The sequence below is a fragment of the Barbatula barbatula genome (genome assembly GCF_947034865.1).
Source record: "Barbatula barbatula genome assembly, chromosome: 14".
Classification (NCBI taxonomy): domain Eukaryota; kingdom Metazoa; phylum Chordata; class Actinopteri; order Cypriniformes; family Nemacheilidae; genus Barbatula; species Barbatula barbatula.
In genome coordinates this window covers 5,868,595-6,940,006 of record NC_136777.1, presented here as the reverse complement: position 1 = coordinate 6,940,006, position 1,071,412 = coordinate 5,868,595, and the positions used below count along the sequence as shown (strand labels likewise).

At 38.8% G+C, this 1,071,412-nt stretch overlaps 51 protein-coding genes and 1 long non-coding RNA gene across 87 annotated transcripts in view; 23 read left to right on the top strand and 29 right to left on the bottom strand.

The window, feature by feature from the left end:
* The first annotated feature begins 53,032 nt into the window (after nucleotides 1–53,032).
* LOC306904108 (cytosolic 5'-nucleotidase 1A-like) lies at nucleotides 53,033–58,179 on the top strand. The gene is made up of 7 exons (XM_079473776.1): nucleotides 53,033–53,063; nucleotides 53,209–53,244; nucleotides 53,929–54,018; nucleotides 55,467–55,572; nucleotides 55,738–55,863; nucleotides 57,567–57,748; nucleotides 57,847–58,179. The coding sequence occupies exons 1-7, from the start codon at nucleotides 53,049–53,051 to the stop codon at nucleotides 58,156–58,158; spliced, it is 867 nt and encodes a 288-aa protein (XP_079329902.1). The 5' UTR covers nucleotides 53,033–53,048; the 3' UTR covers nucleotides 58,159–58,179.
* Nucleotides 58,180–59,411: 1,232 nt separating this feature from the next.
* nt5c1ba (5'-nucleotidase, cytosolic IB a) lies at nucleotides 59,412–62,069 on the top strand. The gene is made up of 6 exons (XM_079472740.1): nucleotides 59,412–59,663; nucleotides 59,800–59,967; nucleotides 60,368–60,497; nucleotides 60,724–60,846; nucleotides 60,942–61,126; nucleotides 61,248–62,069. The coding sequence occupies exons 1-6, from the start codon at nucleotides 59,541–59,543 to the stop codon at nucleotides 61,611–61,613; spliced, it is 1,095 nt and encodes a 364-aa protein (XP_079328866.1). The 5' UTR covers nucleotides 59,412–59,540; the 3' UTR covers nucleotides 61,614–62,069.
* Nucleotides 62,070–62,601: 532 nt separating this feature from the next.
* On the top strand, nucleotides 62,602–66,136 carry rdh14a (retinol dehydrogenase 14a). Its single transcript, XM_079472741.1, has 2 exons — nucleotides 62,602–62,985; nucleotides 63,768–66,136. The coding sequence occupies exons 1-2, from the start codon at nucleotides 62,743–62,745 to the stop codon at nucleotides 64,383–64,385; spliced, it is 861 nt and encodes a 286-aa protein (XP_079328867.1). The 5' UTR covers nucleotides 62,602–62,742; the 3' UTR covers nucleotides 64,386–66,136.
* Nucleotides 66,137–109,133: 42,997 nt separating this feature from the next.
* On the bottom strand, nucleotides 109,134–110,633 carry kcns3a (potassium voltage-gated channel, delayed-rectifier, subfamily S, member 3a; the record flags this gene model as incomplete). The annotated part of the gene is made up of 1 exon (XM_079473430.1): nucleotides 109,134–110,633. The coding sequence occupies one exon, from the start codon at nucleotides 110,631–110,633 to the stop codon at nucleotides 109,134–109,136; it is 1,500 nt and encodes a 499-aa protein (XP_079329556.1).
* A 1,646-nt stretch (nucleotides 110,634–112,279) lies between these two features.
* Nucleotides 112,280–125,711, bottom strand: wdr35 (WD repeat domain 35). Its single transcript, XM_079472580.1, has 29 exons — nucleotides 125,449–125,711; nucleotides 125,129–125,246; nucleotides 124,607–124,678; nucleotides 124,425–124,517; nucleotides 124,214–124,342; nucleotides 123,992–124,125; nucleotides 123,727–123,892; nucleotides 123,473–123,618; nucleotides 123,242–123,367; nucleotides 122,754–122,939; nucleotides 122,594–122,626; nucleotides 122,338–122,394; nucleotides 122,172–122,232; nucleotides 121,236–121,380; nucleotides 120,696–120,765; nucleotides 120,403–120,456; nucleotides 120,206–120,315; nucleotides 119,801–120,017; nucleotides 119,045–119,125; nucleotides 118,721–118,857; nucleotides 117,470–117,673; nucleotides 116,682–116,828; nucleotides 116,352–116,484; nucleotides 116,137–116,247; nucleotides 115,502–115,666; nucleotides 115,167–115,307; nucleotides 114,416–114,572; nucleotides 113,406–113,646; nucleotides 112,280–113,059 (listed from the first exon to the last, which is right to left on the bottom strand). The coding sequence occupies exons 1-29, from the start codon at nucleotides 125,470–125,472 to the stop codon at nucleotides 112,909–112,911; spliced, it is 3,609 nt and encodes a 1,202-aa protein (XP_079328706.1). The 5' UTR covers nucleotides 125,473–125,711; the 3' UTR covers nucleotides 112,280–112,908.
* A 217-nt stretch (nucleotides 125,712–125,928) lies between these two features.
* Nucleotides 125,929–130,164, bottom strand: matn3b (matrilin 3b). 2 transcript variants are annotated; one of them, XM_079472760.1, is made up of 6 exons: nucleotides 129,870–130,164; nucleotides 128,396–128,767; nucleotides 127,181–127,756; nucleotides 126,919–127,050; nucleotides 126,623–126,724; nucleotides 125,991–126,366 (listed from the first exon to the last, which is right to left on the bottom strand). In XM_079472760.1, the coding sequence occupies exons 1-6, from the start codon at nucleotides 130,036–130,038 to the stop codon at nucleotides 126,317–126,319; spliced, it is 1,401 nt and encodes a 466-aa protein (XP_079328886.1). In that variant the 5' UTR covers nucleotides 130,039–130,164; the 3' UTR covers nucleotides 125,991–126,316. The 2 variants fall into 2 exon arrangements, with proteins under 2 accessions (XP_079328887.1, XP_079328886.1); XM_079472761.1 differs by lacking the exon at nucleotides 128,396–128,767 and having other exon boundaries at nucleotides 125,929–126,366; nucleotides 129,870–130,098.
* A 591-nt stretch (nucleotides 130,165–130,755) lies between these two features.
* mtres1 (mitochondrial transcription rescue factor 1) lies at nucleotides 130,756–132,854 on the top strand. Its single transcript, XM_079472762.1, has 4 exons — nucleotides 130,756–130,865; nucleotides 131,329–131,781; nucleotides 131,873–131,945; nucleotides 132,100–132,854. The coding sequence occupies exons 2-4, from the start codon at nucleotides 131,366–131,368 to the stop codon at nucleotides 132,280–132,282; spliced, it is 672 nt and encodes a 223-aa protein (XP_079328888.1). The 5' UTR covers nucleotides 130,756–130,865; nucleotides 131,329–131,365; the 3' UTR covers nucleotides 132,283–132,854.
* On the bottom strand, nucleotides 132,846–137,085 carry bend3 (BEN domain containing 3). 8 transcript variants are annotated; one of them, XM_079472758.1, is made up of 5 exons: nucleotides 136,946–137,077; nucleotides 136,617–136,733; nucleotides 136,216–136,270; nucleotides 135,779–135,945; nucleotides 132,846–135,647 (listed from the first exon to the last, which is right to left on the bottom strand). In XM_079472758.1, the coding sequence occupies exons 3-5, from the start codon at nucleotides 136,265–136,267 to the stop codon at nucleotides 133,392–133,394; spliced, it is 2,475 nt and encodes an 824-aa protein (XP_079328884.1). In that variant the 5' UTR covers nucleotides 136,268–136,270; nucleotides 136,617–136,733; nucleotides 136,946–137,077; the 3' UTR covers nucleotides 132,846–133,391. The 8 variants fall into 8 exon arrangements, with proteins under 8 accessions (XP_079328884.1, XP_079328883.1, XP_079328881.1 ...); XM_079472757.1 differs by having other exon boundaries at nucleotides 132,867–135,647; nucleotides 136,617–136,756; nucleotides 136,946–137,085; XM_079472755.1 differs by having other exon boundaries at nucleotides 132,867–135,647; nucleotides 136,509–136,733; nucleotides 136,946–137,085.
* Nucleotides 137,086–140,480: 3,395 nt separating this feature from the next.
* pdss2 (prenyl (decaprenyl) diphosphate synthase, subunit 2) lies at nucleotides 140,481–164,714 on the bottom strand. Its single transcript, XM_079472529.1, has 8 exons — nucleotides 164,120–164,714; nucleotides 157,188–157,322; nucleotides 150,468–150,666; nucleotides 144,947–145,021; nucleotides 144,041–144,202; nucleotides 143,744–143,872; nucleotides 143,199–143,234; nucleotides 140,481–140,934 (listed from the first exon to the last, which is right to left on the bottom strand). The coding sequence occupies exons 1-8, from the start codon at nucleotides 164,344–164,346 to the stop codon at nucleotides 140,779–140,781; spliced, it is 1,119 nt and encodes a 372-aa protein (XP_079328655.1). The 5' UTR covers nucleotides 164,347–164,714; the 3' UTR covers nucleotides 140,481–140,778.
* Nucleotides 164,715–168,877: 4,163 nt separating this feature from the next.
* On the top strand, nucleotides 168,878–196,950 carry sobpa (sine oculis binding protein homolog a). Its single transcript, XM_079472426.1, has 9 exons — nucleotides 168,878–169,224; nucleotides 174,924–174,995; nucleotides 176,107–176,242; nucleotides 177,467–177,664; nucleotides 179,998–180,149; nucleotides 180,696–180,719; nucleotides 184,911–184,994; nucleotides 189,509–191,562; nucleotides 192,365–196,950. Exons 1-8 carry the CDS (start codon nucleotides 169,129–169,131, stop codon nucleotides 191,546–191,548), a joined length of 2,802 nt encoding a protein of 933 aa, XP_079328552.1. The 5' UTR covers nucleotides 168,878–169,128; the 3' UTR covers nucleotides 191,549–191,562; nucleotides 192,365–196,950.
* slc66a3 (solute carrier family 66 member 3) lies at nucleotides 196,951–199,300 on the top strand. The gene is made up of 7 exons (XM_079472425.1): nucleotides 196,951–197,414; nucleotides 197,775–197,857; nucleotides 197,958–198,027; nucleotides 198,284–198,341; nucleotides 198,443–198,563; nucleotides 198,765–198,806; nucleotides 198,888–199,300. Exons 1-7 carry the CDS (start codon nucleotides 197,266–197,268, stop codon nucleotides 198,977–198,979), a joined length of 615 nt encoding a protein of 204 aa, XP_079328551.1. The 5' UTR covers nucleotides 196,951–197,265; the 3' UTR covers nucleotides 198,980–199,300.
* A 2,471-nt stretch (nucleotides 199,301–201,771) lies between these two features.
* Nucleotides 201,772–234,090, bottom strand: rock2a (rho-associated, coiled-coil containing protein kinase 2a). 2 transcript variants are annotated; one of them, XM_079472423.1, is made up of 30 exons: nucleotides 233,171–234,090; nucleotides 216,425–216,506; nucleotides 215,563–215,663; nucleotides 214,538–214,675; nucleotides 214,125–214,385; nucleotides 212,646–212,790; nucleotides 212,423–212,561; nucleotides 212,225–212,316; nucleotides 211,373–211,532; nucleotides 211,237–211,300; nucleotides 210,805–210,933; nucleotides 210,350–210,577; nucleotides 209,832–210,078; nucleotides 209,568–209,674; nucleotides 209,199–209,358; nucleotides 208,728–208,888; nucleotides 208,449–208,633; nucleotides 208,298–208,367; nucleotides 208,075–208,178; nucleotides 207,790–207,976; nucleotides 207,601–207,694; nucleotides 207,411–207,505; nucleotides 207,124–207,315; nucleotides 206,565–206,733; nucleotides 206,154–206,224; nucleotides 205,358–205,446; nucleotides 205,178–205,256; nucleotides 204,844–205,102; nucleotides 204,358–204,571; nucleotides 201,772–203,565 (listed from the first exon to the last, which is right to left on the bottom strand). In XM_079472423.1, exons 1-30 carry the CDS (start codon nucleotides 233,267–233,269, stop codon nucleotides 203,292–203,294), a joined length of 4,395 nt encoding a protein of 1,464 aa, XP_079328549.1. In that variant the 5' UTR covers nucleotides 233,270–234,090; the 3' UTR covers nucleotides 201,772–203,291. The 2 variants fall into 2 exon arrangements, with proteins under 2 accessions (XP_079328549.1, XP_079328550.1); XM_079472424.1 differs by having other exon boundaries at nucleotides 201,773–202,004.
* Nucleotides 234,091–235,591: 1,501 nt separating this feature from the next.
* Nucleotides 235,592–237,704, bottom strand: cimip5 (ciliary microtubule inner protein 5). The gene is made up of 3 exons (XM_079473670.1): nucleotides 237,158–237,704; nucleotides 236,784–236,823; nucleotides 235,592–236,333 (listed from the first exon to the last, which is right to left on the bottom strand). The coding sequence occupies exons 1-3, from the start codon at nucleotides 237,388–237,390 to the stop codon at nucleotides 236,136–236,138; spliced, it is 471 nt and encodes a 156-aa protein (XP_079329796.1). The 5' UTR covers nucleotides 237,391–237,704; the 3' UTR covers nucleotides 235,592–236,135.
* A 30,580-nt stretch (nucleotides 237,705–268,284) lies between these two features.
* Nucleotides 268,285–270,169, bottom strand: kcnf1b (potassium voltage-gated channel, subfamily F, member 1b). Its single transcript, XM_079473892.1, has one exon. It carries the CDS (start codon nucleotides 269,919–269,921, stop codon nucleotides 268,467–268,469), a length of 1,455 nt encoding a protein of 484 aa, XP_079330018.1. The 5' UTR covers nucleotides 269,922–270,169; the 3' UTR covers nucleotides 268,285–268,466.
* An 870-nt stretch (nucleotides 270,170–271,039) lies between these two features.
* On the bottom strand, nucleotides 271,040–279,316 carry rbm25a (RNA binding motif protein 25a). Of its 3 annotated transcripts, none has more exons than XM_079473214.1 (18): nucleotides 279,159–279,316; nucleotides 278,921–279,039; nucleotides 278,719–278,768; nucleotides 278,336–278,509; nucleotides 278,194–278,251; nucleotides 277,868–278,028; nucleotides 277,547–277,735; nucleotides 277,240–277,323; nucleotides 275,042–275,274; nucleotides 274,578–274,686; nucleotides 274,013–274,102; nucleotides 273,614–273,687; nucleotides 273,338–273,488; nucleotides 272,892–273,255; nucleotides 272,484–272,791; nucleotides 272,304–272,402; nucleotides 272,170–272,221; nucleotides 271,040–271,682 (listed from the first exon to the last, which is right to left on the bottom strand). In XM_079473214.1, exons 2-18 carry the CDS (start codon nucleotides 279,012–279,014, stop codon nucleotides 271,672–271,674), a joined length of 2,301 nt encoding a protein of 766 aa, XP_079329340.1. In that variant the 5' UTR covers nucleotides 279,015–279,039; nucleotides 279,159–279,316; the 3' UTR covers nucleotides 271,040–271,671. The 3 variants fall into 3 exon arrangements, with proteins under 3 accessions (XP_079329340.1, XP_079329339.1, XP_079329338.1); XM_079473213.1 differs by having other exon boundaries at nucleotides 271,449–271,683; nucleotides 272,175–272,221; XM_079473212.1 differs by lacking the exon at nucleotides 271,040–271,682 and having other exon boundaries at nucleotides 271,813–272,221.
* Nucleotides 279,317–280,439: 1,123 nt separating this feature from the next.
* On the top strand, nucleotides 280,440–286,762 carry arg2 (arginase 2). The gene is made up of 8 exons (XM_079473287.1): nucleotides 280,440–280,957; nucleotides 281,033–281,105; nucleotides 283,568–283,742; nucleotides 283,981–284,140; nucleotides 284,261–284,355; nucleotides 284,586–284,690; nucleotides 285,014–285,150; nucleotides 285,287–286,762. The coding sequence occupies exons 1-8, from the start codon at nucleotides 280,847–280,849 to the stop codon at nucleotides 285,472–285,474; spliced, it is 1,044 nt and encodes a 347-aa protein (XP_079329413.1). The 5' UTR covers nucleotides 280,440–280,846; the 3' UTR covers nucleotides 285,475–286,762.
* Nucleotides 286,763–286,981: 219 nt separating this feature from the next.
* On the bottom strand, nucleotides 286,982–293,894 carry vti1b (vesicle transport through interaction with t-SNAREs 1B). Its single transcript, XM_079472591.1, has 6 exons — nucleotides 293,600–293,894; nucleotides 293,084–293,142; nucleotides 290,430–290,612; nucleotides 289,502–289,675; nucleotides 288,320–288,381; nucleotides 286,982–288,211 (listed from the first exon to the last, which is right to left on the bottom strand). The coding sequence occupies exons 1-6, from the start codon at nucleotides 293,700–293,702 to the stop codon at nucleotides 288,118–288,120; spliced, it is 675 nt and encodes a 224-aa protein (XP_079328717.1). The 5' UTR covers nucleotides 293,703–293,894; the 3' UTR covers nucleotides 286,982–288,117.
* Nucleotides 293,895–294,385: 491 nt separating this feature from the next.
* rdh12 (retinol dehydrogenase 12) lies at nucleotides 294,386–297,516 on the top strand. Its single transcript, XM_079473152.1, has 7 exons — nucleotides 294,386–294,536; nucleotides 295,189–295,307; nucleotides 295,499–295,654; nucleotides 295,785–295,889; nucleotides 296,025–296,234; nucleotides 296,321–296,510; nucleotides 296,589–297,516. The coding sequence occupies exons 1-7, from the start codon at nucleotides 294,451–294,453 to the stop codon at nucleotides 296,689–296,691; spliced, it is 969 nt and encodes a 322-aa protein (XP_079329278.1). The 5' UTR covers nucleotides 294,386–294,450; the 3' UTR covers nucleotides 296,692–297,516.
* zfyve26 (zinc finger, FYVE domain containing 26) lies at nucleotides 297,028–317,421 on the bottom strand. 3 transcript variants are annotated; one of them, XM_079473149.1, is made up of 41 exons: nucleotides 317,239–317,421; nucleotides 316,376–316,622; nucleotides 316,038–316,113; nucleotides 315,861–315,941; nucleotides 314,786–315,275; nucleotides 313,938–314,062; nucleotides 313,586–313,750; nucleotides 312,120–312,208; nucleotides 311,776–311,909; nucleotides 311,509–311,685; nucleotides 310,637–311,242; nucleotides 310,396–310,560; nucleotides 310,145–310,296; nucleotides 309,314–309,557; nucleotides 308,969–309,232; nucleotides 308,725–308,844; nucleotides 308,484–308,654; nucleotides 308,164–308,400; nucleotides 307,972–308,077; nucleotides 306,674–307,518; nucleotides 306,198–306,394; nucleotides 305,970–306,074; nucleotides 305,545–305,667; nucleotides 305,285–305,458; nucleotides 304,948–305,197; nucleotides 304,558–304,650; nucleotides 304,222–304,391; nucleotides 303,997–304,130; nucleotides 303,883–303,911; nucleotides 303,159–303,295; nucleotides 302,812–303,032; nucleotides 302,573–302,720; nucleotides 302,255–302,464; nucleotides 301,110–301,325; nucleotides 300,805–301,002; nucleotides 300,530–300,726; nucleotides 300,222–300,384; nucleotides 299,608–299,667; nucleotides 299,339–299,521; nucleotides 298,913–298,963; nucleotides 297,028–298,806 (listed from the first exon to the last, which is right to left on the bottom strand). In XM_079473149.1, exons 2-41 carry the CDS (start codon nucleotides 316,564–316,566, stop codon nucleotides 298,603–298,605), a joined length of 7,701 nt encoding a protein of 2,566 aa, XP_079329275.1. In that variant the 5' UTR covers nucleotides 316,567–316,622; nucleotides 317,239–317,421; the 3' UTR covers nucleotides 297,028–298,602. The 3 variants fall into 3 exon arrangements, with proteins under 3 accessions (XP_079329275.1, XP_079329277.1, XP_079329276.1); XM_079473151.1 differs by having other exon boundaries at nucleotides 303,159–303,292; XM_079473150.1 differs by having other exon boundaries at nucleotides 308,164–308,397.
* A 1,287-nt stretch (nucleotides 317,422–318,708) lies between these two features.
* LOC306903248 (galectin-related protein A) lies at nucleotides 318,709–321,848 on the top strand. Its single transcript, XM_079472268.1, has 4 exons — nucleotides 318,709–318,850; nucleotides 319,220–319,308; nucleotides 319,908–320,097; nucleotides 320,316–321,848. The coding sequence occupies exons 1-4, from the start codon at nucleotides 318,824–318,826 to the stop codon at nucleotides 320,457–320,459; spliced, it is 450 nt and encodes a 149-aa protein (XP_079328394.1). The 5' UTR covers nucleotides 318,709–318,823; the 3' UTR covers nucleotides 320,460–321,848.
* On the bottom strand, nucleotides 320,588–324,511 carry plek2 (pleckstrin 2). The gene is made up of 9 exons (XM_079472267.1): nucleotides 324,430–324,511; nucleotides 324,179–324,343; nucleotides 323,401–323,591; nucleotides 323,227–323,318; nucleotides 322,941–323,128; nucleotides 322,326–322,427; nucleotides 322,138–322,221; nucleotides 321,930–322,008; nucleotides 320,588–321,715 (listed from the first exon to the last, which is right to left on the bottom strand). Exons 1-9 carry the CDS (start codon nucleotides 324,484–324,486, stop codon nucleotides 321,588–321,590), a joined length of 1,086 nt encoding a protein of 361 aa, XP_079328393.1. The 5' UTR covers nucleotides 324,487–324,511; the 3' UTR covers nucleotides 320,588–321,587.
* A 2,160-nt stretch (nucleotides 324,512–326,671) lies between these two features.
* On the bottom strand, nucleotides 326,672–335,031 carry tc2n (tandem C2 domains, nuclear). Its single transcript, XM_079472445.1, has 12 exons — nucleotides 334,899–335,031; nucleotides 334,560–334,635; nucleotides 334,260–334,445; nucleotides 333,983–334,153; nucleotides 333,372–333,445; nucleotides 332,504–332,579; nucleotides 330,511–330,617; nucleotides 330,198–330,314; nucleotides 329,609–329,800; nucleotides 328,724–328,838; nucleotides 328,324–328,523; nucleotides 326,672–328,037 (listed from the first exon to the last, which is right to left on the bottom strand). Exons 2-12 carry the CDS (start codon nucleotides 334,624–334,626, stop codon nucleotides 327,927–327,929), a joined length of 1,416 nt encoding a protein of 471 aa, XP_079328571.1. The 5' UTR covers nucleotides 334,627–334,635; nucleotides 334,899–335,031; the 3' UTR covers nucleotides 326,672–327,926.
* A 606-nt stretch (nucleotides 335,032–335,637) lies between these two features.
* Nucleotides 335,638–344,924, bottom strand: fbln5 (fibulin 5). The gene is made up of 11 exons (XM_079472872.1): nucleotides 344,505–344,924; nucleotides 344,272–344,326; nucleotides 344,010–344,058; nucleotides 343,643–343,924; nucleotides 338,690–338,812; nucleotides 338,237–338,353; nucleotides 337,931–338,047; nucleotides 337,660–337,782; nucleotides 337,270–337,396; nucleotides 337,001–337,196; nucleotides 335,638–336,210 (listed from the first exon to the last, which is right to left on the bottom strand). The coding sequence occupies exons 1-11, from the start codon at nucleotides 344,546–344,548 to the stop codon at nucleotides 336,049–336,051; spliced, it is 1,395 nt and encodes a 464-aa protein (XP_079328998.1). The 5' UTR covers nucleotides 344,549–344,924; the 3' UTR covers nucleotides 335,638–336,048.
* A 2,664-nt stretch (nucleotides 344,925–347,588) lies between these two features.
* On the bottom strand, nucleotides 347,589–364,440 carry trip11 (thyroid hormone receptor interactor 11). 2 transcript variants are annotated; one of them, XM_079472787.1, is made up of 22 exons: nucleotides 363,944–364,440; nucleotides 362,070–362,137; nucleotides 361,581–361,691; nucleotides 361,165–361,464; nucleotides 360,297–360,368; nucleotides 360,020–360,185; nucleotides 359,580–359,918; nucleotides 359,425–359,465; nucleotides 359,221–359,319; nucleotides 358,840–359,046; nucleotides 356,023–358,761; nucleotides 354,446–354,727; nucleotides 354,049–354,189; nucleotides 353,657–353,850; nucleotides 353,384–353,547; nucleotides 352,881–352,984; nucleotides 352,686–352,785; nucleotides 351,234–351,315; nucleotides 351,013–351,127; nucleotides 348,973–349,095; nucleotides 348,766–348,901; nucleotides 347,589–348,692 (listed from the first exon to the last, which is right to left on the bottom strand). In XM_079472787.1, the coding sequence occupies exons 1-22, from the start codon at nucleotides 364,080–364,082 to the stop codon at nucleotides 348,472–348,474; spliced, it is 5,943 nt and encodes a 1,980-aa protein (XP_079328913.1). In that variant the 5' UTR covers nucleotides 364,083–364,440; the 3' UTR covers nucleotides 347,589–348,471. The 2 variants fall into 2 exon arrangements, 1 of the variants encoding a protein (XP_079328913.1); XR_013787558.1 differs by having other exon boundaries at nucleotides 347,595–348,692; nucleotides 352,686–352,804.
* A 517-nt stretch (nucleotides 364,441–364,957) lies between these two features.
* On the bottom strand, nucleotides 364,958–370,954 carry golga5 (golgin A5). 2 transcript variants are annotated; one of them, XM_079472816.1, is made up of 13 exons: nucleotides 370,744–370,954; nucleotides 369,449–370,141; nucleotides 368,899–369,111; nucleotides 368,530–368,749; nucleotides 368,212–368,335; nucleotides 367,714–367,917; nucleotides 367,468–367,635; nucleotides 366,980–367,108; nucleotides 366,750–366,848; nucleotides 366,396–366,618; nucleotides 366,142–366,247; nucleotides 365,978–366,041; nucleotides 364,958–365,892 (listed from the first exon to the last, which is right to left on the bottom strand). In XM_079472816.1, exons 2-13 carry the CDS (start codon nucleotides 370,098–370,100, stop codon nucleotides 365,812–365,814), a joined length of 2,283 nt encoding a protein of 760 aa, XP_079328942.1. In that variant the 5' UTR covers nucleotides 370,101–370,141; nucleotides 370,744–370,954; the 3' UTR covers nucleotides 364,958–365,811. The 2 variants fall into 2 exon arrangements, with proteins under 2 accessions (XP_079328942.1, XP_079328941.1); XM_079472815.1 differs by having other exon boundaries at nucleotides 369,449–370,109.
* A 353-nt stretch (nucleotides 370,955–371,307) lies between these two features.
* Nucleotides 371,308–378,620, bottom strand: rtf1 (RTF1 homolog, Paf1/RNA polymerase II complex component). The gene is made up of 18 exons (XM_079473044.1): nucleotides 378,492–378,620; nucleotides 376,749–376,859; nucleotides 376,104–376,254; nucleotides 375,752–375,956; nucleotides 375,518–375,635; nucleotides 375,324–375,435; nucleotides 375,033–375,174; nucleotides 374,406–374,583; nucleotides 374,197–374,279; nucleotides 374,029–374,116; nucleotides 373,695–373,802; nucleotides 373,517–373,594; nucleotides 373,264–373,385; nucleotides 373,119–373,176; nucleotides 372,952–373,029; nucleotides 372,760–372,858; nucleotides 372,565–372,679; nucleotides 371,308–372,301 (listed from the first exon to the last, which is right to left on the bottom strand). The coding sequence occupies exons 1-18, from the start codon at nucleotides 378,573–378,575 to the stop codon at nucleotides 372,195–372,197; spliced, it is 2,037 nt and encodes a 678-aa protein (XP_079329170.1). The 5' UTR covers nucleotides 378,576–378,620; the 3' UTR covers nucleotides 371,308–372,194.
* Nucleotides 378,621–378,687: 67 nt separating this feature from the next.
* Nucleotides 378,688–381,551, top strand: ndufaf1 (NADH:ubiquinone oxidoreductase complex assembly factor 1). Of its 5 annotated transcripts, none has more exons than XM_079473140.1 (6): nucleotides 378,690–378,931; nucleotides 379,320–379,570; nucleotides 379,675–379,887; nucleotides 380,064–380,249; nucleotides 380,365–380,439; nucleotides 380,541–381,434. In XM_079473140.1, exons 2-6 carry the CDS (start codon nucleotides 379,490–379,492, stop codon nucleotides 380,679–380,681), a joined length of 696 nt encoding a protein of 231 aa, XP_079329266.1. In that variant the 5' UTR covers nucleotides 378,690–378,931; nucleotides 379,320–379,489; the 3' UTR covers nucleotides 380,682–381,434. The 5 variants fall into 5 exon arrangements, with proteins under 5 accessions (XP_079329263.1, XP_079329266.1, XP_079329265.1 ...); XM_079473139.1 differs by having other exon boundaries at nucleotides 378,856–378,931; nucleotides 379,320–379,579; nucleotides 380,541–381,373; XM_079473141.1 differs by having other exon boundaries at nucleotides 378,908–379,104; nucleotides 380,541–381,280.
* nusap1 (nucleolar and spindle associated protein 1) lies at nucleotides 380,826–384,422 on the bottom strand. Its single transcript, XM_079473136.1, has 12 exons — nucleotides 384,223–384,422; nucleotides 383,935–383,997; nucleotides 383,694–383,828; nucleotides 383,418–383,595; nucleotides 383,187–383,270; nucleotides 382,843–382,955; nucleotides 382,655–382,696; nucleotides 382,365–382,528; nucleotides 382,127–382,278; nucleotides 381,930–382,052; nucleotides 381,682–381,787; nucleotides 380,826–381,556 (listed from the first exon to the last, which is right to left on the bottom strand). The coding sequence occupies exons 1-12, from the start codon at nucleotides 384,295–384,297 to the stop codon at nucleotides 381,469–381,471; spliced, it is 1,323 nt and encodes a 440-aa protein (XP_079329262.1). The 5' UTR covers nucleotides 384,298–384,422; the 3' UTR covers nucleotides 380,826–381,468.
* A 128-nt stretch (nucleotides 384,423–384,550) lies between these two features.
* On the top strand, nucleotides 384,551–386,415 carry oip5 (opa interacting protein 5). Its single transcript, XM_079473135.1, has 5 exons — nucleotides 384,551–384,876; nucleotides 385,218–385,284; nucleotides 385,381–385,503; nucleotides 385,758–385,839; nucleotides 385,965–386,415. The coding sequence occupies exons 1-5, from the start codon at nucleotides 384,657–384,659 to the stop codon at nucleotides 386,049–386,051; spliced, it is 579 nt and encodes a 192-aa protein (XP_079329261.1). The 5' UTR covers nucleotides 384,551–384,656; the 3' UTR covers nucleotides 386,052–386,415.
* On the bottom strand, nucleotides 386,329–390,410 carry LOC306903721. The gene is made up of 3 exons (XR_013787576.1): nucleotides 390,199–390,410; nucleotides 389,864–389,929; nucleotides 386,329–389,782 (listed from the first exon to the last, which is right to left on the bottom strand). It is a non-coding gene; the product is annotated as an uncharacterized lncRNA (long non-coding RNA).
* A 708-nt stretch (nucleotides 390,411–391,118) lies between these two features.
* On the top strand, nucleotides 391,119–396,903 carry tmem39b (transmembrane protein 39B). The gene is made up of 9 exons (XM_079473292.1): nucleotides 391,119–391,353; nucleotides 392,735–392,928; nucleotides 393,010–393,229; nucleotides 393,380–393,463; nucleotides 393,595–393,749; nucleotides 394,209–394,554; nucleotides 395,029–395,216; nucleotides 396,236–396,356; nucleotides 396,536–396,903. The coding sequence occupies exons 2-9, from the start codon at nucleotides 392,798–392,800 to the stop codon at nucleotides 396,767–396,769; spliced, it is 1,479 nt and encodes a 492-aa protein (XP_079329418.1). The 5' UTR covers nucleotides 391,119–391,353; nucleotides 392,735–392,797; the 3' UTR covers nucleotides 396,770–396,903.
* Nucleotides 396,904–397,071: 168 nt separating this feature from the next.
* Nucleotides 397,072–402,813, top strand: ccdc28b (coiled-coil domain containing 28B). The gene is made up of 6 exons (XM_079472483.1): nucleotides 397,072–397,632; nucleotides 398,436–398,684; nucleotides 398,852–399,024; nucleotides 399,348–399,502; nucleotides 400,409–400,431; nucleotides 400,916–402,813. The coding sequence occupies exons 2-6, from the start codon at nucleotides 398,449–398,451 to the stop codon at nucleotides 400,974–400,976; spliced, it is 648 nt and encodes a 215-aa protein (XP_079328609.1). The 5' UTR covers nucleotides 397,072–397,632; nucleotides 398,436–398,448; the 3' UTR covers nucleotides 400,977–402,813.
* Nucleotides 402,703–405,169, top strand: iqcc (IQ motif containing C). Of its 2 annotated transcripts, none has more exons than XM_079472485.1 (5): nucleotides 402,703–402,813; nucleotides 403,261–403,404; nucleotides 403,623–403,896; nucleotides 403,999–404,120; nucleotides 404,229–404,952. In XM_079472485.1, exons 1-5 carry the CDS (start codon nucleotides 402,772–402,774, stop codon nucleotides 404,265–404,267), a joined length of 621 nt encoding a protein of 206 aa, XP_079328611.1. In that variant the 5' UTR covers nucleotides 402,703–402,771; the 3' UTR covers nucleotides 404,268–404,952. The 2 variants fall into 2 exon arrangements, with proteins under 2 accessions (XP_079328611.1, XP_079328610.1); XM_079472484.1 differs by having other exon boundaries at nucleotides 402,728–402,813; nucleotides 403,261–403,416; nucleotides 404,229–405,169.
* Nucleotides 405,000–409,859, top strand: dcdc2b (doublecortin domain containing 2B). The gene is made up of 14 exons (XM_079472479.1): nucleotides 405,000–405,169; nucleotides 405,375–405,460; nucleotides 405,659–405,857; nucleotides 406,391–406,442; nucleotides 407,345–407,412; nucleotides 407,522–407,653; nucleotides 407,770–407,916; nucleotides 408,015–408,054; nucleotides 408,217–408,276; nucleotides 408,391–408,568; nucleotides 408,701–408,810; nucleotides 408,891–408,959; nucleotides 409,119–409,208; nucleotides 409,411–409,859. Exons 2-14 carry the CDS (start codon nucleotides 405,379–405,381, stop codon nucleotides 409,486–409,488), a joined length of 1,305 nt encoding a protein of 434 aa, XP_079328605.1. The 5' UTR covers nucleotides 405,000–405,169; nucleotides 405,375–405,378; the 3' UTR covers nucleotides 409,489–409,859.
* On the bottom strand, nucleotides 409,623–411,302 carry tmem234 (transmembrane protein 234). Its single transcript, XM_079472487.1, has 5 exons — nucleotides 411,175–411,302; nucleotides 410,806–410,957; nucleotides 410,668–410,734; nucleotides 410,245–410,337; nucleotides 409,623–410,161 (listed from the first exon to the last, which is right to left on the bottom strand). Exons 1-5 carry the CDS (start codon nucleotides 411,185–411,187, stop codon nucleotides 410,055–410,057), a joined length of 432 nt encoding a protein of 143 aa, XP_079328613.1. The 5' UTR covers nucleotides 411,188–411,302; the 3' UTR covers nucleotides 409,623–410,054.
* A 7,776-nt stretch (nucleotides 411,303–419,078) lies between these two features.
* On the bottom strand, nucleotides 419,079–425,852 carry LOC306903371 (butyrophilin-like protein 9). 5 transcript variants are annotated; one of them, XR_013787547.1, is made up of 6 exons: nucleotides 425,634–425,852; nucleotides 425,327–425,364; nucleotides 424,780–425,127; nucleotides 424,213–424,488; nucleotides 423,579–423,792; nucleotides 422,131–422,656 (listed from the first exon to the last, which is right to left on the bottom strand). XR_013787547.1 is itself a non-coding variant. In XM_079472481.1 (5 exons), exons 2-5 carry the CDS (start codon nucleotides 425,346–425,348, stop codon nucleotides 422,493–422,495), a joined length of 810 nt encoding a protein of 269 aa, XP_079328607.1. In that variant the 5' UTR covers nucleotides 425,349–425,364; nucleotides 425,634–425,831; the 3' UTR covers nucleotides 420,956–422,492. The 5 variants fall into 5 exon arrangements, 3 of the variants coding, with proteins under 3 accessions (XP_079328606.1, XP_079328607.1, XP_079328608.1); XM_079472481.1 differs by lacking the exon at nucleotides 423,579–423,792 and having other exon boundaries at nucleotides 420,956–422,656; nucleotides 425,634–425,831; XM_079472482.1 differs by lacking the exons at nucleotides 423,579–423,792; nucleotides 425,327–425,364 and adding an exon at nucleotides 423,013–423,135 and having other exon boundaries at nucleotides 421,816–422,656.
* A 2,532-nt stretch (nucleotides 425,853–428,384) lies between these two features.
* On the top strand, nucleotides 428,385–459,708 carry brf1a (BRF1 general transcription factor IIIB subunit a). Of its 2 annotated transcripts, none has more exons than XM_079473507.1 (19): nucleotides 428,385–428,834; nucleotides 429,713–429,925; nucleotides 431,166–431,246; nucleotides 432,911–433,084; nucleotides 435,463–435,494; nucleotides 436,771–436,843; nucleotides 441,100–441,249; nucleotides 442,941–443,034; nucleotides 443,297–443,423; nucleotides 443,606–443,645; nucleotides 443,752–443,844; nucleotides 445,092–445,337; nucleotides 450,709–450,770; nucleotides 451,013–451,094; nucleotides 451,197–451,252; nucleotides 451,338–451,600; nucleotides 455,627–455,678; nucleotides 456,484–456,634; nucleotides 458,014–459,708. In XM_079473507.1, the coding sequence occupies exons 2-19, from the start codon at nucleotides 429,748–429,750 to the stop codon at nucleotides 458,049–458,051; spliced, it is 1,992 nt and encodes a 663-aa protein (XP_079329633.1). In that variant the 5' UTR covers nucleotides 428,385–428,834; nucleotides 429,713–429,747; the 3' UTR covers nucleotides 458,052–459,708. The 2 variants fall into 2 exon arrangements, with proteins under 2 accessions (XP_079329633.1, XP_079329632.1); XM_079473506.1 differs by having other exon boundaries at nucleotides 445,074–445,337.
* btbd6a (BTB (POZ) domain containing 6a) lies at nucleotides 437,128–439,901 on the bottom strand. Its single transcript, XM_079472583.1, has 4 exons — nucleotides 439,301–439,901; nucleotides 439,049–439,139; nucleotides 438,857–438,975; nucleotides 437,128–438,529 (listed from the first exon to the last, which is right to left on the bottom strand). The coding sequence occupies exons 1-4, from the start codon at nucleotides 439,675–439,677 to the stop codon at nucleotides 437,497–437,499; spliced, it is 1,620 nt and encodes a 539-aa protein (XP_079328709.1). The 5' UTR covers nucleotides 439,678–439,901; the 3' UTR covers nucleotides 437,128–437,496.
* Nucleotides 459,709–461,531: 1,823 nt separating the features above from the next.
* Nucleotides 461,532–468,791, top strand: LOC306903529 (E3 ubiquitin/ISG15 ligase TRIM25-like). Of its 3 annotated transcripts, XM_079472786.1 has the most exons (10): nucleotides 461,784–461,835; nucleotides 462,334–462,431; nucleotides 464,450–464,503; nucleotides 464,650–465,406; nucleotides 465,582–465,677; nucleotides 466,003–466,236; nucleotides 466,330–466,486; nucleotides 466,677–466,718; nucleotides 466,809–466,850; nucleotides 467,498–468,791. In XM_079472786.1, the coding sequence occupies exons 4-10, from the start codon at nucleotides 464,804–464,806 to the stop codon at nucleotides 468,133–468,135; spliced, it is 1,812 nt and encodes a 603-aa protein (XP_079328912.1). In that variant the 5' UTR covers nucleotides 461,784–461,835; nucleotides 462,334–462,431; nucleotides 464,450–464,503; nucleotides 464,650–464,803; the 3' UTR covers nucleotides 468,136–468,791. The 3 variants fall into 3 exon arrangements, with proteins under 3 accessions (XP_079328911.1, XP_079328910.1, XP_079328912.1); XM_079472785.1 differs by lacking the exons at nucleotides 461,784–461,835; nucleotides 462,334–462,431 and adding an exon at nucleotides 461,532–461,781; XM_079472784.1 differs by lacking the exon at nucleotides 462,334–462,431 and having other exon boundaries at nucleotides 461,760–461,835.
* Nucleotides 468,792–485,827: 17,036 nt separating this feature from the next.
* jag2a (jagged canonical Notch ligand 2a) lies at nucleotides 485,828–510,508 on the top strand. Of its 3 annotated transcripts, XM_079473171.1 has the most exons (26): nucleotides 485,828–486,169; nucleotides 486,721–487,041; nucleotides 493,024–493,084; nucleotides 497,448–497,702; nucleotides 498,058–498,115; nucleotides 499,473–499,603; nucleotides 500,035–500,154; nucleotides 500,350–500,463; nucleotides 500,575–500,688; nucleotides 501,771–501,884; nucleotides 502,678–502,724; nucleotides 502,860–503,033; nucleotides 503,136–503,286; nucleotides 503,475–503,639; nucleotides 503,712–503,825; nucleotides 504,120–504,233; nucleotides 504,476–504,589; nucleotides 504,725–504,841; nucleotides 505,033–505,060; nucleotides 505,223–505,308; nucleotides 505,409–505,522; nucleotides 505,647–505,762; nucleotides 505,850–506,104; nucleotides 506,239–506,370; nucleotides 507,758–507,902; nucleotides 507,978–510,508. In XM_079473171.1, the coding sequence occupies exons 1-26, from the start codon at nucleotides 486,107–486,109 to the stop codon at nucleotides 508,442–508,444; spliced, it is 3,690 nt and encodes a 1,229-aa protein (XP_079329297.1). In that variant the 5' UTR covers nucleotides 485,828–486,106; the 3' UTR covers nucleotides 508,445–510,508. The 3 variants fall into 3 exon arrangements, with proteins under 3 accessions (XP_079329297.1, XP_079329296.1, XP_079329298.1); XM_079473170.1 differs by having other exon boundaries at nucleotides 507,758–510,508; XM_079473172.1 differs by lacking the exon at nucleotides 501,771–501,884 and having other exon boundaries at nucleotides 507,758–510,508.
* A 21,563-nt stretch (nucleotides 510,509–532,071) lies between these two features.
* Nucleotides 532,072–535,396, top strand: cfl1l (cofilin 1 (non-muscle), like). The gene is made up of 4 exons (XM_079472797.1): nucleotides 532,072–532,411; nucleotides 534,036–534,334; nucleotides 534,458–534,534; nucleotides 534,614–535,396. Exons 1-4 carry the CDS (start codon nucleotides 532,409–532,411, stop codon nucleotides 534,721–534,723), a joined length of 489 nt encoding a protein of 162 aa, XP_079328923.1. The 5' UTR covers nucleotides 532,072–532,408; the 3' UTR covers nucleotides 534,724–535,396.
* rrbp1a (ribosome binding protein 1a) lies at nucleotides 535,310–551,815 on the bottom strand. Of its 2 annotated transcripts, XM_079472795.1 has the most exons (28): nucleotides 551,622–551,815; nucleotides 548,308–549,715; nucleotides 545,433–545,587; nucleotides 544,688–544,810; nucleotides 544,417–544,569; nucleotides 544,062–544,180; nucleotides 543,472–543,625; nucleotides 541,477–541,615; nucleotides 541,071–541,222; nucleotides 540,764–540,798; nucleotides 540,610–540,685; nucleotides 540,453–540,490; nucleotides 540,273–540,354; nucleotides 540,144–540,181; nucleotides 539,989–540,064; nucleotides 539,771–539,811; nucleotides 539,581–539,668; nucleotides 539,219–539,311; nucleotides 538,961–539,053; nucleotides 538,758–538,847; nucleotides 538,568–538,660; nucleotides 538,358–538,429; nucleotides 537,797–537,892; nucleotides 537,165–537,248; nucleotides 536,952–537,032; nucleotides 536,217–536,312; nucleotides 535,987–536,130; nucleotides 535,310–535,888 (listed from the first exon to the last, which is right to left on the bottom strand). In XM_079472795.1, exons 2-28 carry the CDS (start codon nucleotides 549,695–549,697, stop codon nucleotides 535,844–535,846), a joined length of 3,846 nt encoding a protein of 1,281 aa, XP_079328921.1. In that variant the 5' UTR covers nucleotides 549,698–549,715; nucleotides 551,622–551,815; the 3' UTR covers nucleotides 535,310–535,843. The 2 variants fall into 2 exon arrangements, with proteins under 2 accessions (XP_079328921.1, XP_079328922.1); XM_079472796.1 differs by lacking the exon at nucleotides 536,952–537,032 and having other exon boundaries at nucleotides 535,352–535,888.
* Nucleotides 551,816–554,002: 2,187 nt separating this feature from the next.
* snx5 (sorting nexin 5) lies at nucleotides 554,003–559,923 on the bottom strand. 2 transcript variants are annotated; one of them, XM_079473349.1, is made up of 14 exons: nucleotides 559,742–559,923; nucleotides 559,427–559,597; nucleotides 558,913–559,017; nucleotides 558,417–558,527; nucleotides 558,094–558,215; nucleotides 557,844–557,967; nucleotides 557,338–557,433; nucleotides 556,770–556,875; nucleotides 556,591–556,666; nucleotides 556,345–556,384; nucleotides 556,165–556,251; nucleotides 555,836–555,995; nucleotides 555,583–555,668; nucleotides 554,003–555,459 (listed from the first exon to the last, which is right to left on the bottom strand). In XM_079473349.1, exons 2-14 carry the CDS (start codon nucleotides 559,460–559,462, stop codon nucleotides 555,409–555,411), a joined length of 1,200 nt encoding a protein of 399 aa, XP_079329475.1. In that variant the 5' UTR covers nucleotides 559,463–559,597; nucleotides 559,742–559,923; the 3' UTR covers nucleotides 554,003–555,408. The 2 variants fall into 2 exon arrangements, with proteins under 2 accessions (XP_079329475.1, XP_079329476.1); XM_079473350.1 differs by lacking the exon at nucleotides 559,742–559,923 and having other exon boundaries at nucleotides 554,052–555,459; nucleotides 558,417–558,506; nucleotides 559,427–559,572.
* Nucleotides 559,924–560,008: 85 nt separating this feature from the next.
* mgme1 (mitochondrial genome maintenance exonuclease 1) lies at nucleotides 560,009–561,772 on the top strand. 2 transcript variants are annotated; one of them, XM_079473567.1, is made up of 5 exons: nucleotides 560,010–560,465; nucleotides 560,553–560,697; nucleotides 560,772–560,994; nucleotides 561,144–561,276; nucleotides 561,361–561,622. In XM_079473567.1, exons 1-5 carry the CDS (start codon nucleotides 560,187–560,189, stop codon nucleotides 561,490–561,492), a joined length of 912 nt encoding a protein of 303 aa, XP_079329693.1. In that variant the 5' UTR covers nucleotides 560,010–560,186; the 3' UTR covers nucleotides 561,493–561,622. The 2 variants fall into 2 exon arrangements, with proteins under 2 accessions (XP_079329692.1, XP_079329693.1); XM_079473566.1 differs by having other exon boundaries at nucleotides 560,009–560,697; nucleotides 561,361–561,772.
* A 1,462-nt stretch (nucleotides 561,773–563,234) lies between these two features.
* LOC306903983 (glycine N-acyltransferase-like protein 3) lies at nucleotides 563,235–565,575 on the bottom strand. Of its 2 annotated transcripts, none has more exons than XM_079473564.1 (6): nucleotides 565,451–565,575; nucleotides 565,231–565,328; nucleotides 565,042–565,149; nucleotides 564,836–564,956; nucleotides 564,631–564,760; nucleotides 563,235–564,002 (listed from the first exon to the last, which is right to left on the bottom strand). In XM_079473564.1, the coding sequence occupies exons 2-6, from the start codon at nucleotides 565,303–565,305 to the stop codon at nucleotides 563,597–563,599; spliced, it is 840 nt and encodes a 279-aa protein (XP_079329690.1). In that variant the 5' UTR covers nucleotides 565,306–565,328; nucleotides 565,451–565,575; the 3' UTR covers nucleotides 563,235–563,596. The 2 variants fall into 2 exon arrangements, with proteins under 2 accessions (XP_079329690.1, XP_079329691.1); XM_079473565.1 differs by having other exon boundaries at nucleotides 565,427–565,574.
* A 1,342-nt stretch (nucleotides 565,576–566,917) lies between these two features.
* LOC306903982 (cystatin-like) lies at nucleotides 566,918–568,464 on the bottom strand. Its single transcript, XM_079473563.1, has 3 exons — nucleotides 568,160–568,464; nucleotides 567,638–567,748; nucleotides 566,918–567,520 (listed from the first exon to the last, which is right to left on the bottom strand). Exons 1-3 carry the CDS (start codon nucleotides 568,358–568,360, stop codon nucleotides 567,443–567,445), a joined length of 390 nt encoding a protein of 129 aa, XP_079329689.1. The 5' UTR covers nucleotides 568,361–568,464; the 3' UTR covers nucleotides 566,918–567,442.
* Nucleotides 568,465–573,921: 5,457 nt separating this feature from the next.
* Nucleotides 573,922–577,690, top strand: ephx5 (epoxide hydrolase 5). Its single transcript, XM_079473561.1, has 9 exons — nucleotides 573,922–574,092; nucleotides 574,303–574,513; nucleotides 575,278–575,458; nucleotides 575,543–575,752; nucleotides 575,892–576,021; nucleotides 576,171–576,382; nucleotides 576,628–576,736; nucleotides 576,938–577,054; nucleotides 577,178–577,690. Exons 1-9 carry the CDS (start codon nucleotides 574,049–574,051, stop codon nucleotides 577,386–577,388), a joined length of 1,425 nt encoding a protein of 474 aa, XP_079329687.1. The 5' UTR covers nucleotides 573,922–574,048; the 3' UTR covers nucleotides 577,389–577,690.
* Nucleotides 577,438–579,565, bottom strand: mad2l1bp (MAD2L1 binding protein). The gene is made up of 3 exons (XM_079473562.1): nucleotides 579,122–579,565; nucleotides 578,698–578,978; nucleotides 577,438–578,601 (listed from the first exon to the last, which is right to left on the bottom strand). The coding sequence occupies exons 1-3, from the start codon at nucleotides 579,474–579,476 to the stop codon at nucleotides 578,068–578,070; spliced, it is 1,170 nt and encodes a 389-aa protein (XP_079329688.1). The 5' UTR covers nucleotides 579,477–579,565; the 3' UTR covers nucleotides 577,438–578,067.
* A 1,071-nt stretch (nucleotides 579,566–580,636) lies between these two features.
* On the top strand, nucleotides 580,637–1,016,903 carry macrod2 (mono-ADP ribosylhydrolase 2). Of its 3 annotated transcripts, XM_079472323.1 has the most exons (22): nucleotides 580,643–580,664; nucleotides 580,768–580,877; nucleotides 582,880–582,984; nucleotides 585,305–585,406; nucleotides 698,915–698,944; nucleotides 743,043–743,159; nucleotides 879,385–879,506; nucleotides 907,532–907,562; nucleotides 914,932–915,005; nucleotides 973,734–973,815; nucleotides 985,063–985,107; nucleotides 987,980–988,021; nucleotides 991,163–991,207; nucleotides 995,350–995,388; nucleotides 996,477–996,521; nucleotides 999,017–999,082; nucleotides 1,001,811–1,001,912; nucleotides 1,003,743–1,003,832; nucleotides 1,008,213–1,008,281; nucleotides 1,013,318–1,013,368; nucleotides 1,014,249–1,014,320; nucleotides 1,015,552–1,016,902. In XM_079472323.1, the coding sequence occupies exons 2-22, from the start codon at nucleotides 580,841–580,843 to the stop codon at nucleotides 1,015,587–1,015,589; spliced, it is 1,404 nt and encodes a 467-aa protein (XP_079328449.1). In that variant the 5' UTR covers nucleotides 580,643–580,664; nucleotides 580,768–580,840; the 3' UTR covers nucleotides 1,015,590–1,016,902. The 3 variants fall into 3 exon arrangements, with proteins under 3 accessions (XP_079328451.1, XP_079328449.1, XP_079328450.1); XM_079472325.1 differs by lacking the exon at nucleotides 991,163–991,207 and having other exon boundaries at nucleotides 580,637–580,664; nucleotides 1,015,552–1,016,903; XM_079472324.1 differs by lacking the exons at nucleotides 580,643–580,664; nucleotides 991,163–991,207 and having other exon boundaries at nucleotides 580,667–580,877; nucleotides 1,015,552–1,016,903.
* Nucleotides 646,036–656,719, bottom strand: flrt3 (fibronectin leucine rich transmembrane 3). Its single transcript, XM_079472322.1, has 3 exons — nucleotides 656,417–656,719; nucleotides 650,246–650,979; nucleotides 646,036–649,196 (listed from the first exon to the last, which is right to left on the bottom strand). The coding sequence occupies exon 3, from the start codon at nucleotides 649,166–649,168 to the stop codon at nucleotides 647,219–647,221; it is 1,950 nt and encodes a 649-aa protein (XP_079328448.1). The 5' UTR covers nucleotides 649,169–649,196; nucleotides 650,246–650,979; nucleotides 656,417–656,719; the 3' UTR covers nucleotides 646,036–647,218.
* A 17,474-nt stretch (nucleotides 1,016,904–1,034,377) lies between the features above and the next one.
* Nucleotides 1,034,378–1,066,390, bottom strand: kif16bb (kinesin family member 16Bb). The gene is made up of 19 exons (XM_079472403.1): nucleotides 1,066,272–1,066,390; nucleotides 1,065,876–1,065,945; nucleotides 1,065,676–1,065,789; nucleotides 1,065,213–1,065,329; nucleotides 1,064,230–1,064,327; nucleotides 1,062,977–1,063,086; nucleotides 1,062,114–1,062,256; nucleotides 1,061,202–1,061,370; nucleotides 1,061,006–1,061,128; nucleotides 1,060,464–1,060,639; nucleotides 1,060,148–1,060,213; nucleotides 1,059,509–1,059,568; nucleotides 1,048,015–1,048,134; nucleotides 1,047,808–1,047,859; nucleotides 1,047,577–1,047,714; nucleotides 1,045,906–1,045,988; nucleotides 1,043,984–1,044,051; nucleotides 1,038,493–1,038,580; nucleotides 1,034,378–1,036,893 (listed from the first exon to the last, which is right to left on the bottom strand). Exons 1-19 carry the CDS (start codon nucleotides 1,066,316–1,066,318, stop codon nucleotides 1,034,779–1,034,781), a joined length of 3,957 nt encoding a protein of 1,318 aa, XP_079328529.1. The 5' UTR covers nucleotides 1,066,319–1,066,390; the 3' UTR covers nucleotides 1,034,378–1,034,778.
* A 3,457-nt stretch (nucleotides 1,066,391–1,069,847) lies between these two features.
* The window catches only part of tasp1 (taspase, threonine aspartase, 1), a 28,452-nt gene continuing 26,887 nt past the window's right edge, over nucleotides 1,069,848–1,071,412 (top strand). Inside the window, exon 1 of the mRNA XM_079473189.1 lies at nucleotides 1,069,848–1,070,111. The gene's annotated coding sequence lies outside the window, so the exon portion shown is untranslated. The remainder of the gene's footprint in view (nucleotides 1,070,112–1,071,412) is intronic.

The window sequence follows — 1,071,412 nt, the reverse complement described above, 5'->3', positions numbered from 1 at the left end:
ATGCGATTTTACGTTTTTTTTTAACAATACAGTGATGACAGTTACCATGTAAAAGAAACGTATCAATAACAGTCTAACCGAGAATGGAACAGTACCATGGATACCATCTTAACAGTGCTAGAAGGACATGTTTTACTTACATTCAAAACACAGTGTAATAGTCATTTACAGCTATAAGAATATGAATGTTTCTTTGATTTTATTGAAAAAAACAACTACAGTTAAAGGCAAGCAGAGGATTGATGACCAGACTCGAGAGATGGATGTTCTCCACAACTACATCAATATTCATTTCACTGCAAAACACAATATCTTGCCTTTAGTCGAGAGCCTATGTACAGTAAACTCACTGTCTGGAAAACATGTACACATAAGTACAAGGCAAGTATAAATCAAAGTCTCATGGAAATATAAATGTTTTTATGTCTCTTAGTGAGAAAAAATGTGGCAGTCAAGGATACAAAGAAATCTTTTATAATTTTTTAAGCAACAACACAATGAATTATGACACCTACAAAAAAAGCTTAAATTACAGGAAAAATGCAATACTGCTGTTAACATACAGTCAACAAGTCAATTAGATAAAGGTGATAAACATACTTTTTTTTTAATTGGTAACCCTTAAACTCGGTGGTTCCCTCCGTCACCCTCGGTTACTTCAAATTTAAGCCCAGCTTCTCCCATACTCAAAAAAAGTTCCATATGTCACAGTGACTGTTAAAACAAATAAACCACCTGAACCTTACCTCAGACACGACCAGCGTTAAACAGTTTTTCTTTCTCTAAATGACTTGTTTTATCTTATGCCCGAAAGTGAACTTGCTAACATAAATTTTCCTTCTTTCTGCTTATTTTGCTTGTACATTTGATGTGTATATTCGATGGGAGTAAATCACTGCTAGCTGGTGGATGTATTCTCGACTTTCTAACCCCCTGCAGGTGTGAGTCAGTACGACCCTGAGCGCTCACAGGAAATTAACCACCACTCATGTGATTACCAGATTATGGGTGATGGACGGATCTAACAGATCATTTTTAGACATCACTTCCTCTCCTCCCCATTTTCTCTCCTAAAACAACATCACACAGAACCACAGCTTGACAGGACGGGCCAATGCGGTCTCAAATGCACTTATATCCAATTTTTAATCAGCTTTAAAATAAATATAGGAGACTTAATTTCAGGGGGGGAAATGCCTACAAAACCAGGTGTGAAGTGCGAGCAAGGTTATACAGCAAAGGCAGGGACAAAGAGATCTGAGATGTGATCCAGAAGCCTGTTCATCAGGTGATTTGCATGGCCGATGATTTTGTTCTAACAAATAAAGTCAAAAAGAAATTTGAAAGTGACTGTAGGTCAAACCTCATCAGGATTCTAAAACCCATAATCTGCACTGGGAAAAAATAGCAGGAATCATTGTGGCCATTTATTTAAAGTATCTGTACAAGGCCGCCCAAACTAAACTAGACTAAACTCCAAAAATAAGGAATTTAGGAATATTCATTAAACAAGTGCAGACTATCAGAATTATTACAGTCATTAAGGTTCATTCATCAAAACAAACCCATTAAATGCTTTAGCCATAACAAACATGATAATAATGTCTTGAGGTAATTGTAACAACTGTGCAAACAATTAATAAACAATGTTTTATATTATCACGATTACGTTCAATTTATTTGAACTTCAAAGAAGGTCAAAGGACACTATGAACCATTGACTTGATAACAAAATCCCCCCAAATTTTAATAAGGGCGGGTAATTCACTTTATGAATAGACCAGGCAGTCCTATTAACATAAACCATTTCCTGTGACGGATGATAGATGACATTAATCTGAGAGTGATTAAAGTTCCACCAGCTCCATGCCTCCACACCAAACGCAGATAAACTTGCAAAACCCAGTATAGGGAGTGAACTGAAGGGAATATCATCATTCTGTCGTGATCGAGGTAATAGGCTGCTAGTGTCTTGTTTCCCCATTTTGGCACCATGTAATCGGCTTACAAGCCTTTGCTGGAACCACTTGACTCCCCTCTGTCGGGTGCAGTTGTGGGAATAAAGAGAATTGTGAACACAAGATGATGGGATTCAAAATCCGGATATTTGGACACCACCTAAAACACATGCGTTACATCGGGTTTACTTGCTTTTGACTAATTAGATGATGCTTTTTAATTGATCAGAACTATTTTATAAAGACAATATTTAATTAAAATGGTTGTAACAAAAACTATATGAGGCCATAGTCCCTAATGCATTGCCTAAGATCAGATCTAAAATAGTACAGTTTGATTCAATACAGCTCCATGCCATCAGCAAAAACTCTCGCACAGGAGTCTGCCTTTAATTTTTAAAATGTCTGGATGTTGTTAAGAGCGTAATACCGATGCTTTCTCATCAGCTTCCTCTCCGCTGGCTTCTAAACTTCGGCTCAGATACATCGCTACATTTAACATATCTTCACTTAGCTCCGGCCACTCGGAGACTTCTGCTGTGTTTTTGCCAGTCCTAATTACAGCTCAATTATGCAGCTGGAGGTTCTGTGGAGAGCAGACACTACGCAGGACACTGAACCGGCTCCTTTGGGCCCTGCATGTACCCGGATACGGCCGATCAATCACATGCTGGGGCTGCCACGGTACTCTTCAAAGAGTTTACCATGTTAACTATGCTCAGGAGGGCGTGGATGAAATCACATCGTTAGAACTTAAATTACTTAAATTACTAGCTCGATATTCAGTTTCGATTGGTCGAAGTACCCTCCAGTGGTCTGACATAATAAATAAAGTGATATAGGATTGCTCAATTTGGGCTACTTTTCACAAAAAAAAACGTAATATTTATAATAAATATTTCATCTTCAATTGTATGGCTTTATTTCTTTTGGAGAACACAAAAGAAGATATTTAGAAAAATGTTTGTAACCATACAATAGCGGTACCCATTGACTTTGCTTTGATTTTGTCTCCAATCAATAGAAGTGAGTGGGTTCTGCCATAGTTGGGTTAACAAGATTGTTCAAAATATCTTCTTTTGTGGTCGGCAGAAGAAAGTAAGTCATACAGGTTTAAAACGATGAGAAGGTGAATAAATAGGGTCAGAATAGTCATTTTTGGTCCAAACTACTAGGCATTTCTTGCTAGGTCTCTGATGAGCTGTGTGTTAATGTGGAGAATGTGCATCACTGTTGTTGCTACTCTTGCTTTAATTCTGTTTTAATGAATGACTAACTAACAGACATGAAATGATAAAGATGCTGTCTATTAAGGGATCTATTGTTGGACGATGTGGTTTTGCCTTTTGGTAAGATATCTCAGCAAGCGCAATGAACATTTGGAGAATGCCGTCTGATAGATTTACTGTTGTCTGATGGTAATGCGCGCTATGCTACACGAGTGGCAGCTAACTCTGTAAATATTGGCTTCATGAAAGCTCGACAAGGGCCGTCAGTAAAATACGCCATTTTGGAATAAGATTTTTAAACAAAGTAGAAATGAAGTTCTAATTAAGTTTTCATCCTCTGACAATTTATTGACCATTCAGAACAATCCTGGCTCCAAATGATGCAACACAAATGCAAACTTATCAAGATAATGATCATTACCATGACTTGGCTTTCTATGCTCTTCCAGTTAGCCATTATGTATGTCTCTAAAGTGCATATACTCCACTGTGTAGGGGTCCTATAGAGGAGATCCGTTGAAGGCCGGGTCCCCGAGGACCACGCTGAAACATATTATATTAAACATGCCAAGCCCTGCTCTCTGCTCCCCTGCATCCCGCCAGAGACAACACGACTCCTCATCTTTGCTCCAACAATGGCATTAGACTGTCAGAGACACTTTTAAACTGCCCTGATCCACCGCCAAATGCTCCATTTAACAATAATTCAACCTTGGGCCAAGCGCACCCGAGCCAAACATCCTGAGCTGCCCTTGATTCTTTACAGGATTTGTTGGGAGTTACTGTTCTTTTTGCGATCTGGGCTGGTTTGGATACAGTGACACCCAACAGGTACTTATGACGTCATCATAATGTGCAGAAAACGATTTTGCATGGATTTGCATCCGAACTACGGAGCTTTAAAGGGCAGCAATCAAACTGATTTGCATGCTACAGATGGCTATTTCTGAGCAGAGTTGGGCACATCCAACCAATACGGGGTGTTATGTGATGTCGTTCAGGCAATGACATCATCAGATTCCCTCTCTCCCAGAACTACATTTGATCAGTCAAACGAAAACTGACCCACACTCTCTCTTTCTATACTGCTTCCTACCCTAATGTAGGATCAAGGAAAGATCTGACTTTAAATACGTTAAGGGACCCTCGGCCTCCTCAGAGGCGATGCCGGTTTGGGGTGCAGTGCTTGCTGTCAGAACATTGCCAACACAAAACAGAGCACCCTGTGTTGGCCACACCTAAAGGATGACCCTGTCAGCAGCCCCCATCCGCCTGAGACGACACAGGCGCGTTTTGATGACATCACATGCTCATTCTTGTGTCCATGGGCACAAATCAGTTAAAGCACTTCTCAGAAACCCCCAGGTTGCACAGCTGTAAAGGTGTTAAGCACTTGCTCTCCTCCCCCAGCCCTCCTAAACAAATTACTGCTCGTAAAAACTGACAGATATGAAACCTGAGATTGAGCAGAAATAGAAAGGAGGAGAACACCACAAACCACACTATGCGTAGGTGTGTGAGGTCTGCTTGTTCGAGTCTTCCCTTTCATTCAGCACCTCCTCTTTTATTTAGAAATCCCAAATGGGAATTTACTAAGATTGAATTGTGCCCAATGATAACACCAACCTTTATATGCATGTGCTGTCTGCATACCTCTCCAAAGAAATTATGCAAATAAAAAAATGGTCACAAATTCAAAAATACAACTTGCACATCTTGCAAGTCGATTCTGAGTGCTAGTTTGTGGAGAATGCAACACACTACTTCAAAACCAGCATGGGTGCAAGGGCCTGTACAGCATGGCCTCGTCGCTGCAATACGGATATAGTACGTCCAGGGCCTAAAATTCATTGCTTATTGCACTTAAAAGGAACTTGAAGAAACCATTTTTTCAGGGGAGGGGGGCTGCAGCACTCAAAGAAACAATTTGTTTGGGGGGGGCTACCTCACTTAATTCAATGTATTTTCTTGTTATCTATTTACAAATTGTTACAAAGCAGTTTTATAAAGAAAGATACCTTGCAGATACATACAGTAAATGACAGTTAACAAACCATATGTGAGACTACACTTTATGATCTTTCTCTCAGCAACATGCTAGTTCCCAACCCAATATGATTTACATTTCTGTTGGTGTATTTGAAAGACAGAACTGTTAGGTATTCTCACAAGTCAATGATCCCCATAGTAATAAATAAGGGCATATTAAAGTTGTTGAAATACACTAAAGTTGTCAGCACATTAAGTCCTCATAAAGGGAACATTGTTTCTGAACAGTTATTAATCTCATCTAAAGATACATAAACATAAATAAACCGTAAATTGTGATAATTCACATAATAATAATACAAATCTGTCATCTTTTATTTACCTGTATACTGTACGACTCTTTCTTCTGTAGAACACAAATGAAGATATTTTGAGAAATGCCTCAGTGGTCTTGTGTCCATGAGTGAAGGGGGCCAATGTTGTTTTTTTACAGACATTCTTCAAAATGTCTTCTATTGTGTTCTGCAGAAGAAAGAAAGTCATAGAGGTTTGAAATGACAAGAGTGTGAGTAACTGACGGCATTGTTGTTATAAATTCTATTTTATACTCTGTAAGAAATTTCAACTGTGCTGAGTTGTATTTACCTTAGGTCTGGTATTGGAACAGTAAAGCAAGCATTGAAATGCGGTGTGTATGTTTTCCCAGCATGTGTGAGAAGCTGGGAACATTTCTCGCATGGCGTTTACCCAGCTAAGCCACTGCGGCATACACGGCAACAACCTGCGGTCCACTGCAACCCCATTTTGACTCATAACCATCATTTCTACTCAAATGACAACTAATTAAAAGTATTTATAAAGCAGACACTGAGGCAATATTTTCATTGGAGTTGCCAGGCAACAAGTGATTGGGCTGGGGTTCTGGACTGGTCGAGGGAAGTTTGGTCAGGCCAAGGGTAGCATTGTGAGGTCATATCTCCAAGTGCTGGCACTCGGGATGGGAAGTTTGACGGATGAATGTCGGACAGCCAAGCTCGAGGTCCTTTATGACATCATTGCGCATTATGAACCTCCTGAGAAGCATGCAAGGCTCTCACACTCACACAGCTGCGGGTGCCAGTTCAGTAGGACTAGCCATACGCTCAGGGTCAAAGCAGAGTCACGTCTAACTTAATGCAATGAAACTTCTTAGACAGCAGTCACTTTTTCTGTCGGTTTCTTTTCCATTTAAATATTACATTACGTAATTACAAGTGGGAGAAGGAAAATATGTTTTCTCACTTTAGGCTGTGTTGTATGCAGTCTCTACATATAGATCGAAATGTCAGACGTGTAGAAATAGAGAAGACATTATCTGTAGTCAAAAGATTTGTTTAAAGATTTGATCAGACTGTAATTCAAATGTTATTTTTAAACACAACAGTATCGTAATAAATCATAGAAAGAAAGTTACAAACATAATTAGGAACATTACTAGAAACATTATAAGCCTAATAGTCAGTATAAAAATAATACAATCTATTACAGCGAGCTTCATTATATAAACAGAATCGCCCATATTCAGCTCCTAAATCTGGCAAACACACAAAACAAATCGATGAGCAAATCATTATTTCAAACGATTCTCTCAAATGACAAATGACCCTTATAATGAAACCACACAGAAGATTGCAGGACAGCTCTATTTGACAAAGGCAAAGACTATATTTGCTTTATGGAAAATTGCAGACACAATATAACCCACTCCCTCAAGATACTGGCTATTAAGGTATTTGTTTGCTTTGGAAATTTCCAGCCCAGTGCTGTGTGACCCTGAGCGCCCTGGCCGATTCTTCACCTGCTAATCGCTGATGGCTACTGCTGTAAAGGTAGCAAAAACGATTGCCCTATCTGGCAACCATTCAACAGCATGTGGAGATATGGAACGCTTTCCAAATCCCCTCAATTAAACACTGGGGTTCAAATAAAGACCAGAAGGCAAATTATATACATTAGCTTTTCACACCAGGCCAAGTTTTCTAATGTTTGATTATTGATTGCATCTCATATTAAAGCCCTCAAGCAAGTATAAACAAACACGTGCATCCTCTGAAATGAAAAATCAAAGTCATGAAGTTACGTTGAATAGAGCGAAGTGGCTATTTTGTTGACTCCAATAGTCAACAGTTGTGAACGTGTCTGAAAGCTCTTGAAATGCACCATAGAAACCGAGTCATCAACATTCCCCTGATCTCCACACAGCTCATTCTCCTGTTTCTTATCAGTCTGAATAGAGCTGTTATTTGTTGTCCACCCCCCTCTGTGATACAGACCTGAAGCTGCTGTATAGCCGTTCATCTGTGTCCGTCTTATCTCACACTCCTCCTTATGTAAACAGATCAAGAACAGCTCAACATTTACCGTCGCTGATTCACACGGATCTCTCTCTCATACACACACACACACACAATATCTATCCATCGATCTATACCTATCAATATATTGTTGATGATGTATGAATATGAACTGATTGAGTTTTAATCAAGCAACATCACATGTTCCTACAATACGACTATATCTCATTCTGCATCTCATTCTAAACAAGATACGAGGTATTTCGCCCATTTTTGCTGCTCTAAACAAAACATTTCCAAACAAAGCCCATACAGCATAAGGAGTTGTGACAAGTAGAAGGATACAAACTGTGATGCATCTTAGTACCGTCCAATCAGATTAGAGAAATGGAATTAACTGTCGTATAAACTCTAGGACACTAACGGTTTTAATGGCTATGGTTCTAAAACAAATGTTGTTGTTCTTATGCTTCGCAAATGTTAAGTAATATATACAATTCCTTACACGTGCCTTTCGAAAAGTATTTTCTCAAGGGTGTTATCCAAACATTGCTTGAAATAAATGTGCATGGTATTCTGTATCTTCTCAGAAAAGACTGTCTATGGCTCTCTACCAGAATATCACTTAATACTGAGTCATTGCGATTATTCCCTGGCGATAATCCAGTCGCATAATCTTTCGCTCTAGTTGTGAGTCGGATAATAATTCCGTTCTCAAGTTTTTGTTGGAAACATAAAAGTTTTAATATTACACTTAATCTTAACACATTGTAAAATGTATCTCCTGGACGTTGCGAGATTTAAATGTATTAAAACATATTGCAGATTTTGTCCTTGATGTCAGAAGTTGAACAAAAGGTCAATATTTTCCCAGATTACATACAGGTTTAAACTTTGTAAGTCAGCTCTGTGGTTTTAGCATTCCTTGGCATTTAAAACAAAAAAAGTGTCAATATCTATTAGTGAGTACAATGTGTATTTAAACGTTCTGCAGAACTTATCTTATATCTGTCTGCCAATGAGCAAGAAAATGACATCATTATGATATCAAACATCACACTGTTTTAATTTTGAAGAGGACCAGTGCTCAAATTTCTTTCAGGATAACGGTTAGCATTTGACCATTTGATAAAAGACATACTGACCTCATACACACTGCAACATTTGCAGCTTGAGAGACTGGTGTCAAACTTTTGAAAATGAGTCAAGGAGTGTTTACATTAGCCCCATGTTTCTGATGAGCAGTCCAAAACATTAGCATAACGGCATGACCCACTAGTTTAAATAGTTGAATTCTGTTTTTCACTATGAAATTCTTCAAGAATGGATTAAATGATGTATACAACAGAGCTGTCACTCCTGTAAAAATACCAAATTCTGTGTGTTTTGCTTACCTGCACATGACAAGCCGATTGTGTCATTTATTAAAATGAAATGTTCCACCCCTGTTGAAATGTACAGAACAGGTGTGAAGCCTCTTTGCCAACCAAATTATTATTGAATAACATTACACCTCCGACAAGATTTACAGTAGGCCTATTTGCTTCACAATGATGATTCACAGATGACGGACAAAAAGAGCAGATTTAAAATTATTTTCTGTGCTTGGACCAAAATAGACTTTCTAAGACTTTCTCTCACCTATCGTTTCCCTGCAGTGTTGTTAATCAAACTGTATCCTGCAGTTTCCTCAAAAAAGAAAAAAACACATATTTCATTTAGATAACAGTGTTCTTTCCAACAAGGGCCGATCTGCTTTCTTATGTAGCCCTTAAAACACGTATACAATGTGCTACAGTTTCCATCTATCAAAAAATAAAAAACATTGGGTAAGATGTTGGCAATGTCACAAAAACAGTGGTCGTCTGGAGAAGACTCAGGGCCCTAAGCTCTCGGCCTTCAAATGGCCAAATATAAATAAATAAAAGATCTGCGTCTTGGCTGTACCGACAGACAGCATTTGAAGCCAAGGCTTGGCAAAAAGTAGACCTCAAAGATACTGATCACGTGTCCTGTTTCAGCTACCCTGTGATATCTCTGGCTTCTGCACACAGACCACGAGCTGCATGCAACATGTAGAAACATGAGGGTCACTGGAGAAGATTAATCTTCATACTAACTTTATCTTCTCACCTGAGATAACCTATCTGTGCACACCGTGATGAATGAGGAGGGATTAAGAGAAGCTGCTAATGTATTGCTTATTTTATCCTGTCTGAATATTAAAGGATCAAAGGCCACGGAAGAGTTTTTGATATGAGCCTACAGTAGTTGCCATTCTCCAAACAATCCCTGACAAGATCTTCATGAAGATTTTCATACATTGCACTGCTGAATTACATTGTAAGCAATGACATCAGTGTGTATAGATCGTGTGCCCACTTTTCTATCATTTCTCCATTAGAAAAGTAAACTGAGAGATAAAACACAGTCAAGCCCGATACTGTCATCATTTATGTATAAAATCAAATAAACGCAGATGAGATAGTATGATGACATGAATTTTGTTCATAGTGACCATATCTCAAAATGGGTTCATTTAAAGGATCTGGCGAAGAACAGAGAGGGAAAACATTCCAAGGCAATTGGTTAACCATTTAGGAATATCAACCAACAAAGCATTCTTCCTTTTTCGGAGGAAAGATAGACAACTAAGGCCTTGACATTTAAGTACCACAGTTAGGTTATTAGGTTCTGCTAATTTTTTGTAAATAGAAAGGGGGTGGACACATCTGTTAGTGATTAGGTAGTTAATATCTCAGCAGTTGTGAAAAATAAACACTTTAATCTGGGCTAATCTAGGAGAGATTATAACCCCAGTGCAGCGTTGTTTGACCCGCGAAGAACATGTGGCCCATCAGTTTGACAATGTTTTTTTTGTTTGGGGATTGGGGCATTGGGATTTAGTAAATCCCACAATTTACTAGGCTGTTTCTTTGTAATAGTACTTTCCAGAGGAATAATGTATTGCTCAGAGGTTGCTTTTTCGACACTAAGGAGATTTGGGGTTCTGTTTTACTGTATGTTTGATTTAAACATTAACTTTGCCTCAAATGATTATCCAAAAAGAGATAAAAACAGTAAAAAACACTGTTTTGCAAAACGAACTCTTCAAATGTATCTAAAGAAATATACATAAAGTTGACACAAATTTAACAAAGTAAGAGTATAAGCTATAATGTGGACAGCAACAATTTAAAGCAATGAGAAATGTTTGGTTTATTAAAATGACATGAAACTTTAATGAAATAGAAAGTTACCAGAGAAATCTGAGAAGTAGTAATATGCTGTCTCTATGTGCCTTAATAATCTCATAACTGTCTGTGTGAAACAATTTTAGAGTTATAAAAACCTAATTTGTTACTTCATTCTGGGAACAACAGCTTTGCCATTAAAATGTGTAAATGCAGAACATTCTGTAACAAATTTAACAGTTTCAAAAAATGTCCCTCACCAAATCAGTCTGTTATTACGTTCAGGGAGTGAAAAACGGTCAAAGTATATGTACACTGTAAATACATCCAAACAGTATGAACGGGTGGAGTACCACAAACTGATACTCATAGATGTTGATCTTGTTTCTTAGTTTTGTACACATCTACAATTCCCAGTGCAATAAAGATTTATTAAAATGGTCACAAAGCTGGCACTCCCGTGTTGTGGATCATGTGAAATTCATATTTCAAACACAACATGCGTTTGATGTTTTGTTCAGAAGTCGTGTTGCTGGGTAATATGTTTGCTAGCGATTTTCCCTCCTCCATTAGAAAATAAATTGAACCCAACATGAATAAAGGAATGTGGTGGGTGCTTACAAGAAGCCTTTGAATTTTTGAACAAAGCCTGTCAAATGTGTCACCATCAAACTTCTAAGCACCGCGCTCTTTCAGGTTTATTTGTCTACTGTCACATAGGTAGCTAAAAAAATGAAGATAAATTGTGATGCAGCAGAAGCAAATAATATTACGTTTTCAGATGTCGCCACACTTCAAAAGTGCAAACACTGTACTTCTGCAATATTTTCTGCCATTTCATTACTGTGGGTTTTATAAATAAATGAAAAATGCCATGTCAAATTTTGAGCGTGGTCTGTTTAGTCTCAGATGGCAGTCCCTTCACTGTCCATTTTTATAGACTCTGAGAACCCTAGCCACAAGAATTAAAAGTCACAATCATGTTCGAATAAAGAAATAAGTAATTGCACAATTACCCGTGCATTTTGGATAATAGTGTAGATTGTGGGCCTAAAAATAACCCTCCCAATTTACTGCTTTATCCTTCAAAACCCACAGGCCAGAGGCCAGCAACTACTGCAGGTTGTGAAATCTTTTTGTGTGTGTTTATTACGTCTCTGAGGGATCTAGTGAGTGCTTGACCGGTATGCAAAGGTTAAGGATACACAGTGGTAAGAATCCAATTTGTCAGTGCAAAAATGGCACATACTAAAGCCCCTTGACAGAAGTGTGTGCGAGCGTGTATGTGTGTGTGTTTACACAGTAGGATCAATCAGAGCAAGAGAGGGAGTGGATGGTCGGCAAAAGGTTTGACTAATTGACCTCTGACAATAATAAGCCAGAATCAACCGATCAAGTGTGCCCAAGAAGACACATACCAACACACAATCACCAAGATAAACACTAAACAACCTACACGTGTCAATGCAGATTTAGTGGTCTTAAACTTTATTGACACTTGGCAGTTTTTTAATAAGCAGAAATGGCTGAATGGACATTTAAGAGACACCATGATCACACACACAAAACAAAAAGCCTCCTGCACAAGAATCAGATTTGGGATGTGACATTATTCTGGCACAGTTTACTCATTTTTCTTAAATGAAAAAAACAGCTCAACAGCAACACAGAGTTACTTTAACCTTTTCCACATGTAAAAATGAACAGGGTCAGTATTCCCACTTCTGAAGGCAATGTGTCTTACACAGTAGCATGAATGAAACACTGTTTTCTACGTAGTGGGAGAAGCAGAATAAGGGCTAGTTTTATTGTTTTTAGAGCAGTTCAGATTCTGGCTCATCTCTTCACTCCCCACAGCACAACACTGTTGACCGGCCTCCTCTTTTCCCCTATCCATCAGAGGAAAGTGCCGGAGACAAAGTTTTCATCTAGAAAATAATTTAAGATTGGACAAGTCAAACTTTATGCGTCTCATTTTGTTTTCTTTCGTATTCCATTTCTAGGACCCATATCCCATCATGCTCATACAGTAGTTTTGTGCGCCAGTTTAGGACCTGAAAAGATCAAAGCTGCATTTAAAGGTCTCATACTACTTTTGTGTTAAACCACAAGGAAATTATATTCACATTTTCATTGTTTCAGAAAACTACTTGAAAAGTGGTATTTGCATGTCAAGTGTGTGTAAACTTTGTCTTTGATAATTCAAAACGTTTTGCTTTTGAGTGATCTGCTAACTCCAAACAACTGCCATATTGGCCAGCGCAGCATAAACAGGATAATTCTAAATGCACCTTTAACCCGAGTGCCCGAAAATTGCACGAGCTGATTACAGTTCAGGTTGGGCTGCCTAAACATCATTTCTTCTGTTAATAGTCAAAAGAAAAATATTTTTGTCTGAAATGCCTTAAACGGTTTAGCTCTGTGCCAAAAAAGCCTTGCTTATGCATGGTATTTCATTATAATTAGTTGGAAAAACAAAATTGGCCCACAGTTATCAAAGTGGAACTATGTTTTGAACGCGTGCCATATGATTACAATTTGTTAATCATATTTGCTCGTCTGGCCAAGCTGGTCAGCCTACTGCAGATCGCCGTTTTGGAACTGTACATTGAAAAATGCTCCTTTGAAAAATATTACCCTGGCTGCAATGGGCTTCCAGAAACACAAGCCAATGCAAGCACAACATTTCAAATGTGAAAAATTTGAAGATAACAATTATTTATCCTGTTAAATGGGTAGGAAGAGAGAAAGAGACAGAGAGACATAAATGGAGGCCATGAACATAGGGGGATGTTGAACGTTGAGTTTTATCTCCCAAACTTGCTGTTATCTTTAGAAAAAGTTAAAGAAAATAATAAATGAACGAAAGAAGCCAAACATGGACTGTGAGAAAAAGTATCCCCTACATTTTATGAATTAACAAGAGGATTCATCTCGTGTCGAGTCTCAGACTCATACAACTGCATCTATCTGCAGAGAAAGATCACTGCTTTTAAACCAACTCAACCACAATCAACAAAAAAAAACTTGACTTAAATATGCAACCTAATAAAGTGACCAACAATAAAAGTCTTGTTCATCACTTGTCACTCTAAAAACTAGGGACATTGTGTTAAATTTGGTATACTAGAATTCTGGGAAGTCATAAACAGGGGCATTTTGAAAACGTCGCTTGGCTGGTATAAAACAGACGAAAGAGACCAAAAAAGAAAGAGCGCGCTGAGCTGGTTTGCTTCACTCAGAAACACCAAAGGATTTTAACAAAGCAGTAAAAATAATATAAATTCCCACCAGCGGCTGCTCTTAACCAACCAATGTTCATTTCAAAACAAACACTTGGCTGTCACGGGCAGCATTGCTAATCGTTTCATATCATGAACTTTGGAGGACTGTCAGAGGACATATCTCAGGGTGGCTTTGGACTCACTTATTCCCAAGTCATCTGCCCTTCACAGCATGCGTTTTATTCCCATTAGCAGAACAGAACACGCAGCAGAAAGAGAACAATTTTGCTTGGATTCCCAAATCGTCGCTGGACGTTCTCGGAATCTCCCCAAATATTTCCTTTTCTAACACAGTCCATCACATTTTGGGGTACGCGTGAGGTTGCCAGATCCTGCGATCTCTGACGAAGAGCCAGATTTGCTCAGGCACTTTCATTTATTTAGCTTAAGTTTATGTTCTTGGCAGACAATGTCTAACCAAAGTGACTCTTAAGAGAGTACATGTATTGAGTAATACATGACAATTACCTAAGCAGGTTGCTAAGGACACAAGTCAAGTACTAAGGCTACGGCTGGTAAAAATGGTAATGTTATTGCAAACACTGGGCAGATACTATTGCACTGTGAGATATAAATACTAAAATGAGTCAAGTGAGCAAGTAAAGTTCACTGAAAGTAACAAAAAACCAATGACACTCATTCGTTTAATAAATGGGTACATGTGGTGATAACCAACCACACACACACACACACACAAATTCTCCATCTCTGTTCCAGGGTTGAATGCACCACTGATGCATAAATGCCACATATTTGACATCTCCAAGCTGTTTCCCCAACTCCTGTTCTCAAGGTCAGTGGATCACAGAGGTCATTAGGAGGCCCAGCATCCACTAGACTAGAGTTCTGAGAGAGGATATCCTACAATTATATGATTAAGGCCATTGGCTTTAAATGCTCCTGCAATACCCTCACTTTGCCCTTAACTCTCTCTCTCTCTCTCTCTCTCTCTCTCTCTCTCGTTTCCTCCTTTGCTGTTCTCAAGTGACACATGGGCTACAGTAATGGATTAGTCATGTTTGCCTGTGCGATTTCGTCTTTCTTTTTTCACAGATCATTATCATCCAAACCTTTACAGGTGAATCTTGAGCAGGGTATTTACAGCAATTAGAATCGAGCACAAAGTATGCAGAGCCTAATTTACCTTAAATGGGGGATAATTGGCAAACCACAAGGAGTTACAATGAAATCTGTTCCTTTCCCTGCCTTTAGTGAATAGATCTCTGTTGTTCACAAACTCATCATAATCGTGGGTCTAATGACAGCACCTGTGCTGCTTTTTCATTTTGTTTTATTTATTTATTTTTGTTTGTTCTGATCTGTTTTGTTTTGTTTATACAAATGGTAAATTATTTAAGTTATTGTCTGTGTTTATTCCACACTGATCTCAAAATATTAGTGTGAGGGTGCTCTGCATTAATGCACCACAGCGGTTGTGCTTAGTGCAGAGCCATCTAGAGGCCACCCATTAAAGTTCATTTATTGCCTGGAAAATCCTACCGTGTAAAGCACGGATCATTTGCAAAGGGTGAAACAAGTTTTAAACGCGTAATTTGACTTATCACAATTATTCACAACTCTTGTCAAAACAAAGCAAGTACCTCACACCTTGGGTTGAAAGTCATAAATCTATTTAAAAGTTGGCAGCACAGATCTGACTCCCACTGTGCATATTCCCTCAATTCAGCTGATTTTTTTCTGACTGTATCTATCCATCGTCTATCTATGGCAAAGTGGGAAAAACAGTCAAACTTGAACCAACTGCCGCCTTTATAGTTTCACAGCTACAGTACAGCCAACACTTTCTTCTCCTGTACATTCTGTAGAATTTCCAGTCCCATAAAACTGCTGTGTTGATCAGTGTGGCTGCCTGGGGACGCATCAGCCACTAAACCCCCTGCCGTGGGGCCCTAAAACACAGTGCTGAAGGACCCCCAGAACACGTTTAATGGGCTTCATTAAAAACCAGTGAAGCGTTCAGATTAGCATAGTTATGGACTGTTGGGTTTTATGTACAGGCTACCTGAGTTTGAGCTAAGACCACTGTAGATTGAGGCAGACACAAATATGCAGAAAAATAACATAGTAGTTAAACGCTAGACACCAGAATTTAGAATATGGATTCAGTTTTCTTGTAGTTTTCTTTTAAAGAAAAACTAAACACAAATAGCTACTTATAAAATCTCTAATCAGCTAATCAATGTCAAATTATTCTGCATGGAGGGCAGATATTAGTAGTTTTATAATGCATGAATCTTATGTATAAACCTTATAAACAATTCTATTTCGAATTCAATTTCAAGTCCCAAAAAACAAAAGACAACATTAGATTTCATGTCTAAAACCTCTGCCTCTTTTTTACAGTAAATATCTGGCATCCGACAGTGTGACTCTACCATAAACTTTGATTGCATTTTTGCGACCCAAAAAAATGACTCTAAAATAATACAAAAATGTATCAGAAATTAACTATTTTATACAAGATGTCGTCAAATAAAACTCATATATTCAGACGAGCAGTGAAACAGTTTCAGGCACAGTCGTTCATTATGAAAGATGATGAAAACAACACAACACAACACAACACATGGCAGTCACACTAAACTCCATCCGTTTGCACAAGGTGCCTATTTTCCACTCAAAGAAACGCTGTCAGACACACATCCACCGTGTGAAATTACGCATATACCTCCTAAACGCTTGCTGAGGCAGAGTGTAATTGAAATGAATATAATGGGGGTCACATTCCAGGGTGTTCGGACTGATGAAAGGCAAAACTCTAATGCATGCAACTGTTTTCTTTACGGCAAAACACAGAGGAAGAGGGAAAAGAGAGCAATGTACTAATTAGGTCCCTGTGATTCAGACGCGTTTGCACGGGTCAGGGCCGAGGGAGCAGCAGTTGAAGAAAATGATGAGAATAGTCTGGCCACTTTGGAACAAGCGCAGCTACTGACAGAGTGATTAAACTGAGCAACAAGAACACAGACAGCCACAGGGGTCACAGTGTGTGTTTTCTGAACCAGAAGTCCTCCACTACCTCCTGAATAAGACTTTCACTGCTCTTGAGATGTCACAGCAGACAGTCAAGTGAAGACCAGATCAAATCAAGATAGTCTGACCTCTTAGGATATGGTCCGCATTGAAGCTATAATTCTGTGAAAGATTCACACACTGAGGAAGATCCATCTGTCTGACATGAGGAAAATATACAGAGAGTTTAAGAGTTTAAAGAAGTTAGTTGCCTCAAGCGAAATTCTTTGAAAGATCTGATGTCACTAACTTGGCAAACTTTGGTGAACCCCTCTTTCTCTTGTTTGAACTCTCCACCTATAACAAAACTTTAGCAGTCACACTAAATAAAACTACGTTTTAACAGATTAAAAAGCTCTTTTAAAAGTCCCGGCGATGTTATACTAAATATTAGCATTCCTGTGAATAAAATTACAGAACCGGAACTGACCGTTGCGTAGTAACAAAAATATCCTATAGGAGATGTCTTATGCAGGGTTTTCATTTCCAGATGTGAAATTTATCCCCACATCCCATAAAGACGCTTTCGGCCTGGTGCTGGTTTCATCGCTGCCGACTGTGGGCGCACACATTAGTGTTCCGTCTGGAAGGCATCAAAATCTGATATATGAAGTCGTCCTGGATAACATTATAAATGGTGTGAAAGAAAAAATGTGATGTGCGTTGTGTTTTAACAGAATTTCCTGTTGTTAAGCTTGGAGCACAATGGTTACGTTTAACACAACACAGCATCTGTAAAGCTCAGACTGCTTGGTCACCTTTGACCCTAACTACAGCAGACAACACTACAATCAACACTTGCCTCCAATCTTGAAGTACTGGAAGCAGGGCTGGACTGGGATAAAAAAAGGGCCCTGGCATTTTTGCTCAGACCGGCCCACCACAATCGGTCGGACACAACCAACCAGTACCCCATCCTTGCGGTCCCTGTAGATATGCATATCTACTTTTCCATTCCCCAAAACCCCTACAAAGCTGAGAACTAAGTGCCATGGACCAGTGTACTCACTCTTTCTTGACTGACTCCGTGGTGACCAAAGGTGGCAGTGGAGTAGGGCCTACACAAAGTGAGGGCAGAGAGTGAGAGAGAGACGAGAATGATAACTGAATGAGAAAAATGATCCCCATACAAGTATCTTTAATATATAACAATGTAGAGAGATGGTTGCACATATTTTATACTTAGTGGAAATGGCTCCATGGTGCTCTGAACATCAAAGACAACGAACTAGAAACGTAAGGGCATCCTGAGATAGAGAGAGAGGGGGAATAACGAGTCACATTTCAGTTTACAATATTATGAATATTTTTATAATAATATCAATAATCTCAACCCACCTTACAATAACAGCAGTTTCCTCAGTAGCTTGCTCTTCTCTGCAACTCTGTCAATTACAATGTGCTCCATGTTATAAAAGCTAGTTAACATTAGAATAATCAGCCGAAGTTGCAATTGAATAAGTTAACTCTGCTAACCTAGCTACAAAAACAATGCAAAATAGCTTATGCTGTGTTATTTGACTTTAGCTGACTGAGTGGCTAGTGCAGTAGGTGACAATCTGACAGACATTATAATAGCGACAACGATTATGTTGTCTTACTATAATATTCATTAATTTAGGTAAATCATCATCTTCGTAGTGGCCCAACCAGGCCCACACACTGTGATGTCACCGTCCGGAGCAGAAGGTGGCAGTAATGCACCAAAAAGCTGTTTACCGTAAAACACGAAGAAGTCACCGGCCGGTCCCTGTATGGTGGTGGCGTCACTTACTGGACCAGGATCGGTGATCCTTAGCTGTTGTGTTTCCGATATGAGCTTGTTCTTCAGAAATGTTTGGTAATATGTAACGTTAGCTTGTGTGGACGCTACCGCACTACTTGATCAACAAAAGAGCTTCGCTACGGAAAAGCTATTTGATTCAGAAAACAGCGACGTTACCACCACGCTACTGAAAAATGTAGTTAAGCTAGTAGCGTCACTGCTTCTGGCGACGCTACTGCCCAACACTGCTTACAGTTTCAAGTACACTCTCCTACTCACTCTGTCTCTCCTTGACTTCACTATCAGACACCTACTCCTCTGCCTGGGTGCCGCCGTGGCTTGTCACCTCTCCTCCATGTGCTATGTTCACCTGTTTTTGCAAAATTTCGTCAGGTAAGCTACTATAGGCTTGGAAACTGAAGCTACAGCACTTAACATGTCGGTTATTTTTGCACATGTTGAGGCATCAACCTCTAGAATTTGTATTTGTTTGGCCCGCAACTTCTCCGCACCCCCTTTGCCCTTGCGCTTTTGTTTCTCCATCCTAAATCCACAGATTTCTGGCTCTGACCCACTGACTGCATTTGACACAGGAAACCGAGGGGGAGGGGTGGAGCCCTAACCATAAGAGATGATTGGGCCAGCCCAGTGTCAGTCTGGATAATGAACCAATGGGCCGCTGTCCCTGCTTTATGGGCCGGTCGTTGGCAAATAAAAAAAAACAATTTTATATTAACCGGCCCCCAAGTGCGTCGGCCCACCGGGCATTTGCCCGGTATGCCAGATTACCAGTCCAGCCCTGACTGGAAGCACTAACGCTTATGCACAACCACTGAATACACACAGACGTAGTAAGCAACCACAGATGTTGAGGTGGGGAATCTATATTTATATAAAAAAAATTATAATCTATATACAATTGACCATATAGACTTTTTTATTAATAATCAAAATTCCCATGCCTAAGAATAAATATTTCAGTTACATTGAACATTTTTTGAAAAAAGACCACGCAGCGAAACAAAGAAACGTTAGGTCGACCCATGCAGGCAGACTCACTTTTTCTCTAAGAGAAAACAAAAAATAGTCATCTGCTAAATGACTAAATGTAAATGTAAAAATAGAATTGTGAAACAGATATCACAAATATCGATCCAAAAATCAAGCAATGAAACAATGAAGGGTTAAGACCCTAAACTCTATAAAAAATATTAAATGTAAGAGTCTGTTTTAGTCAATGGTAAAAACTACTATAAACAAAAAAGCAATATATAAATTCTCAAATTAAAATCAATTAATTCCAGTTTCTCAGAATATAAACAGAATGTAGTTCTGCACAGGCAGGGCAAATACTGTGCCAAAGGATTCTGTTAAACACGATGCCCTTCGGATGAAAAGAACAGGACACCAGATCCGTTTTCCCACTGTTTTTAGCTCTCCCGTGCCTTTCATCAAGCTCTGGATAAAGTGGGTTAATGTTAGAGTAGAAAAGCAACAAGATGGTTGCTCGAACATTAGCCTGTAGCCTTTTTTCCTTTGTGTTGTCTATAGCACAGAGGAATTCTAAATTAAATACAGATCTCCACCGTCTGGACAAACACTGCTCTTTAGTTAAACATTCCTCTTTTTTCCTCTAACGCAAAATAAGGCCATACATTTAGATTAATATTTGATCAATTGTTAAAATTATCCAAATTTTTAGCATGTCTCGCATTCAGCACATCCAGATGAAATATGTTCAAGATCTGATGATACGGTCCTATGCAATGACTTCATAATCATGCATAAGTACTTTTCCAGCTTTATTTTCGACGGCCAAAATGTGAACATTTCACATAATTCAGTTTTTCAGCACCTGATTGGATAAGCGGAGCACCTGTGAGCTGGCGCTTTCGCACCGATCGCAATCATTTCTGTCTGAACGTGTGGATGACATCACAGTGACCCCTCAAATATGTGCGGTACTGAAAATGCGAGATCACTATCGAGATAAATATCTCATTAAAAACTCTGTAAAAAGTGTTTGAAGTTGGGTGCGTTTTTGAACATTGACAACAACAATGGGGGTTGTGGTTGTGTGTGTGTGTTTGTGAGAGAGACTAACTTTCTTTCCCTAGCACAGAACATGTTTCTGGTCCTGTAAAAGGCCTTGCTTTGTGGTTTGCATGCCAGAGACACTAACCAAATGAATGATTCCCAGTCGTAAAGCATTTCCGCCCGACTATCGCTGCATTCTTTCAGAAGCGTATGCTTTCTTTTATCTTTAAACGGTCATTTGCGTGAGTTGCGTGTCGTGATGCTGCAGTGGCCTGTTTTTGTCAAATGTTGACATTCACGATGACACTAAATGTATTAAAAGGCTTGCTGCGCTGACTTCTATTAAACTGCACATTCTAGTACTTTATAAAACCATTGCATCTATGACATCATTTATAAACACCAAAAAATGACGTTAACATCTTTGTAAAACACATCGCAACAGCTGTCTTTTTTAATATCTCATCTTTCCAGCAACTGAGGTCCCCCCCCAATTGTTGAACTGTCCCTCTAACTGCTTCTGTTATGGACCTCACACCCGTCCCCCCATACGGAAGTGGTTCAACCCGTCACCCCTTCAGGTTAATAGCAGGGTTCCCTGACCACCGCAGCTCAGCAGTCACTGCGTGACTGAGCGCTCCTGCATGGCTACATGTGGAATAAATTTCCTGACAAACTGCCTTTTTTCATTCACTTACCTCCGTATCCTACCTTCGTATCCATTTCCTTTCTCTATATGGCTCCCTGTGTAACAGCACACCAGAATAGTCGTGTCTTTTTTAATTGAACACTCAAGTACAGTAATTGGTGTTTCTGTGCTTCTATGAAACAACAGAGGTGGAGCGCGGAAAGAGTGCATAAGACTGAGGTTGAGCTTGGCATTAAATGTTCAATGTAATCACTGACTCCACGCAGGCAGGAAGATCATTTTCATGCATCCACGCTGTAACATGTATGGTCCTCCTTGACTTAACACTCAGTTAATTCTTGGCTTTTCACTGCTGTCACAAGCTGTAAGGGATGACACAGACATCTGTTTATAAACACAGGAAGTAAGCACACTTTTCAGCTCTCTGAAATCTACTCTTCGAGATTTTATAGCGTCAGAATGCAAGAGGCAAAACAGCTACATACCCTTATGAAAATGAACCATGGTTTTACTACAGCACACAAAAAATGCATTTGCAGAGAATGCATTTATGAGTAAATGAAGAAAAAAGGCTATTATTTATATAAGATAAAGTTGTTGCCGTTCTTTGTATACGCTTTAATATTACACCCCAAAAAAGACAAACCCAGCCGCTTAGTTAAATGATCCCAGAAAATTTTATATTTAACCCAACAATGGGTTAAAACAACCCAGTATAGGATGTATCACAACCGAGCCATTGGGTTCATCCCTTTTTGACCCAACAATGAGTTAAATCATAAGGCATGTCATCCACAAAAATTGCTGAGCCTAATCTGTAATCTGTACAAATAGACCTGCTAGTTACATGCCTTTCCATTAAATATAATTCAATTACAGTTACATTAAAAGTGGCCTTACTGCAGTTAACCACAAAATAGAATTTATTACAAATACATTTTTGAAGGTAAATTTGACAGCCGTACCCGAAACACAAACACAATCCAGGATGCATAACTAGGGATTTGAGATAATGGCCATGCGCGCTTACCCCAACCCGTGTAACTGCAGTATAGTCTGCACCTCTGGAGTTTTGTAAAAGGGCCTGGATTTGCTCCTTGGATGCCCTCTGCCCTGGCACGGCACAATCAAGGGTCTCCGGGGGGTCGTAAAGCGCTCTTAAAAGTGGCCTGTCTCCCTCTCTTGCGTGCACTCCACCCCACTTCAGGACACCAGCTAGGAAAAGCACATTTCATGATTTTATTGGACAATACTTTACTATTGTTCAAAGAAAGCCAGATAGGTCTGGTCCCTGTCAAGAATACACAGTGTGCTGATCAACACGGAGTAAGTGTCTTCTAAGGGAACGGTACAAAGCGACTCATCCGACAAGCATTGCTTCAGCTCTCACTCAGCGGTTTAAATATGAGCCTAAAAACAAATTTGGCCTTGCAAAAATGTTCACATTAGGAACACCTACAGTAATGGAATCTGTTGTACAGAAGATAGATGCAATAGGGCATGGATGGGTGAGCAGACAAATTCAGCATGCATGCTGTTAAATGAACAACCGTTACACTCACTAAGGTTTCAAAATGACTTGTAACCAGTCAAAGATGAAAAAACGTCATGTTCACTGAATGCCTAATTAAAACCAAATCACCACGACCGTTGAATTGAGACCCAAACACTTCCTAGAATCCACTGTTCTCAGCATTAAGAGGGTCTTTTTGGGTTGGGGGCTCGGAAACTTGTCGATTCTCTTGTGTTTGGCTCACACAGTTCATTAGGAGGTTCTTAGGGCTGCGGTTGGTTACTTTACGCAGACCGTAATGGTCAGAAGTGCGTTAGCGATGTTTCTGGACTGAAGCAAAGAGACTGTGAGAGTGCGGTGCAGCTGTTTCTGCTTGGTTTGTTATGTTTGGAGTCTTTATGGCTGGCATTTCTGCCTGGGTTACTTTCAGTGAAATCTGTCGGCCACTGGCCTCGTCGTCATTGACAACAAAGACTCGTAAACATTCAAGAACCCACCCGCACTCATCTTGAATGAGAAAAAAGAGCAAAGAACAAAGAGAATTTAGCTCTGGTTTCTGTTATGACCTACTCTTTCTTCCTTTTCCATGCTTTGCTCTGTGTTCTCACAGAAGGACAATGCAAACTGTAGAGGACAGCTTGTTGTCAAAGCAGGTGAGCGACTTCTTTCACAGGCTTGTTAAACATTTTGAAACATCTTTAGGATCTGAGAGAACTTTGTTCACTTTGGAACATAAATGTTAGAGTCTAAGCATCCAGATTAAAGGGATAGTTCACAGAAAAACAAATGATGTCAGCATTTACTATTGTCATTTCTGCAGAACACAAAAGAATATTTTGAAAAATGTTGGTAACTGAACAACAGCGGAACCCTTTCACTTCTATTGTGACACAAAAGCAACACAAGTAAATGGGGACTGGTGTACAATTTTCTAATTTTTTTCTGTTCTGCAAAAGAAAGTAAGTCATACAGGTTTGAAATGACATGAGGTTGAGTAAATGATAACAGAATAAAAAATGTTGGTTGAACTATCCCTTATACTACATTAACACAATAAAGTTTGAAATAGATGTCGCGCACATCAATCTATACATATTGAAATAAACATTGTAGCCACCCTTTGTTTATATTACAGCACACACTGGGCATTGTTTAAACCTTATTAAAAGGGCCCAAATGTACGCTTGACATGTTGATGTGTGCTTTTTCCTACATAAACATCCCTGATAAACTTTGTATCATCACTATCTGATATACAGAAGCCATCTAATGAAACTCCATTAGATATCTTTCAGAAAGCCTCTTCTTTCCAGTTACATTGACTTTACTACAGTAGTCTTTAATACAAACCCTCCGTCTGCCACAGAGGCAAATGACCGTCATACGTAAACATGACCATCATTAACGGTAAGAAAAAAGCTCTAATGGAAGATGAACAGACTAAACAAAGTGTTCAGATAAATATACAGCACTTCTGTTGGCTCCTCACAGACAAGATCAAGTCCTTGTACCCCAAAAACTAACCTAAGCCTCACCCAGAGGCGACAGCTACAGTATTGGTTGATCAAGGATTTATTTGGCCTTGGTTAAGTGGGGTGGACAGATGTTTGCTATTGCTGCATGTGATGCTGCTGAAAGACTTTTTCAAGTGTTGAGTTAGCGGTCTCTGTTGCTTGGCCTGGTGTTCCGTGTTTACAGTCCAGTTGCCTGGTTCTGAAGAAACTGTTCTCTTCAGAGCATCCATCAACACGTCAGACCCCAGGACTCAACGTTGACACATGCAGAGCAGGCAACAGCGCAAACTGTCCTGCCAAAAAGGGTGATTGATAAACAAATACAAAATGTATAACGATAGTTACAATGCTGTCAATTGTTTTATTTAATGTTGAATCAAGAAGTAGCTGAAGTTAAAGCTGAGCTGGTGGCAAACATGAACACGTGCGAGGCTGATTGTAGGATTTCGTCATTGCACATGAGGTAGGCCCACCCTTGTGGTACCCTGACCATGCCTGACTACTTAACGTTTAGTTTTCACCATTGAGTTTATACTGTGGCATGCACTAACCTTGGTAAACTGAGGATTTAAACATAGCATTTTAAAGCTAGAAACTTGAGAAACAAAAACAATGAGTCACCATACGCTTCAGCGGCGAAAACCTGACAAAGCCAAATGCACACAAGAGGGCCATACAGTACATACACACATGGAGTAATTAACAAACAAGAAACACTTGAGTACAATCAAGGGAAAGAAACAAAACAAGAATATGGAAACCAGAACTTGAAAATGAGACCTATTAAAATCGCAAGAAACACATGAAAACACAGAAACCGCCAAGGTTGTTAAATTTCTACTATAAACGTGAATAAATCTATCGAGAAAGCAAAACACCGAACTGACAGAAGTAATCCTTTCCACCCTACAGTATCTGCTCTAACTAATTTACAATCAGCGGGTTTAGTCATTCCTTGACACTTTCAACCAGAAAGAATGCAACACAGGGTCTACAACTTTTTTCAATTTTTAACAAAATGTTCGTTGAAAGCAGACGTTAAAACGTCCAACACTATTATAGGATACTCTTGGATTTCTGGTAAGGGTTTTAGAGAATAAAAAATGGTTAAAATGAACTCAGAATTGGGGTACATGTTTTGTTTGTTTGTTTTATTTTTAGGCCTATTTATGCTAGACGTAAGATTCTCTCAGATTAGAATCTGTGAATTTATGCGTCAGAAAAAAAGTCACTAAATCGAATTGGTGGGAAGTGCCTCTTGTTCAGTTTTCCACACAAACACAAAAGGAATCAAAGGATTTGGCAGCAATCTGAACATTACATCTCAAGAGACATTTTTTAAAATATGGTGAATCCAAAAGAACAAAAGGAGTTTGTTCTTCATCGCATCTAAAATCATAACTAACAGATCATCCATTGATGATGAGCAGAAGAGAGGGCGGAGAGGCTCCAAAAACCTTCCCTGGAAGGCAAGACTAACAGCACTTAACTGACGAGAAGAAATTAAGATAAATGACTAAATAAACAAGTGGACAATTCTAAAAATCCTCAACTAAAATAAACGGTACAAGTGACTTGTTTCCACAATTTTAGAAAAAGGCAGCGTACGTGATGAGAGATCCAAGTCTTGCAGCTTTTAATCATGGGTTAACAGGAAATATTTGCTTAATTTATCATTTATGACTGAGGAAAGTCAAGGTGCGTCCATGCGGTACAGTGGGAGTGTGTGTCTCTTGAAAACATTCAGTCACTGACAGATGAGCATGCCGCCCTTCAGATTTCTCTGATCTTGTCAAGCTGTTGATGTGAAACTTTAGACAACCTGAATGTTTTAACGTAATCGCCGCACTTAGAGAGGTGTAATTGGCCCTCTCCTCCGTCACTATCTTTCTGTCTGAATCTCTCCATCCGTCTCTCTCCTGGGTGGTCGTCTCTACTCCTCTTTCTCTGCCGACTCCCGTCTCTCTCTCATCACCTCATCCGTCTCTCTCAGGTAAGATGATCACATGCTGCCCTGCTCATCTCTCTAGAGCGATAGAGAGAGGGAGAGGAGGAAAAGGTGAAGACACACGCTTTTTCTATTTTTATTTAACTCGGAGGCCTCAACAAGCCAGGCAATTTTCTGACGCTGTCTTTCAACACTATGAGGACTTACAGTGAGACATACATAGTCATTTAGGAAGAGAGACAGAGATTAAACTTGGCTGTCAAGTCCTGCCACAATAACAAGGTCAACCATCAGGACAAACTAATATTTGCGTAAATAGTGTAAAAAACTGCTGTTTAGATATGTATTAGATATGTTTACATTTACAGTGATAAAAAATTCACTTCAGTTTTGTCTTTAATCAGCAGTTCTGTAGTAATTCCTTGTGAAAAAAAATTATATATTCATATATTCAATATTATATTAAGCTGATCCTTAAAAACATGTAAAAACATGAGTATTGTGCTGTTTATAAATATGGACTACTTAATGGAGCAATGTGGAAATTTTAGTGGCATCTAGTGGTGATGTTGCAAATTGCAACCAGCGGCTCACTCCACCCCTCCCTTTCGAAGCACTACTGCGGCTGACACAGAACTATGTCGTCACGTTTTATCTTCTTTGCCAAAAGGATACATCACATTCATGAAACGCGCTCTGTAGAGCAGTTTGTCCGTTTAGGGCTACTGTAGGTAGAAACATGCAAAAATCCATGCAAGGGGAAATAGATAGAAAAAGCTTATTTTAAGGTAATAAAAACATGTCGCTTCATTATGAAAGGTCTTTATACATCTCTGGACACATAATTATTTATAATATATTCCATATTTGTCAATAGATCCTCCAAAAAATCCCAAAACACACTTTTAAGAGCTGCTAACTTTGTATCGTTTTTATTATTTTGACCAGTTTGTCCCATTTAGATTTTCTGTACATAAATGCAAACAACAAAACAACTATTATTATTATTATTATATTGTCATTAAATAAAAATGATACTGAGTGCATACACTACATTTACATTTGTGAATTTGGCGAAAACTTTTATCCAAAGTGACTTACATTGCATTGTACTATAAAATTTGTTTAAGTATGTGAAATCCCTGGGCTTGAACCCATGACCTTGACGTTGCTAGCCCCATGCTCTTACCACTGAGCCACAGGAAAGCACTAAACATACCGTACTAAATCTGATAGGATGCATCACCAATAATTGATGATATTTGGCATTTAAAATTGCTTTTATGCAGAATCAACTTCTAACTTTTTTATGTAAACTCAAGTGTGGTTTGGGATGCCGACATCACAGGCTCTAGTGAAGTCACTAAGGGGTTGTGACACGACACCATGCTAGTGACTAAGATGAGGTTTAAGAGATGTCCTGTCTCTGTTTGATCTCATAACAACAATTCGAGCAATTCTAAGAGGCTCATCATTATTCTATTCACAAAAACAGCTATTAGCTTTTGAGGATGCTTTCAAAACATTTGTTGAATACAACACGAATCAACGTGATTACTATCTGTATTTCTCATTACGCCATGAGATAAGATTATTCCCAGAGGATACAGTCATTTTCTGTAATACTCAGATGGTTTCTCTAACTGTGGGAAAGGATGCCCTCAACTGGTGGCTAAAACGGACAAGTGCTTTTCCCTGGAGCACATCAGCCCACATTGCTCTTACATCAACATCATCAGTTGCGTTTCAAAGGCAAGGCTGTGCAAAAAAAGTTTGATTATACATTCTGTGTAGACATTTGATTGATGATAATGACACAAAATGACAGCAAGAAGATTTATAGAGCTGTTAGATGCTATACCATTGTAAATGCACAACTACGTAGTTGAGCTTGACTAACAGGGTGCAGGGGACTCTACTCATCCAGCTTTCTCTATGCATAAATAACTGTTGGCAGCCCGATTTCCTCTATAGATACTTGGGAATTCCAAAGGTTTGAAGGTGAAGTACGTGCCGAAATCCCACTCAGCTTCATATGGAAACTTTAATCTCCTCAAGTAAAAATGGTAAAAAGGCCAAACCTACTGTGCCAGGACACCCGGCGCATTCAGAATGAGTGTGGTCGTTGTGAAGCATGGCATTCTGTGCCAGCTTCCATCGGTCATGTGCCACCTGCAGGCCACGTTCCCCTTGCTTTCGTCCACGGCACTGGGATCGCTTCCCATCCTAACATTCCTCCGGTGATACCAGGCTCTCTCGGGATCCATTACATGCTACATTAACATGCTCATTCACACGGGTCCGGCCGCAAGCCTCCACTGAGCCACTGATGCAGGGGAATACATTAAAAAGAGATACTCATTAAAGAAGCATTAGCCCCACAACCAGAAGCCTGAAATACCAGCGAGAGGGAGAGAGAGGAAGAAAGATGGAAAGAACGAGTGAGACTGAAAGAGGGAATGAAACATCTCATTCAGTATGTGGTGCGTGCTTCTGTTTGGTGGGTACCAGGCACTGGGGTTCATGCCAGACAGCAAATGTATTGGGGTGTCGTAATTGTTTAGGTAAAGGGTGGCGATTCTCCTGCCATTTGGATCTCAGATGATCTGCTTTGGTGTAAATGGTTAGATGTGTTCATTTCAGAATGTTTTTACAGCAAAGCATCCGAGAACAAGCAATGTAAGTTTGAGTTTGGGGCATTAACGTACCGTATAGGCATTTCAATCTACATTAGAGTTGACTGAATATAGACAGAAAATCTGAGCCTTTCACTGACAAGCTTCTCATCTACTTTAAGTGAAATTCAGTGCTGAAGCCCCTGTTGAACTGGGGACACTTCATATGCCCATCGGGGGCCACAGCTTTTGAAAACACAGCTGCCTAAGAGGACAGACACATGTGGCGTGTGTATGTGTGTGTTTCCACTGATTCCCAGAGGACAGGATTCAGCTGCCACACAACCCCAGACCGCTACATTGTTTGTGCGGTTTACTTGCTGATCACAAGGATTCCACCTACTGAGACTTCAGAGGTTGCAGCCGACTCGGAACAGCAGATGGGAGAAACGTTTTTTTATTTGCTTACTTTTATCCATTCAAGGATGGCATGGTGGGGGGTTCTAAGCAAGTGTCACATGACTGGAATCATCATAATCGATTCTTGATAGGCTGAGTTTTGTGCTGTTCTACGGAAGAAAGAAAATATGGTGAGTAAATGTTAACATATTTTCATATTTGGGTGAAATTGCAAACTTCAATTATTAAAAGGTACAGATCAACCAAATCTAAAAAATTCGGTCATTTTTTACCTTTAATGCTGATAGTGGCACAGGGATGATAGACTTTAACATTAAAGGGGAAGTTCGACGCAAACAGGCCACTGTTCTATATAATTGAAGTGAATGGGGACTGGGGATGTCAAGGTCTAAAATGAAAAATTACCAATGATTACTGTAAATGATGACAGAAACTAATGTTTTAAAAAGTTTTTGGGCTGTCAAGTCTAATGACAAAAGAAGCACCAGTAAATGTGACAGAAATGTTTATCCAAATATTTTTTAGAACACAAGAACATACAAACCACATCATTGAGGAAAATAAATGATGAATAGGATAAATAGGGACTGGGAGTGTCAAGCTATAAAATCACAAAAGAAGTACTGGTACTATAAATGATGACAGAAAAGTATTACTTGAAAAGTTTATCAAATTATTCTTTCAAATCCAAACACAGGCTGTATCAATAATAAAAATAGAACTCCTATATATTCTCTTTACTCCTATAGAACACAAGAATATACAGGCCACATCATTTTGGGATTTTTTTTCCATATAATGGGAGTGAATAGGGACTGGGGCTGTCAAGCACCAAAATGTCAAAAAAAGTACCGTAAACGATGACAGAAACCTTGAGTTTTGTGTGAACTATTCCTTTACAGATGAATGCCCTGTAGAAAACTAAGAATCAACATACCTAACGAATGGAGGGCTGAAATAAGCAGCGCGCGGTTCAGCAAGCATGATGTTCTGGGAACATGGCAAAGCACCCGTTAAAACACACCTGTGCTAACTCATTAATTATGATCCAAGTTGCTTGATGATCTTAGCTAACCAGCTGTCAAACTCAAACATCACGCATGAAAAATGCTCCCTGGAGCTTCAATGCTGAAGTCAGGCTATTAGCCATTCTCACCGGGGGTAAATTCTAGACTATCAATCAGGAATTTCACCAGGAGAAAGCACTTCAGATTAGGTACATTTTAGTTCAAGTTCACGTTCACAAACGGCTGCAAGAAACCGGCACGCACCAAGGTCTGAGCAGGAACGACAGTCTCCTAGAAGATAATATCCACAAACACATAGCTGACCCTGTTGACCTCTGTGCCCCGTGTCACTTCCCTTTGGGAGCAGGAAGTCATTTTGTCCAAGTTCATTTATTCACCTGCTTCTGCTTCTGCTACGTGATGGGCATTTTTGACCTAAAACAGCAAAGCCAACTCTTAAAACACAGAGTTTGTGTTTATTCAGCTTCCCTTCATCGGAGTGGGCCCACGTGAAGTTGGCGTGCCAGAGGGCCACATGGTGCCTGAGGCAGAGTGGCACTCTAAGAGGCCCACAGCTGCCAGAGCCCATACCAACACCCCGAACACCCCCGGCCGGAGCGGCAGAGAAAACAACGGTTCCATGGAGAGCAAGGATTAAGAAAACATACACAGAAGATCTTTGAAGTAGAGCGAGTATTTGCCGACGGGTAGCTGTAGAAAAAGAGAGGGAAACACAGAGGAAAAACACAGAAGACAGTGACGAGTCAAAAAAAGTTACGCGCTCCCGGCATGTGGCCCCCAGACGCGCCGCAGTCGGATTCGAAATGGAGCTATTCGCTTTAATCAACAAAACTGAATCAGGAGCCGTCATCACATTTTAGAAAATTCACAACAGAGCAGTTTTACATGCGGACGCTGGGCCCGAGAACAAAACCTGGATGCGATTCTCTTCGCTTTTACAGCAGATAAATGCTGAGTTGAGAACTGTCTCAAAGAAGCTGTGGAAACGCAGTATGTTTATAGTTAGATGACAGAATCTCAGTATGAATATTTTTTTTCATATTCAAACCTCAAGTACAGATACAGAGCAGGCCTGTCCATCTCAAACACATATTACACTATTTAACACCCGCCACAGCTTGTGACTTGAAGATGCCCAGGAGATCCCTGATCAAACAGAATGTGTTATAATTTCCCAATATGAATGTGAAATACATGACATGTTTTTTTTGCTTTTGAGCAGGTCTTTTGGTCTGTCTAATGAGCTCTGTTAAAGATGATGGATGTGTTGTTTTCGCAGCGTATTCGTATTTTCCTCACTCAAATCGGACCTTTTAATTGCCTGCAGTGTGTTGTGTGCAGGGGAAATGAACAGAAATATCTGGATGTGGCTGGTTCTGTGTAGATGTCGTGGCAACCAGCTGTTTCCAGTTGATCATAATTTGTTCAGCGTTTCGAGTGCAAGTTCGCCCACCACCAAAATATTTGTTGGCTTTTTGTTTTCTGAGTAAATATAACTTCTTGTAAAGGAGACCATTTTGTTTGTGGAAGTATCGCGTTCATGTGCCTGTTGCTCTTTTCTGCCTGGCTGCATGTGTTCGCTGAGCCTGGTATTCTCTGTAGTTTTAATTGTTCTCAGTTGCGAAATGGTGAACAGGTGGAACAAAGGCCTTACAAAAACACCAGCACCAGTTCACATGAGTTTGAGTTATGGCAGAAAAGATGGTTCGAGACTGTCAAGGTCTCTAGGAGGCCTTAACAAAACACATCAAAGTACCCTCCTAAATAAACATGATCTATCTATCTGTCCGTCCGTCCATCCATCCATCCATCCATCCATCCATCCATCCATCTTAATATAGAGTACATGGATCTGCGGTTATGGTGGCAAGCTGTCAGCCTCTCTGTTGAGCAAAGGGGTTTTCAAAAATCCTTGTATTTACAGAAGCAATTCCTCGGCAAGGCAAGCAATCATTACGGTGAGCCATTTATTTATTTGGGGTTTTACTTTGAAGGGAATTGTTCCGATTTAACGTCCTTGAATTATGAACCCCGTGCATTATTTACCTCATTCCCGAGAACAGTTTACACCGACGTGATGTGCGAGGAACGACCAACAAAAGATAAAAACCGCCATCGCGTTCCAAGCCCGGAGTACTTAACATCTAATGTTCCAGGCTAAGATTAGCCATGTTTTCGCTAACGTCTGAACATCAGTTTAACGCCTGCTGCTTCTAATTAAGGATCATGTTCGCACACAGAAAGTAAAAAGGACAGACCAGAATCTGAAGGAGACAAGCCAAGACACATGCACCTTGGATCAGAAGAATGAGTTTGACATGAGCACTGAACCGTGAGACAGACGCTCATCAGATGCTAACATACACATTAGAAACTAATACAGGCCTCCCAAATCACAGGGCAACTTGGCTTGACCTGAAGACAGATCGTTTTCTTTAAACTTGACTGTCACATCAATTTAATTTCCATGATTCGACTGAACTCCTTTGGTCAAAATATAGTACCCCAGTTTAAAAGCTACAGTACGTAATTTAGAAATCTCTGCAAACTCATGCCATGATTGCTCAGTTTCAATCAAACCCCTGAAAATTAAACAGATGTGTTTTTCAACTCAATGAGTTTTTAATGAGTTTGATTCAATGACAGAATAAATATAATCAAATGTACTAAATCGGCCATGCATTTTCTTTATTTGCGGAAGGGTCATTTATTTCCCAACTTGCCATGTTTTACAGCAAGAAACTGGGCTAGCAAACAGAAGCTGTAATGATGGGTTATTTTCAGATGGCTTCTGTCTCTCAGGTTTGCCTGGTAGGAAAGATACGGTTCCACCCAGCACCGTGTTGAGGAGTGATGGCTCACTAGCCGAACTCTTACAGTTTTATAGGATCTCAGATGTGCTAAATGTGTTTCAGATGTGCGTCGGCCTCCATCGGAGTCCGTCACTGTCACTCTCTCTGGTTTACAGAGGAAGGCAGATTTTGTTCTGACAGTCTTAGCCCCCGGTATTATGTTCAGTTTTTGGAGACATTGATGGGGCATGTCAGTCGGGTCTTAAGACTACTCACAACAGTCTGACTTGGCTCTATGCTTTCTGTCGGCAGTTTAGCAGATATATAAATCCTCTTTACATCTGCTGGAAAACCCAAAGGCTTCCTTCGCTTTTGTTTGTCATGTTTTTTTTCTTTCTACTTATATTTTAATGGGCAACAGTTCAACTTATTACTTAATGAGAGCATAAATGCTGACAGAAATATAAGATCCCGAAACATGGCCCTAAGAAATATTAACAGGCCCAGACTGAAACTTAAGCTCTGTTCCAAGGCATCAAAGGGTGCTTTCCCATCACGAAGCCTCCTCTGAAAGGTGCACTTCAATTCTTAGTTTACATGTAATGCACCATCCCAGAATGCACTGCAACAAGCTGTATGAGATATGTTAATTCTAAATAAACTTTGAATTCAAGACTGAAATGTATTAAAGGTGCTGTGTGTAATTTTGAGGATCTATTGACAGAAATGCACTATAATATTACTATATCTTCATAGGTGTACCTTTTTTTCTTAACTTAAAATGAGCAATTTCTATCTACATACTGTATGTCCCCCTACATGGAATTCACTATGTTGTTTCAACAGTACGCTCTGTAGAGCAGTTTGTCCGTTTAAGGTTAAATACATTATGTCCTTAGGCAAAGAAAGTGTCAGCCACTGTAATGCTTCAAAAGGGAGGAGTGGAGTGAGCCGTTGGTTGCAATTCGTAACCTCACCACTAGATGCCATTACATTTCATACACTGGACTTTCAATACAGCTCAATGTAATTGAAATGGGTCAGTTTGTCTATATTATGAATAAAGTTAAAAACAAAGTAATGTGTTTTTATGCTTGTTACGAGCAAGGCGAAGCGAGAGCCGTGAGGGACGCGAGTGATGATGAGTGTCAGCTGTGCGTCCACCGGTCTCGGCTGTTCCCTCACGGCTCTCGTTCGCCTTGCTCGTTACAATGCTTTTAACAATATCACCGCATAGCAACATACCATTAAAAAGAAATTATTGCATGCTGTGTTATCATGCTAAATCATAGACATTTACAGGCCTAGGAATACATTTGGTCCATATCTTCTCACACAAACAGAGGATTAAACAAAAACTCCTAACTGCTTTGAGAGGCTAACGTAGCCTACAACATATAAAGTGTGACATTCCACAATGTCAGCTGCAAGTATTGAAGGATCTGGGGAAGACCTCATCCACCACCACTCTCCAAACATCCACAGCGTTTACATGAACTCAAAGGCATAGTGAAAAATGAGGCGGTTCCTATCATGAATCGTAAGCCCGAAATGAGCGGGAACAGTCTGGCTGATGTAAACACGCTAAGGATGAGAGAAGTCATCAGCAGCAGTAGCCGTGCCGTTGTTTTCAATATCGTTGACGCATGTTATTACATGTTCAAGCTGTTGCAGTGGACTTCTCCTGAACAGTAGCCAGGCAACGTTATACTTCAGTATCTCACTTTTCTTCGCCTTCCCTCCATCTGTTACTTTAGTCATAAATTAAGTAAAACCTGTTGCTGGAATTTTTCCATATTGGTTCAAGGAACAGTTCACATAAAAATGAAAGTTCTGTCATTATTTATTGGCCTTTGTGTTGTTTCTAACCCATACATGTTGTCTGGAGGTCTAGAGAATCAGTGAATAAAAGGACAGAAACAAATAAGAGACCATTTCAAAAACTATTTTCAGTTTTTCAGAATTTACTATTTGTGGGTAACTTTTTAGGTAAAATTTTTATTTTTATTTTATTCTGTGAACTACTAACAATATTTTTACCAATTTTCGAATAAATATATTGTTTCTATTTACAGAAAACGAAAACTGGAATAAAGGGAAAAATACTGCAAAGAAAACAAGTTAATATTAAATTTTAAGCAATAAAACTGTAATATTTGTACAAAATATTATGTGATAACCTCGATTGTTTTCAAAGTTTTCATGTGTCTTGTCATTCTGTCAGTCTTTCACCTTGGTGTTGGATGACATTATGTATTTCCGGAGTTTTTATTTTCTTGAAATTAAACAAACATTGGACAGCCCTGTTGAGGAAAACAGCATGGTTATGTCATGAGTCTGCCTTCATGTCCTGTCTATTCTTGGTCTTGAGGCAGTTTCATGATGAAGACTTATGTTTTATGTGAGAGAGAGATGTTGGCCCGATCGGCTTTCTATGCTCTTTCTCCGGTCCGTGTCTTTGTTCCCGCCATCTCGTTTCCTTGTTAACCTTCTCTGAGTGTTTCATTACCCGCACCTGACCCTTGTTAATTATCCTTTGTCTGTCTCCCTTTAAAACATCCTCGTGTTCATTGTCCTGTGCTCTTCCTCAGTACAATATTAAAATATCAAAATGAGCAACAAATCATATGTTTGTGTTACAACAGAACTGATAGCAATGTTATTGGCGTTACAATGGATAGAAGAAAAGCAGCCTAACAGTAGCGTGATATGTACAGACTCACTATCAGCTCTGCAGAGTTTAGAAAGTGGGAAATCTTTAGCTAGACAAGATATTTTAAATGAAACATTACAGAAGCTATATAACATAAAGTTTTCTGTGGGTTCCAGCCCATAAAGGGAAATGAGGAAGCTGATAAACTGGCAAAGGAGTCGTTGAAAGATCATGAGATCAACATCAGAGTTCAGATGAGTAAAGCGGAAATTAAGGGGATGATCGGGACTGAAATGAAAAGAGGTGGCAGAGGTTAGGGGATAAAGAAATAAGAGGAAGACACATGTATAGCATACGAAGAAACGTGGGGGTGGAAAGAACAACTATAAATAACAGGAAAAAGGATGTGATAATTACAAGATTTCATATTGGGCATACTTCACTAAACCAAAGTCTACATAAAATAGGTAAACATGAAACTGGTAATTGCAATTAATGTGGATATCCTGAAACAGTAAAGCATATATTATCAGAATGTATAGCATACAATAGAGAAAGACTTGAATTAATTCAGTCACTAAAGGATAGGGGTGTAAGCAATTATTCACTAAAGGAAACATTAGGAGATGGAACAAATTATGAAATACACGAGAAATTATTAAAATTTATTAAGGATACAGAACTGGTAAAAAATATATAATTTGTCTTTTTTCAAGTGTATTCAACCAAGTCGTGCTCCATACTCCAACCCAGTAGGTGGCGGAAATGCACCTTTAGTTGGTTTGCCAACCGCCATATAAACAACAGAAGAAGAAGAATTGTCCTGTTCGTTGTATATGTTTCCTGCTCTGTACTTGTGACTATGTTCTAGAAGCCTTGTCCATTGTCCTAAGTGCTCTTATCCAGAGAAACACTGTTAAGGATATACTAGTCTTTGTGAGTGTTTGTTTTAGTCTTAGTGTTTCATAGTTGAGTTCTATGTTGAGTGTGTTCGGTTTATCGTGTACTCTGTTTTCACCCCTCATGGGTTTTTGTTTTCTGTTTTATATATATTAAAGTCCTGTGTTAACCCCTTCATACCTGCTGCCTGCACTTGGGTTCTTCCACCCCCCCCCCTATCTTTTTTCCACGGCTGTTTATCATATGCTGTAAAGTACATCATACTTTTATGGAGCATTTTCATTCTTCTTGGAAATTATTTTTGCAAGTCCTTCTTAACAAATGTGCTTTTTTAGGTTCCACTACTAAAATGGCAACTAATGGCTTTGAAACCACAAAAGGGTAAATAAACAACAACAGAACGTTTATTTTTGGGTGAAATATTATTTTAACATTTGGTTGATGCCCAGTCTGGTTATACTGTATATCAGTTGATCACTGTTCTGAAACATTAGCAAAAAGCAAAGCATTATATAAAGCCCAAAAATAAATTCTTACATCCAGACTGACTGTCTACCATCTTTGCCCATGCATTCTAAAAATGCATTTCACGCCTCCACCTAAGTTAAGAGCAAATTTGTTGGACTTAAAACACAACAAAATATGCAATCAGCCATGCGAAACATAGTTTTCCATCAATGCAACCTGACAGGGATGGTTGAATTTGGGATAAACTCAAGTCAAGTACAGTAGGTGGCAGGATTACAACACTCCATCTCCAACAGGCCTGCAAACAATTAAAATATGGCTGTTTTTTAATTTTGCAATTACAGTGATTGTATTTTTTTAAAGCCGCGAAATTGCAATTACCTAGAACAACACCACAAAGGTCGCAGCATTTTCTTTTCTTTCCTTCCCCTTACGCAGTGAAGCACATTGTTTCCTTGCTCGCTGCCAAGAAAATGAGGAACATTTGTGCCTAGAAGAGGGACAGAAACATAATGCTAAAGAAGTCCAGTTGTAGGCCTACAGTGAGGCCGAATATCCATCTTAACCGATTCATTACACGCATACGTTCTCCCTCACACGATGTTTTATGGAAATGAAAACAGCAACAATCGCCCCTCTGGTCAGATGAGAAAATCAGCGGCGACAGAATCTCAATTCATTTACACACACTAGCTCGCACTGTACATAAACAACATCACTCTTTTTAATGTTCTTTCCACTCTGAGCTCGGTAAACCTTGTCTTTGGTGTGCCTGCTAAACTCGCTCCTTGTGTAACATGATTTATGTCTCTTTTGGCCCAAAATGACTAAGTCTATGATTTAAAGCATTTACAGTCCTCTAACTGTGTGCTCACATCTGTGCGAGATCTTGTCATCTTTTAGACTTTCTGTTTTTATTTAAACCAAATTGCATTCCAGTGTTGCAAAGCAGTAACTGAGTGAATGGACAATGCCACTGTACACAGACTAATGCCATCCATTTGTTCCATCTGCAGCGTGAGCTAACTTGAAACTGAATTGAAATAAAACAAAATATCACAAACACTGTGTTAATGTAGCAAGCTGTGATTTGTCTGAGGGTGATTGGAGATATTCGGAATAACTGCACACATGTAGGTGTGATACTTTTTTTATAAAGTTAATATTGAAGGAGCAACGTGGTGCTTTCAGCGGCATCTAGTGGTGTTGTTGCGAATTGCAACCAACAGGTCACTCCACCCCTACCTTTCAACGCACTATGGCGGCTCTCAAAGGACAAAGGTGTCGTTGCGATTTTGCTTCTTTGCCAAAGGAGACAACGCATTTACGAAACGCTCTCTGTTTGTCAGTTTAGGGCTACTGTAGAAAAAATATTATGAATTCCATGCAAGGGGACCCTTGTATGTATATATAGAAATAGCTCATTCTAAGGTAATAAAAACAAAATGGTTCATGATGTAAGGTCTTTATACACCTCTGAAGACATGGTTATGTATACAAAAAAGTATGAGCCTATTAGCCCGGTTCTGTCAACCTTGCACTGGTTACCTATAAAGCATTGCATTTACTTTAAAATCTTACTTATTACCTATTAAGCCCTTCATGGTTTAGCTCCTCACTACTGGAGTGAACTTCTCTTGTATTGCAGTCCTTCATGTGCACTGCACTCTCAGGCGTCCGATCAGTTGGTAAAACCTAGAATTTCAAAATCAATTGCAGGTGGTAGATCCTTTTCCTAAGTAGTGCCTAAACTTTGGAACAGTCTTCCCCCGCACTGTCCGGGAGGCAGACACGCTGTCAGTTTAAATCTAGACTAAAGACGCACCTTTTTAATCTTGCATACACTACACTACTATAATACAAAATCCTCTTAAGGTTTAGGCTGCATTAGTTAGATCAACCGGAACCAGGAAAACTTCCAATAACAACTGATGTACTTGTTGCATCAAAGAGTGCAGAACAATATTCTACTCTCAGCCAGTCTTGTCTCATTGCTCCAAGGTTACCACAGGGGCAAGATGCAGTTCATGCCCAGACCTGACAAGAGCTGAGATGATAGAGCTGGATAAAGAAGGACACACGGCGACTTGACACGTCTTCATCACAAAATTTTAGCTGCTATTAGATTATTAATGATAATCTTAAATCTAAAATTATTTTTTATTTTGCCTTGTCGTGCAAGCACTGTCGAGCTTGTGCAGAGGCTGCAGCTTTTGCCAGAGGGGAACTGGAATCCCCTGGTTGGGCCTAGTTTTGGGGTCCTCGCCACCATTTGCATACAGTTTTGCACTGTTTGCCTGGCCGGGGGGGCTGCTAGAATTTTTAATTCTTTTAAAATCCTTATCTTGGGTGTGTGGTTCTCGGTGATGGCCGATGTGCGTCTGTGTGCGCGTTTGTGTGTGTTGGTGCACTGAATCTGTGTGTCTGTGTCTGTCTTCTGTGTTTTCACCTTTTTTTGTTTTTACTTGTATTACCTTATATGCTTTGCTTATGGTCAATATGTTCCCTGTAAAGCTTGATTTGTAACAATGAAAATCGTTAAAAGCGCTATATAAATAAAGTTGACTTGACTTGACAATATCATATTGCATTTCTGTCAGCAGATCATCCTTAATATTACACAAAGCACCTTTAAGTAACTTAAAACTCAGATAAAATACTTCTTTGCCAATCCAACTAAAGGAAAGGTACAGTTGTAAAACAATACACACATCCTTGTACAAAAAGTACTTAAAAAAAACGGTCCACGATGCTTATGCAAACCCCCGCTCATTTTTACTGAGAACAGATAGTTCATGTCAACAGTTAATGTATACGGAGCACTCCGTCTCACATTCATTCATCTAAACACAGAGGACATTATTATAGGGATGGGTAGCCCCAGTTATGAACCAGATGGCCTCTGTCTGTCGTACACCTCTGGATGGATGACCAGCAGTCGAGATTCTCCCTCACACTTCAGACGTCTCGGAGCTAATGGCTAGTAGTAGTCGTTTGGTCTGAAGGGGATGCATTTAGCCTCGATGTGCTTTCACACACTCCCACACACTCCTTACGCCAATCTCTTATCGAGTTTCCCGCCAGGCACTTCAAACGCTCTGTATATTTTTTTGTGGAGAGAGAGGAGTCACATTCAACTCGGTTCATAGTTCAGGGTCAGAGCGCTTTATTTATGTTTAGGCGAGATTCTTGTTGTAACGTGATGGATCTGTAGGGCTGGAGAGGTCTGCCATTTTAAAGAGCCTTGAGATGAGAGCGCTAGAGGTGAGTCAGTTGTTTTGGGCATTTTGAGACTCTCTTATGAAACCACACGGATCTTCAACGTGCTGGCACTGATCACACCGCAGGTTCATCCCGTCCTGGGAAAGCCCAGAGTGTGGGGAATTGGCCCAGAGTATCAAGGTTAGAATGAGTCACTGTGTGAGGGAGACAAACGCAGGGCCTCCCTGCTTGGCTGTCGTGATGGGAAGATGGAAAAGAAGACTCGGAGAGCTGAGCCATGGCCAGTCAGATCTGTTTCAAAAACGCTTTTGATGGGTTCACCCAGAGTGCCATGAACAGATTGTTCGCTTTAGCTTCCCTTTTCCTCCACCGGGCCAAAACAAACCAAAAACAAAATGTCAGATGCCACGATGCACATTTAATACATTTCCATAAAGTCTCCAAAAAGCTAAAGACACTATTTGTCAAATGAACTTGAAATGTTTGTGATTTAAAGCTCTAATTTTAAAATGTATGTCCTGGAAAAGAACATCTAAAAGGTTGATTCTGCCTTGTGAACTGTAACAACCTTGAATATACTTCAAAGACAGTATTCCTCCAAAACATCATTTTTTTTATCCGATTGTCTGTAAAAAATAAACAGATATAAAGCAGCTGTAAGGTCAACAAACTAATAAACAAAACAGAAGTCATTTTTGGCTTATCGCAAATCAGGTTGAGCTTTGAAAATCTTCAGAAATTGTATGTTGCTCTGTACAATAAACATGTGTTTAAGTAATTATTAGGTCATTTTAGCATAAATTTAAATAAAAACACAATACAAATACTCATTTTGTGTGCCCTACTGTTTTGTAGGGGGCTACAAAAGATTCTAAAAAAAAATTGTAGTCTAAATAATCTTTTCAACTACTAAGAACCTTTTGTGAAACAGACAGGTTCTGCAGATGTTAAAGGTTTTTAATGGAACTGTTCAGCCAAAAATATTTCTTCTCTAATTGAAGTGCTTCACGATGCTGTAGGTCTGCAAAAGTTGTTAACTATTAAGCAAGATAGTATGAGACCATATGAATCATATGCGGTCCTTGACTTCTAGTATGTGAATGAGGATAATTTCCATACAGCTGTGAAGAACTAGGTGAGAAAAAATAGCACGCATTCACAGATTCAGGGACGGACTGGCCATGTGGCGTATCGGGCGTCTGTCCGGGTGGGCCACTATCGTTTGGGGCCGGTAACGGACCCTCTGGCTGTTCAGACAAACGTGTTATAAATGTGAATATGCAAATAAAACTCCACATAAAGCTCCCACCCCCCCCCCCCTTGCACAGCACTCAGTTTCAGGAAAAATGTTTGTTATTAGAAACTGTTGTTTTATTACAACCCTTAAATAACTTGAAGGGAGAACAGAAAAGTCTGATTCTGAAGGTATGTTTAATTCAGATATTGACTAAATATGACTTTCTTTAAAGATCCCAAAGCGACTCCGTAAATCAATTTGGTAAGTGCAAACTGTAATTGATAAAGACAAGAACGCAGTTACATCTTGTGCGAGGCGCTCCAGCTGATGAGCCTCTCATGGGACAGATGGGTACTTACAGCTCCAGCTTTAGGATTTGGAAACCCCTCACAAGCAACTCAAATAACTGAAGGCTTTCTGTACGCTCAAAACTTGTCCAATTGGCAAAAGAAAAGACAGAACAAATATGGAGGAAAGGAGACCATGTGTGTTTGATACAGATGTAATCTTTTAGGTCCCGTTTTTTGTCTGTGCGTTAATAGGAGGAAATAGTGTCTCTTATTAGAGTTTTGACCCTCGGAGGGTTGGATCCCTCTTACTGTTTAGTTTTTGCTATAGTGACACTTGTTTGAGGCAGTAACTCAAAGGCAATGCCGTCAGTGCGAACACACCTTGGTGTGGTCTGCAGCTGGTGACCTCCCAGTCTCCGCATCAGGGAGGCGGAAGGAATCAAACAACACAGCATCCAGGCGCAACACAGCTGTGTGTGTGTGTGTAGGCACATTCCTGTTGCTTAATTTCTTTACTCTCAGTTCTTTGGCAGAAAAATTACACTTGCTGTAGTAACTAATGGAATTCAGAATCTACAAACAAAAAATAGAAAATGATAAGAAGCCAAAAAAACGTGAAAAGGTGATGTAAAGTTTGAGACCGAACCAAGCTGACACATTTTTTTAGACCAAAAATAATAAATAAGAATGCCAGAAATAAAGTCCTGTACGAATATAAAAAAGGTGTCAATCCCTTATACCAACACCAAAAATGTTTTGTTTGTTTTTGAAAGAACAAATAAATCCTTGTATACTTCTTTTAATAGTTGTTTTTGTCCAGAGCCACATACATATGCCATTTAAATTAACTCCTTAAAATTATTAGATGGTTATATCTAAACAACAATCGAATGTAATACAGAGCAATTATACATTTAAATAAAATAAAAAATACCTAAAATAGCCTTCACATTCCAGAAAATGTGTGTAGTTGTTTCTCAACGCATCATTGTCCTGCTGGAAATTGAACATGACATCACAAGATAAAAACATTTTCATGCTTGCTTCCCTATCTATCTATGCTTTCTCTTTCAACTTTAAATATTTTCACCTCTTTCCTCTCTCTCTTGTTATCGTTCATCAAACAAGCTACAACAACAAAAAGTGGTGCACTCTGTCTGAACTGGGTCTCAATCAGACACATGAATATAAACTACGCCATCGGTGTTAAAGGTCAACTTTCAACCCCACATTACCGTCTCAAAATGGCCGACCTCTGCCTGGCCCCTTTACCTTTAATCACAACCACAGGGAAAACTATTACACGACTTTCTAGTCAGAAATATCCCTAATATGTCAGTAATTGTGTGAAACAGTTCAAATAGGCCGGTGGGTTTGTGAAAGAATGGAATGTGGTTTATTTTCATCACTGAGAACACTTGCGGCATTAGAAGTTCACCCAAAAATAAAATTTGGTTACATTTTAATCACCATCTTTTCATCTTAAACATGAAGGACTTTCTTTCTTCCGTAGAACCCAAAAGAAGATCTTGAAGAATGTTGTTACTTGCCCCCATTCACTTGCATTGGTTTTGTGTCCATACAATAGAAGTGAATGGAGTTCAGTGCAGTTCAGTTACCAACTGTCTTTAAAATATCTTCTTTTGTATTATGTGGAGGAAAGAACGCCATACAGGTTTAAAATGACAAGAGAGTGAGTAAATGATTTTCATTTTTGAATTTTTATGAATAAAATATTTTGGGTGAACCATCACTTTAATGTGTAACAAACTCTCACTCTTTTTCGTTCTTACAAAGCAATGGGACTCCCAAAATGTTATATTTTGTCAACATGGCATCTCAACTCTCTACGGCTTGCTTCTGTGGAATTAAAAGGTATACTTTTTCAAATAAACACAAAGAACGGCAGTAGACCTGTCCCAGATGTGTACTTTTGAAGTTATATTTTAGTTTTGTGCAAGAAACAGAAAAATATTTTTTCATCTTAATGTTTTGGAGCTAAACGTATGTTTTGGGGATTCCACTGAAAAAAATACAGGATTAGAACAACATGAGGTTAAAAATGATTTATTATTTTCAAAAGTCACATTTAAAAAAGTAACCAATATATTAACAGGCCCAGCATGAAGGTAGCAATGATTATTTGGCAGTGGCCCCCGCTGTCTGTGTGTGTATGGTGTTTAGTGCTCCTACAGGACCCCACGACTATTTCAGGACCCCTACAACATATTTCAAAGGGATTTAGAGAACCGATAACAACACTCTGACATGTTACACTGAAAACCAAATAAGAAATCTGACGCAGTGGCTTGTGAATTCTGTTGTTTTAACGCCGCATTCCACCTCTGTGTTTTCAGAGCAAACATCTTTACAGGTTCTCAAGCTAAATAGGTGGGAAATAGGAAAATACATTATACGCCGGGTTTGTTCGAATGCCATTTTGCTGAGTTGTACTGCCCTGTCCACAGAAAATCTGACTGCTTCTGAAGAACTTTCCAGAAACCCGGGCCCCCGCATAGAAAGGCGTACCGTCCAAATTGATCCCATCGTTGCTAAAACAAGTGTGATTTATCATGTTAAACGTTTCCATTTTAAACCCGGTGGTCTTGTGGATGCCTTGGTTGCCTTGGCGATGGTGGCCATACCGTGTCACATCTTCGCTCATTATTTAAAAAAAGCAACACCTCCGGAAATGCAGGAAGGAAACAGTGAATGTGTGTGAGATGTCTGGGCAGTAAAACCCCTCTGCAGTGGGCCAGAAGAACCATCTGCATCAGATCAAAGCCAGATCCTGTGTGTTCTTCTCCGCTCGGCCTCTAAACCTGGCATACAAACACACCAACCACCAGACAGACGCGAGCGTTTTTAAAAACTATCGCTGCATGCGTGCAATGCGTATTGGATGACAGAAACGCGTGTTTGTACGGACACCGGAAAAGATGGACCAGCACAGTAAACGAATCCTGCAGTCTGAGGTTTAGAAGATTTAGATTCTCCTAAACAGGTGTGCGGGTGGACGGTCTGTGTCTCGACCGTTTACAGCACACTTTCACGAGCGAGACGGGCTTTGATTAAGATGGGTTGCACGCTTCACTGGACGGTGCTGCGTAATGTCCGGCTTTATCAAACAATGACAATTCTGTTATTCCGGACGACCTGCTAACTTGTTTTTCAAAGTCATGTTGCCACACACACACACACACACACACACACACACACACACACATAAATTTCAAGGTAATGCAGAAGAGGTAACTGAATAAGGTTGTATAAACAAATTTTTTACTTTCAACGGTGAGTTTTTCAGTTTAATTAACTTTCCATTACACCGGGCCGAGAGAAACTATGGAAACTGAGATCGGGGCCTGATAATTTCAGGGTGGAAACAACAACAGCGAGCAGATAGAGATCTGTCCACGGCTTTTCGCCGTGAATTTTGCACACTGCCGGGTGGGATTTCCTTTCATTGGGAACAAGCAAGCACGAAACCATGACTAATCATAAAATTTCTTGAAACTGCAGCAGCAATAAGGTGAAATCTGGTTATGAGGAAACGGCAGACGCCAGAGCGGTTATGGTACATTTTTATCTAGTTTAGATTAAAGGTATGGTTCACCAACCACCCACTGCAGGAATAATTGTGAAATTCATGAGTTTTGAGTTGATGGCTACAGGGAGACCCCACACAAGTCACAATGCTTTATTATGTATAATTCGACACATTCTCCTCTAGGGGGCAGTACTGTAAAGTTTCATTGTAGTTTTCTTGCTGTAGGCTTCCGTTCCATTCTTTTCCTATTAATCCTATAACCTTTAAAGAGCTTTTGAAGAAAGAACAGACAAGAAAACAGGATACCACAGCCCATGTCCTCCATCTCTCGTGATTCTGTCCAACAGATGAGGGGAAAGAGAGAAAAACAGGAGGGTGAGCTATTCTCCCATGCAGTCATTTAAGCAATGAACAGATACCAGATTTATAATCACCCTGCAAAAAACAATAAAGAGATCAGGTCTTTGATCAAACAGTTCACAAATTGTTTCCTACTGTGGATCTGGCTGAATATGAAGAATCCCTAATATAATAAACTTACAACAATTACCTGATAGATGGATAGATGATGGATGAATAGATGGATTTACAAAATTATTATCTGCTAAACAAGCTCTGTGGTTAAACTCGGTTTCTGTCCATCTTCACTTGACCAACACATCTGCACAGTCTTAACCCATAGTCCCAGAATCTGGTCGTTTTAGACTTCGAGCCATTAAATCATTTACTTCATTCCTCTAAAGGTTTGGCAAACGGAATGACATGGAACGTGAATGAGCATTTGTCTGGGTCAAACAAATGGGTCCGGCTCCAAGTAAAACAAATGCACAGCAAGGTGAATCTACTCACAGCATTATAGAAGGGGAAAAATCTGTCTGCATATTTCACCTCACAAATCCGCTGAGCCTGGGCATCTACCCAAGGATCACATGGCACACTGCACCAGGTTTGGGCACGGCAGGGCTCCAAAATGACCCCATCACAGGGGTTTAAATGTGTTACCTAATACAAACATTTGCGTTATTGTGTAGTTATTCTCGACCAAACATGAAACAAAGACTAATATCAAATCATGTAAATGGTTTTCCTGAATACCGCAACCGAGTCCGTATGCAAATATGACATAACCCGACGAAAGCCAATGGCATGGATTTGATCCCGGCCATCCAAAGGAAAATCCTTTAATGAAAATCTGAGGTAAACTGCACTGCACTACATCATACTGTCAATTACATAATTTAACCACAGAAACCACCACCAACGTTGTTTTTGCTCCATTCCACCGTTTTCCCTGAAAAAGTGACACATTGGTCAGACGTCAGACATAAAAATAAATGGTGTGGTCACGTTTAATCAATTAGATCTCATAAAAGCCAATGATAGGTGCTCGGGGCCTGTCAAAGGCCGCGGGGTTAAGAGAAGCAAAACCCAATAGGAAAACCCCAAGTCTCACGGCCTGCCAGCACTAGGACAGGATTATGGAAGGTTTGGTTACCATTTGGCTCGTCTTGTGCTTTCATCAACTAAACTTGTCAATTCTCTCTCTCTTCTACTCTATATCACACTTTCCACTGGAATTTCCATTTGCTAATCTGACACATTACTAGAGATTCCTGTGCCCACCCGAATTCCCCCACCCTCGTGCTTCGGGTGAAGCTTTTGCAGATGTAGAGGCACATTTTCAATCAATGTAATGCTAAGGTGCTTTTTACGGAAATGAGTAAATGAGCATACTTTGTTTGCTGGAGGGGTAAATATGTACAGTTGAGCTTTAGCTGTATTTGTAATGTTTCAGATTCAGTTTTATGAAGCTGACAGGGTGAGCGTTCTGTGAGAACGGGTCAGCCTTAAACAGGAAATGCTGGTGTGTGGCAGCTGTACCTGACAGATGAATCACAGAACATTAAACTGCGTTAGGGGGGAATGGGTTACTTCTGTTTGTCCGGCTTTGCTCGTTGTTATGAAAGATCTTTCTGCCTGTATGATATTTGTATATGTTGGTTGACTTCATGTATACCCAAAAGAAAGCTATATGTTTGAAAAAAGCACAGTAATATTGGCACTAGAATTTGCGAATGTAAACGGCAGAAAGTCACTGTTTGTGAAACAAGCCTAAGGTTAAAATCACCAAAGTATTTATACCATTCCGTATATCTATCGGTTACTTGTTCTGGGGTTCACAGACTTGCTCAATTCTTTTTTTAAATACTCAAAAAAATGTGCTAGCCCGAAAGTATTATGAGGCTAAACAACACAATCCTTTGAACTATCAATGCCCCCCCACCCCTAATCCTCTATGGAGGATGAAAGTAGCGTGTTTTTAAACATGTGAGGTATGTATGTCGTTTCTGTTGCGAGCGTGCTGTGGTTTGGGTTTGTGGGCTGACAGGTCTCCACGTGTCTTCTGTATGACTGAATGTTTAGTTTGGTTCGTACACATCCTAGAAAGATCTACTTCAGTGTTTCCTGTCTCAAATATAAGCCAGGTGCCGTGCCAGAGCAGGAGAGCACAACACCCTGCACTCATTCACCAACATTACCACCTCCCATGATTCTGTCTGCTTACACATACACACACACACACACACACACACACACAGCTGCAGATGGGACAGGGGGTGGGAGCTTTAAGATAAAACATTTTAGTGTTTATTATGAGAGGAGAGCTGGAAAGAGGGACGAGACGAGAGGGCAAGATAAAAGATGTGGGGATTGACAACAGAAGACAAAAGAATTGAGAGAACTAATGAAGATGAAGACAACATCAGAGAGAGTGTGTGTGCGTGTGTGTGTGTGTGTGTGTGTGTGTGTGTGTGTGTGTGTGCTTGCGTGTGTTTGCGTGTGCTTGTGTGTGTGTTGAAGACCAATCAAAAGGCATAAACTGTGAAGTGTCTGTCGAGAGACAGATGGTGTAAAACAATGTCTTATTTCCAACCTCTGACCTCTTAACTTCAGCCGTACCGTAGTGACGTGAATCTCTATTATAACACTCCTGTACTCAATTGAGATTCTGACCTCAGCAGATCTGTGATCTCTCAACACGCACATGTATCTTTACACACACTCGCAAAATAATAAAAGCTATAATTCATCTCACTCCATAACCAAATAGCATAGTGATGACGTACGGGTTAATCTTGATCAACAGGGCTCAGAGCAAATGCTTACAGAGGAAATGATGTTCTGAAGTTGATATGCCTTCTAACAACTCCCAGACATCTTACAAAACCCAGATTCCTAGACTTCAATTAAACACTTATGTTTAATAAGTGTTGGTTTCTAAACAGTTCCAATCAGCATCTCTGGTCCTCATCATGCATATCCGGTCAAAAGTTTAGGATCACTTGCTTAATCTTTATTATAAGAAATGCATTTTGGAATAATAGCAAACCCATCAAAACACTGGAAAAACAATTGTAAATGTGGGAATTATGTTGCGACCAAAAGTCGCATAATTAAGTAAATAAAGATTGTTATAATTTAGCATCTTCAAAGTAGTCACCCTTTGCTTAGAATTTGCACAGTTGTACACTTGTTCTATCTATGCTGGACTCTTATTGGCTGCTTCTAACCATTGTTTCATCCAAGTAATCCTTTTCAATAATATTTTTAAAAAGAAAGAAATTAAAGTGATAGTTCACCCAAACAATTTTATTCTGTCAACATTAACTCATCCGCTTGTCATTTCAAACCTGTATGACTTTCATTCTTCTGCAGAATACAAAAGATATTCCGAAGAATATTGGTAAACGAACAATCTTGCCAACAACCCACTGTCTTGCATTGGTTTTGGGTCCATATAGAAGTGAATGGGTGCTGCCGTGGTTCGGTTACCAACATTCTTCAAAATATTTCGTGTTCTGCATAAGAAAGCCATACAGGTATACAATAACAAGAGGGTAAGTAAATTATGACAGAATTTTCATTTTGGGGTTAACTATCCCTTAATATTTTGGAATGATTATATTCTTGTCCACAAAAGTCATTTCAAATATTAAAACATATACCTTCAAGTTAAAAGATTCTGTCAAGTGATCCTAAACATTTGTAGCTTTCCTGTAGCTCACCAACCTAGGGTTCAATTCTCACTGAACACTGATAAAATGTATAGGAATGCACTGTAAGACAAAGTAAGTTAACTTCGATTAGGCTATTAACTTGAACCTTAAGTTCTGAAAAAGGCATGAATATAAAATAGAGAAATATTAAGGCTATGTTAGTAACCGCATTGCAAAATCAATAATGTCTAAAAATCTCTAGTTTAAAGTATTATCCGTTTATTTTCTGATATACACCATCAATTTTATGCTTTACCACTTAAACTAGCACCTATCAGCACTAACATTCAAAATCTCTGTCCTCAGATATTTTCTCATCATACAGCATTACCCACACTATAACAAATGTAGAGTTTGTCGCCCTCCTGTGGCTAAAAGTATGAATTGGCAGCTTACACAGCTCACGTACCACTGACACTGACAATAATGGCTTTTCCCAGAGTTTGATACCAATGGACCTCCTTGTTAAATCAACGTTTATTGGCACAATCTAGCCAGTATAAAAATACAACATTTACCCACAAAATTTGAGAATAAACACAGGTCTAGTAGTTTAGTTATAGGTTCATGATTTGCCAGCAAGCGTCGTTTTACAGGGTCGTGAGGGACATGAATGTTTCCCCTCATACTCGCGCAGCTCAGCTCACTTACATCACTGTTTTGGCTGCGACTTGCACAGTAGGGGATCATGGGATGGTGAAATGTTGGCTACATCAAGCCTGCTTAAATTCATCCGCTCTAATTGTTTGTGTTGAAGAATGATAGAGCGATAGAGTAAAGCACACCAAACTTGTTACCTCAAGCCCTGCAGCCAGAGAGTAGAAATAAACAGATGAATTCTGGACTGTTTGCACTGAAATAAGATGAGCAAGAATCAGAGCTGCTGCATAAAATACCTCAGCGCTACTCTGCTTGAATCATCTATCAAGCCCACTAAAGCTGGGAAAATAAATGGATGTTGATGTTGGAGAGAGAGAGAGAGAGAGAGAGAGAGAGAGAGAGCTGAGTGTGCAGGTGAGCATTATGTCAGAGATAAAGAAAAATTGAGGAAACCAGACACGTGATTGAGATGAGTTTTTTTCTCACAATTACTCATTCACATTTATATCTTCCAGGTAAATCCACATAAGCACAAAGCATTTTCTACACATCTGACGAATAAACATCGAAGCATTTTACAATAGCATATAACAGTTGCCAGTTTAGGAAACTAATAACCAATATTAATTTTATAGCCGACTTATATAATAAAAATATAATAGATTTTTGAATTTTAAGATTTCATCTGAAACGAATGTTTGACCTGTCTTAAATGAATATGACTTGCCCTGAAATATCTTAAATATATATCAGTGCCATTGAATCAAGATGCACACCAGTAATGTATTCTTCTAAGGTATTTTATAAAAGCGACATAAATATCTTAATTGAACTAAGGCATAGTCCTGGCTTGAGCTAAGCCATGTCTGTGAAACCGGGCCTATAACTCTTGAGTAGTTTTAATTGAATGTAGTACAATTATTATACAATTAAACATGAATATAAATTATATGAATATAAATTTAATATAAAATAAATTGTTATATTATAGTCACTATAGCCTATTGTCAGTATGATTATAGTTGTCAGGACGTGAACTTAAAAGCCCTGATACCAGACCAGCATTCTTCAACATGAGAAGTTCCATAGGAGCACAAAACTGTGAGCAGAAGTGAGGAGAGGGTTAGCAAACCACCAAACACCATCATTAATCACAGTTCAGCTCCGGCCAGAGTCACTGACAGTCCATGACCGTTTCAGTCAGGCAAGGCATTTGTTAACTCCACTAAAGCTGCTTTTTATTAGCTATGTGACAAACCGACTTCTAACTGTTTAACATTTTTTACAGTCTTCGCACTCATGGGAGAAGATTGAAGGATCATGGGAATTATGCAGATTTAAAATGTTCAGTTTAGTTTAATTTTAATACTGAATAAATAATCAATGTGTTAGTTGAAAACATTAAAAAGCTTTTTTTATCAATTCTGATGCAGCCCAGCTACGTGCTCTGAATATGATCTCAGGGGTTTGGGTGAGACTTCGAAATCTGACCATCCTAAACACTATAAAAATAAATACATTTTGGCAAATAATAAAAACAACTATGGTTCATTAGTTAATACGAGTTGGGAAGTAAACTTAGTCTGAGAAGGTCAGAATTTGAACTTTCTATCAACCGTACTTTGCTCTGGACTTTACATAAAAAGTAAAATAAAAAAACCTTCACAGAAGAAGAACGACCCGTTCCAAAATTTAAGGCTCACAACATCCCTACGAAGCAAATATTAAAACACCACTCCACCTGCCACACTCTGTGAGAATCATGTTCCCTCTTTATAAAAACAAAGACTTTTCTCAGCCTCATTTTTACAGTAGGTAAGAGCAGTTTGAAGAACAGCTTTTCTCTCTCTGCATCTACTAGAAACCTTCATTTCTTTGGCCTTAGTCACAAGTTAAATAAACAGCAGTTGCTGGCTGCGGCACAGAGGGTGTTGTGTAGCGGGAAAGAGAATCAGGACTGATGACAGATATCTGCTCCCATTCACATGTAAGAGAACCCCAGGTGTGCCTCTGTGTGCTAGTGCGTGTAAAGTGAGAGATGCCCCTTAGGATTATGGGTAATTACATCATCGATCTGATTCAGAGCATTCTCTATTTTTTATCAGAGTAAAGCTTAAATTACACAAAGACAGTAGGTGTGGTGTGTGTACACATAAAGACACAATCAAAAAACAACGATGGGGTAATGTTGTGATGATATCCCGATAGTAACCAGACTAACTTGCACTTCTGGTTTATTAACACTGCATGCATACTAGTATCCACAAATACTCACCTAAACTTGCAAAAGGTGCTAAAGAAATATGTGTTGCATCAAATTTTCTGGTTGGTTACTGTAAGATAATTACTTTGTATATGTAGAAAGTTGACAAGTCTAGTCGATGGAACACTCAGAAAATCCGGATCCGGGAACCAAGACTGACACAGACACAGAAGTTCAGTTCCCTCAAAGTCAGAGTTTATTAGAGGTGGGTTCAGTATATACTGTATATATGCATAAATCAGGAAATTAGATTACACTCAGATCCAAACACTTGACTCATGGACAGTGACATTATACAATATTTAGTAATTCTGTCTAGGGTAAAAAAATATTAGTTCTTTGTTCATGATGCCAGGGACACAGTGTACAATGGAGATTTAAATTGTTTGTTCATGACGTCAGGGACACTGTGTATCCAAGAGAACCTTCTGGCAAAAGTATAATAAAAAAAAAATTCAAAACCAAATGTGAAACATTGTTTGCTGCCATTGAACACCAAGACTTCAATGAACACGTCTGAGGTAAGCTTTCTAATATCAGTCACTTAAATTTGTATCAAGAATCATCGGAAAGTAACTTAAACTGCTCCAATTTTGCTGATGTAACAACTATTTATAATAACCTGACCATGGAGTATTTTTGACCAATGCTTTGTTGTCAATATAGACATCAAGACAACAACTGAAGTTATCTGAATCAAAAGTAAGAATTTACGTCAGTACTCATTTTTTATAAATCAAGGCTTATAAAGAAAGTTATGATTTAATAAAAACTCTTACATATAAAAAGCCAATTCTTTTGAGTCAAATACAATAATTACAGACTGTATTATTTCAGTGTTAAATTGTACTCAACACAGGTTGAAAAGACCTCAGTTTTATTGTTATAGTCTCAATAAAAAGTTGAATTACTTTTTCATTGAAAAGTAAAGCTTACAGGATAATAGGAAAGCTAAGCTTACCGATAATATGTCAGGTGTTTCTGTTAGTTTGTTTAATTAACTATAATCAATAAATACATCTCTCACTACCGTGATGTGCAGCATTACCGAACATCGGAACATCATCCCTTTGTAATTATAAGGTTCTATCTGACTTTTTTGTCCAAATGGAGTTAATCCCATATTTTTATTCTCTATGAACTCGTTTACATCAGCCTATGTGATGTTTTTTTTCTATAAGTTGTGTGTGATTTTTTTCAAACAAGATTTTGTTGTTATTTTTAAACTATAAAGTCACAAACAGAAGGCAAAAAACATTAAAGCTCTCTTAAAATAGCTGAAAAAGCACATGTCTAACATTGTTGTTATCGTTTTACCTATAAAATACATTTGGATTTATCGGTCAATTAAGTTCTAGCACTTCATTAACCATCTTTACTCTTTAGATGACACCATTCACCATTGCTGTGACATCATGTGCATTATTTAGACAGGAGAGAGGAGATATTGAAGGAGTCGCCTTTCCATTTATCAAGGTAATAGAATTTTAATTATAATGTGCTTTTATTTAAGTAAGGTGTTATGTCAGGGGTCGGAGTCAGATGCAGGAGTCAAGGGTTGCTTTTATACAGACAAGACTAGGAGCTTGACACCAATGAGAGCATTCAGATAAGTACGCAGTCAATACAAGAACAGACAAAAGGGGATCCCCACAATAAAGTCCATTTATGGGCTCGAGCACTCGGCCAAAAAACTCCCGGATAGTCCTAAGCTATAATAAGGAGATCCCATAACACAGACAGGGTAGACGGTTTCCTCAAGCGGGGCAAAATATCTTAAAGGCAGAGTCCAAGGCAGGGGTTAAATCCAAAACACGAAGAGTAACCAAGACATGAGGGTAAATTCCAAAGACTAAATAGCGATCTTACAAATTAGCGGGTAATATAATAACATCCAAGACAAAGGTGCTATCCAAGACAAGAGTGGAGTCTCTATATACAGGTGCTGGTCATATAATTATAATATCATCAAAAAGTTTATTTATTTCACTAATTCCATTCAAAAAGTGAAAATGTTATATTATATTCATTCATTACACACAGACTGATATATTTTAAATGTTTATTTCTTTTCATTTTGATGATTTGATGATAATATACAAGTTTCACTTTTTGAAGGGAATCAGTGAAATAAATCAACTTTTTGATGATATTCCAATTAAATGACCAGCACCTGTATATATGAATTAATATTTGCATGTGATAATGTAATATTTGCATAATATTTGCATGTAATATTTGCATGTAATATTTGCATTTTCACTGAGACTGCTTTTTCTATAGACCATTTTGCAAAACAGCACAGGTCCAGAAGCTTCTCAGTTCAGGTTTTTTAAACAACACAAATGTTAAAAAGTCAACCAGAATTAAAGGGATACTCCACCTAATAATACAAATTATTTTATCATTTACTCACCTTCGAGTTGTTCCAAATCAGTATACATTTTTTTGTTCGGATGAACAGAGAGAAATAATTTGGAACTAGCTTGTAACCAGACAGATTTTGCCCCCATTGAGTACCAAAGTAGGAACAAATACAATGGTAGTCAAACGTGCCCCAGAACTATTTGCTGTCCTACATTCATCCATATGTCTTCTTTAGTGTTCAACAGAAAAAATAGAAATGATTAAGTACATTTTAAATGGGTTTGATTGTAAGCATTCTTCCAAATATCTTTCTCTGTGTTCATCAGAACAAATACATTTGTACAGATTTGGAACAACTTGAAGGTAAATAATTACAGAAATCAGATTTTTGGGTGGAGTATCCCTTTAAATCAACTAAACAATCATATAAAAATTTTTATTAGATATAAATATCAAGACAGGAAGTGCCTCTGGACCAGCATTATTTGTGTGTGGTAAAAGAGTAAAAGATTTGTTTGTAGTGTATAGTGTTACTAACAATGTTGTGGTCATTGTAGGCTATAAATATGGTGAATCAATATACATATGGACATATGGATCAAGACATGGAAGTGTGGTTTAAAATTGTGTTGATAACTACAAGCGATCAGGAAATTGATCATGGTAAGGACTAGAAAAGTCTAGATGATTTTTCCTATTAAAGGCATCCAGAAATACTTGACTACCTTTTTTCTATGTATTATAACACACAAATTCTGAAAAATTATATCATCATTGATATCAATACATTTCCAATACTCTTATACTGTTGTAATGGTGTTTGCGCAGGTCTGAAAATTAACCAGATCTGTAGGATTACTGCTGAGAAAACACTTCTTGATTATCTTAAGGACCTCAAGCCTGTTCTCTACCTGTCGACGGACTCACATAGTGTAAGAGAGGCCATCAATGCAGGTGAGAGATTGTAAGGTGTTGAAAAATGAGAAAGAAGAAAGAATAACCACCCACTCAATGCAGAGTCCAAGTGGCATGGCAAAAGCATGCGCGTTCTGTCGTTCTGGCACTCTGGGATGTTATTGTTAACATTATTTTACTGTAGTGTAATCTTGTTGAATGATTTTATATTATAAAAATCATGCAAATTGGGTCAATGTTAAATTCTTCTGCCATATTCTTAATTACACTCGTTCATCCGATTCTCATCCGATTCTCGCTTACAGTCTCACGCCGCCTGTTATATGATCTCACGGTCAAAAACTCGTCAGTCTTGGTCACTGCCAGAGTTTCTATGACTAGTAATGCTTAGATGGCCATCTGTATACAGCTCATTGCTGAAACATTATTTTTTCTAGTCCCCTTAGACTATGAAAACTTAATTAAAGTAATCAATATTTCGTATGACCACTTCATAGAGATAAATAGACCAATCTTTCTCTTATTGTAGTTTTATATAATCATGCCATAGTTTCCTATGTACACTTCGATACAATAATATAATAATAACCAGAGGTTCGAGGCTACTCTATTTAGAATTTAGAACATTTGTGTTGTTCTAAACGGAAATTCCCATTATTAGCTCCTACGGTAGAAGTAGACTTAAACTAGTGCCAAGCAGTTAGCCGGATCTTTAAAATCTCAGCTGGGGTGCCCCAATGCTCCACCTCATAAAGGAATTTAGTCGGTAGAACGTAAATTTACATTAACAAAGGATATAACAGTAGAAAATATGCGAAGGCACACACAGCACCAAGGGGTTCATCCCAAGAATCCCCCTGAACATTTTGCCAGCTTTCCTTAAATACCAAGACCAAATACCCTTCCTACACACAACAAAAATTTACATTGTAAAGGCCTCTGTTCTGGATCTGATCAGGCCACAAATGGCCATTTGTCACACCCTCAACAGTGAGTGGAATATCTTTAAACCCTCAAACCTACAGGTATGTCTACTGCTTTGGAAATGAGACCATTGTACCAATCACAGACATTTTAAATGATACCAAACATGCATATGACTATATTTTTTTTATAAGATAAGGTGTTTGTCATATCCAATTCATGAGCTTTGAAATGTTCTGAGTTGAATTGGAAAGAAAGAGGTGAGGGTGATGTGAAGGTGTGAGTTTGCAATCATTGCTCATTGTTGTATGCTGTCTGAGATTGTATTGCATTGTATTGGATGAAGCGCTGTGTTCCTCAGGATGTGGTGGCCTTTTGGCGTGGACACATTGGCACCGGCAGTACAAGATAAAATCATATTCTAACTCTTTCTGGAAATATTGACAGATTATTAATAAATTATTTAAACAGCATTACTACTTTTATAAAATACAATAATGGAACATTTTAGGTAATAACACTAACTACATTGGACTAAAACCAAAAGCCATAAAAGCACCAAATAACTGGACTAACCGCAATTCTAATTCAAGAGCAAAATGGCAACAACCACAATTTCTGGGTCACATGATATGTGGATTCAGACTTTAGGTTCCAAGATTGCAATAACACCATATACTGCTTCTATTTCTCATAACCCGAACCAAAGAGAATTGCAAAATGGGAGCTACACCCAGGATTACATCAATCCATTACTGCACTGAGAATGCGTCTATAAAGTCCACCAGCATAATAAAAAATATTGCCCTTTTTTTCAGGACATGGTGCAGCCGTCATGTCCCAGACCAATTACACTGAGCTCAGTGGTGACAAGTTACGTGTGGCCTTTGATGGCGATGGAGTCCTGTTTTCAGATGAATCAGAGAGAGTCTTCAAAGAGAGAGGTCTAGAGGCTTTCATACAAAACGAGGTGGATTTAGAAGGCACAGTTCTGAATGAGGTAAAACTGTTAGTCTAAATATTGTATTAGTATTTTAAGTAGTAAATATTCTCTTAATTATCTAAAATTGTATGTTTATGTGTGGAATTATTTTGCAGGGCCCTCTGGCAGAGTTTGCAAAAGCATTATTCTTCATTCAAAAGAGATTTTCAAAGTGTCCAGTCCGTACCTACATCGTAACATCTCGCGGCACAGGCAGTTCTGGAATAAGGGCCATCAAGACTCTACGGGAGCATGGACTGGGCATAGATGAGGCATTCTTTCTCTGCGGTACTCCAAAAGGGCCAATACTTAAAGCTATTGAACCGCACATCTTCTTTGATGACCAACAATCACATGTTGATAATGCGTTGAATGTTGAATGTGGTGTTGTTGGTGCTCATGTACCTTTTGGGGTATGCAATAATTAAGAAAAAAGCATGATGACCTGTTCTGCTGGTGTGATTTCTATGAGGGAAGATAATTTGGTGATCATTTCAGTTGTTGTGGCTTATAATGTGTTATGAGTGCAAGATATTAAGGCAAACTATATATATATATAAATATAAATATATCGTTGCTGTCAGGCTCAAACCTCCAAAACTGCAACATTTCTGGAAATAGAACAAAAAAACTAAAATAATGTTAAATAATTAATGTTGTGTTGACAAGTTCTTTTTGATACTTTGGTTTAATATTTGCAAAACCCACAGATATTGGATGACCAATATTAAGATATTAATTATGATGATAATAAAATGATGATTATTGTTCTCAAAATACCCTTAAGGCAAATAAGATCAAGGCTGTGAAAATTCATCTACATCGGTAATCCTCTGATGTTTTATTTAGAAATTGTACAAAAAACTATAACCTTACATTATTAGAGAATAAGAATTGGATGAATTCACACTGCTCATAATTAGTTAAATATTATTTTTAACAAGATAACAGCTCTGAGTCTTCACATATAAAGCCTGATGAGTTTGGAGAGCACTTGACAGGAAATCGAGACAATTGCTTTATACAGAATCTTTTCCGACCCTCCGATTTCCTCCTGAGCATCGGAAGCACATAAAATGTGGGTGGTTCCTATGGAAGATCCAACCTAGGCCACATTATATGACTTTAGTCAGGTGCTGATTTTAATTTTATCCGTTGCTATTCGCTAGAATCTATGATGCATTTTATTTAAACAACATATAGGCTATTGCAGAAAATTAGGACCAAAATATCAAAGATAAAGCAGTATCCTATACTTAATCTTACACATGGGGCACTTTTTATCTCTGTGTGTGCCAAACATATTTAAAAAGCTAATTTTATAGTTTAATCTGACCAAAGTACCTATCCCATTTGAAGTTCCAGAAGTGTCAGAAGCATCCCAGTACCCTGACCTTAACCCTAAACTGAAGAGGTGTGTGTTTTTCAGGTGTTCCGCTAAATCATCTGGAATCATAGCTGTCAAAGTTGCAAAAGGTATTATATGAAAGGGTACGATTAATTTTGAGCAACGTGTATTCGAGAAAAAAAATATTTTTTTTGATCATTCCCCAGGCCGGATATAAATCATTTTGAGCACATCTGTATTATATTCGTAATCATAAATCTAAGCAACAGCTTATTTCAATATTTCTTGGTTTACATGCATGTGCATATAAACGATCTTTCAGATGAAATTGGAATCTATACGTGAATCAAACCATTTCAAGGAGCGGACGCGGTGACGTCGGTGTTTCGTGCTGATGCTGTCAGTTCAACTCGCGCAGGGACGCAAAGAAACTGTCGTTCAGCGCTTAACCGTAATACAAATATGAGCAGACATGAACGCGATCAAACAGGAGGACAGCCAAACTCCGACAACGGCGATGAAAAAGACTGGGCAGCTGTCAAAGCGTTATATGACGATTTAAAAACAACCAAGAAGCCCCGTCCGGTAAGCGATGTTTTTCCGGATACTGTACTGTGCGGTCTTCCGTGTGCGAATGACACAGCGCCCCCAGTAAATAAAAGCACGAATCGCCTTGTTTATCTATTACTAGTGTGGTTTATATTTGCCTTTTGATCCACAGCCCAAACCCAGTACCGCTGTAACGATTGCGGTGTCCTCTCGTACGCTGTTTAACATGGCGAAGGAGAGGAAGGTGTTTGAAGATGAGGGGCTGGAGAGGTACGTTATGCATCAGCAGGAGCTCGAGGATCAGCCGTTCACACCGGGGGCCGCTTTCCCTTTCGTAAAGGTAACAGGTTAAGCTTTTATACAACGACTTGAAACGTCCACAAAACTGCCTGATGTAACCCACAACCACCGTCACAGCCTGTTAGGAACCTGATGCTATTCTGTAACTCGATACTATACAGTACAGCTCCGTTTTCAATCCCTGCTAAATACTCAAATATGTGCCTAATGTGGCATAACATAGTTTCAAGGTCAAAGCATTGCTTGGCAATATATATGCATCTACATATGCAAGAGTGACTGCATATCTGTTAAACGTTGTGATGGCAACTAACTGTGTGCCACCACTAGTTTTCATACATGGACTTTTTACCGGGAAGTCATTCCACTGTAGGGCAGGTCTCAACACAGTCCATTGTAATTTATCTTCCGTGAGGAACTTGTTTGTTTCTCATTATCAGGCACTGATGAATGTAAACGCTCGCTTGCGGGAACTGTACCCAGACAGCGAGGAGTTGTTTGATATTGTGCTGATGACAAATAACCACGCCCAGGTCGGAGTTCGCCTCATCAACAGCATCAATTACTACGGTATTGACAGACAACATTGTCCATACAATATGGAATTCTTTTCACGGTGACTCAGAGCTATAATCTCTATCCAGTTGAGACTGATATCATTCACTATAATTTAACCTATAACATCATTTATACTCTGGCTTAACAGAAACACAATCATCATCAAAACAGTTTCTTATTTTAAAATATTTCATAAATACCTGTTTATTATATGAACATTTTTTTACTCTCTCCATAGATTTAACTATTGAGAGATTTTGCATGACGGGTGGGGAGAGTCCAATTGGTTACCTAAAGGCCTACATGACCAATCTCTACCTGTCTAAAGATTCAAAAAAGGTGCAACAAGCCATCGAAGAAGGTATTTTTCATTCGCATGCTATACATTTAACATTTGCATGCCAGACTCTGTACATTCTGTAAATGTGAAGCTATATTCTCCTTACATTTTCACAGGAATAGCAGCGGCTACAATGTTCACCTGTGACAATGAGAACGAGCTCAGTGACACACAATTACGTGTAGCCTTCGATGGAGATGCTGTTCTGTTTTCAGACGAGTCTGAGATTATCGTGAAGGAACATGGATTGGACACCTTTTTTGAGCATGAGAAAGAGTTTGAGAACAAGCCTCTCGCTCAGGTAGACTAAGGGTGAAAATATAAAAAACAGACACTTCTGTTAACTTATTATTCAGAGTATATGAAATAGACTCAATACTTGCTGGTGTTACCTTATAAGCATTTATGTAATTGTCCCCTAGGGTCCACTGAAATGCTTCCTGGAGGCCCTGGGTAAACTTCAGCGCAAGTTTTATGTGAAAAATCTGCGTATTAACTGCCCGGTTCGCACTTACCTGGTCACAGCTCGAAGCGCTGCCAGTGCTGGAGTCCGTGTTCTGAAGACGTTACGGAGCTGGGGCTTAGAGGTAGACGAGGCCCTCTTTCTGGCTGGAGCTCCTAAGGGACCTCTCCTTCTAAAGATCAGGCCACACATCTTCTTTGACGATCAGATGTTTCATATTGAGGGAGCCCAGGAGCTTGGGACCATCGCTGCCCATGTGCCTTATGGGATTGGACAAAAATACCATAAAGGAAAACGCATAGATACAAGTGACGTGGAAAAATAAGGAAAAGATTTGATGGCAAAAGTTTACATCTTTTTACAGTACATACCTAACCCTTCAGTTTCAACTGTTTATCTCATCTCTAAAAGATCTCAAATATACCTATAAATGTTTACTTCTATTAATTTGAGATCCTAAAAGGTATATTTTATTTTTACATTTTAAGAGTATTTTTAACCTTTACAGACAGTTAAATGTGTCTTTCTGTCTTGCTTTTAATCATAAACATTATCATTAAGTATCAGAAACCCATAATATGCACATAATTCACATTCCAAGTGAATTACCCAGATTACACATAGAATTAATCTGTCAGAATTTTGAGTTTATTAAACTAGCCTTTGTTTTTAAGAAAATGTGCAATAAGATATTTTTAACCTGTTTGATCAAGTTTGCTGTACAATATTTATTTAAATCTATTAATTAACTCAGGGGAAAACTGTTTGTGTGTATATACGGTTTTATCATATAGTTATATATATATATATATATTATATATATAATTTTATTGTATAGTTTTAAGACTTTCACATTCAATGCACTTTTTGTTTGTTGCATGTGCACTGCTGAATCTGTGGCCCTTGTGTGGCCTACAAGACACTTTCCTACAAACCTTGCAACATGACCCCTATGTAAAAGGAGGAACACATGCTATTTCAGCAAAGTCATTTTAGACGAAAACTGTTCATTTAACATATGGTTTGAAATATTGCTTCAGTATTTTCACATTTGTTTTGTCTGGACAACTTTCAAATGTCTTGCAATAAACACTAGATGTATTCTTGATTCTAAACCTTGCCTCGTGATATACTATGCATCTTTCGTTTCCACATTTGAGTCATTATTAGATTTGAGACAACAGATCTTTAATGAAGATGTCGATGTATCAATGCAATACACACAATAAAATATTATACACAGAAAAAGACAACAGAAACGTTTGCGACCACAAGGCTCAGTGCGCATGCGTTTAACTTGCCGAAATGCGCCTGTGGGTAATGTAGTTTTGAATCACTTCAACGTTGACGAATGTTTACCACTCCAAACCTGTGTGCGAACACGTTGTAGATGGACTCGGAAGAATCGGCAGTGAAGCATTCCCTTTCACATACGGTTTGACAAAAGCGTCGACATGTTGCTTGGCAAAACTATTATCGTCACAGGGGCAAACTGTGGCATTGGCAAAGCCACGGTCACGGAACTGCTGCGGCGTCAGGGCCGGGTGATCATGGCATGTAGAGACCGAGATCGGGCAGAGAAAGCAGCCCAGGAGATCCAGCAGGAGGCCGGGCCCGATCGCGGAGAGCTTGTGATCAAACTCTTGGACCTGGCATCGCTTAAATCTGTTCGTAGCTTTTGCGAAGAGATTCTCAAGGTACATTACTGTGTTTGGGGCTGCAACCAGTGCTCAATTTACCATATAAGACAACCAAACCAATGTAATAGGCTGCACATATTATAGTACGAGGTCATTGTTTACAACTAGAGGCCATATAAACATTAAGGAATGCTGCGATACAGCCACTCGGTCCAACTTTACCTGAATGCGCGCTCTCGCGAACTTCATTAAATGCACGTGATAGGTGCAGAAAGGGGATGGAAATAACTGCACTACTGTGCGGGGAAACGAGGCTTTGTGTTACTAGCTTTAAATGTACATACCAGGAGACTGGATATATTCGATTCCCAACTAAGTCGGCTTTCTTAGTGCCACCACGTTATCATTGTCAAAATGCAATTACAGTCTGTTTGTTACAAAAACGAAATACAGCCATCCACTGATGCTACAAACACTGATGTTGTTACAAATAAGCATGGTTTTATTAATAGTAAAATAAGAAACTATTAATTAATTGCCATCTGCATTACCATAGTTTTACCACAAATTTCACGTTAAATAAGAGTGAATTCGTGGTTACCATGATTTTACTAAAAATTAAACAGTCATAGTTACCCTACTAAAACCATGGCTAATTTTCATTGGTAGTTCTTCCTCGGATTACCAATGTTGCTTATAAATTTACAATTGCTCAATATATTTGCAATAATTAAATTAACAGTGTAAAAAGTTTCAGAGATGCTTAGAGCTACTTTATCATTGCTGCACAGTCCACATGAAAAAATCTTTATTTGCCACTTCTGTTGTTTCTCAAACAGGAAGAGCAAAGAATTGATGTCCTGATCAACAATGCTGGAATCTACCAATGCCCTTACACGAAAACAGAAGATGGTTATGAGATGCAGTTTGCTGTCAATCATCTAGGCCACTTCTTGCTCACTAACCTACTGTTGGACCTCCTCAAACGCTCCGCCCCAAGCCGCATCATAGTGGTGTCCTCCAAGCTCTACAAATATAGCGATATTAACTTTGATGACCTGAACAGTGAGCAGAGCTACGACAAAGCTTTCGCTTATTCACGGAGTAAGCTAGCCAATCTCCTCTTTACGCTGGAGCTCTCCCACAAACTAGAAAAGACAGGAGTGACTGTAAACGCTCTGACCCCTGGGATTGTGAGAACTAACCTTGGCAGGCATGTCTACATCCCTATGCTGGTGAAGCCTCTGTTTAATCTGCTTTCCTGGGCTTTCTTCAAGTCCCCAGAGCAGGGAGCCGAGACTTCTATCTACCTGGCCTGCTCACCAGATGTGGAGGGTGTTCAAGGGAAGTGCTTTGCTAACTGCCAGGAAGAGCAACTGTTGGAGAAGGCCACAGATGAGGAGGTGGCCAAGAAACTGTGGGACATTAGTGAAGTGATGGTGGGTCTCACAGACTGAAAGAATTAAAGCATTAGTCTAACGTCAGTCACTTACTAATGCACGCTGCTCCTCTCCTTCTTAAAGAACTACAACTATTTCACAGTGTTGATAGTCCTCTCAGAATATAAAGTAGAAATAACCTTTCTTTGCATTTGCATTCAAGTGTTTTGGGAAGAATGGTGCCTTCAACACAAGCAAATGTACTTATCTTAACCTTTTTGTTGCCATAATTATATACTTTAAATAATATTAGTACAGTGTGATTTGAATTTGTTATTTAAGATGATGACTTAAAACACTGCAGCAAAGTTGCAGTATTCTTTACAAATAAGAGTTTTGTTTTTCTTTAACTTTACACACAAAAAGCTTATAACCCAAATTAGTTGTTTTTGTGTGCACAGTTAACCCCATTCATTTTACCCATGACAAAATAAAAAAATTACATAATTAACCTTTCTGTCTTTTTCGACAGTTGTTTTGAGCTCCATCTGCTTTCCTGTTAAACATTGTTAATTCTTGTAATCGCGGTAATCTGCTCTGTACCTTTAGATTTGTTTGTTTCTCTTTGAAAACAGAAATGCTTTTAGGAGCCTTCTTGGCCCTATAAATACATAGTTCAGATTTTAACTCCAGCTCAGCCACGGTTATATAATTGAAAAATAGTCTGATGGTTGTTACTTAGGGGCTCATTAGCAAAACAATTTTGGAATTAGAGCAATAACCCGCTCTGCTTTCAGTTCACTTACTGTCTAATTAACCGTTCTAGGAGTTGTTAGAGTACAATTCAACTACTTGCCTTCACGTAGACCCACATACAAAGAAAGCACACACTTCCCTCACACGTGTCGCTCATGATCGCCTTGAATGTTTTGCCTTAGCTGTCTTTGTGAGAATGGTAGCACTCCTGACGGGGTCCTAATGCTTTCCCCACCTGTGTTTGCCATTAGGACTTTTTCTAGATCATTTAGAGAATGTTCTGATCGGCCAAAAAGCCCCCGAGATATCGCAGCATTCATCTGATAACTCCACGGGAATTGGGAGGTCTCGGAGCGCTTGGCCGTACAAGCTGGAGACTGTTTGTATTTGAAATAAAGAAAATTGGGGAAATTACTAAAGTTAATGGCTTTAATGACGCATTTAGAAACTGTGCCACATCAGCGACAGTGTGCCAAGCTGCCAAACAAGTGAAGCTTTGATTACAATCATGTTTTTTCTATTCCATCCTATATTTTCCTACTTCACGGAGAAGAGCCGTATATGTTTTGGAATTCATGGTAAAGCCCTTGTATCTTATCTAGTGGTTTGGCATGATGTGAAGCATTACTCCTGTTCTGCGGCTTTGATCACCTCACCTCGGCTCTGAGTACAAACCTCCGGCCAGCATCTTTTCCCACCATTTTTGCTAGACATCACATCCAAGTCAAACACAGACCTCCCCTCTCGTTTATTATCCTTTGTGTTTGTTTTCTGTGAAAGGGGGATGGAATGGAGATATGGTCACGTTATTTTTTCATAGTAAAAAGAGCCTTGAGGTTTTACTGATTGATTCTGAGCATGATGAAGGCACTAGAACCTCTAAAGTCCAAAAATAAAGTAAAAACCATTAAAAAAAAGATGTGGCTTTTGTTTTGTCCAGTCTCACCTGTTCACACAGCATTTCTCTAATAAAAATAGATTTTAATCTGATCTGATATGAACAATACATATAAATAAAATGAATGATGATTATAAATGTGATCTATTTCACGCAATAAACAGACTAGATAGCCAAAAATGACATTGTCATCATTTACTCACCCTCCAGACATTTCAAACCTTTATGACTTTCTTCCTTCCACAGAACAGAAGATATATTGAAGAAAGTTTGTAAACGAACAACACTGGTGCCCATTCACTTCTATAGACACAAAACCAATGCAAGTGAATAGGGGCCAGTTAACAACATTCTTCAAAATGTCTTTTTTGTGCTGAAAAAAGTCATACAGGTTTGAAATGACAAGGGGGGGGGGGTCAAATGATGATAGAATCTTTATTTTGGGGTGAACTATCACTTTAACAAGAGCTTTCAAAACCTCAGATAAAACACTTTCAGGAGAACAAACACAGATCTGCTGGCACAGAAGCTGCGTGTGCATGAAACCAAAACATCTTTTCAATTTATTTATTATTCTTTATTTTAGCAGGTAATTTGATTGATTGCTTGGTCTTCTGGAGCAGTGACCTGGCCGTGGGTTTTGTGTGTACAGGGCTACGGTGAAGTCTTTCCCCTGAGGTGGAGCTCTGTGTTTTGACATACTCTTCAAAACAAAACGAGTTTTTTGGTCTGTAGCATGATAAGGAAAACATTTCAGCATTTTTCTGCACATTCACACATGGAAATGATTCTTGAGGTGTAAATCTCTTCATGGGAAATGTGTAGGTTTCCCGAAGTATGAAAAAGAATGTTGCCAAATTTGAGCTGATAACTCAAGACTTTCGTAGACAAATCACAGATTGCGCTGGCAGTGCGTTCTGGACGGATTCCTGGGACCTGAGTGTGTATTTATCTACATGTTAACCAGACTGGTAAATCCAAGAGTTGCTTAACATAAGAACAATGTAAGGTTCAAATGGTCCCTTAGGAGGCAGCTGAGTTTCAACAACATTATTTTAAAAGCAGCTCCCGAATAAGGTGATCTGTTTGGCTTTAGCCTGCTGATATATTGGGATGTCAGAAGATCGCAAGGTATTTATTATGAATTATGATACTTTAGTTTTGTTGAATGCTTTAATGTATATGAATGGTATCCTGCACCTAAAATGTTGATCCAAAACATAAACCGTCACATAAATGAATCTACTACAAAAGTTGAAAAGACTAGATTTATTGCTTGTTTTTGTCCTAAACACACAACCTGTGTGACTATGTGCAGAACACAAAGGAAGATGTTGTGAAGAATGTTGGTAGCCAAACAATGGCGGTACCCATTGACTTGCATTGGTTCTGTACAATATAATCAATGGGTACGCCAGGTTACCACATTCTTCAAATCTATTTTGTGTTCTGCAGAAGAAAGTAAGTCATACAGGTTTGAAATGACAAGAGAGTGAATAGATGATGAAAGAATATTACTTTTTGGGAAAACTATCCTTTTAAGGCACATGCAGCATGCTATAGTAGAGTGAAAGTAAACAATGACAATAATTTCTGCATCAATGACGTCAGGTGTCAAGTTCAAAACAAACAGATACTCGAAAGCAAAAACATGAATAGTAGGGTATAACAAGAGACAGGTCACCTGTTTAGTTTTCTAAATGAATGCATCGGCCTCCTAACCTCTTAGAATAGCTTGGAGATGCTTAATATCCAATATGGTGTCCACATCACAAAAATAGAGCGCAATTGATGGAAACCTTTAATCTGAGAGCGTGTGTGAGGGAAGAATGTAGAAGATCAAATCATTTTACAAGAAACTCTTCAAAACGGTCTATTAAGTGCTCTTAAGTGAGATGTAAGCCATTAATATAAACTCTGGGGCACCATTTTGTCATGATTTACAAATCCTGAACATTGATGTAGATAGAAATGGAGGGATGGTTCTTGTCCAAGTGCTCGTCTAAGAGCGAAAACATACGATGCCTCCAACACAAGCACAACTATAGTTTTAAATCTCAGTCTGAGAAGTGCTTAGCAGGCCATGAGGATGAAAGAATTAATTTAGGGTTTTGTACGTGGTTTTGGTTGAGTGCATGACCACGATTAAAGTGCAGATAACAGAAGAGATGGACTGGCTGTGGAGAGCACCAAGACTTTTCCGGTGGCCCGGTCAACATGTGGGCCGGCTATCAATATGTAGATATATTGTAGAGCAGCCCCAAAAAGCATTTTTTCAGGCATAATGTACTGCCATTGAATTGAATTCAAGCAACTGGCTATCTTTTAAAAATTTATTTCTTGGTGGTTTCATTAATTTATACTTTTTTATTTATAATACATATTTACACTTTCAGCATCCAGTACAATACTGTGAAGGCGCATGCAGGCAACATATCCAGGTGGGTTTGGGGATTTTCAGATCGATGCAGCCAGGATTCCCCTAATCTGTTAATATATATTTTTATATAGTTTGGAACCAGAATTGTACAAATATTGCAATTCAGCATCTCAAAATAACTCCTCAATAATAGACTCATAGACCAACAGTCTCCTTTTAAAACCGCAGAATCTCTGAAAAGGAGCAATATCTAAAAGCAACTCCCTGCGTGCGGCTTATCATACTGTGAGCTGTTCCATACTGCCAGACAGAATCCACGTTCCACTGAAATCCTGAATTACACGATCAGAAAAGCCAGAGGTGGCCAGAGCCGCAGATTAGGAGCAAAATTGGTAGCAGGTTTGAGGAAATGCTCCCAAATACCAGCAATTGTGCAACTGTGGGTGGTCTCTGCTTCTTCGTTGAGTTCCACTGCTGCATTATTTACATTTAGGCATTTGGCAGACGCTTCTTCCAAAGCGACTTACATAGCATTATCCTATACATTTTACATAGGTATCTGCAATCCCCTGGGATCGAACCCACAACCTTGCGTTGTTAACGCAATGCTTTTACCACTAAGCTACAGGAATGCGACAAAACTGTCAGGTATTTTTGTAAACAGGGGTCATTTGTTAGAATTATTCCATTTTATGTTGTCCTAGATGAACCAGATCTTCGTTATTCCAGAAGAATCTCTCCCATCTCCCTCATTCACACCTTTCCTTGCTTTACCACTCTTTCTCTACTCACTCATTTGGCCTCTCTCTGTTTCTCTTTATGATTAATGTGCGGGTTATTTATCTCTGTCTGTCATCATCTCACTTAATGTGTACTGGCCGTATGCCAGATCCACCACGAGGAGAGCGAGAAAGAAAGACAGCCGAGCATGTTTGGTTTGGCCCCCTGTCCTCCTCTCGTCCACCATCTCTCTCTGGAGCACCCAGAAGATTCTCCCGTCTGAACTCCTCAACCTTTGGCCTTGTTCGCAACAAATTACTCCTCTCTGCCGTTTCTCATGCGCTTATTGCAGCTCAGTGTTGGGTGGCCATTAATAACAGGGAGGGTTAAAGTGGACCTCTTGCTGAGTGATTGGAGCGCTAAAGCTCAGATCAGCTTCCCATCCTACAGATGCACGCAGAAACAAACGCACACGCACGGCTGCCTGTCGCAAACACACACGCTCGTTCACACAGGGATGCACACATGCACTACTTTCCCAATGAAAACCTATAGAAAACCTTTTGCGATATTTTTAAATACTTACAGAAAGCTGCCAGTAGCATCATAGACATAACCATGGGTTTTATAATTTATTTAAACTAAAACTATTTGGCGCCGATAGCTGGTGGTTATGATGGTGACCTGAGTTTGACATGTCTCAGTGGTCATTTGCCAATCTCGCTGCCCTGTCTCTACACAACTCTTTACTGTCTGCTTTCTGTCCTGTCTCATTAGAAGCATATAAAGCCCCTAAAATATAGCTTAAAGTCCCAGTGAAATTAAACATTTAATTTTATTCATGAAATATAGCATGGTTGATTGAAAGTAACTATCATTGTGGTTCATTTATTTTTTTGATCTTCAGTTAAAATCAGAAAAATGTATTTACTCCCTCCATTTCAAATGACTTAAGTTTGGCGGCTTAGGCTGAGCATCCATTAGCCCCTCCTAGGGTTGGGAATCGTTAGAATTTTAGCGATTACGATTCCAATTTCAATTTTCGATTCAACAGTTGAAGTAAAACATTTAGATATCAACCTGTATTATCATTTAGCCTGCATATTGACTGGTTTGCAAAAATATATACAGTATATATTTATGAGCACCATTTTGTGTATATTTATACACATAGCAACCCTAAGTTCATTGATTTATTACAATTTGTATTACAATAGCTTAACTACATTGTTAAACTAGTTACTATAATGAAACCAATGTCAATTTGTGGTTCCTGTACTTTATCACAAGTTTATACAAGCACATTTCTGAAATTATATGCACACATTAATTAATAAGAGGGATCCTAGCATTTGATTCCTATTCCCAAAAAAATCTGATTTTCAATTCCCAACTCTAGCCCCTCCCCTTTACCTGTCAGTCTGCTGCCAGTTCAATTTAACAAATGTAAAGGCTACTTTCCGATCAATTAGCAGTGAAAACAAAAGCCACGCTCACTATTTTTCTCATTCGAAATTCTGTTTACGGAAGTAAAAACAATTGCAGGTTAACAGGGACTTTAAAAGCCCCCGTAATATAACAAAATAAAAAAGTAAGCATTTCTATTCATTGAAATTAAATTAAATATAAATAAAAGTGAAACCAAATGTCCTGATCACTTCATATCGCATGAATAATGTCTTTTAAGATCTGCACAAACAGGTGTCTATTCACTTTCGAGGAGCATACGTCATTTATGCAACATGAAGTGCGATCAGGACATTTGAAAAAAGCTGTAGAAATCTACTTATACTTTTATAAATGACATTCCGTTTATTGCAAATAACAATCGATTTGTTTCACAAGACGTTAATATGTAACCAGGAACCGCAGGGATCATGCTTGTGTTGGATATACTCTATGTGCTTTTAGAACTCTTGACCCCATTTACATCCATTATATGAAGCAGAGAGGGCTGCGGATTTACCTAAAAATCTTCTTTATTGTTCTACGCAAAGTCGAAATGTTGCCTTACTAATAAACTGAAATAAGTCTGGTCCAAGTTGAGGCACTAAAATTATTCAAATAAATCAATAAAAATATAAATAAACTAAAACAGTTATTTTATAGCGACATAAAAAATAAATAAAATACTCAAATGACTTAAGCACATATGAGAATGCTAAAATATTACGACAACAGGGAAGTGCGAGAGAGGACCAGGCCTGGACTTTATGTCATGTTTGTATGGCCGGCAGTCGACCGTGAAGGGCATTTCTGATTTAGGTTCGTTTTATTGTTTGTTTATTTAATTAAAGTTGTTGTACGTTCGCCGGTTCCCGCCTCCTTCCTTCCTTTTAGTGATCTTGTTACAAATATATCAATTCAAAATACTTGTTTGGTTTGTGCTTTGTAAATTTATGCTTATTTTAGTATCACGTCAATACCTTACCAACGTACTAAAATCGAAAGTCATGTGTGTTGTGCTTTTTATAAAACTCTTTAATTTTTCAGGATAATCATCTCTTATTCTTCCTCATTCATTCACTACTTCTATTTTCTTTTAAAGAAAATATTTATGCATGCGTCCGTTCTGAAACATACACTTACACATACATCATATGCTGCGTCTTCTGTACTCTCCAGAAACATCAACACCCATTAATCTTCATCTGCCTGCTGTAAGGTCCTCTCAACGTTCTGATAGTCTAATGTTCTAAGGAAGCTCAGAAGAGAGAGCGAGTCTCCTTCACTGATCACTGGAATTAATCAGCTGAAGCAAACAGAAAGCAGAAAACACACAAGAGCCCTCTGGGAACAGAACAACAGACCAGATGCCATCAGAGTCACTTATGATGGGACTCAGAGGTTCTGAGAACAGCAGGGTGGGGGAATGTGTGTGTGTTTGGGGGGGAATGTCTTTGATCCCTGACATCAGCAGCAACAAGCGCTGGAATACTGTCTGTATGTATCTCCTGTACACTGAAACCACAGGATAAATAGGTTCTTCTGTCTCTCAGGGAGCAGGACACAGCTGCTAGCTGCAGGTCTTGCCGTTTCAAACAGAGATGCACTCACTGCTTATTTATCAATAATAGTTTCATCCTCTCTGTCACACTGAGCATCATCGAAACGCTATTTATTATTATTCGCAGTCAGATTGAGTTTGTCAGGGGGCCTGACTTCACTAAACCAGAGCAGCCTGCTTAGTGTCTCTGTCCCCAGAACACTGCACAAAGGAGCCAGGACTTCATACAGTACATCACAGGAGCCAGACATGTAGGGTGGGAGGGGTGATCGCTTTAAACATTTAACTAATAGTTTTTTCTTTGTGGTTTATGTAAGTTTGAACACTTCTCCTTCTTCATATTACTTCCTTGAACAGTAAAGTGCGTTACAGTGTATTATAAAATGTAAAAGTATTGGAATTAAGTTCATGTGATGCTTTTTTTAAAGTTCCTGGGGACTCATGGGAAGTTTTTCTTCACTATCTATTCATTCTATGCATATAAATATACACACAAATCTTGAAATAAGAAAGTAAACATAGAAGAGTCATGGCACTGAACAATGAATACAAACTCAAATGCAAACCACCTGAAATCTTGAATAAATCTAAGCTGAACCTACCCTTAATTATCCTGTAAATCCACAAGATACTACAGACCAAAGGTAATTTATTGATATAATCTGTCAAATCTGAAAGAAAACACTGCAATCGGTTTTACGTTATTTTTTACCTGCAATCACCGTGTTTAATCCCCAAAATCACTCTTATTGACAACTGTGTATCCTAAATCACAGACACCTGAGTTCAAGGCAAGCACCTTTCCTATAAAAACACACTGGAATCCCGCTGCAGCCGAAGTCAATGAGGTCACAAACCACTTAGAAAACGAGTGGAGAGACTAGAGGTACCTCTCCTCTGGTTTGCTTATCTTTAAAGATTTATGTCATGTTCTTTTTCCTTCTCTCCCTGTAACGCTCCTCTGTTGTCTCCTGCAGATGTTTCCAGTTTACAGAGCAGAGGGTGGGCACAGTGTCGGGCAGCAGGCTGACCTCCCACCTGCGACTCTGACCTTTGCCCCTCGCAGCTCTCGGAGAGAGCCGGGACACCTGATGACCTGACCTCTGTGCGAGCAGCGTGACAGACTGTGGCGTTGTGATTACGGTAGAAGCAGAAGGGAGCAGCTGAGGTCTATTTGATCTCTTGAAAACAAATGTATAGCACATACATGCTTTGACTCTCATTAAAGCTAGGCATGGGGCGCCCTCTGCAGGTCAGAAAAATGAACAGCTGAATATTAAAAAGAATATGAGAGGAAAAGGGTATAATAAAGGGCATTTCTGATTTAGGTTTAAAATGAATAGGATAAGATAATGAATGTGGGACGAACAGGTGGAGAAAATAAGATAATTATAATAATAATATGCTTTGATAATATGTTGTGCATTTTTCAATGACCCAAAATTATCAAATTGACTACAGTTCCAATTTTCTTTCAGATGATGAGAAACAAATATCAAAAAGATTATCAAAAAGGATCTTTAATGTCTTAAGACAATAAACATTTATTGGACATGCATTTATTATGACAATGTTTGTGGCCACCATCTAAAGTCAAATTCTAGCTCTATTTAACACATTTTATCATGTACCGAAAATCATCAATTCCAAAAAAAAATCAAAGTTAAAAAATATGATGTCTGTGCCTGTTTATATCCAGGACCTATTAAAACAGATAACACTATTCAAACACACACAGCTGACAGTAAAAACACAGAACACCTCTTAAGTAAAGCCCGAGGGATTATAGGGAAAAACCTTGTTTCTGCCTGAGGAATGAAAATCAGATCGTGCAGATGGAAAGAAACACCTCATTTTTTCCATGTAATCATCACTCAAGGACGTGCCAGAGAATTCTGATTATTTGTTTATGACAAGAACAAGACCAAAAAAAGGGTCTTGGCATGTTGTCGAGTAAATATGTGGTCTAATAAAGAACAGAATGAGTCTGAATTTGGACTAGGACGTAATGCCATGTCTAATGGTTTGACATCAGTTTAACGGTCTGTGATGTCATGGTAAATATTCACATTTCATCAAGAGGATGTGTTCCTACACCGGTGTAAACATGATTCCTGTCTCTCTAAACAGGTCGGAATGGGCTCAGAGCCAAGAGTATTAGCATTAAAGTGGCTGTAAAAGAACAGGCTAGTCTAATGACCTGGATTTGGACCAGTGCACCTGCAAAAGTGTACAGAAACATACACACACTTACATTTAATTAATGTAAACACACCAAATCTAAACACATTCTGACACTTTTGACAAACTTGGTTTAATGGTGTTGTCTGGTTCTGTCTCGCAATATGGAAGAACACACACACCAAGTGGGCAGCACGTGCTATATGTTTGTCTATGTATACACATACAATTACTGTAGTATATACCATATATATCAGCCCTAAAGTCTTATTTTTAAATTGGACACAACATGTTCAGTCAAGTTATGATGGAGTTTGGACTACGTGATTCTTGTGGTGTTACTGAAAGTGAGCAGATTTTCAGTTCCCAGCATGCATTTTATACTGTAGGACTGCATAATGAGAGTATATGAAGAAAATTGTTTTTTTAAGATAAAAAAGTGATGTTATATTTAGTATTTTGTTGGTATCCTTTATGTTTGTGGTTTCAAAGGTCACCACTGTGCTGACGATAAAGCATTTCTCTGTGTGGACAGAGCTCGTTGGTCACAGCTCATTGGTTTGAGGGCACGACTGTACACTTTTTTGTTTAGATTCACTTCAGAAAAATTTACATTTAATATTCATTTAATGTTAAGAACTTACGGACCGGTCGATGTACCGGCCCGTCGTGGTGAAGAAAGAGCTGAGCCGCAAGGCGAAGCTCTCAATTTACCGGTCAATCTACGTTCCTACTCTCACCTATGGTCATGAGCTTTGGGTCATGACCGAAAGGACAAGATCCCGGATACAGGCGGCTGAAATGAGCTTCCTCCGCAGGGTGGCTGGGCGATCCCTTAGAGATAGGGTGAGAAGCTCGGTCACCCGGGAGGAGCTCGGAGTAGAGCCGCTGCTCCTCCACATCGAGAGGGGTCAGCTGAGGTGGCTTGGGCATCTGTTACGGATGCCTACTGGACGCCTTCCCCGGAAGGTGCTCCGGGCCCGTCCGACCGGGAGGAGACCCAAGGGAAGACCTAGGACACGCTGGTGGGACTATGTCTCCCGGCTGGCCTGGGAACGCCTCGGTGTCCCCCCGGAAGAGCTGGAGGAAGTGTCTAGGGTGAGGGATGTCTGGGCATCTCTGCTTAGACTGCTGCCCCCGCGACCCGGCCCCGGAGAAGCGGTAGAAAATGAATGAATGACTGAATGAATGAATGAATGAATGAATGTTAAGAACTTGATTCAGCGTGTGGAACCACTCAATGATTGAATCAAGTTCAGCCAAAGTGTTATTTTTTAAGTGAGCCCTCCCGTTCTTGCAAATACATCACTAATACATTTTCAGTATGTTCCCTATTAGCCAAATGCTGTGTTTATTTTATCATTATCAGTTTAAAAAAATAAGTTCACACCAGCTGATTGCCTATCAGTCTCCATCTTTCTCCCTCCCTTTTCGTGTCTGATTTATTTTCAATTTTTTAGCCTGAAAGTTTGGACCGTCGGTTGCTATACTTTTCCACTGCCAAACATTTAAACTCACAACACATGGAGCTAAATAGAACTCTTCCCCTACTGTGCAATACACATACTCACTCACAGGCCTACTGTATAAATATGGTAATATATGATATAATATTAATTATAAAACGGTAAATTCTGGTCCTTGATTCTGATTGGTTAAGCCGAGTTCAAATTAAGCTTTAATATAATGTAAATGTATCAACACTTTTAACCTAAACATGCACATATATAACAGAACAGTATTCCTAGCAGGCAGATCTTTCATATGCAGGTAAAACGTTTTTGCCACTATGACATAAATATAAAATAATTAAATAAATCATTTTAAAACTGGAGATATTCCGAGCCTGTCTGAGAGATGCATTATCAGACAGAGTAGTGTATTATAGCACAATCTTTGTTGGATTATAGGGAAAGTCTGCATTATCAGACAAAGGCAGAAAATGGTTTTGAATCACATTATAACAATCTCATAATAAGACACATGATATTGGTCTAATACATTTAGTTCCTCACTGCAGGATGACAGTACAATGATGAGTCGGAACGACAGAACATCAACAGTGTTACTTTCTGAGTGATGCAGCCTTCTGATGTGTCTCCTCTGTCCTGTTTCAAAGCACTTTACTGTCATCTAGTGGAGATTCATGATACTTTGGTCATTTGCCAACCCTTGTCTTTTCTATCCATTTTGGGAGGACCGTTTTGGATATTGCATGTGACCTATAATTTATTATTTAGTACAGCTTCTGACACAAACATTTACAAAAAGACTGATATCTATCCAATTTTTTTAAACACTACACTCCATTATAGACACTTGACTGAATTTACGCTTTCATGCATCCGATGACCACCAACCTGCCTAATCTTGCTTTTCCTCATTTACAACTATCAATGTTTTCCCCAGTGCTCTCAGATCACACCACACTTTTATTGAAGCAAAAACAATGCTGCCTTCTGCCTTGCCAAGCACTCCGAGTTATTAAGTTCAGCATGGCACATTGCCCACTCATTCTTGGTGCAGAAATGGTGAACCCTAATGCAAGATAAATGAACCCATTTCTATCAAATCAGCATTTTCTAGAAGGGGTCATGAGTTAATTCCATCAATCCATCGCCCCTGACAGACACTGATACTGTACTATAGACCAGCTGCAGCTGTGTGGGACATTTAAAGGTCTGTGTGACAGAGCTATTATAGGTGCACCCACTTGCTGATACAAAACCACCGACCAAACTCTTCTGTGGACTCAGAAGGCAGAAAGGCAAAGGAAATACGCCCCAGATTGATGATTCAGTTAAACTGTATTAAAGGATTATCATATTTACTGCTTATCAGAATTTAGATCTGCTGCCACAGAAGGTTTCCTGTTAATAAAGCAGGAAAAATGAACAATTGTGAAGATAAATGTGAACTCCGCTGTGCAGTTTTGTGTCCCATACAGAATTGATTTATCACTATCAGCAAAAACACATCTTGCAATTTAATCTTGCAACTTGATAACTGCAGTGTGTTGCTCTACACACACACACACACACACACACACGCACGCACTTTATATTGCGAACTATGACTACATTACAATAACTTTCCCATACTAGGATAGCTTAACTGGTACACATGCTTTACCAAGCAGTTTCGTTCTTTGTCTGTTCTCTTTTTTTATCTCTCCACCTTTCCTTCTTTCTTCAACTGAATTATTCACCAATATCAGTTTCCAGTGTAGGTCATCCTTCCCTAGTCTTTTCCCTTGTTTTTTTCTGTGATTTAGTAAGTAAAACGTATCTCTTCGGGATGCCAGAGTCAAGCACTACAGCATAAAGTGTAGACTCAGCAAGTCTGTTAAATCTTTTCTGAACTAAACCACCCCACAGAGATCAACTCATCCTAAAGTAGCCGTGAGACTCATGCATGAATGAATATATTACACTTACATTGTTACTCACAGGAGACTAACAATGTTGTTCAGGATAATCAAATGCAATTTAATGATTACATTACAGATACACCGAGACACAATAATCTTTCCAAATGCTGAGTGTTTGTTCGTCCCCTGTCATTTTCTCTTCAAAATAAGTAATGGAGAAAGACTTACAGCATCTATCTGGATTTTGTATGTCTTCAAAGAGTCATCATATGAATAGTTCTCTGTCTCCTTTATCTATTCTTTCTCTTTTGGTGCTCCATTCATCTTCACCTCCTCTCTCCTTCAACTCTCTCTTTCTCCATTTCCCTCATTTAACTCTCTTTATTCCAATCCTTTCCTATTATTTTTCTTCATTCCTCTCCTTTTCCTCTCCTTTAATGATGCATCCATTAAATGTCACAACCAACAGTTCATCACTAACCCTTTATGGAGGCCTCAATAACCACAATATCCTTAAAGGTAGTTGTATTTTTATATTTCATTTAGCGAAGAAAAAAGCATAGTCCAGTCTCAGTTAAAGGGTACGCGGTAATGGCAGCTGTGTAATGGCCATTAAGGCAGGTCTGTCAGCCTTGATCAATGTACAACACACCTGTACCTGACAGATAACCATAGAGTGTGATGATAAAACACACCTCTTCGGCGAATACTTGACAGACAAATGAAAAAAACACTAACCCTCTTCTCTCAACAGGTAGTGGTCTAGCTCTTGTTGAAACTAGTAACTTTGTATTAGCACCTAATGTACTATTACTCTTTTATGACATATCGCTTATTGCTCCCCGAACTCTGTGCAAGTCGCTTTGGATAAAAGCGTCTGCTAAATGACTAAATGTAATTGTAATGCAAACAGGCCTGAAGGGCAATATTTATCTTTAGAGTGCAGCATTGATGTGCATTGCCTTGTCCTGCAAACACAAACACATACTTATAGTCTCTTCTGGATGTGAAGGTCAAGGACACACACATACACGCAGATCAATCAAAGCACGTGGCTTAAAACCTTCCCACACACACCTTTAATGACACCCATTTTCTTTATTACACTGTCTGTGTGTGTCATTTCCATGACGCCCTCCATCGTGATATTAAATTTCAATTTGAATATACTGCGATGGCATAATCACACAGAGGACACCTTTCTAATCTCAATTAGTCATCTATTGCACCAGAACAAGTGGGGCATTATTATAATCAGAATAAACACACTGGTATGATGTAGACACGAATAACATGAACCTAAATTATGATTAAAACGTAATCTCTTCCAACTGACATAACATCCCGTGATTTAGATATTAATTTGAGGTAGAGGTCCTTTGTGTTATTAGATGATGAAACACGCAGCGACACTTTGGACAAACTGCATTGTAACTGCTGTCAACTGCGCTAAACGCATGCGACAGGCGGGGCCCCGTTTCAGCGGAGAGGTCGACGGAGTCATGACAGCGATCGAGCAGGAGCCGGAATGAGACGATCTGAGCAACTGCTGAGCACATCGCGCACTATTATTTCCCGGACGTCCGCGAGCAGATTTACTTCGCGCTGTTGCGCGTGACCTGCGCGCGATGAAATGAACAGCAGTCGATCATCTTTATATCTTCTCGGTTTGGCAAAAGAGAGAAGAGAGCGAGGATGGGAAGGAGGAGATAACAGAGCAGGGGACAGTGAATGTCTTTTTTATTGGAGGCAAGATAAACAGTGCGCGTGTGTTTTGATGACCGTGCAGGTTTCCACATGAATAATGCACTGCCGTTATTTTGAGATATCGACAATCTCAGTGACTTTTTGCTGAGATCTGCAAGGATGTATCAACTCATCACATCTGTCTCCCTCTGGTCATAACTGTAACTGCAATCTCAAAGTGACAAACACCTGACAAACTCAAATTCCATTTTTCCGTGCATCAAACTATTCCTTTTTTGAAAAAGGGAAGAATTAAAGATTATTTTACTTTTTTTGTAAAGATTGTAAAGAATAATTGTATTTACCTCAAGGCTTAGTTAAACATTTGAAAAAAGTTTAAAACCTTAAAAGTTTGCTGAGGTCCCCTATGGGCCACATCCACTGTTTGAGAACTGATTTAGTAGGCATGGCTCAGACTGGCATCAAGGTGGCTGGTGCTATCACAGAATACTAAAGCTTGAAAACTGGTACTCTGATGTGATGGTTGAAGTGATGGATGTTGATGGATTAGACCGTTTTACTCTGAGGTGACACTATGTTCTTAAAAGACAGACGATGGGTGCTGTGCCTTCAATCCATCACATTTACATTTTACATTACATTTATGCATTTGGCGACTTAGATTGCATTGTACTATGCGTTTGTTTTAAGTGCAATCCCTGGGATCAAACCCATGACCTTGGTGTTGCTAGAGCAATGCTCTCTAACCACCGAGCCACTGGAAACTCAAATAAATCATAATTTAAAACTCCTCTAGTACCTAAGGGTTCCATATTCTAACAGCTTAAATTTCTTTACACTCCATAATGCCATTAAAATTATTACTCATTACACCATTAACAGGAGTGCCCTGCTGTAGGCGATAAGGTACTTGTCCAGTCCCCAAAAATATCATCCAGCCATGCAAAAGATCTTCAACGAAAATCTTTATGTCATCTCCTCAGGCACTAAAGAATTTACTAAAAATTCAGACCTGTGCATAAAAGTATGTTTTTCTGACAAACTATAATTATCAGCCATTCCACAGAGATAACAGCTTAGCTATTTTCACTTACATCAGTCATACAGCTGGTAATAAGAATTCAGCTATACGCATTCTAAAATAACCAACTGTCAAATAACAGCTTCCATGACTTTAACATCGGCTGTGAAAGCTTTTCTGTGTAATACACTGATATTGTGTGTGTGCGCGCATACCTCTAAAACACTTCTATGGAAACGTCCTTTGAAGCCCTGCTTGCAAATGTCTCCTGGTCAATCTGCTTGTTTTATTATCCAACTTGGGTCCAATATAAAAGGGAAAAAAAATGTTCTGTTATTAGTGTTAATTAATATAACCGGTCCGACGACAATGCCGGTGTCATTTCCCTCGCCTTAGTAGGAGAGAATCTCTATCGATCTCTAATAAAGATTGACGTTTGCACATGCACAAGCAAACCTCCGTTAGACTTCGATCGATCCGCATGTTTTTAACTGATGAAGTGAAGTTGACACCATTGTTACTGTTTATTGCTAAAAGCCAAAGCTTTCGAAGACATGTGCAAGTAGCTGAGTAGCGGAATCTTGCTGATTGTATGGATGGGACATCTTCAGACACCAATTTGCATTTAGTCATTTAGCAGACGCTTTTATCCAAAGCGACTTACAAAGTTTGGGGAGCAATAAGCGATATGTCATAAAAGAGTAATAGTACATTAGGTGCTAAAACAAAGTTACTAGTTTCAACAAAATCTAGACCACTACCTGTTGAGAGAAAAGGATTAGTGTCCATTCTTTCTTTTTTCATTTGTCTTTCAAGTATTCACAGAAGAGGTGTGTTTTGAGTAGTTTTTTGAAGGTTACGAGTGATGTGGTTGACCGGACCGCGTCAGGAAGAAAGTTCCACCAGGAAGGAGTTGTGAAGGAGAATAAGCGGGAAAGCGATTTAGTGCCCTTATGCGAAGGGATTACAAGGTGCCGCTCACTTGCTGAATGCAGGGTTCTTGATGGGGTGTAGGAGTGTAGTAGGGTGTGAAAGTATGCCGGTGCAGATCCAGTGATAGTCCTGTAGGCAAACATCAGTGACTTGAATCTGATACGGGCTTCCACTGGTAGCCAGTGGAGAGAGGGATGTTGGAAGATGAGTCGTGCTGCTGCTTTTGGACCAGCTAAAGTGCTTTAATAACCTTTGCAGAAAGACCAGCAAGGAGAGCATTGTAGTAGTCCAACCTTGAGATACCAGGGCCTGGACAAGAAGTTGTTCCGCATGCTCAGTGCGGTAGGGTCTAACCTTTCGAATGTTGAATAAGGCATATTCAAAGGATCACGTTGTCTTTGCAATGTGATCATTGAAGGACAGCTGTTCATCAAATATGACTCTGAGGTTCCTGGCTGATTCGGAGGGAGTGATAGTGGAATTGCCGACTTGCCGGAATTGCCAATTCACGACAGATTGAATAGATCAGCTTTACCAATCAGAGCGTTTCAGAGGTAGGGACTTTAAACAAACCGTAAAAAATACAATTGTTTTGGGGACAGCGGTGAAAAAATAGACTTGATAAATGTGAAATATAAAGCATTTTTTAAAACTAGAAACATGAAAATCCATTGTTAAACACCCAAAAAACATCATCAAAACTTCGAAAACAGCGAAAGAATGGTAACTTTAATGTTCCCAACAAAACCCAAGTCGATGACAAGTTGATGACTTGTACCAAGATTGTACAAGGCTTTGCTTTTTGAAAACATAGTGAGTGTAACAGGAGGAATGGGGACATAAGAAGGACAAAGGTTTGACAAAACAGTCTGAAAGTAAAGTCTTTTTTGCATGAGATAAATAAAACTAAGTTCACTCATAATTAAATTTCTTTAAAAAGGCCAAATCACTATGCTGTGGAAAAGGGATGCTGTTTACAGGAAGAAGAGCTTAATATGTACTCGTTGGAGTACATGAAGTTCTGGCAGACCTTTTAAAGAAACAATGGGGGCATCTGCACATGTTTTGTTACCCTGGTGACCAAATGATGATAAGAAAGCAGCTGTTTTTGGCAGATATACGGACTAGACGTAAGTGTTCCAACCTCAATGGATCTATAAACCGTGTAACACACCACAATAAATGAACAAATTAATATATATAGTTTTTTAAATGAACCAAAATTAATCATCCATAACCTAATCTTTGACACATGCATTTCAGAATCAAAAGTAATAAAAAGGATCCTTGGGCATAGAGCGATGTATAGCTTAATATATGAACAATGGCATTGAGTCACAGTATTCATATACTTTGAAAATAAATTTTTACTTGGGAGGCCGCCATTTTTTTGCATCAAAATCCGTGATGTCAAATGGTTGCAACCTAAACCTGTTCTCTTTTGCAAAAGCGAAGCACACACTTTTTCCATATATAACAGTAAAATATGACACGTAAAACATAAGATCAGATATAAACACACAGGGACAGTGGGTGGCGGTATGTCCTCTTGACACAACGCTGCCATAAAAGAAGAACGCATTCAGTATCAGTAAGCACACTAACACTTTGGGACAAATTCAGTCAAATAGCACTGTAATCTCAGACATTGCATTTCACATCTATTCAGACTTTAGTACAACTCTGCATACATTTTCCAGTCAATCATGATAAGGTTTAGTGATTCTGGTGTTAAACAACTTGAATGGCCTTGACTAGCCTCAAAGCCGTAACGTGAACCACAATCAATCCCTGCAGTCTTGTTCCAATACTGTGTTCAGGTGTCTACATACACTCGGTCATGCAATTCAACAGGCAACAGAAGATACAAACAATATGAGGGTTGTCACCTGACGACACAATAAAGTACTTATATCCATCAGTGCTCTAGACATGATGGATACTTAGCCACAGAATAAGACAGGCTCTTAATTTTAAGCATTGTTCTTGAAACACTTTTCAAGGCTGCTATTGAAAATCTATAATGTTTCATTAGAAGCAGTGCAGGCTAATCAATCCGTCCCGCTGTTCTGCACTCAAGCTTCTCCTGAGCAAATCTGTAACCGTAGAGGCCCTGCATCAGATACTCCACATACAGGCTGTTACAGCTTATTCAGCAGATCCTTGTGTAAGCTTGATGCACCAACAGATCAAAATGTTGCTCCAAAGACAGGTTACAGATAAATTCAGATGTTTAAAACAACGTTTGAAAATGAATTATTACACAGCTCATGAAGTGCTTGATTCTGAATTGCCAGTCATGACATTTGCAGATAAGTTATTCCCAGTTAACAACCTCAAAAAACTAGTGACGCACGGCAACCCAGATGCAGCAAATCATTTTGGTAGGTTTTTTGTCAAATTAAATATAAATATGTCTTTTAATAACATAAATTACATTATATTTACAAATTATTAAACCAAATTGCCAGTTTGTTACATTTGAACGTTGTTTATTCCCTTTGAACCAAAAGTAAACGCTTTACTTTCCAGTTATTTTCTCATGTGGCAAGTAGCTGTGTAATAAGAGGGATAATGTACAAGCAGCCGCCTGTTATCGCAAAATAAGCCCTTTCAGTGTGATACAAAACAACAAAAAACTGCAATAACAACTGGCTGCCTGTATATTATCCCTTACTTATTAACGCAAAGAATTTTTTTTTTTTTACAGTGGCACATTACTGCAGAGCAATCAGGGGCAAGCCCAACGCTCTAACCACTAGGCCACAGCTGACCGAATTAATAATAAAAGAACAGATTCAAGTAGATTTTCTACAGTAAAAAATATTTTTCTGGACAAAACAAATAAGACATGAGAACATTATGATAACTTTTTAAAATATTATCAAACCTCAAATACATTACAGTGTTAAGTGATGTCTTACTGACACTCACAGTCTTTACAAAGATTGGTTTGGACTGGATTGCTGACAAAATAAACTTTACAATTGCGGGGACTTTGACTTTATAATTAAATCCATTAATCTCCTCTGGTCACGTATTACCTCTCTAATCTTAATGAGGCTAGAAAATACTGAACCTTCTTTCTCACTCCTTCTCCCACTCTCCCACTCACACACATTGTGTAGCACAGAGGCGCCATTTCTGTCACATTTACTATCTCTAATGTTCACTTATGCCACAAAAAGCTACTCTAATTGACCCTGCGGAGCTTAGAAATGCTGTTAAATCTGATCTAAAACCCACCACATCTACACTTTGTAGGGTCAATGGACTTATAAAACTTTTCCGGTTATGGGACTTTAGAAATGAAGAGGGTAGAACGAATCCGTACTTGGGTTAATGACTTAATCAGGTTTAATATACTTTGCAGGCACATGGTTTAGCAGTGCGAAAAGTCCAAGCTTCTCTGTGACGTTTCATCTCAAATTAGAATTCTATCTGTGGCAAACTCAGTATGCTGCTTTGTAATGATATTGAAAAACTTTGCAATTTTGCTTAAAAATAGCCCCTGTCTTAATCAGATCTTGTTTAATAGAACCCTTTTGTCTGTGCCTGGCATGTCATAAAACCTTTAAAATAGTTGCATTTCTAACTTTTTAACTCAAAATATTAGATCATACTGCATAAGAAATCAATTTGACCCCAAAATAACTCTAAACCAAAATGGGCACAATCTATATTATATCGAGTCTTGACAACAATTAGGCCTAAAGAGATTATATTCTTAAAAAAGGACTCAACCTGTGCTTTAAATGCTTGCAAACTACGAGCATATCAATTACTGTCATATGCTAAACCCAGTCGCTAAAAGAAAGCAGCATATTTGAATAAATGTCACAAGAGCTTTTTTTAAGAGAAACATTTTTTTGTAATACATACAGCTCAAAATAATCAAATCCAAATGCAAGTAAAATCATCACATTTGTTTTTGTATGAGACTAATGGGCAAATACCATCGATTCTTCATCTACATCTGGCCTTTTTGTACAAATGAGAGTTTTTTCAGCTTCAATGAAGATAAACATTTAGCTTTTTGCTGACAGAGACTTATTCCCAATGCAATATGACTGACAGCCTTTTATTCTTCATAGTGTACAGTACAGAAAGACTTTGTGTTGAAATTGTCTTTTTATGCGGTAGGGCACATCCATCACTTATAGACATTTAGCCAGAATTCTACAAAAAAGTTACAAAACCACAGACTTTATCTGATTTACACGGTATATTTATAAACTTTTAAGTTTAAGTTTTTTCTTTCTTCGCTTAAAATAAATTGCGTCCACACTATAACGCGCTATGAAGCACTGTTAAGAGCATGCCAAACCAACATGTGGTGATATAACCATAAAGCTGTGTTGGCCAATCAGAAGCCTGGATTCTGATGTCGAACAAAGGAGATAGCGGTACACATTCTAACGTCATACTCCAAATCTCCTGTTTCACCATCTACACAATAGCACTGAAACTATAGTTTCTAAAAATGTTCACCCTGGCAGGACGAACGGCTGCGGTTTTAAACTGCATAAAAATAAGGTAAATGTAGCTAAATAAAATGTGTCCAAGAGATAAAATTGGTCAACGTATGTGGCCCCTTTAAGAGATTTCTCTCCCGTTCTCTCGATACAGTGCACTGACTCTGGATGCGCATGCGTGCCTCAGAGAAATGACATGGAGAAGGGCTCTGTGTTGTTGTGGTCATTACAGTCTGATTTAATGTTCATTGATGTCATGACGCAGTCGATCGTGTGTGCACATGTCAAGTGAACCTTGTGGTGAATGCTAACAGGGGTTAGCCACTACCATATTTTTGTTTATTTAACCTGTCTTATTATATTTCATTTTTAATACTACTCCGGTTAAATCCGGTGCGTTCTTTGCACATCCTGTGCCTGAAGAGACTGTAATAGTGTATTTACTGAGAGTCGGTGTTCTGATTAGGTCACGGTATGTAGGCCTAGACCTTATATTTTTTTCTTATTTGGCTTTCAACTGATCAATCTAAGAAAGATGAGAGATTGCTCCCTTCAACAGCTGTAAAAAAGAAAACGCAGTCAGATTTAATTTTTTTTTTTACCGAAACAGATTTTGCTTTGTGTGTGTTTTATTCATGTTTTTACCCATATGATATGAAAATAAAACTTTGAATAAAAAACTTTTAGGCAAAAACCATGCTGCTGTTTTAGTTTAACAATAAAGCTAGTTTCTGCAAATATCCAATGCAAAACATGCAAGTTCAAGAACTAAAATTGTCTACGGTGCACAATGTTTAGTGCAAAACTTCAGTTAAAAAAAGAAACCCAAAACACCCGAAACACATAAAACCAAACGTGCTGACATTTGCGAAGTGCCTTTTAGAAATCACTGGGGAGTTTTTTAAGATGAAGCGCATTCAAGGCACAATAGCCTTTTTTCATCACTGATGAATATTTCTGAAACACAAAGAGACATTAGGAATGTGCAAGGGAGCGTAAGTGAATTTAGAGTCTCTTGCAGGTGATTGTACTCTGTTTTAAATTCTAATGTGTGCCGTGGGAGAGGTTGAGGCATAGTGTTCTGCACTAGCTGCAATATTCTTTGATACAAATGTGTAGTTTAATTAGCTGTGGGGGAATTTTTAAGACCACCCTTTCCAATAATTACAGGATGGAAAAGTTGTAGATGTAATGTTAATGCCCCTTTACCCCCCCCCCCCCCCCACAGGAATAGCACACACTATTCAAGCTTTGATTTCGCACTCGAAATGGCCACGGAGTCAAACCGCCACTGTAAAACAAGAATTTTCTGTCTCATTCTGGTCTATTGGGTCCATTTTTGATTTCTGTTTATGGCTTCTGTCATTGCAAAGATGGTCTATCATGTGTGCGAGTGAATACAGAAGAGGCTGCGTTGGAACTGAGCAAAAGAGCAGTTTGGCTAAACGTGTGCCTGTGTGTGTAAGAGCCTGTTGATGGAGCTTGACTTGTATCAATATGCAAGGACTGACACCTCTTTCAAAGCAACGTCCTAGAGACCTTCACACATCTAATTCACCTGCCATTATATCCACCTCATAAGTCGTACTGCTCACACTTCATCACACACACAGATAGAGAGAGACAGATAGTAAGAGAGACTGATTAGCACCGAGAGAGAAAGAGTAGTAAGGTAGCGATAAAGGGAGAGAGGATTATATGATCATATAATATTCTAAAGAATGAGAACAGAAAGGCATGAAATGGGTAAAATTATAGAGAAAAACCACAATGCTAGTGGATAAATAATAGATTCACATGCTGTAAATCAGAGTTCAATAGAGAATATAAAAATGAGCCAATTTAATAAAAAAGACTGATTTAGTGAATTCCCTTCCTATAAGCTTAGTGACTATGTTTGAATGGATTTCTATTTAAATTCCAGTTTTATTATTCTGCTGTTGTGTCAAAGGTAAGACGTTTCTTTCTCCAATTGTAAATTGGCAGGATTTTGGTTGTCTCAAAGCAGATATTGAAAATGGTGTTTAACTAATGACGCATATAATAGAACAAAAGAACATGTCCACAAAGACAAATGACCAATTAAACCTGACATTTTACTCAGGAAACTGATCTGTCATCAATTACATCAACTCAGCACTTTACTTGTAAAACTTTGTCACTGTACAACACTGTTAGAACGTTCCCTTCACTCCGAGTAAGAGCATGTGCACCCTAAAACAAATGTGACCTACACAGCTGTAATGTAATATCCTGTCAAAGCACTTCCTTCAGGTCTTTAGACAAAAAAGTGGAAAAAAGTATTCCATTTACACACTGAAACTTAAATGAATGTCATGGTGATTTTAAACAACAGTACGACAAAGACAGACAGTCCCAGAGACACATATAAACATACGTTTTATCACTTGTATTTATTTGTATAGAGAAATATCTATTTCTATTGATATCTCTCATTTCCCCATAATTTGTTAAACTACTGGGGAGCTTCCATTATGTGCTTGTTAAGTCTGATGTCACACACCACCGTTTCTGGCTCCAACCACATTAGATGCCAAACCCAAAATACTAATAAACAAAAAACACTTTTGGTGGTCTGTAAAATTTACTTCGACATCCCAGGTGGTCAATGAAAACATTGATGTAGAAGATTCTGTGAGCCTGGAGATTGTAGTGTACACCGTGACATTTAAAAAAATGTAACACAAATGTGTGATATGAATAAACAGTGCCCATAAACAGCTATTTAAATAGTAGCTTATATGAAACTATTGGAGGATGGGACCCTCCGCTCACCTTACTGGTGACATCAGTTCACCAGCCCATCCATTAATACAATGCCCAGCAGCACATTTAACACTTTAGACTAGAATCCTGATATATTGCCATCAGGTGTCAGATGAGGTTATCTTCAAAAATCCATGGAAGCTTTGACAGCCTTTTGACTGGTCGATACCTTGTACACTAGGGACCTGACCTGGAATGCACTGAAGAACAGAGCAGCCCAGCAACTGACTTTAGGTAGAAAGAGAGCGAGAGCGAGAGGATAAGGAGAGATACATTATAAAAAAAATTGAAAAGAGGAAAGAAAGTGATGTTTCCCAGCTGTCTTCGTGCTTCGGGTCCTTGACTAACTAGTGAGGCAGCAAGCTAGAAGCTTCCCGTTTCCAACATGTAAATGTGTATTAATGCCTCGTTCTGTTTACCTCAACATGATTTCAAGTAAAGATGCAGTCTCATCCTGACATCCCACTAAGCTTACAGTTCTCAGGTTTACAGTCAGAAGGTTTATATTTCAGTCAGCTATTTGATTGCTGGACTAAAGGTATTATTTAAATCAGTCAAATAAGGTCAAATCTCTTTATGAAATGCTGAAAAAAGCTTTCTTCTTCATCAAGTATGTGGATTGCCAAGTAGGCCTACACAAATATGTGCATGAAATCACTGACATGAAAAACAACTGTGTATTTCGACAAAAAGAAAAGAAAATTGGTGGTCCTTTTCCATTGATTGCATTGAAGTCCACACAAATTCATTGTTATCTACAATGTTGTTAGTACGATCACTGCACCACTATTTGAATAAGCTACAGTACCCATTTGTTGCATGTCGGCATTATATTTAATTATCATTGATTTCAGATTTACTCATCCATAAATGTGTTGGCCAGAATAAGCTCCACTGACTGATGATCAAATGTGTGCTCTAAAATAATTATTGCATCTGTAGTCTGACAACCCACAGGCAGTTCCAGCCGTTCGCCAAAAAACATTACCTACATTACAAAGTCTTTAGATACATGCCAGAAAAAGCCAAGACTGCCTTGCTCTAGGTTTATTACTTCATTTAGCAGTGACTGCAAAAAAACCTCTCTTACACACGCGCACACTTTTTATGACTCTAATAAAAACCTTCATCTTAATTCCAAACAATCATTCACTGTAGTCCTCATTCATTGCACACCTGTGTAAGATTAATCTGTACAGTTAATATCTAATCCGTTTCAATCTCTTGCTAATTGGATGCGGTCAGTGAGGCAGGAAAGGGTTTTTTTAATTTCTGCTGCTTTTGCCTAAATGCCTATATTATCAAATGTGAAAATTACAAAGCTGGTTATAGTAAAAAGTGTTGTTCCAGAAACAGTAGTGTCACTAAGGCTCACTTATGAACACACGGTAAAAGACCAGAATAAAACATATTTCTATTTTTAAAATTATCGTTCCACTGAATAATCGAGTAAGAGTTTGAGTAACATAAAATTAAAAATGACTTTGATTCTGTCATCATACTCATCATCATCTGCAGAAGAGAGGCTTCTACTGAATAATGAATAAGACGCTGTACTTTTTTCAATTTTGGTGCTGTTTACTTTGAGTTATGAATAGTGCAGCAGAAAAATAGGACATGATTTGGTGCTGTATCACTCACTGCCTAAATTTATGATTCATATTTCCTGTAGAAAAAGAGAGGAAAAGAATGACTATCCAATCTGCTGCTCCTGAATTAACATATTAAGTCAGCGTAATTATCCTCTGTATCAGAAAGGGGAAAACTATAACTCAGATGATCATATATCCATCGGAGCATCACTCTCATATAACATACATTAATTAAAAAAATGCAAAAGAATAATAGTTTCACAACAGACCTTCCAAAAACCCTTTCTGTTCTGCTATCATCTCAAAAGAGGCCAACTCCTTGGTTACACACACAGTTAGATGTCGCTGTAGATTAGCAGCACATTACTGTAAAAATCCACAGTACAATACTGCATCTGTATATTACAGTAAAATACTGCAGCTCATAATGCACTCTGGGTAATTTTCATTGAGCGGGAAACTTTTACAGTAAATTTTGGTCTCGCTGTAACCTCGCTGTAGCTTTGCTGTAACGTGTAACGAAAGTGTGCCACAACGTCATCACGTCAAATCCCACAGAGCCCATCCTGGCTGCAGCTGGAGGAGGATAATCGATTTCTGGCAGTTTGGTAAGTTGTAGTTTGGTTTATTTTATGTGTTTCATACAAAAAAAAATTATTTTGCACAACAGTTTGTCACAGTGTTGTTTTAAACGTGGAATGAGAGAGATATGGTCGCCAACAAACGTTGCTTCTACCTCAGAAATTAAACTAAGTCAGCCCACTGCTTAAACCCGTTTTACACATCTCACTTAATGAATATAGGATTATTTCAACCGTTTATGAGGGTTTTGGTGAGTTTATTTTCTGTCGAATAGTTGAAGTTCGTTTATAATGGCAAGCTAGGTAAACCGACTTGTATTTGGTAATAGATAAACTCGCGTTTGTGTTCAAATAAAATAATCTTTGACCAATTCAACTAAGATTAATCCTAAATAAATCTCATACGAAATAACAAAGTCACTGTAAAGTAGCCCACACAGCTACCAAACTGCTTCACACAAAATGAAACGTCATATTTAACTGTGATGAGTGCGATCCATACAGATTTCATTACTAACAGATTTATAAATGTGTTTGCGGCGCTTATTTCTGTATTTACGGTATATCCGCAGAAGCAGATATGATGTTCTTTAGAGTGTTTTACATTCAGTTGGCCAAAAAGTTTTGTATGACAATATATTTGTAGCGATATTGCTTCCAACACCTCAAATCAATGCACGTACTTTGCTAAAGAGCGCTGCTGACTCCGCCTTTACGTAATGACGCTGTACGGAAAGAGGAGCGCGATCAGCTTTAAATGCATTTCCAAAAACACATTGACTTTCGCTACACCAACGGTATAGAAAATGCAATCCCAAATATTTGAACTCTTAATGTTAATGTATACAGGGAAAACATTTAAATGATCATTTTGCTACATTTTTGATTGACTGTCTTAAGCGTATATAATAAACAGAATGGTTTCTAAATTTCAGCAAGTAACATATCATTATATATTTCTTCTTACAGCTCTAACGTCACAGTTTGGTCCACTTTGCACCCTGGGCTTATGAGTCTCTGTAAGTATTGACCATGTATTTATAATACAACTTTTATTCAAATTTGTTTCTGGTTTTACTTCTGACTTTTTAGTAACACTTACAATAAGGTTCTATTTGTTAACATAGGATGTTAATACATTTTAACATTTAGCAATACATTTTTAAATCAATCAATTTATCTCTGTTCACATTAGTTAATTCATAATGAATTCTCAAATATTATTAATGTTGAAAAATATATTGTTCATTGTTAGTTCATATTATCTAAACCATTAATAAATGTTATGGAATAAAACCTTATAGTAAAGTGTTACTGAATTTTCTTTCACCATTTACTTCACAATTTGTACTTATTTTAATGGCTAACAGATTTTGTTATTTTTGGCTTTCTGTGTTACAGTCTCACCATTGATATTTTGGCTGGATTTGGTCATTTTTAAACCAAGCAAGTCATCCCAGGATGTCCAGTTACAACTGCAAGTCATGTAGTTTCTCGACAAAAATACCCACACCCACACAACACTCTCACACAGCACCACACAACACAACACTCTCACACACACGCACACAACACTCTCACATACACACACAACCCTCTCACACAGCCCCACACAACACTCTCACACACCCACACACAACACTCTCACACACCCGCACACAACACTCTCACACACACACACACAACCCTCTCACACACACACACACAACCCTCTCACACAGCACCACACAACACTCTCACACACCCGCACACAACACTCTCACACACACACAACCCTCTCACACAGCCCCACACAACACTCTCACACAGCCCCACACAACACTCTCACACAGCCACACACAACACTCTCACACACACACACAACCCTCTCACACAGCACCACACAACACTCTCACACAGCCACACACAACACTCTCACACACACACAACCCTCTCACACAGCCCCACACAACACTCTCACACACCCGCACACAACCCTCTCACTCTCACACACAACACTCTCACACACAACCCTCTCACTCTCACACACAACACTCTCACACAGCCCCACACAACACTCTCACACACCCACACACAACACTCTCACACAGCCCCACACAACACTCACACACAGCCCCACACAACACTCTCACACAGCCACACACAACACTGTCACTCACCCAAACACCAACACTCTCACACAGCCACACACAACACTCTCACTCTCACACACAACACTCTCACACAGCCCCACACAACACTCTCACACACCCGCACACAACCCTCTCACTCTCACACACAACACTCTCACACACAACCCTCTCACTCTCACACACAACACTCTCACACAGCCCCACACAACACTCTCACACACCCACACACAACACTCTCACACAGCCCCACACAACACTCACACACAGCCCCACACAACACTCTCACACAGCCACACACAACACTGTCACTCACCCAAACACCAACACTCTCACACAGCCACACACAACACTCTCACTCTCACACACAACACTCTCACACAGCCCCACACAACACTCTCACACACCCGCACACAACCCTCTCACTCTCACACACAACACTCTCACACACAACCCTCTCACTCTCACACACAACACTCTCACACAGCCCCACACAACACTCTCACACACCCACACACAACACTCTCACACAGCCCCACACAACACTCACACACAGCCCCACACAACACTCTCACACAGCCACACACAACACTGTCACTCACCCAAACACCAACACTCTCACACAGCCACACACAACACTCTCACTCTCACACACAACACTCTCACACAGCCCCACACAACACTCTCACACACCCGCACACAACCCTCTCACTCTCACACACAACACTCTCACACACAACCCTCTCACTCTCACACACAACGCTCTCACACAGCCCCACACAACACTCTCACACACCCGCACACAACCCTCTCACTCTCACACACAACACTCTCACACAGCCACACACAACACTAACACACGACACTCAGTTTGAATGGAACATTTTAACTACAGACCAGTGTTTTCTTTGCCAGTGTTAGATGACACCTGTCACTTTGTTGCTATTGTTTGTTTTGATATGTAATGTATGAATATTTTTGCTCACTTAAATGTTGTAATATATATAGTAGTCAACATTTGAAGTGGGTCAAAAAAGTTACAAGAATAGGTATTGTTCTCGCCTTTTTGATCCACTTTAAATGTTGACTACTGTACATAGTCATTATATGTTGTTAATGTAATACATCATTCTTCAATACTGTTTTAAATGTTTTAATACTTTTTGTTTCAATGAAATGATTCAATAAAAAATTTGCCTGGATTGCCTTTTGATTCATAATGTCAAGTATAGCAGTTTTATAATATTAATAACTACAGATTTATATCCAAACTAGCTAAAATATATTTGTAATTATTGCCAATACGAATTAAATAGTAATTTGTCAATATAGTTATTACACTAAAAATATAGTAAAAATACAGTAAAGTACTGTGTTGTATCTATACAGCAATATTTTTTGTACTGTAGTAATCTATTACAGTACAGCACTGTAAATCAAAATACAGTAACTTACTGGCAACCGTGCTGCCAGTAACGTACTGTAAAAATACAAGCAAATCGTTAACAGTGCACGTACACAGTATTCATTGTTTTAAATATGTTTTTTTTAAATACGTTCCCTCTTGGAAATAAACAATTTACAATACAATTTATTGAGTCTCTTTGTATCAGTATCAGCAATATTTGTTTGTGATACCCTTTCATATACTCCACAGCAGCCACATTTCTACTGCCTTATCATTCAAATGCTATAAAAAAATATTTTGAAAATAATGAGAATGTCTGGTGCGAATCCAGCTGAAACACAAATCTGGTCCCATCAGTGCATATGTGACAGACAGAACCGTAGCAATGGCAAGCTATTTAGCAACTAATTAGTGTTTGTTTTGGTGATAATAAATCTGATATATCACATCTGTGAGACTGATTTAAACAGAACTTTATTATCAGCCAGAGAAAGAACAATGTGTCTTTAATTCCCAACTTGCATTCAAGCTGTGATGGCAGTTTGACCAACCTTGTGATTTCAATGTGAAACAGTTCACTGTTTCTTATCATTTAAAAGTAACTCTAAACGACAACATGTTATCAAAATTATGTTTGCAGTACACTCCGTCTAAAGTGCTCTCCAGTTCTTCTAGGTCAATTTACAGCTTAGTACTAGTATTATGGACCTCTTCATCCAATTTAGTCCACTCCCCATTAGTCCAAAGCCACAGCCCCTGGCTTACATTTCTTTATAGGATCTCAATATATTGGTGTAAATGCATCGGGGAAAATAATTGCTTTCAAGACACACCTTAATGTTTAAAACAAACACTTTAAAGGCCTCATTCTTTAAAGGGGCATAATGCTTTTACTATGCATGCAGGGAAAAGTGTGTGTACTGTATATGTGTGTGCTTGGTGTTACAACTACTGCAATGCAGCTATCCCTGACCACAATTGACCAATCACAATCTGAAGCTTTCACAGAGAAAGCAAAGCGCAACGGTATTGTGAAACGCTGAGTAGGAACCATTAAACTTCATGGAAGTACATTACAGGACTAGATGCTAATTACAAGGGGCGGTATCTTTCTCTCTCTCTCTAACCTCACTGACTGAAAAACACGTTCATTCCCCACTGGGCAATAAAACATATTTGTGACCCTGCCTTTGAAACAAAAAATCAAGAACATTCTGTAAAAATATATGACTAAGACCAATCAAAGACTGAAATCACAGCGAAATTGGTGGAAAACAAATTTGATTATCTCAAAATAAGATTATGAGGCAATAGCCTGGTTTTCACAGACAGGGTCACATTTAAGTCAAGTCAAGTTAGCTTTATTTATATAGCGCTTTTTGCAATTTTCATTGTTACAAAGCAGCTGTACAAGAAAACATTGACTAAGTAAAACATAAAAGGTTATGGAAGGACTAAATGCAGATACTAGGGTGGTGAGAAAGGCGGGACGAGAGCTGTGAGGCGCGGCCGGTTGCGTGAGTGAAAATTGGAATCAGCTGTGTGCACACCGGTCCCGCATATCTCACGGAGAAGATTGGGATTATAGGGCGTTTACACGAGACCGTTTTCAAGTGAAAGCGCAAAATAATTTATGCGATTTGGCTGTCCGTTTACATGGAAACGGCGTTTTCTTTACAAAGTGATGTCGCCAACTACTGGCGTGGCATGCGTAATACAGCATTTTTGTCACTTGTCTGTGTAAACGGGGATTATTTTGATAACGTTGTCGTGTGTAGCCTATGTGAAACTTTTCAAAACGCAAAAAAAAAATTCCATCATGTAAACGTGGCCTAAGAGGACGAGCGACAGGACTTTTGACGGGAGAGGACAGGGCCAGGACATATTTTAACTTTGTATTTATGTTTTCCTTTACTTCTGTGTTATTGTTTGTTTATTTTTATTAAAGTTTGTTGAATGTTCGCCGGTTCCTGCCTCCTTCCTTCATTTTATGGATCTTCATTACAACTAGTTACCAGCAAATATGATTAAATACAATTGGTCAATTATGCATCCAATGGTCTGTTTTTAATAACCAATGCAAATCCATATTCTTTATCACAACCGTGATAACCCTTCAGGGTAATACAAGAACCCTCAGCTCAACATCATGATCCTGATCATCCTGTCTGGGTTTATTGTGCAATTTAATAAAAAATTATGGTACTGTACATTACACCTGCAAAACCATGGCACAATAAAAAGCAACGCCATTGGTTATTATTTTGAAATGCTAGTTATCTCTGTTCTGAAAAACAATGTATAGAGATTTGCTTTTACAAGAACTAATTCTGAATTCATGCCAGAATGAAATCTATTCATATGTAAGCCACTCAGCTATATTGCATTCTACTGTGTGGTTGTAAATGTTATGTTAAGTACATTACTGAATATATTTGAGTGATGCCGTCCTTCGCTTTGCATTTCGATCTAAACAGTGCAGGAACCATGTCACCAGGAATTGAAAGTTAAAAGACTGAAGTTGATCCCATTGAACATTTTGATGCTACAATAATGTCATTTATGATTATAAGGGTTATTACCACATTAGGAAAATAAAAGTAGACATTTATGAATTGTTTTACTCCCCTCACCACTCCGACCGCTTAACTTCACGGCAAATAATAAGCTATACTAATACATACAGAACATCTATGAATTGTATATTAATGTTGTTGTTTTCATAGAATGCAGATGTAGAGACTCAAATAATACAGTCCACAAAACACATATGCACTACACTAAAGCTTTCTAAAGCTACACATTGAATAATATGTCATCCACACACACACACACACAGGCAACAGTAGTTACTAACTGTCACCGAAAGACCTGCAGATTGACCAACGGGCGGAAGCGACACTAATGTGTGTTCAAAACGCTGAGGTGGCTGAAAGATTGGCATCAGGCCAATTACATTATAACAATATACGGTACACTCAGAGAGTGAGAGAGTGCCATTTACTGCACATGGCCAATCTCTTTATCCAGAATCATCTTTCAATAAAAACTGAAATGTATTTGAGTGGTACTGGTATTCTAGGGTGACTGTTATTGGTAGTGATTTTACAGTGAAATAGGAAATTTCAGTTGTTCCAAACCATTTCTTTGTTTGGTTAAACAAAGAGAAACATATTTGGACAAATGCTTGTAACCAAACCGTTCTTAGACACCATAGAACTACCATAGTAAGAAAATAAATCTCCTTTTTTTGTGTTCAAAAGAACAAAAAATAATTAAACATTTTTCGTACTATAGTATAGTCAATGGGGATCAAGAACTACTTGGTTATAAGCATTCTTCCAAATATCTTACTCAGTGTTCCTCAGAACAAAGAAATTTATACAGATTTGGAACGATCCCTTTAATGCAGTGTGGTGGGCGCAGTGGAGGTCCTGAGCAATGGGTTGGATAATTATTTGTCAGCTCAGGACAATCATTAGGGATTACAAAAAATATGTTATGTAATTTACTTAAACCTTTTTGTTTCCAGTATAACAAAAATACTCTTCCATTTTAATGCAGTCTCAAGGGCCCCAATGTCATACATCCGGCGCAACGTGCAAAGCCAGTGTTTTTGCTAGTTTGAGCCTGCACAGCATTCCGTGTAAATAGCAAATCTGCCATGGCGTGAGCGCAACTGCCTCTTAAAGGGAATGAGAGATGAGACTCTGATTGGTTTACTGCACGTTATGCCCAAAAAACACCCATTACTAATTAAGAGAATCGGGACAACCCATTTAGACCAAGCGACCGACCGTTGTCCTGCTGTGAAACTAGCAAAAGTGGATTCGGACACGCCCTTAGTGCACCTGCCCTGTGTGCTTAGAACATGCACTTAGATCGTGAGAAAGGGCTCAAGGCTCTCACCCTCTGTTTCGTCATAGAAACGTATTAGCTGACAGCATTTTCCACCCAATAGTTCATCAAGACGATTAGGCAGACATTGAACAGTCTGCCCTGACTTCAGTACATCTTTGACATATCTTACTATTCTGCTGATCATGGCGAAGACCAACAATCAAAACAGTCAATTTTGATAAACCCAGATATTCACACCTTCGATAAACGTCTTTCTTTTTCAATACCGAGGAAGTGATGATAATCACTGCTGCCTTTGTAGAATGTGTACATGTGTGTTGTTATTCCTGCCGATTCATCTTTACTTTTCTCCACTTCATTACTGAGGTCTTATTTAAAATCCTGAGAAGAAACTGTTTACACAGATCAGCCTGATTGTTTCCATCTTAATCCAGTCTCTTGAAGTCCAGTCATGTTTCAGATGGTATGCACGGGCAGGTCTATATGTCAGGCTGTAAATGCACATGCATGCAGTGTGTGGTAATGAGGTTGACAGTTTGATGGTGAGTGTAAGTGTTTCAGAGAAAGGATCCTAATGGCACTGAGTGGGGGCTGTGTTAGTGTGTGGGGCAGAAAATGCTAATATCAGTGTGTTTTTGGATCTCTCGCGGGCTTCGATTCGAATTCCAAATGATGACCATCTCCCTGTTGGTCATCAGAATAAACACAACAGAACTGAATGTAATTACACCAAGCACCCTCAAACAAGACATGCAATGAAGAGGGAGACCGAGAGACAAAGAGTAGTGAACCTTGCTGTCATCCACTCTGAACATAACCCCACTGACAGATGACAGCTGTTGCTCAGTTTGCAATGACTATACAGACTTTAACTCTTCAGTATTCCACACTCTCTGAAGCCAAAATTTCCCTGTGCATCACACGACTTAAACTAAATCCCTCTTTAATTATACACCAAACTAGAATATAAACAACAACCTGAGCTTGACAATCATTGCTAAAATGTTTCACACAAAGAAGAGTACTTGTGACAAAAATAAGCAATGAAACAAACTACAATGACCCCCGGCACGTGGAAAGGACAAACAGTTGGACCTCAAGAGACAGACATGCACCAGCAGCAATGTGCACAACTTTGCCTGGATATTAAGGGATAGTTCACCAAAAAAAGGAAATTTCTGTCTCATTTAATTTCTCTCTTGTCATTTCAAACCTGTCTGACTTACTCCCACAGAACAAAAATATATTTTGTATAAAGCTGGTAACTGAACACCGCTGGTACTTTAGGGACCCAAAACCAATGCAACTGAATGGGTGCCATCACTGTTTGGTTAACAATATTCTTCAAAATATCTTCTTTTGTGTTCTCAGAAAAAATCATATAGGCTTGAGATGAAGAGGGTGAGTAAGTGATGACAGAATTTTCATTTTTGGTGGAACTATCAATTTAATTCAAGAATTAAGCCGCAGCAGATCAAGAGAAATGTTACAGATCCACACCAATAGTGTTCAATGTTCACAACCAATGGAACCACCGTTAGGTGTATAATGTTACACTTTTTCCACATATAAAACATCTTTCTGTACATTAATGTGGGCATTCCAAAACACCGGTAAGACCCCTAATAATTACTATAGTGTACAGTAAATTAATATTATTGAAAGAAAGACTGTTAATACTTCTAAGATGCTCTGCTATTTGAATCTTTAAGATATTTGTTTCATTATTTAAGAGTTAATTTTACCCTTTTAAACACTGGCGATTTCACTGTGCAGCTTCACCAGCCACCGTAACTGAATCACATTTATTTATATTTTTACCAACAGAATATCACACACATCCAGATTAACACAAAATGCTAATGTGTGACAACACATGCCATCCACAAAAGAGCAGCAAAACACAGATATCTATATAATTTAGTTAAAGTTCAGATGAATACAACATGTTGTAGAAACACAGACTTCTATCACACTACAACCCATCACGCTCTCTAAGATCTCAAAACCTTTTTTTTTTTAAGTTTTACCCTTTCTTGGGTTTTTCGTTTTTCCCCTGTAAAGCTGCTTTGGAACAATGCAAATTGTGAAAAGCGCTATATAAATAAAATTGAATTGAATTGAATTGAAACACACACACATACTTGCACGTACATCTCTATCAGGGAAGCTTTATGCAGATAGGGTTTCAGGAGCAAGTTTAATCTGCACACTCTGCACTTTTTTCTACTGAAGGTTATTGTGTGATTTATAGAGCTGCTTGACCACCAGTACAGCATCAATCATGCAGATGGCCATTAAGTTACGACCAATTTATGTAGACATGTATGGTATAGCTATGGTGTGTATGCACAGTGTGTTGATGCAACCCTGATTGGCTGTGACATGTTTGGCCTGATGAAAAACACAGAGACATCATTGATATATCACACATCAAGCACATGCGTCACTTCATTCAGCCCCCTATCTGCTTTAGTACTTTTTTCAAAGCAATTCACAGTTATGTACTTACGGGGAGCAATTCTCTTTTTTCTTTTTTCTTTTCTCTTTATAGAATCACCTATAAAACAAAATAAAAACTAGAAAAAGCATTACAGTGAGCATGATTCAACACAGGTGCTACAAAAAAATCCATAGCATCTAATCCTAAATATTCATATTTCCCATCTATTATTATTATCTATTTTCTTTGAAAACAAAGACATGCCACATGACGGAGAGAGATCTTTCTTACCATTCAACTGAACTGGGTGTGTAATTTAGTAAACAATTGACATGTTGGCAATTTTACCATGCACCACAAGATTTACTCACTAAAACCCCTTGCCTATATAACAAAGATTTACTCACTAAAACCATTTGCATATATAACCAATGTAAGCGATATTAGATTTTTCATCTGTTACACTGTCACACTTGATTGGTATTTCTGCTGTCCTAATCGTCCAAACACGCATAGTAACCACAGAATGTTTCTGGGTTCTCAGTCACTCAGGCTGCTCTCTGACACTAGGGTTTTAAAAGCACCAAAAAGCCCATTAATGTATCTGTCTGCTCTCAATCTCTGACATTTCTGAAAGCATCCATTTACATATGATCGCTGAGAAAGAAGGAGAGAGAGAAAATGCAAGAAAGTAAATTTTAAGAGGTCAGAAATCAGGGTTAAAAGCATTGTCTAAAACAGTCAAGATGATCAATATGCATCCAAACTTCTACAAATGAACATAAAACTGGAGAGAAACTCACTGTCTTGGATTCTAAATGATTCACCCATAAAATGAAAATTATTAAAACACTCTCAAGTCATTTATAACCTGAATGTTGTTATTTGTTTCTGTGGAACACAGAAGCTGCAATATTAAAAACACTTTATTCTATAGATTTGTGTAAGGAACAAACAAAAATGTAAGTCGTTATGGATAATCTTACGGCTACTTTCTCTAAAATCTCTGATTCAGATACGGCAAGGAAATATGTCTTCCAATGTTTCACATCACTGAAGCCAAAAGCCATTAGTTCAAGCATGTGTTGTAACCAAATGCCGCGTGCCAGAAATGAAGGTGAACTGAAGGGGAAGATTTTTTTAACGAATATCGACTACGCTATCATTTTATTCTTCTCTCATAGTTATAACAGTAATAATCTGACACAGGCATTCAAATATCTAAGAGATCCATACACACATGTGTTTTACCTCCGGAGACATGATTTGCGCTCTAAATTATTGCCAAGCCATCCGGGTAACATTATAAAACGCCTCACACGGTTGGTAAATTACACGCTCTTCAATAATGGCAGCTCGCACAGCTGCAAAAATGACGCAGCCGTAAAGATAAAGAAAGTATTAGTCATCAGTAACCGTTTCACGTGTGTGCACTACACAGTGAGCGTCAACAACTTTCAGACCCTAATTAAATGGAAATTGATCTTGGGTGGCCGAGGAATGAGGAAGAGGTGTGAAACGTGTGCTGTATTTGTATAGCCCACAGGCCCACATTGGGCATTAGATATTCGAGAAAACCATTGACCTTTCTTCCTAACTTACTCAAGAGAGAACATACTCATGCACACACACCGTGTAATTATATTAACCTAATGGCATTTACTGTGCACCTTTAAAAAAAATGTATATGGTATTTTAAGTGTATATATATAGGACGGGGGGCCTGAACCTTGCTGTCAAAGTGACAGTGATTAAAATATAATGCAGTTCACACACACCTGCAAACTCGAAACATTGGGAGAAAGGCCAGCACACACATTCACAAATTTCCATCCCCAAATGTTAAATGAAAATGCCTTCACATTCAAGAAAAATGCTTACTGTGTATTCATTTCACAGGCCATTTCCTGCATAAAACTACAGAACAACCCATCTGGAGCAGCCCAGTTTTTAATCTCACAGACTTTACCATTAGCCTGCCCATCATACCTTACTCTGGAGGTCATATAGGAAACTCTTGAAATTACTGTGAAGGAGAAACAGATGTTAGTGTGAACGTCTTATACACACACGGTTTCCTAATTCTCATTTTGTAGAAAGGTGCCGACAGCAGTCACACAGGTCTCACTTTCCAACTTGTGAATCTCTTCAGGAACTGTTCTGTACGTTTTTTTATTTGATTCTCACATTCACCTACTTTTAGGAGTTTTGTGTCAGTAAGCTCAACCGTTTGTTGTGTCCTCTTCCTATTAAACATTGGCTCATACTGTTGATGTTTGGCTCCAATCAGCCATTCTCTGATCTTTGACTCCGATACACAAACAAGAACAACCTGCTGATAGAGCAAATGTTGTCACTGACTCATCATTTTCCTCACTCTTACTGAAACAGCAGGAAAGACACTGTGATCATTAACCTTATTGGACAGCCAGCACCATGCGCCTTCATTCAAGTGTAATGATTGTATTTACATTAGTCATTTTTGTGTAAAACCGACCTCGGATTCAGGAGGAACAGTGTGGTTTTCGTCCAGGCCGTGGAACGCTGGACCAGCTCTACACCCTCTACAGGGTGCTGGAGGGTTCATGGGAGTTTGCACAACCAATCCACATGTGTTTTGTGGATTTGGAGAAGGCATTCGACTGTGTCCCTCGTGGCATCCTGTGGAGGGTGCTTCGGGAGTATGGGGTCTGTGGTCCTTTACTAAGGGCTGTCAGGTCCCTGTACGGCCGAAGCAGGAGCTTGGTTCGCATTGCCGGCAGTGAGTCGGACTTGTTCCCAGTGCATGTCGGACTCCGGCAGGGCTGCCCTTTGTCACCGGTTCTGTTCGTAATTTTTATGGACAGAATTTCTAGGCGCAGCCGGGGGCCGGAGGGTGTCAGGTTTGGGGACCACACGATCTCGTCTCTGCTATTTGCGGATGATGTTGTCGTGTTGGCCCCTTCAAACCAGGACCTACAGCATGCACTGGGACGGTTTACAGCAGAGTGTGAAGCGGCTGGAATGAAAATCAGTACCTCCAAATCCGAGGCCATGGTCCTCAGTCGGAAAAGGGTGGCTTGCCCACTTCAGGTTGGTGGAGAGTTCCTTCCTCAAGTGGAGGAGTTTAAGTATCTCGGGGTCTTGTTCACGAGTGAGGGAAGGATGGAACGGGAGATTGACAGACGGATCGGTGCAGCTTCTGCAGTAATGCGGTCGATGTACCGGTCCGTCGTGGTGAAGAAAGAGCTGAGCCGAAAGGCGAAGCTCTCAATTTACCTGTCAATCTACGTTCCTACTCTCACCTATGGTCATGAGCTTTGGGTCATGACCGAAAGGACAAGATCCCGGATACAGGCGGCTGAAATGAGCTTCCTCCGCAGGGTGGCTGGGCGATCCCTTAGAGATAGGGTGAGAAGCTCGGTCACCCGGGAGGAGCTCGGAGTAGAGCCGCTGCTCCTCCACATCGAGAGGGGTCAGCTGAGGTGGCTTGGGCATCTGTTACGGATGCCTACTGGACGCCTTCCCCGGAAGGTGCTCTGGGCCCGTCCGACCGGGAGGAGACCCCGGGGAAGACCTAGGACACGCTGGTGGGACTATGTCTCCCGGCTGGCCTGGGAACGCCTCGGTGTCCCCCCGGAAGAGCTGGAGGAAGTGTCTAGGGTGAGGGATGTCTGGGCATCTCTGCTTAGACTGCTGCCCCCGCGACCCGGCCCCGGATAAAGCGGTAGAAAATGAATGAATGAATGAATTTTTGTGTAAAACCGACTATTACTCATCAGACAATAAGAAAAGTTGGGCTACCTTTGGCTTTGTCCATGTCTCTAAAATAGAAACACTGAAAGGTTTTTGTGAATCTCAAAGCAAAGAAATAACAGACTTGAGCTTTAAATACATGTACTTTATATATTATTTTACAACCACTAAACAACTGGCAAGTTACCAGAAAGTATTTTAAACCACAATACAGAAAGTGCTTACTGTAAATCACCATCCATTTTTATTACATGAAGCGGAGTCCCTCAGGCAATTCAGCCTTACATCAACTTATGGTTCACTGAGAAAATAAAATGACACAGGTTTGGAAGAAACCTGTCATGTTTAGATAATGACAGTGTATGGGTGACGTGCCTAAAATATTAAAGAAAGGCTCTACCACAATTTGCTGTAATAAACATCTATATATCATATGTATAAAGGCAGTATTTGGAGGTTGACCTCCAGTTGATGAGAGCTGTGTGAATTACAGAACTGCCCAGATCAAGGTCAAAGGGTTGGATGGTATACTAGTCAAGCATGTGATCCCTTCAACATTCAGAATTCAATTCCTGACGTCTGGGTGATTGAACACAGCATCACACCAATCCAGCCAGAAATCAACAACATCCATATCTGCCCAGCTGAACTGATGGGAGTGAGATTGGTAAAGTGATCTGATACCTGACAGGCAGTCTTTAGTGAGACTGAAGGAGTCAGAAGCAGGCCCGTAAGTATTGATGAAGTTAAATAGCTTTCAGTATGTTTTTCTTATTTTGTCGAATCTTTGTTAAATTGAATGACACCCATTTTATAATATTATCTATAATGTAAAAATGACTGTACATTATCCCGCAACATCCAGTAAATTACCAAAATAAAAGCCCATGCATATAAATATTGATATAGACAGTGCTGGGTAAATTACTCTGAAAAAGTAATGAATTACTAGTTACTAATTACATATTCAATTCAATTTTATTTTTATAGCACTTTTCACAATCTGCATTGTTCCAAAGCAGCTTTACAGGGAAAATAAGAAAACATAAAAAGGTCAAACACAGAAGTGAATGGTGTTTATAGAACAAGCAGGATTATTCTAGTAAAACAATTCTAATAAATGCATTCTCTCTGTGGTTTATTCAGCATATTATACATTAGATGCTTGGCTGAAAAGATCTTTAATCTAGATTTAAATTGAGAGACCCTTGAATAGTATTGGCAAGGTTATTCCAGAGTTTAGGTGCTATCTATGAGAAAGCTTGACACCCTTTGGTGGATTTAGTTATTCTAGGTATAATCAAAAGTCTGGAGTTTTGAGATCTTAGAGAACGTGATGGGTTGTAGCGTGATAGAAGCCCTGTTATGAAGGTAGGGGCTAAACCGTTTAAGCCTTTATAAATCATTAAAAGAACTTTAAAGTCAATATGATACTTAATGGGTAGCCAGTGAAGGGATGATAACATTGGGGTTAATTATGTGATCGTATTTTTTCTGGAACTGGTTAGAACTCTGGCAGCTGCATTCTGAACTTAATGTAGTTTGTTTATTGATGATGCAGGACAACCATTAAGTATAATGCACAGTAGTCAAGCCTTGAGGTCACACATGTATGAATAAGATTATCTGCGTCAGCAACACAGAATAATTTGTAATCTGGCAACATTTCTAAGGTGGAAGAAGGCTGTTTTTGTGACATTTGAGATGTAACTTCGAAATGACAGGTTGCTGTCTAATATAACGCCTAGGTCTTTAACTGTATTTGTTGGAGTAACAGTGCAGACTTCGATTTTCTGGTTATAATCCAAAATATCCTGTTTACGTGTCTTCGGTGTCAATAAGTAATATTTCTGTTTCAATCGTGAAATTAGATTACTGTACAAATTAGTCTCTCCAAAAAGAATTGAATTACTTATTACTACTGCTTTTTATCTACTTCAACCTTGATAAGAATTGATTCAAGGATAGACATGAAAAGGCTTATTTAATTCATTTAAATAAATAACTACATAAATTATTCTTATTAACTGACTAAAGTATACAAATGTGAGAAAGATACATTAAAGCTAGTCATTATTTTGATTTCATTTCCACCATTGAATATATTACACAGTATTTAGCTCAATTACATCAGACGTAATTAAATTACAGAACAAAATCTGAGTAATCCATTACTTTACTTTTTCAAGGGGAAAGGAATTACATCAACATTTTAGCGACTTGCAAGGCATTGTAGGCTACTATAAATGTTTGTATCAACTACAATTAGTAACTAGACTTATTTAGTAACTAGTTACACTCAACACCACTGCATATAGACAAACCAAGTATAAAACAATTATCTTTATAACAAGACAACATTACAATAATATGGCGCCGTTGAGCTTTTGCGACGCCAATAGTGATATAACACTATTTCGGCTTCTCAGAATGTCTGGCATATCGTTTATATTTTACTTTCTTATTTTATATCTAAAAAAAACATATTTGCCGGCCAAAAATCCTCCTTTTCCAATAGTGTTATACGACCGAAAATTACGAAAGCTCACAGGCACCGTCTGGTCTGCGTGGGTCACTCACCGGTTGCTTGTTTTCCAAATGACGTTATCTCTTGGTTTGAGATTGAAGATTCCATTTACTAGTCATGTGTCAAAAGTTTTGTGCTTAGGCCTACTATAAAAATAAAGTAAGACTTTCGAGGACATTTACTACAAAAAGTTATAAATTACCCTATAAGTAACTTCGTTAGCGTTTGTAAGACATGGAAGCGACGTAATACGAAAGACATGAAAGTAGATCCGGTAAAATGGGTCCGGCGTTCTGGTATTCCGCCGCCGCGTTAACCTTCAAATCTGTGGTTATTTAAAAACATCCGTTTCGTTGATTTATTGTTCAATATACTTTTGTTTAAATCACTATCATCATTTTAATAGCAAAATAAACATCATGTATTGTGTATAGCATCTTCAGTGAATTGTTATTAGGTTTACCGGACAACTTATGCTTGTGCACTGTTATGCTTATTGTATTTCCCTGAAACATTAGAACAGAGTAGAAAGTTAATATTTCCTCAGATGATGCAGACATTTCTTTTCTCAGCCACGGATAGATGAGTCCATCCAATTTCTTGTGTGTTATGTAGTATGTCGGCATATGTGCACTGACCCATGTGGGAGAGGTGGCAAATTGTCTGTGAAAGGACTTTAGTGCTTCAGAAGTTATGGGTTCAAGCTGATCTGATACACATGATGCCCTTATTTGTTCTTATTTTTATTTATCTAGAAATTACATGCTTCTCTTCTAAATTCAGAGCATTTAGACTCGTGGAGCATCGTGAGATTAAGTGCTTTTGTTCATTATGATATAGGAACTCACTACGGTATGAGGGTTTGCTCTTATCCCACATCCTTAGCCACCGACTAATGTTGGACCAGAAGAGAATGATGTCAGGAGAACAGTGCAATGGCTGTGTTTATTTTCGCATGCACCATGATCAAATTTGTAGGAGTTGTCCAAATGTCTGTACAAGAAATGTGACTCTTTGTGGCCGTCTCGAATTTCTGGCTGTAAAGAACTGCCCTGCCACAGTACATGATATGTAATCAATCTTTGATAGCGAGAGCTGATTCTCAAACAATTTTCTTTTAAATAGTAACAAAAAACTTTCGTCCTATGTATTCTTTTGTTGAAACAAAATCTTTTGTATTTTGTTGTACAATCACTTACACCACTGATGTCCCAAATATACATTTTATCATGCTCAAGAAATAAAATAATATTTCTATTTACGGTGAAACTCCCCTTGAAACTTCACCCAATCTCTGAAGCTTTAAAGGGTCAACCGCACCATTCATGTGACTCATGAGGGATTCAGGTTTTTCTTAAACACTTAAGCACACAAGCGTGACACATTGATCAATGGGCACATCTCAAACGGAGGCTAATTCATCTACATTAAAGCTACTTGCCAAAAAGCTGCCGTTTCAGCAGCAATACATCCACCACTGCAGAGAGTCCTAACATTTGAACTTGTCTTCCTGCTGCTAATTCCGCTTACTGACATAAGTCCCGCTAGAGAGCAAGATGGGGAGAGAATGTGCTCCCTCAGAGGACAAAGTGTACAGGACGTGAATTTGATTCTTTACATTTTCTTCAAATAGAGACACAAACATTTCCAATACTCTTATCTTGAGATTAAGGGGCAGATCATTAAAAATTGACTATATGCATAAAGTAATTTATTAAAGTCCTTCGTCTGGACTAATGCAGTAATCACAAACCCAATTCATACTCTGAATATGCTGTACATCAACACTTTATTTAACTGTAACATCTTTTTCCAGTTTCTGTCTTTATGGCTTTTCCCACTTATTAAAATATGCATGCACTCCATCCTCCCATCCCTCTGACGGACACATTAGGGAGATGCTGTACAGCAACATGCCATCTGAAGTCCAGCATTTTAAATGCTGTCATTGCCCATGAAACATTTAGGAATAGTTCTTGTCCCACAGGCACTGCGGAAACAGTTTTAATTAAACTGAACAGCTTGTTTCAAAAAACACACCTGTCAATCAATGCTGTTAATTAATTGGATATACAGCATCAACATTACTTATTAGTAACGGGATTTGATTCATAAATAATGGAAAGAATGAGACATATCACCCTGAGAACTAAAGAGAAAAGGTGCTGTTGAATTTTCCAAGGTCCAGTTGGTATGTTGAGGAGGTTCTCGAACCTCCAAAGGCCCTGGACTTGTGTTCCTCACCATGTGCTGACCGATGAGGCAGGTTTATTCTTGTTTCTTCTCTTCCATTTATCTGAGATTGCATGTTGATTTCATGTTGCGTTCTCAGACTGTTTCATCCCAGTAGGGTAGGCACTTTCTACATCCTGGATGCTTGAAGCATCCGTGACGCTACCCTCACTACTCCTGGAGGATGCGCTAAGTCCCAGAGAATTAATATTTTGAGTAAAGAGGCTTCCCATATGAAGGAATGGCATGCTAGGATCTGGCTGTTTTTCATCCTCTAGGTTGAGCTGATCAAGCTCCACCAGGGCTTTCTGTCTCTGATAGTATTTTGAGAACTTGTTGAAGATGATGGAGATGGGAAGAGCAACCACAAGCAGGCCGCAGATGATACACAAAGTGGCGATGAGCTTCCCAGCCAGAGTGACCGGATACGTGTCTCCGTATCCCACCGTGGTCATGCTAATGGTCGCCCACCACCAGCCCACCGGTATAGTCTGAAGTTCTGATTCCTCATCTTCTTTCTCCACAAAATATATGAGCACAGAGAAAATGGAAATTCCCACAGAGAGGAACAGGATGAGTAGTCCGACCTCATGATAGCTGTGACGGAGAGTCGCCCCGAGCGAACGCAGCCCGACCGAATGCCGTGCCAGTTTGAGAATGCGAAAGATGCGCATAAGGCGCAAGATCTGCACAACCCTTCCCACGTTCTGCAGCTCTGCACTTTCCTCAGCGTCGGCAGTTTCGAATGCCAGCGTGGCGTAAAATGGAACAATGGACGCAAAGTCAATGATGTTCAGAGCATTGCACACGAATTTGCGCAGGCATGGTGTGACAGCTAATCGTAGAATAAATTCAGTGGAGAACCACAGAACACAAAAAGTCTCAAACCCACTCAACACCGGGTTCTCCACCTCTTTCTCATTGGCGTCAACCTGATGGAACTCGGGCATGCTATGAACACACATGGCTACAATACTCATTAACACGACACTCAGAGAAAACACTGCTATTACTTTAGCAAAAAGGGAATATCCAGGATTCTCCAGTCTCAGCCAAAGCTGCTTGCGTCTCTCTGAGCACCAGGTGCCCTCAAATTTATCCAGGTCTTTATCAAACGCAGATAACTCCTCCATGGATGAGTCTAGGCTGTCCTGCAGCTGGTTCGGTGGATCATCATCGTTTCCCCAATCAAGATCTTCAAGACACTCTTTCTGTTCTTGGAATTTGTTGCTGCAGCAGGTGTCAAGGTGAAGTTCTTTAATACCCCAGTACTCCAACTCTTGACTAAAACTAAACACACACAACTCTTCCATCAGATGGATCCTTCCAGTATGATAGAAATTCAGCACGTAGCGGAAAAAACGTGGGTTACGGTCGAAATAATATTCACGGTCGGCTGATGCATAGTCATCACAAAGTTGCAGAATAGCAGCCTCTGAACTGCAGTAGAGCAGTCGGGCAAGCCGCGTCTGGGGGAAGCGCTGAAGGAGTACGCGTTCAACGTGCTGCTTAAAGCCGCCGACATTGATGTTGATGAAGCTGTCCTCGGGACCTCGGCGGTGCAGGACCTGCCCGTACACCATGATGAATTCCAGAACATGAAGGAGTTACTTGTACAGGTGGGCTGTGTTGTGCTGGAGGGAAATGCAGAACGATCAGCTATGGCTCCATTCCTATAAATGGGGGTTTCAAAAGACATAAACCAAATTAGAACCTTACAAGATAAAAGCTGAAACAACAATTTATGCATTCTTTAAAATGTGATCATACACATATGAGCATATTCAATAACACATTGTCAGCATCTTACATTATTACGCTGTGTATGACAGGACAAAAACGTAATCAGATTGAAATACTCAGACTGAAAGACAACTGATGTATTATATACAGATTCTGTCTGTAAAAACTGTGATGGGTAAAAGCATTTCAAAGCATAAATCAGGCTTTAAAGCTGCTAATGGATATTGATTCTGTACAGTGTCATAAACAAAACCTTACTGATCATTATGAGCATTTTAACACTGACCTTGACTTTCTCTCCAAATGGCTTTTTAGAAAAGAAAAACGTGTATAGACTTCTGGAAAATGACTTCGGATGTATTGGTATATATAGTATTAGAAACATTTAGCCATCATTTCAGTCCACAAAACTTCAACGATATAGCTATTAAATAAGGAGAGAATAATCGTTTTTCTTCTCTCTCTCTCTCACAAAAAAGGCAACTAGACATCAAAACAGTTATTTAAGAAAAAAAAAAACATTTTAGAGAACTGTCAGATATGGACTAAAATGGGTGAGCTTTTCTGAAGACAGCTTGTGTATAAATGCACGTATCCAGCCCGTTCTGACTAACTCGAGCACCAAGGACAGCAGCAAAGTTAAGTGACCAAAACTACACAAAACCACAGAACAATATCACCTCTTACCTCTCTTGATAGCGTCAGTGCACTGCAAAAACATTCGGTGTAGATACTGGCATCCTCCAGCGCCTTCCCGGGGAAAACACAGCACTCGCTCGCAGTGTTTGCCCCATGTCCTGCGACGGACTTTGGCGGGTGGAACGCTTAGCGCAGATTGTGCCACTAATGCACTCGTGGTGCCTCGGGGCAGCTTCGCGTCCGTACGTCACTGGCCCGTGGCAACTGGTGCGAGCTTACGCTTTGCTTTCGAGTACGCGCCTGTCACGCTCCACGGTGCAGCTTTTGAAAAGCACTGGAGGTGAAATGTGAGGCAATACGACAGAGTGAGAAAATAATGAGAGTAGAGAGCGATCAAGCCAGGTAAGAGTCAGATACGTTTGTCACCCGTGAAGGTCAACAAAAGGATTACGAAACTAATGAAAGGCTAAGATTAAATATATCTTGAGTACCACCTGCAGCAAGAGATCTGAGGTCAGATGCAGGACTACCAGGCCAGTCTGCGCGTAACCTTTTCTTAGAAAAGTGCATGTAGCTAAACATGATTTTTGCGGATGATTTAGTTTAACTTCTAATATCATGGTTACACTATGGATGCTGTAATAAAATCATTCCGTTTCCCAACGTTATTGGATAATTAACGACGTGTAAAGTCATATAATATTAAAGATATATTGAAGTTATCATTTGCTTTTAGAGTGTTTTTCAAACTTTCACATTGTTCAGCCAAAGTACTCTAGCAGAACCTGTCGCACGTGTACAGACGCAGTGCGCCCTCTAGAGGCAGATAGTAAGACGGAGACACGATGCTTCATATTTGCTTTTTATTTTGAATAATACAATTTGGCTACTCAAGCAAAAAAGAAAACGAAACTGTGATTGTCCAGTAAAGAATTACGCCATGACATAACTCTCAGCGATACAAAATATGAGTTTATGTGCGACAAATGACGCAAAGCATTTTGTCTGCAGTGTCAGTGTTTGGTACTCACTAGTGTCTCACTGTAGAGGTCAGCCAGGACAAAGTGAAAATTAGGTAGTCTGGATAGATTTGCTATTAAAGATTTACTGGATAATTATTACATATAACAAAATGTACATATTCTGATCCTATGCATATATTTGCATATTCTTTTCCCTTTATTGTAAATGTTAACACAACATGAAGTGATCAACCTTTCGTTTTTATTTTGCATTTACACAGATTACATTTATTCAATTGAAAAGCATCTACTTCTCTTGTTCTCCACAATTAAAACATATAAGCACTACTTATATCCCACTGTGTAAAATGCTGGTATGTAACTTAAAAAAATATATAGAAAATCTATACACGTATGATGAATTTCATAGAATTATAAATAAAGGCAACATTTTTTTTGTAAAAAGTGTTTGACATTTACAATTAGAGAATGAGGGAAATTAGACAGGAAGTATTTAGACCACTGGGGAGTGACAGAGAGGACAGAAGCTGTACTGTGTGATCTCCTGCTCCAAAGCACAGTGCTTACAAACACTGCACATCCAGAACTGGTACTCCGATATCCCTCTTCCTGTCACTATACAGGTTGGCAACTTGCCCTCCGGCCTGAGTGAGACAGAGAGTGAACAAGAGAAAAATATTTAAATTTTCCTTTCATTTAAAATGTCTTCATTTTTTTAAGTGTTGTATGTATTTAACAAGGGCAGGTATTTTGCGAAAGGTAATCCTTTCCATTTACTGAGAGTAGTGTAAAGGTTAAAAAACGAATTTGATTCAAACTGTTAACTATGAACTTCTATATTTGCGTCACTGTTACCTCACAGGTCAGTCTGCCAGTTGTAACAGAAGATACACCCCAGTTACTATTTAAACAAACCACCAGAAATCCATCTGGTGATTATAGGCTCCGTGCGGTCATATAGCACATCTGGTAGTTAGTCTCTTCTCTTACCCCTCAGTAAGGCTGTCTTGCTGGCTCTGCCGGGTGTCTCGCGGGCTGTGTCTGGTGAAGATCTCTAGGGCCAGGTCTTCATAAAGCTGCCTCTGATCTGGAGTCAGTGATTCCAGAGACTCCAGTTTAATAAAGGCACGTGAGCAAGTACCAAACGCGCAGTTGGCAGAGGAGCAGATTGCAAGCAGAGAGTAAATCTCCACAGTTGGGATAATATCTTCATAATCACGGAGATAAAGAGCTAGAGAAAAAAAATGAAGTAATAACAGCTATGCTGTACACTTGAGAGAAAGATTTTAATACTTACACTCATAAAAAAATTGAAATGAATATGAACGCAATAACACACACACACACACACCTAGATACAGTATATGCATACATACATGCATGCACATGTCTTTCCAGGTGGTCGAGCTTTAAACATACTTGTCTAGACTGTAGTGTAAGCAAAGTTCTTTTGCGAGTCTATGTTGGGGACCAACTCCTTTACTTTGTTTTCTCTGTTCAGGTGTGTGTGTGTGTGTGTGTGTGTGTGTGTGTGTGTGTGTGTGTGTGTGTGTGTGTGCGCGTGTGTGTGTGTGTGCATGGTATGTCTGGCTTTGTCTCACACACAAACACACGTCTGGTTTATTATCTATACAGGGACAGTCCATAGGCGTGATTATTTTTATACTGTACAAACTGTATATTTTATCCCCTAACCCTACTCCTAAACCTAAAGATCATAGAAAACTTTTTGCACTTTTAGATTTTTATAAACATGCTATTTTTGCACATAGGGACCTAAATTTTGGTCCCCACGGTGACATGAGTCTGCATGTGTTGGTGTGCGTTCAGGTTAAAACGAGGAAACACGCACTCTCTCACACACACAAATATTTACAATCTTAATTGACAGAATATGCATATGGCGATCATCAAACATAAACACAAAAACTCAGGGATACACCTAAACATACATATAATGCCTCATCAGTTTCACTTTTTTGTGTATGTGTGTGTGATACCTGTCCTCATAGCTGCATCCACCTTGCCATCATACAGCTGTCTCTGCGCAAGCAAGAAGAAATGATAGGCCTCCGCTCCACGCCAGGCGTCATCCAGGATACGACTGTCTAAAGACGACTCATCTTCTTCTAACAGCCCTGCTAATGCACTGGTTGCCTGAAATAAATCACACACACAAATTACCCACTAGGTTGTAAATGAGCCCTTTATCACAACTGACTTCCTGCCCCACCGATGCTCTCAGTCTGTGAGTCAGACAGCAGCTGCATACGACAGCGTAGCACGTTATTTACCATCTACTTTATATTTTTGGAGCTTTGCTAAATAGGAAATGAAGATAAAATGCTTAGTCCAATGGTAAATCTAATTCAAATACATTAAAGGTCCAGTGTGTGAAATTTAGCGGAATCTAGCGGTGAGGTTGCAGATTGCAAACAACGGCTCACTTCCGCCTACCTTTAAAAGCACGACAGTGGCTGACACAGAACTAATGTGTTGTCACGTTTTCCCTTATTTGCTAAGGGAGATCATTTATTTACCAAACGCTCTATAGAGCTACTGTAGAAAGGTGTGTAGATAGAAATAGCTCATTCTTAATAAAACATTACGCTTCATTATGTAAGGTCTTTATACACCTCTGAAGAAATAGTTATGTATATGATATTGCATTTTTGTCAATAGATCCTCCAAAAAATGACACACTGGACCTTTAAGCAGACAAAAAGAGTATTTGTTTGATAGTTTAAGTACCTCAGATTTTTTGCCTTTGGTTTTGCTTTGCTGTGAGCTTTTGATCTGAGTGTGAAAGTTTTCCACCAGCAGGGCGGCGAGCACATAAAGCTTCTTCACTCGCAGTGGTCTTGTTCTTTTTTTTCCTTCGTCTTCAGCGATCTTTCACATATACACAGACAATATGTGAAACAAACTATGTCATTATAAAATATATGACTATTAACCTTTAAAGGGTCTAATTTTCTCTACCACTAGCAGAATTACATTTGCACATTTTTTAATACATTAGATAGTGTGGGTTTGGGGAGTTCCAGTTTGTCCCAGAAATGGATGATGGACGAGGTCATGCAAACCTTAAACATAAGCTTGGCTGCGTCCAGGAAGTGATGGGCTTTCCTGTAAAGCTCCACAGCTTCCAGAGTTTTATTTTTCTCCAACAGGTGCGACGCATATTTAGACAACAGCGGACCAATTTCCTTCATGCTGTGGTTTTTGGCAAGTTCAACAGCTTTGTTCCACTGGAAATACACACACACACTTCAAAATAAATTATTTTGCCGATGTACTTGTTATCATCACTAAAGATATTTGTTACACATTTAATGGTTTCATGAGTAGCAAACCTCCACTCAGATGATGACTACTAATGGTTACAACTGCATCTGGAGCTTTAAGTAGAACTAATGATAAGCACTAGGATCTCTCAAAACCTATCATTTAAACTAATTCATACTGGTAGAAGTATCATTATCTCTCAATAGCAACAAACCCAGACAAAGGGCAGTGCGTCTGAAAGTGGTCAGTGAAGAAAGAGAGAGGAAAATCATGTTTCTTTGAGAAATGCGTATTAATTCCCATTAATACCCAAGCTCTATATGCTGTACCCATAATGCAAGTGGATCAGGTTGTGTCTAGACTGGAAGGATTGGAGTGAAGGATCAAATGTTCAAAGCATGTTTAAAAACAATATCTGTTTGTGAATCCTTACCTGGTTTAGATGCACACAGGCATCCACAGCTGCTTTGGGCTGGTTACATTTCAGAAAAGCACTGACTGCCTGCTCACACATCCCCACGGTAACAAACATCTGACCAATGTCCTACACACACAAATAAATATCAAAGCAGACGTTCAAGGACTTCAATAAATTAGTTTAGAATTGATGAATTGAAAGATTAACAGAAAACAGAGAAGTCGGCTCACTGGTAGCAGTTTATGGTTCTCGGGTAGAGTGTTTGCAAGTCTCTCTAGACCATCATAGTCCTCCAGCATATAATAGCATTCAGCCAGACGTTCCTGATTACGACCTTGCAAATAATACTGTACAGCATTTAACCTGTGGACATACACATTAACTGTAAATATGCATAACACAGTCTCTAATGCCATTTAAAACAAAGTGATTTATAGTACACTGACTACAGGAAGCCAACAATTCCCCAAGGGTGTCTGAGACCAAAGTACATGGTTTCACCTGCACACATCCATACAGAAACACATGCATACACATATTCATAAATACAGAAGACCTACCACTTCTGTCTGTCTGCAAAGTAATCTCCAATAGCATTATAGGCCTGCTCCAGCAGAGCATCATCAGAGTCACCTGACCCCGTCTTCAGCAGCTGCAGGACCCTGAACCAATCACCGAGCTTTATCCGCAAACTGATAGCCAAGTCCCTACAGAGAACGAAGAAATCAATAAAGAAATCAATTTTAAAGTAACATTACATCACTGATGTAATCAAAAGTGTGTTTTGTTCGATTTATTTATTCAAAATAAGCTAATGCAACAATTCTTGACCACCAACCTAATTTCATTGCGTGCCATCAATTTAAATTTCTTAAATGGAAGTTTACATAATCCATTTGTGTTGGATCTGCATTAAAAAACTGCGTTGACCATTACTCGAGACACAGAACTCCAAATCAAATTTATTTGAGCGTAATTCTGTTTGAATCTAACATCCTTCATCAATGTAGTTTATGTAGCACTTCAATAAATTAAAATATGGATATTTCTTGATTTCTTTTTGAATGCCAGAACATAAACAAAATATAAAAAAAATATGTCATTGTATTATGTAATATATTGTGAAGTTAAATGCTCTGCACTTCTCGTTTTCTTTTAAGATAGCCGGCAAAAATTAATTAAGGTTTGTAAACAAGGCTAGAATAAATGTTTTATTTAATTGCATCGTTTTCCTCAGTTAAATTTAGTACAATGTTTTTGGAGTAAGGTGTCGAAAGAAATGTAATACAGTGTATGAAATAAATGTAAAGATATTCATGCAGTACACCTGTGTGTACAGTATGTGTACCTGCGGTCCATGTCCAGGTACATCCTCTCTGCCTCCTCGAACCTGCTGAAGTAAGCGGCAACCTCGGCCTGTTTCATGGCTTCACTCTGCAGGTTGCTCAGTCTCTTTACAAATTCAATGCCCTGGTAGTCTTTACAACGCACAAACGCTTGCTCAGCCATCTTCAAATCCAGCTTCTGCAGTGCTGCTTCAGCTAACAGACGCCTGGAGGTTCACAGACAACACACACAATATATTTGAATTTTCTTGAGGTACAGAAGGCCTAAAGATTCACAGAAATATTTTTATTTTGTAACTGTTTCTTTTAATTTATTTCATTTCCAAAGATTATATACACTGAGATTTCGTTAAGGGAAATCTACACCATAAAGAAAACCGTAAATGTTCCCGCTGTAAATAAGATTAGTATTGTATTAAACTTACTTAAGGATTGTTCATGTTCTCACAGAACGCTAAGAAAACCTTTGACCTCTGACACATTGGCATGTTAAAGATGAGCACAACCAAACAACAGAGACTCTTGAGCTCTCACGCTCACATCCTTACACACACAGATGGAAAGAGATTGAACATGCTTTCTTTAAACTTCAGAATTCCTTCCTCAGTTCCTGCAACTGCAACACGTCCTGTGCATAATCTATGTAAAAAGATGGAAAAGCTAATATATCGTGCAGTGAATTATATTAATCACGAGTGCCTCCCCTCCGCTTTGACAAGAGTCTGATCTGAAATTCCTCCTTGTGCTGTGAGAACTGACAGAGCCACTAAAACTCCAGTGGGTTGTTAAATCAATACAGCCGATCCAAGACTATCACGCATTACCCTCCAGGTAACATCTCTCTCATCTCTATCTTGGCTGATGATCTTTTTTTTAAATGGACACTATGATAAATAACTGCACACTAAAGTGTCTTTTTTTTCTACAGTTTATGTTTATTACAGATTTTTTCATCCCAGATGTGAGGCAGGAATAAAAGAAATCTCTACAAAAGTGTTCTTGCTCAAACTGGTTTTATCATGTACCCCCAGAGCCAGCATCATCATTCAGACCATAAATCTGTCCCTCACACTTCATTCAGACTATAAAACTGGACCTCACACTTTCCAACACCTCACTGAGGAAACACACACAGTGTTTTACTGCTGCTTTGACTATACTTTCATTCATGGATTCCTCCTTCTGTTTATATGTACACTTAGGTAAATAGTTAAATCGCTCCATATCATTTGTGGAATGAGTGTGTGTCTTACCAGAGGCGCGGGTGGGGATTGTCTTCAATAAACTGTGAAGCGTCTTCGATTCCAACCTTCTCTATCAGAGCCCTGCTGTCCCTCAGTGAGCGGATCTCAAAGTTCATTAAATAATCTTTATTTGGGGAATCGGGATCCTAAACATATGGAACAGATGTTCTTATAATAGTTACAATAGCAAGGCAAAGACTCAATTTACTGTTTCCACAACTTTTTTATTGCCATGATATTTCATAAGAATTCTCACTATGAAAAAATTCTAAATTTAAGTTTACAATAGCCAGGCAAGAAATTATATTCATGACAAAGAGACGGAAAACTAACCCTCATAATCTCATCCAAAAGAACAGATTTGATCTCCAGATCCTCAAAATGGCAGATGAAGCCAGATGTTTGAATCGGCTCCTGTGTTCAAAACATGACACAATTTCGGTTATTTGATCATCTCTATATAAAATATGGCCACAATATATAATATGTGAGATGGACTTGTAAGCCACACTCCTGCTACCTGTACGTGCGAAAAGGAAAAGCTTTTATGAGTCTCAGCTGTAGGTGGTCTAAACTACAGTCCATGTGCTCTGTGATTTACTGAGGCTGATGTGTTTATTTGACAAAGGCACCACTTCCTGAATCCTACATACAAACGACTACATAAAGTAACTATATATACAGAGTGAGTAGCGTTATCTTAAAATGCTTGTTTTTCTGTATCAGTTATTTCAAAGTATAGAATGTTTATGTGTATACTAGTAGTTTAATAAATGTAAAGGATTTTTCCCAAAATCTGATTTGGAAAGACATACGAGTGAGTTATATGTCCTTCTGAAACCTTTTTTGCCATAAATCATTATTATTGTTGAGCCTTTATGTTTGTCACTGGGTTTTGCAAACATCTAACCAATAAAAAGTATTCAAAAGTGCTTGTCAACTTTGACAATACAGTACTCAACCATTTTAAAGGTCATTGGACATTCTAGGTTTTGGCAGTGATATGTGATTTTTCTCCCCATGAAGGCATCATTTATGGTCTATTCCTTACATCTGCATTATATTAAAACTGTGGGAAAAGGCTGTTACCTCAGGGTCCAGGTTTCTGAAGACGTACATTCTTGTTTTCTCCATCATTGAAAACAGATCTGGGTTGTCGTTTGCCCATTTCATATCCCAGACATCTTTGCGCTCAAATTTAGATGGGTCTCCAGGTGTGGACCCGCTCTCTGCCTCCCCTGATGAACCGCGGGTCTCCACATCCAAAAAAGTCAGCACGCCGGTGATGTCAATAATTGCCAGACGGCTGGAAACAGAAGATGAAAGTCAGCATAAAAAAACAACAACTGCATTTTCCACACAAAAATTAGAATATTGCTTGAGGACAAAATAACACAAACCAACTCAGATTAACATTTATGGCTTGTAGAGTGCCTAGTTGGGACAATAGTGCTTATATGTTCTGCAGTTACATGGGTCAGAAAGAGCTCAGACCTGGAGTTACAATTGAGAGACAGTTGATATGGTCTAGAGGTGAGGGAGTATTTCTGAAGAAGGCTGATGTTAGGCAGGCTGTATCTTTGCAAGGCACCAGATTCGCGACCCTGTGGACATAACAAACACAAATTATTAAAACAAAGTGCTTTGGGCGGAGGATGCACATGTGTCTGTCTTGTGTAAATCAGACGTACCACTATAAGCATCCTGTCTGATGCTGTGATGCAGCAGATCGGATCTTTCGTCCCCTAAAACAAATACAATTGTTAATTTCTGCCCCAAATTTTGTAAAGTACTGAGGGCCCCCACATTTCACACAAATTATTTGTATTTTGTGGGGAAATATTATATCTGAGTTGCTCTTAAGTACCTTGGGGAAATGAAACGTAAAAAAGACTTGAAAAATGTCAGGATGTTTCCCAGTAATCTACTGACCGGAGTTTAAGAGAGCCACAGGTGTGTGTGTGGGTGTGATAAGTGTACTCACTGTGAAGGCTTTTGCTAAATTCATCGTCCCATCCGATGTTCCGCTTGGACTGTCATCAATGTGATAAACCCTAAAGAAGAGAGAATCAATCAGAGAGGTTAAGACAGAGTGAAAAAAACATTATGTAGAAGAAATGATTAAGTGTGTTGTTAAACAGTTCTGCCGCCACCGAACAGTCTCTCACACTGTATCGACAGACAGACAGGCAGACACAAACTAGAAAAGGAAAGTTTGTCAAAGACAAACTTTGAATGTTGGCTTACTTTTACTGGATGCTGAAAGAATTTGCAAGTTGGGTCAAAGATTTAATATATACGTATACTGTATATGAAGAGTTTGATTCCAAAATGAGATAACTCTTTTTATCATCATGTTTTTTATAAATTGGAATACACAGTAAAAAAACATGATTTTTTAAAACTTTAAAAAACGGAGTTATCTAATGTTTCATATATATTCTGTGTGGTTGCAAGGTAGGTAGTCTTTTTAACATTCCACTAGATAATTCAGAAACACCCATTGTTAACCTTTGACCCTCACCTCTCACGACCTTCCTTTCTGGTTTTGGCCACCTGGTTGATTTCAAGAGCGGTGAGTTTCTTGGCCACACGATACTGCCAAACGTAAAACGCCTCCTTAGATGCAGCGATCACGTGAGTCTTTGACATGGTGATGAAAAACGGGTCTATAAGAGAGAAAACATCCAGGAAAGTTGAAATGCTTTGATTTCAAAATGTTGACCATTTTAAAGATTCCAAAGATTTGGTGTTAACAAAGTCACATCTACATTGAATGGGAGTCATATATTTCAATGAGATGGCCTAATGCTGCCTTCACGTGCTCTCGGAAATTTGCTAATTCCCACTTTAACCCGGAAGTAATGTTAGGATTTAGTGACATTAAAAGTATTTAGTAACATTAAAACATTAATGTTACTAATGATTTTGCAGCATTTCAACATTACAAGTATCTGCTAACATTAAAAGAGCACCGTTCCATAAATTATTTCCGGGTTGAAGTAGAAATTATTGAATTTCCGAGAGCACATGAAGGGAGCATTTATTCTGCTGTCTGTCTGTGTGTGTGCTGCTGTTGTTCTGGAATCTTCCCAAAAAACATCAAGGTGAACATCTCTTCCTCCCCACAGATCTGCTCTCCCAACCAGGGGAGGAATTTAGCAGGATGCCTGTGAAAGCGAGAGGAAGGAGTCGGGATTCCCACCACAGCTTCTTACAAAGTGTGTTGGTGTTATTTCGTCATTATTACCACAAGCAATTCTATGCTTATCATTGAAGAAACCAAAAGAAACCATTATGTGACGGAGTAATAGAGACATAATCCATCAAATGTACATTTCATGTGTTTATTATATTTATTTATTTATTTGGCAAGTGTATAAGTTAACTTGGGGTTCTTATTACCCTGGTAAGGTTTAATCTACACACATTAAATAATATGTGAGCTTTTTTTACTCACCAATGTCAATATATTTGGAGTCCTGGGGGGTTCCAATGGAGTTACACAACACCAAAACATACTACAGAAAGATAACAAAGAAAAGTATCTTTACTGCATGATTACAGCTCTCAAATCAGCATTAGATAAATATCTGATAGGATCTCTTTGCATATGTTTATAATACCTTTCTCCTCTTAGACAGATCCATAGGGGGCTTTTGATAGGACAGCTCATGAAATGCCTGTGGTAAAGCGGTTGGCTCTTAAGAACAGCTTTCTCAAAGTTTACTTACACAACCAATGAGTTTGAACAAATACATTTTCATTTTGGGTTAACTATCCCTTTAAATCTTCAACAACAACTTCATGATAGAATCTCGGGTTGTCATTATCTATTAAAATCTGCTTTCTATTGTATTTGGTTAAAAAAGTTATTTTTACCACAGTTGATCCCGAATCTGCTTCTGTATCCTCCTGTTTATGATGATAACAGACAATCGTACACAGTAAGCATTTGATGAGATCGTCCCTCAAACAGATACAACATACATCTGAACAGCAATTAAATAACCATTCAACAACGTATTTGCAGTTTGTGTACCTGTGGGTGTGTGTCATCTGCTTTCGTTGCCAAGATGCAGAAATCCCCGCAAGTGGTGATGGACATGAGACTCTTGACGTATTTTACAAACTTCTCATTATTCTTAGTATCCCAGAAGACCACGCTGTACTCCAGCCTATCAGGGCGTGTGTATGCATACACCACAGTATTACTGCAGTAACCCCACTACAGAAGCAGAGGAACATATGCTAGATCAGAGATGCTGAATGGAATTCAATGACAGCTGTTTTAGTACACAACTATTCTTGATGTTTAATGAGGTTTGGATTGGGGTCATCTGCATCTTTTCGAATCCTGTTTATTTGAGCAGACAGACAATAACTGACATTATGGTGATCTCCAAATTATGACAGGAAACAGACAAGAGTTAAATCTGTGACAGTCATCCGTGGTCTCCAAACAGATCTTACATGGTTTTTTTTTCATCTTATGCCCATCAATACACAAATTTAATGAAATGTAATTACTTTGTAATCTGGCCGAATGTTGGCAAAGTAAATAAAGGAATCTACAGCCAGCCCAATTCGAAGTCCTCCACCTTCCCATGATACAGCAGTCATCTGCTTGCCTGGAACCTTCAGAGTCCGCAAGAGCTGGACATGATGAGATCAAAAGAGTGCATAAACAACATTTGGCATTATGGTAGTAATTAGAATAACAAAATTCTGATTTCAATAAGCTGTGTGACCTGTACTCACATCTCCAAATGGTGTGTAGAAGTGAACAACATTGATCTCCTTCTCAGCACCACTGCTTCTGTTTCCCGCTATAGCCAGAACACTGCCACAGTGATTCCACTGGATACTGGCCACATGCCACATTCCCGTCTCAATAATCACAGGACCTACACACAAAATTAAGCAGAGATTTTTATTTGACTTTTTTCCTTTTCGTTCTCTCTGTCCTCACTGCAGTGACATAAAGAACAATGCGAAATACATAGTTTGCTTACTGTCATCACTCTCATGCCGCATGACTTGGCAGTGCCCGTTGGTGAAACAAACAGCCAGGCAGGGGCAGTCTGGCTCTAGATAGCCCTCTGTGCCCGGGTACCAGTGAATACCTGCTATACTGAGGGCACCTGTTACATTCGCCAAACAACTCATGGTCATCTTCATCTGGGCACAAATAAACAGGGTAGTTGTGTTTTATTTGTAGTGTTCCAACTGACTTCAAACCTATAACATCACGAAAAGCAACTATAATATAGCACTCACAATAAAGTTTCCCTGGTTGTCATAGATGTGGATCTCTCTGTTGGTCATCCCAAATAGCAGGATCTTACTGTCTGGTGACCAGGCCACATGTGCCAGCTGAGTCCCCTTAAGTTCTTTTCCCCAGATTCTGTTTCCTGCATGTTTACACAGTCACACTATAAACTACCAAACCAAAAAAATGACAAAATGACAAAGTGGAGTGGGGAGCATATCTGTCCTCACCGTCCACCGAGCCCACGATCACGGCACCATCCTCATATACAATGCAGATCTTCAGACCATCAGCATTCCAGCTCATGCTCCTAACCACTGATTTATTCCTGTTATTAATCATCTCTTCATACCAGGATCCTGTTAGACACACAAAATGCACATCAATCAGACTGATTTTAACGTTAATGAGATTATAATTTTTCTAAATGTAGTTGTTTACCTTTGTAAAGCATCCAGACAATGATGAGCCCATTCTGGTCACTGGTGGTCAATTTCTGGTACTGTTCATTCCACGTCACAACCTGTACTGCACCTGTACAGCCAATCACTCAATTTAAGACATTAACACATACAAAAATAGATTTAAACTCATACAGGACTGAACATTTTCATCCTTCTTACCACTGTGGCCCTCCAGTGTCTGATTCATAGATAGGTTGCTGGGAGCAGCCAGGCCTTTCAGTTTAGCATCATCTAAGACAAAATGATCATAGATGATTGTACAGCCATAGCATTTATAACCAGTGTTGGGTGTAACTAGTTACTACGTAAATAGTTACTGTAATTTAATTACTTTTCCCTTGAAAAAGTAAAGTAAGGGGTTACTCTTATTTTTCTCTAATTTAATTTCAGTAACTAAATACTGTCATGAAATGTAATCAACATTTCAAGTCAAACTTAAAAATGTATGCTTTAATGTATATACTTTGGTCAGTTAATAAGAATAATTTATTCAGTTATTTATTGTTTATTTGAATTAATAAGTAACTAGTAATTTATCACCCAACACTATTTATAACTCATTTAAAACCCTGTAGAACAGTAACTGCTTGTTGAATTTGTTGAAACACATGTGCATTGTATAACATCATTTTAACAGATGAGACACACGCACAGACAACCCTGCATGTTTGTGTATCATACCTGTGTAAGTTTCAAGCTTGAGCACTTTTAAAAGTCCATCCTCTCCTCCACAAGCTATGAATCCCTGATCTTTGTTCCAGGACACACATTTTAAAATCGTATTGTTTGGAATGGCAATCTGAGGACAAACACAAAGTTCACATGCAGAAACAGCTAATATGCAGCTGTCGTTATGACAAAGGCTTTCACAAAAAACTGAACATAGATAGCCAAGCTAGACGATAGATCAACACAAAAGCATCAACGGGTTAGCACAGAGCAAATAGCCTAACAGTTACTCAAATTTTACTCAAAGTGATCATGCGGTATTTCACGCTTACCTTCTTACTGAGATAAATAAACATATTGGATTTAGCTTAGCCTCTTAGCTTGCCACTAAGTTTGCTTGTCTTTCAGACGATAATGTTTTATTCTTGTTTCGATGACTTTGAGCAATATAAAATATTTCTGTATAGTTTTCCTTAAAGCAATATCGCATGTGAACACCGCTATTCAAGGCATTTTAAAGAGCGTTGTCGTTTCCATGCATTTATGCTGCGTCTGTAAAACGGTTTGCTTGGTTTCTAGGTAACCAGAATCCGGAAATGACGTAGATTCGCGGGGTCATGGTATTAGTAGTCCATATAGTAATCGTTCACTGTATGCTTTATCATCTAATGCGATTAGTTAAAAAAATATTTAAAAAAGTTAAATTGACTGTTCACGTTATCTACATCACATTATTATAAATGTAAAGGTGAATAACATGACTTGATATATATATATATATATATCATTACTTGAAAATAATTGAATAACTTGATATAGATACATTTTTATTATACATTCAGAAAATGCAATACATAAAAATGCAAAATTGTTTCCAATAACATTTTTATTTGTTCATACATATTTGTACAGGCATCCATAATAGACAATAAAATACAAAGGACATTATGCACACACTTTACATTTTGCTATAAAACAAGCAAAGGTAACATGTTTGATTTGTCAACCTTTTCCAAATAAAATTACATTTCCTCAAGAAAACATCTAAAACTTAACGATGGGTATACCATATAGACATTTAAAATATCATTTTAAGCACTGCAAATAAAACTTACCTAACAGATTAAATAAACAGAAAGGTTTATTCTTAATGCACTGTGAGATTAATTGACCTTTTATTATAGTTATGAATCCAATCTTCTATTCCCGACGGATATCAAACTGTTGCACCCTGTTTGTGATGTCATCCAGTAAGAACAGTTAAGGATAAAAACACAGAACGCATCCTGATCATCAGGACTCTTAAAAAACCAAGGAATGGTTTTCTGAAATCCCAGACAGACAAGGGCCAATATGACTATTGATAGACATCATCCTTTAAACATGTTTAACACATGAACACTTCATTAAACGCAAATACACATGCAAGCAAACCCTAAATGCATTATTATGAAGTGAAAATATAGGACTACAAAAAACAACAGGCCAGTTCGGCTAAAAGGATATGTTTGCTGGTAAGCTGCTGTATGCTGCTGTGGACCTTCTTCTGAAATGCGATCTGAGCTTCACACATGCAGGGATTTTCAGATAAACCCCCTCTGGCCTCTTCTGAAAAAGAAACAAGACTGTAATATTTCCTTGACTAGTTATGTTCAATATGGTTATTATAACATTGCATGCCACTAATGATAATTTTTAGTTTGAGTAAAATGGTTTTTTTTATATTTTTCTTAAATGTTCTTAATATTATGCATACTATGCATATTTGCAATAAGATGCATAACTTTTTATCTTAAACAAACCGTTTCTCTGCTTAGCACATGTTTTTTTATCTGAGTTGAGGACATATCCATCCCTGCACTTGCAGAAATAAGAAGCATTGTTGTTGACACAAATATGTTCGCAGCTGTGCCCAAGTGCACAAGCATCGAAACCTGCAAAATCAGCTGAATTAGCCAAAGAAATTTTACTACTAATTATCACAGTTTTCTTCTAATCTAAAAATGATTATTTGTGTAATTTATTTCCTGAGAAACTATTTCTAAACAAAATCTACTCTCTTACCACATAGAGACTCCCTGAACTTGGATGTGAGTTTCTCGATTACACCATATGTTTCCACATAGAACACGTGATCCTCCATAGGGTGGCTGGCCATAAGTTTGAGAGACCGCATTTCTGCTCTATCCACTCCAATGGCATATATTTCAATCCCAGAAGTCCTTGCAGCTGCTGCCACCTCTTCCACTTTATCCTGCGGTCTCCCATCTGTCACAATGATGGCCACCTTAGGGATTTTCTTCTTCTGTGGCCGCATCCCTGCTTCTTCTGTGAAAACCTGCTCCATGGAAGTTTTGATGGCCAAGCCAGTCATGGTTCCTGTAGAGAGCGGATCAATACGGGAGAAGGCTTGCTTGATGTCTGCCTTGCTGAAGTACTTTTTCAGGAGGAACTCAATCTTGACGGTACTGGCGTAGTTAACCAGGGCCACTCGCGTTGCATCTGAGCCAATATCCAGCGAGTTAACCATATCGGAAAGGAAAATTTTCACTTTCTCAAACTCGGCAGGGCGAACGCTACGAGAACTGTCAATTATAAAGACCAGGTCCAACGGCCGGCTCTTGCAGAGTTCGGCTGGAGCTGTGAGGGGGAGAAATTTAAAATACAGTTTTCATTATTAGCATTTTTTTATCAGGTTCATGTTTTTATGTGGTAAATAAGCAATCATTAAAAAATTTATTAATATTTAAATTATTCGTAAGAAAGAGATGCTTCTTAGTAAACAGCACTGACAGGAAATATCAAAGACACATAAAATTGAATATCTCAATTGTTTCTCCTATAGTTTAATGAGATTAGATACATTAAAATGTGTTTTGCTTAGAACTCCTGCTTTGCAATATCGTCACCCAAGAAATAGTCCAATGTATTTGTATAGTTTAACAAGAGATGTGAAATGATCGATGGTGCTGCTCTCTATTGTTCCTGTTTTTTGCACCAATGCAAAAATCATGTGCTATGAAAGCTTTTGGGGTTAATCCAATCTGTTATACAAGGTTACAGCTCCATTTCTGTGAACAATAAGCTTAGTTTTATTAAAATAATCACATTATTGGTACATGGCTGTTTGTGTACAGATGCATTTCACAACCTTGTTCGGTCAATACTAAACAACCCTTCAGTTTAAATGAATTTCCCTGCAAGGAAGAGAGATACGATTATTTAAAGGAACTGAAGACAGAATGTTCTTCTCCCCCCTCTGGGGTAGGGTGGGTCTACCTGGGACAGTGGGAGGTTCAGCAGGGGCAGTTGTGGCACGAGTGGTACTGACCGGTGGAGGAGTGGTTGTAGTCTGTGTTGGAGGAGGTGGGGGAAGGGTGGCTACCGTGGTGAGTGGTGGCATGGGCACTGTTGGGTCAGGAGATGTCACTGGTGTTCTGGGTGTTGTTGGCACAACGGCTTGGACAGGTGAGATTGGTCGGATGGGTAAGACAGGTGAGATGGGTTGAACGGGTGAGACAGGTGAGATGGGTCGCACAGGTAAAACAGGATGGTGGTAATTAAAAGGAGGCCATTTCCAGGGTGGCCGCTGCTGATGATGGTGAGGATGACGATGATGATAGCTGTGAAACCTGTGATTTAAGCCATGAGCTTTGATTGGTTAGAGAGGGAAAGAAAAATGAAGGGAGAGAGGAAGAGGGAGAGAGAAAAAAAATAACATGAAATGGTGGGGAAAAATCACCAAGTTAAGCTGTTTCTCTGATGGTTTAAAGCAAGATGTGGTTTTGATGATCATGACACTTTATGATTTTATAGCAAAAGCAAGAGCTACAGTAACCAGACTAAAGGTCTTGTTCAAGCACTAGTAAAAAGTCAACTTTATTTATATAGTGCTTTTTACAATTTTCATTGTTACATAGCAGCTGTACGAGAAACATATTGACTATAAGCTAAACATATATGGTTATACAAGTAAAAACAAAAAAAATGGTGAAAACTGCAGGGAAGACTGCTCCAAAGTTTAGGCACTAGAAAGGAAAATGATCTCACTTGATTTTGAAATTCTAGGTATTACCAACTGACCTGACACCTGAGAGCGTAGTGAACATGAAGGACTGCAATACAAGAGAAGTTCACTCCAGTATAGAGGAGCTAAACCATGAAGGGCTTTATAGGTAATAAGCAAGATTTTAAAGTTAATGCGATGCTTTATAGGTAACCAGTTCAAGGTTGACAGAACCGGTCTAATATGCTCATACTTTTTTGTACTTGTAAGAACTCGAGCTGCCGCGTTTTGTACCAGTTGGAGTTTTGTTAAACACACATGTTAATAAAACCAGTTCAGCTACATATTACACAGGACCTTCTGCCTTTTGGACTATAAAGAGAATTATGTAAATGTTTCTCAAATGTTGTTTTTAAATATAACTCCTAATTTCATAAGTTAATATGGGTACTTGACAAATAAGAAGCACATGTGTCCTATGGTGTGATAGCAAAAAAAATAAAGACACATCTCTCTTATGCCAGTTTATACAATAAATATAAATAAAATAATATAGTTTTCTACATTTTTACTGTCACACCATATGACACATGGTACGGTTTAGTTGTCATACTATACCCCTATGCAATTTTTTATTCATAGTCTGAATTTTGAATTGCTTGAAAAAAATAACAATTTCACTTCTCGTTATTCTTAAATAGCTTAACATTCAATTCTTAGATTACATTAATATAATAATGTCCATACCTCCAAAATTAATAGAGTTCCCCTGTCCAGGCATATTAGGAGTGAAGTGAGATCGTTGGCGGTCGATGTACAGCTGGTTCTGGTTCCGTATGTATGGGCCATACGTGCCTTGTACCCCCATTAAAAACCCAGAGAAATAAAAGAGAAAAAGGCTCATAAGGCGCGTCATGTTGATAAGGATACACTATATTAGTTCTTGAGCCTATTCTGACCCGCGGTTTTGGCAGAAGAAGACTTTCACGTGTTTTAAAGCAGCTGGCCCCCGAACCTCCAACATTAGCCAATCCAGAGAAACAAGAGGGTTTGACTGGGCGGGCGTTTGGTCTTTCATACAGATGGGCCACAGTAGAATGGCACTAAAAATTAATAAGACACGCATTTAACAAAATCGAAAGGATAAAGTAAATTGCGATTCGAAAAACAAAAAGGTTGTTTTCTTTTAAGTATTTGAGGTAAATGTTGTAATTTTGACCAGTTTCCCAGTTCTCGTATTCTGCAAATAAATGCAAATAGAAACAAACTTCGTATCGTATTTTTATTTGAAATTTACACATAACTGGTAAATTCTGAAAAACTCAAATGGTAAATTTCCGAAATATAAAAAAGATTAATACAAAAAAAGATTAAGCATAACGTTGCATTTTAAAATATTATTTTGTGTTTACTCTATATACAAATAAAAATTCCGCAATGATTAAAGGCTTATTTCCCAATAGCCTTCTAATACAAAAACATTTGATTGAACAAAAACATTAATTGGTGCTTAAATAAAACACAGTACACAAAGTAATCTATAATGTTGAATACAACGGTAATTTGCTAATGGACATTTAAGAGATTTAGTACAGTTTATCTTTAATAATACCCAGATGATCATACATCCGGCATGTAGATGGCGCTATAATAAAATCACTACAGCAGCAGCAGACGCGTCAGTAGGTTTGTTTTTACTCTGCTCGTTGGAGAACAGAGAGAAAATATCTCTCAGCTCGGGAGGTAAAAAGTGTTTTTTCTGTCAGTTTTATTTGTGTTAAAGATTATGTTAGCGATGTCTTTGCTTTTGTTGTTGGTAAGGTGTTATTTCGAAGTATCTGCCTTCAGTTGCTGATGTGGAAACACTGTTTATCCAGATTTGCAATATGCTGTCATGATAAACAGGTCATGTCTTTACTAATTTATACTATTTTACTCCTTATTCCTTTGTAACATTTCGTCTGCGTTTCGCTCCTTAAATGATTTATTTCCAAAACTGTAACTTACACACCTTAAAGCAATCTTTTGGCACCTTAAAGCAATGTCATTTAGTGCATACGATGTCAGCTGTATGTCTACATCTTTACTCAAATGAAGACGTTCAGGATAAGAAAACAATCCGTTCAGATTCATATTGTGTAACACTTTATGATTAACAAGGTGAACACACACCTGTGATGTACTGTATATAACTCTTTTCCCCTAGTGTTTCCCCCGGTTACGTTACCAGCGTACTGTACAGAATGCAGAGTCTGTCCGTGCAGGCGCTGGCCCTGCGGCAGCTGGGCAGATTGAACTCTCTGCAGCTACTAACGCCGTGTCATGGCTCAGGTCTGAACATGTGGTGTCCGCGAACCTTACATGCTCGTCAGGTGTGGGGTTCAGCCGCTCCCCAGACAACCATGTGGACAAAATTGTGGGACGGACGACAGAGCTGGCCGCTTCAGCAGACAAGACTCAAGAGCACAAGAAAGAAAGGAAGACAGAGAGCGGTGCAGGAGGAGGAAGAGGAAGATGAGGAAGATCCAGAAGCTAGTGATTATGAGAATGAGCTTCAAGATGACCCAGGCTTACCTAAAGACTACAAAGACCATGAGAAAACTGTGCAGTCTCTACGCTTTGATCTAGTTTTGAAGTCTGGACTGGATATTGCACGAAAGTAAGTTAAAGTATTGAGATATATTCTTTTCCACCATTGAGCTGCAGTGTTTTAAGACGTAATGGCTTTACACATTTTATCTGTTTTGCAGTGGTGTGGAGGATGCTTTCTATAGCCACAAAGTGCGATTGAACGGTCAGAGTCTTACCAAGAAGAGTAAAATGGTGAGTGAGCGCCATCTAGTGGCGTCCTGCAGGAGAACCGCTGCACAGAAATATCTAAGTTCCCAAAAATATATTTTTAAGCTAAGTTTTTCGCTTATGTGAACTCAAAATGATATGGTATCTAATGTAAGTCAATTTCTGTTTCTCCCTATAGGTTAAAGTGGGTGACAAACTGGATCTGATCATAAATGAAGACAAGGAAATGGACACAGTCTTACTAAAGAGAGTGATCTTAAAAAAGGTGGTTGGAGAGACAAAAGATGCAGAAAAGCAAAAAGTCATTTTAAGAAGCTGGAAACACCTCCAACTTCCCAGAAAGGACGTGTATAAGCAGTGAAGGAAAAGTTTGTGAAAGTGGCCGATAAAAAAGTTGAATTTCTTCAACTCTTCAATAATTTGTTTCAGCAGACTGCAGTTTTCTTCATACTGTGTTCTTCACAGTCTGATGTCCATGAAAATAATTCTCATGACTCCTTCATATTACTGAAGACATGTGAATATTCTGCAGTTACAATTGGAACACAAATACATCCTGTTGTTTAAAAAATTGATATGGTCTAATATTAATTGTTTTCCTCCCCTCGATTATGATTTTTTTTGTTGCTTTTCTGATCAGTAGATGTGTGAAGAATTTGCATACATCCGCACTATAACAAAGCCAAATAAAAAAATGAAATATCAAGACAGTCATGCACAGCATAACTAAAGTTTTTTAAAACTGTATTTAAAAAAAGTTTTTATTATATGATCTGTAATAAATATGTCAATACCCTGACAAATGTAAATATTCTATACAGTATACTTTGCCAAAACATTAAGACTAAATGTTGAAAAACATGAAAAGATCATAATAATTTGCCATTTCCATGTAAAGCTCCTAGCAAAGATGCAATGCAAATAAAGATCAACAAAAAAAAACATGCTTGGTTGTGAATTTTTATTTAAAAATATAACATATAACCTGTTGCTATAGTTTAGTACAGATGAATACGATTGACTTCCTGTAAGGCAGGACATACTTTAATATGTTAATAATTAGAAAAAGCCAGTGCTGCAACATTGCTACGACTAAAACAAAAATATATTTTCTCTGCCCTCACCCCAAACTAAAGTGACCTATTGTTTTTAAAGACCTAAATGTTTACATTGAAGATGATTAAGGCTACTATAGCTTATCTATAGACTTTAGAATTACAACAATATTATTTTGGCATATAAATAAAAACACTAATGTATCACTGTCAGGTGATAATGGCTTCAATTACAAACTTTTCTGTCACTTAAAACCCCATCCGGTTTAAGGTCCATGGACCTGAACTCAACCAGTCAAACTGGACCTTAAACAAGACAAGGTTAGTTTATATTCTTCAGCTTATAGACTTGTGCAAATAACAACTATATTGTGTAAAATATAGGAAAACAGGACTGCACATAGCAGGAACATTGTTAAGAATAAGTCACAGTGTTGTTTGATCTCTTTGCCTTCTTTAGAATGTCACACTTCTTGCGATTGGGCCGCCGGCAGCGCTCGTCGATGCTCGGCACGCATTCATAGTGCCACACCTCATCCATTTTCTCAACCGGGTACACGGCCTCAACGTAATGGCGAATGAGACGGAGGCGCACAGGGTCAAGCTGCTTCTTGTTGCAGGCCCCAGAGTGGTTGTACTGCAGCCGTAGATTTTCCTGTGTGAAAAGCTCAGGAAAGAGACGTACTAGAAGACGGGCAGCGAAATTCCCCACAGACAGACTCTGCTGGACAATCTCTCTCACCTCTGCATCCGTGAGCAGGTAGTCAGAAGGCACTGGAAAATCTGGGGTGGACACTGAAAGATCCTCAAGAGGAATCTTGCAGAAGTCCTTGCTGCTTTTCTCTAAAGGTGTAGACAGGATTTCAAATTCCTCCTTTGAGCGATCTGTGGGGAGAATGTTAATTTGGCCAGCAGTTTGGGAGTCCTTTGGGTAGGGTTCTTGATCAGGTGAATAAGACTTCCGTTGCTGCTGGTATGAACGGCGTTGATCGGTATCCCGTCGCCTACAGCGCTCGTCGAGTTTGCCAACAAACTCAAGAGTCCACACACGGTCATTTTTCGCTTGGGGGTAGAGCAGTTGAACATAATGTCTGATGAGATTGACTCTTACGGGATCCAGTTGTTTCTTTCCCAGAGAGCCACTGCAGTTGTAGTGTTTCCGTGCATTCTCGTAAGTGAAGAGCTCGGGGAACATGAGAACCAAAAGTCGGGAGGCAAAATTTCCAATGGATAAACTGCATTCATAGTTGTTCTTTAGCTGTTCTTTAGTCAGTAGATACTCCTGAGAAACATCGAAGCTTGGAAGTGGAACGTCCAGTTGGTCAAAATCCACAGGTTCCAACCACGTCTTTTTCGACCTGCGATTTGGTTTTTCATAATCGCACAAATCACCGATCTTAACAATACAGATGTTATCGGGGAGACGGGAGGGGTCATACATCTCCTCTTGGTTGTTTTCTGAAAGGCTCTCCAGTGCTTCCTCCATACGCTGGACGCATAACTGTAGCCAGCTGTCCTCGAGGACATTAGGGAAATTGGCCTCCATGTATTTTCGTATAACCTCTAGCCTGTCCGAGTCAGTTACCAACTGCCCAATGCTGCTGATGCCCTCTGGCAACCTACCCTCCTCGAACACTTCAGGAAAGAGTCTGTTTAACAAAAAAATTACAAGATCCTCATGAGAGGTCAAGTCTTCGGAGTCATCGCCAGATGTGACTCGAGGGTCAAACGTTGCATCTGAGCTGACATTGTTGGAATGAATATCATTATTGTTCTCTCCAGAGTTGAGGGAAAGATTTTCATCCTGGGGATCTTCATTGATAAAATGGCAACTATGATTTTGTTCTACGTCAAACCTTATAACCACTGGAGCCTGTTTGTCACACACCTGTCCGCTCTCCATGTCTTTCTGGGCCCAGAAACGATTCAAGAAATCATTGATCGGCATCAAGCACTCCGTCTGCCATACGTTTTCGTTTTTCACAAGTGGGAAGCATACTTCCACATAGTTGCGTATTAACTGAAGGTGCAACGAATCTAACGTGCGTTTGGTCGCGAGGCCGCACGCACTCCAACCGTGTGTGCATTCCTTTGCTGTGAAGAGTTCAGGGAACAGCTGAACGAGCAGCCTGCAGCCCAGGTCACCGGCCGTGGACGTTTGCTCCATCAGCTGGGTCAGCTCATCGCCCGTCAACTGGTATTCAGGTGGAGGCTGAAATTCCATGACCATCTCAGAGGGCTTCATCTGCTTTTTAATGCGCGTCACTTCCAGCGACAGCAAATCCACTTTACTGTGCAGCTGAGTCATGCTGGAATTCAGCGTGTTGAGGAGGAAGAACATCTTCTCAATGAGCGGGTAGAGGTGAGAATCCAAGGTAGCAGGAGACCCTGTGACCCCCACAATGGGGGAGGCCTTAAACGCATGATGCTTTCCAGAGCTGCTGAGATTTTGGACACTGTGGACACCGTTATGGCTTGCTCTGAGTCCATTGTGAACACCGTGCTGGTCCGAATTAAATGCAGCTTTACGCTCGGAAATGCGATGGGTGATGCTGTAGAGTGGTTTTCTGTATGAAGAGATGTGTATCGGCTCCTGAGGAGAAAATCGGGGCGCTTGAGAGTTTGACCTGCTTCCATCATCTGAACTGCCATCATGGAGATATTCTGCTGCCTAGAAAGAAAATAGACGTTACTGTGGTTCGTACAATACAAAAAGAGAGATAAAAACAGCATCATACAGTTTTAACTAGTTATGTCATCATATGAACAGATGGTACATTCCTCACATGCATCACACCTCACCTGGGTTGTCACCTTGACTCTCTTCCTGCTAGGGTGCCGTTCCACCTCTGCTGCATGAGCATCAGGTCCCGTGTGCGCTGCTGTACGTTTTGTAATGCGCTGAAGGAAGCTCTCCATCTTTCGCTCTGTGTTTTGAATGATGTCTTCTGCATCTTTCTCCACTTTAACTTCTCAAGAAAAACACAACAAAGGTTCTTAAATATTCAAAAAACTTATTCTATGAAGGTGACAGGAGATATGTTGAAAAAGTATTATCAGTATTTCAGTCATTTTAACCGAACACTTTTAATCATCATAGGTTACACATAGGTGTCTCCTGACATTGGATGATTCACTTAGATTATATTGTTAGTTAACAGTGCAAAAGTGTGATGTGTTATGAAAGTTCACAAGGCACAATGAGCATTAGAGATGCCATGAGTGTGAATCCTTATTACTTTTACTAGGCACTTGTCCGTCTGCATTAACCATACACACAGAGGAGCTCATGTCCTGGAAAGAAAAACAAAAGAACGGTGATTTATTACTGATAATAAATGATATACGTTTATTATTACATTATACTTATGTTTTTTATGTTTAGATAAACTGCTCAGAGAATTAAAGCTTGCAATATGCGAATTATAAATTGACATTGTGTAAAAAAAACATTTGGGTTTTTAAAACACAATATTGCCAGATTTATTACTCAAGAATGTAATTGAAAATAGTGGTGATTGAAAAACTCAACCTAAACCCAAGAGTGAAGACCTTCACGTTTAAGTTTTACATAAAACATTTTTTGTTCATGTCCTGCACTGTAAAGTCTCGCCAGATCACGAGAGAGGCGCTGCTTCACCGTTCGACCCCCGTCCACCGGCTCCACTTCCTCATTCTTCCACTGGAAACCCCACGGATCGGTGCAAGCGGGGAGACAGACGGACAATCGCGTCCCTGCTGCGCTGCTCTTGCGTCCCTAATGTGGACAGCATGATGTGCCTTTAGGGAATAATGTATTCTTTATATTTTTGCAGTAACGCAGAGTCTTGCCCTTCTCTCTCGTGTTTTCCCCTCCCACCCCCGTCTGCAACTCTCCCTCTTGCGTGACGCGGCAAGAAAAACATCCACCGATGAGTTTCGCGAGACACGGCACCCAAAGACAACCTGTACGGCACGAATAAAACTTACCTTCGCTACTCCGGACAGCCGTGTGCGATAGGTTAGGATGCGTCAGTCATGGCCGTGTCTTTAAATCCAGTGGATTTTCCACGGGTAACTGTTGTCCGTGTTTCTCTCCGCTGCTTTTTTCCTCTAGTCAGTGCCCTCTCGCGTGACGTGACGGTACTGTGTCATTTCCGCACAGCTGTGGGTTTGCTGTGGGCTCCTGCCAGCCCACCCCGCGGGAATGCTTGCGCTGCGGCGCCGTGGCCGCGAAATGCACGTAGTTCGGACTGTGGGACTTTTCGTGATATGTATTTTAAGAGGTATGAATTTCACAGGAGTCCGCGTAATCGACACTCATGAACAGTGTGTTTTTTATAAGGGGATAACTTTAAACGGTTTTAATCCTTTTTCTTTAAGATGGTTGTTTGCACTAAACTCTATGATAATTAATCAGTCTCGCACAGACACGTTTATTATGTTTATGCATTGTTTTGTAATGGTGAGAGACTATAATAATATATATAAATGTTGTTATAGTACATTCTATTATTTTTCCTGCTTCAATGAAATATAAATACATTAAATTACGCAATAAACACAATTAAACTAAACGGTAGACTACCACGAACTGTTTGAGTGTACTTTGGTCTGTGTGTGTGTGTGTGTGTTGCTTCAGAATCATACTCATGGGCATCTTTCTACAAAAAAATGAACTCTAGTAACTTTATACACCTTGAATTGCTTTAACGCACCTTATTAGCTCAAATTATAGCATTTGCACTAATGTACAGTGTCTTTCTTTTTTATTTTCCCAAATATTGGCCTACATGCTCAAAATAATCATAGCTATATTTATATTCTTAATAATTGTATTATTTATCCATATATCCATATATATATATATATATATATATATATATATATATATATATATATATATATATATATATATATATATATATATATATATATATATATATATATATATATATATATATATATATATATATATATATATATATATATATATATATATATATATAATACACTTATTCTATTTTCTGTCATGTTTAAGCACCAGTAGCTACAGCAAGAAAAAATACTTGTATATGTAAATCCACTGTACGCTACTTGGCAAAAAAGGTATTTTTTTAGCATAGGTCATTTGCATGATTTGTTTAAAAAAGGATTAAGTTTTCTTAAAAAATAAATATTATCCTTTGCCATCACACTCAAATTAAAACGATGCGTACCAGATCTGTCACGCGCTTCCGCTAGTTACTGAAGAACTGCCATCTAGCGGACATTACATGTACTACAAGGCAAAGTCCCGTTTTGTCGGACCCACTCTGCTCTCGAGTGATTAAATTCTATTCGAGGTCCCAGGTCTGATTTAGAAGTAGGATTGGACTTTGAAATACATAATTCTTATACTTATACACATCTGTCAGCCACAAACCCAAGCCACTACAACATATCTAGAAAAAGTATGTAAATGAAGAGCACCCCTGTTACGCACGCACGCACACCCCTCGGTCTGTTCTAAGAGACTCATCAGCTGCACCCGATGTGGCCAATGTCCCGTAACGCGCATTAGTAATGTCCGCATTAGTGATGTCTGCATTAAGTCACGGAGCCGTGGCTCTTTGAGATGTGGGTGTGAGGAAGCGCCGGTCGTTATTCAGGTAATGTACGCTGTTTGATCCATCACGCGCTCATGCGATAATGCGCGCGTCTCTGCCATCGCGCACTGGCGCGCCGGGCACGGGGAGTATCGCGTTGCTCGTTAAAGACTCATTTCAGAGATGCGCTCATCTCATTATTTATTTTTTTATGAGAGAAAAAGCACATCTATCTTACGGAAGGAGGAACATTCATATTTAAATTTTACGGCTCGCGGTCTGCCTTTTCCAAAATTAACCGTGGAAACCGTTTTTAATGCAAGAAAATCTTAATTAACCATAGCGTAGACATAACACAGCAGAAACGGATCTTGGACCAGCCTTTGTCCGTCCCGAAATAACTACTGACCCAAACACATAAAGGGGGTGGAGAGTTGCTTGTCTGTTTGAAATAAACGAGTGTTGTAATGGCTAGGAGCTTTGCTGAAGTATAGTCTGTGTCCAATAGTCTCCCTCTCTGTCTCTCTACCTGTGCGAGGCCAGCCACCATGTTATCAGGAGCTCTGATTGCCACGAACACCTAAACCGCAAAAATGATTTCCATGCGCAAAAACAGAGAAAGGATCAGGGTGATGATACTGAATGCCATAAACTCACTCTGCGTGTCTGTATCTATGTCTGACTTATGATAGGCTGCTGTCTGACCCTTGAAACACACACTTTTATTCTAAACACTGTATATTCTATCCTCTAAGCCTCACCTTATCAAACACAAATCTTTCTGCATTTTCACATTTTCAAATGTAGGTTAGTATCCTTGTGGTGACTGTGTAGAAACCTATAAAACACACATCTGGTGTTTGAATTTCAATTACAAACATTATAATGGTTGCCAGGGTGTTGCTATGTAGTGGCTAAGGTGTGTGGAATGGGTATTTGGTGTGGTTGTTAAGAAGTTGCCAAATGGGCACCAACCAGCCAAAGTAAAAAAACTGATATTTTATATTGCACAGTGTTAGAGCTGTGATGAGGAGTTTCAACAGGGTCACGGTTCAACAAAGTCCAATCGATTCACGGTAAAGGGCGGCAAGATGTTGCGTCAGTGAAAACTTGCTGCATGTTCTTTGCTGCTTCTAGTTTTTCCTGAGTTTTCTCATGTCACCCAAAGGCCAAAATCAATTTTTCATGTATGACCAGAGGCCTTACCCGCTCCTACCAAATAAAGTCAGTGTAATACCCTGCCAGAGAGACATTTTTAAAAAGTGTATGCATTTATCATGCAAGAATAAATGCTTTAGTATGTGTTTATAAACCAGCGGCTCTGAGCTACTAAAGTGTTTCTGCCCCATCCCATGTTTTCATCTTTTACCTGTCTGTCCTTCAGTTAATGTGTGTGTGGCCCCGTGGCTGCTGGTGGTGACCATCGTTCCCCTACGCCCCTCTTCACACCCTAGTCGTCCCCCCGTGGTCACCCGGGAAACCGCAGGCTGCCCAGGATGGCGCCAGCCTTCTCGCTGGTCTGATCAATACTGCAGCATTTCCTGCCCATTCACTCAGGTCACACACTCACCTCATTAATTATTACTGCCAACACTGCTGCTGGAGCACCCCGGCACCCACAACACAAACACACACACACACACACAAACACTCGATTCGCATGCACACAAACACTCTTAAATCACACGTACACAAACACACTTCGTGCACACACTCTATCACTGGCTTTTGGACAAAAATATAAGTTAATACTGCTCTATTATATCAACATGTTCTTTTCCGCAATCACAAATCAATTTACAGTTACTGTATATCAATTTTTGTTTGTCTTTTTTAAGTGCTCTATAGAAATATTGACGTCTACTAAGTACCATAGAGAATCACCTGGCAGTCAACTTGAAGCTTAAGAATAAATAAAGACAACAGGGGAGAAACATAAGGATATTAAAAAAAAATCATTTTATTTTAAAAGACAATCTGGTGATCAAATGAAGAGTATGTGCGAGTCCGGTAAACTGGAAGCGGTTATCGAAATTTAAGACATACGTCAGTTCTGGATTAACAAAACCATCACCTGGATATCTCTGTAGCTTTGTCCTCCAAAGAAAGCATGTCAGAACCTTAAATACTCCAAACAGCGTAATCCAGATGGGCCTAAATTCATCACTTAGAATCAGCTGCATCCTGATCGAGTGGAACTGGATATCATATCTTCATCCAGCTCGACAACCATCTTCAGAACTTTGTGAGGGCGCAGGCCATGTTTTCCAGCGCTGACCGAGCCTCTGAGGGCGGGAAACACTTCATGGACTCTAAGGCCTTGTTGCCATGGTAACTACACAAGTCTAGCGCCTGGCTCACGCCTCTTTCCATCTTTATCAGGCCCCAGAGCTGGAGAAGACACAGAAGAGGGAGAAATCTGAATATCACTCAATCCTTCTCAATGATAAAAATCAATAAATAATGTCTTTGTGAGGAATTCTTTAATTGTTAATTTTTCACTAGACCCTGATAATCTATAAAAATTGTCTTTCTGTGCTGCTTTTAATACAATTTCAAACAAAGTGTACATTCATTGCTTGACTAAAACCTAAAAACAACCTGCACTCTGGAAGTGGTCTTGTATTCCTCCACTGTGCTGTATAAACATGTTTTGCTAGAGGCAAAATGAATTCTGGGATGTGTTGTGCTAAAGAAGCCCTTGGGGGCCTGGAGTTAAAAACAGCAGAAGAGACATGCTTGCAATAATGTGAGACTGAGAAAGCATAATAGAAACAGACACAGAGAGACATTGCTGTGGTAAGGCAGAAGATGCCATCATTCCATCAACTGATGTCTGTAGATCTTGATGTTTGTGTGCTCATTCAGTTTCTTTTTTAATTGAAATTGATTATTTAATTTACTTGAATAAAATTAAGCTTCTTAAGGGTATATAAATATATATATACACCATATCGTCACAGTCCTTCCGAACCTCAGATGCCCAAATTCAAAAGTTTTCAGAAAATGTAAAAAACACTGTACTTTTTAAAGGTGCATTTACTGTGTTGTCAAAGTTGAAAAGCAATACTTTTTTTTTATTGGTTATACTTATTTTGTATATTTTGTTTATGGTTAGATATTTGCAAAACTCAGTGACAAACATAAAGGATAACTAATATTAATGATTTATGACATACATGAAGGATATCTAATAATAATGATTTTCAAAATATGGAGATATCAGAAGGACGAAAATATTTTTTAAAGAAAAAGATTTTTTTAAATCACTCATTTAGTTGAAACTGTATCTCACCATTCTTACTTTAAATGTAAAAATCTGTAAATGTAAAAACAGCTACAAGGCGTAATAGGAACCAGGGGATGTAAACTTTAACTAATTGTATTTTGCTATGGGGAATACAATTTGGTAAAAATGTCGGTTTTTTTAAATAATGTTTGTAACATGAAAGATAGCGATATGACCTCACAATCATCCTGATACGTGTCGCACTTTTGCCGAGAAAAACAATCCAGTGAGTGTACACTGGAGAGGTTTACGTCTCAGGTTTATGTGCTGATAACAGAGATATGCGATGTGTGGGTGTGATATGTCTGTCTGTGCCCTGTTGAAGGAGAATCTCGTGTGATGTTGCTGTCAAACCGTCTCTCTGTCTCCTCTCCAAATAAACCTGCCACTCTATCCCCTAATATCCTGTTTCCACGGCGACCCGAGCTGCTTGTACCCTCCTCCTCCTCTTCCTGCCCCCACCCCATCACTGCCTCCATCTGTCTCCCCGTCTTTCTTCATCTTCATCTTCTCCTTCCGACTTTGCAAATCAAATTTATGAACTTACTTTCGCTCGGTACTCGGTTACAAAACAAACAAAAAACGCATTTGTCATCTCAGTCAGGGCTTCAAACTTTGAAGTATACTGATTACTTCTCAAACCTTTTGAGTTATGTTTTATAGTGATGTAATGAGGTTCTCCTCTAAACCTAATCCTCCCACAAACACATTGCTATTACGCTGATATTATAAAGGGACAGTTCACCCACAAAATTAAATGATGTCATTATTTACAGGCTATAGTTATTTAAAACCAGTATGACTTTTTTCCTCTGCAGAACACAATAGAAGATATTTTGAAGAATGTTGGTAACTGAACAACGGCCGTCCTCATTGACTTTTGCCTCTGTACAATAAAGCGGATGGGTTGGTCGTTCTTCAAAATATCTTCTTTTGTGTTCTGGAAGAAAGAAAGTCATACAGAATTTTTTTTTTGCATGTCTTATATTAAACACTCCCTTTAATATAACTTTTCTGGACACCAATAAACATCACTTTGTTTCACTCATTTGCAGGCTAGGGGCTTGGGAATGATTTTACGACCTCCAGGAAACCGATCTGTTTCATAACTGTTTCATGTTCATCGACAGAAATGTGGCTGGATTCATTGAATAGTGGTTTGACCAGGAAGATTGATTTCTTTAGAATTCAACAGACAATCTCACTTATTCATTGGTCAAATGAAAATCAATCGATTTATGGAGTACTAGTGAAATGTACCCTACTCCATAAACACAAAGTAAAAGCGTTCCAAAAACACCCTAAAATAAATCAGACATTTTTTACATCTAACTCCATTTCTTTAATAATAAAAAACTCTGCTCACCTTTGTGTAATCAATCTGTCTAGCCATATTCTGGGTCTAAACAGAAGAGAGAAAATATGTGAATCCAGAGAATATCATGCTGACACTGTGAAATCTAAACCGTAACCATGTTTTGCCATCAGACGTGAGGCTAAAATTGAATCACTTCAATTAATGATACATACTGTCTAGTCAGTAAAAATATCAACTATATGCCAGTACAGCAGGCTAAAATACAGTCTGGTTTACTTAAGTACCATCACACCTGCTTTAATGGCCCATCCATCTTTATACCAGCCCATGTTTTTCCTCTTGTATGTTTTGTTGCATTACACTGTCTTACAGTTTAAAACCTAATTCATAGTAAAAACTAAACCTAAAGGTTAGGGTTGAAATAAATTATTACAAATAAATTAATAGAATTTAAATGAATATATTATGTATTTATTGGTGTATACAGTTCATAATATAGAATAAAATGACTCATTCCATGATTTTACATACATTCGAACCATTTTCATAGATTTTAGTTTTGTGGTTTTAGTAGTGATGTGGTTGTTCAGTACCTGTTGTAGCTGATGCCGCCATCTCTCAGGACCTACGATCTGTCTGTGGAACACTACAGGAGCTGAATCCAAACTGAACACAGCTGGATCTGACCCACTCTTCATAAAGGGCTGCAGATCAGAGTTAACCTACAAAACAAACATGTCCAGAAATTTTGTACATCATTGCGGAGCTTCTCTAGGCTTAGAAAAAATTGGAAAAGTTCATTTTAACTTTCTGACACAAGCTAAAGCTAACACAGGCACTAAAGAGACAGCTTGCGCCCACCAACAGGGTCTGCAAGAATGTTTATGCACCTTATGTCCCAATGCGAGGTGTTTTCCGTACTGAAAAGCCAAACTCTGAGCTTCGGTACTGTGTTTGGCCAGCTCCATCGCTGCCTGACAACTCTTAGCAAGCAGAGCACCGTGAGACAGGAATGTCTGGTCTTCCCATGATGCAACTGTTAGACCGCTCTCCTTCAGAATGCAGAGAAATATACTAAAATGAGAATTCATGTTAAAAGAATTTTGGAAAGCAATAGAAATAAAACCCATATAAAAAACATACATTTACTGTACAGTTAAATTCCCAAATAAGCAGGATGTGACAGGTATCTTCAAGAATAAATCTATGTATGAATGCGTAAATACAAAAATGGTTTATATGATGGTAAGGGGGTGGGGGGGTCTGTAACTTGAGAAGGGAAGGTGATGCAAATGTCTGCTCGGAAATCTCTCCTCTAAAAAGGGTAAAAGAAACTTGAATCTCCCTCTGTCTCCCTTCCATGTTGCGTTTCTCTCCTCCCCTCAAACATTAAACTATCATTCATTATTTATTGCGCAGATGCTTTAAGTCAGTTTGGAGAAGTTGTATTCCTTCATAAGGTCCGAATATCTTATCTCAATAATTATTTATGACTGTGGAAAATTGTGCTTAATTATAACATTCAATTCAATAACATCAGCACCATGTTTTAAGAATGAAGGAGGAACCACGCATTTTATAAATTACTTATTCCCATAGGATAGAGTTATATTAAATATATAATATTATTCAGGGTTAACAGATGTAAATTAATATTAATTAAACTGCTGAAAAAAATTGATATATGTACATTTCTCAGAAATAAGGACATTTTCTGACAGCATCATGATAGTTGGAGACCCAAACAGCGCCTCTGGTGGCTACATAATATAAATGCAGCAAGCTGAAAGTTGTACCTCTGCAGAACTGGAGCCGTCGTAATAGATTCCTTGCACCACATCCCCGATAGCACTGGAGATCAGCTCCACCACCTACAGCAAACAAGAACATTTACAAAACACTTAAGAGGGAAACGTTCGCGCCACATAAATTACATAAGTTTCTGAGGAAAAGTGTTGACACAGAATCAGCCCCATCTGTTCTGACATTATTATTTATTAGGATATGTGCTGTTTGAGAATACGGGAAAATATTCCAGGCCACTTAGTTTAAAGAGCATCCGAGGGAGATAGAATAACCAGCACTACAGTTATTAAACAGATGGCCAGTCAAAACAGAGTGCAATATCCAGAGGATACAGAGCTTAATGAGAAGTCTGACATCTGCACAAGCTTATTGATTCAGATTCTCACTTATTTTCTAATACACACAAGCAACAAAAACCCTCAGTCATCTGATAAGTTTGTACTTTCAGTTCCATACAAGCGTACAACAAATACATACAGCAGTATAAATCACTAGTCAAAACATCCTGTCAGACATTAGAAATACGAACAGGGAATTTCTATCATAATGTGAAACCAATCCTAAAAGATGCTATTGGGGATTTTCTGCACCTGTAAAATACACTGCCCGTCCAAATAAATGATGTCTTATGCTCCCTGAACCACTCTTTCACAATTTGAGCCCCATACATCCTGGCATCGTCATCTTGGAATAAGCCCGTGCAATAAGCGAAGACAAAATTAATTGGTGGAATAACCTGGTCATTCAGTAGGAATGCACTGATACCGGTTTCGGGACTCGTACTTGTATAGATACACCGATACCAAAGACCGATACTTCACGTGACATACCTGACAGAACTGAAATTTGTGCTACGAAAGTTTGTGACAATTAAAAATGTGTTTTGAGGCAAAGCTTTTAGATTCAGTGTGTTGTGCTTGGAAGATTTCTACTTCACCCAAAAAAAAACAGGAAAAGGCATCATTATTGGTATCAGTGAGTACCAGAAAAGAAATGTCTGTGTTTATATTCGATCTTTAAAAAAATGGTATCAGAGCATCCCTATCATTCAGTATATTCAGGTTGTCAGCTGACCTCATTCTTTGGGCACAAAACATTGCTGAACCTAGACCTGACCAACTGCAGCAACAACCGATCATAGAACTGCCCAGGTGGTGACTTTTTTTGGACAGGTAGTGCATTTAAACATGACACAATGTGCCCGGACAAATTGTGCATCAGGCTTTGAATTAAAGGATTTACTAGAAAGTAAATTCACTTAAAGCCCGTTTTGACATTTACAATGCTTGGATCCGGACTACTAAAGAATATACAGTACTTAGGTACAGTACTCACGCATTACATCCAGTGCTCCTGAGGGGGGCGCTACTCTGTTACAGCTACTCACTGACCATTCACTCTTTCATCCAAATCTTTATACTCATTGCCCGAGGAAACATCCTGCACCTCATTTTTACCATAAGATGGTCGTTTTCTCTTTTCCCAAAAGACCTGCTTGTTGAATCACAGGACCAGAAGAATCTCTGGAGAACAAGAAAAACAGAGCCCTTCTATCCAGACACTCGGCGTTTCCTCATATTTTATATTATGTTACTCTTCTCCGTTCCCCAAAAACTTTCTTTCAAACTTTGTTTTTCTCACTCGTTCCCCCCTCTCTTTCTGCCCTCTGAGTAACTAGATCTTTGAGGAAACAGTGAGGGAACCTGATTCCTCTACCCAAAGCCCAGAGAGGAGAAAGAGCCCCTATAGCGCAGCCAGATGTGCGGCTTCACACACTCCACACGGGGAGAAATTAAAGTGTGTGTGTGACAGAGAGCATGTGTATTTAATCTGCCTATTTGTGTACGTCTGTCTTTTGCGTGAGTGTGTGTGTGTGCGTGAAGTGGGGGGGCTTTTTTTGGAAAGTATCAGATAAGCTGCCCTCTCTGCGTCTCGTCTCATTCCCAAATCCAGCCGGCATCGTGTTTCGCCGACAGGTCTGTGAGGAGAAGAAAGAGGAGACAGCCGCTTGCGGATCCCTTTACCATTTATACTAGTGTCGAGCCAGAATCCCACTCTCTCGCTCGCTCGCTCACACACACACACACACACACACACACACACAGTCTACCAAGTCAGGATCCCACTCAAGGCCACGATACATAATACAGATCAATCAGGGGAAAAACACACAGCCACGGAGAGAAATGACAGATTTTCACCGCTAATGCTCTCACGCTAACTGAACCGTTAGCCCCACTAATACAACAAGGACACGCCCATATTTGCATACACGGCTGCTTGGCAGTTTTGTTTGGTTTAATGTCATTGACATCAAGGACAGGTGAAAAATGTAAGATTTAGGATACTAGACTTTTTAAATATATCACCATTTCTTTTTTATAATCCAATATCCAATATAGTTTTAAAAGGATTTGCCCCCTTCCTTCAAAAGGGGAATTCAGGTGAATGCAAAAAGTGCCCCAATAAACCTAAAATCACACCCTTTTAAAAATATATATTTTGGATAGACAGACATAAATAAATAAACAAACATTTATATTATCTTAAGTTGCTTAAAGGGATAGTTCACCCAAAATGAAAATTCTGATATCATGCATTCACCCTCAGGTTGTTCCAAAACAGATACAAAATTATTGGTTCTGTTGAAGACAAAAGATGATATTTTGGGAAACTAAACAGTTCTGGGGTAATATTGACTAGCATGGTAGTTTTTTTCTGTACTATGGAAGTCAATAGTTTCCCAGAACTGTTTGGTTACAAGCATTCTTCCATAGATCTTTCCTAGTGTTTAGTAGAACAAAGAAATGTACACAGGTTTTCAACAACTTGAGGGTGAGTAAATAATGGAAAAATGTTTGGGTGAACCATCCCTTTAACATTACAAACTAAGGTTCACTATTATGAGGAAACTCTATGGTTAAAGCATTTTAATTTCTATGTTTCTATCTATCTTTAAGCTTTTGTCGAAGCAGAGGAAAGTACACCTACCAAGATATGGAAACACATCCTTGACCTCTAAACAAGTTTACTCTTCAATGAGAATTACCCAATTCTGCCACCGGGAGGTGCTATACAACACGAAAATACATACTCCTGCACACGCCAGTGCACCATCTCCTTGAAGACAAACACAAACACACACACACACACGGGATATAACCTAATCAGGTGTGCAGTTTTGACTGCAGAGGTCTGGTTGTCTGAATGCTGAGAAAAAACACAAACCGTCCGTTTCATCAGTCATGACAATCTGCCGATGTTCTACTGTATTTCCCCATAGTCATTTCCATATCTGTTCATGCACACATTCAAGTGAGCTCTGTGAGTGTGTCTGAGGCTACACAGAAGGAAAAGTGTTTGTTTCCCTCCACAGGGAGAGCTGCATTCTAGAGCGGCACTTGGTGACAGATCCTGCCAACATATTGACATTTAGTGCATGGGTGTGCAGACACGTGTGTTACGGCCGAAGAGATATAGGAGAACTAGAAATGAGTGATTCGTTATATAAGTGCAAATTAAACCCATTTTATACAGTTTGTTAATATGATATGACACGTGATATACACTTCAAACCCCATCAACGAGGTCCAAGCACCCCTTCCCCTTACTTACTTTACTGTGCGCATTTGGCTGCCGCTTCACTTTGGGCTGTTTATTTGTTTGGTCTTGTAAAAACTGTGTATTGTACGTCTTAAATGCTTATAAATCGACTGGGGATTGAAGACTTCAACTTTAACTTCACTTAACTGGAAAATGTATTGTGTCGAGGAGGTGGTGTGCCCTGCTACAGTATGCCGCCTGTTGTGACGCTTCATCCGGCCTACCTGCCGGTGTTTGTTGTGTGCGTCCTGCGGCAGAGTGTCTGCATTCCTGGTGGGAGGTTTTCCTTGTGTCGCTCTGACTCTGCCCAGTGTACATTTGATCACTGTGGTGGATGCATCGAGTGATCCCGTTAGCCGACGGAGTAAACACTCCAACAACCAACAGGAGTAAAGAATTTTCTTAAAGGGACAGTTCACCCAAAAAAGAAAATTCGGTCATCATTTACTCACCCATAAATTGTTCCAAATCTGTTCCAATAAACACAGAGAAAGATATTTGGAGAATGCTTTTAACTAAACTGTTCTTGGCCACCACTTGTAGGAAAAAATGCTTTGTTCTGTTGAACACAAAGATATTTTGAAGAATGTATGAAAGCAAACGGTCTAGGGCACTTTAGACTACCATTGTAATTTTTCCTATTATGGTAGTCAATGGTGGTCAAGAACTGTTTGGTTACAAGCATTCTTTCAAATATGTTTATGTAAAGAAATGTAAACAGAATTGGAATTGGAAGTCGAGGTTGAGTTTAATAATGACAGAATCCTGGAATCTGAATTACATGGATCCATGTATGTATCCCATGCCTCTTTCATTATAAATATACCCCCAGTAACCGGTTAAAGAAACAACTTTGAGTATGTACCTTCAAGGACGTTAATACAGCAACAGCATCCCATTTGAGGGGTTCTAGGATTCTAGTGCAATGTTTTAGGCATCCAGCTAAATTTATAAAAAAAAAACATTTAATTCCTAAATATGTTTTATCTGCAAACAACTGGAATTATGGTCTTTTTCTCATTCAGGTTTGGACTGGCTGCAGAGTTCCGAGTGTGGCAGACAGGCGTATTTGAAATCTCACTTTGTCCCTAAAACTGCAGCTATGTGTATTTTCTTGTGTGAATGAAGGGGTACTTGCGTTATACAGACGGGCAAGACAATAGAGGTTAGAAAACACTGCTCTCAACCACCCCGCAGCATTTATCAATATATCTCACAACATAACTGGCCGTTTAAAAAGCTGTGTGATATCCAGAAACATGTTCTTGTGAGCTGCACTGACCCTGCACAGCGAGAGGCAGACGGGCTGCTGGCCGCATTCAGCTAGACAGTGCTTTGACTGCTACTCTAATTAGAGCTGGAGGAGAACACTGACACTTAATGAGGGGTGTAGGAGACATATGCTCTCACACACACACACACACACACACAGACACACAAAGAGCGAGAGAGAATGAGAAGTATGCAAGTGAATAGAAATTAGTAGGACACACACAGACAGACAGACACACAAAGCACAAAAAATAGCTTTTTGAGCAGGAAGCCAGAAGCGGGTGAGATTGTGCTCTTATACTTTTCATCTCAATGTTTTACGCACAAGCATTCAAAAAGATGACATAAACAACATCATGAACAAAGAGGTGCGTTATAAAATACTTCTCAAACTTGGCTCAATCTGAAAACATCCCCTAGGGCATGTCTTTAACTGGAACTGGATGTATTTATTTATTTATAAAAAAGGATTTTCTTTAGTTAGTAAGTAGCATAAAAGCCTAATGTAAAAACAGACGTTTTATTCTAATTTACAAGTAAACATATTTTTTCATTGCTTATTTGATTGAATGAATGAATGCTTGTTAACCATCTACTCCAAAGGTAAACTGGGTTGAGATGTACTGTATAAAGTACCTTGGTGTTGTTAAGCTGGGCCAGTCCTGTACAGGCATTTGCCAACAAGAAATCGCCACTCAGGACAGCCATCTTGTTCCCAAACTGCATGTCTTTAAGTGGGCCATCTGAGTTCGTCCACTCCTTCAAATTAACAATCCCACGATGCACCAGGAACGCTGTGTGGATCAGCTCTGTGATCTCAGCCAAGTTACGCTGACTGAAAAAAGAGAGAAATAGACACTTAATATTTGAAAATAATAGTCTGGTACGGTGTTGGGTTTCTACTGGAGGTCCATTGTAGAATGCAATGAAAAACCAGTTGAGAAACAATGGTTACAACTAACATTTTCAGAATAACTTGTTGGAACCTGTCAACCAATCAGATCCTCGCTTTATTAATACAACAAACCAGCCTACACACAATCCTTTTAAAATGTGTAGGGCTGTTATGCTGAAAAAGAGAAATATTGTAATTCTGAGAGCACATCAGATCTATAAACAGTCCAAACACTATAGCACGGAAAGGGAGTGATTTGAACCCAAATGTTCTTCTGCACCAGAAGAGATACTGTCAAGTGTTCTGGTGACCGTAATGCACTTCACAAAATACCAACTGCCTCTGATTATCAGACGAGCTGGATTATCAGAATGCCATCACATGGACGTTATAATCAAATGTTGATTTGCCGGGTTCAGGGCCATAATCACCCTGGACCACTGAGGTCCCACTGATAACCGCTATGTAGACACAAGAGATATGTGGAGTGCTGATGACCACTTATCCCTCCTTCAGAGAGAGAGAGAGAGTGAGAGAAGGAAAGAGAGTGAGAAAATGAAGAAAATGTAGCGTTGTTGAAATGATTTTCTTCGGCCAGTACTAGAGGAGCTGGGGTCGCTTCTGAGCACACACACACACACACACACAAAAACACACACACACACACAATGGTCAATGCTTTAGTAATTACAAAGCACTGCAATAATTCTTGTTGTCATTAAATGCTTTTTTAAATTTAATGGAGCATCTCCTGGACTCAATCACCCCCATTGTGCGTCGCTCTCGTCTTCACGCAGCCATTTAGAGCCGGGCCACTGATCTCGGTCAGTTTCACTTCAGCTGACGAGCACTTGACAAGCACTGGTTTGGGTATATACTGATCTGAGACCAGATCTCAGAACGAGGCTCGCAATAGATGAGCATGACTGGGGAAACATACTTTAAGGGTGAGTCAATCCCAAAATTAAAAATCTGTCATCATTTACTCAACCTGGAGTTGTTACAATTCTGTATAAATTTCTTTGTTCCGATTCTTTGTTCACTGATATTTAGAAGAAAGCTTGTAACAAAACAGTTCTTGGTCCCCATTGACTACCATAGGAGGAAAAACTACAATGGTCAAAAGAGCACAAGAACTGTTTGCTTTCCAACATTCTTCAGAATATCTTCTTTTGTGTTCAACAGAACAAAGAAATGTATAAAGCAATTTTTACTTCTATGGTAGTCAATGGTTACCAAGAACTGTTTGGTTACAAGCCTTCTTAAACATATTTTTCTCGGCGTTCATCAGAACAAATACATTTATACAGATTTGGAACAACTTGACGGGGAGTAAATCAAGTTGATGACAGAATGTTCCTTTTTGGGTGAACTGTAAAGAACCCTTAAAGAACATTAATACAGCAACAGCATCCCATGTGAGGGGTTCTAGTATTCTTGTGCAATGTTTTATGCAGTCAGCTAAATGAATAAACCAAAAACATTACATTTGTAAATACTAATGTAAATACAAATTTTATCTGCAAACAACTGGTATTTCTCTCATTCAGGTTTGGACTGGCTGCAGTGTTCCGAGTGTGGCAGACAGACGAATTTGAAATCTTATTTTCCACCTAAATCTGCAGCTATGCCGTCTGTGTTTTTTTTGAGTCAGTGGGCGGGGCAGCACAGGGAGTATAAATAGCTTCAGAACTCAGTTGCATAGCAACCGATGCTATGTCGCAGAGGGGTACCGCCCCTTGACACGCCCCCTTTCTCTGTGTGCTCCATTTTCTCTGCTAATTTAACCCTGAAGCTCAGTGGAGCGTGTGTCTGCATGCTCTAGCACATCCCCTTACAGGTCAAGATGTCAGTCCAGCAAAAGCATCACTACATGTGGTACGCTGTGCATCAGCAAAATTATGATCAAACAGACACAGTTCGGCTTCTTAACTCTTTGAAGAAGTCTTTAGACAAGACACATGCACCAAATTTACCAACATATTACCACCAGTTCTAGATAAGACTTCTCTTAGATCCGCCTGTTTTATTTATGCTATGTGATCATATAAACAGGGTTCAGTTTGAGTTCAGTTTAATTTAAACATTTAGCTCTCAACAAGAAGGGAAGGAAAAAACACTTCTCCTACTTTTGATGTTGATGTGCAAAGCTGTATGTCCAAGCAAACTCAACCAAATTGAAACTCAACTGTTCACTTGGATATATACACATTTGCACAATGCATAAATCACACATATTTTATTATTTATGCATTTACAAACGTTAATTTTTCCTATTGATTCATAATTTAAAGATATAACCGTGGAAAAAATTAACAGACCATTTTTCTCATTTTAAAACATACTATTTATAGGTGTGTTTTTAAAAAAATCTTTCCGTGAGCAGAACAACATTGCTCCTAAATCATAATTTATTTAATAACCTAGATTTTTATCACACATTTCATGTGTCTTTAACATTGCTGCTGGATGACTTTGTCACTTCAGAGGTTTGATTTAGTTGAAATTCAACAAACACTGGATTCAATATATCTAGAAATGAAAATTAGGAATGGTCTCTTAGTTTTTTCCAAGGCTGTTTTTGTCACGGTTTACGGACAGAACCCAAGCGCAGGCAGACGTGAGATAGAAACAAAACTTTATTTAAACAAAAGACCCACGATGGGGAAAACATGAACAAAAACTAAGACACAAATGAAAACTAAAACTTCCCACAAGTGGGAGAAAACAAACGAAGTCCTTTGAATAATAATTCAACAAAATCCACAAATTTGGAACAGGAACAAGATAATCCACAAACAGGAATAATCCAACAAGGTGAGTTCAACAGGGATGATAATGACAATGACCCGACCAGAGACAGAGACAGAGGGAAACTGGGACCAGATAAAGGGAAACACTGCAGAGGACTGATCACACAGGGAGAGTGGTGGCAGGTGACATGAATAAAACACTAAAGGAAAGCTAACAGGAGGATTGAACGAGACTCGAAAACCAAGACTAGGAGAGGAAGGATCATGACAGTTTTTAAGAACTTTAAGATTTCCTTTTGTATGATAAAATCATCAAAACTCGCCAACCAATCGGATCCACAAACTCGGCAAACCGATGTGGCTCATTAGGCTGTAGTAAAGTCTGCTGAATGTGAATGTCACTTTAATGTTCCAAACTGACAGCTTAAAAAAAGTCAAGCAATCATTCAAACAGACATCTCTCTTTCACACATACACAACCATGAGCATTCGTGTCACACTTATCACCATCCACCTCAAATGCACACACATCTGCTTCCACCCACACTGTGTGTTTGCGTGTGTGTGTGAGTGCATGCTTGCACGTGAGTGACTGACTGAAGATACATTTTACAAATGCTGCATGTCAAAGAGGAGGAGAGCAGCACGGCAATTCATCCATCAGCACCATTAAACACACCTCTAACCAGGAGCAAGAGAGGGGAAAGAGGTGCGCCATGGTTGACGGGGATTTAAAAAAAGAGAAAAAAGCAACAGGAGAGAAGAAACAGGTGTGCTATATAACTACATGTATAAAACAAATGTTCATACGGTTTGTGCTGACTGGTGTTCAAAGGCTTTAGACACGTTTTTTTAAACTGGAAATGCATAAACATGGAAATATATTTGGTCTTCCTGCTGTCTATCCCTTTAATTCAACAAGTAAGTTAATTCTATAAAAAGCTTTATTCTTTTGCTAACTGCATGATTATTCCAAACACTTGAGTAGATTTCCGAAGTATTTTTGTTCTTAAAGTACTGAAAAATCTAAATTTTTCTAAAAGCACTTAAGAATCTGTCGGTAACATTAACTATGAGTTCTACCAACATTCACAATTTTTTCACACACAAACATGAATAAAGGGTCAGCCTTGAATCTATTAAGCCTCAGGGCAACTACATCACCACCCTGTTTCCATGACACCCACCTCCCAGCTGTGGAACTATGAGGTCACTTCCTGTTAGATCCACAGGCCCGGCTGCATATTGAAACGTGGGGTTGTACAAGCAAGAGAACACGAAAGAAAATAAGGCTGTGCGGTGATGAGTGCTGGTCCCTCCTCTCACTCATTTTGACACTCTCTTTCCCTGCTCGGCAAGAGAGAAAGAGTTCATTCAGACAGCTTACACACACATACACACACACTGCCAAGTACAACAGCCGCTTCTGGTAACTCCTTGGCAGTGCAGCCAAAGGATATGCACACACACACCAGCCTGTTTAGAGCGAGAGGATTTCAGAATGGAACCAGTGGATGTGGTTGCATGAGTGCGTGTTGCGCGTCTGTCAATTTCGTATCCTTAACTGGACATAATTTATCCTGATCACTTTCATATCCTGTTTCCGATGATCGTTCTATTACACACAAGCAACCACGCATGTGAAAACACCGTTACCATAGACGTTGTTTTCCCATAAACCTCGTTCTCTCCTAATTCAGTGTTGGTTTTTGAAACGATTTTTTCTCTCTCACTCTTCTAGGGAAATAAAAAGTTTCAACTTCCTCAGTTTTAGAAAGCGGTCTCAAACTGGCCTCAGGTGACATTTCGAAAACTGTCAGATCAGTGTTATTAGCCAGAAGCAAAGGCAGCCAGAAGAAAGGTCGGAATGAAATGCTATCAGTGTGACTCAATGTGGGCTCAGACTCATTTTTAAACATTTCAGCGAGCAGTGTGTCGCTTCGAGACAAAGTTAACTGTCACAATTTTTTTTTATTTATTTTTTACTCATTTTCACCATAATGTTTTTTGTTAAATACCACAAATAAGACGACAAATATAAGTTATATTCACAAGTTCAGACGACAATAGGTCATTTGCAATCACGTGGTTTGTATGACACGCAAGGGGCGGCAGGAGGGCAGCAAGTGATTTTCCTCCATTGGAATTCACTATAACAAACTCAATGTATCCATGTTTCACGACCTGAACAACGGTATGCCCAAATAAATTTCAAACATTCATTGTAATAAACACTAGCTTCTGTTAAAAGAATGAGCCCTTAGTAAATGGATAAAGTGAAAAATCTTGCGTGAAGCGTTTCTTCCCCATAGAAGTCTATTATAAGGATATAGCTTAACGTACTAAAACAACAATCATGGAAAACCAAAATAAATAAATTCTTTCATCACTGATATCGAACATAAACATGACAACAGAAAAGTTTTATGTTCTGAGCTTGTCGCTGCCTTGAGCCATGTTACATGGTTTCTTTAAATGAACTTTAATAAAGAACAAGCTTAATGTGAGACTGGTCCTATCCCTGTTATAAGTGCTTGTTCTTTAAACAGTAGCTAGAGTTAATTACAATTAGGGTTGAACAGAAATGAGTTTTTACGTGGTTTCGGTACGCTAAGCGGTTTCATTATAATGGACTTATATGGGGGAGAAATGCTAAACGCAAGATTAATCCCTTTATCCGTTTAAACAGGACTCGGGTTTGACAGAAATTTGTGCTCACCTGGTCTTTGTTTAGGTACGTTAAGCCTCATTAAGCGTTTTTGAAAGTCCTCCGGCTCGGCTCTCCCCAACCGCAGATTCAGGTTTACAAGCCACTTTTATCTCAGATTCTCAAGTCAATAATCGCATTTTCCCCCATCATGAACATCATGGTTTGATCCATTTGAACAATCAGAAAATTATGAAAAACACAGGTATTTTGAGTATTTTCTAGTGAATTCCTATGGAGAAAATCCCTTGCTGTTCTCCATCGGGCTTTTCACTCAGTGCCGTGACATCATGTGCAAAGAACCTATTGCATAATTTCAGTTGGTGAAAATGACAAAATGACAAAAACATTTACAAATCCACCATTTCCTTACTTTTTATCTATAAATTTGTTTTTCTGAATTTGAACTGAAATTATACTGAGTATTATAATACTTTTTTCAAATGTTATGTGAATGTCTATATTTTAGTGACTTTTCCCTTTTCTTGTGTATTAGAGACTAGGTCATTGCATTACATAAAGCAGACACTGATGGGTATTGCAAAGTGACTCCACAAACATTTAATTAGCAAGTTCATTGATGAAATTAACACTGCTTAAAACTGTCAGATCCAAAAACTTTCACTCAATAATATTATGTCATCATTAAAAAAAAACAAATCCACCAATAAATGCACACAAACACTTACCAATACATCTGTACACATACATACAATTTTTTTTATCATTTTAGCTTGTTTTTGGCCTCCATTTTTTCATCCAAAACACTCTATGACTCATCTAGTCTCTCTGTTTTTCTGAGCCAGATGTCTGGTCTGTGTGTGGCAGCAATCATTTCTTACTAATGACAAGAGCTACAAGCTGTTAAAGCCCCATGACCCTTACAGAGACGAGAAAGCACAAATCAGAGGGAGAACGAGGGTGACAGACAGACAGAGAGAGAGCGAGGGACAGAGAGAGAGAGAGAGAGAGAGAGAGAGAGAGAGAGAGGGCATCTGTACCTGGGGTAGATGCCGCTGACCATGCTGTCATGTATCGGGTCACTGGTGCTGGAACTTGGACCGGCTGCTTTTGACATGAGCAGAACCACAAGACCTCTCATTTGTAGATTGTTCCGGCTGTCATACACGAATCCCCTTCAAAACAAAACATAAATGTAAATGAGTAGATACAGTGCAGTGTCCATGTGTCATGTGTCCAGGGCTCATGTGACACCCCTTTTCATCTCTCTCCACTGGCTACCGGTTGAAGCCCGGATCAGATTCAAGTCACTGATGTTTGCCTACAGGACTATCGCTGGATCTGCGCCGGCATATTTTCACACCCTACACCCCATCAAGAGCCCTTGTAATGCCTTCTCATAAGGGCACTAAATCCCTTTCTCGCTCAATCTCCCTGGTGGAACATTATTCCTAATGCGGTCCGGTCAACCACATCTCTCACAACCTTCAAAAAACTACTTTAAAACCCACCTCTTCGGCGAATACTTGACAGACAAATGAAAAAAAAACACTAACCCTCTTCTCTCAACAGGTAGTGGTCTAGCTTTTGTTGAAACTAGTAACTTTGTATAAGCACCTAATGCACTATTGCTCTTTTATGACTTATTGCTCCCGAAGTCGCTTAGGTTAAAAACGTCTGCTAAATGACTAAATGTAAATGTAAATCGTTAAAATAATCACCAACCCTGACAGGACAGGACCCAACTACAATCGTTGTATGACTTCAACATAACTTGGCATTGGGCTATTTCTTTACAAACTATTCAATCAAAACATTTTTGTTAACAAGAGGTCCTCAAAACATGAATTTTATGAGAGCAATAAAAACCTACTGTTGCATTTCTTCAGTATTTGATACCAATGTACTGAATGATTACCATAACACTACAGTATACTATTGCATTTACTATACAGCACATGCTAATCCAAGGTATTTAAAAGCGCAGTCTGCAATCTGAAAACTTTTATTTCTATAAGACCAACTGCACATTTTATAAGATCATAAAGGCTGATGGCTGTGCTCCTTCAGAATGAGAAATAACGAAGAGGAGAAATGCGATTAAGAGTCATAACTTTCTAAGACAGTAAGAGTTCTCAAGTTCCTCCTGATGTGCAGGGTTCTCCGCACTCTATACTTGCAGTGTATATTAAAAGAACCACAAAAAAAAAACTCTTCGTAGAGATCAACAAGAGTCTAGACCTCACACAGGTCGATATGGGCATAATGTACATCAGAAAAACAGACTCTACTTCTCTTCACAGAGATCTCTTCACGGAGATCATGAGAGTCTAAATCTTTTAAGAGAGAGGTAGACAAGAGCATACATCACTTCATAAAGATCACAGAGGATTATGAATGAAGTCTATGTCTCTTTATACAGACTGACCGGAGTCTATTATAAGGGCCTTGACTCCAACATGTTTGCAATCGAATATCTAAACTAGAACAAATGCCACTTCAATTTGCTAAGATCCAAAATGCTAAGTTGACGACAAAGCAAGTCTCGAGTTAGTTTGGTGCTGGCTGCTACAAGGGCATATTCAGTCAGAAAAGGGACCAAAATAACAGAGATTTGAGGGTGGGGCCATTAAGCAACCATCCAAAATACCAAAAGGCTGAATGCCAACTTGCCGAAAACACCCAGAGACTTTAAGCATCACTAAAGTTGTCTTACAAATGTCATAATCTAGTTGAATAATACTGGTTCCTAAGAAAATAAAAGCTTTGAATGTGGGATCAAATGTGCAGTGTGACCATCTTTCTACACAATATCCTAATTATGTTTAAATGAAATTCACAGTGTCAAACTAACAAGGCAATATGACGTTCCAAATACAATCTCGCCCTCTTTTCACCTCTTTTCACCTCCCATCTCCCCCTTTTTCTCTCTCTACAGTGGAGAAAAAGATCCTGCACACACACAAAGACACTCTCAAGCCTGTTAATCACAGTGTCATGGGGGCTCTCGAAGACAGAGGTCACCGCTGTTATGAGCTGGTCTGCCTTTCAACGTCATGATTAATTCGCATCCGTGAGACGGTTGGTGGTTGGTTCTATAAACCTTTACTTTGCTCTATTATCTTGCATAAAATCTACATATATTACAAATAACTAATTGTGGTCTATGGATAGAGCAGCACAAATGGTCAAATTTCTCTCTTAAGCCCTATTCGGATGGTAATCGTTTCTCATAAGGACGTCTGCCTGCTTACAAAGAAATGAGATGAGATAAGAACACAGACATTCTAGATTTACCCACTGTAAATAGTGAATATTTCTTACCTTTGTATCAGAAACAATTACCGTCCGAATAGGGCTTTATTTAATCATTCATTGTCACCTCGTAACTCAGCGTAAGAACCACTTTCTCTAATTATTTGGTTCCTTTTTACAGGAAATTGTCAGTAATAGCCGAGACACATAATTTCCCTATAATTAAAAAAATTCTTTGTACATGGGTATGGAAAACATTTATTTATTTCCAAATAAGACCCCCTGCCTAGACTAATATGAGCAGAAAGAACCTGCAGACGTGTTGATGTTAGTGCTGAGGTGATTGGCAGTAACAGAAATCCAGAGTTGCCAAAATTGTAACTTTTGTCCGCTACATATATTTTGTGTCGTAGTAGATTTCATGATATTAATTGAGTACACTTTACTTAATGCTATTGAGTCAAAATTTTAATTTAAATTATAGAAAAAAAATCTCGGAATTCTAAATGCACGAATTATTGAGTGAAATCAATTAAATTTGATCATATTCAACTCACTTGTAAAAGGGATCTTTACTTAATTATTTCGTGGTGGGACTACATTCATTATTTTAGTTCATTTCGCCAACCGAGCAGTGAATTTAGAGTATGCGTGTGACAGCATTAGAAGAGTCATTTTTGTGAAAATGTGCTTTTATGTGCTTCACAATAAAACTAAAGAATATATAGTGTTAATTTTTCAGTTGTCTTAGATTAAGAAGATATGTATTTTTGAGTTTCCTGGTTACCGTGGTTTAGAAGAGTGTTGCTTGTACTTAGGTTATGGGAGAGCGTTTTTTTCACTCAATGACAGTAATCTCAGTGCTGAGAAAACTCTAATAATACTTGAACATTATACGTATATATTGTTATCAATAAAACATGTTAAACTGAAGTTAAAAAAGATCAAGATGTTAACTCCAATGCTTAAATTTGTATTTCTTCTTGATTTTTTCCAATCAAGTTCATCATAGGACGTGCTTCAATAATTTAGGTAATTTTATTGATTTAATCATGGAATATGGCACTAAAAATAACCTTTAAAGTACTTACAAATATTTTGCATAATATTGTTACCATAGTGTTTTATGTAAATATCTGTGTAATTTTTTAGAGTGAGATTTAAATGCATATAGCAGAAATGGGACAAGATTGAAATTCTAATCTACAATCTATTTAAATTACAAGGGCTACAGTTGCCGGGCAGTGGGGCACAATGCTGTTCCCGTGACGACAGTGGCTGTAATCCCGTTTCCAGGCAAAGAGTCGCTTGTCATGAATCACAACCGTGGTAATCGAGATGAGATGACACCCAGACACGCCCTCCACCAAACAGCAGAGAGAGAAAAAAGGATACAGAGAAAGAGAGAGAGGGGCGGGCAGGATATACCCTGACAGAATAAAAGAAAAATCGACTGGTGAGGAATATATGAGAGTGGAAAGCTGGAAATACAGAAAAGTGAAAGATAACAGGAGAATGAACCAAGCAGCTCCCATATTCATCAAGTCACATCTTTGAGGCAGGTAACACACAGGTTATGTTGATCCATCCATCTAGCTCTGTAATATTTATCTCTATATTTATGTATTTGTTCTAAAATATATTTCAGACTAATATTTTGATTGTCATTTTAAGAGTACAAGAACTCGTTTTTAACTAATTAATTTAAAAAGAAAAAAATTCAACATCAATCGACCAATAAACAGATTACGAATATATACTGCAAGTAAATTTAATGCACACAAAATACTTTATTCTATAGTTTATTCTGATATTTATTAAGTCGAATCAATTAGAACTGATTTTTTTAGTCAAATTGTAAAACCACAGAACTGTAATTTGATGTGCATTATTACAGTGTTAACACTCATGTCACAAGACAAGAATCACAAAAACTCATTAACCTTTAACAAACTTAATGGCCAAATAAAAGCACATTTTCATTTAACACATGATCACAGCAGTGTTACGCAGTTTATGTCACCAGCTAAAGACCTAATTGCCAAAGGCTTTGGTTCATATTTTTAAAAGATACTAACACAAAGGTCAGACTAGAGCAAGCTGAAACAATCTGGTCACATACACCACACAGAAACACGCACACCATCACTCTATCAGACAGAATCTGCATCTCAAACACACACGCACAAAGAGAGCACACATCATTAAATCACAAACTCACTTTACTGCAAAGGGAGGAGCAGAGAGTCATTAAAAAAGATGAGTGATGATAAGAAATCAAGGAAAGAGGGAATGAAGGAGAGAATGAGTGATGGAACCTTACAAACCAGCATGCAGGAGTGTGCAGCGAAGTACTGTGTGAATCTGTCTAAGGGACGCATTCTGACTGCACCGGCTTTAATTGTTGGCCGGGGAAATGCGCAGTTCACCCATTACAGTGTGTAATGCTGTTTCTCTACGCAAGATTTTTACATACTTAAAAATAGTTCAACAGTCCACAGATCACCAAAGTCAGTTTAAAACAATGGATAAGATAAATATGAAAGAGGGAGACTCCAGACTCTTTCAGCATCGATAAATGGGAGTGCAGCTATCCTCTAACCATATTTAAACTGCCCAGTCAAAACTTCACAACGGATGATGTCATTGGGAAAATGTGTGACACTGCTCTATGATTAAAAGACTGTATGTACAAGACAGTTGCTTAAATTGTTTAAGACAAAAATGTTTTGTGGTTCAGTAGGGCCCCGTCACAGGCATGTATTTGTGTGTGGAAATGTTTTAGATTGTTGCACTTCCCCTGACGTGCCGCGGACATCTCCGCAAGCTCGTGCCGCAACCGCAAGTGACTCTGAACTCTGATTTGCTGAGGCTTGTTTTTTAAGAATGAACAGAAAGCCGAACTGGAACGTGAGCTGGCACAGCCCGGCTCGCCAGCCTTCCATTGTAGGTATAAATATCTTGGCGCGTCTTAAAAGACGGCTGAATTTGCACTGACGCTAAGGGTCCCCCCTCCCTTGTCAAATGGACTGTCATATCAGATTTAGGTGTATAGGTTATTACACCCTTGGGCTACTGTTTCCAGCACTGTCGTCTGGATGGGCCAGATTGGGTTCCTGAACTCCCTCTCACTCCCCTCTCTCTCTCTTTTACCCAACCAAACACACAAACACTAAGGTCCTGCTGTCCTCTTAAACTTTCTCTCTGTGTGTCCTTCAGCTGGTAAGCATTCTGATGTCCAGCTCTTGTTTTAAGTTCATCAAAGGCAAAATAAATGGAAGTTTTGTGCAGCAACAAAACTCACATAAGCATAAAATGAAAACAACCCTAAGAAACACACCGCTTTACTAAAGAGAAACAAAGAGATGAGCTTGACCTCTATCTCTGTGGGCTGCTTGTCCTGAGCGCTATCAGACTTCAAATAGCAGCCACAGGGGGGAGCCTCCTGAATTTTGGCAGTGACAACTTTGAAGAAACCTAATATTAAGAGCGACTTTTAAGTATTACATCAAATCGTATGACTTTCTTTCTAATGCAGAAAACAAATGAAGATATTTTGGTACAGAAAACCATTGGTCCATTGATTTGCATTGGTTTTGTTTCCATAAAATTGATTTTTGCGAAATATCTTCCTTTGCATTTTGCATAAGAAAGATAATCACACAGGTTTAAAACAGGTTCAGTAAATGATGACGGTAAATGTAAATTCCTTTAAGTAACCTACAGGTTAGGCACCTTGCACAACAATACTCCTATTTCTACCTGGAACAGGACCTTAGACCTTACAGCTGCAGTCCATGCATACTCTCTAGATTCCGTTTTAAAAATATAAAGTGAAAAATTATCCAATGACTTAAACAGTTTGATTTGAAAGTGAAAGAGATATCTTGAAAGTGACCTATTTGTCAGATATGGTGACCCATACGCGAAGTGTGACCTCTGCATTTAACCCATTCAGAGAGTGGTGAACACACGCACAACAAGTCGTGAACACACGTACACCCGGAGAAATGGGCAGCTATCACTGCAGCACCCGGGGAGCAAGTAGGGGTAAGGTGCCTTGCTCAAGAGCACCTCAGTCGCTACCCGCCGGCCCTCAGAATCGAACCAGCAACATTCTGGTCACAAGTCAAACTCTCTAACCATTAGGCCTCGACTGCCATGAGGCATTCTCTTTGAGTTAAAGTGCTTCTGCCCATCAAAAATTATGGATCTAAAATGTTAACTAAAGATTCTTGGCCAAAAAAGTGAATGACCCCTTACCATTTTTAGCACCGAATTCCATAAAAAACGCATGAGGAAAAATGAACTGGTCAAACCATTTTATAGGATCCCTAACATTGAAAAAAAGTATGTATCTAAAGGAAGCAAATAAAGCTCCCTGGCTGTGGTCGTATGTGTGCAACGTCTGCATTCTGTACGATTCACCTATTATATTCAGGTAAATTATCTTGTCATTAGTAATTCAGGTACACACTTTGACCTTTCATGGGTTTGGAGAACTCCCGCGTATTGCGAGAGCGGTTCGATTATATGACATACGCCGATCAAACTGAGCCACAATTAAGGCATTTGAACACAACTTAACGAAGTTATTAGTAAACTATTACTTACTGTAAGAAAGCATGCACATGAAGATGATCATGAAACGTCAGGCCGACCCATTTAATATTCATGAATTGGTAAATTCGTTGTCATTAGACGTGCATATAAATACCTGGCGGTGTTAAGCAGAGGGTGTTTCGTTCCGACCAGCTTCCTTACGTGCATGGCCACGTTGCTGAGCTCATCACTCAGCAAACATCGTAAACTCATGAAAGAAGTGGGATATCCTACGATCTTCTCCGCATCGGACACAACTTTAGTCCAGTTAGAGGGAGACGGGCTGGAGAAAATGCTCAGATTCCTCCGTCCGATGCAACAGAGACGTGACCTCCAAGCCATTTTAACAATAAGTCAAACTAAAACAGCAGTAACTTGAGCAAGTGAATGTTCATTTGTCTTTCAGGTCGTTCCACATGAGAGATCTCTGGCACTGTCTTCCTTAGTGTCAGTTGCAGCCTCTGTCTGTCCTGGCCAATGTCAGCTCTTTACAGATAAAAACATATCTTCCTTGTATACGGACGTCACCATCAGCGGTAGAAGGATGTTGTTAAAAGTCCATTAAAAAAAACGAAGAGTGTGTGTTAATGTACAAACGTACACTTTGACTGAGTTAAACTCACAAGCTTTGACAGCTGCACCGGGTCGCCATTTTCTGCGAATCACTTTACGACCTGTCGTGAAAACGACGTGGTTAACCCCTTCGTCCCCAGAACCCTTTTGACGACTAAATTAAATTAAATTTACGTCTAATTGAAATTACGTTATTTAAAATGTATATTTAATATTGATATGTATACTTTGTTTAAATTTATATTTTAATCGTACAACTTTTAACAGTATAAATATAATAAAAATAACAGTATAAATAAACATATTTATAAACATAAATCATAATTACAGTAAGTTCAACATTTATAGGCTACTGTTCATCATATTAAACTAATATTCGATTATAATTATATTAATTATACATCTCAATGATGTGATATAATTGAAATGTTCAGGTTGTGTTGTTGGCCAAGAAACCTTTTCTCACTGACAGACTGTAATAGGCTTTGGGACGGAATTCAATTTAACACTTTTTTAATAACTTTCACTTTGTTTTCAATCTTGATCGGGACAGCATATGCCCAATATTGCATGCTGCAGAGTGATCATTCTGGATTTGAGACAATCCCTATGTTGAAATCAGTCTAGCTAAATTAATTGGGTTCAAAGGGTTGACTCTAGCAGTATCAGCTGTTAAAAAGACAAGGATTTTTACTCAAGCGAAGGATCCCCAATGATGTCAAAGGCTACTGTACTTTATACAACAGGGAAACACAATGTATCTGTTCTGACACTACAGCTTTTGTTGAGAGATTCATGTTTATGATCACAGATGGTGACAGTCTTGTTCGCTACAATGTTATCATGCCACCAAAAGTTAGTTTAATGGGTCATTGTGTCTAAAGCATAGAGGATCCATTGCTTGTGTTGACCTACATATTTATTTCCTAAAATAAATAGGATTTTAGTATTATCTAGTTTATCTAAATCTGTATCACTGACCACACCGGCAAAACTGTTGCTCTACGACTGACAGTGAGGTCAATAGATTAAGATCATGCCAAGTTCAGGCTGCTAAACAAATGCTCGGGGTTAAATGAAAAGGTGAACTCCTATTCTATCTGACCATCAATTGCAGTGCAAATCTCTTTGGGAATCTGGAAGCATAACATAATAATCTCCTACGTTCATTGCAGAGATTGACCTGCCAACATCCTGGCAACCAACTCCCTGTATTCCATCCCCTATATAGTAGAGAACCAAATTTTGGAGTAGAGAACCTATAGGCCTGAGACTAACAACAATGTATTACTGATATTTGACTTGAGCACAGGGAGAAGCATTAAAACAGCATTAAAACAGTATAGAACAGAACAATATCATACACTCATTCAGATCACACATGCATACATGCCAATGCAGGCATACAGAGTGTAGAGAAAGACTGACAGAATGAGAGGAAAAAAATGAAAGGCCTCTCAACTTTCCTCTTCCTTTGAAATTCAATAAATGTGACCTTTCATTTAAGAGTGGGTCCCATTACTTTTATCAACAACACATGGCACATGAATCTCACATTTCCCACCTATTTTACAGCAAACTGGCTCAAAAGTTACCCAACTAAATGACTATGTACAGTGTGCAACATTGTAAAGTTACATTGACAGATGCTTAAAATCAAGTTTGTCACAATGTCAATTCAGAAAATTTGTATTTCCTGAAGATTGAATACTGAAGCTCTCCTTATTTTGTTCTTGTCAAGGATTTTACGCTGTCTCTGGGTTTTAAGTATCAGTTGGCAATCAAGTACATTATTCCTGAAGTGTGAATTAGAACTTTATTTCTAGTTAAACAAGCTTATAATAGATACATGTAAAACAGATCCTCTGCTTTATTCTGCTCATTACCTTGCTTTTTAATAGAAAGTATAAAAGTCTGCTCATTTGTCAAGAAACAGCTCTACTTTCTAAAAAACCTGTTCTGATTAACCCATTCAGGTCATCTGTACTTCACTGTCAATTTATTGCAATTGTGCAGTGTTTGCTCACAGCATTTTGTCTATTATTTTTTCTTCATCTAATCCTTGCTTAATGTAAAAAAGTAATATTTCAGGAAAATATGTAAAATTACAGTTTCTTTAAAGAATCTTTAACTTTAAAGAATCACTTTTTTAAGAGTGTACAACAAACTTTCTTGTTATTTCTTGTCTCCTCAATCTTCCTGGCCAATTATAAGAAGTTAAAAAGATTACATCTCAAGGTTTAAGCTTGACAACAGAATTTCTCTCATGAAAACCCTGAGCCTCTAAGTCTTTGCCCTGTGTTAAAGTGTGTCTTCATTTCAAAAAGCCTAAAACGTATTCAAGGTACAATGAAAATCTTCTTGTTACCATCAACCGAAAGCAATCTTCAGCAATCCACTTAAATGTTTGATATTATTGAGGAGATTGGTTTTGAACAAGGTAGACCCCCATCTTTGTGTTTAAATAAAAGGCTTTACTTTGCATTGACCCTGCGGGCGGCGAGTCCCATCTAAAGATCTGATGTGGTGAGTTCCTGTTTTTAAACGAAGGAAGATCATTGCAAATAAGACTACAGTCCGATACATTTTGAGAAAGAGAGGGAGATGATTCTGCACACAGGCATCTTAAAGACCATATTCCATTTTTCAAAGACTCATCTGTCCCTTTGATTATAAAATGAATGTTTATTTTTCACTAACCAGTGACGGATTTTGCATACAGCTGTTTTACATCTACTTTTAATTCCTTTTGTAATACTTCCCTCTCATAGAAATCCCATAAGTATCTTTTTGAGATGGAGACACATGAGCAGACGCACACTCATTCACATACACAACGTACGCTCGTAAGCGGACGTGCACAGACACAATACACACACAATATAAACAAGCAGGGATTACAATGAGAACTGAAAAAGCTGATGTTGTCTCATGACCACAGTTTTTCCACCAGGCGTTTCCCAAGAGACGTAAATTCCATCCTCTAATCTTATTTGTCATTGCATATTAGGGCCTTTCTTGTGTTTACAAACCATATTCCTTTGCACTTGATACACAATGCTAAGAGCTATGGAATCGAATCGGAATGAAAGCCAATCCACGCTGGAGAAAACATAGTTTGGCCTGTTAGAAATGGGCTGAAGCACCTCCTCTGGTATCAAGAGGAGTAACAGTATCCCTGCTAGAATGTAACTGTTTATCGTGGGCTAATGTTCGGCAAGGGCTGCCAGAGCAGTGTGTGCTAAACAATGCACTCATTCAGGCAGCCGCGCATCTGCTAGTGATCTGGGCCGGGATGTCGATATGCTCTCAAGGACGACGGCCTTTGCTCCATGCCAGAGGAGAGGGAAGGTCTCGTGCCACCGTGCCCGTCCTGAGAAGGAATACATCGGCGACAGTATTAACAGACATGCTTGCTCATATTATATACATATAAAAGACTTACGCTAGCCGACCCAAAGACGTACATGATTTTTATCATTGCAGTCTCTTAATTCCTCATGTTGTAGGCTACAGCTGCATACATCTTAGGTTTGACCCCTCATGTGTGACCCAAATGTTCCTGTAAAATAAACAGTAGAGCATTAGAGCAACTCAAGCAATGCCAAGGTAAATGACAAGATTCCCAGGAAATGCATGGACTACTTTGAATGCAATGTAATTTGAATGAAAGCATCTCCAAATGCATGAATGCCATGTCTGTTTTAAAAAAATAACCTTGTCTGATGGCTGATGAAGAGATTGATGACGTGAACTGCTTGTTGCAGATTAACCTGTACTCCAAAATGATCTAACACCTTGCAAGGATATCTGTCACAACAGCATGCTGGAACCTAACAAGATATTGCATCTGGCAGTGCAGTGTACATGTTCTGCCTTCACAGAACAGAACGACCCACTCATCTCTGGCTTCAGAGAAGTTAAATGACACATTTGACAGATGATTTTACAACACTTAATGTGTGTGTGTGTGTTCGTGCGTTTACACTACAATAATTAATAGGAAATTATTAAGACCCTTTGACTGTTTCTCTCATTAACAGTGTCAAGACAATTTTACGCACACCCTGTGGAGCGCTGATAACGCGCAGGGGGCGAACGATAACACGTCAGACAACGGCACCTATTCACTCCAATACAACAACCTCCGCCACGCGTGGAGTCCTGGGTGAAAACCGATCTGTGGAAAATTGGGGAGGAAATAGCCTTCACGGGATCCGCGTTGCAGTATAGAGTTACGGCGTAGGCCCCTCCCCCTGTCTGGCTCGCTCTTTTTTCTCAACCTCTCGGTTGGCTTTCCGAGAGGGCTCGCTCCAGCTCACGCACAGACCGCTGAGAAATAGCAGGCAGAAGATGGCTGACTCGACCGGGCACTGTGAGCCCGCAACAGCAGCAGCAGCACCACCAGCAGCAGCAGCATCAACTTCACTGGTGCTTCTGACGCGCCTGCCATTCGCTGCCACTTTGCAACTCTAAAACGGCCCCGCCTCACGCAGTGCCGTGCGCTCCCGGGTTTTACCCCCCAAATATTGACAGAGATTTAAAGAAAACATGGCTGAGATGGAGAAAGAGGGAAGACCTCCGGAAAACAAGAGGAGCAGAAAACCAGCTCACCCCGTGAAGAGGGAAATTAACGCAGAGATGAAGGTAGGTTGTGCGCTCTCTCTCTGGCGCGGGACTCGAGCGCCCATAAAGGCTTGTCGTTTTTGGATGCGTTAAGCGCACCGCCGCTCCGCCCTCGGACTGGATATAGAGAAGCGATTCATTCACGCGCTGTGTGTTTGGGGTTAATCAGCTAACTTAGATTTTTTTTGGACGCAGAACAGGTCGGGGTTATTTTCCACCCGTTTCAATTAAAGGACCACTCTCAAGTCTACATTCCCAGCCTTTATAAATGTGTACATTATGAATAGGCTACATATATTTATGTTCAGTCTATGCTATACATTTTGATTTTCATGAAATGCTTTCATATAACTCCAGTACCGTATGAACATAACTTGTTCATATTATAGTTTGGTGTGTAATCCTCCTTCCAGCGGTAGTTGATGGAAAATCCAGTGCGTCAGTCATCGCGTCAAACAGTTGCCGTTACTACTACTACAACCTCCGTTACTATCACCCTGCTAAACAAGGGGGCCACTTAACAGAATCACAGAAACATCCGAATAGTGAAAGGCTGGCGAATAAAGAAGGTTAGATGTGTGCAGCTGTCCAGCTGTTCCGATGGCAATTGCTGGCCATTCTCCAGATGTGCAGCATTGACTGAGCTTGTTCTCCTTATTACAGATGCATGTTTAAAACGCATTTTAGGCATATTTTGCACTTGCAGTCCCACACCCATTTATTAAAGCTCTATGATATTTTTCCGGTTTTTATTGTGGGATTCGACAACAGCATGTTTGGATTTTTTGAAGGCGCACACAGGCGCTTTGTCTCCTGGATTTCTGGTGCTTATTGTCTGATACGTTTGCATCAGCTGGTATGCAGGGCAATGTTTTGGAAACGCCGGAATATATTCCCAATAATTAAGCCCCACTGTGCTCTTTACAAACTAAATTCATGCTCATGGCTACATAAAGGACCGTAGCGCATTTCATTTTTATTCATTTAATCATGTGTTTTGGTCTCTGTGTTTGGGGTTTTTGTGAATTGTTTGAGAATTGTTCGGGTTCTTTCTTGTCAGTGTCGATTTGACGGGACCTGCACGAGGCTCTGGTCCACCGGGGCTCTAAATTTGACAGATATTGATCGACCTGTAGCGAAGATCCACGCGTGCGTCTCGCAGGTCTCCTTAAACACCACCTATCAGTTTGACGTAACTAACACGCGCGCGCACGCACGCACGCACGAAATAAATGCAATGCTGCCCTTGCAGAAACGGATTTTTACTGGAAATAATTTATTTATGTCAGATATATGCTTTGGGAGTGCTGACGATCCTGGTGGAGAGGTTTGCTTTGATTCATATACAGATTTTTTTTGTGTAAGCCGTGCTTGTTTTAACAACAAAAAACACGCCTGCCTGTGCGTTGCTTTACATTGCTGACTTTTTCCTTTAATATGGGTATTTTTGTTGACAAGAATGGGATCGGAATAGTTTTATTTCTGTGTGTATTGGCTTATTTAGATGTTGCTCATCAGGAAATGTATTGTTTTTTTAAAATAATGCAATTATATTTTCATAATGCAATTCTTATCTCATAGTTGAGTGGAGAAGAGAATCTGGACAATGTATGCTCACGATAGAAAGTGTTATAGCACAGTTGGAATGGGTTTAGTCATTTCTTCCTTTGCTGCAATTCTATTCCATGGACAATGTGTGCACCATTATTTTCATAATTTAAGGCCAAAGCTTTGTGGTGAATGTCAGGGGTGTTTGTTGTACAAGTCGGGCACAAGTCTGTCATTTCATCCATGTATTTGTCATTTTACCACAGAGCTGTGGTTGAAGCTGATCTTTGTCTTGATTCTGACAGAGAGAAGGGAACATTAACCACATTTAAACCCACCAGACTATTTTAGGTCAAACACAAACAGATTCTGAGGTCAAACAGCAGTTCTCAAAAACTGATTTAATGTACAACTAAATGTTTCGTTTTGACCTGTGCATGCTCTTATTTGAGGTCCACAACAGACAAATTATATACATTTCATAAATAATAATAATTTTATATAGACACACAAACTCACATTTCCATTTTAAACAAAATTCGGTTTCGTTATAACACACACTATCAGATGGATATATTTGGCGACATCCTCTTATCCTGTGATGTCTAGACAAATTGAAAAAATATATTTGCTTATTATTACTTACGGGTACCTTTTTCAGGTACCATAAACATACATGAACAGCCATAACTATATATAACAATTAGGGGTCTTATAAACTTTTTTGTCTTAAATGACTACATCCGCTCCCTATGCCGAATACAGTACATACTCTTATCATTATACACACAAGAACCCTAGATGAAGTTATCCCCCAAAAACCTCTAGACTCGAGGTCCCCTAGATGGACCACACGTACACCGGCACAATTGAGGACGGTGGTCTTAAGCAGATACAAACATCTCAGATGTGTGAACATGCATACAATGTGCGTGGATCACACCCATGTAACATGAAAAACAGGAAACGGCAAAGCCATGGAGACAAAACAAAACTTTTCCCCAAACATTTGCGTCAACAGACACAGATCAGGTTCTGCGGAATCAAAGCTAAATTTGATACGCGGTGTAGAGTAACAAGAGGAGGGTTTAGAGCTAGGGTCTGTTTGAGGGGTCTGAGATACATGTGTGAACAGGTGTCGCTATAACAGAGTGAAAAATCACATCGAGGTTATCGAATACTTCCACGTTAATTGTTATTTTCAGTTAACTTTCTTGCCATCCTTTCTCTCAGTTCATTCTCTCTTTCATCAAGAAAAGATCAAGTCACCAGCAGTTCAGGTGATGTTTTTTTTCAGAGGTGGAGTAAAAGTGTTGAGATACTGTCTTCCTGTCTGACGGCTGATACCTACGTAAATTACTCTGACACGCTCAGCACAAACATTGTATTTTACGGTGTAACCTGAAAACACACTGTAACACATTAGGTGTCTGCAAATATAATCTGTGTTCTGTGTTTGGTGTGCAGTTTTCTCTTATTGCCTCAGTAGGAACATGAGACCCGAGCATTATGAATTTCTCCCTCTCAGGTATCAGGTTTCCACCAACACACACACACTGTGTCTGAGGAGTCCCTGGCTTTGATGCATTTAAAACAATTCTTTGTTTAAATTTTCTCTTGCTTACAAGAAAGATGGAAAAAAGACAGAACAAGGTCAGATTATTCCTCAAAGAGAGAAACTGAAATGAAGAGAGAGATGTCTGACAGTGTTGCCTTCATCTATGTCTGCTTTCATGTGCATGGTAAAATAAGCCTGTGCTTGTGATTGCCCAGATGGAGAGAGGAGAGAGAGTGAGGAGAATGGAATGTATACAGCAATAGGCAGCCTAAGCTGTAAAAACTGTAAACTGAGAATACAGGCAGGATCGGATATCAAGGAAGGTAGATGGAAATGAAAGCAGAGCGTAGCAGTGGGAGAGAGAGAGAGTATAGAAGAGAGAAAAAGCAAGTGATATTTAACATGAGAGAGGGACGAGTAAAGAGCAAGAAGGGAATGGAAAAGTGTGGGTTGGGAAAGAGAGGTTGGTCAGAAGGAAAGTTGGTGAAGGGAGAGGGGATTTTATCATGGTGTACAGTGACCTACTCTTGTTACTGCAAGCAGGGTGTCCGATTCCCCCCGCCGTCAAAATCACAACGAACAGAGAGGAGGCAGAGAGGGAATGAGATTTGCTGTTTCATATCTCCTAACTTTTCTTGCTGATATTCAGTCTGCTGTGAAAAAGCATTCTCTCAAATCGTTTCCTATTTGATTTAGTCTCTACAGGGACAGAAATACAGTATCTCTCACTTTTCTGTTGTTTTTTTATAGTGATTTGGGGGTTTTATCATGCTGGTGTAATTATTGGGCAGCCTTCAGAGGGGAGGAGTGCAGGGAATTTCAGTTTGCAATTCCGAAAAGAAGTAACATTTAGAGCAGATTGTTATGCAAAACCCTGAACATTTAACAGAACTCAAGATAATTGGCTAGATTAAAAAAAGACAATGCAATTAAGGATACATAAATGGTCATGGCTTTCTTCTGTACCTTGTAACTGCATGTTTTATAAAACGGGCATCTTTAACAAGGAGGTTCGTGTTCATGGAGCTATTACAGGAGGTCTGCTTTTTACAGTTTAAGCCACCAATGTTTAATTGTCCTGTCCATATCATCATGTATTAATCTGAATGTACATGTAAATGTAGTAAAATAATTAAGTAATAGTAAAGTAATACTCGCTAGATATACTTTAAACTTGCTAGCTAATGTAATTTACTTGTTATTTCTTTTGCTTGTTTTCAGAAATAATCTACGAGGATTTTATTCTTTGTGGATATAACACTGACAAATTAAGATAATTAAAAAATGTGTGGAAATGTATTACCTTGAAACTTTTACGTTGATTAACTTAATTATTTTGAGTAAAGAACACTAAAAACAAGACAGTAAACTCAACATGCTTAACTTTGAATAAACATCATTTGACATATACTATTTTACATTTACTTAAGATTCAGTTTGAACACTTATCAATGTTATCATGAAGGCCCAACAGCCAATTTCATTTGTAGTATTGTCAATCCTGCATATCAATTTCTAAAATGACAAATTAATAGAGTCTGTTTTCAGCATAGGGAAATGCTCTACTCATCTGCACAAGGGTAACCTCTTAAAATCACTAATGTTAAAACACTCTTTAAATAACAGAATACTGAACATTTCTAAGCCTCCTCCTGTTGTTATTGTTATCTTGATATAAATACAAAAAATAAAACGTCATTTCGTGATATATTTCCATTATCCAGTTCACAGTCCACACAAAGCATGCTGGGAATCGTTCTGACATTATTGGAAGTTAACATTTTAATTTTTGTAAAACTCCAAATATCACAATCGTTAAACACACATAAAATTTTTTGGATAAATGAACCTTTACACAGTTTTGAGTACAATTCGCTCATTTTTAATACTGTTCCGGAATACAAGTTAAGTTTGTGGCACCAAAACGCGCATGAGCAGCAACGTTTGTTTATGTTGTTGCTTTGAAACCGTCAATATACATATCAACATGAAATTGAATGACCTCACCTTTGATCTGTGATGAGTAGGTCAAGTCAGCTTGAGGAAGCTGAGCCCTCTAAACACCGGTCAGTGTTTTAAAACTCAGAAGTTTGGACCAGTTTAGAACAGACCTCATGTAATTCTTGATTGATTTGTGCTGCAGTGATACAGTTCAATAGGGTTTCCTGTGGACAGGGTGTGATTTCTGACTGACCTTGTGAACTCGATCCTAAAACACTCCTCACCTTACACTTCACAGACAGGACAGACACCTAGTGGCCATGCGCTGGAAGTGCAGGGAAACTCCCAGAGGGAAACGAAGTGTTCTTTAGTTTGTAGCCTGTTGTAAACATAAAACAATGCAAGCTTTTTAAAACATTGATTTTGTTTTTATGGTTAAATGTTTTGTTATGTTTTGTTAAACTACTTTGTAGCTAAGATTGTATAAATACAATGTAGCTAAGTTGTTGCAAATTGTAAGTTGCAATTCACTGTAGTAAATGTAAAGGGACACCCGTCACAACTAAGCATACACCCGACACAACACAAAACAACAGTTTGCTGCTTGTAAGGTAATGCAATTCACTGAACATTTCTATGTTTGATTGACAGTTGTTGACTCATGTCTCATCAGGTCCCGTCCAATCGGCCCCTCCCAGGGGTGGGACAGGCAGGCAATCTCCATGGCAACTCGCCCTACTTGATGGTGAGAGCCAGAAATAAACAATATTTATATGAAAAAGACTGAATACACATAAACACATACATATCTGGACCGTTTTTATTGCATATAAACTATAACAAACAATAATACTTGTATAACAGCATTTGTATATTCAGAATTACACAATCTAAAGAAATATATTATATAAATTACAGTCTAGAACCAGTCTTGCATGACTACATTTTTTAAATAGATATGAGGTAATAAAATGACATATCTGAATAATAAAATACTTCTTAATAATACAAATATAATTCACAGTAATATTAATAATGTTTATATCTTCATGAAATTGTGTTTATAATTCTATAGATCAAATAAATAAAGATATAGCAGAAAGTAATAGAAGAAAAATAAATAGAGAATATGTCATTTAGAAAAACATAGTCAGGCTGTTAGTAAAGGGTTGCATTTTGAAGTCTATTGTGATTTATTTTATCTCATTACATTTTATTTAGTCAAATTGTATAGTTTTTTGTCTGCACAGAATAAAAGCAGGGTTTTATATTACTTTATATGAATAACACCTCTGTCTTAAAAACAGTTTCAAGCTGATGATGATTGCGGCTGTGTGATTGTTTAAATGAAAATCTAAACCTTCTAATCGGTAGAATTGCATAGGTTTCAACGCTCTGTTCAGTTTTGATATGTTCATAGTGCTTTGCCCTATAAATTTTACGCGGGATACACGGCTTAAACTCTTGCAGCTATTTTCAGTCAAATTTAGTTTGTCCATGAGCGGATTTCTTGGATGGAACTGGCTTTGGCCTTGGTTTACAGTATTCCCTGTGGAGATTTCTGTTTATCCACATTGCAAAATCTGCCACTCAGAGGTTTCTTATATTGACCGTCTCAGTTCAATATGCCTTCTAAACAAACTGCACGCAGAAAACAGGGATCAACAATGATCCTTTTACAGATTTCCTATATGTTTCTGTTTTTCTTTTATGATTCATTTTTAATGATTCTTAAAATCTGACCTTCATAATTTTTTTTATTTCAGATATAGCTGATAGTACAAAGTACAGCAGTGTTGTCATGACAAATAATAAAACTGTAAACTGCATTTTACCTTGTCTTCTCTCTCCCACAGAGTTTTGCAGAAAACACAATGAATGAGTTGCTTGGATGGTACGGATATGACAAAGTGGAGTTACGAGACTCAGACGACATTGACATCCGTAACTACCCAGGTGGAGAAATGCGGCACCACATCTCTGTCCTGAAAGGTGAGCACAATACAGAACTTTATTTACACATCATCAATTACTCACGCTAATAAAACTGAATCTGGCTGCTTTTTCCAAACAATGAAATGAAACAGTGACCATAACTGCCCTTCACCATTCACTAAAATGTAAAGAAGGTTTTATAGAATTAGACATGACGGTGAGTATACAGAGCCAGATTTATATTCTTTGGGTGAAATGTCCCTTTGGAGAAAGTTTTAGAAACTAAGTGTACTTTCTAAACCCTCTCTACATTAGACACAAATATTTTTTTTGCTTTTTACCAAATCTTAATTCTCCATAGGCTCTTTTAGATTCATTTTGGAAACCCGATTGCCACCAGAATGAGCCTTAAGATAATTAATCACCCAAAATCCAGAACACTGACTGTAATCAGACTTTACGCACAGAGCTTTAAATGTTGTTACAAGCAAATGCACAGTTAAAAACTTTCTCTCCATCGTTCCCCCAAGAACACTATGATAAACCCGTTGCTTTTATCTTTGCGCGCCCCATGCTGTCTCTTGGCTGCCCTTCGTGCCAAAGCATTAAAGAGTCTTAAACTGTCAGACAGTTTTTCCTGCAGCCCTGTGGGGACAGAAAGAGATGCCAACACAATAAGCTATCTAATTCCTTGCTAAGTACATACACCCCTTTTAAAGAAATTTGTTATTTAAGCACTACAAAGTTCCCGTCTAGCATGCACTAGCCAAATTTCTCTAACCTACCACGCCTTGCCATGTGACGCTGGCGGTAATTACTTTCTGCCGTCAGACAAATCCACGGCTCCAGATTACGATATTTGGGCATTGTTAGCTGATGTCGCTGGAAGTGGAGAGATTATGCAAAGGACAATCAGACTTAATTAACTCGTTTAGCCGTGATCCTCTCCAAATGAACATGCTGTTAGACTTACAAATGGGCATTTCTAATAGCTACCAGTCATCTGTTTTGGGTGCTCTTGTTGAATTTTGTTGCGACTGCAGGTGAATGTATGTCACTATTTAAAACACTAGTGAGCAGACTCTGTTACACCTTAAAGGAGTAGTTGAACATGATTATCACATTTGTAATTATGAGTAGTCATATGAATTTATAGAATAAATGACAGGGACATTTTCTATGAGTTTATTTTAAATATACTGTAGATCCCTCTTACCTCGTGTAATGTGTGAGACATTACAAATGTGTGATTATGTTTCTTTTCCACTTTCTCCTCTCTAGAGAACTCTTTGCCAAAACCATCCACAGTGGAGAACAGCACTGGTTCTCCTCCACACGCCAACAGCTCTGGCTCCACTCCGACATCACGTAATGGAGTGCCGGCCGAGGCACCTGCAAACCCTTCCTCCTCCAAGGAGCATGGAGGCATGCCAATCATAGTGCCCTTAATCCCGCCCCCTCTGATCAAAGCACCAGCAGGTAAGAGCCTGAAGTGGGATGTTTTAATGCGTGTCCTTGAAAGCCTAGAAACACCAAAAGCACAAAACATGGTTAGAGCGTTGGGCTCGTGATCAGAAGGTTGCCGGTTCTAATCTCAGTGCCAGCAGGTCATGACTGAAGGGCCCTTGAGCAAGGTACCTTACCCCTGATTGCTCTGCAGTAATGTGCCACAGTAACAAAAAACTACTTGTAAGTCGCTTTGGATAAAAGCGTCTGCCAAATGAATAAATGTAAATGCATGGGTGCATCTGAAATCTGTCAACCTTGTTCATCTGAATTTGGTGTTCACATGCCCACATACAACATAAAACTAAATGTTCCTTTATAGATGTTGATGGCTTGCACTAAATGAATGTTTGTTTAAGCCAGAAAAAAATGTTCTGCCCAAGTCAAGTTTATTTATATAGCACTTTTAACAAAGTTGCATTGTTTCAAAGCAGCTTAAAATGAAAAAGAAAAGCAGAAAAAATTGAAATAAAAATGTCCTTGATCAAAACATTAATACATGTAGAATGTGGTGATCTGTTCTGCTTTTCTTAAGACAAATTCAAAGTAACTGTTCTGTCCATAATTCAGCAGGCCAAAACCCTAATGTCTAATAGGGTGGCACCATAGTGTGGCACATCCCCAAACGAGTGTGCAAAGTGTGTGTGGATGTATTTGTGTGTGAATCTGTGATATGGTGAGAAACAGATGGTGTAGACCTGCTAACCACCACGGCAACAGAAGCCAACGGCCCCCCAACCTCATGCCCGCCCCTTGCCTATGGCGCTATTAAATAATTCATGAGCATGCACATAGTGACAGAGGGCTTTTGAAGTGCAGGTATGTGGTGCTCCACCACCGGATGTTCCACGAACACACACATAGACACATCTCTCTCTTAAAGATGCAACTCAGTGAGGCTTTGAGAAGCTGAGCTCAGGAAAAATAAACAGGATTGCCATGGTGCATTTCTATTAGGGTGTTTTGAGGGTTGTAGAGGAACAGAGACTGTCTGTGACATCGGCCAAACGCGCAGTAAAATCAACATATTTAATGAAGAATGTTGCTGTTTTGTTGTGCCATTGTTAAGGGCTTGTGCGGATCATGTGAAATAGAGCGCTCTGCGCAAGAAAAAAATGCTTTATATCGACGTCGATAATCGCCTTGTTCGATAATCGGTCGACCACAATGCATAATGCTTGTTCGGTTTATTTCAAGTTTCTGAATTTTGAAGGAATTGTACTTGAGGGCTGGATTACACTGCACATCTTAAAAAATCTGAGACAACACTTACGTCAATTGATTTTGAACACCTCCCGTGCTAGGTTGATACACTGTTTCCATTTCTTTTTCATTTGTTTCCTGATTCAATACGTCTGAATTATTTTAGAATAATGAAACATGTATGTTCAGAGTTCAGCCTATAGAAATGTTTAACATAGCTATTAGTTATTTTCTTTCACAACATAATTCGCTTTACTCATTACAAAAGATAGAGAGAGAGAGAGAGAGAGAGAGAGAGAGAGAGAGAGAGAGACGGTTGAGAAGACAGATTAAATCTACTCAGACGTTTTCTCCCCACATTCTCACATTTGTCCGATCATTAAGGAGCTGCTGAAGGGTGAGAGTGTGAAAGATGTGGAGGAATCATTTGACACGAGCAGACACATTAAAACAGAAATCACACGCTCAGACTGAGCTTCAATGTCATGCTTATAGATCTTAGAAGATTACAGCTCAAAAAACGAACCAAAAGTAAACAGTGTGGCAATGTCAATCATATTTGAATTAATTGGCTTTGTGCATACATCTATGTGGTCCCTAGAAGCACACCCCACCCCCATTCCCCAACACGCACAAATGTGCACAAAACCGAACACTTGTGCCCGCAAGCCACTGGTTGTAAGTAGAGCATGATGGGAAAGATAGTAATATCTTATGACGTGTGTTGAGATATATTGTAGGCAGACTGATTGATGCACACAAATCAAGAAACATCTTGATGTGTGTTGAGCAATGTATCATGACAGGTTTCTTTAAACCCTTTCTTGGTAGGGTGGTCTTGAAACAGACTCCGTGTATGTGTGTGTATTTTATATACTGTCTTTCAAATATTCTGTCTTAAATATACTGTGCGATATTCTCACCAGTAGATCCAATTTATGACGTCACAATCTTTGAGTATAAATATGAATTTATATTCATATAACCTTTTTCTTTTCAGTGCACTTGTTTTTTGTTGTTGTGTTTACGTTGGGCAGAAAAGATAAACAAATTAAAATTACAACTTGATATCTCCTCTCTCTATCTCTTTTTCTCTGTCTCAGAGGAGGACACCTCTAATGTTCAGATAATGTGTGCGTGGTGTCAGAAGGTGGGAGTTAAGCGATATTCTCTCAGTATGGGCTCTGAGCTGAAGAGTTTCTGTAGTGAGAAATGCTTCGCTGCCTGTCGACGTGCCTACTTCAAACGCAACAAGGTAAAGAGCCGCTCAATCTCCGCCTCTTCCTGTCCCTTCAGCCAATTAGGCTCCCTCTTTCTAACATCACTTTTCTCTTCTTTAACTTTGTTTAGTGTTACTAAATTCTCTAGGCCAAAAAGTATACAAAATTCACATACATTTGATTCATTTAGCAGTTGATTATGTTGCCATTTAGTCATTTTGGAGTCTGGGGGCTCCCCATTACGGACAGCTAGACAAATCTAGTTTTTGATAGATCTCTATTTAGGACGAAATCATTTTTTTACTTGCTCACAAAATATTGGTCAGTCACTCTTATTTATCTTTTAAATGCAGTTGGTTCCTAAAGACCCACAGATGGCTGCTCAAGAACAAAAATTTGTCTTTAGTAAGACAGGACCCATATTATTGTTTATTTTCCCAAAACTGAAAGCAGCCAAACCTTCAGCATCTGCTGTTTAGCCATGCGAGGACGTCCATAAAAAGAGAGAGAGGTGTTAGATTAAGAGCTCATGCCATCAGAGTGAGACAGCTATTGATTGTGTGTTTTCTTTTCTATCTAAGCTTGGATATGTGAGGAATTGCAGTGTAAGTATATTGTGTTTGGATTTCTCCTCTTTTGTGTTAGAGACTCTTTAGTACATTTACTCACACACTGATGGAACTCATAACATCATCATGGGCACATGCACACACACAAACAACCATGCGAACAGCACACACATTTAGCTATACAGAACTATGCTTCTACAAACAAACACCTACATACAGTACACACATGCATACACACACCTAGATATGAAACATACCCACACATACATACTACACTCACACACACACACACACACACACACAAACACACACACACACACACACACACACACACACAAGAGTCTCACATGCATGCGTACACACTCTCACGTGCATGCATGTTTGTTCACAGCCACCCCTCGATCAGTGTGTGATGTGTTTGAGAACAGAACACACAGCATGAAGAGATCAACAAATACGATGCTATACAGTACACATAATCTCTCTCAGTCACACACATGAATCTTCACATACACAAAAAATACAATTAGACTTGCAATTATATCAATTCTGTGAATTATAACGCAGTTTGAATGGTGATTATACTAAATCCAGACATTGTGTTTTCACTATTGACTTTAATATCAATATTCAAAAGTCAGGTCCAGTGGCGTTCATACTGTATTAACTGATTTTAAGCACTCCTCCAGCACGCACACACATGCATACTAAACTATTTAAAACGTATACATACTCATACATCATTGCAAGTGTTAAAATGTAATGCTTTTAACAGTGTTGTCAAAAGTACACTGCATGAAATATATAGGAAACAATTAGTTCGCATAGGTAATCTCTATATGCATTTTGAAAAAAACATTCGTCAGAAAATGCTGTGATTTCACATGTCTGTCTTCCGTGAGTCACTACAAACTCATTCTGTCATTGTACTTGCGCTCAGGGAATGACACTTTAATTACCGTAATGTAAAATAAAAGAGAAAGACAGAAAGATAGACGGTCAATTAAAAGTGCAGGGCCAAGTTAATGAAAACACATACGCGCAAATATAGAAACACCATGACACAGAATATCATGACACCTGTCAGAAACCATTTATTTAGATCTTCCAGTAATGATAATGTGGGGGGAAATGTACTCTAAAGTTACAATGGTCACAATTAAAGGCTTCAATTCTTTAATGCAAAATCTGTATTTTTTTACTTTTTCAATTTTGGGTTGGAATGTGAACTGGGCATGTTTTCGTAGCCCGCAGGGGATGGTCTGTGTCTTCTAAACTGCTGTCTAATTTTCCTCGTTTGTTTTTGTCATTGGCTTGAAGAGAATATTTTTATCATTTATTTACTTAAGAGTAATAAGAGAACAGAGAATATCATGTCTGATATGCAGATGTGGTCAGTATAGTCTGTGGTTATAATAGTGTAAACTGTGAGGTGGTTTTGGCAGGTTTGTGGACTGCAGTGATGCTGTATGTGTTCTCTGAGGAGACACTTCTGTGGAATGCCAAGTGAAAGTCTGGCAGGAATATGTTCATTTAATCCCACCAATCATAACACTGTTTTCTTCACTCCTTTGACGATTCCTCTGGCATTCCTCCATCACTGTGACTCCACCTTAAATTCCATAATTTATAAGGAGGGAGGTTAATGCAATTACACTAAGAAGATTTTTAACTACATGATGTTAAAAAGCGTAAATGAAGCCAAATCATGTTTTTATCTACCACTGTCTACAGGTCAGTGTGCGGATTAGTGGATAGAAAATATACAGAGGAAGTCTTTGGTAACAGAGGAAGTCAGACCTGTGTGTTTGTGTGTGTGAAATGACACAATGGGGAGGGGGGGGAGGTTGTGGTATGTCTGGTTGCCGTGGCAGCAGTCTGGTGTTACTGCAGTAAATACCTGCAGGTGCTACCTATTGAGAATACAATGAATGCATACACACCGCACTTTACATTTCGGGTTATAATACTTCCTCGCACCAGCTGTATTAGGTTTTTACAGCTTCTTCCATTGATGAGATGAGTTGTATGTCAGTGTAAAGAAATGAGTGCAGCTGTTTTTTAGAGCCCCTTCCAAGGTGTCACTATAAACATTTCTGGATATTAATATTAAGCTGTTCTGAAAGATAACACAGAGACTAAACCATTCATTAAAAAGAGACTAAAGCATTTCTACTATCTCGTAAACCATCTCGAACAAATAGGCAAAACAAATCCTTTTTTAGCAGGTAGGCAGGTGACACACAGACACTAACACTAGCACAGTTTGTGCTTCATAACATAATGAAACGCTATAATATGCAGCTCTTCCAACAAGAGCCAGAGAGAAAAGATAAGTGTTGACTGAGTGGCCATATGCTGTGTGTGTGTCTTTGTGTATGGGCGGTGCTGATGTTTAGTAGTATTTTGATATGTTACCATTCAAAGGGATGTCAGATAGCTCTAAGAAAGCCTGGATGAAATTATAGTAGTCTTTGACTTTGTGGGGACATTTGGTCTTCATGAGGAAAACAGCTTATAAATAAATCTAAATGATGTGAGGGTAAGGTTTAGGGATCAGGTGAGGTCTAGGATATGATATACAGTTTGTACAGTACAAAAATCATTATGTTTATGTTATATCTCTCCTGAATGTTACATTTAATTACATTGTAAAAATCTGATGGAGAGTAAATTATCTGCCCGTGGTGTTGATTTATATATACACACATCTCATCAATAGCCTACATGCATAACAAATGAGAGCTGTTTATAAATTCATATTCATATTGCATCTATAACCAGCAACTTAGTCACTGGAGGCATGACAAATGTTCAGCTTATTCATTTTTATTTTGAACATCAACACTGCCTCAATTTGTCTGTGTCTGAATCAAACTCTTAGTGTATGTGTGTTAGCGGGAAGCTATTGGGCCCCTGCTTGTTCAGGTCTTGTTGCCATGGCGTTGTGACTCATGGTGCAGGGTGATTATTTCATAGCTGCTAGCTAAGAGAACAAAACACACTCCCAGAATCCTCACTCATGGACTCACTCACACACATGCACAAGGACTTACCCACTAATATATTAGTGGAAACACTTCAGGCAGCCTGACAGGGCAGCAGAAGATGCTGAGTGTGAATGGGTGCGTTTAAATGTTCAGTACTAAAAACAATTTGCATGCTTGCATACTGTATACAAATACTGTACATTCCTGCATAAAAAGTACAATGCTCGTCTATGTCCTTGAAGAATTAAATTTTACCGGCCAACAAGAAAGACATACATACGCACATGCGCACACACCTGGGCTAGATTGTATGATGCCCAGATGGTAGCTGGCAGAGATGTGGTAGATATGCCAAACCCAGGTGGCATATCACACACTCCAGCTAGTTGGTGCATGTTTTACAATATCGACACACACACCACTGTCCAAGCTCTGCAGTTTTTTGCTTACCTAATGAAAATAGAGTTGCAGTGAGATGTGTGTGTCTGCATGCAGCATGTGGGTTGTGTGTGTTAAGGAAATGTTTTACAGCATATAGGGAGTATGTACTGTATGTGTGTGTGTGCCATTACTGGCGCACCGTCGTGCCTCAAGTCATTAAGACTGCAGATAAGCCATTTGAGTGTGTGAGAATGCACCCTCATTAGTGCTATATGTAAATGAGATGGCTCGAGTCCAGTGGGGTCACAGAAACAGCTACACAAAATAAAGACTGAAGATGGCTTAAGTGTGTGTGTGTGTGCAGTGATGCAATTAAGTATTTGCATATATACTATTGTGTATATACTGTATACACATCTCGTAGAGTAAGAGGAACATGAATTAGTCATACTTAGCCACATTTTTTCCTTTTTATGAATAATTTTTCAAACCATGTTATTTTATGAATTTGCCTATTTCATTGAAGCCTTCTTTTTTCTAGGTGATTGTTTTTAGGAACTTTTTCAATTCAAGGGCCTCCAATTATTATAATTTTTTTTTTAAATATCAAGGTTTTTATCTAGCATAGATTTGCCAATTTTCTATAACCTTTTATAACACAATTTCAACACACACACCCACACACACACATTCATTTTCTCTTTCCGTCTATCAGTGTCTGCTCATGTAGTTTTCTTCCTCAATTCATTCCTTCATGCTCATCACTCCTTCTTTCTGTTTTCTGCATCTGTTATGTGTGTGTGTTTATTTTCAGTTTTGGTCATGCATAAAAAGGGACATTATGTTTTTCCTTTAGGCCAGAGAGGAGGAGGGCGTTCCACACCACAGCTTGTCCAAAGACACGCCCAGACTTGTGCTCAAGACAAACAGCGATGTGCTTGTAAGATATAAACCCTTCAACATCCCAGAATTGAGAATTACAAACAGCGTATGCATATTGATTGAGTGCCATAAATATGATTAGATTATAGAAAATGGTGTGAAGTCTTAAGTCTTAATGCTAAAATCTGAAAAATCTTTCTGGGTGAATCTCAAAATTAGAACACATCATCAAGAACGTGACTGGGTCATATTGAAGCAGGCTATTTTATTTTGCATTCCATTTGACTTTGTAGATAAAACCCAAAATGTCAAAACAAAAAAAACAGTGTAAATAAGTTTATTCACAGAATAAGAATATGTGAACTTAATTTAGACAAAAATCTCAGATGTAACCTTGTAATTCCAAGCCGATGATTTGTTGAAATTGATTTATCCTGACTTTAAATAAAGCAAAATATCAAATTTCTTATATGATCCTTTTTTATGAGATTCACCCTTTCAAGGTGCACTGTTATAAATATGATTTATTTTCAGTTGATTAACACTTGATACAAGATTATTCAAATCACACCTGCATATATTTTTTAACTCTAAACAATAGTGATGAAGTGTACAGTATCTATCTAGCATATGCTAACAGTTTGTTATGCCTTCTAACATTTCATTTTTTGTTAAAACATTGTCTGTCTGCATTGAATGTTACCGCTTGTCACATGAATGGTCAAGTGGGGCGTGTGTGTGTGTGTATGTGTATAAAATCAGCATATGGCTGGTTGAGAACAAACACATTCCAGGTCAGAGGGTGTGCATGATGGGAAAAGAAGGGCATTAGCACAGAAACTTCCACTTCTACACTGAGTTGGCAGCCGTACTTTAGCAGGTAATTACAGTGAAATAGCGTGGAGCTACTCACAGCATGGTCACGGACGCTGGCTTAACGGCCACAGCAGAAGTAAATGACAGTAATTACCTCTCAACCATGTTAGACAGAGAAAGAGAGAGGGAGCAAAATAGCAAAATAAGGGTGAGCGAAAGATTAAGAGAAAGAGAGAATTGGTGGATTGAGAGAGAGAGAGAGAGAAACAGTCCATTAGGGTAATGTGCAGTAAAATTTCTCTTAGAGAGCCGTGACTCGTTAAGTGGTCTCCATCTGTCTCGCTTTTTAAACTCAGGAAATATAAAAATCTTTTAGAATTGAAAATATCCAGACACACCTTGAGTCTGCGCATGTTAACCGGCATGTTCAGTGCTTCCATAGGAAAAACTTTGATTAATAAATGAGTACCTTCTTTCATCTGTTTCCTTCCACATCGGTCTGTGGCACGCAGCTCTTTGTAAATTGAGCCAATTCAACGAATAAGATAAAGCTTAGATTCATATTTTGATTGTTTTTAATTAAACAAATATTTTCAATATTTTTATATGAAATGTCTTTAAAACAAGATAAATGTACTTTAGAAGCAAAAATGTGAAAAGTAATAAGATTTCAGAGAAATGAAAGTTGTGTCTGACTTTACTATACATCACATGAGAGCATTAGTTGTCTTCAAACCATTAATGATCCAGCTTCCTTCTCTCACTCTCTCTCTCTCTCCCTGTGATGAATGTCCATCATTGGCAGTACTGGCATTTGATTAATGCCTTCATTATCATGTTTGGAAGCATGGCTTTGGAAGTCAATTCGCCAGCCTTAGGAGAAATCTCTGTCTCTGCGGTCCACGGGGCCTGAAGCAAATCCTATTCGGAGTCTCATTTAAAAGAGCTTCATTGGCCTGATAATCGAAGGTCTACATTGCTAAAGCATTAGTATACAGTACATTTACATTTAGTCTTTTAGCAGACGCTTTTATCCAAAGCGACTTACAGATGAGGAAACATTGGAAGCAATTATAACAACATAGGCAACAAAATACATAAGTGCATCAAACTAGTCCATTAAAGCCTAGCACAGTATAAAAAGCTAAGAATAGTGAGGTTAGTAAGTGTTTTTTTTATATAAAGAAGGAAAGGGAAGAGAATTAGGAAAAAATCAATCAGCGACGTGTTGACGGAAGAGATGCGTTTTTAGGCGTTTTTTAAAGATGGCAACCGAGTCTGCTGATCTTGTAGCAGCTGGTACCACTAGTCGTTGTTCCTTTGCAGACCGCAGTGATCTGGCAGGAACATAGATCTGCATTAGCGAGTGGAGATACGATGGTGCAGATCCGGTGTTGGTCTTGTAGGCCAGGAGCATAGCTTTGAACTTTAAGTACACACACATACCCAGCAGGTATAACAGTGTGTATCTAGTAGATATCCAATTTGTCATGGTTTGCATGTATGGAGTATTCTTTTCATGAATTCTGGCATTAGGTTAAGAAATGTAGTTCTTATTCACTAACCACACCAATAGTATTCCTGTTGCTGTGCTGATAAAAGTACTTGTCATTCCTTCCACATTAAACACCCCTCTTTTCTATGTAAATATCAGGTTTATTAAAGCTTGATTGCTTTGCCCGTGTACAGTCTCAGGAAAGTATATCAGATCACAGTAGTCCTCGGCCTACCAAGTATTCACAACTGACCCGCAAAATAAAGGAACTGTGCCAAATTGCAAATTGTGTTCAGTGCAATATTTCTGGGCGTGTTTGCATCTTTACCTGATTTACATAATTCCTTAACTAATCAGGTATTTAACTCAGGCAGCATCATCAGTGGGTGCAATTCATTCTCAGAGAAGCACAGTTCTATAGCCAGATCTGTCTGTTTGTCTTTATGACAAGCCAATATTTGCAAATCACTTGCAAAAGTTCTTCCACCAGACCTGAAGCAAAGATTTCTTTCTCTGCACTCGGCTTAGACCGATCATCTGTCTGGAGATTGACAGCATTATCCACTACAAAATACTGAAATACTGCTTGTTTGCTTGGAAAGCTAAACTATCCTGACTAAAGTGACAGAGAAAGAAATGTTGTCAATGTTTAGTCATTTAAAATCATTCTTTTTTTGTAGGATAGGCATTTCTATATGAATCTTTCTATAGATATAAATAACTAGAAGCCGTATTCAAGCACCCCAGACACGTAGACGTTAGCAGAGAGCATGTATTTTAATTACCCAGAGTTCCCTTTCCATTTTAGTTGTGTCTCACTCACATTCACACACAAAACAACACTTTTTTAGGTTTAAAAGATCTTTAGGTCTTGTTCCCGTCTGTCGCATCCTGCTGTCACTGTCTTACTCAGTTAGTGTCACCTGCAGTGCACACACACACAAACACTCTCACACACTCAGAAACCACATGCATAATTGCAGCTTAAAGGAAAAACCTTTTAGTAGTGGCTGTCAGAGTTTGACCCTGCAGCTTGCCTTGGGCAGCTGACTCCTGACATCTTGTAATGAGTGTGTGTGTGTCTGCGTGTGTGTGTGTGCGAGAGAGATAGAGAGTAATAGAGAGTAAGTCCATGTGTTAAAAAGAGTGTTAGGTAAAGTTGAAGAGGCGGAAATACAAGGAAAGAAATCTTTAATTTATTTATTCCAAATTTGCTGCAACACATCAAACCAAATGGAGTCTGCAAACAAATGATGCAAAATCTTTTATCCGGCTTTTATTTAATGTTATATGTCATAATTAATGTAGTGTGTGTGAACTAACCAAAGGTCTAGTTCATCACATTCCACATTTGACAACAAGAGTGTTAAAATACATTTGCCTTATATATATAAAATATATAAACACTTATTTTTAAATTTACTTGTTTGAAGAAATGCTTATGCTATATACATCAAAAATGTTTTTAAATATTTTTATTTAAATAAATGCCACTTGGTTTAATGTTTTGTTGAATCATGCATAAATATTTGTTTGGTCTTAATTCTCCAAATATGTTTTGGAGCTACTTAATTTATAATTGTGGGATTTTTAGATATTTTATCAATTATATCACTTATGACATTATTTGCTATGCCACCCTTTTATTTTTTACCTTGAAACATTAGTATATAAAACACACAGACATACACCCACACACACATTAGTATACAGTATGTCCAAAATATACCTTTTTATTCCCACATCTGCATATTTTAGAATTTAAATCCTTAAATGCTTTGGCAGTGTAGTAATTACTTTGTTTACCATCCTGTCAAATAAGCTTTGCTGACTCAAACAGATTAGAGTAGTGTGTGTGTGTGAGTGTGTGAGAGAGAGAGAGAGAGAGAGAGAGAGAGATAGAATAATAATGATGCACAAGAAATGACACCTGCAGTGGTGTAAAACTGAGGATCTGTGTTTAACTGTGAAAGCTTAAAGTTTGAGTTCATTTAATATTTCATGACATAAACCACATTTCTCTTCACACTTTGAGTGTTTGAGTCCTTGTGTTTAAAGCCACATTCACTGTGTATCCTTACATTGATCTTACATTTTACTAAACACACCGACACGCTTTTAACATGCAGAAGTACAGTCATACTTTTCCAGTTATGTTGTTGTTTATTATGGATGTTAAAATTATTATTTAACATGGATAATGTATCTAATGTGTTGATTATGTTGTTCATGTGTGTACTTTGCGGTTGTTCATGTTACAGGTCTGTGATTGGTGCAAACACATCCGCCACACTAAGGAATACCTGGATTTTGGAGCAGGCGAACGGCGTCTCCAGTTTTGCAGTGCAAAGTGTCTGAACCAATATAAGATGGACATATTCTATAAAGAGACTCAGGCTGCACTGCCAGGGGGATTGTGTAACCCGTCTCTCCCTGCGGGAGATCCAAAATCAGAGAGTGGAACAGGTGTACAGCTCCTTACACCTGAGTCCTGGAGCTCACCTCTGAATGAGCTACGCGGTCGCAAGGCACCGTCACCAGCGGGCGCCACCTCTGTAGCTGGACCCTCAGGATCTGGGTCACCATCCGAAACTGGAACTGTGTGTTCATCCTCGTCTTCGTCATCATCTTCATCCTCGTCTACGAAAATCCCCACACCACGGCCGCATGAGAGCCCCATGTTACCGCACCCTCCCCCACCGCCTATATCTGGTTTCCACCCGGCTTTTGGGATGCCGCCTGGCAACCCGCCGATGGTCATGACTCCCCGTGGTCCGGTTCCTCTTCCTATCTTTATGGAGCATCAGATGATGCAGCAAATTCGCCCACCATTCTTACGCCCTCCTGGCCCCAACAGCCCTCATTCCAATCCCATGATTCCCGGAATTGGACCGCCACCCCCTCCTCGGACATTGGGTCCTTCGTCAAGCCCCATGCACCGCCCGCTGCTCTCTCCCCAGGTACACCCATCATCTACTTCAACCCTTTCTGGAAACCCTCCAGGTATGATGTATCCACACCCCGGCACCCACATGCCAGCATTGCCTTTCCCAGTTAACATGATGCCAGCTGGACACATTCCTGTACCGCCCATTATGAATTTTGGTATGCCTTCTCTTGCCCCTTTAGTGCCACCACCAACATTATTAGTGCCCTATCCAGTTATTGTGCCATTACCAGTGCCCATACCCATACCAGTGCCCATACCATTCAGTCCGCAGGCATCAGGTGATCGGCCAGGAAACGATGTAACGCTTCCCAACGCTGCAGGCGGGCGCAGTAATTCACAGGCACCACCCTCGTTTTCTCCCAGCTCCTTTAAAGGGGACAGGAGGGACTTTCACCAAGCCCCGCCCACCTCAGATACACTCTCACCAGACTTTTCCAAGCAGACAGAGCAGAGAAGGACAAACATGGTGGATGTGATGGTTAAAACGGAAAACAATGGGAACGTAAGCTCTGGACACTCCCACAAAGACACACCAGCAGATGGAGTCATTGATTTAACAACCAATCGGCGTTCACGGCAACAGCTAGTCATCCAGAGGGCTGTTACCTGTGTGCAGGTAAAGGCAGAGCCTGGGATGAGCCCACCACCTCTACAGTTGGCTGAAGCTGAGGTTGATGGGACAGCCGGTACTAGCACAAGAAAAACAGAGGATAGTCACATAGACAGTAATGCTAAAAGCCCATTGGCTAGAGTGGCATTGCCATGTGCTGACCCCTCATACTGCAATGGCACTCCGTCTCCTTCGCAGCCAATCACATGCAGCACTAAAATTGTTCCTAGCGACATCTCAAAAACTGAGCCTGGCTCTGCTACGCCCTGCAACGTGATTGTCAACGGGAGCAGTAACGTGTCATCTGCAGAGGGTTCAATCAGGACTCCACCGTTAGATCATCGACCTCTGGTGGAGCCCTGCCGCAGGACCGCCGCTTTGTGTGACGAACCCGCTGCAACAGATCTCGAAGGAGAGGACCTAAAGGAAAACAGCTGCCTTGCAACAGAAAAAGACTCAGCAGGTAAGAGGAGTTTAAATGACCAGTCCGCTATTACAACAGGGACAGGAGAGGACAAACCGCAGAGCCCTGAAGATGTTCCATCTGGTGAGGACCATGCATATGCTCTGCCTCTAATGCCCAAACCCGGCTGTGTCATTCAGCCCGTGCCCAAACCTGCTGACAAAACCACTGCCATCCTGCCATGTGGCTTGGCAGCTCCATTAACAGGAACAGTGGCTATGGAAATGGAGCCTCCGCTGAAGAGAAGGTGTCTGCGTATCCGCAATCAGAACAAGTGACACAGAACGGACAGGTGAGAATCAACTGCTTTTTATCTTTAGTCAGTAGGATTTTAAAGTTTTAAGGTTTATACTTTCCGTTTACTATAAGGTTCACTTAAATTTTTCTCTTGACTTTACAAACCTTTTGATCTAAAGCTGTTTACACCTAAAAATACAAATTATTTCATCATTTATATAAACCTTCATGTTGCTCAAAACATACTTAATCTGTGGAACAGAAACAAAGACATTTTGAAAAATTGCACCCTATATTGTTGGGTTACCAACATTCTTCAAAATATATTTTGTGTTCTGCAGAAGAAAGAAAGTGGAATTATGGGTAAAAAAATACAAGAATGTTCATGTTCAAATACAAGAATACATTTCGTTGCACTGTACTTGTATGTGTGTAATGACAGTAAATTGAATCCAATCCAATTTTGGGGTGAACTATCCCTTTAAAAGTATTAAATTAGTTTTCTAGACCAGACACATTGTTTGTGTTTTTTAAATATAGAAACCCCATGGTTACATTTCTGTTATTTCATAGTTTTGATGAATGTATGTATTATTATTATTCTTAACTGTGAACCAAATATTAATATATAAAAATGTACTAACTAAATTTGTACTTTATTTACATTTTTAAAAAAGCTGACAAAACAATCAAAAAAGCAATGCAAACAAAAACAAGATACACTTTTCAAAGTTGCAATAACTTGTAATGTCTATGTGTTTCTTTCCAGTATTAATACACAGATAGTTCTCATATTATTCTCTGAATTGACTTCATAAGCCATTTAAACTGAAAAAAGGTTCCTTCTCCTCCTACAGATGTGGACAAGTCATCAAATGAATGAAGACGATTGCACTGCAGAGACCATCAGCTGTCCACAAACTCACAATCCTGTCGATCAAAATGACAAACCTGTTTCTCTACTCTTCCCCCAACACACACACATTGTGACAATATGCAGACATATCATCCAGATTGGACAGCAATCTGTTTTATCTCCATCCCTTTTGGCTTAACAGAGAATGACACAAAGTGTCAATCTGAAAACCCGACTGGCTTTGATGTTTGACCTTCAATTGCAATGTCTTGAGGCACGAGATGATTCCCATCCACTTCACAACCTCCATCCATGACGAGCTGAGCTCCCCCACCCCTTACTGGGTGAAAGCAGTATTACAATGCTGCTGCAGACTACAGTGCATACAGTACATGAATTTCCCAGAGCTGCCATTGGTCCACATGGCCTGCATCTCTTGTGGTTTATAGTGATACGAGTGTCAGTCAGAGAGGCTAAATACAGACCAGAGCAGCACAAAAGATGCATAATGAATACAAGAAACATCCTCAACTTTCTCTCCGCTCAAATCTTTCCCTCTCACTCTCTCTTCCTTCTCTATGTGTATCTCCAACACCAGCAAAACACTGTACTTTTTTTCTTCTGTCTCTTCTTCTCCAGTCTGAGGGAGAAGTGTTCAGCAACCGGACACCAAAAAAGACCTCGAGACAAAGACACACTCTGGAAGGAGGAAAATAATTACAGAACAGAGAAATGGGATGAATATTCATTTTATGTTTAAAATGAAACGGAAAATGATCCTCTGTTGGAGCTTGATGGACAGATGACAGAAAACAATTGAAGAAACATGGATTGTTTGCTGTTTTATCTGCGGATACTTGTGCAATGGCAAATTCACTGATTTGATTGAGGAAAACAGGGTACAGACCTCAGCAAGCATTATAGCCAACTGGTAAAATGGCTGTTAGCCTTGCGGACATTGGCTTGGAGACTGTTCCACCCACATGGCAAAAACAGCTAGCCGATTCAGATAGATACACGTCACATAGCTCAATGAATAGTTGGTCTAGCACTGCTGGTGGGTTGTATACTGTACACATTGTTCTTATGGATCAGATTGCTAAAAGGAAACCATCTTCCATGGGGACACTTGGGTTTGGTTTCTCATCCTTTATATCAGAATCCATCTTTCCACGGTGCTCTTGCTAAAGGTTTAAATGAGAACAACCTCTCCTGGGTTTTCTATCGGTGTACAGTCAAAACCAGTTGAGTGTTTTGGTCAGCAGTGAGGTGGTGTCAAAGGTGCGTTCACAAGGTTTGTTTTAGTTTTTTAAGCTTTTTTGCCAAATCCTAATCAGTGCTACATTACATTCATCACATCCTGCTATGGCAACAGAAAGCAGTTTCATTCACATTTCCAAGGTGCCTCGGTATAGAGTTCACACACAGGATGCCAAGAACATTTTACTAAAAGGTAGAGGCCGATTTGGTTAGGTGGTCGAAGAGCCAAAATGATATTTGTTACAAAGAGTACTGTAAGAGCTGAATGCATGGCTAGCAATCGTATGCATCTGTTTTTTGTTTGACAGCAGCCAAGTTTTAAAAGCCAGTGTGTATGTTTAAAAGAGCGAGTGCCACATTTCTTTACTAACTTTGGGCAAATGCATTTTGACAAAACAAAAGCAAATTTGCTCAAATTATTTTGGAAGGATAAAGTGTTGTCAAAATGTTATAAAAAAAATTCCAGAAAGAAAATGCAGGCATACATGAAAAGAGGCAGTTAAACTAAAGTAAAACTTCCTGAATGCAATGTTTTTAAGTTGCATTTGTTTTGTTTTTCTCAACTCGCCATCTGCCAGTACTGACCCAAATCTCCCTACAGTACTTTGACATTCAAACTTGACCACTTTTCCCAGTTGCCCTCTGGTTCTGAATGATGTTTAAAGAGCAGTGGATTCCCTATTCCTCTACTTTTCCTGCAGGATTTGGTTTCACAGTGGTATATTTTTTAAGAGCAGGCACAGACGTCTACTGAGTAAGGACTGGATTTCTCTCTCGGGTTCCTATGCGGCTAGGTCTCATTCCAGTGTCAGATTTATACACACACATTCCTGTGTCAGATTTATTTTGTCAGCGCTGAAATGGTCGGCCTCTGTCTGAGTAGAAGTGTAGAGTATGGATTGATAAAAGGGCAAAGATGCACAAACCACATTTCAATTGGTTAAACATTTAATTTATGCATCTAAAGTGAATTAAGTGAATTAAAAGAATACATTTTTTGTGTTCCCTGGAAATCAAACCCACAACCTTTGCGCTACTTAACACAATGCTGTACCGATTGAGCTAAAGTGTTGAAGACTGAAAAACAGCATTGTGTGTCTCATTTTGACTTAGATCTCCTCCCTCTTTATTTCTACATCACTATCTCTCCTCCCGTTTCATAAGCAGTGTTTTCATTTAAGCTATCTTGTTTTCTTTTTTAAATGACAATTAAGTTATTGCCAAATATAACATCATGTAAGTTTGTTTTCTGAACTCTCCCAGCCTTGGCTCTGCTTGGCAACCACATCCGTTACCATGACTACTTAAGTCATTGCTAAGGAAACATTTGATGCATTCATGTGATGATGAATTAAGAATCCTGTGTCAAGATGGATTATGTCATTAGGATTTAACACTCACACACACACACACACAGTGCACAGTTTAAATGAATCAAAACTAAAGTTTTAATGTATTCATAGCACTTATCCTAGGGAAAACTAGCCATCTGTTTACCAACACATAAGAGAAAGTTATTTAATTAGATTACGGTTATTCCGTAATCTAAATAAAACTGTCCTCCTGAATAAACATGAGCGCATACCACTATAAACCTCCAAAACACCAAAGATTTAGACATGAAATATGATTTTTTCACTCCCCCGTGTGTGTGACCTTGCTGTTGTAACTAGAGCAGCACAGACTGGGCTGGGACAGATATAGCTCTGAAACTCAAAACTGTTGTAGTGTCTGCGGTCCCACACAGACAAGACAATGACACCAGCAGAAAAATGTGTGTTTGAGTGGGTGTGGGCCACAGCAGATGATTCTGTCCTTGACAACAACAGAGATTGTGTGTTTACATTGTGAGATCATTGCACTTTTGGTAAACACTGTAAAAGTACATCTATCCCCAACAGAGAGTTGTGCACACTCACAGTATACATCTGATCCAATTCCCACACAAGATTTCATTGCCATTATATACATTATACAGTAGCATGTATTAGAAATTGTTTTAAACCATTTTTCATTCTGCATTATTTAGTTGCGGTCCTGAGTGTTCAGCACCCATTGTGTCCATTAGGGGGTAATGAAGTCTATGAACGAAGCTGTAAAGCTGAACTTAGATTTAAAACAGTTCAAACAATCCTACCTTAGAAGAGCGTTGGCTAAAGTGCAATACTGTAATCCAAGAGCGTTTCAAAGTATATACTATAGAGGCGCCTGTTATAGTGGCCAAACTGTCTTTCAGCTCTGAAGCTGGGTATAGAAGGAGCATTTAGCTTTTTCATTCACCAAAATTAGTCTAAAATGTTCTGTTTAGTCAGACAGGGGAACTAGAGCACTGCTTTGGCAAAGGATTGGCCCCACACACAAAAACATACACCAACTCCAAAATACCAGCAAATCCACCAGTCCCATCCCTCACCATGCACTGTTATGTGAACGAAAGTAAATATAATCAAAGCAAAGCACTCCCACCTCACTTCTACTGCAATGCTGTAAAAAGTAAAGGAGAACACTTATGTCAGTTTTCACAATGATCAAAGCATGAATCAAAAGGGAATTATCACAATATTCTTGTAGCCATGCAAGAGGCATTTACGATCGGTTGGCTTATAAACAGAACGGCTTTGACAACAGCCAGAATTATGCAACAACAAATTCCTATTTCTGCACTCTGTGTGAGAGGCACTATGTCTGTGTAAACCGAAAACATAAAAAGAAGCAAGCTGCAGTCTTTAAGGATCAAATGTTAAAACCTTTTTTCAAGGTCGAGATCTGAGCTGCCTTAATTCTTTGTGTGCTCTGTAAGTAACGCCTGCTTGTTTCAATCCCACTTTGTAAAAACACACAAATAATAAAACCAACTTTGTTATCTGGGTAGTATGGATGTATAGATGCTTTGTCTGTATGAATCAGAGATTTTGCTAAATTTGCTCACCATCCCCTGACCCCAAACCCTTGTACATTTCCCCTTGTTGTTGTTTCTCAATCTTTTTTGTGTACTTGCAGAACATTTTATAGTATTATTTATTACTGGCAAGCCTTTGCATTTGCAAATAATAATAAAAAATTACAAGAAAGATGGTTCTTTGAACAGGGTAGCAAGAGGCAGCCAAGCTGCCCAATGAAAAGTCTGTGTGTTTGTTTTTGTTTGTTTATTTGTTTTCTAAATTAAGGAAGGAAACAGCAAGAGCAAAAGAAAAAAGATAAACTTGTCTTTTGATTATAAAGTTGTTTTAAAACTTGTTGCTTTCAAATGTATAATTTTTGTGTTGTAACAGTATTTGTTTAATCCAGTGAATTGCTTATTAAAACAAATAAATAGAGGCACACTCCAATTCTCAAAGTCTTAATCTTTTTAACATGAACGCAACGATGAGCGAATAAATCATGTGTTTTGTTGATATTTTGGCGTAGTTGGAATATGTTTTGAAAAACAAGACCCAAGAACAAGAAAAGACACTGAACATACCGCTGCAGAGAGAGAGCGCTACGGGTACTGCAGGGGGTCAAATCTGTCAACGCCGATGTGTGCGGAAGTGATGCTGGTGATGCTGCTGCTTCTTCCAAGACGCTAACAGCTGGAGAGTTTTCGTGCGTGGATCATACTCCGCCAATTAAGCACCAAGAGTCTACAGTCAAACTCTTCCAATGATGGACGGCAATCCGGCGCTGCATTTCGCCAACTTCAGCACCCTGTTCGTATGCATGGTGCTGAAATTCCCGCAGATATTCGTGCTGATGCGGGCCAAAGCGACCACTGGAGTCAGTTTGAACAGTCTGCTGCTGGAGCTGGTCGGGTAAGAACTTACAGTAACTGTGACAATATGGGCATCGCTAATTTACATCATCTATAACATACTAACTTCACCATCCACACCGGAAGTAAGCAGGGGTAGCCCGCGCGTGTACATATGAGTGTGTTCATTTTAATGTAATAACAAAAGTTCAGATAAGTGAGCAAGTAACAAATATCTGAATCGGGCAACAGTTTTTTGTTGATAACTATCAATTGAATACATTTGAATTGAATCCGCCATTTAATACAAACATTTCACTGCGTATTTAATCACATAAAATGCACAACAGCATACATATCTGTATATCATATCATAGTTTCATGTGGAATTTCGTGTTTCTATCCTTTTGTGTGTGTTTAGGTTTATTGTGTTCATGTCCTACCAGATGTACTATGACTATCCACCTGTCACGTACCTGGAGTATCCAATCCTTGTAGCACAAGGTGTGTAGGCCTACTGATCCTCGGATGTTTTGAGGCATCAAGTTATCTTCACATTTGAGGCTTTGAGTTTGTGCGTTAACCTCTGTGTGTGTGTTTACAGATGTTGTTGTGCTTCTTTTGATTCTACATTACAACAGGAACCTGAAGCACGTCCTTATATATGCAGCAGTGTATCCTTCTAGTTCATGAAGCTTAATTGGTAGAGACACTAACATGAGTTTGTTACTCTGGGATTGCAGAATTGATAATATTTATACACATCGCTTTGGATAAAGTGTTTTGCTAAATGTAGATACATACACATGTACAGCTGGGCAGTTGCCAGTTGCTATTCAATTTGTATTCCTATTACCCAACAATACTTGAGAAAGTGCAGATGGAAATAAATGAGAATATTTTAATTTCATCCTTCACTTCAATAATAAGGTTTATTGGTGGATGGCAACTGCTTACAGTTCAGAAGTGGGTGATTGATCTGGCTATGGTGAGAACACTCCAATAGTGCCCTAGTATTCAAAAACATCTGTTTTGTCATGATTAAATCAGTTGATAAAGGGCACAAAAATAGTTTTTGCTCTCTTTCAGAGTCTCTGCACATTTATCAGTGCAGGCAGTAAACTGGCACAACTCCAGTGCTTATGGAGGTCTAAGGACTCCAGGCAGGTCAGCTCTCTCACATGGGGCCTGGCCACGTATACATGCCTGGGTAAGTGACACCGCCACGTGAATGAACAACTGTTTACACATTTACATGCACAGGACATGTATTCACATACAGGCAAAGGCACTCGTGTCATATGTAAAGAACACTATAGCACCTTATGCATTTCATTAAAAAGCTTTTCCGTTTTTAACAAAAACAACATCCGTAGTTAACATTGATATTGGGTGTTTCTGTCTTTTTCAGCGAGGATCTTTACTACGATGATCACCACAGGAGACACACAAAGTCAGTAAGAGCCTCCTGATTGGATGTTGATTGTTCGGTTTTGATGTATATTAGTTTTAATGTATATTATTCTTTTTGCAGTCCTCATTCGGTTTGTTGTTATGAGCATGCTGAACATGTGGGTAACAGTGACGGTGATCTATTACAAACCCCGCTCTGTGAAACAGGATTAAGATCCGTCAATACCATTTATACACGCTCCCTACGGTTATGCTGTAAGTGTCCCATTTTGTGTATGGTTAGAGGTTTAAGAACACGGTTCTCAGACTGAATGGGATTTGGCTCAAATGATATTTCTATATAGCATTGTCTGTATTGATGTGTAACAGAATGTGATTTCTGGTAAATGTGTGCTATAGAATTACAAACCTTCTCACCATGATGCTCTTATACTCAGGGTTTTTCTAGTCATATTGCTTCAAGTATGTTTTTAGTGCAAGTAAAATAATCAGGCCACACCGTCGCAATTAACTTAACTAATAAGAAACAGCCTATTAGCAAGCTTTCTTATCAGATATTCCTATGCATAAGTGGGACGGTTGCAGCCATGTTTTAGTTAAATTTGTAGCCTCAAACTTGGACGCAAACACAGTGTTATATTAACATTCCTACCCTGAATCTAGACTTGTTTACACTTCCAGTGATGTTTCTCCCCAGTATTTACTGTCGTTTCAAAGTTTCTGTCTACAGAGTATTTGTGAACAATTTGTATTCTGTTGCTGTTTATTTAGAAACTCTACAATTTATAGTCTTTCGACTAGTAAGTTCACAATAAAAACTTGTATGATTGATATGAATTAGATTATAAACTGAAGTTCACATGGAGATATGTTTACATATGGTGAAATATTTACTGTCACTTTGTATTGAGCAATATCTGTAATTACTGCAGTTGACCGGAACACAATGTCACTGTCCTGTCTTTTGTCCTTCAATATTTCCCACCGTTTGTATGTTATGAACTCGTAAATCATTAAACTCAATTTCATTTTTTTAACTATTATAAACAATATTAAATGAAAATAAAGAAAATTCTGTCATAAATTATGAATTTCTGTTCCAAACCTGTATACATAAATTTTTTGGTTGAACGGAAAAATGTTAGAAACAGATTTCTGGAGCACAATTTCTTGTCCTGTTGAACGCAAAATGAGATAAGAATATTTTGTTCAACCAAAAAAAGAAATGTATACAGGTTTGGAACAACTCGAGGTTTAGTAATTCATGAGAGAATATTCATTTTGGGGGAACTATTCCTTGAAATACTTTAACTATCTACAACAACACATGTACAACAAACACTGTTGATATATGATTTTGTTTAAAGAAGGCTTTCAGACCAAACATTTATATTAAAACTTTACTTCCTTTACTACATTCACAGCTATATACTTCTTTGACTACTTTTGTGTACAAAAATAAGCAAATGTTATACAGGGTCTCCAAACAACACGGCTACATATGCTTTTTTATGGTCAAACAGTACATCAATATAAAACATGCAAATCTGGAGGCAGCCCATTAAAAAGTGCCCCGTCCTGTAGACCTGTATAAATAGCAAAACCACTGGTATGATGACAGGTCAATTATACGCTGAATATTCATATATATATATATATTTATATATATAGTGTAAAAGAACACAAGGATTTGCACCCACAGCACACCCAGAGATACGCAACTTTTGTTAGGGTGAAATTTCACACGCACACAAAAAACTGACCACTTCAAATCACAAACAAAACATTCTTTAGTGAACGTAAGCATGTGGTTAGCAGTCATTCCTTAGATTCACGAATACTTCAGTCATATGTTTGCAAGGGTAATCAGTTTTTGGCCACAGTTCTTATGTTAGGGTGAGACTCTATTTCACCTTTTATAAGCTCAAGAGATGCGTGTTTCACTACAGAAAAAAACTTCAGCTCAAGTTAAAATTTTCGTTCTGGTTTCAGCCTGTGGCCAAATAATCAAAGTCATAAGTCAGAAACACAAGATCTCTATCTTGATATATCTATCTTGATCCCTGTTAATTGTATAATCATGTTCTTCTCAAACAGTTTCCTGCTCAAATTACATTCAACTCATGATGTAGTACAGGGCTACACAACTCTTGCTTCTGGAGGGCCACTGTCCTGCAAAGTTTAGTTTCAACATCTACTCAAATCAAGGTCTTCAGTATTACTTGCCAAAGACAACCAGAGATAAAGCTTAACTGGGATAGTGGCCCTCCAGGATTGAAGATGAATAACCATGATGTTGGGACTGAAGAATAGAAGAACCGTATGTGATGCATTTCGATGAAAAATAAAACGTAAAATAAAAACATTGTAGAACAATAACAAACTACAGTTTCATTGCATTAATGAAGGTAAAACCGTTTCATACAGTATAGTGGTGTTTGCTAGCCACGTGTGTCTTGTACTACTGTCTACATTCAGCCTTTAAAGTCAACTGGAAAAACGCTACAGCCTGATTGCATCGGGCCGTCATCCACATTCTCTTACGTGTCCCTAAGACGGTCCAGTGGGGTTCTGTCCAGCCGATTCAAGTCAACGCTGGCCTTCAATAAGATGTTTGGTGTGGTGCTGACCTCTCTGTTCTGTGTAGATTTGTTGTGCTCTTGAAGTTAAAGCAACCACATGCCCAGAACATAAAAGCCATATCACGACACCAAACCTTCATTAACATTTGTGCATCTTTCACGTTTTTGGATATGCCAAAACGTGCGGAAAGTTACGACAAAGGTCTTTTGTTGGTGTGACAGGAAGAACCCCAAATCACCAGATGTATGTAGCAGCACCAGATGCCCAAAATAAGGTTAGCTAAAGAAGAAGGGAGAGATTGAAAAGAGAAAAAAGGGAGAAAGTTAGTTTCACCATATTTTAACCCCAGCCAAAACAACAGACTAAACTAAAGCATGCATTGCTTGAAAAGGAACATTAATACACCTGCAAACACACACAAAAACAGGGTCACAGACTTTTATTTCAAAAGATAACCAAAAAGTAAATAATAAAAAATAAAAATGCTGTTTTTATACACACGAATCGCTCTTAGTCATTTCCTTTTACATTACAGTGACGTCATGACAAACACTTCACACACTAAACCAACATATTCAGACAGACTTATTTATTTATTCAGAATGCTGTCGTGGAGTCCTCTCGTCTCATCTTTGGAGTGTCCAGTCTGGGGGGACTAGGGCAAGAGGGTCAAAGGTCAAACAAGAAACAAGCAGGCCAAATCCAATTCTCTGAAAAAAAACCCCTCTCCTTTAGAATTTAATATTTCAAAACGCTTGAGGAACTGTTCAGCTCTATATTCAAGAGCATCTTATGTCTTGGAAAGTGGAGAGGGTGTTTATAAGCAGAGGAATTGGTTCAGAAACGTCTCTTGGGTTATGGCAAATTCTCCATTTCCCATCTTGACCACACAAACAAAACACTCTCACACATGCTCACATCTGCTTCAACAGCAACCAAATCCCACTTTACGGCAAAGTATGCAAGCACTCCCTGGCCGTGTTCCAAAACCTAGCGAGCAGCTTTGCTGTCTACATAGGCACTGCGGCATTTAACTATTAAGGGATTCATTTGAAATGACAGAATTATACATTTTCACAATGTATAAATATTTTAGTTGTAATTTCTTTATGTAGATTTTAGTTTATAAACAGAAATCACAGCAATGCATCATGTGATCTGTGGTGTGCTCAAATGCTCCCTACATAGGCAGCTGACTGGGTTTTGGAACAGGTTTATGCAAGTGTTTACCCTGATACAACCCTACACATGCTCCTTAGAAATTAAATGTGTGGTCATAATCTACATCATCCACGTCATCCAGAGCCCAGTGCCAGTCCTGAAGCTCCAAATCTGGAGTCCTGCAGGTGGAAGAGAGCATTCAAACCTTTACCTTTACCCATATTATGTTTACTGGCACAGTTTAGAGGTAGTTGAAGGTGAAGACACACCTTGGCATCTTAACTTCTGAGGTAATTTTTGAGCCATTTCATCTTATGATGTGCCACTTCCTGAGGTTTAACCACGCAGTTTGTTAAATTTGCTGTTTTTAAAGACAGTCTTAAGATTGGCATTCAATTAATGTTTCTGTTTAGAACACAGTATCAAGCTATGGAGCTCTATGTGAGAATGTGTAAAAAAATGCACCAAAGCATATGATGCAAAATTGCAGTGTGTAGCCTTAAAAGTATTACCAGTCACAAAGAAAAAAGTGCTTTGTTAGTGCACAAGCTGTTTTCTTGGATTCGCCTCAAGCACAGTAATCCCACCAGCGTAATACAACACAGTTCAAGCTTTATATCTGAGACCTGGTTAGTCCAAATTTGCCATAATACGAGTTAACATGCTAGTCAAGTACCGCGACTGTACCCTTCAATACTCTCAAAAGATGGTGGTTTCTGAAGCTGTCCCGTAGGCAAAGGAAAGCGACACATTTCGTCCAGTTTCCAAGGCGGCCATCTTCTCACCCCGTGGTGAACTGGGGGTTGAATCTGTCTGGAGTACATGGTCTGAGGTCTTCCTCTTTTTTGTCCATGTGCTCTTTGTGACACTTGATCTGACATCTCTGACATTCCAGTGCCAGAGGCGGTTTGAACATGTTCCACAGGGGTTTGGTACAGGCCTCACAGTTTGCCGGGAAGTGGTAGAATAAAGGGATAAACTCATGACCCTTGTGGTAGATGAAGCCAGATTTCTCCACACATTCCGTATGCTGTTCCCTTACGGTGCGTGTAAACCTGTGTATCATAGAGTAGTGCTCGAGTCCGTAACCAGTGGCGAATAATGTTGTTTCTAAAGCAAAAGCTGCTACTTTATTTCACAGCCATGTTGGTATCATGTTAAAGGGAAAGTTCACCCAAAAATTATACATGCTAATAGGACAGTTCACCCCCCAAAAAATTCTGTCATCATTTACTCACCCTTGAGTTGTTCCAAATGCTTATAACGGTTCTTGGGCACGATTGACTACATAGTAGGAAAAATTACAATGGTAGTCAATAGTCAATTATTTTCTGTTCAACAGAACCAAGAAATGTATAAAGCAATTGTTCCTACTATGAAAGTAAATGGTGACCAAGAACTGGTTGTTGTTGTTTTCCAAATATCTTTCTCTGTGTTCATCACAACAAAGCAATGTATACAGATTTAGAACAACTTGAGGGTGAGTCAATGAAGACATCACATTCACTGTCCCTTTATCTGCACATTTTTGTTTTCCAGTGCATGACTTTTTTCCAAGGACAACATTTTTTCAACATTTTTTCAAAATCACAAACAAATATTTTCGGAACTTAGTCTACGGTCATACTATGTATGTATGTATGTATGGCTGAATTTCTGAGTAAATGATGACAATTTTAAATTTTGGGTTAACTGTCCCTTTAAGGAATGTTATTGATCTGGCTGCCAACCATGAACATTATTGGCTGAACAAAGTTCTGACATATCGGAGTACTGACACCGCTTTAAGAGTTGAACACAGTTAAATAATACACAGTTGCTATTGAAATAAGCATGACAAACCTCACCTGGGTTTGCTTGGTGGTATTTGTCGACTGGGTCTTCTCATGGATTGACTGGTTTGCACTTTAACGGGAACCCTGGGAGAGGAGCGGTGAGGGGCATCTGGCACTGGAGGTTTTTTAGGGATTTTCTTCATCAGTCGACTAACCCACTTCTGTTGGTCCTCTTGAGAAATGGCTAACAGCAGCAGATTTTTAGCCGTAGACACATCATAGTTCACTGGAAACAGAGAAAGCATTGAAAAGAAAAGGGGGTGAGGAGGTAGCAATCCAAGATATGCACTGAATGATCAAATATATGATAATATTATAGTTTTAATGCACTGTAGGTCACTTTCGCTAGGCACATCATGCCATGAGCATAAATGTCAATGTATGTTTTTAATTTCTATAAAACAAAATCAACAACTACTCTAAGTACAGTATGTTAAACCAATAACTATATGTGCTGAAATGTTTATGGTATTAAAGTATGCGGAACATTATTTGTACCTTTGCAAGGTGCGATGATCTCTTCCTTCTTGTCCATGTGGTCTTTGTGGCACTTGATGTGGCATCTCCTGCACTCCAGGGCTGGAGGTGGTTTGAACATGTTCCACAGGGGTTTGGTACAGGCTTCACAGTTAGTTGGGAAGTGGTAGAGGGTCGGGATGAACTCATGACCCTTATGGCAAATGTAGCTAGACTTGTCTCCAGGAAGAGCCTCGAGTTCTTGATCCTTCTTACTCTCGCCCTCATTAGCATACAAGATCTAGGGAACCAATAAAAAGTGATTAGGAAATTTATGAAAGTGTGCCACCATATAAAGATGGATCAATGGTCAAACCTGGAATATCCTGGGGATCTCTTTGGCGTCAGCACGATAAACGTCTGATGGGGTTACAGAGCGCACATGGAAAAGTTTACTGTCAAGGAAACAGAAGATGATAGCAGATGATGTGGAGTCAGTCAACAGTATGTACAGTATGTATTAAAGAAACAGACAGAAAGGATAAAACCGACTCACTCTATGTCTAACACCATGTAAGGATTGGAATGCTCTTTGTCCTGTTCGCTGTTGTAGAACAAAATCTTCCTGCTGCTCACAACAACATACTTCAGGAATAAAAAGGAGCAAAACACTCACTGAAACGCTGCATGATTAACAACACATGGATTTCTGATGCATGTGATAAACACTGGTATCAAGGTACATGACTAGCATTCTAACTTTTTTGGGCTTGTGTTTATTACTTAAAAAGCCACTTGATGACAGTGAAATACACAAGGTACCTACAGTTTACTGTTGATACTTTTATGTTCGATCTTTGTTCTTGAATTAAAAATTCTGCCCCCTTATTTCAACACTTTATGACTGTCTTTCTTCCGCAAAACACTAAAGAAGATATTTTGAAGAAAGTTGGTAAGCGAACAGCACTGGCCCTCCTTCCCTTCTATTGTATGGACACAAAACTAATGCAAGTGAATGGGGGCCAGTTAACAACATTCTTCAAAATATCTTCTTTTGTGTTCTGCAGAAGAAAGAAAGTCATACAGGTTTGAAATGACAAGAGGGTAAGTAAATTATGACAGAATTTGTCTTTTTGGCTGAACTATCACTTTTAGAATTTCTCATATTCGTAGGTATCTTGCCAATGTTATAATTTGAAAAATCATAAAATATTTGTTTTGACATTTACAACCTTTTTACTGTTACATTCACAATTATTAATATAATCGTATATATATAATTATATAATATAGATATTATATATATTTATAAATTAATTCTTGGATGTCTCCTGAGTCTTTGCTAAACGTACCTTTCTTTCCCACCCAAAGCGTTTGGTGTTGTTTCTCACAGGTAAAGACAACCAACCCTCCAGCCTGGTCTCTGCGCAAGAAGATAATTTCTTTAAAAATAATTACACAAGCTTGTGAGAAAAGCCTGCCTAGTTCGGAAAAAGCTGAGGACCACGCAGGTATAAGTTCACACGTTCATGCATTGAACTCCATGCAGGTCACCTGTGTGCTTAGGCTCTGAGGTGAAAGAAGAGTTGCACTGAGAATATGACCGAAACTAAGCGGGTATAAAAGAGAGTTACATGGATACAAAAACAAAAGAGGAAAGTAAATAAAGAAAGTAGTGAAACAGAGAAAAAAAAATGTGTGACCCCTGTGAAGACCGTCATTCAAAAAAATACACAAGTTTAGAAAATAACAGAATTCTGTACCTGCAAGTGATTCATCCGTGTCCATTTCTGGGCCACTGCTCATACTGGCTGAGTCAAGAGATTGGATATTGAGAGAGTTCAGCAAGCTGCGCAGCTGCTCAATATCACTGTCTTTACTGTCCAGAGCCATCTGTAGCTCAACGCGCACCTGCGACTCTTCCGCCAGTTGCTGCGGGAGATAAAGAAAAGTAATAAACACATAATCCATTGAAGACGCAAATTCTTGACACGAATATCTGTGTGCAGATTGTATATACTTTAAGGGCCTTAAAGGGGTAGTTCACCCAAAAAATGTGCTTTATTAATGGTAACAAATGAAGATATTTTGAAGAATGTAGGAAAGCAAAAAGTTCTGGGGCACGTTTGAATACCATTGTAATTTCCTATACGGTGGTCAATGTGGCCAAGAACTAGAGCGCTTTAGAGACCAAATATCCCTCTCGGTGTTCACCAGAACAAAAAAATGAATACAGATTTGGAACAACTTGAGGTTGAGTAAATTATTTTTGGGCGAATTGTCCCTTTAAAGGCAAGTTTGAGTAGTTCAGTAGCATAGTACTGCTTGCATGTCGTTGATTTCTCTCTGGTATTTGATGATGGTGCTGTTGAGTTTCTCCCTCTCTGAACGAAGCTCCAGCTGCAACTTCCTGTTCTCCTTCTCCTTCCTTCTGACATCGGTATCGTTTCCACGGCGACTGCTTCCACCTCTGACCTCCTTCCTGTTCATAATCTCTGCCAGTTTGTTTACCGCCTAAAGAAGAGGGTAAAAAGATTATTAAATTAAGCAATTACATAAAATAACACTCACCTGAAGTCTGAATGGTTTGCGTTTTAGTTGTGGTGTACCTGTGTTTTAAGAGTTCTCTCTGACTGCAGCTGTTTCTCAAGAGTGAGTTTCACCTGCGCAACGGTCTGCATTTCGTTCTTGATATTCTGCAGGTCTGAAGATTGTAACAGAGAAATAATTTGGTGTGTTCTATATCCCTTACTGTCAGGTACATATTTAACATTTATTTTAGCATGCAGGAGATCTTACTGTCTTGCGCCTCCTTAAGCTTGTTGTTGAGTTCCTCCTTCTCATTGGCCAGGTTTGCCACATCGTTGGTCAAAGTGCGATTAGCTTCTTCTAACTATATAGGAAATACGTCAGTTCAGAGTCAACACCATCCAAGATTAAGACCTGCATAGACCACTGCGACCCCAGCAACAACGTTATGTAACTCACCGAGGTGATGGTGGTGTCCTTCTCCGAGAGCTCCTGTCTGTGTCTGGCCATCATTTCTTTGATCTCCAGCTCCTTCATGATCTTCTCCTTTTCCAGGTCGGAATACTGCTCCTCCGCAATGGAGCGTGCCAGCTGCTCGGAGTCAGCTTTGGTAAGTGTGATCTCCAACTGGGCTGCAAGAGAATCCCTAAAACAGAGAAGTTCATGGAATTGAGACCAACATGGAAAACCGTTTAGATTTTTCAAGATGTCTGTCATTTCTACAGAGTGTTCAAAACATTTTACCTCTCCTCCTGCAACTCCTGTAGACCCTGCTGCATGTCTTTATAGAGTTTATTTTTTTCTTCACACTCTTCCTTCAGCTCTCGCACCTGTGTCTTATACAGCGTCTACACAGCGAGAGAGAGAGAGAGAGAGAGAGAGAGAGAGAGAGAGAGAGATACAAAGAGTCTGGTTAGGTGCTTGTTTTTGGACCCTTACAGGACTTTGAGTAGTTAAAAGCTCTTACAGAGAAATACTGTTCTGCCTCCAACTGGTCCTGAAGCTCCTTCATCTGTCCATCAGAATCCTGACGCTCCCTAGAAACACACGCTCTCGCGATTAATTAATGACATCACTAATGGTAATAACTTCAACAATTGCATACGCGGGTCGCATACTTGCGCAGTTCCATGTTTTGTTTTTCCAGGCTGCGTTTGATGTCCAGAAGGTGGTTGATCTCCTGCTTGAGTTGTTTCTCTGACGTACGCAGGGTGCTGAGCTGCTGGTTCTGAACCCTCAGGTCATTCTGAGTCAAACTCCGTTTCTGAACTTCCTGCTCGATCCTCAGAGTCAGATTCTTCACCTACAACACAAAGAGAGAGAGAAATAATCTGTCCGTTAAGAAACAAACACACGCTGTACTACACACACACACACACACACAAACACAAACACACCTCTTCTGTTAGTCTATCCTTGTTTCTTCTCAGTTCCTCGAGTTTCTGCAGTGACTGTTTGTAGTCGCAGTCCAGCATGGAGTTCTTCTTCTCCAGCTCTAACAGTCGGTTCTCCACACGCTGCTTGGAGGAACGCTCTTCCTGTAGCTTCTGCTCTAGCTCTGCACAAACACACAAGTAAACAATTTATTTGATTTCAGTCAGTTTTGAAAGTCAGACATCTTTTAAACGCCTGCAATTTATTGTGCTTAATAGTGCATTTTACAGCCATATGCCATTACTAAATGATAAGACAAATCCAAACGTTGTTTTCATTCTGTCAATACCTTTTTGAAAAAGGTTTATATGCATGTATTGTGCTAGAAGGTAAATAGTAAATAATAGTAACAGTAACATTGTCTTGATATATGACAACACAAACAATTAACAAGTGCTTTTATTTTCTTAAGAGGTGTATTTAAACGGTCATACCCTTCACAGCCTCAGATTTGGCTCCTTCAATGGACTCGCTGATCTTGTTCTTGTCTGCGAGTCGAGCTTTTGTAGCCTTGTGTGCCGCCTCCTCCTGCTCCAAACCTTGCTGTAAAACCTTCAGCTTATAGGTCATGTCAATCTCTTGATTGCTCTTCTCCTATTTGACAAATGTGCAGAGTGGGAGGTCCATTAGAATGAAAATAAAAGGAATGTTGATTATGACATTTCACACAGATTTTTATTTATTTAAGATCTAACCTCTCTGTAATGTTTAACAGAGTATACACGAGCCCAAGTCAACCGTTTCCTACAGTTGAAGACTTTTTACAGATTACACAAATGGTAGGGAATTAGATGTCTAGTAACCTTTTCCAGGTCTGTTAGTTTCTCCTGAAGTTGTCTCTTTTCTGACTCAGCTTTAGACAGGGCCAGTCTTGCCTGTCTCACCTCATCCTCCAAACCAGTGATTCGTGCTACAAACAGAGGGTATAAATATCTTTATACATTAGTTTTATTCATCCCTACAGCCAAACCGAAGCACTCTTGCTCATGTTGAATTGTAAAAGTTTATGTTAGAGGTCCAAAGAGTCAGTCATGTAACAGATGTTCAGAGCAGATACAAACTCTTACCCTGCAGATCAAAGATGGTCTCAGAGCCCTGGCTGTGCTCTCGTTTCTCTGCGTCCAGCGCCGCCTGAACGGTGATGTTCTCTCTCTCCAGCGTGAGCTTGCTGTTCTCCAGCATGCAGTATTTATCCTGCAGTTCTCTCACATGAGCCTCCATCTGCTGCAGCTGTTTAGAGTTCTCGGTTTGAGTTTTACGCAGCCTCGCAGCTGCATCAGACTCTGCTCGCAGCAATGCGTTCGCCTCATCCAGCTGAAAAAGACAGGTTTGTCATATGGATATGGAATACATTTCTTTTGAATAAACAACAACACAACTATTCACCTTCTTTTGTCAAAACTACGGAAATATAATACAGACAACTTTGAAACAATAAAATAACAACAAAGACACACTGGAGTCACACTAAAAAAGACTAAATGCTTTTGAATAAACTCCAACTGATTTCTCATGCTAAGCTGATGAATAGCAAAAGTGTCCTTCCACATCCAGGATGTGAGGTCACAAACCCCGCCACACAAACCTGTTTCTGAAGGTGAATGTTCATTTCATTGGAGATGTGCGAGTTCTGGTTCTTCTTTTTCATCTCATCCAGCTGATCCCTCAGACCGTTCACCTCGTTCTCCAGGCAGCGCTTGCGTTCGGCTTCGCTTTCGGCTCTGCGGTGGCTCTCAACGCTCTTGTGTTGCAGCAAAGCGTTCTCTCTCTCCAGCTGCCTCAGAGACGTCTCAAAGACTTTCCTGCCATTTATCTACAAACGCACGTGCAAATACACATTACAAAAAGAAAAAATTATGGTTCATCAGATTCAACATTCTATCTTAATGCGCCAAGCTGCTGCATTGCTTGGCAACCATAAACAGACTAGAATAAAGGTAAAGAGCTATAATACTTAAGAGTTATTCTATTTATCAATATGAATGAATGTAGCAGACATCAGAATAGTCATGTTTATTTCTAAAGGTGAAGCACACTTACCTCTTCATCGAGTTCTTTGGTGATCTTCTCCAGGCGACTGAAGTTGTTTCTGTATTTTTGCTCCAGTTCATCTTTGGCCTGCATCTCATTATTGAGCTGCTCCTCCAGACAGTGCATTTTCTTCTGAAGCTGAGAGGAAAACAACACAACATTGGACCTTGTATCTCGAATGCGTGTGTTGTTATTAATAGAAAGAGTATGAACACTTACAGCTAAATTGTCCTGCAGAAAAAAAAAGGAAAGAAAAAGTTAGGATGAGGTTTCGAGGTCAACAGTTTTGTCAGTGTTTATCAAGTCTATTGCAAAAAATCTAAACAGTAAAACTATGCTTTTTGTGAAACGTAAAAAACAAGCTCCTACTCCTGAAAACAGCATCTCATTACAATATCAACTCAGTTCTACATTATGCTGGTAAGGTCGAGTGTGTTGTACCTCTCTATTGCTGGATGTGGGGTGGTCGTTTTTCATTGCGGCACTGTTGACAGCGTTCAACAACCTGCAACAAACACACATCAGGTAATCTACAGCAAAACAGAACAAAAACACTTTGATTTAAAACAACTCTTACTGGTCTTCTTTAAAGTAGGTGAAGCCCACGAAGGGCAGCTGATTGCCAACGAAAGCTTTGGGTGTAGGAAAGGTCTCCACTTCTCCTTTATCCTCTTCTATCTCATCAAAATTACTAGTGTCTATGTCACTGCTCAGTTCTGGAACTACAGGTGCTGCAGCTGAGGAAAGAGACAGACAGCCAGGTTTAACAACAATGTGTATGTTTAGTGGAGTTACAGGGCACTGGCTAACGGGGTATACGTTTTCTTTAGACATGTTAACCTCTTGTTGAGCTGAAATGATCATATTGGTTTCATACCAGTGAGGGAACACAGGAAATAAGAACGGACAAGGGCTGCACAAAATGGAAGATATGCGATAACTAGCCAAATAACCTGATATACAATCTTTGTTGAAATAAAGTTTGTAAAATATATTTGAGCTATATTAAGATATATTTAAAAATAGGAAATTAAATACTGTAAGCAACATACATTTCACATTATTTCTGTCAGAGCAGGCACATGCTCTCACGCAAACAAATGCAAAACAAAACATACACGTGCCAGTCTACCTTTTATCTTCATCGACCTAAAACTGTATAAGCATTTTAACGGTTGACTTTTTTATGAATTAATATCAACCAGTTATTGCCTACCATTGGAACATGCACCCTTGCAATATTTCTATCATTTCTATATATTGTCCAGCCATAATATTTAGCTTTAGTTGTTGCTTTATGTCACATTCATAATCTTTTTTTGTGAATTCTTGCTTTTGTTTTAAATTAAGGACGAAAACTGCTGCAAGCCTTTGCATTGTTTTAACAGTAGTATTCTTAGTAATGATATGTAGAACACGTTTCACTCACTCGTTCTTAAGGTGCTAAAGGTCCACTGGTCGTTTTTGAAGAAAGGATGTCTTTTAATTTCCTCCACGCCACTTCGACCCAAGCGAACTTCCCTACAACGCAAAACCATGTGCTGTCAAACTGGTGCAAACTTTGAGGAGTTAAGCATACAGAATCAGATGGTCATCTTCAAACATATGTATGCGTTTAAGATCTCACCTGTCTGTAAGGAAGGCGCAGATGATGTTTTTGGCTTCTTGAGAGATTTCAACATCATCAGGGAATTTAAGAGAGTTCTTATGATCCATAATCTTACTGTAGGTCCCCACCAGTGAATCGGCATAAAATGGCGTATCACCTTCACAAACAAAGAGGTGTTTATCTCATGAAATAAATACTGCGGACCCATGCTTTGGACAACACGCACACGTTCCTGACTCACCGACCAGCATCTCGTAGATAAATACTCCAACTGACCACCAATCACACTCGCGTCCATAGTAACCGTCCCCTCCTTGAGACTTAAGAACCTCTGGTGAGATGTAGTCAGGGGTTCCGACCGCAGTATCACAGTGAACCATCCCTGTCTGTAATCAATTAATGAAATATCTTTGAACACCTTTCAATAAACAGGCTTCTGAAACTAAATCTTGACTTAGGACCAGTTTCTAGGGATGTAGTTCTGCAGCTGTACTGTAGATGGCACCACATGCTCACACAACCACTATGTAATGCTTTACATCATTAGGTGGATGTTGGAATATGAAGACAAACTCAGAATTAAAGGGGTAGTTAACCCAAAACTGAGTCATCATTTACTCACCCTTAGATTGTTTCAACCCTGTATACATTTCTTTGATTTGTTTGACACAAAGAAAGATTTTGAAAGGATGTTAGCTATTTTGTTTTCAGGAAAAAATTGCTAACATTCTTCCAATATATCTTTCTCTGTGTTCATCAGAACAAAGTCATTTATACAGGGATGAAATTACACGAGGGTGAGTAAATGATTACTGAAATTTCATTTTTGGGTGAACTATGCCTTTAAACCTCGGGGTAAAAAATATTCACTCAAAAATGCTTCCCTACCATAGATATAAAGCGTTACCCTAACAGTCTTTTTAATTGAATGTAAAATAACATTAAGTGAAAATTGCGCAGATAAATGTTATATAGAATGTATACTTTGTGCTGTGTAGTCTAGGTCTATCTGACATTAATAATCGAGTAGATACAGCTATTTTATTTATTCCATGTTTTAATTTGATAAACAACAGCCTGTGTGTTTTTTATGGTTAAAAAACAAATGTGTTTGCAGTGGTAGAGAAGATGGAGCGATTTTAAAACCGCTAGAGGCAACCAAAACAATAACATTAGTTTTTACCATCCCAGATTCTTAACCACTGGATTACCACAAAGATGGTAATAACACTAGCACAAATGAAGGAAGAAGTTAAAGGGACAGTGCACCTGAGATTCTGTCATCATTCACAAACCCTCAGGTTGTTAAACCCTTATGACTTTCTTTTTTCTTAAACACAAAAGGCAGAACATTAGGGACTTAATGCATCTGTCACTATTCATTTTAATTGCAGCTGAGTAGCATTTTTGACCACTTTGTTTGTTGGCCTGATAACAGAAACTGTTTTTGACTCGAAATCTTCATTCAGCTTCAACTGTGCTTTTTCGCATCAGGCTGACACCATGACCCCTGAACCCACCTGAGGACTTCCTCACTCGGACATACAGGAATGAAAAGACTGCAGAGGCTTTCCAGGTCCTTTAACTGCATGCCGGTTCTTGTCCAAACTCGACTTTTGAACTCAAAGTATGTAGCAAGCAAGAACATTCAGGCAGGGCTCTACAAGACAAGCATTTCACTTGCATTCATGACAACCCCAGACACGCCCTAACCCCTCACCTCGTCCATCTTCATACATGTCCCAAAGTCTGCGAGTTTGAGATGCCCGTGACTGTCCAGCAGCATGTTGTCTGGTTTTACGTCTCTGTGAATGAAGCCCATGGAGTGAATGGCGTCCAGAGCCAACACAACCTCGGCCGTGTAGAACTTTGCCCATTTTTCCGGAACGTCATACGTGCTGGTGAGATTCACAAGATCCCCTCCCGGCATGTATTCCATAACCATATAGAGAGAGCGGTCATCCTGGAACGCACAGCACAGCTGAGGGCCACACGGATTCGGGGGGGCACGTGAGAAGGAAACAAGAAAGAAAGAGTTAGGTTAAACTGCGTTGACAAAGATGAATGCAGGTGTATATGCAAATTGTTTTCCTAAAGCTTGCGCACGTGTTCAGTGTTATTTGGATGTCTCACCTGTACGACCCATGGGCTGTCTGCAAATGCCATGATGTCACGCTCCTCCCAGAAGAAGGCGGAGTCTGAGCGCTTGATCATTTCAAACTTACTGAGCACCTTCATCGCGTACACCTTCTGAGAGGCCTTATGCCTAACCTACACACATTCAAGCAAAACACAGATAAATACACACATACCACATCTTCATCAAACAACTTCTGCAGTCCTTGCGTCTCCCTCCCACAAAACAACTTCAAAACACAAATAAATACCCCGTGAGAATCTGTTTGCCTGTTAGACAAACAAGGCGCAATTTAAACCGCCCTCTGTTGTTGTGTTTCTGGCGTAATGCACCCACACAGGCCCTGTCAGAAGACTGATGGAGAAGAATACTGGGTAATCATGTTGTTTGTGTCGACAGGCTTGTTCAGACGCGCCCCACTGCATCCCTCCTCTGACTGTCACAAACACACCCAGAGAGGCTACAAAATACAAAACTACACACACACAGTCTTTCATTTATATATCGGAGTCCTGTTCAGGATGAATGCCTACAATACATACGCTACACCTGCACAGATACATTGTATGGATATCTCCAAAGGATTTCTTGTAGAGATGTACAATATAGTACCGCAATACATTTTTGCTAAAGGTATAGTTAAACCAAAATTCAAAATTCTGTCATGAGTTTATCAGCCGCATCTATCATTGTTGGTGACAGGCTGGTATATTTAGGGGGAGGGGCCCACATTCTTTTAGCCAATAAGAAATGCTTATTTTTTTTGCTGACATTTCTTTGGAGGGGGACATTGTGAAACGGGGGGGGGGGTTTGTTTTTTTATGTATAGTACTGATATGACCCCACACAATGCAGTGCAGTGGCTACGTTGTCTCACAGCAAGGAAGTTCCGAGCCAGGAAGCCTTTCTGTGTGGAGTCTTAAGTTTTCTCCTATGCCGATTAGGTCAACTAGATTTCATATGTTGCCCATAGATTTGTATGAGAGAGTCTATAAATGCAGACCCTACACACTTTACTCACCAGCTGAACTTCTCCAAACGCTCCTCTACCAATCACCTTCACTCTTTCAAAGTCCTCCGGCTTCATCTGGAACTCCCGAATATGACGCATGACGGTTTCATCTATAACACACAACACACCCACATCCAATTTATCTATTTACTTCTGTCATGTCAATGATGAACCATCTTCCTTGTTTCTTCACAGAGGATTTCTAGAGGAGCTTAATATAAATCGCATAACATTCAGTTATTCGGTAAAAGAATCAGTGAGCATGTTTTAGTGTGTTAGGAATAACAGTTATTAGTAGCCAGTTCAAAGAGAGTTCACAGTCTGGATGAGAGGACTGTTGAATAACACTCTCCTTGCCAAACTGCACATTATAACATCCACACGGCCCTATGGTTTCTATGACGACGGACAGAATCAGGAACAAAATGGAGACCAAATGTGATAATTAGTCAAAGTTTAACAGCTCATGAATAGAAAACACAGCATCAGCCGTTCAACATGAACTGATATCACACATCACTCATGACACATGAAAGAAAAGGCAGGTGTGATATGAACCACATTATTTTAGCATTACATGAGCAATGAATGACAGCTGACAGATTTTACAAGTCTATGGTGAGGTCGGTTTGAAGCTTATATATTTCTGACGATTCTATTTTTTTTAAGATTATCATAAATGTTCATAAGAATAATAAATGTTTGATGATCTTGGAGCTTCTATTTTGCGATAATCTAAAAGCCTATGAAATCAGCTGGTTCAGCCCAAACTGATGGCATGTTAAAGGACGTCTCATTACCAAGGTGTCATCTCATAATGGGTAATAGTAAAGACCTCTCTCAAGACCTTTGCAACCTTATTGTTACTCACATCTGTTTAAGAAGGTCTCGATGTTCTTATTTTTACGCAAGGCCGGAAAGTCGAGGTCCAAGACAAGAGCATTCATGGAATCCTGAAAACAAAAGACAAACACAGAATAAAACATTAATGAACATTATTCCTGAAAATTTAATTCACTTCATAAATGATTTATTAAAAATACTTTTTTTTTTAATTATATTAATTATATAAGGCCTGTGGGTGTAGTGTAGGACAGTAAACTGATGGCTAGGAAAAACTCTCAAATTCTAAATTGATAGGTCATCAAAGCATTATAAAATGTGCACAAAAACTTCCAATAGCACTGATAAGGCTTGATCTGACAGGTCATTCATTATAATTTATTTAGCGAATGGAACCCAGAACAGAGTTCACCTTTTTTGGGCATTTGGATGATGTGCGGTCCAGAGGGAGTGCTACGTATAATGAACGGAAATGCATTTAAAACAATTAAGCAGGCATGGACAAGACCACCAGGCCTGTGAATTTCTTCCTGCACATGTGACGTGAGGTTTTACTACACTTTTACTCTTGTAAAACAGAACATTTCTGTTTTGACCGACGTACCAGGCATGTTCTTGTTGGTAAAGCAATCCTAATGTCCAAAAGCCACACCTCGCTCTCTTTTCTTTTGCTTTTTAAGATGTCTTTGTTAAAACATGTTAATAAATGTTAATACAACTAAGCAACTACAGTGGATGTGAAATATTAATATTCAGAGTACATATGTTCCCTGGGATTTGAACCCCATGACCCCGACCCCATAAAGTTACTGGGGCAAGTTACAGGAACCTTTTCAGTCTCTCTCCTTTCCTGCCTTCAACTTCTAGTATTCAACTTTTGGCATATCCACACATTTTAAAGGATTTAACACATTTTCTAGTAATTTCTGATTAATAATTGAGGAATAAAAAAACTAAGATTTTAGAAATATAACTTTGCAGTAAGATTGCATTAGCTGATCAAAAATGTTTTAAAAGGACATATAATATTGGATTATATATTGAATATTGCCAACATACTGCCAGTGTCAAACCGCTTCATGGCAGCATGGGACAAAAACTACTGTTTTTGTGTATAAAATGTAATAACATGTCAAGGATAAACACATCTAAACCCGATTTCCTTATATAGGGGACTTGAAGTTTAAAACTTCTATTTAAGGTTATAAAGGTTTTTTTGCACACACAAAGGAAATGCCACTGGAAGCTGTAGTGTCATCATGCAGTTTAGCAATGACATCATTTCCCCCTCTGCTAAACACTCAGAGACATAAAACAGAACATCCACATTAGCATACAAAAATAACCCAATGTAAACATATAAAACACTGTGTGAGGTGTTATACAAAGACTACTTCTGTACCCAGCAATACTTCACTGACTACTCATTCCCACATGTAGCCCACCTGTACAAACATCCACATTGGATATCCAGAGATGTGTAGCAATTCAACACAATAAGTCAACTTATAATATTAAAGTGCTGTTTACACCTGTGACCGTCTGCCATTGTTTAGATGTGAGACAAACAGGTAGTCCCGTGCCAAACTCAAGCCACTGGTAGAGCGTAGTATTGCTATGAAAGCAAATATTTTCCAAACCCCAGAGCCACGACCTCTGGGCTTTTTTTCTGCACAATAAACAGGAAACAGAATTCTAGCAACTAACATAAATCACACAAAACTAAAGCTCTACTGAGGACATCAAGGCTGAAAGTCAAGTTCACCCGGCACCTGAGACAAGAGACACATTTTTGTCCTCTTTTTAGATCTTAGCATTGAAAACAACTGCAATTAGGGAAAAAACTACTTCTGAAAATGCCCTGCAACAGGTTAAAATGACATTATTGGTTATATTGTGATGATGAGAGTTAAGAAAGTAACATTAATGGAAAACATATTATGTTGTGAAATATGGAAATGCATAAGTGAATATAAAGGCTATTGAAAGCAGGGAGTAGGAGTTACAAATACAGAATCTTATACACTTCAACATTACCTCACACACACACACACACACACACTGACTGAGTCACTCTCACCCACACATTTATAAAGACACACAACAACATTGAACATCCACCAACACTAAATGCAACACTGGCTAATGATTATCAACATGCTTCAGTTAAAGGAACAGTCCTCCAAAAATGTTTTTGTCCTCACCCTTATGTCATTCTAGTGTCTTACTTTAGTCATTATTGGGTCTTCAGTACAGAGGGCAATTCTCGCTACTAACAAACCTTTAACTACGACTTTCCCCCCAATAAAATCTTAATTTTGTTGCTTATTAAAGGTGTCATGAATTAAGAAATATTTTTTAACCTGAGCTTCTCGTTCATCGTATTCAAACGAACGGTTGCGGAAATGACAACTTTTATTGAGACTAGGCCCAGCGAACACCAGGTCCTGGATTGTACCCATCAATGATAGGTTGAACACCGCCTCAAACTGAAGAATAACAACGATTACTTCTCTAGCCCTGCCCCCTTGTTTCGCGAATGACATAAACCATGAACACATAGTACACACTCCCGCATTTGTGATGATTGACAACTGGTAACCATAGCGGCATATTTTTCGACTAAAGATTAGTTTTGTCCGTCAGTTTACACTAAACCGCTGATACACGCTGTGTTGTGTTTATGCTCGGTGCTCTTTAGCAGTGTTGCCATTTTATTTATTAATAATTATTATAGTTATTTCTTTTATGCTTGTTGTTTGGTCTTAGATCAAAAAGCCTCGGCACTTAGGTCTTCATAAATGGTCAGTTGCAGATTTTGAAATGTTTTGGTCAAATAAAATTTATAAACAATTTGCATTTTAAAGTTTATTTTCTTTTAGTCTTATTTGCTTATTTTTTCTGTGAAGATCTTTAAAACTGTTGCTTTAGAGAAGGGCTTTTGAGAGCGGCTAGCCCCATGTGCAAAAGTAATGACTTCTATCACTGTTATTTTTATTTAGGGCGCCCAAGCAACAAACATGCAACATAATGTACAGCGCCTGGTTGTAGAAGAACAAAGTCTCTTCCTTCGGATTCAGAAATTAAGAATGCGTGGTTTAAGTTTTTTTTATAGACATTCCAGCTCACGTGGGTAAAACATTTAGCATTGGTTCGCTTCATTTCACCGTAGATTCCTTTGTAAACAAGGCACATGTAGATGCTGGATTTGCTGAGAGACTGAGATTAAAAAGCAATAGTGTGTCGTCAGTATTGAATCCGACTGGAATCTTATGCGAGTAAAAATATATGTACGATACGTCACTATTGCTTTGTATGTCCTGATTATGTGTAACCTAAAGACCTGTCTCCATATCAACTTTTGCTTTGCCGATTAATTGCATCATAAATAATTGCGACATTCGACATTAATGTCATTTTGTAAGTATTTTATGGCACTGATTAAGTAATGATATAATATTGCATGCATACCCTTTTACAGAACAAATACCTTTTCATATAATATTTGGACATTGAAATTATAATGTAAATAATAACTGGAATGTAAATATTTAATAAAGCAGACACTCAATTATAATTGGTTGATTTACGTTACAAGCTGTTATGATGAAGTATGGGGTAAGCAGAGCCCTTGATATGTGAACCATGGAGAGGGCAGCACTATTGTATGTCATCATCAAATCACCAAAAACTACCGACATCAAGTTTATATATCGCGTGATAAATTGATTGAACCTACATGTCTAACCAAGTTTACAGAAGGCTTCAACCAAGCACGTAGCTCGCCAAACAGACACCCAGAAATGTACATCACAAGGCAAACTGCTGTCTTATGGAACTGTTATCCAATCATAGCAGTGCCCGTTTCTTCCAAGTCTTAAATAAGGCCCGCCCACTAAAACCGAGCATTTCTTGAGCCGGCATCAAAACCAGGGTAGAAAATAGCCCATTACATATTGATTTTGATGTTTTTTTAATGTAAAAACCAAATGAACGTCATAAATAGGCCTCAGACAACAGTATAAAGGCCAGGTCATGACACCTTTAACAGTTAGTAAGGTAGTTGTTAGGTTTAGATATTGAGTAGGACTAGGTAAGTGCTAGTAAGTACTAATAAACAGCCAATATGCCAATAATAGGCATGCTAATAACAACTAGTTAATAGTGAGAATTGGCCCCCATACTGAAGTGTTACCAATTTTTGAAGATATCCTGGAGATAAATATGTATGCAATTTGATTATTAGTTTAAACTAGGGCTGCAACTAACGATTATTTTGATAATCGATTATTTGGGCGGTTATTTTATCGATTATGGTTGATGGCGAAATGTGACCCAAATGACTTTCCATAGACGTGTGCATGGAGAGACACATCTGACTTTAAAACTGCAAAGCTCATGCTGCACGGAGAGACACCTCTAAAATGGTTTACTGACTAGTTGTTGCAACCGTACGAATTCTACTGCCACAGCACCTGAGCAGCCTCCTAAAGGCTAAAACCACAGTCTGTAAGTTCTGTGTTCGGGTCGGTACACACGTCCCCGCCCATCTCCTGCCAGCGGAAGAGTGCGTTATTGTTTCCAAACGACATTTCTGCATTCGCCGTGTTCCATAAGATTAGTAAACAAATTCACGTGTATTGCGCTGCCCACTTATACAGCGACATTATTTACTACACTGGTAACAGACAATTGCTTTAAAGGGATTGTTAATCCAGTGGTTTTGTGTGTAAATTTGGTTACCAACATTTTTTGCATTCCGCAGAAGAATTAGCTGTGTCATGTACATTGCTTTAGAATAACAGCAGGGGATAAAAGCGTACCTGTAAAAATAACTAAATAACCAGAATCATTCTAATAGAGCAAAGTCTAAAGCCTGCCACAGCACTGGAGTTATGGGTGATTGAACAATACTTAATAAACTGGATCACACACACCCTGCTTCTCTGCTACAGACCTCGTGAAGTGAGATCAGAGAGCAAGAGTCACTTGAGACAATGCATAAATAAACCTATTGTTAATAATTAGTCGATTCATTACATTTTTGCTTAAATGTGTCAACTGTTACAGGTTTTTATTTCTATTTAATAATAATCTAAGAAAGAACTGCACTATTGTACATTTATTTCACATCTTCATTACACACACTCAAAATGCAATAATATAATAAAAAATGTGCTGAATATTTATGAAACAGTTCGGTTCTTCTGGCGTCTTTGCAGGTTAGCATAATCAGCTCAGATATACATGTAGAATATTAGCTAGAAAACTAAACATGATAAGTTTGAGACTGACGCAGAGTTTCCTAGCTAAGGAAGGCAGAGAGAAAGTGTCACAAAGGGCAGGACATTGGGAAAGGGGTTCCTGGTAGTTTTGAATGAGGGGGCAAGAGAAACCACACCACCTTATATGGCAGTGTTTCTCCTATCTGCAGAGAGAGAGAGAGAGAGAGAGAGAGAGAGCGAGAGGAGAGAGAGAGAGCGAGCGAGACTTGATCATTCTGGAACGAATTGAAAACTCTGCATTTGTATACAATAATCTGTTAACAAGCATTATTTATGCTGATTACAAATTATATGTACACATTAGTGCATTCATATTTTTCTTAACCATCATCACATTATCAGGGCATTAACAATAAAGTTTACACTGGACCGGAGAATCCTTTAATGAGTTTGCGAAAAAGCCATTCCACCAAATTAACAAAAGATGGGAACGCATCAACTTTTGCTGCACTGTGGCATAGGTATTGAAAGCAATATTAATATAAATCCGCATTTCAAAGAGGCCCGTCCAGTTACATAGCACGACATCCAATTTGATGTATTCCCATTTGATTTCTAACACACATGACTTTCAAAATCCTCAAAATGGATCAACGGATCAAGTTTCGCCTTGTGAGTAAACACCCCAGGGGAAAAGATCCATGTATAGTTCTTCTAATTCATGACTTCGATTTATAATTTGATAATGGCCCAACAAAGCATTTTTATTTGTGGTGAAGACTCTCTTGGAAGCAAAACAGGGTTGAGCTGAGTAATGGAAAGAAAGTGATCCTCTCATCTATCATTGTGTAGTGGCTATTTAGTGGATTGAAATGTACTGATGATAAATTGAAAGTAGTATTCCTGCTCTCCCAGTACAACTAATGGATACTGACGTCCACAAATAATTGACATGAAGCCCTCAGAGGGTCAGTTTGTCCACCTGAGAAGCGCAGTCATTTTAAAAACATTCGCTCTGTCTAAAACCTAGGGAGCAGCATATTTACTTCTTCTTTGGAGAACATTTTAAGACGACTTTGCCCATCTTTATGAGTATCTTTTTTGTTTCAAAGTTTATAAAGTCATAACTTAGGAGAATGGCTACAAAGAAAATAAAAAAACATAACATTGTAGCCATAGTTTGCTTTATTTCCTGTTGCATTGTTTCCATATTTGAAATTAAAAAACCTTTCCTGAATCCCTGGTATGATGTAGCTTGCTGTTTTGACAAATGACATAATTCTGATTTCTGAATTTGCTAAATAACGCATAATGGCACGGAATCTGGCAAAGGTTTTATTTCTTAAGCAGAAGTAGCAAAGAAATTGTGCTATGAATAATGTTAGAAATAATCAGATAATGTTTAAATCTTTTGTTTTGTGTGCCTATGAGTGAAAGAGGGGCGGATTGCGTGCACTGCATGTGTGATAATTGTGAAGCTTTCACTTGACGAGGACGCGTCGCAAATACATGAACTGCATCAGAATTTCACGGTTTAATTTAAGAAAAGCTACGGCTACCCTTTGTTGGCGAAAGTCCGGTTAACTTAAACAAGTTATAACACCCACATTTTACAACACCATCCCCTTTACATTTTTTATAATTCGGCCACTAAGAATATTGTTTACTTTAGTACACTGAAGTATATAGTAAATTTAAATAGACCTAAAAACAACAACGAAAAAGAAAATGCACTGGTAAGATACTGGTTTATCAACATAGTTGTACCCTATTTTTACGAATTATTTCCTGTATGGTTCAAAGTGTTTATTGTAGTCTTTAAATACAGTTTATAAGATAACACTATAGTATACTGAAGTGTCTTGTCTTGCGGGCAAATATATTAAATTTTTTTTGTAAAGACAGAAAACGTTGTGTTTGAAATACAATAGTATGGAAACTAGAAATGCAATGAAAGGAATCCATATTAATCTCTGTCTGTTTTAGACACCCACACACAATCACACCTATAGAAATGCAGTAGAGTTAAGGATGTCAGCATCCCAAATTTCACCCCGAATTTGAATGTAATTATGAATCGTATCCGATTCTAAAGAATCGCTGTGAACACATCAGCATTAAGCAGCCTTGACGGATCACTGAAGTGTCACATGCTCCATTACTCAGCCAGTCTTTTTAATTAGTTTAATTTCAAACATTTAATGTATGCAGTCCAGTGAAAATGTGCCTCATCTTGTACACAGGATAACAATATCACATAGAGTAAAGTTCTCATAAAATACGTCATTGGAAACTGAGACATGCACAAAGAACATTTAAAACATCTGTTTATAAAGGTGCCGTTCCTGTGATCCTATTTTTCAAACTTTAGCTGGTGTGTACTGTTGATGTAAGAGCATAAATAAAACATGCAAAATGATAAAGCTCAAAGTTCAATGCCAGAATTAGATTTTCAAGGACTACAGAGAACAGCTGGAATCGGACTACAGCCCTCTACTTCCCAGGTACATGACAACGTCACTATTCAGAGTTTTGAATAACCTCCGCCCACAGGAATACGCCAAAAAAGGGGCGAGGCCTTCCTTAGAGAAGAGGGAGAGCCACTGGAGTAGTGTGTGGTCACCATTGTAAACATTTGACTGAGCTACACGCTTAAATATTTTCACTTTCATCATAGTCTTACAGATGGTGATGAGAATTTGGCTACAGAAATTCTACGGTAACTAATGGTCAAATAACAGCTTCCAAGACTTTAAAGCAGCCATAACTCAGGCAGTTTCTGCATATCTCATGTTAATCTTGAGTACTTACATAATAGTATCGTACCCTTCAAATATCAGTAGAGTCTTTAGTTTGATCACTTTTATAAAAGACCGAACGTAATTCTCTCTCTCTGGACACAAGTGAAAGTGACTTATGTGCATGCTCCGTCTCCCGCTGTCCTTGGTTGATGCGTGGGCGTGCCTTGTGTTTTCCAGGAGATTTGTCCAATAAGGGACTAAGAAAAGTTGTTACGTAACGAATTTTCATGTTCGAAAAAAACTTTCCGAAACCTGTACTAACACTGGGAGAGTGTATGGAGCACAGAAATACAACGTCATACGTCCAACTCGCTATTTGACAAGTTGATCACGTCAAGCATGAGAAGACAACACGTTGTAATACACTGAAAGTGTGCGTGTGTGTCAGTGTAACATTTACTCAAAAACACTTCTATGAAACGTCCTTTGAAGTCCTGCTTGCAAAAGTCAATCTGATTATTTTATTATCCAACTTAGTTCCAATATGAAAAGGCACAATTCTCTGCTCTCCGCATCCAGTTCCGCCAGATGTGCGCGCGAACATAGACACTAGCGCGCCCATTCACACAGAAAAGCACACTCCCACCAGCAGACAGAAACGCGTATGGAAAATATGTTCCACTATGACTTCCCTTTAGCACCAGAGCCTACCACACATTTTGTCAGTTACTAGGCCTACCAGGTATGTTTCATACATACTGTGAGTATCAGAATATAAAATAAATGGCCTAATAAAACATTAGATAAACATTTTTTATATACAGATTCGACTGGGCTCAATTGATTAAATATAATTTATTAAAGTCGCCACAAATATAGAGATCCTCAAAGCTGTAAACCTATGGGAAACACAATATAACCGGTTTGACGCCAATCGGTCCGGTGTCATATCCCTTGCCATAGTAGAAAGACAGTGGAGTCCTTCCCAAAAAATGCGATCTCAAACAAAGATTGATGTTTGCACAAGCAGTAGCAGACCTCCGTTACACTTCTCAGTTACGACAATCCACGTTTTTTTAACTGATGAAGTGAAGCTGACTAGAGGTCAGCCGATTTTGGGGATTTTTTAATGCATCGGCCGATTGTGCCACAAATTAGGCCGATTAACAGGCAGGTGCATCTGTGAGCAGCTAAGCGTTGTTGTGGAACACGCGATGCTGCTTCTTACGGCAAACAGATTACAACCGGCATAACACTGTGATGTCCCCCTCTGCTTGCTTATTTTTTAACTATCAGATAACTTCACAAGAAAACTTTAAGACTTCAATTCTTTGTATCCTTCGTTTTTAATCTAGCCTTGTTTATTTCATTGATTCAATTTGATGCTACTTGAGAATGCGAGTAATTTTTTGGAACTCTATTGTTAGTGAGCCTTCAACCACATAGTTTAGGCTACATGTATGCACGGGTACGGGTACCAAAACCTGGTGTATAATACCCTAAGTATTACAGTTGTCTGCATTGTATAGCTAGATAATCTCAAACTTCATCAATACTGTTTCTTAGACGGAGCAACTCACACTCTGCAGCCATGCCTTGTTAAAAGACGACACTTTTGGCGAAAATGCACACGTAAAATTTCCTGCTTAAATGTGTCTGTTGATCGGACTCTGTTTATCTTTCTTTCAAACGTACGAAAAAAGTGCACACAATTTTCAAATGATACGCGACCGGGGCAGATACATTTTTTTTTTCTGCTCTGACAGCCAGGAGACACATTGAACACTGCAAGTGTGTGTTAGAAATCTGAAATGAAGAGAAAACATTATGCTTGCTTGGTATGTTTTTCGCCTTTAAACCAAAATTAAAAGTCTTCAGCCACAGTTTAAATGCCGACTTGTTGTTTCCTCTCGTTCACACATTATGTTCGTAGACGGTCTTTTGTGGCCGTTTAAATACATTCGACCACAAGAGGGTCTTCTCTCCTGTCAGGCTTTCTACGGTCCTTCAAAATTTAAAACGGCTTAAAGCTAATTATAACTAAAACGCAGTTATGAGCACCAGGCTGTCTAGTATGAGAGATTTTTTTTCGTTTTGCTTTCACTTAGATTATGACTAATAGCAGTGTCAGCCAACAAACATAAACAAAAAGCATGCTTCAGAACAGTTGAATTATGAATCATTTTTTCATTTAAATTGAAAATTTGATATTAATATTTAGATACTGTCTATCGGCCAATATATCGATTATCGGCTTCCAGTGTCAAATAATGATCTGTTATCGATATCGGCCCAAACTTGACATATTGGTGCTTCCCTACATATTTCAGTCCATATTTTATATGATGAGTTATCGAAAACAGATTAAACGCAAGTTTTAACACAGCTTTTTGTGGTGTTTTGTGAAACTGAAGATTAGGGAGTCATAACAAACACATATCAGCTGTATGTCTATCAGATAAAATTCACTCATGGAATCGCTCAATAAGCAGCACAATACCATAAATATACATTACAACAAAGTCCAGAGAGTAAACTAAGAATAGGTTTACTTGAGCATGGATTCAGCTAAACTGTACATCCTACTGTACAGAGAAATAATACTGCATTAAAACATATTAGTGAGTCTTGCGTTTAACTTGCGTTTAACTTCAGTAACTGCATTAAAACATATTACTCTAACTAACCATCTGTCCAACAGGTTGCTTAGTAAAATACAGAAACACATTTAAAAGTCCTTAGGTTGAATTAAATTGGTACTTCTGATACCACTGCTGGGCAGTCTGCAATGTGGTTGATACAGTCTACCTTAATATATCAAGGGGTCTGGTGTAAAGAAACCGCAGTGACCAAACTTTTCATTTCGTAATACAATTTACAAATAACTCAACATACTTTAACAATTTCCACCTTTACAGCATGAGCTCCATTTAAATAAGACAGAGGTTTGTCCAATAAATTTGCAATGGAAGTATACAAACAATTCCCATTGGCATAAAAGCTGAAAACTCAATAGGGGATTTCCAGATACCGGTATGCTTTATATGGTACTTTATGGTGAGGATAAATGTTCATTTATGTGCTATTTTATGTAATTTGAGCGCTTTGAGAAAAGGAAAAGAGAATTAGCTCTCCGTGGTGAGTCAGGCTTGTGCTTTATTTAAAGTGATAGTTTACCCACAAATACAAATTCTCTCATCCTTGAGTCCCCTCTTGTCATTTTATCCCTTTATGACTGGGCTATTAAATTGGCAGCCCGTGGGCCGAACCCGGCCCTTGATGTAATTTGTTCCGGCTCTTCAAGTAGCATAGTGTGAAAAAGAACCTCTAGAATAAATTTAGTTCAGCCGTGAACAGACCCTACAGTTATGAAGTGACGCACGTCTGTTCCATTCAGCACAAGCTGCAGCAGCATCGAGCAGGAGACACGTGACTTGTCTCTCCTGTGAGATGCGGTGAACAGGACGTTGACGGATGAGAACTTTTATAAGTTTCATTTCTGACATTTTGCTAACACGAATAGGACCACCATTTCAAAAGTACAGAGGCAGGGGCGGACAATAGCACGTAGGAGAATAGCGTCTTTGTAGGTTAATGTTGTTTCACAGAATTTCCCTTTTTTTATAATGCTGTTTCAAAATACAACAAATGAACATGTTTGAATGTAGAAAAGCTTGTCTGGGCGTCTCACAATGCACCGATGTTGATATGCAGTTTAAAAATACAATATCAGCATGTTTAAATGTAGAAAAAAACTACTTTCTTATGGGCCAAAAATTTAAAAAACAACATACGGGCTCCCGTGATTGAATCGCGGAGTCCAGGCATGAAACAGGTTTTGCAGCATAACGCAGAATGGCATAGAATCTGGCAAATGTGTTATTTCTTAACCAGAAAGTAGCACCGAACAGCTAACAAAATTCAAATTGTGAATGAATAACTTATTTAAACACTTTGGGCCGGATTGTTTTGTCTCAAGATGCACACCAGTGATGTTTTTTGTAAAATATGTTTTTAAACATAACTTAAATATCCTAATTTAACTAAGGCCTAGTCCTGGTTTAAACTAATCCTTGTTCGGGAAACCGGCCCTTTCTGTTTTATTATGTAATCTGCAATTGTTTTGCGTGTGCTCATTGAGCTTTTATAGGATATGTACACATTAACTGTTAGAGAAAAGCAACTGTCAAACATCCATTGCGGCTACTCTTCAAAACAAAAGTCTGGTTAAATTGAACAAGTTATAACACAAACACATCCACATTTTACCACACCGTCCCTCTTTTTGTTTATCATTCAATCATTGAGTGTATTATTTACTTTAGTGAACTTAAGTAAATGTGCTAGTAAAACGATAAAAAGTTTGAACTTAGAAAAAAAACAAGTCTACTTTTTTTATATTTTAATTTTCATATATGGTTCAATATATATATACTGCAGGTTTATAGTTTATAAATGAATACTGTGGTATACGGAAGGATTTTTTTGAATGTGGGCAAATATATTACTATTGTATAGTAAAGGAAAGAAAACACTGAAAATTTTAAACTGAAAAATCGAATTTGAGAATTTTTTTACGGATTTCTTGTTGTCGTGTCATCCTTCATATTGCAAGCCATATCTCTCCGGCCCCTCATTTGGGATCCTTTTCATGAACTGGCCCCCATGACAAACTAACTGAATAGCCCTGCTTTATGACTTTCTTTCTCCCACAGAACACAAAAGAAGATATTTTGAAGAATGTTGTTAACTGACCTCCATTCACTAGCATTGGTTTTGTGTCCATACAATAGAAGTGAATGGGGGTTGTTCAGACACCAACTTTCATTAAAATATCTTCTTTTGTGTTTTGCAGCAGAAAGAAAGACATAAAGGTTTGAAACAACAAAAGGGCGAGTAAATGGTGACAGAATTTTCATTACTGGGTGAACTATCACTTTAAGCACAGATAGGAATATGATGCATGTTGCTTTACATTTCATAAGGATGCCTCTACAAACATAAGCACACAGACATTACAGAAAGTCTTGTGAGAAGCTTTATGATTTTGTCTGTCCAATCAGCAGAGCCAAAATAGCAGCGCCTGCTAAGGGTGTTGAGATATAAACAATACAGTATCGAGTTCCACCAACACAAGATACAGGAAGTTTATAAGTACGGTATGTCAGGCGATCTGTTGAGTACAACATCCGATGAAATTCAGTATCCACTGCAAAGAAAACCCAACAGGAATGGCATGGATGCGCAGCACCATGAAATCACGTGCCATTTCTAGTTCCAGATGAGATTCAACCTTTTGCAGACTGATAAGATCAAACAATGACACCAAACAATAACCAAATCCAGCTGGTCTTCTGCTTATCCCAGAGGTCCCTGGACATACTTCACAAACACAACAGCTTTCACAGGTGTGCGTGTTTGTGTTACAGGGCAGACCACTACGGCTCTTACAAACTTTCTAGTGCCAAAACCGTGCCTGTGATAAAGCTCCAGTAAGGTAGAGGATCTGATCTCAGGCATTAGCAGGCAGATACAGTTACAGTAAAAGGATTTAGAAACTGCTCTGACAAGATCTACTGTCTTTAGGTTGCAGGCTGGAGGTGTCTGACTGGCTTTTAAAGATGGGTTTCTGTTAGTTTTGCATTACAGAACTTCTAATATGTGTGTGTGTGGAATGCGGGTGGAATTTGAACACCGTTGTCAGCACCTCGTGCCTACCGCAAGCACACAAACTACAGAAGCAACATAAGCAGACGCTATCCACACGCACCTCAAGGGAAGAAGGGAACACAGATAAGGCCCATCAACATTCCAGCGTACAGCGTGACTGTCGTTTTTCAAGACCCAACCAGGGTTTACAAAACTAAGCACCTAAAACACACCACAACATTGTTTTAAATTAATTTAAGTAAGAGAGAATATTGCTAGACATAAGAATAGCAGTTGAACATTTGTCTGGGATTATTATTCATATGCGCAGAGCATTGCCTGTTGGACAGTCTCTAAATAAATGACAGGGAGGTTATTCATTAACCTTCTCGCCGGAGTCTGACCTTTGCCCCTTTCTCAGGCTACGATGCCACCTGGCCATCTTAAAGGGACAGTTTACCCAAAAAGGTAATTCCTCATGCCATTCCAAAAGACTCACTATACACAAACTAAAATAGGAGAACATATAACCTGATGAGAAAAAACATATTTTTAGTTACACGACAAATTGGCATCGGACAAGTGAAACATCACAATGGAAGATGGCATCGCCGTGCAGCGTTATAGAGAAAAGTTTGCACTTGCAGTTTAAAATGAAATCAGGGTGAGTACATTTTTTTCTTCATTATCTCCTTTTATGCTGCACTAATCTGATAAACATGCAAACGCTTGACAGGCACATTAAACTGCTGACCAAGTTTACAAATAAAATGCAACTATTCCAATAGCTCTCCTCTAAAGCTAGCATCAATATTACATCATATTCAGGTAATCCACTAGCCTGTGGAATTTCAGAAGTAATGGTATTGCAGGAAAATGTTAAGACCTGTTAGACTGAGACAGGGCATATACGACAGCTGAAACTGAGGTTTACGTTACACAGTTCAGTTTCCAAGAGCACTTTTCTATATTTACTGAGAAATTCCCAAAATTCTTTAATTCATTTGGCATCACACTGGCACACATAAACACACACACCGGCCAGTAATCTCAGACTCAAATGCTTGGTTTAAGACCTGAAAACAATTGCATTATGCTGGATGCATTACACATAACTCACGGTAATCAGACTGAGCTGGAGTTAATGACAAGTTAAATTAATTCATAAGCAGGTTAGATCAAAGAAAGAGAGAGAGATAAAGGGAGACAGACAAATCCACAGTCCTTTGGCTAAAGAGTATATTTGTATATTGAGCAAAAGGGGAGCAAGTTTTTAGTCTTCACATTGTGAGTCCAGAGTAAGGATGTTAACAAAGATATTTTTTAAATCCTATATTTTCTAGAAGTCTCTCAGCTCATCTTATTACAGCACACACAGTTATCTCTTGCCCTGAGCTTAACCAGAGAGAGACTTGAGCTATAAATGGCAGAGAGAAAGAGAGAGAGATAGAGAGACAGAAAGAGATGGTTCGCAGCCTGCTCTCTCTCCCACCCACTGCTTCCCACTTCTCTGCTCATCTCCTTCTCAGGAAACACACGTTCATAAGCTAGAAAAACATGCAATTTGTTACAAACACACTCAGAACAGACATAACATCACTCGCACCATTTCTCTCAGTAAGGATGAACCTCAACTGTCTGTCACTTCAGTTTAGACCAAACTCTGCGCCCGATACATTGAGTCAAATGACAGTCCATGAAGAGTCATCTGAATAATGTTTAGATGTGAAACATTAACTTTATAATCTGTCAAACATATTCACCCTCAATATGTCTCTCTAGAAGACTCACTAATTACTTATTAAACAGACAGTTCAACCAAAAATTATTTACTTAGTTCCAAACCTGTATACATTTTGTTGATCTTCTGAACGTAAAGTAAGATATTTGGAAGAATGTCAGTGACCAAACAGGTCTTGTCCCCATTTACCGCCATGGAAGGGAAAATATACTATGACAGTAAATAGGGGAATGGGATTGGTTTGGTTTGATCCTTGTAAATGTCTTCCTTTGTGTTTAACGAAACAAAGAAATGTATACAGGCTTGAAATGATAAGAGAGTAAGTAAATTATAATGAGCGAATTTTCATTTTTGTCTGAACCATCCCTTTAAGAGCAGTGTTTACACACTGATGTGCATTTGTTATGACCCCTGCAGAGTTGAAAAACATGACATTTGGCAAGTACAAAAATTCATATTCTCATATATTTGGGCATTATATCAGACAATCTCGAATACTGATTTTTAAATAAGGCCTGTTTTTCAAAACTACTGGGCTAACCCTGCTCTTACCATAAAGAAAACCATTATGTTTAATGCAGGGTCTCTTACACGTTGCGATTTCATCTATCAGTAAAAGTCAAGTTCCTGTACCAACTACCAATGGCTGATCACTTGACAGATTTGACATGACTTTATGACGATGTGAATTGTGAAATGATGTAGGGGTTCCAACAAAGAGTGCGATACAGAAAACTGCCAATGTTTTGTAAAACCATAGTAAGCACATTTACTATGGCATTACCACGATAACCATAGTTTAACCACTTACACCTTTACTATAACAAAATCATAGTTAATGTTCTCTAGGGGTATTAAAGACAAAATATCTTGCAAGTGCACTTTGCAATAAGTAGATCAATCCGTGAATGAAGACCGAGTGTCAAATGTCTTCACCTGCACCAACAGGCCAGTTAATAGCAGTCTGGCTTTTCAGAACCAAACAACCCAGTAACAGCAGGAAGGGGGAATTACGAAATTGTCATGTTGCAGGCCAAGAATATTACTATATTTGGTGTGAGGCAACAGATGAAGTCAGAACTTGACGCAGCACAGTTATTCAAATATGGCAAGTCTGCAGAAAACTGTTTAATAGACGATGTGGCCTTCTGTCTCATCCAAGAGTTGTTGACAAGGAGACTAGAAACTGGAAACTATGTTTGTGTACAAATATCGATCTAAATAGAGAGACACCCGCATGCCCAAACGCAAGAATCCACCAGACACACTGTATTTGACGTTAAGATTACGGTGCAGTGCTGCATTGTAACATAAACTAACACGTCCATTGCTTCAACGTTGCACTTGGTGTTTCTTTAACCCAGGCAACGGAGCTTTGAGGTGCATTAAACATTCATGAAAAGCGACGGTGAACTTACCAGCAAACTTTCCAAGTTGATCGCAGACCGCGGGTCTTTGATCATGGCTTCCAGCTTTCTCAGCCGGTTTTCCATCCTTCTCTCCGCACCCAGCGACATTTTTGCCTTCTCCTGGAGCCAGACCGAGCAACGAAGAGCGATCTGCCCAACTTTTCTGGTTCACATGAAAGCTACAAGATCTTCGTTCAAGTTGTCGAGCGGTGGCCGTGGGCCTAGACAGCCTCCGACTCGCCGCCCTCCAAAAAAGATCCCAGGACTCGTCCAGAATAAAGCGGAAAAAAATAATCCAATGGGAGCAGCGGAGGGTTTTCCAAACCTCCCCTGAACGGTTTGTGAAGTAGTTATTAAAGTAACTAAGCGCGATCAAACTTCCAAGTCCATCCAAACAAAGTTTTCCAGTACCGTAAATGGCGCGATAAAGTTTTAATTTTTAGAGGCTTCAACAGCAACAGGGCGTTTTCTGGGCGCCCCTCTCCTCCCCGCCTCTAACCCCTCTCTTCTCTCCTCCCCTCCCCTCCTGTCTCCCCTATCCTCCTCTCCCCCTCTCCTGACTGTCTGATCCCGACTTCAAATCTTTCCCAATTCATAAACAACCCTGCAGATTTTCAAAAGCGAACATCTGTTGAGTCGACCAGATCACAAACTCCAAACGCATTCCTGCAACACGCGATCCGCGACTTGAAACTAAACCGGCGATTTGATTCGATATCTATCGGATTTTCGTTATTTTAAGTTCTTCGCAGGCGCCTGACAAAGTATGTCCTCATCTCGCCAGTGGACTCGGTAGATTTGTCCGCCAGTAGCCTACTGCGGATTCGTTCTTCGGTATTCCGGCAGGCAGCTCGAACTCGTTGTTCTGACATCAACACGACGACAGCAGCGCTCTTTACCCATAAGCCTCTCTTCTCTCCGTCTCGCCCACGAACGGCTGCACACGGGAGAATGTAAATATTCTCCGGTGGATTGTGGTCTGCCCACCCACAACAAATCACGGAAACGCAGTTCGGTTCCGCGTTCAGTCACAATGCTGACTCAAGAATACATTGTTTAGGAACAAATGTAGGTTTTGAACACATTATGGTGACGCCTGGTGTATTGAAACCTGTTGCTGCGACTGGGTTACGAAATAAACGCGATCATATTTTACGTCAACAGTCGCTGAGGTAAACCCATATTTGTCCAATTTCAAATTGTCTTCTTTTTTCAAATAAAAATAATCATTTTTCGTAAATCGCTTATCATTGTTTATGCTTTGAATGCTTTATTCGCTTATATGTAATCCTCCAGCAGTGACGCAGTCTGAAATAAGGCAAAATCCAGTCTCAAATTAGATTTTGAGCAAAATTGCACGAAGATAACTTGAGAAAAGAGCAGAACTTCCTAATGAAAGAGTGTAACAGGGACATCTTGTGGGTGAAACAGATTTTCTCCACTTGTTGATCTACTTGCTGCAGAGAACGTGTCCACTAGATGGCGCGCTTTAATTTTTTTCTAAATCCATGAGAGACTGAATAATTTGCTGAACTGTTTGATCTCTTTAATAAAATTGAATTGCTTTCTGAAGCAACTGTATCGGGAAGTAAAATGCCTTGTTAGGACAAATGAAGAGTTTGGTTCCAAAATGAGATTCAAAAATTATGTTTTTATTATGTTATTATTTTTGTTGTGTTTTATTGTGTTAGTTAGCTGTATTTTTTTAGTCAATATGGCTTAAATCAACCAACTTCAGTTTAATTTATATTAAAATGCACAGTAAAAAAAACTGATTTTAGAAAAACAGAGGTATCTCATTTTGGAACCAAACTCTTCATATGTTCCCATGTACGAACCAATATTGTATGGCAGGCTGAAAATCACAGCAGTTGACATGTACAAGTAATTGAACACATGAGGGAACAGTATCTGACAGTAACATTCTTAGCTGAATACATTGTACTTGAAAGAAATGGATATATCTGAATATATATATTTTAAAAACCACCTCCATGACAGCAGGGAAAACGCATCCTTGACAGTTCACAATATTTCTGTCAAATAATGTACGGCTACCCTGTGTAATAAAAAAAAACATTTCAAATTCATTAGGCTGACTACTTGAAATGTTTTTCTTTTTTTACACAGGGTAGCCCATTATTTGACAGAAATATTGTGAACTGTCAAGGATGCGTTTTCCCTGCTGTCATGGAGGTGGTTTTTAAAATATATATATTCAGATATATCCATTTCTTTCAAGTCAACAACACATAATTGAGTCGTTCAAAAATATATTAATAGAAAGGACATTGTGAGGTTGTAATAAAAACATATGTCACAAAACAGTCATTGAAAGCCTTGCATTTCTATAAAACAACATTCCGCAGAAATAATTTCAATAAAATCATTTTGAATTCCAACAGTGGTAAACAGAAGAAACACAATACTCGTGTTTAAAAGAAAACTTTATTATGAGTAAAAATGAGTTGGCAATGTTTGAAATATAAATTTAAGAGGTCTTGGCAAGAGGTCTCCACTGGCTAGTCTGTTTGTAAACCTAAAAAACATGTAGACTACACAGTTTAACAAACACAATAAATGCATAAAAACAAACATACCATACACAACGACCTATAGGTTTTATACAAATAAAAAACGAATTTGCATTGATAGGCAATCATGAGTTCCTTTAAATAACTTTCTAAAAAAAGAAAAGGTCTTTACTACCTCCCCTTACTTTAATTACAGAAGAGCTATTTTAAAATCAACACAAACTCTAATAGAAAAACTGCTGTCTACTTGTTGGCAGCAAAAAAGCATAAAAAATGAACAAACAAAAAAAGAAACACTGAAGCTGAAGGCTGTGTCTGATTTCACATGTGGGAAGAGGCAAAAAAAGCAAACAGAAAGACCCCAAAAAATTGTTCGAGAAAATAAATGAAATCTATGTTAAGACACAAGGAAGTGTTCCTTAGCAAAACCTCTTCATACTTCAACAGGGTTGCATCTCTGGATTCCTCTTGGTCTTACGGTGGTTTGATGTCATAGTTAGCAGACTGTCTATGCGAATAAGCTCCTTACCCAGCTCAGTGTACAAGCCACTACCTAACATTTGGTTGCTGGTGTTTGGGAGTCTATCTGAATACAAAGACACAGAGTGCGGGAGAGGTTTTTCTGCACGCGGACGACCCTGTGTAAGCGAGAAGGAAAATAAGCTTAACATTTAAGCCACTAATGCAGCTTTAGGTGCATTATGGACATTTACAAAATATTCACATTTACCAATAATAAACCATAAACTGACGTGAAAGTGTCTTTATAAAAGAGTAAAAAATAAATAAGAGCCCTTTTAAGTGAAACGTATAAAAGAGTAAAAAATGAATAATTTTTAGTAAATTAGTATTTTTAAGTACATGCCACAAAGGCAAAACTGTTTCTTTTATATCACGTCAATTGTCATTCACTGTAACTGAAATATAATAATACAAATATGTGGCACTTTCAAACATGAGGTGCAGTTTTAGGCCTATTTAATCTTTTTTATTTAGGCAAGATCGTGTATCCTCCTTAAAAATGTTATAAGAAAACTTATTAGTGACGATTATTGGTTGTCGTCATCATTGATAAGAGAGAACGTTACCAGCTGGTCAAAGTTCTTCAGAAAACTCCAGTTCTTCTCCCTGTAAAAAGACATTAAGCATTTTTACAACAAACTGTGACAGTGCAACGAACATAATCATTTAAAATAGTGAAATACTGCGGAAAAAAAGACGCAAAGTCTTATTACATTATGGTTGTGTGTGTACAGTAACCATTGCGAAAAGAACAGGAGCCGAGTAACGCACACCGTCCAGGGGGCGCCTGGTCAACTACAATCCATATCAAATAACTTGTCGAACAATGGCACATATCAGTGGTGAAAGACAAGATTTGTAACGTAACTCGAGAGAAAGTGCGACAAGTCGGCAATTTAAAAAAATAGTTATAATACATGGAATAAAATAGGTTTCTTACCATTCCTTTACCCCAGTACGCTCGGCGCGCACAAACTCTCTCCAGGTCTGGTCCTGCTTTACCGGATCTCGGGTATCATCGTCTTGCGTTGCAGTTTCACCGGTGTTTCGTGTCCTAACTGTTGAATGTCTAAACACTGATACAGAGGACTGAGAAGTGAGAGGACCATTAGGTCGGTCCGGTAAACGGTATCCAGCCGATGTTGCTCGCCGTTGGTTCCCTTTTTTATCCATCAATTACAGATCATTGACCGCGTCAGTCAAATGCAAACGTAAATCTTATGAAATTAAACAACTGAACTTATTTTTAACAAAAGAAAGATTCTTCTGGACTTGCAGTTAACTGGATTTTAAGCTTTTCCCCTGTGAACCCCCTTGTTAGGCTCGGAGGCGCATGGAAGTGTCAGGCGCGCCAATTTCCAGCAATCACAACGCACGAGCTGCTGGGTGCTGCTGCTGCAGACCGGTTGCGCGGAGATTCGATGCTCGTCTTGTTTACCCTCGCCGTTTCCCCGGGAGACATCCGGGCGATGCAAGGATACCCTCACAAAGCCTTTGTTCATTCACGACAAGGCGAGACATCCGCTGCAACAACGGGAACAAATTAGGATCACAAAAGCCAAAGAAATAGACTGCTGACATAAAGCGTCCAACGCGTTAAAAAAACATTTTCAGTGCCTTTGTCATGCTCTCAATGACTCAATCGCATGAAACAGACAGTAACCTGCTGAAGTCTTGATCGTTGGTGCCAGTCTCTTAACGTTTGAAGTTTGGATCGGTAGGCATAGGCCTACTGCTGGTGCAGTTAAAGTAATCATTTATTCTTTTGTAGAAATTAATAAAGATTCCTCCAAATGGTCTCATATATGTAAATTCCTATTGTTACTGGGATTACAAGTCTATTGCTTTTTTGATCATTTTTAAAATGATAGTTCTGTTATTCTTGGATTTAAGAATTTAAGAGTGGAATATGAAAATACGCCTAAAATCATATTTGAATATTATGTAGGCTACATATTAATTTTTCCATACCCTCAAGAGGGCGATAAACTCCATATTTTGCTTCCAACTTGCACTGGAAGAAGGAGCAGCAAGTTGATAAGTCATCCAATTCATTTGAAAATAAAATATATATATATAAATAATTCAAGATGGAACATTAAACCAAGTTTTAATTAAATGTTTCTATACTTCAATGATCATCAATTGTCTTTCACTGGTATATTTTGTAGATACTGGTATATACTTTTTTCAGGGCTGTGGTCTGGACATGGTGTTAAATAATTTAGCAGAGCCCAGTAAAGCCTGTAATTTACTGTGACAGGACTTCTGACTTCATATTTTTGGGTGCAGATGATATTCTGTTTAGTGAGTCAGACATATCCAGTTATCACCATCTCGTGAAAAAATCTGGTATTTCTCTGTGGTAACAACAGCAAAAATATTTCGATTTCATGAATCTAATTTATCAAAATACAAATTTTCAATTGCATTTCAATTCTAAATGAACATTCAAATAGAGTTGTATTTTGCCACTGAATCAAACATAAATACCTATCCCACACAAATCACACAATGACATTTTATTGATGATGGTGATAATGATGACACTGTGTGATTTAAATGATGAAGATCCTGTCAGATGAAAAGTCCTCTATAGTTTGTCCTTTTGACTTTTAAACATGCTTTTACTTTAAACTACCTTTTTACTATTTTTAGGGCTATCACGAAGGAATCGGCATTTAATACTCTAAAAATGACTAATAAAAGCATTTACTTCATATTTTATTAGCATTTTATTTGTTTTCCAGTACAATATACAACAAAATAAAATAAAGTTATTTTAATTGTGGAAAAAATGTTGTTCCAAGCATAACCCTCACAAAACATGAAACTTTTCTTTTTCTTAAAACAAGAAACATTGCAGATAAGGGTAAAAAAAGACTAATTCAAGTAGATTCCCTGGATGCCTCAGTATCTTATGGCTAAATACAGGCTATATGCCCCCCTATAGCAAAGAAAACATCCAAACACATTGATGTCCAAGAACTTTGCGGTGCGCTTCTTTAAATCAATTTTTCGGCAGAACTTACTCATCACCCCCAACCAATTACTGCCTTTCACAGTGAACACATTTAATGAACCGATTAGAGGAAATTTAACCTATGGATAGATATCCGATTCCTAATGCGCACCTCCCACACACGTCTTCCCATCAGCCTCAGTCAAGATGACGAAATTGTTGATGACAGTGAAGAGCAGAAAGAGCGAGAAAGATTAAATCCTCTGAATGGCACAATATAATCACAGAATGACTATTTCAGGATGGGTTTACAAATGTAAAACCCTAATGGTATTTTAATTCTTTAGTCTTTTGATTCGGAATGACGGTTCTGTCAGGAGCTTTCTTGTATGATCTTGTCTGTGGAGACTGCTAATTAACTTACAAAGAGTTTTTCTAGCCTCAAAGGACTTCCTACACAAAACTTTATTTTGATCAGATGGTGAGACAACATCACTGCTAATGTCCGCTCAACCAGTCTGTGTTTGCTTTGCGAGAGGCAGTGAAAAAGTCAGACAGCCACCTAGAGTGTGTTTATGTGTATACAGTAGACTTAAATATATGCCTGAAAAATGTTCACTGGCATAAGAAATTGCATGTGGGTGTTTGGAGAGAGAGAGAAAGTGCTTTCTTTTTTATCATTAATATTTCAGAAATTTTAATTAAACACTGCAAACCTGACTCCTGACACAACCAGTCCTACACAACATAATTATATAACATGCATGAATTATTTTAGACACACCAAAATTTTTGCAAGTGTGTGTGTTTGTGTAATCTTATGGCCAATTAAATAAAAATAAAGCAACAAGACCTATAAAGGTATACTCATCAAGAAGTTTTACATCGATTGCTGTATCTGTTGTAAATCAGAACAGAACAGATGGTTCTTAGGAGTGCATCTTCAAGTGATCTATTAACTGACGTTACACTAATGTTTTTGGGAAACTGAAAGCTTTAAAAGACGTGTTATTCAATAGCAATACATGTTCTGTGGATCAAATGACAAGCAACCAAGTAAATATAGCAACAATAGTGCAAACACCATGAGACAAAGACCAAGCGACCACTAAACTACCAGGACGGACTTAAAACCATTCGCAAAACACCTTCAAGGCTTTTGGTAAGTTGCTGATCAAACGAGCGGTGGATGAAATCTTGTCCACTTTTATGTATAAGACCACAGAAGTGTATACGAAAGAAGTTTTATTTCTTGCCACTCTCAGTATAGACACGCAGGCTTAACATAAGACCCTTCAGAAAAGACATTGGGAAAAATATAATACGGACAATTGCAAATGAACAGATCACCTCAGGAGTTCCCGCCTCTCTCTCCATCATTTCCACCTGATCACAGGTCAGCTGCAGAGGCTGAAGGAGTGTGCAGACAGGCCTGTCATTAAATTAAACTTCATTTAAAATCACTGATCTGGATAATTCACATAGCTTTCAGTGCCACAAACGCAACAATACCATTTAAAGTCAACTTTTAAAATTTAGATAAAGTTGAAACTGTCACTTTCACATCAAATGTTCAGAGAACAACTGAACAGTGATGTTGCACTGAAATGAGCTATTGTTCCGAAATCGCTGTCTGGGCAGAAAGGCATTGCAATTATAATCACCCATAAAACATTGAACATTGCTGTTTGAACATTTGTCAATAATGCCTGCAAGAGAAATATAAACAAAAGCCTTTAGTCATCTTATTGTCTAGATTGAACCAGAGGTCTGCTATTGCAACATTGCAATTTAAAAATGCTGTTTCAGTAAATATTTAAATCAAAAACATATTTTTAATCTTTCTCTTTTATGATTTCTAGACTATGAAAAAGCAAAAGAGTGGCACAAATCGGCATGCATTCAAGAACTCACTTGACTGGAAATTGGTTGGCTTTTTTTAGCAGCAGGAAAGCATTTCTGCTTTTCCGCTTCTTACCTCTGACGGAGCCCATGACTGAAGGCCTCCAAGCACAATGTGTAGAAGCAGTAAACAAGATCCATTGGAGAAATATTAAGTTACTTTCAGAGATTTGTAAAAGACTCTCAATGACTACCTTATAATAACAAGCCTTAAAAACAGAACCCATAGAAGATAAAATCATGTCATACATAAAAATGTAATCATATATTAATCACTATTTAAATGTTTGTTCCATAGCCCATGGCCCATTCCATCTCTCATTCAAGCGATAAGTAGCAATTTTCCATTTTGTGAAACGATTGTTTGATTGATTTCAGAACTTTTTTATTTATTTGATTGATCCGAATGACAAAACAAATTGATCAGATCATGAATGTGAGATAACTAAATGACTAAATGTGATGTAAATGTGATAAAGCGGTTACAGCAGTTAACGGCTCACTGGAGAGAAACATATAACATGAAAACGACTTCAATTACCATCTGTTTCTCACACAAAGCCAGTGTGTGAATTAAAAGATGGAGGGGGCTTCCACCGCACAATACATAGACCCCAGACTGATAATAGTGAGTCTGGGGGGGCTTCCTCTGTAAAATGGTCTCTCAGGGATACAGTCCGATGACCCTCTAAAGCTGTTATATAATTGCTATTTTCCTTGTATTTTCTCCACTGAGAGATGGAGGCATGATGACTGTAATTATCCTGCCGCACAGCAGACAAAACGGGCGAGCGGCTGCTGCCCGCCTGCCAGGGATGCTAAAACCTCATGACTATGTACCAATGCGTGCGTCTCACTACTTCTGTTTCATTCTGTAATTTTCTCCTCGGCTCACATTTTACCAAATACATGGAATACTATAATAAGTCCTTTTAATAAATGTAAAACCACAAAGAAACAAGAGTATAATTGCCAATGGCAAAATTCATATTTTAAAATTTGTTTCATTATACTTTGTTGTGTCAGTTTTATAACTTGTTACAGTTTCTCCTAGACACAACTAATCAACCACTTAATTACACAGCCACTGTTTGTATTCAGCATTCATGGGCTTCAACATGCTTGAAGACTGTAATTAAATAACAGCCTAAGAGAGAGAGACTGAGAAAGTGAGTGATGACAGAGAAAGGAAAATTCTAATGAATTAAGAATGAAAGCATAACATTTTTCTAAAATGAAAGGCACTTCACGTACATAGGCTCCATAAAACAAACATACGTCATATTTGAAGTTCTCTTTTCTCTACCTTTGTGAATGTGTTTGCCTTCTTATTTTCCTACCAACGCCTCAAGTTTCTTCAGGCAACAGGAAGCATACGGCTTGGTAACCAAGCAACAACATACCAACCACGCTCTAAAATTAGGGAAGTGATGACGTCAACATGACCTAAACAAAATCAAAAGAACAATAAAATGCAAATGTATCAGCAGGGAGGATATTAACATTGACCAGCCCACTTTCATATTCCAAATCGCCTCACTTAGTGCTAATCTATCCAAATGAGAAGCACCCAGAGTATTTATTTTAGTCAGCGGTAAATTCGGCTAACAGGACCTCTCTACATGATTATTTATTTAATCCTCATCAAAACTATCACTTTTATTATCCATCTTAAATAAAAAAAACAGTTTGTCATGTATTTTCTAGTCGCCTTATTTTCACTACAGCCGGGCTGGCTTATGTTATGACCTCAAGACAAAGAAACCAAAGGAGGTCAACAAATCTATAGTTGAACAGCTTATTTTTTCGTCAGATTTCTTCAATTTTTATGATATGTTGATATGGTATGAATTATACTGTATATCTTCAGTTAACATTGAAATTGCGGACTGGAAATTTTACATTATTCATGATGAAGGACAGAGTTTCTGTCTTCAAAGTCAACTCGACTTCATTTTAAAAGTATGATAGTAATTTTATTGAAACGTCAGTTGCCGGATGCATATCGTAACAACATTTTGAACTGAATTTGAAACAGATCATGAATAGCTCTTACACCCGGTCTTCACCAGTCACATCGCATCACGCCACATCTGGACAAATTTTTTATAATGGGGTCGCATTATGTAGAGAGAGTGTTAATAATTCTGAATTGGATGTTTATTGTTAATCTGCTTTATGAAAAAAATAACTGCAATTTCCAGAATACTGTATATCTCAGACAGAAAAACTGTAATACTGCACAGTGTGCATGCAATATTACGTTCAAAGCAGTTTTATCTGTTTAATGTCACTCTATACACATGGTCCACGCTACAGGTAGAAGTCTGACCGTTAGACCATATATACAAGTATATATACTGTAAATATAAGATTGAAAACTATGGTGTAAAAAGAGGCCTGCTGTACTTGTGCTCAAATGATCTAAGCGGTTATTTTTGGACACTATTGACCACCAAACCCAAGTCTTAACAGGGAAAGCAATACCAGACTGGCATGAAAAGGGGTTTTCCATGTTAACAAAAGAGCACATGGGGTCTGGCACACAGAAATATGTTATTAACCCTAAAATACTTTGAGTGTTTGTGTGTCTAAAGTCCCCACTGTAATAGAAAAACAAACGTGTTTGTGTGTACAGTTTGTTTGGAAAATTGTTAGAACCAAATTTTAAATGTTTTTGCAAATGTGTGAGGAGCTTTTAGGGGGTTATCACGGATAAGTGTTAACTAAAAACTAAATGATGTTCTACTTAAAGTAATTTTACACATCTAGGAGTAAGAAAGAATTTTAAGTTTGCAAACAATATTTCTCTGAGATAACAATAGCGAAACAAACCCCTGTGTGTTTGTGCATGTGCATGACCTTGACTAAAACTGTGTCTTTAGGCCTTGGAGTTTTATGCTCTGAGGCCATTTCCTCTTACTCTTTCACTGTCTTCTTTCTCGCTTTCTTCTCTCTCTCCCTAACTTTAATCCTTTTAGAGTTATCACCTTCACATCAGAACCTGCTCGGCTCTCAGCTCTCAAGACACGAAGAATGGCTCCCAAGACACAGAACAAACACATTCACTCACAAGAGAGAGCAAGTGATGTTACGATAGAGGACGAAGGGGTGAAAAGAAATCCCTGAAGGAAAAACATTATTCTGAGGGGGGAGAAAAATATTTTTTGATGCGCTGTTTGGTGAACTGGTAATGCATTGAATAGGCTTTACGGATATTCAAGGTTCTTGTGGTCAGGGACCTTGATGTGTTGTGATGTGAAGACAGATCGATAAGAGGTGCAGGGAGATTATTAAAAGCAAACAATGATAATAATTATAAGAAAGACGATGGAATATGTGGAAAAATATAGATCTCTAATTGGAGGAAAAATATTTTATTTTCTCACACCTCAGGCAATCTTAGAAGCCTTTTACATGATACCATTTCCAACTGAATATGCAAAAACACTATGCGTTTTGGCTGTCTGTTTACACGAAAACAGCATTTTAGTGGACTGAAATGGGTTTCAAAGTGCAACTTCTTGAAAACGCTGCCGTTTTCATTTCCATGTAAACTGCAAGTTGAAACTTTCTGAAAATTATGACGTCATGAACATGCGCATATTACACGTGAGTGAACAAAAAAAATATGGCGGCCTCCCGTACTGTGAGTTCTCGATGCTCGACTATGTACTAACGTTTCCCCAGCAAAATGACAATTTACTGCACCAATAAGACCAGCGGAGGCACACTATTTACATTCGCAAGACTTTAAACACACATATATGTCAACCAATGGTATTAAAAAGCACTTTTGGCTTACAACAGTGCATGTGTATGTGCCCAGGCACGTCCAGTTTCTTTACACAACAATCTGCATCCACTGGCCTAATGTGCATACTACATCGTTTTCGAGATCGAGATGGATATTCGCCCCTCCCCCCAAAATGCTAATTTATTTCCCGAAACCTCAGGCTTTTGTCTCAACTCGACAGGAGGCCCATAGACTGCCCACAGACCGCCCACACTCCGTCTGATGCATATTTCACACAAAACTGGATAGCTCTTACTAGATCTGGCAAGCTCCAATCTGATTGGCTGACTTTACTCTACCTTCAGGCATAAGGGCAGTCAGTACAATCAGTACATTTGGAGACTAAATCGTATTAATATTGGATTTGGCATCAAATCTGAGTTTTAAGGTTTAAAGCTTTAAGTCAGGGGTGTCCAAAGTCGGTCCTGGAGGGCCGGTGTGCTGCAGAGTTTAGCACTAACTTGGCTCAACAACCTGTCTTGAAGTTTCTAGACTGCCTACCGAGACCTTGATTAGCTGGTTCAGGTGTGTTTGATTAGGGTTGAAGCTAAACTTTGCAGGACACCGGCCCTCCAGGACCGACTTTGGACAGCCCTGCTTTAAGTTATTAACATATGTACCAGCACAGCTGAAGATGTTAAATTTCATTTTAAAATCATTTTAATTTGGTGGTAAAAATAAACTTACAAAGTCTTTTCATATATTTAATTACTTTACTAGTGCTTCTCACTACTACTGTTTACTATTAAAGTTGCATCTCTTCAAATGAACCCAACTGTACACAAAAACTAAATTAACTTTGCACCATCACTGTATATCTCTTCTTGTCTTTGGGAGCAGTTCTTGACAAGGCTGCAGCATGGAGCATATTTTTCTTGTTTTTAAACTTTTATCAAGCAGCACACTGATGCATCTGAAACAGTCGGTTTGACTGTGTGCAACTCAGAATGCTCCAACTTCTGTCACAATTGCCGATTGTTTGTGTGCATCTGCTCCAAGAGAATCTGGTAGAATAGAATATGAGCTTCATGTTGCCACGTCCTTATGCGCTTCAGTGTTGTGAGTCTGTCAGAACAATGTTTAATAGATTAATACCATGCATGGATATTCTTTTCAGATATCACAATTATTGGTTATGATGCACTGTTGATACAGGAAAAAGTGCTTTGCAGTGGCTGATAAAGGACAGATATTTCCCATAATCTTTACAATTTTCATTGTCACAAAGCAGCTGTACATGTAAACATGTTAACTATAAGCAATACATTTAATAACATGCACTGAAACACACACTAACGCACACCAAACACACATGTACACAAACACAGACGGTATTATAAGTAATAATTCATGCAAAACGTTATATTTAAAATAATATTAACAAGTAAAATATTCTAAAGCTGATGTCACTCAATATTTAAAAAGAAACACTTTAAATATTGCAGTGTTTAAATGCACGTATGAAAGTATGTTTTTGTTCCTATCAGTGGTTGTTTATAATTGGCAAGCTGCTTAATAGGACGTGCATTGTTTGCACTTTAAGTGAATTTTTTTTTGATAACAGAATATTTCAGAAGCCTGCTTCCAAGGAAAACTCCCAAAGACTTATTTATGGATACTTCTGGAAACTTCAGTCCAGACAGCACATAAATCTTTCATGAGAACGTCTTCAGAGAGTGCTCTAGGTTAAACACATCACACAGTAAAAAGAACATCTACAGACTTGTTTTACCGATAAATATTCTCACATTTCATTTTAGATGTTTTCTTCAGTACTTTCCTTTAGTGTAGTTCAGACTTTCATTAATTAGTTTTAACGTTTATATAGTATGTTCCCATCAGGGACGGCGTTTGTGTATGGCAGAGTGTGACAGTTGCCATACCCTAACATTCAGACAAAACAGTGAAAACAAAGTGTGCTTATTGATGCTCATTAAAGATAATCTGATATTTTAGAGCAGTATATTTTTAGCATGGGCGTCAGAAGCATGTATGTTTTACAGTGTAAAAACGACAATCAGTCTTCTTAAGCTTCAATGGTGTAGTGGCTAAGATGCATAACTAGTCATTTTTCAACTATTACATTGCAGGTTCGAATCCACCTTTAGCTTGTCTACGTTTTCACATAACATATTAGATCATACAGGCATTAATTTTCAGCAAAATGAAGAAAATATTTATAAAAACGGCCTATTGATGTGTTTTAATAATAAAGTATGTTAAGGTTGAGGGTAGAAGAGAACTCTTTATTAGACATATGCCAATAAATTAGCAACTATTATTTTTTATTTTAACAGTCAGCTATGATGTGGTATAATTTGTGGTTCCATTACTTTGGAGTGTCGTTGTTGTATGGCTATTGGAAATTTTGCCATACCCTACGTTTTGGTGAAACGCCGCCACTGGTTGCCATTTAAAGAAGCGTCTAAAAATCCTTTCATGAGATTGACTTGTTTAACAGCTAAATGGAACAAATAACAATTTAACATTTTTAAGTCACTTAAAGGGACAGTTCACCCATTCTGGTATAGTATGCAAGCTTTATACTTTTTTTGTTCTGTTGACCACAAAAGAAGATTGAAGAGTTTGTTTCCAAAAAGAGATAACTAAAAATCATGTTTTCTTTATTGTACATTCCAAGTAATATCAAACTGAAGTTGGTTTATTTTTATTTAAACCATAATAACAAAAAACAGCTAACTAACACAATAAAACACAATAACAACATGATGGCAAAGAGCTTTTTGGTTACAAGCCTTCTTCCAAATATCTCTCTTTCTCTCTGAAATGTATCCATAGGTTGGGGACAACTCGAGGGTGAGTAAATGATGACAGAATTTGTGTTTTTGGCTCAACTGTCCTTCCATGATTTTTTCATCCATCACAACAATGTGTTTTTAACAAATGCAAATATATAAAATTAATTTAATATATCTGTTAATTGCATAAACAAAAAAAGTAACTACTCCACTCTGTGCAAGAAATTCTCCACATTTTCCCATTCTCTGACCATCACAGCCTCTAACTGCCGATCAGCAGCAGGTGTATAATCACTCCAAAATAGCGTTGTCTAGGCAACAAACCCCCCAACCCCTCTTTCTCTGGCATGCACGTACGCTTTTGTCAAAATGTTATTTAAAGCTCAGGAACAAAAAGGATAAACAGCGGACAGTCATAATGAATAGTTTGCACCTTTGTACATTCCGCCTCTCTACTCAGGGTAATGAATTATAAGAAACGGCAAAGACTCTCTAATTCTCACTCGCTTGTATTTTCAGTTTTTTATCTTTGTCCCCACATTTTTTTTTTTGGAAATACAAGCTTTCTATTCAGATTAGCCAGCATCATCGAATCAGCGTGTGATTCATTCAGAATACTCATGTAGACTCTGCATGGAGACCTTACAATACAGTCATCAGGTAACCGACTCCCACACACAGGTGAGAGGAAGCCCACGTGATAAGCTCTAAACTCAGCTCTCTCTCTCTCTCTCTCTCTCTCTCTCTCTCTCTCTCTCTCTGCCTACATGTCAGACCAAGCAAACCTTCTAACAGAAAAGCCAAGAATGGAAGTACGTGTATCTGTACGGGTAAAGGTTGTACATGTATCTGTATGGATGACATAAATAGCAAGAGAACATTTTAAAGGAATGGTTCGCCCGAAAATAAATGTATTGAACCTAAAGACAATTTGTACCCTGTATATCATAATGAGTGAAATGTAAACAGGGAATGAGGTTCTCAAGGTCAGTGGCAAAAAGGATATAATATCATATAAACATACAAGAGCATATAATATAAAAGCATATATAGGCTAATATATAATAGTGTCAGTCTGACTGCATTAGGCTTATGTCCGATGTGTTAACTAGGGATAAACAAACACTCACTGTGTGACAGCATCTCTTCCTCCAGAGACAAAGAACATTTCACCTCGGTTCTCTGTGGTGACAAAGCATGTTTCCTCTCTTTCTCCTTTGCTTAATGATCACATAAGGGGCTGCTTCACACTTGTTGAACCCAATTGAACCAAGCACTGTAGGTGTGCAACATACTGAGATCACTCTTTACATGGTAATTTTCTCTAGAGAGTTCTATTGATGTGATAGAGAGGCATCTCCCAATCTCCCAAGACTGCATAGCTGCGGCATTCATGTTTTTTTCTTAAGTATTGTGTATCTGAGTTAGTATTGATCCAATCCGTGTCAACCTGCTTCCCCTCACTGACACTAATGTGTGTTTCCCTGCGCACAATACAGAGGCTAATCTATTTCAGAGCCGGAATGGACACCTTTATCACACCAATGAACTTCTGATAGACATCCTAGAAAGATGTTGATCGGTCTCATGGGCTGGAGAGAGACTACAGATGGAGAGGTTTGAGATGATAGAAGTATAAACAAATGTGCAGGTCAGATACATGAGAAAGTAAAGAAATAAATCTGAACTCTGAAAAAGCTTGAAAGTAAGAAATTAAACAATAGATTTTAATATGTTTTCAAGCTAAATTTGCCAGTGAAAAGAAAGAAAAACAAAAAGTAATAATTGTTTTGTAAACATATAATTGCTTATCCTCTGGTTTTTAGCATATCATGTTTATAATATATTATGGCAAATACTTTTTTCAGTAAAAAAACTAATCTGAGATATTTAGATTTCACACCCAGAATCCAAACTATCCAACAGAATAAAAATAAAAGTCCCATTTAAAAGATTGGAGAAAGTTTGAACTTTTTAGACCTTTCCAGGAATGATTAATATGTTTCCAATGCTCAGGGATTCCCAGTATAAAGGCAATAAAACATCAGAGAATTGCTTAAAGGAAAAGTTCACCTCAAAATCTAAATTGTGTTATTTTTTAATCACCCACAAGACCTCCCAGCGTCTTTCGGAACACAAATAAATATATTTTAGGGACATCCGAGGGATTTCAAGGCCTCCTCATGTAGTTGTTGACAATGTCCAGAAATAGACATTGTTAAATGGTCGATCCACTCATTGTGGCTCAATTGAATTTCTTTGAAGCGACAGGAATACTTTATGTGCGAAAAACAAACCAAAATATCGAGTTCAATCGAAATATTCTCCTCTGTTTTGTTAGTCTATGATGCGCATTCAAAAGAGCACGTCGACGCATTCGGTTTGGGCAGCGAACGCCGCATGGCGCATGACAGAGGATAATATATCGATTAAACTCCTTATTTTGTTTTTTTGCACATAAAGTATTCTTAGTCGCTTAAAATGTTTTTAATAATAATAAATAAAATAAAATATTATTTTAAATATTATAGTAAAGTGACATTCAAATATGTGTTCTGAGTTTGTCACACAACAGAAAAGTGTATATTACCCAGCTAACACAGCTACCTTGTGATCACATACCTGGACCGGCCCATATACGTTGCCACGACGTACCATAATAATGCCCCAAATCCATCAAAAATCACTCAAATATGTTTTTCATTATGTAAGGCGTTATTCACCTCTGAAGATATATTTATGCTGTATTGCATTTCTGTCAATTGATCCTCCAAAAAATGTCACACTGGTCCTTTAATACTTGAGCAAATTAATCAAATTTATTATTAATTGGAACATTTTTTGAGTAAAAATACTAGTAAGTAAAAAAGTACTGTATTCTCAGTCTATTAAGGTATTAAAGGTAGAAATTTCATGTATCCCAGGGATTGCACATACTCAGATACAAATGTGTTGTATAATGCAATGTAAGTCGCTTTGGATAAAAGCGGTCTATCAGGTCTAGCACGTAAAACTGTACATGTTTCGGATGAAAATGCCACAAAAATCATTTTATACTTTTCATGTGCTTTACAATGAAAATACATTCCGTATATACCACTATGAGGAGCCCCATGGGTCTGACTCACAGAGCCCCTAAACATTTAATTTGAACTCAGAAACCTTTCTACTGTCTATTCAGAGAGAGGCGCTTTTACTCATCTTCCAGCAAGCCTCAGGCTCCAGTAAAAATACTAAATCTGCTGTATTGAAAAGGATATTCAGCACATGGATCTATCTATCTAGTATAGGTGGTACTATTGTTACTGTACCGAGTAGAGGTCGAGGTCAGTGAGAAGTTGAGCAGTGGGGATGTGTGAATAATTTAGACATGTCTTCCCTTCCTTCATTAACCTCTCGCCATGCTGGGATGCACTAAAAATAGACCCTGAGAATAGAAAGACAGCCCTATTAAACACTCATCAAATCAAAATACACACACATACAGTAGTATCACACAAGCATTGTTTTTTTCAACCATCCATTGATTAATTCACTCCCAATCTGTTTATACACGGAGGGTGTTTCCTTGTCAGGAAATGTCTTATAAAAAGATTAGTCCAAAGTATAAAGGTAAAACAAACATTCAAATTATTTTTCGATCAAGCCTGCAAAATAGAATCTGTCATATCTATTCTTATTTATTGTCATTTCGTATATTGTATATGTCTCTGAGGCTTAAAATGGATAGATGAAATGAAGGAGTGCAGTAAGCTCTGCATTATTGTGTATAATGATTAAATGAGTTGAATATCACCTTTCTGCCAAATAAAGCAACATGATCACAGACCTGTGATGTCACAAACGCTGAGTCATACACTGGGCTTGCATTGCTGTGTTTTTTCCCGCATCACCAACGTCCCCATTAAAGTTAGATCAGCATTTAATGATGGTGTGTGTGACTGAGGGCTTTAATCACTGATTCACGTCTATTGCGGATTGAGCAGCAAAAAGGTAGATCTCAGAATACCCCGATCAGATGTGGATGAGGGTTCTGTTAGCTTAACGAAAGAGATGATGATATCACAGATGGAGCATTAAGTGGAAGGAAAAAAAGAAAAAAGAAAGTGCAACACTGCAAAAATGATAAAAGTGTAAATATTTAGTGAGAGCTGCATCAGTCACCAGCACAATGTTCTCTAATTATTAAAATCATGCAAAATGATTTCTGTGTATGCATTTGTGTGACAGAAGAATGATTTTGCACGCAGTGAGAGTGGGTTTACTGGCCCAAGATGTCCTGTAGCTCCCCACGTCCAGCTGCAAGGGAAAATGCTGTCTTTTTCTGTCCCTCTTTCTCATTGAACACACACACACACACACACACACACACACACACAAACACCATCATAAAGAAACCTCTCCACTGGCCCCATGGATTATTGATTAATGTAAAGAGCACAGGCTACAAAACATAGACCCTTTCACACCAAAAAAGAATGAAAAGGCACTTTCTTTCCTTTCTGAACATTTTCCATCTTCTTCAGCTCAGCAGGAATCTCCAAATGCCACCAGACCGTTCAACAGAGAAATTAAATAGAAAGAGACGCAGAGTGGAAGGGACAGAATGAAGGATGTAGTAGTGAGATTATGATAGAGGACATATAAAATAGCCATTCAGTCACCCTTTCCACTGACTGACTATACAAACAACAGATAACACAGAGGAAGCGAGACAATTACATCTGATATTGCATTTGTTTGAGATTCATCCGTAGGAAATAAACGGTTTAAGGTCATCATAAAATCGAGTTGTAAATGAATAATGCATAAAAAGAGGAGTTTGTATTTATGAATACTTCTGATATTGTAATAATAATCTTCATGTAAAAAATAATAACATTCTTGCCTTGGAAGTAAGATACATATCTAGATGACATTACATTTTTTACTCTTCAGCATTTTGTGCCAAACTAGTATATCTTCTATAAAACCGAAAATGTGATATTAGGTTGGATTTCCGAGACTGCTTTAATCACCATATATTTTCATTGTGTGGAAAAGAGAAGCATCAATATTTTTCCAATCCGTTCCTTAGAAGAAAGTAAAGGAATGAGTAAATTAATTGAACAGCATTCATTTGGCATCTGTTACATACTGTAGAAAAGTAATTACATTATATAATTTGACGTACAGTATATCTTTCAGATATATACAGAAACATCTGTAAAATACATATATCCAAAGGTGGTGTGATGTGAAATGAACAAGATGAAAGGATTTCTCTCTCTCTTATTTTCAGAGATATTAAAGGATGAGATGAACTTTACCTAAGACTTACTGGGTCTATTTCAGTATTCTCAAAATGAAACTTACATGGTGGTGCAGTCAAATCTATGGATCAGACTTGAGCACTGAAATGCATGTGGCCACTGCATTATTTTTCTGAGAGCCACCATGTAGCCGTTGCACAACAGTGCGAGTGCCCACAATTTCTGCTTGCAGCTATATTTCTTAATTACATTTTATAACTGAATCATACATTTCAGAAGAGAAACGAAGAGCAATAATGAGGTAATATAGGGTGAGCCTTTTTCGATTAATAGGCTAAACATAGTACTACAATAGAAAATGTGTTGTAGTTTTATACTACGGCTGGACTATGGTTACACTGGTCAAATCATGAATTGTTGTAAGTAAGGGGCAAAGAAAAGAGAGTAAAGATCATGAAAGAACAGCAGGGCATGAAGATAGCTCCTGACTGTAATCAATAATGCAACATTATGCACATCTTATAAATCTGTTCCCCTGCCACAATCCCCCTACCACAAAGTAAAAGAGACATGTTTATGTGTATGTCAGGTATATTAAGATATAAAGTGAGGGTATATGACTGAATTATCAATATAATCTGTTTTTCCAGATAGATGTGTGGTGCAGATGTCTAGTCACTTAGTACATTTACTTGCATATACATAGAAAATTAATGTTACTGACATCATAATGGTTTCTTTTACATTACAGGGATCAATAAAAAAAATAGTTTTCTTATCTCAACCCTGCAAATACATTATATCGCCAGACACAATGAGCTCAGAAAGAACATAAAAAGGTGCTGCACATAAAAAAGTGTTGCATTGTGGGTTTCATATATTGCGGGTGTGATGGTCTAAATCTTAACGATGAGCACAGTGATGAAGAAACTCATTCACAGGACAGACACCTGAAAACATATAAACATTCACATTAACATTCAACAGGACCCCCTCATACAAATGTTTATTTAAAGGTTAATCAGGACTTTTATTCATTTTATCTACAGATGGCCTGGGGGAATGATAATGACAATTTGTTCTGCAATAAATCTGAAAGAAATTATGGTGTTGAAATTCATAAGCACACTCAAGCACTGCATTGCGGCAGGTCCTTGCCATGTTAGAGCTGCAGCAATCTGCATTTCACACATCCAAACAAACACACGCACAGCTTGCAAGAGACACATGAACATTCACAGCATGCACGTGTGTGTGTGAGCAGAGTATTGCTATTTGGAAACCTCCACAGACCGGACCACTCCGCTGCTTATCACAGTAATTAACCTTCTGATAATACAGAAGAAGCTCTCTCTTCATTTCTGTGTTTATCTCTCTGTCAATCTCTCTTTCCCCCTCTCTGCCCATCTCTAGACCTCCCGGTAGAAGCGTAGTTCTCTTGAACTAAATAAGACAAGATTTGTTTATCATCGAAGCTCATCCAGAGACTGACAGAGAGATAACAGATCCGTCCAAAAACCTTTAATGCACCAAAGGTTGAAGTAAAAGCGAATAAGTAAAACAAAATAAATGAATGAGATAACAGAACTAAAAAGATAGAGATTAAAAATCCTTAGAATTGTGATGCTACTACGGAACCGGGATTGCATCATGAATCATTTTCTATTTAAATGATGCCTGAAATGTAAAATCCATGTGGTTTCAAGGTGACGACCTGCAATCCTAACTTCGCTTTTATCTAACCACATTAAATATTAAGAAATTTCTAATACCATGTCCAAAAAACATTCTACGACCAGTTTATTTTAGTTCGTTGTTATTAATAATGTGCAAGGTCCGGGACACTGTAACAGTAAAACGAGGAATAAAAGCCAATTTTCTCCCACAGAGCTTGAAATCAAAAGTTCTCATAAACACATTTATCAGACACCGAGTCAAAAATCAGAAGTGAGAGTTTTTCTGAACAGGTCATTTCATTGTTTATATGCTCTCCTACTTGTAAGTCGCTTTGGATAAAAGCGTTCGGCAAATGAATAAATGTTAATATAAAGCTGGTAGCGACTTATTGAATTTTGCTACTATGTAGATGTTGTTACAACAGCGATGAGAAAGTAATAAGTACGATGTGACCAGAACTGCAGGAGGCCCACTGTGGAAATCACGCAGGAACATTTAGTGCATTGCTGATCTTCTGAACATTCTGAAGATAAATGAGAAAAGTACTCGGCCCTACATGAGATGAGTATAAACAAACAAGTTTACAAGCAAAGAATTAAATGAATTTACTGGAACAGATGGAGCTGTTGTGTGTATTGTTATGAACTCAGCGGCACCTGTGGAATTGAATTCCGAAGCTTAAGCTTCTGTTCTGACTTCAGGGGCATCTCATGGTATATTGGAGTCCTTTCCAAAATATTACAGTAGAGTTTTACTAACTCAGCATTGATCATTAAAGTCATAATGTTGGACATAAAAATAGATTCTGAAGCAGTTAAGCAAATGTCCAATCTGTCTACATGAATATCACAATTTGGTTTTACTGCCTTTTTAAAGGACTTTCTCTTACCCAGCAGCTAAGTGTATATAAAATATTAAGTTGAAAATTGGTTGATTTGGGTCTGATCTTTGACTTTCAGTTCACCTACCTTTTAGTTTTATGCAGTTTCACATAAAACCCAACAAAAACTGTCAGCTTATTGAGAAGATTTCCACCGGCTCTTTCATAAACCTGTAACCCGCTTGCATTTCTGTCTCTGTTTTTCTTCCAACCATCACTGAACTAAAAGAGTGGCTCTGTTTGGCCCCAGGCTGTTGGTACTGTGAAAATCATTTATTTCCCCTTACATTTGTGTACAGCTTTTTAGTTTCATAGTGAGAGAAAGCAGTCTCTTCATTAGCTTCCGGCTGTGTTAGCTTTATGGTGTAAAATGAAAGAAGTGGAGGAAAAACGAGATAAAACATAAACATGGAGAAGAAACAGAGGATGAAGAAGAGGCCGAGAATAAGAGAGTCTGTCTTTTTCTCCAATCATCCAAACAGCCTTTGACAATTTAAGTCTGAGCAAAGTCAGATTTTTAAGTATGATAGATTGAAAATTATTTTTATGGTTCAATGATGTTCTTCCCCCCAGCATGTTTAGAGCTTTGAGAAAGCTTTTACCACGCTTTTTCAGAGGTCAGTTTCAGTTCGAGCTTGAGATATGTGATTAAACTGCTTGCCGGCTTTGCGGCCTTGAAGTGCAGAAATTGTGGTGCAGCTAATTGTAATTGATCTGCATGGGCTTCATTGATCCACTTTCTTACTAACCAGTGGGGTCATCAAACACAAACCATTGAATCTAATTTAAAATGAATTAAGGCCACTGGTTTTAAATAGAAAATGTTTTGTTGCTCAAAAGAGTAACATCTCTTCTTTTGTTTATAGTCAATTTGTTCTCTGAAAAAAACACATTGTACAAAAACATAAAAATACTAAAAGGCACACAATGTTCTGCATTTATTATACCTGAAAACATTACCAAACTGAAGTAATTTATAGTTTGTTCTTAGAAGAGTAATAAAAGCAATCAACCTGTTACATCACACTAAGACCGCTTTTAAGATGCTAAGGACAAAAAACATGAATTGCTTGTTGTGTAGAACAGAAGACATTAGTTCAATTTGATGTGTAAAGTAGTAGCCATTCTGAAAAAATATATTGTATTGCATCTCACACACACTCATTAGTAGCCTCAGTACAGAAATGCCCTGTAGGCAGTTCTACCAGTATCTGTGTATGACAAGCTGCATGTGTAAATACATAAATAAGCTATTAAAAGAGTGGGTTATATTTACACACACAAATATACACATACTACAGTAACACGAGAGCCACAAATCTAACCATTTTGGTGTTTTAAATTATGGCTAAACTCAACACCTGTGCTGTTTTCTCAACTGCAGTTCCACACACCTCTAGCATGTAAATAAATCCACACTTTTTTAAACACCACAATAGATGAATATAGATTGAACATAAATAGTTTATAAATTGTTACTTGTGCAAAGGCCATTGAAGATTTACTGTTAAATATTAAAAAGGTTTTGTAGATTCACTCCATCTGTATTTCACACTGTTCCTTTCATTTGTTTGCTGTGTATGAAGTTGTTTGTCAGCCTGCAGGATGTCAGAGACAGAAAACAACATAAGCTCTCATTCATAAACCTTTATTGTAACACAGCTTCTCTAAAATGTCACGGTGAGATGAAAGGTTTCATCTCAGCAAGCTTCTTTTGCATACACTCTTTTCAACTGATTGGACTAAAATCCCTGCAATATATTATAAAAAGACCTCTATTCACAATAAAACCCTAGAATTATTAATGATTAAGTGCTGCGATGGAGAAACAAAGAATTACAATTAACTGACAAATACAGTATTAAGATAGTGAACTTCAAACTGAACTCTCTCCATCTTTTGTCTATGCTTTCATCTTTGAAAAAGGCCCCAGATTGCTTCATTTATAAAAATGAAGCCAAATGAAAGTGGATGGGCTAGGACTTGAGGGAAAGAATAGTAGCTTTTGCAATCAAATAAAGCAAATTGAATTGTGAATGTGCTTTTGTTCTTCCCATCTGATTTATTTACTTGTACTTTGTGATTTCCTTTTGCAATGTTTCAGACACTTTATGGATTCAAGGGTGCATGTCATCGACCCCTTGTATTTCTTTTTGAGAACGAGAACAGAGAAAAAAAAATTAATCACGATTAATCGCATGCAGAATAAAAGTTTGTGTTTAATATATGTCTGTTTACTGTGCATAATACATTTTTGTATTCATAAACACATATATATATATATATATATATATATTTAGGAAATATTAACGTGTGTTTATTTATATTAACCAATCATTTAAAATATATATAAATGTTTATTCATTTTTATACTATGTATATTTTTTTCTTAAATATTTGGATGTATGTGTTTTTATAAATGCAAAATGATTATGCACACATTACACAGACATATACTGTATTATGTAAACACAAACCTTTATTCTGGATGCGATAAATCATGGCGATAGCCTATAGAAAATGTATTTACTCTTCCCCTTCAAATTCAAAACATTTAAACATGCTATCAAACTTAGTCAACATTGATAACTATGGAATTTTATGTCATTAAAAGTGAACATGGAATAAATGCCAAAATACCCAATATCGACAAGAGCTAATATTTCGCCATTATAAAAAAAACTTTTAAAAGTCTAAAATCATCTTTATGATTCTGTTCTCTTATACACAGTCAGTGAGCCTCAACACAGAGCCTTTTGTCACAGACTTTTCTCAAGAAAGTGTGCCTTAAAAAAGGTGAATAAGTCAGGGGCTGCTGACAATCTCAAGCCGCATTACTTTGGGCTTTGAGGAGAAGAACCTCAGTCTGAAAAGTCACAGCATCGATATTTCAGAAGACCGTTTTATTATCGTAAAACAGAGAACCATGAAAGATTCACTCAGAAATTCCCTCTTTTGTGTAAATCGCCACCAGATTCCCATGTGAATTCCGCACTAGCTATGTCTGTGGGCCATTTGGCATCAACGATTTATCACTGAACGCTTGTTTATTCACAATCCCTGTGTTCTTTTTCTCTGTCTCCCAGGCACGTGTTTAATATCAGGTGTGAATCTGCTATGTGTTTGTTAGCTCAACCAAATGTAAATGAGGAACAAGTTCAAACACAAAGCCAGAAGACAAGCAGGTTAATTTTGTTTATGTCTCATTATGTCTTGCAGTTTTCTTCTGTGTCTTGAGCAACAAGCTTATGAATTTGATTTACGCGTTACGTCCCCCCGTTGTCTCTGCTTTTGTAGGAGAAAAACAACAAAAGTATGTTTTTATTCCCTCAGTTTATTCTGTATAATCCTCATTCTGGTTTCCCTTCTGCTTTGTGGGTATGCTACATTTGTGACACGCAACTTTGTCAAATATTGTGTTACATACAAACGTGGGACATTTAAGACTCTGTAAAAGCACATTCATTTTCACTAAAACATTTATTTGATCCTTTTTTGAAGTGGGAATCTGGTTATAGGTGTCATGATCTACAAGCAAGTCTATTAAGACTACTAAAGTCTCAGTGAAGTAGTTCACTGAAAGCCATCAACCCCCTCTCTCTCTCTCTAGCTCACGGTCTGTCTTTCTGTCTCGGTTTAGAATTTTTAAAAGATTCAGAGGAATTGAAGTTCTTCTATTTTACTCACGCAGGAGTGATGTGGTACCACTCACAGGCTCGTGTGGGACACAATGCCTTGTAAGTTGGGATGTCACAGACAACCCACTGGGTTGTCAGACGTCTTGAAGAGGTACAGAGGCATCATTAGCTTGACGTTACCATGGGAACTGACAGAAACAAGCCCCCATTAACTGAGAAAATGACAGACACACACAAAAAGCACACACAACACACAGGGAGAGAAAGCTAACATTAGTTGATGCCAGTTAAAGATGCAGGCAAATACACACATGCACACATTTACTAACAAACAGAAATGTAACGATGCATAAGTTATTGTTTATGCTGCAATTATTGAATCTCATAAATATACAAATAAGATATCAGATCTAAATCTGAGCCTGTAGATTCTGTAATTAATTTCTTTTTATCTACCATGACAGAGACAAATTGTAAAAAAGCAACATTGGCATCCACAATGGCTTAGCATAGAGAAATTATGCTTTCATTGCGTATTCAAATTACCGGATAGATATAACATGCCAAATCTGAAATTATATTAGATAGTTAAAGAGGAAAACAGACAAGTCAGAAGTAGAGAACATCTACCATGGTTATTAAACTTTCCCTCACCAACATTACGTCATTACCTCACGTCTAATCACGCAACAACAGCACTGAATTAGCTATTTCAAAATAGTAGTCACAATACACTTAAAGGTCCAGTGTGTAAAGATTTTGGAGGATTTTTTAACAGAAATGCAATATAATATAATATATATAACTTTGTATAAAATATATATTGAAGAATTACCTTCGAATTAGCTATTTCTATCTACATACACTGTGGATCCCTTTACATGGAATTCCCCATGTTGTTTCTACAGAAACCCTAAATGAACAAACTGCTCTAGTGTGTTTTGTTAATACATCATCTCCTCCGGCAAAGAAGTGAGAACGTGACGACATCTTAGTGCTGTGTCAGTCAACAAAAGGGAGGGATGGAGTGAGCCATTGGTTGCAATTCACAACCTCACCACTAGATCCTGTTTATTCTTACACACTGCACCTTTCATACCAAGTTTTCTATACTGAAAAAATATTACAATTGATGGGTAAGATGGGTGATCACAGCTTTACTCAGTTGGAGCAGCAGAAGTCTATACACACACCCTGCTCAAATGCATCAGGGATCTGCCCGGACATATAAAATAGACAATAGCTTCCTACTGAGCCAACAAATGCTCTCCAAGAAACCTGCTGCCCCCTGATCTAGCAAGAGAGAGAGAGAGAGAGATTGAGAAAGAGAGAGAGAGAGAGAGAGATCACTGGACTGTTAACATCAGGTAGCCTGAGTGTGTCCAACATATAGGGTCACATTCAAACACACCAGATTTTTACATTTAAAGAGTGTACAGGTCACTGATCAAATATTCACTAAACAGTTATCTAATATTGAAATGTCCTTATATTTATCTTCCACACAAGATGCTGTTTAAAACATTCATAAAACATGTGGGAATAACATGGAGGTTTTACACAATCTTATAGTTCGGACATGCTCTCATAATGCATTAGCGCTAATATGATCATGTAATTTGTAATAAAAGTCTGTACAAAATCACAAAAAGTAATCCATGCAGAGGATTTGCTTTATGGTCGTTCTTTGAAGCAGATCTATGAGAATCATGTCTTTGTGAATTTAAACAAGTCAATATTGTTAGATGAAGGAGGACGAATTGTATATACAGCTTTGGCTATATACACCAATCAGACCAAAATAAAAAAATAAATCAGACCAAAATAAATGCTCATCAGGGCGGACAGACAGTCTGCAGTCAGAATGGCTTCAAAGCTTCTTCACAGAACCTGTGTGTGTGTGTGTGCTTGTGAGTACTTTCCACCCCTGTACTGTCATTTTCACATTTCTATGTGATAATACACACACACATTACACGCTACTTATCTAAATAAAGTAAATACATAATCTAAACATAAATTTGATTGATTAAGAGTTCTATATAGAACCGTATTGACCATCACAAACAAAACTTACTCAAACTTTAACCCTTTAAGAACGCTTAATAAAACGCTTAACACAAATTTGTCAATGGAGGATTTTGCCTGGACGACCCAAAAATGTTGTTAACCCCTCCCTATGGGCATCTGCGTACATTCACGTAGACAAAGCTAAAACTAATATTTCCTGAAGTTACAGATACTAAAATGGTGCACAAGTTGGTCCTTGCAAATATTTTTTCAAGTCTTCACACAAGGTTAGAATTGGAAAATTCACCAATGATTTAGCTTGTCTGGAGGCAAACACACATACAGTACTATACATACTACACTATGTTACTTCTGTGCTTGATTCATGATGCATTTCTCTTTTTAATCTTACAGCAGTTCCAACAGAATGTACAGTCACAAACATATCAATGTGAGGGCGTGCACGTGTGCATGTGTCTGAGTGATTAATAGTTTATCAATATAAACGTTCTACTGACCTGTGCTTCTCTTACTGTTAGCCTGCATTAATCTCTGCGATGTATGACATAATCACATATATGCGCATACATCTTTTTTATGCTTGTGTGTTTTGTCAAGATTCCTCTCTGATGAATGCAAACGTGCTGCTGCTCTGACATGAGTTTATTACCGTAGAACTGAAAGATGGATGTAGTCATTCCTTCACAGAGCAAAGCCAAATCAATCTCTCTGCCCCAGTACATTAAACACTCTAAGAATATTATGCCAATGGAACCAAATTTCAAAACGTTAATGTTCCCAAATAGATCTGGTTCTTCAGTGAACTTATTTATAAATTTACTAAATCATTTTTGGACGTTTTGGAAATAAAAGGTGTTATCATATAATTGTTAACTGAGCTATAATATTAATTTACAAACACTTTTATTTACCCACAATGCAAACCAGGGCATGGGACTGTGTGACCAATTCCTGCAGGGCCGACCGAAGAAGGTGGAGAGGTCGGCCAAAGAGGGAATTCCAATTAATCTGTTCAATAAAAAGACTCAAGGACAGAACAGCCAGGGACTTTATCCAAAGGAAAGGTCAACTTGTGGGCCACCTGTCAACACCCAACCTGGGTACAAACAAATATAAAATTATTTTTAATAAAGAAAAGGGTTCCAACATCAACAAACCAGAACTTTTAAATCACAGTGACCAAAATCTGAACATGGGGTCTCTACGGTCACATTGCATTATCTTCTAAATCATATATATTTTTTTTAATTAATTTAACCGTATTCTGTCTGGCACTGCTTGTGTAATGTAAAAACAGCTACATTTATAAACCAATAAATGCTGCCGAAACAATACAGCAACATCTATGAATAGAGGCTACTGTAAATGTTTATTTTTTCAAAACATTAGACTTTTAACTCATAACAACAGTGTTCTCCATCCTTCTTGCTCTCTCACTGTCTCTCTCCTCAGAACCTACATACACACACACACACACACACACACACACACACACACACACACACACACACACACACACAAAGCGTAATCTTTGAAAAGGGTAAAGATGCAGATCATAACCTGGAAAAGGATTATGGGATGCCACCCACACCACTCAGACTTGAGGAGCAGCCTTGCACTAGTTCATGTTCACAACTCAGTTGCATGAAAACAGGTTTACAAGCAGTTTAAACAGAAGTTTACATATAATCCACAAGACAAAACTACAAATTTAACATTCTTGATTCTTCATACTGTGATACCAGAATTATCAACGACTGATTTGCTTTTTTTAAAAAGGTGCTTTACGAACAATTATTTTTGGCTGAATGGTTCCATAATGAAATATATTAGACCCCTCTTTTTAACATGTGGCTATACTACGTATGATGTTGGGATACTTATAACTGAATGTTACATGCTTGTGCATATTTAACTAGGAGGGATATGTTGACCTACAGATTATATTATTGAAACTGGATTAATGGGTTCCAGTGTCAACTGCAAAAGCAACACACACACACTCAGGGTGAAGGTAAATACAACAGCATCCATTAGCCCTTAACACTTCAAAACAAGACCACCATATATTTCTTTCCTTGTCTATTCACATATGAAAGTTTCCAAAACCAGCATTTTTCAAGCAGGAGCTGAACATCGCTACGCCTGTGTCCACCTAAAGCTATAATAATGCACTGCTATTAATGCCCTGCCAAGAACAAGACAGTTCTTACTTTAAATAAGTTTAGAAGTTCACATGTCAGACTGAACCAGGGAAAGGTGCCAGCAGAGTTTGGTTTTATCACATCATCAGTTTTTTCTTTGCAAGAACGTTCCCCATCTCCTGTCAGCCAGTTACTGAAGCAAGTAATCACACAGTCATCAGGACCAATTAAATGTGACCATTCATCTTTCCTCCCAGCAGTTCCACTTCCTGCACCATTAAACAGGTTAATTGAAATGATCTGAAAGTTATTCATTGTTCTTTTTTGTTGTTCAAATCTTCTCTCTCTCTCTCTCTCTCTCTCTCTCTCTCTCTCTCTCTCATCCTGATAAATAATAAATTGCTTGTCAGTCTCACGTTGCTTGCTATCCAAGTTGTGTCAACAGACAACAACGTGATTCTGTCCGTTTTTTGTGCAATCAGTTAATAAATATACAAGTTGAACCTGCTGCTTGTTTTTCCTCTCACAGCCCACACACTCACATCTATCCCACCATCTACCATGCTTTCAGATCACTCTTTTCAACACACAAACACACAATTCACACCCCTCTGGAGCATCCCTTCAAAAAGAATCAGTCTTCACACCCTTGAAATCATTAAATATGTTACCTATGATGCCCCTGTGAAGCTCCTTCTGAACTTTCCCCTTGGCACAGAACTGACAAAGAGAAAAAAGAATAAACTCTAGAGGAAAAAGGGAATTATGATAAACAGAAAATAATTTAATACATGCAGTTCATTTTCGCTCATTTGTGTATTTCTTTAATGGGCAAAATGTAAAGCAGTTCTTTCCATCTAAAAAAACAATTATAACAGGATTTTTTCCAGTGCTCTTTGAAGTAAAAGGTCAGGTTGTTCTGTCTGAGTGAAGGACTGCTCTGGGTATCAGTAATTATCTCAGACTGGAATTGCCGAAGTGTTGGACTAATTATTTTTGCTGTAGAACCCTACCAAGCAGCAGAACTGTGGGCGTGAGCTGGCGCCAGCAGAACTATGATCATCGGTTACAAATGATCAAAAACAATCAGAGATAATCTGTGATGTCAAAAATATTCAGCCAAAGTCTAAATCACCTACGTGGAATAAATTCTTTTTTCCTGGAAATCACACCCACAGGTTTTTGGAAAGCAATGTATGCTTTATCTGTGGAGCTACCATGGAATTGTTCATACAAAGGTGGATAAAAATGTCAATGATTATTCACTCTCACTTCATTCTTGCACGCTGAGATATTTTGAGGAATTTCTATGTAGATCTTTTGACACGTCAGTGGCCACAGCTGCCAGGCTCGTACAAACTGATACAAATGTCTATGATGGCGTTTTTCGACTTTCTCCAGTATAATTCCTAAACACACAACACTCTGTTATATTTATAGCTCATTATCTAAAGCCATCAAGTGCTTGAGTACACAGAATTGTAAATGTCAACAAACGCTTAAGCTTCATAATGGCATGTACAGTAATGCAGTCAGAGGCTGACAGAAAGGTTCATTAAAATGCATATGTAAGTGGTATGGTAAGGATTTGTTCAGCTGCGACCAGTGTTGGGTGTAACTAGTAACTAAGTAAATTTAATTACTTTTCCCTTGAAAACGTGAAGGAAGGGATTACTCTGATTTTTTAATTACAGTTACGTCTGATGTAATTGGACTTAATACTCTGTAATATATTCAATACTGGAAACAACACCAAGTTTAACTTTAAAATGTATGCTTTAATGTATTCTCCTCACATTTGTATACTTTGGTCAGTTTATAAGAATAATATAGTTATTTATTTGAATGAATGAATTAAATAAGCTGTTTCATGTCTCTCCTTGAATCAATTCTCATCAAGATTGATGTAGGAGGGAATTAGTAATAAATAAAATACTTTTTGGAGAGAATAATTTGTACAGTAATTTAATTACACTATTGAATATGTAACTAGTAATTAATTACTTTTTCAGAGTAAATTTACCCAACACTGGCTGTGACAAATATCACTGCAAGGCACCATTTGCTCACCCTTTTATCAAAACCACTTTAGACACCCATCTGTATATAAATGACTGAAATGAACATTTACAGTGATACAAATGAATGTAAAACTAAAATGTCTGTAAGCAGGCAAAAAAATTGAAACCGATATCAAATATTCCAGAAAATCTATTTGTTTAGTAATGCACTGCTTATATTTTAAAATAGCTTACAGTTCATATGTTTGTGCGCGTGTATGCTACTGCTTGTGTGTGTGGTTGTTACCATTGGCATCGACAAGGCTTTTTAGATCAAATACATTGAGTAAATCTATTGCAAAGTGCTCCTAGACATATTCTTACACATACAAACACACTTTCCTGTTCCTCACCTGTGCACACATGCAGACACACACTTGAACATATTTTAAAAGAGGAGCAGTAATCTTGTTTGCATTAAATGGAAGGTAAAATCTTTAAGCAGGCAAACATTTTCAGCAAGGATAAGAGAATGTTCCCGTGTCCGCAGAGATTACAGCACAAGAAACTGTCACTCAATCTCACAGTTCAATGCACAGCTCTGACATGCAAGGCATGCACCCACACAGAGTCACATTCACTGTTCTACATACATTTCAATTCGATTTTATTTTTATAGCGCTTTCAACTATGCACAATGTTTCACAGAAGAAAACATTTCTACATTTTAAAGTTCCAATGTGGGCATTCCCAATAAAGGTTTAATATTAAAACTAAAAGGGATGTGCAAACCTTCAGCCATAATCTATTATATAAAATGCAAAATACACAGAAAATCTCTCTCTCACCATACACAAGCTGAAAATATTATTTTCCAAATCCCTATTTTTGTTTTGTATAACAGTAAAACAGAAATAAAATACTGTTCAAAAAAGTTATTTTAGTTAAGATAAGTTTTTTTAATCTGTTAGCAAATCGTTTTTATTTTAATCATTGGGTTCATTCAATTTTGTTTTGACAAAACCTTCTGAAAACATCTTATTATCTAGCACAATTCTGCATATTGAGTAAATTCGTAAATCGTTTTGGACACAATTGTGATGAATAAATGAATAAACGTACATTTTTATTTTTACTGAGACAAAAACACGGATGTAGAAATGTTTTTCTGTCAACATCTGCTAAATGAATATGTAATTGCAAATGTAGATGTATTTTTCACTGAGACAAAAAAAACAAAATGCAAATAAATAAAAATCTGAATTGTAAACACTTACATGATCTTACAAGATTCTACTTTTGACTGTTGAAATGATTTACCGAAAAATACATTTGTCATCATGCACAGCTAACAAAATTCACAACAAAAATTATCATGACATTCCAAGATTTTGTTATGGCCTTCTCTTATTATATTCCTACCTGCTTCATACTGCTTATGTTACCTATTATATTTAATTTCCCTTTAACACACCAAACAGTTCCACACAGGTCCAAAATTTGGTGACATCATTTAGGTCCACTTCGTTAGAGGCCGTTTACACGAGACTGTTTTCAACTGAAAATGCAAAAAAGTTATGCATTTTGGCTGCCCGTTTACAAGGAAACACCATTTTAGGGGACTGAAAACGCAAACTCTTGAAAACGGGTCTCAAAGTGATACTCTTTGAAAACGCTGCCATTTTCGTTTCAATGTAAACTGCCAGACAGAGCTTTCTGAAAACGATGATGTCACGTGCATGAGTATTGCTTGCATGCGTATTTTGTGCTCAGTTGCGCGAGTATAGCCAAAACAATATGGCAGCTTCCCGTACTGTGAGCTCTTGCTGCTGGACCATGTACTGACATTTCGCCAGCAAAATGTGGTTTTGCTGCACCAATAAGACCAGCGGAGACATACTATTTACATTTGCCAGACTTTAAACACACAGATACGTCAACCAACGGTATTATAAAAGAACTTTTGGCTTATAACTGTGCATGTGTCCAAGGCACGTTCTGTTCCTTAACACAACAACAACATCACTACTCACAAAGTAGCAAAGGAAAAACGTTTCCGTTTTTCATTGTGTAAACGTGGCTGTTCTAAGAACAGTAACTATAACCCTCTATGTTTCCATGGTGATGAAGGCCCAAAAGATATGATTGGCAGAATGGACAGTTCTGGAAAAATACCCAAGCAGATTACAGCAAATCAAGCACCCCACACAGGTGGGCTCAATTACAGGCATGCGGTACACAGGGGCCTGTGTGTGACATCACAACACACTTCTGAAATAATACTATTGACTATAATACTTTTTTTAAATCAACGTAGAGTCCAGTGTCATGGCACTGGAATTTAAGAACATACAGTGCAAATCATAAAGATTCCAACGTGCACTAACAATATTCAGTATAAACCTTATTTAAAAGGACGTCTAAAAGCAACAAACACAAGCACTAACTTTAACGAAGAAACACCCATAAACAGTTCACACAAACCCACGCAGATGCACACCCAAACTGCACACGCTGTGAATATAAACAGTGTCAGCTATCTGTTGTTTGAGTGCCAGGGCTGCAATCTTGTCGGAGCGTTTCGAGGGTGTGTGCGAGAACCCCCCACTGTGTAAGCATGTTCAGATGCTGCTCTATATAAACCAGACACAGATTCTCAACACGCTGTGTATCATTTCTCATGACTGACACCAGCCCACATCATGCTGGTTCCTATTCTTAGCCCCCAGTGGCTCTTTATAAAATTCCTGCTTGTTCGGGGGGATTCAGTGAGTCACTTGTTTTTTTGTCTCTGTGCTGGATTGTTGAGTCAGGAACAACATGAAACAGAATTTCAAAGATGTGGAGCAACCTGGTGGAGAAGTCAAATAGTGTTTGTGGGGGAGTTAACAGACAGACAGACAGACAGACAGACAGAGCGAGCGAGCGAGAGAGAGCGAGAGAGCGAGAGAACGAGAGAGCAAGAGAGCGAGAGAGCGAGCGAGAGAGGCACCTGTAGCTCTGTAAACTATAGACATATTGAGTTTGACATGCACTTTATTTAATTAAAGACAAAATATCACTTAAAAGCAACTTTTCCACGCGTCAATAAAATGACGTCCAATCAGTGAAAATAACACCTCTCCTTGGACGAGGCGGCACACAATGAACATTAATAAACACTCTCGTAAAACTTAAAGTGCTTTTCAAGTTTCTTTCAATATTCGTCTTAAGACAGACTTTTTTTCTTCACTGACTCCCACTCGGTCCTTTGCGCTCCCGAAAGAAGAGGAATGAATGTATCGCTCCGCGACGCGCGCATGGCACCTTCCCACGCTCTCCCGGGCGCATCACACCTGCGCGAGTTGCTTTTCATGGTAAGCTCGAGCGACCTCAGCTCCATCAGTTCTAGCTCGTGCTTAGCGGCGGTCTCAAGCACTTTCTGTTTGTTGTAATAGATTACGAAATTGTTGATGATGGGGTGTATTGGAAGCGCAATGGCGATCACACCGCACAGAAAGCTGATGGCCGCGTTGCATCTGCCCAGAGTGGTCTTTGGGTAGATATCCCCATAGCCGACAGTGGTCATGGTGATGATGGCCCACCAGAAGGATTGTGGGATGCTTCTGAAAAGCGTCTCCGGGTGGCTCTGTTCCATTGTGTACCCGAGAGCGGAGAACACAAAAATACCTACTCCCATATACATGAGTAGCAGACCTAACTCTTTGAAGCTTCGTTTCAGCGCGTAGGTTAGAGTTTGCAGGCCAGATGAATGGCGCGCCAGCTTAAAGATCCGCGCAATGCGCATGATACGGAGCGCCTGCACCGCCTGTTGCACGTTGGCAAGCTCCATCATGGCCGTGCCGAGGTACGTGAGAATCAATACTACGTAAAACGGCAAGATGGCCATGAAGTCTATAATATTCATGAAGGAGAGAGCAAAGCGCACCTTATTAGGGGATGATGCGAGGCGCAGCACGTATTCCACAGTGAACCAACCGATGCAGGCTGTTTCAATAGCGTCCAGGGTGGGATGTTCAACACGGTTCCCTTCAGAGTCCTCCACTTGAAGGTCCGGTATAGTCCCGATACACATTACAAAAGATGACACCAAAATGAATAGAAAAGACAAGACGGCAATTACGCGTGCGGGAAGCGAGGACTCCGGCTTCTCCATGAATTTCCAGATAAATTTCTGCCACCTCTCCGTGCGGCTCACGGCGGGGTCACAGTTCAGATCATCCAAGATCATTTTCACCTTGTCTGCAATCTCCGCCAATTCTTCCTCCTTCTCGTTCAAGTTACTCTTGCAGCATTCGTCCAAGTAGCTCAAGTCGATCTTCCAAAACTCCATTTCTTTGATGAAACATATAGGGCAGATTCCTCGCTTCATATGGATCTCTCCAAAGTAGTACACTTCTACGATGCATTTAAACGAGTCAGGGTCTCTGTCAAAGTAGAATTCTCTTTTCCCAGGCTCGTAATCATCGCAGAGCGATGAAATCACATCAAAACTCCGAGGTGAACAGTTGACGAGTTCAGCCAGCCTGCTCTCCGGATAGCGGTTCAGAAGCTCCCCGCACAGCACCAGCCGCACGCCGCCGATATTAACGGCGATTTCTCTATCATCACTGCTCGACGAACCATTACAGTGCGCAAACCGGGTTCTCGGTAACGTCCACATGCTCGCGGTTCAAGTCTCAAAACATTTAAATCGTGTTAAATGTCAAAAATGGTAAGAGTTTGTGGAAAAGAACGCGCATGGAGACGCAGGATCCTTGTGTCAAAGGATAATGCTTGTTCAAAACAGGATGGTCTTTTACTTCAAAATACTAAATAAAAGCATTTTGTTGCATGTTATCTTATAAGAAAAATAATCAGGATATTGGTATTTTGGGATAAGATTTCCGTGCGCTTGTGAATCCGCGCAGTTGGCACAGCAGTAACAGGTCTTCCCCTCCTCTCTGCGCACTCCTCTCTCTCTCTCTCTCTCTCTCTCTCTCTCTCTCGACTAACCCCCAACCCTCTTTATGTTTCATTTTTCAACTTTTCTGCGGGGAAAAATAAGGACAAACTTCCACTTTAGAACAAACCCACAAATCTAAACCTGTGTTCACTTCAACAACCCAGAGTCGAGAGGAAGTGCAATTTTTCCATCAAGTCGAAGTTGAGTCATACATCACAACCAGGTCTTGTACGAAATACATATGGTCTAAATAAAACAAAGAATATGATGTATTTGTAACGATATTAGTCACTCATTTGGCTACCCCCGCTTATCAGACGCGGCCAACAAGAGGCATGTATCTCAATGTAATTGCGCCACCCATAGGAATGGCACTAGAATGACAAGATCCAGAATTTTTCTGTTGATTAGATTCAGCCTCATTCCCATTTCAAATTCAGCATTTCCAAATTACCAAACGTGCAGTGCTATTATCTCCTTGGATCTTTCTACTAGAATGTTAATTTACATTTTAGAGGAAATTATTTGTTTGGCAAATTATTAATAAATATTATGATTTTTACAATAAATGTACTTAACTTTATACCTGTATATAACCAAGTATGAACGGTTACCAAATATTTAATTTATGCAGTGCACATAACATTATTTATCATTTGTGCTCAGTCTTATATAGCAACTCACCTGTTTGGTCAGCAATATTTGATCTGAAAACAAATTAAAGTTTAAGCGGGATGAAGAGTGTGCAGAATTCCCTGCGCATGGGCGAGCCTAACACCAATTTGTGCAATGTTTCAGGGAATTCTGCACAAAGAGAGTAAAACAACTTCCAGTTTAGAAAAATCTAACATTTTAATATTTCAAAGTCAAAACAAATCACCATGGAAACAGATCTTTATCTGGCTGGTATGTGCAAAATACACCACATTCTAACAAAATCCCATATCTTCATTTGCATGGCTTCATTGGGCCTGATTTTAGTGGCTCTAAAATATTTATTTAAACATTTCTCATAAATACAGCGCTCTAAATGTCAAACTGAAAACAGCCAGGCAACATGAACTGCCCCTTTAACCTGAACATAAAGGCAGCGCTTTTAAAAAATGTTGTCAATTCTGTCTGACCAACAGACACATGCCAATTCTGCAGACACACAGACACACGCGCGTGCACACAGTTTCCACATGCATGCACACACACACACACACACACACACACACACACAATAGAAGAGTATGGGAAGAGAGGAAGTGCAGCAGTCTGTATCTGTGGTGTTCATCCACTGCACTTTAATCAAAATGCTTTAAAGCAGGGCAGAGAGCAGCCAGGTCACCTCAAATGCTCTCCTGCTTCTTTCTAACACTGTCACTTCAGCAGTGCACAATGTTATTTCACCAGACCGATTTTCTTGGCTTCCGTTTCATAGATCAGAAGTCTCCACATTTTCACTATAAACACTTCTGCCTCCTCATCCAGTACCTGAAGGAAACACACACCTTATTATTCACACACTGATAGGGTGAAATTTAGAAAGACACGCCCGACATCCAAAATCTACATGTAAAAAAATTAAGCTTAATGTTTATTTAGAATTAACATAATGTTTGGTATTGTTTATTAACAAAAGTTACTGGTAAGTAGTATTGTAGTATTGATGCGAAACAAAAAAAATCCGTATTAATGTAGCAAAAGGCGAATTGTGAGGCGAAAATATACTCTTATTAATGAACCTGAATTAATGATTTAGCTAAAAGAAAAAGCAACAAAGAACAAACTTTTTTAGGACATTCAAGCTGAATATTTAATATAATTTGTATATTTTCTTTTGAGTTTGGGTTAAAATATGACCTGGACATGTTTTTGACAGGCTTCATGACATTTGCCCAACAACTTAAACAATGATTTATTAATTCAGGCTTAGAATAAAGTGTATGTGCGAATATCAAGACATTTTTAACCACGCTACTTTCCATGGCAACATCATCCAGAATTCCCGCCGGTGTGCTGTGAGCCATGACCTGCAAAATGACAAAACACCCTCTTATATAGGTAAAGGAAATCAGACTTCACATATAATGAGATACAGACATCAACACACACCTTAGAGCACACAAAGTCAACAAGCGTGGCTTCCTCCTCTCCAATGTATTCTATGATTTTTTTATTGATCCAGGGACGGATCCTCCTGTCCATTAACATCTGTGGGGAGAATAGAATCATCAATGTATCAATACGCTTCCAGGAGCTTTATATTCATCGAACATGATCCTTTTTTCTCACCATGTCCACCATGCTCCAGTCCAGTGGATAATTGAACAGCTCTTGTTTGTCTGTGGGGATTTTCTCAATCAGACTCTTGATATGTTTTCGCTTCTCTTCTGTGTTAACACCAGGCCGTGACCCTGTGACCTCTGCCCCATCTAGGCTCAATCCTCCCCTCTCAACCTCATTGTAGTCCAGGGGTACCAGCTTCCTCTTTTTAGGTGCTTCCTCCACCTCCTCCTCATCAAATTTATTAAAGACACTGTCCACCGCAGTAAGAGCCTTCCGTCTTCCTGTCTGAGGCAACTTAGGACTGCTTACAACCCCTGAGAGACGTTTAGTCATTTAAAGGAAGTGACACCATTAATACAAATTCACAAACCCTTTTAAATAAAAATAAAAAGTTAAAAATAAATACACACAGACCTAGTTTAAGACTAAGGCCTATTTTAGGCCTGTGCTCCTCTGTAGGTGGAGCCTCGTGCGAGGTGTTCTCATGAAGAGCAATGATGCCCAGGGGCGATTCACTGCCAGGTGAGAGGGGCGTGGCATTGCCGCTGCCAGAAGAGATGGAGGGTGCCGTGGTAACAGGTCTGAGCGTGGGCTTGAGGCATGGCTTTGCGTCTCTGTTATCATCCTCATAATCTTCCTCTCGGTCTGTGATGTTATTGTCAGAGGAGCACGCCTCCGGTTCTGCAACTCCTTTTCTTTCATCCTGGACGTCAAGCACATTCTCGCTCTGTTCCTGCTTTAGAGGAGGCTGACGCTCCCTCAATGCCTCCTGCTCTATCTTTCAGTTAAGAAAACAGAGTCACACGCAGACACACACACATGAATGTATAATGGCTTTATAAGCACACATATATACATACCCTCTGTAGTTCAGCATCGGGGTCTGGATGTCCCTCTGCTAGGAGTCTCTGCCTAATCTCCTCCAGCTCATCTTTCTCTCTTTTTCGGTCTCTCTCATCTATTTCCACCTCCTTCTCTCTGTCCCTCAATCGCTTTTGCAATGCACTGCCCCTGGGAGAGAGAGATGCATTTAAGAAGGGATGAGAAAGATTATTTCTATATGTATGCTCAAAGATCACGCATTGCTCATTTGTAAACAACTTTACAGCATCCATAAGTTTAACAAAGGTTTGTACCTGTAGTATTTGGGATCATCTCTATCATCATCATAATCCTCCAGGAATTCTTTCAGGCGCTTGGCTTCTTTTGTCTGCAGGAACACACATGAGGGAATTTACCCAGAATGAATTGCTGAACTTTTTTAATTATTTTTTATTGGTTTGATATTTGCAAAAACCAGTGACAAATATAAAGGGTGAATAAAAAATAAAAATCATGAAATATGGAGATACGATATTTCAGATGGGTAGCAACAAAATACTACATTTGCGCTGAACATTTCAAAATAATTTTCAGTAGTTTGGTGAAAAGATGGCTCCTCAAATTAAAGAATTTAATTATTGACTATAATAAAATATACAAAATGAAATAGTTGAACAGGCCAACCTTTACTATTAAACCAATAGTAGTTTTACCATTTCTCTATGTTTTTCCTCTTCTCTCTCTGCTTCTTTAGTGTAATCTCTTGCTTTTTTCCTCTCTCTGATCTCCCAGTTTTTCAGGCGCTGTGAAAAGCAAAATTCACAATACTTAACCATTCTGTTTGTGCTGTATTTCAAAATCAGGCCAGATTCTACTAAGCTCTGGAGATAGAAGCAGTTCTCTGTAAACACCTTGGCAAAACCAAATTAAATACAGAGCGATAATAAAGGGACAATATTCTGCTGTATAAATCACAATTTCTTGCAACAACAACATCATCATTTTGTCTTAAATGACCATTTCTCTGACATTTTCTTAGCTGTGGATTTTTCTATGTATGACTTCTATATGTGGTTTGAATGGCTAAGATTTCCCATTTTACAAATTCTTTCGCATTGTATTTTATTCGGTAATACTTATGACATCATGTATGAACATAAGTGTGACGTGTTCTGAATATTTTTATAGTGTAGATATACTATGATAGACTATGGAGGGAGGTTTCCGTACAATTGTAGAGAACGTCTATAATAGATACAAATATTTAAGATTCCAAACCTCCTGATAGGCTGCCTCTTTTTCTCGTAGCTTCCTCTCCAGCTTGCGGCGTTCATATGCTTCCTCTTCATCTTCCTCTCGCTCTTTTTTCTTCTCTTCTCGACTCTCCCTACACAACAAAAATGCCCCCACAAGCAACATCCATTCTGTACTTTAGAAACTAGCAATTACGCTGCTTAGAGAATATAAACAACACTTACAAAGATATAGAAACAAAGAAAATTCTAAACATAAATCTAGTAAGCAATGTTCACAAAACCCACATTGTGATTTTATGAAACAGTATTCGATATGCATTTACTGTAAGTAAAACAGAATATTGAATGATTAAGGATGAGTCTTACCTATTTAAATTTGATTTTGTACATTAGGCTATGATATTTTTGTCAATATAATATTATTGTTAAATAAAGATCACTTTTATTTTATGGATTGAAGAAATAAAATAACCGTTTGTAAAACACCTTGATCTGCTTCTATCTTTACTGCGATCGCGACTTCTCTCTTTATCTTTCGTTCGCTCTCGTTCACGGTCTCTATCTCTTTCTCGCTCCTTTTCTCTCTCTTTCTGCCTCTCTCTCTCACGCTCCTCTCTCTCCCGATCACGTCGTTCTTTCTCTCGCTCTTTCTCTTTGTCTTTTTCTCTCCTTTCTTTTTCGATCGGCTGTCGTTCTTTCTCCTTCTCTTCCTCTAGTTTCTGCAGGATCCAATGGAGAGAGAGAGAGAGAAGAGAAATAGTGCACGTAAGTGTGAGAACACGCATTTAGAACAAGGCCAAATTTAAAGAATCACTCTGGAAACAGAGTAAGATTTAAAATAATGAAGACAGTGTCTCAAAATCCCATAATATTAACAAACAGTATTATAGATACATTTAGCTTATATCTATTGTTTTTGTTGTAATTCACACAGGGAAAAGCAAAAATGGAGAAAAAATGTATTCACTGTTTTGTAAAAAAACTTCAACAAGCTATCATAATACACTGTATTCCATTTTAACACATTCAGTTTGGTAAAATTAATCAAACAGAGGCGGAGTCTCACCCTCAACCGAGTTCGGTTTCCTCTTAGGTCCCAGTAGACTTAACAAATTAAAACAAATGAAGACAAACAGACACTGACTGTTCAGAGACAGAGAGGCTACAGGAACATAAAAGTTACAAATAAACAAGTGCTTTACTGAATGGCTGCAGCACATCTCAGCTCTGAGCAGTGAATGCTGGGAGGAGACACGAGAGGCAAGAAGAAAAATGTGTACAAAAACTGTCAATGTAATTGTATATAGATTAATGAAAAATGCTGTTTCAGTGTTGTTAATTTACCCCTGAATAAATAAGCGTTTAACAGTTCTTTTATATTTGCTATTGAATGCAATTCATTTATTTATTTATATTTAAGCAGAGTACTATGGGATCACAATTGTTGCAATATTCTGAATAAATAAACAATAATCCGGAAATAAATGTAGAGACATTCACAAAAAAATTTAAATCCACATATGCACAAGATTTCCAAATAATTACAAATTTATTTTATTGGCATTTATTTGTAGATCGCTTGTGGATGGCTTTCTGCGCATTTGTGAATCGCTGCACGCATTTGTGGATCAGTGCACGCCCTATTGGTCAAAGATCCACAAATGTGCAGAAAGTGATCCTTTTTGTGGAACGTCGAACATATATTTATCGCTTTTTGTGCATATGTGGACGTAAAAAGTGTTTGTGAAACTCTCTACATTTATTTGCGAATTATAGTTTATTTATTCAGAATATTGCAACAATTCATATTAATCTTCAATACAAAGATATGGGCAGATCAAATGTGTCGATATGTATCAGTAACACACAGAAACAGACGGACAATGAGGATGGGGTTAAATATAATTTTCTTACCTAGAAATCTTCAGATCTGCATGTGCTGTGAAAGGGCGCCCCCTTCAGACTGCAGTGAAAAATACTGCAGTGGTTATTCAGTGCTGCATTTCTCACCAAAACCAAGCTTAGACACAGAGAACTCACAAAGGTTCACTCAGCTCTGCCTTAACACACACTAAGATTATAATTTGTTAATCTTGGAATCAGAACATCATACTGTCTAAGACTCTTAAGAGATTGATCATTTTCATTACACTGAAGTGTTTGAGGCCAGAGCCAGTTGCACCTTTGCTAATCCTCCAGAAGAGGGCGCCTAAGATGTTTATGGTAGTAAAGTAGGTTCATACTTACATCCTCTATTCCAGCTACTTTTTCCAAAGCTCTGAGTTTCATCTTGCTTTAGTCACCAAATGACCTCTACCGTAACGGTGGGGTTTAATGAACAAATTAGCTTCAGAGGAAGGTAGACATTTCGTTCATGCAGTTTTTGTGTGGTAAATCTAGCCTGAACCGAACATGTCCATCTGTTGCCACTGTTTTGTGCTTAGAAACTACCTTCTCTAATGATTTAATTTGCTTTACGGTTTTAATTTGGTTAGAAATCCATGATAAATCCAAGGTTTTAAATACCTTTGTCCTACAACTGTATTTTAAATTGGAGAGTTTTAAACTATTTGCTGTGACGGTCTTCAGTCCACAGGCTAAAAGAAAGAGAGAGAAAGAGAGAGAGACAGAGAGAGAGAGAGAGAGAGAGAGACAGAGAGAGAAAGAAAAAGGGAGTGCGTTACCTTGTGTGTGTCTCTGAATTTGCTAATCTCTCTGGAAATCAGGTCTCGCTTGTCTTCCTCCAACTCCATGGCATTTATATCATCCTAGGGTTTATAAAAAGTAAATATGCATTAGATCATATCAGCGGACAGACATCTCCAAGTAGGCAAAGCAAAGAGCATGGATTCTATCACATCAATACATTTGAAATACACAAAAGTAAAATGACATGATTTTTATTTTTGGGAGAGCTAATTCTTAACATACAGTAAAAGCATAAAAGGGATAACCAACAGAGTATGGCTGCTATGGTGAATGAAAAACTACCTCCTTCTTGTCTTTACGTTTCTTGCGTTGCTGTGCTTCAGCATCCTGTGCGGAGGCGGTGAGCTCGCTGGAGTACTCCCGGAGCAGACTGTCTATCGCACCTTTCACGACCTGATCTCGCCGTTTTGTCTCCTCATCCAAAACCTTGTCCTCCTCATCCTCATGAGTCTCTTCATCAGTCTGAGCAGCCTGTTTAGAGGACATTTCTGTATTAAGTCTCTAAATTTGGAGGTTCCACTTACTTTGTTGGATTGATATTAATGAGGCATGGAACTAAAAATAAGGTATGTATTGTGTTGATTTAATAGTTCAGCAGCTTACTCCATTTGGTCTCCTCTGACTAGCCTTCCAGGTGTCCAGCTGAGCTTTGGTCTTTGCATCCACTTTTACAAGCAGCTTCTTATCACCCACTTGCATCTCATGAAGCAGTCGGAGAGCTCTAAGCGTGGACTCTGGCTCTTTGTACTCACAGAAACCAAATGCTACACACACAAATAAAATGTTACATCTGAATGCCACTCAGGGCGAGGAGATAATGATAATATGGAGAAAATGAATCTTGATTATTAACAAGACCTATTGTATGGCTAGAGAGATGGGGTGAACTATAGATGACTGGCAGGTCTAAGTATACATATTATGTTTACCTTGCAGCTTTCCAGAAGCCCCCTGGACTCTTTTCCAGCTGAGGACCAAACCACATTTCTGCAAACAAACTTGTAAACTAAAGAAGCTTTCTCAAATACAAAATAAATAATTTATGTTCTTATGCTACAGCACTCAAGTTACCGCCAATAACTGCCGCACAAGCATATCAGAGGCCTTTTCTGAGATATTTCCTACAAACACTGTAGTCGTCGGCCCTGTGCTGCCATCCTCTGTTTCCTTAGTATGAGTGGTTAACACTTCCTTTACTTGTCCTGCCAGCTTCTGAACCACAGGCACTGTAGTCTGAACCAAAATCTGTGACACATTTGAATATCAAACAGTTGCAAATAATAAAACAGCTGTTTTTTTAGGACTGAGGTTGTTTTTTTGTTAGACATTTTCATGCATTAAACTATGAAGTATGTGTCTATACAGAAATTGGCTAACAAATTAGCCCCAGTCTTCCTATGTCTTTGTGTTTCACTCTCCCAAAAACATGAAGCAAAACGAGTCTCTGTACATACCGCTTGGGAGGGGGGCATCATTCCCACTGGCACTGGTATTATTGGACTTGCTGAGTAAAACATAAAAAAATAATTAAACCCAGTGGAAAAGAATATCATTTCTAATTTGCTAAAAATCCAGGAAACACGAAAAGTGTGTTTTTATAATAACAGACATAAGTACAACTATATGCTAAAACAATCCCTCATCAATATGACATACCTGTAGGGACAGTTGTGGAAAACCCTGCAAACTGTGTGGGGGAAATGCCAGGGGGTAAAGGAGGTATCTGGTTCAAATGAGGAGGGAATGACATCTTTTGCTCACAGACCAATGGATACCTTGTGAAATACATACAGTGGTATCACTGTCAACTCCCCAAGCGCCCCTATATAGACCACTTAAATAGAACAAACATTACTGCTTCATATTTACACCACTATTGATGATGAACACTCACCAAATTCGGCGTTTAAGTGTCGACGTTGTGGGTAATACTGAGAACTTGTATCCGTACCAGGTCTGTCAATGAAATCCCACGTACAGTAAAATACTTATCGTTTTTCCTCTGATTTGGTCATGCGTACCTCTGATTATAAAAGTACCAACAGAAAACTGAAAGATTGGATGGAAATTCATCATGAAGCGGCAGTAGCAGGGTGGGCGTGGTTTAGTGGCCCATTCTTATCTATTTGGTTATATTCGGCTGTTATGTAACTAATAATTCAACTATTTTGACTCTTTCTTGTGAATATTTAAGATTCTAGTTTTAGGTTCCAGGTCTACATTTAGTCAATATCGCTGTTGACAATTTATTTGACACGGTAACGCGCTCTGAATTGTCAAGCGCCCCCTGGAGGAAGACTGTATGTGTTTCATGTAAACGTCTTTAAGTTATAACAGCCCAATGAAAAAAACACATCCCGGAACTACTCTACATATAACCGTACACCGTTGCTACAGCGCCACCAACGTATTATCCCTCTGTATGCAAAAATGGTAATTAATTGTATCTCCCTAACCGTACCTACCAATGCGGTTTTATATAAGCGCACATTAGTTCTGAATGCCCACATATTGTGCTATTCAAGTGACGTATAGAAAAAGGAAAAAACTATCCTCACAAAACACGAGATGGAGCCAAAGTGACATCAATATGGACTTGGAAACTTTAATAACGAATCTCGTGCAATACAATTTTAATGTTGCCTTCTAATTTATTAATAAATCAAAGCTAGATTGCCTGATTGCCATACATACCTTTGTTTGTGTATGTAGACAACTGTCATCCAGAAGAGCTGCTATTGTTCCCTTAACAATGACAATAAAGTTCTATTCTATTCCGATTTATGGAATTTCACTATGCATAAGTTGTGTCATTAGAAGTAGGTTGCAGAATTTCATACAGAAAAAATAATTGGAAAAAAGTATTTATAAAACAAGCAACACCTCTCCTTATAAAAAGGGCTAATCACGAAATTAGGGCAACTATAATTCTGCTGTCAACAACCTTATGGCTTTCCGGGCACTTCTATGTACACATACATATTCAGTCCTCGGGTTATGATATGGACACTGGATCTGTTTTCCACCAAGCAAGATGACGGGGCAAGCTAAAAACATTTAGGTGACAGTGCAGAGATGGAAATTTCCAACACCGCAAAAAGCCACTCGATCTAATGCCACAAGGTTTCGCAAAGGCCACGCCCCTCAAAAACAAACCCACACTATGAGAGCTTTCGATTTGCTGGAGGGAAGGTGTGTCATCGGGTCTGACTCTGACGCAGGTTGGTCTCTGCTCTCTTTGAATAGAAAAACGGAGTTCGCGGCGCGGTGAGCGTAAATAATCACATTTTATAGCTGTGGTTCGAGGCAAACAATTGGACGGTGAAAGGCTGTTAGTTTTGGGGGGCGTTCTTGAGGGTTCACACAAAGCGTATTGCTGAGCGTCACCTTCCGCTATTCAACGACTCATGAATATGAATTAAGTGGAAGACTTAAAGAAAGCGACGTGCCGGTGCTTTGAGATTCAATAGCTACTTGAGACAGTCGAGCGAAAACATCACCGGGCAACACAGTATTGTTTCAGACAATCTTTAAATCGGCTTTATTGCTTGAAATACAACAAGTGTTTTATAGCTCTCCATCATGGCATTGAGACGACCGCTTTCCAGATTGTTGAGATCCACGTTGAGTTCCTGTCAACAGAACAGATCACATTCTGTTGCGATTTTGGGAGCTCCCTTTTCCAAAGGACAGGTATGATACATACTTAAGAGAGTTTAAACTCTTGGTTATGAGTTATATGATGTGACGGTATTCTTTATGATTCAGAAAAGGAGAGGGGTGGAGCATGGACCTAAAGCCATCCGGGATGCTGGTTTGGTGGAGAGGCTTTCAAATCTTGGTGAGTGTATAATCATCCTTCATATTTTTACTTTTGCATTTGTTCTAACATCTTGTTTGTAACACGAATAAATAAGATATTAGCACCATTTGAAATGAAAAAGGAAGTGCTGGATTAGATGTTACATCATCCAGCGGTCCCGCGCTGAATGACACAAACGATTTCACAGTTTACGTAGTTCTTGTGGTAATTGTAGAAGACGTGTTCATATAGGAAGATTTCTAATATTACTATATTACTGTACTTTAAATGAAGAAGTCTTCTTAAATTAAAGAGTTGTAGATCTGCTTACGTCACTGCAGTTCAAGGGCAGTGCAGATATGTCACGAGGCATCGTATGACAATGACTATCGAAAAAACGTGGAAATAGCGCATGTGTTGCGGTGAGATTATATTGTTGTTCAGGTGGCGTACTGTCTTCACATTTTGACATTAGGTACAGTATACAATTGTGGACCTCAAACGGTTCAGACACCCGATAAAGAGAGATGCTATTTTGAGTCGTCCCGGTGGTCAGAAATGGAACTGATGAGATCATGGATTTCTGTGGTTTTAAGGGTTCACCCGCTGCCTCCAGAGGCGTGCGCCATAGCGCAACCCTACAATAAATTTCGTCGCGAACTATCCCTCGTTTTTGTTTTATCTACCCCATTATAATTGAATAAACAAACGACGTAAAGAAAAAGCCACGAGTAGCACTCAGATCAGTGACACTCACACGCGCACAATCTTTTGAACTCGCGCGAGCGGGGTCGACACAATGCGTAATGATTAATTTTTTATCATTACAATTTTTTTTATTCATTTTATATATATTTTTCATAACGACGAGCATTTGTGAGTATCCATTAATATTTTTTATATTCATATTATTCAATGTTTTGTGAAATTGTAAATGACGAAAAAACTTGCTGTTACAGTCACTTCTGGCTGCCACTAATGTAAAAGTCAGTCACCATAAACTCTGTGCGACTGTGGCTTCATAGTCGTGATTTAAATTACACGTGTCAGTTTCAATGAAAAATGTAATTTTTATCGCTTTATTTCTCTGGTAAATCAATTCGCTGGCTCGGAAAATCTAACTGATACTCTAAATAATTTATTGGCAAACAATGTATTAAAATAACCAAGTACAGACACTCCACTTTAAAGTCTGAGTTTGTTGCGTGATTCCAAAGTCAGGAATGTGCAAGTCACCTCAGAGAGTCTTTAGTCAGCTGTTTATCACATAAACAGTCTACAGAGCTCCGAGCCTTTACGTAATTCACGTTCCGCATGTAACGCGATCACGTCTTGCAATCTTAAGTAGCCTGAGATTTTTCCGTCTGCGCAAATGAACGAGTGACATACTTTTGAGACTGCTTGAAGACACCAATTTTAGTTTTGGAGGATTTATCCGGATTAACGCTAAAAAGGGAAATATGAGTATATTTTTGTCTTTCAAGCTCAAGTATGTCTAGCTGTCTAGATGTTGCTCGCTTAGTTGGACGTTTGAATGCCTGTGTGGAATAAATAAAACGAAGCCAAAAATATCTGCAGCATATTATTTAAATGTCCTCATGATCATATTTCATTATTCACCCTCAAAATAGGAAGGTATTTTTAGCTTCGGAAAAAAAAAAACATGTTTTATGTATATGTTTATACATAAAACATGCCCACTAAGTGATGCAATGCCTAATTGTTTTTGCATCAGACTGAGCTATGAATATGACACTTTCCTTTCACCCTATATGGCAGGAATTCTTGACCAAACTATATCAGCATTTATCCGCTGCAACAAATATAGATGTCTTGCTCCCTTTTGCAACTGTTGGTTGTGAATATCAAATGAATTTGGCAAGACGGTTAACTACAGGAAATCACTTTTTACATAAGAGGCAGTTCTGGGGTTGATGCACCTTGCTCACAAAAACTTAAGGCTGGTGAAGAATGTAGTATCCGTTCAAAACTAATAGTTTTGTACTAGTTTTGAAAGCCTTGATAGGCCTCCAGTGTTGTTAAGTCTATTCCGGTTAAGAGGCCACTGTACAGCACGCCATCATTGATAGCTTAAAGATCTTACGAGTAATATAACACTGTCAGTGGAGCTGATCTGGTTCTGTCGAGCTGGGCCCCGGTCACCTGTTCAAATCTTCATCGGAGTCCAGCTTTTGGAGTCGTCTGGAGGTTCCTAGAGTTCTATAGGCCCACTGCATGGCTGGGTCAGCTCCATGATAAGATTGAATGACAGATAAGATTTTCCAGAGCCATCTAAAACATCTTCCAACCCGTTGTTACCCGTTATTCTTCAGATCATCATCCTTTTCCTTATAAAACCAATCTAGCACCCAGCCAGAATAAAACAATTAGACCGCACGCAATGACAACATTTAAAAAACATGCATTTTAAATCAAATTGTTGCTTTTTCATGTGGTACTCTAGTTTTATTCATTTATTTATCTCTTTTGTTTTCTTGTAGATTACCCTGTGCATGACTTTGGAGACCTGAGCTTCCAGCATCTGGAAAAGGATGAGGCCTTTATGCACGTCCCATTCCCGCGCACAGTCGGACGAGCCAGTCAGCTTCTGTCAGGAGCTGTGAGCAGTGCAGTGGGGGCGGGACACACCTCCATTATGCTGGGGGGAGACCACAGGTACAGCTTTACTATGCATTTTCACACATATCTTTGTTGTATTACTCCTTTGTTTGAGTTTAAAAATATATAATTGTACATAAACTTATTAAGTCAGAATTACTAATTAGTGTTGTGAAATTTTGTCAATTTCTATATTTATTAATTTATTAATGGAGTCTAGAATGATAATTAATTGCAGAAAGGGTTGAATTCTCTAAAAAGCACTAAAGCACTTATGACATTCTCACATCCACAGCTTAGCGATTGGCTCAGTGGAAGGCCACGCCCAACAGTGCCCTGACCTGTGTCTGATATGGGTCGACGCCCATGCAGATGTCAACACACCTCTGACTTCACCTTCTGGAAACCTTCATGGCCAATCTGTGGCATTCTTACTGAGAGAGCTGCAAGACAAGGTGAATAGCATCATAGAATTGAACAAACTCAATATAATCTCTTAATTCCTTGTCTTGTTGCCTTCCTCTGACTAAAAGCTTTGGCCACCTAAAAATATTGTTTTCACGTTTTCATCTCAGATGCCTGAGGTTCCTGGATTTTCTTGGATGAAGCCTTTCCTGGCTGCGAGAGATCTGGTCTACATCGGCCTCAGAGATGTTGATCCAGGCGAACAGTAAGAATGTTGTTCCGTCCTTGTCCCAAATGACATCTAAAATGTATCCTCCTCACCAAAGCCTTTGTTCATCATTCGGCATTTGTAATCTCTTTGTGTCACTGAATTCCCTCAAACCGCAAATGGGAACAATGTTTCTTATTGTAATATCAAAATAAAGTTTGCTGAATTGTAACTAAAATATTACTGTTACTAAAATATTAAATTTTAACAAAATGTCTTTTTCTCAGTATAATTCTGAAGACTCTTGGAATTCAGTACTTCTCCATGCGTGATATTGACAGAATGGGCATTCAAAGAGTTATGGAGGTCACACTGGATCACCTACTGGCAAGGTATGATATTGCAGAAAGAGTCTCACTATATAACAAAACATTACTTATTCCTTTGAATTTCAGAATCAAAAGAGGACACTGAGCTACGGCTTTAGTTCACCTGTGTAAATAGCCACTACAAATTTAAATGCAGCCCAAATAGGTAGTCTTTTAAACTCCATAAATGGGGCTGAAGTTTCTTGAGTTAATATTACAAGTAGCTCCCTTCTTGACCTGACAAGCAAGTTTGAGGTCACCTTTACCACCAGCCACTTTATCACAGTGTCAACAAGTGAATCTGTTCACAATCAACCAAATTTACCAGATTCTTGTTTCTACTTCAGGAAGCAGAGGCCTATTCACCTGAGCTTTGACATTGATGCATTTGACCCATCTCTGGCTCCTGCCACTGGAACTCCTGTTAACGGTGGACTGACCTACAGAGAAGGCATCTACATCACTGAGGAGATCCACAACACAGGTACAAATCTCTAGTTTAGTAGACAGTTAAATTTATTGAAATCAGTTTAGTTGACAACACAACTTAAATGACTTTTTCTACAATGCCAAATGTTTGACATATACATTTAAATAATAATTTATTTGGAACTACGCAGGTTTACTGTCCGCGATGGACCTGGTTGAAGTGAACCCCACACTGGGAGCGACACCTGAGTCTGTGGAGGCCACGGCTAGCCTAGCCGTTGATGTCATTGCATCAGCTCTCGGTCAAACGCGCGAGGGTACACATGTCGCCTTCCAGAAAATTTCAGAATCAAAGGAGGACACTGAGCTACGGCTTTAGTTCACCAGATATTAACTGAAGACTTTGATTAAATAGTATGAACCACTTTCGAGGACAAGTCAACGACTTTGCATTCCAAAGCCTAAAACAATGAAATGAGAGGTTTGCAGAGACTAAGCACCAGACAAAAGCTTTAATTCAAAGCTTTTTGTAGTCGTGGTGAAAATATTGTTTCCTCAACAGTAAAGTGATGAGACTTGTTATATTGTTCTGATAAGCCCAGGGAGGCTTAAGCTGAAGGCAGAGACATGACAGTCTCCAATAAACGCAAACCACCCACTAATTTCACGTTGGCAAAAAAGGCAAGATCTTATTTCTCGTGCTTAATGTGGACTGATCTTTCTGAAAAATAAATATTTATATTTGTAATTAGTGATACTACCAGTAATGTTATCAGGTTAGTGTGTAGCTACAGATATCACTCATTACTACAGGATAACAAAAGACAAAAAGAAAATGTGTGCGCAATAAATATTTTTAAATCTGACATAATCTTTGGGTAGAATTTAGTGTCAGATGTATTTAATTTTACTAATTGAAACCTGTTTGCACTTCTGGACCAGATCTGGTTTGTTGTATTAATATGTTTGCTTTTTTTAAACGTGGAGAGGCTTTCAGTAGCTAATCTAATTCTGACTTGGTTCGATTAGAACTGGTTGATTTTTTATTAGTGTTTAAGTTATTTAATCATGTTGTTTGAATAATCTGGAATAAATTCATTTTGTACTCATTTAGATCTGATTTCACAACCCCCCAGTAGCGTTTTCAAAGTCAAATGAAGTTTCTGCTGTATTTTCCTACTTATTTGAAAAATGTTTTGTCATAATAAACTATTTTATTGAAGACAGACTGAACTGTGACTTTGATATGACACCTTTAAAAAATTCTGGTGACTTTCTAAGTACAAGCTGTTTGAAACTGAAAACTTAATGATTTACAAAAAACCTGAAGGTCAAAATGCCCACTACATAAATTATTTTAAAAATGGTAAAACATTTCTAGTATTATACACTGATTTCTTAAAATAGCACACATTCAACAAGTGTCATTGTTAGGCACCATTTTTATAAAAGCATCTGTGAGCATCACAGCATTCATGGAATGCATTTTTGTTCTTGGAATCAAACCCACAACCTTTGCTCTGCTAATGCAATGCTCTGCCATTTCATGTCTGTGGAACAAATGGTCCAGGACAAGTTGTGTATCAATGTTCAAAACTCACTGTAAATAAGTGCAGCATTACTGGCAATGCTTGTCTGAATAAAGCCCACAAACATGTATAAAATGTAAACCGTAAATGCACTGTAAGTCAATTGGATAAAAGTATCTGCCAAATTTGCACCAACCACAAAAAAATACTGTTAACTATGAGTCGAGCAAAAGTCTATAGACACTGTATATATATATATATATATATATATATATAAAATATAAATTTAAACTTATTGTTTAAACTTTACAATAAGGTGCTATTAGTTAACATTAATAAATGCATTAGCTAACAATTAACAATTTAGTTTTTCACCATTTATTAATCCTTGTCTATGATAGTTTATGTCAATACAGTTATTCATATGATGCATGAACTAATGTTAACAGTGACAACATTTGACTTTAATAATGTATTAGTAAATGCTGAAATTAACATGAATTATTATTAATAAATTCTGTAGAAGTATTGTTCAATGTTAGTTCATGTTAACTAATGCAGTAACCAATTGTTGACAAGTAGCAATTTATTGTAAAGTGTTACAAATTTATTTATAACAACTTGTTATAAAACATGTTTTGCTATGATTGATTTAAGCAATCTGATCAGTTCATTCACCTGAAATGCACTATTTATCCATCCAACAATGATACTTGTGTTTTGGCCCAACACAAACAAAAATACCACAGAGTGTTGGCCAAAAATCTGAACATCAAGGTGACTGAGTGTTCCGCTGTAACAGGTGTTCCTACCCCTTCATTCTCAGTGACATATACACCCTTAATGTTTACACCCTTATCTGATGAGGTCAGACACACCCTTTTCTCGTCCAACCAGGGTTTATGAAACAAGTGACGTTGGTGTTTACTGTTTACTACTGTCTACAACTGTCTTTCACTTGACCTGGAGTAGCTGCAGCTGACTAATTAATGAAAACAAACACACCCACTGACAAACACCGGATGTTAGATTTAATACCACATTGAGACTTTGATGAAAACATTTTTCAATTACATTTAGGAATAAAGTTGAGTTTTATGGTATCATTAGTGATTGAGGTCCTGTAAAAAAAGCATGTAAGTTGAGCATATTGTTTGTTTATTTTTCAGTCTTTTCATTGAGTCCTTTATTCATACCATCCATCCTTTCATCTGCCTATACATCCACTCGTCACGAGCGGTTTTGGCACCTTACTGAAGACAGCACAGAATGAAGTAGGTCGCCACTCTTTATACAGGTCCCAGTTTTTCTGAACGTACCACTGACAACATGTTCACCTTCTTCTTTCGACCCAGAGAGCAGTACTTATGCTAATACAGTTAAGAACTTAAAATAACCTCCCGTACACAACCAGCCGTGAAAGTTTCCAGCACATTGTCACCAGGCCACCAGGAGGATGATGTCTATTTTTAAAGTCTTTTTCCTCTGACTGTCTACTTACGGAAGAACTTAAGGTAGACCACTGCCCCTAGGATGGCTAACTCCATGATGATAATGACGGAGAGTAGAAGTTTATTTGTCACTAGTCTGTAATGGCAAAACAAGAGAGACTTCACTGTTTAAGTACATTCTTAGAACTAGATCTGAAAAACACTCTAATGACATAAATGATGTACAAAAATATGCATGACTCACCTCCGTGACATTGCCCGCAGGATTTTTCTGCTGCGGCTTAGATTTTCTCCGGTGTGAATCAACTGGGAAGGGGGGGATGAGTAGAGAGAGGATTTTCACAATCTAAGAATTTGGCAACTGACCAATTTATTATTTGCTTACATCATTTGCTCATGTTATTAAATTATTCGAATGCTTAAATAGATTTTGGGTTCCAAGAAAGCAGTCCAACCAAGTTGTAAAAGACTTCTTGTTTTCAAAAACAGCTGAGCACAATTAAACAGAATAGAACAGGACAAAGGGTCCTGACACCCATTTATAAGTTTGTCATCTTTAAAATGCTATGCTCATGATGCAAGATGCTCAAAATCTAGACATACCCCTCTTATGCCTGTTTCACACATACTCAGTTTGCGTATACAGTACATATTGCAGTAAATATGCAGAGAGAAAGCGGCACACCCTGGATTTTTTCACATATACTGCGTTTGCCGGGCAGTTCCGATCTGTGGCTTCAGTGACCCACAAGTTAAAAATTTGCTAAATAGATTCACTTTCAACTAAGATACCTCCCCTACACGCATTTTAAAAAACTGTGTAGTGTCTTTCGTATAAAAATATCCTTTTAGATGTTTTTTTTCCAGATATTGGCACCGTTTATCTTAAACCAGGATTATACCCTAGTTGAATTAAGATATTTATGTCGCTTTTATAAAAGTGCCTTAGAGAAATACGTTACTGGTGTGCATCTTGAGACAAAACAGTGACACTGATATATTTTAAGATATTTCTGGGCAAGCTACAGTATATTGAGTTAAGACAGGTCTCCAATTCATTTTAGTCTGGGAGCCTTGTCTGTGAAACCGGGCCTATGTGTTTTTGAAACTCCTGGTAAGGGTTTAGCTTTTTCTTGCAAAGATGACTGTAAAATGGAGTCCATTACTTTAATTTGTATGCATTTATGGTGGAATTACTACATTTTCATCTCAATCTGTGTGACTTTGGTCTTGAAACCGTGTGCTATCGCTTTAAATCATACCGTGCTGTACAGCAAAAATAGACTTGATGCGTAAACGCATCTGCAACTGCAATGGACAGACCACATCCGCATGCTGTGTGAATGATCGAATCCGTTAATATAGTCACGTAAAGAAATATGCACCGTACGCACAGCAAACGAAGTATGTATTAAACAGTCTTTACTCTGTTTCTGGTGCGGTCCAGTTGTTCTCTCTGTTCTCCAAGCTCCTCAATGATGTCTGTGCCAATTTGGTCCGTCTCTGCTGCAATCTGTTGACTTCGCTCAATGCTCTTTGTGGCATAATTTAGAGACTCTGTCCCCTGGATGAGCAAACCACGTTGGGATTGAAGATGAGTCTGTCCAAACAAACAAACCAGTTCTACAATCAGTAACAGATTTAATATGAGACACTGTCTCTGAGTGTTACTGCATACTCCCTTATAATAACAGCACTTTTGAAAATTATCAAATATTTTGTATACACATTTCATATGTAAAAAATAAAAATGTATTTTATGCTTACAAATAAACATCAGTGACTTTCAAAGTCTTCCCCTAGTGTTTTTGGAAAATTACAGTGAAGTTGATCTGGTATGTTAACAAGCGAAGCATTTGACATTCAGAGGAAACAGAAAGATTCTCAGACCTCATTTGCTAACAGGCTGAACTGTAGCTTTAGGCTGAACGCGTAATACTTAACCCTGTGTAATGCAGGGTTAAGGCCATTCAAACGTAAAACACACAGAGGTGATCGAAATCTCTAGTGTTGTGTAAAAACAACTATTTACATTACACGCACTTCCTGTGTCATTGGTGATGTGGAGAGGGGAGTTTTAGCCAGTTCTAGCTTGATCTAGCCTGAGTAAAGGACTACATCTGGCAAGATACATGAACATGACAGACTGTAAAGGAATTTAAGGCGGAGTGTAAGCAAGAAAGATACACACATATAACAAAGTGGCAAAATGTTCTATTAATTTCTACCCATTTTGGAGTTTGATGATAACAATCTACTCAAAACATCATGGACATTCAAGATCTTTTAAATGATTTATCTTGGTTTGGAATGATATAAAGGTTAAAGGATAAACATGGTAACACTGTACTTACGCTTTGATCATTCTCTGCAGCATAAATGTCTTGTCTCCCACCAGAGAACCCTGATGATGCAGTTAAGCTGCGTATATCTCTATGCAGTTTGGCTAAATCTCTGTGGTACAGTCGGATCTTTGTGGACATGGGGTTCCGGAAGGATGATGGAGCCCCAATCAGTTCTTGCTCCATGCCCTGAAGCTGAGAAAGATATTATATGTTCAGTAATGGACTAAAAAGAAGTCAAACCAATTCCAAAATAATAACTGTACGACAACAAATGATTTCCTGTAGCTCAGTGGTAAGAGCATAGTGCTTACAATGCCAAGGTTGTGGGTTCGATCCCAGGGGATTGCACATACTTAGAAACACATGTATAGGATAATACAATGTAAGTCGCTTTGGATAAAAGTGAATTATCCTGTTTTAAAGTCTAATATGTTCACTGTAGCATCAAAAGTAAGTTAACTTTTGAATTATTTGTATAATTCTAAATAATATTCAAATGAAATACAAAACTTGTGGATTATATGTCAAGTTATTTAATGTCAAATAGGTCCCTCAGGCCAGTGATTAAATTAATTTGACATCCTAAAGTAAAATGTTTTACTTAATTCTTCAAGTTTTACTTCATTTGCAGATCATTCTTCTTTTACTTACATCAATTTTGATTACAATAATAAAAAACAAACAAATATTATTTAGCGAGCAATCCAGATCAAAATATTTTTTTAATAAGCATCATTTTAACCTATTGAAAAAATAACTTTTGAGCCACGTTGGATGCATTTCACGCCAATGGTGACCATTTTAAAACGAGAAACAGCACTGCTTGTGTATACAAAGTCACCCACATTTAGTTTTCAACCATTGAAAATGGATACAATCTTACAATCGGCCCATGGACCCACATTCGAATCCTTATTCGGGCTAATAAAAGAAGATACCAAAAGACCAGTTTATAAGTAACCAGAATCTAAAAAAAGTATATGTTAAGATATACACACAAATCTTGGAAACTACAGTGCATTTAAAGGAGAATTCAACGTTGTGTGATTTTATTTACTCACCCGCATGACGTTAAAGGAATACTCCACCCAAATATGTAAATTATGTCATGAATTACTCACCCTCTAGTTGTTTGAGACATGTATACATTTCTTTGTTCGGTTGAACAGTAAGAGAGATATTTTGGAATAATGTTAGTAACCAGCCTTTCTGATACACCATTGACTCTCATAGTAGGAATAATGTAAATGGTAGACTGTTTGTTTTCCTACATTCCTTAAAAATATCTTCTTTTGTGTTCAACAGAACCAAAAAACTACAAAAAAAGTTTCCAATGGTGCTTCAGAACTGTTGGTTGCTAACATTATTCCAAAATATCTCTCATTATGTTCAATCGAACAAATAAATGTATACAACAAGAGGGTGAATAACTCTAGACAGAATTTTCATTTTTGGGTGGATGTCTATGAGGAGGCCTGGAAAACTCTCAGATGTCCCCTAAATATCTTCATTTGTGCCGGAAGTTCTCTAAACATGTTTAACGTCACATGGGTGAGTAAAACGTTTTTTGGGTGAATTTCCCCTTTTAGTCAAAGATTTTATCAGTCTGTGTTTTCCCAAGCCAAGACCTTGGTATTGCCAACGCCACGCTATACTAACTGAGCTACAGGAACTTAAAAACTGTACTCCAACATCTTGACCTGTCATTGAGGAGATAATAACCTATAATTGGAGACAGGTTTAAGTTTGAAGTCCAATCACAGATATGAATAACATCAGAATTTGGTGATCAGAAGGACATTTGAAAAAGCATAATCCAGCCAGTCTTCATTTTTCAACATTTCTTTAGAAACTCCTTAGTGAAATCCACTTTCAATACACCTGAAAATATTTTTGGTTTGTTCTCTGCCCTACTCTGAGAGAATTAAATTTGTTATCTACTGCCACCTGGTGTCCCAAACAAACATTTAAACAATTCACAAGGATTGTTTTCAGGATATTGTTATAACTATATACCTAACTATTACCTTTGAGAATGAGCAAGCAAAGCCGTGCTACTAATCACAATATACCACATCTTGTATAGAACTTCTCATTTTGCTTTCAGCACTTTGTCACCTCAATAAAAGTTACCACAATTTTAATATCATTATTTACATTACTTTTAGTAACAAATAAGTGTCACATTTAACCTACAAAAACTGACATGATCATTTATGATTTTATTTATGTGACTTTTCCCAGTCTGAAAAGGATCATTTTTAAATTCCCTGATATTTAGAGTATATGGTTGATCACCATAGGAACCAAATACATGACCACATCAGCTTGCCCACTGATGAAAATAACTTTCCTGAAACCTGAAGTAACTGAGAAATATATGAGGAATACTGTGTTCCTATAGTTCAATTTGTAATGCATTGCATTAATGCTGCAAAGATCATGTGTCCGAGATCCGAAGACATGCATACTGACAAAGAAGTATACTGTAAATGCACTGTAACTCACTTTGCATTAAAGCATGCCTCATTTACATTTAAACATTTGGCAGACGCTTAGCTACTTACATAGCATTATCCTATACATTTTACATAGGTATCTGCAATCCCCTGGGATCGAAGCCACAACCTTGCTCTTACCACTGAGGTACAAAATTTACTCACCAGTTCTTCAGCCTCACCAACACGTTCATCAAAGACTCTGACCATCCTCTTCCTTTCCTCTGGAAAACAACACAATTTTTTTAGACACAAATCTAGTAAAGAACTGGCCTTCGTTAAACACCTTTCAGCTTCATTAGTTAATATTTATAGGACACTATGTATGTGTTAGGATTCAGGTTGTAACTATAATAACACAAATACTGGTACTCGCTACAAATACATCCAAGTTACTGGCAATATATTTAAATGAGACCACAGGAGAGATTTGTATGTGTGTTCCTGATAATAACATTATAACAAAAATAAACTTTTAGATTTTTAAGACTATGAATTGAATAAGTAGAATTAAAGAATATAAACAGTACAACCGTCCTCTGTGTGTTTAGGAAATAACAGAGCCCTTAAATACATCATAAACAGATTTTCAGTCTTGCCCTGTTCGTCGTACAGCTGTTAGGTTATTTGCAAAAACGGCTAAACAGATAGATTAAACATTAAATAATGTGGTTTATTCACCTCCTTGACACTTCTGAACCCGCTCGGGAATCAACTTCACTTCATCATATAGAGATATATATATGTCATGCAGCTTTTCAAACTCCGACGAAGTCATTTTCATACGAGTTCAAAGCAAACAAGTATTACTTTTCAAAATGACCGAAACGCTAATAAAAGACAAGATAAACGGTCATATGTTGCTGCATATGACAAAAATATAAAATCAGTTTCCTTAGGCAATAACAAGACCCTCTAGATATCCGAACCGATGCTTCCGTGTGGCCTTGTGATTATAGGTACCTTTCTTTTTGCCTGAACAAAAAAGTGGTGCGAAAGATCTAAAGCACTTTTTTACAAACATAGCATCTAAAAAGCATAACAATATGACTGAGCAATATTTCATATTAATCTTATTTAAGTACGTGGTATTTTAATAAAATCGTGGAAACCTTTTAGCAAACCAAATAGACTACTTGCGTGAAGAATGCATTATGGGATTTGTATTGCACATTTACCAGAAACACCCAAAAAACTGATTTTCAAAATATGATCAACTAATTTAAACTCTATGTTTTTGAGGAGGCAAAACGCACACACATTTTATTATAATATCCATACTGATTAATACTGTGTTCATTTGGATGTACTCAAGACTTTGGTATACATTGAACATGCTATTCGTGTTCTAAACATGTGTAACCGGGAATGCACAATTAAAATAATTTCTAAGGTCCCGCTGGGTTCATATTAATATTGGTTCGGATTGTCCCTGAAAAACTACAATCCCACAATTCCATTGGAGCACAGCTTTTAGTGGGAGGCTGAACACATTTCACACAGAGACGCACGGGTTTATACAAGGCAGAGCAATGGTGGTGGTTATGATGCTCTTTTATATTGCGACTGGTTTAGGGCTATCCGTGCTGGTCTTAAGGCTGCTGTCTGATCGTATCAGGTAAGTAATTAAAGGGAATTATTTTAAAGACTGTCAATGCATGCACGCATACATTCGTTTGGTGAAACACAAATTATTATACAGGAGCTGCTGTGCAGAAGGGATTGAAACATAATGTGAGAGACAGATATATCGATGAACGTAGCGTTGCACCCGCTATATCGTACATCCCAATTAGACGTGTATTAAAATCACGTTCATTTAGCAAAATTGTGGACCCTGCCGAACTCAATTCTCGAGTGTTCAATGCTCTCGGATCATACTGATGAAGGTTTGTCCCGCCTCCACTTGACATGATCTGCTCTATGGATTGACCAATGAAATGACGATGTAGGCGGGGTTTCCCCGCCTCCCCGCCTATTAGAGCCGAGTCATTGGCTCCAGTAGATTGATGTGTTTTTTTTTTTGTTGCGTGGGTCGGATCTCTTGACAGCTTTGGGTGTTGGATGAATGCATAATCATTTGTTAAAAACTCTAATTTTATGATCAAAAGCTACACCCGAGAGTCATTTAGAAAGCGTCATATACAATTCTGATTTAGTACAGAATACAGGTTTTTTAGATAGATGTACTTTGTTAATTCACTTTTCTATTCAGCTTTTCCAGCTATTCACTATTTACATACAATTTTCTAATATCAATGTTTGTTCAGGAAATATGCAGCAGGAGCAGTTTGTCGATCCACGGTAAGGTTAGACGGAAAGGTTGCATTGATCACAGGAGCAAACACGGGAATTGGGAAGGAAACAGCTGTTGATTTGGCTTTCCGTGGTATGTCCAACACTAAAACACCGTTTCTAAATACCTGTTATTTAAAGGAATGCCTACTTTCATTATATACTATTAAAGGGTTTACTTATTGGGGATTTTCAATACAAAATGACATTTCTTATGTCTAAGTACAAATACACCTCTGAATTTGTGTTGTGCAGCTGATGTTACTGTTAACATGTGTTCAACAGGTGCACGTGTGATCCTAGCATGCCGTGATGTAGAGAAAGGTGAAGAGGCGGCGATAGAGATCCGTACACGAGTGGGCGGTGCTCAGGTGGAGGTGAGAGAGCTGGACTTGGCCGACACCTGCTCCATCCGAGCCTTTGCTCAGAGATTTCTACAAGGTACTTCCTTATATGTGATTCCATTACTCACAATGAAAGACAAAAAAGATTTACTAGGACATGTTGTAAACAAGTTCCTTAAATCAAGACCAAATACTGGGTATTTAAGTGAAAATTTTTTTTTATTCAGAGGTTGATCAGCTGCATATCCTCATCAACAATGCCGGTGTCATGATGTGTCCTTATATGAAAACTGTTGATGGCTTTGAGATGCAGATTGGGGTTAACCATTTGGGTGAGTCTGAACCATTGTTCTGTTTTTCCGACCCATTGTTCATTTGTTATTGGTTAGTGAATTATAAATTAATCTCATGTCTTTTCCATTGATGGATTAATAAAACACCTTTGATGCTCCTCTCCTTTCTGTCAGGTCACTTCCTATTAACAAATCTTCTCATTGGTCTAATAAAGCGCAGTGCGCCAGCTCGAATTCTGATCGTTTCCTCGCTGGCTCACAATTTTGGCTGGATTCGATTTCATGACCTGCACAGTCAAGGCAGCTACAACAGCGGCCTTGCGTACTGCCAGAGCAAGTTGGCTAATGTGCTTTTCACACGTGAACTTGCACGCAGGCTCCGTGGTGAGGAACCTTACCTAAAAATAACATTCTGAAAAATGAGCCTTTCCTCATATGTTGCAGAATGTTTTTTTAATTCTCTTTTTTAGGGTCAAATGTGACTGTGAATTCTGTTCATCCGGGGACAGTGCAGTCAGAACTGGTGCGACATTCTACCTTCATGTCGCTGCTGTTTGCTCTCTTTCCCATGTTCTTGAAGACACCAAAAGAAGGAGCTCAGACATCCATCTATTGCGGCGTCGCAGAGGAACTCCAGTCTATCTCTGGCCAACATTTTAGGTACTACATACATCATTTGGTGCTAGTTTTTTCCTGGTAATGGAATATTTTAAACCCCTTCCTCTTTCTGTTATTCAGTGATTGTACTCCTGCATTTGTGGCCCCCCAGGGAAGAAGTGAAGAGACTGCACGTAAACTATGGGATATCAGCTGTGAATTATTAGGCATTGAGTGGGACTGAGTCTTTCTTTTGACTTGTTTTCCTTTCAATATAAGTAATTCCATCTCTTTCAGAGATATTTTCAGCATTCAGATGACTATTCCTATTGGTTTTGTTTAAAACACTTGTGTACCATTTCTTCAGTCTATGATTTCAACAAAATTTTCCATTATGCTTTGTGACAAGTATGAATTGTTCTATAGTACAGATGTTACCTTTTTAAACCGTTTTTATTTTATTTTAAGCACTTCTTTCATTCTGTATTCTTCCACAAAGCTACATAAAAGTATTTTATACGGTGAACATGCTTTTAAATACTGTGGTACATTCATGCCAGAAAAAATATTTAAATATATACGCTGGAAAAAAGCATTTTACTTTTCCTTTATTTGCATGAAATACAAATATACATCTAAGAGTTTGTTTGCACTGGTAATAACACATAGTTTATTGGTACTAGAATCAGGACATTTATTTTTCAAACAGGTATATAAAAACATTAGCGTAGTCAAATTATAGTAACAGACGATGATAATTATTTTAATTAGACTAAATGAGTTCTTTTTTTAAACTATTTTAACCCATTTTCTTTATATAAATATATTTAGTTACTTTGATTTAAGAAATATCTCTAATGGGTTTAAGAGATATGTACATATGTTCATAGGCTCTTTGGCAACAGTCTGAAAGAAACGCATTCTGTAATCAGTGAAGCGGTTTCTTCATTTCAGAAAGTCCTGCAAAGCTGTAACAATTTCATCACATGTGCATAGGCCTGGGTAAACACAGAAATTGTTCAATCACGTTTTCCTGTTCTCTTGTGAACAACGGATGAAATTCCTTGACAAATATCTAAAATAGAAAGAATCCTCCCTTTTTAACCCTCTGATTTTCTGAACACAAGCCCATGCACACACATTTATGGATGCCACAATATGATCAAATTAATCACAAGAGGATGAAAGAAAATCCAGTTAGTACACATAGAAACTCGCATACAAGCACAACTTGCATTCAGTGCACAATTTTAGAGTATGAATCACTAAAGCAAAGAATAGATAAGGTGTACGGACATTGCTACAGTATTTTCCTAAAATGACATGTCATATGTTAAATCCCTTAAGTTGTAACTGTTATTTTATAGTTGAGCAATAGTTGAGATATTGTTTATGTTTGTTCAGAATCTTTGGAAATCCAAGGCCTAGCTTATCATAAATGCCTATAAATTAGTTGTTCCCTTTTAACAGAATTATTCTCAGATACGATCTCTCATTGAGGCCCAAAACAAAAACACAGGGTCTAAGTGATTCACAGATATTTAACTTAATTTCATGGCAGACACTGAGCAATTTTGCCATCACAGGACACCATATCAGGATGGTATTTAAACACAGGTTAGTCCTTACAACAAATGAGAAAAATCCCTTTTCCTGAGGTACTGAAGTTGAGAGATATGAACTATGTTGATCAGAGAATCATTTGTGCTATCTTTAAAGGGATAGTTCACTCACATTTTTAATTCTGTCATCATTTACTCCCCTCAAGTTGATCCAATTCTGTCTAAATGTATTTGTTCTGCTTAACACAAAGGAAGATATTTGAAAGAATGTCAGTAACCATGGGGGTTGAGATCTGTTTGGTTACTGACAATCTTCCAAATATCTTCCTTTGTGTTCCGCAGAACAAAGACATTTATACAGGTTTTGAACAATCTGAGGGTGAGAAAATGGTGACAGAATTTTCATTTTCGGGTAAACTATCTCTTTAAAAATACCATCAACAGCTTCAAGAGGAAAGTGGCGTTTTGGGGTGTTCAATTGGTCCCAAACTGACAATTTTACACTAGTGGCACATTGGTGATTAATTTCCTACCAGAGCAAAGCTGGATGCTTCAGTGCCCAATAGGAGTCTGTAAAATGTTTGTAGTGGTTATCAGTTATCGCCATGTCGTTGCTGTGATGATCGTTCTTGATGCTCTGAGAGCCACTGGCGACAGATGCCCTGCATGACAGAGTCGCCTGAGCTCTCAGCAGCTCGCATCACATCCTGTACTAGTGGAGCCGCCTTCACTAGCTCAAGCTTCACAGCCAGAAGATATGCTGCCCGCAGCTTATTGCACTGCAGATATGCCTTTATCTACAAAGAGAGAAAGAGAAGGGTTAGAAAGTGTGTGAGAAAGATCAAACTAAAAATCCCATTGAAAGAAAATATATTTTTGAAAAGAAACTGATATAAAGTTCACCTTGTTTTCTGCACTCTTAGACTCCAGAATCAGGCCCTCTATATCTTTAGCCTAAGCAGAGAGAGGAACATTTCATCAGATAAAAGGTTACAAATATACAAATTGTTTTTATGCACATTTTTTAACAGTGATCTCAAAACGTTCTTAATAAGAGGCCAGGAGTACCATGAACTGATTCTTAAGAACAGAATGTATAACATTCGGAACACAAGTCTGTAGTTTAGTTGTGTTAACTATACAGTGTAACAAATTTTGAATGCAACAAAATGTACAAATTACATTTGAATAACCTTGTAGCGAGAGACTGGCAACACACAGCGGCACAGTCAGTCAAAACTCAGCTTAAGTCATGGCACAACAATGACTACGAATTATCCCTTCATACAGTTCATACAGTCTGACCGGAAGTCTGAAGTGGGGACTCACATCAGCAGGATTCTTATCAGCCACAGAGACGCAACTGAGCACAATGGCATCACAGTCATGTTTAGAGGCTGTGCCGGACTCCCCTACACACTTCAGCAGCTGCCGCACAGACGAGTACTGACGCTGACGGATCAAGCGCTGTCCAACCCGTATGTACACCGCCAGTGCCTCCAGCTGGAAGTCCTGCATTACAAAGTAAAAAATAATCAACAGTCAAATGTAAACAAGACAAGGACTAATTCTGTACTGACTAAGTCGTAACAACTTACCTGTATTACCCTATATGCAATGCCAAAACCTTCTTCAATATTCTTCCCTCCCAGCATCACCTGGCCAGACAGTGCAGACAGATGTTACAGTGAGATCTGATTGTTGTTTGTTTAGTTTGATTTTAGTTTGTTTAGTTTTGACATAATGCATAAACTTGCTGCTGAAAAAAAACTGGAATGTTGAAAGTTGCATCAGTATGATCATTTGTGGTTAATGGAGTAGTGCTGTGATCAATATTTCACTATTGAGTGTGTGTGCTCAGCGTTTCAGTATTACAGAAATGTTAATGCTGTGGCATCCATGCCTCTTTCTCCAAATAATATGCATTACAAACACATTTCTCAGTGTTGCACGGCAAAAAAAAAAGATCAAAGAGGTGACATCAAACAAATATGTGGATGCAGTCAGGCAAATACTTACAGTTAAACACTACACGTTATTACAAAACAATAAATGAGACAAACAAAAGTAAGAAAACGCAAAAGAGCAGAAATGTATTACTTATTAAAACATATTTTTTATGAACAACCATTAAAAATGCAACTTAAACAAGGTAAGTGAGATTTGGATGGGAATCAAGGAAAACAGAGACGAGCATGTTCTCCTGGTTTACCTTGCAGGCCACATCAACCTTCATGGGGCTGTTTCCAAAAAGTGTGGGCGGAGCACTGTTCCGTGAGGGGGTGGGTCCTACCACTGTTTTTGAAGGGGAGGAGCTTTCACATCTATGCAGGAAACGTGTCACCTCCAACTGCAGCTCGACTGTGTGTATATGTCTGCAACAAACCATCATAGGAACTGAAATGCTTCAAAAAGTTTTAGCAAAATAGCTTAATTAATAAAAGCCTTTTTAAAATCATTCAACTCCATTCCAATTAATTTGACAAGAGTGAAACCTACACTTTGCCGTTTCAACAGTACCTGGAGACATCAGTAGTGCTCATTTTCTTTCTGAACGAGGAGCTGTGTGATTTTTTTCGGCTCTGTTGTTCTTGCAGGTAAGTTCTCAAGTGCTCCTTGGCTCGGATCAGCCAGCGCTGCTGTTCGCCTAGCTGCAGGTACGACTGAGCACCATGAGAAAAGAATCGTATGCACGTCATAGCGGCACGAACGTGATCCTACAGAGACAGAAAATGCAGTGGTCACTACAATGTTCACAAAACGCTGCAGCGGGTACTGAGTCAATATTTGAGTACCATCATGAACTGCTGGAGCTGGTACAGAGAGTGGTAGTGTCCTCTGCGCTGGAGTAACTGACAGGCAGAGAGAAGGTAACGACCCCAGGTCTCCAACGTTGGGTCTAAAGTCTCTAACAGACCCTGCAAAGCCCCTAAACGTCCACGTTCAAGACAGTGCTGAAACACGCCCTCCAGAAAAACCTCCTCTGAACACTCCTAGAAACGGAAAGCTTTAATTTACATGTTGCTGTGTTTAACACAGTACGGAGTAAATATACTTCTAAATCAAATCTGACCGCATCATAGCAAAAAAGGGGCAGAACCTTGTTTTGTATGTGCGTGAGTGCGTCTCTCAGGCAATCATGGCGCAGGTAAAAGCTGATGAGGCTCAGGTGTGTCCCGTAGGTGTGCAGATAAGATAGACATTCCTGATAGTAGCCGGAGCGCTGAACCCTGCTCTCTGCACCATCCAGAGGAGCAGAATCAGAGAGAGCATCTTCCAGCTCACGCAGAGAGGCCAGAATGTCCTCCTCCACAGTCTATGATAAACAAAACACACTCACAGTGAGTTTAGAAATATCAAGTATGGAAGGAGAAGGATTTCAGTCAAATCAATGTGTCTTGGCAAAATCAATCACTTTCTGGGTTTTATGTGGTGTTCTTAATAAAGCACATGGCATGAGCAAAATACATTTTTCCCTTAGCTTTCTTATTTCCTCTTGTTTTAAAAGCGTTTCTGTGAAGCGGGGTTGTTCTCTTCCAAGCAAAGATATAACCTCTGTGACACAAACTCAGCATCTTGAGTCACAGTGCTATAAAACCAAAGTGGGTGAATAAACCTTCACCACACAAGGGAGCTTTAAAAAGCCAACTCATTGAAAATACCAGATGCAGAAAAGCATCTAAAAATGTAATCAAATATATCCACAGTTAACGCTGGACAAGAGTGCCAGCATTAGGAAAAAATGGGGTGCCCATTAGTTTTTTTTAAACAGAAACACTAGCTGTAAAGTCTTTATACAAGAAAACATGAAAATTAAAGGTGCTGTGTGTGGTATTTAGGAGGATATATTGACAGAACTGCCATATAATATACAGAACTACGTATGTAAATAATGATGCGTTATGTTTTTAATAACTTAGAATTAGCTATTTCTATCAACATACGCTGTGGGTCCAGTTACATGGAATTTGTCATGTTGTTTCTACAGTAGCCCTAGACGGACAAACCGCTCTACAGTGTGTTTCCTTATGTTATCTCCTTCGGCAAAGGAGCAAACATGTGACTACAACTTCCTGTGGTAGCCACCATAGTGCTTCGGAAGGGAGGGGTGAGCGGTGGAGTGAGTTGCTGGTTCGCAGTGAGTTGCCTCACCGCTAGATGCCGCTAAAATCTCCACATTGTTACTGTCCATCCACGGTAACCTCCTAAAGCGTAGTGCGTTCCCTGAGAAAATGTGTAGATTACCGTGCTCAGAGTGGGCTTGACTGCAGACTCCAGGTGCTGAACGATCTCCTGTAGAAGCCTCGCCCTGTGGTTTAGCTGGTTCCGATCTACTGGTGCCTTAAGACACCGAGCAAACTTCTCCCTGGCGCTTTTCAGATCTCCAGCCTTCAGAGACGCCATGCCCCATGCCTGCCAGACTCCACTTGGGTCCAGTCCACTCTTAGTAGACACCTGAGAACATAACAACATACCTCAAAATCAATAAGTAAGAAAAGTGGTTTGGGCAGATTAGTTGAGATTTATCCCAATAAAAGCATTTAAAAAGGAATCTACTCTCACCTCCACGGCCAACTGATAGTATTCAGCTTCAAGCAGCTGGTTGCGCAGACGTGTTACTGCAGCCGTTTCCTGAATATCGTCCAGAGATGGAATGTACTTGTAGTTTGCACTGACTAAGATCTTTAACACATCAACCTTACTGATGTAGCTGTGAATTAAAAAAGAAAAATCTACTTACCACTGTTTCTTTGTTTAGAACAGATATTTCATACATGACTGTTAATAAAGGTTCATCTCACCTGTCACAAAGTGCTGGCTCTTGGGTGCATCCAGCGTTAACAAACATGAGTTTGGCACTAAACAGTAGTTGACGCATCACATCTGTCAGTAGACGGGCATCCACCTCAGGATTGGTTAGTTGGCGGGAGAGTGAGCGGCAGTGGCCAATCAGCTGCTGCCCGCATGCCGCGTGATCGCTGTGTAGTGTCAATATAGCGACACAGAGGGATGCACTGGGTGCCTTTAACATTAAAAGTGAATGAGAAGAAATCTGATTTCAGCCAAAAAACAATCACCCTCTCTCATAAATGCGAGTAATTTAAGTAAGATTTAATATTAATGTTAGTGTGACAGATGAGAACCAAACCTGTTCATAATAGAACTCGCTTTTTAGCTGCAGGTTTTCCGATGGGTTTGGACTCAGACGGTACTGCTTGCGAGTAACCTCGGGAAGACTTAAAACACCACTCAAGACTCCGTCAACAGATGCTGGGCTAGAAACTACTAAGAAAAGTAGTTTATAATCTTGTAATCATCATCCAGTTAAATGCACAAGCAATTTTTATTGCCACACAAACAGAAGACATTCATTTATAAACCTCATTTGAATAGAAAAGAACATGGAACATAATCTACAGTCAAGTATACAGTCACCTAAACTGCAGCCATATGTGTCTGTTAAACATGGTAATTAAAAACCAAACTGTTGTATTATTATTTGTAAATTTGTATGTTCTAGCATTGTTTTTTACTACTTTAGCAATCGCCTTTAAGTATAAGTGGATTTCTACATATTTTTGGACAAGCTGTATACTGTATACTGGAAAATCCAAAAACACATACCCACATAACTGTATGTAGCGTGTGTCAGTGTGTGTGTGTATTGTGCTCTGTGCAAGTGGAGTTGTGTTTTATGCATGTGGGTGTGTGTGAACCTGTGTGCGTTTCTGTATTCTGTCCGTCTTCACTTCTTTTGTTTTAACTTGTATAACTTTAATGTTTTGCTTATAGTAAATTAGTTTCATGTACAGCTGCTTTGTAGCAATGACATTTTTAAAACGCACTATATAAATAAATATGACTTGACATACCTTCACCCTGCTCAAGCTCCTCGTCTGAGCTGCAACAAAACCCAAAACAAGTACATTTTAGAAAGCAAAGTGATAAAACGTTATATGCATAAATACGTTGTGCTTAAATCTTACTCGGAGTGGAAGAAGTTATAGCACTGGTCACAAACTCTGACGGGCTCCTCTGAACCTTCTATTACCATCTTCTTGCTCGAACAGGAATGACACACCAGCCTTCCACATCGCCTGCAGTGGTGCCGTCTGTTAAACTGACATCAGAAAATATAAAAGTTAAGGCTCTTAAATTCTTAAATGAAGAGCTATATTTATGATAGCAGTTTATTCATAATCCTTTCTCACCATGGTGAACTTCTCTCTCTGGCAGACCATACAGATGTGCTGTTTGTGGTCCGGGATCCAGTCCTTGCGGTCAGGCGTTTTCTCTGGAGGGGTGAAGGGGGTCGTCAGCTGGCGGATCTTCTTCGCACTGGGCCGTCTCTCACTGGAGGGTGTGTGCATGGGAGTGCTTCCTGAAAAACCCACTTCAAACGTGACTTCTATACTAATGAGGCCATTTAGCCAACAGTTTAAAACGCTACTTCATTGTAAACAGTTCTGAGCTTTAATAAAAAACATGATTCTGTGATTAAATGTGTTTCATGCTAAGTGAGCTGTGGTTGAGGGTGTTGTGCATACCTGATGATGGAGGAGGGGTGTCGCTTGGGGAGGGGGGACAGGTCTCTTGTGCTGGACACTGCAGAAATGCATCCTGAAGACTAATGACCGAGTCTGAGACAGAAGGAAGAGAGGGAGATATATAACTGAAAAGAGTATAATATAATCATCTTAAATCATCATAGAGAACATATTAGCAGAGTTAACAGAAGTGTAAATATAATATATCTGACTAACATTAGCATTTCTGTCATTCGACACAGAAGAACCAATAGAATTCAATGATATCACACCTGATTCATCTTTTATTGGCCTATTAAACTTCTCATAGAGATAGTAATGCAAATTTGGAATACAATTGAGTGATCTAGATCTTGGCGATAATGGTGCGTCCGGCGGGACTCAACTCACCAGACCGTGACCACTCTCTAGGTGCATAAGGAAAATCAAGAGCCTTCCGTGCATAATCTGCCAGTATTGTGTCTATGTGTTGGTTGGTGATGCCAGCATCCTGAGCAGGCAGAAGGTTTCGCAGAGTGCTAACAGCAACAGAGGCCCAGTCCACCTTCAGATTCATCAGCAACTGCTCCAGCATGAGAAGCGGATCAGACAGCAGGGAAAAATAATCCTGACGGGACGCTTCCGGTAGAGTCAGTAACACCTGTGACAGGTACACACAAGGGCAATTATTTTATAAGCGCTCTGATAGATGAGCCAGAGTCTTATTTGTAACAAGGGATGCAGTTACTTTGGAGCCGAGGTGCAGGGCGTTAATGTGGCGTCTCCGCGCTGGGGTCATCTGACTCTGGAAGTGTAGGGTGAGGTAATCAGACAGGAAATGGCAGGCAGCCAATCCAGGCCTTCGATCCAGAGCCTTCTCGCTGACTACTAGAGCCACTGAACCAGATAGAGCCTCCAGGAGCTGAAAAAGTTTATGTTCAACCCACAAATATTTTTACAATACTTGATTTGGTTTGTTGGTGTCATCATACAAACTCCTCTACACACCTGGAAAGCATCTTCCGTGTGGCCCTGTTCTAGGAGATGTAGTAGATGTTCGGTCTGGAGCTGCAGGCGAGACTGTTCCGAGACTGTGTACAGCGGCACCCACTGAGCACACAACTCAAATTCCTGAACAAACAAACACAATTGAATTTCTCATAATATTGTCTCATAATGTCCTTACATTTATTAAAAAATGTATTGATGCAACAACCATTGTGGAAAAAGTGCATGTTGTGTAACTAACGTTTAATTACCGTTTTAGGTATAAATAAATGTGGTAGATTAACTTGAGGTAAGGCATGGACAGTGTTATCAATATCATATTATGTAACAGTTAAAATGAGTAAATAAATGATATATTAATGGAACAAGTTGAAACAGCTACATAAACATTAGTTGGTTTGTTGGTTTGTTTTTTATGAACTCACCATGGCATCTAACAACAGAATGAATACAGATTCAGGATTCTTTACAGACTCCCCCCTCAGCTCCTGCCACGTCTCCCACGGCAACGGTGGCTGCAATCTCAGCATCTGCCATGACAACACAGAACAATTACAAAGTGATCATCCAACGTCAAAAATTTGCCAATATGTTTATTTGAATTAGTCATTCAGCTATTGAATGTGATCTAGAAGAAAAGAGGCAAAACTGACCCATTGGTACATGTCCAGTTCCTGTTTCCTCTGCTGAAGCTGCTCTCTGAGTGGATCCTGAGTGCTCTGGTCACTAAGACAAAACTGGAGCAATTCTAAACACAGATCTAAATTCCAGCGATCCAATCCCTGCAGAACCACACGGCCACGCAGCTCTGAGTCCCTTACACGAAACAACTGCATGACACCATTGCTGCCTATACAGAAAGAGACACATAGAGATATAAAGATGAATTGAATGTTATCAGACTGTGCATCTTAGAGCAGCAAATCAGGTGCAGTATGTGTCATTTGCTCAGGCTGATCTTAGATCCATTCGTGTTGTATAAGGAATTCAGAATAATACCATTTATTTACTTTTTCCAAGTTAATTTTACTGAAATTGTTTGCTTAATTTCAATTTGTTGCAAGAATCATTTGTTCAATGTAGTAAAGCATGTGTCCAGCTTAGATGATCCAGGCACAGTATGTCTTACCTTGCAGTACAGTACATGCCAACAGTTTGTCCCGTAGTGCCCCCTCCTGGCTGCCGGGCTGACCGTACAACTCCAGCAGTTCTAATGCTCTGTTCAAATCACTGCTGTTAAGGGCTTGCTGGAATGCCTCTGCTGCAATAGCTTGCCCCACACTACCCTGTAGTCCAGAAAACAGCATCCCCACCACAGTCTTCCCACACAAAGCCGCCCCAAGCCCCTCCTCTGTTTCGAAAGAGACCCCTAGAACTGGCTCAGCCATGACCCGCAGGTACATTCTGAGAACAGGAAAGTTTTTAAGCAAGGCTTCCCCTTCCCTGGAGATCTGGTCTCCATCCAGAACCGCTTCTTTACGCCCTGACCCTCTGAAATACGAAGGTAATCCAGACCAACCGGAGGAGGTTATCCGGGTCACGCCACCGCGACTGGCACTAAGGCAGGCCAGGGCGGCGACGAGGGGCGACCGTGACTTCAGGAAAGAGAGCGCGGATGAAGTGAGGAGAAAAGAAGAAGGAGGGCATGAAGACGGTGATGGTGGGGAGGTGGAGAGGTTGGGGGATGTGGCAGACATGTCCTCCACTGAGAGCTCAGACTCAGAGCTAGGGTCCGAGGTGGTGACAGGGTCAGAGAGGTCAAGGGATGGAGCGCACTCCTGAGCACACTGCTGGAGAAGTGAAGCGATACTGGACGGGGTGAAGGCCCCTCCATTTAGCCCTGTGATTTGTGGTGGACCCTGAGACAAAGTTGGGGTCCGTGAATCCCAAAAAGGAAGAGCTTCACAGCAGCGCTGAACGACAACCTGCTGCACGCTTAAACGCATTTTCTCCTGCTGCAGAAGAGACAGAACTCTGTACAGAGAGAAAGAGAAAGTAAGTACTCAAATGCAAACTCAAAAGTGTAAATACCAGTTTTTAACAGAAATGCACCTCTGATGGAATCACCGGAGACAAATGGTAAAGGAATAGTTCACCCAAAAATGAGAAAATTTTCTCATAATTTACTCACCCTCTTGTCATTTCAAACCTGTATGACTTTCTTTTTCTGCAGAACACAAAAGAAGATATTTTGAAGAATGTCAGTAACCGAACAATGGTGGTAACCATTCAGGTTTTGTGTACAATAGAAGTGAATAGGCACCGCGGTTGTATTCTTCAAAATATCTTCTATTGTGTTCTGCAGATGAACAAAAGTCATACAGGTTTGAAATTTCAAGAAGACGAGTAAATGACGAACGACAGAATATTCCTTTTGGGGTGTATTATATCAGTCATAAACTAGAACCGGAAGAGATCTTTCCATACCTGTCAGGAGACACCTGTCTATCGAACAGCAGGAGTGAGAGGAGCTGGGTGGGCGACTGAAGCAACAGTAAAAGAGGATTGCCCAGCTTCACGCCTGTGCACTGATCTGAGATCAGATCACAAACAAGTTTCAGACCAAGACATTCAAGTCTCAAAGTACCAAAAACATGCTTGTTCAATATATTCACTTACCATCTGACCCCAGACTGCGCACTAGTACCGAAGCCAGCACATTGACATAATCAAGAAAGTTGCGTATGTAATCTGGTCTGTGGGGGGCGCTGTCGAGCTCAAATGGGCAAAGCTGGTCCAAATACTGTAAGAGCTGTTTCATAGCAGTTCGCACCGGGTGGGAATCCAGTTCAGACTGTCTGAGACCAGCCTGTTCTACCAGCGCCGTCAGGAGAGAACTACCCATCAGTGCATCTACTGGAGAGCAACAGGAGAAGTTGAAACATTCTACGGTCTCATTTTCACCATAACTCAATGTGATAAAACCAATATGTGGATACCTGTTGTGTTGGTGGCAAAGGTCAGCGTTTGAAGCGTGACCTCCAGACGCTGATACAGGTTCAAGCGAGATGCGATACTCTCTTCTGTTATAGTCGAATGACACCCCAGCAGCACTTCCTGGGCACTACAGCCAAAGGGGCTGCAGACAACAACCTCCTCTCCATTATAATCTGGTGAAGAGAGACTACATCAAACCTCATAATATGAGTTTGTGTACATTTGTGTGTGGATGCTACAGACCTGTTTTACTCGTGGCTTTACTTGCAGAGGTTCTGTTGAGGATTTTGCTGATTTGTTGCAGGACTGATGAAAAGCCTCTAATGCCGTTTATGTGAGGAACTTTTGGATCAACTCGTAAGCCTGTCACAGACATGATAAAAAAGCATTATAAAAAAACTTTCATTACAATCTTAATAATAACTAATAATCAACTGATACAAAATGGTAACCTAGCAACCACAATCTCGCTCACTTCCTCACTAACCTTTGGCTTCCAGAAAGCTGCAGAGTCTTCTCTCAGCAGTCTCGAGTAGTTGTCGTGAAGTCTTCCAAAGCTGGCACTGACAACAGGAGAGGTCAAAGGCTGCCATAGCGGCAGGACACAACTGTTCCAAGAGCGGCCGCAGGAGGTCAGTGGAATCCATGGAGCACTGGGAGAGCCAGTAGTCCTCCTCCAGACTTGGTAACGGCCGGGTTGGGGTACTCAGTAGACGGTCAGCCACATCAGAAATGGAATAGAAGGCCATGCCTGGGGAGGGAGACAGAGATATGAGTCTACTCATATGAATTACTGTGATGTCAGTGCTCACAGTATGTTTTCATGTGTGACCTGCGGCAGCTGCACTTCCAATGCTCTTGAGCGTTAATCTGCTGCTGCTGCCTATCCTGGTCCTGCCTGCGGGGGCAACACCCACCGCAGCCAATCCTTCTGATGATGATGATGATGAAGAAAGAGATTGACTCTCTATCTTCTGCTCCACCTGAGCCAGCTCTCCCAAAACCTCACGGTAGCGGTCCATAAACACCAGTTCACCTGCACACTCAGAGTTCTCCAAACCATACATCGCAATCACCTAAAAACAAACAAACCAAAGATTACTCTCAAAGGAACTAGTGTATGAAATTTAAGGGCATCTAGCGAATTTCAACCAGCAGCTTACTCCACCCCTCCCCCTGTCCTTCGAAGCACTACGGTGGCTGACTCAGAACTAAGATGTCATCAGGTTATCACTTCTTTGCCAAGAGAGATAACATATTTAGGAAATGCTCTCTGTAGAGCAATTTGTCCGTTTAGGGCTACTGTTGAAACAACATGGCGAGTTCCATGCAAGAGGAGCTGCGGTGTATGCAGATAGAAATAGCTCATCAATAAAAACATAACGCTGCATATGTAAGGTATTTATACACCTATGAAGACAGATTGCATTTTTGATTGCATTTCTGTCAATAGAAAATTACAAGCAGAACCTTAAAGGAATTGTTCACTTTTAACATACATTTTCATGATAATTTACTCACCCCTGTTGTCATCCAAGATATTTATGTATTTCTTTCTTTAGTCGAAAGTGGAATTGTACACGGGGCACTTCTCTCCTCCCAGATAGTGACATCACTAAAATCTCTATAGTGTGTTACATTAGAATATGACATCATATCTCACCTGCTGGGCCTCTATGTAGTTGCCTCTGCGTATACAGGCGATGAGCAGAGACTCAGGAGGTGAGAGCATCGCAGGAACCAGCCAGCTGTGAGGTCCACCACACGGACACACTTCATTACCAGGACACACTGTTCCAACAACCACCCCACCATCTGCAAGACAGTATGATGTCACAAAACCAATCATGTACAATAGGTGCTGGAATAACTATGATATTGGTTTGGTTCTTGTGCAAGTGTGCATGCTCTAACCTGAGGCACTGGTGCTGACCTCTCCATTCTGTAGTTCTGGAGAGACTTGACGTTCAGCACGATGCCGATAGTTTTTTCTCCTCCTTCGAACGCCTGAACTGCTGCTGTCCTGGCGTTTCAGAGGAAGTGCCGGACTGGGAAGTGGGGACGGGAGGTAGAGACCATCTACAAACACATATTTGCATATGCATTAAACAATGTGTATACCTTCAAAATAGTTCAGCCCACACCCATTGCTCACCATTTTCACTGCCATGGTTACTAGTAACAATCTGCAGTCTCCACTGGGCCTCTGCTGTGTGTTTGGACAGTCTCTGTAACCTGGTGCTGAAGGTCTCCGCCGTAACAGAACATCCCAGACTTTCTGCCAACTCCACGTCAGCAGCAAGCGCCCTGCCGTCCTCCTGGCCGACCCCACACACACCCTCCAGGCCCTCCCTCACCAATCGTAAAATCCCTTCCATCCCACACAAATCCACAAGAAACCCCTGACACCCCGACTCAGGGTTCACCTGATCAGCCTCTCCACTCTGAGCATCTGATTTTGGCTTGTTGTAATTTTTCACTCCCTCCAGCTGTCCATCGTCTTTTTCTGCTTTAAAGACACTCTCGTCGTTGTTTAAGATTTTGGTATTCTTTGATTTCTTTTTCTCTGCGGTGTTGTGGATTGCGTAAGCTTGGGTCTCTGTGTTGGTGCTGTTCAAATCTGTTTGAAAGTTGAAGTCAGTGTCAGAAAGAAAGAGGAGGGAGAAGATGTTCTCCAGGAGTTCCAGTCGGAACAATGCTGGAACAGCTTCAAGATACAACTGACATTCAGATAGGAAGTGCTGGAACAGATCAGAGCTTCCTGCGAGAGAAAAACAATAAGTAAACTAATAACTGTTTATGAAATACAACTGAGGAACATTTAAATTAGCATAGTTCTCCAAAATAAATCTGTTTTACCTTAGTAAATGTAAAGAAAACAAATCATGATGTGTCTTATTAGTTAATTACAAATAAATATAAACAAGAAAGACGTCAGAGAGAAACCATACATTGAGTACACTATGAACATTAGGTATAGATACAATGTTTATCTAATAAAGTAATTCAATCAAACAGCACTGTCACCTTCAGATGGCTCCTCCCCCTGATCCGCCTCCATCTGCTGCAAAAGCTCACAATCCTGGAAGTGAGTATGTATGTGCGCATTAACGCAGATGGCATACAGAGCATACTTCATCGCACAGAAGCCTTTAAACAAAGTGACATTTCGCTGGACACAGCTACTGGGTGATGAAGGATCTTCTAAAAACAAGAAACAAAAAAGTTAAGGCCCAATTTAATAAAGGTGTCATCAGATCTGAAAGTCCCCATGCCAGCATGTGCATCTTATACCTGTCTTCTGTAGCAGTTCCAGCACCTTGTGCTCATCATACTTAGCGAGGGGTGTCAGAAAGTGCAGCACATAAAGGGCAGAGTGATGGTCCAGCATGTGCAACTGACTCAACAGAGCATCATGGGATATTCCGCTATACACATATACATATAAATAAACAAAAGGATGACCTATTTAATCATTTGATTAATATGCAGCAACGTAACACCACACATTAATAAATAATGTACACATAAATACACAATGTCCCAATATAGCTGTTTCAATGACGTAGGTTCCCCTTACATTGTTTGTGCAAGATGTGCTTTTGCATGAGTATGTGCATTAAAGATGTTTTACTCACGGATTGTTCTGGTCACACCACTCTAAAACACCAAGATGAGAGGACAGCATGCAAGCTAACTCACTCAATACTGAATCATTGCTCTGGGGCTACACAGAGAGAAGAAGAAGACCTTATTAATTAATTTACACTGTATTCATGTTCATACACAATATTTATTCACATACACAGCTGGATGAGGTCATTTCCGGTTTTCACAACATGAGACAAAATAGTCTGAATGCTGCGTCTCATCTTCATGACCAAGGTTCACCTCAGCTGTAGTGTTCTGGCAAAGATGACATGTTTGTGAAATACACAAGTGTACATCTTCACCACACCTTAGCCGAAGGGGATTTTTAAATTGTGGTTTTCAAGCTTACACTGTTACCACTGCCTGCTATGAATCAGCAAAACGAACAGCAGTCCCTAACAGACAGCACAAAAGAGAGACTGAGAATCTGTAACTTTAGAGGTTTATGTGAAGCCTTTCAGCTTTTGCTGTTGTTACTAAAAACCTATTTTTAAATGACGCCTTGCTTCTTTTTCTAAAATGGTATTCCAAGCTCAGGCACGTCCAAGGACTGCCCATGTTTTTGAAGCACTCTAGCAAGTAAATACTAGATAACCTCAAGCAAACTGTATATTCCAGTTTAAGAAGTGGGTCATTCTTGGATGGGTCAGGCTCAAGTCTGCAAGGTACACTGTAAAATATATTCTGGATATAAAAAATACAACCCATTAAAATCTATAGTTACCAGGTTTAATAAACAAGAATGGGTGCATTTTACCCACATTACCTATTTGTTTAGTGTAACAATGGCAATAATATACCCCAATATAATTGATGAAAACAACCCATGAGACTCAGTTCGATTTTACTTAAAGATATCAGCAATAGAACAATTTATGAAAATGAGTACATTCTACCTATTTGTTAAGATTAATAGTTGACAATAGTAGCACAAGTGGGTGACGTCCTAAAAGTAGACAAAGGGTCTGAGGAGAGAAATAGCTGGAATTGTAATATTATTTAATTCTGTTGAGGTAGGTTCTGTTTTACCTGGTGTCCAGTCGCGAAGGGACCTCGCAAAACATTATAAAAGGTATATTTTATATAAATAAGTGTTATTTAAGTGTTATTTAGTCTTCCACCGTTTCAATGAAGCCACTTCTTAAAAAGAATTTTGCTCAGATTTTGCCCAGATTTTCGGTCTGGACTTGTTGCAGAGAGTCTGTGCCAGACTGCAGATTTGATCAGTCAGTGTGTTTCTATCTACTACTAATTAGTCGTATAATGTATTAGGGAGACTTTGCCCAATTTCTTTTATTGTGTTATAGCTCATAAATTTAGATGCTCTTTACTCAAAATTATAGGATAGAATGTACAAAGTGAGTGGAAATTATTACCTCAATTTTATTGAGAAGATACTATAGGTTATTTATTACAGTGTAGACCAAACTTCAGGCCACGTACGACAACTTACCTGTTGATGATATAGGACTCTAAGAAGGGTTTTGGCAGAATGAAGGCTCTGACAATGCATCCAGCCTAACAACAACAAGAGCCGGGACAAAGGCTGAAACTCTGCCTGCAATAATGCTTCCAGTTTGGTGAACTCCTCCCTCTTTATGAGATCTAGACCAGTAAGCTGCAATCACACATTCACACAAGCACATGTATTAGTACAATAATATGACTCAAACACTGTTTTATTTATAAACGAAATAAAGACAGTACTGATGGTGCACAAGTGTAACTGACAGTTTACATAATAATAGAAAGTGTTTAACTTGGGTTCTTATGCAGTATGCAAGCCTCTGTTTGCATAAACCTACCAAAACCTGCTCCAGAAAGTGCTTTCCACTGCTCAAACACTCAAAGTAAATGGCTTTCCAGACCAGACGTTTGTCGTCATGACAGCACAAGCCCAGGATAACTCTCTCCTGATCAGGCAAGTCAGCTATAAGAGAACAGAGTTTTAAACGTATAAACAGCAATATCACAAGCAAATGGTGTGACAACTGAGAATGATTTGAAAGGGAACTGTGACCACATGAGCAGAAGTGTCAACAAACGTGGGTTTTACTTCCTCAAAAAAGATAAACTAAAACACAAATTAAAAGCATTGCCTTTGTATCTCTATGGTGGCTTAGATTACAAAATGGAGTTGACTAACTTGACTTAAAGGGATAGTTCACCCAAGAATGAAAATTCTGTCATTAATTACTCACCCTCGTGTTGTTCCAAATCTGTATAAATGTATTTGTTCTGCTAAACACAAAGGAAGACATTTGGAAGAACGCTTGTATGCAGACAGATCTCATCCTCGATTGACACCCATGGAATTTATTTTCCCTACTATGGCAGTAAATGGGGGATGAGATCTGTTTGGTTACTGACATTCTTCCAAATATCTTCCTTTGTGTTTAGCAGAACAAAGAAATGTATACAGGTTTGGAACGATCTGAGGGTGAGTAAATGATGACAGAATTTGGATGAACTATCCCTTTAAAAGGTCCTGTCAGTCCCATATAAAACATTGTGTAGGTATGATGGCTTCAACAGCTTATATGTGTGGAAAATGTTTAGGTGAAATTACAAGGTGTATTATCGGGGGAGAAAATAGTAGTACTAGCACTGGTTCAGTTTAGCTATATGTATTAGCACAGTAAACTCCTCTTACGCTGTGTTTGTGAAGACTCTCTCAACAGTTTCTCTTTGAGCAGTCTCAGCGACGTGGCACTGTATGCTTTCAACAGAGAATGATCCTGCGGCCTTAGCAGACATCCCAGAATCCTCTCCTCTGTCATGGGCCCATCTCTTGCTGACCACAAACCCTCCCAGAGGGTCTCCAGCTGAGCCCCCGACCTCTCCGACCCCCACGGTGCCAAAGCCAACGCTGAACTCAAGTCCTGCACCCATCTCCCATTCCTTTTCTCAGCTGGTATGTTTACCTGCTCGGTCAGGTGCTGCATAAAGATGTCTTGTAAGGTGTGTTCTCTGGAGCGATCTGCATGCTGAAGGAAACTGATGAGAGAACAGACAAGGCGTGGCTGATTTCCGACTAACAGGGAATGGAGGCAGGACAGAACGGCAGCACTCAGTGGAGGGGCGTGATCAGATGAAATCTTTCCTTTTACTTGTTCAGAGTGTAAGAAGGCCTTGTGGAGCTCCTATGGAAGATATAGGAAGGAGGACATAGAAGATAAACAAATGAGAATTTGTTTTATTATATTTGGCCTGCATGTGTTTTGTTCTAGTTGAATCCTATGAGTTTTTAACAGGACAAGGGTATTCAGTATTTGCTGAAGTTAAATGTCTTGCTCAACAACACAACAGCAGATAGAGCGGATCCTGTTTTCTAAACTTGAATTATACAAACACATAGAAGGCAACGTGAAACCCATATCAGATTCAAGTCACTAATATTTTCTCCCCTTCACAACTCCTTCCTGGTGTAACATTCTTCCAAACTCAGTCCGGACAACCGCATCTCTCACAACGTTCAATAAACTACTTTAAACCCATCTGTTCTGTGCATACTTGAAGAGGGGGAAAACTACCCCTCTTTCTTTCACTCAACAGGTAATGTTCTGGCTTTTGTTGAAACTAGTAATTTGGTATTAGCACCTATTGTATTATTGCACCTATATGACATATCGCTTAATGCTCCCTGAACTCTTCGTAAGTCAATTTGGATAAAAGCGTCTGCAAAATGACAATGTAAATGTAACATTGAATGGTTATCCAGTTCCTACCTCAAGAACAGACTGTGGAACATCTCTGAGCTCCTCTAAGAGCAACAGGAACTCAAGTTCTTTCTTCACAGACCTGCTCACCTGAAGAGAAAGGAACCACATTGAAAAAAGATTTAACGAGAAAACTCATAAAAGCTCTCAGTACTTTCAACATGGAGCGAAACTTATTTCAGGCACCTTTATTTTTGTAAGTTTCTTCAGGATTTGAAGCCAGTACCAGGCCAGTCTGTGTGGGCTGCCCACTGATTCCCACCTGTGTAAAGAAACAAATATGTGTCTCCTAAAATAACTTTTGGCACTCTTTTCATTTTATTATTAAAAACTGACCAACAAGATGTTGAGCATTTATTTCATTACAACAATAATTTATCAATATCATTTAGTAAATATCACAATTATTAAACTCTTAACTACATTAATTTCCCATGCTTGATATAAATAAATTAAGATCCAATTAACTATGGTTATAATGCTAACTTAAAGATAACTTAATGTTCACACAACTGCTGACTCACTTTAGGGGGTACGGATGTGTAACGAGGGCTTTAACGATGTCGCGCGGGTCATGCGGATTATCTCCGCGCGCATCGCCCAGTTGACATACGCAGGCTGCCGCGAGCTCCCACTCCCCGCGCTGCAAACACCGCGTGAAGAAACCGAAGAGCTCTTGTCTGGAGGTCTCCTTCTCACGGCCAAATGGATGCATGACAGTCCACTTACATTCAACTAGTAAATTGAATGTACATCCTAGATGTTCCACATCTAACACAAGAGATTACAAATTAGATTGACAAGAACAATTTAAGGCTAAAACTAAATGCATTGAAATGATTGAGACGATACAGTTTAGATGTACTTGTTTCATGGGAACTTGTTTGTATGCGATATAATATCATATTGGATATACAATCATGACTTAAAAAGGGACTCAATAAGTGTAATTTCGCAATTCCCATCTCATGACAAGGTTTGTGACTGTCTCATATTTATCTATAACGTTACATATAACCAATAAACCCAGATTAAATTGGCTTTATAGTCCTAAAGACAAGGCACGGGTTGTTTAATGAAATGAAGTAACGAACAGCAGAAAAGATTGGACTTTGACAAGACATACAAATATAATTGAAGCAGACTAAAGTTGAATTTTCAAACGTGAAAGAAAAAACACTCTTTCCCGGATATGCAATGTGTTTATCAATTACTTGCTTGTACACTTGTATGTTTGTAAAAATACTTTAAAGTGAAAGAATGACAACAACTGACTGCGACTTGAAAATAACAGATTTGAGAGGAGGAGCGAATATCCGTTAAACTCTGCAAAATGCTTTTACACCGACTCTTCAAGGACATCTTAATTAAATCGATTTTTACTTACGATTTATGTTTGTCCATAATCTCAGTCTAAAGACTTCATATGATCTTCACATCAGCTGTTTGTAGCCATGAGAGAGCCGAGTCATGTGACCTTACCAGCTGACTCGAGAGCTGTCAGTTCAAGGGTCAAAACAACAGATAGAAAAGACGTGACTTTTGTTCCAGAATATGTATTCAAATAATAATTGGCATATTTAAAAAAGCATTTTGTGACCATTTAATGCCCATAATGGTTCCTGGTGTCATGATTATTCACGTGTAAAATTGAGCTCAGACCGATGCTAATACGGCACAGCGGAGTATCACGTGGTATATGATACTGAGCGTTGGTAGGATCAGTCATTTTCGTATATTTTTGTGTGTGTATATATATATATATATATATATATATATATGGTATGTCACGCACTTAACATTTGGAATATTGTTAAACATTATTAAATTAAAAATACATGAATTACTTGAATAATTTTTTGAATAACAGAAAAAAAAGAAACGCGTCCGGCTCATGAAGAAAACGCCCCCTGTCGGAGTAATATTTAAAGTGAAGTGAAAGTGAAGTATTGTCGCGTTATAAATAAATATTTTCCACACAAATGTGTAATCATCTCATCTGTTTCTTTAATACATTTACTGGCTTCCTGTTAAAAACAAAGTGTTATTTACAAATTATGGCTGATGATACGACAGTTATTTTAGTATTTTTCATGATAGCGGCAACACAGGCAGACAATTCATGCACATTTAACATTTAATTGTATTCATTGACAAAGCAAAGTAAATAAATTTCGCCACTGAGTAAAGTGTGTTATAGCTGCTCTTTTGCACGATAATGGCAGAAGGAAATGTGATCAGTAATTTTCTCTTAAGCTGTGGAAACTCGTGGTACAAACATGTTGCAGTGCTGGACAGGTTGGATGGGAATGTGAAACAATACACCTGTTGGGAGCTGATTATGTTTCTTGAGTATGTTGTTGTTTGTGATTCCACAGCTATATCAAGCAGTTATTCTCAGTTGGAACACTGTTTATCTTGATATAATATTTCAGTTGGAAATAATCCAAATACCTTAAAAGAATAAATACATTTACCTGGTTTAGCTAACAAATGTGTACTCTTATTTATTTACGTAATTAATTGTATTTCTATTATTTGTTTCTTGAAACAGAGCTGGTCTAATTTGACACCTACGCTACCTAACAATTTGCAATCATGGCCTTTACATGTAGCCGATATGATGGAATTTACGTGATTTGTAACAAAATCTGGAAACAAAGTGACTAACTAACTAACTAAATAACTAAATAATTAACTAAATAACTAAATAACTAACATGCGTGCTAGTTGCATAAATCGCTGTTTTTATTAATATTTTGAATAGTGTTGACTATTCCACCACTGTATGACATCATCACTGGCCAGCCTGAGACGGTTTCTATAGCAACGCGGAGCAGCGAGGCGGGGCTCTCACATTCAGAGCCGGTCTCGCGCACGGTGATGATCAATCGCGTGCGTGACAGCTATTGTCTCGCGCTTTAAACGCAACACCTGCACAATTGAGTTAAGCCACTGCGACAGAGGAAATTATGACAGAACAAGGGATAATCGTAAAAGTAAGTCGATGATTTTAGAGTTTATTACACTAAAACTGGATGAATAAGCTTTAATAATGACTATACCATGGGCTCATACATTTAACCACAGTGTATACAGATATGTACATAAATGTAGGCCTATATACGTTACGGATTTACTGATAAAATTTAAATGTTGGGTAATGCGCAAATACGCAAGCTGGGGTTTAAGGGCAATATAAGGACCCTTTTTATTTAAAATCTGATTTTGAGGTGGTTTATGGGGAGGTAGAGATGACTTTTAGAACATTGCAATGAAATAGCCTACATCTGATTATTTTGTTTGCGTTGTACGCCAGCAGATAATTAAAACTATTCAATATTATTACATTATATTTCTTCCTACAGGATGATGAATATGTTGGTGAGATTAAAGGGGGTCTACGGCCGTCTATGAAGTTGATAGTGATGGGTATTGTTCACAAGCGGCCTAAAAGGTTCGTACGAGAAACACTTGCGTTCATTTCTTCTCTGTCACATCGCGCTTTGAATGAATTTGTTCATTGGATGAGACTCGCCTCTGCTACCAAACAATGAGCCGGTTGTAACGAAGATTAAACCGTTTAAACATTTCCAGTTCACACAGGAGAATGACATGAGCCTCAACAAAGAATAATGATCTAGATTTAGCTCGTTAACTGAAATAAAATGCAAATTAAACGTCAACGTAATGCTCAGACATGCATTTATTTTCCAGCAGTTAGTGTGCATTTTTGTTCGCCAGCGTGGGAAAGGTTAAATTCCCATGAAGTCTTAGCCAGACAGATCTCGGAAAGTGTTTGGACAATTATGGCCATATTTGGCAAATAGATGGTTTAGCCAATATGACAACATTAACTAGAAAAACATATCACACTTTTTAAGTTTTTTTGTTTCTGACTAGGGGGTACACCTACCCCTCAATGTCTATGATGGTTGTGATTCTGATTGATTGAGCCGTATTATTGTGTGAAAGGAAGTATGCAAATAGAAATACATTTTTGTGTTCTGCACAATTACATGAAAGAATGCACAAATCCCTTTTCCTGTCTTTTAGCATGGTAGTGTTAGTGTCAAGCCAGTCTAAGATTGAGGGGGATGAGGAAATCGAGGGTGATGTTGGTTTGGAGCTGAAGGTGAACTTTGCCGAAAAGGCTGTACATCGTAACGCGCGTCTGTCAGGGCAGTGGGGCGCTACAGAGACCGCACAGTCTTTCTTCCCCTTTGCTCCAGGAGAGTCTTTTAAGGTACAGTATGTTTATGTGTGTTTGGAGATGGTGTCACGTTTGATAAAGATTAGGGATGCATGATAAATTATCGGCCATCTCGGTATCGGCTGAAAAATTGTCATTGCATCGCTAATTAAGATACAATCTGCTAAAATCGTTACGACTCACTCTTTATCATATACTGTAGGATGCATCATACTTTCTGCAGCTCATTTTTTCTTTTTTCTCCCTCTCAGATGGAGATTGTGTGTGAGCACCAGCAGTTCCGTATTCTAGTGGATGGGCAGCCCTTGTGTGGTTTTGCTCACAGATTGACTCAGCTAGCATCTCTCACTGCTCTTAGAGTCTATGGAGATCTACAGCTTACCAAAGTGGCTTGAGCAGGACTGGGTGTGTCTGGAAGGATGACACATTATTTATAGAACCAACTCACAGTTGAGGTTTTAGAAACCTCAGCATACTGTACACAGAACACTACGTTGGTTTTAAATTGATTAAGAATTCATTTGAAGTTTGATCTGTTTATTTGGTAGTAAAAAACAAACCTGTTCAATATATGAATTGGCAACTAATGTGAAACCAGCTATGCCAGACGGCATAAAAGTCACATGTAACATGTTAAATACAAATGAATGATCTCTTCTAATTGACATATCCTGCATACCTCTTCATAAACACTAATGAAGAGATTTTAATAATTTTTTAAAACAGTTTTTGTTTGCTGTAGATGTGGTTAGTGGCTCTTTGATACAGCAGCAAAAGTGCCTTTATTTGTTATTTTAGATGCACTTATACAAAGCAGAATTTTAGAATGTTTGTAGTTGCAATTGATGTAACTTAATTTGTTTGCACCATGGCATTTATAACTAACACCCGAATGTTCATTTTAAAATGCAATGTCCTGCAATTATATTGATTTAAAGAAAACAGACTTAAAGTCCTTTTGAAGCCTTGAGCTCACGGTGCTGTCAATTTACTGTGAAATGCTGCAACTTCATAGCGATATGTAAACAGTAAACTTTCTTAAAGAACCTTTCCGATTTGAGTTATACATTTGAATGTGTGTGTTGTGTGTAGAGAGTGTGTTTGGGCATGTAAAGTATTGGAAAGACACCCACACGTCTGTGTGTGTTTTGAACCATAGCAACAAACCAACAAACCTATGCAAGGAATAAAGTCAGTTCTGTTATGTAACGTCCTGGCAACTAGAAGAGGCATGTAAAAACATGCTCCTTTACAAAACATGCATATCAAAGACATGCTTCATATACATTTTTGCTACATTTATTATAAAAAAGCACATACAAAAACACTGATCAACGAATTAATTGTACATTCACTGAATGCGTAAACTGTATATTCTAATATATCAAAAACTGTCCCATATAATAATCCTTATTAATATAACACTAAAGACACACAAAAATACAATTCTTAAACAGCACACAGAGATTTTGTTTTTTTGGATTTGTTAGGGGTGGTTTGTAAAATTTCCAGTGTAGTGACTATTAAATCACTTGTCTGATAGCTTGGATCCAGTCCATTCTCTCCTCATGTGTTGGGGCTTGGATGTAATAGTGTGTGTCCATCTGAGTAATGATTTTGAAGAGGTTCCCTTGTATTTTACCTTTAACACCTGAAGAAGAACATGTAAACATCACTGTTACCATGACAACAGAACCTAAATTATTTCCTTTGTTTAAAATTTTCTGAATTCAGACAATTACGGTGTTGTTAGTGTGGAAACTCCCAATAAAGCTTTTCCAGAGTAACAGTAATATTATTGATCCAGGAGAAAACACACATCAGAGAGACTTCCATAAGAGAGGTATGAGACAGGTGTGGCTCACCTGATGGTGTGCCATTATCATCCAATGCAGACACCAGACAGCCACGCAGAGAAATACCGCCAACTGGTGTGATGTCATCCTACAAAGGGTGGCCATCACAGGAAATAGACAAGTCAGCACAAAAATAAACAACACAAGACACAATATATTTCAGTACTTTATCTGTGAAACAGGTGTGTATTTGCCTGTACTTTATAGGCGCATTCACCTTGCTGGGGTCATAGTAGTGCAGAAAGCCAGGCTCCGCCCTTAACACAAACAATCTCACCTTCCAGTTCTTCACCTTGTGGCCCTGACACACACATACAAAGGTGAGCATGCACACACAGATAGTTGGCAATAAACATTTATAGCATTTATAACATTTCAGTCCACTCTTGAGAGTGGAGTGCTCACCTGTTTTAACAGGTAACCTCTCTTTACTACTTTGCCACTCCGCTCCACGGCAGACAAAGACTTCTCTGCTTTCACACTACCTCTCTTCTGGAAGCTCTGAGACTGTGGAAGAAGTGACATACTTTTAGTTAAGTTAGGACATCTTATTTTCACACAGCTCAATAAGTTTTTGCTGAAGTGTGCTGTTAGAATGCGTCTTAGGCGAAATACTAAATTGGTATATTTTGAGATACCTCTAATCTACTTAAACTACAGTTATAAAGGGTATATTAAAGTATACAAATGAATGGCTTAGTAGAAATAATGTAGTATACGTCGTTGAGTGCAAATATATATGAATAATATATACAGTAAACTAGTAAAAGAATGATGTAATGTTCACTGAAAGAAAACTACTGCACTATAAATTGACACAACTAACACGTGAAATTGGGTATCAACTGTTTTGTTCAATTCCCTTTTAAAACTACAAAACAGTGTCATGATTGTGAGCTTCAAGCTCCATAAAGTCATAGTGTCAGGCATAAATTGCGCTATATTCCAAGCCATATGACAACTCGAAAACTACAGTTTGAGAACCATAATTAACACAAATCTGGAACAGAAAATACTTACAAAGCAGTAGAGTGCAGTGGAATCATCTAGAAACTGCTCTCCTAAAGCAGCGTTACGTAGAGCATCTGCGCTTCTTATTCCAATAGGCCGCAGAGAGCCGTCATCCAGGAGCGCAGAGGCTAATGTTACTGCCTCCACACGGGTCAGAGACAGCTTATTAAACACAAGCCAATCCACCACTGCTGAGCCTGTACACACACACACAAAATAAGATCATAACTTTTACAATGCACCAGATATTTTATGTACATGTATGAGCTATGTTAGAGTATAATAGGTGTCTGACCTAAGAAACAGTTGGTGTATGAACTGCCCTGTTCAATATGGCTGCATAGCCGAATACCAGTGTGCACATCATACATGGAGTCCACCACCTGACTGATCAGAGATGGCATACACATTGTTAGCTCTGACAGCGTCGAAACATACGGTACACTGACAGTCTCCAAACGCATGTTACCTGAGATTGACATTGTGAAGTTGGAGGGACGTGGAACCTTTATTCTGTAATGAGGATGGGGTCTGTGTTTTGTTTGGGTTGAGCTTCTGTACTGCTGCGCCAATTGCTTCAGCCCATTCATCACGTTCCTCCCTCTTGCACGCCTCCAGGAAGTGCTCTTCTGAGGTGCCGGTCTGAAGCCTCAGCACCAGCTGCAAGATGTAAGGCATGTGGTTACTATGACAACCGCCTTGAAAACGAAATATTATGTAAAATGCTCTTAAGTTTAAAATGACTCAAGACTTGAAGTTTAACTTATCAGACTTTAACAGATGTCACATGAGCACAGCCAATCACAAAACTGGAAAACTGGTTTTAAACACACTAAGTTGTTATTGATTATAAGTGAAGCAGCCTTTGATTTCAAGGAAAGTATAGGCTACATAAAATTGTCTAAACATTTAGAAACCTGCGTTAGATTCCAGCTATTTAAAGCTTAAATCTATTGGGGAAAAGTGTTGTGTTCCTGACATGCTTCACCATGTTATTACAACAAAATATAACGATGTAAAACAAATGTTAAGAACATTGACAGCCCGAGGCTATGAACATTTAAATCAAAAGAGACACACCCAGTTGTACTGCTCAGGGTTTAATCTACAGTAAACCGTTTAAAACAAGGGTGGAGAAGTTGTGTTCAGAACAAACCCACATTTATGAAGTTTGTTAATTTCATGATTTGTAGATTAAAATGTAAAAAGAGAGCTATAGCCTACTATACTTGATTGTCCGCACTTACCGGTCTGTTCTCATACTCCAGGAAAGGACAGGTGATGTTGCAGTTGTTTAACGGTATGGTCCCTCGATGTGACGAATCGCGTTTTCCACTTTCGTATTTATAATACAGAAGTCTGTCCGGTTTAAGTACAAACCAGCGCACTTTCCAGTTGTGAACCACGTGACCCTGAAAATAACATCAAGCATTATTAATTCAGTCGCGTACTACGTACGATTGGTAATTCATTAAACCAGACACATATTTAGTCTCACCCTTTTCACTAAAAACCCCTCTCTAAGAACGGATTTATTTTCTGATTCTGTGCCCATGTTAACGTTCCCTGTCTGACTGCGAGTCAATGCAAGCAGGTAGAGCTTCAGGTATTTTATAGTGAATTGTCATTTGCGTCATTGTGTACACCCCACGCAATCCAGCGCCTCCAGGCGTACAGTTCAACACTGACACGAAGAAGAATGCGCGAGTTTACTGAAACCTACTGAAACTTAAAAGAGATAAATAAACTATGAGCGTTCATGCTTGATGTGTGCCAGGCGTAGTTCAATTATTTATTCATTTTTTATCTTACAACAAAGATGGGGTAGTAGTAGGCCTATTGAGAATTCTTAAAGAGGGCTGTGATGAGTCACCAAAACAGTCAACATTGAGTCATCGTTTCAGCTAAAGGGAGATTCATAATCTACATGACCGGATGTTTGTTGCTATGGTGCTACATTTTACCAGTCTGTCGATTAATTGTCAATATCACAACGTTAACAATAAAACTAAATAAATATAATTCCTTCATTCATTCATTCATCCATCCAATATGTCAATAAATAGTCGTTTTGAAAATCCAAAATGTTTTAGAATACTCATTTTTATTATTTACAATTGAATTTGATTATATAAATGTCAGAACATTCTAGAAATAACAGTTCTGTAGCCTTATAATTTATAAACAGACTGGTTAAAATGACAAATTACAGACAAACACGTCTCTTATTATAAAGAAAAATGCAAGTGCGTTTTTAATTCCCTCCTGACAAAGTTGCGGTGAGACATTCTTACACGTTTTGTGTTTGGATCACGTGTTTACCACGCAGCGGCCAACGTTTCTACATGAACTACGAAAAAATGAAACCACGTTGGGAAACAGACGCATATTTTCCCTCCACTTCTCTTGAAGGCCAATAGATGGGGATATTGTGCTACAATTGAATTTTGTGTGAATTTTGTCTTAATTTATAGAACTGTTATCTGTTTCAATAGAATTAAATGACACATTAGCAAGTTACATCTTAATAAATACAAAATCTGGTTGTGGGAATTAATGTTTACCATAGATTACAATTTCAGCTAATACACTTAAGACAGCAAAGACATAAAAGTCTCTTGGTTAACCTATTTTTGTGACAACAGATATTCAGAGCTCTGATTGAAGTTGAAATGTTAAAGAATTATAAACCAGTTTTGAAAGACAGCTGAAAACAGACTTCGGTGTGTCTTGGGGTGCTAAGATAAGTGAATTCTCGTTTTAACTCGGTGTGAGGAAGTTTGTGAGGAATTCAGATCCTGGAGACGGGGCTGAAACCTAGGATCTGTCAGTCCTCTTTTAATTTATAACACAGTGGAAACACACACGCACGCAACTCCACATGGTCGCAGCTGTTAAAGTGTGAGTGTATGTGGTCAAGAGGGGGATTACTGAACATTTTTGCCAAAGTTCTCAGAGCTTCTCACTCTTCCAATCTTTCAGTCTTCTTGTATATATCTCTATACATATCAGTTTTATAACTCGCTTCCTTTGACCTTGGGTTTCAGTTAATAGATTTGAAAAGAGACAAGAGACTTGCAGCTAAGGGTGAGGGCACGTTTTTGTGTGCACTTTCATGTCTCAATTCCTGGACCATTTATTAACTTTTTGAATGATTGCTACAGACACAACACATTCAATTGACACACACACACACATACGCAGTTCAGCTGTTTTGCGGGAATCTGTTATAGGTGCAAGTAATCCAGGACGATGGGGGTGTGTCTTGAGGAATAACCATTAACACTGTTCAAACAGTCAACAATCCCATAACAATCCTGTAAACTTCAACGCAAATCATGACGTCATTTAAATCAAACATCCGGATGTAGAAGTAGCCCTCAGAGGCCTTTAAAAATCAAAATTGACATGTACTGTTCATTACTGTTAAAAAATCTGATAGGACTACAATTGAAATGTTTACATAACTCTGTCTTTTGTGAATGATGCAGTGTAGCACATTTCAACTTTCATGTAGAAACACAGAGATGTTGTGTGATTAATCAAATTGTACATGTATATCTATTAGAACTTTACCATCTGTCATGCACAACTCCATACTCATGTTAGGCAATCCATACTGTACAAATCACTGAATTCTAAAATAAAATGATTGTAACATTGTTACCCTGTCCACACAATGAAACAGCACACCAAAAGATCCATATAATGTCCCATTGTTAAAGATTCTTACACAAGGTGATTTGATCAAACTTTTAATCGTAGTAACATCACGATCCCAGATCAGACAAAATGTGTAAGCCCAAAATACAGCCTGTAAGCACAAAATGTTGTTTCTTACCTGTCTGTTAACACACCTAATATCATAACATGTCTTCTGAACTACAGCAACACTTAACACAATATTCATGCTTAAATATAAACACAAATATCAATACTCTTTGATACTTGATGCTACTTTTACTTTAGGCCTAACTGTAAAAAATGATTGCTTAAAATTAAAAGAAAGTTCGGTCACCTTGGTACAACACATGCAAGTAAGTGAAATGCCAGTGTTAACAAAAGTCTCTTTGTTGAAGTCGCTGTATTTCCCTTTCGTTTGAGCTGTCTTGCTCTGTGAAAGGACAGAGGAGGCAAAGTGAGGGATTGAGTTCCACTTATACGGGAATGTAACCCAAGCCCTCCTAAACCTCTAAAAATAAAAGCTTTTTCAAATAGTATTCAGCCCCAGCGGAGAAAGGATGATAATTTTTTACAGATATTTAACCGAACTATCAAACAATCATTCATCATCACCAAACCGCTGCAGAGATGTGTTTTCAATGTATAACTCAACAGTACTAGTGTTATTTGGGGATGCCTGGGAAACAATTCTAAAACATTATTAATGAAAAAAATATTAGCTGACTGTCTAATATATATATATATATGTTAAATGTAATCTGTTGTGTTTTATCGCAGCTAACTTTGTATTATGTGTCCTGCTCTTAAATACACAGTATGTAATGTTTTTTAAGTTTCATACATCAATAAGAAAAATAGAACGGTCAACGTTGTTGCTATCTACAACTTTCTACATCTATCTACAAATTGCAGCACACATGGGTTAAAAAGCACTTGTTCACCTGGTGCTCAAGGTTAGATAACAAAAATACTTCTAATTAAACGAATTAAAGGTTCTTTACAAATGATGTGTTAGTCCAAATATTCTGTTTTTGTTTAGCAAACATATAATGTTTTTCAATAAACCAAAAGTAAAACTGAAATGGGTTTGGTAGTGATCACAATGAATTAGCCTTTATAATGTTTCCTTTGTTTTGAGTGTTCAGGAAAAATTGACATGACGGTGGGTAGATTATAATTATCTACTCCAATTGAAATTGAATTACCAAAAATACAAATTAATTTTCCATGTTATTCTGAGTTATCTTATAAATGTTCCCGGCTCAAAATCTGGAAAACCACTATATCTCTCTTGTTTATTTCTTCTCTCGTTCAGGGTCGACTGACCCTGTGCCATTGGGTAACCACTATTTCTGGATGAGTCATGGAATCTTTCCACTGTTCCACTGCCTCTGGAGAACTGTTGTCAAAACCCAAGACGACCTGGATATTGAGGAATACACACAAAATCACCTTTAATCATATTAGAGGAATAAACAGCTTGAATTTATTCAATACAACGTTAACTTTATATTGTTAAACTTTTGTGAACGTATTTTTTATAGTTTAGAAGAGACATTCTCTTTCTCAGGCAATGAAAAATGGTGGAAATGTAAATACTGCTGACAAATAGGTTCTCATAGTTTTGTTAAATAATGCTAGATGTGTATAAAACATCTTATTGATAGCATTACTAATGGTTGTGTTATGTATTTTTCTCCAAACCTACCTGTCCAAGCAGGTGCTTTCTCCGAACAGAGCCGCTTCTGTAGAGTTTGACCGCCAGTTGTAGATTCTTGTCCTGATTAGTGATGGGCAAAATAAGCATCTCCTCCCACTGAACATGCCCCCCTGATGACTTCATCACCTTTGTCTTCCTCTTCAGCAAGAGCCTGCCATCACTAAGCATGTCCACCTTTACAAAGAAACCTATGGAGAATGTGCAGTTGTGCAGTTTTATTTGGTGCAAAGAACATGGAAATGATAAAATAACAAAAATGTTACATATCGAGTTGGGCTCAGAGTGATGAGGTAAACCCTTATTTAGCCCATTTGTGAAATTCATTCTATATTTTGTGATATAGTAATGTGAGTGTTGGTGAAAATATGACAAACGCAGAGAGACTCACTCTGTGTAAGTGGTGAGGAGGATGTTGGAAGGTTTTGAGCACTGAGAATATGGAGTTGCATTCTGCTGTTCACCGGCTGAAAGCACAAAGCCAGCTGAAGCTCAGCATGACACACCTACAGAAACAAAAATACACACACAATATAGCCATGTTAGTGTATGTCGTCACATTTGTGTGTGTTTGTCCCTGTTATGCCTACTGTACTTCACTGATTTATCAGACACAAACCTATTTCTGAAAAGTACACACACATTCTTAATTTTCACCCACTTACACTGACCTTCGTAATTCTGCAATTTTTTGTGCTTGACTTTCAAAATGGCTTGCGATTTGAGTCACATGCACAAACACAAAAGTCTTCCTTGACGTTATATATAATAAAAAGTTATTACTTGTTAACACTGTATATAACTGTCAAACCTGATCCCTGTCTTTGCGTGTCCGGAAACGTTCATTTAGCCAAACAATGTTTAATTAAAGCGGAATAATCTATTTACAATGGGAAGAGATGTATCTATAACCAGATGATGTACAATATAAAGTTAAAATAGATTACACATGAAGTGACACATTAATTTGCAGTAACCCAATCATGATGCTGGAAAGTCTAGAGCCATTCCTACATCTGGAAAGTACAAGAGCTGGTATGAAACCAAAAATAGCACTATTTTTATTAGGCCTGTCTGTCTTAATTATATCCACAAACTGATATCAGGGTAACCAAGGCATCATGGGTAGTTGCAGGGGAAATTTTAAGATTGCTTTCAAAGAATCATATACAGTTAAATAAAGGTAGGAATTGTAAGGGAGGGCTGGGAGCATTCTGGCTGCTCGGTTTCGAATCAGATAAGCGCTCAGGTACTATACAGAAGGTCAGAGACTCACACGTGTTTTAGAGTATGACCTGAAATCCAGCCAGTGTTGTGTTTCCTGTGGTCCGAGGGTCCGTAGAGATAACACGCACTCTCCAAGTGTGCGCTTGTTTGGAGCGTGAGCCTGCAGACGCAGTACCAGCGCGGACCTACGTAATTGTTCTAGGTTCAAAGTGAAGACAAATGTCTCCATGAAGAGAGTGTCCTACAAGAGACAAAGATTGCGAAGAATTTATTAACTTTACTTGAAGCGTTTTGTTTGTATCTAGTCTATTTGTATGATGATATACAATTTGTGAATGTATTCATATATGTTAATTTGCACTTCTTACGGCATAAAGCCAAGGATATTGCCAAAGCATTTAAAGCAGAGAAAATACTGCAAAAACAACTGCATAAACTTTTTTCAATCAATGCAGGGCGTGTGGCTGAAACAAGCGATAACGGAAGAAACACATAAGGCACGTGTGAGAGAAACGCCCTCAATGCATGCTGACTATTTATCATTATTTATCTGAATTATGACATAACTGTAATCAAAAACAATCTCTCATTTTATTTCTGCAATGCTGAAGCAAGAATTGATTATTTGGTTTACTCACCGCTGATGCTTCCTTGACTGTGCTCTTAAATCTCACTTGTTTCGTCATGGTAATGACCCCTTTGACCCCAATCCTTGGAGGCTCTGCCCCTTCAGTGTACACATTCAAACCTGTACACTAAAGAGAGAAAGTGCCAAAATGTCAGGACAACATGGTGATTAAATAGTTTTCAGATTTGCTTTCAAGATGAATTATTTTCATTTTTGGGTGAACTGTGCCCAAACTCAGACACAGAAGCTCAATTCAGCAAGAGTACAGATGAAACACAATGGCCTGTTGTAGACTTGTAAAGCCCTGCTGGATGAAACCGTACCTTAACCAAGGTGATCCACACCTGCTCCACTGCCTCTTCGTACCTCATGTGCACAAATACTTTTCCTAGTTCATGATCCCTCTCATCTCCAGACAGTGCAATGGACTCTACAAGCGACCATGTAAACAGAAATAAACATTAATATATTCGAAATACTGACACTTACAACCTAAAAACTCCAAGATCATGAGTTTTGATTTCGAGGGAACACATAGAATTATACAAAAGTAAAGTTAATCGTTAAGTGGTTACAGTAAAAAAGAGTTATAGTAAAAGTATAGTTAATGCCTAAAATTAAAGCATCTATCAAATGCATAATTCTAAATGGGATATATACTGTATGCACAGTACTTTTTCCATGTAATCCTGCCCGTAATCTGCCTTTTGTCCATATATTGTCCATAAATGTCAATATTTTTTTAAATAGCCATAATATAGCCGTAATGTCCCAGACTCTTTTAAAGGTCTAGAGCAGTGGTTCTTAACCTTGTTGGAGGTACTGAACCCCACAAGTTTCATATGCGCATTCACCGAACCCTTCTTAATTGGAAAAATAAAATAAGATTTTTTTCAAATTCAAAACATAAGTATATATTTTACTGGTGCACAAAATGAACCGTGCATCAACATCACTGTGTTTTAAAGAACATAACCATGAAAACAATTTCCATCTCCATGCAGCTTAAGGAAGTGTTCTCTTAGTTTTGCCGGTGCTAGACTAGAATTGCTCAATTTGGCATTGCAAATCATGCAGTTAGGACGCTGACTCCCATCAAGTTCCGTTATACACGTGAATTCATATTGTACATATTCGCCCGACCAAATTCTTTTTTTGCTCGACATAGTTAGTATGAAAGGATTAAAATATTAAGAAAGAAATCACACGACATACCACAAGTCGACTACTGGGCGCACCAAATTCCCTGCAGCACAGATAGGCCAAGCGATGTTGCGTGATCACCTGCCGCCAATGACGGCCAATCGGGGTGTTTCATCACGAATCATATGAGTGTGGGTCTTGAACCCCTGAGACTGACTCACCGAACACCTGGGGTTCGATCGAACCCAGGTTAAGAACCACTGGTCTAGAGTATGAAATTAAGCAGCATCTACTGGTGAGGTTGCGAAATGCAAAACACAGTTCAGTCCACTGTCACCCCTCTCTTCCGAAGCTCTATGGTGGCTGACATAGAAATAAGATGTAATCACGTTTTCGCTTCTTTGCCAAATGGGATAACGTATCTACGAAACGTGCTCTGTAGAGCAGTTGGTCCATTTAGGGCTACTGTAGAAACAACATGACGTATTCCATTTAAGGTTTATGTAGATAGAAAAGGCTTGTTCTAAGATAATAAAAACATAACACTTCATCATTTAAACTCTTTATACACCTCTAAAGACATAGTTATGTATAGTATATTGCATTTCTGTCAATAGATCCTCCCAAAAATTACACACAGCACCTTCAAGCTATATTTTCTTGATTTTATGCTTTAGGACCGTAATAAACAGTATATAGATATAGACAAGGTTATCTGTTATTATCTATGACTTCTTGATCAAACTATATAAATAAACATCATGGTAGACAAACAGTAGTACATCAGTTTGTGTGTGTAAAGATCCACTATCTAGACTAAGAGTTATCTGAGGATACTTGCATTCTGGACTTTAGGGAAAACATTTGGAAGCAATTACTGCATCTGCCCTTTCACAATTTCAAAATCTGCAGTGAATCAGTCCTGTGTGTGTGTGAGTTTGTTTGAGAGTCACTGTGTATGCGAGTACTGGGCTGGAAGAGAGGGGGCAAGATTGTTGGGAAATAAAGGGTTTAAAAAGGAGAAAAACAAACAAATGAAGCTGTAGTGGAAATACCAGGTAACAGTGGAGCGGAACCCTTTCTGGAGAGTTCTATTGGAATGGAACTTTGAGGGTTCTTTTGGAATGCGGTTGTCTAGAATTACTATTTGAGTGATCAGTCATGAATGGTTACCTAGACTACGGCTGCTCCCAAAGGAATCCTGAATGGAGGATGTGCTGCTCTTGATACTGGATACAGAATCAAACCGCTTGAAGGAAACGAATAAGAAATGTCACTACATCACAGAACTGCCAATCTTTAAAAAGGAAACTTTAAACAGGCTTTCTTTGATTGGTGTAGGTTTGTTTGGTTGCACACTGAGGTGGCGACGCAATAATCCACCACCATTAAAAGGCTAGAGACGACAAACTGACTCAGTGTCTTTATTTAACTTAAACAATAATAGAAACCTCGCCCAGCTCAGATCAAACACCATTGTGTTAAATGCTCCACTACAGCTAGATTTAGTTGCATTACATATCGACAATGTAATCATCTATCATTTCTATCAGCCAATTTAAGTTAAGAACTTTACAAATGTTAAGTCACAGATTTACTTTGCCTAGTTTGAGACAAAACAATATCCCACCCCTGAAAAAAACAGCAGGTAATATATTTAGCTTTTGTACTGACATTTAGAAACTTTAGAAAGCTTAATACTCAGAACTGTATATCGATAAAAAATAATAATATGAATAAAATTTTTGCGTTAACAAGAACTGTCTTGTTTGTTTTCTATGTATTTTAATATGATAATTTATAGCTGTACTCTGATAACAGATTGAGGCGTGTCAGTTACTTCGGCTCAAGAGCTAAATGTTTGCTTATTTAGTTAGAGTAATTAAATTATTATTATACATATTATCCTCTAAAACTTATTATTACATAGCCCCTTATATGGATATAATTATCCTCCGTGTGAACAAGTGTACAGGCTGCATGTAAGTGTGATAATGTTTAAAGGAATGGGCTGTTAAGTGAGGCGTGTGTGTGCACTCACCTGTACATGGCCATGAGGGTTTGACAAATCGAACATGGAGTGACTGAGTCTCTGTTTACCATCATTGTCCGATTCTGTAAATAACAGACATGAATCATTTCACTGACAGTAGCTGAGTCTAAAAAGCTTCCCAATGTTAGTCTCAAATATGCAGTTGATTCAGAATATTGAAAACGATTCAAAATTCCTGTAGATTAATACATTGTGTCTTATTTAGCTGTATTCTGTTTAAAATAACGAACATTTATAGACTGAAATGTTTCTATTATAAGCCAGGCAATTACAATTGTGTCATCGAATGGGATGTTCTTTGTTTCTTCTGTTTTAAATGAAAACCAACCAAATAATGTATTGAATCAATAGAATTGTATTGAAATGTATTGAATTAAATTTCAAATGTGTCATAAACAATAGGGATTTAGGAGTGGGAATAAAATTAAAAGATTACAGACAGGTGGTTTGGAGGGTAAATATTTGAGGTGAAGATACACACTGAATGATGCCATGAGGAAGTAATATTGTACGGTAAATGCTTATCTGTGTTGCATCTGCGTTTCCATAACAAGTAAGAACATCCATCAGCATTTCAGATCAATCTAAAGGCATCTCACCTGTACCAACGGTGTTGCCAATTCTGGTTTTCAAAGTGGTGCGTCTCAGTGAACCGGGTGAAATGTAGTTCATCATCTGACTGGTGTTCAAAGTAATTTCAGGGTCATACACAATTTGACTGGTTCCGGCAAGCTCCGACTTCCTTTCTGCATAAGTGGTCCTTGTGGAACCTTAAATTGTTGTCAGATTTGCATGGTTAAACATTCTCATAAACTGAAAAAATGCTGTCATGACACTGTTTCCCCCTCTAGTAAACCCATAAAAGTGCCAATTTACACTGTTGCCCAATGTTGTACTGTGCCCCTCTCGGCTGAATGTAGGAGGGCTTGAAGATTGGAAGGACGAAGGGAATCTCCCGGCCATCTGGAGGTAGTTTGGACAAGAGATAATCCTCTGACACTCCAATACTTTTCTTCACATTAGACTCAAGTGTGAATGTATGGGGAGGCCGAACCTTTATTACTGCAAAACACAATAATTCAGTAATGATTTGTAGGTATTTGTATGTACTGCATATTTTTATGTGTATCTGTATATTGAAAACAACAATTACAAACAGGAGAGAGAGAGACTTACTCTGAGTCTCCGGTTCCTTCTCCTTGGACATAAACTTTCTGCAACAGTTTTTTATAGATTCCGTCATGTTGTGGATCTACACAAAAATCGCAAAGCAATAACGAAAAGAAGAGAAGAATAAGTAAAGAAAATAATAGCCCTATAAATAAATGTATATGATGTACTCAGCATTTAAAATAATAAATACATTTAAAACAACTCCTACAAACACTGTGGTATGGAAACAAGAATTGTTAATAGCCTAATCAATTTTTATTGAAAAATACATCATTTTTCTTTTTGCTGGTTTTTGTATGTGTAGTTATTAGGAGAGTGCGTAATAAATCATGGTGTACATACCTTTGCTGTTATCCAAACGGAGTTGATAACGCACTAAACTCACGTCAAGAGTGCAGCAGGTGAATGTGAAAGCCTCCAGTCAGAATGAAAACTTCTGCCGGTGTCTGGGTCATAGTGCCCGCCGGATTGTAACCTCCTCTCTCATAGCACTCTAACGTTTGGAAAAATCAGAATAGAGCAATTGATGGACAGGAATACAATTTCAGACCTAATATATAGAAAACAAACACGCATAATTGTTGTTTTATGTTTATTTTGTTATCGTTTCATATTTAATAATGTTAAAAGTAGAATTCTGTCATGAATTACTCACACTCATGTTGTTCCAAACCAATATTAATTGTTTTCGGTTGAACACCAGGTAAGATATTTTGAAAAATATTTTAACTGCCAATTCTGGGGCACAATTGAATACCATAGTGGATATTTTTTTAACATTTTTGTTAAACGTTTTATGCATTTAGTTTGATGTTAAACAAAAAAGATTATATTTTGAAGAATTTAGGAAAACAAACAGTTCTGGGGAACCTTTGACTACCAATAACTATGGTATCATTGGTGTCCCAGAAATCTCAGTTGCTTAAATTCTTCCAAATATCTGTATGTTTAACAGAACAAAGAAATATATACAATATATTTGTAACATCTTGAGGTTGAGTAAGTAATGACAGAATTGTAATTTCGGGGTTAGCGGTCCCTTTAAAAGCGGTCAAAGTAAACACACAAACACAGCAATGTTCAGGTCATCAAAATTGTGTTTATTGACTCACCAGGTTCTCGTTAGCTCTTTAGTTCACAGTAAGAAAACCACTGAGAATATCAACTAACAAATTCAGCTTTACAGAAAAAATTATTGGAAATGGGGAAAACAAGAACACATAAGGAAAAAGCACACAACATAAATATTCTTATAAGTGGGTGCATGCGTGTGACTGTAAAATGACAACCAGGCAGCCGAATCAAAAACCTGTATTATGAGATATCAAGGATCAGACGCACTAGAAAAAAGAGAGACTGATGACCACACAGAAGTCTGGAACAACTGAAACAAAAGATGAAGAAATACAGCTGCCTGATGGGTAGTGCAGTAACAGAAGTCCATGATGGAGGTATGAGGGGTGAGAGGTCAGAGAGATCAGTGGTTGACATCTCAGAATGGATGCTCAGGGACAAATATTGTGAGACGGATGATGGAACTGCCTCGGAAGTTGATGACGTTGTTAACGGTAACCATCTCTAGATCAAGAACAATCGTCTTTGGTCCTTTAATGGGGCGTGCCAAAACCAAGGTTGCACTGATATTGCTGGTTTGCTGTAGTGTTGAGAAATAACCAGAAAGGGAGAGAGAGAGTGTAAATAAGTATTTTATATATTAATTCTGATTCTGTCTTTTTTATCATCAAACGTGAGTCATTTTTTGCATACACACTTGAAAAGTTTATGTGTAAACAGTCCTAAAACTTTTATAGGGACAGTTCACCCAAAATTTAAAATTCTGTCACAATTTACTCCCCCTCTGCTTGTTCCAAACCTGTATGCATTTACTTGTTCTGCTAAACACTAAGGAAGATATTTGGAAGAAGGTCAGTAACCAAACAGATCTCATCCCCCATTGACTCCCATAGTATTTACTTTCGCTGCTATAGCAGTAAATGGGGGATGAGATCTGTTTGGTTACTGACATTGTTCTCAAAAACGTTCTTTGTGTTTAGCAGAACAAATGCATTCTGGAACAATCTGAGGGTGATTAAATGATGACAGAATTTTCATTTTGGATGAACTATTGCTTTAACTATTGTTTGATTCTATTGGGAAGTTATTAACTGAGGGATTTACAGGCCCAATAAAAACTTTGTGGTTTGGCTGTACAGAGCATTGTTAGTCAATATGCCTCCTTTAGCGTGCCTACAGCGCCCTCTAGTGGATCTATTTATATAAATGCCCTCAATTTACAACTTCCTTTAAGGCATAGTTCACCCAAAAAAGAATTGTATAGCATTTGCCATAAAATATTATACATACTGAGCTTATTAAGAGCAAAAACACAAAATAAATCTCAGTGGTATAACATTAAGTAGATATAGAGACAGTAGCCAACCTACCCGCATGTAAAACTCCCGTCCCTCATTTCCAGACTTGATCTGGAAGATGTAAAATGCTCCAGGATAACGTGTGGTGGCCTGCATCTGAAATATATCAGCCGGAACACTGCGACCAGAAGACAAATCCATATGCCTGTATAGGATAGTAAAGGGCCTTTCCCGACAGGCGGGGTTCTCCGCAGAACACATGCACTGACTGAAAGAAAAAAAGGCATTGAGGGATGTTAACAACTTGATTCATTTGTTGATGGGTGATATTATGAACTCACTTATCATTGAGCTCTATGTAAGGCGGATCACATCTCAGAGGGTCCAGACATGTGTAACCTCCATGGAAATCGAAACACACTTGTGCTGTCGTACAAGTGTTGTTACCAGACTCACATTCATTGTGGTCTTAAAAAATGAAAGAAAGGTGGAAAGCAGTTAGCAGCAGCAACAATTAAACCAACAAAATAAAGAATGTGTGATGTACTGTATGTAAAAAGATTGTGTGTTTTGTTTATTTTTATTACATTAAATAATAATTATAATAAAAAGTATTTTTAAATATGTCATACAATGTTCAGTTTCTAAATGAGGATGTATTAAGGATCATTCATAAAAATAAACATAACAAAATCAAATATAAACCACACAAAGTAAAAATGTAGACATACCTTCACAGGTCCTTCCATCCTCATACACGTAATATCCAGAAGGACACAAACAGGAGTATGATCCAGGTGTGTTAACACACCTGTACTGACATAGAAAGTCTGAGAAACTGCACTCGTCCACATCTGAGACCAACAGAGGAAGATGAGAAACTCAGCACACTATTAAAAATCTTTCTTGCTAGTGCACTGAAAAGTGAACTAAGGAGCTGGATTTTTGAAAAACTTTCTTCTGTTATGTTCCCTTTAAACATTCCCATCCTTCCCTGATTACCGTTACAGGTTGTCCCATCAGAGGCGAGCTCGAACCCCTCGTCACAAGTGCACATGAATGAACCGTATGTGTTCAAACAGCCGTGAGTACAACTGTCTGTTTCACACTCATCCACATCTGGTGAAAGAGGAAGATGATTATTATGGAAGATGACAGAAAGTCTTTTACTATAAAACAAGAACAGCTATGGAGCTTAGCGTTCAAAAAATGTGCAATCAATTCCAGACCTTGCTTATGAGCTGAACTATTCACTACAAAGCCAAAATGGTCAGATGGATCTCAAAAGGCGCTTGTAAATTTGATCACCTTGGCATGTCCTGCTATCGCTATTGATGAGGTAGCCAGGGCCACAAGAGCAGGAGTATGACCCGGGGAGGTTAGCACACAGCTGCTGGCAGTAACCATAGCGACACTCATCAATGTCTAGAGAAAGATGAAGAATATAACACTAAATATGCAATCAAATATTTTATGGGTCAAAAAACAACAATCAGTAGAATAGAATCTATATTGTAAGTTCTCAGAAAAAAAAATGATAAACTGTTTAACAGCTCTACGTCAGACTTACAAAAAACAAGTGAAAAAATTTATACAGGAATTATGTACAAAAGACAATATTAACAGATATTAAAATAAATTATATGCAAGACATAAATACAAAATACAAGACAAGGGATGGGAAAAAATACAATAAACAAGTTGGTGTAAACAGATAAATAGTGCAAAATTGTTGGCATTAGTAATGTCTCTAAATCTAACCTTGACATTGTCCACCCACCAGCCAGTAGCCCTCAGTACATGAGCAAGTGTATCCACCAGCTGTATTTATACAAACTTGAGTCGGGTTACACTGGTGTGACTGGGTCTCACATTCATCAACATCTGGAAGAAAGAGAGGGAGAGAAAATAAGAATTAGCATACAGAATTTACATTATAATACTGTTTGCAAATGTAATTATAGTCATTTATCCCAATTGATGTGTGAATCTGATCATCTCCAGCATCCCTCTATAACTGCAGAGGCAGATTGATTCAGATTTTATAGAAGTTGACAACCCACTGACAGCTGGTTTAATTGGTTCTTCAGTGTTAAGGCTAGATCATTCACGGCTGGATGACTACAATTCTAAATCGGTCCCTGATGTAATGAATCCTAGAATCACATCTGCCCAAGTAACGGCACACAACTGTTCCTAAACTGGAACCATTCTCTATGTTCCGCTTATTTATTATCAGCACAATTCCTTATGAGGGCATTATATCTCTTAAAATAGCCAAAACAAGCACGCTTGGTTCTCAGACCATGAAGTCAGATATTTTAAAATAAAGCAAACCGCTATGTAAAAGTAGTAAGGCTGTAGGGGGAGCATGTGAAAGCCTGTATCTTTGGTTAAAATAGCAATGATACACAGTTTCCAAGCTAATTGAACCACCGTTTAATAAGTTAGGCCTTTAGCTACCCAAGATATTTTGAAGAACGTAGATAACCTGCCCTCATTGACTTCCATTGTACGGACACAAAACAACAGAGACATTTTTCTAAATATCTTAATTTGTGTTCCACTAATGAAACAGTCCTATACAGGTTTTAAAAGACATGAGGGTGAATTACATGATGACAGAATTGTTATTCTTGGATGAACTCACTTTAAGTACGTTATTTATACTCATCATCAGGTTAGGTAAACCCTGAACTGAACTTACAACATTTGTGCTGCCTCTATTCTCAGAGATAAGATGTTTCATGAATTAAATAAATATAATAGGATGAATCATTATGAGGTAGATACAGCCTGTCTTATTGCCAGGTCGGCTGGCATAGATAAGAGCCACGTTGAGACAAAACTGCCCCTGCTGGGCCCTAGAGAGTAAGAGCATCTGGATTACACGTGTACAATCATAGGCACACGTCTGAACTGAGGTAAAGGATCTAGGGCATTCAAATATTTTGGGGATCGGATCCAGAAACATCACAAGCGATCTTTAGTTAACGTTGCAAATGACAAGGATGATTAAAAATATATATATATTGAGTATAAATGAGGCCAAGGAATCGTGTAAAATAAAGGAGAAAGATCAGTGATATTAACTGTTGGCATATGGTATCAGTAATGTGTTTAGAATAGCGCTTTAATAAGCTTAATAAGTTAGGTCAATAAACTTCACAACAGGACCATTAAACTAGACTTTACTGAAGTCATTAAATATATTCTTTACACCAGAGATATCTAATACTTCATAAATAGGCCTAAACAGAATTTCCCCTGAGTCAATGTGCACATGTTCTTTCCAGGAATTCAATGCCTGTGATCTGTTGCCATGCACTGGTTATTTTATCAAAGAAAACTGCTTGTGGGTAAAGTGAGAAAGGAATAAAACTCATATAACCAAATCAGAATGGAGGCATTTACTATCCACCCAATCAAAAAGCACTTGTGTTTGTGGATTAAGTGATTTTGTTGTCGTCGGTCTACTAACCTGCTATTTGAAATATGCCAGAGTAGTAATACTGTTTCATGAGGAATGTCTAGTAAAATGTCGGCTACACTGAGAGGCTTGTTTGAGAGAACTGTACAAATTTCCACAGGCACTACTTAAAAGAAACAGTTCACTTAAACATTCAAATTCTGATATCGTTTAATCAACCTATATGACTCTTTTTTTCTGTGGAAAACAGAAGATGACATAGCAATGATATCTACATAATGAGCGCAAGTGTTATTTGGTTTTCTTCAGAATATCTTCTTTTGTGTTCTGCAGATGAACAAAAGGAGGATTAAATGATGAAAGAATTTTACTTTTTTGGCGAATTAACTATTTAAGCCTACTAGAAAGTGAGCATTTGATTTAGCATGATTTAATGGTTATCTAAGCAGCTTTGCATACAAGTGACAAACTAGGCACTGTAGGCAGGGCTAAAACTTGTAAATGAATAAACTGCTTATTCGCTATACTGTATATAAAAATGAAGCATTTCGTATAAAGTTAAATGACTCAGTTACAACAATAATGACACCATCCTCTATTTCTAGACACCCCACTTAGCTAGAATACATTAATTCGTCTACAGTTCTAAAGGCATTCCCCATTTGCTGACAGACACACAATCCCACAGCCTAAATAAGCAAGTCTTACCTTAAAAAATGAATTTTGGAAGCCTGCTCTAACTTTCTAAACAAGCTAGGTTACTAAACACAGAAGATATTTCTAGTTTTTTGGATTTTAATGCAAAGCATCAAAGGTTTTAGTTTAATGCCTCGGTGTTGGTTCTAGAATTGATCTTAAAACTGTCAAGAACTTGGCCTGTGATGGAAACAAATGACTTTTGGGAATTAAAATGGGCATATTTAGAGTGAGAGTACACCCAATAAGGAACATTCTGTCATCGTTTACTCGCCCTCGTCATTGCAAACCTGTATGACTTTCTTCCGCAGAACACAAAAGAAGATATTTGAAAAATGTTTCACTTGCATTGGTTTTGTGACCATACAATAGAACTCACTGTGCTAACGCTGGCAGCATAAGCGGCACTGGCAAGGAAAGGGTATGCCCAAACTTTTACAAATATACACTCTGGAAAAAGCATAAAAGCTGTATGATGATTGATGAAATGGTTGAGTACACATTGCCTGTTGAGTTTCTGTTCCGTAACAGCAACTCTTAACATACGCACATAAATATAACTCACAGAGAAAGCTCACAAAACCCAGTTGGTCAATGACAGATGTCATTACACAACCAATGACCTCACATTTGGCACAAGGAGCTATGAATGCTGAGATAGCAATGTTTGGATTATTTACATGGTTTATCTAAATAACGCTAAACATACAGCATTACACACATCTCATTGCATCTACAAGACAATAATCTGTATCTGAAGTTTGAGACAAATATTCGTCTATTCTCCAGAGAAATAGGCCTCAATTGTGTTTCCCGAAAATGTCTCTCCCAAAATTTTTGCTTAGAAAATAAAATGTAAATGAGACAATAGTTCAAATGTATTAAGAGTATGGATCTGTAAAAAATATGTAGAAGCTTGTATAAGTAAAATAATCTGGATGATAAAATCTTCTGATATTGACATTTCATTGCAGACTTGACAAATCTGAGCAGTTTGTGACATTCATGAGATCTCTTCTGAATCTCTGGAGATACTTCTCAGTAGAATTATCTGAGATCTAGCAGACTTAAGCAAAGTTTTTAATTTGTCCTCAATTTAATCTCATTGAAGTCAAGGAGAAATAATTGAGATAATAAACAGATCCAATTTGTGATTCTTCATATTTATGGGTCTAACTGATCTGCATTCTCACGTGTGCATGATCATCTTCATGAGTGTATCTGTGAGCGTATCTTTGTAACACATCCCTCTTGGGCTCAAAAGTTCAACAAATCTATCACTGCGTGTCCTTGCAAAGCAATAAGAGATGACTGGAGAATGCATTAACTTCAAAGACTGGCAACAACTCGAGACAAATCTGCAGGCAACATTAAAAAAAACTTTGTGCAGTACCACTATTTATCCAGCGGTATGTGGAATAAGTCACCACATCGAAATACATATATAAAACCCTTCAAGGTTCAAGCCGTAAAACATGGGCGATATAACATACACCAGATTTACAGTAAACAGTCTAATGCTGTCTCATTGTAGTTGGATCCTAATAGGCAGGGCCGAATTTCAGTTCCTGTGTGTTGTTCTGCATTATACTATCCATCAGGGGATGTATGTTGTTCTGGTCCTGCAGAACTTTGTGGTTCTACGCTAACTACTGATCCAGTCCAAATGATGAGATTTGTTCTGCTCAAGTCTTCAAAATACCACTCAACCCACCGCAGACATTTAAATTACAGCCCGGTACAGAACCGGGTCTTTGCTTCATTTCAGAATCAGAGGACCTACACATCATTGCAGAAAATGAAGTAAACATGAGACCACAAACTGATTTGACACGGGGAGTCTCGACAACATCCCCCGGTGCCTTCTTACCATGTTTTATATATGTTGAAGACTTAAGGGCTTTACAAAGAAAGATTTTCTTTGGTTCCAAACTAAAATTACTCTGTGAACTGTAAAATCTAAACAAAATCTATTTAAGATCGGTTTATATAAAGATCTGTAATTGAAGCTTAAAGGAGACATTTTTCATCATTCAACCACCCTCATGTCATTGCAGACCTGGATATGTTATTCTTCTGCAGAACACAAATGAAGATATTTTGAAGAATGTTGCTAATCAAACAAAAAAGACCCCATTGAATATCATTATAGGGACAATTAACCCACACAGTTTTAAAATATAATTTTTGGTGTTCCAAAGAAGAAAGTCTATTTTTTTCATTTAATTGATAAATAATATTCAGAACAAATGTTCAGCCAAAAAAGTTAAAGTACCCTTGAATGTAAATATACACTAAAATCTAGGATGTTATTATATGATTTGAAAGTTTGCGTTACTGCGTCATGCATGTTGTTTTAGAGTTCTGATGGCTTTACTATTACTCATAAATGGGAAAAAAAATAAAAAGACATGTGTCTACAATTTACCTGAAAGTATAATTTTACAGTAGACTACATTAACTTAATTTCCTCTAGAATATTAAATCAAAAACCTTAAGATCAGTAATCTTTAACCAACACACCACTGTCGTCAGGCTGTTCTGGCAGCACAGGATGTTAGAACGTACAGCCCAAGGAACAAACTCACCAACACATGTGCCATCAGCACCGGCCGTGTACCCAAGAAAGCAGGGCGCCGACCGGCTTACTATAGGGTAGCTCGGGCCAGGGCCCACTGTTTCTGAATATCCCAGAGATGCGTCGGGGTAAGTCTCTTCCTGATAGGACTGCTCGGGGAATGAGCTTGGACTGTTGCGTGCGTAGGGCTGGGAGTAGAGGCCGCGGGGGATGCAGAGGTATCCACCGTTTTGATTTACGCAATGCATGTCACCCCGGCAGGGGTCTGGCAGCGTCCGACACTCATCAACATCTAAATATATGTGTGACAGGTCACATTTAGAGGCGTATTTAAAACACAAGTTGCTGATAAACATATGAAAGCTTTTGTCACTAACCGATACACTGTCTGGCGCGACGGTCATAATTAAATCCGTCTGTGCACGTCTGCAGAGAAACAGGTATGTTGATATTTTCTCATAGATTTAGCTGTAGCTACTGTGCATAAAAAATAAATGCAAAGCAAAAACAGACATAACAATAATAATAATAGTATTATTATAGAATAATATTATAATTATTGATGTTGTTATTGTTATAATTATGATTAACTGTCTCGTATCCATAATAAACACTGTTATTACGTCAATAATCACTTACCTGACTTTTTGCGGAGTCAATGCAATATATCATAAATAATAAAACTGTCAACATCCTAAAAAAACAAAAAGCAATCTTAGCAGAGTACATTCATTTACATAACCACAATAAATGGCCAAGAATGTCGACAAACAGAAAGTACTTTTCACAAACATTATTATCGTATACACATAACCTTCACATCTTCCCAGTAGCGGTAAAATCTTTGCTTGACAGGGACGAATTAAACTCACCTTTTGTTGGTCGAAAGACTCAAGCCACGTAGTTCAAAAAACATGTTTATTTGGATGGTTTGTGGTTCCGTCACACCACCAGACCGTAATCCACTTAAAAATAGTTGATTTTTGCGGTTTTACTACCTTTACGGGTTTACGGGAGCCAAAGCGCAAAAGGACGTGCCCAAACCGCCCCCTCCGCGTAGGCGCGTTTACTTGAATGTCGAGACGCTTGGCGTTGGTCATCCGTTGCGGCCGCCCTTTAAACCGAAGGCAAAATTGTGTGTGAACATTGAACAATAGTGAGGGGAGGGTCGTTCACAAAAAAGAGAGATCTTGCTCCATTTCTCCGTACTCGGCCCACTCCACGGATTGTTTAGCAATGCAAATAAACGGGCCCCCGGAGTACTTGGCCAACAGCTGGATCCCATCAACGACAGACAGCCCTCTTTGGAAAGAAAGTCTTTACAAGGGAGCAAGAAAGGAAGAAGCCTATGAGGACAGTTGAGCAGGGAATCTGAAATGACGCAAAATGTAATTTTTGGATACACTTATTTTCTCTACAGTCACGTGGGCACCTACTTGTTACGCAAAAGTAGTTTATTCAACTGCACAAGAGAACGTTGGCCTATTCTCTTCAAAAATTTATTGTATGATTTTGAGGCAGCAAAGCTTGTTTGCTTGATTCCCATGGGACATAGTTATGATAATATGGACATAGTTATGATAATATGGACCTAAACCCTCTCTTGGAAGTGCACAAGCACAATGGCAAAAGCAGAATCAGAAATGAGCGCCATCATACTCGCCATCATGTTAACCTGGCCTGCATCTCATCAGAGGTCACCCAGTGTAAATATACTTAAATAGTCTTGTACAACTTTTGAGCTGTTGACACATTCAGCCCACACAGCTGAGAGCTGCACTCACATGACAACACAAAACATGTTTATCATTCTATATAAACTAGCTTGTCTTATGTTTTTCTATTGATTAGTTGCAATTTATTGTGGATTAGTTTGGCAGCAGCGAGCAGGCCAGATGTGACTAGTTCAGAAGTGGCAATGAGTTCAGTTATTCTGAATGTGGGGCTTTTGCAGCAAATGGCATGGAGTGGGGTGAGTTGTCACATTTACTTCACCCAAGTTCATCTCTGTATAGGCAAATATTAACTCTTGGCTACAAAAGGTTATTTTGAACAATTTCACCACTAGCGTAGCCAGAATTAAATTGTTTGAGGGGGCCTGTCTGTAAATGCCATTATGTCCATTATGTATGTATATAGCCATTTCATTAGGTTTCTATCTATTACTAAAACGATACACCTGTATTAAACAGCACATTTCACCATTTTAGCAAACATAGACATAACCTTTTCATGACCCCACGCTCTGCATTGTATCTCTCTCGTTAAACTACACACTTGATTTAAATGAATACTGTGCTCACTGCTCTATACTCCCTGCATGTGATTATAAGAGACTGAAGACCCTGAATCAGAAAGTGTTGTATAAGATACCTACGCGTTTTAATGTTATGGATTATGTTGTGGGTGTGTTGATACAATCTGATTTTAAGTTGATTTTTGGTCTTGGCCACATTTTTGGGTGGGGTATCCCTTTAACCTTTTGTAACATCAATCTGCTAATGGATGCCTGCTGTCACTTTATTTGGTGATATGTAGTCATCTGTCACTAAGCAAACCTGTTTAAGGATTTATTACAATTGTCAATAACTCCACGAATTGGCAAAAGTAAAACTATAGTTTTGGGCACTGAATAAAAATGTAATTAATAAATTGCATAAATATACAGTATAATGTGCCTCCAACTGACATTTACAAAACCAAACTGAAGAGTTCATCCTTCTCCAAAAGCAAAATCACAGCTAGCCTACAGAACAATTCCATGTGTAGTTAGGTTTCGATTGAACACTGTAACGTGTTACTTGTTGTAACTTCATGTATTTAATCACATCCGTGAGAATTCAGTAAACTTTTTTCACAGAAATGTATTCTACTGAATTCAGTTATTTTAGGCTTCGTTTCAGGTAACGTCTGCCCAGGTGAATACACATAGGCAAAAGCCTATTTGAATAGACCTTGAGATTTAAAGGGTTAAGGCTTGATGTGCCGCTGATAAAATACAGCAGAGTTATTTCTGTGCAAATGTATACAGTCTGATACGGTCCAATGGGGGAAGATGGCCGAGGAATGTGGGAGGCTGAAGCAGGATTTCCCTGGTTAACGCTGGCTTATTTTGTCTGGCTTTTGAGTGGTGTATGAGGAGAGTTCACATTAAAATGTGACACCTGCTTACATTCACCATCTCCAACACCCTGAGGATGTTCTTAATAACCAGTCCAACCTCACAGGAATTCAAATGTTACTGCGCCATTGAAAACATGAAGTGACCATGCAACTATACCATTGCAACATTATATCTCCTTCCCATTTAAATTTTAGCAGACGTTTCAATTCTAGCATTTTCCCATTGCACTTCATAGCAGCAGCCATACTAGCTTATGCCTACCTGCTTTTAACAACACTACACAGCTAAAAACACAGATAACATTTGTAAAAAATATCCAAAACTGGATGATATCTATATAGTTATAAACTGGTAGAAGGTCCAGTAATCTATGCACCAGATTACAGTGAACAAACAGTTGTATCAGACGCGGTCACACTACTACTGGAATTCCAGACAGGGTTTTCTCCAGAGACAGACTGGGAGAGACGCACATTGCCTTTTGAGGTTAATCTGGTCTGATAATGCTCGAGACCACTGCCTCCATAAGCACTCCTAAATTACAGCCTTTCTATAGTGCATTACGTAGGGAAAAAAGAAAACCACTAGGATCCACTAATGCACCATTTTCTTCGGAGAACGTGAGAAAAAGGGACATGCAATTTAAGGATTATAGGGTATCTTTACGTTATTCAGATTATTAAACTGCCAAAATTGATCCTGAAAGTGAAAAAAATGATTTTTGATACTGTTATCAGTTTTTAAATATTAAAATCTCCTTATGACACTGAACTGGTGAAAAACACCCATTAAACGAGTGCAAATCTGAAATCGAATAAAAGAAATAACATATGCAAATACGAGTAAAGTAGAGTTTATTTTTGCACAAGAGATGTTGAATGTCATGAGCTGTCTTTTAAACCTCAAAAAGATTGATCAACTTTATCCAAACCGCTCAAAATATACACCTAAACGTATAAATATACCCTACATGTATATAATAAAATGCACCCAACCGTTATGAAAGACAGAGAAACAGAAAATTGAATTAACAAGGCCGTTCTGTCTCTCTCTTTTAAAAAAATCTTCATATTGAGCCTCACACAGAGATGGCAACTGTATTTGGATGTTCCACTGTGTGTTCAACTTCTTCCCAAATTATAAATACACACATTTCATTTCTCTACCTCAGAAAGGTCTGAATATTGCAGATCTTCGGAAACAATGAATGATTGACGTACAAATAAATACTATTACTTGCATGGGAGCGTGTGCAGAGTTAGAAATCACCCCTTGATTTACAGTTATTGTACCTGCTGCGCCATAGATCCAACCATTCCTAGCACTCAATATTGGGAGGATTTTGGAAGAGTAGCTATAAAGTCTACTCAGACGTGGAAAAGGTTTAATGTGTTGTTGTAGTGACTGCAAGACAGATTGAGAAGATCTTTCAACACACTACAAACATCTCTCAGGACATTAACCCTGTCTAAATTTGACAAACAGAATGTTTGCAGGACATTAAATGTTGGGTGAAGGTCATAAATATTCCATAATGTCCATAAAAACGCTTCGGTTTTGTCTGATGAGCACAGTCAGCCCTTAAAAGCACGGACAGCATCAGCTTTTTGAATATATCAATAAAGCCATGGCTCTTGAACATGACTCAGTTTTATTTGGGGGTCTCGAGTGTCCTGATAAACTAAAGTGCTTAGAGTGGCAGTACAGGTGGTGAATCACTGCTTGAGCAGATCTTTCAGGAAAGCTCCACCGCTGGCCTCAGAAACAGGTACAGGTGTGAAGGTTGGCAGAGCCTCTGAGATGGGCTTCATAAGCAGGTGGCCCCCCGCACCTGTAGTGCTGCCTGAACCTGCAGGATTGAGGAGGGGTACGGCTGCAGAACGGGGTGCCAAGAACGGGTTTGAATCTCCGGCGCGCTTACCTGGTCCAGAAACACCTACCAGAACACAAGAGGCATTAGTGGTCATACCTAAGTGAAAAAAAACATTTTAATATCTGCATATCATTACCTGATGCAGGTGTGCTAGTACTTCGGCCAGGTGGGGGCGCACTCAGAGGCTTGATGTCATAAACAGGCAGTTTAGGGACAGGACGTGCAGGGCAAGACTCCACCTCCAGAAACTTGACAAACATCTCAGAGAAAGACTGAAGACACAAGGACATGTCAGATGAGGATGTTTTAACCTCATTTAACATAAAACAGTGTATATACTCACTGAATTGAGGTTCTGTGCTTGTGTAGGTCTTTGTGGGGTGTTGGGAACGCTCTGAACACCTCTCCCTCCCAGCCAACTTGAAACCCAACCTGTCATCCCACTCTTTCCCTCTTCCTGCAACAACTGCAGAATGAGACAGTATGTCAGTAGGTCAGAATTCATGCATGTATGTGTTGATGTGTTTATGAATGCGAGAAGGAAAATGACAACTTCTTTAAAAGCTGGCATCCTTGATGGAATTTTCTGGGGAGTCTAATATATACAAGAGCACATCTAGACCAATCTTATGCTGTATTTAAAATAAAACCACAGAAAGCAAGCAACTATTTGTCTTAACCACACCTGATTCAACTCATGCTAGACCAATAATCCAAAAAACCCCAGAAAGAAATATTTAACTTGTTAAGGTTATAAACAGAGGCCTTGAGTGGGAAAAATGCATGTGTAGCATTAAAAAAAAGGTGAGAGGAAACGTATGGATTGAAGTGGAAAGCGGATTGTCTGACCCAGAAACTCTTTCTCTTTCTCGATCTCTCAGCTTTTGGGTAACTCTGCAGTAATCACCACTTGTTGAATAACTGCAGTCTCTCCTGCCAGACCCCAGCTTACGTCTACAGGATTGTGGGTAAGGAAATGTTGGCATGAACCCCTTACCTAATTCTCTCTCTCTCGTGGCTTCTTGTCTTTAACTTATGACATCTTGCCCGTCTGTCCATCTCTTCTCTTGTCTACTTTATTAAACTGCTCTTTTAGTCTTCCCGTTTTCCATAAAAACCAACAGGATGAGTTAAACACATTCCGTGTGTATATGATTATGAACAATGGAAGATCTAGACTCGAATGAAGAGCTGGATCTTACAGGAAAAGTTCACCCAAAAAGGAAAATTCTGTCATCATTTACTCACCCCTTGTCATTTCAAACGTGTAGGTTTTTGTTATGGTGGTAACCAAACAACGGCGGTACCCACTGATTTGCATTAGTTCTGTGTCCATACAACAGAAGTTGTCCGTTGTTCGGTTATCACCATTTTTCTAAATATCTTCTTTTGTGTTCTGCATAAGATAGTTTTGAAGGTTTAAAATGACAAGATGCAAGAAAACAATGACAGAATTTTCATTTTTGGGTAAACTATCCCATTTAGAGCTGTAATCAAATGTTACGGTGACTGATGGGATGAGCAGTTCATGTTAAGTAAACACTCCTGTAGCAATTTAATATTTTTCTCACTTTTAAACAAATTCTTTTGCTTTTTTAAATGCCCAAGAAAAAATACAATGACTTAAAAAGTGTCACTGTTGTCATCTTTTGCAGCACAACTCATCAAAAAGCACAGAACCCATAACCTTCTGACCCTCAAGAATCATGCCTAAACTGATTTCAGCCAATCCCAGATGGAATTAAGACCCTTAATTCACTTAATTGTCACTGCTATTGTGAAATGTTCATCCTTCCGTCTTTTAAACTCCACAGCGGTTACAGTCCAGCCCCTCTGAGATAAAAGAAAAGCTATTCAATCAAAACAGATCAGCTCTATTAGCGCTTGGTGAGCTGAATTTGCTAACGTGACATTTCATACAGTCCGGCCAAGAGCAGAGGTCTCCATACCCAGTTCACCAGCAACAAGCAAAAAACAATTTAATGTAATCCCTCAGAGGATCTTTATCAACAGCACTAGCGTGGGCAGCTCAACTTGTGCCAAACTAAACATATGAGCTTACATGAGTGGAATAACATTTAACACATCTGGTAAAACCCTTTCCCTGATATCAAACAAGATAATTGGAGATTTTTTTTTAAATTAAGAGTTAACAGAAGAGGCTAGGTGGAGAAGTGACCATCACATTCAGCGTCACGAGAGGTCAGATAGAAAGACGTTTAGAAATTATGAAAAGAAAACTGTCGGCTGTTCCGCTAAAACAAAATTGAATGTAAAGTCTGATAAATGTAAGCATACAGGTGTGCGTGTTTTTGAATGGGACGGGGAGGATGAAGAGAAATTGGCAGGATTAGAAAGCTTAAAAAAAAGAACCCTGACCTACCTCATTCACCTCATCTTTGTCCAATCCAAGCACACTACCCATAAGTCTCAACACCTCATGGCGCTTGTTTCGGGGGGTATGTAAATAACCCAGGTAAAGATTCTTCATTAGGACTCTGCGGCAGAAGTTTGTCATGTAAGTAGATGATGTTTCAAAGTAACACCCTTTTAAAAATATTTTCATTCAAATAAATATCAAAAGCAACTTAATTTTGAACCCACTTATCAACTTTGCCCTCTGTGGTGTTCAGGAGGTTCATCAACTTCTTCTGAGCTTCTTCCAACATCTCCTGTCTTAAATCCACTGTGAAACACACGCACAAAGTGTGAGTATATTGTGGTTTTCGAGTCTTCTGGGACAATCTCAAGGTCATGACTTGATTTTTAGTTCTATAAACTATAAAATTAGCACACATTTCGAGACTTTGTTTCTTTCGGAAATAGCTGGGTGTCTAAAAAGGATCTATAATGTACTTTTTTAAATACCCCTCAATGGCAAATAGAGGACAAAAAACAGACAATTTAATTCTTTCAAGCTATAAAACCGTATACAATTTCAATTTTGAACCTTGATGATGTAAGTGATGTGACTCGAATAAATTTTCCATTTTAATTTGTGTTTTATATTGGAGCTTCTGAAAAGTCACCAGACACTGGCGAGTATTTATTTTTTTAGAATTATAATTTTTTTTGAGCTCTGAATGGGATCTTGGCAAATGTTTAAAAGCCTTTCAGGACCTGTCCGTGATGCAGGCATAGCTTTCAAGAGAATGTGGTATGATTTTATTAAAGCAAATAACATGGAACAAATGTTTGTATAGAAATAAGTATGGGTGTGTGTGCACCTAGAGATAAACCATGATAACAGTGGCTTTGCTGGTATGGGAATGAGAGTTAAAAGGAAAGTGTGTTTGTGATTTTCTCTAAATGCTTTTATCTAAAACACCCTTTTCTGGCTTTTGGCAATTCTGCTAATGGGAACACTTTTCCTCTGCGACGTTTCCTCGGGAGACGGCGCTAACTGAGCGATAAGAAAGTAAAAGAATTCCTGTCTGCCCTAAACACCCTGGAATGTGTATCGGCTGCTTCCGTGCTTAGCTAAGCAAAAATGATTTGGTTCTTTGACAGATGCTGAAAAAATCCCAGCCTCAATCTTTCGGCCGCTTTTCCCTCTCAGACTGACAGCTCCATATTGTTTATGTTGAGCCTGATAGAATATGAAAGTATAAGAAAGAGAGAGAGTGAGCTAGATAATGAAAGACAGGGTCAATGGAAAAAGAGTCTTTGTCTCCACTGGGTTTGGCTACTGATGTACCATAAAAATCTTCTGACAGATATGAGATGTGAAAGAATGTAAAATATCTCCACCATCTACAGACCTGGCTGCTCTCTTCTTCTGTCTCACACACACACTTTTCCTCTTCATCTCTTTACAGGTATTATTGTACACATCAATCAGAACATCAACTATAAAGCATACTGAAAATGTATGCTGACATCACATCACAGTGTCTCAAATATTAAATAATTAGCAACACACATTTCATGATATTTAAGTATAAATAATCACGGATAAACTTTTTTTGGGGAGGAGGAAATGATTTTTTGGCATTGTCTGGTTTAACTCCGGTCATTTCGTACAGAATTCAGTAAGACAATGACACTTTGACCCACCTTGTTTCTTCAGATTTTCGATTTGCTCCTCTTTCAGATCCAGCTGGTCTGTGAGGCGGGAGGCCGATTCTAGAGCTGCGTTTGCTTCATCCAGGTTTATCTACGATTGCCACAGACAACTGTATATACATATCTATTTATTAAGCCCAATGAAGTACAGGACTAAAAGACAGAGGCGCGTGTGTATGTACTGACCTGCAGAGCTGCCGCCTTGTCTTCAGCAGTCTCTGCTCTCTTTCTCCACTCCACTTTCTCTCTCTTGTGTTTTTCTAGCTCAGCCGAGTACATGGCTTTTTCGTCTGCAAGGAGACAGAGAGCTCAAAGTTATGTTCAGGTATGGATTCTAGATGCTTTCCTAAATCCAAACATACTGAAATTTGATACAATTTCTTTATTTAACTGCCAATTGTAACTGCTGTCATGTTCATATATCCATTCAGGAAAATTAAATAAAACCATAAGAAACGATATATTTTGTATCCTTTTTATTAATCAATATAGCACATTTAAATACAGGTATTGCAATTTATTTACAAAGTAATTGTAGTACTAAGAATTTTAACTTTAACATTACTTATCTATTAAAATCTCTTCTCTATTAACAACGCAAATAAAAAGACATCAAAAGCTCCAACAGAATAACTCTTATATATCTCATAATGATTCTTAACAGTAGATGCGGATGAGTGAACTCTTACCTTGCTGAAACTGTTCTAGCACCATCTGCAGGTTAGAAAGTGACACTGCATACTGGTTGACCTGGTCCTGAGCAGCACGGAGTTGAAGCAAAGCCTCATCTCTTTGTCGGACAACACCATTCAGCTGCTCCTGAAGAGACTCCACCTGCAGACCTGCCTGCTGACTACACACACCCACACAAACATTATTTAAGCCTCTAACCAACATACAGAGTACATCATGCAACTGATCCAAGTGTGTAAAAACTGTTAGATAGTCCCTCTATTTCTCACCTTGCGCTCTCTACGGCATTCGAGGACGATGCTAAACGTTCTTCCAGGAGTGCCACTCGGCGTCTAAGCTCTCTCTCTCTGTCCTCGGCTGCAAGAGCCTCACGTGTGTAGGAATCCTCCATCTCTAACAGATGATTACGCAAACGTTCCAACTCTTGCTTTTGACGCTGCTCTTTATCACGCATGTGCTGCAGCTACACAGAGAGAGCATGATACATGAGCGCACACAAACACGCTTCAGCAATTCACAACTGCAATATATTCATAGCATATTTTTAAATACTGTGCAAAACTATTATGAAGAATTGAAAGGTAACAGAAAAGAATACAAAGTGGAGTGGTGTAAAATAACAAACAGTTAAACCATTCAGTTAGTTAGCAAACTCTGTTACCTCACTCTGCAGGGCTGTGGACTCCATCTGCTTCTGTTTTAGGGCCATCATCACTTGATCTCTTTCCTGCTGAAACAACATGGCTTTCTCCTGCATAGATCTGACCTCATTTAACAATTGGTTCAGCTCACCAGATTTACCCTGCAGCACAGAGAAAGAATAAATATTTTCAACAATAGCAGAACAAGTGTCCAAGAGTTTTAAATCTTCAGTAGCATTAACATTACAAGAGAGAATTGTTTCCATTCCAGTTTACTTAAGAGCTTTGTGAGAATAAATATATTAGTGCTAAAGCTAAATACATGGTTAATAAAAACAATAACTTGTCTCCAAAACGTTTAATTTTATGATCAAGATATATATGAAATATATTACATAAAAATAAATATTTCTTTACCTGCTCTTTATCTTTCAACATCTTTTCCATGGCAATGGCCTTCTCATTCACCGCACTGAACTGAAACTCTCGTTCCCGAAGCAATAGTGACACCTGCATGTTGGTCTCCTGCAGGGCACGAAATTCTGTCTCTTTCTCACGAACTTTTGCTGCTATCGTATCATTCTCCTCCTTTAGTTTCTTCACATCAAGCTCCAGAATTAGCGCTCGCTCCTTCAGGTTTGTGACGGCCTGCTTCAAGACTTCATTATCGTTCTCGCGGTTACGCAAGGTTTCACTCACCTGTAGTGTAGAACGAAATGCTTTTTTTATTAAATAACAATAGTTAGGCCTGAAGAAAAGTTATAAGTGTTATAAAAGGCTTATAAGTGATCAAATAAAATAATTTTATAAAAATACCAAGCATACACAAAATGTTTTTAAGTGCACCAAATAATATTTATAACACATCATGTGCACGCTTTGGAACATAAACTACATGCTTTATCTAGTTTTTACATCACAGTTTGGATTGATATAAATTCAGCGATTTTGCTCCCTCTGCAGGTCAATCTTTGAAAATGGTTCTTAAAATAAATAATACACCCATAAATGTAAATTCAACATTTACTGAATCTCACATCACTTACAGGAACTTGTGTAACTTGATGCAAAACAAAAAAGAAGAGACTTGCAAGAGAACGTTGGTGACAACAAAAATGGGACCCCGCTGACTTCCAGTGTTTGGACACAAAATGAGACAACTCAAAATATCTTCTTTTGTGCTCAAAAGAAATAAGTCATACAGGTTTTGAACAAAATGTGGGTGAATAAATGACATGAGGTTCAATAACTAGGGAAAGAAATGTCATTTTGGGGTGAACTATCCCACCACACTTTGATTTTGAAATCTCCATTACTTAAAGCAACAGTTTGTAGTTCTTTCAGTCTTAAAGTAATGTCTCTAAAATTATTTCATTAAACTAACGCTTCTGTTATTAGTCTTAATTCATATAACAGGTCTGCCGCCAAACGGTCCGGTGTCATGTCCCTCGCCATAGTAAGAAATAAATTTGATCTCTAACAAAGACCTCCGTTACACTTAGATTGATCTGCATGTTTTTAATTGATGAAGTGAAGTTGATTGCTTACTAGGGAACACAGTTTTAATAAAGAGTTGTTGGAGCCCTGGTGGTGGTGACGTTGATTCGAGCGACCTTAAGTGTAGTCTGTTTATAGCTACGTGCTTTTTACTTCTTCCGATTGTATTTCGGCTTCAAAAGTAACAAATGTTGTGTTCATTTGTAAAGATTATCTTGATAGACAAAACTTGTAAACATCAAAAACCTTTGTTAATCACAGGGCTTGCTTTTTGCGATCTTCCAAAAGTCTATGGGAAAAATGCATAGGCTTTCGGTCAAATCAACCAGCATAGCGCTTACTTCCGGGCTAGCCTACAAAAATACATAATCTCTGAGGTACTGGATTATCAGATCATTAGCAGACAGCTCCATAAACTGGGTGTGTCGTATGTAAGAAACATTTTAAATATCCAGTTGGGTGGACATTTGCTCATCATTAAAAAAAGAATTAGTCACCTGACTGAGTTGGTCTCCTTTTTTCTTAATAAGCAGATCTTTCTCTCTGAGGGAACGCTGCAGGGATTCTAGCTTCTCTCGTGCCTGCTTGACCTCCTCTACATGGCTCCTCTGGTCGCTCTCAGACAGAGATGCAGAATTTGCTAAACGATGGTTGTTTTCCTGCAGAGTTCTTAACATGGTCTCCTTCTCTGCCAACATTCTCTGCAAAGATTGCAATTCCTGATTTAAACTTTCACCCTGTACTTGTGGTGCCGCCCCCTTTAGGTGTGGAGTTGCCAAAGCCTGGCTCACTGCCGTAGCAGGAACTTCTGGAGATTGCTTGACCCTGTCTAGCTTCCCAAGCAGAACGTCTTTGGTGCTGTTGAGCTGGCTGATAGTCTGCTGCACATGTGCCAGCTCCTGACTCAGCAATCCCAGCTTTTGCTCTTTTTGCTCGTAACTCTGAATGAGTCTGGTGTAATCGACAGAGAGCTTGCTGCTGCAGTCGCTATCAGCGGACACCTGCCCCTGCAGCTTGTGGAGCTCCTCTTGCAGTTGAGCGGATTCATGCTGCATGTTTCTCACTGTAGTAATCACCTGCTGCTTCCACTCTTCCATTTTCTTTACTTGTTGTTTGAGAGTGTCACGTTCTTGCAAGAGCTCCTCAAACTGGTTGCTGCTGACACCTCCCAAGCCGCCGTTTACAGAATCGCTGGTGGCAGATGTTTGCAGGACAGACACAAGGGTTTGACACTTCTGAGTCAAGGCATCAATCTCGATGTCTTTCTCGCGGATGATGCGGGAAAGATTCTGTATGGTCTCGCGAAACATCTCTTGACTTCCTGATGGATCGCTCATGGTGGATAGACGTTGGTTTTCTTGCTGGAGCTTTAGCAAAGCCGCTTCCTTGGCTGCGACGATGTCCATGATGCGATGGTAGTCCGAACGCAGCTGGCTGTTTTCACGGGTTTTCTCATTGAGCACCGCCAGGACCTGTTCGCGTTCCACTGCATAGGCCTGCAACTGCTGCTGCAGGAACATAACATCCTGACTGTGGCCACCAGACACTCGAGCGTGGAGCGCTTTAATCTCCAGATCTTTTTGCAGCACCATCTGCGAGAGTTTTCCCAGCTCATTTTGAGTGACCACAAGCTGGTCGAGCTGTTTGGTAAGTGAAAGGTTTTTCTCGTTTAAGTGGCTTATCTCAGTCTCTTTCTCCTTGATGCCTTTCACAAGTCTCTCAATCTCAGCCTTGGACAGGTCATGTTTCTCATTGCCACTTTCACCATTTAGCGATTGGGTCTTGTCCTCCTGTAGGATATTTATGGACTGTATTTGACTCTGTCCCTGTGTGTGTAGCCCCTGTACCTCTGACTGAAGCTGAACAATCTCCTCATCCTTAGCACTGATGAGTCTGTCGTAGTTGAGTGAACTTTGTTCATGTCTTGACCGTGCTTGTTCAAGTTCACTATGTAGCATCTGAAGAGAATGCTGCGATCGTATAACTTTAGCTTGTTGCTCCTCCGATACCTTCCTTAGAGCTTGGACCTCTTCTCCGCCTCGATCCCTAGCAGCTTTGAGCTGATTCACCTCTGTCTCAAGCTCTGTAATGATATCCAGCATCCGTGGTTCTGAAATTGGCTGCGGCCTGCTTTGTTGGTCCCTTACACGGTCAATCTCTTCTTTGAGATGGCTGTTTTCTTCTTTCATGGCTCCAAGCTGTTTGTCTTTCTCCTCCACTAACCGTCTCAGAGTGTCAGACTCTTGCATTGCCCTGAAAACACTCGTCTCTAACTCCTGTTGCGTTTCTGTAGCTTGAGCTTTCAGAGTTTCCACAAAGGTTTCTTTCTCCTGCAAAAGCTCCGTAAGCTGCTTTTGGCCATCCACAGTGATGTCCAGCATCTCGCTGGTGTCTTTGTTGTCAGACACCATCTGCTCCACTTCGCGCCTAAGCTCTGCGATTGTAAGATCTTTCTCCTGATTCAGTTTCACCATTCGCTCATGTTCTGTCTGCAATGCAGAAGCATTCATCGAGCGTGCTTTGGTCAGTTCCTCGATGGTTTGCTGGTACTGCTTGGCCTGATCTGATAGACGCTTCTCGATTTGACTTAGCTCTGATTCTAACTGGCTCTTTTCTAATTTCAGGGCTTCAATGCGAGTGTCTTTCTCCAGGGAAAACCTGCTTAGAGAGGCCTGTGCGTCTTGGACCTGCTTCTGCAAAATGTCCATCTTGTCCAAAGCCTCAGAACTTTCTTCTTTCAACTTACTGTTTTCAAGTTTCAAATCAAATACCTCTGAAACCACCCTCTCATATGAGGACTTCACTTCTGCTAATTCTGTTATCAAGTCACGCAGCTCTTTACTCCTCATCTCAAGTTCTTTCATGAGTCCCTCTAACTCATTTCCTTGCTCCCCAGAATTATTTAAGTCCTCGCGAAGTGCTGCAAGTTCAGTATCCTTTTCCTGCAGAGCCCTCTTTAGGTTGGAGGACTCATGTCGTAGCTCCTTGCCCAGTTCTTGTGACTTGCTCAACTTGTCCCTTAACTCCTTAACTGTGTCTTCCAATTGCTGTTTGGCCATGTGCAGTTCATTCAGAGAGAAGGCACTTTGGCTGAGCTTCTCCCCCCGAGCTTCCAGCTCCAGTTGAAGAGTTCTTCTTTGGTCAAGAGAAGATATGAGATCTGACTGTAGACGGGCTGCTTCTGCCTCTGCCTGGGTGTTCTGCAGGGACATCTGGTCTTTTACTGTAATAAGATGCTAGAGAGAACAAAAACAGACTAAGTTACATAATGAATTTAAAGCATGTACCCTGCATTGGTCTAGATGCAAAAGTACCTGTGTGGCTTCCTGGTTCTGCTTATCCAGCACTTCCAGTTCAGACGCGAGTGTCTCTATGTCAAGGTGGGCTTGCTTTAACGCTTGCTCCCGTTGCTCCAGTTGGCTCTTTAGGTCTGATACTTCCTGTGCCAATTCCACAGCACTTTGTGACTCTCCATCTTGGCATCTATCCTCAACTGTGTTCAGTTTCTCAACCAGTGCAACCTGAGGGTGAAGAGACAAGAAACAAATATGTCTTAGCATCCAGACCACCCCAACATATCAACATTGGATTATCCAGTTGAATGTTTGGTTGACAAATGATTTCTGTTGTGTCATAAAAAAGGAATAGATGATACTTTAAACCACATCTACCACCATTTGCCAGCAAGTACAAACCTTGTCTTTTTCAAGTTCTTCCTTCTCTCTCCTGAGGGTATCAATTATGGTATTGAGCTCCAGGATATCAGCATGTTCCACTTCTTCTTTAGAACCACTCTGTGTCAAAACGTTTTTTAAGAACATTAGTGTGAAGTATAAAAAGTTTACACGTTTTTTGTACATTTTAATATACTGGGGAGGATGATTTTTTGGCAATTTTACCTCATGGAAACTCTTCAATCTAGCCACCTCTATCTCTGCACCTAAAAATCAAGTTCTGTCAGTTTTACATACAATTAACAGTAAAAAGTTGATAACTAATTGCTGTTATCTATAGAGAAAAGATGATCCCACATAATTTCCTGTATTCTGCATACCTGCCAACGCTTTCCTCAGGGTTTGTATCTCAATGTCCTGCTGGGCTTTCAGCATAGACTTCCCCTCCTGTTCCTGGACCCGAGCCTGGAGTTCACTTACAGACTTCTGAAGGCGACTGTAATTCTGCAATAGTTCTGCATTTTCTGCTGCAGCATCTTCCTTCTCCCTCTCTAGTGTGGCCCTATGATGCTTCACCTCCTCCAAGCTGGCTAATAAGTCATTGTACTTTCTGTGTTGAATCTCTGCCTCTTCCTGTAAAGACTGAATGGTGGATTGCAACTCCTGAAGTTTGGTGGAGTCCAGACCTGTGGCTGGTGTGCTGACTACATGGTCCCGTCCTGTGGAAAGGAGTAAAAAAGAAAAGTGAAGTTCAAATATTCACATAAACGCAAATTGTTTAAAAATATCCCATTTTAAAAACTAAATTGGTGTTCCTCACCACTCTGAAGCTGCTCCTCAAGTTCCTCAATTCTCTCCTCATACTCTTCCAGCTCCTCTCTGTGCCGTCTAGAGATTTCAGACATTTTCTGGCGCTGTGCGTCCTGGAGTGCTGCCAGCTCGTGCTGGTGTTCATCCACCTCCCCTGCCATTTCTTCTCTCAACTCCTGATTGGTTCAAACCATATTAATCAAGGACCAGTTGTCATGTGCTGATGTATAGGAAAGCAGATTCACTAACTATTTTACAGTTTGAATTAGAAATGAAATGTTTTTCACCTTGATGGTTCTTTGCAGTTTCAGAACTTCACCCTGGTCACCGTTCCCATCACTTCCTGGTAGCTTGGATGCCTAATATACAAAAATATATTTTTTTTTAAATGTGTTTAATTCTATTATATACTAGTATGTACTAGTCTACAGTGGATAAAATAAATATTGAACACGTAACCATTTTTCTCTGTGCTGTTGATATTACATTTTCACCAGATGTCTTGAACATCACGAAAAATCCATATACAAAGATAACACAACAAAATAAGTCCACATATTAATTTTAAGTAATAAAGTAGGATGACACCGGGGAAAGTATTGAATACGCTTACTGAAATGTATTTAATACTTTGTACAAAAGCCATTGTACATCATGATGTGGGGCTGTTTTTCAGCATACGGCACTGGCAAACTTTATATAGTTGAAGGAAGGATGAATGGACAAATGTACAATGGCTTTTGTACAAAGTATTAAATACATTTCAGTAAGCGTATTCAATACTTTCCCCGGTGTCATTCTATTTTATTACTTAAAATTCATTTGTGAACTTATTTGTTGTGTTATCTTTGTATATGGATTTTTTAGGGATGTTCAAGACATCTGGTGAAAACGTAATATCAACAGCACAGAGAAAAATGGTGACGTGTTCAATACTTATTTTACCCACTGTATATGTCTAATACAGTCTACTGTAGTATTCAAGTTTTACTGCTGTTATACAACTATTATTGGTTTCCTTCCTTTAATTTTCCCACTAAAAAAGGTGAATGTGACATCATCTGTAGAATGTGTCAGCCTGAACGCCTGATCTAAACTATGTCTGAGGTATATTTTTATACTTGGGTTTTTGAGTGCGCGTTAGCAGATTTCTACCTGAGCCACTCTCCTCCAATGGGCCACCTCTGCTTCAAGACGGTGTACCTCACTGGACAGTTGGTTTATTTCCTGTTGTGACCACAGGACATCACTGAGGTCCACCTCATCGCCATGGAAACCCTGATGGACAGCTGAGGTCCGTTGCAGGAATGAAGATGATGTAGTGGTTGTGGAAGCAGTGGTGACGGGAAGCACAGCAGCATCGGAAGAAAAAGCTACAGCCTGAGAGGAGCACTGGAGTTTCTGAACCTCGTCCTGCAGACCACTTTGACGGGCCTTCAGGTGACTGATCTCTACCTGCACAACAAAACACGATTCTAAACTTTCTAATCAGATACACATTCATATTGAAAATTAGAGGCAAACTTGAGTTCTGCAGGTGAGTAGTGTTGTTGACAGTTTTGAGGACAAACCTCTTTCTGTTGTAGTAGAGTTCTGTATTCCACTGACTGCTGTTTGACCTGAATCTCTGAAGCCTCTAGCTTCTCCTCCAGCTCAGCGTTTATTCTCCGCAAGCGCTCATACTAAAACACACAAAATTGTTTAAATCAACAGTCAAACACAGACTTATCCTGTAACTGAAATGTGGTTTAAAAGAATGGTAACACATTAAAAAAGGAGAACACCATAGGTAGTTTTTAAAAAGACAAGTTTAAAAGAAATGTTTAGGGTTCAATGCAAGGTAAGCATAATCATTTGTGGAATAATGTTGATAAACAGAAGCTTAATCTTTATCCCTCAATTTAAATAATAGTTGGAGTATTGCCTCAAGACTTTCAACATTTATCTCATAACTACGTAATTCAGATAAACTAGATGTATTATGAATAAAGATTTGAGAAACGTATGCAGGAAGACGTGTAGCATGTTCAAGGATATTGCATGTGTGCTCTTATATTTACCTCAGATTTTTGTGTTGCATTCGCAGTCTCCAGTTCATGCACTCTAGAGTTGGACACGTTTGTGGCATCTGTAGGAATAAAAGGAAATGCTGACAATCTTTAAAGTCACGGAGCCTCTCTCTATTGCTAGAGCTGTCATCTCATGTGAGAGCTTATCTATAATAAAAAAATATTCTTAAATAAGAAAATAACGATGGAGCTGATTTGCATCAAATCACAAATTCTGTAAACTGTCCAATCTGTCCAACCGTTTGGCAGAGATACACTGACCACAGAGAATCAGTCTGTTAACGTTTATGCATTTGGCAGATTCTTTTATCCAAAGCGACTTACATTAAATTATAATACACATTTGTTTCGGAGTATGTGCAATCCCTAGGATCAAACCCATGACCTTAGCGTTGCTAGCGCCATGCTCTAACCACTGAGGTCCAGGAAAGCTGTGTCAAATCTGACTAAACTACATTTTTAAACAGCCTTGGCTGTAATGGCTGTGTGATTATGGTCATTTCTGAGAGGCAAATCATGTAGTCAACTGTTGAGCAACTGTCCCTTTAAATACCAACATTCCAGAGCTCATAGATAAAATAACTGAACATGATCCACTATCTAAGCTGCTGCACAACAGGAGCAGGATATCTAATGTAAGTGACTGACCTGTGTAAAATAACTCTTTTGACTAAACATGTATTTATGTATTACATTTATTTCATTAAAACTAAGATAAACCTAAAAAAACGTCTCTTGTAACCACACCCCCACAAATCTACATCAGTTTGTGGTATGACTTGACTAAGACCGTCAAAATATATATGCACGTAAGGTGGGAGTATCTGTCAATACAATTGCTTTGGAACCTGATGTTCCAAATATGGTAAGAGCCATTACATTTTCGTCACACGCTTACAGTATTCGACCAATCACTATGCACTGGTTAACTGACCAATCACAGCACACCTCGATAAGGCACACTTCTGAAAGTATCTGTGGTCTGTCATGCCACTTTCAGGCAACCATCCAAATACAGCTGTGGAAAATTTCAATTATAAATTTACTATTTATAGGTATTTGTTTAGGTTACATAAGCGTTTTGAATAATTATATAAACCACTAACAATATTTAAATTTAAAATGAAAGTGATTGTGTCTATTTGCATTTATTTGCTGAATGTGAGGTTTAGTATTTGTTGATATTGTCCACAGTGGCTGTCTATTTGTGTGAAAATCTTAGATGATAAAATCCAGGTAATTTAAGGACACTTTATAGTTTAAGACAAAGACATGAAGTTTTTAAAAATGGCAAGAGAACAAGATTGAAAGAGCTCAGAGGGATTGCGAGATGTTATTTATTGACTGCTGGTTTGTTCTGCTGCAAGGTGGCGATCAAAGTTCTTGCTGTGTCTGTCCATTCTCCACCAACAGTCAAGAAGAGGACATACTGACTTCTGACATCAACAAGTTGTTTGTTATTGTCAGTCAGTAGTTCTGCATTTACAAAATCAGTCAACTAAAAGAGCAGACACCATAAAAGACAAGGCAGATATGCTCCCTAAAGTAATTCACATAACCTGAGAACAATTAAACCTGTAAACCTGTTTTAACCCAAATCCTGTCCATCTCTAATGGGATTATATGGCTGTATGCAAACAAACCTCTAATTGTATCCAACAGTAATGACTTACACACAAATTAAATAGGGCTTAATTTAATCATGACAATCGTCTAAAACGACAACGATAAAAAATAGCATATCAATTAATACCAATATAAACAAACCAACGTAATTCAACCGTACAAATCAAAAGAAAAACGCTATCCTGTACAAAACGTGTACATGGCAACTGTTGTGATCCATATGTGTGTTGTAGACTTACCTCCCTCCTCCTCGGCGCTTTCCAGCAGAATATCTTTAGTAAAATTTGAGATCTGGTCAGTGAACGAAGTCAAGCTGCCCCCGACCTGGCCGAGACTCTGACCCAGGCCGGAGCCCAACCCTCCCAGCCAGGAAGACATGACCAACCGAAGCTTTATTTATCTACCCGAACCTTTCTCAGAACAAAAGCTTCTTATACACACGTTATTTAATAATCATCGGTTTGTTTTAACTTATTGTATAATGATTCTAAATAACCAGTGAAAGCGAATCACAGTTCGCTCAAAACTTTATGACATACACAACGACCAAACGCCGCATTATACACGTAAAATCCAGAGGAATCATTAAAACCTTGTCACTGGGTTTTATCGATATAAAGCGGCTCAGATTCCGAATTCAGGTTTGTTTTGAATCGCTGTGTTTTTCACGCCGATAAAGTGCCAGCTCAACCGCAGCCATCACAGCCGTCAGAGAGGACGTGGACAGCAATGAAGCATTATGGGATATTGGAGGACCAACACAAGTCGCCACACATTTGCCGTGTTAGATTTTTGCGCAAACTGATCGGGGTACGACAACAAAGTACCGCGAGAGCTATTCGAAGGAACAGGTTTTGAGCCGCTCTCGCGAACTCTGATGTCATAAACTACTCAGTCCGCGCCGCATTAAGTCGAACAGGCCTATTATCTCATATTTACAGCGACGCCGCTGGACAGAGTGAGTATTGCAATCACGTGACAACAAGCCCAATGTTTATAACCATTAATTTCCATGTTATAAACGTACAAGTCCCTCTGTTATATTGCTAAAACAGCTGAGAGACAGATTCAAGATTAGATTTGCATCTATAACAGAAGCATAAAGGTTTCCTTTTACATACATTGTGAAGCGGGAAAGTTGGAAAAGTGTTTAACAGATACACAATTCTGAAAAGTTAAGTAACACACCTGAAAATTAATAAAACAATGGAGTAAAAAGTTTATAAATTAGGGATGCAACTAACGATTATTTTGATAATCTGATTGTATAATTCACATATTATACAATTACGTTTTATTAAAAAAAACTTAAAATAATATTTAGGCACAATGGCATTCCCCCTTGTGCACCGCATAAATTACAAACCCCATTTTTGCGCCACTGATAATACATAAGATTCTGTTACTATTACTGTTTGTGTCCTCGAGTTACACACAATGACTAGTGTTATAATTGCCACACAATGTACAAAACATCAAATTCCAGAAACACGTTCTACACATTTTATTTCCTTTTATTTGTTGTTTCATATTTTCAATAAATTTCTGTGCCTTATTGAATAATCCAGCTCAAAATTGTACCTGACTTGAGGACCATGAAAACCTTTTTATAAAATGTACACATTTCTGTTACCTTTATATTCTAGTCATAAAACACAGCAGTGACAATTCAAACTGATGTTGTCCTTGTTAATATTTATTAAGAGAAACCTGGTTTACAGCATGAGGAAATACAATCTGTTGTTTACTGTAACAACAATAATGATTAAATCTTCATGATGTAAGAGATGAATAAAAGAAAGGAGAATCTTACTTGAATAAAATCACATTTAAATTACACCTTAAATATTATATTCTGCTCTTAACACACGCACCACACTTTACTAGCAGCATTCATTCATGTTTTTGGGCCAAGACAGAAAAAAGATGAAAATTAATTTAAAACAAACAAGCGAGAGAGACAGAGAGAGATCAAAGGGGAGCAAAAGAGAAAGCTGCCTAACATGGCATGTCTGTGCAAACTCAAACATAATGGCGCAATGAATTACTCCCTAAATTACACTTTTATTCATCAGTAACCGTTTATTATGTGTAATTAGCATGTCCTTTATCTCCCATCAGGATGATTGTGGTGAATCTCTGGTGTATATGTTAAGAGGACAATCATTACCCAAAGGTGAAGTAGTGCCTGAAAAAAATACAATATACAAACATATATAAAAACACAAACAAACAAAACACATTCACCCTAAAATATCCCTTAATGTACTCACCATATATATAATAACAAAGACCCTGGCCATTGGATAACGTCTAAGAAAGATTCCAAGACGTATACTAAAGGAAACAAAAAACATGCAAGCACATATTTTCTGTCAGGACACTGTAAACTAAATATAACTGTAAGCATTCAAAAAAGTTTGCACGGATTTGTCACCTGAAACGGTCGATGGTGCTGGCCGCTTTACGAACCTTCCCATACACTCCTGTCTCAGAGCCATCTGCATCACTAAACAGGATTGGTGTGTTTCTCTGCCTAGCTCCTTCAAAAACAGCCATAAATATTACAAATTAGGAGAAGCTAATTTAGTCAAATGCACTGAACAACAACAGTTTGTTAAGGCAAATTTACAATATATAAATCTCAAAAATCCAATCCATCCACAATTTCCCATGATGCAATGCACTTACCTGGTCCCTCTACTGCAGCCATGTTAATGTGTGTTCCGCTGTTTTGACCGCCCTGCAGGCTCTTCAGTTGCTGTTCCAGTCTTTCCAACTGAAAGACCAGTGAATTCTTCTCTGTGCCCAGGGCTTCCAACATGGTCTGCTTCTGAATCAGTGTCTCTGTCAACTGATGCAAACGGCCCTCGAGTTCTGCCTGACTGCTGTTGCTCAGAGCCTTATTGGTCAGCTAGAAAAGTAAAGTATAAGTCATTTTTAACTATTATTATCAGAATACAAATTCTGAAACCCTTTCTGAAATGTTTTATCCTTATAATATCCTTGTATCACTTATCCAAATGTTTCCTTATGTTTCCCTACCTGGTTTCTAAGCTTTTGGATCTCATCCTCACGATCTTTGACACGGCCCTGCAGGGTGATTTTAGTGCGGTGATGCTCTTCCTCAATGTACTGCAGCTCCTGTTAGTATGCACATAGATATTCACTCATTATGCAATATTTCACCTTATTTGAAAAAATGAAAGTACTCCCTCCAAAAATACTGAATGGCACTGGACTCTGACCAAATACTCTTTTCTCTTTAAATGTACCTGTTTGCATCTCTCCAACTCTGCCTCTATTTCCTGTTTGGCTCTGATGTGCTGGGATTGTTGTTCCTGTAGTTCTGCCAGTTGTTCTCTCCAGTTCTCTGTCTCTGTGAGCGCTTGGGTTTCCAGATCCTATAGGAAAAAGAGAGAAGGAAATGTAAACTTGGAATGCGCATATCTGCATCTGTTATCTGGCTTGCCTGGGTCATTATGTGATTTAGACAATTAGAATTTTCCTTATTTCATAGAAAAAGTTCAAAATATCTACAATAATACATAATAGAATTTTAGCTATATCACATTTAGCAGACGCTATCCAATGCGACTTACATAGCATTATCATATACATTACATAGGTATCTGCAATCCCCTGGGATGGAACCCACAACCTTGCGTTGTTAATGCAATGCTCTTACCACTGAGCTACAAGAGTACATTTCATCCACTTTTTGAATCTATATAATATGATGCGTGTGCATCTGTATGTGCACCTGTATCTCCGTCCGTAAGCTTTGTATCTGACCCTGTAGTTTTTGAATCTCATCTCTTTGCAGCTCTTTCTCATGTCGTAGCTCCTCGAGTTCAACACTGGCCCCGGCTCCTTCCATCACCTCCAGACCTGAGCCCTCCTTCAGACTGTTGATCAGCTTCTCTTTTGACTAGACAAAAAAACGCAGTCAAAATACTTCGTACACCTATTAAGCAGAAACAAAGCATGAAAATAAAGAGAAAGAGACCTGTAATATACGTGAGGCTTTGTTTTTGTAGTCCTGCAGCTCTTGTTTGGTGTACTCTGCTGTGGAGCGTGCACTCTTGAGCTGCTGCTGAAAGTCTTCGGCTCTCTGTTTTTCGTCCATCACACGGCGCTCTGCGTTCGTTAGAGACTCGGCCAACGTCTGACGTTCCGCCTCCACCTTCGACAAGCGTTTCGCAAACTCATTCTGTGGAAAACGTACATGTTAACAACTATGATTTGCATCTTAAGTTGCCAACAGGAGATGTATCTTTTGTTTTTCCTAAAAGTGTGAATCAATAGATAACTTTAATGATAACTGAGTTTTGTCTTCCTCATGCTAAACCCGACCTCCTGTTTCACATTTATTTCAATATGCATCTACATTTAACAGCATCAAACAAATCTGTATTTCTAGCATACGTCTAAGAAAAGAGAGTTTACATCATAGCATCACATAAACATAGAGTTTATATTTAGGGGTATGTGTGTGTGGACTCACCTGCATCTGTCTGTAGCTCTCTTGCTCCCTCTTCTGTACAGCATCTGCATCTCTCACTCGTTCCTGTAGTGTGTGTAAAGCCTGAGAATGAAGACTGCTACCCTCGGTCTGGTCCTGGAGGATCCTAAAAACACACCACATTATAGAGATTTGTTCATTAACAAAAGTGAAGGCATGAGGACGAAACTGGAAAGAGAGCCATGAATCTAAATTCAAGTCTTACACCACCATATCCATATTCCCATGATGCTTTTCACACAGTCCAAATATAAACCATCAATATTTATCTGTTTACATTGACCTGTCACTGATACCCACCTGATCCTCTCGCTCTGTGCTTCCTCAAGAGCTGAGCTTCGGGATTTCAATAGCTGATCTGCCTCGTCCAGTCGCACCTTTAGAACCGCCAGCTGACCATCTTTTGCAGACAGAGCTTCTGTGAGATCATCAACCTGCGATCTCAGCTCCCGAACTGTGCGATCAACGCGAGACTGGTCCGAGTTCCATTTGTTGGCACGACCTCGGGCAAGATTCACTTCTGCAAGAAAATATACTATAAGTTTTTCCAGAGATTCTCTGCTCACATGCAAGGGTGCAACTATATTATTTGAGGCTGTTAAATGACAAAGGCCCAGTTGAGTTTAATAAGTACTTCGACTGACAAATCAGATATCTTTTTTGTCTCACCCTCCTGCATTTCTTTGGCTCTCTGGATCAGAGACGCCATCTCCTGGTTAAGAGAAGTGACTTCATTGCGCAAAAGCTGATTCTCTAGGCGAAGGCTGGAAATCACCTGCTCTTGGCCCTGCTGCTGCAGCTGGTCTTGGGGTGGGATCACCGGTGGTGTCTGGGGCTCTGAAGAAGCTTCCATCTCTAAATTCAGACTCTCCGGAGCCTCAGCTGGGCATGACATAGATTATAGATGTTCAAAAAGAAAGAATTACATTAGTCCAAACAAGTACAACTGCTATAGTGTAAATCTAAAAACAGTTGAGCTGCCTTAGTTTTTGATTATAAAGGATTATAGGTTAACATACTATAATAAGAAGCTAATATCACTTCTCTGGCATTACACTGTAATTGATATTGGTACAAATTGTAATTACAAATAGAGAAAATAACTGAATTTCCAAGATGGTCCCAGTTTGGTTGGCACCATTTCCAAAATGGTGCGAGTGTGTGAAATCATTCTTTCAGACCCCTTAAGTAAAATACACAATGTTGAAATAATTTGTACCATTGCTGTAATCTCGCATGGAGCCATCCTCTGTTTTAACGCTGTGTGAACTGTTAGAAAGCGAGCCGAGGCTGGAATTTCTGGAAAGGCCCTGTGTGGACGACGGGGTTGCTGAGACAGAAGGGCCCATCTGGAGCTCACCGGCAACAGAAGTGGGGGACACCTGGGACTGATTTAACCCTCCTGCAGGGCCTAACACTTGAGACACTGTTTCTCTCCTGACCTCCTTTCTTTCGCTTTGAGGTGGATCTGAACTGTTCAGAAAGTCAAAGAGCAAGTCATCATTCACTTCGGGCTTTTTGGGCCGCACAAAGCCGGATGAAGCCTTGCTGCTAGAGCCCAAAGGTGTGATGCTGGAGACATTAGCTGTACCAGCCAAAACAGTGGCTTTGGATTTCTTTATGTTCCCAGCGGCTGCAGATATAAACCCTGCGGTGCCATGGGAAGAGGTGGAGACAGAGTCATTTTGCTGTTGGTCACGGGTGGAGCTGTAATCTGCAGAGTTGTACTGTATTGAATCTGTGGTGTCAGGGCTGTTATAGGGGAGGGAGGACTTGCGAGCTGACGGTTTGATCAAAGCACTCGCTGCACCCTGATCCACTTTATTCAGTAAGTCCTCTGCCTTCCCGGCAAGATCAGCAAACCAAGACATCCTGATCCTCTGGAACAAAACACAAATACCGTGCTTGCATCCTAAATAAAGGTCTGATGAGTGATATATTACATGATGTGAAAGTGTGCAGACATTTTCTATGTAAACATGAGCCTGAAAAACCCAACCCTTAAAGCACACTAGAACCCTTTTATAGATATATGAATGTAACAGTCATTAATTGTGTATACTTTGCCTTTTCCTCGGTATAAAGCACTATAATTGACCTTTGTGTACGAAATGTGCTAAATAAATAGATTTGCCTTGCCTTCATCCATAAACCTTTAAACTGCTCTCATAAATATGCATTTTATTTAACATGTCAAACCTGCTTATCAATTTTATAAAAGACCACAAAATTCTTCTTAGTTCTTGCTATTTATTTTAGTTCACGACATGTTCACATTTTTGCTTCCAAATCGACACGCTACTTAAACTTATCATACAATACAAACATATTCAACTCATGCCAGCTTCCCCGTTTTATCGATGTCTACTACAGTACGCTCATATACAAATACTAGAGTAAATAAAAAAGGTACAGTACATTTTCATACATGACTGTAAACTGATAAGAAGCACCAAGTCGGCTTTATGTCTTTCTGCTCAAATTATTGCATTAAAGGTCATATTGTATCAGTACCTGAAGGGGCTCCGGTCTCTCAAGAAGCAGAAATTAAATGTCGTAGGGGCATTTCTAGAAAACGTCTAAGGGTGTGTAGATGTCTTATTTCTGACTGTTTTTATCCTACTGCTCATTTTGATCCAGTCCGACGTGGACCAGGAACTCAACGAAGGACCCACAACAGTGCGCCCTGCGCGCTGCCTGACTGTAAATGCTACTGCATATGGCCTCTGCTTGCAAAGCAAACGCTCACTAAAAGCACAAGTGCACTATTAATTCAAACGTTTTAAATACAAAGGGTATTCATATATCAACCCGATTTTCTTATCTTGTTCATTCCTATGTAAGAAACAAATGACGAGAGTACGTTCTCAATTCTTTTCACTAACGTTAGCTCATTTATGTGCAGCCCTCTTGGAAAAAACAGCTAAAACCCAGTTTAGCTGTCTTGGAGGGGGCTTGATCACTTTCTAGATGGTCAGGTTTGAAGACTTGTAAGACCATGGTTTTAGCGACAGTATTTTAGCTGTTAAATTGACCAAAACTATAAAACGGTTGAAGAAAATAGACAAAAACAATTAGTATGAAACAGTTCCTCCTTTAATCAGCCACACCCACTCATGTTCGCTTATTTACAAGGCATGCCACATCAATACAGAACTGACTAAAATACATCATCAATAATTATGACCAATAATAACACTTACATCAGCTCTGAGACAGAGGGATGTGAAAGAAAAAGAGAAAACCAAAAGATACAGAAATTCAACATTTGTTTTGTCCATGTCAGACCTGTTTATTCGATCATTGTCTTAATGAAGCAAACATTTTTCTTTAGAGAGTGTGATGTCATTAGTCGCTCTCAGACTCCCCTTCTGATTGGTCAGCCACCTAAGCCAGCAAGCAGAGTTAACAGAGCTGTCATAACTCATTACACATGGACTAGAAAATTCAGATTATTCAAAACAAATAACATCTTTCAAAATAAAAAACCAACATTTGTGTCCTTTGAGATAGTCATTTACAAGCTTGGATATAAAAGGGTCTTTTCTGTGAGGGTCTGAGAGGAAGAGAATGTGCTTCATACATCTGTATGAAAAGGAGAATCAAAGGAGGTAATGTAATATTGTTCTCATGTCTGCACACATTGTAATGAACACAGATGACTTTTCATCTCAGAGTCCCCATTTACAGGACAAAACCTGAAAGTTAAGTATTCATGAATATTTTCTCTCGCATACAACAATCATACAAGTACTCTAGGCTTCATACTTTCTGTGATCAGGCAAACATGAACACACACACAATCTCGTTCAGTCTTAAAGGTGTACACTTACTATGTATCATACATATCAACATACTCACACACTTTCCCAAACACACACACAGGGGGTTGGCCACAGCTTTATACCCCCAGCACAGGTGGCTAATCATGCAGGGGAAGATAAAAATATAGGCAGAGTTAGAGATCAGATGAGTCCCCGTCTTTTCTTGTAGTCCTCCAAGTTAAGAGACCGACGTGGAGCTCCATCTTTAACAGGCAATGCATTAGAACTCACTGCCAGGGACTTTGCTTCTGTGGGGGATATATAAAACACATTCAATGATCATTTCAAATAGAAATTTATAAACCATGTTCTGTTGAACACAAAAGAAGATATTTTGAAGTTTGTGGTAAACTGGGGCACATATGACAACTATTGTTTTTTTTGCATTGTCGTTTTTCCTACTATGGTAGTCAATGGTGACCAAGAACTGTTTGGTTACTAGCATTCTTCCAAATATCTTTCTCTCTGTTCATCAGAAAAAAGATAGTAACCAGTAGTATTTGAATCATACCAGCATTGGGAACCTGTAGGTCAATTTTCACGTCAAAGTCGTGCACTTTGAAAAGGTCCTCTGAGAGATCACTGGTTGGCTTGGTAAGATCTTTGTCTAGCTGGTTGTTCTGGCCCTGAAAAATAAACGTTAAACACTGTTTAAGGTGAATTCTGGGTCAGAACAGCATCGTGTTGCTTTAGGTTTGTGTGTTACCTGTATGTTAGCCTGCTGGGTGTTGTCCTGGCCTGAGCCTGAACCGTATTTCTGGTTAAGATGAGCCAGAATAGCAGCGTGGACTGAGGGATCTCTTGCCTTGGAAAAAATAATAATGAAAAATAATAAAAGTTAAAGAAGATCAGAGCTGACATTTTGTCTCAAGCTGAGTAGAATAGATGTAGGATTTACATTGGAGACCATGGTCGGTTTACACTGCCTTCTGGTAAATGGATCCATCTGTTGGTTCTTAGAGTTCTGTCCCTCTGCCTGAGAAACAATTAAGGCATTTAAGATTCCAGAATCATCCTTTAGACTGCAGAATCTCAAAAACGAGCCTGACAGTCAGAAACACTTACCACCAGAGCCTTCTCAGATTCCACAATGTTCCAACTCCGATTCCTCTGGTTGATATAGCTGGAGAGAAAATAATAGAAACTTGATTATGAAAATGTGAAATGAGAGGGTTTGTGTCTTTGTTTATGTATAATGTGCGCTTCTGACCTGATGGCAGAGATGTTTTTGGTTCTCTGTCGGTCAAGTGCTTCTGCCCTCTCCTCAAGCTCATTTAACTGATCCTGCACTACTTTGACCTTCTCTCCATCACCGCTCTCCTCAGCCATGGCCTGTACAAACATGTTACAAAGAATAAGCAAGAATAACATTATGATCAACAGTAAGGCCATAGGCCTGTACATTATCAAACACATGTCAATGAGAAACACGTGTGCTCATAATGGATGTGAAACATTATAACCTTCTCCTTGAAAAGTTGCGTTTTCTTCATAGCGTAGTTTGGTGGTGCTTTTCGGAATCTGTCTTTCTCTTTGACAATCTGTAAAAACAAACACACATAATTATTACATTGATGAAAATAGTAATCATTGCAATTCATTGCATTAAGGTCAACAGGAAATGACATCAGTGCGACTTACATCTTCAATGTCTTTGTCATTGAATTTGTAGTTAACAGCCTCTTTGATGGACTGCTCTTTCTTGTTGATCTCATCCAGAGTAGGAAGCTGCATTCCTGCAACAAACATCTATGGACCAATAACAGTTACCAAAGTTATTATTGGATACGGCAATACTGGAAACCCAAGATTGTCAATCCTAGCAAATAGGATGAACTAAATTCAACCCCAAATTCAAATTTGCCAAAATAAACAAGTTGAAAAAGTTAGTGAGAAACAAAAACCCTATTTAGTGCATATTTCTAGGTTAAACAATATAATTATTTGTACCATTGGATTCACATTTCGAACTCACCGCCTCTTTCCATTTCATAAACTCGCTTTCGGTGAACTCCTGATTGGACACAAACTCAAGCCTGAACACTCGTGTGTCATTTCCATGTCTGCAAACACAAGCAGGCAAACAGATCAGTGATTGAGCAAAAAGAGTAGAGATGACTGAACATATCATCTGCTTGCTTACCGAAGCTGAAGGCCTTTATTTGTCCGTGTGGTCCCGAGTTGATAAATTTTAGCTGTCTCCACCACATCAATGATTTCAGCCACCTGAAACCAAATTCTAGTTTAGAAATTCCCTGACACTAAATATTTAACTATGCAGGCATTTAATGTTACATGAAAAATATAATTTTTTGTTTAAAAAAAAAGATGAGCGTTTCATTTTACACTGACCCGATAAACAGGCTTGCTACTGCTGTTTCCAATTCCAATCCTTACAAAACAACCAGTAACAGTTTTAGCAAAAAACGGCATGTGACACCAACGTTCCAGCTTGTGCCGTGACAGCCGAATTCGATTCAGCTCATCTGGTAATGATACTGGCTGGGATTTGGGCGGAGCCTCTTCCTTCCTGAAGCACAAGAAGTGATAATAAACATGCTTATTACATGTGAGGAAAAAATGACACTAACAATATGGCTTTTTTTATGGGCATGGGATTGATATGTTTAATTGTCAGATGTAATAAAGTTCGTTATAAGGGAAGGAAGGAGGCGGGAACCGGCGAACATTCCAACAATAAAACTTTAATTAAATAAACAATAATAACCGCCAGACACCTCACGGTAGCCTGCCGGCCATAAAACATACATAAACTAAACATATGTCCGGGCCCGGTCCTCTCTCGTCAACAGTCCTGCCGATCGTCCTTTTAAGCTCCCAATCTCCTCTGTGATAAGATGCGGGACCGGTGCGCGCACAGCTGCTTGCACTGATCACTCACGCCACCGGCCACGCGTCACGGCTCTCGTCCCGCCTTCCTCACCACAATCGAAAACTAACATTGTCTCGAATACTTACTCCTCCTCTTCATCAAAAGATGAAGATCTTGAGCTGCGGTCACTCTTTACTGAAGACTTGTCGTCATCATCTTCCTCCTCTTCTTCATCATCTGAGTAAACCTCACTCGTCTTCAGTGGTTGCCTTTTAGCTAAGAGCTCAGCTGAAAGGCCAAAGGTTATAGATTAGAGTCTGCTACCAATCTACTAACTAGATACTGCACAATATATTCTAAAAACAATAAGAGAAATAGTAAGTGTGTACAAATGTATTCTCAATTTACAGATGCAAGAAAATCTGTGAGAAAAGTACCAGTTCTGTTTTTCCTTTTCTCTCTTTCAGCCTTCAACTCTTCCATGGCCTGTGACTTCTTGTCCAGCTTCTCATCTCTCTTTATTCGTCTCTCTTTATTATGGGACATCACCTGTATTAAAACAAACACGTGTAAAACCCCATGTTTGTCTTTCTATTAAAGAATGAGTATGCTGGCATAATGGTTTACTCACCACCTGAGTGTCGGGGACCTGAGACAGTTTTCTCTTCTCTTGTTCCTCCTCTTGTTTCTTTTTTTTCTCTTCTTTTTCCTTCTTCTTAGCTGTCTTCAGTTTCTGCTTGATTTCAAACCTTGGAGAAAAACACATTGTTAAGACATTTAGAGTTTTCTAAAGAAAATGAATTTTTTTCCACATAATAGGCAAAAATATTAGGATAATATCTAAGGAGCTTGAATCTCCTCTCACCTCCTCTTAAGAACTTCTCTCTTCTCTATTCGGTTGAACAGCTCCTGTTCTCTCTCTTTTTCCGTCATTTGCTCCAAACGGGCTCTGTCTTCTTCATCCCCCATAAGATCATCTCCATACCCGTCCCGGAAAACCTCATCCTCCGAGGAAGAATCCGAATCCGAACTGGAGGATGAGCTGTTACTGTCGGAGTCAGACACCTCACCTTAAGAATCAGCCAGGAGAATCAATTTGTTTAGACTTCATTTCATGTAAAGATTATTTTTTCTCTTAGACATTAAAGCAAGAGGACAACAATGTTGTGAACTACAAACAGTTCTGGCACAGATGCACAGCAGGACCGTTGTCTTACCCTCCTCTGGAGCTGAACTTTCTGCTGAACTGTCTCCATTTGAGCTTCCGGATGTAGCCGCTTTGCCCTTTCGTTTCTTGATCGCGTTCTTTTTTTCTGGGCCTTTGCTCAGCTTCCCCTTCTTTTTGGTTTTAGTGCCTCCAACTGTCCACTAACAGATTAAAACATATCCTAATTATGATTCATTTAAAACATTTCTATATAAATTACTAACACACTTACTAACACAAAAGGGTTTTGAAACTATGAAGTCTGCAAGATTTTAAGGGATGTATGAAATACAGAGAAGAGCAGTGTGAAACATTTAAACGGATTAGATTATTCAGTTACATAGCAAGTTTAGGGGCTTTATCAAAAAAATTCACACACACAGTCAGACATCCAAATTAGTAACACCAAAGCATTTTAGCCAAATAAAGAATCAACAGAATATAAGCAAAGCAACAGAGCAGCAAGTTTACTGGTAGTAATCAAAATTAAACGAATGGTAATTTCTTGTCAAGATCACAAGACAGAGCAGGCCAAGATATTACAGCATTCACACAAGTCTGACAATGTGGCTCAAGCAAATGTTTTTTTTTACAATTTGAATAGCCAGAGCTCCAAAAGTCAGCACCTACTTTAAATAAAGGCAAAGCGTCATACCTCATCGTCGCTGTCCGATGTCTCTGAATCTGTGGAGGCTGCAGGTTTGCTAACAGGCTCTTCTTGTTCATCAGAATCCACACGCTTTCTCTTGGCAAGAGAAAGCAGTTCCTAGAGATACATTAATGACAGTTATCCTCTGAAGGTGTATGCCATGTGATTGACTTATACAGGTTTAATGTGGGCCATTTTGAGTATTCTGCATGTTGTTATAATGTATTGAATATTTATTATATGTCAGTAGTATATTTAATATACAAACAAGTCCTGCACCAAACGTATGTCAACTTCGTAATGTTAGGCCCACACTCAAAACAACCTCAGAGTAGGTGAATTCCCTATTACAACACAATATGCTAACCTGACTCTTTCATATCTCCACTTCTCTGCAAATTGTGTTTTACTTTTAAAAGCACTTTGAGGGCAAGTGTGCAAGCATAAATACTGCTTTAGTATTATTAAGAAGTCACAAAAAGCATGAACTTGCATAGCAGTCCGGGTCTGTGCGTGTCTAGAAGATTGGCTACTTGTGTTCTAGTACTACATGGTAAAATTAGCACGTAACACAGAGGGATTTGGGATAGCTTTAACACAACACTCTGGATGCATGACAAACTCTATCCGATTAAACATGGCCTGGTCATCTTTATGGAGAGAAATGTCAAAACCGAGGGTTACAAATATGGCAGGCTATGGGTAATCTATGTATTTAAGTATTTTTGTTATGTATTAAGTAATCAAGAAATTGAATCCTGCGCTTGCTATATGTAAAGACAGAGAAACAGAACAGCTATATGGGTGTCAGTATTCACCTGTTGTGTTTGTGTTGTGCTCTGTTTCCCTGTTAGCGTGCTAGCACTAATTTGTCAACACCACCGAACTGAAAACAACTAGAAGCGCACGTGTTGTTGTTCTGTGGCCAATACAGACACCCCCCTAGGGGCACCAAACTGCCCAAACGAAAACTTTTAATGATACATTTTATTTGTTTCATAATATTATTATAAAGGTGTTTTCGTTATGCGTTCTGTACCGTTATCAATTGTTAAACATGTAAAAATTATTATCAAAATACATGCTTATAGCATATGTCAAAACACGTAAAGCTCAAACCAATGATACATTCCGCATGGAGAAAGCAATGCAATATACGCTGTTTCTACTTACACGATACTTTGCGTGCCCGCATGTTCCTTTATATTTACTTGTTTAAATTAAATACTAAATTAAAAGTAAAAAACTCTATAGCCATGTCAAAACTGCACGAGTCTAAAACACATTTTAATAGTATGTATGCAAATATACAATGAGCCATTACATTTTATTTTCCTGTCACGTGACCCTCAAGAACCTATGAAAATGCCGTTCTCCCGGCTGGCGCCAGACTCTCTCGATCCGCTCTTGGTTCTCGTCATATTTCTAAAGCTACAATCGAAATATAACTTTAGCCGCGGCAGCGTGACGTCATGACACAGAACAGAATCTAAACGCGCGCGGATACTTTTGTTAGAATAAAACGCCTGTGTGCCACAGATACCAATACAAAAACATGTAAAATGTCCCAATTTAAGTTTCATTGGTCCTACAACCAAGGCGACTTGACCATAAAGGGCCCAGCTAACCAGCTAGCTCTACCACTTCACTTAGCATGGGACTTCAACATACACATAGAGTTATGACATCTTAGCGCCTCACCAAAACAACAATGCTTTTGGATCAGTCTCGCATGCATGAGATTCCTACCTGATCCAAATTATCATCGCTTGCACTGTCCTCCGAGTCGGAGTCAATCACAACCCGACCTTTCCGTTTCTTTACATTCACCATGGTTAGCTGCCTGGCTGCCCTGTGTGTGTGTGTGTGTGTGTGTGTGTGTGTGTGTGTTTAAACAGCAGCGCCGCACTCCTCCACACAAAGGCGCTAGAGCGCTACTGCGCATGAGCACACGCGCATTACAATAAACATGATCAGATAGTTTATCAGGAAAGCGTTGCAACAAACAATTACACGTAATCGTCACATGGAAATAAGGGGGGAAATTCTGTTTTATTTATGCGTTAGGAAATTGGTTGTTACGAGAAAATCCGAGAGCGGCTGTCAAGTAGGAACGTAAGCACGGGTGCATGTTTCGATAGGGGACAGATTATACGACGGACTGCGATGGCGCATGTTTCATCTGAATGGTTAAGTGTCACAAATATGTATTTGTTTTTAAACCGGCATTTGACCTTTTTTTAAACGCGTTTCGTATTTATAGCATAGATAAAGGCATAGTATATCTGTCATGCACACATTTTATTACTTTGTGGCTCTTGCATTTGGTTTTCCTTCTTGTGAATGTCAGGGTCTATAAGAGGTCATTATTCAATCATGTGTATGTGTACATGTTTGTAACAAAACTGGATTATATCAGGGGCTTTTGAAATGTTAATTGAATCACAGTCTCGCTCTTTATATGGCTAATATTTGGATTAGTGAATAATTTGTAACCAGCAGATGAATGAGACCTATATGACTAATACTAAAAGGCATACATTGAAATAATCATACCTTGTGTTTTCTTTTTATCAGGAGTCCTGTGCATGTATGATCTGGTTACGAAGGTACACAAGAAGAGGAAATGGCTGCATCAAGAACAACATTCAAAACTCTGTTTGGAATTCCTCGTGTCATTTCCAGACAGCCTCTGTCATTTCCTTCCACATCACCCTCCTCAGGTATACTGAGCACCAGGGGTGCCTATGAACGAGATTATAGAAGACCAGGCCAGGCACCGGACACCCGCTGGCCCTGGCAAAAGATACGCTTGGACTTCTCCAAAGGTGTGGAAGGTATCAAAAAGCATTTCAGGCTGTTGAAGGATGAGTTTGTAAATCGCTTGACTGGGCCAGAAGGAAAACCTTTAATAAATCATATGTTGGAGCAGACCCAGGTCCAGTGGGAATTCCGCGGACCGGAAAGTCTGAATCAGTGGATTGTGTCATCTGATCAGGAGATTGGGGGCCGTAGTACGGCATACATTAAGATGGGAAGGAATAATACAACCTGTTTTCTATATGGGACGTTGTGCTCCACGCCTCCCCGTGATGGAGAGACCCGATATAGTGGATACTGCACGATGCGATCCAAACAACCACTGGTCAGTGCTGAAATTTAGAATTTTCTTGTTATACTTATTGATCATTTTCTGAACACTTAACACTGGAAAATTTTAAATTGTATTCACGTTAAGAGGATTTTTTCGTGTGTGTGCATAGTTTTAAATTGATGAGATATGAAGTGTAGTTTGACCTTTCAATATTCCTTTCCCTTCAGGGCTCATTTGACCGAAAAAAGCACTATGATTTGTCAAATTTCAACACCTTACACATGCGTATCCGTGGAGATGGAAGACCATGGATGGTGAACATTTCAGCGGAAACCTACTTTTCTCACCAGAGAGATGATATATACAGTTACTTCCTCTACACCAGAGGGGGACCCTACTGGCAAGATGTCAAGGCATGTCTTAAAACATTTCATCCATAAAGATAAGAACACACTTCTCTAGTTTGTAACAGTATGACACATGAGCCATAATGCTGCTAAACTGTAAAATCTTCATTCTTTTTTGCAGATCCCATTCTCTAAGTTTTTCCTTTCTAGTCGGGGGAGGATACAAGATGATCAGCATGCCCTCTGGTTAGACAAGGTCTGTGTTTTTACTTCATAATTAATTTACTCGCTGATGTAAAAAGTTTTCTATTTATTTAGAAATTACAGCAAATCCCAATGTTGCTTTTGTGTTTTTAGGTTAACAGTATTGGTTTTACTTTGGGAGACAAAGCAGATGGTCCATTTCAGCTGGAGATTGACTTCATCGCACTGTGTAATGATCATGCCCATACAGAGGAGTTTGCATATGAGCTTTATAAGAGAAACCCAGAGGTTTAATTGGACTAAAGAGTTCTCTGGAGTTACATATGAGATCTCTCTTCTCCGTAACATATCCAGCGGATTTGCAAGATCCTAATGCATCCGTGTTTACTGCATCATTCCTCTTCAGATGATTGCTTTCAAGATGATTCAAATAGTTATGGGATTACAGAATTGTACACAATGTAATGTACTGCTTTATTATAAACATGTTTACTGACACATACATGAAAGACACAGAAGTTCAAAATGTTAATTTAAGACTATTGCTGTAAAATGAAATTTTGTTTGACTTGGCCAATGCTGTCTCTTAATTAAAGTGGTTTAGATTGGGTCATTCTACAATTTTGTAACTTAAGTTCCCAGTAAAAGTTATGCTATTTATATCAAATTATTGTTCCAATCAGATTTTATTACTTCATCTAAATGGAGTAAGATCTTATCTATTTTTTAACATACAAAGCAAACTGTGACCTTTTTATTATAGTTATTTTCTTATTAGAATTGTAGGAATGACCCAAATACATTTTAACTAGTCGTACCAAATCATCTTAATCTGACACACATTAACCAGGAACAATGTTTTAAAATAGTAAAAAAAGTTCATTTTCCTTTTGGGGTTTTTTCTCAGATGAATCAAACATAATAATTCTCACCTCGTAATATACAAATTAACATTTAACTCACAAACGGCCAAAACAGGCATTTACAAGAAAGAAGAAAAAAAGTTCAACATTTTGAAACTAAGCAGGTTAGCAACGCAAGCTGGAGTTAAAGAGACTATAAAACTGATAGAACGCTGGAATTATGCCATGACTAGGCCTCGTCTGGCACCCAACATAATCTCCTTCTTTTGTTTTCTGTCCTCTACCTGTTTGACACGTCGCTCCCCTCTGAAAATGAATAAAGAAATTCTGTTATTATCACAGACAACTAAGAAAACAGCGACTGGTTAGCTGTAGATGACTGATAGATAATTCATTTAAAACGGAAAAGCACAAATACTCAAGGTACTAACCTCGTTCGTACTTGATGCTGTTTATAGTTTTTCTGATGTGAAGGAACAGTCTGAGATTTATTAAGTGCTGAGTTTTCATGTTCTGCTCCAAAAGGCTTCAGCTTCCCTATAGAAGAACAATTCAAAGAATTTATCAGCCACCAGAAAGATTTAATAAATGGATATTCCTCTTTTCACAAGGCAGCATTGTTAATAATGATAAAACCACCAGCCTTTTATTCATATTTTTGTTAAGAATGCAGATGTACCTTTGTGTGGCTTGTAGGTTAATGGGCGAGAGAGACTCGCCTTAAGATCAAATGTGTTGTTCTTGACGGTGCCTGGTGTGACTGACACACTATTGTTTCCACTGAAAACAAATGGTGTAACACCTGAAAATAAATAAAGCCATTTAAACAAAATGATTCAGGCATTTCAAAGTTATAAATAATTCCATTACTCTTACCAGGTGTTTTATTATTCTGAGTGGTAGATTTATTAAGTTCAGATTTGGAGTGAACATCTGGAGTGGAGGTGTGGGGGACGAAAGGAGACATACGAGCCGGGGTCTTCACCAGGGAACGCTTGTATTCATTTTCTTGAGTGGCCTGTGAGAACCTGAAGAAATAAAGCCGCTACAATAAGGGGGTAGGCAGTAAAAATAAAAAAAATAACTGAACTAATGTGAGAAATATTGTATTTACCGGACATTGATTTTATTGGTTGTGAGGGCAGTTGGCCTAAAGATGGTACTGTCCTTTAAAGCAGGTTTATTAGCGGACTGCTGAGTGAGCCTGCGTCTTTCTGGGATTTGTTTCTTTTCCTGCACTTCAGGACTGAAGAGTGATGCTCGGCTAGCAGGCAGCTTCTAATGGGAAATACAATAGTTTGCATATTCTTTAGGTCAACCTGATCCAGACAAAACCAACCTGTCCAGCTATCACTGACAATACAGGTCTCTCATATAAAAGTGATACAAAATCCATAGGCCAACCTTGGTTTCAACGGATTTCATCAGTGTGTTTTCTGACAAAGTCTAAAACGAAGAAATTAAATAAACAACAGTAAGCTTCTTGGAACTTGACATTCACAGCAAACAACTTATAAGTGAAGCCTCAGGCACACAGACTTCCAAAATAAAAACAATTACTTAACAGTCCACTGTACTATCCTTGTTTTTACCTTTAGTTCCTTGACAGAATTTCTCAGCACCTCCATTTGTTTGTTCTTTCTCTGGACATAAGAATCGATTGACTCCATCTTTTTGAAGTGAGCTTCATGAAGTTTTTTAAAATCTGGTGGAAGATGTTTGGCAATCGTTATTCAGCGCAGAAACACCAGCGTGGCACGAAGACAATGAGTATATGACATTGCATTTGAGTTTTAAAGTCGAGCACAACATAAATATATTTTAATTAAACAGTCAACTAGCGTCACAAGGATTCTGTCATTTCTATACATTACAGCAACTGGAAATGTGTGTGTTTCTTGTGTTTTTGTGCATTAAGTCAGAAGGTTCTATTTACTTGGAGTTGTGGGCCTTAGAGCGGGCTTCTTCTTCATTAAACCTTCATGACGTGGGATTTTGCCTGCCGTCTTTCTCCCGGCACCTGCAGAATAAAAATGTAAACTGTAACCGCCACACATACTGTATGTATATAAATGAATCACCTTGTCCTCTATTCATTTTCATTCATCTGTTAGATTCATATGAAAGGTTATTCAAACATGTTGGCTGGGCAAGATCAAAACCTCACCTTTCTCACTTGACTGTTTCTGAATATCTGAATTGGTCTCTCCGGTTTCTCTATTTTTCTCCAACGTATCCTTATCAGCAGGAATTTCAGGTAAAAGTAAAGTGTCCTCAGTGGAGGACACTTTTCTTCTTTTGGAGCCCCTTCGGCTCTCTTCTGACTGTACCGGCTTCTCCTCAATCTAATGAGCCACCCAATGTGAAATACCCAAGACAGGTGTGTTATTTTCCAAGATAATAAGACCACATAGTCTTCCAAACCAAAAGAACATTTGTGCACCTCAGCAGTGACTGGTGTGGAGTCGCAGACTTTTCTCTTGACAGTTCGGCTCTTCCCTCGGCGCTCAGTCACGAACGCAGCGGTGCGAGTTTCCTGCGTATCCACGGGCGCGTCCTCGCTTGGCGCATCATTCCCCTGCAAACAACGTCTTTGCTTTCAAGTCTGCGTGCTTTAAATAAATGTGCGATAACAGAGAAAACAGAATCATACGAGTTGTAAACCAATACTGATAGTTACTCACGTTTTCAGAAGCCTGTTGTTGTTGCGAGACGTGTTGTTTCAAAGCCTTCAACAGCTTATCAGCCTTAACGTAAATAAACGCAAGTTAAAGTATTTACAAAAAGAGCACCCACGTTTTAACAAAAACAATCAGGGTTTTATCCTTGGGTATAACGATATAAATGTTGAGTTTTAAACAACATGTAAGGTTATACAACGTAGATCAGAACTAACATATAGGGGGTGGCACGTAAAACAGCCGTGCACGAGGTCCTTTAGGATCATGTTTGACTTTAAACACACGGTTTACCTTCATATTGGCTTTCAGTCCAAGCTCCTTAGCGAGGCGCTGCAATTCCACATATTTATACGAGTCCAAATCCATATCGTGAAAACAATCCACAGAACTGCAACAATATTAGTTAGAACATACGACGCAACGCTTGGAGATGATGTTCGGTTTGTTTAGGTGGGTTTGCCGTTTGAAAAATACCGCGTTTCAAAACAGCCCTTTCTCGCTAGATAATTGGTTGATAAGACAGTGACGACATTACTTTCCATCCAATCAGAAGTAGCGTTTGCGCCTCGCTAGCTTTGATTGGCTCAAAGGCTTTGCTCAAAGAGACGTCTGTGCGGTCAGGAGCGCCACCATGTGTTTACGCCGTAAAACGCATAATTGTGGGCGAGAGTTTTGAACGTGTGAGCTGGGAGTTCTTGAAGAATCGAGACTTGTTTCTGAAAGAAATGTCGAATAGATGTTTACTGGAAAGCTCTTTTGATGTAGGTCCGTGTGATTCGACGCAAAGTTCAATTGCTGATCAGCTAAGGGCAGTGAAAGACAGGGAAACCCGCAGGGACTATACGAACTGCAGTGTTCTCCAATGCATGGGCTGCAACACGGTGCTTGGAGACTCTCTGGGCATCTGCGGGGAAGTCCAGAGCCTCCAGCTTATCGTATGTTTGAGTAAGTTGCTAACCTTTATAGCATATATTTTCTCCACAACTGTGGCAGACATGCATGCACAAGTTATACGGAGAACCTTTAAGTTATATGCACCAAAAACACGCGTCGCAAGGTTTGGCAATCCTTGTTGTGGCAGTTTATTAATGTTCAAAAAATATTTACGTGGTCTTTGCTATTCAAGACTCACAAATCTGCTAAGTCACATTTTCTTTAGTAATGTGATGCTAGTAATTGAGAATAGTAATATGATTTAATTGCTTGAAAATGTTTTTTATTCACTACAACTTTAGGTGCATTTACTTCTTCATTGCTTGTTTTATTGTTGTTCTATCTTCATGCAGAAGTTTCTGAGGATGTGAGTGTTAGTAAAGGGTTGGAAATGAACTTAGATGGTCATCTGGCTTTCTCGTAAGTATTCAGTTTTATAATATAAACAGCATGTCCAGCATGTGTTTGATGTTCCTTGTGTTTTGACCAAAGGTACTTGATGTATTTTGTCTGTAGCACCTACCATGTTCTTCGCTGTGCTGGTTGTAAAAGCAAATTTGGTCTTGCTATTCACTCCGCTCCAGAGCACCTGTCTGCTCTACGAAATCTCTTTCTTTTACGAAAAGAGCTGATAAATTGGTGAGTGGAGTAGTTCACCTTCAAAATAAAAATGATTTTACTCACCCTCTTGTCATTTAAAACCTGTATTACTTTCTTCCAAAGAAAACAAAATAAGATTTTTTGAAAAATGTAGTTACCAGCCCCCCATTCACATGGTTTGGTTACAATAGACATGATTGGCAAGAGGGTGTGTAACTACTCCTTTAATGACTTTAATCGAAAAATATTATAACCGTCAAAATGCTAATTTTGGTAAATGTTTTATTTTCCAGCTACATGCTAAGAAATGGCAAATATGTTCAAGCCTCAAAAATGTGCTTCAAACACAGACTTATGGACAAAAATATAAAAGAGGCAAGTATTCACATTAACGCACCTTGGTTTTAGCTTACAGCTTAGTGAATACAAACAACATCAAGTTGCCCGAATGGCTTCTTATTATCTTATATCATTGTAAATTGTCTGTCTCATCTTTATAGCTGAAACAGGATTTAGAAGCCCAGCTGAAACAAGTGAAGATTTTGGAGGGAATGATGGAAAAACTGTGCACACACAGTGTAAACTAAAGACAAAGTATACAGCTTTCTTGTTCAAATAAAGTGTATTTTTGTACGGTAGTAACAAAAGAGAAATGTTTGCAATGTTGGCTAGAAGTTTAATTATTCCTATGTTATATTAACATTGTTTATATTCATATAAAGTTTACAAAAATGTAAATCATTATAATATTGGAGATAAATACCCATATCTGTTTAGTCTAGATTTGACATCTAAAAAATAAAGTACTTTTAATCTGATCACATACCACTGTAATATTGGAGAAAATAATACAATAAATATTTTTATAATTGGCACCATGCTGCTTTTTTATTGCTAAAATTTTGATACAGACTTTTAAATTGTACAAAATCATGCAGGACACATCTGTAGTGCATAGATTAGACCAAGCATAGAGTTTCACATTCAGAGGCAAAATTGGCAACACAATCACAGCAGGCCAGCAAAGCATTATACACTTTCGTTCTGCATCATCTGCAATGAACATGGTTTGGAACTCAAATTACATTTTTTACGCATTTGAAACAAACAATTTTCTGGCTTTGATAAAAACTTTCTTGGATCTGAGCCTCTTGAATCACAATTTCATAATACAATATTCAAATTCAAAAAGTAACTTGATACAACATACTCATCTGTAAATAATGTACAGTTGAGATAAACCTTTGGAATTGCATGCATTTAAAAATAATCCCAACAATGGTCCACTCTTTGATTTTCTGCATAAATATTTCTAAGCAAAGCTCAATTGCATGCGGCTCAAAACACATCTTGTCACTACCATGCATCAGCAAAATAATGTTTTGCATTTGTAATCAAAATACTCATTAATTCCACAAACTAACCCACCAGAACCATTTTGTGATTATATTATGGTAAACATCCAGTTTATCTAGCATTAATGAAGATAGTGATTCTTCAAGTTTACAAACGGCTACCCAGAACACTGCTCATATTGCTGTTAATGTAAATGAGCTGCAAACAAATTTACAGCTTGTGCATTCCACAATGATTTGTATGTAAACATGCAAAGTCAATAAAAGGGCACAGGCCCTGCATATATAGTTTCCATCAACGGTTTTCCACCAGATAAAAATTGTGTTCCTTTAAATAATTTGCAGACCTTTAGTGCTTGCCTCACAAACTATTTTGGTGTCCATGAATAATGAAACCATAGCTTATATACTAAGAGGTGTAGTATATGAGATGTCCTGGATAAAAAGACACTATCAATGTAACATATATGCTACAGATTTCACAACCACTGAACTGTTCGATATTTTAATTCATGCATGCAGTTATTGCTTCTAAATGATTAACTTAATACACGTTATGGCTTGCATATCAGAGTATATTTAAAAATATAGTTTGCATTCCAGTTTTTGAGGTATATCTACATTACAATGCTTTGATAATTGCTTTATGCATTTCACCTTATGTTAAAACCTAGTGTTTATGCTACTTTTATAAACTACCCAAAAGCTCTAGTTTGAGACAACATACCTGATGAAAATTACAACACTGGAGGTATGACTTATACAAACACATCTGTTTAGATACCCTTGCGAATTGTCTGTGTAACTGGTTTTAAGAAAATATTGTGAAAAATAAAAAACAATAATTAAACAGTAAAAGCTACTAGGGGCCATTTTTCCCCTAAATACGATTATCTCAAGACGTGCAATTTGATCTGACTTCATTTTCCACAGAACAAACTAGAACAAACTCACATAGTGCTTATGAAACATGAGCATTCAGCATGGCTAGCCACTCATCAGTACCAACCGTCATTTTTTTCTACCCTCAGGATGCTAATACATTATTGTTCACTAACAGTGATTAACCAAAAACAAACTGTGTTTGTTAACCAGCAAAACCAAATAACCTCCCTTGAACAATGCTCTTAGTTCAGGTCAAGAAGACTTGCCTCTTAATCAGATCGATTAAGATCTGCATCCATGCTGGTAACTAACAAAATCTTTGTCTGCCTAATTTAATGTATTTTCTGAACAACTTTATAGCAATATACTACATTTCACTACAACTATTAAACTCAGCAAGCATCACTACCGTACATGCATGGCCATGTTTATGCTGGCACTACAAAATCCCGCCACCCTAAAGTAAGCGGATGAAACTATACATCATTTAATGGAAGACATTGGTGATTTTGTTGTTTTTGCAAACAACTTGTCACTTGTTTGTACAATATACATATTCAAACACGACGTAAAGGAAAGAAACAAATATTGCACATTTCCCACACTGAGGCCTGACTACTGTTGCGCCCATTTTGATTCATACCTATAAAAAGGGAGGGGGGTATGTAACACTTATTTGTTCCCTTAGCCAAATTGGTAGCAATGCATTATAAGGGCAACGGCCTGAGGAACACACATACTAATAAAATGTATCAGTACTCGGTATGCACTGTTTATTACTTTGGATAAAAGACTGCCAAATGCATACATTTAAATGTATCTGCACGAATCCACTCATACAAAATATTGCTGTGCAAACAAATTGTTAACTAGAAAAACATTTATATAAATTTTGCACAGCAGATTAATCTTTTTTTTTTAAATGACTTCGTAAAGAATAATTTTTCACAGTGCAATGTAAAAATCTAGGTCAAATGGGCCAACACAAACTCCTGGCTTACACTTTTTGATTTGTTTTAACATATTGTTACCACAACCTATGGTAGCTGAGGATGAAAACTACGAATTGCTGGCGCAGGACAACCAGGGAACTATAAGGTCACAATGCCCTTAGTGTGATATGTAATCCTATAATCATTTTTAAAATATTTCAACCATTGAATCTAAACACTTTCATCCTAGAACACGCAGGGATCATATTCCTACACTATTATGTTTAAAATGACTTGAATGAGGAAAATGTTTACTACATTTCGATACACTGTACTTGTATATGTGAAATGACAATAAAGTTGAATCGAAAAAAAAATACTGATCAGATCATTGGTGTCTGTGTGCATCTAAGCTGTTTACTTGATCTGCTTTGAGAGGTAGTAAAATACTTCCATTTTGTTATATCCACATATCATTAACTCTCCCTATCAACTGAATTTATCCTTGGGTTACGTTAATGCCACAGTCTGTCTTGGTTTATCAGTACATGATAGCAAGGGTCAGGATTTTGCCAAAGCACCATTTTGAATCTTGAATTCAGAGAACAGCAACTTATCTACAGTTTGTCTCAAAACATAAACACAGTCACATTGTAAAGAATGAATGAGCATGCAGTTATTTACTGTAGGTTTACATCTAAGCCTTGGTAAGAGACTTGCGAGACAGGAGTTTAAAATGATTAGGCACTTAATCTGCAGGTAATGAAACAGTTAAGTCAAGCATTTCTCAGATGAATTGCTTTGCATTTTGCAGGTTGCTTGCACTTTACCTGCAAAGCAAGTGCACTCTATATTGTAACACATTAACACAACCTGCACCCACACAAATACCTAAAAGTACATCTTTTTGCTAACATGACCAATCATTATTTGTACACGCTGTGGCACATGCATGGTTATTTAATATTTTGACACATTTTCATTTCTCATTATTAAAAAAACACCTCTTGAACTATCCTCTTCAAGGTGCAGAAATCGTATGTTCATGTAGCGATGTTGGTATGATGTTGACCGATCAGTGACACTTCATTGATATAATGCTGGAGGACAGGTAGTTTGAAGTACCATGTCAGGATAGTCTCACATCTGCACAGAATGAGCATTTAAAATCAATGAAACGAAACAAATATGTAAGAAATTTGTGTAATACCCAATGCAGAAACTAACCTGCTCATTCTTTATGTTCCTTTAGAACCGTGACTGTTTCTTTTTCTTCTTGATGTGAAGGGCATTCTGTTAATAAGACAAACCAAGTTCATAAAGCTAACCAATAGTTCTAGTACACAAGACTTATTAAATCCAGAAAAGAAAGACAAGGCAGTTTAAACACAATGAAATTGTATATTAAATATGAATGGATCATACAAAATAATCGCACCCCATGCACAATACCTGGTCAACTACAAAGAGATGGTGTGACGCAAGTGCTGGAATGCGAAACTGTTACACAAAGAGTAAAGACAAAGACGTGCACAATATGTCAGCCCTGAACATTCACCTACAGTTTCCGCTGATCCGGTACCGGGCTGGAAGCGAATGAACTGCAACGGTTTCTCAGATACATTTCCACACTGCATAAGAACCGTCAGGAACAGGGAGGCTCAACGAGCCTGGTCCCAAAGGGCTGCGGCGGTGGAACGCACTCTACGCCATTTCGCTCCCGTGTTAGTACTGCGGCGCTCTTCCGGCGCGCAACCGCGAGCTTCGAGGGTCTACATTCTGATTGGGCAACCGCGCTATCTGTTAGGCGAGCAAAACCCGCCCATTTCGTTTCATGTAGGTCTATGACTATGGTTCAATGTTTTGATAAAAAATAGAACATATGAATGAACGAGTTATATAAAACCATTAAATAATCATTGTGACGAAATAACGTTATTTAGAAATAACGTACGTCACAATATATGAAGAGTTTGGTTCCAAAATGAGATAACTCCGTTTTTAAATTAGTCAAAAAATCATGTTTTTTATTGTGCATTCTAATTAATATAAAACTGCCGTTGGTTTGTTTTGATTTAAGTAATAATAACTCAGTTAATACAGCTACTAACACAATAAAACACAATAAAAACATGATAACATAATAAAAAAATAGATATCTCATTTTTGGAACCAAACTCTTCATATGTATAATATATATATATATATATATATATATATATATATATATATATGTATTGTTGTATTATAATATATCTTTTGAAAAAGTTTAATATATTTGTATCTTATTCAAATCTTTTTATTCTGCTTTTTTAAAAGATTATTATATTGTAAATATTTTATTATTATGTATATTTTTCTTCAAGTTTTTGATGGTCCTGCAAGGATCATTATATTCGAGGAAAATGCACAAAACCATTGTAAGCATTAACCTTTCTCCAAACTGTTGTGTGTAATGTACTGTTTGTGCCTGTGTAGCTTTGATCTCACACAGCGTTCAACACGCACGCGCGCACAGCGCACGCCTCCCTCCGAGCTCCGAGCGTGCGTGCGTGCGTGCATGCGCTACAACATCAACAGAATGAGCCCTTATCGTATTGTCAGAAATAAAGCAAAAACATTTACGACCCTAAGTAATTAATTCGGTAAAAATTTTGTGTATGTCAACGTCAGTCATACGGTCGCCTTATCTGGACTAAACCTCGCGGTTCAAAGAGGTAAGCGACCTTTTTCTGATTTCTGGACATTTGAGCAAATGTAAGAGCACTAGGCCGCACTCCTAAATTTGAACATGCTTTAACTTCTCTGGGCGTTAAGACTCAACCAAATCCGATCATTGCATGTTGTATTATAAAGCAGCTCGGTTTCATAAGGAAAGCGGCAGCAGTATGCCTTTAAACCTACACGTTTAAATGCAACGCTTCCGCAAGTTTCCACACCTATCAACATCAGATCAACACAGCCCAGGGCGTGCAGACAGTATTAATCCAGGTTGAATGTTAACTTAAAGGGACTAAAAAGTGAACGTCGAAAGCAAGGCAAATGCATTAACATACATTGCGCGTGTGTAATGCATCCATGGGCAATTCTTTCAAGATTCAACTTTTAACCAAGTAGTGTTGCTTGCATGTCAGTCTTCATTGTAAATCAATTATTTTCTCTGCCGTACATTATGGTTATGGTTGTTTATGTGTACTGGTGGTTTTAAATCTAATAATGTAGTGAGCCCTTTATTGACAGTATAGAATGCAGATAGTATCTGATTTTACAGACTCTATGCAAACAAATTCTATCTAATCTGTGTTCACTCCTGCAAGGGGCTTTTTAGGCATCTGCAGGTTAAATATCAGGTCAACAGTACAATATAAAGTACAAAGAGTGTATTCAGTGGGTCGTCTGTCTTTAAGGTTTCTGACAGCAAAACCTCTGTCTTCTCACAGTCTTGACACTACTGCCATAAAAGGTTTTACAGTAGAGAGGAACTAGTGTGTCAAGGCGCAAGTGAAAGTAGCATTTGGATACAAATTGGATTTAGACTGGAGTTTGTGAACAAAATATCCTTGTATTTAGCAAGTCTTGACGTTTGTTTTTGATAATAATAGACTCTTTAGGATTACTGGTTTTCTTGCTCACATAAAAAAGTCTACTATGGTACCATTTACAGTACCTAAATTGCCATTGATTCTAAATAAAATCAGCGTTCTGGATTAGTTAACAGATTAGGGAATGATGATTTTGCTGGTTACAAACAGATATGGATATGTATCATAGTCCCGATTTTGTATAAAATCACCATCTTTCATGGCAGTATAGTGATTTAGATCTAGCCATAATTCTTTACTTAATTCTTAGTGTTTTTGAGGTTTGGCTTTGAGGATCTTATGCATGTATTATTACAATGTGATGTGTAGTGTAGTACTCACGGATAGCAGAGGAAAAGTAGGCTGAGTACAGAATATGTCTTGAAGAGATAAATTAGTGAACGACACAGACTCCACCCAGCAAGAGTCAAGACGGCAAAACGAGCATTATATTCGAGGAAAAATGCACAAAACCATTATAAGCATTAATCTGCTTGTTTTTTTGTCCTTTGTGTAGGTGTCTAAACTCTAACCAACTATAAATTCAAAGGCACTGATAGACGGGGTGAGTAGATCTGGAATGGCCGGAGGAAGAAGAGGAGCGAATAGAACGACATACTGTCGTTCTCCACTAAGCAGTGAGACGGGTTCTGTTGGCAATGGCAACCACTCCACCAGCTCACCTGTGACGAGTGTCAGGTCACGGACCAGGTGAGAAAATTGTGTGTTGTGAAAGGTGGTGAATGCTAGATTTTTTATTTAGGATAATGTGACACAGCAAACTATCTTCAGGAATGGATCAGGAACGGGAATTTCCAGCCCTCCTTTGGCCACTCAGACAGTGGTGCCATTGAAGCACAGTAAAATTCCGGAACTCTCCATGGACCGGAACGTATTGTTTGAGCTCCATCTGTTCGTGTGCCATCTTACAGCTCTGTTCGTGCATTATGTCAACATCTACAAAACCGTGTGGTGGTACCCACCCTCTCACCCCCCTTCACACACCTCTCTGGTGAGTCACATGTGACGGCTTTTAAAATCTAACAACCTTCTTAATAACTGCTGGTTTGTTAGAGAAAAGAAAAACAGACTATTGCTTTTTCTGTAAACCTTTGTGGCATTCATCCGAAATGACATCTGTGTGCATGTTGTGTTTGTACAGAACTTCCACCTTATTGATTACAATATGTTGGTGTTCATCATTATCGTGCTGGCACGCAGGCTAATAGCTGCCATAGTAAAAGAGGTATGTGCTTAGCTCTTTATTCATATTTTATTTCCTGTCATTTCAATGGCTTTTTGATTTTGAAAGCTGCTTAGTTGTGCAATTTAATATCTTGGTTTCTTTACCGTTTCTTTCCTATCATCCTGACCAAGGCATCGCAAAGTGGAAAGTTATCCTTTCCGCATTCTGTCTTCCTGGTGACGGCTCGTTTTGCCGTCTTGACTCTTGCTGGGTGGAGTCTGTGTCGTTCACTAATTTATCTCTTCAAGACATATTCTGTACTCAGCCTACTTTTCCTCTGCTATCCGTGAGTACTACACTACACATCACATTGTAATAATACATGCACTTACATCACATGCATTTAAGGGCTCATATTCACAGATCAGAACAGGGAGACTTTAAACTATAGAGTTTAAAATATATCATAATTGCTTATTTATATTTGAAGAGTTAAATTTATATTTGAAGAGTTTGGTTCCAAAATGAAATAACAATAATTTATGTTTTTTAATATGTTAACATGTTTTTATTGTGTTCGTTATTTTTGTAGTTATTATGGCTCAAATCAAAACAAACCAACCAGTTTGATTGATATTAATTGGACAGCACAATGGATTTTTGACCATTTTTAAAAACAGAGTTATCTCATTTTGGAACCAAACTCTTCATTTGTTTATCTACCTTTTTCAATAATATTATAATGATGCATACAAACTCACACAAACAAATGCTCATATGCACCACATCTATCTTTTCTCCTTAGGTTTGGAATGTACATTCCCTTTTTCAAACTCAGCTGCGATTTCCGGAGAGCTGGGTCCATGTCCCCTTTAGGTGCCATGGGTTCTAAAGATGTCAGCGGGGCCGGTGGTCTGGAACGTGGGGGGCGGGACTATCTCTCAGTCCTTAAGGAAACATGGAAACAGCACACCAGTCAGCTGTACAGTGTTCAGCCCATGCCCACCCACGCATGCTGCCTATCACCTGACCTTATCCGCAAAGAAGTTGAGTACCTGAAAATGGACTTCAACTGGAGGATGAAGGAGGTTTTGGTTAGCTCCATGCTCAGCGCCTACTATGTAGCTTTCGTACCTGTTTGGTTCGTCAAGGTGAGAGTATTGACAAGGTGGCCTTAGTATGCAACTTGCTATGCGACTTTGTTTTGAAATGTTTTGAGGTTTTTGAACAGAATAACTTATGTCAAAAAAATCTGTAATTGTTTTATTCATATTCCATTGGTTACATGAATGATCTTTTGACAGCCCTGATCACACACCCATGCAAATATATCTTTAAAAATAAACTCCTGCTGTCTGTCTGTAATGCAAAGCTTTGTTTTTTCTATCATGCCAGTTCAGATGAACTAGCTATGGATATAGTTTATGTAAATTTACGACAGCGTGTCTGTTGTTAGATGGACCTCAATACATATCTAAACACAATCTGCACACAATGAAATATTACAAATGTATTGTGCACTGCCCATGTCTGTGAACTCTGAAGAACATTCCAGATTTGTGAGGTACCGTGGAATCTTTTTATATTCATGTTTATTTACTCGACCTATTTTTTGCCTTTTCTAGAGCACACAGTATGTGGACAAACGCTGGTCCTGTGAGCTGTTTATACTTGTATCTGTCAGTACTTCAGTTATACTTATGAGGCACCTTCTTCCTCCACGATATTGTGACCTGCTTCACAAAGCTGCAGCTCACCTGGGTTGCTGGCAGAAGGTGGACCCCTCCCTCTGCTCCAATGTACTTCAGCATATGTAAGTGTCCTCCCGGGGGTCATACTAAAGTATTTTAAGTGCATACCCTGATAGCACACGAACATCTGGGAGACGTCTGCTCGTTTAGACATCCAGAAGATGTTTATCATTTAGAAAAGATGTAAAATTGCTTGTTTTAATTTGTTTAGCAGATGTTTTTACACAAGAGGAGTTTTCTAGATCTTTAGCAGACGTCTTACAGATGTATATGTGCTAGCTGGATTGTCTCTGCAAAGAATCAAACAAATCAGAGAAATCCCTGCATGTATTTATTTATTGCTTAAATAAGTGAACGATAAACAATGCTGTGCGTACAACAGATGCACAATGATAGTTTTTTTATTTGCTTAAGTTTGATAAAACATTTGTCTTTTTAGTTCTTAGTTTGATGTGCACTTATCGTTAATGTAATGTCTGCTATGTGTTGCATGTTTTAACACGTTTAAACATTTGTTTTAGCTCAGGTGTGGCCTTTTATAACAGGTTTATTAATACATCAAGTGAATTAGAAAACCAGTGATACTGTTCAGACATGATTATTTTGCTTCTCTTGCAGAAGGTTTAAAATAGTCCAGATGAATCTAACTTTGTTAGATGTGTATTGTTTAAACTAAAAGTTTACATTTTAGTGGTCTCAAGACGCATTTACGCGGCTGAAAATGGCAGGAGCTCGGCTAAAAACGCCCACTGCAGGCACAGCGTTCTGCCCAAAGTTGGGCATTTTTCAACTCTGGGCACCCGGTCGAATGCTGGCACTGATCGTGGGGAAAACGCATAGCACCAGCGTTAAGCGTGGGGGAAAAAAGTCAACCGATGGCTTTTTTTTCAAGTGTGTGTTTCCGTTGAAAACAATTGAAAAAACACAGCATAAACGCCTCGGTGGAAACAGCCCCTAAAGTCTGTTTAGAAAAGGCTGTTCTTTATTCATTGTGATCAGATATTTAATATTATATTCATATTATTATTTATCTTGATGTTAAATTATGCTTCTGTGCTTATTCTCTCTCTGCTTTCTACAGATGGACAGAAGAGTACATGTGGCCACATGGAGTTTTGGTCAAACACAATAAAAATGTTTATAAGGCCATGGGCCATTATAATGTAGCAGTTCCCTCAGATGTCTCACATTATCGTTTCTATGTAAGTATAAACTGTTTTTGAAGTGTGAAACACAAAGTGCTTTTTAAACTATTGCTGGAGAAATTTGACGACACCTCAAATGTATTAAATTTGTTTTGAAACATAATTAAAAGTCAGGTATATTTGGTAAATGTTACGGTAATAACCCCCTTTCCCCTCATTTCTTTTTCTTTTGACAGTTTTTCTTCAACAAACCACTTCGAATATTAAACATTCTTATAATCCTGGAGGGTGCAATCATATTCTACCAGTTATATTCGCTGATGTGTTCAGAGAAATGGCATCAGACGATATCATTAGCTCTAATATTATTCAGTAATTATTATGCCTTTTTTAAACTGCTCAGAGACAGAATAGTTCTGGGAAAGGCGTATTCGTATTCAGCCAGTGCCTCCAATCACAAAGTCAGTTAGACGAGGATAAGTTATTGTCCATCATCACAGACTAGCAGAAAACATGCATGAGAGCTGTTTATTTTTTCTACAAGTGCATTTTTCTCTGTATTTGTTCTGACCCGCCATGAAATAAAAAGGAAACATATTTTTGTACTTCTTTGTTTGATGGGTTTTTATTATGCACCACCTTATCTATTAAAGGTATCTAAGATAATCATTTTTTTATTTAAATATAATGCCAATTGACAAATTAATTTTTCAAGCGCTTTTTTATTCTATTGTTGTTCATTATTTAGTCCGTTGCTTTCATGTATCCTCCTCTAGATGGCGGAATTTTTTTCTGAATGGCAACACGTGGGTCAATGTTCTACACAATTAGGTAGATATAAAGGAAGACTGGCGTCTTTCTGGTAAAATTGTCTTTTCTGTATGGCATTGTTTGAAAAAAAAACAGCTCTGTGATTCATTTTTATATTTATTTGATTTTATATTATATCGTCACTGTGTCGTTAAACGGGAGGTCTATGATCTCCGGCGATCTTTTTATTGTGACCGCATCTACCAGCGAAACTACGAATCTTACTATGCTGAGGGTTTAGCTGAATATTCAGTACGTTGCTATTGCTACGCCCTGGGACATAAATATTTATTAGATCTTTTGCCGCTGCTTTCCAATGGCGAAAGCTTGTCTTTTAAATATTAATAAGCAAGCTTCGCCATAGTACGAGTGACAGATTCGCGGAGGGGAAGTAGCAGCTCAAGCTGGCAACAACACGCACCTGAAATTGCTTTTAAAAAGCACACGGCGGAAACGTTTTATTGGAATGGATAAGCCAACACGGGCGTCATAAACTTGCGTCGGAAAGCCTCATATTCAGCCGGTAAGTAAATAATTTTCTTCACATTTAAGATGGTAACGTTAGCGCACGGATGCCGCATGAGGTAATGTCCTAATGCAAATCCCGTCAGTTTCAATATTACACCCCTTCGACAATAAAAAGTGGCTCATTCAAAGGTTTTATTAAACTATGCCAAAAAAGAAAACGAATGCAATACGAGTGTCGCATAGAATACCGAAATATATTGAGAGCATATGTTCGGGTTTACTATACATGCATATACATACATATCATATGTGGCCTGATTCTTCATATCAGTGTTAAAGAGCGTCATATTTGACCAGTGCGCTTATTCAGATTGAATTTTCATGAATTGCTGTAATAAAGAATGATTACCGAATAGACAACTAATCATATGTGATATGCATTGTAAAGTATGGGCTATATAGTAATATATTTATACGTTTTGCATGTTATAATTTACTTGCCCGGTGCATCATTGCAACGCATTCAGAGATATAGATATTATATTTTTTCCTCATCAATCTGATATAGCAGCTTGTGAAGTACTGACTGTCATTTATTATCCAATTTTCCAATATTAAAAGAAAACCCAGACACCATGCACCCTAGAGTCACAGAGAGAGAATCACTGATCTATTAAAAAAATGTTAGTACAGTTGGCATCCTGAGGTTAGACATTCATTTCTGCCTAACCTGTAAATGTTTAGCATTGCCTTAAAAAGAAAACATAACCCAAGGCCAGGAAACATTTTAGTGCACAATCATGTTGTATTGTTTTCTCAATAGCTGAGTTTGATCTCTTGTCTCTGTCTCCTTAAAAGTGCCACTGCCCTCATGGAGGACAAGAGGAAGAAAAGAAGCCCCAAAGTGTCCCTTCCCCAGCCCCCACCTCCACCAATCAACCCACGGAAACTGTCGGTTCTCCAGGGGAGTAAGAGCGCCACATTCTCGCTGGGTCTTCCACAGCCACCCTCCCCCAAACCCAGGGGCAAGTACAAGAGATCGGTGGGGGCAATGGGTCCATCTATAGAAGCTCTCGCTGTTCCCGTGCTTCCCCCCCAAAACACAAGGTTTGTGTTGTGGGATTCTAAAAACTAGAACGCAGTTGATCTGTAACATTAACTTCATGAGCTAATTCACATGTTCAGTAGACAACACTTAACAGAGTAAAAATTAACCCATCAGGACATCTTAAGGAAAAAGTAAACCATGAATCTAAATGCGGTTTTGATTGCAGACCGCACAGAGAGAAGCCCAGAGCTCCTCAGCCTGCTGGCCCCAGTCGTATGTCCCAGTCGTCCTCACCGCTCCAGCATTCATTCCTCACGGACGTCTCTGATGTGAGAGAAATGGAAGGAGGACTCCTTAACCTGCTTAATGACTTTCATTCCGGAAAACTGCAAGCTTTTGGTACTGTATAATGCACTCACACTGACATTATATGCATGTATAACCTATTCAAACTACAGGCTGTGATTAAAATTGTATTGCAGTCTGTTGTAAGATAATGCAAAGATGTTTTAAAGTAACAATAAGATTCGGAAGCAGATAATAACATGCTTAAAAATCTTTTGTTTCTATTTTCATGTTGTGATGCAATATGATATCAGGTGCATGATATCAGGTGTTACAGGGCTTCAGCTATGCCACGTAACGCCACACTTATTATGCCATGGACATGACTAATCCGTGTGGTTTATTCTTAATGCCTCTGTGTGTGTGTGTGTGTGTAGGTAAGGTGTGCTCCTTTGAGCAGTTAGAGCATGTGAGGGAGATGCAGGAACGTCTGGCCCGACTTCACTTCAGTCTGGACAGCCATGTGGAGGAGCTCTCTGAGGATCAAAGGAAGACTGCTTCAGACCGCAATCTAGAACATCTGCTTTCAAATGTAAGATACTTACAAACATCCTGGGACACTAACTCTAGTTAGAAAATCATTTAGAATGTATAGGATTTTACATACTCTGATTCTTTTGTCATTATAGTAAAATTAAACTACACACATTTTGTTCCATACCATACCACTGATGATCAGTTTTGATGGAAATGGAACACAAGTACAAGTGTTTGCCTTCATTCAAGGACTCACACATTAACATGCTGAAAGACCGGGTCGTGCACAATAATACCCTGTATCAGAGTACAGGCCTTTGGCTGAGTCTCATGATCAACAAAACGGAGCATTGCTATCTGACCGAATTCCTTCATCAGCCTGTGAAAGGCTGGACAGTTATTATTGATAGTATTTCCCTTCTAGCTGTCAGCGCAATGGTATGTGCTAGTGATCCCAGCACAACGCAGCTGTATTCATATATCCATTGAATGGGTTATTGCCATTACACCATATGAGAGAGTGATTTTTCAAACACATCTTGTTTGTCAACATACAGGCAACATGCAGAATATAAAAAAATTAAGAATTTGAAAGGGGTCATATGACACGGCTAAAATCAAATATTAATGTTTGTTTTATATGTAATGCCATCTGCATAAACAAATTAAGGTTAAAAAAACGCAGTATTTTCCACATACCGTGCATGTTTGTATCTCCTCTCAAAACGCTTGTTACGGATGCAAAAACAAAGAAAAACATACCCAGTCCGAAATTTTTTATGACGGACGAAAATATCGCAGGCAGTGTGTAAATGTGAGGTCGTTTTTATTTTTTAATGTGCGGACATTTCTGACACAAATTTCAGACTCAATGTGCAATGGCCTTTAATGTTATGCTTTTTCAAATCACTTGCATGGTATTGATTGTTTGAAAGCATCTCTATTTTTATCCTCCCTTTAGCTGGAAGAATTGAGCAGCTCAATGTATCCTTTACCGCACTGTGAATTATACATATTTAGATGTGATGTCTTTTTACCTTAACGATGTTTCGTAATTGTAACATATGTTCCTGGGACAGTAGTGACCAAATATTAGATCTATTGAAAGAAGTCAATGAAGTTATAATTATATTTAAGTGTTTGTTAAATGCAATGTTTAATGAGTTTCAATCTTCTGACCTTTTTCAAGTATTAACGGTAAAGTGTTACATCCAGCAAGTTCTGTTTATCCAAACAGAACTCTCAACGCTTTTCACCCAAACACTTCAAAACATCAGAGCAATTTTCATATCAGTTGTGTTCTAATGGAGGCCTAATGGATACATGGATTATAGGTATAATGACAAGCCGATCTGGAGTCAGCGTTTTGACTTTCCGTAAAAGTCCTTTGTAGATGGTTAGAGTCATGCCTATGCATTTGAAATGCATTAGCAGTACAGTGCATATCTCCTTAATGCAGTTTATCCAGACAGAAACTTCACCTGGCAGAAAATCAAGATTTGCCCAAGACATCCAGTGAAGTGGAGTGATAAACCAATCCCAGCTGACCATCAAATCACTGTGCAGACCAAAGCCCCGGTTGCCATGGCTACAATTCAACTGCAGGAGCTGAAATGAGCGGCATCATAGTGAAATGCTTTATCGCATGAGGATCAATGGTATCAAAGCACATTCTCCATCTGAATGCCCTGATCATAGCATTTAAATACAATTTAAGCTATTTTATATAATTCAGACCCAAGCAGCTAAATGACTTTTATATTGCTGTGAAAGCCTTTCTAATATTTATTTGGACATTTATGGTTTAGTTAAGATTTGCTTAAGCTGGTTTCATTCATTAACTACAATTCATAAATGCACATGATTTCCTTTCCTCTGTGGAATACATGTTAGTTTTTTTGTGTCCTATTAAATGACTGCTACAGAGGTCATCATCAAAAATGGAAAAATAATCACTACAAAGTGAACAACGTTTTGTTGTGTTTGCACCCTTTTAGAAGCTAAAAAGCTTAGGTCATTCATTTTACAGTGCAAAGGGCAGCTAGTAAATTATATAACACTTGACAAAAAAGTCATATGGGTTTGGAACAACATAAGGATGAGTAAATGAGGACAGAATGCTTATTTTTGGTTGAATTGTTTCTTTAACTTATGTTTGGAAAACCTAGATCTTTATTACCAGACGTGATAAAATTCACATTTTCTTTAAATCACCTAATTAGACAATTAAGCTTTATTTTGTCGTCGTTTATCTGTTTTGTTTTTGTTTTGGAATTATGTAAATAGTTGTGGAGTAGCTATTAACTTACTCAGGGCTGTTTGAGACCATTACTCTTAGTGCCTCTTCTTAGTGTATCGATAACATTGTTTGTTTTACAGTACAGGTTCCCCACGTGATGGAACTGGATCTTTTTGTAGATGTTTGTAAATGAAATAGATTTATTTAAAGTAATGTTATATAACTTGTCTGTAAACCAGTTATTTTTGAAAAAGCTATTTAATGTGTATAAAGGAACAACCTGATTGAAGTTGTTTGTTATTCTTGATGGCGCAGATAGAAATGTAAAGTATTTGACTGTTTAAACTTTGTATGCATTTAAATGGATAGGGAAAGCATGTTTTAAGAAGGTTTTTTTTAAACCTTTGGGAAATGCAGTGTCTCTATTACCATAAAGCACATCGATAAAGAGCATTGTCTGCAACGCAATCCAGAATAGATCAGAGAGGTTCTGGTAGTCTGTAGAACTACTGCAAAAAGTTGTGAGAGAGAACCAAACAGCATTACAAAGTCAATAGTGTAGTAAAACATGAGTACTCTCCCTGTTAAAACCATTCCTCTCATTCTATTTTTCAGTGCTAAAACATAACAATGCATGGGCAGATTTGAGGAAAAGCAAATGATGCAAACATTTTATGGTAATCTTTTATAATGCAGTCACTTCGCATTACCTCTAAATGTTATATATATGAGATGGATTTAGGGGGCGGTCTGATTTGAGAGTAGCATGTATACTCTGTTTTCTTAAATGAAGGTAAAAATAAGGCATCAGGACTTCCAAAAACTTCTAAAGAATAAATACATTAGATCTGTTTTGTATTTGTTTCTCTTTGCTAACTGCAACACCTCTTGTGTTGATTTATTAGTGATACAAATGTTATGTGATTTTTTTACACGTTTGAGCCATCAATAATATGCAAAAAATGAGTGGAGTAGATCTTCCATGACAGCAGGTGGCGCCGATGAGCTATGGACTCTTGTCATTATTCAGTGTGTCTACACGGGAAGAAATAGACCGGCGCTGTCGTTCAAACAAACAGACAGCTATGATGGAGCTCGAGTGGAGTCTGAAATTAGCTCAATTTCAGGTATTTCTGTTGTTATTAGGATAAGTTAGATTTGTTTTATGTGTTTTGTTTGTATTTTGATTAAATGTGGAAGAAATAAGTTATTTGTTTTGCTGTCTTTATTATTAGTAACTTGTACATTGACCGTTTGTTTACACGGTCAATGTTTATTTGAAAGTGTTTTAGAAGAGCTTCTTCGTGTTAAAGCTAAATGTTCGCATTACCCTATCTATCTATCTATCTATCTATCTATCTATCTATCTATCTATCTATCTATCTATCTATCTATCTATCTATCTATCTATCTATCTATCTATCTATCTATCTATCTATCTATCTATCTATCTATCTATCTATCTATCTATCTATCTATCTATCTATCTATCTATCTATCTATCTATACAAAATAGTGTTTTCTGCCTATAGTATAATAAAGAGACAAGGAAGTGTTTTCTCTATCGTCCCCAGGCTTATTGCCGTGGTTATTTAATGAGGAAAGATCTGGACTCGGCTCGGAGCCAGTTTGAGGATATTGTTCGTGAAATTGATGGAGGTTTGGATCATCTGCACTGGAAAGGCAAAATCATATCTAAACCTCACTTCACTGACACTGTGAGCTTCCATGTCAGTTACCTAAATGTTTTACATAACTTTTATTTCTTACTCCTATATTTTTTTTAGCTAAATAACACTTTTGTTAATCTTAAATCGTTTTTTTATTCGTTTGATTATGAAAATGTCCAACACTAGGGTGTGAATCAACAATGAGTATGACGTACTTCTGTTTTATATAACATGTATTATAATAATGATATTATTGAACCCTTTAGGAAAGTTTGTTACTGCAGTATGGACGCTCCAAGAATCAGTCCCATGACTATGTGGATGATTCGACTACTGAACAAAACATAGACAATTTGGACCGTAAAACACCTGCCCCAATATCTGAAGTCCTTGTACCGGAGAGAGACGAAGCTCCTGAAACATCAGACAGAGACAGTTGTTCACCTCTTGATGCAGAGAGTGTGGTCATACCTAATCTTGTGGAAGATTCTACAACTCTTTGGAGTTCTATGAATCCAGATGTTAGCCTTCTTCAGAAAGGTCTGTTGGGAAGAGAATTTAATAAGGGATATTTAAAGACTCTTTTGAAAAATAACCATGATAGGTGACTTGTTTGACTGTGTGTTTGTGCTTTTCCGGCAGAACCGCATTTGCATTTTGCCTTGAAAGACACAGAACACACATCTGAATCTTTGAAACAGCAGCAGAGCACTTTGGCCATGGAGCTGTTGTGGATCCAGCAAGCTATTAGTAGCAGAAAGAAAGTGAGAACATTAGTCAAATATTACACTTTATTACATCTTTTCACTGTATTGTGTGTATTTTCATTCATGTGTCTGCCTCTGCTGATCTTCTGCTCTGCTCTTTTGTAGTATCTGACCGTTAGACAGAGAATGGATGTTTCTCACTGATCCAGGACCTTGAAGTGGATTAATGTTTTAATTTTTTCCAGTCTGTTAAGTTTTTCCTCTGAGAGGATTTCATTTCCCTGCTAATAGGTAAAAAAGGTTTATGCCACACAAAGTGTGTGAATTGTATTTTATATTTATTTTCAGTTACGAAACTGTCCGGGTTAAAAACATTTTTATTTTGTACAGTAACATTTCCAAAATACAACAAAGTATTGCACAAGCATGTTTTTTGTGACATAAAGCTATTTAATAAACCACCAAACTTCCTGATAAAATTACTGGAGTTCTTTTTTAAACGAATCAAACCAAACTGTTCCGAAATGTTAAGACTATGACCCTTAGAGAACTGTTGTCAATAAGTATTATTTCAAGAACTGAATAAATCAGAGGACTTTTTTTATTTCTTTTTATTTTTTATATCCCTGTGGCTCTAGATGTGTGATGTTTTTGTTCTCTTGATGTCAGCAGACGAAGAGGTTTAATTCTCAGAAGACATTAACAACCCCATAACACATGCACTCAGACACATCATTTAAGTGCATACACAATACTAAAAATACTATTAAATTAAGAAAGTCAAATTTCTTTTTTGTGGTTCCAAGAATGGAAATTATGTTGATCAAATCATCTCTTACATTAAGGATTTTCTGTTGCCCTCTGTCTAACCCTCTTGTGTTTGCCCCACAAAGAGAGCCACTATAGTTAGTAATGCTTCCATGGCAACCAGGAAACACACCAGTGTGTGAGAGAGTCTGGGCGAGGTGTTTGAGTGGTATTTGGCTCTCACACACATACTGTTCTTTAGCATTAGAATAATTTATAAAACCTAACCACTACAGTTGGAAATAATTGAGCCAGAGTTTTGATCCAGGTGACCTCCAGGTGAACATAAGCTTCCTTCTGTAAGTATTTTTGTGAGTGTGTGTAGATTTACATATGCAAATGAGTGTGTCTCTGAGTTGTAAGTGAAACAGCTTGTGAGGTTGTGCGTATGAGTAAGTGGAGATGGAAAGAGTTGAATCTGTGTTTTCTCTGCTTTAATAATTTATGGGTTACTGTGAGTTATAGTGTGGATTTTACAGGTGTGTGTTAATGTGACTGGTTTAGGGTCATGGCCTCAACAGGTGTGAATATCCACCTGCCTCCAGTCAAGCGTGTGATTGTATACAGGAATGGAGATCCTTTCTTTTCAGGTCAGAGCAAGTTCTGAAACTGTGATTTTTGTTTATGGTTTGTTTTATCTTGCACATGACATGTTGATATTCTATAATAGTACAGTGTTGTGCCACATGGATATGTTACTATGTTTTTTTCACACAAAAAAATCTCCACAACATTATTTGTCACGTAGAAAGCACATGTTTCATTTCTTATGTGTTGATCTCTTTCAGGAAGGAGATTTGTTGTAAATCAAAAGCAAATTTCCAACATGGATGCGTTGCTTAATGATATCACTCTCAATATTGGAGCACCTTTGGCTGTTCGAACGCTCTACACACCACGCTGTGGTCACCGGATCTCTGATCTCACTGACATTCAACAGGGCGCGCAGTATGTGGCCGCAGGGTTTGAGCGGTTTAAGAAACTGGAGTAAGTGTGATTTAGATGGAAATCATCTAATGCATTCTCTCCCACTGTATCAGCAATAATGTCAATAATATTGTTTGTTCTTAAAATGAGAAATGAAAACAACCGTTATCCAATTTCACATTGAAAAGTTTTCTGAACTAGGAATATTAAAACAATCCTAGATGTCGAAGATGTACTCAAATAAAGAAGCAATGCAAATGGCATTTTCAGACTATTTATATTAAACAGTATGATTGTTTTTTTTATTGCCATATTTTTATTTTGTGTAGTTTAATGTTTCTTTGTTTTAGGTTTGAAGTAAGTTACCCTCATATTTATACAGTCGTGTAGTTCATATGGACATCTTTCAGTTTAATCTGACTTAATATTGTTTTTGTAAACATCAGTTTTGATTTGTGATCACCTGGTATGCAGGTTTCATATTATAGGATTATTTATTATTATTTTTCTGATCTTTTTGCTTTTGCATTATTATTGTTACGAAAGCCAAAGCAATTCAACATGTTGTTTTTCTTTTCATGTTTTACTAATAGTTATCTGAATGCAGGAATGAAGAAATCTCCAACGTGCAGACCTGCAGAACAGGTGCATCATTGCAATTTCATTACACTTTAAAAAAAAATTATTTTGTTGAAAAGTTGGATCTGTGCTATGAAGCTATCGGTCAAATTTTTGCAGCAGTCTAAATAGTTTATTTTGCTATTACTAGGCATGAAAAATCATACAAGAAATTTTCAAAGTGTTGTGTTTTGTTTGCATGTTTTGTTGCTGTGGATGCTTAGCCGAGGTGTATTTATGGTTTTGTGTGAGTGTGTCATAGTGGAAAAAAGGGCATGTGTTATTGTCCCTTCCAACAATAGAAGGCCATTAATGTTATCAGAGAGCTTGTCAGGGCATGTTTAGGTGCCTGACCCCTTAATGCTGTTCACAGATCTGAGAAAACTGCTGTTGATAAAACGCCCTGTGAACAGAGTGGACTGACTCAGCATCAACACTCACAGCATCTTTGGTGTACACTGGAAGTAGTCATAGGTTTCTTGTAGGTCAGCTGAGTTTAAAATGTAAATGACCTTGAATACACTACAAGTTGCTTCAGAAAAAACATTAATTTGCTAGAAAATTTTGTTTTTTCTTTTAACTCTAGAGATGGGACAGCTTTTTGGATACATTTGATTTTTTATTTTACAATGAACCACGTTATGTTTCAATATGGAAACACGTGTAAAATATTGGACTGCAGGAGGCTATTTCAATGCATTTCCATAGCTGATTCACAATTTAGTATTTTTGCAAACAGCTTTACATGCAAATAAAAAGGTATTAATGCAATCCTCTCAGTATGATCAACTGAAGTTGTCAACTATTTGTTGCAAATATGCGCAGTGTATTTCACATTATAAGGGGATTTCCATTCAATGACCGATTCGAATAAAGTACATAGTTCATATACTGTATATAACATTAAATCATATATAAATCCTTCACAGACTAAAACACTAAGGCCTAACGTTTCTGCAAAATGGAGGAAGGTCATCATTCTTCCCTGCATCATACAGTGAGAACTTTCTCTACACAGCAGTACAAACAAATCTCTTTTTCCACACTTGTGCACAAACACATTCTCCCTTGTGTTTCTCTGTCTTTTGTCCAATCTGTCTCTGTAGTGTTTTTAGGAATGGAGATATCCTCAGCCCTGCCATGCGTCTCATCATTTCCCGCCACTTGCAAAAGAATCTAGAGCAAATACTGATGCTTATTTCTGAAAAAGCAATGCTTCGCACAGGAGCTGTGCGCAGGTATTTGTTTGCTAAATTTTGGACAGCAATTCATTATGCATCTTTTAGGACCTTCTAATGGGCAGCTGAGCTGTTTAACAGCCTTTCTCAATAACATTTCACCTTTAACCTCTCAGGCTATGTACTTTGGAGGGAACCACAGTGACCTCCACAGAGGAGCTGGAGAGTGGGCAGTGCTACGTTGCCGTGGGAACAGAGAAGTTCAAGAAACTTCCCTATGTGGAGATTCTACTGAACAAAGCAATGGGCAGCAGTGCAGATAGGTGATTGTATATTTAATAGATTCATCCAAAGCAAGTCAATATTGATGAAAGAAATTTAAGTTATCCAATGTTAACCAACTCTTATTTTCTCACTGTAGACACTATGCAGGAGACAGAGAGCTACAGAGAAGAATGGGGGTACAAATTTAATCTAATTTAGCACGATAAGAAAACATATTTGGTGCTGGCCGCGCCTCAGACAAATAAACAAACAAATAAACATTTTTAAGTAAGTTGTAATATATGGTAGTTAATATCCTGTGGTCTGAAATGGAGATGTTCTGTTGTGATGTCACTCAGGGTAAGAAGATGTTTCCTCAGGACAGCCACAGTGACTCCACCCTCTTCGAGTCACCTGAGGTAAAATCTAAATATTCAGGTACAATTGGTATGTTAATTTCAAAGAATGTGTCAGTGTTTTTCATGCGACTTAGTACTGATTAATCTATTTAATACAATATATTCTATGTTCAGAGAGAGGGTAGGCGTGTGAGGTCCACAGGAGATGAGGCAGAAAGAAAAAGCTCCCCTCATCCTGTTAAAAGAAAAGCAAGGAAAGGGGATAAAGTTGAAAACTCTGTTTTCTATGCCAGACCTGTGAGAGTCCGCAGACACCCTCCCACATCCAGACACATACCCAGAGCTCCAACAGGTGACCTCCTACATTCAAACACTGACACGCACTGTAATTGAGTGTATAACATGTGTAGGTGTTTGGAAAAGTATGTTTACATATACTGTATATGCACGTATGAAGCAACTGTGTTTATGTAAATGTTTGTAGATGAGCCCAGTGTGTTTAAAGCCTCTGATAACAGTATGAGGGAGGAGGTTCGAGGTGCTGAGGAGGTTCCAGAAGATGAAAACACAGCTGTAGAGATGCCAGTTGACCAGGTACTTCTTTCTTTTTCTGTCATTTCCTTTCCTCACCAATCCTCTCATTTCATCTCCAACAGATATGCTTGTAATTTCAGAGAGCCCCAGAAACTGTGGAGGAAGAGCTTCATGAAAGAGATGCATTTCAAACAGCCAATATAAATCATGTGAGTGTGCGTGATAGACACATTTGAAGAATGACATCATGACCTAATTTAGCAAATGGCTCAATCATGAACTTGATATTAATTGGAATGCACTATAAAATAATCATGATTTTTCGTTATCTCATTTTGGAACCAAACTCTTCATTTGCTTTATTGCAGCTGCATTCACCTGAAGGACATCCACCATCACCTCATCTCAATGAGAACAGAGAGACACAGCAAGGACATACATCCAGAAAATATGACAGGGTGAGATGCTTGCTGTTTCTGATGTATTTTGTTTTATATTGATGTTTTTTTGTTTCGCAATATGGCAGTTTGTTTTGACTGACTGCCATATGGGATCAATGCCATTAGTAAAAAAGCATTATTATCATAGAGTTTTAACTTAATATGTTATATTAAGCCATTACATAAAAACATTACATTTAAAACACCTTGTGTTGGTCAGGCTGGTAGTTTCCATGAGGAAGAGCTGGACGTGTACGCTCAACAACCTCTGCAGACTGAAGATGATGCAACGGATTAAGACGTCCCCTCCCAATCCACAGTCAGATGTTGACGTAGTTTCATGTAATTATGGTGATAAACTGATGTTGTAACCTGCAAAGTAATAACAACCCTATACCACATGCACAAACTCAATGAGAAACTTAAGCGTTTAGGTTTTTGCTCTTTATTTTCTTACAGCAAAATACGACCTCTGAATGTAAAGGACATTTAAAATAAAAGTAATTAAGTTAACATTCGGTACTTCAATAATTATACAATTCACGTAACAGTACAATATGTAAATGTATTTTCTTTCCTCAATACATCCACTTAAAATGGGCATTTTTATATCACTGTACAAAACTATACTCTTTCAACAGGTGCGAATAAAGTGCAAAACACTCACTGAATACAGATGTAAAATCCTTTAAAACAGTTTCTTTATCTTGGCATAAGTTCACAGCACATATTTAAAACAATAAAAATAGCACATATATTGTTTCATAGTTGACAGACGATGCCAGTGTGAGACAAAACAACATAGCAAAGTCCAAAGCCAAGGTCCATCTGTCTCTACATTCATCTTGTCCAGCAGTTGTTGTTCTAGTGGTCACTCGTATTGCGCAGCTCTTTGATGTCTGTCTCAGAGACAGAACTCAGCACACACACAGTCACTCCAGTCATGGTGAGTAACATCCCCAGCACAGCTCCTGCACGATGACAGCAAGTAAAACTCAGGTGGAGCTACATTATAGAAAAAGTACCTTCTGTTGGTAACCCACGGGACACTTACTTTTACCTCCAAACTCTTCTCCCAGCCATTTGCCCATTAGCAGTGTGAACAGAAAGGTGAGTGAGTTCACCACGGGCACAGCTAGAGAAAGATCTACAAAAAACAGCAAGATAATAGAATAAATAACTCTAATGGTGTTTAATGTACAGTAGTGGCCGAAAGTGATATCTAACTACGCGTGCACAAAGATGTGCTGAAAATATGTCTGAACCTTATTTTTGTACACTTGCTACTCTATACTGTATACAGTCTACTACATTAAATAATATGGAAAGCAAAACAAAACCCATTCAAACAGTGTTGCATTCTGGGATACACGGTTGCTTCCCGTTTGTACAGATACGTAATGTGTGTATACTACATATAGCAAGAGTGAAACTATTGTAGTATGCTACCATACCCAATGAAAAATACATTTCTTACCGGTCGAAGCAAGAGTGAAGTAGAACACCAACGATCCACTTTGGTTCAACATGAAAGGCACAAGATACTATGAAAAAAAAACATGATTAAACAAACGTTTAAAGCATTTTAACATGCCAAAACGATTAAAACACACACCTTACAGTTCGAGAACAAGAATTTGACCTCTGCCATAAATTGGAGGATCTTGTTTCCTCTCTGAACTTGTTCAATGCCCTCCGTACCCTTTTTCAGAAACGGGTTCGTGCCTCCCCACAATATCGCGACCAACAACAGACAGAGCACTTCACCTGTAGATTTGTATTAAAAGAGGTGAGAGATGCAACTATACAACACACAATGCAACGATCTTAATATTCGGAAATACGAACAACTGAAATTTGATTTACGTTACACGTGAGCAAGGCATCAGTTCAGTCGCATCAACAAACCAGCGCGTTTATGTGCATCGACGACGTTGCCAATTAAATGATTTCCAAAAGGACAACAAACACACTAATGCATTACCTATTGATACCATTTTTAAATCCGTTTCTTCTACCTTTCGCCCATCTGTTCCTCGTATGTGGTCTGCTAAACTCAAATCGGATGAGCTGTCACTCGATTGTATTCAGTAATGTGCGCAGTGCGCACGCGCAGCAACAAAACTTTTAAAATAAAAGACCTTTGATGGATGTTTTGAAAACATGTCGTCACGATGATCCGTGTATCGAGTTCATCTGTTACAAGTCACTGTTTTTTTTACATGAAAATGCGTTTAAATATAAAGCCCTTTCTATTTGAGAATGTACACAAATTCTTGATCAGGCTCATGCCTAGACATGATAATTCGCTTTGTTGCATATTCTTACCATTTGCAAATGGTCTGACTTATCTTCAATAAACCCAATAAAATGCAGGTAATGGGCCAGATCTTCACTCACCATCTATTTATTATGACGATCGCAAGGTGGCAGTATTAATAGAAAATAGTTTAAATAGGCAATTTGTTGTGTCTACATAAACTGTTATTACAAGAACTGAACACTAGAGGGAGATAGAGTAGGGCACTTGATAAGTATAGATACCAGAGAGAATGTGAGATGTTCATGTGAGTTCGATCTGGATTAAAGAGAGTGAGCATCTAAGAATTCTTGTGCCATCGCATCATTTCTTGTTTTGTGAAGTTAAGCAACAATATAACAAATTGGCGACGAGGTGGTCTGCATCTATATTACGTGACGATGGCTGCACTGAACGCTCCGTTTCCAGAGTTATTTCTGCCTTGTCCGGGTGAGCCCAGCATTCCATTCACAACGTGGACCAGGATGTTCCGCAACTATCTTCTCGTCGTGGGAGCTACAGGTGATGCTTGGCCAGAGGCAAGGAAAAGAGCCTTGCTGCTTCATTGCTTAGGAACCGAAGGACAAAGGATTTTTTATACTTTACCAGAGACTGGAGATACACTGGAGTCTGCTATCACTGCGTTGAGTACACATTTCACCCCTGCCATAAATGTTGTGGTAGAACGTCATAATTTCCGGAAACGAGTGCAAGGTGCTCACGAGTCTATAGTGAATTATATTGCTGCACTGCGACAGTTAGCTGCAACTTGTGATTTTCCTAATACAAATGACATGATTCGAGATCAACTCATTGAGCATGTGTCGGATCCTCGAATTCGCGAGAGACTGCTCTTAAGACCTGACCTTACATTGGCAGAAGCTATTACAACTGCGACCCAAGTCGAGTCCGCATCGGAACAAGCAAAGGCCATCGGGGAACGGAGTTTTCCTGTGCAAGCTGTCCAAGTTCAACAAAATGCCGTTCAGCGCAAACAACAAAGAGCCACGTTCACTGCAAATACCTTTCCAAAATCTTCTGCACCTGCTGCGCATACACGAGCATGTTTTCGTTGTGGTTCTAGTGGACACTTGGCTAATGCGAGAGAGTGCCCGGCTACAAGAGCAATATGCAAAAACTGTAACAAAGAGGGACACTTTGCACGCGTGTGTCGTTCGGCTCCTACGCACACAGTTAGAGAAGTTGAGTTACCCGAGTACACGTTACTGTTAATTCAAGGATCCAGCATGCAGAATAAAATCCAGTGTGCTGTGGGCATCCAGACGCCTACGTCCTTTGCAAACGTGGAACTGATCGTGGATACTGGCGCTTCAGTCTCAGTTCTGCCTCGATCTGTGTATGAAAAAAGCTTCAAAGGTACACAATTGCAGCCATCGACAGCGCAACTTGTTACATACTCGCGCTCGCCTATTAATGTGCTCGGCTGTCTGCCAGCCACTGTTATTAAAGACAATGTAGAATGCTCTGCTACCTTCTTTATTGTGGAATCAGGAACTGCTCTAATGGGGATGGACTTGATATCTGCTCTACGCCTTTGCATAGAAGGGAATACCATCACTTCTGCACGTGCCGCCGACTTACCTGCTTCTCTTCCTCTGACACCAGTGATGCAGCTTTCCTCTTCTGCACCTGCGACAGGTTGTGTGAAAGGGTTCATGCATAAAGTGAAAGTTTTACACTCTGCTGTACCTGTGCGACAAAAACTGCGACGTCTTCCTTTATCAGTACGCGCTGCTGTGTCTGATGAACTGAACCGCCTTCTCAGCGCAGGTGTAATAGAGAAAATTGATGCTTCATCGTGGATCTCACCGATTGTTGTAGTACAAAAAAAGACAGGAGGAATCAGAATGTGTGTTGATTTGCGGGAGCCTAATAAGGCTATTATAGTGGATGCTTACCCTCTGCCACACATGGATGAGACTTTAGCTGCCTTGTCAGGTGCAACTGTTTTTTCTACCATTGATCTGGAAAACGCTTGCCACCAGGTTCCGCTCCATCCAGATAGCCGTGACCTCACAGCGTTTATAACGCATGACGGGCTGTTTCGTTTTTGCCGTGTTCCGTATGGTCTCGCATCGGCTCCGGCCGCATTCCAGAAAATGATGTCAATAATACTCAAAGACGTTCCCAATGTACAGAATTACTTGGATGACATCATCTGTTTCGGACGTACACAGCAAGACCATGACGTTGCTTTGGATGCTGTCCTCAAACGTCTAAGCGAGGCTGGTCTACGAATGAATGAGAAAAAGTGTAATTTCCGTCAGTCCTGCTTGCGCTTTCTTGGACACATGGTGAATGGAAACGGTAGCCAACCTGATGAAGATCATCTGCACGCGATAACGCAGGCCCCAGCTCCAACTGATGTCACCAGCTTGCGCTCCCTTCTGGGAATGTTGTCCTGGTATAATAAGTTTATACCTAATTATGCCACTCTCGTTGAGCCGTTGCGTGCATGCCTCCGCCAGGATTCTGAATTTGAATGGACTGATGATGCCCAACAAAGCTTTATGGATGTTAAGAAATGCTTAGTGGACAGTGCAGCGCTTGCCCTATTTAACCCAGAAATGCCAATCATTGTGTCCACTGATGCATCAGATCATGGTCTGGGAGCGATATTATCGCAGGTGTACCCAGATCACAGTGAACGTACCGTGGCATTTGCGTCCCGAACCTTAACCTCAGCCGAACGGCGTTATTCAACTGTGGAGAAAGAGGCTTTAGCGTGTGTTTGGGCCGTCGAGAAATGGCGCACATACCTCTGGGGCAGACGTTTTACGCTGCGCACTGATCACCAGGCGCTGACAACACTGCTGTCTACGCGAGGAGCTGGACGTGCCGGGATGCGCATTGCTCGGTGGTCAGCCCGCCTTCTGTGTTTCACTTATGACGTTGTGTATCGGGCTGGCTCATCAAATCATGTTGCTGACTGTCTGTCGCGGTTACCTCTTCCTCTCGGTTCTGCTTCTACTTCTGATGATGAGCCAGAGCTGGTCGCTTTACTGTCTACTGCCCTGACTGCGATTTCGCCATCCGAGTTCGAAACCGCTGCAGCCTCGTGTCCTGAACTGACCGCTTTATGCACTCAAATCGAAAAAGGATGGCCTGTTTCTGTAAAAGCCGTGCATGCCGACCTTCAACCCTACTACAATGTGAGGAATGAACTTAGTGTCAAGGACAATGTGGTGTTCAGGGACACCCGTCTAATAGTTCCAGTGTCATTGAGACATACATTCATTGCTCTAGCGCACGAAAGTCACCAGGGAATCGTGAGGACGAAGCAGCGCTTACGCGAACTATACTGGTTCCCTGGAATGGATCAGATGATCCAGACTCAGGTCTCCTCGTGCGAGTTGTGTCAAAGGCTGGATAAATCTGCTCGCACTGTTACCGCGCCCCTCCAACCGGTACCTTTTCCAGATGCACCATGGAGTAAACTGGGAATGGACATTGTTGGCCCGTTTGACACTGCTGGTTGGGACTGTAAGTACGCTATTACCTTAACTGATTACTATTCCAAATGGCCAGAAGTTGCCTTTACATCGTCTGTGACGACAGGGGTTGTTATTGACTTTCTCAATGGCATTTTCAGTCGCCATGGTTACCCGGTAGAGTTGGTTACGGATAACGGGCCCCAATTCACGTCGGATGCGTTCACCACCTTTCTGCGAGAAAGAGGCATTGCGGCGGTTCGCACGGCTGTCTATAATCCAGCCGCGAACGGGGCTATAGAACGTTTTAACAGAGTTCTTAAGGACTGTGTACAGTCGGCTATAGTACAATCTAAGCCATGGAAACGTACTGTTACAGAGTTTCTTCAAGTTTATCGTGCTACCCCACATGCTACCACGGGTGTTTCACCCTTCGAATTACTCCATGGGCGGAAGATGAGAACAAAACTGAACGTTGCCCTTCATTCCCCTGCAAGCACGCTCCAGCCAACGGATGTTCGCAAGCGAGTTGTTCTTAAGCAATCTCAAATGAAGCGTTATACTGATGCAAAACGTGGGGCACAACGGCTTATCCTCAAAGAGGGGGACAGGGTGCGAGTGCGCAAGCCTTTTCATGTACCGAAGGGACACTGCAAATTTTCTGATCCTGTTGAAATTGAGAAACAAGTGGGTCCGAATACCTACTTGCTAGAGGATGGAAGGAAATGGCATTCCTCACGATTGGCAAGAGCTGTTCAGATGCCTGATCCTGCAGCTGAGCTTGCGGAGCAAAGTTCCTTCTGTAATGAAGCTGATAACTTTCCGCGGGTTGAGGAACGTCCGTCAAGAATGCGCAAACCTCCCTCATGGCTAAAAGATTTTGAGATGTAAATGTATAGTTATATATATTGCATAGCCTATAGCTTATACGTTCTGTTCTGTTATAATTAAGATAAGCTTGTTTTGTGCTCAAGATATATTTAAAAAAAAAAAAATTACTCCTGGTTATTGCTTAATGTTGGAATGAAACATCTTTTTGTTGTGGTAATTAGCCTACTGATAGATTAGGTGGGAAGGAAAATATCTTACGTATTGGGGGGATGTTGTGTCTACATAAACTGTTATTACAAGAACTGAACACTAGAGGGAGATAGAGTAGGGCACTTGATAAGTATAGATACCAGAGAGAATGTGAGATGTTCATGTGAGTTCGATCTGGATTAAAGAGAGTGAGCATCTAAGAATTCTTGTGCCATCGCATCATTTCTTGTTTTGTGAAGTTAAGCAACAATATAACACAATTTCTTTACGCTAGTAAACTAGGCAACTAGTCTGCTAAGGCACCGCGCGTCAACGGTCAGGGTATATTCTGGCAAACAGTTTCCCGATCAAGTTTCGCAATCGGCAAAGCAGCTGTAGCATACGCCGTTTTCCAACACACGATAGGTTATTCGCAAAGCCCCTGTTTCACGTGTTTGCCAAATGAAATCAAGCATTTCGAATTTAAACATGCTCTTCCCCATTATTTAGGATTCAAATTGTGTATTTTGACAGCATTTCTTTTTTTCGTTGTCTAATTGAAATAAATTGACAGATTTCAAAATGTTTATATTGCACTAAAATGTTTAACCCTTGCCTGTCTTATTGAACTGTGATGTGACAGGTTGTTTTCTGTTTTAAAACAAGTTCAAAAGAGTTTAGGAGCAGATGATACTGCATTCGATACATTTTTTCCTTGTGGTGGCTCCATGAAAATGCTGTAAATTTTGTTTGTTTATTGTTGTTGCGAGAAAACAGCAGATTTCAAAATGTTTATATTGCACTATAACTTGATTGTCCTATTGAATTCTGAGGTGACGGTGATCTCGGTTTAAAATGAGCTGAGGACCAAAATGCTACTTGATTCTAGGAGATGGATTCAATAGATATTTGTTTGTGTCTTGTCTGTGAACTTCCTCTGTGATGGCTCTATCAATTCTATGCATTTGTGTTTGCAGTAGGTGTTGTTAAATAAATATTGGATGCTTTGAAAGTCGTTGCTTATTTATTTTTTGTGACTATGTAGTGGGTCAATTTTGCCAAATGATACTGATGCTGATGTGTTTTGTTTTCATAACATAATGACTGAGTGGTCTTGACAAGAGAACATAGTGGTGCATTTGTAGTTCGATGAGCATTTGCACATCTGTACATCAAAATGCATTTGATGGCAGTTAGTTATTGAAATATTGAGTATATTGACTGTATTACTGTAATTTATTCTGTATTTTGCCAGATTATGGTGATCCTGGTGTTGTGATGATGGGGCCCTTGAATATTTTTGCCCGGGGTACAGTGATGTGTTAATCTGGCCCTGTATGATAGGCTACATTAAGTGAATTAAATGTTTAATTAAAAGTATTTTTTGACGAGTTAGAAAAAACAGATATGATTTCAAACATTAAAATAACACCGCTTTGTTGGAAAGGGACTGTTTGCCCTAACTCTGCCCACCAATACGTGTTTGGAATAGACAAATTGTAAGAACTACGTAATTTCAAACAGCGATTCCAGTTGCGTAAAATGTAATGTCTGTATTGCTTGACACGGGAGACCGGGGGTATTTAAACAAGTTTTAGCTGAAAACGCTCTTTAACCCCTTTCTATAACCTTACAGATCATAAAGGCATTTTTTTTCAATAAAATTTATTTAAGACATTTAATAATTTTTATACATAAAGTTTAGGTTTGAGATAAGGTTAGGGGTAGGTGTAAGGGGCATCAATATCTCTTTGCCATCATTCTTTTAAATATAATGATTTACACTCTTTTATTTTTACATATGTTTAATGCACAACAATACTGAGGTGCAAGTAGTAACGTTTTTCATATTGGCTGATGATGACAATACCATGTCTTGTGTCTGTGTTGGAAGCACGTGGCCATTGATTGTGTCTTGCTGTATGTGCTCTCCTTAAATTTTAGCCCTGCCCGCTTGTTTCTTTATTATTATTCTGTCATTATTTCACGCCCTACACCGCTCTCCCTCTTTACCTACCATTAGTTTCTTCCCTATTTAAAGCCCTTGTGTTTGCTGTCTTGTGCTGCACCGTTTTGTAACCACACCGTCATGTTTTGTCTGCCCCGTGAGTTGATTTGGTTAAAGTTGAGTTTTGTTTTCAATCTGGTCATGTTTCGGTTCTCTTGTCCCCATTGAGGGATTTTCAGTTATGTTTTGGAACTGTCTGCGCCTGGGTTCTGTCTCTTGTAAACCTGACAAAGAGATAAGATGTGATAAAGACACATCTTTTCAGCCAAGCATTCACTTAATGCAAAATATGCAAAATAAAACACCGGGAGACTGCAGACATTACATATTATTTACTAGGTCTTTTTTATTTACATTTACATTTATTCATTTGGCAGACGCTTTTATCCAAAGCGACTTACAAGTAGTTTTTTATACAGTGGCACATTACTGCAGAGCAATCAGGGGTAAGGTGCCTTGCTCAAGGGCCCTTCAGCCATGACCTGCATTTTATAACAAGTTGAACTATTCCTGTTCTGTGTTTTACTCTTTTTTTTGTGTTTTTCGTTTTTCCCATGTAAAGCTGCTTTGGAACAATGCAAATTGTGAAAAGCGCTGTATAAATAAAATTGAAAAAGATTTTTCTGTTATTTATTTTTAGACAAATCTTTCGAAAAATACTAAAGAAGAAAACTTTTCTGTTAAAACCATTTGACATCCAACCATTTATCTTTTATGAATAAGTACCAGTTCTGTCTCATTTTATAGGTACACTGGGACTTTAAGAACCACCTTCTCAACCAAATTTGAGGCATTTGATCCTATGCTGAAGGTCATTGTTTTTCTTTGTACTGAAAGTGTGACTAACAAAAAGGTCTGTTAGAATCTATATCCAATTAAATGGAAATATTAATCGTATTCACTTTGTATAAGCCTAGTGAATACTGGTCGAGAGTAAGTTGTTTGATGTAGTACCTTTAACACAGTAAAATGTAATGTTTATTTTAGAAAGGAGTGAGTACATAAATGGCATGGGAGTATTTGTTGTCATAAGAATAGTTTACCTGTCAGTGCAAAAAGGTAGACGTGTCGTGAATGTGGATGAAGAACCAATTGCAGGCAGCGTTGGTGAAGGGGTTAACACACAGACTTTAATAAACAAGAACAAAAACACCCTCGATGGGGGAAAACACTACCTAGACTAACTACAAAAAACTGAAAACAAATACTTCCCACAAGGGGGCAAACATAAACAACTAGAACTTAAAACAAAGAACTTGGAACCAAACATATAATCTGCAAGACCATGACAGGAAACAAGTACAGGAACATGTACAACGAACGAGCACAAGACAATAGACAAGAGGGCATTTTATAGGGAGACTAACAAAGGAGATAACAATGGGCAGGTGTGGGTACTGAAACACTCAGGGAAGGTTAACGAGACAGAAGGGCGGGAAACACTGACGAGACACGAGAAAGCACATGGCAAATCAAAATCAAAACAAAGCCATGTCTTTCTCACACAAAACCTAAGGCTATGCCATGACTCCGCTGCAAGACCAACAATAAACATGACATGATGGCGGAATAAGGCGTGTAAATTGCACCATAAAAAATACCGAAGGAAGGAATTCAACAATGACTTCATTGATTCTTCAGAAGATTTGAGTTCTGCCAGTTAACTGAAACTCTTACCATTGAACTGTGATATCATATGGGCTGAAGATTGACAGCTTTTGTTGTTTGACTGTTGATAAAAGACACTTTTGAGAAACTTAATGACAACATTTCTTCATTTTTATTTTCTAACCAAGAAAATATATCTATATATTTATTTTCAATTTAAGCCTGTAATAAGACATTGAGAAAAACAGCTCAATCCATACAATAATTTCTGCTATTACTGCTCTGTGTGTTTATGTAAAGTTGAGAAACACGATCTACTCTTTAAACTAAAGAGGCCAGAGGAAAAATACTGTTTAACTTTCTCTTTCTTTCTTCCTTTCTTCCTTCCTTTTAAAAAAGTTTCTTCAAATGTTTAAGGTTCTTCAGAGAACAATTGAAAATGCAAATAATTAAAATGACTCTTCCACGACATTGTGAAGCAGTTAAAAGTCATTCAACTAGTCTGGTTAGAAGACCTTGTTTGATTTGTAACGACTTCAAACATTGTCTTTCTTGTCTGTAAACTGATATTTAATACACTCTGAACCCTTAACCTAAAATGTTTTAATTGGTTGAATGAAAACCTATGAAAACCTTTTTTCAGTGTACATATTGGGATACTTGAATCGACTGAGACATCACCTGTTGAATAAGATAATCAAAACATATTTGTCTGAAATAACATACATCTTATGAAATGCATCACTAAATCTTTTTGAGAATTTAGTTTCTGCTCTACCGGAAAGTCAAGAGATTTTCTAAAAGAGATGGGACAAGTTCACTCTCCCATGTTCACCCGACAATTCAACACTGCATTGCTTTGGTGTTACAAAATTTCATACATGTCTGTGCATGAGTCTCTTTTTTTTTCAGGCAAGGCTGAAAGTGGAAGTTGCCGTTTTATGAATAGTACACGTATTCTGTTTGTTCCTGTGATGTTTTCCTGTGATGATTAAAAAACAAGCGAATCCAGCCTACATATTAACCCAAAGATGTATACTGCACTGCACTCTTATTAGATAGTCAATACAGCATAATTTTATGTTCGCTTGGACCTGTTTGATATGGCAGAATTAAAATCTTACTGCTGATATATACACTCAAAAAATGTATTTGAAAACTGAAAATTCCTCTCAAGCAGTCATGTTAAATTAAATTGTTTATATTAAGTAAACTCAACAATAGGTCCAATAGTCAACAATGTTAGGTTGCAGTCAAACTACATTTTTAGTATAAATAACAGTTAACTGACGTTAATTCAGTTACTTGCTTTCTTTATATACTGTGAACAAGGATGGGTAGTAAAACAACAGCAGCAACAGTTCATTTTTTTGAGTGTATAGTGACTTTATAGAGAAGATTCAAATCCGACTGAAACAGAACTGGTTCTGTTTAGTTTATTCTCATAACTGTTTTTCCATGACATTTACATTTAGTCACTTAGCAGACGCCTTTATCCAAAGCGACTTACACAGAGTTCGGGGAGCAATAAGCGATAATGACACACATAAAAATGTGGTTTTGTGTTAGGGAATTTATAGTTCAAATGAAAGTACATTTCTTTGAACTATATCACTCAAAAGTATGTGTAAATTATTCACACATTGTTTGTGTTATACTATATAACAAAGAATATTTTTTTATTGGTTTTGGGTTAAATAAATCACTCTCCCGTACCTTCTCTGGATCTGTTCCACATTAGTGGAATGATCTACCTGCTTCTACAAGGTCAGCAGACTCTGTTGCCATCTTTAAAAAACTCCTAAAAACACATTTCTTCCGTCAACACATCTCTGATTGATTTATCCTAATTCTTTTCCCTTTCCTTCTTAAAAAAAATAAATCTAACCTCACTATTCTTAGCTTTGTATACTGTGCTAGGCTAAAAGCGTCTGCCAAATGACTAAATGTAAATAAATAAAAGACAAAACATGTTTAAACTAACACAAAATGTGTTAGAGCAACAGAGAGATGTGTCTAGTTAAGGACACCACATTTTGTGTATTGTCCAAGAAAATAAAACCGATTGTGTATTTAAGGTGTGGAAAGAAATTGACCATAAACATTTCACTGTCTACTAAACATATGTTCTGGCAATAGAAGAGCAGATGAGCCATCTGTTGTCTCAACATGCATTTGCCATCATAAATCTAGGTTGATGAATTTTTTATGGTCCATGATGCATGAAACTACGTAGGTTAATGAATTAAAGCTGCCTCCTGCAGACTTTATTGCTAAAATACGAGACATAACAGTACAAACACACTTATCTAGTCCAGAGGATTAAGTGTACTGTGTTTGGAGTTTTACCGTGGTTCGTGGTTGCTGTCAACTGACAACATGATGTATTTGATCATGTAGAAGATCACTGTTTAGTCTGAATCGTTTTACTGTAGTTGTATTACTTCTTCAGTCATTATATGTGAAGCAAGCTGAAGTTAAGTGAACTATCCACATAGTGGTACATGGTAAAAATGTTATAAAAGAAATAAAAAATGTAAGGACAGGGCAGTTGACATTCATGAAACTTTTAAATAAATATTATAAAGGATGATTTCATTAAAACATACAAACAAAGTGAAATGTAAAATTGCATATATCGACTTTTAGTTGTCATGAGCTGCTCAGTCTATTTGAAGTAAATGTGTGCTTTTAGCATCCTCACCCATAAAAAATATTTAAAAAAGGCACAGCAGGTAATAATGGCATTAAACACTTACACACACCCACTTTTACAATTCCATTCTAAAGGTGTTTTTTTTAATTACATGCTCAAACCTGAGAATGATTAACTACATTCTCTATGAAGTTTTGTATTCTTGATAAAGGAGGAGAAGGGTGGAGTGAAAGCAAAAAAGCCCTCACTACATAACTCACTAAAAGGAAGGATGTACAAGAGCGTGGCCATTCGTTGCAGGGGAAGATCTCTGCATTTTCCATCTCCGCAACGTTAATATAATGATGCATATAAACAACATAATACACAACATGGCAAGTATGATAACTGCAACAGGTGCTTGATTTGTGGCAGTGACCTCATCTGAAACACAAAAAGACATTTAGATAGAGTTTAGAAAATGCTGCTGTTGAAGTCACATTTGGGTAGATTTTAAAACAGAAACTGTTACTACATTCAGTCGCATCACTATAAAAAGTTGCAAAGCATAAACAGGCATTTCTAACCTCCACCGACAGATTTAAACTAATGAAATGCAAGGGAAAAGGCAACTACTGTATGTTATTGATGTCTTCACTTTTACTCAAATAGTAAAAACATGTATTAAACATGTATGCATTTTAATAACAATAAAAGGCATGTTTGAATATGGTTGAAACCAAAGGGATAGTTAACCCAAAAATTACCCAATAATAAAAATTCTGTCATCATTTACTCACCCTCTTGTCATTTTAAACCTGTATGACTTTTTCAGAACACAAAAAATATATTATGAACAATTTTGTTAACTGGTCCAGCCCTGTTTGTTTGGCTACTTTCTTGAAAATATCCTCTTTTGTGTTCTGCGGAAGACAGAAAGTCATAAAGGTTCGAAATGACAAGAGGGTGAGTAAATGATGACAGAATTTTTATTTTTGTTTGAACTATGACCCGTTTATTTACTTTAGCAAATGCTTTCATTAAAAAATAAATAAGCAAACTAACCCTCTCTTTTTCTCTCAACAGGTAGTGGTCTAGCTTTTGTTGGAACTAGTCACTTTGTATTAGCACCTATTGTATTATTGCTCTTGTATGACATATCGCTTATTGCTCCCTGAACTCTCTTCTATGTAAGTCGCTTTGAATAAAAACGTCAGCTAAATGCAAATGTATTAGCCAATATTAAACCACAATGCCACAGTGCCATCAGTGATCTTCTAAGCCATGGTTAATAATTTACACTTTTATGTATCCCATTAACAGTAAGAATATCTGGTGCAATAGCATGGAATTCAGAATCACTCACTGTTTAACAGGGCTAGTTGATTCCCCTGGGATCAAACCCACGACCTTGGCATTGGTACTGCCATGCTCTTACCATGCTCTTAGGGGTCATAATCAGTGAACAAAAAAGGCATTTCGAGAAAGGTCTCAGTAGTTCTTGTGTCCATACAATGGAAACCAATGGGGGCCAATGTTGTTTGTTTACAAACATTCTTCAAAATATCTTATTTTGTGTTCTGCAGAATAAAGGCATACAAATTTGAAATAACATGAGTGAGTAAGGGATTAAAAAATATTTAGGGTGAACAAAAATTGTTTTCATCATTTGGCCTTTTAAATTGGAAATGAGAACTGCCTGGTTACTAACAAAAAAATGACACAAACTGTCGGATATGTACTTTCATTAATACACAACTGCTGAAGTTTAGTCATACACAATAATCAATAGAGGCATTGTTTCTTCTTTCTAAACATTATCTTTTGCCAAGTACAGCATAATAACCAAACTGTAAGCAAATACAGATAATACCTGTTAATCAAGAAAATTGGATTTCCAACCTTTCAAACACACAGAACAATGTCATTCTGTAAAACTGTTAAGAATGAAAGATGATCTGTTAATAGGACATTCAGTACAGAGAAAAAATGCACTTTACCACAGATGAGGATCACAAGCCTCTCCAGGTTCTGGTTGAGGAGGTGGTTCTTCAGTGTAAATGTAATATTAACCATTGGCCTCTTGGCTACATAGCTGCTCTTTATGAAATACAGTCCATCTTCTGTCTGCTCGATGAGCTCCAGGTGATGCGTGAGATTTTCACCCTGGTTACCCAGCCAGTTCACCTCAGGTTTGGGGAATCCTTCCGTCTCAAACTTCACTATGATTGCTGAGGAGTTTATATGGATGCCTAACCTGGGCTCAGAATATAGAGCTGAAAAAGACAAGTAAATCTGGTCATGTAAGATTGTGTGCATTTATTAAGATTATATATTATCAGGACTCTGCATCAGCTACATACATTTTACGTTTTTTGATGACTGTTAATCATGATTTCGCCAAAAACAGCACTGTACTTATAAAACGTGAAGAACTAATAATGGCTAATCATATGCAGGGAAATGCAGGGAAAATACAAAAGTAAGACAAGGTTATTTTTGGTAGAGGATAAGGAGGATTGTACAACACTATTTCCATGTTTTTGCTGTGTTCTTCATGAACATACCTCCATAAGTCAACTGTACCAAGGCTCTTGCGCTTCCCTGTGAATTAGTCACTATGCACATGTACCCGCCTGTATCCTTTGGGCTGACATTTGATATTTGTATAGAGGCATTTCCTTTAGCAAGCTCTGATTTATACAGGAAGGTCCGGCTGCGGTATACCGGGCTCTGCCAATCCAACTGGTCCTTTTGATAATAGAAACTGTGGACGACCTGTACATCCTCCTGCCGTTGCCAGGTAACCACCAAGTTTGAGATGTCGGGATCTGGTGTGAACCTACAGCCAAGTATAGCTGGACGACCCCGAATGGCCTTCAGTTGTTTATCTGGGACAATCACCTCAAAGGGGGCTAGAATTAGATGTTTTCAAAATATCAAGAGTTACTTGTTTCAGATTTTTAAGACCTTTGAATAGAAACACACAAAGGTTTTCTAAAGGGTGTAGAATTTTGTTGCATTGTATTGTGGTGACACAGGTTTTAGTCTCCTGTAATTGCATCCAGGAAGGACTGGCACTGTAAAAATAATATTTTGGCTTTTTTCATGTACCTTTAATCTCCTTTAATTTCATCCAGGAAGGACTGGCACTTAAAAAAAATATTTTGTCATTTAAATCTTCACGTCTGTTAGTGGCATACACAAAATAATGCTTTATTTGCTCGCCCATGTTTTTTAAAATCAAGCTCCTATATACACATGATCCTTCTTTTAAATCTGACATTATCTGCTGTAAAAAATTCTATCAATTTTATGTATCAGAGATCACATTTATGTTGTTTTCTCATTTAAAACACTAAACTTAATAAAAAGTTGGAAGAACTATCACACAATCAATTATGTCAAAAATATGACTTACCCACTAGATCAGCAACCACGAAAGGAAAGAGCCAGATCATTTTCCCAGTGAATTCAGGAGCATGGTTTAAATAATAAAACAATTCATAGGTAGGTCAATCCGGCATATTGCACGTCCTGTTATTTATAGAACTGACAACATTTAATTAATAACATTAAAAATGGAGCTGCCATTGCACTTCTATTAACTGTACTCTGTACTGGCAAAAAACTATGCTCTGCTCACAGGCATGCGTGGCACCGCCCATGCACTATGGGATCAGATTTGTTTCATTATTCTGAATAAATAGTATCGCACATATTTATTGCACAGTGGGGATAACATTTAACTGTTCAACTGTTCATGGGGTAAACTTGTCCTATGTTTGGCAGTTGAGAGATTTTGCGAGCCCTTTTACTCGCTCACTCTGGATGAGTAAAGTTCTTGCAGTGATAAAATTGAGGTTCTGTAAATTTGCACCAAACAATTTGTTTTTTTATATAGTCCTATATTTAACCAACTGGTTGGGATACCTTGGTTCTTCTCATTCTTCAATGTTCTGCATTTACCAATAAAAAGTACTTATTTTGATTTAAATTTATATCTTTATCATTTAAAAACCAGCAATGTATGCTATATATTATAACCCTATTTGTCACTAAATATAGAAGAAATGCGGTAACAACATAGCGAAGTGCGCTACTGAACTATAAAAAAACTAAAATCACAGAAAGGAAAATACCTTCAGGTGACAGCGCTATGTTCCCGACTGCATTACAGTTGGCTACATTACAACGCACGGACAGGTCACTGGCATTGTAAACCAAAATCAACCGATCCCGTCATCCAGGGACACACCTTCCGCATATTTTCCGATATCTCTGTATGAAAAGGGCTTTACTGAAATGCCCAGTCACATCCAGTGCCTTTTCTGCATCTGTATGGAAAACTCATTCATTTGTACAATTAGCTTCAATTAATTTCTATTTGGCAATTTTATATTTTGCATCATACTTTTTTCATCCAAGAGAAAAGTTGTGTTGCCTCCATTGCGTTCTAAATGCCCCCGTTGTTTTTTATTTGCCATGAAATAATGGAAATAAACAGTATTTTAAAGCTGTCCTATATGTAATTTAAAAGGCAGCAATATATACATAATTATAACCCAACAATAATTATTTATTTGGCACCAGGTAAAATGGAGATGCTTATCGTATAACACGCTACTGAAAGCACTACCACAACCATTATTATTTACTACAGTAAGATGATTATCTGCAGTTGTAGCCTATACCAATATTAACTATGGTAAGGTTCGAAAACACAAATTTTATAGGCCTACATCATTTACTTTTTGGGTTGAATTTGAGAAAATATTGTGTGTACAAAAATATTGTGTCATAGTACAAGAATCGACATCCTTTGTCATGGCAGAGAGTTAGACCGTAAACCGAACATTCAGCCATAGCAGCAGAGATCATTCGGGAATGGCATAAACCGAGATGACTGATGAAATTAATTTTAATTTTGAATTATGAAATACATAGAAATTCACAATACTGATGATTTCCCCAAACGTTAATTCTGCCATCTCATACTGGTAGTACACCGACAGCTGCAGTGCGCATTGCAAACTCTGCGCAACAGATTATACTTGATCGAATGCCAAAATCTTAATTTAGCCCTTTGGTACATAAACACAATTAAACGGCTGGCAGGCAAACCAAATCAGTCCCGACTGCCTTGTCAACAGGATTTTCTGCTCCAGTCCGTGCACGCTGTTATCAAGTCCTAAACGTTTAAATACAGCATATATGAAACAATACGGACAATTAACATATATAAACACAAGCAATCATTACATAGTATAAAGAAGAGGCCATTATCATTTAGTATATCATACATTTTAGATCACCACTAGTCGCCGTGTTAGCTCTCTGAATCTTAGTGCAGAGCAAAAGGTGATTGGCTGAAGTTAGAATGTGGCCTATTGGACAACAAAAACGGTTAACCGATTGGCTTGCGTAGATAGTGGGCGGGGTCCACCTATTTGTGGATTATGCGCACGGTTTGATGTAAGAAATGTTTCAAAATCCACAAATGCACAGAGAGCCATCCACAAATGTGTGCACTGATTCACAAATGCGTGCAGCGATTCACAAATGCACAGAAAGCGATTCACAAATGCACAGAATGCGATTCACAAATGTGCAGATAGCAATCCACAAATGTGAAGAAAACGATCTACAAATAAATATCATTAAAATACATTTGTAAATCATTTTTATTTGCAAATCTCATTGTATTTATTTGCATTTATTTTTGTTGAACGTCTAACATACATTTATGGTTCGCTTTTTATGCATATGTGGATTTAAAAAATGTTTGTGAAACTCTCTTTATTTGAGAATCGTAGTTTATTTATTCAGAATAATGAAACAAATCTGACCCCATACCAGCTAATGCGTTGGTGCAAAAGGGGTCCGTACACCATGATAAAAACAAAGTGTTTTGTAGCCCCTATTAACTATTATACTTTATTCAATAGTTTATTGTTTTGATAAATATCAAATTGAAAAATACAATATGACAAAATGTTTTATGGGTAAGAAATACATTATATCTTCCGAAAAGATTAAAGCTTACTAAGAAATCAGTATAACATTTAACATCCAAAATAAAAACACTGAAACATTTACACTTATGAATATAATATTTAGCATTATTATTATGTTACGTCCAAAGATGTCTGTTAATGGGCTTGATCAAGTCGAACAAGCGGGTCTGCGTCGTTGAGCAGCATTTCCGGTCATACCATAGCGCTGTTAAAGGGAGGGCTGTTGTAAACTCAGGCTCTTAAGTCACCGAGCGAAAACATTTCATACGTATATTATTAGTTATACTATAATAACATTAATTAAAACATTAAGCAGCGACATTGTTTCCAATGCGGCACCGTTATTCTGAAATCATTAACTCCCCCTCCGGTGTCACGTTGGTAAAATCCGTATGGCATGCTGAAGTACACATGTGCTGTTTTTGATAACAGGAGGAATCTCGAAATCTGCCGGCTTGTCATGTAAAACAACACATCACATCTTTTTGGGTGCATCGTAAAAGTTAGTCATAAACACCGTATAACGTCTAAGAATAAAGTACAAACGGTTGTTATTTCGCCAAACAAGAACAGAAAGGCCCGTTTAACGGCTCAGACGCCGGCAGGTAAGTCTACGCTTGTTTATCTTCCAGCTAGCCACGTTACGTTTTCTTTGTAATCTGTATAACGAATTTGGCAGACATCCGCGCAGATTTGTATCTTTATTCAAAGGATGAAAAGAAAGTGCAGAGTTGGTTGTGATGTAAACACAATCGCCACGTAACAAACGGACTCCAGTTATTGACCGCACAGAGGTGATAAGAAGACAACAGCTTGTTTCAGATGTTATATGTCGTGTCAATCTAGAAGATCTGATCTGTTTAATAAACGTCCTATCAGAATCGGTACCTGTGGGGTTTGCAACGTGGGCATGTTGGACGTGTTACGCACTTTCGGTCCTGTAAGAGGCGCTGTTGCCCTACTTTTATATAAAATGAAATAATGAGTTCATAACAGTGGTACTTAATGATAAAGAGTTTCCAGTAACATGCTGAATGTGGAGCGGGTCTCTACTACTCTATTTTGTCGTATGCCATAAACCGTATAGCAAAACGGTCAACACGTGTCCAAAATACCATTGTATTTTTTTCTTTTTTTGGCCTTTTTGCATGCTATTATGGATAATACAGTGGAGAGTGAGACAGGAAAGTATGGGATGAGAGAGAGGGAATAAAGATGGGGAAAGGACCACGAGCCGGGATTCGAACTCAGGTCTTGGCTCCGACACCATGGGGTTCTGGTCGATGTTAGTAAATTTGCTTGTTTGCAAAGGTTGAGTTATAAAACAAAAAACAAGGCAATATTAGTGCAATTGGATAGTTTTTATCATTGTTAAATCAGTTTTCACCATCGCCGTGAGTTTTGCAATTAGAAGAACAGTCTTGGTTAACCTGAGCTAAATGCGTAACTGGATGTCCTCTCATGTGTTTTTGCATGCTTTCAGAGAACATTCCTTGCGTTAACGGATAAGTCGAGACCATGGGGAGGTGTAAGAACTGTGGGGGCACAGAAATTGATGTGGACCAGGCAAAGGGAGTTGCTGTTTGCATGGGCTGCGGCTCTGTGCTGGAGGACAACATCATCGTTTCTGAGGTGTCTTTTGTGGAGAACAGTGGTGGAGGCTCGTCTGCTGTCGGGCAGTTTGTCTCTGGCGACTGTGAGTAGCTGTTTATTTGCATCACATAAAATGAGAAATGATTTTGATTTCTTAATTGTTTAAGGGGTGGTTTTCCAGACAGGGATCGGCTTAAGTCAGGACTAGGTGTGTGAGACAACACAAAAGCAATGATGTATTTTAAGATATGGCAGTGCAAGTTGTTTTCGCTTTGGACAGCTCTAGCATTTATTTTAGTCTAGGACTAGTCTAATCCCTGTCCGGGAAACCGCCCCTAAATATTTTATATGGGGATTAATTACTTTGATCTTGGAAAAAGTTGGCTAACTTTTTTATAATGATGTTCCTGAAAGGCTCATAATAAAGAAGCAGATGAATTACTTACACTAAAGTACAAATGTACTGTATTTGTGGAGTTGTCTCAAATCCTCTGAGCCTGGAACAACCTCTTTCAACAGTGTTCTTTTTTTTGGAAAGGCATGGTTTCTAGTCAATACAGAATGTGGATTAAGTTCAGCAACTTAAATACATATTTTAGGAAGAAAGTTTACACAAAAATTTAAGTTCTTACATAATTTCCTCACCCTTATGTCTTTGCCTACCTGTATTATTTTATTTTTCCTGCAGAACATATAAGAGATTTTGAAGAATGTAGTAGCCAAACAACATTGGCCCTCTTGACTTCAACTCACTGAACACAAAATCATTAACCATTTTTAATAAAATCTTCTTTTGTGTTCCACAGAAGACAAAAAGTCATAATCAGGTTTTGAATGAAGCCTGAATGAATATATGATGACAGAATTTTAATTTTGGGCTGAACTATCCCTTTAACTACAGTACTGTTTTTAACCACCAGAGGGCTGTCGAGTTCTTAATGTAGTTTATGGTGGTAAGTGGTAGTTAAAAATAAAATGACAACTTTTAGAGGCAATGGAAAATTAGTACTACAGTGTATGGTCTTGTTATATCTGCTCTATCAGTGTTCATCAGTGTTCAAAAAAGAACATTACAGTAAGGATTTAATGTGAGTCAAATAAATATTATCTGACTCGGTGATCACCAATTAAGCCGTGGTCAGACTTGACTTTGAGCATGCGAAGAACGTTCGGGTGGTGGTACGAAAATTCCTGTCTGTTGCATTTGCATGCGTATGAATGGAACTCGAGTCAAGTGGGACCTCTATTTAAGGCTTACAAAACCATATACACGTCAAATTCACATTTGGCACATTGAATTTGTTTACAACTCAGTATTAATTTAGTGTTTGTTTGTGTTTCAGCGGCTGGAAATGCGCCATCATTGGGAACAAACTTCCATGCTGGAGTGGGGAGGGAGTCCAGAGCTGCCACGCTGCTGAATGGTGAGGGGTGCATATGATCTAAACTTTCTGATTCACTTAAGGATCATCATAGAGCTGCCACGTTAAATTATGCCTTTTCCTACATCACTTCATGTCACAGTTTATGCATCTCATAAGAACATGCCCAGGCCAGTGGTTCTCAAACTGGGTGCCCCAATATGCATCCAGGGGGCCACAGATGTTGTTGCATGTTTTGAAATATAGAAATTTGTTATTGATTTTATGCAATCAATATGTATAACACACTCTCCTACACTCCATCAAGAACTCTGTGTTCAGCGAGCCAGCGTCGTCTTGTAGTGCCTTCCCAAAAGGGCAGTAAATTGCTTTCCCACACATTCTCCTTTACAACTCCTTGCTGGTGGAACATTCTTCCTAACTCAGTCCGGTCAACCACATCTCTCACAACATTAAAAAAACTACTTAAAACCCATCTCTTCTGTGAATACTTGACAGACAAAAAAACACAACTAACTCTTTCTCTCCACAGGTATTGGTCTGGCTTTTGTTGAAACTAGTAACTTTGTATTAGCACCTATTAAGTCACTTTGGATAAGAGCGTCTGCTACATGACAAAATGTAAATGTATAAAAAAATGAAGATCACCAACCAAAATAATTTATGTTCCAACATGTTTTTGGTTTAATTAAAATTCTAAGTTTAAAATTATAGGTCTTTATTTGGGGTGCCGCAAAGCGATACAAACTTCACAAAGGTTGCCCTACAATGAAAAAGTTTGAGAACCACTGGCCTAGGCTAAAGGGTCAGCCTAAAATTAAATATTTCATATATTTAAGTATAAAGCCAGTAAGGGGGTCAAAATTATTACTGATTATGTCAGAAGAATCATTGATTATGTAGTTTTAGATGTGGCAATCAATTCTGTATTGTAATTTATTTCAGTAAATTGCATGATTGCCAAGCATTCCAAAGTATTGGCCTAAAAAAAGACAAATTATTGAGAAAAAGACAGTATGTGTAATGTAAGTAAAGTGTGTGTGTTAAAAGCAGATGGTTGTTTTTAAGAGGATTTTCTCACTATTAAACTTGAGGAGTCAGAAGGTGCTTTTGTGTAGTACAGATGAATCAGTTTAGTCAGACAAACGTATGTTCTGTGTGTGCTGTGGTCTGGGAAAATGAAGAGGTCACTTTATTGTGTGTGGGAATGTATGTGTGTGGTTAACAGCCTTATGTCGGCATCAAGATTTATACTATCTGTGTGTGGTGACAGAACAAAAGAGTCTCTGTGAGTACTGACCTGTTTTCTGCTTAAAGATGCTTCCCCCCATTGTGAAAGCCTTGTGTATGCCAATGTGGCAGGTTCACTACAGCAGGTGCCGATATAGAAAATAGAACAGATACTATCATATATTTATTATGAGAAACTCTTATTAACCTTTATATATAAGTAAACAACATTTTATTTTATAAAGAAAGAGTTAAGTATAAGCTATTTTAATCAAATTATATATATATCAATGCAGAGTGCTTTAAATATCCTTGTTGGTTTGACATTTTATAAATGCTTTTCTTGGCTTCTTTGTATGAATCTTCCAGTCACTAGTGTGCTCCAAGGGTCTGACCTTGAGTTTTCTCCATGAAAATGAAAACACACATAATGTAACACAAAATGACTAACTGCTTTTTCAATTTGTTTTGTTTAGCCAAACGCCAGATAAACCACCTTGGTCATCAGCTCCAAATGAACCAGCACTGTCTGGACACAGCGCTCAACTTTTATAAAATGGCACTCAGCAGACATTTGACAACAGGCCGCAGATCGGCTCATGTCATTGCCGCCTGCCTCTACCTCGTCTGCCGTACAGAGGGCACACCTCGTATCCTTAGATCCATAAGGTTTGTCCATGAAAATGTGTAAGAAAATATAAATAAATATATTATGTGACTTCAAAGAAAATCCTTACCCCCGTAGTTTTAACAGTTAACATTTTAAAGAATGATTTTACTGCAGATAAGGCTTTTTCTGAGACAAGATGCAATGTTCAACTCTTGGTAGTGGACCAAGGCACTTGACATAGAATTGAAAATTAAAAGGCTTGATTACATCATGGATTACAGAGATTTAAGATCAGTGATGTATTACAGCGAAAAAGCCTTCATCAAAATTAATATAAATGATTGTCTGAATAAACTGTTTAAATTTAGTCTATGGTTTATAATTTCAGAATGAAATCTGCAATGTTAGGTCATGTGGCAACACTGCAGTTTACTATTGACATTTTTATTCATATGTAATGTTTTACTATGTTTGTTCATATACTAAGTTTCTATCTTGTACACTGTAAATCTTGATTTATCATTTGGCCTTTTTTAGTTGAGGATACAGCTTTTAATTGGCATAATTTTTAATGCTAATTTGAAAAGATGTGTTCCGGGAGAGAATTTGAGTAGAGATAGAGATACTTTGCCCTGAGTCATAACTGAGTCAGATGGCATTAGATGAATAGGAAATGAATAGGTTACAGAAAAAGAAAAGTTAACGAGAAGGGGTCCTCTGTGGGGGTTGAAGGAAGGGTGAGTCAGTCATCTTGAGATCGTCTCCTTATGCACATACGTCTGCATTCCACGCCTCACACAGCGACTGATGCTTGGTCACAAAGCATTGCTTCTCCCGTGTGTGAACACTCATGCTTATTTTTTGAAATGATCAACCTAGACTCACACTCAGTTCAACACTGGTTGCTATCTTTAGCGTGTATGTTTATTGAGTTATCAGCATCCTGTTTAGCCTTTTATGTCTGAGACTGTAGCATGTTTAAATTAGGCTTTTCCGTGGTGTTTAAAAAAGAGCCAGGAAAGGCAGGGCGTGTCTCTCAGGAGGCTACATTAGGCCAGGGTTGAACCTTAATGCAGACGTGCGTTGTCCACCGGAACACTCTGCATTGGTTTGTTATGGCTTGAGTTGTATTTATTAACTGTACAGAGATGTTTTTTCATTATCCTGAAAGGGACAAATGTAAAACCTGGCAGCTTTACTTACCCCTGATTGCAAGTGAAATGAGAAAGTAAAGAAATTATGATAAAACAAGTAATAATTAGTATAAAATATTAATAAGCAATTTAAAATGTTAATTAGCCATTTAAAAACTTCACGTGAAATCCCAAAATGAAAATTCTGTTATAATTTGCTGACCCTTGTCCTTTATGACTTGGAAAACAAATGGAGATATAGCGTATCGCATAATGCGTACTAGTTCATGTTTATTTTTATTTACTTTTTGGTGAATTTGACATGTAAAAAAATAACAATTATTTTCATAAGAAGTAATAGAGGCTGACATTTTATGTCTCATCTTTCAGAGATTATGTAAGAAACATGTTCAGTCAGACGTCTGGAAGGCTTACATAAGAGCTCAATAGAGAGCTTTCACTTTTTGCCCAGCAGGGTAAAGGGTGTGGGTGGATGTGAGAAACAGAACGAGGCTTTTTTTGTCTCGGTTCCCAATGGACAGTGTAATTTTAGACAACCCGGGAATATTGTCCATTACTGTTTATGGACAAACTGAGTTTTTGGATTATTGTGGCAGGTCCCAGTTTTTCCATCTTGCAATTCCTTTTGTAGGGTATAAGTACATAGATTTTAACACTTCTGAATTCTTCTTTCTTTAATACCACACAGGTTGTACATCTAGGACTGTTTTTAAATTATTAGGGAAACCAGTTTAGCTCATTTTTAAATGTGAAATACCTCCCAAGAGTGTTCTAACCCAGATGCATCAAAATAATCTGTAATTTGACAGCATCTATAATCCCACAATTTAGGATTATCTCTCTTTGTTGTCATGGTGACTGTTAATCCCATTATAGTGATTTTTATTAGGATGTTTTAAGTACACTTTGAACTGATTAGACAGATGTGTTGGTCTCCATGGACACAGAGTACTCGGTTGCTAGGAGACAGGTAATCCCAGAGTTCAGAAGGTGGCGGTTCAGTGGTGCTCTACGCAGAGAGGGAAAATGTCAAGCAAATAATCCAAATTTTACCAAAATCTCATTCATTTCAAGGTGATTGAAAAACTGCTGTCACTTCCTTATTCTCACCATCTCTGTGTGTTTGTGATCATCTGTGTGACGATGCCCTCTAATAGTATCTGTGGTCCTTACAGATGACACCTTAGACCTTAGACATCACAAACCAAGAAATAGTAAATATGTTACATTAGCATTTTGTATGATTTCCTCAACGCACTTCCAGACATGCTGCTGGACCTGAGTGACTTGCTGCAGGTAAAACCATCTTTTTTTTACAATATCCACACAAACTGTATTGTGGCTGTTGGGTGGAGAGCTTGCATCACTATATTTCATAGAGTTGTTACATAAAACATTAATATTGGTCACACTTCATGTTTGTCTGTGGGTTTTTGAAAATATTTAACTAGTTAAAAATATTAAGTTGTCAGCTTTAACAACACAGGGTTGAATAAAAAAAAACTTTTCCATTTCCTGAAAAATTGTGGTTTTGGAGATACAAGGTTTTTGCTGGACGACGACAATACTCACTTTAATATCTGTGTGCATTGTGGATTAAGTATGTATGTATACCTTGGAGTCCAAAAATCCCATCTGGGATTTATGTTTTAATTTTGGCATGGCAATAAAGCTGTTGTTCTCTGTTAATTTGGGACAATTAGCAGTTTTGTAAAAATGTGAGAATATCTTGCTTCATTCCTTAGGCAAGCTTCTTAAACATTTGTATATCATACATGTTGTCAGCAAAGAGTAACACTAAATACATAACTTGGTGTTTTTATTTTAAGTATTTGGGTTTAAATGATAGATTCTGCAGTCTGGGAGCCCACTGTATCCAAAGTTTGTGTTTGAGTGTATGAAAGCCTCTTTCTTCCAGCTGGTGTGACCGTTTTATATTTTTACCCTCCCAGCTGTCCTATAAAATCCCCTCCCTGCCTCACATGTAAGCACACAGACCTTGTCCACTGCGGGTTTTAAGTCATTAGGGGATTTTACCAGAGAAAGGACCCATAAATTCCTTAGCTCTCCCCCAGACAGAGGAGCTCTTTTTAAGGCATAAGGCTGCCACCTCCCCTCTCAGGTCACGAGTGTGTGAGGGCCATCCCACTTTTCAGCAGTCATGACCTCTGACATCAACTAAAAAAGATTTCTCTTTAAAACCCTGGGTCCCAGATGGAAGGAATCGGGTTTGTGTGTCAATGTCGGAATATAATTACATTAAATCAATTACATGATATTTTTATGAATTATTTTGTTTTTGTGGTTCATCCCTTAAGTACGAGAAAGACAGATGTAGTGTTTGTGTGAAAGTCAGGACTCTGCAGTTATGCTGGTATAGATCCAAACCCCAGAGCTTTGAACTTTGCAACCTTCAGCATCTGTTCAAATAGCGTTACGATCATGGCTTTCTGTCTGTCTGTTCATCATCATTGCTCTTTTGCTTTTATGTTCCTTCTCATTGTCCGCCTTTCCTTCTCTTTCTATGCTTCCACAAAATTTTTATTACCCATTCTTTCTCTCCGTTTTCTAGGTGAATGTGTACATTTTGGGAAGAACCTTCCTTGTTTTAGCCAAAGAGCTGTGCATCAACGCACCTGCTATTGGTAAGTGAGAATTATCACAAACAAAATGTCAGTTTCACATTTACAATTAGAGCCTTTTACTCTGTATTTGATGTATGAGTATGTAAGTGTAATCCCATTTTTAATACACAGAGGGTGCTCTGTTACTGTAAATTAAGCTTAACCCGCAGACAGATTGTGCAACTCTGGTTTTCAAACACGAATGTAATTTTTAAGATGAAGTCTCAAAACAACAATATTTTAAATAAACAGTATAAAAATTATATTACAGCTGTAAAGCAGACAAAAGAAAATGTAGTACCGATGATCTGATAAATGTTTTATGGTTTTAAGGGGTTCTTCATGTCACTTGACATCAAGTTGTCAACAGATAACATTTAAATAACAAGACAGATAAAGCTGCCTACGTTCAAGTGCAAAATGCCCATTATTTACATTTGCAGATTATGAATATTAATATAATTAAAATAATATTAAATAGTTGTATGTTTTAAAACAATGTTTAACCAATAAATAATATTGAAGAGCATTCCTTTATGTGTGGAACATAAATGAAGTCTGACCAAAGGAAACCCTCCCTCCTCCACCAGACATGTATTGCAGCTACATTATGAGAAAAGGCATTAATTCCAGAATGATCTGCTAAAGAAGAGACAGCGGGTAGATTAGACTACTCAAGCGTAAAATATCAGCTCTGGAATTTGTCCCCCTTGGACCCCTGTTCCATTGGTGCTGTCAGAGGAGCATTGAAACTGGAAGGTGACTTTCCCACATTGGACTTCTGTCATCCCTTCCTGTCCAAAATAACTCAGCTCGCTCCCATCGAGAACAGCGCTAACGGTGTAGAACGCATCTTGCTCTACCTGTACTGGGTGCTCGAACCACACAGGGAACGTTGAGCTAGAACCGTCAGACACAAACTTGGTCAGGTTTTGAGCTAAAAGCACTCCCTGTCTCTTGAGTTCAATTCTAACGCTATATTCTGCTTTCCCTCCGCTGGATCCATACAGTCCAAGTCCAGCGACGAACACACGTTTGTCCACAGCAAACTGAATGCTGTCACAGCGTCCGCGATAACGCCACTGGTTGCTACGGTAGGCAGAGGATTGAAACCGATGACAGTGTTGTGGCGTCAGCCCCTTTCTGGGCGTAACTGGAAATCCGAGCGACGGTTTTGTCGCAGCTGTGTACCAGAGAAAGATGTTGTGCGTCTCCTCAAGGGTTAAAATGTTTGACTGTGCTGCACCATCTGCAAATTCCTGTAAGGTCATGGAAGGCAGGCGCATGAGATGCAGCGCCTTTCCCAGCACGGATCGCCGGTTATGCGGCGTGGGTTTCAAGGTTTGCCTTCGACATTCTGCATCGGCCCATCCTAGAACGGCCTGGAAGATTATTGCCTCCTTCACGTTTAGCGTCTCCCTATGTAGGATGCTCTCCAGCGTGGGTAGGTCAATCTCAGACAATCCCTCGGAACGCAGCGCAAGCTCTGCCTGGGCATCGATCACTTCCCAACACCTCTGCATTAGATCCGGCTCTTCGAACAGCCGACTCTGAGACAGCAGCACGCATGCGTTTCGTGCCTCTAGGCTCGTCTCAAGGAAGCCCACACACGCTCGAGCCAGCGCAGACACCAGGTACTTCTTGGCAACATAGAGGGTAGCCAACACTGTGTCGGCGGACAGTTCGATCTCATCACTGTAGATGTATCTGATAAAAGAAGAGGAAAGAAGCGGTAAGGAAACAATAGTTTAAGTGTAGTTATATTCTTTCAGCACCACTGAAAAGTAGCTATTTTACCAAAGCTGAACTGTTTAACAGATAAACAGACAGTCATACCCTTTCATGGCATTGCTAGCGCTTTAAATAGTGTCTTCCTCCCAGGGAGAAAAGTACAACATTCGCAATCCAATAAACACCTGTAATAGCTCTAAAATAAGAAGGCAATCCCTTGCCTTGGTGGACACATCTGTGCTGCCTGGCATGAAAGCTGAGTTGCCCTGTCATTAATGCCCGGATGTGATTAGTGAGTCTTACTTGAGTAAGATGAGAAATGCAGCGGGCTCCACATCTGGAATATGGATATCAGAGTCCCCTTCTGCGAGATCTCCATAAAACATGGCACAGAAAACGGCGCTCCCGACAGCCAGCACATACTGAGAAAGAGAAATGTCCCGTCAATCTTTTGTCCAAAAGGGTTTTAAAGGGGAGATGTGGATGTGGACTTACCTTGTGTGCGGGAACCCTTTCCGACTGCCCAGGTGGACCAACAATGAAATGAACGTCTGCCATGTGTTCGTTATTGAACATGAGTGCATTTCTGAATAAAATTCAAACGAAATATTAATATTTAGAGCGTTGTTAAAATAATGCACTATGTATCAGTAGATTGAATTTATTTTTATAGCAAATGTACTGTAAAAGAAACGGAAACAACAAAACGTTCCCTCGTTATGTAGCACTTCATTGCTTTTGACTTGCCTTTCGCGTAATGTCGGATGCACGGACTGCCAGGTGGGGATCTCCACATTGTTGTTGTTGATATTTTGCTCTGTCGTCGGTGTCGTGGCGATGGTCTTGGTGGTCTGCGCTACCGGCTCCACGTTCTTTTTCTCGGACGGGCTAGGCATCACGGTCCCGTTCTTCGGCACCGATGCATGATCGTTCACGGGGTACAGTTCCGCTGCCATCCTTTTCTTGAGGGAAAGAGTTAAGACGTTATAGCAGACAGGCAGTCTTCCCGGGTGCTTGCTTGTCCTTTTCAACTTTTTTAGCGTTTCGGGGAGCAGGAGTAGAAAAGTAACGCATTTCGTGATCCGGCCATTATGGGACAGTTTGCATTCCGGCGCAGCGGGCATCAGAACAAAAACGAGTTGACAGAAATACCGATAGAAATTAACAACGCCGTTTTTCAGAAACAACCGGGGTCCTTGTTATTCCTTTATATCGCGTGTCTTCCGGTGAAACAAAGCGGTATGCACATTTGGTATTTCGCCGACCATTTCGGGAGATCACCTTTTCTTGAATCCCATCTTGTCTGATCACAATCCAAAATATCCTCCTGGAATCGCTTTAAATGTCACTAAATAAGCACACAACTTGTGAAAAATAAAGCGTGTCTGCCGATGTATTATCAAATAATGGCCAAACAGACGTTTTCTCTGCTGCAGCCACGCGAAATGAAGTTTGACTGAGTTTATTTTGAGGTCCCTCTCCCTTTCTTTCTCTAACTCTGTGACGTCAGGGTCGGAGGGTTGTCCCTCCAGAGCATCTTGTTCCCTCTATGGTTCTCTTTGAACTATACTGCATTAAGGCATTTTCTTTTCTGCATGTTTATTTGTAGGCTACTGCACGTCTCGAAGTCAAATTAAAATCAGGTTTGGCGGCTAGTAGCCTAACCCAAGTATTAATAGTCGCTATTCAGTTTATTTAAGGAGAAAAACACAAATGAAGACGCGATTTATGTAATATAGTGTCGTATTTGACTTATATATATAACTAAAATATGTCTTGTTTAGAAATACTGAGTGAATGTTATTGTTTGTGGGAAACGTTATTCTGCGCGCTGCAGATTCTCTCACAAACTCGGTTGCGCTTTGTTAACGTAATATTAACGTCACGACGTAACTGTGCCGGAGCAGCGTGATAGATGAATGATAATGCGCGCTCTTACCTCAAACGAGTCCAGAACTCAAAGCGTTGTCCAAGTTTTATCCGGCTTCATGTCAGTAGTTATGGACTCTGAAACGGTACGAGGGGGAAATTGCTGCGCACGACTGATTTCCAATAAAATCTTAACGCAGCATGATCTCTCTCTCTCTCTCTCTCTCTCTCTCTCTCTCTCTCTCTCTCTCTCTCTCTCTGTCTCTCTCTCTCTCTCTCTCTCTCTCTCTCTCTCTCCCACGATCTGTGTTTTTCCCAAAGCGGCTTATAGTGAACATATGCAGTGTAGATTAGATAAAAGAACATGTGCTCATTCTTTGTTAGAGCTAACTTTTGGGATGCTCTTTAAGATGTTTAATAATGGCCGTTCTTGACACATCTGAATCGGATTTATTATTGCTAGTAATATTAACTATATAATTGTGTTTGAACTGCCCACAAGTTGTCGATGATGAGCAACAGTATCTTAATTGTCTGTAATCATGATTCCCGTGTAACTTGATGAGTAACTTTAGACTTATCAGACAGATTTGACACTCGGTGGAGCATTCTAAAAACTGAAAATGTTGTAGATATGCTTTGTCTGTCTTTGTGATTGAGATCGTTGTTCGGTACAGATCCGTGCCTTTATATCCCGCGATTTTCGCAAATGCTGGAATTTGGAGAGAAGAGTCATGAGGTTTCTATGACGGCATTGCGTCTCTTGCAGAGGATGAAGAGAGACTGGATGCACACGGGACGGAGACCTTCAGGCCTCTGCGGAGCAGGTAACCATGGCAACCATCCCCTAACGGTGCGACCTCTTTAATGATGTGAGCTAGTGAAGGGTTGCTTTGTTACAGGCGCAAAACCACACACACCATCACAGAGCGATCCACAGTTCAATTCTCTTAAATTGGAATTCACACTCCATGTATTTCCTCTGGAACTAAAAGATTTGTACCTGTTGTAGCATGTAGTTGATATTGAACATTTTCGCCTATGGGTGCCGCATAATGATGTGTAATTAGATCATGTCATGCATTTGGAAGCTGCTTTAACATCACACGTAACCTGATAAGAGAATTTCTGAAAAGTGTCGTCTTGCATTCGGCAACATCATTTGTTGCATTGCAAAGTGACATTTTATTTCTGTGCTACACTTTCAGCCCTTTGTAAACTTTAAGGCAGAGTTTCTCTCTGTACAGTAATTACGCTTTTAGAATAACTGACTCCTCTTGCCTCTCAGCTTGGGTTTCTCTGCCCCCCTTCACTGCAAAACCTGAATAATTAATCTGCCATTAATCTTTTAGGAGCAGGGCTGAGAAAAGAGGAAGCTTGAGTCTTAAAGAATTTGTTTCACAGCGAGTGATCATAGGCTTGAGATAGACAGACAGACTGACAGAGGAAGCGAGCGAGAAAGACCCAGAATAAAGACAAACAGACTGCATGTGATTAAAGCCTCATTCTTGAATAGCACTTGTGTTGTAGCTGTAATGTTTAAATGGTTCTTTGATTTCAAGAAAGACTAGAAAGTTTATTTGACTGCCACTTTATACCACAAGATCCTGCGCCCAATATATTTCTCATTTAGCTTTTGAAAGTTGTATAATATTTTCAAATTAATGAAGCAGACAGTTTGACATATTCAGGTTAAAATATTTTTTCATAATGCAGTCTTTTGAAGTATATACCATACATAAGGGTTTAGGAAACTGGGAATGAACTGTGTTGATGTTTAACCTAGTTTGTTTATAAAGTGTGCACACTGTTAGCAGTTTACAAACAATTTGACTTCTTAATAGGTTGCGTTGCTTAATGACATCGAATATTCAACTGGATTGATTTTATCAACCTGGAATTGATTGAATTGTTAAAAGTTTGTGCTACGTTGCTAAAACAGTGCTTAAGTAGCTATTTAACTATTGGGTAACATAGTGACATAATCTAGCCTGAACATCATTTAAGATTTCAATGAAAACAAAAAGTAATTAAAAAGTAAAAAGACTTAAACAAAAATTCCAATAATTACATAATTGCCTTAAAATAACATTAATTCACCTTCCTGCTTGTATTGCTGCTTTTAAATGATTTAAGACATTTGTGTTTCAATAGGCTGTGATATTATTTAAAATCTCATGTTTGCATGCCATACACCTTTAGGCACACACTGTTGCGTTGTAGTGTTGGGCATTCTTCAGTTTGTCATATAGTTCAGAAGTGCTTCTGGTTCCTCATGTTTCTTTAATGAAACAGAGTGAAATGGGCATCTGAGGCTCTGAAGCAATACAGGTGCATTTAATGTCTGTTTATTCTGCCTGAGGTGAGTCAGTGGGGGACCAGGTACAGTGGACGCACTTTTCTAAAGCTTATTAAAGTTTCATATTTAACTATGTTTCCTCTTTCCTTCTTGTTCTTTCTTTTTATCTACCCTATTTCCTTCTGTTAGCTAAAAGTGTATGTTTGTGTTTTGTCGCAGCTCTCCTGGTTGCCGCTCGCATGCACGAGTTTCGGCGAACAATTAAGGAAGTGATTGGTGTGGTAAAAGTGTGCGAGGCAACACTGAGGAAGAGGTGAGATTTCATCGTCACAAAAACAAATGTTGAAACAAGCGTGCAGGGTGTGTTTTGTCTGGAAAGCGCAAGCATATACAATGATACCATTTACTCTGCAAACTATTCATCTTGTAGCTACTACGAGTGCTACTACGTTTTTATGTTATAGTGTAGTTCATTTTATACATTTATACTTTAACATTCTTTCAGAAATGTTTTATTTAGGCCTAATTTTGCTCTTACCCTTTGTGTCTTGACCCCCGGTGTGTTTGATTGACAGGCTGAATGAGTTTGAGGACACGCCCACCAGTGAGCTTACCATTGAAGAGTTCATGAAGGTGGACCTGGATCAGGAGTGTGACCCACCCTCTTTCACAGCTGGACTCAGAAAGCAAAAACTAAAACAGGTTGCGGATCATGTGACACTTTCAGTCAAAGATTTTATCATTTGAATCAACATTTTTTCCGATATGTGCTGTGACACACATATCCATCCATTTCTGGCCCTCCTCCTCATTATATATGAACTTTTTGCATGTGTGTCCTGAGACTTTAGACTAAACCTTCCTCTGCCAATTCCTTTTAACAGATTGAGCAAGAGCTTGAAAAGAAAGTCGATGATATTGAAGGTAACATCAGGAATTTATGCTCTGATTTACATTATGGATCTTTGAACAAGTCTAACGTATTGATTGAATAAGGATGTGTTGCTGTGTGTTCATTTGTTTACCGCAGGTGAAATTTGTGGATATCAGGATGAGATTGAAATAGAGCTGGAGAGCTGTAGACCCAAACCACGAGGGATGTATGCATCCTCTTCAAGAGAAGGTAGAAGCTTCAAACTGTGACACACACTCGCAAACAGAAAAGGTGTCTATACCTTTTGTTGTCAAATGGTCATGTTTTTATCAGAATTACTCTTTGTTGAGTCTGAACTGCTTCTTGCCTAAAGAACAATTGCCTTCAGGAAATGAAGTACTTGCAGAAATTCTTTGTTTGCATTTTTGTCCAATTAGCTCCCTGCACAACAGTACCCACAAAGCCAGAGATCCAGTGCTTCCTCACGCGTGATATCCCTAATGGAGTTATTACAGGAGGGAGTTAATTAAGACTGCAAGCGTAGGAGTGTTTGTGTGTGCGAGCGTCTGAGTTTGTGTTTTCATGCGTGTTTGTTCATGTGTTTTTCGAGTGCATGTGTGTTGAATGTGTTTATATAATTACTTTCTCCTCGTGTCAGCTGGATCACAGCAAAGCTCAAAATTAAAAGGATAATTCACGCTCAGTAAATTATGTTGTGCTGGCCGTCATACAGTAGCAGTTGTTTGGGATTTAAACTAATGCTTTGTGGAGTTATAGCAATTACAGATGGCGTTTATAAGTGTGTTATTAGCAGTCGGCAATTTATCTAACGGTAAGCCCCTCCCCTCGAACGCAGATAAGTTGCACGGGGAACGGAACTCGGACAACTTTTAAGTTTCATAGATGGGTACTTGTAAGATCCAAATCTCATCGGTTTTATGCTATGAAAATTATAAAACGACATGCCTGGGATACTTGTAACACTAATTCCAGGTGTCCTGGGAGCATGGAAATGAAATGTATTTTATTCCTAAACCCACACAATTTTCTTGTCCGAGTTAGCAAAAGTAACTAAGGGGGGCGGGGCTTACCGATAGGTCAATTGTTCATTTATTCTGCAAGCAAAAGTAAAATTACATTGCTTAGCAAAGCAGCAGAGTGTACATAAAATTTATTTAACATTTTAATGAGTGGAAACAAATAAATCCACTTTATTTTTTTTCATGGAGCCTTGTCAATCTGTGCAATGTCGTATAGTAATAAAACTGTTTTGTTTGGCAGCTGAGAAAGGCTGCCATCTGTGTATTGAGTGTATTGATGAGATTGATGTGTCACTATGATTATGAGGTAAATTCTTAATGCCATCAATAGTTGAATTTCCCAGAGGGACGTTATTTTTAGCTTGTGATGCAAGCAATGTTCCCTCCTGGTCTCCTTCTTGATTTAAACAATTGATAATATTGCTCCTCCCTTTTTAGATGATGTAATTTCCTTAGCATCCTCTAGTGTTCTTGCCGGTGATGATGAAGGAGAGGATGAAGAGCTCATGGCGGCAGCATCTCACCTGTGCAAAGTTGGATTTGATGGAGCGGATGGAGGTGAAGATGGGCAGGAGCAGAATAGAGAAAAAGTTTCGCCATCCAAAAGGCCTTCGTTAGAATTATTGCTCGGAAAGCTGCCCACTGCTGCTAGTTTGGGCCTGACTGAGTCCATAAACAAAGTGGGAGATGAAAAAGAGAACGGTAAGGAAGAGAGTACACATTTAATCAAGTTTCACTGTAAATTAACCTTTCATTCATTAATCCACTTTCAGCCTGTATACACACGTTTGCTCTGCAAACTTATCCATCTTCTGCAGAACAGAACACAAGAGTTCTTTATCTGAAATCTGCATGATCATTTGTGGTTGCATTTATGCGAGAGTGTAAACTGAAGAGAGAAAAAAACGTTGTTCACCGCAGGCAGAAGCGCTGCAGCTGGTAAGCTCCTGGGGATAGAGTGCTGGCAGGTTGTCAGATTTTGTGATGTCGTGTGTTGTCAGGTTTCTGATTGGTTGGGAATGTTCTGTATGGGGTGGAGGAAGTGGGAGCCCACTCTGTTTTTTAAGCACTAATTGAACACAGCACCTTTTCTTTAGTGCTGTGTCTTTCATCCACCCACTACTGGCGACTGTGTATGTGTGTGTTTGATCGCCTGTGAGAGATGCTGGTATTGGGTGTGTGTGTATTTGGTCTGCTTTAATGTGGATTTTGGAAAACTTGACCACGGGAGAGGGACTTTCAGTACTATGTTGCCCAGTGTTTGCGATGTGAAGTATAAACTCTGCTCTGTATAACTGTAAAAACCTGTCAGTTATTTCCCAGAAGTTACTCGTTTTGTGTCAATGAGTAACGTGTAGTCACAGTAGACTCTTGTTGTGAATGTTTGCAACGGGATATGATGTCATGCTCTGGGGTCTCTGTTTGTAATACATAATAGCAAATAATATATATTTAATTGTTATAGTACAAAAACAAATGATAATATATCTGCAATGTGCTAAAAAAACATTTTGAATCTGATATCAACACAGCCCTGATGCTTTGTATGTGCACGCCTCTGGCCTGATTTTCAGACTGCTGCGGATTTGTGTCTGACTGTCTGTTCACCCTGTTTATTTTTAGGTGTGCTCATTGTTCTTTTTCAGACAATAAGATGCTTGTTGAGTGTTCAAGTTCCTCTGCTTGAGGGTGTGTGTGTGGTTTCGTCTCTACATTTTGAAAGTGAATTGAAAGTGTCCTCACAAGGGTAAGGAAATAAAATCAAATTGTGAGGACATTTTAGTACGGAGTAAAGAAGTGAATAAATATAAATTGTTTATCTGTAAACAACTTTTCCCTCACCCACTGGTTTATCTATTTCATTCACCCGGCTTGCCACTATGTGTTCTGGATATATTCTATATATGACAAATTTAGACTTCTTAGGGTGTGTCTATGATGCCTTGAATGATGTCTCTGTAGGCAGCTTAGTAGGTGTGTGTAGGCCCCAATCCTCTTTCTTACTTTGTCTTTATCTTTTGGTAGCTTTTGAAGGAAGCCCTTTTCATTCTTGTCAGAGGGGTTTCCCCGTTTTGTGTGCTTGTGTTTTCAGTGCTCCTGTGTAATTTAGTATTGTTCCCTGCGGGGGCGGAGAGCCTGTGATCTTAACAATACATGGGGGCAGGAAGTGTGTGTGCGAGTGTGTGTCTCCAGATGGTCACTCACTGCCCTTGCTGGTCCCCCCTTGCTGACCACACAGCAGGAAGTAGCAGTGTCCACATTTACACTAAGCATCCTTCTATGCATTTCTGATTTCGTTGTGTTGTTCGGTTGTTTTCTTCCCTCTGGTACTTTCACATAATGAAACAACTGGTTTTAAGGTCTGTTCGCACAATCTGCAAAAAGTGCTAATATCCAGATGTGATAGAACTCTGTGTCTGCCAGTATCTCTCTCTTTAGAGCAGGAGAGGGCATTTACACTAGAAGAAAGGAATAAAGTGGGAGGTGATGGAGACAGGGAAGGGCCTTTCACAGGAAAAGTGTGTGAGTGACATTTATTCTTCTTGCTTGTTTTGAGCGGATCCTCTGGACAGCTGTTTGAGGTTTGTATAGGACAGATGGGTCTTAAGTGGCAGTAATTCACATTCATAAGGGTTTTATAACGGTCACAGATGTGCATTCGTCAGCCTTTAGAGTGTGTAGTTGTATTTTTATTTCAGTATTTTTAACAATGCGTAGAATCAAGAAGCAATATTTTATAAATATGATGTTTTACCGAAGGATTACATTATGGTAATGTAAGGACTTGTTTTTTCATTGAATGGTTCTTTGGGGAACCAAAAATTTTTTTCTGTGGCAAGTCTGTGAAAAACGTATTTGTAGCAACTTTATTTTTTCACACTGTTACTTTATAGTATTATAATATATTATATATATATATATTATATATTAATATATAATATATAATATATTGTTTTCAGTTATATTATATTTTTAGTATAATTTGTTTAAAAAAATGTTATGCCATTCTCACTCAGATTCATGAATCGCAAGACAAGAAGTGATTAAAGAAACTTGTCCAATGTTGCTGTTTTCATAAAACTTAATGGCCAAAAAAACAGCACATTAAAATAATCCTAAAACTCATGATGTTTCTTTAACTTTGTTCCGCTAGCTCAATTATCTTTTATAAATATTTAATATATTTCAATATATATACATCTCCATAATATCAATATATCTTCCAGCCCTAACTGTAACTTTGATAAATAGAATCACGTTTTTGAAACCATTTTGCTGTGAAATTATCATACCTTTTGCTCATTTAAAACAGAAGACATTTGTGATTTATGTTGTTTACATTTTCTTGTGTTTCCTGCTGTTAAATTAATTCTTTCTTTTCATCCTTGTTGCTCATTTATTGCTTCGTTTTCTGCTAATGAAATGCTAAAATGTTAGTTTGAAACAATGACAGTGATGTGATGTCATCCGTCAACTACATTGCTATCTGCGAGAAATTACATCATGAGAGTGTGACTAACCGACGGACGTGTGGCAGGGAAAAACAAATGTCTGCAGGAGGCAACATCCATGGGATAGACATGTTCACTGTACCGTTAACATACATTGACAGAAAAATCTGTGTGCGGGCCCCCATGGGGCAGATTTCCTCCCGTCTTCGATTTAACACCTGAAGGGCTTCTGAACGAGTGAGAATGAGAGATCTCATGAATAAAATCTGCTTAAACCATTTTCCCATCTCCTTTGCTGTGATATTTACATTTCAGCGTATCCAGTGTTTGTGCAACTCTTACTCTAACCCTCCCCCATCGGTGGTCTGTTCATGTACAGTAGAGTATTGAAAAAAACACTTGCTTATCTTCTCTCTTGACATTCCCGTTCTCTCGCCCATTCGTTCTTCCTCTCCAGCCTCTAGGCGATCTTGTAGCAGGTGTGTGAGTGGGCGAGGGGCTTCCCTGGGGAAGTCTCGGGGTAGGAAGGGGTCAGTTTTTAATGGGCCTTTCTGCCCACTTCTCCTCCAAAAAGACCCCCCTCCCTTTACATTCCATATCTTTGCATCTCCATTGTCCATGCACTCTTTTCTCTGACATTCGGTGCTTGTTCTCCCGTCCAGCCAGTCAGTTTGAGTGACGTTATCAAATGATTGCGTCTAAGGAGCTCCTGTTTGCGTTCAATAGTGAATATTGCCAAGAGAGAGAAACAAAGGAGGTGTCCGTTTGGCATTATCTGGCAATATCTGTATGTCTTTTAGTCGGACAGTGCTTGACACTGAACAGGTGTTATTGAGAGAGCCTTTGAACTGTTTTCTGAACACACACATACAATTTCAAACCACACATTAGCCTTTCTTTGTGTGTTATTCCAAAATTTGCCCACAGGACAAAAAGGGTTTTGGATTGAAGATCAGAGAGAGGACTAGATGAAGAGAGAGAATGATTAGTTGTTAGGTGGAGTAGATAATTTGTTTTCTCTCTCGTCTGTAATTTGTTGCACTTGGCCTCTTATGTCTGTCCTGTGTGTTTTTCTGGTTTCAGGTGAGGTTTTGCAGGGAGTTGGTGTTGTAAAAACTGGCAATTTGGTTCTTAATCTAAGTAAAATTAAAATCTTGTCTTAATTTTAAGATGGTCTTATTTCTAGACTGAAGTTTTAGTTCAATTCCAGCTTTATGGATGTGAAATTTTGAACAAAAACATGAAATTCTTAGAAATTTTTTTTACTTGCATACTATTTTGAACTGTCTGTTTACATTTACTCAATTCCTTGTTTATTAGAGTCTAGGCATTAGAAAAATAAAAGCTATGGCTCTCCATAGAAAAAAGTCACTATATTTTACTTTCTGTGTACCTTTTTATTAGGAATATTATGGATGTGACAATTTCTGATATTTCTGGTTATGGATAATCATGCTTTAAACCAAAAATTACAAAAATTTTTCCTACTATGGTAGTCGATGGTGCCTCAGATTTGTCGTTTGCTAACATCCTTCCAAATATCTTTCTTTGTGTTTAACCGAACAAATAAATGTAATAGATATGGCACAACTAGAGGGTGATTTTTGGGTTAACTATCCCTTTTTGAAAAATCTTCATAAATAACAAAATCGTTACATTTCAACTCTCAAGTTTTGGTATAGTCTGCTGAAGTTTTATATCTTTACAACCCCAGCAAGGATATTGAAAGCCGCTTTCTTTTGATTCTTCTACTTCTGATGGATCCAGCTGCACCTGGTATCGTGTCTCTCTCTGATGTGGTTTTATTTCACCTGTTGTACTTAATATTGTCTATTCACCAACACCATCTCTACATCACACGCATCTGAGTCATAAACACAGTGTGTTTTAATGTGCTGCATTAGAGGTCTCTGTGTGTGTGTGTGTTGGTTTGAGTGCGTTTTATCTGTGTGTGTTAAGATCCGAGTGCCGAGATGAGGTCAGGTTTCCTGACTCGTGGGATCTGCTGGCATTAAGGGCCCCTCGCTCAGAGGCGAGAAAACCAGAATTTCCCTCACACTCTGTTTTTTTTTGGCCTAACTCAATCCCCATTACAACACAAGAGAGATGCTCTATGAAGCAAACTTGTGAAGCGTTGCCAACAATCTCCAGGCAGAAAGAGAAGAGACTAGGTCTGGGGGATGGGAAGAACTGGACCTGGTAAAGAGGAAAGCTAGGCAGAGGAAGAAAAGCCCTGGAAGTTGCTGCGGTTGAATCTCAGTTATAATGATCCCAGCAGCTCAGAGGACATTGCAGTAAGACCTACCACAAGGCTGAGACCACAGAGAAACTTAAAAAAACACACATACACTTTAGAATATGTCCTTTGTGCTATGTGCTTTTTGGGTTGCATTAAGTTAGGATATTCTGTATCTCCACATAACCTTTTTGGACAAATGGCACAGAACTAAATGCCAAAAATCGGATGTTCTGTTGCTGCCGTTAAACTTTATCATAATGTGTTTTAGAAAAATGATTTATTGAATAGACTTTCTTAAATAACGTTTGTAACCGAGACATGTGCCTTCTGTGTATTACTACATGAGGCAGTATGTAGAAACATGTTTGTTTTTCTCCATCAGATGGAGAGGCTGAAGATGGTGAGCTGGACTTGAGCGGTATCGACGACGACGAGATCGATCGGGTGAGTTTTGACCTCGCCGTGGTAACGCCATGATAATTTACTCAGTAGCCAAAGCAAATGGAGAGTTAAATAAGATTGTGTCTAAAGTGACATCATCAAGATTATATAAAGATGAAATCTGAGGAGAGATTTTACATACAGAGATGAATTAATGGAATAAGGTGAAATGAGATATGTTCCTATTTTTTTCCTATAGTTACATCATTGACAGAATGGTGTTGTGTTGACTTTTTTTGTCTCAGTACATCCTAAATGAGAAGGAAGTTAAGATCAAGACAGAGCTGTGGATGATTCAAAACGCAGACTACCTCAAAGAACAGAAAGGTGGGAAAGATGAAACAGTCCAATTTGTTCTTTTCCTATTTAAACCAAGCAGACATGTTTATTTATTTTTGGCACAGTTATAAGAGTGTTTGTTTTCTTCAGAAAAGGAAGTACGAATTGCAAAGGAAAAGGAGGAGGGTACATATAAAGAACGGAAGGTAACAAGATGTTCCATAAAATACTCTTGTAGGTGTGAAGACTGCAAGTTTACCTCCTTATTTCTGTGTTCTGTGTTGGACTCAGACTAAAAAGCCAGGAAGGAGGCGTGAGCCGATCAACGCCAGCACTGCAGACGAGGCCATTGAAAAGATGTTAGAGCAGAAACGTATTTCTAATAAAATCAATTATGATGTTCTAAAAGACCTGAATAAATCGAGCCCAAAAAGTCCCACTAGCCAGTCTGAAGAACCTTCATCTGGGGTTAAGAAAACCCCCATGAGCCGTCAGAGAAATCCACAGCTATCTTCACCAAGGATGGCCAAAACTGTCAGCAATTTTGGCAAGAGGTACAGAGTTGTTACCTGTCTTGCATGATGAAATTCATTAACAAATGCTGTTCTAAAAATATGTTCCAAAAAAGTATATTTGTTGCTCTTCTACTTCATCCGCTCTTGTTTTTATTTCTTCACATCCTTCCAGTACTTTTCACATGCAGAGGTTAAAATATTTTTTTGACAAAATTCCTAGAGCTACAAATGTGAACAATCCCTGTGTTTGTTTCTCTCCCGTTATGTCTTTTCCTTTTTTGTGCCGCACAGGGCAGGTCTGAATGATTGTTAAGAATAGCACAGGGCAGGCAAAATTAACCCTGGCTGTGTGAGAGAAAGAGCCCGATACATATGGTCAGTTAGTATAGCCTAGTCTGATCTATATTTAGTCTCTAACTGCTGGTATGGAAGACATTAAAGTTTAGAGCACATATTTAAAGTGAGGTCCCCTCCCTGGCACCTCCCTGCGTGGAGAGTGTGTACAGTATGTGTGTATTGTACTACTGTGTTTAAGTTGCGAGCTTGGTTCTGTTAAGCATTTGTTATCTTTAGGTAAAGATACTTCTAGGTTGTAATGTATATTCTCGCTTTAAGGAAAGGCTTGGGCGTTGGTTTGTCGTGACAGAGGAAAGGCCAACATTATGGAACAACGAGCATGTCTCTCTCTTTCTGTGTACCTCGCGCTCTGAGTGGTTTAATCCATGTCCAGTGTTTTACCCATTGCTGAATGAATCGCTGAAGTGGACAGGATTGATCTGTTGAATCTTTCATTCTGAAAGTAGCTTTTATGTTTTTTTGTGAATGGAAAGGTGAGGCCCAAACTGAGCAACCTTTTAAAAGCCATTAACCTGTTTCAGCCTCTCTCTCCTTCTCTGTCTCTCTCGTCTGCTCTTTGTCACACGCAAATAATAACAGGCTAGTTTACTGAATGCAGTTTGTCTGAGAATGGGAGCTGTCTGTATTATTTAGTGGCATTCAGTCTTTTAAAGCTCAACGATGACCCTTCCTTCGTTTTTTTTATTCATTGACTTTTATTCTCTTTCTTGGAGTAGGCAATAGAACTGGTAGTGTTAGATTTTTATTCTGTGCCTTGCTTACTGTGGGTGCTTGCAGATAAAACATTTTTTGGATAATACTATGTTTTCTGTTCAAGCTGTTCAGTGCACATTGGGAAATAAGCTATAGAATTTCTATTCAGCATTTTGTCAATATTATTGATAGTTGAACAAAGAAAGTCTAACCATCTAGTATTTATAATAAATATCTTGTTGAAACAGTTTTAATGCATGAAAGATTTGTTTGCAGCATTGTACTTGAGGTTTGAAGCACTGCAGATTTTTAAGTATTCACAAGCTTACCAGTCACTCCAAATATATCCTGTATATTTAATATATTTATTATATCACCCTTCCACACTCATCTTTATATAAGGTGTCCAGTCGTGTTCAGGCTGAATACAGAAATCCAATTTGCAGTTCAGTGTACAATGTGCTGACAGTAAAGCAATTATACTTTGTTTCGTTCACCCTCTATGACATACTGTATCTGAGGTATTGTTTACTGTTACATGCAGACACACAAAGCCTCCCATATGTCCCCATGTGCTGTAAACTTACAACATGCTCCTGACATCCTCCCGCAATTACCTGAACATCTACCCATCTGCTGGTCTGTTCATCTTTCTCTCTTTCCGTGTGTCTGTACCTTAAATTTAATAAGTCTCTCACTCTTCCAGAAATAGACTGGATAATTGCCCCCTGCTGTTTTACCCCTCCCTCTATCCCCCTTTTCTGTTCGTTTTCTTTTCCTTTCAGCTACCCATAGCTCAACGTTTAAATGGAGCCAACGGTGTGAGAGGGAGAGAGAGAGAGACAGAGACAGACAGTGTAATTTTTCCTGAAATGGCAAAGGTTTCATTAGAGTTCGTGTTTGAGACGATGGTTTGCGAGAACCTGAGATGGATTGTTCTCATTTTTGTGGTGCACCAGTCTTTTGTTCTCAGCACTTCCTTTGTATGGCTACATGAAATCTCATGAAGACATTCACACCTGAAGTGCTAGAAATCGCCGTTTCACACCATCACACATCTGGCAATTAAACAATCTCCCTCTCTCGCTTTCTATCAGACAGCTGTTCCATAGACTGTCATCCTCATCTACAAATGTGCAAAACTACAATGCGGCTGGATGTCGGAACAACCAGTTGGTCAGTCTTCTGGAAATCTTGCCAAATTGGCTGATTTAGGGTTACGTCCTTTAAACGTTGATATGATTTATTTAGGGTACAGTAGGGACATTCATAAAGAAAAACTCCAAGATGGGGCCAAACAGAATAATTTAGAAGCCAGGAGTATATTCGTTTTTCATACCACGAGCATTGTGTTTTAAAGCTCTAGTGTGTAATATTTTATTATATTTATTATTATTGGTTTTACAATGTTTGTCTAATGTCAGCATGCAGAGTTGTGACTTAAGGCATACAGCTAAAAATTATGAAAGCTAGATTTTTCTTCTTCCACTATTTATTTTGCTCTCTCTGTCTGAGGTTCATTCCGCTATAGGCTCTGAGTTTTTTCCTTAAATCGGCTCACTGGCAGAAAACCCGCCTCTCAAGAGAGCAAGAGGTGAGCTGTCTGAAAAATGAAAGAAAGTTATGTTTTCTCAAGGCTGAGTTGACTCAAATAAAGAGTGGACGTTTTTGTCACCCTTGGAAAAAGGGAGAACCTCATCTCCCTACCTACGATCGTAAGCTTTCTTCTTAGAAGTGAGCATTGTTGCTCAAGCCTTGAGGCACTAATGTCAGTCCGATGTCATACACCCTCAGTTCAGTAAAATTAAGCCGCTGTTGACATCAGCCCCTTAGTCATACATAAAAGCAGCATCTGGACTGTGAAGAAGTGATGGTGAAGGTCAGAATTTTTTTCGGTCAGAGTAATCGAGGCATCATAACCGCAAACTAAACACTTTGAAATGAGGTCGTACACATTACACACATCATTACTGTTGTGCTCACTGTTTGAATAATCAACCATTCGGTTTAATGAACAGTATCTTGACGTATGTGGCACCCTTGTGGTGTGTGTCTGTGTGGAACAGTCTGAATTCTCAGGAATAGCATGTTGTCACTGTGTTTTGGCACTGATCTCATGGTGCCTTGCCAAGCATAGCTTTTCATCCCAGAAGGCACTGCAGCACTGATAAGTCACTCGCATGCTGGGTCACAAAACGTGTTTGTACGATAAAGGTCTGGCTTGTTTGCCAGTTGAGTTAAGAGTAGAATTGGGACATGATGTGGTTATATAAAGACGTACCCGCTCCCAAGAGAGCTGAATCTCTTCTGCATATTCAGATGAATTATAAGGAGAATCATGAATTTGATCAGTGTTTATTTATGTAGCGCATCATATCTATCCCTCATTAACATATCTTGCGTTCTCTGGAATAATGAGTAAACTCATTATTCCAACTGCGCCTGTGTTTGTTTAGAAAAGTTGAAATTGGGGAAGAGCTGTATGTTTTGTGATCTCTTCTGCTTCTCCGGTTATGTTATTAGTTGTTCATGTTTATTCCTGTGGAAATATCATGGCGAGACATTTGAGGTACACTGTTGTTTCAAGACTGGACATGTCCATGTCTATCACCATGAGAGTGTTTTTGATTCACAACTGTTTCATGTTTTTCGCACTTTTTGTTTTCAAAAAGAATGAATACATTTTAACAGAATATAGAAAGTGACATTCATTATAAAGTGGGGGGTTCTTTAAGTCTCTGTGGGTTTGTAAACTCTTGCTTTTCTGGGTTGATAGAATTTAAATTGCGTACATTTAGGGAATTCATTTAAATAATGTGTCAAGATTTGCATTATAATAAATATGTGACTTTTAGACAATGTACTGAGACCGTAAGCATACATGTAACCAGAAATAGCCAAGAAATGCCCCAAGCAGCTCTGATGAACTGAAAAGCTATTTTGCCTTAATGACCATGTCTCTCTCTCTCTCCCCCTCTCTCTCTCTCTCTCTCTCTCTCTCTCTCTCTCTCCAAGGTTACAGCCCCTGATATGCACACAGCCCTCTAAGAAACTGGCTCTTGACCAGGTGAGTGAGTTTAAATCACTGTCCTTCCCAGTTTCCTAGACTATTGGCAATATTTCCCAGATATTAAACCAATTTTCCTTTACCCTCTCTGGCCCAGAGCTTCCCATAGTTTATCCTCAGGCAATAAGGAATCTATATTAGGTTGACCTAGAAGTTTTTTCCTTTCATGTCTGAAGAAAATAATTACTGGATCAGCAGTTATTGATGTTAATGTTATGCAGGAGACCCTGGTCTAAACTAATGTAGTCATTTTCAGGCTCAGTATTTTCCCCCTTTCGTGCTGATCTCTAGCTGTCGTTCTGAACCCTAGACTGCTGTAAAGCTAGACCTGTTTGCTCTATGATGCTTCAAGCTAAATGTCAGCATTTGTCTTTCCTGTCTGGTTATTCAATCTGCTGTCTGCATTGTGGTGCTTTGTTATTTCTCTCAGCTGCCTTGAAAATACTGTATGTGCTTATATATTTCTAAAACCAGAAGTTTTCTGTGTTAATAACTACAGTTGTCAATATATATTCTGTATATAATATTAGTATTAATAATAATGTTTTTTAAATAAATTATTAAAATACAATTAAGAGATCATAGCAAATTCTCATTTTACTAGATGTATTGTGGCCATTCTAGTGTCTGTAGTGACATCCAAGAGCGATGTGAAAGACTGGCAGTGTGATAAGACACATGAAAACTGTGATAAAAATCTTTGTAATCTTAATGGTAAACGGGCAGTGAATGCTTTTTTATGTTGACTTATGAAGCATTTTGAAGTATTGACCATCTTTTTCATCTTCATCCTGCTCATCTTCAGAAAGGGTCTGTTACCCCAGTGGCCGCCCCTGCCCAGAATGCTGTTGTTGTGGAAAGCGGACCGGTTGCGTATGAAGATCCTACACATGAAGAAGAGGAGGAGGAGGAAGAGGAACACTGCTTTAGTGCCATGCAGTTAATGGGCGGGAGTGGTATGTACTACAGTAAAACCTTACCTTCAGCTTTGGGATGACTTTGGTATTTTACTGTCACTTTCTTATAATGTTTTGTTTAAGATTATGTATCTGTTTTAAGGGATATTTCACTGGCAAATAAAAATGTCCCCATTTTTAACTCACCCTCAATGCATCCTAACTGAATATGACTTTCTTCTTGAAGAATAGTGCAGTCACAGTTATAAAACAACTTATCATTTTACTTCCAAGCAGTAGGATGGGATTGGATGGGCGTAGACTTTTTGAAATATAAATATCAACTGCTCGAGACAGCTTTTTGGTCTTAACAAAGGTCTTCTGAAGCAAATGGATGCATTTGGTTAAGAGAAATATCCTTAATGATAGTTGAAAGTTCAGATTCATATTGAACATATTGAATCCATATAGATCATTGATGTCTAGCTTTCGTTATCCGATGGGGCGTGTTATGTTCTGGTGACGAAGGCTGCATTTTTCGTTTTGCTCCTACAGAATGCCATCTCCTCTGCATGGAAGCTTTTGTCAACGTCATTTTCCAGAATATAACTTCGACTGCATTATTCTTAAAGAAGAAAGTCATATTAGTTAGGATGGCTTGTAGAACATGGGGAAATTTGCCTGTGATTTATCCCTTTAAAGGAATTGTTAACTTTCAACATACATTTTCATAAAATCTTTACTCACCCCTGTTGTCATCCAAGATGTTTTTCTTTAGTCGAAAATAAATTATGTTTTTTGGTTTAAACATTCCAGGATTATTCTCCATATAGTGAACTTCAATGGACTCCAAAGGTCACGCTTGACGTAGGCAGAAGTACCGAGTCAGTATTTACAAATGTGGAGAAGTAGGATCGTTCAAAAGTTGTTGAATGTTCAATGACACATATTAAATTGTCTTTGTGTCAGTTTTTTGTTTAAAATGGTTATTTTGTTTGCGTATCGTGGATTCCTCCTACGTCAAGCGTGAACGTTTCAACTTAATTAAAAAATACGTGAAGTCGTGAACGTGCTTCGTAGAACAGTGCAAGGCGAGCGTTTGTGTTTATAAAGCATATACTTTTTTTTTTAATGACTGATCGTTTCGCTAGATAAGACCCTTCATCGTCTGGTATCGTTTAAAGCAGGGGTTCTCAACCTTTTGCAACTCATGGCCCACCAAGGACCGTTTAATAAAATTCCGACGACCACCTTTCCAAAAATGCGACATTCAAATATAAATTGGAAGAGGCACAATCTTGAATGCCAACGGGGGTGAGTAAATTATCGTGAAAATGTATGTTGAAAGTGAACAATTCCTTTAAGGAGAAGTTTTTTTTATAAGTTTTATGTAGTTCAGAAAAGAGCATTACCTCCCATCTGTTTTCTCCTCTCTACAGATTACGGTTTTGATGGAGATGAAGACGACGGGGTATAAATCCAAGGTGTCTTTGAGTGCACCAGTGGAGGAGAGACACTAACTTACCTTGCTGCTTATTTCTTCACCAAAACACGGACATCCAGCCTCTATCTGACTGGTGTTTGTGTACATATTTTTGAGGAAGGATTGTAAACATTACACACTACTGTGACTGGGAACAAACCTCAAGTAAAAGAGAACAAAATATGTGAATCGATGCTTTTGGTGCGAAAACCCCCCACATTTGTGTGTTGGTGCATGTTCTCTGCTCATGTAGCATATGACTTTAGAAGATAGAAGTCACACCTGAGCCTAAACCGTGCAGTTACATAACACACACAGCCATCATTAATCATCAGGTAGCCACACGATCTTCCCTAAGTGCATGCATATATATGGATTTAAACTCACTGTAGACACGCAGGAGTATGCGAGTAAATGTGTGTGCTTGGCGATTGAGTGATGAATCTCTTTGGGAGTGTGTAAGCCTGCTCGCTAACTGCATTATTGTGTGTTGTAGCGTAATGATGACATGATATTGCACATCTAAATAGATTAGCCCCCACATGGTTTACTCCTGTGTGTGGGCAGATGTGCGCATATACAGGTGCCTTTTACTATCGCTGTGTACAAGCCAGGAATACTATGACGACTTATCGGAACAAAGTATTATTTTTTAAAACCAGATGTACCTCTGTTTGCTCAGTATTCAGTTTGGAGTGGAATACAGGTGTAAAACACAGTCTTGCCTTTTGGCGGATGGTAAATTTTGCTCTGTTAGTTCGCGTGTTTTCTAGTGCCTTTTTTGTTTTTATTGTACAATGACTTGCTAGTCCTGTGGATTTCACATTCTGGTCTGATAGGCTGCTGTTTCATTCAAGCATAATATGTTTGACTTGGATGTTATGATTTTGATTTCACTTTCACATTTTTTTGCTAGTTTTGTATTGAAACATTTAATTAAAATGAATACTTGAAAAATTCCACATAAATGCAATATTTTGTGCATTTTCCTTTCATATTAAGAAAATATGTTTTGAAATGGATAGAGGTAGGCAAAATAATAGATCTGTAGACTGGTATCAGTGTGGGAACGAAAATGTAAAGTATTTTAATACGAGCACACACTTCATATTTAAAGAACTTTTTTGTGTTCTGCTTCTTTTGAAAAAAAGTGGCTATTAATTTTTACGTTATTTATAGTTTATTTTCTTCCAGGACAAATGAATGTTGTATTGTTTCTGATATAAGATGATTTGAAGGGTCTGTGCTGTCATGCTTGAACTATTGCGGTAAATACACCAAACGAACTATAACAAATTAAGACAATGGAGACCTTTCTTGCCCTCTCTAATGAAGCAGGTGACCTAGATGTGCGTTCACAAACAATATCAGTTTGTGTTACCATAGTGTATAGTAACTGGTGAAGGATGAACTCTTGACACTTTGAGGTAAAGTTCAGACTTTTGTGTACGATATCTTGAAGGTTGTTTTGCTTGTTTAATAAAGATCTTCTCCAGAATAAGAGACCTGCGAGACATTTTAATCTTGAAAAACAAAAAAACACCTTTGTTTGTGCAACTGCAAGCTTTATTTATTTCAGAACCTGATATGACTTATTCTGTATGTGAAATACATAATTGTGAATCAGTCAAAATAAATCATTTTAATATTTAATATCGGCTACTATGTTTATGAATTTAAAACACTCTACGCAAGTCCTAGTCCAGGCTCTTGTCCTGTCCAAACTGGATTATTGCAATGCGCTTCTGGCTGGACTTCCTGCTTGCACAATCAAACCTCTCCAGATGATCCAGAATGCGGCGGCAAGAGTGGTCTTCAATGAACCGAAGAGAGCGCATGTAACTCCGCTCTTCATCAGGTTACACTGGTTCCCTGTTGCCGCCCGCATAAAGTTCAAGGCTTTGCTCCTGGCCTACAAGACCAACACCGGATCTGCACCATCGTATCTCCACTCGCTAATGCAGATCTATGTTCCTGCCAGATCACTGCGGTCTGCAAAGGAACAACGACTAGTGGTACCATCCCAAAAAGGAAAAAAGTCACTCTCCCGTACCTTCACTGGATCTGTTCCACATTGGTGGAATGATCTACCTGCTGCTACAAGATCAGCAGACTCTGTTGCCATCTTTAAAAAACGCCTAAAAACGCATCTCTTCCGTCAACACGTCGCTGATTGAGTTTTTCCTAATTCTCTTCCCTTTCCTTCTTAAAAAAAAAATACTAACCTCACTATTCTTAGCTTTTATACTGTGCTAGGCTTTATTGGACTAGTTTGATGCACTTATGTATTTTCGTTGCCTATGTTGTTATAATTGCTTCCAATGTTTCCTCATCTGTAAGTCGCTTTGGATAAAAGCGTCTGCTAAATGTAAATGTAAATGTAAAACTTGAATTATTTTTGCGCTCTAGACTATTAGACCAGTAATGAAATTTGAAAAAGATGGGTTCGGTAATGTGGGTATTACATTGCAGAGCATTAGGCTCGAAGTTTTGTTCACTTGACCCAAACCTTAGCAGTAGTACAGATTATCTTAAGCACCAATGAGACAAGGCATTCTGAGGAAAGGCTGGGAAATGTTTTTCGGTTCATATGCCTGTAGCTGTTTTTTGGGGGGCATAGAAACAAGCCATAATAATTCTAAGGTCTCATCCACTGAGATGTGACCTCACACTTTTCCGCAGGGGAAGTGCTGGTGTGAGATGTTCTTAAGGTCAAGTGTATTTACCTTGTGTAATGGAAGGGGCAGTCATGGGTATTTACTTTAAGGCCAGTGAACATTCAGAGTAATAAAGCAAAGTAGCTCCTCACTGCAGGACGCAAAATCCAGGGGACGGGGGTTGGATCCAGATCCAGTCTCCTCCCATTGCATTGTGATTAGTTACGACTTAATACAGTAATGTAGATCCAAAGTTATTCATTTGGTTTAAGTTTGCTATTGCTATTCAAATAACGGCTAAGTATATAAAGTGGGAGGCGTCGGATCCAACCACGTACCATGGATGTCAGGTTCTGCATTGAGGACCATCTAGCAAAAAGAGCTAAGAAACAACTTGATCCTCAGAAAAGACTGCAGCATTTTTTCTCTGATGTAAAGCGTGGTGCTCAGTCACTAAAATATTAAATGAACATGTTCAATTTTCCTTTTCACACTTCTGTCAATCACAATGTTTATTCTGACCTTCTTCTATTGCACATGTGAAATGAACACTGATCAGAGATCAGCTTTGAGTGTTTGGCTGACGGGAGATATTGTGGGTCAATCTGTTTGATGAACGTGGGAGAGACAGGATTTGCTGAGACCGTGAGAAAGGCGGAAGAAATATTGATTGGTTTTCCAAATGAGAATATTTCTCATTCACAGAGGACAAGCCAATGTGTAAGTAACCTTTCTCCAAGAATACAGAATAATGTTCCTTATTCTAAACACCATTAAATATTTTTTTTATAGTGGAGTTTGCAGCATCTTCTTGGGCATCCTTTGCTGTTCTTGTACTTTGAGCACGTGGCACCAGAGGGTGCAAAGTACAGGGAGGCTCAGATATTTCCCTGCGTTCTAATCAGCATACTATCCGTCCTAATAGTGTTCGAATGTCGAATTAGTACGTCCCAAAACGTCTTAGTAAATCTTAGTATGTTGAAAATAGTATTCCAAAGATTCCCGGATGGTCTACTACTTCCGGTAAAAATTCGAAGTTCATAATGGACAATGCATGTCGCCACCTGGTGAGTTCCATCGCGCCAAAGTCTATTGGTTTTTGGTAAATCGCCCTAAATAAGGTCTGTGGTAAACAAAACTAATATTTTCAAGTGTTATTTTATGACACAAAACACACCAATTGTGACCCTCTTGTGATTTTTTTAAAGCCTTATTGTCTTAAAAACGGCGGTTTCTAATAAGTTGCTAAAATTGAATACGTCCGACTTGAGAAGTCATCGCGCACACAAAGTTCACAATTAATGCAACATTGGCACACATCTTTTAAGATTAAATGCGGGTTCATTCACGTAGTAATAACCAGGGAACACATATTTAATAAAGTTTGAAAGAGTTGTTGGAGGCTTTGTGGTGACGTTGATATCGAGATACCACAAGCGTAGTCTGTTTTAGCATCGTGTAAAAAGCAAGCGCTTTTTCCTTATGGCGATTGTATTTCAGCTTCAACGGTAACAAATGTTGTGTTAATTTGTAAAGATTATATTGATAAACAAACCGTGTAAACATCATAAGCCTTTGTTAATCACATCGCTTATTTTTTGCATTCTTTCTCTCCACAGGTGTTTGTTACTGCGGGCGAGGCCAGCCTCCACTTTGAAATTGACGGTCAAGCCAGCCCTCATGTAGGTTTCAATGCGCGCATATATGAGAGATTACGGTAAGAGCGCCGTAGGATACATTTCAAATTAAAAGCTGTTTTGTGCTCTATCACTTGATAGTGTGTTACCGGTTGCAAGGGATGTTGGAAGCGCAACGAGCAATGTTAAATGTTAAAGTTGTGGCCTAGTGGTTAGAGCGTGACTGTGATCAGAAGGTTGCCGGTTAAAATCTCAGTGCCAGCAGGTCATGACTGAAGGGCCCTTGAGCAAGACACCTTACCCCTGATTGCTCTGCAGTAATGTGTCACTTTATAAAACTACTTGTAAATCGCTTTGGATAAAAGCGTCTGCCAAATGAATAAATGTAAATGTAAAGGGTTGATATGCAGTTTCTATAATGTTCTGGGTGGTTGCTATGCCGTTGCTAAGGCATTCCGGTGGTTGGTATTGTTATTTTTTTATTATATAGGCTGTTTTTACTGTATGTTCAGATAGGTGTTGAAAGAAAACTACCTGTTTTGTATAACGTATTTCACCTCAGAATCATAGTACACAATCTCAGTTTGTCCATCATGCAATATCAGGACTTTCTGATGTGTTGTTTTTAAATTAAAGTCCCCTGAATATCATATATAGACGGTTTTCCTGTAAGAAAACAGGTAGTTTCCTTTACAGATACCTGAACATACAGGAAAAACAGTCTATCTATGATATTCAGTGGACTTTAATTTAAAAACACCACATCAGAAAGTCCTGATATTGCATGATGGACAAACTGTAGGCCTATTACGATTCTGAGGTGAAATACGTTTTACAAAACGGCCAAGAAATCACCCAGAACATTATAGAAACTGCATATCAACCCTTTAACATTGCTCGTTGCCCTAGCAACATCACTTGCAACCGGAAACACTATCAAATGATAGAGTGCGAAACCGCTTTTATTTTGAAATTTGTCCTGCCGGGCTCTTACAGTAATCTCTCATATATGCGCGCATAAAAAACTACTTTACGGTTGGCTTGACCGTCATTTTCAAAGTGGATGCTGGCCTGACCGCAGTGGTATTGTTTGGCTTTTGTTGAAACCAGCAACTTTGTATTCGCACCTTTTATATTATTGCTCCTGTATGACATGTCACTTATTGCTCCATGAACGCTCTGTGAGTCGCTTTGGATAAAAGCGTCTGCAAGATGACTAAATTAAAATGTATATGGGAAAAATGCATAGGCTTTTAGTCAGGGAACCAGCGCGGCACTTAGTTCCGGGCTAGTCTAGCCCACAAAAAAGTCATCTCTGATCCTCTCCATAGAGACAGGACTTGACACGCCAACATGAGTTGTCTCTTCTGCATGAATTAAAAATCATCAGAGGAAATATGTTTTATATATACATATACATACATACATGGACGTAATTTGCCGGTGCGCGGGTGGGATATGTCCCCACCACTTTTTTGCACAGTCAATTTTGTCTCCACCTCTTATTGAAAGAAAGTGTCTATTTACCAAGCAAGTAGAGGCTATTTATTTACAATGCAGATATAATTACATGTATCCACACATTTAACAAATCATATAAGCACGTTTGCTTTTCAGACGGACTTTAAAAAGGCAGTCTTCTCTTACTACAGATGAGCTCAGTATGTGCGTGAAGAGACTTACATATATATGTTATATACATGTATATAAAGCACAGTCTTACAATATATATTTCTCTGACCTCTATTTAAAGCTTTTAAAGCAGGACAGAACTTTTTCAACACCTGGGAATTCAGCAGGAATCTAAAACAGCAGCTAGGAATCGATTCTTAGATTATTAATTTGCATTTAAATGCGATTCCGTGTTCAACTGAAGAAAGGAACCATATACATTTGCCATGGCATGTGGGTGGTAGGCTATTCCTTTAAGCAGGGGCTCTATTTAATTTGTAAACCGTGCAATATACAAGTCTATCTTCTTTACAAAACAAAAAAAGAAAGAAAGATGAAAAGGCAATATTAAGGATGTTAAGAATGAAAGATTTTTGCTCAAAATTAAAAAGCTGCCTTTATTCAAACGCCCCTCCCTTTTTCTTAGAAATGAAACCGAAACTGAACTGCCTTGGGGTTTTATAACAGCTCGCAACGAACTGTAAGTATGCCATATGGTTCAGCAGGATATGTAGCATTTCTTTAAACGCTTACTTTATAGCACAAAGGTATGCTTTTATTTAATATTGTTTGTATTTCAATCACTTTCAATGTCTGTTTTTGCCTGTACTTTTGTGTTTTTATTAGAAGTCGTATTTGCTGATAATTCACTCCTAATACACCTGAAATTCAACAAGGGGTCTTCATTATAGCAATGTTTGCAAGAAACCTTTCCGTTAAGTGAAGCATCTTATTTAAACATTAAAACATTCTTAAAGCCTCTTGGTGTGACATCAACAAAATGGCGGACTGTTCTCATGATCAGAATCCTTTTGAGTGTCCGATCTGTCTTCAACTTCTGACGGACCCAGTGACTATAGGATGTGGACACAGTTTCTGTATGAACTGCATTAAGAAATACTGGGATGTGAATGATCAGAAAGGAGTATATAGCTGCCCTCAGTGCAGGCAGATATTCACTCCAAGACCAACCCTCAACAGAAGCACAGTTCTAGCTGAACTTGTACAGAAGATGAAGAGAGAATCACAAGCTGTTGTACAACAAGCTGTTGAAGCCAATCCTGTGATGAGTTCTGCCGGGTCCAGTGATGTGGATTGTGATGTGTGCATGGAAAACAAACTCAAAGCCATCAAGTTTTGTGTGGTGTGTGTGGCGTCTTACTGTGAAGCTCACATCCAAACTCATTATACATCTGCTGCATTAAAGCGACACAAACTGGTCAATGCTTCCTCACGTCGCTGTGAGCAAATCTGCCCTCAACATGATAAACCTCTGGAGCTGTACTGCTGCCAAGATCAACAGTTAATATGCATGCAATGTGCTCTTATTAACCACCAGAATCATAGTTTGGCTTCACCTGCAGCTAAAAGACAAGAAATACAGGTAAACCACTTGATTTGTCTGCATGATAAGTTTTAAAAAATAAATTTGAACGTCATAATCTAATGAGGTAAGGAAGCACTAAGTCATCAATATGTTTGTCTTTTGTTCCAAAAGGTTCCAAAACAAACATTAAGTCTAACATCAAAAGCAATATTGTGATACAATTTATCCACAGGAACAGTTAAAAACAAATCCGGATGTCCTACAAGAGGAAACGCAAAAAAGAGAAATGAAAAAACAGGAGGTAAAACAAGCCAGTGTCTTGCATAAGGTAATTGTGTTGTAATAATTTTACAGAAACTGACTACATTAGTGCTCTACCATTGTTCCATTTTCAGTTTATCGACCCTGCATAAAAAGTAAACCTTTAGAAGTTTTTACACTTTAATATACTTTTTATATGGAATATTTGTAAAGGAAATATATTTGGTGAATGTTTTCAGGGGTTCAGTTTGGCTCTTGTGGTGTTCCACCATTCCACTGCTACATATATAGGACATAAAAATAAATTAATAAAAAGATAATTATTTTATGTAAATTTAAGCAGAAGCTTCAAGCATAAGTTACTCTGTGTCTTAATCTGTGTCTTTTAACAGCAATCTGCTGAGGCAGCGGTGGAGTACAGCGAGAAGATCTTTACAGAGCTGATCAACTCCTTGGAGAAAAAACGAGCTGACATCACTAAGATGATCAGAAATCAAGAGAAAGCAGAAGAAAGAAAGGCTGAGGAGCTTATACATACATTGGAGCAGGAGATCAGTGATCTCAAAAGGAGACAAGAGGAACTGGGGCAGCTTTTACAGATAGACGATGACATTTATTTCATTCAGGTAACAGACTTGTAACTGAATTAGACATGATCTTTAGTAAAGTACTTTTACAGTTTTGTGATTCTGATTCATTGTTTATTTTTCCATCAACAGAATTTCTCTTCTATTTACAACTATCAACATTCAAACCTGTGCAACATCACTGTAAACCAACATCTGACTTTTGAGGAAATTCACCCAATTCTCTCTGAGTTAAAAAGTCAACTCGATGATCTGTGTGTACACGACACCGTCCGGATATCAGAGAGAGGTGAGTTTTTCATTTATTGACATTAAATTAGATTAATTCATTGTGGAGGAACACAATTGACCCTTTTTCTGTTAAATGTGTGTTTAATTGTTTTATGGCATTAAATGTTCAATAGAATTGTTTATTATTCTAAGATCTTAGATGTGTATACAAGCAAATTTTAATAATAAAATCTTTGCATTTATCTTAGTTACAACTGTCCATATATTGAACGATGAGAAGATTACAAAATGTAAGTCAACATATTTTTTATTAAAAACATAGCATACACATGCAGGCTACAAGAAATATCTATAATTGCTGTTTTTTTTCATTTCTTCAGATTTGCCATCTCGACCCAAAACCAGAGAAGACTTTCTTATATGTGAGTTATGTGGAATACAATATGTCTTGTGTACATTGTATAATGAAATGGGGAAGAGTGAAAAGATCGATTTTGTATGGTGTGGCTTACAGTATGTCTGGATACTGGGTACTAAATACTGGGATACTAAAACACTTAGGCCCGGTTTCACAGACAAGGCTTATCTTTAGCCATTTGCTAAAGCCTTAATTAAATTAAAGTATTTAAGTCATTTTTATTCAACTGCCTTTGATAAAGATATTACTGCTGAGCGTCTTAAGACAAAATACTGGCAAAGACATTTGACATTTTAACTATTTATTTTCAGTTAAGACAGCTCAAACTTTAATTTTTGTTAGGGACAAGTCTTGAGCCTTGTCTATGAAACCAGGCATAAGTGCTTTGCATCAAGAAGTAATCATGTCCGTGCCCTTCAAATAATTCTCCCACCACATTGAGTGTAAAGCGTCTATTGGCCCAAAAATAGATACACACAATAACGCCGTCTTTGCTCTGAACAAAAACTGATGTTAAAGAACATCTGTTGCTCTTTTGAAAGCTGTGCACATGATACTGCTTGAACTAGAACAAAATAATTATAAGTTCATTAAAACATTTTGATTGCCAAGAACTGCATATTTCTGATACAATTTCCTTTATATCCTCAGATTCCTCTCAATTATGCTTGAATCACCAGTCAGCATGTACACAGCTGTCCGTAAACAATAACAGCTCTGTGTCATGGAATAATTCATTTGGTTCCAGTGGTCATTTACTTTTTCCTCCTTCACAGCCATTCGGTTCCATAATGCATTCATCTTTATTATCTTCAGGGAATGTAAATTTAGGTTTCCCAATAACTGTGCCATGTAGGGTTTTTGACACACCTGAAATTCAAAGCAGCACATATCAAGTGTTGTGTGACAAGAGTCTGTCTGGATGCTGTTATTTTGAGGTCAATTATGCAGGCACAGGCTGTTCTATTGCGTTCTCATATGATCGGTTCCATCAGGCAGGTGGAAGCTTTCAGTTTGGATGTAATAACAGGTCCTGGATATTTGACTTCCCGAAGGCTGATATTAATATGTTGCACACAAACATCAACACTATCAATTCCATTGTCTCCTCAAAAATCGGAGTATATCTGGATCATAGTGCAGGAACTCTATCCTTCTATAGTGTTTCTGACAAAATGATCTTACTACACAGAGTCCAGACCACATTCACTGAACCCCTGTATCCTGGATTTTCTTTGCAGAAATGGAAAAATGGCTCAGTGAACATTTGTGATCTGCCACCAAAATGAGTAAATCTCATGTAATGCTGATTAGTCTAGAAATACACTTATCCTACATCACAACAATTCTGTTGTAATTTTTTAAACCACTTTTGATGCAAAAACAAGTATATTAGCATGTGAATGGGATTCGATTTTATAATCACTGAATGCATAATGTTCTGTACTCTGCAATTTACTCTGAATACCAAAAGCACAGTTCATTCTAGCAAATGTACAAAAAATGTTATGTAAAAAAAATGTCTTTTTACTTTTACATTATTAATTTAGCAAATGCTTTTCTCCGAAACTACCTGAGAACATTTACCAATTTGTCAGTGAGTTAACAATAAGTCTACAAAGACAGTGTGGAACAGGTGTGTTTTAATTACTAATGATTTAAACCAACAATATTATTGGATGGAGTTCGGTTCACTGTTAATTTTCGGGGTTTGCGTTTAAATTATGACCAGTCTAAAGTTGAAGCAGAACATCCCTGCGTACAGCGTTAACATGGTTTGCCTACTAAGATTATGGAATTGTTTTTGAAAGCATTTACTGGATGAAAAGAGTTTGTGAAATAGCCTAACAATAAAAGGGTTTTTCTTTAGAATTCTGCGTGCCGACTGTATATTGAATACAATATTAAAAATAAATAATCTCTTTTTTGTCTGGTTTTATTTTGTTAAGTGATATGCTGATTTGTTCTGAAATTATCAAAAAAAATTACTTTGCATTTACATAATATTTGTAATTATCCAAAGCAGATTGCACACGGTATTCATCCTATGGAGACGATTCCATGATTCTGTTAACTGCTTGTGGTGTTGTAACGAGTAGGGTTACACAGGGTTATCCAAGTAAGTGTTGCAGATCCATTGCAGTTTTGAAGTAGTTTATTAAATTATAACAAAGATCAAAACAAAGAAATGTATAATCCACATGGCAAACTGAGAACTAGAAAACATAAAAGCTATAATAGGACAAGAACCAAATTAACCCAATACAACGTTTGACCAAGGCCAAATTAATCATTGATATATATGCATGGGATAACAAGCAGGCAAACAAGAAACACCTGACAATAATTAACACTGAACCAACAATCAAAGAACTACAAAATGGGAAACAACAACTCGGGTAAACAAACTAAAAGTCCACACCACACATGAAAATCCTTAAGAAATCATAACGGGTGCCGCTCAACTTTTGACTTGTTTTTGCCGTTTTCTATCTCCAGACACATTTCACGAGTTCGCCCTCGCTAATAAACAGCTCCTTGTTGGGATAGATGGTAAAGCATGGGAATGAAGGTTATGCGTATTTGGCGTGTTGTGCAGGGAGTGGGCTCCGAGCCCGCCGGATCTATCCGAACCCGGAGCACTCTACCCTGCTCAGAGCAAGTGCTCCGGGCTCGGAACCGGCTCGAGCCCAGAACACACCCCCCCGGGGGTCCTGCGGGACTTTAGAAAAATGAGAGGAGCTGGGGTGGAGGAGGGATGCTTATCTGACAAGATGCAACAGGTAAGATTGTTTGTCTATTTATGATAGAGCTTGCAGGAGCTGATAGGGTAGATACGGTGATTGCTGATGGTGAACCAGCCTAGATCATTAAGTGGAGATTACGTGCTCGGCTGATAGGTGATTGCTGATGGTGAACCAGCCTAGATAATTAAGTAGAGATAGCGTGCTCGGCTGATAGGTGATTACTGCTGATGGAACATCGGGCTGATTTATATGCTTAGGTTCCTCCCGAACTTTGTTAATAAAACATCATTTCACGAGTTCGCCCTCGCTAATAAACAGCTCCTTGTTGGGATAGATGGTAAAGCATGGGAATGAAGGTTATGCGTATTTGGCGTGTTGTGCAGGGAGTGGGCTCCGAGCCCGCCGGATCTATCCGAACCCGGAGCACTCTACCCTGCTCAGAGCAAGTGCTCCGGGCTCGGAACCGGCTCGAGCCCAGAACACACCCCCCAAATGCAAATAAAGCTGGACAACCGCCGAAGTACGCATACACCCCCCCAAAAATGCCATGCTGTGCGTTACGGAGGTACAACCTGAATTTAATAAACGAAAGGATGAGGGCCTGTTTAGGCTATCGCTGCTGTGATACTAACCTCATTGCTCGTAGTGTCTGCTGCTACAGAGCTTTGTTGGAAGCTCGGGCCCCTGCAGGGGCAGTTGCTGCTGAAAAACTAACCTCATTGCTAGTAGTGTCTGCTGCTACAGAGCACTTGTTGGAAGCTCGGGCCCCTGCGGGGGCAGTTGCTGCTGTGATACTAACCTCATTGCTCGTAGTGTCTGCTGCTACAGAGCACTTGTTGGAAGCTCGGGCCCCTGCGGGGGCAGTTGCTGCTGTGATACTAACCTCATTGCTAGTAGTGTCTGCTGCTACAGAGCACTTGTTGGAAGCTCGGGCCCCTGCGGGGGCGGTCGACCCTTGTGCGACCAATGCGCTTGCGTGACCAATGCACGAGTGTGACTGGGAACCCTTGTGCGACCAATGCGCGTTGCGTGACCAATGCACGAGTGTGACCCTTGTGCGACCAATGCGCGTTGCGTGACCAATGCACGAGTGTGACCCTTGTGCGACCAATGCGCGTTTCGTGACCAATGCACGAGTGTGACCCTTGTGCGACCAATGCCCGTTGCGTGACCAATGCACGAGTGTGACCCTTGTGCTACCAATGCCCGTTGCGTGACCAATGCACGAGTGTGACCCTTGTGCGACCAATGCGCGTTTCGTGACCAATGCACGAGTGTGACCCTTGTGCGACCAATGCGCGTTGCGTGACCAATGCACGAGTGTGACCCTTGTGCGACCAATGCGCGTTGCGTGACCAATGCACGAGTGTGACCCTTGTGCGACCAATGCGCGTTTCGTGACCAATGCACGAGTGTGACCCTTGTGCGACCAATGCGCGTTGCGTGACCAATGCACGAGTGTGACCCTTGTGCGACCAATGCGCGTTGCGTGACCAATGCACGCTGGTGGTGCCTGCTGCTACAGAACACTTGTTGGAAGCTCGGGCCCCTGCGGGGGCGGTCGCTGCTGCGATACTGGCTTCATTGCTGGTGGTGCCTGCTGCTACAGAGCACTTGTTGGAAGCTCGGGCCCCTGCGGGGGCGGTCGCTGCTGCGATACTGGCTTCATTGCTGGTGGTGCCTGCTGCTACAGAACACTTGTTGGAAGCTCGGGCCCCTGCGGGGGCGGTCGCTGCTGCGATACTGGCTTCATTGCCGGTGGTGCCTGCTGCTACAGACCACTTGTTGGAAGCTCGGGCCCCTGCGGGGGCGGTCGCTGCTGCGATACTGGCTTCATTGATGGTGGTGCCTGCTGCTACAGAGCACTTGTTGGAAGCTCGGGCCCCTGCGGGGGCGGTCGCTGCTGCGATACTGGCTTCATTGCTGGTGGTGCCTGCTGCTACAGACCACTTGTTGGAAGCTCGGGCCCCTGCGGGGGCGGTCGCTGCTGCGATACTGGCTTCATTGCTGGTGGTGCCTGCTGCTACAGAGCACTTGTTGGAAGCTCGGGCCCCTGCGGGGGCGGTCGCTGCTGCGATACTGGCTTCATTGCTGGTGGTGCCTGCTGCTACAGAACACTTGTTGGAAGCTCGGGCCCCTGCGGGGGCGGTCGCTGCTGCGATACTGGCTTCATTGCTGGTGGTTCCTGCTGCTACAGACCACTTGTTGGAAGCTCGGGCCCCTGCGGGGGCGGTCGCTGCTGCGATACTGGCTTCATTGCTGGTGGTGCCTGCTGCTACAGAACACTTGTTGGAAGCTCGGGCCCCTGCGGGGGCGGTCGCTGCTGCGATACTGGCTTCATTGCTGGTGGTTCCTGCTGCTACAGACCACTTGTTGGAAGCTCGGGCCCCTGCGGGGGCGGTCGCTGCTGCGATACTGGCTTCATTGCTGGTGGTGCCTGCTGCTACAGAGCACTTGTTGGAAGCTCGGGCCCCTGAGGGGGCGGTCGCTGCTGCGATACTGGCTTCATTGCTGGTGGTGCCTGCTGCTACAGAACACTTGTTGGAAGCTCGGGCCCCTGCGGGGGCGGTCGCTGCTGCGATACTGGCTTCATTGCTGGTGGTGCCTGCAGCTACAGAGCACTTGTTGGAAGCTCGGGCCCCTGCGGGGGCGGTCGCTGCTGCGATACTGGCTTCATTGATGGTGGTGCCTGCTGCTACAGAGCACTTGTTGGAAGCTCGGGCCCCTGCGGGGGCGGTCGCTGCTGCGATACTGGCTTCATTGCTGGTGGTTCCTGCTGCTACAGACCACTTGTTGGAAGCTCGGGCCCCTGCGGGGGCGGTCGCTGCTGCGATACTGGCTTCATTGCTGGTGGTGCCTACTGCTACGGAGCACTTGTTGGAGGCTAGGACCCCTGCGGGGCCGGTTGGGCGAGTGGTGCAGTCTTCGAGACTTTGAGAACAACGTCGTGAGATGGAAGCGCTGGCTGCCTTGTTAACAAACTGTATTGTGGTGCCGCCTTCAGCAAAGAAGACTGGCTCAGCCGAGCCCCAGATGTGAGAACCATCTCCTCCGAAGGTGTTCCCGGGTGTCAAAGCTGGACAACTGGTAACTTGTGAATGCGACGCCTGCTTGAGTCGATTGGTCCGAAGGTGATGCGATCTTCAAGGAATCATGAGTCAAAGTGGCTGAGGTTTGAACTAACATCCGAGACTATCAGATGATACGGGCAAGGAGTGTTTGCTGGGCTTCCCTGAGGAGCGACAAGTCTGTCCGGATGTAGCTTCTAAAAGCCTCTGATGACCAACGGCCTAGGGCTTGGATCTGCGGCTGGGATAGGCCCTTTTGGGCGGCTGTGGTAGCTGCGCCTATGCGGAAGGAGTGACCGGAAAAGTTGTCTGCTGGGATGCCAGATTGGAGCAGGACGGCTTTGAGGTGCTTCTGAAACCAGAAGCGTGAGGCCGGGCGATTAGAGTCGTCGACGAAGAGGGGATCCGATAAGGCCGCTGACCGGGGTTGTCTGTAGCGAAGGTAGGCTAGGAGGGTTCGATATGGCTGAATCGGTGAATTGATGTTGAACACGTAGACGAAATGACCTCTCCTGGTCTGGTCAGTCTTACTTTGCTTAATCGAGTAAGAAATCGTCTCCGAATCCAGCACCTGGAGGTCATTCATGGTGGGGTGAACTGAAGGGTCGAATTTGGATGTGGTGGTGATCTCTGAGCATCGTAGAAAGCCGAAGAACGCCAATGTGAACATGGCGTCAAGTGTGCGGGCAACATGTGTGGAGTGATATCCCTTGCGGAGGGTGGAGATGCATTTGGTGAGAATCTCCAAGGTAATGGGCCTCCTAGCGTCCTGACGGGCGGGTTGGGATCTTCGTATGCCTTGGATAACCATTGATGTTTGGGAGCTTGCTATGGCCGGTGACGGGGAGTTGAAAATCAATTTATGGAAGAACTGGAGTCCGCTGAGGTAACCTCTGATGGAGCTGGCCTGAAGGTTTTTTGCGGTGTTGAGAAATGAGATGTATGAGGTAATTGTGAGGAGAGAAAATTCTGGGAAGGGAATGCTGAAAGCCTGGTGAAATGATCTGAAGCTTCTCCACGCCGTGAGGTATGATTGCAGGGTCCTGGGGGAAACTGCCTTAGTTATGGAATTGAGAGAGGCATCGAGAAGCGTTTGCAGTGGGTGATTCACTGGAAGATCAACTCCGGATAAGGTTGTACAGGAATAGGCCTGGGGTCCGCTTCGAGCGCCAGCAGCCTGGACTTCTGCCAAAATCTGCGCTCTGATGTTGCTGGAGACTGGTGGAGGTTCCATCACATGCGCGTGTGGAGGCGCTGGCATCGCAGCGGCTGTGGCCAATGAAAACGTGGGGCGTGCCTGTTGAAGAGAGAGAATGGCAGTCGTTTGCGCGTTGTGCGGCGACAAGCTCGTGCTAGCGTTGGCAGCGGCGCCGGAGATATGAGGCCCAGGGACTGAGGCCTGTGACTCTAACGGAGGCAGCCTCACCCCAGAAATCAATTCCGGCGCCGCGGGCCAAGATCCAGGGGCGGGAAAAGCGAATCTAATGGCGGCCGCTTGTGCGTCTAACAGAGATAGGCTCGGGGTCGCGGTGGTAGCGGTGTCAAGGAATTGTGGTACGGAGACCAGCGCTTGTGTCCCCAGCGGAGGCAGCCTCGCACTGGGGAGCCAAGAGCCCGGGGCGGGCAAGGCGAATCTAATGGCGTCCGCTTGTGCATCTAACGGAGACATGCTCGCGCTAGCGGCGGAAGCGAAGAACTGCGGTCCGGAGACCAGAGCTTGTGTCCCCAGCGGAGGCAGCCTCGCACTGGGGAGCCAAGAGCCCGGGGCGGGCAAGGCGAATCTAATGGCGTCCGCTTGTGCATCTAACGGAGACATGCTCGCGCTAGCGGCGGAAGCGAAGAACTGCGGTCCGGAGACCAGCGCTTGTGTCCCCAGCGGAGGCAGGCTCGCACTGGGGAGCCAAGAGCCCGGGGCGGGCAAGGCGAATCTAATGTCGGGCGTTTGTATGTGTAACGGAGACAAGCTTGCGCTAGCGACGGCGCCAAAGAATAGTGGTCCAGAGACCAGCGGTTGTATTCCCACCGGAGGCAGCCTCACGCCTGAGACGTATGGGTGAGCCAGGGCTCCTGAGAGTTGCCGGCCAGCCTGTACGGGCGGTCATCTACAGTCGCTGTGCTGTCCCACGCGTTGAGCTGATATGCCGCGGGCTGCCGGAGGTGCTCGATCGGGATATCCGTGGCTTCTAGCATGACCTGAACGCTTCCAAGACTTGCCGAAGGCTTGCTGCGTCGGCTCGAGTGAGGGAGGCCTAGCCGAGCCGCGGAGGTAGATTGCCCGTGCCTGGAATAGACGGGACCCCGAGCCGAGCCTGGCTCGTTATTGACAGCCGATCGTGCCAACCTCATCGAGGGGACGTCAGCCTGGGACGACACGTAAAGGGTGTAGAGCTCTAGTTTCGACATCCGCCTGCTGAATGGGACGTCCGCGTTGGCAAGGGCCAGACGAAGGCTCTGGATCGTCCACTTGCTGCATGCAGATATCTTGGGGAGCGCAGAGGCGTATGATGACGCCGGTGAATGAGGTGGAGATCGTGCCGGTGGGAGCGATGACGAACCCTTCCTCTTAGATGCACGCCGCTCAGAGCGGCGGGGATGGCGGCCCCGCGGCGAAGCTTGGAAATAGTCCGTATAATCCGACCCTGAGCTGGAAAGCTGGGGTGCGCAAGATGGCACCGAAGGATCTGGAACGTTTGCTACTTTAGAGACCACGGGAGACTCTGACATAGTGGCGAAACTTGACGATGCTTATCTGACAAGATGCAACAGGTAAGATTGTTTGTCTATTTATGATAGAGCTTGCAGGAGCTGATAGGGTAGATACGGTGATTGCTGATGGTGAACCAGCCTAGATCATTAAGTGGAGATTACGTGCTCGGCTGATAGGTGATTGCTGATGGTGAACCAGCCTAGATAATTAAGTAGAGATAGCGTGCTCGGCTGATAGGTGATTACTGCTGATGGAACATCGGGCTGATTTATATGCTTAGGTTCCTCCCGAACTTTGTTAATAAAACATCATATGTCAAACAAGGGTGTGTTTGGAAGAGGTCAGACATCATGAATGCCTGGATTACTATCAGCAGTAAAACATGGACATAGATAGAAGGACATTTAAAACCTTGTTTGTTCAGAACAACTTTCACACACTAATAAGCGTGTCAGCGGTCTTTAGGGGTCTCCCAAAACAGAAAGTCATTTTGAGGTAGTCAGGATTAATTTACATTTAGTATACGCTTTTATCCAAAGAGACTTACAGAGAGTTCAGGGAGCAATAAAAAAAAAAGGTGCTAATACAAAGTTTCTAGTTTTAACAAAAGACAGACCAATACCTGTGGAGCGAAGAGTTAGTGTTTATTTTTCTTCATTTGTCTGTCAAGAATTCACAGAAGGATACTTATATTTCAGCATAAATAACATACTGCATATTGTATAGCTACATGCACATACAAATAATTTTGAATGGTAATATTTATCTGAATTTAAATGTATTTTTTATTTAATATCTCTGTGTTTGTAATAATTTATTTATTCATCCTGATCATATACTTTAAATAAAATATCTTTACTTACAAACATGAACTTCCACTTGTCTCAAAAACATCTGGTCTCTGCATGATGTACGTCTTTGCATGAGATGGGGACTACTGACTGTCCATGGCCTGGCTCCACGCTTTCACAATTTGGAAGAAAAAACCAATGCAAATTAATACCGACATTAAAGCAAAACAATTTTTTTCAATCTTATGAACCTTTTATATTGTAAAATGTCCACCATACAAGTTACTTTTTTTACATGTTTCACCATATTTGTGAAAACATTTCCATAATTTGGTGCTGACAAATGTAATACCAAACGCTTGCAATATTAGTAGCTTGATTAGGCAAGGCAAGGCAAGTTTATTTGTATAGCACATTTCATACACAATGGCAATTCAAAGTGCTTTACATAGAAGAAATTAAAAATATCCATTTGATAAAACAGTTAAGAAATAAGAAAAATAAAAGTAACCAGTTAAGAATAAAAAATAAAATTACAAAGTTTAGAACAAATAAGAAAAATGAAAAATTAACCAGTTAAGAATAAAACTTGATTAAAATGTATCTTTTGTGACATTCTGTTATTGTCCTAACAGAGCTTGTTTTAGGCACTTGAATAAAAAGTGGGAATGCTTTCAAAATAATGTCATAAAACTACATAGTCAATCTGAACTTCGAGAGCATTCTTCAATGCTCCTCCCTGTTCTCATTAAACAAAACTGAAACTCTTTGCAGTTAAAACTTAAAGTAACGGATAGTCTGCCTAGTGTCATGTATTTTCTCTTTTTAAATGATCTATTTTGAAAACAACTGCAACTTCAAGGGTCTGTATATCAACTAGGTGTTTAAATCAAAATAATTTTCAGGCTTCGTAAACCATAATCAATCATTTTAAGAAAATAAATAACTTGTTTGCAAAATTCTTAAAGCTTCTGAGTGGGACATAAGCAATGTGGCAGATTATTCTTTTGTATATCTAAATTATTTGAACTGCCCGATCTGTCTCCAACTTCTGACGGACCCAGTAACTACAGCATGTGGACACGGTTTCTGTATGAACTGTATTAAGAAGTGCTGGGATGTGGATGATCAGACGGGCGATTACACCTGCCCTCGGTGCAGGCATTTTTCTCTTCAAAACCGACTCTAAATAGAAGAACGGTTCCAGAGAAGATAAAGAGAGAAGCACTGGAGGCTGAAAATCCCATCAAGTTTTTAAGATGTATGTGGCATCTTACTGTCAATACCACACGTTGACTTGACTTGACATTCATTATACATATGCTGTGTTATAGCGACACAAACTAGTCAATGCTTCACCACATCTGCTGAAGCAGATCTTCTCCCAACATGATAAACATCTGGAGCTGTACTGCTGCCAGAAGTAGATTTGTATGCAATGTGCTTTTATTGAGCACCAAAACCATACAATTTCTTTACCAGAAGCCGCAAGAAAACCAATTGAAGTAAGGAAATTGATAGTCGGCACACAACCTTGTGATTATATTAGATTTATAAAATGATCTGAGCAATTACTGTATTATTGTAAAGATTATAATATTGTGATAAGCTGTTGGGTTTTAAACTAGAACCAATGATGTTTGATTTAAATGTTTTTTCATTGAATTTAGATGTTCAGTGGGATACCTGGGAAACAAACGGGCTTGTACATGTGCCTTCTTGAGCAAGGGGACCCTGTGGGTGCTGCACGGGCACGTGTGTGGCATAGTATGTTACCAATGGTTTGCTTGTTGACTGTGGTCCCACCTGAGTGAGTGTCTGAAATCACTCACTCGTTTTCACTCGCTCCTGCAAGTGAACCATATTAATGAACTAATGTAGGGAATAGTGAACTCTGACTTGTTTAGTTAGGTCTTATGTTTGTGGTTTGAGTGATCACATTGTCATCTGTTTTGGATGTCTCTATGTAAGGTGAATGTATTAACTCTTTGTTCATCTCGTCAGTTAAAATGCATAAAGTAAATGCTATAGACTGCTTCTAAGTTGAAAATCCTTTTGTCTGCAATCTGCGCAGGCAGCAGTGGAGCAATGTGGAAATATTTTCACAGATGGGATCAGCACCATGAAGAAAAAACGAACTGAAATAACAAATCATAAGAAGTGGTTGAGAAGTGTATTGATTCATTGGAGCAAGAAATCATGCATCTTATAAAGAGAAATGATGAACTGAAACAGATTTCAAAGATCGAGGATGACTTGCAGTATATTTCATTTAGGTAACAATTGTCTTGATGATTTATATATATAAATAATATAAATGATTTTTAAAATATCTTTTTTTCTGATTTATTTCTTCCATTTTTATCTGCAGAAGTTTTCCTCTCTTGCCCAAATTGAAAATTCAAACATGTGCAACACAGCTAAATACAGCCAATTCAATGATCTGTGTGAACAAGACACTGTCAGAATATCTGAGAAAGGTGAAATGACATTCTCTCAGACATATAAATGACATTCTCTCAGACATATTGAATAAATGACATGGCCAGAAAAAAAGCACATTATAGATCATTTTGATTATCTTAACACTTCCCACTATCCACATAATAGAAATCCAAAATACGAACGCAAAATGTAAGTTTACATTGTTTTCATTCTTAAAAACACTGATATGTATATTCTAATTTTTTTTATTATTTCTTAGATTTGCCATCTCCACCCAAGTCTAGAGAAGAGTGTCTTATATTTGAGTTGCATTCTCTATCTTTGTGCAAATGTGTTTCAGTAATATATATTTATTCACACAGTCAGTGCAGCCATGCTTTTTTAAATCATCAGTTTTTTTTAAATCAACTATCCGTATGATCAAATAATTGTAATATTATGACGCCCAATACAGTTGTATCACAATGTAACAACACAAAGTAATCAAAACTCTGTCGAATCTAGTGTGATTCATATTTATAGCACAGGTTTGCAAGAAATGTGTTACGCTCTTTTGACATTTTAAGGATGTTGCTCTTATACAGTAAATAGCTCTACACTCTAAAAAAGTTGTTAAAACAACATTATTTCTTGGGACAACACGTTTTGTGTTACTTTCAACACACCCTTTGTCCATTTTAAGAGAGTGTGTGTGTAAACAAAATTGAGTAACCGTACTTCCAAACTTACAGACTCTTCAGAACTGAATCTGAATCAATCATCAGCCTGTAATCAGCTGGAGGTAAAAGACAGGTCAGTGTCAAGGGTGGATAAAACACAAAGTTACGGGTATTACAGCGATTACAACAATATCAAATACCATACCAAGTGTTGTGTAATGAGAGACTATCTGGACGCTGTTATTTTAAAGTTAAATGGAGAGGTTCAGGATGCTCCATTGCATTCTCATATGACATGATTATGAAAGGTGGAACTTTTTCCTTTGGCTCTAATGACAGATCGTGGAAATGTGACTTTAAGACAGCTAATAATACATGTGCTTGTTCTTTTTCTTTTCATCTTTATTCATGTGGTAATTCATTTACCATTCAGCAACATATGCAATTTTATGAGACAATATCAGAAATGTAGTCACTTTACAGAGTAAAGATAAAAAATAAACACTTGTTTTACATGCCTTAAATCGTGAGGTTGTTTACATTTATGAAGTCTTTTTAAAAGTTTTGATGACTTTTACACTATTGTAAAAAACTTATTTCAGAAATGACTCCATATAACCAACCAGCCATTTCATATAGACCTACTCAATACCAGCAAGAAATGTTTGTGCGCAGCGACCCCTGGTGTTCGAGGTCTAGGTTAAGCAACTTTATGTGCCAAAAGAATGAGGTCAGCTGATGGCACCGGCATATTCCAAGATGACAATGTCAGGATTCATCGGGCTTAAATTGTGAAAGAGTTCAGGAAGCATGAGACATTTTCACACATGGATTGGCCACCACAGAGTCCACACCTTAAACCCATTGAGAATCTTTGGGATGTGCTGGTGAAGACTTTGCCCAGCAGTCAGATCTCTCCCATCATCAATACGAGATCTTGGCGGAATATTAATGCACCTGGACAAGATAATTGCCTGCCGTAATTTAAACTAATGGCCGTCCAACCAAATATTAGAGTGTGTTTTTTTTTTTGGACGGGCAGTTTATTTATATACAGACATGCTCAAATTTGTTGATACCCTCAACAAAAAACGAAGAATGCATCTTCTCTGATATAACTTGAAACTGACAAAAGTAATTGGCATCCACCATTGTTCATTCCATGTTTAATAGAAAAATTATTAAGTGTTTTCCCCCATCATGGGTGTTTGTTTTGCGTTTTGTCATTATTAAAGTCTTTGTGTTTAACCCCTTCACCCTCGCTGCATGCACTTTGGGTTCTTCCACCACGTTCATGACAGTCTTGTATCACACTGAATGTTTTATTTTGCGATAACAGCTGGCTGCTTACATTATCCTGCTTATTACACGGCTAGTTGCCACATGAGAAAAACAACTGGACATGAAATGTGAATAAGAAATATTTTATTAGCTTAATTTTTCTGAATGCAGACATTTCTTAAGGAAAAACTCATTTCTCTGGGTTATGGTGTGTTATTAGTTTTGAGAGTTTGCTATCTGGGAATAACGAACCTGCAAATGTCCCGACTGGCCAATCAGAATCAAGCATTCCATGAGCCGTAGGATAAGCAGTTTTGTCTTTTAAAAAGCATCTTTGATACTCTGTAGTCATTCACGTGGGCCATGAAGCGATAAGCTTTGTTTATGTGTTTTATGTAATTTTTTGTCAAGACTCCGTAAAATGTAGTAGAATGTAAATTTTTATATACTGAAAACCCAATATTATTTATTGTAAAGACAGTGATTTACAGTTAACGCTGCGTTATTATGTGGTAAGGTAATGATTGGCTTCCATGCAGAAGACTGACCATAATACTGTGCTTTGGAAGCCGGCAATTTAAAATCCTACTAAAAGACACTTTTGTGCTCACACACACTATTAACTTAATCCATATCCAGACGGGCAGACACCATACACTCACTTTCTGAAGTCAAAACAGCTGCTGTTGTTATTGCTGCCCACCTTTATAGATCTTTGAGCTTGTAGACGCTTCATCTGTTATTGCAAGTATTTCATGAATAGGAGTTCAATTGAGGTGTGCATGGCTTTGGTGCAGCATGGAGACATAAAGTCTAGCAGTGTTTAAGAACTGTAAGGCTTTGTAAAGGTTCAATCAGCATCATGTCCTGTGTGTGGCCTTATCATCTATCATCCTGAGTTAAAAGCAAGACTATTTAGTCTTAGAAGTTGCTCATGTTTAAGAGAAATACTGTAATGTTGTAAAAGTTGTAAAATGAATGTAGATTTAAAAGGCAAAATAATCTGGATTTGGGTAAATTTGTGAAATTGTTTATCTCCTCTAAAACTAATGCAAAAATGTGTGAGATTTCCGAGTCTTTTTCATGTGAATTATCTGAGACAGAGGAGACTTAAGCAAAGTTTTCCATTTAATCTCCTTGATGTCTAGAAGAAATAATGGAGATATCAAAGCGATCTGTGATTTTATCTTCTTCTAGGAATAAACTTTTAACTTTAGACATGGCGCAATTTATTAATAAAATTTTTTATTCATTATTATTATAGTTATTTTAACACTTATTTATCAAGTTGTTATTCCTTCACTTGATGAATATAAATACTGATACTAAATGAATAGCACTCCTGTACCTCTGGTCAACCTCCCTGTAACCTTCTGTATCTCTAACTCTTTCAAGAAGGTTATTAACGTGCTTGACATCATCACTACATCAGCTGGCATGAAGTCACCAAACTATTGTCAGTCCATATTAGGACAATTAGAAAATGGTCAATCCCCAACCGACATGTTTATCTTCTGGTCTGGATTAGATGCTCCCAGAAGCTTCTGAAATACAAACCACCGTAAATCTGTGAAGTGCCAAGATCTAAGGTGTCAAAAAGAAACCCAAGACAAACAGATCAACCTCTCTAAACTCTTAACTATCAACAAAGTTCACTCCATTTAGACCCGGCTCCAGAACGTGGAACTGAGATGTGACAAAGAGCCCTTGGAAATCTCTGGAGTGTTCTGTGCTTACAGTAAACAAAGATAAGAGCTTGCCTCATCTTCTCTTGTTTGGCTGGATTTTTTTCTCTTTCTGTTCTCTTCTGATTGATAAGATCTGCCCAGGCATTACTTTTGGCATTAGGACAAAAATGTGTGCATGCTGACAAATCTGTGTGTCTCCTTAACATGCGGGGGCACGATTTTCCTCCTTTCCAAGTTTCGTTTTATTTGGAAATTAATGCCAGGATGCTGAACATGAAATGATGATAGCCCAGACATGCAGGTTTGCTTGACTGTGTCGAGGTTCAAAAATTAGCATCATTCATGCAATAGGCAGGAATGTGATTTGGCATTGGATTGTACAATTAGGATTTACAAAGAAAGTGGTAGAGAGACATGTCCTTGACATTTGTTTATGAGGCTTGCTTTTCTTGATTTGCTAAACCAATCTTAAAGTGTTTGGAATGGACTGGAATGTCTGTGGAATTCCCCTTGAATTCCCTGCATCATAGTACCTTGACAGACATCTTTACAATGAAATCTCTCTCTCTCACTCCACCCCCTCTCTCGCTTTTGCAGGAAATGTTACCTCACGAAGAAAAATACCTCTGTGTGTGAAACACAATTGCACAGGATCTCTCCCTGCCCAAGAACATTTCCAACAGTTCCCTGTTCATGCCTGTGAAAACACGAGAACCTGGAGGAGTGTTGAGTATGCAAGAATTCATTGAGTCTCGACAAGTCTTAGCAGGAGAACGGATGTTCAAACAGCAGGTAATAAGTGAAAGTACAACATCTAATAATGCAAACTGAAGTAGAAATTATATATTTATACATATCACCATTATTTCTCTTCAAGCACACACCAGATCATTTTCTTATGCATGGAAGGTCACAGTCACACACAAGAGGTCCTCAGGGATTTCTCTGAGAAATGCATAATCCATACACAACCAGCCTTGCCTACCTCCTCCTATTCAACACTGTATATAAGCAACACAATGTGTCATTGTGTGTGCGTGTACCCCTCCCTCTCATACACCACATTAATGCAATGAATGATTGGCACAGCTGACTGTGCTGATAACAGCTCCATTCTCTACACACCCGCCCACCGCTAGGCACGCACATACCCGCCTGAGGTCAACCCTCGTGCGCCATAGACCTGAACTCTGCCTGGCATCTTTTTCCCGAAGCTTGAGCATTGGCTTGTCCTCCATTGCCATTATTGAGGTGATGGAACTGCTGTTTAAAATTTTTAAATGTTTTTGAAAATGAATGCTGGGTTGGTTCAACCCATTTTTAGATGAAATGTGGACAAAACCAACCATTGGATTGTACATTTAAAATGATCGTTCACTCGAAAAAAAGAAAATTCTGTCATCATTTAACCTGTATGACTTTCTTCTGCAGAACACAAAAGAAGATATCTTGAAGAATATTGGTAACCGAACAATGATATAGAATGAACACTATAGTTCTATATAAGACTTAAAGATGTGTTAAGCAAAAAGAAAATTCAGACTTTTTTTTATTTCCTCTTTCCACAGATCCAGAGCCTTTGCTGAAAGTCAACCTTGACATGTCTCAACTGTTCACCCTGTGAAAGGTATAAAGGGCAGATGCGACCATACTCAGAGAGAGTCTGCATTAGTTGTAATAGAAGTCTTACATGAGGTCGAAGGTTAAGCACTCTCACACTCCATCACTGACATTACAAATCTGAGACACATTATTTCACACCTGCTCACAACACACAACACCGCTCCATTAAACTTGTCTCTCAAGCAAGAGAAACAGAGGATCAGAGCAAGAGAGATGGATTTCACACATTAACAAATGACATTCTCAAAACAATAGATATACTGTTCAAAAATGATATGTTTGGATTCTATTAGTTTTTTAGTGACATGTCCATATGAACTATTAATATACAAATAAACTTAAATGCTGCATACAAAGTACATAATATGACATGACAATGTAATGTGTGTCAATGTTTGACCCCAGGCAAAAACCTCTACAGTACAGAAGTCATTCGTAACAACCGAGAATACTGCTCAACTATTGACGGATGTTCCATAAAACCCTTGTCGTCAGCAAAGAATCATGGCGTTTAATACGATAGTACTCTGTCATTTGAGAACCATGTTGCCAACACCGGTAACACTGTGTTTTTTCATCTTATAAATATATCTAACGGCATCATATGCTGTCACTATCAGATGCAGATAAGTTCATTCATGCATTCATGACATCAAGACTAGATTACTGTAATGCACTATGAGGTGGTTGCCCTGCAGGCATATTACAAAAACTCCAACTGGTCCAAAACACCGCAGCTCGAGTTCTTACACGTACAGAAAAGTATGAGCATATTAGCCCGGTTCTGTCAACCTTGCGCTGGTAACCTATAAAACATTGCATTTCCTCTAAAATCTTGTAGAAAGCGCTATATAAATAAAGTTGACTTGACCTGACTTGAGTACAGCAACAATGATGCCATACACATCAACGACCCAGAACACTTTTGAATCTGACATAAAATATATATTTCATGAGCATTCATGCTAAAACAAAACCCCCATGAATCACATTCAATGATGCCAACAGAATGCAGGTGCCTTTCTATCAGAGCCCCAGTGTGTCACATCCTCAGAGTGCAAATGAAATATTGTAACTTCCTTTCTTTATTCTGGCTTTGGGCTGGCACTGGAGGAACGCAGGAAGGAGTCTGACTGCAAGATTAGGAATACAGAGTCACTCGTTTCCTAAAGTGAGAGAGAAAGACATTGATTAATAAAAGGCAGGATATGATACAACCATAAAGTAGATTTCTGATATCGTTTCGTTTAGTTTCTTACTACCAGACAACCTTCATTCCTGCCTTTTTACAAGGTTGTCATCACGCCTTTGGGCTGGGAAGTGTTTCGCAAAAAATACTATATCCAAACATTCCCACGCTGAATTATCAGACACAATAATGACTTCATAGATGAAAGAGTGACTAAACTTATTTACAGCACCCACAAACAGCTTGATACTTTTGTTTGAATTGTTTGAAGCTCCCCTGAAGTCCATCTTTATTTTCTATTTATATGATTAAAGGCATACTAACAAGGCAAGAACATATCAGATCATATCATGTGACAATTCCATGATAAAATAATAAAAAAGAGAAGGGTGAGGGACTGTCTTTGTAACAGGACTTTGATGCAAGTTCTCACGCATGCCAGTCCGCGGTTCACTAGAGGGCGCTCTGGGTCTGTTACCAAAAAGAAATTCACCCGTGGCGAAACATGATGTGGATTCAGATTGTGAAAGAATATACAAAATGCCCCTCAAAACCTTATTCCATAAACCAAACCAATAGTGATATTACCATTCAACTTCAACATTTTGAGGCGTGGAGAAATATGCCAATGTGTAAAATATTAGTAATTTTACATAATATTTAAGTTATATTAAAGATGAAATATTAAAGTAAATTATAAGACACTAGTTTCCCCCTTCAAAATCTTAAATTGACACTACTAAATAACAACTAAAGTCAATAATCCGTTTCTCAACAGAAGCTCCGCCCATTAGCGTTGCGGTTGGCTCTCTCGGAGGTTCCACTACTACTAATGACTTCCCAATGGTTTATTGAACCGTCAATCAAAGCTCGTTCGGATGGCTTGTAGTTGACTGATATAGTGAGACCAGCCCGCTGGAGGACCGAGTGGATGTTTGTTTGACTTTCATCTCATCTTCTGCAGATCTCACTAAAGGAGTCACGTTTTTGAATGGCTGGATTTTGTGGATAATCATGCATATATGCGTTTTTTGACCATGTCGTATTAACTTAATAGGAGTCATGCATAACTATTTCGGAGGCTGTTTCTTGATAGCGTTCTTCATTTTGACGTTTTGGACTGAGGTGAGTTAAACTTCTTTAAACCAAATGTCACCTTTTACTACTGCAAATGTCCAGAAATAAATCAACCGCTTTACTTTGATACGAAAATCTTTATTTTGGCGAAATTAGATGTTTGGGATTCTTTTTCTAATTAAATTATCCTGAAATCATGTGATTCTTTTAAAGCGTTGTAAAACCTGTCTGTGCGCAGTGCAGCGAATCCACGCGTATTAACTTTACGCATTACCTACAATAAAACATAAAAAAGGTTTACGTATATATTTCACCATGCACTAGTTTATTTACATTCGTTGACAGCGCACTTATGATATATATTTTTGCAGTAAGCCCACATGTAAAGGACCCTAAAATACATGCAATACAGAGGAATGTGTTGCATTGACTTAAACGTGTCTGTTATTTCGTGACATTGCTTTGTTATCGCCAGAACCGCTATTTTAATCAAATCTTGGTACGCAGAACACTTACAGTTAATAGGTCTACTGTAACCCGTGTTCGTTTCATATTTATAGTACAATTTATTTTTTACCTAATGTTTGTGTTATTTTTAGGTTTGCCACTCGTCGGGTTATTTGGAGCTCCAGTTGATCAACGTGGAGAATGACAGGGGTGAGCTCGCGAACGGCAACTGCTGCGACGGCACGCAGAGCGCACGAGACGGTCTGTGCGACCGGGACGAATGTGACACGTACTTCAGAGTGTGCCTAAAGGAATACCAAGCGGAGGTCAGCACGTCTGGCTTATGTACATACGGCACTGCGAGCACCAGCGTGCTCGGAGGGAATACGTTTCAGTTAAAAGGAATCAATGGAAACTCAAACAATGCCAATGACCTGGGGATCGTTATCATACCCTTTCAGTTCGCCTGGCCGGTAGGTTTTTACGTTTGCTTTGACGTAAACAAATAGAAATGCCCTTCCTGTAACAATGTCATTGTACTTAATATTTAACATAAAATATGTCCATAATGACTTCTAAAGCACCCTGTTATCCGTTATATATCTTCCCAATGTATTTTGGGGGGGGGGGGGGTCTCGTGTTAATACCCAAGACTGAAGCATGCACACTTGTACAACTCATTGAAAAGCAAATGAGTCGGTGGAAAGAGTAGAGCTCAATGTCACACTGGTCAGTGGTGTAGAGGATGAGAACGCGTCCTGTTTCGGCGCGCGTATTGCGTCTGTTGCGTGCGTGTCTCTCTCGCGCGCTGGCTGTTCTTTTACGCGCTTAACCGACGGTGTCGTATTTATAGGTTTAGCGTTTTGGGTGCATGATGAATGCATTTCTGTTTTGTGCTGTCGAAATCTGGTTTAACTTCCTATCACCTACAACTTTCTGTGGACATCGGTGGTCATCTCAAGCCCGTTGTAAAGTCATACAGAAATCTACACATTATTACACAAGAAGGAAACTTGCACCTGCTTAATTTACGATGCAAATTCTAATAGTTTCTATTACAAATACTTTTATGTACAATCTGTTGTTAACTATTAAAACCATTACAATATTCTGTTTTGTAGTGTGCCGGGTCTCATTCCAGTATGATTTGTGGGGTTCTATTGGATCCCATTCACCAGATAATATCCAACTAATGGAACCCAACAGACCCACAGAGACCAAAGTTTCCATTAAAACCAATGCAACTCCCATTATAACCATTTATAATTTTTACATCTTTTCTTCAGCAGGGAGGTTACCATCATTTCTCTTGCTGAAGGAGTTGTGTGGTATGGTCATCATTGTAATGTCAAAGTACCGTGATCTTAAAATAATGTGGTTTTGGGCAAACGTAAAAATGTCTTTTGACGTGAGCGGAGCGGGCACGATTTACACAAGGCAGAGTTCTTGACTAGAGCTGGCATGTTTACGGAGTGATATCGCAAGTGAGGTGATAGAGAAGAGAAAGAAGCAGTGGGAGTTGTCTGCTTGATCACGTTTCAGATACAAGCATTGTCGTTAAATAGACCTGAACAGATTGGTTGTAAGATAATGCAAGCGTGCATTGCTGTGGGTAAAACATTTAACTCAAACCACAGACTGCTGGGATCAGTGTTTGTTGTTGTTTGCGTTGCGTTTTTTAAACCCGGTAAATCTTTTTTCATAAATGGTGGAAACCATTGAATCACTGCATTTGATTCCTGTTTCCTTCGAGATTTCAGTTGTGGTTATAACAGTAGCCTGGGGGGAGAGCTTCTTGTTTTCATCTGTTGTGTACACACGCCTTTTAAAATGTTTTTCTTTTAAATGCACAATAATTGCTGACTCCAAGACGCTAGTGTATGTGGGTATGAGACATGTGTGCTCCTGCTTAGATATTTGGGAATGAACATGAATATTTATACTTCTTGTGTACCTAGACTGAAGCTTTATTCAATTACGAATTGGTTTCCTGTACACAATTCAAATTCTCTGTCTCGCTCTGTCTATACTTCACTCCACTATCTTAAAATCTCCTAGCGGATTTTCTTAACAATATAAATATCTGCTGATAGCATCTTGTTTAGTTTGGTGTTTTGGTATTTGTTTTCTGGTATGCTTCAGAATGCCTGTATTTTGTCAACAGTCTTTGTCAACATCATGTTTTAAGATTTTGCTAAGATGAAAAACAACCCTTGAGAGTTTAGGTTTAGTTGTAGTTTATCTGTTTTGCTGAACATTCTCCGGAACCACTGAACTGTCATATTCAATAACCTGCTATTGGTTCACAATTGTCATTTTTGGAGTTCGGCAGATGAGTCGTTTGAGCCGCTGGATGATCCTTAATTCACACAGTAGAAGAAATTATGTTAGATCACACACTGGGTTTGGACGTTTTCTGATGATGCATCAGATTAAGGCTACATCAAAACAAGCTCCTCATCATCACTGTTTTTTGAGCAACATGAGCAGAACCGAAATCCGTCAAGAGCACTTACTGTACATCTGCCGGTATCCATAGTTTCTTAGCTAACCGGGTGTGCCAGGGAGGGATGAAGTTTACGGAAGGTGATGTTTATGAACCTTATAAATCCTGCTGTGGCTGACGTCCTACAGCTGTGAGATCTTTGATACTCTTCCAGCATACCATGCTTTGTTTTTGGATTAAAAGAACCATCCCACTGAGCACACCACCATTTTTATTTAATCTTTTCCAAGCTTCCCAAGTTCATGTCCTGTGTTGTAATAAGGAATTTCTGAGTCTTTAATCTAAACTCCTCAATACACAGCCAGTAGGTGGTTGATACGAGATTTGAAGTCAATGGTCACGTAGCAGAACAGATCAGACTAGTATAGCTGAAACTGCAAACTGGGTTTAACTGGTAGGCTAAATCTTGATGGCTGAGGTAGTTTTACACACCAGTATCCGGAAAACCACTTTATCTTTGTACGGTCATTCCAGTGTCTGTTTTAAATCAAGTAATTGTAGACCAGCCAATATGCAGGAGACATTTCTTTACAAAAGACAAGATCTTCACAGAACTGCAAGACTAAATTCTCTGGTCTCCTCAACCATCATTTATCCGTTTGTTTATTTTCAGACCTTTCCTGTCCTCTTTTCACTTCATCATATTTTCTGTAAACCGGTTTCACAATTGTTTTTTGCTCTCTGCAGATGCATGAGTATTATTTCACAGGTGTTTAATGCAACCTGCTTTGTGTTCTTTATCTGGACTGTGATTTTGCTTTTTCATCTGCTTCATTCCATCAGCACTTAATATCAGACCTGCTGTGTTCCCATCTAGCTTGATTTCTTTAGTGCATTCTTTTGTAGCGTTGTTATGCTACAATTGCATGTATGTGTTGTTTATGTAATTCATGTTAATTTGCATTATAAGTCGTCTTGGTTAATCTAAAATAATCTGATAAAATAATTTATAAAGAAGTATTTGAAATGCTTATTTTGCTCTTGCCAAGCGCACATTGATAGGGTTTTAAAATAACAACGCACTTTAACTGGAGTAAAATCATTATAATAATGCAGCCTGTCATGACTTATTGCTTATTCAGTGAAAGTGGTACACAATGGAATAGCACCGCTAAATCCATGGCACAGAAATCCAAGTACAGTGACATTACAACCCAATTGTGTTACCAACCTCCATATATCACATTCAGCTTTAAAAAGGAACACTTTCTGCCTAAGGATGCTCGTATCATCGTGCAAATAGCAGATTTGTACCTGACCTGTATCCTTGTGTTTATAAGTGTATGATAAGTTGCAAATAGGCTGTGGTCTTGCAATATATGTCCTCACTGTCCTCTGAGGTGTAAAAACTGTGGTACTGCTTGCTCAGTGTCACTTAGAAGATGTAATTTATTCATGGCAGAAGTTGTGTGCGCCTGTGTATCTGTTGGCATGTGCATGTGGGTGTCTTATTTCTCTTTGACTAATGAAAGATACAATCTTTCCTTCTCCTTCTCTCCGAACATGTGCTTGGTGTCTGATCACTGTCTTTAGAGCTTTAGTAACTGTATCGTACAGGACATAGAAACCAGGTGGTCTTCACACTGTCCATGCTGCAGTCCAAACACATCACATGTCTTTCAGTGAATCCTAGTATTCTGAATCGGCAGGTTTTCATTTCGATTCTGTTAAATTTGAGTGTCTGGTGTGATTAAGTCTGTACTTGAATATCTGACATATACTGAGGGTCAAAATGTCAGAGACCAAAAAGAAAACTTGTGTCCTTACTATCAGCGAGATCCATCAGTGAACGCATTTTAATTATTATTTTATTATGATACATGGTGGGAGAGATGTCATCTATGTTGATTGTATTTGGCAAATTTTTCAGGAGAGATCCCCAAAGGAGAAGGCATTGTTGGGATTATTAGTCAATCAAGTCTGTCTGTGCAGTCTTAAATTGGATGCATTGATTGGGAAGTGCTCCAAAAATCATTAGTATATAAGGTACAGATCATGCTCCATGAAGATATTTTGTAAATTTCCTACCGGAAATACATCAAAAATTATTTTAATATTTTTGTGAGTGGATGCAGCAAAACCGCAGAACAACGCCTACATACTTTGCTCCCTGCTGCCCGCTCTTTGAGAATTACCCACTCAAGTTTGGTATCTATGTAAAGCTTCAAATCTCTTTAAACAACTTTAAATGCAATTTTCTCAATTTCTTGTATCTCGACCAAATATTGTCATATCCTGACAAGCCATACATCAATGAAAAGCTTAATTATTTAACTTCCAGATCCATTTTTAGAAATGGACCCTTGTGACTGGTTTGGTGGTCCAGGCAGGGTCACATATAATAAATATAATCAAGTCTAACTAAGGTGTATAAGGACACGCATATTCATGATATATGTGAATTTTGCTTCAGGTTTAGTTCTGCGGTAGAAGTATTTTTTTCCAACCATTTGCTGCATGCACTTACAAGTCTGAGTGGTTTGGCTTCACTGATGTTTGCGTGCTAATTCATGGTTCCAGAGAAAAGATGCGTAAATGTCAGCACACGAAATCCATGGGCATGTTTCCATGCTGTCCTGCTGCAGTGAACCTGATCTCTGCTCAAACAAAAAGAAAAACTTCAGGCAAACAGAGTCCTGCTCAAGTGTATTTCATGTCCAAACATCATACAAATCTGTTTCCTTGGTTACCCCGGGTCAAATTAATTGTAAATGAATTAGTTTGATTCACATTTGGCTGACACTTATGCAAACCAATATACAATATATCACAGTATCACACTTTTGTAAGGCCAGTATATTTCCAAAATTTTCCTTGAGCAGTTTTGAGCAGTTTTGCACTCTGTACTTGAAGGCATAGAGTATATTAACAGCTTCTGACAAGATGTTAGCCCTAGGCAAAGTGGACAGAATATGTTGTTTTACCAAATGTTTTGTTAAATCGTTTTGGTTTCCGATAGCTATAACAATGTCATTATTTCCTCGCTGGCTTTCCCAAAGAGACCTCACACACAAAAAACACAAAAGCAACCAAAAACAAAGAAAACAATTAATTTCAATTGAAACAATATTATGGCTCCTACATTTATGCAACAGCTCTATTGTCTTTTTAATAAATGTGCACCACATTCTAGGTAAGCTACAAGAAGCCAACACACCATGGGTTGTTGTTTGTTATTGTTGTTGAAGTTCCCTATAATGTCCACGCAGGACAATGTTTGTAATCCCAACAGCATTTAAATTCAGTCAGATTACAGGGAAGAGATCCAAGTACCCCTCATTTGAGTGAGGGAACATGAACTCACCTACAGTTAACTCACTTCTCTCATTGTAAAGTGCTGCTATTTAAGAACCGTTTGAAGTTTCTTGTGCCTGCTGTTAATCTAGAGTTCACAGTTTTCCCACAAAATGAATGAACTTATGACTGTTCCCCACTGGAGGTGTGTGTCTGTGTAAAACACACATACATACATAAAGATCACTCAATCATTTATGAATTGTTGACTTCAGCAGTGACCTGATACACAAACACACATCCTTGCAACATCTAATAGTTCATCTTGTTTATAACCGGGCTAATCAGTCACCAGTCCGTGAGAACCAGGTTATACACATTGCTGTTTTGACTTGCATCCCTTCGAACGCACACACAAATTCATTTGGACTCACTCAAACTTTCATATAACATAAACTATATTAAATAAACACTAACCCTTAACCCTAGAAAACAAGCAATATTTGGCATAACAAAAATATAAATATACATAATATACATTGTGTTGCCTTATTTTGTGTGTTTGTTCTTATTCTCGTGAAACTGTGTGTACTGGTTATTTCCCCTGTTTATTGTTTTATTGATCTTCTTGTTTGTCTACTTCTCAGACTTTGATTTTGGAGAACCGCATGTATATTTGCTAATCTCTCTCTCTCTTTTTTCCTATCTCACAAAGCGTGCCTACACTTTGATCGTGGAGGCTTTGGATTGGGACAACCAAACATTTACTGACAACAGTGAGTAATGCTTTCCCAACACTTTGACACACAAACCCTACGCAAGTTGACTGTGATTCACATTTTAGACATACCTTAAAAATGTCACCCGTTTTTCAGAAATGCCAACAGCAAACATACAGGCACCCTCTTGAGAATCACTCCAAGTTCACATCTATAACTGGCACAGACAGTAAGATGTACAGACTAGCTTTGACCTTTGACTGCAAGAGAAATATACAGGCGTGTTTGTCGGGGTAAACATTCTTTGAGTGCTTTCGAGCGATTGACATATATCTATACAGATACAGTTACCTAATTCAGTGCAGACGGACTGATGCGTTAGCCTTGGTGTGGGTGTATGCCTGGGGTATTCAACTTTAGGTCCATTGCAGAGTTTAGGGGGACTCGGGGGATTTAAACAAAGCCATTTTGTATCACAACGAGGTAGGTTGTGTGTATTTGTGCTTGTACACTACTGGTTTGAATAAGGTGGACAGTGTCAAAAGGTGAATACAGGGCTGGATGCCTGTGGTTGCTTTCTGACATGCCTCAACAAAAGGTTACCGGGAGGCTCATATGGAATCTGCATGTGCACAACTTGGCAAGAAGCTCAGAATATTTCAAAGAAATTTGAACATCATATTTCACAAACTTCCTGTCACAACATGAATACCACATGAAATATTTTTGATCGTTTGATTATGATTTCAGTATATCTTTTGATCAGAAATCACTTTCCTTTTAATATGCCCGCTCATTTGTAATGGCATGATGATTTAACACGCATAACATGTAAGCACATGGTTTAAATCCACTGTGCGTGTGTTGTTTAACACAGATGTGTCCTGTTTTCCTCTTTTCCTCTTGCTGTTCTTTTGTATGTTGCCCCATAAAAAGGATGACTCGAATAGGATGTGCAATTAATACACAAATTTAGTTTATGTTCTGGGTGTTGTCTGACCATTTATAAGCAATATACTTTTATAGAGGGAGCAAGAGAGACATTTTCTGATTTTTTTGTTTAAAATGCGTGTCTGTGCAATCACTACAAATCTGCATTAGACGTAAGGCTAAAATACACTACTTTTAAGACTTTTGCTCAGATTTTCAGTCTGCTGATTTGATCAGATAGTGTGTTTCTATCTGAAACTTTTAAAAAGTCTGCAAGTGTATGATGTCTAGTTTTTAAAAAATCTGTTCCGATTTTAAAAGCCTTGTAGTGTATTCTAGCCATTAAGCTGATTTTTCAAATGTTTGGCTTTGTTAAATCTTATGTGCAAATCTTATGTAACTTTGATTCTGACATTGTTGGGGACATAAATAAAATTGGTCTGCAGAGTTGTCACAAAAGTTTACCGCTGTTTACTTGACTTTAGTTTTTGGGCCATAACCTTATTTATTAAGGTTACACAGGTAAAAAAACACCCTTGATGACAGGGCAAGTAAAAACTGAACCAAAAAATATATACATTATATAACACATTATTACATGCTTGTGTTCTAGTGTCATTAACGTGATCATGAAGGTTGTTTTAGGATACAGAGGGAGACTGTTTATATACAGCGTGTCATGTTTAAAGTCCCAGAGAGAGTTTGGATCTGAACAAAGAGTATGAGGTCATGGTCTTGTTAAGCCATTAATTACTCTTGCTGCTCTTTATTTTCCACACATGTCTGTGAGTTAATTATTGTCTGAACAGCTGCAATGCTACTATTCTCAACATACAGCAGCAACACACACAAACACACACACAATGCTTTATATCAACCAAGTCTCTGACAGAACACACACTGTACTAACAATAAAAACAAATCAGCCTATTAATGATCAATCATGAACACACACTTTTATAACACACACAGGTAAACAATATGATGGAGCAATTGCCTTGAGATCTCACTGGAATGGCACTGCATCAGCCAGATGTTCAGACATCACACAGTTAAATGCTAGTGAAAGTTTTCAAATGCTTCTGGTTTATTAAAGGTGGACCAGTTCCAGGAAGTATGGCTTGCTAACAGATGAGTGAAATTATGTTCTTCTATCGTTATCTTCCTGCAGATTATACATCAAAAAATGTTAACTTGTTTTTTTTGGATAAAATAATAATGACGAGGCATACCTTAGAATTTTATTAGTCCCTTTTCCGTTTATACCTCCGCATGTTTTCATGTTTCCTGTACACCAGATTTATTTGATGTCAACAGTAGAGCAATTCACCATCACAGTGTCTCATTCCTTTATTATCCAGGTGTGTTTCTTTCAGATCTACCTTCCAGAGAATTAGTCCTAGCTCCCAGGTATTAAACGAGCTGTGGAGATAGAAAAAACCTGGAATGAGTTGCAGGAATGACTTTAGATGTGAGAAGCTGGTTTGCTGTTTGCAGGCCATCGGGGGGCTGTTTACCGTTCAGGAAGTCCGTCTCTCCGGCTCTGCGTTTGGACTCCAAACAGCTCTTACTGGCCAGCGGGTCAACTGCATTGTTCACGTATCGTCAAGAGGCAGAGAAAGCGGCGTTGTTGTGTTTCACTTCAGTTCTGGCTGGTAGATCGCAAGATTGCATTCAAGGGGATGAATGAAATAAGAAGCAAAAGGAAGTGGAGGACCTTAAGCAGGTGGAGGACATGAGCCAGGGGACAAAACCTAGAAAGACAGCGTGTGTGATGGGGGTTTATTATGGTCTTGTGTAGTTGCAGAGGGAATTATTTGGCCTTGTCTGGCTTTTTGGTCTATTGTTTGTGATATGTTATCGCGGTGGCGATGGGGGCTGACTTGTACCCATTGTGATAAATGCATTGAAACAGAGCAAGCTAGAGACAGACTGATGAAGAGATGTGAATGGAACAGAAGGAAAGTAATAGAAATAAAAAGAAACAAAGAACAGACTAGAAAAGGATGCTTTGGTTTATAGCATAACAGCAGCTATCCGATGTGTTTTCTAAGGTTTTTCTTAATTTAAATGTGAGAGCAAAGCTGAAGTCCTTGTGTTAAAGTGATAGTCCCCCCAAAATAAAAATTCTGTCATCATTTGCTCACCCTCATATCATTTCAAACCTGTTTGATTTTCTTCTGCAGAACACAAAAGAAGATGAAGAATGTTGTTAACTGGCACCCATTCTCTTGCATTGGTTTTGTGTCCATACAATAGAAGTGAATAGGTGCCGGCGCTGTTCGATTACCAACATTCTTCAAAATATATTTTGTGTTCTGCAGAAGAAAGTCATACAGGTTTGAAATGACAAGAGGGTGAGTAAATGATGACAGAATTTCCATTTTTGGGTGAACGATTCATGTGCGCATGTGTACCGTGTGCGTGTGTGTGACTGTTTTTGAGCTGGCTTATCTTCAGCGTCTCTCTCTCACACACGCACACATTCACTCTACCCAGTAACAGTCTCTAAGTATCTCCTTCAGCTTATATAGATGGGGCGTGATTGGTGTGTATTTTTATAACTAATTGCTGGAAATGAATTGGGAGATGAGTACTAGTTTTTTTTTATATTTCAAGTGGGGAGAGAGAGAAAGGAAGAGATGACATGTTAAAGAAGTGAGGACAGCAAAAATGGGGAGTGGGGAGTGGCACATTCGACATGAAAGAGTGTGTTGAATTCCTTTTTTAGTCGGAAAGTAGGACAGTATGTCAAAGCTTTTGTTCCACTTCTGGAATCAGGTGTCCATTTAAGGAAGAGAGCAAGTGGACTGAGTTGGTGTGAACGGGGTGAATTGGGCTGTGGGGAAGGATTTGTGGTTTGGGGTCATGTGTGTCTTTGAGATATCCTCAAATTTGAGGATGTTTTCTCATTTCTTGTTTTGATTTGGATACTGATCCATTTGCCCCATCTCATCTTTAATATGAAAATGAGTCTCGGGTCACGTGTAAGTGACTGGGCCTCTAATGGTGATGTCATCCCCAAATTAAGTCATGAATCAAAATTTAAGCAATAGAACGTGAGAATAACAAGCTAACAACCACACCACCCTTTTATATGAACATCTAAGATTAGATTTTAATCAATGTTTAATCATGGTTGATGTTGTTCTTTCTCTCTCTTTAAGACTGTTGTGGCTTTTTCCCACACACACGCCCACATACAGACTTTCCCCTACATTGTGACTGAAGTTGTTAGCAAGGTCACTGTGTTTCTCTTCTCAAGAGGGAACTTGGGCGTGTATGTGTTTTTTGGGGAGGTAGGGGTACTTCCTGGTATGGTCCTGATTGTATTATTTCCTCACTGGCTCCCAGACAGTCTGAGAAAGAGAGAGAGCGTTTTCCACCAAAGCAAGAAAACAAGCACGCTTCCTTATCGACCGTTCATAAACATGTGTGTGTATTTTCATGTGTGGTGCGCAAACTAATATTTCTGCCTTTGCCGTCTCAGATGATGAACTGTTGATCGAGCGAAGTATATCCCGCGGGGAAATGAATCCCGGAGAGGAACGGCAGCTCATTCAGCACAAGGGTCGAACTGCCAGCTTCCATTACAGCATACGGGTGCGCTGCGACCGACATTACTACGGCAACAAGTGCAACAAACAGTGTCGCCCCCGTGATGATTACTTTGGCCATTACCAATGTGATCAATCCGGTAATCAACAGTGCATGGAGGGCTGGATCGGGCCAGACTGCAAGAAAGGTGTGTGTGTCTGAGTGTATACGATTGTGGTGACCAGAATAAGTGAAGGGCATCTCAGTTTGTGAGAGAGGGTTTTTAATTTAGGGATGTAATAAAAACAGATCAGTAAAATGTCATTTATTCACTTGGTTTGAATTCACTTAGTTTGAAAGTGAGCTTAAATGCAGTTCTACTGTATCCTCATCCGCTGCAACCAACAATACAGCGACCTCCATTAATGACATCACCATATGTGTGCGCATCCTATTAGTGTTTGTGCTTATTGCTCATCAGCTCCTTAGCTAAATGCAGGGGGAGTCATTATAAGTGAGAAAATAAATATCATAAAAATTCATTTACATTACGTGTCTTTCAGCTGTGTGTAAACAAGGCTGCAGTGAGCACGGAGGGTGTGACAGACCAGGAGAATGTGTGTAAGTCATCTCTCTCTCTCTCTCTCTCTCTCTCTCTCATTAAAGGGATTCTGTCATCATTAATTCAGCTTCGAGTTGTTCCAAATCTGTATAAATGTCTTAGTTCTGATTAACACAGAGAAAGATATTTTGAAGAATGCTTATAATCAAACAGATCTTGCCCTCCTTTGACTCCCATAATTGGAAACATTACTTTGTTCTTTTGAACACAAAAGAAGACATTTTGAAGAATGTAGGACAGCAAACAGTTCTGGGGCACTTTTGACTTCCATTGTACTTTTTCCTACTCAATGGGGGTCTGTTCCAAATATGTCTGGCTATAAGCCTTCTTCCAAATATCTTTCTCTGTGTTTATCAGACAACGTTTATAGAGATTTGGAACAACTCAAAGGTAGTAAATCATGACATTATTTTCATTTTTGGGTGAAGTGTCTCTTTAATTTCAGGAGGTAGATTAGTTTAGAATAAACATCTGCTTCTATTTTGAATGAAGCAAGCAGAAACCTTAAAAAGCAGTCATCATTATATTAGCCCCGCTAATATATCATTGAATTCTTAAGTTCTTAAGAGAAAGCATCATGTAGTTAAAATGGATCATATAGTATGGTCACATCTTATCATGTTGCATGTTTAATTTAAAGACTGGCATTCAGGGGTCATCTTGATCATGAAGTGTTATTTTGTCATTTAAATCCAAATCTATAAAAAAAGATAGTTATTCCTATCTTATTATGGGCTATGGACGTGGAAGGTTAAGTCAGCTGCATTGCATTATGGGATTGCAAGCACACTGTGTTTTGCTATATATTCCACTGTATTCTGTATATGTTTTTGTAAATATTCCATGCAGACAGAAAATATGCACACTGTGCTCAGCAAACATACTATATACTGCAGGACCGGTAAGGGTAGTATGTTACTATGCTATTTCAAACCTCACGATTGACTTCTCATTGAGCGTGAGCGCGTCTGAGTGTGAGAATGAATGATGTTCTCTTTTGCCTGCGGTACCTCAAACATCTTTTGAAGCACGTTTGGTGGAAATAACCTTTGACTGCCAGTCTGTCTGGAGTTCAGTGCGGGTTACGATTAGGAAATAGACAGAGGTCATGACCCGTGTCTGCTACTGGACAAACCTTTTACACTCCACGATACCTAAACTCCCCTCTCTCTGCCTTAACAGTGTAGTGTACATGTGTAACATTTTGTAAATAAATATGAAATGTGTAAATATGTTGTTTGACACGGTAAAACTGAGTGGTTTCATAGTTGTGATTACTTATTGGTGTACTCGTGTTAGGTTACAGTTTTGATTTGTTATACACATTTCGCTGCTCACACTGGGTTTGTATTGTAGGTGTAAATATGGCTGGCAGGGTCCGCTGTGCGATGAGTGTTTGCCGTACCCGGGTTGTGTGCACGGGACCTGCGTGAAGCCCTGGACGTGCACCTGTGAAAAGAACTGGGGGGGAATTCTGTGCGACAAAGGTATGGGATGTTCAGCAGCACGTACACACACAAATGTACTGATGGGCGCTAAAACATACATACCGTACATATACAAACACACACTCACAAAAAAAAAAACATGCAGCCGTTCTACTCTGCTTGTAAGATGCTTTGTGTGTTCTGAACTGAAATCCTCAATGTTACTCGTGAATGTTTTCTTTAGACAGTATGTGAATGTACTTGAGGTCTGATCACTATCACTCATGACATTCACACACATTTTTTTGTGCTCTGAATGGAGTGCTACAATGTTTTCTGTCTTTCACTCCAGATAAGAAATATTGCTAGAAATTGGAAATCCCTACACTTGATATATATACTGTACATAAACTAAAAACTGTTTTATATGATTTAAAACACATCTCAGCTTCTAATAAATTAGGATGTGTTGTTTATTTGTTTGTGTATAGATTTGAATTACTGTGGCACGCACAAGCCCTGTGTGAACGGAGGCACGTGTTTGAATGCAGAGCCAAATGAGTATTTCTGCTCCTGCCCTGAGGGCTACTCTGGGAAAAACTGCCAAATCGGTGAGGCATCTTGAGGGATTTTCTCTAGAAAAGTTTATCAATAAATAATTAAAACTGTTTTCAATTTTTTAAATTAGAATGAATCATAGATGCATTTTCAAAAAATACGAGTGTATGCATAAAAAATGGTGAGAAATTATTTTAGCAAGATGCAGTTTACTGTACATATTGAACAAAACATTATATTGTCTGCAGCCGAGCATGCCTGCATGTCAAACCCATGTGCAAATGGCGGGACCTGTCATGAACTAGCGTCAGGGTTCGAGTGCCAGTGTCCCCCAGGCTGGGATGGGCCCACCTGTGCTAAAGGTCAGAGGTCACATACATTTCACTCCAAAAAGAAGATTCACAATTTACAATACTTGTGATGCATATTTATTTACATTTTGCGTAAGACTGTTTTCCGTGTGTTATGTGCAGACGAAGACGAGTGTGCCTCCAACCCGTGCGCTCATGGGGGGACTTGCATTGATCTCGAGAATGGTTTTGACTGTTTATGCCACCCGCAATGGACTGGCAAAACTTGTCAGATAGGTGAGACTTTGTGTTTGTGTGTGTGTTTAAATTTTTTAAATTCGGACTTGGAGGCACACAGTACCACACCATACTCAGATGCGGGGTTTGCATACAGTAGACCAAACAATGTCTAAATGGGGGTCCTCTCAAATATCAACAGTGTGCATATTGCCTAATTGATTTAATGAAGTTTGCAACTGAATGATGTGTTTGCATTTTACAGCACCTACTACTCACAGCTGACTGTGTTACAGTGTATGCTTGTGTTTGTGTGTATCGTTCACTGTTTTTGAGAGCATGAGTATGTAATATATCTTTGTTTTGGTTTATGCTTGTATGTTTATTTAACCTGACTTTGTGGGAATGTATATTTGTGCATGGATGATCTGAGGTTGTGTGGTCACGACAGATAGCTGAATATTATCTGTAACCTGAACCAGGTGATTTGAGGAAAGCTAAATATATAAACAGGCCTGGCAACTGCCAAGACGTGGGGTAAATTTATCTTTTGGAGGGACTATCATGGGGTGGAGTAAGAGACGGGCTTAAGAGGAGTGTGGTTGATGTATATTAGTCCAACATCCGCGACTGCCGGTGCGAGAGGAAATGCTGTATAACTTGTAAACAATCACAGTTGGGAACCGTAGCTGTGGTGTCCGGTTATGGGAAGCGGGTTGAGTTTCTCCGGATAGGGCTCTGGTCTCAGGCGTGGGCAGGCAGGGTTACCTGTGCGGCAGGGCGTCTGATTTCAGCTACAGCTTAACACACCACTGTCCACACATGAAAACTATAAGAAATTTATATTAAAATTAGATGTCTTTTTATAATTTTGCGTAAGTTCTGGCCATCGCTATGAATAAAGGCTCTGTTAGATGAATTCATGTACGTGGTAGTGATGGTGTAATTTAGATTTTAGGCATATCACTCATAGCATTTTGCATAAAAAGCTGTTGCTGCTAGGACAGAGGATGTGTACTGTATATGCCAGAGTGCATCATGGGACATGGAGTTGGCTTGACTTGACAGATCGTGAGCTTGGTGGCGGGGCTTGATTCCAAATCTTCTCTCCTGCTCTCATGCTCCACTTCTCTATCTCACAGATGTGAATGAGTGTTCGCGAAGACCTTGTGTAAATGCTTACGCTTGCAAAAATCTTATTGGTGGATATCATTGCCACTGCTACCAGGGCTGGGCGGGACTCAACTGTAATATCAGTCAGTATATAAACATAAGTTCTCATCTTTTTTCTGAAGAGCATCACACTTTTGCTGTTTTCTTCTTTGCTGTTGAAGGGACGGTTCACGCAAAAATGAAAATTCTGTCATCATTAACTCGCCCTCGACTTGTTCAGTATATATTTCGTTGTTCTGATGAACAAAGTTCTTGGCCACCATTGACTACTATTGTATAATAGGAAATATTACAATTGTTGTCAAAAGTGCCCCAGAACTGTTTGCTTTCATTCTTCTTTTGTGTTTAAAATACATTTATAAAGCAATTTTATCCTACTATGGTATTCAATGGTGGCTAAGAACTGTTTGGTTACAAGCATTCTTCAAAATATCTTTAAATAAATTCATACAGATTTGTAACAATTTGACGGGAAGAAATTAAGGACATATTTTTGGGGTGAACTGTTCCCTTAACACTGATGCTTCGTTTTCTATGAAGCTTAAAATTTATATTTTATTTATAATCTGATAAGATTGTATACAAGAACCTATATGAAAAATCAGGGTGAAGTTGTTGTCTAGCAGGAATTTCAGGCACTAATATTTAAGAAATTTTCAAGGGAATTTTTTATCAAGTGTTTATTCTGCCTTGCTGCTCTAATGTTTCCTTCCAGCAAGTTCTCTCCTCCTGTAGTAACATGCATGTGTTCTTTTATATACAGTACCTGCCCTCGCACAAATAAGCATGTTCAGCCTTTTGACCTCTTATTTTTTTAATAGTTTTTACAAGTTCTGGACTGGAATTGAGCTAATATTGTTTGTGATTATTTTATAGATGTCAACCGCTGTTATGGTCAGTGTCAGAATGGAGGAACCTGTCAGGTGGGCACACACTCATTTTATTTTAAATGTCTGTTTACCAGCTTTATGGGTCTCAATCATCCCAACTCCCTTACGTTTACCACCTGGTTCTGTTTCAGCATTTAAATAATTTTTACCTTTATGTCTCTGCATTAGGATGATCTTCATAGTTACACATGCCTTTGCCAGCCTAGCTTCACAGGAAGACAATGTGAAGTTCAGCAGAAGGGGTGTGCCAGCGGCCCGTGTCAAAATGGTGGACGGTGTCATTCTCTATTCGATGGTTATGAGTGTGAATGTCTATACGGATACACAGGAACCAACTGTGAGGTCAGTACATACACGCACGTACACACACACACACACACACAGAGACAGACACGTATTTCTCATCCTCACTTATTCCCTCTCAATTCTTCACACTCTCTGCAGGAGCCGTTTGATCTGTGCGATGCAAACCCGTGTCAGAATAAAGCTCAGTGTCAGTCTCTGAAGGGAGACTTTCACTGCATCTGCGCAGATGAATATGAGGGGAAAACGTGCGGTCAGCTACGAGACCACTGCAAGACCAACAGTTGTGAAGGTAAACAAATCATTTATATCTCAAAATAATTCAACTCACAAGTCGTCATGACATGCCACGCCACGATATGTCACGCTCTGATATGTGTAATTCAAAGGAATCTTGTCTTACCATATTGTAAAATGCTTTAAAATTTTGTTTACACAAATGACCTTTCAATTAATGTTGTTTTGTTTGTTGTTTATTAGTGATCGACAGCTGTACTATTGCCGTGACATCAAATGACACAGTGAAAGCGGTGCGCCACATCTCATTCAATGTCTGCGGTCCTCACGGTCGCTGCATTAGCCAATCAGAGGACAACTTCACATGTGCCTGCCAGCCCGGGTTTACAGGGACCTATTGTCATGAGAGTAAGTACTCAAAACAGCCATTGTGCAGAAAAACACGCTTGTATAGAAACTAACTGTTGCCTTTTCTCTCAGACATAAATGACTGTTCATCATCTCCATGTCACAATGGAGGAACGTGCATCGATGACATCAACTCTTTCCACTGTGTTTGTCCTAATGGCTTTGAAGGGCCACTCTGTGACCTGGGTAAAATGCCTTCTCGTGTAGTCTTATATATGCCATTTTTCACACTAGATCAGACATCAGTCCATTTGAGTTTAAGCGTGGCTGGTCTAGACCATGTGCACACCATGGAAATGTATGTGAATCTGCTTTGAAACAGGATACATGTGGATTAAATTACGGCAAGCTAGATTTAGAGCTATATGCGTCTGTATCCATTGGGGAACTTTAGGCTTAGTTTTAGCCTTTATGTTTTTGTAAAATATATATAGATGTGAAGTCATGCATTGAGACTCGTCTTTTGTGTGTTATCTTCAGAGGTGGATGAGTGTAGCGATAAGCCTTGTCTAAACGGTGGTCATTGTATTGATCTGCTGAATGATTTCTACTGTCGCTGCACAGACAACTGGAAGGGAAAAACATGCAATTCCCGTAAGTGTGTGTGTATAAGTCTTAATGTTTTACTCTATTTAAAACCTTTTTCACTTCGTCACTTTTTTTAATTTGCAATGCAAATGTGAAAAATAATCAATCACGGTTTTGATTCAGTTGATGTTATGGCATTTAAGACTTTCAAGTCATACTGTAAATCCCCGGGTCACTATTTTAGGTTTATCTCTGATTTTCTTAGTTTTGTAAATTCATCGAAATCAGTATGTGTTTTTTTATTACAGGTGACAATCAATGTGATCTCAGCACATGTGCTAATGGAGGGACATGCTATGATCATGGAGACTCATTCCACTGTGTGTGTCCTCCTGGATGGGTTGGCAGTACCTGTAACACAGGTGAGATGAAGGTGCTTTGTTTTATCAAGCACAGCGCTCGGTTTGATCTCCTGAGAATTCAGATAGTTATAACCTGTGTTCTTTGAATGCACTGTGTGTTGCTTGGATAAGTCTAAATGTTCTTTCTCTGCCCAGCAATGAACAGTTCATGTGAATCTGGGCCGTGTCTGAATGGTGGAACCTGTGTCGGAGGGGGCAGTGGCTTCACCTGCAGTTGTAAGGATGGGTGGGAAGGGCCCACCTGCGCTCAGAGTAAGACCGCACCCACTTCTATGTTAACTCCCACTGTCTTGGTTTCCAAAAATATTTTTTGTATGGCATTTTCACTGTGATTTGCTATGTACACGCGATTGGGCTTCAGGCTGTGATTTGCCCTGACAGGTCTGGTTGTGATTTGTCCTCTGGTTCTGCTTTCACGACATCTGTTTTCTTTCTCTTTTCAGATGTTGATGACTGCAACCCTCTTCCCTGGTAAGAGATGCAACGGATAAACAGATAATACAGAAAAAACTAAAGCACATAAATAGGGTTGTCCCTCCTCGTCTGAGCTTAATCTTTATCTTTTCTCTGCCTGTAAATAATGATCATGTGTGTATTAATGAAATGTCACACATGTTGCCCGTCTCTCTGTAGTTATAATGGAGGATCGTGTGTGGACGGGGTGAACTGGTTCCGCTGTGAATGTGCTCCCGGATTTGCTGGACCTGACTGTCGCATCAGTGAGTTAATAAATGTGCATGTTAGAAATACTACAGCAGTAACTATGAACACTTTTAACTCTCTTATTCTCCTGTTCCCTCACTTATCACTCAATCTCAGATGTAGATGAGTGTCAGTCCAATCCTTGTTCGTATGGAGCCACATGCTCCGATGAGATTAATGGATATCGCTGTCTGTGCCCAGTGGGATATTCTGGACCACGCTGCCAAGAGTGTGAGTTTCTAGATAGACCCCATCCATCCTTATAAAAAACATCTGGATTGACGTTGGTTAGCAAACCTTAACTTGTTGGAAATACAATTTTTATTTTCTAAATTGCCTTTTTCCTCATCTGCAGTCATTGGTGTTGGGAAGGCATGCGATCGCTCTGGTTTCCAGGTCCATCATGGTGACCGATGGGAGGACGGGTGCAACAGTTGTAAATGTATGGATGGAAACATCAGGTGCACTAAAGTGAGTTCTTATAGTTGACTTAAAACTGTGCTGTTAGACCAAATGCACTACATGACTAACAGTATGTGGACACGCCCCCTTTTTCAGGTGCGTTGTGGTCATCAGCCCTGCCTATTGCTGTCAGGCTTTGGTCAGCCACAGCATCCCCTCTGTCCACAAGGTCAGAAATGTGTAGAGCATCAATTCCTGTCTTGTCTCCGTCCACCCTGCCATCAGTTGGGGATATGCTCCACCCCTGAACGTCTGCAACCAATCGGCAGTCAGTGCTTACCCAACAACGCCTACCTAGACGAAAACTGTGCTCGTGTCACGCTTGTATTTGACTCTGATAGTGTTCCGCAGGTGAGAGTTAGTCACAGTTTCTATTTTAAAAATGTTTGTTTGGTTCTTAAAGTTCTTTAAAGTGGCTTGTGTTGCATTTAATCTCAAGATAAGAATTTCAACAGAAACTCAAATGTTTTGTGTTTGTTTAACAGGGGACAACTCCTGAAGGTGTCTGCGCAGAGATAACGAATCTGCCAATTACACGAGTCTTGGCCAAAGAACACACCCTTTCTATTCTTTGTGACCAATCACCTTCCAGCCAAAATGCAGTGGAGGTTGCAATGGTGAGCTCACTTTCTTCAGTTGATAACTGTTCATGAAAATTTAATGAAAAAAATATAATGACATGTTGTAAACAATCATTTTGAATTCAAAATCTTAATATACTATATAGAACTTAAAAAACATAAAGCTTTAGTGTGAGCTCATCTTGTAAATATAATTTAAATATAATGTAAATAGTCGTTCCTATGAAAGGAAATAAATAATAGTGTGTAGCCTACCGCCTACCAACTACCAACTACAAACTTTTCACTATGAGCTCTCTTTTTTCCTGAAACGATCAGATCTGTTTTTCCTTTCAAATTATAATTTTTCTTGCCTTTAAAACATTTAAGATTTTCTTGTTGATGACACTCATTCAAAAAGCATTTTAATTTATAGTAGGAGATTTTTACAAGAGAGCACTTGTTAAACTCAAGGCATCTTCTAGTCCTTCGTGACCTTTTTCTTTCTCTATTTTATTTTCATTTCTTTCGGATTCTATCACACCCCTTTTCCAGGCTTACCTTTAACACATCACCTGTCACCTCTCTCTCTCTCTCTCTCTCTCTCTTACTCTCTCTCATAGACCTATTCTGATACCACTTGTATAGAAATCCAGTTTTCTCCCGGAAAGTTCTTGTCCTATCCTTTAAGCCCTTAATGGCTTGAATCTTTTCTTTCTGTGATGTTGTAATGCTGTTAAGATTTACTTTATGTTGTAACATTGAGAGTTTTCCGGAAAAGGGGTGGTAACTTTTTATGGTGTGAGCTCTCGTAAGACTTCGCTTTGTGCTGATGTTATAAGCTTAGCATTGGGACGTCCCTCATGGAATGCAGTGAGGTTATACCCCGAGTATTACTACATATGAACTACATGTGGCTGCTCATGAATGTAAGTGAAAGGTGAATAACTTGCCCAGTCAAGTCCAACATCTCTTATTTCTGATCTGGTAATTTTTTATCTCTTCTTTATATTCCTTTCTTCCTAAAATCTCTTTTGTCCTCTTGCATTAGTCCAATATGTAATATATTTCTGAAGGTTGACTGACAAGAAAAAGTTACATAACAACAGTGTGAATAAACAGATTATACTAACAAATGAGCTATCATTTATTAAAAAGAAAACAATTATTGAATCTGAAAATTACATGTAATAATGAATACATTTTTAAGTAACATTTAAGTTTAAGTAACATTAAAAAAACATTTAAGTAACAATAAATTGGGGAATTAATCAATAATTAGTTCAATGTTATTTAATTAAGTCTTTATCTTGTTTTTTTCTTTTAATAAAACTTGTTTAATTATTTTATTAATGATATCACAATTATTTGGTGTCCCGATGTGCCATTTAAGTTTACCGTATTTCCTTGTGTATCATTTTTCGTTCCCTCTCGTTTTCTTCAGTCATATGAGCAAAGCACTGTCATTGAGGGACGTGCTGAGATACAGGACGTTGTCCGATCAATCATAGACGTTCTGTCTAAACGTCACAACAGCACGCTACTGTTGGCTGTTAGAGAGGTCAGGGTGGACACTCATCCTCCAGTTGGTAAGTGGAATATTTCAATCTCAGTTTCTTCCTTCTTTCCATCTCTTGGTTTCACATGGTCATGTGTCTCTTCAGGTTACCTGGTGCCGGTTCTGTGTGTGCTGTTTGTCGTGTTGTGGATCTCCTGTGTCGTTGTGTGCGTGTGGTGGTTCTGGAGACGGCGGAAAGCGAGACAAAGAGATGAAGTTCCCATGGAGGAGAGCATCAACAACCAGCGTGGGACACTTCTGAATGTCTGCACATCGCACAAAGACAACACAGAGACACCTCAGGAAAATAAAAACCTGATTTACCCTCTGGATCGGGTCGGAGACGGAGCTGAGCATGAGGATGAGGAGGGAGAAGGGGATGAAGAAACAGAAACAGGGCTGGTTATGCATAAAGGCTCGTCTCTGGCGTACAGTAAAGGAGATGTAGTGTACACTATTCACCCGTCAGCCCAAAACCAGCCACACAGGACACAGTGTAGTACAAAAGACAACCGCTGTAAGAACAATGTGAACGAGCACACAGGCGAGCACATGAAAGATCATTACGTATGAAACAACCGGGCGAACTGGAACTTTCTATTCATTTTTTTGTATGATCAAAAAGCGATTGGCGTTTTTGATTCTTTTTTGTCATTGTGTGGTCCAACGAAACAGGAATGTACATGCGTAATATGCAAATCAGACATTTGGAGAACGGTTTCAAAATCCTTTTCTTTTGTTTACACTTGCACTCGTTTCCGCTCAAAAGGACGAACTTTAACACGCAGCTGAACTTTGAGATTATGTCTGTGAACTGTGGCGAGACCTTTGACCCTAAGGAGGAATCAACGATAGGCAGCTTTGAATTTTTTTCAAGTTTTAGGAGCGATCATCTCTTCCAGAAGTAAATTTAAGAAGTGCCTCATCTTACTTTTAGAAAAGCTCCTAAACCTGGCTTAGGCATTTTATTTTAATATTTTTCACGTCATTTTTGCAGTTATACTTAACAAATATGTTGGTTCTTTTTTAGTTTTGCTAGCAAATTCTGTACACACTTCAAAATCTTAAGAGAAAAGGAAATTTGGTGGAAATTGGTACTCGAATACTGACATAGTAGAAGAGTATTTTGACTGAAATTATCGTTCCGTTTTCGAGGTGAGTATGGAGATTTCACGTAAATGCTTCTGACAGGCATATAAAAAGTTTCTATGAGGATGTCTTAGAGACTATCAAAGTTTGCTTTGGTGTGAAACCCAGTTTTGGGTTTTTTGGTAATCCAGTTGGGAAATTATTTTATATCTTGAATCGAGAGACAATTCATTATAATGCAAGACAAGTTATGCGTATGTATATATGTAAATAGAAAGACATAGCTGTGTATATTTGAGTTTAGTAAGTTATGTGACACCTTTTTCAACAGTCATTCTTAGTTTTTTTTCTTTTTGGCTCTCCCAGACTCCTCACGTTTCTCTGTGTCATTCCTTTTATTTATGTCGGACAGCAAAGTTATATATATGTATTTATATATATATATATACAGGTGTGTGAAATGCCGCAGCCTGTGGGGACTCATATAATATATATTCTAAACACATATGTAAGATGCTCTGTCGTCATTTTAGAAATGTTTATCTGTGACTTTCCTAATGAATGTTGACTAGGGAGGAGACACTGACCATGCTGAAAGAAAGAAAAACAGTGTTTCAGGATATAAAACTTAACACCGTAGGAGAGACACTTCAAAAAACTTTATTTTCTTAATATTATGCATGTCTGAGTGGCACTTTATCTTATTGGAAAAGTCCAACACCTGCATATTCAAGCCAATGTCAGTCATGACATGTGTTTATATTGTCCCAGGCTGTCTGGTTCTTAGGCCTGATGTTGGAATAATTTGAAAGATTTTTATTCTTAATGTGTGACATTATTGTCTTGTATTATTACGGTTCTGGTTAAACTGAACTAGAACCGGAAATGGACCAGAACCTCTAAATAAGATTGACCCAAAAGTGTTTGCACATAGTTGCAAACAAACCAGCAAGTATTGTGTTGAATTGTGATTTAGATATTAAATGGTACTATATTACTATAATACCATTTTTAGAAAGAACACCATAGAACCAATAAAGCTAAACTTACAGTAGAAAACCCCTTTTTTAGATGGCATTTTTCTTCCTTTTATTTATGTGGAGTTATGGGTTGAGTTGAATGCATTTGTTTAAAAGGTTTTGGAAGATCTGGAGAATAATGTCAGTGCATGTTGTTTAGGCTGAATGAAGGGAACAATTTCTATTTTTCTTTTTTGTCATTTGTTCCAATTGGTGTGTCTGCAGTACAAATATTACAGAAAAATAAGATGAATACAGGAATATTGAAAATGCAAAATGTGATGGCACGATTGATGGCACTCCTTATTTAATGCAGTTATTTCCAAATATGTGATAAGTACAATAAAAGGAATTGTTAACACTCCGCTGGCATATAAAGAACAAAAAACACACATACGTCCATCGCATTTCTGTCTGCGAGTAGTTTTTACATGCACTGATGGTCATACTGAATCTTACTTTTTTTATTTGTTGTACCTGTACCTGATTTTCCCCTAACAAAAGTATTTATTAAAGATTTTTGTATCTATATAGTTCAGTGTTTCATTTCACATATATAGTGGCATTTATTATGCATCTGTCTCTGTTTGACCTTTGCATTTAAAAACCCAAAACAAAATCCTGGATCGTCTGTCACCTGCTTATGTCATGCATGAAATCCACAGGACCTTTAGCAGCCAGAGCGCAATCCATGTCAAAGAGGCTAAAAACAGAGAAAGGAGATGGATAAAAAGTTTTGTTTTGACTCGGTCAGAGTAACGATGTGTATCACCTCTTTCTTGAAGATTAACCTGCTCTAACTCATCCTCAGTCTTTAATTTCTCAAGAAGAAAAGACACACCCACATAAAAATTCCTCGGTCTCTTTTCAGAACCATTCACCCAGGATTATCGAATCTCTTGAGGATGAGGGCACAAAGAGTCAGGGTTTTAGGTGACAGAGTTAGCCTCAAAGTTGTGGAACAACAAATATCTTCAAGAAGAATGGACTCGTGATTCAGGCATCTATTCACATTTTAGAGATGAAATGAGAAATTGTTTTAACACTTGCCTTAAAACCACAATCACATTTTGACCTTTTTCAGTTTATCCATAATACTTCATAAGAACACCAAAGCCAAATGTGTTTGTCATTTGCAAAATCTCTGTTTTCAAGTTAATGCATTCATAAACTGGACAATGAAATGGTCTTAAGTTCTATTGCTTCACATTATTTCTGGGAAAATGCCTCAAGATGCAATGCGTTACCATGATTTAACCATCATAAACAACTCCATAATAAAAGACAATTCTTTCTCATTAAAATAAACGTAAACCTTTTTCAAAGGTGTGTAATCTACTTTAAAAAGTGATAATGTTTAGAAATCTATACTTACATTTACATTTACATTTATTCATTTGGCAGACGCTTTTATCCAAAGCGACTTACAAGTAGTTTTATACAGTGGCACATTACTGCAGAGCAATCAGGGGTAAGGTGCCTTGCTCTTTGTTTTTAATTAGATTAACACTTTTGGATTTATGAGAAGGTGCTGGGAAGCTTGCAGTAACGGAACATTTTGGACTCCTGATGTCAACAGTAATGGGTTTGTGGACATGCAACAAACATATGAAACCGAGCATCGATTTGTTGACACATTGGATGTTTTCTGTTGTTATTTAAACTGCAAGATTATAGTGGAGTCAGCATATTAACAGATCAGGTTAAGAATCAAAACTGCGTGCACAGACACAAAGAAAAATAATTTCGTTAACATGTTTTCTGCCAAAAAAGGAAGCTGCCAACAGGCATCTGGCACCTCAGAGTTTAGCACCTGAAACTTGAAGTGTTCCTCATATTCCTATTAAGTGTGTGTGAGAGAGAAATTACAAACTCAATGCTTATGTTAAAGTACTTTTATGTGCTGTTTTTGAGCATCCAAACAAGCCAATGGTGTATGTTTGGTTTGTATGTCTTTTGGGGAAATATTAAAAACAATCATTAGACATTATCTATAAATGGATTTGCAAACAGATATAACTTATACAGTGCATCAGGAAAGTATTCACAGCTCTAAATTTTCTCCACATTTCTCCACAAATCTTTGCAAATGTATTCAAAATAAAACGAACAAAAAAGCACATGTACAGAAGTATACACAGCCTTTGCTCAATACTTTGTTGTTGCACCTTTTGACACAAATTACAGCCTCAATACTTTTTGAGTATGATGCTTCAAGCTTGTCACACCTATTTTTGGGCAGTTTCTCCCATTCGTATTTGCAAGATCTCTCAAGCTCCATCAGGTTGGATGGGGAGTGTCGGTGCACTGCCGTTTTCAGATCTCGCCAGAGATGTTCAATCGGGTTTAAGTCTGGGCCACTCAAGGACATTCAGAGAGTTGTCCTGTAGCCACTCCTTTGTTATTTTGGCTGTGTGCTTAGGGTCATTGTCCTATTGGAAGATGAACCTTTGTCCCAGTTTGAGGTCCAGAGCGCACTGGAGCAGGTTTTCATCGAGGATGTCTCTGTACTTTGCTGCATTCATCTTTCCCTCGATCCTGATAAGTCTCCCAGTTCCTGGAGTCCAAACAAGTTGTAGAAACATCTCAAGGAAGATCAGTGGAAACAGGATGCACCTGAGCTCAATTTTGAGTGTCATGGCAAAGACTGTGAATACTTATGTACATGTGCTTTTTCCGTTTGAAATTTTTAATAAATTTGCAAAGATTTCAAACAAACTTCTTTAACGTTGTCATTATCAGGTATTGTTTGTAGAATGTTGAGGAAAATAATGAATTGAATCCATTTTGGAATAAGGCTATAACATGACAAAATGTGGAAAAAGTGAAGCTCTGTGAATACTTTCTGGATGCATAAGTATTAATAATGTATTTATAATTTTTATGTTATTATTGTATTTAATTTATCAAAAACTCTCTATGCTATATTCTTCTTAGATTTCTAGAAGGAGACACATTTACAAAGAGGAGTCAAATCCTGTTTTTCATTCGTCTCAATACCTTAATTGTTTGTGGAAACAGCTGCTTAAGACCCTCTGCTGGTTTTAAGACTCCATGCTGGCATTAAACACGCAGAGATCCTCAACTTAACTGAACTTCATTCAGCGAGTGCTGGCAAAACACTACAACAGCTGCCAAATGAAACTCCTCTCCTCCTCATTTTCAAAACAGACAATGACATGAAGAGTTTGGTTCCAACTCCGCTATTCAAAGTTTTCCCAAATCCATTCCATCCAATTAATATCAATCAAATAGCAGTTGGTTGGTTTTGTACAATTAAATTACAAAAAAAAAATTAAATACAGCATTAAACTAACACAATAAATCTCAAAAACAAAAACATGATAACATCATAAAAATCTATGTGAAATCTCTTTTTGGAACCAAACTCTTCAAATAGTAAAGAGCTGTTAAAAAGCATTCCTGTAAGATCACCAGCGCCTTTAAAATGACCATTTAGCATGAATAGTTGGATATTTCTGAGAACTTCAATGGACAGTGATGGTATTATTACCCCCCGATTAATCATTAAATCCTTGCTTTGCATTCTTGGGCATGTTGCGATCCGTCCTCTTAACTCGTGCCATGTATGAGGAGCCGTGCAGTTACAGAAGACATCAGAAACATTTTTGGTGAATCTAAAAGCCCTTTATCATGGCAGAGGACAGAGAATTTCATGATTTAAACTGTGAAGCTAAGCAAGATATAAAACAGTTTAATTAGAGAGTGCTTATACATAAATCTTGACAAGTAGAAAGAAAACGAAACACAAAAAACTTAAATTTAAAATGTTCTTCAGAACCACAAAGGTTTCCTCAGATTGAGTTTTGAGTTTTATGTGTGCTTTTATTTAGTGCTCACAAAATTCATGTATCGGCACGGCACATCACATTTTGCACACAAACCACACCCTGTATTAAATCTCCTACTAAGAAGTAGCAGCTTGTGAAATTTCTATTTGATGTTAAAACAAGAAAAGACATGCATTGTTCCTGACACAGAAGGTGTCAGCGTTGTACTGACAATTCTTTCCATTTTGGAGGTTTTCTATTAAACGTTTTATTTACATTTTTAATAGAATCATATCCTTTCTAAGAACACAGCAAAATCAGAACCAGAAGTGACATCACTGAGCAAGTACCTACTCAAGTCATGGAACTTCTAGTGATCGTATAATGAACTAATGAATAATCTGGTGGTGAAGATGAAGACACAATACATTGGTAGACGTCTTCTAGGAGCAGGACTGAGAAACATTGCAGTAAATCATCTCCACCGGGTTCTCCTCACTTGTCTCGATAGTTACAACAGGGTATCGAATGCAGGTCATTTCCATCAAATGTCATTTCCAGATGGAGGTTAACACAGTTGCCCCACATGTGATGGATTAAGTACTGAATACAATAGAGGGCAATAATGATCGTACATCAGATCTGGATTTAATCTCTTCTCATAACAGGTTGTTTAACATCTCTTTTTCTGTAAGTTATGAACTATCACGATCATACTTTTAAGCAAACTCCTTAAACTATCCTGTTCCTGTAATGCGGTTTAAATCAAACAAATCTCCCGTGTGCCAATTTAGTAACAAAAAAAGATTACAACAGGATTTGTATCTGAAAATCTTTGATTTAAACATTTTGTTCTTGGATTTGTTTACAGTTATGCATCTCACAGACTATAAAACAAATGTTTTATCAATATGCATTTTCTGGGAAGAGTCCGCATGACCTTTTCATTGTTGCTTTTCCGATTGAGCTACAGAAACAATAAGAATGTAGTTGTATAGACATGATAAGATGTTTATTGCTTTTGTAAACTGAACACAGTAAAGCTCTGTGATGTGCGTACATGCATGTGTCTGAGCGACCGGTCAGCTGTTCTTCCTCCTGCAGCTGTCCATCATCATACGACCAGCTGCCGCCACCAACCTATCAATGAATCATTGCTCCTTTACATAAACAAACCATGTGTGTGTGTGTGCTTTCACAAATACAAGTATTACGTTACAACAAATGTTAACTTTGCTTTTCCGTCGCTCCTTTGGTCTTCCTGACCGCATGTAAGTGTAGCCGAAATATATTTACTGTTCGATGAGGAAAAACCACAGAGTGCTCCAGGTGTCAGTGCATTAAAGTGAGTCAGTGGTCCACTACAGAAGTGCAAGGTGGACTCTGCTGTGTTGTTCGTCTTGTCACAGTTATGTAGTTAATGGTATAATAGTCAAATGCTAATGCAATCTCTTTCAAACTATGAGGATCCTGGAGTGAGGATTAGATGCAATCTTCAGTATTTAATCAACGGCACTCGTTTTTTAAATATATTATCGTTTTGCACATTATTATTATTAATTTTAGCTGTCATGTGATGCAATGGAAATCACACAAGCATTCTCATGCTTTAGAGAGCCATCAAAAATTAGCCAATGACAAACACACAAATTATTCAGATTCAAATTTTTATATCATATTTGAAGAAAGAAAGAAGTTTGTCCTGCGTGTTCCATAAGCACGACCTTTTGATGTAATCATCAGACGCGCGTGCCTGACCCCCAGTTAACTTCCGGTATGTATTGGGCTAGTGTCTAATATTATAACTATTTATATTTAATTTAATTTATGTTAATATTCATTTTTAATATTATTTTATCTTATAACAATTGTATTAAATAACAATTTGTTGATATTTGTTGCATGTTCATTTTATTAAATAAACAATTTGTTAAATGGGTCCTGCTGTTTGATCTAATTTAAATAAACCGTATGGCTTGGTATCGCAGTGTAAATGCAAAATATTGGAGAGTCAATTTAAGCCTTTAACTAAATTTTTTCTTTAACTTAAGGTGGGGGGGTCACAAAAGTGTGCATGCACAGCTACGTTTGTTTATGTTGTTGAGATGAAACAGTTAGTAGCGCTTGTTAATTGACGTCACGCCGCGTTGAATGTTGCGCCATCTTGGCTGCTAGTGCGTTCAAGGCAGTGTTTTGTTTTTCTTGTTTGATCAGGAAATATAACTGTGGTAAGACGATCTTGCTGTGTCAAAAACTGCAATAGCATTACGCAGAGTCGTTCAGGAAAAGCCTGTGGTTCTTTCACTTTCTATTTCTCCTTATATCAAACAAAACAAAGTAACGGTACATATGAATACAATAATTGCAGTGGAGTATTAACCTCCAAAGATGGCTGCGCCATTGCAACATGTAACATAGGCCGTGACGTCAGCTTCACATTCTCTATAGACAAGTAGTAAATGTATGCATCTGCGTGTTATCTCGGGCAAAAGAGGTTGCAGCTGTTCTCTTCAGATGAGTCTAGTCATTCCTCAGCTGTTTAACTTCTGAATACTGAACATGTGTCTTTGTGTGTGTGTATTTGTGAGTGTGTGTGTGTGCCTTCAACGAAAACCTCAGTAAGTCACTAAAATGAAGGTGAAGTATACCTGCCATTATAAAAACGGTTAATGGTAGTTCCCTTTACACTTTAACATATTCCTCACACACATCTGTTGACAGTTATTTTTTATGTGAAATTGGTGATTTATAATCTTTCATTTTCTATTGACAGCCAAAATTTCCCTTATGAGTACAGCACATAAACATACTTTAACTCAAATTTGCGATATTTTCCAAGTTGAATATTTTTTAAACATGACGTTATGACGTGGAAAGTCAGCTCCGTTGCTTAGGGGTCTTAAACTCCCACAACTGTTTTTGGCATAGCAGTGTATGTGTGTGTCTGTACATGTCTAGCATTGCTTAAAATGTAAAAAGTCCAAATGAACTTTTTCTTTCATTTCGAACCAAATCATCCCTTGTGAACTCGGGTCACACACGTTTTTCACACACCAAGATTTTCAATTATACAGATTGCCAAAGATTTGATTGGTTGATGGGCACAACATGTATAGTAAAGCTCATTTTAAGAGGATGATAATGCAAAGTCCATTTAACTAATATTGACAGCAATAGATCTTATCCAAAGCGACTTACATTGCATTGTACTCGAACCCATGAACTTGGCATTGCTTGTACCATGCTCTGACCACTGAGCCACAAGAAAACGTCTTCACATACTCTTCCTAACACTCAAGCAATGATGTCATCATTTACCCCAAAGTGTTTGTCCCTCAGTCATGGAAGTGCATGTGATTTTGTGTCTAGGATGAGAGCATTGATCTATTAATTTCTTCATTAGGGTCTGTCATAACCAGCACTGACAGTGTCTGAGAACTGGCCCTAGGCTGTTAGGTGTAGCCTGGGATTGTGTGTGTGTAAGTTAATGGGTGTGTCAGACTTCTGTCTCTCTCAATGAGACACAGACTTTTCCCAGCCTTGGTAATGGAGCCAGTCCTAAAATAAACCACGTAGCACACACAGATAAACACACACACATGCGTCACCTGAGATTGTGTCCTAAGAGGATACAGATCCGTTCAAAGGGGCTTTAAATTCAATTTCACAAACTTCTGCAGAATAACCATAAATGGTCATTGTGATTGATAATATTGATATTCTTATGATCTACGTGCCTGACTAATGATATAAAGGATTTATTAAAATATGCTGATATTCTCAGATATAGATATGTTTTTTGTGTTTTAAGGGCCTTTCTGCGGTGGCCGGAAAGTGCAAAACAACAAATCGCAAAACTAAAAACAAATCTAAAAGCAAAATAAAAACCCCAAAATTTTAAATGAGAAATCTGAAATTGTGTTTTCTGACTTGTCGACTTCATATTTGTCATTTGGATTTTTATTTTGCTTCTAGATTTGTTTTTAGTTTTGCAACTTGTTTTGTGTTGCACTTCTCGGCCACGTTACCTTTCCCACCTCAGAGTTAATTCTAGCAAAGCTATTTTATATGATTAACTAATTAGTTAACAAAAAGATAACCCTTTCACCGCATGATTTTCAGCCAACATAAAAACTAATGTAACTCATGTTTATTAAGGTTATTGTAATTATGTTTTTGTCAGATTTGTTCATGTTTTTAAAAGCCAGAGCAAAAAGGAGCATTCCAAACTAATGTAGTTTTTGGCAACGAGTCGAAAAGCAGAATGTCTCTCAAATCTGGCACATATGTCGACTAACTTTTGTTAGGTTGTTAAAGGTTGTTTCTCCCACTATTTTCAGGACTGAACACCGGAGATTTATTTGCAATGGTATTAGAGACGTTTAATAGGCTGCAAGGCTTAACTTTGAATTCTTCACCATCAGGGACGAAGAAGTCACCAACCCTTTAAAGAAATGTCAATCTCACACATACTTTTTTTTAAATTAACAATTTGTTTTATTGTTTGTACACAAGCACGTGTCTGACTGTTTCGGAGGACCCACCGGCAGCAAGCAAGCACCTGGAGTCTTTTAACCTGCTATGCATTCTCACAAATCACAAATCCATTCAAAGTGATGGAGAGCTTCTTTTTCAGACCGTCTGAGTCTGACTAACCCAGTTGCATTGGGGCCACAGCTGCATTCCAGATGTAATGTTAGTTAACGCTGTTTAATTCCATAATGATGGAATTAGGTGGATTTTTAGGTGGCAGTTGTCGAGTGGCATCACTTTAAGGCAAGGACTGCGTTTCTGTCTATTTAAGTGAATAAATCTGAATTTTGGCAGTTTTCTCTTTAAATCTGATGTTTTACAGCCATCCATAACCTGGCAAGTAATTCCAAGCATTCTTTCAAATTTGAATGCAGATTTCAGTGTGAAGCATAAATGCAACAGATGTGGAGAGGGGCATGATAAGCCTTTTAACTAGGAAAAAGGGCCATGTTTATATTTAAGGAACGGGATAGTGCTTGAGGTTTACAAGATACTCTACAAATAACCCCCTAAACTGATGTGGATATTTTTTAGATGTGAAAGAAAGTTTCCAAAATTTGTTGATAAAGCAATATGCTAACATTTAGTATAATGAAAAACGAATAATATATTATAGACTGGAAGTCAAGTGATGCGTATAGAACACGTATCCCAAAATTATAATATAGACTTAATATTAACTGTCTTCAAAATTGAGAACAAAAAGCTGCTGACATGCTAAGTCACCCAGGTCAGGACACTGTCATTATGTTTGAGTTGGTTACACACGACTGGGGTCTCTCTCTCTCTCTCTCTCTCACACACACACACACTTTAGATTGGTACAGTAGTAATCAGTAAAGGTGTAATTATCTGTCTGTCTCTGCAGTCTATTATTTTAGGGTTTTGCTACTTTTCTGCAAAGGGTCAAAGGTTAACATAAAGAGAGGTCTAACTCTCTGTTTCTCTCTCTCTCTTTGTTCCTTTGTGTTTACTCAAACGTTATTTTGTTGACATAACTGTTTACTCGTTTATCTTTGTGTGTACAGGTTTAAATGTCCAGAAATATAGTCAAATAAGATGCCATCACAAACAAAAACAAAAATTTTATGTGGTTCTAACTACAGTATATATTCACAATTTCCTTTACATCAACAAGTTTGTGTGAGGGTTAGATTTAAGAGTAGGGTAAATATCATTATCAAAACCATTACGTCTAAGAGAGGTCTTCGCTAATATAAAGGTCCTTGTGTGTGCCAAACTGCAGCTGTTTTCTGCAGTTGCTTGTCACTTACTCTTTGTTTGTCCTAGTCATTTTCTCTCTCTCTCTCATATTTAGTTGCTTGACCAGGCACAAACCACATAATTCCACATGCATGTTTGGTATAAAATAAATGTATACTCTGACCAAACATGAAGACTCACATTACATCAGTTCATGCTGCCATGTTTTAAATGATGATTTCGTACATGGTGCTTTTGTTTGACACATTGATATCATTTTAGGGTCAGATGAGCATCCATGATCCGTTATCAGATGCAATACGAATCGAAGAGCAATTGCTATTCTTGAACATTCCAGTCGCTAGGGTATTGGCAATGTTGGTAGGATAAGCTACAGATACACAAAATAGAAACATTATTAACAACACCAGAAAAGATTAAAAATAGTAAACATTTTTGTATTTCCTCTCTACAAATGTCTTCGACGTATCAGATTTGCGTGTTAAATCCTGTATCGCCTTTTTAATGCTGTTAGGTAACTGATTAATGAATCAAAAGACATATCCGCTATGTGCAGACACACAGGCAAACTGATTCACGCACATTCCTTGAGATTTCTGACCTGGGTCAACCTGCAAGTCTGGACATGCCCTGCTTCTCAGATCTCGCACACATACATGTACGCACTTACACTTAAAGCACACATAAAAAAGTACCTGTGTTTCCTGAGAATCAGTTCTGCTCCTGACTAATCTACTGTTATTTTCACGAATATAAAACATCAGATATAGTGTATTAGTCAATCATTTATTATTGACTAGAGCTCGATGGGAATTCACTATTTTCTCATACAAAAGTTTTTGTGTGCTTGTTGACAGAAAGAACTCTAAACCATTGAACTTCATCTTATTTTGTGTTTGCACGATTTGCTAAAAATAAACATTTTGCTTCAAAAGTGGAGCAAAAGTAAACCCAATGCATGAGACTCCAGAGATTAAACCAATGCCATGCACATGTGCTTCAGTTGATCTGTGAAGGAGATGCATTGCTGTTCGGTTGCTGTCTATCTGTGTGTTCGTACCTGTCTGCACTCTGTTAAAGTGTATTGTGTATAATGGAAGCTTGGCCATTAATCTGAGTCACAGCCACTCTGTCATAAACATGTATTACTTAGCCAGAGGCTATACTTATTGAATGGGCAGTGTGTACAATTGTGTTCATGTATAAGTGTGTGTGTTTCACGCCCAGTTATAAACTCTGACTCTGGGAGGCCCTCAGGCTATGTTTTTTTTGTCTTTTTAATCCCAGCGTGGTATCTCATCCCACTTGTTAGACCTTGTGTCTGCACCTGTGACATTTTCCTGGCAATGTTGCCTCCTGTTGGACAGGAGGGGTTTTACAAGATGGTTAACTAAATACTAAATTCTTTCTGTACTTTATTTAATAATATAATAAAATAATATAATGCAATGTAAGTCGCTTTGGATAAAAGCGCTGGCAAATGCGTAAAGGTGAAATGTAGTGATTGTTATTATCGAATGTTTAAATTAAATTGGATATAAGTAATAAATAATAGATTTTTCAGGTATTGGAGTTCTATATACATCTTTATTATGTCACATATGACACAAAAGTCCTGGTGGAATGTAAAAATTTGGTCATTTATGTATAGTTTTTTTAATACTATTAACATGCCACTGAAATGTAAAGTCACAGAGTTAAGATTTGATTCGTTTTCACAGGGCATATCACGTAGGGTTTGTGAAGTGTAATAGCACTTTTGTAAAGGTTTCATGTTCCTCAACAACATTGTTCCATCAGAACTCACAAGGAGTCTTTTGTCTTTAATAAAAGCTAAACGTTTTGGTGTGGCCCATATAGCAAAACCATAAAAGACGCTGAACACAGAACAGTTGCAGAGCAACAGGGTGTGGGTACAAAATTCAGCCCAACATAGCAAAAGAACAAAACCCCAGAGGTGGAACTGTGTCGCTTACAAGAATCACCATTCACTTCACAATGCATCAGTCAGTGGAGACCACCGCGCTCTGAAACGATAGCCAGCGATCATAGCGATGAGATAAGAGTATCGTTTTAACGCGGAGGCTTTCTGTGTTTTGCATTGCTCATGAGCGATGGGGCCGATGGAGTTGTTTTGTGCCAGAATTAAACACTGTAAAAAAAACACAATACTATAAAAAACCGTAGTATAAAAGTTGTCTTGGCTACCATTTTAAACAGACGTCTAAATGTAGTAAATCGAGTTATATTTCATTTAATAAGTATTGCAAAATACAACTAGATTTGTAAAGTCAATTTAATATAAGTTAAGTTAAAAAAGCAGAAGAGTTTTTCTTATTTTTCATATGTGTAAAGACAATTATGAACATTTCCCCCCAAAAAGTGTACATCGGTGTTCTGATGTCTGAAGCCGTACAGAATGCTTGTAATCCCTGTGTTTCACCTTTAACATTTGTTTGAGTGTGTGTGTTTATATCCTGGGGTCTTGTTACCACATCAAGGTTCAGGAACAATGAGCCCAGAGCGGATATCCTCCATATGGACAGGTGTGGTGGGAAAAACCTTACACCATGTTTTCCTCTCTTCCTCTCGGTCTCTATCTGTCTCTCCGTCCTTTTGTTTCTCTTAATCTCTCAATGCCGTGTTGATTTCATTCATTTAACAGTTCTTCATTGCACCAGCTCTTCTCTTCTCTTGTCTCGCTCATTCTTGTACTTGTCAGAAGCACAGATGTGATTGTGAAGTCAGACAGGTGGGTGGGATGTAAATTGATATTACTGCCCCTTCAACTGCTCTCAACAGTTTCTTATCAGTTTCATTTGTGTCAACTTCAGGAGTGTGTGTAGTATATGGGTATAAATAGACACATAAGCACATTGTGGTGCTTATTTAATTGCCCCCCCAAAAAACTATTGTGCTCCTTTTTGGCAACTACAATGTTTTCAAGTTCTTAAAGGAGCAATGTGGAGGTAGTGGTGAGGTTGCGAATTGCATTCACTCCACCCCTCCCTTTTGAAGCACTACGGCACTTGACATAGGACAAACATGTCAGCGAGTTTTCGTAAATAAATGTACCAATTAAAAATAAATTAATAATTAATGAATGAAACAACAGGTTAGGTTTTCAGACTCTTGAGCAAAGTCAGACTGATCAGTTCGAACCCTGTTCTGAGCAGAATTGAGTTTAATGGCTGCATGTCAAAATGATGGCTTCATTTCGGCATGTGTGTCTGCATTTATTAATTTCTTTATTCATGCACTTTATTTATACACTTTATGAAGTCATTTCTTTATAAAGCCAAAGAAAACCTGCTCTCGGCCAGGTTAGGTTCACAGAGTAAGTTATAAGTTATAATTTACCTCTCCCTAAGAAACAGGCTTGAGTTACCAGCTTTATCAGGTTTGACATACCTCACCTTCAGAATCGGAAACCCTGAGTTTCCCTCATTTCAGGTTTAATTAGTCGATGATGTCATTTACAAATAAAATAAGAGCTAGGGAATGATGGGTGTGTAGGCAGTAATACACTCGCGTGTGCGGGCTATGGGAGAATGGCAGAACTCCATTTGAAAATGGCGAAAACACCCATTAAATATATATGATCCAAATACAAATAAACTGCTGTTCATCTATTGCACAAGAGCAACAACAAATAACCTAAATAAAAAAACTATTTTAAAGGTCGGTGGTAGCAGCGCTGTGCAGTAAAAGAGCAGCAGGTGGATCTCTACAGCAGCCTAATGTCAGACTTCCCAGTCAACTGAAAGTATAATAGATAAAACACCATAAAAATGTGTTGAGTTAGTTTGCCACAACATCAATATATTTATAAGCCTAATGCAGCAGACGCTTTATCAAAGGGGACTTAAAAACGCAGCACCTCAGTAACACGGCAGCCAATCTGAGAAACAATTGTATTTATGTTTCTTCCATGTTTTATTTAATGGGGAACAAGTACAAAAATAGCCTATTATATGAAAAGATCTGTGTGTAGAAGCACAGCGCACTGAAATCTATGTAACGTTAGGCTTTAACGGTACCTGCGAGCTTTTGTGGTGTCAGATAAAATCGTGAATGATGGGGATGAAAACAGGACACATTGTGAATGATGCGTGCAGAAGCAGGACAAGATCACATATATTATTGCCGAGAGTGTGACAAAATGTGACAGTATGACACAGGCCCGGATTAGAAATTCTAAAGCCCCTGGGCACAAGTGTCTTGTAGACCATCCCCATAAGCCATGGCGCACAATAAAGTTTTGAAATAGACTACAGGGTACTACGTGTAGGAAACAACTCTATTCTTATACAGGATTACATTGCCAAGTTACAAACTATGATCACAACCTGAAGGACAATATCAACAACTGTCCACATCCTCCATCATACAGGATTTACACCACAACAATGCTTTTCTGGACCAGCAACAACAATATCAAGACATTTCCCTGCATACTGTCACTCATTGGCATTTGCGATCACAAACTGTCTCACCTCTACCGATTTATACAGTTCTATCAGATACAAAAACCATTTGTAACCATAGAAGCTGGTCAATATACTGCTAATTTAAACACACTGAGTGCAATCTGTATATTGTAACGGTAGCTCCCATTTCATTTACACTCACAAGCCTGGCTTCACAAACCACAGCCCCAAAATAATGTTTTTGGCTATTTTCATAACACAGGCTAATATAAGAGAGAAGATATTTTCAAACCATCAGAAATGATTTTTCATAATTTTTCTTCATCTATGATTATTGCATTTGGAAATAAGCTTGGAAAGGCAAAACCAGGGCCGTCCACAGGGGGTTGTCGATCTTGTCCTGCAATTCCAATGTGTCATTAATAATATAATTAATAATGTAATTTACTTAGCTTATTTTAAAAGTAAAGCGCAGGTCAAATTAATATTGTTTTTACTATTTTAATAACGAAGTTATTTCTCAGTGTACACAAAAATACTTGAAACTATATGTAAGAATAATGTGCATATAAATATCACTGTTAAATGCAAGTAGTGTAGACAGGTGTTGAAAAAGTTCCGTCCAGCTTTAACAGCTTTAAACAGACGTCCAAGTAAATATGTTGTGAGACTTTGCTTTATATACATGTTATTCTCTTCACGCACATACTGAGCTCATCGGTAGAGAGTAAGAGAAGACGGTCTGTTTATAGTCCGTCTGAAAAGCAAGCGGACTTATATGCTTTTTAAATGTGTTAAATTGTGTGTGCAAACAAAGCTTTTGCTTTTATGGATGCAGAATTTTAGTCATCCCACAGCTCTAGACTTCATCCATCAGTTTTTTTCTGAAGTCTGCACTGATTTAGACAAGAAATTATTGTGATGTAGTTGACCAAATACATCAGCTAAGGGGCGGGGCTTGTGCTTATGAAGGCTCTTAAAGAGGAGTCGATTCCTTTCATGGAATCGATTCCGACCTTTCGAATTGACTCTCGATTCTGATCAAATGAATCATTTGATATTTGAATGTTTTGCTCCTGTTCTTTTATTGGCTAGCGTGTACAAAATATCCACATTCTCAAAGAGAATTTGAATTCTTGTCGAATCAAACGGTTGTCCCTAATTTGACACAACACCAAATTTGCTGTAATAAATGCCACACAAAGCTGACCGTTTTTCACACTGTAACTCCTCTACAGTACATTTCCCACTTATCTATTTTCTAAGTTAAAACTAGTAATCTATAACATATAATATAATATTAAACCATATTAACAGTAGCCCAGATAGATTAAAACTGTTGATTTCTCAATGTTAATGCATCAATTTCATTTTTGGCCCGCAAATTTCCACAAATCACCATCATTGTGAAAAAGCAATAATGGTGTTGGCTACTATAAATGTTTTCAAAGTATTGTACTCTAGCATAGTACAACATATTTACTGAGTGCTACAGTGTGATAATAAGAAAGACATTTCTAAGAGAGTGTGCTGTCTTCTGCCCCAAACCTTGGTGCCCTTTTTTGTTTGTTTCGGTACACGGCCCAGGGAAAAACAGTTGTAATAACCTCTGACTTTTTCTCTCATGCACTAGCCCGAGTTATGGAGTTCATACCAGGACATCTGCTCATAACCACACACACAAATGAATGCAATGACTTGAGATCAGTTTTGAGCATTTACACACAATCTCATACTTCAGGAATCTCTTGATTGGGTAAGTGTGTTCTTCATGTACAGTAGGGCTCATGTGGACATCAAAACTGTTGTGTAAGTGTATACTGTAACAGCCTGGGAGACCCCTGAGCTAACACTGCCATGTTTGCAATGCCTCTAGGCAGTTAAGAGTAAGTCCACAGTCCTATCTACTAGAATGGGGGAAGGCATATATTTTTAAAATCGCTGGCAAAAATCACAATTGAACAGCATATCTCCAATCAAGAATTAAACCTGACATGAACTGTACCATAGATCCTGCCACTAGATCTGACAGACCGGTGTATATTCACGAACGTTTCAAAAGTTAACAGCAACTTAATGATCATACATTTATGCTGTGAACCTTGTATACTTTTAAGAATCAAGCGTTTAGTCGATCGTGATGAACTTATAGCAACCGTTGTAAACATGACAGCTTACTTCTTAGATCAGACGGCTTCCTGTGTTTTCCAGGGGCACGTTCAAGCTCAAACTGGTGCGAATGACACGTTTGTTGGAAAAGGTTTGCAACAGGGTTTAAGATACGTTTTCTCTTGTTCCGTGGGTGTGTCAAGAATGTCAGCCCAATCAACAGTCACATGTATATAACCCACGTAGTATTAAAGAGACAGCAGGCAAATTGGTCCAAGTAAAGCCCCGACAAAACGTTGCAAAGCGTTTTTTAACAGAAGCGGTGGTTGAACACCCTGTTGTGATGACGCAAGAGTTGAACTCTGGCAGCTGAGAAGGCCATTCTTTGTGTTCTTTCTGAAGATTTTTAGGAGCCTGATGAAATCGGTATAAATACGTGTTGATCACTGCAAAGTACATCTCTTCTAATATCTTCAATTGTTGCATACACCGAGCTGCAGCAGACACATTTAAACGACTTGGACCAATTGTGTGAGCTGTCTCATTAATACCGCATGGGTTATAAACTGTACATGTTAATGCTCATTGGGCTGACATTCTTGATACACCCACCAAACAAGAGAAAACCTGATGCGCACGTCTCCAAAAATGTAACCACGCGTCAACTCAACGCAGACCCTACGCGAACCGCAAGCGCTGTGATTGGTCTGTTTGAACCCTTCCCTCAGGTCGACACGGCCAATGGCGCAGAAGTATAAATGAAAACCGACACGTAGCCTAAGGCATAGGTCCTGCGCAGAAGTAAAAAACAGGCTTTAGACTAATATTTGGCTAACAGGACTGTTCTCCAGCCCCTACTCAACAACCAATTACAATTTGCCTATTTCTTTCATTCCAGCAAACCAAAGCCAACATTTGAGCCAACACTATGCTTTCATCTACAAATTGTGTGTAATCCCATTTTAACAAATGACTTCCATTACAGATCTACAGATTAATGGAAACCATACATTTACAAAGTGCCCAACTTGAGAACAAATACAGCGCTAAACTGTGATATGTGGCAATGCAAAAACCCATTTAGACTGAACTGTACTGTTAATGGTTTAAGATCTACATTAAAACCCCATTATAGCTTTCTCTATCTCTAAAAAAACTTTGGGGTGAATGTCTGGACATTAGTCTAGCTATGACCTATTAGATAAGATGCCAACGGATAGCCTACTGATCCAAATTGAATACAATTGATTTCAATCGTATGCTTTCTCTTCAAACTCTTTTGTTGCCGTTTTTACTTTACTTATCGTTTTATTCGTGTCACGGAAACCTATAAAAGTCACCAAAACGCACCGCCACTTAGCGTTTATTGGGTTGGCTGCACTGCCCTCTTCTGGCCACGAAAGGTAGGTTACGTGAAGAAATGCATTGTTTTACCAACAATGAGCAATAGAGGATAAAACAAGTAAACGAATGTATATTCTCTGCCATTTTTATAATGTTGTGGGGTTAAATTATGTTCATATTGAAACTTGTTTTTCAGTATTCAGTGGTGCATTTTGTAAACCATTGTAAACATGAAAGATCTTTAAAAAAATAGCCATGAGGTTAAATAAAAACCAAATGCATAATTAAACATTTAGAATAAAAACAATAAAAATTGAATTCTGGGGATTTTATTATTAGGGGAACTATTCCACTATTAAGTAAATGATACGTTTTTATGTTACAGGAATCAGAACCTAATCTAAATAAGTTTTAAGAATGTATGGTATTTAAAGTCTAATGATTTAGGTTACAGCAATTCCTTTAATCGTGTAGGGTAATAGCCTACTATATAAATGAGTTATTAAAATTATAAACCAGTAAGTTAGCTTGCAGATTTTTAAGTTCTGTGAAAGAAACTATTTTGTATTGCCTATAGCCCTATTCAGGTTTATATTGTATGACTCATTAAATAACTACTACAAGAATCACTTTAAAGCTAAACTTTTTAATAAGCTATTTTACTTTCTTTCATACGTTTACAAAAGTTCTTCTTGTAATGTTACATAGGTTTAGTTTTGTTATTATTACTATCTTACTTCAGTCTATTACGGCGTTTAGTGTTTCCTAGTTTGACACTTGAATATAAGCAATAGTTGTCCTCTGGCCATAGTGCATTTGTAAAACATGTTATAAAGGAAGCACATAAGATGAAGTCAGACTGTCATGAAATGGCATACTTTACTGATTGTTTTGTTTTACCAATAGACTTATGTTTGAACGATCTGCTTTCATTGCAACAGATATATAAGATGTGTCTTGGAATTAAGATGTATGGGATATTTTAAACTACTGTGCCACACAGACATCAACAACCAACAAATGAAACTCAACAGTGGTGCCAATGAACAAAAATGAACTGGACTGGTTACTGGTTTCATAAGGCTTTCAATGCATAGAACTCATTACTACTAAATGGTTCAGCAAGTAACACAGTCCCGTCTTTTAAACAGAATCAAGTTTTACGCAACCTGCACATTTCACAAAGAGGAATTGCCTTCATAAGGTTTGGGATTCTTCCATGAGAGCCAGTTCCATCATGCTCAACTATATTGATGCTCCAATGAATTATTGGTGCTGTTTCAAAACAGTGACTCCCAAAAAAACTTTATCATCATCCTTGTTATCAATCTATTAGGTGACTAAAAAGTAGTCCGTTATTTGGAGTTGCTCAAAGATTTTTGTTTCATCATTGTATTTCACACCTGGATCCTCCCTGCTGTAAGATTTCTTCTCATACCAAATAAGGGTTCCCTGATGTTAAGCATTTCCTTTTAAGGCGTTTCGTTCACCTGCCGACTCACCCGATTGCTTTCATAATCATTACACGCATCCCTTAAATCTTGTTTAAAGTTCTTGCCACGTGTATAAAACAAATGTTCTGTTGAACACCAAAAATATATACAGTATTTGGAAGAATGTTAGCAACCGACAATTTTGGGACATCATTGACTACCATAGTAGGATTTTTTTGTTCGATTGAACACAAAATAAGACATTTTGAAGAATGTAAGAAAGAAAACTGTTCTGGGGCACCTTTAACTACCATTTTAATTTGTTCTATGGTTGTCAATTTTGCCACAAGAACTGTCCTTTGCTATCATTCTTCCAAATATCTTTCTTTGTGTTCAACAGAAAGAAATGTATGCAGGTTTGGTGAGTAATTCATGACACAATTTTCATTTTGGGGTTAACAATCCCTTGAAGGCATGCAAATGGTGAAGGAAAATAAAATACAGTCCATTATAGATAAAGTTTTTGACCCGAGTGCAAGAAAACTGTACCTGATGCATCTCATGATGCTCATAGTAAAGTGTATTCCTATCAGAGTTTGAACGACACAAGGGCGAGTAATGTGAAAGTGAGTATGTGAGTAAAGTGTATGCATAAGATAGAGTCTTACAGGGTTGCCAGCTACAGACAGTTCTATGAGGGAAGATCCAGTTTCTCCAGCTCTGAAACATCCTGCAACACAAACAAGTCACATTGAATCTTAGGAATGTTTGTGACATACATAATGTTACAATAATAAACGTTTGTAAAAGCTAAATGTCCAACATTTTATACATCAGTTATTTTTTATTAATATGTCATGACTTCTACAAAACCGTCAATAGAGAAAGTGACAGAAAGAAAAGAATGGAGAGATGAATGAGTGAAAAACACATGAGTGAGTCTCAAGAATACACACATACAAACATTTACGCACCTCTGACCTTAAATCAATGTAAATGGGATCAATGTCATCATATGTAACCCTGACCTATAATACTTAAATATGTTTTCATTATAATTTCAGGAGTTATGTATGTGGTACCTGCTGAGCCTGCTTTTCTACTGCCCATAGGCACTGGAAGCAACTTTATAATAAAGAATCTGCCCTATGGTCCTTTTACTTTTAAATACTGCGCAAACTTCAAAACAAATCAGCAGGAGCCAGATCCGCCATCCTGAAACACATTCACATAAAAAAGAGCGATGGGGAGGAAAACAACAGCTTGAGCTCTGTTGCAGTATCACAGTGTTCTCCAGTTTGTTCACCAGAGGGCTACACCTGGGCTACAGCTTGGTAAGGCTGCTTATGCTACCTAATAAAATTACACTATTGGTGGTGAATTGCATCTGAACAATTCAAAGCTCTCATTTTAAACACTCATTGAGATTCTCAACCTCACATTTATAACAATACTGAATTTCACCACTACATATGTTCGACCTCCTCTGTGACCCTGCCTCTGCACATGACAGGACAAAATAATGCTTTAATGCATTCCATATGAACACATTTATGGCTTAAATGTATATATAGCTTACTTCAATCATTACAAATGTCATAAACAAAAGCAATCAAGAAAATGTTTAAGTGACTTGGTTTGGTTTGTTTTACATTTATATCATGTTCATGATATACATTTGATATTTCCTCATACAGCAAAAGTAATCACTAAAAGTTAATCACAAACATCATTTGGATCATAATTTGGAAAAATACATATAAAAAATTAGCATTTTAGCTAAGAAATTCCTATGAAACAGTAGATTGTCATGATATTAAACTATATTTAGCTATCCTCATAGATGTAAAGAAGTACAGACTAACGTTTAAGTTTGTAACTCATCCGGTAAATAGGGGATGGCCATGCAAAGTGGAAAAACACTGTTCCTGAATCAAAATGTGACGCATTTTGTCCCGTATTTTTGTCTGTTGGTACGAATGTTTTCTTAGGGCTATTTCATAAAAAAAATCAATGAACAAGTGTCATTGTTTGTCATTAGAGAAGAAAAACCTTTACTAACGCTAATAAACACATGATTTTTAATAGTATGGGGGCCACGAAAACAACTCAAGCCTAGGGGCCCCCATCCTCCTAATAGAGGGGAGATGTTTCCAAACCATCAGAAATCAAGAATGTCCTGGGTATTTGTCTTCATCTTTGATTATTGCATTGGTTGGAAATAAGCTTGGAGGGGCAAAAACAGTTTTGTGGTGAAATAACCTCTGACCTTTTCTCTCATGCATTAGCCCGGGTTATGGACACACAAATGAATGCAATGACTTGAGACCAGTTTTGAGCACTTACACACAATCTCATACTTCAGGAATCTCTTGATTGGGTAAGTGTGTTCTTCATGTACAGTAGGGCTCATGTGGACATCAAAACTGTTGTGTAAGTGTATACTGTAACAGCCTGGGAGACCCCTGAGCTAAAAGGACTCATCTCCACCCCCTACTCAACAACCAATATTAAAAAAAATACAATTTCTTTAATATACAAGGCAAACCTAAATACTTCTACCCTGAGCGTTTTGAGCAACCGCCATGCTTGCTTCATATGCAAACTGTGTGAAATCCCATTTTCAGATCTGCAGAGCAACGGTTCAACGGTTACATAACCACATAACTTTACACAAGTGCCCAACTTGAGAACTATTACAGCGCTAAACTGTGATGTGATGTGTGGCAATGCAGAATTGTGTCTGTGTGTGGAAAACACTGTTGAACAGTTTCTCTGATTCCCATTTAGACTGGACTGTGCTATTAATGGTTTAAGATCTGCATTAAAACCCCATTTTATCTTTATCTCTAAAAAAAACTTTGAGGTCAATGTCTGGACTGTGAACTAATAGATATGATATCAACGGATCCCGTTCCTATCTGAATGCTATTTATTTGTGTGTATTTTAGTCCAGCAACACAAATCAAACATTTTAGAATAAAAATAGGATTTTTGTAAAACCAAATAGGGAAATCCACTGTTAAATGAATTATACTTTCTTACGTAACGTGAATCAGAACCTAATCTAAATAAGTTTCAAGAATGTATGGTATTTAAACTCTAATGATTAAGCTTACAGCAATTCCTTTCACGTTATCAATCTATTGAGTGACCAAAAGAAGTAAGTAATTCAGATTTTGTTGTTCTCTGATCATCATCATTGTATTTCACACCTGGATCCTCCCTGCTGTAAGTTTTCTTCTCATGCCAAATAAGGCTTCCCTGATGTTTTGCGTTTCCTTATAAGGCGTTTCGTTCACCTGCTTCTGACTCACCTGATTGCTTTCATCAATACACGCATCTCTTAAATCGTGTTTGAAGTTCTTGCCACGTGTGTAAAACAAATATCTGGCGACAACAATCTACAACACTGTTCAATCGTCCGGTTATTAAGAGGGTTTGGACAGTCAAAGCGAGCTGCAGTGGGGATTCAAGACTGGGCTGTAGGAGGAGGCTTTTTCTACTGCGTGTCTCTGTCGCGCTTCCTGCTCTTGTGCAACAGCGAAACATCTCATAAGCAGACATGGTAAGTGCTGAGACCTTTTTCATTTCAAGATGATCGACCTACTAAAATAATATAACATCTAGGGCGCAATGAAACGATTTTGCCTTAAGCACAGACGTTTTAAAGAAGGGTTCAGAATACGACAATGCGTATGAATCTGGGTTGAAAAGTACGCATATTGAGTTCACATTACTGAATGCACTGGTACTTTAACATAAACGCTTTTTACAGTGTTCTGGGTTTTTTGCAATATTTTTTGTAATGATAATCTGTAGTTTGTTAGACTTTTATTGAGATTTAGGAGAAATGTATCGCGGCACACCTTGCATTGCGTTGCAGTGTCATTTCGGTCTGAATAACAATATGCGTAGTTCAATTGTACGCAGTTGTTGATGCGTTTGCGGTGCTGCTTGCACGCATTGTTATTTATGTCATATGTAGCTTTGACATTTGGATTCAAATGCATTCAAACGCACACCACCGAGCTGAAGTCCGCGTCTTGTTTTGACTTGTAAAGGAATGCGAATACCTCAGGCTATCTCAGGAGTCGTTTTCTAAAACTTGCACTTTGGAGACCCGTTTTTTCAGTTCCTCAAAACGCCCTTGTGTGAGCGAACGGACAAAACGCATACAAAAACTCCCTTTTTAGGTAAAGGGATAGTTCACACCAAAATTAAACCAGATATATTTACTCCCCCTGTTCCAAACCTGTACACGTTTCCTTGTTCTGCTGAACACAACGGAAGATATTTGTAAGAATGTCAGTAACCACACAGAATCTCTGCGGTTACTGACATTCTTCCAAACATTCGTATTTAGTAGAAGAAAGAAATGTATACAACAACCCGAGATTGTGTAAATGACAGACTTTTAAACCCTTTAAAATGGTCTTGCGTAAACGGCCTTTGTCATCTAAACTACTTATAAAATATCTTTCCTGAAATATATGCAAACTATAGGACTGTGAAACGTTTTGGACTGTAAAAACGGTGTAGAGATGCTTTCAAAGGTAATGTCATACATCAATTTTATAGAAATGAACTAAATCAAATCAATATTTGACATGACCATTGCCTTTAAAGCAGCTTCGTTTACATTTAGTCATTTAGAAGACGCTTTGATCCAAAGAGACTTACCAAGAGTTCGGGGAGCAATAGGTGCTAATACAAAGGTACTAGTTTCAACAAAAGCTAGACCACTACCTGTTGAGAGAAGAGGGTTAGTGTACGTTCATTTCTTTTTTTAAGTAAGCACACAGCTTTTCAGGTATGTTTGGAGAACGTCTTTGAGAAATTGCCACAGTTCTGTCTTTCAGTTCTTTTCTCATCATGTAATAATAAACAAAATGAATGCATACATAATCACATTTATCATATACAGTGTAATATAAATGTATATGAAAATAATTTCAATGAAACTGTAGTTGGTTTGATTCAAGCCATAATAACACAAAAAGCTAAACAAAATAAAACCATGATAAAATAATGGTTCAGAAATCATGTAATAAAAAAACAAGATTTCTGAAAATTTTTAATAAGTTATATCATTTTGGAACCAAACTCTTCATATACACGTGTATGTATAAACTGTAAATGATAAATGTGATTATGAACTATTATACTTCACTGTTTTTCTCTTCCTCCAGGCCTCAGGTGTAGCCATCAGTGATGAGGTGGTTAAATTCTATGATTTAATCCGGGTGCGCAAGCAGGGCGAACAGGAGAAAGAGAGGTTTAAACTTGTGATGATGCGTATAAGCGATGACCAAAAGAGCATTATTGTGGACCACGCCAATTGCCTGAAAAACAAAGATGTCGAGAACGCTGCAGACATTTTCGAGACGGTCGTCAGCAAGCTTCCTCCCAAAGAGTGCCGCTACTGCCTGTATGACTGCCATTACGCGACCACAGAGAGTGTGAAGGAAGACCTGATCTTCATCATGTGGTATGAAGCCTTTCAATGAGATCATGGTTGAGCAGGAATGCATTGTTAATATTTTGAACAATCCCAATGCTGTGTAGTCTTTGATAGCTTTGTTCTTATGACAGAAATTTCCTTACTGTACAGGGCCCCTGAAAATGCAAACCTGAAGAGCAAAATGCTCTATGCGAGCTCAAGAAATGACCTTAAGAAGAAAATACCAGGTTAGTTTGTGTTACCATAGTGTTTGAATGGTGATTTAGCACACAGGTGTTGTATTAAAACATTTTCTGTCTTGTACAGGTTTAAAGTTCGAGTGGCAAGTAAATGATCCTTCAGACATACACAAGTCTTGTCTCGTCGAGAAACTTGGTGGACCAGTCGTTAAGTCTTTGGAGGGGAAGCCAATCTAGAAGAGATGGGAGCGACCAGTACAATGTCCCAGCATTCCGTGTAACAGTCCACATTAAAATTCTTAAAGACCTATAAATCAGTATTTCATTATTGTATGATTCTACACACTCTCAGGTTTTTACATTTCATTGTGAAATATGCCTATATGCTGGCAGTTGAATGTTTTTTTTATAAATTCTTTAAGACCAGATGCTCAAAAGGAAATATTTTACCTATCTTTTCAGTTATCACACTTTGTGTTACTGGATCAAAATTTTCTAATAATTGTAATAACAGGAAGTGTTTTTGCTTTTACTTTGAAACTGTTTGCTAATCCTGCGTTCCAGGAAATAACTCCTATTTATCCACATACATTTACTATTGAACAAATGCAAACACATTGTAGTACACCAACACCAAAAATCCAGCATGAAATTACAGTTCGACTGGGTTCACAGAAGCAACAGATTGCTGTCACTTGCATACTAAAAACAATAGTCATATTTTGTAACTTTCAAATGTGTCTCGACTTTACCTCAAGCTTATTAACATACTAGTTCAAACTTAAATACATAAGACTAGTAAACAAGTACATGGTAATTCATCCTCCATGCCTGGTGAGAGGGTTTTTCATAAACCGTTTTAATTCTACAGTCTGGTTTTTTTTATTAAATACACTTCAATGAAAATACACTTCAAGATTTGTAGCAGTTTATTCATTATCAAATGTATACAGTGGTGTTTCAGCCAGCAAAAGAGAGCATTCCAAACGCTGTATCCACGTACCATATAATGATGCATATTCATTCACTTACAAGTAATTGCACTGGTTGATGTACGCTTAACGCACATACTGTTTCCCTTTTAACACTGATGTCGGGGGAGAGGTATAGGAACACAACAAAAATATACGGCAGTTAAGGAATAATTTCTGACATAGCCAGAAGGTTTTAGATGGAATGTAAAGTAAAAAGTGTTCCAGCACATCTCCTAAATAATATGGTTGCATTAAAGGCTTCTCCAAAAGGTGCAATGTTTTCCCCAAGACTACAGTACGACAAAAAAAAGTTAAATGTTCTGGAATGCTTCATTTTGGTCATCTTAAGGCATTTTTTGGCAAAACAATTAGCGCCGTCCATCTTAAACAGAGGTGCCTTCCTTCGGCTCAGCACCACCATTAGTCCCCTTAAGAGAGCACACAAACATAGAAAGATATGACACTTGCAAAGCAGTTGTTTATACAGCGATGCAGTAACGTTTGTTAATATTTGTTAAGCGTTTACCTTTTCTTGCAGTTGCTCCTCCATGGTTCTCGCTTTCTCTTTTTCTTTGGCAAGTTGGTCCTGACTGTTTCGTAGAAGCTGCTGGAGTTTAGTGGCTGCTTGGCCCAAATCTTTGGTCATCTTTCGCTCCTTATCTAGACACTCCTAAAACACGAAGTCATGTGAGTGGGGCTTAATACGGAGTCTGAATTCAAACACCTTTCTTAACATGATTGAAATACACACAATACCTTCAGCTGTAAAACATCCTCCATGGATGCAGTGTCTCCTGCTGCTGACTTCATCTGTTCTAGTTTCTCCAACGTCTGCACAAGCTGAGCTTGAACCTAAAGAAACCATTTCAGAATGTTTAAATGATGTGGTTAAATGAAGTTGTTATAGTTAGAAAGCACACAACTGGAGATCAATTGTGATAGCATTTCAGAAGATCTTAAATCCAAACAAAATTAATTTTCCACATTCACATTCACATTCCATTCCAGCCAACATATGAGTTTCATTAGTGCACATTACATACAGTATAAGTAGTAGTACAGAAACAACAATACATGTAAAACGCAAAGACAAATATTAGTGGTTATAAACGATGAGAGATAAAGAACCCAAAGGGAGGACGATGGTTAGAAACTGCTGAAACAAAATATGGAATTTTAGAACTTCAAGCAAGATGTCTCCTCATTGGCAGCACTGGATATCTTAAAGAAAACTAAAGTTTAAGTGATAATACCTACAAAAATTGTAAAAGCAGTCAAATAACACAACACCAAATCTGAATCCCTGCATTTGCTGGGTCTACATTGTTATGGTGCAGTAAGCATACACTAGTGTACAGGTCAAAACCCAAAGCATATTGCAAACATGGATTTGAGAGACAGCCACATTGCTGACGTGGCAGTATTCACTGCACGGTGTATCAAGTGCTTTCAATAAGTTTCACAGGGTGCCCATGTGTGTCACACCCTAACCTGACACTCCTCTGCCTCTGGCTGCCCATTCTCGACCACTCCCTGAGCTCGCTGTGTCACATCACTCAGCTGCTGCCTGACCTGAAAAAAGCAAGCTGTCAATCATCAGAACCTCCTCGTGGATCTTTCCTCTGCAGTCTTGGCTGAATTGTGGGCAAAACAAAGAATTATGGATGGAAACACAACAGGGCTGGTGCAAAACAAACAACCGACCTGTGAAAGTTCCTCCCTCTGCACCTGAGCCTCCTTCTGAGCCGCACTCAGGTGTCTCTCAGATTCTGACAAAAGCTGCTTCAACTGAAAGCAAGCAAATGTAAACGAGGATTCATTTTAATCCCTCTGTGGGCCACAACAAGATGTACTTTACTGTTAAATGAATACTTCAGCCAAACATTCTGTCATCATTTACCAACTTTGAGTTATTCTGAATCGGTATGAATGTCTTTGTTCTGATGAACACAAATGAAAAAGACATTTGGAAGAATGCTTATAACCAGACAGATTTTGCCCCCCATTGACTCCCATAGTAGGAACACATACAATGGAAGCCAAAAGTGCCCCAGAATGGTTTGCTGTCCTATATTCTTCAAAATGTCTTCTTGTGTGTTCAACAGACCAAAATAATTATAAAGTCATTTTTCCTCCTATGAGAGTCAATGGGGGACAAAAAAAAGACTTATAAGTCTGCTTATAAGCATTCTTCCAAAAATCTTCCCCCGTGTTCATCAGAACAAATACATTTATATAGATTCGGAACGACTTGAAGGCGAGTAAATGATGACAGAATTTAAATTTTTGGGTGAACTATCCCTTTAAAATGCACTTAGGCAAAAGTTTAGACTCACGTGTGTCATCTCTTCAGATTGGCTCTGGTTATCTGTGGAAACAGACTGCAGCTGTTGCTCCAGCTGGGCCTCTAGAAGTATCGCCTTTTCTTTCAGCTACACACAGAATGAAAGATTATATAAAGAACCGTTCACAAATCTGAATTGACATAATTTGAATATGAGATGCGTCAGTTTTACGTGCATGTGTTGGATGTTTCTCAGTGAAGACATTAGATACATAACCTGGTTAGAGTTAATTGACTGAGACTTACACCGTGTCTACACCGGACGCGACAGGCACGACACGACAACCTGCTTGTTCTTAATGGGTTTGTCACGTCTTGCTGCGCCGCATACAGTGTGGACAATATTTAAAATTGTAATGGGTTCTAATGCGTTCCTAATATATTTTGTCAAGTTGCATACCGCCGGTCAAGTCCAGTTTAGACACGGTGGTATAGTTAATGAGAATATTATATTATATTTTTATAATGAAAATAAACCATCTACATTGGATATAGCCCAAATAATAAATAAATAAATGATGCCATGTCCTATTGTACAGAAACTGTAGTGTACCTGCTGGCTGCTCTGGTTCTCTGTTCTCAAACCCTCTGTTGTGGCTTCCAATTCTTGCACCTTTTTGAGTGCCTGAAAAGCAAAGGGTCAGATTGAATTGTTCCCAGTGGCTGCCCCTTAGTAAAAGAATGACCATTAAAACCAAGTTCATCTGAAAATACACATGTATTATTATATGGATGTGTGTGTAAATACAGTATGCATGCCCACCGTCCTCAGTTGCTCCTCGGATTCCATTATCTTGGATCTCCACACCCCCTCTTCCTCCTCAACACTCTTCTGAAGGGTTTTTAGCATTCCTTCCTATATAAAACCAGAAAGTTCATCCAGTCAATATCGGGTACATTAAGGCTTCACTAATACACACCTTATAATATATATATATATTATATAATCTCACCGTCTCGCCCAGTACGCTTCTATACTGTTCACATTCTGCCTGCAGTGTACACTGACCCTCCTGGGCAGCATGCAGTTTCTCCATTACCTCCTATTAAATAAAAATTGCAATGCACTAACTACAAGTATCTCTCATGTGACCACTAGGGGGCAGAAGAGTCACATTCAAATCAATGCGCAAGGGCAGAGTTGCTGCCTCCTTACCAACATCTCTGTGCTTTGCTGGGATTCTTGGCTCTGTTGCTTCTGATTTAACACCTCTTGTGCTTTTAAAGCAAAGTCCTGCAGCCATTTGGTCTGAGTGAAACAATGAGTCAAGATGAGCTAGCATTCAAGGATTTCAAAGAAACTTTATTGCAAAAACACAAACTCAATTGAAAGTTTGTAATAGGTTTTTGTTTCAAAGCATTATGATTAGGTTTATTTACAAAACAAATAATAACGTGAGAAATTTATGTCCACCTGCTCTGTCTCTACACTGATGTGTGGGAAAAGGGAGTGAAGAACTTCTTTGGTCTCGGCCTGGAAAGATCTCAGCACATTCTCCAAAGTCTCCTATAATGACATTAAATGATCATTGACACATTAACTGATAAACAAGCACTATTCAAACATTTCTTAGACACTTTTCACCTCAACCATCCGTCACATTTTGAAAAGACACACACAACCACTTTACACTGAAAGATTAATACGGTATTTTAAATGTCCCTATTCAACCTTACAAATCCATAGCACAAACTATACAATGAGATGAGACTTATATTTGCACACGTTATCATGATTCAATGTGCTCAGGCACACCCACAACTGTCTGTACTTACGTAACTCTTGTCCTGTGACTGATTTATTTCCTTGAGTTGTTGCACTTCCTGCTGTAGTGACGTCAATAGAGTTTCTTTCTCAGTTAGGCTGAAAAACAAAATCATGACAGCACTCAACACATGAAGACATAGACTTACTGTGGTACAAAAATATTCCGTAAACTCACAGTAGGCTTTAGTGAATGTGTACCTGCTATGTAGTGACTCCAGGTTGCCTGTGTGGTCTGCCAGCTGTGGATAAAGAGTCCAAAGGATCAAATTTTAAGTCACATTTGGCAATTTAAATTGTTCACGATCTACCAAGTATACCATCTTTAAATCTAAATTAAAAAGCAACTGCTAAATGCATAAATCGAATGCAATGTTATTAAAAGCAAATTAGAATTAGAACCGGGAATGTGCACATACGTTAGTGTTATATTTCTCTTCATGTCCTCGCCTCTCTTCCGCAAATTTAGCCAGCTGAGACTCCTTTTCTTTCAAACTAAAAAAACAAAAGATTTCTCAAAAAAGATTTCATGCGAGAAAACAAAGATGTTGGTTAGATTATAAATAACACAAACCTGTTTTGTAGCTGCTCCAGCATTTCTGTGTTTTCAAGCTATGAATAATAAAAAAAGGCATTAATATTCTGAGGTAGGGTGAATGAATATTTCGCGAGTTTAACAGTTCTGACATGATGATTTACTTACTCTGTTGAAGTCTGTACTTTGTTGTGTAACCTGTTGGAGTTCTTCTTGAAGAGCTGCTATTTGATCTTCTTTTTCTTTCAGACTTTTATTCAAACAAAACAAATCAGATTAATATCATGAGACTGAAACGCATTAGCATCTGAAAAGAATTTTTAGCTGTAGAAAACAAGTTTATAGTACCTGTGCTGTAAGTGCTGCAACTCTGCCGTGTTTTCCACCTGAGGGGCGATTTGATTGGTTGATGAGACAGGAAGTAGAAACAAATCAGTGTGAATAAATCCCATGTTTAAAAAGTAGTAATTAAATGTGAAAAATGTCAGCATTAAGACGTATCAACCTGACTGGCGATTGTGTTTTTAAGTTGGCTCAGCTCTTCGTCAAGAGTTAAAATTCTGCTCTCTTTGTCCTTCAGGCTGGAAATTAAACAAGAACTCTGTGTCAAATCATATTCAAGTACTTTTTGTAATTCACATGTAATTCAGATGCCTCACCAGGTATTTGCTTGCTCCAGTTCTGCCCTCAAAGCCTGTAATGCAAATTAATATTAATTTAACTACATTAACTACATATTAACTACAGTCCCATTAAATTGACATAGACAGCATCCATTATCAAGGCTTCATTGCAGTAAACTATTTTTGGTTAATTGGCTAAACTGTATAATTTATTATGCCTCAGGTACATTTTCGACACAGCTGTGTTTACTTATCAATCCTCTTACATTAAATAACACCAATTTCTATATACCAAACACACGTGAGGGAGTAGCCCTTATAGACACAGAATGTGGAGTTTCACCTCTGAACAATGGCTCTGTTCCATGTTCTGGCTCGACTCCATCAGCTGCTCTCGCTCAACCTGTGCCTGTTTCAGCTGGCTCTGTAGAACCTCCACCTTCTCGGCCCGCTCTTTCAGTTCAGCCTCCACACCGGCCACACGCGCTTGAGCCTCTGATATGACAAGAGATCACTCTTTACTATTTATGTATATAAACTGTTCGGTTCGAAATAACAGCCTAGTTCTGAATAACAACCAATGCTTGACATTGACTAATGTTTTTCAATGCGTGACATCAGCAGCATAACTTATAAAAGCCCATAAAAGACGTACGGATGGATGTACAATGATTCAATGTGTTCAGACAGTCTGAACAATGTTAAAAGTTCAAATCTCAGCAACATGGTAAAGGAGGTTTGCTTCTGACCCGTCAGAGCAGCTGTGTCCTGTTGAGCTTGTTCCAGCTGCGTCTGCAAGCTGTTTCTGCTGCTCTGGGTCTGTCTGAGCTCCTCGCTGACTTCCTCCATCCGCTTCTGCAGGGCCTGTTCACTGCTCGCCTGGCTTGCCTGCGAAGACACACAGGTTAGATCACACAAAGCCACAGAAGTGTTTATGCACAAAGCTGGTTTGCAAAAAACTTAATGCCATTAAGCTAAAATGACCCTTAGGAACTGAAGTTTAAAATCTTATCTATTTGGTTCTGTTGAACTCAGAAGATATTTTGAGAAATGTAGGAAAACAAACAGTTCTGGGGCACTTTTGACTACCATTAAAATGTTTCCTACTATGGCAGTCATGCTTCAGAACATTATTACAAAATATCTCTCTTTGTGTTAAACCAAACAAAGAAATGTATACATGTTTGGAACAACTAGAGGGCGAGTAATTCAAGACAGAATTTTCATTTTGGGGTGGAATATCCCTAATGCTTTGGTTAAAAATGTTTTTATGAGATAAAGAGACATGGATGTTGAACCTATTTGACCCCAGTACCAGTAGTACTCTTCGCAAGCATGTTTCGCCATCTCTTTTACTTAATAAAAAACAAGTGACATCAAATGTGCTTTTCTGTTCTATATTTACTGCCATTTTGGCAGTTAACCAGCTGGTTTTAATGTCACTTTAAAGGATGAAGTCAGTGCCCTACAAGTTCATACGAGCAGAGTAACCACAGGTGTACTTCATCACATTATTGACATTCCGCTCACGGACAGAAAACGCCCAAAACATATTTTGGAACAGTAGATTTACTTTCTGCTACCGCATTACATTAAATCACTTCTAGGTTGTGATGCTCATTTAGACTTCTTATTAAACTAATAAATCAGAAAACCTCCATACGAGCAATTGTGTTTTTTCTATACCCTGAAAACCCGCAGATCATATCATAACATAAATCTCTTAAAGTGATAGTTCACCAAAAAAGCCATAATTTACTCACCCTCTTGTCATTTCAAACCTGTATGACTTTCTTTTGCAGAACATTTCTTGCAGAAGATATTTTGAAGAATGTAGCGAAACCAAACAGCGACGGTACCCATTCACTTGCATTGGTTTTGTGTCCATACGTAGGTCAATGGGTACCATCGGCTACCAACTTTCCTCAAAATATCTTTTGTGTCCTGCGGAGGAGAGGTTTGAAATGACATGAGGGTGAGTAAATGACAGAATTTAACTTTTGGGGTAAACTATCACTTTAAGAGTTTCTCATCGTGAGCTCTACGGCATATGGAGTGAGTCGTGAGAGACGTGCTGACTCACACTCTCCAGACATTACCTACATCTCTCCTATCCAGTGCACACTCCAACAAAACCTAAAAACCCACCCAAATAAAAAGCCCTTGTGTTGCCGTGTTTGTGCTGGCCTTTCGTTTACAGAAGTTGATTAATAGATGACAACAATTGTTTTCCAAGCCTTCCGATTAACTGTGCTAAGAATCATTATGAGACACTTCTGTATGTGTCTGTCTGAAATTCTACAGCTCAGAGAGGCTCACATTCCAGATCGTTCTGAGAAATGCTTCCCTGTAGTGCTGGCCACGTTCCAACCCACAGAGAGCCGCAGAGCGATCAAATCTGCAATCAGATTTTCCGCCAGCATGCAAACAATCTCATTAGCATAGGCTCCGGAGCCGAGGGGGGTCAAAACCATGAGCTTTACCACCAAGGGTCTTTAATAAACACAAACACGCTGATTGCCAGAAACCAGGCTTGCCTACCTGTGGATGTGAAAGGCTAAACAGCCCAGCGAGAGGTGTCAGAAAACCAATGAGGCTAGTGCTCACGCTGCCAGACATTTTATAAGAATCAGTGGCATTTTCAACTCTTTAATAAGAGTTATTTGTTTTAACCTTTGCCGCTAGCTCTTTAAAGTAAAACTCGGCAAACTGAGAAAAAGGAGTGAACAGGGAAGGGATCAGACCTGCAGCTGGGCCAGTTGCTTTTCTGCCATGGCTGCTTTAGATTCCAGACTTTTCTTAAGCTGCTCCTCATCCTGGAAGGCCTTATTCTTCTCCGTCAGCTCTTTATTCAGTCGAATGCAGTCCTGGCGCAGTTTAGCCAACTCAGCATTTTGCCTGTTGGAGCGAGAGAAAAAAGACATCATCATACTAGATATTCCAAAGAAATGGATCTCTGCAGTAATGCAAGTAATGCGTAACTGTTTTTTGGCAAGAGTGCTACTGATATTATAAAATTTGCACACTGACATTGCATTTAATGGCAGCTGAAATCCCTCACTCCTAGGTTAGCCAAAACTGTCAATGTTATAATGTATTTTGTCCTAACTAGCTATTACAGTCAATACTGTTGATTTTAATGTTTGCTTGAAATCTAATGCAAATTACTTGATGCTTAAAACTCGAAACGTGTTGTTCCCTTGTTAAAAAAAAACAGTATGCTGGGGTTTCTGCTAAGAAACAGTGTTTTCTGTATGAGGCAAACAAGAAATTAAAAACTATGACGTTAATGATGAAGTCATTGTTTGGTTCAAGGGAAGCTGTTGGTTCATACTTGCTCTCTGTCTGACTGGTAGCTTGGTTAAGCGCATCTCTGAGGATGGAGTTCTCCTGCTGCAGACGGGCCAGTTGAGTGTTGGGCCCTTTCTCTAGCTGGTCCTGGAAAGTCAAGATCTGGAAAAATGCAAAAGTTATTGACAATAATTAAACATGCCAAACTTTAAAATGCCTTTAACACAGTAGACGCATTTACTAACTGAATAACATTACAACTGAGGTAAATGGACACCCATCTGTATCTTAATGCATTAACACTAAATGCTTTTTAGGAGTGATACAACCAAACACAAACATGTAAATGCATTCAAAATAAATTCACAATTTATGACTCATTAGTGCCGAGTTCTCACTTTAGCATTGAGCTGCTGGGTCTCCGCGAGGTGGTCTTGGTAACTGGCCTGCATACGCGCCTGCAAAGCGATTATTTCCTGCTCACGCTTGCTCAGCTGAGAGCTCAGCCTGGTCTCCACAGACGCTACTTTTGACTTCTCCACAGACAGTTCCTACACACAAACAAAGCAAGGGTCATGATCCTATATCAAAGCACAGGTTATATTGGCCTTGGGGCTTGACCATTTATCAAAGAGGAACAAATTGTTTTAAAGATGCCTGAGGCCTTACCTTAGTCAACTCTCTTAGTCGGCTCTTACCAGCTGCCGCATCCTCCTGCTCAGCTGCCAGTTGCTTCTCTCGCTCCTCCAGCTGTTTCTTCATCACGGCTACAGGATCACCCTTCTGTGTGGCCTATAAACACACACACACAGAGCTCTGCTTAAGCAAACTTCCTGTTTGAGTGTAAATTAAGTACACATAAATAAATGAGGAACTCTTAAAAAACATCTTAAAAAATGTTATGTTAGATTGCACAAGCCATTCCAGCATTAAGGACGTGACAATATCATTAAAAACCTGAAAAATAAATCCTCAGAGAATGTGTTTAGTACTAATATACTTTGTAATGCACAAGCCAGAAACAAGAAACCCAACAAATGGAGAAAGGATGACTCTTCATAAAACAAACTATTAACTATGTTAATATGCACATTTATGCGGATTAAAAAAAATACTTTCCTTACTATGAAAAAAATGCTATAAAAACGTCAAAAGAGTGCTTGTACGGCTACTGAGATATCAGCAACCAACCCTTGGTGCATGTAAGGTTGACATTTGCAAGCAAATGCACATTCTTATTTTAAAAATAAATAAAATTCCATCACAGGACATAATCACCTCTCACCTCAAAATGGAAAGGTCTGGCTGGTTACCTCTTTTTGGATTATTTAGAAAAATGGAATGGAAAGGTTGAATTTCAACAGGCAGTCCTTTATTACCCAAGTAATAATTTACTCCGAAGAGTCAACTGTACCTTGTGCCAGGTATCCTGGATGACACCACCCTTTTCAGAAAGGATTTCAATGAGCTGCTGTGCTTCTCCTTCGCTAAACACCATACTCCTCACCGTGGAGACCAGAGCCTTATACGGCAGGTACAGCGGACTGTCCACAGGGTCAGCAGCCTCCGCTATAGAGAAATAGATGGAACAATTAGCATTTAAGCTGTATGCAAGTGTAAGAGCAAGTGAGAGATGAGAAGAATTAAAACGGAGAAAGAGAGCAATATCCCCATATGGAGAGTGATCTGCAGCCAATCACTCACCATTCACAGCACGGTGTACCCTAAACTCTTGTTTATGAGCAAAGTCTACAAGGAACTTTATTCTAGCCCTAACTGTCTCCCTCTCTATTTTATATCATATACATAACTATGTCTTTAGAGGTGTATTAAGACATTACATAATGAAGCGTCATGTTTTTATTACCTTAGAATGAGCTATTTCTCTCTACGTATACTCGGGTCCCCTTACATGGAATTCGCCATGTTGTTTATATGGTAACCCTAAACAGACAAACTGCACTATAGAAAGTGTTTCGTAAATGCGTTCTCTCCTTTGGCAAAGAAGCAAAAATACGACGACATCTTTGTCCTGTGAGAGCCGCAGTAGTGCTTCGAAAGGGAGGGGTGGAGTGAGCCATTGATTGCATTCACAACCTCACCACTAGTTGCCACTAAAATCTACATATTGCTCCTTTAACAAAACGATGAGTCTGAAACAAGTGTTTCTCGTATTGGACAAACCAGTAAACTGGATGTTTGTACATTAGGGTGTGTGTCTGTATGTACTGTCATGTTCTTTATTGACTCGTTTTATCTAAACAGTGCCATCATGGCAGGAGTGCAGTGTGGCACCAGGGTGAGATGGCACTCAAGACTGGCGATAAACTCCATTGTCCGGTCACTAAAAGCCTTTGTGCTCCCGACGGATCAGCTGAGGCAAAAGTATTGTTTGGATAGGGTTGAGTGCTCTGGGATCTGTGTAGAGGAGTGAAACGCACCTGTGTGCCAGCACTAAATTCCCTTGCTTTTTCCCACAGGCCGAGCAGGGCAATATCTCATCGCAAGTGAGAGGAAAAAGTAAACGGACTGACTTTATTTGTGTACGTGAGAGGAAAATAAAGGAATCTTGAACATAAACAGGACACTAAAACCATCCACATACAGTCAGAATGTAAATGTGTATGCGTGTAAAATATGAAGCATTTAAGAGACCACGAGCTGGTGCACACAAGCATAAAAAGAGCAGAAGAATGCAGCTCAATGCCTCCCCTGCGATCAGCACTTCAGACACAGTCCCACTGAGCTCACTTGCTTTTACGCATAGAGCCAATCGAAGCCAACATCAGCAAATAAGGAGCAACGCCATTCCAAAACCCCACCCACAAAGAAAACAGGCACATCAGGGCTATTTGTCAGTAGAGACGATCTAGACAAATGACACCGGAAGTGACAAAGATCAAAACTAACAGAGTTTACTTTCCCAGCCGTAGCTTGAAAGTTCCTTAGATGAGGATGTGATCTGTGTGGTTTAGCCAAGAAAAGCTGTGTTTGTATGAGTCTGGTAAACCACTGGCAAACCTATCAGAAGCTTCATATTATTGCATACGTGCATAGGGAGGGTGAGATTCCTTTAAGACGTACCACCTATTTAGATAACCTCAAAAATATATATTTTTTAATGGGGTGCTGCAACGGTGTGTCATGCATTCTAACTTCTTTAAAATGTTAAACGTGCTGTCTTCACATACTTAACATGGTCCACTTGTCACAAAATGAGCTGGACGTTTTACACAGTATTTCTGTGCTCGATTCACTTTTTTTTCAGAAAGTTTTTTAGAACATGAAAAATCGTTACGTAACAACTTTTCTTAGTGCCTTATTGGGCAATTCTCATGAAAGAAAACGCGGCATGCCCACGCATCAACCATGGAGAGCTCGAGAAGGAGAAGTGGGCACAAGTCACTTTTGCCATATGTTCCGGAAGTTCAGCTGTGTTGTTTGTTTGCTGTATTTGGGTGATTAATGTTATATCAACGGTGGATATAACGCTGGATTTGGAGTTCCTTTGAAACTGATAGATGGAGCGGCGGTCCCAGCGCTAAAAGATTCAGGACATGAACCGCACATGGTGAGTGTATGATGTCTGTGTTTTCTTGGCAGAGGGTGTGCATGTGCTTTAGTTCCGCCCCCCTCCCCCCACAAGTGTCGCATGTTTTCGGAAATAATCGTAAAGCTGTATCTGTCTTTTCTATATATAATTAAACTTAAGACTCCGAGGATATTTGAAGGGTGCAATACTATTGTCTAAACACTCAAGATTTACATGAGAAATACAGAAACTGTCAAAGTTATAGCCGTTTTAATGAAAATAAATGAAAATAACTCTGACTTACCTAACAGAATTATCAAGGACTAGTAGGTTTAGTCACCATTTACTATAATTGTATGGAAAAGAGGCAAGAAAGGTAAATGGCGATTGCCTTGTGTAAATATAATTTTGATAATGCCTACAGTAAGACCTCTAAGATAAAAAGTGTAAGGTTATGACATCACACAGCATGTTTTCATAAAGCTAAAGAAAGATAAAGAAAAGAAAAAGTGAAGAAAAGCTAAGCCAGTCAAGGTCTGATGATGTCTAACTGCTAATAATCAACTGACAAACTTTTGTCCAAGTGCTAAACAAAACATACGAGAAGAGAACAAAAATACATGTGTATACAAAACTTTGGACTCTTTCAACCACGAGGCATGTGCCTCTGAGAGGAGACCTTAACCCGGTACAGTGTGCAGCCTACCCAGTAATGGTTTGATCTGTTGTTGATAGAGGTGTAGAAATAAGAGCATACCTGGTTCGGCCTTCTTCTTGCCTCCTGCTTTCTTCTTGGCCGGAGCCTCCGGTTTGGGTTCTTCAGCTCTGGATGGCAAAGCAGTTGATGGGGTAGCTATTGGAGTCCCAACAGGAGGAACTGCCATCACAGGAACCTTTTTGGTCATGGTTTCCAATGGAGCCACTGACTTTGGCAGAACCTCTGCAGTGGAGGAATCGCCTTTGACTTTCTTTTTCCTCTTGTCCTTTGGAGATTGCGCAGGTGGGGCATCTTGGGTGGAAGGGGGCACAGCAGAGACTGCAGAAGCGTTAGTAACGGCTACAGCCTTTTGGGCTGGGGCAGGTGGACTAGGTTTTTGGTTAGAAGCAGGTGGAGAGACTTTTTGGGATGGGGCAGGTTCGGAGGCTTTCTGGGTAGGCTGGGAAGCTTTTTGGGCCGGGGCGGGTTGAGCAGTTTTTTGGGTTGGGGCGGGCTGTGACGTTTTTTGGGTCAGGGTGGGCTGTGACGTTTTTTGGGTCAGGGTGGGCTGTGAGGGTTTTTGGGCCGGGGCGAGCTGCGGTGCTTTTTGGGCCGGGGTGGGCTGGGGTGCTTTTTGGGCCGGGGCAGGCTGGGGCGCTTTTTGGGCCGGGGCAGGCTGGGGCGCTTTTTGGGCCGGGGCAGGCTTGGACGCTTTTTGGACCTGAGTGGGCTGGGATGCTTTTTGGACCTGAGTGGGCTGGGACGCTTTTTGGACCTGAGCGGGCTGGGACGCTTTTTGGACCGGGGCAGGCTGGGATGCTTTTTGGGTCGGGGCAGGCTGGGACGCTTTTTGGGTCGGGGCAGTTTTAGGAGACTTCTGGGGTTGTGCTTGTGGAGAGGATTTCTTGCCTTGGGTAGGTGGAGCAGGCTGTTGGACCAGGGCAGATTTTTGAGAAGGGGCCGATGTTGCAGACTGTTGTGCAGGGACAGAAGCAGATTTTTGGGCAGATCCAGATGAGGCAGACTTTTGGGCAGGGGTAGGTGAAGTTGACTTCTGAGAAGGAGCAGGTTGAACGGACTTCTTTGTAGAAGCTTCTGATTTAAGAACAGGAGTGGCTACTTGTTCTGGGACTGGGGGAATTGAAGGATTGGGCTCAGCTAGTGCCTCTGGAACCTCATGAGTGGCCTCGGACTCTGGAAGCTTCCCATTAGGTTTATCTTCTTTTTTCTTTCCTTTGCTTTTCTTTTCAGCTGCCTTGTCTTTTTTCTTCTTGTCCGTACGTTGGGTGGACTGGGGCTTTCCTTGCTCCTTGCGCTGCTTGGCTAAAGCGTCTTCATATGACGTCTCCTTCATGGAAAATGTTGAAACCAGGGCAATCCCAATGGCTGAGAACACCATGAAACCACCAAACACAACTATTCCAAGGGTCTGAGGATCGTAGATGTCCATGATTGCAAATGTCCTTTCCTTTAAACAAAAACATGAGGTGGTAAGTTCTCCATAAATCCAATAGTATATATAGCATAACTTTGAAGTTCAATCTAAAAGACAATTAAAAGTGAAAACATTGCTTTTATATATAAAAAAAGTTTTTAGTTTACACGTGCAAAAAGAGCACTTTCCCAACATCGCGCCGAAGCGTTCTAGTTTGCTTAATCATTCCACTCCGTCCCGATCCATGCCAGACGGTCTGTAAATGGTCTTATTTTACACCGCTGGGCTGATAACCAATTTTTTTTTATGTAAACACAAACGCGTCACCTGCGGCCTTGGTAACACAAGAGACTTGGCTATAATGCCTCTGCGCGCATTCATTAGCACGGAATTGCGAGAACAGTTTGCAATCGTGCCGGGTCGAGACAGGCTCACCTGGAAACATATCTTTAACCGTTTCAAAAAGTGCTTAGAACGGTTCGGTGCGATGGTGGACAACACTCAAAAACAAGGATTCTAGGATGTACCTCTTCTTCAAATGCACGTATATCAGTTATTCTTTAAATATTTTCAAATAGGTGCACAAAACTTGGTTTTTCAAGGCTCCAGTCTACACTACCCTGTTTGGCCTGAATAATGGAAATATTACATTTATTCAGCTGAGTGTGCTTCAATGCAGTGAGTATTTATGCATTCATAATGACTGAGAACAGTTTATTTCTTCTACAAAGAAAACGCATCTTCCATACATTAGCAAACACCAAGTAGTGGAAAGGACAGAGTTATGTAACCGTTTTCAAATTCACCATGTGGTGCACTCATCAGCCACAACACATTTCTATACTTCACTGCTTTCTTGGAATTCTTGCCATGCCAAGCTCACACTTCAAACACGCATGAATGAAAAAGGCACAGAAAACTCACACACTCAATTACAGTCTAGACATAACTACACACAAAATAGAGGTTAAGTCTGCTTTGATATGTGGAGATGCTGAGGAAACATTTGCATTTATTTTGTTCGAATTTTCATTGTGGTTAATGACCGTATCAAGGGTTTTAATATCATCCAGTTTGCACATTTACAAAGCTGTACAGTCCCATCAAAGAGAAAAAATAAATTGGTTTCTTATAGTTCATGTTCAAGTCGGGAGATATGAAATTAATGAATCAATTCTGATCGATATTAGTTCAAGCTATTGTTTAAGTCTATATTCTAAACCGTCATCTTTATTAGTATAACCATTATTATAACCTTCACGCCACAATAGGCATATGTATAACATGCCTGTTCATTTACAGCACAATGTGCAGATAAGAAATGTTTGATTTTATATTAATGCTGTTCAATCCTGAGATGGTTTCTTCAGCATTTTTCTGACTTGACTGTGTGCCACTTAGATGCCGATAATAAATTGTGGGTGACTTCACTCCGGAACTGCACGATCACGCCTTCGGACTAATATTAGATTAATAAATCTGACACTTTATATGATGGTGCAGTTCTCCCAAAAAGCCTAACGTTATCGTGATAACTGAAAATGAGAGTTTCTTAACTCTTCAGGCGTACTTTTATTTCCGAACCGTGAATGAACTAACGTTACGTGTACAACGCGTCCATACAGATGTCTGATCAAACGATGAAACGTCTAACGTAGATTAACGTAACTAACGTAAATTAACAGCTATCTTTCTTTAGCCGAAAAGCTGATAAATGTCTACAGCAAGCATCTCCAAAACCAAAATGAGAAACCACATTTTATTTTAATCGTTTCATAACCAATAAAATATTCAATCAGTCTGGTAACGAGCTAGTCAAAGTGCAGACTAACTCAATTAAAGAGATAAAAGTGAACGGCTAACTTGTTAATTGCTACTGAAAAGCCCTTTATATATATATATATATATATATCGCTTCAGCTAAAGCTTTAAATCTCACCTTTTCTCGCGGCAGATTTCCGTTGGATGAATCACTTCAGCAAGAGTTTAAACAGAAGTGATTACCTTGAAACCAACGATCTTACCACTCCAGCTAAAACAAAAAAAAATCTTATCCCGGGCTAAGGAGTCAGTCGATGTCTGTGTGGAGTCGTGGCACTTTCTCGGCGCTGGCATTACGCCGGTCAATGGCCCACATTCCGTTCATTCAAACGGAAGCTCATTGGTTGGAACGGAGTCGGTCAAACGACTGGCAACCAATAGAATTTTGTGATAGTGAAGAAAGGCGGGTCGTATCGACGAGTCTGGGAATTGTAGTTTCACTGGTCCTTAACGCTTAGCTCTCTCAAAAAAACGTATTTCTGTCACACATTTTATATTGCTTCTTCCGCTGTTTGGATGTACTTCCCTTTTGCCTGTTTGTATATGTATTTCCTTTTTTAATAGTATTTATAATGAAAAAACACACGGAGCAATAATTATTAGAGAAACGTGTCCTTCTCATGTCTAAAAGAAATACAACACTGTAGTTAAGACCCTTAATAAATGATTAGAATTATTAAGTGCAAAAGGAGAACGTTATCTTAATGAAAGACAATTTTATTCTTTATCTACGTTGCCTTATGCTCACACATCATAGCCTAATGAAGTCATTGATTAAACAGAAACTATTAAAGGAAATTATTTTTTAAAAGTAATTCCTTGGTGTGGTTTTATTGTGTCAGGTGTGTGTTCATTTGTTTAGCAATAGGTGCGGTATACCATTAGCCTATTTGGTGTAAAGCATAAATATTTACAATCTGTTGATGATACATTTTCATACATCACCTTAAAAACTACAAAATTACTCTGTTGACAAAAGCAGAATAATACATACTATATTATATACATTTAATATATTATATACAATTACCTCTAATTGAAAAAGGCACTCATTTACATGTGCAGTAGGAATAAATGCAAAAATTCTATAGGCTACCAATTTTTCTGTTGTGTAACCATCTTCCTAGCATTCCGGGCATTCAAGTCACACTGCTGCACCACACCACAATGATGACGTAAAAGAAGATTTAAATGCACTCGATGCATCACACCTTTCTGCCTCTCCCAAGATACAAATGCGTTTTACAAATAATTACTTTCCAGGCGAAATGTTTTACCATTGTTTACTGGCAGTTGAATTTTGGCAGTGCATTCAGTAAATGTTCACAGAACATTCTCTACAGATACAAGACAATGGTATGGGAGTTTTTTTATTTCTTTCAATTCCTAGTTGCATATTTTCTAAGACTGCCTTAACATGATTCAGAATACAGGTGAATCTCTACAATATACACTGAGAGTAAATATTTAAAGCTTTAAATAGAACAAAATACTAAAAATCAAATCAACACTTTCATAAATATCCTATACAACCCATTTCCCATTCCATATCTTTCCAAATTTAAGGGAAAACCCAGTGCACGCTTGTTGTAATGGCTTCAGTCTTAAGTTGTATGACCCATATGAATGGAAATGTTAGAATACCTGGCATGAAATGTATGTTCACTGCTGACTCACAACTTTATTGGTTAGTTATTCGAGGTCAAGTCAACGTTGTCTGTTTGCTTAGTAAAAAGGCAGTTGCCAGAGGAGGATATGTCAAGTGGCTACTGTAAAATGATTGCACATTATATTTGTTTATTTGATGGATATTTTAAAACTGTCAGTACATTTACATGCAGTAAATTACATATTTGCTTTAGTTCACAAAAAATAGCACAAAGTACACCATTTAAAAGCATTTTGCATTATTTCAATACAAAATCAGAATCAGACCCGATTCATAAAAGTGGACAAACTGGCCTGGTTATGTATATAAGAGATTGGAAATCCACTCCCCACTCTCTTACACTCTGTCTATAGCAAAGTTCTGTGGCCTTGACAACTATTAGTTCTGAATCACTCATACATAACCACCACATCTGTTTTTAACGGACCAGAGCGGACGCTTTTTAGTGAGTTTTGGAAAGCATACTCCACCTCAGTCCTGCAGTTAAATTTACCGTTTCTAGATTTTCATTCTCGGTTCGACAATCTTTACTAACAGCTGCAGCAATGCCCTTTGCATCTTTTGTTCATTTCACAACATCTGCATTCTGTCCATGCCACCAGAAAAAAAGCACAAATATTGTGTCAATCAAGCTTCTGGGTCAAACGTAAACCTGAACTTTGCTGAAGCATGAAAATTAAACATGATATCCATCTATATAACATGAGCCTATGGATTATCCACCCAACTTGACCTAAGGCTAAATGTTTAATATGTTTCCTTGCACTTTTTCAGAGATGTCCTTCATTTCGTCCTGTTGTCTGCTGTTCTGTGCAGGTACAGTCATTTGACACAGGATAAGACACTCTGACCCAGAATTCTGATTGGATGAGCCAAAGACAATATTGAAACTAGGTCAAAGGTCAAGCTTTATTAAACAGGTCTAAAAAAAAACACTTGCAACTTGAAGATGCAATAAAGAAAAGACAAAATAGCAAATCATGGAACATTTAATTTCATTATTTATGAAGTCTTCATAAAAACTATGATTTTCCATATGAAAATACATTTTCCACTCACACATTTATTCATTTATAAAATGGGTTATTTTTCACACAGAGTTCACACATGATGGCAATGATAACAAAACATCATCCACATCATATACATGTAACTCTACACATTTAAATGTAGTTCGACTGTTAACATTAGAAACAAAGAAAACAGCCAAGAACAAAAAAAGCTAAAACATATGAAAAAGGAATGCTGATTTGTATTTAAAGATTTGACAAATATCTATATGAGATTGAAATGTAATGTCAGGGACAACACGCAGCTCTTTATGGAGAACTGCTTTATGCGTACACATATAAGAGCACCATTTTATTCATGGCCTTTACAAAAACATATGTATAGTCACACATAATGGAGAATTGTATCAAACACCAGGGAAGTCAGGGTCAGTCAATTTTTCACTCTGAAACATAAAAGTGAATTAACTAAATTAAGCAATTAAATTAAATAAACTGATAGTGGCAAAGTGTTATTGGGTTTGATCAAGAATTAATGCCAGCATTCAGGTGGCACATCTCTGTTAAACAAATCAACAGATTTTGACATTTGAGATCTTTGTATGAATTTCTACTGACTAAACAAATGGTTGTCTCAAATCACCTCTGAAGAAATTTATTTTTTAAAGTTATTCTTAGGTGAGAGTTTAGGAATAGTTCTACCAACTTTCCAGTGTGAACACAAATGATCACATTTATAGGGTACAAAACTGCAAAATAAAAAAGTCTAAAGAAAATGTCTAAATGTAATCATGGTGCACTGATAACTAAACAAACAAACAAAAAAAATAATAATCACAGAAACTTTAAATTTCTCTCTTATTGTGATTGTTTATATATATATATGTCAGTGTTACCTGATCTAAAATATCTCGGAAGAAAAACCTAATAAGAAAAAGCGTTGATAACACAAGTCTGATAATAACTCAACAAAACAGACAAAGATAGATTTTAAGTGCTGGCAGGCTCATGGAAGAAGTCCTTGCCCTCAGTCAGGTATTGCAAGATACTGGCAGCAAAGAGAAAACTGTAAACATGGTAGAGACATTGTACTGGTGGTGACTCTCTCAAGTTTTTAGAGTGGTTACTAAGCCATGTTAGGACCACGTGAAATAGGTGTCTCCAGGCTGCACTCTATTAGGTCAGTAACAATACGGGGTGCTGAGAATGGCCCAGTGCGTGTGGGCTCAATTGCTCTTGAGCATCTCAATGCTTCCCTGCAGAAGGGACACGCTGTTCTGTGGTGGGGTGAAGGGGAAAAAAAACAAAAGGACAAAATGAGAGAAAACTATTTACATATGGCAAGTCAACATATGGCAAGCCAACCAGACATGTGATATGGGGAAACTCATCATCCTCACCCTGCCATGTTTTATCTCCAGCTCCGCCATCTCGATCAAGTTCTTGCGGAAGGCAACTACCCGCCTTCCCTTGAAGCTGGTGAGCTCTGCGAAAACACCAGATTTATGTTAAAAAGTGGTCAGTTATTGTTTGCAAGATTTGAACATAGAAATATTTGGATAGACACCAAATTAGACCTAAGCCACTCCTCATAAACTACACATTTAAACCATGAAGACAATTCATCAAAGCTGGTTTGGATCGCAAACTGACCTTTCTTGCCAGACTCAGAGAGCCTGTCAAACTTCTGCAGAGATTTTCTCTGGGTCTCTTCAGCCTGTGCAATGTCTTTACCCCGCAGACGAGCCCTGTCAAGAGCCTTATTGCAATTCTCGTAATCGGCGAGGGCCCGTGCCCGTCTGTACAAAAGGTCCTAAAAGAATCCTAATGTGTTATTTCTTAGGAACGTACTTTAAGAAGCTAATACAGATTCCCAAAGAGAAAACTGACTTGTCGTCCTATCATCGCTTATTAATAGCAGTGATGTACCAGTTTTTAATATGAATAAACTGAACTGAATTAACAATGAGGGAAGGTTTCACCTTGGCTGCTTGAATGTCTCTTGTGTAATATCTCAAAAGCTCTGTTAGCTTGAGATCTTGATCTGATGCCACTCTGTCCTCCAGTTTCTGCAGAACACAAACATACGCGTCAAGTAGAGGTAGCACAACCGTTTTACTGTCCAAGTACTTGTGGTCTCATGAACATATAGAAATACTCACCTTAAGCTTTTCAAACACATCAGCACATTTTTCCAAGTGTCTAGACAACAAAATGTAATAAATATAGATTAGAAATACATTAGAAACTTGATTTCTTTGGATGGTAATTGGAAATTCAACTTTAAAAACAGATCTGTTTATTACTGCAGAATCTACTAAAACATTATTTTCAATACATCAGTTAAAGACATTTGAAGATGATTATGGCAAAATGCTTCAATGCTGAGTGCAAAATATGTTCCTGACTTTTTTAACGTGGTGTTGTTGTCCGCAGCAGTGCTGTTCAGAGCCGCAGAAATAAGATTATAGTCATCAGCAACATCTTTAAATGAAAAAGGCAACAATAGAACTGTAAGCATTTGTAAATCTGTAATAATAAATTAAATATGTTTTTTTTTTGTTTTCGGTTAAGACGACATTCTCACTTTTGTGTGAACGGGTCATTTTCTCAGCCTTAGCAGTGGCATCCTTGATTTTGCCAGAATAATCCAGCAGAAAAGTCTTCTCCTGTTCAAAAAACTCATCAACCTCCTGGAAAACAAGGAAGCAGACAATAGGTTGCCAATCAATCCCTTTAAAGTCATAGTTCACCCAAAAATTATAATTCTGTCATTATTTACATTTCAAACCTGTATGACTTTATGCCACAGAACACAAAAGAATATATTTTGAAGAATGTTGTTAACTGGCACCCATTCACTTGCATTGGTTTTGTGTCCATACAATAGAAGTGAATGGGGGTCAGTGCTGTTCAGTTACCAACTTCTTTTGTGTTCTGCAGAAGAAAGAAAGTCATAAAGGTTTAAAATGACAAGAGGGTGACTAAATGATTTCATTTTTGGGTGAACTATCACATTTTTCATTTATCAATACGTAAAAAGCACCTTTCCAAATAGTTTTTACAAAGCATCAAAGTCATATCAGGTTTATGAGACAAAGAGCAGCCGTGGGCGTGTTGTTATTTGAAACACAAGAGTTGATTTACACACTGACCTTGATCCCTGAGATAAGCACTTCATCAGCAGTCTTTACCATGTTCTTAAAGAATCCACCAAACATTTCCTTGGCATTTTTTCTCCTCACAGTGAGCTATACAAGCAATGAGAAGGACAGCAGTGAATCAATTAGAACCAGACTCTTTACCTATCAACAATGGATGAGATCCAGCAAAGTCACCTGTCTGTGTTATCTGGAGCTGTAATTGATACTTGGCAGTGCAATACAAGACATACAAGTTATGGTTGCATCTCAAGAGATCTTTATATGAACCAGCAAAGAAAGAGTGTAGTCCAGTCAGAGGAAGTTGCTGTGCTGAACTAAGCCCCAACCCCCCCAGCAGTCCCCCCAACTTCTACACTCATCCTTAACTATCTCCATATGCTTGTAACCTGCAAACACTGCAGATTTGCAGGAAGTAAGCAAAGCCAACAGATTCTCTCGCTGCCCCTCTATTTCCTGGTCTGGACAAAAAATTACTTTAGACAGAGAGGAAAACTCACATCCTGGTCGAATTCCAGGAATATCTGGAAGTTTCTGTCCTTGCTGAAGATGGGGTGGGAAGACAGTCTTTGAAGGAAAACTTCATGAACCTGCACAGTCTTCTTAAAAACTGCAAGGTATTCCCTGAAATATATATATAAAATATGTACATATATATTTATACCATAAATGCCACAGAAAGTGGATTTAAAGTGCAACAGACTGAGGATAAACAATTGAATGCACTATATTATATTGAAGTAGACGTACGCCTCAAGTTCCTGCTTCATTTTGGCATATTCCTCTTTAGTCATGCTGGATTCACCCTCTCCCAGCTTCTGCATCTTCTCTCTGGGTCCCTCAAAGTCAGGCTTTGGTGGGGCGGGAGGGATCTAAGGAATTTTGAGAAGCGAAGGAACAGAAGAAAAAATCAACTGGAAGGCTCGATTCAACATGAGACATGCTGAAAGGCAGAAATTTAAAAGTCTGTGGAAAAATGCATTGTAATGAGAGATATTTTGTAATTTCTGTGTTGGCTGATAGTGGCAGTGTGGATTATGACAAGTCTTATGTAGACAACATTTTAGACTTACAATGAAGCCAGCATAGTCCTCAGTCTCCACAATTGTGTCATGGAGCCAGATAAAATCTTCATGTTGCCGTGATACCGAAAATTCTGGCTTCTGAAAGGAACTAAGTGTGGTCTGAGAGGAAGTGGATAACAAATCAACATATAAACCATACATACATGTCATAGGGGTGGTTTCCCAGACAGAGCTTTAGCCATGCCTCAGACTAACCTAAATGTTAGAGATGCCTTGATCGGAAACAACTAGCGCTGACATATCTTAAAAAATATCACTGCAATTGTTTTCACACACTATTATTTTTTGTACGTATGTGTTTAACTATCCTAATTTAACAAAGGCCTAGTCCTGGTTTAAGGTAATCATTGTCCGGGAAACCATCCCATAGAGATAAAATGACTAGGCTTCTACTGTTCTATATTATGGTATGCTGAACAACATAATACAGGTACATGTGTAATCTGCTAAAATGGCTTCAAATGGAAATAATATTTAAGCTTACCTTGGTGTGGACAGTGAATTTGACTTTGTCACGTTCACAAAGAGCGTCAGGTATGTCAATGAGGAGAGATGCATCGTTGTTTAAGTCCACTGTCACAGAGCGCAGCTTAACAAAACAACATTTGTTTAAGACTTAAGACAACAGTTTGGACGGGGAATTATGGTAAAGTCATGTGGGGAAAATATCTGTATTCTAATTATTGGCTTTTCGAATTTTCTATGTTTCCTGTAAAGAAAATGTTTTGGTCACGTGCCTATTGCTAGATAGATATCGCGACACATACTGTATTAAATAACAATGTTTAACTGGACTGCAAATTACGTAAATCCTCCGAAACAGCCAACAAAACAGGTAAAAAGCGAGCATGGAAATGTGATATCCAACATGTGATCAATCACTTGTCCAAAAAATTGTTGGGCGGTTATGAAGTGGGCGAGCAGAATGAACACTACCAACAACATCAATGAACAATTTCTGTCTCCATAACAAAAATATATTGCATGGATTGGATTACCTTCTCTTTATCACTGTCCCCCGAGAGAGATGTCATGATCGGAAGATATCTCGATAAGTTTCACGCCTCTGGATATTTTATGAAACTGTACTTCCAACTTCCCAAGTGCAGCTCGCAGGGTTCTCCTTCCACGTTCGTCTGTCACTGGGAACTTCCGGCTGGACATTTTAGCTGGCAACACGTCAAAATAAAAGCCTTTTAAAAACTCCCACTCCCAATAATTACAATAATAAGTGATCTGTGTAATTTCGTTTTAGTAGTAATTGTACGTCAAAAAAACCTGTTAAAGAACTAGTTATACAAATAGTTACTTACCAGATGCCAGTACGCCGTGTTAAAAAAGCTTTGATTAATGAATTTAATTTAAATTCGTGCTAAAGAAAGCTTAACCGTAAGCATACCGTTTGTGTGTGTGTATATATATGTGTGTGACACACACACACATATTATATATATCTCAGTAAAATTAAGCTTTCAAACTTATACACAATGCCAACGAACAGCATTGTGGGAAGTGTTGTTTTATACCCACAAGTTCTAAGTGGTTCCGATATGTTTAGAACTACATTTCCCACAATCATCCAAGTACATCCAGTTCAAACTATTCGCTCCTTTTCAAACCGGTATGTAGCAAGGACTGCTTCGCCAATCCACACAAACTTTTTTTCTCTGTCAGGTTTTTATCAAAAATCCATGGTACATTAGTATTCAACATAGCCATGGAAACGAACAGATAAAACCACCGCAAAAAGAGTTCACAATGGAGGTACTGAAACTGTTAATACGTCGTAACAGTGTGAGATCAATGGGCTTTCGCTCTGGTCAGTTCTCGCGGTTGGAGAGCTTTTCAACAAGCTGTCAATGGCGAACGCGCAAAAAGGTCAGTCAATACAGCACAGTGGATACAGAACGATACTCTTCTCTGGTGCGAACAGTAATGTCCTCAAAAACCAGTTCTCAGACTCCTTCAAGCATTGAGGATGAGGACTATCAGTTGTACGGTCCAGTGATAAGATCCAGACCACCTTCTCAGCACAAAGTACCTAAAATCCTGCACCCACTCTTAAATCACGCCAAATCTCATTCGAAGTATGTGCCGGGACCTTTGACTCGTGTAATGTTGCAGAAGGACTCTAGTAAGCCATCAAGAGCCAGTGTGACCCGGATCTTGCAGAAGACCATGCCACCTGAGCAAGCCTTTTACTTGGAGAGGTGGAAGAGAAGGATGATTGCTGAACTCGGAGAAGACGGTTTTAAAGAATACACCTTAAGTAGGAAATTAGGCTTTTGTTTTCTTCTGTTATCTTACAATTAATAAACGCCCTGATTTATGTGTTGTGTACAGATATTTTCAAACAGGGAAAGCTATTTCATGCTGCTGTTGAAGAGACTTTAACCCCAGAAACCTCCCCAGAGGAAGACATGGAGTGTCCATCAGAGGTGGCCGGATACATGGAGAGTGTATCTCATGTGTTGAATGATATAACAGGAGTGAGAGCTCTTGAGAGTGCTGTGCATCATTCAACATTGCAGTACCTGGGCATAGTTGATTGCGTTGCCCAATACAGGTGAGATTTACTCATAAGAAGTCATAATAAAATAATCCGTTATACACTTGAATTGTAGTTAAATGCTTGACCTGATTTCATTTCTCGAAATGTGTTTATACTCAGTCAAGATTCTCTTTTGTTATTGTTATTACATTTTTATCATGCAGAGATTCCTTGTGTGTCATTGATTGGAAGACCTCGGAAAAGCCGAAACCTTTTCTTCACAATACCTATGATAATCCATTGCAAGTAGCTGCATACATTGGGGCTTTGAACAGTGACAGCAACTACAGCTACCAGGTAAACATCTGTAAAAGACATCTGCTTTTAAAATGTTTTGCAAGACATTCACTCCTTCATTCATGTTATGCTGTTTATGTACAGGTAGAAAACGGGTTAATTGTGGTGGCCTACAAAGATGGATCACCAGCACATGCTCACTTCCTAAACACAGAGCAGATTAAGCCATTTTGGGAGAAATGGCTCCTTCGACTTGAAGAATATGCCGATAAATAAGAGACCGTCAACCCAACTAGGATAAAACAACTAAGCAGATGCTTTTGAATTTTGGAATATTTCTACACCGTGTGTAGTTAACAATGTTTTTATTTTTCATTAAATAAAATAATAAATACTTTTGTATTCCAATGTTTTATGTACTCCACTTTAAAAGGTTGATCATCTTTTGCTGCTATTGATTATTAATAGATTGAATGTCCATTACAGTTTGCTGTTAACATACACAAAAGGCTATTCGCTGAAGAGTAATGAGGTGACATCAATGCAACCGGTCGCAAATCGTTAAAGGCGAAGCAGGCTGCCCTGTAATCCGGGTCCTCTGTGAACCCCAGATTTGTGAAGAGCCTGTAGGACACCCGGTTATCCTCTTCTATAAAACAATACACTGGATAACCTTGAGAGTTCAGTCTCCTTGACATAATGGTTAGCAGCGCTTTTGCATAGCCTTTTCCTCTGTGTTCTGGAGTTGTGTACAACATTTCCATCGCACAAGAGGAATAAATCAAAATCATCCTTATCATTGGAATCATTGCCAAACTTCCAGGTACTGTTTACTAGAGCAAGATGAGACTCATTAATGGATGACATCTTAAGTGATAAACTGCAAAACAAAAACACTTTCTGTTTAACTGTTGATTATAAAATGAGGTTAAAAAACAAACTTTAATCTACACAAAGGACTTGTTTTATACTCATGTACGCATTAGCAAATATGGCTTGTTTTAAACTTTGTCCTGCCATATGATCGCATGTAGCAAGTAAATGATTATATTTATATTTCACCTATTGCCATGTGAAAGTTTGGATGGTTCTTGAAGAACCATCATGTGACACACAGCTTCTTTAATTAGAGGTACACCTTTGTTTGCGGCTACATTTTCTAGTATATTTTCATAATGAAGCTAAGTGGCTGGAAACAAATTTAAAAAGGCAAACGTTTGAGCTCAAGATTTTCATTAATTTAAAGCGTAACAACCACTACAAAGGAGATATACATACCTAAACAAATTAATGTATTCCAGTCAACAATATCTGTCTGTGTAAGTGTCTCTGAGATGACCCTCATTTTCGGAAAACACACTCAAATCCTTAAAAAGGTCTCCCTTGAGGTCTCCCTAAATGTGGGTAAAACTCGACAATACCAACTTTCATGAATTGTGTTTATCCAAGCATTTATATCTGTGCACATACCTCACAAATTTCTGGTTTAATGAGTACAAATCTGAACTCTGGCCAGTGGACAACAAACAAAACGAAAAATAACATTACAGAATAATTATTTTCCGTAAACATTTAAAGTGACAACTTAACCAAGCTGAGTTGTACACATAACCATATATGAGGGATTTTAAAAAGCAGCCAAGAAGTATGCAACTTCTCTAACTTTTTCAAGGTTTTCAAACCTGCAGTGAGTGTGGGAAGTGGTTTTTAAGATCTGTTTCCAGCGTCTTGGGATTCTCTGTGGTCAGCTGGCACATTGCGCTTCCTGTTGCAGATGGTTTTATCTCTGTTTATGCGTGCCCACTGTAGGTTCTTACAGTATATACCCATTTAGCACCCCCCCTGAGAATCACTTCCGGCATTCTGATTTACGGTCCCTAAACCTACATTTGCATTTTTTCACTTTCATGTCTTGAAAGTAAACATTTTTAAATTGTGAATTTTTTTAGCTTCTAAACTTGTTTAATCATTCGTAATATTATTGCCCACTTCATCCACATGCACAAACCAGTCATATTCATTGTAGGTGAGACATTTTTATTGACAAAGTTTTCGTAAACAAGCATTATATGATGCAAATAGTCCATGCAAATAGGGTGTTTTAATATGAATTAGAAAACTTTTTTGCAAAATTGTACATAAGAAGACATTAAATATTGAATGTTAAAAGTGGTTTGTAAATGTAAAACACAATAAAAATGTATACCCAAATTATACTGTGCTCATTATTTTGTCACATGAGTTCTGATAACATGACCATGATTCATATTCATTTAGAACAGTCTAAATGAATGAAGTAAAAATGTACTTAAATCTTTGAAACTTATATATTTCTTTATGATGATTAACAAATCAGAGTTAACGTTGAAACATTTCTTTATCAGACAGGTGTAATGAATTCATACCAGGCAGCCCTATAAGAAGTGTCCTCTGCAAAACCAAGTCTTTTAAAGAGTTTGTAGGAAGGCTGATTGCATTCTTCAATGAAACCGTAAACAGGATAGCCCTGAGAATGGAGTTTCTTTGCCATGATAGTGACAAGAGCTTTGGCATAGCCCTTCCCACGATGCTCTGGTTGAGTGTACAATATTCCTAAGGCACAGTAATCGTACAAAAGGATCCAAGACACCGGCTGGTTGTTCTCATCTATAATGCAGAATGTTGGGAAATGGGTGATGAGATTTAAGATGTTCTGGTAACCTTTCTCATCCCCACCAAATTTCCAAGTTTTGTTGACAACATCGGCATGTGACTCATTGAGAACTGACACTTTGAGCTCGATGTTGCTGAGGAAGGAGATCAAAACAATATTACTTGTATTTAAATCAATTCAATAGTAAATATACTAAGGATGCACTTTTACTGATCGGGCCCATGTACTCGTAAAAATGCCCTGATACCAAAGACCCATACCTCATGTGACATATCTGACTGAAATTTGTTTTGAAATATGCTTTGAAAGTTTGTGACAAGCATATGTCATAAAATGAATTATTTTTTAATAATGTTTACGGTGGAGTTGTATGTAATTATGAAGCTATTCTATTTTTATCTGTATCGGCGATTACCAGAAATAACAGCTCGTACTCGGTCTTTAAAAAATGGTATCGGTGCATGGCTAATAAATACTAAATCAGGGTTCCCAGGTTTAGTCCTGGAGGGCCGATGTCCTGTGAGTTTAGCTCCAGTCCTCATTAAGCAGCTAATCAAGATTTGACTAGGCACAGCAAAACTTGCAGGTAGGTGTGTTGGAGCTTAACTCTGCACGACACCCGCCCTCCAGGAATAAGTTTGGGGACCCCAGCCATAAAAGGACCACCCAATTATAAAATGTTCTATTTGACTGTGGTATACTGAATCAGGCTAATTTCTATTTAAACTTTTGTACCTCGCAGACTCCAGTTTCTGCCCTACCTGTTATTAAGCTCAGGCACATGTTCTGGTCCCGGATATGTCATGAGGTGCACTAAGGTGTAACCCTTCATGTGGAAATCCCGAGAAGCAGCTATTTCCTGCAGCATAGGTGCGTGACGCACATCACACCCTAAAATGAATTTAAAACGATCAAAAGCGAAATGCATATGTAACGTTACTTTCGTTAAATATAAAAAAGTATTACCTCCTACTAAAAAGTATGTGCTCCAGTCAATTGCGTTTTCCACAGTCAACATTCTTTTCAGGATTTCTTCATTGGTCGTGTACATAGTCACCTTCTTCATGAAGTTCTTGGCTCGATCATTCTTATAATTTAAAACAAACATTGGGGATTTACATACAAGTGGAAGAGCATGCAAAGGTTTTGGTGGACCTTAAATACAAACTCACATTCGGATCTGGTCGAACAATTATTGTAGTAAAGACTGGCCACGAGTCTACCACAACCTCTAATGTGGACGGTTTCCCTCTGTTTATGGCGAAAACAAACCCGTACACCTAAAAACAGTGCATATTTGAAAAAACAACATGTAAAACATTGTTCAGATTTTCGGAAACAAAAAAGGAGTAACGTCATACCTTAAGCGATTTAGGCAAGTGCGCATATAAACAGATCTCGGCGTGCTTTAACTCGTCTGAATTTAATATCTTCATGTTTTACATTAAACAACTTGAATCTGGAAATAAAAAGAGAAATATGAGGGCGAGAGTCTGATATATCCAGACAAAAGTCAAAACAGAATTAGGGAAACAATAATAAAGTTTAATATTTAACCTCGATGAAGTGTGCAGAATTTACCTCAACAGTCGCTGTCGCCTCAGAAACAGACAAAATATTTTTCTTAATCTTTAGTTATAAACCATATGTGTTCCACGTCTTGCGGCGCTGGCAGACCATTTGGTATGTGACCTCATAGTACCGCGAGAGCGATGCTAAATAGCAAATCGGAGAAGTATGCACTTGAATCGCTCTCGCGGTACTTAATTGTCATACGGCTAGCAGTCTGCGCAGATCCGCACACACGCCAGATCATGTGACCTAAGCACGCTGCCTAGTTTCGTAACGTCATAATAGTTCTTAAAGGTAATGAATTATCTTTTCATTGCCAACCGAAATATGCTTTTCATTTAATATTCGTATGTGAATATTAATATGTGAAATATTTGACTATTTTATGGAATATATTTTTTGTCCATGCATTGTTAAAAAAAGGATTTCCATACTGAACTAACTATCCAATCGCACACCTGCAGGAGGGGGGTTTTGTCGAGATGCTAGCTATGGTGCAAAAATATGAATATTATCGTTATAATTTGTAATAACTATTTACTCTTAGGGTATATTCAAAATAGATCTTGTTGTAAGAAAAGAAAAAAGTCCTCAGGCAGTGATAAAAATCCTCCTTTTGAAAAAGGAAATAAAAAAAATACTATCAAGTTTGTTTGACTATTCTCTACATTACTTGTTTGTTTTATTTGTATGTGCAGTTGGGTCTTTTTTCTCATATATGAACACACCGTGTTCTATTGAACACAGGGAAACATGATGTGATAGTGTAATTTTCAGTTTGTCTGAATTTGTTACTTATGCTATGATATAGGAATATTACGTTTAAAAACCCGCAGTGTGAGAACCTATTTATTGTGGGTATAAAAGTCAGCAGTGTCAATCTAAAATATTCATGAACTTTCCCTCTTATGAAACATTGGGGGAATGGTATCTGACAGTAACGAGCTCAGCCGTTGGATACCGTTTCCCCTGTTCCCAATGTTGAATTTAGAAGTAGAAGGCCATACCATACTGTGCCATATCCAGAGCCTGCCCCAGCAGCAGTTCAGTAGGATTGTGGTTAGTTAATGTGGACCATGTTTTAACATTGTTGGTTTGAAGCATGCTTAAGCAGGACTTTCTTTACTATTGAACACAGGGGAACCTTATCTGACAGTATCATTCTCAAGTGTCTAAATACATTCCTTCTGCTCTGATGGAAAAATGTACAGACAGCGTGTCAGAACCTATTTGTGTTGGTTAAAAGTCAGAAGTGTATATCTAAAACATGTATGAATTTACCCTCTTATGAAACACTGGGGAAATGTAATCTGACAGTCAGTCTCAGCCGTCAGATACCGTTCCTCTGGTTCCCTTTTGTCTCAGAATATCTGTTCTATAGCAAAAAGGTGTCACACATAATTACGAAATTCAAATGACGGCTGTGTGCCAACACCTTTATCCACATTAATATTACATTGACACATTTGGCAGATACAGTGAATACACCTTTTATTATTTTATTATTATGTGTTTCCTGGCATGGAATCCAGAACCTTCTTACACTTCTATAAGTATATAAGATGTAAACATTAACTTTGCATAAGAACAAATGTATTATAATTTGTGGTCCTTTAACTTTCATTTTTCACATGAAAAAATATGTAGTCCTAATAAAATCAGGTGTACACAAGACATGCCCAGTCCAGCACAGTCCAGCAAATCTAGTGAGCGCTTGAGGATATCACTACAGTCGGTACAAACTCGAGGCACAGACATAAAAGAAAAACAAATATAAATACATGCCTTTTATTGTTTTGAAATTTTACAAATGTCTAACTTTTCCCAGAGAATTAGAATCTATCAAGTTGGTATTGTTGATAACTATGTCAGTATGGAGTATTTCAATTAATAATCTGTTAGTGAAAATGACTAGAGAGAGACAAAACATTACAGTTCCCCCATAAGCCAGGTGAAGTTTATTGCTACGTGAATGTTGAAAACATCCAGCACTCATGTGGTCTATGGGCAGGTGTTGTCGAGGACCTTGATTGAGTTCAACCATGGCTGGCTCCAGACCACAATTTTGCATTCAGGCAGCTTTAGAAAAAATAAGTGTAAAAGGTTAAAAGTATTATCACAGACAAAATCGTTTCAAGAAACGTAAACAGATATTGTGAACAATATTGTGATATTAAAGTTCACATTGTGTGTTACCATTGCATTGGCGGGGTCTTTCGGAATGGGGCAAAGGGCCTCAACATCAGCCTTTCGGCAGCTGGTTCTGACCATTTTCACGGTGAAGGTGTATTTCAGCCCAGAGACAATCTACAATGTCAACCAGAAACATGTCAAACATTCTGTATCTATGGTGGTTTAGCGAAAGAGCCTTTCAATATTTCTTCATGAAATAGGCCTACTACGCACATTTGTTATACAAGTGTGTAAGACGTTTTATTTTAGCAGTAAAGGGTTTGTTTGAAACAAATGAACTGTTTTGTTCTTTTACGCAAATCACATCTTTACTTACGCGTTCATGAATAAATCGTGATTAAACTGACGACGTCAACTGCTTAAGGGCGGACCCGTATAAAGTCACGTTTGATGATCCAATCATTAGTCATCATGACAGTCCAAGTACAGCGTTCTTATTTTTTAGGAAGGGAGTATCCTTCACATTTCGACGTGTCCAAATGTAAAGAAGAAACAACAAATAAACTTTTTTTTAAATAAACTTACTTGTCTTTTGACCTCGAGTACTTCGGACACCAGACTCAAATATGCATCATTGCTTCTCCTGTTGTGCTGGGCCACAGCGAACAGTAACGCATCCTTAGTGCCTTGATCATTCATGTCCGTATCGACAGGGCCTCCGATCAGCCCGGCGCACGACACGGCTAGAATCGCTGCTAAAACCGCTACTATCATCTTAACATACATGATGGCGTTTGTTGTAACTAACTCTTTCGATGTGTTCTTGTTTCCGTGGGTGGTAAACAGCCGTCTGGATTATATAAACAATGCGTCACGGGTTAAAGCGCTGTGTCCTAATGGGAGGTGCCTAGCGGCTTAACCAATCACGGCCGTAGGGAGGATACTGTAACTAGTTTGGGAAAACAGTGATTTTATTCTAATCACAGCATTTCCAAGCCTATCATATAGGATTTTAATCGTCTATCATCCTTTTGTAATTATATGAGCTTTAAACGTTCAGCCTTTTAGGTTTCTGTAAGCCTTAAATCCTATGTTTAAATATAAGTTATATAAATATTTTCAAAGAACCATTTCTTTCTTTCTTTCTTTCCTTCTTTCCTTCTTTCCTTCTTTCTTTCTTTCTTTCTTTCCTTCTTTCCTTCTTTCCTTCTTTCCTTCTTTCCTTCTTTCCTTCTTTCTTTCTTTCTTTCTTTCTTTCTTTCTTTCTTTTTGTCTGCCTGTCTGTTGAACCTACTTTAAAGACCTTCAGTTTTCTTTTGTTTTATAACAACACTTTACTGTAAAGTTACTTTGCATCTGGTTTGTTTGTGATCCTCGTAAAGTTACTTCACAGTACAGGGACAGATTTATTAAGCAGCATAAAATAGTAGGCACCTGCATAAGTTGAGGATTGTAACATAGGGAATGATCATCATGATAGACCACCAACGGTTATGTGGGGACCAGGGCTGGACTGGGATAAAAAAAGGGCCCTGGCATTTTTGCTCAGACCGGCCCACCACAATCGGTCGGACACAACCAACCAGTACACCATCCTTGCGGTCCCTGTAGATATGCATATCTACTTTTCCATTCCCAAAAACCCCTACAAAGCTGAGAACTAAGTGCCATGGACCAGTGTACTCACTCTCTCTTGACTGACTCCGTGGTGACCAAAGGTGGCAGTGGAGTAGGGCCTACACAAAGTGAGGGCATCCTGAGAGAGAGAGAGAGAGAGAGAGAGAGAGAGAGAGAGAGAGAGAGAGACGAGAATGATAACTGAATGAGAAAAATGATCCCCATACAAGTATCTTTAATATATAACAATGTAGAGAGATGGTTGCACATATTTTATACTTACTTAGTGGAAATGGCTCCATGGTGCTCTGAACATCAAAGACAACGAACTACAAACGTGAGGGCATCCTGAGAGAGAGAGCGAGAGCGAGAGCGAGAGAGAATAACGAGTCACATTTCAGTCTACAATATTATGAATATTTTTATAATAATATCAATAATCTCAACTCACCTTACAATAACAGCAGCTTCCTCAGTAGCTTGCTCTTCTCTGCAACTCTGTCAATTACAATGTGCTCCATGTTATAAAAGCTAGTTAACATTAGAATAATCAGCCAAAGTTGCAATTGAATAAGTTAACTCTGCTTAACTAGCTACAAAAACAATGCAAAATAGCTTATGCTGTGTTATTTGACTTTAGCTGACTGAGTGGCTAGTGCAGTAGGTGACAATCGTTGTCGCTATTATAATGTCTGTCAGATTATGTTGTCTTACTATAATATTCATTAATTTAGGTAAATCATCATCTTCGTCGTGGCCCAACCAGGCCCACACACTGTGATGTCACCATCCGGAGCAGAAGGTGGCAGTAATGTTTACCGTAAAACACGAAGAAGTCATCGGCCGGTCCCTGTATGGTGGTGGCGTCACTTACTGGACCAGGATCGGTGATCCTTAGCAGTTGTGTTTCCGATATGAGCTTGTTCTTCAGAAATGTTTGCAGACATCCCAACCTGCAAAAAGTCATTTCAGGGAAATGCTTTTAATTACATTCCATTGCCATTTTAAATATGTCTAAGGTGTTTTCACGTAGCTAGTTGTTAGCCGACCTGAATAATATGCGCATGAAATCAAATAAAACTTGATGAACTCACCTCAACATGTCTTTACAATCATTAAACCCAGTATTCAGTTCGGGACTAGGGAGAAGAGACAAAAGCCTGCCCACACTGACAATTGATTGGTTGATTTACCGAAACGGGCCAATCAGGATGCTCTCTGTATTACCTGCGCTTCACGAGGCACACACGCAGACTAGCACAAACACACACACACACGCAAGGTATCGCGCTCCCTCTCTGCTGTGCGCGCGCTACATGTGTTGAAGCACAGTCTCTGTCTCGCATGCGCGCTCTTGATCACTCGCTCTAGATTCCGGGATATTTTAACTCATTTGCGGGCATCAGGGAGCCGCTATCAATATGCGGGAGACTCCCGGAACTTCCGGGAGACTTGGGATGTCTGTGTTTGGTAATATGTAACGTTAGCTTGTGTGGACGCTACCGCACTACTTGATCAACAAAAGAGCTTCGCTACGGAAAAGCTATTTGATTCAGAAAACAGCGACGTTACCACCACGCTACTGAAAAATTTAGTTAAGCTAGTAGCGTCACTGCTTGTAGCGCCCAACACTGCTTACCGTTTCAAGTACACTCTCCTGCTCACTCTGTCTCTCCTTGAATTCACTATCAGACACCTACTCCTCTTCCTGGGTGCCGCCATGGCTAGTCACCTCTCCTCCATGTGCTATGTTCACCTGTTTTTGCAAAATGTCGTTAGGTAAGCTACTATAGGCTTGGAAACTGAAGCTACAGCACTTAACATGTCGGTTATTTTTGCACATGTTGAGGCATCAACCTCTAGAATTTGTATTTGTTTGGCCCGCAACTTCTCCGCACCCCCCTTGCCCTTGCGCTTTTGTTTCTCCATCCTAAATCCACAGATTTCTGGCTCTGACCCACTGACTGCATTTGACACAAGAAACCGAGGGGGAGGGTTGGAGCCCTAACCCTAAGAGATGATTGGGCCAGCCCAGTGTCAGTATGGATAATGAACCAATGGGCCGCTGTCCCTGCTTTATGGGCCGGTCGTTGGCAAATAAAAAAAAATAATTTTATATCAACCGGCCCCCAAGTGCGTCGGCCCACCAGGCATTTGCCCGGTATGCCAGATTACCAGTCCAGCCCTGGTGGGGACTGATGTTTTTGTATGATTCAGAGACAAAAATTTTTGTTAGTCATTGCAACAGAGGCTCTTTTGTTCCTTGGTTTGAATTTTCACGTCCCTCAGAATGAAAACACTAAATTTTCTTTATTTCTTTATTGTCACTGTAACAAGTACAATACAATGAAATTGAGCGCGCACTCACAGTGTAGGAACAATAATATAAAAAGATCAGAAATACAAAGAAATTGCGCGGACAAAATATTGCACAGATGGAATATTTCACAACGATTTCACAGTTGGCATGAACATTCTTAATGCAAACACTGTCCTTTGGTATTTAGAAATTTTACAGCTACTTGGTAGGAGCTGTTCCTAGCGATTTGTCCTTGTTTTTAGGGCTCTGTACTGCCTGCCTGACGGTAACAGATTAAACACTGAGTGGCCAGGGTGGTATGTGTCTTTAATTATATTTTGTCCCCAGAGTCTTTGCTGTGCTTTCTTCACCAGTTATATGGTGTTCACGCCCCAGGTCAAGTCTTCCTTGATGAAAACTTCCTTGGAGTCCCTCTCCACACAATCCCCGCCAAACAGTATAGGCTGAATGTCAGTAAAGTTTTTCTTGAAGTCAATGACTAACTCCTTTGTCTTTAATGTCTTCAGGAACAGGTTGCTGTCCCTCCACAACACTATAGCCGCTGTACCTAATCATGGTAGGCAGACTCATCTCCCCCCAAATGAACAATTTTATTGCTGACATGAACAAGAGTGCAGTTCTGTGTAGAGGGTATAGAGCAGGGGACTCAGCACGCAGCCCTGAGGGGAGCCCGTGCTGAGGCTGATGGCTGTGGAAAGGTGAGGGCCTACTCTAAGAACGTGGAAATACGGTCAGACTGGCCCAGATGTGGCACTGTTCCTAAATCAGCATGGTTGAAGTCACCAGCTATTAAATACACTGCGTCAGGATATATGCTGTGCTGTATAATGTTGAATACACTTCCAACAAAATAATAAACTAGAATCTGCAAGATCTCTAGGTTTGACCTAATCATAATGCATCCTTATATAATTTAAATGAATAATATTTGTGCTCAGATGAAATGCAAAAGCCATGATGACTTCATTATAATGATTCCAGTCAGTCAAGCCTATCTCTGCTTCTTGTTTCAGGTAATATAATAAGCAAATATTAAATTGTCTCAAATATCGCTATTTGCTTACAATTAGTCTATGCATTAGTAAACATGAACTAACAATGAACAATAATTCTACAGCATTTCATAATCTTAGTTCATATTAATGTGTCAGCATCTACTAAAACATTTTTAAATCAAACGTTGTGTCTGTTAACATCAGTTAAAGTGGCCCTAACTTACACAGTTTCTGTATATTTCATGTTTATCTTGAGTACTTACAGAATAGTACCGCACCCTTCAAAAACAGAATCTTTAGTTTTATCTCATTTAAAGATAGATACAGCTGCATGATTATTTCTGAAAACATGCAATGCATGTGGGGGGAGCTGAACTAAAGCACTTGCGCACACATTGCCAAGAAAACACAGACATCAGTTTTACTCACCGCGTACGGTTCATGTCGGGCATCTTTTAGCGCAGGGACCGCCGGTCCATCTATCAGTTTCAAACGATCTCCAAATCCAGCATTAAATCCACCGTTTATATAACATTCATCACCCAAAGCAGCAAACAAACAACACAGCTGAACTTCGCTAACATAGTGCTATCTGTCTCTCTCCTGCACACAAGGGAAAGTGACTTGTGCGCATGCTCCTTCTCCAGCTCTCCATGGGCGTGCCACATTCTCTTCCGGGAGAATTGTCCAATAACGGACTAAGAAAAATTGTTACGTAACGATTTCTCATGTTTGAAAAAAACATTCCGAAACCTGTACGAATACTGGGGGAGCGTATCAAGCACAGAAATACTACGTAATACATCCAACTCGTTTTTTGACAAGTTGACCATGTTAAACATGAGATGACAACACGTTTAACATTGTAAAGGAGTCAGAATGCATGACACAACGTTGCAGCACCCCTGTAATGCACCATGGACTAACAGAAATTACTGTAGCAACATTAAGGATGAATAAATGCTTAAAGACTAAATTGTTTATAGTTAGCTAATGCCTTTTCTACTCTTTACAAATGGCACATTTTGTTAAGTGAGTAAATGGTTTTATTGTCCATGTCAATGGTTTTAGGAGGGTCTGTTCATCTAAAACTGCACCGAATTGTTTAGTCTATTACCACTTTTTGAGAAGAACACACGCACGCACGCACGCACGCACGCACACACACACACACGGTCACAATGCTGTGGTAATGAAATAACATTTTGGGCTGGATAGACTTATCAAATAATAGTGCATCTTATGTTTACATTTGACTGCGAAGTTTAAATTTCAACACTTATTCTTCAGGTGTTTGCACTGCACATACCGATCGGCGTATGACAGCCAGAAACTGCGAGCCTTCCGAAACAGACTGTTTTAATTCGCTCTCGCGGTATTATGATGTATATAATGCGCAGCCCCGCAGGAAGTGGTCGTACGTATCATTCGAGCATGGAGGCAACTCCTCCTTCAACGCACTTTGGTCCAAAAGTCTTTGGAGTGTAATCCATCAACATTAACAGTTTGCCTGGAAAATTACCTAAATTGATTTCTTGCACGATGGGGTTTGAGGACTTTATTATGCCAACCATTGAAAGTGTCAAGTAAGTCAAACTTAATAGCGATGCATGCACGTTTTAATATCAAAAACGTCATGGGATTTTGCCTAGTCATTCCAAGATCGGTACACGAAATATTACTACATCACTGCAACTCGTCTGTACAATTCATTCTGTGTAACTTAAGTTGTACATTAATTTACATTACAATTTTCTTGTTGTTACGTAACTTGTAAGATTTCATTCTTTTTTCAGAGAGACGTTTAGCAACCTGGATCGGTCTAAACTTAAGCTCTTGGCACTCTCTTCTGCTGGGGTCGGAGGACTTTTGTGCTATTTGGCATGGAGGAAAACTTCCAAAAGGATGCCAATAGGGGATGGGTGGTGGGGAGCAGGTGACAAACTTCTAAATGAGGACGAAACTCTTCACACGTTTGTGGTGAAGACCTCAGAGGAAGAGATACAGGTGGGTGTACACATGGGTATGGGTGTGAACATTACTGTTTGTATTGAAGGGCATTATCTTGTTTTAAATTGATGATTTAAGCATGATCAGGACGAACCTCTCTAATGAATGCCTAGGTTCTCTCTTCCTGCTAGGTCAGTGTTACTGTGACAAGGGACTTCTTTCCATGGTGTTTGAAAACATCTTCTGTTAGCACACACTTTGTGTATGTGTTACTGTATTGTTTCAGGGAAGTGAGAAAGAAAGGAAAATTAACGTCATGTTTTGATTTGTATTATAGTACATGGCATGCCTGTCACCTTTGATAATCTATAATACTATATAGTATGTCTTGACTCCAGAAGTGTTTAAGAACTTTGTATTCTTGTTTATCTATTGATAACCAAGCATGTGAGCTTGATCTACCTAAGGACCTCTGTTAGCATAAATATCACTGTATCTTGAATGAAGGCTGGTCGGCCCGTGGAACTCCTTGAGAGTGTTGAAGCTGACTTCTGCTGGCAAAACTACAAACAATTTTCTTGAGTAAATGTTATTCTATTAATTAAAGTCCTGACTCGATGTCTTCTTACATCACAACTGATCGACGCGTCTTTTACCTTTAAATCCCCTACGGTATAAACATTATTTTACTACAAATGAAATGGGTTTTGTTATCTGTAGTACAAATCATTAATGAAAGTGTGAAAGGCAAGGCAGCATTGACTGGGTGAAGAATGATGCATGGATGACCTAAAACTCTTTCTTCGCCTATAAATTCACAGGATCTGTATAGACGCATTGATCAAACACGTTACACAGACCCACTTGAGGATGGCCGCTTCCATTATGGATTTAACTCGACATATCTTAGAAACGTGGTGTCCTATTGGAGGCACCAGTTTGACTGGGGGAAACAGCTGAAGATGATCAACCAATACACTCATTTCAAAACCAAAATTGAGGGTAAGAATTTAAATTCTTTCCACATTTTTAAGCAAAATTATGTTCGATTACTCATATTTTGACCTCACTGCTGCCTCTTTTCAGGATTAGATGTTCATTTCATTCACGTGAGCCCTGTTCAGACACCGGGAAAGAAAGTTCTTCCACTCATGATGGTTCACGGCTGGCCTGGTTCCTTCTTTGAGTTTTACAAGGTCCTGCCCTTGCTCACTAAGACCGAGTCAGATGTAGTCTTTGAGGTTGTCTGTCCTTCCATTCCAGGCTACGGCTACTCTGAAGCTCCACATAAACAAGGTACATCTACCAGCATACGATGGGATTCTATAGTAATAGCATGCGGCATAATTCTAATAGACATTCCACAATGACCTTGATGTCATAAAATAGTATATGAAGTTGATTTATTTATTTATTCTTTTTATTAAATCTGGAGGATTTAACTCTATGGCTGCTGCCCGGATCTTTCATAAGCTCATGGAAAGACTGGGGTTCACCGAGTATTACGTGCAAGGGGGAGACTGGGGATCCCTTATAACCAGCAACATGGCCCAGATGAAACCAGAGTGAGATCAATTTTACCTACCATAATGACTTTATTTATATCCTTATATACTAGTAATTCCTTTCAATCATATTATCTGCTTATCCATGTCCCTTTCTGTTATGTACTGTAAATAAATATCCATTTCTCTATTGTTCTCTTTTAAAAAAGGTGTGTTCGTGGCCTTCACTTGAACATGATCACTGCTAAGACTAATAGCGTTGGACTGCTCTCCATACTTGTTGGTCGTTACCTTCCGTTCTTGGTGGGATTCACAAAGGAAGATGTCAAACGACTCTATCCTTACATGGACAAGAATATTTATGAAATGCTGAGAGAATCTGGTTATTTACACATTCAAGCCACTAAACCGGACACAGCAGGTATATATTATATTGTGCTGCATTTTAAAGATATTCTAACTTTTATAGATGCATTTTATATGTATAACAAAGATTTTGGGTCAGATGTGAATTTTATCGACACCTCATCCAAAGTTTAAATTTTATCAGTTGATTTTTTTTTGTTGTTGCTTCGAATCAAACCAGTGGCCTTGCATTGCAAGCAGTTTATTTACAATTAAACTTCTGCTGTAAAATATATGTAAGCATTTTGTTTGTCCCTGCAGGATGTGGACTGAATGACTCTCCAGTTGGATTGGCTGCCTATATCTTGGAAAAATTCTCTTCCTGGACTGACTTGGCAAACAGAGACTTGGAGGATGGGGGTTTGGAGAGGTAATACAATTTTTTTTTACGTGTAATGTGAGAAAATAGCTGATACAGATATAAGTGTATGTATACATTTTACACACTGATTCATTTCCCTGGGAAGGAATATAATTTCCACCCACTGCAGCATGGATGTAGCGCATCCACGCTAAACCTACAAACTGTGTCTAGTTTATTTATAATTTACAGGCCTTTTCTTTGACACAGAAAGTTCAGTCTAGATGACCTTCTTACAAATGTCATGATCTACTGGACCACATGTTCCATCATTCCCTCGATGCGCTTCTACAAAGAAAATCTGAAGAGAGACATTGTGGACAGTGTGTAAGTTTAAGTCTTAGTAGCTTCAGTGACCTGAGGTCAAGGCTCATTCAGAATTTTTAATTACATCTTCTAGTTAGTAACATATTAGTGATATCTAAAGCTATTCTCTTATTTCCCTTTAAGCAACAACGTGATTGTGCCCACGGGCCTGGCTGCCTTTCCCAATGAGCTAGTCCATTGCCCTAAAACCTGGGCCAGCTCACGGTTTAGAGATATTCGTTCCTACTCTTACATGCCAAGAGGGGGACATTTTGCTGCCTTTGAAGAACCCCATCTTCTGGCTCAAGACATCATACAATTTGTGGAGAAGGTAGAGAGTAAAAGGCGCAAATAACAACTTTACTCCAGACTAGAATAAAGTTGCAATTCTGCTGAATGTTGTTCATATATTTCACAATATTATTTAGTCAGTCAAATCTAAGAAAAGCAAAGCTCACCCAGTTCTAGTTCACAATTTTTTATAAAATATAATTGTAAAGGTTTCTTTGCATGATATATTTCAGACACATTCTCTTAAGAATAATTGAGTTACATGTTTGTGATGTGAAACTGACATCAGTAAAAAGTTACATTGTGAACCTAGAAGATTCAATTATCTGTGATGAATAAACAAAATAAAATTAATATTTAAACAGTACAGATTTGTAGCACCAAACTCCATTGTGTTCATTTAAATTGTATACTGCCACAGAATTGTTTAGTAAAAAAAACATAATTTACTGTTGTTTCAAGAGATTACAATCATCATGCACATTAATTTAGAAGCTGCAAATGAGAATATTAGAAGTCCACTGTACTATACTGTAAAATATAGAAAGATAAAAATGGATTGTGATCATGTTAACATGTCATAAATAATCTAAGGGTTTAAAACATCCACACAATTTGTGAACAAAGTATAGAAACAACAGCCAAAATACAGACACCGTGATCCCTGAGAATGGAGTGAATCTTCTTCCAACATTCCCTGAAATCTGTCTTTATTCCCTGTCTGTCTAGGCCACATTTAATTTTCATTTACAGAAACCTTTCACAGTGATGGGAACCTGAAACCATATATAATCCTCCAGGTCGTCTCTGTTGCATTTTTGTAGCTCCCCAACGAGTGACAAATCACTGGCTATAGAGATGACATGTCGTTTCACTTTTGTGGGAACCCTAAAATTTACTTTTGGTTTGAACCCCGTCACGCCACAATCCCGGTGACCCAGAGCCATGATGGTGGTGGCCATCATACGCATAGACTTCGCATCTGACAGAAGGTCGGCCACAAAGAGCGTGCGGAAGAGCTGTCTTAAACATGCTGAAGTCCTTAGGGTGTTTTCTCCTGCCCCGATGGCTACAGCTTCCATGTTGACCTCGTATAGCTCGGTGGGGATAATGGTAGAACCTCCCAGCATGAAAAGCACACGGGGGACCTGGCTAAGAGAAAACAGGGCTTCAAGGTGGGCCAGAACTTCGTCCAGCTCCTGCAATGTCCGCTGGCAATGACGCCAATCCAAGCCCCCTGAGGTCTTCACAGGCCGATGGTTCACCACACCCTCTGTCTGCGAGAAAGAAATTGTATAAAGTCACACAATGGATAAAATGGAACACTGAATAATAATAAATCACCATGTTTATTAACATGTTAGCAGTTTTACCTGTGTGGCATTATGCTGTTGTTTCTGAAGGAACACCATTTGGTCATAAGTCATGGGCAGCTGTTGCCTCTGATAAAGGACACACTTAAGAAGCTCACAGACAAATCTACAGCAGCCGTCCTGTGTGATTCGCCCTGGGAAGACGACGGTCACGCATCCCTCCTCTTTTGCTTTTCTGAATATTTCTTCATCATCATCAATATTGTGTGCAGGAACAGCTTTAGCGTCACTATTATGCTGACTGCTGGAATCACTGCTTAAAGTGTCTATTTGCTGGCAACCTTAAAATAACAATATTGAACATTTATATTAAAACAAGGAATATCAAGAGAATTGTAAAGGTATCATAATTTACTCTAAGATGAGAATAGACAGGAAATATAGCTATTTAGCACGAACCGTAACCGACTGCCACTAACGTTACCTGGATCAGAACCATCACAGCCTTGTCCTGTTCTCGACTCTTTTGGGCTCTTAATATTTTCTTTGTCCTCTGGAGCATTACAAGACTCCACAACAGCCATATGCCTTTCTGTATTACCAATGTTATCAAGTAAACACACACGTTCCACTGGTGAGTGGTGAGAGGATTCGGGATCATCGATATGGCAGAAATTGTTCCTTGCTAACGCTCCATCTGTCGAAACCTTCGAGTCCACTTGAGTTCCGCATTGATCGACGTGATTAAGTTTGTTGTGGGAAGCCTCGACAGCGTAAGTATATTTGATGACAGTCATATCTTCACTCTCAAACGCTGCCCTTCTTGAATTCTCTTCCATTTCTACTGTTTAAATTTACCCTCCGGTACTGCATCATGGGAAACACGGAAACCGGAAATCAATAGCAGTGTAAAAGTCCTCAAGATAACGAATGTCAAAAATAGAAATCATCTGATAAAATAACGGCAGAATGTTGCAATTTTAAAGTGCCAATTTTTATACATAAATGTACAAACGCATTATTTTTTTTAAATATTTTGTGCCCTTTGGGGATTCATACTAGAAGGCCAAAGACCTTCGCCATCTACAGGTTGAATATTTTTATGTATTCTGTCCTGTTGGGATAATGAACGTTATTTTAAAGATACAAATTCATCTTAGAAAACATATTTTACAAGTACATTTTATTTTAACAAAGTTGAAGTGATATATTGCGTTTGAATATTGCTTGCTTGTAAAGTTTTAGCTTAGGACATTGTCTTTTAAAATAAGTTAATTTTAAGGAATAAGTGAGAGAGTCATATTCAGGGTTTTTTCATTTTTGTCCCACCAGGTTTGGTTGGTTTGGGTCTTTTATGTCTCATATCTGTTGATGGCCTACTATTTCCCTGTTGGTCAACACTCTTGCATAGATCTTACAGGGCCCACTACAACATTTTGGGGGTGAACCCATAAGATATAAGTCTTATACTACACTTCTATGTCTATTGACATAATGCTTTCAGAGAGCAGATGCAGTATATTCAATCTGGCTCTTTGTGTGCATTTGGTATTATCTGGGATAAGACGTCTTATCTAGGCAAAAAGACATGTATGGCCGGAACACGGTAGGCCTACAGCTACTTTGGGGTTCAAAGGTAAATGATTATTGATGAAAACAAAGTATTCTCCATTATTGAACGATTTCAAATAAATATTATATTGACAAATTCAAATGTCAGGATTCAAACATGAGTGAAATTTTAAGATAAAAACAGAACATCTACAGAAAGCGGGAGAAAATAAGTGGCATCACTAAAGTTTGCCAAGCATGACACAAGAGTCTCCAGTCTTTTCCAGCGCTTATCCGCTCACTCCCGCGGTTGCTACCCTACAAGCCTCTAACGCCATAGACGCTCAACCTAACCAACGTCAAGCGTGACTCCGCTCATCTGACCGCAATCCATCCAATCACAACACCGCTTCCGCGTACAAGCCGACCAATCATAGCGCGTTATTTTATACACGGCCTCCACGATAACCACGAAGGTAGGTTGCGTCGCATCACAGTATACCCACCAACTACAAATTGACAGTTACTCAGGTGAGGCGGTACGCTACAGGAGCTATTTCACTTTCTCTTGAGTTTCAGCGCGCATATCACTGTGAGCCTGGGGTTGATTAACTCAAAACCCAGTTACCAGAAGCCCTCACATCACGGCACCATGAGCAAAAAGAAAAAGGAGTGGAGAGCGGAGAAAGGTAAGGCTCTTTTAGACTCGTGTCTTCCGTCAAAAGCAGGATTCAGAAGATAATGTCAGTCTGCGTTTTGACACTCGCGGTGTTCATTTTGGGTTCACGCGGTAAACGGGACGAGAGGAACGTGTTGAAATAGACGCACCGCTCTGAGAATCCACAACATTGGCACTCGCACCTTCACATGCAGGTAAAGCGTCTGTACGGGACGCTGTTATTCAGGCCCTGATGTGTTTAGCGTTTGCACCTGTTTGAATGAAAACTGCTATTACTATTCATGCAGTGAGCATAAAGCTGAGTTAGGTTTATTTTGTGTCCTTGTAAATAGATCATCAGACGGACACGTTTGATTGATGCGGTCAGGCTGTATTTTATGATAACAAATACAATCCTACGTTGTACTTCTCATGAACTCGAACAAGGCACGTGCCACCGGTACTCAACAGAGCCTGTAGCTGTAACAGGTGCATTGGGAAGTAGTTGGGATGCAAGCACGATATGAATTGTACATTTTTGGGGCTCTTAATAGGCAGGGGCTATTAAATGACATCGTGAATATGTCATGCAGGGTTGCATAGTTTATACGTCTTCGAAGTAAACCCAAGGATCTTCTGGTGTGTTGAAGTGGGTCTGAACTCGGCAGCAAGTTTTGCTTTTAAGTGTCAAAGTTAAACTCCAGTAGTGTATCTGAAGGTTTTGCATCATTTGACACACACAGTCAATTTGATCATTGATGGGGTTTTAGTTTAGTTAACGCTGAATGAATAAGATGCTTAATTGTCCTTTCACTGTGTCACAACAGAGATACTTGATGGCATGAGAACGTATTGCATTTTTGACTGCATTATGACGTATGTTTGTTACTCTCTTAAAACACTTATATTTGTATGACCAATAGGTTTTATTTGATTGTTAGATTCATGAGGTTTGCTGTGTGTTATGTATTTGATATGTGTCCCCTGAAGTCGCAGGGGGGGTTATTGCCACCGGTGTTATTTCACACACTATAATGACCCCCCACCCCATTCATTATAATGTGAAAAACATAATTTAGATAATCAAAGTGTAAGCAATATATAAATAATGTCATTATAATTGCGATTTCAGTGAAATGTTTAGCTGACATTCAAACTATTTAAAAAAATCATGAAGTACTCATTGTGCTCATGAAGAGGCGCTTTTGAAAGAAGTCATTGTTGGTCGAAGATTGGCGAGAGCAGGAAGATAAAAACGCAGACTAAATACATCAATAAACATGGTTGGGAAAAAACACGTAGGGACACTCGGCATGAACAAATCGGTAGTGTTTGTGATATTTAATGGCGTAACCTCTTGTCTTTGAATTGTTTTAATTTAACTTATGTTTTTACAAAACATCTGATGGCCGGTTATATTGGCCCATTTATTTAACATGTAAAATTTGGGCAATTAAATTGAGCTGCTGGAAAATGAATGCTGACTGGCTTCTATTGAAATGCCACCATAGGGGTTTATCTGAAACAAAAGTGAAACCAAAAGAACAAGAGCAAACTTGCCAATGTGTGGACATAGAATGAAGAGAGGAAGACGGTAGTAAAAAGATTGTAGATGGAAACCGTGCTTTCAAAACTACTCTATGCCATTTAATAATCATGGCAAACCTATGGTCACGTACACAATTGTCTGAAATCAATGATTTGTTTCAATGAAATCCCCACCGTTTACTACATAGAACTGATTGTATGCGGCCTGGTTCTGTGTCAAGCATGCACTTTGGGCCTGCAGCTGTATTCTGAGCAGTGTACCCTCATTAGCCTGTCAGTTCTCACACACGCTTAGCCGGCTGCCACAATTACCACTCCAAAGAGTACCACTCTGACAGCAATGCACAAAGATACTCGCAGATGTTCCTTTATGAGCCGCTCTAGTTCTATATAAACCGATTAGCTGTGCTTCACAAGAAATCTTCCCATGATCTATCTGTTTTTGATGTGTGACGCATTCTCACACCTCGTCTTCTGTTCCACAGAACGCTTACTCAGCCTTTCAACCCAGGATAGACGCAAAGATTATCGGGGCAACTATCTGGCACTGGACAAGATACCAACCTGGGCAAATCAAGAGAACAGTACAGGTAAATCTCAACACCTGCAGCCAGTTGTTTTTCGGCATAAGGGGTTGTGCTGTTTTTTTTTTTCTTTCTTTCTTGAAGATTCACATTGTAAGTCCTTTAGTTTGCGGAAATCAAAGTGTTTTCATTTTCACATGGGTACATAGGTTGATGTCAAAGTACAAAGGTAACTCAAATTCATGCAGCTTTTAGGGGTTGTTTTGCGCTCATTCTGCCATTCTCAAAAGGGTACCAGTTATTTCATGCCCTTCTCTGCCAGCAGCCATGATAGCCACAACTCCGCATGCAAGTGTCTTGCTGGCCTTTTTAAAGAAGAGGACACATGGAACATTCTTGCCCTGACAGCTCAGATGTCATGGCTTATTTATGGTTGATCCTGGCAAAAGCTTGAAAAGGGTGTCAGACACTGTTCCTGTTTGTACACCTTTATTTGGTGCTGGATTGGTACTTTGGTATTGTTGTGCTTTTTGCTCCAGTTTATCTGAGTTTAGTTTTTGTAGACTGAAAGGTCAGAACCCAAAGGCATAGATCCAAGACACTGTTTATAAATGTGGTTTTTATGGACTCAGATAAGGTCTTCAGTGACGTAATGTTAAATTTTTGTGAATCGTACACAACATTCTTTGTTTGTAGTTTAGTTCTTAGTTCATATCAGTGCAATGTCTAACCACGTTCTAACAATGTGAGCATGTTACCTGAAAGCGAAGGGTCCTTCGCTTGAAAGTTCAAATCACTTATTGAGCCAACATTGCTGTTCCGCTTGTATCTTAATGGTGCCACAGAAAATCGAATGTATGTTTAGTCTCTGCACATCAAGTTGGTAGATTGTTCATTTGCATTTATATTTAAACATTGTGCAGACATCTGTATCCAAAGTGACTTGCAATGCATTTAACTTACATTTTTTAATAAGTATATATATGTTCTCTGTGAAGGCATTGTTTTACACTTAGCACCTCTGGGCCATCTCATATTTAGTTTTTGTAGTGAAAGGTGTCATAAATGTAACTTGGGCCATTTCCTCTGCCTCGGATGGACGCCATCCTGTTTATGCTTCACCAAATGGCTACGTCCAGTGCCAGCAGGCCTGGAGATGATCTGAGAGCTGGTGAACTGGTTCATGGATATTAGGACTGTGTATTTGCTCCTAGTTTACCAATCTAAGATTACTTCTGCATGATGTGCTATAGACCGTTTTGCAAATTAGCATTTTGAACACAGTTGTCTTTACCTTTGCGTGTGATTTCAAAAAAAGTTCCTATGAGATTGCATAGGGTTGACCAACTGGCCAATGGCAGCAGTGTAGACCTGATGGTTTGGACGTTCTAGCTGTTGGGCTACTATCTGTTTTGCTAACCCATATGCACAGGGTTGAGTGCCAGTAACTAGCCAGATCTGATTTCATTGGTTCCTGTTCTCTCAGGGTTCTGGTAGCTAAAATTAAACTCTATAGAGTGCATCCATTAGGTGACTTTGCTATCGGTGGATATGCTTTACATGCATGTAATACATGTCAACATTATAAGTCAAACAAAGGTTTTTCCTGGCTCAAAATGAGGGAGAGGTAGTGCCGTCCTTATCTTGTACAAACACGCATACGTAGGCCTACTGTACCTTAAAGTGACTTAACCAAACACTTATCAAAACATAAAAATACGATTAAAACGATGATCATTGAATTATATAAAACATCACTTTTGTTCTACCAAACATAAATGTTTCGCTTTTAATTCTTTTCAATTAACTTAGCCCACAAGAGCCAATTAAATTAATCAATCTTACTAATTGAGCAAAGCTCATTCACATCTTGCATTGGAATGATTCACTGAGATCAAATATTCGCTTGTGACTGAAAAGTTTCAATAGTTCAAATGAATCCGTCCAAAGGAGCCATTTGTTTGCGAGTCATTCTGATCGCAATGGCAGTCTAATAATGATTCATTGAGCCAACAGCACAACTTATAACATTACAATGATGAACGCCACGTTCATTTGAGAAACCTTTTAAGAAATTGAATGTACTTCGCACGCAAAACAAACAATATTTATCTGAACAGCCGTAAAACACATCTTATACAGCTCCTATTCGCTCTTGTCCTGCAACTTTGCTGCCTCACTCGGCTGATAATTACAAAATTTTGTCTTGACTACATCTAAACCAAATTCATAAGAAATTCACAAGACACCATTGGACAGATGGAAAAATATGTCAGTGTTTGCCTTTATATCTGAGTTTTTACAAAGATGTAGATCAGTGAACTGTTGAGTCAATGTGCAGTTGTAGCACTGACTTTCATAACGTTTTATTCTCTGCTCCGTACAGCTACAGAGGATGAAGAACAGAAGTCTTCCTCCCTGGCTGACAAAGTGTCTCTGTACAAAGGTGACATTACTATTCTGGAGGTGGATGCCATTGTAAATGCTGGTGAGTATTCTGATTTTTAACCAATTTCTGTCCTACAGCCTCAGGATCAGCCTGATGACCAGTTGTTGTATTTTATGGAGGCCTTAAATAAATTACTTGTGGTTGCATTTGTTGAGCTGGCCCTCCCTCTAGTGTCCGTAATAGGTATAGGCACAACTACTTATTTTGATGATGCAGTATACTGTAGAGCCATTTCAGTAAATGTTTTCTCTGTTTAGCAATTGTATGTAATGATTAGTGGTGGTGTTATTTCTAAATGATGAGATATGTGCAAATTTCCTCTTTAGAATTAAACGTCAAGTCTGGTATGGGAAGACATCAAACTAATTTGTAAAAAATGCAAATTTTACTTGCAGAGTGAGATTGTTTTGCATCTTTCTGGCTTGTTAATTGTCTTCTCGAATTGTATTAAATCTATTTAAGTCGTGCCTGCTTTCGTCTAGTTTGGCAACTCGAACCTCTGTTCTGAAACGAAAGCGCTGGTTTAAGTTGTCTTCTGTTGTGGTAAATGAGCAGGTTGACTTGAAAAGCTGATTGCTCTTGGTGATTTAGTATGTGTAGTCTAGCAGATGCTTGAATCCCTGATTACATTGTATAGAAAGTTCCAGATCTTCACTCAAACTGTTCCTCTCCACATTCCTGACCACAGAAGATGATTGGAAGTAATGGACGTGTTGTCATTTGGGTCTTTTTGATGAACGTGCGTGAAATAAGATTTTTACTGGTCTGTTAAATTTCGTCTGAATTTTGAAATCTCATAATAGCCGTTTTGTGCTCTGTACTATCAATTTACAATGATTGTTTGCGAATGATTGAGTGTCTATTAGGTTTTTTGCTTATCTTGCTATAATGCAAGCAATATGCAGCTGTGTCGTGTAGCAAATGTGATGTTTTTTTGTGTTTTTGAGAATTTAATCCAAACTTCAAAATGAAGGACTATTGTAAAACAATTCAAGTATATTAGGAACATACACAATGTTTGGAAAATACACAATAAATAAAGTTAATAGAGGGAAACATAAGAAGGTTTTTATTGTAATTAAAGTTTGACTTGACCTTAGTACAGTAAAACCTTGCAGAAAGTTCAAAAGGTAGTTCAAAGAAAACAGGAAGTGGGAGAACACGCTGAGTGGGCCGCTGATCTAATGTGGGCGTCTGACACAGTTACGATGTGAAACTGCCTCTGTAAGTAGAATGAATCACGTGTTTGGTTGCACTGTGCAAAAGGTTCTCTCAGTGCTCGTTTCAACAGGTTCTTGGCGGATCCTTCACATCAGTGGTCACATTTAAGAACGCAGAGCGTTTTTGTAGGGTTTGTGAGATTGAATTCGGAAAGTAATTGGTTTAAAGGCTCAGAGAATGAAGGAGGTGACTTATCATGCAGACGGGTGGCTGTTCATCCATCATAGGCCACTGGCCTAGGCCAGGAAAGTAATCGCATTAATGCTACAGTGCTGTGGTCTCACTTTTAAAGCCCCATTTTGCCCGAGCGTTTTGTTTACAACAGTTAGATTGTTTTTAATTTCAAAATGCTCTACTGTTGGAGCTATAGAAATGCTCAACATTATAAAAAAAGGTGGGTGAAGCGTGTTTGATTTTACTGATCCTTTACGATTCCTTGCAGACTTGAATCATCTAATAGATTTGGCATCTTGATTGGGACCCTTTTGACTTCTTCTGTCTTCCTCATTGTAAGTTGGATTTTTCATGCGCAAGAAAATAACACCGTCTGATTTCAGATGTCTGTACACACACGCCCGACTGTCTTCGCTGCCCCCAGAACTCGCAGAGAGAAACCGTTATAAAAACTCTGAGAGGAATGAAATTTAGTGATCATGGTTACTTTCATGATTATGTGGAAAAGTTGATGCAGAAGTCATCAGACCATCATAAAGTCTCTCTTCTCCTCTTCATCTCATTGCCACCCCTCTCCCATGAACCAATTTACTGCATGTAAGGTTGAAGAATATTACTGCAATAAAAAACACTCCTGGGTCCTCTTGGCCAAAAGGCCTAATTCAGATCAGGTTATTACATTCCATAATGTAGGCTTGAAGACTTTATTTGTGAGCAGGATTAGCTTTGCTTCCTAACTTTGCTTCATTTTTAAAAGAAATGGTTTCCCCAAAGAGTCATAGAGTGAATATTTATCATTTTTTTAGGGGGAAAAGTAAAATTAGACCAAGAGGTGACAATCATGTTCTTGTTCAAAAGCTTTTTTCTGTCATTCTGGTTCAGCGTGTTGCCGTATTCACACTTTTGAATTAGCTCACCGAGGCGTCTCTTAGTAATCACATGTTCTGCATTGCCTGACATCTCTGAAATGGATCTGGAACTAAATGAATTACCATATTTATTTATTTTGCTTGGATACTATTGGCCAATTTGTGCCAAGCCATTCTTGCTTGGATTTCGGATGATTTTTTTTAGTACACTAGGCTGATCAACAAAATCACTCACAATATGAAGAACTGCCCCTTTTGATTTTGTGGTTTCAACCCCCAAAAATGATTTATTTGAATCCAGCATTATTAGTTAATAAAGTGTGCTGCTTGTACACATGGACCATGTAGAGTTTGCTTTGGAAATGTCAGGCGGCATGAAATTAAATGGCAACAGTAATTAATTCTGGGCGGCGTCATGCCGCATGCTGAGAGAGGTGAGGCTGTAAGCACGTTAAATGGGTTTTTAAATCACTCTCTGGATGGCCAATTATTTTTTCATAGAAATACATTTCTTGTCAGAGCTGCTAATTGAAATAGCAACTGACACCAGGGTCGTGATAGGTGCGAAAATTTTAATTGCTATTCCTTTCTAGTTTTCACACAAGGTGCCGTATCGCTAAGCAAACAAAACAAACACCAAATAAAAAACGTTAAAATCTGACAGGACAGTCAGGTGATAGAGCTGGTAAATATAGAGACAGAACTTTTAGCAGAAATCTCTGTCTCTAAAAAATATCATTACATAGTGTGTTCTTCATCTCAAACAAACCGGAGTTATTTAAAGCGTGAGCGCTCCTTCATTTGAAGATGCAGGCCTTTGTGCTGAGGTCGGCAAAGTGACGTCTTGTAATTGGGGAGCTCTTTAAGAGAGAATCTGAAAGCTTTGTCTCTTGCCCTGTAGCGTGGCGAGACTCAGCCACAGATGAGAACAGTAATGGAGTCTAATGCACTCTGAACATTAAATGTTCTATGAGTCACGAAGCTTAATGGAAAGCACTTGCATGTTTAACCGAAGACGGGCATCGACTCTTTTGTAATTGGCATTTGAGAGTGAGAGAAAAAGAAATGCTCATAAACACCACTGACAAAAGGTATAAACGGGCTTCATCTAAAAAACAAAGCCCATCAGAGCTTATTTAGCTAAAAGCTGTTGTGAGAGATGTGTTAAAGTCTTATGTTTTTATCTCCTTTAATGTGTGTGATGTTTTTGTTGGTTTTGTAAGTGTTGGTTAGGGCCAAACAGAATTTGTATTTGGAGAATTCCAAAGCAATGCAGAAATTAAAGTTCTACATTTTCCTGTTCTTTTCGTACAGCAGTTAACGTTTCGTTTGGGAGAATTGTTTTTGTTTTTGTAGTAGTACTAGACTGATTTACACTTTGTTTACCATGTGTAATTCTTTTAAACATGCTTTTAAGGAATGGGTCACCTTTAAAATGAAAATTCCGTCATCATTTACTCACCCTGTTATCATTTTAAACCTGTGTGAATTTCTTTCTTCTGCAGAACACGAAATATATTTTGAATAATGTTGGTAACCAAAATCCATTGGTCCCCATTGACTTCTATGGTGTGACACAAAACCAATGTAAACGGGGACCAACAGTTTTCTGTAACTATCACTTTTCAAAATACCTTCTTTTGTGTTCTGCAGAAGAAAGAAAGTCACACAGGCTGAACTATTCCTTAAATCTTTAGCAGTGTTCTGTACCCAAAATGATGAGAGAGAATGTCCTGAGAGTTTTCCATCTGGTCTTAAAGTCTTACATAAAATGCATCTCGCTGAAGTTCCTTAGCAGCAGTCCGGGTTTCAAGGATGTTTTTCTCTGATGTCTCTGATTGTTTTAGGGCAGGGGAGCCTGGACAATTTGAGGACTTCAAGGCTAAGTCATTTTCAGCAGTATTGATTCTGCGCTGATGTGAGCAAGACCGAGTGTGTGTCTGTGTGTGTATTGAAGAGGTTTTCTGCAATGAGGTGGCAGCGTCTGTGTGTATTTAGCTGGGTGAAGAAGCAAAGTGACATTTAGGTCTAGTACTCCTGTTTGGCACTTAATAAAATCTGTTTTTGATCAATTGCTTTACTGGCCTGTAATAATATTGGCCATTGACCCTCCAACGCACGCACGCACGCACACACACACACACACACACACACACACACACACACACACCGTTTAAATCCACATCCATGGTTTGGGTTGGACAGTAGAAATTGAGTTGATGTGCAAACTGGTGATTGTTGCAGTGTTGCATCAGGAATGAAAATCGATGCCACGGCCCATGGCAGTTGCTGCTCTGATGAACAGTGAAATAACTGTGTATGTGTGTGTGTGTCTGAAGAACTAAATTTCCCCTTTAAAAAGTTATGTTTTACCGTCAGCATGATGAGATTCAGGCACAGGGTTTTCCCACAGCACATGTTGGTAATATAACACACACATAGCTTAGTCCCTTAAAGGGACAATTCACCCAAAATATAAAATTCTGTCATCATTTATTTACCTCTTCTTCCAAATCTGTATGAATGTCTTTGTTCTGATGAACACAGAGAAAGATATTTGGAAGAATGCTTATAACCAGACAGATTTTGACTCTCATTGTAGGAAAAAATACAATGGTAGTCAAAAGTGCCCCAGAACCATTGGCTGTCCTAAATTCTTCAAAATGTCGTCTTTTGTGTTCAACAGAACATCAAAAAATATAAAGTAAGTTTTCCTACTATGGGAGTCAAAAGGGGGCAAGATCTGTTTGCTTATAAGCGTCTTCCAAATATCTTTCTCTTTGTTCAACAGAACAAATACATTTAAATGATTTGGAATAACATAATTTTCATTTTTGGGCGAGTTATTCCCTTAATTATTAGTTTAGGCACTATAAAAATGTTCAGAAAATGCTTTTGTCCTTCACCATGGGAGCCTAGAGAATGACAACACTATTTAACATCCTCATACATAAAAGGATGACAGAGTTGTGAGGAACTGCCAACAGCAAAACACTCACTTGTTACTCGGATTCTTAGACAACATAAAAATAGAGACTAAGGAGAGATTGCATTTATTTACTTGCCCTTACATTTTAGGTCAACCTGAACCACTCAAAGGATACAAAAGAAAATTGAAGGAATTTGCATTTCACATATAGAAGTATTAACTCTCCCTTGAGTGCTAAATTAATAATAATAAAGTAATAAACCTCCAACATTGACTTTTTAGGATGTATATGTTTACAGAGCAACATTTTTAGTCCGATTGTGTCAAATGTTCATGAATTGTAGACCCTGCTGTCTTACAGATTTAAGTCTTCATCAGGACGGGGCTGCCGTTTAAGTCTTTGGTCTAAAGGGGGCACTGTGCATCCACAAGAAACATGACCCGACTCCAACCTCTCATAAAAACCGCCAGCGCTCATCTCTGTTGTTTTGACCAAATCCACAGCGCTTGTTTAGATAGCTGCTTGTATTCCAAGGATGTCGCGGTTGGGACGGATGCCTCTCGTCTTACTTTGGTCTCCGATTACAGGGATGAAGGGAATGTAGCTCATGGGTTCTGAACATCTCAACATGTGGGTAGCTTTGGATGTGTAGATGCTTTCCGGTGAGATGATAAATATGCAGAAGAGACTGGGGTAGTGTTTGTTCGGAGTGGTTAAAATATTGCAGAAGTTTGATTATAGAATGTTTCAACTGCTGTCAAGAATATAATAAAGATCTGAGGTGAAGAGCGTGAGAGGGAGGGGTTTACTTGCACTTACCAAATCATGGTGTCATTCAAATCGATGTGTTTAGGACATCTGAAGATGCAGAAATGCAGGGATAGTGAGAAATATGCTAAAAGAAGCAGAGGGCTGAATTTATTCATTGCATCAAGAGAACATCCCAGTGCTTTTCTCTGAAATCCATTTTCCCATAAGTTGCTCTGAGCGGTCACCTGCTGGCTGGTCATTGTGTGTGTTGCCGTTCGCTCAGAATTTTCCCAGATGTGGTCTGGTTTCCTCATTCCTCCTTGCCTTTCAGCCATTACGTTCATTTCGATGACTAATCGCTAGTTATTTTGACATTCGTATTACAAGCGATCAACGCCACAGTCAGAAAAACCGTGGGCCTTAGCAGAAGTGGTTATTAGGTGCTTGGTTACATGTCCACGGTGGGAATATTTGCCGTAATGGTCCCTCTGAACATTTTCATAATGGGCAGTTCACCGCTGCACAAATAGATTTCCAAAACCACGTGCTATTTTTGAAAGGGGTTTGTTTGCTCAGGTCTTTATTTTTGCCTGGAAAAAAGACATGTCGGTTAATGCAGACCACCAATGGGCTTATCAGAGTTACGCCTTTCAGTAATACCCCTAAGCCTATAATACAATTGTATTTTCTTTCCCCTTCTTAGCAAAGGACCTCTCCCAGCATTCCACGCTCATTTCATAACAGCCAGTCATTCCCACTGTATGCTTCGCGTAACTATTGAAACGACGAGCAAACGCTCACCAGATCAAATATTCTCGGCATGGATACAAAGCGGAGTCTTTTACAAAGTGAGCCGCAGAAGCCCCTTCGAGGGGCCCGCAATGAATTCTGGGATAAATGCAATTGAAGTGAGCTTTAATTAACAGGCCATAATTATAAAACACTCAGTGTAGAGCAACACTTTAATGGGTGAAATTTAGTCTGTATATTTAAATTGAAATGCGGCTGCACTCTCCTTCGGTTGGTGCGTAACTTTAGCTGCGCTTCTGAGCACAATTGGAGATCAAATGGTGGTATGAGGAAATTGATTTTGATGGTGGTGTAGCTATCCTGCACTTTAAACAGATGGAATTGAACGGATCCGATCTTTATGGTTGTTTGGACCAACCTCCGGCTCGCCTTCATCTGTATGCTAATGCCAGACGAATGGCGTTTGTTAGGAAATGAGTTTCAATTTACTTGACAGGAGTTATTGTTCTTACTGCACTACCGCGTCAGTGTGCTACGCTGAAAATGTGTGAAGGACTGAAGTTTAATGCTGATATGAGCAGATAACGTTTCAAAAGTCTGTATTTCTGACTAATAATACTTTGGTATCAAATCCAGTAAGAGTTGTGTTATGCAAAGATGACCTGGAATTGACAAAACTTTGTGCCATATTGAATTTATCCACATAAGCCACACTTAAAATGTATGAAGCATTGCATTACGTAACAAAATATTAACACTAAAAACTATTTTCCTTATTTTCTGTGTTTATTTGCTTTTATTTTCTGTGTTAATTTGCTTATTTATTTGCACACAGTTTTGCCACGAATGTATCTTTCAGTCTGTGTTTGTTGATCGGCCTGGCTAGTGGGTAATAATATAAAAAAACTATAAACTATTAGTTAAATTTTATTGTATATACATGTTTTTAAATAAACTATTTGTTGAAGGGATCGTGTAGCTTTGTTTCATTTAATTTTAGCCAAGTATGGTTCTTCTAACTCAAGATAACACTGCCTAGACATACTTTTATCTTGCTTATGAAATGTACTTATTAATTTATTTAGCTAGTTATCGGAAATAATCTACATGGACTTGACCTTTTGATGCAACATTCATAAAGTTAAAGTTTTGTTCAAGTGTCAAAGAAATCTACGTAGGTTAGTGAAAGCAAAATTTAAGTAGCCTGTATTATTTAGTGCATGTGTCCATTTCTAATAGCATCACAAAATACTTAATATACAATTTAGTGATGTATGAAGTAAATAACACTATTGGTCACTTAAGTTAAGCAAAAATGTTTTTTTTATGAACATGCAATGTTCTTTTATCTAGATAATAAAGTGGACGAGCAGAAAAGTGTATCTAAGAGAGAGATAACCATCAGTTCCTTTGGATATATTGGGAAATGGCTCATTTGTGTTGTGTTAACACAGTTATATGGTTCATTAGCTTTCTCTGGCCCTTCGTTGAACTCAAGATAACACATGCCCTAAAATTGTGTTTTCAATTGTGTGATGGGCCACAAGATCCAATAAAGGTAATGCCCTGCTCTTCTTTATTGTCTAATTTGTAACACCTGAAGTCTGCTTTAGTATATTTATTTCCATGTTTTTGTAAACAGGTTGGTTTATGATTCCATTATGTGGTGCGGTTTTAAATAAGTTATAGCTAGTAGCAGAACTGTTTGAAGTTTATTTGATGCGTGCGTTATACATACAGATTGTGAGACTACAGGAATAAGCAACGGAAGTGGTGTGAAGTCTCTGGAGCGCAGGGTCATGTAGAGGAGACGAAGAAATTCTGTCGATTCCCAGCATTGGAGGAGTTTGTCTACCGCAGAGCATTCAGATGTTGTGACCTTAAGCAAACCGCATTTGTTTAACCTCCACGGGCTTTTCGGTGCATAATGGAATTATGGCTGCTGCCATTACCGTGATGAAATGGCCAAATAAGTGACTTAAATGTAGCCTATAAGCGGCAATGCTTGTCAGCAAGTTGTTTTGTTGCCCTTTGATTGCGTGGTTGGCAAGCCCAGCCGTCCAATTAAGAGAGCCAACATGACAGGCACAAGTCTTTTAAAATGTGCCAGAATTAGAAAAATGTACTATAGTATTTCAACATACTGTGAGAGATGAAAAACATGAAGACCTTATGTAGTCATGAGCTTGTGAGGTTTTGTTCTGTTATTTTATGGAGAATATAGAGAAATGACTGGAATTCATAGCAGGTCTGGTAATACGTGGAGTTGCATCAGATCGAATTAGTCAAATTGTGCATTGACCTATTATATGAAAATAACTTAATTTATTTCATATTTTCATAACAATAGAGGTTCCATGCATATAAAACATTGCCATATAGATGGTTTCAGCGAAACCAAAGAACCGATAACTGTTCAGTAGTTTTAATTTCATTTTACTATAGAATAAAATATTCAGTCTCTTCATCACGATGTAGACACCGTGTAATTAAAGGGATAGAAGATAGATCACACAAAAATCACCCCTATTACTCATCCCAACCCATCCCATCTCATCCCAAACCTTTGTTACTTTCTTCTGCATAACACAATATAGATATTTGGAAGAGAATTATTAACCAAACATTAATTCTCATTGACTTTCACTGTAAGGACACAAAACTACAGACATTTCTCAAAATATGTTTTTTGTGCTCTACAGAAGAAACCGTCATATACAGGTTTTGAAGGTTAAATAAACGATGACCGAATAAATTTATTTTGTAAACTTGTTCTTTAATAACCATACCTCATGCATATAGTATTGTGACTGGTTGTATTAATGTTGCATTTGTAGGTTGCGACCGATTCCCTCCTATTCCAACGGCTTGGGGCATAAAATCATACACTTTGGCGGTGACTTGACTTTTGTCAAAACACTGAATTCTTTTTGTTTTTCAGCATCAGTTTATGTAGCACAAGTGTTTATAACAGCGGTGTAAATTAGAATACCAGATTCACTGATCACACGACGATGAAATCATTGTCATCATTATTGATAGCAACTTTTCTGTCATTGTTTAGCTGGAAGCCTTTTATCTCCGTGGCTAAGACAGAATGTCACTGTGTTAATTATCTCTAGTCATCTCCTGAGTTAAACACGCCACAAAACATCAGAGGCTTCATTCTTAACAACCCAACAGATACTCTCAAATGTCTCAACTCTAATGAAACAGCGAGCAGACTTGCACATTCCTTAACACACACACTCTCTCTCTCCCTCCCTTTCTCTCTCTCTCCATCCGTCTCTTTTGCTTTCTCGACAATCCTTCCGGCAAGCAGGTGTTGATTGATTTGAAAGAATGTCATTCGCCGTTTTAATGTGAGAGCGAAAAAGAGGGAACAAGCAAAAGATGCAGAATAAATGTTTCGTGCATTTTTGTCATTTGCTGTTTTTTCATCATGGATTCTGTTACTCTGACAAACAGGAAGACAAGGTGTCTGTGCCTAGTAGGGAAAATGTATTTATAGTGCTATTCTCTGCAAACAGCAGAAAGCGGAACAGCAAGAACAGCAAACGAGCGAAACTGAGACATCGTGTCCAATCAAGAAAGCTTAATAGTCATTGTTGTCCGCATGCAGCCGCGCTGAATGCTGTTGACCGCTGTCTAATGGCCTCGGTTGCAGTGTTAGTCCCAGCTTGACCGAATACAGCGGCCTACTTTAATGATTAATTAACGTAGCGTAAAGTAGATGCAGTTTAAATGGCTTAACAGGAAGTGACAAGGCCACACCTGCTGCCCTGTAATCCTGACACATATACAGAGCATTATTTCCCACCCTCTATTTCTGGTTTCCACACTCGTTGCTGAACGCGCAGGTTTTCTTCTCTCTTTTATTAACTTGTTTAAAGCTCCACCGCATTAAGCAGTGAATGAAGGCAGTCACTGTTGGACGTCAAACGGCCTGTTGTGAGCAACGTTACAGCTATTATGCAGAATCCACAGGTTTATTTTTGCAGCATTGTAGAATTAACCTAAAACTGAGTTTTTTTTTGGAAGTCTGTTGCTGGATTTGAGCCTGTATGTCTGTAGAAAAGCAAACCGTATTGTGAAGTGAATGTTGAATGTTGTTTAAGAGCTCTGGTTACACACATCATTGTGTGGTCTGAGCTTTAAGATTTTTCTTTTTACCATTTTTCTGCCTATTCATTGAATATTATTTATTATTGTAATACTATCTTGTTTCATATTTGTTAGTTCCCCTTCTCTTTGTTCACGTCTGTTTGTCTTTGAGAAGCATGGCGGATTTAAAGCTAGGGTACGCTGTCTTGTTTCTTAAAGTGATTGTTCCCCCAAAAATCTTTTCTTTATTTCCTCACCCTCATGTAATTCCTGACCTTCCAAACCTTTCTTTTGCATAACACTATATATATTTTGAAGAACGTTGCTAACCAAACAACACAAAATATCATCCTTTCAATTCCGTTGAACAAAAGTCCTTGGGTCTTGAACTATCGAAGACTAGTCAGAGTTTTAATGACAATTCTAGTTGCTGATATGAAAATCTGTGGTTTTGCACATCTCTGATCCGTATAGCATCCATACTCGCAGAACGAGCCCTAAACATGAGGGCCTGATTAATGTTAGTAGCCGAAGGGCTGCCGGTTTAATTGAAAGAGAAGCCGTGATGCATTGGTGGCGAATTGACGGCTACGTGAGATCAAGAAGGCGAATAACAGAACCTCCGAGTAATTTACACTGGCTAAGAGCAGGCCCCATCACGCACAGCCTCTGTCACATTGGTTTTTTCACAGCGTCAGTTACTAGCAAGGGCTAAACATGGAATAATTGCTCTCGGTCGCCTTGGTTTTTAAATGCGCCGCTATGCCTTCATCTTTCATGAGCAAGGGGTTCTGAAGACAATGTGGGGTATGTTTGGCAGCGTAGAGAATAATGGGGGAGTAAGACATCGTCCATTCCCTAACAAAACTTTTATTTTTATCTTTATTTATCCTTCTCTTTCATCTTCATTTAATACCTTTTCTTAGACTAACCAAAAATGTATATTTAAATGTTTTATTAATATTTGTTGATTTTATATTTTTTTAAATCGAATTGTAATACTGAAAAAATTTGGCCTAGTACTAGTTTTGAATGGCCGTCAATGCAGGATAATGTGTTTTGCTTGTATAGTCATGTACGAACTGACTTGCTTGTAGAAAACATTGCTGTAGACATTTCCCGGGAAACCTTCCGTTAACATGAATTTATGTGTTGACCACAATGAATGCTTTATGTGATTTTTCATTTTGTTTTTAGTTCATGGAAAGAATACCGGAACATCCCTTAAATATCTTTGAATCAGATCTGTATTTCATACAATGCATCTCTTTAAGAGTGGGTCAGAGATCCTAACTTTTAACCACAACAAAGGGTCTTTTATGGAGCCACGTTGTCTACACATTAACCAACTTTGTACAGCACATTATTTTCACATTTTGCGTACAGTGTCTCTGCTCCAAAGCAAGCAAACAGAAAATAACTCTTGAACCTTCAAACCCAAAACGCAGTATGAAGTTTCAGCAAGACGACACGTTCCTCTAAACTTGCCAGAATCTGACTTGCTGAAGAGAAGCATCCATCCCTCACTTTTGCCCCGGGAGAGCCAAGCATTAGCTACCTCTCAGGATTTGTAATGCCGAGCGCAATGCAGAGAGGATTTCTGAATGGAATTGAATGACACTCTCACACTGCCTTGTCTCTGGAGTCTCATCAATGTCAGGCACAGGAGCAGACCTGCCTGTCATCTCTGATATAGAAGCTGTCACGGCTGTAAATCGAGCGCCTAGCCCAGGCCGCCTGTTGGCCCTGCAGAGGCGTTGGGAAAAAAAGCACAAATTAAACAAAATGGCGGATGGCTGTAGGTTAGATGCACGCGGGACAGCTCCCTATTGACTAGCAGTCTTTCAGTTACGAGAGTCAAACCTCACCAGCTCATAAACACCAGCTGCTATTTCAATTACACTGTTCTGCTGTGCAATTTTAACATGGATGAAGAGACTGCTGTTAGCGTTTGCCAAAGGAATTTTGGATGCGGTGGGAAGTGCGGTAGTTTTTGAGTTAAACATTGGAATCTCTTTGCTTGTGCTGTTTAGTGAAATATTGTTTCCAGTTTTTTGGACGGCAATTGCCGTTGCAAGCCTAGGTGAAAACTAGAACTATTTGGTCGTTTATCGCGCACCATGTGTTCCAGTTAAAGTACCGTTCCAATCACCAACATTATTCAGGAATACCATTTACACGTGCTTGCTTGACTTGATTTTGTATTCAGCTAGTTAAGACATTGGATGTTTGGGTCATTTTTGCCGGGTCATTTTATCTAGTATCGGATAGCCATCTGACATTTACAGGCTATCACCGGGTCATGTCAGTGTGCACTTATGCATTCAACTTTCTCTGATTTACATCGGGCAAGTGATTCATCATGCGGCCTTTGCCTCTCTCTCTGCACAAGGGCATCATGGGAGTCTGAGAGCCGAGGCAGGTAAGGCAGGAAAATCAACATGCCCCCCTTTGAGCTCCCATTTCTAAAGATGAAGACCCGATTTCCGCTTATCTATTCATGTATTCCTTGTCGGAGCCTTAATGCATGCAGCTTCTTCTTCAATCTATTTTTTTCTCCGGGAGGAACGTGGACTGTCTGTCTGGTTGTATGACTCCCGTTTTGGGGAGTGTTGGAAAGGGCGTGAAAGATGCGCTCACAGTTTTGCTCTTTGGCAAAATTCTAGGCAAGGGGCTAAAAAAAACTGATAACCAAGATGGGAGGATATTAATCATCATAAAAAGACAACGCCACTGTGTCCTGCATAGATCTAAAAATGTGAGATTAAGTACACTTCGGGATGAGACGCGTCACAGTGTCCTTTAAAGTCTCCTTGACAACCACATCTAATGGCACCTGCTCCTCAACGATCGCTCAAGCACCCTTCCAAGCGTCTGATCCGTGTCATAATCAGATTGGAAAATGAAGTTCGAGGCCTTGATTCAGGATGAGCGCCTAAGTGCACAGCGACAATCCGGGCAGGAGTTGGAGTGGCTGTTAATGAAATGTTTTGAGGTTTAATGGAGTGGTCCAGGATTTGATCCTCATCCTTAAAGTGGTTCACTTGCTGCCAAACAACCACAAGGTTATTTCTTAATGGCACCACACGTTTCCCTCACTCGACCATGTATAGATGACTAACTGAAGATGATGTTTATGTGGTTCTTTTACCAGCAGGGAGCATCAATGGCGCTTCTTAGGAGCGGAGATTTCACTGGCTTGATGGTGTAATTTTCTTTAACGGTTGTTTCAATTTCCTCACGTTTTCTTAAAAACATACGTGCTCACGGTCCATTTGAATGTGTTCCAGGAGGTTTGCTTTTCGGCATAAGCGGTTAGATCTGGTTTTCATTATGGAAAAGCACTGATTATAATTAGTGGTTAACAGATTACCCCGAACATTACCCTCTGATTACAATGTTTTTTCAGCAAGGCAAAGATGGATGGTGTTCCATTTAGTGGCGTGCATTTTTCCTTAAATTGTGCCCTGTTGGCTGTGTTTACTGGGGCAAACGTCATTGAAAACATTTAAGAAGAGGAATTCTAATGCGTGACCCAGCATATAACAGAAAACATCAATGGAAATAAAGCTCTAAGGAGAATGTTTTGCAACTCTCTTGATTGTAAGGCAGTCTTCAAATACCTAGTTCCTCAAAGGTTACATGTGTGATTTGCATATATGTTATACTATATATTACACTAACACAAAAAAGGCAAAAAAAGAAGACAGAACGAAACATAAAGAAGAGTGTTGTGGTTATATGTTGTTAACCAATAAAATTTTAGTTTACTTTGAAAACTTTCTATTCATTGAAATCAAATATTATATTGCCCTAAAAGTGATTGGAAAATATTAAAATGCTGCCTCAAAAATAAGCTGAAATAAGTTTAAAGCACAAAAAATATTTTTAGAATTATTTCTTAATTAATATTATATAGCAACTTAAAAACAATAAACTCATATATTATAAAATCACTAATTTTTTTATACCAAAATTGCTAAAACTTAACTAAAATAAACATAAAAACTACAAATCTAAAAACAAAAAGCTAATTTAAAATATGAATAAAACTAAATGAAAAACTCAAATCAAAACTATAATAACGGTCACAGTTAAAAATCTGAAAAGAAATGCAACGTAGACATTAATGGCGATTCGTCTACATAGTTGTTTTCTTTATTGGAATAAAATATCTTTTTTGTAATGAGGTTTGAAAGAGGTTTGGTGGTGATGAAGATGTTGAGTTACCTTGGTTTAGTTAGCTTTTTATTTCCGATGTATTCTGATTTTATTTCTTTGTAATTGCGCTTTCTGTTGAGGGGACCAGTGTGATGCTAACATGGGGTGGACCTACAGAAATGCATCATCACTGCAGCACTATGTAGTCTTTTGACTGTATGTACATTTTCTTGCACTCTTTTACACTCTCGTAAGATTTGGCCATCCACTTTGAGAAATCTTGTCTATGTGTGTATAACAATGGTATGTTATATAGTGTCACAGAAACAAGATTCAAATGAATTAAATTTATTTTGAATTCCATTGTTGATCTTTTTTTGCACTTTATTTATACAGTAGACAAACAGGGCAAGATTATGCCATCCACCAAAGTTGGAGAAAGTTTTCCGCTCTAAGCCAGTATGGCGCGCGTTCCACTGTGGCTGAAGTTGAGCTGATTTATCCCATAACCGACTGCCACAAAGTGTTTCTGTTACGGAAGCAGCCCTGACTTCAAAAGGCATTTCTCTGGATAAATTGCCATTTGTATAGAGAGGTGTTGACTGACTGGAGTTTATTCATTCATATATGCATTTATGACTGCTCTGCTTGTCTTTGGAGCCGGGGCCGGGGCCCCGCAAAAAAAAGGCGGAAGATGAATACCCGATAGCTTCTCTCCCCAGACATTGTTAAACGAGAGAACGGGCAGTTTACAGCAGTGCCACAGACTGCATATTTTATAAATGAGTAGTGGTGGGCACAGAGGAATATCCCCTCTCCTTTTAAATTGAGCACCAACCCGCCTATTTGATTTTAACAGCCACTTTTAGGTCCTTAACCTGATGGTGAGTAAATGAGAAAATCTTTATTTTTGAGTGAACTATTCCTTTGTTTCGAACCTATATAAATGTCATTGCTCTGTTAAACACAAAGAAAGATATTTGTAAAAATGTTAGCGATTTTCTGTTCTGTGACATCCACTACCATAGTGGGGAGGAATTATATTTTGTTGTTCTGTTGAACACAAAGTGAGATATTTTGAAGAATTTAGGAACACAAACAGTTCTGGGGCACCTTTGACTACCATTACATGTTTTCTTACTATGGCAATGATGTCACAGAATTGAAAATTGCTAAGATTCTTCCAAATATTTTTCTCTGTGTTCCTCATAACAAAGTAATTTATACAGGTATGAAATGACAAGAGGGTGAGCAAACGATGATTTTTGGGTGAACTATCACTTTAATACTTGTTTTTTTCTACATATTTGCTTATATTTCTTTAATAAGGTCCATTTATAAATGGTGGAAAGGCTTTAACACGGCAATGTGTGATTAAATGTCATGACTTTTATTTCTCAGCCCACCCGTGTGGTTATTTTGCCGAGATGGTGAGTAAGAATAAGTGTTTCCTCTATTCCTGTACTCTTAAATGGCGACTGGAAAAGGAGACTGCTCGACGATAATAACTATTTATCTGCCGGCACTGCTTTGATGACCTTTACTTTCACTTCAAATTCAATAACGGTTCGGTGTGAGCATCTATGCATAGAGGCATGTGCATGGGCTTTGTGTTTATTAGTGTACATACAGTGTCTTTGACTGCTCCACTTCATGTGTCTGAATTTCCATTCATTCACACCGTGGCGTGTGGTTTCTGCATGGTTCAACTCGTAGCCTTTCGTGTTCACTTCAACTTGATCTTTATTTTCCATGTAGGTCTTGGGGTGTGGCTTAACCGACGACTTCGTTCACAAGTCGGGGTGTCAGACATTTCTAGGGGTGTTTCATGGTCACGTTCCTGTGCTATCTAATTGATTTGTTTGAAATTGCTTTGATGGGAATAAATTAACCACATGCACCATTTGCTAACACTCTTGGGTGCTTTAGAAGGCGATAAAGTAAGTCTCGAACTGCCATTGTGTTCATCCAGATATGTTTTTAAAGGGATAGTTCACCAAAGCAATTAAAATTCTGTCATCATTTACTCACCCTCGGGTTGTTCTGTACCTGTATACATTTCTTTGTTTATATACAGTATTTGTTTTACTTCCTAAGTGTAGCAGAAAGCATATACGGCTAAAAGGAAAATGGTGATTCATCACACGGTGATGATGTTGTTGATAAATACCAGCTTTATTTTAATCCGTGACCTTACTGTAATGGGTAATGACGTCGTTACCGTTTTATTGTTTTACGGAAGGTTTTTATTTTTATTAAACATTGAAAACCAGGGTCCACTATCAAAAAGAGCTTTGGAGATCCACTTCCTATGTTTTCTCCATTAAGAAAGTATCTATTTGTGGATGCACAGTTCTTTCCACCTTGGGTCAGAGAGTCTACTGCATGCATGCAGAGAGCTCATATCTCGTTTGCACCTGCGATAAGGTGCAGGTGCCGTTCAGTTATCATCAACGGACAATGAACCCGGGGAAGAGGTGTGGCATAAAGGAATGCATTAGGGAAGGGCCTTCAAGCCTCCAATTAACACCAGCTCCATCTACCCTTAGTGGTAACCTGATAAAGGCCACTTCTCAACACTTTCCTCATTTGAAAAATCTCTCATACTAGTCTTTTCCCTGGAAGCTGATCTAAAGATTAAGGTCATCACTTGACAAAAAGCTATTCTTATCTCTCTAGTCTTGTGCTCTTCCCCACGCCATCTTGCTGTCCCTGCAGACAGAGCCATATCCCCCTCTGAAAATGGATAGGCGCTTTTATTGGATGGCGCCACCTTGAAGCCCAGGGCCCCCTCAGGCTCATGGAAGTCAAGGGCTACCCATTGGCACAGACAGTAATCCATCCCTGGACGTTAGTCTTGTAGGCTTTGCTTTTTTCTTCATTACAGGTTTAACAATATTTCTGGTTAATGGCACCACCACTGGTCTCTGAAAATATAAACAATTATTTAGTGGGCAAACATGCCTACGGGTGTTCAGTTGAAGATGGATTTTAACCGGTTTCTATTGTTCTCATCATCTTCTATTTAGTGACTTAAGTCTTTGCTTTCTCCTGGTTCTAGGTGTAGGGTTGAATCACAGCTCATCGAAGGAGTGCTGGTGGGCTAATCCCCAAACATAGTGAGTGTTTTTCACTCAGGTGGTCAAAGGGAAAAGTTTTATTTGAGATCTGTTGACCATTAGGGTGATGGCTGTATTAAATGTTTTGGGGTGTTTGAGATGGTATTATTCAAGTCAGAAAAAACACTGACAGGATTATAGTGTTGGTTTAACTGGGGAGTTTATATGAAGTCTCTGAAACTTTTAGATTTAAATTGAAAGTTCACCTAAAAAATGAAAAGCGGTCTTTTACTCACCCTCTTGTCATTTCAAACCTGTATGACATTTCTCAGATTCTCAGATTCATCGGTTGCCAACAGAGAGTAAGTCATACAAGTTTGAAATGACAAGGATAAGTACATAAGTTTTTTCTTAACTATCACTTTAAGACTGGCTGCGAACATAGATTATCAAATTATATTATACATTTTTATTAAAAAAAAACGCAAGACAACAGCCTTTGTCTGAGTCATTGATAGGATTACATAAGCTTGCATGTCTGAGGCTTTGTTTAGACCTGTCTTAGCTCTCAACTGTCTTTAAATGGAACATTGATTTCTTCTTAACTGCAATTTTGTCCTTTTGTTGGTCAGAACCCTATAGAGATTCAATATTCATTGAACACTCAATTGACCTCTCTGCCTTGTCATTACTGATCTATCGAATCAATGACAGATCTATCAGAAGATTGCAGAGATCAGAATCTCCTCGGCAATAGAAAGATCATCCAATCCATTAAGTACATCCACGGCCAGCTGCTTAGAGTACTTCAGATCAAGCCATTCATCTTGAACAGTCAGGTTAATTCACTCTCAGCACAGCCAGTGTCACTGAAATTTCACCATGGTTACAGCGTGTTGTTCACGTGTGGCACACTGCATGCCTGCATCGTCCTGACCTGTCACCCACAAGCCCTCATCCGCCTTATCTCTGTAGGTGTTAATACATCTGAGAATAAAGAAAGAAGGGACAGCTGTGTCTTGCGGAATGAGCGAGATTGAAGGTGGAGGGGTGGGAGGAGAATCAAAAGAAGGACTGCATTGCCCCCGTGGCTTTGGGTGCAGGGATAATAGAGTAAAATTGAACACAGTCCAAGTCTCGGCAAGCCCGGCTTCCTCCCTATTCTGCTGCATCCTCAGCATGGTGGCCTTTGTGGCGACTCCTGCGTTCTGGTAATGAACACGGCAGCCTCTCTCTAGCTGAGAGGGTTAAAGATGCGAGGAGGGGTGTGGACAAGAGCTGGTTTCATTAGCTGGGTAGAATGGCCAAATTTCAGGGCTCCGATCAAGCGTGACATGGAGGACTAACTTTTTCTTCCTTTTTTTTCTTGACACGGTCTAAAGTCTGTGGAACTAAAGCCGCCGCCTGTCCAGATGGGGTCTGGCGGGCTCTGATTACGCCCCCCCGCAATATTTCTCTCTCGCTCTCTCTCCTCATCTCCCTCCACTGGATGCCTTCCGTCTCCTCGGAGTGATTTAGGAAGTAATGTGATGTAATCTCTCCCGTCGCCATGGAGTCTATTCTGCTTGTCTGTAATCTGCATAAAACCTGTCAGCAACAGTCTCTTAGGAAAAACATGCACTACCGGTCAAAAGTTTTGCGTCAATTACTCTTTCTTTATACATTTTTAAAACACTATATAGTAACAATAAAAAAAAAAAAAACTTGAATCGTATAAGGGCTTTTACATCCATTTATACATATTTAGAAAATGTTTACATGTATTTATTTATATTTACCAGTAATTTAAATAATATTTAAACAAATGTTTAGTATTTTTCCTGAAATATATGCATGCATTTATTACAAAATTAATATGCACAGTACCCAGACATACTGTATGTATGTAAACGCAAACGTTTATTCTGGATTCGATTTATTGCGTTGACATTCAAACCGTATGTCTGTGTACTGTGCATTTTAATTTTGTAATAAATGCATGCATATATTTAAGGAAACATTTTTATATAATTAATAAAATACTAAACATTTGTGTATATATTTCATGTAAATAAAATTTTCTAAATATGTATACATGTATGTGTTTATAAGTACAAAATCTATTTGCACAGTACACAGACAGATATTAAACACAAACTTTTATTCTGGATACAGTTAAATCATGATTAATCATTTGGCAGCCCTTAATCAAACAAATGTAACTATGGAAATTGTGTAATTATCTTTGCAGATGCTAAAATAAATTATTCATTTTAGAGTTGTAAAGTAGCCAGATTTCACTTTATACATATTGATCTATGCTGGGTTCTTATTGGATAATAATGTTTTCCTCAAAATTGTAGTTTTGTAATTAAGTTTTAATTGTAATTATTGTATAATTTAAAGGTTGGCACAATATTCTTTTAAAATCCTTTAGGCATATGCTTTTAGATCTCAAGGCATGTGTCCATTTGACTGTAATGCCCATTTGTTTGTAATGTGTCAGAACAGTGAAGTCATTTGTATTTGCACATTCAATGATGGCTTGACCACCATACTGAAATTGCCATCCACTAAAATAAACATGGTTTGTGTGATTAATGAAATTAAGGTGCAGCAATGGAAAGTGAACCCAATAAGATTGAACAACCTCATTAAAAAGTAGCAAATAGGAACAAAAACATGAAATTAATGAGCCATCGTGATTGAGGTGCCAAGTTTGTAGATCATTGGTTAATCATGTCATAAGTTCTATCACTTCTGCATTGTTTGCTCATGGGTGCCCAGTGTTTGCAATTGGAAAAGACAAATTTCTGTTGGCACTTGGCAGATCATTCTTAGCCTGGACTTGAATATGAAGTGCATTTGCTTTCAACAGCTGAATAACTTGAAGAACTCTGGTCTCATCAATTCCTTTGTTTTACCTTCTTAACACTCTTAGTGTTGTAAGAGTGTTAAATCGTCCATTGATAAAGGCCTTGGAACCATGTGTGGTGCAGATGGTACAAATCCTCTGTTCGCTTTAGGATTTAGGAACTTTATTTACTTGAACAGGTATATGCTTTGTCTTCTATTTGTGGGAGTGTCCCATCTTTTGTCCTGGCATAGTTTATTTCAACTCTTGGGGTTTGGGCCATATGTTTGTTAGAGAGTGACCCTTTTTTAGAGCAAGACAAAAGAGAAAGAACGGGCCTTCTTCTCTCCATGTAAAAACCATATAACTTTTGTTGTTGATCGAAGGGGCCGTGTACTGATTGATTTTCTCAGTGGGTCAACGAGAGCTGAGCCGGCCTGGAAAGGGTCGCTTATTAGCCCCGGGTTTGGTCTGTGGATCGGTAGGCGTGAACAAGCTTTCATGCTTTCTACACTCGATGAAAAAGTCAAAAGCTTGAGAGTGGGCTTCATATGCACGGCCTGGTGGTCACACTGTCCTTCTCTTTTCTTCTCAGGCTCTTTCTCTTCCTGTTCTCTGTCTTTATGGCCACTTGTCAATCACAAGATACATAGAACAGCTGCGGTCCAGCAAAAGAGAAACCCACGTGACCGAGTGATTGGTGCAGGCATTGATGGACCAGGACCGGCTTGGAGGCAGATTTAATGGAACTTGTAATTTGTCATCAATAACCGTGATTACATTCTTGACCCTTTTGGTCAAAGGGATATGGGGATCTGACCTTTCAGACTATCCCTGAGGGATCAGAGAGATCAGATCCCTTTTATCTTTTGTTGTGGAGACAGTGGAGGCTCCAGTGTTTTGAGGATTGATTTCTTTCAGCATCGGTCATGCATTAGTTGAGTGCAATCTTGTAGCAAAAAAACCAACAAGAGTTGAAGCATGTTGGTGATGTCACTCAACTTGAGGCAGTCGATTATAGCAGAATGGCTCCATGAGTGACAGAAGAGTAATCTCCCTTGAAAGAGTGTAAAATCCACACCTGGGTGACAAATGTCAAGGCATCCTTGCAGAGACCTCGAAGTTGCTGTGGCGAAAGCGAAAGGTTTCGAGGAAAGGCCAGCGCTAAACCGTTGAAATAATGTTTCATGAATTTTAAGCAGCGTGCTGTTGTCTGCCTGCAGTATTAGAAGAGCAAAGGTTTAAAAACAAAGGAGCGAGACGGAGGGGAAATCTGCATACATTTGCATGCGTTTTCAAATAGACGTTAATTCACAACGTTTTTTCAAAACTGTGCTTGCTTGGGATGTGCTCATCATTTTGTCTGTCTGTCTGGATGGATAATACCCTTCCAGCACTGATAATATAAAGGTCTTGTGCTTATGGCCACGCTGGATAACATACTTACATCACCCACACAGTTTCTTTGTGTATTGTAAATTGTATCCCTGGTTTTCTCTGATTGTTGGTCATTTAAATTGTGGATCTACAGAAGAGAGATAAATGTAGCTCTTTTATTCCCAAAGTGTCCAAAACTCTGTTAGTTATAGTAACGGCTTGAATTCTTTCCATCGGCCAATGTATCTAGACAACCTATATAACATTATTGCTGTGTATGCAAGATATAAAGAGTTTTTAATGTTGAACTCCGCTATATGTTTATCATCAATGGAGCGCTCCCAGTTGAGTCTCCCAGAATGTTCTTACCCAGCAACAGCACATTTTGTTCCATTCTTCTTCCCCCTTTCTAATTTAGCCGAACGAGGTATGGGGCAGATTACTGCAGGTGCTTTTTCTCCAGGTTCTGCAAATGAAGGCACCCATTTATTCTGCTCCCAGTGAAGAATACCCTTAGGGTCACTGATAAGTTTGGTGTGTTCTCTCTTTTAAACAGAGCTTCACATCCAGTCCTGATTGGGGTAATGGTCTGTGGCAGAACGTATTGATCGACCCGATTGAAGCTCATTGCTGGCACTGCTGCTTTTTTGAGAATCATTTTGGACCAGCTACGACTCTGTAGAGTACTTCAAAGATGACATATTTTTGTATGCAAACCCCAGAAGCGAGTTAGGATTTCAGGACTTCCGGTTCCATCGCGTTTTTTTAATTGGTTTTCTAAAATAATGTCTGTGGTTAACAAAACCGCTAAATATGTATGACATAAAACCAGTTATGACGTGTTTGTCATTTTTATTGTGTCTTTAAGGTGGTGGTTGCTAATAAATTGCTTAAAGCGACTACTTCCTTTGGCGGGAGCGTTAGACATCTTTGCGGATACAAATCTCACAAATAATACAACATGGGCACAAATCTCTAAAAACTTTTGTTGGGGATGAAGTTGGAAAAAGTTGTCGGATACTTGGTGGTGGTGATGTTGATATCGAGCGACCGTAGTGTAGTCTGTAGCATCGTGTAAGCTTTTTACTTCTGCCAGTTGTATTTGGCTTCAATATTGTGTTAATCTGTAAAGATTATCTTGATAGACAAGACGTGTAAACATCATGAACATTTCTGAATCACAGATCTTCTTTTTTGCGATCTTTCAAAAGTCTATTGGAAAACTTCAATGTTGGCCTACAAAAATATGTCATCTCTAAGGTACTCTATTGGATGTTCATTCGGTAATACTTGGATTACCTGTAAATGTATTCTTATCAAGTGTGGACGAGGGGTTAAATTACAAAATAGATTATGGGTTACATGGATATTGTTTCTCTGAGTGTCACTTAGTCATTCTTCTTGGATATGAAGTATCCAATACATCTTAACGCTTTAATTTAACCTGCCATGATAAGTTATGAGCCGCTTTTGTTCTTGTTCTCATCTTCTGACCTCAAATTGAATGACCACTTTTCACACAGCTGATGCTGAATGGCCTGTCATTGTATTTAATTTCCCGGTGGAAATATAAGAGTTTGGTTACTTTGACATGTGTTGTCTGAAAGATGAATATCGCACCCAAGAATGTCTTCCGCTCCAAATCCACATCATCAAAGAATGCCTTTTCTTTTTGTGCTAGCTCGAAATGTCACCGCAAGCCCATTTTCTCCAGAAAACGTCTCATTCCCATTGAATCTTTAACAGCAAGAACAAGATCTATTTCTTTTTTTTCTTCTGTAGCCTCTATTCATATATAGATGATTAATGCCATTATTCAGATATAGACTTGTAATTTACTATAATTGTGATTATTTATTTTTTTTATTCTCTCCCACTTTCCTCCGGTCTGTGGCGACATTCAATAATTGGAGGATAGGAGAACGGTGGAGATGTTAATGAATCTAACAGTTGCTTTTTTCCCCTCATCAGAGGATGTTTTAAAGTAATTGTAGGGATCCTCTGTATGTGGTCCTGCGGGAAGGTAGGGGGATGAAATTGCAAGCACCTTGTACGCCTCTGCAATCTGATCCTATTATCTGACAGTGCTCTAAACCAGCCTAAATCACTACGTTTAGTGAAACACTGTGCCTTCCTTGTCTCCATTGGGCTCCACTTTTTTCTTTTCACTCATACAGTAGTTTGCTGAAGAAAAGTCAGACTTATAGTTACATCAGTAGTTTGTGCAAGTTCAGAATGAAGTCTGTTGAGCGTATAGTCTATATCCTATCATTGAGTTTCTTTACATGCACAAAATAAATGGATATCTATCAGCTTAAAAAGAAAACAAATTTCACTGCCACTCTTTCGGTCAGAAGCTGTATCTCTTCTCAAGTACCTGCATATGCAACAATAGTTCTTCATTTTGACGATTCTACATCAACTGCATGATTCGAGTATGGACTTTTATGCGTTATTTTACTATAACTTCCGTTTGGGACTTTTACTATTACGCTATCACACATGCGCACATAAACAAAACTGAGAAAACCGGTAAAGGTGTTTACATGCAGCGCAAAGTCGGAGTAATGGGTAAAAAACTATCTCTGCCTAGCGGATTTTCTTGCGCCGTTTATGAGCTTTCCCGGATAAAAGAAAACCTCTTTTAATAAAATAACATTTTATAAAAGGCTTCTCCTTAACTATTAGAAGAATGGTAAAAAATGTACCCAAGCTGTCACTGGGGCAGTACCTTCTAAAAAGGTCCTAATATATGTCATTTAGGTACTGAAATTTATCTTTGAAGTATTTATATGCACCCTTTGGTACCAGCATGTACCTCTGATGCTAATATGCACCCCAGTGGCAGCTTGGGTGAATGTTTTGCAATCAGTGACTTGGCCACACCCACTCATTTACATACTACGGTACTTGCAGAATGGAAGAATGTTGTACCATATTGATTTCCAAGCCATTCATTAGGCAAGGGGTCCTCACAAAAGTTTTATATTTGTAACGTTTGAAAACCTCTGTAATTCCTTGGCTACATTTCTAGAAATAAATGAGTGTGCATAACTATGCCACATTGTTTCTGAAAATGCATTAATTTTAAAAAGATAATAGGCTTTTTGTATTAAAATGACTCGGACTATTGTTGTTTCAACTATAGAAGTCGAATAATATCCATTATCTTGATGACTCATAACGGCGCTGACCTTTTGTGAAGTCATGCGTACGTGAGAAAAAAAACTTCTGGTCGGGCAGCTTGGTTGGAGGTTAGTGAAAGTCCAATATCCTCAGCACCTGCTAGCAAAGAGCTTACTAAGCGCAGACACTTAAGAAGGGTTTAGACAAATTGACCCATTGGAAATCTAAGTGTGCGATCAGCCACCAACTCCATTTTGAAAGAGTGTGCAGTAATTACATTTGACTTGCTCTGATGGGAGAATTAATCCACGGTCGGTACGAACAATGGCAGGAAAAGAGTCCCATTCCACTCCACTCCCCCACAGTCCAGCTTTGAATAATATTCATAACCTGATATTACAATGCATCTGATGTGACATTTTCTTGGCTTCCTCGTGACGGCATATTGTTCATTTTGCAGGACTTGGACTGCGTTCGTAGTCAGACCTCCGGGCATTTTTAATGACCTAGGCTTACGTTACTCGTTTTCAAACTTCTCCCGAGTTTTTCCTATCCAAGATAATCATACAGAATTTATTAATAGCTTTACCCTTGTTTTTGGCTGCCATCCCTGTTTTCTTCTCACGTCTAAGGTGAACGAGAAGAAAAAGAGCTTGATTTACCTCATACGATACCTCCCTGCCTATTTTATTACACTTCTCGTCCTAATTCTATTGGATTTGAGGAATACTTGACTCTGACAATGGTTTTAATCTCTCTTATAAAGGACAGCTTTTTTTCAGGTGGGTTGTCATGGAAATGGTTTTCCCTCACATGAGGTGTCTGTCTTTATACAGGGAAAGCTTCATCAGATGGGTAATTAAGTTATTTTTCCAGCAAGCGGGAACAGGGAGGAGAGCAAGAGAGGAATCAATAATGATATTGTGCTGCGCGAGTCTGTCATATAATACACCATGGTACTGGAAGTGCTTAATTTGGCTCTCGATATGCCTCTCCAGCCATTGTCAGAATGTACCTGCACCCTGTCTTAAATGGCACAGAAAATTGAGGAATAGGCTGGGAAGCCGAGTACTGTATACTCTGTGTAGAACTCACTGGTGACCTATCAGATGGATGTTTTTAATGTGTCTACCACTCACAGTTTTGTGTTACACCTACAGCGGCCCTGCTGGAATGTAAATAACAGCTAATGGATATGGGCCCGCAAAAGTACCTGCATGCATGATGCTGAATGTTTCGCACCAGATGATCCCAGAAATGAAAAGATCAAACGTGCGTGATCCGGACACGTCTTGGTTCTCAAAGTGGAGGACGAGGCATCTTTCACTCGTTCCGTTTGCAAGTTGGCACTTGGCCATGACACTGAACAGAATCTGAATGTATTGTTGCTTGGATGTAACTAGAGACAATATCAAAATGTTGGAAGGCTCTTTGTAGCTGATGTTTTGAGATGAGGGTATCCTGTAGTCAAAGGACCAGATGCTCACAACAAATCCTCACAAGTCACGATAAGAGAATCATAGATAGAAGTGTTTGAAATACATCGTATGCTTTTTTTAGAAAACAAAAAGATTTTATCTACAAAGTATAAAAATGTACACATACACAACATAACGAAAAAACATCACATAATGTAAAAAAGTTGTCACAAAGTAAGAATATGTGAATAATTTTGATACAATTGTCAGATAGAACTGATAAATCCAAGGCAACACATTTTAGGGGAATTATGTGGAGAATAAAAGCATCTAAAATAAAACAAAAACTGTTATATTTAATCATCTTCAAAGTAGTCACCCTTTGGCATTTTATCATTAAGTTTCCTTACATCTGGGGAAGCCTTTTCAAGAGTATTTCTAGGAGTTCCCATCTATTGAGGGCTATTATTGGCTATTTTTCTACATTATTTAGTCAAAGTCATCCATTAAAAACAAAGTGTAATTAAATAAATTGATATGTTGGCACAATTATGCTTTTGTCTACAAAGGTAAGTTCAAACATTGAGGGATGCTTTCCCGCACAGGGATTAGTTAAAGCCAGGAATAGTTTTTACTAACAATCCCTCACAAACAAACATTACATTTAATACAAAACAATGGCACTGCTGTATTTAAAGATATATCAGTGCAAGCAGTTTTCAGTTTAGACAGCTCTAACATTTACTTAAACCCTGTACAGGAAACCACCCCAAAGATCTTGAAGATCATTAGAAACATTTCACTGTTTCCAAACTTTTGACTGGTACTGTAAATAAATATATATACTTGAGAAAAGATATTTATTACCTGTGGTGCTCTTAATTGGTGTTCTCAACTTTTGGAAAAAGTTATTTTTAAATTAATCTATTTTAAAGCACAGCCACTACAGCTATAGATGTTACACAGACGACTGGTGTTGCTTTGCATCTCGTACTGTTTCTTTTTTACGAGCATCCTGCTTTGTGTTTAAGACGACATGTGTCAAGTTAAAAATAGTCCAACTTTTAAAAACATATCTTAAGACCTCTGCATTGTGTTCGCTTGCATTATGCTCCGTCTTTAACACAAGAACAAATCTAACGTAAAAACACCTCTTAGGAAATGTTTTGAGCTTATTCGAAGCTAAAAACAAGCTTATTTTTACTAGGCTTGCTTTAAGCTAATTAGTAGAGTAGTTATACAGACCACTCCCTAACTTTTATGTTTGGATCGGTTTCATTTAGTCTTTTTTTAGGTTATGTATTACCATATAGGCTTCCATCCCGCTATTGACAAGACATGCATGACAGTTGGCTGCCTCCTGGTCTCTATACAGAGTTTGGGTAATTCGCACCGGTGATGAAAGTGATGCAGTGATGCTATGGGCTACATGTACGATGTGTCATCATGATGTTTGGATCGTCTTTCATATATCTTGTGTAGCAAAGTTAGCACTAAACACTAACTGCTGTTCAAATTCATTCCGCCAAGACTTGGGCAGGCTTTGACATTAGCCCTCGGTGACACCAACCTTTAATATCAAAGAGTGTGATCGCTTTTCACATATGGTGTGTGTAGAGGGCACCACAAAGTCCTCCTTAGTTCAGCAGCCTCGCAGGCACTCTTTTTAGCCAGCTCTTTAGCCTGGGGTCCTACAAACCTCTCATCTTCTCTTCTCAGTGGCTGGCCAACCAATGAGATGCGAAGAGGATTAGAGTTGAGGCTGCTATTCATGAAGAATCGGCTTTGATGGGCAGCCCGCCCCCGCTCCCTGTGCACTGCCCCCAGAAAAACACATTTTAGATGTTGTGTTTTGAACAATGAGCTCTTGGCAATGGGTTATTGAATGAGTAGTGCTGCGTTTTCTCACTATAGCCGTTTAAATTCTGGATTAGGTTGTGTATATGGTAAACTAAATGGAAACTTTTGGTTGTAGTTGGAAAAAAGCATCTTGAAAAGTAGAAATGTACATTTCATTTTAACATCTCATTTACATGTGGTTATTTCAGATACTCGCCCTCAAGTTCCAAATCTGTATCAATTTCTTTGTTTCGATGACTAGCATAGCAGGAAAAATTGCTTAATATATTTCTTTGTTCAAAATATCTTCTTTTTTGTTGTAGGTAAGCAAACAGTTCTGTGGCGCTTGTGACTACCATTGTAATTTTTCTTACCATGGTAGTCAATGGGGGCAACAAACTGTTTGGTTTCAAGCATTGGTCCAAATATCTTACTCTGTGTTCATCAGAACATAAAAATCTATACAGATTTGGAACAACTCAAACACGAACTGTCCCTTTAAGTGATAAAAAATGCCTGTTTAGATGATTCTGAAAACCCGGGCTTGTTTCTGTCAGGAGCCGGGCAGGTCTTCTGTAAATGGAGAAGGTCCTCCTGGCCATTAGCACAGCTCTGTTTCAGTCAGCATCAGGCTCTTGCCAGTGTGTCAAGGTAGTGTAATAATGAATCAAATGGCTGGATGAGAAAAGAGCCAGGACTGAATACTGCCTATCGCAGAGTGCCAGGTCCTCTGTTAAACTCAGCCGAGGGGGAAGGTTCAAGCGTCTGCCGTGAATGATCACGTCTGTCTCTTCCTCATACCCGCTCTCTCCTTCCAGCGTACACCCTTTCATCTCCCTTCGCTCTCTCCTTATTTCTTTCTCCAATTTTCCTTAGCTTTGCGAGTCTGTGGATTCAGGCAAAGAAAGACTGACAGCCGACGTTTAATGGCTATTACCTACGACAGATAAAAAGTTCTCTGGACAGGCTTCTTTCAGTGCAGAGAAGAAAACTTAGTTAAGGAAAAGTTGACATGAAATATCGGTCGCTGTTTATTCACCCTTATGTTGCTCCAAACCTTGTTTTTTTGTTTGTGGGATAAGACCTGTCTTGTTTCTAGTTTCTCAAGTGCTATCTTTGTCAAGCTTCATAAAAGAATCCATCTTACTCACGCTATATTCCAGCACATTTTCTATATCCTTGATAGCTTTGTGTAAGGAACTAACACATCTCAATTTATAAGGCTTTCAAATGACTTTGTATTAAAAACATTATTAATTTTATGGAAGGAAGACATGATGCTTCTTTTGTGTTCCACAGGAAAAAAAGTTCAATATGACAAATACATTGAATAAATAGTTTAAATATTAGAATTTTCGTTTTTTAATATTCCAAAAGAGAAAAAAGAAAATCAGTGCACACAGGAAAAATCCAACAGTCTCACATCTTCTTGCAGTTATCGAGGGTCTCTAAATGCTCATCAGTCTCACTGATCTATCTGCCAATAAAGCTCTCTACTTCAATTTAAAAACATCAGATGTTACACCTTTTTAGGCTTCCTCTCTTCCGAGCGCTCTTTTTATTGAGTTGTATTTCATTGTCGTCTAATCCACTGCTCTCCTTTTTCTCATTGAGCTCCTGGTCCGACACTCGAGAGAAGCCCATGTGTCCACCCAAGGGGACTGGCACGCTCTCCATCTCCTCAGGCCATCTACAGTATGAACCGTTCTGAGCACTCCTGCTGAAACCTCAATTTCTCTCTCCGCTGCTTCTCACTCTTTATTATCATTCAGGCCTTTGATAGAAGAGGTGCAATTCGGTCCCTGTGGTCTGATTTACACACATGACTTGGAGAATTATTTTGCATGAGTGGATTTCTGAACAATGATTTAATTGAGTCTTGGTTCGCTACCGCTTCAATTCTCTATCAGTTATTTTCCCTTTCTGACCATTTTTGACTGGCAAACAAAAAATCATGGTATATTATTTTAGCAAATCATGCAAATTATAAATTGTGTGTAATACTGTACCTGTAGATGTATTTATGATAGCCTTTTTTACCTATCAGAATATTGGGGGTGGGCTGTTTGACATCAATAAGCAATTTGCAATAAGCATTTTGACTTGGCAAACAACAGTGATGTTTCAAAAACACAAATTTCAAATTGTATGCTAAACCTATTTGTTTTCTTTGCTCTAGGTCAATCCCACAATTCATTAGCATCAGGATGTAGAGAAGCAAACCAGTGTTCACAAACAGGATGCTGGCCTAAAATTGTAAACAATAAACGCAGGTGATGTGTCTGAATAGAGATTACAGGCTGGCTTCTTGCCGGAGAAACAGACGTAATTAAAAAGTAACATGATAGAAGCTTCAAGAGATCCAAAGCTCAGTGCCAGACAGAATGACGCAGGATCACACAAGACTCCGCCTCCGCTTCCTGAGTGTGCAGGTGGACCTGAATGTTTTTAACTATTGTTTGTAAGATGTGCGCAGCCAGCCACCGCACTGCACTGTTAGACCTTGTCAGACTGAAGATATGGGAATTAGAAGGAATTAAACAATTCTGCTTTCAAACAAAGGCGATATAACAAACAGATTTAATTTCAGTGAATTTTTTGTACTTTGGAGGAAACATCAAAATAATCCTTGCTTTTATATTTGGAATATAATATAGGTATCTGAATTATATAGTTATTACATGAAATATAATAAATGTATATAAATAATATAACATGCAAATAATAATACAGATATGAAATTTGCTTTGTTTCTACTATTAGGACTACATGTATATACAAAATATAGGAATATAATAACAAAATTATTTACTTGTATGTAATACAATATATCTCCTGTGTAAATAAATGATGATATCGTGTTAATATAATTATAACAAAATTATAATATAATACAATAGTGGAATATCACATGGCTCCAGAGTTGTTATAGTTTTGATTTTAGTTTTATTAATATTTTAAATGAGCTTAATGATGTTTATTTGGACTTTGGTGTATATGCTTTTATCATTTAATAATTTGTTTGTTTTATGTTGCTATATAAGATACGTTTTCATTTGTTTTATTTTAGTTTTGATTATTATTACAATGTTAGTGCTTTAAGCTTATTTCAATTCCTGTTTGAGGCAACATTTCAAATTTTCCTTTAGTTAAGTTACAATAATATTTAGGTCAATATTGTATTTAATTTCAATGAACAGAAACGTTTTCAAAGTTTAGTTAACTAAAATAAACTTGCCTGGCTCTCAGCCAATCAGACTCAAGAGCCAAAAAGAACTGTTGTACAAAACATTACATTATATATATATCAAACACGTGTGTCCGTAGACACGAGGTATAGAACAAACTACATTAATAAGTAAATACATTTCATCTCATATTTACAAAAAAAGATAGAATTCTGAGAAGATAAGTTTGTGCAAAATGACTGTAAATCTAATTCAGCCTTTGTTCTAAATGATTCAGCAAGTTGTTTGAATCGATAAATTAATTAAAAGAATTGCCTCATACTAGTTATTTGTGCGTGACTACACAACAAAAAAGACTAGTTGTTTATTCATTGCTTTCATTGAACTTGCTTGCGATGCTCACTCTTTCTCTCATTTATATTCAGTTCAGACAGCTAGCTTGGAACTTCTTCATTAACACCAATATTTTGGTTTGGTTTCTGCATCTGCATTCTCAATTCCTTCTGCACATTGTATCACAAAAGCATGTACTGTTGGGTCATGACCGTAAATTCAACATTAATCAGAGCATTCACTTGTATTCATCGGCACATGTGTCCAGCATCCTCAGATGGGTCCTGAAACACCTCAGTCACACAGGAGGGTGTCCATAGTGGAATAAGTCACAGAACGCTCTGCTCAACATGGGCGTTGCTTGTATTTTCACAGCTGCCTCTACATGCTGGAAGCAGCAGTAAGATGGAGGAGCCTCAAAGCTCAAGACGGGGCCTTTAAAACCAGGCAGTTCTAACAAGGAGAACTTGTAACCTTAACCAGGGCGCGTCTCCTTTGAGCCACACGCACACAGAAATGCAGTCTCCCACAGGAGAGCCCGGCGTTACCCAGAATTCCTCTGGGACTGCCAAACAAGCCTTTCACAGTGTGTTCGTCTGTTCTTTCGCTAGTTAAACAGCTCCATCCAGGCTGGTTTCTCTGCCTCTCTAACATCCAGCGGTCCCTGGAGAGAGGGGAAAAAAGAACAGCACGGATGATTGACAATAATGGCAGCCATTGTTTAGGCGCTTTCTAAAAAATACAATGTCCTTATCAGCCTAGTGTTTACCTTTTGGGATTTGTACAAGATGTTGATTACAAAGAAATTTGTTTTTCTTTTTCTATTCCTCGCGATGCCTCGTTTTAGAACACAGACGTTTCAGTGCTTTCCAAACAGGTGACTGCTCGCTTTAGACTTTTCATTTACATATTTGTTTTCACCTTGAGGAACTTCCAGGTGAGATGATTTAGGTTATTGTTTTGTAAAAGCAGCACGAAACACACAATAACAGAAACATCCTGAGCGTGTTTGAATGGCATCCTGATTACTTCTCACATCTAAACGTGCAAATGAGCAATTGTTGCGCTACTGCTCTGTCGAATGAATTTGGAAAATGTTAGCGTCTCCTGTGAGCGTCTAGAGTCATTTTCACATAAAAGCCATTGTTACGTCAGGTTTAACAATGCAGTTAGCGGCGAGATCTCTTCGCATCTCTTGCTCTTGTCAGGAGAGTTCAATATTTAGTGCGTTTGAGTGCGTTTAAGTCTGCGCTTTCTTAGCTTTTGTTTTGGTTGGATTGAGAGGGAAAAGACGATGAGCTCGTAAAGGATTAAACTTTAGTAAATTTGATTCTATCCCTTTGGGTTTTTGAGACTGTTAGGACTTCAGGAGAGGTGCACGGCGAGGGGCCCTGCCCCTAATCCGCGGATATTGAGCAGGATTCCTGGGACGCGACTGCTTTCCGCTCCTTTGCTTCTCGAGGGGTGACGGGGGATGCCGCGGAGACCGAGGATGGGCGATTCTCTGTGTTTTTTTATGTGGGGGTGGGAGTTTTTGGAGGGATTCTCAGTGTCTTTTGTTAAGGCAAGTTTTCACAGTTTTTGGGTTGAGTAGTTGAGAATCGTGTGTCCAGTGGAGTGCGTCTGAAGTTCAGGAGGGGGTCTGCAGGGGCCTCAGAGGATTAGTCTCTCAGAGAATAATCACAGGATCAGTTCATAGCTGCTCAGGAGGGGGCCGTGCTGAATGCAGAGACAATCTTGAAAGACAGAAAGAGGGGGGATGCTGTAATGTTAAAGTGATGTAATGTTACATTTGCAGATCTGAATTGAGATGACTCTTTACTAATGTGTAAGGGGAGGAGGGATGACATTCGAAGGGGTTGCCCTGCAGTCACATATGCTGCACAATTTTTTTTTACTATTAGCATGCACACAGATAAGTCTTAACTTCCACTTACACAAAGACCTGGTGGCTCTGATTTGCGAACTAGACATTTAGATATACTTTAAGCAAGGACAAAAATATTCATTACGTTTACCAGTTTTTTACTTTTCATAGTTTTCTTTGAGCCGATTCAAGATACATGTTTCATTTAAATAGCAACGCCGAAAGCTTGTGTAATCTGATTTCTTTAGGCAGTAATTGGCTGAAACAATAGTGCTCCTAATCCCCATTTCTCTTTTACCAATCTGTTGAGTGTTTAATCTAAACACTGGTGTTTAATCTAAATACTGTTGTTTAATCTAAATACCTTTGTTTAATCTGAACGTGTGATACTGATGGATTTGCCATCGAGAGATTTAGATCTGCGTGAGCTACTGTAAAAACTCTGAATTATTCATGTCCGTGATTTAGTAGCAGGTCCATTTATATGGCTCAATTTCTGTGCTTTGCTTAAGGAAGATCTACCTAAAGCTGGGTTCGCTCAGTCCCGGACTGGTTGTTTTCTTCTTTACAGAGAACACCACAGGCGTTCAGTTGCCTTTCAATAGAAATGTATATCCTGTATGAATTGTTCTCTTTCTTCCTGGCTGGCGTGGTCACCTTGACTGGTTCTCAAGGAGGAGATTACCGAGAGGCTGGCAAAGACAGATGCCAAAGTGAATGATCCACATCTGTTCTTCTCGTTCCCTTGATATCTATTATGCTAACAGGACAAAACCCGGTGAAATGGATGGAAATTAGTTTTGCAGGTTTTCCTTTGGACAATTCAGAGATGATGGGCTAAACCTGCCAATACTTGCAACAATAATTAAGTGGCGTAAACACGTTGGGTGTTTAACAATCGGTTCTGCTCTCTTAAAGGTCTGTCTATTGTGTAGGTTGCATATCTGTTTAGTTGATCTTATAGATCATTGTAACCATGAATAGAAATGAATCACAATTTCACAGGGGCTAGAGAAACATGTGCAAGTATGCATGTCTTTGCCAAAGCATTACACGATTACAATTCATATGCTTGATAAGAATTATACAAGTCAACAAGTGCATGTCAGAAAGATGTTTGATGGTTGAGATCTAAACAGTATTTATGAGAGACACATAAATGGAGAACATTGTGTTGTAGATGCTTTAAAAGGTTTCTAACACCATAAACCAGTGGTTCTTATACCGTTTCGTTATAGGGCCCCCTTTGTGTAGGGTGCATTGCTTTGTGGCCCCCAAAATAAAGGTTTATAATCTTAAACTTAGAATTTTAAATCAACTAATATCATAGTTATACAATGCTGTAGCATCAATTATTTTGGTTGGTGGGCTTCTGATGGTTGATTGCATAGAATTTTTGATATTACTATATTCCATAAAATAAACATCTGTTCCCCCCATCTTTGGGCCTCCAGGTGGCCATCGCCACCAGTTTGAGGAACCAATGTCATAAACCACCAAAAATATTTACTTTCAACCCAATGTTGAGTCAAAAAAGGACAAACACAACCTTTGGACCCACCAATCGGTCAGAATCACCCAGTTAATAATAGGTTTGAAAATAACCCAGCCTTTTTAGAGTGCACTTTGGATGGTATGTTTTTTTTTTCGAATAATGTGTCATGTAAAGCATGTGCACATTTAGATCTAGGCTCAGGGAAATATTTGCATATTTGCACGCTGGGAGGCATTTGTGTCTTTGTCCTGTAGGTGAGAAATGACTGACTGCTGTATCGGTGAATTGGAATGAGCGCCTCAATCCACCATGATTCACCACACACATTACATACAGTAGCAACACATGTCAGAGTTACCGAGATGAAAATCGGCTGTTTGCATTTTTAATGTCTTGTAATCAAACCAGGTGCTGAGCTGTCGCCCTTCAAATCACTGTGACTGTTGATTTTTGTGCACTGAATATTAAGGAGATGGACTATTCAAACAGAATATTAAATACTTTTTTTTACAGTAAACATACATAGTGCACAGTTGTCACGCTTAAACAAGGTGGGAGATGAGAGTATAAAAAGCACCTTTTTCCCACAATGCCTTGCGGCCATGGCGACCCGGTCTGTACAAATGGGATTGTAAAGCTCATCCGAGCATTCCGATAATGGAACGGCGCAGGAAACGAACTTGACAATGCCTCATCTCCGTGCAGCCTCAATTGATCACCAATCCAATTGCTAACTGCGGAAAATTGAATTTCGAGCCCTAACATTGTTCGTTAACCACAGTGGCGAAGAGATAGCGATACAGATTAATGATAATGGCAGGCCCGGGATGGCTCTCCCTTCCAGCCGGCGAGATTTGATTAGCCTCAGACGGCCGCGGAGACAGAGATTGGCCCTCCTCGGCTGTTACGAGGGAGCACTTAATGAAAGGCTTGTATGGACGACTAATCGGGAAATGTTTGTCTGGCTCTCCACTTACTGTAGATGTCTGCCGTAGACAGAACCCGCCGGTACAAGCTTGCGAATAGACGCGTGCACCCTTTCCCCGTGAGTAATGTCCTTGAGTAGAGTTGTTATTACGCTCTGGAGGTTAGTCTGTTTGCATTCACGCTGCCTGTGATGATGTGCTGAAAAATGCTTTATGGCTTTTCCTCGTACCCTTTTCAGAGTCCCGAGCGAACAGGCGCGAACATGTGCGCGGGGAATTAACTTGTCACTGACACATCATATTTGAGTAATTTATTGCAAGTTGTATGTAAACCGGCCCGTGTTAGTTACGAGTGTTGTAGCGTTAATTAGTCAGCAGTTAAACATGCGGAGTGATACTTGGAGGTCTGTGAAACACAGAGGGAGTTGAATTAGGTTATTACAAGAGCATGCTGGAAAACCACACGTTTATACACAACAGTAATGGAAATTAAGAGACCATTTCAAATTTCTATTTCATCAGCTTTTCTATTTTGGCCATTCGAGTCCAGTGAAGGTTGAATTTCAGCAAAAGTGAGTGACAAAGTCATCCAATAGGAACGTGAAAGACTGATAGCATGACAAGACACGCAAGGTGTTAAAAATGTAGGTTATCACTTCACAAATATTTTTGAACTTTCCTAAAGACATATTACTGTTGTGTTGCTTAAATTAATATGAACTTGTTTTCTTTGCAGTATTTGAGGTCTGAACAAATACAGAATGTCTTGTGTTCTCACCTTTTTCTCCAGTTTTCATTTTCTGCAAATAAATTAAAATAGAAACAATATTTTCATTTGGAATTTGGGCTAAATATTGTTAGTAGTTCACAGACTATAAAAACAAAATTCAAATTTTACCTAAACGCACACTTACAAATGGAATATTCAGAAGAACTGAAAATTATTCCGAAATGGTCTCTCTATTTTTTCCGCAGCTATTTATGTTTTGTGGATAGCGATATCACAGTTTTTAAACAGTTTGTGCTTTTTTTCTGTGCATGGGACTTTAGTTTTCTGTTTGGGATTTGTGCTTTGTGAAATATTGTATAACCTTATCCTACAGTATTATTTTGCCGACTTGCTCTGAGTGGGAATGTGTTTAGTTTCCAAAGAAATCTGCTGTTAAAATATTTTTAGTTGGCAAAAAAGTTTGCACACACTATGCAAAAGAGAAAGTGACACCCTTAGGAAAATAAACCATAGATTTATTAAAGTGAAAGTGTAGTGACCATGTTTTTGGGCATATTGATAACATTTTCTATTAAATTTGTGGTTGCTCTGGTTGTACTAGAAAAATATGTTTAAGCCATGGTCAACAGGAGAACAGTTGTCTCTTCACTGCAGTTGTGATGGTGCGTTCCAATTCCACGACTTTCTTTTTCACTACAGTTTTTGTTTTCCTGACTAAATTCACAATATTGAAACTCAAGGACAGTTGGGATGATTAAAAAAAGTCAACCAACTGGCTTAGAGCATCTGTGAGATTACCGAGCAGGCTTTGGAAAATCTTTCACTTTTACGCCCTGCAATTTAAGAGTGTTTATACTCTGTTTCTCGCAGAGCCCTCACACAACTCGCACATATTTCGCTCCTTATGTATAAGACTTGCTTTTTGAATTACTCGTGTAAGCAAACCTTCAGACTTGCCAATAAATTGCTAACAGTTTGTTCTGGTGATATACTGACACAAAGAGAGAATTTTAGGTTTGTAAAGCTGCATCCCTGCAACATAGAGGCTCTTTATGGTTTGTATTGGACAGTATTTCAGCGGCACAGTATTTTCATTGCATGTAAAAGTGGCACTAAGCAACATAATGTGATTTGTATAATAGCATTTTAGATTTCTGATGATTTGGTGGATTTTAGTGCAAAATAACTGATAAAAAAGATTCTGGCCTAAGCGGAATTTGTGAAAATAAATTATTAAAATATACTTAATAGAATGATGTTCTTGTTTTTAACATATATATATATATATATTAGTTAATATAACGTATTCATCATGGGAATGAAATCTACTGATTTTGGTTGCGAAGATTTCATTTATTTAGTTTGAGTAATTTTAATTGAACAAATTATTAAGTAAATCCAACTAAATTGTATTATGTTAAACCCATTTAAATTGTCAAAATTAAGTTTACTTATTTATTTTGTTTAGACTACATTAATCATTTTTGTAGATTTAAGTAGTTGATCTGTAGTTTCCAGCATGCTGTGCATCTGACTGCATTAGGAGATTAAATGTTGTCCAGTAAAAAGATAGACCTTGTGTTTTGTGTTGATTTATCTTTGAGATTTAGTTTTGGTATTACTTTTAAGTTTGAGTTTTTAAGTTGTTACCGTTGTTCAGAAGAGCGGTGCTTTCTCCTAGTCTGAAGGAGGCACAATATTTGTCAATATTGTGTGTTATTTCACTTCTTGAGCAGAAACTGTGCTAATGCCAGCACAGAGACCACCACTCTCTTCTCACTTGACCAACCATGTTGCAAAAAATGTCAATACGACAGTAAGTGATCCTTGAACTTTAAGTAAGACATGTTTTTGTTCAACATAATCTTTTATTGTTTACTTTAAGTAATATTTAATTAATAAAAATTGTATTAAAAAGAAATCTCTGATGACTCAATGGATTTCTGTTTTCCGTGACATTGAAGTGGCGGTTTTTAAGGCAGAGCTGCTAAACCTGCTGCAATTCTACATAACGCTTTGACCAGAGGTTGTTGTGAAGCAGGATTTGTTCTGTCAGGATATTAATTGTCTTGTTTAATTACAGTTTAGTAATGGGGGGGGGGATGTGTGAAACTCTTAATTCCCTGATGCCAAGTACTTGTTAATGTGGATACTTTCAAAGTCAAAGCCATATGTTTTCAAGGATAGGGCAACTCCCCCAAACTGCCAGTTAATGGACAGAAACAAGGCTGAAGTCAGCACCTTCTCGCTGGTGATTCGCGTGCTGACATGGCAAACATTTCTGTGTGAGAAGCAGGGAGGCACGTTGTTGGTTAAGACCCCCAGTGATATTAAACACTTGGAGATTAATGACACTACTGAAATACCGATGTTCACCTGTCACATGATCTCACCTTCACCAACTGCAGCCTTGCAGGCATCAACAGCACATTACATTGTAAGCTACTCATAAACATCACAATTGGAGTCAGTTGGCTTTGAGACCCATATTTCTTTTTCTTTTGTGGTTTTGTTAATGCTCTTCAAAAAGGTGGTCGTCTTGTAATGTTGTCCCTTCTCCTTTTCATCTGAATCTGAATGACATCAACAAAATACATACAAATAGTTAATAAGCCTATTTGTTTATCTACAGTTTTTCATGCCACTCTCTGTGGAACAGACCTATTTTTTGGGTCGTCAGTTGAGAAGCACTGGTCTTTACAAACTAACACTTCAATAAACACTCAAAGCAGGTAGTCGCAGTTTTAAAAGTAAAACAGCCGAAAGCCAAGCAGCCCTGTAAAAACATGTTCTTTTTCTTCTGAGTTAAGGCCTGTGTGTGTGTGTTTATGTTATTCCACGGCATAAATCCAATCCCCGGCAGAGGACACGGACTGTGGGGTTGTACGGCTGGCTTAGCACGTTCAGGCTTTTCTGCCCACCGTCACGCAGAGCACTGTTGTGCTTTTAGCCTCAGTCTTGTGATTTGTTGTCCAGTGTCTGTCTCATCAAGCCACAGGCTTCCTACAGTATTGCCGCGGGATGCGAGTTGCCACGTCGAGATAACAGGCCCAACCCAACCGCGTTATCACCGCCTCCCTTTTCGGTAATCGGCTTTCAGCGCTGCAAATAAAGTTTTAGTGCTTCTCTGCATGATGGGACTGGACTGCTTAGTTAAGCAAATGCAAATGGCAGGCCAGGCAGGGTTAATTTACTTGGGGCAAACAATCCATCATTGGCTCTAAACACTGCTCACATTCAGATTTCTGCTCCGGACAGAATATAAAGATTTATGATAAAAGATGTCCCAATCCCTGCTTTTGTTTTTAAAATGAACAAGGACGACAGCAGCTTATGTGATTCACAATTTTGAGCGGTTTTTCACTTTCAGAGCTCAGCGTTTTGGAAGCCCTGTCCGACACATTAACATCCGTCAAAGAAATATATTTTTCTTTAAAAGTTTTTAATTCTTTTTGAAAACATTACTGTATACATTGAAAAATATTACTAATATCATTTATTTGCTAAATTCACAATGACAGGTTTTTCTATTCTATTACAATATTCTATATGCTATTCTATATTCTATTCTTATTCTGTTCTAGCCCATTTTAACAGAGTTTGAATATCCAAAATCATTTTGAACTTTACTCAGATGATTGAATATACCCGGAGTTGATTGTGTATCAAATATTAATGTTTTCGCAATTTTTTCCTTTTTGAAATTAATGTTCTGACGGGCATGCACACACATTTATATAATTTCTGAATGCACTGTACACCCAGCACAGATCCAAAGGAGCCGTGGTCCCTGTTTATGTGAGATTTAAGACACATCCATTGCTTACAGTAGCCTTGCTGTCTATTCTTTCTGAATCCCGTGTGCACTTTCAAATTTCACACTTTTGAAAGCCCCCAAACCCTCTTGTCCGTAGGCCCCGACATTGTGGCAATGAAGCGAGACGCAGACACAACTTGATTAAGCATGCGTAATTGTCAAAGAGCACCATAAACAGAAGTTGCTCATCAGCGCTCATGAATATGCAGGAAATATTCATAAGAGTCTGCTGTTACATAGAACAATAAGAGCACAGCTCATGGCTTGCTGGGTAAAGGTTAATGACTCAATGAGCTAATTCATCTATATGCTTCTCTTCGTCTCAAGCTGATCCTGACCTTTGGAGGGCAGTTTTAGCACGGTTCCGCTATCAGTGTTCCACATGCGGTTCTCTCTACAAGCCTTCTTCACACTCATCAGCCGCAGTTTTGCACAGGATATACGCACTTGACTTGTCAGATCTAAAGGGGCGAATGGATGGAAATGTGTTTTTTCTCCGTAGTCATCGTAAAGCGTGTTATTTATATATGATCTTCATCTCAGTGGCATGTGTATATCTCTTCCTCTCTGTGAGAAATCTTGCTTACATGCCTCATAGTGAGGAAAAGTAACAGATCAAGTCTCTTCTACAAATTGTTTTGTGCTCTAGTCGTGTCAAAAATAGAGGAAAAACCAAATTATTAAAACACTTCAGGGATACGCAAGAGAGTTATGGTTGTGTTGAATGAATGAATGAATGAATGAAGAGTTGTTTTTCTGTCTTGTCTCGAAGAGACGTTGGCGCCCAGCAGTAGGGATATGACTGTGATTTGGTATATCTTTTTCAAGCAGTCACAGTGCTTTCTCTTATTTACCACTGATGGCAATGTGATTAATGCCCCTTTAACAAAGTTATATAAAAGGAAGGAGGCGCGAACGTAACACAATATTAAATTAAATAGACAAACAATAAAACAAACTTAAAATGCCGGCAACTCCCTCACCGTCGACTGCCTGCCATACAAACATAATAAAACAAACATAAAGTCCAGGCCTGGTCCTCTCTCGTCGTACTCTCCTGTCGCTCGTCCTTTTATGATCCTCTGTGATCATAACATTTTAGCTCCTCCGTGAGAGATGCGAGACCGGTGCACGCACAGCTGACACTCATCATCGCTCGCGTCATCGGCCTCGGCCGTTCCCTCATGGCTCTCGCCCCGCCTTGCTCATTACAGCCCCCTTTTAAAACACTCATATGTTAGTGCTTGTCACAGCTCAGCCCACCATTCCCAAACCGGCACATTATCTCAGCGTTTGAAGTCAGATCCGAGCACTTTAAAGTGAAATGAAAACTGAATGAGTGTGAAAGAATGACTGTCTTTTTCCCCGCAAAACACAAAGAAAGCTATTTAGAATAAAGTTGGTAACCCAACAGCACTGGCCCACATTCACTTCTACTGTATGGACACAAACACCAAGAACTATAACTGTAAAGTTAACTATGCAACAGCTATAACACATCAGCAGACAATATGAATGGGTTTTATATTATAAATACACCTTAAAAACCTAAATTCTAATGGTTTTGTTTGGCTGTCAATTTTGTTCAGACTCTGAAAGTGATCCTTATGATATTGTTCATCTGTATTGTTTTTGTATAGTTGTGGTGTGAATATTATATCACTATTCTGTCAATTTTCTTATAATGTTAAAATAGTGATATTAAAAATGTTTTTTATCTTTATAACCTTAAAACTCATTAATAAATATAAAGAGATTTACATTTTTAAAATCATCCTTTTGTGTTAGCAAGTCCTTACTGTTTTGGGGTTGCATGGCATTTTATGTCTGTTAACTGTAGATGAGGATTCTGATGCGTTGCCTTTGTTAATAATGCTTGTTAAAACACGTCTTGTTCAGTTTATATAAAAACTCAAATGAATTAGTTAATTAATTAATGTATTCTTCTATTTGCTGGGCCACGCGAGTACATATTTCTGTATGATGTGAATTCTTGGTGAGGGTAAAGCAATATTAGATTAACTGTATTGGCCAGCTGAGAGCAGTCCTGATTCTGTCAATGTTATTTCTGTAATTCATACACTCCTTATTTCAACTGAGTACCAGACAGATGATCTTTTGACAGTTTGACAAGTGTGGAATTTGTACTACAGTACTTGAAGCTACCTACTGTGGACAAGAATGCACAGCTTTCTCGTAATAAGATATGAATCTATCTTCTGTCTTTCCTTGAACTCAGCTTTAGTCTTTGAGTAAGAAAAGCAAACGTTAGCTCACAGCCGCTGCATACAACCTTCCCTTATGTACCAAACAAACAAGGTATTTTTCAGCCGTTACCATAGGTCATTCCTCTCTCGGTCTTTATCCTTCTCAACTCTTAATCTACGATGAGTGATTGGCGATAGCCCGGCAGGCGTTTGGACGGTTTCCACGAGTTTCACGGTGACGTTCTCTGTCCTACACATAACAATAGTATCTCTGTAATTAGCATGTGAATGTGAACGAGTGTACCTTCTTTTGCAAACACACTTCCCATATTTTGACAGGCTTGTCTTAAAGATCCTCAAGGGCAGCCCTGACCGAAACCCTTTTAGCAGCAGCTCTGAGGTAAAATGCCTGCCACTATGCTTTATTCATAATAAGTACCACAAGCGCGCTGAGGTTAAGTCAGTATGCCCCTTGTCTGAGATAGTCAAGAGTGCTTTATGTGCGGTCTCTCTGTCAAATATCTGAAGGTTGTTTTTTCACAACCTCACTCCATTAGCAGCCCATTAATCTGAGGGCTGGAGCTCAAGGCCTGAATCTCGGTCAGTCGACGTTTTTAGTCGACCTCTCTTTTCCTCTGTCACGACCTCTCCCATGCCACCACTTCAACGTCTCAGCTTTGTTTTAAAACCCAGTGAGCTACCTTCCTAGATAGCATTTTAAAACATCTTGGGTGAATTCCCTATATGCATTTCATGTCAAACCTCGCAATGACTTGCATATTTAATGGCTCTAAATAGGATGTTATGCCTGTGAATGTTTCGTTTGAGTTTTTATCTTGTAAAAATCTTAAATGTCTCCTGTTCTTTTACTTAAAGGGACAGTTCAACCTAAAAATCTAAATTCAGTCATCATTTACTCGCCCTCTTGTAAATTGAAACCTGTACAACCGAGCAACGGCAGTACTCATTCACTTCTATTGTATGGACACAAAAGCAATGCAAGTGAATGGGTACCGCTGTTGTTCGGTTACCAAAATTCCTCAAAATATCTTCTTTTGTGTTCTGAGGTGAAAAGAGCGTGAGTTAATTTATTCAATAAATGATATTTTTCCAAAATGTAGATATTGAAGATTACCTTCTTTTGGGCAGGTTATTAGGCATTGACAAGGCAATCCCAGAATGCCTTGCCTTGCTCCTAGTGAAAATCAATCTAAGATTGTGAAGATGAGAGAAAAATGCTTGAACAAAAAGTGTCAGTTCTTTCAGTCTAATAAAAAATGACTCTTTAACCAATATTCATTAAAATGTTACTTATTAGATCATTTCATTATTATTTTGGAACAGTACCAGTGAGTCGAATATCCTGTGTGCTTTATGAGAGAGGAGCGATATTTTTGGGGCTTTCTTACTTTTATTGGTCAATTTTGAGGTTTTAGGTCTACTTCGTAGAAAATAGATGGGAAAGTAGTTAAGCTAACTGTTAAACCAAAATAATCCAGTCAATGTGAATTTTTACATTTGTATAGCTGGAAACAAGGGTTTTTCTCAAATTCGACTCCGATGCGTTTAGAATGCTCCTCAGCGAACGCGACACGTTGACAGAACCGTTACATTCTCTGCTTCATTTTATCCCTGCTACCAGTCCCTCGCACTCCACACTTCAGCAAATTTGCTGTTCCACTCCCTCTCAAACTAATTGACTTTAATTTGCCTTTTCTTCCCTCCTTAATTATGGGCTGAATCTCTGTCACAGCAAGTGTCATTTAAAAGGTATAGGCCAATAAAAAACATGAGTGAGACTGATGTTAATTAATATTCGTGCTTTATGATGTGTGATACTGGTCTTCTGGGGCTCGCCATACCCTTCGACCGTTTAGCATCATACAGCTAGCGTTGATCTACTGACCGGGGTAACGAGCCTTGTCTCCTGAAATGGATGCTGGGAAGGACCTGAGGGGTACATTATCTTAACACAGTGAGTGCGGTTATACGTCCGATGCTCAGGAACATTTTAAAGGGAATTCATTACTCCCTTTTAATATGTTAGGCCTAGTATTTAGAGTCTTTCTTTTTCTTAATGACTCTTTAGAGGTTACATTATGAGCTGCTTTATTGACAATATTTGTAGCTTTTATTGTAGGGCAGTTAATCAATTGTGCTTTGTTGTAATTTATCTTACCATGGTTTGTCCTTTTAGCAATGTTTTAAGTGATTTTTATTCCCCCTGAGGAAATGTAAAATGATTATTTCTGGCAATAATGTAATTTTTTGTTTCATCCTTTAGAAGGACCTGACAGGATACTTAAAAGGACAAAATGTTAACACCACTGTCGTTTTTTCCTCTGCTAAGTGTTTCTATAAATTTTCCCAGTCTATGGTGTTCGAGGGTAAACAATTACAGCTCGCCGCAAACCAAAAGTTAAATGAGGGTTTCATACAAAACCTTTTCGGGTTTATTTGCGTTCTCTCATTTCAAACGCTGAGTTTGATGTTGCGGTAATTTAGGTCTGGGGTAAGAGTGCTTCTGATGCAAATGATAGCTGCGCAGACAGCCGCAGCAGAGCGGTTCCGCAACAATTACTTGGATACTGTGCCTGTGTTTTCACTCCTCTGTTTCTCGTGAGCGCTTTACGTCAGTCACTGTGGGATGTTTACGTTTTCGAGATTCGCTCAAAGATCAAGTGCAGCTCACTGTTGGGTTGCCTCATCTTTTTTAATAACACACTGAGGTTGTGGTGTCAGTCCATTTGTCCTATTTCTCCCTGCCTCGGGAAAACCAGCTCAAGGTTGCTTTTGAAATGCACATCTTCAGGTTGTGTAAATATATTGCCTTTGAAAGTATCAGCTCCGTGCTTGGGTTTTAAGACTGGACTTTGTTGCACTTTATGTACGTGGTCATTTGGTTGTTGTGTGTTGGCTTTGGGGATGAGTAAATTATTATGAATTAACACAAACCTCATGCTTGCATTTGGTGTTTTGCCACCTTGGAAGACAAACCCCTTGTTCCCATGCCAGATTTGTACAGATTACCCTAATATTAAAGCTAGTTTGGTGAAATAGGCAAATAAATGAGACCGTTTACCGGAATGGATTTTTATAATCTCTAATACCCATATTATTTCACCATTTTGCAGTGTTTGTTTCTTTTTAATTCTGTCATTTGAATTGTTGTGTCAGTGTTCCTTAAAGGCCCAATGTATGAAATTTAGAGGCATCTAGTAGTGAGGTTGCAAATTGCAACCAACGGCTCACTCCACCCCTCCCTTTCAAAGCACTACGGTGGATAACACAGAACTAAGAAGTCGCCACATTTTCGCTTCTTTGCTGAAAGAGATAATGTAGTTACGAAATCCAGAGCAGTTTGTCAGTTCAGGGCTACTGTAGAAATAACATTGAAGGGGACCCGCAGTGTACATAGATAGAAATAGCTCATTCTAAGGTAGTAAAAAACCATAATGCTTCATTATGTAAGCATTTTTTATACTTCTGAAGACACAGGTATGTTATATTGCATATCTGCCAATAGATTCTTCAAAAGTACTACAATTATTGACTAAAGTCCTACAGGCTTATAAAACTGGTGCATTTACTCATGTCTGAAAAGGTGTTTGGATCTAGGCAGTGTTAATGATGGAAAGTGATATCATTATGAGGGCATGTTTGATTTCTTCCTCTCAAAGGAAAAGGTTTGAGGTGTAGTGATTCTCTTTAATGTACTTTTAAACTGGGCGCAATTAATGATTTTCCTAACACGTAAATATTCTGAATCAAACCATTCGGTTTGTAGAAATGCGATCTTCAAAACGTATGGCAGCGCTTTTATCAACAACGCCGGATCTGCTTTAAAAATAGTTTGCAAATGAATTATGCTATAATCAATTCTGTTAGCATCTCGCAGGGCGTACCTTTCTTTCAAGGGCTTTAATAATGACTGCACTGGCAAACATTAAGCTGTTGACTTATGTCCTCTAGAAGCCTTTGGAATGGGCTTTTAATGGGAAATATCTGCTCGCGGGGTGTATCGGGTCTAAATCATAGCTGCAGCTTCAAGTAAAGCTCTTTGTTCAGTAGTAATTGTATGAGTTTCCGAGGGCCTCCCCAGTCATAAATTAATGATGACCGTGTTTGCTGAAACGGGTTGGAGATGGATGTAACAGTAACTGATCTCGCAGCTTTTCGGTGGGTTGGGGGGACGGACGCGGCTAAGAGATGCTTTCACTACTTCGACATACTTGCCACTCTCTCTGCAGCCTAATGGATCACAAAGCCCTTGAATATGCCACAGTGCGAATGCCTCAGGAGGCCTTTTGATGAAAAACATCCTTGTGAGGCCGCAGTCGGCGTCCCTGCACCGGGAGCCACTCAGACGCCACAGATTTACCACCACCTTTTAACAGAACCTTTTAATGGAGTTATGGAGTGCATTACTGGAGGTGTTGCGTCTAATGCGGGAGAATTAAGTTTTGCTGATGTAGTCTAAGATTTATGTGGCGGGTTTTGTGCCTGGTTCAAAACCCTCTTGACAATAATTTTTACAAATCCTACCAAACCAAACATTTTGGTATCATTTTTATTAGAGTGAAGCCAATGAAATCACACTACTTTCAGGCAAGGGTCGACTTAAAAACAACTTTCTTTATTCTGCAGAACACATAGAAGAAGAGATTTTAAAGAACGTTGCTAGCCAAACAACATTGGCCCCCATTGACTTCCTCTGTATGCACACAAAACCAGAGACATTTCTCAAAGAACCTTCTGTTGTCTGAGTCACAGGTTTTGAACTAAATAAGATTAAGTAAATCATGACAGAATGTCTTAATGATCATCTTTTTTTTATCATAGAATTTGAAAGCCTCATTTCTTATTTTGTTCCGACTATTCTGATAGTACCCCAGGCTGTCTCTCACAGTCCCACTGCTGGCTCTTTCTGTCGACAACTCTAACATGCCTTAAACACATCAGGCACCTTGTCATCTCTTCCATCTGCGCACTTTGTTATTTCCTGCCCTCTGTTGCTGTTGTTGGCTCCAGTGCCAGTTCCCAACTCGCTACATCTGTTGTCATTCTCTCACCCTTAGCGAAGTGTGACCTCACACTCCTGTTTGTGTGGAATGAATGTTTTTAAAGAGCCCTCGCGCTCCCATTGGCCGTCGCTGTCAGGTAATGCCTGATATGTTACAATAGACATGCCGCTTCGCTGAAAGCCATTCATTCCAAGGTGCTCTCCGGAGAGGCCCATAAATGTCGGACAGTCAAGGTTGCGTATGTTCTGCTGTGGCCTGCCAATAGCACTCAGATGGGAATTTATATCTTTGATTTGATTATTTTCATCGGCACTGCATGGGTTGTTTCTCCTTTTTGATGTAGAAGGGTCCCAAAAATATAAAATCATGTTTTAGAGTTTTATTGCGTAAAATAAAATAACATACCAAGTGGCATCTGCCAGTAAATCATGCTTTACTTTTTGTTTTTGGAAATATTTTTTTACCAGCTGGTCCGCAAGATTCTCAAGTAGTTCTCTGAGAGAGTAGTCTCAAGTGTAGTTTGCTATGAGCATGTTCCACTTGCCAAAAAGGGTTTAGTATAGACTTTTTTTTTTTGCAAGTTGTAAACACTGATCCGCCAGCAACTCCAGTTTAATTTACATACTTATTTTTAAACCGTAAATATATATTTAAACCGATATTATTTAAAGATATTAGCTTGACATTTTGATTCATTTCTTTTCTGTAGGTTGTATTCTGTTCAAACGTTCATATAGTGTTAAAAAACGCAGAACTTCCTGTTCTGGACCAGCATCGTTTGCGTTTTCTGAAGGTTGGACCGTCTACAATGTTTTACATTTCGAAACCTGACAGACCTTTTTTGTTTATTTTACTCTGAGAAATGCGTACTGAAAAATTAATGTCATTGCTTTTTTCAGGGTGGCTCGACTATCCAAACACTGTTTGGAGCCACTGTATATTATCTCACTCAAACGAAGATAATGGGTGCATTCTAATGAAACGCATCTGTTCAATCGGCTCCCACTCGGTTTGATCAATGCTAAAGCTGTTAATTAAGGTGATAGGAATCCTGGACGCCTCGTGAGCTCTAGTGCTGATTTTGACCTTATCGATTCGCAGCATTGACGGATGGATCGAGTGTCAATCCAGCCATTCGCTCAGCAACAATAGGATTTACCGCCCACAAGCGAATTTCGAAATTCTCTCTTAATCAAGGCCGCAGTGTTCCCGCACATGTACACACACACACACACCGATTGGAGGTCAACATCAGTCAGCTTCAGCGGAGAAAAGAGTGAGACATGGCCTCTTCTCGCTTACCGAGATCACCTTCAGACTGTTTAGTATGCCAAAGACATATAGGTAAACGCATAGCCAGTCGGCTTCCATTTTCTCGCCCGCGTCTCATGAAACCACCCGTAGCTGTAAAACAACGAGGACCAGACTAGCCGTTTCGTTTAAGGTTTCAATTAATCACCCGGCGGACGATATGAAACGCATTCAGGGATTCCTGTGAATTTATTTCGTTTTCAAACTACTTAACATTCAGATTAAACTCTGTGGAAAATTAGAGCTCAGGCAGTCAATGCGGAGACCAATTGCACAGTGCCTGATATTTTATTGACGATAATTCTATTCAATCTGTCATACAGGCTTGACTCAAAGCGGCTGAAATGAACTGCCTCTCAGTTCAACAGATTATTACAAGGCTTGATTGATATGTTACTTCTTGCTTTTCTGGCAGTCGTTTTATTTGATTGTGGAGAAATGAAAACATGGGCTGACCTCACGAACAATGTTCCTTTTCGTTTTTTGTTCTATTAGGAAAAATGGATCTGTTTCTGTAAGAGGAAATGTATTTTAATGTTATTTAATTAGAATTGAAATATTCATTTCATTTCAAGTGTAAAGAGTTACTTTTATTATAGGTTTTAAAGAATGATATTATGAATAATTGTATTATATATTAAAACATTATATGTTCAGAATTATATATAATTAAATAATAATAATAATAATAAACATTAACAATTATGCATCATTATTATCATCATCATTTTTATTATTATTATTAGTAGTAGTAGTAGTAGTAGTAGTATATTATTGTTATATTATATTAAAATAAGATTTTTAACCATCTTGATAAATAATATGTCACTTTGAACTGTAACTGTACTCTTATCTTTCGACTGAATCAGTCCTTCATATTTACAAACCGTATTTGTCGTAGCTCTTCATTTCATGCAGAAAAAACAATTGACTGTGCAGATGGGCTTAAAAGATGGAGATGAAAAGCTGCTCATCCATTCAGCTCTGAGGAAATCTCTGGCTGTTTTTCCCCACATATTTTTGAATACCTGTCCAAATATTTCGTTCGGCTTCCACATCTTTAGTCTGCTGGACCCTGACCAGCATTCCACCCTCATCTGTGTCCCCCTACCCGCCATCCTTCTCTCTGTCATCAGAGGGCTAATTAAGCCGATCTTCAGCAAGGGTCCCGAGGCCCCGCAGGACCGACCATGTGCCAGAGCAGTGCCTGCTGACCTAGGAGACTTATTTTCCCACCTCCAGGCTCGATGATAGATGGATGAATCCGCCTTCAATTGAACAGCATATTTGCTCTTTTTTGTGTTATCTAATAATGGATTGGCCATGGATATATGTGAGGAATTACTTATGCTTGGCTAAGTGAATTAGCCCAAAACTACGGCCATCTGGCTTATGAAAATGAGAGAGGGGGGTGGGAGATGCAGTTCCCGAGTAAGAAAATAGATTTACATGCTTAATTTGCATAGCTCTCTCTTTTTTGTTTGGCACTAATGGCCGCAACAAAAGTTACTGACTACCCACACATAATCTTGCATAATTTCTATGTTGGTCTTTTTTCTGAGAGGGGCCCTGTTTGTTGGTACCCCACTGAGGGCTTGGCCTTCTTTCAGTGGCTAAACGAATTTGGTGCCTTATGCTCTTTTGCCTTGTTGACATAATTTGATTAGTGACCTGGTAAGCGTGAATGCAGCCGACCTTTCCGTACAAGTTCATAGAGGCTCTGCGGGGCGGCCCGTGTCACATTAGACGCCACCCATTGCTGCCCTCCCACTGCCCCCTTTCTCTGTTGTCATGTCGGCGCGCATAGGAACGACATGATTAATGACCAAACTCACGGAGACATTGTCAAGCACTAGTCTTGGGGACAAAATAGACAAACACACCCCCATAAAGAAACACTTGGCTGGGTGGAGGGACATTGCATTGCGTCCAAAGCATTGTGTTGTGGTGTCTCACAGGAAACACAGGAGGTTATGGTTGCATCTGCTTATGGACAGTCGTTGCAGACAGGAAAAGCAAAATGAGTCTAGATGTAGACGGGAGATGTTTCCTTTCAGGAACAGGGAAGCACATGAATGGATGCGAGGGCTTTGTCTTTTTGGAGAAAGGAAAAAATCAAAATGATCTATTGTTAGACCGACAGTAGATTTGTATCCCCGCTCATCTCTCTTTTGAGAGACTCCTTAGGCAGTTCAGGCAAACATTTATAAAACCTTACTAAACTTTTGGATCACCTCATTGATCAAACCTGTGGCTTCAAACCCTGGTTCACACAAATCACTCCAGTTTCCATTTTCAACTGACATGGTCGAGCTTTATCTCGCGAGCAGATATTTAATGTTTCATTACTTTGCAGACTCCATTAATATGAAGCCAGTTTTCCTTTCTGCTAATAATAGTCTTGGGCTTATTAATTGAAGATGAGATTTGGGCCTGCTGGGCAACCCGGTAGAGTTTTCCAAAACTAAAGAACACAGAATTTCATCTCACTGTAGTTTGTGTTGAAAATTAGGGTTCTGCATACTATAGCAGGGAAGTCATTAGCAACTTAAGCTGGAGGAAATATTAAAGTTTCAATTCAAATTTATTCTATAGTTGCATTGTTGCGAAGCTGCTTAACAGTTAATGCAGAAGAATACAGAGTAGTGACAGGAAAAAACTGGAAAATAGGTCATATATAAAGTACATAATACATGATAATATTGAACATTTCTCTGTAAGATGTACATTGATGAAACAAAAAAAACTGTCATGGAGGTACCCATTAAAAAACTCTGCAAGTCAATGGGTATTGCTGTTGTTTAGCTACCATCATTCCTTGAAAATGTTTTTCACGAAAGTCATAGTACATCTACACTCTTCAACAAGTCTGCTCTGAGTTATCACTCATGCAACACGTATGGTTTGAGACAAAGTTCTCAAAGCATCATTCAATATTAAATGATGTAATTTTCATGTTTTTCATCGGACTATGGCCATAGATCTCTCTCATAGAACTCCCAGCATCCCTGCAGTAAAATATCTCTCAGGAAAAAGAAAGACTTATTTCTTTTGAGCATGTTGTAGACTGAAAGCAGTGCCACTTCCTGGCGTTTTATAATCCTGTCCTTATCAGCACAGCTGTCAGTTCTTAAATGAAGTCAGGCTCCTGAACTCATTTAGAACAGTGACACTCAAAACCTTGACTTCCTCCTCCACCTCCCATGTCAGACACTGAAATGTAACCATAATGAAGAAACAGCCTCCTTTTATGTTTACCATTTTGAATAATTTCCATTTGTCCAGAATACTAGCAAGACCAGCATTTTATCTTGACCATCTACTGTAGAATTGAAGAACATTTTGGATTTATTTGCGTGGGATAAAGCCATGGCTTGAAACGGCCTTGTGGTCATTAAAATATGTCTTCAGAGCTTACCAGTCATCATTGTATTAAATCACTAATCATTTTGCTTTTATCGGGATTGGTTTCATAACGGCTCAATTTGAGATTTCATTCTACTCTGCCTGCTTTCTGTTCTTGGTCTTCAGAACAGTATTTGACTGTCGTCGACATCAGATAAACGAATTGCGTGCCGTCGGCTTTGTCTATGGTCAAATGACCCCAATGAGATTTGTAATCGGTGAGCGGCGCCTCATTTCCTGTCAGTGTGTCCTCACTTTCATTTGACAGTGGCCTTATAAGTGTGTGCGCGTGTGGACAGAGCAAAAGAATGGAAGGGTAAATGGTCAGCTGTCAGTTTTAAGTCTTGTGTGAGTGTATCCATATAGGGGCCGGGCCGTCTTGGTGCTTGTCATGCGGGACAGGCAGTCATAGAGAAGGTCTTAAGCAGCAGAGAGATGTGGATTACATCAGCTTATTTTCTTAGGCTCCTCTAGTGGATCATTGGATTGCAGTTGTTTGTTTCTTTTCATTTGAGAGATTGAAAACGAGAGAGAGAGTTTCTGCAGTGTTACTTCGCAAATATGCAGCACATCCTCATTCTTGTGAAACTATGAAACGCTTGCTTGGAATCCTGAGTTTGTTGTTTGGTGTGACATACAGGCACCGAAACCAATGGCCTAAAGTGACATGTATATCCGCTAGACTGCCAGACATGCACTTTTCTCACGGTTACAAGGTTTATTTATATTTTTACATATTTTAGAATAGTAGTAAAGAATAAATAAGTGAAAGTGATCCTAAACTTTTGACTGGTAGTGAAATATAATGTTTTATATTTAAAGAAATAGACATATGTAAGATTTTTTTGTTTTGTTATATTTTAATGACAGTTAACCAAATCATAAAAATTATACAAAACGTATATTTTTTTTATAACTTTTACATGTGAAACATGTTTTTTGACATTCACCCATTGATCTCGTAAGTTATATGGTCATTTTTAAGCATTGAGTATACAACAAACCAAAATACAATAAGGCATTAAAATGACAGAACCTACAATATAACTTGTAAATAACGCGTCTTCTACATTAAATCCTCCTGAATCTCATTGACATGCTCTAACTTTCTTCTCACTGACCTTTAGCAAATTCCTAATTTTCTAATGCAGCACAAAACCACCCATCTCACCTAGCGCTCGAGCTGCCAAGCAGAGACCTTGAGGCATCGGCGTGACATGGCCGATGTTGGGATGAACAGTGACGGGCAGTATTAAGAGCTTGCTGACACCACTGATCGCTCAGGATGCCGTAAAGCAGCCAGGTCCCCTTCCAGATCCTCTCATTGAGAGACACAGAGGCCACGGCGGGAGACAGGCCTGGTTTTTGGTTAAGTCTAAGTGTATTGATGCCAACTGAAGTGTTGTGTAAGAAAGGCCCGTAGGGAGGTGGTGTTAGTCTCACAGTTCTGCAGAAGGTCAGACAGTCACAGGCCTTGTTGGGAATCTGCATGGCATTTTTACTAGCGGCTGTCATTTTTTTTCTTTCTAAATGCAGGATACAGTTCAAAAGTTTAGGGTCACTTACTCATTTATAATTTTTTTCTATGTTCAGTTGAAAACCTTGTCAAAACTGTTATATTATCAAAGTGTATATTTTTATACTATAATATAGTATGTAATTGTATAAATGTAATTATATGGTTATATTATTCCTAGAATTTACAATTTTATCATATAGCTTCTGATCACTCTGGGATGTTTTTAATAAATGTTGGCAGTACTACATTTTTTCCAGATTAAAAAGTTATAAGATCATGATCATTGTGTGAGGCTTTATGGAGGCAGGTTTCCGCTAATACGATTTCTTAAGAAAAATTTAGTTTATTTAAGTTATATTTAAATGCTTATTTAAGTGTTTAATGATGCTTTTCAAGCTCTATTACGATATTAAGTATTTGAGAATTTTCTTATAAACTTCTTAAAGTCACCATGAAACGGAAGTTACGATTGACTTCTTCTCCGTATCGTGACGAATATCCGAGTGAACCGGCTTCTGAAATTTGAAGAATTTTTTTTGAAAATGTAGGAAAAGTGTGTTTGTTCAGTGACTGACACGGGGCCTGGGGGGGAAGGCTGAAAATATCTGGCCATTGGACAGTCAGTATAGTCCTACCCCTTTTTTGTTGCTTATGTCATGTGGTGAAGAGTTGTTGTTGAGAGGGGAAAGGGAGCTTAATGTTTTCTATTAAAGATTACAAGTGCTAATTCATTTTTTTAAATAACGGTGTGCTAGGTGTGCTGAAACTGTCAAACTGATTTGCTGCATCCGGGTTACCGTGTCTTAATAGTTTTGCGAGGTTGTCATCTGGGAATAACAAACCTTCAAATGTTGCGACTGGCCAATCAGAATCAAACATTCCAACGAGCCGTGTAATAATATAAAATATCTGTGCACGCCATTATTATTTTTAATTCATTTGCACTTGAAAATCTTTAATCAAAAACATTATGCTCCCTTTCCCCTCTCAACAACAACTCACCACATGACGTAAGCAAAAAGTGGTAAGACTATACCGACTGATATCAGTTTCTAGCACATTATGTGATCAGTATTCAAGTATTAAAGCTTAGTGACTCATTAGGCTCTGTTCTTTGGAAATATCCTATTGAGTGGACCTTTCAGGAAATATCTTAATAAATTCTTATTTTACTTGCTCTTATACTGACTGATTTTTAAAGTAAAACTATTTCTGACATTTAAACCAACAAAAATAAGCTTTGTGTCTTATAATGTAATGTGCTTGTAGTTTTGTAATAATTATATTTACAGAGATAGTTCTGCCAAAAAAGAAAGTTCTTTCATAATTTTCTCACCCTCTTGTCATTTCAAACCCATGTGAGAAGATATTTTGAAGAGCTTTTGTAAACGAAGGTACCCATTTAATTCTGTTGTATGGACACGAAACCAATGCAAGTCCATCGACATTCTTTAATATATCTTCTTTTGTGTTCTGCTGAAGACGGTCAGTCACAAGACAAGAGTGTGAGTAAATGATGAAATTTTAGGGTGAACTGTCCCTTTAATTTATGTCTGATCCTTTATAGACACTTCTGTTTTTTGTGTACGTTTGTGACAATTCAATTGGACCAGATATAATAAGAAAAATATTTTAAATCAGCGCTTGGTTTTGCCTATATTTTACCCAACCATTAGTTTATATTGTAAAATACATCAGTGTTTACAAACATTCAGTGCCTCATCAGTGTAAAATTAATCCAATAACATCTCCGTTAGAGTTGGCTGTGTCATATCAGTAGGCTACATCATATCAGCATACTAACACCATCATCCACCAATATACCAGTTGGCATTACAGCATGGCTTCACCATCTGTCAGTTGCGCATAGCTTGCTGGTCACCTTAGCAGCATGCAAATTCGGCGTTGACATTTAAACCTTGGCCCTCACGCAAACGAGAATACTAACCAGATCGAAGTTAGTCCCGACACAGTCCTCACGGAGGGCTAAAGGACGATTGTAGCGCGCAGGACCTTTCAGAGGGAAACGAAATGATTATTCTCATCTAGAGCAGACGTTCTGGACAAATACCCCGTAGGTCGATGAAACGGCGGAGATGTGGGCACACAGTTTTGCTAAAGGGCACGTGAAGACATATCACCTTTTAAAAGATCATTTAGGCCAGTTAATGGATGACGTGAATTAATGTCTCTCATCTAGTAAAGTCAATTAAATAGATGTTCTGAAAACATATGATGCTCCAGATCAAATTATCGTTGCCCGTAGGAATCAGTCGCTGTCGCTTGTTATTGCTTTAACAGATGCTGGCTGGAGGTAAGAATTTACTTCATAACAGTTGTAAGTCATTTTCCCTGTTCAATAATTCAACCTGCTCCACCGGGAAAGTGCCAGAACGGTTGCCGCCTTAATAGATGAGTCCCTGTTAATTTGTATTAATGTCAGATGATTTTAAGAGGAGATAGATGTATGCACGCCGTGGGCTGTCAAGCTAAAAATTGGATTCATTAAGATGACTGGAGATTGTGGTTGTTGTGGCCTCTGAGTTTCAGGTCCTTGGTCCCAATGAGGAGAAATGCGCATCTTGGGTTCCCTTGTGTCCGAGAACAGAAGAAATGGAGAGATTGAGAGGTTCAGTAAGGATATGAAAAAGAAATTCAGTGATAGAGCGAAGAAATTACAGTTAAAGCAGATGTAGCTTAGAAACACACAGTGAGCTCCCTATGGAGGCTGTGTTTTAAGGCATCACAGATGTGTTCCTGACAGAAAGGCTTTGTGAGGTAGACATTTTAATTATTTATGTTGTAATTTGGACAAGTTGTTAGGAAGCATTGAGTGTAGTTCTTGCAAAAGGAAATCCCAGAATGCACTGCAGTAAAATCAGTGAAAACAATCTTATATGGCAAATCAGGTTACATGATAGATTTGAAAATATGGTAGTTGCTGGCTATGTAAAGCATTCTAAATCATTCACGTCACGCTGTTAAGATGCTGCCCATGTAGTCTCACTAGTTTTTAAAACAGAGCTGCTAAATCGATGCGCATGAGGGAAAGAGAGCGAAGAACTCACACTTGAGAAGCATCCACAGCTCAGAACTGTCTTTAAATATTGACGGTCGTGTTTTAAGCTGTTTTTCTTCACTTTTGTAAACACAGATTTCTGCCTGGTTGTTCAAACGTTTGTTTTGACTGCTTGGATTTATTTCACCGCGTGACGGCGGTGACTGACAGCAGAGCACACGTGGCCGTGGCTCCACGCCCAGGCCGCAGCTGTCTCTTCAACACGTGCATAACTTAAATTGTGGTTTCAGCGTCTGGAATGGCTGCCTGCAGGAGAGGGGAACACTTTCGTTTTTTAAACTCTGGTCTGCGTATTTGATTTGCGATGTGCATTGAAAGGGAAGAGAAGCGTATGAGCGAATGTAAACACTGAAAGGTCAAAGCAATAGGTGGTGACTAACAAAAACCATGTCACCAAACATGCGCACACACAGAAACATACAGAAACAGTTTTTTTTTACCTGTAGCTTCTATGCTTCAGAAAATATATTACGTGTGGTGTGACGTGAGGCCTGACATTTTGACCTCGGTTCTTCCTCTGCTTCGGCAAGGGAGATCAGCTTTGAGAGAATACAAGGTAAAAAAGAGAAGAGAAAGCAAATGGTTCCTTAGTAAGAGTTTTGCTCTTTTTTTGGGAAGTTTTTGGGCTGAGCTGTAGGAAAAGGCTTCGTACGGTAGGCCAGGCAGAATGGGAGCAAACACATCACACGCTTGGGAATAGATTTGCAAGGAGTTGATGACTACATCTTCCTGCAAGGTGAAACAAAATGAGATCAGAATAAGATGGTGCTTTTACATTTACATTTACATTTAGTCATTTAGCAGACGCTTTTATCCAAAGCGACTTACAGATGAGGAAACATTGGAAGCAATTATAACAACATAGGCAACGAAAAATACATAAGTGCATCAAACTAGTCCATTAAAGCCTAGCACAGTATAAAAGCTAAGAATAGCGAGGTTAGTAATCATTTCTTTTTTTTTTTTTTTTTTTTTTTTTTTTTAAAGAAGGAAAGGGAAGAGAATTAGGAAAAACTCAATTCCAAAAACTCAATTTACTCAACTCCCTTATGGCTCTTTTGGTAAATTAAACTCTAAAAATAATTGAATGACATGAGGCTTCTGCATTCGCTTGTAATTGGCTTTCTGGTCAAAAGCAGCATTTATTACATTGTTTTCGTTTGTCTTTTAAAATTTTATGATGCAAGACAAAGAACTGCTGCATTATTTATCGACCGTTTGTTCTGTTAAAGAGCTGGAGGTTTATTATTGTGCTCCATGACAATGCCTGACCTGACCTGTACTGTTTCCTCTGCTTAAAATTAAAGGGTCAAAAGTCCAAAAAGATGAAAAATGTCCACCCACTGCTTAAAAAAGCGGCCGAGTCTAAAAAGATGAAAAATGTCCGCCAATTGCTTGAAAAAGAGTCAAAAGGCTAAAAAGTGAAAAATGTGCACCAATTGCTTAAAGAAGAGGTCAGAAGTCCAAAATGTCCACCCGTTATTCATTTTTCATCCATGACCCTTGTTTCACCCGGCTTTATCTGACCTCTCATCAGACATGACTTTCTCTCTCAAAGATCAGATGAGCAATGTCCAGTTTCTTAGCCTGGAATTTGCATAATGCTCATTGGCATGTGTCGACCCACAAACTCTGTCCTTGTTTTTCAAATGAAGTGTCCTATTCACAAGGTAGAATTTCAAGTGTGCACCAGCCTCACAGGCATCCGACCTGATCAATGTTTTTCGCAGGGCAAATGAGGTCATCTGTAAGATCCAACAATACGCTGACAAAGACGCCTGAGGTGAGGTCATTGTGTTAAAAGGGTCACCACAGGTCACCCCAGTAGCAGGCGCCCAGCTCCCCTTCCCCCAATACTTAAGGGAAGCTTTCAAAAATGATATTTTTCTGCACTGTTCAGCTACTGAAAATCATACAGCATGATATATTATATGTTTTTTATGAGCGCCAAAATCTTTGAAGGTATTGGGAAACTGGATATTGATTTACTGCTGCAGATCAACCGTGTGCTTTGATACATGAAATTGCTGTGATCTCCTGTTAGTTCTGACCAGAATCTCATCTCATGTGATAGAATCAACTAATAAATTGTAAGTAACAGAAACCTAGTTTCATGTCAACCTCAGAATTTAAGATAATCTTAATTGTGTGCAAATTAAACATATCGTGATTTGTATTTTTTTGCTATAAATCATTATGATTACATAATTGTCATTGGGTTTTAAAAATATACAACAAATAAAAAGTGTTAAAAATTGCTTGTAAACTTTAACAACACGTTTTTTAAAAAGTAAAATCTGAGGTTTTGGAAGGACAGTGGAGATATCAAGTACCGTGTGACTTAAAAAAAACAAGTAAGCCATTGAATTAATTGCAGAATGAAAGGCTTCAGACTCACAAAAATTTGAGCGATGCAAATCATTAACTTCATAAAATCCGTTTTTAACTTCTAATACCACCAGTCAGTAATCCACAGAAAAAAATGACAGGGAAAATTATGTAACATCAACAAAATTCTCATATGTGGTTCACTGCTGAACCATGACGCAAACCAAGGGTGTTTACTTTAACTTTAAGCCGACGTGGTATATTTAGAACACTAGTAGGGTGAAGTATACTTAAGGTTTGGATCTGACTCGCTGTTTTTAAAGGCAACCCTGAACTGTTATTAAAGCTGGGGTGTGTACATCTATGTGTGTACATCTGAATTTTCACGCGATCATGGCCCACATACATGTGTCTACATATAACAGTGTTAAATGCATTCGTGAGGTGCCTAGATCCACCTGTGTGATTCCCAACTTAGTCGGAGCGGACGTGGCTCGGCCCCAGCAGTGGCTGCACCATTGTCTTTATGCTACATACTCATTAGATGCATACATGTCCCCCTGCGGCAGGCGCATCAAACCCAGCGCAGCATCTCTCCAACGGCCTCATTTAGCTTCTCTGCCGTAGTCACTTGTATTTCCCAATTGGGCCAATCAGATAGTTCATACAGTAAATGGCTTAACCACACAAAAGAGCACTCGCAGCCCCAAGTGGATGCCGTACTATGTAGAATCCTCTAATGCTTAACAGCAACTTTTGTAGGGTCTGGAAGAGTCTATGCAAAGCTTCGCGGGATTTAAAATAAAAGGAAAACATTCTCTTGGGCATAGGAGATGGGTTTTATCCACTTTTATTTTGCAATATGACCAATATCCTATCATATTCAAGTGTGTATGAAAAAAGTTAAGTCACTGATTTTATTTTATTTTTTTGAAAAAGCTAAATACAATAAGCATTGGATCAAGGCACATACAAGACTGGCCAAAGGGCAATCAATGCACTTTGGTCTTCGGTTGTAAAGAACAATAAACTTTCCACTGTGGCAACTTAAAAGTGGCTTGAATTAGAAAAGAAGACAAATAAGAATTATATGAACAAAAAATAATCGACACTTTATATTCCAAATAGAAAAGAGCCCAGATGTGTTTCTTGCCATATTTTTACTGCCCAGAACATTTTTGGAGGGCTGCACTTACAATGACACATTTTACTGTATTGGGGATGCATTAAAATGTTCTTTCCCCTTGCTGACTTGAACAAGCAATACTGAGTTGTGTTTCAGCCCATCTATTTTCCGATTTAACTGAAAAGTACTTGTTTATTTGATCTGTGTGCTTTGTTTGCCATGTGCAAAACGGGGCAGAAGCGTCCGGCCGAGGCATGGGATTTAGCATTCTGCGCTGTGTTTGTGTCTTTCTCGGGCAAGTAATAGGTATTTGCTTCCTAATCTTGAAACATTCTGGAACGGGGCGCCAGGATTTCTAACAAATATTCCCACTGAAAATCTGTGCTCGCCCTCTTCAGATTTAACAAAATACTGTCATGCCTTTGATCAGCTAGGCCCTGCAGTCTTGTTTTTTGTTGTATTTTTTTCCACTGACAGCAACATAGCAATAGGTTTGACCTGTGCTTATACTACATGGTTTTCTAAAATCTGATTGTTCAACACAGCAATGAAAACCCACTTTCACAGTTGACAAGTCATCATATCTCAGTAGAGCACAACGTTTTTTAATTGGTCTAAAACCATAAGTAAAGGAAGTACAGTACAAATTACTACAAATCTCTAAAATATAGAATCACGGTTTGTGGCAGCGTACACCAATGACTCAGTGATGGCCTGCAATTGGAACCTCTTTCCTTTTTAATAAATCGTCCTTAAATATAAATTATATGGCAAATGTACATAACGATGCTTTCTCAGTCTTTTCAATCCAGTGTTTTGCAAAAGACCAAGCACTCTCAAAGTCACTTATTCGCAATAAAACGTCTTTGTAATCCGCGCACGCTATCATGAATGCGAGTAGTCTGAATCTGGTATTCCACTGTCTCTGTAACTTCTGTTGTTGATGCTGTTGTCACTGTGTGGAGTCTTGTAAAGGCTCAAGCCATTAGGAGGAAAAATAGTGTGTATCACAAATTCCTCTTTAGACACCGGCATGTTATTTATGGGTATCATTTGAAACGAGGTCTCTCTAATCTCCAAGATGGAGTTGTCCTTCTTTGTTCCGGCTTCGGCGTAATCGTCCTTCCTCCTGCGACCCTTGTTGTACGTGCAGTTCCTGGAAAATAAGGAACCGTTCCTGTGGACGTACCAGCACACCAGGGCCAACATGATGATGGCCAAAAGGGCGACGGCCCCTCCGATAATAGCAGCTAAAGGCAGATTGGAATTTTTGTAAGGCTCTTTCTCCTGCTCTCTGTTCAAGGTTGTAGTGGGATTGTAAGCTTTCAGCGAAGCAGTTTCTGTCTCTATGCATACAGGTGTCTCGTCTGACAGGTAAATGTTACTTGTTTCCATGGGAACCATGCATATCCGATAAGAGGATTCGGGCTCCAGAGCTGTAAGCAGGTACTCTGTTTTTTCCCCTTGAACAATGGTCTCGGTTATGGATCCAAAAGCAGGACTGTGGCCCAGCTTTAACCAGCTGAGCCTCAGGGCGGTCATGGGTTGAGATACTCTCCAAGATATGTGCACTGTCTCAGCGCTGCTAGATTTGACACTAATCGTGATGATCTTGCGACTAGACGGCGTTGTGCTACGATAGTTTCTTCCCAGCTCTGGTCCCTTAACAACAGGTCTTTTAGTCACATATGTTGGCCACTGGGGCCGCGAGGGCGGCAAAGTGTTCGAGACGGTACTGGTCTCATATGTAGGTGAGAAATCCGTGTCAGAGCAGCCAAACAGTTCCGTCGATAGATCCTTGATGGCCATCCCTTTGACCTTATCGGGTCCCTGGCACATGAGGCCACGCACGTTGACCTTAGATGGTAGACTTCGCAGCCAATCACGTACCCATTTCATCCGGCAGCTGCATTGCCAGGGGTTGTTGCGCAAGAGCAGCTGGGTAAGGTTATCCAGGTCGTCGAACACCCCATTGGGCAGACTGCTCAAGTTGTTGCCTGACAGATCCAAACGGTACAGCTGTCGCAAAAAAGCAAAGGCACCTGCTGGCACGTGATTGATGTGGTTGTCTTGAAGATTTAACTTCTCCAGACTCGAGCCTGGCAAGTTGGCAGGTGGAGACGTTAGGGAGTTCCGTACCAACGAAAGCTCGGTCAGGTTGGCTAAATTCAAGAAGGCCATCTCCCCAATACCCCTGTTGTTTAGAAGGTTGCCATCCAACACCAGTCGTTTCAGGTTAATAAGATCCTGCAGGGACGCCTCCGAAATTGACGAGATGCGGTTGTCATCAAATCGAAGCTCCTCGATAGTCATCGGTAGACCTGACGGTATGGTGCTGAGGTGGTTACGTGATAGGAAGAGCAGCCTCAAATGGTAGCTGTCCCTAAACGCACCCTCTTCGATGCTAACAGCAGACACAGAATTGTCGTCCAGATGTAATTCCTCAATAAAGGGAATCTGTCCCAGGGAGGCATGCGTGATAGTCCGGATGTTGTTTTCTTGTAAATGAAGCTCTTTGACATTCAGTGGCAGGTTGTTTGGAAACTCATCTAGGTTGTTGCAGTACAGGTAGATCTTTTCCACGCCGTTTAGCCTTTTCAAATCCGAAGGGATGCCCGCACTTTTGATGCGGTTATTTTGGAGAAAAAGTACAGTGGCGTCCTCTGGGATGCCCGAAGGGATGGAAGTCAATTCCCGGTCATTGCAGTAGATAAATGTCCCGTCGCACCGGCACTGCGAGGGACAGGAGGCTGAGGTCACCAGCGGATTGGCCAGGCCGAGCAGAAGCCCTGCTCTGATCAAGAAGACAAAGAAAGACTTGTATTTGCATGCCATTGCTAATGTCCTCTGTCTGGTTGTTGCCCTTGGAGGAAAAAACAAGAAAGAAAGTTAAATTCAGGCATTCAGAAAGAAGACAGTGCTCTGCTCTAAACAATTGCTGTTGTATGTATGTTGCCTGCAGCATTTTTTTGTACTAAATGATTCAATCGAAGACAAAGAATTGTATATTCTGCTGTTGAATTAATGAAAAGAGGCTATTAAAATTTCCAATAACACGAGCGAATGAAAAAACTATGATAGCGAAACGTGCCTGGGGTGTTTGTCTTGATTGAAAAATGTTTTATGGTGTATCAAAACAATATAAAATAGTGAAAAGAAAAAGAGGGATTAGAGTTAAAAAAGAGAGGAAGAAACTGAAGAAATTAGAGGTTGAGAAACAAGACTAATTTAAGTGGAAGGATATTCCCAATCAGCCGTGGATGCAGATAACAAATCCTTAAACCCACCAGCGTCCCTTGAATGAAACTCTTGTGTGCGAGAGGTTTTATCTTTTGCTGTGTGTAATGTAATCTCGGGCCCTTGTTGTTTTACACATTTCTGCAGTTAGCCAGTGTATTTCAAGGCTGCTTTCATTACAGAAAACTGCGCTGACAGAACAAAATCAGGCCTTGTTGATTAAATGTTTTAAAATCGCTGCAGAATCAGTGTCTTATTAAAAATGTTAATGAATTATTCCTGCAAAAGTGTAATTACTTTTAGACAATTTAAGATGTTGTACAGATTTGATAAGAAATGCACATTTTCATCGAACAATCAAATAACAGTGTTATAATCTGAAAGAGAGATGGCAAAAAAATTATAGATTAAATTCAGTGTATGTTGATATAGTTATTTTCTATGGCTATTGAAGTGTGCTTTAAGATTTTTTATTATAGATTTTTAATGAATTAAATTTTTATCAATATTAATTTATTGTTTTTCAATGAATTACTTTAATTTCGCATTCTTCTCCTAACCTCTAGCACAGTGCATATATAATGTGTGACATAATATAATTAAGAATATACAACTTTATATTTAAGAAAAGTCCCTTAAGCAGAGAAAAAGACAAGGCATCCATATTTGTCATACCTGATTTAGAAATGCCGGTTAATCCTCTGCAGCCACCCAAAATCCAATGAGGCTTAAAGCTCTCCTTTATGTTCGTTCACAAGATGTTTGTCCGTCTCCTCAAAAGGGGTCTCTTTGGTTATATCCTGCCCAAGCTGGTATTTGCCAAACTGATCCTTGTTTGTACCGCTGACCTCCTGTCTTGTATTGCAATGTCCTCAGTTCATGCAATCAAAGGCTTTGCCATGGTTGATAAACCTATAAAGAAAGCGCCTCCGCTTCCAGACAGACCTTAGGCAGCCTTCTCCTGTGCAGGCATGTGATTCAAAAGAATATTGAACCACAAAAAGGACTAAAATAAAAAAGAAGGTGAAGCAAGAGTTGTCTGCATGCAGAATCCTTAAGATTTTCTCAATGGTAAATTGCAATCCCTAATGAAATAACAGAGAATTAAATTGTTCCCGTATCTCCCGAAGCAGAGCGGTCATGGCGTTACGACCGTTTAGGGGTCAGAGCCGTGTCCAGTCTGCTCAAATCCAGGGTGGTTCGGTTCTGAAGTCAGGCCCCGCAGTCAGCCTGGATTCCTGTCGTCGCACTCCCGGCAAGAGCATGAATAAAGTATCCAGCCCGGTGGCTCGGAAGCAGAATCTCACTCGCTTCTCCTGTGCTTTAATAGCACCCCGCCTCCCCGGCTCTCGTTTCACAAACCCGTGCTTAATGTGTAGACGCCCACTCCTTCTAACATGGTAAACTTCCTATCGACAGGGTCAGGGAGAAAAAAAGAGAAAAAGAACAAATAAGAAGATATTCTCTATTAAAAGCATGTTACAGTTAAATACGTCACAGAAGATCAGAATGCTATTTAGCCTTATTGACAATGAGTTATTGAATTTTATTGAGCATTTAATACCAAAATGATTTAAAACTGCCGTGTTTCAGCCAAGGTTGAGATTGAGTCAGAGGAGGATGCAATTTATTTCAATTGACCACTGTCCTTCACTTAAAACAGATTTATGCTTTCATAGACGATGCATGTTGTATGTTTGCACCTGATAAAAGTACACCCCAAAAATGTTCTAGATTGTTAAGACTCTTTGAAATGTTCTGTCGGTCGGTCCACTGCATCTGAGAGCGTTATCAGATCGAAGAAGAAAAAGTGAAAGCGGTATGTGGTTAAAACAGGAATTTAAAAGTCCCTTAAGCTTATTGGGTTTCTGTATATCAGGAGATTTCTTTACCTCTGGGTAAATGACCACAGAGAAAAGCCCCAGGGCTGCAGTCTTTTGATAGTGGACACTGTTTGTGAAACCTGGATTAGCGGAGATGTTGTGGATTTTTATAAAAACCTTTCTTTCCCCTAGCTTTAAGCCTGTGCTGCCACGGATAACTGTGTTCATTGCTTCGTCTGCTACTAACCCTGACCCCCTCGGTTCCAATCCTTTCTATGGAGATGGGAGAAAAGAATTCCTTTGCATAAGAAAGACGGCAGTGGTTCGGGCCCTGGGACAATGGTTCAGGACCATTCCCTCCTGCCTTGCTAAGTTCTGGACTTTCAAAGAGGGTTTAAGGTGGCTGGTATGGGGTGAAGATGAATCTTATAAGAAGCTCAGGAAGGTAAAATGTAAGCGCAGTTGTTGCTTTCTTACAATGAAGCTTATTGGTGCTGAGCAGGCAGCACGGGTCCTCGAGGCTGCCCCGGCAGCGCCTGAATGCAACGCCCTTGTGCTGCTCAAAAATGTACATGTCAGATGAACGTGGCAGACTCATAAATACACGAACGGGATCCTCATGCACGTCACCTCCAGTGGCCCAGAGGGGTTTGCTCATCATATCAGCCTGCACCTTCCATTGCCATTATTTCCCTCTTACGCTTAGTGACAGCATGCATTACTATTCTCCGAGCCTAATGACGTACAGCCTCTCTTACAGACTTGGGACTTTGTCTGAACCCCTCCCACTGACCTGCGGACTGTACCCTTCCTGTAAAACATGAGGGGGTATGTCAGGTAATTCTGAAACTGTTGTAGCTAGTGACAAGGGGAGATTAGGGAATTTAAGGCCCTGTAACTTGATTACAGGTCTCGGCAGCGCAGTCTAATAATACACTCCAGCCTTCTGTTGAGCCTAAGTGCTCCATGTGCCTGGTATTGTATTAGTAGATTAACATGAAACAGCAGCTGTGACACTCCTTTAAGGACAGGTGATGTCTGACAGAGCGCTTTTTAGTATGCTGAGCAAGACATAGTCTTTTCCTTTTTCTCCAATCCTCCAAAATGATTCGGGAACATTCAGGAAAATAAGCACTTGGCGGGAATGGCGAACAAATTGGTTGATGATCGGCATACAATTTTCCAACCGCTAGCGTTGAGGCGTATCGATTTTGAGAATTATGTGCTTAAAGCACCTTGCTATTTTCCCTGAAGTCTGACACATAACAGACTGTGAAATTATCCGCAGAACGAACGCCTCCTTTATAATGTGCTACACTTAAAATCATTACCTGGCACAGGAGCTGGAAAATGGAAGTTGTTTTATTAAATAATTTTATTCATTTTAACACTGCGCCTTGCTGTTCTCAAGTAACTGTGATTCTTGATATTTTCTTCTTGATATAAGATGCATAGCTGAAAACGTTCATTAGACCTTGATAAAAGCCGGATGTCTTGGGAAATATATGTTGGCCAATAAGACTGTAATGCCCATAAAGGTCAAGGTAGGGAGGTAGAAAAAGACACACCATCCACCTCATACGCTTCACCTAAGCCTGTCGAGCCAGTTGTCTCAGTGGGACACGCGGACCATATCTGCTCATGACCCACTGCATTATTATTTCTTTGTCTCTCAGCTCCTCGGATTTCACAGAAGAGGCAGTACCCCATTGTTCATTACAAGGCAAGCATAAGGGCCATGGTCTTCACTCTTCTGCTTTACTGAACCCCTTTCACTTCGAATTATTAGCTTTTCTACATTTGGTAAAACCCTCCGGCCCCTCATCCCACCCACTGATCATAGCCAGGAAAAAAAGGGACGCAGAATGTCAAATGACAGACACTTTTCACTATTGTTCTAATAAGCTCTACCCGTTAAGGGATCGTTCAGATGGTTGGGCCTGCTTCTGCTTCATTGCTTTGCACGAGTGAGGTTCAATTGAGCGTTCTGGTCAAACTGGCACTTGCGACACTGTAACTTCCAATGCTTGTTTAGTGTATTGAGTCTGGACCTACATAGTAGTGTTCTTAAAAACAGAGGGCTAAAACTGTCTTGCAACTTAAAAGCAACAGATAAGTGGGGAGAATGGATTCATTTTGAGAAGTTGACTATCACAAGCATAAACTTTTGTTTTCACATACATAAATGGGTGTTATTGCTGTGTAAAGGACTTCCTTTAGGTTATCAAGATTACATCTGATACAACTGTAGTATGTATTATGAATATGCATTTATGAAAATGTATAATAAATACATCAATATTATTTTTAAATGGGAATTATTTAAAAACAAAATTATCAATTATTTGTATCTCTATATTTAGTTTGCATAATTTTAACATTTAAATTGTTTTATATTCGTTCTCAAAAATGCTGTCACATCTGATCAATGCCCATGCATGAATGAAGGCATTTAGGATGAAATTAAATTTGCACTACAGTCTCCATCGGTAGGTCAGCTCTCTAGTTTTTCAATAGATAATAGATTCTGAACCTCAGGCAGGATTTGAACTAAATGCCTCTCTTTGTCAAGTTGCATGTTATGTCCAGGAAACTGGAGGCATATCAAGCCTCCGAGCCTAGTGGGCTGAAAGATGAAACATTTCTGCCCACATGTTTGGAAGGAGAAAGGTGGTTTGGGCACCTTTTAAATGTGAATTTAGTAGCAGGCTATTGTGTTAACGGTTCCCCTCTGTGTGCAGTTTTGGGGCAGATGATCCGCAGGTTTGTCTCTGGCTGGCAGTGAGAGTGGATTTTAGGGGATACAGGGGGTCTCTATCTTTTGTATTGCATTGAAAAGAGAGTGGTCTGTGGCAGCTGCGCTGTTTTTCCCCACTTGGGGGTGGTAAGCGCTTCTGTATCGGGCCTGTGAATGTCAGATACGCACACAGACGGTCTTGGAGGCTGAGTTGGCGCTTTAATTACCACATATTTACCCCCTGCTAGGGTACGGGGGGCAGAAAGGCTTGGGCTGATTTACTACACTGTTCTTTTTAGGATTTTATTTAAAGTGACGAAAATAAAATCCACATAAATGCTGAAATTCAAAGCTTCATATGTTCTGAACTATTTTGTTAAATGATTGTTTTTTCATGTTTTGTTATTAGTGTGTACACTTATAATGCTTCCGCAAATGAACATCTAAACTTGCATTTTAAAGAATGGCCTCAGCTAGGTCAGAGGTTGGCTGCCAACATGAGTGGAGATTTCTGCTAGACGATTTGTTTTTGTCCTTTGCACAAAAGGGTGACAGACTTTTTTCTGGGGCCTTGAAAGACATGACCATTTCATGTTGACTCCCAGTGAATGCCACGGACCACTGGGTTTAGCCTCCGGCATTCGGAGTCGGATACAAAGAGTGCTCTCCGCCTGGCTGCCGGTAAACATACACTGCATTCAACGGTTTAGTATAAAAACATAGATGTCAATAGGCAGAGATGTAAAATAATACGTATTCTAAGGGAGATTTTTGTTTGCAGTGTATTGTATAGGCTTACATTTTTTATGCTTAGAGGTGTGGCGTTAGCAAACCACTGATACAAATTGTTTATGCAAGGGAAAAGACGGCCACAGAGTGCTTTGACAAGTCTAACAAAGAACAATGTATTCATTACTTTTATCACCCTCCTTACGCAGTCAAAACAGCTCATTTGTGTTCCTCGGCCATTCTCATGCTAAAAAAACAAGGTCTTTGAATACACAAGTCTTTTTTGTGTGTATTTGCACCTATAAAACTCAAAGGTGGGGAAAAATAACTTTCACTAAGTGCAAGTATGTGATAAAACAGGGTTTGAATCTGATGCACTATTGAACTATTACATTTGTCTTTAGTGGATTTGAATTAGTCTTTATAATCTGATTTCATCAGCTACATCTGAAAGCACGGGCCGCTATCGTCTCACACTTTGTCCTAATCAGCTCTAAACTATTATTTCAATCTGGAGTTTTCTGCCTAACAGATATGAAAGCGTATCTTTAGATAACTTGTAAGGCTACTTGAAAGAAAGAAGTGTCGTTTGATGGGGAAATCTTGAAGCAGCTGACAGCCTCAGATCTCTTCACTGCGCCACACACACCTAAACGCAAAGAAATGACAGGCCAGCCTTTCAAGTCGTTTCAGTCCTCGCGTCAAAATTAACACGCTATCGTCACAATCAAAAAAAGCTCGCAAACCAGCGTTGCCAGTGGGTTCGTGTCAGTTTTGTCGCGTCGCGTGTGGATGGACGCGCCGCATCTCTCAGATTCGCCCATTCCTTATTCCGATCACTCCCTCATCACAGCTCGAGCTCGGCATTACGGTTTCCAATTTTCCCCGTTTTAATCGCCATCTGCTCGCGTAAATCGCGATTAAATCTCTCGTTTATGAACGTGACCAGATTGAAGACGAAACGCACCAAGTTTGCGCGTTCCTGTTGATCGAGCGCTGTAAATATAAAATCTGCACTGCGCTTTTTTCCCCTAAACGATGGTTATTCGTGGAAAGTCTTTAATAAGCATAATGCGTTTTTCGACGGGAATAACAGATTTGAAATACAAGTTCATGGTCTGCAAACATTGGAGTCGAGAGTTGTTTTGGAAATATGTATTCGTTTTTATTCATAAATAGAAAATAAAAGGCACTTCTATTGGATTTCAGCACGACTGTACTTGATTTTAAATCGCTGTTGCATTTCCCTCAAATCCCTGAAGATCTGCTTACAGTCCAAATAAAACGCAATAAGCGCGTTTTGCGCCCGCAGAGCAGCTTTGGTGGAAGTATTAAGACCGACATGGCAAACAAATCTCTTCTGAACTTTAAGAATCTAAAACAAAAGCGTCAAGCGTTGTGAGTGAATATAAATGTTTTGTTCACCTTCTAGAAAGATGCATTTATGCTCTATGTACATTTTGAAGGTATTTGGTAACCTCGAGGTGATGGAATACGTCGGGGAACGGGTTAAAACAGTCCAGGAATCAGGGGAAACCCATAACAAGATACACTTACCTGCCAGAGCAATAATTCAAAAAGGGAATATTAATAAGAATATCCTCAAAGAAAATATAAAGTCAGTCCACAGGGTAAATCCAATACGACGGAAGATGAGTTCAATCCCCAAAAAGGAGCCCAGGGTCAGAAAGGCTCGGTAGCAGCAATGGTGCGAGTAGCAGGGTGTGTTTTTATTTCCACACACACTTGTTCACATACACACACACACACACTCCTTTGGCTCAGAAAGAGAGACTAGATAGAAGAGTCGGCAGAGCTGGTCAGCTGCCTGGAGCTCACTACAAGTGTGAAGTTACATCTGCCTCCAGCTCCGCTTCAACACAGCGCTGATGTCATCTGGGGGAGGAGCTTGCGCCTCTGCCTGGCTTCCTACCCTCTCTCTCTCTCTCTCTCGCGCGCAGCGTTTGTGCACTGTGGCCACTAGGGGGAGCAGGAGAAAGCGAGATGAATATCCATCAACTTTGAATAAGGCTTTAGTGGGCATCGCTTGTGTTGAGAAGGCCACCACCAGAAGCATTATTTAGATGAGATCCGTGTGTGTGTGTAAGCATTAAGTAACCGAGTTTGCGAAGGAGGGAGAGATGCCGAAAGAGGGCCGATTTAGCAGGCGCTTGTGTGCTTTTATTTGAATCCGAGCGATGCGCTTTCCCTTTTTAGTAGCGTGTCTGTGTAAGAGAGAGTGCCTGTAAATGGCGTCTTAGTTTCACAGCACATTATGCATTTTTAAGCTCTGAAGTCAGGCGTTATGTTCAGCCTCATTATGCTTAGTTTGAAAGTGGCTCCAAATGGTGAGTTTGCTCCCTCATAAACCAGGAGCGCAGACTGTGTCATCGTCTCCAAAGGGCTTTGGAGGAACTTTGCGCAATCTGACCCGAGTAAACCTTGCAGCCTTTGTATCACTTATTTTTTGTTCTGTTTTTACTCCAGCGGATGCTGTTCTTTTTTTTACCTGGTTGATTAAAATGACTTTTCATTTAGAAGTGACGTTGCATAATTCTGTCTCAATTTGACCCTTTTCTCCTGCATGGGGTTTTTCCTGGCTCACTTTCCTGGACTTTTCTTCAGCTACTGGTTTTTCCCATAAAGCAACAGATTGTACCTCATAGACTTCGGGTCAATCAGTGATCAAATGCTAAAAGTAGTGGCCTTCAGGAGAAGAGATAAGACAGAGCTTGACCTGCTTTTACTTCTGTTTGCTTTAACTGATATGAGTGCGCTGCCACAGCTTTGGACAGACATAAAGGTTAGCTGCTATTGCCCCTTTTCCGAGACCATTCTGACTGGTTAATAAAACCGCCACAACCCAAGCTCGCATTGTGTGCCAAAAAGCAAGCGAATAAATTGTAACGGAATCCTTGGTTATGAAAACCTGTGATTTCCAGTCATGGAAACATATGCAGTGAATATATTTTATTAGTTTTCCCCTGCTTTGTTATTTAATTGGAAAGATATTGCTCTTCGCGAGTGCTTGTGTGATAACATCAGTCCGTCCGCTGAGAGTCTTATTGGAGACATTTGTAAACTAATAAGTGTAATCTTTTAAGTCACAAGATTAGTATGTGACAACCCAATGGAAATTTGCCCCAACAATCCTTACACAATCTTTCTAAATACCCTGTGTGGGTTCCTTGTCGGTTATTGCTTCGTTTCTTGTGAATGACGTGTCTTTGCTCCTGGTAGTACAGCAGCAGCAGCAGGGTCCTGTCACCTTTGCTATCTCCTGTTTTTGGCTTCTGTTCTCTTTAAAGATAATGAAGTTTAGCGAACCCGCTTGTTTTTTACCGCAGGTCCAGGTGTCATTCTTTTAGGGTCAGAGGTGGAGAACTGGGTCACAGTTAAAGGTGACAGGAGGTCACCGCAGGGCATCACGGCCAGTGGCCCGTCTGTCCTCTGCTCCGGGATGGATCGCAACTCTGGCCCCTGCATCCGACCCTTCCGGCGTTTTTTCTCTCCTAAATCTGACTAGGCCTTGTCTGTCATCAGGCCTTGATTGACTCTTAGGTGTACAAAGAGGCCCAGTCGAGGGCCCCAAGAGGGTCCGATTACCACCATTTCAATAATACTGTTGGGGGAGTCTGTGGCCCGGGTCATCTCTTGTTTGGTAGGATGAGGGTTCCTTATCTTTCCAAAGATGCCATTTATTTTATCTCCTCCATCTCTATGTGTTTTGACAACAGACATGGCTTTGAAGGATCTCGGACCCTTCTGCTCCTGCTCGTCTCCTCTCGTTGGTAGTAGTTAGGGGTGGAGATGAGCATAGCTAGGTTTATTAAAGCACTTGATGCAGTTAAGTGCTAACAAGAAAGTTTTTCGTTGAAGCTTTAAGTGGGCCCGTGTCGAAAGAATGTCTGACCTCTGCTTTCAAGGGTGTACTCCATGGGACATTCTTTGCCTGACAGGCAAATAAGATGTTTTAAATTAGGCTTTAATTTACCGGTGCATGTTTCTTCAATGATGCTGTTCACTTGAATGGAATTTGGAGCACAAGGGTGTCGGAATCAAAGCCATGCCAAATTTCTCTAATTTCAAAGACTTGTTGAGGGGTTTGTCATTTTGATCTTTACACCTCATGTGTATATTTCATGGCCCTGGATCGTTCTCAAACAAACAGTTCTGAGCTCAGTGCAGTGATTTGTAATGTGTTTTTCTTGTGTCTCCAGTGACACACACACTCTCTATCTTAACCCCCCTTGCTTCACTCACTCATTCACTGACACACATACTCATGTTTACCTAGTTTAAATGAGAACCACACCTTTAGAATTCTGTAAACTTGTAGAATTTTACTAAACTACCAACATGTCATGTAATTGTGTACAGGTTTATTTGAATTGCCCACAAACATTTACACATTTTATTCTGCCAGTATTTTGAGAAAACATTTAGGGCAGTTGACGAATAAATGTCATATGCAAAACTTTTGAAAGAAAAAACAAACAATCAATATCTTATAATATTTCACACCATAGGAAACATGTATGTTATATTTGTCAACTACCCAGATTATCGCTATCCCTCCGAAACCTTTGTTTGAATTTGTTGAGATGTTTGAATTTCAGGCAATGGACCAAAAAACTGTACTTTTTACGTGATTAAAAACTGTTGTCAAAGTTAACAAGCACTTTTTTAATACTTTGTTATCGGTTAATATGCTTGTTAATTTGTGGGGAAACTCATAATAATTGATGCACAGTGCTCGGTTGAAGGGGGCCTTGGACAATCCTGGACCCCCATAAGTCATAAGGCCCCCCACATAAGAAGTAGATAGAAGTAGATACCCTCAGATATTTTTATTTGAGTAAAAAATATAATGACAAATGAGATTCAATTCATGGAATGCATTTAGAAAATTTCGTGAATTCATTTATATTAAGTTTGTTTATGGGCTAGTCGTCATGTCTCTTTAAATTTTAAACGCCCCGCCCCACGTCTAAAGACCACTAAACGCAGGACATCGTTGACATGACTGCTTGATTGGAGTCGCTCCGGTGAAGCTAAAAATATAGAATAATAAACCTCCACTCGCAGTCGGGAAGAGGAAGCTTCTTACATAATTTTTTAAAAGGTAATTTTCTATCTCTATATATATCGTTCCATTATATTTATCAACTCCGTGTCAGGCTTTTTGTATTCCTTGCTTAAATTATTATTAGGCCTGGTTCTGGGGTTCTAGAGATCTCAATGTAGATGAGTGACAGCTTTTTAGTAATTATAAAGGGAGTGCTCGTTGTGCGGTTTCTGTGCTATAAATAATCCATTCAGAATTGCATAAAACTTGTTTTTCGTGCTGCTTAAAACCAACGGTCACATACACACTGCCAATGAAATGTTGACACTAGCCAATTAATACTTCCCTTCTTTAGTTTGGGTTTGTTTTCACCCAATAGTTCCTGAAATTACCTTGATAAATTAGTTGACTTTTTATAATCTCCTGGACATGCTAAGACTATATCCTGTTTGCCCAGTTGCCCCTCTTGTCTATTTGTAAAATACCTTATCTCGTCTTTATAGTATTATAACAGCCTGATAGCATTTTTACATCCTTTTGCTACTGTTTAAGTAATAAAAAGGTCCAGAAAGCAGTGATAAAGGAGCAGTTAGTAACTTCAAATGGACCTGAGATATTATGAAATAATTAATCCTTTGCTAATGCAGAATCTGAATACAATTCAGTGAGTCTGAAAGCCATCTGAATATTTTCTACTGTTTTTGAGAAATTTAAATGTATTTTGGTGTCACAAGCTTTTACGGATCTTTAAGTCCCTTATATGCTAGTCCCCTGGTATATTTGCCATAGTTGCCCTTTTGGGTCTGCTGCTTTGTCACCCTCTAAATCCAGTATTACTGAAGTAAAAATAGTAGCTTATCTCTCTTTGTTATGCAACATTGGACTGATTATTCTTTATCAACATAAATGCCTGTTCTTTTATGTAAGCCTATGTTTTAATAAATAGTATATAGTTAATGATAAAATTTATTGTGAATTTTGTATAAATTGGTGGGGACCCCCCATAAGACTGGATTCAATTCGAGCACTGATGACTCATTTGATGCATATGCATTTGTTAATGGCATTAGGCCTATTCTGAGGACATTTAAGGAAGAAAAAAACTCAAAGGGGACTTTTTTTAAAGCAGTTAATTTGGCTTTTGTATTGAGTGCATATCATAGACATCAATTGTTTTGCGATAAAGCTCATTTGAATTACTATAGATTAACACTAAGCTTATTTTTACAGCTAAAATCGCTTTAGTACACAGTAGAAAAATTCCCTCTAAAACCTTGAGTTTAAAAGTCGCCCTATATTAAGTTTAAACAAATTGGCATTGCAAGTCACTTGAATTTAAATAGTATTAAGCTGATGTATAAATAAATAAAAATTTAGGTCAGCTTTTGAACTCAAGTTTTTCAATTGAAATAGGTGAATTTATGGTATACATCTGGAATGCATTTAATTCGGAAAAATTATATAAATGCATTTCGCATATTTAAATGTGGGCAAATTTTTCCCAAACTAAAACCAAATAAATCCATACACACACTGTGACTAGAATACACGGTTGGGGTGGCTTTTTCTGTCCTGAACTCATGCGTTATTAATAGCGACATGGTAAAGTCTGTGCCAAATATCTGCTTTGTGTCTTTTTTTTATACTCTTCTGGTTCATTTCCATAATCATTCACCACGGGCAATTAGCAGCGATCTCTGTGCTGCTGACTTCTCATCCTCCCTGCCACTTCCACAGAGACCCACGCAATATGGCAAAACGTGGCTTGCAGGATGGGGCCCAGCACCGTGTGCAAATGTTCCTGCTCGTGACTGCATCATGCTAGATACAGCGTGCCAATGCCAAATATTGTTCTTCAACAGCCTTGAGATGGGATACTACCCCAAGTCAATACTATCTCCTCTCTTACCTCTCTCTTGTGTCAATACAAATCCCAGATGTTTAGCATTAACTGCCTTGGTCTTTGGTGTCTAAGAATTTCTCATACAACAACAGCCTAACCAAACTGATGTCCTGCTGCTCGTTCCGACAGAAGAACCGAGCCAAAGGCCTGAGTCAGCGGTCAGCTTTATTTTTGTGTCTGTAAGGAATGAGCAAAGTCTTACAAACAGCCCTCTGGGTTGACTTCTCCCGTTTTCCCATTGTGTTGTCGCTTGTTTTTCTAAAGCCCCTCTTGTCTTGACCGTAGGGATGGGGGGTGGGTTGGGGCTGGTGAGGTCTATTGGGGGATGGTTTGAGGTTGTCGACTGTGTGAAAACCTCTGGACCCCCAGTGGTTAATGAGCCTCGAAACAATGGTCTCAGATCAGATCAGATAGGCCACTCTTTTACCCCAACCTATACTGATCTATCAGTCATATCAGTATTGAGAGAGATAAAAGATCAGACATTAGCACACAGTGCATTCAGTCTCGACGCTCTAATGTAACTCAAACATCTCGCTCTCTTCCTCTCCCCCTGTTTACAGTATCAGCCCTTAATCTGTAATTAGCCAAATAACAGTCTTCTCACTCTTTCAGATGTAGGATCTTCTGCCTCTTCACAGCAGGAATTCACCAGTGCGACTGAAAGCCTCCCGAGGACTTTCTCTTTCGTTTGAAACAGACAAATTATTTCAAAGAATCCACGTCACAAATGTACCTCGGTCCCTGTAGATGTCATGACTACATGGCTGATTTTAATTGTTTTTCATCAAAGGAAGTTCGCCGGTGGTTTCTGTTTGTCTCGCTCCTCTGAGAGGAAACAATGCTTAATGATATTAAAGGTTTGCTGACACAAACACACACGGAAATTATAGATAAGGTTGATAAACCACTTTGTGATGACTAAGAACGTGGCACTATTTCCTCTGGTTTGGCTGGATATCAGAAAGTCTTTGAACACTGAGACGGGACACGAGTCGTGCAATAATAAAAGCTGTCATCATTTTATTTGCGAAACGACAGATAACGCATGTTTGTTTTCATTCATTTTTATGCATTTGAAAGAATGCAAATAAGTGGCACTTGAATCTGTTTTCACTCCGTTTTTGGTTTTCCACAAGATTTTCGCAGTTACCTCATTTATCGTCTGAGATATGACAGAAACTGCCATTTACAGCTGCTCATAAAAGCGCGCTCCGTCGCCGCTCTCACAAAACCGTGTACACTGAGAACTTTATAGCACTTTAAGAATCACATCTGCTGTGAATCAGTGTGCTGGAAAGACAAGAAGGAGACCATTGTGTTTTCATGTTCTCCAGTCTAAGCTCAGACAATGCACATTGAGCTGTGTGCGTTTTATGGCACATCTCACCTCACTTTGACTTATGTTGTAGCTACAGCAGGACTACATTATTGCGTTCAGTCACTTATTTCTTTTTAAAGGTGAAGTGTGACATTTTTGCAAACAGTAAGGGTTGTTCCAGACAGGTTTTCAAAACATTCACATGTCGTCCTTGGTTTGGGCAAACAGTCCTGTCCCAAACTTGGATTTATGTTGTGATGTCAGTTTGGTTGGTTTTCTCTATTTGTTTTTCTTTACTGCTACAGACCACAAATTCACTTCACCTTATGAAAAGATTGTCTTAAATAATTCGGCAATGGCAAAGAAAATCATTATAGCTAATGAACCTTAAAATTTTGAGTACTAAGGTAACTTACTTTTGATCTTTAAGTAACACGAGCATTATCGCATTAGCAACAGTCAAATAAACTCTTTACTTTTGTTGTTGTACTACTACTTAAGAGACACTACTTTGTAATGTCCTTCTTCTTTCTCACAAATATGTTAGACCTTGGCTTTGAACCCCTCTGCTATTAATGTAATGTGATTCATCTTTTCAGTACTGGAAGTGTTTTCTTAACACCTCAGAAGCATCTGCATGTCTCAGCATTCCTGTCGAGCACTTGTGTGAGCAGCGTATCAAATATACAACATGTCTTTGTGAAGAGCGACTCAAAGGCAGGCAGGAATGGAATGATGACAGGTAAATGAGGGGAACCGTTTAGCCCCGATGGATTTTGTATACCTCACACTTGAGTTTCCCCCCTCCATTAGTGACTGTTGTTCCCAATGAGAACTGACAATTTGTCGCCATCGTTCGGGACGCCCAAAGGCGAGGATTAAAGAAACCGGAGAGGGTTGCTTTAGGTTATTCTTTGTCATTGAGTGGGGAGCATTGAGTTCTGACGTTTCCCATGGCGCTCTGAGAGCATATGGGTTGTCTGACCTGTGTGTTTTATTCAAGTTCGGTTATAGTGTATAATTTCGACTTTAATGTAACGTTGCACGCAGAGCTAGAAAATGTTAACCAGAGTAGGCACGCTGACAAGGAACGCTGAAATAAAAAAAGACCTGTCATTAGGAGGCTCCAGGGGTTTTATAGTGGGGGTCTATGGTGGGTCGGCAGGGGTTCCTTCTTTTGTCTTTTGATCTCAAAATAATTTTTATGAAGGAATAAAAATGCTTAAACAGAAACTTGATACTGTGATAACCTAATCTATGACAAAAAATAATACAGCTACACTTTCAGTATCTTAAATTGATAGTTAAAAATTTAAAAAATTCTGTAATCATTTATTAGCCCTCCTGTCATTTCAAACCTGTATGACTTGCTTTGGTTTTGTGTCCATACAATATAAGTGAATGGGTATCGTTGTTGTTCGATTAAAATTATTTAAAATATATTTTGTGTTCATACAGGTTTGAAATGACACGAAGGTGAGTAAATGATCACAAAATGTTATTTTTTTTAACTATCCCTTAAATGTTTGATAATGTGTAAGTTTGGCTATCACAATATCACATTTTCTCTAGACGATTATTTTGTCCAGAAGAATTCACGATAACAATAATATCAAGATATTTCTTACATAAAATAAATATGTTAAATAAACTAAATGTTAAACGACTGCAATAACACCACCTACAATGCTAAGGTGTCAATCATATACTGGAACTGTATTATTTGTTATCGTAATGTAATATTTTATTGGTTTTTGGATCATCGTAGCAAATGTATGTAAATACATTTGAAATAGGGCTTGAAACTTTACTGATAATACATTTTAAGCAATATATAAAGTGGCCTTGGCCTAAAAGAGCACTAAACCATCTGAACAGAAATGCTGAATCTTTAGCACAAAACCTTTCTACTTCTTCACCACGTTTGATTAAAGAGTTGAACAAGACACTATTATTTACCGTCAGAATTCTCTAGGAAGCTGAAACTCCCACAAGCTTTGCCTTCAAAATTGAAGGTCAGTCTAATAATGCGCAGATGACATTTCAACCCTCTCCTACAGTACGAGAATTACTATCCTGCTGAGATCAGCTGCGACGAAGGAAGTGAAATGACTCCTCTTTGTGCGAGCGCGTCGGCCCGCGCGAGTGACAACGCGTGGCGCCCACCAGCCTTTGTGAGAACAATGTCTGTTGCTGTCAGTCTGTTGTTTTTACATATTCCTCACGCCGTTTTACATGTCTTAGCCCAGACTAAAAGGACCCATTTGCATCAGACACACAGCGCTGAGGCAGCGCTGCAAAATCCTGGTCAGTGAGAGATGGATGAGCAGGCATGCCGAGCTCCTTTGAGGTGAGGGGGAAGACGGATGGTGGTGGTGCTGGTGTTGATGGGGAGCAGAGGAGGATGGAGGCGCCTCTGCGGTGTTGATGTATTCTCCTCTAGGGCCTCGATCGTTTCCTTTCTGCCGCTGACTCAGTGCTGTCTGGGCCCCACTGTCCCCCGCGGCCACAATCTGATGTGTGTGTTTGCCAGTCTGCTCGTACACTTTGGGAGCCATCAAAGACATCCCGAGATTCACGTAGAGAGTCATTTACAAAATTAAATGGCAGAAGTAGGTTGAAATGTGCCTGAATTTCGTTGCATAAAGAAGAATCAGTGGGGTGTGAAGAGGGATGCTTTTTTCTGTTTATTTGCACAGAGGCTGAAGTAACATTTACATTACGCGTTTGACAGGCTCTTTATATAATGCGGTTTACAGTACAGTAGGTTTTAGCTATTTCTGTGTTGCCTTCACCAGCTGAGTTCCAAGAATGCCCATTTCATATAGGAATTGAATCTGTAGGATTAAATCTGTGAAGTACTTTTCTCTTGAACTGTAATATTAGCATGCCAGTTTCCTTTTCCATTTATCAGTGCAACCGATACTGTTGTTTTTGTGTATCTAATTGAGTGTGTGAAAAGACAGACGGATGAGACGTGTCAGCCTCTCTTATAGGACGATGGGTACTCCACAGGGCCATGCTGAGGATGGATTAATGCAGACTTTCAGCTTTGCACATACAGTGGGCCAATTACAAGCTAATGTCTGGCTGATTGAATGGCAGCTGGTTTTATGCGTAGATGGGTAGAGGTGTGTGTTGTTGTTGTTGCCAGAGAAAGCTTCGTACAGCTTTTCTCAGTTGTATAAAGGTCATCTCTCCCATGCAAAAATGTCAGCCTTCACTTTTTGGAAGCTTTTAGCACTAAATTGCATTGTGCTGGATAACCTCACATCTCTGAAAACAATCGCTTGTTAATAGTTTTCTAGCTCCACATCACCTCATACGACCCGCTGCGAGTTAAACGAGTTAAAATAAGTAGATGGAGTGATTCGCTTGTCATGCGGCTCCATCATACCTAGTGCAATTGCTCATATTTGCACTGCAGTTGCTTTTTCTTGGCTAATACCTAAATGTCCTTAACATAAAGCATATTGGCCACCAACAACTACCATAATAGGGAAAATTGCTTTATAAATTTCTTTGTTCTGTTGAACACAAAAGAAGATATTTTGTAGAATGTAGGAAAGCAAACAATTCTGGAGCACTTTTGACTAACATTGTAATCTTTTCCTACTATGGTAGTCAATGGTGGCCAAGAAGAGTGAATAAATGATGACAGAATTTTTTTTTTTCGGTGTACTGTGTCTTTCAGATTATTTTTGGAAGAATTTGCAGTATCTGTTGTTAAAAGAAAACTGTTTTGCTTTTCAAGTTTTTCTTTTTCTTTTAAAGATTGTATTTTCATCTAAAAACAAGAATGAAATGTTGAGAATTTTTTTTTGATTCTGTTTGAGGTTAGGGATTTGCACTGATTTGCATGTAACTCGTCTCGCACTAGTTGTACAGCAGACGTGAGTAATGCCTCAAATTGTGCAACCTATTGTGGAGAGGTGTGCTATTAGTTTCAGGAGCCAGAACGCATGTGATTTGCACCTATTGAATGAGGAAAATCTTGTAGACCTGCATTAAAAGAGGGACATGAGCCATATCTAGGAACTGAGGTATCTGATGTTTTGGCTCTGTTGGTTTTAGTCATTAAGCAGACACCTAGCAACCACCCACAACACCCTAGCAACACCCCAGCATGCCATAGCAACTGTATTACTGTGCTCTGACAGCCATCTAAATAGAACATCATATTTGTGATTTGTGAAATGGAAATCGCCACTTATTGTCGTTCATTAAGTATCATTTCATGCAAAGCCACCAGACTTTTGGATGCATGTAATTCTTTATAACCACCAAGGTTTTAATATTATCACGACTTAATTGTATTCCTATATTTTTGCTTTTGTGATTTTTATCATTTATTTTATGATTAATTTATTAATTTAGTTTCTTTATAAGGCCACATTTAAATTTTCCAATAATCTTTAGGTAAACATTTTATTTCAAAGTTATATTTTAGTAAACTAAATCAACCTTGGTCTATATGCTTTATTAGCAGTGGAAGCAGTTTTAAAAAATGAGCAGTTTTCAAAAATTCCCCGTCACAGTTCTTGACTATAAGGGAAAGCACAGGAATATAAAGAGATCCCTCTTAACCTCTGCTGGATTAGTCCTCATGCCTGCTTTAGCAAGGCTAAAAGGGAAACGTCCCAACACATCCAGTCAATACGGGCTACCCTCACCCTGCCTCAAAGATCCATTAACAGATCGACTTAAGCCCAACTTTAGACATTGAGCTGGTCTCGGCTTGCTCAATGGTTTGATATACTCCTAAAGAAGTGATCTTCTAAACCTGCTCTTACCATTTCACGTCTGGGATTTCAGAATTAGCATCAGGTTGTGTGTTTGTGTGTGTATATACGGCTGACATTCTCTACTGTAGCGTTTGACCCCTAAAGGCATGCTGTTGGCAGGTCAAATCTCGGAGACGGAGTCACAGCGTTTGTGTCTGAAGGATAGCTGCGGTCTTGTTGCGTCTCCGCTGTGTTGACTCAAGACGGTCGTTGACATTCCCCCCATGTTTAGCTTGGCTTTGTCAGTTCTCTCTTCAAACACATGCCAACAATTGCTAAAACACACACAATTCTGCAGGACGCCAACAGGTGAGGACCTACTAAGCCAGTTAGACAGTTGGAAGAGACTTTGCGTATTAGTCTCCCGGCCCCTCGGCTCATAACGCTGTCACTCACATTTAGAGTGTGCACATGCTGTACTCTATAACAATGTTTAGTCTTCGCGGTACGTTCCAACACACGTTCCGGAGTCTCCGCGCTGTCTCAGGCTGGATAGATGTGGCTTTTTGTTTTGTAGCTAATATGTATTTCAGGTGTTGTGGCACTGATGTGACAGGAGAAACAGGGTTTATGGATTTCCTGCGCCAGAGGACGAGGGCAACCCGAACAGCTGCGGAGTGGCATTTGTTCATATATATCTCATCATTACCTCCCCAATCACAAGCCTCCAAACCATTAATCAGACCCCAGTCAAGCAGGCCAGAGGAGAAGGTCGCTCTTTTACGCTCTTTCTCTCTTTTCTACGGAAATGTGGAAGTCTGCCCACAGACGCCATGTTGTGAAATCTCACGCCTCTAGTGTCACTAGGGAAACAAAAGTGACGCGTCATGGTGGGTGAGAACGTAATAAGCTAAAACTCCATTGTAGCTGGGAATTTATTGTGTGTGTGTTTTTTACCAGCAGACCAGGTGCATGCTACACCTGCGGTGTTCTAAATGTGCGTTGTGCGAATGCCTTCCGCCTCTCTTAATTGGGGTGTGCTATCCTCGCTAATGAATATTCTCTCCCAATGTGGGTGGGAGAGGAGAGACTCATTTGGGAATTGGTACAGTCCCAGTACACCGCCTCCCCAAGAGAGTTCCTCCTCAGACGCCCACTCGATCCTCATTGACCACATTATCGTGTGATGCCATCAATTTTCCTGAGCTATTTCGAATGATTAGTTGTTAGTCGCAATCTGAACGCGCCAAGGTTCATAATTGTTGATTTAAATGCGCCTTCCGCAGCTGTAAAACATCATAATAAAAGGCAGAAGAGAAATTGTTTGTGTAAGGAAAGTTTTGTGGATTTGCGATGGTTATGGGGCCATGGGGAATTGTGGGAGACGAATTCCTTAGTTCAACTCGGTGACAGACCACATGAAAGTCTCAGGATAATTTGTCTGGACTTCCCTCTTTGTTTAGGGTACGGCGTGGGGATTTTGCATTGAGTGGGATGTTGGTAATTTTACGCAGAGAGAGCTGGGGTTGGTACAGGAGCAATTTCAACATTGAGGCTTAAAGTGAAGTGCACAGATCTGCTTGTGCAGGGTGGTCTATCTAATCCTTTTTATCCAGTTTCTTTTACCTGACCCTGAAGTGCCCTGTCAGAACATGTTTGTTTTGTTGTGTGTGTGTGTGTGTGTGTGTGCGTATGGCCACGTTCGTTTAGCCAGTGTTTGGTCTTTGGGCTATTTTTGACAAAAGAAATATTAGCAGTTGGGGATGTATTAACATCCGGCAATTGTTATTTAAACCACTCCCAACAGAGACGTAATGTTTTGTTTGTGCTCATTAGGTTGCTGCTTATAAACAGTTTTCTCTCACAGGACTGTCATGCCCGGATTACTTATGGACTGCTGGGCTGGCGGAAGCAACTACTGAAAAAGACCAGATGGGTTGCTTCAGTTCTGCTCCGTTTACACTATGTGGATGTAATGTAAATGTGGCTTTTACTCCTGGAAATAACTGAACTCTTGTGTGGAAAGGGATTAACCAGTTACACGAGTGACATCTATCTGTATGTGGAAGAACATTTACTTAAAGGTGCTGCAGGGTTCTCAAGTTTATCAAAAGCTTGGAGTGAGATCACATGCGGTTAGGGGAGGAGCCCTAATGGAGCCCTGCCCCCGCCCTCCCCCAATTTTACCCATTGTTCATAATTAACCAGCACAAATTGAAATAACAATTGTTAAATTTGATAAATGACAGATCAATTCATCACATCAAATTTACTCTTTAATGTATATTTCATTACAAATTTACAAAAATATAACAAATTGGTCCAAACAGTTTGGAAAAACAAATCTTTTTCCATTTTGAATGAGTCTAGTATGGTGGGACATTGTGAACAAATTGACATATTAGAGTATTAAGGAGTGTGTGTGTGTGTGTGTGTGTGTGTGTACACAAGAGTACACACTCCAGCTTATGAAATGTGTTTTGTGTTGTAAGTGTTTGTAGCAGATTTTGATGCCTTGATAATAATAATATAATTATTAATGTAACTAGAAAGACTATTAATACAGTATATCATTTTCAATAAAATGAAGAAATGCATCTTCATTCCTTCCCATATCCTTTAATATTTCCCTCAGTTTTCAGATAATGTTTTGACTGCATCAATATGTATACGATGGGCTATATATTAAATGTTCTAGCCTAAAATATCAGACGAGCTTTCTTCCAACCTACCTTCTCCATCGTGTGTTCGCGCTATATTGTTGGTTACCTAGTAACGAACGTACGGTGGCCGAGAATGTTCCGTCAACTCTGTGTGTTCGCCCATCTATGTTGTCTAGAAACTTCACTTTGTGTGCCTGCGCCTCGTATACAACGTTATATATAAAGCTTGCAGGAAAACTTGGTTGGCATTGCCTTTTTGGCGTGAGAAATACACGGTGTGGCGTGTGAACTGGTTGAATTGCGTGTGTCTCACGGCCAATTCGTGAGACTTGAGGACCCTGGTGCTTTGTGTCATGTTTTGGAGAATGCCATAGTGCTTGGAAAGTGAGGGGTAGAGGTGGGCCATTTTTTTCACATTGTTGTTTGGTTTCAATTATTGTTTAAAATATATTCTTTTCTGTTCTGCAGAAGACGGATCAATACAGGTGTGGAATGACATGAAGTTTAGTAAATGATGACAGAATTTTCGATTTTGGGTGAACCATCCCTTTAATTTTGACCAAAGTTAGTGTGAACGTTTATGATGTGAACACACTTATTTTGAACGTACGTTCTTTCAAATAGAATCTTCAGTAATGTGTCTTAGGTGTAGACATCACAGTCATAGAATGTGTCACTTCCTGTTCTCATCGTATCCTGCCAGCACCATTGCCACTCTCTCCTTCCACACTTCCTGTCAGCGAGTTGAGCCTTTGACCCCATCTGTCCCTCGCAGAACTTTTGCAGATGTTAAAAATAGCTACAGTTTTTGTGTATTTATCTCTGTGTATCCCATGGGCGTTGTAGTCTGATAATGAAAAATGATCAAAGTATCTTTGTTCACAAAGTTTCACAAAGATATTTTTTTCGAAAAGTTTGGCTTTTTCAGTGCTACAATGCTAACGTATTTAGAGTGTTACCCTCGAGCCAGTTTTACTGCGCTTTGGATAACATAACTAGGCTTTTTCACTCTTTGTGTGTGGAATTCCATCTGCTTGTTGTATAAGACTGTAGCCAAACACAGCAGTAGGCTCGCCTTGCATTAGCCAAAGCCTCATGGTGTTCTTTCTTGGTCCCTTGCTGCAAAGGCCTGTAAAAACAAAACAAAAGCAAACAAACAGAAAAGGCAAAAGATGCTGCCCTAGTGATCCTGCTGTGGCTTTTTGGAGGGCTTTTTAGATCAGCTTCCTCCTTCCTTGTATCTGTAAGATTATAGATCACTTTTTGAATTGTTAAGGCAGATTCTCTTGAGATTAGGGTTGATCTCAAATGGGTTTCAGTGTATTTGCCAAGAAGAGAGCCGCCATTAGGATGACAATTCTGATCGGAAATTTGCGGAAATGTGTCTGTGCTGGGGATGGGTGGTATTTGCAAAATGTTATGTCACAATATGTGTTGTTTTATATCATTATAGTATAAGTAGTATCGCTGACATTTTATTCTGATGAGTCACATTTAAAGCCATTGTAAAGTGACTTATGTAATCTAACAAACTGTCTGACAAATGTACTCTTAGCTTCACAAAGCCGTAGAAGAACCAGCTTTTTGTTCCTGCAGATTAAGGAGAATGAAATGGTAATTCTAAGATCCTTTATCCCGAAATAAAGTTTGTGTTGACATAATACATAATACCTATAGGACTGTGTACTGTAACTGTGCATATTAATTTTGTATTTATAAACATATACACATACATGCATAAATCTACGAGTCAGTCCTTTAAATGGGTTTACAGTGGGGCGCTACAATGAAAAGGTTGAGAACCACTGGTATAAATGATCAAGGTCGCCATTTGTTGACACATTGAACTTTCACTTTGCTCAGCCAAACATTTAAAAATCAAATAGCAAAGATTCACGCTTTTAATTGTGATCCTCTGTCATCCACCAATCATCTTGCACCCTGTATCTCAAATTGGCTGGTAAACAACTTGAACGTTTGTGCAAATTGCTGGAAAACAATGAATTTGTGAACTGCCTTTCGGGCCTTTCATTTTTACTCTCTTAAACTCTGGTCGTACGCCGTGTTCCTCATTAGCTTTTAGGGGTGTTATGCAGTGCTTAACAAGCTATTTGTTTATATAGCTCCAGCAGGTGTGTCTCTGGGTTCGCAAGCCGCCATGGCAAGATTGGCTCGTGTGACTGTAATTACTAATTTAGGGAAAGTGCGGCGAAAACAAACAGCGATGGCAGAGGAGGAAAACGTCGGATGATTGAGGTTGGGGAGAGAGGACGGCTCTCTCTCCAGCTGCCTTCAGCACAGGTAATTCCTTTCAAAGCCATCGAATCAGCTCAGACGATTGAATTTCAATGTGCCTGGTAACAACACCCTCTCTCTGTGCACTCAGTTGATTGGCGAGCCACCGCTTTTTCTCGAGAGAGCTTGACGTTATTGCCTATACACGTGTCGTTTTTTTCCTCCTGCCGTATTTTAGATTTAAGAAGTCTCTCTGTAAATGCAAAGCAGTAATCGTGTTTTTTAATGCGCGGCCACAGCTTCACTTCGCCAAGCAGTTCTGCACTCTGACTGACAGACATCATTATTCGTATCAGCCGGTTTTCCAGGCTTCATCTGAAATGTGTTTAGATTTGTGTTAGTGGAGCTGTTGACAGTAACCCTTTGAGATTGCCGGCGTCCGCGTGAAGCAGGCGTCTACTGGCGGGTGTGAGATCCTTTATTGGTCTTTACGTTTGTGCTTGCGTGTTTCATAGGGTGTTCTGGATTATATGTGGAAGATGGCTGATTTTTATCACACCCTCTGCTTCCTTTATTAGAATGCAAAGCGTCTGCCAAATTTTACACCCTTTTCAGGCGGCTACCTCATGTTTATGCAGGAGCGGTCAGGAGCGATGAAGCTTTTCAGCGCTGGCACTGACTCGAACACTTCAGAGGGTGAATTTGTGCCGTGTCTTTAAACATGACCCACGTTACGTGGTCAAATGTATGAAAAGCTCCACTTTTGAGCAAATTTCAGCATCCTAACAAACATTAAATGAAAAGAAAATTGTATGTAGGGTTTCCAGATACAGTACGTTAACCACGTTTGTTGCATTAAAGGTATTGTTCACCCAAAGATTCGCCCTCAAGTTGTATCAAATCTGCATACATTTCTTAATTTTGTCCAGCACAAAGGAAGATATTTGGAAGAATGTCAATAACCATACAGATGATCCCCCATTGACTCCCATAGTATTTATTTTCCCTACTATGGCACTAAATGGGGGGTGAGATCTGCTTGGTTACCTTTGTGTTAATCAGAAAAAAAGAAATGCAAACAGATTTGGAACAACCTGAAGGTGAGTACATTTCGACAGAATTTTCATTTTTTGAACTATATGCTGAAATCTGTAACTTTCGCCTCTCTATTGCTGTCTTGGTTTGAAACAAAATTGTAGGTTGAACTCATCTCTGAGTAAAATGATGTCAATCCAACCTTTTCTGTAAAACTGTACCGGTCAGCTCACGTTCTAATTCAATATTGTTAGCTTTCTCTAGTGCATTGGGTTATGGTGAGAGAATAACTTAATATGTCCTTTCTTAAAGGTCTAGTGTATAAAAGTTAGTGGCATCTAGCGATGAAGTTGCGAATTGCAACTAATGGCTCACTTCACCTCCCCTTTCGAAGCACTACAGAGACACAGAACAAAGATGTCGTCACGTTTCACTTAGCTTTGCTGAAGGAGATTCTTTGTTTTGCTCAGGAAACATCTGGGTGTTCTACGAGTCCTATAGTCCTCAGCCAGCGGATCTTAATACAGTGGTGCGCACCCTCAGATAACCCACACTGTTGTGTGAAACAATGCTAGCTCATTAGCACACACACTCACCTCTTTTACCGTTTCCTCTGAGAATCAGAAGCCTGCAGGATGATGTTACTGACAAGGTGGTGGCAAACACTCTCACTTTCGAGCCCTTTTGCATTTCTGTCCCATTTGTAGTACGTTCCCCATGAGTTTATCTCTCTTTTTAAGGACCGTTTCTCTCAGAATTAGCAGTCAGCATGGTTTTTGCTTTATTATTTGTTTTTAGTTAGTAGTTTAGTTCATGTTAGCAGTAGCAGTAACAGCTAGAATTTACTAGTGGATTTTGTCCAATGATACACTATGGGTGTTTGCTAATATTAACCCAAATAATTCATAAAGCACATTTCTTTAACTGCAGCCCCATTTAACAGATAATGGTCTAAGAACATTGACAGAACTTTGAGAGAACATTGGTCAAAGTTATCCAAAAACGTTTTCGCAATAACTTTAAAAGAGCATTTTTATCGGCAATTGATGTTGATGAATGTTATAAAAACATTGGCATACAAAGTTATTATTCCTAAATTCATTAAATAACTTATAGCTATGGAAATGTTGGCAAAAAAAAATTGTAGCGTAAGTGAAATGGCCAAATAAAATTTGCTGAACAAGATGTGTTGATATGATCAAGCAGCAACCAGAGAGAGAGAGAGGCGTGCTTTATTAATGCTGCAAACATGTCCGCATTGTGTGAAGCGGGTGGTCTGCCAGTAGCCCCGCTGCTCGCAACATCTTTTGACATCATACAGTGGTCGCATGCTAAGCACATTTAGACCATTCAGTTTATGCAATATTGAAATAATTGTCTAATAAATCGAAGAAATACACTAAAGCTATGTTTTGTTTTCCGTATTCGTCCAAGTGTTTAATATTTATTCGGCTTCTGACAAGAATTTTCATTTCAGTGCATCCCTACTTAGAACGTATTTGTCTCTTATATTATACATTCGTAATATATACTCGTTCTTGTAACCGTACAGTAGAACACTTAAGTTGACTTTGATCTAGTCCATGTGAGGAACCGTTGAGAACGTAACATCCACCTAATAATTCAATACTTTATTAGTGGCAGACCCATTTATCAGGCCTTCATGTTGGTGTGAAAAGCTGCAGTTCGTTCCTCAGCACAAATAAGATGATGAGAGCATCTCTAATTGGCATCCAGGGTGGGATCTGATCGTCCACACGGTGTCCTGCAGTCAGAGGATCAGAAGAACATTTTTGACAGGCTATGTGCACAGGTTTTAAATAAATGCTTTCCATTTTGAAGTCACTGTGAGAAGTCTCTTTTGTACCCCCTCCCGAAAATGCAGAGGTCACAGTCAGTTTGGTTCCCTGCTTACTGTACGCTATAATTTGTTCTCTGCAGAATACCTCATCAACCATGTTCATGTGTGGTGTTCTTAGCGTTCAACCTAAAGGCTGTTCGTGCCAGGAGTCTGTTAGATTCGACTCCTGTTCCACAACATCTGCAAGTTTTTTTTCCTGAAAGATCTTTTGTCTAAACCTTGATGCTTTTCTTGCAATTACTTAATGGCGTGTTCTAGAGCTGTGATCATGCGTTAGTGACCATGGAAGGAAAGAGGGGGATTTTGAGGGTTAAAAACCTATTGTCTCAAACGACAAAGAGCAGGATTAGAAAGCAACATTGGTGACTGCTTGAGCTCTTTTACTCAGCGCCAGTAAATTCAGGGTTTAATCCCTCTTCTCCAGGGCAAGCAGGCTCACTGGGAAGCAGCAAGGCTCCTACGGTTTCTCCACAGAGAAAAAAAGCTTTGTCATCATTAGCTTTTCTCATCCCTCCTCCCTCTACCATGAAGTTAGTCAGGCCCGGGCTGCTCTTTTCCGGGGCGACCACCGTTTCCACATGCATTAGCCTCGACAGCTGCTGGGCCACGTCCTAATACCTCCATTTTAGGAAAATCTCTAATCCTCATCTGAAAAGAAGCAGAGGTTGGATTTGCAGATGAGGATGCACACCCCGGTGTGCCCGTGAGGAAGAACTTTTCGAACCGTAATATTTATGCTCGAGATTTGTCGCTCACTTGAAATAGATCTTAAAATGTTTTATCTGGTGTGAGGGAGGATGTCTGCAGTGTTCGGTTGACAAATTTACTCAAGTAAAACATAAGATTTACTTGACCAAACTCTGCTGGCCTATCCAACTTCAATTCCCAAACTTGAAGTCAAACAGGGTGACTAAGCAAGGTTATTAGTCAAAGTGCATTCAAATGGGATTTATTTGCTTACTTGCTTTTGCAATTCATCACGGTCCATTGTTTTTTGTTGATTTGGTTCAGATGCTGCATTTTAGCTTTCAAGAGTTCTCTTTTCCTGATGTGTTCTTTCAATTCCGACAGATGTTTTTTTTTTGTCTTAAAACCCTCAGGCAAGAAGTGTGGATAACATGCTGATGGAGCTCGGCACCTTGTGTCTGTAGAGTTATGCTCTTATCATTCAGTCAGAGGAGATAAGGTTCATTGGGGAACCAGGCCTTTGATGAACCCACCTTTTGGTCCAACTGTTGCAAATACTCCACCCGGCAAGTTGGGCACCAAGTTAGTTGAGGTTTATTTTATCTGCAAACTTGTAGAAATAAAAACATCCAAGATCTCTTTAAAGTTCATCCAGAGATATATGCAATAGCATGCAATCATTTAAAGGTCCAGTGTGTAGTTTTTAGGAGGATCTATTGACAGAATTGCAATATAATATACTATAAATAACTGTGTTTAGATTGTTTAGTAAATACGTCATCTCCTTCGGCAAAGCAGCGAAAACGCGACATGTTTGTCCTTTTGGAAGATGCCGTAGTTATTTGAAAAGTGGAGTGAGCCGTTGGTTGTTATTTGCAACCTCACCGCTAGATGTTGCTAAATTTCAAACACTGGACTTTTAATTGTATTCGGAGTGAGCCGTTGGTTGTTATTTGCAACCCCACCGCTAGATGTTGCTTAATTTCATACACTGGACCTTTAATTGTTTTCTGAAAAATAACTACTTTAAGCATTGTATTGGCATAGTTTCTTGAAAATGTAGTTTTCCAATTGGATTGTAATTTTCAGACAAAGAAATGTCAAAGAGGCATGTCGCTTCACTAAACACTTATGACCGAGTCTCGGTTTAATGAAGACCGGCCATGCTGATGGAAATTAGATTTCAGAGAGTGTATAAATGTTCTATCTAGGCTATTAGGGCAAAAGCCAAAGAAATGTAGCAATGTAACCATTGTAGCATCAGTTCCTGTGGACAACCATTTTGCTCTTACGGTAAAGACGAGAGCTTACGAGCCGCTCTCATTGCTTTACACTAGGCTTGCTTCATTATCCAATGCTTTTTGCCAGGCAAGATGGGGTTGCAAGTCTTCATATCCAAAGCTCATTGCAGTCAATACACCTCTGTGTAGAATTGAGTTATGGAATATCTTGAAATGCCCATTCACTCAATTTGAAAGCCAGGTCCGTATAAGCTACTCTTTGATTATTTCCTACATGTTGACACACATTATGCAAGTAATTACGACACGGCATGGGCCTTTTTAAAAGGTCTAGGTTGATTTAGAAGTATAAACGCTGATATCGACTTAAACTTTCATCACAAGCATTCATCACACAGATTGTAACGGCCTCGCTCGCGTAGGGCTTTCTATTGTTGTTATCTCAAGCTAAGAGCACTTTTTGTTTCTGAAAGGAATGGCACACTGCCTGGTGCGAATGAAAAGAGGCTGTTTATGTAACATAGCCATTCAGGAGATAAGAAAGCAACGCATGTAGGTGGTGCAGCAGTGTGCTTCTGAGTCAGACAAAAATCCTTTTCATATTAACCATTTATATTTTGTCATGTCATATCAACTCGCATCACCGTAACGTGGGAAGGACATTACATGTCTCAATAGTGCCTTGTATATTTTAACAGCCATTTCTCACTTTAATTTGGTCATGCGCTTTAGCTGTGTGATGTCTGGACAGTTCACAAATATAAAATAGACTGATGTAAAATAGTCAATGCATAATCCTAACACCTGCTTGATTGCTCCTGGATGGTAAATTCTATGTGCTGTTAGCGAATAGCATTCAATGTTAATTTTGGATCGGTTTGGCCGTTTTTCTTGGTTTATTTAGGGGGGAAGATTTTTGGGGAATTGCATACAAATGCAGCTTTTATTCTGAGTATTTAAATAAGCAGATGAAGGAAAGAGAAATGAAGAAGGGTTATGTGACCTACAAATAATGCATGTAAATCAGAGATACAATGCAAATAAGAGAGAGCTTTGTGTCATGTGTTTGCTTTGTATTCTCTCACTGATATATAAACCTGCAGTCTATTGTGTTGTGTGTAGAGTGCAGTTAAGGGAGAGGAGATTTTCACATAGGTTTTGCCGGCTTCATTGTCTTTTCAAGAACATTAGCACTGGTAAAATGGCTGGAAGAGAAGACAGCTAGACAGAGCTAATGTTGCAGTGAGACGCAATTACTGATGTTGCAGACAAATCCTCATCTTATTAATTAAACAGAAGCCTGCTTTTGTTTGTCATCCACAGCCATTGTAACTTTTGAGTGTAAGAATGTTTGTTGTTTTATGCATTTATCATAAATAAGGTTATTTTTAGCCCGTAGCTTATCATTGTTATTTTTGATAAACATTGTGGTTCTTAAAAAAAAAATTATATATTTTATTTTTATTGAGCTTTTCACAGTTTTACATTGCTGCATAAAGGAACTTAAATGAACAGTTCACGCGAAAATGAAAAGTCTTCATTTACTCACCCTCAAGTTGTTCCAAATCTGTAAAGAAATGTGTTGTGCTGATATGGAGGAATTCTCTGTAACCATTTTTCATACTAGGACTTTCATGGTTAAGTCACTGTGAAAGTAATTGTATTTATGTTTCTGTGAGACAGATGTGTTATGTTTTTCATATAATATAAAGTGTTCATACTGATTGATTTTAATCGCATTCTGAATACACAAATATCAAAATTGATGACTACTTCATTGTCTACAACTAAACAATTATTAGTTTTAATGTTCTAAATCATGTGTTTTTTTACATTTTACATTTATGCATTTGGCAGATGCTTTTATCCAAAGCGACTTAATTACATTATACTATTCATTTTTAAGTATGTGCAATCCCTGGGACCAAACCCACGATCTTGGCGTTGCTTGTGCCTTGCTCTTACCACTGAGCTACAGGGAAGTGTAAAAATTATTTTATTCAAAGTATTTGGATTTGCATACAACTAAGCATTACTACTTCGCTCCGGTGATTCATTTATGCTAAGGTTATATAAAGTTTCATTCATTTTCATGGCTTTTGCATGGTTGTTGTAATTTTTGTCATTTTACAGAGGACGAAAGGATGAGGTGTATTTTGCTTCAGAGTTGTCTGTTCCAGCACATATGGAATTCTGTGAAAAATCTAGATTGGGTTAATTCACTTCTAACTGGTGCTGTCATTGAACATCAAATCTAGCGGTTAACTTAATCAGTGAGTATTAATCGACTGAATAATGATGAAGAGTGCTTGGATTAATTAATCATTTCTGTTTTAACGTCGCAATCATTGCAAATGTTAGCAGTGTATGTTCACTAATAGCAGAGTTATTCAAACCATTTAAGCTTGTAAAGTTACTTTAAAGGATATTAAATAGAGATAAAACTCCGCTTTCACGAGTTAAATCGAGCTGCGTATTTCGCTGATGTAGCAATGTTTTTGCATTAGCTATGACGGACTGCCAGCTTACTGTGGGAGGTTTTAAGTACAGGCAGAGTCTTTTAGGAAATCATGCTTTCATGATGTTTAAATTAGACAGAAGATCTATTGTTTTGAAATTAAATTGTGGTCTTTTGTTAACATTGTACATAACATTACAGCGTCTCACTGAATGGCAAATTGAAGACTAGCAAAAGGTGAAACTGTGAATTTATCTATAATACAAGAACACAAATTATATTTCATCTTATTGCAAAAATCCCCAGCAAAGCAGACTGTATTGGGTCTAAAGACAGTGATGGCAGTGTAATTTATACTGTAGCAGACAGAGTAACCTGATTGTGTATAATGGAGACGAAGCCAGAACAAGGTCATCGCTGACTCAACCGTGAGTGGGCTTCTGCTCCGCTGTCCTACGTCTCCGCGTCTTCGCTCGCCAAATGCAGCACAGACGCAATTTTACAGTCGCTCCAGATGGTCAGGATCATGTGCGCGCCAGCCACGGCTGTGTGTTGACAAGCCACCTATAAAACTACCTAAAAAGCAGATGCTTTGCTTAAATGAGACTTCTGACATTAAAAGCAGTTTGCCCTTTCCTAAGAGGCCTTTCTTCTCCAGCTGTTTAGAGGATATTTCTCTCTTTAATTGGGGTAGCGGAGATCATAGATTACATTAGCACGGTGGCAGCAGTAAGCTCCCTTGGCATGGAGCAGGGAAACCAGCGTCTCGCTGTATCGGACTCTATTAAACTCTCCATTCTCCTATCCCCTTTACGAATCATCTGACAAATAAGTTGGTTTGGGTTAAGGTTGGTGCGAGTTTTGCGAGGCGTAATCCGCACCCCCAGCAACTGGAATCCGGAGTAGGAAATATTGTTAGCTTTCTGAAACTAACCTATTTTTCAGAATGAGATGCAGAGAAAGCAAAGATTGAAAGATAACCAGTCTTCCCCTCCTTGATTTTCCTGCAGATTTCCATGCTGGCTGTCTAGACCGTTTGATGGTAACATATCCCTTCTGTCTGGCCAGTGGTGACATATCATATATTTGCTGGAGACAATCCCCTTATTTATATATGAGTTAAAAATGCCTCAGGGACCCGATCATAGATTGCATATCTGCAACCTGAGTGCTTGCTAAGATTGACAGAGGCCTGTTACTCGATTCAAACATGATTAAGCCCAATTGAAGAATGAATGGGTCCCACTCAGTAAAGGGATGGAGGGAGGACTATAATACTCAGGGAGCGCGGCAACGTTAGGTTTCCTTTAAACAGGCCCTGGAAGCAAAGGGAGCCCGGCTGTTGGGAGAGGCATTCGTACTCCTGCGGGAACATTTGTCCAGTTGAGTAAAAGACTGTGCCTTTATTCCTGCCTGGATAAAATAGTGTGCTGACATTTGATCCTGTCACTTAGGGCTTGACTTAAACCGCTCTCCTTTCACGCCGGCCGTCACATCTGCGTCTGCCCCTGGCTCCCCAAAAGGCTCACATGACTGCGGGAGCACAGGTGACCGCAGGGGGTTCCCTGTATTTCGAGGGGTGATCTGTTTCACTTAAGCACGAAGAGCTTGTTGTGGTTAATCCAGGAGTCGAGTTTCTTGAGCTTTGCTTGCCACAGGCTTTATTGTAGGTACATATCTACATCAGATTTTTCTTTTTTAGTTTTAACCAAAGTGTAACCGCTCTTACCACAGATCTAATGAAGGGGATGTTTTAATGGGTTGCGTTTTACAGAAACATCAAGCTAAACGGAAAGCCAAGTGCTTTAGTCGGCGGTCTTGCATTAGGGCGGACCGCAAGGTCCTCTTCCTTTTGTCTGCTCTAATTAATGACGGAAGCGCACTTTAAACCACATCCTGTCCCGCTTACCTCTGCCTGCTTTTGACCCTTTAATCATGTGATTCCAACAGCCAATCAGCAACAAGGTTCCACCTGTGAACTGCCAGACCACATCGGCCATTGCAAGGGGAGGTTGATGATTGGACAAGCATTGAACAATACCTTAGGGGTATGCCTGTCATCCTGACAAGAACCTTCGGAGAGCCCAGACAGTTTTCTTCCTCAGGCCTGGTGCTGGCTGATAGGACTTCACATGAAAGTGTGTCAGGAGATTTGAGGAAGAGAGGCTGTCAGGGAGTTCAAGACATCGGCTGGATCTTTATACAGAGTCTGATGGATCCACGTCGAGTACAAACAGGGTGTGCTGCCTTCTCCAGAGCTTTAGATATCTGTAAACCGTTCCATGTAGAATTCCTTGTTGCGCCTAGTACGCCCACATTACAAGAAGACAGAAATCCAGATGAAAGTTGAGGAGATAAGAAGGCTACATTTTCTGCGTTTACAGTGTCTTAGTTGAACTAAAATGGTTTTGTCTGTTTTTGTTTGCGTGCGGGTGGGTTTAAGCAAACCCTGCTTGGAGATCTTATCTGTGAAAGATAAGAGGGTTAAATGTTTAAGTTCAGATTAAAGGGATAGTGCACCCAGAAATGCTTTTCTGTCGTTATTTATTCACCCTTATGTCATTCCAAACCTGTTCTACCTCTTCTTTTGCAGAACATAAAACATATTTTGAAGACATGATAACTGAACTGCATTGGCCCCCATTGACTTCCATTATATGTACGCAAAACACAGACATTTCTCAAAATATTTTCTGATGGACATGGTAGTCAAAAGTGTCCCAGAACTGTTTGCTTTCCTACATTCTTCAAAATATCTTCTTTTGTGTTCAACAGAACAAAGTCATTTATAAAGCAATTTCTTTCTTCTATGGTAGTCAATGGTGGCCAAGAACTGTTTGGTTATAAGCATTTTTCCAAATATCTTTCTCTGTGTTTGTTAGAACCAAGAAATTCATACAGATCTGGACCAACTTGAGGGTGAGTAAATGTTGACAGAACTTGTATTAGAATTGATTTTATTAGAAACCTGCTGGTTGTGCTAAATATCTTCACAGTATTACTTATGATTACCTGTGGCGGCTCTTGCTCATTTCATGTGGCCTGTCATCTTTTCCATGACTGAGCAAAGCACCCATGTGTGCTTTAAAGAAAATGACAGCGTTGAAGAATTTTAACATTATCCAAGTGCATCAGTGTGGCAGAATTCATCCGAGATGCCAGAGACACTTTTGTGACTTAAACTGCAGCAGTGCCTCATGATGGATGTGAAGAGCGAGAGCGCCACTGCATCCTCAGTAATTAGGACGTCCATTTATGATCACAAAATCCCACTCCTTTGAAGTCCTCCTCTAATCTTACCAGTGTCACATTCTTTTAGTCTGCTCAGGGAGAAATATCATAAAGAGCTTAATCTGATGCCAAATCCCAATTTAGCAGCGGTGCTTCTATTATATCAAGCTGCAGGCTCTCACTGGGACTTTTCAATTGAATATTAAGATTGGTTGGACGGAACCTTGGATTTTAAGCGGCTTGAGGGAGCGGCTTACAGCCAGATAGGACAAAGTTTGGACGAAAAATGCAGTTTGCTTTAGCACTTACATGGTTAGATGACACTTTTATTGAATAGGTGCTTACTTGTAGGGTATTTAGTGTGCCAAAAGAATGAAGATATTTTATTGAATGAACCCTCACTTTTAGTATATTGATTCTGTCTGGGCTGTAGAGATGGCACAATATTTTGGAAACAGGAGGAGGACATGATTCAAACCTGTGTGTTTTTTTGTATGAGCATCATACTTTATTGGTTTATTGTGCCTGAAACACATGCAGGAATGACTAGGCCACTGCTCCACTTGCATCTGTTTTTCCAGCTGTTTTGGTGCTGTCTCTTAATTTGTAATGGAGTTTTCGTCTAATTTACAGGATTTATAGCAGTTCTGCTTTAAGAAAAGATTTATTTTGAAGGACATTTACACTGACAACCAAGTCATTTATTTGAAATAGGAGTTAATTATTTGAACTGAACTGGCAAGCCGTTTACTTTGATTCTACTGTGCAGTATTCTGTATTTTTTATTCAGATTTGCGAGAAATGTCTCTGTAGTTTTTATTCCATACAATAGAAGTCAATGGGCCCAGTGTTGTTTGGTTAACAACATTCTTCAAGATATCACCTTTGTGTTCTGCAGAAGAAGTAAAGCTATACAGGTTTGAAATGACACGCTAAATGATGAATAAATTGATTTTGGGTGTACTGTCCCTTTAAGACAAGTCAGGGTTTAAGTCAATAAACTTAAAAAGCAGAAGCTCTACAATCTTGACCTATCCTAAAATTCAATTCCATTTATGTGGTATTTTAATCCTTAGATTTCAAAACAAAATGGTAAAATCTTGTAGGAAGCTGGTTGCGTTCTTAATGAGTTGAGCTTTAATCACACATGCATTCAGCCCATCTGTTGCTTCACTTTAATTTGCCTTCCGCCTTCTTGACTAAATTCATGTGACTTTGTGTGTGTCCACACTTGGTGGTTAATACAAAGGTGAGGAGTCATCTAGCAGGTGACAGGTGCACAGTCGGGTTCTGACGTGTCTGAGTTTACTTCCTGGCAGGGAGTGTTTACGAACCCCGTTTCAAAACCCCCCTAATTAATCACCCGGGCTCATGGGATCATGGGGCTTTTTTGCAGATTGGAATCTTTCAAAATGTGTTTTGTTTACCTGCGTCTGGTTAAGGAAAGGTAGATCAAACAAGACAGCAAGCAAGCAGCCGGGGCTTTGAGAACAGGGGGCTTGTCTCGACACGTCCAAACTGATTGGTCACTGACAGAAGAGCCAAGTCGAGTTAAGAGGGCGTTGAAATGAATGCTGTGACATTCAATGCATTTCAAATGGAGTGTCCTTGAGATGCAAGGTCATGGAGGTGTCTTGCTTACCAGGGGATTGAGATGATTCTTGTCAGGTGGCCTAATTACATAGTTTCACTGATTTGTGTTGTTTGTCTGATGGAAATATACACTGTAAAACCCCCGAAAAAAATATAATTGCGGTCTTCTCTATTTTTTTGGTAATTGTTCATGTAATTTGATTATATTTCAGACTTAGACCGTAAAAAAATCCTGAAACAAACCCAGAAATGTACCATAAAAATAAACATTTCCACGTAAAATTATGTTTTCCTGTTTTTCTGGTAAATTTGCAGTTGTTTTTTGTAATTTTACAGTTTTGGACCGTTTTTCACAAAGACATGACAAATCTGACAAATACAATTTTGTAAAATCATGTTTTTTACAGCGATAGGGTGATGAAGTGTTTGTTGTGTGGTCGTCTTTCTAACATACTTACTAGAGAATTTCACAGCCTCTAATAGTTAACTCTAGCAATTTTTTTTCTCTTTTCATAAGGAAAAGAGCCAGATCTTGCCATCCAAGGTCATCCGCTTACATGTGCTTTTCATAAAAAAAAATTTCTGTCAGCTCGACGTCTCTATTTGAATTTTAACTAAGGTGTGATCTAGGTATTATTAACAGAAACTCTGCAACCAATCAATGTTAGGGCACTTAAATTCGGTCCGGTTCCTGGAAATGTCAGATTTGTGCTGAAATGTTTTTCATACAAATTCTAGAAAGACTATACATGATTTAGGAGTATTCCTTAGTGTGTATACCTGTTTCAGGGGACTGTTACTGATATAATGGTGCACTATGGAAAATATCATGGCAGTTCTTACAGCGAACTTTTATTTTACGCAGACTCTGATTTACTTTTCTTATTGCTGCGTTTTGTTTGGAAAATCTATTAGGGACACTATGAGTTGGGAATTCAGTAGATTTTATGTAATATAGATTTGTTACATTTTTTTCATTCTCAGTCACGATATTACTGTGATATCTTGTTTTTATAATGACGCGGTCAATTTTTATTTTGTGTTTTTTCTCTTTTTTTTGCCCAATGAATCCATCTCAAGAGTGCAAGGCGGCTAAGAGAGAGTTTGTTACCACTGTGGCCCTAAAGACAGTGTTAAAGGGTGCAAAACGGCCCCATTCTGTGCTAGAGATCCAAACCAGATATTGACAAATAATATAGCAGCAAGATGAATATAGCTGTAAATGAAAATTCTGTCATCACTTACTCACTCTTTCCTCCGCAGAACTCTAAAAGAAGATTGTTGCAAAGTTCAATAAAGGAAGGAAGGAGGTGGGAACCGGTGAACGTAAAACAAGTTTTTATAAAATAAACAAACAACAAAACAAACTAAAAATGCCTCATGGTCAACTGCCGGCCACACAAACATAATAAAACGGCACATATAATCCAGGACTGGTCCTCTCTCACCCTTTCCTGTTGTCGCTCCTCTCTTATGCTTCCGGAGCTCCTCTGTGAGAGATGCGAGACCGTTGCACTCGCAGCAGACGCTCGTTATCACTCTCGTCACCGGACTTGCGCCGTTCCCTCACGGCTTTCTTTCCGCCCTTCTCGCCACAAAGATATTGTAAAGAGCGTTGTTAACGGCACCCATTTACTTGCATTGGTTCTGTGTACATACAATAGAAATGAATGGGTGCCGGCGCTATTTGACCAACATTCTTCAAAATATCTTCTTTTGTGTTCTGCGGAAGAAAGTCATAAAGGTTTGAAGTGACACAGGAGGGTGAATAAATGATGACAGAACTTTCATGTTTGTGGGAGCTATCACTTTAACATTGAAGGGTAGCACTGAAGGGTGACTGTTTTTTATAAAAGTTGTAACATTTTTGAAAATTTGGGATTGGTGAGCACTTTCAGGCGTTTACCTCCAATCCTTGTGCTTGCATTTGGATGCCATTGAAATTCAAATTGAAGCTTATGCAAATATCTGTAGTTAATATTCAGGTTGATTGCCTTTTACTTGCCCTTCAACTTTTCCTTTGCCACTTATCCAAGACATAACATGCATCCCTCAAATACCTTCTTATACAGTCTACTCTAAACCGGCAGCTTGTTTTTAAGTGCTTACTGGAAAAAAACCCTCTAAACTAAAAACAGATCCATCCAAAGTATGCGTTATCAGAGTCTTGGTTTTAATGTGAACTTCTTTTGATGAAACGTCATTCGGCCCAATCAAAACAACTCTAAGATTTAAAGCAGTCATGAAATCTTTTGTTCCAGGTGCAAGAGCTGCTTGTGATTAATTCTTCATTGTTGTCCTTCACCATATTTGTTTTTAACTTTAATCAGAGACATCTGCCTTATGTTTTCACTCCTCACTCTTTTTTCCTGAACCCTGGTCATAATCTGCCTAATATGGTTACAATTACCCCTTGCTAGTTTCTGTTTTAAAAGCCGCATGTAGTGTTATTTTGTGCTCATTGAAGATGCAAGCATCTGGAGTGTTGCACATTTGGTATGTAAGTTCTGGGAGGTTTCCGAATAACGCACCATTAAAAGATGCAAAAATAGGCACTATTTTTCCTATGATGGTTTTATGCTCAGGTAAATATGGCTATAAACGTTCAGTAGCCGTGATGCTCTGATATCGCCTCTATTTGTGTGTGGCCCTGGGCACTAATGATAGCATGCAGGTTTGGGTAATAACGTTGTTTATCTCCTCTTTATGGCTCACCGAGTAACAGTGGGCGCAGTCGGCGTGAGATTTTAATCCAAGCGTGACGCTTTTCCTTCTGAGGTGCAAAAACCGACCTTAGTTTTATATTCAAGTAACTGGAATATATAACCGATGCTTTAAACTGAATGCCATAGTTTCACATACTTTAGTTGAAACCTTTGTTTTTTGTTATTAAAGGGATAGTTCACCCATAAATGAAAATTATGTCATCATCGTTTCAAACCTGTATACATTTCTTTGTTCTGGTGAACACACACAAAGATATTTCGAAGAATGTCAGCAACCAAACAGATCTCATCCCCCATTTACTAGCAGAACAAAGAAGAATAAATGAACTTGGTTTGCTTGAGATTTCTATTTCGCCTTTAACCTCGAACACGCTGTTGTCTGAGTTGAATCTGATATTTTGGATGTTTTGAATAGGGCAGCAGAGATTTATATTGTTTTTAGCTTGAGGAATAGGAAGGTATTATGCTGTATAGTTTACCCAAAAAGTCAAGACAAAGAAGCCTTTTTTCCACTCCGTTCGGTTATGATAGATACTCCAACATATAAGAATGAATATGGAGATTGTACCTTTAAATGTTATTCAATTTAACATCCGTTAAAGTTCAAGTGCTTAAATTTTGCGGCATCTAGTGGTGCGGTAGCGATGCAACCAAAGATGTCGTCACGTTTTCGCTTTTCTGCAGAAGGAGATACTGTATTTATGAAATGCTCTGTAGAGCAGTTTGTCCATTTAGGGCAACTGTAGAAACAACATGGTGAATTCCATGAAAGGGGACCAGTGGTCTATGTAGATAGGAATAGCTCATTATACGGTAATAAAAATATAACTCTTCATTATGTAAGGTCTTTATACACATCTGAAGACATTGTTGTGTACATCACATTGCATTTCTGTCAATAGAGCCTCCAAAAATTACACACAGTACAGTACAAAACAGTTTGTATCTAATGTTTAAAGAATTTGTCATTTCCTGGTAAACAGGCCTGCTCGGTGCTGAACAAATAATTTTTTGATGAGCCTGTTCTCTCACAGTCCTGCCCCATTTTCTGTCTCTTATATAAGACTTCTACATCGCCTCTTTTAGAATCAACTATAATGTTGTTTTAGTGATAGAAGTCATCAGGGCCAGACCAACAGAATGAGACTGTCTGGTTTTATATCCTGTTACTTTCTTTTTTTTTACTTTCAAGTGATGAATCATAACACCTCGTACAATGCATCAGGCCATCTCAACATTCATCTGGGCAAGAGTCATTATTTCTTGTCATTATTGTTTGTTATTGCTCTTTTTATGCTCATCACATCTAAGGGGGAGGACATTAGGAGGGTAAAAGCGATTTTGTACATAGGAAATGTAGTGATTGAAGTCCTTGTATTGAGAAGTTTTTGGAGGTACTAAAGATGACTCAAAAACATGAATATGAATAACATTTAAAGGAACTGTTCACCCAAAAATTCTGTAATTTACCCACCCCTGAGTTGTCCCAAATCTGTATAAACCTCTTTGTTCAGATGAACACAGAGAATGATAGGAAGAATGCTTGTAACCAAACAGACTACCCTAGGAGGAAAAAGAATGACAGAATGTTTTTTTTGGGGTCAACTGTCCCTATAATCGACACTGCAATTTGTCAAAGTTTTGATGACACGCCTGCCTCCCTGTTACATTTGGAAACATCAAAAGGCACAATACGACTGTAATATGTTGGGCAGGCGGTGTTTGAATTTCTTTGTTTTAAAAAGGAACTTCATATTGCTCTGGCCTTTTGAGAAGAGTAAAAGCTGCTCTGTCATAAAAGCTCTCTCTCGTGTCCTTCAAAGAAAAACTCAGTTGAGAGATTGTGCAGTTTGATGAATTATGTAGCCTAGTTTTCTCTTTCTGAGCTTTTGATGAGAAGAATTTTTTTTCAAGCAGGCAAGTTGGGGCCATCCAGAATGCGTCTGACACGTTTTTAGAATTTATGATCAAAATGAATCAAGGAGCATTCCGTGTAACTGTTCGAGCACCGTCGTGCTCCGGCTCTCAACAGGTCCCACGGCACCGTCATATATTCATGATGATGCACTTCAGTGTTTTGCTGCAACGGTTTTGTATCTGCTAATTGTCCTCAATACGAATGAACCGGTTGATGCACAAAAAGCAGAGAAGAATTCTAAGACAGAAAGATATTTCTGTTGAGACATACCTATATGCGGGAAGATGTGTTTCAAAGTTTGAAAATCATGTGAAAACAGCAAAGAAAGAAAATTCTTGTCCGGTTGATCGTTGGAAGTTTGAAGGTCAGGTTAGTGTTGTGCTGCAGTTGCTTGACCTGGCATCGGCAACTGCTGTGATTGATATTGTCTGTAAAGAAAGCTCGCTGGGATAGCAAGACAAATTTCCTGATGCCATGCCTTCTGTTGTCGCTGGTTGATTTTGTGTGTTTATTTCAGTTGTGTCTGTGGGCAAGCTATGTCAAACATTTTATCCGGCAAACTGTGTTATTCTTGTTTCACAGCCATATATACAGTATATGTATATAAATATCATAAAAAAATGGGTCTAATCAAATTTATCTAGGTAGTTGTGGGGTAAAGTGTGTCAAATGCAGAAAATAATATTACAAATGTTGAAAAAACAAACGTTTGTAAAACAAATGTATGTAAAAAATGTATTGCATTTAAAAATATATATTTTTGATTATATGATTAGTCATATTTTCCTAGTTTATAGAAACATTTTCCTAGTTTATATGAGCATTTCATCTCATTTTGTCCTTCCTTGAGCATAAAAAGTGGCACTGCTTACCCCACTCTCCTATACCCCAGGGTCATCTTCAGCGGTTTGCCTCCATTCAAGATGCATACCTGTCTATAAAACTGCACCACATTCATCCTTCACCTACCTGTGGACCTTTCATAACTTACTCGTGCTGGCCTTGGAAGCTATGATTGAAGATCTCTTGATCATCTTATTCCAGGGCATGTGGGGGATTAGAATCCCCCCTCGTATACAGTTGCCCGGGATGCAGGACTGTATTGATGTGTCTAGTGAACGGACCTCACTGATGTGCAGAGTGAGGAGCTTTGATCAGGAGCGGTTTGCCACTGAGTGCTTTTGGGCTTTTCCACTCTTGACTGCTATATAAGTGTATATACAGAGAGAGATGAGACGAGAGATCTGTTCTGGTTCCATTCTCTGATTCAGCTTGTCCTGCTCCGGTGCTCGGCGGTTGCAGACGGGTTCCTCTGGGAGAGCTCGGTGCAATAAAGAACAAAAGAGCCGAGCAGAATTATAGCACTACGCTGTGCCTGGGCCAGGCAAAACCGCATGTATTTTTAATGTGCTGCAAAAAGAGAAATACAGCCTGTCTCTCCCTCTCTCTCGCGCATCCGTATTTCTCTCTGTTTCAGTGGTTAATAAAGAGTCTTATCATTACCCACAAGACTTGGTTCAATTTAACGCTGAGCTTTTCTGACATGAGATGGGTTCTCACTGATATTTTCAACCTTGAGTGATTTTTCAGAATGTGCTGGGAGTGTGTCTCTGTGTGCTTGTGTCTTTGTGTGTGTGTGTGTGGTAGTGTAAAAGCCATTGCTTACTGTAGTAATGACTTAACCCAGAATTTCAGGCTGACTGGCAGACCTAGTTAAGCCGTCTCATGAAGTGGAAAGGCAGACGTGTATGTGTGAGCTAGGGGTGGTTCAGCCGGCAAAATCCTCAAAATGGGAATGATAGGTGGTTTTCACATGGCTGAACTGTTGAACTTTGGAAATTAGCTTTTGGCTTTGACATGAGGCAAACATATGAACACTTGAAGATTATTGAAACCCCAATTTACTCTCTTTTCAGCATTTTCTGTATCGCGAAAGCCTTATAATTTCTAACTAGATACTGGCATGTGAAGTATGTCTGGCAGCTTAATATAGCGTTTCTTTCTTTTGACATGCGTATAAAATTTTGTACTTGCTTGAGTTTTGCGGAAAAATCTCTCAGGGAACTGATCTGACTTTTTGAACTTGGCATCATAAAAGCAAAGAGCTAAAAGAAAAATCTAGCAAAAAAGAGAGTATAAAACAAAAAAGTGTTTTTGCTTGGTTCATTTAAGGTCCTGGCAGATATATAAATGTACAGTATAGCTGGGTGATGTATATTGAATATTAGATATTTATGAGATAACTGTGCTGAAAATATAAAATTACAGAATTCCATGTATATTAAAAATGATATATTATTATATACCGTTTTTGCACTAAACATTTTGAAGGATTAGCTCTTAAACCAGGACTAGGCCTTTGTTAAATTAGGATATTTTGTCGTTTTGAATAACATAATATATAAAATGACATTACTGTGTTCAACATGAGACAAAACATTATTATATTTTAAGATGTGTCAGTGCAAGTTGCTATCAAGACACCTCTGACATTTAAGTTAGTCTGAGACTTAAGCTCTGTCTGTTAAATCACCCTAAAAAAGTGATAAGATATATATAAATTAACTTTGAAATCTCAAAAAAATATCAAGATATCAAAATATATCGCCCAGCTCTAGTACTGTACTGTCAGCATAACCTAATTCACTATGAATACGCTTCTACTTCATAACAAATAACCGTAAGACTGCCATTCATGTCAAGATTTGTGAAGTGTCTTTAGGGTTCGTGGTTCTACACTTTTTACACCTTTGTGTTGTGTTAATGTCTGTGATATGTGAATACAGAGCAACCTGAGCTTCCATGTTGGGCCGACAGGAAAGTACAAGCAGCTTTTAGCTGCTTTGTATCAACAATGAGTGTTAAAGAAAACACAGGAAAGATGCAGTTGTGTGTGTGGAAGTATGGGAACGTGTGAGGATGTCATCACCACGAAAGCCGGCATATCAGTGTTATTTTCTGACCTAACAGCCGATTCACACTTACTCTGTATGCGTTGTGTATTTTTGATGCGGTGTCCGTCTGTTGCAGATGCGGTGCAGTGCAGCGATCGTTTTCGTATCAAGTCAATTTTTGCTGTAGGGCATGGATTGTTTTAAAGTAAAAGCACACGTATTATGCTCAAAATGAATACAAATTGACACAGAAATGCGGTAAATTTGACCATAAATGCATATAAATTACGTTTACTACCTCTTTTATGTTATTTGTTTAAATAAGCAATAAAAGCTGATTAAAATGTTGTGTAGTACAAATATTCTACAGTGTTTATATTGCGTGAGGAAGTCCAGAAAGTACAAAACTTCTGCTGGATGGATGACACATGGCTAATTATTGAGGTAGAGAAATGCAAGTGATTTTTGACCCCAGGACTGTTTTTATAACATGACATGAATGCTAAAGAAAAGTCATGGGAGGCAGTTTCATCGGCCATTGGATTATTTTGAAACTCTTTTAATAATATAACTTCACGTAAGCATTACTTTTTTTGAAGTACCATCCTAACATCAAAACTACAGACAAAATATCTTTTAAAAGGTTCCTACTTTTCAGCTCTGTGTTTAGTACTGAAAAGGTTTATAATTGAATTAAGTGTAGGGCAACACAGTAATACAAAGTCATGTTTTTTAATCTGGAAACACCATAGAAATTTACAGTGGATGCTGTTATACATCCATCCATCCATCGCACTAAACATAAAACAGAGAATCACAATGATGAAAATAGTGTTACATAAACCCTTTTTAAAAACTAACGTTTTGATTAATCATTTATGGTAAAATACCCATTGTTGACTGAATCACACAGAAGACGTGGACTGCTGTCCCGCTACAAATGTAGTATGTGTGGAAGCACAATGGCGCATTGATGGATCTTTGCTGCATACGTGTTGCTCTATGCACCACATACGCACTGCACACAGAGTATGTGTGAGTCGGGCGTAAGAAATGTCCAGCACAATCTCACGTTGCTGTATTGTTAGATTTACGAGCTTAGCGGGAAGCGTCAGAACGAGGAGGAAGCTTTAACTGGGATTTATGACCTGGAGAGGACAGGAAAACTTTACTTGATACAGACTTTGTGCTCTTATCAAGGGTGAACACCCAGCAGGGCAGAGATCCAGGATGACACAGGAAGGAGCACATGGTTGTCTTCCTGTCTGCTTTCTTGCTGTAGCATGACTTTGTTGGGTGATGTTTGTTTTCTCTCTTTATTGACCTTATTTGTTTTCATTCAGTTGAACAATTGCAAGACTTGGGCCAATGGGTCAATGTTTTTTTGTGTCTCAAAAATGAAACAACATGTGAGTTTTCATACATTATCAAAATATTTATCATATTCAATTTTTTTCTTTTCTATGTTGTTTTTATAAAATAGACGCTGATTGGTTAGGCATTTCAGCCATGATTTAATATATTCACAATATTTAACTGTACTCGTACCACACAATGAGATGGATAGTGAGTTAACCTGTGTATGATGATAAATGTCTCAATCAAAAGAGCAATAGGACATGATTATACATCTGGTGTGGGTTTCTGTTTAGATTTTAACTATGACCTGTTTAGGTTGAAGTTCCTGTCTCTTTGGATCATGCTGCGAGTAGCCAGTGCAACGGTACGCCAGCTCAAAGACATTCTGCTAAATGCACCAGCTTTCTTTTCTCTCTGTAAAGGAAAGTCCCCATCCATTTTGAGAATTTTAATGTCTCCCTTGATATCATTTGGTTTGGGGTTAGTCTTGTTGTTGATCTCAGTGGAGGTAACAGTTTTTCCTAGACGCTTGTTCTCTGTGAATAAAGACCAAAGAAAGATCAGAAATAACCAGCGGAGACTGCAGCACAAAGGGAAAAAAACATTACAGAAAGTAAGAAATAAAAAGGCCCTCATGGGTCATTATTCTCAACGTTCTGGGCATTCCCACTGGGAAGCTGTGCTTTAGTTGTTGGGAAAGCTCTCTGGCACACCATTAGAGTATCTGTTCTGTGTTAAAACTCTTATGTATGACTTTGGATTATGTCAGAATTTTTCAGTTCTGAGGCCCTGTATGAAGATGTAGATTATTTTCTTAAAGCTGCATGTAACCAGGGGTTGGTTAATAATATATAAGTGTTAAAGCGACAACAAGCAAGTCCTGCTTGCCGTTGCCCCACGTGGTTGATAAGCGGAATTGTCTGTTTACAGTGTCGTAAAAACTGTCGCAGAGATTTCCCACTGGCACATCAATTCACGCGAGTTTGTTTACAAAGCCGACGGACCCAGATACATATATGTAAACTGTATATGTAACTGTACTGTTTTTGAAATCAGCGTTTCATCTTCATGCATACCACACAGGTGCCTACACTATGGGCTGTACTAAAGGGCTATACTACAACCTCACAGTAGACTCGGGGATAACAGCTCATTGTTAGAAGTTAGCACGTAGCGTGCTAGCTACATAGAACATTTGTCAACTCGCTTTGAATACAGCATATATATATAATGATAAAATTAGCCTACTCAACAACTGAGCTGTTCAATATTTGCGTGGTTTAATGGTCTGAACTGAAGAATCTATAATTTTTTACCAAAACACGTTTATTGTGTTTTTTTTAAATCTCATTTACAAGCACTATACACATTTATGACGAGACACGACAACATGCTAGCTATCGACACCGCCAACAATATATTATCTCTGACAGGGGCGATTTTAGGGTCAGAGCTTTAGGGGTGCTGAGCACCCAATGAGCCCCACTGCAAAGCCCCCCCCCCCCTCTTTTCACACAAAAACAAAAAATGTGTCTCTTGAAAAATAACTTAATCATTTTAACATTGATTCAAATAACTCCAAAATCCAGATTTTTTTTTAACACCTTTTTTTGCATAACAGAACTCCTTGCATGGCAATCCCTTTAAAGTAAGAACAATAGAACGGAGCCGTTTGAACTAACTAAACCTAAAATACTGAATGAGTGGTCGCTAACACATACAAACAAGGTTTGAGACCTTTTCAGGACACCAGCTTAATTGTGAGAGTTCACACAGACAGCCCCCTGTAACAAACACAAAACCTTCTTCACACAGCTTTTCCTGACTCTTAACTCCATATGCCTCCTTCTGTATCAACAGTCATCAGATTGGTTAGATTAGATCTTTATTTTCATTGAACAATGTAACAGGTACTTGGACAACAAAATGTAATTCACCTTCTGTAAATTATTTACAAATGGCCATCTCTAACATATCTGGTCGCACGCCAGTCTGAACTTTCATAAAGCAATATAAGTCATCAATAAAAAAAAAAAAATTAAGAAAAGAAGGTAAAGTCCAAAATATCCAGATAATTTACAGACGTCTGGAAAATACTAAGAAAGTAAAGATATAAAAAAAGAAATAGAGGGAAATCTTTAAAGTACTTCCCCTGAATCCCCATTTGGCTATACGTTGGGAGAGTTAATCTATGTCGCCGCACTTTGAGGCTGGCAAACCTGTCAATGACCCTTTGGGGTTCAATTATTTCAAGCAACTCCTTCTCAATAGACATCACAGCTAGGTGCTGGAGTCTGCTTTGGCCTGTGGTCCTCCTGAGCCATGTATGGAGCCGACGCAAGGTACTAAAAGACTTTCAGTGAAGGGAACACGAATCTGAACTGTACCAGACTCACTCTTGCGCTTCAGAAAGAATCACTTCCTCTGACACTCTGGTCCAAACGCCAAGGCGATCACGTTTCCATGACGACTGACCAGAAAAGACGCACGTGACGTCATGTTTACGTGACTCCAGACTGTTAAAATGAGTATCAAATGAACGATAAACTTTAACAACAGAGACACAGGTCCGCAGCTTAGTTGTTTTTGTTTCACACTCTAGCGGTTAATAAACAGAACTGAATGCGTCTTGCGGAAGAACATATTAACCGGCGCTACTTCTCTCCGTTTATGACGATGGACGAGTCACCCAGGTCCTGTGCTACTCCACAGCGGCGGCGACCCGCTTGACTAAAATAGTCCGAAAATAAACACTTGTTATAGGTGTACCATGGTGATTCAGGATACTGACTCCAGTACTCACCGATATGGTTTCGAAATCGGAACAACTCTATGTAAAAGGAAAGAAGTGTGAGACAGCTTTGGAGTAACTTAGTTGATTCACAACACTACATAACGGGTTCTCACTCCGCGTGTGTCTAGCGCTGAGCGGTGCAGGTACAGAGGAGGAAGAGAAAAGGATGACACCATTTGCTCAGCGGGGATGTTTCATTTTCATCCTTAACACATACATTTTAATCCAAAAACTACGGAGTATGTTTTGGAAATTATTTAACCTTCTAAAAGACGATTCTTTTTAGAATAACAACATTTCTTACTCCAAGTTTTAGGGGTGCTGAGCTCCTTTTTAGGGGTGCTGAAGCACCCCTAAAAAGAGGCTAGCTTTGCCCATGATCTCTGAGCTACCTTACGGTTATAAAGTTTGAACCGGTGGTGCGCCAATGACACAGACTAATAACAAAAGTACAGGACAGTAACAGAAAATGTACAAAAAATTTACTAATCCAGGAGCAGGCCCGCCTTGTCTCCATCCCTTGTGCAGCCCATTGCTGCTTGCAGCTCACTCCACCGAGTGTAAACCCGTCCGATATTGATTTGTGACTGACCGCGTGTCCGATCACTCTCTCTCTCACTTTCTTTTCTTTGCTTCCTCCGACAAAACCCTCTTTGATTCTTTGGTTTGCTCTGCCATGGTGATTTTTTGGTTCGTTTCGTCTTACTGTTAGCATTTGGTTAACTTTTCCCAGGCTACGAGTAAAATAGGCGGGGCTTGTACCGACCCGAACACCAAAGTTACAAGTACAATTTCAGCGGATAGGAGTCTGCTCAGGCAGCAACTGCAGTAAAATTCAGTTAAAAAGTTAAAAGGTGTCCTACAACTAAAATAATTTTAGAGACATTATTTTAAGGTCAAAAAGTTGCTCGTTGTCGCTTTAAATGTAGTGTTTTCTTCTATCTGTGGGTTTAGTGATCTTTCACATCCCCCATCAAAAATCAATGTACCAAAACATTTTCGTAATACCGTCTGCAGTGATGTTTGACTTATTGTTATTTGTCAGAAAATGTTTTTTTGAGGAGAAATGACCTAGCCTTTGAAATAGTGTTGTTGTCAACAGTAGTCTGGCAGTTATACACTCATCCATCATCATGCTGTTATATCCATTTTTATTGTCTAAACAACAACAAAATTGAATGTGACTCCTATCAGGAAACACTCACGGTTTTCTGTTCAGCAACTCATATGTGATGCTTTTAAGATGTAAAATTATTTTTTTGAGGACAATGTGAAGAGTGAGTTTCATCCAAAAACAAACATATCTGTAACCTATGACAGTGCGAAAAATACTTCTGAGAGAGACAGACACTATTACAACATTACTTGTGCATGACATTAAAAAAATCTAACTACTCCTTAGAAAGCTCATAAAATATGTAAATGAAATTAGATTTTTTGGGAATAGTGCAGAAATTGGGATATAGAATTGTGAGAAAAAAACATTGAAATAATGTTTATGTCTATCAGTCTATGAAATATATCCTTAAATAATCTCTTTTCCAGGTCAGAAGCAGTATTATAACAGTGTCTTTGCTTTTGATTCATAAAAACCCAGATCCACTAGGGACTGGGCAAGCGAGATGAAAAACAAACGCTTCCTCTACCCTTCCAATGAACTTCTGGCTTTTTTAGTATTTTTTTAGTAATTCTCCTTTAATCTTCCCTTTGATCTTTTCATATACTTCCAGTATAAGTACCAGATGACGGAAGTCTTGTCATTCTTAAATGTGTTTTGATACTTCCTCATGAAACCTTTTCTTGCCCCCCCCCCTTACCTTTATAAACCAAAGAAATTGTGACAGTATTACAATGCTAAACTTGTACGGCACACCTAACCTTCCTGTGTATATCTGATTGTCACTCTTGAGAAAAGAGGAGCGTCCTTATCTGGTCACGAGAAGGGGTTTCTCCAGCAGGTCCTTGACCCTGAGCCACCTGTCGCATTATCACCCATCTGAAATACGCCATCAAATGCTCGGCCGCTTCCAGTCGCATCTGCTTAAACTCACGGTGCCGGACCTACGCACAGACCACACAGCTCTGATAGAAAACACGCAGCCCAGGCGTTTGGCGCTCAATGGCGTTCATTTAGAAATACAGTGATAGCACGGTTTCCAATTCAAATATCTATTCAATACGAATGTCTGGTTTTAGAGTGTTCTTGACCTTCAGGTTCTATGTCTCAGTTGGCTCTCATCTGAATGACAGTGTTTTGTAGCATTCTGTGCTTTGGAGTGCTTCTTTTCAAAGTATTCTTTAATTCGCATACTCATGTTGCTTTTCTCTTTTGTTTTCTCTACAGCGAACTCGTCTCTGCTCGGGGGAGGAGGTGGTAAGTGTCTTGTCTTTTACAATATGTTCATTGTGATGTTATTTCTGAGTATGTGAGATATTTTGTGGATTCTTTAGGCTTTGTTTGTTTATTTGTGAAGACTTTCCTTTCCCAGTTAGGTTTGTGTTTGAATTAAAGGTGTTCATCCAAAAATATAATTCCGTCATGATTTGTGTGAAGCAAACAGTGAATTTCTACAGAATATTTTTGAAATGTTTTTCACATGTAATGAAAGTAAATGAGGACTAGTAAAGTTCAAGCTCCAAAATCTCTTGATGAAATTAAAATAAATATATTTAAAATGAAATATAATCCCTATTTTTTGGGGGGTGAATAAAGGAAGACTTTTTTATCTGACAGCATCACATCCAAAGCACGTTTACATCCACAGCAGATTAAATCAGATGTGTCCATCCATGTCTGGTGTTGCCCATGTGGGCGGTTGTTCCGTCTGATAGAACAACACTTCTCAGCTCCTCATTTGAAAACCTTTCCGAACACTTTGACATGATTGAAGTAATTACCCAGAAAGCACGAGACCCGACATAAGAACAGGAAAATTGTCGTGAATGGGGGGGTGAATCAACCCAATTACAGCTGGAATTCTTCTTTAAAGAACACCTCACTTTTCTAAGGAATCCAGTTAGTCCCCAGATAATGAATGTAGGTCAGTGATTTGCCCCTTCGCACGATACATTGTTTATCCATCTGTGCCATGGTGTCAGGGAGGGTCCCGCTCGCCTGCCACATCTCAGGAGCCAACCGTACTTGATTGGGTCCCTCGTGAGGAAGCGATTAGCACTCGTGATACACTATCTGTCTCGCATCACACTCTCCCTAGTATGGCTCTTATGTTATCTGATGTGTGTTAAAAAGCCCCCGACCCACCCCCCCTCCTGGTGTCGCCCGCTCAGAATAGACCCTTATCAGCCACTGTGACTGATCTCCCTGATTGGAGAAGTGGCAAAGAAGAAAAAAAGTGTCCAGATTAGGGGCAGAGGTTGCACGTCTGTGACAAAACTACTTACTAGAGCACTTGTCAGTGAATCAGTGTGTGACCCCAGCAATGTGAGTCACTGCTGTGGTCCCGCGCTTTATGTGGCCCCCTGATGTACGATATCATGCCTCTTTATTGATTTGTCACGATGCGAAACGTCTTGAGGGCAATTTGGTTTCTTCATTAGTTTAACGTAATTGGTTTTTGATATTAGTGTGCGTGTTCAGCTGGTGAACGAAGTCTTGGAGCTTCTTTTCAAGGTGCAATTAGACAGTCGAATTGATTAACAAAGATAAGTGACCAATGAAACATTTACATTGTTGTTACAAAAGTCAATAGGTGAGATACAAGATGGGACCTAATATACTATGTGTAGATCAATGGTGTAGCTGGAGAGGAGCTTTCCTGCTGAGTTTAGATCCATCCCTGCTCCATCACACCCACGTGTAATTGTGATAACATCGATTAGCTGGTTCAGGTGTGTTTGAATAGGGTTGGAGTTAAACTATGAAAGAAATACGCTCTCCGGGAGCAGGATTGGCTTCCCCTGGTTTATAAGCCTTCATGGAAGCCCATGGATCCCCATGCATATATTCATGTAGGTCAACGAGAATTGCATTAATTGAAAAAACAGTGTGCTGTGAAATCCTTGAGAATTATACGTAGACAAAAACATCGCCGCATCATTTTGTGTGTTGTGGAATATGTGCATGCTGTAGCTTTAATGCGGCCGACGCTCTTTTCTACCTGTAAAACATCTGTGGAAATGCCTGTCTGCAGTATTGCATCTGGGATTGTTATTTTTTCAAGTGCGTTAGCTCACAAACAGAGCTTGCATCCTTGATAAAAAGGCAGCTCCAGAGGGAGTTTAATCAAAGCCCATATCAAGAGCATTGTCTTCCCTAATTGCCATCCCCCTGATGCCAGCGCTAGAAAACCAATTAACCCGTAACTTATAAGACATTTGGTTAAGTTTCACAAAAAATATGAAGGGAAGTTTGGCATCACAAGAAAACAAACAAGTTAAACTTAAAAAATAGCAATGAGCAGCCCCAGTACACAAAGGGGCAGAGTACAAAGTTAACACGTACCAAACACCAAATTCAAGTAGAAATTGGCTTTTGCATGGGCAGTGAAAAGAAAAGAGGGAAACTATAATTTTTGATGTGCGTTTTATATTAATTTCTCATAACGTGACATTCTCACTTAAGGGAACATGAGGGATTTGAATTGGGTGTCTTAAAAAGGGAAAATGTTAAAGTCTTGAGGACACTACATGTGTTCCTTAGCAAAAATACAGTTGCCAAGCCAGAAATACAAGTGCCAGGGTGGTGGAAGTTATTTTGGACGCTGCTTATGTAAAAGCATGGACTGTAATCCTTTGACAATAATTGTACAACCAAATAAGCACTACTCATTTTATGACTGGCATGAGGAAAAACTGATCTCGGATAGCAGAACTTCTTTGATTTTACTTGGGAACTTCAGACAAAGGCAGCATTTTCCTCTTCCCCTCTTTTTAAATCCCCTCAAGACAATGCTCTCTCTCATCTCTTTCTGTGTCTTAAAATATATCTTGTGTGTCCTGGGTGGCTTTATCTCTCTTGACCCAACAATATCAACAACCGGGCGTCAGCTACACAAACATGTTTTCTTTTCTCCTGCCTTGCAATCGTTTATCGAGGTGAAGACCCCCATCTGTGGCAGGTCTTAAAAAAGACAAGACTTTCTCTTATCTCTGGAAGACTTGTTTTCTAATGACTCGAGGTGTGGCAGAAAAGCGGACTGTAATGTAAACAGAAGAGAAAGTTTCTACTGTAAGGCTTTGAACTGGGTGGAGCGCAAGGTCATGGACGTTTCATTGAAATTTCTAAAGTGTTTTGACAGTTCAGGCATTCCACCCACTCTTGACTCTCACAGGGGTTCATAAGTGTTATTGGTGGTTTCCTGTTGTCTCACAATAAACTCAAAATCAAAAGCATAAAATAGTTAGCAAATCACGTACTTCGATTCCATTGCATGTGTACTTGCGTAAATGTCCACTTAAAGTGATAGTTCAAGCAAAATGTTTGATTCAGTCATGATTTATTGACCCTCTTATCATTTCAAACCTGTATGACTTTCTTTTTTCTGCAGAGCACTAAAGAAGATATTGTGAAGAAAGTTGGTAACCGAACATAAGTGGCGCTGCTGTTCGTTTACCTACTTTCTTCAAAATATCTTCTTTTGTGAGTAAATGATGACAGAATTTTCATTTTTTGGGTGAAATATCACTTTAATTTTAAATTTACACTTGAGTCTTGTACCTCCTTTATCTAAATTTCATCCAAAGTGTCCATAAACAAGCAAGAGCATCTTTCTAATTTTAATTATGAATTTCAATCAAATTATAATTGGGATGTCTACAAAACGTGCCGGCTTAGATATTGAACACGATTAACAGTGGGTTATGCGTGGGGTACAATATGTTGTTGTCAGGTTGACTCCAAGCCTCCTACACAACTGATTAATATAACTTTATTTGTTTCATATCAAACAAAGCGGCTTTAAGCTCTGATTATATAAACCGTGTTACCGGTTGTTTAGCTGACTGGATGTTGCTAGAGTTCAGTCGGTGTAAATTGTCTTTCCTGATTTTTCTCAGACGTCCTGTTTTATAGGCAGGTTTTCAGTGTAGAACATTTTACTTTTGTTAAAGTAGCTTCAGTAGCATAAAGAACTTTGATGTTTTTATCCAGAAGGGAAATTGGCTCATTAACATACTGACTATAATGATTCCACCTGTTTAGCACTGGGGTTTAAATAGACCACCCAGACTAATCACAGCTTTTTGGATGCGGTTTTCATTCCTGTGGGAAGGTTGTGGTGGTTATTCTAATGAAACGCATTGAAACACTGTCAGTCAGACACAAGCACTTGCTTCAGATAACTCGAATGCACGCGGACAGGTCATAGGTTAAACCCAGGTAGACTTTGCCTATAAGAAAATTTAAAAGTCTGTATATATTTATTTTTTTAAGTTGCACGAACGTCATTGGGCGTTCCAGAATCTCCTTGCTGGAATAAGGTCATGTCATGTTGTGGACTTGAATTATGTCTTCATCTTCTGAGTTGTGGAGCAGGAGGTCGCCTGACCTTACAGAAAGCAATTAAGAGTGCATGTTTTGCCAGCATCATCCGTTAGCCCGCAGGCATTAATCGCAGGCATTTTGTTGAGTGAATGCGACTCCATCGAAAGAACACGAGCATTAGGTTCTTTAAATTGCTTTTCACACTTTAAAGCTAGCTAAAGCTAACACTTGCACCAGATTTGAGTATGCACATTCTTTATATGTATCTTTGTCGTGGATGTTTATGTGTCTTGTACGTTTTCAAAACATACAGGTTGTTCATGGAGGACTGTGTCTAGATAGTAGAAAAAAATACGATGGTAGTCAAAAGTTCCCCAGAACTGTTCGCTTTCCTACATTCTTCTAAATATCTTCTTTTGTGTTCAATAGAACAAAGATATTTATGAAGCAATGTTTCCTACTATGGTAGTCCATTTTGGCCAAGAACTGTTTTGTTTCAAGCATACTTTAAAATATCTTTCTCTGTGTTCATCTGAACAAAGACATTTAAACAGATTTCATACAACTTGTGGGTGAATAAATGATGACAGAATTTCAATTTTTTGATGAACCGTTCCTTTAATCTCACCAGCTATTTCCTGCATATCGGATCCACACATGCACAAAAACAGGTTTTATCCTGGTTTTTCTACACGTGTTTCACCACCCATGCCTTGATTGTCCTTTCAAAGTGCCGACTAATACATTGTCCAGTAGATGGCTTATAAATCATCAATGCTTACAAACGATTTCACAGGCTCACCTGCCGCAAGGCAGCTCTCGTTCGTGTTGCGCTCGCAAGTGTTGCAACAAAAGCATCACACCTGCCACTTAAGCGGCGACCACATCCATCTCCCAATTAAAGCCTGAAATGATGCAAAAACCCCTTTGTCCCAACCCTTACCAAAACATCCTTCACATGCAGTCGTCAAAAGGTGAACGGCAGCGTGTGGATACAACTAATGGATCTCAACGAGGCCATTTTACTGTTTGATAGAGATACTCGGTAGAGAAGCATACAAATACATATTCTTTTAGAGGGGAGGGTTTTACCCATAACCCCTTGCTATGTGCTTGTTAACGGGTTTTTTGTAGATGGGAGCCTGAAATAGGCTCTCCTATCACACTCTGGCCCGATCAGCAGTGATGGATGGACTAATTGATGGGAAATTACCACATTTTAGCTTTTGGGCTACTTCCGATCATCCCTGTTGTATTTGGATCGCGGTGTGTTATGGTGTCATGGACGAGGCAGATTGTTAGCGGACTATTTTTTTAGGACCATCTTTGAGATTTTGTTGAGGACCCAAAAGGGCTGGAGATGTATAGGCAGACATTAAGTGGCCATGCTTCAGGCTATATTTCAATTTGGCATGTAATGACGAAACATCAGGGAGGCCACCCTTAAGTTTTTGTTATCTAGATTGTTTATTTGTGCTTTCTAAGACATATAAAGAATATGTCAAACACTAGGATACATCGCATTCTTTATTATTACAATTTCACAACTAGAAAAATAATAGTTATTAAATGTCGAAGCAATGCAAATGGTAGTATGACAAAAATGATACAAATGGTAAACAAATCCGAGCTTGACTACACTCAGAAAAAATCAGTCAAAATTGGGCACAATATACTGTATTAATATGAAGGATATTTCCGTATTCATTTTTTTGTTTTACCTGTATTTTACATTTTGCTCTGCATTAAACTGCATTGTAGCATTAATGGAAATGTCCTTAAACAAAGGAAAATGTACTGGTAATTTTCTGCCAGAAGTCATTCGTTGTATTTTTTTCGTCAAGGAGGCGTAAATGACAGATTTACGGAGGTGTTAGACAAGGTAACAGTTCTACTGTCACATGCCGGTTAAAGTGTGTGCATTCTGCCACTGATGCTGTGCTCGGTGTTCACATTACTAGAACTGATAAATCATTCATCTGTGTCAACACACATAAATCTCCCCGCTGCCTGTCGCCATCGGCAACCATATCATTAGTTAGTCAATGGCATCATTTGGGCTCAGGCTCTGTACACAGTCAATTTATGGTAAAAGTTAAATCACTCGTACTAGTGCTGTCCACACATGTTTATCTAGCTATCTACATGAGAACACGTCTGTTGTTTTCTACATTTTCCTTTACACAATGCAAGATTTCGTTTTTTTATATATATTATCCCTTATACTTCCAAATCTAGGTACTCGGATGTCTCCAAAGGAGTTTTTGTTACTTCTAAAGGACTATTTTTGTCGCCAGACTCCTCAGTCACACAATTGCATTACTCCAGAGCCATATCATTTAGGAAAACATGGGGGACTTATAACACCCACTACTGTCTGCTTACAAATGAAGCTTTATTAGATTGCACAGTTATCTCATAACAGTTGCATTTTCTGTGGATGATGTACAGTATTTAGCTTTCAGCCAGCCACAAGAACAGACACTCCATGGCATTCCAGCGTAGCTTATATCTTCCACTGAACAGCTGAACAAACTCCTTCACTGAAGCTTTTACATTCCCATGGGAATTACCCTGTTGGGACTTTGTAACGGGTTTCCCTTCGCACATTTTAACAGTAAACAACCGTGATCTCAGGAAATCATGATCCTTGTAATGATGTGTGTGGAAGGCCTGAGTCATTTGTTTGATGTGCACCAACAGTATACGCTGTTTTTTTCTTTGCTTGTCCAATGTTTGTTTCTCATCTCGTATTTTTCATTTTATGATGTTTGCACATACAAGCCCTCTTAACGCTGAGGATTTTAGGTTTAAAATTAGTTTCTACAATGTGAACCTCTGGTGTACTATTGAACTATTGAGCTACAGTGGCTTTCATTGCATCACCAGTGGGAGGAGAGATCCTCCGGGGAATGTCTACCTCCAGTTTGAACCGTGACAACATATAATTTAAGGAGGAGATGCACTACTTCAGGTAGCAAATTCCAAGGCCAGTATGTGAGGCAGAAGTTTTACAGTGTCATCACATACAGCTTTGAGTAATTTACGTAAAGAGCAGTGGTTTATCTTCTCTCAATGACACATCTCTGCTCTCCAGTTTAGAAGCAGCAGGCACACCGCACCTCCCTTTTCATCTTTCTGGGTCAATCGGTGAGATTTCAGATAAAGCTGAACATTCCTTTTCTAAATGTCACTTTAAATTTGCCTCTCGAAACCCCCCATGTTTGGCGCTGTGGTTCGTAAGCCTAGCTAGTCTTGCCCAGTGGGTGTCATCCTTGTTTTAGGCGCATGAGTTGTCCTGTCGGTTTGGTCATTGGTCAATTTTTGCATCCTTTAGCCCTGGGTGGGGACAAAATTCATTCTGACTGTTTTAGGTGCAGCAAGCTACGGCCCCTACTTGAGCACCATAGTCTCACCAACACATCACTTCGTAGACCTATAGCGTGCTAGTCACCCACAATCCTTGAACACTGGTTTGATCTGTCAAATCGATGGCCGCTGTTAATATTCACAGAAAAATGAGCTTTTTCGAGACAAAGCCTATCAGAACGAATCATATTTCTTTCCGGAAAGCGATATTCTAAGTGTTTTTCAAACATTTAAATTCTTTTGAATTCTTGAGGTATTCAATACCTTACCTTTAGACCATCACATATATTTTCATTGGTTTTATGTTATTATTTAAATGTTCACCTGGAATGAATTTGACACTGAGAAGATAAAATGGCCGCTGGTGGATAATAGATGGCTAAATAGATAAGCTAGATCTGATATACTCTGAGCATTTGTGCGATCTTTATCGCAGAGACGAACATTAGTATGTCTGGTGTGCACAGCATTAACTCAAGCATGGGATTAAATAGATTTGGGGCATAAAACGATTAGGTTCAGTGCTACTAGCTTTTAATGGGCTAGAGTTAGCCACAGAGCCATGGAGTTTGAATGGGGAGTTTGAACAGATATGTTTGACATGTACAGATTTAAATTGTTTTAGTATTTGTAATGTATTTTTTTAATTTAAAATGAAATATATTAAAGACAATTCTCAAGTGAAGATGAAGTTATCAGCTCGGGTAGGATGAGATCTGAGCAAAGGTATCTTTAATATTTATATGAAAGATAACATAAGCATTCACTGACACACTACAAAATGAAACTTTTGTCATACTTTTTTACTCTCATGTCATTCAAAACCTGTATTTGACTCTTTTTTTTTTCTGTGGAACACACAAGAAGATATTTTGTGAAATGTTTCAGTGGTTTTGTGTCAATACAATGAAAGTCAATTGGGGCTAATGGTGAGGGTTGCCGATGTTTGCCGATGTTTTCAAAATATATTTTTTGGGGGTTTTGCAGAGGAAAGTCAAACCAGTTTGGAATGACATGAAGGTGAGTAAATGATGAAAGAATTTTCATTTTTGGTTGAACTGACCCTTAAAATTGCCAACGTCCGTTCTTTCAGATGTCAAAATTGCCTGAAAAAAGCAATGACTTTCTAGAACAAAACCCAAAGAGACGCATTATCCAAGACCCTTGGTATTTACATACACTGACTCACAATAGTAAAAGCGCATCTTTTCTCTAAATAGAAAAACTCTACAGCATCAGTTACCCCTGTGTTTATGTCATGATCTTTGCAGGAAACAAAAAGTACAGAGGCTAACAATTTGAGATTAGGGCTTTTTTAGGTGTTGTGTAAATTAAGGCGCAGTGGGGTTGTGGGGGCAGTGTCATGCTACGTGACATCTCCTTGGCGCTTCCGATGAGCAGACACAGAGCAGGAGTCGTGACCTTTAGGCAAACCAAAACTGACTGTCAGCCTTTGGGTGTCTCTCAGGAGGCTATGCTAGTTAGCGCTATCTGTCAGGTTGTGCTCGCGCCAACAAATGCTGTGTTTCTTCCTAGAGATTGTGTTGGGGGGGAGACGCTCCAGAGATAAGCTGTCATCTGTTTTTTTTCTCTCTCCTTTGTTGCTGAAGCAAGTCAGGGCATCTTTCCTTCTAGATATTCAGCCAGTGAAGGCTATCCTAGAGAGTGGTGCATCTGTCTAGAGAATGTCACTCAAGCAATGCAGCGTCTGCTCCCCGGGGCAGAATGCATTCAGTCATGCCGTTAACCCCACGGTACCTCCAGCCCTCCTGTCTGGGGCCGACACGTTACACACAGGTACACGCACACACACCCGTGACTGTGTTTGTGTGTCTCTGAGGGATTAAGCTGAGCTGTGATGGGTTCTTTGAGCCACCTCAAGACTGTACCGAAATTCATTTTTAAACTAACCCTCCCAACCCTGTCATATATAGTCATATATTATGTTTATATATTTAAATTTACATTTATTCATTTGGCAGATGCTTTTATCCAAAGCGACTTACAAGTTGGTTATATATAATATGCGTATATATCCAACTTAATCTCTTTTCCATAACACACTTCATTATCACAGTATAATGTAAGTGGAGTACCGTGGGATAGCGTGGAGGATTGGGAAAGTAAGGTACAGGTGCTTCAAGAGACAGGAAGAGGAAGTGAGAAGAGTAGGAAAGCAAGACAGGAAGAGCTTGCAATGTAGGGGAGGAAGATTCTGTAGTGGGAAGCCCACAGTTGTGGATGTTATCTTAGGTACGGTGGAGAATAATGAGTTGGTGGGGGTAATCTATAGGACGGCAGTTTTAGGGAGGTGAAGGGATTTATGAGCCGAAGAAGAGATGTTTGTGTGAGAGAAATTTCCTTTTCACTATACTATATGCACCTTGTGGTACTTAATGACTCTTATCTCTCAGTATCTGTAAACAGTCCGCTATGTGAACTGTAAAATAGAGATAGACAAAGGAAGAGAGCAGAGTAAAATGTACACCATGTGTTATATTTATGTTTAATAACGCTTCTAAAGTGACTGTTTTCATTTGTCAGTCGCCAGCAAACCTTATCATTCAAACTGTAAAGGCCCTCGAATGGTGTCTGGGATCGAATAGCCAAGCAAAACACAAAGCCAATTACTCATGTTCCTAAGCGCAGAGAAATAAAATACATTTTGATAGTTTGTCTGATTGTCGAGAGAACAAAGCTGATATGAAAACTGGAGGAAAGATGAATTTAATATGAAGGAATAAAGATGGAGTTCTCTTTTTCTCCCTTTAGTCTACCAATTAACAACATATTCTGCAAACATTGTTGTTTCTCTTAATGAATAAAATTTTATTTCACACGTTTCCGAATGTCAACTAACTTGTCTGATTTATGTGCTGTTTTTTTGTTGACCCTGCGTCTTTTAATGGTTTGTGCAATTGCTAGTTGTTTTAATGTGTGAAACGTTGTTCGTTTTTAAAACGGTTTTGCACAACACAGCTGCAATTCCATACACTGCTGTGTAAATACGAGGTGGGCCGTCCCTGGCTCGGCCCTGCAACTAGCTTTCATCCCTACTGTGTGGCTAAATGAACTCCAGAGGTGGGCCACCATGCCTGTGTGAAATTTGCTCTCACACCTGGGTCCTTGGCAGGCCCCTGTGGACCGGAGACCCCAGCTGGAGACGGCTTAGGAAGGGATCAGAGTTTATGAGGTGGGCGGTATGGCCGCGGCAGTCTTAGTCCTGTGACAGAAGTGTCTCTCTGTATTTGTAGTGTGGACTTGTATGCGTTTACACAGCTCTGTAACCTTGAAAGCACGGGATCAACTCCTGCCGTCCCCTCGGTTTTGTTTGAAGTGCCCTGGTGTTTTTTTTCTTTTTGCCCTGAAACACTCTTCAAAGGGCCTTTAGCTGCGCCCCCTGATAGACTGCAGAGATGTTGTTTACACTGCGCAGAGTTTGAAGTCTGCGAGAGGCTGTGTGAGTGATTGTTTGCTCTCAGGTGATCCCGAAGGACCATGAGAAGGACATAACCAGTGAAAAAAGCATGTTGCGAAAGAGAGGACCAATACCTTTCTGTAAATAGGTAATAGCATATTTGATTATTTTTATGTAATTAATGATTTTGTCGTAGGAAAAAATAAAGATCATTAATTAAATTAAATCATTAAATCAGCATTTCTAGATGTATTGTGATGTATACTGTAGATGTATTGTAGTCATTCCAGTCCAGTGTCTGTTGAATTTCAACAAAATCAAACCTCAGGAGTAATAAAGTCATCCTAAAGCAATGTGAAAGGCTGACAGTATGACGAGACACATGAAAACTGTGGAAAAAACAACATTTTCCTAAATTCCTGTACAAATATAACTATTGTATTGCATAAAAGTGATTATGAACTTGTTTTCTTAGCAGTATTTGAGGTCAGAAATAATACAGAGCATCTTTTATGTTGTTTCTCTAGTTTTCATTATCTGCAAATAAATGCAAATATAAACTGTATTTTTATTTGAAATGTATCAGAAATATTTTTTTGTAGTTCACAGAATGAAACAATAATTATAAAATTATAATTTTACCATACGTATACAGAAAAACAGAAACAATTTAGAAAATAATGGTCTCTTTGTTTTTTCTGCAAATATATATATATATATATATATATATATATATATATATATATATATATATTATCATAAAATATTAATATTGTAGTTTTAATAAGAATATAAATAATATGAATCAATAATTGTTCATTTAATAGAAATGTATTAATATTAATTTCTCAATCATGTTGTGTCCCGTCACAGGTTTGCATTTATCTGCATTTTAAAATGGAGCTCATCCAATTAGAATTTCTAGTTTAAACTATTCTTATAATTTAGTAATTTCACACAGCAAGAGTGCTCAGTTTCAGAAAATATTTATTATAGCATTTAGTGCTATATTGGCACAACGAAACTGTAAATTTGTTCTGCCAAAGTGTTTGCAGCTTAGCTTTGTACAATGACAATAGTACAAAACAAATAATATTAACACAGTCTTTCACACTTAAACGTGTCTGTGAGTTTTGTTCTCATTCAGGACTGGTGTAGGTCTGTGTACTGCAGGGGGCCTGGAAGATACGGATGATTCCAAACTGCTGCATACTTGTTAATATTTTATTAACTGAGGGCTGATGAGAAAATAGCGATGACTGAAGACAATATTTCCCTCTCGTTTCTGGTCTGTCGGTGGTCACCTTATTTCCCTTTATTCTATAACTGAATACAGGTTATAGTAGTATTGGCGTCTATAAGATGCCTAAATGTAGAAAATAAGGGTAGTTGACAAATGTGTGGTATGGTGTGACGGCAAAAATGAAGAAAAAAAACTAACAATGAAGATAAATCTCTCTATATAAATAATAATTATCATATTAAAATATAATAATACACTTTGTTTCCAAAATATTTGCTGTCACATCACAGGACACCTGTATGGTATATTTGGTGACTACCCACAAACAGATTTGCGGCATGCACATTTGTATTTAATTCAAGTTGTAAACAAATATTCAAGAATAATTGCAAAAATGACCAGTAATTAACTAGTAAAGTATAGATTGGCATCCATTATGCTTTTAACCAAAGTTTCATTGGAAAAAACAAAGTTCTTTACAGGGTGTGTAACTTTAGTTTCCTTGTTTGTGTCGTTTCAAAGAATCGATAGCTTCAACTTGTTACGTCTGTCATAAAAGTGTGTTTTTCAACACACAGGGCAATGAAAGCTAGAACTCTCGGTTGGTGGCAGCTGAAATCTCCCAAGGTAAAACACCAATGATGTGATTGTCCCTTTGATCGCACAAAAAGCACATTACGCCCAAGTCTGCACCAGCGGAGAGCAGATGGCCATTAAAGTTGCCGTTTAATATTTTACAGCCATTTTTGTCATGAATGTGGCTTGAAGATTTACAAGAATTTTTATCGCCATCGTTTAGAATGCCAGGCATGCTGATCAGAACCATGCACAATGCAACAACAAGTAGAAGCAATGCTTCATAAATGCTTATCAGAATCAATCATCTTTTCTATAACTCTCTATACTCTGTCTCTCTTCGCCTGTTTCTGTCTGTGTGTGGATGTGATTAAGCCTGATAGTTAAAACCTTTGAACTAGGGTGAAATGTATAACATTGCCTATAATCTGTGTTAGATCAAGGCCGCAATAGTGGGAAGCAGGTCCCTGTGGTATCGTCTGGTTTATTTGGGAATAATACAAGTCTTTGTTTGGTTACTTTGTGCAAGAGGTCACGGCCAGTGTATTTAAGTGCAATTCACATGGAAAAATACAGACGTTTACAGCTGTGTGGAGTTACAGTAGCGAACACCGGCCCTGCGCTCTCAACGGATTACAATGTGCCGTTTCCGCATGTCTGCTTCAGACATCAAGCGGCGAATGTCACACCTCCATTCATGCGTGCTGCAAATACTTGTTAATCTTCATGTCAATCAACACAGGCGTGCAGGTCTAATTACACCGAGCTTGATTAGTCACGGGGAGCATTGCGGAAACGGTGAAAAACTTCCTCTAACTGACCACCTGGGAGCAGGAAAAGATGGAAAACATAACTCGAACCTAAAACATTCCAAATGTACTTGGATTATTTGAAAGGTAAATAAAATTGTATTTTGAGTGGGAAAAAATAATATGTTCAAACATCTCCACCAATGAATATTACAAAAGAGGAAACCTGACCTACTTTTTTACGATCAGCTGGCTCGCTATCTCTGGTAAGTTTTAATGCGTGGATGCGTAAGTCTAGTTTATCCTGTTATTCCACGATAGCTCTCGTGAAAATAGAAAATAAGCTATTGCCGACCTTTTCTTTGTGACCACATCTGTGGTTTAGTTAACAGTGTGTTGCCTAGGAAATATGGAGGTTTATTTCACCGAATGAATAGGGTTCGCATAGCTTTTGGATACGGGCCCAGTGTTGAGATTGTACCCGCAGATCCTCCAGATTTCCGCACGCCATCTCTGCGAGTATTATCTGTCAGAATGCCCTGTGGAGTTTGTGCTTTTCTTCCCCTTTTGTGACTTCACAGCGGAATAAAATCTAATATATCATGAGTCAATGGCCTATTGTAGTTTGTGCTTTCCTGCCCAGACGCATCTGTTGTTGATACATTTTATAGATTGGAATCCATCACCCAGCAAGCGTTGAATGAATTCACTCCTCTTCGGTGTCTGTCTTGTGCACACGCACGCTCTGCGACATCAGCGCGTTTGTTGTTAAAGGCCACGCCCCTCACCTTTGTATGTATAAACTGTGGTAGTTTAAAGTGCCCCAGGACTGTTTGAAACTCTTCAATTAAATTGTATTTTGTGTTTAACAGAACAGGCATTTATAAAGCTCCCCTACTATGATAGTCAATGGAGGCCCAGAACTGTTTGGTCCCAAGCATTCTTCCAAATATCTCATTAGAACAAAGACATTTATAGAGATCAGGAACAACCAAGTAAAATTCATTTTTGGGTGACTTTTTCTTTCACAAAGGTCAGAGGGTAGTGAATTGTGGAACAAAATGAGGTCAAAGTTCCTGACAGAGCAATTTGCAGTCCATTCTGTTTGGGGTCAGTCTTCACAATAGTGTCCTGCGGAGTGATCCGCAAAGTGGGTCTCTGTGGTACAGCGCTTTAAACGCGGTTTACTTCACTAGCAGGCGTCGTTAGGTCTAGTTAGTCTAATGAGTATTAATCAGCTCTCGCTGGTGCCCTTCACACCTGACTTACACCCAGCAAACTCAATTAAGGGAGGTGAAGAGCTCCATCATGTCACTGTGGGGGACGTGAGGTTCATTTAGCTAAGATTTATATCATATTGGGTCTGTAACATTTATAAGAGGTATTAAGTATTACCTGCTCATTAACTGCGTAAAGAATTTGTATGCTTCATCCACCTGCATCTGTTTGCTGGTGGATTTGCTGTTCTTGTGCATTTGTTTGTCCATCTGTTCATTCTGAGGCAAGTCAGCAGAACCGTTGAGATTCATGTCGGCTCTGCTTTTGAAGCAAAAATCATTAACTTTCATTAACACGCAGTACTTCTTTCATTTGTAATTTTATGTAAAAAGAGACCGGCGTTGTTACTGATTTTGGATGTATTCATGTACTTTTGGCACAGAAAGAAAATATTTCGGCATGGATCACTTTTTGTTTACTTATTAGAGGAATTATGGCAAGCAATTGTAACCATAATCTACAATAAAAATAGCCTTGTTTTCTGTCAGGGTGTTGTAAAGTGAAATCTAAAGTAATACTTTGATTATGCTAATTCCAAGTATAATTATATCAGAGAGTCTTAGACAAGCACAGGATTCCAATCAATTATTGTTGAATTCTCAAACTAAACAAAAACGAATCCAAAATGAGCACAGTGCAGCTTAGCAACCTTTTTCAAATATACCATAAATAAGATATGCTCAGACGAGCACACGTTTTACCGACACCCCGGGGAGAAGGCTATTAAATTCTAATTGTAAGGATGCTCCTCCGGTAGAAACAGAGAAGCTAAAGTTCTCATTAAATGATAAAAGAAAGAAGGCTCAATTTTACTCTGAGCAGATTTAGGATCAGCCACACAAATCTTGGCATTCTATGCTTAATAAATTGTGCTAAAATCAGGATTAAACAAGACACAATAGGTTGGTCTCCTAAGCAATACATTTCGTTGCACTGTACTTGTATGTGTGTAATGACAATAAATTGAATCAAATCAAATCAAAATCATGTGCATTGAAGTTTAGAAGTTGTGCCCTACCACACTCAATGGATAACCAACAGTGACAACAAAAACAACAACAGCAGTCTAAATAAAGTCAGCAAAAAGCAAAACAATAAGCCTTCAACACAGCGAGCATCATTTATTCATGCTGCAATGCTTGCTGGGAGCTTGCAAATCAGAAATACTGTTCAATCTGAAATATTTCGTTCTGTCAGGGCAACATTTGGCGAGAAATGTAGGTCTAACAATGTGTTTTATAAAGTCATTCATGTTTATCATATTATGTCATATTATGTTTATCTGTTTGCACGGTAATATTCATTTTTACAGTGTTGATCAGTGGTCCCCAAACTACGGCCCGCGGCCCTCTGATTAATGCCGGAGACATTTAAAAAAAACTATTTTTAATATACGGTTTCACTTATGTCTATATTTCATAAACAATATTGGCTTTCAGACTCAAATTTCCCTAAGTTACTAACATAGCCTAATTATTTGTTAAATTCACCAACCAACAGAATGGTATGCTCAACATAACGTACCATTGCGATAAAACAGCTGACGCGCGAACCAGCAGAACATTTCAAAGAGACGGCAAAATGGCCAAGCGGTTGGGAAAGAGAAAGGTTCATTAATATGAAAAAATGTCATTATGATAGTAATAACAATGCTTTTTAAATAGGCTATATCTCTTGTCTGTACGGTGCATAACAAAGTAAGCTATTCTACCATTAGGAGGCATCATTAATACATTTTCAAATCATAATAAAATTGGAGTAGTACCTCCTGCCCATTATATTTTCTGTTACAAACCGACCCGGCCCCCCATTTAAGACAGGGAGACCTGGGCCTGTATACACAAAACATTTTTATCTTGCTACTAAGAGCTCTTCAAAACAGCAGTAAAAGTTTTTAGTTAAGAGTTTCCACTTAAAACCAAATCACAACGCTGCTGAGAGCAACTTTTACTAAGGAACTGAAAGTAGGGCCTCGTTGTTCTGGATGATGTCAGCAAGCTGACTCACTGTGACTACAGTGATTGGCTGATAGAGGATGAGTCTCTGTCAGTCATTTAATCATATAGAATCTGTTCTCATAATGACATAATTAAATTAAGATCTTAAAATAAAAATGTAGTCATATTCAAATAAAATATTTTAATTCATTTAGTGAATTCACTAAGTTACTACTTCAACAAGTGAACAGTTCATTTGCAAAAACAAATAAATTGTGCATTTCATTTAATATCAATTAAGCTGTTTGTTTTTTATTGTTTTTTTATTAACTTTACAATAAAAACAATAAACACAAGATAACACAATTAATGAAATGTTGAGTTATCTTTAGCAAATAAACTATATGTTCATATAAAGTTAATCTAGTTGTTAGCATTATTCCTGTCACATAAACAGTTATTTTTACTAACATATATTAGTAGTCTTTATGGTTATGCTCATTGTCAAGAAATCTTTCTTAAATGTTTAGGTTTCAAGGAATTTGCCGGTGTTACAGCCATTTTAGGATTGTTGTTGTGAGTTGGTCTTAGTGACTTAGGAGTCCTCTTCACTAACCCATAACGTCTCACAGGTTTAGGAGCTTGTTTAAGCCCTAAAAGGCGTTGTAAAATGTCCTAAAGTCCTCAAATTTGAACATTTATAATCAGCAGAGTTTCTCTTAAATCAGCAAGTTAGGAGCTACTTTAAGCCTTAAGATGTTTTGTGAATACGGGCCCTGAACTGTATCAGAGGCTTTTAAATTCATTAGACTAAAAATCAAGTGGTTGGATGCGTCCAGCGTGCTCACGAAAGGATTACCAGGTACACAGAATCAAAACACTTAGAGGTACACAATTACAAAGACATAGTTTGTTGGTTCACTTAGAAGATGTGAGCACGTTTGATTGCGAGATCAATAAAGGACCTCCTGGTAAACCTCATCAGACATCAGTGAAGTGGGAAATGAGAGAAGGAAAAAATAGAAGCGTAAAACAAAGAGGGGTTGTTATTTATCAGCAGATCCACGACATGGGACGGCAAAGCACTTAATCCGTCCGCCAACTCTTCTGTTGACATTTTCCATATTAGAATACGCAAACGTCAGGCAGAAGCAGTCTTTGTTCATTCGACCAAAGATTAAATTTGAATAAAGTGCAAACTATTAAACTTGATTAAAGTATTAAACGCGTCCATTTAACCCTCTCGTGCGGCATTCCCGTGCCTTCTCGCTCGGCTATTGAGTTTTGTTAATTTGCGGAGCGGTGCTTTGAATTGATCCCTGACCGGCCGTAAGGGAAGTTTTACTGGCTCCCAGCGCATGCTCAAAGCCCACTTTAATAAAGGTGCTCCGTCACAAGCCATTAAAGCAGGAGGTGAGAGCCGTAAACAAACAAAGATGCCATGCACGTAGCAGTCTTTCACCAGCAACCTTGCGAAATCACAATGCAGAAAACTGAGCCGCTCGTACGGTATCCTGTACACTGCTGTAAAAATCACAGCAATTAGAGCGATGTTCAGAGGTCTTTAACATTCTCTTAAGGGGATATTGACTTTTTAGTGGGGAAGTAAACATTTATAATCAGCAGCTACATAAATAGTTTATATAGTTTAAAAGTCCTGGTTATTAGATTCATTTGTGCTACTTATCGAGGCAATTATGATTATTGCTACTTCTCGCGTTGTTTTCCCCTCTGTTTAGACTACAAACATAAATCTTATAAATTATAAATAATGACTCTTTCTCAGATCTTGTCGTTTGTTGTGGAGATATGTGCTTTTAGGTGTGCTTGGCTCCATAAAACGGGGATCAGAGGAGCACATTGACTTTATTGAAGGAAGGAGGATTTGAGACACTGCATAACCATATAGATCACATTGGCAACTGCATGGCAACACCTTAGCAGCGCACTGGCATTTTTTTAAATTCGGGTTACACTTTTTCGTAAGATATTGTGAATTAAGGATCTATGTGACGGTGGAGTAGTGTGTGTGATACAGGACATTGTCACATTGGGAGATTGATAGGAGGTTTGTCTGGTCTATGCAGATAGGCCTTATCGACAGCAGAGGTGGATGAGATCTGCTTCCAGACGTGTCAGGTGAGGAGACACTGTCACGGATCTGACACTCCCCCCAAAGTTACACAATATATGCAACGATGCAGAGTTTTTCAGAGACAGTCAATGAGGTGTTTTTTTTTTAAAGAAGTTCTGTAATTCTTGAAGTGTCACAACAGAGCGGAGATAGTCCTCAGCTTTGAAATTTCTCTTGTTGCTTGCTGTTCATCCAGTGATGGGGAAAGGATCTAAAATTGAATCTCCTTAACTGCGACTTTCTTGGCTGCCAGATGCAAATGTATCTCGCTCTCCATCGTTTCATTATGTTTGCTGGGATGTGTTTGTGGAAGAAGTATCTGTATTCTTGTCTTCTATTGGACATGACTAAGTTTTGAATTATGAGACCCCTGAATTAATGATCAACACGCTGCCTACAGTTTCCACAGCACCGTTGAAGAGTTTTATGGGTAATTGAATACATCTGTGGGAACAAAGTACCAGCCAGTTGTTTGTTAATGGTAATCTGCTTCATTTTTAATCTGTTAGAGATTGGTTGCAATAGTAGCTATCTACATACACAGTATGCACTATTTGGACCAACGTATTGAAACAGTTTTGACTACTTTTCCTATGTTTCTGTGAGTACAAATCTTAAAGCAACAGTTCTCCCAAAAATGACAATTCTGTCACCATTTACTCACCTTCAAGATATTTTGAACAGTTTTGAGGCACATTTGACTACCATTATACTACTATTCTACCATGATAGTGAATGAACTGAAAAATTCTTCTAAATAATTTATATATATAGATTTCGGTTTGGAACAACTTGAAGACAGAATTTTCAGTTGTGGTAGAACTACCCCTTTACTGCTACTGCATATAATGATATTCTAGAGAATTGGGTGCTTGTAATTTTATAGCAGTATTTTTCTGCTTCCTCTTATTCTGTTATAGACATTGGTTGCAATGGTAGATATATATATATATATATATATATATATATATATACTATTTGGACAACACGAAAAAGCCCCTGTGCACAAAGCAAGATTCAGAAAAGAAATTGATTCAGTCTAGTAGATTAATTTATATTATGTTATATTATTATATACAGTATATTATTGTTTTTTAACATGTTTTGCAGAGTTGTGTTTGAAATGTAAAGTGAAGCTTAGCTCTAAGCAGAGTGTAAGGAGGCTTGGCAAAAAAAATAGCATGCAACAACAATCGTATTAAGTCAAAGCCCCGGAGAATGAATGCAAAATATTACTACTAGAGAATATCAACAAAATTAATAACTTTGTTGTCTGTGTATGCGTTATTTACGTTGAGCTTTTTGTTATCATGCATATTTTGCATATTCGAAAAGATCTAGTTTTCTCTTTTGCCAAATCATTTTGGTGTTTTGTCCATTCTGTACAACACACCATTTTAGGAATACATATATTGAATATCGCATCCTACATAATCTTAGTGTAAATTGTTGTTCAAGGTACTTTGAGAAGCTTTTGCCTATAACATGGTAACACTAATCTTATTGCATATTCATGGCTTAACTACTGAACTATCGATTGATTGATCTAATGTATAAATATATTTATTTCATGATATAGTTTTAATTTAGTTTTATTTTGGTTATTTAAATACTTGTATGGTGTTTTTGTCTCGATGTAGGGAAAAAACAAACAAAAACAAAAAACTTTTCTGGCTCTGTGCTTGTATTCAGGTGACAGTAAAAGGAAATCGATCCTTAATAACCCAGCAGAAACTCGATTTAGGCCACCGTTTTAATTGTTAGTGTAGTTGCCAGTTTGTGCTCTCCAGAAAACTCTTCCAGAGGGCTCAGAGATCAGTACTAAATGGCCCCGGCCTGGGCTTGATTTGTAATTTGTCTCTCTTTATAAGCATGAGCTGTCTGATTACTGATAATGGTGCATGCATAATATGAAAGGTCTTAGCCAGTGGTGGACTGCACTGCACCTTCATTATTCTACAGCCTTTTAAAGCCGTATGCTAGTGTGCACTTCCAAATGGGCCGTAGCGGAAGGTGACAAAGGAAATGCGTCAAGAAAAAACAGCAAAGTGGCTGAATCTTTCCGTGGAGATTGGGTTGTCACTTTTTCGTGTTTATCAGTTTAAGTGGATATCCAGTATTATGTCCTGGAATGGACTAGGTTCTTCATAATGTGCGAATTGCGTTTCAGATACAACTTGCAATGTGCTTGATGTATATTAATGTAGACGTTGTTTCCGATTTGACCGTTATCTGACACACACATACACAGTAAGAAGTAAAGTGCGTGTTTGTTCAACAGTGGTCACATCCCATAATGACCTTTCCACCTGGTTGTGGAGACGATGTGGGGCCGTCTTGGAGCTGTTGGACACATCAACTCTTTCCGTCTTCGTTGCATCTGCATTCCTGCCCTTTTCCTTGTGTCCCTGGAGTCGTAGACTGAACCCATGACCTCGAGGCGGGCCGACCCACTATCTGTTTGCCAATGCAAAGATTGTTTTTCAGTCCTTGAAATTCTACCCGAGAAGATCAGTGTAGCCTGTGTGTCCTGTGTCGGGGTAAAGGGGGAGAGGTCGGGGGATGTAGCTTGGCACCCTGGTGAGCATTTAGGAGAATCCAGAATGCATTGCAGTAAACTTGAGTATATTTTAGGTCTCTTTAACATTTTTATTTTTGGGTTCTATCTCTCTTTTTTCCATTTCCATTCTCTGCATCAAATTATTTTTATAAAACAGAACTTTTACAGATAAACACTTGATAACATCCTGTTTCCTCTGGAAGCATGTCTAAGCCAAATAGAAGATTTATGGACCATTTTTTTTATACTTCCTTGGGGTCAAACCTGCTTCCATCAAGACTGTTTAAAGCTCCTTTCGGCAGAGTTTAGAGTGGAGACTCAAAATAATACAAATAAATAAATAAATAAAACACTCCTACAAGGGCATTATCCCCCCGCTCCTTTATCAGCCTGCACAAAAGTGGGTCTCAGTGCTGCGATGTCATGCTTTCAGCTTACTAATAGCATTATACAAAATACCATTACCCTGGGAAGGACACTCGTGCGCAGAAATGAAGGCAGAGCTCATTTTGGACGACAGAAAATAAAACTTTTCTAGCGAGTCACACTGTGCTGTGATCCTACACACAATAAAATGCTCTTCTATGCTGTTTTTCCCTTTGGGTTGTTTATTGTTTACTGTGTATTTGCATAGTTGTTTTGTCAGGATCATTGCTTTCAGGCGTTGAACTTCAAGAGCATGCTGGGATTTCTGCTACTTTCTGGAACTTAAGTCTTAGGGTCATTGCACGAAAAGTGTGTTTGTATTCTGTGTTTTGTAAACAATGAATAACTTCTAGATGCTGTCCTCACACATGAAGAAAAATGTGCATTTCTTTCTTATTTATCCTTCTTCATTAGAACTGTTTAAGTAACGGTTTTGCCATGTTTTATTCTTTAAACTGATTTGAAACTGGATATTGCTGTTTGCTTCTTTTACCTAGAGCTCCATTTTGGAACATTCCATGTTAAATCGTATTTATTTTATTTAAGTATTTTTAACATTAAAGAGTTTCTTGTCTGATAGAAAGCTAAAATCTGAATGGAAATGGCACCAATTTTGTGAAATGATGGGCCGTGTTATTCAATTGACGAAAGCAGTGGCTCTCTGTTTGCTCAGGTGCCTCTTCTCTCTCTCTCTCTCTCTCTCTCTCTCTCTCTCTCTCTCTCTCTCTTCTTTTTTCCTCTCCCTCACTTTAGTGAATAATGAACAAACCCTTTGAAAGCAGATGTTGCCTCTTCATCAGCCTCTTCAGAGAGATCCTCTTGAAAAAATGAGTTTGTTTAAAAAAGGAAAAAGAAACAGAAGGGCAGCATCAAAGTGCCGGCTGACTCATGTTCAAAATGGCCGGGCCCGTGACGGTGTGACAGAAACAATACCTCTGGCACATCTCTGGCTAAGCACCATGAACGATAATGACATTAGACATGGCTCAGTGCAAATCCCAAAACCTGACCCCTGAGAAGCCTTCTTTGTGTGCCTCTTTTGCACTAATTTGAGCAGAACTCAGTACCCATGATTACTTTCACCGTTTTTAATCTGTTATGCTTAAACACTGTTTTTCTTGTTATGCGATCACCTTCAACTCGTAATGATTTGAGAGGAAGAAATAAGCAATCAATGATTAAACCGGAATAGAATGTGATTGTCTTTATTCTCAGATTACCTGGATAATCTACAACAAACTGAAAAAGGTTACAGTTTTTCGGAATAGCATTGTTAAATGGTCAAACTGAGCCTATGTTACTGAATACCTCTCAAGCCAGTGTTTGGAGAGCTGCTCACTCACCAACAATGTTCATCATCCCAGTAGTGAGGTGAAAAGAGGTCACAAGCCCGCAGCAGTTGACCCCTGTTGCTTCTGTCTTGTTACACGGGTTGGTAATGCTAAAGTTGTCTACGTGTCAAACCCTGTGTATTCCCATGCCAGGATGAGAGTCTTTGAAGTCATTTTACACCTATACCTCTATATCCAACATTTCTGACAAGAAAAGGAATGGAGGCAACTGCTTCTGTATGTCAGTTATGACCACTTTCGTTTGATTGATCACTTTTTTGAAAAAGGGACATGACCACCCTTAAACATCTTTCCTAATAGTCATGCTTGACCAGGCGGTATAATCTTGTTTAATGTCCCGGCCGGGTCATTTGTCAGGGGGTTAATCGGGTCAGTATTTGTTAACCTTTGACTCCATGTCATGTGGAACCTCAGGCCCAGGGCAACAATTTATAATCAAATCTGGTTTTAATCATTTGGATGATGAACATAAAAGTTCATCCCTGAATAATTTCCAAAGGATAACTTAAATTAAAATCTGAGATCCAGGGTTATTTTGAACATGTTGAAGGAAGCAAAGCACGCATGTGTGTTCGGAAGGCTGTTTCCGCCTTCTGTCACCTTGAAAATCATTAACGTCAGCTTGCCATCACTATTGGCAAGCTACCGTCACTCACACACTTCTGTGTATCGTGATGATTTCAGCACTGGCAATTGTTGGCGTCTCGCAGGTGTGTGTGAACCCCCATCTAGACACTGTCTTATTTTATAGATCGCTAAGGTGGCATGACTATCACTTTTGGGGTGAGAACTGCATAATGCATGTACGTTTTGGTGTTTTTGACCAGTGAATGCTGAAACGTGTTTTATTATTATACTTCCAAGTGTAAAACCCAGGGTCACAGGGAGGTTGCGAATGCTTGTCTTTTTATTTTAAAGGGACAGTTAACCTTAAAAATCGTTTATTCATCTTTGAGTTGGTCCAAATATGTATACATGTTTTTGTTCTGATGAACACAAAGAAAGATATTTGGAAGAATGCTTGTAACCAGTTCTTGGACCACATTGACTACTATAGTAGGAAACATTACTTTATAGATGTCTGTTTTGTTAATCACAGAACAAGATAGTTTGAAGAATGTCAAACAGTTCTGGGGCACTTTTGACTACCATTGGCATTTTCCCTATAGTTCATACTACGATGAACAAGCACTCTCTGTCATGGTGAAGAACCACTCTGTTTGTTCACGATGACATCCTGTTATTTGAAGTCAGTCAGGCTCACAAACATGAAGTATTAAACCTTAGCACTGTAGCTTGTCCCACATCACATCCTTCCACCAGCCTCACTCTCCTTAGATTTTCATTACACTGAAGTTATTTTTATTTATTTTTTGTTGTACTAAGGTAGTCTAGTCTGAAGTATATTTCAAGGCTCATCATGCCAAAATAAATCTTGCGACGCTCGCCTGACCCCAGAGCCTGTGCTCTTTCTTAGACACGATTATCATTCTTTTAATGAAATGGCCTGGCGTTTAGCAAACATGTTATGAAAGGATAGTTTCTAATAGAACTGGGACACCTCCTCCCCCATCTCTGGAGGATCTAATTAAACTAAACTAGTTTCCAACCCGTTCTAAATGACTTCAGAAAAACCCATTCATTATGTCTGCCCTCCAGACGTGTTCGAAATATACTCAAACATTATATTTATCAATTAAATAGGTTATTAAATGACTTAAGTGTTGTTGAGTATTATGCAGCTTCCCAACCCTAGAGATTCCGCTTGTTTTCCATCGCATCGTTAGGGTGGACGTTGATACTTGGAACAAAAGTGCCTGTGAGTCTATTTGCCTCTGTCTTTATATTCAAATAATTTATCCTGACCTCGAGTTGTCCCAAGTAGCGTTTTCTATCGTTCTTATCAAATTTGACCCGAGTGCAACGATTCGATAAACTAATCCACCTTCTCCACTTTATCTGATGAAAGTTTAAGCCCATTGATCAATGGCTGTCTGCAAACAGAGACTTTCTGTGCTGCCATGGCAACAGTATAGACCCACAAGTGTGTATTTACCAAATGACACGCCGGACCCTGCTGTACCCTAGTCGATTTCCGTTGCTTGTGTTTTGTGGAGAAGTGTGAAAAACCGGTGTGAGGGACCTAGTAGGTACAGGCCGACGGAACGTTACGAGCCATGTGCAAATTTCAATGCGTTCTGACCAAAATAAGCCTTTTTGTCTTTCCGCCTTATTTCGCCTTGTAAACGGACGGTCCAGATCTAGTCAATGAAAGATACTAAGCCATTAGACCTCAGGTGTGGCTACCGGCGTGCTAAATAAATCAATTTCTCGGCAGGGTTTCCTCATCACCGTGTTCGCCATAACTCATCCGGTCTCGAGTCCATTTGGCTAATGGCTCTGGGCCACCCTTGTCCAACAAAGCCGCTGATTGGCTGTCTCTCGTCTGCGCGGGTCCGTCCAAGAGCTCTTAGCACAAGACAGGGAGGTTTATATGTTCTGACAGAGACAAATGGCTCGAGAGAGAGAGAGAGAGAGAGAGAGAGAGAGAGAGAGAGAGAGAGAGAGAAAACTATAGGGTAGACAGGGGGAGGTAGGCAGGGAGAGGTGAGATAATCTCGTAGTCTTCTGAAAAGGAGCCCTGCCGGACTGCCAGGTTGTGCCTCCTTGATTAGAATTGCAGATAACCCAGACAATGAGGTGAGACTGAGCTACTGGTGCTGGAGCTGTGAGTGACAGCAGGAAACGCTCTGAACGCCGTGTGAGTGTGCAACGTGCACTCTGCTGCCCGGTATACGCTTTCCGGGCAAAACACTAAGATCCTCGCATGCATTAGAGTCTGACAGATGCGTCATGTGTAGATGTTAAAGTTTGATTATTGTTCAAGTTTCTAGTGTAAAGATTTTGATTTGGTTAGCGGTCTTTGTATTCATTGTGTCGTAGACTCAAGCGCTGCCCAGTAGCCACAGTCCATGACATCACGGCTGCCAAAAACAACGCTGGCCCTTAAAGGTCAAGTTGTCGAAGACGGCATGTTTAGTTTTAAACAAATTCAGCCCCTGAAGTGACCTTCATGATACTGCTTCTGGTCGGAAGCAGCATTTCACACGGCCGGTTCGTTCCATGAGGTCTGTTCAGAGGAGGAAATGTGACTATAGTGCGAGTCCTGAAGGTTTCACTCAGCGCACGATATTGCCCACACACATTCATTGAAAGGGTGTCAGAATCCACCACTTGTCATTTCCAACCGACATGCTGGACATGTTCTTTCTCCTAAATGAACCTCAGGGAATTCGCTGCTGAATATTCCTCGGCTCTCGCTCTGACAGAAAGCTCTAGAGCTGCCCTGGGTGCGGGTGGGTAAATCTGGCACCAGTAAAGACACATCTCTACACCTCCGCCAAACCAGCTGTCTTTGTCTGCCAACTCAGTCAATCCCTGCTAAGCATGGGTAGGAATATTGCCATTTACTCTGTGTGCATGTTAAAAAGAGAAGCCAACTAAATATATTAGCAGGTGAATTTGTTATCAAGTTTACATACTAAAGTGAAGCACTGTCAAACGATTAACTGCGATTCATAACATTTAGAATACAAGTTTGTGTTTACATAATAGATTTATAAACACAAAAAAATACACGTATGTCATTAAGGAAATATTTAGATGTATTTATTTATATTTACCAATAATTGAAGTTATATATAAGTGTTTATTATTATAAGTTTCTTTTCTTAAATATATACATGTATGTGTATGTGTATGTCTTTCTGAATACAAAATTGATATGCACAGTACACTGACATGTATTATGTAAACACAAAGTCTTATTCTGGATGCCAATAATCGCGATTAATCATTTGGCAGCCCCACTTAAGTTTTACATTTTAGTTGATGAAATATTTTAGTTTCACACTGATGTCATGAAAGGTAAGAAGTTAATATTCTGCTCTGCATATTAACTAAAATAATACTCAGTATATGAAATCAAGAGAATAATACTTTTAGATTTCATTGATAGTAGCTCTTATTTTAGAGAGTGTCGGTATGAATATGTGCGAGACGATCCAACTAGATTATGAATGCTTCATCTGATTTCACCTCATTACCTCATTTAAATGTCATAACCTTTAACACAGCTGATTATTCCTGTCATTGAAATACTGCCACAAAGTAAAGCTTTCTCTATGTGCTTAAAGGGCATTTAAAAGTCGCACCTTCTCAGCCCCAGAGCTTATATTCGGTTCAGGCCTTTTAAATGCGTGTTTTTGATTTCGCTGCAGGGCTGCTGGCTGAATGAATCCAAATAGAAAACTATAAATTTTTGAAGCGTATTAAAGGTGTCCTAATTGTAAACTTCTGCAGTCTCCATCCCATTCTTGTTTTTGGCACGTAGTGTATTTACTGCACCGAAATACTTCATTTTTGTCAGTTTTCCGTCGTAATGCGGTTGCGTATCAGCGCAAGCTTTCGGTGCTGTGAGCAATTCATTTGTTGAATTGTGATATATTGTTTTAAGATATCGGCCGTGTTAATTGGAATTCAGAGGGCGGCTGCCACAGGGTTTTAAGGATAATGGATGCTGTTTCTCTTCAGTCGCTCCACAGCGCCGTTTGTACACCAAAGGCGGTTTTATAACAGGAAGTCTTGCTTGACTGCTTATGCTGAGAGAGAAAGGGTGAAGGAAAAGTGATGAGTCAGGCGTGGAAGAACATGACTGAATGAGAAGGCGACCAGGCGTGCTGGCCATTATGTGTTTCCTTCCTGTCAATCATAAGCCAGACTGACAGCTTTAACATATCTTTAGGGAGAAGACCCTCGACCTTTCCACATTGATCCCAATATCATGCCAAAAAGATCTTTCACTGGATGAACATTCATTTAACACTTATTATTTAACACGATTTACCACTTTTCCTAGTTTGGATATCATGTAACTCAAAACATGTTATTTTAAGGTCTAAATAGTGTTTCAAATATTTGGTGTGAAGTAATCGTGCACATGTATTAGTAAGAGTTTGTCATATTTCCCTCCTCCGGAGAAAAATGATGGCGTTAATTATGAAGACCAGCAGGAACAGACTGGGATCAAGATGTTATAATTATTAGAGGCCTGCTCATGCTAATGCATTGCTCTTCAACTGTGGGCACAGAAGGCCAAAACCTTTCTAAACCAAAATTTTGCCATCTCTTTTTCAAACTTAAAACTGCAGGTTACTTTATGTGCTTGTCTTTACGTGGGTTAAGGTCAAATTTTGTCAAACTACCAAGGCAATGCTACACACACACACACAAAGATATATATATATATACATAATTTATATTTTTTATACGTTTTTCAGTATCTACTATTTATATGTGATTATGTACGTGTTTCATTCTGTAAACTTCTAACAATACTGTATTTCTCCTAAATTTCAAATAAAAATATTGTTTCTATTTGCATTTATTTGCAGAAAATTTTAACTGGAGAACAGGTCTAAATAACTCAAAAAGATCATAGAAAACAAGTTCATATTTACTTTTAAGCAAAACAGTAATATTTTTCATGTATCTTGTAATGCGTTTCATGTATATATATATTTATTATTTCTGTAATAACCATGATATATCAATATCAATACCACTCTCCGATGTTTGCTGAGCAAAGAAAAACCAATCATCATTTAGAACTTAAAGAATATCTGAAGAATCAGTTCCAAAACTCAGATCATCTACGTGTCTGCATGACTTAGTCACTGGCGTTTTTACTGTACCCAAAAGGTGCCACATGCTCTGGGCCGGCGCCGGTCAATGCGAGCTCAGTGATTTGTGCGATACAGCTGACCCTGCGCAGGGCCGGAGGAGGTGTGCAGGGTAGAGCTCGGGTGTTTTAGTGGGCAGCTGCTAATGCTTAATCTCTCCCGTGCTGACACCGGCTGAATTAATTGATAGTGTTCTCTGGAAGTCTGCTGGAAACTTGTCAGGACCCGTCAGATAAATCACCGGACAGGATTCCTCTCTGTCGTTTACTGAGCCTGGCCTCAGCCGCCTCCGTCTTTGTGTGTTTATGTGGCTGGCCATAAGAGGGGGGGGGGTGAATAGAAGGAAAGAAAAATAAAGGCCGGTGAAAAGAGTGTGGTTTTGTTTGTTGAGTCAGTCCCTTGAATTTCAACTCTGTGAAAAATTCAAGGACTGTCAGTTTGTTATATCGTGAATTTCTTTGTCAAAGTAGAAATGTCGCTGGATATGTCCATTATGGTCTCAATAATGTACCATTGTATATAAGGGGGGCAGATTAGGGTACATCTAAAAAAAAAAATTCTTATCAAGTTCTTATTTTGTAACATTAAGAGTTTGACGTCCTGTTTCACAAAAATGTTCCCATGTTGACCCACATGGTGACCTATACTTGAATAACTATAGCCTGGATTGTGTAGTATAATATACTCAAGCAAGACACAATTATAATCGCGAGCAGTTTAGGAGATTCAGAAGATAGTAAAGAATAAAGGGGGATAACACTAATAGTGGCTAAACCTCAGGAATGTACATTAATTTGCTTTAGTCACCACTAAAAGGTTTCCCACATCGGGTTAAGGTACACACATTATTGCTGGAATAACGATTGTGTGCGTTTGTTATTTATTCCTGAAGTTCTAGCAGAAGTTTGGTTGAAGCCGTTCAGTGTCAGTGCTCCTGCGACAGACAGGTGTCAGTCTCTTTGATGGGTATGGTACAGTCTGTAAAGACCGTAAGGATATTACACTATGCAATCATCTTGAGTTTACTGCACTGACAAAACAGTGTTTTGCTACTTGCTACTTTTAGTCAGTGGTGGGTGGCATTCGGGGGCTTTTGTCTTCTGGAAACAACTTGTGCATACATGGTGAGTCATCAATGTGTTTTGGTCTATTTTCCTAGAAGAGCTAAATCTGCTTTTTAATTTTTTATTCCGTCAGCTTTTAGGAGTACACATTTGAATAGCCTCTACTTAGCCTTGAATAGCCTCTATATTTATTTCAAAGATGGGGTAACATGCCATTTCATGCATTCTGACTTCTTTACACTGTTAAACTTGCTCGCTTCTCATGATAAACATGGTCAACTTGGGCAATTGGACATATGACGTAGAATTTCTGAGCTAGATACACTCCCCCAGCACTCCAACTTGCTTTGGATTTTTTTGTGAATCTATTCCCTTTTATTGGCCATTATCCCGGAAAAGCAGGCCCACGCCTCAACCAGCCGGCTTGAGAAATAGCAGCACGCCCATCAATGCCGCTTCTCGCGGTAAGTCAAATCAAGTCATATGTCTGTGTTATGTTGGCAATCTGTGCGTGCGTGCACATGTAAATGACACAAAGGGATAAGGCGATGATGTATTGTGTGCTCGTGCTTCAGTTCCGTCCCCCCTGCCTGCCTCTAGCAGCTTGTCTTTTCCCGGAAATAAACGTTCAGCTGTATATCTCTTTTATAAATTTGATCAAACCAAATACTCTTCAACGATACAAAGTATGCAAAACTACTCTATAGGTAGTCAAGATTAATATGAGTTTTGCAGAAACTGCGTGTGTTGCCCCATCTTTAATAGATGTACTGTTTCTACTTAATGAAAAGTGAAAAACAAACTGTTCCTGCATTATTCTTAATAGAAAGACATATTCTGAACGTATCGAAACGTTTATTTTTGTCATATAGGCCTTATTGATGTTTCTGCTCTCAACAGCGACTGTGCTCATAATTAGATTAGAATAAAATCAATTAAACTTCAGCGTAAAGGGCGTTCAATCCAAGGCGGGCATGTACCTGTATTGTCACGCTGTCACATTTGGCTCCTAATGTAACGCACTGTCTAGACCGATCTCATTGACAGTCGAAAGCCGTCCAGTTTTATTCTCTGCCAGATCAGACTATACAATGTGCTACTTTCTCCTTTTTTCTCCTTATGTAGTCGCCGCAGAAAGCTTTAGCTTAACTCTTATCAATGTCAGGCCTTTAAGTTTTATTGTGGTTTTGATCAGCTGGAATTTCAGTTTCTCCAATGTGAGCGTTCTAACCGCTCAGTGTGACCGGTAACATTCATCAAAGTGGAGATACTGTTCAGTGAAATGTACTCATGCTTGGTAGTTAACCTGCGTTTTTAAAAATGCTGAAAGTTCATTTCGAAGCTTTTTTTATCCATTGGAAAGAAAATACATAACTTTCAAAGTGTCAACTGATTAGACATGCAGTGATTGTTTATTTAATTAAACAGTAATTCATAAATTATTTAGAATCACATGGGTTTTTCAATTCATTTTTCTTTTCTTCAATTTGTTACCTGTTGTTTTCTCATCGTGAGTTAAATTTGACTGTGTGTTTTTAAGTGCCACTCCTTGTTTCACAAAAGTAGTTTAGCTGGAGTCTGAAAAATACTTTCAGTTCACTTCTTTCAAGTAGACACTCGGTCCATGATTGAGCAGTTAACAAGTTCAGCTTTTTCCTCATAAAGTAATAAAGTGTCTTTTCTTTTTGTATTGATTTTAGTTTTCGCTGACCTTCAAACCGTTGCTCTACAGGTCCCTCTCTTTCTCTTTAAAATCAAGTCCCTCTCTTCAGGCCTGTGACTTTTGACCCGGAGAGTTTAGCTGCACTACATATGGTTTCATTCTCCTAGTTTTTGTTGACTTCATCTAGTTTTGGCACAGGACAGCCATGCTCTGTCTGTCATGCACAGTGGGAAACTCATATGCGTTTGGCTGTACACTCAGGTAAAATGGCCCCACAACAGAAGCAGATGTTCATGCATTTTAATCTGAAATTGTGGCTTTTGTTTGTCTGGCTCCATTTCCGTAATTACCGCTTCTGTGAAGAACTGCGTGTGAGCGCCAGGAATATCAGGGGACAATATGGCGTTTTCTCTTCCTCCTTTCCATTTTGTTTCTGATGGACGGACTCCGTTTCACTTTTTGCCTATAATTACTTGGGTTGGGCGGCCAGCGGTGTTGTCATTTTGGCAGAAATAACAAGTGAACAGAGGCCTTCTGTCCCTGGACTCACCTCTGACTGGCCGTTTATTTACCTTCACGGCACCGGCCTGAACTCCGGATGGAATTTACTTCACCGGTGTCCTTGTGCTGGTTCAGACACAGCTGCTTTACTGTCTCAGATAGAAGGACATATGAAGGCCCTTTCTGATCAAACATATTTTATGTCGTCTGGGCATTTACCTGACGAGTTCCTTCAGTGATGGGCAAGTTGGGATTGTTTTCAAGCTGCGATTTGTTTTGTTTTTTTACCTTTGCCTCTTTATCACCATCTCTATTTGATACAAAAGTGCAGGTTACTTTTTGAATATTTCATTATTTGAGTTGAAGTCAAATGACATTTTTAATGAAATTAAGTGATGAATCATTATTAAATCTTTCTATTACAAATCGGGGTACACAGATGTGTGGACACCACGTTTTTTGCCCTTTTGTTTATTTTCAGATGATAAAATATGTAACGCTGCCTGTGAAATCAATGCTAAAGTCTCAGAAATGTATGATTTAAATGCTTTTAATCTCAAAATTAAATTATATCTTTGACATGGCATTACTCACTCACAGAATGTTCTTTTCGTTATATAGGATGGTGTTATGTTGAAAACAATAATCACAGAAAAAGAAAAAGCTTTCTCACAAGCAGGATGGGTTATTTTAGTTTACTAAAATTAAATGTAGTAAAATGTTTGTGTTCATTGAAATAAAATAATCGTTTGGCCTAAAAAGTATTGGAAAAATGTAAATATAATTGATAATTGAATATAATAAAATTAACATGACAACTAAAAGTTTTCTTCAAAATTCAAAATATTAATAAAACTTAATCAAACTTTAAACAAAACTTTATTAACCCAGGGTCACATACAGTATATAAATATTTACAATTTGAAATAAAATTATTTGATACAAAGGATTTGCACTGAAAATATTTAAAATACAAAACAAAGTTCATGTGCTGACCACACTGTTATTAAATGGTCAGATATTGATGCATTAGCCATTGGCCGATATGCAGTATTGGTCCATTACAGTTTGCATTTTGGCAGTATTATTTCTATCTTTTTCTTCATTTTGTGTCTATACTTGTTTTAGGAAAAGGAAACAAAAATGTAATATTAAATTAAGGTCCATGCATTTAGAACGTCAGTGTCATTGCACCAATACAAATATATATATATATATATATATATATATATATATATATATGCATAGTTGAGGAAAGCTACATGGCATAAAAAGATGCTTGGTCTTCTTCCCTTGTAATGTTTTATAGTGTTATGAATGACCAAAGGATAGCGTATTTATGTGTTTGTTTGTTCCGTTTCTTCCTGGAGAATAGTATTTGTGATTGTACGAAGAGGTGCCAAAGGCAATCTGACCTGGGAGTGCAGGTGATAATGGTCACATCAGCAGAGTGGTTGTTTGTAATAAGACACCGTATGAGAAGTCAAAGGTGAAAAATGAGTGTTATATTGTCGGAGGGAAAGGAAGGTGTGACTTTGTGTGTGCGTAAAACACTGCATTGCGTTGAGAATGTAGACGCTCTCTTGCCCTTTTTTGACAGACTGTGCTTCCTCTTGAAAGCCCCCCACACACCCCCGCAGAAACACAAGTCTGACAAAACAGCACAAAACAATCAGAACGGCCTGCAAGTGTCAGGGCTACGGTGTCCCCAGGAATCCAGCTCTGCCGGGGGCTGGCACCGAGCCGTCCGCAGCTGTCAAGAGGCCTACGCAGCATAACTCTAGCACCAGATGAGCTTTGGTAACCCAACCTGGCCCGGGACGCTTTATGAGCCTGGGAACAATCCTATGTTTTCTTTGAAATGTTTGACCCGACCCCCTGGGTGCTAGACAGTGTTATTTCAGTATTAGCTCAATGACATTTATATTCTCCATCCCCCCCACTTTTTTGTTTTCGAGCAGCAGACAAACATGTTTTAAAGATTTTGTCTTTTTTGATTTGTCTGCGGATGCTCTAATCCAAAAAGAAAGCCAGGAGCTGGGTTCCTGAGTTTGGGTTTTCTGAGGTTTTTTGGTTGTGTTTTCACTCCGCATTAATGATACGTGAGAGCTCTGGAAAGTGTTTTGATCACAGCAAGAGATCGAGGACAAAATAAACAGGGATTTAAGAGTTCTTCCTGAAGCTCTGTGCCTTACTAGAAGAATTCAGTCACAACAAAGTCAGATCCGATGTTGCCTTCAAAGGTTCACAACATTTATGGCTTTTCCTTATTGTGAGCTATACATGTAGTGCGGCAAAAATGTTTTTATTTTTGTTGTAATAGTTAAAACCATGGTCATTTTATCTGTAAAGAATTGATTTGTATTCATATTAAATCTTCTAATGCAGACAAAAGCATGAATCAATAGCACGAATCAATCTTAACCAACTTTAAAAATGTAATATTTTGCAATAAAAGAATATGTGTTCATTATTAATTAAATGCTTTTTTTATTATAACTCTAAGTCTGTAATTGTATTTTTATTTGCAGTTTCTTTTGAGGTGTACAGGTTATTTCCCTATAAAAGACATTCAGTAGACCTTCTGTATAAATACTTTAAATCGAAGTTTGTGATGTCACACTCTCAGATCTGGTTAAAGGTTTGCCTTATGTAACAGATCTATTCATTTTGATGTTTTATGTAATCCCTTCAGAGGAAATAAAACCACTGAAAGCTGGGTGGTCACTGTTGCACTCTATGAGGCTGATCTACTCTGAACTTCAACCTCAAGTCCATTTGTTTCCTGCTTTTCACTCCTCCATAATGAAATATGTTCAGCAAATATGGAGTTCAGCTCCACCCCAGACCAATCCCTCACAGCCAACCTGACACTGTTTTAACACTAGCTGCAAAATGCATCTTGTGCTTTCAATCAAATCTGATATTAACCCTGAAACAACAGGTGAGATATTTATAATTGCCTTTAACGCTTTGAAACGATCTTGAGTAATGTCGCTCTCTGTATTCCCTCTGCCTAAACAGCGAGCGTGATTAGCTGATATAACAATCCGATGTCTCTCTGAAACTAGCAATGGGTGACGCGACGTCAAATATGTGACATTTAGAGTTCTAAGGATCTCTGATTGGCACTTGATTAAAGCCTAATTCATGCCATTATCTCCTCCAGTAGAATTTGCTGGGTAGAAAATTTTGTGTTAAATCACAGAGCCTAGGAACAGGAGAGGTGGGGTGGGGCCGGGAAATCAGGCATAGAATCGAAATCGACACTGGAGCGACGGTGCATTACCTTATCATGAAGTTGTGGCCCGTAATGACCAGCAAATCTTTGCCAAGTCTTTTGGCGCAATGTCTTCCCTTTCTGCTTAGTTCATTTAGGGCAATTGACAGTTTTTTCCTCCCGAGTTCCTGTTCTCACCCAGCCCACCCTAAACCACCCTGGCGAGCACTTAATGGCAGCCGCTCCCCCAGGCCTGAACTCCAAACCTCACGGGGACGGAAAATAATTAGGGAGGGAAAATTGCACCTGACACGATTTCTGAAAAGCAGGGTATTGTAATGAAAGCAGAGCAAGGATCTTTGTGTCGGAGGGAAATTTTTGAAAGGAAAGAAGTCAGACAGACTTTTGGAGGGCAGGGTTAGCAAAGCATTACTGTCTTGCTGCAGCACTTGAGGGAAAACGTAAAAACTGGTGTATGTGCCCGGCAGCACCAGAATACCGCACAAGACACTGCACTTACGCAGGAGACGGAAAGGATACCGAGGTCGTTCTGCCCCCACACGTACAGTACATCCATTGCTCCTTCTATCACCTCAGGTGTCAGGTCTGATCTGCTTTCCTCTCTACATGTGGTGGTCTTCATTAAAGCCAGCCCCCTAAAATGAATAGCGTAACTAGCACATGTAGTCAGATGCAGGGAGTGGGTAGATAGATGAGACATTAGCCGTAATATTTTACCAAGGAGGAGGAGCAGTGGAATGGCAGTGGTGGACAGCACCAGATGCTCGGCCACGTGGAAGGGGATGGCATAAATGACAGATCTGCTGTTGAGAGGTCCGGCGGGGGCATCAGGGCTTTTAAAGAGGAGTGAAATATTACACGGGGAAGCATAGATGCGGGATTACAGCAGGCTGAAAGTGCAATTTTTAGAGCCTTGGCAGCTGTCTTGAAAGCATGAGCCAGTGCCTGCAAATTTCTTTAATGGCCTGGCCATCAATGTTTATACTGAAACATCAAGTTTAGGGCACTGCATGGATCTGCCCTTGGTGGGTTTTATGCAGTAAACCTGGTTCTGATGTCATAGTTCACTGACTTTGATTTGCATAATGAGTCACATGCCATTTGATTAGGTTCTGTCGATGCGTCAGAGGCTTGAGGTTGAGACGTCTTTGGACTTTGTCTTAATTGACAAAAGCAAGCCAAATAAAGAAATAAACGAGTTTGCTTAAGTGTTTCTGTTAAGACCATTAATTGTACGTATTGCTCCGGAAGGACGCAAATAGCACGCTATATCTCCTGATGACACATTGTCTGCTCCGAGGTGACAATAAACACTACACTTAGCTAATGACGATCAGAGGCTGCCCTTGTAAATTCGCTAGCGTCGCAACCAGCAGGGAATTCTCCTTAAATCCTCCCTAGATTAGAAAATAAATTGACACCCCAGCTCGCATCTGGGTCACGCTTCTGCTGCGGCTTGGCTGAGACCTGCTTTTGCTGTTGTTAATTCATTTGTCATGAACAGAAATCATCGGCGTCGCTAGGGAGCGATTGGGAACAGTAAGTCCTGTATTCAGAGCCCTACACAAATTTCCTTGGTTGGAAAGCCAGCGTTATTGATTCTCACAAAGAATTACATTGTTTTTTGCTGAACGTTGTTGTGTTCAAGCATTGGAATCGGCTGACTGCGCCCCAGTCGAGACCTTGGCCCCTGGGCTCATTACCTGGGCTTGATGGGAGAATAGGCTCTCGGCTCTGCTTTCTCATCTCGAAAGCCGTTTTTTTATCGGAATTCATCTCTGAATATACCTGCAGCGCGGAGGGAGGAGAAGGAGGTGGAGGGTTAGAGAGATTACAGTTTTGAGCCGGTAGACGATTCCAGTTTTTGTGCCCAAAGCGTTTTCAGATTGCCTGACTTTAGGGATGTATGAATGGCGGTGCATTTTGATACCACTGAAATGGGAAGCGCGGGCTGTCACTCACACTGACGTAGCATCTGGTGCTTGGTGAGACGACCCGGCTCCCTGAACTTGGCTTCAAACAAATGGTGCGAAATTAAACCGGAGCTATGATGCAAGGCCGCAGAAATCAGCCAAAGCTTCTCGACGTATCTAACAGGATTTACTCGCACTGTCAACTATCCTCCCAGATTATTCCAGCAACGTATTGCTTTGGTACTAGACCAGTGCAATCAGCTAAATATCCTCATAGGATTCCTGCAGTGTTAGTGCTGAAGAGACATTTGGTAACAAAATGACTTTAGAGATGTATACATTTGGTAGCAATATGTACCTTTAAAGGTCCAATATGTAATATTTTGGAGGCTCTATTGAGAGAAATGCAATATAATATACATGACTGTGTCTTCAGAGGTGTAGAAAGACATTACATAATGAAGCGTTTTGTTTTTATTACCTTAGAATGAGCTATTCCTATCAACATACACCGCTGGTCCCCCTGCATGGAATTCACCATGATGTTTCTATAGTAGCCCTAAATGAACAAACTGCTCTACAGACTACATTTTGTAAATACGTCATCTCCTTTGACAAAGATCTTAGTACTGTAAAAGCCACCGTAGTTCTTCAAAATGGCGGGTTGGAGTGAACCGATCACTATATGTGGTGTACTTCTTTGCCCCAATGATTTTTTTGATCGACTTGTATTTGTAAATGAGAACTTGCTTTAGACTCTGCAGTCCAGCAACCTTTCATCTAGAATATGGATGGGAGTCCTATAACAGCCCTAATGTTAGTGTTTGGGTTTGCCCCGTGGGTGATATATAATCCCATGCAGGCGGACAAGAGACGTGAGTCTAGGGACCAGAGCCCGGAGAGAGGAGGATGATGATGAGGTGGATTCTGCAACAGCTGGTGAATGCTCCAGGGCACCTGGAAACATCTCTCACCTGCTCTCGCTCTCTTCTCTCATGAGATAAATTCTGCTGGAGCTCCGTAACAAACTCAATCTAAAGCCCACCACCCATTCTACATACATTGATAGATTAGATGAGTGCCGGGACTTTTCTCAGTGGGCCGGCTGTCAAGCTAAACTATGTAATGGAATATACAAACTTCAATATAAAGTGTAAATATATAAAGGTTTAAAGGAGAAGCATTTTTGTTCTGTCAGGCCAGCGCGTTTATGCCGAGGGTTCAGGTGCATACAGAGAACACATCAGGTTGAGGAGCGCTAGGCCCAGCCCCTCCCCGATGTGTGCTCTGCTACTCTAATGCACACAAATGATGGGATTGTGGCACCCTCCCATGTCATTAAAAAATTATTTGTGTCTTAGCCGGTAGCTGTTTTCCAAGCAGCTTCCCATGCTTTCTCTATGCCACTGAAGTATCCTTACCTTCTAAAAGAGAGCCATGATGGGTAGTTGTTATGATGAATGGTAAAATTTGGTTAATGGGTTGTAAAATAAATGCGTGTCCTTCTAAAGTTATTTGAGAAGTGGAATTATCATTTCAATTATTTAGCTTTTTTTGTTTAGTTTTTGCATTGTTGCAAAGCAGCTTTAACGTAAATGCATATTAAAGGATAGTTCATCTTCAAAATGCAAATTCTGTCATTATTTACACGCCCTCTTGTCACTTCAAACCTGTATGACTTTCTTTCTTCTGCAGAACACAAGAGAAGATATTTTGAAAAATGTTGGTAACAGAACCAACTGTTGCGTTGACTTGCTTTGGTTTTGTGTCCATACATTAGTAGCCAATAGGAACCGACTGTTTTTAGTTACAAACATTTTAAAAAATATCATCTTTTGCAGAAGAAAGGAAATCACACAGGTTTAAAATGTCAATAGGGTGGGTAATGATGACAGAATTTTCCCTTTTGAGGGAGAACAATTCCTTTAATAAAAGATAGAGACCTATGAGAGAAAAATTATGAAACATTATAACATCAAATTTTTTTATAAGATGTACATTTCCAGTAGGTTTATAATTGGAAGATGTATTCATAGTGCTAGCAGGTATGTTATTCAAAACACCTTTAAACAAAATGTATATTAGCAGCCATTTTCTGAAATTGATGCACATGTGGAAAACCCATAATTCCATGAAAAACTCTCTTCTGGTAAATTTGTTGTCTTTTGTAAGAATTGTAATGGTGAACTATCCCTTTAATATGAATTTACTGTTTTAATATGAATTTAGCTGCTTTGCAACCAACTTATTTTTCTGTTATTCATTTGCATACAAGTAGTCAATGCACAAGACAGTCGTTTGGGAATTATAGACTGTGGGTTGTGACAGTCCCAAACATTTAGTCCCAGTTGATCTCAGCATATGCACACTTTTCATCAGTAAGCTCTGCCTTGTCTGAGTCAGTTTTGCAGTGCTCCCTGTAGAGCTGCTAATTCTGTTCTGTAGTATGCATTCTGCATAGTTGAGTTTTCTTGTGTCTGCTTTATTCCTTTGACTTGGATCTGAGAGACTTCTGCGGTTTTTCACCGAATATATACACTTCTCCAAACCCACCAATGGCATTGTCAACAAAAACAAAGCAACATTGTGAATAAAAGAAATTAGATAACTGTTGTTATAAGTACATAAAAAAGTTCTCTAGTCTGAGACTTGTACGGCATAGGATTGAAATGGATAAGAGAATAATCAACATGTGACGTTACTCTGACCGGCCTGAGACATGCACAGGGCAGAGCAGCGAGAGCTGCATAAGCATTGAATAATCAGACACCGGCGAGAAGCCTCCACATATGCCCAAAGTCATCTGCTGTGCTCACCAGCAGCATCAGGTCAGAAAATAATGGGCCTTGACAGACCAGAAGCCAAAATCGAGGTGAGAACCAAGATTTTGATCTCGCGCTGATTGACTTGTATCACCCGATCTCCATCGCCTTCCCGGCCTCCAGCTACAGATATTGCTCGACTGCTTTGCACAGGAGCCGAGGACGTTCACGATGTGAACATGAGCATAATTGGAGGGAGAAATGAGTCACTTCTGGGTGAGCTCGGACAGCCAATGTGCACGTTGATGCTCGCAGTGCATGTTGCTGTTGCAAACGTTTGATAAATGACACATGGGTGAGAGTTAATGTTTGGAATGGTGTTTTTTTATTCTCTCCAGACTGGAAAATGTTGAAATCTTATCAGGCAAGAGCATCTACAGGTTTATAGGCACACAGAGTACATTTTTGTTTGTGCTGGTCGATATGACATTGGATTTGGCTGCGTGGATGCAACAATCTTGCAAATCCAAACATTTTCTTTAGTGTTGCTATTGGAGAAACCTGCATGTAGGTCGATTATATGACGTGAACATGTCAGCCTCTATAAGCAGCCCAGATTTGATTAGTCTACTACTGATAAGGAGTCTTCATCTCATGTGACTGTACATGACTTTATCTTGAACATTATGATGGCATGTTAACATAGCCTACTGGAACCTATTTGATTTGGCTGATCTACTGTATAAACTCTGCAGATGGGATGATCTGTAACATGAGGACTTTTGCATTTAGCTCCTTCATTTCATTTAATTATTTTACTTCGTTTACATGATTACAATTTTACCACTATCGATTTTACCCTAACTAAATTCATAGCCATTTCAAACTATTAGTATAACCAAATAACTAAATCATTTCCTCCAGCTGAAATCCACATTCACATGCGTACGTAACATGATTACCTATTCAACATACGACATAAATGTATAGCCTTTTAACTGTGCTTGCAATCTGCAATAACACGCTTCACTTGCTGTAACTCTCATCTCTCAGAGACTGTAGTGTGCTTGACCAGGCGTTTTCATGAGAGACGTGAGTCACAGCCGGCTGAGTTTTAATGCAAACGCATAAGAGATGTAATAATGTGTTTTACATGCACCAAATGTGTTGCTTTTACGATGCTGCCATTTGCAGAGCTGCTCATTATGCTTAAATATGCTAATGTGTGTGCTGTGATGCGAGAGGCTTTCTGTGTAATGAACTTTGTTTACAGGCACCTGTTGTACAGTACAGACGGTGTTACAGAGGCGTTTCATATTCTGAATTATTTAAAGGTTCATTTGCATCACTGATGTTGTTTGGTTACGACATTCGAGCTTTTATTTCTATTCTATTCTGGTCTAGTATTTTATTTATATATATGATTTTTATTTTTCAAATATTATACTGCATAGCACTGCAGGAATGTGTCCATTGTGAAACACCTGTTCACCCACTTAACATCTCTTGACTGCACAGTACCCATAAAGAATAGCTTGTGGTTACATTTTGAACATCCTGGCCTGTATCGCCAATCAAAAAGATTGCTTAAAAAGCATTTCTGTGTTAAAGAAGCCCATAATCACCACATGGAGGTACAGTACATTACGCCTACACAGCTCTGTCAACTTGTTCAGTTCCTTCCACCAGGATTTGATGTGGTAATTGTCAGACTGTCTGAAGAACCGATTCCTTCATTGCACGCTCTGTCACTGTCTTCATCTTTTCGAACGCTGCGCTTTTTCAAAGCCATTGGAATCTGTATCTGTTGACTTGCTGTCGCTCTGACCACTAAAGATGATTGATTGCGGATAGAAAAATCCTCCCTCCAGCTGGTGTCTTCCTTCAAAAATAAAAAAAATTCACCCTTATTCAGTTCTCGTCAACTTAGCATTAGTTGCATAGCATTTATGCATAGTGAAAGAGAGTTACGGGTTGAAGCAGTTTGCTTTTTAAGAAATGCTCTTTTCACTTATTTACAGCGTCATTGCACTGTGAATCTACAGTATGTGGCGTGAATCCAATGAATCATGAGCTCAGTTCGCTTCAGAGCTGTCAGGCATCTTTATTGGCCCTTGTCTCTGTGTTTTATTTGTCGTATATAGATTAATGTTGATCATGGCGTGATGTTCAGTTCACCGAGGATGTGTGACGGCAGCTAAACATACACTACATGTAGGTCACATTTATTTTGATGTGTGAGGGATGTTTAGATCTTACACTTAACATTTAGTTGATTGCTGTTGAATCAGTCAGAATCAGGGGTCATGTGCATTTAGTGTCAATATGTGAAATATTTCAGCATGAAAAGAATATTAGTAATTTCCTAAAATAGTAATAATGCTTGTCAAATATTATAATTCAATCATTCTGGGGATCATTCTGGGCTTTTTTAAGATATCAGCAGATCACGCAAAGCGTGTACCTTTCTGAAAATATGCTCACAGAAATTGATAAAACGACTTAAAATGTAATATCAAGTATCCGATTACTATTCCTTTTGTTTCTGATCCAAATCCTAGCCTTGATTTTTCGATTCCCAACCCTATTCAAGAATGACTGTTAGAACATTACTATGCAGTTTCAAGAAGGTTTTGGGTGGTTGCTAGGGTGTTGCTACTGTAGATGGTTTTCGTGAAAGAATTTGTTTACAATTCTGTTTACATCTCCGCCGTTTGGTCTTCGTTTGTTTTTCACTGTTGTTTTCAATAATTGCACTATAGTATGTGTTTTACATGTGTAAATCTAAAATGTATGCTAAAACTATATGTGTAATTTGTTTTATATACGTTTTAGTATGTAGAACTGGGGTCCTATAAGACAAGATTTCTTCTGTGTCGTCACATATAATGGAATGGCAATCGAACTTAAACCGGAGAATTTGTTTAAGAGAAAAAATAAAATAAAATGCACTTATGAATCATACAGGGTAACGGACATTCTTGAAAACTGGGTCAGTTTTAATTTCATGTTCTTTTATAATTATCCCCTTGAGATGAGAATACAGGAGATGTGCGTCTGTTTTTTTACTCTTCCTTCCCTCTTGATACAAGCTTCTGACGCCGTTTCGCAGATTTATTTCTTTTCATGTTTCTAAGGCGGAGACTTTTATGATGTTTCTGTGATTGATAATGGGCTGGTGTAGGTGTGTCAGGGGCTTTTGGAGGAAGGGAGATAATTTGGGTTTCTATCTCTCTGTCTTCTCATGTAAGCCGTGCCATCCGTCAGAGGCATCCTGGGCTTAACCATGTGAAATTAAAACATCGGGAGGTGGAGATTGAGCAAGAGTGCGCAAAACAACACAGATAAAAGGTTCTTCAGTACAAAAGAGATGTTGCTTTTATCAGGGGTCAGGGGTAGAGAACGTCTAAGGTGGTGTATAATGTCTGAACTATACAAACGTCAGGCTTTACATGCAAGCGTCAGAACAATTTGTGAATGTTGTGGATGAAAACAGGACACATTGTGAATGATGCGTGTGGAAGCAGGACAAGATCACATATATTATTGCAGTTGAGTGTGACAATCCATCCTCCACAGCTCTGTTGGAACAGTCAACCCTATTCTTAAGCCTGAAGTATAGTTCAAGGTAGTAGAAGAAAACCTGACCCCTGTAGGTCCGTAGAGGTATTGCAAAATGTCGTAATGGGGATGCGTCAACCTGTGAGTCAAAAGCAGTATACTGTTCAAGGCTGTGCGTTCGGCTGTACACGCACGCTAGTGTACACGTAAAGAAAAAGAAGGGTGCCACAGGCTTTAAAGGTCACATGACCCGCGACTAGTTGACATAAGTTGACAAACACTTTTAATGCAATTTAATGCAAAGAATACTGCATAAGAGCCATTTCAAGTTTTGCAAGATATATGGTGTCCTGTCGCTTTAAATAAAGTGGCGGCCAGATGTGTGAATGTGATGTAAATACATGCAATACCCTTCCATTTCCCACTACAGTAAAAACCCAAATATCTCTGTATTAACAGTGTGTGTGAGTTCTGTCCTGTAATTTAAACACGTGGTTGAGTTCTTACATCATTTTGTTTGTATTTATCTGTCTCTGTTACAGTGGACGGCTGCATACACAGAGCCGCGGGTCACCTGCTGTTCGAGGAGTGCCACTCTTTAAACGGATGCGACACGGGACAGGCCAAGATCACCTGCGGCTACGACCTCCCTGCCAAATGTAAGTGTTACCCTGCTGTGTTTTTTTCGTCAGGAAACCAAATTGCATCATATTGCAAAGCCGACAGACCGCACCCCTTCACCTTGTAGTTTCTTTAAACACTAAGGGTGACTTACTGACCCAAAGACTTAATTAAGAGTCTAATGAGTGAGCAACACCCGGTCTGGAGTTTGCAGTATTCCCTCGGCAGAGCACCGTTGTTTGCTACAGTACACGCTGGTGTGATTAATGGAGTGGTATTATTAGTGTGCTGATTATCATGATGACTTGCTGTGGTGTGCTTGGCTGGCTGAAGGGGCCATCTGTACTGCAACAAAGACATTAAGGGAACTATTAGTTTGTAATTTGATTGATATTTCATCCTTGATTTATTCCATTAGCTTATGGCATTCTCAGAGTCATGTGAATGATGATGAGCGTCACGCTGGTAACGGTTGGAGGACGAGGCGTTGTGAGGTTTAGAAAGCGGCACATCAGAGAGGGTGTGTCGTCAGCCTGCTGTTGTGAAGATGTGCTTAAACAGAAATGATGTGAGCGCTTGATGTAAATAATTAGGGTCCCTGCTGTAATAAACACGGTTAGATGTGGCCAAAGTCAGTTTACAGAAGTCATGCCACTAGGTGGTCATGTATGCAATGCTTATGGCAGCTATTTGAGTGATGGCAAGATCACAGACCTGCTTTAATGGTACAAGACAGATATTTCTAAAATCACTGGCAAAAACCACAGTTAAATGGTATATTACATATAAAACTGACATCTACTGTACTATAACGTTTGTTTCTTAAATTGGATTCAAAACACCAGTCTTTATTTATTGTTTATCGGCTCTTTTTATGGAAGGCCGGGACTTCCTTCATTAGAGCGGCCATATTGATCGCTGTTCACACTGTAGTTACGTCAGTGCCGTATCTTCTTAATATATAATGTTATTGACGAGGCCTGGACCAGCCTAATGTGTTTTGTTGGTTTTTTTTAAGTTGGGGTTAGGGTGAGTTGACATTTTACTTAAAAATTTCAAGTAAAAATCTTCCAGACATTGCTTTTGTGTTTGTAGACAAAATTATAATTGGACCCACAAATTATGCATAGTTAAAAAAAATTCCCCCCCGGATAAGTTGGACCAATAAAATAGCAGCTTTACAAAGTGCATTTTTACTTCTTTAGATATAAGTTTTGAATGCATCACATCATCTATTGTGTTATTCCACTTAATTGATTATACTATTATTCTTAAATGTCTATACATTAAAACGAGAATTGGTATGTGTGATTTTAAGCGTACTTGTAGACAAAACATGCTGTGACCTTACAGTTAAAAGAGCCAGTTACTTCTCAGTTCCCCCGCTATGGACCTACCAGAATACTTATTGGGGACATTTTTGGTGTAGACGGTTGCATTGGACGCACGCACCTGTCCTGACGTTTACTTTCGGTCTGGGTTTGGTTATAATATAACATTTTATTTCTATTTATTTCTATTCAAATACAATTCGAAATATGACGCTGTCGCTGAAACCTTCTACAGAAACACAACTTATTTTTTTTATGCGGTTAAAAAGCTAACCACCGATGCCTGATTTAAAAAAATGTTTTAGCAGTCTATGTCAATCCAATTATACCCCGTCTTTTCATCAATCCGTTTTCTTTTAGAGCGCTTCACAATAAATTCTTTATTTTCTGCTTTCTGTCATTCAAATGCAGGGCAGCTCAAATGTCTTTGGAACGTTGTTAGATGTTTTGTGTTCTCCGGTCTGTCGTTTCTTACAAGCAGCTGATACTGACTAAATGAGGATCTCATTTGGCTTCCACTACTGTCCTTGATCTAATGTTATGTCACTTCTGAGCGAAAACAATTGAATTGAATGTAACAGAATCCAGCAACCTTGAAGCAATCTCTCAGACAGCGATGCCTGAGCTAAAGCTTTTTATAGGCTTATCGAATCCTATGTGGCTGGATGATGTGATTCATTAGTGGATTCTCAGCGAGAAGAACGTGCTGTACACATCCTCTATAGCCCTTAGGGGATTCATCAGTCCTGGAAAAAAATTAAGAAAATGCTTCATTTAGTCTTTTTTTTGCATCCTGTCTCGTTGTTTCTCTTTGTCAAAGCCGACATCTACTGGAAGTCATAAGAGCTTCTCGCTCACTCTCTCTGTCATTCCACCCATCGTTCAATTTTCTTGTGTTGTGCTGTTACTCTTCTGTGACTAATTTCCACCCACATACCCATTCTGAGACTGTCTGTGTTTTTAGTTTATTTTCTTTCTTCCTCTCTGAATATGTTGTGGAAGGCCTTAAGTCAATATCTGCAGAAAGCGCTTTTCAATCCTTTGTACGCGATTTACAGAAATTGTCCTGTGCAAATAAGTCACGCTGTGTCGCCAAGCGAAGTTGCCGCTACATTACCATAATTAATTCTAGAGAACACAATCCAGGATTATAGTTACTTTTCGAAATATAATAAGCCTTTCGGTTGATGCAGTCACTCCAAATGGCTCAAATCAGAGCCAAAAACATACAAAATAACAATTTAAGTTGCTATTGGATTTGCAGCATCATTTTGACGACATCTTTATCATGATGGAGAAAGAAATAATCCGCAAACAGTATATCATAGACAAAACAGTCTGGGATGGTTGCCATGGTTATGGATGCAACCTGCAGCATATTAAAATGCATGTTTATTAAAATGCATAAGCTCTCTCAGCATCGCTAACTTGTATGTTTGCGTTCCACCGGCATCTGCTGCGAGCTTTTTTGCTCTACCCCGCCATTGAGTGACGGCCAGGGAGCGAGATGCAAATGGCACAGATGGTCCTTTTACCTTTTATATCTTGGCGTCGTCAAATATTTCCAGCATGGGCTTTTTATGCTTCCAATAATTTGCCAGAACACGAGCGCTTTTTCCCTCCGATCTGCTCTCAGGAAATATGTATCCCTCTCTTCCTGCAGAAGTGAAGAGACAGAGAGAGACAGAGACAGAGACAGAGAGAGACAGAGAGAGACAGAGACAGAGAGAGACAGAGACAGAGAGAGACAGAGACAGAGAGAGAGAGACAGAGAGAGAGAGACAGAGAGAGAGAGACAGAGAGAGAGAGAGAGAGACAGAGAGAGAGAGACAGAGAGAGAGAGACAGAGAGAGAGAGACAGAGAGAGAGAGACAGAGAGAGAGAGACAGAGAGAGAGAGACAGAGAGAGAGAGACAGAGAGAGAGAGACAGAGAGAGAGAGACAGAGAGAGAGAGACAGAGAGAGAGAGACAGAGAGAGAGACAGAGAGAGAGAGAGAGAGAGCTCAGGTACTTCAACCTTTTCTGGAGTCTTACCTGCGGGCGTCTCTGCTCTCTCTGGAATTGAAAAGAACAGAGATTTTACAGTGTGCAGGGGCACTTTATCTGTCTTTTGTTTCTTTATTTCCTTCCTGCGTTCCTCTAGTTTCACTTGACCTGACACAGACACCTCAGACACACATTTCTCATAGTTTTTCCTAGCACTTTGGCTTTGCATTGATACATGAATAATAGCAAGCAAAGTTATTACTCATGAATTGATGGAGATATAGGATTAGAGATGTAGAAATTGACTTGTATTGTTGTCCGCCTAGTGGTTCTAAACATTGTGTAACTGGTATTTGTAGTACGATTATAACCAATAGCCTAGTTGTACAATGAATGATTCCTCATTACTGTGGCTTTGTCCCATTTACTTTTATTGTGTGGTGCAAAACTCTAATTGGCTGGGATGTTGAAAACTACTAAACGAGACTGAACTAACTGAAAAAGGCTTTTATGATTTTTTTATGGTTTTATGATCATATTTGCTTTGTTGGAATCCAGAGGTCTGTCAGTAGAAGATGCATGGGATGAAATTGAGGGAAATGCAAAGACAGATGCAGACCTGTGATCTGAAATAAATGATGCACAATAAATGGGTCAATTATCATGTGGTGCGACCAATAATATCTAATAATCAAATAATATCTATAAATAAAATAAAAAAATAGAATTCAATTAAATATAAAATACAATATGCTTCAGCGAATGGTATTTTTAAACATTTATATCAGTTGTATTTCAGGAATAATAAAGAATACTAATACTAATACTAAGTATCTGTAAGAAAAAATGTCAAATGTCTGTAAGAAAAAAAGGACATTAATTTAAGATACATCACGGTCACATAACGTGACATTTTTTTCCAAGGCAATGGCCAATTCATAGATGGAGCCATAGATGGCTTAATAAAATGTTGTATCTGCGTTTCTGTGTAGCCTACACCACATTCTTAATCGGATGTAGATTGTTATTATTTATTTGTATTTTAAAATTGGCATGTTGAAAACCCTTATACTTCATTGACCCAAATACATGTTTTGTTGTCTATGTTGCCATTCTGTTCACATTAAAATTTTTGTTTGACTTCAGTTGAAAACGCTTATTGAGCCTGAGGTCCTCATGCTTAAGAGACCTTTAATGTAACACTCAATGAACAGAGAAGATCTAATGTTACTTTGTCTGTTTATCCCAATTCGATAAATTCAATTTGGGCTGATGAATACAAGGCCATTGTCACTGTCCCGGACGGGGAAAAGATAGCAGATTTAATTACATCGGTTTCTCCACATGTTTTGCAGCTGTTTGTATCTCAAGGCCTTGATTATTAAAAGAAAAACGGACAAATGTTTGGATGGATTTGTGCGGTCAGAATGAACGCGTCTTAAAGAAAAAAAAGAGCTTAGTTAAAAATATCCCTACCCAGCTAAACTCCTCACCGAATACTCGCTCCTCAAAGGCAGTCGGGCGCTGGCTTGCATCCCCGCCACAATCTGTCAAGGTCACCGGATGGCAAATTATATTGCCTTAGCTAATGTTGAAATTAAACACAAAAGGAAAAGAAGGAAAACAAAGCCTAAGGGATAAAATGCTTCCTCGTGTTTGGACAGAGACTACCGAAGCCCTCAGGAAGGTCCCACCGAGGCCTCGGGGAAGTGGCTGAAAGTATGAGTTTAAACTAGAGAGGCTGATTCTTTCTCGAGACGCTTAATTCATTTGATGCCGATGGTACGTGACGTCTTAAAAGGGCCCTTTCGGATCCCTGTTCTCTTCATTTGATTTACTCTCACCCAAGACAAGAAAATTGGGTGCTATTAGTGATCTGCAGGACTCTTTTTTTCGTACTTTCTTACTTGTTAATCTTGATGGCAAATGGAACCATGTTCCAAGATCAGTCCTATCACATGTGGCACACATTACTGAAGAAAGGCTCCTAGATTATTAATAAATGACAGTAATTATCCTCCCACTATAACAGAAAGAGGCACTATATAAAACTGTGTGTGTTTCTTCAATGTGACAACGAAACCAGTGATTTATTTAGTACAATAGCCTTTTTGCTTTAAATGAGGGTTGGTGTGTTTTTATTAAAGGAAATTAATGCTTTACCAGCAGGGACATGCTGTTGAAAAATTGTATCTTATTGTATTGTGTTTATAATAATGCAACTCTTTGGTGTATGATAAGCAGTGGAGAACTGTAGTACAGGATTAATTCTGTTATTCTGAAAAGTTGAAAAGCTTATTGTTTGTGTCCGCCGAATAAAACCGTGTAACACCTCCTTGGATTTTTCAAAGAACACGGTTTCTGCATAAATTTCCCCTTTTACACTTTATCCTCCTGTACTTTTAGAACTCCATACAACATATCCTTACAGAAAAAGCCTTCCTCTCTAAACGCATTAAGAAACGGGACAAAAATCATTTGTGAATATATCAAATATTAATGCGACAGTTGACGGTGCTTGAATTTCACTTCAAAACACTTTCGCTATGCGGTCATAAATACGCCGGCTAATCAGAGAAACAGAAACATTAGATGAAACGTTGTTATGAATTATTGAACAATCACTCAACAGCGAATCAGTTTTTTACTGTTATTGGATGTAACAGCGTTATTTTTCTTGTCAGAAAAACAAACACACAACGCTTGGTGTTGCCGTAGCGAGTGGGCAGAGATTGGGCAAGGAAGCTGATCAGAATGTGATGTATCGGCTTCACACATTGAAAAATGTTTGCTCTTTTACATCTCTGGGTTTCTCTCAAGGTGAAGTCTTAAGTGCGGTTTCTTTCTTGTGGGGAAGTGAACATGGAATTGTGGTCATAGGATTGTTTCAAAACATTCAGTGAATAAGGTTATCCAGTGTGACATCGACACCTGTAGTCAACTTGAAACCTTGATCTGTGAGTTAGATTTTCATGAAACATGAAAGGTCCAGTGTGTCATTTTTTGGAGGATCTTGTAAAATGCAGAAATGCAATATAATATACACAACAATGTCTTCAGAGGTGTATAAAGACGTTACACATTGAAGAGTTAGAACGAGCTATTTCTATCTACATACACCGCGAGTCCCCTTGCATGGAATTCACCATGTTGTTTCAGCACTGGCCCTAAACCAAAAAGCTGCTCTACAGAGTGCTTTTCGTAAAAACGTGATGACATCTTAGCTCTGTGTCATGCACCGCAGTGGTTCGAAAGGGAGGGATGTCGCGAAATTTCATACACTGGACTTTTAATGTGACTCGGCTTATTATTGCCATTATACGGGTTGCATGTTTAGAGTTGTAGTGCAAGATTTGAAGAGTGCTATTTCATATGCATTTTCAATGGAAGCAACGTAAATATCAAATTGTTTAGCATTTGTTTATATTAACCAAATAATCCAAACCTATAGAGGCCACTAGCACTAACCACTGCAACAGACAATATACTGAGGTGTTTTTCTAACATTTACCTACTTTGCTAGCAGTTTTTAAAGTGCTCTGACAGTCCAAGAGCACAAAAGCACACACGCACGCACGCACACACGCACGTACACATTCACAAACACACTCCATTTACCACCGGCAGTACACGTTGTGGGCTACTTGAAAGATTTGAAGGGGTAACACAATTATATTTCCACTACTCCTCTCTTTCTTCTCCATCTCTCCTCCTGAAACCCAGCAGTGTCTCATCTTTATTAATGTGCTCCTACATAAACAAAACTGTGCAGTATTTAGCATCAGCTGTCACCGTGGAGCCCATGAACATTAATTGTTAAGCCAAAGAGGACTGCCTGGGAAAAGTCACTGTCCCCCAGGAACGTTTATGACGGATGAGGATAAGAAGGGACGGAGAAGAACGAAGAAAAGGGGCTCTCGCTCTCATTTTCACCCACCAATCTCGACTGAAATCTCATTCGGTTCTTTGCCTGTTGTTTTTCTGCCCGAGGCCGCGGAAGATTGACGGTTCGAAATCTTTTATGTGTCATTTATTGTTCTGTTTTTATTCACCTTTTTTTTAAAGAAATAACTCTGTGTGTGCTTTAAATAATACATCATGAGCTTGTGTTGAACTGCTCAAACTACACACAGGCTAGCGTCTGATTCCTGTCTTCAGATTGTGAATCATTTTATAATTATGTTCTGGTTCACGGTCACGACTTCATGTTATGCGTTGATATGCTGTAAACACGAATAGAGATATCCCTCAGATTTCTTTCCAAAATACATGTTTGTTTGAATTTAAAGCATTTGAAAATGTTAACTTTTTTTGCTTCACCATGCCAGGTGTGCCAACATCACACCTGCACATAACCAGCCTGTGATAGAGCCAACTTTTCAAAACAAATCTTTTCTCATTCATAATAAATATCCTCCAAACTTCAAGCAATTTGCAGGATTGCGGGGGGCCCTGTTTAACTCATCTGGGGTTTCACAAGACGTGCCTGCAGATGTTGTGTTTCAAACACTCTGCTGCTAGTGCGTGTCAGAGGCACAGCGTGATGGATGGACAGAAACGATTTAAGTGAGTGGCGACCAGAGCAAAACAAGCCCAAGTTTGAGTGAGGAAAACAGCCTGTTTGGTCTGCCGCAGCTGTGACCACAAACATGCGGAGGTCACGAGTGCGATGAGCAGATCATGCGCTTTTAGACTAAAGGAAAGAATGGTTTATTATCATGTTCAAAAGCTTATTACTTTTGAAATTTACATCATGAAAGTATTATTGCTTTCGGAGTACTCGAGAAAATAAAGAAAAATTGTTTTAGTTGGAGAACGTTCACTGTACACTCTTAAAAACAAGTACTTCAAAAGGTTATTTAAAGGTTAAACTTATGGTTCCTTAAAGAACCTTGACTTCTGAAGAACCATTCTGTTTCACAAAAGGATATTTGTGCCTAAAAAGGTTATTCAGATTATAAAAAAGTAAGAAAGAGATGCCATTTGACTGAATGGTACTATGTGGTACCAAAAACGGTTCTTCTGTGGCGTCGCTGTGAAGAATCTTTTAAGCACCTTTATTCTTAAGAGTGATATACAGTAGCCTAAATATATTTTGATCAAATGTTTAATAAAATGTTCTTAGCAGTTATGCCTTCTTGTAGTTTATTTCAAATACTAAAGAAACAATCTAGTCGAAAATTATCAAGAATTACCGCAAATTAGCAGTTTAGCAATTAGCAAATTCTGAAAAATCTTCACATCTTTTACTCAGCCTCTTGTCATTTTAAACAGAACACAAAAGAAGATATTTTGACAATGGCGGTACCCATTGACTTGCATTCGTTTTGTTTCCAAACATTGGAAAGAGAATGGCCACGGCCTTTGTTCGGTTACCAGCATTCTTCAAAATATCTTCTTGTGTGTTCTGCACAAGAAAGAACATTTTTGGGTTAGCTTTCCCTTAATTGTATTTGTAACAGCACTCTTAATGCTCATATTAAATCTTTCACAATACTGCTTGATGTTATATTGCCAGCGAATCATCATTTCAAACATATCAGGAATATTCAATGAATCTGCCAGCCGTACTGATTGGTGTTTATTTAGTTTACGATGGAGAAAGTTCTTGATCAGAAATAACTGACCGCTGTGCAAGTAATTTTATGTTTGTGCTCTCAGTCCAACAAGGTAATGGGTGATTATTCTAAACATGAGCGCTCATGACTGAGCTGCTTGTTCTTTCTCCACGGTGAGCTATTCAAAGTGACTCATGAATTTCTCTCTTTCTCCCTCTCTTTTTCCACGTGTAGCCTCTCTGCTATGCATAATTCGTGCTATTTATGTTTTACTACTTTTTTGCCATTCTAGACAGTCTGGACTTTTTTGTTACCTTTATCAGACCTCGCTGTTAAAAACATTCGTTGAAAGTTTGTTCTATCTGCAAAATGACCATATCCTCCGTTTGTTGCACTTGATAACAATTGAAATTTTACCGACTGGCAGCACACAAAATTCAATAGTTACAACAGAATGTTAAAAATGCATCTTAGGCGAACAGGTGCTTTAGCTGGTTTTGAAGGATGCCTCGTCATCATCTCCATCAGAATCAGTCTCTCACCCACAGCCAGATGCCTATATTCCATATTTACAGTAAACACACCTGGAGCAATAATACTTATCATTAGCACATGTCTAAGCAGCGGTGATAAATTTGGGTAAGGCCGCGCTAGTGATGAAAGATCACTCGGATGCCCTGTTTCATCCAGGTGTCGTCTGTTAGCCTTTCCTCGCCCTGCAAATAGAAATCAATCACCCGAGGGTAGCCACTACTGTTAAGTGACACATAGTTCATTTAGATTAAATTATCCACAGAAACATTATCGTTTCAAAGGGTTGCGTTTGTCACCCGGAGCTTCGTCCTGCAGCGTGATTGGACGATGACTGTCCAGTTTAATTTGGTTATTGGTGGTCTGCCTACGGCTCTGTCCACTTTAAATTTGTTACTCTGCTGTCTATCCTCTTGGCAAATTGACAATTTAGTTAGTCAGACCAAAACTTTCAGTGTCGACCCTCTGCTTTAAGAATATATCTAGTACATGATTCAGGAAAAACTATTCAGGTTTGAAAATGATTTAAATGATATTGAATTATAAAAGGTTTGTGTGGGACATGTTGTTGAGTGTTTTTAGTCTAAATGTGTGTTACAGATGGCCATGTCCTCTGGATCCATGCTAATGTATAGAATTATGAGAAGAAATAAATGTTAAGGTGACGATCATATTATATTCAGCTATACTTCACTCACCACTGAGCAGCATTCATGATTTAATTTCATTCTCTTCTGACCTCAGATGGGATGCTAGAATAATTTGTACCACCAGCGGTTTTATTTTTCAGAAATTTGATAAAAAGGTCTAAATATGTATTTTGTAGGATTGTGTAATGTATCAGGTTAGTGAGACAATTTGCTTTAGATATGGTACCACAAAGGTCATAATAAAGTGAAATGTTGTGCTGTATAAATATACAGACATTCCTATTCAAACAAGATTTGAGTTTCTGAAAAATTAGTTTGTAAGGATACATTTGTATTTGTTTGAATACAGGATGCTGCGGGATTGCGAAGACTTGTTCTGTTCAGATTTGTGTAAAACAAACATTTATCTTTCTCAGGGAAAAGCAGACCCATCAGAATATGGCTTTAGTGTATTCTTTTTACATTTTTCATATGAGCTGTGAAAAAAATAAATAATAACATAAAAAGAAACCTTAAAGGAAATCCCTTCTTGTTGGATGTAAGAATTCAGAGAGCTATTTCTCCATTCGTTGAAGTGGCCCACGGTGCTATGTATGATCTTCCTGAATCAAAATTTCTCGCTTCACGCTTTAGTCAGAGTTTAGCCTCAGGTCTTCTTCTCTGCTGCATAGAGTTTAGAATTATTTGATATCTTAGCGCTGAATAGGTGCTCTAATATGATATATTTTCATTATGTGACTGTGGAAAATTATTTTTTGTTGCCTAATGTAGCAGAATATTTCACGGCTAGTTCTAAGCAGATTATTCGGAAACACAGTTAGTAGAATAGTTTTATGACTTTTCTCACAAAGAACAGGCATGCATGTTAAACAGCATTCTATTTCTGGAAAAGTTTCCAGAAACAAGCGTTTTTTTATTTTCTTTGAGTTACACAACTTAAGGTAGTCATTTTTCTTTTCATGTCCTAGTTTACAAAACTTTTTGTGAGATATTACACCCATCTAAGCTAAGTGGTGCTCTGTTTTTCAGACTGCTTTGTGAAATGATAATACGGTCCTCCCACAATTTCAGTTATTTTCAGGGCAGACGGACGGGAACATGTTGGTCTGCGGCTCTTGAAAAAGCAAGCGGACACATCGTAAATGTCACACAAAGAGCCTTGCTGGAGAGCTCCAGAGGAACAGAGTTATTAGCACTAACACGGCATTATAAGCGAGATTCCTTGTTTACGAAGTCACATGCACATATGCATGCAACCGACGACGTGTGTTTAGACTGTTTTGATGATTGTTAAAATTGATTTATGTGAGCCTGCATCTCTGAGTTCCACAGGGTCGAGATACACCTTCAAACAAATACATTAAAGTGCTTGAACCATCTGCTCTGTCAGGAGGAAAGAATTACTTCGGTTCCCACATTCTCATCAAAAGCCGCTCTGTTGCCTTATTGAACATAATTACTAAGCAGTCACCAAAATTGTCAGAGAGACATAGAGCGAGAGAGCTTTGTTAAATGGCGGCTGTAGTTTTCAGTGTAGTTTGGATAGACTTCCCCCCTCCTATCTGGAGTGTTTGTGTTTCTTTTGTTGGGCGGACCTGTCAGTCGCACCCATGCCTCCTGGGGGTTGGTATAATTTGGTAATTTTGTCTAAACGGTGATACAGTGATTATGTGGCATCAGCTGCGGGGCTGTCAGAAAGATGCTCGACGCTCATCCATCACCACAAACGTGCCATCAGGAGAAAAAATACTCTTGTAGATTGGAGTGGAAGAGGTGGACAAAGGCAGTGGGGGGCATAAAAGAGTGCCTGTGGGTCGAGATTTGGGAAGCAAAGAGGCACTGGCGCTTTTTAATGACACGGATGCATCAGGGATTCTGGGAAGGTCAAGGAGCAATGCGGAGATGGCTAATGTGCGCTGTTCCACCCACATGCTCGCGCAAGGCCTAGATCTTTGCATTTACCCATCCTCCATCGGCCTCAGCACCATCATCACTTCATCTTTCCCCCTCTTATCTGTCTCTCGCCGGTGGGAGTGTTTGGGTTCCGCACGGCACTGGCTTATTTGAAACTCACAGCTGAGCTGTAGGAGTGGTCCAAATGGCTCATAATTTCACTCGTCGACACACCAGAAAAGCATGTGGTTTGAGGAGACCTTTCCCACTCCAAAAGGTTCCACTGGAGAAAAACACATATCTTGTACTCATTTCAGATTTTTGGGAGCTCGCAACGGAAATGTTTTTGCTAACTAATATCTCTAATATCTCGCATTTGTCAATTGAGTTTACAGCCTTGTGCAATCCTTAATTAAGCAGCATGTCACCGTAAAAATAAGCAGCCGTTGCAAATACCGCAAGCCCCCATGTTTAATAAAAACAGACACGGACGAGCGCGTGTGAACGCCGTCCTGCAGTTTTCCAGAGCCAAGAGCAGTGCAGCCAGCGCAGTCAATAATTAGGAGACAGATGGGCAAATTGGAACCAGCAAAGTAATGAAAACCACAGAAGCAACGTTTGGACCGTTACTGTACCCATCGCTTCTTACTTAAACTATAAAAGACAAAGAATAAACACCTAAACAAGTGTATACTGCGTTTGTTTACCTCTCAGTGAAGATTTAGCAGCACACCTAATTAAAGTAGCGAGTGAGAAAGTCCTGTCGCGCCATTTTTCTGCTCATTACACAAGCCACTGAATCGTTTTTTCAGTCCTTGATATTTCTTTCACTAAATTGCAGTTGTTGCGTTACTTCCGCTCATTATGTTTAAGGGTGTATGTGTAAGCGCTCATTTGTGCGCGTTTGGAATTTTTCCTCTCACTCGTAAAAAGCTCAGCTTGACGTGACGGTAGCGTTAGCGCCGGGTGGTTTTTACACGCTGGATCGAGAGGGATGTCAGGGGTTGTCGATGCCGCCACCAACAGCCGGTTCGGTTTGACCTCGACGGAATCCCACAGTGCCAATTTCTGTTTTTAATGTTGTGGATTTAGCTCAGCACTTGCTCCTTTAAATGCCATTAACCCGCTAATAAAAGTGCATACAGCTGTCCATAAAGTCTAATGGGCGAGTCAGGGCGGACACTGAAGCCTTTGTGTGTGTGTTCAGGAGGAAAAAACCCTGACAAAAACGCGGAAAGAGACTTAATAAAACAGTAAAGTGCTCGTAAAATACATTGTCAAAACCTATACATGCACTGATATCGATGAAATGGTCCGCCTTACCTTCTGAATTATAGCAGAGTGTATATTTGATTCAGATGTTTTAAAGGTTTTTGTGCCTTGGGAGAATGTGAAGGTGTTGCATTAAAGGAAACAGTTCACCTAAAAAGGAAAATGAGTCATTCACTCACCCTTAAATCTGTATGCTGTCATTTTTTTGTGAAACACAAAGAATATGTTTTTGAATATATGTTATGCCGCTGTATAAATGTGACCATATACAATTTTTTAAATGGACAAAAAAGTAGCACATATCAATATGTTTTTTTTCTAAATCTCTTGGAGCCATATCAATAACATTTATTGATAATCTTCATCGTATGGATTCACATTAAGATGTTTTTTGGTCAAAATGAACTGCTCAAAGTGTCTACTTGCAGGTCAATAAACCCATGCAGGGTCAGACCTTGCATGGAAATATAGGTTAATGTTTCCATATTTGTCTTTGTCGTTTCTACGGACGGCTTGCAGAAAATGCTGCAAAATGCAAATCATGCAAATATCGCTTGCAAAAATGCAAATGATGTCTTGCTGACTGTGAAAAGGGCTTACCTGAAACAACATTAGACACCCCCCGCAGTACAGCAGTACATTAAAAGCTGGGAGAGAAATCATTTATGCATTTATACCATTAACCACCAGCCAGTCTGGCTGCGAAATTCAGTCTACGAATCCTCCATTGATCGTGAAAACTTTAAGCTGATATGAGGTGTTACACAGTAAATGATCTCAGAAGCCAATTAGCCTTGACTTTGAAGGCTTCTCGACATAGAAGATTGAGATGCCAGCAGTTTTAGGGGAAGGGTTACTGTACAGTTCCTGGAAAACCTGATGCTTGCGAATTCGCTCTGGCATTGATGTAAGACGTCATTCATGGTTATCACCTTGAGCTGTTGTTTTGGGATGGAGACCAGTGAGGGTAATAGATCCTCTGGGATTCTCAAGTGGCTGAGTGGATTTATGAATTAGAGCTGGACCAGGGCTAGAAATCAATAGCCCTCCTCTTCTGCAGACCCTATCGTGAATAATGCCGCGTAGTTTACACAAATTGACGGGACATTCGGAAAAAAAAACGAGTCTTGCCGGCAAAGGTCTGAGGAGGGGACATTAAGTATTAGGCTGCTTGAAGTTATGTCCTGTCATGGGGTTGTTTTTCCTGTTGCCCTCTGCCATCAGCGCACAAATCAATGAGAGGAGCTGCCCTCCTCATACCTCCCTGACTTTATCTGTTTGGACTAGATTGTGAATATGCTGCAAAAGAGGCGGGGGACTACTGCTAAAAAAACTACTTACTACAAGCAAATTAATGGACTAAGTGGTGTTTACATTTTACGTGTATTTATTTTTTATTTAAAACTGAAAGTGTTTTTTGAAGACGGCTCTAGTTAGCAACATTGGGGTTTTAAGTCTGATATGGTTAATACTATTGTTTGTAGCTTTTTAATTTATTTATTTCTTGTAGACTTGTAGATTTATCTCTAAAAGACTCTACTAGTTTGTGCAAAAACTGATGTTGACATTATAAGAGACTGTTGTGCCTCAAAGGTCCAGTGTGTAATGTTTTATTGAAAGAAACGCAATACATAGCTATGTCTTCAGAGCTGTATAAGTAGAGTGCACAACGAAGCGTATGTTTTTATTACCTTAGAATGAGCTATTTCTATCTATAAACACTGAGGGTCCCCTTGCATAAATGCCATGTTCTTTGAGCCGTCCTAGTGTTCATAAATATGTATATGAATGTGTTTACAAATACAAAATAATACGCACAGTGTAAACACGTGTAGTATGTAAATACAAACTCTTGTTCTGTTTGCGATTAATTGTTTGACAGCCTTACTGTATGTTTTTGTTAAAAATTCCGAAATCCTCTGTTTTTTTCCAGGTTTAAATTACATAATATTTTCAGATTTTTAATGTGATACCAGACTTTTAAAAACCAGACTTTTAAAAACAAGTTGGTTACCCAAGTTGCTTACAAGCGTGCACAGCAAATAAAGTCACTGCTGTGGGCGGCACGTTCCGCGTGCAGGAAGGAGAGAGAAGAGAAAGAGCGGATCTGATTCTCCCACCTGCAGTCTAATTATTGACCCAGCTAGTATTGTCTTTTCAATTGTCTCAATTATGATGGCACTGGTGTTCCAGTGCTCTGTGGTGTCCCAGCCTGCATTATTCATGCACAACACCCTGGACTCCGCTCAGCACTGGGGAATATGAGGAGAATGTCAATACCGGGAGGTGAAGATGGTGGGATTAAATTCAGCTCACAGTGGGCTCTGAACAAGAAGATGAGGAGTCAGATGCCTGCTTTTCTGTGTCCTCCTGTGAGAAAGTACTAAAACGGCTTTTAGAGACTTTGTCTATGATGTAACAGCACAAAAGTGGTGACACTGTGTCACAATGCGATGAGTGATAAAACCTGTGACTTTTATGCAAATGTATCCCAACCGTGCATGACGGGTGATAAGAGACAGGACATTAAGTTTCTCTCTCCAAGATCCCAATCTTCTATATATTGGACAAATATTTGTTTCTTGTTTTGTCTCTTGGTCAAGATATTCAACTGAAATGTAGGCAATTGAAACGTCTTTGTATCTTACTAAAATATATATTCGATATTTATTTCATGTTACATTAAATAATGTTACAGAATTAATACATACGGAGTAGATTCGATTAACACGTTTTGCCTGGTTTGGATGTGGTGTAAAATGCTCGCAGGTACTCATATTGTGTGTAGTCATAACAAAGCTACATTTATTCACTAGTGTCCCTATGCGGTATTTCTGTCACCTCTCCATTTTAAGTAGTTTCCATTTTGTTTTGAGAAAATACGTAGACAGCAAGACGCCACGAGACACTTACCGCCACTCAGCAACCGCAAAACCCTGCGGCACACAGAGTGTCCCTTCGCATGTCACCGCGGTTTATGTTTACAGTTATCTGATCTCTGGTCCAATTGTCACCCCAGACCTCCAAATCAATAGTGTTAAATTAACAATGAGGCAAAAGCCTCCTGAGCCCAGATCTGCTCCAGGGCCCCCCAGGAGGGACAGCGCCACCCGCGGGTCGACTCCACCACCTGCCGGCGGCTCTAGCTGGGGAGAGAATGATAAGGTTGTGTTTGGAAGAATATTGTTTGTTAGGAGATGCGAAGATGAAAGTCAGGAGAGGTTTCTGTGACCGGCTGGAATACTCTTGTAGTGAAGCTACTCGGAGCGGAACAGAAAGCTACATCTGTAAAATGCTTCATTAGCGAGCACCAGCGCCACAGGCTCGTTGTTTACTGTGGAGCGGCAGAGAGCGACTGAGAGAGAGCCATGGCTATGATCAAAGGACAGAGGTGTTCGTGTGTGCCCAGACACATTTTAGAAGGGTTTGATAGACCCTAATGATGGTAAAAGGACGGACCAGTGTGTATGACCTACACACACACAGGCACATAGTGAACCTACCTGCAAGAGTAAAATAGATGTATTATGATGTGTGTTGTGTGCAGAATTGAGCTTCAATCATTTTTTTATGTTTCCTGAAATGCATCTGTTTCCCAAGCATATCATTTATCTTTTGCCAACAAAATTCTCTCTAGCTTTTATGATGTACAAGAGGGCTGTTAGCCCAGCCAATAGCAGAGATCAGACCAACACCACGCAGTGCACAGTATAGCTCTACAGTATATGTCTCTTGATCAAGATCTGACTGAAACCCACTCAGAAATAAGATAGCAACGGAAATGTTTAAGAATGTGAGCTAGACCCAGAGGTAAGCAGGGAAAATTCACCACACTTTTCTAGCTTTTTGTCAATACCTGAGCACGTGTCTTGTTCCACCTTCATGTAAAGCATCACCAAAGCATTACATTAAAGCATGATGACTGTAAAATATCAATTTTATCGCTATTTTCCTGTGTTTATGTGTAGCAATAATTCAACTACTGGCTACAGGGCATTTCAGGAAAACATTTTCTGAGCGAAAAATTGCTGCAATCGATTGAAAGTACGATTTGTCCATATTATCTAAACCATTAGGATCGCTTTGGTATTTTGTTTGTACAGTTTAATGAAAAGAACCGACTCCAAAAAGTGCAAATACATTTCCAAATCGCCCAGTTCGGATTCTAAATAGCCATCAAAAATTCGGAACATGATGTGAATGCCAAAGTATTGTCAATGCACAGCCACACAGCATTACATTTATTCAGACTCTGTTAACTTTTGGCAGAATTTTTGGAAAGCTGCATCACTCACAGCAGTAGCTTACAAGAGTGCCAAATAGCGTTTCGGCTATTGATTTGAACAGGCATAGGTGATGAGTAAAACCAGCAACATGTATTAAGAAAGAAAATGGAGTCGGGTTTAATTTCATGTTGACTTGCAGAGATCTCCGTGGCAGATTGTTGGAAATAACAGACATTTTCTGACATGCGCACACAGTGTGTGCCGTAAGCAAGGCTCATTTCACATATCCAATTGTTCATCACTTCACAAGTATAGCAGACAGATTAAGAGGGAGGGGGAACACAGGCTTTTAAAAGAGTGCATAGTTTGCATGTCATATTAAAAGGAACTCCATTTGGCATTCTAGTGACATTTAACAGATATTGCCTTTGTGCTGGCTAATTGGTTTGATTTCCTCTGGATTTATGTTTATTTAGGCACTTTAACTCTGGAGAGTAAGTGATTAAGTTTTCAAAGACTGTACAGTACATTTCTCTAACACTTTTCTTTTAAACGTTGTGCCAGTCATTTGGTAAAACCTTATCCGTTTGTAGAAAAATAAAGATGCTTTGTTTTGCTTAAGATTCTTGTGAATAAGGCTCACAAATGGTCACATTATGTTGTTGATAATTATAATAATATAATGATAATAATATAATTCATTATATTATTATCAGTGTTTGATCACTGAAGAACTAAAGGCTTTTACTATTGTTTAATGATTTCTGGCACAAACCGACTACCGTTGTGGCTGTTGGTGACTTTCTTCCGCAGAACACAAAAGAAGATATTTTGAAAGATATTGGTGACAAAAGAACATTTCCCCAGGAAAACACTGAAATATCTTCTTTTGTGTTCCACAGAACAACATGATTGTTAATAAATGATGATATCAATTTTATTTTTGGGTGAACCATATTAACTCTGAGTTTGGGAGGAGACTGTCTGTCTGTCTGTCTGTCCAACCAATGAAAGATGGGGTGGTGTTGTGGCAACCTGTCGGAGGAAACAATTATTTTCCATTCTGTTTGTTGCTGCCACTATTGGCAGTACCCTGTCTCTTTAGAAATGCTATTGATTAATTAAAAAGACAGAAGAAAGTGAAAAAATAATGACAGTACTGTAATACAGTATAGTCCAATCAAATCTTACTGTATGTGGTATATAAGACAAAAATGTTTCTTTGGTCTTGTCAGATAAAGCCAGAGTGGATAGATGGATAGACAGAATAGATTGTTTTATGCCCATCTCTTTGTGCTGCTGTAATGACCATCACTCTCTCCATCAGTGTCTTAATAGCCTGGAGAAGATAAGGAGAGAGCTCATTAGGTTGTTGAGAGGCTTCACTCATCCACATCTTTGTGGAATGCCAAGAGAAATTCATTTAAAAGCATCTGAACTTGGCCTATTGATGCGCTGCTTTTCATGCTCATTCAGTCTGTTGGTGATGAATCCTCAGCGTTTTAACACAGTCACTCTGCTGTAATGTCAGCAGACATTGGCTTGTTGTAGAATAGCCACATGAAGGTGAAAGTCAGGTTGAGATTGTCAAGGGTAAGATATTAAGGAGCATGTTCATTAACCTTTACTGGCCCACATATCTTTAAAGAGCCCGGCATATCAAAACCTATTTTTGTCTCTCTGGACAAGCCTGTCAGTTGGGTCCTTTGCTTTTTTTCACGGAAATACTGTAAGTATATGAAAAGTGCATGTTTTAATTCAAATATTTTGATTTTCTTTTTTCTTTTTACTATACAAATAGATAAATAAATAATTATAATATAATTTTAAAATGTATTTTCAGTTTTTTGCTACAATGATCTTAAAACGATACACTTCATGACGAGACATTCATCATTTTTTTCAATAATATATGGAAATATCACGTTACATTTTTTACTTTTTACGACTTATATTTTAATATCGTTAAACAATTATTGTGCCGCATTCCCTTTTTATGATTGCAATTTTTTACAATAACAATTTTTATATGATTTATTATTTATATTGTTATTTACCTTATCTTTATTTTTATTTGTTATTAAATAGAATCCAACGTTAAATTCTCATTTATCAATAATAATGTATCTATTTATTGCCTTTGATTCCAATGTCAATGAATAATTGTTGCAAATAATCATGATCTCTGCAAAATAATTGTGATTATAAATGTTGTCATAATCGAGCAGCACAACTTTCCCATTCCTTACTTTCTTTAGTATGCCAGATTGTTTAACATTAAAATTATATTTTTTATTTATTTATATCAATTTAATTTGTTTAACTTAAAACATTTTTCAAAATAGAATGGATGTAAAATGTTAAGAAACACAAGCATATCGTAAAATGTTACCTGTATGTACAATAGTAGTATTGTTCTAATACATTGTACGGTTGGTGTGTTTTCTCTCTCTCAGTAGCTGTGTGGCCCATATGTGTGTGTTTCCTAATCACGCCGATCAATATGACATCCCCTCCCCCTCTCTTGCCGCCTCTATCAACTCTCTTCTCGCGCACTCCATTAAACTTTCAGGGCTAATGCAAGTGAGCGAAAGGCCAAGACCACCAAGACATTGATGGAGCGCTGTGTGTGTCTGCGGTGTCAAACTGACCCCTCCAAACAAAGCGGTAGTGTGTCTTTCAAAGCTGTGGGGGATTTGAGGCGATCCCTCATTAGCATCACCTGTTTGCCCAGATGGCATCATGGGAATTAAAGGGATCAGGTTGTGCGAGTGGTTCTTTCTTCTGTTATATGACATGCAAAGATGGTTGAAAGGTGTTCGGAAAGCTCTGATGCCATCTGCTGTGTTTGTAGTGGAGGAAGGCCTGGTGTGAAGAAGTTATTTTACCCCCGAGTCATGAACTTGGCTTACTTTGATATGACATGGATTGTTAGCCTTTCATGTTCTGTGGCGTTATTTCAAATCTGCAGGAGAAATCAATAACTCCGTCAGATCCAATCAGTTGTTTTGATAGAAGCTGAAGAGTAGTTTGCTGTAATGCTGTTGTAATGTCAAACACTACAGTTTGTTCGAGGCGTGACCTGGTGGTTGGTTAGCGCGGTTGTATATAGCATTTTGTAAGATGTAAACAACGTTGGCCCCGAAGCACTTTTTTAACAGTTCGAACAAAACTCTTTTAAACATATCGTTAAAGGGATGCTAAGACAGTCCTTAGGATATATATGACTTTATCATGTAGGTATTTAAAATAACACTGGACAAGTGTTGTTTATATTTTTACAAAATAACGGCTAATACATTGAATTAAAAAGTGCAGTGAATTAAATACATAACGAAATACATCCACTGTCAGATCATAAGCAAAAAGGTGCGGTTCACTTTTGTTATACTTCAAATGGAAATGAGGGACATTTAACCATGCTAAGTTAGACATACTAATGTCATTTAAATGTACTAGTGTTATGCATAATGCATGTTTTGTCCTAGCTTTGATTTGTGTCATCTATTTGCATCATTTGCTGAATAATAAGGCACTGACTTTCAAATTATCCATGTTGCCGTGTTATTTCCCCTCTTCATCGCTTTAGATTTGACACTCTTGAATTAATACTGTTTGATCATCCCGTTTTATTCACATGAACTCGGTTGTTTGTGCTTTTGTGTTTCTCATTTTCTGTAAGACTTTGACGCAGTTGCGTTTTTGTTATTAAAGGAACAGTTCACCCAAAAATGACAATTCCGTCATCATTTATTCACCCTCAAGTTTCTTTATTTTATCAAATTTCTTTGTTCTGATGAACATGGAGAAAGACATTTGGACGAATGCTTGGAACCAAAAGTTCTTGTGCACCGTTGCAGACCATATTCTACAATAGATACAAAATATATTTTGAGGAATGTAGGAAAGCAAACAGTTCTGGGGCACTATTTGACTACCATTGACAAAAAAATTGGTGGAGATTTGGAACAACTCAATGTTCCTTTAACAACATCTGCACCAATGTGGTTTCCACATAAATTATACTATTTATCCAAAAATTATAATTCAGTCACCATTTATTTACTGTTATGTCATTAAAAACTTGTACTGTGTGGAACAAAAGACCATTTTGACTTTTCTCAAAATATCATCTTTTGTGTCCATACAGTAGAAGTCAGTGTTGTTTCGTTAGCAGCGTTCTTCAAATTGTGTTCTGCAGAAGAAATTCATACTGGTTTTTGAATACCATGGTGATGAGAAAATCATGAAAGAATAAACATTTTTGGGCGGTCTATCCCTTTAACTTGTTTAGTCCTACCTCTGTTCTGTATGTCAACACCGAGTTGCTTAATCATCCGGCATTTCCCTGTGAAAAAGTGCTGGACACACAAGGCTATGCAGTGTCATCGCACATTACCGGCATTTAAGAAAATGTTGTAACGCTTAAAGATGGTCTGCGGAACGATATCTTGTTAGACTACATTAGCCTACGTTGGTACGTTATCACACCACAGAGCTCACCTGTATGAAACGCCTGCGTGGCATTAGCAATATTCTGTAATGGCTGTGAATGGCTCATTAGGACCGAGAGCGGAATAGCGGCGTTACGATTGAACAGCGTGCAGGTGGAGGTGTCATCCTTCATAGATTGCAAGCTAAATGCACCCCCCATTCCATGTGAAAGCCAGGGAGATAATGAATGCTTTCACACTTTACCTTGAAAACTGACCAAATGGCCCTCGCTCCAATTAAGAGCTTGTTTTTCTGTGGAGTGGCCATTATCAAACCTGACCTTCCAATTATTTTTCTGAATTTCCCTCGCGATTCGTCACCTCGTGGTGGCCCCAAGCCAAGCAGGCTTAGTTAAAGATGGACCCGGGATGGGTAATAGGGCTTCTCAACAGAGCGGCGGCCGTCTGCAGGCCTGGAGACACCTTTACCATAACCAGTATATCTCTCTCTCTGCTACATCCTCTCACCTTTTTTCCTTATCGTCCTGTTTTCTCATTGTAATTTTCTCCCTGAGCGTATCTGGTTTGGCTGTCTCGCTCGATTATTTTTTTAAGAGTCTGTCCACTCCCTGCATCTCTCACATTCACTCTTTAACGTTCCTTTTTAAAGTTGTTGTTCTTGTTTTGTTGGGGTGTAAGATCTTTGAAGCCGTTCCCTTAAAAAGAATGATCATTTCAGGCGTTCTTCACGGATGCTGAACGCTTAAAGGCACTTTCCACAAATATGGTCAACTTTGGCGTACCAAAGCTTGTTTTCATAGAGTTTAGTTTTGTTTTTGAAGAGTTTCTGTTTTCTTCTCTAATCGTGAAAGTGCCTTAAGATCGTAGATATTTATGTGAGGGCTTCTTCTGTTGGGTGTATCCTCGACAAGAGGATCAACAAATGATCTTGTTCGTTGTACTGGCATACACAAAATCTTATATAATAGATAACAAATCTTCAAATGCTTCCAATTGAAATTCATTTGTTTGGCTCTGGATGGCTTACTTTTCCCATTAGCCTTCAACCATGTTATGTTACAGACAGAAATCATTCATTTCTCAGACTTGGAAATATAAAAATTGTAAATTAACTCATTTAACTTAATGTGACATATAGACATAAATGGGAAACATAAATGAAGAACAAACGTTGAGCAGAGGAACTTCAAGGGACACTCCTCCCAAAAATGATAAATGTGTCTTCACTTTCTCACCCTCACGTTTTTTCAAATCTGCATTTGTTGGTTACGTTCTCTGAAATATATTTTTCTCTGTTTATCAGAACAAAGAAGTGTATACAGGTTAGGAACAACTAGACGGTGTTGGAACATTCTTAGGTGTAGCATCCCTTTAAAGATGTTTAACAAGGAGACCAATGGTGGTCATACATGGCTTTATCAGTAGAATGGGACCATGCATTCCTAAACACTTTATAAGTTGTGTTGGTTCAGTATTTTTCCTTCAGATTGTTTTCACATTGGGATTAAAAATATATTTAAAACATTGTAGATGTAAACCAAACCAGTCTTCTCGGATGTTATATCCATTACATGACTGTTTTAATGAGGAACTAAACTCCCATTAGCCACTATGAAGACATGTTTAAAAGATATATGAAAAAGTGAATACGGATTTATCTTTCGGAAATTGTCCATTGCCATGTATATTTAGCATGTTGCACTTCAAGTCAAATCAGCAATCTAATCAAACTCCATTCAGAATGTCCTTTAATTTCTCTCAGAGAAGCATTTCATCCTGACATCAGCATGATTGAAATCAATCTCTAGCTACATGTGTATATTTAGATGAAATATTTTCAATTGTATTTTTAAATTGCAGGTACAGGTTAACCCTCTATACTCAAACATTTAAAGGGACAATCTATCATCATTTACTCGCCTTCGATTTGATCCAAATCCATATAAATGTCTTTGTTCTGGTGAACACAGAGAAAGATATTTGGAAGAATGCTTATAACCAAAGAGACCATGCCCCCCATTGACTCCCATAGTCAGAAAAAATACTTTTATCTTTTTTTTTGTTCTATTAAACACAAAAGAAGATACTTGGAAGAATGTAGGAACAGCAAACAGTTCTGGGGCACTTTTGACTACCATTGTATTTTTTCCTGCTCTGGTAGTCAATGGGGGCAAATCCGATATTCATCATGACAAACAGATTGATACAGATTTGGAACAACTCAAGGTGAAGTATCCCTTTAAGAGATGTCCTTGCTGACACCATGCAGATGACTATGATTGGCTCCATATTGGGAGTGTCATCTTTCAGAGGATGTTGTTGTGTCAACTGCTCATCGATCACGGTGTCCCTTTGTAAAGGACGGAGTATCACAATAGGCCCATTTCATCACCTTCTTCATCAGGCTTGTGCTCTCAGCTTCGAGTATTGCATGACTTTCCCATCACTTCTTGCTCTATGGTTATTGACTGCTAAACTGATGTCCTGCCACTGCCTGTCTGTTTCGCTTCTCGCTGATTTATTGGCATAACAGCACATCACCGTGTGTGATAGTACCTGTAATGGTAACATTTCCTGTTGCGGGAGTCGGCTAGTAACCAACAGTTCGGTGACTTCATCTAAATGTCTGTCAGAGCGATTTACAGTAAATGAAACATGTTTTTAGTGCTTTTTAGTGGGTGTATTGTTATCTTTATGTATTCTCTGGGTTCCCTTGACATCCAAAAATATGCAGTTTAATTGATATGTCGGATGTTCTCGAAGAGCCTCCAGCAGTCGCCCTTAGAGGGTCAGACTAAGGATGCATCTCTGGAGGTTTGGAGCAGAGGAAAAAAGACAGGATGTTGAGGAACGTTTCGCTCGCGAGTCTATGTAAGGACTTTCCGAATCACCGTGATCAGGATGACACAGTTCTTTGGCCTGTTTCTCATGCACTTTGTTTGTTTTTCTTCCTCTCTTTCTCTCACTAACTTTGTTTACATCCGCTGTCTGATTTGTGTTGGGAAGAATCCTACACGACATACAATTACACCCAAAGCCAGAGGCCATGGCATTCTCTGCCTCTTCCCAAAATGATCCGTTTCAGATTGGATCCTGCATTTTGTGTGATGGTGCAGAAAAAAAGCCCCAAAGGGTCTTCTGTAACGTCTCTAGATGCAAGATTTGTGGAGCTGAGCATCGTTCGACATGAAAAATGGGAATGTTTGAAACGGTTTTATTATTTCTTTTCTGCTATTAAACACGCTGGCACGTTATAACTCAACGCAGTCAAGGATTCTGCACGCGTTTAGGGAATTGTCTTGTTTCTCAGGCAAATCGGGTTCATTTCTCTGATCTTGTTCCACTCAAGGCTGGAATACGTTGAGCTCTCAGATGCCTTTTTTAAATCAGAATTTCCAAAGTGTTTGACAAATACACACATGGCAATTGTTTGTTGCCTTGCCTTTCTTCGACTGTGCCTTGAATGTCGCTGAGTTTTCATCAGTCTGAGATGAATAAATGATTGTGTGCATTATTTACCCGGCACTGAAGCTTCTGAATAAAGCTTTGCCGTCGCTCTGAAAAACCATCAATATTCCCAGCGGATGCTGCTAACAATGCTAAAACAGACATGCTTGTTTACATGCTTGTGCAGCCTCTTCACACTGTCAGATCCACTGAAATTTATATTAGCTTATATATCCGCCGGTTACTCATATACCAGCAGCGAATAGCCGTAGGCTATAATAAACTAAACAAATCGGCATTAATGTCTTAGCGGATGGTGAGGGATATTTCGTTTGGGGGTTCAATTGGACTTTTTATATCGTTTTGATGTTTTTTAATATTTGTTGTATTGTAGTTGATAAATGGGTAGTTGAGGAATATACCGTACATGCGTCCTATGGTGTGACATTGCAAACATTTAGAAAACAAACTGTTAATAATATATTATTTTATATTATACATATTTTATTTATAAAATAAAATGGCATACGAGAGATGTATCGTCATTTTTCATGTTTTTATTAACTCCCCAAATAAAGCCTAGCGAGATTCTAAAGTCTGGGTCCACTTTTCTTATAGAATACTTTACATGCTTTTTAACATATAATATTGTTTTTAATTACAAATGATATAATCAACTTTGCAAACTGAAAAATGTGTGTATCTTGAGTAATGTCTTATTCTATTCTTTATTCTTATCTTGTATTCAGTTTGTTTCCATTGAGCATCTGTTCTTCAGACAAATTCTTATACATAGACAAATTGATGCAATAGTTAACATGATAAATGTAAACAAACTTTACAATTCTTGTAATAGGCTGGAATACAGTTACAGTAGACTTTTGCTCAGATTTTGCCCAGATTTTCGGTCTGGACTTGTTTTAGAACGTCTCCGCTGCTCCGCAGTTTTATCGTGTAGTATGTGATGCCCTGTTTTTCTATGCAAACTTTCATAAAGTTTGTGATGTCTAGTTTTTTTTTTAATCTGTTCAGATTTTAAAAGTCGTGTAGTGTATTCCAGCCTTTAATAACAGTGCAGAATAAATGTATGGTTTATTTTTTAAGGAATTTTTTTTAGATCTTACATATTTTGTTATATCATAAAAACTACTAATAGATATTTTTCTAAATTGGAATTAGTTGAAATTCCAGATATTTTAAGACGTCTTATATTATTAAAACCGTTTAATCCAAATCTTTAAGGTCCCTCTCAAATTTCTTTCGGTTTGTGGTTTGAACCTCACAAACCTCAAAAAGAGTCAATCTGTCAGATGTGTGTCCATGTGTGCGCCTTTGTGTGTGTGCGAATATGAATCTGTGACCCCGAGGTGTGAAATGAATCTTAGCTGCGGCAGTGTTGACTTTGATTTCATGCTGTCGTGGCTCCGGCCACCCACGTCTCTGGGTGACGTATGTTCTTTGTGAGAGCGCCTGTGAGTGTTTACTGCAAACTTTTAGATGCAGTGAGAACCGCATAGTGTGTGGGCAGCAACACACCCTACATGCTCTCCTCTGTGCATCCTGAGAGTGCACACAAGTGATAGCACTTCTCGGGTCTGGAGAAGTCAAGCGTTTTAAAGCAGGGGAAGTGTGTGGGTTTAAACCGGCTCTTGTGAGCCATCTCAGGGGTCCAGATCAAGAAGGAACGAGCGCGTTGCCGCTATGCAAATGGTGAAGTGAACGAAAGTGGCTGCTCTTTTGTTTCGGAAGGGAGAAGTTGAAGAGGGTGCAACATTCTTTGGTTTAGGCATGTTGTAAATTGCTCTGACCCTCCGCAGTGTGTTTCAACTCTTTGATGTTTTGAGTCATCGATTGAATCTTTTAAATTTATATGAACATCCTAGTTTCAACAGGAAGGAAAGACTAGCGCCGCTTCAACCTCCACAAAAGCGCTGAGGTTTTTGATCGTCGTTTTTACCAGTCATGAATATCGCAGACATTCCCATTATGACTCCACGCAATTCTGTTCGTCTGCGCAGACGTCATGCTCCTCCACCGCCACAATAAAGGCTAATAATCGAATGCTGCCTCCTGAGCTCACCCCTCAAGTGAGAGTGCTCGCTCCATGTCACTGGATAGATGAGAGCAGCTCGATTCGGCATTTGAACCCCATCTAAAGGGGATTATGGGAGTATCGTCTGACGCAAGACCAGGCCACATCTGAAGTACGGGCCTGCTTTAACTCGGCTTTGAAATTGATTAAAAGGATCGATGCATCTCATTGAACATGCCTGGATTGTTTTCTTTCTTTCTTTTGCCACCACAAAGTGTTGGTTTATCAGGCTTGAACCACATCAGTTCAATCAAATTGTTCAGAAAATTATTCTATTCAGTCTCTCAGTAAGTAGTGACATTGTTGTACCCCAGAGAAGGTCTTGCTTTGAGAAACGTTTGCTAAGCCAGGGAGGAAGGACGGTTATAGCGAATGCTCCTTCAGCTGTAGTGTTTTCATTGAACTTTAAACAAACCAACGATTAGACTCTCACCTTTAAGTGAAAATGTGGAAATTATTAATTAGCTTGAAGGTTATGTTATCGACATTCTTTAGTCTTTATAATTTCTTTTGCCAGCGCATGAAGGCTTTTACATTAGAGCATTAAAAGTAATGAGTTATAAGACTTTCACCTTTAAAGAACAAATAAATGGCCATTTAGTTTCCCCTGCTGATTTTGTAAGTTGGCCAACTTGCAAAGAAATGAAGGGTCTTTCATTTTTATGGTAGGTTTATTTGAACTGTTAGAGACAGAATATCAAAAACAAATCAGGGGGAAAGACGTTGTATAAGGGTTATACATTGATTTGCATTTCAGTCTGTGAAATAAGAAAGTGGCCCGCCCCTCAGCCCCTCAATGCAGTGAAGTCATCCTGTACCCGTAGCAGAGAAAAAGCCCTAAAGCATAATGTTTCCACTGTGCTTCTCTGTTGGGATGGTGTTCTTGGGGTCATTGTCAGCATTTCTCTTCCTCCAAAAACAGGAGTCAATTTCGGTCTCACAGCACTTTCTCCAAAGCCTTTTGTGAATCATTTTGATGTTCATTGTCAAACTTCTGACGAGCCAGGCAGGCCTTATGGGCAGGAGGACCTTGCGGGTGCTTCAGGATTTCAAACTATTCAGGCATAGTGTATTACCAATGGTTTGCTGGCTAACTGTGTTCCCAACTGTCTTGAGATCATTATCAAGCTTCTTCCGTGTAGTTCTGGGCTGATCTTTTACATTTCCCATGATCATCTTACCCCATTGGGGAAACACTGCAGGGAGCTCCAGACCAAGGGCAATTGATAGTTATTTTGTATTTCTATTTCCAAATAATCGCACCAACAGTTGTCTCCGTCTCATCAAGCTTCTGTCTGAAGCCCATGTAAGGTTTGTGCAGGTCTACAATCTTGTCCCTGACATCCTTTGAAACCTATTTGGTCTTGACCGTGTAGGTAGAGTTTGAAGTGAAAGATACAGATTCTGTTGGGATGCATCTTTTATAAACATAACAAGCTGACTTAGGAGTACTTTCTAAAAGTGAGGGAACCAATCTGTGGAGCCAGAATTCTCGCTGGTTGGTCGGGGATCAAATACTTATTACACTGATTGAAATGCAAATCAATTTATAACCTTTATTTCTTTCCAAGATTCTTGGGTTGATATTTGGTTTAATCAGTTTAAATAAACCTACCATAAACATTATAGACCTTTCATTTCTTTGTAAGCAGGCAAACTTCCAAAATCAGCAGGGGATGAAATAATTATTTTCAACCTCATGAAAGGGACAAGAACTTCTTATGTTAACACATGCTAGCAAAAGATGCTTCTTAGAAGTTGAATTGTTGCTTTAACTTGAGCGTATATTAAATATGCTGGTCTTTTGCTAATGTGTCCTCTATTGAAACATTTAATTCAGGTTTTGAGGTGTGTGGAAGACGTGGTTGTCCGAATGAAAGGAGTGCTGATGTTGAAGACATTTAGTATTTCAGGGAAGTTGTCACTGTGCAACGTCCTTGCACGGCATCCCAGTTGTCTTAATGCAATTCGCTCAACACGCATGTTGAAGTTTTGAGCACTTCCACTACATACAAGACGTACTTTAGACCCACTTCAGCCAACACAGAAATATCAATGAAGATGTAAACCTTGTGATTGGTGCCCACATTTAAACCTAGCCAGGTTGTTTTTCAAAATTAGACGTCTCTGTTACTGTCTGATAATGGTCTTCAGTTGTTTTTTACAGTGTGCGGATGCGAGCGCAAGGTCATAGAAGACAGGCTTAGTTTAATACGATCTCCATTACGGTAGCATTGATCTACACTGCAAATCCTTTTAGGTCTTGAAATTGGCTTAATTGGTTTCCAGACGACCTAACTGGAAATGCTCCTGGCTTTTAAAGAGATGCCATGTACTTTATGCTACATTGTAAGTAAAGCAAATTTTTAGGAGAACACAAACTTGTTTTTGAATTGTTAAACATTATCTTCAGTCTGAATTCACAAAATTAAAATAATCAAAACAACAGAACTGAGTTGTGTGCTGATTCATTTAAGCAAATTAGATTTTCTGATTCTAGAGACTATTGAGATGTGTTTAATGTGTAGTCACAGTTGTTCGCTTCTATTAGTTTCACTTGGCTGTATATGTGAGGTAAAACTGTTACAACTTTATGAAGATGTCCATAACACGAGTTATTGTTTCTTCATGACACCAAATGATGACCCACGTGCAAAGAGAAAACAGACCTGGAACGGTTCAGGTTTTAGTGCATGAAAGACTTGTGAGGTCTTTGCTCTAAATCACTGCCGCTGTCTGAGACTCGAGCACTAAAAGCGTCTCAGACCCTCTGGTCTAGACAAGAGGGGTTTTATAGAGGGAGTCGACAGGTGTGGCAGTCACTCAGTTTTCGACTCTGTTTGTGTAGCGTTTTAATGAATGTGCTACTACACTGAACTCTGTGGCCCTTTTAGCAGCACCCAACCGAGTCGTAGCATCTCATTGATCGTGGGCAGATGACTGTGAGCTGAGCAGTGTTGCTGGCAAGTGCCACGTTCGCCGCTGCTACGCCAAGTCAATGATCATATGGTATTTACTCGACATGTTAAAAGCAATGTTGAGTAACACTTTAAAAAAACTTAGACATGAACAAACTTCATCCGCCCACTGTTTGTGAATTGAATATATGTGCGAGAAGAGCGCTACATTCCCTATTCTATTCTAAATGTTTAAAGCTCTGTATGATATGGACATTATCTTGTAAATATGTGGGAAAATGTATTTCAATTTGACAAATTTGTCTCTGAATTTTAAGTACAGCTATGCTTAATGTTTATTTTGCTTTATCCACCTGCGTTTTTTAAGTTTCAAACGATTAATTGCGATTGGCTGTCAAACGATTAATTGCGATTAATCACATCCAGCAAAAACGTTTGTGTGTATATGTATATACACATATAAACATATATATATATATATGTTTGTGTGTGTGTGTGTGTGTGTGTGTGTGTGTATGTTTTTGTGTTTATATATACAAAATGAATATGCACAATACATATATTATGTAAACACAAAGTTTTATTATGGATGTTTGACAACCCAACTAGTTTCTTAACTTTTACTATATAAAAATGGTCTATTAAAATCTGTAACTCATGCCACTATTTTATCATCCCTGTGTGAAACATAAAATTGCGAAACAAATACTTTTAAATACTTACCTTCATATGTATTCAAACCGACAATTCCTTCAAAATCTTACCTGGACAGCTCCTCTTATGAATAATTGTTTTAAGCTGTTTTTACTCTTGTGAATAGGAGTAAGATGAAATGTTTTTTCTGTGTAATCCATAGAAGGCACTAAACCTTATTTGAAATTGCATATGGAAATGATTACAATTCTCTATATACTGTAAGCCATGACTCTTTGTATGAAATAAGTCACTTACTTTATAATGTGATACTTTAATGAGCATAAAAATAAATAGCACACAAAAATTCTGTGTCACCCTTGAATGCTGCTTATATGGGCAACGCACATAAATTCAGCATTTAGAGTGTTATCTAATGTGCTTTATCATCACTAGCGCTGTCAACTCTCAGTAACTTGTATAAAACATAAGTTGTCTTCGTTTCTTTTAAAAGGTGTGATGGTTTTTGAATGCGGATGTTGCGGCTGGCCTGTCAGGGCATAGTTCAGTTCTCACCATTACATAGCAGCATCATGCTGGAAATGCAGAAGCAGGGAAGACAATACGCTAAAGGCACAGCCTCCTGACCTCATGCTGAAATGGCTTTTCCACACGAGCCCAAAACCCATTGGACTGCATTTTAAAGAATAATAGAATTGCTGCCTCCTCCCCGAGAAGCCATTTCAGCACGGTAATGCGGTGGCAAGGGGGCATCTCATTGAAGGTGACTTCACAGCAACTTTCGCTCTCTTTTTTGGTTTTCCCTATCCAAGTTTTTTTTGTGTGCGGTTTTCCTTCAAATACCTGACAAATGAAATCGTCTCTTTAAGCTTGTAACACAGTGTCAGCCTGCTGAGGAGGTGCGCCGTATCAGAGGAAGCTCCTGGGTGGGAACAGGCAACGGTTTTCTTTGCTCTCTTGTAATGCCCTCAAAAACAGTCACTTTGAAGAAATTCTTTTCTCTAGTACAGATGTACAGGCATGACTAGAAGGGAGTTTCCATGTTATAAATTCAGCAAGGGTTAGAGAGAAAAGGGTTCTGACACGAACACAGAGCATTTGGGTAATCTAGTGCTGCGAGTGTTCAATCATTAATTATCCATATGAGAGCGAAGCTGCACTGAGAGAAGCCAAAGCATCTCACTCCTGTGTAAACACAAGGGGATTTGCTTATTTACCAAAGCTCTCGTGATGAAGAGAGACACAGACTGCTGTGCTTCCTGGGATTTCGTTTTGATACGAGCCTCCATACTTTTTATCTAAACATATCATTTATACACATGCCAAAGCTGCTAAACTATTTTCCATGACATCAAAACATGAATACAATAGAATTGGGGTTAAATAATAAAAAGTATCTTTGAGTTTCAGGTTGTATTGTCAGTCAGGGGAGTTTCAGTCATAATTTAATTCTATTAAAATAAATAATTCGCCTCCTTTTGATGGACCTCTTGGTTGAGTCATTGTCATGTGTATCCAGTTGGGCTGTTCATACAAACAATTGCAATAATTGTTTGGTATCGATTGGCAAAGAAATGACTCGCCCATATATTCACCTTTACACATCTTTGAACAGTAAAAATGTGACATTCCTTTTCTCAGTATGTGTGTTTCCTGGGTATCTTTTTGGGATATGATGCAAGAGCATGCTGTCCAGGCGTATCGGTGGAAGTTGAAATGACTAGTTAATCACTGTAGTAATAATAAACACTGAGGAGGAGTGCCGGTGCTGGAATGTCTGGCCCACAATGCACTGCAGTGAAACCAACTCTAAGCTCTTAAGTTATTTTATTTAAGGATCTCAACCGTTTTCATGGTTCCTGCTATTGTTTTAGCTTTTTAATAGTTCTTTAAAGATCCAATGTGTAATTTTAGGAGGAAATGCAATATAATATTCATACTATGTCTTACACAGTGAAGCGTTATGTTTTTATTACCTAAGAATGAGCTATTTTTTATCTACATAAACTGCGGGTCCCTTTAAATGGAATTCGCCCTGTTGATCAACCCTAAACAGACAAACTGCTCCACCGTAGTACTTCCACCGTAGTTTGCTTCTGTTTTAACTCATATTTGTAATACTGCAGTCACTAACTTTTGACTCTATACCACTGTTTCCAATATAAGATTGTAGGTTACTTCACATACTTTTCTTCATCTGAGTTGAAGTCAAATTGCTTCAAACTGACATTTCCTTGACAGCTCAAAATATAAAACATTATTTTAGGCTCACCATCGCAAATTGTTGTAAGATAAGAAGACAGTCTTGAACACGGATTTCTTATGAACTTCTATGTCAACAACAAATTTTTAGGATAGTTCACCGACAATTGGAAATTCTGCCACCATTTGCTCACCCTCTTGTCATTTCAAACCTGTATGACTTTCTTTCTTATGCAAAACATAAATGACAACGGCAGTACCCTTCACTTCTATTGTATGGACACAAAACCAATGCGTGGGCCTTTGTTACCAAACATTCTTCCAAATGTCAAAAAAGTGACACGTGTTTGAGAACTCTCACTTTAAATATGTCACATGCCTTGTAACCTATGAAGTATTTTTGGATACACACAGGAACAACTATGCTGAATGATCAATGATAACCAAGAATACTGTTCTCAGTACATTCTTCAGTGTAAAAAAATCAACATTAAGTCATCAAGCCCCAAGCACAGATATCAGACAGAATGTGGCCCACTTCAGTGCCTGCAAAGACCTCTGGGAAAAGGGTGAAGAGTCAATGCTTAACACTCCATCTGAATTGATGAGGTTTTGATTGCATTGCTCACGAGCAGCTTTCATTAGCAGCAGTCAGAGGGGATTGTGTGTGTGTGTGTGTGTGTGTGTGTGTGTGTGTGTGTGTGTGTGCGCGTGCATGTGTGTTTGCTCTACACCAGATTTGTGTGGGTGATGAGTTTTCAAGACAGCTCTCATTATACACCTATGAAGGACTAGAGCTTGTCGCAGACTCGAGCGCCAGTAGAATCACGCTTATAAATGACTGATCTGATTACCATTTACAGAAAGATGAGCTAAAGACCTGAAATGGGCCTTTGTCACTCACTATGAATATAACCTTTACTCTCATTTGCATGATATTCTTCACAGTCGAAGAGCTTAAAAGGGAGAAAAAAGCTTTAGGGAGACAGGTGCTCAGCTTTAGTCATTGATGAAGCCGTCGCTGCGCTTGCGTCGAGAAGTTTTAGTCATTAGGAGTGGCAGTGTGTGTGTTTCAAGTCAACCACCCATGTATCCCCTGCTTTGCCCCCCCTTGTACATAATGAGTCCTGCGTGATCCCGTATTAATGAATTATGGCTTTTACTCGCAGGGCCGAATGACGGATGCTTCACGATTCATTTTCATGCAAAACCGCACAACCGCTTCCTAATGGCAGCCATTAGCTATGAAGTATCCTAGCTATATATTTAATACGCAATTCATCGGCCCGAAATCGCACGTTTTCTTGTTGTTACACAAAGAACACAAAGTGCATTACGGAATGTAAAAATGGCACGTACAAAGTCTTTCCGCAAGAGTGGAGCTCTATTAAGTGACCTGACCTAAAGCTGGAAATGTCACGTCGTGAAAGGGGTTAGTTTATAAGCCGTGGTATGATTATATGTTGAAATGAAATTAAAATGTAATACGTAAGCTCCCGGCAGACCATTCACCGTCAGTGTGGGACGTTTATTAAAAAGTCCTGCTGCGATTAATTATATTGTCACGATAAGTTTGGTGAGATTCGAGGTCTAATGCACACGCTCTCTTAAGGTCTCGAGACTACATACGCATTCATGCGTGCGTGACTGTGGTTTTGCTGTTTAACAGAATGACTGACCCCATGACCCACTGCGGAAAAAGCCTCATTTTTTCCATTTCTATTCTCTTCTGCGGTCAAACTTGATTTGTGTGTGTTTTTGCACTTGATCATTTAGTGTGAAGTAGTGTGGCAGGCTATTCTGCCCATGGACCGATCCCGATTCCGTGTCATATTGTTTGGTTTCTCGTCTCGGGTCACTTTGGTTCAGATTGGGAAAGGTTGCAGCGAGTGGGCCTGTGGTGGTCACCCTTAGAAAGGTCCTCTTAAAGGTCCTGCAGCTCAGTGGTAAGAGCCTTGCACTAGCAATGCCAAGGTCGTGGGTTCGATCCCATTGGATTGCACATACTTAGAAACAAATTTATAGAATAATAAAATGTAAGTCGCTTTGGATAAAAGTGTCTGCCAAATGCATAAATGTAAATGTAAAGGGATGGTAACCAGCACATTGGTTTTGTGTCCAAACAATATAACTGAGTTCCTGGTGCTGTTCGCTTACCAACATTCTTCAAAATATCTTCTTCTGTGTTCTGCAGAAGAAAGAAAGTCATGCAGGTTTGAAATGACGAGAGGGTGTGCAAATAATGATAGAATTTTAATTTTAGGATGAACTATCCCTTTAATTTCTGTTAACTTCCTGCTTTTCTTATCTGACAATTGCAGCATCCTTAAAACAATGTGAATTTATGAAATATGGAGGTTTTAATTATTAGGTCATATGCTCAATTTGTGTAAATATGACTCCTAGTTACATGTGAATCTTGAATAAGATTTTTGTGCTGAAATATTACACACTGAAGTGGAATGAACATTGACTCTCACACAATTGTTGCATTGCCATTCATATTATTTCCCAGCTGTAGCCGACAGCGTCGTTTAAGCTGCATGTTATTTATTTTCCCAACAAGGCAAATGAGAACAATGTAAACTTGGCGTGCTGTAGAAAGACACATTTTGCGTTTTGTGGAGTGTTGCTTGCCTAAAATAGGAAAGACATTTTTGAGAGTCATATGGCTCCCAGAGGCCTCAGCTATAACAGGATCTTGCTTTTACAGCTCAAACTGGATTTAATTGATGTTCGCTACACTTACACAACGGGACGATTCGGTTTTGTCTCTGTTAAGGACTTCCTGGTGGTTATTAGAGTAAGCTTTAAAGGTTTGTTAAATACAGGATGGCACTGAGTTCTGATCTGCGTGCAGTTGAACCGTTTGGCATCATGTCAGAGAGGATCATGGGAGGTTTTTGTGTCTCGAACTCGTAATAAATGACAGCGCTCGCACGGTTTACTCGATAAAACCTGCCTGTCAGATGAAAGCATTCAGAATAAAATAGGATTAGTGACTGTTTGCTAAGCAATTACATGGTTTTTATCCGTCTATTTTCTGTATTTCGTATAAGTCGCTATTATGTTTGAAATTGTAGATATGATATTTTTATATGATATATAGGGGCTGCTTGATGCGATATTCGGGGTCACCGGTGATACACTGTGTCCACCTGACTACCAATTCCATCACTTTTCACCCACAGCACCGACCCCCACCGTAGTTGTTTTATTGTTATAGTAATATATCACTTCGTTTAGTTAAAGAGCAAACAACAGTTGCGCAGCTCCTTGTTTCTTATTTACTTATTGAACGTAAACGTTCATTTCTTATTCATTAAATATATACGATTTCGTTTCGTATTCTCTTCTTATTCGTTTCTCATTTATTTATTTATCCCGTTACTCGTTTTGTTAATATAGGAAACTAAAATGTTTTTATTTTTGTTTCTTATTTATTTTTAGCTTGATGCGTGCTGTGATTATTTGATTTGTAAGGTCTGTGTTTAATATAAACAAATGTCATTGTACTTTTTATCGTTTTGTGTCTTTTTATTAAGAAAGACCATTAATTCAAGCAATTGCTGAGTTGAATTCCAATGATTTTAAAACTGAAAGTAAAATAGGTCATGCGTAGGTCATCTTCTACCACCCCACAGCAAACTCCCCACCCCCGGTGTCACTGGTGCAACCTGTGTTTTACACGTCTATTAACCTGTGGAAAAATGTCATCACCGCAACATCCCTAGTTCGAGGGTTTGTAGCCGATGTGTCTGGCCACCTGCCAGGGCCTTTGCCATGGAAGTCGTTCAGCTGGAGGGTTGAGTTGTGAAATGTGCTAGTCTCTGAACTCACAGCAGGCAGCGTGTTTGTGTCTGAGACTCATCTCCCCTGTCAAAACACACACCCAAGGCACCAGCACATGAAAGGTTATTGTTGCTAATAGTCTTTTATATATAGAGGAGGGCATACATAGATCATGATCCCCCGCTGCGCTGGTGAGGGTGGGCTTCCCTTTCACTCTTTTGCACTTCCTGTCAGTGTATCTCTGTGTCTCGCTTTGATATTCATTATGACTACAAGCTACTTGGCTTTTTAACAATCGTCCAGCTGCTGCCATTTTGAAGTGCAATTAAAAACATCTCTCTCTTTATTTCTCTCTCTCGCTCTCTCTCTCTTTTCCTTCTTAATTTTCCTACATGAAGCACATTAGCAGGACATACCTGTTAGTTGGTATGACGTCTGAGCACAGACTTATGAGCCTGGCTTAAATTAAGCTTTCACAACATTGAGAAAAAACAAGACATTTACACAATGAAGCACAGCTTTCAACTATATGATATGCGTGTGTGTTTGTGTGTTTAGTCTCATTTGTTTTAAATGGCTGAAAAATAAAAAAGATGACACTTTACAGTGTTGTAACAAATACACATTATGAAGTTGTGTTTGTTCACATTTTGAAATGCATTAGCAACTAACAATGAGAAAATGTATTTTTTGAATTTACTTTTTACTATCTTTGTTAATGATAATACAATTCTTTATATTATTTCGCTGTACATGAACCAATGTGGTTCCAGTTCCAACTTATTTGTCCAACTAATGCTGAAAATAACATGGATGACAATAAAAGGGGTAGTTCACACCAAAATCTCTCTTAATTTACTCATTCTCATGTCGTTCCAAACTTTTTTTCTTTAGCTGTACATGTAAGATATTTTAAGGAACATTTGTAGCCAAATGTTGCCCATTGACTTCCATTGTATGGACACCAAACCACTGAGACATTTCTCTAAATGTCCACTGAAGAAATTTTTTTTGAACAACACAAGGGTGAATAAATGATTGTTTTATATATATATATATCTTTTCGAGAAATATCCCTTTAATAAATGTTGTTGTACAATTATTTATTGTTAGTTTATGTAAGCTAATGCTGACAAGTACAACCTTATTGTTAACCGAAAAATGAAAAGGTTGTCATGCATTACTCACCTTCAAGTTGTTCCAAACCTGTATAAATGTCTTTGTTCTGGCGAACACAAACAAAGATATTTGGAGAAATGTTAGCCACTGACATTTCTGGGGTATCATGGACTACCATAGTAGGACAGAATTTTCCATTTTGGGTGGAGTATCCCTTTAAATGTTACAAAATGAATTGTTATTCCTCATATAATTTCATTTATTTCACACAAAATGCATCACACTGCAAACATGCTGACTTTCAAGAGTTCATGATTTCCAGGCAGCTGTTTTCAACCCTTTCTCTGTATCGCTGATCAAAACCCGTAGAAACAAAAGTACTCAATCCGCTTACCCCGCGTCTCTCCAGACAATGTTTACCCAGCAAATAACATCTGCTTTCTTTGTTTTCATCACTTACTACATTATGGCCCTGTTGTTTCAGCCCAGCCTCAGATTATAGCAGCATCCTTGTCCATTTGACTTGTTTTCTTGTTTCTTTGTGTCACAGAGGCAGAGAAGTTCTCTGAATATCGAAGGCAGTACGCTATTATTTTATCGACATTTCTCTCTGCGCCATGTGGCATTTGTGAGGTTTAAACTCATGAATCAACATCAATCATAATCCACTAGACCCCTTGTGAGGACAGCACAGTTCAACAGTACCAAATATAAATTTATCATGTAATCAGTCACCGCTGAGCCGCTTTGTAAACCCAGATGCCCTTCTTGTAGCTTGTTGGTGTTATAACGTCCTCCGGACTTTTTTGGGTCAGAGGTCACTGTCCGTGCTGGCTACTTGGCTCCTTGCCCCAGTTTCAGCTAGTTTGCTTGACAAATGATCTTACTGTGTGTTGCAAACAGTAAATCCAACAAAGATGTTTGGGCGAAATATTCAGTTAAATGGCACAAATAGCAGGCACGGCTCCATTTAGCACCATACGGTTTTCAAGCAGGTGTTTTATCAGTGAGAAATGTAGGACGGTGTTAGCTGCGTTCAACTCGGATAATCGGCACGAAATGTTGAGTGTGTGGTATCCTGATGCCATTTTGGCAGTGAAGTCGAAACCGTGTGCCACGCACAAAAATCAAGTTACGTCAGTTTTGCTGGGATTACACCCAAAACTAACAAGCACATATAATTCAATCGTGCTGTTAAGAATAGTGACGCTACAGTTCTGCATACAGACACTCATACAGCAAACAACTAATTGTATAGTATTGTAATTTGGATCATCTGCAGGGGGTTGGCTTCCCGTGGAGTTGGCCTCAAATAAAGTCTTCGTCTTTTCATCCTAAGGAGCTCAAGCAGTTGTATTGAATTCAAGCAAAGCACTGATTCTTCTATTTTTATAGTTCGCCTCCAGACAATAGACTTTACAGATGAGAGCTGCAGCTTGTCAATAATCGTTGATTTAAGTCTCCATGATTAGATCCTTCTGGCACCTTCACCAGGTTTTCATTCCGTCTCATTCGTGATGGCTTTTTCTGCGTGCCACTGACTACATGATGGATCTGGCCAAAACTGCTGACCGCCTTACTCGGCCTCGCACACCCCGTCAGGCCCTTTTTAGTCAGCTGTGATGGATTGGACACCCCAACCTTCTGTACCACGTCCGTCATTCTGCCCGGCATTAGGTGGAATGAAAAAAACGACACGGAAGTACGAATGGAAAAGCTTGGAGAGAAAGCCGGCGAGCTTATTGTCCCTGTGGTCGGCCTTCCGAGGTCAGTCACAGTTCAGCAGTGGCTGGGGGTGAGTGATGCTGTGTTCTCTGTGCTTGTGTGTTTTCTCCAATTCTTCCTACATCCTTTTGTAAAGGCTGCTATTTCATCTCTTTAAAAGTGGTGTTTCTACACGGATATTGCTATGATTCACATCACACTGTGAGATTGGGTCCTGTTCCGGCCTCATTAGGAGACAGTAAAACCTAAAAAATTTTCGGCGCTTGTTTGCGAGTTATCAGCGCTACGGAATCAAAGCCAGGTGGATGTAGAATACATCTGTTCATTGTGTATACAAACACCCTGTTATCTGTCACCTATGCCTTGAATAGGGTTTTATTAAGGACAAAATACAAAAAGCTTGCTTTAAGGAGCTCTGCTAGCTCTTATTTTTCTCTTTACTTTCACAAAACTGTTTGTTGTCTAGATATAAATAAAATGCCTGCAGTCTTTTGATCCGTCCTTTAAGAAGAACAAAAAGCAACATATCCACCAAATAATGTACCTCAAACCCACTCCAGGCTATCAGTTCATCGCAGGTATTTAGTTTTTCGCTCACACAGTTCAGACTTACATGTGTTTGTCATGTTTCCTACGCTGGCGTTTGATAGACTTGAAATAGAATTGATTGCTATCCTCACTTTCGCCATCTGTAAAGTTATACGTCATTAGAAACCGATGAAGAAAATGGATTTTAATGCACATATTACGTCAGGTGTGGTGGCAGAACCGTTTTTCAAAAATAGACTGTAAAAAAAATTCTGTTAAAAAAGCAGCTGGGGCTCCAGAAATGTGCCGCAAAAATAACATTTGATGTTTTTCCAGTTTTGTTGTGAATTTTGAGTCTTTTGCTGTAATTTCATTCCAAAAGTTTCACTCAATTACATTATACGTGAAAAATCTGAAAAAAGAGATAATATCAAAATTACGTCAAATTACGTTTTTTATAGTGTAGGCTACATTGTGATTTGTTATATGTGGTTAGGTAATGGTTTGAAAGTTAATAATCCTTCGCAGATGTTTTCCAGCAGATTTTTATTTCGTACAGGGCTCAGCAATTATAAGAGACCAATGGAAGAGATTTTGGGGCCAGACGAATTGAATTAGATATTGATCATGCACATGTTTTCTATGGCTTGCTTGTCTTTGTAGCCTTGTTGAAGTTTAAAAGTCTTCCGTAGTAGGTTTGAAAGAAAGAATTGGTTAAAAATTGTAATTGAAGTGCATTGTGCCATTTTCCCCAGCAAAGTTTTTATGATCTTACGTTGCTGTCATGGAGTAAAGCTTATTGCCGTTTATTATTGTATAACGTTAATACATTATTGCTAACGTTCCCCTTTTATTTGCTTAAGAACCGGACTGGAGAAAAATATGTTATTTGGACAAGATAGCAGCTAATCAAAGATCTCAATAGTCAATACATCAGCGCTGGATTTGCTAAGATAGCTGGTGTTGTGTTTATTGTCATGCAAGACATGCCTTCTATTGTTTACTTGCCAGAAGCTGTTTTATACGTGGATGCCACATGGCCTCAGAAATTAATGAGTTAGCCTCTAGCTGAAACATGGCCTACTGTTCTAATGAACGCTGACTGTCTTTAGCTCGACTCCAGACCTTCAATTAATGTCAGGTGAATACTTAAAGCTTCTTGCATTCATTAAACTCGATTACACTTGAGTCGATGTTGTCTGTGCTGCTCTACCTCTCACCCTCAAACAGACTCGCTGCGGCCATTATAAAAAGATTGGCAAAAGTGCTATCACTAGCATGTATGAGTTTTGCCATCACTGTGAAAACATTACAGACATCCTTTAGGAAATGTCCAATGGAGACAAGTTAAACAATAGGCCGTCTTTAGTTTTCAATCTTGCGGTGTGTTTAGAATATATTCAATCTGCCGTTTTACATTTCTGGCAGTTACTGAGATGCAGAAGACTGCCAAATGGGCTTTTAGAGAACTCTGATTTAGTCTCAGTGTTTCGAAACCAAGACAGCTGCCTTGTTGTCTATCGCTTACATAAGCAGCTTCCTTGCAAGGCTGCTGACTTCTGACTAGTCAAGTTATTTTTGTTTGCATTGAGTTGTTCACGATGCAGGTTGTTAAAGCAGCTTTACAGAAGTCACAGTGGAGGGTCGTCATTTTCTTCGAGTCTCAGCTGTGCAGCTCAGTGAAATTTCCTTAATGCCTTAATATTTTTGTCTTTAAACCCCCGGTGAGCGAGCCGAGGGCGACCGTGGCAAGTAGCGAAACACTCAATAGGACTAAAATAGAAGCTTGTAAGTGACTGATTTGGAGCGCTTCGCGTAGGCAGCAACCCTGCGTTTCATACGTAGTGTTCAGCACGGGACTCAAATTCATTTTCAGAGGAGTTTGATGCTAGGTTCTAAAATGAGTAAAAACCTGTGTGATAAGTTAGATAACTTAAGTCTCAAAATTATGAGATTCAGAGCATCAAAGAAGTTATATCATAACATGCAGAAAATAGGTAATTTATGTTTATTGCTAGAAATAATCGATTATATAATCGAGATCCTCTTGGTCTTATTGACCCTCAAATGACGTTTGATAAAATATCAAAAAATTATCTTTGTCTAAATGCCATGAAACTTTCTATGGTTGTCAAAACTGTCTAGATCTACAGTTATAAAATAAAATTTAAGTATATCTTGATTTCATGTTAGGGTTCTTTCATGGTCGCTTAGAAAATGCACAAAATTCGTCCTCAAAATTAGAAATAATGCGGAACACGCACAGACAGAAATGAAGTGGCACACTTCCAACAAAAAACATCTACAATGCAAAATCATTATGCTCACATATGCGCACACACACAGAGAGAGAGAGAGAGAGAGAGAGAGAGAGAGAGAGAGAGAGAGATGAAAGAATGAGACAAAACAATTTGGCACAGACACACATTTCTCTTGCAGTTAGTAACTAATATTTTGATTATATTTGTAGAATTATGTGGACATCAGATGATTGAAATAAACGATAAACTCTAAAGACTCCAAGTTTCTCTTTGTTAACATCTTGTTCAGCTTTGATTCAAATCATAATGTAACTATGACATTCCTACATCCCAATCAACTAATAGAATTGGGTGTGTTAGGTTTAAAGTGTGCGTGCAAATAATCAAACATACACAATAGTCAATTGTATTGGGAAACAGGAGGACCCCTAAAATAAATTCTGCTTATGACCCCCTAAAAGCTTGGGCCGGCCCCGAACTGTACTTGTTGACTTACTGTTTGGACACAAAACCAATGCCAATGCAATAGATACCGCTGTTGTTCGGTCACCAACATTTTTCCAAAAACATCTTCTTTTGTGTTCTGCAGAAAAAAGTTATACAGGCTTGAAATGACAAAAGAAGGCAATTAAACCTTGACATCATTTTTTAGTGAATAAAACTCTTAATAAAACAAGAATAATGTAAAAGCTAATGTGGGTACAGTTTTGACTCCATATGGTTTACTTTAGCAGTAAACATCATTTGAAAACATTAGGTATTTAGATTTTCAGTGCTCTAGTAGTTAGATAAATGCTCCTTGATCTATTTCTTCACAGGCTGAGAAGAAAGAGCTGCTTCAGCCTCATAGGAATTCAGACTCCATCAATACTGACAGAAGCTCAAACAGTGTGAATAACGTTCATTAGACACGAATCACTCTGAACACCAAAGAGGCATGTTTCCCCCAATTTGACGCTTCTTTTTTCATGTACACACCTAACGAGACGTCCTCCTGTCTTTCCAAAGATGAGTTTGTTTGTTGCGGCTGTGAGTTTGTCAGCGTGTTTGAAGCTGCACCTCTGTAGTGATTTTTTTATGTACGTAAGCATGCAGTTGTCACAGCGAGAATGCAAAAGAAAAGAATATATCCCTCGATAAAAGCGCCATCGGTCTCGGTATGCATGAGTGCGGGGTGTGAAAGGTTAAATGGATGTCGGGTTCAAAAAGAGCGATGTGAGTTTGTAATGAGCTGACATCTGATCCTCCTGTGCTTCTCCTCCTCCTCCTCCTACTGCCTCCCATCTGTCAGGAGCAATGGTGGCTAATACGATACGAACTCCCATGCCCTGCCCCGTCCTACAACCGATTTTCAATTATTCATTTCGGACCTCCTCGAACGGTTCACCTCAGCTGACTGTCGGGCTGCAGGGGGACTGAGACGAACCTGGCAGGTATCTGAGCCCCGGCGCTAAGGATGTGTGCCGGCTAATGTCTGCTGTAATAACATAGGGCTTCTTCTGCAGCTTGTGCTGTGAGTGACTAAGGAGGAAACGGGCTGTGGAAAATGGTCATGAATACACCTTATCCTGCAGTCTAGATGCTTTTACTAATGCACACTGCCACCTCTAGGCACACAGGCGTTCCCCTGCTGTCACTGTTTAGTCCTGTTTGTGCTTTTTTTCTCTGGGTCGCTGGGTTACTGTAAGCTTTCTGGATGCCGCTTCAGTTTTCATTTACAAAAATGCCCATTGACTGACTTTCTTTCTGTGCTAAAACTGTACATGCAATTTGCGCAGTGTCTCTCTCTGTTTCTTTCATAGCATCTAATAAATGGTTTCAACAGAAACTTAACTTCCGGTAGACCTCTGCAAAGAATCTGTTGAGTAGTCTTAAGTAAATTTAGTACGGTCAATAAAAAAAATATCAAATTCATTTAAATGAAACAAAATTTTCATTAAATATAAATGAAATAGTTAAATATTAAAGTGCAATATTTAAAAAAAAATATGTATTAGTTCTATGTTCTATATTTTGTAGTGTTTAGCTTTCTAAATTTATCTTAACTTTCTTTTTATTCGTTTTATTTTTCAGTAACAGGTCAGTAATTTCTTTGTTTATTTAGATTGAATTAAACCCTGAATGTTGTTCCTCAACAATTTCCAGTAACATTTATTCTTTTGTCATTGTTTTGGAAATACAGTAAGTGTGTTTTTAATTTATTTTTCACTTGTAACATTTTGTTTAAAATATTGTCGTGCAGTAATAATTGTGAACCTAATGTTGTTCATTCTATTGAGCGTATAGTTATATAGGGCTGTGTTCAAAATATCGATATGGCGATACATCGTCATACTTTTGAAATAAAACTCTTACAAATAAAGGTGCTTCACAATGCCGTAGAAGAACCTTTTTTCTAAATGGTTTTATGAAGAACCTTTAACATCCGAAGAACCTTTCTGTCTCACAAAAGGTGAAAAAAGGTTCTTTAGAGTATAAAAAGGTAAGAGAAGAGATGTTTCCTCAAATAACTTTTGACTGAATGTTCTTTGTGGAAACAAAAGTGGTTCTTCTATGGCATCGCTGTGAAGAAACAAAGTATTGTGTAACAATTATTAGTGGTGTAAAGGGTCTGATCAGAGTTTATCTGTGTTCTGTACGGATCGCCCCACACAATGCTATATATTCATATTTATTTGTAGTACATATAGTCTATTTGTAAAAAAACATGCATACACGTGATGAAGCCGAGAAACCCTCTGTATATGGACTTGATCTTCTGCAACTTAATACTCATTCTCAAAACTACATTATGCATTGATTGGTATATATTAACTTATATTAACTGATAAGTAGTTATGAATGGCAATTTTCATAATTGCTCTTGATCTGTCATATGAGAAATATAATAAAACATTGACCCGTATCCGGATATGTATCGCTTCGTTGTCTTGTAGCGGGATGTGTATTGTATCCTGAAGTTTTTGGCGATACACAGCCCCAGTTACATTTACTCGTGCACACAAAAGCTTCCACGTAATAAAATAAAATATTCACAATATATAATATTGTAAATTAAAAAGTGTTCTGTAAGTGAAAATGTAGTGCATAAAAATGGTGAGCATAATAGGTAATAACAAATATCTTTGCAAATTACAAATAAACTCTTCCTCCAAAAGATTTTTAGGGTAAACTGATCAAAGTTTATAGGCTGAAAGAAGGCTGATCTGAGATGAACATTCTGAAGTTTTAACCTTCCTGGGAAGACTTTTATAGACAGCTGTAAGCCAGTAAATATGCATGTTCAGAACATTTACAAGGAGGTCCTTGAGAATATTGCAGGATCATAAAATGTTAGGGTTTGTCACAGCATCGAGATGAGCGTGTCCATTTTTAGTCGACTTGCCTGTTGGGGGTCAAAGTATGTACTTGTTAACTTCTGAAGAGATTGTGAATTTTCTTGACAAGTGCAGTTAAAGACGGTTAAGCATGACACATCAAATGGCTTGTCCCACTTGCTTTCTTTTCAATAGCCAATAAGATTTCGTTTTGCTTTGTTATAATACTGCAAATGTTATTTGGTCGTTTTACAATTCTTTCAACAATGTTTCCATCTTGTCTGTTTCTCTTGCTTTCTCTCTCTTTGTCTCACTCTTTCCAATCTTCATCTCGGTCTCACTCTCTCTCCTCTGCCGTGGGGAGATTAGGATGCTGTGTAGAGGTCGTTGCAGAGCGGCAGTTTACTTTTCAATTATCCTGCCGCTGTTTTCACGTCGCCGGAAACAAAAAGGCCAATTTAAAATGATAATGAAGCAGTTGTTGTCTGGCAGGGACAGGGAAATGTGGCTAGCGTCGCGTGGATCGTAAATCTTGCCCGTACCTGCCGAGACTAGATGAATCTGCACCCCTTTGCATGTCTTTTGTCTCTTTCACATTCTTTCTCTCCGCCCTGCATGATTCGTCTCTTACAAGAGAAATGCCTGCGCGAAAGCCTCTTAATGTGATAAACAAGTGGCCTGATTAATAGATATGTCAGCAGTGCTCATTTTGGACCAAAACATGAAAAAGCTTAATGTATTTGCTACATTTCTATATGCATACACAACTCTTACACATCAAGGCCAGGAAAATGCCATTTTATCAATGGTATTATGGGCTGGCGGTGACATTGCTTAGTGGGCTGTGCACTTTCAGTCCTGTTTTAAATGATAAAATCTGTAATAAAGCAATGCCTTAAAGGGACAGTTTGTCTAAGAATGCAATTCCAAACCTCCAAGGTTTTTTTTTCTTCTGCAAAATACGATATTTTGAATTATGCTGCTAACCAAACTGTATTGGCCCCTAGTGACTTCCATTGTATGACCATAAAACCACGAAGACATTTTCTAAGTATCTTGTTTTGTGTTCCAAAGGCAAATAGTCATAAACATGTTTAGAATGGTTTTGAATGATGTGAGCGTGAAAAATAAATGACCTGTAATGACACCTTAAAACAGGTTTGTTGTTGTTGAGGATGTTGCATCTTAGCATTGAGGTTCCTTTGTATATTAAGAATTTATTCACCGCTAAAGGTTGCTGTTGATGCATGCTGTTGTCGACAGCAGATACTATAGATAAAGATCTCAAATTTTGTCTAAACCATTGTTTCAATAAAGAAAGTTAAATAGAGTATATAATTCCACTAGATGCTGTACTGTTTTGTAGGAGCTGTCTAGTTATTCACACTCATTTTTGTGATTAGCTGTTAAACTAATGTATTTTAGCAAAAATTAAACATGATTTTACAATATATGATATTCTAGGATCATATTCTCAAAATTCGAAAAAACTTTTTAACGCATTGTGGAATTGCCTGAATGTCAATCACAGGCTGGAAGGGCATGTGATATATGAGGAACACTCATTGAAAAAGTTGCCATGCACATACCAGATAGGCTGGAACAGATGACTGGGGTCAAATGGCACGGCATGCCAACTTCAGTAATGAAGTCCAGGTAGAGGTTAGGCACGGGTATGGGGCTAAGGAAGTCATTCACATAACCTCCAAGCAACAGGTTTTTGATTAAACAAATGCTTGCAGGTGACAGTAAATTGGAATGATTGGGAATTCCGAAAGACGGCTAAATTGTCTATGGCAGAAGGGCAAGCGGGACCTTCCGGACCTCAGTATTTACTACCCAAATTAGCTGTCTTCATTAGAGATCGGAAAGATAAACGCTCTAGTTTTCTTATGGTCATAATTATTGGATCTTGAGAGATAAACCTAGTTGTATAGTTTTTTCCTTTCTTTCCAAACCCTGATTGCAACAGAAACCTCTCAACACAAAGACAGAGCAGTGTAATGAAACTGTGAAGATCCTCATGCTGTATTTTGACCTCTTGCTTGCTTTTATTGTTGTCCGTGCCACATCCCTTCCATTGCTGCATGAAAAGACATCCTGATCTTTACAGTCATGGACAGGCGGGTCTCGTGGGAGGACAGTTAAAATATACTTGTTGAATATTGATAGTGGGCTCCACTGGGAATTCATGTAACGTCAGAAACTTCAGGGTGAGTCTAGAAAAACCTTCAGAAATGTCTTGAGGTAAAGAGACGGGGACATGAGAATTGCTTTAGTTGTTTTCTCTTCTTCTTTGTAAAAGTTTTCTTTCTCTCTTTCATATACCCAGACACAAGGGTACAAAAATAATGAAACGCTAGATGAAAAACTGTAACTTTGAACTTCTGTGAATTGCGAGTGTGGAAAAGCTCCAGAATTTGAGAACTTTTCATCTTTACCTGTCAAAAGCTTTTTTCTTTCAATAGAGATCAAGACAAACGATGGCACAAGTAACTTTAAAACGATTATACTTTCAAAATATGTTTTATTAAGTGCTTCTATTTATGAACATTCCACTGGGATGTCACATACATCCATTGCTAATATTAACCAGGGTTTTATTTTACAGTAGTTAAATGTGTAGAAACTGTGTTTTTGGCAGATTGATTGATTAGAATTTGCAAGGATGAATTGTTTGAACATACTGTATCTTTTTCAGAAGCCAACTGAATGAGATAAATGGCATGTTATTGCTGAGAGACAGACAAAAGTAAAAGTATAATGGAGGATTTGTGGCTAAAACACTTGAGGGGAAAACCTTTCAAAATGGATTATGGTGTCACTGTATTATTAAAGACATTGAGTCACCTGAGGCCAGGCTTTTGAGCTCTAGCGTCTATGGATGGTTTTGTGACTTTTTGTTGTTTTTATTTGCTAAATATCCAATTTAGCATCCAGAAGCTCTAGGTTAACCCCCCCCTAAAATAGCTCTGACTTTTGGTGCTATCTAAACATGGTCAGACCAATTGCATGGACTGAAATGCAGTTAGGCAAAATCACATTTTAAATTTCTTTGTTCCGTTGAAAACAAAATAAGATATTCTGGAGAATGTAGGAAAGAAAACAGATCTGGGGCACTCTTGACTGCCATTGTCATTTTTCCTACTATTGTAACAACTCCACCGCTGTCTGACATGCCCACCATAACAACACCGTCTCACAGCCATTCCCTTTCACCCGAGTTTTGGACTCACAGACTACACTCCCCACAATCCTTTGCACGCCATTATTGCACCCGCACATTCTCCCGGAATATATTTATACCCGGTGTTTTGTCTTGTGCTTCGTCAGGTATAGTTGTAAGTTATCAGTTGTTCTTGATGTTTTGCTAGTTCCGACCATCCGTTACCCTTTTCCTGTGGATGTTCTCAGTGTTTACCTGTGGATTTTTACCTGTCGTTTGTTCATCGGTTTAAACTACATGAAATCACCAGTTCACTTAACCCCGTGTGTGGCATCGTCCTTCAGGCTTGTAGTTGTACAACTATGGTAGTCAATGGTGGCCAAGAACTGTTTGGTTACAAGCAATCTTCCAAATATCTTTCTCTGTGTTCAGCAGACCCTTTAACTTACAAAATGGAGTTCAAATGACCTGTAACGGCATTTTGATTTAACTTTAACATTGAAGGCAGTGTTTAGTATAAAGTGACACGCTTCACCTTGCTATAAATACTTTCAGGCTGTCTACTTTTCATCAGCATGCACAATGTTTATGCGGTCTTCCTTTTCTTTTCTATGCTAACCTGACCCCCAAATTCAAATTATCTGATCTTCGTTGTGTAATTGCTTTAACCTGTCAGAAGCATCGTGCGTAGTCCCCCCTGTACTGTGTGCCCACTGAGTCTCTTTATCTTTGAGACTGTGGCTGTAAGAATATTAATTGAGGTGCTGTCACTTTAAGCTTGCAATGGTTTTGTCATCAGAGGCTCATAGTGCAACAGCTAAGTGTGTGTGTGTGTGTGTGTACGTGAGTGTATATGAAGTCGTTTGTGCGTGTGTACATGCTATAGAGAATACGAGACAAGCGGAACTAGCACCAAACGTCAGCCATCTAAGGCACTCAATTAGCCGCCCCTACAATTTTCATGATCCTCATTGTTCTCTGAAATGAGGTGGTGAGTGAATAAAAAGCTGCTGTCAGCGGAGCGGCCGTGTTGACTGTTTTAAAACCTGGACTGTTTGTTCTCTACAACCGCATAATGCTTCAGTCAACACGTAGGTGTTTGTAGTGCTCCTAGGATCCTATCTTTGAATCCAGGTGCAGGTAGGTAAAGGAGAACTTCTGAACACGACAGAGGGTTTTGTCAAGAGGATGCTAACATCCCACTGAAGCATTAGCAGGACATATCGGCCCATTTCTGCTAATGAAACACTTCTCCAGCATTGCTGATCAGCCAGAGGTTCTTCAGATGAAGCACCATCCAAACGCCAAATGCACCCTAAAGGTCCACAGATGCACAAGAAGGGCCATATTGTTCTTGAGTTAATGGAATTTCAGGTAGCTCTAAGCCGCTCCGTTCACATTCTTATTGTAGAGTTCCATGTGGCCTCTTGGGCTGAAATTATATTGAGCCAGCTCCTCATCCATCTTGATTAAATGAGATAATAAGGATTCCACAGTTGACCAATCACGTGCATCCGGACCAGAACTGCCATAGGGTCAATTACTACATCAATCCTTCATTTCTTTCCTTTCTTTTTTCTCCTCCATAAATCAATTTCAGACTGGTAAACAAAGGTGGCATGAAATCTGGCAGTTGATACTACGGTTTGAAGTCCAAATGGCCTTTTTTCGCTAAGTACCTCATAGAGCCGGTTTAGGAGCAAGGTGATGCTAATTTTTCATGGCAGTTCAATTACAGTCCCTCTGCCCTCTTCTTCCCCCTTCTTGCTCTCTCTCTCCATTTCTGCCTTTGGAATTCGGCTTCTGTGAGAATTCATGATGGTGAAGTGCCAAGAATAAGACCGAGCAGCAGGGCCCGAGGGAGCCCTTTCATTTGTTCACAATTCACACGGCATAGAACGTGGCTCCACTCAAAGATGAGAGAGCCAGAAGAACATGAATTTACTTTCTGAACAGTTACAAGTATAGAAGAGAGAGATGAAATGGAAAACAGGTACATTCTTCTTATTTGTGATGGAGGATGAATTAGAAAATGTCTATTTACAGTGTGAGCTAATAAGAAACCAGCATTTGGTTCCAGCCTTATATCAGGGCCTTCCATGTTATTTCTATAGGTCACTGTATCTTGCCCTGAATGTTTAGGACCAAGATATCAGTGATTGCAAGACTTCTGTCGGTGCTATATAGCACAAAAGTGGTTCTTGGCTCGTAATCGTGGGGCAACCACTTTAAGTGCTACATTGAACCATCTCTTGGTGCCTCTGGGGTTCTTTGGGATGACTGAGGTGCTAGTTCTTTACCTGAACCTGAGGTGACAGGTTCTTTATGTGGAACCGGTGCTGTATGGTTCTTTAGAGGTTCTATATAGCAGAACACAGAAGAAGATAATTTGAAGAAAGTTGGGTGCATTCTTCAAAATATCTTATTTTGTGTTCTGCAGAAGAAAGTCAGACACGTTTAAAATGAACTATCGCTCTAAGGTTGAAGTTAACCCTTGAATGCTGTTCATGTCTTTGTTATTCATTGGTATAGTGGACCAACAGTAGTATTTTATTTTTAAATCAATACAGCCATAAAATGTATGTAAAATACTTACATTATCCCAATTACAAGCTAAATAGATAGCATGGTTTTATATGTAATTTACCTTTGTTAATTCACTTTTATAAAACACGACATTATTCATTGTCTGTACAAATAAAAAACTATGATACTACAGAAGGGTTATAAATGCAAGAAAAGCCTAAACTAGTCGTCCTCTTTACAAGGATTTGTTGGGTGCCTTGTATTTTTTGTTTTTATACATACTTTAAAAGAAGCTTGCTTAGATGTATGAAGCTTTTACATAATGAAATGCCGAAAAATGTTTTCCAACAAGCTACAGACCAATTCAAGGTAGGGATTTGTAAGCATCATATCCGCACTGATTACAGCCCTGTGACTCCAGCTAGACTAAAGAGTGGCAAATTAATTGGACTGTCAATCAAACTCCAGCTCTTCATTTCACAGAGAAATGCTGTGAGGTGACTGCACACATCCAAACTAACACACCCGTGCCTTTCAGGAGCAGAAGGTGACGTTGCTCATCAGAGTCTTATAGGTGCTCAATAATTACTTGTGGAACTGTGCATATAAAAATAATATTTTTATTCTGGTCTCAGATGAGGATGGCTTAGGTTGTTTTCATTTCTTGGGTTTCTTCTGTATCCACTTTTTTATGAACTAATTCGAATTCCTGCAGATTTAGAAATCTTGCCATTGAATTGAAACATCCTTTCTGATACAGTTTTTGTACTCTAGAATGGGAGCAAGCACATTGAGCCAGCCTTAACAATCCTTTTTTTACTTTAGGACTTTTTATCCGTTACCAGAAGGCTGGCTGTAGCTTTACCTTATTTAATTGGATAATCCTCCATTTACTCATAATAGCTTTTTTGACCGTGATCATCAATCATTTCCTTTGTTACAATAATCCAACTAGTTTTGCCTGCGAGGTCAAAGTTGAAGGTGAGTGGAGTTTAAGGTCCATCCTGTGAATTAAATTGATCACATTAATGATCCGCCTCTGGGGCTTTTTCACTTTGCTCTTTGGGAACGTTTGTGGTGTGTTTTGATTTAATGGAATAACTGTTCCCAACTGTCCTAATTAATGCAGCTATCAGGCCGTAGATCAATAGAGAGAAATTTGCATTGATCTCACCCTCATTATGCAAGAAACGGCACTTGCTATTATTATTCCAAAGCGACCATGTTTTCTGCCGTATTTGCTACAGCGTACACAACATATGCTTTGACACGTGTGTTTATAGTATAGTACGAGCAATAACGGCTGAATGTGCCTTACGTCAAAAACGGTCCTTTTTCATTTTCTTCGAGGTTGGGATGTGTTGTCAACACGGCCTTTTATTGTGCCCGCTGTTTCTTTTGTGCGTGTTTGTGCGGCTGCTGTCTCACATAGCATTTCCCCCCTCTAAATGTTAATTATATTGCTGTGCCCCTCTTTGTGTCTGCTTTGCCATGCATGCAGCGGTGGCACGCTCCTGCCTATTGACGCTCCATTGAAAATGTCAGCATTGTAGTCAAGTGGGCTGTGAGCTGTATTCCAAGGTTCCTCAGGCGCGCTGTGGTCAGGTTTCTGGCCTACATTCAAATGTGGAAAGCAATGGCATGTGAGGAGAATGAAATGGAAATGGATAGGGCTGTTGTGTTGACGGACATATACTGTCATCACCTCTATATAGAAGTATGCTTAAAGAGAAGTTGTAAATGTAAATCATTTACTCACCCTCTTGTCATTGCAAGACTTGCATGACTTTCTTTCTTCTGCTAAACGCAAAAGATGATATTTCGAAGAATGTTGCTAATCAAACAACGGCGGTACCCATGACGTCCATTGGTTTTGTCTATACAAAAGAAGTGAAAAATCTATCAAACTCTTCCTTATTTCTCATTCTCCCTTTTTCCTGTCTGGAGCTTAGAGGGTGGAGCTGAAGGACTATCGAGCGTGGCAGTAATTATGGTGTCGTGTCAGAGACTGGCATGATGTTAATGAGCTCCTCTTTGCCTCTCTCTCCACCTGCACGGCTTTGATGGCTCCTCATGTCAAACGGAGGCTCCGTTCACGTTCTCCTTCCCTCTCCATCACTTCTCAGCGTGCCCGAGTATCAGCGGCTGTCTGTGCTAATGTTCCTCTTTTTCTCCGTCTCTCACCCGCGCTCTTTCTGTCTCATTCTCGCTGCGTTCTTCATCGGTAGGTTCCCGGAAGATTGCGAGGAGACTGATGTGAAATTGCAGCGAAATAGTCTCAGTCAGAGTAATGCATGTATTAACCTTTCCTGCTCACAGACTTTAATGGTTCAATCCCCGTTCGGCAGGTATGAGTAAGTGTATGAGTGAATGTAGAGTTTAGTTTTGAAGCTGTCATTTCTGCATTACTGGCATCATTAAATCAATGGCAAGAATTGTGTTTTCCCAAACATGTTCCGTTTAGTTTCACAAGTAAAACAATGCGAGCGAGATCATTAAGGAAAAAGACCTTAAAAAGTGATGAAAAATTATAAACATTCCTTCTTACAATGCTTATATGTTTATCTTGTGAAGTTGTTCGTTGGTTTGAGAGAAATCTCAATTAAACTATTCTTGAATATTGACATGATTAGAAAAATCCTGAAAGTATTAATAGTCCCTGATATTAATGTCATATTTTATGCTGAATAACACAAAGATTCGATTCCAGCAGCACTTACAACGGCGGGATTCATCATCAATTTAGCATCATTTAAGCAGCCATGCTCATAAATACAAAGAAACGACTATTGAATTCCAGTCAACGCTTCGTTTCCTCAGAGCCGAACCCAGTCAGATGACCAAATTACATCACAGCGATACCGAGCAGAATGCTCATTTGTTTTAATAAGTAAGTGATATTTGGGCTGATGACAGTAGAATATGGCGAGGAGAATCGGAGAGGGGGATCGGTGAAGAATGAGGCAAGATGCTCATTTGTTGTCATTAAGTGCTTGTCGAGGGTCACTTGATTTGTGCGTTTCAAAACACGCATCGATCACCACGGCCTCGCCGACTACCAGACGGTGAAAAATGTATTTAAGGGGAGGCGCTGTATTATCCTTTTATCATCACTAGAAGCTGGTTGTTAATGTCAATTTGGCTTCCTGTTGATAAACTATCATTAGCGGCTGCTAAATAGAAGCCCCTTCATACGTTATAATTAAGCTTTTTGTCACTTTTGATGGACAACATGGAGGCGCCATGTGAATTTCTTGTGTAAGATATCTCCTTTTTAACGGGATAAATGCCACGCTGAACATTTCTGATTCGGTTGCGCTGGTTTGGCATTACCGCAATGTTGTAATGTTGCGCGTGTGGCTTGTGATTTACACTGAAGAAGGTGTAATGTAGTTTTAATGAAAGTACATTGGAGGCCTGGTGTAGCGGGCTTGTATTCATGTGATTGAGCAGCTGGTTCCTGCAGTAAATTTAACCGTATACGGCGTCGCAAGACGACCTGAATCATTTTTATTTACCTATTTAATTTAATTTTATCGTTCTATCCCATGCACACAGACCATTAGCATTTATAGAGATTTCCCACTAAGATGACACTGAAGAAAAACATGCGTAGCTGCTGGTAAAGTGTTGTTTTCTTCTGTTGTTTGAGACCCTGTGGGGTGAGAGCTGTAATATTGATTATATGTGGCAAACCCCCGAGAGCTGCTTCGTGTCAAATCACAGTCTCCCATCAGACTCTTGTGTGCTGTTGGGTCTCCCAGTCTTACATTTCCATGTTCCAGGAAAATGTGTCTGCTTAAAGCTCCTGCTGTGATTGCTAAAAGCCAATTGTCCCTTTTCCCTCAATGAGAGTTTGTCTTATTTTAGACTTGACCTGTGATGGTATTGAAATCGCAAATCAACTTTCCCTGTGGTAAATGTATGGTAGTAACAGTATTCACATCACACCCTTAAAGCTGATCTGCTCAAGTGATTGTAAACTCTCTCTCTCTCTCCTCAGCTTCTGTGCTAAACTTTTCCATTGAGCTGTGATTAATGGTTGTTCCAGTTGTATTAGGGCTATGTTCCAGGCCAACCTGATTATGACTCCCTCATTCAGACTCTGGTTCTGGCATCTCTGGTGCGTCCGCTGGGACCACTGTGAATTTACAGCAATGCTGTTCTGGCAGAGTGGCACTGGGACTGGGTTAGGGCTGTCCTGGGCTCTTTTACGGCACCTCTGGTGCTGCAGAACTTGTGTGCGAGCTGCGAGCAATATTACAGACAGACCATGGGGAGCCCATGGGAGTACTAAAACTTATTATGCCATCCCTCTTCTCCTGACGTACAGCACAGCATGCCGGTAAGACAAAACTTCCAGTCTCAACCCTGTGCGTTTTGAACTCTCTCTCTTCATACATTCATAAACGCTCTTCTTCTACATTTCACACTCAATTCACATGTCAAAATTGTAAATACAAAATTGGAAGAAATAAAAAGTGTAGTGATTATCTGATCCGGTCAAGCTGTGTGTTTTAGGTCATGCATCCTAATAGACCTTAGAAAAATTGAACAAATCTCTAATAACTCTTAAATAATGATTTTATATAAATAAATATATTTAAATTGGTATATACCACTTCACACTGGTCCAGCAGCACTTCAAGTTTTAGATGTTTTAAATCTGTTAAAAATATTCTGTTGGATGTATTTTATTTGCAAATCTTTGTGTTGTAAAATAGGAGGTTCTTCTGCACCAGCGTTAAACAAACGTCGTTTCAAAGTGGTCTGAAGAGAGTAATAAAACTTTACTGGTATTAGTATCAGCTGCTAGAATGTTGCTATTGTTCTCACCCTTCTCACATGATGGAAAATTGTCTTGGCTTGTGTTTATTTGTCAGATTTGTGATTTGAATTGCACTGCAGGAAGTTGAATGAATAAGAAATGACCTTTGACTCACCAGTCCCTACAAAATCAAAAGATATTGCGTTCGTCTGCCGGTAATGACTGACTGCCGTGCTCGGGAAAGACGCGGTGTTGCTTATCCACACATCTGCATGCTGCGTACGAGTTCAAATTTAAAAGCAATTCAACAACAGCGATTTGTAAAATGACATGAATCAGCCTTTGTCTCAAATCTCATTATTTGAATTGGACTTTTTTCGGCGACTACAGATGCTGCTCTGTGTATTTCCGTCCTTGTGTTTTTATCTTTGATTTATCCATGAAATATTTTTTCTGTGGCTTCGTTGAACTCGGTTTTGTTTCTGTGTTTGTCCTTGCGGTGTGTTTTTTCGGGCTCAGGAACATCATGTGAAAGAGGAGCTTTGATGGGGAGAGCGCACATGACAGCAAAGTGGTAACCAGTCTTCATTCTGTTTATTCTGAACGTTTGATGAATTTGTTTGATCTTTCGTTTCAAAGTCATCCAGTGTCCTTGTGAGAGCCTCTGTGCTTCCCGCTGATAATGATGGAAACGTCTCTTTTTCCTTTGTTTTCTCTTTTAGTTGTAAGTCACTGTGGTTCTGTTCTTAAAAACTCGCTGGTTCTTTATAAACAGACCAAACCGCTCTTTCCTATCACAGATATCAATTGCACATAACGGCATTATGTGAAAAAAATTCAGTTTGATATGCAGAGAAGAGCTTGTATAACTTAAAGGCATAGTTCCCCCAAAATGTATTCTGTCTGAATTTACTCGCCTTCAAATTGTTCCAAACCTGTCTAAATGTCTTTGTTCAGTTGAAAACAAAGAAAGATATTTGGTAGAATGTTAGCAACTGACTGTTCTGGGACAACAGTGTGTCTACCATAGTAGAAAAATATCGACAAGTTAGACAAATATACTGTATTTTGAAGAACGTAGGAAAGCAAACAGTTGTGGGGCACCTTTGACTACCATTAAAATGTTTCCCACTGTGGTAGTTAATGGTGCATCACAATTGTCAGTTGCTTACACTATTGCAAATGTCTTTCTCTGTATTCATAAGAACAAAGAAATGTATACAGATTTGGAATGAGTTAAGGGTCATATCATAATGACAGAATTTATTTCAGTGTAAACTGTCCCTTTAACACGTACTATGTAGGCATCACAGTATTTTGCAAACCTGCTTTATTTTTGCTCAGTTATGTTTGGTGCTGCTATTGGCACAGAAATGACACACAGCAGCTATATTTTATATTTTTATTCTGCAGCGTACTTGACAAACCCTAACTGTATATGCATCAGGGACATAATTAGTTAAGACATGTGTTGTGAAACTTTTCATTTAGTTTTCATCATTCTTGATGCGTTTTTTATTTCATATGAAGTAGTTGAAAGACGCCCACAGACTCGCAGGGACTAAATGACGAAGTATTTTTGATAAAAGTACAGTGAAACTGTACATCAGCAGTTATGTAAGATGATAGTTATGAACTGGGTTTAATGTGGTGATATGTTAGTGCAGGATTTAGTTGCTTTTGTTTAGTTCAGTGAAGCTATTAGAAAGTCCTAAAACAGGGTTGAGCAAAGTTTAGAACTGTCTCACATTGACAATAACTATTGTACAAGATACTATATTCTGTCTCAATTGACTCACCTTCGACTTGCTCCAAATCTGTGTACATTTATATGTTCTGATGAACGCAGAGTAAGATATTTTGAAGAATGCTCATAACCAAATCGTTCTTGGACCCCAATGACTACCACAGTAGGTAAAAATTCTATAAAATTGTTCTGTTGAACATAAAAGAAGATATTTTGTAGAATGTAGAAAAGCAAGCAGATCTGGGGCACTCTTGACTTCTATTGTATTTTTTACCACTATGGTTGTCAAATGGGTCCCAGAACTGTTTGGTTAAAAGCATTCTTCTGAATACCTTTCTCTGTGGTCAACCAAACATAAAAAATGTATACAGGTTGTGCACAACTAGAGAGTTAGTAATTCATGACAGATTCAATTCAAACTATCCCTTTAATTCTGTCTTTATGCAGTTAAAGAAGTTTAACTGGAAATGAGAGCCATTCTTAGTTCGGTTAAGGATGGTGTACAACCCTGAAAATGTCAAAAGTCCTTCACATTGAATTACTGTTGCCCTGAAGGATTATATGTTACTTTACGCCTATATGGCAAAAAAGTTAATGCATAATAATCCAAATGCCCACAAGCCAACCGTGTTTCTGGAAATACAGTATAAAAGCTGGAGATTATACAGGAGCCAAATGATTTTTTCTTCCATTCAAGGATGTTCACTCTGCCAACAGCTCTCTTTGAAACCACTACACCAAGGTGTTTTGAAGCGAACATGGAAGGACTTTTGCAGTGAGAGAGAGAGAGAGCGAGCACGTGACTTACTCCTACTGCTGTTTTCTGTCACATTCAGTCATTTCCTGCATCTCGGCTAGAGCGCCCAGTGCAGAGAGCCGTCTTGCATTATTTAGATAGGCAATCGCTCAGAAATTCCACTGTGTTTAGCCGTTCCAAGGCGTACCAGGCTAAAAATATCAGTTTGGAACCTGCTACTGTACTCCTCGTCCGTGTAATGAAATCTCCAGGTGTAGTTATTCATCTCTCCCTCGTTCTTGCTCGCTCGGCCCTCTTTCTTGGTGGCATTGTTGCCGTGGAGATAGATGGCTGCTCGGCGGCGGAATAAATCTGCATTCGTTTGATGATGAAGCGGGCCTCCCACCGCACTGGTGTCCTACGCTCGCTGTCCACATGAGACGCTAGCTTCAGATGATTAGCACTCATTGGGCAGACAGAGAAGAGTTATGACGGAGAGGAATGGGAGCGGACCTCCCTCTTACAAGCTCGGGTGTATGTTTGTGTTGTCTGATTGTGTGCAGAACCCAATATGCTTTCCGGATACTTGTCTCGAGATTGTTCAACAGACTCACTTGTCAACATATTTTTTTGGAAACGATGCGGTGCCTGAAATATATTACACCGTAACAAAATTGGTTAAAGTATCAGAAATACAAATTTAACAAGAAAATGTGTGTCTTTTTATTTTTCCCTCATCTTAAATTCGCCTTACCCTTAATTATTGTTGTTCTCTCTATCAGGTGAATTAAAAGTGGCTATATTAACACGTTTTTGTTACGTTCGCAGTGTCAAAATGACTGTAGAGCCGTCATATCCACGAATATTAACATTGAGCTTTAAAGATTTGATGGAACCAAATTAAAAATCCTTAGAGAAGAACAGAACACACAATAGATGTTTTCACAAACGTATATTTATTGCATGGTAAAATAAATTGGCAATCTCTATTCGTACCGCTCACTGAATACGCTCATAGGGTCACACTTGAGTGTTTTACAGTATAAACCGATTACATTGATTATCAAGCTTCTATTTATTTTGTTCCAATTCTGTAATTGATTTTCTAAACCTCTCTTTTCTTATTTGCAGTATTTGTGTCTGTGTGTGTAGACGGTCTCATTCAAGATAAATAAGTGTATTAGTCCATTTTGTAGTATTGTAAACATTCCAAGACACAGGGCTACCATTATACAATCGTTCCTTGAGCGGTTTATGACGGCAAAATCTGCCAGCAACGTTTTGTATGGTTTATCGGCAGCTGAAGTTATTGTCACAGCAGGAACAGATGGGATTTCCAGTACTTTAAGCGTTTTTTTTATATAGAAGTGTTGGTGCAAACAAAGCATGTAATCAATCATATGTAGAATCGATGAAGAGTTTGTTGGGTAGGTTCAACCGTATTTTAAAGGGATAGTTCACCCATGTGATCATTCATTCACCCATGTTGTTGGAACACAAAAAATATAAAAGAAAATGTCTTTGTGGTTTTGTGCCTGCATTTGTCCAATGGTGGCCAATGTTGTCTGGTTACCAACGTTCTGCAGAAGAAAGAAAGTCATGTAGGTCTGGATTGATATAAGGGTGAGTGTATATAATGAAAACCAATCACTTTATCCAGAACATGAGTGCTTTACCTGTGGATAACTCGCCATCATGAAACGGGGATGCTGTAGGTGGATGCTGAAGTGTTGCAAGTTTGTGGCTTGAGTGTCTTGGGTGGTTACAAACAGTGTTGCTGTTGTTTCCTAAAATACTTCAGACTTTAGGGTTATGGGTTTGTTCACATCTCTAATAAACCAATAATATTTGACCTTATGAAACACCACTAATAACGTTTCTTTTTGATTGGCCAATTTATACAATTCCTGATCATGCAGTTGCCAAACAAATAATTTACAGTATGTGCAGGATGGCAATGACCAGGCTACGTACAGTGAACTGACCAACCTATCATCCTCGCTCACTTTAGCAGAAAACTGTTGAGAATGGAGATCTCTCTGTGTTTACATCATTAATAGCATCACGTGTCATAAAAGTGCAGCTGTTTCACAGAGCATCACGCTGCAGAGGTTCGGTAACTTTCAAACACTGTCCATTTTATTTGCTAATGAAAGACAAGCTTAGAGGAAATAGCATCTTGTTAATTCTGGGCCGCCTGTGACACTTACACACACACTGATGTATTTGCTAGCATTATAAGATTTGAAGGCACATTAAACCTGAGACAATTAAAGTGACTCCATCAACACACTCCTTACAATGTTTCACTCTGGCTTCTGTTCACCTCTGTTTGCTGGCAAATAATGAGTGTTGAATGCTGTTGAGAGAGACTAGTTAACTAGTAACTAGTTGTGAATATGTCTTAATTAAATATTGAATTGAACGTTTTTCGAATGAACCAATGTGTGTTATTCTAAAGAAAATGGCTTCAGGAAATGAGACGGATAATGAGCTCTCCACCGTGTGTAAAAAAGACGGGTAAATGTATGCATATCTGGGGGACGGGTAGGTCAACAACTCAGACCCCGGCACACCCCAACCAAAACACCTCCCTCACTCATGTGTATGACATCAGCGAGCCAGACTGATCACTAATACCCTATTCCATTCTCATTGGTCTGGGCTCCCACCCCGTCTTGCCCCTTGGCTGCCAGGCAGATGGTCACTTATTAGTGGTAATTAAAACTCCATCATTGATCATAGTTTGTAATCATATTTAATTTGTGTCATGTTAATAATTAAAGGGACAGAGATATATGGGCATCATTTAAATGCAGCAGGGGTCACCAATAGAAGTTCCTCCTTAATGCTTTTACCTGTAATGGTTGGGGGTGAGAAATGAGCGTTCCCGCTGTCCCCCAGCTCATAGTCTTATCTTAGAAAGGTATGGGGTGAACCAAATCCGAATCACATGCATGTTTGCTATCTGCGCGAACTCAACTCATTCATAATTCATAGTCAATCTACACTTGTTGATTTCTCAGACACGTTCAGACAGATGCCAAATAACACTATTAATACACATCCACAAACCATAGATCTGCCCTTTCTCAACCTGTAATGAAGACAAAACAAAGTCTTTTATTGTGGCTTTCTGAGACAGCGCTGACAGAAAGACCCACAGTCGTTCTCGGAACTGCACAGCCGGCTGATTCACTAACATTGTCATTAGGAAACGTGGGAAAAATAGCGCACGGCTGATTATTTGATCCTCTGAGACGTCTACATTGATCGTTTCCTGCAGAAAAGAGAAGCGAATGATTTTAGCGTTCCGTTTGATAACTGAGGTCGGTTTGTTCGTCATCCATGTAACAATAAAGTTGTGCAATCCAAGATATGTTACATTTCTGTTTTTCTCATTTATTGTAAATGGTTTAATGTTAAAATAATATGAAGCCTGAATGGAAATAGCTAAATGAATTTTCCAGGTTTAGACTGAATGTAGCACGTAACACTCCAGGGTAAAAGTTGGATAGTTTGGAGTAGCCAATATGCATTTAGTACATTAGGCTACATTTCATTATGTTTTATTTCATAAAGTGTTGCTCTGGTCTACACCCTTCAGTTTATGGATGACTACCAACGGATGTTGGTTGCGCATATACTAAAAATACGGTCCGATTTGTTTATAGTAGTTTAAAATGAGACTATATTTGATTATACTCAGACTCTTTCTCTCTCTTTCTCTCATTCAGATTTGATTTTAATTCAACTTTAAGTGGTGGCCTTCAGCAAACTAATAGCTGTTAAGACGAGTTATTTGGATTTTAGTTTTATTAAAGATTCTTCAAACATCTTGGTCCTCAAACCAAAACCTCTTAAATCAGAATATTGAAGCAAAGCATTAAATAAAACGAGCAAAGATTGAGTGTTCAGTTTTCACTTTAAAAAACGCTTGGGTGTTTTTAACCCAGTGTCAAAAAGGGACAAATCCAACTTTTGGGTTATAAACTAAACTAAATATTGTTTTAACCCCAAATGCTGGGTTGTTTTGTCCCACTGTTGGTTGAAATATCAATACTTTTGGGCTCATTTATCCCAATGGTTGGGTTCGTCCCAATGCTGGGCTGAAAATATCTCAGCATGTTTTAGTGTTGTGTTGCATGGGACCGTAACCTCCTCTTATAGAGTGTGGCACAATGTGACTCATTGCCGGCTGCAATAAATGAGTCTGCTGAGCGTTATGTTTATTGTTTGCATTAATTGGTAATGAAACATCTGCTGTTGCCCACTCATCTCACCCACTGGAAAGATTGTGACACAAGCTGCAGCCAAAACATGCCAAAGAAATCTTTCAACTACCTCATAAACAGTTTGTCAAAGTACAGGTCATAAATTGATTTCTCATGATCTTAAAAATCCTTTGATCCAAAAGCTCATTAAAGTAGGTTATCATCACAACTATAGCTCATGATTCTGTTTGATAGATGCTAAGAATGTGACACTACAGCTCGACACTACAACCCTTATCATGCCTTAGGTCATAGTTTTATTGATTAATATTCAAAATGTGTAATGGATTAAAAAGTTCATATTTATACATAATGTTGTCCAGTAGGTATTTATACAGTAAATGTTTAGTGGTAAGTTAGAGTCCTGGGAGTGAAGTATAAGAATGTTTACTTTGACCTAAAGCCAGCAGAAAAGGCCAGCTAATGACTGGAAACCCTGTCCAACAGCGCTGCCACTTACTTATCGATTTGTTGCCTTGGATATTGGGTAATGCAAAAAGAAAAAAAAAGCATAAAGTCACTCTTGACTGTGTCAGCAGAGTAGCAGTCAATTAAAAGCAAAACAGTGATATAAAATATTTTGGTGTCAGAAAGCCAAACACAAACTCACTCACTCGCTCGCTCACTCTCTCCCTCACTCCACTCGCTCGCTCTCTCACTCGGTCTCACACTCCACTCGGTCGCTCTCTCACTCCACTCGCCCGCTCTCTCACTCCACTCGGTCTCACACTCCACTCGCTCGCTCTCTCACTCGGTCTCACACTCCACTCGGTCGCTCTCTCACTCCACTCGCCCGCTCTCTCACTCCACTCGGTCTCTCACTCGGTCTCACACTCCACTCGGTCTCACACTCACTCCACTCGCTCGCTCTCTCACTCGGTCTCACACTCCACTCGGTCGCTCTCTCACTCCACTCGCCCGCTCTCTCACTCCACTCGGTCTCTCACTCGGTCTCACACTCCACTCGGTCTCACACTCACTCCACTCGCTCGCTCTCTCACTCGCTCTCTCACTCCACTCGGTCGCTCTCTCACTCCACTCGCCCGCTCTCTCACTCCACTCGGTCTCACACTCCACTCGCTCGCTCTCTCACTCGGTCTCACACTCCACTCGGTCGCTCTCTCACTCCACTCGCCCGCTCTCTCACTCCACTCGGTCTCTCACTCGGTCTCACACTCCACTCGGTCTCACACTCACTCCACTCGCTCGCTCTCTCACTCGGTCTCACACTCCACTCGGTCGCTCTCTCACTCCACTCGCTCGCTCTCTCACTCCACTCGGTCTCTCACTCGGTCTCACACCCCACTCGGTCACTCACTCCACTCGGTCTCACACTCCACTCGCTCGCTCTCTCACTCTGTCTCTCACTCTGTCTCTCACTCCCCTCGGTCGCTCTCTCACTCCACTCGCTCTCTCTCTCACTCCGCTCGCTCGCTCTCTCACTCCGCTCGCTCGCTCTCACACTCCGCTCGCTCACTCCGCTCGCTCTCTCACTCCGCTCGCTCGCTCTCTCACTCCACTCGCTCACTCACTCGCTCACTCACTCACTCACTTACTCACTCCCTCACTCTTTTTATTTCAAGGTACTCTCTCTCTCTCCCTCTGCTCGCTCACTCCACTCCACTCACTCTCTTTCTTTCTATCAATTCAAGGTTCTCTCTCTTTCGCTCTCTCTCAATCTCTCTCTCTCTGCTCGCTCACTCCACTCACTCTATTTCTTTCTATCAATTCAAGGTTCTCTCTCTTTCGCTCTCTCTCTTTTTCTCTCAGATATAACAGGTATCTTACTGATGACACAGTCTCTCTGTTCTGCTTTGTTCATTTTCTCTAGGGTCGAGTTAAAGGGATAGTTCATCATGTAGTCAACCTCAAGATGTTTCAAACCGGTTTTGTTGTTTCTGTCATGATTCTCCTGGTGAGACACGGACAAAGGACCCAGGTGCAGACAGCGGGTAACAAGGGGTTAACAAATTTAATAAATAATAAAACAAACACCCACGAGGGGGTAACATAACAAAACATGGATACAATAACATGACAGGACTAAGACTAACTACACTTAAACAAGACTAAAATAAACTTTAAACATTAACTACAAAACTACACATGACTAAACTAGACTGACAAGAACTCACCACACAACCACAATGAACCAGCACAAGACAGAAGACACAAGGGCATTAAGTAAAGGAATAATCAAGATGGGGACAGGTGAGGGGCATGAACTAATTAACAAGCAATAACGAGGAAACGAGACGATGGGAACAGAGACGAGACCGGAGAGAGCCTATGGAAGGCCATAACTGCCTCTCTCCACACAAAACATGAGATTCTGTCATGATCCTGCCACTAAACCAAGAGAAACATGACATGATGCGACAGAATCATGACAGTTTCACCGTTTTTCATACAATGGTAAACAATAGTTCCTCAGAACTTGCAAACATCATCGTTTAATAGAACAGTGAAATGTATACAGGTTTGAGAGTGAGTAAACGATTACAGTATCTTCATTTTTGGGTGAACTATGCCTTTTAAAGTGTATGAAAAACTAAATGTATCAGTATTACCCTTGCACCTGGCATTTGTGTGGAAATTGTTGGAAGAGTGTCCAAAAAACTCATTATGGTGTAAATTGACTACATTAACAAATCAAATTACAACAGCCAGATGTGCGCGTGTGAAATGAAACAATTATACAAGGTGAGCTGCCGTTTCATTATTGCAGGCACATATTTTTGGGGTTTATGCTTCCACCCATTGGACAATTTTTTGGGACACTCTGTATTTTTTTGTTTCATCAAACATTTCGTGTCAACAAAATTTTATCCACAGAAACTGGTAGAAAAAACTGATTTGTCTTTAGCAAGCCAATTGTAATATCTTCTGCTTTAACATCAACAGAAGAGCATTTGGCATTTCATAGGGAGATCAAATTATTGCATTTTGATGAACAGTTGGCTTTAAAGGTAGACCTGCGGTGTCTGGTGTTGTACCTGCTTTCCGGTGCATTTCAGTGTTATTTTTGTGTACCTACATGTTACATTAAAACATCTTGACAGGCAACATAATCCAATGCCACATGTTCTTACCCTGAATGACGTTGACATTCAGCGGTTAGCGCTTGCGGCTTATGTAAATATCATAAATCTGTGAACATCTTGAAATGTTTGAGAATAATTACATTGTATGCAGCTCTTCTAGATCATCTCTGTAAAGTACAGTCAGGTTACACTAACATGCATTGTGTTTATGGAAACATCAGTTTAGTCAGAGGCTGTCAGCAGAAAAAAAACATAAATATGCTTTAAACTGTGGAGAGAGGAGAGGAGGATGTAAAGGAGAACCCCCACACCTTCTCACTCTCTTTCTCTCTCATTCTCTCTCGCTTTCTCGCTCTCTGATATCTACAGCTACCACATGCTTGTATTTTGCTGTTTTTCTTTCCTTGAAAAACAGTATGCCTTTGAAAAGCGGCAATCCCCTTTTATGGCCAAATTCCTCCTTCAGTGGCGCGACGGCGCTTTTGTGCGTCGATAAGAGTTCGAGACTGAATTGTTCTTTGATCTGCCCCTAGCGGAGCAAGAAATGTAGAAGGTTTAGCAGCGAGATGCTAATGTCGGGCTCGAGCGTGTCGATATCACCTCCCAGGCCTGTTTTACAGTACAAAGACAGCCTCAGCTTCTCTGCTGCTTGCTGGAGAATTCTGTTGACAAGGTTTTGCTCCTTTTTTTCGCATTTCGTTTCCTTAATGGAGATTTAAACTCGGTAGACACATCCTATGTAAAATTTATGCAAAGTAATGCCTTTTAATTGAAGTGGGTTTAGATGCCTTCCCAAGCACGCACCTCCGGGAGCTTGGATTAGTCTCCGCTCAAAACGGCTCCAATGCGGTCAGACTCCGGACTTGGAAAAAGACAAAACTGTTGGTAAATTGCTGTATATGTAGAATAATTAAAACCACTTCCTCATGAATAAAACATCGAGTGATTGTATAATTATCTGATGCTCAGATGAAGCAGCATTAATGTAAAATGGGCAATCTATGATTGCTAAGTCATGCATACTGTAGAGTAATAGCACAACAATTTTATTCAGATAATAAATATACAATAGTGACTGTATATGTACAGTTGTAAATGGCAGTATGTGGTGTTGATTTTAAAGTTACTGAACTGAACTTTAGGTTTCTTTTGAGACTACATTTCGCTGCTGTCTTTGTATCTATTTCCTGATTTTTATTTTTTGTTAAAGCATTATTATTAGTCACCCTTTATCTTTGTCACTGGGTTTTGCGAATATCCAACCAATTAAAGTATTAAAAGTGCTTGACTATGTTGACAAAACAGCATTTATTCATTTAGAAGTGCAGTGTTTTTTCCTTTTTCTGAATAACGGCAAATTTGGACATACAAGGTTTCCGAAGGCCAGTGATGATTTGGAATAAAGCATTACACTAGAGATTCTGAATCCGATAAGAAACCAGTGATGTACATTTTCACAATGTGATTTTGTAATGATTGTGCCAGGACCAATGATGAATGACCATTTGCAAAAACCCCATTGTAGGAAGATTATTGATTCATTCTGAATCTGTCTTGCGTTCTGAGCTCTCATCTGCTGACCTTTCCCGAGTCGAAAAAGCAAAGGGCACATCATATTTACTAAGGTATGGATTGTGTGGTGGGAATTTCTTTTTAGAATTTAGAATTGACCATCCTTTGTTCAGCACTGTTGTAAAATGGAGGTTTCTGTATTTAACTACGTATTCTAACCACACTCAACATGACAAAGCACGTGTGACTAAAGATATCTCATTTGACGCTAGAAGAACTGAGCGTATTACTGTATCATTTGCTTTGATTCATTACTTTCTGATGTGATTGTTCAGAAATCTTCATGACAATTTTATTGAGGAGAGGGTAGAGATCTTTCTGAATTTAGTTGACCGGTTATGGTAATGCATGCTCATGGCATTCATTGTATCATCCAGGCATAATTACAATGTTTGTACAAGGGTAATATGGAAATTTAAACCTTGATCTAAAATGATGTTATGAATATGTTTCCTGGATACACTAACTGACTGCTTTGCTTACTGCAAGTTGACTATTTCTGTAATGCACCACAAGGTGAATATATAACAGCTAGTTGTGCATGAACATTGTAAAAAAGAAACTATTTCTGGATTGTACAGTACTTGTACTTTCTTTTTATACCTCATAGATTCTTGAATTTCGTCTCGGTCCATACTGCAGTAATCTGCTGGTGGGCAGATATGTCTGCTCTAGAAAGGAATAAAAATAATACAACAAAGCGATTTGGCTTTTAAGCTGCACGTGGTTGTGTGTGAAAGCTTTTCTTGTTAAACTTCTCCCATCTGGTGCTCAAATTCAGACAAAGCAGCTGTTGGACTGATGACACAAGTTTTCTCTTGGACAACAAGAGGAATTTAATCTGGAATGTTGAAATGTTTCATTAATGGGAAATGTGCGGTAGATAACAGGCATGACATATTTCTTATTAGCCGTAATGTAACAAATAAGATTTGAACGTTAAACTGCTTGCATAACTTGTACTTTCACACACATATTGAGATTTTTGTTACTTGTGTAACAGAATATTCAGATGGAAATCATTGAGCTGGTCTTGGTTTTATTTGTTTATTACTGCTGGTCGTTTGATCCCAATCAAGAGGCTTTATATAAATCTGTTGGTTTTCGTTGGCTACTGATTTGACTTGACTTTTTAATTGAAATAATTGACATTTTATTACAAGTACTGTTAAACACGGTTAATTTTTCATTTCTTCATCTGTTTTTCATAATGCACAAAGTTAACTGAGACCTTTTAGGAAGATGAAGACGTATGTTGCCAGGTTGATTCTCTTATCACCCTCTTGAGATTACCACCACTAGAAGTTCTGATCTAGAGAGATGAGTCCCGAATCACTTATTGAGAACCGGATCAATATATCGGTTAGACGGTTTCAGACTTTTCTTGAGTATCAGCAGGTTTCTTCCCTCCTTTTCTTTTTGTTCTGACCAGTCAGTGTTGGAAATCACTCATCCGACTGGAACAAGTTGATGTTTTGTGCGAATCTTCATTAAGATGTTTTCCGATGAGAGGGTAGGAATCAATATCAGCAGACTTCACTGCTTCACAGTCATGAATCTTTGTTTCCATCGCTTTCTTCTAAAACCTATTGAGCTTTCTATATGTTGGCAGTCTTTTCATGCAACGAAGAGAGTTACAGGACTGTAGGTGGCTTGATTATTCAAAAATATTTTTTGGTTGCAAAAAAGAAACCTAGTTTTTTTACCAAGCAGCATTGCACGTATCCTTTGAGGAAAAAGGCAATCCCATAATACACTGAAGCAAGCTCAGTGTTTAGTTGCTACCTACAGTATGTCAAGCATTCCGAATTAATATTTTATGTTAGCACATTTTATGAAATATCTAATTTACTTCTATTGTAAAACGTCTTGGATATGTACATCAATAACCTAGTGAAGCAACAAGACATCTCTTGATACAACTTCTAAGCATGAATGTGGAGAGTATAGATTTTAAACCTGCTTGGATGGGGTCAGTCACCTGGACTGTTTGTACCAAATCTGCTCTCTCAAAAAAGCCCCAATTACAGCAGCGTCTTCCCTACTGTCAATACGCTTTCAGTCTTGTTGGAAGTGATTCATTTCTTAGGTCTGGCAGATATAAAAGCCTGTTACCCTTTAATTCATACCTGTAAGTTTTGTTCCGTTGTGCAATTTGATCATTTCTCCCTTTGCTCTCTTTTCCTCAAAATTACTTTTTGAATCCGTGCCAAGGCAAACCAATCGATAGTTCAGCCAGTGAAGTTTAAGGTGGCTTAGTTTCAGTTCCTTTTGACTTCTCAGGCCTGGAGATCATTTTCTTTGTCCATTTTTAAAGGGCAACGGTTCAGAGGGACATAAGTCAAAGAGGATATCGGTGATCCAGTTTTCCCCCTTTTTCCAAGATGATGATCAGGAGATCGTTGTCACTTTTTATAAAACGCATTCTTACAGAAAACTCAGTTTATGGTGGGATCCAGAAATAGAAATGGGCAGAAGTGTATAGTGTATATATATTTTTGACATTTAAAATAGGTCGAAAGGTCAATTTCGTTGACTGAATAACATCGGTGGAGCAATGCTGTTTAGTCTCAGTGGGGAACGATATGATAGATAATATAGTATACTGCGTCCTCCTCAACCAACCATTCAAAACAGTTCTGCAAATTGGGGAAATGTGTCATATCAAATGTGTTAAACACAAATTTTGTAAGCGTATACACATAACCTCATTAGCATAATTCCTTTAGCAAATCAGGCACTAAATCATCGAAGCAGGGCATATAAATAAATTAGGCTTTTCTACGTTTGCAATTCATTCTTCGCAAGTTCCCTCCACACCATATATTGTGTGTTTGATTGCCTTGTTTTCATTTGGGGATTTTGCTGGGTGGGTAATGAAAAGCTTGCCAGCTTGATATGTGTTGAGATCACATGTTGCTAAAGATGCCCAGTGTGAGAGACAGATGGAGAGATCTGGATGTGACATCTCCATCACAGATAAGATCAGAGAAGATTCATCTCTTCTACATTTTTAAGGTAATATTAAAAGACAACATGTCACCAATTTTGGGATCGGTTATGAGTTTTTGATAGCTTTATTTATCATGCACCTGTTTCAGAAGACCCTTATTTAATTTGCACCGACTCTGCTGGTGTTGCATCAACACTGTCGGATTTTGGAAATGTGTTAAACGCAGCTGAGAGCAAAGCACGCACGCTCATTGGTACTTTAGCTGAGAGTGTACTCAAATTAGCCGTAATATTAAATAAACAAACACGTGGTGGTTGTGTAAAAGTTTGTGATTTAAATTTGGTTGAAAACTGCAAAGTTGCAGATTCTGTTCGGACCTGCTTAGTTTAATCCTAGTCTAAAGTATTGTTTGTGGTTAAATACATGCATACTTTAAATTTTTATGCGTTTTGTTGCTGCTTATCAAAGATATATAATTAAACTCTAATATCAAAGGGCGTTTGATGACCTGAGGGTACTTTAAATGAAGAAGTCAAATGTTTTCATAGTCTTATGAGAAGGTACAGTTTTAATTACAACACAGAGATTGCTGGTTTTGTTTTTGCTTTCCACAAAAAGACGGAAGAAAGGAATCACAGCGGGAAAGGAACGTGTTGATTGCGCCTCATTTTTGATTTTCAATTATGTATTTGACTTAAAAAAAAAATTTAAACACTGGGTGAGGCTCTATGGGGGCTTGTATTTGTTGATAGCTCTCAAATGAGTTTAGAAGAACATAAAACATTCGGGGAATGTAAACAAAAGTGCATCTACAGAAGTGTGGCTAAATTCATGGATGGAAGGCATTTTGCTCAATATACACTGTTGTTTTTACACTTTACTCTGAAGGAGGATCCAAATCTGTCAGAGTGGATATCAGGTCAGCTTCCCAGATTCTCCGTCCCTTGGGTCAGTCAATCAAGGGTCTCGGGTCTATCAATCACTCTGATGGGGGAAAATCCAGGCAGTTTCCTGTGCTCAGTCACATGGAAGAGATTGATCTGAAGCCATTACACTGACATAATTGATCTCTCAACGTGGGCTTTATTAACCCATAGAGGAGTGAAGATCTATAAACATTTTATACCTCTTTGCCCCTACTACTGTACGAAGTCATAATAGTGTCAATTGTATATAGTCTAATCCTTCACCTCAATGTCCTGTCTGTTCCCAGACGAGAGAGGTCGAAGTACAGCCGCACGTTCTTCAGAAATAAACAGATGGCTTTAATAACGTGAGCCGTGACCGCAGATCATTATCTTCTTCTCATCTCCCTCATACTGCCTGTAAAATCTGCAGGAAGCAAGGGAGAACATCTACCAAATGGTCCTCCGAGGAAAAATCTACAGCGCATCAATGAGCTTCCCAGTGGACCCGGGTGAGCTCAATGGGCGTAAATTTACAATAACAAGTCTCCTAAGAGGTCATCAAGATGGAAGTCTTGTATTTGAAGCGACGCGTGGCTTCAGGTTTTGCAGGAAAATAAAGTGTTATTGATTGTTGATCCCTGCTGATCAGTTGTTTCTCATTGAGCACGGACAATAGTAGTTGCCGTGGTGGTCTTTTTCGCCATGTCAGGAGTTGGGAGGGGTGTTTCCTGTTGTTCTGCCTCTGCTTTTGATCTGCTGAGGATGTACTAGTCAGCATGACTCTATTCATGGGCAAATTGTTTCGTCATTTGACCAGCCTAACATATGTCACCATGTTGGGACGGATTGGATTTTCCCCATTGTCTTATTCACAATCCTCACAACATCTGTTGTACTTTCACACACATATTGGCAGATTATTTTACTCATAGTGGATGTGATTGTTGAATTGTATTCACCTGTCAATAAAACCCGATGGTCTTTGTCTTTTTCTGCCTAAGATTTGCCATTGAGCGGTATATGCTATTGAATCCATGTTAACACTACAGAATATTGTAAGAAAACTATGAAACTGTATGAGGGTTGTATTATCTGCTTGGGTTTCAAAATGAAAGAAGTAGCACCCTCTGCGATTTGGATATCAGAGCATGTCCGTGCAAGGTGTTGTATTTAGAAGAAATCCTTCCTTCTCACAGAACGAGTCGGGGCCCAAAGTGCCAGAGGATGTTATGGTTAGTTTAAATGAGTTCTCAGAAGTTAAATCCTGCAGTCTTTCTCAGATTTGTTTTGTATACATCTGGGATTGTTGTAATGATTTCAGGGAGTAGCTTGGATTCCATCTTTTTAGTTTGCCTGTTCAACATTTAGGCTTGTATTTCAGCCTTAAGATACTCTTCTCGCAGGAATTACCTAAAACTGTTCTAAAACATGATCCAAATGGAGTATTATTAGTCAAGATTCTTAAGGGTAAAGCAAGATATCTTGAGTTGGGTTACGGATCTTGTTTGCTCGTGCCACATGACAAGACACTAAGGAATGTTTTGGCACTTATTTGAATTGTGTATTTAGGAAATATTTATATGTATTCGTTTATATTTTCCAATAATTGAAACGGTTTATAAATTTTTATATTTGACAAAATTTGTATGTATAGTACACATAAATATATCATGTATATGTTTATTGTAATAAATATTTTAAAAATACAGTTACAAACTCAAAAAATGAAGAAGACATGCTGAAAACGTCATTCAAAACGCAAAACACTAACAGCCTGTGGATAAACTTCATTATCAAGTCTCGGAAAAAATGAATAAAGCTGTTAAACATTGTTCAAAAAAACAGGAGGAAGACTTTGTTATCAAGTAATTTGATCATCAAATTACAAGTTATTTAAAGAAGTCATATGACACTGCTAAAATGAATATTATTTTTTCTTGTTTTAGATGTAATGCAATGTATATACATGATTTAATGTTAAAAAACGCTGTTTTTACACATAACGTACATATTTGTATCACCACTTTGCCGCAGATTTTTTCAAAACCCATCGCTCTGAAAAGCGAGGTGTGCTATGATCGGCCAGTTAACCAGTGCCTAGTGATTGGTCGAATCGAGCAAGCATGTGACAGAAATGTAATGCCTATTACTATATTTGGAACATCAGGTTCCAAAGCAATTGTACTGACAGGTACCAAAGACACAGAAAAACATGTATTCGCACCATATGACTCCTTTAAGAGTTATCAGGCCGCCGTGTCTCAATTCATTCTGGTTGCTGATGTGAGCTTAATTTGAGATTTTGACTGGTCAGTCTTAAATGTAACATATTGTGCATATTTGATGTTATTCTGCATAACATTGACACAACAGACTAGTTTAATAAATATGTATTCGCACTTCTATAGGAAAGCACAGTAAGGTAAAATAAGGTTAAGAGTGTGGGTTGCACATGCGCAGAGGGCCAAGGATCAAACATCACGTTCCGCTACTGCTTTATACATACTGAAAACAATGCTCCTGCTGATATATTTGGAAACACATTGAAGAACATGTTGTGAAGAACACTGCAAAACGTATTTAACTTCCCGTGTATATATCCCTTTTAAAAATTAAACATGATGTCTACCCTGAGTCCTGGAGACTTGAATAATAGCCACAGTAGCCTCCTCATACATTTTGTTTACTTCTGTTGTGCTGTGTTTGTCAGTTAGATTTCCTGCCTCCTCCCTCCATTTCAACATGAATAAATAAAGGCCTATTAGCAAAGTGCATGTATCGCTCTGCTGTATTTCTCTAACCTCTGATCGATAAATGCTCCGCTGCGCTCACTCACCATATTGGTAATGTCAAATTCATCAGCTGCCAATGGTAACAGGAGGCATCCACGGCCTCTTCACAATCATTAGCTTTTCTTTGCAGAAGTCCATTGCCGTTAGACTCTTTATTTCTTGCTTTCATACAGGGTGCGATATTTGCCCCCAATGATGTCAGTGTTCATTCAACATTGAAATCCGGGAAATAAAATTGTCTTTATGTTCATTTTAAATGAAAAGCAATCTGATCCATTTGGCATTGGGTGCCTATGCAGGTAGTGTTATGATTGATCGTACAATGTTTTACACTGCAACACGCTGACCAGAAAACCTTTTAAAATGATCATTACCTGGATTTTGTGTAGTATTAGAAAGGTTAATTTCGGGGTCTTTTGTAATTATCGGTGATGAATGTCCCCACCTCCAAGTTCATTGTACGGTCAGTAGACTGGGGTTTTTGTCTGGATCGCTCGTGATATTAGAATAAATTTAACTAATGTAATCCGCCATACTGATGGAGATTCTCCATTCAGAGATGGATTAAGATCAATTTCTTGGTCACAGGCACATTGCGGTCCAACAGGGGAAGTGGAGCATAAAACCAGCCAAATGTTAATGACTCATTTGTAGGGAGATGGATTTTGCCATTGTGCTTCTACTTTAGAAAACATGACCTTTCATCTGTAATATGTAGCCTCTCTGGCAGCCCGTTCTTGTTATATAATATCATACAGCATTTTCATCCCCTTCTTGAGTTTACGAGTAATTTAAGTGATACAAATGAGACTTATTTTCCATTGTGCTCTGATTAAGGGTAGATACATACTCAACTCCAGTACCCTGCGGGTCAGCCTCTTCATCGGACGGCAGGGGCTCGTCGTGTTAAGAACCAGTCTCTTGCTCCCGCTCTCACGAAGCAAGCATATGTTTTAGGCGTGCGGTGAAAAGAGCCCACCCAAGTGAGCCGGAGTCTGTAATTGGGTTTTCAATGGGAACGGTCTGCAGCGAGGCCGCCAGGTGAAAGGAGAGGTGTAGTGAGCATCATGCACGATGGAAAGGTTTACAAGGCCTCAGTCTGGGGAGGCTGAAAGGACGCTTGGCTCCCCACATCTGCACTGAGTGGGCACTTTCTCCTAATTCCTCGATTCAACACAAGAGCAAGGAGGATGGCGTAGAGAGCGTTTTAAGCAGGACTTACCCATCTGCCTCCTAATCTGATGTGTTTTTGCAAATGCTTGTTTCTAAGCAACAGTGATCCTTACTTTCACGCTGTGCTTGTATTCTTTGTTTTGGTAATTGCTTCCCATAGAGCACAACCTAGTATTTGTCTGTCTTTCTGTGCTATTTTTATAAGTTATAAGGGAAAGAAGAGCTTTGCATGCTTTTTTTGGTGCTGCAGGTTGCCTGATTTTAATATCAAGATAAAGTTGACGTGTTTGAATCTTTCTGAACTTGAAAGTCCTGTACTAGGCGGCGCTGTTTAAATTTTACAAGCACTTTTCGGTAGTTTAAACATTTTAAAAAATCATGTTTTGCTATAATTCATTGCTGGAATGCTTTAATTAGATAATAAGAAATGTCCTAGAACGTTTATCTTCAGTGTCTGTGATGTAAGTGGACCGCTGTAATGGATATGGATGTTCTGGGCATCCCTGTCAATCACCGTTTGTGTTTTTAAAAGTTCTTGATTCAACAGATGTCTGGAGGGAACCTCCCTTAGTGCCCTCAAACATAAGACAATGACGTTTTCTTGCTTTCTCCCTACAGCAATAATGACAGAAGCTAATGATTGAGGTGAACCTGCAAATAGGCTATATGCAAAAGAGAGCGGTGTTTGCTACGTGCTCCAAAAAGTTTTTTTTTAAACTAGTTACAGAATAAAATGAAGATGAATGGTAAACAGATGCGAGTATTTCTGAGATGGCGCTGCTACTGATTTTCTGAGAGAGGATGCCACATCTGTTTATGTTTAAGATGCACATGCATAGAATTTGTAGACTCGAATTTTGAAGCCTTATCCATTCACTTCTCCCCCCAAAATCTGGAGAATTTAAATTAGGAGCTGTTATCTGTTCTGGTTTGGCAGTGGCTTACGGTGTTTTGGGTTGATATCAAGAAGGATGTGTTGTTAATTTCTGCTTTCAATTTCAGTTTTCTGCCCACTAATGTGGTGTAAATAGCGTGACATAGGACTCAAGTATTTTTATTGAGTTATTCTGGATTAAATGTGGTTTATCATGTTTTGGGTTTCACTGATGTCAAAAATGTGTGTGTGTGTACAATAAAATATTTTTCTTTTTAGGAAATGTTGAATCGACATCTTTCATTGTTGCTGTTGTTTTTGGTCATAGTGTCAAAAATTAGAAAGGTCAAGGTTTAGATGGTTTCATCGGACACAGGAACCTGATCCTAAGTTAACGTCCGGTATGTGTTTGTTAATCGGTCTGGCTAGTGGCTAATAATATAGAAATTTATATTAATATTACTTTGTATAACTGTTTTATTGTATTATAATTGAATTAAATAAACAATTTGTCTAATATTATTGTTTATGAATTTTTTTAAATAAACAATTTGTTGAATGGGTCGTGTCGCATTTAAGTTTAGCCAAGTTGCGTTTTGGTCACCCAAAGTAATACTGGCCAGACATACTTTTAACTTGGTGGCTCATGACATTTACTTTAGCTTGTTTGGGATGTGTACCAGAAGTTAAGTTTGGGCCACAAAAGCGTGTAATGTTTGTTTATGTTGTTGCTGTCTACATTACGTGCTGAAAACCTACCTTTTCAATTGCATTAGTAGAACATATTCACATCGTCTTAATTACAGTCACGTATTTAGCCGATCAACATTTTGTTTTTCCTAGTTAACAGATTTGGCCTCTTCTTTCCAAACCTAGTATGTAAATATTACCGGATTATGCATCATGTTTGTTAATATATTGAAAAGCAACAGATTGCGCTAATTAGGACTTGAAATGACATCCTCAGTCATTCAAGAGCTGTGCCTTAAATCACTGTCAAATATACAGCATTCTCCAAGACAGCCTGACAGCATCTTACTGTCAGGATTAGGCAAGCATTTGGCTCATAGCCTTCATCACTGACAATACCACCATTTTTAAGTCTTTAATCTTCTAGCAGATGACAGCCAGAATGTTCCATGGGCCACCACTACTTCTCTTGAGCTCCTCTCACAACGCTTTTGCAGTCTTGATCTGTGGCTAAGTTGATTCTGTACAGAGTTGATATATGGTGGAGAATCGTCATGTCAGCATGTTTGCTGAGTATCATATTCCTCAAATTGTCAAATTCCTATTTTGTCCCCATTATGAGCATGGCAGGTTTGCTCTGCTGGGCAATAACAGACACGCTACAGGGCAAGATGTTCTCGCTGTCTTTACAAAAATTGTCTTTTATGAAGGCGACACTGATGCCCTGGCAGGAGAGCTTTTTTGTGGTAATTTCATAGATCCTCTTCTGAATATAAAGCAGCGTGTTGGCGTGTTAAAATTAAATGATCTCTCTTTACAGCTTCTTTTTCACAAACAATATGATTGGAATGGCAACCTAACCCGAAACTTCTATGTAGTTCAAGTCTTTACTCGGACATCTTTTCACCGCGTCTAGCTTCAAGGTTTAACATGTAACGTATTCTTTACCTTCCAGAGAAACGCATCCTTGATTTGTGTCCGCTCACCTAAACGGTTGATAGCCTCTCATTGAGAGAAACTCGATATACAAGAAGCACTTCTCAGCACGTAGCTAAAATGGCTGCCATTGTTCCAGTGTTGTAAGAGGCTAATTAGCGTTTGGATTCGGTTTCAGCAGAGGTCATGAATTATACACTCCGGCTTTTGACACCGCAAACCTACCTGGGCACGGTTAAATTAACCCTATAAGTTTCCTGGGTAACAAAGGCTCTTATAGTGTCAGCACAGCTTTCATTTTTAAGGTTTAACCCCGAGAAGAGATGGCAATGGTTCTCCAGTCGTCAATAAAAAGGCTTAGGCACAGTTCTGAGAGCTCTATTCTTGCAAGCGTGGTAAATGAGTGACCTTTGGAACGAGCGTTCTGGGGATATGACTGAGGAATGGAGCTGCCAGGTTCCAGATGAAGCTTTAGTCTCACTATGACCTTGAGCGTTGGTAAACAGTGCTCTTTATTTGTGTTTGGATTTCTGTTTAATAGTAATAATAGGGTTGTAACCGGGGAATGGTGTGAGAGTCCCACTTTAGGTGTGCTGGGAAAGATGATGAGGATGGTAAAGCACTGTCATGCTGGATCATCACGAGATCTCATGTGTTACGTGATGTAATTAAGGTCTCCATTTTTCCAAGATATTCCCCGTTGGGTTCTAATGAATGTGTCTTCAAAAATAGTGTGCGTAAGCAGTTTTTATGGGGCTGCAATTCTGGTGTAATTCTCTTCATGCATAATTATGCGGACAGTGTTCACAAGATCTATCAAAGACAACCTGGGACCTTTGAGTTTCACAATGGTGACTACAGTGTCTTTTTAAACCCATATGATTTTTTTCAATGGAAGAAAAAAAGGTGCATAATGTTGCTGTTGTGCCTTTCACATTATGTCTTTCACATTATATTGTATTTTTACACAACTGAATGCTATATTCACGTATTATCTGTTCTGTTGTCAGACATAAAGCGACTATAAAATATTGACTAAACACGACCCAATAACATCTTGTGTGTAATCCAACCGGCTGTTACTTTAACTGCTGCTAAAATCCTGATTTATAAACGCGGCATCGTCTGACATAATAAACATACATTGACATTGAAGAGCGGATGTATTCGGTGATTTTGACGCATAACCTTTACTGCTGTTGCTCTTCTCATCAATGTGCTGCTGTGTATTGAGTGCTTTTTTTTATTTATATTACTATGGCAGGCCTCCATAGTCTCATTAATGAATAGGAAACACTGACCTCCATATTTTTGGTCTATCATCATTATTATAGAACACACTTTATGTTTGTCTCTGAGTTTTGTCAATATACAACCAATATAACCAAAGTAGACTATTAAAAAGAGCTTGATAACACAGTTTATAATATTTTTTCAAGTAGTGGTTTGGGGATGGATTTTCTTTTTTGCCTGACAGTGAGATTAAGATGCATACAAACAGTGGAAAGGAATGCAATGGATATCAATAGGGACCAGGGATGGCTGTGACTTTTTCCCCCCAGAACACAAAGGAAGATATATTGAAGAAAGTTTGTAACTGACCAGTGTCGGCACCCATTCACTTCTATTACATGGACACAGAACCAATGCAAGTAAATGCAGTAACAACATTCTTCAAAATATCTTCTTTTGTGTTCTGCGGAAGAAAGTCAAATAAATGGGAAAAGTAATTCAAGGAATGTATAGGATTGACTTTCATTAAGCTTTGAAATGCCTTTCGAAAACATTGTAGCTATAATAATTTCATTTTACGCCTAACTTAATGTTCCACCACCAACAATTAATTAAAGTGAGACATAATTGAGTTTCCTGTCCAATTCCAATCTCATTTCATTGGGTTGACACATTACCTTACAATTTAGTCAGAATGCCCCGCTTAGTTAGTCCAGCAATGATGATTGATGAATGTATAAGAGAGGTCAAGCTTCTAAACGTGTAGGTTCCACCTTCAGATAGTTTAAAATGAGAAGGTGAAAAAAGTTTGTTAATGTAAATGGTTATAGTAACGTTATGAGTGCCAACAAATTGCAGTAGCCAATTATAAACAGCCTCAGGATTAGATGAAATTTGATAAGAGCCGGTTTAATTCATGTGTGTTCAAATTATTCTTACCACTAGACATTTTTCATTACTGCTCATAGAGCTCGAGTAGGCGTGAGACTATGAGACTATTCTGCTCAGCAGGAGATCACTGTGAAAGAATCCAATCGAAATGTTGAGAGAGTTTAGCTGAGGTGTCAATGCCTGTGGAACTCATCGAGTTTTCGGATTAAATCAGCTTACTTAGGTTTGGTTTCTTTTTTCACGGCTTACATTTGAAAATGTGCCTGAATGCTCTGGAGTTGTAATCTTAGGTCTGGTTGGCTTAACAATTCTAAATTGAAAAGCAGCGAGCCACTTACAGTGCAGAGAATAAAGGAAAACAGGGAAGCGCTATGTAGTCAGCGCTTTGTACACGTGGTTTATTTGTCACTTGCTAGGCGGTGACAGCGTGGTGTTTTTAGTCTGTGCTATTTAGGGCAGGTAGGAGCATAGCAAGGCAATGTGTGTTTATACACAGTTCAGAAAGCCGGAGAAAGCAGTTATTTCACCCACTCTGTGGTGAGAATCTACAAGAGCCTTTATTACATTTATCCCCACATTGGCTTTTATTTGTTTATTTGCTGTTGGATGTGATTTATAGGTATTTTCTCATCCAGTGGAAATCCACATGCTTTTAGTATTTCTTACAGTTGTTTGTGACAAGGGATGCTTTTTATTTTTCACATGTATGTGAGTAACATCACATTTGGGACACAACGTATGTGAGATGCAGGTCTTTGTCTCTTAGTAAAACTGCACCTGTCACAAGAACTAAACATGCACCGTGATTGTGTGCCTTATATTTTAATTTTGACTAGTTCATGTGAGGAATATTTATGAAAAATGTTAATTATTTGAGTGTAAATTGTCAAGGTACATGAGTCTTCTTGGCAGATATTTGCTGTAGACGTCTTCAGCAGGTGTTAGACTGTTGTTCTTACTATTACATTTAAAACTCATATTATGTATTCTTCATAAAGTAACTGGCTAACTGCCCATTTATTACTCTGCCAAAGCCAATGTCCAAAACCTACATTTGGGGCTTGATGAGTGTTCCGATTGGATCCTGTTCTTGATAAAGGAATAAGCCCCAAGGTGGGGTTACAGTGCATTTTATAACAGCTAAGGGGGTTATGGCACAACACAAAAAAACTAAAACCCCCTTAGGTGTTATAAAATGTACTTGTAACCCACTGCTTCGTGGGTCTTATTGCTTTTATAAAACGTTTATTCCAAATGCTTAGCAAAGTTTCATAAAATAAAGAAAATAAAGTGATATTTAGGCTATGCAATGCGGTCAGCAGTTACAAATCAGTGTATTTTATAACGACTTAGAACTCAACCAATCAGAATCAAGGACCAGAACTGAACAAAATGTACATAAGTTAAAGTATTTTTTTAATGTGAGAAACTGATGGGAAATGCATCATTATTGACTAAAAGGAACAGTTCACTGAAAAATGAAAATTCTGTCATCATTTATTTACCTCTTCTTCCAAATCTGTATAAATATATTTGTTCTGATAAACACAGAGAAAGATATTTGGAAGAATGCTTATAACCAGACAGATTTTGACTCCCATAGTAGGAAAAAATACAATGGTAGTCAAAAGGGCCCCAGAACCGTTTGCTGTCCTACATTCTTCAAAATGCCTTCTTTTGTGTTCAACAGAAGAAAGACATTTATTTATGAAAAATCCTACCATGGTAGTCAAGGTGGTCAAGAACAGGTGGTCAATTACCTCTCTGTAAAAGCTCAAACCTCTTATCAACCCACTCATTGCTTCCTCTCTTTCATGTCATCGAGTCACCCCATCATGATTCCATTTTTAATAAGAAGTGGAAAAACACAGGCAGATTAAACTCCAAATAAATGCAGTGTTTCTTCAGTGCTCTGACATCTTAACATGAAACAAAACAGTCATCCCACCCCCCAGAGACTGTATGCGCTCCTGTAGAAAATTTAGGTCTTTGCTTAAACATTATTTGTTTGGATTTTTAAATAGATTTTTCAGCCTTTGTACAAAACAGTCAGGGAACTCGGAAAGGATGAGAGCACAGATCAAAGTGAAATGACACTCATAAGGACTAGACTACATGCCCTCCAGAGCTCGGCATCAGACTGGCTTTTATATTCTTCCCACCCTCATTTGATATATCATACTTGTAAAATTAAAGCAATATTTCACCCAGCAATTAATCATTTCTGTTATTGTCTAATCCTTATGCTTTTAAACCCATATGCTGTCAGTGGGACATAAAGTAGATATTTTTGAAGAATAATTGCATATAGTGATCATGTCTTTCATGTGCACCTGATGACTCTGTCAAGGTTTATTTAGAAATTTCAGCCCGCTAACTTAACATGATTCTTTAAAAGACAATATAAATGTGGCCGAGATAAATACAAAAATGTATTATGTGACTTTAGAAGAATTAAAGGGACAGTTCACCCAAAAATAAACATTCTGTCATCATTTACTCGCCTCTGAGTTTTTCCAAATCTGTCTACGTTTCTTTGATTGGCTTCACACAGAGAAAGATATTTGGAAGAACGCTTGTAACCAAACAGCCTTGACCACCATTGACTTCCTTAGTGGGAAAAATCACAATGGGAGTCAACAGTGCCCCAGAACTGTTTGCTTTCATAGATTCTTCGTATTGTTCGACCGAACAAATACATTTATAAAACAAATGTTATGGTAGTCAGTGGAAGATAAGAACTGTTTGGTTACAAGCATTCTTGAAAATGTCAAAGTAACAAAATAATTTATACAGAATTTGAAAAGTCGAGGATGAGTAAATGAAGACAGAATTTTCATTTTGGGTTGAACTGTCCCTTTAAGTATAAAATCTACTTTTGTGTTCAAAACGTGCATATAATACTGTTATTTTAGATATCGTGGTGATGAGTAAATAATGACATTGAAATGTTATTTTTATTGGAAATATTCTGTCAAAACAGTGGGGACTTCACCTGCGCTGTTATTCAGTTTGAGCTTACAAGAAACAATTCACTTTGGGAAAAACTAAAAGATAAAGGCTTGCAAAGGATTACACAGAGACGAATCTCAATGGAATAATTCATCAGTTTGGCATAAATTCCTTCGTTCATTCAATATCTGTACTACTGGCTCTTTGTTCTTCCTGGCACTTATTGTGATCTTCGAATCTGCAAGCATCAATTTTAATAGGCAGGTTTTTTATCATGTAGCACCGGGCCAATAAGTAAACCTTTTTCTAACAGATGGACATGTTTCTTTTTTCTTTTTTAATTACTTTTTCTGTGTTATTTATTATTTTTAAAGTATAAAGGTGGTACGAGCCAACCACCGACAAAGCACAAGCGGTGCTCAGCCTCTGCGGCTTTGAAGTACATATCAAAAGCTCCAGACGTGCGGTTCAAGACTGATACCGGTTTGATTTCACTCCCTTGTTTTAGTCCCTCAGCTTTCATGTTCTCGTGGACTTGATTACAGAAGAAGCATAAGAGCTCACCTGCGTCCAGCGTGTACTCTGTTTATACCCTTTTGTTATGGAATAGATTCTCTACTATTGTTGACTTCTTAACAAATAATAGTCGCAAAGAATAGACATAAAACTTAAATTGAACAATATAATGTATCAAAAAACTGAATGTGTAAAGTCAATAAAATATTTTTCGATAGGACATTTTTTCCCATAAGTATAGCATAAAGCCTTTCCCACTCCCTTTATGACCTTTATATATTCATATTGATAAAAAAATGTAATTTCACATTATGGGTCACTTTTGCGGACAGGGTTAAAGCCTAGTCCCAGACTTACTTAAATGTTAGAAGTTTCTTGATCGAAAACAACTTGCAATGACATATATAAAAATTTATTAATGTGATCGTTTTGTTTCAAGATGTACACCAGCAATGTTTTATTGTAAATTATGTTTTTAAGAATGACTAAATATCCTAATTTAACTAAAGTGTAGTCCTGGTTTAAGATAATCCCTGTCCGGGAAACTGCCCCTAAATTCTTTCTACATTTGTCCTATTCTTATTCCATGCCCTATCCTGCCAATGTTTTGCTTCGCTCTCAGTCTAGATGGCCAACACCAGGAAAGCTCCTTTTAAATTATTCAGCCGTAAAAACGCATACAAGAGTGTCGCATTTACAATGACATTAAGTGGAGGAGAGCATTAGCAGTGTCAGTGATGGATGTGACATCATGTTGGTGAAATATATCCTGCGCCTGCACAGCCCAGCCAATCAGGAGCCAGAGATCAGCACAGTGCTTAATGAAGCAGGTGGTGTGAGCCAGAGGTGCCACATTTAAACTGTGAAAACCAAGGCTACACCCTGAGATTTCCGCATGTGATGCTGATCCGATGACATATCCTCACTTTGCTAATTCCTAGGACGCACACGTCTGTAATGTTCCATATTAGGATTACCAGGTCCCAAATAATACATCTTAAACAGTACATTCTGGAAATGTGTGAGCGAGCACTCATTCTTGGCATACTGAAAATGCCCAGATAGATGTCATTAGAAATCGTGTCAAAGATGCCCAGATGGTGCAGTAGATTTTGCATCCGTGCATGCTTTTGTGGCTCCCAATATCCCAATATTGGCCTACTTGCTCACTTCATGCACATAGAGTATATATCAACTGTGACATTGCCACCGCATTACTCGCCTCCAGGTCTCAGACATCGCAGATGTACAGATGTGAAGTGAATTAGACTAGTATTAATGCGTTTGGATGCAGATTTTCAGATGAGGGAATTTGTTTGTACACTATTGATCTGTGTTTTGGCACATTTATCCCACTCCATGTGGCAAATACCCAAAGTGCTACTTGTGAGGGAAAGAAAAAGGATTAACTTGCTAATGTTGCTAATTAAAAAGAGGGATGAGACTTGCGGTGCAGTTTGTCGCGTCGTGTCAAATGGGCTCACTGGGTCCCTCTCTCTCTCTCTCTCTCTCTCTCTCTCTCTCTCTCACCTCATCTCTGCCTTTCTGTGCTCATTACCACACGGCCTTCACTGCCTCTTTTTCAAATGACTGTGGGTAGTTGAAACCTATGAGTTACTGCTGGTCATTAGGACAAAAGTTTTGGAATAATTGAAATGATGTAGCTGTAAAAGCAACTGTTGACTTTCATGAGAGCTGTTGCGAATGCGTCTTTTTTCTTGAGAAATGGATTCTGGGTAGTTTTCAAACTGGGGTCTAAGGAAGTAAATTAAAGAATATATTAAAGAATATATCAATGTTTCAGTGTATAAATTGAGTGTTTATAAAATATGTCTTTTACAATTTATGATATGGGTCCCTTACATGAGGATGATCATAATTGGTGGTCTGTGGCATTTAAAAGATTGAAAAAAGTATTATTCGACGTTTGAGTGTAATGCTTAATGTAAATGTTTCAGTGTAAATCACGCAGTGGGATGAGCTCTGTCAGATGTTGTGTCTTTCATATTTAGTTTTCTCCAAGCAGGTGGTGGGAGATGGGCTGGATTAACGGCTAGGCATTGGTCACAGTTCAGAAGCTGTTAGATTAAGCGCTGTAATAATGAACTCGCTGCACACGGACATCTGCACACACTCCACTTCAGAACCTCAGCCAGAAACACACATCTGATAAGTGTGCCACTACTCATCCATACACATGGACTGAACAACAAAGATGTCCTAAACTGATCTTTGAGCATCAATAATATAAATCTTTTAGGCCAGTGGTACGCAAAATGTACAGTTTGGGAAAACAAATGTGTCCTTTTTTGTAAAAATGTGCAAAAAAGTATCTTGTATAGTACTGTAATGTAAACTATGTGCATTTTATGCAATTTATGTTCCCCACGTGTTAAAATATGTACTGTATGTAGTACTGTGTCTATTTGGTATGGTATGCCTGCAGTGCATCTGTCTAGCTAGTTGTCTCTGTCAGACAGAGGTCAGTCTGGGCTCTTATGTCACTTCCTGTCTCAAAGCAAAGCTGTCCTCTGAATCACTTTCTTTTTTTTGGACAGGATTCAAAAGTCTAAACCCGCGATGTGTCGAGTAAAACAGACTGTGTGTGTCTAATGGATCTGTGTATATGTGTATATATATATATATATATATATATATATATATATATATATATATATATATATATATATATATATATATATATATATATATATAGAGTTGGGTTCCATAATGAGATAACTTTAAAATCCTTTTTTTATTGTGAATTCTAATTAATATCAATCAAACATCAGTTGGTTTGTTTAGATTTTAGCCATAATAACTAAAAATAAAAAATTATTATCTAAATGTAAATTATCTAACACATTAAAACGCATTAAAAACACGTTAACATGATAAAAACATGATTTTTTAAATGTTTATAAGTAAGTAATCTCATTTTGGAACCAAACTCTTCATGTTTTTCACAGGAAAGGACATCCAAAACCACAAACAATTCTTACAAAACAGATAACAAAAGGTCATCTTGTATCTCTGCAAACTATTCATATGGCTCAATTTAGCAAGCATATCTGACTCTTTTTCTCAAATCATTTTGTAATGTAGGTATGCTTTTAGAAATGTAAATCCTTTAGTCGCGTCTCTGATTAGAGATAACCCAATGACGGTCATCTAATAAAAGCTTTCATCATTACCTAAAAATTGCTAATACATTTCACCCAGAACGTTCAGGTGCCCTTGCCCCCTACAGTAAAAAGACTGCTTTAACACAGAGAACAATCATTGCCCTTCGAAGAAATTACGTGGGTTGTTTAAGTTAATTGGTCCTTTTTCATTTAGATGAATTTTCAAGAGGGGAAGGAAAAGCGGCCCGGCTGCCAGACCAGAGAAGCAGCAGGAAACTGTTGGAAATTAAAAGCAAAACTGCATATTATTCCTCCATCTGCGTCCTGTTAAATGCTTATCTGGCTGGCGGTTTATGGACTGCGTAGCCGTGGCCAGACCTCGCACTCAGTCAGATGGTCTCCCAATTTTGGAATTGGGTTTTCGCTATTTGCGGCATCTGTTGTCAATTGTCAGGGATGTAGACAAATGCGTCAGCGAGCTCATCCTTTGGGTTTTTAACTCGTTTCTCTCTCTCTCTAACATCCCTGCCATCACCCCTCGGCATCATTCAGTCCGTTCTCGGCACGGTCGACGTGGAAGCCAGCTGCTATGGCAACTCTCAGGGCTGTCAGTGGCTGAGTACGGTGTGATTAAGCTAGCGCTCCGGTGCTGTTGATGGTCTGTAACTGTTTGAACTAGTATCTCTGAGCCAAGCTAGTCAAAATGTCAAAACACTAATACGCATCCATAAATCAGAGTAAACATAAAAGACGTGATGTAGCACAGCTGTGGCAGGTAAAATATCACCAGAGGCGTGCGTAATGGAAATTGGTTGCCAAAATATCACTTTGGTCAAACGTGGGAGCTTTTTTCCGGTCAACTAGGTGAGAATATTACTCCACAGGCGCTCTGTGCTACTGTTGAAATGGATCATCTTGAGTTACAATGATTAACATCGAAATGTTTAAGAAGAAAAATCTCCCGCGATAAGGCGAATATCTCATCTGTCAATTTTAGCTTCTCTCTCGCTGCCATCGAAAAAAATAGCAACATCGAGAGAAATGTCACGCCAACGGTGAGATGAAAACGAACTTGTCATCTCTCTCCTCAGCATTGCTAACCGTATTTTCTTCTCATTTCTTTCTCCCTCATGTTCTGTCTGCCTGGGCCTGACTGATCTACCTCACTCGGTTGAACATCATCTCGTAGGTAAGTCACACCTATATTGCCGCTGTCTGGGTGTCTGATCTAATCTGATTCGATCAGAGCGCCGTGTGTGTAATGGCTTCTTGCTCCCTGCTGAGGTTTGGGGCATGTGCTACTAAAATTCATCTGTGTTTTTGTAAGAGGCCCCTTGTGGTAGTAAAAACCAGCTTGGTCTGTGACGGATTGCAGCGGACGTGTTGGAGTTTCCTGTAGGCTACCGGCGAGGATGTTTGGCTATTTATTTGATATATTTTTATTCTTGTGTGTATTTAGGAGCTGGCACGATGCCACGCATCTTGTCACATCTCCCTGTTTCTCCCCGTTGATTTCCTGAAATCAATATAAAAAGTTTGCCAAGTTCAAACTGAGCAGCTAAATCATCTTGGCAGCCCAAATTTGTACTTATTCCATCCGAGCGATTCCGCCTCACTGGCATTGGCTAATTAAATTAACCGGGTACGCCTTGCTCTCATTGTTCACCACTGTTGTGCATCCGGAGGACTAAAAACAATAATTTGTCTCGTGACCAGCGCTTTAATTTCATTGTTTGTGTTCGTTTGACTTTGACTTCGCTTCGATACGGCACTGTAGCGGCGAGCCCGGGGGGTCCGCTGTTGTCAGTGAATAATTAGCTATCTTTGTGTTTCAGGGCACATAATCTAATGAATATCTGTTAGATTCTTTTGGCACCCGTATCTCTGAATAAGATACAAGAGCAGTTTGGATTGTCGCAGTATGGTATTGTAATAGAAATGATAAGTGAATCCAGGATACGGCAAAATTTGCCCCCTTTAGATTCATTAATGCAGCTTCGTACAAATTGTATGCGAGCTATTGAGAGCGCTGATTACTTGTTCAGTGTGTAATTTTGCATAGAGAATGTGTACAGCTTCATGCGCTTGTCTTTGTAGTTAATTAGCAGCAAAAATTTGGAGAAACTGTGCGTGGCTCTCATTATTAAGACAAATATCCACTCTGCTCTTCATAACCCCATAATGAATATATTCAGAGCTGCATCAGTGAGTTTTTTATGTTCTCTGCAAGTCCGCAGCCGACACGCGTCTGTGACAGCAACATCTGCTCGCGTACTGTAGTTGAAACATCATTTGTCGTTTAATTGACACAAAATTATTGATAACTGATGGTGAAAATGCCAGTCTTAGATAAATGAATATGACGGTTAAGCTTTTGTTGTTTCAAGCCCACATAACTTTTTTTATTCCTTGGACCACAAAACGTTTAAACAAAATGTCACACTCTTGGAATTGCATGTTTGTTTTTCTAAAGTCTGATAGCTAATGCTCTTCATTCATGGTGATTACATGACAAGAGTGATCCGTACATTGTAATATATCTCCTTTTGTGTTGCACAGAATAAAAAATAGTCATACTTGGGTTAGAACAACATAAGACGAAGGATGAAGGATTTTCATTTCTGGGTAAAATGTTCCTTTAACCCACGTTGAAACGTGCAACTCATTTAGGAATCCACCGTACATATTGCTCAGTTGAAGGTTGTCCTTTGTGCATCTCTGAAGCCTTTTTCGGCATGTTTAGAAACAGTGGCTGATGTAAGAAAGCTGATGTGAGGCGCTACAGTAGGTTGGCAGGCTTACTGTCTTGTTTGCTGAGACTGACTTTAGATCTGTTTGGCTGCTCGTGATGCCAAAGCCAAAACCAACAGATGGGATGAGCAAAAAAGTGGTGCTTTTGTGCTTTTCCTATGTGCGGCACTGGGCCAGAACACACTGACTGTCTGGCAGCCAAGAAAGGAGAAAGCATCTCCAATAGACTGTCATGGCCTGGTGGTTTACCATGTGTAGACATTTGTGACACAAGTTTGACTCCCAGAAGGCCACATGTTAAATGTCATTAACTGAATCTTTTTTTAACTAGGAATCTAGTATTTTATGTTACTGATGCTGCGTCCCAATATGCATACTTATACTTTGCCCTTAAAGTATGTACAGTTTTTTTTATGGAAAAGTATATACATTTTAGTGTGTAGCAGAACTGTATGCACTGGGACATACTTACGCAAAACGGAAGTGGCCGTTGTTGCCTTAACTCTTACGAACATCAAAATAAATCTCTTCCTTGCATTTAAGTAATTATTCATTCATTAATTCATATATAATGTTTACTATATATTCACATTTATTAATTTCGCGAAGCATCGTTTATTTTACATTCTTAATGCAGTGGAGCATCACCAAGCTGCGCCCTATTGTGGTGAGTTGTATGTAATATCAGCCGTTAAGTGTCCATGGATTCACACCATCCGGGTACATTGAGGATACTCATTTCAACATACTATGATGTGGGACATACTAGTTCTATTTTCGATTACTTTTAAGGACGGACAGTATGCGAATTGGGACGCAGTATGAATGTTTTTTTATAAGTTTAAAAAGGTTTTATGTAGTGATGCAGCAATACCAGTATCGGTACCGGCCCGATACAAATCGCATGTACATACAAAACTGCGCCGATTGTTGTTGTGAAATTTGCTTTTAAACTTTGTGTATTGGCAAGTACCAGAAAAAAATATCGGCACTTAAATATATCCTTGTTCTATACGTAAACTAATACATTTTGGCAAATGGGATATAGAATAGTGTATTGAATCAAATAGCTACACTAAAAAATCCTGTAAAATAACAGCTGGGGCACCAAAAAAAAACGACATGTTTTTATTGTAAATTTGCAGTCTTTTCCTGTAATTTCATAATGTGACCATATTTTAAAAAAAACACATCGGCAAATATGTGCCAAAAAGCAGTAAAATTCAGGATTTTTTTTTACAATAATGCAAATGCTAGTAAAGACTTTTAAGGAATATATCACCCAAAAATGTGAGTCTAAGGGGTTCCCAGTGCACTTTGGTTATCTGCATTCTTCAAAATATCTTATTTTGTGTTTTGCAGAAGAAAGTCATATAGGCTTCGAATGACATGAGGGAATGTATATTTTCAGCTTTAGGTGAACCATCACTTTAAAATATAAAGGGAAAATGTAACGCTGCTGAAATGAATGTAAAAATAGAATCAAATTTGGAACCAATAGAATGTGATGTAACACTTACATTTGCTGGACCAGACTGAAAAAGTGTGATTTGAGCTGAAGGAGAAACAAGAAAAATGCATCAAATATGATAGCTCTGTTTTCAGATTTTATTGCTGATTTGATTCTTGTTGGAACTTGTTGATGTCTGAGATTTTGGTCTTTCCTTATTTAAATGCATAAGAGCTGTACTTGTATGCACTTTTAAAGTGTACAATTCAAGCACTTGAACAAGATAAAGACACTTACATACCTGGACAACCCACATTTCAAGTGTTCCTGTTGCTCAATTGGTAGAGCGTGGCACTAGCAACACCAAGGTCACGGATTCGTTCCCATGGAAGCCAAATCCTGATAAAATGTTCAGGACTGTAAGGACATGAATGTAAATGTACTGGCAACAAAGCTTTGCTTAGCTGTTTTCCTTATCACACCTGCAGTGCATTAAAAACTCAGCACCCAGTCTCAACTGAACAAAATCCATTAGAACTTTAATCAGGAAATATGATTGCTATATTCTTCATCTCAACACGCCGGTTCTCAGCGCTCAGATCCGCCAGCACTTCACCATGGCTAGCTAAAGGGCAATAGGACCTGGAAAAGCAGTAGGAAAAAGTTTAATGATCTTAAATCACTCTGAGACTCTGGGGAGACGAGACAAATATATCATCCGGTGTTCTCCTCACGACTGTGGGGAATATTAAGGACGGGAACAGAAAGACAGGTGTGATGAATCCATTCAAGCTGCTAAATCAGTCATGCCATGTTTATCTGGTGCATAGATAGGTGTTCGACTGCTTTGGCCTCGTGCTTCTCTGCAGGGTGTAAATCTAAGGCGGAGAGAGGCTTTAAGAACGACTACAACTTTAAGCCGCTGTTTTTTCATCCCTACCCGCCCACACCCCGATCCTCCCTTCCATGGCCATTTGTTGTCATATCATGCCAAAATAATCAAACGCAAATATCCCTCCAGGCTCGCGGGACGCAGGCTTGTCACTAATTAGGGATGTTTTGTGGGAAGTTTGGAATCCCGGGGATATATATTTCCCTGTGGGGTTTGTCTTCTCATCTGGTTCCCAGTGTGTTATTCTTATGCAAGCCACATGCTTAAGGTGATGGCTTTAATCTCTCCCTGCCATTTTTTTCTTCCCAAAATGATCCCTAGTCAAATGAGCTGTTTGTTGTGTTTTGTTTTTTAATCAAATTAGATGACCTAACATAACATATTATATAACATAACAATATATTGTATAATATTATATGGTGACTGATTTTTGCCATATTTCTTAAAGGGACATCAGCCCATCATTATGCTTGCATACTTATAGAAATTGAGATGAATGCGAGATTAATTGAGATGACTGCAATCCTGCTTGCTTATTTTTTATTATTGTGCTTGATACCATTATACAGAAACCGTTCCCCCCAAAAATGAAGATTCTGTTTTATTTACTCTCCCTTAAGTTGTTCCAAATCGGTTCAAGTTTATTTCTGATGAACACAGAAAGAGATATTTTGAAGAATGCTTGTAACCAACAGTTCTAGGCCACCATTGACTACTACAGCAGGAAACCAGGGTAGTCAATGGTGGCTAAGAACTGTATGGTAATAGGCATTCTTCTGAAATATTTTTCTCTCTGTTCATCACAACAAAGACATTTATACAGATTTGGAACAACTCGAGGGTGAGTAAACAATGACATAATTTGTATTTTTGTGTGAACTGTCCCTTTAAGATGGTGTATACGTTTCTGTGGATGCTTATTTCATGATAGCATTTAGTAGAGGGGATTATTGAGTTGTCAGTACAAACATCAGGGTCAACTTAATACGCAGCGTATTGCTGAAAAACTCGCAGATAATTTGAATTGTTTATGCGTCGTCGTGTTTGCCTTCAATAATTATCATGCTTATGCTTAATTGCATTTGCAGGGTGGTTTGTGCCCTAAATATTCTGTTATTTCCCCCCTATGATTTATGAAGCAACCGTTCATAATACCATGACTCACATTCAGACTGATTATAGTTTTGCTTTATATGTCTGTGAAATAGGTTATCAGTTCTTTTTCATTCTGCTTTAGATGTGAGGCTTGTTAAGGAAGCTGCAAAATAGTCATTTTATTATCAGACGGAAGCAAATAGCTCGTGAATACCTCGAGAATCCTCTTTATACATGTACATTTTCCTTGTGAAAGCACCCGCTCACTGTGAGCAGCGTGTCTCAGTTTTCTTTGCTCATAAACTTCATACTGATTAGGACTTGTTTATTTATTTGTTTCATTTACTTCATTTGCGCTTGCCTTTTTATCGGTTTTTGAAAAGGTCACAGCAGCATGGATTACAATGGTTGATCCAAAGCGTTTTGTCAAATCCATTTTCATTAAATAGAGACTTTTGTTATTTACAGTGTTAATGGCTTTTGAATAATTATATGAGATGCCTGAAAGTTGCAGTCTGTTACATTTGCCTCGATAGACCACTTTGCAAGATGTAAACAGACATTTTGGCTAAACGCATTTATTTTGCACATTGTGACTTGAATCTGGCTTATTTCGTTTTTATTTGGTGCATCGATGTTGCGCTGCACTTTGTGCTGTATACTTGGTAACTACCTGGTGTCGTCCCCACATGCAGCCGAGCACACACACGCGTGCTAATTCTAATTCGACTATGTAAATCCTTAGTCTAAGACGCGACTATACTGTGGATGTTATTTAGTATTTATAAGGGATGCACCGATACCAGCCTGACTCTAAGCTCATGTACTCGTACATCTGTCAGAACTGACAGAAATTTCATGTGAAAATTGCTTTGAAAGTTGTAATTGTAGTTGTTTGTAATTATGATTTTTTTGAGTTTTTTCAGTCTTACTGTGTTATGAAAAGGTACAGGTATTGGTATCGGCAAGTACCAGAAAAAATATCGGTACCCGTCTTTAGAAAATGGTATCGATGCATCGCTAGTATTTATAAACACAAACATACAAACGTACATGTATGTATATTTAGGAAATAATTAAATGTATTTATTTATATTTACCAATAATTTAAATAATATATTAATGTTTATACATTTTTCTCATATTATTTAGAAATATATAAATTTTTTAATATTTTATAAATACAAAACACAAACTTTTATTCTTGATGCGATTAATCACGATTAGTCATTTGACAGACCTAATATAAATTAATATAAAGTAAATGTAAACTAATTGGTATATTATAACCAAACACACATAATACCAGAGTGCGTCCGACGAAATAAATAAAAATAATAAGATATCCTTATAACGTTTTGATTTGGTCATAAATATTTTATTGGTTGTACTTTGTTCAAATGTTTGTGTAGTGTTTTAAAATTAAACCGTGTTGTTTACGTCTTCCGAAGTGGTCTATAGTTACTGTATATATTTATTTAGCCTCTTTGTGGCACATAAAATTGCAGGTTAATTCAGTTCAGTAATGGAGACTTTAATCTACCTGCTCAATGTATTTTTATTTTATTTAACTAAAAAGCCGCTGCGAATTGCAATTTAAAAGATAAAAACTAGTGCAAAACAAAACTAGTGCAAAAAAGCCTGTAACATACACTCTTCTTGGTTTCCAGTGCTACACATTTGTGCAAAGTGGAAAATTAATACATTTCTTTGGTATGTTGTTGTATGTAGTATTCCTACCCTATTTATTATGAACAAGTTTCATCTCTAGATTAATCCCATTTAAAGCAACTACATCCATCAAAGCACTTATTGGTATCAAAACCATAGCCTTCAGCAATACATTTCAAAACGATTACTGTCAGACTGTTGTAGGCAGTGTTCCCATTATTATGCATAATACCTGGGTCTCAAGATAGCCGTGTGACGGTAAGGGTTAGGTTTTTCATTTGTCGAATATCTCACTTGAAAGTCTGTGTCTTCATATATCTCTGGAAAGCTCGATTGTCAAGCATTACCCAATATCACCTTAACTATACAGAGCTTTGTTTATTTGGGCTAGTTTTTAGACAGACCCCTGACTAGTTTCATTTTGATCATCCGTGATCTCTTTGAGCTTATTCCTTTTCATCATGTAGGCGTATTGGCCCAGGACCTTCAGATTAGAACATTCTGATCACACTGGCCCACGTTGAAGAACAAACAGAACAATCCTCTCCAATCCCCTCCACTGATCCAGGGCCAGAACACGGTTTGGAGTGGCTTTAATGTCGGGTTATCCACACAAAATTTATCTGAAGCACATACAGTGCAAAGCCATAAATCCAAGAGCAGAATCTCAGATGGCCCAGAACAGTATGTTCTGCCATGAGAGCACTTTTCTGAGTACTCTGTAGCAAAGTAATGTGATAACTGACGATATCATGGTTTCCTCATTTTCTCCGTCCTTGGTTTTGTATCTTTTTCAAAACTTGTAGATATATTGTTATATGTTGTTATAATTGCTTCCAATGTTTCCTCATCTGTAAGTCGCTTTGGATAAAAGCGTCTGCTAAATGACTAAATGTAAATGTATTCATTCGTTGCAGGAACACATTTCTGGTTTGATGCTGAAGGATATATACTTATGTTAAGCTTTATTGATGGACTGTGCATGTACTTACAATAAAGTTTGGAAAACACTGTCAAAACGTCGGAATGGAGAGAAGAAATATTGAACGTAATAACAGACACATCTGTTCATAAATCTTGAGAGATCTGCAACAGTTTGCCAGGCACCTCATTGGGGTGACCGTGCCTGTATTTAGTGGTGAATTGGGTGTGGCTCTGTTTTTCTTGAGGTTTCTCTAAAGACTTGACAGATATAACAAGAATGTTTTCACGATGACCTTCGGCCAAGCTGACGTCATCCTCACCGATCCCTTCAGCGACTAGAAAAAAACCTCCTGAAGCATCATACTGTAAAAGTAACAGAGAACTTCCGTAGACTGTGAAGCTTACACTGTAAAGCTTTTAGATGCAGAGAAACAACCTTGCAGCTCTCCTCAAGTTATGTCAGAGAGTTGCATCACTCCAAACATGTTTAGAAGGGCAAAATCCACAGCGGCGCAAGGGCTACCTGATCCCGGTCCTTCAGTTTAGATGCAGAAACACAATAGGTGGATTTCATATTGCCTCAGCAGAGAGGGTATTTACAGGCTTGACCTTGAATTAAAGCGTGTCTGAGAGATTAAAAGAGCATTTTTATTGGCGTTCATTTAATTATTTCTTTCTTTTCATTCACTTGTTTATTCATTCTCCCGGTTTGAAAGCTTGTCAAAACTCACTTTTGGTTAGAAGGGCTTATGGCTGTTTAACTTTAATTTGTAGTAAATATATTTTATTGTTATATTTAATTTTTTGTTATTCTGCAATATAGTTAATAAAGATAATAAAGAATTATAAGGAATTAATAAATAATTAATAAAGATAATAAAGAATGAATATGTGACACTATGTTTTTGAACAGTAGCTGGAATGTATGAAATAGTGATTGATAAAAGGGACTGTGGGGTGATACAAAAACACAAAACTTGCCTAGATATTCCATCTCATATTTATAAAAAGAAGAACTGGTTTCTATTTTTAATTGTAAAAACTGTCGGCAGCTTGTGTTGTTTTCTTCTCTTCTTTGTCGTCTATTGTCAGTGCTGTAGTTCATTATACAGTCATTTCTAGTAGACAACATCAGTCCTCCTACTGTTCCAGCCCACCCGTAATCTTGTTAGCCTACATCTGCAGAGCTGATGGTTTATGAAGCTGACAGTTAAGCTTGGATGGCGGGATGGTGGGTAGTTTGCCCCAGGGCTCGGGCCTCTTTGCTTCTCCATCGGCATCGATGCCTGCGTGGGCCCGGCCAGTCTGCTTTGCAGCCTCCGAGGGCCTGCGTAGAGGAGAGACATCGAGTTCTAATGTGATGTGACAGCCTCCTTCTGCTGTTGGTAAATCCAGCACGGAGCTCACTGAACTCTTCTCAGCGGTCCTGCTCATTCTTTATGTCTGTTTTGTCAGACGCACAGTGCAGCGTTTCATGAACTGTGTCGTGAGCTCTCTCTCATTTTTTAATATACAGTGTACCTCTTTGTCTGTCTTTGCTGCCCCTAGTTGTGTGATTATAGTAATGTTTATTACATTTAGGGAAATGTTAATGATGGTTTTGGTAGGAGCTTCTGGGGATGGTCTGATGCAAGACAAAAAGGCAAACAAGTTGCATATGCAGCAATATGAGACTACAGACTAATCATATTGACAGTGTAAACACTCCATTAGGCTGTCTGCTATACAGCACAACGGTCTATTTGCACGTCGGGATAGTAGATTGACTTCAGTTTAGAAGCAAGTATGACCGCTTTAGGCTTTTAGATAAAAAAGTGGGCCCAGATGTGTCGGAGCACCGAGAAAATCTCATTTAAACCTAGAAATAATTTTATTGGAATCATTCATTCATTCATTCATTGAATTCATTTTCAATTTAATTTGAATAAAATGTATTTTGCACTTTTTACAATGTTGCATTTTAATTCAGCCATTCATTAATTTATTATATCTATTATATTATTATATTTGCTTTGCTTAAAATGAGAAATTATACCCACAGATACAAATGATGATGATTAATATGATTTTTATTAATAATGACATATCATAATAATGACATATAATAATTATTATTATATATTTTTATATTAATAAGGTGCTATGCTATATGAAAAGAAATACGATTCTGTTCTTTTTAGATCATGAATTCAAATTTATATTATTATTATTTTCATTGACCCTTGCCATCATAGTGCTATTTTCATTGCGTTCCGTTGCTTCTATTAAGGCACACAAGACATTTAAGGCACTTTGTAACATTTGCAAATCAGTTCAAGAGATTAATGTCATAAATCCAAAAAAAAGACAAATAAATATCTTCAATATAGATGATATCTGTAACATTAGAAAAGGAGAGCAAACTAAAAGCATTTTCATTAGGGCTCAGACTTTTGGACCTCACTGTATCTAATATACTGTGTTATTTATATATACTCTTTTTTTTTTTTTTCTTTGATTGACAGTATGATTTTCTAATCCAGATGCGTAGCCCATTTACACAGAGACCACCGCTAAACATTTCATTACCAACAGAAGAGAGCCCCCGGCCCCTGAGGAAACGGCTGCCTGCTATGTCAATCATATTACTAAAGACATTTCGGTGCCATTCACAAAACCCTGTGGGCCCAGTACTCTGTTTTTCAATTTTTCCGTCTCCGTCTCCGCCTTCCTCTTTCACACATTCCAGAACACTCTGCCATGAGTACATATTTTCTTATATCTTTGGTTTATTAACTTTGGAAAGGACCCGAGCGTGTTTAGCTAATCTTGTCAGAAGGAGAGAGAGAGATGATAAAATTACCAGCTGCAGGCCTCACTTTACAAATTATCCAAATAATTTACTGTTTTCATTCATCTTCATTTGAGTAATGGAACAGGGACGGCGGATTTCAGGTGCGAGTATGAAATGACTGCATTTATGGCTTTTAGCTTTCACGTCATGTTCGATTCCACGAGTCAGTTTTTTTTTCAGAGAATGACCAGAGAGTTAATTTAAAGAGAAATCATCGTTCTAGTCTTTTTCCTCCCGTAAATGGTTTCTCACTTCATTGGCTAGACATAATAGACATACTATATATAAAACCAAACATTTAAGATACAAATAGTGCAAATGTTTTTTCTATAACATGCAAGTTAGTGCCTAATATTTTTTTACTTCTGTGATACCTATGTGCAAGTCTGTTCGGTATTCTGTGTTTGCGCAAGAACGTATGAAGATAATTTTATAAGACACAAGGTGGATAGCTTTTAAAAAAATCTCTGTAAACATACAGGCAACATAAAACCTTCTTTCCAAAGCACTGTCCCGTTTTCTCGTCTTTCATGTTTGGAAAAGACATTATACCGGTTCCCAAACACAAAGCATTAAAATAAGTGCTTCCCTATGTTTCCAATAGATGACATTAGAGGAGTGGGATGGCAAATTCGTTTTCTCTGTAGTGTACACTGTGTTGGTTATAAAACAGAAGCTTGACATTACGTGTAGCTGCTTAAACTATTTCCTGCATATTTTTATCAATTCTGTTTAAGTAAACCATAGAGAAAGCAGAGAAGTAACATGCTTGTTTCCTAACGCTTCGGTGTACTACCTCCATAGAAAGTTTAATACATGCTTATACTTTGGAAAACAAGCCAGCTGCGTGGAGCATTTTAGAACATCATAGACCAAACTTTTTGTCCCATCTAAAGGGAAAGTTCACCCAAAAAATAAACTTTGTCTTTTTGTCTTTGTATGTGTTTTTAAATTAGTGTGGCATTGCCTTGGCTGCATGCTAACATCAGACGTCTTTGACAGCCCTCCATGTGTAATATAATTATATGTGCGATACGAGTTGCTGCCTATGCAGAGTGTTCCAAATCAGTCACTTATGCGATCCCATAGCGCTTTAGATGTGGCCTTAGACGGCATCTGCTGCTTTATGTGCACAGCAGACATCGGGGCAGTTTGCTCGGTTGTGGAACCGAGCTGTAGAATTGTGTTGAAAAGCAGAACAGGAGTTTCAGAGCCGGTCACCTTCAAATCAGTCCTGGTATTCAAATCGCTGGAGCGCCCCATTCCAAAGCAGATGAGGCGGGCATGGGCCTATTTTTTCAGAGGCATCGTGTCAGATGGGGAAGGTGTTGGAGAGCAGCTTTATCCAGGGGACATTTCCATAAGTAAATAGCTCGATGCTGACAGATTGTGCTATAAATGAACGCGAAGGAAGCGTGGCCTTCAACCAACAGGACGTTGATGATGGGAGAGAAATGGGACATGTTGGGGCACGCCGGGTAATTTTGCTGCCGTGTGACAATGATGAATGTCTGCACCTAAATATAACAGATTTTTATGTTGTTCACTTATTTACATATTGTTTGTTTAGTGGCTCGTTTGTCCATCTGTCCCTCTTCATTTATTTTGAGAATGGGGCGTGAATTGTGCAAGTGCACTTTTTGCATTTATTTTATGAAACTGTCCATCCAGTTCATGTGTCCTCACTCAATTGTCACCTCATTGCATTGTTGCGTATTTGCATGAAGTTAAACTTTGTCTACCTTATCGAGACCACATTCTTGTCTCTCCAGAAATCTCTCAGAGCTCTCATTGAAAATGAATGCTACGGGTGACTGTCAGCTGGTGTTGTAGTCAAAAATGTGAATAATAATTCATTTAACTAGTTGGCTCTCTTTGTGCTTTGACTCATGTACGCTGTGATCCCCAGCAGTTTCATTATAAGGGATGGTACACTCCTTTCTGACTGTCTTTGACTGACAATACAGCCACGACAACGGGGTGGTAACCGCTAAAGTTACAATTTTACTGCTAACTAGACATGTGCCACAAGCATGGCCAAGAATCATCTGCTGGAACTCAGCCACAGCTAGTAAACTTTCCTAACACATTAAACTGTCACGCTAGCCACGACCATCTCCGTCCTAAATATACACATAAAAACATCTCTTGTCACACGCAGACATCTTGTCCAGCACTCTCTCTCTGATATTCTGGCCAAGCATTATTTGTGTTAGTCATTTGTCGTATTCTAACAATGAGACCATTTCTTATTGTTGCCGATTTGAAAGTTTGTAGCTCTGATGAATGCCGTAATATTGCCAGCTTTGTTTATAAGTGTTCTGTGCCGCTCGCTCTGCCACCGAAATGATTTGTACTATATTTAAAAATATGGAACAAGCTCCGATGGCACAACACTTTGCAATGCAAAATGAGAAGCGTGTGTGCTTTTTTCCTCAGGACCTCTTTCCCAAACCGGAATTTTACGTCTTTGATGAATTATTGCTATTATACTGCACTTACTATTGCTTTTGCCAGCAAGATGAATTGCTTATGTTAATATGTTGCGCCGTCTTATATTTGTATTTGTTTCTTTCCTATTTTCGGCCGCTCAAAAGTGAGAAATTAAGACCTATTAGGTATTGACTGCATTAACAAGGTAACTCATTTTCGTTTGTGCTTCATTTAGCCACATTATTTGCTTGTTAAACACACATCAGTTGGTTTTCAATCTTGCCATCTTAAATACTGGGTAATGGAGATGTAAACTGTGGCTGTTTGGGTTTTTTAAAGCCATTTAGAAATTTAAGTTTTGAGGATATATGTGGTGTAAAGAAACCTAAATCTGTTAAATCTGAAATTCATGATACCTCCGCTAATAAGGCCAAGAGATGTATCTGCACAGGTACAGTATATGCAACCATTATGCCATATATTAAACGTGTTCAAATTACACAAATCGTCACCTTGGAATTATAAGGTTCTATCTGCATTCTGAGCGATTTTGAGATGCATTCCTTTTGACAATGTAGACAAAACGTATTGTTTTGTAAAAAAGATAAGACAAAAATTTGAAGATGAGTAACTCCATTTTGACAAACGAAAAAATGATATAGCCTTAAAAATTCAAGGCGACGAAATGTCAGAGGCCCAAAATACTAAAGCAACAGCAAAGCTACTGTAGCAAAGTAAGTACCTATTTTTTAGATATCTAAATAATATGTTTATTTTTTAAAGAATATTTAAAAATTAAATCTAATTGAACAATCTAATTTGAGATTTATAAAAATATTTGTATAATATCTCAATAATCTGTTATATTATGACACTTATTTTTAAGGAATATTTGATATTGTTTTAATATATTTCAATAATACTTTTTAGAAGAATTTAATATGATTTGCACAACAAATTAGGAATGGCTAATTTCACATTTTGTTTTGATATGATATAATATTCAGTGCTATCAATCTCAGTGATACTTATAATCATACTTGTATTAAATAAAAAGGTTTTGTGATTTCTAAGGAATAGGTCATTACTTTCATTTAACGTTAAAAAGACAGTATTAATATTTAAATAGGCTTTAACTGCAAATGATTGGTCTAATTTTTGTTATCCATTCATTAATAAGAACTGTAGAATGTAATTTTCTATTCTTTAAAGTTATATTTAACATCACTAAAACCTATTAGCCTAAAATAAATTCCAGATTTAGCTTTGTCATTATTTAGTGCAAAATAACAGATGATCTTTTCTCTGTCATTAGCTCTTCTCTCTCTCTCTCTCTCTCTCTCTCTCTCTCTCTCTCTCTCTCTCTCTCTCTCTCTCTCTCTCTCTCTCTCTCTCTCTCTCTCTCTCTCTCTCTCTCTCTCTCCCTCTCTCCCTCTCTCCCTCCCTCTCTCCCTCTCTCCCTCTCCCTCTCTCCCCTCTCTCCCCTCTCTCCCCTCTCTCCCCTCTCTCCCCTCTCTCTCTCTCTCTCTCTCTCTCTCTCTCTCAAGATTCAAGATTCTCTCTCTCTCTCACAAATACTCTCATTCTCTGTAAATGAGAGCTGTGAGTGAATCTCTGTATGTGATTGCTTGTACTATTACAACATTGCTGCTTGTATTCAGTTGAGTAGAAGGCGAAAGGGTTTCTCAACATTTAATCATTTAGCAGATGCCTTAGTCCAAAGTGACTTACAAATGAATAACATCACAAGCAATACATCTCTATCCTACACAAATATTTGATGATATGATATGCACTCATTTCCTGCTAAATAAGTGATAAAACAAATTAGTCACAAAATTTCCCAAGATCGATCTGCACATCCCAAGCAAATCTCGAAGTTTCAATGCATTTAATTCCACTCCCTGCTCGTATTTGCTCACAGGGTTTAATTTATGGACTTCCACGGCTGTTTTGCCCCTTTAAACGTAGGTGTTGATTTTGTGTAGTAATCTGCCGGCCCGTGGAGTCACGGGTCCCACCGCCGATGACAGATTGGAGGAAAGGCCGAGAGGGGGTGGTGGGAGGCTCTGTTGGCATAGGCCGTAGGGGGACTGTCCCATATATCCCAAGAATCCTCTCCACCAAGCCCGCTGCGTTAACACGTCCGCAACTGGGCCCATAAATTACCCCTCCAGGCGTTTTACGGGACCTGCTGAAACCTTCTTGGCGCCCTCCCCTGTTCACATCCACTGGAGAAGAGATAAATCATCTCCGTTGCTCTCTCCATCTCCCCAAAGGTGCTTACTCTCGCCGCTCCTTCACTGTTCCTCACTCGCCGGGGCGTTTTAAGTCCAGAGAAGGGTAAACATTGAAAAAACAGGGATATTTGCTGGTCAGCTGCATCCGTTGGAGGAGGTAGCCAGGGTTGTTATGATGCTCTCGGGAGAGCCGAGCTGGAATAAACAGGTGTGGGCTGGACTTGAAAGATGATAAAGACCCATTTCTGTATCCCACAGCCGCTGAGAAAGAGTAGCCGTTAGGGACGATGAGGTCGCCCTCACAATGTGCTTTTTGCGTGCAGTATTCTGGATACGCCGCGTGTTTGGAGAGAGGCTCTGTTTCTACTTCACTGTAACTTTGAACCGTTCTGTTAAAATGCCCGTCCGAATGTAACACTTTAACAGGCCGTGGACCTGTGGACTCGATCCAGAAAGAGCTGTGGAGAAATCCAGCTGTTTCTCCTTCTTGCTCTCTCTACTGATCGTCTAGAATCATCAGTCCATATTTTAGAAGACGTTTGGCAAGAACTAGATTCAAAAAGAAAGAACCAGTCATCCAGGCAACATTTTTCAATGTTGCTTCATGCTCTAAATACTCCTCCCTCACCTTCATCATTTTCACCCTAACTCCGGACAATGAATTCAGTTCACATTTCATGGAATAACCGTTGTAATAAATTTGAGTTCAGCCTATTTTGTACTTCAATTGAAAAGTATAATCTCTGGTCTGTTTCGATAATTGTTATACATGTTCCGTTGTGCTACACGCTCGGGGACTTGCGAGGCTCGAGGGGCTTTTCTTTGGCCTATTGTTACATCCCTTAATACGAATTTTGTGCTTGCTTCATATTTATTTTCACAAATTGTGTGGAAGTGAATAGCAAGGTTAGAGATTAATGAGAGATAGGAGCTATTTCTCACATCTGGAAGTGTTGCTGCTATTCCTGGGCTGTTGGAAAGATGGCGGCGGAGAGGAGGAATTAAATATTTTTCATGGTTTTAATCTCTGGGGGTTTGTTGTGTGCTTATTACAAGAAACATTAGCAGTACACCAGCTTATTCGAATAACTACTACCAAGAAACTCTTGCTATCAAAATATACGCTCTACTAATCACATTTTATACTACACTGACTCCAGGAACTGTAAATACCGTATAGAAATAATCAGCGACACTTCGTATTCTGACCCTACGTTACAGTTTAGAGGCTTTCTTCTCATTTCAATAGACCCTGAATGTACACGGCTTGCAAAGTCCTGAAAGAGGGAAAAATAGGGGCTCATATACTGTGTGTCAGATTAAATGCAAAAGCAATCAACAGCCATGAGAACTGCTGCTGTGAGGTCCTGTGTGTTTGATGAGGGCAGCCGTGTTCCTCTCTGCTCGCCTACATAAGATACTATCAGCTATTACAGCTATCTCGCAAGTCAAAAAAAGACATTAAAAAAACCCTTAGTTATGAAACGCTTTGAAAGCAGGCCTCAGATTATTCCCAAGTTCGTGGCTTAAGTTTGATATAAGTGGAAAAGTTAAGGAATTACTTGTTCAATAATTAATGCTTTAATAAATGAATGCAGTACTCCCTAAAAGTATTAAGCCACATTTAAAACGGATGAATGCTGTTGCATTGAATAATTATTCAACCAAGTTAGTACATGCCGACATGTGTGAATTATTAACAATAACAACAACAACAATAGTAATAATAACAATTATAATGATGTTAGTATTATGAACAGCAAATAATAATCATAATCATCATCATCATAATATTAATTTATATTGTTATTATTTTTGTTTATTAATGTATATTTTTTATTTAAATAATTGTAAATTCCACGAATACAATACATATGTTATTTTAATCTTTACATTTTTAAATGTTCTTTATTGCATTTATATATTTACAAATTACATCATCATAATTTGATCGCGAAAGTCAATTATTAAGTGAAAGTCTTTTATTTCATGTTATAACATCATGCCCATTACGTCTTGAAGAAATGCTGTAAGACATATTTTTTGTTTATGTCTGTTTGTTTATTTTATTTTTACTTGATATATTTTTACAATAAAAGACATGTTTCACATTTTTTATTATCAATGTAAACCTAATTCAGACTTGAACGGAACCCAAATTATATGCATGGATTTTTCCATTCTCCATTAGAGTAAAGTGGCATTTATAGCATTGTTCTGTGTGTAGAATTGTTATTAAGACAGTTTGATAACTGTAATTCAGGAGCTTTAGATCTGATGGACACTGGCAGCTCAAGGCTTGTTTCAGAATCTGATTATTGTAGATGTTGGAGATGAAACGGGATACAGTGTCTTTGTGATGGAGGCCACATTTTCAGAGTTGATAGCACTGTAATCCCATAATGGAATCATTATAAGGTTGAGACTCTCTGGAGAAAGTCTTTTAAAAGGTTTCGAAAGGTGAAATGAAGGACCAGCTGCGTTCCACCTTGAAATTCTGCACCAACGCAATGCCTCATAATGCGACGTTACAAACTGTGTGTGTCCAAGCCAGCAAATCCAATAAATGTATTTGCCAAAAAATAGTTGAACTTCCTAATATAGACATGTTTATGCAGAATCAGTCCAATTTTAAGCACATATACGGTACAGTACTCGGGTGGTACAGCACAGGGCAAAAAGAAAGCTACCGTTGTGAAGCATTTTAGAATTGGTGGTGCGCATCCGCTGAGAAATGTGTATTAAAATAGGTTTTGACATTTGGTTTAATGCACGTCCAGACTGGTGGTGGAAAGCATTAGTCTTTAGCAATGTCTTGGCAACATCATTGCCCATGGCTTGAGTCTGAAATGTGTGGTATGGTTTTCCCATGTGCACAGGTTAACAGTTTGTGAATATTTTTCTAACATAAACCCATTCAGAAGACATTAACCCACTGGAGTCATTTGTATTACTTTTATGGTGGATGTATGTGCTTTTTGGAACAAGGTTGAAATCCATTGAATGGCATTTCAAACCCCAAAAGAGCTGCAATATTATTTACACTTTTGTTGGTGTTTTGTTTGCTGAAGAAAGAAAGTCATTTACAACTGAGATGGCATACAGTAAGTCGAAAAATTTTCTGTGAACTATTCTATTGAAGTCTCAGAGACAGGAACATTTGCTGCCCGGTTGCTCTTAAAAGTGGAAACCAGAAGAAACTCTGCAAAGCATCCTGGGACAAGGTTTAAAGTCTAAAACTCTTTACGATATCAGCATTCACATTACAGGCTCATTAACAAGAAAAATGGTACTCAATAAACCCAGTCACACAGCTAAATAAACTTCAATTAAACAACCTTATTTTCCCCATTAGAGAGGTTTGCTGCCTTTAGGGGCCCAGAAAAGATAACTTGCCTGCTTTCTCTCCATCTGCTGTGGCTAATACTTCACAGGACAGCAAAAAGAAGCCCTGGTTCAGACAAAGGCAGTTGCTAGCAGCATCTGTTCCGGCCATCAGCATTACTACTGTACACAGATGAATCCCAGAGCAGGTAGAGAGACATAGAAGGGATTGCAGGTTGGCACGGTCATGGAAAACCTGAAAATAAGGATGGAGAGCATATTTATGTTTTGAATTAGAGATTGGTTAAAATGGCCCATAGTTGTTAACATTTATATATTTTGCCAAAGTTTTTTTCCCCACTGTTTATTCCATAGTTTTGTTTTGCTTTGAAAAAAAATCAGGGATATACGGCTCATTAAAAGTCATGACATTTCCAACCACGAACCTCCATTTTGTAAATATAAAATATGATTTTAATATTATTAAATTATTGTGAAAATCTTTAATTTTTTTTTATTAAACTACACCAACATAAAGGAAATAACGTACATTTTAGTGTTAAAAAACAGTACAGCTACCCTGCATTATATATTTCAGAATGTGTCAGAAATTCTGCTTGAATATTCAGGTTAACACATGTGCAAATATCACCATATTGTACGGGAAACCAGCATGTCTCCTGATATTTTAGTGTTCTTTAGATCCTGTTTCATCAGCTCTATTGTGGCGCTAAGGTGAGAAAAAACGCAGCCTACAGCAGAACCTGTGACTCAGAACATGCCATGTGACAAACCGTCTCGCTTAGGTTTGTGAGGGTTAACTGAAGGATTTAGCGGATACACACGTCTTCCCTCAGCTGTCATTGAACTTCTCCAACTCAAGCGTGAGACCTAGAGCTACAGTTGTAGCGTCAGCTCTGTATTGATTTTGAACAGATGGTATTGTATTCTTTTCTCTCCCTCATCTGGCAGCTAGGCATGCAGGGATTTCGCATCCCATATTCAAACTCTCTCCGTAACAACAAACATTCTCCTTTGAGAGACTATATGCAAACATCCCACATTCCTCTGATAAAGAGATTGTTAGCCTACCGATTAAGTACTAATCCGCTGTGTTTTACTGTTATTATGAGTGTTTGCTAAGGCAAGTATCACTATTCCTATTGTTCAAGTGTGCGTAGTGGTAAGGATTTGAACAAACCCTCAACATTAAGTGGTAGACTTTAGCATGCGCAGAAACTTCCCCCGCATTGCTTTACTTATCCCGCATTGCTTTTACTTAGAAAATGAGCGATATTCATTGAGAATCTGTGTGCTTATACTTTTCTAAGTTCAGACTTGAGATCTTTGTTTAGTGGATGATAAAACACGATCAATTCTTTGGGTTAAGTCACTTTAAATAAATATTTCCAATAAATTATTGAATGTAAATCACATTGACTTTCATTAAAGGAAAGCATGGGACCAGAATAGCATAGGATAGCCCTCCCCCCACACATAAAGAAGTAATCATTTATTTAACCTCATAAATGATTTTTACTCCATTTATCCTTTGCAACACAAAAAAAATATTGTTATGTCTTAGTGGTTTTGTGTCCATGAAGTGGAAGTCAATGGGGGCCAACGGTGTCCAATCCTTAAAAAATCTTCTTTTGTGTTCTGCCGAACATGGAAAGTCACACGGGTTTGTTATGACATAAGGGTGAGTAAAAGATGGAAAGGAGGATAAAAATATTTTTTAATAAACTGTCCGTTTAGGAAGCCACCATATAGCAACACCCTGGCAACCAAACACAATATACTTCCTTAATTTAATTATGTATTTAATTAGACAAAATAACAAGCACCAGTCATTTTCTTCTGCCCCAAAATCTGTTTTGTTCATACAGCTCTTAATATTGTTAATATTGTTAACTTGACAGATACAGATATCTGTTAAGTTCTTTTGTGCCGTCATAAATCTCAACTGTCTTATTGGAAAGTTCCCGTCGAATGAATCTTTGGGACGTGACGGTTGTTGCGTATGCGTGACAGCCTGAGTGACCCCTGCTCACCGGAGGATCTATTTGCGTTAGCGATTAATTGGGGGGAATCTGGATGAGGAGGTGGGGGTGCGGGGGGCAGGAGCATAATTACGGGGCTGTGAATGTGTCAGAAGCTGCATTAGGCCACATCAAGCTCCCGTCTCCCCTATGCAAAATTAAATATGAAAATATGCAAATAAGGCCTGATCTGAGCTCTTAGGAAGAGTTCCTGGGGTACTGCGCTAACAGACTTGTTATGATTCAAAGCAGGCCCATTGTTATGTATATTCATATCACCACGCTTTCAGACTTACACGGACAATGAGGCAGGAAGACCTTGTGCACTTTGACTCCAGTGTGATTATGATTAATATTTGACTGCGCTACCTCGACGGAACCGATCTAATATATTCTGTTGCCGTGATTGACACTTGGCCGGACGTATAAGTGAGCGAGTTTTCAGGGAAGCGGTTTGAAGACGACCCAAAATTTACCTTGGGACTTGTCACTGCTGCAGGAGACCGATCGCTGCCGTTCAATCTCTTCTTTAATTGCTTCACCGGTTGGGGTACACACTGACCCTCGAATGCCGAAATGCTGTCTGTGAAGATGATGAAACACTATTTTGCCCTCCAAACCCCTTAAAAGATGAAACATTACGCACAGATGGGCAGCATCGTGTGAATGGGGTGCTTGAGTTTCACACATATTTGGGGTGTTGATGATGTCAGGTTGCAATAACACACTAAAATGTTGCTCCATCATCACAATTATAGTGCTTTCTTACACACATAAAACTAGCCGAGGATTTCTTAGGGGTAGTACATTTTGTGAAAACGTAGTGTTTGGGATTTACAACCTAATGTTCATCGTTTTATCACAAAATCTTTTCTTGGGTTGTTTGTAAACGATTTCTTAAAGGTTTTTAGTTTGGAGTTTTTTATTCAGTCACTGGTTTCTATATTTCTTGCATCATTTTCTGTCTTTTTTCTTGGGAAAGCCTAATAATCCCAAATCACATTTCTGTTGATTTGCTTTGCCTACGATCAACCTTAATACAGGTGATTTGTTTCAAGCCACTTTCGGCGACGAAAATCTACAACAAAATTAGCATAACATGCTACTGAAAGCAGTAAACACGATGTGTAAATACTGTGTTTCGTCAATACTGTCTGTGTACTGTTGTGCTAAGCGTGTCCTTGACATGAGCCGTTGACTGGCTTACGCTGCAGTCCTGATTCTATTAGTACGGAATTATCTCTCCGTAGCAGATGATTTATTAATGAACGGCAGAAAATCTAAGCACCCTCAGCTCGTTCCGCTCTATACAGCCCGTGAGCTGTTTGCCCTTCTCAATGGCCTTTGAAGACACTGTGATTTGTGACATTGTTTTTAAACTGACAATTTGTTTCTGTTGAGAATCTGTTGTGTCTGCGTGAATGACTCATTGCTGTTTGGCCGTAGTTGTTTTGTGTTCTCAGTTTGTATTTGGGAAATGGTGCGAGATATTTGCTTTAGGCCCCGGCCCTTCGGTTTTGTAAGCACTCACCGTTTCTGTGTTTCTCTTGAGATGATGACTGTTTTTAGCAGTTGACTCACTGCTAACTTCTTTCTCTCTGTCTGGTAGTCTGCGGGCATTTGACTTGCATTTCCTTGAGCACTATTCCTTTATCGGAATGCTTCAACATTACGGTCTGCTGGATCTCCGTTGTTTAGTTTCTCTTTTACCTCCGAACAGATTTAGCTGCCAGACATCAAATCACCTAGTTCTGTTCCTTACCGCTCAATTATTAAGACGCCGCATCTTATGCAAATGCTGTGTTATATAGGATATCCACATATTCTTTCTTTCTCTTTCTTGGCTGTTATGGGTGTTTACACACCATGCACCAACCTCCAGCCTGGTTGAATCTGACACATCGGCGTGTCGGGGGGATGAAGAACGTTGCCTCTTTGCGATCCCTCATCTCTCTGTATGTGCGGCTCCATCAAACTCAGACTAAAAGAGTCTGATCCATCCAGCTCTCCATTTAAAAGCTCTAAAACTCTCCAACGGTTCCCTAGCAACAGCTGCAAGCTGTGTTCTCATTTTCACTGTATCCCTCTGTTGCCTAGCTACATAAGCTTAGACACAACCACATTATTTGATCGCTGTCAATTGGACTCGGTCGGTTTGAGATGCTATATTGATAGACTGTAGGCAATAAGAGGTAAATGATAGGCCACTTAGATCAATGTTTGATGAAATACTTCACCTGAAAATGATACTTGTAAATGTTTATGTGTTATCTATGCACATTTTGATATTTACGTTTTTCCAGCATTATTTTATTTCATTTTTATATTTCTATACATATAATATAATATTTAATTTTTATATTTTTTATTTTATTTTATTAGAACACAAAAGGAGTATAGCATAATTAAGTAATAAATATATTAGTACATTTTGGGTGAACTATTTCTGTAAAATTCTAGAAGTAGTATTGTTGTTCTTCTCATGCAAGGCTACCGTCCGAAGTGTGCACCCCACCAGTAAAAAATCAATGGCTCAATGGTCAGACGTGCATTGATTACATCATCATCTGAGGACAGGCGACTACTGTGGTCTTTTCTGGCCAGACGATGGTGTTCGTGTAACGTCTGTGTTTTAGCGTTACATTTGGACCCCATGGGGTTAAGGCTTTGGCCAAGGGCAGCGGAGACGAGGTTAAAAGATGAGCTCTAATTAACACTCATTCAGACAGCCCATCCTCACTGTGATAACAGGAAGCCAGGCTGCTAACTCTGTTCCCCTTGCCTCGCCACCTGTCAACGACCTCATTTCCTGCGCTGCTGGTTGGAAACGGCCTCCTGCCTCACATGACCATTTCAGCAAAGTGCCACATTAATAGATAGATGGTCTCAATTGCTTTCTTCCTGCTTTCAAGTTATGTGAGTTGTTTTGTGGAGTGCTGTTTAAATAATTGGTGAGCTAAACTCAGATCATGATATGAGATGACCATTATGGATTCCGAGTTGCCTTTTTCTTTTCTTCGGGTGAATAGAGCCTGTTTCTTTCTTTCCGTGTACAGCGGTAGAACTCACTGGAAACGCAGGTTACAGGTCGACCTGACCCAAGCAGTCTATTTTGCAGCTCCCAAGTCAAGAAAAGAACACGATGCTCTGAAAGATTTTTATTATGAGCAAGACTTCATTTAAAGTGGCCATAGAGGTGATCTGAGGATAACGTTTTAGGCAGGGAGGATCTATAAGAAGATCTAGTGTTTATAAATGTGAAAAGTTTTAAGTGTAACAGTATGAGCCGGGTGTGTGTCCATTATTCACATTTCTGTTACCAGGGGGTTTTAGGTCAATTTGAGAGTTTTAATGTGATTTGTTTGCAGTATGGTAGAGCACAGTGAAAACATATTTTCTGTAAATTTTCCTGTTGACTGGAGTATAAAAACATTGGTAAGAGGAATAAGATGCAATAGAGGGTATGCATTGACGTCACTTTCCCACATGAACACGCCCCTTGAGTGGTAAAACACGCAGCAAGATAGCTGCTTTCAATAGGAGAATCAAAGAAACCGCGACTAAAACACGCAATTACTTGCTGAAATTAAAAGCAGTTGGACTCGACGTTGATCCTTATAACTTACAAAGGAACCAGGTAAATTACGTTTGTAGACAAAGTTGAACTATTTGGTCAAACTGGATGATTTGATGTATAGATGTGATGGTTTATAGATGTGAACTACTTTAGTATTGTTTAAAATGAATTGTTTTGTCTTTCCGTGCTTTAAAAGAAAATATTGAAGAGAAACTTTCTCATAAATTGCAAAGAGGACTTTCTTTAGAAACTCTGAGGGTTTGTGATTTGACGATGCTTTTGCATGTTGTGGACTTGTTCCACATTGTGCGCCGTGGTGTCAGGATCTTTCTTCCACATCGGAGATGTTGTCTCTGTTCAAACCTTGCTCTCACGTCTCTTGAAGTGCCACTTTCTATCTCTCTCTCTCTCTCTCTCTCTCTCTCTTTCCCTCACCACCACTAGTTGTATCTTCTGCTCTCTGAGTTATTCAAATTGTTCCTCAGGTTGCTTACTGAATGCACGGCGGAGCTGAGGTGAATTGTAAGGAGGTCACCCGCTCTCACACACACACACACACAAGCCGGGGTGCCGCTCCTCCTGAGAACCTGGCACCAGAGCTCGTTCAAGCAGCAGCGGGCGTCTCAGGCGGACCCTGTGCTGCAGAGCCCCACATAATGAAGCGCCTTGTCAAAGCCGTTCTGCTGGATGCGCAGAAAATCTCCATCCAAGTCGCAACATGGGAGAGGGCCGCCAGCCTCAAATTACCATCCTCGCCAAGAGCCAGAGGAGGGAGAGGTTTCTCTCTTTCGCTCTCTCTCCGTTAACCCTCTCCGATGGGAAGGGGTGACTAGCTCTGCGCTCCGCCGTGTAGATTAGGCGGATTCAGGGCACGTCGCAGAATAGATTCAAAGTTTTTGAAATGGTGGCAGATTTGAGCACTTACTCTTTCTCCCTCAGGTTATTAGTTAGACTCGAACATGTTCTGTGAACGGCGTGAAAGAGAAAGTAAACAGGTTTCCCTGATATTGTCACTCCCAGGAATGACCATTAATTCTAATTTCAGCGCCCTCATAACACATTCAGCCGGTTATTAATGGTTAACTGGATCATATCGGCTGTTGCCCAAGAAACGTATCGCACGACGGAGACCTCATAGTTATTAAACATTATTATGTGGAGATTCATTCTGAAATTAAACAAACAGCGTCAGCTTACGTGCTCAGATTTACTGCAGCTTGTGAGGTGAGGAGGTGAAGGAGCCATCGAAAGTTTGAAACTTTTGAAACCTGATCTACGATTAGACTGTACTTTCCTTGAATTACTACAGATTTCCTGCTTGTACTCTTAAAAAAGACTGATGATATGTGCTAAACTCAATAAGGATTAAATGCAATCTTAATGGTGTATCTTTGGCATTTCATGCCAACATTTTGGACACTCCTGTCTGTATTCAGACTAAATTTGCAGGATATTTCGAGATAATTTACTGTATTCTGTGTCTTTTAGTGTCTCAGATAACAGCAGGACTTTGCTGTAAAGGCTGAAGTTATGCATTTCTCAGATTTCACATCCAAGGAATTCCTGTCATACTGTAGCTCTGGTAAACAGATTAGAGAAGACCAAGACGGTGCTGTTGTTGATTCAGTCATCTGACCTTCAGTCACGCTTTTAAAACGGCAATGACAAATACATTTGTGTAACACAAGACCTGTAGTGACATAAATATGACTCTGCATTCAATAAAAACAGTTTATAGGCTTTGTTGTGAGGCCTCTTGAAGACATGTTGTGTGTACCTCATGCATTACAGTACTCCTCTCTTTTTTTAAACCCAGGGTACATACTGGATCATCCAACTAAACTCCTAAGTCCCCATTTAGAAATGATTCAAATGACGATTTAAAGGCCCAAAAGTCAAATTGCACTTGAAAATGTACACACACCTCAACATATTAATCAACATACAATATGTAAGTAATAAACATGACCCATAAATATAACAATAATGCACAATTTGTGGTTAAAATTAACTGCACACTTAAAATTAAGGAAATACTTTAGTACACTTTGGTTCATCAGACCACAAGTACAATCGTTTGGTAAGTGTTTCCACAGAGCTCACTCAGAAGGATCTACCGCGGTATTCAAGGGCAAGCAGAACGGTTCGAGTGGACACTCATTAATCTTCAGCCCAACCTGAACCCTCCTGAAATGAATCTGAGGGGAAGCCGGAGTCATTTAACATATGGTATTGTAATCCATTAAGAATACAGAGGCTGTGCAAACATATTGTGACACGGTCAAATCTGAGTTCACGGCTGCTTTCTCCTTCTGTTAATGACTAACTAAGTGTGTAGAAAAGAATAACCATTTACCTTTTTACAAATAAGAGATTCGTATGATAAATATATAGACTATGGCTACAGTATGTTCTATAATTACTACCTGCTGTACTGTAAGAAACAAACGTATGTCAATCGAATAGGCTGTGGTTTTTACTCCATGTTTTGTCTACAGATATAGTATGCACACTGTGTTGTGCAAAAATAGTATTTTGTATAGCTTAGTAGTATAGCTTTTCTGAACATAGTTTCAAATTGACCTAATAATACACTGTTGTTTCACAAAGATTAGACTTTTAATATATATGTTTAATACACCCCTTCATCATATGCTTGTGTGTAGAGAATAAAAAGATAGCTGAAGACAGATAAGGATGGAGGGAATAAAGATTTTCTGTGCTGGTAAACGCTGCGTCTGAGTGACAGCTCTGATCTATGTATTGTTTTCTGAGCTATTCATCATTTAGTTTCATTTCCTGCGCACACGCCTGCTTTGAGAGTCAGCCCGACACTGATGTCTGCATTGGACGCATCAACGGGATTCTGTGGGTCGTGTGACTTCCATTCGGAACAAAAGACAAAGAGGAAAGCGGCTCGCTTTCATTTCTGTCCTTCAACCTCCTTTTGCTTGGTATCACTTTTTGTGTTGTAAAACACTGCGAGCAGTAAAGGGATCTGGAAAAACACAGTCGGCTAAATTTGCTGTTTTAACACAATCTCAAAGTTTATTTCAAAGCAATTATTTAACCGTTAACTCTCAAACAGTCCTCTCAGATCAGACGCAGTGCTCAACTCTATTAGCGCCCGTGTAAGGTGAATCAGACAGTGAAGCGCATCTAAAGGTCACAGCTGAATATGATGGCTGCTGGAGAAGCTCTTTAGGTGTTTTGCTCGGGTGTTAATCATTCTAGTTAGTGGTAAGGGAAACATTCCCAAACACCGATAGTAATTCCATGGTAGAAGAACCATAGTGTAAGATTTCACTCTACCAAGGGAAGACTTTGTCCTCTGTAAGTTATGAGATGTCATATGCTGTATTGATTCTCAAGATCAAGATTACATTCAGGTTAACAGGGCATGTGTCCAAAACATAAAATTATTATAAGTAATAGTTTTTAGACAATAGTCCAGAAATGGAAATTCTGTCATGATTTACTCAACCAAGTTGTTCCAAACCTTTGTTAATCACAAAAAGAGATATTTATAAAAATGTCAGCAACTGAGATTTCTGAGGCACCATTGACTACCATAATATAAAAATTCAAATGGTGGTAAAAGGTACTCCAGAACTATTTTTTTTCCTTAATTAAAAAAAAATGTCTCTGTAACAAAGTTCCATAAAAGGCAGGAAGGAGATGGGAACGTAAGCGGACGTAAAACAACATTTAATAAATTAACAAACAACTTAAAATGCAAACACAACATAATGTCCAGGCCTGGTCCTCTCTCACTGACGGTCCGGTCGCTCATCCTCTTATGCTCCCGATGTCCTCCGTGATACGAGACCGGTGCGCATACAGCTGACGCCTCGAATCCCGGCTCTCGTCCCGCCTACCTCACTACAGTCTCATTTTGTGTAACAAAAAATGGATACAATATTTGTTTTTCAGGCTTGGAACAACTTGAAAGCCATTAATTCATGACTGAATTGTCTTTTTCGGGTGAACTGTTCACATAAATAACACTAGATTTTCCAATCTGGTTTCATGCAAAACATGCTGGGAACTGAACATCCACTGCCCAGGTTTTGCAATGCTACATTAACAGCGACAGCAATTATTCATGTAGTTCATTAAGTTTCTGTTTTACAAATTGATATAAATTGCATGCAAGTAAAACAAGTTTGGGCAGAATGTTAAATAGCTTCACAGCAATACTTTTAATGAAGCTAGCAGCAAATCTTTTTTCTGATTCAATGTTTTATGTATCCATATACTTTTAGCTCACTTTGCAAACCCATTCAAAGACAAATATGGATATTTAGGCTAGCTGTAAATTCCTCTCCACATTTGCTTCTTTAATAGACATTTGCGTGTGAATGGAACACAAGTTCTCAAGCTTAAGGTGTGTTTAACTTCAGCCACCGCTTACAATTACACAGTTTAACTGTTGAGAGACACTTTTTTCAGACCACACGCGCTTGAGTGGATTTTCTTCTTTAGTAAAAAAGACACCATTTCTCTCTCTCTTTCTCACACACACACGCACACACTCATATAGACCAAATTATCCAATCAAGCTACATATTTGTGCAGCATTGAGGAATGAGGGGAAAGCATCTGGCTCCTATTTCCAAATTACGCTTCAAACAAGAGGCTGTTGTCGGGTGATGTTCACCCCGAGAGTCTTGGGATAGCGGTCAGTCCGCCATGCGCTTCTTCTATCATGAATGTCACATTAAACCCCAGATCTTTCACTCAGCAGGGATCACGTCCCCACTTCCAACCCCCCCCCCCAGCCGCAACATCTGTGTTTGTTTAACCTGAGAAAATGGCTAAAGTCTGCATTCGTTGCCAAGATCTTTCACATCTGCCAAACCGCCATATGTTATTACACGCTATTAATATCGGTCAATGGAAAGATAGAGCTGCCAGCGGTGATCTGATGTTTGCTTTGCTTATCTGATGTGAGCGAGAGACGCAGCTGTATTGGAGACAGGCCTCGGGTCCTGACTTCTGACAGCCTTTTCTGATTACATCTTAACTGTTCTTCATTGAAGTCCCTATTGTGATTATTAGACCTTTGGAAAAATGTACGAAATGAAACTTGATGGGATATTAAGGGTGTAATTTCCAGATATTCAAGTGAACACAATGATTGATCAAGAACATTCACTGCATTTTATTTTTCTCTTATTTCCTTATGGAGAACGACGAGCTTTGGAGAAAAAAATATCATAGATTAGAGGCAAAGATTTATTCATCGTGTTGCACATATGCACAAAACAAAACTGCTATTGTTGATTCCAGGTTCTGTAGCTGCTCTAGTTTTAGGTATCCGTGGTCTTTTTTTCGGCTTCGACTGACAGGGTTGAATTGGGTCTGAGAGAGGTGTGGGCCATCCTTCATTTATTTGGATGTTGCCCACGCCTGGGCCCTGTCACCGTGAACACTGATTGATGGGTGATTCCTCAAGACTCACTGCCGATTGGCTGTTGTAGAATTGTAGCTGAGATGGCTTCAACTGTCCTCTGAGATGGGACTGACCATCTTTTCAACACAGGACTGTTGCTGTGAGCAACTGCACGAGGCGCAAAGTGCATGAATATTCTCTTTGTTACTTGTGACAGCTTCTTGTCCCAAATGCATCGTTACATTTTCTCCTGAAGCATGAGAATTATTTTAAGGGATACTTTGCCGCTTGCTTAAAACTATTAGCACTTTATGTACGATCTCTGCCGTCTGTAGTGTTTGTTGGTTATAGCTGCAAACCTAACATCCTCAAGAATGTTTTCAAGTGTTGTGGGTTTTTTTATCTACTTTGAATATCCTTAATATATTTTCCTTTGTGATAAAATGTTTGACAGTTTGATGGCAAGAGACAGCGTTTTGAAGACAAGCTTTGTGAGAAAACTGACTGAAATGGCAGGCAGCCCTTGAGGTGTTGAATCAAAGTGTTCTTTGTGCTTATGTGAAAACGGGCAGATTTGGAAAAAGAGGATAAACAATAAATCAACAAGACTTTTTTCCTGTTTACAGGGGATTTAACTGTATTGTCAAATGTCAATGCAATAGCAATACAGTACAGTTAAAGGGATAGTTCACCCAAAATGAAATTGTCATCATTTACGCACCCTTTTCAAGGGATGTAACAAATAGAATCTGATCTCACAAGCAAAGCCAACTAAAAAATTTAGTAAAAAATAAAAAGTATAGCATCATAACTTTGTCTAATAAATTAAATGTGTGTTGCATATTGTGATATTAATGTGACTTTCTTTCTTCGGCAGAACACAAAAGAAGATATTTTGAAGAATGTTGGTAACCAAACAACGGCGGTGCCCATTGACTTGCATTGGTTTTGTGTCCATACAACAGAAGTCAATGAGGGCCAATGATGCTTGGTTAACAGCATTCTTTAAAATATCTTCTTTTGTGTTCAGTAGAAAAAAGTTTTGAAAAGAGAAGAAAAGAAAGAATGAAAAGGAAACCCAAAGATTGAATGAAAAGGAAACCCAAAGACAGATCCGAACAAAGCTAATTTAACAGCGTTCGAGCCGAGATAATTTGAAATAAGTGACTTTGATAGCTATGTGATTTGGTCCTTTCATCCCCCAAAAACTTTTTGCTCAAACATTCGTGCAATCCTGTAAAGATAACAAATGCTCGTTTCACGCTTAAAAAAAACTCAATCTTCAAAGAGAGAGATAACCAACTCTCAATTTACCCCTGAATCAAATTGAGAAGATAAACAGCAAAGAGAACAGAGGTTTGTCTTTACGTCGGTGCCGTGATGAGACGATGAAATGCAGGAAATGTGCACGCTGGGCGTTCCAGCAGCGGTAATGATGATGAATACAAGACATGGGCTATGGGTTGAGTGGGGTTGATGAGCTGTCTCATTCATCATGGGTCTCACGCTGGACATCCAAACACGCTTTGTTTTGATTAGGCACGTAATTAAAGTGGAACGACAGTCAATGAAAAAGCTTTTTGAATGGCAGGTTTTAAATGATCGGAGTTGATAAGTTGACTGGTGAGTCTCTGGAGGCTTCATGGGGCCGAGAGAATCCTCCGGATCCAGCAGATGCCGCGTGGACTCACGCCTCCTCACCCATGACACTTGACGGTATCGCTGTCCAGGTTGATGGGGAAAAGCCTGTGATCTTTTTCTCTCTGTCTTAATCGACTCATTTCTGCTCTCGTGAAGCAAGACAATTCTGCCTCCCTGATGTTCATCTCTCTCTCTCTCTCTCTCTCTTTCTCGCTCGTTCTCTCACTTCCTGTATAACCCTTTTCTTTGCCTTGCAGCATTATTTTTCTTGCAAGTAGGAAGAAAAGGAAAGCTTGTTTATAGGGCTCTAGGTTATTGTGATAAATATACTTACCATGATGTAACAAATAGAATCTGATCTCACAAGCAAAGCCAAAAAAAATAGAGAAAACAATGAAAATAAATAGCATAGCATCACAACATTGTCTAATGAAGTAAATCGTGTGTAATATATTACTCTGCTGTGTTTTGCATGATGTAATTTTAGGATTACTGGTAATAAATGGAAATTTCTGTGCGAAAACACTTTATCGGTCAGATGTGGCTCAAGTCTAACTTGCTTTCAAATCATTGCATTGAAGTAAATTGTTCTTTGTAGTTCGTTCTTTTTACTGAATCAGTCACAATTGTTCATTTAAAGGTCTAAATGATTCATCAGTGAATCAGTCTTAACTTGAGTAGATTCCTGGGTAGGTCATGGAAGTTTTCCTCAGTAATTATTCCTCATAAGTATTCCTCATTTCGTACCATGAAAGCAGTGGTTTAGATGGAATGTGCTTAAAGGAAAACCACTCAATGTTTTATTACGATTTGACCTTTTATGACCACACTAATATTCTGATTCAATCCAGATCTGGAATTTTCATGTTGCACGATCGTTTTTCACGGTCACGATTCTTTCCGCAGTCGCTTGAAGCACTAGGATATGCAATACTAACATCATAAAGTGTAATGAGTTATTTTATGCAAGGTCTGATAAATGCTGCCGTGTGTTGTAGGGAGTGGATGATGATGATGGGAATGACATTTGCTGTCCTCTGTGGAGAAGGGAGTCTTAGTTTTTCTCTCAGAGTTTACGAGTTTCACTCCATTCCTGGAGATGAGATTTTGGATTCAATGCGTATTTGCTACTAATGGACTTTATGTTTGCTGTCTCGTAGGATGTTGCTTACGCATTTGTATCGACTGATTCATCAATCTTTCATGTGTGTGTTATTCTGTCATATTTCAAAGACTGTTCATGCTAAACTTTTACTTTTGTAGGAGTTGTGGAGGATAATAATTTTTATTGCGTAATATATTCCGATTTGCACGATATGACTTTAGATGAATTGAAATATAGCTAACATGAAATATGACGTATAGTAGTACAGAAGATGCCTTTAATTGCAATCAGACTATCAAAGCTATGAATAATGTATCATTTTCTCAATGTTATACCAAGAGGAGAGGGAAAAATATCCTTCAGTTCACAGTCTCAATGTAATGCAGGATTATTAGTTATTCAAAGAGATTCACACGTTGCTGGCGTTAGCTTAATGTTTTGGGTGTGTGGTACATTTTGTCGCGTAACAGCTTATGTTAATCTTTGACCCACTGCATCTTTCTACATCACTTCAGCTTTTAGAGCATCTTAATTGAAATGGCTGTTAATTTATAGAGTAAAAGGGGCCGTCTCTGACTCATCAGCTTTCCACAGCTGCTCTTCCCAGAAGAGCATGGAGCCATGTTTATTTACCCATTGAGTGGCCATCTGAATTTACTACTAAGACCCCTCTCTCAATATTTAGTCTGTTTGCATTGACCTTGTGTTTTACTGGTATGCGGATAACATGGTTCTGGTTCAAATAATGGTTCGCAAAATAAAAGGGGTTAAAGTCTGCACTCAGAACTCTGTTGGAGAACACATGAATACATTTGCAAAGGTTTGATAGCATGATTCATAAAATATGGATTTGCGTAATTGGCCACTGAGCGAAACCCTGTCAATGTTGCTAAATTGAATCTGTTGTTCTCTGCGAGACCAGATTTCTGTCTTGCTGAGCACAAGCATGATCAGAAGTGGCCGGTGGATCCCAGCATGATCATTTATAGCCCACCGGGCACCATGGGCTGACACGGATACACAGAGCAAAGAAACCCAAACCAAGAAAAAAGAAAAGCAAACGAGTTTGAAGAGCGAGCAAGACCCGGAGAGATCAATTTCTTTGTATTTTTTATTTTGAAGGAGTGAGTGAATAAGGAAGAAATGGGGAGAAAACATCACTATAGCTGTACATTTTCAATTATTGATGATGTATGTTGTTAAACAGTTAATAGTTTACCAGTTAACAGTTTTAGTTTACTTTGTGCCTTAAACAAGTTGAATTGATTCGGCAACGACTGCAGTTGAATGTTAATATATGTATATAATGCACCCACACACTTAAGAATATTGAATACATTTTTTCCATCCAGCGCCAGCTTGGAAACTTTTCTTGTGGTGCAGCTGGTGCACGGAAATTGCGAATAATTTTTCGTTATTTTTGCAGATTTACTGTAAATGCTCTGCTGTATGTTGAAGCATCTGAGCTGTGTCCAGGCTAAGGTTATGTCACACCGGTGCTCAGCTTGTTGCTGGTGAACAGGAAAATGGAAGAAGCATGTAAGCGTGGACAAACATGTTTTATTCATCGGATTATTCAATAGGGATCGGGTCGCCTATTTCTAAGAGAATAATGCACAATCTTCAGCACTGTGCACTTCTGTCGGGCATGTAGCACACTGCTAAAGATCAGCATAAGACCTTTTTATCCTTCATGTGTTGTTGTTTTTACATTTTCGAAAATTTTCCTTTTCTCATTTTGTTGTAAATGTTCAAGCATACATTATGTGTATTATATTCATTCTTTTTATTATTTACAGTGCTTAAATTGCTTTTTGTGTCTTGTCTTTTTGTGCAAACTTTGTTTCTTTAGGCAAACACTCAAGTTGAACGTTCTCTCTCTCTCTCTCTCTCTCTCTTTCTCTCTCTCTCTCTCTCTCTCTCTCTCTCTCTCTCTCTCTGGCTCTCTGTTAAATTGCTCAATTTAGTGAGTTGGTGAAACAATAGCGGTTGTGTGTGAGAGCACAACTTTCTCAGATGGTATCGTGTTTCTTTAGCTGGATTCACTCTTGATGTGCTTGATAGACGATCTGTTTAATCTTCTCATCTATCCTTCCCATTACAGCTAGTTCAGCGTTAATGCATGCGGCTAATTTCATCAAGGTGTTATAGGCATATTCATAATCGATCTTCCTGATTGGATTATTGGCATCTTCTGCATTATTAATCTTGCGTGTGGTGAGGCGACAGAGGTTAATAAAGGTTCAGCCGATGAACTGCAATAGTCGTTTCACGCTCGCTGCCATTTATATGTCAGCTTCCTGTTAAAACAGGATGCGCTTCACCCGGTGTCAGACGCCGCCACATTAAACCCATTAAAGTCTATAAAAATTAAAAGGCAACTTCACAATCCATTTCATTTTTTAATTAAACAATTATCACTTTTCTACATTTAGACAGCGGTCTGTTGAATGACGTTCTATCAAAGAGTTATCAAAGTCATTTCCCCCAGGATGCATTGCATTTACAAAAAGGACCAATATTTTCTCTCTCTCTGCACTTAAACACACTATTTATCTGCTGCTATGTAACAGTTTCATTAACAAGGTGAAGCTTGTTATATATTCATTATTTTTAGTGGCACTACATATTTTTAGGTCTCATGGCTGCTGGAGGAGCGTGCAGTCAGTGTTTAGTGATGGTAAATATTTGATGTGCCGTGTTGGTGGTGTGGAGCACTGGGGGTGTTTCTGTGTAGGCAGTGTCTCCCAGTGGAGAGTATGATCAGTGCCACTCCAACAGCTGCTGCTTCACCCACTGTGTGTGTGTGTGTGTGTGTGTGTGTGTGTGTGTGTGTGTGTGTGTGTGTGTGTGAGAGTCTGTGAGAAAGAAGAATATACACTTTAAAACAGCTGGTTAATAGCAATACATTCTGTGTTCAGTTAAAGAGACAATGAAAAAATAATGTTTATTTACTCAACCTCTCGTCATTTCAAACCTGTATGAAAGGTAAGTTTTGTCCAAACAATAGAGGAAAATGGGTACCGCCATTGTTCGTTTACCAACATTCTTCAAAATATCTTCTTTTGTGTTCTGCAGAAGAAAGTCATGCAGGTTTGAAATGACAAGAGGGTGAGCAATGTTAACAACAATGTTTATATTAGGGTGAACTGTCCCTTTAAGGACAACAGATCTCTGTGTTATTTTTAGGACAATACATTTGATAACGCTTTAGCTTACGGCCTGCAATGTACCGCATAATTAAACAGGATTTACAGTGTAATAACTTGTTACAATAATGTACCACTCTACTGTATCTGTAGATAAAGGGGCACAATATGTCAAGTTTGGGGAATAAAGGGGTAAGAGTAAGGAAAATGTACAAAATATATTTATGATTGAACTGCCAAATCAAACCGCTCTTGAACTACTTGATTATAGTCTCTCAACATTGATTTTACACATTAATCCCAAAGTCAAAACTCTGGCAGACAGTTTTACCTTCACAAAATGTTCCCCTTATTTCATGTTTGCTTCGATAATAAAGGTCATGCATACCACGTTGTATTAAAATAGTTACCACTTAGTTTTAAAATAGGCTACTTACAGTATACTTTTTTTTATTTCCTCACTTTATTCCCCAAATGTTCACTAACGAGTGTTAAATGTTCCTATTCATCTATTTGTATCTAACTAAGTTTAATTCCAGGTTTGAATGACTATTTGATATGATCTCAGACGTTTGGACATCACTGTCTATATATATATATATATACAGTATGTAAACAAAGCTGCATGGTCTGCAGTCCACACAATTAAAACAGAACGCTTTTCATCGTACGTCTTGTCATCTGCCTGGAATGGTATAGTGGGTATAACGCACAGACTCGTCTCTTTGTGCTCCTTCATTAGCCTGGTGGTCCGTTGGGAGTTCTGTTTCCAGAACAGCTTGTTGTAGCAGAGCCTTCTTCCTGTACTAATCTCAAACCCAGACGGCCCTCCTCTCTGCCTGTTTATTTTTGATAATGCCCCTGTGTTCCAGCAAGACTGGAAAAAGTTCTTACTTCGTCAACGCAGATTAGCATTTTGGCAATCGAGTGCCACAATAACTCAGTGTTTACATCAACATGTTTCACACCGCTGCTAATTAAGCGGCTCAGGGAAGTGTTCAAATCCGGCCTGTTTAGGTTTCAAATATGTTTAGCAATGGATAATCAAAACCCCATTCACATAAATGCGAACATTGAATATAAAGTTCAAATTTCTATTTTGTAAAATTGCAGGTGTATTTGATTCAGAAACATCCCTCAAGCTAGATTTCAGAGTCACGCCTCTGTCATTTCAAATCTTTAAGATTGTCTTTCTTCCGCAGAACACAAAATAAAAACTACAAAATATCTTCTTTACTGTTCTACGGAAGCATGACATTTAAACAGGTTTGAAATGTCAAGAGGGTGAGTAAATGATGTCAGAATTTTATTTTTGGGTGCATTATCACTTTAAGACTGATCTATTTCTGGTTCCAGACTGGCTGAATTGATAGACATTCAGTTGCACCCAGAGACAACATAGAATTGAAACTCACTGGCCCCTAAAGAACGGCTGTCTTGTAGGACTGTATTCTTGTCAAGTGGCTCTGGGACTACAGTGGTATAGCTGGAAAGCAAACTGTCTGACTGTGTGTGAAATGCAGTGGGGACCTCGCTGAAGTGTTATGATGTGAATATGCACAGACATTCGGAAGGAGTCGTGATGCTATTAGTTGCCTTGATATTCCTCTCTAGCTCTTATACATTTTCGTTTACCTCTGGACAGCATCGATTTTTATATTTGAAGGAGATATGGGGAGTTGTTAGTGGTTAAATAGAGGAAACGTGACATGTGGAGTGCAAGAACACCAAATGGATGTAAGAGATAGGCAGAGTTAACCACACAGCGGCCAGTCAGTATAACATACATCCATGGTATTTTCATTTAATTGACTAAACGGTAAAACCAAAAACAAATTTAAGAAATATTTCACCTTCAGATTAAATTTCTTATGCAAAACCTGAAGGGCGATATTTAAAAAAAGCGACTAACCAAAAAACATTGGTCCCCATTGACTTCTATTTTATGAACACAAAACCAATGCAAGTCAATAGGGACCAACAGTGTTCTGCAGAAGAAAGAAAACCCGGCTCATAGGGGTCATATGGCGCGAATTCGTGTATTTCTGTGTCTTTGGTGTGTTATAAGTTGCCCATGCATGTATTAAACACGTAAAATTGCACAATTTAAAGTGTCAGATCAAAATATGCATTCTATCTAAAAGCGAATGCTCACCCAGACCTGCCTGAAACGCCTCCACACCCCCACAAATACACATCAGTTTGTGGTATGATTTGACAAAGACCGCCCAAGTGTTTACTCAAACAAGGTGGGCATACCTGTCAGTACGATTGCTTTGGAACCTGATGTTCCAAATATGGTAAGAGGCATTACATTTCCGTCACATGCTTGCAGTATTCGACCAATCACTATACACTGGATAAATGGCCAATCATAGCACTCGCTTTTCAAAGCTTTCAAATCTGCGTGTTTCAGAGAGGCGGGGCAAAAAGGAGATACAAACATGCACGGTATGTGGAAAATACAAAGTTTTTTACCTTAAATCGTGTATACCCATTGCATCACATCTAAAACAAACAATAATATTCAGTTTAGTCGCGTCATATGACCCCTTTAAATGGACAGATACATAAAAATACATTTGGACAACCAAATCACGTTTTCATGTTTAAATAATGTCAGCGCTCATAGGCTGCTGATTTTCCTTGGGGTAATAATCTTTCCATTACCTTTGTTGTTTCTCTAATCCGGGTCCATGAATCATCATTTAAGAAAAACCCTAATCCTTTTTCAAAAGACCACAAATTAATACACTAACAACCGTATCCACATTACAGTAATTGCCGTTTACTCAACAAACTAAACATTCAACCATAAGAATAAAGAAAGGCTGATTTCTTAACCGAGAGTTCCAATCAACAAGAGAACTGTGACGAAATCTCCGTCGCCATGACAACAAGGGTTTGATCAGTTTGGTCTCGAACACGCGTTTTCATTCCGTAATCTTTGATAACAAACACGCAAGTGGCAGCCAAGTGCATAACGGTAGAGAGACTCAGATGGGTTATGGTGCCGCCCCTGTATACAGGGCAGAAGCAGGGCTTGTTTTAACAGCCTGAGCCCCACAGGGCTCTATACTCCCTCCTGTTAGCTTTATTCACTCACAGCTGTGTGAAGCCAGTCTGTCTGATAGGGGTAGGTAGAGAAGTCAGACCCCATAGCTGATTACGTTGAATTCTATTATCCCTCATCCGTGAAGTGAATTATAAGGAAACCCACCGGTCCTGCACGCCCCACTGACACCTCCTGCCGACCGGCCTGTTTCAAACTAGACTAAACAGAAAGCTCGCAGTCTGAATCATGTTGATAATTACAAAGAGCTTAAATTGCGGGTCATAGTTAGCCGGGAAAGTGTTAGTGTGACTGATAGCTGTAACATAATGCGGTTCCTCAGGAAAACGCAATTGAGCTTATATGCAGCAATATGCCGTAGGAACCTGATATATGTTAAGAAACCTGAATATGTAATGCGTTTGTTATTATACTGTAAGAATGCATCAGTGCGCAAGTGGTTAAGAGGTACAGATGCATTACGCACAGTACAGCCACTCGAGAAAGTAGGTTTATGAATGCCATGCTATGTATTTTTCATGTTACAATGATTGACTAGCAATCAATATACACTCATGTTGTCAGCGTTGAGGCAGCTGTCTATTTTAAGCGTGAAAGATGTAGATTTAGACTAGCTGTCAAATCCAGCCATGCATGGTATTACTTCATGTTTTGGACTATTTTACACACCCATCTTTCCATTTTTCATCAAATCAATACACGTGTCTGCATGTATAACCGGTAGGCTGTTTGCGTGTGTGTGCGTATCTGTGCACGCTGTGTCGTTGTTCATTATTCATTCACATGAATTCTGTGAATACCCATCATTCTTTGCAGGGCTGTTCATTTTAGAGTCCTCTAATAAAGGATTTTTTTTCAAAGATATTACAGTTCCTGAAACAGATCCACGAAATTCTGGGAATCCATTTTCGTTTCCTGCATTAACAAGAGCAATAAACGTGCCTAGTACCTTTTATGTGCATATAGCGCGATTTAGGCCATCAGGAAATGTTTTACCCACTAAGAAACATGATTATTGGCATTATTAAAAGGCCCTCTTGGTTCATTGGTTTCAGCTTCACAATCAGGATTGAAGTACAAAGGAAATGCAGTCTTGTCTGTTTTCAGAGAATACATAGCGCTGATCAGTTTGTGCGCTCATGGCACACATGGCAACATTTAACCTCTTCATAGATTCAGGTCAACCATTCCATGGTTAAACATGGAAAGCCTTACATGAGCTGTCATACCCAATTCATTCAGCTGAAGAAATCTGCCATTAAAGCTTGGGTATTTAGGAAACACGAAAGCTTCTCATCTTCCTTTAGAAGATCATCTGTCTGCTGTCATTGACAAAATATGTGTGGACCAGGAGAGACGGGAAGTAGTATATTTAACAGACAGGACCGAAGGACAATAGAGAGGTCCTTATATTTATGTATCACCTTCTGTTTGCTTGGAAAAGGAAGATTTCGTTGGAATTAGAGTATGGTTTTTCAAAGCCCCCCAATATTTTGTGATTTTAAATGTCCTGCTTTGCGTTATGGAGTGTCCAACAACAAGTTTTCATACATACGCGGTGAAAAAACACTTTCATTTTCTAATAATAGGCAGTTATTCTTACCTCAATGCTTGACTGATTCTCAAATGATTTATTCGGCGATTCATTTTATATAAAGAGCCCGATTAAACACAACTACTGTTGACCAATGTGCTGTACAAAATGAAACCTTTTGAATCTATTGAAAAAAGTAGGTTCATCTGTCTAATCCCTTCCATTCTTATTCTGATCGGATTGATCATATAGTCTAGTCTGCTGTGAAGTGTCGCAAATGGAAGATAGACGGGCATTACACGGATTTAGAAAAATCTGACCCGGAACTGAACTTTGAACGACAGACGACTCCTTTTTTCCCAAGTGAATCCGTTCACTTACGACTTTACAGCTTCGGCTTGCACACACAGCAACATTACACACTGCATGAAATGTAATTTTAAGCACATTGTAAAAGTTATTCTATAAACGAAATGTATTTACTTCTCTTTATATTGTGAGTTTAAAGTGGTTGGGTAGCAGTTACAGTAACAGTCGTATCGTAATCTATAGGTTAAAGTTTCAGTGCTTCGGAATACAGATTTCTCAAGAACACTTTCGCTTTTTGCTACTTGTGGCTCTGATTGTCTGTCCTCTGACAGTTGACAGGAAAAATATTGAAAGTGAAATACGTTTATGCTGGAACCAAGCACTTTTGTTGCCTCAGAACTGTCTTCGTGGAGACCAAAACTCGATGAAAAATATTTTTCCGCTGTCGAGGTTTTCTTTGTGCTGCCTGAAATGGTTCAACAAAGATACAAATTCAAATTTTGTCAAGTAAAGCGTGTGTTTATGCGCCTCCACGCTAATACATCACAATCCTGTCAGCACGTCTCTTTTTAACCCTCTACGTGCCGTAATGGCTGACTGAAGCATGCGGTTTATATAGAAATTCAGTTTCACTATGGATTGTGTAAGTCATTATGTGCTTAGTTGATTTTTACGTGCGAAGATAATTGCTTTAAATACGATGAAAGCATTTTGATTATTGTCCGCCAGTTCCTTTGAATCTAATTTGGTCTTTCCAATCCATCATCTAAGGCTCATTTCTCTTCTAAATTAACTGAGCTTTAAATGCATTAGGGTGAACGAACAGGTATCCCCTTAAATTATAAATGTTAGAAGTTTGGTTTATGGTGAAGTGACACTAAGTTGAAAATCTGTGCGTGCCCCTTTGATCGATCAATATGCTAGATAAACTGCATGTCAGCTGCATCTCTATCAGCGGATTTTATGAATATAAATTGATTTAATATTGTGAATGTGGTGTTGTTTTCATAGGTCTGTATGTACTGGATGCAACTATCTGTTGTTTGTCATCACTACACCACTGTCACCTGCCACAGATCTTCTATCCCTCCAGAGTTTTAGCTCACTCAAAAGCAAAAGAGTGCCGTAGGATTCTGGATGCAGCGGAAGTGCATGTCCGGCCTTTAATCTTCTAGCGTTTCATCTTCTGCTGTAATATCTTAATTAGTATTGACTCTCATTTTCTCAGAAGTGTGCTCCAGTTCATCGGGGGACCGGGACCCCAGAGCTGTGACGGCCCCTAACCACAACTGTCATCAGAAGAGAGTCACTGAGGTCATCAAAACAGGGCTTCATTCTTTACTGCGTATTTCTAAGTGCAGAAGAAAACAAAAGTTAAGGTGTATGCTATACAATAGACTACAAAGATCAATAGTGTATTCATAATCATACATTTTAAAACGTATATATACCTGAATTTACCTAAATTCACCCTATAGCTGTGTGTATACATGTTAAATGCCCTTTCGTTTGTAAGCCATTTTTATAAAGGCGAGAACTAAATAAAAAATTATATAATAAATTAATTTTAATAATGAATTATTTAAAAAAGATTATAAACATTCAATTATATTTTTAAATATATTCTTATAATGCTATAATTAATTATAATTTATAAAAACATACTAAATTATTGTATTAATAATATTTATCTTTTTCAAATTAAAATATATAATGTGTTATTATTATATTATACAAATAATGTAGCCCTAAATCTAGCCGGTTGTTATTAAAATAAGAATTTAAATATTAAACCCTAATAAAAAGTAAACATTTATTTGAGCCCTTTGATAAAAGTGACACCTAAAAAATAACTATTGTAAATGAATACTAATATTGTTATTTGATATCTATAAATAAATGATTTATAATGTATAGTTTATTAAAAAGTATTATATATTTTTCTTGATAATATTTATAAAAATATGTAATGTGTTTATATCATTATATCATACAAATAATTTTGCCTACTTTCATTAAAAGAAGAATGCAAAGACCAAACCCTAATGAAAAAGTGAACATTTATTTAAGGTTAAATTATTATCTCTTTCAGTTCTCTTAACTTTGTTTTAAAATTAGGTAACGACTTGCATTGTCATTTCAACATACATCAGGACTTAAGTACTTAATTTGATCCTCCTTTCTTGACAATCCGCACGACCTGACAGTCCACACAAATAATATTTCTGTGGGAAAGTTTAGCAATCACAGACTATTTGCGGATTTCACCAAAGCAGCTCACGCGTTTAAATATGGTGTCTGGTGTCTTTGATGTTTGTACGTCCCTCCGGTGGTTCATCTTGTGGCGCGGAGGGGCTGTAAGAACAAAAGCCACGTTAGTCTCCCCCAAGCCGTCTGTTTGAAGGTGACGTTTGATGTACCTCCCGATCAATCATGGCTCCAGCTGCTGTACCTGTGTCGCACGCTGCCAACGCGACGTGTTTCAGAGTTCAGCAGAAACGTGGGAACACGGCCTTTCTGCGCCGTAGAGCAACACCGACGTGGCTCCCATGATCCTCCTGAAGTAAAGTTCTCACACTCGTTTTCACCTGCCTGTCTCGTTTCTTTCAGTCTCTTTCTGACATATCACCTCACTTTGCTTTGGTATTCATTTTGGTTCACTTCACACATCAAAGGTTCCAATACGCGCCTGTTCAATCGTTCTCATGCGATGTTTTTAGAGCGCCCGGGTGGATCATATTATCATCAGGAGCATTAACAGAACATCTGTTTCAGGTTTTATTCGGACTGTACTGCTAACATACTTGTTTAAAGCATATGTAATGCCTTAAGGTAAACCAAGCGCAGTGGTAACATGTTGAAATCGAATACGTTTCTGGTATTCATGGTTTCCAGCGAGGATACCGGCCCTCAGAGCATAGCACTGAGAGACCCTGCTTTTCATTTCTAATGGCTGTTGACGGTAGCCCATGGGCGTCTGCTTGTGTCCGCTGAAATAAGAAGTACCCGCCGTTTGCACCTCGGTCCTCTCGCCGCCGGCCACATTTAAAACAGTTTCTCGTCTCGCTTGATTAGAACGATGCATGGAGCCAAACGAATGCTTGAGAGTTCAGTCAAGTAAAGGGAGCGAAAAGGCATCCATATTCAGAACCCATGCAGTACGCCCTCCACGGGGCCATTCTGTACTTTAAGTGCCCTTGACGGGCTCATTGTGAAGTGATTGTATGCATTATTCTCGTTGATTGAGTTGAGGTGCGGGGCAGACACATATTCCGGAGGGTGATTATTCACCACACCTAGTGAACTTTCCTTTTTCAACTGTCTTATCTGGTCTCCCTCCCCGAGAAAAGAACCCTCGCCGGCTGTGCCATTTTCTCCCTTTTCTTTCCTTCTTTAGTTTAACTGACTAGCTGAAATGACAGTGAGGTTTTTTCTATCTTACAATTATTTATTTATTATCAGCTATTTTGTGTGGCGCGTGTGTTGAAATCTATGCAAATGAAATTCTGGGCGCTAAAAGAATGGCGTATAATGACAGAGCGGAGAAAAAGGAGATCTGTTCTCTTCGCACAAAAGACGTTATAGGCGAAGCTGTGTTCATTTGCATGATTAAGCTGAGGCGGATGTTTGAACGCTTTAGTCCAATCCAAACAACGGCGTTTATTTTACATAACAGCTTATGCCCGGAGACAGCAGTCTGAACAATAGCCACACACACCTTTGTGTTTTTCAGTGTTAATATGCACGGTTCTGCGTTACAAGTTGCATTATCGGTGAGCATCGATTTGTGGCCGCCACATGAATAGAATTGTAACTGTGTAGACCACAGATGTGCGAGGCGCCATTAGGAAACGTTATGCTTTCACAGAATTCAATAATCAGTCTATTGAGAGTATGCTGAACTGAAAATCACCATGAAACTGCGTTTTACAATTAGACTCATTTTTATCCCCATGTTAAATGGGAATGTATTCATGTTATCCCAGCATGATTTCTAAAGAACATCTTGTATGTGCCAATGCTTCCATTGCAGCACACATGTTAAAGGAATAGTTCTATGAAAATTCTCTTTATTTACTCACCTTCTTTGTTGTTTTAAATATTTATGACATTCTTGCTTTGGAAAACACCAAGGAAGATATTTTAAAGAATGTTGGTAACCGGAAATCTTTGGTCCCCATTTATTTCTATTGTATGGACACAAAACCAATGCTAGTCAATGGGGACCAGCGGTTTCAGTGACTGACATTCTTCAAAATATCTTCTGTTGTTTTCTCCAGCAGGAAGAAAGCCATACATTTTTGTAAATGACATGAAGGTGAATAAATGATCATCTCTTTAACATAAAGAAATGATCGGTCATCATTTATTCACCCCTCATGTTGTTCTGAGAAATGTCTCAATGTCCATAAATGTTTAGAATATGTCCAAATGTGTCTAAAATATTTTATTTTGTGTTCTACTTAAGAAAGTCTTATTTTGAATGACACAAGGGTTAATAAATAATCATAATATTTATTTTTTATGAAATATTTATTTAACAACCATCTATAAAAGTGATAATAGTGTGGTGCATTTTCGTCAAATTCCCATTTTCGTTTAAATCAGATTTTGAATGTGGATTCATTTACAGCGTTAGGTGTATGTTTATTGTCGCATTATTGAGTGCACCTACCCTCTCTATCGGCATATTCATCAGAATTTATGGTCCACGTGTCGATTCAACTGCTTTATTTTACCTTATTTTCACTTTTTAATTAGTTTTTCCCCATCTCATGTCAAAACAGAAATGAAAATTGGATTTGTTCTTAACACACCTTATTAATAGCGTTATCTGAATTTTTTAAAGCCAAATATCCGATTATTGCACCGCATGTAAACATAGCCTTGGTTAATGGGCCAGAGATACTGCAATCACACCTTCATTGGGTTCATTTAGAGGTCAGCGCACGGAAACAGGACCACAGAGAGAAAAACACATCCCGCAAACAGAACCGTAAAGAAACAATCATAGGGATCCGCTCAGAATAATGGCTCTTTCACTTCATCCACGCTAGGCGAGGGTTGGTCGGCCGGGCTGGCTAAATATCTTTATGAGGTGAATTATATGACCACCTCAGTGCGGCAAGTGGGAAATTACAGTAGATAAGTCAAATGGAAATACTAAAAAAAGCTGGAAACTCATCAGCTACGGGTTATGATTGCCGGTTTATCTCCAGGGCATAGTGGACTTACTTAAAGCGCAGTCCGTGACCTGCCGGCAACCCTGAACACATACACTTACTTGCACTTCTTCAGCGCTTCAAAGGTTATTGATCTTCATTTTTGATGATTTGGATTGCCACGCTTGAATACTATATAATGGAAATGGTTTACACAATAACTCAATAACATTTGTAACTAAAAGTGTCCAGCTTCTCATTTAATAGCAGTGGCATGAACACTCCAGAATGACGAGAAGCAGTGATTCACAGCTCAGCTGGGAGAGAAAAGATTCTTAAGAGTAAAATCTGATGGAAAAACATCACTTGTCAATCATTACTGTTGTTGTTGTTATTTTTAATGTCTTTTCCAAACATACATACTCTCCTGGGTGCTGTTTGTTGTGAAAGCACAGAAAAGGATTCGACCGTCATAAAAGGTAATTGTTAGTCTGCAAAAGCAAGAGCGGTCTACGAAACATTTACCTTTATTTATTCCGGTGTAAGCACAGTGAGATTAATGATTATCTTTTGTCAACAAACCTTTATTTTTGCATAAAAAAGTAATGCTTGTTTTCTTGCGTTCTTATTTTTTTCTGTTCATTTTGAGGCGGTGCTCCATTTTGGTTTACAAATCCCAGACTGAGAACTTGACTGCATGCAGAATATTTTTGTCCTTAAAGGTCTTTTCAAGTAGTTGTATATGAGTTGTTGTACATATACACACGTTATATGTTGCGTGCTTTACGGGCATAGCTTTTGTTTCATACATTTATAGATGGTCTGTTCTGGTTCTCCATCGTCTAATTGAAGGGTTGTTGCTCTAAAGGGACGGAGGTTCATGTATTATGCATAGAAAACAACTGGGCGCAGGCTACATTATGGTCCGATCATGCTTGCTGGGTGCAGCCCTGATGGTCTGGAGAGAGATGATATTTCATATAGTTACAGCCTCATTAAGAGGCCGAACACACACACACATACTGGACAGGGTGCTGTTAAAGCGGCCATTGGCCTGTCTCATTGTTAATACATGATATAAGTGCTGTAATCCCTGAAACAGCATGTGGTACGCAACATTAAAGTGAAGAAAAGCATCCAAATTTCTTCTTGAGAGAATATTCTATATGTTTAACATTCGAATGGCAATTTCATGTAAGGAGTGTTTCATTCATGTAAAATGAATGATGCATTAAGTGAGATCTAAGAGCAAAGAGTGAAAAGCCCTGAGTGACACATTTAATCTCCAATGTGAACAAACATCATTTGTGTCTCTTGTAACAACACACCTGTAATACAGAAACTGTTTTGTTTTGTTTTAATTGAGATCAACTGTTACATTTCCCCCTGAAAACCTAACATGTTACAGTGGATAGAAATGGGAAATAGTGAGAACATATCAATAATTGACAAAGCATTGATTCATATGGGTTATGCAATGATGAGAAAAGCACTTAGCCTCCACCCACACGCACACAGAACTCTCACTTGCCGAACCGCTAAAGATAGGAATCTTTTGCTAAATAATGCAAACAAAGCTCTCATTTTCAATCAGACTTTAGCTGAACAGACGCATGCAGGAGAGAAAAATGTATATGAATAAACATTGATTATTGTTATTGTAAACAAACTAGTTGTTAAAACAGAGAAATCATAATAATCGGGGCAGCATTTTTCAAATGTAGCTGGCAATGAGTGCACATTGAGAAACACCATGAAACTGTCGTTTGGAACTTTTGAAGGTCCAGTGTATTAAAATTAGGCATCTAGTGGCGAGGTTGTGAATTGCAACCAACGGCTCATGAATATTATATTGCATTTATGTGAACATATCCTCGTAAAAATTACACACTGAATCTTTTTTAACAAAAGCACCAGCGAAACAAACAAACTCTTCCTCATTGTGGCCTTTAGAAACGCAGTGATTCCCTGTGCCCTTTTCTCAACGTACAGACCATAAATGGTCAATTAAGTCGACCGTTTGGCTGTCTGCTGCCGATTGTAAAAGCAATGACAGTTTCGGCAAAGGCAGTGTGAGCTGGCCAGCAAAGCGCACGTTTTATTGTAATAAATTGCCCCCCGCCGCCCACCTTCAAGGGCCTGGTGGAGTCGGGCAGAAAGGTCTACATTATTTCTCTTTCAGAATCCCACACAACTTTCTCAACTCCCCTGTCATCACTCCAATGATTTAATTAAAGCAGTCTGCTTCCCTCAGCCTTCCCGCCTTAGACCGACCATGCCGCTGAGTGACAACCCTACGCATTACTATGCAAAGGCGGAATGAGGGCGGCTACGCGGATATGAATTTATGAATAGATAGCATAAAAGGATTGAGTAATTGATTTTCTATCTGCTCTGCCATTTCATTAACTGAATAAACGTCTTGGATTTTGGACAGTTTTTGGACTTGTTCGAATCAGCCCTTTTGTTCCATTGTTGGCTTTTGTCATTGTTGCTAGATTCCTGTTGATAACATTGGAGAAAAAAGCTGTTTTGTACCCAGTAGGATTGCGAGCGTGCGGATGCGTTCCCGGGATTCTCAGCAGGTTTTGAAACCGTTCTATTTGTCATTCTCTTGTACGGCGTGCTTTGAAGATCTGACAAGAAGCTTTGTTTTGTTTTTGTATTGTCGTATGGGATTTGTCTTGGTGTTAGACAGCATCACGGTTTTAATTGAAAATTCATTACTTTGAATTCTCACATACCGCGGCACATGTTTACATTAGAAATGATGATAACTGAGGCTTACATTTCTAACAGTGTTTAAACTGCACTTTTTTCTTTCTTTCAGATGTGATCCATACCGTCGGCCCAATCGCCAGAGGGAACCTGGGCCAGTCTCAAAGAGATGACCTCGAATCATGCTACAAAACCTCCCTAAAGCTGGTGAAAGATAATAACTTACGATCTGTGGTGAGTATTCGGGCCCGCGAGATCATGTTTATCAAAGACAGACTTTCTGTGGAACATTTGAAGTTACTTGACTTTTTTTGAAGTTGAACTGATTTAAATGGATAAGTTTATGTACAGTAGATGGCCGGACATAGAAAGGTCCACATGGGTTGTAGTTTGATCAGTTTAGTTTCAGGGTTAGCTGTGATGGAAATACATTCTTTCTTTCCCCAACAAAACGTATTTATCAACATGTTTATTTATTTCTTAGTAGACAATAAGGTGTTTTGTTTGCTAGCATGATGTAAGCATGCCATAGAAACATCTGCAAGTCTCATTTGTTTCCGAGTATATGTGTAGCGAGTATATTCAGATTATTTCTCAGCTCAGTAAATTACCAGGCAAGCTCAGGCTTTAATGAAGCTGGCCAAAGACCAGCAGCTTTGGTCCGGGAAGACGTGGAGTCTGATCACACTCTGTTCCAGCTGTTGGCCCTATCTTCACCATCTGGTGCACATGAGTTATGGATCTGCTTTAATCCGTGGTGGCCACAGCCAGAAGGGCCGTGCAAAAGACCAACCAATCAGCTCCTCCGGCCAGACCGGCGGAGCCCCGGTGAGGATCTCACACAATTAGCTGTGATGAAACCGTCTTTGTGGGACAAATTGCTAACTCCAGCATTTGATGAACTACTTAAATCTCACCGCGAGGATGAATCCGTCCACCTTAACTCTCACTACGACGGTAGAATGCTGCAGTTAAGAGAAATATGAATTCACTTTGGACCCCAATAAATGCTAATGCCGTGCCACAAATGATAAAGAGTTAAATGCTAATTATCGATTCGGTTTATTGTTTTTATGGTGTACACTTATATTCATAGCCCACACAGAAGGTCTTGATTTAGGAGATCGGGTTGTGAGCTTGCTTCCAAAGTAAACCCCAGAAGTTCTCATTAAGTAAAACAGGAGAAACTAGGAAAGGGACTGTACATCTTGGTTCTGCATTCAGTTCCCTTACGCATCGCTGTACAGTGCTCGCTTCTGTACATGCACATTCTAGATGTTTACCTAGCTTCCCTCTTCTATTTATTTATACAATAATTCATGTATTGACGTGAAACGGGGCTCTGTTTTTACTCTGAGGCAGGTCCGGTTCGGTGGGACGTGTTTGGACAGCTGCTACAGATCATTGCAGAGCCTCTGTAAAACGCAGCGGCCCCCGTGATTGACTCGACTCTGTCCGATGAGTTCTGTCTTCACGCTTGGCGGCTTCAGTATATGCTCACATTGGCCATTAATTGCATACAGTGGATTTATTAAATTCCTCCATTTTTATAGCCTATGCCCATGCCTGTGAACCTGATTTATAACAGAGGTTCCAGACCACTTGCATTGCAGATTAGTGCTAAACTCATTAGGAAACTCCTTTCTTTCACCTAGAAAGCAATAAAATGAACAGCTCCCCCTGTGGTCTACTAGAGCATTGCAAGTGGATTGAGGGTGTAAAAAATAAAAAACAACTGCTATAAAATATTAACATGAAAAGATAGGAATTGGATGAGCTCTCTAGCTAATCCTTGTTCTTGAGAACCCAAAGACGGCCCTCAGGCAGAAAGGGCTCTGAACATGTGCTGTGGCCCACATGTGCAGCGCAGACAAATTCCCCGTGATTATCTCAAGCGATAGGGACCTGTGAACATATTTTTAGACAGGAGGAATCCTGAAACTAATGCAGTGCTGAAATGCAAGTATGAGAACCTTCACTTCTGTTTTTCTTCACCCCTTTTTTATTTTTGAATGCATTGCTGAAATTTTATCATTATGGAAAGAATTAGGGAGACGTGGGCTAGGTGTCAGCTTTTTACTTCAGTGAACATGTCTTTGAGTAGGTTTGTTTTTGAAAGTCAATTTCTGTTAAAAGCGCAGGCTGTAACTTAAGATCTAGGTTACGGCACAGCTATGGACCATTGCCAGTGTTATTGCCCCGGACGAAATATGCAGTTCAATGAACACATTGACCACATGCATCAATATAGTGGGGTACGCCGTCACACTATATAGGGCAAGTTAGTACAATGGAATGTACAGCTGGGCTTTTCGGCAAAGTTTTTAAAATGATGGGCAGCTGCATGTTAATGTTAGATTAATATATTAAATGTAATAAATCATATTAATTTCTGTCATTTAGAAGAATGTAGCAACACCTCCCAGCCTTGTATATATTAGTTTGTTCTGAGAACGCCATTTAAAATCCTTCATTATTACTGGAATGGTCAATAGTAGCTATAATAGTGTTCAATTGTTTATTTTTAGCAATAACCAGTTTAAAATGTTACAATTACAAACCAAACACAAGAAGTATTAACTGTGTGAGAATTTCCCCAAGTCTATCCACGGTATGAATGTATGTGCATCTGTATTTTTTTTGTAAATTATAAGTCTGCTGAATCAACCGGAAGGAATTACCAGAAAGCAACATTATTTTCACCACTGCATCATATTGGCAGTTTCCAAGTTCCATACCATTGTTTTTGGGCACCATATTTTGAACTCCAGCAGCTACTACAATTTAAACGGCTTGTTTGACCTTTTTCTGTGACATTGCGCCATTTGTATCGCCATCGTATCGACTATCTTTAGACATGTGTGCTAGCTACAGGAAAGGTGAGAAGGTTAGCATCGATGCGCTTGTCGCTTGCCAACAAATGTTCCCGCAGATTGAGATGAGTGATGTTGTACTAGAAGCGATAGCTTAGTCCACATTAGTTTAGCATGACACCTGTGTTTGCTCCATTAAGCTGAATGAGGGATGAGCTTCATCTTCAAATATGACGAGATCTCTGAGCCAAGACACAAGGTGCTTAACCTCCAGAATGTGGTTTAACGCTTTTTGGACCAGGAGCAAGAGATGAAAGATTCTCCCTGTTCGTCTTTGTCGGGTCTTGGCATTTCAGTTCTGTTCTGTATATATACAGGCCAGGAAAGATCAGGTGTATATCTAGTAATTACGGCGTTAGAGCAAGTTTCATTGAGTCTTGATTTTGTATTGAAATTCTGAGGTGTAGTGATGTCGTTACTGTATTAATAGTTTGGTCAATTCCCATCATGATATCCTGTGCATTTTATTGTAGGTAAAGAGGGTTTTAAAACCACAACCATAGTAAAATCACTGTATTTTATTAACTTTGTGGCTTACTTATAAAACATCCAGTACACACTGATATTGACCACATGCATGGTGATGTTTAGTACATTTTGTCTGGTATGAAACAATAGACGTCTGTGAGATGTCCTCAATAGAGTGGCGAGATAAAGTTGTGTGTGTTTGAGATCAAAATCGAGCGCATCCGTTCCCACCTCTCCTGTGTGACCCCTGGACGCACTTCCACTTCTGTACTCAGTTCATCACTGCGAGTGAGCAAGCGATCTGTCACGTTACCCCGGAGGACCATTGGAGCGGCGTGTGACCGTGTCCTGGTCTGAGGACATCAGCAGAGCTAACCCCACTCCTGAACGCCAGTCTAGGGAATTTTGGGGACTGCGGCTCCAGTGAAGTGCATTTACCATGCACCCATGAAGCCACAAAATGCTCCGAGGCACTGAGAACCGATGATTTACTGTAGCCAATGTCTCAATTGGCCGGGTAGATAAAACATTTTCCCCATAAGAGCCTCTGCTGAGTTGCACTGTTAGCAGTAGTTGCTCAGATGGGCGGTGCTGTGGTAAAATGAAAAGGATTGATTGGTACAGATCGCGAAATGAGTCGAGATAATAAAACTGTCTGCCCTTCCCGGATGGGAGGGGCACTGCTGTAGCGCTCTGTCAATATTTGCAGGAGCCAAGAGACATTAAATGCAAAACACTTATTGTGGGGGATTTTAGGACAGCAGGAAGTTGGGAAAGAAGCAAAGGTTATGAGAGAATGTTATGTGTGAAGTCTAGAAAGGGAAAGTAGAGTACCGTCTAGGAGTTCAAAGGGTCATCCCTGTTTTAAAGGGATAGTTCACCCAAAATTGAAAAACCATCTTTTATACATCTTCACTTTCCTTCTCCTGTTGAACACAAAATAATATTTTTTATTTTGAAGAGTGTATGTTTGGGTGAACTATGCGTAATCTCTGGTAAAGGATCTTTTCTTCAGATCGTTCAGAGAATTTGATGTCGTTGTTTTATTCCCGTTGAATGTCCTAGAGTCAGTCATGCATGTATCGTAACAGTAGTCCACCCCTCAGAGAGCATTCGTTTAAAGTCTGATGGGACGTGTCTCATCTCCATAGGAGCTTAATAATTGCCCAGAGAAACTTTAGGTGGAAAGGTCTCTTGTCTTCATTAGACATGCCAGGCTGCTCTCCATTCCTCCTGCAAAAACAGCCAGTCAGTTATATACAGGCACAACGCCATCTGGTAGCCATTCCCCTTTACAAGGCGAGTCATTTTTCCCCAAACTCATAACATAGCCTGACCTTTTACAAAGGGAAATAACCATGTTTGCTCAAAACATCATCATAATCATCTCATTTTGCATTGATTTTGTTCTTTGCTCATTATATGACATTCATGTGAGTTATTAAATTACGTACCTGCTTTTTTCCTTTTAAGCACAAAATCGCCCCATACCAACGAGTCTATTATGGACTTTTCTGGGAAGCAATTGATTGTAAGACCACTTTTTTTACCCTTTTACGTCTACATAGAAAATGATGTACTTTCTACCCATGAGAAACAGACCTCCATTTTTGTAAGACCACTAGGAACAGTGCTGTGTGACAGGAATAACACTCCTCGCAGCATTTATGGCTTCTCTCTTTTCAGATAAAACGGTTTCGTAGACAAAACTAATTGTCTCAACCTCAAATTGTTTGTTGATTCATATCAACAAACAATATGAACCTTTAAGGATATTGACCTACACACGGCTTGCGGTTAATTGGAGTTCTCTACATACTAAACTGGGATAAAAGAAAGCTTTGAGAAAATTACACACTTTAGCCTTACACGCTGAATGTTATCCCTGCTTTTGTACAGACCTAGAAAGAGGCTGGGCATGGCAACCTCCAAGCATATCCTGTTAACCCCTCATCTATTCTGGGTCAAGAGAGACTGTGCATCTTGTCGCAGGGAAATGTCAGTCTTGGCTCAATTTCATCTTTTAAATGGCTGTGGTGGAACCGATCCTGGTGCCGCGGCGCTAAACGGTGGGCTGCAGACCACATTATGCAGCTAACGCTAAAGCAATCACAGGTGATGACTGGTCACTACTTGATTTAGCGTGATGGCTGAATGCTAAGGCTATTTCATTTCTGATTGAGGGAATGAAAGGCCAACAGAGATAAGAGACCCATTGCTTTTATGTAATTGCCTAACAATGGAGAATCAATTGTAATTTTATTTGCTTCGTTTTGTGGGAGCAGTTTGTGATGTCACATTATTTACCCAGTGTTTAACAGATGCATTTTGATAGACATAACTAATAACCACAGTTCTCAATAGATCACAGCTGTAATATGTATAGTATATGTATATAATAATGTATGCGTTTAGTAATCACACTTCTCAATAGATCACAACTCTGTTGGGATAATTCCTGTTCTCTTTTAAGGTTAGTTTAAAGAGAGCATGTCCAATCGTACACTTTAACATGCTGTAAAACATCTGGGGGAAAAATGATAAACCGTTGAAAATAATAAAAAAAAATCAATAATAAATAAATAATTTTATAACAGTACTTAAAACAGTTCACTTCCTTATGTATATTATGTAAATGCATGTTAAATTAAACAGCTCTCTCTTACTGGCTCTCAAGGATTAATTCACCCCAGAAAGATTAATGAATGAGAATGTACAGGTATATACGACTCCAGCCCTGTTCCCCCACCCCTTCCCTTATAAATTATCGTCACAGTGTAAGTGGCACCAGCTTCATTTCATGAAAAGTTGTGTACAGCTTTTATTGTGGGTGTGTACGAGCATCTCGTAACGGCGCTAAGCAAACTGCAATAAAAGCTTGACAGTATTGAAGGGTTTATAAGTCGATCCGTATAAGCTCTGTTTTATTCCGTGTCCCCTCTTTCCACTGATCGACTTTAAATGCTTTTTTTACTGGAACGCTGCGGTTCTTTCTTTGCTTACGCGGGTATATTGAAATGCGCAAATAACTCTAATGAGGAAAATTCTGAAGTTTTTTTTATTTCATCATTTTGCTCGCCGTTCACGACGTTGCATTAAACTTAATCAGGACAACAAGAGGCATAGCCTGCAGGTTTGTTTCCCATAAGCCAAAAGCGTGGAAATGAGAGCTTTGGTAATGAGCTGCAGATTTGAATGATGATGTAAAATTACTCCGGTGCGGGACGTTTTATCTCAAAACGCTCTGTGTTTATGGTTTTAATATCTCTGGTTTTCCAAGCTGCAGCTGTAATGGCGGCATACAAGCTGTACCAGAGTAAAAGGCGCCATCCCCCAACCTATGTGACCAAGTTTGTTCCCCTCTGCCCTACATAAAACACCTGCATGTGTCTAAAAGGTTAATTAGACTTGAGCTTTAAAAAGGTCACAGTGTCACTTAATGTGTTCTTTGCTATTCATCTGATTCAGAAACACAAGCAACGCTGAGCCAATTAGCTGCAATTAGCGCCATGATGTTTGCTTGCCGTGCGCATGTTAACAGGGAGCACATCTGTAATTTCCATAGCTGCCCTCGCTCTCGAAGTGACAAATTCGTGAGATTGCAAACTGGGGCAAGCAGGAATTGGTGCATCCCTCGACATTTCACCCCCGAGCATCCGGGAGCCGTAGCTGGGTTTGGCATTGGGCTGAAATATGGAGGTATGTAAAATGTGACATTTTACTCCAGCAGTCTAATCAAGGCTGATGAAGAGGCGTAGTGGGGGAAATAAAGTATGGAGCAGTCACGTGGGGTGTGGCTAACTGATTATGAGCCTCAGGGAGCCGTCCAGGACTTCGCGCGCTAATATCTATATTCTGCCCTTTCTTACTTTTTAGAGAAAACGTGCACATAAAAGTTTGAGATTACTGTCAAAGGATTTACCGAAACACACTCGACTGTGCTTTGACATGTCCTGCGAACTTTCCTGGGTTGAAGACTTGTCAAGTGACTTCTCGAGAGGGAAACTTTTCGATTGTTTGGTGAATATCAGTGCTTTGTATATTTTGTGCAAAAACAGAATTGACAGTCAAGTGGTTGTCAGTGGAAATTGTTGATGAAACAGATGTTGGCCGCTGTGGCTCTGTGGGAGATGAGAATTTCACAAAGAATGGATGTTAGACTTTCCCTGGATGGGCTTAATATTTAAAGAAAAAGAAAAAATGGCTTACTTTGCTTTTTGTTATGAAAACAACAAACAATTAACAATTTCATTTTTAATGTTTAACGTTAAGACAGAATAAAAATTTAGACAAAATATATTTATGCGTTAAGTAATGTTAAAAAAAATAGACGTAGATGTTTACGTCAGCTACACGTTTCTCCATCACCCTATGCACATTTAAAGACTCATTAGTATTTTTTGTCATGTTGGTGCATACTTAATAACTTCATTTAATACTTACAACAATACATGTATATCTCAAACAGTCTCTACATTGCCGCATATGTTTTCACATGGCTTACATTGTACCATCTAAGATAAACCTCTTTAGAGCTAGAACCGACTTCCATTGAAATGCCTGTCAACGAGGTATAACACCCAGAGGAACGTTACTTATCAGAGCCCTCGTGAGAATGTTTAATTTATCATAGGCTTTCTGGCCCGAGCTATATGAAGGTCTGTCTATGTGTGCATTGCCTCCTGACTGCTTTCATCTCAGGGGTGATGCGGATTCATCCAGCTGCAAAAAGTGCAGGCAACCTGCTAATCAGCCCGCGCCGCCCGAGTTCCATCTTGCCGCAGTTATTGTGGGCACCGGTGTTGATTGCAGTGTGAGAGGATGGTGTGAGGTGCAAGGGGTGGCGTCTCCCTGGTGTTTGTTTTAACAGATTGCCTTTCCTGGGGCGTTGGCGAGATGGTCAGGATGAGCTCTTGTTTACATCATTACAGTTAATTAACAGGCAGAAATGGAGCAGCGGGGAGCAGACGCCAATAGGGGCAGCACAGACCCGACGCCTGTGAGCGGCATCCGTCGCCATGTCACATTTCCCCCCAGAGGTGACCGTCGGTGTCGCTCGTCAGAAGTCCAGGACGGCCTGTCTAGATGTGAATGATGTGATTAGATAATCAGGGTGCGGCGAAGCATGCGAAATCTTGTCTTTGTCTCATCGCCGTCTCCTAATTCTTCCCTTCCAGTTACACTCTCTTCATTTACACTTCAATGCAGTTACGCGTGGGGGCATTTTCAATTTAATGCTCGCGGATGGATATTTTAATTATTATCGAATCAACCGTAATGAGACCCGCAAATCTGCACATTCTTTATAACGTGTTTAATTAAAGTCGCAGGGCATGACATGGAACACTACACTGTCACTGTGGCAGACAACTGCTCGACAAGTAATGAAGGCAAAAGTAGCTAATTATCTCACGCCAACAAATAAAAGGTTCTGTACTTGTTTGTCTCTGTATATGAAAATAGCAACTTCCTGTTTCTTACACTTGCATTATATTTTCCCTGTGGCTGTGTCGAAAAGAACCTACTGAAGTTTTCAGACCATTGGCTGTGCCACAGGCAATACGTGTGGATGAAGTATTTTCAATTGGTTGTCTTCATTTGAGTTTTTTGCAATTGGCAATCCACTGCCCATCATAGTATTTGATCTCGACAGGTAGATTAACACTTGCACATTGGAAAAAGCACTGTACTGTAAAATGGATAAATACTGTGTTGTTTTGGCAAACTCTTTTAAATACTTTGTATTGGTTAGATATGACCGCTGTCCTTCTGAAACCTTCTATTAAGTGATTTTGCAAATATCTGATATTAAAGTCTGATAAAAAAGTATTAAAGAGTGCTTGTCAACTTTGACAATTCAGTATGAAATCAAAGAAAAGGTTCAACGAATCTGGACGTACAAGGTTTAATGATGAAGTATGGATAGACAAGTTTTAAAAGGACAGCAGCGATATCATTTATTAAAACATGTTCTCCAGGAATAGAAAATGACCTCGGTGTGTACTATACCCCTCTACCTGCCACACACAAACACCTTAAATAAGTATAGGAAATAACAAAAATAGTAAATGACCAAAAACAGCTTTCACACTTTTCACCTGTTTCACAGAGGAGGTGTGTGTCATCCATGCTAGTGCTTTGTGTATAAAAACAGGTGTCCGCAGTATTTTTGCACCAGCAGACACACAGATTGCTTTCCCGCGGAGCTGCTAAAGGCCTAAGTGGTCGTCTCATATCCTGTGACATCGCTCTCCATATGCACATTAATTTATTTCTAGCACAGCCGCTGATTCAGAGAAAGGAAGGAGAAAAGGCACCAGGCATATCTTATTAGATTTCCTTTGTAGTCCAGATATTCAATGTTGGACATATTTAATAACGCTCGGCTAATTATAGCCGCTTGTTATAGTTTTGAGCAAATTATTTTCTGGAGGGTAATGGTGACAGGTGTGTTGAGTGAGTTCTGTGGCTGTCTGCCATGTTTGCTGGTGTTGACAGAGATGCGGGCAGTGGAATGGGATCTTCGGGAGTTTTGGAGAGTGGAGGTATAACCTGGTCTTTGTTTCGGAGCCTGAAAGGCATAAAACCGATAAACCAAATGGGTTTAATCTTGTTACAAGGATTTTATCATGTAACTGACATTTCTTCTGGACAGTGCTGCCTTGATATAGTATCTCGACACATTTGAGCGCCACACTTTTATGCGAGTTTGAATAAAAAATTGAAATACCGAAAACAGCCGTATGGCTGGATTACCAAGTGAATCCAATATTTTTGTATTTTATTCCTACTTTCAACATTTACATCGACACATTTAAAAAAGAATGTCAATATTTGTGTAAGGAGTGGGACGGATAAATCAATATTTTACTGTATCGCCATATTTTACCCACAGTAACCGTAGTCTGTATAACATTACTGTTGTGACACAAATCAATAGTGTTTTTATTTTTCAAATGCATATTTTTGGTGAAAATGGTAATAGAGGTCAACACACTAAATTACAAATAAGCTTGTATGCAATAATAGTGCCAAGAATTAAAGTCCTAAGGGAATGAAAGGAAGAAAGTGAGTGAAACATCATATTTACAATAACTGATTATATTGTGATTATTTACTCACTATTTTGCCCCGGATATCACTATAATTTCAAATTGCTCTGCAAAATATTTCATTTTGTGTTTTGTAGAAGACAGTCATAAAGGATTGGCATGGGGGTGAATAAATTAGGACAGAATATTAATTATTTCGAACTCTTCCTTTAACTTGTATTGGTTTTATATAAAGTATATATTTCAGTTTATCATTGCGAAAGGAGGATAGATTTGTACTGGATTTATTAAGACTGACATTTTGGGTGCATTGCTTTAAACTGGATATATTAACACATTAATATATGCAACATCTGCTCAAATTAACGTGCATTAATTATATATACATTCATGCGCATATCGCATTTGTTTACAAATTCTCTCTTGGCATTAATGTAACTTTAACGTTCCCCTCCAGGTAAAGAGAGCGAACGCATTCATTTCCCAATAAGTGATGTTTTCTCTTGGTATCGTGATTCTTTAATCACAACCACCATCCCAACACATCACCAGATTTAGTGACATTACCATTTCTCAAGGTCAAAGCTAACGAGAAACCCTTCACCGTGCCGGCATGCCGCTGATTGACTTGCTATTTCGGTCGGCCGCAAAACAAGGTCTACTCACACATTCATGAGGGGGTCTCATTGCACCTCAGCCACGTTTATGAGAGATGCGGCGGACTCTAATGCCTCAGATGAAGGTAGATCAGCCCTCCGTACAGCCATGAATACCAAGAGAGGCACTACAATCCCTTCTCATATATAACTTGTATATTCATAGAATTGGTTTCATGGTTTTAAGTTGTTTTCTCTGGAGGTCATGCATTGGAATTAGACCGACAGTTTTCTTGAAGTTTAATGTCTTAAAGGAGCAGTTGCCTAAATATTTGTTTACTCCCAAATCTGAATTATTTTCAATGAAGGTGAATTTTTTAAGAATAAACCTGTCCATTTATTTCTGTGTAATGGTGAATGTAAAGCGAAAGGTATAATATTGCATCTTTATAATTATTTTGACCAGTTTGTCATCAAATAAATGCAAAAAAATTATATATATATATATATATATATATATATATATATATATATATATATAGTAGAAGTATGTCACAAAAATGATAATTTTACCTAAACACCTACCAATAAATAGTTAATTCAGAAAAACTGAAAATGATTTGGGTAAGGGGTCTTTTATTTTTTACAGTGGCTGTGTCTTTCTCATCCATTGTTTTTATGAGAAAAATGCATCTAAAATTACAAGTTCAGAGAATAGGTGGTGGTGATATTTGTATGTATTTTGTCACGTGTTCTTCATAGCTCACTCATAAATTATGATGATATTTAGCATTTAATGAGATCCGGTATGTGACATTGAGCTCAGAAAAGATTTAGGATTATAGATATAGTTCTTTTTTAGCCCTTTGCTCATGAACAGACTGCCAGTCCTTGAAGTGAGTCTGTGCTCCTGCTCTTTAGAGGTAATTATAATTATATAACACTTTACCATTAATATGTCTTCCAGTGGCTTTCTGATGAGTTCTCTGTGTATTTTGACAGGTTAACCATTCATCTCGCTGTCAGTCACTGACCTGATATTGTAAATTAAAATCTTTCCTTCACATATTTGGGCTTAAGCACACGGTGTTCTGTAATGTAGTTTAGTTTCTTTTCTGCTAACATATAAAATATGATTTTACTTTCATAATTTGTCTAATTTTACTAGTACATGTAATTTGATTTAGCAGAATCTGTTTCTTTTTTATTGTGTGTTAGTTGTGTGAGGTCTGGTTCTTAGGCCTAGTTATGAAACTGTTTAAACAAACCATAAACATTTGTGTGTAATTTCTATTGGACTGTTAATGCACTATTAGAAAATATTAAATTAATTCCAAACTTTTTATAATCTTTAAAGATCTTTTCAGTTTTGCCTCCCTCACATTAACCCCTTCAAACAAGTCAGAATGTAAAGATTTCTCAGATTGATATTAATAGTACAAAAACCCTTCTCTGTGAATCATAAAACCATTACATATGACAATGATTATAGCAATTTATAAATGTGGTCACAGTCCTGAGTCAGGAACATTCCAGATAGCCGAGATCTAGAGATACTTCTTTATGCACTGCTTTTCTTTTCTTTACATCCTTGTGGTCGTAGTAAGTGTTGAGGTGTGATGTGGCTTTGGTGGTGGTAGGGACAGAGTTGTGAAACTCCAGCCGTTTGTGCTATTCCTACTTAATGAGGCGTTCAGACAGTAAAAGGTTGACTTTTCCTCAGTATTTTATCTGTTTTGAATGCAGCAGCCTTGCTGTTGAACCTAATGTACTCTATACATTAGGACATGCTGTTTTTTTCAACAGGGATACAATTAAATTCAACAAATGGCAACAAAAGTTTTATACAATAAAATATAAGCATTATATAAATATATATAAAATGAAATGTAATATTATCAGCCACTAGCCAGCCCGAATCAGAAAACCCAGATTGGAATTTGACTCTGGGCCAGGCATGTGGCGTCATTTGTGTGTTTGTTTTTATTTTTAACTTTACTAGCAGGATATTGAACGTCAGTGTAAAGATCACAGATTGCTTAAAAATTCTACATTGTGACATTTACTTAATATAAATGACTTCCTCCAAACCTGCAACACTGCAATAGCAAATCTCCTTGTTTTCCTTTCTGGATCTGAAAGAAATATGTTTCATCCACACAGTCGTTTTTACTTAAATGTATTTTGCAAGATATTATGTTACAGGGTTGACTACGGACTAGTGAGGCATGAGATATATAAAGCGACGGGTGATGCTTTTTCTGTCCCGTTCTGTGCGTTCCCCTCTCCGAGGGCTCTCTCCAGCAGAGCAGAGCTGATTAGGGCTCAGTGTGAAGCATGTGGGTGACTGGCCAAAAGCCCCATCTTATTGTCTTAAAGTGACCCAGAACCGTGCAACTCTCCAATGGTGGTCTGATAATCTTTTCCCATTGGATCTCGCAATTGTTCGCTTGTGACCCGGCCGTATCTGTAAAGCGTCAGTTTTACATCGGCTTTCCTTATTCAATCATGTCACTTCTTGAAATCGCGAGTATAAAATGAAATTATTAGCCCGGATTTGACACAATCCATCATATCCGTTCTTGGGAAATTCAATTAGCCTGCTGAAGTGCTATGTTTCACACGCGCTACGTCCGAGCTGTAATAAAAAATTGAATGGCTAAATTTGGATGTTAATTAATGCGTCATCAATATTCATGGTGATCACCTATAAAAAGGTCCTAATGTTTTTTAATATGACATTTCAAAGGCAAGCGGTTGCCAGAGCCAGGCTTCCCGTGTAGGTAACAATGAACTCTTGCATATGCACGGACACAAAAGGTGTAGGCTGTATTTCATCCGTTCTGACTAAACGTTCGTCAGGTCTCCACGCGCACTTTCCGGGCAAACCTGTCTTTATCCATGAGGTATCAATGACTTGATAATGCCGCTCGGTATCAGCGCCTGTGTAGGCTGGGGGACGGGGCAGGCACTAGGCAAAGTGGCAATAATTCATCGGAACCACCTGGTGATTCCCCCAGTCACCTTCCTGTTTCCTGTGTGCCAGATGCTTCTTGCATACCCAATCAATCAGCGGTGCCGAGCTGCTGCTTACCACGGCCGACCTTGAATCGCATTCCCCTGCCTCTGTGTTTTGGAGGCTCGTCCGGGATCTTATTCCCTCTTCAGTGTTTCTCATTTGGAGACGCACCTGTGTCCAGACCCAGATAAACTGTGTCCTCAGAGACTTCTCGGGGCACTTCCATGCCTCCGTGCAAGTGCAACAAGGCTCTTCTCTGGGAGCCCCAGCCAATCATAGATCGGCCACGCGAGGTGATTTAAAATGCATTGGAGGACGGAAGGTATATAATTATATTTCCCCAAGAGGGAATGGGTGTAATAATAAGGCCTACAAAGAGAGCGTTTCAATGGCGCTTCTCAGCTCACAAATTCCTGAAGCTACTGTTTTTATACGTCTTCACTCAAATATCCAGATATTTAATACTCATGGATATTTCACAGATGTTGAGAAAGCTTAATCTGAGCTTCAGGCGAAAGTCATACGAACCACGATTTGTTTTGGCAACCGAGCAATGGCTCTGGAATACCTGTCTCTCCGTGTTGTCCGCCTCTCCTGCGCTGCACACGTATCGCCACAGGGCATTTATTTCACTCAATTCACACTGAAAACAGATACTCCACACACAACGGTGAGTCTTATGACGGCTGCCACATGGAGCACAGTGCGTTTCTGTGGGTTAACAGGCTCGCCAATGTACTCCATCATTTATGAATTCAACCCCATAGAAAAAGATTGGTTTTAAATGACCTTTAAATAATTTGCCAAGTTAAATACAATAACATCTTTTCAACCCGTGAAAAATATCAGCTTCAAGCTGTATGGGTTCTACCCGGTTGCCAGAAATCAGATATAAAAGAAACAAAGAAAGGAATATACATTTTCCTGTGCACAGGGGAGAGTAATGCAAAGGTAATGCTTGGCAGGATTTCATTTCATTTTTTCAAGAAAGTAGTTGTTTGGGAATGTTGCATCACTTCTTTACTTTTCGCTTATTTTTGATGGCATGGAGGTCGAGCCCTTTGGTTCCACCTGACTGCTAGTGGACATCCACCCCAGGCACCTGGGCATGGTAAGGAGCGTGTGATGCCAGGCTGGCCTTAGGGTCTGATAAAGCTCTTCACCCCCTGAAGGTGACCCTCACTCTCTGGAAACTCAGCGCTGGACCCATCAGCTGTCAGCTGCTGTGGACCTGCCACGGTCTATTAAGCACTTTAATGATGACCACTGCCAGGAGCGGGCCTGTGCAGCACTGCATGTGGACTTTCTCTCTATTTCCCTCTTCTTCTCTCACTCTCTTCACAACACTATGTTTAAAATGCCCTCTGTTTTAGTATTGCTTTTTTATTTTGATTAGAGTGGATGTTAAACATTAGTTTGGTTAAACATTTCATTCGTTTTAATTCTTACTTTTTTTAGTGTTCATGTATATACAGTAAATATATATTATAATAAGCAATTATATGCACATATCGATAGTAATGATTAGTATTCAATATAAGTTTTCATGGATGCAGAGTAGATTTTAAATAACCTTTAAATAATTTGCCAAGTTAAATACAACAACATCGTTTTCGTTTTTTATATTTTGTTTTGGATTTGAATATAGACAATGCATGCATTCTGGTCACCCCATGCAGAGGAAGATGACTGAAAGAGAGGGAGAGAATTCATGCTTCTTACACTCTTATTCTCGTTCACAGCTTGCCACAAAATCGCACTGTCAAGGGAAAAATAGTAAGACTGTGGAAACAGCTTTGATCTTCATGTGGCAGGTGTCGCCACTCCAGACTTATGGGAGAAGTTTCATATCTGAGAGTGGTTTCTATCACGGGGTTAGATGTACCTTAACTTATGAATGAATAGTGTCATTTCTTCTTTCCGTTTCAGTGAATGTCAAACGATGAACTGCAATACATCTCTCAGCGCTTCCCTGCTGTCATTGTCCTGACATTTCTGAATGCACAACCTCATTTTACATGAGTCTTTTTTTAAAGTACAGACCCTGAATATAAAAATGGTAGAACTTCATTGAAAACAGATGATTACAATTTTCAGACATTTTAAGAACTTTTGTAAAGACTTTTAGCTCATTTTGAAAGTTTTATTAAACTTGAGGTATTTAGTTTGTATCTCATCCGGTCTACTGTTGGTTTTTAACATTTGTCGCTGAAATGTATTTGGCTTAGATTTATTAACCAATTATTAATATATTTCAAGCTAAATATAGTAAAAAAAATACACATTTAGAATAAAACATTTTAAGTATTTTTAAATTTGTTGCAGGGCCTTTGTATAACATTTAGCGGCATCTAGCAGTGAGGTTGTGAATTGCAACCAATGGCTCACTCCACCCCTCCCTTTCGAAGCACTATGGTTGCTGACACAAAACTAAGCTGTCTTTGTCGATTTTGTTCTTTGAAAGTATTTACGAAATGTGCTAGAGCAAAAACAGAAAAGAGGAGTTTGACCGTTTAGGGCTGCTGTAGAACAACATGGTGAATTCTATGTAAAGGGACCCGTGGTGTATGTAGATTGAAATAGCTCATTCTAAGGTAATAAAACATAACGCTTCATTATGTACAACTGAAGACATAGTTAAGCATATTATATTGCATTTCTGTCAGATCCGCCAGAAATTACACATGGGTCCTTTAATGGGAGTTTTATATATCTGTCCACAGACCCCTACTTGAAAATCCTACATGATTGCTTCGGAGTTAAAGCTAATCATGGAGAAATCACTCCAACCGAGCAACCTTTCTGTAGACTATCATATGCAACCTTTATTCCATCATTCACAGCACAGTGCTTCACTCGTCTTAGTGAAAGAAATGTCATAAAGAAAAAGAACGTAATCAAAAAAGGTCATATGAAAATGAGGGAATAGCATGACTAATAGCAAATGGTCCAGGCACCATACCGTGGCTTCGCCATAGCAACAACAGCGTTGTTCTCAAAGTGGGTCATCATATAGTTATCTGCGACTTGCTCTCCTTTTATCTCCCCCTTTAACAATGCTAAAGTTGCCTCAAAAGCGGTCGAAACCTCGGAGGATACTTTTTTGGGGCGCCATTGGCATTCTCTTTCATTTTCTGAGACAGGCTGAACAAAGCACTCCGACATGCTTTGTGTCATTGTGGCTACCTAATCTGGTTCTTCTGGGCCTGGCAGCGCCGGGGCTTTGGGATCAGACCACTGCCTCTGTAGAGCTGCCCCACGGTAGCCCACAGGGTGGGCTAATGCGTGTGCTCCCCATTTGTGCTTTCGTCCTCTGGCCAAGGACCTTTCCTGAGATGCTCTTTTGTCAGACTCTCTCAACAACCAAACAAAGGCCGATTGAGGCATTGGATGCAACTTAGCACTGGACATTTGGCTTTGAGTTAAGGTCAGGGTACTGTTCCCCTTTCCATATCCTAAGGCCTGACATTTTCAAGCAGGTATGAATTATGTGGCAATTTTCTTTTGCCTGAGTGCCAGAAAGCATCCATACATGTGTGTCTGCATGGTTTTACACGGGATCTAAGAGAAATCTGGTCAGGTGGCAACTCTGCCCCTCGAGTGGCAGATTACTTTCATTTAAAGGATTGAGTTTATTAATGCTTATATTATAGAGGCCCTGACCCCTAATCTTTCTCCAGTCAATTAGTGTTGCTGGTTTCCACCTCCGGGGCAGGAGTAGATTTATGTGCTTACATTGTGGGAGAGGACCAACCACTACCCTGGATCATCCCACTTACTGTGTGCTGCAGTTCTGTTCAAACACAGCACGCTCCCAGACTAGGCTGATCTGTTTGTTCAGATATATAGAAAGTGCTCTCCAAAAAATGATTTTTTTTCATGAATCACTCACTCTCTAGTTGTTCCAAATCTTATACATTTATATGTTTGGCAGAACACAGAGAAATATATGTGGACGAATGCTTGTTATCAAACAGTTCTTGGCCACCATTGACCTCCATATCGTGAATAATTGTTTGGTTATATGCATTCTTAACAGAACAAAGAAATGGATACAGATGTGGAACAACTCAAATTGAATTTAAGTTTTTGGGTGTACTATCCCTTTAAGGTGAATTATCACAACAACAAGAAGTATTGCATCGTTATGTAAAGTAATTGCAGGTGCTAATATTATAAGCAATTACGTTTCTTTATGCAACAATGCCTTAAACCACTAGACAACAAATTTCTGTTAAGAGTTTTTTGCTCTGGATATAGTTGTGTGTAATTTTTATGTTTGCCGCATGTTAAGTGTTGTTTTTTATATGTGGCTCATTTGCACAGTACTAGTTAACTTAAAATCAATATGCTGATTATATCTGAATTGAAATACATGAAATGAAGAAATTAATTGGTTTGAGTAGCGGGTTTGTAATGCACCACAGTCTTAATGCATAGGGGTCATGATGGAAAACAGAACACAATGCGCTCTGCAGGTAATTGTTGTGCGAGCCCACGCTCTGTATTTTCACACACCTCTTACTATTCACAGCGTTCGGCTCACCGTCTTAATATCTCAAGCCTTTTTTATAGGTATTATAAGGGCCAATTAAAATGGCCTTTATAACACTGATTAAGTACACACCGTCTAATGAATACCCTCAAGAACATTTCAGGATGTGATCTGATATTACAATTTCTCCACGCTGAAGATACATTCATTAGATGTAAAATGGAAACAGTAAAGTTCTTCTTGGCTGGAATGTCAGAGACGGAATAGCGAACGTCACATTCCTGATGTTTCATAGCAGATGATTCTCAACCATAGATCTGTTAAGGTGATCGTTCATCCAAAAATGAAAATTCAGTCATCATTGAGTCACCCTCTTGTCATTTAAAACCCGTGTGACTTTCACACAAAGAAGATCTTTTTTTAAATATTGGACACCGAACAACCGCGGTACCATTGACTTACATTGGTTTTGTGTCCATACAATAGAAGTGAATGGGTACTGCTGTTAAATAAAATATCTTTTTAATTGACAGAACTCAATGTGTGAGAGTGAAATTAGTTTCATTTTATACTTTAGATCAGATGTTTCAGAGCAATCCTCCACAATGACAACAACTCTGTCCTTATTTATCACTGGACATTAGTCTAAAAATACACTCCAGATGTTGCCAAGTCATTCCCCCCCAGCATCTCAATATCTCTGACCTTAATGCTATTGTTCCGTCCCTGATTTCAGATCGCCCCACTAAACTCCCGCGGTCATTCACTGCTGCCTTACACCCGACAGAGAAAACATCATCTGCTCCTAGTATTATACTGTACATTTCATGACTTGAGTTTGCAGTCTGGTTCTGTGAATTTACTGACTTACAGATTGCTTATAATGAAATGACTGCTCCCGCTGTAGAGTAATAACCAGACATTAGATATTATTTGAAATATAGGTAAGCTGGTTAAATACGAGTACAGTCAAAATGCAAGGTGAAGAAAGTGAGCGTTTGGAGCTCCCCCATTGGTCAAGGGCAGCATTAGTGTGCTTTTAAAACGCTGGCTACTACAAGAATCAATTGCAGGCCTTTTACAAATAAAGGCAGGAAATGTTAGGAGAGCATTTCCTGCTCCCCACCCTTCCGCCTTCATCTACCTTGCTGTGTCCCCCAGTCATTTCATAATTTAAAATCATTAGGACAAACCCGCGGACTGAAAAACTATTTCTTGAAGTAATCATAATCTTTCTCTGCTGACAGAAAATGAATATTGCACTCATGGAGAAAACATTTTATCTTTATGTATTCTGTCCCCGAGAGAAAAACATCTGCGACCAAGTCACCTTTTCTTAATGCAGAACATTTTGGTGCCTCATGCTTTTTTTACTCAGGCTTATTCTTTGAAGCGTCCTTTTATATGTGCCTTTTGAACCGCTGAAGGATGTCTTGGAAGGAGAAAGTGTTTAATTAGCTGTTTTACACTGGGAGCAGAGCACAGGAGACAAACCCGCGACAAGGAATGTAGAAATGATGGCCTCTTGTCCTCCAGATGATAATATATGCAGCAAACTCGTCCATTTATGGATGGAATGGGCTCTAATGTCACATGAAAAGAAGCCTTTCATTATTATTTAATGCTAAATGTTTGGTTGGAAGAAATGCAGCTGTGATTGAAAGGGATAGTTCACCCAAAAATGTTCCAACAATTGTTCCAAACCGGAATACATGTCTTTGTTCTTCTGAACACAAAGGAAGATATTTGGAAGAATGTCAGTAACCAGACAGATCTCATCCCCATTTGCTGCCAAAAGTAGGAAATATAATTACTATGGGAGTCGATGGGAGATGTGTTTGACATTCTTCCAAATATCTTCCTTTGTGTTTAGCAGAACAAAGAAATGTATACAGGTTTGCCAGTGACACTGCATGCATCGAATTTGTATGCCCGTGTGAGGGATTTAAACATGTATATACGCATGGATCATGTTTATATCTATATACAAATGTTTTCAGATGTATATGCCTGTACCAAGTTTATATAAATGCCAGTTTCTATTGTTGTATGTGTGCATGAAGTTTACATCCATATGCAAGTTATATTATGTTAGTATTATGATAGTATGTATTTGCTTGAACATCTGATAGTTCAGGTGTTTAATATACAGTATGTATTCATAAGCGAAGTTTGATTTAAACCCTTTATGTAGCCTCATAAAGAAGTTTAAGTTTTTGTAAACTAAAATAACCTTGACCTACTTTAATTGATCAATCTTTTAGATAAAGGATATTATTGACGGTTTCGGTGGCAACAACATAAACAAATGTTATGTGCCCAAACTCAACTTCGGGTAGACCTCCGCAAAGAATCAATAACGGTTAACTATTGAAGTACAAGTAATAAACTTTTGTAAAAAAAACATTTATATATAGCAATATTAAAATATATTAGATATAAAATAAATGGTGGTATATTATAACCAAACACAGACAGGAAGTTAACTTTGGGCCAGACGTGTGTCCAATGAAACCGTAAATATTAGGACATGACTTTTAAGGAACTGGTGACATCAATATGCAACACAACTTGATGTAACATTTTTCTTATTTCTGGCATTCTAGTGTTTTCAGAACAAACCTAAGTCATGTGTTCCACATATAGGCAATATTTTTGTGAGCGCTACTGTACATGCATTTCCACAGGCCATTTCACCCGTTTGTCTCTCGGTTCTTTCTCCATTCCCATTTTAACAGCTTTCCCTTAAAGCCCTTATTCGAATGCCATCCTCAATTTATAATGTCATAGCTCTCATGATAAATACAATAAAACATTTAATAAGACCATTAGCTTCATGTCAGAGTAAAGATCTTAATCAATGTAAAGTTCAGGGCTTTAAAGGAATTGATCTGGACATTTTGTAATGAGAGGGAGATTGTGCGGTGGATAGAGCAGAATGGCTTCTATTATTCTGCCTGTCAGGGTGACGTGTCGTCTCCGGGGCCCTGCTGATAAACATACCGGAGTGCTCTGCAGACCAGCCTTCATCTGCCAGCACAAACAAAGCAATCGGGATGATACATTTTTAAAGGCGGCCGGTGCTGACTTGGTACTGGAGGTTGAGCTGCGAAATGGAGGTGGTGAACGGAATTAAAGTGACATATTGGTGTGTTTTGTGAGAAGTGCTTCCTGTCTGTTTGTTTCGCTGGTAACGTCTCACCTGAGACGTCCGCTGCTGTGCGTTATCATGGTAGAGAGATTTACTGCGTATATTTTCCTCCCGTTCTTCCGAAGGTGCAATACTATATCATTCAGAATTGTTCCTGCAGTGCTCGTGCTCGAAGGCCCAAGAAAGGAGATTTCGGTTAGGTGTTCGCTGTACTGTCCACTATCTCTGGTCCTTTATCCCCGGAAAGCACATTTGAATTGTGATCTCATTTCACGATAAGTTTATTTCCGTTCCATGCAGCTTGTGATGTACTGCAGTGTGGTAATGGGACTATCGAAGTAGCTTCTCTGTACTTCTCTTTTTCACACAACCGCTTGCAGTTGTTGAGGGGATATCGAACTCTTCTGTTTGACTGCTTGAAGGAGCAGCGGTTGGTCAGCCATAAAAGCAGTGATTGAGTGTTAATCAAGATCAATGCACCAGCTGCTCTGTCAGTTACTGTTACAGTCTCTCCCCTGGTGTTTCCTTCATGGAGGGTGTCCATTATATAGAAATGCTATAGATAATAGCCGGGAGTGAAATGTCACTATCTTGAGAGCCTTTAAACCAGCTGAGCAAGGTCTTTGGGTTCACTTGTAAGGTGGTTCTGGGTAAGAACTCAACTTTGTATGCATCTTATGGTTTATTTTACCCGGGACAGGATGTCATCTATTTACATCTATATCTTGAGATCTTTAATACTATGTGTGAATAACCAGCTGAAGTAATTTTAGTCATTTGTTTTTGTGATTTTTGATTGTGTTTATTTATTTATTTATTTAGCATAAAGTCATCATAACCTTGCTATCTCAGGAAGCCAACTTCTGGTATATTTTTTGCATGTAATGTCAATAAAATCATTAATTTAAGTATTTGATTGTTTACAGCGATAAACACACATTGCCTATTTTTGTCATTTTTTGGCTATGGCTACTTTCATGCTTTTGATCCCATAACTTACACTTTAGCCAGGATTCATAAATGTTACATCTGAAAACATTCCCAAATTTGGCCTGTCCTGAAAAAAAGCGTCACATAATGTTTTGTAATAACTTTACCAGTGAAATTTTACGAGGTTACTAAATTGTTTAAAATTATATGATGTGAATCATTCAAAACAGTAACAATTATTAAAAATAAAGTCTCAACAAGTATTAACATAAGTATTTACTCTGTACTTTATCAATTTTTTTTACTTCATAAAAATGCAATTCAGTTCATTATATAACGCGTCATACTATTTACTCTACAACATTTCATAAAAACATTTTTTTGTTACTTTTAGTTCAAGTGCATAAAAATATAGTACTTCCCTATTTTTAAGTACTCATGTAGACATTTTTTAAGAAGTATAAATGGTTAAAACAATATGCATTCATCAAATACAACATAAAAAGTATGATTTAAGTTTCATAATTTTGTGACCTAAAATTGTTTACATTTGCCGTGAGATTATGGTTGTTGTGTAATTTATGCCCGGTAGGTGTTTGAACAAGCACACAGGATAAGACCGTGGCCAGTGGATCACCTCTTCGGCTTTGATGCTTTGAGCAATGTGTTCCCATGGCAACCTGCATGTGCCGTTTCAGCTCGGGATGTCAGAACAGAACTACGATTATAAGCAATCATATCCCCAGCACACACACATACCTGTGTACTTGCATGGCAGTGGTAGTTCCACAGATTGCCAAGTATCCCAGTGCACGTCATGGTGTAGCGATCCAAATGGCTTTGTTACCTAAATGGTTACACTTAAATAAACTTGAAGATTTACTTTAAGATTCCACTTCTAAAGTGGAAATTTCCCTTATTTGAATAGATGACCCGGAGGTGTGCGTGTGAATAAAGGGTCTGTTGGAAGTTGCATCAGTGATTAATCTGTACCAGTTTAGTTCCATCTCTAATCAAACCCACATGAATCAGCTGATCAAGTTCTTTTGGGTCACTTGCAGGCACACATGCTGATACTTGGTAAGAAATAGACTTTGAACAGTATGTAGCATATGATGTTTTTATTTGTGGGACTTGGATTTGTCAAATCAAGTAAATTGTGTAGATTTTTTTACATCATTTGTATGTGTCTGTAACTGTTGGACTACATTATTAGTAGCAATTTGTTTTTTTGCCATTTCTGTAGGTCTGTAATAGCATCATGCCCAAAATGCGATGTATTATATTAGTTTTTATTGATTTTTTAAGCTGTAGTCTGTGACTTGTGCCTCCAAATTGCAATCAAAAAGATCGCCATCAAATTACCAGTTACATACTGATCTTAAGTAGGTTGAAGTCAAATATTGTTAAACTGACATTTTGCATGAAATCATAAAATAGTAATGATTTTGTAATATACTTGCTTAATAATTGATTTGGTATATTTTTATGTGGATTGCAGCTTGAAAGGGATAGTTCACCCAAAAATGACAATTCTGTCATCAAATTCTGCCCATTGACTTTCATTAATTTTGTGTCCATACAATTGAAGTGAATGGGTACCGCCGTTGTTAGAAAACATGTCGTTTTGTACATCCATAACTCCTGTCATCCACGTAAGCATATAGTGTGTGCATCCCACTAAATGGCAAGGGTTGACACATCAAACACCGCACAGCGGTACATTCAATTAAGTGATGCTCTTAAACCTAGTGGGAGTTCCAGCTAAGAAGGTGCGGCCATTATAAATAACAATAATAATAATTTAATGAACAACCGGTAGAACACGAGCAGACATGATTGATTAGGGACGAACGATTGTAGTAGAAGTGTTTCCCCAGTGACCAATTTCAACACACCACCGCAAGCAAATGAAACAACGGCAAAAGCAAACAAGGCCTTAAGCCTGATTCAGTCCTAATGAACTGACGGATCATAAATAATCATCCACACACAGAATCATAAGTCAGGGCAGAAGAGTAATAATGTCAGCCTTGTTAATTAAAGTATATAACACCGGTGCATTTATATCAAAGTTATTTCGGCGGTCATTGTTGTAGTGGTGTAAATGTGTCAAGCTAAAACAGCGAGCGACTTCTGGCTTCTGTGTTGTGCAGCCTGCGTTATGAAGTTGTTATCACCTTTGCACCTTACTTTTGCTTAGTCAGACACACCAGCGGAGTGTGCGAGTGTGTGTTGATAAATGCTGAGATGAGAGGGAGATAATGATGTTTCGAAGCTCAGGTTAAAGAGGTTTAGAGATGGTATGCAGCCAAGCATGTTATATGGTTATTCATTTCCAATCATATTGATCATGTGTGGGTGTTCCTGTATGTAGTTGCTTTCTCATGATATTTGTTTTTTATTGAGCCAGAAAGTCAAGGGATATGTTGTGTGGTCTGTGTCTATACTGCTAGGGGCCAAGTGTAGAAACAAATTAGGATTTAATTGAAAATTGATGAATTGATTTTTCTGAATGTTTTTGAAAGGAGACCATTTGGGATAATAATATTTAGGATTACATTTGGATGTCTATTATAATTAGACTAAAAATACAAAACTCACAATCTACAATATAGAACACCGCCATTATAATGCGATACGCATTGGCTTTGTTAACAACCAATTCGACCACAATCAAATTGGATTTAACAAGAATATGCATTGAGAAATTAAATATTGTCGCGTGTTTTTGAAAGTGGCTTCAGTAGCACAAAACAACAGCTCAAGATGCAAATTCTGTCAAGATCACGTCTTTATTTGAGGCTCAGTTTTGTGTGCTTACATTGTGTTGCGCTCTAAAAATGGCCCGTCCTCGCGACTCATCACCAGGAATTTGAGCCAGAACGAGACGTACACCTGGAAAGGTCAAAGCCTTACTGAACGACTCGCTTGAAATATTGATCTTGACAACCAGAGCCCTGACACGGCACTGTAAAATAATAAACAGCCAAACAAAGCTTCCCTCCACTCTTTGGAACGTAAGTGCCAAACACGAGAAAGAAATGCGCAAAGACGTTAGGTGATGCGTGTATGCGCTGGATAACGTCACGTCATGTGCCGTGCGGTTTTGATGTTTTAATTGCAGTAAGTTACGGTTTGTAATCAGAGGTACACAGCTTGGCGGGAGCCTCATCTGTTTCTTATTGAGAAGCCCAACTGCCTTTGATTTGTAAAGCTGTCAACTGAAATGATGTTGCCGTTGTTTTCTTGTTTTTGTTTTTCCTGTAATATTCCGATAGCAGCACTTTTATTGCAATTACGCTTCTTTGTGTTCAAAATCTCGCCGTATCGAAAACTCATTTGATATGGAAATACCTGCTTTTAGCACTTCAAACATTTTTAAAACAAAGCCTTATTAGCAGCCTTTAAAATGTCACTAAACAGCGGCTCGTGCGGTCGGAGCGACACCGCAATTCACACCTTTTTAACGCTCGCTTTATTGTCGAGCGGTTCGTGCTATTGTTATCTGCATCCAAACAAACTGTAGCGTGCGGAAACGATAGGGAAATTTGCATTTGTCATAATGCCGCATTAACGCAGCGGTCACACTCTTTTTTGTGATAAATGCTACGCTGAAACACAGATTCAGCTGGTTTGGGGAGACAAATGAGAGCTTTGAATAAATATCTTCGCTTTACTGTTTATTAATACACTAAAAATGATGAATGTGGAATGGGATCAGAGAACGCAGTCATGTGGAAAAATGATGGTTCCCGCAGCTCTAAACCTGCTCTTGAGTAATACATCTGGTGCAAAGTGCCGCAAAGCCAGACCTATTACAGTATGGTAAGTTTTTAATCTTTTAAAAATACGGCCATAAATATCCGAGTCGTTCTGTTTGTGTGAGTTGCTCTGGTCTGTTTTGTGCCACATAAAAAAGTCGCTTTCAGGCACCTTAAATTAACATGTTTTGGTTTTAACCCCCCCCAATTGTTTTTTTTTGTTCTTCATTGTTTAATGCTCTTCAGAAAATAGGTGGATTTCATTTTTCATTTATTTCTTTAATAATTTACCATGCTTTATGTTTACCTTTTTGATTTGGGACCAAAATGAATTAAAGGTCCTGTGAAATCTAGCGGCATCTAGCGGCGAGGTTGGGAATTGCAACTAACGGCTCACTCCACCCCTCCCTTTCAAATCAGTACAGCGGCAGGCACAGCACTAAATTGTTGTGACGTTTTCGCTTCTTTGCAAAGGAAGGTAACATGTATACATGCTCTGTAGAGCAGTTTGTCCATTTAGGGATACCGTAGAAACAACATGGTCAATTCTATGCAAAGGGAGCAGGTATATGGATAGAAATAGCTCATTCTAAGGTAATAAAAACATAACGCTTCATTGTGTTAGCTCTTTATATACCTCTGAAGGCAAAGTTATGTATATTATATTGCATTTCTGTCAATAGATCCTCCAAAAAAGTACACACTTGGTCTTAAAGAGTTAATGAAAATGGAAATCTTTCGGAGAGGTGCTCCCTGTTGAGTTTAGAAAGTTTGCCAAGAAAACGGTTGAATTCTTGGGAGCCCAGGTGTTTGTGAGTTTTAATTTAGTCAATCAATTGTCAAAAGCAGAACTTTGGGATTTTCTGGTCACATGTACTGTCAACACATCAACAATGCTTTTTGTTGCTGTTTGTTCATTCAGTTTGTAACTTTCCTCAGAACTCAACTTTAGCATCATCATATCAATGCAAAACATTTCCCAGCTACATGTCATTCCAGCCTAAGGTTGTGTTTACGTTTCCGAACGGACTATGAAATCATAATGCTCAGCCTCATTATCGGATCAATTATAATTTCCTGGAGTATTGAATTATTTTTGCAGCCAGCGTGCATACATCAGACTGATGTATATTTCCCATAGGCCTTCTCCCTCCAGCTACTGTATGTGTCCGGCATACTTAACTATGAGTGTCCCTTAATGAACTGTCAGATTAATGATATCAACACGGCATGACAGGCAGAATGCTGCGTTTGAAATCTCTCGCTAGGGGAAGTCAATTGAAATGGAGTTTTACATCGCGTGCATGACAAAAGCAGGTGTCAAAGCCTACAGGTGGGAAAACCGCTGTTATGTTTTATTATATATGACAATATGTGTTGTCTCAAATGGAATTACTTGAGCGTAATGTCAGCATGTCGTGTTGGGTCAAATTGATGCTCCAACAACAATTGTCAACCCCAACAGGAAGAATCTTGTATTTCCATATCTTTAAAGCCTGTTTCTAATTCTGTATATCCTTGCACACAAACACTTTATTTGCTGTTTTTAAGCATTTTAATACATTTTTGATGTTTAGTTTGCATTAGTAATTATCCCCACTGGCTGTTACTGAAATATTCCTAATTCAATGAACCTCAAGTTGCTTTGAATCTCACAGTTCATGTGTTCGACATCTATAGTTTGTGTAGTGGAATTCATGCATGTTATCAAACTGCAAGCTTAGCAGAAATCCTCCAGGTTGGGCTCGATTCATAGCCTGTCCTATATTCAATGACTAACTTCCATTTGCATAGCTTAAAAAAAATATTTTCCTCTCTGACTGGTTAAGAGTCAGAATTTATGTCATCATGTGCTTGAAATGCTTGTAACAATTTGAAGTGGTTTTAAAATGATTTTTCTTTTTATTTCAGGCCTTTCCATGCATATCTACAGGAATATATGGTAAGAAAAATCTCTTTCTCCTTCAAACCTAATTGAACCTTTTTGCATGCATTCGTGTGTCGGACAGACTCATGCTGTGTCGTATGTGCATGTAAGACCGTAAGCGCATGCATGTTCAATGTGTGTGTGTGTGTGTGCTTAAAGGATTAAAGGGCCAACCATGAACAAATAACCTCCCTCCAATACACACTTGAAAGTCCTTTTATCCCTCGACTTCCTTCCTGCATTGTCGAAATTGCCTCTCCTTTTCATGTTACTAGAAAGCAGTGTGCGTTTAAGTGTGCATGTAAGTGTGTTCCCTTTGAAATATGTGTCATCCTATGTGTGAGTGATATGCGGATATAAATGCAAGTCCATGCGTAAGCTCATGGCGCTTTAGAGAGACGTGCTTTCATTGTACACGTCTGTATCAGCCAAAAATGCTTTATTCGATAGATAGTCAGTCCCAGCCCGTCTCACCGCACTGTAAAGACTGCGTAATTATTCAGATCATTACAGAAACAGAAAGTGTTTTCTCTTGAAGAACAGAAAGAGTGTACTTACACATCACGATCAAAGGGAAAATAACCTCGAATATTTCCCTCAACTCATTCACCCTGCAAACCTGATACTGGCAGTTTTGAATTGTGAGAAGAATATACAGTACGTGTGTTTAGAAGGAAAATTAAAGACTTTCCTTGTGCAGGTTCAAAGCTGTAATTTATTTTTTATAACAAATGTTAACATTTTAAAAGAGTTGTTACACAGCTCTTGCCCATAAAGTTATAATGATGTGGTATATCATAGGATGATAACACTCTCAATCTCTTTTACTTTACTTTCTATTCTAATTTATTGTAATATATTTCATATTATGTTATACATGATATACTCATTAGCATCATGTAAACAGTTTTTGTTTGCTTCACACTGAAGGCTACTACTTTCATCATTTACTCTCATGTATAAACTTTATTTCTTTTGCAGAACACAAATTCAGATATTTAGAAGAACATTGGTAACCAACATTGGTCCCCGTTGACTTCCGTTGTATGGAGACAAAACCATTGAGACATTTCTGGAAATATCTTATTGTATGTTCCACAGAAGAAAGAGTCCAAAAAACACATTTGATCCATTTTGGCTGTACAGAGCATTGTAGCCAACTTGCCTTGTAGCAGTGAAGTACATAGCCACACCCACCAGATTATCTGACCCCATGTGTCCTGATCGAACATGTAGCGCTGTCACTCACAGCCAACTAGAGCTGATACCCCATCTCTCTTTCCCACTGCATCATGGGAGCTGAGGTCCAGTCTGACAGATGATGGGGGTACAAAAGCTAGAGCGTAACGGGTCTGTTCGTGGGGTTGGAAACGTGGACAGCAGGCAGGTAGAAAAATGAGGCCTCACTCCCGGCTGACAGTCTAATCCCTCAGCCCACACCATTAGCACAGGTAGAGTTTTCACACACATGGTGTATCGGAGGAGATGCCACCCATAAACAAACGGGCGTCTGCCGCCAGCAGAGGGGTTGGATAGTATGATAGAGGTTATTAAGTCCGACGCTCATAGCCTATCAATCAATGCCACTAGAGACGGGTTAAAACTGCTTATTTCTTCTTACAGGGGATGGGAAAGTAGTATTGGATCTATCAGTGTCTTACATAGTGCGGACAGAGAAAAAGCAAAAGATGGGGAGAGGTTCCTTGACTCTGTATCTGTCACGTGCTCGTTTGGAGATTCATTCTTGTTTATAAACACGCACACGCGGCGTGATGCAATGCAACGCAACTAAAGACAATGAAACGTATCAGAACCCATTATAATTGTCCACACTTTATTCGTCGCGACAATCCCATCAGAACAAGCCGTGTGTTGTGTCATGTCGCGTCCGGTGTAGACATGGTGTATAACACATCATTTATTTTATTTTATAATACAATTATAATATAATCATATTTCTGCTTAAAATACAGAGACAACGACAAGCAAGTTGTTTGTGTAGGGTATGCTTTCAAAACATCTTTGCTTTGCCAATAGAAGGTTATTCGGAAAATGTTTGGGGGGGGATTGTTTCTTTCAAACAGTCATTACCTTTTCAATTCCATTTGGTGACCACACCTTGGTGTCTCATGAATGACACGCTTCACCTCCAAACTTGTGTATCTCAGAAAAGCTCAAATGCAATAGCTCGGAGGTTAATTCCTCCATTATTATTTTATACTACAGAAAAACTGAATCAAAAAGGAGAGAATTGCAATAACATTCGTACCATTCGGGCACCTTAACAGCCTCCCTCTTATGGCACTGTCACAATCTGTCATGATACATCCAGACTCGCTTTCAGATGAGCAACAAAGAGAAAATGAATTAGACGCCGGTTCATCTTTCACCGAAATTCGAGAGGAGACGAGACGCGCTCTGCGCCTGTGAGGTTTAACCATCCAATGACTGTCGGGGAAGGGACAGGGCTGTCTTACATCAAAACGTGCCACTCATTAGATTATTGTCATTTGAAGAGAGGCTTTTATTGCCTCATAATCCAGCTCGTTGGGCTGTATTGACTTGAAGCATTACCATATCAAGGTCTACTCGTTGAGGATTGTGTACACACTGTGATACGGCGTGATTTATTATTAATCTTTTTTGTACATGTACCGAGGAGACCTTGGTGATGCATCGAGGAGACAAATAAGTGTTATAAAATAAAAAAGTTACACATTTAGCCTTTTTATTAAAGTCTTGTGTAAAGTAATCATCAAGAACAGAGGTCTCTCACATTTATCCAACGCAACCGTAAAGTATATTTAAAAATATAATATCAAATAATATATGCAATATTGATGTTAATAATGAAGCAAAAATGAAGTATAAATATAATAAATTCAAATAACGTCAACACGAGAAGAGGTGGACCTAAAAAGAATGACAGAGAAAGGGAGAGAGAGCGCTTGGCGGAAGAGAATATAAAATGCACAAGTACTACAAAAACAAATATGTGTGCCTGTTACGTCACTAGACGTTTTATGTTTTATCAACTAAGGTACAAAAAAAAGTGTCTTATGAAGCATTTATAGAACATGTAATGAATGTAATGGTTATGTTAGGAATTGAATTGGTTTTAAAGGAAACTGTAATGGTGTCTACTGGTATGTGAGGGATGTTATTTAGCAGATTAGTCCTGTTAGAAAATGCTCAAAACACAATATAGAAAAGGAATTTTGCAGTGGAAAAGCCAGTGGTTCATAATGGTATTTAATGGAAACCATTAGAATTTCTGTGATGGTTTGCTATTGGGTTACTATCGTTTTCTAAACAGTGATGACTGTGCTCTATACGTCATAGATTCCTTCACTACGTGTCACTTCCTCTTTACCCTCTTCAGTCTTGTTGACACTGAGGGTTTCGAACCAGAGGAGGTAATCCAGACAATGCATCCCAGCAGCTGTCCGAGATCAGCCGGGTTCAGTCGGCCGCTTGGGTTGCTCTGTCCATCTATGTAGTGGATTAGGACTGAATCCTTATCTCTTTACCTTATATCACACAGGTGGCATTCTCAGGATAGCCCTGTATTTAAAGCCGCGGCTTTAGGCTGGTGGGATGGAAGTATAAACGCAGGCTTATGGAGGGAATCTTTTCTGATAGTTGCACATTGATGCAGGGTTATCGTTGCACAAGCAAGGAAAAGCAAATCTTCACATCGGATCAAGGAAGAAGGATGAAGAAACATTCTGTGTTTTACACTTTTGCGCTTTTATCGTTGGCAGACACTGCTCAGTGAGTGATATTTAGAGGGCTAAGGATATCACAGTTGTTTGAGAAGAGCCTAAATCTACAGCCCTCCGGCAACGTGGCTTTATTTTTAAGCGTAGTCGTATGCTTGCAGGCTGAATTGAATGTGACGCGAGAGACGGGCTGGGCGCTGTGAAATAAATAGATGAGGCAAATTTTTACTGCGCTGTCCTTGCTGGTTGCACACAACAACAAATAAGCCCAACGTTGTTCAGTTAGTGATGTCTGATTCGTACGTTTTCATATTGCATTTAGGATAATGTGTCTTGTGGAGCACTGCTTAATAAATTGGTCGGAGCGTTTCACAAATTCGGGCTGAATCAGGTTCTGTAGTTATCAGTCTGAATTACAGAAATAAGCAGGCGGTCAGGCAACCAGACAGCTCATCGTCTCCATGAATTGGTCAGAGCGGTTATTGACTTTACAGCTGACTTTATTATTTACTGTTTATTGGTAATGTTTATGATACCCAGTGCAGTTTAAATGGTTAATTCTTTGTTTTAAATGCATGTTTCAAACTTTAACATTTTTTGATAAACAAACGTAAAAATTGAATTTAAATTTAATAATCCATTTTGAAATTTTGAAAATAAAAAACAAACAAAAAATCTTTGGGTCATTTTAGCATGTGGGGCAACAGTTTCACCACAGACACAAATGGGTTTAAAGTCACGCTCTGACATTACTGGGTCGTCTGTATGTATGTCTCCATTCATATCTCTCTTTTCATCACATTTGCTTCAATTTACTGTATCGTAATATCTCATTACTGTAATGACCAACGCAATGGGCACCTGTTACCATACTTTTTTTGAATCCTGTATCCTATTGTATAGTGCATCCTACTGTATGCAGAAAACAGTGATCTATCTAGCAAATAAAATAGCTGACTAAGATTTCGGACAACAATACAAAATGGCTGACACCCTGTATGGTGCACTCTACTGTAGTTTATCTTTAGCGTTTTCTTCTTTTCTGTTTGTTCACATTAGAAGTAGAGGGAATCTTCTAAAAAACAGTCTCCCTGGAGCCCTCATCAGCAGCCTGTACGCTAGTAGACATCCATCAGTGATGACAAAACTTCTGTAGACTGTGCTATATTCAGGCTCCATCATTAACTTTTTGCCGCTCCTGTCAATGGCAAGCAAATTTATCTACCAGAAATATGTCAGGGCAACTATAAACTTAAAAACTCTTGTTCCTGCGGCAATTGAATTCTTCCCTCTTTGTCCTTGGATATGTGTCTGGTAAACTACGCATATAATAGTTATTATATATATTTATTTATCTAACAAAATGCAAATATCTATTGTTTTTTATGATTCTTGGTTTACAATCTCTCAAAAATCCTTTCTATATGTTTACTGTCTCAACATTGTTTATACAAATTTAAATGTATAGGTCTGACGCAAATCCAGTGAAATTTCCTTTTGTTCAAGGTTTTCTTGTTGCTTCAGATGAATGTGATTCTCTGAAGGGATGGTGAGAGGGTATCTTGACGGCATGTGGGGAGCATGTTAAGCTGTCAAAAGAAAACATGGCTGATCAGAGAGAACTGTCCATGAGGTCTGACTGTAACAGTGACCTTGAGCGAGCTTGTCTCTACTGAACGACAAAAAACTGATCGCTTTGTTTTTCTCTCACCATGTTACTCTTTTTGTCTGTCTCTTTCGGTATAACTAATGTCTATGAAGCCTAAATCAGTTAACATCTGGAACAGAAAATTCCCTGAATATGTGATATATACATGAGGTCAACTTATAATAATAATAATAATAATAATACATTGAATTTATATAGCGCTTTTCAAGAACTCAGTCGCTTTACAGAAAAAATAAAATAATAATAAATAAATAAAAAAACAATGTCAAAGATGCATTAGCACATTATGAATATAATATTGACATATTTCCTTAGTTCAGCTTTAAATGGGTAAATACGTGTTTCTCTGTGTATTTGGTGTGTTATAAGTTGCCCATGCATGCATTCGACTACATTGCTCAAAAACTAAGACCGCCCAAATGTTTACGCACCTGTCAGTACAATTGCTTTGGAACCTGATGTTCCAAATATGGTTAGAATCGTTACATTTCCATCACAAGCTTGCAGTATTCGACCAATCACTATGCACTGGTTAACTGGCCAATCATAGCACACGCTTTTCAGAGCGATGAACTTTGTAAAAAGTCAGCGCGTTTTAGAGAGGCGGGGCAAAGAGGAGATACAAACATGCACGGTATGTGGAAAATACAAAGTTTTTTCAACTTAAATCGTGTATACACATTGCATCACATCTAAAACAAATGATAATATTCGTTTTAGCAGTGTCATATGACCCCTTTAAAGCATTTCAAGTCGGAGAAAGCTTGCAATACTTCCTTTTTGAGCTTATGTTCTCAAAAAAGCTTTGCATTTAACATCTTGCACTATCAACATCGACACTTATCAAATGGGATTGCCCCCGGCTACAATCATCCCTGTTTTTCTCGGTTAATTTCCAAAAATCTAAAGCTCTGATGCTCCACGGACACATTTCTCTGTACTTACTTTATTCTCTTCTGTATGAGGATTATTTTAAAGAGATATAATAGCTTTATCATGTCTCAGGCATAGTGACCCAAGTTTCAATTCTGTCTCTATTCAGCCAGCAGGAGAAATCAGTAAATTCTGCCTGTGAGAAAAAGAGAGAGAGAGAGAGAGAGAGAGAGACGTCAAGTAAGGAATGAATAAAAATAGGCAATGAATAGGGCAGATACTGACAGGACAAGGCTTATGTCAGATTCTGCCCCTCCCCTCACATCCACCAGATCTCCAAATTATTTAGTGTTGAAAGGCACAGAGGAACGTCAAGAGACACACATAGCATTCTGTAAGGCTGCCGAGCAGACAGAGAGGTGAAACGGACAGTGAAAACATCTACTCAGCCGTGTGTTAATTACATCTCCCATCATCCTGGCGTCTGGGGCGCTGTGAAGGGTCTTGGGGGTCAGTACCGCACTCGCTGGGCAACAGATGCATTCGGGCTCACCGTCCCCATCTCGGCCCTCAGTTGCATTAAATATTAATTTTCTCCAATCAATTTACTCTCGATCAATACGGTGTGTTAACACCGAGACCGGTTTCCCATCTCGGCACAGGCTCTGGTGATTAATATGGCAGTTAGTGGTGTCGTCTTTAACATTCGCTGGTCAATGTGTCATTACTTTCTCATTGTGGTTGCGACCCCGAGCGCCTACCGGTGTAACAGTCATGTCAAGGCAACTTAATGGATCTGTAAATCTGCAACGAATTGGCAAGCGGTGGTGATAAATAGGGCCACATTTGGGGATGTTGATATGTTAGTAAAATATGTTACGGCAGACCTGATCGTAAAAAAAGTGGGCGTCATTTTGGATAGATGAAGCACGAGAACGTTGGCTCTTGGATGTGTATGCATGCTCAACAGATTGTTGTCTGTAGTAACTGTTGAAGGTGTGGAACGAGTTGAGCACCAATAGCAATAGCCATATGGTGATGTTTGTGTAAAGTGCGAGTACATATGCCTGGATTGCTATGTGGCACGAATTCAACACTGAGTTCTCGTTTATCTCCACAGGTTTTCCCAACGATCCGGCAGCAGAAATCGCCATGAAGACCGCGAAAGGCTGGATCGAGAAAAACAGAGATGAGGTAGGAGAGCCACGAGTTTACTAGGCCTCAGAAACACGCTTTAACTTGCATGCAGCCTGTTTGGTGGAATGCTCAGGGAGCAGAGGAAATGTTCGGACCAGATTCCACAGTCCATTTCCCTGATGAAAAATCAATTAAAGCTCACAGCCCTTTCAGGAGGAAAATGTGAAGTGGCAACTGCTCCATGCATTTGCCATTTCTCTCTTTGTGCATCTCAGATGTGATTGAGGCTGTTTAAGCTACTCCTAAATAGCCATTAGGAATAATATACACAGCTTTGAGGCTTGATTCAAATAGCATTTTCTACAAAACATGAACGAAGTGTCTAGTCTTATATCTGAACCATATGGAACAAATAAGAGGTTTTTTGCAAAACCTAAACCGGGCAGTTCCAAATGCCTGACTTGATCAACGATGCATCTTGTTACATTTGCATACATTGAATTAGAAAGTGGTTCAACCTCACTAAGACTGACATTCACGGTCTGTTGACTTTTTAAATGGTCCCGTGTTGCAAACATCTATTTGAAGTGAGGGTTATGCATATGTACGTGTGAATAAAATTTGCCAAAGGGAATTTGTAAGTCAATGAAGTTATTATGGTGATGTTTAAAGAGTAAGCGCATTCACGTGTATTGATGTTGACAGCTGGACATGCTGATTAGATGTTTGACTGAAAGGCTTAATAGAGATTAGCAATTGACGGTGGAACAATTAACACAAGCCTCACGTTTTGTTGTACCACGAGATGAGTCGACTGACATTACTAATGAAATTTCCTAAGTTGGTTTGTTTGCTTCAGAGACAGGCATGATGTCAGTGGATGTTTTCTGTTTATGGGTCATAAAAATATAGACAAAATGTAACTGCATTTAATATAATATTAAATATAACCTATAATCAGACGAATTATTATTATTATAAAAATAATTCGTACTGCAGTGTTCCAGACTGAATAATGGAGGTTCAGCGAATAAATACTTGATACCGAGTCTTGTTTAGTCTCACTGGACTGAATTGCAAATGCTCGGCTGTCAGTCATGTAATGCTGACACTTTGTTTATATGGATTGCTGTAATTCACCATTGGCCCCAGTTAGACAATCCACCTAAGAATTTGCCATGTGAGTAGTATTTTTCTATTATTTTAATTTGATCAAGTTCATTTTTGGAATCCGGAGACGTTGAAGAAAAGTAGTGTCAAAGGAACATCTTCTGATCTTCATAAGAATGAACTCCATGGCATGCAAAGTGCAATAGCAATTGAATTTCGAGCACTCGCACATACCAAAATAAACAAAACTTTAGCCTCATACCTCCGGGCTTCTGCAAATAGATTGCATAATATTTCTGAGCCGCCCTTTATTGACTGGACTTTACCTGCGGGAGCAGAGGGCAGTTTAATTTATTGTGATTGTAAGGCCAAAGTAAAGCCTGCGGGTTCATCTTGAACCGAGGAGACTTGAGGATTAATTACTCAGTATTTACCCAGAGAGCACAAAACACATACGTAAATGAGATTTACTGTTCTGTTGTTTTTGTGTGTGTTTAGCCAGAATGTTATCTGTTGTGTTATCTGACTTCTTACATTTATGACTGCTATATTTCAGATTTTTGCAAATAAAACGGCTCACTTTTGTACAGTGAAAGTGGATGGGGACCGGCTGTTAAGCTTCAAAACAGAATAAAGAAATCACTATGAGTGTATCATAAACGTATTCATATTGCTAATATTCCAAATCCAGAATTATTACAGAATTAATATTCTGTGTGAACTGCAACATCATTTCAGTGTCTTTGTCATCTATGGGCTAGTTGCACGAAGCCAACATATTCGATTTTCGATCAGCGAGTGTGGGTGGGCTTATTTCCGGGCATATAACACTGTATGGGAAAATAAGGATTCTAACTCGTAGCAATGCGTTCAAACAAAGTCACAAAACGTATCAACTAGCAGTATGTGCGGTGAATAGGAGTTTAATGTTTACATTTACATTTAGGAATTTGGCAGACGCTTTTATCCAAAGCGACTTACATTGCATTATCCTATACATTTTACATGGGTATCTGCAATCCACTGGGTTCGAACCCACAACCTTGCGTTGTTAACACATGCTCTTACCACTGAGCTTTTTTACCACGAAGGACTCAGAAATGTACATCAGTTTCTTCATCAGTTCGCTCACATTTGCAGGCCAAAAATCCTTATTTTAACATACTGTGTTATACTACCACAAATAAGCCTGCCGATCAAAAATCTAAAATGGCGGCTTCACGCAACTAGCCCATTATCAAATGTGTTACTTTGACAGGAAATGAGGAAGAGTTACAAATAACAGAGTGAGATTATGGCCCAGGATGCACTCATTTCACTGACTTGAATAGGGATTTGACATGTCAAAGCAGATGCTTTAACCACTAAACCGCTGACTAAACTTGCTTAAAAATAATCCGAAATGTTATTCAGACAGCCAGAACTTCTAAACCTACTGGTAGGGTAAATTATGAATAGCGGGGGAAATCCTGCCTATTTGTTTATGATGTGGGAGTATTAAAGTACATGGACAAAACATTCCTGTAAAATGATTTCTGGAAAAGGGCATAGATGCTTTCAGCTTTATATTTGATGGTCCCTGCTGATTGCTAGAGATCTGTTTACAGTAATATTATTTGGGTTAAGACCACAGAATGAAGGCAATGGAATTCCAGAACTGAAATGATGCCGTCTGTTCTTTCCAATCCATTAGGAGTTTGTATTCTACGCTTTAAATGCTGAAAGGAAACCCATAGATAATAATAATGTGTCAGTTTACTTTATGAAGAAAGATGGGAATGTATTTCATGTAGACGGGGCTTATGAGAGGGGATGCTGGTTACAGTGGGAAATGGTTTAATAGGTAATATGGAGACCTGCCATCAGATATTGAGTAAATATACAGTGTAATTTCTTCTTGCCAGTCAGTGCATGAGTCAAGTTAAGGGATGGATAAAGTTGGATAAAATGTCTCTGCAGTCGAGGAGTCAAGCTGTTAAATGATAAGCACTTGGCATGAACTCTGGGATAGCTTTTGAAACATCATTTTTATACTTGCAGGCTTTAAAATTGTCTATTCTGTTCTGTTAAATTCTGTTGGACCTGATCAGAATGTATCTGTTTTTCTATCCTGAAATAGACTTGCCAAGGACACAAAGTTTAGCATTTCTTTGTTTTTATGTATGAGCTATCCTTTTAAGTATTTAATTTTAAGTACACGTCAGCTGTGTAAAGTATTTTAGTGAGATATTTCAGAAAACGTAAGATGATATTTTAAAGAATGTTGGTCCCCATTGACTTCCCTTGAAAACCACAGAGGCATTTCTCAAAAAATCTTCTTTTTTATTCGAAGCATAAAAGAAATACAGGTTTTGAGTGATATACCTTTGCCTTTAAGGGCCTTCGGTTTTCATTCTCAATGTGGCATCTCAGAAAACACACTTGAAATTCCCTGCATGCTGGATCATTTGCTATACTGATACCATCTCTGTCCATAACGGTGAGAATTCCATTAGAGGCTTGACATGCGAGAGGTGCATTAGTTTGTTGAGAGCGTCATGGGATATAAGTGCATGTATGCGCTACTCTCTTAACTTCACAATAAGGTGCATTAGCCTCGGCTTGTAAAAGTGTCTGTGCTCTTAGCCACCTTAAGATGCGTCCACTTATATGTGTAATATATCATGATACAGCCGTACCGCAGCACCTCATGCAGCGACGATTGTGATTGATGACTGAAGGTTAACCTTCGCGGGCCAGGGTGTGTGTTCACTATACCACATTGGGGAAGAGTAATGGAGACAATGGAGGTTTTCTGACTCGAGCAGAACTGCAGCGAGAAGAGGCATGGTTGAAAGATTCAGTATACAGAAATACAGTAACGTGAAGGTGTCTTTTGTATTAATCTTAACCTAGACCATCATTTATTTTAGTCATTGTATAATATTTTTTCACATTTCATAGTTTCATTAAATATCCATATACAGTACTGGCCAAAGTTGATGTTACAGGGGCATATTTGTACATGATTAGCTTTTTATGCTCCCAAAATAAGGGATGTATGGTACAAAAATTCGAATAAACAAAAAAGTCGAGGAAACACAACAATCTTGTAGAGAAAATGCATACGTTTGCTACAATTTGATCTATTATTAAAGGTATAGTTCACCCTCCTTTCATTTCACTCCCCATTTTCCTACACGATGTCTTAATAAACTTTTCCCAGGTTGCGTGTAGTTTATAATCCAAAACAATCAGTGCAACATGCAGGTTTTGACATTTTTAAGTTCTTCTGAAAGGCTGACTTTCTGAAAATCCTGCCTATGTGAAATGCTTTTACACATTACATACAGATCCATAACAAGACAGTGGGCTAGGTTTTACGAGCAAGTTCACTTGAAAGGTTATTTTTTATAACATGTGATTGATAAGCTCTGTTTTTATCCCCTGGTCCAGCTTCCTATGTCCCTGATAGATTTGCAGAGCTTCACAGAAGACATTTGTGCCCTGCACAAAATCATTGTGAAAAAGCAAGCGGTGGGTGTTTCATTCTGTCGGGGAAAAGCTGAGCAGAAGCGGGCGGATCGTCTGTTGTGCCGCAGGCTCTGACTCTGTCATGATCTCTCACATCTGAGGGCATCAAAGCAGGAAGTCGCGCTTTCATCTGCTCTTATAACTCCAGACAACGCTGTGGTAGCACCATCCTTCTTCTACATGAATCTCTCATCAGTGTTTGCCTTAACAGACTATGCCAACCGTAGCTATTCAGCAATCCCACGGCAAACACAATGAATCGATTACAGTGGCCACCCCTGCTTTCAAATTTTTGTTAAAATGTATGAAACCATTGTTTTGGCCAACCAAATAAATATGCCAAAACCACACTTCTTGGTAATGATGTAATATCTTGATAGCAGGGGCTTGATACGCTCTGCGTATGGCAGAGTATGGCAGTTGCGATACCCTTGCATTCAGATAAAAAGGTGTAAACAAGTGTGCGTTATGATGCTCATTGAAGATGATCAAAATATTTTAGACTGCTGTATATTTTTTGCACGGGCGTCAGAAGCATGTGTATTTCAGAGTGTAAAAACAACACTCACTCACCATAGCTTCTATGGTTTAGTGAGTAAGATGCAAGATCAGTAATTTTGACACTTTCGTGATGCAGGTTTCGAATCCACCTTTCGCTTGTCTACACATATTAAATCATACGGGCATTTATTATCAACAAAATGAAAAAAATATAAAAAAATGCCTTACAGGTGTTTAATAATAAAGTTTATGTTAAGTTAAGGGGTAGTAGTGAGGTGTTTACTGTCGACATATGCCAATAAATTGGCAATTATAATTTTTTTATTTTAACAGTCACATAACAATCTCATCTGCCCAAGCCAGATAAATATTGGAAGATTCATAATATTTGTTACAAAATCGGTGAATAATAAAAAAATGTAGGCCTACTCCATGTGCGTGTGTTGCGCAGCCGCAGTTTATTGCATCAAATATCCGTGCGTCTTTTTTGGATCGTACCCGATTAACGCAGTGGTTGGTGAATATTTTGACAACATCTGGCCGTGGGTTTGAAGTGATGGTCACACACAGTATAAATGGCAGATGGTTTAGTAGATATTTTGTTGGAGTCTCCCTTTTGCTGCAGAAATTTGAGCTTTTAAAAGCACATTTTAAACTATATGTATTTATGATTCCGTTACTTTGGAATGTCGTTGTTGAATGGCTAAAGGAAATTTTGCAATACCCTAGGTTTCTGTGAAATGCCGCCAATGCTCGGTAGACATGTTGTTCTGGGTGACTGGACATTCTGATCTCAGATAAAACGCGCATCTTGATTGCAAAAATATTTTTCAAGGCTGGTACGCTGCCTGGAAAACTGTCATCCAATCACGGCCACTGTTTGTCCATATGCCACCAATGTGTGTTTCCCATCTCTGCATCAACCGGCTCCCGTCATCTGTTTACTTTATTTCCCATTTTAGCATCTAATTCTGTATTATTCGGACCTACGCGGCTTTAATCTGCCGGTGAAAAATGCAGTGTGACACTTTATTTGCATGATTCCTCTCAATTTAGCACCAGCAGACGGTTTATTATAGCGTCTCGGACCCCGGTCCAGATGGGCCTGTATCACACCACACAGCTCTGACACATGAAACAGATTGTGGAAGTTTCCTCCTAATAAAACAGCGACTGAAAAAGGGGTCCATGTCGTGTTTAAAGTGTACTAAGGTTACAATACCGTTGTCTCTTCACTCTACTGTCATTTGTGGATTTTAGGAATGGTAGTAGCGTTTCCTCTTTCTTTTATTTATTTTATATACATGTTTGTTTGTTTTTTGCCATCTGTCATTTTAAGGATGCAGATAATAAATGCTAGCATATTCCGTCGGGGCTACGAAAACTGAGATTGAATAGCTAAAGAAACAAATGCTCGTCGTGATGGGCGATTTGCTATCCGAACGGTAAATATAATTTCAAGTTCAGCAGGGATTGTGGCAGGTGAGGCTGTTATGTGACATCAGGGAGAAATGCTTTGTCATTTAGTTAAGGAAGATGTATGAGAACGGCAACTGGAGAACAGTCTAGAATGGCTTTCTATTGTGGCTATTCCAAACAATATAGGCACACATACAGTTTATACAGTATAGGCTATGTATATATGAGCTATAGTCATCATGACGCTCAGGTTAAAGCGTAGTTGCTTTTATTTACCAAAAAAAGAACGAAATGCTTGTTTTTTGTGTCACAGTTAGTATGTCCTTCATTGCTGTGGGTGGACAATAAAGAACACGTGGGGGTGTTATTATTTTCCTACTGTAAATGTATACATTTATAAAGGGAAAGTTCTCGCAAAAATACAAATTCTGTCATCATTTACTCACCCACCTGTCATTTCAAACCTTCATGAGTTTGTTTCTTCCGCAGAACACAATAGACATTGTAAAGAATGTTGGTATTCATACAATGGCGTGCCATTCAATTCCATTGTCAATAGTACCACTGTTGTTCGGGTACCAACATTCTTCAAAATATTTTCTTTTGTGTCATACAGGTTTGAAATGACAGGATTGTGAGTAAATGATGAAAGAATTTTCATTTTCGGGTGAACTATCCCTTTAAAGTAACAGTTCACAAATAAATTAAAATGCTATCATCATTGTGCCAAAAGCTGTATTATTTTCTATTCAAAATCCGATTTTCCCACTGCCTTTTATGTCCATACAGTGAACCGTAAGTGGTGATAAGAAGCTGTATATCTCTAGAAATGACAGAAATATACCATAAAACTCTTGTGTAAATACGGTGAATGAGAATTAGATGGAAAAATCATCTGCAAACAAGGGTTTAAATTTACAGTTCAAATGTTTACTTTAAAAAGAGCAGCTAGGCCATTATATGTAGAATGAAGAACGTAAATTATATGAGTTATTATTGACATAATAGTGAGTCAATGGTTTGGCTGAACTTTCCTTTTCTTTTTGGGTTTGTGGCCTGCTGGAGCGAGGTCAAGAACAAATTGGACACATGGAGAAGCTCACGTTGTCGTATCGACACAGCCGCACACATTTACACACATTACCTTCGGAGAGGGTGATGGAGTAACCAGTAGTCTATACAGAATCTGTTACATGCCTTCTTTACTTTCTTTATTTTCTACACACAATCCAGGCACACATTGCTGAGATGGCACATTTTTTCCTTTTTATGTTAAAATGGACCTATCCATTTCAATAGAAGAGGTCATAACCTGATTATCTTACATTGGCCACTCATCCGTATTCATTGGCACGTAAGGAAACGGCTGTAACGTTCAAATAACTGGCACAAGATTTGGATCATTTCTCTCACACCTATCTTGTGTAATAATCTATGAATATTGTGTTGAAAAGCATAATCTGATAACTCGCACCAGCTGTACCATCTTTTGAAAACAATTTCACATGTTTGTTTGTTTTCTCATGTGCCGCACAATCGTAAGACCAATACAATTCTAATTGACGTGTTGATTCTTTTCTACGCTGCGTTATCATCTTCTGCATTGTCTCTAATGTCTTCTGTTTTCAATCGTGCAGTATCGTGGCTTAAGTTAATTAGCCGTCTGTCTCTAATACAATGTGTTTGACAGCCTTGCATTACACAAATTACCTTGCCATTGTGCTTTGATTAGTTTCTTTCCTAAACGTGCACTTTTCACAATAACAATTTTAAGAAATCTGTGAACGCGTGACCTTTTTTCTCACTCTTATAACAGCATCGAATGATAGAAATAAGGTGAGCAGCGAGCATGTAAACAGTCTGCGAGGTTTATAATTAATCACAGGATCAAATGAATGATATTCATAGCCCAAGTTACAGTCAATTGCTTTCACACTGTCGATATGCTCACATGAAAATCTATTTCAATGAAGCATCTGCCTTCAGAATGCTAAAAGTTTGTTTGAAAAGATAAAGGCCATTATTCATTTCCATGCCTGGTTTTGTATTGTCAGGAGGGGAATCTTGTCGTGAATGAGAGTGCTCATTTGACCTCATCACTCTTGATCGGAGAAAATGTCTGTGCTTTACGAGCGTATGTTTTCCCTGTCCAGGGCTTTTTGTCAATATTCTAATGGCGTAAAGCAGGTGTCCTCTGAGTAGTTATCTGTTATCTGTCCTGTAGGTTAACTGTTTGTAAATCTCATGTTTAAATAAAGGATAATGTACCGACGGTAGGACATTATCGCAAACCCCTTCAGGGTGATAAAGCAGGTGTACATTATCCTATTTATAACATTGCTTCTAACCAGATAAATAAAAAAATGGACATCTTCGTATGTATGTCGTAAATCGGATGCCTTGGACAGCGGTCCAAAATATCAATAGTAGATGCACCGATATAAATGCCAATAGACGGCATCGGACGATGAAAGCAGTTTTTAACACTATCGGCTATGAGCCGATCATTTAAAAAACATTTGATGATCAGGGCCGAAATATCCTGTCAATCAAAACAGGAAAATGTAAAGCGTTTGTGCTCTTTATACAGCAAATGTGGCTAAACATCACCACTTTGATGTTCAGTATTAATAGTATGAATTAATAACATTCAGAAAATTAAGAAATATGAATTTAATCTTCAGAATCAGGATTGGCAGATATCACTCTGAATAATCAGCTATTCATGTTGTTGGAGACATTTAGTATCGGTGCATCTCTAATTAATATTAATACATATTTTGTATTAAACAAAAATATTTGAATATTTTTTGATTATACTTCGTTAGTATGAAGATGCTTTCCAGCGATCGACGGTTACAAAAAAGCCAACGTTACACTTTTGAGGTCATTCCAAATTATCACTTCGATGATTATGAATAGAGCTTCATATTTCATGAGCTTTGCAAGGTGACATTGATTCAAATTATCTTTGTATGCGAGAGCATTAACGTTCATGAGCAGTACAGCAGCACATTCATACATACGTATTTTAGTTGTCATCACAAATATATGTCTACACTTAACCTTAAATTTAAATCCCACAAAGAAACTTGTCCGATGAAGCACAAATCGTGTTGAACTCACTGCAGAAACAACAGAGAGACAGCACACGTCCTCCAGAATAAAGTGATGACATCCTCGGCAGTTAATCGTTTATCATAGGGATTAATTATGCTTGCTATCTGTGGCTCGCAGAAATGGAAGATTATGAAAAATGTAATGGCCACGTTTTCGCCGCTCTCACTGCCGCTTATATTAATATGGATTAAGCCGTAAACCTCAGGCTTGTGAATGGAAAGACCCTTGTCAGCATTTTCCGTCCTTCACGAGGGACTGTCACTGTTATTCAGGATCTGTTGCATATCTTGACTGACGGAAGATTATGCAAAGTAGATAAAAAATACAATAAGCCATCTTTCTTTCGTTCTTTTTGCCTTGCCTTTTTTGTCCGTCTGTCTCGTGAAAAGAACACAAATCTAAAAGGCTGTCAAAACAATGGAGTTGAAGTTAACACAAACAGAAGTGACAGATTTCAGGATTTACTAAAATGCACAGATTCCAAACAGACGCCTTTCCAATGTCACAAACAACTCACATTTTGCATAATTCTTCCCTATAGTACACTGTTATATTAATAGACAGGGGGATTTAGTGGCAAAATGTAGATTACTTACCATATTTTACCCTCGCTTTGGCCTTTTTTTTTAGCTAAAAGGAAGCTCAACATTTAATGTGTTTGGATAACCTTTCTGAAGCAGCAGTTGTGGCATTTTACGTCTCCTCCTCTCCAATGTGAAGCGAAGTGGCATATTACAAATACATAGATATTCAGCCTCACATATGAGTTCATATAAACCGTTTCAGGGTTCCAGTCGACCACTTTTTCAGTATGTTTTCAGTCATATATCCAGTATTGACCGGTCGACCAGGGCTCGTATGTTGCTGCGCTCTTACGATGTGATAACTCCAGGTTGAGATGGGATGTCAGTGAATGTGAATCAACAGGAATATGTCTCACATCGGCACAGGATAACCATATGATCCACATCTCTTACCTTTCGAGAGCGACGCAGGTTCCGTTTCAAAGCATGGCCAGAGGCCACAACAGGTATAAAACTCTTAGTTTTTTTTCAATGACATTAATTACCGCCTCACAGAGCCGGCCGCTCGAGGGGCCTTACAAACATGAGCTTACACCGCCAGCTTTAACATGCCACGCACGTCAATATGCTGTCATCCTGAGGGCAAAGACTCACGACAAAACCCGGCGCTAATTTGTCGGAGTGTTGTATATTGGTGAATGTGTAAACATGTTTCTCAATTTGGAAAGGCTGAACCCAATTACTCCTGTCTCCTCGAAAGGGTCAAGCGTCAATACTTTCATTAGTTTATTAAATTTTGACTGATAATGTATTTCTGTTTATTTCTCCCTCTTTCCCTCGCTCTTTCTCTCACGCTCTCTAGTTTTATTTATTTATATTTTTGTCCAGAAGTTTATTGGGTAAAGATTACCAATCTTTAATCTGGTATAAAGATTGGTATTGTCAAAACGTTTTCAGAAACATGTCAAAATTCAATCTTCTTCACTTAAATCAGTTTACAATTAGGTTTCTTTTTAGTATGGAAAGAAATAGTGCTGAATGTTTTTCTCTTGATCTCCTGACAGCCTTTTATTGAATGTTAATAAAGTAGGGAATGTTCATAAAATCATTGTACCGTATGTTTACACTAAGCTTCAGACTGTTGTGTCTCTCTTTCTCGCTTGCTCGCGCTCTCTCAATCTGTCTCCAGCACATTATCTGTCTCTCTCTCTCTCTCTCTCTCTGCCTCCCTTACTTTCTCCTTACCTGTCCTTTAAGAAAAATGGTGTAACTGTAGCACTAGCATGTTGTTTGACCTTTCCATGTATGGTTGATAACTCCAATGGCCTCAAGTTATTTCACATTATCCATGTTACATCAAGGCCAGAAGGAAAGACGTGAGCTTGTCAGGAATTTATCAATTTTGAAGAAATAAAGAAACTCCGTCACTTAATCCTATAAGTAAACTTGTGACATCAGATGTTCTTGATTCTGTTGAAGCGCACAGGGCGCTATTGGGAATATCCATACAGGAAAATTAAATGAACAAAGTTCAATAATTTTACTTTTCATTTACATTTGTGGATTGTGGATATTGTGCATCTGTTTTATTAAAATAGAAAGTTTTATGCTTAAGGTGCTTTCCATCAGACCACTTTGTATACATTTTTCCTACAAAACAGACAAATGTGTCCTTAAAATATTTCTGCTTCAATACACATGACTAATGCCCCAGCCTATCTTTACAGGCTAGAACACATCTGCAGTTTTTCTACTCTGTGACCTAAAGGAAGAGGCTGTTCTTTTTTCCATGTATCATCTTTCTTTAGTTTTTCATACATAAAAAGCGTTGCAGAGAAAGAAAATAAATAGGGAGGCATTTATGGTGAGAGATCGGTGATGACAATCCATAACCTTTTCATTACACATCTGCTATTCACACACATTCTGAGCATCTTTTCAACATTGTTTGTAGATCGCACTCATCTGCTGCTGCCCTTTGGCTGTTTAGATGGATGAATAGCATATGATTTAATGAAAGATTTGAAAGCCGGTCAGATGGACGTTCCTAGTTTGTTCTTATCCTTACCGAATACTTACCACATTCGTGTACCCTCATAAATGTGTTTTTACAGAAACCATGTTTAATGCCATGATATAGAAATATTGTAAATACTCCATAGAGGCACAATATATCGTCATAAACATGGAATATAATTTCTTCTCACTTTACCATGGTAACGGCACAGTACTTCTCTATAAGATCTATTGCTCACCTTAATACTTGAGGAAAGTTCTCAACAGTTCTGTGCTGTAGCAGGTAAGTAATCGTTTTCCCACAATTTCCAGCAGCAGCATCAGTGGCCGTACGGGGGCAGAATTAATAGGCTGACCCTGTTAGGAGAGGCAGGTGGTCTTGAGAGGGGGGTTGCACCTGTCTGGAGAGAGGTCACCCTCTTCCGTTCATCTTTCTTCTCGTTCACCTTGGGCTCTTGCCAAAACACTCACCACTTTCTCTCTTTCTCATCCTCTCAAGTGACTTCGCAAAGTCATTCTTTTGTTACCAACTTCCCCCATTTCCTCCAAAACCGTCAGAGGTGTTAGTGGTAAAGACGGTCACGAAAGTTCTCTTAGGAGTCGAGAGCGGCTCGAAGTCTCATTTTCCAGAGAGGCATGTCATGTTGAAAGAGAGGGCGGAATCGGCCCCTGATGTGGGAGCGCTGGCGAGCCGGCGATGTTCTCAAATAGGACATCTGCTCGATGGGGCCTTGGTTTTCTGCTTCTCATATGACCAATCCATTTATCAAACTCAGCCTGAGCCAATATCACACTGTCAAAGAGTAGCACATGGCGTTCTATCACTACAAAGGTCTATGACAGGACAAGTCCTTTCTTATTATTGTCTTCCTCTGTGCGTGTGTATGTGTGTGAGATTGGCCAAGTTAAATGCTGTACATGTTCTGTCCATGTCCAACTGAATTATTTTGATTAATCAGTTTGTATCCTCACCTGCTTCCTCGGCCCTAAATATGCAAGTATGTAACACAAATGCATCTTGCTGTGAAAGTTAGATTTGATGTGTTATTGCTTTTCAACAATTCATAATGCAACGTAAGTTTACAGATATCACAATTACTTCAATTGCAAAGCAATTGTGTATTTATACGTGCAATGTTTCTGGCCTTGGCAAAATCAGTTGACTGAAACTGCACATAGAGTTGTGTAGTTATGACATATAATAAGAGTGTCAATTATTGTGGCTGTATGAATGACAGTTATATTGCTGTCTGCAGGTTACTTCTAGCTGCAATGCGCGAAAGAGAGAGAGAGAAATTGTGAAGAATTGACACGCTCTCCTCCCTGTATTTTGTCATTCAGCAGAGGCCGTTGGAGGCTGGGTGCTCCTGTGGAGAAGGCCACAGAGTCTATGTCGTGATTCTGATGCCTGGAGGCCTCAATTACTATTTATGTGCTGATCTTTGACTGCTCACTGCTTCCTGACGCACACACACATACACCTGTACCAAGATATAAGACACCCGTGTTATGAGTTCTTTCTCTCACTGAGAAAAATCTGCTGTCATGATGCAAAATACAAGAAGGGGAGGAAAGAACTGCCTTTTAGTTTCAAGGTTTAGTCTAACACTTTCAAATCTCACTTTTACCTTAATTCCTTTGACTTATTAAACCAATCAAACAAACCATTTGCTGGGACAGTACATCAAAGCCCTGGAGTTTTTATTGTAAATTATTTATTTTTTATCTACATTTACATTTAGGCATTTGGCAGATGCTTATATTCAAAGCGACTTACATTGCATTAGAACTATACATTTCTTTCTAAGTATGTGCAATCCCTGGATTCAAACCCATGACCTTGGTGTTGCTAGCACCATGCTCTATCCACTGAGCTACAAGAAAGTACATATTACAAATCCACTTTGCCGATATTTTTTCTGTTATTCATTTGAAAAGTTCTCATTAGTCCGTCAGACGTGGTCACTATACACAACTGTTGCATGGAAACTTGATTAATATTTAAAATTCTCATTTTGTATTCAAAGGATAAAATGACAACACACCAGTTTGTGTAAATAAATAACATTTGTGTGAACTATTCCTGTAAGTAGGCCAGAAGTCTTCCTGAGTGTGAAGCAAAGGTACGCTGCCATCAAGGGTAATGGAGTCCTCAAAGTGTAACATGAAGATTGAGAGTCTCATAAATTAGAGAGGAACAAGCATAACTGCAGGACAGCCAATTCATATCCCCATCCAGAAGAGCTTATTAGACACTCCTTCACGGCAAGGCCTGGAATATAAAAAATGTCATGTAAAACAAGATTTGCTTGTGATATTTAGCTCATGACCTCGCAAATACAGATACCTGTTTGCAAACCCAACCTTTACTCTATATACACTGTAAAAAATCACTTAAAAAAAAAGGGGCGCCAGAATTTTCTTGTGAATTTGTAGTCCTTTTCTGTAATTTTAATTTTTTTGACTGTATTACAAAATAAACTGTAACAAAAAAAAAATTCTTAAAAACAATGTACATTTTCTGGCAGCTAGGCGGCTGTAATAATACATTTTCTGTAATTTTACGTTTTTGGCCGTCTTTTAAGTAATACATGATAAATCTGGAATAAACCGTAGAGTTCCATATAATTACGTTTTTTGTACTGTAGAATTTTCTTAAAAATTTTAGTAATATTTTGCATGTTTGCTATATTTAGGCTAGATTTCAGCAAGATTGGACCAATGTTTGAAGTAAGGATGCATATGTTGGTCGGTGAATTATCAACCACTCTATAGTTAATCAACCAAGTTATGTTGCATTGCAGGAATAGATTTGTGCACAAATCTGTGACCCTTCAAATGCACAAGATGGGACTTTGCCCAGGATGGAGATTGATTTTTATGCCAAGCCTTTCTGATCATCTTGCGCTGCTTGTTCAATTAAAAATGTCCAATAACTAATTTATTGTTCTTGCAAAACGTCTTTCCTCCACTCCTCATAAAAATCAAACAGTTGGCTGCTTCATAATGTTTAGAATATACATGTTACTGCCTTCATGGGATGAATTGCTTATCTTGTAGCATTTCTTGTTTGTAAATTGCTTTGCATATACGTGTCTCTTAAATTTAACAGGCAAATATGATTACTTTCTTGTAATTTCTTTTGAAAATGCACATCATCCCAAAGGCAAACAGAAGAGGCAATACTCACGTTATGATGTTGTAACATAAGATTTTATCTTATTAGAGTTGCATATTTTTAAGGGTGGGTGCTGCTATGCTGCTGTTAAGCTTCAAATGATGCACACGTATAAATTATTCCATTTATCGGACATTACACCCTGCTATAAACACACCTTTCTACCACACAGCACAACTGTAACTTAAAATGCTCTAGATTACCAAATTCAACTTTCGTAGTCTCAAGGCCTCTGGGATGCTTGAGTAAGGTGGGAATTCATTTTCAAAAGAGTTTGAACATTTCCGGGATCCTTGAAGTAGGTCTCAGTTATACCAGATGAGTCTCTTGTCCTGGTTGAAAAGGAATCGTACCTGCCCCTTTGAAACTTCTGACAGTCGATAGGTTTTTGCAAGCGCCCCTCTTTGCATTCACTTTTACACAGTCCTTAGATGTTGTTACATAGATCAAGACTTAGTTTGGGATTTCTTTGAGTTCAAATTATTATTTTTTTAATTCGATTTGTTTCTCATACCGAAGTGATATGCCAGCATATGCGTGTATTTGTTTGTTTGCCACCCAAAGCCCAGCACAAATAAATACCCTGTGAGGCATTTAGATTATGCTCATCGTTGGCTCGCCATCTCCATTTACCTCTTACGCCGGCCGAAAACCTCCTCATCCCAGATGCATTATAGGTAATCACCATCCTAATAGATAATTTTGTTGCGTGGCTTTTGTGGGCTCCTGCATCATTACTGCTTCAAAGAAAGCCTTCTGGATGGGTTATGTCCTGTTGTTAGAATCAATGAGCTGCGAATTATTCCATATAGAGCGAGTTAAGAACAGAGAATAGGACCATGCAGATAGCCTTGCAGTTAGAACGTGGCGGCTGAAAGTCCGTGTAAATTGCCCTCTGTGTCAGATATGATGATATTGCTTTAATTTACCCTTCAGTTCAGTACTGCAAGATGAGGGTTTGATGTCGGGTTTTAAAAGCCCCCAACTTTATATCAGCTGCTTTGCAAAGCCTGCATTATATTTTAACCTTTTCTATTTCGGATCTATCTTCTGTGATTCTGTAGCTTGCTCTTGGCAATAATTGGGAGTATTATTGGCTTTCAGATCAGAAAACCTCATGATTTTCCTTATTGTAATTTTCAAAACCAATTTGAAATATTTTTTAAAAGTTTTTAAATAGTGGCATCATGCCGAAGTTATTTTTGCAGATACATTTATAGAAGATGTTTGTTTTTTGCTTATGGCAGGGGGATGCTTCTTTGTAATACATTTTTTTAAAGATATATTCTTTGGGGCACTGTGTAAGCTTTCTTGTCAATGCTTTTAATTTAATCGGTCCACCTTAAATCCCCTCACACTCTTATCACGCTCTTTCTCCACTTATCATGTTGTTCTTCATAAGTGCCGCGCTAGCTAATGAAAGCATCGCCGAGTCGTGTGCGAGAGGAATGGAGATACACCGAACCAACAGTCCCGGCTCATGCCAGCTCAGCAGGCTGTTCGAGAACGGAGAAACTCAGTCAAAACAAATTACCAACAAGAAGGAAAAACGATTTTCAAAGGTCAAATTCTTTTCCCTGCATTTTCTTTTCCACATGTCTCCATTTATTATTTACTCTCGGTGATCCTCATTGTTATTGGACCATCAAACAGATGTTTATTTCCTGGGTAAATGTGAAATGAAAGCCGCTATTGGTGGAATTGTTATTGATATTTTGCTTCTTACCGAACCCACAGCTGCCTCATAAAAGAGGTCTTGGTTTTGTTGCCGGGCTGGTGGTTGCATCTATCTATTGAGGTTTGTTGTCAGGAGTTCATTGAACATGGAATAAAAAACGACCCACGGTTCATTAATAGCAGTCCTCTACATTAGGAGGAGTATTGAAAAAGGCAGAAATGAGGCGACTGTAAACACCATAGCAGGAGATAACCAAAGAACAACCATTATAGCTGAACCAAAACAATGTCAAATATTAAAGCTGTTTTTGATGAAATAAATAAATCAATAGTATTAATAGAGTTAAAATAGGTCTTTATTGTAATAAATTAAAGGTGTCTTGTTTGCCTGCAGAATTATAGCATACATGTCCAATAAGGTAATTGTTTCATGCATTAATTAGCAGCACCTTTCATGGATTTTATAATTATCATGCAAAAGACTACATTCATCTTTTTTTATTATTTACTTAATCGTTAAGTCTTAATATTACATCAAGTGAAATATATAAATACATTTAAAAAATCATGGAGAAGATTTCGCTTAAGGGCCTAGTTGAAAATTGCTTTGAGCTCTTTGAAGTGCGATATTTGCCTTGATTTTTTTCGTGCTGGTTTTTCCGTTGGTGAGTTTTATAGCTACCTGTGATGTTAGTGATGATTTATCATAGTTTATAGTAAGTTTAAGTGTAAATACAGCATATGGTTTCTGAAAAATAAGCTGCAATGTTGGTTTTAATGAATTAGGATTCAAATATACACTAAGCCAAACTTTAAAATAGCAAAATGAGAATGCTTTTATTTTATGCAAGATAGCACAAGCATCAAATGCAAGAAAATGATTAAACAATACACTGTACATTTTTGAAATAATTTTACTGTGTAATGTAAAAAAGCTGTACTTTTACGATTTATTCGAGTTTTATTAACAACATTTTTACATATTTTAAAAACACGGTTAAAAACTGTCAAATTACAGAAAAAGACTGCAAATTTACAAGAAAAACAGAGACATTTTATTTAACGGAATATTTCTGGCAGCTGGGGTGGTGGGGTGTCATTTTTTACAGGACTTTTTTTAACAGTTCTTCTAAAGTCAGATTTGTTCGTGGTAATACATTAGTTAGGATAAGCATGGACATTTTGAATATAAATGTTAAACTGGGAGTAAAATGGTGTTGAGTGTGCGTGCGTCTTGTTTTAGCTGACATTGATACATCTGGGGACTTTAAAGCTCTTGGATCTGTCAGCTTGTCTCGCAGTCCAAAAAAAGCCATTTTCACTTTTAGACACTTGACACTGACTCAAATGACCTAACGTATCGACTTAAACATCAAAATGAGAGACACTGGCATCCGGCAGCACATCACCATTGTAACAAACAGAGCTGTAACTTAAAAATCCCATAGCTGTCTTTTAAACTGACCAGGCTCGAAGTCTATAGCTTTGTGTGAAGAATAGCGTTTAGCCACCATTACTTTTCCTGACCTTGTGCCGACAGCGCCAGGACGGAACGCTGGGTTACAGTTGAAAGTTTTGGACAGTGATGGCTGGACGTCACCTCCAACTTCAAGCTGAATTATTTAGTTGGCCCTCACAAGTTCACGATCACGTTTTTTTAAATATATATTGTCCTTAAGGTTACCAACTTTACAAAAACTTCCTGATTCCTGCATAGTCATAGTTACAAAAAGTAAATGTGCTAAAAAATCACTAGCCTCACCATCTGTAATGAACCCCGCTGTGTTCATTGCTATTTTCGTTCTGTACAAAATGAATATGAAGGAATGAAAAGCTATGTTTCCTTAATGAAGTATTGTGAGAGATGTTCTCATTTCATAGCAGTGAAGTTTTGTATCATCCCAGAGCGTGGAAAGGAAACATGTCGGTGATGCTGATTAATATGGTGCCGATGTTTTGATAGCTAGGCGCGCATTGACTTTTGCCATTATTCACGCCTCCCAATCGATTCAGCCTGGTTCTGTCACAGAGACGAAACTTGACTTTTACTCATAATTAAAGCAATCTACATGCAAATCAGGTCAAATACGAACGGCATATTGTGTTATGAAGCTTGCCATGCTCTCGGGAGCGTGCTGCTATTACTGGCCGTCCTAATCAGGGATGCCACACGCACGCTCCCTTGCATATAAACACCGGCCCTCACCTCATAACACACAATGTGCCTTTATATACGTACCTGAATGTGGCTGATATTCCTCTACTGCTGATTAGATGCGTTCACAATGTCTTAAAGCTTATAATTGACAGTCTGTGTGCATACAATCACAGCTGGGCACTCAAGTTATCGTTGGTTTAAGAATAAAATTGTCCTTGATCCTTCTAGACGGTGCTCATTGTACTATTACAACATACGATCAAAGTGCAAAAAAGATGGCTGACCATTTACAACACTAGTGGCTATTTGTCAAAAAGGAGGTTCATTCTTTACAGGGAATTTGTCTTAATACAATGCATGATTTTCAGTGAGCGTGTTATTGAAGAATGGGGTAGTTCCAAACTATATTTGACATCCTATATATGCTAACATTATACAGTATTTCAAGGTTTCCCAAGCTGGGGTTCACAAACCCCTGATGGTTTGTGATGGAATTGCAGGGGGATTGTGAGTTTGTGTTCTGTATGTCTACTAGTGTACAGTATGCGCAAATTGCAAATACATGTTTGGGGTTTCATTTGATCAATAGTTATGTAAAATACTACTCATAGAAACTTTAAAACCGATAAATGAATTCATTTATTTACAGGTTAAACATTATTATTATTATTAAAATATTTACTTAAAACTTGATATTACTTAAAAGACCCGGCAGTGAGTGACCCCGAGGGGAAACATTCAGTTATAAAGAATGTTTATGACCCATTCAAGTACTTAGGTCATGTCATTGGTTTAAAATACTGATTTGAATACTTGTTCTGTACATGCCTGTATATCTTGAACTTGCTGTTAATGGTTAAGAGGACATCTGACTCATAAACATTGCTTTAACATAATACCAAAAACTCATTTTTGAGGCACCGTCTCTATAGAGAGTCAAAGCTGCCTGACTGCACCGAGTGGCTGATAAATACAATCTTTATCATCGTGAGGTAATAAACAACTCCAGATTTAGCCCGGCCCTCCTCCATGTTCACCCTCTGCATCTAGAAATCCATTTTCATTTCGCCTCTCAATGCTGCAGATGTATTGCCGCTCCGTGTCAAACGAGAGGCAGGGAGAGCGACGAAAGTGGCGAACGGGAGAGGACGGCCAGCCGAGATTGAGAGGCTGCGTGTGTATTTGTGTTTGGCTTCCCATCACTTCCTATCTAATTACCACACACACATCATTAGGAGGATCCAAACACCAGCACAATACACAGGGAAACGAGTCATTACCAGCTAGGTGGGAATCAATTAATGCCTCATTTTCGGGTTTCATTGTGCACATTCTAATTAAGCAGGCAGTTTGGAAAAACAGCCAGGCCTCTTTCTCGGTTTTCTCGCAGACACGCGGGCGCGCTGGCAAGAAGGACTGCCATTTATTGCCATCGATGGTTATGATGTTAACAAGACTGGAAAGGCAAAACTAAATCAGGAAAAATAAAAGAACCCAAACATGAGTTTGTGTTGTTAATTGGCATTTCTATTTTCAATTATACTAATGTGTTTAAGGGTTGTCACTAATATTTCTTTCGCATTAACAATATGTTTGTACTCTTAGATAAACCAGTGACATTTTAATTTTACCATATTCAAGCTGTAATAAAACGGCTGCTGCACTTTGTTGAACAGACTTTATTTGCTTTTAAGTTCTGTTTAAGTTGTAATAATAAATAAAATGTAGAGAATGTAGCTGCTTAAAACTGAAAGCCATAATTTTTGTCTCTATATCGCCATCTCTGTTTGAAGCATTAAATTGTAGGTTAGTTTATATACTTTAAGTTAAGAAAGGGATAATCCATGGTTAGCCGTACACTATGTGTGTTTGTGTATATGAAGAGATGTTTCCAAAATGAGATGACAAAAATAATGATTTTATTGTGTTAGTTAGCTGTAGCTGTTTTTTGTTATTATGGCTTAAATCAAAACAAACCAACTGCAGTTTAATTGATATTAATTGGAATGCACCACAAAAAAACATAGTCTTTGAAATTGAGTTATCCCATTTTGGAAATAAACTCTTCATATATTTATACTACCAGTCAACATTTTAAATCACCTAATCACCTTTTTCCACATTTAGGAAAATAGTAAAACATATCTTTTTTTTATTAAATAAAGCTTCTTGGGGTTGAGATAATAACAATATTATAAGATCCCGTTCATTCTGCGCTCTTATTTGCTGCTATTTTTCATTATTTAGTCAAACACATAGTTCTTGATGAACAATTTGCACTATTATGTTTTTGTATACGAAACAATTTTCAGACATAAGCATACACATTCAGATAATAAAAAATTCACATAATGAGAAGTAAATAACTCTTCGACGGGTACTGTATGTATTATATACTTGGGACTGAAGTACCAGTACTTTTGGCAAACTTGTCTGCTAACTTTTTATGCATGCATAGTCATATGTCCACATCAAATTGTTTTTCATCCCTGCGATTCTGAAAGCGCCGTTACAAAATCCACATCCAAATAAATTCAAATGAAGGGTGTGAATGGGGCTGTTAGAGGTTAATGTGGCGATAATTATGAATGTGATTTCCTCTTGGCTAAGAACCTGGAAATTGAAAGAGGGGGAGGGATACGGTGTGATCATATCTAATGCATTAACTTAATGACGAGATTCGGGCTGCGCCATTCTCATGCTTTATTAAACCCTGCACCGCTGTCATCTTCCTCGCCAATTTCATCCAAAGGTTGAATATGTCACTGCTTAACCAAACGCACACAAATACTCTGAGGCATTTTTCTCTCTCCATCCTGCCATTTTCTCAATTGACTTCATCTTGGGTACCGTGTGTATATATCTGTTTTTATTTGCCATGCTTGATTTAGTGGAACTGATGTGTGAAAAAGGTTTAGAGCGAATATGAGATGGTTTGAAATGCGATCGCTGAGGCTTTAACGTATGTAACCTTGAGCATTGCCTGTTTATGCCATCACCGCCGCTGTGGATGATGGGACTGGACATCTGTCACAGGGGTCACAGCCACTTCCAGTACTCTGAGCTGCATTGATCTTATCGAATGACAGCTTACAGCCATAACCTGGAAAACACCAGTTTCTCGATGTAAAAAAGGTGTTAAAATACTGTTCCAGATATGTGTGGTGAACAATGGGAATGGATTCAAAAACAAGCAATGTCAAGCTAGGACTGACATGAACCTTCCCATATTCAGAGAATTACAATATATGAAGCATATAACACACAAATGATTATCATAATTCTTTATTATATTGGGCATTGTTAACAGGAAATACAATTTCGATCCTCGTCATTTCAATCCCATACGGTTTTCTTTCCTCTGCAGAACACAGAAGAAGAGATTTAGAAGAACGTTGGTATACAAACAACATTGGCCCCCATTGACGTTTATTTCCTCTGCACAAGTAGATATTTTGAAGAATGTGGGTAACAAAAACATTTCTTGTGCTTTTTTCTTTTTAACATCATTGAAAGTCAATGGGGACAAGAAACAGTTTGATTTCCCATATTTTTCCTAATATATTGTTTTGTGTACATCAGAAGAAAGAAACCCATGCAGGTTTGGAACAAATTGAGGGAGAATAAAGCTATATGCCAGTCTTGCTGCTGTTGATTTATGAAAGCTTTTAAGATAAATGACACAAGGTGTTTATGATTATGTATGTGTTTCTGTTCTATAAAACTGGTCTGAAGTGGAGAATTAGTGTAAAAATTACAATGCAATAAATCCCAATGGCATTTAAGTTTACAAATTGTAGTAAGGATATACTTAATCGCTGTTTTAGTTATGAGGGGGTCCTTGGAGAATAGCTGGAAGGGGTCCCTAGCCCCAAAAAGTTTGATAACCCCTGATTTTGACAACCCACTAACACCACTTGATGATAAAATCTATCTAGTGTAGTACATCTCTAGCCTTTATCTATTTATTCAGGTTCTGTGTCACACGGCATTTCTTATGAAATACCTCATTGCATTCAGAAAAGTCCCAAGTTTGACCATTTTCTATCACTCAGTTCACAGCAGTGAGGAAATTATTGTTTTGTTCAAATCTCAATTGCATGCTCCTTTTCCTTCTTTCACTATTTTCACAATTTGCTCTACTTTTTTCCTTCTTGTTACCGATCGGCATTGTAAAACCTTCACTTTTTGCAGTACCGTTTATATTGAGGTCAAGGCAACCGGTGACACTTTATTTCTTGAGGTGAATTGAAGGTCTGGTGTGACTCTTTTGAAAGAGATTTTGTAATGATAGGAATTATATAGACTATTGAATTGTTCCTTTATTTTGTATTGTTGTTACTAAAGTAAAGTACTGTAGTAACCTGTTTGTTATTGTGGCCTCTGAACTTAGATTTGAAATGAACCAAACACACATGGTTATTCTGGGGGTTTTTTACTGTTACTGTCATTTCCAAGACACATTACTGGCACAACAATCTTCTATACAAGGCATTGATTATTATTCCATGTTTTGACAACTCACCAGATTGCTCGAGCCCTTTCAGTCATATTGCCTGTATTATGTGCAATCATAAACACACAAATTGCGTAGTGCGTTTGTTGTTTATTTCCTATTAATTTTATTAATTTTATTTTCCTTGTGTCTTTTATCTGGATAGCATCAGAATATGCTTAACTAGATTTGATAACACCTTGCGCTCCAGTGTATCTTCAGTGTGTTCAAGGCATATAGTAAAAACGTTGGACAGCCACATGTTGTGCATCATTTTGCATTATGCAAATTTTCACAGAATTTTTAAAACACATGCTATTCCAAATGCTTTCAGCCCCTTAGAACACCTGGCCTGTGCTATCCCGAGGGTAAATAGGGTAATTTTCCATCTCCCGCAAATAAGTTTACTTTCGTATAACCTGAAAAGACAAACCCTACTAGCTTAGGTAGTATTCAAATTCCTCATTTTGGATGGCTTGTTTTGTGGAGAATGTCTTGATTAAAATATCCGTCGTAGTTTTGGCCAGGACCAGTGTATAAAGTGCAGCATTAGGAAAAAGCTAATGATACTATAAAGGCCGGGCCGTATCGCAGCAAGAAGCTGATATTCCAGCCTCGACGTGTAGTTGACCCGTGACAAATGGTGTTTCTTATGCCATTTACCTGAATCCAACAGTGTACCTTTGTTTGATTGTTGCATTGTGTAATATTTTAGCATAGCATGCATAAGTCTAACGCTATATGCTTATTTTTCGTGCTGTATTAGACAGGGCCTGCAGAAAAATGGCCTGCCTGTATTTCACTGGTGCAACCTGCTATGGGAAGTACATGAAGGATGACCTCAGAGAGCTACGTTTTGCCGAGCTATTAATGAAGACCACCATGCACAGCCGTCACAGAGGAAGTTGACTGGCCACGTGTGTCTTGTTAGCAGGATAGTTAGGTGAGAGGTGAAATGATTTGCATGGTCCCTGATCTGACTCAGAGCCTGGTTAAAGACTGTATTACAGAAAATATCTAAAGTTAAAATCTGATGACATCGTTGTTCTGAATATTGATTTAAGTGTTTTGAAGTTCCTTTAAAGGGATAGGTCACCCACAAATGAAAACACTGTCATGTTTTTCAAACCTGTGTACATTTATTTGTTTGGTTGAACACAGAGAAAGGTATTTGGAAGAATGTTAGCCACCGAGATTTCTGGGGAACAATTAATAGAAAGAAACAAAAGAAAATAGTTTTAGAAATTAGGAAAACAAACCGTTCCGGGGCATCTTTCACTAGCAATTTAATGGTAGTCAACGGTGCCGCAGTAATCTCAGTTGCTAACATTCTTCTAAATATCTTTCAAAAGAACAAAGAAATATATACAGGTTTGAACAACTTGAGGTTGAGTAATTCATGACGTAATTTTTATTTTTGGGTAAGAGAAAGTTCAAACTATGACTACATTTTCTCCCTACAGCACGCCAGGAGAAAGTGTGACGAATATTGACATTTTATAGTTTCCATACAGTAAATGGGGACCGAGTCTGCCTGTCAATAGGTATCCCTCTTCCCTCTGAGAATTAAAAGTCATGGAAAAGACAGGGTCTGGAAAACCTGGTTAGTCCGAACCACACACTTCCCACTTTGCGTGTGTCTCTGTCACCACCTGTTTGTTGAAGCAGTGCCCCAGGAACATATGCTTAATGAAATTTACACTCCTCCTGCCCAGAAATGTTGGCACCCGGATGAAGTTGTGTGCCAACATTTCTTTTTTTAAATTATGATTATTTCTCAGCTCAGCGTGGCTCGCGCAGCAGGGCTGAACAAAAGTGGTAATGGAGGAGCATCTTTTCCCCTTTGACTCCCAATTGATATTCATAATTACAAAAAGGTCGGAATCAATTGGCACAAATGAAAGTGATTTGTCGCCGGCGCAGACTCCACTAATTACATTGATTAGCACCAGTGATCTGGAGTCCATCCACTGTAACCCTCCCTTGTAGAAAATCTATCGTTCTATTAAAGAAAACATGTTTGAGGCAACACACAGTCTTAGTCAAAATTGCTGAGGCTGCAGTTTCTGTCCGGGCAGCCCATTTGTCTGCTGCTGCAAGGGTTACGAGCGCCACGTAGCACATTTAAATCTTTTTCACGTCCTGCCTAAGTGCGCAACACGCATATCAAATGTATAATTCAGCGCGTACTGTGTGCTTGTGTTGTGTAGAACAATATTATCAGCATTTAGCCAGTAGAATCTGCTATTTATTTCATTATTGTTTACTTTTTGGGAGAATTACTTGGAAGACTTGCAGCTGAAAAGTTGTGATAAGCCTCGATGCCTATGTTTTAATTACAGTTTATATGTTAATTTTTTATCTTATTTATATACATTTTTTTGTGACATCGCAAAGACATGACAATTAATAGTATTCATACTGAAAAAATAACTCACAGAAGTTTTCCTCCAGTTCATCGCCGCATGGAAGTGTGTGTGTTTGTGCCTCTTAATCTGATAAGCCTGCATTTCCTCTGTGGCCGTCCGCTCCAGTCACTAAGTGAAGCCCACCTCGAGACATCTTATCTATCTGGCTTTTAATGAAGAAAGGAGAGCTGACACCAGCTAAAGGTTTAATTGGGTCACTAATTAAAAGAGCTGCTGGTTCTGTCTATGAGGAATGAGAGGATTAAACAGTGACACAGGTAGGACAGATGAGAGGACGGCTGAAGGCCCATGGCTCTGTGGAAGGACTCAGACTCACCGCAGAATGAAATAGAGTCAATTATATAGAGGGAATTGCTGCCGCTTTCTGTGTGAATGTTGTGTTGGAAATAGGATTGGGCTGATCTCAACTGGGAAATCTTACTCTTGATGCTGATAAGAATTTATAAAGCTTGATAACATGGCCATCTAAAACCTGCTCTCTTTCTGGTGCGGTGTGGACTGTGCGTCATACATTATTAAGAGGAGATATACTAGAACTGAATGCTAAAGCAAATGATCTCGGTTTCGTTGATTATTAAGTGCTAATAAGAATAAATGTCATATATGTACTTTATGATAAATGATAAATAACAAATGATTTTTTTGTACCGGCTATTATGGCAACTTCTAACTGCACACATTACGCCTGTACCTTTGGGTACCATAATAAATATACACTTGCCAGTCTAAACAGCACACTCGTCTCATTAGCAATACGACTGTCACTAGCTATAAGATATTAGCTATAATATTAGGAAGTCAAACACATATATTAGGCGCCCACATTTCCACCCAAAATAAGATGGATATGAGAGCCAATAGAGCTGTATTCATTAAGCAATATTGTTTTGGGGACAATGGATCTGGATGTGTAATTCTTAAGACGCTTTCCAAAACGTCTAGGCGAAAGTAATTGCATTTTCACTTTCCTGCTTTTTCCATTCCCTCCGTTTCCATTCTCCTCCTTGTGGCAAAGTGACTTAACATTAGATCACATGTTCAGCCCCTTGAAAAACAGCGAACAATCTGCCACAGCGCCCTTCCCTCCAGAGCAGCCTGCGGTCGGTCACCAGTAAATGAAGGCCGCTGAAATCCATCCACACTCGGAGCGTTCGAGCCGAGCCCTTTGATAAACTGACCTTGAACAAGCGGACTGAAACGCCGCCTCTGATTGTTGTTGATTACACTGAAAGTGAAGGTATGAGAGGGACAGATTCTATTGAAATCAATAGGTCAGAATTAGAGGATCCATTTAGAAAACGTTGAGTAATAACCATTCACGTGCATGAATACAGTATATAAAGCACAATGGGCCTTAATGAGCCCATCGATATCTGAGAGGTTAACTGCACACTGTTCTTGCTAGAATTACAATTGGTTAATTGATTTAGTCTTTTATAGCTGCCAGCTATCTTTGAAATTGATGTATTAAGTCAATATAATGTCAAAATAAATGAGAAGATCAACTTTGTTATGCATTTTACCAATCAATAATTTTTTGTCTATTTTTTGTGAATTGGTCTTTAAAGAGAACAAATACAAGACCATTCATGTGCCACAGTGATATTGTACCTGTAAGTAGTTGTTAAATTAAATTAACTGTTCACAAAATATACATAAAATTACTAAATGAAAGTCATTGACTAAATTCAGTATTTTTTCCATGTTACCATAGTCATTATTAACTCCTAATTCATGAAACTAATTGAAATTATAAATAACAAATTACATTCTCTCTCATTGGCTCTTCAGTATGACTATTCTTTCAGCCTTGTCCTAGATCGCGACTATGTGTAAAGTCTCTGCCTCTGCTGCCCTAGTTCACCAGCCTTATAGAGTCAGTAAGAGGTAGCCCCAATGAGTCTGCCCCTTCGTGCCCCTCTCTCCTTCCACTACAGAGGTAACGGCTGCCGGGATGCTGGTTCACTGGAGCTCTCGAGCTCAGGGCGTGAAAGCTTTCCCAGGCAGCGCCACAGCTGGGCGCCCCTCCCGTCCCCTGGACACCCCAACGTGCCTGCTGGCACTGCCCCCTTTTTCACCCATGGAGTGAAAGAACAGACAGAGAGAGAGAAAGCGAAATGTGCCTGAGTTACCCCAGGCCTCAAATACTCTTATGTCCCCTTCGCTGTGTTTTTCAAAGTAGGGCAGCTTGTCCACATCATTGTGACACCGCCTGTCCAACGCCGAGTGGGACTCGCTAATACACTCCACCGAGTGCACCTTTCAAAGAAGGATACTTCAATGACATAGCCATCACACAGTGGGGACACAACGTGGGCATTCGTTGGGATGGTATATTTGAGCTTGCTTTTTAATTGAAGCATTTTTGAAGAAAATTCTGACATTATTTCCTCTTGTCATTTCAAACCCGTATGACTTTCTTTCTTCTGCAAAACAAAAAAGAAGATATTTTGAAAGACGTTGGTAACAAAAAATCGTTGGTCCCATTGACTTGCATTTGTGTTGTGGCAATTCAATAGAATTCACGTTTTATGCTTACCAACATTTATCAAGTTCTCTTCTTTTGTATTTTGCTGAAGAAAAAAATCAATTCAGGTAATTGCACGATTTACTTTAGGTTGGGGGCACCCTGTAAAACGCATTGCGGCTCACCGGATCCAGATCCGGCTTGTTCCGGCGGACATTAAGCCCTGGCCTTGTCACTGTTGGGTCATTAAGCATTCAGCCATGAAACCCATGAATCAAAGGCAGCATGAGGTGGAGTGTGTGGTTAGATCTAAAAAGTCTTCTTGCTCTGTCCTTGAGCACTCACATGTGTGCGCACGTGTGTGTACTTGAGTGTGTGTGGCTGCACTGATTGAGAACAACACCTTCACAGAAACAGGAAGTCAATCACAGGGTCAGGTCTTTCTCCCTGCCCGCGGGGAGGGGATCAGAAGAGCGCGCCACACACTGCAGACTTACTCAATAAAAACTATTTTCTTAGTGTGGACTTGTTAATGATGAACTGTTGGCACGCTTTTTTCATCCAAGAATAGACCAGAGCTTCATGTTGATGGTGAGTTGAAAGGGCCCAGATTTAACCTTCAGCAATCACCAAATGCAAGTATAAATGTATGTGAAAGTTAGCCTGTAACTTTATTAGTAACTGCAGCTTTTTTATATATCTAAATGTAATGCTACAAAAATTTTTTTTAACTTGTTATCTTCACACTCTGGCAGCGGCAGATGACTTGGCACTGGCGTTCACACACAAACAAAGAAAAAACGGATAAATAGTTTCATGGTCAAAGAGACATTTAGGAACAAAATGAAGTAAAAAACTGTTTCATGGCCACTTTGTGATTCTATTGCGTATAGACTTTCTTGGTATTGACAGTAGCTACAAAGTTAATTTTGTCCACCATGAGGGAAGATTGCAAGGCCTTCAGCAGTGAAATGCTGTCAGTCATTTCTCTGAGCACCGAGCCAACATTCCATTTAGTTCTTTACAAGGTCCGTCACGCTGTGCTAGTTTCACAGCCTGTCCTGATATGAGACCCGCTTGATGTCATTCTGTAAACATCGTCCTCTAATCTGTGTTGGAGGCACGTAAACTCGAATCATAATCTTTTGTTATCCGTTCCGTCCCGAAATTCCGCAGTCATGAAATTCGGATCACACGTTGCCGAAGAAAATGGATGGTAATGATTATTGTGATTATAGTTTTGATTATGAATAGTAAATTAAATATGAAACACATGGGAAAACGTCATTTTGTCTTATTGCAATAATGCGGTTGCCATGTAAGTACCTTTTCCACATAGGGCACCCCAGATAAACAAGACGCTCATTTACTGTCGATCAAACCAGTAACTCTCAGTAATACTATGTGTACTTTGACCTAATGTAAAATATTCATGCAGACATGAGGAATGATGAAGGTGCAAAGTATCTTATACGATTGAGGACATGGAAAATAAAAACCGAACCTGTTTACTAGAAATGTGCATAATTGTTTTAGGACCCAGAAACTGGCGCTTGAGAATAAAACGACTTAATAGATGCATTAAAGAGCTGTGGCACACACACACACATTTACCTGCCCACTGTCCGTTTCAGCCCCACTGAAGGTCAGGGAAACAGTACAGATGGCCTTTTGCACAAAATCAGCAACTTTTTCAAAGTGCGGTCAAATGCACACATATGGTATCACACTCGCTTGGCTGCCCCCCCACAACACATCATTTATTTCTTTTATTCTCACTCTCTCCACTCCTCTCTCTATATTTCCAGTCGGTCTCTACCGGACACACACAGACTTTTATGCACTGACCTTCACACCCTAGCAGAAAGTGGCACATATGTGGTATGTGTGTGTTTGTGTTGTGTGAAATAAAAAGAATTCCTGAGCTATCCATGCAGTTTCCCAGCACAAATCAGCATCTCTCTCTCTCTTTCTCTAACAGACGGTAGTTTTTTTAAATACTCTCGGTCTGCTCAGCCTCACATCTGCGATTCATTTATGTCACTGAGCTAATTGCACTTGATACAAATTAGGGGATTAAATAAATGGTTTGCAATGGCACCACAATTTCACCGTCTGCAAAGACACAAAGGCCTGGTATTTTTGAGCTTGCTGTATTACAGCTTCACAGAGTTTTCTTTCACAGAGCGCAGACATGACCTTGTCGAGAGCAAAAACGCACATGAGTGACTTATTGGTGTTGGCAAAGCTCTGCCATCCACAATGAGAACACATTAAAGATAGTTTATAAAGATCACTTTATTTTGGACTGAGATTAATGCACATGCAGGCCCGTCTTGTGCAGAAGATATTCTGAATAGATTTTCAGTTTTACACATCTGAATTTATGTAATTATGGTGCGTATACAGAGTTTCTGCAGAAAGGTGAACAGCTTTTACAATATAAACAATTAATATATACAATAACGAAATGCTCATATTTGTATATATAATGTTAACAAATCCCTCTATACCAACTGCTGCGGAATCTGGAGGGATTTGTGTTTTAGGGAATCCTGTCCTTTTTTCTTGTCATGTCTGGCTCATGCTCCATGCTGTTGTTTCATCTCACACCATCTGCTGAGTCTGGGTGTCTCTCGGTGGGACGCTTTCCATCACACACACACTTTCGTTCGAACACACCAATGCACAAGTAATCATCTAGCACGCAGTCTGGGAGCTGACCAACCATGTCTGTGTGTGCGTGAGCAGTTTTGGGCATCTCCATAATCAGATGGCAGGCAGCGATGGGAGAGTTCCTTTACAACGTAATCCCGAGCAAATTATTAATTATTTGTCAAATTGAAATGTACGCCAACAAAGCATTTCTGCCAGTTACCTTTAACAGAATTAAAGCATCATTTCCATTCATTATGGTAATTTGCAAAATAAAATGTGCCCAGCTTGGTGATGGTGAGTGGCGGTCCTGGTAGCCATGATAAGACTTTCTCTGAAGTCAAAGGGATATTGAAAGAGAAAGGAGAGTCGACGCAATCCTGTGAAACGTCTGTGGATGAGTCATTAAGAAGTGTGCTAGAATAGCAGTGGTGTTACTATACTTCTGTTCTACTTCTGCTATTAATACCTATTTTTACTTAATTGTATCAATATTAAGATATACATCTCTAACTGAATACAGTTTTGGGGCCTGACAACACATCCCAAATCATATGACTTTCCGATTTGATGAACATGATCTTTTGTGAGTCGGGTTGTTATTATTTGGACAAGCAGACAGACAGAAGACAGATGATATATTGTTCAGCGCTGTGATGTCAAGAGTCAAATGCGATTGATGTTTGGAACGGTAGAAGTAAAGAAAGCATCTCTCCCATGCAGTTTATCATGAAAAATGTCCTGGCAAACCCACAGCCGTTCTCCACACTCAATGACTGTCTATCTGTCTCTACATCTATATCACAGTTGTTTCTACCTGGTCCCCCTCTGGTTCTTCCATTTGGTTATTTTGCTTAACCCCTGTTGAGTTGGCAGAGCGCCTTCATTCCACGCGTTCACTGCGGTCAGTCAGGACGGACTGTTTGTTTTCACTCGGGTCAGGATCATCCTGTGTACACCGTCCATCAAGAGCTTTCCAATCTGTCTTTTATTGATGTATAATTGTTGTAATTTGAATGGGAAGATAAACAACGACGGTGTGCGTAAGCCCCGCTATCGGCAGAATCGCACGCAGAGAAAGCGAGAGAGGAGAACATATGGTTAGAGTTAGACAAGGGAATGTAAGAAGCAAGGCACAGCCAGTCTTCCTGCAGGGAATAAGGATATTAAAGAAAGAAGAGGAGAAAAAAGAGTGTCTGAAATTGAGAAATGTGATATCAGCTCAATGGAAGGAAAACAAAGTTCTTTGAGCCTCCAGCCATTCCTGTTATTAAAATAGTATCAAGGTTTTATTGAATTTAACATGTTTAGGTTAGGAGACGCACACACACGTCCCTGTTGGTTCAGGGTCGAGCCAAAATTCTTGGCCATAGATTTTCAGGACCTTTTGAGATACTCATCGACAATTTTGCTCTACATGCAAAACACGTTTGGGTGAAATCGCTGACAGTTACACCACTTTTATCTGTGGCTGTGTTTTTCACTACCCACTTTTAAACAAGCGCATAGTCATTGTCCTTTTGTCAATGCATACACGGCTTCTTTTTGCATAAATTATATTTATTAGGCTGTAAACAGGATTGCATGATAGCAGTAATTCAGACTTAATTCAGGTGTTTCTCAGTAAAGTATGCCAGATACAAGTCTGCTCTATCCTCCACAACAAAACACTCAGAAGCGCAAGCACAAGGGAATAGCGGTCCGTAAATTGTTCTCAGCACAGTGTTTGTGGGCGTTTGCACCATTACCTGATTTGCATAATTATTTCAGTAAATTGGGTGTTAAACCCGTACAGATAAAGCGTGTGAATAAACATTGCTACGAATCTGGCTGAACTCCCCTTTATGAACCTCATCTTGGTCCTCCAGTCGTGTATTGTATGTTTATGCGTAAAAAATGTCAATTCCTTCTCTTTTCACAGACACTTTTGAAGGTGTTACGGATTTGAATTTTTATGCAGTGTCTCTAGCAAATATTCCTGTTATTCATCTGCCCTCATGAAGCAGACATTTAGCAACACACTCCTCAGCTACATCGCATAGACGCTAGGAACTGCATTTCGGAAGGTTAATGACACATCACAGCCATGAAAACGAATAACTGGCAGACGTTCATAAGGGACTCTTTGTTTTCTCTCGTCACTTATCAAACATAAATACTGTGAAAGTGGTGTGAAGGCGAGGATTAAGACGGTGGAGTCATCGATTAAAGGGGCTGCTAGCGTGAGGCCATGTCGTGCCTGGGAGCTAAAGGCTAATAGCTCTACTCGTGACAAACATGTTAGCATCTGTACACCGGTGTACCAGACACTTGAGATGGAGAGATCATTTTTTATGTTGATACTTCTGATACACATAAAATAAATACAAATACAATTTCATTTTATTTTCATGATTTTAGATATCAATTAGAAGTTTCTACTTCTAATACACACAAATAGAAATATTGCCTGTGTTCTCTTGTTATTATATTTTAATAATTTTAGTTATTTTAAAATTCTAATTATACTTCTAATATAAACATGTATCTATTAAATTAATAAAATACATTTTTTTATTTAATACACTTAATGTCATACATTTATTTTCATTTATTTAATTAATTGAACTATATTATAATCATTTTAGTGTTTTTTATGCTGTTGATACTATTTATTCTAATACACACAAATTCCGTAAATATTATCTTTATTCTCCACTTAGTAATTTTTTTTATTCTTTCTATTTATTTATTTACATTATTTTATTATATTTTTATGGTTTTAATTATTTTCAAATTCTGTTTATAATTTTAATACTGTCTTTATTCCATACTTTTACTAGTGATTTTAATAAAAATATTTATAAATAATAATTTAATTTAAATGAATTTTCAAGATTTAAGTTATATTTTTATTCCGTATATGAGCGACCCAATTTTTCCTCTGTACAAGCTTGACAGCATTTGGTTATTACAAACAGCTACCAAACATTTGAAAGTAAATTGAAATTTGAACCATATGAGAATTTTAACTTCATGTGAAGTATTCATTTATGGCATGTAATATAGAACTGGTCTTTGTCCAGACACCTGAGATCAATTGAGTATGTGTCTCAAGACAAGTGTTGTGTAGAGGAACTGATCCCTGACGCTTCGTTCCAGAGCTTGATTTACAGGGTATTTAATATAGGATTCATTCCCATATTCTAAGAATCACTATCCTATACAGTCTGAAACAGGAAGCCATTAAACCTGTGCTATATTTTCCGGCGTTGCATTTGCTTTACCTCACACTCCATATGCATGCGTCAGAACATTATCTGGTTGACCTTTTCACCCTAGTAATGCAATAATTTGAAAAACACAGAGAGAAGTTTAGTAAACCCCCTGACAGGGTTAAGAATAAAAGAAAGAGCATTGCTGGCCAGTCATTGCATGATAAATTATAATCATCTCTGTTCAATGTTGTTGGTTATTAATGTGACGTGACCCTCACGGGTTCAGCCAAACAAATCCACCTACACATTGTCAGCTCAGGAAATTCACTAGAAACCTGTGGAGCTCAGGAAAGGGTTAAGGGCGAGCAATGTAACCACGTTATTTGCTCTGAAATCTATACTTGCTCCCCACAGTACGAGCGTTGGAGCCAAAGCTAGTGAATGGAAACACATGAGGAACGCAGACACGTTGAGTCAGCTGCATTTTAGCCGCAATGCACTCCTGTGCCCATGGCCATCTATAATGAAGACCTTTTTCACTTTATGGTACACGGAGGATGGGAGGATGGAGGCCAACTTTAATATGCAGTCTTGAAGAAGACAAATGTCTGAGTTTTGTGCTATTCTAGCATTGCCTACCTGAAAGATTAGCTTGGCCTCTGCACTGTTGAGTATCCAAGACATTTTGTGCCACCTTATGACAATGTTTGTGTATAAAGAAAATGTTGATCTTTTTTGATAGACAGCTATAACACAATGTTTTCATATAGATTTGTTTGTATAGACCATTTTGCAAACATGCACATCCCATGAGCACTTTTTTTTTATATAATTCAGTATTAAAGATGTTTGATTAACATTTTGATTCAGTTCTAAATGTTCGGTAGGTTGTTTTTTGATCTAACATTTGAATAATGATAAAAAGTCTGTCAAGTGTTGTCTACTCCTTGTATATTGGTCTTCAGTTGGAACAGAATGTACATTTAGTAATGAATTGTGTTAAAAAAGTGTTACCACATATCCTCTCATTTATTTATTGCAAATCTATGTATGTGCACTTAAATTTACTTTTTACAATTTATCCAAAGCGACTTACATTGCTTTATCCTATACATTTGTTTCTAAGTATGCCCAATCCCCTGGGATCGAACCCATGACCTTGGCGTTGTTGTTATGTTGTTAGAGCCACACTCTTACCACTGAGCTACAGGAAAGCTGCATGTGCCGTGTTTAGCCATGTTTGGCACTAAAAAGGGACCATTTCTGAATATTTAGTCAAATGGAAGAAAATTGCATTGTGTCCTTCGCATAAACAGTGTAACTTGTTGATGTCCTATCTGATCTGGACTTTCATTGTTATGTCCAGAGGTTAAGCTTACATCCTCTCCATAGTGGTCCAGTTCCAGTCTTCTTGAACTGTGTTTAGTGCCCAGGGCCTCCATGTGGCCCTTTGCCACCTCTGATCGTGATGCCAGGAACATGGACAGATAACCGGAGATCTGAACTCCCACAGGGGCTGGATTGATTAAAGTACTGTGAAATGTTATTTTATGAAAGAAACATTAATTCCAAAGAGACACGCCATTCTTTATCAGCTGTGGATATAATGCACCAAGCTGCACTAAAGTCCTTTTATGTTGTGACCGTAATTGATGGCGATGACAATTTGAATCCCGGTGTTGAAGGCTTACTTCAAAGTGAGGACAGCCCAGTCACTGCGACATCCCATCATGCTGTGCATGCAAGACCGATTTTAACTGGGGGCGAAGAAGAACGAGCGCAAATGGCTGCACGGTCGCTCTTTTATTACCTTTTAACGGATTATAATTGTCTGCTAAGTGCTCTCTCTGCTGTTCCTCCTACAGATGGAAGTTGAACCCTTAATCCTCATTCTGGAGACCGTCCCAATGCTCGGGGTGGAGAGGTTTCCATCAGCGTTTTCTCCTGATGTCTGAAATCTCTCTCACATGCACATAATTCTTACCCTCGGATGTCTGTTAACGTCTTTTGACAGCTGGGCAGGCTGCTAATTTTTCTGATAGTCTTTAACCTTGTGTTAATGATGATGTCTAGAACATGTCAGCTCGACGCTCAAGAAATGCATTTGTGACACCCCCCTAGGAAAGCTGGCAGAATTGGTTGATTCCCTTTGATGAGGGATTGGCAGAATTTGATGCCTCGAATAGGGAACGCTTCATTTCTGGACAGCATATTCTTGCTTTTAGGAAAGAACAGCTGGCGTTGCTGGCGAGGCACTTTGGTCCTGGTCTTTCTGCAGATCTACCAAATTTCAAGATGTTTATAGCCTAAACCCTGTTTTTTTATTTTTATAAAGGCTAGTTGTGTAGTTTGTATAGGTATAAAATGGGCAAAGAGGTGTCAAGAGTCAACCCCACCGATAGCCACATTGACACCATTGGTTGTGTTATGTCTCTAATCAAGAAGCTTAAACTAACAACATTTTGATGGCTATGATGTTCATAGTCTTTGGGGAAATCATCTCTTGAATTGTTTACTTGTTCAGTTGTCAGTGTATTTTATCTTGGGATAGAAGTTTATTTTAACAACCAAAAAATGTCACTCTTCTCCTTGTGCGAACATTTCTAATGTGGAATTATAGTCACATCAGTACATAGTCATTGAACAATATTTATCCTTTCATACAGTATGTGACATGATAAATAAAGAGTGCCTTTATAGTTGAGTTCATTTGAATTTGGATGATGAAGAGGGTTTCTATGGTCATTTCCTGTCTGTGTGGCGTGGGCCGCCGTAGGTAAAGCTGTCTGGTGACCTGCCTGACTCATCTGATCTGGAAGTAAAGTCTCGTACAGTGGCACATCCTGCCATCTGTCTGTGACATGCGCTGCAGATGCCAGAGGATGGGCACCCTGCAGACTGGTATGGCAACCTGAGGGCAGACAGCCACGGATCAGCAGGACCTGTTTGGGCTAGTCACTGCGTTCCAACAGTGTTAAAGTCAATTTGTCTATGTTTATTATATATTTACATTTATATACATCCGCCAAAAAATAAGAGACTTAATAATCTTAATAATTTAATAACCTCCCTATTAATAGGTACAATTATGACTTATTATGATGAGAAAACTAAAACTAGAGAAACATGTCAAAATAACAGAAAATATGCTCTATTTTTTCAGACCTCAAATACTGCAAAGAAGTTATTTTTCACTTTTAAGCAATACAATAGTAATATTTGTACATGTATTTAGGAAAAGTTCATAACCTCAATTTGTATCATATTTTTGATGTGTCTTGTCATACTGTCAGTCTTTCACATTGCTTTTGAGTGATGTTGTCACTCCTGAAGTTGTTGAAATTGAATAGACACTGGACTGGAATGGCCAAAATACAACTAGAAAGTCTTACAATGATCTGTTTTTTTTTTTTGCAGCTGTGTATATATCAACATACAACTACACACATTTGGACAATGTACACACATGAGTAGAGACAGTCGTGGGAATAAAATCAGCCCAGAGAAAAACACGTGCGCGTGTTGCAAGAAAATTTGAATGCCCTCGGTTGTCGTGTTATGCCCCTCGGTTATCCATTGTTTACTTAACCCGCTTGAGTCTTGTCAGAGTTTATTTTCTTTTTCGTATTCTTTTCTCATCGGAATTACATTATTAGCCAATCTTGGTGGAATTAACAAAGGATCTGTGTTGCGACAGCGGAGATGAGAGGAAGAGATACAGCACGCCTAAGACAACACAACTGAGGCTAGAGAGATAACCAAATGAAGATCACCTCGAGGAAGTTCATTTCACCTGCACATTCGTGTTGGATGAAAGCGGAGAATTAAGTTGTTGTTGCGGGTGCGACTTGCCTGGTTTGAGTTACGGTTGTTTTTCTTTTGAGGAAGGAACACAGAAAAACTAGACCTAATGTCTCTTGTTGTTGTCCAAAACTTGTTTGCCTTCTGTTTTTGTCATTAGAACTCAAATTTTAGGTTGTCCCGTAACTCTGGTAACAATATGTTTTTCTTATAATTTTTCATCTCCGTATGGCTTTTTAACTAGTTCAGCAAGGTGTTTTTGGTCAAACCAGCTTTATTAGCGACACTATGCTGGTTGACAAGAAGTTTCTGGTCCATCAGCTTGACAGGTCATGCACCAATTCACTGTATTTATATAATTGCATAGTGACCTAAACTGTTTTGTTCAATCCCAGAATACATTTAAAGGGTTAAAATGTTTTTAAAATCATGCTTGGGCTTGAGCCCTCTATCCCCCATTTCTCTGTCTGAGATGGTACACCTGATGTCTTATGGCCCTCACCCAGACATCCATGAGACCGTAGGGTGTCACTTTTGTCACTTTTGATTCAGACGGCTGCTCTTAGCTGTCCTCTTTGGAGCTGCTGTGCTCTTTTGTATGCCCTTTCTCTGGGCCTGCACTGGTGCAGACTTCTCAGTAGACTACTTCCAGACAATTTCCACCGCATTACATCATCGAAGTGTGGACCTGGAGGTATACCATAGCAGCGGGGAGCGGCTTGTTATTCTGACTTTTCTCTAACATAAACCTCCTAACATATAATGGCATAAAACTTTAGCAGACTTGTCATTCGGAGACACTGTTGCACTGTATGCATTTGTGTATGTCCTGCCCTGTTATGTCGGGTGACTGTGAACCATCTGAACCAATGAAATCGGAGTCAGTTTTAGAGTTGCGTGTTTTACGAATCTGATTTTGAGTCTCATATGTTGTCCCATTGCAATCCATATGATGGTTTGCACCTTCACACACTGATTACTTGCCCCCAAACCTAAAAACCAGAAGGTTCAAGGTTCCTCTCCAAATACATGACCCCCACCTGCAATACTTCTAGGGTATAAAACCGCTGTCAGCAGTCTGTCAGACCGGTGAATACTGTTTTTCAGCTTTGTTTCCCCGGCACGGAGCAGACGCATGATTTGGATCAGGTGTCAAGCGTTTGAATGAAGAATAGGAGTCTTTATGCAAAGTACCCTAAGGGTACGTACAACATGATTGGAGCCACCTATTTCACCACGCCATACCCGTGTCAGTTTATACGGCTGGGGTAGAATAATGACCTCATACTGCTGGTGATATAAGTGTTTCCTCACTGAAATACAGAGGTAGGAAAGAGCTTTTATCTGCACCCCACCAAGACCAAGAAATGTCACTCTGTGAGGAATATCTTATAAATTTGTGCAGTGAAAGAAGAAAACCGTGTGACTTATTTATATTTGTTTTACTGTTCATGCATTTATTTAGACAGCGTGGTTCACCCCAGTGAATGGAATTTCTTTTTGCTTTCCCAACTCTTTGTTGATGTGCCAAATCCAAAACTGTGCGTTTGAAAAGGATTTTTAGCTTCAGTGTAGCAAAATGTTGGCTGAGAAAGCAACTGTTTGCATAAAACACAATTAAAGGGTTAGTTCAGCTCAGAAATGAGAATTCTGTCTTTTGTGTTTGAACTTACAGTTCTTTATTTTAATTTTCGAGAATGCTCTCTTGCAATTGTCTTCCAGAACATGAAAAGTGATTGACTTTTTTATTTTGGGTGAAATAAATTGTTGTATGTCTTTGTATTTGTATATTTTGCTTTAGTGTGCCAGTAAGAAACATCTAAGCATTCTCTACTTGTAAGATTGTTCCAAGAGATGTTGCCAAAGTTCTTATGGATTTAGACTGTCTCAGTCTGGGATTACACGATGATACTAATTCATGATGAGATCACCGTGTGAGCCATTCTGTCTGTTTTAGGAGTCTTTGTTCATGCAAAAAATTGAAAATTACACAATAAGGCAATTTATATAAAGACTTTTGTGTGAAGCATGCATCGCATCTATTTCTGACAATCGTATATGCATTCTTTTTATCGAAGCACCTTTACATCTTTAAAACCCACAACCTTTCACAGGTCATAAGGCCAATGCTGCACAAATCAATCTGAGCTCTTTTAAAATACACTTTTATTCCCTGTTGTGATGAGACCTCTTCTACCATTCTCAGTATGTGTGCATACATGTGAATTGACAGTTTTTATGGATGTGCTTGTCCTAATACAGGCCATGCTTGAACACACAGTCTGAAATGTGATACGTTTTCTCTTCCTTCATCCCCTTCGGACACGGTGACCCAGTTTGTCTGCAGTTGGCACTGAAGACGGTTTGAGGGTGTCCACCTGGATTTAGTTATGGGGTGTGCAGTCGGCTCGTCCCTGCACACACCAGTTCAGTGTTCCCCCCGACACCTCCCTCATGGCTCTCAGCCATAGTCTCTGTTTAAAGTGGCTATTGGCCAAGTAAAGATGAATTACATTTAATTATTTTACCACTCATGCATCTACTTATAGATCTGCCCGTACCCACTGGTTCCTTTATTCCACAATCCTAATGGGTCCCCCGGTGGGTCTTAACACTATGTATTTATCAAGTACATGAATTAGTGTTTTGGGTACATATATAATACTAAGGGATATAGCCGATGTCACTGTTTATTAGAGGTTTTAAAACAAACGTGCGCTTATTCCCCCTTGATTTCAAGCATTAATTGGCCTTTTTTTAAACAGTACATGTAAATTATACCTGGCACATTCAGGAAATAGGTGTCTTGCGATATCACACCTGTGTCTGTGACATCCCTACGCTTTGTAAAATCATGCGAGAGCGGCCTAAAAAATGCTCACTGCCTTTTAGATTTTTTTTAGAGAAAAAGCATGTGGTTAAAAAATGGTTGAAATCGCTTTCAGTAGGTTAGTGTATAAATTCATGTCTATATAATTTTCCACTGGACCTTTAATGTGTTTTGGCACATTGTTATTTTTACTCTTTTGCATAAATATGTATGAACATAACAACCTTTTATTGTAGATTGTCTCTGTATTGCTGTCACAAAGTGCCACCTTCCCTGAGTATGTGTAATTCATTAAGTATCTCAATATGTGGAATCACACTTATGGTGTCTGGAAAAGCTGGCATTCATAGCTTGGATAAAAAAGTGTTGTTTTTTAGCAGTTGGTTACGAAGGTTGTTCATCTGGACAGCCAATGGAAAACACTGACGGAGATGCCTGGGGGAATCGATTTTCTCAGCGCAGCCCTGACTGAGACAGATTCACTATTGATTAGGGAGTTCATGGGCTAGTCACATCGTGCTGAAGGTGGGAGAGAGGGTGTGTTAGTGAAATGCGTTCAGAATGGATGCTTCATAAACTGCACACAAACCACCGCGGCTCATCGCCGCTTCGGAGTCTCCCTGGATTTCTCATCTCCTGCATGCATAAACTGTCCATCAAGCTCTCTGAAAGCTCTCTGAAAAATACAGCCTGTTTCTGTCACCACCTGACAGGAAATGACTTGACGCATAGGGTGGCTGCGGAATTACTCGAAATTAAACATCGAGATCAGCAGACGGTGTCTTGAGACCTTGGAGGTCTCCGATGCTCTGCTTTTAGAAGCTGCACCTGTGCTGATGTCACATGGCCCTAAATTGTTATGTTTAAAGCATTACCTGCTCATAGACTGTAAAGAAGTTTAACGTTTGAGAGATAAACTATGGCTGGCAATAAGTTAAGCAGAGAAATGCATGGGTTAGTATCTTCCGAGCTCTGTAACCTTTATAAAAATGAATGTGCTTGTATTGCATTTTAAGGTTTGATGATATACAGTGCATCTGGAAAGTATTCACAGAGCTTCACTTTTTCCACATTTTGTCATGTTACAGTCTTATTCCAAAATGAATTCAATTCATTATTTTCCTCAAAATTCTACAAACAATACCCCATAATGACAACGTTAAAGAAGTTTGTTTGAAATCTTTGCAAATGTATTAAAAATAAAAAAAGGAAAAAATACTCCTACTACTACTAATTATAATTATAATAATAATAATAACGATAAAGATAATAATAATAATAACAATAAGGGTTATAATTATTATTGTTATTATTAATAATAAAATGATTATCCCATCAACAAAACAAATACCAATGCTGCTAATAATAATGATTATAACATCTTTTCCTTCCTATTGTTATTATTATTATTATTGTTGTCCCATCAAAAACAACAAACTACTAGTAGTAGTAATAATAATAATCATCATAATAATAATACAAAGAATACGTTTTTATTATTATTTGATCATAATGCACTTTTCTTGAACTTATAGTGCTACAATAAAATAAAAATATCAAGGACATACACAGTTACATTTCTTAAAATACTTGGAATAGGAATATTCCGTTTGAAGGGGTTGATCAGAGTAATTGCTGATTTATGTTTATTGTGATATATGTTTTCTGTTAAATACCATCACATCAAAGTTTAATGTTTCAGCCAATATATAAGGACATTAATGATGATCATGTTACTGAAAAAAGGCGCGACCAGCATATTACTGAAGGGTGAAAGGTCCCTCATTGAAATGAGATGTCATTAATATGCTCATAGGTATATTAATCAAGTTTATTCAATGTGCGTGGTGATTCCATTTACTTTATGGCTCTCTTTTGCATCCGATTTGCTTGCATAAATGGATTGTCAGCACCGCGCTCAAATGCAGATAAAACATTATGAATGTAAAATGATCTCCGAGTACAAGTGTTTGAAAACCACAGAGTGATTGCAGTATTAAGAGTGGGTACTCTTACTTTACTGTTCATAAAACGATAATTTACAGCCTATTTTCTCCATCCGCCAGCACAGAAGCACTCAAGGGTCACTTTCGGTAACATCATTGTGTGGTGCGCTGATGGAATCTGTCTGAAGCAGACACTGTCGGGTTATCTAGCAAAATGCCGCATTGGCAATGCATTGAGCCTCTGGGATATGTTTGTGTGAGAGTGTGTGTAAAACTGTCAAAATACACACACAAACACGTGATTCTTCAGGCTCGCATGTTCACGTGTATTTCAACACGCTTTGTTCGTTAGTTTACAAGTCCGTGTTTTGAACCTGTTACATCTGGCTCATCTGAATAAACAGTAGAGCAAGCAAACATCAAAGAAAAACCCTCCAACCCAGACAGATTCCAAACCGGCCAATCAAACGGAGCGCTCCGAGTCCTCGAGCCCTCTGTTTAACTAGCGGCATGTTAGTTTGTTCAGTCGAGCTATGAAAGCAGCGCTGCCCACCACTTAGAATTCTAATTGGATCCGCTTTCTGATTCATTGTTGCTTTAGGTGCTTATTAGATGGTTGTGTTTGTTCATATTTATTCACAAGAGCCAGACAAAGCAGAAGAGGCCCGGCAGGAGGCCCTACAGCGCAGAAAGAAAGGTGAGGAGGAAAGACATAAAGGTCTGTCTGGGCTGTGAATGGTTTAAGAGATCTGTTTTATAGTTTAAATGGACAGGGCTTTGTTTGGCTCGGCCTCGAGGACAGAACCGACCAGCTCGCCTGCGCGTTACGCAAAACACTTATGTTAATAAAAACATATGACATTTAATTTGGCTTGAATCTCATGAAGATTTCGGCTGCAGTTTTGTCTGATAATTTACACTAGAAGTCAAAACACTTGACTGGGTGGTGTTTTGATCTACTTTTTATACCGTGTAAACAAAGCTGTTGCCTGGACTGTGCTGCCTGTGATATATTCCTTTAATTTACATTTAATTTATTCAAATACTGTGCATTTCTCTTAACTCTTATTCTTAGTTTTCCTCAAGTACTTTTTAAATGGTTCTTTTTGTATCTTCTAAATAATGCAATTTCACTATGAAACACTTTAATTCACTGTGATTTATAAAGACCTTTCTTAAAGGGATAGTTCACACTAAAGAAGAAAGATTGTAAAGAATGTTAAAGAATGTTGGTAACCGAACAATTGCGGAACCCATTGACTTGCATTGGTTTTGTGTCTAATAGCTTTGTTGTTGTCTGTACAACAAGTGCTATTTAAATGCTTCATTTATTCATTCAAATGTATTTACTAGTATCTCATCCATATGGCAAAAGTTAGCAGGCTTGCAAATGGGAAGAAGATATGGCTGTATATCGCATCATTTAATCTTTTCTTTACGAAAGTCATGTTTTAGGAGTAGAAAAGTGAGCAGAATGTATTTGGTGCATCTGTCTTCACTTCACGAACTTCAAAAGCTTTATTTAACAGCACTCGCTTTGCTACTGTGTTACGAGCAAATTTCCATCCAGCACTGATGCACAAATCCTCTCTGTTGTTTGTCCATGATAAACAACCTGATTTTCAGATTAAACTTTAACCTTTATAAGATGCACATTCATTGCATGCACTCATTGGATTCCACCTCTCTAACACATGTAAGAAAATCATGATTATATTGTAGCCTTAGAAACATCCTGAAATGAAAAATAAAACAAAGAAAACTTCTCAGCTTTTTACTAGGCTACCCATTTTAGCGTCTTTTTAACAAATGTTACCCTAGGGGGCACCTTAGCTTCATATTTATGGCTAAGTGTGCCTCGCTGGGCCCATAAGGTTAGACGATGACCCATTCCTCACTCAGAGGGGCTGAAGAAGTTTTTTTTTACCTGCACCACTAAAAGCAACCAGCACTTTAATGAAGCACTTTAATTTTAGGAGTCTGCTTCACAATTATTTTTCACTTGTAAGAGTTCAGTGGGTGTCAGTAGACGTAGTGCAAACACAAGATTATTTCAAAGCCCGTATTGTTTTTTTTGCGGAGGGAGATGACAATTAGCACAGCGTTGAATGAGAGAAACATATCTTTCTATTCATCAGTTAATATTTGCAAAAAAGTTGCAAATCATCCAGGGTCGAGGGATGTCGTTTGAGTTAAAACAGGATGAGCTACAAAGTGCTCGGTTAAAAAGACGTCGGCCTTAACGCTGTTAGCTGGATGACCCTTCTCATGGTCTTTCAGACGTATGCCCAGCTGTTAAAGTCTCTTCGACCCAGCAGTCTCTATAATCTTGGGTCTGGCCTTGAACAGATCACAGGCTATAACGCTACAGGAGCTTTGGATTGCGTTCTCCAGACTTCTGGCAAGATTTAAACTAATTCCTCTGGCAAATCTGTTTTGGGTCGTATCACATATTTGAGTTGCTCTTAAATGACCTGTTGGAAACTTCTAATGACTCAGCAGAATGAAGAAATAAACACAATTTCCTAAACTTTCTTAAACCTCTGATATTCGGGTGGTTTAGGGAGTTATCTGTCAAAGTGATCGGAGGCAGAACACCACATGTAACTCCCAGACGTCACTGTTAAATTTCATTAATAATAACTTATACGCGTTTAAATGCTTTAAGCATATTAAGTAACCATTTATTTTAAGAGCGTTTATTTTGAGAAAGTTTTCATTTTGAATCTCTAGGGAACTTCAGGACTTTAACAGTAGATTAAATATTCTTCCCTGCACATCTTTTGTTAAAGAACAAATCCCGCCCCAGTATTTCTTGTTCTAGCGAGAGACGCAATCTTCCCCTGACAGGCGACACACAAGATAAGCTAAATGAAGAAATGTTCACGATTCAGATTATTTTGCCGTGCTACTTTCCTATGAGAATGTGTAGAGGCTGCTCATGGATTAGAACGGGAAATACCGCACCACCGGCGTTCTCATATGAATGATTGTGTGAAGATGAGGGGACGACAAAGCCGCTCCCACTCACCCTCACAAAAACACACTTGACATTTATTGCCACGCTCACGGTGGTCAATTCACATGTGGAGAGTGGGATTTTGTCCTTGGGGATATTTCTACACCTCACCACAGGCAATGGAATGTGTGATTTTCAGTCAAGTCTAAGCATATCACAGCCTTTTAATGCAGAGACGATAAAAAATACATTTACATTTTACAAAAACACTACAAATAAAAACATTTTATATGCATGTGCTATTTAGTCTGATTTTCACCCACTTAAATGATTAAAGGTCCAGCGTATGTCTTTGCCGAAGGAGATAACATATTTACCAAACGCGCTCTGTAGAGCAGTTTGTCCGTTTAGGGCTACTGTAGAAACATCATGGCGTACTCATGTACGGGGACCCACGGTGTATGTAGATAGAAATAGCTCATTCTAAAGTGATACAATCATAATGCTTCATTATGTAAGGTCACCTATGAAAACAGTTATGTATATTATATTGCATTTCTGTCAATAGATCCTCCAAAAAATGACACATTGGACCTTTGATACTAACTAATATTAGTGATCACTAGAGTCATATTCATAGTACAGCGTTGCTACCAAAAACACGAAAGGTTTCGAAAAAACACTATCAAAACCATAAAAGCCTTCCATGTGGGGAAAATTACAGTTTGGTTTAGTATCTTCCTGGTTGGTGTCCTTATACTTGTTTTGATCCCTCAGTCGAACCAATCTGCCATGCTGGGCTGAAGGAGTGTGTAAAGATTCCCATTAGCCGACTGCACTCCACAAGTGTGAAATTCCTTTTATTTTCTCTACAGTAGGTGGATGTGAAAGGATGTGCCCCACAGCTAAGTGTGTATTTATGTGCAGACTTTATCAGTCACCATACCCAGAGAGGTGGGTTTGCCTACCACGGTTGGTTTTGAGCTCATGAAAGAGCAAGCTTTGACAGATAATACACTACTTCTAATTTTCCCAGGCTGACATTGCTGCTGTTAAAGGAAACCTGCTCGCAGATTTTGACGGTTCTTGTCAGGGGGAGTCATTTTCACGTAATCGGGTTGTTTGGGAGCTTCTGCCCGTGATGTCAGAACCGCTAACTCGGTATGACTACAGACAGGATAAACAAAGATGGATGAGAGACCAGCTGATGGCATTCCAGTGTAGATGACACATGCCTGTTTCTGTCATGTTTGTATCCGCTGGAAACCGTTCTGTGTTCTTTTCTTGTGTGAGGACACACCCCCCGCAGGGGATACCCAGCGTGACTCCACATGTCTGAGAAAAGAAGATGTTGTGAAGATACAAACGTTGAGTCTCTTCTTTCAGTTATTCTAGAAGACAGACTATTTTTAGAAAACAGGCATCTCTGCTGTCTTTCAATTTTTAACCAGCAGAATCTACTGTAGCCAACTTACTGTATCTATAGAGATGTAGAACAGTAACATGCTAGAAAAAAAACGTAATTGTCATGAAATATAATTTACATTTGCATTTAGGTCCAATGGGAATGGTCATTTATGAGTAAATACTTCACTCCGTTATACTATATTGCTTTATAAAACATTTTATAGCCAAAAACAACACAGATTCATCCCAGTTTCTAACCATTTTTCCATGAGGTGGCTAATGTAATCTCATACATTTCAGTGCAATCTGCTTCCCACCAATAATGTAAGGTTTATGGATGGGGCTTCATTATTTATTTTTCAAAATCACACATTTTTGTACTATTCACCTGATTCACCGATTCACTTTTTAAATAGGAATTCCTGCGAGATCAGGCTGACAAATAGCACGTTGTAAATACGTTTACGGAGCATTTCATTGTATTTTCTATTGAATTGTGCAATACGACTAGATTCTGTCATCATTTTCTCACCCAGTTGTCATTTTCTTTCTTCTGCAAAACACAAAAGAAGATATTTTGAAAAATATTGGTAACCAAAAACTGTTGGTCCCCATTGACTTCTATTGCATGGACACAAAACCAATGCAAGTCAATGGGGACCAACAGTTTTCTGTTCCCAACATTTTTCTAAATATCTTCTTTTGTGTTCTGCAGAAGAAAGCAAGTCATACAACTTTGAAATGACAAGAGGGCGTATGAATAATGACAGAATTTTTATTTTGAATATGAACTATCCCTTTACTTGCAAGAAAACGTAGGCCTTAGAAACGCAACCTTGAAATATTTGGAAGCGAAGAAGCGTAAACAAGTGGTGGTTTGAGTTGAGTGCGGCATGCTGTCTTTCGTGAGGAGAGATTTCGGTAAAATAGAGGGTTATGAGGGCTCTGTTTGACACCACCGGCTGGTCTTTAAAAAGAGATGGAGCCAATGATCTCTCCCCTTTGTAATATATGGAGTGTAATTCTTTAATGACGAAGTCTGACACTGTGAGTCTGTCTGTCTCTTTCTGTAAGAAAATAGATGGTTTAGTGGCAGTCAGTGCATTTAGCTGTCATGTCAGCCAAACATGTACATTTTTTTCATATGACCTCACAAGAGAGGCCATTATTAGCATTGTTATCTTGTAGGGAGTAAATGCTGTGTTGTACACTGACACACCAAACACAAACACACACACTCGTCTTCTTTGTGTCTTGCATACAAAATAACACACATAATCTAAATTTGTTTTAATTTCCTCCCTGCTGTATAACCCCTTCCAGTACTTTAATTATTGTCAAACATCAAAGGCTGACAACCAGCTCAACTGGATCAATACTCGTATTAGTTGCAGGCTCATGTAGCTTTGACACACGTTTCTGTTAAGCACAGTCCCCGTCATACTCACACCATCCAGCCAAAAAGTGTACGATGGCTCCCTCAAGAAATCGCATTTAGATCAGAATGGACCATTATCTAAAAATGTGACTATTGCGCTATTGTGACGTAAGCTTTAAGCATTTCAGCGCTGGTGATATAGACTCCACTTTTTCATCCACTGGAAGAATGCAGCGTGCTAGTTGACATTTACTTACCTCCGTATTATCTGCCAGATCTGTAGTTCCTGGGGTCTCGTCCGTGCTGTGGCATTTGACAATACCGTGTATTTTAGTGTACGTAAATGTGTGCCTTTCAAACATGGCTTTCTTTATACTCCGCAGAGAACGAGCACGGGTCGCCAAAAAGAGTCTTTTGGAAAGGCGCATGTCTTTTTTGCTGCAGTATTATTGTATGGTTCCAGAGCGCCATATTTTCGCTGACATACACTTTTAATGCCTCTTGCTTTAATTCCCTCACATCCGCCGCATTTCATTGTAGAGCTGCTAATTTAATTTCCTGTCATACATCTGTGAAGAATATCTTTGCTTGCTCGAAACCTCAGGCTTGGTTTACACAGTATGGTGCTTAATTTATTATCTGTTTTTCATCTGAAGAGCACAATTTAAAGATGCTGTATTTTAATGCTTCGTTCAGGAAAAGTTAGGCAGTGTTTTTTAACAAGACTCAACGCATGGTTAAAACATTGATTATAAAACAGATTCAGGTTCTGGATGCAGATTGGTCAACAGCGAGGATGTTAACACACCTTTGTGCCATGCTTTATTTTCAGTCCTTGTTACATTACTTGGCAACAGTGAACGGCATATGAAGAACATATCATGTTTATTCTTATTAGTAATAGTTATTGTTTAAACGATTTATTATCTTGTTGTTGGTGCCATTTTTTATGATGATTAAAGTAGTTCACTTTGCATCAAACACCCCTTTCTCGCAATGTTATAATCTTGGTTTATTTCTTAACTTAGTGAAAGGTCCAGTCTTAGAAATTGAGCAGCATCTAGTGGTCACGTAGTGAATTGCAACCAATGCCACATTTCTCCGCTCAGCCCTACCCTTTTGAAGCACTATGGTGACTGATACAGGGTGCTTTGATTTCCTTGCTGAAGAAGATATCATATTTACGAAATACTCTCTGTAGAGCAGTTGGTCTGTTTAGGGCTACAAAATGGCAAATGTCATGCAAGGGGACCAGTGGTGTATGTAGTCAGAAATGGCTAATTCTAAGGTAATAAAATAACGTTTCATTATGTAAATTCTTTATACACCTCTGAAGACATAGTTATGTATATAATTTTACATTTTTGCCAATCCTCCAAAACATTGACACATTGGATCTTTAAGCTTTTTGAACTAGTGTCAGGCAGGTGATGTATTATTTAACTTATCTAACATTTGGACACTTGCTCGCATTTTCCTGTGTTATTAATAGAGCTGCTTGAAAAACATGTTATGAGATAATCAAAGATCTTCATTCATCACTATCCCCACTCCACACCTGATCATCTGAGCTTTCTTAAAGGGTGCTGGCAGGCCCCCATCCTTTGATGTATAGATCTGGCCATTTTGTTCAAAGGACTAACCTTTCAGAAGCCCGGCTCTGAAATGATAATTCCGTTAGAGCTACGGTCAGAACAACTCGCCAACACCCCCACCCCTACCCCTCCATTCGTCCCTCAGGGGAACACAAGGTCGAATCAATGTCAAACCAGCTGGCTTACCACCGTCTCACCTCTTGTCCACAGTAGCTTCTGCCAGCCTTTGTCTTGATATGTCAATCAGGTGAATGCATTCGTCCCAGTATGACCTGAGAGTTTGCTCTTAGCGCAGTATGAAGTACAGCAGGAGAGGCAAACGTTAGAAATTGATTATCAATGTGACTGAATGTAGGGTGGGACATGTGGAGAAATGACTGCTGTGCATTTTTAAAACAATAAGCCCCTTGGCGTCAAGGTTACAGGATGCTGTTTTGTAATGATGCAATTTTGCAGTCGGCAATCGTGACTTGAGTGATGACTTTTAGACTTTGTTCAGACAACCAGCAAAAATATATAATATGGATATATTTCGCAAATCTGATTATTTAAGTTCATGCTAACAGTACTTTTGATGAAATTGGTGATTGGTGAATGAAATTGTAACCTAATATTTGGTTTTATTTTATATATGAAACCATATATAGTCAAGTTAAACATTTAAATAGTCTCTTTTAATGAGTCTCTACATGAACAGTCAGGCTGATTGTTTTTAATGGTTGATGCATATTGCATGAAGTTTATCACTTTTTTTCTTAAAACCTGAATATAAGCCACTTTTATTAAAAGCAGTTTTCTTTATTTATCACAGTATTATTGTTTTTTAAATCGTTCATATATAGTAAAATTTTAAAGATATTTATCTAACATTATGATTCGGTTATACATTTAATTTTGGTTGTATGTTGTTCAAACATTTGTGTACTGTTCAAGACATTAAACAGGACGTTCTTCTGGACCAGCATTGGACGATTACTGTTTCATCTTCCGTAGTGGTCTATAGGGTGTTCAGTATATAGTGAATGAGTATAGGTCAGTAGTTTCAGGAATAGATGCCTCTGTCACTTTTGTTTGCTCCTTTACTTGCATTTGTATAAATGGAGTCTAATGTGACCCGACCTTCAGAGGTAAGATCATAAAAACTTGGTTTGCCAAATTGCTTCTAAAATTCTCTGTATACTTCAAAGTGCCTTAAATTGCAAGTCTCATCGCTGCATCTATGTTCTCATCAGTCCGGCGAGGTATTAGCACATCAGGGCTGTCAAAATACTTGACCAAAGTCACATGGAGGTTAATATTAGCCTCCGCTAATCGGCTTTACCTCCAGGAGTCTTTACCGCACCGCTTTTGGCCGTCAGATTCTTGGCTCAAAGTTTCCGATTGCCCCCGACATAATAAACCAGCGCGAGTAGTGCATCATCATCGCCAGACTCATTATAGATGCCTTTTAATTTGTGATCACCGCAGTGTGGCATCTTCCACGCCATCTCCCTAGCGTTTGACAAATCGTTTGATGTATGCGAGTTCGTTTGTGTGTGTTCATGCGTCATTTAATGTGTGATCTCCTCTGTGTTTATCCTCCAATCCCTCTTTATCCATTGGCACATCTCCGGATGTGTGTGTGTGTGTGTTTCTCTTATGCTTTTCCCAACTCTTTAATTACTGTCCTCTCATGCAGGGCTGGCTCAGGTGTGTGTAATTATGCCAGTAATAAGGCCTGGAAAGTCTCCACCTGCCTCTCGCCGGGCACTCGCTCCCCCCCAACCCCAAGTGTCGTTCATCTCGTTTTCTTTTTATGTTGTCTGAAAGACTCTCTTCATCACTTCACATCATGCCATGAAGAGCTCGCTTCTCTTCGTGAGCGTAGTTTTGCATTGCTGCTTGCTTTTTCCCTGATGTGCCATGACTGAACGAAGAGTTTCAGCGTCTCGTAATGATGTAAAATTGCTGACAACCCACTCTTGTATTAAACGAAGCTATATAGCCACTTTCATTTCCGGATGATATTCATAGTTTGTTTGAAAAGGTATTGCAGTGTTCCAGTAATTACAATTATCCTATAAACACACATCACTTGTCTTTCATGGTAGGCTTTTAACATTCACAATTTCTGTAGGCACTATAGTGAGTACCAGCAACAGGTACTACGATGTCACACTCAGGGCCACATTAATGCATGGGCTTACCTGGGCTTCAGCCCAGGGCCCCGGTCTGGGGGGGCCTCAGTGATGTTGAATGAAACACGGCTATTTTGCCTTTTTCCATCACATATCACATATTTGTTTTCAATCCAATTAAGAATGTTATTTCACATTTTTTAACAATAAAGTGTTTATCGTACCATTTACGATAAAGTTAGGGCTATGAGTAGGGCTTTATTATCTCAATAAGTTAACATAATTGTATTAATTTTATTAAATCTAATGATTTACACTCTTGCTATTATTCCATAATGTTTAATGCACAACAATACTGAGGTGCAAACAGTAGCTTCCACTATTTAGAAGCATCAATAGCATCTAATCCAATGAAAACAGCTATTTTATTTTGTGTAAAGCATATCAAACTAAGGATGGAAGACAGGTTTGGCTTTACTGGGGCTTGTGCGTTTATTTTCTCTCTAAACAAAACCTGCGCCTCCTACACATGTTCCAGTGTTTCACAAGCCTTCATAAAGATAAAGACAGTTGGTCGCAGCTCTCCCATAATGTTCAGCATACGCGCACGAGTCCTCACATCAGTTTCTCTCTCAGCTTTCCACTTTTTGGCTGCTTTTCTCCTGGTCCCGAAGCCACTCACTGAAACAAGTCAGGTGTGTGTTATTTGCACTTGACCCTCGACGCCCCTCTTCCAATTCTCCCTCCAGCCGCAGACTACGCTAACCCCGCCCAATATTGCTAACGCCCTGGCCACACAAAATCGGTATGCAGTGCGTAGAGTATGCAGTACAGATCCGCCATGCGCCATTGTGCTTCCACACATACTACGTTTGTAGCATGCTAGCGGCCCACATCTTCTGTGTGATTCAGTCAACAATGGGTAGGCTATGGGTATTTCCAATATGATTGATCGAAACCCAAGTTTTATAAATGGGTTTATGAAACGTGCTATTTTCATCATCTGTTTCATTCGCTCTTTTATGTATAGTGCGAGTGGTTGGTAGATACTTATATAACAGCTTCCACCGTAAACTTCCACGGTGCATGCAGATTAAAAAACATGACTTTGAATTAAGCGTAGGGCAACACAGAAATACAATTATAAACCTTTTCAGTACTAAACACAATAGCTGAAAAGAACGTACTATTTAAATGATATTCTATCTGTAGTTTTGATGTTAGGATGGTACTTCAAAACACTTGATGCTTACGTGAAGTTATATTAGCCTAGCTTATTAAAAGAGGTTCAAAATAACTAACCATCCATTCCAGTGGCCTATGAAACTGCATCCTATGCCTTTTCTTTAGCATTCATGTCTTTATAAATACAGTCCTGGGGTTCATAAATCACTTTTTCTCTACCTCAATAATTAGCTGTGTGTTATCCATCGCGCTGCAGTCTTGTACTTTTGGTCCAACTGCTTGTCACTATATGCATAGAAGCACCTTCCTCACGCAATATAAACACTGTAGAATATTTGTACTACACAACATTTTATTCGGCTTTTATTGCTTAATTAAACAAATACCATAAACTAAAAAAAGTAGGAAACTTAATTTATATCCATTTATGGTGAAATCACTGCCTTTCGGTGAATTCCTGTTTATTTTGAGCACGATTTGTGTGCTATCACTTTAAAGGAGTCTGTTTTTTTTTGCTGTACAGCAAAATTAGACTCGATGCGTAAACGATCGCTGCACTTACGCACCGCACTGCATCTGCAACAGACGGACCGCACCGCATGCGTGTGCTGTGTGAATGATCTAATCCTTTAACATGGGCACGTGAAAAAATACAAATGAGAAATTAGTATTTTATAAAACATTATCAGACAATCCGATCATTTATTATTTAGAAATTAACACAACGCAATCCTGTGGAGTTGTAATATTAATGGACTATATAGTGATATTTGTGTATATTTTACATGACTTTAGATATTTTGTTAAAGGCATTTATTTCTGCAAAATAAATGCGATTATTAAGATTGTGTGAATATAGGCTGTAATTCTGGTGGATGAAGGGCCCATCATGAGGTAAAGCCCAGGGGCCCCTTACAGTCCTAATGCGGCTCTGTTCACACTCTGTTTTTTGTACTAAATAATTAATAATAATCTTTCAAACCATATGTTCATTTGACATGACAATTTGTATGTCATCAGAATAGTAAATGATGAGAACTTGTATTTTTCAGTGATCGTACCTTAAAGCACACATAGCGGTTCCTCTTCATTACACCTGACAGAAACAATAAGGAATTACGAGCAGAAGAGTGTGCGCGCTATAGCCAGAGCATCAAAGTTTTCCTGGCACCGTCCCCATGTAATTACGAGCATGGGTGCCTTGCGGTGACAGATCATCGCTACTAGGGCCAGCTGAATGTCGTGGCACCTGCTGGGTTCCTCGTTTCGGCTTCTGCCCGCAGCCACAGTCAAATTACGAGCAACTGTATCTGAGTGAAAAAATTCAAGCTGTTTTTACCTGGCCAGGTGTTATTCTACTAACAATGCAGTTTGTGGGCCTGTCTTGAAATATATTAGATGGGTCTTAGATGGTCCATTTCATTTTTGCATTTCACAAATATTTATATATTTTATTATTCTTATTATTTTTATTGACTTTCTATTCTGTACCCACCTGCGTCTAGTAGCTCTCTCTCCCTCTCCGGCCATGGTCCTTCAATCAGCGTTGAGTTATGACCAGGCTGGGCGGCACGCTGCGATCTCTGCTTCCTCGTAAGGCCTTCATTAACCCTCTCAAGCTGAGCTTCCACTCAGCTTACCGGAGGATATGTTTGGACACCATTCTTCATTTCCCACAATCCCCTGCTGCTCAGCACAGTGTATGAGAACTGGGCTTCAGAGCTGGGCTTTCAGCACATTTGCTGTAAAATGACATATAAGCCTCCGAGGTCTTCCATCCACGTAATGTTGTGCACAGACACGTTCTGTAAGAGAAACAGCTTTTGGATGTGTCCGATGTATATCACGATTTTGACAAATAATATCTCCTCAGGGATGCCAGAATAGCCTTCAAAATCAAAGTTTTGAACAATAGGAAAGGCAGAAACTACATTCTGCTGAGGATATGTAATATACTGTATGTACAATATAGATAAAGATATATCCTCAGCAGGTTTTGAAAGAAGTTGTAATAATGTTCCAAACCGGGATTTTGATCTCGGGTCTTAAATCAAAAGTCATATCTGGTATGTTGGTAGCTGCCATATTAAGTTTGGGACTCTGGGAGGCTGGTGTGATGAAAGTGATCATGTGATCGACATGAACCCCTCTGAAGCATTGTGGTGTGTGTGGGGGGGCATCAGTGCCTACAGAAAACTGGAGCAGAGCAGAGACCATCCTTAAAAGTGCATCAACTCACCTATTAACATTTTGCAATAAAGTTGAGAAAACTGACTGCACAAGTAGGCAGAAATGAGTCAAATAAGCAGAAATATAAATGAATGTGCTTATAAGCTAATTAGAACTATATTTCAGCTTTTATAGCTTTAGTAGCGGTTAAGTCTCAGCAAAATTTCACACTTCTGTTTTTATTGTCATTTTAAAATAAGATAACAGAACACTATGCGATTTCTATGCACTTGCTTTTCACATTAGAGTAAAGCTGATATTTTCTATTCTTCTATGTAGGCAAATTATATTTAACTTACCTTTTCTGTTGTTTTAAACTTTTGTGAATTGCGCTACTTTAAACTTCTGTTAATATATCTTGTTTGTATTGTAATTATTGATCTTTTTTTCCATTGGATGCATCATGTAGTACTGCAACATTATGGTTTTAATAGCAAAGGCAGAAACAATGCTCTCACCATCTCTCCTCTACCTCTTCTGAAATCAAGATGATCCGACCTGCTCCCTAACCTTTTCCCTCACTCCCTGAGAGAGAATAAAAAAAACAACGCTTCATTATGTAAGGTCTTTACACACCTCTTGAAAACATAGACATTTCTATCAATAGATCCTCCAAAGAATTTCACACAACACCTTTAAAAGATTAAGCAAATTTACACTAAAAACTACTACTTGTTGTTTTTTTCAGTGTGGCTTATTTTACCTGTTGTGCTAACACGCATTCTGTATTCTCTTTTGTTCTCCATGGCCATTCAGACTTTTAAAGACGGCCAGTGTTGTCCCTTTTTTATTCCAAACCCTTGGTCTTTACAGCTGTCTTAAAAGATGTCTCATACTCATTACGAGTTAAGAGAGAAAAGTGAGCGAGACCATTCTTTCTCTTTATGGACACAGAACACCCCTGGAGACATGGTCTTGCAAAAAACAAAAATGTTACTAGTCTCAAGTCAAGTCTTAACATTTACTCCAAAGGGCATGCCATAAACTATTAATAGACAGCTGTCTGTCTGCGCACGACTGCGAGAGCGAGGTTTCATGTCAAACTTTCATGTGGGTTGCCGTTAAGGGGGAAAAGAGGTGGTCCTGTCTCACGCCGTCCCGCTGGGAGTCCTGCTTTATCTGTCTCTCCGTCCGCTGGAGGGGAGAGACCATTACAAGGCTGTCTGGGAATATTGCAATATTCAGCAGGGCCATTATCTGACTTCTCCCTGGGAGGCACATTTTGTCCGCGGAGGGAGAGAGAGGTGTACCTGCAGCAGAGAGAGTCAGATAAGAATCCTGAGAGTTGATGGAAAGGAAGTATTGTGTTTCTTGGTTTAAAAGAAAGGTTTGGGCAGGAGTGAATATTTATATACGGACTCGAGATCAGCAGGATTGTCTCCGCGTTTCAGAGCGTTTTACGGTGTGTCTAATGGATGATTGAAACCTGAGGGTTGTTCGTATTAGATTATGGAACATTTATTTGAAACGCCTGTATTTTATCTTGGACACTAGGGGTTTGAGTGTGTTCTTCCCTGACATCCAACACCGATAGTGTTGTTTATAGATATGGACTGCAGCTTCATTTTTCTATGAAACATTAAGCATTATGTAACGAAGCAATTTGCTTTTATTTTAAAGACAGACAGCACAAGCATACTTTTCATTAAAAGCCTTTCATGTTTTTAAAACAAAGCATTTGTACACTCATTGTGAAACATAACTGGTCCATCAGAACACTACATTTTTTTAGAGAATATAATGTTATTTCTAGATTCTAATGTTTTGTTAAGGAAGGTAATGGTTTATATATCTTAAACTCTACAAAAACTCTTTTGGGGCCACAGTTTGTATATACAATTGAATAATATGCAAATGCAAGTAATATGTTTGTTATTTAAAGGGTATTCCCTTGCAGTAAAGCCTTTCATTGTGCTTGTTATGGTCTTTTCTCGTGAGCTCTTTGTTTTGAGAACATGGGAAGAATCAAAAGAGGTTCTTGTTTTTAGATCCCTGTATTTGTGTATCTTCAGTAGGATCCCGTCTGGGTGGTCCGGAATGGAGAAAGATGGAACCGAATTACGGATCCGGTCTCAGCAGTGATAAGGGAGTGCAGCAAGGTTTTATGTTTTTGGTTTGGGTTTTAATCTTGATGTTCTGCTCCCTGGTGAGATTACTTTTGGTCAGCTGTAGTCCAAAGTGACTAGATGTAGTTAGAGTAGAGGAAGTAACGGATGGAGATGAATGATAATGTGTTCTTCTCTTTCCCATGAATTCAAGTAGATTTGTAAATCATTGTACTTCCACAGATATAAATAGTAAATAACATGTTCAGGCATTGTACAGAATAGCACTCTCATGAGTGATTTGCATCGCCCCTTTCTTGACTTTTCATCAGTCTATCAAGTGTTTACTTGTGTTTGCTCAAAATAGACATGTATGTCTAACTGAAGATTCCCATTTATATTAGTAGAATAACTGGATGTTGTTAACCGCAACATATTTGGATTATTCTTGTTTTTCAATGTATTTTAGATCAACATAGTCATAACACTAGGTCATTTAATAAATACAGATATATATATATTTATTTTGCGTTATTAATATTGTATACTTGGTGATACTATATTGTGTGAGAGAGAGGGAATATCCAAAAGGATGCTTATTGGTAATAGGGTGCTTTGTGGCGTTTATTTTAGATTTACATCATTTCTTTTTTGCTCTCTTTAAACTTTCTAAATGTCTCAATATCATAAATTATTTGCTTGAGTTTTTGTGTTACATTATGATATTTGATCCTGGATACACTCGGATTTCTTAATAGTGTTTGTCTTTACCATGTGTTAACCCAGAGATCCAGGTGTCTCTCACACTAAATAGCTGTTTCTGTCTTTCTGCAGATCGACCTTGTTATATTCTGCGTCTTCCTGGAGACAGATTATGACATTTACAAGAGGAAGATGTCACATTTCTTCTCCCCAGGTACTGTATCTTCTTATTTAAATCTAACTTCATTTTATCTGTTGACTGTTACACCCACTCGGTTCAAAGCATGTAACTCAAGCATCAAGAGGGATTTGCACGAAAGACTGGCACGAAGCCTGAAAGAATTTGTATCATATTTTGAAGTCGAACCGAGGGAGCTGAGAGATTGAAACACGATAAAGACTTCTTCATACAGGGTGATATTACCATGAATTAATTTGAGCAAGTCATTAGAACCTCGTTTTAATTTACACAAATTGCACGTTATAGCTTATAGTCAAATATAAACGCTGTAAACACTTTGAATGGCAGAATATTCATACCGGCGTTTAGAGGAATAGAGCGAACTAGGATAGGCTTTGGTTTCAGTTTTGTATTTGGTGTATGATTCTCACGGCTAGTTGCATTTGTGTCTACACTGCCAGTGTCTTTAAGTTATTTCTGGTGTTCTCAAAATCTCTATCTGTAAGCTCGTAGGCCACTCGAACATCTCACTTCTTTGTGATGTCTGGGAAACCCAAAAAAACACAGTCACATGAGTTTAACAGGTGTTGGACTTCTTTAGGGACTGGATGTTTCCACTGCTAATATTTCACATTACCAATAGCTTCTCTCTGAAGCGGAACGGTTGTGGCCTGGAGGTCCTCAAGCGCATGACTCTGAGGGATTTTACTTCTGTCATCACCCTGAGCGTTCCCTAGTTTCTCAGAGACTTTAACAGCAAAGCCCAGATGTTGGAGACACGCAGGACGGCATCTCCTCAATGACGTTCACACGTCCGCTAGTCTGGTTTCGGTTGGATTGTGCGGTCTTCGGTGCTGGCGTGGTTTATGTAAAGATGAACTGTTGTGTGACGTGACTTCAGAAGCCCGTTCTCTGGTCTTTGTCTCTCTTTGCCTTACACTTTGGCCTCGCGTCAATGTCAATATCACTGTTTCTCTTTCACCCAATCTTTCACGTTGTCTTTGTTTTTCTTTTTTTCCCCCTCAGTCTTCCCTTACGAGATGTGCCACTAGCTGGTTCCATGGGAACATACCTATTGTGCACCCGTGTAGCATTTCTGTGTCTTTAAAGGCCACGTCTCTCTCAGGAAGCCCCTTTTCAATTGCACTTCCATCTCCCTGGGCGCAAAACAAACAAATGTTGTGAGCGCGGTCCACAAGTAGCCCGTGGACCCTCCCAAGTGTCCTGCTGTCTCGGTGTCCCTGAAGCTCATGCCACTTCCATGACAAGACCCTCTGGAGGTTTCCAAATGAGCTGCTTGCCAGGAGGATCATCATTTGTATGGACACAAATACACACGTGCTAGTGGAGGAACTGTAAAAACATATTACCGGGAGAATAATATAATCCACCATTACTTCTCTCTCTCTCTCTCACACATGCACTTCGACCAGCGGAATACAGTGTGAAGCTTGTCATTTTTCCCACTTGCTGAATGTTTTGTTTCTGTCATGTTTCTGTCACACACATACATACACACATAACACTCTCTACTTCAGGTCTCGGTGAAAGATAGAATTCGCCCGAGAATTTGTAATTATATCAGCCAATCCCTGCTCCCCAGCAGCGTCTCTTTGTATTAGTGTTTAGAGATGAGATGGTGGAGGCTGCCGCTGAGTTTACAGCCAATCAGAACCACCGCAGCTCATTTCCACCAATACTTTCTCACAAATGGGTCTTACCTTCTAATAATGGACAAATAAAAAAATATATTATTTGTTGCTTTGCCGTACAGATAAAGATATGTATATATGTACTGTGTGTATATATATATAATAAGTATTTGACACATCAGCATTTTTATCATTAAGGGGATTTCTAAGTGGGCTATTGACACAATATTTCTACCAGATGTAGCCATCAAGCCAAATATTGAATTTATACAAAGAAATCAGAACATTTAAGTATACAAGTTGAGTTATAATAAATAAAGTGAAATGACACAGGGAATAAGTATTGAACACACTTTATTTTATACTTTGTAGAAAAGCCATTGTTGGTGATATGTATATATGTTCAGTTGTTAATTTGTTGACATAAGGATTACTGTTTCGGGGTCCAAGCATCTATTCATTTCAAGCGGGGCTACAGCTTAAACACCTGTTAATGAGCACAGTTTGCTCACATCGCATATTTAAGCTGAGCATTTTTTTAACTCGAAGTATACTCTACAGTCTCTAGGCTTACGAAATCTCCTACATCAATATTTGAATAAATTATGAAAAATGAATCACTGACTGGCCATGTGGAATTTCGTTATGAAGATAAAGGTTAGGATAGTGGTTTTCCGATAGTTTTACAGCTCGCCATAAGCGTATATTGGCATTTTTTGTTGTTTGCCTATAGCATCTTATTGAGTGTTTGGACCCGGAAACAGTATATGATCTTCCATATATGGTGGTACGTGACGTCAGACTTAACAACCAAATATATATATATATTTCTACGTATTTTTTTTACTTTGTATTTTTTTATTTGAGTTTATAAGCTGATAAAATGTTAGTCAAGTAGTTTAGCCAATTCTAAATGTATTATATAAATGTAAATATTCACAATATTATAATGGTTAAACTATACACAAAGTTTAGATTTGTAATTATTATTATTATGTAAAATAATCTGAAGTCTATTTTTTACTTGTTAAATGGGGTCCCCAAGGCCCTTGGGGTCCCAAATTCCCCCAGCCTCATCTCAATTCAAGCACTGGATATAAGTAGCAGTATGTCCAACAAGTTATTAGATACTAAACAGCCATGGTATAAATGTGACCTTGCAGATACTTCAGCAAGTTATTTATTTAAGCTTAGTTAATAAAGCTTTGTTAATGACTAAAATTAGTCCTTCTCCTACTCCAATTTTTTATTGACTTGCATTTATTTTTTACAGACTGTAAACACCTTTTGAAAAGGCACAAAATATACATTTATAAAACCGAGCCAAATAAAAAAATTAAGTTGAAACCAGTCACTCGAAATGTTTGAGTTGAGCTCTGACTTTTAACAGCGTACATTCACATTCGCTTTTATCCAAGTGCATTCAAGCTATACATTTTATCATCAATTTGCAAGCTTTGCTTTTAAATCTAAGCATATATTTACATACATAGTGTAAGAAAATAATTCAAATCTGGGCTAAAACCAATCATCTTAACACAGAAAGAGTTTGAGTGTTCAGGTTAATATTGCTGAAGTCAGATATGGTTTTATTATTAAAATGCGGGTCAGAGAAGCAGACACAAGCAGTGATTAATAAACGGAAAGACTGGTCTGATAGGGTCAGGGGTCAGCGATGCTGAGACAGGGCCATCTGCAGTAATTGCAACCCTTTTGAGATTAGCATGTTTTACCGTCATTAGACCATCTTCCTTTTTTCCCTTCTCTCTCCTAAATTGTAGATTTCCTCACTTCGAATAGCATGTTGATGTAATCAAAGCAGTTGTTTCTCTCCGGGTCTTAGACGAGGTTTAAATTGCCTTGTTCTGTGATGGTATTTGTCTTTAATGTGAGAATCATTATGAGTTCCATACGGAGTTATTATCTGTAGTGAAGGGTCTGTCACACTGTTAAACAAGCAGCATCGCTTTGGGTTTTCTTGGTTATCTCATTAGCATGTTTCTCTGTTTATTAGATATTGATCGACGCAGGAGGAGACCATTCCAGAAGAGTGAAATTATCATGAGGATGGTATATTGGGGCGAATCGTTGTGAAGTGAGATTTGAAGTGCTTTTTAGATGGAGAGAGAGAGAGACAATAGAACCGAATTAACTCTGCTGGTGTCCCTGATAGCGCCGGTTGTAAAATGTGCGAAAATAACAAGGGCCTGACAGCTCGATCCCAACACCTCATCGTCATCATCATCGCCATGGGAACCAGCGTGCCAAGAGCAGTGGAAGAGACGTGCTCATTTAAACTGAGCTTTAAAGCCACACTTGTGTCTGGCGCCATTGCTATTCTCTGGCTCTTCTCTCTGGCACGCCGCATACATTTTCTCTCACCCTCTCTCACTCATGTGTTCACACAAGTCCTCGTCTGTTTTTGCATCCATACGACTGGAAAAAAATGTCATTGTCCCGCTTGCTAAACTAGAGACAGCTTATTGTGCTGTCACTTAGCGAAACAATTTGGCCACATGTTTTTGTTGTAAATTTTGTGTACACGCGTTAGGATGTGCGTGTTCTCGTAATCTCTTCATGTGCCACTTTTTAAGTGTGTGACAAATAGCGAATAGAATGCAATGGTGGCATTTGCATATGGGAAATTGTGTCATCAGTGTATTCCTCCCAACCAGCTGTCAGATTCACAGAAAAAGCGGCTGCAGAAATGAGAAAATATTCCCAAGTGACAGCAAATAACGGATTCTGAAAACTCTGCTACGTGTTGTGAATACTTGCTTGAAGAGTTCTGAATGTAAGGAGGTTTGCTTAATACTTGTGATTGAAGAAGTTTGGGACACAGTCCAAGATCACAACCTCAGAAATGGTGCGACCGACACGGCTCTTTTTTGGAGAGCACGTTTGGAAAGCAAGCTCAAAAAGTTACTGAGAAGATAGCAATTTGGATTATATAAGTATAATATTCCAGCTCGTAATACCCATGCTTTTGCAGATTTTCAGACTTTCAGAACAATGTGAGGGAGTGCATATATGTTGTTGCTTGGTTTCTACTCATCCACAGATCTTAATATGGCTGGAAAGAAATATAAATAATTAAGCATCACTCTTACATTGCATTGTCAAAGTTTTATTTAAGTCTTACATTTCTTTTGTTAGTTAAGAACTTACAGCTTGATCGAAAGTTTGTTTATAACTAGCATAGCATGTTTATAATTAGCTTCATTCTTTTATTCCTGTCTGGATCTTTCTTATATTGTTTGGCTAGTATAGAAAGGTACTGGTCAGAGGAAGTTGTTCATCTTTGACAAATGACTCGAGGTATGTATGGTAGATATTGTCCTTCAGCTGTGCATCAACAAAACACTTTTCAACATTAAAGACGCAATGTCCATTTCAGAACAGGAAGTGGCCAACGAGGATCATCCATCACATTACATTTCTGTGTTTATGTCAGGCGGACAGTGGCACATCCAGCTTGTAATGAACAAGGTTAAATATATTTTCTGCCTGCACTTTTAATGTTTTTTGATGGTCTGGTCTTTTCGCCACCTCGGTTACCTTGGGTGAGAATGAGAAACACACAACGTCTTGTTTTACAATTCCATACTTTTTCTACACTGTCCCTCATCCAATCAATTCTAAAGTACATTCTTAATGTTCCTCACATACTGTACTGTAGTTCCTCTACATACTATTTTGAAGAGTTTTCTATTGTCACCACCTGTACAATCTTAAATGGATAGCTGTCATGAACTACTCCCCCTCTAGTGTTTCCAAAACGGTATACATGTCCTTGTTCTGTTGAACACAAAGAAAGATATTCGGAAGAATGTTAGCAACTGACTTTTCTTTGACACCATTGTCCACAGTAGAAAAAAATTAAAATGGTGGTCAATGATTCCCCAGAACTTTTCCTTAAATTCCTCAAACAACATTTTTTTCAAATAATTGTTCCATCTCCCCTCTCTAATGGTTTCTGTAAATTCTGTAACATTTTCCTGTAAACGTTTAACCCAAATCTAAACAAAATGCACAAAAATCAATGAATAGCACATTAGCAGAGGGCTGACAATAGAACATTGCTAAACATTAATATGATCTGTTTGTTCCTGAAGCACCACTTTTAAACTTGTGTCCTTTCCACTCAACTGGCTTCTGTGCACTCTGTGGCCGCTTTCTAGTACAGTCCCGACAACCCAAAGCTGTTCCTCCACCGCAGACAAACTTTTGCTTAGAAGAGAGAGATCTCTTTGAAGTCCTGTCAGTTTCTGAGACAGCGCGGCCGCCCTGTCAACAGCGCTTAGCGGTGAAGCCATCCCCAGAATCCTGCTGTTATCTTCCCTCATGGGCCGCAATGCCCAGCGGTACAGTCTCAGGTCCGTTATGTGGGAGTTAGCAGGTTCGTGTCTATGAGGGGATTCTAGAGAATGTCTAGTGTTTATGTAACAGGGAATAGTGCTCATCACTGCCTGCTCTCCCTGGCGCAGCCATTTATGAGTCAGTGAAGGGATCGTGCTTGAATGCTGTTGTTGAAGAATACGTTTTTCAGAGAAAAAATCAAGTGGGTGAAAGCTGTGAAATGGTGTGGCATCAATCACACTAGCATTGTGTTTTAAAGAAGCAAATTAGATGTTTTTTTAAATATTTAAATGTCTTTTACTGATGTGATAAAAATGTTAAACATTATTTCAGTAATTCACATAATACATGGTGTGAGGAAGGCGGGACGAGAGCCGTGACGCGGGGCCGGTGGCGTGAGTGATAAGATGCGGGACCGGTGCGCGCACAGCTGCTTGCACTTATCACTCACGCCACCGGCCCCGCGTCACGGCTCTCGTCCCGCCTTCCTCACCACAATACACAATAATACCAATGATGGTATTTCACTGAGCGAGCGAGTGAGTGAGCGCAAAGTAGCAAACATTTTTATCATATCAGTAAAAGACACTGAAACGTTTAAATAAAAAAAAACCAAATTTAAAAAGGATTTTTGTAAAATGAATTCTTACCACTCTCTCCGTCACTCACTCATGGTCCAGCACCCACATCCATATTTACATGGTGTTCTCAAACAACCGCTCCCCCCCCGCTATCTTTAATGGAGGCTTTCCTCTCCCAGTGTTACAGTTCAGGAAAGCCTATCATTTGTAAAAGCGGGTGTTTGTAGTGAAACGATGGTCACCCACTGGAAGTCAACGGGTCCTCCTGGACCCCTGATAGAGTTGAAAATGAAGGCTGTGCATGCAACGTCGTCAGTCTCCAGGGATCGAACGCTGAATGTGTTACGGTGCATTAATATCATCAACATTTTTGAAGTGCCACCGTGTATGGGGCTTTACACGGTTAGGGGTAAAACCATTACGCTTCACATGAGGTGCCGGCAGCGGTTTGGCTCCGTGTTCATTTCACGAAATGATATCGCTAAACTAAACAGCTTCTTTTTTTACATCCCAAAAATGTTAGGATAGCATCCGAAGAGAAGCTTGGATAGGATTTTTTACCCTGTCAACATTTATATCTGTATTAAATCAGATTGTTTGCAAGGTGGTCAAACTTCATCTATGCAGCATTAGATATCTTTAAATAGGAATCATTTTTGTCTTCAACCTGGAATATTAATCCATTAGCAAAAAGGATGAGGACATTTGTCGCACTCCAGCGCTTTCATTTATTGATTAAAGCAATTGATTGGTTTGGGAGGCCCTGAAACGGATTAAAATGCTTTTAGACACAAACAGATTGAAAGGCAGCGTGTTCCAGCACCCTCTCTGGCCCCCAGAGGCACATGTCTGGCTCTCCTTAAGGTGCAGATAGAGAGGGTGTCTGCGCGCGTGCGGTCCATCTGGTCAGTGGAATTAAAATGGTTTCTGGTCAGCTTGCTTACACTTGTCTTGTGTCTCCATTTTGATGTCTATTGTTGTAGCTCACATAATCACTGCAACATTTGTTTGAAAGAAAACAATAAAACAAAGCAACTTTTCTAATAAAACTTTGTTTTTACAGACTATTGAAAGTATAGGCTAAAAGTATAAAAGTTTCAACACTTTATATTGTATTGTATTTGTTAACATTAGTTGCATGGGCTTACACAAACTAACAATGAGCAATGTCGTTTTTATCATTTATTAATATTTGCTAATGTTAGTTAATACCAGAACAATTAACAAATATTAACAGATACAACATTTTATTAGTAAATGCCGACGCAAAGGTGCAGTTTGTATTTTTTGGAGGATCTTTTGATAGAAATTAAATATAATAACTATGGCATACTATCTACATACACCGCGGGTCCCCTTGCAAGGAATTCACCATGTTATTTCTTAGGTAGCCCTTAACACACAAATTGCCATACAGAGCGTGTTCGCAACGTTATCAACTTCAGCAAAGAAGCACACACATAACCGCATGTTAATCCTGTCGGCTGCCATACTGCTTCGAAAACCATTGGTTGCCATTCACAACCTCACTATAGGCCCCTATAGACCCAAATCAAAATTTTGCTCATATGTGACACGGATCGTATGACCGTGTAAACAGGAAAAAAACGCATGCATACGGATAATAAATCAGATTTAAATCAGATATGTGCTAATGTGACTGTCGTGTAAACAGGCAAAATGGATATTCACCTGTCAATGCGAGTCGTACATCATTAATGCCTTTCACACAGAGATGATCCCTGAAAATTGCCGTACAGTTAGTTGCCATAAAAAATAGATTTAAGTGAGATCGCCAGTTTTTCGAAAACACAAAAGTAATATTCATAAATAGTTAAATCATGCACCAAACATAAACTCAAGAAAATAGTGCTGTCTGCTTGAATGCCGTTTTAAAGTTTGAAACTCCTCAAAATCTAAATTCATCACAATATCAAAATGATCTACATAAAAATACAAATCGCCTCAATAGACGTGATCGTTCAGCAACCTTTAACAATTTGCTCTTCAACATTGAGTTTCTCTGCAGACAACCGCTTAACTTTTAATAGGATAAACACTTGGCAGAGCATTTACCACTTGTTTTCCTTTATAAAAACATTGTTAACAACATAAGCATGATGGACATACACAGACCTAAGTGAATATGTATGGTCTTTGAAATAGCATGTGCAGTCTGCTTTATTGACAGGTTTTTTGTCGGGTCTGCAAGAGCTTATTCCAATAATCTAAATAATAAAAAACTTTCTCAAACTTTGAAACAACCCGTCATTTTTACGGAGGACTCTACCGAGCAAATGCTGAATATTTATGAACACTCTTACCTTTCTGTAAACAAAGTGAATTACACGGCCTCCCTTACAATCACCTGCGGTCTCCACCATAATGCCCAATGCAACAAGCACAAATATGTTGCATTCTGCATTTAGCATAAATTAAAGTGCAAAAAGCACACGGCAGCATAGCACAGCAAAACATTAACATCATTGTGATATTGTATAATCAGCTGGCTACATTTCTGCATGGAGGGCGCTTGTTCTTTACTGAAGGTTGTCCAAAGGTTCGACTCCTTAACCAGCATTACTAAGCAGGTTAAGATGTCACTGCTTTCTCGCTCTGTTCTAGATAAATGCGGAGTGTTATGTTATTCCCTGTTAAACAAAAGAGAAACACGGCCCCAGAATCAGGAGTCTTTCTCTTGTGAACAGATGACAGGAGCGCTTCATCAAAGCGGGAGTTTTTGCTACAGGCTGAATTTGTGTGTGCGTGCACGAGTGATGTTGTGTCTGTCTGTGAGGGTGACGTGCTGATGAGGCCTGCTAGAGGCAGAAGAAGCCTAATAACAAAGCTATTTTTGAAGTCGACGTGAATTGCCGTTCGTAACCCATCTTGTGATACATTTCTGAGTGGACGAGATATTCAGTGAGGGAACAATTGGAATGTCTACAAGTCAGTTCTGATAAAGAAAAATCTTAGCTTGTCTCAAAGCCACATTTGGACATTTCTTTGTCAAATATTTTGTATATTGGCGAGTCTGGAAGAACTGAACCAATTAGGAGTTAGCGGTGTATGAATTGGAACTTGTTTGGTTTGTGGTAATAGCTACCAGTCGTCAGGGATGGCTAACAAGCTGTAACCTGCCAGGGAAAAGCCTTGGCTGCGGTTGCTGGGCTTCAGATCCAGTAGGTTTGGCATCACGCAAGATGAGAATTAAACCGAAAGAAAGAGAGAATTCAGAGGACATATTGACTTTTTGGCAGGAATTCTAAGCTGAGAGTGTGAAAAACAACAGAGTTAAAAGAAGAGCGCACTGGAGACACAACAGAGTTAAACAGAGCAGTAAACCTGCACAGGAGAGAAGATAGTGAACAAGAGAATAGAGGAGTTGATAAAAAGAGCTGAAGCACTGAAGGAATGCTGATCTCTGCATATTTGCTGTAGCTGGCAGACTGTGAAAGGTCTAAAATACTCGCCTACTTGTTCTACAGTAGTTCCTACCTACTGCAGCTCTAATCCAACAGTACTTCAAAAAGAGTCTTGCATCCTATAGACCACGACAACGTGGACAGGTTGTGAAACATGCTTTCGGCTTTGTAAAACCGTGAAGAAAACGATGCAAGTGTGAGACACAATGCAAAATTGGCCATTTTGTTTGCAAATACTAAGATTTTAGATCGGTGGTTTGCACAGAACTCTCATGGTTATATTTGAAGAGTTCATTTGCAATATACTATTTATTTGCAATATAATATGTAATATCATTTGGGTTATTTTGATTAAGTAATAATAAGTCTAATATATAACTAGCTAACACAATAAAACACAATGAAACATGATAACAAAACTAAAAGCATGATTTTTGAAATTTAAGTGTTTTTGCAAATAAAATCTTCATTTACTGTATGCTTTCTGCAGGTCTTTTATGTTAAAGGGATAGTTCACCACAATATTAAACTATGTATGCGAGTATGTATGACTTTATTTATTCTGCAAAACACAAATGAAAATATTTTGAAAAATGTTGGTAAAAGAAAGCCATTGTTTTTTTCAATACCAATTATTTTTCTGTTCATTTCATTTATTTGGAATAAAACTAACATATTTTTCTACTCTACCTCAACTTTTATATAATTCAATGCCTTTGTATGCTAAACCAATTTTATTCTTTCTTCACCACAAAAGCAGTTGAGCAACACTGCTCTTAACCAACTAACCCCAGTTAAATCTCAATACCTCTCGAAATGCTGAATTTAATTGCAGCATGGATAATATCAAACAGCACGATTGTCTTTCCACAGATGACTGTTTGATAGCAGCTTGAACTCAAATAATACATCAATCCGGATCAAACAGACTGTGTGCTGTCTGCTTGTCTCTGCTCAGCTCACATTAGAGCTAACTGCCTGCGGCACTCAGCAAACCACATATTTTCAATCCTTAGAGAAACCTTGGATTAAATGTAAAAATCAATGATTGTTCTGCCTCTGTTTCCTGTTCAGCTCCAGACTTAGGTCTCGGAGAGGGGCACTGCTGCAAAGATGTTATTGTATTCCTGCTTTGCTAAATTCTAGTTACGGCGCTAATAAGGACGAGCTCACGGAAATCCATGCTCGTCTGGCTGGTTTTTTGATTGTCAGGTTTGCCTTTGTGGCTTTTGACCTTTCTGTTCTCTCTCCTATCTCACACAGATAATGACGGCCATGAGGAGGAGGAAGATGCTAAAATGGAGGATGGTGAGTGACGTTTTTTGCTAAAGCTGTATTCACATTTGCATACGAGACAGAAAATTATCACGTCCAATATCCCGGGGCCAGATGAAATATAATCCGCAGCATCTATATCGCAATATCGGCCCTTGATGAATCAAGCTTTTTGTTGCGAATGGCAGCTCTGCAATTGGCTGTAAACAAGAAAACAAGAGTTTGTGTTTACTTAGCGTATCCCTGAAACAGGAATCTGCTTTTGATCATTTGAATGGGATGAAGGATACGGGATGATGCACTTTGCTTCCTAATTTAATCTTTCGGTACCATATTTAGATTGAAACTAATGAAAAACTAAAAGGACCTTGTCCTTCAGGCACTCACACAATGAAACATTATTAATTTGTAATGCAGTTTGTCTTGCGTGCTCTCAGCAGGTCTCGGTACGAAACGTCTTTTAACGCTGGTCCATTCAAATGCAGATTTGCACATCTTCTTTGTTGACTTCCAAACAAACAGATTACATGTATTTCATCTGGATGCCTCCTTAGCTGTACGTTCACGCAGGGACAGAATGTGGTAAAGGTGTTTCATTTAGACTGATTCGTGTTTTCCAGATGAGCTAAATACACGGTGGCAGGTACAGCATTACAAATGCTTTAGGGCTAAGCTAATTCTCAGCGATAGGCTTTAAATCCAGTTTACACACACATGCACACAGTTCCAAATCTGCTAAACCACTGTCAAAGAGACAGCTGAGCATCTTAGTACTGCAATCTAATCTGGGTTTATCTCTGGATTTAGACTGGACTACAAACCTAGTAGGGTTGTCATGATACCATAAACATATCTTATGCCAGCTGTAGTATCTTAATACTAAGTAGCATCGCGATGCTGTGCCATGTTCATAATTGAAATCAACAAAATAAGCCAACAGTTCCTTAAAGGGATAGTTCACCCAAAAAGTAAAATTATGTTATGAATTACTTACGTTCTAGTTGTTCCAAACCTGTATAAATGTCTTTGTTTGGTTGAACACAGAGAAAAATATTTGAACGAATGCTTGTAACCTAACAGTTCTTGTGCCTAATTGATCACCATAGTAGGAAAGATTACAATGGCAGAACGGTACGAACTGTTATAAAGTCATTTTTCCTACTATGGTATGCAATGGGGTCCAAGAACTGTTTGGTTTCAAGCATTCTTCCAAATATATTTTATTCATTATAAATGAATTTATACAGATTTGAAACATTTTGAAGGTGAGTCAATTATATCATTTTTATGTTTGAGTGAACTATCCCTTTAATACACAGATCTAAATGAAGCATTTTGTATTTACTATAGTAAACCGTATTATACTGTACACTACAATATGTTGTAGTATTAACTATAATTGGATAAATTGTAGCAAATAACATTTAGTAAAGTTTGCTGTAGTAAATAGTCAAATACACATTTTTCATGCGGGAACTAATTAATATACAACAAATTTCATTTATACAGCAATGTTTGTGAAGAGAAATGTTAGGCTTACTTTGTGGCAGCATTTCTTCCTGAATCGTTCGACCAGTTCATTTAAAATGGCGGATTGTTATCTTGTTTGAGTCGTTCAAAACACGGATTCATTTAGGAGAGAAGCACCTGCAGATGTAAGTGTTCAAATTATCATTTATGCGCATATGCAACATTGCTTACTGGTTTGGTCCAGTTACAAAAGATTTTTCATAGTTTCTTTTGACAAATTTGAGCTGTTGAGCTGAAAGGATGAATTCCGATCAAACATCTCTCTAGCAGTTAGAGTCCACTGAATTATAAGATTGACATAATAAGGCGAGCATTGATGGTGTGTAGACATTTCGGGTGATGGAAAATATAGACAGTGATATTAAAAACAAATGAAAAATAAAGTCTTGTAAGACTAGAGAACATTATGACTTCTTACTACTGATGTGAGAGAAGTTCACAGGACCGTAGCTGTCAGCTAATACGGCCATCAAAACCAGACTCTGTCTCTGCTTCAGGGTTTTTCAACAGCGTTGAGATTTTCACAGGCACATTATAAAACATTACATTTGAAGGGCTTCGAGCAGTGTCTAAAAGCCCACCGAGCTACTGTAAAAGCCTTTGTGTGGTTCTGTTTGCTTCTGCACAAAACCAGGGACACCGGTCACCTCTTTTGTGGTCGCTGTTACACCTCATTGTAAACGTCGGATCAGGACGACCCGACATGGCAACACCTATCAGGATTCTATCTTATTCACAACGCATCAAGCACCACGTTTTCTTTCTTTCGCTCCCTCACTTTTCCTGCCCCAGCAGTTTCGGCTAGCTTAGCGTCAGTTTCATTCAGTGAATATGTGACTGGCAGCCAAGCCCTGGCCTTTAGCACTGCTTCACTTAGCCAGGGCTCTGATTCTCTCTCTTTTTCCCTTGATCCAATTCAGAGTCTCATATGGTTGATATTCTTACATGGAATCGAGGCTTTCCCTCCCTCATCCCCCTGTTTTAGCTCTCCCTCTCTCTATCAATCAATCCCTCTCTCTCCTTTTACGTTTTCTTGCTCTCTTTCACCAAAATCCCTTACGTTACACTTTCACGGGGCCCATTTTTTATCAGAAGGCACACAAAAGCTTCTGTTGATGCAGAATCACCTGGTGCATGAATATGCGCTCCAGCAGGAGCTATAACACAATACCGGGATATTCCTCAGCTCATTTCACCTTTATAAGACTTCACCGTGCCAAATCTGTGCCTTGTATTACCCACAGTAGTTTGTCCTGGTATTTACATGTATGTAGAGACTGGTTGTTGCTCTTTTCAGCTCCGAAATCTTTTTAAGTTTATTAATTAGAGTTTGTAGATTAAAGACTTTTGACATCTGTATGCTTTTGTTTGACAGATAACACACCGACGGAGGGTGGAGAAGAAATTGAACCTGCAGGTATGAGAAAATCTTCAGCTGTGTGTGTGTGCTCGTGTTTGTCTTTGTCTAGGCCGTTAAAGTTTCATCGGCCTACATGAGGCTTTCAGTTGAACCATCAGAGTCAATATTACCCAGAATTCCCTTCTTCTTAGCATTGCTGAGGGAAAATGAGAGCGATATGGAGTCTCTTTGGGTTATTCTTTCAGGGTGTGGAAACCTGTTTAAGGACCCATTAGCTTACAGATTCTGCCATTTCAGCCTCTTGGCTTATGCAGCACTGAAACAATTACTCGCTCCTCAATAAGATGGACCAGAGATAATTAGATTCGTACACTGGAGGACTATACCAGACTATTAACACCACAATTTCTCCATTTGTCTTAAAGCTGCGAGGTTGGAGGTGGTACGTTTTCTTTCTGTCTTTAATATTATAGCAGCTAGGACTGATGTCTGGGGAAATTTCCAGTTGGCTGATATCGCTCTTCAGTGTTCAACACATAGTAATATGGTCAGTAAAATGATACAACAGCACATATTTTGACCTTCTAACCAACAAACTACATACTGAAAGATGTATCGTATTCAAAAGGGAAAAAGAAGATACATTTAATTGAAGATGCAGTATATTAATTTATGTAGTAAATTATAAAAAGAAGATGTATTGTTGTATTAGGCCAATTTTATATGTTTAATTAAATGAAAATTAAATATTCATAATAGAATAGATTAATTCATGTCAATAAATAATTAATGTTATATATATATATATCAATAGCCGGAAAAAAATTAAGAGACTATTTAAAAATTATTTTCAGTTTTCATAATTTAGTTTTTCTATTTATAGGTATGTGTTTAGGTAAAATGTTCATTTTTGTATCATTCTTGGAACTATTAACACATTTTCAAAGAAATTCAAATAAAAATATTGTTTGTTTATATTTATTTGGAGAAAACAAAACTAGAGAAAGAGGTCAAAATACCAGAAAATATCTTTGTTTTTTCAGACCTCGATACGGCAAAAAAAAACATATTTACTTTATAGCAATACAAAAGTAGTATTTGTTCATTTACAAATATGCATTTGTAACACTAGACTGTAATGGTCTCAATACATCTAGAAATGCTGATTAAATAAAAATGTATCTCAATTTTTTCAGTGGCTGTATCTCATATATATATATATATAAACTACATTAAAATACTTAATAGATTTTATTAGGTAAAAAATATGCTTATATTTTCCATAAGTTACAAATATTGGTACAAAAATGACTTTTTAGTTCGACTGATGCTATGTTTCCCATGAAACTTTATTGTAAGGATTTCTAAATCTCCTCGTAAAAAAACAGGGACGACAATTGAAATATAACAACAATTCTTAATCCATGAAGACTCTACACTTTCTATTGTATTTGGACTCCTGACCTCATTTTGAGAGGATGAAACAAACATCTCCCGCTTAAGTGAAAACAAGCCACAACAGCATTTGTTATGAGTCTGCCTTTGACAAAAGTGAAGAGCAGAAGAAAGAGTGTTAAAGCGCTGCAGTCTCTGATTTCTCAACAGGTGTTATCCATAGCCGTCGTCCTCTAGCACTGTTGTTAACATCAAATGCGGTAGCTCTAACACCGTGTCGCTCCAAGAACAAAGTACGCCGGTGCATTAAATATGTTTTTGAAATCATTTGTATTGATTTACGGAAAGTGAGCTTTGCATGCAAATTACTTTACCGCCAAAGCTCCCGGCTGTGGATCTCCTACTGGATTCTCTGCGAATGCACCGGCCCAACTTTGTTTTTCATACACGCAGGAAGTTGATATACAGCCGTGGTGGGATATTGCTTTGTATTACACATTCAGTACTCTCCCTGAGGGGATGCTCTGTAACTGAGGTTAGAGCACAGGGGCTTTTAGCCAGCCTGCTAATGACAGAGAAACATTAGTGGTGTTCTCCCTAAAGCAGCGCTTCATACATTCACATGCTCAGGGGAGAACTGGCCCCAAAAGCACTGATCTGGAACTATCCGTGTTCCTCAGCGGTTACCTGCGAGAAGAGTAAAGGAAAATGATACCTTATTCCGGATCAGTTCCCACTTGCCCGCCTTTATGGTCTTGCCTGGTGTTTCTCAGAGCAAAACATTTGTGAATCTCAGTGGTTTTTCTGAGTCAGGCAGGGGATTGTTTGAAGGATATTGAAGGAACAGTTCACCAAAATATGAAAAGTCTGTCATCAGTTTGAAACCTATATCACTTCTGGACATAGAAGTGCAAGATAATAAATAATATGAAAATGTATCATTCCCTATACAATTTCATTGAATGGAGACCACAGCGATCATACAAGATTTTCTATAAATAATAACAAAAATGTAATTGTTTTTCGCTGAAATGTCACTTTAACTACAGCAGACATGTTAGACACAGTACCAGTTGGCAAAGACACACCGTCCCATAACCACAAAAACCTATGGCAATCCATTTGGTTTGACCTATCAGTGCCGGGTTGTGCCCTGAGACAGCTGTCGAGATGCTTGGGTGGAGAGACTGGACTTCTTCACGGAGTTCCGGGAGATAAAGTGATTTGTGATCTAATCCACATAAAATCGGTACAAGGGGGGATCGGTGTGCAGAGAAATGAGAGGGATTGTTCACAGAACCGGGCTGAGCGTGTTAGCAGAGGAGAGAAGCCCCTGGATGGCTTTTCAAATGGCCTGTCAGGCGAGTGTGTGTTTAGTGTGTGTATTGGGTGGCATTTCAGAGATTAAGGGGTGACAGGTTAGATGGGCGAATCAGGATGCGAAGCATCAGGTCGGGCTGTTAACTGTGTGCTCAGCAGATGTAGTAGGCAGAGGGGCATGTTTAGAGAGAGAGAGAGAGAGAGAGAGAGAGAGAGAGAGAGAGAGCAAGTCTGTGTGGGGGGAATAGGAAAGCGATATCAACCATCATGTATCACAAAACTGCTTATTACACATATCATTATTAATGGCTTAAGATAAATTATTCCTAATGTCAATTCATGAATTGCTGTTTTAAGGCTTATATTTTCTTATATTTTATATTTTTTTATATATTTATCATATATATTTCATAATTATCAAAACTGTATTTCATATGAATGTTTTTGTTATATCCTGAAATACACTTTGTTTTCCTCTCACAGGTATCATGTGTGGTCTTGGGCATGTGCTTTACGGTTTTGTTTTTGGTAAATAAATTCACTAACCTTTGAAAATAACATTGTTGCACAATAGGTAACATAGTTGAGGAACCATAATAGGTTGTTGCAATCGCATGGTTTAACTCAAAGTACCTATGTTAAACGACCTGAACAACCACCAGGTATTCCCAAATTTCTGGCAAACCGCACTTGTAATAAACACTAGCTTCCGTTAAAAGAACGAGGCCTTTTTAAATGGATTAAGTGAAAAATCTTGCGTTAACCATTTCTTCCTCATAGAAGTCCAAACGCACCAAAACAACAACCATGGAAAACCACAATAAATACATTTGTTTATCACCGATATTTATCAAACATAAACCTGATAACAGAAACGTTTCATGATCTCTGTTTGTTGCTGCCTTGAGCCACGTTAAGGGCTTTCTTTATTATGAACTTTTATGAAGAACAAGCTATTCTTATCCCTGGAATAAGTGTTTGTTCTTTTACAGAAGCAAGCGTTTATTACAATTAAGGTTTGATGGAAATTTGGTTTTACGTGGTCATTGTTTCGGGACGTTTCATTACAATGGACTTCTATGGGGGAGAAACGCTTATCACAAGATTTATCACTTTATCCGTTTAATCAGGACTCGAACTTTGCAGCTAGTGTTCATGACAAGGTTCTTGAGCACTAAATATGTGCTCACCTGGTCATTGTTAAGGTACATCTGACCTTGTTATGCGTTTTAGAAAGTCATCCGGCTCGACTAATCCCAACCCCAGATTCTGGATTACAAGCCACTTTTATCTCCGTTTTTCAGTCGACAGTCAAAAACAATGCAAAACATGGGTATTTTCAGTTTGTTATGGTCAATTCCTAAGGGGAAAATCACTTGCTGCCCTCCATCGGCACTTCGCGCAGGGCGATGATGTGATGTGCAAACAACCTATTGAGGAACAATTATAACACCTATATATTTATCATATTTAAGTTTTAAGTTTAAAATGTTTAAATCCAGGGTCTTTTATTTTGAAAACTGTGATTTATTGGATGTATAAAAACAGTTGTTGCAACAGTAACTGTTGCTGACTGACAGCTGAAGGGGAGGAGTCAATGGATGCTCCGCCCAAGCTGTCTAAATGACGTCATTTGAGATGGATAGTCACTTCAGGGCGGAAGTGCATATAAAGATTTTAGGATTAAATCCATTTTAAGATTATGAAGTCACATTCATTTAAAAAAGAGAATGACCCACATTGATAAGATATTGACAATAAACGCTGTAATATTTCATGATAGAAAATGGTAATTGCACTTTTTTTATTTCACTGGGACTTTAATGTGACCTTTTTGCAACACTTTTTAATCTGTTAGTTTTAATAAACATCAGCCTCTGGGAAATAGAAGATGCCGAGGTTGAGCATAAAAACTGGGACCTAAGTGTTTTAAAGTGTTTGTTTTAAAAACATCCTTGTATTTTATTTGGTAATATATTCTTGTTAAAACAGACAGAGTGCCAACAAAGTAATAAAGATGATACAAACAAAGAGTAGAGAGGAATACAAGATGGTCGAGGTCAAGTACTATGAATCTTCAGTGATGCATTAAGGCCAAGGGTGGGCGACTCTACAATTTCGTATTGTAGAAAGCGGCTTATTTGATTCTAAGTCTTGCACAGCTGGAAACACGGCAGTTAAGCTTAGACCCTCACAGAGGGAGAGAATCAAAAGATTCTGCACTGCTTGAGCTATACGCCGCTCTTAAAACTGGTGGCCAACACACACATACACTGGAGATAGATTCTGGGCTGCTGCGAAGCTCCTGTTGATCGTGACACCCTCATTCACCTTTCTCTCTTATGTCTCATACATTTTTCATGGTGCTGGTTTTCCTCACCACTGTGTTCATTGTGCCTAACTGACAGGAAGTGGAATTTCTCGCTGTGTAAGGGCAGGAAAGGCTCTGACTTTTCTGCTATTTGTTGCTTCTTGAGATCCATCGTAATGTGAATCTAAATGTATGGCATTAGAAGCATTTCTAGATAGCTCGCAAGAGCGTGTCTGCGTAACAGCTGCCTAAATGTACGTGAGCATCCTTATCAGAAAGCATTAGTGTGTGTTTACAAGCACATGTGTGCGTTTGTGAGGGTTTGTTTGAACGCTGTTGCACTACTCCCATCTGCTGGTGGATCAGGGAATTGGCATTGCTTCTTTTAGCAAAATTGCTTTATGATAGTGTAAAATTACAAAAACACAACATATCACAGGATCAATTCTCAAACACATGTTCATATATCGATTTGTCTGCCTTTAGAGTTTGTGCTTAAAGTTTGTTTGCTCGGCTTTGTTTTTGTTTGACAGGAAAGGTTATCAATTTTATGATAAACATAATTATTCCATACTGTGCCGTTTCAGCACAATGTTTCCCCCACAGCCTACACTGAAAAGAATTTTTTTTTGAGCGTTTTTAAGTTTAATTCTGTGCGCACCTCGCTTGTGAAAGTGGCCATTGTGAAAGCACATCATGACCCAAGTAATCTGCTGAGGTATAACAACTCTCAGCTCTGTTCTCTCAGAATAATTTGGTTTTGTATCCAGGTTATAAACAACATCCCTCACAGGCTTACGCGGTGACCACATGACCTCGCATTGAAACAGAGAAGATTTATCATCCCCGTATTTTAGAATCCAATTTATCTTCAGGTTCCTCACAAGAATACCATCAAAACAAGGGCAGATGTCAGGCTTTTAGCTATAAAAGGATGCTATTGCTGTGTGACACAGTAGACAGATGCCCTCTCAGCCTTAACATTTTGGATTTTTATATAATGATATTACAGTTTAGCCGAAAATAATTGTTGTGTTATATTACTTAACTTAATTCCAAACTCTTTGTTTTTCTGTGGAACACAGAATTATGAGAAAAAGACTGAGGGATATTCAACCAAACATGAGAATTATTTCATTATTTACTCATCATGTCATTCCAAACCTGTATGACTTTCTTCTGCAGAACACAAAGGAAGATATTTGGAAGAACGCTGATAACCAAACAATATTAGATGCCATTGACTTTCATTGTATGGACTCAAAACCAACATCTTTTGTGCTCTTCAAAACAAGGCATCTTTGTTGATAATATACAAACATTAAATGTGTTGACGTCCTCATACTGCCTGAGCATGAAGCATCCGTATATTCTGGAACACAGCTTATACAATATGTGGTATACAAAAAGTGGTATCCACACAGCCCACTTGGGAGCTCTCACCTGCATAAAAATGTATCAAGAGGGCAATATATTGAACTTTAGCCCCTGGAGGATGACCCGTGCCCTCAAAATAAAAAACAATTGGCTGTCTTATTGGTTGATCAATACCGAGGGGAAGTCTGGAAGGTCCGGTGGGTGTGAGAACGCATTTGATTGACAGCATCACAACAGGCGAGGGTAAACGACAAACCCCACAATGCCTTTTATTACCGTCCGCCATGTCATATTGTTTTTGTTTTTCCTTTTAAGAACGTGTGGCGAGAAAATAAAATTGCTCAGACATTGCTTAATGGCTATTCTCGCTAGCTTGTTAAAAAGGCAATTATGTCAGGCCATTGTGAGTCGCGGCTGATTATTTGTGTTGGGTCTTCATTTTCCAATTTGTCCTAAACATCAGCTGGGTTGAAGAGAGACAGTCCAGAAGAGTTTTCCCATATCAATGCAGATGAGAGGAGAGAGATGCGCAGGGTTTAAGGAAACTAAACCGTATTCGGTAACTTATTAAACGGGACAAAATGAATGCATAAACGCCTAGATTCAGCCCAGCTCACATAAACCCGCGAGGCCCACTGCAGCAGGCTCTGGGGACTCCTGTTTGGGGTTTGTTGAGATGTATTTAGCTGTCCGCTGGGACTGTGCTTGCTGCAGACTGAAGATAGCGCTAAATTAGTGTAGCGATGAAACTGCCTGTCTGCCAGAAGTATTTTAATTTTGATGTGAAACGTGACTGCGGCAGCAGAACAATCATAATGGCAAACGTATGGACTGTTTTACTGAAATTATTGTTCCAAATACTCCCAAATTTTTGTGTTCTTTTTTTTATATTTTGCTTTGTTTGTTTGCAGGCCTTTAAAAATGCTTGCACATATATACTGGAGCCGTGTGTCATTTATATATGTCTGTTTTGCTTTTGTAGGTGATGTTAAGGAAGACGCCGAGATGATGAGCCAGCCAGGTAGGTCTTTAGTGCGTTGAAAGTTGTTGGACATTTTTTGTCCTGGCATTGACCTACACAAGTATGCTCACCATTTGAAGAGGCAGCAAGTTCAGGTGTCCCCACATCTTGTTATTTGCTGTATTTAGCTTGTCTTATTATCTTATCCCCGCAACATGGGAACAACAGCAATTTCCATTTAGTCATGTAGCAGACGCTTTTATCCAAAGCGACTTACAAATGAGGTAAACATTAGAAGCAATTTGAACAACATAAGGAAAACTAAAAACAGTCAAAACGGGTCTCATATAGCCTTCCACATTATAAATGTATATACAGAGCAACGTTTTTTGGTAAGGATTGAGAGTAGAAAAGAAACTGATGTCAATCGGTCAGGTGTCGACAGAAGAGATGTGTTTTCAGCCAATTCTCAAAAATGGCTACAGAATCAGCAGGTAGATTATTCCACAAATGTGGAACAGATCCAGAGAAAGTACGTGAGAGTGATTTTTTTCCTTTTTGGGGTGGTACAAGACATCGTTGGTTTGCAAAGCGCAGGGATCTGGCAGGCACCTAGGTCTGTATTAGTGAGTGAAGATATGGGGGTGCCAAACCAGCGGTGGTCTTGAAGGCCAAGAGCTGCCGCTGTATTCTTTATCTGCCGACTTAATGAATTCTTAATCTTCTACAACTCGCTGATTGGTTTCTTTTCCTCAGAACAAATCCACTCAGTACCAAGCGATGTCCTGAATTTAAGTAGTTGAAACTCTGCCGACTTTTTTGAAGGTGGGATTAAATAATCCATGCATCGCAATCTCGGTTCTTATATCAAAAACTCACAGAGGTTTGTTTTATCCCCAATGAGGTCCAATAAGAAAAAGCATGACAGTCAAATATCTGCAGGAGTTTTTAATGTTCTTCTCTATAGATGAATGTGTTCTTTCGTTTGAACCCGCCAGCAGTGAGCGTGATCAGATAACAATCATTTTCTGTTTTCTGGGATTAGACACTGCCGTCTGATGAAAGCACCAAATAAAGATTTGCTCTGCTTGATATGTTTTTAAACCCACAAATCTTGTAATTGTTTGGTCTTTTTTTGTCTTCTTCAGAAGAAAACTGTGGGGATGATGTGACGATGGAAAGCCAGAAACAAGGTTTGTCTTTCTGCTTATATTTTTTCACGATTTAATGTGGATTACACTTTTTAAAAATAAAGGTGCTTCATGGTGCCATTGAAGAACCTTTTTTTTAAATGGTACTATAAGGGACCTTTACCATCCAAAGAACTTTTTCAGTTTCACAAAAGCCTCTTTGTGGCAAAAAAAGGTTATTCAGATTATAAAGAGTTAAGAAAGAGATGGTTCTTTGTAGAACCAAAAATGGTTTTTCTATGGCAACCTTTTAAGCACCTTTATTTTAATATCCAAGATCCACTTTAAAGCTCTGTCAGCCATATGCTTCCAGACGGTCATCCTTGGTTTTTGCATGATGCTTTGTCCGTTTATTTTAACCGTCACAAAGGTGTTTCCATCTCGTTCCACTCCGTCAATCCGTCTTTGAAACACCGGAACAGGATTTATGTAAATGCACCTTAAAAACCACCTGCGTTTGGTGTCAGGGTAACCCCTACAATTAGACTCAGGCAACTAGGCTTTCAAACCCCCCAAAAAAGTCGTTTCGCACACCCCTGGAGTTTTCATGCTCCAGAGCGAGAACATTCACCGCTCTTTCCATATCGCGCCATTAGCACAATGAGAAGACGCTGAAGTCGTTGCGCTTCACGCATCATGCTGAATCCGTTCAGAGAGGCATCCTGTTGTCCTTGAACTTGTCTCATTACGGACAGGGAGAGTGGCTGTCAGATGCACTTATTATCGTGACGTTTGTGTGCATGCGTGTAAGCGTGGATGTGAGGGCAAGGGGGGCCGCCTGCTTAATGAGACACCTCGCTCCAATCCACACAAATGTAGAGACAGACATCAGAACATGTGCATCGACAGACACACACCACTGCACACGCTTAAATGATTCTCCAGATCTCAAACACGCACACATGCACCCTCAGAGGCGCTGGCCCTGTGTTTCCTCTGGGAATTCATATAGCATTACAGACGCTTTACGTTCTACTAGAACCAGCCATGATCTGTCCCATCTTTGCCAACGTTAAACTGCGTGAGTGTGACCTTAGACCTATTTGTACAGGACTAGTTTTTCCTTTGTGTTTCACAGGCTTTTTATAAATTCTGTTCATATTAAACACGCCTCTGTTTTTTCTCATGCAAGCTCGGTCAGATTTATGGAGCAGATTGCTTGCCATCCCATTGAAATACCTTTGTCTGAGATTGTCGTATACAATTATTTTTGCGGAAAATATTAAGAGACCATTTTTTGTGAAATACTAATATTTCTCCTAAGTTTGAAATAAAAAAAAATTCTATTTGCATTTATTTGCAGAATATGGAAATACAGTAAAAAATATCAAAGGCGCTCTGTATTTTTTCTGACCTCGAATACTGCAAATATACCATCTCATATTCACTATAACAATAATATTTTTTATGTTACAACCTAGATTGTCATGCTGTCAGTCTTTCTCATTGCCGTTGGATGACTTTGTCACTCATGAGGTTTGATTTTGTTGAAATTCAACAGACACTGGGCTGGAATGGCCACAACACATCTAGAAATGCTGAATAAAGGAAAATTCTGAATGGTCTCCAATTTTTTTCTGCATTTGTAATAGTGTCTTTAAAAGTTAATTAAAAAGTACATAGATCTAAACTACATCCATAAAGTAAATCAAAACCCAGCTATCATATTTTATTAACCGTCTACCCAAACGTCTTTTAGAAAACTTGCTCTTGAATGTAGAGCTCTTAGCAATACAAATCGCATTTGCACACCCGTAAGCCCCGGTTTGTTTTGTTTCTCTTGTCTTTTGATTTACTTTTTCTCTACCAGCATTGACGGCTGTAGCTCCGAGCATTATAAATAGTTTTGTCTCGCCAGGCCGAGGAGGCAAAGCAAATGTTTTGCATTGGACCTAAACCAAGAGGCGGATATACTTGCAATTATGATCCCTGGAGAAAAACAAAACAGAGAGGGCCAGGTGAGACAGAAATGGAGATTGTGCAAAGACAGAGGCTAAATCTGAATTTACCCAAGCTCCGAGCACCTGCAGGGCATGAATCACTTCCCTCCGAGTCTGTACCAGCACGTAGGCATATCTGCATTTTTTATGTTGATGTGCGTTTTCTTGCCCGCTCATGTGTGTTTCTCCGCGTGTGCGGGTGTGTGTTTTGGCGTGCATATAAAAAATGCTGCATATTGTTGGGCAGAAAGCGTCTAAACTCTGCTGATAAAGTGTTTGAATACATTTTTTCCGTCCTTGCGAGACTCTTTCAGAGAGAGACTGAGTAAGATTCATGCCCCGGCAAAATACATCTCATTTCAGCAGGAAAGTAAACCAAGCTTGGAAAATAAACAATTTATCTTCAAAATGAATGACACCCATATTGTTGTCTCCTTTTTTTGGCGTGTGTGTTTGTGTTAGCGCACGTGAGAGAGTTGGTATGTGCATTGCACAGGCTTGTGGGTGTCCAGAAAGTTTATGGGAAAAGTATAATGGTTTTGTTTGTTTGTTTTTAAGATGAAAGTCCAGATGTCAAACCTCTCGAGCAGGGGAACGAAGAGCATGCTCAAGGAGATCCAGAAGGTAGCCATCTTTAATTTGTACGCTTGACACACCTTTTTGTCTATATAAATTCACCTTATCGTACCTTATTCCCAAAACTTTGCCGTGGTTGCCATGCACGATTAACAGCACGCTGTTAGTACTCATGGAATGCCGGTGGTGCACGGCAGAATGCACAGATGAATAAACGAATAAACTTCAGCAGGCGCAATTTAATCGTAGTAAATTTCCCACCTTAGTTATTAAACAGTCTTGACGTCTTGGGTGTAAAATTTTAAATCTCATTTCCCACACTGCAGAAATACATTAACTCCCAAAATTATGAATCCAACAGTAATGGGTTCTTTTCGGAAAGCAAGTTCAGGCAGCCGGTCACCAGGACAAGTCTCCTGCATGATGGAGTCTTAGCATCTCAAAATTAAGCAAGGAGGGCTTCATATAGATCAGGTGGTACGATCACTGGCACACACAAACAGTCAGGATATCCTTTATCCCCAGCACTACGTTGATTATGTGACCGCACGTCTGCGTCCCTCTGAACTGCAACTTCAAACGTCTGCACACAGATGAAGTCAGAGTGGACGCGTATCCTGCTTTGTGTCTTTCAATTTATTGAGTGGGTATACGTGTGTGGGCGAGGGCAAAATGGATGTCTTTTCCTTGTTCCAAATCTTCGTTCCGTTTAAAAAAGAACGAGATGAGATGGGTGGGAGTGAGAGAACCAAACACAAATGAAAGGCATTAGGCTGAAACAGCTGCTCCTGGTTGATGCCGAAATGAAAGCATAATCTGCTAATGTTGATTGATAATTCTTATTTTCTCCATATTAGAATTATTGTTTACGATGCAATGACAATGGTTGACTAAAATAAATATGTACGTTTTCATGCTTTAATAGCCATTTGTAATAAATAAAGTTTGAACGTGTAAGTTTGTTTAAAGTAAAATCCATAAGAGATTCTAAAAGGTCAGATTTAACACGCAGTTTCTGCCAATCTCATGTTAATCTTGAGTACCTATAGAGTAGTATTGCATACTTCGTATCTTCGAAGAGTATTTAGTTTGATCACATTTATAAAAGATAGATACAGCTGTAAGATTACTTTCGAAAACAAAATGGACACGACCCCTTATAAATACTACCATCTTATATCATCATCATCCCAGAACAGCACCCCCAGAGAAACACCATCAGATCAGATTCATTCATCACATATATTTGCTGTGATGGATCGCTGTATCTTTATTCCTGAAGTAGCATGCACACTTCTACACACGATGATCATGCTTGCATTCATTTGTTCCTACCCAGAGTGCACTTGACTGAAAGAACACAGCGAATAATAGAGGTTTAAGCCATGATCATTGCCATTCACACAAATCCTTTAACACACACACACAGAAGAAACACCTGGTGCTTCCAGTCGAGTACCAGAAAGGGATCTCCATCTTCCAGATGTACCCCACCTCCCGGCAGCCGTCACTGATCAATAAAACTCTCCTTCATCAAAGGACTTTCAATGATGTACTCCAGCACTTTAAAGATGACAATCGGAGATTCATATCTGTAATTGGAAGGCAGTGTCTAATGGAAAAATGATGATAACCAACATTTCGATTTTTATAAACTGGTGAAAAACAAGCAAAAGTTTGTTTGTGTGGGTCTTGCACTGTGCAGTTTATGAAATTAAAAATGTCTATTTTGATTATACTTTTTAAGTCTGGATTGAATCCATTAAATCCAGCAACCTCTGTGTGTGTGATTACCTCTTTGGCTTTACGCACTTGAAGCAACAGGATATCTATTGCATTCGAGCGCAATCATTTTTTCACGTTTGTTTGATAATGATAGGTATATTGGTGACTATTTTTGACAGTACAGGAAACAAAACAAGATTGTTTACAATTGGGAGCGGGCAGTGGGGTAACTTAGTTTTGAAAAGTAGTTGGTGGTCCATCCATTGGCTACTCCGCTTTTCGACTCGAGCTCTCACAGTATGTGGTTCCCAAACTGTGATTTGGGGAAGGTCACTGTCTGTTGAAGTGCATTATGATGAAGCCATTTTTATACTGTCCACGATTCTGTAATCGCGGCTCTGTCTTCCACATATATAACTTACGAGTGCGAGCAAAGGGAGATGGTGAGATATCGGCGCATCCTGTGTTTTCCACGAGTTTTAGACGTTAATGGCCCCTAAACAATACACACCTTCCGCAAGCATTTCTTAATTTCTTCTTAAATAGGGGAGGGGACATGTCCCACTTGTTCCGCCCGCAAATTACAACTATGGGAGTGTGGTTTAAAGGTGCTGTGTGTTTTTTGAAGGATCTATTGACAGAAATGCAATATAATATACATGACTATGTCTTCAGAGGTGTATAAAAAAGCGAAAATGTGTCGCATAGAAGCGAAAACGTGTCAGCCACGGTAGCACTCCGAGTGCAATTCGCAACCTCATCACTAGATTCCACAAAATTTCACACATTGGACCTTTAAGTTGGCTGTTAGTATCTTTAAAGAATTTAAAAGCAGTGAGCTCACAGATTTAGTTATGACACTGTTATTGTTCAAGGCACATTGCTCTTTTTTATTTGTTTTTGTTAAAAACTGTCGTTTTTGTCTTTTGCTGCTTTTTTGACATTTTCACTGATATTTTCCAGATGCCTTCTATGAATATATTTATGCCAATTTACTTTTATTTGTATAGCAATTTTACAATGTGTGTGTGTGTTTGTGTTTGGTTTTCAGTGGAGGAGAGTCCCCCAACAAAGAAAAAACTGGAAGAGGGGAACAAGGAGAAAGAAAGAGAGGAGGAGAAGAAAGAAGAGAAGTCGGGTGATCCAGTTGCAGGTAGGATGTACTTATGTCTCAAGCTGTTGAAAAAATCTGGCAATAAACATAAGTTATTAAAAATAAACAATGAGGAACTAGATTTATCAGACATATGTGAATAGAAAGTTAATAGGGGTTAGGATGCAGTATGCTATCGCTCATGACGATCTAAGTTGAAGTTTGGTTTGCGTCAACGCCAGTGCTTTATTTCATTCCTCTTTAATTTGACAAAACAGTTGATAATGCATTAATAATATACTGTATGTCTATGCAGGGATTTGCATGACTGTTATAATATCATATTGCATGTTTATGATGTATAATCATCGCTTTTAAGATCTAAGTTCTGGTTCCAGCATTTGTATCCATCACACTTCAAACACGTCCTAAAGTTTGATATTGGGGATCTGTTTTTTTCTCTCTGACTGATGAGAGAAGTATGGATGTATAGATTGCTCTGAATTCTCTAAAAGTCTAATTAGCAAGATTTCTTTCATGCATTCTGGTGCGCGCAGCCGTGTACCCACTTAATATGCACCTAATTATCATAGCGACACGGATCAAAGATACGAGTTGGTAAACTAAATTAATGCAGAATGACAAAAAAGTCTATCAGCGAGTGTCTAATAGACTGCATGTCTTTTTTTCATTGCTAAAGGAATTATGATGGCACTTGCGGTCATGGCATTTTAAAAAGAATAATCAAACAAAATATGATAATGCTTTCAAGGTCATTTAAATGAAAATGAGATCTGTTCCACTCAAATTCGCAGGGGTAGCTCATTACATTAACTATGGACATGATCCACAAAGTTTGTCAACCAGAAGGTGTCCAGATATTTTCTCTCAAATGTGATTCATAAATTGTAAATGTGTTGTGAATATAAAAAATAGCATAAGGTTTTTCCTTATATTTTGTAAGAAATTTCACTTTCAACATGATGTTTTGTTATCTGCTAAATTGACATTTAGAATCATTCCAAAGTCATTTCTGGCTCCTAATGAAGGATTTGAGAGCTTGGAAGGCCAGAGTTTGGCAACAAGAATGGAAGGCCATAGTGTTGGAAACAGACATTCTCCTTAGAAAAAGCATTTTATATTTGGATCGAGTGTTTTTGGTTGGTAGTTTTATATGTGTTTGCATGTTGAAAATGTAATTTTCAGAAATAACGTTGTAAGCATCTCCAGGGTCCGTTTTGATGTCTGGTTAGCAACATAGATGCCAAGTCAATTTCTCTCAACTGATCATGAAATATTTTAGTAGAGTTAGTCACATCGGACAGTTTTTGTTTTCCCAGTGAGCAGAGTTTTGTCATTTTTTAACCAAAAAACATTTTTTTTACTTTAACTGGTTGACTTATCTAAAGGCTGTGTATGTTTGTTAGCAGCGCACAGTACTTACATCTTTGTTTGTATATGATGCACAATATAAGTTTGTATGACTATTTTATTCAATGTTTAGTTTATGCTCTTTTTCAAATTAAATTTAGATAAAAAATATTTTAAGGATTAATACAGAATCATTTAAAAAGAACAGCAACGCATCAGTGTGTGCGTGTGTACGCGTGCAAGCTTAAGCAACAGATGAGTATCATCAAGGCATCAGATGAGCTTGTTCACCCCTCACTCTCTGGGCAGGGCTTCAAATTTGTCTCGGAGACCCATTATGGAAAATGATAACGGTAATCTCACTTACTTTCGGATCTTAATAGGAGAAGTATTGAATAAATGGGTGAATTAGGAATAAAGCTTTTTGAGAAGTGCTTCTTTCTCAAAAATACATATTTAATTTGTTTTATTTTAGATGTATTATATTTTAATAGATTAACATCATTTTTTTATGTAAAGCTGAGGATGACTGCCCTGGAAAGACAGATGACAGCCCTGGAAAGAAGATGAAAACTGGCCCGACTGACGCAGAAGGAAAACAAAGGAAAGGTAAGACCTGTATCATCACTTCAACAAGGAAAGAGAGAGAGAGAGAGAGAGCAGATGTATAGGTACACAGTGACATGTTTGGGATGTGTTCATTCAATTATACTCACTATTTGTGTACAAAGCTTGACTAAACCGTTATGTACACACATAATGATAACACTTCTAATTTCGACACAAGCGGCAGACTAATACACACGCACTCACTGGTACCAGATGTTAAACACGTAGAATGTGGGATTGATACAACATTTAAGCGTTGAAGCAAAGCTTAACACTTTACCATAAGGTGCTTTTAACAAAAACACAAATTTCCTTCTATAACACCTTTAATTTATGTTCCTGAATGCTGTCAGCACATGGTCATTAGGGTACCGCTGTCACCTTTAAACTTGCACTCCATATTTTTTTTCCTCATTAAAAGTTTTACTTCTTAAGAAATGAACGCTTGTCATGAAAATGTGGCTATGGAATTAGCGTCACTACCTTAAGAAATGAAGACTTACTTTAAATATTAACTAGACATTTGCTCGGTAAAGTTTGCATTATAAACTTTAGTATTTCTGTTTTCAAAATGAAACTCACGTCCGACCTATTCAGACGATTTTCCCTTCAAAAGGCCTGTGCCGTTGCCTCCAAAAGTTTGTAAACATCCATAAATTAAGCAAAGTTCTCGTAGCCCGAAGCTACCTATGAATAAGTCTGGCTTCGCTAATGGAGGCAGTTTTTTTCTTCGGCCGAGGTGTATTGCGTGCCCCGCAGTGGGAGTCAATATCGCCTCTTCGCCTGCGTGCAGGTGAGATTTACTGCGAGGGCCGCTGAGCCTCATCGCCTCCAATCCAATCAGAGTTTGTCTTCTCGTCTCTCACCGCCTGATGTTTCGTTTTTTACAACCGGAGTTCGGCCTGTTTCTACATGTCACTTTTTGATTACACTTTGCAAATTGCAAGTCTTCTTTTGCCTGATTAAATCTGATATTACTTTGGTGATGTGAAGTGAACACAGTGTGTTCTTTCCTCACTTGCGTTGTGTAACACCAGAGGACACAAGAGGGGGAAATTACACAAATGTAAGTAAAGGTGAGGATGCATACATACATACATGGTGTTCGGAGTTGCGTTCGGAAAGATATTTCCGTATGCATCAAATGACAGTCTGCGTTTCAGAATTTACAATCAAGCCGTGAATGTGTGAGAAAAAATACTTAAGATCACTAAAACACACTTCTTGTTCTCAAACACAGTGGGCTATAAGTGTTTCTCAGCACGAAAGACAGCTCAGAAAGGTTTCCTTTTAGACTCCTCTTATCTTCTATCATGTCCTGGTTAGGCTGAAATGTGGAGGAGGTCGCCAAGTTTAACTCTTGGACTTCAATGTTCATCATGTTATGTGCCATCTACTCTCTGAGCTGTTCTTTTTCCTCTCCAACAAAGAATCTGAATTCACTCAAGAAATCATCAAAAGAAAACATTGTTTATTTAAGTTCTGCGCTCACTTATTTATTTGTTTACTTCTTCAAGCTACACCCCCCGGATTATTGGTGTAATGTTGCCTGGTTTTCAATCTCCTGGGCTTTTGTTTTCACACGTATTAACTATTGATCGCAGCCAAGTTTTCAAAAGTGCGATTGTGATGCCATTCTAGTCGTTTCCAGTCTCCGAGCGAATGAGGCCCAGAGGTAGAAACCACGCAGTATGTGCCGTGGCCATCTGTTGGTTTTGCTGAAGTCCTGTGCACTTCTCAATTCTCAGATCAGTGGAAAACAATGGAGACTGCTTATGCTGACTGCTAATATTTGGTTCTTGTGAAACATCGATAATGCAAACGAGAAGGAAAATGTCCTCCTTTGTTTCCAATGTGCATTGTTTGTTTACGCCAAGGGTTGTACTAAAATGAATAATTATCCATTTTCTATGAACTGATGTAAAATTTGGGTCTTGTTTTATTTTCTTCTTTTATATTTTCTCAATTTCCTTTTTTGTAAAATATTGTAACACTTTTCGATTTTGCTACGTCAGAGCCAAGGGCTCTTTTAGTTCAACCAAAATTGGAATGGCAAAGCTTTTAAAATGTTCCTCCTTTGTTTTCAAATGCCTTTGCGATGCTGCGTTTTCAGTGGCCTATACTTTTATTATTCAGTCTGCAGACAATTGTGTTTGTGTTTTCTCATTTAAAATTGCAGATTTAAATACATCACTAAAAACAAAAGTCTTCGTCTCCCAAACATCTTCTGCATGTTGCCAAACAGGACACATGAATCACACAAGGACTTTATTTCTAGAAGAACCTGCCGGTAAGGTCAGGCATCCTTTCTGATTTTTCTCTCGACTCACCACTGCCGGGTGCCTCCTCTGGTCCACCAGTCGTGAGGTTTCACACGAGGCGAAACAGGTGGAGCCAACAGCTTTTTTAATTGGCTGTTTATATGCAGCTTCTCCTGTCCTGCTTGTGTGCCAGGAGAGATTGTAGATGTGACTGCGAGCTCCGAGAGTTTCCGTCAGCCTGTGGCTAGAGTCTATCACAGCACAATTAACTATTGCCCTGGGACTGTATATCTCAATGGTGCTTGGAGGAACCAGACATTAACCAAACTTTCAGCGGAAAAGCTAACATTCTTCCGTTGTGACTGCATAATGCCCCAATACTGTCCTCACATTTAGCTCATTAAAAACCACAAGAGCAACAGGTTTCATACCTTTGCGTCTTTGTGACTTTGTAGCAAGCACACATTCTGCTAATACATTGAGCTCTGGTTCCCATGTAAGAGATGCAGGTTCAATTCCAATACTGAAAAAGGTATTTGTTGTGATGAAAACAGAGAAAGATATTTGGAAGAATGCTTGTAACCAAACAGTTCTTGGCCACCATTGAGTACCATAGTAGGTAAAATTGCTTTGTAAATTTCTTTCTGAAGATATTTTGAAGAATGTAGGAAAGCAAACAGTTCTAGGACACGTTCCACTAATCAATGTTGGCCAAGCACTGTTTGGTTACAAGCAGTCGTCCAAATCTATTTTTCTGTGTCCATCAGAACGAAGAAATTTATACAACTGGACTTGGTGGACTGTCCCTTTATTTTAAGTTAATTTGTTTTCTTGTTTATCTTAGGTCACATTTCTTGATTTAAGAATTTTAAACAAAACAAAACAAAAATGCTTATTAAGAAATACATTTTTGCAGTGCAGACCCCCCCAACCCCCTCAATACATAGAGCGCCGAAGACATTTTGTCTCCTCTGGTTTTGGCAAATTGTGTTAAATGACATCAGCAATTTGAGGTACGGAAGAACGGGGCACTGGTGTGGTGGAAACACAGCCACACACAACAGCTTTCGGGTAGAGGCGGAATGACGTGTTTGTGGGGGCCGAGATTCGTTAGCCACCATTGTATGAATTCGCACACAAATAGCCACCACAACCATCTGCTGATGGACCGTGAACTTCAAACACACCTGATCTAACTGTCATTTGTTACCCAGGAGAGGACCCAGAATGCATTGTGGCTGCTTTCCATTATGTAGTCACCTTTGGCCCACAACCCTGTTAGCATCAAAGGGGGGGAATGTTGCAGAATAGGAGCCCTGCTCAAATAGGCTGGAAGGAGCTCAGCACTCACAGCACAGCTTTGAAGATCTTCTTTTGATCAGCCAGCTCGTCCCTCCCACCACCCTCCAGATGGGGGAGCCGGGGAGGGTGCGGGTAATATGGAGGCAGGGAAAATCACAGCGAAAGTGAAGAGTGCTGAGACAGAGGCTGCAGAGCTTATGCATGATAATGGGAGTCTTGTTTTGCTCATGCTTATTCATTTTAGACCTCGCTCACCAACGCACTCTCTCTTTTTCTCACACCTTTCAAAGGCATACGAAATCCATTAAAAAGTCACTGGGAATTTAGGCAGTTTAATGCATATTAAATGAAAGGAAATAGTGAGAAAACTGTTTGGTAAATCTTCAGAGGATACAAAGCGTTTGGCAGGGACTGGAAGCTGTGGAGCATGCTTGCTTTCAATGTTGTTGATGGATAATTCACACGAAAAGGAAAATTCTGTCATCATTTTCTCACCCTCGTTCCAAACCGGTATGACTTTCTTTCTTCTGCAGAACACAAAAGAAGATATTTTGAAGAATGTTGGGAACCGAACAACATTGGTCCCATTGACTTTCATTGTATGGACACAAAACCAGACATTTCTCAAAATATCTTCTTTTGTCTGTAGCAAGAAAGTGACACGGGGTGAATAAATGACAGAATCTTTATTTTCGAGTGAACTATTCCTTGAAAGACCATATCAAGTAATATCAAGCCATGTACAATAATTGTATTCACTTGGCTTTACATTGTTTTATAACACAATTGAATTCTTTACTTTCCTTTGTAACAACAGGCTCAACTAAGAGTGCAGATCCCAAGAAGGGTACTGGTCAAGGTGGTGACGTTCCCATGGATGTCCAAGGTACGTTCTAAATCACTCGGTCTATCCTTTGCACGGCAAACTTCATTTCACATGTCTTTACATGTTTATGTAGTAATGGTGATGATCACGACGGATGGTGTTGCATCAGTAGCAACCAGAAGCTTTTGAACGTTTGGTTACTCTCAAAGTAGAGAATATTTCAGCATATTGTTATTTACTCAACTTTGTATTCCGATAAATCTTTTCCTAGAATTCACAAGGTCTAAAGGTGCTCGTGAACAAAGTTTTGCATTCTATTTTCCACTTCCGCTCATGCGCGTCTTGTGCTGAGACACCGGTGGTGGGTCGGGTTCAGACCACACATTATGCAGAGTCACTTGTTAAACGTTTGGAGCAGGCCTTGTTACCTCTGACAGCTGCGTTTAGCCGCTCTCGAGGTCATGGCAAAGGGGGCGCCCTCTTTTCTAGCATCATTTAAATCCTTTCTCTCAGTTTTGTATTTTTATAATAGCTATTCCTTTCGGTAGTTAGTGTCATTCCTGTATCATTTCAGGTTGAGAAGAACAAAGCAGGAGAATTTTTTCACCCCGTAAACGCTTGCTTTTACGGTCCACAGAGGGTTTTTAAATTAAGCTCATGCTGTCATTACCGGCTGAAAACGCAGTTTTACACTCGCATTACATGATGAGTTATTAGAATGGCCATATGGTTTCCATACGGATAAGGCGGGTAAGGTGAGTCTGAGCGTCACTCCCTCCACCGCTAAAAGTGTTTTACTCATCTACAGCAAGCTTCAATTCAGCGCTTTCAGTGTAACCCTTAAACCAAGTGATCCCATGTTGTCTTTTATATCTTTTAAAAAGATTTTTTCAAGGCATGCCCCTCTTGGCCCGAAAGAACTGAATGCTTTTCAGACCCTGGAGAGCCGGGTCCTTTGGACCTTCTCCTCACACAATGGCAGCTTTGCAAAGCACATCGTGTAACATTAGGCAAACGCGGCCAGAGATACAATGCCACTTGGGTCTGTCAAAGCCCTCCGTCATACCCCCACCCATTTATTTTTCTCATGCTTTGAGAGGATTGAATGCAGATGAGAGGAACCACTTGGCTTTTCATGGAGGAACGTGCGTGAGATGGATCGGTGGTATTTACACTCGAGTCCTCCCAGCTGGGTTTGTTTCGACTCAATACCTTTTAATTGGCTCTAATTGTCTGAAGCTTCAGCGTCACACAGCAAACATAACGCCAAGTGCCTGCCTTTCTCTTCCTCTTCTCAGCGTTGTTCCAGAGAAAGTATATGCCTGCCCTCGCTCGGCAACCTTTGAATATTTACACATGAAAATTAAGTTTGCTCTTCACATTTAGCACTTCATTAGCTCTCATGGTCTGGCTCTTTGAAAAGGTTGCCCGATGTTGTTTCACTTGAATAGGCTTGGAATTACATTAACGTATGTTTTAATGATGAGCTCAACTCTACTGTTACCACATACAAAACATTACAAAAGCCTTTCTTTGTTTCAGTAAGTTCTAAAATTCAACCATTTACAGACAGAATGCGATACTTGTTAGGTGAGCTCTTAGACCACCCCGAGATCCCTTGCTTTAGTATGATATCACACACTTTGATACACAGTTTGATTCATTTTATTATCTCCACAATACCTGAGATATTGACCCTGAGAAGATTATTCTTTTCACTTGTGATCTATTGAGTGGTTTTACCCAACAATTGGCCCACAACCTCTCGTGAGCGTGCGGATGGCCGTAAGGCTTGTTCTCTTATTCGCCATTCAGTCAGGTTATTTTCCATTAACCTCCTGAGCGACATGTGAAAACTGATGTTGGGGGTGCTTTTGTGAGTCAGTGGTTCGATTACATCGGGCCCTCGGCCCAGTTAGGACAGGTTTATTGGTTTGCCTTGAGGTTGGCTTTGAGCCGCGGGTCTGCTGTAAGAGTGGAAGGGCCTTGAGAACCCAAACAATTCAGGAGCAGGAAAAAGGTTGTTGTGGTTTTTTTAATTTAATGACTGGAGAAGCATTCACTGTGGTGATAAACACTGCAAGGACCTTGACTGAGAACTCTGTTCAGACTGCTCGGATGACTGGCCTTCTTTAAAGAATTTTAAATCAAGTCTGGTTGCATTTGCTGAAATTCATCCAGAAATTTTCGCTTAGTCAGACTTTTGTGTTCGTTGGTTTCAAGAGGCGTTGGAACATTTTCTTAGATGTGCACTTTGCTATTGGTCCTACTTCAGAAGTATTTCTTAATTTTTCATTTACAAAGAAGAAAACGCTAGTTGCTAATACTAATACCTATATACACAAGTAACGGGCCTGTGCTTTTTACACGGAAGATACTTTTTTTTACAATAATTAAATATGGCAAATAGTACTTTACTATTGGTAACCAGATCTTTATTAATGTTTTGGCCCACCCGACAAACCAACAAAACAGTTTAGGTCCGTAGTGAGCAAACATCTCAGATCGGTTTCTTGAACTAGTGTCTGCCATTGGTGTTTATCTCTAATGTCATTGTCGAATTCAGCCCCTGAGGGGGGCAACAGAAAGATGTTGACACTTGCCTGACACATCCAGCCATTATTTGTGTGGCACATTCGATTTATGCTGACTAACAATAGACCCACAAGCCCCTCACAATCTCTAGAGCGAATGGATGGTGGAGTATCTAATTTTCTGCTTGTCTGAATATGAATATGACTTACGTCTGCCCCCAACCTTTCCCCACACACACACACACGCCTCCCTCCTTTGCTTGATTCAGCTCGGCTTCCGGATGTCTTCTGATGCCTGCCGAAGATTGGAGACATACAGTACAACCCACACGATGATATTATCATAAACTTTCATTATGGCTAAGCGCAGTTAATTTCAAGAAAAGCATATGAAGCAAAAGTTAGATTTATCAAAAGTAGAATACTCAATCCTTGAGTCCACTCAACCGATGTTCAGAAGGGAGTGAACCACCTGAGTGTCCAATAGACTGCTGTCAAGTGAATCAGGATGAATAATGTTATGTTTTTGGCCACTTGAATAAATTAATAATACACAGTATATACATTAATATACAGTATTATTATACATTTTATTCTTAGTTTAAAATCGCAAAATATGCACAGTACACAGACAGTATTACGCTGATAAATGTTCATTTTTTTATGTTATCGGCCGATACCGATATAGACGATGATCTATTGTGCATCTCTATTATATATATTCTTTATTGTCATGAAAATATCTAAGGAGGCTTGAAAAACAGCGATAGAAAGATGCCCTTAGGCATTTCGATTAAATTATAGTATAGTATTGTAGCATTTTAGTAAACTAGTAACTATAAACTCTAATTATCGTGATATTTTATAAACAGTACACTGTATATGTTATGGCTTTGACGTTTTTTCATATAAACCATTATCTCAGAGTCCCGAAATCAATCTTTTGCGTTCTGAGTAGAGAAACTTGTCTCTCCCATTTTTAGAGAAGAGGGTCTAGATGCGGTCCACTTTTCCTGCTTGACAGCACCTCTGTTGCTACTTTATTTGTTCACGGGATGTCAGACTCTCCTCCCAACAGACAGAACTCCTACTGTTGTCGGTTCTAAATAAGAAAGCTGACAAATTTCTACTCCATCTACTGACGTACTGGGCAGCAGTTGGAAGCAAGAACAGGCATTGATTGAAATTCTAGGTTTCTCTTTTTTTTCAAAGTCTGGTTTGTTGTGTTTTGATCAGCGTTGCTTATTAGGAGCCGATAGTGGCAGAGCTCCCGCTCAGCGCTGACATTATTACATGGAAAGAGAGAGCGACAGCACATCATAAGGGAAGCAAGGTCTCAATTCAGCACACGAGTGGCGGCCTTAACTTTCTCATGTTGGTGCCTGTCCATGTGTTTTAAATGCGACCCTGCGCTCTGAATAACTGACAGCATTACATATATACATGTATGTTAAAGTCAGAATCTATGTGTGCATGCTCTCTCTGTATGGTGTGACTGTTTGTTTACTTCAATTCGCTCTTCGAGAAGGAACACGAATAAAACACGCGACAGAGACTTTCTTCCAGAAGTGGGCAGTAATGGAAAGACGCTTTTGAATCGTATTGCGCTCGGTTTCAATTTCTCCATGTACGGTGCCTCGAGACTAGAATGAAATGAAATCATGGTGTTGGCGGTAACCCATGCTCTGCTATTTCACCTTTCCTCATCCAAGTTTTCAGCTCCTGCTTCTTCAATGAAAAGACTTTTTACGTATGGAACACAAATCCATCACTTATGTCGTGCACCGTTAAATTGGTAGAATTTCGGGGAAGAGCAAAGCGTTTAGGTAGCTGTCATTCTGAAAGGTTGCATTAAGACCCCAGTTTGCAGTTGTTGAAACATTGCCACCATAACCCATGGAATTATTTCTCTTCGGAGCTGCTGATGAGAAATGCCTAAACATTGTGTGGCATCGCAGTTAGGACAGAGGTCTTGTCGTTGTTGTGCCAGTGTGGTGATACTCCATAAGATGTGCTGGTATGATGTTTGTAAAATGAAGGGAAATATTGTTATGCTGCAGACAGACTGTATGGAGTGTGGTGACTATCTGCAGCGCTGGGTAAAGCAGTTGGGTTCGTTTGCATCATCCATGGATTTGCCGCAGGAAGGAGATTATGTCATGCTGTGGTTTGTTTTGTTATTTAGGCATTGAGAGAGAGAGAGAGCGAGAGAGAGAGAGTTAGAATTCATTTGAGAGTGAGCTTCACTGATATAGACTGAAGGCAGTTTGAAATAAATTTTAAATGCCTCATTTTTTTGAGCCTCTTTAAGGGCGAGAGACTTTATACAAGGATATTTTGGATAATTTGTATCTTCAAATATTATGCATATGCGTGTACCAAAGAACCCATGGCAATGAAATGATCTCTCTTAAAAATAGCTGTTTAAACATAATACATTTAATGTGGTGTGGTGTAGAGGTTAAATATGTTACTCTAATAATTGGAAAACCTTTCTTGATCAGTTCATTTAGTACTCAACATTTCTCTTACTATTCTTAAACTTTATTTTTGTTTATTTAGATGGTGATAAAAGTGAGGTCAAAGAAGCCAAGGAGAGCACCAGCACTAAAGGTAAACACAGATGTGTCAATTGTTTCTTTATTTGTTCACTTTAGCCACTTACAGCCGTGGAAAAAGAATTCGAATTATTTTCAGTTTTTCTGAATGTACTCTTTATAGGTATGTGTTTAAGTGTTTGTTTTATTCTGTAAATTACTAATACGATTATTGTCAAATAAAAAAAATGCATTTATTAGCAGAAAAGGAAAATTGGAGAAACAGAAAAAAAAATGTCAAACCTCAAATACTGCAAAGAAAACAAGTTCATATTCACTTTTCATAACATGTGTACATTTGTTTAGGAAAAGTAAAAAAAGATTTGTGATAACCTCGATTTTTATGTGTCTTGTTATGCTGTCAGTCTTTCACATTGCTCTTGGATGACTTTGTCACTTCTGAGGTTTGATTTTGTGGAAATTCAACAGACATCGAATGGCCACAATACATCTAGAGATGCTGATTAAATGAAACTTTGCCGATTAAATGAGACAAATGTGTCTTCCGCGGCTGTATGTATACAAACATTTAGAGGGGACAATAAAAGACAGGGGAATATTGCTGTATATCACTGTATAAACCAAATTCAAACGCACCATTGCCTGTGCGTGAAGAAAGACCACCAGCAAGTGCTTGGTTTATTAATTATGCAGAAAAAAAGACGTACAGGTGTATCTGCTCCATCTGAACTTTGCAATGTGATGTGTTCTGTTGAAGTCTCTTTTGCCTGGGGCGTAGCCTTTAGCACCCACTGCATTTATTCCAGATAGGAAAGGCAGAGTATCCAATAAGATGTCAGCCAGTGGATTCTTACTTTGTATTCCTTTGCTCAGCTCTGATCTTGAGTTCCTCTTCTTCCTGTCTCACTCTCTCTCCCTTTCATTCTCTTTTTTAGATGATATGAAAGTCCAGGACAAGAGCTCACAAGAGTCTGAATCAGCTCCAACAGAGAGCAGTCAGTCCAAAGGTAAAACGAAGAAATCAATAATCGCAGAGGAAACAATAAGAAAACACACACACTTGTCATCTTCACTGTGTGTCCTGTTTATTTTACTCAAAGCTCCCAATTTTAGCTTTATATTGGATCGTTCACTTTCATTGTATGAAAAAGGAGCAGCGTCAGAATGTTGCACAGTAGATACAATTTGTATTTGTTTGGAACAACATGATGGTTTGTGACACATAGGGTTGTATTTATTCTCAATTCTCTTAGTATCAACATCAGCTAACATTAACTAACAATAAACAATCTTGCATTTTATATTTTAGGTTTACTGATTGTTATGTTATACAAACTTTATCGTCCAAAATAAGGAATCATGCTTGAAACTTTTTACAATAAGCGCAAATGACAACTGTATGACATTTTTTGCTTCTATTCACCAGAAGATGATGATTCACTTAGTGTGAAGATATATATGAAAACATATATAAAAGAAATCTAAACACGTCAGTCTTCAGCCAGCAATCGGCACTGCCTTACCCACAACTCCATGACTTCCTTTATCTGATTCACTTTCCCTCTGCCGATCTGGAACTGTGGAGTGACCCTGATTTTTCAGAGTAAACGTGTTGGCATGCTTCCTTAAATTGAGTTTGATGAATTACCCACATGCCCACCTTACGGACATTAATAAATCAAATACAAAGCGTGTGTGATCGGAGCGCAGAGATGACGCAGCGCGAGAAAGCTGATAAATCATGTGTGATAAGAGTTTTGCTGCGCTGTCATTTCAGGAACCCCGGGGTCAGCTTTCCTCTTAGGGCCTCACATACAAACTCCCAGCATGCCATTTATATTCATTCCCCCATGCATTTGACAGGAAAATATTTAGTACAGGATCTTTACGCCACAGTGTATTTATACAAACAAAGGCACACCTACTTAAATAAACGCACATCGAGGTCGGGTTTTATGTCATTTAATTAAAGAAGATGTATATCAGCATAAAAGCAACATTAAGCAGCGTTTGCATCCCACATGAGAAGTCTGGCATATTTAAGAAATATAGGACAGGACTTGATCAATTTAAAAGTGATTGAATTGTGAAAATGGAAAGGAATTTCTAAAATGAGAGACCAAGCACATCATAACAATATATATGTCAGTTTATTAATTTATTTCCTGGTTATTTGCTTTCTCGCAGAGAACATGTCAATTCTGGATGTTGGTTAACATGTACTTTGCTTCCTCCAAGATGGCCAAGACGAGAACAGCGCACAGAGAAAAGAATGAAACGACAATCAGCCTCATAGGAGCGAGTGCCGGCAAACTGTGTGAAGGCAAACATCACACCAATTTTGTCCCACGCCAGGGAGTCGCCCACAAACACTGGGAGAAGATACAACCCCCATTTCATTCACATCCCTTCTATTCAACCTGTCTTTCTTTACGCCATATAAATGATAAATCAAATATATAGGTATATAAAATGGAACAAGTGAGAGTTTGAACATATCAGAGCGAGTGCAGGGGTCATAGAGTCGGAGGAGCTACTATACCTCACTAACAAGCTGCTTGATCAATATTTTTTCAATGAGGCATCCTGGTGCTGGATCTGAACTGATTTAAATTAGATTGTTTTAAAACGCGTCTTAAAATCATCCTGATGCTTTTATTTAAGCCCTGATTTGTAAAGCCACGGCTGAATTTTCCATCCAACTCTTAATGCAAAATTCAGACCAAATATGATCAGATTCTATAGTCCTGTGAATAACACTAAATGTCTATTTGTGCTTGAGTGTGCGTGTGTGTGTGCATAGACAAGCCAATGATGTCACTTTAAAGAGGTTTCACTTTGTTTGTGAGCTTAGGAACCAAGTGTGAAGACAAATCTCACATCAAGTGGTGGTATTTGGACACCACCTGCACGCTATCGACAAGTCCTCAACTTCACCAGAGGTGCACAATTGTTTGAAACGTCACGCTCGCGGAGCTTCCCCTTTCAACGTCACACATGAACATCGGTCACGTTTCCTCTCCAAAGCTGCTCTGATTTCTGCGAATGGCTGTTTTAAAAAGGCAAACCTCGGTTGTGTCAGATCGATGTGCCCGTTTTTGACGAGTGTGCTAACAGATTAATTCACTCATGGTGTATCTAGATGCATGCCATTGTTAAAAATGTTTTTGCTTTGCAGTTCATTCCCTCGTTCTCTGTCTCTCCCCAGCTCTTCCATCTCACTTGCGAGCTCTCAGTATTTTTTTTGCGTCTCCAAAACATAATCTGCCTTATTTTTTGACACACATAGTAAATGATCACAAAAACATGACAAAGTGTGTGGCTTCTTTGAATTAATTCAATTCTACGTGGTGATGAGTGATATATTTGTTTCATTTAAACATTGCGTTTTTGTCTTTGATAGTTTTTTTGATTTCATTTAAAATCTTCATGCATTTTGGTTGATTAAAAAAACGATGTATTCAAAAGATTAATTTGCTCCTTTAAATGGTGCCATACTTGTATATCAGATTAACTCCTGCCTTCATTCTTTGATGTTTGCTTTGCTATCAAGTAACTATGAATAAAGTTATCAAGTTGTTTCCCTGGGAATGATGTCTTTGTGTTTAATGATAAAACCCTATTAAGCAGATCATTCCAGAATGTTTAAAAATCGTGCTGAGATTAAATATGACTGGATAGCTTTTGGTTTTGTCAATGGTTAGTTTTAATGTTTCTAAGCCTATGCTATGTATGTACAGACATATGTTTGCACGTGGCCACTATGCATTCTAATATCTTTTTAATACTGAAATTCAATCCGAAAAACGACAAATCCAGCCAATCAGCAGAAAGCATATGCTAGCAAACCCTGAACATTTTAAGTAGTGTACAACATGAATGAAAAAAGAAGTTTGAAATGATGTTTGGTAAAAATACAAAAGAAACGCTATTCACCATGTGATGGGTTTAAAATCCCAGGTAAGGTTTTCAATTAATCATGTTTAAAAAAAAGGAGAATCACTTTTTTGGGGGGTTTAGAACCAACCAACAAACAGCGTCTCCATCCCATATTTGGAATTGTCTTAATCAAATCCAAACCATTTGTCTTTGTTCTAGACATCTCTGTTTTAATTTCATTTTATATCCTGTACATATTGGTATTGCCGTTCACTGTAAAAAAAATATTTCACCTTTGATATTTCTTGTTTTTTATATTTTTTTTATAAATATCTTTATTTCTTTTTAGTTGAATTTACATTTACATTGTCAGAAACCCTTTAATCCAAAGCGCTTTACAAAGAGATCAGAAAGCAATATGCGATATGTCATACAGGAGCAATAATACAATAGGTGCTAATGCAAAGTTACTAGTTTCAACAAAAGCCAGACCACTACCTGTTGAAAGAGAGGAGGTTAGTCTAAATTAAAAAAAATCCTTTGTCAAGTATTCACAGAAGAGATGGGTTTTAAGTAGTTTTTTGAAGGTTGTAAGAGATGCGGATGACCGGACCGAGTTAGGAAGAAGGTTCCACCAGGAAGGAGTTGTGAAGGAGAATGAACGGGAAAGAGTTTTACTCCCTAATGAGAAGGAAATACAAGGCGCCGCTCATTTGCTGAACCCAGGGTTCTTGATGGGGTGTAGGAGGGTGTGAAAGTATGCCGGCACAGATCCAGTGATAGTCCTGTAGGCATGCATCAGTGACTTGAATCTTATACGGGCTTCAACCGGTAGCCAGTGTAGAGAGATGAAAAGGGGATGTCACATGAGCCCTCTCGGGCTGTTGGAAGACGAGGCATCCTGCTGCGTTTTGAACCATCTGGAGTGAAAGCCTTTGCAGGAAGACCAGCAAGGAGAGCATTGCAGTACAAGCCTGGATAAGGAGTTGTGCCGCATGCTCAATTAACTCAATTTATTTCATGCTAACCCATTGTGTTGACAAAAATGTTGAGTTAAGTTATATTTTTCAACATTTAAGGCAACCGGAGAACTTAATTTTTCACAGTTATAGCCCAGTAACTTACACATATTTTTGAAACAAAGATTTCATGTTATTATTCAAAGAAAGTATGACAAAGCTTGAAATTCTTCCCTGGAATCTAAAAGAGAGTCACTTGTGAGAATTCTTGTGATATGTTTGATGGTTCTTATCTCCAGAGATATGAAGAACATGTTGCTGTGCTCTTCCAGTTCTGAACTACAGAATGCTGTTGCAGGGAGTTCATCGTCAAAAGAATCCTACAAGCTGCGTGTGGAGGTGGAGACTGAAGGGGGTATAGATCTAAAACGCTGGCCAAATATAGAAACCGGATTTCTTCTGGATGAATAGTGACAGATTTATCTCCAAAACGATCAGTCTTGGTGCAATTAAAGTGAGGTCTCTCCTATAGCACATAAAAGCTGAGAGGTTTATTTTTGATTCTGTCAATAGAAGCTATGGTGCAGGAAATAGACAAGTTCATTCAGTTTTGTTGTGGCACCGACATGTTATATTATAAAATATTGAGACTACACAATAAAACTTTTGGAAATGTAAAGTGCCACGTCTGAAAGATAATGTTGTTGATGATAATGTTATGTCATGGCCACCCAAAGCTGTGTAGATAAAACAATTAAAAAGCAAATGACCAATGAGATGGATTTTACTCTCCAAAACACCATGAAAGGTAAATACATTAAATCCAAGGATAGGTTAACAAAGATCCAGAAGAGTGCTACTGTAGAACCCAAACTACAGCATAGCGTGGCTTATCTAGTGCTGAAGCTCGGTGTGGAATATGCAATTACAAATTCATATATAAAATGGGCCAGAGCTGTGGCTTCCCAGCACGATTCATTATGTTGCACCCTTGCTCCCCGCTGCTTCCTCTAATGCACCATATATTTCCATAACAAATTCCCTATGAAGGTAGGAAGAATAAAAGAACCCTGGCAGCCCAGCAGGACATTTACACTGGCCCTGTCGGCCCCGCACCTCAGCTGTGCTGTATGAGATTAGGAACAGAGCAGGTGATCCCGATACGTTTGAACAATACAGGAAAATGAAAAGAAAGCAGAAAAGAAACGCTGAGGAGGGAAAAGTTGGTTTTTAAATGGGTCTCTGTGGCAGCTGCATCATGTATCACCTCACATTTGTGTGTTATTGATGCTTTGTGTCCGAACAGTTGCTGCTAACAAAGTTAAATGTCCATTGTATAGTTTTTGTAGGATCTATGGACAGAAATGCAATATAATATCAGAGGTCTTCAGATGTGTATAAATACCTTAAATAATGAAGGGTCATGTTTTATTATCTTAGAACAAGCTATTTCTATCTACATACACCACGGGTCCCCTTACATGGAATTCGCCACGTTATTTCTACAGTATACCAAAACGGACGAACTGGTCTACAGATTGTGTTTCATAAATACCTTATCACCTTCAGCCAAGAAGCAAAGTCCTTAGTCCTTTGTCAGCTGCCGTAGTGCTTCGAATGGGAGGGATGGAGTGAACCATTGGTTGCGATTCGCAACCTCACTGCTAGAGGTCGCTAAAATCTCGACATTTATCCTTTAAAATAAGGATCGCTTATTATTGATCGCTTACAATTTATCATTGGTTTGATTTACAAGGCACACACATGATCATGCACATCTGATCTACTTTAAATAAAATAATTTCACATGCTTATACTACGCCATCACTAGTGAGACTAAATGAGAGCTTGAGAGTGACGGCGCTGGAATGACTCGTATTTTCTATCATAACTAACAAACTGCTTCTGGTTAAGTCAGCGGCTCTGACATGAAGATAGTTGGATTCAGAGATCAAAATTACGTTTCTCATTTCATTCCTGTCACCCAGAACAGAAGTGTATCCCCTCTCAAACAGTCTGGAATTACAGACTGTATCGCTCGGTCATTACGCGGGGACGCGTTTACTTTGTGAGTCGAGGTGCGTTCAATTCCTAAATTACTATCTGTGCAAATAGGTTTCCATGTATCATCTGACATTTTGACAATCTGGCCCTGATAAGTGCATTATGCTCTCTTGAGAGAGTTGTATCGTTTTTCATCCTCATTTCTTCCTCACATTATCATTCACGTCTTGCAGGAGGAAGGTGGAAATTTTGCTCTGCTCATCTTTAACTTCTAATCTGAACATCATCGGTCCAGCTCTCGGTTCATCTCAGACATCTCGTTTAATGTCCCTTCGTTTCTGATATAAGGCCATCACTTCACCCCAAAGCAATGTGGATCCTAACCACTTCATTCAAGACTTCCAATCAGCTTTTGATAGTGCTGCATTTGACCATCTGTCAGGGCGCTGTCACTCGACTCTAAACTTCATGTGCTGTATTTCTATTCCCTCTCTCTCCGAAGACAAAAAGAAGAGATGGGGAGAGAGGGGGAGAGATTAAGAAATGTGCCAGACCGTGGAGTGAAAAGAGAAATCAATTGGCACTATTCTAAAGGGTCTCAAACATATCCTATCCTATCACCAGGTGTGTGTGTGTGTGTGTGAGAGAGAGAGAGAGAGAGAGAGAGAGAGAGATGGGGTCCATACCATGAAAGCCAGCAGAGGCCATCAGATTGGCTGACACAAAGCATTCACTTGACACTCTCCTGAAGAGAGACAGGTCTCCTCCTGTCCTGCGATGTGAATGATCATCGGGCGCTGTGAAGGAAGAGAGAAATATGTTTACTGTTTGGTTGCCTGCATGTTGAGAACTGACCACCTGGAGGAGAGAGATGATGTTATCAAAATGCAACAGATCAATGCCGTAAAATCTTAAGACTATCTCTGACGGAAAGGTAGATCATACGCACAAAGTGCTTGACTTTTCTCATTATCTCTTTCGAATCAAAATCGAGACCTGAACTGGATCAGATTGTATGATGTCAAGCATGTGATTCGCGTGCCATGGATCGAAACTAAAAGGTGATGGAATTCGTGTCAGAAATGACAATGAAGCAAGGCTCAAAGGTCAGAGGTTTCTAAATGGGAGTTTCCAGCAGGGGAATATTCGAATGGTGTCAAAGAAAGAACAGACTACATGTAATCCATACACAAGCAGGATGTCAGGGGCCAAGTCAATGCCATTTCTCCACACACCACAGGCTGTAGCGCCCCAGGCTTCCAGATCATGCAGATGTTTCATTTATTATCTAGAGACATTCCTTCCGCTGAACTCTAAACCTCAACATTATATAAAGAAATTGATGATCAATTATTCCAGCTCCGCAGAAAGCCTCACATTTAGTGTCAATCATTTGGGAAACCCAGGAAAGTCACTTTTCTTCTGCTTTGGGTATCTGTCCATTGAAGTGGGGGGCACTAAAGTTCAGAGTTCAGTTTTTCACTGAAGTGACTACACAGTGTCTGTGCCCAAAAATTGGTTAAGACAAAATAAATGTAAAAAAGTTTTTTTTAATTGCTTTCTGTACAGTATATAATATAACTATACAGTATATAGACCACTTCCCAAGATGAAAACACTGGCCCAGAAGCTCTTCAACAAATTTTTTATTTTATTTAGTATTTAGATCTTACATATATAATTTAATCATGTAGTGTTAACTTAGAGTTTTTCTGGACCAGTGCTTGGATAACCATTGCCTACGTTTTCCGACATACTGTCTATGTTTTTACAAAATTACAAAATCCACATTTAGCACATACACCCTGTTTAAAATCTACTGTCTTTCCTTGGAAACAAAAGCTAAAATATTGATGACACTTGTGTGCTAAACCTATATTTGTCCAATCATATCCTCTCTATAATAAACAGTAACATTTAAAAATGTTGTCAAACGATTAATCATGATTAATTGCATCAAGTTTATGTTTACATAGGCTAATATACTGTATGTCAGTGTACTATCCATATATATTTTGTATTTATAAACACAAAAACGTAAATGCATCTATTTAGGAAGAATATAAAATATACACATGAATAATCATTGACATATAATTCTAATTATCGGTAAATATAAATAAATACATGTTAACATTCCCTCAATATGTATGCTTGTGTGTAAGTGTTTATAAATACAAAATGTATATGGACAGTACGCAGACATATTTTATGTTAACACAAACTTTTATTCTAGATGCGATTAATCGCGATTAATCGTTTAACAGCCCTAAAAAGTCAAAAGCAACAAAATTCTACTGTCTATTTATCAAAAGAATATGCTTGTCAATCAATTTCACTGGATCATGGAATGAGAAGAATTGCTTCTGTTCTGAACTAAATGAAACGAAATGGTTTGTGAGCCATACAGACTTTACATCAGTTCATGGGAGTGTCTTGGAGTGCAATCGGCCCTGAGAAAAAGTTAAGATGAAAAATTAACACGAGTATTGGGAATTTTAATCATCCTGGTGTTAAACATTAAGGCGGTTGAATTTGTCCAGGAAAGACGGAACACTTGAACTCTATTCAGAGGCGCAAGACATATGGCACTTTGATCATGTCTGAAAAGATGTTTCAGAAGAATATATAAACGCTACGCTTAGGAGAGTTAAAGTTTACTACACATTTTAAACAATCGCTCTTCAATGCGAGGTCAAAAGAACTAGAGGTGCAGTTTTCAAATGAAGTTGACATTTCAAGTCAAATTTGTCCTTGAAGTTTAAAATCGTTTAGCTTGTCTTCACACTGCATCTAAAAGCACGTTGCTAACAGTGTGGAGCCGGGCTCAGAAAGTGATATTTCGTGACTCGAGATGCAGAGGGAAGATGATGTTTTGTTAGTGGGGTGAGACAGAGGCCCAGACTCAGCTGGCTGTTGGTGTAATTGGGGAGGTCGGGAGGTGGGCTACCACGGCTGGTCGAGCCCATATGCACTGCATGGTGATGGGGAGCCGAGCCAAAGTCTTCTCCCTGCTGGTGGACACGCTCCAGCACACGATACTGCTGGTGCCCAGCACCTCACGCTGCACACCAGCTGTCACCTTTCTGAAAGGGCTTGACACCCGAGCCATGCCTATTCATGACTTGGAGAAAATCACAGAAAGAAATTATTATTAGTTGCAAACCAAGCCAAAAAAGTCAACATCAAATAAAGTCATGATTAAAGTTTCATGCTCGCACTTATAATAAGCATGCTGTTGTTTGCCCTTTATAGGAATCTTTTACACAAAAAAGAAGATCCTGTCATAATTTACTCACACTCTTGTCATTTCAAACATGTTTGAATTTCTTTCTTTTGCAGAACACACAAAAAATATATATTTTGAAGAATGTTGATAACCGAACCACGGCGGTACCTATTGACTTGCATTGATTTTGTGTCCACACAATAGAAGTCAAGGGGCAGCGCCATTCTTCAGGTACCAACATTCTTCAAAATAATTGTATTTGTCTTCAATTTAGCAAAATATGCTCGCGCGCACACACACACACACACACACACACACACACAACAGTGTATATAAACAAGTAATGTTAGATGTAATATTCATGATACCTTAAAAACAACACATCATCATATTCAGAAAAACTTATTCTAATAAATTATTTCTATTGAATTGTATATAAAATGATAAGGGAAGTACAACATTGTTTTTGCCCAGCGGCATGGGGTAGTTTAGCAGGTGGCACAATTGGAAGTGTCATGAAAATAAAGGTGAAGCTGTTGGCACAGATGCTGCCATCCCACGTTACATTTCCTCCACCCAAGCCCACAGCCGCCCAGGCGTGTATGTGTGTGTGTGCCAGGGGAGGAATCGATTCCCTTCACACTGGGCGCTATATTAATTAATGCTACCACCGTCACACGACAGTCCTTCCCTTTCCTCTTGTTCGTGTTCCACTTGTCTGGTTGTTCCATTTCTCTGCTTGTTTTCTCCACAACCCCCCCCCCCCCTTTTTGAAATCACAAGACAGCCTTCTCTTCATAATAAAACACCCCGGATGAAAACAATAGTTTAGTGGATTAATGCTCACAGACACCATAAACACATGAAAAAGTAGATATGTCCTCTCAGCGTCAATGCAGTTATGTGCCATTTTGCTATACATCTTTTTTTATTTATTTATACTCACTGTCTTTTCAAGCAGCCAGATGTCTGCAGGGCACAATTTCATTTATGAGAGAGAGAGAGAGAGAGAGAGAGAGAGAGAGAGAGAACTGTAGTGTGCTACTGCCCCCAACTGACCATATTAGTGCACATCAGATAAGGGACATACGATCTGTGTTGTTAGGGTTAGGAATAAGGAATAGTTCACCTTCAAAATAGAAATTCCGTCATCATTTACTCACCTGTGTGATTTTCTTTCTTCTGGAAAAAACAAAGAGACAGAATTTTTTGTGATCAGTGATCATCTTCCCTCCCATTTTTAGTGATCATTCTGTTTTAGACAGAATGTTGGTGATCAAAAACCGTTGGTCCAACGGGGACCAACATGTGTTTTCTGTTATACCAACATTTTTCAAAATATCTTCTTTTGTGTTTGGCACTAGAAAGACGTCAGTCACATCTTCACATCTTCAATGCTTTTCAAAAGCCACATGATTTAATCAAATAAATATATAAGAACAAAGTTTGAGGATTTTGCAGAAAATAAAATTTGTAAGGGATACTTTTAAGTCTATTAATTGCTATATTGCTTTAACAAAAAATCATAAGATGCTGAGATCATACATACTATTGTATTTTCTTAAACTAAAAAATGTGCAACAAGTATTAATCTAGTAAACTATAATCAGTATACCTACACGTTTAATTGTATACTTGTACAGTTCGAATGCAAACGGAAATTGTAAAATATTAGTTGTGCACCCACTCAAGTTTACTACGATTACACTTACAGTGTTCTTAAATGTCTAGTTTTATAAACAATGAAAAATTACAGAAAATAAACTATAGAAAATTGGGCCGGTTGGAGTGCATGCTGACATTATAAAAATAAATAAATGAAAAAGCATTCAAATTACGCTGATCAATAAATGTTTGTTAGATGTATGTATGATTATGTATTTATTTATAAAAGCTATAATAATGGCTAAAAAAACAATTACAGAACAGTTATAGTGAATGTGTAATAGGTACAAGCAAATGGAGAAGCAGAGGAAGTGAGATAGCAAAAGTGACTTCAGCAATCTCCGGGGATGCTGAGAAAGATGGCTTCACTAAGCAGTTGGGGAAAATCAGATCACCTTGAATTAGCATAAACCATCTTCAGATGGAGATATATACACAGTCTAAATGCAGGCAATCCCAACTGAAATAACTTCTAGAGTTGGATTACTATTGGGTTCAGCCGGGTCATTTAGCACTTAGAGAGTGTCCCTGGAGGCACGGAGAGCATTCAGGTTGGACAAATTGCACCACTGCTGTGGCAGGTCTCCACCAGAGGGAGGGAGCCTGGGGACCTCACTGGCTCAATTTACACAGTTCAGAAACAAGGCTTGGCACCTTGAAAGAGAGAAGGGGAGAGGTGGGGTACACTTGTGATAACCGGAATGGCAATTACACCGCTACGCAAAGATTGCGGGTCATCGCAGATTCAGATTAGGCGATTGTGACAGGGTCGGAGAGGTAGACCCTGGCCCTGAGGGAAAGGCAATGCTGAATGGCTCTTCTGTACAGAGAGACCCTTCAGAGTCCTGGAGGACGTAGAATGGGACAGCCTGGGAACCTTCAATCTATTGTGCAAACTTGGCAGAGCAGTTTTGGCCTCTAGAGAGCCGTCAAGTATGGGAGTGGGCATATCTCATTTTCATGGTTGTTTCGTTGTTTGTGGAACGCAAAATGGTCGCTGTGTCAAAGGTCCTTTAAAGAACCATCTCTTTCTTGCCTTTTTTAATCTGAAGACGTTTTTTTATCACAAAGAACCTTTTGTGAAACAGAAAGTTAAAGGATGTTAAAGGTTCTTCATGGAACCATTTAGACAAAAACGGTTCTTCTATGGCATCGAAGAAGACTATCAGTTGTACGAAAAGTGCATCAATTTAGTCCAAATTACTAATAAATTAGCACACTTATTACAAGACATACTGTATATTTGTATTACACTTACCACAAAAAAAAAGAAGTATGCTCAAGTACAATTTTTGTATATTTTAAGTATTTCATTTTTGATAAGGGTAACCAGCTTTATCAGAAGGATCATACTGGTTCATCAGTATAAACACTACTTTGCTAATCCATCAGCTAGACCAGCAAGCATGCTAACAGTAAATCACTTAATGCAAGTCAATGCTGCTCTGTTCAGGAGGAAAGCCAGTTTGGTTTGTACAGTAACAGCCATATATATGTGACTAGACTAGCCAAAGAAGGAACCCTACTGGACCCATCCAATTTTTTTCACTTCTATTGATCCAAGCATGAAGTAATTTCAAAGAAAATAATGTTGTTAACTGCCACGGATAAGACTGCATTATCTCCTGATGTATGCCATCTGAAATACTGTATATTCCAGAGTGAACCGTCGCTACAACAAACACAAATGACATCAATCATTCAACCAGCGTGTTGAACGTGTTCTGCTTCTTTCTCTTTCATATTAAACACGGTAACCTCCCGCAGCCAAGACAAGCATGACTCGGAGATATTAATCTGCTTCAAGTGGTGTTGAATAGCTCTGACTGAAGCAGGCGGGAACAAACAGAAACTCGGATGCTTTTGGGAAAATGAAAGAGCCTGGAGTGAGTCCTGGAACAAAAGCTGGCCTAAGATTTATAGACTGAAGTTTATGCTCTGTGTTCCATATCAGAAGGCAAAAGGCTATCTTATGAGGTAAAAAGGTTTCCTGCAGAAGATTTGGTGTGCCCGGAAAACACCCAAATACTTAAGATATTTTTCAAAAGGCTTATCATTGTCCTGTGCTGACCTTGTGTAGTGAAGCTTTATTGTAAATTCAACAGCATGAGAATTTTAGGAAATGGGTTAAAGGTACCACAGTATACCCTTTTGAAATCTTTTGAAATAGGTTTTCCAAAACAATCACACAGCATTTCGTAATAATTTTACGAAGTGGATAATTCGTATGAATTTGTACAATCTCATTTGTATGTTTTGGAACAATTTGTACAATCTTTAGTACAACCGATTTTTGTAGAACCTCTGTTCGGAAATATCTTACAAGCTGGCTAATTCATGTGAATTCGTACGATCTCATGTCTATGTATGTTTTAGGACAATTTGCATCCGTGGCGTTATGTTTAGGGGTGGGGTTAGGGGAGGGGCTTCAACGTGGCATTTTCCACATCTAATTCACATCATAGGCACCTCGTAAAATAGTTATGAAATCAGGCTGGGATTTCTCATCAAGACTTTCCCATATGAACTTATTGAAGTCTCGTCCCATTATAAATCTTATGACAGTTTGACGAATATTAATTAGATGATGTAACATTCACACAGCAACCCACACCGATGTGCACTTATCTAGCTATTTAATGCAGCCAGCTCCAATTTTATACACCATGGCTGAAACACTTAAAATGTAATAATTATTTCCAAATGAGGGTTAGGGACATGTAGTTGTCTCTGGATATTAGGGTTAGCTTGTTAACACCAGCGCAGTCGTTTGTCTAAAATACTAGTAATTATGCAACAACATGGCCTATGAATCAGTCGGTTGCAAACTAATTATGCTTTCTCTTCCCCGCACGATTTATAATGGAGCTCAGCCTGCAGTCGCATTTAACTTCTGCCACATGATTAATGACTTCACACCGGAGCTACAGTCTATAGTCAAAAAGCAAGGACGGTGACAGACGTGGAGAGGAAGGGATGCGAAGAAACTTCCCTGACATCAGTATTCTCACAGAGACTCTTTCCATACCCAGAGGTTGCAAAAAAGCAAAGCATAGCAGGGTTTAGAAAACAACCTTGTCTTGCTTGTGAAACAGCTTGGGGGCAAAGTAAATAGTAAGTGTGTGCCAAAACCGAAAAAGAGGAGTGTTAGATCGAGTTCAATGATTGAAAGTAAACTAGTTTAAGAATATTGACAATTACAATATGCGATGGTTAGACTGTTCGACTGTGGTCTTAATAGAGTATGTTGGCTGGAAGATGCCTTGTAGAGACCACGTTCTTCCTTTATATTACTTAACTGAATGTGTTATCTAACAAGTTGACTTAATTCTGGCTGAGGGTGTCACATCTACCTCATCCACACCTGTTTTGGGTAAGATTATATGGCTTAAGAATAGAAGATGAGCGAGAGACTAAACAACTGCCTCATTTAATCGCATGCGTGTGAAATTTGGCAAAATAACAACAGGATGCACATAGACTGAAACAGGACGTAATTTATAGAGTACCTGAATTGTGTGGGACTGTGTCCCTGTTTCTTCAGGCTTGCCATAGAAAGCACATGTCCATGAATAGCTTCAGTGAGAAACAGATTTAAATTAAACGAATACATACATAAATGACTAATAAAACAAGAGAGTTGTGGCATAACTGTCTAAGCCAACCCCAAACATTTTTAAGTTACTCGTACAAAATAGTGTGCGCAAAATATATTTTTTGGTATGAAGAACTCATTGGTCAGTGCAAAAATACACCTCAGACATTACAGTATCATTTCGAGAAGGGTTGAAAGTTGACTGAGCCAAGAGGGTCAGAAATGGCGATCTTCTTTTACCAGTTCTCTCATTTTGTAAATTAAGTTTATGAATGAAAATAAATAATTTCCACTGTTATGCAGATGATACTCGGTTACATATCTCATCAAGACCAGGTGATTCCTTCCAGCTATCCAAATTGGCAGAGTGCATCATATATATAAAACATTGGATGACTTATAATTTCCTTCTTTTAAATTCTAATAAAACTGAAATTTTACCTATAGTAACAAAGACACATAAGCCGAATATTTCCGATTATAACTAGCACCGTTACTCCAACAAATACAGTATAAGATCTAGGTGTTACATTAGACAGCAACCTTCAAAATCACATCTCAAATGTCACAAAACCAGCGTTCTTCCATCTTAGACATGTTGCCAAATTACAAAATATTCTGTGTTATTGACGCAGAAAAGCTTATTCATTTATTCGTGACCTAAAGACTTGATCTCTAACTGCAAGTGATAGTTAACCCAAAAAGGAAAAGTCATAATTTGACTTGACTTGACCCATTGACTTGTGTCGAAGTGAATGGGTACCACTTATGTTCGGTCACCAACATTCTTCACAATATCTTCTTTTGTGTTCTACCGATGAAAGAAAGTCATGCAGGTTTGAAATGACAAGAGGGTGGGTAAATGATGACAGAATTTTTATTTTTGGGTGAACTTGTAGCTTTGAAGAAAAGTCTTATATTTTTAGCATCCAAGTTCTCTCCCAATACCTTCAGTATTTTGTTTTCACACATTTTTGTTCACTGTTTACTGTGTGAATGAATGCTGCCATAACAGCAACTGTACCATAAAACCGCAAGGGCAAACTCATATTTGGATTGACTTTTATAAGGAGCCACAAAACTGTCAAGAAATGTTTCTATTCTGCTGTAACATCTCAGCAGTTTGAGCTATGGAATTCAACATTTCATGTGGAATTATCTTTGAATCAACTGTGCCCTTGTGTACAGTACACTATTAGACATTTGGGCTTTAAAGCACAAAACAGAGACTAGCAAGAGCAACAAAAAGTTTTGGACTTGTAAACCTGAACTGCTCTTTTGTGCTTGTGTGATTCAAAAGGTGAGAAAGACTTCATAAGGAATAAAATAATTTTGATAGGTTTAAAACCATAAAAGTGTGTCTATTTAGGTCTACTGTAGAAACAATTCCATGTAAGGGGACCTGCTGTGTATGTGGATAGAAATAGCTCATTCTAAGGTAATATAAACATAACGCTTCATTATGTAAGGTCTTAATACACCTCTGAAGACATTGTTATGAATATTATATTGCATTTCTGTCAATAGATCCACCAAAAATATTATACATAAAAAATCATTCTGTACGCTGTAATAAAAAACTAATGTAAAGCATTCATACTGCTGGAGAAAACAACCCAAGAAAAGAAGCAATGTTAACTTTCTACCCGTTTTTGCATATTTCAGATGGATCACAGATTGTAAATTGCATTTGCATTTAATTGTGTCTCTAAATCTACATGTCTAAAGTGTTTGTGATTAGCAGTTTCAAAGTTTTACAGCAGAATAATAACAGGCAGAACAGTGACAACACACCTCCATCTCCAAAACATACCTTCATCCCACATCTCAGCGTTGATGACTCATTAGCATTTTCCAGTGCTCAGTTTCTCAGGTTATCATGCTAAAAGATACAGGTGAACTCACAGCCCAACATTTCTATCTCTGGTTTTGAGTGCATCAGGCAGCGAGGACAGGAAGTTTTCTTAAAAGACCTGCTGGCTTCAGCTACGCTATCAACAGATGGAGAACCGTGTCTCTCCCCCTTAGGGCAACGGTTAAAATCGAGCTCGTGAAATCTGTCACAAACCGCAGTGGCAAAATGTCTTGCGGTTTCTGCAAAATGCTAATGTGACTCGTGCAGAGTCCAAAAGAGAGGAAAAAGCTAGTGTGGAGGGGGGATGATGGGATAGAGTGTTCCAATTTAAAAAAATGACATCGGGTGACAACATCATCTTTCTAAAGGGCAGAGAAATAGGTTTGGCCAGAGGACAGACATTCACAAATGAGTCGCGGCTCAAAGAGCCGGATGACATTCAGGACTGGCATAATAAGTGTGTGTCTCCTATGAGGCTCACCCGCACTTGCCAAATTCCATCAGAGTTCCTGATAAAGAGACTGCCCGACTACAACAGACTGAGCCTCAGTAATGAGCGAAGGAATCCGGAGGTTAAAGGAACAGACCAGCGTTTTGCTAACATGAATTAACACACAGGGAATCCTTGGAGCTTTTCAGTGATTGTCCCCTGGAAAGAGACCACAGAAGTTAAGAAAGTGTCTTCGGTGTTGGAACACAGGCCTTGGGGGAAAGTCACAGAAAGTGATGAGAAAAGGTAATTAAAAACTAAAAATGTCTTTGCTACGTAAGCGGTTCTTGTTCAAAATTAAAATTAAGAATGTTGTCTTTAAAATACACTTTAAATGTTTTTGTACTGCAGAAGAAAGTCATACAGGTTTGAAATAACAAGAGGCTGAGGATGTAATTTTCACTATCCCTTTAAGTACACTGTAAAAAAATTACAGCTGGGTACCAGAAATAAACAGTAAAATAACAGTAATTTTTCTTGTAAATTTGAGGTCTTTTATGTAATATTATGATTTTGTTTACCGTGTTTTCAAAAATAAACTGTAACAAAAAATCCTTTAAAAAAACAGCAATTTTCCGGTAGATGAGGTGCCACAAATAAATCGTGAAATAACAGTTTTCCTCTGTACATTTGCTGTCTTTTTTGTAATTTAAAATTTTTTGGACCCTATTTTAAAAAATACATAAAAGATCCGTCAAATTTTTATAAAATTCCATAAAAACATTTTTCTAAACTATACGTGGAAAAAAGTAGTTAGTGGACATACATTTTAGTTTTTTTGTGTTAACAAATCTATTAAATAAACTCCTATCAGGGTATACGTTTCAGACACAGTATTAAATATGACAAAAAACACAAAAAGCATAGATATTACGCTGCTTATCAAAACTTTGACAGGAGGTTCATTTTCTGTAAAATGTTACCAAACAAGCCCATAAACCGCCAGCTGGTGTACTGTGTTAAGATGCTTATTAATTCTCCCGTAAAATATCATCCGGTTTTGATTTTTAAACATGAAGCTGCTTTAAAAGCCATTGTTAGACACAAGCAGCCCTATATTTCAATGTCATTACCGCCCAACTTAATGTACTGTACGCTATCTTGATGGATCTTCTGGGATCAAGCAGGTAAGGTTACAAACAAAGACACGCGTGTATGATTGATGTCTCTTTTAGAAAAAGAGAGAAGCAACGAGACAAAAGTAGCTTAAATGAGAAATTTTCTCAGAAGTTGTCAGTCCTCCAAAAGGTCCCACCCGTGTTTCCCATCAGGCACTTGGGCACTTCCTGAAGCCATTAAAGCAGAAGAGGTGTGAAGTATATTAATGAAAGCGAACGCATCCCACCTCACAGGGCCTGCAAAGGCGAGATAAGAGGTCTCGCTGGACCAGGCGAGAACCTCCACTCAAACACACACGCTTTCCCAAAATAAGCCTCACACATCATCCCCTGCCTGTTGTCTGTCTGACCTGATCCGTGGTTCTGAGCAGGAAGCGGGTGCCTTGCTATTTGCGCCGTCATCTGTCCTTTATTTGTTATTCTTCAAACAGCATGGATGGATAAAGCATTCAGAAAGCATCCTAGCAAAGAGCTCTCTTGCCTGTACAATTGATTGACCAGCGTGGTTCCAATACAATGTCTGCTATTGTTATCACGCTACCAAATTTTGGGACAGTTATCGAGTTGAATGGTATCCAGCGCCGCACTCCTGTCCTGCAACAACATTATTTGTTAGAGAGACTTTCTATGCTCCGAATCTAAATCAGACAAACAGGAAGAAATTAGCTTTTCTCGCATAACAGAGACGGATGCATTCCCTTTATCTGCACAATACATGTATATTTTCGATGAGTGAGAGTCAGAGCAAGTGTGTGCGCGCTTGTGTATGTGCGAGAAGCAACATTTAAAAAGCATCGCTTCATTTAGACAAGCTGCGTTAAGACAGATGTTATCATTAAAGACTAAAATGTTGTCATCAAGCATATGAAGATCGAAAATAGCATAAAAACTCCATCGAATTCTCACAACGCTACTGGTTTTAGTGTTCCACTACTTTTTGCATCAAATGACTCACTTACTTACAGCTGTTATATTCATTTATACGGTATGTGAACGGAGGAACCGGTGATATTTACTTATCAAAGTGGTTGTATAGACAATAACTAGGACTAAAACTCATCTTGAAGACTCAACATGGAAAAAAAGAAATGAATGAGTGTCCTTTTCATCTTGTCTGCAGACCTTAGTTATTATATCCGATGTCAAAAATTGTGTTGACACCAGAATTTTCCGTCTCTTTGCACGTGCATCTCATTTTAACCTGACAACATTTTTTTTCAAACATAAAATCTTATTTGCACACGTTTCACAATTTTAATTTTCTGCAAATAAATGCAAATATATACAATATTTTACTTGAAATTTGGGAGAAATATTGTTAGAATGAAACAAAAAAGAAAATTTAACCTAAACACACTATAAATGGTCTTATCAGAAGAACTGAAAATAATTTTGAAAATGTATTTATTTTGTGGCTGTCTATATACAGTACGTATTTGTGCAATAAGAAAGCACGATGAAAGAGATGATATTATATCGTTAGCTAAAAGAGGCCAAATTCGATCACTTTTTTGGGAAAGTCTGGCTGTATACGGCAGCTTTTCTCTGTATTTCAAACCTACACGAGGTGAAAAGCACTGATTTCTAAAAAGGTACATGATGTACTTTCAACTTGTATTAAAAGGAATGGTGTCCCTTTCTCGCTGACATTCTGTCATTGAAAAGTACTAGCTGATTGCACTGAACAAACTCCGATAATTTCTCACATCGGTACGGCAGCATTCTTCTCAGAAAAGGCAGGAAGATGTCTTCCACTTTCTCCTTCTTAGTGGCCTGAACTCTACAGCAGGGAGCATGACTGGCAAAAAAGGAAGTACATTAAAACCATAACTAATATTTTACACAGCAGGGTCTGAAACAGAAGGGGCCATGAAGCAAATTAGCTAGCAATGGGAAGCTTAGAGAGCCTTAGTGACCCAGCAGAAAAGCATCACCTTGACCCCAGCATCTTCCACACTATGACGGGCTCAAGAGATGCATACAAATAACTGCCGGCTGCTGCCAAAATTCAACATGCATATTTTGCAAGGAGCAGAAATGAAGGGAATGGTGAGTGAAAACGCATGTGAAAATTAACAAAAACACAATAACTAAATTGTATATATGTATAAATATAACATACAAAATACTATAAACAAACAAATGCAATAAAAATATATAACAACATAAAGCACACTGGTGACATATTAGATTAAATATGTTAAATATGTCAAACCCAAATGAAAAGCACGTCATACTTTTCTTGAAATAACTGAAAACAAATGGAATTAACTTAAAAAGATTGCTGTTCTTTAATTGTCTTTATGCACTTTTTTATAGATAGATGAGAGTACTGCATTTGACTATGATTTAGCTTTGATGTTTTTGTTCCCCTATATTATTTGCCAGTTGAAAACAATTACTAATATTAACACAAACAGCTTTACAACCTTAGAAAGCCCTTATATTGATTATACGTGTATTTATAATGAAATTTAAACATGAGGTTTTCCTGTCTTAAAAGCAATTGCTACAATGAGAGTCATAAACTGAAACACAAACAAAAAACAATTAAAAACACCTTCATTCCTTCAATCCTGATGTCATGTTTTTGGTGCACTCAGCCCTTTTTGCAGGCTGCTGTCGAATTCTCCTGTCTGAGCTGTTAATTATTTAGCTGGAAGGCCCTTGATCAAACGTTTGACAAGTTATTAATCAGGAAGGTGGCCTCAGCGGAGGTGCTGAAAGTTAATTTCCACACTTCATTCCGGGGAGATGAATCTGAGGTGCAGTGAGACAGGGCAGCTGCCTCATCAGCACCGCAGGCCTCTGGAGGTTGAGGGTGACCCCCTGTACCACCTGATCTCCGCCACTTTCTGACCAAAACAACATCGAGGCACGTGCTACCATGTCCATCTCTGACCAGCACACAACGGACATCTGAGCGCTCCCGCAGGTCTATTAGTCTGAAATGGGCTTGACGTGCCACAACAGCTACCGATCGTGGAGGTGGGTGGTAAACGGCATCCTCATGTAAGAGACAGAGGTGGGTGTCGGTTAACACGAGCTGAACAAGTTCAGAGTCTTTAGGCTCCATCTGGTAATCGGGTCTCGTAGGGTGAGCGTGCCACTCCTGACTGGATCGCTGAAATCTGACAGTAGTGTAGATAAGCAACTGCACGTGTGCAAGTGATGGACGCTCACCTTTCATGTTACCATGTAAAAGAAAAACCAACCTGCCCAGAGTTTTATGGAAACGGCACGTTAGACATGCACCAGAGGGTAAGAGCAAATCCTTAATATGGCAGTCCCAGTCAAAGGACAAGCGTACTATGTCATTTGACAGGAGTGGATGGTCTAGCGCAACTTCCTCGGATGGACAAACGGCCTTGAGTAGGGTTCGGCAGAGTTCTTGGGTCAAGGCTGCATTGTATGTGTACAAGGTGAGTATGCTGCTCTCTGTATTACCTGTCAGTCTTACAGTTTGTCCAGCAAAACCTATATGAATTTCCAACAGTTGCTGAAAGGCTAACTGGTGAAAAACATCTAAAGAATTTGTGGAACTGGACATATCGGACGACGAGTTAAAAGTTACAACCAAAAGCTGAGTCTGGAGGAGGACAATAACAGCAGGCTGTGGGTCAGGTTGAGAGCAGGTCCCAACACCGAGCCAATATAAAGCCAACTCTGTCTCTTTCATGTGGAGGTCGGCTGCAATGACACTGTGTAGGCAGGAGAGAAGCTGCTGAGGTGGAAGGTTCTGGAGAAGGAGCAGAGATTCTGGAACTGGTTGCAGCCTTTGACAACATAGCTTTAGTCCCTCACTTCTTTGGATGGTCACTGAACCTTTTGTCTGAGTTGCTTCAAAAGCGCATTTCCTTGCATTTGTATTGAATATTGACACATCTTGTTTGAAAGGCAAGACTACATTTTGTTTACTTGTAGTGTCAAGGGACGGATGAAGTTGAAGCTGGGTTCCCTCAACAGAGTTTGCTTGTTGTCTTACAGTCAACTCAAACTGGATGTGTTGTACAATAGGTAGATCCTTTACCAGTGAGCACATTTGGTTGTACCAGCCTCCTCCTGTACCACCAGTTTCCTTCAAAGAGTTTGTGAGCACACGTCCTGCGTCCGCCAAAATCCAGGACACTCTACCAACAAAGCTCCCCAGACTAGTGCCGAACCTACTTCCCTCTGGATGGGCTTTGGCTTCTTGGCTCTTAACCGACGTTCTGGATAAAAAGTGCTCGCTAAATTGGCCCCCTATGGTAAGTGTGCTGGATGGGCTCTGTCTTTGAGAAGAGCGCTCCAGGCTAGTCAAACTAGGGATAAAAGCTGCTGCTCCTCCTCCTGTAGACGAGTGTCTACTCGGTGCATGGGATTCCTCAGTTAACAAGCTCCCTTCTGAACCTGTGACCGGGTGCCAAAGACACAGCTGCTCGACATCGACGAACCCAGAGGTCCCGTTATTGCGCTCCTTGGGTACACCGGTATCCCAGAGACCTCCATTCACCCCTGTTTCCTCCCCCTCCAGCTCCTTATCTGTCACGTCCACTAACGCAACTTCAGTTTCTGATTTATGAGAGGCTGAGTGGTGCTTCTCCCCCTGGAAGTTAACGTTTGTATGAAGCTCTTTTCCGGGGCTTTGGGAACTTCTTGCCTGGTTGTTAGTGGCATGGTGTTCTGCAAGTGCCCTGGGTGTGTTAGGAGCATGAAGAGACGTTGAAGGTCCCCATGTATTGAAACTACCATCTATCTTATGTTGGGGACAGAATAAGTCGGTCGATGCAAAAGATGTGGAAAATATCTGTAGACACATGAAGGGAAGTTGCTTGGTTATTCAGTCATTTCATTGTTTAAACTAGAATTTTAATCCATTAAAATAGTCTAGACAAAATATTCTATTAGCATTGTATAGAAAAAATAATACTTTTTTAGTTTTTTGTCAGGATATATTATATTAATTTTTTTAACCTAATTGTTTCTCTGGTCCAGAGAAGTGATTTGTAACTGGATTGAAAGTTTATTTCTTAGAAGCTGCGTAAATTTCTCATTCTGTATTCTATTCCTCACTTCTGTTTATCATGCTAGCCTCTGGTTAAGTGGAATAAACACTTCACCCAATATAAACAGAAGAGCCAGAACTGAAAGCAGTGAGACGTAATTGTTTGGAAACACATACTCCATGACTCTTTGTGTGTTAGCCCTGCATGCTATTTGCATTAGCCGTATTTCCACAGATGAAAATATGATTAGACCATTACTTTGATGCACTCGCTTTCCAGGGGGTAGCCACAAAGACATGCAAAACACATGCAATAGGTATAAAATATGGACACCATAATCGGAACAATGCTTGCTTACAGAGAGGGAAAAAGGAACCTTTTATTCTCAAAATATATTATCAGAATTTCTGTGGAAAGTAATAATGCTTGTTAGGACAGGTAGCCCATATTTGTAAGAAAGAGAATGAGATCAAAGAACAGAATGTTTTCTTGGTAATAGAAAACAAACACACATCGTATTGTCTGATCTCAGAATACCTTCTGACTTATCACAAAAATGTGCAAATTAGTTAAGTGGGTTAACATTACACCTTTGCCATCACCGCTCAACAATATTACTGTAATTAGTTTATATATAATCATTCATATTATAGACACAGCATGGATAATATGACCAATTCCTTTTGTGATTAATTAAATAAAAGTTATTACTATGCAATAGATCGCCCTGGGATGACACATTTTTGAAGGCCAATTCGGAAGTTAGCATATGCATTTTTCCCATAGACTTTTATAATCACAGAGCTTATTTTTTGCGATCTACTAAAAGATTTTTGATGTTTACACGTTTTGTAAATCCCCATCCACATTTTTGGAGATTTGTGGCCATGTTGCATTATTTTTCATGCACGGTTTACATGCATGGTTACGTCTAACGTCCCCGCCAAAGTAGTCTCTATAAGCAACTTGTTACCAACCACCCTTTTTAAGACACAAAAAGCTTTAAAAAAAATCACGAGCAGGTAATAACTGGTGTGTTTTATGTCATAGATTAAACGTGAAAATATTTAGAGGTTTTTTACTCACAGATCTTATTTCAGGCGAATTAACAATAGATGGAACCGGAAATGCACACGTACAAACAGCTCTGGCTCCCATTGTGTCCCTGAGCCAATGACTGTCTTCCTTACCTACATTTCTGAAGAGACTGCTGCTTACACAAAAACCATGCTACCGTCCAGCTACATTGTGTTACTGTGACTGCCAACAATAATCTACACATCTGTTTTTACTCATTTCTCTCTAAGGTACAAAGTACAGTTTTCTGAAAAGCATAAAACCATGCAAGTCTACTAACAAAACAGATAAATGACTGAGTGGGGGAAACACCACATACTTACCCTTGGACCATCAACTGAGACATCATGCATGCAGCCACTTTTAAAAGCTTCTGGGTCATTTTTAGCTTGGACTAAAACATTTTGTGAGCTGCAAGGAAGAATATTCACAATTTGAGATACAGAATACAAATCCAACATTTGTAATTATATTACAAGGATTGGAGAAAATCCCAGTACATTTCTTAATGATATTTACACTGGAGCATGGCCACAAAAGAGCAGAGCAATTAGGTTAAAATTCAGAACCAAACTGTTGTAGTCTGTGTTTTGAAGAGTGATTTTAATTATTTTTGCTACTGTTATGACACAAGAGACAACATCCAACAAAGGCAAAAGACTTTAAGCCACACAATGTCCCGCATCTCCAAAAGTGTCTATTAGATTTGTAAAGCGAAGAGCCTGAATGTCTGGATGTGATTAGGACCACTCTGCTTGCTGTGAAATTAAATAAAATGCACGCATGTAGATTTGCGGATTTAAATACAAGCACTTCATTCTCAGACTGTTTGCATGGGGTGGGAAAAGCAGCTTGGTGGGAAAACGAAGACGACTTTCTATCAAGCTCAACAGGATTTTGGACAGAAAGCCGAAGATTTAATGGAGCCTTGTACACAACTTGTTGGACAGCAGAGCGTGTACGAGTTAAAACCAAGAAAAATATCAAGAACTCCCCCGGTGGGGATGAACAACAACCGGGTATTGAGCTTATACTTGAGCTTGGGTTTGTGATCAACAGAGCATTTCTGACACAAAGAAACAGACAACAAATTTTACAATGCAGATTTTACAAGACAGCAGTTTCCCCTGCACGTGCCAATTTATACATTATTTACAGTAAGGGGTGAAGTATGCATCACATTTTGCATCACATTTTGAAACCGCTAATATGTTCTAGAGAACCAACATCGTGCTGCATGTTTCCGAAATAAGCTGCTGCTATGGTCGTTTGCTTTGCAAACACAACCTACAGCATTTAGTTTGTCATTCATAGATAAACTGCAAGCTGCAGATATTGAAATATGCTTTACACTGAAATTCCATATCTTGACTGGTTGACATTTCCAAGGTTTCTATCATAAATATGGACGACGTGCTCCCATTAACGTCATTTGGAGCCAGAGTCTGCGCATTAGTGAGCATTAAGTAGTGAGCATGAAGTAGCGGGCGCCATATTCCCTCAATCGTAAACTAAGAAATCATGTTGCCAAGCCCTTTTTTCTAATACCTTATAATAACAGAAAACATTTTTGGAAAAAAATATTTGAAGTGTAACTGGATTTTACAATTAGGCTCCTATCCAATTTGTTTACACGGAGAGGATGGGGTTTATGTCCTATACTGTCGCCACCAGGGGGCGATCAAATAGCCTGCAGCAGCTTCACTTTTCAGGATGTGAGATGACACCCAGTTTCTACCTAAGCAGAGCCTCTGCTCTATTTCTGCACAGTAACCTCTCAACTCATCCTCTCTTTCACTCTGTGGCCTGTTTGTGATCTTTCTTTCATGGCATCCCTCTGCCCTTCTCCAAGTTTACAGAGTCAGTTTCTTGGTGACAGGCTTCTAGAATTTTATGTTGTAGCTCCATCTGATCCATCCATGATTCTCAACAGCTCTTTTATTGTCTTGGAAAGTACTTTGTCAAAATGAATCAAATAAACATTTTCCAGATAAAAGATTACAAAGAGTCTAAACTGAATTGTTACATCCACTTTTGTTCAAACCAACATGAGCTAGTCATTAAGGAGCACAAAGACAAAGATGATAAAGACTTTTACATCTTTGGTAATAACTGAGAGGGAGTGAATTCCGCCCACTGTTACCAACATTTGTTTGCATTCGCACCGCATTCAGTGTTGCTTTGCACCCGATACACTAAACGCATCATGCAAATCAGGCAATGGCACAAACACCCCAACAAAATCTGTGCCGAATGCAATTTCCTGGTGCTATTCCCCATCCTGCTGCTGGAGTGTGAGGTTTCTCTCATCTACACCACACGTCTGGATGCATGCCCAGTTAAATCTCTATACAATAATCGGTTCCCCTTGCCACAGTCGGAAGAACATTTACATAAACCACTTTAAAATGATATCCATAAAACAATAATTGCACCAGAAAAATAACATTGTCAATTAGATGCAATCTACCATCAGGATAATTTACACTAGTGTTTGCAATGAAAAATGTCAAAGAGTAACATTAAACAGCCCTATTTTGCTGCAGTGCCTGGTTAAAGTTTTCTTTATGTGTTTAGTGCAAAGACGTGTCTTACCAACCTGTTTTACTGTTTAGAAAGCTGTCCTGCTTACCAAACAGAAGTAATTTGTGCCCAAGGTCCTGAATCGAGGTAACACATGCTTTTTTAAACTTAAGGACCACTGAGAGCTGTCCTGTATTTTCAGGATAAATGATTCAGTTTAGATAAAAAGAGCGAGAATGCAATGGAGAGAAAGGGCCTTTAAGAAATTCAAGGTGAGCTATTTGCCAGCTAAAACTTTCTCAGAGGGGGCAACATTAAAACCACAATGTAAATGGGCATGAATATGTTTATTCTCAGGAACAACAGCAAAAACTATTGTTGGCAAAACTTTCTCTGTACTGAAAAAACGGTTAATTAAATAACCGCGGCAAAACCAAAGGAAAGCTTTCAATCAACAGCTATACAAAGACTGAAATCCAATATAGAGCAACATCAAATACCCTCTGCTGCCTTGGTGCGCAGAACAGGCAGGAATAATCAAAATTTAATTTCATCCAATATTAAAAAACCCGAAAACTGTTTATGTGGAAGACACTAAGATGCAATATTATGCCTCACGCTGAAAACTAACCTCAAATGAATGTCTGATATCTATGTACTCATCAATAAAGTGTGGATAAAAACAATAACAGTCCTGTTTCTCTCCTTGCACTGTGAACAAACAATATTATTGTGTTTTCAACATCAAATTGTAATACAATTTAAGTCAGTAAGAATTGGTTTCTACATTGGTTCACACTATGCACATAAAATACTATGCTCACAGGCATTCAGTTCTGGGCACACATCCAGCCGATGCTGATTGACACCAGTGACAATGACACATGAGCTATAACATCCAGAGCACATAAAAAGTAAGTAAGTATTATTATATAATGTCGCTATCCAAACTTGATGACTATATTCTATGATCTGTCAGCACACTAGACCGAATAGGTGCTTGGGTATCTCATCCCAAATTTGCTTAGTTAATTGCTATACAAATCCCGTGCAAACCTTGTGTACAAGACAAAGTTGTGAGCAAGAATTAGGATAAAGAATCGTGGGAGTTCACTTCTACGTTTCAAAAAAATTAGATGCATGTGCAAACGTGCATAATCAAAAGGCAAAAACAGAACGAAACAGTTTTCCGGCAGAGCGTCAGAACAGGTGAGAGGCATCTGTTTCTCAAGCTGATTATGAAACTTGCAGGAGCACACCTTCTGTCTGCAAACTCAAAAGTGAAACCCGGACACGCACAGGTGCACAAACTCGTGCTGAACCTCTGTGCTTAATCCTACGTGAATACAAAGCCAAAGGAAATAAAGCAGTGCTTTCACAGTGACCTATGAACCCAAGGAGGGTAGGGTTGCTTTTAAAACTTTTATTAAAGTTACAACAGACTTCTGGTGTACAGCAGCCAAGCTGCAGGGGCGGAAAGCCAATTCCTTTTATACAATACTACAGTATAAAATATGGCACAGTTTGTTTAATGGGAATCATGATGATAAGTTATCCCTGGTATCCCTAGTATTAAGCGCATATGTTATTAGGAGAATATGATATGCAATTGTTACAGTATTTTAGAAGCCTTCAGCATCTGCATGCCAAACCGCACTAATTGAACCACATTGAGCAGATACATTTTCTTGCATAAACCACCAATTGCAAATCGGTTTCAGCATTCAAACCGGAATCAATTTGGACCCCACTTCACAGAACCTGCAGCCCATAATTTGCTTCCCATAACTTGGCTACCAGTAGACCTGTGTGCATGCATCTGCATATAGATTAAAGTGCACACACGTTTCTGGCACTGCTATCTTGATGCAGTCTGTTGTGCTGTTTATTTTGGGGGGTGCTTTGAAAAACAACTGGTGAAATGAAGGTAAGATACTTTGAGACATTTTTTGCTCTGAATTGTAGATATAATTGGTGTCTTCACTGCCGACCCTGTAAATACTCAAAACACAAGTACAGCAAGTGCATTTGATAAAATATACATACTGAAGTTGCAGTCATTTATTTTTCAAAAGGTGTTCTCAGATTTCCATATTTGTTTTTTGCATTGAAGTGTTGGGAAAGCTGTTAATGTTTCACGCTTTTATGGATATCTTGGGAAAACGATCAAATGAGACTCCCCAAAAATGTTTCATTCTCGCAGGCGTGTACATAACTATACAGTGCAAAACTGACTTTATCAAACTGTTTAATTAAAGCACACTTGGACAATGTAATGCTTTTTTTTGCCATGCTCATATTTGAATGCGTTTGATGCGTGCATCAAATCCCATTGAGCCGTTATTTTGCTTTTGCAGAAACCAAATCCACAGTCTATCAAACAAAAGCCAGAACAAAATAAATTAGCAATCTGCTCGGCTGGCGATGCTCACTTTAAACACACAAATCAATTATCTATAGAAAGCTTTGAACAACAAAGCCAAAGACGACCAAACAAACAAACATTCTGTAAACACAGACAAAGGAACAATTAGGAGGAACAGGGTACAGAACGTTGCTAAAGGCGTCTAGAGCAGCACAGATAGATGTTGTGTTTGCGTGTGTGAGCAATGCCTGGAGGTTTACAGATGATGCATGACGTCTCTTGACTCCAGATGCAAACAGTAGCATGTCAGAGAAACATTCTGTTGTCATAGTTGTCTACACAAAAGATCTTGGACCTCTCTAGCTGTCCACATTCTGTCTTATTCTCTTTTTTATCTGACGCACGACACATTCCAGCTAGAAGCACGTTTCAAAGACTGGAATGGTGCATGGTCTTGAAAAATGATTTGTTATTCGTACAAAGCACCTCTTTACAAACCTTGTGTTTTGAACATCAATTTTGAGAATATAACGTTCTTAAAGTTAAACATCAGTTACAACCTCCACAGGAACCTCTCTAGTTCTCTAGCATAGTAGGAAAATTGCTTCATAAATTTCTTTGTTCCGTTGAACACAAAATAAATATTTTGAAGAATATAGAGAGCAAACATTAAACAAAACATTCCCCTAGGACAATATCCTTGTCCTCTAGTCTTGTCCTAGAAGCAACCAGAAGTGTCCCAATGCGAATGTTTTTATATTCATCTAGTCCTTTCGAAAGTCTATAAAAACTCTTAAGAGAAGCAAAAGTATATCTTTTTTAGATGTTTAATGGAGAGATGATAAAACTACACTTCTGACTAAGCGTTATATAACATAATGAATCAGAGGAATTGATGGGGTATGTCTTACAGAAGATGTACTCACCAACAATGACTTAAAGAGTTCTTAGAGGACTCGGACGTGATGGAGTTACTCGATGCAAAGAGCCCAGACTGTGGAGAGAAAACATACAGATGCATGAGCAAATACACACGTTACTGTGGTAAAAGCCCCTCATCTCTCACCACTGAGGACAGCTGTTTCTAGCACACGGCAATTACGGCACACTAATTAAAGCAAACATGCCATTAGAAAACACTACAAATCACTATCATTCAGCTCCAAATGAGAGAGTGGAATGCAAGTAGTCTGGTAAACGTAATTGCAATCCCTCAATGAGCATGGAAATCAAATGCCTTTTATAGTGAACTGTCCCTGTTCGAATAAAAGTTTAACGAAAATGTGAATTAACACATTACCTATACAGATCACAGATAATTCAGTTCTTGCGCAGGAAATATCCTGATCTGTCTAATGATATCATATCTTAAAGGTATAGTTCACAAAAAATGACAGTTCTGTGCAATAACCCATGCGCATATGACCAGTATAGACCACTCCGGAAAACATAAGCCACGATCCAAAAAAAAGGTCCATAAGAACCACACTACACAAACGGTTTAACAAAAATCCAAACAACAGAACATTTATAGCATGATCAATATATTAAACAAGATTTAATTAGGTATGATTTATAAATAAGATAAATTAAAATGGAACCGGAGGTGCTTCTGGATCTTGCGAAGTGGTCTATACTTAAAGGTGACATTTCTCTGAAGAACATCTCGTCCATTCCTTTCCATAAAATTTGACTGCCCCAGTCCCCTTTTATTATATTTCAAAAGACAAAGGGCATATGGACTACATTAAAGGTGCTTTTTTGGCATGTTAGGTGCTAGACAGTTGAATCCTAAAGCAACATTCAATCATAAGGCTCTCGCATGTGGGCTGGTATAGCCAGAAGACCAACAAAGCCATTTTGTTCACCACAAAACCAAAAAAAAGAACAAACAGCCGAAATTGTGTTTTAAATATGTCTCTCCGTGGGAGGGATGTTAGTCAAGCAGCCTGGTGGGGACATCAGGATCTCAGCATCCCATGCAGGGGACCAGCATCCAGAACATATGTTGGTGACCAGCACTGTTGATCTTTTCCACGGGGAACATTCATCTTGACACAAAAGATTAATGGCAAAAGCATTCAGACTGTGAAGTTGGATATGCAAGCAATCGTCAAGCATGCGCCAATGTATAATACGGAAATGAGTGTGTCTGCGTGAAAACAAAGTTTCGTTCGACATAAATGACTGAATGGTGCCGGCGCGAATTCTACGAGGCAAGTTAACAGTTGTTTGCCAGCATAAGAAAAGCTCACGCAGAGAGAAAAAACTGTAATCTCAGCCCGCAGAACACGAAACAGCTGCTGTCTAACTTTACAATGAGAGACTTAACAGTCAGGAAATATTTAATTACCTGTCACAGCAGTGAGAGAGAGAGAGAGAGAGAGAGAGAAAGAGAGAGAGAGAAAGTTAGAGAGTGTCAGAGGCTGGGGGAGGAGGAAAATAAGACAAGAAATGTAGGTGCGCAATTGCAAAGTAAAGACAGAGACGCGTTCGGCTCTTATCAGAAGACGCTGCGGCTCACAATTACTTTACCTCTCTGAGGAAATAAAGAAAAAAGGTGTAAAAGATAGAAAGAAAGCAGAAAGCGGCACTTGGCAAACATACCAAGAGGGATTTATAATTTTAGCTTGAGGGAGGTGTATATGGCCTCTTTGAAGAAGAAAGCTATTCTTCTACCTTGTGTGGGGGACCAATTGGCATAGCAAACAAGACAGAGTTTCTGATGACTTGCATTTTTCAACATAAGTTCTGCCCACCTTTTTTCCAGCAGTTTCCTTTGATACATAATTATGTTACGATTAATTTACGAATAAAGCTTCAAAGTAGAATAAAGAGTTTAAATCACCTTGCGCTTCTCTCTGAGCTGGGCTGCTTCTTGGGGATGGTTAAAATGTAACACGGTGGCCTTTCCAAGTTGAATGCTCATTCCTGACACAATACACACACAGAAATACAAAATATGGTACGGATTACATTTACATTTATGCATTTAGCAGATGCTTTAATCCAAAGCAACCCACTGTGCATTTAAAGTATACATCTGAACTGTGTTTCCAACCTGATCTCTCTGGAAGTGGCTAATTCGTATGAATTCATACAAAAACGAACCATTATTAGAACGTTTCTGGTGCAAAGGCAAATACTAAAAAAAAAAACATAAAAATATAGATTTTTTTTGTCTTGAGATTGTGTTGGTGTTTCCTGGGAATAAAAATTAATTACGCATAGTGTTACTGAAAGGTAACTTTTCACTGAGGTTGTGAGATGCCGATTTCTTTCTTCCTATCCTCCTTTTGAGGTAAAAAATTATCTTGCCTCTGTTAATGTCTTCCAGGGGTGACAAAGCCCATGAAAGGCAGACATCAGATGGATTTGGGCCATGGTTGGTGTGGAAATTACTATCATTTGTTCAAAGGAAATGGCTTGAGATGACACCATGTCTAAAGAGGGGAACACTGGCAAATTGAAATTTGTGGAAAGGAGACTAGCATGCTTCTCGCTTTCCTTATGAGTCTCCTTTCCTTTAGTTGCCTTTTCTTTTTCTGATCTTGCTCCCAGAATAGATCAAGCCCTGGGAAGACAAGCTGTTCTGTCTGAATTGTGGAGGTTTTACCCTTTTTGAAAGGTTAATCCCACACACGCACTTCAAACCCGTTGCACTCTATCTGTTTCATCTACCAATTAACTGAGGGTCGGGTGCTTTGTCCGCCAGACTCTTAACCTCAGTCATGTTTGGCTGTTCTTGAAGTGCTGCGAGTCTTGCTGTGAGACGAGAGTCGCTTGGGTGGACCTGGACAAGAATTGAAGCTGTAGAGGGCGGGTCTGGTTCGCTCCGGAAGATTGAGAATGCAGAGATGCAAAGTTTCACACGTACTTCAAGAACTTCACTGAATTTATTTGAATTCAGATAAATGGAATGATCCATTTGACATTAAAAAGATATAACAAATATTTTGAACCCAGCTGGGTTGTTTAAACCCGACATGCTCGGTTGTTTAGCTATTGTTGGGTTGAATAGAAACAGTTCTTTTAAAGAGATAGTTCACCCCCAAATTTTTCTATTTTCGTTCTGTTGAACATAACAGAAGATACTTTGAAGAATGTAGGACAGCAAACAGTTTTTGGGCACTTTTGACATTTGTTCTACTGAGGTAGTCAATGTTGTCGAAGAACTGTTTGGTTACAACAATTCGTCCAAATTTCTTTGTCTGTATTCAACCAAACAAAGAAATGTATAGAGGTTTGGAACATTTATAGAGCGAGTGATTCCCGACAGAACTTTCATTTATAGGTGAACTATCCCTTTAACCATACGGGCCAATAGCTAGGTTTGTGCCTATTTTGACCCAACGTTGGATTAAAAACCAAGCATGTTTTAAAGTGTATCTGTTTTTGTTTTCTTTTTCTGCTGGGTGGATGGCAAATGTGCATGTCACTCTATAATTACCCATGGCAAAAAAGAATGTACATCTATATCTAGACAGACAGACACACTCTGACGGTGTGGTTTTCTCACCCTGGGTCAGGAGGCAGGGCTGAGTCACCTCCACCCCATTGATTGCACACATGGCTCCTGGGAGCGGCAGGAGCGTGACAGCCCCTCTCTGGTTCTCAAACACACAGTGTTCCCTCTGAAGAGCTTCACCACCGAGAACTGAGAAACAGAAAAACCTGAGAGTGAAAGATGCTCTGACACTGCCGACCGCTTCCTGTCAGGAACAAACTCAGTGTGGACAGAATTACAAACCTATATCCTGCTCCGACTCGGTTCCTTCAGCACCTACTGAAGTTCTGCCTTCCTATATAACAGCACAAGGAATTTTAGGAACCCTTATAAAGGTCATTAACAATATTATCAATACGAAAGACCTGAGATAAGGTCAGTGAAATATACCGCTGTAAATTAATAAAATGTTGTTACTGTGCATTGGCCACAGTGGGATGTGCCACACACCTTTAAGTGATAGAGAATGACCCCTGTGCTCAGCAGATCCTCATCAATGCAGATCAAATACGGCATTTGGGAATCAATCACTACTCCGATACCCTCTTTTCTGAGAGCTACTGTATCTTCCTACAGAAACGTATAGAAAGGAAAATAGTTTAGATTAATGGAGATTGGCAAGAAAGATGATGAAATAAACCATCAGAGGAAGAAAAGGAATCCCACTAAACAACAGTTTAAAAAGCGGGAGCACTTCATAAACCTAAAATGACAGACATTTAATTGTAAAGCATCGGAGCAGAGGAAGCCGAGTGCACATTGTTTATGACTTTGCCTTTAGGCTTCAAGGCCAAGCAGAATAATATCTGGCTTTGGCTATATGTCAGAAGACTGTGAGTGTGGGGATGCTGGGAAGGAAAGAGGAGGGATGTGAAAAAAGAAGGAAACACCGTAAATCATTTAGATCACTTCGGGTCGGTCTCGAACTCTACATTGAGTTTGCACATTCCACAACCCAGCCGATCTCATAGGAGAAGCGCTGGTGAACCCAGTTGAAACAAGCACAGAAACGATCGATAAAATGAGCACATCAGAAAACAAATGCGGGATAAGATGCTTAAAAGACGATGTGACACATTTGTGGGATAGCAAGGTTCCACCTGATGTATATTGCATACAAACACGGGAAAGAGAAAAAGAAAGAAAGATTTTGCCATCAGACTCTTAAAGATGTAATGCTAAAATAGGAAGGGCTCCACCTAAGCGATAACATTTTAGTTGGCCAATAAAAAAAATATTTGGGATATACGGAAAAACTGAATATGGAAAAGGCTGTGCCCAACACTGTTTTCTTCGCTCACAGCATAAGAAATATGGGTAAATGATGTCACTATTCTATGCCACGGCTTGATTAATCTAGTGATATAGCGCAGCGCTGACGTTTCGATTAAAAGCCATTACACTCCAGTATCAACACTCCAACCATAAACTCTGTGGAAAAACACAACTCCTAAATATGTATTTAATGGCATTGGAGAATCCCTCCACAGTAAGGTGATGATAAACAGAAAAATTATTTGTGCTTTTCTTTAATATTATAATGATAGCATGTGTTCACGCTATGCTCCTTATGTCAGCTACCACAGATGGGAGGCACCCCATGTAAACACACATTCTTCAAAGGCTGCTGACAACCAGGATGGAGCACACAGATGCAATATAAAGATCAATGCTTGTACTCTTTCGAGACCTTTGATTCTGCGGGAGTCACAGGAATCCTTTGTCTTACACTTTTGATCACAAGCTTACATTCACACCACACCGGAAATAAGGGTGCATTATGAATACACAAACTATAGTTGAAACAAGAAAATCTGTCATTAAATAATGCACTTAGATCAGTATAAATTTCCAGGCTTACCTATCAAGCTTTTCCACCAGCATGGCTTTCATGGTTAAGATGGTTGGACCAATAAGGTCTTACTAGTCAAGTTAGTAAAAGGGATAGTTCACCCAAAAAAATTATAACACTATTTACTTACCCTCAAGTTGTTTCAAACCTGTATGCATTTCTTTGTTCTGTTGAACACAAAAGTAGATATTTTGAAGAATGTAGGAACGTAAACAGTTCTGCTGCACTTTTGGCTGCCATTTTAAAAGTTCTTACTATTGTAGTCAATGGTGGCCAAGAACTATTTGGTTACAAACATTCTTCCAAATATCTTTCTCTGTGTTCAGCAGAACAAAGTAAATTGAGGGTGAGCAAATGATGACAGAATTTTCATTTTTGCGTAAACAGTTCCTTTACGCAGCAATTTGGGGACACAAACATCTCATAACATTTGACAACATATGCTGGTCTCCAAAAGTAAGGTAACATTTCCACAAGACAACAGTTTCAAGTTCAACTCTTGAAGATCATGGCAACGATCAGTCGATCAACTGATCATTTATTTCATAAAACTTTTAATTTATTGCATAGAGGAAAACTTGCTGTCATACCATGTATTGTCTTTATTTTTTATTCATCTGTTTTAATCATTTTTATTATTTAATTATAATGCATGTAAGGCGGCTTTGCAGCAATGAACAATTTAAAAAGCACCATGTAGATTTTTTTTTAACTGCATTTAAAAATGTGTATTCTGTGTTTAAACGTTAGGATGATGTTTAAAATTCAACTGAAGAGACCGCAATGGGGTTGGCTCGGAGATGACGTATTTCTGCAGGCTAACCCGGAAGTAAGCGTGCGCTGGTTCCCTTGACTGAAAGCCTATGCATTTTTCCCATAGATTTCTTGAAGATCACAAAAAATAAGATCTACGATAAACAAATGTTCATGATGCATACATGTTTGGTCTATTAAGATAATCTTTATAGATCAACATAATATTAGCTATTTTTAAAGCCTAAATACAATTGCCAGATGTAAAAAGATAACACGAGGCTATTAACATTCGACTTGTTCGATATCAACGTCATCACCACCAAGCCTCCGACAACTTTATCAAACCTTATCAAAAACATCTTCCCTGGCAAGTAAATACTCTGTGAATGAATCCCACACAATGATTGTAGAGATTTGTGGCAATGTTGCATTATTTGTCAGATTTAGATGACGGATGGCGTCTAACGTCCACGCCAAATTAAGTATTCACAGTAAGTATTTCGCTTTTAGCAACCGCCATTTAAAAGACACAATAAATGTTGTAAAAATCACAACCGGGTTAAAATTGGTGTGTTTTATGTCAAACCTGAAAATATTTAGAGGTTTTGTTAGCCACAGACCATATTTCAGGCGATTTACCAAAAAACCCATCGCCTTTGGGACGATGGAACCGAAAGTCTTAAAATGCTAACTCGCTTCAGGGATTTGCAAAAAATATATACTCTATTGACGCCTCCGGTCTGTGTTTGGTTATAATATAACAATTTATTTGACATGTAATTTGTATTAATATTTTATTGTATATCAACTATTAAAATTAAAATTACTACTCAACAGTTATTGATTCTTTGCGGAGGTCTACCGGAGGTTTGGGCAACATAACATCTGTTTATGTTGTTGGCAATGAAGTCGTCTATAGGGCTGCTTACTGCATGAACACCCTTCATGTTCCTATTAAACCCACAAATTTCCAACAAATTACCTTGTTAATTATTCCTTATTAAATAAGACTACAACCTGTGCAGACAAAAAGCCTACCATCCTTCCCGAAACCTTAAATATCTCCTGTTGCTATATGTTAGAATAGCAGAACTTTGAAACGTTTCCATGCCATTACAATCTTATGCAAATAAACATTGCTGAAATGATAGAAAGTGGCATGCCTCATCAAAAAAAAACCTCTGCTCTTAATAATGTGCTTTCACTGGGAACAGACGACTTCGATCGCCCCGAGCATACTAAAAGAGCAGTGAATTATAAGGAAAAATGCATACCAATCTGTCCGTGAGGACGTATTCAAATCGAAGAGGGCCAAAGACATCACGAAAGCAGTCATCGACTTGGACATAGTGTTGGTATTAATTCAAAGTTTTGGAGACTGAAGTACCTGGGGTTTTCTTCTCCGAATGAAGGGGAAGCTAATACGCTTTGGTTCTCTGCGCTCAGTGACCGCAGAACCAAAATGCTTTTAATTCTCTGAGGATATTCAGTATTACAAAAAAGTAACCGCTTCCGAACTTCTCCCTTAAAGCGATTTATCAAAAAGTTTATCAAAGAACATTATACCATCACCCTCTGTTTAGGAAACGACCCATTTCTAGCACATTGTTCCCCTTTCATCTTCCATTCCACCCCCACACTCAACCCACTTCAAGCTTGAGAGCAATGTGTCTATTTCCACCTCATCGACAGCGACGGACGAAGCGAAATCCTTTTCCCCTAACGAAGAGGGAGAGGCATCGATTGCGTGAAGGGTCTTCTCTCCACACTTAATTAAACGAATTCGTCCAAGACTTCATTAGATGAGAGTGAGAGATTGAGAGGGAAAGAGAGGGAGAGGCAGAGAGATGGGAACCATGTTGGCAGATTAATTTACTGTATCGCCTTCTGGAGGAGAGAGAGGAAAATAGTCTGGTTTGAGGGTACGTTCTGCTCTGGAGAAGTTCTTGTGCTTGAGGTTTGTGCTGGTTGCAAAATTACATGCACTCTCGACTCGTGAAGCAAATGAGAACTGGGCGGCATTTGGAAGCTCATCATAAAACTGCTAATTTATTTTACACACTCTGAAAATTAAAGGTGGTCCTGGTGGTCCCAAGCACGGGCTATTTGAGGCACTGAATGAACGAACTTGATGGAAACGCACCTATTTTGGCAAACTTTGAAAAGATTCATGATCGGATGAAAACCTAGTTAAACTATTGTGGTCCATTGTAAGTCCACAAGTTTTACCATCTGCCATTTATAAATCAGAAGTACACATACAGTGCATTGAACAAGACACAAAATATGAGGTATTAGTTATGTCTGTACAATAGACAAAGCACGACTAGTTGTTGCATGCCAAAGTTCAATATTTAAAGGAATAGTTCACCTTCAAAATGAAAATTCTGTCATTATTTACACGCCCTCTGGTCCTTTCATGTATGACATTCTTCTGCAGAACACAGAAGAAGATATTTGTTGGTAACAGCAAACCATTGGTCCCCATTGACTTTGGTTTTGTGTCCATACAATAGAGGTCAATGGGGCAACATTTTTCCAAATATCTTCTTTTGTGTCGTGCAGAAGAAAGATATCCCACATGTTTAAAATGACAAAAGGGTAAGTAATTCATTTCGAAGGTGATCTATCCCTTAATTACAAGTAACAGTACAAGTAATTCTTGGATTCACATACACTGCAAAACAACTGTACCTGTTTCTGGCTGAAAATGTATCAGAATGGAAATTCCAATACTTGTATTTACCAAGTCTAACAAAGTCTCGGCTGGCCAACCACCAGGACCAATAAAAACTTTTGTTCATTTTCCCTTTGTCCACCGCTTGATATGCTTCTCATATTGATGCGACAGCCACTGCACAAATGCTTCATAATGTATTCTCCTTTCACAGCGTTCATTAAAGGAATGCTTAATTCACGTCAAACCATTTTATCATCTGAAGGTATTTCACACCTATCCGGACTGAATAAAATGACTGCGTTGCGATCACAACACTGCAATTAAACACGCTTGTCATGCTTAATTAAATAAAAGGTCTTAATAAACAGTGAAAGTGATGGAGAAACAAGAGGGTGTAAAAGAAAGCTGAGAGAAAGGTAGGACAAAAACGACTTATGCTGTATAAATGCTCTTCCAGAATCATCTCAAGATAAGAACGAGTGTTGTTGTGTCAGTGTGTGCGCGTGGGTCTGGGGACTTGACGCATCTTTTCTGAAATGAAAACAAACGGCGCAATTGACTGCAAGATAAACTGCTCCGGTTAAGCCCCCATGTCCGCCATCAATCCTCGCTGTTCCCTTCAGTTCTGTACGAGCTCTCCTAAATTAACAAATACGATGAGGGTGCATCACCTTGCCAGCTGCCGAAGATTGGGAGTTACTGGACAGAAGAAATGCCTCTCGCTCTCCTCCATCATTCTCACACATTCTCTCTGCTATTGAAGCACATCTCTTTATGAAGCGCCATCCACTACCCAGCCACCTTTAACCAATCTACAATACCGCAGCTGCATAACTTTGCATTCCAAATCGGCCTCGGAGAACGAATTAAGATCGTGTTTACTTTCCAGAGGCACAGAATTGCTGTCACTCTCTAAAAACGTCAATTTACTCCTGTGAAGCAGCAAATCGACTCTCATCAACAAAGTTAACCTCTGAATGCGCTGAAAGACAATAAAGAATGAAACAGGAGCCAGAAAATACTTTTGTACAAGGTAGATTTTCAAAAAAAGCCATATTCATGAGAACATAAATTTGATTATTGATCAGTTAGAAAACAAACATAAAAGCTTGTCTTGACTTCTTTTATGTTTATGCTGAACTGACAAAGAGAGAATCAAGTATACTATAGTGAAACCATGGATGGTGCCCAGAAAAATTGAAATACAAAATGAAAAGAATATGCTTAAAGCTGCAATCCATTAATTTATCCTCTTACTCCCCATCTCCGTTTTAAACATATAATTGCAGGTAACATACTTACCCTTACGTGGGTAAAGTCAAATAATGTCAGACTTACATTTCCCATCAAATTATAAGTCATTATTATAAGGTAATAAACTGCGCTTTAAAAAAAATTGAAATCTGTATACAAATGGTCTCAAAAGCCGGTAGGTGAAAATCTGTTCTCTGTGAGCTGCACGTTTAAGACTGAGGTAACTGTTCTAAGTGGTGACCTTTCCGAAGACAACCCCACTTCTGATTCTGTATCAGATCTTAACAGCTGGCATTTTCTTCGGTTTATTGCGAAGGGCGAAACCGGGTCCAGTCAACGAGACATCTATGACGGAAGAGATTCGCCTTTAAAGTGATACTTCACCCAAAAAGAATTTAATTCTCTCATCATTTACTCACCTCCGAGTTAGATTTACATGAAGTCATTTAGCAGACATACTTAAGACCCATTTACAATCGACTTTACGTACTTTGTGTTGCTCCAAATGTGTATACAATTCTTTGTTCCGATGAACACAGAGAAAGATATCTGGAATAATGCTTAAAACCAAACAGATCTCAACACCCATTGACTCAATCCTAGGAAAAATACTTTATAATGTTTTTGCTACATTTTTACTACTATGGTAGTCAATAGGTGTTGAAATCTGTTTCGTTATAAGCATTATTCCAAATATCTTTCTGTGTGTTCATCAGAACAAAGAAATGTATCCTTTAAGATGCCATCACAGTGATTAAAGACGGCCAATATATCTTTTAATGTTTCGTAAAACACAAAAAGAGGTCCAGCTTGAGTCCTTGATGCATTACGCCCGACATATTTGACCCTCTCATGTCCCTCTCAGTTTTCCTTCTGTTCATTTTGTACAACACACCCACTGAGACCACGCCATGTGCCGTTAGCAAGCTAGCAACTGGAACGCCACCGAACACCAATGGAGAGAATTAAAACACAGTCATATTAATTAGCGCACAGGATGCTCAGAGATTAATCCGCCATATGTGACTAATCAAAATATCTTCATTACGGACCTTAGCATTGTCTCGGAATGAGCCACGTGCTCATGGGCTTCTTCATTTAACCTGTTCTCTATCCCTGACTTCCCCTTTTAGACTTGCCCGAAAAAGTTCTCCATTCGGCAAGCTTTACTATCGACTTTTTGTGCTTTGTGGAAAAAGCTCAGAAACACTTCATCAACCTTTGGCATGTTTTCAGAGGTCTAATGCTTACTGGAGACAGGCCCGGCGGCTTTGCTTTGTGCTTAGCACTCCCTGGTCAGGGTCACTACCAACATGAAAAACCATTTGATTGACTGAGAGCTTTGGAAGTTTAAAGGAATACTTTGGCAAACATTGTTTTATGAAATAGATTCCAAATGTTCATGTTTAACCCTGCTATTATTTTATGCTACAATATCGATCCTCAATAACTTTAATACAAATCTACATGCATGTTTTACAAGCAAAGACTAGATAAAAAAAGGATTCGGGATCCAATATAAAATAAATACATTTTTAAAATTCAAGTTTCTAAATACAATGAATACCAAAAACCATACAACAATGTAAAATAGCGTTTTCACAAAATGTTAAAAACTTGTCTCGTCAAGCCTTTTTATAAATATGCAGTTGGTAGATTTCTTTATAGCCTGTTTAAAGCAACAACATAAACAAACGTTACTGCGTATGCACGTGTTCGTGGACTGTCCTTAACTTTCGGTACACATTTATTTAGATTATTTCTGATAACAAGCTAAAAAAACTGAGGAGAACCATTACTTGGCTAATCATGCCTATCCAAAATTTTGAATTTAGACTGCTATACCCAGCCCAAACGCTAGATGTCAATGTCCCATACGGCTTCTTTAAATGCGACAAAGATATGCGATGCATTCAACAAACGTTTAATTTAATAAAATGAACATACAGCTAAATTCAACAAATCGTTATTGAATACAATTATTATGCAATAAAATAAAAATAATATAAATGTATATTTTATTTAATTCATGTTAATATTAATAGTTATATTATTAGACACTAGCCAGACCGATAAACATACACAGACCGGACGTTTACAGCAGTTCAGGCCCTCGTCCGATGAAATGGTCTACTCTATATTGACTGCTTTCACAAAACGTTTAATGTACAACGGAGCTTTGTTCAATTAAATGAACAAAAGAGGAATATAAAAATACCCACAGATTGCCATTATTTCCACAGACAGGTATTTCACCACATTAACGGATCTTCTCCCCAGTCCATCTCAATGAAAATATACATTTAACCATCATGTACATCATGTTTGGCCATAACTCCACTAGTCCATACACACACACTGGGTGGCAACAGCGGATATTATGATCAGTGGAAGAGAAACGACAAACAGAACTCACAGAACGCATAATCTCAGCTAATACTTCTTCACCCAGAGAAGCCATTTTAATCATCCACTGTACATCGTCCCCCCAACCCTTCCCTTCTGCCACATGTTGACTTCACCATTAAAGCTGTTTTATGGTGCCTGGATGACACAGTAATCTAAATAGCTTGAAAATAAAATGTAAACCACAGCCAGACGTCCTTTTGATTATTTCATTGCTTCAAGCCCGTGTGGAAGAGCCGGAAGCATCTTAAAGTGCTGCAGTGCCATCTTTTGGTTTAACAGTTTCAGTTCGTTTCCAAAAAATTAAAAAAATTTAAGATCTTAGAAATGGTTTACGTAGTAAGTCATACTAGACAATGACATGTACAACGAATAAACCCTTAAAGAGATATTTTAGAGGCAAAGCATATTTTCCCCATGTTTTATTCACCCTCAAATGTTTTCTTTGATCGTTGGATGCTCTTTTTTTGGAGCTTCAAAAAATTGTCCCCATTCACTCCCATTTTACCGCTTGGAAGAAAAATTATACGTGGTATTATAACTCCGACTGCATTATTCTTCAAGAAGGTAAAATCAGTCAGGATTCCTTGAGGGTGAGTAAAACGCGAAGCATGCCGCATTGGTCTTTTGGTTGACTCTTTGAAAAGAGCAAAACGCAACGTCCGAGTTCACCACATGCGCAATACAAATGAGTATGTGTACTCTACCAGAACGTCAGAGGGAAGCACTGAGTCACGTCATTCCCAGACCCACTGCAAATTAATGATTGAGGAAGTGTTAAACTTCGGCCTTAACACGCGTCGGCCAACACAAGTTTTTCCTTCATCATTGCAGTCTACGGACGTTTCAAGCAACTGTAAAGTTCGGTCACCACATCGGAAGGCCGCCTCTCCTTTCATTAGATTGGAAAATGGGAAAAGGAGCATGACGTCAAGCGCTTTTCTGCTCAGAGTTAATTTTTTTCAACTTCAGGCGCTCTTGAGCACTCCACCAAAAACGCGAGGCACAGCAAGGGCAAAAACGCGAGGTGGCAAAAACCGAGTCGCCCGGCACGCATAAGCAGTATGCAAAACGCTTCCTGCCAACACAAGTGTTCTGTCTGATCAAGCCCTAAAGGTGTATGTTTTGAAGGGGAACCACCACCGAGAAAGCTTTTGTACCTTTTATTCTGACAATGAAGAATATCATTGGGTGGGATTTTATTTCTGGAGCCACCCAGCGACCACCCAGAACTCCTAGGCAACCGCACAGCAATGTCCTGGCAACCAGCGAAATAGTTGTTGTGGGTAGTTGCCAGACCGTTGCTCTGCTGTTGCCAAGATGTTATGAGTGGTTTTTAGTATGTTGCTGTGTGGTTACGAAGGAGTTCTAGATGGTTGCTGGTTTGAATTTTGCACAGGAAAACGTAATGACATGTTATCTGCCATCAATAACATATTAGAGTTAAATATGAAAACAAAATGCATAAAGTAGAATCACTTGCCATTCGCAGATAAACTCTCAAAACATCCATAATCATTGTTCCGGGGTTGCATTGTTAAATCCTCTTGGTTTCTTGGACATTTTCAGAGTAAGACCAAAACAAATCTGAAAAGATCAGTTCCTTTGTCATTTCTCATTGTGGGCTGACTCGTTCTCACTGCAACACTTTCTCTACAAAAAGACCCAAACGCTCTCAAAAAAGGCGGCAAAGAGTAAGCAGTCGAGACGCACACGCGCTCAATATGACGGGACTTGAGAAAACAGCCCAGGCAAAGTGCTATTTGAAGTGATTATCTGCAATTAAATTCAGCTGATGCATCAACAGCTCACTCACATGCTGTTAGCCGACTTGGCGAAGAAGCACAAGAAATGTAAAAATAAAAAAACGACAAATTACTCCCAGGATATTTCTTCGACTTTCCATTTCCACCAACACGTACACATCAGTTTTCATGGTCAGAGAGTTGGTGGGTAATCTGGCGTGGAGAAAGTGAATGGTACATCCAAGCTTTTTGGCCCTCTGTGTACTGGAAGGCTACAGAGGAACAGCTAAAAGCTCAGAGTTTGCGTGACCATCTGCCCTCTCTGTTTAGCTCTCTGGTTCATTGATATGTGTGTGTGTGTGTGTGTTAGTGTGTGTTTGTGTGCGTGCGTGCGTGCGTGAATGTAAATGACAGGGAGGAAGACATGACGCGTGGCAAATGAGAAGCAAAAAAGATGAATGCATCTGCCTCTCTCTCTCTCTCCTCAGTCACACGCTTTTTCTCCGTCTCCCCTATCTGCTGTCACATAAACACACACAGAGCCAGGACAGAGGTAATAGTCTCTCATACCAATGAGCTTTTTCTGTGGCATTCTGACAGTTTCAGCTTGTGGCCTGAAACTGACCCCAGACTCCACCTCCAGTCTGAAAACCTCCATTTACAACACCACAGGCTGCTACACAACACGCCGTCAAACAACGAGGCAAAGGCAAATCCTCTGCACATCCCAAGCACAACACTTCCACCTAGCTGTGGCAAAAGTAATCACACACAGCAACATACAATATTTACAGAACGCTGCGGAATCAAGTACATTTTTGTGGGGGTGTCTTATGGACCCAAACTTGCATCCTTGTGGGACCACAATGGCCCGTATGCATAAGAGCATGTGCACCATGGCAATTATTTAATTCTGTTTTCAGGATGTTTGTGGCACAGGAGGCGGCTGTTTATGTGACCGTCCAGCAATGTCTGCCTTTCTATTCATGGACTCACATGGATGCGCAGAGCTAAAGTGAACTACTTCACTGACAGCCCTTGTTCGCACAGAAGGGTACAATCTCTGTCGGAGTGTGTCAGATCGCTGTGGAAAAAAGTGATTCAAGGAAGGCGACCTGAGAAATATGAAATGCTAACAAACATGGTGACATTTTCATTTCCTGGAACAAATACATTACTGGGCATGTGTGTAAATGTGTACTGCATTGGTACAATAGATCACTACAGTGTGCGTGCGTGTGTGTCACCAACCCCAAGAATATTTTGGATTTCTGTCCAACGACTAGCCCACTTTTTTGTCAGCTCCTGAACCTGAGATAGAACAGAAAGATTGTTTGCATTTTTCTGCTTACCAGTATTGCTATACAAGCAGCAAAGGTGACATTCTTTTAACAAGGGCTGCATAACGAAATAAAATAATAAAAGTTTTTGTTTACATAATATTATGCATGTAAATATTTCATATATAATAATATATAAATTTTCCTTAATTATACATGCATGTGTAGGTATTTATATATACCTAATTATTATACGCAATACACCAACATACTATGTAAACAAAAACATTTATTCTGCAAACGATTAGTCGCAACTTATCATTATGCAGCCCTACTTTTAACTCTAAATGATGAGCCTAAAATCATTCTTTTGCTTTACACACCGAACATGTGTTGAGTGCACATATTCAAATCTAAAACGAAGACACAAGCATAAAATTTAATAAAAATATAAGAGACAACATCATGCTGCTGACCTTCTCTAACACAGCCTTTAATTATCTCTCTAAATCAGCATGCATCCCACTTAAACACCCAGCTGCCCGGATCTCAATCAGCAGAAGATTTGTTCAAGTAGTCGGAGGATATGCAGAGAAATTAAGCCACTTACTCTAGCTTCATCCTGCTGAAGTTTCTCCTCCACACTTGACCCTGAAGGCGGCTCTAATGATGCCGTCTGATAGGATGAGAACTGAAGCGTTAAAATTGTGTAACAACTGAGCAACACAACACACTGAGGCCGTAGGATTTGTAATGCTACGGAGTGTAAAAAGCCTGTAATTACATTAATTGTAATCATCTTTGATAAAGTGCGAGATATAAAATGAACGAGGATAACATTGCTTGCATACATTTATTGGATTTGAAAAAATGACTTGTTTATTTTGAAATCTCCGACTCTTCTGCAAAAAACTTGACTGACACACCTGCTCTCCCGTGGACAGCAGCGCTTTCAGGTGAGCAATTTCAGCTCGCAGCTCTCTGATAGTTTTTACGCTGCTCTCCTCATTCACTGTGGGCTTGTTTACAATGTTTTTAGCTCGGCTGGCATACCGAAGAGTGTTTAAAGTCTCGCTGTAGTTCACATCAGCAGGTGAGATGGCTGAAATGAAAAACAGAGACATTGGGTCACCGTATTTGGGCAAGATGAGATTAAACCTCACCATGCACCATAAACTGCAAAATGTTTATTCAACTTTTATATTTCGAATTTTTATTTAATCAGCATTTCTAGACATATTGTGGTCATTCCAGCCCCGTGTCTGTTGAATTTCAACAAATTCAAACCTCGGGAGTAACAAAAACTCATCCAGCAGCAATGTGAAAGACTGACAGCAAATCAAGATTATCAAAACTGAAAATGGTGTTTTCCCCTGGTTATTCAGAATTATGAATTTTCAGAAAGAAAACTCTGTCAATCTGGTTAAACTATAAACAACCACAGTAAGAAATGTGACCATTGACATACTGGCTATCATGATGGTTTTGGAGTTTCCGCCAAGACTATCCTTAAGCAGCCAGGTGAGCACAGAATCTCGATATGGGACAAAGCTGTGTTTCCTTTTCATTCCACCACCAACAGAAAGATCAGCTGTAACACCAGACAAACCTTGTAAAGTGGAGACTTCAAGTAAAAGTTCACATTTTTATAAGCAGTTGAATACCTAAAGTAGAGATGACATTGCCCAGGGTGACCAGAGATCTGTTAATGTTGGCACCCTCCGTCAATCTACTGCCAGTAGCTTGTGTGGCACCTGCTCTTTCACTTCCTGCCAGGTCAACCAGATGAATCTTACTCACTGTTTCACTCGGTGCTTCTACGTCAAACAGGGCCTATCAAAACATGAGATGGCAAGATCAGATACACTGATTTGGATTTTAAAATGTGAAATATCTGACAATCAAAATGCAATAGAATAAGAAAAATAGGCGAAAGCACTTTGATTGAAGCACAGGAAAAGAAGATTGGAAATGCGTAATGCTGCGTGACAGCTGATCCCCTGGAGTGTCTAATGCGATCATTAAAATAAAAAAATCTGGATGTATTCGTTTATGACCAGCAGAAACCTCGAGGCGTTCAAAATATTAGTCATATAAAAGATCATGAAGAAAAAAACAGTGCACTACAGAATTTTACAATAAAAAAATGTTGCTGCCCTGTTGGACTGGTAGATTTTTACTTGCCGTTCTAATATTTTCACTGGACACCTTCTAAAAAAGAGTTTTATTTTCCGTAAAATATTAATTAATAAGAAATGTATTTATAAAAACACAAGAAATAAAGGTTTCATTAGTATAATATATCTGTAAATGATAGCATACACACCTAGATTACAGTAAAGCCTTAAACTATCTACACCCAAAGGTCAAACCAACATCGTGCTACATAACTCATCCATCACAAACCCGCCCTGATAAACTCACAGTAACACTACCCAGCCAGCCCAGGCAAACACAGAGAGAACTCGCTGGATAATACAAACAAGCAGGTGATAACTTCAAGCTGCGATAGCTATCTGAACATGTACAAACAGAGAAGCAGATGGCATTTAACAAAGGCTAAATGGAATTGTGACCTTGATGAAGTGGATGGTGAAGATGGCGTGGGATCGACTGCTGACGTGGTTCATGCCCGTGCTGGCAGTGGCACGCCTCCTGTTGCCCTCCTCCATCAGTTGGCCAACCTCAGTGTAACTCTGCACCTGGTGTCTGGACAGGGCTAAAAAACATATTTACACACACCAAGCAACATCAGTAAGATGACGTTTGTAAGAAAACATTTTTAATGCTTATAGTGTTTTGCAATTACTTAAAAAAATTAACTTTATACAACATACATCCCATTGCATTTTCTTTAAAGACCTTGATATGTATTTCGTATTAAAGTCCAAACATGTTTATGCATACTAGAGGGCTTGTTCAAAACCTATGTTTAAAAAAGCATTTTATTCAAAGCCGCACATAGTATAGACCACTTTGCAAGACGTAAACACTGGTCCAGCAGCACTTCCCTTTTCATTTTTGTATTATTTTTTATTTTATTTTAATCTTTCATATACAATTAAATCGTCTGCAAAATAAATATTCTGTGTACATAATATATGTTGGTATACAGTGTCTAATAGTTATGTATGAATGCATGTATAATTTTGAGAAAAATATAAGATTAATTTGATATAAATATAATTTATAAAATAGATACATTTTATATAAATATCAAATCTATATACGCTTGTAAATATTTCTTAAATATATGAAAACGTGTGTGCGTGTACTTATTATATACATAACTATTATACACAGTACACCAACATAAATTATGTAAACAAAAACTTTAATTCTGCAGCCCTATAACAGATAGATATAGATATATACACGCAGTATTTCTTTTGCATGGGACACCTAGGTGAACTGTCATTTGCAAAAATCTGCATTTTACCCTCTACATACGGTCCATCTGTGGGATGCTCTCTCACTCTCAGGTCGCACCCCTCTGTGTCTGTGCTGGGTAGGAGATCTCGAACCCGTTCGTTGTAGATTTCAAAGTAGCTGCAAGCACAAAGCATCAAAAACTATTTAGTTTGCTTTCACAGTCCTCTTAAAGCATTTTAATTTAGAAACGACAAAAACAAGCTCTTATTATATGACACAATGAGATGAAATAATGTCATCACAAACTCGCTAAATTCAGGCAGTAACACTCATTCCCGGCAATTGCGCTAAACAGCACTCGTTTGCTATAATGTCTCAGTTTAATAGCTCTGATTGAGTCGTTAGCTTATTAAATCAGCTTTGTTTTGACGAAATTAGTCGTCAAGCAATTGCCTGGAAAACTCAAGTCAATTAGCAGCCTCGTTTGAATATCATCAAGTGTGAATAAAATTTGCGTAAACTCTGCTGTGATGGGACGCGGCGACTTGACGGGGTATTACATGATGTCACACAATATCCTTGAATGTAAATAATTATGTGGCCGTACATCGCGTCAGCTTCAGAGAGGGTGAGGGAAAAAACCTTGACAGTCTGAAAAGACATAAAATCCCATGAGATGATAAACCTATTTCAGGCTGTGTGCAGAACTCGTGTGAATGCTTAAACAGGCTCCCAGAATGAAAGACGGATCGGTCCCTCTTCAGCTCCTAATGAAGCTGGAGAGAGAGACAGAAGTTTGAGATACAAACCGAGAGTGAGTTAATTAAAATGTGACAGTCTGAAATCTGGCTTTGATGTTACATCTGTCCCCAATGAATGAGCACTGTTTAAAGCAGACAATCCAGGTGGTTAAACCACAAAAACCTCATTTGGAATCCCAAGAAAACGGCATTTGTCGAACCGGTTCATTAGGAGTTTAAATGCAGGAATAAATGCATCTAATCAACAGACCGCATGGGTTATCACCGAGAAACCGCTGTGTTAACCGCAGAAACAGAGCGAGTGACCTTCCTGATTGTCTGGTCATAATTAGCATCCTGCCATCTAACAATACCCTCAAGAACAAATAAACTGCCAGAAGAGACGGCTCATTTACACAATGCAATCTGTCAGTCCTTCTCCGTGGAATCTTGATGGGATCGTCAAACTACAATAAACGTCCTTGGAGTAAATTATACAGGAAGACCATAACAACGGTGGTCATGGCATGTAACATTCGCTGCATGATTATCCTATTACTTGGCTGTACTGTATTCATACCTGACCTCCATGTGAAATGACGCCTTGTCTCTTTGTAACATTCCACTAGTGTGATGGAACAATCCCTCACAGATTCTTGGGATCAGTCCGTAATCGTCCTGTAACAAGGAGTATGTACTGTAGATGCTGTGTATTATAGTATTAAAGGAACGGTTTAACCAAATATGAAAATTCAGTCTTTATTTACTCACCCTCAAGTTGTTCTAAATTTGTAAAAAAAGATATTTGGAAGAATGCTTGTAACCAAACAGATCTTGGCGACCATTGACTACCATAGTGGGAACAATTGCTTCATAAATATCTCTGTTCTGTTGAACACCAAATAAGGTATTTTAAAGAAAGTTGGAAAGCAAACAGGTCTGGGGCTCTTTTGACTACCATTGTATTTTTTCCTATTATGGAAGTCAATGGAGTCCAAGAATAAATTCATACAGATTTGCAACAACTCGATGGTTAGTAAATGAAGCCCCTTTTTAGGTGAACTGTCCCTTTAATTGCACCATGAATACCATTTGCAATTTTCAGAAAATGCAACCAAAGGTACACTTGTTTATACACGTTTCGGCATTTGGGTACCACTAAACATTTCCCATGATGCTTTGCCCTCCATATCACCAGAAGTCTAGAAACTTTAGCTCCCCCGTATGTTTTCTTCTACACTTTACCAGCACTCTGTATAAATCTAAACTCCATTAACGTCTCTGCAGTATTTCACCCTTTGATCCGCAGTGGCGGTTTTTAATTATTACGCAGGACAGAAGGGAAATATAAAGAACAGAAAGACTATTATTCTCGGAGTCTCTCAGATGACAAACTGATATTGGCTATAATTACAAGTTCTTCACATGCTGCCCTTGCCACACTTTTTGATTACTCAAGAGTAAAACAATAAATCTGCAGCCACTGGAGTTGAGAAAAAACATAATCATTATGTGTGCGTTTTAAAGACTGGGGGTGTGTAAAAGAAGAAATTAGATGCTAACCGGGTCGCCCATCATGGTGTAGGACTTTCCTGAGCCCGTCTGGCCGTAGGCAAAAACACAGGCATTGTAGCCCTCAAAAGCAGCTTGTAGCACATCGGTGCCCAGGTCTTTGAATATCTGAAATGGCAGATGAGAAGATCATTAAGTTAGTTAATATCTTATCTTTGCTGTATGCAACATTGTGTGTATTATTGATGAGATCCTACTGTTATTCATCATCTATGAAAAAATGTGTATTGACAAAATCATGCATAACAGCTCAGCTACTATGGCTTCAGACATTTAATATTAAATTAGACTTAATATACTAAACAATATAGATATTATACATGTAGACACATACAGTGTATACACGTTTAAACTCACAAAACTCGCAAACACGGCACCTGCCATTTTTACAACCTCTGAAACTAATACTTTTTAGTTGTTAAAAAGCACATGACAGTTGCAGTAAAGTTTATACCTTCTCCTGGTTCACAAAATCCACACTCCTGCTGTTCATTGAGTCATAGGAAAAATCATATGAGAAAGACTTCCCTCTCTCACCTGCTTCTCCGGTCATGCTGTAGAAGTTCTCCTACAAAGCAAAGCAACATGCTTCAGCAAACTATACCTGAACAAATACAAATAAAAGGCCTATTGAAAAACAAACGGACGACTCACCTTGGGGTTGAGAATAGACGTTTGATTTCCATTCACGTGTATAATGACGTTGGCTGACAGGTCCTTCTCCCTGATTTGTAAATGAAAGTGTTGAAAGACAATTGTAGAGTAAAAGCTTCTGTTTGGGGGAATGATCTATTGAAAATGGTTTATAGTATTTATATATTTTTTGCATTATATTTGACCATTTAATATTCGCAAGCGATGTGCAATACTGACTTGCTATTGATATTTATTTCTGTAACATAGTCGGGGTTATCTGACAAGGTATGTAAAAATAACTCATCGACAAAACCTTTAGGTTCCAAGACAATTTTCGTAATATATCAATTCAATAAAGTATAATTAAGTACACAGTAGGATATTGTTGGCTTTAACACAAGCAGCTGGACTAACCTTTGGTTTAATGGACGGACCCGCACAGCAACTCGTACAGACGCCATGAGCACCTTTACCTGCTTGACTTAACTTTACATTTATTATGCAATGTAATTCTGATTTATGTCACGCGCTTTCATAAACGACTGCACCTTTAAATGCACCTGTTCTGCAAATCATATCTCTCCACCATGACACCAAACGGAAATACGCACTGCAGCTCGCAAAAGTAGCCTACAAAGTCCTTCATCCGAGGTAACCCTTCACTTGCGACGACTTGGCATATGAATATTAATTTGTTGTTCTTCTCTTATTTGCTGGCTTTTGCATATTAATTAGGTTTATGTGACGTTGCGTGATTTGAGCATATTAAACGAACCTACAATTAAATGCAGTTATAATGGCATCCAACAATAACTTTAATAGAAAAAAATACAGAAAAAATGAAAGAGAAAAAAAGTTCGCGACTCAACAGACATTTAAAAATAGATTCAAGGCTTTACAATATTTCACAGTTGTTATTTGTTTATTAATTCTTATATCTATCAAAGCCTTTAGGTAGTGACCCATTTCTATTTTAAATTGAGTTAAAAGAAATATTTTCAATGCCCACTTATGGATAAAAATGTCCCATGTGTATTAGTAGGTTGACATAACATATTTTAAATTCTACATTATTATCATAAGAAAATATTTTTCCGATTCAAAGTTTGTACACAAAAGAAAACAAGTCACACCCTAAATAATTGTGTATAAATACCTCTTTTGCAAAAACAGTTTAAATCAATATATTTTGTCTAAAATCTAGCTATTAACTTTTTTACAAGATAAATAATAATTTATTAGTATTACAAAAAAGGTGTCTTTCCAGTTAAAAAAAACATAGCTGAAGGCAATAATGAGTGTTTGACAGGTAGGCCTACTGCCTGCTAACCTTTCTGTGCCGCGGGTGTGAACAAAGTTTACAACCTTTCCTTCGTGTCCTGTAGATGGTAGTCTTTCCCCAGTTATAAAGACGCGCATGATTTGGGAGTTTTTGGCAGGCTACTTTATTATTTGGTAATATGAATTAGTTCACATTTCATATGTTCAATCATGTGCAATTAAGGAGTCAAAGCATTAAAATATTTTCACAAATATTCTCCCTCCCCATGCAACGAATGTCCTTATTATATAAAATATGTAACATTTTATAAATGTATACAAATATTTATTCTCCGTAATCTAAGTCAGAAAGTACAGGTTGGTTCAGAAATGGCTACATTTCTGCCCATTCCGAAAAAAATCACCGAAAAACAAGATAACCATAAAATCACCATTATGCAAGCCACAGCCAGACTTGATTAATTTTAATTGAGAACATCATTATGTGATAAAAGAGAAAACTTAGAAAGCATGCACAAATATATCCCAAGGCTTAGATCAAACCTCAGATCAAAGTCATGGTTTCATAAAAAAGTGCTATAGCTGGACTTCAGAGCTGAAGGACACGAGCTTGGGAACGCTTTGCTCATCCTCAGATCTTTCATCTTATGATTATTCTTATGACATTCTTATCCAATCACCACTGAAGAATAAAAGGGAAGGAAGTTGTCAGTCACCAATCACATGGTGTGCAGACAAGGCCTGGTGTCATACAAAGCATTTCCTCTGTTTCCCCCACTTCATCATGCTCCTTTTTGTGCAACAATTGTTCTGGCCTACTCAGAGAAGCCATGAATATGACGTTATAGCTTACATGAGCTGGAATATTTGAATAGTCGTGTTATATATTTTGAAATCATACACTCACAGTAGGCTAATATGCCTACCACTTCAATTACACAGTGGCTTAAGGCTTTCAACCAAAAAAGCAAACAAAGAAAACTGTAAAAATAACTTAAACCTAATTATTATAAATCGGGTGGGTGTTCCCTCTTTGCTATATGAAGTCCTGCCAGAAAAAACAACCATCAACTCAATTCAACATCAAGCAGCTCACATTTTCCTTTTTTGATCTTATAGTTTGTGTTTCAGGCTACAAAATGGCGTACACCACTGTATTAATTAAACTGTGGTGTGAATGTTAGCCAACCTAAATACCATTAATAAGTGAACTGATGATTAAAGGAAAACACTTGTTAGTTGGAAAATGTACAAGATAAAAGATAGAAACCGTAGCCTTTAAAGAGAGCATTTTCTCTCTGATTAAAAACCTTTAATACATACTTATAATTCAATTTTATCAAAAATATTTTGATACTTTTTCTAATCGTTCATGTATACTTAATAGAAGACACATAGTGATGACATGGTCATCCACAACCCATTGAAAAAAAGAAAGAAACAGGTTGCAAACAAGTCTTACCACTGATATAGGAAGAAAAATGAGAAAAGCATAGACAATAAGTCTCTTGTTAACTATTTCCACAGCATTGAACAACACATTACCAGGAATCTATCACAATACACTATGAAAACAACAATGAAGATTTTGACTTTTCAGATTTGACAGCACTGTTTGGTAAATTAAGGAGGCATGTGATGTGTCGACTTCAGAGATTATGATTAAATCTAAAAAAATCTGAAATTCAAGGTGGTGAATGTCTGGATGATGGATTCATTTAACAGAAACGAAACAATCCATCTGCCAGTTTCAGCCTTAAGAACACAGCGACGCTCGCACACACACACACGCACGCACGCACGCACGCACGCACGCACGCACGCACGCACGCACGCACGCACGCACGCACGCACGCACGCACGCACGCACGCACGCACGCACGCACGCACGCACGCACGCACGCACGCACGCACGCACGCACGCACGCACGCACGCACGCACGCACGCACGCACGCACGCACGCACGCACGCACGCACGCACGCACGCACGCACGCACGCACGCACGCACGCACGCACGCACGCACGCACGCTCGCACGCACACACAAATATGAAAAATAGCCACATTTTTCTTATGTCAGGTGTAATTTTAAAACAATCTGTTAAAGCCAAAACTCATTTGTGTGTTATATAAAAAAGTCTTATAAACAATATATATCTATATCTATATCTATATATCTATATGTATATATATATATATATATATATATATATTAGGGATGAGCGAGTACAGCATTATCTGTATCTGTATCTGTATCTGTTAACCATATGAATTATCTGTATCTGTATCTGTACTCGGACTGGGCGGGGCCTAACCTGGAAGTGGGCGGGGTTTAACCCGGAAGTGGTCGGGTTGTCTTGAAAGGGGCGGGGCTTTAACCAGTATGTTATTTTTAATCATGCAATTGCTATGGGTTGATCAGAAATTGTTATATTTATTGCTGATTAGAAAACTATTTACATGACAGCATCAGCATTGAGCTTCAGATCAATGGTTTTGATCACGATAACAAACGAACTATATACAGAACAAGTTTTGCAACAATTAATACAACACATGTGGTTGCAATTATGAAGAAAAATGTAATGAACAAGAGTTTTCATCTAAACATAACTTTCTTTTTTTAACTTTTAATTTTTTTATGATCAGTGTTTTTTTTTGGTTACTTTTTTTTTTTTTTTACACCAGGTGTGTGTGTGTGTGTGTGTGAGTTAGAGAGAGACAGAGAGAGAGAAAGAGAGCTGTTCTCTTCTCAGCGTTCTGTGTGTGAGTGAGTGAGCTGAGAGGATTTATTTTTCTGCGGTGATTTAATTATTTTAGACAAAGAACATTTTATATCTCAAGCTGAATTCAGCCAGCGGCGGCTTTCTGCGCATGCGCGCGATCATTTGCAGTCTGGACGGGGAGGGGTGAACATCTCCTGCTCTGACTGCAGCCGGGGGAGGGGCTGCTTCGCGAGGACTGAGCCGCCTGTGAGTGCTTTGGTGCGGGCATGCGGCTCTCGGCAGGACCCGCTGCTCGTTGTGAAGATTAAGAACGATATGTGCTTTCACGTCAGAGTCTCCAAAAGTCTCCAATAACATCAGAAAAAGTCGTTAGATTTGTCGCTAGTCGCTTTTTTAAAAATGTGTCGCTAGAGGGGTCTGAATACTCGCTAAATATAGCGACAAAGGCGCTAAGTTGGCAACACTGAGTGAGCAGTAGGGATGTGCACATCGATGCTATAGTATCGATATATCGATACTCGAAAGCTACTGTTTAGGTATCGATATTTCATATAAAGTATCGATATCTTAATTAAGGCATGACTAAATGTTATCAAAGCTGTGCAGTGTTTATGTCAATCGGTGGCGGTGTTTAAAATGTTAAAACTTTCCAGCCGGCTGTGCGTGCGTGCAGTCTGTAGCGCGATGACGTAGTGGACTTTACCCATACGTAATTGATGTCATACCCGCATGCACTGCGGGTGTATTTTGATGGTGCAGCGCGAGTTGTGTGGTCACGTGGACGACGCATTCATTTTAAACAGAGCGGCACGATGGCAGAGAGGAAAAGTAGCGTGGTGTGGTGCTATTTTTCTACAATATTGCACGATGCAATATATGTGATAAAAAAGTGGCACACAGCAATAATACTAGCAACCTTTTTAAACATTTACAAACTTATAAAGAGGTTGAACGAAACCAAGCTGCCCGTGCCCAGTCTTCCTCTGCCCAGTCTTCATCTGTCCGACAAAAGACGTTACAGGAGACTTTCCAGGGAGGCAAAAAGTATCCAGGTACAAAGAGCTGGTCATTAGTTAACCTATTACGTGTAATCCCTTGTCACTTGGTACAAATAGGCAAATAAAAATAAGTGTGTTTGTGCGCGCACACAAATGAAAGTTTGCAATAGGAAACTTCAGTACAGTTCAGTAATAGTTCTGTACAGTAAGTGTAACAGTTCAAGAAAAATGGCCTGTTTAAAATGACAGTGAAAAAATGCACAGTTAATGTTTTTAGGATTTACGTTATTTCATCATAATTTTTGGAAGAATGTGGTTTAAACATTTAATTTTTTTGTTAAATTAACCTTTTATAATAAATATGTTATTAATGGCCAGTACAAGTCGTAATTTGTCTTTAATTGTAATTATATTCTATTATAAAAATGAAAAATTCTCATACACTTTAAAAATGATAGCAGTATCGGTATCGGTATCAGTATCGCTTAAATTTAAAGAAAAAATATCGGTATCGTATCGCATCAAAAAAATGTGGTATCGCCCATCACT

Excerpts from the sequence above, each read along its gene's own strand:
- LOC306904108 (XM_079473776.1), top strand. Across the intron at positions 53,245-53,928 it reads TGAAGTTATCTGAATCAAAA|ATGACACCATTCACCATTGC; the intron begins GTAAGAATTTAC and ends TTTACTCTTTAG. Across the intron at positions 54,019-55,466 it reads TCGCCTTTCCATTTATCAAG|GCTATAAATATGGTGAATCA; the intron begins GTAATAGAATTT and ends TGGTCATTGTAG.
- nt5c1ba (XM_079472740.1), top strand. The coding sequence starts at position 59,541 with ATGAGCAGACATGAACGCGATCAAACAGGAGGACAGCCAAACTCCGAC. Across the intron at positions 59,968-60,367 it reads CCGCTTTCCCTTTCGTAAAG|GCACTGATGAATGTAAACGC; the intron begins GTAACAGGTTAA and ends TCTCATTATCAG. Across the intron at positions 60,498-60,723 it reads CAACAGCATCAATTACTACG|ATTTAACTATTGAGAGATTT; the intron begins GTATTGACAGAC and ends CTCTCTCCATAG.
- rdh14a (XM_079472741.1), top strand. The coding sequence starts at position 62,743 with ATGTTGCTTGGCAAAACTATTATCGTCACAGGGGCAAACTGTGGCATT. Across the intron at positions 62,986-63,767 it reads TTTGCGAAGAGATTCTCAAG|GAAGAGCAAAGAATTGATGT; the intron begins GTACATTACTGT and ends TTTCTCAAACAG.
- wdr35 (XM_079472580.1), bottom strand. The coding sequence starts at position 125,472 with ATGTTTATTTATCTCAGTAAGAAG. Across the intron at positions 120,316-120,402 it reads CAGACAGGATGCTTATAGTG|GGTCGCGAATCTGGTGCCTT; the intron begins GTACGTCTGATT and ends TTATGTCCACAG. Across the intron at positions 119,126-119,800 it reads TCAGAAACCTGGACCCTGAG|GAGCCGATTCAAACATCTGG; the intron begins GTAACAGCCTTT and ends TTTTGAACACAG.
- matn3b (XM_079472760.1), bottom strand. The coding sequence starts at position 130,038 with ATGACGCGCCTTATGAGCCTTTTTCTCTTTTATTTCTCTGGGTTTTTA. Across the intron at positions 127,757-128,395 it reads TGAACCTCCCACTGTCCCAG|CTCCAGCCGAACTCTGCAAG; the intron begins GTAGACCCACCC and ends TCCCCCTCACAG. Across the intron at positions 126,725-126,918 it reads ATGTGCTAAGCAGAGAAACG|AAGAGGCCAGAGGGGGTTTA; the intron begins GTTTGTTTAAGA and ends TTTCTTTTTCAG.
- mtres1 (XM_079472762.1), top strand. The coding sequence starts at position 131,366 with ATGCAGAGTCTGTCCGTGCAGGCGCTGGCCCTGCGGCAGCTGGGCAGA. Across the intron at positions 131,782-131,872 it reads GGACTGGATATTGCACGAAA|TGGTGTGGAGGATGCTTTCT; the intron begins GTAAGTTAAAGT and ends TCTGTTTTGCAG. Across the intron at positions 131,946-132,099 it reads TTACCAAGAAGAGTAAAATG|GTTAAAGTGGGTGACAAACT; the intron begins GTGAGTGAGCGC and ends TTCTCCCTATAG.
- bend3 (XM_079472752.1), bottom strand. The coding sequence starts at position 136,267 with ATGAGCTCCTCTGTGTGTATGGTTAATGCAGACGGACAAGTGCCTAGT. Across the intron at positions 135,949-136,215 it reads CGGACAAGTGCCTAGTAAAA|AAGTTAAAGTGGAGAAAGAT; the intron begins GTAATAAGGATT and ends GTTTTTCTTGAG. Across the intron at positions 135,648-135,778 it reads GAGTCAAGGTGACAACCCAG|GCAGCAGAATATCTCCATGA; the intron begins GTGAGGTGTGAT and ends TTTTCTTTCTAG.
- pdss2 (XM_079472529.1), bottom strand. The coding sequence starts at position 164,346 with ATGGCTTGGAGGTCACGTCTCTGTTGCATCGGACGGAGGAATCTGAGC. Across the intron at positions 157,323-164,119 it reads CCTCTGCTTAACACCGCCAG|GGGATTCGTGTATGACAGCC; the intron begins GTATTTATATGC and ends TTTGTTTTGAAG. Across the intron at positions 145,022-150,467 it reads CCCAGCTTAACAACACCAAG|GTGGTGGAGCTGATCTCCAG; the intron begins GTACTTTATACA and ends TGTTTGCTGTAG.
- sobpa (XM_079472426.1), top strand. The coding sequence starts at position 169,129 with ATGGCTGAGATGGAGAAAGAGGGAAGACCTCCGGAAAACAAGAGGAGC. Across the intron at positions 169,225-174,923 it reads AAATTAACGCAGAGATGAAG|GTCCCGTCCAATCGGCCCCT; the intron begins GTAGGTTGTGCG and ends ATGTCTCATCAG. Across the intron at positions 177,665-179,997 it reads TCTGATCAAAGCACCAGCAG|AGGAGGACACCTCTAATGTT; the intron begins GTAAGAGCCTGA and ends TCTCTGTCTCAG.
- slc66a3 (XM_079472425.1), top strand. The coding sequence starts at position 197,266 with ATGATGGACGGCAATCCGGCGCTGCATTTCGCCAACTTCAGCACCCTG. Across the intron at positions 197,858-197,957 it reads TCCAATCCTTGTAGCACAAG|ATGTTGTTGTGCTTCTTTTG; the intron begins GTGTGTAGGCCT and ends GTGTGTTTACAG. Across the intron at positions 198,342-198,442 it reads GGGTGATTGATCTGGCTATG|AGTCTCTGCACATTTATCAG; the intron begins GTGAGAACACTC and ends GCTCTCTTTCAG.
- rock2a (XM_079472423.1), bottom strand. The coding sequence starts at position 233,269 with ATGTCGCTGGGTGCGGAGAGAAGGATGGAAAACCGGCTGAGAAAGCTG. Across the intron at positions 207,977-208,074 it reads CAGGAGTTGCAGGAGGAGAG|GGATTCTCTTGCAGCCCAGT; the intron begins GTAAAATGTTTT and ends TCTCTGTTTTAG. Across the intron at positions 207,506-207,600 it reads GCTTAAGGAGGCGCAAGACA|ACCTGCAGAATATCAAGAAC; the intron begins GTAAGATCTCCT and ends TACAATCTTCAG.
- cimip5 (XM_079473670.1), bottom strand. The coding sequence starts at position 237,390 with ATGGATAAAAAAGGGAACCAACGGCGAGCAACATCGGCTGGATACCGT. Across the intron at positions 236,824-237,157 it reads CGTACTGGGGTAAAGGAATG|GGAGAAGAACTGGAGTTTTC; the intron begins GTAAGAAACCTA and ends GTCTTTTTACAG. Across the intron at positions 236,334-236,783 it reads TGAAGAACTTTGACCAGCTG|GGTCGTCCGCGTGCAGAAAA; the intron begins GTAACGTTCTCT and ends TCGCTTACACAG.
- kcnf1b (XM_079473892.1), bottom strand. The coding sequence starts at position 269,921 with ATGTGGACGTTACCGAGAACCCGGTTTGCGCACTGTAATGGTTCGTCG.
- rbm25a (XM_079473212.1), bottom strand. The coding sequence starts at position 279,014 with ATGTCATTCCCTCCTCATTTGAACCAGATACCTCCTTTACCCCCTGGC. Across the intron at positions 277,324-277,546 it reads AACGTAAAGACAAGAAGGAG|GATGATATAAATGCCATGGA; the intron begins GTAGTTTTTCAT and ends TATAAACCCTAG. Across the intron at positions 273,256-273,337 it reads CCGATGCTGAACTACAGAGG|ATAGAGCAGGAGGCATTGAG; the intron begins GTATGTATATAT and ends CTTAACTGAAAG.
- arg2 (XM_079473287.1), top strand. The coding sequence starts at position 280,847 with ATGGCATTGAGACGACCGCTTTCCAGATTGTTGAGATCCACGTTGAGT. Across the intron at positions 280,958-281,032 it reads CTCCCTTTTCCAAAGGACAG|AAAAGGAGAGGGGTGGAGCA; the intron begins GTATGATACATA and ends TTTATGATTCAG. Across the intron at positions 284,356-284,585 it reads GATGTTGATCCAGGCGAACA|TATAATTCTGAAGACTCTTG; the intron begins GTAAGAATGTTG and ends TCTTTTTCTCAG.
- vti1b (XM_079472591.1), bottom strand. The coding sequence starts at position 293,702 with ATGAAAATGACTTCGTCGGAGTTTGAAAAGCTGCATGACATATATATA. Across the intron at positions 290,613-293,083 it reads TTGGTGAGGCTGAAGAACTG|CTTCAGGGCATGGAGCAAGA; the intron begins GTGAGTAAATTT and ends TATCTTTCTCAG. Across the intron at positions 288,382-289,501 it reads TGGACCGCACCAGAAACAGA|TTGATTCACACCGGAGAAAA; the intron begins GTAAAGACTGTT and ends CCCCCTTCCCAG.
- rdh12 (XM_079473152.1), top strand. The coding sequence starts at position 294,451 with ATGGTGGTGGTTATGATGCTCTTTTATATTGCGACTGGTTTAGGGCTA. Across the intron at positions 294,537-295,188 it reads CTGCTGTCTGATCGTATCAG|GAAATATGCAGCAGGAGCAG; the intron begins GTAAGTAATTAA and ends ATGTTTGTTCAG. Across the intron at positions 295,890-296,024 it reads GATTGGGGTTAACCATTTGG|GTCACTTCCTATTAACAAAT; the intron begins GTGAGTCTGAAC and ends CCTTTCTGTCAG.
- zfyve26 (XM_079473149.1), bottom strand. The coding sequence starts at position 316,566 with ATGCATCCATTTGGCCGTGAGAAGGAGACCTCCAGACAAGAGCTCTTC. Across the intron at positions 315,276-315,860 it reads TTCCACAGTCTGTTCTTGAG|GAGCTCCACAAGGCCTTCTT; the intron begins GTAGGAACTGGA and ends TATCTTCCATAG. Across the intron at positions 306,395-306,673 it reads GGCATGTACTGTACTGCAAG|GCAGCAATGGTGTCATGCAG; the intron begins GTAAGACATACT and ends CTTTCTGTATAG.
- LOC306903248 (XM_079472268.1), top strand. The coding sequence starts at position 318,824 with ATGACAGAACAAGGGATAATCGTAAAA. Across the intron at positions 319,309-319,907 it reads GTTCACAAGCGGCCTAAAAG|CATGGTAGTGTTAGTGTCAA; the intron begins GTTCGTACGAGA and ends CCTGTCTTTTAG. Across the intron at positions 320,098-320,315 it reads CTCCAGGAGAGTCTTTTAAG|ATGGAGATTGTGTGTGAGCA; the intron begins GTACAGTATGTT and ends TCTCCCTCTCAG.
- plek2 (XM_079472267.1), bottom strand. The coding sequence starts at position 324,486 with ATGGGCACAGAATCAGAAAATAAATCCGTTCTTAGAGAGGGGTTTTTA. Across the intron at positions 323,592-324,178 it reads TGGAGTATGAGAACAGACCG|CTGGTGCTGAGGCTTCAGAC; the intron begins GTAAGTGCGGAC and ends TACATCTTGCAG. Across the intron at positions 322,428-322,940 it reads CCACTGCACTCTACTGCTTT|TCTCAGAGCTTCCAGAAGAG; the intron begins GTAAGTATTTTC and ends CTTCTTCCACAG.
- tc2n (XM_079472445.1), bottom strand. The coding sequence starts at position 334,626 with ATGACGGAATCTATAAAAAACTGTTGCAGAAAGTTTATGTCCAAGGAG. Across the intron at positions 332,580-333,371 it reads ACCCTCATGGCCATGTACAG|CGGTTTGATTCTGTATCCAG; the intron begins GTGAGTGCACAC and ends GTTTCCTTCAAG. Across the intron at positions 330,315-330,510 it reads TGTGGATCACCTTGGTTAAG|TGTACAGGTTTGAATGTGTA; the intron begins GTACGGTTTCAT and ends TTCTCTCTTTAG.
- fbln5 (XM_079472872.1), bottom strand. The coding sequence starts at position 344,548 with ATGTTTTTTGAACTACGTGGCTTGAGTCTTTCGACCAACAAAAG. Across the intron at positions 337,397-337,659 it reads GGATGGAAGGACCTGTGAAG|ACCACAATGAATGTGAGTCT; the intron begins GTATGTCTACAT and ends TCATTTTTTAAG. Across the intron at positions 336,211-337,000 it reads GACGGGAGTTTTACATGCGG|CAAACCAGCAATATCAGTGC; the intron begins GTAGGTTGGCTA and ends TCAACACTACAG.
- trip11 (XM_079472787.1), bottom strand. The coding sequence starts at position 364,082 with ATGTCTTCCTGGCTGGGAGGGTTGGGCTCCGGCCTGGGTCAGAGTCTC. Across the intron at positions 359,047-359,220 it reads AAGAACTTGAAAAAGACAAG|GTTGCACTGGTTGAGAAACT; the intron begins GTTTGTACTTGC and ends CTTCACCCTCAG. Across the intron at positions 354,190-354,445 it reads TGTTGAAAGATAAAGAGCAG|GGTAAATCTGGTGAGCTGAA; the intron begins GTAAAGAAATAT and ends TCTGTGCTGCAG.
- golga5 (XM_079472816.1), bottom strand. The coding sequence starts at position 370,100 with ATGTCTTGGTTTGCTGATCTTGCCGGGAAGGCAGAGGACTTACTGAAT. Across the intron at positions 366,849-366,979 it reads AGTTGGAGAGATGCAAACAG|GAGCTGCAGTACATTGAGGA; the intron begins GTACATTTAAAG and ends GCATACTAACAG. Across the intron at positions 366,619-366,749 it reads TCCAAAAGCTTAGAAACCAG|CTGACCAATAAGGCTCTGAG; the intron begins GTAGGGAAACAT and ends TTACTTTTCTAG.
- rtf1 (XM_079473044.1), bottom strand. The coding sequence starts at position 378,575 with ATGGTGAATGTAAAGAAACGGAAAGGTCGGGTTGTGATTGACTCCGAC. Across the intron at positions 375,436-375,517 it reads AGGTCCCCGACACTCAGGTG|GTGATGTCCCATAATAAAGA; the intron begins GTGAGTAAACCA and ends GTTTTAATACAG. Across the intron at positions 375,175-375,323 it reads GAAAAGGAAAAACAGAACTG|CTGAGCTCTTAGCTAAAAGG; the intron begins GTACTTTTCTCA and ends TTGGCCTTTCAG.
- ndufaf1 (XM_079473137.1), top strand. The coding sequence starts at position 379,369 with ATGGCTGCATCAAGAACAACATTCAAAACTCTGTTTGGAATTCCTCGT. Across the intron at positions 379,888-380,063 it reads TGCGATCCAAACAACCACTG|GGCTCATTTGACCGAAAAAA; the intron begins GTCAGTGCTGAA and ends CTTTCCCTTCAG. Across the intron at positions 380,440-380,540 it reads ATGCCCTCTGGTTAGACAAG|GTTAACAGTATTGGTTTTAC; the intron begins GTCTGTGTTTTT and ends TTGTGTTTTTAG.
- nusap1 (XM_079473136.1), bottom strand. The coding sequence starts at position 384,297 with ATGGATTTGGACTCGTATAAATATGTGGAATTGCAGCGCCTCGCTAAG. Across the intron at positions 383,829-383,934 it reads AACAACAGGCTTCTGAAAAC|GGGAATGATGCGCCAAGCGA; the intron begins GTGAGTAACTAT and ends CGTTGTTTGCAG. Across the intron at positions 382,279-382,364 it reads ACCAATAAAATCAATGTCCG|GTTCTCACAGGCCACTCAAG; the intron begins GTAAATACAATA and ends TTATTTCTTCAG.
- oip5 (XM_079473135.1), top strand. The coding sequence starts at position 384,657 with ATGTCGAATAGATGTTTACTGGAAAGCTCTTTTGATGTAGGTCCGTGT. Across the intron at positions 384,877-385,217 it reads CCAGCTTATCGTATGTTTGA|AAGTTTCTGAGGATGTGAGT; the intron begins GTAAGTTGCTAA and ends ATCTTCATGCAG. Across the intron at positions 385,285-385,380 it reads GATGGTCATCTGGCTTTCTC|CACCTACCATGTTCTTCGCT; the intron begins GTAAGTATTCAG and ends TTTTGTCTGTAG.
- tmem39b (XM_079473292.1), top strand. The coding sequence starts at position 392,798 with ATGGCCGGAGGAAGAAGAGGAGCGAATAGAACGACATACTGTCGTTCT. Across the intron at positions 393,230-393,379 it reads CCCCTTCACACACCTCTCTG|AACTTCCACCTTATTGATTA; the intron begins GTGAGTCACATG and ends GTGTTTGTACAG. Across the intron at positions 394,555-395,028 it reads TACCTGTTTGGTTCGTCAAG|AGCACACAGTATGTGGACAA; the intron begins GTGAGAGTATTG and ends TGCCTTTTCTAG.
- ccdc28b (XM_079472483.1), top strand. The coding sequence starts at position 398,449 with ATGGAGGACAAGAGGAAGAAAAGAAGCCCCAAAGTGTCCCTTCCCCAG. Across the intron at positions 398,685-398,851 it reads CTTCCCCCCCAAAACACAAG|ACCGCACAGAGAGAAGCCCA; the intron begins GTTTGTGTTGTG and ends TTTTGATTGCAG. Across the intron at positions 399,503-400,408 it reads TAGAACATCTGCTTTCAAAT|CTGGAAGAATTGAGCAGCTC; the intron begins GTAAGATACTTA and ends TCCTCCCTTTAG.
- iqcc (XM_079472484.1), top strand. The coding sequence starts at position 402,772 with ATGATGGAGCTCGAGTGGAGTCTGAAATTAGCTCAATTTCAG. Across the intron at positions 402,814-403,260 it reads TGAAATTAGCTCAATTTCAG|GCTTATTGCCGTGGTTATTT; the intron begins GTATTTCTGTTG and ends TATCGTCCCCAG. Across the intron at positions 403,897-403,998 it reads TGTTAGCCTTCTTCAGAAAG|AACCGCATTTGCATTTTGCC; the intron begins GTCTGTTGGGAA and ends CTTTTCCGGCAG.
- dcdc2b (XM_079472479.1), top strand. The coding sequence starts at position 405,379 with ATGGCCTCAACAGGTGTGAATATCCACCTGCCTCCAGTCAAGCGTGTG. Across the intron at positions 405,461-405,658 it reads TGGAGATCCTTTCTTTTCAG|GAAGGAGATTTGTTGTAAAT; the intron begins GTCAGAGCAAGT and ends GATCTCTTTCAG. Across the intron at positions 408,569-408,700 it reads CATACCCAGAGCTCCAACAG|ATGAGCCCAGTGTGTTTAAA; the intron begins GTGACCTCCTAC and ends AAATGTTTGTAG.
- tmem234 (XM_079472487.1), bottom strand. Across the intron at positions 410,338-410,667 it reads CTTCACTCTTGCTTCGACCG|ATCTTTCTCTAGCTGTGCCC; the intron begins GTAAGAAATGTA and ends TGTTTTTTGTAG. Across the intron at positions 410,162-410,244 it reads AGAAGAGTTTGGAGGTAAAA|GAGCTGTGCTGGGGATGTTA; the intron begins GTAAGTGTCCCG and ends GTCATCGTGCAG.
- LOC306903371 (XM_079472480.1), bottom strand. The coding sequence starts at position 425,673 with ATGATCTGGCTCTTTCCTTTCGTGGTTGCTGATCTAGTGG. Across the intron at positions 425,128-425,633 it reads CGTGGTTGCTGATCTAGTGG|CCCCCTTTGAGGTGATTGTC; the intron begins GTAAGTCATATT and ends ATCTAATTCTAG. Across the intron at positions 422,657-424,212 it reads GCTTGTGATCCTCATCTGTG|ATGAGGTCACTGCCACAAAT; the intron begins GTAAAGTGCATT and ends TTTGTGTTTCAG.
- brf1a (XM_079473506.1), top strand. The coding sequence starts at position 429,748 with ATGGGGAGGTGTAAGAACTGTGGGGGCACAGAAATTGATGTGGACCAG. Across the intron at positions 429,926-431,165 it reads GCAGTTTGTCTCTGGCGACT|CGGCTGGAAATGCGCCATCA; the intron begins GTGAGTAGCTGT and ends TTTGTGTTTCAG. Across the intron at positions 443,646-443,751 it reads GAAAGTCGATGATATTGAAG|GTGAAATTTGTGGATATCAG; the intron begins GTAACATCAGGA and ends TGTTTACCGCAG.
- btbd6a (XM_079472583.1), bottom strand. The coding sequence starts at position 439,677 with ATGCCCGCTGCGCCGGAATGCAAACTGTCCCATAATGGCCGGATCACG. Across the intron at positions 438,976-439,048 it reads AAAGGGTTCCCGCACACAAG|TATGTGCTGGCTGTCGGGAG; the intron begins GTAAGTCCACAT and ends TCTCTTTCTCAG. Across the intron at positions 438,530-438,856 it reads GCATTTCTCATCTTACTCAA|ATACATCTACAGTGATGAGA; the intron begins GTAAGACTCACT and ends TTCTTTTATCAG.
- LOC306903529 (XM_079472785.1), top strand. The coding sequence starts at position 464,804 with ATGGCGGACTGTTCTCATGATCAGAATCCTTTTGAGTGTCCGATCTGT. Across the intron at positions 465,407-465,581 it reads CTAAAAGACAAGAAATACAG|GAACAGTTAAAAACAAATCC; the intron begins GTAAACCACTTG and ends ATTTATCCACAG. Across the intron at positions 466,487-466,676 it reads CGTCCGGATATCAGAGAGAG|TTACAACTGTCCATATATTG; the intron begins GTGAGTTTTTCA and ends CATTTATCTTAG.
- jag2a (XM_079473170.1), top strand. The coding sequence starts at position 486,107 with ATGCATAACTATTTCGGAGGCTGTTTCTTGATAGCGTTCTTCATTTTG. Across the intron at positions 493,085-497,447 it reads CCAAACATTTACTGACAACA|ATGATGAACTGTTGATCGAG; the intron begins GTGAGTAATGCT and ends TTGCCGTCTCAG. Across the intron at positions 501,885-502,677 it reads GGGACTCAACTGTAATATCA|ATGTCAACCGCTGTTATGGT; the intron begins GTCAGTATATAA and ends ATTATTTTATAG.
- cfl1l (XM_079472797.1), top strand. Across the intron at positions 534,335-534,457 it reads GACCTGATCTTCATCATGTG|GGCCCCTGAAAATGCAAACC; the intron begins GTATGAAGCCTT and ends CTTACTGTACAG. Across the intron at positions 534,535-534,613 it reads CCTTAAGAAGAAAATACCAG|GTTTAAAGTTCGAGTGGCAA; the intron begins GTTAGTTTGTGT and ends TGTCTTGTACAG.
- rrbp1a (XM_079472795.1), bottom strand. The coding sequence starts at position 549,697 with ATGGACATCTACGATCCTCAGACCCTTGGAATAGTTGTGTTTGGTGGT. Across the intron at positions 540,686-540,763 it reads CTGGAGCAAGCAAATACCTG|CCTGAAGGACAAAGAGAGCA; the intron begins GTGAGGCATCTG and ends TTTAATTTCCAG. Across the intron at positions 535,889-535,986 it reads AGGAGCAACTGCAAGAAAAG|GGGACTAATGGTGGTGCTGA; the intron begins GTAAACGCTTAA and ends TGCTCTCTTAAG.
- snx5 (XM_079473349.1), bottom strand. The coding sequence starts at position 559,462 with ATGACATCTCTCTCGGGGGACAGTGATAAAGAGAAG. Across the intron at positions 557,434-557,843 it reads TCCTGGAATTCGACCAGGAT|CTCACTGTGAGGAGAAAAAA; the intron begins GTGAGTTTTCCT and ends TTGCTTGTATAG. Across the intron at positions 555,460-555,582 it reads TGGAGATAAAACATGGCAGG|AACAGCGTGTCCCTTCTGCA; the intron begins GTGAGGATGATG and ends ACCCCACCACAG.
- mgme1 (XM_079473566.1), top strand. The coding sequence starts at position 560,187 with ATGGAGGTACTGAAACTGTTAATACGTCGTAACAGTGTGAGATCAATG. Across the intron at positions 560,995-561,143 it reads GATTGCGTTGCCCAATACAG|AGATTCCTTGTGTGTCATTG; the intron begins GTGAGATTTACT and ends TTTATCATGCAG. Across the intron at positions 561,277-561,360 it reads ACAGCAACTACAGCTACCAG|GTAGAAAACGGGTTAATTGT; the intron begins GTAAACATCTGT and ends GTTTATGTACAG.
- LOC306903983 (XM_079473564.1), bottom strand. The coding sequence starts at position 565,305 with ATGAAGATATTAAATTCAGACGAGTTAAAGCACGCCGAGATCTGTTTA. Across the intron at positions 564,761-564,835 it reads CACATACTTTTTAGTAGGAG|GGTGTGATGTGCGTCACGCA; the intron begins GTAATACTTTTT and ends AATTCATTTTAG. Across the intron at positions 564,003-564,630 it reads GTGCCTGAGCTTAATAACAG|CAACATCGAGCTCAAAGTGT; the intron begins GTAGGGCAGAAA and ends CTCCTTCCTCAG.
- LOC306903982 (XM_079473563.1), bottom strand. The coding sequence starts at position 568,360 with ATGTATGTTAAGATGATAGTAGCGGTTTTAGCAGCGATTCTAGCCGTG. Across the intron at positions 567,749-568,159 it reads TACTCGAGGTCAAAAGACAA|ATTGTCTCTGGGCTGAAATA; the intron begins GTAAGTTTATTT and ends TTGACATTGTAG. Across the intron at positions 567,521-567,637 it reads AAGACCCCGCCAATGCAATG|CTGCCTGAATGCAAAATTGT; the intron begins GTAACACACAAT and ends TTTTTTCTAAAG.
- ephx5 (XM_079473561.1), top strand. The coding sequence starts at position 574,049 with ATGGGGTTTGAGGACTTTATTATGCCAACCATTGAAAGTGTCAA. Across the intron at positions 575,459-575,542 it reads TTTCAAAACCAAAATTGAGG|GATTAGATGTTCATTTCATT; the intron begins GTAAGAATTTAA and ends GCCTCTTTTCAG. Across the intron at positions 576,383-576,627 it reads CACTAAACCGGACACAGCAG|GATGTGGACTGAATGACTCT; the intron begins GTATATATTATA and ends TTGTCCCTGCAG.
- mad2l1bp (XM_079473562.1), bottom strand. The coding sequence starts at position 579,476 with ATGGAAGAGAATTCAAGAAGGGCAGCGTTTGAGAGTGAAGATATGACT. Across the intron at positions 578,979-579,121 it reads CTGTGATGGTTCTGATCCAG|GTTGCCAGCAAATAGACACT; the intron begins GTAACGTTAGTG and ends TGTTATTTTAAG. Across the intron at positions 578,602-578,697 it reads AACAGCATAATGCCACACAG|ACAGAGGGTGTGGTGAACCA; the intron begins GTAAAACTGCTA and ends TCTTTCTCGCAG.
- macrod2 (XM_079472323.1), top strand. The coding sequence starts at position 580,841 with ATGAGCAAAAAGAAAAAGGAGTGGAGAGCGGAGAAAG. Across the intron at positions 991,208-995,349 it reads GCTTTACGGTTTTGTTTTTG|GTGATGTTAAGGAAGACGCC; the intron begins GTAAATAAATTC and ends TTGCTTTTGTAG. Across the intron at positions 1,003,833-1,008,212 it reads AGAAGGAAAACAAAGGAAAG|GCTCAACTAAGAGTGCAGAT; the intron begins GTAAGACCTGTA and ends TTGTAACAACAG.
- flrt3 (XM_079472322.1), bottom strand. The coding sequence starts at position 649,168 with ATGGCATGCAAATACAAGTCTTTCTTTGTCTTCTTGATCAGAGCAGGG.
- kif16bb (XM_079472403.1), bottom strand. The coding sequence starts at position 1,066,318 with ATGGCGTCTGTACGAGTTGCTGTGCGGGTCCGTCCATTAAACCAAAG. Across the intron at positions 1,063,087-1,064,229 it reads TCATTTCACATGGAGGTCAG|CTACTTTGAAATCTACAACG; the intron begins GTATGAATACAG and ends TTGTGCTTGCAG. Across the intron at positions 1,061,129-1,061,201 it reads CAATGTCATCTCTACTTTAG|CTGATCTTTCTGTTGGTGGT; the intron begins GTATTCAACTGC and ends CTGGTGTTACAG.